Raw genomic sequence first — 1,153,433 nt, forward strand, 5'->3', positions numbered from 1 at the left:
CAACCACTGCACCACCAGGGAAGCCTTACTCATCACTTTTCAAAAAATGAACTACTTAAAACAAAATGATATAGATTGCAAATATATAATTTGTATCAAATTACAAATATTGCATTGGACATACTTTTACTACAAATTATTTATTGTCTGAAATTCAAATTTAACTGAGCATCCTATACTTTATCTCACAAACTTAACATGGCTTAATCTCAAAAACATTATGTTAAACAAATGAAGTCTGACACAAAAGCATAGATCCGAAATGATTCTTTTTATATGAAGTTCATGAAGAGGTGAAATTAATATTTGGTGATAGAAATTAGAACAGTGGTTGCTTCTGGGTAGTGAGGCTTGAGTGGAGGGGAGCCTAAGGAAATTTCCAGGGTAATAGAAATGTAGATTGGGATGGAAATTAGGCAGGTATATACATTTAGCAAAACTCATTAACTTGTACACTTAATTTTACCTCAACTAAAAAAAACAACAACTGGGGAATTCCCTGGCAGTCCAGTGGTTAAGACTGCCCTTCCACTGCAGGGGGCACGTGTTCAATCCCTGGTTGGGGAACTAAGATCCTGCGTGCTGCGCAGTACAGCCAAAAAAATAATAATAATAAAATAAAAAAACTATTTTCCAAGGATTCTCAATACCTAAACTCTTGATTATAGCACACAGGTTTCTTCTTCCTCTTGTCATTACTTATCCACTATCCTCCCCTTATCCTTAATGAGTTCTACTGGCCAAGTGTGATGACACTGGTACCCATCGTTTCAGCTTTGGCTCTACCTCCTTTTTTTTTTTTTTTTTTTTTTCTTTTTGCGGTATGCGGGCCTCTCACTGTTGTGGCCTCTCCCGTTGCGGAGCACAGGCTCCGGATGCGCAGGCCCAGCGGCCATGGCTCACGGGCCCAGCCGCTCCGCAGCATATGGGATCCTCCCAGATCGGGGCACGAACCCGTATCCCCTGCATCGGCAGGCGGACTCTCAACCACTGCGCCACCAGGGAGGCCCTCTACCTCCTTTAAGATGAAGACTTGCTAAGAGAGATTCAGACCCACTTTCTTTTCTGGTCCATTGTACCTTGCAGTCCACCTCCATTTACAGTCCTGTCCCATTGTTAGGGAATCACTGACTGAAACCACCCACCCAGGCCAGGCACGATAATAACCGAATTCGAGAGTTATCTCACAACAGAAGGTCCCGGTAAGGAACACGGAACTGACAAGCTGCCGCCGGCTGGAAGAATTTGGGAGGGGCCCAAAGGAAGGAGGAGACACCAGCCCATAATATGTCCTAACAACCTCCCAGAAACCCCCGCGCTGGACTCCATCTTGACTGAGAGGTGCACACGCCACCAGGAAGGGCCATGAGTTGGACCAAATATGGGCACAAGTAAGATGATTGGCCAGAGACAACCCAGAAGGCTAACCCCACCACCATAAACAATGAGACTGCAAGCCACGAGGCAGAGCAGTTCTCCTGGGTTCCCTTACCCTCCTGCTCTCCTCCCGCTCTCCTCCCAGGCGCCCCTTCCCAATAAAGTCTTATGCTTTGTCAGCACACATGCCAACTCGGACAATTCATTTTACAGTGTTAGACAAGAGCCTGCTCTCGGGCCCTGCAAGGGGTCCCCCTTCCTGCAACACCATTGCTTTATTGTCATCGTATACACCACACTAAGCTGTAAATTCCTAGAGGGCAGAGACCTTTCCTCTTTGAATTCATGCAATACAATAAATACAAAGCACCTAGTAACCATCCACAAATGAAGGAACCAAACATTTACTGCAATCTCTCTTCTTAATTTCCTACCAAGAGGCTCAATACTTTCATTTTAAACTTTTTTCAAATACAATATTAAACACATATGCACATATTATCAAATGGTCAGAAAAGAATTAATGAAGGGCAAGTCTCCTTCATACCGTAGTTGCACAGTTGCCCTAACTTTCAGAAAGTCACATTTTATTCTAGATCATTCTACAAATGTATGCATAAGCATATTATATATATATATATGAATTATATGAATATATATTTCTGCATATGTGCATATATCCACATATCCTGTTAATATATTTTTTTAATTAATTTATTTTTGGCTGCATTGGGTCTTCGTTGCTGCACACGGGCTTTCTCTAGTTGCAGCGAGTGGGAGCTACTCTTTGTTGCAATGCTCAGGCTTCTCTGTGGGTGGCTTCTCTTGTTGCGAAGCATGGGCTCTAGGAGCGCAGGCTTCAGTAGTTGTGCCTCACAGGCTCTAGAGTGCAGGATCAGTAGTTGTGGCGCACGGGCTTAGCTGCTCCACAGCATGTGGGATCTTCCCAGACCAGGGCTCGAACCCGTGTCCCCTGTATTGGCAGGCGGATTCTTAACCACTGCGCCACCAGGGGAGCCCTCTTCCTGTTAATATTAATGGAAGATACTTATTCTCCACTTGCCACTCTTATTCTCAATCCATTTTATATCCTATTTATATCCTATTTATATCCTATTTGTCCCCAAGAGGTGGCCCCTGCATACTTCATTACTCAGACTCCCTTGCTGGCTGGCTTCCAATTGGGTCTGTCCAGTGAATGACATGGAAGGAACGGGGTTGGAGGATGGGAAGAGAGAGAGGTTTGGGTATCTCTTCTTCCTCTGCTTTGGCCCCATGTCCCTGATGGTAGCTGCACGTCTCCACACCTAAAGCTGCTGCGCACAGCCCCTACTCCAGGCTCCAGCACTTCAGCCCCTTCAGCTCCAAGGATGTACCTTAATCTAGGTTTCCTGGAAACAGACTGAGATGGAGAGGTGCATGCACATAGCTTACTGAGGAATGTCTTGGGAGACATACCTGTAAGGAAAGGAGGAAAGCAGGACTGGTCAGAAGGAGAGGCTAACATGAAATACAGTTCAGTGAGGCCTCAGATGATGCTACAGGGAGCTCTGGAGCTGGGGTGGCCCTTCAGAAATGTCCCAAATTGAGAAAAGGGGGTTGGGCTTTTGTGTTCCTGCATCAGACAGTCATTGGCCGTGGCCACCCCCAGGAGGCAGTGTAACCTGAATGAAGCTGGCCCTTGTGGTGGCTGAGGCAACCCCGTGAAGGGTCAGCTGTGAGCCAACAACAGTTGATGTTCCCAGTCCCTGGGAATGGGTACCTCAGCCCTGGAAAGGAGATCTGGGTGGAGAACCTCAGTTTCCATTATACGGAGGTAGTGGCTTCTTTCACTGGTGCTGGTGTCTAAGTGTCTCTGCCCACACTTCTGTAAACAGTCCATTCATTACAGTCTCAATATTTGAAACATCAGAGGCAAATTTTGTTTCCCAGTGGGATCCTGACTGATACACACAAAATACACGCAAGCCCCGACCCACTCACACACACACACACTTACACTTTCACTTAGTATGTCTTGAAACACATTCCATCTCAGTCTATAATTATCCAATGGCTACACTATGATTCACTGCATCAGTATAATATAATGCAATTAGCAACTTCTCTTAGACACTGAGGTTATTTCCAGCTTTGCTCTTGCAAAAAATGGTGCAATGAGCACTTGTGTACATCTTTGCACACGTCAACAAGGATAAATTCTTCATAGTGAACTTGCTGGATCAAAGAGTATGTCCATTTTAATTTTGATAGATATTGCCAAATTGTCCATGAAGAGTTTACTTCATTATCTGTTATCATAAGCATATGAGAGTGGCTATATCAGCACTTATTCATCAAATGTGTGTTCACTATTTTCAAGGCGCCTGTTGGATCGGAGGTCTCCCAAGTGCATGCATCCTCTTACCCTTCTCTTCCACCCCCAGCCAACATGCCTCTTTGGATACATGCTCATTGCTGGGCTGGAGGGCGACCACTGTTAGACAAGCATGGCTTCACCACCCATTTTCCCACCGTCTTTTTGCCTTTCATTCTGGTAGACTGACCTATGATGCTTGGCCCTCAGGGCTACAGTGTCAAGTGTGATTAGTGAAGGAATTTCCATCTGTTCTCTCTCCTCTCAGAATTCAGGATGCCCTTAGTAATTCCATCAGGTGTCTAGAGCTAGAAAACTGGAAGTTAACCTGGAATAATGAAAGCTGGCATGTGTAAATGCACCTTACTGTGTAATTAGTAATCAGACCATTGCCCCACATTCTGCAGACTCTCAGACACTCTACATGGCTTTTCCGCTTCAGGATACCAGCAATCTCACCTTGAGGCCTTTTTAACTAACATCTCAAAGGAGGCATGATCCATTTCAGAAAAAAGTTCAGCTTCATCAATTCCACCACCTCAGTTCCAAATTGCCCCTTAATGCCCTCCTATCCAAGCATAACATATAGATGCATTTCATTTGTTTTGACTAGGAACATGGATAATTACACTCTCTAAAATTAGTTCTGGAACATTCTTGGAAATGGAAGAGAAGTTACATAATTTCAGGAACACAAAATGAAGGGCCCTCTGTCATTTCATCTAATAGGTCATTTCATCTAATGCTTTAATCTCTTGGTTATAAAGGAGCTACATTTGATTTTAATAGAAGTGGATGTCATCCAGCACAATCTGATAGGCTTGTTACAGCCCATCAAATTTTGAGACATAACCCATGAAAAACAATCTGGAAGGGCCCAAGAGAAGAGAGCAGAGTTTCGAGTTGATGACTTCCAGACACTGAGGCAGGACAGGGCAGCCTCAGGCTGTTCAAGGACGACGGTGAGAGCTAAACGCTGCCCTTCTGTCCCTGCCTGTTAGCAGGAACACATGACACAGGGAAGCAGATCTAGGCTGCTGATCACTCGAGCTAAGTGGAATAGGGCTGACTTAGCCAGGGGAATCTGACTGAATAAGATGGTCAGAAGTCCTAGGTGCTCATCCCAGCTCTAAAGCAATGCCTCAGCCACCGAAGTCTTCAGTTTCCTCCTCTGTAAAATGGTGAGAGCATCATCTGCCTGGCCAACATCACGTGGTTTTTATGAGGATCAAATGAGATACTAGGTAAGAAAGCACTTTGTAAATGAGGCAGTGCTGTACAATCAAAGGGGATTATTATTTTCCACACTCATCCAGAGCACCTGCTGTCCAGCAGGCCCAGCGCGAATGCCTTGTCCCAGTTTATTTCACTGAGTAGAGATAACTTTCACAGCAAAGAAGGCCAGGAGTCACGTGTTGACAGACATTTCAAGTTGTTTCTCTAGGACTATGGGTGAGTTTGTAGTGATTTGTTCACGCTCTCTCAGGTCATCCCCAGAGGTGATTAACATGCGTGATCAAAGTCAAGAATTTGTTTTTGGCCATGAAACAAAGCAAAACAAATTGGCCCTGTCTTTAAGGCTCACAGAGGGACAGAAACAGTAATTTGGGGCTAATTAGCTCCAGGCCCAAGTCATTCAACAGAGTTAACATATTTTCATCCTACATAAGAATAAACCTCCTTAAGAGTCATTTATATTCATGGTCTCCTATCACTTTTCTCCACTCTCTTTTGAACCTGCTCTAATAATACCCTTGTATGCTGATTGCTTCCCCAAATAACTTATCAAGTCCACCAACGGATCTGGGAATGTAAACTGGTGCAGCCACTATGGAAAACAGTAGGAAGGTTCCTCAGAAAACTAAAAATAGAGCTACCATATGATCCAGTAATCCCACTCCTGGGCATCTATCTGGAGAAAACCATAATTCAAAACATGCACCCCAATGTTCACAGCAGCATTATTCACAATAGCCAAAACATGGAAACAACCTAAATGTCCATGTCCATGAATGGATAAAGAAGATGTGGTATATACATACAATGGAATACTACTCAGCCATAAAAAAGAATGAAACAATGCCATTTGCAGCGACATGGATGGACCTAGAGATTATCATACTAAGTGAAGTAAGTCAGAAAGAGAAAGACAAATAACATCTGATATCACTTATATGTGGAATCTAAAATGTGACATAAATGAACTTATCGATGAAAAAGAAACAGACTCACAGACATACAGAACAGACTTGTGGTTGCCGTAGGGGAGGGATGGGTTGGGAGTTTGGGATTAGCAGGTGCAAACTATTGTATATAGAGTGGATAAACAACAAGGTCCTATTGTAGAGCACAGGGAACTATATTCAATAACCTGTGATAAACCATAATGGAAAAGAATATGAAAAAGAATATCTATAACTGAATCACTTTGCTGTACACAAGAAACTAACACAACATTGTAAATCAACTACACTTCAATAAAATTTTTTTTTTAAGAAGACCACCAAAGGATCTCCACACTGATCAAGCCAACAATGTGTCTGCAGTGCTCACCTTGCCTGACCCATCAGCATCAGTAACTCAGTTGATCACTCCCTCCTCCTTGAATCATTTCCTTCACTTGGGTTCAGGGACACTATTCTCTTTTTCCTCCTGTCTTACAGACTTGCACCTTTTCAGCCTCCTTTGTTGGTTTCATCTTATCTTCCAAATTTTAAGTGATGGAATATCCAGACCCAGTCCTTTACCCTCTTCTCTAACTACATCCACTCCCTAGAGATCTCACCCTGACTCCTGGCTTTACTTCAACTGCACAGACAGCGGCCCTAAACATCCTGCCTGTGCATCCAACTGCCTGCTCAGCAGCTCCACACAAATGTACAGTAGCTATCTCAAGCTTGACGTGTGCAGAGAAGAACTCTTATTTTACAGCCTGCAAAACATCTCTGCAAATGGCAACTCCATCCTTCCCGCTGCTGAAGCCAAAAGCCTTGGAATCATCCTTCCCTCCCCCTCCCCCTCCCCCTCCCTCTCTCGTATCCCACACCAAACCTGTCAACATTTATTCTTAGCTCTACCTTCAAAGTAAAACCAGAATCTGGTTCCTTCTCCCAACCTCTCATCTGTTCCAAGTCATTTCTCAACTGAATGACAACGGCTTCCTACATCATCTTTCGGCTTCCCACCCTTGCCTTCCCTATAGTCCATTTTCAACTCAAAAACCAGATAGATCCTCTTAAAACATTATTCAGATCTATCCCTTCTTTCCTTCCCTCCGTCCCTCTCTCCTTCCTTCCCTCCTCCCTTCCTTCCTTCCCCTCATCACTAGAGTTGTCTCAGCCTCATTTAGAGGAGAAGCCAACATCCTTCCAACAGCCTATAAGGCCCAGAATGAAAGCCTATAAGCTCCTTCACTTCTCTTCAATTCACACTACTCCACCCACCAGTCCGAAGAACACTCCTGCCTAAGGGCCTTGGCACCTGGTTCCTCCACCAAGACTGCTTTCTCCCTATATAGCCATATAGCTTGTTCTGCATCACACCTCTATTCAAATGTCACCTCCTAGTGGAAACTTCCCTAACAATCATATTTTAAAACACTCCCCATTCTCTAGCATTCTCATCCCTCTTTTTCTTTTTTACTCTGCTTTTCTTCCACTGTATACGTACAATGTACACACATACACACACACACACATGGAATATATTTGCTCGTCTCTCTTCCTTATCTAAAGCCTAAGCTTTTTAAGGACACCATGTGGCTGGCACATAGTGGGCATTTAGTTATTTTTATAATAAATAAGATACAGGTACATTTAAAGATTTGATTTTTTTTTTTTTTTTTCTTTTTGCGGTATGCGGGCCTCTCACTGTTGTGGCCTCTCCCGTTGCGGAGCACAGGCTCCGGATGCGCAGGCCCAGAGGCCATGGCTCACGGGCCCAGCCGCTCCGCGGCATATGGGATCCTCCCAGACCGGGGCACGAACCCGCATCCCCTGCATCGGCAGGCGGACTCTCAACCACTGCGCCACCAGGGAGGCCCTAAAGATTTGATATTTTTAAAAGCTAGCATATCATGTGACTTCTCAGCAGAGGATTCAAGATTTTTAAGTTATGTTCCATACTGTCTGTCCAGATTTTAGATGGAGAGAGAACATCAGTGATCAAGTTCCTACATTATGGATTTGGTATGTGTCAGAATGTGATTTGAAAATGCTGTCTCATGGAGTTTTATATAAGACTGTGAACTGAAAAAGCTTGACCCAACATTCCCATGGTGTCAGCAGATTTTCCTCAATGTTTCCTCTTAGAAACTGTCATAAGATAGCTGATTAAAAAGATAAATGATTTAATAAGTAGGACACTTAACTAGTTGTTCAAGGAAAAAATAATAAGCTTGATCCCTAGCTTACTGCTTATACCAACATATATTTTAGGTGGATCAAAGATTTATATGTAAGAAATAAATCTGCAGAACTACACAGGAGTGATTCCTTCCTTTTTCCTTGCTCACAAAATCCAGATCAGGCTCAGATATGTGATGATCATTTGCTTTAGGCTTTTCTCAAGTCCCAGGGTTAAATCTTCATTAGTCATTCTTGCCAGTTTTACCACCAATGCCAGTGACTACATTGGAAATGAGCACAGGACACAATTCAGAATTAAGACTTGCCACAGGGCTTCTTCAGAACGATTTTCTGTATTCTCAAAACCTGAAATCTGAGGAGGTACCTCCTTTTCCTATGTCTGTAGTTGTTTGCATGTGATACCTGGAAAAGTGGTGGCTCTCTGAGGCCAGGAGAAGATTCAGCCTAAGAGGATAAACTGTTATGCTTACGATTGCAAAACTAAAAGATGAAAAGGGACTGGGTCCTTGATGACACTGTTGGGCTACAAAATTAATCAATGCTGTGATTTTCCTAGCTCCAGATTTTTTGCTATGCAAAATACATATTCTTAATATACTCACAACCTTTAATTTGATATTCTATAGCTTGTAGCCAAAAATATTCTCATCCTTTTTTTTTTTAATCATCTTGAAATTGAGAAGGCCTTCCTAAGCATGACACAAAACTCATAAGGCATAAGTGGAAGTATTCATCATGTTCACTCCATTACTCATAAACTTTATATTATAATTACAAAAATAAGTAAATAAAAAACTTAAAACACGCACATAGCTAATATCTAAAATATACAAATTCTTAATTAAAATCAATTTGAAAACATACAATAAAAATGAGCCACGCATAATAATTTTAAAGCTTCACCATGGCAAAAGACATCATAAACAAAGTAAAGAGACAATGACAAACTGGAAAAATCACAAAGGGCAAATATCCTTAACATATAAAGAGTTTCTAAAAATAGAGAATAAAAAGGCCAATAACCCTATAGAAAAGCAGAGTTTACAAAGAAAGAAATTAAAATGTGTCTTACACATATGAAAAGATGCTCAACCTCGTTCATAATAGGAGAAATGCAAATTAGTATTGCACAAGTAAACCTAGTATCAAGTTGTGACTTAATCACATGGAGAGGAATTATTTCAAGGGACTAAAACGTAACAATCTGATTTCACATCCTGAATAGGTTACCCTAAGGACAAAAAGAGCTGCAAAGCAGTTTTAAAGTATTTTCAGTAATCATGTTATTCATAATAGTTATATCATTATTTTGAAAATGTTATATACATGGTAGGATAGAACAAATACCATCATTAGAAAATTAGGATTTTCACTACTCAACCATAAAAAAGAGCGAAATGATGCCATTTGTGGCAACATGGATGCAACTAGAGATTATCATATTAAGTGAAGTTAAGTCAGAAAGAGAAAGACAAATAGCTTATATCACTTATATGTGGAATCTAAAACGTGACATAAATGAACTTATCCACGAAACAGAAACAGACTCACAGACATAGAGAACAGACTTGTGGTTGCCAAGGGGGAAGGGGAGTGGGGAGGGATGGATTGGGAGTTTTTGGGATTAGCAGAGGCAAACTATTACATATAGGATGGTTAAACAACAAGGTCCTACTGTACAGCACAGAGAAGTATATTTAATATCCTGTGATAAACCATAATGGAAAAGAACATTAAAAAAGAATGTGTGTGTATATATATATGTATACATATATACGTATAACTGAATCACTTTCCTGTATAGCAGAAATTAACACAACATTGGAAATCAACTACACTTCATTTAAAAAAAAAAAGAAAAGAAAATCAGTATTTAAAGCATCAAAGAAAATGAATGAAGTTAGGTAAAAATATGTGATTCTCAATTTAAATTAGAATTATTGGTATTAACTCATGATGCACTTTCTGTTGAAAAACAAAGTATCTATTTTGTAGAAATGATCTCCAACCCACTAGTGACGAACAACCCTAGTGCCCAGATTGTGGTCTAAAAACCATCCTGCAGGGCTCCTTGGAGGAATGACTAATTCCAGACCTGGGACAGAAAATGTACAAGATGAGTCTAAAACATCGTGGTATCTCAAAAAGTAAAGAAAAAAAAAAAAAAAAAAAAAAGTAAAGAAACTAGCAAAGACTACCGAGTTTGTGTCCTTAGGTCTCAGGAGTCAACTTGATGGGAAGTTTTGAGCATCAAAAAAGAAAACATTGCAATTACTGTAAACTTAACACCCTGCAAAATATTAAATCCATGAGTTCATAATGAGGTCTTCTCTCAAGGCAGGGCAGGGGGACTCACTGGACATGTGGAGGATGTCAGAAAACCAACCTATTTTTCTGAAACTGATAAATAAAGAGAAAGAATCAAATATGTACCTTACTTTTCTTGTGTCTGCTGCTCCTTGGGGAAGTGGGTAGTTGACAAGGAGATCATCTCTTTATAGAGGGATGTCAGCTAATAAATGAAAGAACGATAGAATATCACCATTTTGCAACCTCTAATGAAATAATGAGCATAAGCAATGATCATAAACAGCTACAATAACCATTACATGAAGAAAGTATTATGGGAAAATGTATAATGGATAATCATGCTGAACTCACTGCTCAATCTTAACACCAAAAAAATGATACAACCAGATAGATATTCAGTGCACCTTGATGGAAGTACACACCCACCAATGAATTTTTCTTCCCCAGACAATCAAACCTCAATGTGACCAAGCCTCTAGATATAACTCCCAGTTTCCAGGTAATACAGGCTACAAAGGAATATATTAAGTGACACCAGGGGACTTCCCTGGTGGTCCAGTGGCTAAGACTCTGAGCTCCCAATACTGGGGGCCCAGGTTCGAACCCTGGTCAGGGAACTAGATCCACATGCCACAACTAAAAGACCCCTCATGCTGCAACAAAGACCCTGTGCAGCCAAATAAATAAATAAATAAATTTAAATGATGCCAGGAGTGTGCAATCAACAAGATCCAGAATGTGGGAAACACTACAGGCCAAAAAATTCTGATTTGTTTAACAAATAAATCGAAGAAAAATCTAAATTAAAAGACTTAAGATTCATATCAGGACTTCCCTGGTGGCGCAGTGGTTGAGAGTCCGCCTGCCGATGCAGGGGACATGGGTTCGTGCTCTGGTCCGGGAAGATCCCACATGCCGCAAGAGCGGCTGGGCCCGTGAGCCATGGCCGCTGAGCCTGCGCGTCCAGAGCCTGTGCTCCGCAACGGGAGAGGCCACAGCAGTGAGAGGCCCGCGTACCACAAGAAAAAAAAAAAAGGAAAAAAGATTCATATCAACCAAATATAATGTGTGTTAAGATTGCTTAAATATGCTTTTGGATGATAATATCTAGAATACTACTGCCCAATAAATATATAATATGAACCATATGTGTAATCTTAAATTTTCTCATAGCCACATTAAAGGAAAAAGAAACAGGTGAAATTAATTTTAATAATGTATTTAACCTAATATAGCCAAAATATTATCTAATTATAAAATAATCATTAAACATATACTCAATATTTTAAATTATTAATAGGTATTTTAATTTTCTTGCGTGCATTAAGTTTTTGAAATCTGGTTGGTACTTCATACAACACATCTCAATTTATCAATAGGTAAATCTCGTTTCAAGTGCTCAGTAGCTATGTTTCCAGTGGCTATGCCATTGGACAACATAGCTGAAGGTGTTTACTAATCATTAAGTTCTGGTTACCTAGTAAATGCCTGTTTGTTTTCAAGGGGAGGGAGTGATGTCATGAATTTCCAGGTGTAAAGAGTGAGGCAGAAGAGTTCTGTTCTGGACCCTGTCTCTTTCTGGCCCACGGTGTTTTCTTCTGTGAGCTCAGAGGGGTGGATCAGATCATTTCTGAATGTGCTCTCACCTCCCCACCTCCATCATTGGACAGGAGCTGGGCCTGAGCAGTGGCAGGGTGACCTGGAGCACGTGGCTTGATTCCCTTGACTCCTCGGTTTCCCCACCTGTCTCGTGGTCATGGTGGCTCCCTCAGCAAAAGTTATGTATAGCCTAAGTAGCCTCCTTTCTGAGCAGCATGAATCAAACATCATGCCTCTGAGCAGACATTTGCACAGTGGTTCTGACCAGCAGCACTTGGCTGTGGCCTGATTAAAGGTATTAACACATCAGGGGAGAGAACAGGGGTTGGTCAGCCATGGTGCTGATTGCCGTGGAGGCAAACAGTCTCTGTGCTCAACTGTGCATGGTCCAGAGGCAGTGCCTTAGAGAGGCCAAAGTTGAACCTGGCTATCTTCTCGTGATGCTATTAAACACTCATGTCACTCAACAAGCCACCATGGCCCTGATCCCAAGAACCTCAAACACCTTCTGATTAGTATATGGCTTCCTACTGGACTTACCTACCAGGAAAGGGTGACTAGCGAGTGAACTGGAAAGTTCTCATGCAAATCAATGAATTGGCATTTTGGCCCCTATATCCATTCTTTTGGGAATCTTCGTGTGAGTCAGAGGTGACTTAACTAAATTGGGACAATGCTGAAGAGCCATCTCATATCCAGAGCTTCCCATAAGATCTGAGGCTTCTGCTGAAACTAGCTCTGGGGCCCTGAGAAGCTCATGAGGACCTTGCCCATCTTGCTCACAATTATATCCTTGGTCCCTGGGAGAGTGCCTGACACCTCGTAGATGCTCAGTTAATATGTGTTGAGTGAATAAGAAATGAAGAATCTGGATCTGCCACAAGAAAGATGGGCCCTAAATGTACCAGGTTAAAAGGCATCTCTGTGGCATCTTGATAGTTAAATAGCCAGCACTGCCTGATGACACCCAATCTTTGCCAAAGTCTTTGGAACTTAAACAGGACAAGATTTGGTTGTGAAGTATCTGGAACAATATTGGGCACATATAGGCCCTCAAGAAAGATGTCTCCCTTCCCCCTCTGCTCTGAGGAGCAGACCATTATCCCACTGTATTGGGATCACAGGTGTCTTCAGTCAGGTTTCCTTATGAAAAGCTGACTATGGGCCTCCCTGGTGGCGCAGTGGTTAAGAGTCCGCCTGCCGATGCAGGGGATACGGGTTCGTGCCCCGATCTGGGAGGATCCCATATGCCGCGGAGCGGCTGGGCCCGTGAGCCATGGCCGCTGGGCCTGCGCATCCGGAGCCTGTGCTCCGCAACGGGAGAGGCCACAACAGTGAGAGGCCCGCATACCGCAAAAAGAAAAAAAAAAAAAGAAAAGCTGACTATGCAAGGGAGTTTACACACAGGAAGTTGATTGGAGTGTGCTTTCCAGAAAAGCGTCTTTAAGAGAGCAGGGGAAGCAGCATTGGGCAGTAGGAAAAGTTGAGCTGTGATGCAATTGCAAGAGGCCTCAGTTCCTACAGGAAACTCTAGAGAGAGAACAGCATTTCAGAGTTGTCCCAATAGAGTCAAGGAGGCCATTCATTAGTATTGAGGCCAGGGTTAATGGAGTCTGGCTTCCCCTGAGGAGGGAGTGTAATCCCTTCAGCTGAAGGTAGTGCCCGGAGCACGGCTCAGCTGTGAGCCCTCAGCAGCCAGTCCCAGCCCCTGAGGGAAGGAGTGCCAAAGCTGCAGGGATATTAGGGTGACAAACCACAGCATCCACTATAGCAGCAAACATGGATATCTTTTTCTCTCCCAGGACAACCTCGTTGACACAATTGCCCTTAAATCCCAAATACTAGTTAGAGTACCATGGGATCTACCTTTTGTTTTAAGAAATCATTGTGAACACAAGGACTATGTCCGTCTTGTTCATCAGCATTACTTCAACGCCTGTGTACTTGGCACATGGTGTATGCGAAATAAAAATTTGTTGAATGGGGCTTCCCTGGTGGCGCAGTGGTTGAGAGTACGCCTGCCGATGCAGGGGACACTGTTTCATGTCCCGGTCCGGGAAGATCCCACATGCCGCGGAGTGGCTGGGCCCGTGAGCCATGGCTGCTGAGCCTGCGCGTCCTCAGCCTGTGCTCCGCAACGGGAGAGGCCACAGCAGTGAGAGGCCCGCGTACTGCAAAAAAAAAAAAAAAATTGTTGAATGGATACATAAACTGTTTAACAAGTAAGTTTTTAAAAGCAGTTAATGCATTTATACTTAATTGGATATTAGTTCCTCCTGTTAAATCATGAACTACTCAGGGCAAGAGGCTTTCTTAATTATTCCTGTATTTCTAGCATCTAGGACAAGTCCTAGTAGTAATACACTGTCCCCTACCACCATCAGCACACACACAAAATTGTTTGCAGAACAACAGCTTGTTACTATGCCCAGTGAGACAAGAATTCAATCTACCATATATTGTGTATCTACTATTTTACCATATACTTCCTCCTTTTATGATATTGGGGTTCACTTTCTAAGATGCCCCTTTCAGGAGCAGGGGTTAAAAATAAATTCTTTTTTTTTTTTTTTTTTTTGCGGTACGCGGGCCTCTCACTGTTGCGGCCTCTCCCGTTGCGGAGCACAGGCTCCGGACGCACAGGCTCAGCGGCCATGGCTCACGGGCCCAGCCGCTCTGCGGCGTGTGGGATCTTCCCAGACCGGGGCACGAACCCGTGTCCGCTACATCGGCAGGTGGACTCTCAACCACTGCACCCCCAGGGAAGCCCAATTTCTATTTTTTTAGAAACAACTACACACTGGACATTTTGCATCTATTATTCCTAAACATTCCAACAATACATTCAGCAATAACAAAAACTGTGCTCAGAGAGTTTAACAAACCAAAAGATTACCCATCAAGTGAGGTGGTAAACGGAGGACCTAGGAAGTCAAAACCTGCTCTGCTGGACTCCAGAGCCCATGCTTCCTCCCCACTGCCGGGCTATTTTCTTATTACCACCTATCTTTGATGTCCAGCTTACCAGGTATTTACGGCGGCCCTCGGCGTTCCACCGGATTTCCTAGGGGTATGCTCGCACTCACAGACCTGGCCTAGCAAACTAGGCACTGACCTGCCGTCTCATTACGGAGAGCCCACACCCTTCCCGAAGTTCCTTTGAGGAGGGCGGGGTTACGCAAACCCCTCTAAGGCAAAACCAATAACCCACAGAGGAAATCTACCTCGAACTTCCTGAAGAAGCCCAGCTGAAAAGAATCTTCCTCTTGCCTAAAAACAACCCAGAGGTTTTCAATTTTCAGGTCTTTCTGGAAAGACTGGGATGCCCCAGGTCCTGAAACAAGATCTTCCTGAGATGTTTCATAGTGGGCTTCGGGCTGAGATAATGAAGACACATCCCTCCCCATCTTTCTCTCAACCTCTCTCTTTCATGCACGCACGCACGCACGCACACACGCACGCACACGTGCATGCGTGGACACACACACACTTTCAGATTTCTTTGGCACATCCGTTCCTAGTCCCATCAGAGCTGACTGCTTGGGTTCCTTGGTGTTTCTATTGTCACCTTTCTTTGGTTCACACCACTTCCCAGAGCCTTGAGAATTAGGCGCAGACAGAACTCTTTTCCCCCGCTTATGCCTCTCACCTGGTGACGGCTAAATGCCCCTTGAAAGTTACAGTCGTTTTTAGTCTTGGAAAATGGACGGTCCCATTTAATGGAACAAACCTGCACTCTACATACAGTTCTGTCCAGGGGCCTGAGCCCATCCCGACTCTGTGTGTACCACGGCCCTCTCACCGGCCTCAAATGATTCCTCCACCTGGTTCTTGTTCACCTTTGACCTTTAGGGAGATACATTTCCCAGGACTTTTCAAAATGGCACCCTCCCGGCAGCCTTGGCGACTGTATGCAAATGAGCTGCTGACCCTCGTCCATCACTCCTTAGAGGTTGATCTAACCAGTCCCACCTGGTCTCCTTTGTTGTTATGGTGCTAGAGTCATCTGGGCTAGTCCTAGAAATGCCCTCTTAACGCTGCAATGTTCAGGAGTTTTCAGATGTAAGCTGAATGAATGACAACTTGCCTTATCACATTAGGGACGTTCCCGGGAAGAAAAACCAGGCTTATCTCTGTGGCTATGTAGTTTTAAGGTGACCTACAGCAGTTCAGCACCTTGACAGCAGTTCATTATTCTTTTCCGAAAACATGCTGCTTACCAAAGATTTTAGACTATCACACAGAGAAAACTGATGAAATTTTAAAAGATATATATCTTTTTATTTTTGAAGGGAAAATAAAAGTAAATGACTCGGTGGGACAAGGAATGTATGTAGTAAAAAGCAACTAACATGATTTAGGAATAGAATCTGCTGGGAGTAGAATCCCAGAGGATCTGGCAAGGAATTACACTCCCTCAAGGGTAAATCTCAAAGGCATACTGGGCAGGCAGTGAGGTAAGGGCCCTGAGCTGAAGCCAATTAGTACTCAGTAAACAAACAGGAGCATTTTGCTTTCTGCCCAATTTCAGTCCCGCCTTCCAAGCAGCTTGTGATCAGTTCTTAAGGAAAAAAATAAAAGTTCAAATTCCCATAGTAATTCAATTTGCAAAGTGGGTTCTATGTGATTTGTGGAGGAACAGCGTGTGTTTTGTTTTGTTTTGTGTCAGGGCTTCTGAATGGCAATTTCAGAAAAATGTGCTGAGTCATGAATCCCTAAGGATGCAAGATTTTGACAAGAACATGCATGGGGGAGGGCAAGAGCTGTGACAGAAGGCTCATTCTCCTTCTTCTAAATGAGACTCTTCAGGGCAAACACATACCCTACACCTGGGCCCAGGAACACTGGATACTTCCCCTGGGTACTGAGAAGCCACACACTCACTAAAGAATAATGACCACAACAAAAATAATAATAGCTAATAGTTACTGCACATATGCCAGGTATACATATGGGCTATCTTATTCAATTCCCACAATAGCCCTATGACGTGTATGACAAATGAGAAGACAGGCTTTGAGAGGCTAAATAATTTGCTGACAATCACCCAGCCACAGGAACTGGGCTGGGATTTGAACCCAGGAATCACAATCCTAATAAGTATGTACACTGTCTCTCCAAGTATTATCCATGTATTATTCACAGATCTCGGATCATTTTAACTGATTGTCATTAAACTCCTTACTCAGAGGCATCTTACTAACTGGCATTCTTCAGACACAATCAACTATAGAACAAAAGGTCCCAAGATTGTTAATATTAATGAAGGAGAAATTGTACGGCTTTGCTCATGTAAGTTGTGTATTTATGTGTTTAATATAACACTCCTTCCAAGTCAAAGAAAAAAGGAGACATTCTTTTATTAAAAACAGAGCTCTTCATTTCCTGTAATGTCCTGAGATGAGATAATCCTACAGTGATTACTAGAAGTTGAGGCTGACTGAGGTCACGGGCCCTTCTGGCCAGTACAAGGCAACTGCCATCCTGCTTGGTCATGACCTCCCAGAGCAGGAACTCCTGATTCTTGGGACTGTTTCTCATGGAGACTTTAAAAGTTGGTGGCTGAACCTTCTCCCCTGAAGACATGGTCACCCTAGAGAAAATCAGATCACCAACTGGCTTCTAGGAGGCCCATCAGAGAGAGAGAGAGAGAGAGAAGGAGAGAAAGCCGAAAGCAGAAGTGAGAAGATGTTAGAGTCAGTGAAGACTTTATTTCATATATTTCCCCAAATCAGCCCCAGGCACTTGGAATGTCAAGAAATATCCAGTCACAAAAGAAAGATCATATTCTAATCAATAAAATTTCATTATTAAATGGGTTTTTTAAATGCTTAGGAAATAGGCAAGTCAAGAATAATTATTTACATAAACATGACCCCTCTATTCCCTAAAGGACTGGCTTTATAGCAACCCTCCCAGCTAGGCCCCATTTCCTAGCCACGTTAGAAATCAAAGGGTTTGCTAGAAACCTTTCTCATTTTGCTTTTGGAAATTACTTGTGTATGTTGTTTATGTCATGGCAATTATGTTTCATACCATACAGAGAGGGTCATAAACCCCATCTCACAGGGCTATTATGAGGGATGAATAATATAATGTGATTGGAACAGACCAAGAATTCCATTAATGAGTAGCAAGATCAATACTAATAATTCCAAAGAGGCGTCCATCTCCCTTTCCTCAAAAGGATTCTGTAGGACTGATATTTTAGCTTTTTGGAAGGCAATGGTCAAAATGGTTTAGCAAATTGACTTTTGAATGTGCTAATATCTATATCACCAGATTCTGGATCTGAAGTGAAATCAGAGAATTCATATTTTTACATTCAAGTAAAGTATGACTAATTCGGGGGGCTAAGAAGAGAAAAAGCAACCACACTGAGGCAAAACAAACAAAAAGTATTTTATTGTAACTTAAAATTCATTCCCTAGATAATGGATAATGCACACGCTGGAAGACATTAGTAGACGTGTAAAGATGCACTTGGACAAGTATCAACATTGATGAATGTGGGGATGGCATAAAAGTTAAGAAAAGGTTATTGGATTTCCCGAACATGATATTGGCAAAAGAAACTTTTATCACAAAAACATTTCCTTTAGTTTTTTTTGAATGCTATTTATTTTACTTACTAACCTTGACAGTGACTAAAGAGTGAGGCATAGAAAAGTTTCCAGAAGTCTGAATATGGAGCAGAAGTCCAAGGTGCTTTGGAGCCCCGTTATTGGGTTATTGAATAGGATTCGCTCAGTTATGAAATTCCCCACACTCCAGGTTTACTGCCTAGAAAAGCACTATTTACCAACCTCACTGAGGTGCTGTGGGGATTCATGCTTATAAAGTGCTTCAGGTGCCTTTGAAGAAAGGCAACATAGAAGTATAAAATAACCTTACATATTTCAAAAGAAATGAAAAGACAATTTTGGCACAATGGGAAGAGTGCCTCCTATTTAAAGAACCAAACTTGGCTATTTATTTTTTTTATTTTATTTTTTTTCGGTATGCGGGCCTCTCACTGTTGTGGCCTCCCCCGTTGCGGAGCACAGGCTCCGGACGCGCAGGCTCCGGACGCGCAGGCTCAGCGGCCATGGCTCACGGGCCCAGCCGCTCCGCGGCATATGGGATCCTCCCAGACCGGGGCACGAACCCGTATCCCCTGCATCGGCAGGCGGACTCTCAACCACTGCGCCACCAGGGAGGCCCTTGGCTATTTATTAAAAACCCCTCACCTCAATGGGTTTTTTGTTTGTTTTTTTATTTAAGAGAAAAAAAAATGTTTCTCTACTGTCAATCTTAAAACAGTCATTCTCAACTCAGGTTGTGCTCTCAGAATCACTTAAAGAGTTCATTAAAAATACAGATGCTTGGGCTTCCCTGGTGGCGCAGTGGTTGAGAGTCTGCCTGCCGATGCAGGGGACACGGGTTCGTGCCCTGGTCCGGGAAGATCCCACATGCTGTGGAGCGGCTGGGCCCGTGAGCCATGGCCACTGGGCCTGCGCGTCCGGAGCCTGTGCTCCGCAACGGGAGAGGCCACAGCAGTGAGAGGCCCGCATACCGCAAAAAAGAAAAAAAAAAAAATACAGATGCTTAGCCCACAACCTAGAACTACATAAATAAAGTCTCTACTAGTGGTACTCAGGCAACTACATTCTAAAAAGGATCTATAGAAGATTCTGATGCATAGCAAAGTTTTTAAAACATTTCTTTAGAAAAATGTCAACATATTAAATGTTGATTTTCTTCCTAGAACATTTTTCTTAAGAGTGAATAAAGTTGGAGGAGGGTATCAATTTCTTATTGCCTTTTTCCCTTCCCACGTACTGAATAGCACACAGGCTCAGAGCACAACGTCTGCACATCCACACACACACAAATTTTTAGTTCTGCCCTTGAATTAAAATTGGATAGTGATAAAATCTGATAGTAGCAAATAAATGCTTCACTGACAAGACATGCAAGGACTTGCAACTCATCCCCACTGTGCCCAAAGCAAATGGATGTTTCCCATTTGCCAGAACGGAATGGTTTAAATATGCATTTCCAATTTGGAAACAGGTAAAATCAGCACTTCTTGGGAAACATCAGCTGAGTGGATGCTGACAAACAAAAGTGAGCGAGGTTCCAGCGGCCAACCATGAAGAAAGGCTACAGTGATTCTACTCCTCTGTTTGGAGATTGCCTGCAACTCAGCAAACACCTTGGGAATTGAAAGGATGTATCCTCAGTGGGCACCAAACATGTGGGTGGTTCATCAAGGTAAACAGAACACAGTAAGTCCCCTACGTACAAATGAGTTCCATTCTGAGAGTGCATTCAAAGTCCAATTTGTTCGTAAGTTCAACAAAGTTAGCCTACCTACCCAACTAACACAATCGGCTCTATAGTACTGTACTGTAATAGGTTTATAATACTTTTTCACACAAATAATACATAAAAAACAAACACAAAAAATAAAGAAAACATTTTTAATCTTATAGTACAGTACTTTGAAAAGTACAGTAGTACCAGCTACATCATCACTGCTTTGATGCTTGCTTTTGGACATCCTGGGCTTGAAATAAAGAAACTGTACTACTGTACTCTATACAGTACTGTACACAAAAGCACAACCACTTGTAGAGGATGCACGCACATGACAATCTACGCCAGACACGTGAACTAACTTATGTGATTAGACATGCAAACACACTTCATACCTTTGAAAGTTCGCAACTTGAAGGTTCATAGGTAGGGGACTTACTGTAATGAAAACTGGTGACAACAGTTTCAAATATCATTTTTAGAAAATGATCAATTTTGTGCCACTGCAATTCTTAACGCTGTTTTAGGAACCCCTTTCATTTCCTGACTGGCTCGAAGTCTTCTATTTACTAGCGAGGCTAGCAGAGAGAAGAGAGTGATTTAGACCCTGGCAGGCTACACACATATCTCGTCACGCTGCTTGCACCAGTTTTAAAATAGCTAGAGTCTCCTCTGGCTGCCTTGCAATGGAACTAATGGAGTCTGCAGAGAAATCGTATTTCTTTACACAGAGAAAGCCTTCTGAGGCTGGCCAAAATGACCACAACGTCCAGAACTCATGAATAACAGTAAAACAGAAGAGTCCCACTTCTTGGAAAGAGGAAAAAAGAGAAAAAAAAAAAAAAAAAAACAGGAGATAGAGGCTACATATACAGTACATAGAGAATAGGATATGTAAAAAAAAAAAAAATTCATTCAGATCAGCCACAGTGCAATTTTGCTATGAGAAAACAGTCTTCAGTGCCTTCCAATATTCCTCTAAACATTAGAAGAATTAGAGGCAACTTTGTACAAAAAGGTTGCTGGAGCTGGCTTGGGGAGTTGCTTGTTGCATGCATCCCAGGAAGGCACGGCTGCCAGCAGCAGAATAAAACCTCCCAGCAGGACGCAGAAGCCACTAAAATAAAATGCAATGTCATAGGTGTGGGTCCAGTCATAAAACCAACCTGAAAAGAGAGGAAGAAAAAAGTGAGTTTGATAGACATAGTATGAATAGGAATACTCTAATTTCATCAATTTATATACAGTTCGTGGGATTGACATATACACACTACTATATATAGAATAGATAACTAATAAAGACCTACTGAATAGCACAGGGAACTCTACTCAGTGCTCTGTAATGATCTATATATATGGGAATAGAATCTAAAAAAGAGTGGATATATGTGTATGTATAACTGACTCACTTTGCTGTAGAGCAGAAACTAACACAACATTGTAAACCAACTATACTGCAATAAAAAAATTAATTTAAAAAATTTATATACAGTGCAGATTAGGATATATATTACCCAATCTACTCCCAAAAAGTGGCCTAATGGGAGTTAGAGGAGGAGAATTTCTCAAATAGTTGGACAAGAATAAGCAGGCATTTTGGGTTTCTCCCAGATGAAGAATAAACACAAATTCCTGAGCAAGTGTACTGGCTTTTCCAACTACATCAAAGTGATTTCGAATAAATCACGATCAGGAGACATTCTACGCAGGTTTATTTTGTATAAATCTGTGCTATTATTATGGTATGAATTTCTGTATCCAGAGATGTTACAAAGAAGAACAGTAAAATGGATTGACTTTATGATAAATATCTTACCAACAATTGGTGGTCCAAGGCTATTTCCAAGTCCAGCAAAGAACATTAATATCCCGTAGGCATGGGCTAATTTTTCAATTCCCACAGTCTTCGTGGTTACATAAGGAAAGATAGACCAATTACCAGTAAGAAACCCTAGGATCCCAGAAAGTAGTGCCAACGTGACATAACTTTTGGCAAACGGAATTGCACATAAGGCCAGGCTCATAATTATCAAGGTAGCTACGTAAAGATATAAGGTATTAATCCACTTGAAGTCAGCCAGTATCCCTAAAATGAGTTTACCAACTGCTGTCATAATGCCAATAATGGAAATAAGTGGCATAGGAAACTCTTCTTCTTTCACATTTGAACTTCTTGCTACATCTTCCATAAGTAATGAAGGTGGAAACCCTCCGATGTCAAAAAGAAAGATGGTGATGAAGAGCGCTAAAAATACTTTGTTTTTAAAAAGAGCCATAGTTTCTTCACAGTAGTTTTTATATAACCGCCATTTCCTCTTGGCAAGCTGTTTGCAAAAATATGTCCGTTCTGCAACTTTCTTTTTGTACGTTTCAGTCTCTTTTGTGTGTGCCATTGTTGTTGGGTTTTTATGAAGCAGACTCTCTGGTTTCCAGTCACCACTGGCTAAAGTGCTCTTACATGTTTCCTCACCACGGTAGGTCTTTTCAAGAATGTTTATGTTTTCTTCCAGGTTCTTTTCTTTTTCATTGTAAATCGAGTATCTATCTGGTATATTTTCCAGAGCTAATTTTTCAGGCAAAGTGCAATCAGAGGACTGAAGGGGTCTCATTAGACTGCCACAGGCTAATATATTTAAAGCTAAAGCACCTACAATCAGCAGGCATCCGTCCAGTCCATAGAACTCAATCAGCAGTCTCTGCAGAGCAGCATATATAAAAAGTCCAATGCTTGAACCTAAAAAGGAAATGGTAACTGTTTAATCTCTTATCATTTGGGGCTCTCAGGACAAGCATTATTAGTATTACAATTTGATTTCTTTTTTTACACTGGCATTCATGTGTGTGCCTTCATATTAAAATCACAGCAAGAATGCTGAAGATAATAACAACAATAATAGTGGCAATTTATTTTAAGAATTCGCATTTGTAGGTCAGACACTGTGTTAAACACATTACATTGCACCATCTTGTTTCATCCTTACAATAACCCTATTGGGTAGGTCCTATTATTATTCCCAGTCTACACTTGAAGTGACCTAGGGCTAGAAAGTTTGAGAAATTTGCCACACATCAGAAAGCTGTAAATGCCCTAAGAAGGATTCACACCCAGTCTGACAGCAGGAGCCCAACGTCCTTAACAAATACCTATGCAACTCCTTTTTGGGTATTTAAAAAAGTACTTTTCTGGCTCCATGTTATATATGCCATGGAAAAGAAAAGTTCTCATGTTTTATTTTTTGAGATGAAGGATATATTTTAGTTTTAGGATATTTATAGTGGTTTGATAGCTCAAATCCATTGCTAATCACCAGAATGGATGCTTGATATTAATAAACTATGAGAACAGTAAAGTGAACTCTGATAGCGTATTAAAATTACAAAATATGCCTGGTTTGCACATTTGGGCAACACTGTAAATACTCCATTTTTAAAGCACAGATCACACTAACCACACTGGAATGGAAAGTTACATTAGCCCAATTAATTTGCAGTGTTCTTATATGGCTCTGATTTCAAGTTTTTGATTGTTTTAAAATTTAATTACCACTGAGAAATGTCACATGAAAACACAGGAAAGAAATAAGTAGATCTATAATTTAAAAAATAGTCTAAATAGGTTGATCATACTTTTTAAACGGTCTATACCAAATTATATCAAAACCCCAATAGGATGCCAAGCTTATGGTAAAAACCCATCAAAAATTCTTACAAATAACCAAAAGGCTTTGTCTTAGAGTTATAAGAAAACTTTTCTTTTTTGTTTTGGTATCACAGTTGTCCCTTCCTAATATATTTAAAGTTAACTCCTTCATCCCCAAAGAAAAAAATCTTCGCTTGTAAACGTTAATTAACAGCTCACAATAATGTAATGACAGCTAAAATAGTATCTTTTTGTGGCTACCAAGAAAGTATCTCTTTGCTGACTACTGAGAAGTTATAAAAGTAGATGAATTGAATTCTGCCTTATCTTTTTAAAAGTGGCACATACTTCAAAAGTTGAAAGCATTTCAGAAAATGAACTGAAAGAATTGAAAAGAGGACCTTTCATATAATTCCATACTGCATTAGCATCCATTCATTATTAATTCATATTTTTCTCTAATACCATTTCTTTGTAGAAGTTCTATAAAAGTGCCATATAATTAGACACTTTAAAATATTCTTGGTATTTTGAAAGTTCTGTATTTTGACCTTAAGTTGAGAAAATAAATAATTCCCCATTGCTCACCAGCTAACTTTATCTGTCAACATCATGAAATATAAGGGAAACATATAAAATCAATTCAATAGGTTTTATCAAACACCTATGATATGCTAAGTGTATGACAGGGCAGCAAAATAAAATTCCACTTTGGACATTAGTTTCTTTAGAGCCCACAGCCCATGAGAATGTAGTTATGGCTTAGAACGATGCAGGAGGGAATTCCCTGGCGGTCCAGTGGTTAGGACTCCGCACTCTCACTGAAGAGGGCCCAGGTTCGATCCCTGGCGGGGGAACTAAGATCCCACAAGCCATGAGGCTTGGCCAAAAAGAAGAGAAAAAAAAAGATGCAGGGATTCTTTCAGGGCAGTGAAGAGTAATTAGAGCTCTCTTGTGGAACTGTGTAAACTGTAAAACCATAATTTTTAATCTTCAAAAATAAAATCCCAATTTAAAAATCATCACTATAAAGGAAAAAGTGAAATAAAACACTAATTATGCTTCCATGCATGCCTAAAGCATACATTATCACAAAGAGGGAAAATATGAATTGATGTTCAGGGAACCTGAACCAATAAGAGATACACTCATGCTTTGATTAAGACCAGGGGTCAACAGGCTTTTTCTATAAAGGGCTAGAGAGTAAATAATTAAGGCATAGTGGGCCATACAATCTCTGTCACAAATGCTCAACTTGGCCCTTGAAGTGTGAAAGCAGCCAGAGAAGAATCATGAAGGAACGAATATGGCTGTGTTTCAATAAAGCTTTATTTATGGACACTGAAACTTTAATTTTACGTAATTTTCATGTGCCATGAAATATTGTTCTTTCGATCTTTTTTCAATGAAACAAAAATGTAAAAACCATTTTTAGCTCACGAGCTGTCCAAAAACAAGTAATAGACCAGTTTTGGTCCATGGGCATTAGTTTATCAATCCCTGTTCACCAGGGATTAAGATCGTTTCCCCAAAACCTCCATTTCATGCCCATGTTTCTTTCTTTCAACTGGATCACTATATTTCAACTAGATCTCATTATTTCTTTCTTTTTTTTTTTTTTTTTTAGATTTTTTTCTTGACATGGACCATTTTTAAAGTCTTTATTGAATTTGTTACAATACTGCTTCTGTTTTATGCTTTGGTTTTTTTGCCCCGAGGCCTGTGGGATCTTAGCTCCCCAACCAGGGATCGAACCCGCACCCCCTGCACTGGAAGGCGAAGTCTTAACCCCTGGACCGCCAGGGAAGTCCCAGCTCACATTATTTCAACTATATTTTGCTTTTGGGGTTTTTTTTCAATTAAAGAAAAACTCTACTGTGAGTTTTGTTTTTCTTGTCACCACTTTCACTGAAGGTGGATACTACAGTGTGACGTTTGTGTCTCTCCAAAATTTGTAAGTTGAAATCTTAACCCCCAGTGTGATGGAATTAGGAGGTTTCTCCTTTGAGAGGTGATTAGGTCATAGGGTAGAACCCTCCTGAATGGGATTAGTGCCCTTATAAAAGAGAACCTCAGAGAGCTTCTTCCCTTCTGCCACATGAGGACAAAGGGAGAAGGTGGCAGTCTGTAACCCAGAAGAGGGCTCTCAGCAGAATCTAACCACGCTGACCTTGACACCCTGATCTCAGACTTCCAGCCTCCAGAATTGTGAGAAATAAATTTCTATTGTGTATAAGCCACTCAATCTATGCTACTTTACAGCAGCCTGAATAGACAAAGACAGTGGATTAATGCTGCTCCTTAATTTTGCCTCATCTAACTTCCTATGTGTTACAACTAAAAACTCCCCAATTCTGCCAAATCTAGATTGTCCACAGTCAATCCATTTTGGTTCAGTGTGCCACAGCCCAGTCTCTTATGCTCTCCTCTTTAGACTGAGTGAAAGCAAGAGCAGCTCTCTCAGCATACAATTTCCAACATCTTCATCACAAATAAATTCGGACGTTAAAGGAAACCTAGGTCATAATTATAATGACTAACACTTTTAGAGCCCCTGCCATGTGCCTTACACATATGTTCCTTTAATATTCCCAATAACCCAATGTGATGGTGTATGGTCAGGCCACCCAAGATGGCTGTTCTCTTGCTCTCTGCACATCCCCTGCCTGACCAGTGCCTGCTTCACCTACACCTACTCGCATGACTGACCTTCCTATATACTGGCCCCAGGCCCCACCTAGTGATTTCTCTTATCCAAGGGGTGGGGAGGTGTGTGCCTCTCTGCTAGTTTCCCGTAACTAGTTTCCCGTAACCAATGAGCCAACCTGATGTCAATTCCCCTATAACTGGCAATCTCCCCTCCCCACCCCGGGAGCGAAAACCTGCATCCATGTCTAGCCCACCCTCTACCACACACGGTGGGGCATCACTCCAGAATCTTGCTTTGGATTTGTAAGCTCCCCCCTTCCATTAAACCATTGATTTCTCTGTCACTGACTCCAGGCTCTTTCTTCTGTTTTGAAGCTGGGCAAGCACAGGCCTTACAGGGTGCAGCCCAACAGATGGGTACTATTATTATCCCCATTTTACAGTTCAGAAAACTGAGGCTTAACAGTTAATTTCACAGAACAGGTAACTTGTCCATCACCAGACAGCTACTGAGTGACACAGGATTCAAAACCAAGCAGACTGGCTCCAGGGTCCAAGCTTGTCACTACGTTATAGTGCCTCTACAAAAAATACAGTATAGGTAAGACCTATTATCCTTTAAGCTGCCAGGCCTGCTCTCACACTCCCTCCCACACTTGTGGGAGATGCTGTCAGGTTCTTTAAACTGCCTTCCAACTGCTCTGGATTCTCCATCTTTTGTTTTTTCTCTTTCTTCTCCCAGTTCTGCCTTAGCCATGCCCTCAGACTCCAGTCCTGTTTCCTCCTAGGCCATGATTCACATTTCTTTCCTGGCAATGCTTCCTTAAACCACCTTGGGTAAATATCCAGCTCGATTTAATTTGATCTGGAAGCACTCTGTTGCCACTGCATTGGCCTCAGGAACAAAACATTAGTTTGGATCCTGCTGCCAGATACACTACTGAAGTACTCAGCTTATCTGAAAGTCTGACCTCCCAGGAATATCTACCCACAAACAAGTAGCAATGTAAACTTAAATACAAGTTTTAGTAAGCTTGGCAGCTTTATCTCCTAAGCAAACTCGTAAAGCACTGGCCACAGAAATTTTGATAAGTTCTCTAAATAGCTTAGAAAAAAATCCGTCTGAAAAGTAAAACACCACTTTACAATATCAGAGCAAGTCCAGAAGGCTTTTACACTTACACACTTACACACACACAGCCGCTCACCCCCCACCCCCCATCCCCCACCCCGTCCACAGTGATTCATCTCTTGATTATTAAAAGAATAACAAGAGTAAACAGTCTGTTGTTTGGATATGCAAATAGACCAACGAGATGTAGTCACAAACCAGTACTTTGGGAAAACCGTAAGTTCCACAATAAAGGGAGCTGGAGAGGTGTCAGTCAGCATTGTTCTTCCTGACAGTGGCCTGAAGGGACCCATTTTCCTTCCATTTCTCCTCTCTTTCCCAGGGATCAGGTGCTTTACTTAAGCGCGCTCTGCTTCTTTTAGCAAGGCTCTCACCAGCATGTGACTCTCAATTTACTGGACCCATAAGTTTTCTTTTCCAATATTATACTGGACATCTAATGCCCCAGCTTTTTCATACATGTATCTTTAGGGTTTTTTGAAAGCTACACCCATATTTACAGGGGAAAATAAAATTTCCTTCTAAGACTAGAGTAAAATAAATTGTGCTACCTGAATGGCAGCGGGGGCATGGTTGGTTAAACATATCTGTGCTTTGTAACTTCTAACTTTGATTAGAAGGCTGAAGAATGCCAATGCTGTACTTATATTGAAAATGTACCTGTTGAAATCAGGCCAAGTGCAAGGCCTCGGCGGCTGTCGAAATACTGGCACGTAATGGTCACTGTTGCAGTGTATAATAAACCACATCCGAGACCTAAACACAAGAAGACATTGCATAAATTAAGCCAGACCGTATTACTTCAATGGAAGAAAAAAAAGAGGTGTAATTAAATAACTCTAATAGGACATTCTGTTACGAACTGGCTAAAACTCTTCAAAGTATGGGTTCCTAGATCCCTCTGATGTTAGCTGTGCAGTTCCAATGAACACATTGGGCAGCCTTGGTTTTCACTCCACACCTCCACTAAGGTCAGGGCCAAGTCAAAAAAATAATCCAATTTCTAAAGCATGAATGAATAATGTAAATTTAAATTAAGACATTATGGAGAGATAGAGAAAATGGTTAAATCACACAATAGCAAATTTTTTTTTTTGCGGTACTCGGGCCTCTCACTGTTGTGGCCTCTCCCCCGTTGCAGAGCACAGGCTCCGGATGCACAGGCTCAGCGGCCATGGCTCACGGGCCCAGCGCTCCGCAGCATGTGGGATCCTCCTGGACCGGGGCATGAACCCGTGCCAACCACTGCGCCAAAAGAGAAGCCCCAAATAGCAAAATTTAATCAAACTTGCCCATTAAAATATCTCTGTCTCTCTTCCACACCTTTACCCTTGGCTCAGTGTTCTTCCTCCTCTAGGTCCTCTAAACAATTTTATAAAATCCCCTTCATCATGCCAAGCTATTTTGCTAGACTTCATAGCCTGGCACACCCCAGTCTGCAAAACAAAGGCCCTCTGGCGCTCTCAGATCATCCCATCATCGTAAAATGTATATTTGTAAGTTTTTATCTTTTAGAGATGCAAACTACCTTATTTAGGAGTAAAATATCATGTCTTTAGTTTAAAATATCTTTGCAAAAAAAAAGAGGAAGAAAATGCAATAAAATATTAACAACGGTTACATTTAAGTGGTGACCATATGGTTGCTTGCTATACTATTCTCTACTTTTCTGTAAATTTGAAATTCTTTTAGTTAGGAAAAAAAAAAAACCCTTACAACTCACTATCCCTTTCTTGAGACCACAGGGCAATATTTAAGGCTCTTGTTTCTTGGCTTAATCTTTTTCTCTCTATTAAGCATCTAATAACCCCAGTTTTGTTTTTCAAAAAAATTTCCTCTGGCTTCTAACTCATAACATTTGCCTTTCTTCTGCAACATCGTCTGTTCTTGGGGCTCACCCTATAAACAACACAAAAGCCGTCGTCTAAAAACTAATTTTAACTATGACTCATTAGGTGGGTTATTAAGGTCATTTTCATTACTTTCAAATTGCGACCTGGACAATGATTAGAAAGAATACATGGGTTTAACAAATACAATGCATAAACATTTTAGGAAATTAGCATTTAACTCAGGACCCAGATGATCATCTGTGATTGCATTAAAAAGTATTCTTAAAGAAATGAGATAGATGAAAATAATTATACTTTAAATAAACCTTTTAAAATATAGCAAACTTTTGTATGATTTAAGGGAAGAGATACTATCTCATTAAAACATGAGTTGGATTGATTTATACATTTATCATTATTACATATAATATACTTCAATGAAATAAGACCTGTTCCTGAACGATCAATTTTGTGAAGCCAAAAAATATCACCCTTAACTAAAACTATATTTCAGAAAGCTTCTGGAGGGGGAATGAATTTACTTTTGTGTGATTTGGTTGTCAGGGCTCTGTCAAATGGTAGGCATTAGAGACAAGAAAAAAAAAGGCATTTCTGATTACTAAATGTCAATGCTAGAAAAGTTAAAACAGTAACTTTTAAACATTTTACCTTAGACTAAAAAGGAAGAAATTTTTAAAAACTATTTCAAGGCCATGGGTTTCAGATAAGATCATCTCATTTTTTTAAAGTAGCAGAAATTTGAAATGCTTTTTCTCTAAACTTTTCAAAAAGCAGAAGGTGACATAATGCTTTCCCACATCTGTATTAGGATGACCTTAAACCACCAGCTATTAAAAAGATGGTCCTCAAGGTCTTTCAATGGAGTGCATGAAGTCAAAACTATTTTCATAATGATACTGACATGTTTCCAGCTTTTTTCACTGTGTTCACATTTATGCTATTGGTGCAAAAGACATGGTGAGAAAAACTTCAAGAGCCTTAGTACAAATCAAAATATTGGTATCCAACTTCATACCTTATATGTTTCATCACCACTCACTCGCAGTAAAAGCAAACAAATTTTTAAAAAATGCTTCATCTGAATTACAATTGTTGCCAAGAAAAAGCACTTATGCAATTGTTCTAGTAGCCAGCTAAAGTAGCCATTTTTTCCATGTAACCCTGTATGTATTTGAAAGAATGTCTGACAGACACAAACTATGGTTACTCAGACTTGAGTATTTGGCAGACATTTTCTTGAAAACAAACAAGGAAAATAACTGGCAATAACTGTTACCAATGATAAAATTTGAGCTTTCCAGGAAAAATTAGAATTTTTGGAAACTTTTATCCAACACCATGATTTGACAGCTTCCCAACATATAAAGATTTTCTGATAAGCCTATGGGTGATACTAACAAAAGTGAATTTTTTAGCTGTTGTTTAATAAAATATGTCAACATTTTAAAGTTCTTGCATAACTCAGAGAAAGAATATTTTTCACATAACCAATTCATGATGTTACAAAATCAGACTTGAATGCTGACCTATTCAGAGTACACAATAAACAAACTGATTTAATATTACAGAGCACAAAAAGTATATTGATGTGGTTTCAGGTTCCATATTGCAATTAACCCTTGGAAAACTATCATACATCAAGTTTTGGGATAGTATCAAAGAAGAGTTCCTACAGTTACCTGAAAAGACTATTGAAAACCCCTCCCTTTTCCTTTGTGTGAGACCAGATTTCCTTCATAAACTTCAACCAAAAAAGCACATTGCAATAGAATGAGTACAGAGAAGACATGAGAATCCAGATGTCTTCCATGAAGCCAGGCGTTAAGGAGATTTGCAAAAATGTAAAACAAGGCTGTCCTTCTCACTAAACTTTTTCTTTTGGAAAATAGAATTGTTTTTCATAATAAGTATGTTTTATGCTAACATGTACTGGGTTTGTTATTATTATCTTTAAATGAATTACTAAACAAATATTTTTAAATTTCTCACCTTTTAATACAGTAAAATTTAACAGAATAAATATAAATAAGTAAAGTCCACATAATTAAAAGTTCCTTGGGGTCCTAAATAAAAGTGTAAAGTGTTCTAAGAATATAAAGTCTGGAAACCACGGCCTTAAAGCCTTCTTTGATCTCCAATCATTTTTTAAAAATAATTAATTAATTTGGCCACACCACGTGGTTTGTGGGATCTTGGTGCCCTGACCAGGGATTGAACCTGGGCCACGGCCATGAAAGCACTGAGTCCTAACCCCTGGACCGCCAGGGACTTCCCTGGTCTCCAATCTTTTTTTTTTTTTTTTTTTTTGCTGTACGCGGGCCTCTCACTGCTGTGGCCTCTCCCGTTGCGGAGCACAGGCTCCGGACACACAGGCTCCGCGGCCACGGCTCGTGGGCCCAGCCGCTCCGCGGCACGTGGGATCTTCCGGGATCGGGGCATGAACCCGTGTCCCCTGCATCGGCAGGCGGACTCTCAACCACTGCGCCACCAGGGAAGCCCTTTTTTTTTTTTTTTTTTTTTTAATTTAATTAATTTATTTATTTTTGGCTGCGTTGGGTCTTCGTTGCTGCACGTGGGCTTTTCTCTAGTTGCGGCGAGCGGGGCTACTCTTCGTTGAGGTACACAGGCTTCTCATTGTGGTGGCTTCCGTAGTTGCGGAGCACGGGCTCTAGGCGCGCAGTCTTCAGTAGTTGTGGCTCGTGGGCTCAGTAGCTGTGGTGCAGGGACTTAGTTGCTCCATGGCATGTGGGATCTTCCCGACCAGGGCTCGAACCTGTGTCCCCTGCATAGCCAGGCGGATTCTTAACCACTGCGCCACCAGGGAAGCCCCTCCAATCATTTTTGATCAGACTCCTATCAGTGAAAAAATTTTGAGAATCGACCTCCAGTATAAGCATAATCATTTTTAAAATGAAATACCTAAACTACTAACGATTCAAAGCATAATCATTAGCAAAATATAGTTGTTTTCCTTTACTTACATAGGTGAAACTAAACATATTTACCTGTTCTAGCATTTCCTTTCCATTTCCATACCTTATGTTTCATTCCACATACTCTGGGTGAGACCACAACCTCAGAGGCCTCTTTTCCCTGATCTCCTCCCATCAAACCAGACATCACGCTCTTTATCACTCCCACTGCCTCAATTATCAACCTCCCACCGTGTGAACTGCCACTGCCTCAGTTTACCTCCTCCAGATCTTTTCTGTTCTGAACAATGGCCTCCTAATCACCATCTCAGCCTCCAGGACTTTTTCCACCAATCTACTGTCTAACCCACTGTTATACAGTTCTCATCACATTACTCTCCTGCAATAAAGTCCAAATAAACCCTCCATCATCAGGTCTCTGTTGCAAACCAAGCTTTGACATATTTGCAAGTCCCCTCGTGACATGTGCATTCCTTAAACAAATATCTCTGAAAAGACCCCTATTATCAACTGTATCTCATGCCTCTGAGCATTTGAGCTCCTGGAATGTCCTTCTCCCACCACCCTCACTCCTTTTCCAACCCGTGCCCACCTGATCACATCCCACCCTCCCTTCAAGACTCAGCTCAAGCACCAATTCCTGCATGAAGTCTTCTTCTGCAGCCCCTCTCCCACAAATACATACTATACCCACACTGAATGCTGCTTTCATTTTATAATTGCACTTATTTTACTGTGTTACAAGTTACATATGTACAAGTCTCCTCCCCCAACTAGACAACGAACTACCTGAGGGCAGCCTGTGTCTTATTCATCTGAGTATTCTGGTTCCAGGTCTGAGCCTGGCACAGAGTGTTAAAAGTTATTCTACTACTTTTTCCCATAAACCTCATTTGAATTCCCCAATGTTAAGTCACATTGGCTAATTTCAACCATTTCTATCTATTCTTACTCTGGCTGTCACTCTCTCTTGCATTTTTCTCTTCCTCTCTGTGTCTCATTTTCTCTATTCATATAACAAACACACACACACGGTAGTATGTATGCTTGTGAATATATATTTTAAAAAATATATCTTTACCTCTGCTTTACAATTAAATGATGCTGATTTTTTTTTACTTAGGCCAGAAAATAAATCTTAGCTGTAAAAATATTTAAGATTTTTTTACTTTCACAATAATTCATGTAACAGGATGGCATCATTAGAATACAGAATTAGAATTATATGGTTTGAAAAAAAAAGATACAACTAATTTACAACTTGTATGTATTACAGGATGATGGTTTGGGCAAATCACACTTAACAGCCTCATTTCCTCATTTTTCTTAATCTCTATCTGTAACTAAAGAACACCCAGATCAATTAAACTGATAAGAGAGATAGAAGAAAATATAACTGAAGTAAAACACTCTAATATGATAAATGCATCTAATTCAGAAATATAAAGCAAGCATCTCTAAGGAAACAGCATATGAATAAAATCACACAAAACAAACAAGCAGTAAACATTGGAAATTGTGTACATATTTTGAAAATTGTCTATGAATTGTTTTAAAATATTCTTTCATTATATACATATTTTTGTGTATATAACTAAACAGACATCTATCAAGCCCCTACTTTTATATATGAAAATTTCTCCCTGAAGTATTATCTCTATGAAAAGGGAATATTTTTGTAATAGTGCATTCTAATATGGCAATCTTAAAAAGTGATGAGGGTAAACTTACAGAATCCAGACTCTATGTGTAGAATAGGGGTTAGGTGTAGCACCTAGGACTTTCTTGGTTTGGCCACTGGAAGTCTCATATCCTGGAAAACCCCTTCGTCCTGGGCAAACCAGAACAGCTGGTCACTGTGTGTGCCTCTTGGGCCTGCCTCTTGGTCATCTGGGAGAATTTCCCTTCTCTATGTTCTGAAACAAGTATTTGATCACCTCTTAGAATAGCTGAGCCAGTAGGATTTATCATCTTGACCAAAGGTTAAGGTAGGCAATAGCCTATAATATTCCAGAAGTATCTATTTCTAGAAATAAAATTGTGAGAATGGAACTTTGGATGCTGAAAAAAATACGTTTAGAGCATCCAAATGCAATTACTGTTTATGTTTCTAGCCTAAAATATCTGCATGAAAAAAGTTTAAAAGTTTAAGCAGGGACTTCCCTGGTGGTGCAGTGGTTAAGAATCCGCCTGCCAGTGCAGGGGACACGGGTTCGATCCCTGGTCCGGGAAGATCCCACATGCCGTGGAGCAACTAAGCCCGTGCGCCACAACTACTAAGCCTGCGCTCTAGAGCCCGTGCTCCGCAGCAAGAGATGCCACCGCAATGAGAAGCCCACGCACTACAACGAAGAGTAGCCCGTGCACCACAATGAAGAGTAGCCCCCGCTCGTCACAACTGGAGAAAGCCCATGTGCAGCAATGAAGACCCAACACAGCCAAAAATAAATAAAATTAATTAAAAAAGAAAAAGTTTAAGCAACTGGCTAGCTTTTTGATTGACATGGCTTTACAAAAGCATATAGCTTTGACACTGGCTTGATTAAAGCACAAACTTTATAAGCTTAGCATGAGTACCCTGAACATGACACTGGCTGGTTAAGAGCACAGGCTTGGGATCAGGCAGGCGTGGATTCAAATCCCAACTCTATCACTTATTGGCTGTGTGACTTTCAGTTTCCTTATCTTTAAAACAATCTCATAAGATAGTTGTAAAGATTAAGAGACATAAAAAAATGTAAAAGATTTCAGTATCTGTGCTTGGAATATAATGAAGTACCCAAAAATAGTCCTTATGCTGAAATATTTGTTCACATTTCCACCTGAGTATTATGGTATTATATAGCTCTAGCCTAAGACTAATTAGAAAATCATAGTTCCTTTTTATAACTGAACAGCCATGAGAGACAAAAGCCCATCTTTAATGGCACAACTCTTAAAAACAAACAAAAAACAAGGGCTTATAAAACTAACTGCTAAAGCGAATATCCAGAAAACAACCTTTATCTAATTTGCCATCACTAGAGAAGGAGAATCAGCTTGTCTGTGAAAGTGGGTTATGCCCTCCTCAAGCTCAATGGACTATGCAGATATTACCAAGAAAATGGAGGAAGAGAAAATTGAAGTTTTCCAAAATCAAGAAGAGATTATTAAGAAAACAGTAATCAGGTAGCTAAGGAACAATATAATCTGAAGAAAAGAGAAAGCAAGAAATGGATTTTGAGTTGTGCTTTTCAGAAAAGCAAAGGGAAATAACTGGGAAGAAGCTTGAGCAAGTCATTAAGGGCATATTTCCTGTGGCCCCTCTTCCCATTCCTCCCAGTCTCCCACCACATTTTCTTTTTCCCGATTTTAGTAAAGTTATTGAGAACACAGGAGCCTGAATGACCAGGTTTGGCAGTAGGACATACAGTCACTTGAAAACCAGCAAGCTGCCATTTTATTCTAGCTACAAAACCCAAACAAGATAACATCATATTTTCAAGACAGTATTTTTTAAAAAATGGTAAAACAGAAGTATGCCAACTAATACACTTCACTATTCTTTTTGATGTTTTCTATTATAAACACACCATATAACTTCAATTTTCTTCCTCTATATTATTTAATCTGTTATACAAATACTTCTGATTCAATAGAGCTTCTTCAGTTACAAAAAGCTGCTGCTGTGGTCTTGAACTAAGAGATCAGAAAGGAATTTAAGGGGAAGGGAACAAACATTCATTAAACACCCGTGTGCCTCTCCACATACATTATCTCATGAATAGTCACAATATCTCTGTGAAGTCACGTTAGTCTCATTTCATAAGAAATACAAACGGAAGCTCAGAGAGGTTGGAGAATTTTCCAGGGTCACAAAACTGATAATGATGGTGATGCTAGTGAATATTTATTGCTTTAACTCATCCATCCACAAAACACTAGAAGGTAGTTACTATTATTATGTTCAGTTTAAAAACTGAGAAAACAGTATGTAAGTAACATGTCTACAGTCCATGGCTGGCAAGTGAGTAAGATAACTTTAACCCACACAGCCCAACCCCAGAGTTGGACTGTTAGTGCTTGCTCCTGCCTGTGCCATATTATCTTAAGAGACCATCTGGTTCATTCCAGACAGAGGAGAATGCTTAGAATACTGCACAGAATGGGTGCTCAATATATGTTATCATTAGACTGAATCTTTCTCGTTTTTTCTAAGGAATTCATAATACAGAAGGGAGGAGTTCAGACGGTGTAATAATTTCCTGTCACTTCCTTTTCAACTGGATACTCTACTTCCAATGGCGACAGAATGGAAGTGTCATTGTTCATTAAATTCCCATTTATTTACCCTACAAATATTCCATGAGCCCTATATTCTGAGCCTACTGACAAAATAAAACCACAAAGAAGTCAACCATGATAATAAGTGTTAATAATCTCCTAGCAAGAAGTAGCTCACAGGGGCCCAATAATTACTACAGTGCGTGACTTTTTAAGTATTGAAATTAAAACTTTTAAAAAATTATTTTAAATTACTGGAACCTGTAAAATTATTATTGAAATTAAAATTAAATTGACTTTTTACTATTGAAATCCAACTCAACTCTTTCATTTACCTTATTTTTATTTTGCTCGACTTCACTTAGCCCTTACAAGAGCTACGTGAGGTAGGTGTCTTAGTCTGCCTTCAGAGATGAGGAGACAGTCGTTCTTGGAGACCCAGGGGCTTGCTCAAACTCACAGGACCTATGTCTCCTGACCCGAAGCCCAGGGCTCTCTCCATGAGCTGACAGCCTCCTCCTAGCCACAGGGATTCAGAACCTGTTGCCAAATCAGAGTCATATACAATCTTCAGACGTGAGCTTGTTTTCTGACCCAGATTCCATTAAGGGAAGGAAACGCCAGGATTCCAGAAGGAAGGACGTTGCAAAAAACACTATGGCAAATATATAGACAATAATACCCTGAATCTTGCCCAAAAGAGAACTACGATCACTTATTTAGGTATCATACACAAGGGACAGTGGGATGCCTTTTGAGCACTGTAGGACACAGGAAATGAACTGGCACTGTTAACTAGGGGCCTGAGGCACTTACATGGCCTACCCTTAGAGGGGGGGTCACATGATGGCCAGGTAATACACGGGATCATGGCCCAGGTCTGGCTCACAGTGGGTCCACTGAGTCCATGGGCCCATCCTAGCCATTTCCCCAGTTCCTGATATTTAATTGGAGCACATGTACATAGTAGTTGGTATAACCTTCTATCTACATTGTTTTAGGCCAGTGAAGTAAAAGTTACCATAGTGGGGAAAGCCAAGTGGAAGCCCTGTAAGCCCACCACCACCAGCAGCAGCCAGAAGAGTAAGTCAAGACCAATAGCAAATCCTATCTCATTAACAGAAGATCATGGGTTTGTTGGGAGAAGGGACAGGGTTAGCTATTGAAAGGTTCCAACACCATAAGCCAAATCAAAATCAGTTTCACGGGTTGGTAAAGCTCTCTCCATTGCTATAGAAATTTTGAAGTTTAGTTATGGGAGTTACCTAATTTTGTCTTTTTCTTTCTATATACCCTTAGATATGCTTCCAACACAATCAAATGTACATAAAATCTTAAACAATGTACATTAATTTTTTTCTTTTTAAAAATTCATTTTTGGGCTTCCCTGGTGGCGCAGTGGTTGAGAGTCCGCCTGCCGATGCAGGGGACACGGGTTCGTGCCCCGGTCCGGGAAGATCCCACATGCCGCAGAGCGGCTGGGCCCATGAGCCATGGCCGCTGAGCCTGCGCATCCGGAGCCTGTGCTCCACAACGGGAGAGGCCACAGCAGTGAGAGGCCCGCGTACCACATAAAAAAAAAATTCATTTTTATCTATGGGGAATACAAATACTATGGTATCACTCACTTTTGGTCAATTTTTAAGTCAGTGACAACTTTGGATATGTACTCACAGAGGCTATACCTTAACCCTGAAACCATGTGAGGGAGTAAAACCCCATGAAATTTTATATGCTAAGTCCAAAGTTTTGGGGAAATGCTCAAATCATGCCAATGGCATAATGATTCAACTTTCTATGTAAAAAGGGGTTTGTCCTAAAAGGAATAATCTGATGCTCATACACAAACATTACATTTTTATTTTCATGATTTTAGACAAGAATGCAAGATGACTATTCAATGAATACCTTCAAATTCTACACCAGAGATTAACATATTTGCATATAGGTTTAAACTGTATTAAGCACTACAGGGAATAAGTAATATAAAATATCAAACATATAACCTGTTCTCAAAGAACTAACAAGTGACCTGCTTATTTAGATTATGATCTGAGTAGAATGTGGGTATGTAGTTAAATTTAAAATAAACTTTAAGAGTTCTAAAAGCACTACAAATAATTACAAATATGTTAAAGAGGTCAGGATCTGGTGTCAGACTGAATGGATTCAATCCCAAATCTCCTACCTATGTGGCTTTAGTTAGTAATTTCACTTTGCTTGAGCTTCACTTTCCCTCTCTGTAAAATGGGCTCACATGGAGACTGGATGAGATCATATAAAGCAGAGCCTAGCACACACTACCTACTGGAATATTAGCGGCTATAATTTCTATTATTTATTATTGGGGAAATATCCCCATGTGAAAAAGAGGAATATTGGTAGTCAAAAAAATTAAATTCTTTCAGGCTTGACTCAAACCAACCATCTTGTTGGAATTTGTCTCTTAAGTATTTAAACACCAAAATCCTGAGCCGCAGCGTCTGTGTCCCTGCCTGGGTTGTGTCCGGCTCAGCCGTGCTTTTCCCTTCGCTGCCACATGTAGCAATGAGATCTGCTCCGTTTCAGTCTTTTCCTTTGCAGCTTCGCCTGTTAATTAGCTGTGTCAGCGTTGGCAGGCACCTCTGCCTCCACCCTAATATGCTGTGTTGTAAGACTTTTGCCATCATTTCTGAACAAATGTAATATAGATGGTACTATGGAGCTCATGTCTAGAAAACTGGCTCTTAACATATGTTTATCAAATGTGTTGTGACTTTTCTGACACTAAAGCAAAAAAACATGTTGGTCAGGAATAATTCATTCTTTTTTTATTTTATTTTTTGTGGTACGCAGGCCTCTCACTGCTGTGGCCTCTCCCGTTGCGGAGCACAGGCTCCGGATACGCAGGCTCAGCGGCCATGGCTCACGGGCCCAGCCGCTCCGTGGCATGTGGGATCTTCCCGGACCGGGGCACGAACCCGTGTCCCCTGCATCGGCAGGTGGACTCTCAACCACTGCGCCACCAGGGAAGCCCTAATTCATTCTTTATATAAAATGTTTGAAACTGTTTAGCCTTTTATCGGAATTTCACTTGGAAAATAGCAATCTTTCTACAGATTTATAACTTATGTTCCTCTGATTATAACCCAAATCATTTCTTAACCCTTTCATTACTTAAGCAAATATTCAATTACATTTTACTGTATAATAGAGTGGGCATAATATTTTTATGATCTAAAATAACATATTTCATTCTATGTGACTAATATACTTTTCTGTTTGTTCAAACTGAATATGAAAAACTAGAACAACTTTTTTTTTTTTTTTTTGCGGTACGCGGGCCTCTCACTGCTGTGGCCTCTCCCGTTGCGGAGCACAGGCTCCGGACGCCCAGGCTCAGCGGCCATGGCTCAGGGACCCAGCTGCTCCGCGGCATGTGGGATCTTCCCAGACCAGGGCACGAACCCGTGTCCCCTGCATCAGCAGGCGGATTCTCAACCACTGCGCCACCAGGGAAGCCCAAAACTAGAACAACTTCTGCCTACACTGTATTTCAACTGTTATTCCCTCCAATTGCATATGATAACATTGGTGTATTATTAAAAAATTCTAATTCCTAAACATTTGGACTTACATACAGGATACATTTGAAAGTGATTATTTGATTTACAAAAAAAAATTTTATTATTTAAAAGAAAAAAAATTCAGTTCTTTCAGACATTAAGAAGAAACTTTGAAAGTCGGAGTCTTGTAAAATTTCCCACCAACAGCTCCTAGGGATCCTGAGTCTGGTGATGTTTGACACTGAATACAATGAGTACAATCATCACAAATGCATTCCCCCCACAATTGCCAGTGCTCTCAGGCCCTGAGCCCTGTACCCTTTCCTCTTCTGTAACCAAGAGCATCATTAATCATCCCCACCGCTCAGTTTTCTTCACGCATGCCTTATCTTTAACAAAAATAATCATTATTATTATGTGCTTTAAAATCTGCTTTTTACTTCTGCTATCACCTTGTGATTGGGGCCCTGGTGACAGGTGCTATGGAACAGCAAGGATGCTTAGAACACAAACAGTTCAACAGAGCCCTGCTTAACCGCGCAATAGGAAAGGGACCACTTCCTACATCAGTGAGAAGTGGCAGGTGTCAGTGACATCTAAGTTGCATGCTTCTCTCCCTCTTTTCCTTTTTTGTGCAAAGAGACAAGTGCTGAAATAAAAAAAAAACCTCCCCATGCCTTGCAAGAAAACAAAATGGGCATTGTTAAAACACATTTATCCTTTGAAGTATTTTGATTCACTGGGTGGACATTTTACTAAAACAACAATTTTTGGTGAAGTGGTTGCTGAAAGTGAATTATTCCTGAGCATTTTCACTCCTTACATTAACTGAATAAGAAACATCACACGGGTAAAACATTTAACTCTCAAAGCTCAGTAAAGCATCACGGGGACCAAGTTTCTTACCTACAACAATGCCATAGGAAAAAAACAGAAAGTAGATATTGGGGGCAAAACTGCTCAACATGAGGCCTCCTGCCACCATGAAGCCACTGAAGATTGTCACGGCTCTTGCTCCAAAAGATGAGACACACAGGCTGCACACAGGACCTAAAATCATAAATGAAACCTTCACTTATTTAACAGTAACCTCCTCTCCACATCCTATCATCCATCCGAAATTTAAAACGATTCTTTCCATCGTAAAACAACAACAGCAATAATAAGCTACTGAGTGTTCACTATGGGTTGGACACCCTGCTACTTCACATAAACAATCTCCCTTCATTATAATCTCACTGCATTTCTGGGAGGTAGGTGCTTTTGTTATCCTCATTTTTCTGATAAGGAAATTAAAGTGTCAGAAGAGGAAGGTCACAGAGCTAAGAAATCAGGGTTCTGGAGTCAGACTTTATTACATTTTCAATGAGAGTAACAGCAGCAGCCACCCTCAGAGTAACAATTAAGAAGTAAAAACCCAGGCCATCTGGCTGTTGAGTCCATCACCTTAACTGCCACACTCTTCGGAGGATTTTGGTCTCCTGTACTTGCCATGCATCTTTTCTACCCAAGAGCTCCTATCCAGCACAAGGCCAGTCATATAACTGATGATAAAAATAAACTTAATAATTGACTCAATGCTATCAATAGCTTCCTTATAAAGGGATGAAGTGAGGGTCGTTACTCCCTTCCTAGAGAAGATTTTGGCAGGTGGGGCAAATGCCTCTACCCTACCCACCCAGGCATGATTTTGTCAGTATCACTGTCTTACATACTACATATAACCTGGAATGTGGGGGAGGAAGTGCACTGCTGACTGACAGGTAAAAGGGACCGTTACTTGGACCAGTTCTATGCGGAAGTGGACAACTGCTCATGTTCTGGGATTTAAGTGATAGTGAAATTCTCTCTCACTAGCACTGTACCTTGACAGTATCTACAACTACGGAACTTAGCATATTAGGAATAAAAGGACATGAAGGGTTACTCAGCCCAGTAGTCTTGTTTACATGGAAGGAAACTGAAGCTCAGGAGGGTTGTCCATGGCCATGGTTAGAAGAAAGAGCCCAACATTTAAAAGCAAAGAGAAACATCTTAATTGAATTCACAACAACCTTTCAAGGTACAAATCATTATTCTCAATTTTCAAAAAGCATGCTCACCAGAATGGCAAAAGGCAGACAACAATAAGTGTGAGCAAGGGTGTGCAGCAATCACAACTCCCATAAACCGCTAGCGTAATCTCCCAAAGCGGAACACAGCGCTGTGTAACTCCGAAGTTCTACTTCTATGTACACCTACACCAAAAGTCATGGACGTGAATGGTCATAGCAGAACTAGTCATAGTAGCCAGCACCCACAGATCCAGATGTTCTTCAGTAGAAGAAGGTATAAGTAGATTCTGGTGTATTCATACAATGGACTATCATATGGCCATGAGAATGAATGATCTACAGCTACACACAGTAATGCGGGTGTATCTCACAAATGTATGTGGAGTGAAAGATACAACAAGAGAAAGTACACCTTGTGTAATTCCAATCATAAGAAGTACAAAAACAGACAAAATTAATCGACAGTCAGAAGTCAGGAGAGTGGATCTTTGGTAGGGGGTAGGAAGCTATAACCAGAAGGAAACACAGCCCAACTTCTAGGTACTGCTCACGTCCTGTTTCTGGATGTGAATGTGCTCATTACATGGGTGTGCCTGGTTTGTAAAAACAATTCACTGAGCTACACTCTCTTAGGAAACCTCAAATGGAGAGATAGTGTCATCCATCTACAGTCTCACTGTTAGTAAGTGGTGGAACCAGGATCTGATGATCCCAGGCCCATTCTTACCAATAACAGAGAGTCTCTTAAGCACGTATTTAAGACCAGGTTATGACCACTGAGATACCACCAGCTTTCAATGCCTAGAGCCATCCCACATTCCTCCCTGGTCATGAACTGGCCCCTGTCATTTCAAACCCTCTTGTGTGAGCCAGTATGGAAGAGCAGACTATATATTTACATGACAGAGGGGAATATTCTACTCCAGTGTTTTAGGAGGAAAATCCATTTGCAAGACCAAACTTATCTGAGAGTTGAGCTATGTGTATACCCAACGAGAAACACTTACATGCTTCAAAAATAGAAATGATTTTAAGAGTCAAATTTCATAAACGGATGTGGACATCATAAACTCATGACCCTTCTATGTTGTTTACCAAATTGTATTGACATTGACAGTCAGTGTTTACAAATTTAACAGGCACATGGAATTGAAATAGAGATTGTTACTGGCATACTTGAAAAGCTTCAAGTTTCATCCTCGAAGCAAGACTTTAAATTTATGCTCCTTAAGGCATGTTAACTCTACAAGGAAACTCAAAGTTTGGGAAGATGGGGGTGGGGTGAAGGGTAATAATTTTCACAGCATGTACAACCAAAACCACTATTTATAAAATGTATAATATTATCATCAATTTTGTGATAAATTCTTAAATCATGTTTGCCTAATACATGATTCTTTGAATAAAATTAAGCCTAAGGAAGAAATGAGCAGAAATTCTTTGACAGATTAAAACAGCAAATTGAAAACTGGTTTTAAAAAACTTCTCACCTCACACCTGTCTGGCCTTTATCAAAAAGGTAACAAATAACAAGTGTTGATAAGGACGTGGATAAAAGGGAACCCTCATGCACTGTTGGTGGGAAGGCAAACTGGTACAGCCACAATGGAAAACAATATGGAGATTCCTCAAAAACTTAAAAGTAGAACTACCATACGATCCAGCAATTCCACTCCTGGGTATTTATCCAAAGAAAACAAAAACACTAATTTGAAAAGATATATGCATCCCTATGTTCACTGCAGCATTATATACAATAGCCAGGATATGAAACCAACTTAAGTGCCCATCAATAGATGAATGGATTTGGTATATATATACAATGGAATATTACTCAGCTATGAAAAAAGAATGAAATCTTGTCATTTGTGACAGCATGGATGGACCTAGAGAATATTATACTAAGTGAAATAAGTCAGACAGAGAAAGACAAATACTGTATGATTTCACTTACATGTGTAATCTAAAAAACAAAACAAATGAAAAAACATATTTAAACAGAAACACAGTCATAGATACACAGAGTCAGAGAACAAACAGGTGGTTGCCAGAGGGGAGGGGCGTAGGGGGAGAGAGAAATAGATGAGGGAAATTAAGAGGCTAGAACTTCCAGTTACAAAATAAATGAGTCACAGGTATGAAATGTACTGTGTGGGGAATACAGTCAATAATTATGTAATATCTTAGCATGGTAACATCCTGTAATTACACTCATTGTGGTGATCATTTTAAGATGTGTAGAAATATCAAATCACTATGTTGTGTACTGGAACTAATATAGTGTTGTAAGTCAGTTATACTTCAAAAACAAACAAGCCAACAAAAAAGCTCATAGAAAAAGAGATCAAATTTGTGGTAACCAGAGGTAGGGGATGGGGGAGGGAGACTTGGATGATAGTGGTCAAAAGGTATAAATTTCCAGCTATAAGATAAATAAGTACTAGTGATGAAATGGACAACATGATAAATATAATTAACACTGTTGTGTGCTATATATGAACGTTGTTAAGAGGGTAAATCCTGAGAGCTCTCATCACAAGGAAAAAAATATTTTTTTCTATCGCTTTAATGTTGTACCTATATGAAATGATGGAAGTTCACTAAACTTATTGTGGTAATCAATTCATGATGGATGTAAGGCAAATCATTATGCTGTACACCTTAAACTTATACAGCGCTGTATGTCAATTATATCTCAACAAAACTAGAAGAAAAAAAAATCTCTACTTTCACACCACCCCCTGCTGCTTACTTAGAGGAAAAAATCTTGATGTCAGAGGTTAAAGGCAAAGAATTTTAGAGCTGAATGGGGCCTTGGAAAGGGTCCAAAGACCTCATTTAAAAAATGATGAAACTGTAGTTCAGAAGGATCATGTGATTTGACCAAGAATCCATAGCTAATCAATGACAGGGCTACGGCCAAAGTCAGCCCAGCATTCTTCCCAACTGAGATGTATTTCCATTGGCACCTTAATGTTTTTCTAGAAATATCAGTTTAAAAAACACCTATGGGGCTTCCCTGGTGGCGCAGGGGTTGAGAGTCCGCCTGCCGATGCAGGGGACACGGGCTCGTGCCCCGGTCCAGGAAGATCCCACATGCCGTGGAGTGGCTGGGCCCGTGAGCCATGGCCGCTGAGCCTGCGTATCCGGAGCCTGTGCTCCGCAACGGGAGAGGCCACAACAGTGAGAGGCCCGCGTAACAACAAAAAACAAAACAAACAAAAAAAACCCTATGTACTTTTGTTAATATCTTACAGCCTAAGTAATTTTATGAATTTACGGAAGATGAAAACATGACATTTATGTTCACTTTGGTGTTTAAAAGTTTAGAGCAAACTATTTTATTCTCATCCTCAGAACCAGGGTATTTCTAGACTCAATTTACACAGATTTAAACCACAATAGCCCCAAGTTTCATCAATAACAATTAGGGCAAAGTATAACTGGAAGTGACCACTAAGTCACATTGACAAAACTGACACATTTATGTGTTTAGCTCTTCCTAGTAACAGGCAAGTTCTCCAAGATGATAAACCATAGATTACTCCTCGGCACTGGACTAGTTTCAATTCAAGAGATTCATTAAATCAAAGGACTACTCTCAGGGGAGATTTCTTATGAGACTTCAGCTCTTTTACTTTGCAGAGGGACCTTTGGAACAAAAGTTAGTTAACTTGTAATATGAACCAGTAACTCCACTCCTTGGAATCTATAAAATTTTAGAAAAAAGGGAGGGAGGAACGTCATTACTGGGTTGCCAATTTTCCTATTTTAACAAGTAAAGACATTTTAAAATGTAATAACTATTATCACTGCCATTTCATTAAAGAGGAAGAAGGAATATTTTAATAAGGAAATAGTGAGAAGGATACAATTTCAGAGTAAAATGGAAGCCAATAAGAAAACAGTTACACACACACACACACACAGACACGCACACACACACACTACATATCACTGCCTTTATATTCATTTTGTTTGTTTGTTTGTTTGTTTTGTAATGTATCAGTCTGGTTTTAGAGTCAGGATAATTTTAACCTTATAAACGAGTTTGGACAGTGTTCCTTTCTAGAAACCGAGAATGACCTCTGGGCAAAGGCTAGTGAAGAAATGAGGACTTCAGTCCTACAGCCACACGGAATTGAATTTTGCTCACAACCTAATGAGCCTTAAAATGGACTTTCCCTCAGTCTCCAGATAAGGGCCAAGAACAGCTGACACCTTGATTTTGACCTTCTGAGACCCAAAGCAGCGTACCCAGCCAAGTCTGCCAGACTTCTGTCCTGGAAAACGGTTATAGAAATTATAATTTTTCCTTAGTATACAAATTTAAAGCTTACATTGCCCACTAAGCACTACTTTGGATTAATGAAAACAATAATATATTGTTTTCATTATCAGTCAGTTCAAAAGATGGCCTAATGTTCCTTGTGGTTTTTTCTATTTGAGGATTTTTATAAATAGGTGAAGAAATTTCCTAAAAAAAAAAAAAAAGAAGATAGTTACACACACACACTACATATCACTGCCTTTAGATTCATTTTGCCTTTCACAAAAAGTTTTCTTGAACTCACGGTTGTATGTGTATTGGGGTTTAGGGGCCATTATTACTATTACTACCTTCTGTCTGGGTGATTAATCTTGATTGGTTGGATGAACTGAAAATGCTAAGTAGCAGAGCTAGCAATCAGAAGAGAAGACTGGTCTGAGGATGGCAGGTGGCAGGTGGGGCAGTAAGACGTATACAGGGCTCTTAAAAGATATTCCACTCTCCTGCACCGTAGCCTGGCAACATCTTTGGCACAATGCTGACACGTTCCCTTAAAAAAGCTAAGAACCTATATATTAGGGAGTACCTCTATAAACCGAGGGTCCCCAACCCCTGGGCCGCAGACCAGTACTGGTCCTGAGGCCTGTTAGGAACCAGGCCGCACAGCAGGAGGTGAGCGGTGGGTGAGTGAGCAGAGCTTCATCTGCCGCTCCCCAGCGCTCCCCAACGCTCGCATTATTGCCTGAACTATCTCCCACCCCATGGAAAAATCATCTTCCACGAAACTGGTCCCTGGCGCCAAAAAGGTCAGGGACTGTTGCTATAAACCAAAATGGTGAATGAGGAACGAAAGGAGGATGCAGTAGGGCTTTAAAGCCCTACAACCTCTTAAATACAAAACGAAACAAAAACATAAAATCATTTGTTAATGGTCATCTGCAAATCAGACTGATTGATATTCTCAGCCAAGGAGGGGAATTAAATGAAGGAAATAAAAATGAAAACTCTTGCAGAAAAAGTGTTTTGTTATGTTCAAGGGTGAATTAGAAAATGAGAAGGATGAGAAGATGTGGTACATATATACAATGGAATATTACCCAGCTGTAGAAGAGAACAAAATAATGCCATTTGCAGCGACATTGATGGACCCAGAGATTATCATACTAAGTGAAGTAAATCAGACAAAGACAAATATCATATGATATTGCTTTTCGTGGAATCTAAAAAATGGTACAAATGAACTTATTTACAAAACAGCAGGGCTTCCCTGGTGGCGCTGTGGTTGAGAGTCCGCCTGCCGATGCAGGGGACACGGGTTCGTGCCCCGGTCCGGGAAGATCCCACATGTTGCGGAGCGGCTGGGCCCGTGAGCCATGGCCGCTGAGCCTGTGCGTCCGGAGCCTGTGCTCCGCAACGGGAGAGGCCACAACAGTGAGAGGCCCGCGTACCGCAAAACAAAACAAAACAAAACAAAACAAAAACAAAAACAAAACAGCAACAGAGTCACAGATGTAGAAAACAAACTTATGGTTACCAAGGGGGAAAGGAGGGGAGGGATAAATTGGGAGATTGGGATTGACATGTACACACTACTATATATAAAATAGATAACTAATAAGAACCTACTGTATAGCACAGGGAGTTCTACTCAGTGCTCTGTAATGACCTACATGGGAAAAGAATCTAAAAAAAGAGTGGATATATGCATATGCATATGTATAACTGATTCACTTTGCTGTACAGCAGAAACTAACACAACACTGAAAATCAACTATACTCCAATAAAAATTAATTTTAAAAAAAAGAAAGAAAATGAGAAGGATGAGTTGTTCTAAGGAAGTCAGAATGATGTACACGTTAAGGGATGAAATTGTTTCCTTTAGCCCTTCAGGGTCATGTGGGAAGAAATGGAGTTAAATTTTTTGCTGGCTATGAAAATTAATGTGGAGGAAGAATACACATCTTTAAAAGTTTGCTAGTAACATAAATTTAGGTCTGCATTAGTCAAACAAAAGAGTAAATATTTGACCATTACCATTCCTTCACTATTTACCAAGCATCCATTAGAGCAGCACTGCTGCAAACTAGAAAGATAAGGAGGCACACATGGAATTTTAAACTTTCTACTAGCTCCATTAGATAAATAAGAAGAGGTAAAATTGATTTCAATAAGATATTTTATCTAACCAAATACATCGAAAACATCATCATTTCAACATTTCAACATGATTAAAGAGATATTTTACACTCCTTTGTTTTGTACTGAGTCTTTGAAATTCACTGTGTATTTGTTACACTTATAGCACATCTCATCTTGAACTAGCCACATTTCAAGTGCCCAATAGCCACATGTGGCTAGTGCTTACTGTACTGGACCACACAGCACTGGAGTCTCATATCATGGTAGATAAGGACACAGAGAAGAAGACGCAAAATTTCTGACCTAGACCAAAAGGCAAAACAAACACATATCAAAACCTAAGGCCACGGGCAATAAGCACAAAAGAAAGGTTCAGATCATGTGTTTGGGGATTTCAGAAAAGGGCGATCACCATGGGCCAAAGAACTGAGCCTTGAACTGGGCTGTGAAGTATTGACAAAAGAGATGAAAATATATTCTAAATGGAGAGAAGAGAACCATAATGTGGTTCTCCAATTTGTAATTTTTATAAGACAGCTTTGGAAATTATTCCCTTTGGGAAAGAAATCAACTTCCATGCACTTCTCTCTCCCAAAAAGTTTCAGAGAGTCCCCAGAGTGGTAGGATGGCCAGGCCTACTGTCGTAAGTATGCTGAAGGTACAATGAGAAATAAATTATAGCAGTAACCAGGCTGTGTGCTTGGAGCACTGCAAGGATTTCCTAAGACAGCAGATTGATTAGGCCCACGAGTCCTATCCCTCTACTTACAAGGCGGGGAGCCCAACAAACTGGCAGGTTTCTCACTTCTTACTCCCCCCCTTTTTTTTTTAAATTTTTGGCCACACCCCGCAGCATGTGGGACCTTAGTTCCCCGACCAGGGAGGGAACCCCGCGCCCCACACTGGAAGGCGGAGTCTTAACCACTGGACCGCCAGGGAAGTCCCTGAGACCAGGAATTTTAAGTTCATCTTCCTGAGGAAGAGAAAGGCACTACAGAACCACACCCACTCAAATCCTTGCTCTCAAGTATACCTATCACCTTGCTCATCGGTTGCTTTGGTGTATCATGTACATTTGCCTTCTTCAAGTCAGCAAAACCTGCCAAGATTCTCACCAAACCCTAGACCTGCCTAGCACACTGGGAATGGGCCAATGTAACAGCATCCTTGTACGAGGCAGGAATTCAGTCCTATGCAAGGAGTTAACAGGGGGTAAAACTGTACAGATATGCTGAAACCCAGCTCTGCCAACACTCACAACTCATGCAGCAAGCCTGTTGGCTATACTGACTCATTATATTAACCTGGAGATAGATGTACTGACTCATTAGGGATTTAAAGATCTTTGGAGGAATTAAAGACAAAAAAAAGAGAGAGGGAGGGGACTGTTAAATCTATCTGGAGTACAAAACTACAGAACAAAAGATCTCCCTGCTGTATCAGCAACTCTGCAGTCAGAAAAATGGTCCCACCCTTCTCCTTGAATGTGAAGCATAACACCCAACCAAAGAGTGCTTTCTGCCAACTTAAAACAATATAAGGCCATGATCGCCCTTTAGTTCAGTTACCTTCCATTCCTTCTGAATCCTTCAGGTTTCGACCAGAGAAACTGAACCAGAAGAAGACTCACATTAAGAGATTTATTGCAAGGAATTGGCTTATGTGGTTTTGGGACCTGGCTAGGCAAGGACAGCATCCACAGGACTAGGCGTCAGGAAGGGCAGGTTGGAACTCTCTTCCACAGGATGAAGCTACAGCCGTAGGCTGAATTTCTTCTTCTGGAAAAGCTCATTTCTACTCATAAAGACTTTCAATGAATTGAATCAGATCCACCTAGGTTACTTAAGATAATCTCGCTTACTTCAAGTCAATTGATTATGGACTCAGGAGCACATCTATAAGATACCTTCACAGTGATACCTCCATGAGTGTTTGACTAACCATGGAATGCAGCCCTAGCCAAGTGGACACAGACTATCACACCTCCTAACACATCACTCCTTCTCCAGCCACATTTACTCTACCAGACTGCATCACCTGCAGCGCGATGCCAGGGCTTTGCATACGGGGACTCTGTATGGACTGCCCTCTCCTTGCCCACGCATCTGGCCCGGCCCACCCTCCCTTCTGGCCCACTTCACAGCCTATCTCTACAAAACTCCAGAGACTGCCTTGTTCTTGCTATTCTTGGTATTTGTGGTGAAGTCTCAAGGCATTACTACCCTTTTTTCCTGTGTCTTCCCTGAGACTCTAAATCCCTTATAGCAGAGATGATGTCTGAGCCTCCCTAACACACAGGAGAAGAGACTCTCTGAGTGTGTGTAATGACGGTGTATAACCAAGGGAGGCCGAATCCTTGATATCCAGCTTTACTCATCCTAAGGATCATCTGGAAAAACAATTCAGATGAGAGGTCTACTTCTTAGTATTTTCTCAATTACTCAAGTTTCAAAGAGAAGGAATTAAGATTATAAAGAGTGTAAAGTTAAGAATTGCATGTCTTTCCGCTATTCTTAGCTATTGTCCAAATCTGGGTTTGTTAAAGACAATGGGTCAGCCTTTAAATTCCAGATGCTTAGATACAATCTTGACAGCTCTCCCTCCTGCCCATCCCCCTAGAAATGTCTTTGTCTTTCAGGCTGAAGGGTCCCTTTCTTTTGCAGATTCCACAGTTTGGCTGGGACTGCCTGGGAGAGTAATTTTATTTGTGGGGGATTGTTGTTCTTTAATAACTAATATTTGTTGAGTACCTACCATATGCCAAGCACCATCTCAAGTATTCTACATGGCAATCATATAAGGTAGGTACTTTTATTTTTTATTTGTTTATTTTTTTGGCCATGACGCACAGCATGCAGAATCTTAGTTCCCCAACCAAGGATTGAACCCACGCCCCCTGCACTGGAAGTGTGGAGTCTTAACCACTGGACCTCCAGGGAAGTCCCAGGTAGGTACTTTTATTATCTCCAATTTAAAGATGAAGAAACAGACTTAACAGGTTAGAAAAACCATTGCTTGGGTGTCAATCTTTCTCTCCTTTTTTTTTTTTTTCCAATCTTCCTCTTAAGACAATGTGTTCATCTTGGGCAGGTCACTAAACCTTAAGGACAATAATGCCTATTTCAGTGTGTTATTATGAGGATCAACCAAGATCAAGTAAGTGAAGGTGGCTGGTATTGAGCCAGGCACACAAGGGGCACTTTTTGAACTAAAGGGACAGGTACATGAAAAGTAGAATTTGTATGTTGCTTAGCAAATGTACTTCTGCTGTGCTTGCTCAATTATAAATCTCCAGAGGTCGGATCACAGAACTAGTCAAGGATGACACCTACCAGGCCTTCTCTGGACAAAACTGGGTAAACTCATGTTTCTCAGCTACGATACGGCTTGCTGCATCAGAATCATCTGGGGAACTAGTTAAAAAGAAGATTCCTGGGACCACCCTCCATCCCCACCTCACAGCACTGATGAGTAAGAAATTGGCTTTTTAGACAAGCTCAAGTAATTCATATATACTCCTGATTTTAAGAGCAACTATAAAAGATGTATTTATGTAAATATATACATACATATATATATATAAATTAAATTAATTTTTATCAAAAAGGATGCAAAGATGTCCGTTTATGTGTTTTTTCCCCAGAATTGGGGGCACTGGACACAATTTATCATGGTTTACATGGCATACACAGTGACACATTCAAGCAGAAACCTACAAGAGTTCCCTTTATAAATATGTCAACACCAATATACATTTGAGAATGATCAAGAAGTGCAAGACTGCAATCTAGGTAGAGAGGGCTTAAGCCAGTGGTAGCTCCCAACTGAAAATCACTTTGGGGGCTTGAAAAAGATTCACATATGTGGGCCCCACTATAGACTGACTGAATTAGAATGTCTGAGGGTCAAATCCAAGCATTTATATGCTGAAATCTTTCTATAGATGATTCTGATTATCTCCCTGGTTAAGAATCACTGACAATCATGATGAGATGTACTTTTCCTATTTCCAAGGTAGTACTGATCCGTTTGTTTATGTGTAGAAGAAAGTTGTCAACAAAGTCAATGACGAATGTGGCTCAAACGCCGCTAGACCCCCTCTTGCTAATACTATATTACATAGCTTTCAGGATTTGTCCCTTAATTTATGCTATGAAGAGCCAAGGGAAGCCAACAACACAGATACTCAGTGGCCACTAACTAAAGTGCACACAGGCATGTGCACAAACGCACACAAACACACACCCATAAGTCTTAGCTCTCCAGTCATCATTATTTTCTCACTGCTTCCTCATTCTGGAACGCTTTGGTCTCCGTATTCTATGTTTATCTACAAAAGCTCTGATTAGCTGCTTCAAGTGTCTTCTCATCTAGCTGAAGACACTGAAGATAAGTTACTTGCACAAGCTCCCTCAGCTACAGGGTGGTACAGCCAGGACTCAGATTAGCTCTGACTTCAGCCCAACACTCCCCCAGTACTTGTTCATTCCCTGGACGTTTGATGGGATGCTCTCTCTCTCCAGCCCACCAAGCAGGGCTGGCCTCGTAGGCACGCAACCAATGCAGCTGCACAGGACTAAGCTCAAGAAGGGCCATGCACTTGGTCTGCTGCCCTGCTGCTGCTGTCTTGAAATTCTTAACTTTTTAAACTGGAGGCCTTGCATTTTCATTTTGCACGTGGTATTGCAAATTATGTAGCTGGTCCCGCCTACAAGTGAAGGTGGCTGCTTGTGGGCCCTGAGACAGACCGGTCCATCCACTTAGGAACTTGCAGAAAGTGGAGAGCTGCAGTTCAGTTTTCAGAGTCTCAGCATCAGCTCTGACCACCAGTACCCCATCCATCCCTAAGAAGATCTCAGCTTCCCTGAACACCTCAAACCCTCAAGTCTTACCTGGACAGACTTCCTGAAAAAGAGCTTTGTTCTCCAAGTATGTGCTGATGGAGATAGCATTTCAATTACCCTTTGACCCTTGCTGGAAGGCAAGGTAATTGAATTTCTGTTGAACTTTGTATTTGCTAATAGAAATGATGACTAATTGGGACTTCCCTGGTGGTCCAGTGGTAAAGAATCTGCCTTCCAATGCAGGGGACTCAGGGTTCGATCCCTGGTCAGGGAACTAAGATCCCACATGCCACGGGGCAACTAAGCCCGCGCACTGCAACTACTGAGCTCTTGCGCCTCAATGAGAGAGCCTGCGTGCCGCAAACTACCAAGCCCATGTGCTCTGGAACCTGCACGCCACAACTAGAGAACCCACACGCCCTGGAGCCTGCCCACTACAACTAGAGAGAGAAAACCTGCCGCTACAACTACAGAGAAGCCCGCACGCCAAAACGAAGAGCCTGCACCACAGTGAAAGATCCTGCATGCCTCAACAAAGATCCCGCATGCCACAACTAATACCCGACACAGCCAAAAAAGAAATGATGACTAATTGGAGAACATTTAAAAATTCTCTTCTCACCAGATCATTTTCTAAAAATTATATTCTCAAACATATCAATCATCATCCACTTGTACTTTGACAGCTTTACAAACAATCCACATTTGGAAAAACTCTTTCAAACAAATCTTGGCAAATGTTTCCTGCTTTTCTGATGCTTATAATGACAGTGTTATTTTCATTTGTTTAGTTACGTTTAGTTCTCTTATCTGACATGGCCAGATGATCCAGCATTGTTTTTCAAGTCTTGTTTTTAATTCAACAAAGTAATTCATCAATTGGAAGCAACTGTTTTTGTTTTGTTTTGTTTTAAGAAGTCCCCTTTAGTGATCAGGAAAGATAACAGATTTAAAAGAAGGAATGACCAATGCATTTTCTTTGTAAATCATTTTAGAGCTGAAAAATACCTTATAAATCACCACATTCACTGTCCTTATTTTCCCCCAAGAATAGAGCTTGTGATTTGCTCAATGAATCATGTAAAGGTCATAGCGCAGGATGAGACTCCAGGGCTACATCTTAGCATATCTGTTCTTTTTAAAAAATTTTTATTGGGGTATAGTTGATTTACAATGTTGTGTTAGTTTCTGCTGTACAACAAAGTGAATCAGTTATACATATTCATATATCCACTCTTTTTTAGATTCTATTCCCATATAGGCCATTACAGAGTATTGAGCAGAGTTCCCTGTGCTATACAGTAGGTACTTATTAGTTATCTATTTTATATATAGTAGTGTGTATACAGCATGTCTGTTCTTAACTAGTTCCTAGTAAGTTAGACTGATGATCACTAAATACTACTGCAGAGTTCAAACTATGACTCCAGAAATTGAAGTGCATATGATTTTAGTCCTTAAAAAAAAAGCCGCTCTACTGTTCTCTCTAAAGATGTTAAGAATCACTATTATATCATACTTGATAAATGTTTATCAAGAATATTACTTTTGGGGCTTCCCTGGTGGGCACAGTGGTTAAGAATCCGCCTGCAAATGCAGGGGACACGGGTTCGATCCCTGGTCCGGGAAGATCCCACATGCCGCGGAGCAACTAAGCCCATGCGCCACAACTACCGAAGCCCGCGCGCCTACAGCCCGTGAGCCACAACAAGAGAAACCACCGCGATGAGAAGCCCTCGCACCACAACTAAGAGTAGCCCCCGCTCACTGCAACTAGAGAAAGCCCACGTGCAGCAACGAAGACCCAACGCAGCCAAATATAAATAAATAAATTTTAAAAAAAAGAATATTACTTTTGGAGACATTTTATGAAGGTCACACAAAACGCATCACATACATCTTATACATAACACTATATTTAAATCCTTAATTGAGAAGGGACTACTCTTTGTCATATCAAATTTTTCTTAAGAAGGTGACACAAATGTAGGACATGCAATCTGATCATGGTGTATCCGAATCAGAGAGGAGTAATTATGAACCATAGACGAACTGTTCCCAGGACTGCTGAAAAATATTTGGTCCTTTGGTCACCCGCATTCATCGGACATACCTGGATCACTGCCCTCATACTCCTGTATCTTTCTTATTTGTGGAAACATGTGTGTCTCACTAGACTGAGCCTCTTGAAGGCAGAAATGATGTGTTTGCCATTCATCCTTTCATATCCAGCATCTAGCACACTGCCTGGCACACAGTAGCAAATAAATATATAAAGGAATGAATGAATGGACAACTGAATCTCTGATGGAATTCCTGTATTGTCACATAGATTTATGACAGTGAAAGAGTGGTTTATAATCTCAGTGAAGGCAGCAAAGTAGGTGTTATACTTTAAAAAAAGAAAATAGCCTCCTATGTCTTACACAATGTGAATGATGCAGCAAACGTAATTAAATGATTAACGAGTGAGGAGAAGCATAAGTTTCTCCACTTACTTGCAAGCAAGCCAACTCCACTTGCAAGGGATCCGACCCAGGCTGTTTTTCCCTTCCCTTCACCAAAGGCGTCCAGCCATTCTATGTACAAGACGCCAACAGCTAGCGGAGATCCGTAACACAAAAACTGAGTAAAGAGGGAGGCCAGTACAATCACCCAGCCCCAGCCACCGTCAGGTGGCTTCTTAAATTCCATTGTAATGTGAGATCAAGGCGGTGTTTCTCTGTAGGTCCTAAGCAAAAACAAAAAGAAAAAAAGAAAAGCATATTTAGAGTGTGGCGAGGCATGGTATTTTAGATTAAAAATATCTCCTCCCAAATTGAAACATTAAAAAAGTTCTCTAAAAATATAAGAGGAAAAGGATAAAGTATCATTGATATACCAAGTTAACTTTAAAATTTTGATTTCTGATTTGAATAAGTAATACATCCACATGTTTCCAAAAAGATGTTTTTTATATCATAAAAAGGATAAATTCGGAGTTTGCGATTAACATATACACACTACCATATATAAAATAGATAACCAACGGGGACCTACTGTATAGCACAGGGAACTCTATTCAATATTTTTGTAATAACCTAGAAGGGAAAAGACTCGGAATCACTGTGCTGTACACCTGAAGCTCACATGACATTGTAAATCAACTATACTTCAATTTTTTAAAAAGGCATAGAGTGTAGAGTGTAAAGTCTTCTTCCCAAACTTGCCCCCATTCACCAGGTTCCCACCCCAACCCAACCACAGGAAATCACTGTTTTTGGTTTCCTGTGGCACCTTGAGTTCCCCAGGAAACACTCTTACTTAGCAAGAGGAGGTTTACTAAAAGTGTTCTCGTTCTATGGAAGAGACCAGACAGCAGCAGGAGAAGGTAAATTACCATGCAGCTTAAGGAAGGGGATTTCTAAAGCTGGCTGACCCTTCACAGTTGCCCTGAGTTGGGGGTGGGAAGCTGGCCCTTCACACCCCCATGTTGCTAATTCACTGATTGCAGGCCACCCCAGAAGGGGTCATGATCTCAGGTGAGGTGACTCCCTTCAAAAGAGGCAATCATTACCCATGGGGTTTGTTCCCTGAAGGCCATCTGTCAGCAGCCCTTCAGCTGCTTCAGCAAGAAATCTTGCATTCCTACGGGGGTCTGGAGGCAGCACATCACAATGTTCACACTCGAGTATCCTTCCAGAGTTTATGAGTATGCAAGCAAAACCAAGCAAATAGTCTTAGATTTCCTTTTTTCAACAAAAAGTGGACATTGTACATTCTATTCCATGCCTTGTTTTATTCGCTTAACATCCTTGGGAATGCTTCCCTATCAACACATAGAGAGCATCCTTAGTCTTCTTTCTTAAATACACACATATGGTTGTATACTTGTTTGTTTGTTTTCCTTATCGAATAGGCAAAACATTCACATGGTTCAAAAATGAAAAAAATGGCAACAAGTATACAGTCTCCATCTACCTAGTTCCCACCTAACTTCCATTCTCTCCACCAGTAACCAACGCTTCTTGTTTCTCTTATATCCTTCCAGAATTAATTTATGAGTACAATAAGCTAACTCATATACAGATTTCCTCTAATTTTTTACACAAAAAAATAGCATATTATATACATTGGTGTGTGTCTTGCTTTTTTTTTTTTTTTTTGCGGTACGCGGGCCTCTCACCGTTGTGGCCTCTCCCGTTACGGAGCACAGGCTCCAGACGCGCAGGCCCAACAGCCATGGCCCACGGGCCCAGCCGCTCCGCGGCATGTGGGATCCTCCCGGACCGGGGCACGAACCCGCGTCCCCTGCATCGGCAGGCGGACTCTCAACCACTGCGCCACCAGGGAAGCCCTCTTGCTTTTTTTCACTTGACAAATACCTTGCAATGCATACATAGTAACCTTCCTCATTCCTTTCTTTCTGCTACATTGTGTTCCAGCAATTCTTAATTGTTTAACCAGTCCCCATGGCTTCCAATGAAAAACAATGCTGCAGTGAATAACCTTACATACACATTTATCTTTTTACATACCTGTCAGGAATTGCTGAGTCAATTACAAATATACATTTGTAGCTGTAATTAGCATTAGCAAATTGACTTCAAGGGATTAAACTGATTTATATGATCCCCAGCGACTTTGGGTGTGTTGTGAAACTTCTCGATTTTTGCCAATTTGTTCGCTTTAAAACAGTATTTCATTATAGTTTTAATTTGCATTTCTCAACATTCTCTGAAAGATGTGTGTCGTTTCATAGGTGAAAAGCCACTTGTAATTCGTATCTAATTATTGAGAATATCTGGGTGTTTCTGGATTTTTCTTTCTGTTCCACTGATCTGTCTATTCACTCACCATACCACATTTGTTTAACTACTAAGTCTTTTTTTTTTCCGGCCGTGCCATGAGGCTTGTAGGGTCCTAGCTCCCCGAGCAGAGATTGAAGCCACACCCTCGGCAGTGAGAGCGCAGAGTCCTAACCACTGGACCACCACGGAATTCCCTAAGCCTTTTTAATATATTTTAAGTTCCAGTGGAAACAGTTCTTTCCCTCTCTCTCCATCATTGCACACCTTTTCAATATTTTCTTGGTTCCTCTTGTTTGTTTACTTTTTTTATATGAACTTCAGAATCAGTTTGTCTGCTTCTGAAAGAAATCTGATGGTGTTTTCATTAGGACTGAGTTAAATTATAAATTGATTTAGGAAAAATACTCCTTTTATGATGTTGAATCTTTCTATCTTCCATTTCATATCTTTCCATTTGTTCAAGTCTACTTTTGTGTTCTTAGTGTTTAAAATTTTCCCCAACATTTCTTTTTATTTTATTTTTATATATCTTATCCTTTTTGCTAATATTATAATTGGGCTTATTTCTTTGATTTGTCTTCTGTTTGTATGTGTAAAAGCTATTAATATCTGTATGTTAATTTTGGACTCCACTACCTTACTATAAAATCTCTTGTTTGAAGTAGATTTTTGGATGATTCTCTTGGATACATACAATCTATAATACAATACAGTTATATAACCATCGACAAACAGTGGTAGTTTTTTTTTTTTTTTTTTTTTGCGGTATGCGGGCCTCTCACTGTTGTGGCCTCCCCCGTTGCGGAGCACAGGCTCCGGACGCGCAGGCTCCGGACGCGCAGGCTCAGCGGCCATGGCTCACGGGCCCAGCCGCTCCGCGGCATATGGGATCCTCCCAGACCGGGGCACGAACCCGTATCCCCTGCATCGGCAGGCGGACTCTCAACCACTTGCACCACCAGGGAGGCCCAACAGTGGTAGTTTTACCCCCAACTTTGGATTTTTATGCATCTATCTAACTTCCTTCTTTTGCCTTTGCGTGGGACAAGCATCTAGAATAACGTTAAATAATAAGAGTACACATCGCTGTCTAGTTCCTAAATTCAATGGGAAAGCCTTCAAGTGTCATGGTGCTGCTTCTGAGGCTGAGATAGATATATTTCACAAAGTTAAGAAAAAAAGTTTCTACTTTTGAGTATTATTATAAAGAATGTTCATTACACTTTTCTGAAATGCATTTCCAGTGCATAGGGAGATAATTATGATTTGCTCCTTTTAATTTTTAATGTAACAAAATCTGTATTTTCTGCTATTGAACCATACTTGAATCAGTAGACAAATCCTCCCTGGTTCATGCTCTGCTTTAATTATGTCAGTCTATTTGGGGGAGGGTTAAATTCATAAGTGAGATTTGTCTCTTTTTGTTTTTAATTTTGACTAGGTTTTGGTATCAAAATGATATTTTAAAGGAATTTGAAACATTCATTCTTTATAAGTTCTGAAACAGTTTACATGGCAATGGATTTGGAGGCCCAAGGCCTGAACTTCCTGCCCCCAACAGGGCCTCCCACTTAATCTTCACCTCCTGTCTCTCTTCACCATGCCAGCTTTACAGTCAGGTCCAACAGTCTTCTTTGCCCACAGATTTTGCCAAACCATCCCCTTGGCTGTAGTTTCATCAGACAATAGGTAAAGAGAGTAGGAATATCCTTCATCCATTCATGCGTATCCCTAGTTAGATGGTGAGGCATGTGGCTACCTTAAGAGAGTCATAGCTACACCCATCAATTTACCTGAGCCTCAGTGAATTTCTCCATTTTGACATTCAAAGCCCTGGGCAAAAATCACGTCACCACCTGCCACAGGATTTTGTACAAATTAACTTTCAATATTTCATAACTGAAAACTGAAAGATATTACAAGTTGCGCACAAAACTGTAGAGTCTAAAATCCAGTCTCCCAGACCACATGATTGTGTTAGCAGACAGAATACTCTAAACTTCCAAATATCGAAACCCTTTGAAGTGTTCAGATATGCCCCTTCATCAGAAGTTTACTCTCTCCAGTACCTACTCTACTGTAAAAGTAAATAATAAAATTCTGTTCCTCCCAATGACAATGTAGTACTCTGAAATTCCTGTTTAGAATACCTTTTAAAGAAAAGATAGCCTTAATTTCCTAAACTAGATAATATATGATAGCAATAGCCAAACACCTAATGAGACTAAAAGGCTGTATAAAAACAAATGCATAAGACACTGTCCTTCATTTAAATCTTCAAATTACAGCACTCCAGGAAAAGTACACATTTACAAAGGCAAATCATAAATAAAGCCAGTATTTTCTGGAGGGCAGGGGGAAGGCAGTGAAAGGGTGAGGAGTATCTCCCTTGCCAGTTTGCAAACTGAAGTAGACAGAAATGCCTTTATACACCAAGTACTTTTGCCTTGCCTTGTTTTGCTTTGCCTTGCCTTGGGTGACATTTCAACACATAGCACAGGAGCCAGAGAAATTCTTCTCTCAGTAAATATTTGGGAGAGCAAACCTTTGAAATACAAAGCTTCCATATATATCAACTTAGACTAGAAACACGAGTTTTTATAAAGAGTTGGCTAAGAGCTTCTGACCTTTAATTGTCACATAGTGTGAGATACTTGTAGCCTGAAGAGAACATGGTGAAAAATACCATTTAGTGATTTCTTGTTTTCTGTCAGGGCAACACCTTTCTCCTGTATTTCCGCTATTCCTTAGATGTCGCTCACCTGCTACTTCTCTGATATTCTATGTTCTGTAAGGTGATTTCACAAATAGACTAGCCTTTCCTCCCTGCTGTAATGATACTCAATTTCCTTTGGAGCACCCGGATCTTCCTCATGGGTAGATGGTTGGTGGGACTGTTAATCAAGGTTCCTTGATCTTGACCTATAGAGTAGAACCTGATCCAAACAAGGCCAGTAGGACTTCTCTCCCAGGATCCTGAATCTCAAGTGAAATCCTCTAATAAAAGAAAAATATTTGGAGTTTATTGATCCCAGTGGTGGTGCATTAAAGAAACCCTCTGTCAGATCCTACTACCTTTGCTCCCTAGGGATACCCAAGCCTGGTTTCTCCAGCCTTCCATTTCATTCTATGAGCTAACATAGTAAATTATTTTGTTAAGTTAGCTGGTATTTGTTGCTTTTAAGTGCAACAGAATAAACATGTTGTGAGTATGCAGTAATTTCAAGTTGATTATTTTAACCATCCATACCCTGCTTGATCCTATTTGGGCAAAAGGTTAAGCTTAGGAGTATAGTCTATGACCACAAAATACAGGAAATATAGATACACCATAACTTTTTTTCTGAAAATTTCATCTTATTAATCCTCCTTCTTGACAATTTATGATCCAGTATGATAAAATGCCTTCCCTGGCATTCTTGTACATAAAAAGTCTAAATTAACTGAAATTTCCACTAAGCCCACTTATCCTAATATTTATAGAAATGCAGTGTTATAAAAATGGGATCTTCATTGAAAAAGCTTTCTGATCACTTTCAGTTTAAATTATATTGCACTCGACACCAAAGGAAATCAGAAGGAATATAAGGCATCGCCCTTGCCATCTAGGAGCTTATAACCCCATTAGGAAGGTAAGATACACTCACAAGAGGGTATATAGTTAAGTGCCACAGAGGTGGGTAGATAGTAAACCTTTAGGAGTCAGAGGGAATGAAGGCAATCAAGGCAGGAGCAGGAGTGGAAGCCCTCACAAAGCAGGTTCGTTCCAAAGAATAATGTAGAGACCCAAGAAAGGGGGGCTCAGACAACAGGATCAAGATTAATATGGGTGTGGAATCAGGAAAAGGCTTAATAGGTTTCATGTAAAGTGAAGAGGGCAGACCTTACAAGGCTCCCAGAGGAAAATTAGATTAGAAAGATGGCACTCCCCACTGAAACTTAACAGGAAAGTGTCTCAAGAAGCCTGTGTTTATAGCCCCAAGATAGGATTCTTTTAACACTTTTTGTAATAAATCCTGGCACTAATAATAACCCATTTATATTATCTAAGTGGTGTGTTTTTTCCCTAAAAAATAGCAAGATCAATAAGTACCAGAACATGTTGTTTTATTCCATGAGTATATTCAAAGGTTTGGGAATGTATTCATATGACTGTATAAAAATATGCTTCTAGGAAACACATGCATTGTAGTATATTCTAGTACATCCTTTGAGAATTTGGAATCTTTTAACCTGTGTTAACAAATTCAGACTCTGCATGACAAGACATCTTATAAAACTCAAAATTAGAAGCCAGGGCTTCCCTGGTGGCGCAGTGGTTGAGAGTCCGCCTGCCGATGCAGGGGACACGGGTTCGTGCCCTGGTCCGGGAAGATCCCACATGCCGCGGAGCAGCTGGGCCCGTGAGCCACGACTACTGAGCCTGCGCGTCCGCAGCCTATGCTCCGCAACGGGAGAGGCTGCAGCAGTGAGAGGCCCGTGTACCGCAAAAAAAAAAAAAAAAAGAAAGAAAAAAAAATAGAAGCCATTTTGAAAGACAATTTGAACAGCACTGTAATTTAGGGGTAGTTTTGTCACACGACAGAGTCTGACGGGATATCACAAAATTAACTTTAACTTATAATTTAAGTGTATTTCTTATCTTTAACTTAAAAATTAAATGTATTCTGGAGAGCAGCCAAGATGACAGAGGAGAAAGACCCTGAGCTCACCTCCTCTCATGAGCACACCAATATCACAACTATCTGCAGAACAGCTATCGATGAAAATGACTGGAACCTATCAGAAAAGATCTTCTACTGAAACCGAGCAGGACCCTGTGGGGCTCCTGGGCACAGACCCTTTCTGTCCCCCATTCCTTGTAGGGAATGACCTCCATGACCTTCCCTGAGCCCCAAAGGGCAGGTTCAAACAGTTGCTTATCAGGAGGAAGGGAGGGGATGCAGAGAGGAAGGCGGAGCAGCCAAGAAACAACAGTGCAGCCTTGGGGCAGGGTCCTGGTTCAGCCTGAAGGGATACACATAACAATATCTTTGAGCAATTTATCGAACTAAAACCCCCAACAAATGGAAGATGTCAGCATTCTTCATTCCAGAGAAGACCACCTGGGACCAGATTAAAGGAACCAGAGAAGCTCATTAAAAGATTACCTGAGACCAGATTAAAGGAGTGCAGGCCCTGTACACATCCTAGTCTTATCAGCAACCCCACCCTTGAACTCTTGCTACAAAACTCTTCACCAAATCTCCCTGGGTTGGGACACATAGTTTTCGAAGGTGGGACGCCACTGTGTCCCTTTTTGCCTGGCAAAGCAATAAAGCTATTCTTTCCTACTTCACCCCAAACCCTGTCTCTGAGATTCGATCTGACACTGGTGCACAGAGGTCGAGCTTTCAGCATCACTACAACTAAAGACATAAAGAAAGAACCACAATGACACAGGTAGGAGGGGCAGACTTGTAATGTAATCAAATCCCATACCTCCAGGTGGGTGACCTACAAACTGGAGAATAACTATACTGCAGAGGCTCTCCCACAGGAGTGAGGTTCTGAGCCCCACATCGGGCTCCCTACCCGAGGGTTCTGAACTGGGAAGATGAGCCCCCAGAGCATTTGGCTTTGAAGGCCACCAGGGTTTAATTTTGGCAGCCCCACAGGACTAGCAGAAATAAAGACTTCACACTTAAAGGATGAACACAGAATCTCACAGGCACTGGGATCCAGGGAAAAAGCAGTAATTTGATAAGAGCCTGGGCCAGGCCTACCAGCTAGTCTTGAAGGGTAAATATGTATGCACCCAACATACGAGCACCTCAATATATAAGGCAAGTATTAACAGACATAAAAGGAGAAATCAACCATGACACAATACTAGGGGATTTTAACACCCCACTTACATCAATGGACAGATCATCCAGACAGAAAATCAGTAAGAAAACACAAGCCTTAAATAACACTTTAGACCAAATGGACTTAATTCATATAGAGAGAGAGCATTCCATCTGAAAGCATTAGAATATACATTATTTTCAAGTGCACATGGAACATTCTCCAAGATAAATCACATGTTAGGCCACAAAACAATTCTTGGTAAATTTATGAAAACTGAAATCATATAAAGCATCTTTTCCAACCACAACACTTTGAGGCTAGAAATCAACTACAAGAAAAAAACTGCAAAAAACATAAACAGGGCCTCCCTGGTGGCGCAGTGGTTAAGAGTCCGCCTGCCGATGCAGGGGATACGGGTTCGTGCCCCGGTCTGGGAGGATCCCATATGCCGCGGAGCGGCTGGGCCCGTGAGCCATGGCCGCTGGGCCTGCGCATCCGGAGCCTGTGCTCCGCAACGGGAGAGGCCACAACAGTGAGAGGCCCACATACCGCAAAAAGAAAAAAAAAAAAAAACATAAACATATGTTGGCTAAACAACATGGTACTAAACAGCTAATGGATCACTGAAGAAATCAAAGAGGAAATTTAAAAATACCTAGAGACAAATGAAAACAAAAACGCGATGATCCAAAACCTATGACACAGCAAAAGCAGTTTTAAGAGGGAAGTTTATAGCAATACAAGCTTACCGCAGGAAACAAGAGAAGTTACAAATAAACAACCTAACCTTATACCTAAAGGAATTGAAGAAAGAAGAACAAACAAAACCCAAAGTTAGTGGAAGGAAAGAAATCATAAAGATCAGAGCAGAGACAAATGAAATAGACATTTAAAAAACAACAGAAAAGATCATAAAATGATACTAAAATCTGGTTCTTTGAAAAAATAAACAACAAAAACAAATATACATATAATGATGGTATTCCCTGGTGATCCAGTGGTTAGCATTCCACCCTTGGAAGGGGGCATGGGATCGATCCATGGATGGGGAACTAAGATCCCGCATGCCATGTGGCATGGCCAAGAAAAAATAAAATAAAATAAAAAATTAAGTAAACAAAATTGATAAACCTTTAGCCAGACTCATCAAGAAAAAGAGGGCGAGTGCTCAAATCAATGAAATTAGAAACAAAAAGGAGATGTAACAACCAACACCACAGAAATACAAAGGATCATAAGAGACTACTATGAACAGCTCTATGCCAATAAAATGGACAACCTAGAAGAAATGACAAATTCTTAGAAAGGTACAATCTCCCAAGACTGGACCAGGAAGAAACAGAAAATATGAACAGACCAATTACCAGCAATGAAACTGAAGCAGTAATTTAGTGCTCACTTCAGCAGCACATATACTAAAATTGAAGCAGTAATTTAAAAACTCCCAGCAAACCAAAGTCCAGGACCAAATGGCTTCATAGGTGAATTCTACCAAACATTTAAAGAAGAGTTAACACCTATCCTTCTGAAACTATTCCAAAAAACTGCAGAGGAAGGAACACTTCAGAACTCATTCTATGAGGCCAGCATCACCCTGATACCAAAAACCAGACAAAAATGTCACAAAAACAGAAAATTACAGGCCACTATCGCTGATGAACACAGATGCAAAATTCCTCAACAAAATACTTGCCAACCCAATCCAACAATACATTAAAAGGATCATACACCATGATTAAGTGGGATTTATCCCAGGGATGCAAAGATTTTTCAATATCTGCAAATCAATTAAAGTGGTACACCGCATTAAAAAATACAAGAATAAAAACAATATAATCATCTCAGTATATGCAGAAAAACCTTTTGATAAAATTCAACATCCATTTTATGATAAAAACTCTCCATAAAGCGAGTACAGAGGGAACATACCTCAACATAATAAAGGCCATACATGACAAACCCACAGCTAAAATCATACTCAATGGTGAAAAGCTGAAAGCATTTCCTCTAAGATCAGAAACAAGACAAGAATGCCCACTCTTACCACTTCTATTCAGCATAGTTTTGGAAGTCCTAGCCACAGCAATCAGAGAAGAAAGAGAAATAAAAAGAATCCAAATTGGAAAGGAAGAGGTAAAACTGTCACTACTTGCAGATGGCATGATACTATACACAGAAGATCCTAAAGAAGCCACTAGAAAACTACTAGAGCTCATCAATGAATTCAGTAAAGTTGCAAGATACAAAACTAATATACAGAAATCTGTTGCATTTCCATACACTAACATAGAAATATCAGAAAGAGAAATTAAGGAAATAATCCCACTTACCATTGCATCAAAAAGAATAAAATACCTAGGAATAAATCTACCTAAGGAGGTAAAAGACCCGTGCTCTGAAAACTATAAGATGCTGATGAAAGAAATTGAAGACAACACAAATAAATGGAAAGATATACCATGATCTTGGATTGGAAGAATCAGTATTGTTAAAATGACCATACTACCCAAAGCAATCTACAGATTCAATGCAATCCCTATCAAAACACCAATGGCATTTTTCACAGAACTAGAACAAATAATTTTAAAATTTGTATGAAAATACAAAAGATCCCAAAGAGCTAAAAACAATCTTGAGAAAGAAGAACAGAGCTGGAGGAATCAAATTCCCTGACTTCAGACTATACTACAAAGCTACAGTAATCAAAACAGTATGGTACTGGCACAAAAATAGACACATAGATCAAAGGAACACGATAGAAAGCCCAAAAATAAACCCATATACTTATTGTCAATTAATCTACAACAAAGGAGGCAAAAATATACAATGAAGAAAAGATGGTTTCTTCAATAAGTAGTGCTGGGAAAACTGGACAGCTACATGGAAAAGAATAAAATTAGGACATTCTCTAACACCATATACAAAAATAAACTCAAAATGGATTAAAGACCTAAAGCTAAGACTGGATACTATAAAACTCCTAGAGGAAAAAAAAGGCAGAACACTCTTTGACATACATTGCAGCAATATTTTTTGGATCCATTTCCTAAAGCCAAGGAAATAAAAGCAAAACTAAACAAATGGAACCTAATTAAATTTAAAAGCTTTTGTACAGCAAGGGCTCTCCTGGTGGCACAATGGATAAGAATCCGCCTGCCAAGGCAAGAGGACATGGGTCCAAGCCCTGGACCGGGAAGATCCCACATGCCACGGAGCAATGAAGCCTATGCACCACAACTACTGAGCTTGTGCTCTAGAGCCCATGAGCCACAACTACTGAAGCCCACGCGCTTAGAGCCTGTGCTCCACAACAAGAGAAGCCACCATGAGAAGCCTGCGCACCACAACAAAGAGCAGCCCCCGCTCACTGCAACCAGAGAAAGCCCACGCGCAGCAACAGAGACCCAACACAGCCAAAAATAAATAAATAAAATAAATAAATTTATTTAAAAAAATAAATAAAAGCTTTTGCACAGCAAAGGAAACCATAAATAAAATGAAGAGACAACCTACTGAATGGGAGAAGATATTTGCAAATGATATGACTGACAAGGGATTACTATCCAACATATATAAACAGCTCATACAACTCAAAACCAAAAATACAAAACAACCTGATATAAAAATGGGCAGAAGGGCTTCCCTGGTGGCACAGTGGTTGAGACTCTGCCTGCCAATGCAGGCGACACGGGTTCGAGCCCTGGTCTGGGAAGATCCCACACGCTGCGGAGCAACTAGGCCCGTGAGCCTGCGCGTCTGGAGCTTGTGCTCTGCAACAAGAGGCCGCAACAGTGAGAGGCCCACACACCATGATGAAGAGTGGCCCCCACTCGCCACAACTAGAGAAAGCCCACACACAGGAATGAAGACCCAACACAGCCTAAATAAATAAATAAATAAATAAAATTTTAAAAATGGGCAGAAGAACTGAATAGACATTTTTCCAAAGAGGAAATACAGATGGTCAACAGGCATATGAAAAGGTGCTCAACATCGCTAATATCAAGGAAATGCAGATCAAAACCACAATGAGATTTCACCTCACACCTTTCAGAATGGCTATTATCAAAAAGAACATAAATAACAATGTTGGCGAGGATGTGGAGAAAAGGGAACCGTCATACACTGTTGGTGGAAATGTAAGTTGGTGCAGCCACTGTGGAAAACAGTATGGATGTTTCTCAAAGAAATAAAAATAAAACTACCATATGACCCAGCAGTTCCAAACTTGGGTATATATTCCCCCCAAAACAAAAACACTAATGGAAAAGATACATGTACCCCAATGTTCATAGCAGCATTATTTATAATTGCCAAGGTAGGAAAGCTACCTAATTAAGGGTCCATCAACAGATGAATGAATAAAGAAGGTGTGGGGGCTTCCCTGGTGGCGCAGTGGTTAAGAGTCCACCTGCCGATGCAGGGGATACGGGTTCGTGCCCCGGTCTGGGAGGATCCCATATGCCGCGGAGCGGCTGGGCCCGTGAGCCATGGCCGCTGGGCCTGCGCGTCCGGAGCCTGTGCTCCGCAACGGGAGAGGCCACAACAGTGAGAGGCCCGCATACCGCAAAAAGAAAAAAAAAAAAAAAAGATTAATATGGGTGTGGAATCAGGAAAAGGCTTAATAGGTTTCATGTAAAGTGAAGAGGGCAGACCTTACAAGGCTCCCAGAGGAAAATCAGATTAGAAAGATGGCACTCCCCACTGAAACTTAACAGGAAAGTGTCTCAAGAAGCCTGTGTTTATAGCCCCAAGATAGGATTCTTTTAACACTTTTTGTAATAAATCCTGGCACTAATAATAACCCATTTATATTATCTAAGTGGTGTGTTTTTTCCCTAAAAAATAGCAAGATCAATAAGTACCAGAACATGTTGTTTTATTCCATGAGTATATTCAAAGGTTTGGGAATGTATTCATATGACTGTATAAAAATATGCTTCTAGGAAACACATGCATTGTAGTATATTCTAGTACATCCTTTGAGAATTTGGAATCTTTTAACCTGTGTTAACAAATTCAGACTCTGCATGACAAGACATCTTATAAAACTCAAAATTAGAAGCCAGGGCTTCCCTGGTGGCGCAGTGGTTGAGAGTCCGCCTGCCGATGCAGGGGACACAGGTTCGTGCCCTGGTCCGGGAAGATCCCACATGCCGCGGAGCAGCTGGGCCCGTGAGCCACGACTACTGAGCCTGCGCGTCCGCAGCCTATGCTCCGCAACGGGAGAGGCTGCAGCAGTGAGAGGCCCGTGTACCGCAAAAAAAAAAAAAAAGAAAGAAAAAAAAATAGAAGCCATTTTGAAAGACAATTTGAACAGCACTGTAATTTAGGGGTAGTTTTGTCACACGACAGAGTCTGACGGGATATCACAAAATTAACTTTAACTTATAATTTAAGTGTATTTCTTATCTTTAACTTAAAAATTAAATGTATTCTGGAGAGCAGCCAAGATGACAGAGGAGAAAGACCCTGAGCTCACCTCCTCTCATGAGCACACCAATATCACAACTATCTGCAGAACAGCTATCGATGAAAATGACTGGAACCTATCAGAAAAGATCTTCTACTGAAACCGAGCAGGACCCTGTGGGGCTCCTGGGCACAGACCCTTTCTGTCCCCCATTCCTTGTAGGGAATGACCTCCATGACCTTCCCTGAGCCCCAAAGGGCAGGTTCAAATAGTTGCTTATCAGGAGGAAGGGAGGGGATGCAGAGACGAAGGCGGAGTAGCCAAGAAACAACAGTGCAGCCTTGGGGCAGGGTCCTGGTTCAGCCTGAAGGGATACACATAACAATATCTTTGAGCAATTTATCGAACTAAAACCCCCAACAAATGGAAGATGTCAGCATTCTTCATTCCAGAGAAGACCACCTGGGACCAGATTAAAGGAACCAGAGAAGCTCATTAAAAGATTACCTGAGACCAGATTAAAGGAGTGCAGGCCCTGTACACATCCTAGTCTTATCAGCAACCCCACCCTTGAACTCTTGCTACAAAACTCTTCACCAAATCTCCCTGGGTTGGGACACATAGTTTTCGAAGGTGGGACGCCACTGTGTCCCTTTTTGCCTGGCAAAGCAATAAAGCTATTCTTTCCTACTTCACCCCAAACCCTGTCTCTGAGATTCGATCTGACACTGGTGCACAGAGGTCGAGCTTTCAGCATCACTACAACTAAAGACATAAAGAAAGAACCACAATGACACAGGTAGGAGGGGCAGACTTGTAATGTAATCAAATCCCATACCTCCAGGTGGGTGACCTACAAACTGGAGAATAACTATACTGCAGAGGCTCTCCCACAGGAGTGAGGTTCTGAGCCCCACATCGGGCTCCCTACCCGAGGGTTCTGAACTGGGAAGATGAGCCCCCAGAGCATTTGGCTTTGAAGGCCACCAGGGTTTAATTTTGGCAGCCCCACAGGACTAGCAGAAATAAAGACTTCACACTTAAAGGATGAACACAGAATCTCACAGGCACTGGGATCCAGGGAAAAAGCAGTAATTTGATAAGAGCCTGGGCCAGGCCTACCAGCTAGTCTTGAAGGGTAAATATGTATGCACCCAACATACGAGCACCTCAATATATAAGGCAAGTATTAACAGACATAAAAGGAGAGATCAACCATGACACAATACTAGGGGATTTTAACACCCCACTTACATCAATGGACAGATCATCCAGACAGAAAATCAGTAAGAAAACACAAGCCTTAAATAACACTTTAGACCAAATGGACTTAATTCATATAGAGAGAGAGCATTCCATCTGAAAGCATTAGAATATACATTATTTTCAAGTGCACATGGAACATTCTCCAAGATAAATCACATGTTAGGCCACAAAACAATTCTTGGTAAATTTATGAAAACTGAAATCATATAAAGCATCTTTTCCAACCACAACACTTTGAGGCTAGAAATCAACTACAAGAAAAAAACTGCAAAAAACATAAACATATGTTGGCTAAACAACATGGTACTAAACAGCTAATGGATCACTGAAGAAATCAAAGAGGAAATTTAAAAATACCTAGAGACAAATGAAAACAAAAACGCGATGATCCAAAACCTATGACACAGCAAAAGCAGTTTTAAGAGGGAAGTTTATAGCAATACAAGCTTACCGCAGGAAACAAGAGAAGTTACAAATAAACAACCTAACCTTATACCTAAAGGAATTGAAGAAAGAAGAACAAACAAAACCCAAAGTTAGTGGAAGGAAAGAAATCATAAAGATCAGAGCAGAGACAAATGAAATAGACATTTAAAAAACAACAGAAAAGATCATAAAATGATACTAAAATCTGGTTCTTTGAAAAAATAAACAACAAAAACAAATATACATATAATGATGGTATTCCCTGGTGATCCAATGGTTAGCATTCCACCCTTGGAAGGGGGCATGGGATCGATCCATGGATGGGGAACTAAGATCCCGCATGCCATGTGGCATGGCCAAGAAAAAATAAAATAAAATAAAAAATTAAGTAAACAAAATTGATAAACCTTTAGCCAGACTCATCAAGAAAAAGAGGGCGAGTGCTCAAATCAATGAAATTAGAAACAAAAAGGAGACGTAACAACCAACACCACAGAAATACAAAGGATCATAAGAGACTACTATGAACAACTCTATGCCAATAAAATGGACAACCTAGAAGAAATGACAAATTCTTAGAAAGGTACAATCTCCCAAGACTGGACCAGGAAGAAACAGAAAATATGAACAGACCAATTACCAGCAATGAAACTGAAGCAGTAATTTAGTGCTCACTTCAGCAGCACATATACTAAAATTGAAGCAGTAATTTAAAAACTCCCAGCAAACCAAAGTCCAGGACCAAATGGCTTCATAGGTGAATTCTACCAAACATTTAAAGAAGAGTTAACACCTATCCTTCTGAAACTATTCCAAAAAACTGCAGAGGAAGGAACACTTCAGAACTCATTCTATGAGGCCAGCATCACCCTGATACCAAAAACCAGACAAAAATGTCACAAAAACAGAAAATTACAGGCCACTATCACTGATGAACACAGATGCAAAATTCCTCAACAAAATACTTGCCAACCCAATCCAACAATACATTAAAAGGATCATATACCATGATTAAGTGGGATTTATCCCAGGGATGCAAAGATTTTTCAATATCTGCAAATCAATTAAAGTGGTACACCGCATTAAAAAATACAAGAATAAAAACAATATAATCATCTCAGTATATGCAGAAAAACCTTTTGATAAAATTCAACATCCATTTTATGATAAAAACTCTCCATAAAGCGAGTACAGAGGGAACATACCTCAACATAATAAAGGCCATACATGACAAACCCACAGCTAAAATCATACTCAATGGTGAAAAGCTGAAAGCATTTCCTCTAAGATCAGAAACAAGACAAGAATGCCCACTCTTACCACTTCTATTCAGCATAGTTTTGGAAGTCCTAGCCACAGCAATCAGAGAAGAAAGAGAAATAAAAAGAATCCAAATTGGAAAGGAAGAGGTAAAACTGTCACTACTTGCAGATGGCATGATACTATACACAGAAGATCCTAAAGAAGCCACTAGAAAACTACTAGAGCTCATCAATGAATTCAGTAAAGTTGCAAGATACAAAACTAATATACAGAAATCTGTTGCATTTCCATACACTAACATAGAAATATCAGAAAGAGAAATTAAGGAAATAATCCCACTTACCATTGCATCAAAAAGAATAAAATACCTAGGAATAAATCTACCTAAGGAGGTAAAAGACCCGTGCTCTGAAAACTATAAGATGCTGATGAAAGAAATTGAAGACAACACAAATAAATGGAAAGATATACCATGATCTTGGATTGGAAGAATCAGTATTGTTAAAATGACCATACTACCCAAAGCAATCTACAGATTCAATGCAATCCTTATCAAAACACCAATGGCATTTTTCACAGAACTAGAACAAATAATTTTAAAATTTGTATGAAAATACAAAAGATCCCAAAGAGCTAAAAACAATCTTGAGAAAGAAGAACAGAGCTGGAGGAATCAAATTCCCTGACTTCAGACTATACTACAAAGCTACAGTAATCAAAACAGTATGGTACTGGCACAAAAATAGACACATAGATCAAAGGAACACGATAGAAAGCCCAAAAATAAACCCATATACTTATTGTCAATTAATCTACAACAAAGGAGGCAAAAATATACAATGAAGAAAAGATGGTTTCTTCAATAAGTAGTGCTGGGAAAACTGGACAGCTACATGGAAAAGAATAAAATTAGGACATTCTCTAACACCATATACAAAAATAAACTCAAAATGGATTAAAGACCTAAAGCTAAGACTGGATACTATAAAACTCCTAGAGGAAAAAAAAGGCAGAACACTCTTTGACATACATTGCAGCAATATTTTTTGGATCCATTTCCTAAAGCCAAGGAAATAAAAGCAAAACTAAACAAATGGAACCTAATTAAATTTAAAAGCTTTTGCACAGCAAGGGCTCTCCTGGTGGCACAATGGATAAGAATCCGCCTGCCAAGGCAAGAGGACATGGGTCCAAGCCCTGGACCGGGAAGATCCCACATGCCACGGAGCAATGAAGCCTATGCACCACAACTACTGAGCTTGTGCTCTAGAGCCCATGAGCCACAACTACTGAAGCCCACGCGCCTAGAGCCTGTGCTCCACAACAAGAGAAGCCACCATGAGAAGCCTGCGCACCACAACAAAGAGCAGCCCCCGCTCACTGCAACCAGAGAAAGCCCGCGTGCAGCAACAGAGACCCAACACAGCCAAAAATAAATAAATAAAATAAATAAATTTATTTTAAAAAATAAATAAAAGCTTTTGCACAGCAAAGGAAACCATAAATAAAATGAAAAGACGACCTACTGAATGGGAGAAGATATTTGCAAATGATATGACTGACAAGGGATTACTATCCAACATATATAAACAGCTCATACAACTCAAAACCAAAAATACAAAACAACCTGATATAAAAATGGGCAGAAGGGCTTCCCTGGTGGCACAGTGGTTGAGACTCTGCCTGCCAATGCAGGCGACACGGGTTCGAGCCCTGGTCTGGGAAGATCCCACACGCTGCGGAGCAACTAGGCCCGTGAGCCTGCGCGTCTGGAGCTTGTGCTCTGCAACAAGAGGCCGCAACAGTGAGAGGCCCACGCACCATGATGAAGAGTGGCCCCCAGGGCCTCCCTGGTGGCGCAGTGGTTAAGAGTCCGCCTGCCGATGCAGGGGATACGGGTTCGTGCCCCGGTCTGGGAGGATCCCATATGCCGCGGAGCGGCTGGGCCCGTGAGCCATGGCCGCTGGGCCTGCGCATCCGGAGCCTGTGCTCCGCAACGGGAGAGGCCACAACAGTGAGAGGCCCGCATACCGCAAAAAGAAAAAAAAAAAAAAAAAAGAGTGGCCCCCACTCGCCACAACTAGAGAAAGCCCACACACAGGAATGAAGACCCAACACAGCCTAAATAAATAAATAAATAAATAAATAAATAAATAAATAAATAAAATTTTAAAAATGGGTAGAAGAACTGAATAGACATTTTTCCAAAGAGGAAATACAGATGGTCAACAGGCATATGAAAAGGTGCTCAACATCGCTAATATCAAGGAAATGCAGATCAAAACCACAATGAGATATCACCTCACACCTTTCAGAATGGCTATTATCAAAAAGAACATAAATAACAATGTTGGCAAGGATGTAGAGAAAAGGGAACCGTCATACACTGTTGGTGGAAATGTAAGTTGGTGCAGCCACTGTGGAAAACAGTATGGATGTTTCTCAAAGAAATAAAAATAAAACTACCATATGACCCAGCAGTTCCAATCTTGGGTATATATTTCCCCCAAAACAAAAACACTAATGGAAAAGATACATGTACCCCAATGTTCATAGCAGCATTATTTATAATTGCCAAGGTAGGAAAGCTACCTAATTAAGGGTCCATCAACAGATGAATGAATAAAGAAGGTGTGGGGGCTTCCCTGGTGGCGCAGTGGTTAAGAGTCCACCTGCCGATGCAGGGGACACGGGTTCGTGCCCCAGTCTGGGAAGATCCCACATGCCGCGGAGTGGATAGGCCCATGAGCCATGGCCACTGGGCCTGTGCGTCCGGAGCCTGTGCTCCACAATGGCAGAAGCCACATCAGTGAGAGGCCTGCGTACCGCAAACAAAAAAAAAAAGAAGGTGTGGTATGTGTATACAATGGAATACTATTCAGCCATAAAAAAGAATGAAATTTTGCCATTTGCAGCAACATGAATAGACTTGGAAGGCATTAGGCTAAGTGAAATAAGTCAGACAGAAAAAGACAAATACTGTATGATATCACTTATTTGTGGACTCTAAAAAGTATAACTAGTGAATACAACAAAAAAGCAGCACACTCACAGATACAGAGAACAAACTAGTGGTTATCAGTGGCGAGGCGGGAGCAATATAGGGGTAGGGGAGTGGGAGGTACAAACTACTGGGTGTAGGATAGGCTCAAGAATGTATTGCAGGGCTTCCCTGGTGGCGCAGTGGTTGAGAGTCTGCCTGCCGATGCAGGGGACACGGGTTCATGCCCCGGTCTGGGAGGATCCCACATGCCGCAGAGCAGCTGGGCCCATGAGCCATGGCCGCTGAGCCTGCGCGTTCGGAGCTTGTGCTCCGCAGCGGGAGAGGCCCGCGTACCGCAAAAAAAAAAAAAAGAATGTATTGCAGAACAGGGGTAATACAGCCAATATTTTGTAATAACTGTAAATGGAAAGTAACCTTTAAAAATTGTATAAAAGGGCTTCCTTGGTGGCGCAGTGGTTGAGAATCCGCCTGCCAATGCAGGGGACACGGGTTCGTGCCCCGGTCCAGGAAGATCCCACATGCCGCGGAGCAGCTGGGCCCGTGAGCCATGGCCACTGATCCTGCATGTCCAGAGCCTCTGCTCCACAACGGGAGAGGCCACAACAGTGAGAGGCCCGCGTACCGCCAAAAAAAAAAAAAAAAAATTGTATAAAAAATTTAAAAATTTTTTAAAAATAAAATCCCTAATGAAGTAAAAAAAAGTTGGTCTTTTTTAAAAAATTAAATATATTCCACATATTATAAACCTCCCGTGGACAAGAAAGGAGAACATGAAGTAAAACAAACCATAATAAAATATCATTATTCAACAAAGTTCTATTATCATTAGTATAAAGGATAGCATGTCTCTTAAAGCTAGAATTTGTTTTGTTAAAGGGAAAGAAGAGTTAGGTAAATTCCAAGACATTTCCTTCAGAAAATGAAAAGGACTGTTGAAAGTCTACTTTTCACTCATGGTAAACTTTTAAGCTCCAATGTCTAGTACGGCATTCAGTTCGGTTCAAATGATGCCAAGTCTTTGTTATTTCCTTAACTCTACACTGGCTGAAAATTTCTATTCTCCCAGATATAGGATGTCAGAATTGTGTATTTGACATTTATGAACATTTAATGTTGACACAGAAGCTTCCTGTCCCTGAAATGTATGCAAATGTTCTGTACTATTTTTTGCCAAATACAGAGTGATTTACAACTGTTTGATCTTATTTTCAGTTAATAGCTGCCTCTTGCCTTTGTTCCCCCCATAATTATTTTTCTCTAATAACTTCTTTTTTTTTTTTTTTTTTTTTTTTTTTTTTTTTTTTTTTTTTTTTTTTTCTTTTTGCGGTATGCGGGCCTCTCACTGTTGTGGCCTCTCCCGTTGCGGAGCACAGGCTCCGGATGCGCAGGCTCAGCGGCCATGGCTCACGGGCCCAGCCGCTCCGCGGCATATGGGATCCTCCCAGACCGGGGCACGAACCCGTATCCCCTGCATCGGCAGGCGGACTCTCAACCACTGCGCCACCAGGGAGGCCCTAATAACTTCTTTTTGAATGTTACCTTTAAATATCTCATTAAAGAGTCCCAGATATATTTTCTACTTGAATTACAGAAGTAGGTAATAACAGCAAATTTTTATTTGAATCTTAGACACTACCAAATTATCTGGGGCTGAATTGTCACTTTAATTGAGAGCCTAGGATCATGGACTACCTCCTGGGAAAAAAGGATTGATTCCGAGTTGATTTTGTCTTGATCTAGGCATCTGTGAGGAGTGTCAAAAGTCTGAATCATCCTGGGTTTCATGACCTCCCTTCAGTTACATTAATGCCACTTTTATTATGTGGGAAGCTCTAAACCATCGGCCAGGAGGTGGAGAATAGAAACGTTTCCATGCTGCTGGTGGGGATGAAAAGGCTGCCTCCACTTTGGAAAACAGTTTGAAGAGTGGGCATGGGGAATGACTGTTAGAGGACAAGGTTTCTTTGGGGTGATAAAAATGTTTTACAATGATTTTTAAATGTTTTAAAAGTAGATTGTGGGGCTTCCCTGGTGGCGCAGTGCGATGCAGGGGACACAGGTTCGTAACCCGGTCCGGGAAGATCCCACATGCCGCGGAGCGGTTGGGCCCGTGAGCCATGGCCGCTGAGCCTGCGCGTCCGGAGCCTGTGCTCTGCAATAGGAGAAGCCACAGCAGTGAGAGGCCCACGTACCGCCAAAAAAAAAAAAAAAGGAGATTGTGGTACAGTTTGCACAGCTTTTCTTTTTTTTCTTTTTGCGGTACACGGGCTTCTCACTGTTGTGGCCTCTCCCGTTGCGGAGCACAGGCTCCGGACACGCAGGCTCAGTGGCCATGGCTCACGGGCCTAGTCACTCTGCGGCATGTGGGATCTTCCCGGACTGGGGCACGAACCCGTGTCCCCTGCATCGGCAGGCGGACTCTCAACCACTGCGCCACCAGGGAAGCCCTGCACAGCTTTTGAATAAAATCCACTCAACAGCACATAGTAAGTGGGGGCATTTTATCATATGTGAATTTTATCTCGATAAAGCTGTCAAAAGAAAACATTCAAAAGCTCCTAGAGGGGCTTCCCTTCCCTGGCGGCCCAGTGGTTAAGACTCTGTACTCCTGATGCAGGGGACCCGGGTTCGATTCCTGGTCAGGGAACTAGATCCTGCATGCCGCAACTAAAGATCCCGCATGCCGCAATGAAGACCCAGTGCAACCAAATAAATAAATATTAAAAATATTTTTTAAATATTTTAAAATTTTTTTTAGAAAACAACAAAAGTGCCTAGAAATTATGTTTCAGTTCTGACTCCAGTACAGGTAACAAGTTTCTGCTCAAACTAAAGAGCAGACCTGCTCGACCAGAACTGTTCTAGTGTTAGTATTGCTCTTCCCCTATTGTGCCTTTTGCCCATCCAGCCATGCATCATTTATTCTCCACCACCACAGTTTGGGAAAAAGGTATTCTGGGAATTGAGAGGAACAATTATTTGGGAATTCTAACAAAAATGTAGGTAAACATCATTCTTTGAGTGTTGTAATAAAAATGAAGGTAAACAAATCATTCTTTGAGTGTTGTAATAAAAATGAAGGTAAGCAAATAATTCTTTGTGAATTCTATTAAAATATAAACAAACATACACTAATACATAGTAAAGCTCATAGTTGAACATAAATCAATTAAATTTCATTTACTGGGAGACAGTATAAGCAAGGTAGTTAAGAGGTATATCATATATCACCTATATGTGGAATCTAAAAAAAGACGTGATACAAATGAACTTATATACAAAACAGAAATAGACCTAGAGATATAGAAAACAAACTTATGGTTACCAAAGGGGAAAGGAGGGGGAAGGGTAAATTAGGAGTTTGGTAATAACATATACACACTACTATATATAAAATAGGTAAACAACGAGGACCTACTGTATAGCACAGGGAACTATTCTCAATATCTTGTAATAACCTATAAGGGAAAAGAATCTGAAAAAAATATATATATATAACTGAATCACTTCGTTGTACACCAGAAACTAACACAACATTGTAAGCCAACTACACTTCAATTAAAAAAAAGACTTATTACCAAAAAAAAAAAGATGTATAAGTAATGATGCCTGTTCCTAGTTCTTGAGTCCTCTTTTTATCACAGCTATTATTCCACTTCTACTTTCACTTTCTTATTTCTTAAGCACTTCCATTCTACCATGTGTCTGAGGGATGAAAAGTGCAGCATCTGCAGTTATCAGTAGCAAAAGTGTCAACACTGTTATGACTGATTTTTGATAATTTATGAGTAATATAAAGCTTTAAAATAATATATAAATTCCCTCTGGGTCAAAAATGTAAACTTTCAAGTGAATCTATTTGTTAATTCATATATTAGTGAACAAAGTCACATTAGCACATTAGTCCTTCAAAAGTTATAGTCACTGGATCAATTTTGTCACTTTCCAATGACATTTCATAATCAGTGCAGTTTATGATTTGTCACTTTCCAATGACATTTCATAATCAGTGCAGTTTATGATTTCTCCTCTAAAGTAAAACAATTTTAGTTATATATCAATATTATTTTTTTATTATTTTATTTATTTATTTATTTTTGGCTGTGTCAGGTCTTAGTTGCAACACTAGGGATCTTTCTTGCGGCATGCGGGATCTTTCATTGCGGCACGTGGGCTCTTTGTTGCAGCACACGGGCTTCTCTGTAGTTGTGGTGCACAGGCTCCACAGTGCATGGGCTCAGTAGTTGCGGCATGCAGGCTTAGTTGCCTGGCAGCATGTGGGATCTTAGTTCCCGACCAGGGATCAAACCTGTGTCCCCTGAATTGGAAGGTGGATTCTTTACCACTGGACCACCAGGAAAGTCCCCAGTATTATTTTTTAAAGGAAAAGAAAGAGAAACCACCCTATTGTCCTTCTAAATTAACTATTAAAACTCTTTGTAAAATCATATTGTCATCCTTATTTTATATATACACATGCACATATATATTTCTATATCTACAATTCTATAAGCATTTTCTACAATATTAAATAGCTATAAAAGAGAATGAACTCCAAATAATAATTTTAGTACAACTGTAAATCCCACTGTGGTGACTTAATCAGATTGTCTCAGAAGTCAAGAAAGGACTAAGACACTTCAGACTCCTAGCATATTAAATAGTGTAGGGGAAAAAAGCCTAAATGAGGATATAAAAATCAAGATATCTGTTTAATTTAATTTAAAAATTAATGCTATCAGGGACTTCCGAGTGGTTAAGATTCCATGCTTCCACTGCAGGGGCACAGGTTTGATTCCTGGTCAGAGAATTAAGATCCCGCATGCTATGAGGCGTGGCCAAAAAAAAATTAATGCTATCAGCCAAAAAAGTGGAAACAACTCAACTATCCAACAACTGATAAATGGATAAATAAAATGTGGTATATCTACACCACGGAATTTTTTTTTCCTTTATTATAAACTATATTTACCTTTTGGTCTCCAAGTTAACTGAAGTGTTAGGTAGTTTTATTTTTTGTATTTTTTAATTTTTTAAAATTTATTTTATTGAAGTAAAGTTGACTTACAATGTTGTGTTAGTTTCTGGTATACAGAAAAGTGACTCAGTTATATATATATATATATATATATATATATATATATATATATATATATAGAAGGATAGATATTCTTTTTTATACTCTTTTCCATTATGGTTTATTATAGGATATTGAATATAATTCCCTGTGCTATAAAATAGGACCTTGTTGTTTATCCAGTCTATATGTAATAGTTAGCATCTGCTCGTCCCAAACTCCCACTCCATCCCTCCCCCACCCCATCTCCCCCTTGGCAACCACAAGTCTGTTCTCTATGTCTGTGAGTCTGTTTCTGTACACAATGGGATACTGTTCAGCAATAAAAAGGAATGAAGTGCTGACACATGCTACAACATGGATGAACCTTAAAAACACTCTGCTAAGTGAAAGGAGCCAATCACAGAAGACTACATATTGTATGGTTCCCATTTATATGAAACTTCCAGAATAGGCAAGTCTACAGAAACAGAAAGTAGAATAGCAGTTGCCTAGGGCTAGGAGGGTTGGGAGAAAATGAGAAGTGAATGCTGAGGGGTAGGAGGTCTCTTTTGGGGATGATGAAAATGTTTTAGAATTGATGATGGTGATGGCTGCACAGGTCTGTGAATATACTAAAAATCATCAAATTGTACACTTTAAATAGATGAATTATAAGGTTTGTGAATTATATTTTAATAAAGCTGTCATTTAAAAATTAATGCAAACCCCAACTGAATACGTTTGTCAAAATTCATCATATTGTACACATAACTACGGATTTTATTGTATGTAAATTACACCTCAATGAAGCTGATTTTATAAAGAAAAATAATTAATGTTATGAACACACACACAGTTCCAGTGACCGTATATATGGCCTGATTTGGAGATAAAATCAACAATATGTGTTTGAGGCCTTTCATAAATGTAAGACCCCTCCCCGAGTCCAATGGCGGTCCTCCCCACCCATGTTCACACACCTCCCAACACACACACCCAGATTTTTTTTTCTTTTTGGCCTGACAGTTTCCTTAATGACCCCTCCAGTTCATGATTCTTTCATGTAACTTAATGCAGACACGGTCACCTCCCAAGTTAGAACATCAAGTTAGCTCATGATCACACCCAGATTTTTAACCCAGAAACAGGTTTAAACAAGGGCAATAAAATCAGATTATGTTTTGCTTATTCTGTTGTACTGTAGCTCCTCAAAGAAAGCAGTAACAGAGCTTCTGTTTAAGTGCAGGAACAACTACACATCATAAAAGAATTTAAGCAATGAAAATAAAACATAAGTTCCAGGTTTCTGAAGAAAACGTCAGGAATCTTTGGCTGCTTTATGTACATATAGAAGGACCTATAGAAAATGATATGGAGGACTCCCCTGGTGGCGCAGTGGTTAAGAATCTGCCTGCCAATGCAGGAGACATGGGTTCGAGCCCTTGTCCGGGAATAACCACATGCGGTGGAGCAACTAAGTCCATGCACCGCAACTACTGAGCGTGCGCTCTAGAGCCCACGTGCCACAACTACTGAAGCCCGTGCACCTAAAGCCTGTGCTCTGCAACAAGAGGAGCCACCACAATGAGAAGGCCGCACACTACCACGAAGAGTAGGCCCACTCACCGCAACTAGAGAAAGCCTGTGCACAGCAACACAGAAAGAAAGAAAGAAGGAAAGAAAATGATATGGAGCAAGTTAACAATAGTTTCAATTGCTTGATAGCTTCCCTTTATTCCTCTTAGTTTCACCATAAAGACAGGGTAAAGAGGAAGAGAAGTTTTTCTAGAACCTGGTTCCACAGAGGTAGGAACTGAGTAACGGTTAAGATCATGAGCTTTGTTATTACATGTATACCTGGGTTCTGATCCAGTCTACACTACTTACCATGTGTTTTTGAGCCAATTACTTAATGTTTCTGTGCCTCAGGCTTCCCATCTGTAAAATGGGATAGTAGTTTAAAGTGCAAAGCTCACTTACGTGTGGAATCTTAAAGAAGGGTACAAATGAACTTTTCTACAAAACAGAAAGAGTCACAGATGTAGAAAACAAACTTATAGTTCCCAAGGGGTAAGGGAGGGGGGAGGGATAAATTGGGAGATTGGGATTGACATATACACAGTACTATATATAAAATAGATTACTAATAAGGACCTACTGTATAGCACAGGGAGTTCTACTCAATACTCTACAATGGCCTATATGGGAAAAGAATCTAAAAAAGAGTGAATATATGTATATGTATAACTGATTCACTTTGCTATACAGCAGAAACTAACACAACACTATAAATCAACTATACTCCAATAAAAAATTTTTTTAATTAAAAAAATAAAGTGCAAAGCTCAGTGCCTAGCACATAGCACTTTATTAAACATTACCTCTGATTTTGTAACTATAAGGGATTTCTAGGGACCTGATAGCCATTTTCTAAGAAGTAGCTCCTGGTTACTTACACCAGAGCTCGACAGCAACTAGTGACTGAATCATTTATCAATCTAGGGCTTCTAAGACTTTTTGATCTTTAGTTATTTCTTAATACTTAGAACATTAAAACCAAGATCTGGATATTGGCAGACTGTAATTTGGAATGATTCAAAACTGGTGTTTACTACTAGGATTTTGGTTTCAAGTTTAAGAATCCCAGAATTTGCATTTTTAAAAAGTCACCCTATGGGGAATTCCCTGGCGATCCAGTGGTTAGGACTCGGCGCTTTCACTGCTGTGGCCCCAAGTTCGATCCCTGCTCAGGGAACTAAGATCCCATAGGCCGAGCGGCGCGGTCAAAAAAAAAAAAAAATCACCCTATGATTCTGACCCAGGTCATCCATAGATACACTCCGAAAACTGTCGCCCAAACACAGTGGGCGCTAGAATCATCTAGGAAGCTTTTAAACATCCCTGATGCCAGGTCCTACCACCAGCCTCCTCCGGGGTGGAGCCTAACGCTTCCTGCCAATCTAATGTGCAGCTGGGGTGAGAATCACTGCCCTATAGGATAGAGCACCTTCTGACCAACTGTCTCATATTCATCCCAGTGGGGGAAGGACACAGGTGAGGGAGGGAAGAAGATAAAAAGCAGCTGGCGGCAGGGAGCGAATGGACCAAGTGGGAACTCGGCCTGGGGCCCATCCACTCCAACGCAGCACCCAGCACCTGGCTGTCCTTTTGGCTCTACCCTGTCATCTATACTGTCAAGGACAAAGCTTACTTACCCGCCACCCTCTCTACTGATCATCACTTCTAGGTTTCAGATAGAAGCAAAAGCAAAAATTCTTATAGGAGTGATGACCATGGTGAAAGTTAATTTCCTGCTTTTCTATAAAATGGGAAAAATGCAGGAGGGGATCAACGCAGAAGGAGATCATGATACAAAAATTAGAAGATGATTACATCCATTTATCTGTTTTTTTTAATGAAAACAGGAGGAAGTGGTATTAGACAGTATATCAAACAAGTAAAAAAAACAAAAATAAAATACCTCCACCATGCTAACACACCTAAGTGAACTGAAAGGTTACAGGAAGGTAAGCATCTCTCTCCAAAGAATCAAAAGTTTACAAAACAAAAGAGCAGAATAATTGGACTGTCTCAGGAGCGCATGACTTTTATTTTTCTAAGCACCCTGGAGTGCAGAGGCAAAAAAAAGGAATGGACAGTTGCCTGCTCCCTCTTCACTTGTGACATTTGGTTCTGTCCTCAATGGTGGCGGCAATGCTATTAACCCCACCCTTTGATGTGGCAAGTCCTCAAAATCTGTTAGCTGGTTTCTGGCAAGAGAATGAGCAGTTTCAACCTTTGCAGCTCCAAAGAGCGCAAACATAAACACCATTGCCAGCCAGGAGAGAAAGAAGTCCTTTCCAGACCCTTCCCATTGTCCCAAATGGCCAAGCCTGGGTGCACTGCTTCTAGAGCATCACACAACCTCCCATAATGCCATCAGGCTGCTGCACAGCAGCCCAAGAAAAGCCCCAGGAGGAGCAGCTTCAAGAATCTGCAGGCTGGGGCTTCCCTGGTGGCGCAGTGGTTGAGAGTCCGCCTGCCGATGCAGGGGACACGGGTTCGTGCCCTCGTCCGGGAAGATCCCACATGCCGCGGAGCAACTGGGCCCGTGAGCCATGGCTGCTGAGCCTGCATGTCCGGAGCCTGTGGTCCGCAACGGGAGAGGCCACAACAGTGAGAGGCCCGCATACCGCAAAAAAAAAAAAAAAAAAAAAGAATCTGCAGGCAGCCTGTGCCGAGACAGTCGCCCCACTGCTCTGGGTCCAAGCCACACGCCCCCGCCAGCCTCTGTAGTCTCCAGCCAAGCAGGCATGAGGGCGGGAGGGGAAACTTTGAGAAGATTCTAACGATGATTATATTGTTAATGGTGATGATGATAATTATAATAAAGCTGTCAACATGACTATGATGTCACCTATCAGTGTGGTCAAATCAGCAAAACATCTCAAGTTAGGGGAAAATAGTGGGAGAGAAGCTCCCTTTTAACCAAAGGATGGTTAGAATTCCACTTTTCTGTTATATCAATAGTTACAGTTTCTGGGAATTCCCTGGCGGTCCAGTGGTTAAGACTCTGTGCTTTCATTGCCATGGGATGGGGTGCGATCCCTGGTAGGGGAGCTGAGATTCCACAAGCGGCACAGCATGGCCACAAAAAAAAAAAAAAAAGATACCTAAGATCTTGTTTTCTAAACTAGTTCTCAAGAAAAAATGGTGACCCTATGGGCATCACAAAAGCAAACACGGGATCTCATTTTAAGGTTGCCTCTCCACAGAAGCATGTTTCTGATCATCAAAACATATACTTTGCAGGGGATTTCAAACCTGGCTGCACCGTGGAATCACCTTGAGGGCTTAAAAATGACCAATGTCTGAGCCTTCTCTTGACCCATGAAGACAGGATCTCTGGGGTTGAGGCCAGGTTGCTAAAGGGCTCCAGGTTATCTCCATGTCAAGTTCCTGACCGAAAGGAGTGGACCACCGCCCTAGCTTACATGATTGCTCTTCTTGGTGGACAAGCCTAAAATGAAAGACCTGACTGCTTTTAGTTATTTAAATTGATAGTTTTTTTTACCCACATCAAACATGGCTATGGAAAAAGATTTCAAATATCCTGAAATCCCAATGGTATCATAACACTATCCTTTCTTAGGAATTCTCTAAACAGTGGAACTAAGAAAATTTCCAAGAATTAAATATACTCTTACTTAGCCATATCAAGGAATAACTTTTAATTACCATTTTCTATTAACACTTTCTATGTATCAGACACAGTGCCAGGGTTTTCAAAAGTTATCTTTTTAATCTACATAAGATGTATTAGGAAGATATTAATAACCCTCCTTCTACCTCCAGTATAACCACAGGATTTTTGCTAGACTCTACTAAAGGCTCTCTCCATTTAACCCTAGCATTTATTACCTAATGCAGATTCATAACTGGTCCGTAGGTTTGCATTCTTTTACTTTGGGAATTTGACTGGAAACTTTTTTTTTTTTTTTTTTTTTTCGGTACGCGGGCCTCTCACTGTTGTGACCTCTTCCGTTGCAGAGCACAGGCTCCGGACGCGCAGGCTCAGCGGCCATGGCTCACGGGCCCAGCCGCTCCACGGCATGTGGGATCTTCCCGCACGGGGGCAGAAACCCGTGTCCCCTGCATCGGCAGGCAGACTCTCAACCACTGCACCACCAGGAAAGCCCGAAACCTTTTTTGAATGGATACTCTTTAACATAACTGAACATACTAACATCCTTCAAGGGCTTATACTGGACAAACTAATGTCTAAATAATAATAATGATAACTTGACCACTTCAAGCACCTTTGAGAGTAATACACAGAATATTGTGGTCTTCAGATCTTCTTTGGCCCTAAGTCCCAAAAGTCTTTACCAAAGACATTTCTATTTATTCATAAAAGTCTTTTAATGTTCTTGTAGCAGACACACACACACACACCACTAAACACTACTAGTTAAATCAGTATATACACTGAGAGCCAGTATTCAGCACTCCTTCTTCTATGTTCCCACTACATGTGGCTTGTGCCTCTCTTTTCTCTTTTTCTTTATTCTTTTTTTTTTTTTCCTGGCCTGCATTATTATTAGCCATTACTTGTCTTTCTCTTCACTATGCTGAAAATTCCTCAGGGTCAGGCCATACCTTATATTCTTTATGTTCTTTCCACATTCCTGCATGTAGTAGGCACTGAATAAATGTTTGCTGAATTTAACAGAAAAGGGTATTAAGCTATAGTTTGGGAAGCAGTGCAAAGCAGAGGGCTAGAGGAGTGTTGTCCAAACTCTGTAATGCATCATGGGTCGTCAGATCAATTGTGAATTGTGAGCAGCACTGTTTAAAACTGAAATTCAGACTCAAATGAAATCGATGAAAGCAGAAAATACAAGAGCACCTCCTGCATCACGGTAAGGGTTAAGGACTACTTTGAGACTTGGCTTCAGTGTTTATGCGCGTGCCTGTGTCTGCAGGCAGGGCTGGGCTGTAAAACACATCACAGTCAAAATCACTGAAAGGCCCTCCTCTAGAACACGGACCCTGGAGTCATTTTTCCTGAGTTCCTAGTTGAGGTTAGACCACAATTAATAGCAGACTATTAGTCATGTGACTTTCAGCAAGTTAAAAACCTTCTCAGTTTCTTCATCTATAAAATGAGAATAGGGCTTCCCTGGTGGCGCAGTGGTTGAGAATCCGCCTGCCAATGCAGGGGACACGGGTTTGAGCTCTGGTCTGGGAAGATCCCACATGCCACGGAGCAACTGGGCCCGTGAGCCACAACTACTGAGCCTGCGCGCCTGGAGCCTGTGCTCCTCAACGGGAGAGGCCACAACAGTGAGAGGCCCGCGCACCGCGATGAAGAGTGGTCCCCGTTCGCCGCAACTAGAGAAAGCCCTCGCACAGAAACGAAGACCCAACACAGCCAAACATAAATAAATAAATTTTTAAAAAATGAGAATAGAATAGGAAGAACTCCTTCCTCTTAGGATTTTTATGAGGAATATAGGAAATAAACTCTATGAAGCACTAGGTGTGGTACTTGACACAGAGTAAATGTTTATACGTATTGTTACTGTTGTGGCATCTTTTAAAGGTTTGCTTAGAAAAACTTGAAATAGTTTTTCCCCGCTCCAATTTCTCACTTCCCAATCGTTCCTCAACTCAATATTTTCTGGCTTGCACACAACCAGACAAGAAAAATGTCCTTACTGTGGTTTTTGTTTAATTTCTAAGTGCAAAAGACAACCAAAGATGATTATTCCTGCCCTCTTGGAGCTTCTGGCCTGCCATAAATGAATAATGTGATTCAAAAACTATAAATAAAAATGAAAAAATGATTTTACAAATCCATGTTTTGTTCATATGATATTAGGAATTTAGATCTTTCAATACCCAGCTAGCTACCTAATTCTTTCCGTTTTCCTCTAAGGATTTGCAACAATTCAGCCCTAACCACCCCTCCAGGATGTCCCCAAACCTGTGCTTCCCAGGCCACTGTCACAATTCAGCTCTTAAGCTGGGCTCCTTCCCTCCTGTGTGCCTTTGACTCTTCGGTCCGACCAGCTGCTGCAGGGCTGTAATCCTTTCTCCAGCTCGCCTACTGGCAAACTCCGGCTCTCCCTTCAAGACTTAGCCTAAATGTCTCCTCCTACTTGATGCCATCCAGACCCTCCAACAGTTACTCATTCCTCCTTGAAGGTCTCACAATACTTTGGGCAATCTTTGCTCTTGTTACTTTTATCACGACATGTCATTATTTGGTAAGGTATGTAGCCCACAAGCCCTAGCACTAAGTCCCTAGCACTGAGAACTGTGCTTGGCATACAGTGAAAGCTCAACAAATCTTTATAGAATGAATAAATGAATGAATGTGTAGAAAAGCTACTGACCTAAATCTCCTGTATATCAAAATGATTCATCAAACAGCTTTCATTCAACAAAAAGAATTGAGTACATTGGGAAAGCATTTGTGTATTTCGAAGAAAATGAATTGAATGCATTTAGAAGGTATTGTGGAGTGAAGGTGATGTGGTCTCTGCTTCCTTGGCGCTTAGAGCCTGCTCCCATCGTTGAATCTGAAAGGCTAGCTCAATACACGGGTAAACATAAAGTTGATTTTTTTAATTCAAAGTTTTTACCAATATAATATCAGGTGGTATGTCTTCAATGATCAGATAATTACCCGATTCTTTCAGATTTGGGTTTTTTTTAATTAATTTTTATTGGACTACAGTTGCTTCACAATGTTGTGTTAGTTTCTGCTGTACAGCAAAGTGAGTCAGCTATATACACATATCCCCTCTTTTTTAGATTTCCTTCCCATTTAGGTCACCACAGAGCATTGCATAGAGTTCCCTGTGCTCTACAGGGTTCTCACTAGTTATCTATTTCACACACAGTAGTGTACATATGTCAATCCCAATCTCCCAGTTCATCCCACCCCCCTTCCCTCCTCGGTATCCGTAAGTTTGTTCTCTACATCTGTGTCTCTGTTTCTGCTTTGTAAGTAAGTTCATCGGTACCATTTTTCTAGATTCCACATATAAGCAATATTATAAGATATTTGTTTTTCTCTTTCTGACCTACTTCGCTCTGTATGACAGTCTCTAGGTTCAGATTAAATGTTAAACATCCAGAGTTGGTTGACACACTCTTGGAAGTGCAAGGGAGGGTTGACTCATCACTGGAGCCAGGACAAGGACAAACTGTGGCTCAGAACTGTCATTGAGAGCCTTCTGCCGGTCCTCTCTCAGTCAGCTCAGTCACAATAAGGTATGTGGTTTCTCTGAACATGCCATGCTTCTTTTATTTACTCAGATGCTTCCTTCCCATTGTCAATGTCTGCTCTGAACTTTTCAGGTAGAGTCAGGCCCACTTGTTTGTAAAACAGCTCCCTGGCATAAAGCGAAGAACACAACACATCCAAGAAACTCAGCTTTAAAAACATTATATTAAAGAATTCAGGGCTTCCCTGGTGGCGCAGTGGTTGGGAGTCCACCTGCCGGTGCAGAGAACGCGAGTTCGTGCCCTGGTCCGGGGGTATCCCACATGCCGAGGAGCGGCTGGGCCCGTGAGCCATGGTCGCTGAGCCTGCGCGTCCCGAGCCTGTGCTCCGCAACGGGAGAGGCCACAACAGTAAGAGGCCCACATACCGCAAAAAAAAAAAAAAAAAAGAATTTAACTGCATAGTTCTCCTAGGAACCAGAGTTATTAAAAAGAATTTGGGATTGCAATCACATGCAAGTCCACTAGTTTTGTTCTCATTTTATTTTTCTGGATCCATATAAATACGCTTAAAAAAAAAAAGACCCTAGGGGATATATTGTATATGTAATAAGTGATTCACTTTGCTGTGTACCTGAAACTAACACAACATTGTAAATCAACTATACTCCAATAAAAATTTTTTAAAAAGGGAATTCCCTGGCCGTCCAGTGATTGGGACTCCAAGCTTTCACTCTTTTTTTTTTTTTTTTGCGGTAGGCGGGCCTCTCACTGTTGTGGCCTCTCCAGCTGCGGAGCACAGGCTCCAGATGCGCCACTGCACCACGAGGGAAGCCCGAGCTTTCACTCTTGAGGGCCCAGGTTTGATCTCTGGTTGGAGAACAAGGATCCTGCAGGCTGCATGGCTTGGCCCCCCAAAAAAAAAAGAGGGAATGAAAAAAAAAACTAAACTTCCGTATTAACACATCTCACAAAAGTCAAACCCTTAACTTATTCACCTTGTTGCATTCAAGGACATCCCCAGGTAGCTCTCTTTTAAGAAGAGAGACAGACTGCATGGTGAAATCTTGCCAGGGTAAAGATAATGAAGATTTCTTTGTCTAAACACCGTAAGACAAGCCTATAAATACACCTTATCCAAGTGGAAACCAGGATCGATTTTCCAGCTGATTATTATCTCACATTGGGGTGAGAAGGAAGGAGCAGGAAGGAAAATATTTAGAGATCAGCTCTGAGTCCTAGAATTAAACCGCACTAATTGTCCCTGAAAGGGATAATTAACACAAGCAGTTAACTGCTTGTTGGCCTCTAAATTATGCCAACAGCATGGCCATCGAAAAAGGGCATTCTTTGACCTTAAAGGCCTTGTAAACCATCGTAGTCCAGCATTTGCCAAAGAGCTCTTCCAAAGCTATCATACTTTAGATATGGTGCATACTGGAACATGTTTCAGCAAAGGAGAAATGGGTTAGAGATCTGATGGACTGAGTGTAGGATCACGGAACTCCGAAGCCAGCAGGAAGCCTGGAAATCATCTAACAAATTGACAGCATACGGGCCAAATCTGATCTCTAGATCTCTAGAGGTGTTTTGTTTGGCCTGCCCAATATTTTATTTTATTTTATTCTATTCTATTTATTTTAATCTATTTTATTTTTTTACTTTTAGCCACTTCGAATGAATTGCCAATGTTTTCGCATCAAAATCTGAATTCCCAGATTCTCTTGAAAACTCAGAAGATCTGGCAACACTAGGCCCTTGTTCTTACGTAACAATTGGCTGGAACTGAGTAGCTCTGGCCCTCGTTGAATGGGCATGTTCTCTCCAGTGCCTTCCACTCCCTCTCATCTCCCTGACACAGGACGTAGGTAGACTTGTGTTGACAGTCTCATCTGTGCTCTTCCTACCTCCCACATGGTCTGCTTTGCTCCTCTGTGATGCCCGTCTGCCCTGGGTGAGCCTTGTGAATATGCTATCCTCGATCTTAAGAACTCCTCAATTTCCTCCTCTGTACAAGGAGCCTGAGGTTTAGAGATGTCTTATTAGGGGAGAGATCAGTCTCAAGAGCCCTTACTGACCCATCCAGCGAATGGCCACCTATTTCCAATCCTGCTCTCAGGCTCAGAAGAGAAAATAATGGAATTCATAAATCATTCAGAGTCTGAGAAAAGAGGAAAAGATCTAGAGATTTAACAGAGTCATTACAGGCAAAATGAGGGCCAGACACTTAGATGCAAGGTGGTACCATCATTTCCCTTTATCCCACACTCATATCATGCTATGCTGCCAGGCTCTTGTTTTAGCTTATCTTGATTCCACACAAACCACAGCTCACAAAGCTCGGTCCAAGTAGTAGTGGTGAAGTTCTGGTGAAGAAATCTCTGATGATGCTATCTACACTGGTGTGTCCTTTTGCTTAGTATGTGTTTTGCGTAACTTGCACATGATTATATAGAAGCCAATCTGTTGTCTGAATATACACTTTAGCATGTCGTGTACAAACGAGTAGATTTGCTATACCACTTTCAGAGTGAAAAAAAATCAAGACACATGGTATTATAATATGGGATGCTGAAACACAAAAAGATCTGGTGCATTTGGGGGGATCTGCTGGGAATAGTGAAAAGAATATATGAGATTGACACTCTTCCAGGGAATCTGGCAGGTCTGGTCTTTGTATTTAAGGCTGCTTCATTCACTAATGTTTTTCTCATCTCGTATGCCATCTCTTCTCAAAGAGCCTAAGAGTTTCTTTTGAGAGGGTCATAGAAGTACAAGACCATGTAATAGTTTGAAGATGTGTTAAAATATTGAAATATGTGCCCTCATTGAATCTGTAAAATAAAATTAATCAGAATGATGGCTAATGTAATGGATAATGGTGACTATACTTAACACACTGTACTAAATATTTGAAAGTTGCCAAGAGAGTAAATCTTAAAAGTTCTCATCACACACACGAAAAAACTGTAACTATGTGTGGTGATACATGTTAATTAAACTTACTGTGGCGATCATTTTGCAATATACACATATTTAGAATCATTGTGTTGTACACCTAAAAGTAATATGTTATATGGCAATTATATCTCAGTTTAAAAAGTAGGGCTTCCCTGGTGGCGCAGTGGTTGAGAGTCCGCCTGCCGATGCAGGGGACACGGGTTCGTGCCCCGGTCCGGGAAGATCCCACATGCCGTGGAGCAGCTGGGCCCGTGAGCCATGGCCGCTGAGCCTGCGCGTCCGGAGCCTGTGCTCCGCAACGGGAGAGGCCGCAACAGTGAGAGGCCCGCGTACCGCAAAAAATAAATAAATAAATAAATAAACTAAAATAAAATCAGAATGATGGGAATGAGGATGCAAAGAGAAAACAGAGAACCACTTCTCCTACAGGTAGCAGGCCCAACTGCTAACTACTATTAATAACAGGTATCATACAGTATGCCCCTGCCCAAAGGATAAGCTCTCAAGACAGACTTCTTGGGTTCAAATCCTGGTCATGCCATTTACTTAGCCGAGTGACCTTATTAAAATTCTCAGATTAAGATAAAAATTATGCCTCCCTAGATAAAATAAGGTATGTGGCTCAGTTGACATACCGTGTTTAATAAAGGTGAATAATTATAGTAATTATTATTATCTGTAATTGAAACAGTGAACAGAAAGTGGCTTTACCCTGCATAGTGGCTCAGGAAAGTGGAGGTGTTTTCCTATTCAAAGTTTTAACCAAACTAAAAGTTGTTATACCATAAGACTACAGATTCAGACGGAAAATAACTGTTGGATTTGAATAAAGCATTGAAGGCTATTTGAAACACATTATTACTCTTTTACATTTGTAGGAAGCAAATACTATTAAGATTTTATTCATTTACTTCTTTGGGGAAAGCTCACAAAATTGAACTTCAGGGAATAAACTACAGTTAACAATGTTGGTATAAATACAATAAAAATGTTCAATCATATTTTAATTTCTTAGCATGGCTTGTCATGTCCTCCATAATCTAGCCCCATAAGACCTCCCAGCCTTATCTGTCTTAAATTCCAGGCTCCAGCCACTCCAAAGTGCTCTGCTACCTTGGAACTCACCAGACTTCCAGCAGCCCTCATTTCCATCAAGAAAATCCTCTTCCTTCTTCAAGTGCCAGCTCAAATGCTACCCCCACCACGCAACTTTTCTCAGTTCTTAACCTTGAATAAACCTCTCCTTTTCTCTGCCATTCAATAGCACACTATTGATGCCACTGCCGTATGATTCCATTTTTACTATCCTGTATTATAGATATTTGTAAACATGCCAGCTTTCCCACCAGACTAAACTCTTTGAAAGCACGGGTCATGTGTTCTTTCCTTGAACTCAGTTTTAACTCACAGTTCAATCTCATTAATCTGCAGGGAATATGCTGATGTCTGCAAAGAACCTCCCAAAGGAAAGGCCAACTAGCTCAAAATATATGCATTCTTGCAATCTTTAATTAAAATTAAAGTCACTAGGTGATACTTTCTTGTAAAGCTATAGTTAAACCAGCAAGACATTGTTTCTTTTGTACTTTCCCACTGGCTATCTATACCCAACTGCATTGTATGAATTAAGTTCAAGAGATAGCTCGCTTCAGAAAAAGACTACAAAACTTAGGGGTTCAAAAGATTGAGGTGAGAAAATAAAGCTTGAAAATCTGACTACATCTAATTGTCTTCCTCTAGCACTAGTTTCATGACCAGGTCCACCCCCAAAGCACCACAATCTGCCCTGATACAGATTCAGACACCCATCACCACCATCTTTTGAGTCGCAGTCAGAAATCAGAAAAGATTTCCTAGTGTCCTGATCTACCTCTGCATATCTTTTGTCCTTTTCTATATTCATCCCACAGAGAGGAAGGGTCCTTGTTACCCCTGTTGCCTACTCACAGAAGAGAAGAAACAGAGAAGGACGTTCTTAGGCAGTCAGTGCAGAGTTGTTGCAAAATTGCAGGTTAAGCTACTTTATTATGTCATTTCCACTTCCCAGGGCCTTAAAAAGAAAAAAAATTTTTTTCTAGCAATGATATGGGTAACCCTGTTATCTGGATCCACGAGGTATTTAAAAGAAGGTGTAATCCTATAATGAATAATTGGTGCTTTCACTTCAGAACCTTCTCTATCTTCCTCAGTCCTCTGCCTGAACCAGCCAGAACAATTTCTCACAGCTGAAGCCAACTCAAATCTAAGAAACTTAGGACATACCAAATTAACAGGATTTGATGCAACAACTGAAAATCCTACTGAGGGGAGGAGGAGGAACCCACTTGCAATCTGAACTAGAATCCAGGTAATTCAAGATTTAAAAAAAGACACCCAAACTAACTGTGACCCAGGAGATTGATCAAAAAATATTATATTAAATAACTTACTATGTAAGTAATATGCATATTTAGTGTAAATCCTACCTAAACCTCCGGGATGGATGGCCTTGGGCTAGATTAGACAAGGCATCCTAAGAAACACTGATCTGTTTTTGATGACCAAGGTTTTAAGTGGTTATTAGTTCCCTCCAAAGCCTCTGGCAGCTGCTGAAGCTACAGCAGGTTGCCTAGGGAGAGCCACAGATGGAGCGTGAAGCATCAAGTCCTCCCAAGTTCCCGCTCTGTGTCCAGGTGGCCGAGGCGCCCGTGCCTCCTGCGCTCGCCCGAGCTGCGCGCTGCTTTCCTCCCAGCTCAGGAGCCCTCGGTGGGTGCCCCCAACGCGACCCTCCCGGGGACACCTGCGTGCACCAGCGAGGCCTCGCTGCCCTCTGGGAAACTGGGGCTCACCTGGGTCGCTTCCCCCCACCCCCTGCTCTGCCACCAGCAGTCCCAGAAGCTGTCTCGGGAGTCCCGGAGCAGATCTCTTCCATGAACCCAATCCGAGGGCACCGGCCTCCCTCCAGGACTCCCTTTCTCCCCTCTTCCAACTCGGCGCCAAATGCCTCCCTCGGAGCCCCGGGAAAACTGGCACACCGCGGAGAAAGGGTGGCGGGGGTCATGGGGTGGGCGCAAACGCACCGAGGACATTCTGAGCCCCCGGCACACACGCCCAACAAGGAACCGGTTCCGAGCTGCTCGGCCGTGGATGGCAGGGTCGCCTCCTCCTACGGCTCCGAGACGGAGGAGGTACTTCTCGCCTCCGGGAGGCTAGGCAGACGGGCGGCCGCCGACCACTGACACCCTCCCCGCGAGCTCCAGCCCTTTACCTGGGTACCGGCCTCGGCGGGTCTCCGGGGCGCAGCACAGGGCGCAGTGCCCCGGGCGGGTGGTGCGGGGAGGACCGCGGCCGCCGCTCTCCCCTGCAGCTCCGGGCCTGCCGGGCGGCTATTTATCCGGGGGCCCGGCCCCGGCCCCTGCCGGAGTATTGGGCAACCGGTCCCGCTACGCGCTGCCCAGCGAGCCGCCGCCCTCTGCCCCCGCCGAGCCCCGCGGCGGCGGCGGCGGCCACGTGGAGGGAGGGAGCCGGCCCCTCCTGTGGGCTCCACCTTCTCGTCGTGGTCCTCCTCCTCGGGAAGTTATTCCCTGTGTTTCCCGCCCCGCCCCCCCCCCGCCCCGTGTCTCTTCTTTGCGGGGCACCCCGGCCAGTCTGAACCGGTTGTGACTGAGTGAGTGGGGAAGGAGAAGGAGGCGGAGGAGATGGAGGTGGAAAGGCGGGCGGTAGGGGCGCTGCTCCCGCTCTGGCGGCTCCCGGCCGGGCCGGGCCGGCCAGGCGGAAGGAGGGCACTGCGGGGGCCGCTGCCCGGGCCCGGCTCCGGCCCGGAGCCACCAAGACCGCGGGAGAGCGGGGCACCGCCGGCCACGGGCCCTCTCGGTGCGCGCACGAGCGCGTCCCCCGGCGCCGCTGCGCCCCGCCGCCCACCGCGTGCCCGCGCCGGCCCGCCCAGGACAGTGTGCATTTGGAGGGAGCCCGGGTCTGAGGATGAGTGCGAGTCTCCCCGGGTCTCCCAGGTTCCTGGACGGCCGGGCGCCCTCCTGGCCGGAGCTGTATCCCCAGCTGGCAGTGATCCCAGAGAGACGGGCACCAGAACTTTGTGCAGTCGGTGCTCCTGGGCAGTGAGGAGTGAGGATGCCAAGTGCTGCCCTTTGTGACAGCTCTATGGGAAAGGGGGGCGCCCCCGAAGTGCTCATAGTGTGCTGAGGGAGAGAGGCTGCATCTGAGGATGTTTAGTCTGTATGGCAGGTGAGCTGTACTAACAATACACTCCTATCTTTAGCGTAAGTGCTGAGATTCCCACAGTCACTGCAGCAGACTGGGGACAGTCCATAGGTGGGTACCTAGGGCTTACCAGGTGTGGCAACCCCATAAAGTGATGTGCACTTTTTGTGTTCCTGTGTATATAGGTCTTTCTGAGAAGGGACACCATATCTTCTACCAGCTTCTCAAAGGGGGCTGGGACCACCCATCACTGAAATGAAAATTTCCTTTAGACACTGAACCTCCTCTAATTCTGACCTAGACAAAGACCCTACACCTTGCAAAGGGTTGGTTTCTGAAGTCCAAATGAAGCTGCATAAGCTTCCTGAGCCACGGTTTTTCATCTTGCCCGCATCCAGAAGTCTATGTGAGATGCAAGTTCCAAAAACACCTGTGGACCCTGGCCACACTGGCAAGTGTTCTTACAGGTAGGAAAATAGCAGTTCATCTATTTGTCGCACATCATTCCTTTCCACTCAATTTGCCGACTTTCATTCAGGTTATGGGGAAAAGAATGGCCAGTGCTAGTTGATATTATTTTGTTTTGTCCTAAGAGGGAGAAAGATTAGAGGGGGAAAAAGTAACAGTAAGAATCAGAGGAAGGTGGTCCCAGAAATAGTTTCTGGAAGGAAAAATGGAGAGGGGATACAATGGGGGCTTCTCATCCTCTTCTATTTTTGACCTGGTTTGCGGTTACTCACGTGCATTCACTTTGTAATAATGCATTGACCTGTACACTGATCATTTGTGTACTTTTCTCTACTTGTTTTGATAAAAGATATTTTTAGAAAGCTTTTTCTTTGATTCAGATACCCCCTAACCACCAGAGCAAATATCTTCTTGATAGTTGGTCGAAGCAATCAATGTATATGAAATTACATTTGGGGGACAGGGGAACCCTGCTTGAAAAATATTTCTGTGTTCACCAGTGGGTTTCTGAAGTTGCCATGTCCCTGTTCTCACCTCCACCGAGTTTTCCCAGATTTCTTATAAAGAGAATGTATGACCAGCATTCCCATGTCTGCTCAGACAGTCCACGCCTATCAACTGAGAACTGAAAATTAGCTCATTCTTACACACAGCATGGTTCCAACTTTAGTGTAAGACTGAATTCCGGGGGCAAAAACTCAAAATGGCTGGGGGTCCAGACTCATAATGTCGTGAATGAAGTGGGCAGAATGCAGCCTGGAGAAGGCAGGGAGCGTGGAAGCTGGCTGGCTTCTGGAGCGGGGGCAGGGCGGGAGGCGCCCGTTGGCTTAGGAAATTATTGCCTGCCTGGAATGTGAAAATTGCCTCCACCTTCTTGTGAAGGTTTTTTGTTCAGTCACACCTCAGCAGAGCATTTAGACACACTAGAGAACTCAGAAATCTAGTCCAACCTTGACACTTTACCTATGAATGGAATTTGACCCAGAGAAGCCACGGATGAGTTCCTGATCAACCCCTGCCCCAGGACAGAGCGGGGCTGGGGAGCAGGTTTTGGCAGAGAGAGACTGTGCTACCTCCTGTGCCTCTCAAAGTGGTTGAGTGTTGTTAGCACCATTTCACAGAGAAGGAAACTGGAGTTGAGAGGGTTGTTACTCGCTAAATCTCTCAATCGGCAAAGACCAAAATGACCTCTCGACCCCCCAGAGGTTTTATCCCCGGTGACGTGAAGATGCAAGATCTGCTTGGGAGGCGAGGGTCAGAGAAGTTCAATACTGCTGGCTCGGGCTTCCCTGGTGGCGCAGTGGTTGAGGGTACGCCTGCTGATGCAGGGGACGCGGGTTCGTGCCCCAGTTCGGGAAGATCCCACATGCCGCGGAGTGGCTGGGCCCGTGAGCCATGGCCGCTGAGCCTGCGCGTCCGGAGCCTGTGCTCCGCGACAGGAGAGGCCACAGCAGTGAGAGGCCCGCGTACCGCCAAAAACAAAAAACAAACAACAACAAAAACCCACAATACTGCTGGCTCTACAGCTCTGTGCAGCCCCTGCCCTTCTGGGTCTCTCTTGGACCCAGAAGTTGATGCACTTTCAACAAGGTGGAGTGAGAGGAAAAGGTGGGTCATGAAATAAACCGGATTTAAATGAGCCTCCCTTGGGAAGAAAGAGACCTAAGGGAAAGCATTTCAAGAAAAATTGATACAGAGGTGGTACCCTGAAGGAAGGCACTTGTTTTTTGCCTTGTTAGTTATCATTTTGGGCATTTGTTAAGAAGTCTGTGATTTGTTAAATGTTCTAAGGTCCCCCCTTCTTAGACTATCTGCTGCCTGAAGCTTTTAGAGAATAAGACAGAAATTAACCTAAAATCGCTCTGCGGTCCTCAGCCCAGCAAGGGAGCCAGAAACATGGAGGGCAGAGGCAGGCATTGGTTGGTAGGGGAGGGTTAGGACATTTGCACAGCCCCTGAGACGCTAGTCCAGTGCCTGCCCGGCTGACCAGACTTCCCTTCCCGACTTAGCCTTAGCACATCAGGGCAGGTTTCTTCTTTTTTTTTTTTTTTTTTTTTTTGCAGTGCGCGGGCCTCTCACTGTTGTGGCCTCTCCCGTTGCGGAGCACAGGCTCCGGACGCGCAGGCTCAGCGGCCATGGCTCACGGGCCCAGCCACTCCGCGGCATGTGGGATCCTCTCGGACCGGGGCACGAACCCGTGTCCCCTGCATCGGCAGGCGGACTCTCAACCACTGCACCACCAGGGAAGCCCGGTTTCTTCTCTTTTGTATGTCTTGTTCTTCCCCTGTTTATGAATGGCAGCACAGCTACATAGACACTACACTTTGACATAAAAATAACTTAACAAAAGAGACTTTAGAGTTTTTATAGCAGTTAGCTCATAGATCTGAAGATCATGCTATTAATTCGTTTTCATTCACTCACCCTCTAACAGATAAAAGATCAGAAAACAGTAGAAGTGGATTAATCCTTCCCCCTCATGCTTACAGAGCTTTTGTTGAAAAAGACAAATTTTCAAATGTCAAAAATGACCTTAAAGACACACTATATCATTTTTTTCTTGCAACTCTCCAGATTATTGTTTCATGTTTTTCTTGCCTTTTCTTTCATCATGCTATCTGGCTTAAACGATTTTTAATCTTAGAGGAAGGCAGGGAAGAGGGATAAATGCTATTCTTTTTTTTTTTTTTTTTTTGCGGTACGCGGGTCTCTCACTGCTGTGGCCTCTCCCGTCGCGGAGCACAGGCTCCGGATGCGCAGGCTCAGCTGCCATGGCTCACAGGCCTAGCCGCTCCACGGCATGTGGGATCTTTCCGGACCAGGGCACGAACCCGTGTTCCCTGTATTGGCAGGCGGACTCTCAACCACTGCGCCACCAGGGAAGCCCGTGATAAATGCTATTCTTTGAGTGGCTAGTAACTGCCAAGAACTATGCAGTCTCATAACCACAAAGCAATCTCATGTGGTTAAGTATCATTATCTTCATTTTGTAGATGAGGAAACTGGAATTTAGAGAGGTTAAGTTACTTGCTGAGTCACTCAGTTGGTAAGTGATGGAGTAAGATTCAGGCCCTGGTCTGGCTAATTGCTAAGCCTGTGCTGTTCCCAGTCTACCTTAGAAAAATGAGTCAAGGGTGGTACAAGCTAGTGGAGCACTGTCTTCTCACTTGTATTAACTCACCTAAGGTTCACAGTAAACCTAAAAAGTAGGTGCTCTTATCATCCACGTTTTGCCAGTGATGAAAATGACTAGAAAGAAGTTAAAAAATTTAACCCCAATCACACAGTTAATGAGGGGTAGGCTAGGTTCAAATCCAGGCATCCAGGCTACAGAGGGCCATGCTCTGAACCACCGCCCTGTCTCATGAAAATGGAAATGAGAGATGTAAAATTACATGGAATGTACATCTCCTTCTGTGTGTGTGTGTGTCTGTGTGTGGACACATATACACACTTCCACTTTACATCCTTCTGACCTGCATTGCTTGGTTTCAAGGCCATAACGAGAAACAACCTACATCTTCATGAATACTGTTTCCGAAACACCCAGTTTATCTCCAGGTGTTGGATTGACATCATCTGTAACGTGCTCATTGTCTGTCTGCACAGCGAAACTATAAACTCCAAGAGCAGGTACCAGATGTGTCCTGTTCATCACTATTCCCTAGAGCACAGTGGCAGCAAGAATAGAACTTTGTTTAGTGAGCTTTCATTGAATGAAGGAATGAAGAAACGAATGATCAAACAGTCAATGAATGCATGCTCGAACTGTCAGTAATATATATATATATATATATATATATATATATATATATATATTTTTTTTTTTTTTTTTTTTGGCTGCACTGCATAGCATGTGGGATCTTAGTTCCCGGACCAGGGATCGAACCCATGCCCCATGCATTGGAAGGCAGAGTCTTAACCACTGGACTGCCCAGAAGTCCCTCTGAGTAATATTTTTGCTACAGTAGATCACTGAAATTCTTCAGTTGCCTTACTCAGCCAAGCTCTATTCTGTTCTAAGTAGTTACAATCATCTCATTGAATCCCATAGAGCAACTACTACTTTTTTTTTTGTGGTACGCGGGCCTCTCACCGTTGTGGCCTCTCCCGTTGCGGAGCACAGGCTGAGGATGCGCAGGCTCAGTGGCCATGGCTCACGGGCCCAGCCGCTCCGCGGCATGTGGGATCTTCCCAGTCCGGGGCACGAACCCGTGTCCCCTGCATCGGCAGGCGAGCTCTCAACCACTGCACCACCAGGGAAGCCCGCAACTACTACTTTTTACTCATCCTATAGATGAGGAATTAAGACCCCCTGAGGTTAAATGAGCTGCCCAAAGTTGGGGCACCAAAGCGGCAGAGACAGGAGGTAAACACAGTGTGAGCCTAGCATGCCCACTGGTAAGGCTAGGCTGTGTGGCCCCTCACTGTGCTCGTTCACAGCTCTAGCTCAGGATCAAGCGCAGTGCTTGACACATAGTAGACCCTCCATAAACGTACTGAAGGGAGAGAAGGAGGAAATTCCCTCATGTGTCCAGGACAGTTTAAGGCCATTTCCCACATCTGAATTCACTCAGGGCATCGTGTATCTTACAAATTCAACTTGTATGATCTACAATAACAGATGACCACGGAAGGGTTTACTTCCAAAGGTAGGCTGCCCAGTTCAAATGTACCAGTGGTTCCAGTCTCTTCTTGTGAAAATACAGGTGCAATTGATAAATGTTATTTTTAAATGATCATAAGACCATTGAATTGAATCTTTTATGAAGCAGTGCCAATTTTTTAAATATGCCTCTGCCTCAGTGTCTGACTTATGTGCATTACATAACAAAGTTTCAGACAGCTCCAAACAATGTATCAGGTCAACATGGCAAGTTTTGGCCTTCTTGTCTTCTTCATTACATGACAAGGGAGAAAAAGCGTGACCTCTACTCCATGTTCAGGGTCTGTTCACTCCAAAATTTCTGGACAGTCCAAATGCTTTGCTCCATGATTTCAGCATGTAAACATTTTTTTGGTCACCTATTCAATATGCTACAACTTTGGTTTGTTGGGTAAAGTTTAGAATATGGTAACTAACCCATGAAACAAAAGTTATAAAGAAAAAATGTAAAGTCAAACATGTTCCATAAGAACATTTGAATACAGATGGAAATTGACGAATTGATGAATGAATTTCCTCTATCCACCTCCCCACCAGGGCTGTGCTCACACAGAAAGGTATGCTCACCCCTATGTCCCTACCACCCACCACAGTGTAAAGCTCTTATATTTCCCCATCGAAGTGCTTGGGAGTTATTTCAAACCATAGGCAAAACAACCAGCTGTAGAAGTAAAATGTGTTTGAGATCTTCTGCTTGATTTTAAAGAGGCATGTGAATCCTGCTTTCTACTCAATAGCCATGTGTATTTTAATATCATCATAATGTTTAATGTTAATAATTACCTATTTAATTTATATATTTGTTCAGATTAACAATTTAATATAATAATAGCTCACTTTTTTTTTTTTTTTTTTTTTGCGGTACGCGGGCCTCTCACTGTTGTGGCCTCTCCCGTTGCGGAGCACAGGCTCCGGACGCGCAGGCTCAGCGGCCATGGCTCACAGGCCCAGCCGCTCCGTGGCATGTGGGATCTTCCCAGACCAGGGCACGAACCCGTGTCCCCTGCATCGGCAGGCGGACTCTCAACGACTGCGCCACCAGGGAAGCCCATAGCTCACATTTTTAAGCAATTAATATATGCAGTGTATTGTCAAGGCACAGGCAGGAAACAGAATTTATCCCAGATAGCCAAGAGAAGGAATCTTAAGGGAAAGAATATCTATAATTAGATATTTAATGCAATGTGGACAACATTAAAGGAATAAACAAGAGACACCCATACTAGATGGTGGGAAGTGATTACTGCTCCTGGGCTTTAAGTAACAAAGGGAAGACCTAGTGTTACCAGCGCCTGGAGAGCAGAACCTGCAAAGGAGGGGCCACCCAAAGGGAGCAGGAATTGGGAAGAGATATCATTTTATTGCCAGAGACAAAGAGTCAAAGTGACTGTGGAGAGAATACCCCTACCTCTCTCTTTGCTCTCAAATCTCTTGGTGGCACCTACCATTGGTCAAAGCCAGGCAGAAGCCAGGTACCGAGGGAACCCAGGAAATGCTGCCCACAAAGGGTCAGCCTCCTGGGCACAAAGCAGGGCAATGAAGGCAGACATTGGATTGGGCTGGGGAGAGTGGCAAAGAGAGAATGACCAGGCACTGTGCTGAGTACTTTGCATACTTGTATATATCCCTATGAGGGAGGTACCATTTCCCTCATTTTACAGACGAAAAAACAGAGGTACGCAATTTCAACCAAGACTGTCTTACTCTAGATTCTGTGCTCTTAATCACTACACTATTTAACCAAGCAGTATTAAAAATAATGTCTTAAAATTACTTACCTAGTTTAAAAAAAAAAACTTGTAAAATAAATGCTCAGTGTTTGCCACATGACTGTGACTTTACCATTGCTACTTTGATCACTTTGCCTTAATCTCCTCAGCAATTTACCTTATGGTGAGTCTCATGCATTTTATGTTGATTCTATGATCTGCAACTTGCAACCTGTTTCTTGAATTCTGGAAATGTGCCTCAATTGTCTATAACATAAATCTCCACGCATGGATTAAAAGCTATACTGTCAATTCTTACTTATTCACTCTTTAAATAATTCTTAATCATTTATGCTGTGTCAGGCATTATATGAAAACAAAGGGTTTTGCAGTCTAGGAGACTGTCAGGTGAAAAATCACTAGAATGTGCTAAGTACCTCCGTCACGGTACTTGTGCTACCTTAAGAGAACAGAGAGGCGGAAACACTGCTTGGGTTGAGAAGAGGGCATTCCAAGACTGGGGGAAGAGCGTTTACAAAGTCTTAATGGAGTAAAAGACTCCCAGGCTAGGGAACTACAGTGGATAATTACAAATGATTCAAGGTCAGAGTACTTGTAGGAAGTGGGAGGTAAACAGGAATAGGGCTTTTGATTGTTAGCACCAGCTCCCATCTCTTGGCAGGACAGCACGAACGGAGAACCCAGGACTCCGGTCCACTTAGAGATCTAACTGGCAGGGGCTACATTGCTTCATCAGGAAATGAATGGGCTCTGTCTTATTTTCTCCATCCTTGCAGGGTTTTGTTCAGGATTCAAAGTCCCAGAAGAGAAAGTGTGACTGGCCCGGTTTGGGCAATGTAACCATTTCACTCAGAGGAAGACAAGGCACTTTGAGAGGACTCTCCAAAAGCAGATTGGGATGTTGACTAGCCTAAACAGAATAAATGTCCTCTACAGTGGGTTAGACCCTGTGTCTGTATATGAAGTCGTTCTCCAGGAAGCAAAGAGGAACCACTGAAGGCTTCTAAACAGTGGATGACATGGTTGGCTTTGTGTTTCAAAACTATCACTCTTAGAAACCACGTTGGAAGATGGACTGGGAGAGAAAGTGGTCAGAGGCTGATTTAACAGCTGAGGCAAAAATATATACTTGAAAATTTAACACCTAGAGAATTTTGAAATAAGGGGAGCAATCTGAGAGATTAAGAAGTGCCATCTAACTGATAGGTGTGGGGATTAGTGGAAAGAAAGGTTGGGGATGGATTCCAGGTTTCCCATAAGAGCTTATAAAGAATTGCTGTAAAATTAAGGGAAGTGTGCCTCCCACTGCAGGATCCTCTAGAACAGTCCAAATTTCAAATACTGAATCTCATTGTTCTAATAAAACATAAGAAGATTTCCAAGAAACTCCAATTTAAAATATATTTCCAAGATTTCTTTTGCAATTGGATATGGTAGAAAGTTCTTTTGTCTGACTCACATTTCCTGATCTATGGTTTGGATAATATGATCATAGGTGGGTGAACATATGCAACAGAAACAAAGAGCAAGAAACCTATTCAATACCAGTACAGTGAGTAGTGGTACGTGCAAAGTACATGCCAAAGTTTTACTGGAAAAAGGCTTGTCCTCACCGAGAAGAGTCAGGGTTGATTATTAGGTTAAAGTGACCTTAGAAGGAAGGGGCCACATCCTTTGGCAACAACAAGCAAACACCAGTCAAACCCCAGATGTACAGCTGGCTCAGACAGAGGCATGCCAACAGCTCTAATATCCACAACCAAATCCATCAGTCTGTATATAAAAAGAAACCACTACATTTCTAAATCTAGAGTGGAATGACCCACAGTATAAATACTTGGATTGATCACACAGATGCTGGCACCCACCAAGTGAAAGCTGAATTTACTCTCAACATCATGGACAACAATAATTGTGGGCATTTCCTTCCATAAACCTGGTCCTCCAGACATCCTTGGAGGCTCAGAGGCTGCTTTTTGAGTATTTCAGCACTCAGGATGCTTTGTGCCCTGATTATTTCTCTTAGTTACATGCGGTCATGCATGTTTTTTTGAGACTACTGAATTTGAATCAGTCTTAGAACTAGTCAAGAGGCCTTGAAGATCAGCAGGTAGAACCTCACACTTGCTGTAGCATTTAATCTACTAATTTTTCAGATGAAGAAACAGAGGCTCCACGGGGTTGAATAATAAGAGGTGGAGAGAATAGAGGATAAGAGCACACAACTTGAAGCCTGACTACTGATTAGCTCTGTAACCTTGAAGAGGTTCCTTCTCCCTGTGCCTGTTTCCTCATCTGTAAAAGTGGGAGAATGATACCTATCTCATATGGTAGTTGAGAAGAATCAGTGAATTAAACCACATAAAGTGCTCCAAATAGCCTAACATAATAAGTGTCATACAAGTGTTTGTATTCATGAATATACCAAAGAACCCCACTACAACTGGGAATCTGATCCTACTTTTCCTCTACACAATTAGAAGAAGAAAATTCTACCCATTGACACATTTACAGTGATTACGAATAGTTGTCATATACAATATCCTTTAAGGATGTCTCATCAAAACCTGCATCTGAGTTCTTGAAATTCACTCAAGAAGAGCTCCTATAGTGACAAGCAGGTATGATAACCAGCCCAGGAAATCAACAAAGTTCAGTGACACACCAAGTCTGAAAATTAACCTTTTTACCAAGTAGACCTGAATCTCTCCTCAAGGGTCGCCTGCACCCCACCCCACACCAATATTTCTGCAACTTGGGTCCATCTTCTGTCAACTGTGGTCTTAATGAACTGAAGGGTTGGATTTTGACTTAGATGTCATTCTTGGCAAGGCTGTTAGTTCAACTTTTCTTTGGCTGGTCAAGATGATTTTTCAACAAGTTCTTTAGCCCACAGTGTTACAGTATACCACCAAAGAAATCAAGAAATGAATATTGCTGTGGGTGGGAAAAGAAATACCAAATGGAACTCCTGCCATGCTGATAATTATAATCTACAAGATATTTCATTCACTAAGTGTGGCAAAAGAGTATATTTTATAAGAAGTTTGCAGCTGATGAATACCAAAGGCCAAAAACTCAGTCTGCAAAGAGACTGCTTATGAGCTATGAGAATCATTTGCACTACAAGGTACTCCTCCAACCACAGGACTAATAAAGTGAACTTCCTAGAATCGAAAACAGCACAGAAAATATCTAGCACCTTGAACATGCCTGGCTTAGAGTAGGTATCCAGTGAAAATTAATTGAATAAATCTAATTGCCATCAATGAAAAAATATCTCATATTAACTTGGATCTTTATTATGTGACCTAAGGTACCTGAAAGAAATGTGAGGAATTTCTTAAGTAATTAACTCTGATATGAAATGGGTAAAAAGGAGCCCAAAGAATGAGCTCTGATTGCTAGATAGCATAAAAGAGAGATTTAAAGAAAACAGATGAAGTTTTAAAACTCAACTCAAGAGGAAGGGAGCAAATATTTTCATCTTTAGCCTTTATTTCATGACCTACCGTTTAATATTTGAAATCCTGAGGATTATCAGGGTGACAAAACTGTTCTTTTTCCTTTAGAGATCAAGAGAAACCTTCTCAAGGATTATAGATGTGGGTCATCTGCTTTGTAAAATAGTCCAGCAGTTCCTCAGAAGTTTAAAGGAAGAGTCACCATATGACCCAATAATCCCACAAGTTGGTGTATACCCAAGAGAAATGAAAACATATGCCCTTGCAAAAATTGGTAAATGAGCGTTCATAGCAGCATTATTCATAATTGACAAAAATAAAAACAATGCAAATATCCATCTACTGATCAATGGATAAATAATATGTGGTATATCCATCCAATGGAATATTATTTGGCCATAAAGAAGCCAGGCACAAAAGGCTATACATTGTATGATTCTTTTTATATGAAATTCCCACATAAAAAGTAGATTAGTATTGCCTAGGGCTGGTGGGAGGGGTGGTTGGGGGCAGGTTAGGTTGAGGGAAAATCGGAAGTAACTGCTCGTGGGGATTAATGGGTATGGGGTTTCTTTTTAGGGTGATAAAATTGTTCCAAACTCATTGTGGTAATAGTTGCACACTCTGTAATACACTAAAAAATCATTGAATTGTACATTTCAAATAGATTAATTGTATGGTATATGAACAATATGTCAATAAGGCTGCTGTTAAAATAAGCTACAGCAGATGAAGTTTTAGCTCTGCTTACAGTTTTTAAAAAGCTGTCCTAAAAACACAGCTTTTTCATTCATCTAGTAGAGCCATGAAGCTCCCTAGCATCATGACAAGTTAGGGGCCAGACACGATCAGCCTGGAATAATCATGGAAAAATTGAAACCCCTGGAGAGATGATTCCTTGTTTAAAGTAAGTTGTGATGTGTACCATACAAAGGACACAGAACATCAGAGAGTCTCACATTCTCTCTTTATTCTGCCATGAGGAAGTTTCCCTAAACCAGAGAAGTTATGTAGAAGCTAATTTTTATCAATCCTACAAAAGTAACTCCCCACTTCTTCACTAAGCTGTAGTCACACTGGCCTTCCTAAGGGTTTGCTGAGCTCCACCTACTGCAGTGCCTTTGTACCTGCTGTTCTTCCTGCAGGAAGTCCTCACTTGTCCCCAGATCTCCACCTGGCTAGCTCCTCATCAGTCAAGCCTCTGCTCCATTGTCACCTTCTCAGGAAAAGCTCCTTAGCTCCTCCTAATTAAAATATTCTTCCCCCACAGAAACCCTCTCTCTCATGGCTCCACTTCATTTTCTGCACAGCATTTGGCACTATCTGAAACTCTCACGTGCTTATCAGTTGGTTGTCCGCCTCCCCGGCAGAAGGCAAGCTCCCTGAGGATGATACTAAGCAGCACCCTGTGGGGATCCTGGGCACAAAAGCCTTTCCGTGTCCCCCATTTCTTGATTACAGGAAATAGGCTTCATTCAGCCTCCATGACTTCCCTGAGTTCCAACCAGCAGCTTCAAAGAGTTGTTAATCAGGGAAGGGAGGTGATTCAGACAAGGGAGGAGCAGTCAAGAAACAAGAGTGCAGCCTTGGGGCAGGGTCCTGCTTCCCCCTCAAGGGATACACATGACGATTTCTTTGAACTCTTTACAGATACTGAAGCCCTCACCAGGTGGGAGAAGTTAACAGTCTGCTGCCCACAAGCACGTAGACCCCAGACCGGTTGGAACCAGAAGTTTGATGATGCTGACTCCCAATTACCTCACCACCAACCAATGAGAAGAACGTCCAGGAGCTGACCACGCCCTCCTCTTTGAACCATTACTATAAAACTCCTCACTAGCCCCTCCAGGTCAGGACACACAATTTTGAGGGCATTAGCCTGCTGTGGCCCCCTTTGCCTGGCAAAGCAATAAAGCTATTCTTTTTACTTCACCCAGAACTCTGCCTCTGAAAATTAATTCGGTGTCGGGGTACAGAGGCCGGATTTGGCTTCACGGACAGGGACCGAAATATTTCCCTGTGCCTACAAAGCTAGCAGATAGGCAGTGAGCGCTTGATAAAGATTTATTGAGTAAATGATCCCCACCAGGTAAGTCACAATCAACTTTGTAAACAACATCCGAAAGGTCAGCCTCTGTACCTGCCACAACTCAGACAGGAGTCCAGGGACACTGACCCTTCAGAGAACAGTCTGTAGCCACCTCCAGGCTGAAAGGGCAAAGGGCTGAGACTGAAAACCCAATTGGCCACCGAGGACTTCCTGTGCTGCTTCACTAATCTTCCCTCACCGTGGTCCCAGGCCAGGTGGCAGAGCAGCTCTGGGGCCTCTCCTGTTGGTTTATAAATAAGTCTAGGCTCATTGCTGATCCCAGAGTGGCCTACGTGGCAACTTGCCTTCAGCTTGCTCACTAGGACCGCCTGCAGGAAGGGCAGCACACAACAGCCATGCAGAAGCAGCACAGAACAGCAGCCTGCATCTGTGAGGTCACGTGCACACCATGCGCTTCAGATCTTCTCTCAAAGGACCTACTGTAGAGCACAGGGAACTCTGCTCAATATTCTACAATAACCTACATGGGAAAAGAATCTGAAAAAGAATAGCTACATGTGTATGTATAACTGAATCCCTTTGCTGTACACCTGAAACTGACACAACATTGTTAATCAACTCTACTCCAATATAAAATAAAAATTAAAAAAAAAATCCCCCGGGCTTCCCTGGTGGCGCAGTGGTTGAGAGTCCGCCTGCCGATGCAGGGGACACAGGTTCGTGCCCCGGTCCGGGAGGATCCCACATGCAGTGGAGTGGCTGGGCCCGTGAGCCATGGCCGCTGAGCCTGCGCATCCGGAGCCTGTGCTCCACAACGGGAGAGGCCACAACAGTGAGAGGCCCGTGTACCAGACAAAAAAAAAAAAAAATCCCCCAAAACCTTGACCCTGGTTTCTACAGAAGCAGTTTGTCCCAATCACACCACAAAGTTAGGAACTGTCCATTCTAACTCAGAATGGCTGTCTGGCTTAGTTTTCTTGTAAGTTATTTCATTCCAGTGAACACTTAAAGAATCACTAATGCTTCATCAACTGTAGAGTACTTGTCACTCAATTCCAGAAAACTCGTGTTTACCTAACCCAGGCTGCATACATACGTATACGCCATGGATATTGTTGCCATTTAGGAAAACAATCCTTTTCCAATCCTGCGGAAGGCAGTCACAGGTCCCTTACTTCACAGAGCTACTCCTGTCTTCTTGATGTTTATAACAACGTCTTAGATTTCTAGGACTCCTTTCTGTTATCCATCTTCCTGTAAGTATCAGTCCAGTTCACTTAAGAGTCACAGTGTTTCTATGTGATACACGAAGCTGATGGTATTAATGCCACTTCTGCTTTTTTCTTGGTGCTGTTTTGTTTTGTTTTAACACGGGAGGAGTAGCAGACCCAGAGAGGTTAAGCAACTTGCCCCGAGGTCACATACCTGTTCAGTGCCAAACAGTAGGAACACTGAGTCCGTGAGCTTCCCTCCGCATCAGCACTTCTCAATGCATCTGAACCACTGGGGAATCTGGTTACAGTGCAGATTCTGAATTCAGCAGTTCTGGGGGGTTGGGAGGGGGAACCAGGATTCTGCATGTTTCCCAAGCTCCCAGGAGTTGCTGCAGGTGGCCCTCAGAACACCTTTCACCACATCCTTCATAACACCCCAGGCATGTCCATCCTAATACTTCCCCCAGTGGCCGTTGCACTATTTGGGTATTCATTCATTTCCCCCACTAGCCTGTGAGCTCCAGGAGAGCATGAACTATGTTGTATTCACTGGTTTGACCTGGGCGCCCAGCACCACCCGTGCCAAAAAGGAACTGAACAAATATTTTTGAAGAGTGGAGGAAAAGTGACCCATTTCCAACGACAAAGCCACGTCGACTGCATATTAAGACTCTGATTTCTTATACAAAACAGAAACAGACTCACAGACTTAGAAAACAAACTTATGGTTACCAAAGGGGAAAGGTGGGGAGGGAGGGATAAACTGGGAGGTGGGATTGCCATATACACACCACTACATTTAAAATAGATAACCAACAAGGACCTACTGTATAGCACAGGGAACTCTGCTCACTACTCTGTAATAACCTAAATGGGAAAAGAATTTGAAAAAGAACGGATATATGTATAACTGAATCACTTTGCTGTACACCTGAAACACAACATTGTAAATCAACTATAGCCCAATTTGAAAGAAAAATTTAAAAAAAAAGAATCAATCAATCAATGAACATTTTTTTAATAGGCTATTCATCAAGTATCCTCTGTTGTCTGGAGTCACATTATGACATCCAGTTGTCATCGCCAGGTCCCCAAATAACATAACCAAATAAAAGCCCCGTAGTTTCAACCAGTTTATACCTACACTTGCCACAGAACTCTGCCAGGGGTCAGGGGGACAGAATCACATCCTTGGGCCAATGGGATGGGATAACATGAGGTCATTCTAAGGGCAAGGGGGAGGTGTAGAACAGGCAGGGTGATGGAGGCTCGCTAACACTCAGCATCACCTGAGGATGCTGACGACAGCAGTCCTCCACGGATTGTGCGTTTTCCATATGCCAGGCACTCGGCTGCGCACATTGCACCCGTCATCTCATGTCATCCTCTCGACAAACCTATGACACGGGCACTAATTTTATATGTAAGGAAGCAGAGATGTAAGGTTATTAAACCATAAGCGGTGAAGCCAAGATCTGGATCCAGGCAGTCTGGCTTCAGCATCCGTGCTTCTAACCACATTGTTGACTGACTGGAAGCACACAGAAAAGAAGCAATAGCCTGAGCCTGGGAGTGACTTTACTTCCCTGTCAACAGCCTGATTAATAGGCTCCAAGAAATCCCAAATAGAGGGGCTTGGGGAGAAACACATCACATCCACATTATATCCAAAAGGAAGTGTTCAACAATATTATGTAGGGAAAAAAGAGATTCTGTTACAGTAAATGGCACATAGTTTGACTCTGTTTGGCTTATGGTTAAATATACAACACCGCTGAAAGGTTAAGTAAGAGTCACTGAAGTAATAAGTCTCAAAGGTCCCAGATTCCTTTCACACTCCATTAGGTCTCTTATGAAACCTTGCATTAATGTCTGGGCCAAATCTGAGAAGATGGTCATCACATGGAAGAGATCAGGATTTTATGAAACATGTGTGTCCAATGTAAAAAGTCAAAAAGTCTAAAGGACAAAGAGAACTTTGTTTTTCAAAGGCTTAAAGAGCAGAAGTTCAACAGTTATATTTTAACACTGTCAGAAAATGAGGGAGTCAAGAAAACTGTGGAAGAGAATGCATTGTCCATTTGGATATGAGAAAAGGGTAAACTTAATCTCTCTTTTCGATAGAAGATTTTTAAATGTGGAATAAGAAAATAAATCAGGGCAATACTAAAGTACAGCCATAGGGTCTTGAATAAAACATTACTGTGAAAAAGGGTTGAGCTCTACAGATTGTTTTTTAACCACACTTGTTTAATTATTATTTACCTTTGGAGGCAATATGATATGATGGATTGTGAAGGCCCAAGACCTGGTTCTGCCACTTCCTAGGTATGGTCTCCAGCTAGCATAATTCTTCCAGGATTCAGTGTGTTCATCTGTGAAATGGGACAACTCACTCCTGCCTCCTAGGATTACTGGGAGCCTTACATAAAATGACATACTGTGAGCATTTAGTCCCAAACAGAAAATCAACACAGGCTGCACCTTGTTTTCTCTCCTTTCTTACAAGTTCTATTTTCCTAAAAGAATGTTGTTTAAGCATTTCTATTCCTAACTTTACGTTTTTGTTAGTAGAAACATAAAATTGTGGAGGGTTAAGAAAAACAACCTACCTACACACAGATGAAATGTGTATGTAAGAAAATAAGAATAAACTATTAGTATATAGTATGGAAAGATCATCTTATATTAAGCTTGATGTGTTAAAAATAGAACCATATAATAAACAACAAGGTCCTACTGTACAGCACAGGGAACTATATTCAATATCCTGTGATAACCCGTAATAGAAATGAATATGAAAAAGAATGTATATATGTATAAATGAATCACTTTGCTGTATAGCAGAAATTAACATAACATTGTAAATCAACTATACTTCAATAAAATAAATTTTAAAAATGAATTTAAAATTAAAAAAAAAAGAACCATGTAAAATTTCACATAGGTACACATCCTTAAGAAACAACTTCACTCATAATTACACCTACAAATTTTAGTCAATCTATCAACTAACGATCATGTTAAAAATCAAGAAGTTTTATGAGAGTAGTGTAGATTTTTGGAAAAAATTCCATTTCAATTTATGTGAATGTTTTCTAAACCATAAAGTACTAAATAATACACAATGTTGTTTTTATTGCAATGTCCTTTTGGCCTCTAGAATAATTGGAGATGTCATCAAATTAAAATCACTCAACATACTAAATTACAAAATTTTATTCACTGTAATTCAATATGAAATTCACATGTAAAGTAAGGGAAGTCAGCTTTCTAAGAAGTTATAACAACATATACAATAGACAGGAAGTCAACAAAGATTACAAACAGAATTTTTAGAAGTCTTCCCACAATTTCATCTTCCAGACTTGTGGGGTTAGTAGTAGAAATTAACATCCAGTGTTTACACGTCATATCCAAAAGCTCCTGCTCCCTAGGAGGAAAAGAAAGAGAAAATGTCCTTAAATGAACACATTTATAACCCTGATTCTTTAAACTCAATCTCATATTTGCACTGGAAAGAAACAGTGATCAAGAAATGTCTTTCAGGGCTCCCCTGGTGGCGCAGTGCTTGAGAGTCCGCCTGCCGATGCAGGGGACGCGGGTTCGTGCCACGGAGCAGCTGGGCCCGTGAGCCATGGCCGCTGAGCCTGCGCGTCCGGAGCCTGTGCTCCGCAACGGGAGAGGCCACAGCAGTGAGAGGCCCACGTAACGCAAAAAAAAAAAAAAAAAAAAAATGTCTTTCAGGGCTTCCCTAGTGGTGCAGTGGTTGAGAATCCGCCTGCCAATGCAGGGGACACGGATTCGAGCCCTGGTCCGGGAAGATCCCACATGCCGTGGAGCAACTACGCCCGTGCGCCACAACTACTGAGCCCATGCGCCTAGAGCCTGTGCTCCGCAACACGAGAAGCCACCACAATGAGAAGCTCGTGCACCACAATGAAGAGTAGCCCCCACTCTCCACAACTAGAGAAAGCCCACGTGCAGCGACAAAGACCCAATGCAGCCAAAAATAAATAAATAAATTTGTAAAACAAACAAACAAAAACAGCTCAAGGAACTACCAGAATTACCCCTCTCTTTTCAATGTTATCCATAATTAATTTATTTTGAAGTCTTATCTGCAAAGTCATTTACAATCATTCTTATGGCATCAGTGAAATTGCCATTCTTCTAACCTGTACAGGGGGTATTACCAGGAAATGAGAATTTGAAGACATGGAAAGAGGCATGTGATAAAATTCTTAAACACTAAACAACAAAAGGTTTTTTTCATTTCCCTGAGCTTTCCTCAAAATCCTTTCTCATATTTTGGTCACTTAATCAGACATTAAATATTTTAATTTCTTCCACACTTCTGTGTTAATCAAACAGTTTTTTTAATATCTTATTTTTTTTAAGTATTATGGAATTTTTAAAGATATTAATTTGTGGTCTGTTTAGCGCACTGTCGGAACATTTCACATGCCTGTCAGGTAGGGAGTTTAGAACCATTCTTAACTCCTTTTTCCAGAAATGTAAGGTCAAATGAGTTAAGTAATTTTCAAAGCCTTACATCCAAGTCCCTTATACACACTCAACTTAAAATCAGCATCAAGGGCTTCCCTGGTGGCGCAGTGGTTTAGAATCCGCTTGCCAATACAGGGGACATGGGTTCGAGCCCTGGTCTGGGAAAATCCCCCATGCCACAGAGCAACTAAGCCCATGCGCCACAACTACTGAGCCTGCACTCTAGAGCCCGAGAGCCACAACTACCAAAGCCTGCGTGCAAAAAGAGAAGCCACCACAATGAGAAGCCCGCACACCGCAACGAAGAGTAACTCCCGCTTTCCACAACTAGAGAAAGCGCATGCACAACAAACAAAGACCCAATGCAGCCAAAAATAAATAAAAATAAATAAACTTTAAAAATATTATTTTAGGGCCTCCCTGGTGGCGCAGTGGTTGAGAGTCCGCCTGCCGATGCAGGGGATACGGGTTCGTGCCCCGGTCTGGGAGGATCCCATATGCCGCGGAGCGGCTGGGCCTGTGAGCCATGGCCGCTGGGCCTGCACATCCGGAGCCTGTGCTCCGCAACGGGAGGGGCCACGACAGTGAGAGGCCCGCATACCGCAAAAAGAAAAAAAAAAAAAAAAAATTATTTTAAAAAATGAGCATCAATATTTTTAGAAAGTGGCAAGATCGGGGTGGGAAAATATTTTCTGCTATTTTTCACTCAAACCCAAAAAAGCAGGTTGAGTTTTAAGAGAGAAGGTGAAAGAGAGAGGGGGAGATAGATGAGATTTATACAAGTATCTTCTTCCACTTTTAGCAATCTTGATTAATTTCTGTAATAACTAACCCCCTTCCTAAAGGAGGGAATGACTTGCCCCAAATTATACAGCAATCACTGGCAAAGTAAACGCCTAGAATTTCCCTTAAGTTCAACAATTCCTTGTGCCTACGTTTGGGAACGAAGGGGTAAGAATAACACATGGGTTCGCAAAACGATTTTCCTTCCCTCCTATGGCCTCCACCTCCATCTTGTGTTTCTTCAGTCTGTGCTCTGAGGGGTACCTTCAATTTTCTCCAACAGCGGTAAAGAGACTGAATAGGAAGTGAGGGAAAGACCAGACAACTGGTGGGGGTCGAAGAGTGCGCAGAAACCCATTTCTCACCTGACTTAATCCCGGGTAGTGGTAGATAATGCTGCTCCTGGGTTTTCTCTCCACCTGCTCTTGCTAGAACAAAGTGCATTCAGCACAGGTGGTCTCTTAGCAACCTTGGTTCCTGTGTCAAAGCACAGCAAAAGCTTTTATTGGATGCTGAGGAGGTCTGTGAAGTGGCCGGGCAGGGAGCCTGCCTGGAGAAACTCTAAAATGACTCTCAAAGAAGTCAGGAAGGAGATGTCGAAGAGTGGAGTTCGGCAAACGTGACACATTGATTTCAACATATCACAGAACTGTATAGCTGAAAACTAAACTTTTCACAAAAAGTTTAAGCTGAACTCTATAATTTTCCTGGCGGGCCAAACATTTACCACGGTTTTATTTTTTTATTTTATTTTTTGGCCGTGCCACTGGGCATATGGGATCTTAGTTCCCCCACCAGGGATTGAATCCACACCCCCTGCAGTGGAAGCAGGGAGTCTTAACCATGCTTTTAAAACAATAGTTCTCAGGGGGTGAGGGAATGGAAGAGATGTGTAAGGGTTACACATGTGCAACAAGTAGATAAATAAGTCCCGGAGACCACTGTAATACACAGTACAGTGAGCATAGACATAAAAGTGTGTTATAAACATTAAACTTGCTAAGAGACTAGATTTTAATTGTTTCCAGCACTAGAAGCATTAGAAACTAGAGGAGTGAATTTATTACAAAAGACCAGGCTGTAACATTCAGCCATAAATGGAAAATTATCCAACAAAATTATGGTTATTACAACGATGAAATAACAGAAAATACTACTTAGAAAATTATGTTAAAATATTTAATTATGATTAAAAGCCATACCTTATGAACACCTATTACACTCCTGGACAAGCATGGATAATCACACCAGGACACATATCCAAACATTATTTTTAATATCCTCAACTTAAAAACAAACCAAATGCCCATTAGTAGATAGATAAATGCATATAATGGAATATTATACAATAATGAAAATTAAGCTCCAGCTACATACAAAAACAGCGGTGAATTTTACAAACATAATATTGAATTTTTACAATAGTGAAAATTAAGCTCCAGCTACATACAAAAACAGTGGTGAATTTTATAAACATAATATTGAATTTTTTAAAAGCAAGGCACAAAAGAAAATGCACAGTGTAAATATATTTATATGAAGTAGGAAAACAGAGTTAAAGGTGCATGGTTTAGGGGTGTATATGTGGGTGGCAATGGTGTAGGTGGTGAATTGATCAAGAAAAGCAAAGGATTGGCTACCATAAAATCAGGGTAGTGGTGGTGTTAGTGAGGGGAAGGGAAGGGCTGCATGGGTGTGGGGAGCCTCCAGCGGTATTTCATTTCTTGTCCTGTTGGTGGTTACATTGGCAATCACTTTTTAACTACTTGCTAAACTGCACACAGAAATTTTATAGGCTTTTCTGTAGGTATGTTAGACTTCACAATCGAAATATTTAAAAAAAGGAAACAGGACTATCTACAAATGTCACTAACGGTCATAGTGGTCGAGTTTGGGTGAAGGACTATATGTGATATTTTTTCCTTGCTTTTTCCATTTCTCACATTTTCATTTAAAAGGATGTTGCTTATATAACTTCAGAAAACTAAAGAAAGTAGTCCCATAACTGCTAGTCCTCTTTCTTTCCCATATACTTAAAAGTAACGTATACTGATTTTATTTTTGTCAAACCAAACATTTTAACAAATATGAATTTGGGAAAATTAAATGTCAGTGAAAGATTTTAATGAAAATATTTAACTTACACTTTATCCAATAAATTACATATTTTCATTAAAATGTTTCACTGAGACATTTCATTTTCCTTGAGTTTACATTGTCTCTTTGGCTAAAGAACATGTTCTTGTCTCATTCAAAATGTTCAGGAGAAAGAGGAATGTTGGTGGTTTCTGTTTGGTTCTTCTCAGTGTTAGGTCTGTTTCTAGATCTAAATCATTGGAAGGACATGAATCTGTACCATCGTAAGTTTACTAGCACACTGAGATTTTACTGTGGATTAAAATTATGATTGTCACAGTGTTTGATTTACATTTTGCCTAATTAGTTCATACTTACTTTTCTAGAAGTTTGGTAATCACGTGTTTTTTCTTTGCAGGGACATTCTTTTAGAGGAAAGGCTATTTAACAACAGCATTTTCAGGAAAAAAAATGATTTGTAGTGTTTTTTTATCGAATAAAACATGCACTAAATAAATGTAAAAAATAAATTAATTAATAAATAAATTTGAAACAAGCTAGGACACTTCTAAAAGTATGCTAGAATGTATTGAGTGTGACTATCTCAAGACCGTGGTCTCATCTTGAATGCAGTATTTAAAAGTCGTAGCTAAAATTACATCACCTCCAATTTCTGATATAAGACATCCTAGGTTATAGAAAAATGGTACAGATGAACCAGTTGCAGGGCAGAAATTGAGACACAGATGTAGAGAACAAACGTATGGACACCAAGGGGGAAAAGTGGCAGGGGTGGTGGTGGTAGGATGAATTCGGAGATTGGGATTGACATATATATGCTAATATGTATAAAATAGATAACTAATAAGAATGTGCTGTATAAAAAATAAATAAAATAAAATTTAAGACATCCTAGGTTATTTGGGGCCTAGTAGATTTCATGTTGAAATTTCAGATGATGGCAAATAATTTTCCCTCTCATTTAAATGACTCTATGTTCCTTTCTTTTCCCTATTTCCAAAAGGCACTGAGAATCAATTTATTTTGTAGAAATTAATTTATAGAATGTTATACTTAAAATAGAATGAATACTCTTATCTAGTTTTAAAAACTTGTCTTTATTATATTTTCTTTTGATTCCATCAAGAGTCCAAATAATCTAAATCCAAACTGACCTGTTCATTGAATGGTTGAATAGTAGAATCCCACAAGGTAAGTTAGACTAATGGTGAGTAGCAGTAACTTTTGGTCTCTGGGGGTTGAACTTCATTGCATTCTCTGTTCTTCACCCTGCCATCAGTTTGTAGGCTCTGGCCTTTCAAACCTTTATAATCTTGTTTGTATATAAAACAAAGTTTCTCAAGTCAACTCTGACTCCTGGGACCATAGTGCATTTGCGAAATGGTTTGGTCCCCTGGCAAAAATAAAACAATGCAAAACAAACAAGTAAAACCCCCTCTATTATATAAAATTATTACTGGTACTAAGACTTCACCTGTTTCTCAATCTCTCTCAGCCTCTACTATTTCCCCTGATTAGGCGTGGATTCCTGGTCAAGATAAAGAACAGAACATACTTTGCAAAGTCTCTTTTTCAATCAAAAGAAAATACTTTTCATTGGATTCAAGTTTATAGTCTTAAACACATGAGTCACACTTCAAAAATATTTCCTTTTTTGATAAGAATTTGCTAATCCTACTCCGTGTTTCCATCAATATCTAATGGTCAAGATAATATTGACAGAAGTTCCCTAGAGACAAATGTTGAAACATGAGACACTCTTGCTGAATAGGTCACTTAAGTAAAGTATAATAATTACCATTTATTAAGGGTCTAGTGTGTGCCAGGCTGTGATTATGCACTACTAGGGCGATGGAGCAACTGCCTAAGCTTCTGTGCTGGAGCCTTGATGCTACTAACCCAGGACTCCCATCCCCAGATGCCACTCTGTTTCAACTACATGGATTTATTAATGTTCTCAAATGAAAAGGAAATGGACTAGACTGAAATGGAAATATCCACATGTAATTATCGATGGCCACTCTTCTTCCTCAGTCCTGGCTCCTTTCTGTATATGTGAACTGCTGGTTGAACAATGGGATGAATAGTCTTCCAGTTATCCCTTTGGGCCTGAGAACCCTAAATTTGCCTGAATAGTTTTACAATAGTCAGTTTTATTCATATCAAAACAACCTGCTCTTTGTAAATGGATCGTTCACAGGCCACTACTACGAGCTTACTGTCTAGCAACCCAATTAGGTGAAAGTTCAGTTTTTTTAATCTGTGTTTTATTAGCATTTACTCTCTGCAATTTTATTTTCTTTTATTATTAGTTTGTTATCTACCCACTGATCAACTTATGACTGACAAGTTCTTTCCTTTGAACTTTTTTTTTTTTTTTTTTGGCTGTGCACGTGGCTTGTGGGATCTTAATTCCCTGACTAGGGATAGAACCCATGCCCCCGACGGTAGAAGTACCGAGTCTTAACCACTAGACTGCCAATGAATTCCTCCCCTTGATCTCATTAACATTAGCTGGAAAGAGAAATAATAAGAATGCCTCCAGGACTTGGTGGCTGAGAGATGGGTCTGGCATAAGACTGATAGGGTTTGATTTGGATCTGCCACTTACCGTGAGACCTTGGACAAGTTACATTAACTCTCTGTGCGTCAGTTAGCACTTCTATAAAATGGAGATGATAATAAGAGTAGGGTAGTGTGAGAATAAAATAATATCAATACTGTGCCAAGTGAGTGCCTAGTGCCTAGTGAGTGCCTACTAGGCACAAGTCACTCTTAATAAGCAAGAGTGACTATCATTGTTAATTATATTCTACCGTATTACCTCCGTATTACCGTATTACCTCCCTTGAATAAATCAGTCTTCTCAGTTTCTCTTTGGACACCCAAACATGCAAAACTGTCACACACCTACTCATCTTTTGAAACCCAACATACCCCCTCTGTGATCCTTCCTGACACCTTCAGGCAGAATTTATTGCCCACTTGCTGTAACATATTGCAACTGACAACCGTGTATTGTGGTTATTTGTTTGCATGCCACCCCCCCATTGGCAGGGCTGTCTTCCTAGAAAGTGGGGATGGCCTTACCCATCCTGGATCCCAGTGCCTCATGGTATTGGATGCTAATCAGTTTTCAACAAATATTGATTTAATATTTGTTGATTTAATAATACCTCAAATAGAAGCTTTCTTGGAAGACCAAAAGTTCATTTTTTTCAGAAGACGATTACAACAAGAAAAACCATATATTAAGTCTACTTTTCCCACAAATTTTTATTCTTCAAAAATAAAATCACAAAGTGGGGTATTTTCAATATTGTCTCCATATGGAAAATTTCCCATAAAATTTATGTTTAATAAAGTTATCTTTTAGAAACTTGAGAAATCATATGGGAATTATATCTTGTTGATGTTTTTTTTTTTTTTTTTTTTGCGGTATGCGGGCCTCTCACTGTTGTGGCCTCCCCCGTTGCGGAGCACAGGCTCCGGACGCGCAGGCTCAGCGGCCATGGCTCACGGGCCCAGCCACTCCACTGCATATGGGATCCTCCCAGACCGGGGCACGAACCCGTATCCCCTGCATCGACAGGCGGACTCTCAACCACTTGCGCCACCAGGGAGGCCCTTGTTGATGTTTTTGCTTTTGTTTTTATTTGTTTGCTTGTAATTAGGGAAGCTCGTCAAGTTGTTGGAAGGCAACAAGAGTTTGGCACTGGCCTACAGGGCTTTAGGATTCGAAGTGTCCTGCTGGGATGGCTACTGTTTCTCTGGCATAATTGAGATTTGTCCCCTTAAGATTCCAGAAATAGACGATGGTGTGGTAGGACAGGAGACATAAACTGCTCAAATATGAGTCATTCAGAAGTCAGCTGAAATTCAGGCATATTCAACAGTAAATGGGTTTTGTGTGTTCTGTAAGCTTCTAAAATGGAGTTCAAGGTGCATTTTCTGAACTAATTATGTGAGGAAGGGAATTTAACAGACATGTGAGAAATTAACTCATCAGTGATATGAGCATTGTATGCGAGAAAGCTTGAATGAGAATAATAATAAATGGCATATGGCTCGACACTTAAATGATTACAGGCATGATTGTTATACCTTGTTTCCTGATTAAGATACGATTTCAAGGAGATCTTTCTCTCTCCAGCTAAAAAAAAAAAACAACTGTAGTGGAAAATCTGAAATATTACAGAAATGTTGGCACTGGAAAAGAAATTTGAAATTTCTTAAAACTTTTCATTTGACAAACGAGAGAAGGCACCTTGCCTGAGGTCACACAGCTACTTTTCTTCTGAGCTACTATAATAATTGCCTCAGCGAGTTTTTGACATTTATGATAAATTGGATTCTGCGTTTCACCAGACTTGGCTATTTGAAGATATTCTATCTTCACCACCTCCCAACTGCTTTGATTCAGGCCAAGGGAAGACCAGGGTGTCCAGAATAGAATAAGTCACAAGTGAAAACTGGAAAAACTTGGCAGGTCAGGCTCACAAAACTTGACAAAGTGGACTTCGCCTGGAAACAGAACCACGTGCCTCGTCACAGATGGTGGGTCAGCAAGGTTTGGGAGCCGGATGGAACTGGTTTGCGATCCTGGTTCTGGCTGGTATTAGTGCTGGAGCCGTGGATCAGGCATTTCCCCTCACCTGCTACCCCATCTGGAGACAGAGATAATCTGTTTTGCAGGGGAGTGAAAGGATTTTATTCGTAACTACAGTTAAGAAGGGCCTACACACACTGTGACTTTTTTTTTTTTTTTTTTTTTTTTTGCGGTACGCGGGCCTCTCACCGCTGCAGCCTCTCCTGTTGTGGAGCACAGGCTCCGGATGCGCAGGCTCAGCGGCCATGGCTCACGGGCCCAGCCGCTCCGCAGCATGTGGGATCTTCCTGGACCGGGGCACGAACCCGTGTCCCCTGCATCGGCAGGCGGACTCTCAACCACTGCGCCACCAGGGAAGCCCCACACTGTGATTTTAATCTCATAAAGCCTTATGAGGTGAGTTAACTAATTCTCCTATTTCCTTAGTTGGAGAGATTGATGACCCGAGACTTTAGTGAGCTATTCGCGATCACACAGCGGGGATGACCGGGGATTTGAATGGAAGTGTGTTTGGCTCCAAAGCCTTAGCCACTGCAGCATCTCAGGATTGGTAAAAGAGGTGAGCCAAGTGCCCAGCATGCTGCCGGGCACTTGGTAAAATAATGGTTAGGGTATGACAAAGCATTGGAGTCAGAAAGGTGACCACTTCCTGCAGCCCAACAAGGAGGGAGAGAGGCGAGCACGGACTCAATGGACGACAGCAAACAAATGGACTTAAGCAATGGGAAGCCCAGGAAGCTGAGGCAGATGCACAGACATTTAGGCCACAGGGCACTGTCTGGCCTGGCAGCACCCATGAGGGCCCACCCGATCCCCCAGGGGTACAGGGGGGTCCCAGACCTGTGTGGAATCCCTCTACTTTTCTCCTCTTCAACTGTACCTCTCATGCTTTCTCTGCATGTCAATATCTGTCCAGTTTGGGCCTTCCAAGCCATCTATGACTGTGCCTCAAATGTTTTGAGTAAATATTCCAGCCCTAAAATGAACTGTTTTTCTACATATGAACAAGCACCTCCTCTTAATCATCCACTACCAAGACTCCCAAAGGCTGAGATTTCCCATTACCCCATTCCTGCCCCCAAAGAGGAGATGGCATTGCCCCTAAGAAGACATAAATTACTCGGTTACAGGTACTTTACATTAAGAAGGATTCTGGAACCAAAATAATCAAAATGTTTTCAACCTTCTCCCTGCCAAGTTCCGCAGCCCTCGCCAAGAATCCCAGCTGTAGCGCACTCTTACGAGGCCAGATGAACTGCCCAGAGCTGTGGCCCGGGAACCTGACAGGGCAGTGCCACTCGCTGCCAGTTCTTCCACGTGTGACAAAGCAGGAGTGGGGCTGAGGCCAGGTGTTTATTCGTTGCGTTTGGGGTTTTTATCTGCAGAACTCACATATCCAAACGTGTGTCATTCCAGGTTTGGGGAGGAGGAGAGGTCTCTGGACCTGTTTGACTTTAGTAAAAGCATTTGGCTAAACCTTTTAAACTCCCTTCTCAGCCTGCAACATACATTGCTCTGCCTAAATTCACTGGTGGCAGGTTTTTACCTATTATTAAGGTGCAGATTTGATTTCGGAAACCAGCTAAGTGTTATCTGGAGTCAAGTTTAGCTGAGAAGGTAGATGGCCAGGTTGGAGAACAGAATTTCAAGTTCAGTGAAAAACTGTGACCTCCTCTAAGACCAAATTATATTTCTTCTTTAAAATTAGTTAATAAATTTGTTTATTTATTTTTGGCTGCATTGGGTCTTCATTGCTGCGCTCAGGCTTTCTCTAGTTGCGGCGAGGGGGGCTACTCTTCCTTGCGGTGCGTGGGCTTCTCACTGCGGTGGCTTCTCTTGTTGCGGAGCATGGGCTCTAGGCGCGCGGGCTTCAGTAGTTGTGGCACGTGGCTCCGCAGTTGTGGCTCACGGGCTCTAGAGCACAGGCTCAGTAGTTGTGGCCCGCGGGCTTAGTTGCTCCGCGGCATGTGGGATCCTCCTGGACCAGGGCTCGAACCTGTGCGCATCCCCTGCATTGGCAGGCAGACTCTTAACCAGTGCGCCACCAGGGAAATCCCCAAATTATATTTCTAGCATTTAGCACAGGGCTTGGAACAAAACAGGTGCTCAATTAAAAAAAAATTGGAGGCGGGGAGGATGAGATGTGACTTTATGGTGCGTTTTTCTGTGCCTCAGAAGCTTGTTACTTAGAAGGTAAACCCAACGAGGAGCCCTGAAAAGCACTGAATTGTTTTCTAAGAATGTACAGCTCTCCAAGGGGAAGTCTGACCAATAATGCCCACTTTCGGTGGATAAGTATTGGACGCGATGGCCCTGTGGAATGCCAGCCAGATCCTGTCTGTACTTGTCATGTACCATGGAACAAGCCCATTCTGACTTGTAACAGAGTTACTCATGAAATGACTTCTTTCTCCTACTATATTTAGAGTTTACTGACCCTTTGCTAATCTAGCACTATGTGTTCACACAGTGGGAATTAAATAAACATTTGCAGAATGGCAGCTTGCAGTGGAAAACAAAAATCTCATCCTGTCTCCTGAGTGTGCAGGGTAACACTTTGGGAAGCAGGTATTCTCTGAGACAACCCTCCTTTCTGCCCCATCCAGACACAGAATCAAAGCTAGCAAGGGGGAAAAGCAGTCCTTTGGAACCACAGAAGCACATAACCAAAAGAAAAAGGTTATTTTTATTTACTGATTTTTGGCTGCACCTCGCAGCATGCAGGCTCTTAGGTCCCCGACCAGGGATCAAACCTGTACCCCTGCACTGGAAGTGTGGAGTCTTAACCACTGGACCATCAGGCAAGTCCCAGAAAAATTTTAGAATGCTGATTATAGTAGAGCAGGTAAGTTTATTAAAATAATAGTTTATGCTTTGAAATCATTTTGATGAAGTTCCCCATCATCACTGATCTTAGCCATAGCCTAATGTCCTGAACTAACCATGTGCCATCCTCCAATGCCCCCATCCTCAGCATTCCCACTGCTGATACTATCCTAAGGATGAAGTCATTAAAAGCAGTAAAAGCCAATTATTGTCTCTGCAATTTAAAGTTTCCCATCGAAGACCACATTGGAGGCTCCAGGTTAAGAAGATTCAGGAAAAATTCAAATGAGGGATTTCATCAATAATATTACCATACTTGGTCACTTAGATACATTATGAGTAAAACCCACCACCCTGTCAAACAGGTCAAACTGAGGAATCTGAGACTCAAAGAGGTTGAGTACTTGCTTAAGTCACACAGCTTGTTGAGCCAGGGCTCAATACCAAGCCGGCATCTGCCTCCTTCCACTTCCCTGTGATGACTCCCTTATTTAGAAGCTTGATGCGCATATTCAAGAGAATTGAATGTATGTAACCAAAGCAGAAAACTGTCTTAGTCTGTAGTCCTGAGGAGGGACCAGAGTGTCAGCTTTCACCTTTCCTCAGAGGACCAGGCAGGGCACCAGCTTCAGGGTCCTCCTTTTCCAGACAGAAAACAGTGACCTACTTTGCAGGACTCTCAGAAGCAACCATTATCAAAAAGGCTGCAAAGACAAAGCCTTTGGCTAAAATCTCAGGAATATGTGGAACGTGACAGGTGCCCTCTCTGAACCAAATCTCAAACATGGAAAATGACAGGGCCTAAGTCTCCCATCCAACATTCCCCTGCAGACACTTTCCATATGAGAAATTTCTCTTTGGAATCACTAAAATCCTCTCTTTAGAGAGGAAACACAGAAAGGCAGAAATATCTAGCATGCCACAAGGCTGGCTCAAGTCACTGAGATCTTATTAACCCCTTGCTTCTCCTCCTGCCTTTACTGAGCCAGAAGGAAATGGAAGGAATCGAATTCTAATTCTTTGATCAATCTTATAAGCAGCCTTATGAAAACTGGAAAGACGTTGAAATGCAGGGAGGGGGAACAGGCTTTCGGCGTCTTTGCGCTTACTATACTCCCTCTACCAGAAGGAAGCAAGATTACCGTTAAACTCTCCTCCCCCGTCAAACATTTTAAAAGCCACGTTTTTTAAAAAACCAAAACTTACTGTTCAGGGGTTTGATAAGCGAAGTCCAAAGTCAAGGAGATGATCTCTCTCTTTTGTGACAAACACCATCTGCTCCTGGGTGGCTTGTGAGGCTCGCTGGGCTGTTATTAATAACTGGCTTAGCACTTTCCTGAGAAACCTGAGCCAGGCTGTCACGGAAGGAGAGTGGGGAGGAAATGACAGACACAGGTGGGATAAATTATGACAAAAATACCCTCAGGCCCACACAGGAGCACAAATAACCCATGAGGAGGGGATGGGCCCCTCCACAATCAATAGACTCTTATGTCAAAGGCCCTCAGGGTTCAACAATCAACCAACCAAAACCTCTTTACTCTTGAAAAATGTCACGACTCCTGTAATGTCACACTTTCCTTTGTTTTTCTGAGTCATTCTTTTCCACGGAAATTTGAATATCTTCTCAAACTATGCATTTTTGCCTTGTTTACTTTGACTTCCTCCGTTTTTCAAATATATAAACAAATGGATTTTCAAATGCACATGAGCAACTTGTTGAGGTTTGTTTACCTGTGAGCGTATGTTTACCTCCTTCCCTTAATGATTCCAAAACCGCTCCTGGCAAAGTGTATGTATGTGTGTGCTCGGGGGTGGGGAGGAGGAGTGGGTCTTGGGACAGCGTCACACATACGAGGGAAACTGTAGAATTTAAGTCCGAAGAGTGGAAGTGCAGCTGTGACCTGGCTATTGGTTTACAGTGGGTCTTCCCTTTTGAAAAGCCTTATTTCCCAAAAATCCAAGTCTACGCCTCCCCTGCCCCAAGCACTGACATCATATTGTTCAGACCAGGAACGGCCTGTCTTCAGACTTAAATTATATTAAACACTGACTGTGTGTCTGTCTGAAGTGTTAAAAGAAAACTGAGGATCACACAAAAGTTATTGGAATATAAAAAGATACAAACTTGAAGGGAACAATGCTTGTCGAATTGTCCCATCTTTTTTTTTTTTTTACAACTTTATTGGAGTATAATTGCTTCACAATGGTGTGTTAGTTTCTGCTTTATAACAAAGTGAATCAGTTGGTAACTATTCTTTTTCCAAATTAAACTTTTTTTCAACTAACTGCTGGCGGTGGGGAGGCCAGAACATCTCACTGCAAACCTCGCACAGTGAGTGTTTTTCCATGGAGGCCATTGTTAAAAAGAGAAAGTAATACACCAGCTGAAAGATGGGTGAGAGGCAGTGGAGCAGGTACAGGGCCTTCTTTTTTTTTATATCTTAAGTCTTTTTATTAAAAGTATACACAATTTTAGCATTCATTGTCTTTCTAGTTGTCAAAGTTAAGAAATCAGCATCAGGGGCTTCCCTGGTGGCGCAGTGGTTGAGAGTCCGCCTGCCGATGCGGGGGACACAGGTTCGTGCCCCGGTCCGGGAAGATCCCACATGCCGCGGAGCGGCTGGGCCTGTGAGCCATGGCTGCTGAGTCTGCGCGTCCGGAGCCTGTGCTCCGCAACGGGAGAGGCCACAACAATGAGAGGCCCGCGTACCACAAAAAAGAAATAAGCATCATACTTCAGGGATATCACATCTAGATCTAGTCTTTTTAAAACTAAAGTATAGTTGATTTACAGGGCCTTCATTTTTTCAAAAAAGTTTTTCACACTGATCAGTTTTTAAAATTTGAATATCCACTGAATACATGTATCTTTATAGAACATATTCATGTACCATTGTAAATATACTATGTATGGCACAAAACACAAATAGAAATTTTTTTAAAAGGGTGATTTTGTCCTAGAGCTGGTTATTTCTTTTATTTATTTATTTATTTATTTATTTATTTATTTATTTATTAGGCTGCATTGGGTCTTCGTTGCTGTTCACGGGCTTTCTCTAGTTGCGGCGAGCGGGGACCACTCTTCATTGCGGTGTGCGGGCTTCTCATTGCAGTGGCTTCTCTTGTTGTGGAGCACAGGCTCTAGGCGCACAGACTTCAGTAGTTGTGGCATGCAGGCTCAGTAGCTGTGGCTCGTGGGCTCCAGAGCGCAGGCTCAGTAGTTGTGGCGCACGGGCTTAGTTGTTCCGTGGCATGTGGGATCTTCCCAGACCAGGGCTCGAACCCGGTCCCCTGCATTGGCAGGTGGATTCTTAACCACCGTGCCACCAGGGAAGTCCCACAAACAGAAATTTTTAAAAGATGAAATTTTAAAAGACATTCTAGTACTCTCAACACTCCCAGTGAACCATTTTTACTGGTCCTTGGGGCATGAACACCCCGGACTACAGATGATTAGGGAGTGTGCTTCAGAGCTCTCCCTCTACCACTTACTAGTTGTTGTGAGTTGAACTGTGTCCATCAGAAAGATGGGTTTGAGTCCCATCTTTTTGTACCTGTACCTGTACCTGTGAATGTGGCCTTATTTGGAAATAGGGCCCGGCTGATGTAATCAACTGAAGTTGCGGTCATACTGGATTAGGGTGGGCCCTAATCCAATGACTAGTGTCCTCATAGGAGAGGGATATTTGGACACAGAGAGAACTCCACGTGACAAATGTAAGAGACTCTGTAATGATGTGTCTATAAGCCAAGGTATGCTGAGGGTGAGTGGCAACAACCAGAAGCTAGGAAAAGGCCAGGGAGTATCTTCCCCTAGTGACTTGAGAGAGAGGATGCCCTTGCTGACTCCTGGATTTTGGACTTCTGGTTTCCAGAACCAAGACAACACATTTTTGCTGTATAAAGCCACCAAGTTTGTGGTCATCTGTATGGCAGCCTTAGGAAAAGAATACATTAGCTATGTGACGTTAACAATGTGACATTAGTCATGTTATTTACTCTCTTTGTGTCTCATCTGTAAAATGGCAATTAAAATCCACCCACTTAATCAGGTTATTTTGAGAAATAAGTGCCCTAAGGAGTGCCATGGCCTCAGCAGGGTGCCAGGAGCATACAAGCAATAGCTCATACGTACTGGGCCTTCATCAATCACGATGGGGCTAGCCAACTAGGGCAGAGCATCCCCTCAAAAACTCACAACTCAGAAACTCGCTTGGCAGGGTGAGGACTGGGGGAGAGAGGGAGAGTGGCTGCAGGGGGCAGACGATGTTGAACAGCACCTGAGTCCTGTGCTCCTGGAAAGCAGCCCTGCACAAGGCTCCCCGCTCTCCATGCTCCAGGAGAAGGCTCACTGCCGAGAACGACCCTTCCTCAAATGACTTAGACAAGACTGGGGGCTCCCTTGTTTACTGAGGACAAGGCCAGACACACACTCTCCAGTTTCCATTCTCTGTGTCATAAACGGAACTGTCTGTCCCCACTGACCAATCTGGACAAGATACCCACTAGTTGTCTTGACCAAACTCAACTTGGGCTTTCGTCTCCAGACAGGCCCCTGACCTTTGACCCACCTTCAACCTGTGCCAGTATCGGAATTCAGAATAGCCCTTCTCCCCCCAAAACAAGCTGACCACGAAGAAAGACCTTCCCTGAGCAGTGGTCCAGCCATCAACCTGTTCACCCCATGGCCAACACCCAGTTCCTTCTGGCCTTGTTTACTCCCCTGTAGAAAAGAAAAGGCCATTTTCCACCTGATCTTTGAGATGCTTGCAGATCTTGTGGTCAATGTGTTTTATGTTTTGCAATAGGCCCCTTGCCCATATTATAAGTCTTTTCTCTTTTTTTTTGCAATATTTTTTAAAGTTGTGGCAAAAAGCACGTATCGTAAATGTTAGCACCTTGAGCATTTTTAAGTGTGCGGTTCGGTCGTGTTAAGTACTCACACTGTTCTGTAACAGATCTCCAGAATCTCTTCATCTCGCAAAACTGAAGCTCTCATCCCCATTAGAGAGCCACTGCCCACTGCCCCTCTTTCCCGCAACCTCTGGCAACCACCTACAGTAGTCCTTTCAAACAGTGCCCCCTTACCTAAATCTGGATTTGTTTTCTGGTACAGTTTTCTGGTGCCTTGTCTCAGACGGAGTGCCAACCATACCTTGGACCGTGCCATGATCACCCAGGTGTTTACACCGGCTTCTCTGACCCTCTGCGTCCTGGGAATACAGGATCCTCAACCAGGGCTCTGGACATCTGTCTGTCATAACATGCTGAGTTACAATGATTCTTTCAGGCAAAGTGACTTTCCTCTGGCTCTTCCGCAAGGCCTCTTCTGTCTCTCCTTTGTTCCTCTAGTGGAGATTTTTTTTTTTTTTTTTTGTGGTACGCGGGCCTCTCACTGTTGTGGCCTCTCCCATTGCGGAGCACAGGCTCCGGACGCGCAGGCTCAGCGGCCATGGCTCACGGGCCCAGCCGCTCCGCGGCATGTGGGATCTTCCCAGACCGGGGCACGAACCCATGTCCCCTGCATCGGCAGGCGGATTCTCAACCACTGCGCCACCAGGGAAGCCCTCTAGTGGAGATTTTTTGAGGCAGTTCCCTCAGCTCCTCCACTGAGAATTGAATGAGGGAGGAGTCTTTGGACTGCGTTTGTGCAAGTAGTATTAGAGCAGTAACACAAGGAGGATGATCTTTCCCGTCTTCCTTAAGGTCTGATGTAGTGATCGAACCCCAGGGGTTACTACCTGTATTAGTTTCCTAGGGCTGTCATAACAAAATACCAGAGACTGGGTGGCTCTGAACAGTAGAGATTTTTTTTTTTTTGTGGTACGCAGGCCTCTCACTGTTGTGGCCTCTCCCGTTGCGGAGCACAGGCTCCGGACGCGCAGGCTCAGCGGCCATGGCTCACGGGCCCAGCCGCTCTGCTGCACGTGGGATCTTCCCGGACCGGGGCACGAACCCGTGTCCCCTGCATCGGCAGGCGGACTCTTAACCACTGCGCCACCAGGGAAGCCCAACAGTAGAGATTTGTTGTCTCAGCGTCCTGGAGGCTAGAAGTCTGGAATCGAGGCGTCAGCAGGGCCATCCTCTCTCTGTAGGCTCTAAGGGAAAATCCTTCCTTGCCTGGTCCTGGCGTTTGGTGATTGCCTGCAGTCCTTGGCATGTCCTGGGTTAGAGCACTTTGATCTCTGCCTCTGCCATCATATGCCTGGCTTCTCCCTGTGCGTCTCTCTCTTCTCTTCTTATCAGGACACCAGACATATTGGATTAGGGCCCACCTTCACGACCTCATCTTAATTTGATTACATCTGCAAAGACCCCATTTCCAAATAAGGCCACATCCATGGGTACCAGAGTCAGGACATCAACGTATCTTTTGGGGGGAACACAATTTGACCCGTAACAGTAATTCTCTATCTGGCGCCTGCCCTCCTCTTCTGCCACTCACTAAATGCTTTGCCCTAATGGCATGAATTCAATTCAGTACCTTCAGTAATGGCCACATCTTACTCAGGGCCACTGGGAGCTTCAGTGGCCTCTCTGGAAACTAGAAAACTCCCCCATCTGACTCTCATCTAGAACCCCTCCTTCCCCCACATCACTCCCTGCCCTCACTGCTCCTTCTTCCTCCTTTTTTTTTTTTTTTTTGCGGTACGCGGGCCTCTCACTGTTGTGGCCTCTCCCGGTGCGGAGCACAGGCTCCGGATGCACAGGCTCAGCGGCCATGGCTCACGGGCCCAGCCGCTCCGCGGCATGTGGGATCTTCCCGGACTGGGGCACGAACCCGTGTTCCCTGCATCGGCAGGCGGACTCTCAACCACTGCGCCACCAGGGAAGCCCCCATCTCCTATTTTTAAAAATATTTTTGGTCACTTTGATTTCAGATTGATTTTATTTTGTTTTGCATATGCCCAGAAACAACCAAATTTCCTTGTCAACTGCATTTTTTGTAATAAACTCTTTTTTTTTTAGTTGAAGTATAGGTGATTTACAACGTTGTGTTAGTTTCAGGTGTACAGCAAAGGGATTACACACACACACACACACACACATATATACATATATTAATATATTATTTTTCAGATTATTTTCCCTTATAGGTTATTACAAAATACTGAATATAGTTTCCTGTGCTATACCATAGGTCCTTGTTGGTTATCTAGTTTATAAATAGTAGAGTCATTTTATATATAGTGGTTCATATATGTAAATCCCAAACTTGTAATAAACTTTTATCAGATCTTTCAGTTTTGAAAATTATCTTTAATAAGCTAACCATGGCCATTTTGTCTTTTACCATCTACAGACAGTTTTTTAATTTACGCTGTTGGTTTCCTGAACATGCTTGCCAATCAGCTACAGTCCAGAATGTTTTGACTTTAACAAAGAATGGTCTCAGAGCCACATGGGAAAGGGCTAAGCCAAGTACCCTTGAGCACAGTCTTCTGACGGTATTGCTTAAACAACTTTGAGACCATACCACTGGACTGAGTCAGGATTCCTAGCATTCTATCATGGGTTCCTGAGGCTGCTAAACCAAGATGGAGCAGAAAAAGAATCACGCAGGAAAGGGAATGAGCTAATGAGGGATGGTTTGGAATGTTGCTGATACTTTATTTTTATTTTATTTTTTTATTTTTTTCTCATCCAGGCCATCTCTTTCTTGGCTTACTTTATCCATCAACTAACTCCCATTCACTTTCTTTCAGAGGTATTCTGAATTCTCTTTTTGATCTAGGTTATTCCATTTTATATTTTCAATCCTTATTACAGTGGAATCCTACTGCATTTAGAGAAAGCAAGTATGTCTGGTGTATCGAAACATAGGCCTCACATAAGTCCTTTTTACTGTTTGCCCAAGAATCATGAAATTCATAGGTAAAAACTTCAACAAAGGTGAGAGATGTTGTTTTGCAAACATGCTCATTTCTTTTTTTTTTTCTCCCCCCGGAATAGTCACACTTGGCATTTATTTATTTAACAAATATTTATTGAGTATCTACGCTGGGTCTAGCAATGTTCTAGGCATGGGGATAAAACTGAACAAAAAATCTAATTTTAAGGTTCTTTTTTTTTTTTCAATCCATTACTTCCAAAGTTTCAGTAAAGTAATATTTAATGGCTTTTAAAAAAATTGAGATCAAAATGGTAGATAACATTGTGTTAGTTTTAAATGTACAACATAATGATTTTATATATATATATATATATATATATATATATATATATATATATATATATATAGCAAAATGATTACCACACTAAGTTTAGTTAACATCCATCACCATGTATAATTGGATAAAAATGTTTTCTTGTGATGAGAATTTTTTTTAAACAAATTTAATCAGTTATACATATACATATGTTCCCATATCCCCTCCCTTTTGGCTGATACTTTAATATTCTATTCTCTGTATATAGGGAGCTCTTTTCTCTTTTCCCTTAAACTGTCTGCAACAATTTTGGTGACTACGTTTTTGAAAAATAGAAATGAAACATTTACCTTTTTCTCCCTGTCTGACTCCTCCAAAATTCAGAAACTCCTATGGAATATTCTTATTTTCATGGTAATATAATTAATTGCATCAGTTCAATAAGAATCTGACCTGCTTATTAACAGGATATGATAGAAAACATTGATTATACAACAAAGGCTTTGTCCAGAATGTTATATTTGAGAATGAATTAGATAAGACCAGTCAGTTTTAAGGAACTAGGGTTGACTTTTTGGGGGTAGTGCTTACAAAGCTCTCTTGGGAAAAGCAGTGTGGTACGTGGCTTATAGGGTTCCCAGCTTACAAGTGAGTGAGATGAACTCTTGCTGGTGGGCCCAGGAAAGCTGGGCTATCTGAGGGACCTTGAGAAGAGAGGAATACACCCAAATTTATGGGTAATGCAGGTGAAACCTGATGGTTAGTTCTCAGCTTGGCTTCTCAGCCTCAAAAAGATTTTAAAGGTCCACTCTAAGACTCGTTATGAAGACTTCCAGCAAAGCAAACTTTAAAAGGCCTATACATTAAGCACGACTCTTGCTATGCCTGGGTAAATAATCAGGCCATATCTAATGAGATGAGCTTTATTTTATGATCAAGAATAATCTTTCTAAAAAAAAATAATAATCTTCCTTTGAGATTATCTTTGATCAAAACAGAGGTAACTACGGAGAGAATTTTTGTGTTTCAATGGAAAACTATAGCACATCCTGTGGATTACCAAATTCTGGCCCTGGTCATTGTTTTTTAACTAGTTTAAGCCTTTGTAAATTGCAGGTAACTGATAAGATATGTACACCTGTAAACTAGACTAGATCCTATCATCTTGCATGCATTGTCAAACCTTATGAAATTTTCAGTTCCTTTATTTTCCTTCCGAAGCTGCCGACAACCATACAAACTAACATTTTCAATGTTCCTCCCTCCTTGTTGCCTTGGCATCACCAAAAACTAAAATACAACTGCCCAGATTCTTACTGGAACTCTAGGTTGCCTTGCAGCTGGTGTTCCCACACACCACACCACACCCCCCACCCCACCACCCCCGCCAACCCCACCAGCATCTGAGGAAATACTACAGTTTAAAGCCCTGTTGACTTGATATATACCTTGAAGGACTTATCCCTACAGCAGCCCATGCAAGGGACAGATTTCTCCCTGGAAAAGGCACTCTCTTGGCTACCAAAAAAAGTCTAGTAAAATGCTCAGGTCATGCACGCCCTTATAAGAGAGGTAACCAAGACCATGAACAGCATTGCCAAGCGCAGTGACAGCTTGGCTACAACAAACTCAATGAGCAGCGTGGTATTACCAAAAGATTTCCATCCACCTATCTCCTGGTATCCACTGGATTGGATATCCCCAGGGTCCACCTCCTGGCTCTTTACTTTATTTATTTATTTATTTATTTATTTAATTTTATTTCTTTGCGGTACATGGGCCTCTCACTGTTGTGGCCTCTCCCATCGCGGAGCACAGGCTCCGGACGCACAGGCTCAGCGGCCATGGCTCACGGGCCCAGCCGCTCCGCGGCATGTGGGATCTTCCCGGACTGGGGCACGAATCCATGTCCCCTGCATCGGCAGGCGGACTCTCAACCACTGCACCACCAGGGAAGCCCTCTTTACTTTAATATAACTATTTATGTTAATATTTCTCTTTTTCATTCTAGTTATCCCTCTCATAAGGTGCCTGATCAGTAAGACTGAAAAAATGATCTTAGCCGCCATCTCTCCATAGATGGTTCAACTGATTTTGCAAGAACAGCACCAACAAGAGTCCTCAGGAGACTAATTCTTAGATGATTCTGCCACTCAGGAGATTCAGGATCACCTCTGAGCTGTTCAGTGATGAATGATATTTATTCATCTTGAACAAAAGGAGGGACTGACAATGTTGAATTAAAAAAACATTTTAATTGTGGTAAAATACGCACAACATTAAATTTACCATCTTAATTATTTTTAAGTGTAAGTGCAGTTCAGTAGTGTTAAGTGCATTCACATTGTGGTACAACCGATCTCCAGAATGGTTTTCATCTTGCAAAACTGAAGCTCTATAACCATTAAACACTAATTCCCCACTCTCCCCTCCCTCAGCCCCTGGCACCACCCCTCTACCTTCTGTTTCTATGAATTTGGCTTCTCTAGATACCTCATATAAGTGGAATCATGCGGTAGTTGTCTTTTTGTGACTGGCTTATTTCACTTCTCATAATGCCCTCAAGATTCATACATGGTGGCTAGTGGGAAGCTGCTGCACAGCACAGGGAGATTAGCTCGATGCTTTGTGACCACCTAGCAGGTGGGATAGGGAGGGTAGGAGGGAGGCTTAAGAGGCAGGGGATATGGAGATATATGTACACACATAGCTGATTCACTTTGTTGTACAGCAGAAACTAACACAACATTTTAAAGCAATTATACTCCAATAAAGACGTAAAAAAAAAAAGGATTCATCCATGTTACAGCGTGTGTCGGAATTTCCTTCCTTTTTTAAGGCTGAATAATATTCTGTTGAGTACATATACCACATGTCGTTTATCCATTCATCCATCTATTCATCACCTGAGCCCTATGTTCCTAGAAAATAGCAGTCAAGAAACCCCCCCATGCTTTTATGCATCAGAATGGCTTACTGCAAAAAACTACCCTTCAGAAGATAAATAAGTACTGGGGATGTAATGTACAACACGGTAAATATAATTAACATGCTGTATGTTATATATGAAAGTTGTTAAGAGAATAAATCCAAAGAGTTCTCATCATAAGAAAAAACATTTTTTTTCTATTTCTTTCACTTTATGTCTACATAAGGTGATGTGTGGTCACAAAATTTACTGTGGTAATCATCTCATGATGTATGTAAGTCAAATCATGCTGTCAGCCACAAAAAGGAACGAAATCGTGCCATTTGCAGAGACGCGGATGGACCTAGAGACTGTCATACAGAGTGAAGTAAGTCAGAAAGAGAAAAACAAAATCATATAATATCTCTTATCTGTGGAATCTATAAAATGGTACAGATGAACTTATTTGCAAAACAGAAATAGAGACACCAATGTAGAGAACAAACGTACGGATACGAAGCGGGGGAAGGGGGGTGGGATGAATTGGGAGATTGGGATTAACATATATACACTACTATGTATAAAATAGATAACTAATGAGAACCTACTGTATAGCACATGGAACTCTACTCAGTGCTCTGGGGTGACCTAAATGGGAAGGAAATCCAAAAAAGAGGAGATATATGTATATGTATAGCTGATTCACTTTGCTGTATGGCAGTAACTAACACAGCATTGTAAAGCAACTATACTCCCATAAAAACTTTTTAAAAATCATTATGCTGTACATCTAAAACTTAATACAATTATATCTCAATAAAATCAGAAGAAAAAAACATCCTTCGTGTAACTTAGATAAGATTCATGGATACCCCTTTATTTACCTAGGATGAAGCCAGACACAAGCTCCAAGTTCCCCTTCTTTGTCTCATCAATGATTAGCTGAACTGTTTGACCCCCACTGACCAACAGGGACAAAATACCTGCTAATGTGACTTGACCTAACTTTACTCTGGCTTCTTCCTTCCCCACAGGCGCCTGAACTTTGACCCACTTTCAACCTGAGCCAGTCTCAGAATACCGAAGAGCCCTTCCTGACCAAACCTGTCTGACACAAGGTTTGAGACTCTTACAGATCTTGGGCTCCGTGTGCTCTCTCTATTGCAACAGTGCTTCCCACCCCCCCGCCCCATTGCAATAGTCTTTTCAAGTAATGGCTCTCCATACCTTCATCTACATTTTTTTTTATTTGACTGTAAGAAAGTGCTGAGGGGTGCACCTCTAGTTGTAAACATTAAGGACTATGGGGTATGGTCCAACACTTAAGCAAGCAATCATTTCTTAGTCCCATTTTACAGGTAAGGAGATGGAGGTATAAAAAGGCTAAGAGACTTGCTGACTCACAGCACCAAGGGCAGAGCTGGGAATCCAGGTGGTATCTCTCATCTCAGAGAAAACAGTGCTCTTTCCAGCACAAACATGCCCAATCCTGGTCAATGTTTAGGGTGGGTCTGGGCAAATTATTGAAAATCTTTGGCAAAAAACATTCTCCAGTGTTCAAAGAAAGGGAAATTGGATCCAAGAGTGAAAAAAATAAATAGAATACCCAAAGCTTCAGGGAACTTCTTCTAATTTGTGGAAATGAATGAAGACCATCCAAACGAGAACAAGCAAAGGCTATTGATTCAAAGCTTGTTCTAGCAAAGGAGTCGACCACCATCACTTGCATTGGGCAAAAACTCAAAAGCAGGCAGAAGAGTGTGAAAGTTTTCTATTGGAAAAAAAAAGGAAAGGCTTCGGGTATGCCCTGACTGGAGGCTGTTAGCACGGGGAAGTAATAGACAGGCCAGCTAGACGCAGGGGCTCCTGTGTGATTGGTTGGGGGGACATATTGGCTTTCTCCTGTCTGTCCTAAATTACAAGTGGGTGCAAATATTAGCAAAGCTGTCAATTATTAATCAAGTCCTAGATGTATGGGACCAACTGCCACAGGGGTTATAATTTGGCTTCCTGGACTGGTTACTGTTGCTAGTAGCCTGGCTTCCTGGGCAGATTGCAGCAAGCTGTGGTCCAGGGTTACAGTTTTCTTTATATCCTGGACACTGTGTATTCGGTCTTCCAAGTCTCTACAGGGACCCTGCATTTAGAAGAGGCTTTCAGACATCTGACTAGACCCACAGATGATTCCACACTCAGGCCAGGGATACTGGCAAAACGCTTTCTGCTTCCCATCTGTAGGAGGGAAAGTATGTAGCAGCTAAGTTTGCCTCAACTACAATCCCCCCCATAACCCTCTTTTTTCACCAACAGGTGAAAATCAGGGCCTGAGCGTCACCTCCAGCTTCCCGGGACTCTCAGGCTATCCAAACTGAGGCCTTCTTGCTTGCCTTCTTTTCCTTAGGTGGTTCATAGAATCTCAGAAAATCTAAAGGACTTTAGCTATCTCCTCATGCAGCCATTATCTTTAACAGATGGAGACAGGATCCCAGGGATTCTGGTGTCTGGGTTCTAATGTCCACTGAGCCCTCTGTGAGGAAGGCAGAAGAGATCTGACATCCTTGAGGGGCTCAGCCAAGTGGGAGAGACAAGTAAATAGATGAACATGCTTAATTATTTCCCGAAACCTACCATGGGTTGTCTTGGCTCTGAGCTTGCAAATGCCATCCCTTCTGTCTAGACAGCCTTTCCTTGACCTAGTTCCTCACCATGAATTTCTTCCCATCTGTGAGTTTCTTCCCATCTGTGAGTTTCCAGTTTCCCCACACTCCAGGCTGGAGTCCTCTCAGAGTGCCGGGTGTTCATCTGTCCTTGATGCTCATGCTGTTCTGCTCCAAGGTTTTTGCCTCTTTTCCCCAAAGGGCCCTACGATCCTGAAGACCACCTCTCAATCCGGGTTTCCATCATCTGTCTCATCCCTAACACAAAGCAGCACCTCAGATATTCAGAGGTGTGCCTGGAGCACAAGGGCAACCAGGTGGGAACACTGAATGATGAAGGAGGTGATGCCAGGGTCAAGTCTGAAAGGAGAAGTAGGAATTTGCCAAGGAGTCAACAGGAAAGGCTTTCCAAGCAGAGCTATTAACAGGAGCAAAAGTATGGGAGAACGAGGAATGGATACGGGTGGGATGAGAACAGCATGGAGCCTGCATTGCTAGAGGATAAAGAACAAGGCAGGGACTTCCCTGGTGGTCCAGTGGCTACGGCTCCAAGCTCCCAATGCTGAGGGCCCAGGTTCGATCCCTAGTCAGGGATCGCAACTAGGAGTTTGCATGCCGCAACTGAAGGATCCTGCAGGCTACAAGGAAGATCCGGCGCAGCCAAATAATTAAATAAATACTTTTTTAAAAAACACCAAAAATCAAGGCAGAAGTGGCCAGAGACAAGACTGAGACTGAACAGGGATACATAAAATTTTAATGTTCTGCTTCCTCACTTACTAGCAGTTTAACTCCAATCAAGTTATTTAACCTCTCTACGCAGTAGTTTCCTCATCTGTCAACTGAAGATCAGAACAGTCATCCTCACATAAAGCTGTGGCAAGGATTAAGTGAGTTAACATGCATGGAACATTTAGAAGAGCACACAATAAGAACGATGAAGGTGCTTGCTATTCTTACTATGTTGAAGACTTCATTCTACAGGCAAGATGGGGCTAATGCTTCTATTCTAATCAGGAGCGAGATGTGGTTGGTGGAACAGGACCTGAGGCCAGAACAGAGACACTATTTCCTACAATAAGGACGAACTGACCTGGGGCAGGGGTGCAAAGGATGAGCAGGATTCGGCAGCATTTAGCAGGTAAAACTGGCCAGACTTACTGCCCGGTGAGAACTGGGTGGGAGAGACTGCAAGAAGCCCAGGACAGCGCCAGATCTGTGATTTAGGCAATTTGAGTGGGTAAGATACAGAAGGACAAGAAGTTTGTGAGCACTTCCTATGTGCCAGGCATGCAGCTAGATGCTTGATGCCAAGAGATGCTGAGGAACTGGTCCAGGGCCAGAGCAAGCAAGTGGCCAAAGAAGACTTGAGGGACTTCCTTGGTGGCACAGTGGTTAAGAATCCGCCTGCCAATGCAGGGGACACGGGTTCAAGCCCTGGTCTGGGAAGATCCCACATGCCGCAGAGCAGCAGAACCCGTGCACCACAACTACTGAGCCTGTGCTCTAGAACCTGCAAGCCACAACTACTGAGCCCGTGCACCACAACTACTGAGCATGTGCTCTAGAGCCCACGAGCCACAACTACTGAGCCCACGCACCTAGAGCCCGTGCTCCGCAACAAGAGAAGCCACCACAAGGAGAAGCCCGCGCACCGCAATGAAGAGTAGCCCCTGCTTGCCGCAACTACAGAAAGCCCACATGCAGCAACGAAGACCCAACACAGCCAAAAATAAATAAATAAATAAACTTAAAAAAAAAAAAAAACCCAAGTAAGACTTGAAACTCTGTCACTTGACACCCGGTTTATGCACTTTTCAACACACCCCACTCCAATCCGAGAACTGGGTCCTTTCCAGGGATAAGATTTCTGCCTCACATCACAGCTCTTAACCCTGAAGAACCAGCAAGGAAAATTCAGGCACTGGGGGAGATGAGAGGGGCTACTTTTGAACTGCTAGGTCTTTCCACACCAAATATATATATATAATAAAAGTGTACCTCAAGCCACCTCCCCTTGGCAAATTCCTTTTATTCCATTCATTTTGATGCAACCCATTTTATACAAACTTAAATACTTTGCCTCTAACATCCATTCTTATTGCAGGAGGCAGACCTCTCACATTTATTTCTTAAATTTCGAAAAGGGCTGTAGTTTAAAAACTGCCAGTGATTATAAGAAATGAAAAAAACACCCTATGGGATTAGGGATGCAAGCTCTTTCTCAAGTATTTTCCCCCAACTTCAACTCAAGAAGCTGGTTTGGTTTTTTTCCCCCGACCAGGGATAGAACCCAGGTCCCCGGCTGGCCGTGGAAGCGCAGAGTCCTAACCACTGGAACGCCAGGGAGTTCCCTGGGTTTTTGTTATGAAGCAGAACCTGGCTTGATAAATGTGTGTTGAATGAAGGTGTCCGTGAAGCTAGTAAGAAAACTCAGCGAATCCTCAATCGATAAGATTCAAGAACCAACACTCTCTTCTCACAAGCCCACGGCCCCTTCCAGCACTCTCAGAGCAGCAGAAGGAAGCGTACACCCAAGTCCGGGCTCTGAACATCCCTCGACAATACTGTTAACACCACATAGAGCCTGCTGGTGTTTTCGCTTAGTGGAAGGCACAGGATGTTTGCGGGAGGGGCACTGGCTTCTGGCAGGAAGGTTCATTCAAGTGAAGGTAATTGGCAACAGGCAACTAAAGGACTGCCCTTCAGTCCTCGATAGTTACCAGGAAATTAACTTCCTGTCCTTAATCAGCCCACTGTTTGTTAAAGAGATGAGAATGGCTTGGGCATGGTAGGGGGCAGTGGAGAGGAAGTGATAAAGAACAGTCATCAAAAGCTGTTGCCTAGTGTCTCTGCCCCCAACCGGCTCAACTTTGGCCCAGTTTCAATTTCTGGGCAAGTTTGGGGAAACTTGTGTGGCTGATACAGGCATGGACCTCGGAGGTAGGGGGTTCTGCTCAGTTTTCGGGACGAACAGGCAAGTCATTGTAACCGAGCTGGACCTCCCCACCATCATGTCCTCCACCTGCCTTTCGTCTATAGAAAAACTTTAGTCAAATAATACATTTAATCAGAGAAGTGAAAAAATGCAGAAAGAAAGGAAAACAGTCAATCAAGACAAAATAAAAATAGTTTAGCCATTAAGCAAAGCCAAGGACCTTTAGTTCCTCCTCAAGGGCTATAGATAATATTCTGAGCCACGTCCTTTGAGCTGTTTTGCAGATACTGAAAGCCCCACCGGGTGGAAGAAGTTAACTGATGCTGCCCACGAGAACGTAGACCCCAGACCGGTTGGAACCAGGTTGATGATGCTGACTCCCAATTACCTCACCACTAACCAATCAGAAGAATGTCCACGAGCTGATCACACATCCCATAACCCCCTTGGCCTCGCCCTGTCTTTAACAACCTTTCCCTGAAACCTTTGGGGAGTTTGGGTTTTTTAAGTACTAGCTGCCCTGGACTCCTTGCTTGGTGCCTGAAATAAACCCTGCACTTTCCTTTACCACAGTGGATGTCAGTAGACTGGCTTTGCTGTACATACATAGGTGAGTGGACTCAAGTTTGGTTTAGTAACATTATCACATTTTCCAGGTGGGAAGTTGTTAAGGATTAAGCGCATAAGTAATTCTTAAGACACTACAAAGGAGACTAAACAAAACTCAGAAAAAATCAGTAAGGTAATCTTACATATCTGGATGCATCTTTCACACACTACTACCAGCAAGAAAAGTGCAGACTTGAAGACTGCAACTGTCTTTTTTTTTTAATTGCATTTTCAGAAAGTAAACATTAAAAAAGAAAAACTTAAGAGGTATGAGAAACTAAGTTGACATCTATCATTAGAACTTAATATTATGACAATTCTGGAATGGTAAACCCAGGGAATACAGAAATGTATAATAATAGTTCTTGTATATGGAGGGTTTAACTTGTCCTAAGTTCTAGGTTCCTGTCCTAAGAGCTTCATCTGTACTGTAGGAACATACTTCTTCCACACAACTCTATGAGGAAGATGAGAAAACAGACTCTGAGTGGTTATGCAATTTGTCCAAGGATCTAAGTTTCAGAGCCAATATCTAAAATCAGGCACTCAGGTCCCAAGGCCCAGTCTCTCTCCTACGCTTTCAAAATATACATGGGTAGGGGCTTCCCTGGTGGCGCAGTGGTTGAGAGTCTGCCTGCCAATGCAGGGGACACAGGTTCGTGCCCTGGTCCGGGGGGATCCCACATGCCACGGAGCGGCTGGGCCCGTGAGCCATGGCCGCTGAGCCTACGCATCCGGAGCCTGTGCTCCGCAGTGGGAGAGGCCACAACAGTGAGAGGCCCGCGTACCACATTTAAAAAAATATATATATATATACATGGGTAGCTATAACAAAAGCATATATTTTTTTAGTTTTTTAATTTGGCCACGCCATGCAGCTTGTGGGATCTTAGTTCCCCAACAAGGGATTGAACCTGCACCCTCCATAGTGAAAGCCTGGAGTCCTAACCACTGGACCGCCAGGGAATTCCCTAAAAGCATATGTTTTGATGCAATGAAAAAAAGTTGGGGGAGCCACACCTCATATCAGCTGATCAGAGAGGTCAATCGGATGAGCGCTAGCACCCTCTTTTTTTTTTTTCTTAATTTTAAATTATTTATTTATTTATTTATTTATTTATTGGCTGCCTTGGGTCTTCGTTGCTGCATGTGGGCTTTCTCTAGTTGTGGCGAGCAGGAGCTACGCTTCATTGTGGTGCACTTCTCACTGCAGTGAATTCTCTTGCCGCACAGCGCAGGTTCTAGGTGTGCAGGCTCCGTAGTTGTGGCACATGGGCTCAGTTGCTCCGCAGCATGTGGGATCTTCCTGGACCAGGGATCGAACCCATGTCCTCTGCATTGGCAGGCGGATTCTAAATCACTGAGCCACCAGGGAAGTCCACAGCACCCTCTTTAGATACAGACTGAACTTTCCTTCAGAGACATAAATAGACCGATCCAGCTTATACAGAATTCCATTTATCACGCAAAAACAAACAAACAAAAATGCAACTCAGGGTATGGGTTCATGGATATTTCATTTCAAACCTGGCTCAGCGTCTGAAATGTGGGTATTTCCCACCTAACCTTTGGAGGGACTCTGAATGCATAAAAAAAGCCAATAACATGAATAAGCTGCACTTTATCTAAACAGTAATAAAACTTACTTAACAATTGAGGATCTTAATGCCAATTTAAGGCATTTGCTTTCCTAAAACACAGATAGTAAGTAACATTAAAGAGCACTTGAGGGGGCTTCCCTGGTGGCGCAGTAGTTGAGAGTCCGCTTGCCGATGCAGGGGACACGGGTTCGTGCCCTGGCCTGGGAAGATCCCACATGCCGCGGAGCGGCTGGGCCCGTGAGCCATGGCTGCTGAGCCTGCGCGTCCGGAGCCTGTGCTCCGCAACGGGAGAGGCCACAGCAGTGAGAGGCCCGCGTACCGCAAAAAAAAAAAAAAAAAAAAAAGCGCATTTGGTTTTTAATTGCTTTACAAATAAAATCATTCCTCTTCCCCTTTAAGCTGCTACAATTGCCATCTGGTAAATCAGCTCTGGAGAGCTGAGCCGAACTAGTCTTTGAAGTATTTTCTTTAGGACCAAGAAAACCAAGGATCCGAAACCAAACTTTTCCAGATGAGGGAATGGAATTTGAAGACAAGGTTCCTCAGATGAGGAAGGTGGCTGGGAATCTGGGGACCGGAAGAATCTAATCAAACTTTTGCTGGTTCCATGGCTCACAATATCACTGTGCCAAACTCTCACCCAGTCAAATGAACAAATTCTACCCTTGCGGGGAAGCTAGGAGGAGAGTAGAGAATTTGAGCTTTCCTCCAGCCAACATTTCTTTACATTTAGTTTTATTAAACCATTCGCTTTCACAGCCAACACGAAATATGTGATGATCCCTTTAAGAGAAGGAGCTCAGAGTACCAGAAATGCACTGTCCACACCCATGTGGCCATTTAAATTTTTTTTAAATTACTATTCTTAAGTACTGACCTAGGGTTAGTGAGACAAGTCAGTTAGAAGCTGCACCCAAGGTCTGAAATTGGTCAAATCGGACATTAAGCACACTTCAGAGCTGGACCCTTGGAGGACTGACCCCTTATTCTGCATCTCACCTTGATTTATGCCCAATTGTGCTACCTGACCTGGGGTTACATGTTATATAACCTGAAAGGCTAATACAATGAGTGACGAACACTCCCCACAGGGGAAGTTCAGCAATTTAAAAAGCACCCCCAGGGACTTCCGTGGTGGTGCAGTGGTTAAGAATCCGCTTGCCAATGCTGGGGACACAGGTTCAAGCCCTGGTCTGGGAAGATCCCACATGCCACGGAGCAACTGAGCCCATGCACCACAACTACTGAGCCTGTGCTCTAGAGCCCGTGAGCCACAACTACTGAGCCCACGTGCCACAACTGCTGAAGCCCATGCACCTAGAGCCTGTGCTCTGCAATAAGAGAAGCCACCACAGTGAGAAGCCTGCGCACTGCAACGAAGAATAGCCCCCGCCTGCCGCAGCTAGAGAAAGCCCATGCAAAGCAACGAAGACCCAACACAGCCAAAAATAAATAAATAAATAAATTCAAAAAAAAGAAAGTGTGAATTAAAATGAAAAGAAATAAAATAAACTCTTCTTGGATTTCTTAAAAAATAAAATAAAATAAAATAAAAAGCATCCCCAAGTTGAACCTCAGAGTCCCACAAAGAGATTGAAAAGCCAAAGTGATTTTCTTTCCCTAATCTCCTTGTAAGCTCAGGTATACTAATGGGAGCCTCACTCAATACTCAGTTAAGTATAGACTATTTTTTCAGAAACCTCGTTACTGATTACCTCCTTCAGGACTCCCAAGCCGTATGAATTCACCCCAAGCCTCTTATGGTCCCAAAGTTCCATAAGGCCAACCCAAAACTTAGTGACAGTGACATCACGTCTCAGCTCAAAAATGAGAACCCCATGGGACACCTGCAAGCAGCAGCCTTTCCCAAGCGAAAGGGAAGCCCCACCATGCCAGCCAGCCCTGCTATCTGCAGAAATGTGGATATGAGAACGAAATGGAAAAAAGGAGAGGACATTCTCTTGTGATGAACTTCACCAGGTTATCAGTCACTCCAAGCCATTTGCCCAGAGTCCACAACTCCCAAACCCAGATAAGCATGCTCATTTCAGAGCAACTTATCCCCAGGTTTCTCAGGTTGGAGGGTGGTGTACAGAACACTCCCGCTTTCCTGCAAAAATTAGAATCTTCTATGGCGGCATCTCTCTCACTTTCCCAAGACTCCCTTCTCCCTTTCCATCCTTAAAAATCTCTTGATCTCCTCCCTTCCATTTCTGAAAAATTTACTAAGAAAATCTTAAACATACAAGTGTAGAGAATAGTATAACAAACTCTCAGGCGTCTATCACCGAATTTAGGGAATCGACATGCTCCCCATCCTGTTCTCCTGTTTTCTCTATACCTACATCCACCTGCCCACCACCTGCCCCCTCAGTGAACCATTTTAAAGAGAACCCACAATACCGTATCATTGCATCAGTAAGTATTTTATTTAGGAACTTCTAAAAGATACAGATCTTTTAGAAATATTATTTTTATTTACAGATAAACAATAGGATGAATGCATCTTACACATCAATAAAAAACAGGAAAAAAAAAAAAAGGAAAATTAGAGAGATTTAGGAACTTCCATAAAGTCATGAGCCAGGCAAGAGGGAGTCTATCTGTAACCTGCATCTTCTGTTGCTTGGAATTCTGTCCTTCTGCGGTTATACTCTGTGACCTCTCAGGCAACCCTATCTCTGATGGCTCTGCTGAGTAAGCGTTTGAACTCATGTTTAAGGACAAAGCTCCCCCAAGTAAATAATCTGCCTAAAGCCATGAGAAAGGTCTCACGGTAAACCTGGAATCTTCCCCGGATGGATTTCCATCTCTGTAGCCTTCCCCAGCACCTTCATTCCATGCTCCTGGTATTTCTCATAGATCTGGGGCCCAGGTTCTAGGGGAAATGTCATTGGCTAAAATAAAAACCTTAAAAAAAAAAAAGAAAAAAAAAAGGAAACAGTTACAATACCATTATCACAGGTGGAAAAGAAATGAACAAGAATTCTTTAATACCAACTATCCAGGGGGTGTTGGATCCATTTCTGCTTTGATCCAGGTGGCCCTGGTCTCTCGGGTACTCGACTGGGCTCGGAGAGTCCGAGAGCCCAGTCAGTCCCCCAACACACACCTAAACACACATATGAATGGGGCACCTCTCCAAACAACGTTCACAGGCTTCCTTTCCCTCCACTCTGAACCAACGCCTCCAACCCCACTCCTCTGGCTCCCATATCCCAACACATCTTCCTAAGGATTCTGTGGCAGCTGCCGATGACCACCGCTCCAGAATTCCTTAAGTCTGTGAGGCCTGCCTCATGGTGATACACCCACCCCGTTACCACATTTCTTTTCCATCAAGTGGTTAAGATTGCACGATCTGGAGCCAGACGGTCTGGCCTTGCCACTTACTGAGTGATTCTGGGCAAGTTATTTAAACTTTACGTGTCTTGCTCAGCTGATGGTCCAACCGAGACAAAGAGGAACGGGAGGAGAGGCAGCCCGTCTCGAGGACAGCCGAGGGAGAACCCATCACCCCGCAGAGCTCCCCAGCACCCTGGTAACGCCCTTGGCTTCTGCAGAATGAAGCTCTACCCTCCTGTCCCCCTGAAACCTAGGATGGTGGGGAGGGGAGGTAAAGGGAGAGTAGGGGGAAAAAACTGTGACTGCAGAAACTGTGCCGCCTGAGCGTGCCTGGGTCTAAGCAACAGTCCTGGGATCCTTCCCACAAGAGCAGCTGCCTCAGCTGCCTTGAGATTCCTGAGGGAGTCTCACCCTCAACCTTTTGTCCTCTGCCAAGTCCAGATCCAGCCTTGCTCAGAGCCTGCACCTGTGCTTGGGGTTTAAGCACCCTCAAGTAAATCACTTTCCCTACCATAACCACTGCCCTTGCAATGGGACATATAAACACCAGAGGCCTCTGATAAAGGAGCCTCCCCTGACCTCTGGCCCACAGGTATCCTAGAACAAGCTCAAAAGGCTCAAGAGAGCTGATTGTTAAATTGCCAGGAATTTTGTGAGCTGGTTGTTAAACACAGATACTATTAAAAATTAAATTATTTAAGATAATTTACAAGATTGTATTGCAAATACAGGTGAAGGGACTTCCCTGGCGGTCCAGTGGTTAGGACTCCACGCTTCCACTGCAGGGGCCACGGGTTTGATCCCTGGAAGAACTAAGATCCCGCATGCCTCGCAGTGTGGCCAAAAAAACCCCACAGGTTTAAAAAAACACGTAGGTAACAAATACTCAAACCACCCCGCTTCCTAATTATTTGACTACATTTTACTATTACTATGCATTTAAGGTTATTTATATCTAATATATCTGTACGGTAGAAATACCATATACGGTGTTACTATTGCACCTCTCTCTCCAAGTTTAGTGACTTCACATTGGTGGCTTGAAATCAGTCACGGTGGGGAGTATTTACACCATGGACATCCATAAGCGATACAAACCAAGGTTTATTTTCCCAGAGGGCAGACACTTGTCAACAACCCTGTCTGACTCATCTCCTCTAGAGTTCTCCACCCATGGGTACATCCTCCTCTCAGCCTGCTGAAACCACGCTGTCTGTTGAATTTGGGGAGAACAAGGGGCAAAGTAGATGGCATCACAGCTAAGAGAATCCAGGAGCACTTTAATCCCATCCCAAATCTTGGCCAACCTTCCCTATGAGGCTCACAAGAAAGACTGATTTCCCAAAGTCCACTGCGCATCAACAAGCCACCTTTTTTTTTTTTTTAAATATTTATTTATTTGGCTGCGCCGGGTCTCAGTTGCGGCATGCCCGCGGGACCTAGCTTCCTGACCAGGGATGGAACCTGGGCCCCCTGGATTGGGAGTGCGGAGTCTTAGCCCCTGGACCACCAGGGAAGTCCCCAAACCACTTTCTTATTAGCTGGACTTGTGCTGGGAGCTTCTGGTATAGGCCTCTTTCCAAACAGGGCTTCAGTTTTCACCCCTCACTTTCCTACCTTTGCCCCCTTCTCTCTTTTTCATGCACACACACAAGCTCTAGCCTTCACTTCTCAAGGAGCCTATACCAGGGGTCCACTAACTCAAAGCCCGCAGGGACCACACTGTAATAACTTGTGTGGTGGGCAGGGGGACCACCGTGGCTCTAGAGGGGCAGGTGTTCTCTGCTCCCCTGGCATAGCTACTGCTCAGCCCCTGTGGACCGAGCAATGGATGGCGAGGCCCTGCTGAGCTCTTATTTTTTAAGAGTAATAAGAAATCTGGATTTAAAAAAAAATAAAAGTCTCCCTCATTTCAAATCAAAAGGTATTTCAACTTTTCATAAATTGTAACTATGGGAAGCGACAGATATGTTCACTAACCTTATTGCGGTCATCATTACACATTATCTATGTATCAAATATTACATTACACCTTAAACTTACACCATGTTATATGTCAGTTATTTCTCAATAAGATGCGGGGGAAAAAGGAAAATAAAACACATTACATTTTTCCACCTTTGGGGAAAAAACGTTTTTCATGCATACTTAGGCCAAACCAAATGATGATGGGAGGTGTTTAGCCCCCAGGCCACCTGTAGCAGAGCTGATGCAATCCATCCCACCCTCGCCCCCGGCCCACCTGATTTCACTGTGAACACTCATGCACCCTGCCAGCACCCCTCATCAAACACAGAGTGACCATCATAGGGACACAAAACAGATCAGTGGCTGCCCCGTGGTGGTAGAAGGAGGTGACTGGATACAAAAGGGAATGAGGAAACTTCTGGGGGTGATGAAAATGATCTATAGATTAAAGAGAAAACTACTATTGGGTCTTGGGTGATGGTGTGGAAAGGGACAAAAGGACATTGTAGGAAGGTCATTTTAAGCATAGAGTATGGTTCTGGGACTTCCCTGGTGGTGCAGTGGTTAAGGATTCGCCTGCCAATGCAGGGGACATGGGTTCGAGCCCTGGTCCGGGAAGATCCCACGTGCCGTGGAGCAACTAAGCCCGTGCGCCACAACTACTGAGCCTGCGCTCTAGAGCCCGTGTGCCACAACTACTGAAGCCTACGTGCCTAGAGCCTGTGCTCCGCAATGAGAAGCCACCACAATGAGAAGCCCGTGCACTGCAACGAAGAGTAGCCCCTGTTCACCACAACTAGAGAAAGCCTGCATGCAGCAATGAAGACCCAATGCAGCCAAAAATAAATAATTTTTTTTTTTTTTTAAAAGCATAGAGTATGGTTCTGTTGTCTTGAGAAACAGGGTCATCTGCTTAGGCTTTGGCTTTGGCAAACGGCACTAATTAATTTCTATGTTCTTTGGACCATCCATGAGGAGTTGGTAAACACAAGATTCTGCAGAAGACTGAGAACACCCTGTAAGCTGAACTCTGGTTCTTAAATACCTGTGAAAGGCCTTAAATAGATTAAAATATGGTTCTCCTTAAGAAGAAGGCATTGCCGTGTTTTACAGAGGGTTCTGTATGTTCGTTTTCAGTGTTCTTTTTGGAGGGAGGAGGGGGTACTGTGGTCTTTCATGACTTGTTTGTAACTGACAGATTTTGCCTCAATAAAGGATCCTTCTTTAATTAAGTACATCTTTGACTATTTACCATGGTCCCAAGCAAACATGCCTGTACATGATTATAATAAAATTGTGGGAATCCCAGCACCTCGAAGGAGGGCGATGGGCATGGGGAGAGTGAGGAACAGACACTTTCGGTTGACGGGGCCTGTCCAGTACTTTAAGCCACATCACACAAGCAGCTGCCTATTCTGGGACAACTCTGACCACAAGGTCTGGGACAGCGGTACCTGAATTAGTGTCTACAAGGTGATCTGATGAAGAAGCTTGGTCCAAATAATTGGTGTCAACAGAATCCCATGGTTATTTGGGGGCTGGTGTATGTTTTTTAAAAACTTGTCATCGCTGATGTACATTTTCTCCCATGAATATGTGTTGTACATATGCATGTCCCTGCATCCTGATTATTAAGCCATGGGAGTTTGTAAATATACATTCCACTCAGATATAACGTTACTTCTGAGTTTCAAAACATGACCATTTCAGAACTATGGTATCGATACCTCCATTCCCAGACACAGGGTTTTCAAAACCGCAGATTAAGTGCTAAACAAACGAACAAACAAAACTATGGGGCAGCCACTCTTGGCTTTGTTGTCTCAGGGTTTCCAGGAAGCCTCACACACAACAGAGAAAATTCAAATGCGGGAGTCATTCTCCCCGGGGTCACCTTCAACCCCTAGAGGAAGGAGTAGGTGCATTGGACAGCATTCCTGTCCTCTGGTGGGATAATACTGAGGCACGTTCTCAGTTCTTCCTCGGGGACACCCAGTGGGACGGAATTCCAGTTGCCCCCCAGTGCGCACCCTTCACTGGCCTCACCTTCTCCACGTTCTCATTCCGCTTTCTGAACTCCCCTTCCAAGGAAGCTCCCTGCACCCAAGTCCCCGTCTCAGTTTGCTTTCAGGGAACCCAAACAGTCACCACTTGTGTCATGCTCGGACCTGCAGGTTTCCACACATGCTATTCCCTCTGTCCCAAACACTCTTCGCCCAATTTCCACCTGTTCTTCAAGAATGTGCTTAGAGATCGACTCCTCTGGAAATCCTCTCTGACCCTCCCTCTCTTCTAATGCCATGGGTCCCACTGCGCTGCTGCCCTGCTCACAGCACCCACCACACTGGGAAATGCCAAAAGGGAAGGAAGTCGGTATTCATGCCTCCTCTCCCCCCACCCGCCCCATCCCCTGAATTCCCAGCACCGCACGCGACGGCTGGCGTGAGCAGTATTTTTAGAACAGCTGTAGAGTGAATGAAATGATACTCGTAGTTAAGAAGCAACACTATGAAGACTCTTACACTCCCATGTTTTAACAATGTTCACTGGATCCCAACCACCCCATTTGTAACAGAGAAGAACAAACGTGACAGCGTATTACATCTATTCCTTTAGCTCTAACCCCTGTGCTCTGTGGCCTGTACTCAGTTGTGCTGGCTCTGCACCTCTGGAAAAGAATGTTGCCCACAGCCTGAAATACACAGGAGGACTCTCAAGGCTCTGACCTTCAGAGATGCAAAGTTGCAGAACAGAGAATAACATCTGTCTGGTTGGAGGTGCACAGGGAACACAGTGGCCAGATCTATGTGGACCGCTGTAAGAACAAAGCATCCCGGCGCCACAAAGCCTGCACCAACCAACCTCCATCCCGCCCCACCCCCCATCCCTTTTTAGTATAAAAGAAGCCTGAATTCTATCCCTGGTAAGATGGTACTTTGGGACACTAGTCCACCACCTTCTCAGGTGGCTGGCTTTTCAAATAAAGTCGCTGTTCCTTGCTCCAACTCATCTCTCGATGTAACGGCCTGTCATCTGGTGAGCAGTGCGAGCTTGGACTCCGTAATACATTCTCATTCTTATCTTGTAGGTAAGGAAACCAAAGCCCATAAAAATGGACTTAGGCCAGACCTGAACCCACAGGACACTTTCTACTGTACTTGGGTACCTTAAATCTGAGGCTTCGTGCCCAACATTAAAGTAACAAATAGCAGTAGTCAGTCAGTTCCCCAGGTTAATAATTTCCCAATAGCATTTCACCAGGACCCAGACAAAGCTATCCCTGGGGAGATGCGGTGGGAGAAAAGTAGGTTAAGGGGGCTTAACTTGAATTTCAGCAGTTGCCTTTCAAAGGAACACTTAAAGAGCACAAATACGAATCCACAAAAGACTTTTTTGTTGCTTTACGTATTTCATATACTGTATTTTCTGTCTCTAGAAGTTCAACTGGAGGCTTTTTTATGTTTCATTTTCCTTATCACGCTCATGTATTCTTCTGCCTTCTAGAATGCACGAAGAATGTTTATAATGGCTGTTTTCACATCCTTGTCTACCAATCCTATCATCTTGTTTCACTTCTGAGTCTGGCTTTTCCTTTTCTTGATTTTTAAGATGAAAAATTTTCATATTAATTACTAAGCTCTCTTTTTGGGATAATTAGTAATCTTGAAAGTTGCACTCAATCATTAGTAGGGTATCAGAAAATATGATCTTTAGAAAAAGATCTAAATACATTTAGTTCAAAAGGATTCAATGTAATATGGAAATGGGGGTGATGTGAAAGATAGAAAAAAAAACTTTAAAGGACAGAAATTCAACATCTCGTGTTGACAGAAACATTAGACACACACCATATTTACCATGCACTGACGTCTTCCTGTTTCTAAAGAGAATGTTTAAAAGTTTGGGCCTGAATTAGACATTAGTGAATACAATTGAATTTCCCCAAGTATTTTTTAATTTAAATAGCCCATACGTTAAAACAAGGACCCAGATTTACCTACAGAGTTTTATGTAAACACAAAAGAAGTTTCTAAACCGACAGTTTCAATCTTAGAAGCACCACGTGGACACGCAGCCTCTAAAAGGTGTTAAAAGAAAAAAGTGTACATATAGCTTAAACTTTATAACTTACATGTTGTTAAAGCACTTCATTTTGAATCTCATTTTCTTCAAATTCTACATGAAATAAAAATGGCTATCTCCACTATATAGATAGAAAACTGAAGCTGGCAGATGCAGCCAAGTCCTAAATTCAGAGGTCCTGGGTAATTTCTTGGTCAACATTTTCATCAAGTTACAACGAAAACCTCGCTGTCATGAGAACAGAGGCATTTTGAGATTTTGGTCAATTCACCAAAGGACGAATCAAATTGAAAACTCTTTTCATTAACTAATAGTTAATATGAGATCTTGCTTAAGCCAGAGTGAGTCAAGACTCACTCAAGGTTTAGTTAGCTCTTTTTAATATGGAAAAGGACCTAGATTTAAACAGTTCACACTCCTAAGACGATATCACAACTGTGTTCTTGAAGACTATGCTCCTAGGGCAGGATCCTAAGTCTGTGCTTTCCCCCTACAGAACGTGGACTAACTGCTAGGGGCTTCCTAAAATGCAAGGTGTATAAAACATCACCCCAAATATTCATTCTACCTTTCTACCTAACGGAATGGACATGGAAAGGACTTGTGTCTTATTGTATATGTGAAGGTCTGTACTAGAGGGTTTCATCTTGATTTTCTCATCTTAGCAAGGCATACAGTATTGTTATTTTACAGGTAAGAAACTTGAGTTCCAGGGAGGTTAAGTAACTGAGCCAGTGAAGGAACTGGTACTCGAACATAGAACCCATTCTGAAGCCATGCTTCCTATACGAAGGAAGAAAAAACCATACAAACAGACTTAAAAATTTAAGAATAAGCTAATATACTGAATGTAATTTCCAAAGCCTGACTATATATGTGCGTGTATATACATATATCTAATTGTTTATACGTAACATTTTGGGAATGAGTGTGGTTTTCCTTTCCTTTTCATAATCTCCTAGGTTTATGGTTTTCAAGTGAAATACAACACAGATATGGAACAGTGCGCAGATCATAAACGCACAGCTCTACGAATTTTCAAAAACTCAATACATCCAGGTAACCAGCATCCTGATTAAGAAACAGAGCAGTACCAATCCCTTTTGTGTCCTCATCTTAAGTTCACTTTCTAAGGCAGCCTTTAGTATTCAGAATCTAAGCTGGATGTCTATCAGAAATCACAGGGAAACAATGTTCATTTTCCGACTCAAAGACCAGAAAGAAAGAGATAGCGTATAAAGCTCAAGAGGTTCATTTTAAAAAATTATCTTTATTTAGGTTTCTGATTCAGCACATGTATCAAAGACTAATCAACATAAAGAAGTAAATAAGACATTAATTGGAAGTCTTACATCTCTCTAAACTCTGACCAAGAATGTCAAGTTTGCCACTATTACCAGAACTCCAACCTAGTCAAGTTGTAGACAAGCTATCATGAACAACGTACAGTGTGCACAGATACACAGAGGCCAAAGACATGCTAGCACTTGGCTCTCCTCTCTTCCTTGTTGATGTCTTTCCATGGGACAGTCCACTTTTGCTGTCCATGCCTAGTTCCAAAGAAAGTCCAAAGAAGGCTCAGGGTCAACCTGATCCAACGCTCTGCTGGGGAATGCATTCTCAAACTGTTGTGCCTGCAACTTTGTTTTTGCCAGGATGAAGTTCAGATCGAGATGTACAATACAATCTAGATGACGGTGCAGCCTAAGTGAAGAACTAAAGTTGAGCAGTAACCCGAGTTAAGGCATGAATGCACACACATGTGCACACACACAGCACCCACGCTATCATGAACACAGGATTCCTTCCATTGCCTAGCAAGAGGCAACCAAGGCTCAGCAGTTAACCACAACTGCTGAGCATACTGAAGCATGCCCCCCATAATTTTATGCTAACAGCTGTGTGTGTATGTTTTATCAAAAAAAAATTAAAGAGAAAAAGGAAAAAAGAAAACTAAAAACCCCAAAAACAACAAGAAAAAAAAAAAAAAAAACCCAAAACCTAAAAACCCCTTAATCTCTTACAATGGCTCTTGAGCATGGAACTCACGTAGCAGCGTCAATGGCTGGATCTTTAGTAATTTGGAAATAAAAGGTTGTTTTACTATGTATTTCTTTGGTAGTCATCACTACAAAGTTTTCAGTGTTGGTTACCTATAAGACAAGTACTAGATAGAAGATCAAGTTACGCAGAAATATTTCTTCTGTACTGATAAGATAAAAATAGTGAGCTCTCCAAGCACAAGTTACTATGCTTTTTCTTGCCTTATTGGGCATCCTCTACAAGCAAGGCTTCGTGCAGGAAAAGTTTGTCTACCTAACAAAGGGCAATACATATTCTATCTTCCTACAATTGAACAGTTAAGGAAAATTCACATTATCCGTTATTTCTGGTCAAATCAGTTAGAAGCCGATTACAAAGGGGCAGCAAGCACTTGGTGTCAAAGTCACATTCTGGTCACACATTCATTCCATGGTTGTGGTCAGTCTCTCAGGAGCTCAGAATTTAAAACTCCTTTCAATTAACAAAGGAGCAAGTTAAATCAAATCTTAAATACTTCCACCATCTGCCAAATCTCTAGAAGTCTGTCTAGAATGCCAGCATGCTGGATGAGAGAGAACAGTTCAGAGCCCAGAGAGGCCTCAGGTGTTAGGGAAAGTAATTTGGTTTTGTATAAAAGGCATGGTCATCTGGCGAAGAGTACTTATCCTACTAGCAGCACAGTGGTAGCCAAGGGTCTCTGTCAGCAAGACAGGAAAATGAAGCTACTGAACCTGCCGTGGCTCCCACCTGCCTTCCAAGGCCTCTGGGGCCTCTGGGAGTCAGTCCGGGGTTGCCCTGGGCGGGTGGGCAACAGGAATAGCAGGAACCAAGTTCAGCCCCCACGAGAAGTGCCCCAGATAAGTCGGCTTCTCGTGGCCTTGGGGTTGGAATCTTCAGGGTCCCTGGGGGCTAAACTTTTGCCAAGGAGCTGCCCTAGCAGGTACTGCCCAACTGTGACAGGCTCCACACGGGGTCATAAAACACTCAAACAGGACATGAAACAGCATCATTTCAAAAGGGTAGTGTTTGTTCTATCAATCCAGAATGTCCACCGGGAGAGGCAACTAGATTTATGGTGAAAAAGTGCTGTTTGAAGGAGCTGTGTTTTATTTTGCAATGAAATGACTAGTCTACATTTCTGTAGAAGTCTGGATGTCAAGAACCTGTCTCCAAAAGGCATTTATCAGAACACTGTCTGCTCACTCCAAGTGCTTTTTTCAGTCACCACAGGGCAATGTTTTGACTTTTGTGCTTTCATGAGGTCACTAAATTGCTAGCAAGTGGAGGGAAGATGATTACATTTTGCACTTTCTTGCTTGAGCGCAAGACACTATCCAACAGCACTGAAATCTATAGTCTCACAGAAGATTCTTGTAAACATATACCATTTCTCCTATAAGAAAAACTGAGAACTGTACGATGCGGGCAATATTTGTTCGCCTGCTGTCAGAATTCCTCAAAATGGCCAGGTGCCAGGAGGGACGGTGAGCCGTTGGTGAAATCCCCGGGTTGGACAAGACCCCATCTGACTGAATTAAAAACCTCAAGCCTCAATAATTAAATGCCAAACTTCTTCCCCATATTTGAAAACTGTACTATGATTATGTATATTACACATTATAAATAAAATTTATAGAGACCTACGATTTCTTTCAAATGATTGAGGAGTGACACTCTCAGTCTGGAGGTGGAAACTGAAGGAGCCAAAAAAAAAAAAAATCCTATTGTTGCTTTTACTCTCAAGTTCTTAAGATGCTAGTCAAACACTATTAGCCAGCGAGACCTTTTCTCATTCTGTAACTCTTAAATATGCATTCAAAGGCAAAAATGGAGGCTTCTCTACTGTACAATATTAAATATCTACAATGTCGTGGTTCCTTATGGTTAGGGGTGTGTTCAATAAAGAGCTAGCTATTAGAGATGGCCGTCACAAAACATGGACTCTTAAAAATTACGGATAAATTAATTTTCAGTTCTCTGATTATATCCAACAGATACACATTCTCATCATAAAATATACATTCTCTAGTAAGTTATTTTTGTCCACAGCATATATAAATATGCAAACACAGGTGGTAAGAATCACTTTACTACCAAAGTACAAAACAGTAACTGCTGAAAAGCCAAAATAAAGGTGTTGCAAGTGTTAAGAAAAGACTCACAGCGTTCCACTTTAAAGTGAAACCGAACGATTTATTTGTGCTAAATGAATGGAAATGACGCATTCAGGATATACTTCTTTGTACACTGAGCTTGCTTTTACTGGGCGAACTAAGCAGTCCTCAACGCTAATGTGCTACTTTCCTCTACGCCTCTTTCCTGCCAGCAATAAAGTATTTTGGCCATTGTGCCAAGATGTTCCTATAATGCTCATTTCACATAGTATTTTCTCATAGTACTCTGCACCTTTAAAATATCTGTTCGAACTCTATTTTAGGGGGACGCAAGTAAAGAATGTAAAGGGAAATTAGCTGTTTCTGTCACCATCACATTGCCTTCTGCAGCAGAAATCACACAGCACATTCTAATCAGCCATCGCAACCACTGGCGGGTAGGACAACAGTTATCGACTCACGTGAGAGGGCCAGTTTGGGTAGGGTAACATCAAGGATAAAGAAAGACTCACACCCGGATATACGATAATTATCTATCCCATGTATGTGGAAAAGGTACAGCCATGTGATCCAATACTTTAGGAGATCTGTTTTACAAGAGACATGGATGTTGAGATATACTGAAAATAACCCATACAAAGTGTATCCGTAGAAAGCTCTATTAAACATTGTCTTGGGCACTGATGCATCCAACTTCCCATTCTATAGTGAGAGCTAGATTTTCAAAGGTCTGAATTGTAGTGCTGAATTACTGGTATGCTTGGTAAACACTATTCTAATGGGGGGGGGGTAATAACAGCTCAGTAATTTTCTGCAAATTCATGGGAAAAAAAATATAAAAAAGACATCCCTTTTTAGTTTACAAACCTAAAAGCCAGGAAAATGAAGCTCTGGGGCCAAGCAAAAAAATTGCACACCGCTGCTGAACTACCAAATAGTCGAATAGCCGATGTCCCAGCCAGGGAATGGACGCACATGAAGATTCAAGTAAAACACCGATGGAGAAAGTCGTCTGTTTAGTGTTGTAGACCCACAACACTGGCTGCGTTTCCGACACACATTTACAACACAATGAATAGTGAAGCCTAGATAACCTCAGTGCAAATAAGTCAGATCCGAATATGCCAGGGAAGGAAGCCTGTGGCGTCTTGAGTCGACGGCTCCGCTGCACGAACGAGTCCCAACGTGAGGTTCGGACTGCGCGCATGCATTAAGGCTGGGAGGAGGGGTGCACCGAATGTTGCGAGGGGGCGGGCTGCAAGGTGGCTGCCGAGGGGACCGCGGGCTGCATGGGTGGCGGAGGTGGAGGTGGCGGAGGCTGGACGGGGGTCTGTGTGTTGGGAGACGGAGGCGGCGTGGGCCGTTTGAATTTGTCAGGGCTGTTGCTCCTCCGCGGTGAAGGCCTCTGTAGACAGGACAGGAACAGCAGGTCAGAGCAGGCACAGGCGGCTCATCCCTAACCCAGCGTGACTCGGAGCCCAAGCTGCCCCAAAGCGGACCAACAGAGACCAAACACCAGCGAGGTCCTTGTCCATCCCTACTGGTTTCTGAACCCGTCAGGAAAACTTCAACAAGGTAGAGTTTACACCGACATCTATGAAAAAGCTACGCAAAATCCCTATGAAACGTGCATCGACCGAACGACTGGACTTCCGCCCTTCCATGAGACAGTCTTAAAATTAAAAAACAGCTGTCACGTCCTCCCCTTAAATCTTTTCTGTTCGTTGTGTGTCTCCAGTTCCTTCTGTCCCTCAAACAAGTTGTCAATATCATGAAAGCTACAGCTCAACCACAAACGTTCCTGCTTTAATGTAAAGCTCATCAAACCAGCAAAACAGATTCAGAAATATCTTACATGCTTTTTTTAGAGAATGAGGTTCTTCTTTTCAAGATTCCCTCATTGGGAATACCCTCAGTTCTACCCTATTCTCAAACCCCAATTAGCAACATTTCTAACCGGTCTATTAGTCAACTAAATAGCCAGCTCTAATGAAAACACTTCCCTGAGTAGAGTTTGAACCAGATACACTTAAGGCTCCTTCTAATTCCAGGAAAGAAAATTCTGGATGAAACTAGAAACAAGTCTAATTTCAGGAAGAATACTGAGGGTCAGTGAACTGTGAAGGTGCGGACAATAAATATTTTAGACATTATGGCAACCAACGATAATTCGCTATGGCAAGGAGCTGGCTAGAGTTCAAACGAGGCATAGGTCGGAGGTCAAATTACGTTTCACAAAGGGCAATATTTCATAGAAAATGAAGGTGAAGTTTTGCCTCCTGGGAAGGATTTTAGTTTCAACACCAGAATGTAGCATCAAACTATTGGGAGGTCTATAGAAGTTTAAGGTGAACTGAAGGAAGGAAGGAAGAAGAAAGGTAAATGTCCAAGGACATCAATGTTGGCTCCCACGGAGGACTAGTCGCTACCACCATCAGGAGGAAAGCGCTGCTTCCTGCCCCATGGATACTTACTGTGATACCGTGGGATGCTCCCATATGCTGCACATGAAGACCTGGGGAATTGTAATAAGACATTCCGGCTCTAGTCAGTGAAGTTGGTGGCGTGAAACCAACTGTGTGACTTGCATACGAGAGACCTGAAATGTAACAACAACTTGTAAGTATTATTACAAACTCAACTATCTGGTGTCTTTAAGCATCTAGGAGGCTTTAAAATGCAGTTCTTAGTCACCCACAAAAATGCAAACAGGTAAGAGGAGTGGTGGGCTCACCAAATGGCCTGCTGGATGGATAACAAGGGATATAAAAGTCAAGCCCTGGTACAGACTAGACAGGCCAGAAATAAGTGCACACATAAATGGTCAGATAATCTTCAGTGAAGGTGCCAGGAATATGCAATGTGGAAAGGGTAGTCTCTGCAACAAACGGTGCTGGGAAAACTGGAGATTCATGTGCAAAAAGAATGAAAGTGGAGCCCTATCTTACACCATACACAAAAATCAACTCAAAATGAATTAAGTACCTAAATATAAGACCTGAAACCATAAACCTCCTAGAAGGAAATACAGGGGGAAAGCTTTATGACATTGGTCTTAGTAATGATTTCTTAGATATGACACCAAAAGCACAGCCAGCAAAGCAAAAATAGCCAAGTAGGACTACAGCATACTAAAAAGCTTCTGTTCAGCAAAGGAAATAATCAACAGAAAGGTAACCTATGGAATGGGAGAAAATATTTACAAATCATATATCAGATAAGGGATGAGTATCCAAAATATATAAGGAACTCCTACAACTCAAAAGCAAATAAATAACCAGATTTAAAAATGGGCAAATGACTTGAATAGACATTTTTCCAAAGACAACATACAAATGGACAATAGGTATATGAAAAGATGCTCAGCTTCACGAATCATCAGGCAAAAGCAAATCAAAATCATAATAGGATATCATGTTACACCTGTTGGGATGGCTATTATAAAAAATAAAAATAAAAAACATTTTTAAAATGTTGGCAAGGATGTGGAGAAAAGGGAACTGCTAATGGGAATGTACATTGGTATAGCCACTATGGAAAGCAGTATGGAGCTACCTCAAAAAATTAAAAATAGAACTACCATATGATCCAGCAATCCCACTTCCGGTAATTATCCAAAAGGATTGAAAACAGGATCTTGAAAAGAAATTTACACTCATGTGTTCATTACTACACTATTCACAGTAGCCAAGACGTAGAAACAACCTAAAAGTTCATCATCAACAGATGAGTGGATAAAGAAAACATGGTATATACACACAATGGAATATTATTTAGCCCTTAAAAAGAAGAAAATTCCTTTAAAAAAGAACATGGATGAACCTGGAAGACATTATGCTAATATAAGCCAGTAACAGAAGGACAGATACTGCATGATACCACATACATGAGGGATCTAGGTCAAACTCACAGAAGCAGAGAGCACAACAGTGGTTGCCAGGGGCTGGGGGTAGAGGAAATGGGGGACTGTTGTTCGATGGGCACAAAGTTTCAATTTTATGAGAAGAATAAGTTCTAGAGATCTACTGCACAACATTGTTTTTTTTTTTAATTTATTTTATTTTTGGTTGCGTTGAGCTTGTGGGCTTTCTCTAGTTGTGGCGAGCGGGCTCTTGGTTGTGGTGTGTGGCCTTCTCATTGCGGTGGCTTCTCTTGTCGCTGAACACGGGCTTTAGGTGTGCGGGCTTCACTAGCTGTGGCATGTGGGCTCTAGAGCGCAGGCTCAGTAGTTGAGGTGCACGGGCTTAGTTGCTCCGTGGCATGTGGGATCTTCCCGGAACAGGGCTCGAACCCATGTCCCCTGCATTGGCAGGTGGATTCTTAACCACTGCGCCACCAGGGAAGCCCCATTGTGCTTTTTTAACAATACTGTACTGTACAGTTAATAATGTGTTAAGAGGGTAGATCTCATGTAAAGTGTTCTTATGACAACTAAAAAAAACCAAAGTCCAGCCTTGACAGGAGTCCAACTGAGATGTACAGAAGTAGAAGACATGAGAAGAAACAAGAGTAAAGTGGAAAAAATAGAGCAAAGGGGTAAAAATCAGATGCAAGAAAAGGGTAAGTGTCAAAAGATATACCAATAATAACGAGACAAAACCAATGGGTGTGTATAGCAGCCACAAAGCAAACAAAAAAATCACCACTGAGAACTTGGCAACTTCAGGCTATTCAATGAAGAAAACAAAAAGCCCTATATACGCCAATGTTCCCCCCAAAGAAACTGATATTCAAGGAAGAAAAACCCTCAGCCCACTATAACCTTCTGCACAGTCTTCATCTAGGACCCCAGAATCAGCTCCAAAGTTTAATGCCCAGATCTTAGTTCCCTGACCAGGGATCGAACCCGTATCCCTGCAGTGGTCGAGCAGTCTTAACGACCTGACTATCAGGGAAGTCCTTAAAGACGCTCTTCTATAGTGTCTTTTGACTTCCACAGTTGAGACATGCAGCCACTGCGCCTATCTTTAGTTGTCTTGTCCCAGAATTTGTCTGTGCCCTCAACATTTATTGTTAAGGATTTTGTTTCTTGCTTTGACTATCAACTAGTGTGCTGCTTTCTATCTGACATATTTCCATTTCCAATTGTGGATTTTTGGTTCACATGTACAAAATGGAGGTCTGGGGTAAAGCACGAGTCTTTGGGAGCTCAGTGGTCATTTACCGTGACTTGTAGTTGTATTGCAAGAACTTCGTTCAGCTTGGGGAGGGAAGAAGGGGTTTTCTTTAAACAACTTTGGGAAATACAACCCTAATTCCATTTCTTATGAAAGTGGTGAAATTTAAGAGAAAAGCTTTGAAAGCAGGTCCTTATCCCCAGATAGAGAAGCTCAGGGGGGTTCGATTCATAATACAAAATAAATAAATAAGATCAAGCCCGTTGCCTGCCCAAATTAAAAAAAAAAAAAGTCCCTTCTCTGGCTATTAAAAAGGCCTGCATTTGGCTCCAAACTATCTCCTGATGTTCTAGGTCAGTGGTTCTCAATACCAAGAATCAAAGCCCTCGTCCAACCCCAAATCAAGTGAGTCCGAATCTATGGGGAGCAGGGCCCCAGGGCAGCCAGTGATAAGAACCACGGTGACCTGATCACTCTTGATTCTGACCTCCACGTCTCAGTTCCCACCATGGCCTTTGCCTGGGATGTCTTCTGTTTACTGCAGGACTTGGTTTCTCCTTCTCCCCTTGTCAGTCAGGACCTCACTCAGCCTTTGGAGGGGCAAAGAGCCCAGACTCCAGAGCCGACTGCCATAGTATCTCGGGCTCTAGTTTTGCCACTTGGTGCTGAGCGACAGTGGACTTTAGATCCCTCAACTGTGAAATGAGATTATCACAGTGACTGCATGAGGTTGTTGTGAGGATGAAATGAGTTCCTGGCACAAAGGAAGGGCTCAGCATGTTTCAGCTCATTAACCTCTCCTTCAGGGCTCTTCTCAAAAGCTCTCTAAGCTGGGAGCTCTCTCTTCTTTGAAACTCTCTTTAAAGTATTTAGCATTTTTTTATTATACCTTTTAATTTTATCCTAACTTTTTATTTTGAAATAGTTTGTGATTCGTAAGAAGTTGCAAAAATACAACAGGGTCCCTGTCTACCCTTCACCCAGCTCCCCCCAGTGATATCTTACATAACCACAGCACACTGTCAAAACCAGAAAATTGACACTGGTCCAATACAAGTGACTAAGGTACACCCTTTATTTGATTTCAACAGTTATTAATGCATTCTTCGTGTGTGTGTGGGTACAGGTGTAATTTTTATCACCTGTGTAGATCCAAGTAATTATCACCACAATCTGGATACAGAACTGTTAAAAAGCCACAAACAAGCTTCCTTGTGTTGTCCCTTTATAGTCACCCCTTCCCTCTAATCCTAACCCCTGGCAACGACTGATCTGTGCTCCATCACTGTAATTTTGTCACTTTGAGAATGTTATAGATATGAAGTCATATAGTATATAACCCTTTCAGATTAGTTTTTCATTCATCACAATGCCCCTGTGATCCATACAAGTTATTGTGTGTATCAAGTTAATTCCTTTTTAGTGCTGGGTAGTATGTCATTGAGTGGGTGTACCACAACTTAACATTTTAGGGGATATAAAATACATAAAATTCGGGCTTCCCTGGTGGCGCAGTGGTTAAGAATCCATCTGCCAATGCAGGGAACGTGGGTTCAAGCCATGGTCCAGGAAGATCCCGCTTGCCACAGAGCAACTAAGCCCATGTGCCACAACTACCGAGCCTGCATTCTAGAACTCATGAGCCACAACTACTGAGCCCATGTGCCACAACTACTGAGCCTGAGCTCTACAGCCTGTGCTCCGCCAACAAGAGAAGCCACCGCAATGAGAAGCCCGCGCACCGCAATGAAGAGTAGCACCCGCCTGCCGCAACTAGAGAAAGCCCACGTGCAGCAATGAAGATCCAACAAAGCCAAAAATAAATTAATTAAATAAAAAAATTTAAAAAACCTATAAAAAAGCATTGCTTGCTAAAAAACAAGCAAACAAAAAATATACATATATAAAACTCATTATACTTGGCCTTGTATTAAGATTATCTTATTTCTTGTGTTTTGCCCCCTACTTCCCTAGGCCCTATAAGCTCTTAGAGGCCAGAGACCATGTCTTACTAGTTTTTGTTTTCCCTTAATCATCATGCATCTGACCCTCTTGCCCAGGAATACAATAAACAATAAGAATCCCAAAAAACCTAGGTAGAAAATATCTCCTAAACAGAATACTGTGGCTTTATAAAGCTATTCCTGGAATAAATTGCTCTTGCTGTGCTACACAAATGCATTAACTAGAGTAAAAATTTTAAGATTTATTTCACTGTCCACAAGCTCAAGACAACAAATTTTAAAAATGACTCATGAAAAGCAATTCATGACCAAAAACCACTGAGCAAAAATGAATCAAGATACCAAAGTGTATAATCCATAGAAAACCAACTACCTAAAGGAAAATTGCAAGAGGTCGGGAGGATAGGGAGAGGAGACACTTGAACACACTAAAATATTAATACTGCCTTTGGATAAAAGGATTCTGGATGATTTTATTTCTGCTTCTTTATACCCTTCCAACTGCCCCCAAATTCCCTCTAATAAATCTTTGCTAAAGGAAGAAAAAAAAAGAAAAAACAAGCATCGTCGAACCAAACTGAAGGCAGACACCTTCTGTTCCTCTGAAGTTTATCTTACTTCCACAAGTCAGACATGTCTCTGTTAACATTCATACACTAGAGATACGACTTCCTCTTTAACGCTCTCTGATCTGGCTCTGTCCCCAACACTCCATCAAGGCTGCTCTTGCCAAGGCCAGCAGTGTTTCTGTGCTGCCAGGTGTGCTGCTACTCTCCACCCTTCATTGCACTTGACCTTGGGGCAACGACAGACAAAGCTGACCCCTCCCTTCCTGCTGAAATGCTTTATCTTAACCTCAGTGACATTGGACACCAGTTTCCCTTCCCCTTCCCTGGTAGCAACTTCCCAATCTCCTTCGCCAGGTTTCCTCCTGCACCTGACCTCTAAATATTACATCCTTCAGGATCAGATGGGAGGGTTTTTCTCTTCTCCCTCCATCTTCCACGACTAGGTGATTTCATCTATGTTAATAGCTTTCTTTAAAATAAATTTTTTTTATTTTAGAATAGTTTTAGGTTTACAGAAAAGTGGCAAAAATAGTACAGAGAGTTCCTGCATCTCACACACTCAGATTCCCTGTTATTATCATCATTGTTATTATTATTTATTTATTTATTTTTGGCCGTGCCCCGAGGCTTGTGGAATCTTAGTTCCCCAACCAGGGATCGAACCCAGGCCCTCAGGAGTCAAAGTGCGGAGTCCTAACTATTGGACCACTGGGGAATTCCAAAAGATGCCCTATTATTAACTTCTTATGCCAGTGTGGTACCTTCATCACAACTAATAAATCAATGTTGACACATTATTATTAACTCAGGTCCATATGTTACCTGGATTTCCTGAGGTTTTGCCTAATGTCCTCTTCCTGTTTCAGGAACCCATTTAGGATACCACATGCTTTTTAGTTTTCATGTCTCCTTAGGCACCTCTTGGCTGAGATAGTTCCTCAAACTTCCTTGTTTTTGATGACCTTGTCAGTTTTAAGGTGTATTGATCAGGTATTTTATAGACAGACTGTCCCTCTACTGTCTGATGTTTTCCATGTGGTTAGACTGGGGTGATTCGTTTTGAGGAGGAAGACTACAGAGGTAAAGGGCCCTTCTCATCACATCGTATCAAGGGTACATACTACTGACATGACTGACCACTGTCGATGTTGACCTTGATCTCCCATGAGGCAGTGCCTGTCAAGTTTTTCCTCTGTAAAGGTACTTTCTTTTTTTAAATAGCTAAGAAGTTTTTTTATTATTTATTTAGTTATTTTATTTATTTTTGGCTGTGTCGGGTCTTAGTTGAGGCACGTGAGATCTTCCTTGTGGTGCGAGGGCTTCTCTCTAGTTGTGGCACACAGGCCCCAGGGAGCCCGGGCTCTGTAGCTGTGGTGCACGGGTTCCAGAGAGCGTGGACTCTGTAGTCTGCAGCACGTGGGCTCTAGTTGAGGTGCGCGAGCTCAGTAGTCGCACAGGCTTAGCTGGCCCACGGCGTGTAGGATCTTAGTTCCCTGACCAGGGATTGAACTCGCGTCCCCTTCATTGTAAGGTGGATTTTTTACCACTGGACCACCAGGGAAGTCCCAAGGTACTCTTTTTTTTTCCCCTCCCTTTCACACTGTATTCTTTGCAAGGAAGTCCCTATCTTTAGCCCACATTTAAAGAGTAGGGAGCTATTTCCACTTCTGTGAAGATGGAGTCTCTATGTCGATTATTTGGAATTCTTCTGTATAGGTGATTTATCTCTTCTCCCGTGTTTATTTACTTAGTCATTTGTTTATATCAGTGTGAACCAATGCATATTTGTTTTATGTTTGGGTTATAATATAACATTACATTTTTTATTTTATTGCTCAAATTGTCCCAATTTGGGCCTTTGGGAGCACTTTCAGTTAGCTCCTGTGTCTCTTGGACCTATCCTCATCTTTCAGTTTTTTGACCTTCTCCTTACTTTCTGGCATTACCAGATTGTCCACGTTCATCTTGTATGTTCCCTGCCCAAGGCTCTAGAAATATCCATTTCTTCCAGGAGCCCTAGTTCTTTTCATTGGAGAATGGAATTAGAAACCAAGATCTGGGTGATGGGTATGCCTGTTGCTAGTGGGGTGTAGATCCTTTTTAAAACTTCATTATTCCCCATGGCTGATGTAGGCACATGAAAATATGTTAACTGGGAATGTCTTTTTCTCAGGCTATATAAAATAGTGAACAACCCGAAAAAAGTTGTTGAAAAAATAATACTGTCCCTCTATATAATCCGCATACATAAGCAAGAAGATTTTTCATAAGTACTGGGAAATGTACCTTTCAATCAAATTGTGAGATAGCCCTCAAAATATTCCAAGTCAGTGAAAATGCAAGACTGGCAATGCCAATGATAACCAGAAATGGTAAGGGAAGAAGAGCCAAAATGCTTAAAATGGAAATGAAAACTAAACAAACAGCATAATTCCACTAAAGAAGTGATTAGATATTCTTAATACTGAGAACCACAAATTCTTCCAATAAAAAAATAAAGTGAAAAGAAAACTTGAAAATTCAGATTTTGCTAATGAATTATGTATCCAATGGACTAGATTAGAATAGGAGTAATTCTACCGCCAAATAGGAGATTATAATCTACTTTGATGATATTATAGAATTTAAAATACGATACAAATGTTCTCACTAAGGCTGGCTGAGAGAAAAAAAAACCCTAGGTGTTACTTATTAAGATGTAGTTTAAGGGAAAACCAACTAGCTTGTCTACACAAGCAAGTCCCACATTACAGGAACAGGGGCAGCGAAAGCCAAAATTCTGTGCATGGAATAAAATCTTCCTGCAGAGTATTTGTTACCATAGAAGTTAATATTCCCAACCAAGGCCTCACTTTTGTTTTTTTCTTTCTTCAATGACCACAACACACTAGAGTCTGTCATACAGAGTGAAGTAAGTCAGAAAGAGAAAGACAAATACCGTATGCTAACACATATATATGGAATTTAAAAAAAATGTCATGAAGAACCTAGGGGTAAAACGGGAATAAAGACACAGACCTACTTGAGAATGGACTTGAGGATATGGGGAGGGGGAAGGGTAAGCTGTGACAAGGCGAGAGAGAGGCATGGACATATATACACTACCAAGCGTAGGGTAGATAGATAGTGGGAAGCAGCCGCAGAGCACAGGGAGATCAGCTCGGTGCTTTGTGACCACCTGGAGGGGTGGGATGGGGAGGGTGGGAGGGAGGGAGATGCATGAGGGAAGGGATGTGGGAACAGATGTATATGTATGACTGATTCACTTTGTTATAAAGCAGGAACTAATAAAAAAAATTAAAAAAAAAGAGACTTGAGGAACCTTCCTGCATTATGTAAGCAAAGTTTCATTGTTCCAGTTAAATAGATGAACTTGACCAAAGAGTTTCAAACAAGTAGCTAACCCATTCTTTACTTTACTTGTCATGTTTATGTATATATGTATGTATCTGCATGTGTGTATAGTTAATATTATATTAAAACTCATCTTATTTACATGTGAAAAAAAAAATGACCACAACACTATATTTAATGAATTGGAAGTTACATGCCTGTAGGTTTAACTAAATCAAAGAGAACCTGAATTTATATTAACATGAATCAGCATCACGATCAACTATAAAAGCCTCCCTCCTTCTTGCTTCTTCCTAACTCATGACTTCCTTTTACATCAATAAATCAGAAAGCAAAGACAACCTTTATCATGGTAACGAAACCCAAGTGCTATTTGGGGAAAACTGAGAGGCGGCTAGGGAGAGAAGCTTCTGGAGAGACCTCAAGGCCACTGCAGAGCAGGAGAAACAGATTCAGGAACATCCTCTGGGCAAGAACAGCTGACGACTGTGCTGTGGATCTACAACAGAAAGTCCTTTTGGTTCGCACACAGCCTCTCTTCCCCCTGTCACATGCCAGAGAGCGTGCCGGCCCCAAGCGGACAAAAGCTGCCACACTTCGTGTTGGACTTTTTAAAAATCACCCCTCTTACAAAAACAAAAAGTCACAGCAGCACAGTGCTTGGGCTGGATCCTAAACTCACAAAACCAAGCCCCTCCTGCCTGCCACTATCCACGGCCACCTGCGAGGCTGCAGCATTTCCCCTTTGTCAACCTGAAGGGCGTCCCTGGTGCCTAATTATTACAACAGACAAAATGAGATGTCACCCTAACCTGAAGCTGTTTTACTGTCCGAAGCCACAAAACCTTTATTGCTGCCACCCTTGTAAGCCGTCACCTCACTGTATTCTGTGTGAAAGGGCTCCGCCACTGCCCTTCCCCCCTCCCCACACACTTTTTCCCCCAGCTCTGTTGAAAATCTGTTTACCAGCACGCATAAGAACATCAGCCTGGACACTTCAGTCACAAGACACAATCCCTTGGCCGACTACCTTTTCTTTCCTCCCTCCATCCCACTTGCCCGCTCCCCCAACTCCGGCCCCCTGCTTCCTCTTTCTTCCCTGCTGGATCATTTACTTGCCCTTCTGGCCCGAAAGCCTCATGCTGTGCGGGTACCGAGCCAGAGACCCCGGGGAGAGAGTTTTTCAGGGTCAGATGAAGACAAGCATGCCTTTGAGGGAAAGGCTTCTAAGGGGCAAAGCCAGAGGCAGAAGCGAAGCCAGTTCCTTCTTGCACGGCCTGCCTACTAGGGCCGAGGCCCACTCACCCATCAGTGGAAATAGCAGGAGGCAGCTCATGCTCGAAAGAACACAGGCTTTGTGTGAAGCAAGACATGCCCTGCCTGGCCACTGCCACTTCCCGGCCATGTGACCAGTAGCTACAGACCCACCAAATGACTGCTTCCTCAATTTTAACATGACGCCTGCGTTAATTATTCTGAGGATAAAAAGGAGATGAGGTATGTAGACCATAATGAGAACCCGTAAAACATATGCTATGATGCATTTCAGAAATCTGCCCAAGGTTTTTGTCAAACCACCGGCACTTAAAACCATAGTCAAAGTCTTTTTAAAAAGGTTTTTTAGAGTTAAGTTACTTTTTTGGTTCCAGAAAACCACCAGCTGACACTGTTTTAAAATTGCAAGCTAAGACTCAGTTATGATAGCACTGATCGTTTCTGGTGTTTCTGGACAACACATGACCACTCTCTGTTTATAAGATTTTCATATGCTAGAAGGGAATGTATTCAGGGAAACGTTAAATACAGCAGAAACAGAGGTAGCTGAGAACACGTACTCACCAGGTGATATCGGCCGGCTAGAACTGGGAGAAGGTGTGTAAGGAATCGGGCTGGACACAGTGCGAGGTCTTAATCCTTGTGCAGACATCTCGTTAAAATACCTAAGAGGAGTGTGGGAGATGGTTAGAGCCGCCTGCGTTCCAGTGGTTCCTAAGAAAGCTCCTATGAGAAAATGTTTGGGGTTCACATCTTGAGGTCAAACTCCTGAATGTTTAGAAATCAATGCTGTAGTGAGGAGACATATATAATATGGACCCCGGAGCCATGCTGTTCCACTGCTTGGCAAAGCTCTCTCCCCAGGGGCACAGGTGAGGGAATCCGGGGTGTTTTCGCTCAGGATGGAGGCCTGGTGACAGAGCTGCGTCATGCAACAGAGAGGACCAAGCTTCTCTCCATCACACTATAGCTATGTAGACATTCACCACCACTGTCCCAAGAATTAGACAAATCCACGTTCTAGTGGCTACCTGTAAACCGTTACTTGAAAGGCAAAACCAAACAAGCCCTCTGAGACGCATATCATCGAATTGGAGATAATGTGATCCCGCGAAATGGATGTCAGTTGTCTACAAGGCAGGCCTTGCTTAACGAACAGTCACGTGTTCAAATGCAGAACGTGGAATATAATAAATGACACATGGGCTGAGCACCTCTGCAGGTCACGCCGTGCCGGGTCTGACTTATTACTGGATTCGGAAGTCACCTCAGGCCTCACTTTGTGAACAAGCACAGAGAGCGGATGAGGAGGAATTTCTGCTTGAGAGACTCCCTAATAAGCGATCCTTCCCAGGCCTTCTGGCCAAAGGAGGGAATGGCCACAGGTGCGGGCGTTTCTATCCCAGGAAACATCTCAGCCCTGATATGCAACCAGTTCACGTGAGGAACTTTTAACACAGGTATTCCTATGCTCGTTTATTCAACTCGAAGAAAACCAGACTCCCAAGTTTGGCATGCACCTCTCAACGAGCTACCTACCACCAATTCTTCCTACTCTCTTTAGCACGGCCCACCACAGTGCCACCAGGCTGGACCTCTTGTATTCTACAGCCAGTGGGGTGGCTAAGACCGCCTCTTGGGCTTTAAGGAATTAAACACACTTGTAGACGTCTCAAGGGTCTGACTATTTTCTTTCTCCCAAATCTGACATCATCATTCCCAGTAGAGAGAGCATATGTCTTTATTCAACAGCTGTACTCTACCTGGGATAATCTGACCTAAAAAGGTAAGGCAAACCTTCTGGAGTGAATACCAATTCTGGAAGAAAAAAAAATGTATCTGGAAAGCCTGAAGTAGCTTCAATGTTGTCACCACAGTCAGAGAAACTGTCCCTCAGAGTATGTCGTACTCAAAATCAAGCACAGGGTACTGTGTGTGTTCATACATGCTCTGTTCCCTGTCTTAAGGTAGTTAAAAAAGTAGTTAATAAGTTACCTACTATTGTGGCTTATGTTTTCAATGAAATGGTTTTCAGAGGATGAGTTTCAGAAAGAATGAGACACTGTCAGAAGCAGATCAGTGAAATTCAGAGTTATGATATAAACTTCTGGGAAAGAATCCTCTTAATGCTTTTCAAAGGAGGAAGGTATTTTTTTAAAAAACAGATCTAAGTCTGTTTTTTATAAAGTTTTTTAAATTATAAAAGTAGATCAGGAATTCCCTGGCGGTCCAATGGTTAGGACTCTGCGCTCTCACTGCTGAGGGCCTGGGTTCCATCCCTGGTCGGGGAACTAAGACCTTGCAAGCTGTGCACTGCAGCCAAAAAAAAAAAAAGTAGATCTTCGTTATAGAAAAATTTATTTTTCATGAAACGATAATACCGCAGCAAATACTGTCCACAGCAAATTAATTAAAAGCGTTGTTAGCCCTCTGGATCTATTCAATAAGAGAAACAGAGTGCCGACCTGCTAACACTGCCCACATGTGTTCAAACAACATGCTCTGGCATCAACAGCTAGCGCTAGTCCTCACAGCCGTTGGCAGACCCTGGTCTGAGGCACTGGCTGCCCAGCCCAGGTGGATGTTGCTTATCTTTTTTTTTTTTTTTTTTTTTTTTTTGTGGTACGCGGGCCTCTCACTGCTGTGGCCTCTCCCGTTGCGGAGCACAGGCTCCAGACGCGCAGGCCCAGCGGCCATGGCTCACGGGCCCAGCCGCTCCGCGGCATGTGGGATCCTCCCGGCCTGGGGCACGAACCCATGTCCCCTGCATCAGCAGACGGACTCTCAACCACTGTGCCACCAGGGAAGCCCCTGTTGCTTATCTTAACGATCACCTCACTCCCAAGCACAGAGGAGGAGGGCAGGTGGGGAAGGAAAGGAAAATCTGGGTGAGCAAGGAGAACTGAGCCATGTCCTCTAGTTAACCAAAGGATGCCTCTCTTATTCTGGCCCATTTCCCAGAGGGACAGTGAGGGGACTTGATATCGAGACCTGAGCAGATAAATGCACTGTGTGAGTTCTATTTTTGAAAAGTAGCTGCAAAAAGGTTGAAAAGTTACCAAGTGTGTTAAACCAAAGCCTCTGGCTTTCAACAACTTCCACCCACCCCCCGCGGACTCTTTCGCCCCCTGGATGTATTTGCTTCCTCAGGCTGTACCGCGCACCCCCTGCTCACCTGTACCTAGGGATTAAGATATGCGCCCGTGCTCTAAAGAAACGTGGCCCAGGATGAGACGACTCAACACCACCTGCAAACGCTGCCTCCCGACACAAAACCTGCCTTCATGTCTGTTCCACTGAGTAATTTGGGAAAGGCCATTTTTTTTTTGTCTTTTTGTGTTTAAGGAGGTCAAACTTCTTCATTTATCCCACTCTCAGCACCTGCACTGAGGCCACGGTATTCATCATCACAATAAATAAACGCTCCTGCCATCTGCTGCCTCATCTTACAGGAGGTGAAGAGGGGCTGGAGCCTCGGCTGCCGTTGTTTTCCCGAGGCCCGTGAGACATGCACGCACCTTTCATCATCCATCTCTAAGCTGGACTCGCTCTCGGAGAGCTGTCGACAGAGGGCCTCTCTTCTCTCCATCTCCCTCTGCAGCTTCCTCTGCAGCCTCAGATTCTCTTCCCTCATGTGACGTTCCTCCTCCAGATACTGCGCCATTTTCTCGGAATCTGAAAAGCCAGAGTTCTCAAATTAAACCACGGTCCGTGCAGTCAGAGTCCACTCTTCAAAAAGACGGTGGTCCAGCTCCTGTGCCACAGACCAAGAAGTGCTGAAAGACAGCCATTCTCACTCTCCCACACATAGATGAGATCTGCATTTCAAGTTTATCCCAAGCACCAAGGGTGACCCACGGTTTGCATTTAGAAAAACATACGAAAAGCAATGCTGTCAGGTTACACATCTTCCATCCTGCTTCCCTGCCTTCTAAAGTGCTTTATGTGGAGGAAGGAATGCTGGAGCTACGTGTGGCCTGAGCAGCTCCCAGAGCTCCCTCTATACTGCTGGAGCAGAGAGGGAAAGGGGTCCAGCTGGGGAAACAGACTCAGCCCACGGGGTCCCCTCCAGGCACCAGTTCTGCTGCCTGTCAACTCCAGACACAGCGGGGTAGGTCACCTATGGGAGCACACCCATGGGTCACACTTGTTAGCACACCCCCCAGTGCACTGGGAGGTGCGGGAGGGAGTGGTTTGCACACGGAGAGCCAGTGTACTCAACATGCTAGGCAACAGTTATAAATCTTTTTATAAAACTAGAAACTGACATAACAAGCAACTTTAGATCAGTATTTCAAATCAGTCTAGTTTTTGGTGTTTGTGTTACTGTTTCCTGACTTAGGCACAGTCTTTCGGAGTCAAACGGCAGGTAAAGGCCTACATGCAGCCAGGATCTTGGGATGGCACCATGCTTATGAACAAATACCCCTTCCTTGGGAGCTGCCCCATACGCAGAGAGGTCTCTGCTACAGCGCCGGCCAGAGCTAACCAGCCCCAGGGCACGACGCTGGACCCAGGCTAAGCCAGCCAGATCATCCTTCCTGCGAATCTGAAATGTGGAACTGATACCTTCCTGGGGCTCTGGAATCTCGTTCTGCTGAGTTGCCTGGACCTACTGTAACCCCTGCCCTTCTGAGTGACTCTGTGCAGGACTCTGTGGCGCCCTCTAGCGTCCCTCCAGGCAAAGGGAAAACATGACCCTCCCCTCTGTCCTGGTTTACCTCAGACACAATGTGTTGTCACTAAGTATCTTGAATACTTATCTTGGTATCCTGAATATCCTTATTTCAGAAATTCAAATGAAAATACCAAAATTATTAAACACTATATCCCTGGGCCGTTTTCAATCTAACCAGAAACCCTGCTGTCTAATCCAGATGCAAAAATCTCTTTAATGGAAGGCATGCTGGGAAAATAGTTACAAAGTACACTTTTAATATAAATGATTTAAGTTATTTCATCCCAAATATGTCAGCAGACGGAATTTTTCATTTGCTCTACAGGCATTGCTACATTGGCCTCTTGGAGTATCTACTGTTTCTAGACTAGAGGGACAGTTGTCGGAGGAGGTTGCCTTTCTTTTCCATAAATAGGAAAGCTTCACAGAACTGAGGATTCATGAGGCTTTGAGAATAATTACTTAAGAGGAAACACTGTCTTTCAAAGAAAATGGCAATCCTCTAGCATCTGGGGAAACCAGCAGGGGAATCCTTCCACAACAAGCTACCGACAAGAACATCAGTCACCAGGGGTGATGGCTGAAAAGACCTCCTGGCAGTCTGGCAATTAACCCAGAAGCTGGAGGCACCAGAGAAGGCACCAGGCCCACAGCCTCTGGGAGTGATAGACCCAGGCACAGATGGCTGACGCCATGGCATTCCTTGGGTGCCCTCTGCTGGCTACCGCACACCTGACTTCAAAGGACTATAGATTTATTCTCAGGAGTCTTCCTCTTTCTCCCACAAAGAGCTCCCTAGGACTCAGGGTCCAGAGGTTATGTTGCCCCCATCTTCAGCCATCTCACAGCAGTTAGTCAAAGATAGTGTCAGCTGAGGGTGACTTACAGACAGTCTCCCAAGAGACGAGTCCTACCTGATCCCAAGGTGGCCTGTACCTTTTAAATTCCCTTTCAGGTTTATGGCTAGAGAATACTAGCCATATTGGATGGGGTGCCCAGACCCCATCCAAACCACTTAAATCAGAATCCCCAAGGATGAAGCCTCTCCACTGGTCTACCAAAACCTCCCCAGGGGACTTTGATGTCAGTTGAGAGCTACTGGGAGAGCGGTTCAAGTTCAGAAACAGCTGGACTTGGGGGAGAGGGACCAAGTGCCCCAGGAGCTTTCAAAGTGGACAAGGTTACCCAACCTAATGAGGCAGAGGCAGGTGGATGAGGAAAGCCATTAACTCATACTCTACACCCAACCCAAAGCTACTGTGTGCAGCGAAGCGCCACGGCTTTCCCTGTCCTCACAGGATCCAAACAGCACTTTGCAGAAGCCTCTGCTGACATCCGCAGTCTCTCCAGAGACCAAACAGTACAGTAGGAAGGAAGTAGAGGAAACAAGATATTCTTCCCAAACTTCTTCTAAAAATGTTGTCTGGGGAACAACAAGGTAAGTATGTACAAGAAAGAAAAATCTAAAGTGACAGCAGTGGAAGGAGTTCAGAAAGGTGCTACAAGACAGCAAAAACTCAAAAAATATCCTAACCTAAAACAACTAATATTTGAGAACTCCTTGATTTGTTTTCACGGAATACACATCCATTATGGTTCTCAAGCCGGGGTACATATTAGAATCACCTCTATTTAAAAAAATACAGAGGACCAGGCTCCACTCCTAGAGTAGAAGCCCAGAACCCTGGATGGGGTTAGACAGCACAGTGGACTCCCAAAGATGTCCGCATCCTAATCCCTGGAGCCCGTGTCCAGGTTGCCTTCCATGGCAAAAGAGACTTGCAGGTGTGATTAAATTAAGGACCTTGAGATGGGAACTCATCCTGGATTATCTGGCTGGGCCCGATGCAATCAGAGTCCTTACACAAGGAAGGCAGGAGGGTCAGAGGGAAAAGATGTGACAAGAAGCAGAGGTGAGAGTGGTACCAACGCAAAGGAGTCATGAGCCAAAGAATGCAGACAACCTCCAGAAGCGGAACAAGCAAGGACATGGATTCTCCCTTAAGAGTCTTTTACAAGGAACCAGCCCTGCTGACACCTTGATTTTAGCCCAGGGAGACTTATTTTGAACCCAGGCCTCCAAAAAACGTGATATAATAAATTTGTGTTGTTTTAAATTACTAAGTTTGTGTTCATTTGTTAACAGCAGCAACAGGAAACTTGAACACACTGTACTTCTTAAAGGCTCCCAGGAGAACCCTGATGCACCCATCCCAGATGCATTACTGGACTAGAACTTGAAATCAACTTCGGAGAAGAAAACATAAAGATAAGAAGCACTGAAATTTTAAATGCACATTTCATCTGACTCAGCAAATCCATGCCGTGGAATTTACCCTGAAGGTGTTTGTACACAGGTATCAAACGTTTGTACAGAGATGTTCGCTATGGTTGTAGCATCACCACCCAAAGGGGTCTGTTGGTAAGGGATGAGTTAAATAAGTTACAGTGTATCCATACACTCAAATACTACAGAGCCTTTAACAGGGGGCGTGGACTCCCCTGGCAGTCCAGTGGTTAAGACTCCGTGCTTCCAAAGCACAGGGCGTGGGTTCAATTCCTGGTCGGGGAACTAGGATCCCACATGCCGCACGGTACGGCCAAAAGATTTTAAAAAGGGGGGAGGGGCAGGGGGAGTAAGGCAGCTCAGTATATATTGGCAGGGAAAAAACTGTAAGACATAGTGAGTGAAAAGAAAAATGCAAAAGGGTATGTTCATTGTGCTACTATTTGTATAAAAGAAGTCTATACACACACACACACCTGAAGAATATATTAAAAATGTGTTAATTGTGAGAACTGGGCGGCTGGGGATCAGGGGTGAAAGGGAGACTTATTTTTCCCCTGCATACCTTTCACTGTATTATCTATTCAAATAAGTTGAACGGCCTAAAAACCAAAACAGAAGAAACCCAAATGAATGCAGAGTGATGTAATCAAGTGTCCAGAAATTAGTTCCTTTGATTTCCAAAAATAAAAAGGAGAAATTTCAAAAGCATTTTTTCTTCAACCACCATGAACAATCGTTAGCTGAGGCCAAATTTCGGTAGTAAAGAAGATAAACACTATTCTCTGCCTAATGCCCCCAAAGTACACTGAGGTCTCCTGCACTGCTTCTGTTAGCACCATCCGAGAGATGAACACCAGGAAGAAGGTTAGAAATAGTACCTCTGATATAAAATAGATAACTAATGGGGACCTACTGTATAGCACAGGGAACTCTACTCAATATTATGTAACGACCTTATATACAGGAAAAGAATCCAAAAAAAAGAGTGGATATAGGTATATGAATAACTGATTCACTTTGCTGTACCACAGAAACTAACACAACACTGTAAATCAACTATACTCCAATAAAAATGTATTAAAAAAATGTATTACAAAAAAAAAAAGAAAGAAATAGTACCTCTGATTCTGGACCATCCTGAAATTACGTGATTTTCTAGAAGTACTCTAAACTATTTGCCCTGCCCTACTGTAATTTTTTTTAAATAAGTTATTCCAGGATGACAGACATATAAATATGTACTAGCGATGAAACACAATATGAATTTGATTTATACAAATTCAATAGTAAATATAGGTAAAACTCTATACTTGGTAAGTGGATTAATTCTGTGGACAGATGACCAGTGACACCAAGGCTACGTACGCTGTAACTGGGCAGCTCTCAGTTGCTTCTTCAGCCTCTCCACTTCATTCTTTAAAAACCTGATGTGTCGCATCATGTTTTCTGGAGAGTCGATCTCCATGGAGATGTCTCGAGGCGATGGGGGAGCGGACACCGGCTGGTCTAATTTCTCCTGCAGGATTCTTCATTGAAAAGAAAATTCCAACAATGAAAAACAGTTTGCCTTTAAAACACAAAACGTTGATTTGATGCTCACCATCGTCTATTTAAAAAATACATGAATAAGTTCTCAGCAATCAGAAAAATAAATAAATAAAAGACAAAAACAACAAATTCTAGCTGGGAGGTTTAACAGCATGCTCATGTTAATCGCCAAAATTCATTGAATTGTTTGACTCCTGTGCCCATTTTCCATCAACTTCTGGTCGCCCTTACCTGACAGTCAAGTCAAAGGGCAGAGCTGAAGGAGCCACCTTCCTTTTTCTCCTTTCAAACGGCCACTGGTAATAAAGTCTCACTGAAAAAAAAGTCTGTAGCACTGGCTTCTGATTATCATGCCCGAATACACTGGGCAATCAGAATGATCCGCTGACTAAATGGTCCACATGCTGGGTTGGAGGGAATGGCGACACTGGAGGAATTTCCTCTCAAGGCTCTCAGTTGAAACTTACAAACTACAGATTATGACTCTCCTTGGAGAGTGACATCATGTAAAGAGACTGACTTCTCAACTCCCCCCCCTGAAAAACCAATCCTGAAGGTTTGGCAAACTGGACTGACGGCCCTTTGCTTCTGGCCACAGCAAAGGTAAAAAGAGTTCAAAAAACAAAAACAAAATGTACTGGGTTAATAACTGGTGGTGCCACCTTCTCTACCAATTATCATTATTTCGAAGCACCTAAAACATGAATATTCTACAAAGTGACAATTTCATAATGTTCGATGCAATAATTTGGTACTTATATATATAAAACCTCCCACTGCTTTTTGCAAAGGAAGACAGACTGGCAACAGACCTCTCTGCCCCTTTTATAAGCTGCTGGGAAGTTTCTGGTTTAGTTTGGTTTTCACCTTTTTACCTTTGAGTTTACCCAAGTGCAAACTGTGAATTACCTTCAGGCCTAGCCTTGTTGAGAAAACTAGTAGGGTAAATATTGTAATGGTCACTCCATCTATTATATGAAATAATTTTTCAAGCTTCAATTTATTAGCACTACTGTAATAAGGCAAAACACAGCCGATTCAACTACTGCTTGAATAATTCCCTATAGATATACCTCAGATGGTTAGTTTTCTTAAAGGCTGTGATATGGCTCTATGTTGCAAATCTTGAGATGAACTCAATTTATGGATGTTCATCCAAACCAAGTACTTATGGCAAATGTCTCTGGTTAGCAAACAGAAGATCGTGGTGCAGTAAATGAATGGATATTTTCAAGGAGCTCCCTTTCTACACCCAGACACACATCCCACCCACAGAACCTCCTGCCATTATTCAAGCTCCGCTCCACCCACCCCAAAGCACACAGTACTTAAATCTAAGGGCCCAACCGGATCTTGCACACAGGGGTTCAAGAAGTATGTGCTGCTGAGTATTCCATATCCATGCACATACATTTAACACCAAGAACCCTAACCTTAAATATGTACCAGTATTTCTTTATAGCAAGTCTTAAAACACACAGATGATCATTTTTCTATCAAAGTCCCAGCCTTCCTAATGAAGTACCTTCTAGAAATGTGTGATAATTCACAGTACCCAGCACATATCCTAAGCACTTCAGAAAATGAACGGGGAAGCCAGTTCAATTAGGTAAAACGCTGGAACTGCAACCATCCTCTAGAACAATAGAGGTGAACAATAGCTCCTTAATGAATTTCTTCACAGGCTTTAATACCAAATGAAAAGAAATTCTACCAGGTCAGTGAGGGAGAAGTATAAAGAAGTGACCAACAGGAGGATAGGCTATCAACAGTTTTTCCACTTGTCAAATTAAAATGATGTGCATCAACCAAGGAATTAAAATGTCCCATTGTCATTCCTCGGTCGCACCCAGCAAGCTACCCCACTCCTCCAGCACACACATACATACAGAACTCCAAATGTAAGACTACACAAACCGCTTTTCAGCTTCAAGTTTATCCATCCTTTTCCAGAGACGATTCACTAGTGCTTCTTGTTCTTGTTCCAAAGTATTTTCAAGGTCAATCTTCTCTCGTCTCAGCTGAAGGAAGGAAAACAGTTTTGCTGAGAATTGTAGACCACTTAAAGTTTGTTAAGTAGATTTTTTTGATTGGACCATTAGGACCCCTTTTCATGGAGAAAACTGCAAAGGAATGGCCAATTTTCTGGCACAGATACATGAAGTGCATCTAGTTCTTAAACTTTAATTGAAAACATCGAGACAGGTTCATTCACTGATGTTAAAGCTTAATTGCTATCTGGTACGTGAATCACAGTGGTTGCTTCAGCATTTATTCAAGGCACATGGAAAGAGGGTTTGAGGAGTTCTGCTTACTAGTTGTCCCAGGACTTAACTGGGTTTGTCCCCCCCAGTCCTGCATGTAGTTCAACATTAAACCAGAAAGGATATATTACTATTTATATAAATAACTCAAATACCTGAAGACAATTCTACGTAGTGGTTAAAAAGCATATGCAAAAAGGATAAACACCGAATTCACAATACAGGTTACCTATGGTGAGGTAAGGAAGAAGGAAAATTTGATTTGCGGGGGGGGCAGTTACAGAGGGAACCCCAAACTGCATTCTACTTCATAAAAAGAAGCAATACGCGGAAGCAATTAATTTAATCCACTAATGTAAAGCAATATGCAAATATAGAGAACAATGTCAGACACTGGTTAATAGGGATGATGTAACAGGGAACTAAGGAGTCAGAAATGTCTGCCCTCAGGGGCCTTACATTGTAGTGGGGGCCAAGACAGTAAACGAAACAAATTATAGACTCTGGTAGAGGGTGAGAGAGAGATGAAGAAAAAGAGGGCTAGTGAGGGGGGTAGAAAGTGCCACAATGAACAGATTTCACAGAGCCGGGTAGAGGGAATGTGTGATATCATTCTTTGTATTTGTCTATATGCTTGAGATATTAAGTAATTTTAACAGGAATCTTTTTTAAAAGGGGGAAAAGGTTGTGTTACTGCCCCATGCTGTCTCTTCAACCAATAGCAATTTACCTTTTCAATCACAGGCTCAACAAATTATTTTTGATTGCACAGCTGTAAAGATGTCGAAGTAGCAGAGTTCGTATCTTCTTAGCAGGTTAGAGGCAAGCTTCTCTTTGATCAAAGATCCCTATATATACAGTAAAGTGAGACCAATTCCATGGACAAAAGGTAGTCTTTTAAAGGAACCAAAGCAGACAGACCTTACTCCACAAGTGAATGAGCCAAGATCCCACAGACTCAACTGGAAACATAGCCTCGGTACACTTTCTTTGCATGGGAAAATGCAGAGGAGTCACACTGAGTCGGAAGCATTCGGTGCTGAAGCTTGGAGCCGCCTAATGCACAAATGCTCTTCAAGATATTAAACAGTTCCTACCCGCCGTGAGGAGGAGAAACCCAGGAACACCTCGCAGAACTCATAAGAACCTTGGTGATCCTCTGACCACATTTTGGGCCAAGCTTTGAAGTATAATTCGCAGCCATTTATTTAAAGAAACAAAATGCCAAGGCATTTACCCCTTAAGGACTCTATTCCCAGGTTTAACTAAAACATGATAGCGGGTACTTGTTAAGTGAGAAAAAAATTCAAGCAAGGCATTGTTTCGTAGTAGAGATGCCTGGTAGAAACTTATGCCCAATGACTTTTAATTTTAGAGTAACCATGCACCATGCTAATCAGTAACTCTGAAAAGCCAAGTCAAGACAAAGCTCTCTGCCCACGTATAACTGACTTGGCATGCAGCTTTGAGTAGGTACTCACCTGCCCTCATCTATGCTGGCCTTGATGACGGCCAAGGTCCCTTCCAGGGCCACCCACTCTATCATTCTCTGTCAATCTCAAGAGGGCAGCTGTCTTCAGTCTGGACTAGCTCCGTAAAAGATTTTTAGAGCCCGAAGCAGCAAGAGAAATCATCTATATCCACCCTTTCATTTTAGAGCTGAGGAAACCACTGGCCTGGGAGATGGTGTGACTCAGGAAAAGTGATGGATGCTGCCAGGAGAGGAATGGGTATCAGTCACCATGGTGACCAAAAGAGTTGGGTCCCATCCAACCAGCAAGTTCAGAGCATCTTAAGGGGCAAGTAGGATTTGGGGTAAATTATCCAATAATACTTGGGAATAGCCGAGTAGGGGTAGCTTAGTGAGTCTGAGAGTATGCAGAAGCAAATAAGAGAGCAGGAGTAACAGGAGTTGAAAACAAACACGAATCTCAGCTTCTTTTTGGTACCTACTGGTAGAGCTACCAGCTATCAATTTGCTGCCGACTTCAGTGAACCAAGGCCTCCTGGGGGTGCAACTTGGGTTTGCTGTACCAGTTTGCTCTACTAATTTGTTTCCATGAAGCAGGCAACACAGGAAGCCCAGTGCAGGAGCTTGGATTTGGGTATTTCATTACACAGGCTGGCAGTGCTATGGGAGTCCATATTCTCTCTGGCCTTAGAAAGAACAGGGCTTCCAGTCTTGTTTTTTCAGCTAAAAAAATCTTAACTTTTCAGCATCGCTGAGGAGCTCTTACACTAAAGACCAGAGAAGTTAGAGGAAATGGTACTAATTATGATCATGATTAATTCCCCCTGAAGTTCTTTATCAGAGCTGCCCTTCCATCTCCTGTCCATCTAATCCCACAGCCTAAAAAGAGTCCACACCAGTACTGTCCATTCGGACAGAAGTAGATTTTCAGTGCTTGCATTGCCCTGAGATCAAACAACCCTCAAATCTGATGGTATACGTTAAATTTACAGCGTACAAAGTCAGAAATTCTTGCTCGAATGGAAACAGCAGCCCAGTGCTGCATTCCTTGCCTGAGCAGATGATCTCTTCTATGCTGGTCTCCATCTGTAATACTCTCCCCCATCTCCTTCCTCATAATAGCTAATGGCCTTTTTAATTCAGTGTTCGCACAACAGGCACCTACTCTCTTCCATTGCCAGACATCAAATTCTCAGGCTAACCCAAGCCCCTTCTGACTGGATAGTCTGTGGGCATGCGGCAACAACGGATATAGCCGATTCGTAGAATATTTATTTGAAAGGCTGCTTTGTAATTAAGTCAGGTCAGTGGCCTCCCAGCCAAACTCTTTACTCCTCTTCAGTAGCCCTTCCTCCCACTGAAAGTTAATTAACGTGGCACCAAGAGTTGTTATTATATTCCCCAAATAAATACACAACTTCTTTTTTTTTTTTTTTTTTTTTCCCCTTTTTGCGTTATGCGGGCCTCTCACTGTTGTGGCCTCTCCCGTTGCGGAGCACAGGCTCCGGATGCGCAGGCCCAGCGGCCATGGCTCACGGGCCCAGCCGCTCCGCGGCATATGGGATCCTCCCAGACCGGGGCACGAACCCGTATCCCCTGCATCGGCAGGCGGACTCTCAACCACTGCGCCACCAGGGAGGCCCTACACAACTTCTTTAATGGATAAACTTAGAGTGTAAAAAGAGAGCTGGCTCGTCTGAATTCACAGCCCACCCTAGCTGTGTCTTTGCAGTGGGCAGACACTCACCACTAAAAAAGCAGAAAAAGGGGGCAGCCAAGAGACGGCTCCCAACACCATCGCACTTCTCTCTCAGCATAGCATTTTCCCATTTAAAGAGAACCATGATGCTGGGCTGGGGGGAGAGGTGGTGGAAAGGAATACTTGGCCAAAAAAAAGCCTGATGAGAACTTCAGCATGACCACTGCGCTCAATGATAGAATTCTGAAAGGTTTTAGTGCACCTTTCAAGCTACTTTGTTTTAGCCTAACCGCCACATTATCATCATTTCTATGGGAAAATATATTTTGAACCCCAAACATCTGACTGAAAAAACGAATTTTGGAAGGCAGCCCATGACAACTAATCCACGTGAGGGCTACCACATACACGGAACACAGACACAAAGTTTGTTACAACGTACGGCAAAAAGTACTTAGAATGATGGTGATACAAGAGGTGTATACCAGATGTAAGAAATAGCAGAGTACTCTAAGACCTACATTGACCAAACTCTTATTAGTTGGCTAACTGTTTGTTTTTTGAAAGAGATAGGGGTAAATCCTAAGAAAACAAATGGGTGTGGGAATTAACACAATCTCCCCAAACTCTCCAAGTTAGGTAGCATCTGAGAGCCATTAACAGTTCAGCCCGATTTCCTATCAATTTATTACATAATACCATAGATGTTCAAAGTGGGGACCTTGGAGGTATATCAGAATCACCTGGGAAAATAAAACGTACAATATTCAAAACATGACTAAATCAAAGTCAGAAAAATGAATGCAGTTTCTGCAGTGGACTGACTGTGTCCAAAATTCACATGCTGAAGCCTAAATCCCCAGTGTGATGGTATTCGGAGGTGAGGCCTTTGGGAGGTAATTAGGTTTAGCTGAGGTCATGAGGGTAGGACTCCCATGATGGGATTAGTGCCCTTTCTAGTCGTGAGCGACCTTGCAGCTTGCTACTCTCTGCTCTCTACCAACTGAGGACACACACAGTCAGCAGTCTGCATAACTCCATCAAGCTAGCACCCTGATCCTCGACCTCCAGCTTCCAGAACTGTGAGAAATAAATTTCTGTTGTTTATAAGCCAGTCTGTGTTGTTATAACAGCCCAAATGGGCTAAGACAGTTTTGTTTATACTGCAAGAGTAGAGACAGTAAAAGATATTACCTCATTCCATACCACTTTGCCAATACATCTGAGTTAATCATAGTTTTACTTATAAATAGGAAAGAAGTGACTAATAGGATTCATGAAGGGGCTATTAAAACATACCACATGCAAATGATGTGAAATGCACAATGGCCCTTGCTCTGTGGCAAAGGTCCCTCACAAATTAAAGCAACAGAAACAAGTGAAGTAAAACTTAAACACTGCCTCTGTTGGTGTGGCAATCAGCGGAATTTTACTTAGCCCTGGCAGTTTTCCTAGGCTGGAAGACATCTGACCTTTGCCTTCTGGAAAACATATATATATCTTTAAGAAATCGAGCAGCCAATTTGTGTTATAGATGAGACAGGTGTTCATAGACTACAGAGCTCCCAAGGTACCTATTTGATCAATCAAGCTGCATATGATTTCAGAATTAAAAACAAGTTCTAGTTCATCACCACTGGCTTGTGTAATGTTGAGCCCAGAAAGAGCCAATGGAAGTTCATCAGTAAGGAGCGAGAGAAAGGATGATCACTTTCAAGTCTAGGTGGTCAAAAATTACAGTTGAAAAGAAATTTATCTATGTGCATCAGAAATATACTGACAGGGGGACTTCCCTGGTGGCACAGCAGATAAGATTCTGAGCTCCCAGTGCAGGGGCCCGGGTTCAAGCCCTGGTCAGGGAACTAGATCCCACATGCATGCCGCAACTAAGAGTTCGCATGCCACAACTAAGGAGCCAGCCTGCTGCAACTAAGAAGACTGTGAGCCACAACTAAGGAGCCTGCCTGCTGCAACTAAGACCCGGCGCAACCAAATAAATAAATTTTTTTTTTTTTTTGCGGTACGCGGGCCTCTCACTGTTGTGGCCTCTCCCGTGGCGGAGCAGAGGCTCCAGACGCGCAGGCTCAGCAGCCATGGCTCACGGGCCTAGCCGCTCCACGGCATGTGGGATCTTCCCGAGCCAGGGCACGAACCCGTGTCCCCTGCATCGGCAGGCGGACTCTCAACCACTGCGCCACCAGGGAAGCCCATAAATATTTTTTAAAAAGAAAAAGAAATATACTGATAGAAGGAATTCCCTGGTGGTTCAGTGGTTAGGACTCCACACTTTCACTGCTGAGGGCCCAGGTTCCATCCCTGCTCTGGGAACTAAGATCCCACAAACCACGCGGCATGGCCAAAAATGAAATATATATATATATATATATACTGACAGAGAACAAAAAAAGATGCAAAAAAAAAAATCATGAAGAACTATATAGCAAGATAAATAGGGTCTGCCCTTGGGTGAAAGTAACGTTGGTGGTCATTTATCTTCCGACCTTTTCCAGCTCCCACCCGATTTTTTAATGAACATTTACTATTTTTATAACAAAAAAATTTAAAGACATCTAATCTTAAAAATTAACAATTTCCTAATAGTACATCCATTAATTTAGGATATTAATTCACATATCTAAAATACAGAGTGAACCAATAAACTCTCAGAGGAGAAATGATAGTGAAGGCTTAGCTATCTGGAAGACAGAATTTTCCAGATAGCCAAGAGTTAACCTTCTTTACCACAGCTTATAACTTTTTTCTTCGCAAACACTGTGTTCCTATAAAAATTAGATTTGTTCTTTGAAATGGACAGAACTTCAGGATAATATTAATACCCCATTAATATTTAATATGTGAAAATAACACTTTCATAGTTTACCAGCTCAATAAATTTTGCTTTTGTTCAATGATACTGAAAATGAAGGTCTTTTATGAAATAGATACATATATAATTAGTCAGATTTATATGGTTTCTGAGCTTAAGTTTTTATCACTTTGACATCAGCACAGTATTATACAAATGTGCATAATGGGTTCATAATTCCTGGGGACTCTTTTACCAAATAATTACCATCAGTGGAAAGCAGGTTTCAGAGTCTGGGGTGTAAACTCTTTTGCTACATCAAGAGATGTAGATGTAGCGGAGAAATCCTGGGGAAAGATCACATACCATAGTGCATGTTGCAAATACACTATCACATCAAGAAAAAAATATCAATAGCAGTTGTTTGGGGAGGATTGTAGTCTCGGTAATTTTTTTCATGTTTGTACTTCTATGTTTACATTTTCCACATTTTCTTGAAACAGCAATGGATTACTTTTACAATGCAAATGCTTGATTAAAAAAGTTTTCAAGACTTCCATAATTTGAGATTAGTATTTGAAATCAAACTTCAAAGGATGCACAGGCGTCACTAAATTTCAGCTCCTTAATGCAAATGAACCCTCAAGGAACATGGTTGCTCCTTGGAACCAGCAGGTGGTCCCCAGAGCTACTGCCACAAGAGCCCTCCACTGCCAGAATCTGCAAGGGCAGCCGCTGGCATGAATGGAGTTCTAATAAAACCCAGTAAGGCCACACTACCCGTGGACTGAAGGAAATACCTATTCCAACTAAAAAATCAATCAAGGATGCAAACCTGAACATGAGCCACTAGGCACTCAATTCTCTTCTAAGTCACAAGGTCACACAGATGATCTGTGTAACTCACTAGAGTTAGGCATTGTAGCTACTATAAATAAGTAGCATCAGAATTGTATGTGGACTGATTGTGACGTCAGTTGGCTTATATTACCTTCTAAACAAAAGAGGCAGAAAGGCCACCGTGTTTCCTTAACTTAGAACCATTGTTCTAAGAGCTGGAAACCTAAAAAGTTCCTTTCTTCTTTATAGAACTTAAAATACGCTAACGGTTTCCTTATTTCGTTTTTAGAAATTGAACAAAAAAAGAAAATTTTGTGCCAAGGATTGAAATTCATTCTAAATCCCAGCCCCTGTGCTTTGCTACAGTTGTAGATGGTGAGGGACACTGGGAGAAGTGGGTGTCACCCCTGCAACGCCCCTGGAAGCTGCGGTCTTGTCAAGTCTCTGGAGTCACCTGATGTTGGCTAGTGGCTGAAGGTAACTGCTGGGCAGGTGTCAGCACCGAGGCCTGCATGAGTCCTAGTACAGCCACGTGGCTGCCTTCTGCAAGACACTCACTGTAAAGACTAGCTTATGGGCTTCCCTGGTGGCGCAGTGGTTGAGAGTCCGCCTGCCGATGCAGGGGAGGCGGGTTCGTGCCCCCATCCGGGAAGATCCCACATGCCATGGAGCGGCTGGGCCCGTGAGCCATGGCCGCTGGGCCTGCGTATCCGGAGCCTGTGCTCCTGAACGGGAGAGGCCACAGCAGTGAGAGGCCCGCATACCGTAAAAAAAAAAAAAAAAAAAAAAAAAAGACTAGCTTATGTCCTCAAAGACACCGCACATGCAGACTGCCAAAACCCCTACTGTTCCCCTTCCCAGTAACAAAGAAGAGGGATTCCACTTCACGTCTTCTGCAGGAGCTCTCTTCTGTGTTCTCAGCATGTCCACTACATGCAACCTGAATCTACATTTTACTGCATTATCTTCTCTCCCATTTCTGTCTCCTCTCACATCCCTGCTTCCCTGCAACAGGCTCGATTTAGATTTATCCAGCCCATGTGTGTTAATTAACAAACAATTAAACCAAGTGCCAAGGAGCTTCAGGTCCTTCTCAGTTGGTTATGCGGGAGGGCGGAATCCTGCTGCAGTAGTAATGCTGTTCCCCTAAGCACAGCACGGCACAGAGCATCCCTCATCACCGTCCACAGGTCCACTGGCCTCCCTGGACCAGGCTCCACGAGGCCAGGGATCTGACATCATCTTTCTTAGTAGAGTTTGGGGCAGACAGCAGGCATGTTAATAAAGGTGTGTTGAATTAACGCAGAATATGTGCCACAGAAGTGCAGCGTGGACAAAAAAGACAGTCACACAGATCCATGGATTAAAGAGATGGATAACCAGATCAAGGAAGGTGGTGAGACGTTTGAGGCTCAAATAATATGTATGCTCATTTTCCTGGAAAATGGGGAGGGCAAAGTACCACAGAAATTAGATGAAAACTTTGATTATTAATGGCAGCACATACAATTTTTGGAGCGCTTACTATATGTGAGTCACCAGGGACACAGGGGTGAGGTTAACATTGTACCTTCCCTCCTTTACCTTATGAGGAGCTCACAGAAAAGAAATGATTTAATTGTTAATTGCTGTTTGCATACCAAGTGGTACAGGAAAAGGACTGAACGTTATTGGAAACACTTTGGAGCACAGTGACTAGAGGAGCAAACTGGGTAACAGTTAAATAGGGATGGGGCAGGGGAGGGAGAACATGGGACAGGCAGAGGACACAGATCCATGGAAACGTGGGGGCAGGAAAGCACTGGGCACATCAGAGCATGATTTTTAAACTGCAGGTTGTGACCCACTATTGGATTAGGAAATTAGTTCAAGTCAGTTGTCACCTACATTTTGCTAAAAAACGAAATAGGATTGGACAGAAAATCAGTGCAAAGCACATAAGCAAGTGTTTCACAGAACTTGTCCCAGTCATAAATACAGTTAGAAAAACATCAGTGTACTGGGTTACCATGTAAACTTATTTACTGCTGTGCAATCCACATGGGAACAATTCTGAGCAGGGGAACAAAACTTGCCACCCCAAAATAGGTCTATTTGGCACAAGGATTAATTTAGGCTGATTGTGACATAGAGAACAGACTGGGGGTTGCCAAGGTCGGGGAGGGGTGGAGAGGGATGGGCTGGGAATCTGGGATGAGCAGATGCAAACTGGTATATAGAGAACGGATAAACAACCAGGTCCTACTGCATAACACAGGGAACTGTATTCAATATCCTGTGACAAACTATAACAGAAAAGAATATGAAAAAGAGTGTATATATATGTACAACTGAATCACTTTTGCTGCACAGAAGTAATTAAGACAACATTGTAAATCAACTACACTTCAATTTTTAAATAAATAAACAAATAAATGATTTAGGCTGATTCTTTTTAAGCCCCAAAGAATCAGGAGGAACCTTTGACCTTCCCCCTAACTGCCTAAAAGAACGTAGGTAGAGGACCTGTTCCAGAAAGGGAGCTATCACCACGATAACGGTAGCATGACCTAGGTGTGTAGAGTGGGAGGAATCCAGCAAAGCCTGTTTGTTAAAATTCCTCTCTGTGTCCCACTGTCTCTGCCTAGCAAACATTTGTTTGCCCAACGTTTGCTTTTCCCTCTGCTTGTCAATTGCCTTCCTCCCCTCCTCTGAAGTTCCAAAGCTCTGCCCACAACATCCTCTTTTGTCTTTAGTGCTGAAGACAATATTAAAGGGAGGGTTTCAACAATTTTGGCGAATTTTCTCTCCCACCTATACATGTCATTAAACTTGTTGATTTTCTCTGTCTCATGTCAATATCATTCTTCAACCAGCCAGAAAAACCTAGAAGGGGAGAGGATAATTTCTCCTTCCCCGACAAGAGAAATGAAAGAACTTCAATAGGGATGGAGCGTGAGGAGAGGCAGAATGGAAGATTTATCCCCCCAACAAACCTACAAGTTAGAGAGTAAGTCTGTTCACAGAAGAGATCAAATTGCTGGCCTGAAGTCACACAGCTTGTTCAGGTGAAAGGGAGATATGAACCCAAGAGCGTCCCAAAACTACAGGGGCTAAGATACTGTAATTACACGTAGATGCTAATAAATAAAATGACCATTCCAATCCTAAAGCTAGCCTTTAGAAATGGTTGTCTGTGCTTTGGGAAGAAAGGACATCTCTGATAAGAAAATACACCCCAGATTCTAGAAATAACTGATAAAACTTTACTGGGCCAACCACAGGAGAAAAGAGTAAGAGGTCTAGTACATGACAGGCATCCCTGTTCATCATTAAGTGTCAGCTGAATTACATGACTAATTTTCCAACTAATTTATTCCAGATTTTTCTACTGTACTAGCTAATAATAGTTAAGTGTCAAAAACACCTGTTTATGGCTGCTGTTTTCTTCTTTCCTATAATTTTCTGGGCAAAGTACACAGAAGGTCCTCACATCTGCTGAGCTGAACTTCACTTAATAAATAAGCTAATTTGTGCCCTTTCATGCTAGTTATCCTCCGGAGAAGGAAAATCCTTCCTAGTTGACAGAACACATTCTGATGAAGAGCTCTTGACACTTAGAGAATATTTTAAGTTCAAAATGTTCTTATCACCTAAATGTGACAGTGACCACATGTTGGAATAGGCAGTGCCCACCAGTGTGTGTTTAAAAGAGCCCTTAAGAGGGCTTCCCTGGTGGCGCAGTGGTTGAGAGTCCGCCTACGGATGCAGGGGACACGGGTTCATGCCCCGGTCCAGGAAGATCCCACATGCTGCGGAGCGGCTGGGCCCGTGAGCCATGGCTGCTGAGCCTGCGCGTCCGGAGCCTGCGCTCCACGGGAGAGGCTGCAGCGGTGAGAGGCCCACGTACCGCAAAAAAAAAAAAAAAAAAAAAAAAGAGGCTTTCAGAGTACTAAAGTCATATTGACTAAAGTAATCCAGTTTGTTAGACTAATACTAATTATTAGTGCTGCAAAGACCTCCTAATGTTACATTTTTCTGAACATGCTTTTTTATATCTGCTTATAAAGTATCTTTTGGAGTTAAACATTCAGAATGCTAAGTTGTGTGACTTGGAAGAAAGCCTCTTGATCTCCCTCTGGGTTTCCTTCTCTGAAAAAGTGTGAGCAGGTATGAGCAGGCTGGGCCACCTACAGGCCAAGCTGGCCCATTTTCCTCCCAAGCCTGCTTCCTAGGCAGCAAGTTCTGGAGGAAGAGGAAACAGGTGCAGGTAGCTGTGGTTCCAAAGCCTGGGCAGATCTGATGCCCCTGCCCCTGGATTTCCTCATGATTTCCCCACTTTCTCACATCCCCATGAGGGGCTGGGGACAAAGTAATGACAGAGGTAGTCTTCCCCCGCAATGTGGCCTTCCAGCTCTACAATTCTATGAATTCTTATCCTGCAAAACACCGACAGAACCACTGATAGCCCAGAGCCCTTGATGATCAAGCTGGTAACATTCCCTTCTTAAAGAATGAAAAGATCTCAGATTCTAAGAGAAGAACAAATGCTATCTGACTAATTCGAGGGTCCATGCCGAAGGCCTGACTTTTGGTGAGATTAACTTAAAATTAGGCCTCCAGCACGTGAGTTAATTGGAGCCCAACTTGCAAGGAGTCTAAGACTTAGTCCCAAACCCAGATAAGTTCTGCTTTACAGAGAAAAGGCAGGTGCCTTCCTTTTCTTTCTTTCTTTTCTTTTTTAATTAATTAATTAATTCATTTATTTTTGGCTGCGTTGGGTCTTTGTTGCTGTGTGCGGGCTTTCTCTAGTTGCAGTGAGCGGGGGCTACTCTTCGTAGCAGTGTGCGGGCTTCTCATTGTGGTGGCTTCTCTTGTTGTGGAGCACGGGCTCTAGGTACGCAGGCTTCAGTAGTTGTGGCACACGGGCTCAGTACTTGTGGCTCATGGGCTTAGTTGCTCCACAGCACGTGGGATCTTCCCGGACCAGGGTTCGAACCCGCATCCCCTGCATTGGCAGGCGGATTCTTAACCACTGCGCCACCAGGGAAGTCCCCAGGTGTCCTCTTAAAAACTGTTACAACCTAAGCTACACCTTCAAAACAAACATGTTATGGCCAACACGAATACCTGGCAGAGGCCTTCCAATACCCCTTCTGCAGGTTCAACCCATTAGGTTCAAAATATAGATGATTTTTTTTTTTAGTTTCTTTTTATTTTGAATTGAAGTATAGTTAATTAAAGATGTGTTTGTTTCAAGTGTACAGCAAAGTGATTCAGTTACACACATACATATATATGCTTATTTAAAAATTAACAGCAGCAACTACCTTATGTTGAGTGCTTATGTAGCAGGCATTATGCAAATCACCTTACACTCTCTCTCATTCATTGTACCTGACACAGGTTTGCTATTATTGCCATTTTACAGATAAGGAAACTGAGGCTCAGAAATGAACTGGTTGAGACAACTAGATAGTCACATGCAAAAGAATGAATTTGGACCCTATTTTACACCACATATAAAAATTAACTCAAAAGGAATCAAAGACCTAAATGTAAGCACCCAAAAAAGACAACAGGGGTAAATCTTCATGACTTTGCACTCTAAGATATGATACCAAAACACAGCAACCAAAGAAAAAATTTAATAATTGGACTTCACCAGAATTTAAAAACCTCTATGCTTCAAAGGACACGCTCAAGAAAGTGCAAAGAACACCCACAGAAAATGAGAAAATATTTGCAATGATGTATCTCATAAGGGACTTGTATCTTATAAAATACATATTATATGTATAAGAATATATAAGGAACTCTTATAATTTCATAATAAAAAGACCTTGAATAGACATTTCTCCAAAGAAGATATACAAATAGCCAAGAAGCACCTGAAAATATACTCGACATCTTTAGCCTCAGGGAAATACAAAACCACAATGTGATGCCACTTCACATCCACCAGGATGGCTGCAATAACATGGTGCAGCCACTTTGAAAACTGTCTGGCATTTCCTCCAAAAGATAAACAGAGTTGGCATGTGACCCTGCAATTCCATTCTAATTTCCAAGAAAAATTCAAACACATGTCCACGCAAAAAATCGTACATGAATGTTCACAGCAGCATTACTCATAATAACCAAAAGGCCGAAACAACCTAAATGTCCAGCAAATGATGAATGGATAAACAAAATGTGGTACATCCATATAATGGATTATTACTTAGCCAGGAAAAGGAATGAAGTACTGATATATGCTATACCATGGATAAAAATATCATGTTAAGTGAAAGAAGGCAGTCACACAAGACCACACACTATATGATTCCATTTATAGGAAGTGTCCAGAATAAGCAAATACACAGAGACAGAAAGTAGAGTAGTGGTTGCTTAAGGGGATTAGGGGATTGAGTGACAAGGTTTCTTCTGAGGTGATGAAAATGTTCTAAAATTGATTTTGGTTGTGGTTACACAACACTAAATATACTAAAAACCATTGCACTGTACGCTTTAAATGGATGATTTGTAATGGTATGTGAATTATAACTCAATAAAGCTGCTACCAAAAAAATAAATAAATTAAGATATTTAGCAGAGGAAAGAGGTTCACATCTGGTTCCATTCAAGTCCAGTACCCAGGCCCTGAACCTACCCTACACCGCCTTTCAAAGTACAAATGATAGCTCTCCAGGCACCTGTCTAAATCCACACTTTATTTAAACTCTTCCAACAAAGCAGCAGCAAGGCACGGGACACATAGGATAATTGCCTTCAAATAGAACTAAAATAGCTTTTAGTTTTAAAAATATGTTTATTGTCAGATAGAAGAGCCAAGGCATGTACTACACACATATATCATTATAATGCATAGTACAGCACATGCCTTGGCTCTTCTGATAATAATTTCAGTATAAGATATATTTTACAGCCTACAACATATTGTAAATATTATAATACAGATGATAATCCCAAGAGATGGCCACAAGAGAGGATCAGATCACATCCATGGAAACATGGAAGACATTTATTTCTACAGTAGAAAGAAACAAACATTCCCCCCTAAACACCAACTAAGATTACTTGTAGCTAAAACAAATAAATTCCCCAACATATAATCATCCTAGACATACCCAAAAGAAAGGGAGGAAAGTTTTAGGATGGTGTTACTTTTCTCCATCTTAATTAAAATGAGGACTTGTAATGGCCTATATGGGAAAATAATCCAAAAAAAGAGTGGATATAGGTATATGTATAACATTCACTCCACTGTACACCTGCAACTAACACAACATTGTAAATCAACTATACTCCAATAAAAATTTTTTTAAATTAAAATTAAAAAAATAAAATAAGGACTTGATATCCCAGATCTGAGGATAATTTCCAGTTTAGGGCTTTGCAATGCACACATTCCATTGTGGAAATCCATTTCTTTAGTGCTGAGGTCTGAAAGATGCCTTACAGCCGGCTACATCGTTAACTTTGGGAGAATGTATGCCTTGGGCCTCATTTTAAAAGCATTTAGTTACTAAAGTTTCCAAAGAGCCTTAAGACCGTGCAGCCATCCATCCTCTCTCCCAGGGACGGTAGGATCAGCCAACCCTTCTCTTTCTGACTCTAGGCCACTACCCCCACCTTGTGGCCACAACTAAACTGTGGGGGTCAGAGCTCCAAAGTCTCCTCAAGGAGCCTGTAAGCAAATACAAGATAGAAGCTACTTCCGTTATTGACAGCCATCACAGGGAAGGTGTTGACCAAGGGAAGTTCTCACAATACCAACCACTGTGAAAATTTCACCTGGCCATTTGGTTAACTCTTGATTAACAAGTAACAGGAACGAGTTCTTGGTATGTCAGGGACTTAAACAAGAATCTTCCAAACTTTAATTTGAAAAGAACTGGCTATTGCCTACCCTGGAAATTAAACAGGTGAACTTTGGAACAAAATGCTTTAAGCTGGAGGCAGGGTTGGGGAGATGTGGGGGAGTTTTCTAAATTTAGAAATTGCATCTGAATTCCAAAGAGGATGGGTAAGAATAGATTACTCTGGATATGTGTAAAACAGCCAACCCTTGGAAATGAAACTTTTTTGTTCTTTAACCTAGAAGGAATGGAAAAATTTCCAAGGCCATTATTCATAGTCTTAGAACACCCAGTGACGTTCCACCCTTTGATATAGGTAGATACAAGAATAACACAAAAACCAAAAGTCAGTCCAATTAGTTTAAAGCAAACCCTGACTTCCTCTCAAGCCTGACATTCCCCTCACGGTTTCAGTCTCAAGTACAATGATGAAATGAGAATGGTCCTGAGGGTGATTCAAGAACCAGTCAGCACGGACTAAGATGCACAGAAAGATCCTAAAATTGGGATAAATCAGACAACTCTGCATGAAGAGCTTGGCCAAATCATCAAAGTGGTAACTGGGATCCACATCGCAAAGAACTAGAAAATGTGAATACACTGAATTTGACATGGAAACCAGGTGGCAGTAGACTACGGTCAGCCTCTTCTAACTTTGGGAAAAGAGCGTGGGGAAAAGCACTAGGAGCTTCTGCCTGACACCTCAACTTGGAAGGACTGACAACGGTGGCCCACGATTCTGTGAGTTGGCAGATAAGGACCAGCCTGGCCTCCTAAGGCAAGACCTGTGCTCAAATACCAACGTCTACCAAGGGCAGTGGCCAAAGAAACTGTGCGCTATCACCTTCCGCCTTCTGTACCTTTTTAAGCTTGCCACGCCTGACTTTAGTTTGTGCTTCTCTGTTTGCAAATGGAAAACCTGGGCCCAGAGAAGTTAATGAAGTTAATGCGAGGTCACAAAACTCATTAGTGGCTGAACCAGGATGTGCAACTAAGTCTAGGACTCCATACCTGTATCAACAAATCTAGGTGGGAAAAGACGGGGTTCATATAAGGTTGCTAATAATTCAAAGACAAAAAATGCTAATTGTTCTGAAGAACCCTTGAAAGAAAAGTTTTAGTTCCATAGCCACACTGTCTCAGGAACTTTCACAGAAACAAGCCTGTGGTTAAAAACATATTCTTCCCCCTTTTGCAAAAGGAACCTAACATTTCCTGCCTATAAATCAGTACATCACAATGTATCTCCTGAAACTTTATTAATTGTGGTTAAGAAAAGCAAAATTGTGTGAAAGAGTGAGCAGGTGCTATGCAGATCTGCCAATATGTACTTCAGAGAGGAAACAGCCACTGTGAGAAGAAAAAGTTGAAAAATATTTTTCACTGACATTCCTCAGGACCTCTTAAAGCTTGAAAGAACAGCTGATGATATGAGAAATATATATATATATATATATATATATATATAACTATAACGATCCTAAAAAGGGTACGGAGAGAACCATACATTTTTACCTGTTCTAACGTAAGCTGCTTAGAAATGGTATCGTTCTCCAGTTTCTTAATTTTCTTCATCAGTTTGTTGACCTGGAATTCCTGCTCCTGCTCGAGGTGCTGTTCTAGCTCAGCTTTCTCATGCTGCAACTGGAAAATGAAAAAACACAGATGTGGAAAGCAAGACACTCAAAGCCATGGGAACAATGGCTCCGAAAGCTAGTTAAACCGAGTGTATCATAAAAGTTACATTAGTCATTTCTGCTCATATGTCCAAGTGCACACCTAGTAACTTGCTCCTGATTCCTCTAACTTATAACCAAAAATTATAGTGCATAGTCAGAGGCACTTGATCTTAGTCAAAAGGCCAAGAAATGATAGGGCAAATATATCAGAGCATCAAACCATGATTAAACACTGATTTCCATTTTTAAGAACATATAAGTGGTTATCTCTGTAGGGAACAATTGGGGATGAGGAAAGGAAGAAAACTTACTTTCCAGCATATATATAACCCTTTGGTACTCTTAAATGTTTATACCATGAGCATAAAAATTATTAAAAAATAGAAATTTTGCAACTGTCAGTTTTTATTGAATGAATTACAGTTTACTTGCATTTATACAATGTGTGGAGAGAGGGAAGAGATGCTACAATCACAAAAAATACTTAGTAAATTATTCTGAATGCTGTTTCCCAATGTACTAGTAAGCATGCTTGGCAAAAATAAGTACAAATAATTAACTTTCTGTAATGAGACCAAACATCACACCTCCTAAAAAACATCTTTCCTAAAAAACCAAAAGGCAAGGCCTCTTATTTATGAAATTAAAAGATAAGGTTATGGTGTTGCTGCAAAAGAAGTTTAAAAAAAATGTACTCCAACCTTCAAAACCAAAAGAGAATAAAAGAAATTCAGTGGACACACAACGACTGGGGTTCTCATGAATCACTGTGCATTATTTCTCAAGTTCTCAGCTGGGAGGAGCTGTTGATTCATGGTAGGGGGTGAAGGGAATGAGAGCCACAGGGCCTGGTATTTTCAGAACCATGGGCAGATTAACCAAAAACTACTAAAAACAATGAAGCACACCTAGTTGGATTGCGGGGTCTAAGATGACACCACTCCCTAATTCTACCTTCAAAACCATTTCCTCAGGCAGGCAGTGCGTCCCAGGCTCATCACATGCGTTAGGCAGGCATGATCACCCCTATTTCATATGTGACGTAACAGGTTACTGGACCAAGGTAATTCATCTGGAAGGTGGCAGAGCTTGGGGCCCAAACCCTGCTCTGAACTCTAAACCAGAGTTCTCCCACCGGGTCCTGAGCAAACCTCAGAGGGGCTGGCTTCACACTCCTCCATCCACAAGTGCCTAGTGCGCCCTTGGCATTCGGAAGGTCAAATGACTAAACGTAGAAAAGAGTGAGCCATATACACTCGCCCAGTGGATGCTATGTCTCTTTGTAAACCCTGCACAGGGTGAGATGGACAACAGAGAGCTCAGTGGACCTGACGGACCTCAAAAGGCTACACCTAACCATCTCCACATTTGAAACAATTTCCATTGCTGTGAAAGCACCATACTTGGTGTTGAAAAAGAGAACAAAAAAAGTTAAAAATCTGACATCTCCTTCCAACACTGGAAATGTTGACTAAACAGATGCTGTTTTCCCTCCAACTGTTTTTGATACACAACTCCAAAAAAACTGGTCAGCCTTGCAGGGACCGAGAAAGAAAGCAGATGTGAAGAGGTGCTTACAGCGACAAGTCTATTTTTAGCTAACCCTTTAAAACTCAGTTTCTGCAAGACCAAGCAGTAATTAAAAGAACTAAGAGTAAGGCACTGAGAATGAGAAGAGTTTCCAGCATTTCGGACACAAAGACCTCAGTGGGAAAAGCATCACTTACGAGGAAAAAATAGCAAAACACGTACATCTTCAACTAATACCTGTATTCTATAAACATTACCTGTGTGGCATGTCTTCTACCTGAATGTATTATGTTAGAGGGAGTACAATCTATGGTTAAGACATTATCCTTGCCCTAAAATAGTTTATGAACACTAAGCTTAAATGATATCTACTGGTTTTAGAAAAACGAACTGTAGTCTTAAAACCTTTAAACCATTTGCATAGCTTTTAAAAAATATTAGCTGTGTTTTCCTCTAATATGTTTTCAATTGCTGTCTTTTTTATTTGAAAGAGCCCCCTTCCGCCTTTTTTTAGTGTTATGTTTCTGCCTTGAAGTAAATTAAAACAATAAAGGATGCAATCTAATGTTGAAAAATCTCTTGCCCCCCAAGCAGCAGTTGTCGCAGAATATCAATCTGAGCAAAGGTAAGGTTCTCATTGGCTTAGAGGAAAATACTCATATACAGACAGATGGCCTAACACCATCAATATCTGATTAGGTATTTCCTATAAGAATACAGATTCAACTAGTAATGAAATCTATAAAAAGCTCTCCATTTGAAAAGGCTGTTTCCTCTCAAGAGCCATACCCTAAGGAAAATTTGATGGTTAAGTGGTCGTTACCAGAACTCAAGAGAGGTCCCTGGGTTATGCTAACCCACTGGGAAAATGTCAAGCCATCCTGAGCTCTAACTATGCCAAAGACACAGTTTTCATCATCCCCCAAAGACAGACCTGGAACAAATGGCTCTGCTGCCTGCTTTGTTCTGCCATCTCTCGGGTGACAAGCAATCTAGGGGAAGGGCATGGAGTTTCTGAACAGAATACTAGAAATAGAAAATCTGGTTCTTCCTTGGAGCAAAGAAACCACCAATAAAAAGAAACACACAGAGAAAAATACAGAAACAACCCCCGCCAAAGCAATTATGAGATGAGAATTATGATGGGCAAGGAGAAGGGGGCAGAGCAGGGCAAGAGAACTTGAGGAACTAACAGCCATAGAGTTCGCCTCATAACAGTTTGCCTGAGAAAAATTCAGAAACTGTTTCTGTTTTAAATAGATACCATGTATATCCAAGCCATGTGGCCCCAATAGGACTGGAACCAACACCCTGAATCCACCTGCCTATTTAATTTTATTATTTTCTGCATTTGGCCGCACCTTACAGCATGCGGGATCTTAGTTCCCTGACCAGGGATCCAACGGTGCCCCCGTCAGGGGAAGCACGGCGTCCTAACCACTGGACCGCCAGGGAATTCCCTCCACCTGCCTATTTTAAAGCTGTCGCCCATGACACCATAAACAAAAACCCTAAAAGGAAGCCTGGTTTAGGCTGACCCAGGACCTATCAAAAGAACTAAACTCCAGTTTCATCTCTGAGTAGCATCTTCAACATGGGCATAAAATTCAAGACATGATTTTAAATTTCTAACCAAAGGTCTTAACGCTTTATGAACAATTTTTTTTCTTTTTTTTTCGGTACGTGGGCCTCTCACTGCTGTGGCCTCTCCCGTTGCGGAGCACAGGCTCTGGACGCGCAGGCTTAGCGGCCATGGCTCACGGGCCCAGCCGCTCCGCGGCATGTGGGATCCTCCCAGACCGGGGCACAAACCCATGTCCTCTGCATCGGCAGGCAGACTCTCAACCACTGCGCCACCAGGGAAGCCCCTATGGACAATTTTTAATCTTTCAGTTAGGTCAGAGATCCTGAGCTAGAACAAAAGTCATTCAATCTAAGAAGTAAATAGTCAAGCAAATTCTATTAATGTGTTTGAAAAAAATTCATGTGCTTGCCTTCAAAATATCTAAAGCAAAATGCTTAAGCAGATTAAAATTTGTTTCCAAAATCAGAATTTTCTGTAACTACACTTCTTATAAAGTCAATCTCAAAGATTACGGAAGAGTTTTGGAACTCTTACCTGTGCAATATATTGTTAACATTAACAACAAAAAACCTTATAGAATGGAAATTATATAACCGATGATCCATTGGCAGCACATTTTCAATGGAATTAAGGTTATATAAATAAAGATTTGTTCCTTAGGATTCAGCATGAAAAATATATTAACATAAGTGAAAAAGCTATAAGCAAAAATATAACTACAAACCTGTAAAATTCTAAGTACTCAAACATGAGCATTTTTTGACTGTATCCACTCACATATGGAGTCCCAAAGCCAATTTCCAGCTCATTAAAAAGCACAAGTATACAATTAAGTTGATCTAAAAATAGGCAAGCCTTAAGCATCAGTGAATTACCAATAATTGTCTTTCTCATAATTTACAAAAGCTTTCTGGAGCCACTTCAGTAAACCAGGCTTCTTATATCGGAGATTCAAGAACTCTTCACTGAATGGCTTTTCTTCTGGGCAAAATTCTCTCCAGCAGGTAAAGGCACCACCGCAGGTGCACATGGATGAGTCAGGCCACCCACTCAGCACACAGCAGGTGTGCCAAATCCCAGGCTGGGCGAAGTATGTTTGCAAGTGTGTCTGGGCCTGTTGTCAATCCAGCCAGTGCCAAATGAGGCATGCCTTCTGGCCACCAGCCCCGGGACCCAGCTTTCTCTGTGCAACTAGAGGATAAACTCAAGATGCCCCCACCTCTGTTTTCACTAGTCAACACTAATCATTCTCTCTGTGTACGACCCACAGTTCTGCAACCAACGTGCCTGGTTTATTGACAACCACCAAGGACTAGAGCCATTTGCACTGGACCAAGTAAAGCCCACCATAGGACAGTGACCACATTAAGTCATTGGACTGTCAAAAACAATTACAGTAAATCCCCTACACACGAACCTCCAAGTTGCAAGCTTTCAAAGATGTGAATGTGCGTTCAACACATCCAATCACGTAAGTTAGTTCACATGTCTGGCGTACATTGTCATGTGCGCGCACCCTCTGCGAGTGGTTGTGCTTTTGTGTACTTTATTGTAAGTACTGTATAGAGTACAGTAGTACAGTATCTTTATTTCAAGCCCAGGATGTCCGGAAGCAAGTGTAAAAGCAGTAGTGATATACCTAGTACTACTGTACTTTTCAAGGTACTGAAGTGTAAGATTAAAAATGTTTTCTGGGCTTCCCTGGTGGCGCAGTGGTTGAGAATCTGCCTGCTGATGCAGGGGGCTCAGGTTTGTGCCCCGGTCCGGGAAGATCCCACATGCTGCGGAGAGGCTGGGCCCGTGAGCCATGGCCGCTGAGCCTGCGCGTCCGGAGCCTGTGCTCCGCAATGGGAGAGGCCACAACAGTGAGAGGCCCGCGTACCGCAAAAAAAAAAAAAAAAATTCTTTTTTGTGTTTGTTTGTTTTTTATGTATTAATATTATTTGTGTGACAGTACTATATAGATGATTGCGTTAGTTGGGTACCTAGGCTAACTTTGTTGGACTAACGAACAAACTGGACTTACAGACACGCTCTCGGAACAGAACTCGTTTGCATGTAGAGGACCTACTGTATCATGCAGTTAACATGGCCTTTGAGAAAAAAGTTCAGAACTCTCTCTCACAACACTGAGTCTCTTAACCAACTCTGAGCCGTTCTGCTGAGCAGAAAGCCTGCCTCCCACCTCAAACTCAGTGCCTCATCACTAAATGCCTCCTGGGCCCACACTTATGCCCACCTCCTTCCCCCTTCTGTTACTGGTACTGTTATTCTCATTCAACACATACCTCATCGGTTACCAAATGGCATTAAGTCAGCCCCCAGAACGGCTGTCAAATATACCCTGTGCTTTCTGTGCTCTAGTTCAAGTCTTTTATTCCTTTTCACTGGGCCACCGCCAAAGCCTCCTAATGGATGCCCCCAGGTCCAGTGTAGATCATGCTAGACTAAACTAATAGAGTTTTCTATTCATTCAACACCTTGCTCAAAACCTTGCAATGGCTCCCTACTACCTGCAGAGTAAGTCCAAACTCACTGGTATGACGTTCAACTCCTCCCACGATCCAGTCCCCGTGCAAGTTTCCCATGGTTTCCTCATGCTACTTTCACACTCAGCCCAAGAGACAGTCTAAGGTTTATAAACATCAGTGTCTTCAGGGTCCAGGCATCTGGCAAACAAAGAATGATGGGTCTCAGCACAGAGAGTGGTGGTAACTGCAGTTAGAGGCACAGCTCTTGTCTTCTTCTAAAGACTCTTTCCCTGAAAAAACACATTTAAAAAAATGAAGCCTATCATCCCAGGCAAACGTGTCTGCAGACCACTCCAGCCCAGGGGCTTCCAGACTGCAAGCCCCACTGGTCACACAGGACTATGCTAACACAAGCTGCTGCACCCCGAGCCCACAGCCCTGGTCACACTGCCCTCTGCCTAGGGTACCTGGACCCTTCCCTCCAACTTTCTGAAACTCCCACAGCTCCTTCCCATACGCCCTCAGCATCATGTATACTCCCCGCTCTTCAGGCTGGGATGAGCGCAGTGTGCTTCCGGTGCATCTCCACGTCTTGTTCATGGTGGTTTCATATCCTTTCTATGAGTTACTTCAAAAAGCAGCTAATACGTCAAGGCACTAGTTACTATGTAGCAAGCACTTCATGCACATCAATGCACTTAATATTCCTAACTCTGTGGTAGATACTACCATCTGCATTTTGCACATTATGAAGCCACAGCTTCGGGAAATGAGGTAAGCTGCCCAGAGCCACACAGCTGGTAACAGGTAGATCCTGGCTTAAAATACAGGCTTCTGGCTTCAAAGCCTTTATTCTTATCCCTGACGTGTGCTGCCACCCTTGAGCACCTGGGTGCACTCTCAATCACCCTTACAGCACTGTGAGCTCTATGAACAGCAGTGACCAGGACTTGCTCAACTCTACCCCAGAGCATCTAGAAAAATGTCTTATCTGTGCAAATACTGACTGGATGAATGGTAATGACCTCACTTCCTACAGACTCTTTCCCCCTAGATTAAGCCTCAGGATGAGCAAAATAACCAGGCAAGTAGAAAGGATACCGCTGGCGTATATATATATATATATGGCCCCAAATCAAGAAATAAAACATCGCCAGCACCCCAAAACCCAGTGCATCCCTTCCAGATCACACCCTCTATCCCCTAGAGGTAACTGCTCTCCTGATTCTTATGGTATTCACTTCTTGGCACCTTTTACCTTACAAGATTTTACTATTATTTCTAAACATTAGTTTTTGTTTGATTTTATATTCTTTTTTGTCTAGCACCTTCTGCTAAATGAATTTGTGATTTCATTCACCCCTGTTATTGAGTATAACTGAGGTGTGTATTTTTATTACCTGATAATATCCCATTGGATGAGTATATCAAAATTTATCCACTCTACAGATGATGGGTATTTAGGTCATTTCTAGTTTTTCACTATTATGAACAATGTCACAAAGAACATTCTTCTACACATCTGGTGCACGCGTGCAAACATTATAAGATATACCTAGGGGTGGAACTGCTGGGTTAAAGACAATGAATATTTCCAACTTCATTAGGTAATGCCAAATTATTTTTTAAATGGTTGAAACTATTTCCATTCTCTGACAGTATGCATGGGGATTCTCTAGTAATATCTTTCTTTCTGTGGTTTATTTCACCTTTCCTGATTACTAATTGGGTTGTGTACCTTTCCATATGGTTACTGGACGTTTAGCTACTTGTTTATATGAAGAGCCAGTTCAAGTCTCTAGCCATTTCTCTTTGGGGTTGTCTGTTTTTCTTGCTGATTTGTAGTTTTGTGTTGGTTACATATGTTGAAAAAACCTTCCTCCATTCTGTGGCTTGTCCTTGCATTCTCTCTACGTGATTTCCTGTGTCTTTGGTCTTCTTCTCCAGGCATTAATTAATTAATAAAAACACTCCCAAATTTATATCTTTAGCCCACACTTCTCTTGTTGAGAGAACCTGCCTATTTGTTACTTACATTTGGATGTCTAGACATCTCAACTGCACTTCTGACCTTGCCACTCCAAGTCTACTCCACTTGCCATCTTTTCCACCTTAAATGGTGGGAAAGAACTCTGTTCTTCCAGTCATTGAGGCCAAAACCAAAGTCTTCCATGATCCTGTCTTTGACTCACACCCACTTCATTTTTTTTTTTTTTTTTTTTTGGCGGTACGTGGGCCTCTCACTGTTGTGGCCTCTCCCGTTGCGGAGCACAGGCTCCAGACGCGCAGGCTCAGTGGCCATGGCTCACGGGCCCAGCTGCTCCGTGGCATGTGGGATCTTCCCAGACCAGGGCACAAACCCGTGTCCCCTGCATCGGCAGGCGGACTCCCAACCACTGCGCCACCAGGGAAGCCCTCACACCCACTTCTAATCTCTCCTAAAATCCTGTAGGATAGTCCCTCAAAATGCACCCAAAATTCAATAAAATTTTAATTGTAGGTGAAACTTGTGGCCTAGGGTGATGGTACCTTCCCCCAGAAAATTCCACTTTCTTCTGCCAGGCACCAGAAGTCTGGGTCTACCTTAAGCCAGAACGAAAGCTAGCTCTCTAGCTCACCCAGATGATGCAAAACTGGTTCACTCTTGTCCTGAGGGTGTAGCTCTTCATGATTCCAGCTTAAAGTGGGGCTGACTTTTCTTTGTCCTCACCTTTGGCCAGCCCAGAGCACTGACTTCTGTAACCCCAGCTGCACACAACTGTCAAAAGCACAATTCAGCTTCTTGGCTGTTCTGTAACAAATAAATAGCAAATGTGCTCAGGACAAAAGGAGCCTTCGGTGCTGGGTCTCCTCTCAATTCCTACCCTCCCCAGATCTCCAACAGTTCTTCACGATCTCGTTAGTTCTTTCATTTATCCTCGGTGAGGTTTGCCTGAACTGTCAAACCTGTCATTTTCTAAAGGGAAAGGCGTATATAACTTTTGCAAGGGAAAAAAATAGGTAGGCCCTTCCAGAAAATTAATTATTTTTTAAATGTTATTTTCTTGTCAGCATCCTCAGCACCAAGGACAAGCTCTCACCTCTGAGCGGAGGGCTCCAGTACATGGGGCTTCCCGTCCACTCACAATACCTAAGGGGCTAAGTCTGAGTTTCCTAGATTCCCAGTAGCATCATGCTGCTTAAAGCATTAACACCTTTAAAGAAATCTGGTTAGGAGGGAGGTTTAAAAAAGATGCTCCACAAATAAGATAAAGAAGTCCTTTAGGCTCTAGAGTTAACCTGCAAAAAAAATTCCATTTTGTAAAAACTAGCCTTTTCTTCTTTGAGGAATAGAGAGTATTTAGCCCAAAGAAAGAATTCATTCTAAGCTGAGACCTTACTGTAAATTAAAATAAAAAGCCCCATCTTTCTTATCCAGTTTATGAATAAACAGGAAAAAGGAAAGTAAAGATAATTAGCAGCAGGATATAACTCTGTATTTTAAGGTAATTACTAACTGGGCTGAGTGTAAACTGTTTTGAAAATGAAAAAAAATTTACCCAAGAAATGCAAAATGTTGCAACATTTATAACTGTGAAGTTTTGAAATCATTTGAAAAGTGTTTCCAGTGATAGCTCAAGTCCATCTACAGTGGAGCCAAGTATCCTTCAAACACCAAGATTCACCTTTTCAATTAGAAATAACAATGCTTACCCCTACCCCGGTGAAGAAAGCAACCTCTCACTCCAGCTTCACCTCATTATTTTTAATTTCCTTTTCCTTCTACCTTTATTTCCTACCCGCGCTTTCCCGTATTTCGTCAAAGAAGTCAGCCTGGGATGCTTCTAAGCCCTTGCCCTTACACTTTGGGGAGGCTGGCACATTAACTCTGGTTGTAACAACACACATGCACACACTTTGAAAAAAAACTCAGTGATTTCTGAAGACTAAAGAACTGCATCAAATTTAGTGTATTTTCTAATCACAATGCAAATTATGTTAGACTGAGAGATTTCTGGCATGCTGCTAACAGGGAAGTTTTGGCTTATAATTTGCCCTCTGGTGGTTGCAGCATTTAAAATACAATGAAAACATCCCAGAAGCCCTTTGCAGATGTATTGTGAACACAATGTATAAGCCCCTTGCTCCATGAAAAGAAAAAAGAACACACAAAGCTGAGGTTCAGATAATTTGTAATGAAAAACAACAACAACAAGAAAACCCAACTTTGCCCCAAATGTTCTGTTAGCTATTAGGTAATAGCCAATTTTTCTGCTCAGCATTAATAGCCCTGAAAAACTAAAAGCCAAGAGGGCCACTCATTGGTCGAGCCAGCTTAATGAAGAACATATTTCAAGGTCTCTTCTCCCCTGCCATCAGGGAACACGTTTTCACCTGAATGGATGCAATGGCGGTGTTAGCCTTGGTGCCTTTAAAATGAACTAAACAGAGTTTCATACATATTTATCACCCTGACATGTGATTTTGCTGCCTGAACAAACAAAATCACTGCACTGCCGTCTTAGTGACTTGGAGAACTTTAAGTAAAAAAAAGGGAGCCTCACGGATGGACCTAGAGTCTGTCATATAGAGTGAAGTAAGTCAGAAAGAGAAAAACAAATACCATATGCTAACACACATATATGGAATCTAAAAAAACGGTACTGATGAACCTAGTGGCCAGACAGGAATAAAGACACAGATGTAGAGAATGGGCTTGAGGACACAGGGGAAGCTGCGACGAAGTGAGAGAATAGGATTGATATATATACACTACCAAAAGTAAAATAGATGGCTAGTGGGAAGCAGCCGCATAGCACAAGGAGATCAGCTCGGTGCTTTGTGATGACATAGAGTGGGGGGGACAGGGAGGGTGGGAGGGAGACGCAAGAGGGAGGGGATATGGGGATATATGTATACATATAGCTGATTCACTTTGTTATAAAGCAGAAACTAACACACCATTGTAAAGCAATTATACTCCAATAAAGATATTTAAAAAAAAAAAGGCAGCCTCAGATTCTGGTGTACAGGCTTGAGAAGGGAACTGGGGGTCTACACTCACTTCTAACGCCTGAGGACACTCTGGCCCAGAGACACAGCCTTACAGGGGCTAGGGAAGTGCACGCTGCAGAAAAATCCTACATCCATTCACTTGGTATTGGAAGAAGAAACTACTTCTCCAGACTGAGGGGAGGAGAGGGAGAAGAAAAATGAAGGTAAGCCTTTGCCTACATGAATAGGCAGATTTGGGGACTTACTGAAATCCTTCCTCTCAGTTTCACTCTGAACTGCTCGGCAATACATCATTTGGTATTGGCAGCTTCAGCAGTGGTTTTTGCCCACAACTTCCTTCCTTCCCTCCATATATCATCTTTCCACAGATGCTAGGAAACTGCAACTGCTTTAATTCCAGGAGGCATTTTCACCTCAGGGAGCAAGTCAATAATAGTAAAAATAAGCCATGCCACTTAACAAGAAATCCAGGAAACCTTTACTCGTAAGTGCTTTCGACCATCAATAAGAATGTGCCTCCCCCATAAGAAAATGAATACAAGAATTTCTATTTTAGCTATAATGGCATTATTTTCTGAGGACCAGATCCAATTTCAAGTGTGAATCAAAAGAACAAAACTAAAAACCTATCTGTTATTTTAAGGTCTAAAATTTGCATACTGGATTAGAGTGAAAAGATTCAGAGATACATATAATACCTAGTACTCTTATCTCACTCCTGTTCCAGCCTTTCAAAAAAAGACTAAAAAAAATATTCATTACCTTTTGGCAGTGGTATTGGTTGAGAAGAGTGTAGGCCACAACTGAACAGGGCTTCCCAAGAGCAGGAAGTGAACCTGATGCCTTGGGCTTACAAAAAACTGAGGAGAAAATCCACGAGTGCTAAAACCACTATCAATCTCAGCAACAACAGATATTCCAGTTGGCACTGGTGATGGGTGGTTGGTGGTTAACAGTTAGGCGGTGGAATTAAGGATTTTTTTTTTTAAGTTTTAAGACTGAGGGGCCAATGGAATGAATCATATCAAGAGTGACAAGACAGTTAAGCCAATCATTAGAGCATTCTGTTTATGCTAGCTCTTAATGATTTGGGCAGTCCAGAATCTTCCATCACTGCAAAATGAGCCTGATTTTGCAAGGAGCTCCCGTGCATTGCTGTCCATGACAAACAGATGCAACTATGATAGTGAAACCAAGTAGGACCCTTCAGGGCCTTACCAGGGAGAGATCTCCATCCTACCTCCGTCCCTGCTGCAACCCCTGCCCCTTGGTTTGTAGCAAAGCTTTAGCCTCCTTGGCCTTCTCTGAGTTCCAAAGAGCAAATTTAATCAGAGAAGTGAGAAAACAGTCAAGCAAGACAGAATAATAATAGTTTAGCCATAAAACAAAGTCAAGGACCTTTAGTTCCTCTTCAAGGGCTATAAATAATATCCTAAGCCATATCCTTGAATTGTTTTACAGATACTAAAACCCCCACCAGGTAGAAGTTAGCTGCATGCTGACCACCAGCACACATAGACCCCAGACCGGTTGGAACCAGAAGGTTGATGACTGAGATTCCTGAAACATCACCATTACCTCGCCATCAACCAATCAGGGAATTGTGCATGAGCTGATCATGCACCTTGTAACCCTCTCCCCTCACATTGTCTTTAAAAACCCTTCCCTAAAAGCCATCGGGGAGTTCAGGTCTTTTGAGCATAAGCTGCCTGTTCTCCTCGCTTGGTGCCCTGCAATAAACGCTGTACTTTCCTTCACCACAACCCGGTATCAGTGGACTAGCTTTTTTGCGCATCAGGTAAGCAGACTAAAGTTTGGTTCAGTAGCAACTGCAGGACTGTGAGCTCTAGAAGTCGGTGACACAGAAGGAGGTTTCAAAAGGTTAAGGACAAAACAGGCATCAGAATTTTTAAATTTCCTTTTTAGGAAGTAAGATATTTTCCGATTGCAAAAGTAACGCACATTGCTTTCTACAAAATGAGAAGGAAAGGAGCATAAGAAAATTAACATGGGCGGGTGGTGGTGGTGGGATGAACTGGGAGATTGGGATTGACACCTATACACTAATATGTATAAAATAGATAACTAATAAAAACCTGCTATATAAAAAAGTTTTATAGACCAAAAAAAAAAAAAAAAGAAAATTAACATAACCTATAAGCTCAGCACCCAAGTATAATTAGAGCTAACATTTCAGAGAATAGCCTTTTAGACTTTTTTTCTAACATAAATATTATATATCAAATTCTTCTGAAGAGTTTGCTCATAAAACATTTCTTATAAATTTTAATTACAAATTATGATTAAACTAAAACCTCTCTTCAAGGCATTCCAGGGCTGCATTTAGTTCTAATGTAGGCTTGGCATTAGACTAGAAGGCTCTTTTTCAGACAATTTTCACCAATCAGGTCAATCAATCCCATGGTCTGGGCTCAGAAGGATGCAGATCTTTCAGACAAGAGTGTTCATAAAATCAAGGTAACTATCTTGCAGATATATACAAAAACAAGGGAGGAAAGCTGCAGGCTTTTGTGTGTGTGTGTGTTTGTGTTTGTTTCAGACGGGCTTAACATATTTGGAGACATTTAAGCTATCTTCCAAACTTGACCTTCTAAAAGGGCAAAGGGATTTCCACTCATCTACACTTAAATAAACCTGATTCAGTTTTTAAAGGTATTAGATACCACCTCTATCATACCAGATGGGAAGGGATGTATCTCCTCTACAGTAATAATCTCTTTTTGCTCTCAGGACCAAAGAATTCCTTTGAAATGCACATAAAAGCACTGTTCAATCACTATCGGAGACAATAGCTATGGAACAAATGACAAAACCAAAATTGTTTCATAAATAGCCTCTAAGCAGCCTTTGGGTGAAAAATGCTAAACACTTCCCTGGTGAACAGGTCAATTTACTTCTTTGTCCATCAGTGTCACCTGCAACACAGGTTCTCTTAGTAGGTTATCGTAACAAGGTCTTATCCAGAAGCAAGCATCCTAGAGAGTCTCAATGAAGTAATTACACAGTTGGAAAAGTCTACTGATACCAATTACTCTAAAAATCTTCCAGATGGAGATCAGTTCTACCATACTGGGTGGCAGAAGATGTGAGCCTTCAACAAAGGACGGGCCGAAATCCTTCAGGAAAGCCTGGGGGATGGGTACAGTAGGCCTACAGCTCTTCTTCCCTGCATCTATACAACATCCCTCCAACTGGCCAACGGTAAGAGGGATTCTCAGGTATTTACCACAAAATGGCATGCTGTGATATCTGGTGTCTAAAGTGAGAGATCACCTACCATGCCACAGAATAGACATAGCTCTAGAACTTGCCAGAGACCTCAACCTCAAACTACCTGCCAACCATTTCCTTTCAAAAGGAAGAACCAGGAGTGGGGAATGAGGAGTTATTTTTTAATGGGTTCAGAGTTTCAGTTTGAAAAAGTTCTGGGGATGGATGGTGTTGACTGTTGCACAACAATGTGAATGTACAATCCTTAATGCCACTGAATTATACACTCAAAAATGGTTGAGAAGGCAAATTTTGTTTTGTTTGTTTATGTTTTTATATTTTACTACAAAAACAAAAAATATATATGGCGTAAGAACCAAGCTGAGATTCATGAGAGATTGCCTCAGAGACATGCTGACCATCCATTTGTCCAGATTCGACAGGTGAGACCACCGACGAGCTACAGACCCACCTAGAGCTCCCAAAACAATAGACTCACACCCTCGTACTGGACACTTTGTTTTGACTGAGGGCAAACATAAGACCCAGCCATGTGAAGACAAGCGCTCCACGTGACAGACTACTTTGGGCAAGAACAGTTTCTTGTGTTGTTCAGTTTGTTTATGATTCAGTATCTTTAGAAAGATCCATGCCCCTCAAAAAAATTTAAGTTTTTAATATATGAACATTTTTTTCTCTTGACCAAGTAAAACTATTTCTTTTAATGTAAGAATTGTGAAAAAAATCACTATGGTTTTCCAAGTTATAGCTTTATTTATAGGATGCTCAGAGCTTAAATTTTAAGTTCAAACATCCTTATGCCAAGTATATTTCTATAACTAACCTCCTTTTCGTTGCACATGTCTCTTGTGCTTTCACTCTATTCAGCAGCTTATTTTAAGGGACATCCATGTCCTTGGAAAGTAGGTGGGTCATGATAATAAGTGAATGAGAGATTAGTTATAAACGACACACTACAGACCACTCACAATGAAAATGAGTCTTTACAGAGAGAAGGAGTATAATCTGGCTAGGTTTTGACTGCTTTATAATATACTTTAATCAGACTCCAAATACCAACGACTATGAAAGTTGAAAACCAAAAAATGTTTCTTGAAGTGTTAAAAATTAGGACACCTGATTACACACTAAACTCAGAAAAGCAAACCATAATCGATCGCATCCCTATATTTCTAGAAGCAACATGCAGAATAATTCGTCTAATGCGGCCAAGGTGAGGTAGTCAAAGGTCAAACTAACCTTCTTCCTCGTTTTTTGCCTAAATCAGGATACACAGGAATAAAGAAAAAGTTTCAATGCAGAAATTTCACCATAAATCTCTGCTAGACAATAATGCCTGGGTACCTCTATCCTTCACATTCCATCAGCTACCATATAAATCAAATTTTGTACAAGACTGCAATGGTATCTTTATTCAGTAATTAGGTAGGAAAATGAGAAGAAAAGAAAGATGGGGTAAAAGCTGTCTGGACCATTGCATGGTCTTAACACTAAGGTTTCTGGTCTTCTCTTCTAACATTTTATATGTTAGAAGGTAAGAGAAGAATTCAGGAAGTTTTTTAAAAGCCCCAAATATCCTTTTGTTGTAATCTCACGAAAATATGTATTTCAATCAAATTAATGAGTGAAATTGTTAGTAATACCAGTGACTAGAAAATACAAGGAAGTATTCCTACCTTTTATAGCCATCTGACAAAATGGTAATAGTGGTCCTCCTTGGAAAATTTTATACCTGCCCACTATTTTGGACACGCTTTGTTAAATAATGAAAACTCAATGTCCTACTTATTCTCAAGTTCATATTAAATAAACCGCAAAATATTTGCCCTAAACAAATTTTACTTTTGTACTTTACTAGTAAGCTTCGAGGAAAACCAAACCAAACCAAACCAAACAGGAAGGGGAGGAGGAGAATCTCTGAACTAGGAAAAGCAAAACGTCTATATGTTTTGTGTGTTGTCTTCTATACACCATTAGTGATAAATGTTAAGTTTCAACATTTGTTATTTGTTCAGTAACATATTACTCACCCATTTGAACACGATTGTGTAAAATTTTAACTATCACAGATACATATCTTTTTCTTCCCCCAAACTGACATTTCCCTTTGTGTCCTCACATATTCGTGCAAAAGACCCACTTCTGCTTGCCAAAAATGTTTACGTATTCATTACAGATTCAACATTAAAGGAAAAGAAATCTCATATTTGGTGTTAATCCTCATAATTCCAAAATACTGCTTACAGCATTTACTCCTACACTAAGGCCTCAGGCTTATCAGCAATTCCTTGAAATGCTCAGGGTATAAAATATCTTACCTTACCTAAGCAGGTGAGCTAGGAACCACAGAACCGCAGTGGTGAGTATTACACTGCTGCCATCTTTACTAGGTATTTTTAATCTCTAAAGAATTTTAGCTATAACCTCATCAGCAAATGTTTCAAGCAAAGTGCTGTATCAAAGTCATTTTTTTCCTAGAGAAGAAAACAGGCAGGGAAGATGAGAGGGGAGAAAAGGTAATTTACCTGCATCAATTTTCTGGAGAGCTCATTAGTGAGGAACTCTTCTTCCTTCTCGTAATTTACAGCAAGGGTTTCTTTCTCCTTCTGCAAAGCCTGAATTTTCTTGAATAAAGTGTTACTGATGAATTCTTCTTCCTGCTCAGCCCGGGCTTGCTGTTAAAATAAAAAAGAGCACAAAAAAATATGTTAAGGAAACAGGAATTTACTAATTGAAATATAGTTCTTATTTCCAGAGAGGGCACCCATTTTAATTAGAGCTCTATTTTTAACTGTGAACCAGTATACCCCAAGAAGCACAAAACAGAGGAACTCAGTAGCAACCATAAAAGTATATCTGTTACCCCAAAGGGCCTCCCTGTATTATACATGGCCCCTCTTCTTAAAGAGATATTACAAAGAAATTAACAAAGGTTGTTTTGCAATTTTTAGAAGCCATCCCAAGTCAATCACCAGAATACAGAAAGCTTCTTCTCGTATAGGGCAGACGGGTCCAGTGCTGGGGTAGATGCATCGATTCATGACAACTCTCTACAACTCTCTGCATCCCAAAGGTTCAGAGTTAAAATATCTAGGCAACATTTTTACTGAAGCAGAAAAGTACCTCTCGCTTAAAAGTGAAATCGTAAAATCATGTCATCTCTTTAAGATGTTACTAAAAGGGTTTCAAAATGCAATTTAAAAAGCAATACAGATAGATATAGATTAACTTACATGTTCATTGAATAGTTGCTGGAAGGAAACACAGCAAACGGCTAAAAAGTAGTTAACTGCAAAGCAGCAAGAATCCAGGGAGTGAAGGGTAAGGATGGATGAGAGTGTCATTTTTCACTTATTTATTTCCCTACCGGGAATTTTCTGGAGGTGAGGGCACGGACAGGCATTACTGAGCATTAAAAACAGAAGAAAAGGGAGTCAGGCATAATTCAATGGAGATGAAAATATTTTTCTGCAGATCCCTTCCTCCACCTATGTTCTAACAAAATAAACAGAAAAACCAGCCATCCTTGAAGGAAATTAATCTTTTCAGAAAAAGAGTACTTCTTTCAAATGGACTCAACTCTATTCAAAGTACTTTTTAAACTGCAACATTTTGATGTGTTAATCCCCAATAATGCATTTCTGTTTCATCTGCCAAGTCCAGGAAGGGAGAACTGCATCAATTCCAAGCCTCCAGTACCTGTCACTTATAATAATACAAGAGAGCTAGAGGGCAGGAGACAAAAGGGCACCTACATTAAACAGTTACCACCTTTTATTGTAAAAGGTCCGACAACCACTCCCAACTCAGCTGGTTTGGATTTCTGTACATACGCACTGACTTCCCCGACACCCAGGCCCCGCTGAGAGCCCTGATTTCTGGGGAGCCCATCCTCCCTGCTCCCCATCACTGCAGTAGAGAGAAGGATGCCAGGGCCTGGAACTGCCTGCCAAGCAAATCTACCAAAGAAAGCCACGTGTATGTAGTACTTAGACTGTAAAACAGAGCTACGTAGAAAATGGAAACTTCAGGAGGAGGTGTTGCAGTCCAGTTCTTTAAGACAGCATTTTGGGGGCTTCCCTGGTGGCGCAGTGGTTGAGAGTCCCCCTGCTGATGCAGGGGACACGGGTTCGTGCCCCGGTCCAAGAAGATCCCACATGCCGCGGAGCGGCCGGGCCCGTGAGCCATGGCTGCTGAGCCTGCGCGTCCGGAGCCTGTGCTCCGCAGTGGGAGAGGCCACAACAGTGAGAGGCCCGCGTACCGCAAAAAAAAAAAAAGACAGTATTTTGAGATAGGCCAGGAGACGTGAACAGCGAAGAACACATCACTCAGCTAATAAGGTTTTATGACCAGCCAAGCACATCCCGGGAGCAGGCCCTAGGTTACCAGGCCCTTACACACTCTGTAATTCATTAGCACTTCTCAAGGTCATACTCTTTACTCCACGGTCAAGGGAACACGGCCCAGGACTGGCACTTCCCCTCCCCTTTAAATTAACCTCCAACTCAGCTTCAAAACTCTCAGACCTCAAGATCTCATCCTAGTGCAATGGGCAGGAATCCAAAGCATTTCTTTCAGGCATATCTGACACACATATCCAAGCCCGCAATCTGTTTGAGCTACCTGTTTTTCTGGTTTTGACTGACAAAGTTCTATATGATTTGAATTCTGATTATTCTAAAAGCTACAGGACAAGAAACGTAGAGAGGGGAACTGTAATGCCTTTGCAGGTGACTGTGCACTTAGATTTCAAAAGGTTTGCCATAAATTCATTTCATTATCAAGTCAGACTCAACTTCTTGAGTATTACCAGGCATTCCCTATTTCCAATGACTGGGAAATTTACCCACAAGCAGTAACAGAGAACCAGACTCAGAGGCCCAGCAGACCACCTCCCCCTGTGCACAAGGACCCAGAAGTGAGAAGCTGAGAATAAGAGGCCAGGCCCTAAGGGTTTATTCATGAAACTTCCACCTCAGCCCCTCACCCTTCCCATATTTCATCCAATCATTAAGTTACAGGGGTAACAGGTCTCAGTGTAATATAAAACAAAACTCTGTGATAGAAAATAGATTAGTGGTTGCCAGGGGCTGGGAGGGGTGGAGGTGGGAGAACGGGGAATGACTGCTTCTGAGTACAGGGATTATTCTGGGGTGTCAAAAATGGTGTGGAGGGCCTCCCTGGTGGCGCAAGTGGTTGAGAGTCTGCCTGCCGATGCAGGGGACACGGGTTCGTGCCTCAGTTGGGGAGGATCCCACATGCCGCGCGGAGCGGCTGGGCCCGTGAGCCATGGCCGCTGAGCCTGCGCGTCCGGAGCCTGTGCTCCGCAACGGGGGAGGCCACAACAGTGAGAGGCCCGCATACCGCAAAAAAAAAAAAAAAAAAAAAAAAATGGTGTGGAACTAGACAGTGCTAACAGGGTATGTAACCTGGTGAATATACTAAAAGCCAGCGAACTGTACACTTGAAAAGGGTGAATTTTATGGTATGTAAATTATAACTAGATTAAGGGAAAAAACTCTAATAATTAACAGGGTCCTGTATTTCACAGAGCACTGGGTTTCCTTTGCAATTCTTCCCAGGGAAAGTAGCAAATTTATTATAAAAAGGATCGGGAGGACTTCCCTGGTGGGCCAGTGGTTGAGACTCCGTGCTTCCACTGCAGGGGGCGTGGGTTCGATCCCTGGTCAGGGAACTAAGGTCCCACATACATGCCTTGCGGCCCAGCCAAAAAATAAAATAAAAATAAAAAGGATTCGGAGAGGGCGATGTTCGAGCTAGATCTGCTCTGAAAGTGCCTTCCAAAATGAGTGATGGTTGTGAGAGACTCGAGCTTTAGCCAACAAAATTCTTCACCATTTTAGAGTAGCCACTTATTTCTAGGCAAAGCCCATTCATAGAAAACTCCACTCTCAGGACCCACCACCAGCGTGAGGAACTGTTCTGTGGAAGCTAGTTAAAGCCTCTCTAGCTTAACAAGGGGTTAAGCAGGCCTGGCACAGATTTTGTCCAAGGCTTCCTTTTGCTAAGGTTTAGCACGGGGACTGTCACTCTGCCTCCCACTGTCATCCCAGAGAAAAACCACACATCTGAAGGGCAAGACTTCAGGCCCCCGAAACATAAAACCCCAGTTCACCCTTTTTCCAACTGGTCACGGGGCACTGTTAGAAATTAACACGTAAATGAGGACAAAAGACAAGGTGCCGTATCCAATACAGCCCCAGAGAAAATTGGTTAAAAGACCAGCTCCAGAGGCTTCCCTGGTGGCACAGTGGTTAAGGATCCGCCTGTCAATGCAGGGGACACGGGTTCGAGCCCTGGTCTGGGAAGAGCCCACATGCCTCAGAGCAACGAAGCCCATGTGCCACGACTACTGAGCCTGCGCTCTAGAGCCTGCGAGCCACAACTACCGAAGCCTGCGCGCCTAAGAGCCTGTGCTCTGCAACAAGAGAGGCCACCGCAATGAGAAGCCCGTGCACCACAATGAAGGGTAGCCCCTGCCTGCTGCAACTAGAGAAAGCCCAAGTGCAGCAACGAAGACCCAATGCAGCCAAAACTAAATTAAAAAATTAAATCTTTAAAAGACCAGCTATAGTGTACTGACAACCAGAGTAGGCACCATGCATCACAGACAAGCAGAAAGCATCCATTTGGAATTCTCCCAGCAGCTTTCTTCCCATTCTTTGTGCATTATCCTCTCAATCTTAATCTTAAATCCTGGCTTTTTCTTCCCCTAAACTCCAAAACAGGCCTTTTTATTTAGGCCGTAAAACAACTTACCTTTCCAATTTATTTCCCCCAAGCCAAGAGCTAGGTAGACAACGGCCTAGGAGCAAAACAGGCCATGTGCCATTTGCAAGGAACTAGGGTCAGGCAGGTAGACAGAGCAAAGATAAAACAGGTTAACATGGAATCTCATCAGTTTTATCAATCTATTTCCCTTTTATCTGCAATGCTTTAAAATCAGCATACCTAAACAAATTCAAAAATAAAACTATATTTCCAAAGCTAAAATTTATTTTAAAATTTAAAATCAAGGTTTGCCTATAATTCCATAAACTCTCAAAAGAAAATGTGAACCCAAAAATTAGGAACTCTTTGTTTTGCATGTTTGTAGAGTTGAAGATTGGGAAAATCTGGGGGGAAATTTTTAAAAACCTGTGATTACAGATATAGAGAACAAACTAGTGGTTACCAGTGGGGAGAGGGAAAGGGGGAAGGGGCATTAGAGGAGTAGGGAAGTAACAGGTGCAAACAATAAGATATAAAATAAGCTACAAGGATATATTGTACAACATGGGGAATATAGCCAATATTTATAATGACTATAAATGGAGTATAACTTTTTTTAATTGTGAATTACTATATTGTACACCTGTAACTTATATAATATTACACAGTAACTATAGTTCAATTAAAGATTATATTTTCATGTTCAATAAGGTTCTAACTGCTATGTTCAGAAGCAGAGTGAATGTTGGTATAACCTTATTCACTTATCAGTGTCTGCTACTTTGACCCTCACCCAGCAGGGATCACTCAATGTCTAGAGTGATGTGAGGACTAGAGTACAAAGCAAGCCTCCATCACTCTTCCCCCACCCTCCAAGAGTCCAATTAAAAAAAAAAAAAAAAAAAAAAGGAAAGGGAGAGCGTGGGAGAGACAGGAGCAATTTACCAAGTCCTCTGGGAAACACACACACACACACACACACACACACACACACACACACACACACTCACACACACACACACACTTAGAAAAAATTATTTTCTCTTGAGTCACCACATATTGAGGCAACCATACTCTAGGTGAGCACAATTTTCTGATAAGGAAATCATTCTCACCCACTGCTCTCACGACTGGGGCACAAATTTGATAGGAGATTCCCATGTGATTGTGTAGTGCTTCTGTTCTTTATCAGTGGTACTTTGGAGATCAAGGGTTAGTATAGAAAGGAGAATTCAAAAACTCTCAACAACAGCACTACTGAAAATTCAAGTACCAAGACCAAAATTATGTAAAATGATGCAACTCATCATCTGTCAAGAATAAAAAAAAAGACAGTTTCCAAAGCAAAAAAATACAGGCACTATCTATTTCATAGCAGGCATGGGTAAAGGATATATATAATCAAGAGAAAGTTCAAGTGCCTACACCAAGATAACACATTTCCATTTGTTTTAAAAAATTACTTTTAAGTTGAATGCTGACTTGCTTTAATAATAAAAAATCATAATAAATAATAAGATATCTTGAAGCTCTAATGCTTAAGAATCCAGGAAGGCTCTATTTATTATTTTAATTATTTAAATCCTTAAATTTAGGAACCTATTTAAATGTATTATTCTAATTATTTAAATTTATTATCCTGTTGCTTAGTCACTTACAATACAAATTTTAATGATCTTAACACCTCAGTTTGAAAGAGCATCTGAAACCAAACTGTCAGGATAGCAGAAACCACCCAGCACCAAGCCAGGCAACCGAGTAACACTCGGTTCTTTTCTCTGCTGTCATATTTATTAGGTGCATCACTGCCCATATCAATTGTTCTGGGAGATGCTCGGCGTTCAGTAGAGCTCATGACTGATGGCTGGCACCTCTTATAGGATTCGCTTGAACATCGGTCATACCCATGGGTTTATCAACACAAACCACTATGGTGCAGTGGTCCTGCACTGGCTAACACTTTAAGTGCCAGTACTGCAGGGGTGGGTGACAAGTGATACATGTGACAAGCCCAAAGTGCATACCTACGTTTCTTCTATTAGAAGAACTAGGGAAATAAAACAGCAAAAATGTGACTTAAAAAAAAAACCTAGGGAGGTGATGTCAATTACATGCCTAAGTATTACAACTCTCTATTTAGTCTGTGAAAGCACCAGGTAATTTTGTGCTTCCTTCACACTGCGTACCAGCCCGCAGTAAAAGTAATTAATAGCTGATGGATGAAGGCACTTATATTATTTATTTCCTTCCAGTATTGCCAGCAAATCACTAAGTACACAGGAGCCAGATAAGAATCATTATTAGCCCTCACAACTGGGCTATTCTGCCCCAGACACTACGCCCAGGCCACCGTTCCAGGACTGGAGGGCAAGAGCGCAAATGGCAACAAAGGGTGACTTTCAGGACAAGAAGAGAATCTTGATGTTAAAAAGGACCCTAATGGTTACCGAGTTTCATCAAGCTACCGTGCCTCTCAAACCAGCTTCAGTGAAAGACCGAGTCCTCACCACCAATCTGCAGGGGACAACACATCCCTCTGTGCATGTCCTATTAGATGTGACCAGAACACAGCTCCACAGACATGCCTTGCCCCATGAATTCAACAATACCCAAACTGGTCCACGCCTAGCTCAGGAAGATAAGTCCACTGGTCACTTGCTTGGATACAGAGCAATGAGAAATTGCTAGAGAAGCTGCTAAATGTTTGCATGGATTATGGATTAAGAATTTATCTCCCGGTGACAAAGAGTACAGGTCCACAGGCCGAACTCTGAATAGTGTCGCTGGCGGGGGCAGCTGCATATACACCATCAGACTCTGGGGTCAGGCTGCCTGGTTTGCAGGGTGCCTATGGCCACCTCCAGCTGTGTGACCCCCAGGGAAGCCATGGGACCTCTCTGAGCCATTGCTTTCTCTTCTGTAAAGTGAAAATAATGGCACCTCCTTCTGGGTTGGTTATGAAGATAAAGTAACATAATTCACATCAAGAGCTTATCATAGTACCTCGCATGAGTAAGCACTCAAGAGATATTTACAAAAAAGCTTGAGGAGGGGGCATGTACAGGATGATTCATGAGAAAACAGTGAAATCTTACAGAATCTCCATTTAGCTAAAAGGAGAAATGGACAGAATTATGGCACATCCACGGGGCGGGGGGACACATAGTGGAACCATTTTTAAAAAAATATGGTTTGTTTGTATGGACCATCATAAAAGGATGTCTAGCAACAAATGGCCAAGTGAAATAGCGAAGGTAAAGGTGGAAAGGCCCCATGTTGAGTTCCCAAACAAAAACCACACATCAGGGACACAAACCACTATGCATCAGTTAACAGAAACTATCTGTTTACGATTCCACGCACAGACACTAACTACCCTATCCTCACGATAAACAAAGGCTTCAGACATTCAAATTCTCATAAACTATAATTTTATCTAAAACATGCACAAAGAAACAAGAGGATCACAAATGTGAAAGACATCAATCGACTCAGGAAGGAAAATGAAAAGATGTAACACACAACTAACTAAAAACTAGGATGAATAACAGGAGAGAAAAAGAGAGGGAGCATATTTGAAGAGATGGTGGCTTCAACTCTACAAACATATGCAATCTGAGACTATCCCATAACTAATCTAATGAAAGACCTGAGGGAATTCCCTGGACGTCCAGTGGTTAGGACTCGGTGCTTTCACTGCCTGGGCCTGAGTTCAATCACTGGTCGGAGAACGAAGATCCCAAAAGCCTCAGGGCGCAGCCAAAAATAAATAAATAAACGCAGCTCCTCATCCTGTGCTTGTTTTTGCTGAATCTGCCAACCCTATCTGGTTTCCGAGTCTCTCACCATTACACCAAGTTCAGCTTTGGGGGTATAGCACAACACTCACACCCTTACCCCTTCTTTAGCAACAGACTGCTTATTCAAGACAGTTTTCCAACAGTTTCTTTGGTATTTTCTCATTTTTCCTCTCAAAATTCTTTCTCTCCTACTGCAACAGTCACCAGATCCATAGTATACTCAAACTGCTGTTAAGTCCCCACTCCAGTATAATTCCCAAACAACCCTTTCCCCAAAATGAATCAAACCCCCAAATCAGCGACCTTCTTTCCATTACAAAACAGAGCTGTGAGCACCTAGCGCCTTTTCTTTGCTGAAGAAAGCAATCAGATTGATTGCTAAATTATACTAAAATGTGAAAGACTTTTTTCCTAACCCTGATGATTTTTTTTTTTTTTCTGAGAAGACAGGAGAGCATAATAGGATCCCTGCCTGAGTATTTTCATTCAGAACAAGTTCGTTCTATCAGTTACCTACTGCTATGTAACAAACCATTCCAAAACATATGTATTATTTGTCATTATTCTATAGGTTGATAGGTGGGTGATTTCTTAGTTGGTTTCATGGTGCTCACTCACAAGGCTGCAGTCAGCTGGAGGTTCAGCTGAGCCAGATGATCCAAGATCAAGGGGTAGGAAATAGATTCAAATAGACTCCATGTCTTAATGGGAGGGGCAGTCAAATACTGTGCTGGTGATTTTCAAGTGACCACACTCAACCAGAATACTTCCCTTTTTCAAAGCTTCTTCCCTGCTTTTGAAGGCACAGATTTCCTAAAATCTCTCAAGGTTTTTTGGTAACGGATCAGAATGGGAAAGGAGCAACTCTAGAATTTGGTTAGTGTGTGCAGTCAGATCTAAGTGGGAGGACTACCTGCACTGGTAATGACCACCAAATTCAGTATAGTCAGAAGCTTTTTTCTTGTTAAGCTTACATGATATACTTGTTCTCTAAACTCAGTTCCTCTCTTGCTGCCAGCACTAGAGAATGTAGTCTCCTGGAGAAGTAACAACTCATTTTCCCAATTATAAACACAGGAATGGGTCCTGCAGTACTATCATGGGTAATCTCAGATCTATCAGCAATAAGTAAAAAGAGATCAGACAAAAAATATCGATGCCTGTCTCAAGCCACACAGATTTGTAAGAACAGGGCTCACAAACCAGACAGATGCAGAGATATATGGACAGAAATGCAAAGGGAGAAAGGACCACATCAGTGTTGTGTGTTTATGATTCATATCTCTGATTAACTTAAATCCATGATCTTCACGTTGATTAAAAAAAAAATTAACTGAAGGCTTTCTTTTTTTAAAAACATCTTTATTGGAGTATAGTTGCTTTACAGTATTGTGTTAGTTGCTGCTGTATAACAAAGTGAATCAGCTATACATAAACATATGTCCTCATATCCCCTCCCTCTTGCGTCTCCCTCCCACCCTCCCTATCCCACCCCTCTAGGTGGTCACAAACCACCTAGCTGATCTCCCTGTGCTATGCAGCTGCTTCCCACTAGCTATCTACTTTACATTTGGTAGTGTTTATATGTCAATGCCACTCTCTCACTTCGTCTCTGATTACCCTTCCCCCTCCTCGTGTCCTCAAGTCCATTCTCTACATCTGCGCTGAAGGCTTTTCTTTTATTACATTTAAAGAGCTCCAAGGGGCTTCCCTGGTGGCAAAGTGGTTAAGAATCCACCTGTCAGTGCAGGGGACATGGGTTCGAGCCCTGGTCCGGGAAGATCCCACATGCCACAGAGCAACTAAGCCCGTGCGCCACAACTACTGAGCCTGCACTCTAGAGCCCATGAGCTACAACTACTGAGCCTGCGTGCTGCAACTACTGAAGCCCGCGTGCCTAGAGCCTGTGCTCCGCAACAAGTGAAGCCACCGCAATGAGAAGCCTGCACACTGCAACAAAGAGTAGCCCCCACTCACCGCAACTAGAGAAAGCCAAGCCCATGCGCAGCAACGAGGACCCAACACAGCCAAAAATAAATAAATATATATATTAAAAATAATAATAATAAAAAAATAAAGAGCTCCACGGAAACAGGTAACATTCAACAGGTAAATAATCTCCAGGGTTTATTTTGGCTCAAAAGCCATGGGGGAAGTTATGCATTGCTCTTGGAAGATGTGTCCTTAAAACAGGTCTTCGGGCTTCCCTGGTGGTCCAGTGGTTAAGAATCCGCCTTCCAGTGCAGAGGACACGGGTTCGATCTGTGGTCGGGGAACTAACATCCCACATGCCGCAGAGCAGCTAAGCCCGCAGGCCACAACTAGAGAGAGGCCAGTGCACTGCAACAAAGATCCCTCGTGCTGCAACTAAGACCTGACGCAGCCAAATTAATTAATTAATTAATCTTAAAAAACAAACGAACTGAGGTCTCTATCATTTTCTTTCACAAGTAAACTACCAATGCCACACTCTCCATACATCTACCTCCACCCAAACACCCTGAGGTTTCTCAACCTGGCGCCGGGGCAGTGACAGAGAGCCGGAGGACAGTGATATGAAGTGTCTACAGCTCGACATTCTTGGATTGAAATGCGTGTTGCTTCTCCATTGCCACCTGTGCAGAGTCAGGCAAGCTCTACGCCAAAGAATCAATAGGGGGAGCTGTGGGCAAGTGACCTCTACGGAACAGGAAGGCAGGCCAATTCCAGACAGAAAGACTGAGGGATCCGCCCCTCCTCCACTCTTCCCCTCATACAAGGTACAGTCCCCCAAAATGAGAAATGGTGAAGGAAATGAAAAACGACAAAACAAAACAAAATTTCGAGCAAAGAATGAACTCACTAGCAGTCAATTTCACCCTGAAGGTAAAGTTGACTGCAAATGAATGATTCCAGATTGAATACTGGTCACACACGATTCGTCATATGCCTAACTTGAGGCTTCCCTATATCAGGAAGTCTGTGCTTCTAACCACATCCCCACTGTTTCTGACATGGTAGGGGTCAGCCTCATTGCTACTCCCAGAGACATCGCCCCCATATGCTCCCCCCTCCCCCAAAAATAAGTTTCCAACCAGAACCGCTGACAAGAGCAAACTACAGTCGTTAGATTTTTAAATTTTAATTCAACACGCATGACAGGGTATCTCGTACACGGTAACCGCTGTGTGGACATGGCAGTGAATAACAGACACTGTCCCTGCCCTGAAGGGGTATATAATCCTTCTAGCAATTAACGAAAAGTAACATCTTAATCCATACCTTTAGCAATTGGCCTTGGAATGATCTTGGCTCTATAAAATAGCCTGAAGAACCAAGGGATTTAAAATGAGATTAAGATCAGCTCGGTTCTTTGTGACCGCCTGGAGCGGTGGGATAGGGAGGGTGGGAGGGAGACGCAAAAGGGAGGGGATATGGGAACATATGTATATGTATAACTGATTAAATTTGTAAAATAAAAAAAAATATATATATATAAAAAAAAATGAGATTAAGATGCACAGAAGAAAAAGCTAAGTATTGTATCCACTACGGTTATAGAAGAAATGGTCTGGCACATAAGCACTCATACATCTGTTGAATAATGAGGAGCGTAATCGTATACAAATATACAAACTTTATATTATGTGTGCATGTATGTGTGTATATATATATATTTATTTATAAATGAATATTTAACTCTTTGGACTCTCTTCCTATAATAAATGATAAAAGCAGTCAACGTTAAATAATTGATTATACTTCTGGCACTGTAGCAGCCTCTTCCATATGGGCTCTCATTTCATCCACACATTGGCTCCACACATTTTAGCCCCATATCATATACGGGGAAACAGGGGCTGAGAATGGTAAAGCAACTTGCCCAAGGATCCAAGCTACTAAATATCAGGGCTACAATCTTCAACCCTGGGCTGGTTCCAAAGTGCCTAGTCCTTCTATGTCCTACCCCACCATCCAGGAACAATGTCTTCCACTGGGACAAAGGCTGTAGAACCAAGCTCCAGAAGCCAAACCCACTAACCTCCTACTAAAGCCAACATCATTTGTGCTGTCACACAGTGACTGAGCATCACAAAGCAGTTCATCTTTGCAAGGAGATACCCTGTAATTTCCTTGCCTGAACAAAGTAAATGTTAGGTGAATGACAGATAATCTTTAAGAACTGCAAAAGAGCCACTTTTTGCTACTGCTACAGTTGCTGCTACAAGAAGGAGACCACATATTTCCTGGTGGCACACACATCATATGTGTACGTGTATGTATCATTCCTGTGTGTTGACAGCAAGCTCTTCTCCCCCTCTCCTTCAGACAGTGAAGAAAGGTGTAGCTGTTGGTGGGGTAAGGAGAGACATGTCAAAGAGCCCAGGGAGGGCTTCCCTGGTGGCGCAGTGGTTGAGAGTCCGCCTGCCGATGCAAGGGACACGGGTTCGTGCCCCAGTCCGGGAAGATCCCACATGCTGCAGAGCGGCTGGGCCCGTGAGCCATGGCCGCTGAGCCTGCGCGTCCGGAGCCTGTGCTCCGCAACGGGAGAGGCCGCAACAGTGAGAGGCCCGCGTACCGTACAAAAAAAAAAAAAAAAGCGGGGTGGGGAATCTGTGCTCCCGTCCACCTTCTCGTCCGTACTGTGAAGAAATAACTCCACCCCCGCTCCTACCCCGGCCCTGGCCTGGGGTGGGGCTAAAGTCTAGAGCAGCCCCAGGAAAAACCTGCCCCTCAGCCGTGCCCATTCAAAAGCCACAGCTGGTGAGGGAGACAAGCGGAGTGCCCTGGGGGGGGGGGGGGGGGTCCGTGGGAGCAGGGCTGCCTGCTTCCGGGTCTCCCCGCAGGCTGAGCTAGGCCTCCACCCCCATCTGCTGGGTGCTGCCCCCCAGACCAGAGAGCAGAGGAAGAGGCCTGTGCCCGGTGCACTCACGGAGGTGCAGCCGCTGAAGGCGGCCGAGCTGCCCTTGAGGCTGGAGTTGGGGCCCCACGTGGTGCCAGGACTGCGGGAAGCATCTGCCTGTGTCCCGGGAAAGGCCAGGCTGAAACCAGGCTTGAGGGGCGGGTGGGATGAATACGGCGGCTGCTGTGACCCGACAGGACTCCCACCCCAGCCTTCAGGTCCCCCACCGCCGTCTTCCCTCACCTGCCCTCAGCACCCCTTCCCCGACCCCGCCACTCACACAGATGACCAAAGACCCTCCTTATGCCGGAAGCAAAACCCAAAACTTTTTGTTGGCTTTTTCCTTTGTCGCCTCCCGTACTCCCTGCTCAACCCGCTTCCCATCCCGGCCCCAGGCTGGAAGCCCTCCCCAACTTCAGTTATTGGGTTTTTGGGGGTTTTTTTTGCGGTATGCGGGCCTCTCACTGTTGTGGTCTCTCCCGTTGCGGAGCACAGGCTCCGGACACGCAGGCTCAGCGGCCATGGCTCACGGGCCCAGCCGCTCCGCGGCATGTGGGATCTTCCTGGACCGGGGCACGAACCCGCGTCCCCTGCATCGGCAGGCGGACTCTCAACCACTGCGCCATCAGAGAAGCCCTCGGTTATTGTTTTAAACCAAAGTTTACAGTGTCTGTTGGTGGCCAAGACCCTCTCTCTCCACCCTCCCTCCACCCCACCCTGAGGACCCTGGGGCTCAGTAGAGGTTGGCAGCCCTGCTCACCTCCCCTCTGCTCTTGCCCGGCCTGGGGGAAGGAAAGCAGGCAGAGGGGAGGAGAGATGGGCAGCCCTCGGCACCCCGCGGGGTCCCCGGCCCCTTGGGCAGTGGGCACGGGAGCCCTCTTCCCAACCCTGGGCTGCGTACAGGGGGCTCTCCAGACCCCTCTCTCCAGGACCAAGTCCCCCATCGCACTGGGAGTGTGGATTCCAGCAAAGGAGCTGGAAAAAAAAAGTGAGACTCTCCACAGACCCCCTATGGGGGACCCCAACTTAAGGCCAAGGACTGGGTGTGTGTGATGCTTATGACACCCCAGGCCAGGCCCCTTTGCTGAGAAGACTTCTTGGACTATTTCCCAGGACAGCCCCACATACACCCCATTCACAAGGCACCCCTCCCCTATGTATTCCCCACCTGTGTTCTGTTTGAGCAGCACAGAAATATTGAACGTCCTCTATTCACAGGGAAACAAAAACAAAAACAAAAGCAAAGACGGGGTGGGAGTGGGAGTTAAACTACTGATGCCCAGCCCCTCTCCCAGCACACTGGGCCAGCTCCGAGGGGTGGGCTCCAGGGGTTCCAACCGGCAGCAGAGGGACAGACACTGAAGCAGCCCTGGGGAGACCTCAGCTCTGGCCCTGGCTTTGCTGTTAATGTCTAATGAACCTCAGCAAACTTCCTTCTCCCCTAAGCCTACACCCCCCCTCTGTAAAATGTGAGACAATCCCTTATGACACAGCAGGTGAGAAAAACCAGTCACCTACTCAAGAGGGACTCTAGGGAAAACCTGTTGTCATCAGAGGAACTGAGGGCAAGCAATTGGGCTGGTCAGTAGGGAAGTGAGAACCAGAGCCAAATATCCCTCTTCCTTCCTCACCATCCTGCCCTGGGGGTGCTGGGCATCCTACCCGGCTTGGAACAGTAACCCCTATGGCACCCCCCAAGCTCAGCTGATAACGGGCAGCAATGAGGATAGTGCTGTGATTAAATATAAGAGAATACAGTTCTCTGTTACAAAGTAACAGGCCCCTAGACCAAAGGACTTAGAGGGGAGGAAGGGGAAAAAAAGGAAAAGAAGAGATTACGGAAAAGTAGAAAAGTCCCAAGTACAAAGCAAATAAGTAGTCTATTAGCAAAAACACTGCTAACATTGTTATCCATGCTTTCTAGACCCTATGTTTACATATTTGACAAAATTGCTTCCCATTACAGGTAAACTGTATCCTTTCACCTCACTTATTATATTGTAAGAATTCTCTGTGACTAAATGTTCCTCTAATAATTTTTAATGTCACAAATGTCCTATCTTACTGACGGGCATCTCCCTGACATCCCAGATGCTTCCAATACCTCTGCCATAAGGACTGTTACAATGAACATGCTTCAACAATGTCTAATACTGTTCTGGCTGGATATTTCTTCCAGCAGGTTTCCGTATGCAGTTTAGATGTGGGGATGTAAGCAAACCGCTTCCTACTTTGGCAGCTACAAAGCTGAGTCTGTTTCCTGTGCAGTTGCAGGCGAGGAGATGGTAGCCAATTGACTTTCCACTCACCCTCCACTTGCTCCAAGGTGTCTAGGGGTTTGGCTTCTATGCTGACTTTCTGTGGACGCCAACCCCTTTGAAGAGGGGAAGGGCACAATGCTTTGGTTAAATAGGAGACTGGCTTTGTGACTTGGGGGTTGTTGGTGTCTGGAGATGCTCAGGGAGGAGGGAGAGAAGTTTTACCCTCGAGCAAGGGTTTAACTTTCAGAACAAAGTTTCTATTCTGGTTGGACACGAGGATATGGAGGTCAAACTACATCAGCTCCTTGATACCCAGGGCTGAGGAACTGCCTTAGATAGGGAAAAAGGAAAAAGAAGAAGACAGCAACATTAGATAGTACACGTGCAGCAATTCTCCCCTGACAGAACTGCCAAGAAAGCTCACTAACCGGCTGTTAGAAATCAAGGTGAAAACCTAGCTAGCACAAGTCCTCAATCCTTTCAACACAACTCCAAATCCAAGAGATTCTGAAAACCGAAAGCTACGGCCATCTGGCGGGAAGCCAACCAGCCTGGCCTGCGTTCATGTGGTGGCAAAGCCTGATCTGAAAGGACCTGAGGCTGTTTGCAGCTTTAGTACCAGCCTTAGGGTGGCTGCCTGTGCGTCTGATGATGGGCTGCTGCTCCAACCCAGCGGAGGTGCTGCGTTACACATGCATGTGCTCAGTACGACCTTCCCACACCCCACCCGGTTATGGGTTCAAATGTGTGTGTCTCCCCCATCAAAAGATATGTTGAAGTCCTAACCCCAACAGTACCCATGGATGTGGCCTTATTTGGAAGTAGGGCCTCTGCAGATGGAATCAAATTAAGATGAGGTCATTAGGATCGGCCCTAATCCAATATGACTGGTGTCCTTATAAGAAGGGGAAACAGACACACAGGGACAATGCCATGTGACTGCAGAGGCAGGGGCAGAGACTGAAACGCTGCAGCTGCAAGCCCAGGAACGCCTGGAACTGCCAGAAGCTGGCAGAGGCAAGGAAGGATCCTTCCCTCAAGGCTTCCTGGTAAGCACGGCCCTGCCAACGCCTTGATTTCAGACCTTTAGCCTCCAGAACTGTAAGAGAATAAATTTCTGCTGTTTTAAGCCACCAAGCTTGCGGTGCTTTGTTACGGAAGCCCTGGGAGGCGCATACACCTCCATCCCCCCACCCCAAACCCTTAATTCTCAAACATATCTGGCCCCATGGATAAGGGACTGCAGAACAGTCATTTCAAGCGTCGTCTGATTCTGCTTATTCCAAAGTAACTCTCGGTTTCATTCACTCTTTCTGGCAACTGGTATTTATATAAATCTGTGAAGATTTTATAATAAACTTTTTGTATTAAAAAAGAAAAAGGAAGGAAGGAGAAAGACAGAGAACACAGGACACATACTTAGCCTTTAAAATTAGCAAGACGGGGGTCTTCCCTGGTGGCGCGGTGGTTAGGAATCTGCCTGCCAATGCACGGGACATGGGTTCGAGCCCTGGTCCGGGAAGACCCCACATGCTGCGGAGCAACTGAGCCCGTGCACCACAACTACTGAGCCTGCGCTCTGGAGCCCGGGAACCACAACTACTGAACCACAACTACTGAGCCTGAGTGCCGCAACTACTGGAACACGCAGGCCTAGAGCCCGTGCTCTGCAACAAGAGAGGCCACCCAATGAGATGCCCGCATGTCGCAACAAAAAGTAGCCCCCGCTCGCTGCAACTAGAGAAAGCCCGCACACAGCAACAAAGACCCAATGCAGCCAAAAATAAAAAATAAAATAAATTTATAAACAAAAAAAATTAGCAAGACAGAACAGTTAAAACTACCCAAGTACATCTTAAATGCTCGATGTGAGAATCAATGTCCCCCATTTCAGTGATGTCCAGGCAGTATTACATTTAATCACAAAACAGTTGTCAACATCCAAAATGCTGCAAAATTAACCATGGCTAGTAATTCAGACTGATTATCTACTAAGATTTAATACTGGAAAAGAAACAGAGTGAAAGCAGGAGTTTAATGGTGAAGCATGTATGCGTGCATGTGTATGTAATTTCCTTACTCGTTTATCCAGCAAACAGATACCAAAGAAACGCATGTGACATACATCGGAAGGCACAGGGAATATAATAACGCTCTCATGAGCAACAACCATACGCTAACTGGGATGCAACAGAGGGACAAAATGATCTCCTCTGGGTTCTGAAAATTTCTCTTTGGCACTAAACTTGCCTCCTGTTCTCCTACCCAACCAAGACTGGAGTTTCAGTACTTTGATCATTTTTTTTCTGTCAAGCATATGAAAATGATCACTTTGAAATATTCCATTTACAGAAAGGTGGTCCATGGATTAACCAGAGATCCACAGAGATCAACGTATGAAGGTGTTCACTGAATTGTCATCCACACTAATGCAAGCAACCAATTAATTCATCAACCAGGAGACGAGCATGGGCAGAATAATGCCCCCCCTATCCCGCCCCAAAGATCCTGACATCCTAAGTCCGAGAGCCTGTGAGTATATAACTTACATGGCAAAGGGGAATTAAGGGAAGAGATGGAATTCAGGTTGCTAATCAACTGACCTTAAAATAAGATTATCCTGGAATATCTGGATGAGTTCATGTAATCACAGGGGTCCTTTAAAACGGTAACTAGAGGCAGAGAGGAGGTCAGAGTGAGGCCAAGTGAGAGGGACTCGTCCTGCCATAGCTGGCTTGGAAGATGGAGGAGGGACCACCAGCCAAAGAATAGAGGCAGCCTCTACAAGATGGATGAGGCAAAGAAATGGATTTTCCTCTCGAGCATCCAGAATGTAAAGCGGCTCTGCCAAGCCTTGACTTTAGCTCAGGGAGACCTGTGCTGGACTTCTACAGAACTGTAAGATAATAAATTTATGTTGCCCCAAGCCACTACATGTGTGTAATTTGTTGCTGCAGGCACCGATAAATGTTAGTTTATTCTAAAGATGGAAAAATTATGCTGCCGTAATTAAGAACAAGCAACGATTGTCACATGCATTCAATAGGAAAAGAACAGGGTGGGATGAACAACACGATCCCAATTGTGCTTGCTGGAAAGATCCACACCAACCCTCGGATGCATTAGAAATGATAGAAGCACACAAACCAGAGCAACAGAGGGGGTTTTGAGGGATAGCACTGATGACACAGTCTTTGTACGGTGAACCTGTTTTTCAAAGTTTCTGCAACAAATAATTATTTACCTTCCAGAAAAAAATACTTAAAATCTGGTGGAGATCTGCTCATCTAGGATGACTGTGACAGCTTCCTTCATGACTGGACCAGGGAAGGCCTGGAATGGACAAACTCTTTATAAGGGGTGACGAAGAACACGCAAGAGGTTAGTAAACCACAGAAGTTCAAAGATTCCTGTCCAGGTGAACTTCAAGGACAAAGAACTTTTTTATCTTTCTATCTGAGCACACAGTGGGAACATCAAGCATTGGCAGCTCATTTGAAAGTTGCTGATCGATTGAAAACTACTCCGTAAGCCCAAGCTGTATCTCCCAAGTTACCAAAAACCATTAGGTTAGTTCTTCAGTTACAACATCACGTAGTGAGTGGTCTGCCTCAACACTGGTGTTCCCTCAGGCCCTGATATTTGTAGTGTGTGATTTTGCAGAAGGCAACATTTTTTAGGAACACATAGATCGTGCGAGGGCAGAAACCCCTATACTCAATTGGATATTTTAAGACCTACATAGGCACTGAACTGGCTGAAACTGACCAAACCCAAAGTGCTGACCACTCCAGACCTGCCAAATGGCATTCTGAATGTGTCTGATAATTATGCAAAGAACGGGGATATGTGGATGTAATTTGGCACTATTTACTCATACCAAAACACTAAAGTAAGTTCTGCAATCCTGAAAAAATAGTGGTTGCTAAAAAGCCTTGAGGAGCAATTGCACAATGCCAAGCCATGTGTGTGAGCAACATGCATGCACAAAGACAAGAATGTGTGGACACACCTGTCATTTTTTAAAAAGCATCATCACTGATGTGTGACATGCCCAGCTGCCTCACTGAATAGGTTACTCGCCCCAACTATTCTCCTACCACGAAAGCTTCTGACATTTTTGAAAGCTTTCCCTATCTATAAAAGATACCATGCCAGAGGTTTTTTTTTTTACAGTAAGTTTCACCAAAATTTTAAGATAAAGATAACTGCCATGTTATATAAATATTTTAAAAAATAAATAAATCAGGGCTTCCCTGGTGGCACAGTGGTTGAGAGTCCGCCTGTCGACGCAGGGGACACGGGTTCGTGCCCCGGTCTGGGGGGATCCCACATGCCGCAGAGCGGCTGGGCCTGTGAGTCATGGCTGCTTAGCCTGCGCATCCGGAGCCTGTGCTCCGCAACGGGAGAGGCCACAACAGTGAGAGGCCCGCATACCGCAAAAAATCAATCAATCAATCAATCAATCAAAGAAAGCTACCCAAAAGTGACCATGCTTCCAAACCTGTACAACAAAAAAATCAAAGGCCACTTTTGCATAATGTATGTACAGAAATCTTGACTAAAATATTAGCGGAATGAATATGAATGCAGCAATGTATTAAAATTAAAAATATTACCTAGTAAAGTTGATCTCAAGAATAAGTGGATAGTTCAATATGAGATGATGTATTATTGTATTTCATTACATTAAGATTTTTAAGATATTAACAGATGCAAAACATTTGCCAAAAACTCTGCTCACTCGTGAGAGCAAACAAAACAAAGCAAAACCCTATGTCCAGGCTTCTACCAAATGCTTTCGTCAGACAACATATTTATGAATAAAGCTCTAGAAGCATTCCCATTAAAGCTGGGAACAAGAGAAGGACACCCGCTATCATCAATATTATTCAACGCCATACAGAACATCTTAATGCAATCAACAGGAAATATGGTGGAGGGGCTTCTTATGTTTGGGTTAGCCTTCAAGGTCAGCTTGTAAGTGGGAAATGGCATAAAGTCAGTTTTCCTTTGATTATGATACGGCTGGGATAGGGGTAGGGCATCCTGTTCTGTTTTAAAACAAAAAACCAAAAACAAAAAAACACATGCACTAGTGGAAAGGTACAAGGAAACATCAGCAGCCAACCAAGGCAAGGAGAGACGGACCCAGCGCCTACAAATGCTCACGGAATAAGAAAGAGGGGCCAACACTGTTTAAATTAGTACTCTCTTCTGTTTACTAGGTATAAATAGCTGAACATGTTAAATTAAACGTATGACCTGATTCTACGGTAAGGGATTAGAAGATGCTAGAAAGGAGGGAACACAAGTCTGTCATTCCAGATGTCATGTCCAGAAAGTCTAAGGGAACCAACCAATAATTGTTGAGCAACATAACCAGAAGCCAAGCAACATATTAAAAACACACATACTGGGCTTCCCTGGTGGCGCAGTGGTTGAGAGTCCGCCTGCCGATGCAGGGGACGCGGGTTCGTGCCCCGGTCCAGGAAGATCCCACATGGCACGGAGCAGCTGGGCTCGTGAGCCACAGCCTCTGAGCCTGCGTGTCCGGAGCCTGTGCTCCGCAACGGAAGAGGCCACAACAGTGACAGGCCCGTGTACTGCCAAAAAAAAAAAAAAAAAAAACCATACACATACACAATAATCATGCCTAAATATGAGAAAGCAAAACAGAAAAATTCCTATTCATAATGGCAAGAACAAGATACAAGAAAAAAAGATAGAGAGCCCACAAAACCAACATGAAGGAGAGTAGCTTTAAAAGCCTCACTAGAGGGTTAAAATAAAGAAATACGAACCTCAATCAATGGATAAACAGGAGATTTTTAAAGATGTTAATTCTCCCCAAACTAAAACCTCCACAGGACTTACGGGCTGAGACACGGAGGGGGAAGTCATCACAGCCGGGACAATACTGAAAACAATGTGTCAGAACTGGCCGCAGGGCAGAGGAAAAACTACTATACAGTTATAATAATCAAAATAGAGTTATTCACACAGGAATACAGAGATTAAAAAATCAGAAAAGAGTGTACATAACTAAAGCTGGTTATTTATGAATTTAGATGCCACTTCAAGGTATTTCAATGGGATATGTAGCCATAGATTTAGACAAAAATAAAATTAGACAGCACATCGAAACATGCACAAAAAGTGCTACACAACCCCCAAAATATCTACTTTCTAGCTCCTCTCTTGTTTCTTTCACCTCCTTGCATTGGCTTGAAGCTCTTTTTCAATTGCTCCAAACCCTCCTCTCTTCATCCTTTTCCCCTCCTTTTCTTAAGTATCGTCCGGCTGGATGGTCCGCCTGGATGATGCAAGGTAAAACACCACTCTCGCTAGCCAGTTTCCTATTCTGGTCCACGAAACCGGATGAGAATTCATACACAGCTGCAGTTCACAAATAAGGCTCCGTTTACAAGCATTCAAGCCACAAAAAGGAGGGGCCAGAAATCAGAAGGTTAAATGCTCTGTCAGACAAGAAAATTAGAAAAGCATGTGATCAAGCCCCATCCCTGGCCCCTGTGAAAATGGCAGGAGTCTAAGGTGACCCGCATGTGACACACAAGCCCCTAACTCTTCATAAGCGACCAGAATGCAGGGCTCACCAAAGTACTGGGTTGGCCCAAAAGTTCGTTCGGGATTTTCCATAACATCCTACAGAAAAACCCGAACGAACTTCGGGGCCAGCCCAATGCGAGCCTTCTTATCACACCCTACTTTAGAAAGCAATGAGAACACATACAGAGAACAAACTAGTGGTTACTAGTCGGGGGGAGGGCAGAGGGAGGGCCAAGTTAGGGGCAGGGGAGTAAGAGGCACAAACTACAATGTATAAAATAAATAAGCTATAAGGATATATGACACAGCACAGGGAGTACAGCCAATATTTTATAATAGCTAAAAACGGAGTATTAAAAAAAACAAAACGGAGTATAACCTTTAAAAATTGTGACCCACTATGCTGTACACCTGAAATACATAATACTGTACAACAAATACACCTCAATTTTTAAAAAGTAAAAGAAAGGGCTTCCCTGGTGGCGCAGTGGTTGAGAGTCCGCCTGTTAATGCAGGGGACATGGGTTTGTGCCCCAGTCCAGGAAGATCCCACATGCCACGGAGCGGCTGGGCCCGTGAGCCATGGCTGCTGAGCCTGCGCTCCACAACGGAAGAGGCCACAACAGTGAGAGGCCCGCGTACCGAAAAAAAAAAAAAAAAAAAAAAGACACAAAAAGTAAAATAAAAATTATCAAAAAGATTTTAACGCAGTCAAGAGGTATTTCAGCACCTCCATGGGGCATCCTTAGATGTAGCTTCCTTAGGTGAAGAACTACTCCCCACTCCCCCACTGCTTTCAGAAACATTTTTTTCTTTGTGGGCAAAGAGTTGTCTCACAACTGTGACTGTTCATTTAGGCCAGGCCATGAGGGAAAGGAAAGAAAAAAAAGGTAAAAGATGAGGTTGGACTGCTCAAAGGGGAATGCACATCACCTTGTCCACCTCGAATCCCTTTTGGAAGCAAGTACGATACGAATTAGCAGGTAATCATCTCATCCTGAGATCGAACCATTAGATCACAAGAGGCCATTAAAAAATCTGGGTCACTGGGCTTCCCTGGGGGCGCAGTGGTTAAGAATCCGCCTGCCAGGGCTTCCTTGGTGGCGCAGTGGTTGAGAGTCCGCCTGCCGATGCAGGGGACGCGGGTTCGTGCCCCGGTCCGGGAAGATCCCACATGCCGCGGAGCGGCTGGGCCCGTGAGCCATGGCCGTTGAGCCTGCGCGTCCGGAGCCTGTGCTACGCAACGGGAGAGGCCACAACAGTGAGAGGCCCACGTACCGCAAAAAAAAGAAAGAAAAGAAAAGAAAAAAGAATCCGCCTGCCAATGCAGGGGACATGGGTTCAAGCCCTGGTCCGGGAAGATTCCCGCATGCCGCGGAGCAGCTGAGCCCACGCGCCACAGCTACTGAGCCTGCGCTCTGGAGCCCGCGAGCCACAACTACTGAGCCCGCGTGCCACAACTACTGAAGCCTGAACGCCTAGAGCCCGTGCTCCGCAACAAGAGAAGCCACCACAATGAGAAGCTTGCGCACTGCAACGAAGAGTAGCCCCCCTCTCGCCGCAACTAGAGAAAGCCCATGCACAGCAATGAAGACCCAACACAGACATAAATAAATAAATAAATAAATTTTTAAAAAAAATTTTGGGTCACTGTTATAATTACCCTCCCTCAAGAGGTAAGGAGAGAAGGGTCTGCTGTGAATGAGCAATTGCCAAAGGCCCATGTGACTTCACAAGGATTACCTAAAACCACTAAAAACCAGTACACACAGGGCAACCCAGTCACTTAAGATGCCTGAAAACAAGGATCTAAAGGGTCATATACTTTCTGTTTGGAATTCTTATTTAGTATCTTAAGGCATAGGTATCTACTACTAAAGGTCAATCCTATTTTAAGAACACTCATAAAGTGTAGATTTATGGGAAACAAAAGCCTGGAAGTTTTCCTTGAGAAAGAAAGGAAAAACAAACAGCAGCAGCCCCTGATATCCAGGAGCTGGTCCAAGGCTCACAGCTAAAGCTCAACATTACCTACCGTTGTGACACAGCTAAGCCGTGATGTTCTCCCGTAGGACATAAACAATCTCACAGAACATCCACGTCAAACAAGGTCACTCTGAGACCAGGACAAAATAAGACAAAACAAGATCACTGTGAAACCCACAAAATACCTAACATCCCCTCTCTCAGCTAAAATCAGTGACTGCTGCTTCTTTACCAATTAACCAGTTACAGCTTTCATCTGACTCTACTCTGCCCTCGCTCTAGGTAAGATTTATTGAGATACCCAATCAAAGAACTGTCCCCGCTTTTTGGAAACACCCAATCTAGAAGGAACTTGTGCTTTTGTAGACCCTCCCAAGATAAGCCAACCCAAGCCCAAACCCTAGAGTAGATATGCTTTCTACCCACTCTTACTCCAGCCAGTGTTTTTCACTGCAGTGAGGAGTGACAGGTGTGTTCCTGATGGTCTTTTGTAAAAGGGCACAACCTTCACTCTGCAGATTTCTAATTTCTTCTCCCATGAAGATCCCACATATGCTTACTGTTTGATAAAAACAAATTTTATTTCATTTACAAACAAACTTTTCAGGATCCTAGCTATTACATAAAAGTTCATGCCCTCTGTAAGAGAAAATGTCTCTGATGGAGATCCTGAATACATCAAGAGTTTTACTTCGTTCTTTTAAAAATACCGAAAGGCATTTCCCTGAATATACAGGGGATCCTTTACACCAAGGACCTGAAGATCCAGAAAGCTTTTTCTTCTAAAGTGCAAAGGACAGCAAACTGTGATGACACCTAATTGACTACATTTTCCAAATTTACAAGTTTTGAAAATTCTAACTGTATACTAAGGGAATTTTGTAGCCCTGGAGTATAAATGTTTTTTCTAGATACTCTAAGTCCCAAGACCCAATGTCAAAAAGGAAGAGAGCAACAACATGGATGAATCTTCACAGATATAATGTTGGGAGAAAGTCAAATACTAAGAATATATACTGTAAGATTCCAGTTAGATAGAGTTCAAACTCAGGCCAGTGGTAACTCTCGGAGTGATAATGACTGAAGGGAGGAAAGCAGGGTCCAGGGTGCTTCTCCTGTATCTTGATCAGGTGCAAGTTATACAAGTGCCTTCAATCTGAGAAAATTCATCCAGCCATATGTTTAGCATATGTGTAAATTATTTAAGTTATACTTCAAAATAAGTTTAAAAAATAGGCGGGGAGAGGGCCTCCCTGGTGGCGCAGTGGTTGAGAGTCCGCCTGCCGATGCAGGGGATACGGGTTCGTGCCCCGGTCTGGGAGGATCCCATATGCCGCGGAGCGGCTGGGCCCGTGAGCCATGGCCGCTGAGCCTGCGCATCCGGAGCCTGTGCTCCGCAACGGGAGAGGCCACAGCAGTGAGAGGCCCGCGTACGGCAAAAAAAAAAAAAAAAAAAAGGCGGGGGGGTACTTCCCTGGTGGTCCAGTGGTTAAGACTCCCAATGCAGGGGGCCCGGGTTCATTCCCTGGTCGAGGAACTAGATCCTGCATGCCACAAATAACAGTCCACATGCCACAACTAAGAAGTCCGCATGTCACAACTAAAAAAGATCCCTCATGCTGCAACGAAGATCCCACTTGCTGCAACTGAGACCCGGCACAGCCAGATAAATGAATATATTTTTTAAAAAGGGAGGGGGGAGGGGATGAAGTAGCAGCATGGCACAGAGCAGCCTCCAGTTAACTGAGAATCTGGAGGTAACACAGGTCCACATTTAAGGCCAGTTTCTTAAAACTCTCTGAGCCTAACCTTTTCCATCGGTAAATGAGGAGAACTGCTTAAACTTCACAGGGTTCCTCTGAGGGCTACATGAGATCACACTTGTACATAGCCTGGTGCCTAGTGCTCAGAACATGGTGATTCCACCAACTGGATATCCCGACATCCAGTCTCCACCCAGGGTCCCCTCCCTATACCTCGGGGAGGAGTGGTCATCTCTGGCAAGATCCGAAGAGATGGCACAGAGCAGACTGACGTCTGACCCCATCCGCACTCCCTTTATCTCCTCCTCCCCCGACCTGGGCTTCTAGTCCTGTTCAGCAGGTCTCACCAGGCTCCTCCAGCCACTCGTGCCTTCTGACCACCTCCACGTCCTCTACTAATTCAGGTAAATACCCATCCTTTCTCAAAACCCCACAGCACTGTCTGTACCATTCAATCCAGACCCTTCCCATTGTCTTCGCTTTGTTCTCACAGATGTAACCATCAAAAGGGTGCTCACTTCCCACCAGTGTCAGGGGCCGATGGTACTGAAGTCCCCCAAGGTCTGAGTGGGCAGAGCTCTCCCAAAGAGACCGTGAGACCTGGGGATTTCTCTGAGAGGCGGGCGTGTGCCGGAGTGTGACACGTCCTGTAAGACTTAAGATGAGAATGCCCTTAAGATGAGCATCGAGGCAGTATATTCAAAAGAGAAAAGGAAGCAGTGGGACTTTAGGTGGGGGAAATTCCACCTGCTTTGTCCTGATGACCCAGAAGGAACATGAGGGGGCTGGATAATGATGACCTGGTTCCTCTCTGAAGGGTCAGCTGAGGGCACACTGCAATTTCAGATTCACTTTGAGTTAATTTTGGGGGGGCCTCACTGAGTGGCTTGCAGGATCTTAGTTCCCCAACCAGAGATTGAACCCGGGACCTCGGCAGTGAAAGCGTTGAGTCCTAACCACTGGACCGCCAGGGAATTCCCGAGTTAATTTTTATACATCAATTCATTCTCAAGTTCATGGGGGTTCTCTGCATAAATATATAAGATTTTACAAGGGAAAGATGTATGAATGGTCACAGGGGGAAAAAAGGTTAATAGCCAAATAAAGCTAAAAGTTACAGAGATGCTAATCAACAGATCCTATGCATTTTGAAAATCTAGTTCTGAGTGTCCTAGCAGCCTAGCAGTTTGTGTTGCCCAAAAGCTGAGGAGCTTTACTTGGTATTAAGACCTAAGAAACCAATTTCTTCTGTGAGTCCCCCTAATGGGAACACTGTGTGATAGGGTGGATGGCAGCCTCCAAAATATTCTCACTCTCATGTCCTGCTCCTGGGAGATGCACACTCAGTACTTAGGAATGAAGTGGCCTGATATTTGAAACTGACTTTCGGAGGGTTGGGTAAAAGGAGACAGAGACAGAGAGAGGAAGGGAGACATGTATGTGATGGAATCGAATGATGTTAAAAGTGGTGAGTTCAGGTGAGGAGTATAAGGGTCTTTGCTGTACTGATCTGTCTACGTTCTTTTTTTTTTTTTTTTTTTTTTGGCCGCACTGCGCCACACAGCTTGCGGGATCTTAGCTCCCCGACCAGAGACTGAACCTGGGCCCACAGCAGTGAAAGCACCAAGTCTTAACCACTGGACTGCCAGGGAATCAATTCCCTGATCTGTCTACATTTTAGGTGAAAAAAATATTTAACTCAGTAGGAAAAAAAAAAGGGATATACTGTTACCCCCAAAGTACAGGAAGTAACAGGGATTCACCCCCAAAGTACGGTGAGTAACAGAGACTCTGAAGGGTCATCTCAAGTTAGTATCAGCTGGGTTCACTGCCCATGGCGCTCTTTCTCTCTCCATTTCTCGGTACTAGCGATGCCTTCAGGATCCTAGTCTTTGAGTTCAAACACCATGTGTCTCTCCAGTTCTGCAAAACACATCAGTTCTGCAAAAGACTGAAGTTTAGCGATGAAGGAAACACGACAGTGAAGTTGGAGGACCGGAAACTGGGAAGGGAAATGAATGTGCCCTTTTGTGACTTCCAAGTGAGAGGATGGCATCAACACCTTGCAAAGGATGAAAGGTTCAAAAACTAAGACACACTCAGAGGTAGCCAATGGCCCAGCTGTCACAAGTGACACCAGAAGCTGTGCTAGTACCTTTCATGGGAGCCACCCCCTGGCGCAGCTCTGTATTTAGAAATCCAGGCCAGGTTGTCCTTTTCCTTCTCTTTGCACTTTCCTATTCTATCAACTGAACCCATGTAAGCGCGAGTCAGTGACAGGAAAACTATCACTAACTAATTAGTAAGTTTTATTGCAACGTTGCTCAAATTATATATGCTGTCCAACTGAACCATAATATTAAAAGCTTGTGTTCCTTTTATCAGTTCAACTTACGTAAATTGGAGTGAATTCAATTGATTATGTACTTAATGAGGAAATCCACTTTACTCTAAAACTCCCTCAAATATCTTTGAGAACATGGGGCTAAGATTCCTATCATATTAGTGAACTGATGGAGATCAGGATAGAACCTGTTTTACGAAACTGAACTTTGTACACAGCACACACCAGGTAAAGTTTGATGTGTTGTTGTCAGAGTTCAAAACCCTCAGCGGAGAGCCCCAAACTCCAAACAAATTTCCTAACACTCCCTAGCATCTTACAAAGACCATCACCTCCTTCTGTCACCTGAGGGAGTGGGCCATGCTAGTGACAGGTCTTAGTGGTACTCTAAAAACAGTTTTGAACTCCCAACATCTACCAATTCAGATTCTTAGTAAAAGGAGAGTTTGGTCATAAAAGCCATGTATTTTTTGTTCTCTCACTGACTTCTAAGTTATCAATATGCAGACAAGGGCTTCCCTGGTGGCGCAGTGGTTGAGAGTCCGCCTGCCAATGCAGGGGACACGGGTTCGTGCCCCGGTCTGGGAAGATCCCACATGCCGCAGAGCGGCTGGGCCCGTGAGCCATGGCTGCTGAGCCTGCGCGTCCGGAGCCTGTGCTCTGCAAAGGGAGAGGCCACAGGGGTGAGAGGCCCGCGTACCGCAAAAAACAAAACAAAACAAAAAAACACATATACTTTGAAACCCGTAATTCCACTCTTAGATATTTATCCCATAGATAATACTCACCAACTATCACTAAGATTTATGCTAAAAAATTTTTTTAAAGAATGTTTACTGTAGGGAATTTCCTGGTGGTCCAGTGGTTAAGACTAGGGCTTTCACTGCTGTGGACCCGGGTTTAATCCCTGGTTGGGGAACTAAGATCCCACAAGCTGTGCAGTGCGGCCAAATAAATAAATAAATAGTTGCTGCAGGTGTCAAAAAGAAAAAAATGAATGTTTACTTTGGCTTTGTCTGTAAAAAGCAAAAGACTGGAAACAATTAATAGAGAAAGAGTTACAAAAATAGAGAGCGCCCATTTCATGGAATCCCATTTCATGAAGGACTTTATAGGGGGCCCTTTATACAATGAGGCAATTCTAGGCCCGACAGGAATGAACTCATGACATACACTGCTAAGTGAAAAAAAGCAAGAGCCAGAACAGCATGTACAATGAGCTCCCATTTCTGTGTATGTTTTAAGGGGGACAACAGAGGCCCACACGTGCATCTGCATACAATATATACAGAAAAAACCCTTAAGAAACTGCCTAAGAAACTTGCGACAGCGGTTATGACTATGAGGACAAACCAGGGTGCAGGACAAGAGAGACTTAACTTTCATATTTATGTGGCTTGAATTCCAAAGGCACCGATTACATAATTTTTTAAACCTACCTTTCCTAAAAATAGAAAACTATTTGCTTTTTCAGTTTTAACATGGAGCCTATGCATTTTTTATCTGTGAAAGAAGAGTCTCAGATGATCTCTGCAAAGTAAAGAGCAGTAGAGGGTTCAGCGCTGGGGACAAAACAGGAACAGTTAATAATATTTAATGACGGAAAGGGGGTTAAGAAAGAACGCAGAATACAGAATGGGAAAATGCCCGTAGAACTTTCCTGACTGTCTTCATCTATAGACTGAAACCCACCAGTAAGCAGAGATGTGACAAACTTGGGCAGAAAACACAGAAGAGCAGCTCTCTACCTTACCACCTTGCTGAGCAAGCCCTGTTCAGGTTCCTGGTGCCCTCTGCCGACCAGACCACCCCCTAAATAACCTGATTCTTCTCCACTCACCTCCCCAGGCAGCTGATCCAGGCAGGAGGGAACCTTCCTACATCTGACCCCTGCCTATCTAAGACCCTAAGATTAACTGTTCCTCCCCACTCACTTTAACCTTCCCTCTGGCCCACCTCATTGGTAATACCACTGAATCCACCTTTTCTTCCAGGTTTCCTTTCCATCGCTCACATAAGCAGCCAAGATCTGACACGTGTACCTGAGACATTAGAGAGACAACCACAGCACAGAAACGTACAGGCTCCAATGAGGGAAGGTCTTGAGGCTTTGACTCACTCAGATACAGGTTGCAGGACTCCTCAACACATTAGTAAGATGCCAAGAAATCCCACTGAGCACAGGGAAGAGCCCTCCACCACCTAAGGATCTAAGACTCCAACAGACGTAGAGAGAACATACCCTCGACCACGTCTTTTTTTTTCTTCCCTTGTACATAGAAAGCCCAGAGCCGGCTACTCATCTTTCAACTTCAAACGGGCACAGAATAAAGTGTGAACCAAGGGCGAGGAAGGGAGAAACCCATTTTTGGACACATTTACTATATATCAACAGTCCTCCCATCTTTATTCCTTCTTCAATCCTCCAGCCAAGTGGAGGTTTGCTTAACAAGCAGTAAATCTTTTTGCCACATATGGGTTTTGAAACAGGAAGACTACTGGCAAAAACACATCCTAAAGAAAAACTAAAAAGGGATGGATTTAAATGCCACTTTTGCCGGCCAAATTTATTCATCTGAAGAATGTTCTAGATTGGCACAGACACTGGAATAAACACCTATTCCTAATTTAAAAGACATATACGCCAGCATTGCTCCTTGAACTAGATGCTCTAGGTACTAAAGGGTGTACAGAAGCTGTAGGATTAGAGGCACGGAAGTGGTCTCAGCAGATCCCACCTTCTAGAAGGCATTCTCTTCCCTTTTGTATGGTATGTGTGTGGGGGGGGTTGTTTTGTTTTGTTTTTGTTTTTCTTGGCCACACCATGCGGCTTGTGGGATCTTATTTCCCCGACCAGGGATCAAACCCAGGCCCTCAGCAGTGGAAGTGCTGGGTCCTAACCATTGGACCGCCAGAGAATTCCCTGTGTGGTGTTTTTAATAAATGTTACTCAACAAAATTCTTAAATGATTTAATTTTTATACCTTCGTAAGAGTTCTCATACAAATCAGGGAAAAACGACACATCAAAAGACACTTCCAGGGCTTCCCTGGTGGCGCAGTGGTTAAGCATCCGCCTGCCGATGCAGGGGACACGGGTTCGTGCCCCGGTCTGGGAAGATCCCACATGCTGCGGAGTGACTGGGCCCGTGAGCCATGGCCGCTGAGCCTGCGCGTCCGGAGCCTGTGCTCTGCAATGGGAGAGGCCACAACAGTGAGAGGCCCGCATACCGGGAAAAAAAAAAAAAAAAAAGACACTTCCATTTTTAGAACACATATTCTCTGAGGGAAGAGGAAGTGCAGAGTACAAAGAACACCGCCTACAAACCAGGAGACCAAGGTTCAAGTTCTGACACTGGCTAAAAGCGTGGACTCGTGTCATTTGATTTCCCTAGTCTGTACTCTGTAAAAGTGAACATCAGACTAGCAATAAGCAACATTTAAGGTATTCTCAGCTCAGAAATTTGAAGACAGCCAGAGACAAAGCTAACGAGTAGGTCTCTTCCCTTCAAATGGACATCTTACAGATTTCACTAAGGGTTCAAGGTTTATGCAAAGGAATACTCGGTAGCGTCAGAAGATAGACCACCACCCCTGTCAAAACTGGCCCCACCTACTTCCAGATCCTTCCTCAGGCCACATCCAGATCGTACTCTGACCACACCTTTCAGTTCCTCAAATTTGCCATGCTTCTGTTGCTTTCAGGATTTTTGCATGGCCTGTTATCTTGGCCCAGAACGTGTTTTACCAATCCTCTGCATAGCTAACTTTTACTCAGCTTTCAGATGATGGCAACCTACATGGCGTCTCTGGGGAGCATCTCCCGGGCTGCCCCAGACTAGTTCAGTTCCCCCATCATATCCTCTGAGAACCACATGCGTATCTTTCAAAGCATCTATCACAATTTTAATTCTGTAACTTGAAATCAGTTGTCGGATGTCTATTCCCTCCTACCCCCCCGTCCCCCCCTTAGAATATAAGCTCCAAGATGCAGGGACTGTCCCCTAAACCCTAGCACAGCAGCTGGCCCACACAATATCCTCAGAAATATTTGTGAGATGAACAAATATGACTGGCTAATTGGTCAATATGGAAGATAATTAAATTTAATGTCCAGAGCTTCAAACCTTTCTTTAAGCAGGGGAAATGGAAAATACTGCAGAGTAAAATAAAACCACCAGATAAACAGTCTGAAACTAACCAGGAGAGAGAAATAATGCCAATTAAATGGAAGGTCATTTAAGAAGGTTCTGGAAAGCGGAAAAGGCTACAGTAATAATATCCAAAATGCACATAATTCAGGAATTGATCAGTTCCTCACAGGAGGGGATTTATCCTAATTCAAGATCTTATATGAAATATAAAGTGATACTGCAGAAAAATATGAGGGGGAAAGACACCAGGAGATGTGCCTCTATTATTCAGCTATGAATTCAAGAGGTTTAATGCAACTTCAAAGAGTATCTAGCATCTTTACTTCTATGATTTCTTCTGAATCTCTCTTAAATGCATTGTTTACCATTGAAACAAAATTGCAACAGAAGTCTGTCCGACATTTTTTTTCAAAAGTGTAAATACCCAGTTTTATCATAACAGTAATTCCTGTAGATCATAACTGGCATTAAGAAAGCATAAAGAAATTTCACTGTGGCTTTAAAAACAAAAAAACATTAAAGCCAAGTCAAAAGATAAATGACAAGTGGGAAATGTTTTTGCAACTCAAAATTAGAAAAAAGGGCAATTATCTGTAATATGGAGAGTGCTGAGAAAAATGGGTAAGAGAAAGACCAACGTCCCAAAAGACAAATGAGAAAGACTATGAACTAGGCATTGACAGAAAAGGAAATCCAAATGCTCTTACACACATATGAAAAGATGCTTACCCATACCCTTGAGAGAAATGCAAAGAGACTACATCAACTTGACATTTATCTTACCAGATTGGCAAAATCCAAGTTTGATAAAAACGTGGTAGGAGGCCACACACACTCTCTCTCACATCCTGCACATGGAAGCGTAAATAAATCAGTACAAGCCCTGTCAAGGGCAATTTGGTAACATCTGTTCAGATTACACATGCATAGGGCATCTGACCCCACAATGACATGTCTGGGAATTTACCCAGAAAGGCAGTATATCTCAGAGTGAAGGGACTCCTCTGGCATCAGACTGCCTAGGTGTGAATTCTGGCTCTGCCACTCTCTGGGGTGTTGACTTTGGGCAAATCACCCAAGCCTCTCTAAGCCTCAGTTTCCTCATCTGTAAAACAGAGGTAATAATACTGGCTACCTCACAGACTAATGTGAGGATTGAGCCAATAGAAGGAAATGGTTTAAAAGAATAGCCAGTAGGTAATATGTGCTAGGTAAGCGTTAACAAATGCAATGTATCCCCTTCAATATACTCACCCATATACAAAATTATCTATGTTCAAGGTTACGGTAACATTGTTTGTGAGACCAAAGACTGAAAACAAATGAGATGCCCAACTGTAACACCCAGCCATACAATGGATCACTATGCAACTGTAAAAAAGAATGAGGAAGCAATCAGTGGACCGTTACCAAAAAATCTCCAAAATATAATTAAGTGGGAGAGGCACAGAACAAAGAATCATTTACACCACCTTTTGTGTAAAAGGGAAGGAGAAAGCATATCATGAGCTGCCTCTGCTATTCAGAAAATGCAATTAAAAAATAAAAGAACATTTTAGGTAATTACATGACTGACGCAATGCAGGTGGTTAGCTGATGTTGTAGTAGTTAATCGTTTTGCAATATAAGAGTCTATCAAATCAACACCTCCAACCTACACAATGTTTTATGTCACCTATATCTCAATAAAGCTGGGGGAAAATACCTAATGGGAAAAAAAATACAAAAGAACAATTTAAAGGGGCAGTAGTTTTTCTCTAGCCTCGGGTGAGATTAATATGTACTCAAAAATGTATTACCTAGGAACCTTTAAAAAAACAAAACAAACAAACAAACAAAAACTAATGCCTGGCTCCTGTCCCCAGAATTTGAAGGACGTGACACCAGGTTATCATGACTTCTGAAGTTCTCCAGGGGATTCAGATGGAGAGCAAAGTCTGGGAACCACACAGTGAAAGGTGAAAGGCTATTGCCTACAGAGGTCAAATTATTCCCACAAAGAGCAACAGCTCCAAAAGTAACCAAAGGCCCAAGCCCCCAAGCCAGCGGCCCATTTTAAACACTAGCTGACACAGGCAAACGAGAACAAAGTCAAATAATCCGGACCGTCCCTTGGAGGTCATTTCAACAACTGGACCGCCCACCGTTTCTTTTCCTAGACTCACAGAAGTCAAAGGCCTGGCCGTCCTGCCCCAACCCCTGTGAGGCTTCATTACCCACGGGGACTGGTCCCACCTGGCAGAGGTCTGGCAAGTATCTGGATAAATTCCGGTAAAAGGACACTTGCTACCTCTCACCTCACTCTCCTTCATACATTACCGTCAAAGCTACAGTCAGTCCCCCTTGTTTCTAAGTGTGGAAGGACCAGATCCCTTTTTTTCCTTTTCTGCTGAAGAGCTGGCCAAGTGGAAAGCATCCTGGCCTGGGAGTCGGGTCATTACCTTGCAAGCCCACTGTCCCATTTACCAGCACTCCTCCCTGAGCGTTTCACCTGAGCCCCAGATCCTTTGTTTCCCAGGTGAGGTTCCCACTACCTCCCCCAGACTTGCTGTGAGATTTCCAGTGAAATAGGTGAGTTGAAACCATTCTGTGGATGCTGCACAAGCTGCAGATCTCACAGCTGGAGATTCTGCGCAAAAATGCTCATTTTCTACCTGTCCAGAAGCCATCCATCTGCACACACTGCCCATAGCTTCCTGTCTGCTGCTCTCGAGCCCTGTGTGGCTTCACACCCAACATTGCGCCTGCCCACCTTGCTATGGCATGATTCCTCCAGGGTGCTCAGCAGACACTTCCCGGCTTCCAGGGAAGACTGCGAAGGAGATTTCCTCGCAGCAGAGCTGCAGACGCCACAATTCTTGCCCTACATGCACAAGGTGGTGACCTGAGACTCAGACTGCTGTGTGCCATGGGGGCTGGGAAGCCAGTCCGCATACTTTCCTGAGGACAGACACATCTAGCATGACTGGGATGCTTCCGGGACTCCTACCAAGAAACAGGGCAGCAGGTAAAAGGTCCCAGAGCCTTCGGTCAGCACACTGGTGAGGAAGAGATTTCCATCTGTGCCTCAGGGCACAGGGGTAAAGCGTTAGAGCAGAGGGGAGGCAAGGATAACACATTTAATTCCAGAAAAGCCTTTGCTGTTTACCTTTCAAACACAAATTTACTACAGTAAATACCACTATTTTTTTTAAACGTGATAATGGTATGGTGGTTATAAAATCCTTATCAGAGATGCAAACTGAACCATTTCTGGGTGAAACCACTTCAAGACTGACCATCTGTTGATCATTGGTGAAGCTAAGCGGTTTGTACATTCACTCTACTTTTGTGCACGCTTGAAAATTTCCATCATAAAAAAAGTTTAAACAAAATCCTCCATCATCATAAAAACAGATTTCACAGCAGGGGAAAGTGAGAAATGGATTCTAACAGCATGATCGAGTGCCAGACATTCGGGGCTAGGAAACAAGCCACTAAAAGCCACTAATGTGAGCAGCTCTGTCTGGTCCCAAGGCATCAGCATCCTCATCAGAGCCCTGGGGTGGGAAGGGTCCCAGGCACCATATGTAACTGGCATTGGCCATAAACTGCTTTCTGGGCTGGCGAGGCACCCCAGCTGTTGAGCACTGTGAGAGGACATGGGCTCTGTGAAGGAGGGGGCAAGGTGCAGAGCTTCCCACTCGGCCTTCCCCGTGGGAAAGCTCACTTCAGCCATAAATGAGAACATGGACATGGGAAAGCACTCTGGGAAAGGGGCTTCTGCTGCAGAAGAAAGAGGGACGGAACAAGACCGCAGGTACCAAAATTCAGCCATTTGGAGCCACCTGCGATGCTGCAAGCGGAGCCTGCTGTTTCCGGCTGCTGTGCCTTGGTCCCTGCAGGTCCTCCTCCCTGGAATGCCCTTCGCCATGAAAACCTACAAGTCCTCCAACATTCTGTCATCTGTGAAGTGTTGAGCGACCACCCAGGCCAAAGCCACTCATTCCATTTTCATTTCTGCCCGAGCCAGTCCTGGGTGTGTCTGGCGCAAGAGCCCTGCACTGACCGCCCTTCTCCTGCTCAGCGGGGGAGGGGGAACCTCTGCAGGCTGCATCTCCCTGTTCCCTGGAATCGGAGATCTTCAAGCCAATTCAGCCAATGAGGAGCACAGGCCAGAGGCTGGAAGGGAGGAAGGAGGGAGGGCTGGGGTGTTTCTCCCCTCTCCTCTCCACCTTGGGCAGCATTCCTGTCTCAAGGCCCCCATGGTTCCAGCCCTCTCCCTGAGTGACCCCTGCCCTGGGCTCTGATAACACCACCTCTACCCTTTGCCCTCTAGAGGAGGAGGTATGGGAGTGCTGTCCTGCTGCTGCAAACCCCTGGCCTGTCTCACTGCCCCTCCCGGTGAGTTGTATTCTCAGCGACTCTATCATTGGGATAACCAACCCCCGGGATTAAATTCTCTCCCTCCTACTCTGCAGGGTCTGTTTTCCTGTGTGAACCCTAAATGGGTTCCATCTTCCTTCAAGCACGCTGTGGTCACTGCTTTCTCACCTGTCTCCTAGCAGCCTCTGAGCTCCTTCACAAAGTCTCCTTGAGCTTTGGATGCCCTGCCTTGCTCCTAAAAGGACATCTCAAGCATACAGCCGGCACTTAGTAGGTGTCCAAAAACTAAACTGAGTTAAATGAACGCCAAGGACACTTGATCATCTCTAAGTGCTAGAGGCAGGCTGCAGGAAGAGAAAACTTTTGGAAACGTCTTTACGGTGGAAGCAGATAGGGTAGGGGGTCCCTGGAGAAAGAGAACCAGGCATGGCTTTCTTGACATAAGGGAAGCCATTTTGGGCCTAAGCCATCCTGTGATCAAAGCCTAGCCACAGTGCTTGCCCTTGAACAGGTCTCAGTAATTAATGATCTTAAGGGAAGTGAGGGAATGCAGAAACAAAGGAAAAGCAGCCCGGAAACAACAGCTGAGCAATAAAACAGAGTCCTAGTTCCTCCTCAAGGGATATATAATCTGATACCTATCTTTGAGTTCCGCAGGGACAAAGGTCCCCACCCAGGTGGGGAACGGAATGATACTGACCTTTTCTGACCCTCCTGACTTCAATAAACTAAAGCTTGGACTCTGTCAAACTGTGTCCCAATTCTATGCTGAAGTCTCCGCTCAGGCCACTTCACGAATATGCATGTACCCTTAAGCTAACCCTATCCCTAACCCCAATTTTGCTGTTGTGGAGACACTGCTTTGGGAAAAGATCCCCGGTGTCCTCCTTACTTGCCCCAAGTAATAAATCCTTCCTTCTCCTGCTCTTCGGCTTGGTTGTGTCTTTTGGCCTGAAACCCATCAAGAGGCAAACTCAGTTTTCAGGCAACAAAGGGAAAGAAGAAGGATCCTTGAGAGGAAACTGAGTCTAAGGATTCACTACCCAAGAATATAGAGCAACTGCCCAGATGACAGGACAAGGACTTAAGGTTATGAAGGTAAAAGAAAAACCAACTTTGCTCTACTCTGCACTCCTACAAGGAATTTCACGGAACCTCACAGCTGCCAGTGGTCACAGAAATACAACACAGTGGTTAAGGATGGGGGCTGCAGAGCCGGCCTGCCAATCCAATGACTCTGGCAAGGTAACCTCTCTGTACTTCGGCTCTCTCGATCTGTAAATCTGCACCAACTGTGCCCTGTGGTTTTGTTTCAAGAGCTCAATGAAACAGTGCATGCTGGCTTCATCAGCCATTACCTGAAACATAGCTCCGGGGTTTCAAACCCGACTGCCAGCAGGATGCAAAATGAACCAGCCTGTGAAGCTGACAGACAGAGATGATGCCCAAGGCAAACAAGAGCATCCGTGCCTTTCCTGTCCTAAGACCACTCTTTCCAAGGGCTTTCCAAACTCTGAAGCCAAACCACTCACCTGTGGGCCAAAAGCAGCCTGCCCATTTGCAATCCCTGAATTCTCAACAAGCCTTCTCAGTGAACCGAGGAGAAAACCGAGGCCCCAAAAGTATTTGTCATCTGTGCCTGGCCTTACAGTGAGAGGCCGAAAGGCCCTGTTCTCCCTGTGCCACTGCAGGCTCAGAAGGAAAGGAGAAATGAAACAAGAGGGCTGGTAACATGTGGCCAAATAAAGGGAGACACCTGAGACATTCAGTCAAAGACAGCTTGCAGGGAGGAAGAAATTAAGGAAGCTGGTGGAGGAAGGACAGAAAAAGTGAAAGTGAACTGAAGGCAGCTTGAGGAAGAAGAGGAGGTGATGCCCCGGGAAGACCCCAAAGAGCCACACTAGGGACTTCCCTGCCAGTCCAGTGGTTAAGACTCTGCGCTTCCACTGCAGGGCGCATGGGTTCCATCCCTGGTCGGGGAGCTAAGATCCTGCAAGCCACTCAGTGTAGCCAAACAAACAAAAAAAAAGGAGCCACATTAAAGGAGAGGACAGTGTGGGCTGGCTTCACAGAGGAGGAGAGGAGGATAAGGAAGGGCAAGAAGCAAATCCACCATCACCACATAAAGACAGAAAAGGAAGATACTGAATGCGTCCCCCAAACCTGAGAGCTAAGACAGCATGAGCCCTTTTTAGAGAAGGCACAGTGGCTTAGGGGTCAGGTAAGATGCCATATGATCACAGAGGGAGGCAGGAGCAGAACTGAGTTGTTTGTTGTTTATTTTTTAAGTCTTATGGGTTTTAGGATTGCCAGATAAAATAGAGGATGCCCAGTTAAATTCGCATTTCAAATAAACAGCAAATAAATTTTTAGCACACATATGTTCCATGCCACAGTGGGGACATACAGACACTAAAAAACTATTCATTGTTTACCTGAAATTTAAGTATAGCTCCTCATCCTGTGTTTGTTTTTGCCTAATCTGGCACCCCTATCTGGTTTCCGAGTCTCTCTCCATTACACCAAGTTCTCTCCAAGAACCCAGGGGTGGAAAAACAGAAAGGAGTTAATGAATAAAAGGAAAGAAGGGATGATTCACACCGACGGCCTCACGGAGAATGCTAATCTACAACATGTCAAAGCTTAAGAACAAAAAATGTGAGCGGTGGAACCCACGGGAATTTGAGAACAAGAGAAAGAATGTACTCATGAAAATCAGCACAGCCTACTGGCTTCCGCGTGTGGGCTGACAGGTGGATTCCAGGTGCCTTTTCACATCACCCATCAGGTACCAAGGACCCAGAGCTGCAAGGCACGGGGTCAAGGAAGAACCAAACAAATCAGGGGTTCAAGTGATCAGTGCTGCTCTCTCCCTCGCCTCAAAGGGTTCGATGGGCAGGCACTCCAAGTAGCCCGGGAGCGAGGCAGGGAGAAACCAGAAGACCCTACCAGCCTTGGCTAGAGCAGACAGATGACAGCGAAGGCGGGAAGGGCATTCCTGGGTCCCAGACGGCTTACCGCAACTCGTTTACTGACAATGCCAGCTGAGTCCCTGAATTACACCAACTGCCTGTCTGTCTGTCTGTCCTCCTTGCCCCCCTCTCATCACACCAAAAGCCTTCATAGCAGGACAGTAAAACCCCAACGGTGCCCTGGTGAAAAGCACGCTCCTTCAACCTTCACGAAGTCCCCAGGCTACCATTTCTACTGCTAGAGAGAGAGCCAGAGGCAACAGAAAGAAAACCAGTCCCTTGAGGAGTCCCCAGCGAACAAACTGCTGGCCTCCACAGACCCACGCAGGGCTCACAGGCCAGGCGGTCCCTCCAGCACGTGGGCACTGCAAGCCTGCAAAGTTGGGCAGTTTCAAAGAGTCCTGTTTTGCTTTCCCTTCTTCAGACCAGCCGCTAAGCAGGAGAGGCATTCGTGTCTCAACCATCAAAGTCCACCCTCTAGAACCCACACCCCCATGAAACAGGGTCAAAAGTCACACGACAGGGCCTCCCTGGTGGCGCAGTGGTTAAGAGTCCGCCTGCCGATGCAGGGGATACGGGTTCGTGCCCCGGTCTGGGAGGATCCCACATGCCGCGGAGCGGCTGGGCCCGTGAGCCATGGCCGCTGGGCCTGCGCATCCGGAGCCTGTGCTCCGCAACGGGAGAGGCCACAACAGTGAGAGGCCCGCGTACCGCAAAAAGAAAAAAAAAAAAAAAAAAAAAAGTCACACGACAGAGAAGCAGGACGACTGCCTGCTGCGCACAACGCTAAAGGCAGAAAACCGCAAAGGCACGCCCTGGGTCTTTTGTCATGAAATAATGGAAGGAGCCCGACAACTGGCCTATACGAAAAAATGGATCTTTTAGGAAACGCGTTTGCCTCCTTTTTTTTTTCGGTACGCGGGTCTCTCACTGCTGTGGCCTCTCCCGTTGCGGGGCACAGGCTCGACACACGCAGGCTCAGTGGCCATGGCTCACGGGCCCAGCCGCTCCGCGGCATGTGGGGTCTTCCCGGACTGGGTCCCGAACCCGTGTGCCCTGCATCGGCAGGCGGACTCTCAACCACTGCGCCACCAGGGAAGCCCTGTCCTGTTACTTTTACAAGGCCACACAGGCTGGTTTCATCCTGACTCACCAAACCCTAGGAAATCGGCCGAGTTCCCAGGCATCCCCAAGTTCCAGAAAAACGCAGGCCCTGAGAAGCCAGGCTGCAGAGCTCCCCAGCCTCAGGTCTCCGCAGAGCTTGGTTCTTGCTGCCTCAAACCGTCGCCTCTCAGCTTGCCAGACACTGCTTTGCACCATCATGTTATACAGAGGACTAACAAGAACAGTTTTGATCTTGAAACACATTTTGGAGAACAAGAGAAAGTGTGTATGGGGGGGGTGTTACTAATCATCTTTAATATCATTTTCTACAAGAATAATAATTCACAAATTACCAAAACACTTTGAAGTGCACTGTTTCATCTGATCCTCATAACGACAGTGGGTGGAAGCAAGACAGGTACTAACCCTGAAGACTCTGGTTTAACCAGGTAAGTCCACCAAGGCTCAAAGGCTCTGAGGGCAGCATAACATAACGAGCAAGGTAGCTAGAACCTCAACTAACTGGGAGACACGTTCTGCAGGGCCTGTGTCCCCTTCCAGTGCCCAGAGATCAACACTAGGGAAGGGGGTGGGGCTACCCAGGGGGCAGAGCTAAATTGAAAACAATTCCACAGATACTCACACAGTGGACTACTGCATAGCAGGGGCAAAGAACCACTGCTACAGGTAACACAGTCAGTGTCGGAATCAGGATAAGAAATCAAAGAATCTACACACATACAAAATACATTCTGTATAAAGTCACTTATCATATGAAGTTCAGAAAGAAGCAAAATTAAGCTACAGTGATAGAAGTCAGAACAAGGTTACTTTCGGAGGGGTGATGAGTGGAACCGAGCACGAGGGAACTTCGGGGGTGCTGACACCAGCATGCATTTTGATCGGGGTAATGCTTTACACTGGTGAATTCATTTGTAAATTCACTGAGCACTTTTCCATAAATTGGTACATTCAAAGCTTGGGTACTTTACTGTATGTTTAACTCCATTAGAGTTTAATAAGAAGTAAACCTGGGCACCCCCCCAAAATAAATTCCACAAACGTTAACTGAGCAGCGGCTGTGCTAAGGCTATGGACAAATGCAAATGATGCTTCAAATGGCAGGGTTTTATGCGCCGACCAAGGTACCATCAGACTGCCCAGTTCAAATACTGGGACTCAGAGACAGCAAAACGTTGCTGTGAGAATGAAGTGAGTCCCTGAAAGTAAGGTGTTCAGATATGCACCGGGCACAGAGTGAGACCATAATACGTAGCTATTATTATCATGGACTACGACAGATCATCTTATAGATGACAAATGACAAAGTACCTGTCTCCCAGTAGTTTAGAAGGAAAACACCAATGTCTGCACTAAGCAGCCAGAGCAGATTATGAAAAGGCAGAAACGCTCCTACTGTCCCCGCTCCCTGCCCGCTTCTGTCATCAGCCCCTGGATGGGACCCAGGAAAAGAGCCCACGCAGGCCCTGCCCTGCTCCCCAGTTTCCTTTTCTTCCCCACATTCATGGAATGCTTCCTCCTGCCACCGCCCCTGCCCACACCTACATGAACTTCAATTTATCCTTCAGGTTTTAGCTTCAGCATCACCTCCTGAGAGAGAGAAAGCCCTCCTTGACTGTGGTTCCCACTCCCGGCCTAAGTCAGGGGCCCTCCACCAGCTCCCCCAGTGCAGTCTCCTCCCAGCTGCTACCCGTGGCACACTGCCTGGCATACAGCAGGTGATCAATATAGTGCTTGAAAAACAACCCACTCTTATTGTGCTAGTCAGACTATTTTTAAGTAGAGGTTATAACAGAAGTACGACGAGACTTGTTCCAACCTGGGATTGGGTGGGGGGAGAGGAGGTGGGGAGAGGTGCCCAGATGGCTGAGCTATCAGCAGAGGTGGTACCTACTGGGGTACATTAGACAGGGTCAGGGATGGAACAGACCAAGGCCCAATACTGGAGGGCGAGACAGCCAGAAAGGTGCTGACAAACCACCCCCCTACCCACTGAAGGCACCCTCTTTATCATTGTTTCTTTTCCAAAGCAGGGAGTTTGCTACCCTGGATACACTCCCTGAGGCCTGGGTTGGCATCCTGGGAATTTGCTGTGCTAATGGGGCAGCCCTCACTACTTTAAATGAAGGAATACAACAGTGTGGGAACAACTAAGAGGAAAACGCCCCCAAAAGGACAAAAATAAAACTGGTCATAAATTAATTTATGGGTAGCCTTGTGCTTAAACTCTTGAGGCCAGACTGGGAGTTCAAATTCCAGCCCCCCTCCTTGGGTCTTCAGGCAAGTTACATAACCTCTCTGGGCCTACATCTGCAAATCTGCAGGCTACCCATCAGTGGTGCAGATTAAATGAGAGGATATATGCCAGCCCTCCAGACAGCACCTTTGCCATAGTAAAAGCACTGGGTAAACATTAGCTGTCGTCACAGCAGCACAAAATGACTTGCAAGTAGAGCAATGCTGGTAAGGAAGAATCTCAAGCTTTTTTTCTTTTTCAGACTTCCTTAAATTATGGTTTATTCGAAATGCCATCAAGGAAATTAAACATGAGACATTTCATTTAAAAAAAAAAAAAAAAAGGGCAACCATCATCTACAGGTTTCTTTCCTTTCCCAGTCCTTTCTCTCCTCCAGAGGACAAGCTTTCACTGTGGGTTAGTCCCTCCCCAGGTTCTCCACATCTGGGTGCTCACTCTAAAGGCAAATTCAGAACAATGGTGCAGAGCCCAGAGCTGGGGTGCCATATGTTTGCTGAATGACAGACAAGACCCAGATGTGGGATAGCCAACAGGCAATAAAAATTGAAGTCGGAGCAAGATATCAACAGCACTTTAATTAAAATGCTTTGGGTCCTAATTCACAACTTCAATACCAAGACAAGAAAAAGCAGCTAGCTGCTTCTGTAGATCAGACTAAATTTTTCCTGTAAAAAATACACAAATTTTAAAGTCACTAGAAATAGAAGTTACCACGAGCTGGAGGTACAGGAGAAATGGAGAGCTACTGTTTATTGGAAACAGTTTCTGCTTGGGATGATGAAAAAGTCCTGGACAGAGATAGTGGTGATGGTTGCACAACACTGTGAATATAACTAACGCCACTGAATTGTACACTTAAAAATGGTTAAGGGTTTCCCTGGTGGCGCAGCGGTTGAGAGTCCGCCTGCCGATGCAGGGGACACGGGTTCGTGCCCCGGTCCGGGAAGATCCCACATGCCGCGGAGCGGCTGGGCCCGTGAGCCATGGCCGCTGAGCCTGCGCATCCGGAGCCTGTGCTCCGCAACAGGAGAGGCCACGGCAGTGAGAGGCCAGCCTACCGCAAAAAAAACACAAAAGGTTAAAACGGTAACTTTTATGTCGTGTATATATTACCACCAAAAAAAAAAGAAAAATTACCAAAAAAAAAAAATATATCTCTGGCCCCCTTCTCTGGGTACTTAGGGTATTTCTCAATAATAAGCTACACGCACTCAAGGTTTAAAATGATGTGAAATACTTAATATATTTTTCAAAGGACATGGCACCTTACCAGGTAGTGATTTGGACCTAAAGAAGTCCAAACCTCTGCTTTATGGCACATATACTCAAAACTGTATTCTTTGATGAACAAAGACGTTAAAATCATCTAGCCGATTTTTTTCCCTCAAATGTTTGTGTTTCTATAATCAGGAGCTACTAAACGAAGCAGAGACGCAATGTTTTGACTCTTAGCAAATGTCTTTGTTTAGATAAATTAAGGCCTGCCTAGTGAAGAACCAAAAAAAAAAAAACCCAAACAAAAATCTCAATAGAATAAAAGTTAAATAATTTGAGTTGGTATATTGGGATAATTGAAAAAAAAAACACCACTGCTTACATGCAAATAATTTCATGAGTTGAAAAGCTCTTCCTATAATTAAACACCAAATAATTTTTCTCTCAAGACTATTTTAGCCCTTCTAATTCAGTCTCAAACACCTTGACTGCACAAGACTATTGACTAAGGAAAGAAACACGTGAAGGGTTTAATGCAGGTACTAGATTTCTAAGAACTTTCCTTAGCTCACCCATACTCCATGTTGTTTTCATTCTTTTACTTTCCTCTTTCCTCCTATGGAAAACTTTTTTGAATTAAGACCTACGTCTGTCTGGCTGAATATGCCAAACTCTGCTCCTCAGCAGCGAATGGCCTCATTTGATCCCAAGTGCCCTGAGACGCCCTGGAGGGTATTAACCAGCTCACTGGTGACACAAACCTGGCACCCACAGAGGCTGGTTTGATTTGGAACAGATGCGTGGAAGATTATCCCATCAATCAACAGGGCTTTTTTAAAAGACTGGAGTTTGAAATTGTCCATAAACTAGTATCTCTAATTAACTTTAAGGTAAACACAGTTTCCCATTAAAGACTTAAGAAATTTGGTCCATCCAACAATTTCCATATAAGGAAAGTGGGTGGGCCGCAGAGTGTAACAGGAATAGATGAAAAAACCACCTACATAATTTTGATCTACAGGCAGATGTAAATTATGAAGGTAAAAACATCAATGACATTTCTTTTCAATCATCACCACATAAAAAGAAAATTAAAAACAAACAAAAAGGCTTTCGGTGCCACCTGGACAGACAAATGGAGCAACAGTTCTCCCCATCTCTGCCTTACAAAATAAAAATAAACTCCAAGCTAACTGAACTGTGAGTGAATATGACACATTGTTTCCCTTAGATGTATTCACTGACATTGTTTCCCTTAGATGTATTCACCGCATTAGATGAACTTCATTTTGGAAGGTGGAAGGTAAGCCAGCCCTCCCTGGAACCCTGGCACCAGTCTGCCTGAACTACCTTTCTTGTTTCCACTTGTATGTTGGTTATTTCTGCACTTCACAACTCTCTGGGCTGCAAAGTACTGGAGAGGGAAGGACCGTTCCCTCTGCTCTGAATTCCCTATAGCACCCAACTGGGGCCAAGCTGAATGCAAGTCAAGTGCAATCCTGCTGGAGAAGCCCTTACAATTCCTTCTGGGTATTTCAGAGTATTTGGCACACAGTAGGCAGTTCCCAAGTACTTGTAAGTTGAATCCTATTTCAGGCTGTATTTATCACATGCCATTCAGTGCCATAGTGAAGAGGTGAAAATTTCCCAGCATTTAATCACCAAACTGCACCCCATGCATCGAATCTACAGACTAATAATAAGTAAGGAGGTGAGTTCATTCTAAATAACCATCAAACTATTAACCCTTTGTTTAATACTCTCCCTAAAAGAGATGGCCTACACAGTGTGAGATTTGCAATTTACTGGTAGGAGCACTGGGATAAAATCCACAGCTGTGGGCTTGAGAAGCATCAAAGATAAGAAAATCTGACAGCCTTGGCGAAGTAAAATAGGAAGAGTCTGCAAGTTAACCCCACTCCAAGATCCTGACAATTAGAAATATTTTCCAGGACATTCGTTCACCCGTCAAGAAGAATTCAACCACCACCAAGAAATAACACCCTGAACCTGTGAACATTTACTTTGCTAGCTTTGATGATCAATCAATCTAAAAGCAACTGCACGGTGATTGAAAACAAAATACAACACCTACCCACTGACGGAACAAGGAAGGTGACTGTTACTCCTTGCTCAACCTGGCTGTATGAGTCTAAAAGCTCAGATTAGCTTTCTTAGGTGTAAACGCTGCAAGGCATAATTTGAGGAAAAAGAAGAAGAAAAAAAAAAAGAACGCAAGTACACACTGGGTGTGACACTCTATTAACCCCCCAAACTCCATTCTGCAAGCCACATGTGGAAATCCACAAGAATTCAGCAAGTCTCCCCATCCTGTTTGCAGCAACTTCCTCAGTTTGGAGATTCAGGTGCCTGGCACTTGCCCTGATGCCTCCCCGCCCTTGATGGCCATGATTGTTTCCCAGAAGCCGCTGTGGGGCATTTCAACATTAAATAAGGTTATAAGAAACGCCTGGAGTGACGTGCCACCATCACCAAAACTGCGGTGGCAAATCTGAACACTTCCAACAAAGCCCTTGGAAAGGTGAACCCAAAGACACTTTGTTCCCTTTTAGAGGTAAAATGTATCTTTTAGAGGTGAAATGTATCATGAACGCCTAGGTATATGCTACCAGGCAGCCTACATCATCCATAGTTAGAAAGCAAAGGCTTGGGACACACACTGATTGTAGTGTTCTCCCAAAGTATACAATATATCCATTCATCCGACCAACGATGGTGAAGATGCCGTTTGCTGTTGTTCCGGACACAGGTAGGAGAGCGGCTCTAAGATCACAAGGTCAGGAGACAGTCTTGGTGCCCTTGCCCAGTAAAAAACAAAACAAAACAAAAACACCTCATCACCCAATGCCTCTGTGGTCAACCCAACATCCCCTTGAGTGTCTACTGCATGCCAAGCACTGAGGAACAGAAGTGAACAAGGCAAATTCTGCCCCTGAAGGAATGAACACATCTCCCACTCCCAAAGGGGAGACCTATGTGATGGGGGCCTGGAGAAGGGGCGGTCTCATGAATGGGCATGTAACCCAGCGTGTGGCTAGTAAACAGGCAGCGCTAGCACACGCTGGGGTCGGGGAGGAAATATAGTCTACTTGCATCTACTAGGTGAAGGAGTAGGAAAGGACATTTAAGGGCAGGAGGTACATCTTAGAGAAGCCAGAGAAATCTATTGAAATTCCAGGAACCAGCAGTTCAGCAGAGTGGGAGCTTTGAGAATGTGAGGGGTGTGTCTGTGAAGCAAGCAGGGGCCAGAGCACACAGAGCCTGGTAAACCACAGAAAGTTTACCCGGATCCAGAGGGCAATGGAAGCCACTGAAAATCTGTGAGCAAGCAACAGACAACTTGGATTTCTGCTTCAGACCAGTGTCTCTGGTCTTGAACAAGAGTCACCACAAACTAGATACTGGTGATTCTCTGAACTATTCCCCAACCTCAGCAAAATAAATAAAAGTACTAGAAAAGACGGTCACAACTGTCCTCTACGGTTTTGTGGGGATTTTTTTAAAAATCAAATACAAAGAGATTATATGAAACATACAGAAGAAATCTAAGAATAGCCTCTTTAAGAAGACTGGATTTGTGTATAATTAGACCTAACTGTGAGGTCATACTTTTCTCAGAGTTGTGTCTAAAGTTGGGTGTTACCATAAGAATCTAAGAAAAAAAGTTTTAAAGCAGGAAAGAAAAAATGACACACACTACACCTTTTTATAAGGGCAATGTTGATTGATAGCTTCATAGAGTCTGCCAAAACAAAGTCTTAAAAAATTGAAAATAATGTATTAGGCTTCCAGAACAAATAATCCAAAATCCACAATATTAACTATACGGTGGCTTTTACTGGTTAATGAAATCATTACACTGTTGATATTTAAAATAGCCAGGTTTTCTAATCATGCCGTACTAACATGTTTTTCTACCATAACTTCAAAATGCCTTTGTATTCCTCTATTTCCCTAAACTTCTATAATGAAAGACTAATTTTATAGATAGAAAAAGACAACTAAATTCTAGTGACTTAACATAGCTATTTATTTTCTAACCAAACACATGGCGAAGGCCTGAAGTGGTACAGAAAACACACCTTAGAGAACTAGAGAACTAGCCCTGCTTATACCCTGAGAAACTAGTCCAGAACTTTGAAGCCATTCAATTACTGCCCACAATTGCATTTCCTCATCTTCTCAGAGGCCGCGACCCCTGGACACATCTTACTGCACTGAGTCAGATAGTCTCCGATTACACTTTAACCCACAGGACAAGCCAGATAGACTTAGCCTTAACATCTAAAAGCTACTCAACAGTGTGACTGAGCATTTGTTGTTTACTTTCTCCACTCCAAAGGAGAAATTATGATCAATAATAAGCAGTCTGGTTCCACTGTTGATTTACTGGGAGAAATCAGATAATCACTCATAACATTCCATTCCACCTCTAAGCCAAAGAAAACACACTGGGGGCAAGTGGTAACACCAGACACTTGTAGACAAGGATGAAGGGCCTCGTACAGTTGGTTCTTCCCCACAGATGATGTTTACCTCTATCATACAAATGCGGAGAACACAGACCCATGAAACCAGTCCTTTACTAAATGGGTAGCTTGATCAGAATAAACGCCTACATACCAAAAGAGACAGAAAAGACCATTGGTTAAGAACTTCTACTGGCCTTTGGACTTGGCTTAACAAAATAGGGCACAATAATGAGATATTACTACACACCTATTAGAATGGACAAAATCTAAAACAGACAACATCAAATGCTAGCAAGGATGTGGAGCAACAGGAACTCTCATTCATTGCTGGTGGGAATGCAAAATGCTACAGCCACTTCAAAAAGACTGTCTGGTAGTTTCTTAACAAAATAAAAACACTCTCACCATACCATCCAGTAATTGTGCTCCTTAGTATTTACTCAAATGAGCTGAAACCTCTGTCCACCCAAAAACTTGTCCACAGTGTTTACTGCAGCTTTATTAATAATTGCCAAAACTTGGAAGCAGGGCTTCCCTGGTGGCGCAGTGGTTGAGAGTCCACCTGCTGATGCAGGAGACATGGGTTCGTGCCCCAGTCCGGGAGGATCCCACGTGCCGCAGGGCGGCTAGGCCCGTGAGCCATGGCCGCTGAGCCTGCGCGTCCGGAGCCTGTGCTCCGCAACGGGAGAGGCCACAACAGTGAGAGGCCCGCGTACCAGAAAAAAAAAAAAAAAAAAAACTTGGAAGCAACCAAGTCCTTCAGTAGGTAAATGGATAAGTAAGCTGTGGTACAGCCAAACAATGGAATATTATTCAACACTAAAAAGAAATGAGCTATCGAGCCATGAAAAAACATGGAGGAAACTTAAATGCATATTACTAAGTGAAAGAAGTCAATGTGAAAAGGCTACAGGCTGTATGATTCCAACTATATGACTTTCTGGAAAAGACAAAACTATGGAGACAGTAAAAAGATCAGTGGTGGCCAGGGGTTAGGGACGGATGAAAAAGCAGAGCACCAGGGATTTTTAGGGCACTGGATCTGCTCTATATATTATTATGGTGCTACATGTCATTTTACACTTGCCCAGACCCATAGAATGTACAACACCAAGAGTGAACCCTAATGTAAACTACAGACTTTGGGTGATTAAGATGTTTCAATGTTGGGTCATTGATTGTAACAAATGTACCACTCAGATGGGGGATGCTGATAAAGGAGGATGGGAGGAAGGGCAGGGAATATTGGGGAAATCTCTGCACCATCTGCTTAAATTTTCTGCAAATCTAAAACTACTTTAAAAAACAGTTTTAATAAAAGCACACTGCTCTCTTCCCAGGGTGTAGCTGATTAGCAAGGTACCTTCCTGAATACGTTCAAGGAAAACGAAAGACATCCATAATCGCCTTCTGTGCTCAAAACATGAAAGTTAATATCACAATTAGAGGAACTAGTGAGAGCCATGAAGGCAAGTAGTAATAGGATTCTGATACCATCTTCCCTTCAAATAAACTAGATAGTGAAAAATCTAGCAAAGCCTTCACTTAATTGAATATCTAGACCTCGTCAAAAACTTCCTGGGCAGCTACCAGCAAGGGCTATATTTCAGTTAAGAGTTGTCAGGGGCTGTGCAGCTTAACCTTGACATAGACTACGACAGTGTTGTTTAATGGAATCCTTACATCCACAGACCCACTTCATGCGGTCGCACACATTTCTCCTCGCAAATTCAAACCTACCAAACACAATCTGTGTCCTAGGTCAGTTAACTCTAACAAAACTCTCAAAAGCTTAAAGGAATCTCTCCTCTGCATTTGCCTTATTAACACCTGCCAAGTACTAGGGAACTCAGGAAACCACAAGCACTTTATTTGTTTCCCTGATTATATTCATCAGAGATTAAAGAAGCATGGAGAGACTTCTGGTACGTATAGGCTGTCATCTAAAACAATTTAAAAATTTGACTCAGTGAGGCCACAGAACATTCCACAAGGCGTATTTGGTGAAATGTCAGTTTTAGTTGAGGGAAGTGCCAAGGAAGCCACCACCTCGCACGCTCTTCTCGCCAAGTATTCAGAGGCCTCTGATCTTATACACCAGGAATGAACGTGTTTGTCCATGCAAAGCCAACGTGTGGCGTACAATCTACAGACCTACTTTTTAATATGGCCAGGTGTCAAACAGATAACCCTTTCCTGGTCTCTCCGCCCCCCTTATCCTCCCTCCCAAACAAAAACAGCCTGAATTGCTCACAGTACGCAAGAAGCCAGAGATTCTGTTTTGTGTAAGTGTTACTGCTTTTGGTGGTTCACGTTCTCCAAGAGACCAAGGAACCCTCTCATTTACTAACTCCAACCTTAACTAAATTGCTTCCACCAGCTTCCCCCTCTTCTCAAACCCCCACTCACCGTGGACATCTCTCTCAGCCAAGAAAGCTCAAGAGGCTTGGAAGTGGCTGCCTCTGCAAATTCCTCCCCCTTCCTACCAAAAGGGCACTTCAAGAACTTTACAGTCTGCAGACACATGAATATGGTTCCAATGCCATTCACCAGAGCTGGATTTGAGCATGCGAAGTGTCTTTCAACAATCAATTTCTATTTAGGCTGCCCACCACACTGAAACTGGGGTGAAAACCTGCTTTCTAAGCAAATTCAGAATGCCATCCAGTTCCCAAGTGTGAGCTAGCACTGGGTGGGGGGGAGCATACACACACTCCCTCCTCCACTGAAGACTTTTTCCTGGCACAGGGGCATCCTAAACGTGCCCCATTTCCTTTCCAGGGTTGTGATCTTTGATCTGTCCCCAAGTTCATGCCTTTTTCTCCACCTGAAGGTTCAGCCTAATCAGCTATTCTGCAGCAGCAATAGCAATTTACCCCGTTGATTTCTTGACACTTTCCTCTCTCCTCCTGGCTGGGAATCTGTTTTGATCTCAACAGGGTTGTCTGTATGGGGATCCTGCAAGTTAATGATGTGGCTAGCTGGCAGGGATGGTAGGTGAGAGCACACAATGTACTTTTTCCAGTTATGTTTCTCCTCACCGTAGCTAATAGTGGCCTTTCTAAAGGCCTGCTACACTAAAAGGGAGACCTACACCCCTAATCTTCCCCTCTTCGGGGGCACCTCTGGAGGCCAGGTGGAAACAGAACAGACAGCCAGTTCTCCCGTCAAGTATCTGGACTCCGAAGCAAAATATCCCTAGACACTCCACCACCAATGAAGCAAACACACGTACATCTTGCTCAGCGAGGGAGTCAGTCGATCCCCTTCACCCAGGTTTCGGCCGGTTCAGGCTTTGTAGCCTTCACTCTGTCCAGGCCGGTATAAGATGCTGCATTCTCCCGGCTGTACACCGCCACCGCCGCCGCCACCCCCCGCCCAAGGAAAGGGCTTCCGACAGAGGTGGGAGCATCAGCTCCGGTACCCGCCCTTCCCTCTCGATCCTGGCCAGAAAAACTCCACTTCCCGGATTCCCGGCCACTCTCTCCCGCCCCCTCCCCGGGCGATCCAGCTATAGCGCCGTCCTGATGCCAGCGAAGTGCCCAGCCCAGCTGCGCACCCCCCGAACCCCAACGCAGGCCCCCGGAACAGGCCCCGGCTTCCTCCCTCTCTCTCTGCCTAGGACTCCCGGGTTCTGCACGCACCCCTCAAGCAAACTAGGACTGAAAAAAGTCCCACCCCGCCTCCCCAGCCACGCCGCCAGCCTCCAGCTCCGCCCGGGAGGGGCCTCCTCCCCAGAGGCGACAAGGAAACGCGGGTGGTGGTTCCAGCAGCCTCCTCCCGCACCCCGCGAGGGGCCTGGACCCCGGGGAGGGCAAACCCGCGCGGCCCCGAAGAGACACCTCCCTCTCCCCCACCCTCCGGGGCCGGCGGGTCTTGGCAGGGAGCGTGCTCTCTGCGGGTACTCGGGAGCCCCGGGGAGCCCGGGGGCCGCCCGGGTCTGGGCGCAGCGTCTCCCGGGGGCGGACGGAGGTCGGCGCTGCGGCGCGCCCCTGGGGGACACTCACGATGGTCACGCTGGCTTTGCGCAGGTCGCGGTTCTCCTCCTGCAGCGCCTTGCACTTGAGTTTGTAGGTCTCCAGCTCGATCTTGAGCACCTTATTCTCCTGCTGCAGCGAGGCCAGGCGGTTGGTGAGCTCCTCCAGGCGGAACGGCGAGATGACAATGCCCCCCGACTTCCCACCGCCGCCGCCTCCCCCGCCGCCACCGCCGCCACCGGCGCCCGAAGTCGACGAGCAAGACGACTGCATGGCGGCCGAGCTGCCGCTGCTGCCCCCCGCCCCGTCCGTGTCGCTCTCGCTGGCGCTGTCCGCCATGGCCGCGGCGGGCTGGGGAGACGACGAGGAGGAGGAGCAGGGAGGCGGCGGCGGCGAAGGCTGGGCTGCGAATGAGTGGGCGCCGGGCGAGCACAGGGGAGCGCCGAGCTGGGAGCCTGGCAGCAGGGCGCAGACTCGGAGCGGCTGCGAGAGAAAGAGAGGGAGCTTCCCGCTGCCAAGGGACCTCCTCTGCCAGAGAACAGAGACCCCGCCCGGGCTTGGGCAGTATTGCACTGGGGCTCGCTCCAGCCGGGCCTGGCGCGCTCGCTAGGCCGCCCTGCAAAGCCGGCCGAAAGCTCCGAGACCCGCCCACCGCCGCCGCCGCCGCCGCCGCCGCCCTCCTCCTGGCGTGCGCCGACCGGCTGGGGAAGCGCGGTCCCGGCCGGGGCGGGAAGGCCAGGCCAACCTACGCACCAGCCGCTCGCCGGCCACACGTGTTCCGAGGGTGGGCCTCCCAGCCCCCTGACCTAAGCCCGAGGCCGCCCAGCCTCTTCCGGGCTCGGTCCCGCTCCTAGGAGAAGGAAACCTAATGCCCCACTAGCCTCGCAGGTGCTGGGGACACGTGGAAAGGTCAGCCCGGCTCTGGCATCCAGCCCCGGCCGAGCCCGTGGCCCCATCTTCCGCCGACAGTGTGTGCTCCTGTCTCCCTCTGTCTGCTTCAGACATACACGCAGCCCTTTTAGTTTGATCTCCTTGAGCTTGCCTAGGAAGCTTCGGATAGCGCTCACCGAACAGAAAGTTACCCTGCAAGGAGCCGAGGAGGGCAAGGCGACAGCAGCCACAGGTTAACCTCGTTAAGAAAAAATGTGCGGAAGAGACACACCGCCCTCTCCTCCTCATAATCTCGTAAACCACACTGCGCTCAATTGTTTAAACAAGGTGCAACTTCTTTTTTTTTCTCTGCATCTTGCAGACAATGCCAGGACGTGTAGCGCAATAGGATTAAGACAGTAACATTTATCTAATCCCAAAAGAAAAAAAGAAAAACACTTTCTGTGGATTAAAACATCTCTTTTAAGTGCCAATTTTCCAAAGTAACTGCAGACAGAGCATTCGGCTATACTAATAGTGGTGATTAAGTGGGAATACAACATAACCATCATTCTTCTTTACGATCATTTTGCCCACTTCTAGGAAAGTTTAGTAGGTCAAAAATAAAACAGAGTAATTATGCTACTGTGGTCTAATTCAGTGTTCTAGTTTTGAAAAGCATAAGACATTCAAAATCAAAAGTTGTATTTCCCCTCTCCCCTCCCAAACAAAGGCTTACAGGAAATTGGCCCAGCAGGTGAGATGATTTTAAACATTTTACACGGTTGACACAAAACAGCTTTCACTTACGTATAAAAATAAGAAAATGAAACTGACCAGACTAGTTTTATTATCCAAGCTTAGCCAACGGAAGAGCAAACACATGGAAACAAAAAATAGGAAAAGATAAAGTGTAACATTTTTTCTATTACTTTGAACTCTGGGGAAAGTTTATAAAGTGTTAGGAAGAATAAAGAAGTGGCTTTAATGATTTTTATTCCAACTCTTCCATTATCTTTAAACCTAAACTTGACTTAATGATTACACTGTTATTCAATGGCTAATGAAAACTGGTACCCGGGAGTAAACTGAAACCTCCAAGTGTTCCAAATGACATCGTCTTTTACCAAGATGGCTGCTTCTAGCAGACAGCTCCAAAATGCCAACTGCAATTAAACCCCAAATTTCTCCTAATTATTTTTTAGTTTAGTACTAGAGGACTTCTGAACTTAGTCACTGTTGCTGTAGCAGGAACAAAATGAAAAATAGAGAGCTGGCTTTACTCTTCAGAAGCATACAACCAATGTAAATAATTCTGTTAGAAGTGATCCAGTTTAATTTTCACTGAAACTGACTCCTCTTGCTGACTTTTCCTTTTGGGGATCTGCTACATGAGACAAGCAGCTCGTTAAATTGGAAACGGCTTCTGGAAAACTCACTTGCTGGGTGAAATGGAGGAGCAATGCTAGCAGAGAGCAGTGCCACAAGGCGAAACTCAGACTTAACAGCATTCTTTCCACTTTATCCAGCACCGTGATAGAATCTTAAGAGCCAGTCTGGCTTCCATACTTCACAAGTTTCTATTGTTCCCTATCCCACAGTATCTTAAAGCTTCCACTTTTCAAGCTTACTTAGAAACATTCCTTCCAGGCAAAGCAGGGGGCAAGTTGGCTCTCAGCTTTGTCACCAACTGCCTCAGAAAGAGGACCTACTGCTACAAGTCAGCAGAGGGGTGGGGTTTAAAGTGCCTGACTTTCTTAAAGGGCCCATGGTTATGGTAACTTAAAATGGATTGGTCTTGAACAGGATTTGGAGGAAAACAGCATTCTGACCTGGTACTCACAGGCAGTAACTGTGTTTAGAAGACTTTAGGGAGAAAGCCATCTTCTAAAGCTTCCCTGCTGATACAGATGGGAATAAACTGGAGAATATTTTTTCACTGTGGTTTTTTATTGTTATTGCAAAGCAGAAGCGTGTCTAATTTTCTACTTCTTGTAAAAGTGGTTCCCCTTATGAACAGACCATTTATCACAACACTGGTTCAGTAATAGCATTACAATGAAAACACTAGTTACAAAACCAATAATATCATTATAAAACTTCTTCTCAGCTTTCCGGGGGATATGAATCAGAAGACTAAATGGTAGTCTGTGTTGCCTGGAGGAAGAAGAGACAAACGTAGATCATTGCTTCCATTGGAGAAATACAAAATTTTCTTTTGTCCTAAATTCAAGCTGCAAAAATATGACAACAAAGAAGAAGAATACCTATAGTCTAATTACAAAGCACAACATCAAAATCTGTCTGATGCCATTTGTGCGGCTGATTTACTCCATGGCCTTGGAACTTTCAATAATAAAGTTAAAATAAGGACATAAATCATAGGCGATTTTTGTTGTTTAATTTTTAGTGGCTATAAATAAATTGCTGTACGTATCTAATTACATTAGTGTGAGATACAAGTGATTTCATTCAAACTCTGAAAGGATTTGGTGGTTGCAGAACCCACCACTGCAGTTTTAAAAAGAATTGGAGTGAGCCAAGTATGAGATGGTTATCACAGACTATCAGAATTTGGATAGAATCGTAGAATGTGCCACTGAGGTGCTATCATTTCTTGAAAGGTAATTGATAGTGTTTATTTAAATATATCTTGATTTAGAGGCTAAGTCTAGTCCCTAAGTCTGGTACAGAGTTTCTCACCCTCAGCACTATTAACTCTTGGAGCCGGAAAATTCTTTTTTTTTTTTTTTAATTGAAGTATAGTTGATTTACAATGTCATGTTACTTTCAGGTATACAGCACAGTGTTTCAGTTATATATATATATATATATATATATATATATATATATATATATATATATATATATATATATTCTTTTTCAGATTCTTTTCCCATATGGGTTATTACAAAATACCGAGTATAGTTCCCTGTGCTATTGCTCTACAGTACGTCCTTGTTTGTTATCTATTTTACATATACTAATGTGTATATGTTAAGCCCATCCTCCTAATTTCTCCCTCCCCACCTTCCCCTTGAGTTACCATAAATTTGTTTCCCATGTCTGTGGGTCTAAAATAAGTTCATTTGTATCTTTTTTTTTCAGATTCTACATATAAGTGATATCATATGATATTTGTCTTTTTCCATCTGGCTTACTTCACTTCGTATGGTAATCTCTAGGTCCATTGGAAAATTCTTCACTGGGGGCATGGGTAGAGGGGCTGTCCTGTGCATTGTAAGATTTTACCAGCATTCCCAGCCTCTACCCACTAGACACCAATAGCGTGCCAACCAAGTGTCTCCAGAAGTTGCAAAATTGCCCAAGGTTGAGAACCACTGATCTAGTAGAACAATTACTTTTGCAGGGCAAAAGCAGGCCCACTTTGGAGTGGCTCTTCAGGCAACATATTGATAACATACCAGTGAGCCATTAAGAGACGCTCCCTCTCATTTCAGATTCCCAGTGTCTGGGAATTCCCTGGTGGTCCAGTGGTTAGGACTCTGCGCTCTCACTGCCAAGGGCCCAGGTTCAGTCCCTGGTTGGGGAACTAAGATCCCACAAGCCGCATGGCGCTACAGAAAAAAAAAACAAAAAAAAACAAAACCACGAACCAATTCCCAGTGTCAACTAGCCAGGAGATCCTGGACCCAAACAGTCACATCCACACTTCACACTTCTTACTATTGTCTTCAATCACCCATTTCTTTAACAATATTTACACTTATTAACATTTAACTACCCTTGCATATGCAGTATCCAACCCAGGCAAGAGATAAAGCCTACAAGATTAATTACATATATCACCTCTACCCTCCCACTTGTGTTTACTCATTATTTGTTTACAGGAATCAAAACCATTTCTACCAACAGCAGTCTAAAGAACTGTCATCAGTAAATCAAGTGAGAATCAAGATTTTCAACAAAAAATGAAATATATGAGTTACATGTCTGAAAATCTGGCAGTCTGAAAAACCTAAAACATATCTTGACACAGATCATACAGAACTGCTGAGCAGGAAATGCTTTTTTTAAATCCTACTAAATACACAGCAGAGCTTGAAAGAAAGAAAGGGAAATCCCAGGTTCCAAAAGCAAAGAGGAAAGCTGGAAACAAACCAAATGTCCACCTACAATATAAATCCTGTTATATATTCATGCAATGAAATAATATACAACAATGAGAATAAACAAACTACAACTACAAGAAACAATATGAGTGAGCCTCAGAAATACAATGATAAGCAAAGGAAGCCAGATTCAAAAGAATGTATGCTGTATGATTGCATTTATATAAAGTTCAAAGGTAGGCAAAATTAATCTATGATGCTAGAAGTCAGAATAATGATTCTTCTTGGGAGGAAATAGTGTTTGGAAAGGATATTAGGAGATTTCTAATAATGTTCTTTTTCTTATCTGGGTACATGTTACATAGGTATGTTCACTTTTTTTTTTTTTTTTTTTTTGAGGCTTTTAGGAAAGTTATTTTTTATTTTTATTTTTTAATTTTTTTTATTAGTTTCTGCTTTATAACAAAGTGAATCAGTCATACATATACATCCGTTCCCACATCCCTTCCCTCATGCATCTCCCTCCCTCCCACCCTCCCCATCCCACCCCTCCAGGCAGTCACAAAGCACCGAGCTGATCTCCCCGTGCTCTGCGGCTGCTTCCCACTATCTATCTACCTCACGTTTGGTAGTGTATACATGTCCATGCCTCTCTTTCGCTTTGTCACAGCTTACACTTCCCCCTCCCCATGTCCTCAAGTCCATTCTCAAGTAGGTCTGTGTCTTTATTCCCGTTTTACCCCTAGGTTCTTCATGACATTTTTTTTTTAAATTCCATATATATGTGTTAGCATACGGTATTTGTCTTTCTCTTTCTGACTTACTTCACTCTGTAGGACAGACTCTAGGTCTATCCACCTCATTACAAATAGCTCAGTTTCGTTTCTTTTCATGGCTGAGTAATATTCCATTGTATATATGTGCCACATCTTCTTTACCCATTCATCCGATGATGGACATTTAGGTTGTTTCCAGCTCCGGGCTATTGTAAATAGAGCTGCAATGAACATTTTGGTACATGTCTCTTTTTGAATTATGGTTTTCTCAGGGTATATGCCTAGTAGTGGGATTGCTGGGTCATATGGTAGTTCTATTTGTAGTTTTTTAAGGAACCTCCATACCGTTCTCCATAGTGGCTGTACCAATTCACATTCCCACCAGCAGTGCAAGAGTGTTCCCTTTTCTCCACACCCTCTCCAGCATTTATTGTTTCTAGATTTCTTGATGATGGCCATTCTGACTGGTGTGAGATGATATCTCATTGTAGTTTTGATTTGCATTTCTCTAATGATTAATGATGTTGAGCATTCTTTCATGTGTTTGTTGGCAGTCTGTATATCTTCTTTGGAGAAATGCCTATTTAAGTCTTCTGCCCATTTTTGGATTGGGTTGTTTGTTTTTTTGCTATTGAGCTGCATGAGCTGTTTATAAATTTTGGAGATTAATCCTTTGTCAGTTGCTTCATTTGCAAATATTTTCTCCCATTCTGAGGGTTGTCTTTTGGTCTTGTTTATGGTTTCCTTTGCTGTGCAAAAGCTTTGAAGTTTCATTAGGTCCCATTTGTTTATCTTTGTTTTTATTTCCATTTCTCTAGGAGGTGGGTCCAAAAGAATTTTGCTGTGATTTATGTCATAGAGTGTTCTGCCTATGTTTTCCTCTAAGAGTTTGATAGTTTCTGGCCTTACATTTGGGTCTTGAATCCATTTGGAGCTTATTTTTGTGTATGGTGTTAGGGAATGATCTAATCTCATATTTTTACATGTCCCTGTCCAGTTTTTCCAGCACCACTTATTGAAGAGGCTGTCCTTTCTCCACTGTACATTCCTGCCTCCTTTATCAAAGATAAGTTGACCATATGTGCGTGGGTTTATCTCTGGGCTTTCTATCCTGTTCCATTGATCTATCTTTCTGTTTTTATGCCAGTACCACACTGTCTTGATTACTGTAGCTTTGTAGTATAGTCTGAAGTCAGGGAGCCTGATTCCTCCAGCTCCATTTTTCTTTCTCAAGATTGCTTTGGCTATTCGGGGTCTTTTGTGTTTCCATACAAATTGTGAAATTTTTTGCTCTAGTTCTGTGAAAAATGCCAGTGGCAGTTTGATAGGAATTGCATTGAATCTGTAGATTGCTTTGGGTAGTAGAGTCATTTTCACAATGTTGATTCTTCCAATCCAAGAACATGGTACATCTCTCCATCTATTTGTATCATCTTTAATTTCTTTCATCAGTGTCTTATAATTTTCTGCATACAGGTCTTTTGTCTCCTTAGGTAGGTTTATTCCTAGATATTTTATTCTTTTTGTTGCAATGGTAAATGGGAGTGTTTTCTTGATTTCATTTTCATATTTTTCTTTTTTTTTTTTAATTTTATTTATTTATTTATGGCTGTGTTGGCTCTTCGTTTCTGTGCAAGGGCTTTCTCTAGTTGCAGCAAGTGGGGGCCACTCCTCATCGCGATGCACGGGCCTCTCATTATCGCGGCCTCTCTTGTTGCGGAGCACAGGCTCCAGATGCGCAGGCTCAGTAATTGTGGCTCACGGGGCTAGCCGCTCCGCGGCATGTGGGATCCTCCCAGACCAGGGCTCGAACCCGTGTCCCCTGCATCGGCAGGCAGATTCTCAACCACTGCGCCACCAGGGAAGCCCCCATATTTTTCATCATTAGTGTACAGGAATGCCAGAGATTTCTGTGCATTAATTTTGTATCCTGCTACTTTACCAAATTCATTGATTAGCTCTAGTAGTTTTCTGGTAGCATCTTTAGGATTCTCTATGTATAGTATCATGTCATCTGCAAACAGTGACAGCTTTATTTCTTCTTTTCCGATTTGGATTCCTTTTATTTCCTTTTCTTCTCTGATTGCTGTGGCTAAAACTTCCAAAACTAGGTTGAATAAGAGTGGTGAGAGTGGGCAGCCTTGTCTTGTTCCTGATCTTAGTGGAAATGGTTTCAGTTTTTCACCATTGAGAACAATGTTGGCTGTGGGTTTGTCATATATGGCCTTTATTATGTTGAGGAAAGTTCCCTCTATGCCTACTTTCTGCAGGGTTTTTATCATAAATGGGTGTTGAATTTTGTCGAAAGCTTTCTCTGCATCTATTGAGATGATCATATGGTTTTTCTCCTTCAACTTGTTAATATGGTGTATCACATTGATTGATTTGCGTATATTGAAGAATCCTTGCATTCCTGGAATAAATCCCACTTGATCATGGTGTATGATCCTTTTAATGTGCTGTTGGATTCTGTTTGCTAGTACTTTTTTTTTTTTTTTTTTTTGCTGTATTTTTGCTGTATGCGGGCCTCTCACTGTTGTGGCCTCTCCCGTTGCGGAGCACAGGCTCCGGATGCGCAGGCCCAGCGGCCACGGCCCACGGGCCCAGCCGCTCCGCGGCACATGGGATCCTCCCAGACCGGGGCACGAACCCGCATCCCCTGCATCGGCAGGCGGACTCTTAACCACTGCGCCACCAGGGAGGCCCTGTTTGCTAGTATTTTGTTGAGGATTTTTGCATCTATGTTCATCAGTGATATTGGCCTGTAGTTTTCTTTCTTTGTGACATCCTTCTCTGGTTTTGGTATCAAGGTGATGGTGGCCTCGTAGAATGAGTTTGGGAGTGTTCCTTCCTCTGAAATTGTTTGGAAGAGTTTGAGAAGGATGGGTGTTAGCTCTTCTCTAAATGTTTGATAGAATTCGCCTGTGAAGCCATCTGGTCCTGGGCTTTTGTTTGTTGGAAGATTTTTAATCACAGTTTCAATTTCAGTGCTTGTGATTGGTCTATTCATATTTTCTATTTCTTCCTGATTCAGTCTTGGCAGGTTGTGCATTTCTAAGAATTTGCCCATTTCTTCCAGGTTGTCCATTTTATTGGCATAGAGTTGCTTGTAATAATCTCTCATGATCTTTTGTATTTCTGCAGTGTCAGTTGTTACTTCTCCTTTTTCATTTCTAATTCTATTGATTTGAGTCTTCTCCCTTTTTTTCTTGATGAGTCTGGCTAATAGTTTGTCAATTTTGTTTATCTTCTCAAAGAACCAGCTTTTAGTTTGGTTGATCTTTGCTATTGTTTCCTTCATTTCTTTTTCATTTAGTTCTGATCTGATCTTTATGATTTCTTTCCTTCTGCTAACTTTGGGGGGTTTTTGTTCTTCTTTCTCTAATTGCTTTAGGTGCAGGGTCAGGTTGTTTACTAGAGATGTTTCCTGTTTCTTAAGGTGGGATTGTATTGCTATAAACTTCCCCCTTAGAACTGCTTTTGCTGCATCCCATAGGTTTTGGGTCGTCGTGTCTCCATTGTCATTTGTTTCTAGGTATTTTTAAATTTCCTCTTTGATTTCTTCAGTGATCACTTCGTTATTGAGTAGTGTATTGTTTAGCCTCCATGTGTTTGTATTTTTTACAGATCTTTTCCTGTAATTGATGTCTAGTCTCATAGCATTGTGGTCGGAAAAGATACTTGATACAATTTCAGTTTTCTTAAATTTACCAAGGCTTGATTTGTGACCCAAGATATGATCTATCCTGGAGAATGTTCCATGAGCCCTTGAGAAAAATGTGTATTCTGTTGTTTTTGGATGGAATGTCCTATAAATATCAATTAAGTCCATCTTGTTTAATGTATCATTTAAAGCTTGTGTTTCCTTATTTATTTTCATTTTGGATGATCTGTCCATTGGTGAAAGTGGGGTGTTAAAGTCCCCTACTATGATTGTGTTACTGTCGATTTCCCCTTTTATGGCTGTTAGTATTTGCCTTATGTATTGAGGTGCTCCTATGTTGGGTGCATAAATATCTACAATTGTTATATCTTCTTCTTGGATCGATCCCTTTATCGTTATGTAGTGTCCTTCTTTGTCTCTTCTAATAGTCTTTATTTTAAAGTCTATTTTGTCTGATATGAGAATTGCTACTCCAGCTTTCTTTTGATTTCTATTTGCATGGAATATCTTTTTCCATCCCCTTACTTTCAGTCTGTATGTGTCTCTAGGTCTGAAGTGGGTCTCTTGTAGACAGCATATATATGGGCCTTGTTTTTGTATCCATTCAGCCACTCTGTGTCTTTTGGTGGGAGCATTTAGTCCATTTACATTTAAGGTAATTATTGATATGTATGTCCTATTCCCATTTCCTTAATTGCTTTGGGTTCGTTATTGTAGGTATATTCCTTCTGCTGTGTTTCTTGCCTAGAGAAGTTCCTTTAGCATTTGTTGTAAAGCTGGTTTGGTGGTGCTGAACTCTCTCAGCTTTTGCTTGTCTGTAAAGGTTTTAATTTCTCCATCAAATCTGAATGAGATCCTTGCTGGGTAGAGTAATCTTGGTTGCAGGTTTCTCTCCTTCATCACTTTAATTATGTCCTGCCACTCCCTTCTGGCTTGTAGAGTTTCTGCTGAGAGATCAGCTGTTAACCTGATGGGGATTCCCTTGTGTGTTATTTGCTTTTTTTCCCTTGCTGCTTTTAATATGATTTCTTTGTGTTTAATTTTTGACAGTTTGATTAATATGTGTCTTGGCGTATTTCTCCTTGGATTTATTTTGTATGGGACTCTCTGTGCCTCCTGGACTTGATTAACAATTTCCTTTCCCATATTAGGGAAATTTTCAACTATAATCTCTTCAAATATTTTCTCAGTCCCTTTCTTTTTCTCTTCTTCTTCTGGAACCCCTATAATTCGAATGTTGGTGCATTTAATGTTGTCCCAGAGGTCTCTGAGACTGTCCTCTGTTCTTTTCATTCTTTTTTCTTTAGTTTGCTCTGCATCAGTTATTTCCACTATTTTATCTTCCACCTCCCTTATCCGTTCTTCTGCCTCAGTTATTCTGCTATTGATCCCATCTAGAGTATTTTTCATTTCATTTATTGTGTTTTTAATCAATGCTTGATTCATCTTTAGTTCTTCTAGGTCCTTGTTAATTGTTTCTTGCATTTTGTCTATTCTATTTCCAAGATTTTGGATCTTGGAAATAGAATCTTGGATCAGCTTTACTATCATTATTTTGAATTCTTTTTCAGGTAGACTGCCTATTACCTCTTCATTTGTTAGGTCTGGTAGGTTTTTATCTTGCTCCTTCACCTGCTGTGTGTTTTTCTGCCTTCTCATTTTGCTTATGTTACTGTGTTTGGGGTCTCCTTTTTGCAGGCTGCAGATTCGTAGTTCCCGTTGTTTTTGGTGTCTGTCCCCCATGGCTAAGGTTGTTTCAGTAGGTTGTGTAGGCTTCCTGGTGGGGGGGACTAATGCCTGTGTTCTGGTGGTTGAGGCTCGATCTTGTCTTTCTGGTGGACAGGTCCACGTCTGGTGGTGTGTTTTGGGGTGCCTGTGGCCTTATTATGTTTTTAGGTAGCCTCTCTGCTAATGGGTGGGGTTGTGTTCCTGCCTTGCTAGTTGCTTGGCATAGGGTGACCAGCACTGTAGCTTGCTGGTCGTTGACTGAAGCTGGGTGCTGGTGTTGAGATGGAGATCTCTGGGAGATTTTCGCTGCTTGATATTATGTGGAGCTGGGAGGTCTCTTGTGGACCCGTGTCCTGAAGTTGGCTCTCCCACTTCAGAGGCACAGCACTGACTCCTGGCTACAGCACCAAGAGCCTTTCATCCACCCGGCTCAGAATAACAGGGAGAATAAGTAGAAAGAAAGAATTAGTAGAAGAAAGAAAGAGAGAGGGAAAGAAAGGAAGAAGGGAAGAAAGGAAGCAAGGAAGGAAGGAAGAAAGAAAGGAGGGAGGGAGGGAGGGAGGAAGGATGGAAAGAAAGAAAGAAAGAAAGGAGGGAGGGAGGGAGAAATGAAAGCAAAAGGAAGAGTGAATGGAAGAAGGGAGGGAGGGAGGGAGGAAGGAAAGAAAGAAAGACAGGAGGGGGCCTCCCTGGTGGCGCAAGTGGTTGAGAGTCCGCCTGCCGATGCAGGGGATACGGGTTCGTGCCCCGGTCTGGGAGGATCCCATATGCCGCGGAGCGGCTGGGCCCGTGAGCCATGGCCGCTGAGCCTGCGCGTCCGGAGCCTGTGCTCCGCAACGGGGGAGGCCACAACAGTGAGAGGCCCGCATACCGCAAAAAAAAAAAAAAAAAAAAAAAAGAAAGACAGGAGGGAGGGAGGGAGGGAGGGAGGGAGGGAGGAAGGAAAGAAAAAGAAAGTGGAAAGAAGGGTGGGGGGGAGGGAGGGAGGAAAGAAAAAGAAAGAAGGAAAGGAGGAGCGGAGGGAGGGAGGAAGGGAAGGTAGGAAAAAAAGAAAGAGCAGGTAAAGTAAAATAGAATAAAGTATGAAATATAGTAGCGTTATTAAAATTAAAAAGTAATTATTGAAAAAAAAAACGGACAGATAGAACCCTGGGACATATGGTGGAAGCAAAGCTATACAGAGAGAATCTTACACAGAAGATTACACACACACATTCACAAAAAGAGAGCAGGGGGGAAAATCAAAAATCTTGCTCTCCAAGTCCACCTCCTCAATTTGGGATAATTCGTTGTAAAAAGAGGAAAAGGGCGAGAAGTCTGAAATCTTACTCTCTAAGTCCACCTCCTTAATTTGGGATAATTCGTTGTAAAAAGAGGAAAAGGGGGGAAAGTCTTAAATCTTGTCCTCAAAGTCCACTTCCTCAATTTGGGATGATTCGCTGTCCATTTATGCACTCCACAGACGCAGGGCACATCAAATGGACCGTGGAGCTTTAATCCGCTGCCTCCGAGGCTGCACAGAGAGATTTCCCTGTCTCTGCTCTCACAGCTCCCGGGTCTCAGCCTTGGACCTGGCCCCGCCTCTGCGTGTAGGTCGCTGGAGGGCGTCCGTTCTTCGCGCAGACAGGACGGGTTTAAAGGAGCCGCTGATTCGGGGGCTCTGGCTCACTCAGGCAGAGGGGAGGTAGGGGCGCGCAGTGTGGGGCGGGCCTGCGGCGGCAGAGGCCGGCGTGACGTTGCAGCAGCCCGAGGCGCTCCGTGCGCTTTCCCGGGAAAGCCGTCCCCGGGTCCCGGGACCCCGGCAGTGGCGGGGTGCACAGGCCCCCCGGAAGGCGGGGCGGATAGTGACCCGCGCTCGCACACAGGCCCCGCGGCGGCGGCGGCAGCAGCAGCCCCAGCGTCCCACGCCCGTCTCCGAAGTCCGCGCCTTTAGCCGCGGCTCGCGCCTGTCTCCGGCGCTTCACCGAGCAGCCCTCTTAATGGCCTCTCCTCCCGCACCAGGAAACAAAAGGGAAAAAAGTCTCTTGCCTCTTCGGCAGCTCCAGACCCTTTCCCCGGACTCCCTCCGGGCTAGCCGTGGTGCACTAACCCCTTCAGGCTCTCTTCCTGCCGCCAGCCCCAGTCCTCTCCCTGCGCTCCGACTGAAAGCCGATACCCGAGCCTCAGCTCCCAGCCCCGCCCGTCCCGGCAGCCAAGCAGACAAGCCTCTCGGGCGGGTGTGTGCCTGAGGGCACCGATCCTCTGTGCCGGAATCTCTCCGCTTTGCCCTCCACACCCCTGTTGCTGTGCTCTCCTCCGCTACTCCGAAGCTTTCCCCCTCCGCCACCTGCAGTCTCCGCCCGCGAAGGGGCTTGTAGTGTGTGGAAACCTTTCCTCCTTCACGGCTCCCTCCCACTGGTGCAGGTCCCGTCCCTATCCTATTGTCTCTGTTTCTTCTTTTTTTCTTTTGCCCTACCCAGGTATGTGGGGAGTTTCTTGCCTTTTGGGGGGTCTGAGGTCTTCTGTCAGCGTTCAGTAGGTGTTCTGTAGGAGTTGTTCCACGTGTAGATGAATTTCTGATGTATCTGTGGGGAGGAAGGTGATCTCTGCGTCTTACTCTTCCGCCATCTTCCTCCGGGGTCCGGTATGTTCACTTGTGAAAAGATATTGAGCTATATGTTTATAATCTGTGTGCTTTTCTATATGTATGTTATACTTCAATAAAATGTATGAATCAAAAAGGGAAGGGGCAGCGTACTATAAACCAGAGCAGTAACCTGGTAGCTGGAAAAGGAGCAGTAGAATTGTGAGTCTTCCTAACCATGACATTTGAGTTTAATGCCCATCAGGGACAGGACTTTGAGGCCTTGGGGCCATATAAGGCAGGAAGATGTATCTAAGATACCTACAAAATAGCAGACTGTCAAAGAGCTACACCACACTGAAAGGCTGGATTGGAGGGGAAGGTCTTCCTACCAGCAAACAGGAAGATAACAAGGAAGATTGTTTTCCTTAAACTGGGTTCAGAGTTTAAAAGAAAATCTCTTTGGAAAAGTTACAGTCTAGACCCAACCCTCGTGGTGTTAAGGGCTTCACATATATACCTCATACTAGCTACATGGTCCAGAAATCCCCAAAATGATATAATATCTTAAAAGTTGGGCTGGCACGGGAACACTTTGGGTGATGCAAGTGTTCTATATCTTGACTGTGGTGATGGTTCCACAGATGTATACATTTGTCAAATCTCATCAAACATACTTTAAAAGGGCGTTTGTACTCTGTGTAAAATCCAACTAAAAAAATAAACTGACAAAAAATAGTTGGCATAGGGATGGTAATATCCCTAGTGCACCTGGCAGAAACAAATACAAATTTACTCTGGAAGCACTCTCAAAATGAAGATGGGATTACAACTGAAAATTATAAAACACACAGAGAAATAATCCACCTTGAACAAAAATTAGCAAACAATAAACAACAGGATTGTATCACTATCCCTAGAACTTTAATTAAGACCAGTGTTGGACAGAGTTGGATTGGATAAAATTAAGTATGTTTTTTTTTTTTCTTTCAGTACGCGGGCTTCTCACTGTTGTGGCCTCTCCCTCTGCGGAGCACAGGCTCCGGACGCGCAGGCTCAGCAGCCATGGCTCACGGACCCAGCCGCTCCGCGGCATGTGGGATCCTCCCGAACCGGGGCACGAACCCGTGTCCCCTGCATCGGCAGGCGGACTCTTAACCACTGCGCCACCAGGGAAGCCCAAAATTAAGTATGTTTAAAATAAGTAGAGCCATAAAGGAAGGAATAGAAAGCATAAGACAGAAAAAAACACAATCAGAATTGAAGACAGAACAATCAGAATCACAAAATTATTAAATAGAACATTTAGAACTTAAAAACATAGTATGGTAAAACCCATTAACCAAAGACTAGGAACACACCTGCAGTAAAAAAAAAAAAAAAAAAAAACTAGCTTCATCTAGCTTGCTATAGCAAAGGAGAATGTACACCAGAGCAGTTGTTGGAGGGCTTTATTACAGAATTTGTACTTGAACTGGGTGAACTAAGCAAGGTTTAAGAAAGCAGGTGTTGGCTCTGGATCAGATGTTGAGAAGCAGAGGAAATTTGGTGATTGAATATCTTGATAATTTTATGTAAAAAGCAGGAGTATTAAAGCATGGCTGGAGTTATAATTGTCAAAGAAGCAGTAGTCACTCACATTAGTCAAGGGTACTATGTTTAATTATTCTTATGGCTGCAGGGTGTCCTTCTTTCTGTCTTGTTCCAAACACCTAGATGGAGGGGCATTATCTGGTCATTGTTTTTACTCTGTTAGCATTGTCGTTTTTCAATTATAAGCACCTGAACTTCCACCTGATCAGTTTTTTATTTTATTAAGTGATTAACTTTTAAAACCCTCAAGGAGTTAAATTATTTAGCAGATTAACATAGCTGAAGAGAGAATTAGAAAAGTAGAAAATAAATCTGAGGAAATTAGAATGCAGCATAGAGACATACAGAGTTATAAGAGCAGATAGGAGACTTAGAGGATAGAATGACAAGGTCTAGCATACATATTATAGGTATTTAGGATGGAGATGCAATATTCAAAGTGATAATAGCTGAGAACTTTCCATAATTATTAGAAAATACAAATGGTCATATCCAGGAGGTAAAATTATAATGGCAGGGCTTCCCTGGTGGCGCAGTGGTTGAGAGTCCGCCTGCTGATGCAGGGAACATGGGTTCGTGCCCCGGTCCGGGAGGATCCCATGTGCCGCGGAGCGGCTGGCCCCGTGAGCCATGGCTGCTGAGCCTGCGCGTCCGGAGCCTGTGCTCCACAATGGGAGAGGCCATGGCAGTGAGAGGCCTGCATACCGCAAAAAAAAAAAAAAAAGATAATGGCATAGGATAAATAAAAATAAAGCTATATCAAGAGAAATTCACACATATACTAGTAAAAATTCTGGAGACCAAGTGCAAAAAAAAATAAAAACAATCTTATGTAAAACCAGAGAGAAAAAAGAAAACAGGGATTACCTATAAAGGACAACTACCTAAAATTAGAGTGTCAACATATTTCTGGGTTCTTTTCTTTTCTGTTTTTTGGGCCATGCTGCACAGCTTGCAGAATCTTAGTTCCCTGACCAGGGATCAAACCCAGGCCCCCGCAGTGAAAGCACCAAATCCTAACCACTGGACCACCAGGGAATTCCCGTCAACAGATTTTTTAATAGCAACAATAAAAGGCAGAAGACAGTACAACAATAACATCAAAATGCTAGAGAAAATAACTGTACTATGATTCTATGCACAGCTATACAACTATTGAACAATAAGACTCAATTAAAGACACTTTAAGACAAATACAATACCACTAACAAAGTCCAGCTGAAAGAATTTCTAGGTGTTCTACTGGAAGGAACGAGATACAAGAAAGAACCATGAGCAAAGAAACCTGGAAGGAAGTGGATAATTTAAATAAATACTATCTACATAAATATATAATAATAATAATGATGAATAATGGTAGTTAAAAAACCAACAATAATAATAATTACTATTTTAGGGAGAACTAAAATACTGGAAAACAACAACAAATTAGTAGAGAGGAATTAGAGTTAAGGTGTTCTAAAAACTTTATGTTTAATAGGAGAGTAGAGATAATGACTCGTGTTTTTGTTAAGTTGAATAATGCATGTTAAAAATTTAAAGTAAACCATTAAAGGAATAGAAATGGAATTTTTAACTTCCAAATCAGTCAAGGGGTATAAAAGAGAACAGCAAATGCTGATCAATCCACTAGGAGGTTTAAAAAAATAAAAGGAGGGCTTCCCTGGTGGCGCAGTGGTTGAGTCCACCTGCCGATGCAGGGGACACGGGTTCGTGCCCCGGTCTGGGAAGATCCCACATGCTGCGGAGCAGCTGGGCCCGTGAGCCATGGCTACTGAGCCTGTGCGTCCAGAGCCTGTGCTCCATAATGGGAGAGGCCACAACAGTGAGAGGCGTACTGCAAGAAATAAAAAATAAAAGGAGAAAAGAGAACAGAGAAAATCAGGATGAATAGAAATCACACACATGAACACAAAAATTAGATAAATTTATGCAAACATATGAGAAAGCATGATAACTGTAATTGACCCTACCTATAAAAACATAGCAATAATCAGATTGGAAAAAAAAGAAAGAAAAATTCAGCCTTTTAAAAATAAGATATTAAAACTAAGGACTTAAAAAAATTAAAAGAATGAAAAATGTATATTATACAAAAACTTACCAAAACTGAAGAAGCCATATTAAAATAAACCCCTCAAAGAAATCAAAAGCACTATAAGCAGTATAAACTATAACAGAAAGCAGACACTTAATAACTAAAGAAACAAATAGCAAGGAAAATTTAACAAAGTGTTTATGCACCTAGTAATATAGCCTCATATACGTGTATTAAAAATTAACAGAATTATAAATATAAATTGACAAATCCACAATCATTGTATGTGATCATAACACATATCTCTGTTGTAAGATTAAGCAAATGAAAAATTAAAAAGAATGTGGAAGATTTGAACACAAGTAACAACCTTGATCAAATGTGTGTGTGTGTGTGTGCATGTGTGTATACACCTGCACCTGACATTAATAGAACAAACATTCTATTCAGGCACACAATTTACCAAAACTGACAATGAACTAGGTCTCAAAGCAAGTCTCAACACATAATATCTCATATTTATTAGGCGCTTACTCTGTGCCAGGCACTGGCTAAATGCTTCAGTGCTTCACACGTATTAACTTGTTTAACCCTCACAATAACCCTACTGGAGTAGGTATTATTATTATCCCCATGTTAAAGATGAGGAAACTCTGGCTAAAAAGAAATAAAGAAAATTGCCTGAACTCATCAACTGATAAATTGGACTGCTGTTCAAACTAATGTAGTCTGCAGATATGCACTTTTTTTTTTTTCAGAGAGAAAATTTTAAAAGATAGGTGCAAGTACCCGTTCTAATCACCCTGAATTGATAAGTTTTGCCATTTGGTCATATTTCTTCTAGTATTTTCCTTTTTTCAAAAAGACATAGAACCCTTATAGTTAAATCCCCTTTAACAACCATTAACAGTTCGATTTCCAACCTCTTCTCCATGATATATATGAATCCTTCCAGTTTTATGTGTACTTTATATATTTATAACAGCCAATGTGCCACCATTAAAAATGTTTAATATTGGTGTTGGTGATCATGTATGTGCAAATGTGCACATATACATGGACATCAATTTTTTTTTTTTTTTTTTTTTTTTTTTTTTTTTTTTTTTTTTGCGGTATGCGGGCCTCTCACTGTTGTGGCCTCCCCCGTTGCGGAGCACAGGCTCTGGACGCGCAGGCTCCGGACGCGCAGGCTCAGCGGCCATGGCTCACGGGCCCAGTCGCTCCGCGGCATATGGGATCCTCCCAGACCGGGGCACGAACCCGTATCCCCTGCATCGGCAGGCGGACTCTCAACCACTTGCGCCACCAGGGAGGCCCTGGACATCAATTTTAACAGTTACATGGAGAAGGTATGGCAGGGCATCCTGAGTAGAAAAAAAAAAAAATAGCTTATCCTGTTGGAAATACATCAGAACTGTTGTCTTTTTCTTTCTAAGGAGGAGGTGTTTATCCTAAAGTAAAACAGAGGCATCATAATGCTTCCCTCCAAATAATTTTCCTACATAACCACAAAACAATTATTATCCCTAATAAAATTAACTGTGATTCCCTTAATATCATATAATGCTGTATCGATATCAAAATTTTCCCAGCTGTCTCCAGCATGTCATCTACTGCTGGTTTATTCAAATTAAGATTTAATCAAAGATCACACATTGCATTGCACTTGGGGCTTTTCTGTCTCTTTAGTCTCTTTTATCTTAATAAAGGCCCCCCATCACTTTTTCGTGCCATTAAAATACTGAAGATAATTGTAGAATATCCCACTTCTATATTTGCCCAATTTTTTCTTTAGATATTGCTTTAACTTTTTTCTCTGCCCTTTGTATATCCTGTAAACCAGAATTTAGGTCCAAAGCTTGTTTAGATTCAGGTTAAATATTTTTAGCATGAATACTTCATACGAGAGTCTATGTGCTTCACATCACAATACATTAGGGAGCACATAATATCTGATTGTTGACTAAAAATGGATGGTACGATTAATAACTGAGTTAAAGAGATGACACTCAGGTTCCACCATTGAAATGCTATGGTTTACCTTTTTTTCCCAGCAAATAGTTGGTGGGGTGGTATTTTGGCAATGAGTACGTTGTCATCCTGTCTCCCATCATCACTTGACCTAATGGTTTCAACATTCATGGATGATCTAGGTTCAAAGAGTCATTTCTTTAAGGGTTCCAAAATAGTTATTGTCTAGTCCTGTCCTTTCTTCTACATCTATATTAGCTGTCATTCTTTTTTTTTTTTTTTAATTCATTTTTGGCTGCGTTGGGTCTTCATTGCTGCCCAGGCTTTCTCTAGTTGCGGCGAGCAGGGGCTACTCTTCATTGCGGTGTGCGTGCTGGTGGCTCTCTTGTTGTGGTGCACAGGCTCTAGGTGCGCGGGCTTCAGTGGTTGTGGTGCACAGGCTTAGTTGCTCCGTGGCATGTGGGATCTTCCCAGACCAGGGCTCGAACCCGTGTTCCCTGCATTGGTAGGCAGATTCTCAACCACTGTGCCACCAGGGAAGCCCATGCACATATACTCTTAACAGCCATGATCTCTTGCTTCTCCAAAGAATCAGTAGCAAGTTTTCTGATCATAATGCAATTAAATGAGAATTATTAATAAAATATGGCTAAAATAATATGTATATTTAGAAATTTAAAATAGTTTCTAAATAATTGTGGGTCAGAAGTGAATTAAATGTAAAAATTAAGACATTTATAACAATGATAACTTAAAATCTACCCATCAAACGTGGGATGCTGCTAAAGCAGCAAAATAACAGAGGAACAGATAGTAAGATTCAGGAAGGAAAAAAAAAATAAGGGGCAAATACCTATAAGCAAGAAATAAAAAATTTAGACAAAAGGTACATTTTTGTAGGGAAAAAATAGCTTGCCAAGAACAAATAGAAAACCTGAATGTAAACATTTAACAAATTGAGTCAGAAGTTTAAAATGTTCCCCCCAAAAAACTCTCCCCTGTCATCTGAAAGGTTTATAAGAAAAAGCTAACAAACAATCAAAGAACAAGTAAGCCCTGTCTTATACAAAGTGTTCCAGAAAATAGAAAAACAAGGAAATAACCCACAACTATTTTATGAGGATTATAAACCTGATACTAAAACCACACAAGGGTAGTACATTAAAAGAAAGAAAGAAAGAAAGAAAGAAAGAAAGAAAGAAAGAAAGAAAGAAAATTAAATGCTATTAGACTGCTAACTATTCACCAAAATTGTTCATATCTCCCAACTTCCCTTGCAGTTAGGTGTAGGTATATGACAATGTTCTCGAAGTGGAATATAAGTGAAAGTGATATATGCCACCACCACACATGGAGAATTAAAAATTTCAAGCACAAGCTTTCATGTTTTTTTTCCTTTATGACTAACTGTAATGATGACCTCCAGGTCTACCATAAAGAACCCAAATTCAAGATGGCAGAGCCCCTGTCAGCCTCCATCCCTGAAAGACAACATATAGCAGATAAGATATTTGCATCTGATATGCAAAGAATTAGTATCAGAATATAGAAACAACTCCTATAAGTGGATAAGAAAAAAGACAAACAGTCCATTAAGACAAAAAAAGGCAAAAGCTATTGATCGGACAATTCAGTAGAAGTACAAAACCAAATTGCCAATAAACAAAGGACAAAATGCTCAATCTCACTAGTAATAAGTGAAATCCAAAATAATATTACAGTAAGATACCCTTGCATAACCTTCAAATTGGCAACAAAATTTAAATCTAACAATAGCAAGCGTTGGTGAGCACATGAGGCAGTGACAACTCTCTCATTCATTGCTGACAGAAGCATAAAAATTTGGTAATAACCAATCAAGTTGAAAATGCACATTTCTTATAATCCACCAATTCCATTCCTTAATATACATTCTATAAAACAATTGCATGCAAACACAAAGAGACATTAACAGAATCTTTGCAAAGAGCTCTTTGTGAAAGAGCAAAACATAAGAATAAATAAATGTTCATCAGCAGGAAAGAAGATGAACGCATTTTATGCAGCAAGAAAACTAAATTCTCTAGGACAATATGTATCAACATGGATAATTCTCCAAAATATGTTAAGGGGAAACAAAACAAGTAGCAGAGACATAGTACATATGATACGATTTACTTACAATTCAAAAGTAGGCAAAACAATGACCATTTGTGAATACTTACATATGTAGTAAATATAAGTAGTAAATATACAAAAGCTATATATAATGATAAACACCAAATTCAGGATAGTGGTTGCCTCTAGGAAGGGAGAGAAAATAACAGAGGGCTTCAACTGTGTCTGTCTGTAATATTTTATTTCTTTAAAAAAAAGTATAGAAAGGATTAGATGTAAATGTAAGAAAATGTTAAGATTTGACAAGGGTAGATCCTGCATGCCAGGCTGCTCAATATTTTTCTGTACATTTAAAAAACAATTGACCTTGCTTATGAATTTGCCTACTCCCTAAAATTTATTTGTAATTCCCAGATCAATACACATGGGGCTTTTTTGGTCAGTGGAAGGCATGCACAGTGTCAAACAACTTGAGTCACTTGATACCCATATTCCCAGCTGAGGCAGAAGAAGGCAGCACTGCCTTAAAAAGTGTCCTTTTTGTGGTCTGTTTAGTGCTTCGTGTTTTGCATTTTTGTGGTTTTTGTTGATGGTTTCACTACTTAAAATGGCCCTCAAGTGTATAAGAAAGCTGTGCCGCCTAGTGTGTTAGATTTGGTGCCTGCAGGCATGTTATGTATAGTGGTGTTGGCCATGAGTTCAGTGTTAGTGAATGAACAATTATATATTTTTCATTAAATGAGGTGTCTTTAAAAAGAAACAGACACAGAGCAAGCTTATGTATTGATAGGTTGATGAAAAATTGTGACCAGAAATTCACAGGAACCTAACCTTGTTCTTGTGAAGCAATGACTCCTAATTCAATGTTTGCTAATTTACTATGTCTGGGACAGGGAAATTTCCCTCCTACCTCCCTTGAGTTCTTCTGACTGATTTAATAATTAAATTGACACAAGACAGATAAACAGGAAAAAAAAAACAAACAAACTGGAGAGCTCATAGAAATGGGAGCCCTGAACTGACCAAAGCAGGCTGTCTATATATCATTTTTAGATAATTATTTTTGAAGATTTAATAAAGGTCCTTGTGCTTAGGGTAGCAGACTAATGGAGAAGTAACAAAGTTTGTTTATACATCTTTCTTAGTCTTGAATTCCATAACTCTGGTAATAAGGATACTTTCTATCCTCCTGTTATAGGAAGGATACTTTCACATGGGAGATTTATTTCCTGCTTCCAGGGAGGAAGAGTGGGGTCAGAATGTTTTTCTATATCAATTTTTTTCCACCAGCTGTTTCTCAAGTAACTTTAAATCAAAATAATCAATATACTATTGGGCCGTATCTTGGGGTGGTCTGCTCTGAGCCCCAACAGCTGATTATTCAGCATTTGCAGAGAGAGTATAGACCATAATTACCATGAATAACAAGAATCAACCATATTTAATTTAAAATATTACAGCATATATTTCCACAAAAGGTGCAAGCTGTGGTATCTCCCTGCAATTCCACTCCTAGGCGTACACCCAAAAGGACTGAAAATATATGTTCATACAGAAATGTGGATGCAAATGTTCATAGCAACATTATTCACAATGGCCAAAAGGTTGAAATAACCCAAATGTCTATGAACTGATAAATGGATAAATTAATGTGATATACTCATACAATGAATATCATTCAGCCATTAGAAGGAATAAGACATGCTACAACATACATGAACCTTGAAAACTTTATGCTGAGTGAAAGAAGCCAGACATAAAAGGCACATTGTATGACTCCATTTTCATGAAATGTCCAGAATAGAGAGATCTATAGAGACAGACAGTAAATTAGTGGCTTCCAAGGACTTGGGGAAGGGAGAAATGAGGGTTGACTGCTAATGGGTATTGTTCAAGGCCACATATACAAAAAAGGAAGCCTTCACAGTTCATTAGTTTTTAAAATGCATGTTCTCATATGATGAACCAGTGATCACAAAGCAGGGTCTGCTGAGCCTGAATGACCATCTCATCCAGGTTTATTATGCTTTTCTTTCCTTCCTTCCTCTGTCCCTCCCTCCCTCCATCCCTCCCTTCCTTCCCTCCATTTTGAACTTTCCACTGTGGAAGTTTTACCACAGATTCAAAATAGACTCTATAATGGACTTCCTATTCATTTGAGAGTATAGTGGAGGGTCAGACAGATCCATCATCTACCTTCAACAATTATTACATGGCTGATTTTTTTTTTTAATCTACAGCCCCATTTATTCTTGTGTTAGGTTTGGTACTCTGACAAATAACTGTGAAGATGGGATAAAATGACCAAAAGATTTATTGGGGAAAATACTTGAGGGACAAGGGGAAGAGAGCCAAAGAAGGCTAGGAGAGCTGCCAGACTGCAGTGCAAGCAGTGGCACTGTGGAGAAGAGAAAGGAGGTGGGGTAGGAAAAGTCTTAGACCTCAGTGCAATTTTAAGAAATTTTCAGCAAAGTGAAATTTTGAACCAAGGTGACATGTCCGATGAGTCCCCATATCCTAGGAATGGGCCTGACTTAGATCTCTGCTGCACTCAGTCATTGGCCGGGAATAGTTCATGAGAATCATGGCCTTAGTGTAAACTGGTAATGTCAGAATACAGTTCAGCTGGGTGCAGTTTCCTACATTCACCTAATGTTTTCACAGACAAAATTGCACATAAATTCAAAGTTTGCATTATGCTCAATAATTTCTTAATAAATCAATTGCATGGAATAATTTCTCATTTTCAATACAAGTGTTACAGTAAAACTGACAGAATGGCAAAGGGTATTTCCATGTCCCCTTCAAGTAGCACTGAAAACATACATTGAAAAAAAAGGGGAGTCTGGCAGGTCACCAACTCACCTCCACTCCAGAAAAATTATGAGCTGGAGTTCAATCTTATATCTTTGATGTGCATGTATTCATTTCCACATGTTTGTCAGAAAGAATGAGGTAGACTCAAACATGCATTTGAAACTATTTGGAAACATTTATATATCACCTGGAGAATTACCTTTAATCCTTTGATTTTTCAGGTTGTTCACTGTGAACACGTTATTTTTTCTTTTCTTTCTCTTTCCCCCAAAGTTTGTCAATTTTAAAAGAAATTTTTCCTTTAAAGTTTCTCTGGAATGGCTCACCACTTAGGAATATATTTCTTTTGTCCAGAAAAGTACTAATTAAAAATTTTAAGGGGCTTCCTTGAATTCCCTATTCCCCAGAGGCAAAAAAAAAAAAAAAAGAAAAAAAGAAACATATGATGTTGGCAATATCAGTACAGTATTTCCTTACAGTAACAAATTTATAAAGAAAGTTTTCTTCATATTTCTGTAATTTGGGAAGGAATGGGGCAGTAGAAGAAAAGATATCAAATGGATGTAGGAGATTGAGTTACATAGGTTTTGTTTTTATTTTACTGTGATATATTCATAATTCCAATCCCCACAACATTCCCTGGAATGACTATTTATTGGAGCCTACTCAAAAATAAATTTTATTTTCAAATTCTCCCAAGTTCTCCCTTTTTCCATGTTAAACAGTTCTGGTTCCTCCAGCCATTTCTCATTTGGTACAATTTTAAGTTCCTTTACTACCATCTTTGCATTTCTTTTCTTCTGTTCCTTAGTGGCCCAGAGCTCCTCAGTCTTGGAACTATTAACATTTTAAATCAGATAATTCTCTGCTGTGGGAGACTGTTCTGTGCTCCACACGTAGTATAGCAGCTTCCCTGGCCTTTAAAAACTTGATGCCAGTCATACAACGCCTCCCCCCCCCCCCCCCCCCCCCCGCCCCTTGTGACAAACAAAATTGTCTACAAATGTTCCCTGGGGACAAAATTGCCCTTGGTTGAGCACTACTGGTCTAGCCACTGAAGAAGAACAAAGAAGAAATTCCGAATGTAACAAAGACTTTAAACTTTCTATTTGAAAAACAAAAGGCCCTCGCACTTTGGGAGGAGTAGATTGCTCTCCAGAGTAAAGAAGGATTATTTGTAGCTTAGAAAGGACAGGATGGAGGAGAGCAGAGAGAAGAAGCTCACCCCCGGGGCAAGTCCTAATGTTTTCCTGCCTGAAGGCATTTCAGTACAGAAATGTCTCATATGTGATTATAGGATCTGCTACCATGCTTACTCTGTTACAGATCTCCATAAGTTTTACTATATCCTGGAAAGCTTTGGGTCAGATTGTATGATTTGTGAACTTAAGAAAGGGACTCAGTTCCTCATCTGGGTTGATCTAGTGCAAAATACAAATACTTTGTGCGCTATAGGAGCCTGGAGACTGGAATCTACAGAACTCTCCTTTGACCTTCCTTGAGATGTGGACTCCAATCTGATCAGGTTCTTAAGAACCTGAGCAATTCCAGCTGACATCTGTGTATTATGTGCATCTTAACCATCAGAGCAGAAGAGGTCTGTAACCTCTCTTGTTTTGGACACCTATTAATATGAAACTGAAACAGGAGGAAAGGGGGCAGGGCACCACCTTTAAAAGAATGACTTAGCTGTTGAGGACACAACATAAACTGGTTAGAATCAACTAGGTCCAAGATGGTGGGAGATTCAACTTCCAGTGGACCTTGAGCCTCATTATATGCTCATTGTAATACAATAGCTAAATGACTCACCCACAGGTGCCATGACAGTTCTGAGGCCAACCATAAAAGGCCAAAAAGTAGACATGGGCAGTGGTCCAATTCCTGGAAATTCCCTCACTTTTCCCGAAATAGTTGGAATAATTCTCCCACTCATTAGCCTATGAAATTACCCAGCCCATAAAAACTAGCCACCCCATATTTCAGGGCCTCTTGCCTTCTGAGATGGCCCACACTCTGCCTACAGGTGTTTTTTCTCTGCCTAGAGGAGTGTGTTTCTCCCATGGCCACTCTCACTTTCCAAGATGACCCCATGCCCTGGGGCCGCTCTCGCCATTTGAGACGGACCACATTCTGTCTATGGAATCTGTATCTCTCTAAATAAATCCAGTTCTTACCTATCGCTTTGTCTCTCACTGAATTCCTTCTGTGCTGAGACATAAAGAACCTGAACTTCAGTAGGTCCTGAGACCAGGTGTGTGATTATAATTAAAAGACAGTGGGTTCAAATCCCAGTCTGGGTTTTGGCTGGGTTTGGGTCCCAGCCTGTGGGTTCAAGTCCCATCTGAGTTGTGCGGTTTCAAAACCAAGTGCCCCTCAAACTGAGTTCCTCTGCCAAGTTCATGATTAACCTCTCTATCCAAAACGCTGTTCCCTTTCTGGTCCCACACCTGTTCCCCTCAGGAGTATCAAAGAAAGGGGGGATTGAAAGTGAGCAGCACCCTGTGTGGCCCTCCTGGGCACAAAAGCCTTACTATGTCCCCCATTTCTTTTTTTTTAAAAGTTAATTAATTTATTTATTTAGTTTTGGCTGCGTGTGGTCTTCATTGCTGCGCCCAGGCTTTCTCTAGTTGCGGCAAGCGGGGGCTTCTCTTGCTGTGGAGCACGGGCTCTAGGCGTGCGGGCCTCAGTAGTTGTGGCATGTGGGCTCAGTAGTGGCTCGTGGGCTCTAGCGTACGGGCTCAGTAGATGATCTCGGACCAGGGATCGAACGCGTGTCGCCTGCATTGGCAGGCGGATTCCTAACCACTGCACCACCAAGGAAGTTCCTCCCCATTTCTTGTTTGTTTGAAAAAGGTTTCAGCCTCCTAGACCTTCCCTGAGTTCCTAAAGGCAGATTCAAATAGTTACTAATTAGCAGAGTGAGGGAATGCAGAAACAGAGGAAAGGCAGTCAAGAAACAATAGTGCAGTAATGGGGCAGCATCCTGGTTCCTCAAGGGATACACATAACAATCGGATACATCTCTGAGTTCTTCTATAGGAACTAAGGCCCCCAGACAGGCTGGAAGCAGAAGACTAATGACTGAGATTCCTGGAGCACCACCCTGTTACCTCCTCACCAAGCAATCAGAAGAAGGTCACACGCCCTGCAGACCTCTCCCCACATTTTACCTATAAAAACTCTTCCCCTAAACCTATTGAGGAGTTAGGTTTTTTTGAGCTTTATCTGCACTTTTCTTCACCACAACCCCGTGTCAGTAGACTGGCTTTATTGTGCACAGATGTGTGGACCTAGTTTGGTTTGGTGACAAATATACTCTAGTCTTTTTCTCCCAGCCACATTGCAGTGATGATTGCTTTATGTGTGTGTGTGGGTGTGAGAAGTATTATTTAGTAGCTAAGAGCATTGACTCTAGAGTTGGACTCCTTGAATTCAAATCATGGCATTGTCACTTTACCTCTACCACTATGCTATGCTGTCTTTAAACTTCAATGTCCTTGCACTCCAAAATAGGGATAATAATATTATTTGTCTCATGGGTCTACTTGTGAGGATTAAATGAGCTTGAGTGCATAGCACATAGCAGAATCTGAAAAGGTGTTAGCCTTTGACAAATGTTGGCTAGAATTATTTAGTTCGAACTCACCTTTATATACGTTTTCTTCCACAGGTGCTAACTCATAATTCTCCCATCATGGGCTTATGTTTTTGTTGTTGTTTGGCTCTAAGTGCGGGGATTTACATTCATCTCTCATTAATCTCACCTTGATGAGAGAATGGCACTCAGAATCAGATAACTTTGGTTTCAATTTCAACTCTACTTACCTCTTACCAGAATTATGAAAATTAAATCAAAACAATATGTGGCGGGCTTCCCTGGTGGCACAGTGGTTGAGAATCCGCCTGCCGATGCAGGGGACACGGGTTCGTGCCCCGGTCCAGAAAGGTCCCACATGCCGCGGAGCGGCTGCCCCCGTGAGCCATGGCCGCTGAGCCTGCGCGTCCAGAGCCTGTGCTCCGCAACGGGAGAGGCCACAGCAGTGAGAGGCCCGCGCACAGCAAAAAAAAAAAAAAAAAAAAAAAAAAAAAATTCTGTTACAAATTTAATGAGACAATGTATGTAAATCACTTATCGCCATGCTTGCCACATCCAAAGCTCTCAAAAATGTTGAGTCCTTTATGAAAGCAGCCAGGGAATCCAAGGCGAGGCTAAGGTGATGTAGGGGAGGGGCCCTTATCAAGGAAAGGGGTTTGGATGATGTAGAAAGATGGGGCTGGCCTCGGTGCCCTGGGGCCTAAATTAGGAGGCCTAGGCAATATAAGAAAAGAGACAGAGGCCCATGCCAGAGCAAGAGTACAAGAGGCGTCCTCTGGATCCCACCGGAGGGGCAGTGGTACCAGTGAGGCGAGGCAGAGAGCCGCGCAGGCGCAGTGCAAAGCGGGAAGACCTCTCCCAGAAGGCACCGCAACCGAGGGGACGCGGGGAAGGGAGACTTTGCTCCGGCGGGTTCCGGTGTCCCACAGCCGACCTGCTGCTGCTTTCTCCTGGGTACTGGGTCAGAAATGGTGAGTCAATACATGAATGAATGTGCGTACAAGTAAATAAACACACAGGGCTCATACTCAAAGTCCAGGCACATCCCCTGAGGCCGTGCAGAGAGGGACGTGGCTGGCCTCAGGCCACTGACTCTGCCCACCTGGATCTCTGAGGTGCAGGTGGGATTTGGGGCCGGGGCAGTGGAAGCCTCCGGGCCCAGTGAAGTTTACATGCCTGGTTCTGGCTGCTTGAAGAGCCCAATTTGTGTATGTGTGTATATATATATATATATATTTTTTTTTTCCAATTTGTATTTTATTTTTTTTATTGTGGGAAAATACACATGACATAAAACTTAGCTTTCTAACCACTTTAAAGCGTACATTTCAGTGTCATTAAGTATATTTACCACCAATTTTCATTTGTGAAAATCAACTTTAATAACAAAGAGCATTTCTTGAACTCTTACCATGCTGTAGTGCAGCACTAAGAATAAAATTCAAAGTTCTTATTGTGGCCGACAGGTGAGTTGCTTTGACCTTCAGGAAGGATTGGATGCAGGTGTTCTTTAAGTAAGTATATACGTTGATCACCAGTTGGTCTAAGTGCGAAGGGGAGCTTATCAGTCAGCCCAGGGGAAGGATGAGAGTGCCTTTTTACAAAGGACAGTTGCATCTCATCAGGTAGAAGTCACTAGAAGGAAGTTCCCATCCAGATAGTTATAGATGGATGAGTAGCTGAGGGGCGAACAGTGCGGACCTTTAAAACTATGACTCAGCAGCCAGTTTGTAGAAGACTCAAAGGGCTGATTATTTCATTCTTGCCATATGTAGGTAATCAGCGAAACCAGGCTGTAGGAAACTCTATAAAGACCTGAGGGAGACAGGGAACATGCTTGCCAGGGGGAATATCTTGGGGGATGGGGGTGGGGGAGCATGCCTTCCAGGCAGAGGAAACAAATGCAGAGGCTCCAAGACAGGAACCTCCTGATGTGTTTGAGAGATAGCTAGGAGATAATGTGACAGGTGAGGGTAGAGAGGTGAGGGAGACTGAGAACCCTTGAATGCCACCGAGAGGATTTTGGATTTTATTTTGAATAAGATAGAACGGCACTGCAGGGGTTGAATGAGCGTTCCAGTGTGGGGGAGAGAAAATGGATGGTGATAAAGATGGAACAAGAATGGCCGTGCATTGAAAACTGTTGAAGCTGAGTGATGAGTAGATGCGTGGTTTCATTATGCTGTTCTCCCTTCTTTTGCATTTGTTGAAAACTTTCTATAATGAAAAATAAAACTAACAAACAAGAACCCTTCAGCTGCTGTTTAATAAGTAGTTGGAAGGGGGCAATTGTAGAAGCAAAGGGGATCAGTTAGAAGGCTCCTATACTTGCCGAGGAGAGAACTGATGGTGGCTTTGGATGGTTACCGTGAAGGTAATGAGAAGTGGTGGCTTCTGGATATATTATTAAGGGAGATTAGAAAGGATTGGTCAATGGATTTGGATGTGGAGTGAGAGAGAAACAAGAATCAAGGATGACTGAACAAGTGGAAAAAAGTTGTTATCAACTGAGATGGAAAAGGATGAGGGATGCGGGGAAGATCAAAAGTTCAGTTTTAGTCTTGTAAAGTTTTAGATGCATTATTAAAGTGTAGATAAACAGTTGGATATAAGAATCTGAGGTTCAGGGAGAGGTCAGGGCTAGAGATATGAATTTGGAGCTAGCAATGTATAGACAGCATTTAAAGCCATGAGGCTGGATGAGATCACCAAATCTAATTCTCTAATATTCTGGGATTCTTCTGAAAAACAGACCTTTCTCCTACAAAGCTCACACACATGCAGGTTGGTTCTCTGAACGTAGAAACAAATAGACTATCTGAAAAATGACTGTACTCAGAACTCTGAGTGCACATATATTAATCACTTTCGTGAGGGCTTCCAAGTGTCATTTAATAAATTGTATGGTCCTCGGCCACACTAAATGGAGTCCACTTGTTCTGGCAGCATGAAAAGAAATAATTTTACATCTTGAAGGGTACAATGGAAGATAAATTAAGTCATTCTCTTTTTCAATGTCAGTAATCTCAGTGGTTTTATTGAATATAAATTGTTTAGTTTATGGGCTTCCCTGGTGGCGCAGTGGTTGAGAGTCCGCCTGCCGATGCAGGGGACACGGGTTCGTGCCCCGATCCCGGAAGATCCCACATGCCGCGGAGCGGCTGGGCCCGCGAGCCATGGCCGCGGAGCCTGTGTGTCCGGAGCCTGTGCTCCGCAACGGGAGAGGCCACAGCAGTGAGAGGCCCGCGTACAGCAAAAAAAAAAAAATAATAAATAAATTGTTTAGTTTATTAATATGCTAGTCACCCTTCTAATAATCTGTCAATGAAAATGCCAATAATTATTGAAGCCAGAAACCATGTGTGAGGGGTAAAGGAGTAAGATTGTGGTTTCTCAGTCCAGGCCTGCTAAGCATCATGTTCCATGGGTATTCTAGATTATTCCCCACAAATATTTATAGTGTTTTCCAAACTGGCTGATCATTATAATCACTGGAGGTGATTTTTGGGCCCAGCCCTTAGGTACTCTGATTCAATATGTCTGGAGTGGAGCACAGGAATTTGTATATTTAACTAGTGCCCATGTTTGGGAAATACAGTACTTCTAAGCAAACAGTTACAAGAAGCATTTGATTTCTTCTTACTCTACAAATGTGCTTCCCATGCCCCATTTTCCTGCCTTAATATAATGTATTTTTAATATCTGCTTCCCTTTTGCAGTTGGCCGCAGGGAACCAGCCTCTGGGGTGTGTTGCAGTAGACTGTGGATGTGCTGGGTTCAAGTTGTGGGGACTCTTCTTACCCTGACCCCAAAGTAGTCACTCTCAATCTGGTCACTTTACCTAAGGTGGGGTTTGTCTTTGAATCTGAGCCTTTTAAGTTAGTGGGCCTCCAGCAGGGTTTAAAACATTATCTTAAGGGGAAAACCAGCAAAGGAAGAACCTGCCTATGAGGTTGGGAATCCTGCCACTATGACACTCCGAAACCAGAGAGGATATTTCAAAAAGAGGAATTGGAGGATAGACAAAATAGAGCCATTTTGAGATTTTTACTTCTTTAAGTGGCTGGGCCAGGTAATTTTCTCCCATTCAAGGTAACAACCCCCCTGAATTGTATTTGTGGACTTCTTGGGAGTGTCTCTGGACCTCTTGACCTCATATTGGGAATCTTTGCTCTTAGTATTCTCCACGGTGAAGCCAGAGTAAAAATTTAGAACATACAGATCAAACCTGTTAAAACCCTTCAGCATCTTCTTGCTCTTTAAGGCCAAATTCTTTTGACATCCTTCTCCCCGCAAAGCCCTCCACGATTCCTGTCTCCCTCTCACCATGCTACAAGAGCCACACTGGCCTTCCTTCTGTATTCGTTTAAGGGTTTGTTTGGTTTTTTTTCCCTACTCTTCTCTGTACTTGAAGTATCTTCCCTCAGTGTTCACTGGGCGGATTTTATCTTCACAGTTTAATCTCAGGTATAATATTGCCATCTTTTTTTCTGTATAACATTTATTACTAGCTAGTATTTATCCATTTGTTTGCTGTTTTATTGTGGGTCTTCTCTCACTACAGTGTAACCCATGGGAACAGAGATCTTACCAGATTTAAATACCAGTGAAACAGCTATGTTTAGAATAGTGCTTGGCCCAAGATGCCCACTCAGTAGATATTTGCTGAATCAATAAATGAATAAGCAAGAGAGAAATTGGCAGGGCCGATGAGGACCAAATCCATAAAGGTGGTTGTCTCAGGGAAGGGGTTGTTGAGATTGGAGGCAGGGAGGAAAAGGCTTGCATGTTTTACTTTATACTCTTTCCCACCGTAAAAGGAGAAAAATGACTATGGGTAATTTTAAGTTTCCCTTTTGTGTTTTTATGTTTTTTTCAAATTTTCTAAAACAAACATGTTTTACTTAGAAATCAGAAAAGTGACATAAACCATAAATAGTGATTATAGTTACTTACCAAGATTTGCACTTTCAGGGAACCCTGGCCACATTCTTGCATAAACACCATTGCTTTTGTCTTCTACAGAGGACCTAGTCATCTATTGGTATAAAGCCATATATTAGAATACTTTCTGAAAAGGTATTGTCTGGGTTTTCTTGGACATCACTAAGGAAAAGCATGATTTAGATGGTCTCCATGGTAACTAATTCAGAGCCAAGACTGATCCTTGAGGATAACAACAATGGATGTTCTAGCACTAGAAAATTTTTTTGGATGTCCCCCAGGTTGGGTAGCACCTTGTGTTTTTAGTTATCTGAGTACCAGTCTCAGGAACCTTCTTTAGCCAAAGACTTCGCTTTACAAATGTGATCTGAACACAAACTGGTAAAGAGCTTTCTGGGTTGAAGCTGCTTCCTCTGTCTGTAGGATCCTGCCCCCACTATACAAGTCTCCTCCTGTCACAATCTTACTCATCCCTTACTGCTCAGGTAAAAAGTTATCTCCTGGATGAAGTGAAACTTGAATCCTGTATACCCATCATTAGCCCTATTTTATTCTGCTTTATAAATATGATCTTTACATGCCTATTCTTCTGAAACATTGGTGGCAAAGACCAACACCAACAGGCAAACATTCATTAATATGATAGTTAATTTTATGTGCCAACTTGATTGGGCCACATGGTGCCCAGGTATTTGGTTAAACATTATTTGGGTGTTTCTGTGAGGGTGTTTTTGCATGACTTTAACAGTTGAATGGTAGACTGAGTAAAGCAGATTACTGTCTCTAATGTGGGTGGACCTCATTCTATCAGTTGAAGGCCCAAATAGAACTGAGTAAGAGGGAACTCCTCCTGCCTGAGGGCTTTCAAGGTAGTATATCCATTCTTTCCTGTCTTTGGAGTTAAACTGAAACATCGGCTCCTCCTGGGTTTTAAGCCTGTTGGCGTTTGGTTTAGAGCTATGTATGTCTTGATCCTTCTTAGGCTTCTGGACTCCACCATCAGCTTTCCTGTCTCTAGCTATATAGGTGTGTGTGTGTGAATGTAGGTGTATGTATGTATGTATATAGATATAGCTATAGATACAGATATAAATAGATATAGCTATATTCCTATTGGTTTTGCTTCAATGGAGAAACCTGACTAATATAAATAAGATCCTATTATGTGTCAGGTCCTGGGCTAGGAGTTGGGTTCCCCAGCTCTCCAGCTTATTAAAAGAGATCATAGACTAACTTCAATATGATAAGTGATCTAGTTGAGTTACATACCTACAAAATGCTGTGAGACCAGAAAAGGAGCACTTAATGGCATAAGGAGTTGAGAGGGATTCACTTAAGAGTTGACATGATCAGGGTTGTGAAAAATGATACCAGATTAGAAGACTGAAGAAATTGAACTACTGGTGTATTCAACAACGTAGATGAATCTCACAGTCATAATTTTTAGTGGAATAAAAATCAGACAACAGGGGCCTCCCTGGTGGCGCAAGTGGTTGAGAGTCCGCCTGCCGATGCAGGGGATACGGGTTCGTGCCCCGGTCTGGGAGGATCCCATATGCCGCGGAGCGGCTGGGCCCGTGAGCCATGGCCGCTGAGCCTGCGCGTCTGGAGCCTGCGCGTCCGGAGCCTGTGCTCCGCAACGGGGGAAGCCACAACAGTGAGAGGCCCGCATACCGCAAAAAAAAAAAAAAAAAAAAAAAAAAAAAATCAGACAACAAAAGAGGGCATATGAATAAAGGTTCTGTGGACATCCTTAAAAAACAAGCTCTTTGACAATGAACTTGGGAGGAAAATATCCAGTATCTCATCATTCAGTGTGGTGGTAACAGTGATTACCAAGGGCATATGACACCCCAAGAGGATCGTTTGTTAATGGCCCTCTCCTCTCTATGACAAAATTATTTTCAACAATAATAATGAAATAATTAGTAAAAATAATTATTTTCTTGATGTGTTCTTAGGTTAAAAACAATGAACAGTTAAAAAAGAATACATTTCAGTTTTATAGATATTATTAAAATTCAGCAAAATATTTCACAAATGAACTCAAATTCACTCTTGAAAACTTTACACTGAACAGTTCACGCTATTTCATGGTTTTAAATTTTAAACAAACAAAAGTCCCACGTGGTCACATAGAATTACAGAATTGAAGTAACTTGAGTTCTGTTTGTCTTTATGATCACTGTTCTGTCATGTTATTTTGAATCCACTGTTTGAAAGTAGGAATGTGTAGTACTGTAGGGGTGGGGATAAGAAGTATGCATGAAGTAAGCTTGAATGATTCTGAATTGAGAATTTACTCTCTGAAATGGATGCATGTAGCTGAGTCTGTGTGTAGTGAGCTAACTGTAGAAGTGAAGTTCTTTGAATGAACTTCCACATAGAATAAATGCTTGTTACAGAGAAAGTGATACAGATGTGCTAATTTGATCCTTAAATGTATTACTAAAATTCAACAATAATAGCAGCAGTTGTTTAGAACAGCAGTGCTCAGACTTTTTAGTCTCAGGACTTCATTGCACTCTTACAAATTTTTGAGCTCTTTGCTTTTGTTTATGTGAGTTATATCTATTGATATTTACCTTATTAGAAATTAAAACAGAAAAAATTTAAATAATTATTTTAAAAGCAAATTTCCATCTTAAAATTACATAAACAATTCACTGAATATTAACATACATAATAAACATTTATAAAAATAATTAATTTTCCAAAAGAAAGGAAAATTTAATGATGAGAGTGACATCATTTTACATTTATGCAGCTGGAGTCTCATAGATGCTTCTGAATCCAATCTGTTGCAATATGTTGTTTTAAAGTATATGAAAAGAATCTGGCCGTACACAAATATGTAGTTAGAAAAGAGGGCATTTTAATACGCTTTAAAAACAGTGTAGGTATTCTTCTTTGATACTATACCAAAACTTGACAAAGGAAGTAGTTTCTTACAGGCTAGTTATAATGTGTTCTGAAACCACATAAATGAACTTCTCATACTCTGTTATGTTAAAATCTGTTGGTCTTCCTTACATTCTGAATAAATCTTTTTACTCATGCATGACTTTGTAGCATTATGCGTTGGTGATTTGGAAAATATTACTTCCCAGGGTTAATGCAACTTTTCTAAATGTTCACACATTAAGGTTTGTTTTTTTGACACATTTAGTTTTATAATAGCAAAAACATTATATTTGTTAATATCATCACTGATCTTATCAGAAGAGTCTGTAAATGCACAGAAGCTTTCAAGCTCACAGTGTTTCCAACATTCAGTTTTGGTTTGAAAGCTCAAATTTTAGGTAGCAAATACTTAAATTGTTTTCCCTGAAATGCCGGCTCACTTAGTTCGTTTTCGAGAAAATGCCTGCTGAATAACCAGGTCTGAATAACTATAGTCTTTCAGTTGTCTTTTCAAGTCAAAATGGTGTTTTCATTAAAAAAGTGGATAGATCAGCTCACAATTCAAATAATCACTAAAGTGCTTTCCCTTGAGATAGCAGAAATGCTTTATTTTCCATTTCATTACACAAAAAATATGGGTGCTCAAGGGTTGAGATTTAGTAAAATGTTTACTGTTTTATTAGGGATATTTTTCAGTAAGGCTAGGTTTCTGTTATTGTTGTTAATTGTGTGTAGTGGTGAAGAATACAGTGTACCGGTACAATCTGTGCCACTGCCCTGACTCATGCTCACGGGTGAGCAGTTTTACTCACCATTGTTTCTGGACCATCAGTGCACATACTTAACAAAGTGAGAAAGCAAATAATGTTTTATATTATTATGACAATATGTTTACCCCATAGACTCTCTGAAAGGATCTTAGGTTACTCCAGGTCTTTGGATCATACTTTAAGTTCAGAACTTACACCCACAAAAGATGTTTTCTCTAGATGAGTATTTTATTATGACATTGTTTGGAATTTCCAGTGCATGGTAATAATGTGTAGACCCACTTTTAGTCAGTTTAATTATTGCTTTTACATTTTCCACAGACAATATGCCATTTTATTGTCTGCAGCCAGGGCAGACTTTTCCACTGCCCTGCCCATGGTATACCACTGGATGTTTTTTATATATACACACATATATGTGTTTTCTATATGTCTATATGGTAGGTATATATATATGTATTTTTTTAAAGAATTGAGTTCTTTGTTAGATGTATTTATTGCAGATATTTTCTCCCAGTCAGTGTTTTGTCTTTTCCTTCCCTTAATGGTATCTTTTTTTTTTTAAATGGTGTCTTTTGATGAACAGAAATTAAAATAAAAATGTTCAATTTTAGAATGGCTGTAGATTTACAGAAAAGTTGTACAGCTAGTACAGAGAGTCCCTGTGTATCTCTCACCCAGGTTCCCCTAACACTAACATCTCACATTGCCATGGTGCGTTTGTCACAACTGGCAAACCAACATTGATACATTATAATTAACTGAACTCCAGAATCATTCAGATTTCAATCATTTTTCCACTAATGTCTTTTATTCTGTTTCAGAATTCCATTCAGGATACCCAATTGCATTTAGTCATCCTGTCTCCTGGTACCCTCTGTTCTGTGACAATTTCTTAGTCTTTCTGTATTTTGGATGACTGACAGTTTTGAGGAATACTAATCAGATATTTTGTAGACTCTCCTTCAATTTCAGATTGTCTGATGTTTTTCTCATAGACTGGAGTTATGTGTTTGATGAGGAAGGTCACAAAGGTGAAGTGCCTTTCTCATCACATCATACCAGGGCTATATGATATCAGCATGATTTATCACTGGTGATATTAACCTTGATCACTGGGCAAGGTAGTATTGCCAGGTTAAAATTACTCAATGGTGTCTATACTTTTGTAGTATGGTCAGTTCTTGCTTTGTACATTTCTTGCTTTATATATTTCATAATGTCATGCATACAGTATTGAGATTATTGTATCTTCCTAATTAATTGACCTTTTGTCATTACATAGTAACTATTTCTAGCGATCTTTAAAAATTTTAAATTTATATGTTTGCTATTAATGTAGGTACACTGGTTTTTATTAGGGTTAGTTTATTTCCCCATAGTACATCTTTTCATTGTTTGTTTTTCATCTTTTTTAGTTTTTTTTTTTAATTGAGCTATAACTGACATATAACATGTTAGTTTCAGGTGTACAACATAATGATAGGATATTTTTATATGTTGCAAAACGAGCACCACAATAAATCTAGTTAATATCCATTAACATACATGGTTACAGTTTTTTTTCTTGTGATGAGAACTTTTAAGATCTACTCTCTTAGCAACTTTCAAATATACAGTACAGTGTTATTAACTATATCCGCCATGCTGTAAAACATACAGCAGGACTTACATACATCCCTATGACTTATTTATTTTATAACTGGAAGTTTGTACCTTTTCACCCCCTTCACCCATTTTGCCCCCCTCCCTAACCACCACTTCTGGCAGCCACCAGTCAGTTTTCTGTGTCTGTACGTATAAGCTTGGTGGGTTTAAAAATGTTTTTATTTTTTAAAATTTAGATTCCACATATAAGTGAGATGATACAGTATTTGTTTTTCTCTGTCTGACTTATTTCACTTAACATAATGCCCTCAAGGTCCATCCATGTTGTCACAAATGGCAAGATTTTCTTTATCCGTTCTTCCGTTGATGGATCCCTGGGTTGTTTCCGTATCTTGACTATTATAAATAATGCTGCAGTGAACATGAGAGTGCAGAAATCTTTTCTAGTTAGTGTTTTCATTTTCTTTGAATAAATACTGAGAGGCTGGATCATGAGGATCCATATCCTGGTCATTTTTAATTTTCTGAGGAACCTCCATACTGTTTCCCATAGTGGCTGCACCAGTTTACATTCCCACCAACAGTGCACAAAGGTTCTCTTTTCTCTGTATCCTTGCTATAATTGTTATTTCTTCTACAGAAATTCTTTAATTTTAGTGGTCTAATTTAAGTCTTTTATAATTTGTGCTTTTTATGCTTGTTCCAAGGTTACATTCCTGGCATAAATTCCACTTGGTCATAATATATTAACCTTTTTACATGAAGGAGAAAACCCATATAATCATCTCAACAGAGGCAGAAAAATACTTTTGATAAAATTTAACAATTCTTCATAAACTCTCAGTAATCCAGTGATAGAATGAAACTCCAGGGTTATGCTAATTTTATAAAATGAGTTGGAGAATATTCCTCTCCTCTAGTCTCTGGGCGAGTTTATTTTTGTTTGTTTTTTTGTAAGATTGGTTTTATTTTTTTCCTTAAAAGTGTTCTGAAGAATTTACCACAAGCTGTTTTGAAGTTTTCTTTGTGGGAAGGTTTTTACTTAAGGATGTATGTCATTGATATTTAATTTCATTCAGATTTTCTGTTTCTTCTTTTTTTTAGATTTTTATTTATTTATTTTATTTAAGTATAGTTGATTTACAATGTTGTGCCATCTCTGCTGGAAAGTGACTCAGTGATACACATATAGACATTCCTTTTTTAATATATATTCTTTTCCATTATGGTTTGTCACAGGATATTGAATATAGTTCTCTGTGCTATACAGTAGGACCTTGCCGTTTATCCGTGCTGTATATAATAGTTTACATCTGCCAACCCCAAACTCCCAGTTCATCCCTCTCTCACCCCACTCCCTCTTGGCAACTACAAGTCTGTTCTCTATGTTTGTGAGTCTGTTTCTCTTCTGTGGATAGGTTCATTTGTGCCATATTTTAGATTGCACATGTAAGAGATATCATATGGTATTTGTCTTTCTGACTTACTTCACATAGTATGATAATCTCTAGTTGCATCTATGTTGCCGCAAATGGCATTATTTCGTTCTTTTTTTTTATGACTGAGTAGTATTCTGTTGTATATATGTATTGCATCTTCTTTATCCATTCACCTGTCGATGGACGTTTAGGTTGTCTCCATGTTTTGGCTATTGTGAATAGTGCTGCTATAAACGTAGGGGTGCACATATCTTTTTGAATTATAGTTTTGTCCGGGTATACACCTGGATTGCTAGATCATATGGCAATTCTATTTTTAGTTTTCTGAGGTACCTCCGTACTGTTTTCCATAGTGGCTGCACCAATTTACGTTCCCACCAACAGTGTAGCAGGGTTCCCTTTTCTCCACACACTCTCCAGCATTTGTTATTTATAGACTTTTTAATGATGGCCATTCAGACTGGTGTGAGGTGGTACCTCATTGTAGTTTTGATTTGCATTTCTCTAATAATTACTTATATTGAGCATCTTTTCATGTGCCTACTGGCCATCTGTATGTCTTCTTTGGAGAAATGTCTATTAAGGTCTTCTGCCCATTTTTCCATTGCGTTGTTTGTTTTTTTGTTGTTGAATTGCATGAGCTGTTTGTATATTTTGGAGATTAAGCCCTTGTCTGTAGCATCATTTGCAAATATTTTCTCCCATTCTGTAGGTTGTCTTTTCATTTTTTCTTTTCTTAAATTTATTATTTATTTTTGCTGTGTTGCGTCTTCGTTTCTGTGCGAGGGCTTTCTCTAGTTGTGGCAAGCGGGGGCCACTCTTCGTCGCGGTGCACGGGCCTCTCACTATGGCGGCCTCTCTTGTTGCGGAGCACAGGCTCCAGACGCGCAGGCTCAGTCGTTGTGGCTCACGGGCCTAGTTGCTCCGTGGCATGTGGGATCCTCCCAGACCAGGGCTCGAACCCGTGTCTCCTGCATTAGCAGGCAGATTCTCAACCACTGCGCCACCAGGGAAGCCCCTGTCTTTTCATTTTTTTATGGTTTCCTTTGCTGTGCAAAAGCTTGTAAGTTTGATTAGGTCCCATTTGTTTATTTTTGTTTTTACTTCTATATTGCCTTGGGAGACTGACCTAAGAAAACATTGGTACAATTTATGTCAGAAAATGTTTTGCCTATGCTTTCTTCTAGGAGTTTTATGGTGTCACGTCTTATGATTAAGTGTTTAAGCCATTTTGAGTTTATTTTTTTACATGGTGTGTGAGGGTGTGTTCTAACTTTATTGATTTACATGCAGCTGTCCAATTTTCCCAGCACCACTTGCTGAAGATACTGTCTCTTTCCCATTTTATATTCTTACCTCCTGTAAGAAGAAGGTAATTGACTGTAGGTGTGTGAGTTTATTTCTGGGCTTTCTGTTCTGTTCCATTGATCTGTATGTCTTTTTTTTGTACCAATACCACGTTGTTTTGATTACTGTAGCTTTGTAGTATTGTCTGAAGTCTGGGAGAGTTATGCCTCCTGCTTTGTTTCTTTTCCTCTGGATTGCTTTGGCAATTCTGGATCGTTTATGGTTCCATAAAATTTTTGGATTATTTTTTCTAGTTTTTTGAAAAATTTCATGGGTATTTTGATAAGGATCACATTAAATCTGTAGATTGCTTTGGTTAGTATGGCCATTTTAACAAGATTAATTCTTCCACTCCAAGAGCATGGGATATCTTTCCATTTCTGTGAATCTTCTTTAATTTCCTCTTTAATTAATAAAATGTGTTATAGTTCTCAGAATATAAGTCTTTCACCTCCTTGGTCAGGTTTATTCATAGGTATTTTATTTTTAGGGGGTGCTATTTTATTTTTATTATTTATTTATTTAAGAAGAATATTGTTATTTTTTAAATATTTATTTATTTATTTGGCTGCGTCGGGTCTTAGTTGCGGCACACGGGATCTTCACTGCTGTGCGCAGGACCTTCATTGCCACGTGCGGGATCTTTAGTTGTGGCGTGTGGGATATTTTAGTTGCGGCATGTGAACTCTTAATTGTGGCATGTGGGATCTAATTCCCTGACCAGGGATCGAACCTGGGCCACCTCTATTGGGAGTGTGGAGTCTTAGTCACTGGACCACCAGGGAAGTCCCTGGGATGCTATTTTAAAAGGTATTATTTCTTTACATTCTCTTTCTGATATTTCATTGTTAGTGTAAAGAAATGCAACCGATTTTTCTTTTTTTTTTTTTTTTTTTTTTTTGCGGTATGTGGGCCTCTCACTGTTGTGGCCTCCCCCGTTGCGGAGCACAGGCTCCGGACGCGCAGGCTCAGCGGCCATGGCTCACGGGCCCAGCCGCTCCGCGGCATATGGGATCCTCCCAGACCGGGGCACGAACCCGTATCCCCTGCATCGGCAGGCGGACTCTCAACCACTTGCGCCACCAGGGAGGCCCGCAACCGATTTTTGAATGTTAATCTCGTATCCTGCTACTTTGCAGAATTCATTTATTAGATATAGTAGTTTTTGTGTGGAGTCCTTAGGGTTTTCTATATATAGTGTCATGTCATCTGCGTATAGTAACAAGTTTATGTATTAGAGTTGGTAAGTTGTCTTTTTCAAGGAATTTGTCCATTTCATCTGTATTTTTCACTTTATTGAGATTATAATTAACATGCCATAAAATTCTCCCATTTAAAGCGTGTAATTTTCTTAAAAGTATATTCTCAAAGTTGTGCAACTATTACCACAGTCTAATTTTAGAACATTTCCATTACTCCAAACAGAAATTTCATGCCTATTTGCAAGCACTCCCATTTCCATCCCCAGGCCTAGGTAACCACTAATTTACTTTCTGCTTCTAAAGATTTGCCTTTTCAAAATATTTCATATAAATGGCATTAAATAATGTGTGGTGTTTTATGTATGACTTCTTTCAGTTAGTATAATGTTTTTAAGGTTCATCTATATTGTAGCATGTATCAGTACTTTGCTCCTTTTTTTTCCCTTTAAAAATGCATTTTTATTGTGCATAAAAAATGCATTTATTTTCTGTACAACGTACAGAAAAGTGCACATATTTTAAGCACAATAAAAAATGTTTAAGTGAACGCTTCTATGAAACCACTATACACATCAAGAAATAGAACATTACTAGGATCCTAAAAGCCCCTTCATGTACCGTTCCCAGCTTTACCCCTTCGTTACAAGAAACCAGTATCCTTAATAATACCATGGATTAGTTTAGCCAGTTTCTGAACTTAATAAAAATGGAAACATATAGAATGCATTATTCTGTATCTGTTCTTAATCAACAACATTTATTTTTTTCTTTTTTAACCATTCAAAAAAATTGAAGTATAGTTAATTTACAATGTCTTAGTTTCAGGTGTACAGCAAAGTGATTCAGTTATATATATATGTATGTGTGTGTGTATGCATATATATATATATATATATATATATACATATATATATATATACTCTTTTTAAGATTCTTTTCCATTATAAGTTATTACAAGATATTGAATATAGTTCCTTGATTCCTTGTGCTATACAGTTGGTCCCTGTTGTTTATTTTATATATAGTAAAGTCAGTATAGTAATCCCAAATTTCTAATTTATCAACAGTGTATTTTTTTTGACTGCTGTCTTTTATTTTTTTAATAAATTTATTTATTTATTTTTGTCTGCATTGGGTCTTCATTGCTGTGTGCAGGCTTTCTCTAGTTGCGGCGAGCAGGGGCTACTCTTTGTTGTGGTGCACGGGCTTCTCATTGTGGTGGCTTCTCTTGTTGCGGAGCGCGGACTCTAGGTGCGCAGGCTTCAGTAGTTGTGGCTCGCAGGCTCTAGGGTGCAGGCTCAGTAGTTGTGGCGCACGGGCTTAGTTGCTTCACAGCATGTGGGACCTTCCTGGACCAGGGCTCGAACCTGTGTCCCCTGCATTGGCAGGTGGATTCTTAACCACTGTGCTGCTGGGGAAGTCCCAACAGTGTATTTTTTAAAAGATTTTATTTTTTAGAGAAGTTTTAGGTTCACAACATAACCGAGAGGAAGATAGAGTTTTCCCATATACCTCTCACCCCCATGCCTAGCCTCCCCCCATTATCAACATTACTCACCAGGGGCTTCCCTGGTGGTGCAGTGGTTGAGAGTCCGCCTGCTGATGCAGGGGACACGGGTTCGTGCCCCGGTCCGGGAAGATCCCACATGCTGCGGAGCAGCTGGGCCTGTGAGCCATGGCCACTGAGCCTGCGTGTCTGGAGCCTGTGTTCCACAACGGGAGAGGCCAAGACAGTGAGAGGCCCGCGTACTGCAAAAAAAAAAAAACCCAAAACAACCCAACCAAACAACAATAAAAAAAACAAAACATTACTCACCAGAATGGTACATTGTTACCAAGGATGGACCTACGTTGACGCGTAATCACCCATAGCCCATAGTTTACCTTATAGGTTTACTTTTGGTACTATACATTCTATGGGTTTGGACAAATGTATACTGACATATATCCATCATTATAATATCATACAGAGAATTTTCACTGCCCTAAAAATCTACTTTTTCCTTTTTATTGCTGAATGGTGTTTTTTTGTGTAGATATATACTATATTTTGTTTATCTATTCACCAGCTGATAGACATTTGGATTGTTTTCACTTTTTGGCTATTATGAATAATGCTGCTGTGAACAAATTTAAGTACAAGTCTTTGTATGGAACATTCATTTCTCTTGTGTTGATACCTAGGAATGGAACTGCTGAGTCATATAGAAACTCTATGTTTAACGTTTTGTCAATATGTTTTCAAAAGTGGCTTGTACCATTTTACGTTGCTGCTAGCAATATATGATGGCTCTAATTTCTCAACAATTTTGCCCACACTTATTTTGTTATTATTATTTTTTAAATTTTAGCCATCCTAGCATTTGTGAAGTGGTATCCCATTGCAGTTTTGATTTGTGTTTCCTTAATCACTAATGATGTTGAGCATCTTTTTGTGTTTATTAACTATTTGCATGTTCTTCTTTGGAGAAATGTCTGTTGAAATCTGTTCCCTATTTTCTTTTTCTGATTTCTCAAAGTGAATTTATTAGATCTCTTGGTTGCATATGACAGAAACCACCTCTACCTATCTTAAATAAAAGAACAGAATTTATTTTGAGGATGGTGTGGGGGAGAGATATTCATCGTATCCAAGGGCAGCAATCCAGTGAAGCACAGGAAAAACTGGACACAAACACTGGGTACTGTAGAACACCCAGGAAATCCCCTATCTTCTGTTAATATCTCCTTCTCAGTTGCTTCATTCTTACTGCTCATCAAGGTCTGGTCTTCCATTTTCAGGCCACATGGCAGGACACAGTTATTGCTAATTATTCTTAGGTTCCCTCTCTTCATTTTAAAAAAGCAATCAGATATTTCTTAGTCATATTCTAATTTCCTATGGAAAACATTCTGCTTGTCACAACTTGGGTTATATACCCACCTCGAGACCAAATATTGTGGCCAAAGGAGTGGTAACCCATATGATAACCATGTAGATCCAGGACAGATGTTGGCCACTATGGCCCTCTAGCACACAGACCATTGAGCAAAGAATGTTTTTTGCATTTGTAAAGAACTGAAAAAAAAAATAGCAAAAAAAGAAGAATATGTGATAGGGACGTATATGGCCAGGAAAGTCTAAAATATTTATTCTCTGACCCTTTACAGAAGAAGGTTGCTTATCCCAATCTAAGGGGAGGGGAGCAGTTCCTGCAAAAGAAGGGTGAGATGAACTGGTGTGGCATTGTAAAAGAAATCTGCAGACCACCAACTCTACAGGATATTAACAAATGACCCCATACTCAATATGCTTGGGGAGCTGGATGGAAAGTGTAAAAGGACTTCTGTATTGAAGGATTTCTCACAGTATTTGATATGCTAGAAAACACCGGGACTCTTCAAGAATCTTTAAGAGGAAGATATAGTATGTTCTGTTTCTCAAACTTATTTGACCAAAGAACTGTATTTCTTCCCACCTGCAAGGAAGTACCATTTCGTGGAACACGCTTTGGGAGGACTTTTATATGTGAGCTCTCGCATATAACTAATATGGGCTTTATTTCCAGTCTTCCTTGAAATTGAATTCAGCAATGACTATGTGCCAGGCTTGCGGTGCTATGTGTAATAGAGGCCCACAATGAATAAAACAAATCTCTGTCTTCAGGGAGCTTTAAATCTGGTGAGGGAGACCAATTAAAAAAAACAACAAGTTATCATAAGGGTATGACCAATGCTGTAAAGGGTAACATATTGAATCAAGAAACACAGAGAAGGAACACCTCATCAGCTTTGTGGGGTAGGAGTGGGAACATCAAGGAAGGCTTTCATGAAGACATGATGCCTGAACCTTAAAGGTCAACCAGTAGAAGTTAGCCAGGTGAAAAGCGAGAACAAAAGATGAACTTTTGCATAGAAGCAGATAGAGGAGTGGCATTGTGGATCATTCTGAGCGTAACTGAAGTAGGACTCAGTGATTGATTGGATATAGGAGATGAGAGAGGAGAAGACACAGAAGATAACTCTCAAGATTATGAGTTGGACAATTTGATGGGGCCCCATAATTAATCAATTTGGGATCTATAAGTGTTTTTGTCCCACAGGATATCCTCCTGGAGGTGTCCTGCAAAGTTGGACATACGAGGCTCCAAAGAGTGATCTGGGCTGGAGATACAGATGAAAGGAGTCATTATCATACAGAAGGTAGTTGAAACTGTTTGCCTACTTTTAAATTCGATTATTTGTCTTCTTAATATTGAGTTATAAGATTTCTTTATGTTTTCTGGATACAAGCCCCGTATCAGATATAGTTTTGCAAATATTTTCTCCCAGTCTGTGAATTCTATTTCACTTTCTTTAATGGTGTTGTTTGAAGCCCCAAACCAGATTTCTGTGGTTTCTATGAGTCTGGCTAATGCTATTTTTATTACCTACTGTATTATTCTCTGTAATTTTGAAATGTAAGGAGGTTAAGTTCCTTTAATGGGCCCATGGCAAAATGCTTGCTACTGGCTCCGGGATTCCTGGTAAGGGCTCTTATTTTTGCTCCTCTCCTGTATGTTTTGTGGACAGAACCGGTGGGAAGTAATTTTATATTAGGAACAGTTTTATAGTCCATCTTAGCTTTTTGTTGGAATAGGAACAACTTTAAAGTCATAACTGTTTATATGCAGATTGTGCCCAGATTTATACATCGGGTATTTACTGTTCATCAAAATCAGCTGGGGATTCTCAAAAGCCCTAATGTCAAGGCTGCAGCCAAAACCAATTTAATCAGAACAACGGGGAAGGAAAGGGGGTAACCCAGGCATCAGTGGCTTTGAAAGCTATCCAAATGAGTTCAGTATTTAGTTAAAGTTGAGAACCATGGTGGTTAGAGTCCCCTGCTGGACTTCACTTCATTTATTCATTAATTCAATGAATATTACTTGAAAGCTGGCTGTGTTCTAGGCACACTGTCAGTCAGGGGCTGGGTATTTAGAGATCAGTACGAAAAATAAGCTCTGTTTAAAATCTAGCTGAGAAAGGCAGATGCTAAACAAAACATTATATAAGTAATTATTTAATTGCAGTTGTGAGCTCAGTGCCTAGTAGATATCTCCATTCAGATTTCCTCAAGTTCATTGTTTCAAAACTGAACTCTTAATCACTCCCACCAAATCATTTCATGCTTCCATAATTTCTAAGTTGGTTAATGGCCATTTCAGTCATCTAAGCCTTGTTGTTTGCCTTACTCCTTTATGTTTCTCATCTAATCAGTAACTAGGCATCCTGTTCCTGCCCACACATCATGTCCTGTCACTGCTCTTTCCTTTCACTACCCATTGTTATTGTCTCAGGGCAGGTCCTCATCATCTCTTGCCTAGATTACTGCAGTTATCTATAACTGGTAACTCTCGTTCTGGATTGATTCCCTTCTAATCCAGTCTCCATAATACTGTCCGAATGATTGTTCAAGAGTGCAAGTATTTAATGGTCCCTCAAGACTCATTAGATAAAATCCAAGCTCTTTACGTGGCCCTCCAGGATCTGCCATTTTTTCTAGTTGTATCTCCCAACATGAAACTCACTCTCCTCCAGTGGGAAGTATTTTGATTATCTGTTGCTACAAAACTTAGTGGCATAAAACAACAACCATTTATGACCTAAGAACCCCAGAACATCATTTCTGTTGCATTTTATTGATTAGGCAAGTCACGAAGGCCAGTCCATGGGAGGGGAATTAGACCCCACCTCTCACTAGGATGAGTAGGAAAGAATGTGTGTGTGTCTCTAATTTACCACACCAAGTAGACCACATCTGTTGAACCATAGGTCTAGTTTTTTTCTAGTATTGATACTATCCCATTTGCATCTTCTGCAGATCCTTGGCTTGGCAACTTTAGGCTCTGCTAGACTTACCTCTGGTGTCACAAAGCCTAGCTTGAGTAAGAGGGCAACTGCATGCTGTTTTTTTCTGTGACTTAGCATTTACTGAATGCCCTAAAAAAGAATAAACCAAGCTCTGGCTGATGGGCTAGGAACCATCCAAGCAGAGTTGATCATTCTCTCTTTTGTGCTGTGACTGTATATTGTATTTATGCCTACATTACGTTTTTGCAGTTATTTATGTATATGATTGCTCCATTACTAAATTGACCTCATATCCTCTGATTTCATCTAAATTCTCTCAGTTGCAGGTGGCTAAAATCAGTGTAAGAGAAAAGGAAAAGTGTGCGTGGGAGGAGGGCAAGATTTATTGCCTCAAGATCATGTGATTTAAAATTTTTTTTTAAATTAATTAATTTTTTATTTATTTTGGCCACGCCGGGTCTCAGTTGCGGCACGTGGGATCTTTAGTTGCAGCATGCATGCTGGCTCTAGTTCCCTGACGAGGCATCAAACCTGGACCCTCTGCACTGGGAGTGCAGAGTCTTACCCACTGGACCACCAGGGAAATCCCAAGATCATGTGATTTTAAAAGAGCAGGGGTGGGTTTCCCTGGTGGTGCAGTGGTTGAGAGTCCGCCTGCCGATGCAGGGGACACGGGTTCGTGCCCCGGTCCGGGAAGATCCCATGTGCCATGGAGTGGCTGGGCCCGTGAGCCATGGCCACTGAGCCTGCACGTCCGGAGCCTGTGCTCCGCAATGGGAGAGGCCACAACAGTGAGAGGCCCGCGTACCGCAAAAAAAAAAAAAAAAAGAGCAGGGGCAGTACTGATGTTTGGCATGACTGGCAGCAAACAATGCCCAGTGGTCTCCCTCTTACCCTCCTTCCACTCCCTCTCCCTCCTCCTCCCCTTTCCTCCCTCCCTTTGCTTCAGTCTCTGTGCTGGCTTCCTTCACTCCCATTGCAGACGTTGTTCCTCCAGAAGATGGATAATTTGGACATGATGGTGCTAAGCTTCCAGAAAGGTGTCCCCAGAGGTAAATGGCAGTCTTTCCTATTCGTCTCAGATAAAAATTCCTGAGAGGATGGCCTCTGACTGAGGCCAGGGGCATGGAGCCCTGTGGTTGGCCAACCCTGTGGTTCTGGGGAAGGGTTTGTCTGTTATCAGAAAGGTGGTGGGGAGTTGTCCCAGGTCAAAAACCATAGGCTACACTGTATTTGTCTGTTTCCCCATACCTCTCCTGAGTTACTGGCATATAACAGGAACTTCCTAAATGTTTATTGAAGGAAATGAATGAATGATGAATCTTTGCCTTGAAATGTCTCCCTCTCCACGCAGAAGTCCTGACCCTATGACACTCAAACATTTATCACTGACTACAGAAGTCAGGGATTTTGCTGTTTGACTACTTCATGGCCACTCTTTGTGAGTCTACCTTAAAGGTACTGACACATGAAAGGACATGATTAAAATGCTAAATCCCTACGCTTTCTGGTTTCATCTTCAGTCTGGGTTAGGCCAAGAAAGGTTTAGTAAGTATGGGTGTCCTTGTGAAAGATCTTTCAGGAAATCAGAGAGATTCAAGGTGAGTTAGTGCTGAAATGCAGGTTCGAGTCTCAGCAGCTCATTACCGGCAGCCTGGGCTTGCCTTGAAAGCTCTGTTAGTTTTTATGGACTTTAACCCTTAACGCAGGCAGTGGTTAATCCACAATTCCTCCCAAAGGCTGGTCAGTGAGCAAAAAGCTTTGTGAAGAATTTTCCTGAGATGTTTCATTCACATTCAGTGTGTTCAGAGAGATGAGAGAATTTCAAAGACCCTCCATCATTTCATTCTCACCAGCGGTTATTTCTTCTGTCACCGGTAAGAAGAAACAGTCAGAATCTTATGGAGAAAGAGAAAGAAAGGCTAAATGATTTTTGCAGCTCTCACACCTTCCCAGAGTAATTCTAAGCCCATCAGCCAGGGCTTAGTTCGTTCCCTTTTAAGATTTGTTCAGACATAGAAAAAACATGTAATACTCTCCTATTCAAAGAAACACTGTACCACTGTCACTGCCACTGGGTTGTCACCCCAAGCGATCATTCAGGACACTAGATAGTGATAAATAAACCAAGTTCCTGAATTTAGTGGCCTTTTTTTTCTGATGGAGGACACAATCAAACTTAAAAACAAATACTTGGAAACAAATAGTTTCAGTTTATAGTAAATGTTATAAATGTTTCTTACAATGTGTTAAATGTGACAGGATTTAGGATAGATTTTAGGGATGCTGGCTAAAGAAGCCTCTCTGCAGAGGTGAAATTTGAGCAGAAACCTGAATAAGAAGAAGGAGCTGATTATGTAAGGATCCATGGAAGAAGGATCAGCAAATGCCAGAGAGAGTGAACCTGATGTATTTGAGGCACTCGCTGGATTTGACTTGTGGCTGGAGTGTATTGAACTAGGGAGAGAAGGCAGGCAGGGCCTAGGCCATGAGGGACCTTGTGGGCCAGGCAGGGAATTTGTATTTTATTTAATTGCAGTGGAAGATTTCAAGCAGATAAATTGTGTGATTCAACTAGTGTTATTTATCTGTGCTGTCCAATATGGTAGTCCCTAGTGTTATACGGCTCCTCAAGTTTAAATTAAAATTAACTAAAATTTAATTCCTCAGTTGCACCAGACAAATTTCAGATAGCTACATGTGGCTAATGGCAACCATATTGGACAATGTACATATGCAGTGTTTCCAGGACTGCAGAAAGTTCTGTTGGACAGTATTATTATAGACAGTGGAGGCAGAGAGACCAGTTCTAGTTCAAATGAGAGACAAGAGGCTGTCACAGTAGAGATGGTGAGAAGTGTTTGTACTTAGGGTAGAGTTTGAAGGCAAGGGCAAACAGGACTTGCTGATGAATTGTTCATGAGGGGATGAAGGAAAGGGATGCATTAGTTATGTTTGCAGTTCTACTTCAGGGAGGTAGAAGGATTAGAAGTGCTTACATGCAGAAGAAATAGATCTCTGTTGGCTCAATGGGATAGAACTCATCCTTTACCCGTAAAAGAGCAAGAAACTTTAAAAATAACTGAAATACATTCATGACCAAAAAAATGCCTGCAGGAGTTGGTGGGGAACTGGTAGATTTGGGAACTTGTAAATACCTGTGATTGACAGACCAGTGGAGGTCTATCACTAAAAGGTGGTGGGAATCATTCTGAGAAAATTTTGGTCACTGCTGAATCAGGCACATGGATACCCCGCCAGTCTCATTTCCGATGTCACAGAGAAGGTCATCTTTTTCAAGTCTCCTCCAAGGAAACTATTTTCTTTGTCATTTAAAAAAATTACTTTTTCTCAAGTTGACATGTTCAGCTTGAATCTGCAGGTATTGAAGGTTATCAACAGGAAAGACTTGGGCACTGGGAGGCTGATTGTGCACTTTGGTGGGAAGTTGGTAATTTGAAAACTACATTTGGAGCAAATATTCCACTGTCGTCCCTTGTTCCTGTTCATGAATGGATTTACTTGGGGAAAATAGTTGTGCATTGGAGAAGGATTCACAAGGTTGAATCTTAAATGCTCAGTTAACTCCTTAGGGACTCTTGTGATATTGGACAAACTATTTACCATCTCTGGGCCTTCATTTCCTCATCTGTGAAATGAGATTAGAAATCCCTGCTCTGGCTGCCTTATATACATATTTTGAGCTTAAAATTAGATGAAGATAATAATGATAACACCACTTGCCATTTATTAAGTACTTATTAGGTGCCAGGCACTGTGCTAAGTAGTATGATGAAGCTAAGACAGATGCTGTGCTACACTTAGTGACTTAAAACAACAACCATTTTATTTACTCACCATTCTGTGAGTTAGCAATTTGGGCTCATCTCATCTGGATGGCTTTTCTGCTTTTCTTGCCTGTGGCTGCAAATTATCTGACCACTCTAATGGCCTAAGTTGTCCCTTTCATATGTCTGACACTTGGTGGTAGCTGTTAGCTGGTCGGTATAAGGGGGCCTCAACTGGGACAGCTTGTGTCTTCTCCATTGACCTTTCATCCTCTAGTAGGCTAGCCCGGGCTTCTTCACATGGGAGTTTCAGGGAAGAATTCCAAATGGTGAGAGCAGAAGCCACAAGGCTAGTTAAGTTCTAGGCTTAGAAGTCCCAACATCACTTCTACCATATTCTATTGGTCAAAGCAAGTCATAGGTACAACCCAGATCCAAGGGCAGGGAAATAAACTTTACCTTTTTATGGGAAGAGTGGAAAAATCACATTGCAGATGGGCAGGCGCACAAAGATAGGTTATCATGGTCATTTTGTGAGCACTTTTTGTGCTCATGAGTGTATAATCTCACCTAATCTGCACAGAAACCTTGTTATCCTCATTGGACAGGAGAGGAAACAGAGGCACAATGAAGTCGAATAACTTGTTCAAAGTCATATAGTCAGTAAGTGTCTAAGCTGGGATATGAACTCAGGCAGCCTGTGTTCTAGAGGCCATGCTCTTTGTTTATGGTCTTCAAAGTGGAAATCACATTATGATAGAGGATAATTGCATTTTCTATATCCAGTTCTCTCCTTGTGGGGTACTTCCCACCCCTTGCAGTTTAGGTGGGGCAATGTAACCGGTTCTGGGCCGATGGAGGCATTTAACAGCAGGTGTAAATTCCTCATTCTCTTTCATCCCCTACCTCTGTGACCCTAGAAACCGAGGGTTGAAATAGTGGAAGTCTAAGATAGAAGTAGACTTGATTGCTGAGTTACCATTCAAAAGGAAGCTTCCCTGTAGAGCTGCCAGATCTCCAGCAGAAAAGAAATAAAATAGCATGTGCTAAACCACTGAGATTTGGGGATTTGTTATTGTAGTGAAGCCAGTTCCCTCCTGATTAATACACTGTATTTTTCTACTTACAAAGTGAATTAATACACTGATTAATACACTGTATTTTTCTACTTACAAAGTGAATTCATAATCTTATAAAGTTTTTAATTAAACTTTAATTAGAAAGAATAAAGAAAAATTTAAAAATCACTCCAAATCCTATAATCCAGGGTCAACAATTCTAAATCCTTTGGTGAATATCATTCCAGATTATTCTCTGTGTTTAAAAATGCACACACAGTTCGTGTAAATAGGTTCACACTCTCCAGATTTGCTGGTAGCGTCCTTTTGTCATCAAACAATATAGTTTCAAAATCATTCTAGGGCAAGTAAATAGAGACCTATGTAGGAAGCACTTTGACATATATAATATATAAAAGGAAGGTTTTTGAGAACATACAGTAGAGGTGTTAAGAGTATGGGTTCTGCATCTGAGTACTTGAATTCAAATCCTCACCCCATCACTGACTTTGAGAAAGTTACTTAATCTTTTTATGTCTCTATTTCTTCAGCTGTAAAAGGGGGATAATAATAGTACTTACTTCACAGTAAGGATTAAGTAAAATAAGGTTTAAAACACTTTGGAGGGCAGACAGCAGAAGCAAGAAGAACTACAATTCTGCAGCCTGTGGAAGCAAAACCATATTCACAGAAAGATACACAAAATGAAAAGTCATAGGACTTTGTACCAAATGAAGAAACAAGATAAAACCTCAGAAAAACAACTACATGAAGTGGAGATAGGCAACCTTCTAGAAAAAGAATTCAGAATAATGAAAGTGAAGATGATCCAGGACCTTGGAAAAAGCATGGAGGCAAAGATTGAGAAGATACAAAAAATGTTTAACAAAGACCTAGAAGAATTAAAGAACAAACAAACAGAGATGAACAATACAATAACTGAAATAAAAAATACGCTAGAAAGAATCAGAAGAATCAGCAGAATAACTGAGGCAGAAGGACGGATAAGTGATGTAGAAGACACAATGGTGGAATTCACTGCTGCAGAACAGAATAAAGAAAAAAGAATGAAAAGAAATGAAGACAGCCTAAGAGACCTCTGGGACAACATTAAAAGCAACAACATTCACATTATAGGGGTCCAAGAAGGAGGAGAGAGAGAAACGACCCGAGAAAATATTTGAGAGATTATCGTCAAAAACTTCCCTAACATGGGAAAGGAAACAGCCATCCAAGTCCAGGAAACGCAGAGGGTCCCAGGCAGGATAAACCAAAGGAGAAACACGCCGAGACACATAGTAATCAAATTGACAAAAATTAAAGACAAAGAAAAATTATTGAAAGCAACAAGGGAAAAACGACAAATAACATACAAGGGGACTCCCATAAGGTTAACAGCTGATTTCTCAGCAGAAACTCTACAAGCCAGAAGGGAGTGGCACAATATACTTAAAGTGATGAAAGGGAAGAACCTACAACCAAGATTACTCTACCCAGCAAGGATCTCATTCAGATTCGATGGAGAAATCAAAAGCATTACAGACAAGCAAAAATTAAGAGAATTCATCACCACCAAACCAGCTCTACAACAAATGCTAAAGGCACTTCTCTAAGTGTGAAACACAAGAGAAGAAAAGAACGTACAAAAACAAATCCATAAGAATTAAGAAAATGGTAAAAGGAACAAACGTATCGATAATTACCTTAAATGTAAATGGATTAAATGCTCCAACCAAAAGACACAGGCTCGCTGAATGGATACAAAAACAAGACCCATCTATATGCTGTCTACAAGAGACCCACTTCAGACCTAGGGACACACACAGACTGAAAGTGAGGGGATGGAAAAAGATATTCCATGCAAATGGAAATCAAAAGAAAGCTGGAGTAGCAATACTCATATCAGATAAAATAGACTTTAAAATAAAGAATGTGACAAGAGACAAGGAAGGACACTACATAATGATCAAGGGATCAATCCAAGAAGAAGATAGAACAATTATAAATATATATGCACCCAACGTAGGGGCACGTCAATGCATAAGGCAACTGCTAACAGCTATAAAAGAGGAAATTGACAGTAACACAATAATAGTGGGAGACTTTAAAACCTCACTTACACCAATGGACAGGTTATCCAGACAGAAAATTAATAAGGAAACACAAGCTTTAAATGACACAATAGACCAGATAAATTTTCTTTTGAATTTTATTTTATTTATTTTTTTTACAGCAGGCTCTTATTAGTTATCCATTTTATACATGTTAGTGTATATATGTCAATCCCAGTCTCCCAATTCATCACACCACCACCACCCCTGCCACTTTCCCCCCTTGGTGTCCATATGTTTGTTCTCTACATCTGTGTCTCTATTTCTGCCCTGAAAACCTGTTCATAGACCAGGTAGATTTAATTGATACTTATAGGACATTCCATACAAAACCAGAAGATTACACTTTCTTCTCAAGCACACATGGAACATTCTCTGGGGATAGATCATATCTTGGGTCACAAATCAAGCCTCAGTAAATTTAAGAAAATTGAAATCATATCAAACATTTTTTCCAAACACAACGCTATAGAGATTAGAAATCAGTTACAGGGAAAAAAACGTATAAAACACAAACACATGGAGGCTAAACAATACATTTCTAAATAACCAAGAGGTCACTGAAGAAATCAAAGAGGAAATCAAAAAATACCTAGAGACAAATTACAATGAAAACATGATGATCCAAAACCTATGGGATGCAGCAAAAGCAGTCCTAAGAGGGAAGTTTATAGAAATAAAATGCTACCTCAAGAAACAAGAAGAATGTTAAACAGCTAACATTACACCTAAAGGAACTAGAGAAAGAAGAACAAACAAAAAACAAAGTTAGTAGAAGGAAAGAAATCATAAAGATCAGAGCAGAAATAAATGAAATAGAAACAAAGAAAACGATAGCAAAGATCAGTAAAACTAAGAGCTGGTTCTTTGAGCTTTTGATAAAAGCTTGATAAAAGCTTGATAAGCTTTTGATAAAAGCTTATCAATAAAAATTGATAAAACTTTAACCAGACTCATCAAGAAAAGGAGGGATAGGACGCAAATCAATAAAATTAGAAATGAAAAAGGAGAAGTTACAACAGACACTGCAGAAATACAAAGCATCCTAAGAGACTACTACAAGCAACTCTATGCTAATAAAATGGACAACCTGGAAGAAATGGACAAATTCTTAGAAAGGTATAACCTTCCAAGAGTGAACCAGGAAGAAATAGAAAATATGAACAGACTAATCACAAGTAATGAAATTGAAACTGTGATTAAAAATCTTCCAACAAACAAAAGTCCAGGACCAGATGGCTTCACAGGTGAATTCTGTCAAACATTTAGATAAGAGCTAACACCCATCCTTCTCAAACTCTTCCAAAATATTGCAGAGGAAGGAACACTCCCAAACTCATTCTATGAGGCCACCATCACCCTGATACCAAAACCAGACAAAGATACTACAAAAAAAAAAAAATTAAAGACCAATATCACTGATGAATATAGATGCAGAAATCCTCAACAAAATACTAGCAAACAGAATCCAACAACACATTAAAAGGATCATACACCATGATGAAGTGGGATTTATGCCAGGGATGCAAGGATTCTTCAATATACGCAAATCAATCAAGGTGATACACCATATTAACAAACTGAAGAAGAAAAACCATCTGATCATCTTAACAGATGCAGAAAAAGCTTTTGACAAAATTCAACACCCATTTATGAAAAAAACTCTCCAGAAAGTGGGCATAGAGGGAACCTACCTCAACATAACAAAGGCCATATATGACAAACCCACAGCAAATATCATTCTCAATGGTGAGAAAGTGAAAGCATTTCCTCTAAAATCAGGAACAAGACAAGGATGTCCACTCTCACCACTATTATTCAGCATAGTTTTGGAAGTCGTAGCCATGGCAATCAGAAAAGAAAAAGAAAGAAAAGGAATCCAAGTTGGAAAAGAAGAAGTAAAACTGTCACTGTTTGCAGTTGACATCATACTATACATAGAGAATCCTAAAGGTGCCACCAGAAAACTACTAGAGCTAATCAGTGAATTTGGTAAAGTTGCAGAATACAAAATTAACGCACAGAAATCTCTTGCATTCCTATACACTAACAACGAAAGATCAGAAAGAGAAATTAAGGAAACAATCCCATTCACAATTGCAACAAGAAGAATAAAATACCTAGGAATAAACCTACCTAAGGAGGTAAAAGACCTGTACTCAGAAAACTATAAGATGCTGATGAAAGAAATCAAAGATGACACAAACAGATGGAGAGATATACCATGTTCTTGGATTGGAAGAATCAATATTGTGAAAATGACTGTACTACCCAAAGCAATCTACAGATTCAATGCAATGCCTATCAAATTACCAGTGGCATTTTTTATAGAACTAGAACAAAAAATCTTAAAATTTGTACGGAGACACAAAAGACCCCAAATAGCCAAAGCAGTCTTGAGGGAAAAAAACGGAGCTGGAGGAATCAGACTCCCTGATTTCAAACTATACTACAAAGTTACAGTCATTAAGACAATATGGTACTGGCACAAAAACAGAAATACAGATCAATGGAACAGGATAGAAAGTCCAGAGATAAACCCATGCATCTATGGTCAACTAATCTATGACAAAGGAGGCAAGGATATACAATGGAGAAAAGACAATTTCTTCAATAAGGGGTGCTGGGAAACTGGACAGGTACATGTAAAAGAATGAAATTAGAACACTCCCTAACACCATACACAAAAATAAACTCAAAATGGGTTAGAGACCCAAATGTAATACCAGACACTATAAAACTCTTAGAGGAAAACATCGGAAGAACACTCCTTGACATAAATCACAGCTAGATCTTTTTTGATCCACCTCCTAGAGTAATGGAAATAAAAACAAAAATAAACAAATGGGACATAATGAAACTTAAAAGCTTTTGCAAAGCAAAGGAAACCATAAACAAGACGAAAAGACAGCCCTCAGAATGGGAGAAAATATTTGCAAATGAATCAATGGATAAAGGATTAATCTCCAAAATATATAAACAGCTGATGCAGCTCAATATTTTAAAAAACCAAATAACCCAATCAAAAAATGGGCAGAAGACCTAAATAGATATTTCTCCAAAGAAGACATACAGATGGCCAAGAAGCACATGAAAAGCTGCTCAACATCACTAATTATTAGAGAAATGCAAATCAAAACTACAATGAGGAATCACCTCACACCAGTTAGAATGGGCATCATCAGAAAATCTACAAACAAGAAATGCTGGAGAGGGTGTGGAGAAAAGGGAACCCTCTTGCACTGTTGGTGGGAATGTAAATTGATACAGCCACTATGGAGAACAGTATGGAGTTTCCTTAAAAAACTAAAAATAGAATTACCATATGACCCAGCAATCCCACTACTGGGTATATACCCAGAGAAAACCATAATTCAAAAAGACACATGTGGGGGCTTCCATGGTGGCGCAGTGGTTGAGAGTCCGCCTGCCGATGCGGGGGACACGGGTTCGTGCCCCGATCCCGGAAGATCCCACATGCCGCGGAGCGGCTGGGCCCGCGAGCCATGGCCGCGGAGCCTGTGTGTCCGGAGCCTGTGCTCCGCAACGGGAGAGGCCACAGCAGTGAGACGCCCGCGTACAGCAAAAAAAAAAAAAAAAGACACATGTGGCCTCCCTGGCGCAGTGGTTAAGAATCCGCCTGCCAATGCAGGGGACACAGGTTCGAGCCCTGATCTGGGAAGATCCTACATGCTGCGGAGCAACTAAGCCTGTGCGCCACAACTACTGAAGCCTACATGCCTAGAGCCTGTGCTCTGCAACAAGAGAAGCTACCGCAATGAGAAGCCTGTGTACCGCAACAAAGGGTGGCCCCCACTTGCTGAAAGCCCTCGTGCAGCAACGAACACCCAATGTGGCCAAAAATAAGTAAATAAATCAGTAATAAAAAACAAACAAATTAGAGGGAGTTCCCTGGTGGCGCAGTGGTTAAGAATCCACCTGACAATGTAAGTGACATGGGTTTGAGCCCTCGTCCAAGGAAGATCCCCCATGCCCCAGAGCAACTAAACCTGTGTGCTACAACTGCTGAGCCTGTGTCTAGAGCTCACGAGCCACGATTACTGAGCGCATGTGCCAGAACTACTGAGGCCCCCGTGCCTAGAGCCCGTGCTGTACAACGAGAGAAGGCACTGCAATGAGAAGCCTGCGCACTGCAACAAAGAGTAGCCCTGCTCACAGCAACTAGAGAAAGCCCACACGCAGCAACGAAGACCCAATGTAGCCAAAAATTAAAAAAAAAGACACATGCATCCGAATGTTCATTGCAGCACTATTTACAATAGCCATGTCATGGAAGCAACCTAAATGCCATCAACAGACACATGGATAAAGAAGATGTACATATATATGATGGAATATTACTCAGCCATAAAAAGGAACTAAATTGGGTCATTTGTAGAGATGTGGATGGATCTAGAGATTGTCATACAGAGTGAAGTAAGTCAGAAAGACAAAAATATCATCTATGCACATATGTGGAACCTAGAAAAATGGTACAGATGAACTGTTTTGCAGGGCAGAAATAGAGACAGATGTAGAGAACAAACGTATGGACACCAAGGGGGAAGTGGCGGGGGTGGTGGTGGTGGTGGTGTGATGAATTGGGAGATTTTGATTGACATGTGTACACTAATATGTATAAAATAGATAATAAGAACCTGCTGTATAAAAAATAGATTCAAAAAAATAAAATAAAACACTTTGCACAGTACCAGGCATATAGTAACACTCAAATGTTAGCTACAATACCAAGGTAGCAAATATATACATTCTACCAGATGTGCAAAGAAAATGGAGCTTCTTTACATCCTATAAGCGATCTCTTATAACCCCTTGCTAGACAACAGAGGCCTGCTCTTGGGGGTGGCGGGGGGAGAAACCATGTTACCTTCTGGTTTTAAAAGACTACTAAGGAAGTATTGTTAGTCGAAAGCCTATCTTCATAATAGGGCAGTTGGCCTCCGCCCTTATCTTTTTACCCAAAGATGGTGTAAAGAAAACCTCAGTCTTCTTCGTATGTAGTATCTCTTTTATTCTCATGACACTTTTTTAAAAAAATATTTATTTACTTATTTGGTTGCATTGGGTCGTAGTTGAGGCAGGTGGACTCCTTAGTTTCGGCTCGCCACCTTCTTAGTTGTGACACGTGAACTCTTAGTTGCGGCATGCATGTGGGATCTAGTTCCCAGACCAGGGACCGAACCCAGTCCCCTGCATTGGGAGCGCAGAGTCACACTGCGCCACAGGGAAGTCTCTACTCTCACGACACTTCTGACAACAGATGTGTGTGGATTTTCCCCCACCAAGCAATTGTCAGCAACATCATATGGTTGTCCTACAATTCTATTATCATCTACCTGGAGATAGCATCAGATCCTACAGGTTAAGGGCTCAGTCCCACAAGACTGTGCTCACCTTACTTTAGCTGCCAGTTGCAAGTCCAGGTTGTCACCTGTGCTTCTGATCTATCGGCTATAAATCAGAGGTTCCTGTGACTCCTTTTTTTGGTTTGATTAATTTGCAGGCGTGGCTCACAGGAACCAGGAAAAGAGTTTACTTACTGCTTACCAGTTTATTGTAAAAGGATATGATGAAAGATACAGGTGAACATCCATATGGGAGAGATGCATGCATAAGGCAAGGTGTGTAGGAATGGCACAGAGCTTCCATGCCCTCTCTAGCCTGCTACTCTCCCAGCACTTCATGTGTTCACCAACATGGAAACTCTCTGAACTCCATACTTTTGAGATTTTTATGGAGGCTTCATCTTGTAGGCAGTGATCAATCATTAACTCCATTTCCAGCCTCTCTCCCCCTTGGAGAGTGGGAGTTGGGACTGAAAATTCTAAGCTTCTCACAATGGCTTGGTCTTTCTGGTGACCAGCCTCCATTCAGGGACCCACTTAGAGTCACCTCATTAGAAGAAAAGACACTGCTATCACCCTGAAAATTCCAGGGGATTTAGGAGCCCTGTGTCAGGAGCTGGGGTCAGAAACCAATATATAATTTTTCTATTATCTCACAGATGGGTTTCTCTGTGTAGGGGGAAAAGCTTATGAGGTCTCCTGGTGACAGAGGAAGTTTATATGTTATCTGTCTTAACTTGTCTTGCCATGGGGTGGGTGGTTTAGTCTGTACTGACATCCATTGCAGGAAAACTAGTTCCTTTTGACCTTTTGGTGAACAATGGTATCCACTGCTGTCTGTTGGTAACTTGACATTGCCGCCTGTCATTGAAGGTCTTTTCCCAACTCCAGGCCTCTGCCAGTCTCACAGTCCTTCCAGCCTCTCTCCAGACCCTCACCAGGGCACACGGGAGCTTCCTGTGCACGCCACACACAGGCCATAGGGAACAAAGGGCACTGCCCCTCTTCCTTTTGCCCAGCCCGTTCACCCTAACCCCTCACCAGCGGCTGGCAGAGTTCCTTGCATAGATGCCTCATTCCAGGATTCCAGATGGGGAGTGGGTCAAAACCTCCTCTGATTTTGGTCTTTTATTCAAACCTATGTAATAATCCTCTGCCCTGTTCATCAAAGTCAGTTCATGTGTCAGACAGCTTACTTCCCCTCCTCTCCCTAACCCTGCCTAACCATGATTTCCAGGTGCTGAATGGGGCAGGATTTCTCCTTCATCTTCTTGTCTGCAGGGGCTTCTCTTTCTTATACCAGTAAACCTCATTGCTCAACTTTAATGACAGAGAGGTAAAAATCTCTATGTGAGAAAGAAACTACATGGCTCTTGATATGAGAGCCACAAGTCAATTTGGAACTAGAGTTAACCATAAATACAAATATATTTATTTAACCTTCTCAGATGTTGGCTCATTATTGTATATAATCATTATTATTATCATCAGCATGTAGGAAGTGCTTATTTCTCCCTCAGTGCCCCTCCACCTTTCTCATGGATGTACATTGCCTGCCAGATTCAGGAATTTCTAGCACCTTTGCCTGTTAAAAGGCAGTGGGAAGGCAGTCCACCTGCCATTTGCCTAGCATGCAGGAAATGAGCATCATACTCTATGGGCTCTTCAACACCCACCTGAGACACAAGCAGCAGATCCTCTGGCAGCTGTGGGCCAGGCACCGCTGGGGTGGCTGCTTTGCTTGGGAATAATGCATTTAAAAAATCTTTTAAATTACATTTTTATCCCACTGATACAAAATTAAATTTTTGGTCTTTCTATTGTCTATAAACTGACCCGGGATCTCTCTCCCTCTCTCTCTGATTGTCCATTCTACACATAGCCTACAAATGACCAATAAATGTTATGTCAGTGGCAGCTGCATAATTAGCACTGTCAACCAGCAGTGCTAACCTTACATAGAGTGAATAAAAGACCTGTCTAGGTGTGAGGGCAGAGGCTGCCACTAAGACCGCCCTCTCCTAACTATGTGCTAAAGCCCCAAACATCACACTTTGGTGTTTATTTCTTTGAATTAAGACACTGTTTTTGTACCTTTATGTCAACGGATTTATCAGACCATATAAGAACTCAACAGGTCTGGGTGAATCTTACTTTTAACCAGCACTCCAGGTAATTAATATGATCAACTTAACTGCAGTTCTTTCTTGATGACTGCAAATTATTTAAAAACAAAAACAAAACTTGTTATTCATTTGCTGCTTCTTTAAGGTTAAATGATCTCAAGTGAGTCCAATTAAGGAGACCTCATGTAGTATCTCTTTAAGCTGTGGCCGGCAAGATCCAACAAGGTGCTATGGCATTTTTGAGCTCTTTTCCCTGACTTAACTGTATTTGAAGTTTTGCCAGAATAAAAAAATTAGGCCCTGTGCCTTGGGGCAGAGCTATAGAACTAGAACATGACTCTTGGTTTTCATTTAAGAAGGCCTGAACTTCCCTAGAGGTCCGGTGGTTAAGATTCCGTGCTTCCAATGCAGGGGGTGTGGGTTCAATCCCTGGTCCGGTAACTAGGATCCCACATGCCCGACCCCCCGAGGGGGACAAAAAAACGGAAATCAATGTATGCCTGCCCTCACGCGTTAATTAAGTACACAGGTGGGAGTGCGTGGGCAGCACAGTCGGGAACTTGCCCCTCCTCCTCACCCTGCAATCCCAGGTGAGATGTGTTTTGCTGGTGTGATCCCCACTGCTGGGATTTCTGCATTTCTCCTCCGGAACTTGAAGAAAGCTGCCTCGGGATGCAAGTTCCAAGATAGGATTTATCTACTTTCTTTTAAATTGGTGAGGACTGTATTGAGAACTGGAGTTAGACTGTTTCTGACTTCAGGAGAGCCAGTTCTGTGCTGTCCATGTTGATAGCGAATGTGGATACTGACTTTCCATGGAGGAAAATCAACGAAAACAGCGGTGCTGGAGAAAGTGCTTTGGCTTAAACGCACGTGAGTGCTGATACTACTTTCTTACCCTTAAGTTTTTCTCTCTCTGTGTTTAAAGTCAGCTATTCCTTCTTTCAAATGGTGCTTGTGCAGTAGTTTTTTGGTTACTATGTTATGAGAGATGAACATGGTGATTGGAAAAAAAGTGTCAAGCTGCAGTTCCAATAACCAAGTCTCATTTGGGGCTGCTAGCAATGCCTATGGTGTGCAGTTTATTTTTTTATTTTTACTTATTTTTAACATCTTTTTTGGAGTATAATTGCTTTACAATGGTGTGTTAGTTTCTACTTTATAACAAAGTGAATCAGCTGTACATATACATATATCCCCATATCTCCTCCCTCTTGCGTCTCCCTCCCACCCTCCCTATCCCACCCCTCTAAGTGGTCACAAAGGACGGAGCTGATCTCCCTGTGCCATGCGGCTGCTTCCCACTAGCTATCTATTTTACATTTGGTAGTGTATATATAAGTCCATGCCACTCTCTCACTTTGTCCCAGCTTACCCTTCCCGCTCCCCACGTCCTCAAGTCCATTCTCTACATCTGTGTCTTTATTTCTGTCCTGCCCCTAGGTTCTTCAGAACCTTTTTTTTTTTTTTTTTTTTTTTGAAGCAGGGGTTTCTAACCTCATAATGTTAAGCCAAGTCTTGGGGTCATCAGAAAAGAGGAGTGAGTATGTGTGACTGTGTTTGTGCATGTAGGGAGGGGCAGTGTCTCCCTCTACTCCTCTCCAGTTCTTCTGGCTGGACTAGTAAACTGGACTCATAGATTGACACAGACAGATTAACAGGAGAAAAAGAAACATTTTAATTTGTGAGCATAGAGGCCTCATAGAAATAAGACCCAGGAAGTGACCAGAGAGGCAGCTTTTATATTTTTTAGGCAAAGAAGCAATGAATTTGTGAAGAATTGAGGGGACAAAGAAACTTAGGCTTTGAGTGCTCAATTAGTGAAGAATCTAAACAGAATTTAGACTTTGGGTGGGAAATTCAAGAAGTAACAAGGTTTGTTTATACAGGCTTCTGGGCCCCAATTCCCCAGCTCTGGCGATAAGAGTGTCCTTCTACCTCCAGATGCAGGGAGTGTGCCTTTCACATGACAGATTTATTTCCAGCTTTCAGGGAGACAGAAAGGAGGGTCAGAGTGTCCCTCTGGCATTGGCTGTTTCTTAAGTAACTTTAATTCAAAGTAATCACTCTGCCATTGTGGCATATTTTGGAGCAGCCTGCCCTGAGCCCCAGCAGGACATTGTGGCAGCTCTAGACTGGCAGAGGCTAGAGGAAGAAGGGAGGGACTGGTACAGATCTTCAAAATGATAGATGCTGCAAACTGCAAAGAGCTGTTTCTTTCTTTTTTAAAAAGTTAATTTTTATTGGAGTATAGTTGATTTACAATGTTGTGTTAGTTTTAGGTGTACAGCAAAGTGAATCAGTTATACATATACATATATCCACTCTTTTTTTAGATTCTTTCCCCATATAGGCCATTAGAGAGTACTGAGTAGAGTACCCTGTGCTATACAGTAGGTTCTTATTAGTTTTCGGTTTTATATATAGTAATGTGTATATGTCAATCCCAGTCTCCCAATTTATCCCTCCCCCACCCCTTTACCCCTTGGTAACCGTAAGCTCAAAGAGCCATTTCTTGTTTAGAGTCTCCCCACCTCCTCAAGTTTGTCATTCTCCATCTCAGTTCCTTGTGTGTTTCTCCAGGGACTTAATGTAATTTTCTATTATTACATTCATTATATATATTAGTCTAATTTAATTAATTCTGGTTATTAGTCTGTCCCGTCTTGTTCCACTTCTGAAAGTGTATGTTCCCAGAGAGGGCAAGGACCTCACTTCTCTTTATTCACCACTGAATTTCTAACTCCTAACAGGTGCTCAATAAAAATTTGCTGAATGAATGGTGGGTTGAATGCACTCAGCCCTTCACATATATTACCTCTCCATAACTGTGGTGTAGAATAATTTGAACTGGAAATAGTTTTGTTTTTTTTAACCTGCCTTTTTTTTTTTTGCTGTTTTATATACTTAACAAGAAAAACCTGTGGGTGAATAGTTTAAATCCAAGAGTTTATAGAGTATGGCATTTGGAATATGATCATTATATCACTAGGTATGTGGCACCTTTCCATTACTTTTATGAAGTCTACATACATTTCTCTGATAAGTAAGCAGGGAGTTGGAAACCGTCTCTCAAGTTTGCGTCCAGTCTATTTTAGGACTGCTAGTCTCTGCAGTCTGACCACAACTGTTTAACGTGTCTGTCATTTCACTCTTCATTGTCCTAAGTCTAGCCCAGAGCTGCTTCTCATTCTTGGCAGAATTCCAAAGTTAAAGACGGTTCCAGAGCCCACGTCAAGGGCCACATAGCCCTCCTCAGCCTGTTAGCTGTTTCCGCAGTAACGCACCCTGGAGTTTTACAGCTTGGATACAAGGTTCAAACCTTGGAAGAGAGAAGGTAGTGCATCAAGTGTCAGAAACACATGGGATATTTTTAGATAATATCAGTTCATAAATTTTTGAATCTCTCTTCTTTGTAACTCAGTAAAACCTCTCAAAGGAAATCTCTAGGTTTTTCCCTTTCTGATGTTCATTTTCTGTTACAGTTTTGTCTTTTAAAAAGTACACCCCCCATATTTGGAAGAGTATAAAATGACAAATTTGCATCCTTGTTTTAATACCCTGTGAAACCAGAGTCCTTATTGGTAGGATAGCACGTCCATGCAAAATTAAATTCTCCTCTATAAGTTATGGTGTCTAAAAGAGGGAAAGGAATTATAAATAGAGTAGGTTAATAATGTTAATTTTCAAGAGATTTAGAAATAGAAAATCTACATATTTACAAGGTTTTTTTTTTTTGTCTCCTTTCTTTGGTCTTAATTATTCTCTTTCTGAAATTCAGATTTTAATTTATATGGTGTCCACTAAGTGGTAACATGCTATACATGTTAAATAAGAAAAGAAAAATAAGATAATACCAAAGACAGGATTTCCTGTATTATAAGGAAATGTCCATACACATATGCACACACTTGCTGATGGTGGGGTAACTCAGGAAAATTCTTTGGGTTATTTTACATAAAACACAGCAAGAGCTGTTCATAGATTTTTGACCCAGAAATCCCACTTTTCATTGTAGCACTATTCATAATATATTTGGGAAAAAAATGTCCAACAACTGGACAATATAAATTAGGTGTATCATGTAAGTTATATATCGACTGGAAGGAATAGAATTATTAAATTAAATTTATGTGTATAGTTATATTACATACATACCTATTAAATTATATTAATATTTATGAAGATCAGGCATGGAGAAAAACTTTTTATTAATATAAGTGAAAAACAAAAAGACAAAGTTATATCACTGTGATTTCACCTGTGGAAAAATATGAATACATTAGATACAAACTGGAAGGAAATACTTGTTTTAGAAAGGTAGAATTAAACAAGGTCTTTCTTTAAATATAGTTTTTTCCCTCTTGTAATAAAATGTAAAAAAAATTGGAAAGATCCTAGAAGATCATGCAGTTTGTAGGAAATGCCAATTGAAATAAAATGGGCAAAAATCTTAACTAAAAACCTGAAATAAAACAAACAAATGCTCACTGGTTACACAAAATATTCCACTGTTCAACTTCACTTATTCTACCAATGCAAATATTAGCAACCCAGCTTGTGTGACCTTCACAGTGTATCTCTGCTATTTTCAAAAGCTACTAAAAAATATTTGGAATTATATTTAGTACAGTTCAAGGTGTATCTAGCAACATGGAAGGAAAATGAGGCCCAGGGCCTCCCTGGTGGCGCAAGTGGTTGAGAGTCCGCCTGCCGATGCAGGGGATACGGGTTCGTGCCCCGGTCTGGGAGGATCCCATATGCTGCGGAGCGGCTGGGCCCGTGAGCCATGGCCGCTGAGCCTGCGCGTCCGGAGCCTGTGCTCCTCAACGGGAGAGGCCACAGCAGTGAGAGGCCCGCATACCGCAAAAAAAAAAAAAAAAAAAAAAAAAAAAAAAATGAGGCCCAGTTACACAACTAGTAAGGGGTGCTGCACCTCGAAGGGGTGCTGCATTTATCCCTCATAGGCCAACTCCAGAGAGAGAAACTAATCCAGGGACACTGGCCAGTGTCACTCCTGGAGTTGCCCTTGGGACAAAGCCTTGGGGCAGAGTGGCCAAAACTCAAGGAAACCAGGTGGAAATATGCTGAGTGATCAGGGAGAAGACAATCAGCAAACACATCTGCGAGTGGGTTGGAGACTGAAGCTGTATTAGGGCTCTTGTTTATAAGGGACAAAACCCCCCACAATTCAGAGTATGTTAAACACAAGGAGACTGGCTTATATAACTAGGAAGTACCTAACTTCTAGGAGCTCAAATGACTTCATCAGAATTCCCCCCGCCCCACCCCGGCTCTATTTAATTCTCCATCTTTCAAATCAGCTTCTCTTTGAGTGTTGGCCTCCCTCTCTCCTACTTCAGTTGGCCTTCCTCCAGGGCTCAGGCTTTGCTACTGACTGTCTCAGGCATATGTCATCCATCTTAGAGGTGGATGCGAACGGTGGCTAGGGTTTCGTACACGTGGTGGCTGTGAATTGTACTTACAAGTTAATGTGTCTTCCTGAGGATGCTGTGCCTAGGATGCTGACTACCCATCATGGTTGACGAAGTCAGAGCACCTTTCTGTCTCTGATTAAAATGCTGATATTAAGAATCATATCATTATTAAAAAGTTAGCCCGAAAGTAATAGATTATTATCGCCAAAGCTCCCGTTAGAAGTAGTTGTCTTTTTCAAAAGTCCTGCTTGCTAATCATGGCCCTCCAAAATTCTGAAATCAGGCAGTAATACAGAGTTCATGCTTGGGAAGACAAGCTGTTCTTTTCTCAATTTCTTCCCTTTTATTTTGAACCCCCTGATTTTCTAAAACCTTCAGTTTTCTTCCCCCATTCCTGCTCCTAGTGGTTTCCATGGCAATAGCAGCTTGCTGGGTTGGGGCTGGGGAAGGGAAGTGGTGTGTGTCTGGGTCATTTGTAAGCAGAGTGTTTATAAGGTGGGAACTGTCTGTACTGCATTAGTCATTTGTATCTCAGCTTTTAAGTAGGTCAGTTGTCTCTTCTCTAATGAGGAAGTATTCGTTCTCTTAACATTCTTGCAAACTTGTTTGTTTATTCTCTTTCTCATCCAAGACATACAGATGAATATGTGCTAGGCTTTTGCTCCTCAGGAAGTATATGGAGTGAAAGGAAACCTTGTGGATAGAAAAGGGGAACAAGTGGGAGTAGCAAGAGTAGCCAATGTCTGTAAGAATGTTAGTAATTCTGAAGTGATTCAGTGATGCCGGGTAAACTATCATGACAGTGAGCATTATCCACCCCTCAGTCAGGTTCTGTATGAAAGAACAAACATTTGATGGCCCACTTTACTAAAAGTTCTTCCCGTCAGACTGTCAGTGGGCCTTGACACCCTCATTAGTTGTATTCCTTGGGATAAGACATGGACGATTTCTTTTTGAAAAGGCGAAAGTACAAGGGTGGAGGTCACATTTGATTCATTTTCGTATCTCCTACACCAGCTCCAGTGCACAATAAATATTTAGTAAATGACATGACCAACGTGATCTTCTAAGAATGGTTCACATTCAATATTTTTAGCAGATTAATTCCAGTCATTCATTTAATCATCTGTGTAGCACATATTTTCTTTCTTTTTTTTTTTTTTTTTTTTTTTTGCGGTATGCGGGCCTCTCACTGTCGTGGCCTCTCCCGTTGCGGAGCACAGGCTCCGGACGCGCAGGCTCAGCAGCCATGGCTCACGGGCCCAGCTGCTCCGTGGCATGTGGGATCTTCCCGGACCGGGGCATGAACCCGTGTCCCCTGCATCGGCAGGCGGACTCTCAACCACTGTGCCACCAGGGAAGCCTGTAGCACATATTTTCTAATGATGAAGATAATAAAAATGTGTATGTACCATAAGTTAGGCAATGAGCTAAGTGTTTTATGTTCATTATGTAAATAATCATAACAGCCCTATGAGATAAATTACCATTTTACAAGTGAGGAAACCTAAGCTTGACTATATGTCTCTCTGATACTTGAAGTCTGTACTTTATCCCCATGCTGTTGAGTATTAGGGGATAATTCTCTGTGGTTATCTTGCATTTTCTTCTTGAAATTTATTTGTTAAAGAAACTGGGATGTTTGTCCTATAAATCCGGAGTCTGGATTTTCTGATTACATTCTTGAAATATCATTTAATATTTTCATCTTTCTTCTTTATTTTTTGTGAACTGGTTGTCGGATATAGAAGCTTGATCAGATTTAAGCTCAAAGTTTTGGGCAGACCTACTAAAATAAGTGTTGTCTTCTTCCATATGCCAGAAGACATATAATACAATTGTCTCTCTATAATTTTAGCAGCCATTCATATTGAATATCTGGTTCAACTAGTTTTTTAGAGGTTGCAAAATAGTGATTTTCTATTATATTGATTATATATATGTGTATATGTAGAATGTGTTTGTGTTTGTAAACCTCTTATTAGCTAGGATACTTCTATAAAGAGTATTCTCATCCATTATTTGGTTATTTAACAGTATACGTTGTTCAGGATGAATGTTTGAATCTTTCCCTTATACATTTTCAAAATAATGAGCTGGTTCCCAAGCGTCTTCCATGGTTATCAGTTAATTGTTTTTATTATGATTATGGACTCACAGATTTTAAATACGTTTGATGGTTTTTTAATCCATTGCAGTTCTTCTTGTTGATGATAAAATCATTGCACATTATCTATCTGAACTTCTTCAAGTTTCTCCTGAGTCATCTGATGCTACCTTCAGTAGTCTTTGGTAACTTCTTTCCTATCTTGTTGAAAAGATGTTCCAGCTCATCTTTTAAAGTTTCCTGCCCAAACTTGGAATTTTCTGTTTCTCCAAAGAATCTTGGTTTTCCTAAGTGGAAAATGATATCTGGAGACTCCTGGATTTTATATTGGTGACTAATTTTTAAAAAAAATGTCTCCTGGGGCTTCCCTGGTGGCGCAGTGGTTGGGAGTCTGCCTGCCAATGCAGGGGACGTGGGTTCGAGCCCTGGTCTGGGAGGATCCCACATGCCACGGAGCAACTAGGCCCGTGAGCCACAACTACTGAGCCTGCGCGTCTGGAGCTTGTGCTCCGCAGCAGGAGAGCCCGCGATAGTGAGAGGCCCGCACACCGCGATGAAGAGTGGCCCCCGCTCGCCGCAACTAGAGAAAGCCCTCGCACAGAAATGAAGACCCAACACAGCCAAAGAAATTAATTAATTAATTAATTAATTAAAATTTAAAAAAAGTCTCCTGCCTGGATTCGGTTTGTGGATAGTCTGTTGCTTACCTCTGACCAGATTTAAGCAATACAGTGAGAATTAAGAGAAAAGGTGGATGATGGTGTTTTTTCCCCCCCAATTTTTTATTGTGATAAAGTACATATAACATAAAATTTACTGTCTTAACCTTTTTTTTTTTTTTTGTGGTACGTGGGCCTCTCACTGTTGTGGCCTCTCCCATTGCGGGGCACAGCCTCCGCGGCCATGGATCACAGGCCCAGCCGCTCCGTGGCATGTGGGATCTTCCCAGACCAGGGCACGAACCCGTGTCCCTTGTGTCGGCAGGTGGACTCTCAACCACTGAGCCACCAGGGAAGCCCTGTCTTAACCATTTCTAAAGTGTACAGTTCAGTGGTATTAAGTACATTCATAATGTGTTGTGTACCCATATATCCATAAATAATAACTCCCCATTCCTCCCACTCTCCTGCCCTTGACAGCCACCATTCTACTTTCTGTCTGTATGATTTTGACTAATTTACGTATCTCATAAGTGGAATCATGCAGTATGGCAGTATTTGTCTGTTTGTGACTGGTTTATTGCACTTAGCATAGTGTCCTCAAGGTTCATCCATGTTGTAGCGTATGTCAGAATTTTCTTCATTTTTAAAGCTGAATAATATTCCATTGTATGTATTATATCACATCTTGCTTATCCATTCATCCTTCAGTGGACACTTGGGTTGCTTCCACATTTTAGCTATTGTGAGTAATTCTGCTATGAATGTGAGACTACTAATATCTTTTTGAGACCCTGATTTCAGTCGTTTTGGGTATATACCTGGAAGTGGAATTGCTGGGTCATATGATAATTCTATTTTTAACTTTTTGAGGAATCTTCATACAGTTTTCCACAGTGGCTGTACTGTTTTATATTGCCACCAAGAATGCAGAAGGGTCCCATTTCTCCACATCCTCACCAACACTTATTTTATTTTTTGGCCGTGCCACGTGGCATGCAGGCTCTTAGATTCCTGACCAGGGATATAACCTGTGCCCCATGCAGTGGAAGGGCAGACTCCTAACCACTGGACCACCAGGGAATTCCCAACGCTTGTTGTTTTGTTTTTGTTTGTTTTTGGATAGTAGCCAAAAAGTATTGACAGAGTGAGATGGTTTCTTATTGTAGTTTTGATGTGACTTCCTCTCATGATTAGTGATGTTGAACATCTTTTCATGTGCTTATTGGTCATTGTTTATATCTTCCTTGGAGAAATGTCTATTCAAGGCCTTAGCCCATTTTTAAATGGGATTGTTTTTGTTATTAAGGGAAATTAATCCCTCAGCAGATATATAATTTGCAAACATTCTCTTGTTCTGTGGGTTGCCTTTATACTCTGTTCATATTGTCTTTTGACGCATAACATTTAAACATGTTTAAGTTCAGTTTATTTCTCCTTGTGTTGCCTGTGCCTTTGGTGTCATATCCAAGAACTCATTGCTACATCCAATGTCATGAAGCTTTTCCCCCTGTGTTTTATTCTAAGAGTTTGATAGTCTTAGGTCTTACATTTAGGTCTTTGATTCATTTTGAGTTAATTTTTGTATGTGTTGTTGGGTTGAGTGACCAGCTTCATAGTTTGGCAGGTGGCTCTCAAGTTTTTCAGCACCCATTTCTTGAAAAGATTGTCCTTTCCCCATTGAATGCTCTTGACATCCTTGTCAAAAAGCATATAATCATATATGCAAGAGTTTATTTCTGGGCTCTTTATTCCATTGGTGTGTGTGCACTGTTTTGATTACTTTAGCCTTGTAGTAAGTTTTGAAATCCAGAAGTAGGGGTCCTCAAGCCTTGTTCTTTTTTGATTATTTTGGCCATTAGGAGTCCCTCGAGATTCTTACGAATTTTAGGATGGGTTTTTCTATTTTTGTAAAAAATACAGTTGAGATTTTGATAGGGGTTGCATTGAATCTGTAGATTGCTTTGGCTATTATTGACATATTAACAATATTAAGTCTTCCAATACATGAACATGTGATGTATTTCCATTTATCTTTGTCTTGTTTAATGAAATGTTTTGTAGTTTGCATTGTTCAAATTTTTCATGTCTTTGGTTGAGTTAATTCCTAAGTATTTTATTCTTTTTGATGCTATTTCAAGTGGAATTATTTTTGTATTTCCTTTTTAGATTTTTCATTGTTAGTGTAAAGAAATGCAACTGACTTATGTGTTGGCTTTATTTCCTCCTACTTTGCTGAATTCATTTATTAGTTCTAAGAATTTTTGTGTGTGAAATCTTTAGGTTTTTAATTTTTTTAACATATAAGATCATGTCACCTGTGAACAGAGATCATTTTACTTCTTATTTTCCCATTTGGATGCCTTTTATTTCTATTTCTTGCCTAATTGCTTTGCCTAGAACTTCCAGTACTATGTTGAATAGAAGTGGCTAAAGTGGCAATCAAAGTCTTTTACTGATAGTAGAGGAAAAGTTTTCAGTCTTTCCCCATTGATGTTTGCTCTGGGTTTTTCAAATATGGTTTTTATTATGTTGAGGTAGTTCCCTTCTATTCCTAATGTTTTGAGTGTTTTTTTAAATTTTTATTTATTTATTTATTTATTTCTGGCCACATCACATGGCATGTAGGATCTTAATTCCCTGAGCAAGGATCAAACCCTTGCCCCCCGCAGTGGAAGCATGGAGTCTTAACCACTGGACTACTAGGAAAATCCTTGAGTGTTTTTTAAAATTTGATTTTTATTTTATATTGGAGTATAGTTGGTTTACAGTGTTGTGTTAGGTTCAGGTGTACAGCAAAGTGATTCAGTTATACATATACATATATCCATTCTTTTTCAGATTTTTTCCCATATAGATTATTACAGAATATTGAGTAGAGCTCCTGGTGCTATACAGTAGGTCCTTGTTGATTATCTATTTTATATATAGTAGTGTGTATCTGTTAATCCCAACCTGTTAATTTATTCCTCCCCACCCAACCTTTCCTTATCGGTAACCAGAACTTTGTTTTCAAAGTCTGTGAGTCAGTTTCTGTTTGTAAATAAGTTCATTTGTATCATTTTTTAAGATTCCACATATAAGTGATATCATATGATATTTGTCTTTCTCTGTCTGACTTACTTCACTTAGTATGATAATCTCTAGGTCCATCTATGTTGCTGCAAATGGCATTATTTCATTCTTTTGTATGGCTGAGTAATACTTCATTGTATATATTTACCACACCCTCTTTATCCAGTCATGTGTCGATGGACATTTAGGTTGCTTCCATGTCTTGGCTATTGTTAGTGCTGCAGTGAACATTGGGGTGCGTGTATTTTTTTTTTTTAACATTAACTCAAACTATATTTAAACTGCATATAAATAATCCCAGACCAATTGACAAGTAAACAATATAGAATATAGAAAACATATAGAAAAATAATTCCATGACATTGAGGTATACAAAGATTTCTTATACAGTGAACAAAAAACTAACCGTAAAATAATTTGGAAATTGGATTTCTTGAAAATTAAGATGTTTTGTTCATCAAAAGGTGCCATTGGGCTTCCCTGGTGGCACAGTGGTTGAGAGTCCGCCTGCCGATGCAGGGGACGTGAGTTCGTGCCCCGGTCCGGGAAGATCCCACATGCCGCGGAGCGGCTGGGCCCATGAGCCAGGGCTGCTGAGCCTGCGTGTCCGGAGCCTGTGCCCCGCAACGGGAGAGGCCACAGCAGTGAGAGGCCCACGTACTGCAAAAAAAAAAAAAAAAAAAAAAAAAAAAAGTGCCATTAAGAGACTTAAAGATAAGGCATAGACCGGAAGAAAATATTTGTGTTACATATCTTTGGCATATTACTCAAAATCAGAATATAAAAAGAACTTCTACTAATTAATACTGGGGAAAAAGAACAACAACAAAAGATGTGTAAAAACTCATGGAAAAAGCTATCAACATAGATTTTACACAGATGAAAGCATGCTTAACATTGTTAGCCAATTAAAATCCTAGTGAAATACCACCATACATACTAAAGAAAGGTTCAAATTAAAATGCTTGGTAAAATCAAGTCTTAGTGAGGATGTGGAGCAATTGGAGCTCCCTTCATACATTCTTATGGGAGTGTAAATTGGTACAACCCATATGGAAAATTTTTAGAGGATCTAATATACTATGAAAATGCTTTTCCTGTGACCTAACAATTCTAGTTCGATGTGTATCACACAGGTAAATGACCACCAAAAGATTGGTGCAGAAATAATCACAGCAGCTTTAGCGTGTATCTTTTTGAATTGTGGTTTTCTTCAGATATATGCCCAGGAGTGGGATTGCTGGATCATATGGTAGCCCTATTTTTAGTTTTTTGAGGAGCCTCCATACTGTTCTCCATAGTGGCTGCACCAATGTACAATTCCACAAACAGTGTAGGAGGGTTCCCTTCTCTCCACACCCTCACCAGCATTTATTGTTTGTAGACTTTTCCATGATGGCTATTCTAACTGGTGTGAGGTGATACCTCATTGCAGTTTTGATTTGCATTTTTCTAATAATTAGTGATGTTGATCATCTTTTCATGTGCCTCTTGGCCATCTGTATGTCTTCTTTGCAGAAATGTTTATTTAGGTCTTCTGCTCATTTTTTGATTGGGTTGTTTTTTGTTTTTTATTTTGATATTCAGCCGCATGAGTTGTTTGTAAATTTTGGAGGTTAATCCCTTGTCACTCGCATCAATTGCAAATATTTTCTCCCATTCTGTGGGTTGTCTTTTGGTTTTGTTTATGGTTCCCTTTGCTGTGTAAAAGCTTTTAAGTTTAATTAGGTTCCATTTGTTAATTTTTGTTTTTATTTTCATTGCTCTAGGAGGTGGATCCAAAAAGATACTGCTGCGATTTACGTCAAAGAGTGTTCTGCCTATGTTTCCCTCTAAGAGTTTTATAGTATCTGGTCTTACATATAGGTCTTTAATCCATTTTGAGTTTATTTTTGTGTATGGTATTAGAGAGTGTTCTAATTTCATTCTTTTTTTTTAAATTTATTTTTGGCTGCATTGGATCCTCATTGCTGTGCAGGCTTTCTCCAGTTGTGGTGAGCGGGGAGCCACTCTTCCTTGCAGTGCACAGGCTTCTCATTGCAGTGGCTTCTCTTGTTGCAGAGCATGGGTACTAGGCACGCAGGCCTCAGCAGCCATGGCATGTGGGCTTCAGTAGCTGTGGCTCGCGGGCTCTAGGGCGCAGGCTCAGCAGCTGTGGCACATGGGCCTAGCTGCTCTGCGGTGTGTGGAATCCTCCCGGAAAGGACTCGAACCCGTGTCCCCTGCATTGGCAGGCAGATTCCCAACCACTGCACCACCAGGGAAGCCCCTAATTTCATTCTTTCGCATGTAGCTGTCCAGTTTTCCAAGCACGACTTGTTGAAGAGACTGTTTTTTCTTCATTGTGTATTCTTGCCTCCTTTGTCATAGATTAGGTGACCACAGGTGTGTGGGTTTATTTTTCTGGGCTTTCTATCCTGTTCCATTGATCTATATTTCTGTTTTTGTGCCAGTACCATACTGTTTTCATGGCTGTAGCTTTGTAGTATAGTCTGAAGTCAGGGAGCCTGATTCCTCCAGCTCCCTTTTTCTTTCTCAGGATTGCTTTGGCTATTTGGGGTCTTTTATGTTTACAGAGAAATTTAAAAATTTTTTGTTCTCGTTCTGTGAAAAATGCCATTGATAATTTGATAGGGATTGCATTGTACCTGTAGATTGCCTTGGGTAGTCTAGTAATTTTGACAGTATTGATTCTTCCAATCCAAGAATATGGTATATCTTTCCATCTGTTTGTGTCGTCTTTGATTTCTTTCATCAGCATCTTATAGTTTTCAGATTACAGGTCTTTTGCCTCTTTAGATAGGTTTATTCCTAGGTATTTTATTCTTTTTGATACCATGGTAATTGGGATTATTTCCTTAATATCACTTTCTGATCTTTCATTGTTAGTGTATAGGCATGCAAGAGATTTCTGTGTATTAATTTTGTATCCTGCAACTTTACCAAATTCATTGATGAGCTCTAGTAGTTTTGTGGTAGCATCTTTAGGATTTTCTATGTATAGTATCATGTCATCTGCAAACAGTGACAGTTTTACTTCTTCTTTTCCAATTTGGATTCCTTTTATTTCTTTTTCTTCTCTGATTGCCATGGCTAGGACTTCCAAAACTATGTTGAAAGTGGCAAGAGTGGACATCCTGGTCTTGTTTCTGATCTTAGAGGGAATGTTTTCAGCTTTTCACCATTGAGTATGATATTAGCTGTGGCTTTGTCATATATGGCCTTTATTTTGTTGAGGTAGATTCCCTCTGTGCCCACTTTCAGGAGAGTTTTTTATCATAAATGGGTGTTGAATTTTGTCAAAAGTTTTTTCTGCATCTGTTGAGATGATCATATGGTTTTTATTCTTCACTTTGTTAATGTGGTGTATCACTCTGATTGATTTGCAGATATTGAAAAATCCTTGCATCTCTGGGATAAATCCCAGTTGATCATGGTGTATGAGCCTTTTAATGTATTGTTGGATTTGGTTTGCTTGTATTTTGTTCATGATTTTTGTGTCTATGTTCATCAGTGGTATTGCCTGTAGTTTTCCTCTTTTTTATTTTTGGTATCTTTGGCTGGTTTTGGTATCAGGGTGATGGTAGCCTCATGGAATGAGTTTGGGAGTGTTCCTTCCTTTACAATTTTTTGGAATAGTTTCAGAAGGGTAGGTGTTAACTCTTCTTTAAATGTTTGATAGAATTCGCCTCTGAAGCCATCTGGTCCTGGACTTCTGTTTGTTGGAAGTTTTAAAATCGATGTTTTCAATTTAGTACTTGTGATTGGTCTCTTCATCTTTTCTATTTCTTCCTGATTGTCTTGGAAGATTGTACCATTCTAAGATTTGTCCATTTCTTCTAGATTGTCCATTTTACTGGCATATAGTTGCTTGTAGTAGTCTCCTGTGATCCTTTGCATTTCTGTGGTGTCATTTGTAACTTGTCATTTTTCATTTATAATTTTATTGATTTGAGCCCTCTCCCTTTCTTTTTTTTTTTTTTTTTTTTTTGCGGTATGCGGGCCTCTCACTGTTGTGGCCTCTCCCGTTGCGGAGCACAGGCTCCGGATGCACAGGCTCAGCGGCCATGGCTCACGGGCCCAGCCGCTCCGCAGCATATGGGATCCTCCCGGACCGGGGCACGAACCCGTATCCCCTGCATCAGCAGGCGGACTCTCAACCACTGCGCCACCAGGGAGGCCCCTCTCCCTTTCTTGATGAGTCTGGCTAAAGGTTTCTCAATTTTATGATTTCTGAGAACCAGCTTTTAGTTTCATTGATCTTTTCTGTTGTTTTCTTTGTCTCTATTTCATTAATTTCTCCTCTGATCTTTATGATTTCTTTCCTTCTACTAACAGTGGGTTTTTGTTCTTCTTTCTCTAGTTGCTTTAGGTGTGTGGTTAGGTTATTTGAGATCTTTCTTATTTCCTAAGGTAAGATTGTATTGCTATACATTTCCCTCTTGGAACTGCTTTTGCTGCATCCTATAGGTTTTGGATCATCATGTTTTCATTGTCAATTGTCTCCAGGTAATTTTTGATTTCCTCTTTCATTTCTTCAGTGATCCATTGGTTGTTTAGTATCATATTGTTTAGCCTACACATGTTTGTGTTTTTTAGTTTTTTTTTTTTTGTAGTTGATTTCTAATCTCATAGCATTGTGGTCGGCAAAGATACTTGATATGATTTCAGTTTTCTTAAATTTACCAAGGCTTGATTTGTGGCCCAGCATGTGATCTATCCTGGAGAATCTTCAATGTGCACTTGAGAGGAAAGAGTATTCTACTGCTTTGGGATGGAATGTTTTGTAAATATCAATTAAGTCCTTCTGGTCTAATGTGTCATTTAAGGCCTGTGTTTCCTTATTGATTTTCTGTCTGGATGATCTGTCCATTGATGAAAATGGGGTATTAATGTCCCCCACTATTATTGTGTTACTGTCGATTTCTCCTTTTATGGCTGTTAATATTTGTCTTATATATTGAGGTGCTCCTATTTTGGGTGCATACATATTTACAATTGTTATGTCTTCTTCTTGGGTTGATCCCTTGATCATTATGTGGTGTCCTTCTTTGTCTCTTGTAACAGTCTTTACTTGAAAGTCTATTTTGTCTGGTATGAGTATTGCTACTCCAGGTTTCTTTTGATTTCCATTTGCATGGAATATCTTTTTCTAACCCCTCACTTTCAGTCTGTATGTGTCCCTAGGTCTGAAGTGGGTCTCTTGTAGACAGCATATATGTGGGTCTTGATTTTGTATCCATTCAGTGAGCCTGTGTCTTTTGGTTGGAACATTTAATCCATTTACATTACAAGGTAATTATCGATATGTATGTTCTTACTGCCATTTTGTGAATTGTTTTCAATTTGTTTTTTTAGGTCTTTTTTCTTTCCTTCCTTTTTTGTCCTCTTCTCTTGTGATTTGATGACCATATTTAATGTTGTGTTTGGATTGCTTTTTCTTTTTTTTTTTTGTCTCTATTGTAGATTTTTGGTTTGCAGTTCCTATGAGCTTTTGATATAGCAGTTTGTTCTATACAACCTTGTTTTAAGTTGCTGCTCTCTTAATTTCCAATGCATTTCCAGTATCCTGCGTTTGTACTGTCCTTTTCTCAAGACTGCTGGTTTTGATATCATAATTGTGTTCAGGTGATTTCCTTCCTTTACTGTATGTTTGCCTTTACCAGTGAGCTTTCCCGTTTGTAATTTTCTTATTTCTACTTGTGGCCTTTTCTTTTCTGCCTAGAGAAGTTCCTTTAGCATTTGTTGTAAATCTGGTTTGGTGGTGCTGAATTCTCTTAGCTTTTGCTTCTCTGTAAAGCTTTTATTTCTGTGTCAAATCTGAATGAGAGCCTTGCTCAGTGGAGTACTCTTGGTTGTAGCTTTTCCCCTTTCATCACTTTAAATATATCATGGCACTCCCTTTTGGTCTGCAGAGTTTCTCCTGAAAAGGCAGCTGATAACCTTATGGGGATTCTGTTGTATGTTATTTGTTGTTTTTCTCTTGTTGCTTTTAATATTTTCTTTTTGTCTTTAATTTTTGTCAATTTGATTAACATGTGTCTTGGCCTGTTCCTCCTCGGGTTTATCCTGCATGGGGCTCTCTGTGCTTCTTAGACTTAGGTGACTGTTTCCTTTCCCATGTTAGGGACGTTTTCAGATATTATCTCTTCAAATATTTCCTCAGGCCCTTTCTCTCTCTCTTCTTCTGGGATCCTTATAATGTGAATGTTGGTGCATTTAATGTTGTCCCAGAAATCTCTTAGACTGTCCTCACTTCATTCTTTTTTCTTTATTCTATTCCATGGCAGTGATTTCCACCAATCTGTCTTCCAGTTAACTTAGTTGTTCTGCCTCACTTATCCTGCTGTTGATTCCTTCTAGTGTATTTTTTCATGTCAGTTATTGTATTGTTCATCTCTGTTTGTTTGTTCTTTAAATCTTCTAGCTCTTTTTTAAACATTTCTTGTATCTTTTGATCTGTGCCTCCATTCTTTTTCTGAGATCTTTTTCTTTTTCTGAGATCATCTTTACTGTCATTACTCTGAATTCTTTTTCATGCAGATTGCCTATCTCCACTTCACTTAATTCTTCTGAGGTTTTATCTTGTTCCTTTGTCTGGAACATACTTCTCTGCTGTCTTATTTTGTCTAACTTCCTGTGTTTGTGGTCTCTGTTCCACAGGCTGCAGGGTTGTAGTTCCTCTTGCTTCTGGTGTCCCCTCCCTGGTGGGTGAGGTTGGTCCAGAGACTTGCACAGGCCTCCTGATGGGAGGGACTGGTGCCTGCCCACTGGTCGGTGGAGCTGTGTCTTGTCCGTCTGGTGGGAAGGGCCGTGTTAACTAGTGTGCTTAGAGGGCTGTGGGCTCAGGAGGATTTTAGGCAGCCTGTCTGCAGATGAGTGGGGCTCTGTTCCCACCCTGTTGGTTGTTTCACCTGAGGCATCTCAACACTGGAGCCTGTAGGTTCCTGGGTGGGGCCAGGTCTCGATGCCAAGATGGCAACCTCCAGGAGAGCTCATGCCAATGGATAGTCCCTCAGGACTCTGCCACCAGTGTCCTTGTCCCTCAGTGAGCCACAGCTGACCCCTGCCTCCCCAGGAGACACGCAGATCGTTTTGGCCCAGGCTCCTATGGAATCACTGCTTTGCCCTGGGTTCCAGTGCATGTGAAACCTGTGTGCACCCTACAGGAATGGAGTCCTCATTTCCCCAGTCCTGCAGAGCTCCTGCACTCAAGCCCTACTGGCCTTCAAAGCCAAATGCTCTGGGAGCTCCTTCTCCTGATGCCAGATATCCAGGCTGGGGAGCCTCACATGGGGCTCAAAACTCTCACTCCTGTGGGAGAACCTCTGAGATATAATTATTTTTGAGTTTGTGGGTCTCCCACCTGGAGGGTATGGGGTTTGATTATATTGCGAAAGCACCCCTCATACCATCTTGTTGTGGCTTCTTCTTTGTCTTTGGACGTAGAATATCTTTTTTTCCCGGAAGTTTCCAGTCTCTTTTGTCAATGTTTTTTCAGCAATTAGTTCTCATTTTGGTGTTTTTGTGAGGGGAGGTGAGCTCAAGTTCTTCTACTTCGCCATCTTGTCTCCTCCATAAGTTTTTTTTAGTGTTTTTAATTGTAAAATGGTGTTGAATTTTGTCAAATGCTTTTTCTGCATCAGTAGAGGTGATCATGTAGTTTTTTTTCAAATTTATTTATTTATGCTGTGTTGGGTCTTTGTTGCTGCACGTGGGCTTTCTCTAGTTGCGGTGAGTGGGGGCTGTTCTTTGTTGCAGTGCACAGGCTTCTCATTGTAGTGGCTTCTCTTGTTGTGGAGCATGGGCTCTAGGTGTGTGGGCTTCTGTAGTTGCAGCATGTGGGCTCAGTAGTTGCGGCACGTGGGCTCTAGTGTGCGCGGGTTTCAGTAGTTGTGGCATGCGGGCTCAGTAGTTGTGGCTCACAGGTTCTAGAGCGCAGGCTCAGCAGTTGTGACACACAGGCTTAGTTGCTCTGTGACACGTTGGATCTTCCTGGATCAGGGATTGAACTCATGTCTCCTGCATTGGCAGGCGGATTCTTAACCATTGCATCACCCGGGAAGTCCCGATCATGTAGTTTTTCCATCTACTCCGTTAATGTGGTGTATTACATTGATTGAGTTTTGTATGTTGAACCATCTTTGCATTCCAGGAATACATCTCACTTGATCATGGTACATAGTCCCTTAAATATGCTGCTGAATTTTATTTGCCAGTATTTTATTGAGGATTTTTGCCTCAGTGTTTATAAGAGATATTAGTCTATATTTTTTGTACTTATTATTTCTTGTAGTGTCTTTGGTATCAGAGTAATGCTGGTCTCATAGAATGAGTTAGGGAGTATTCTTTCTTTTTTAATTTTTTGTGAATTTGAGAAGGATTGGTGTTAGTTCTTCTTTAAACATTTGGTAGAATTCACCATGAAGCCATCAGGTTCATGGCTTTTTTATTGTTGTTGGGAGATTTTTGAGAACTGATTGAATCTCCTTACTAGTTATAGGTCAATTCAGATTTTCTGTTTCTTTGTGATTTAGTCTGGATAGGTTTGTGTTTCTAGGAATTTGTCCATTTCATCTGGGTTATCAAATTTGTTGGCATACAGTTGTTCATAGCACTTTCTTATCATTTTTACTTCTGAAGAATTGGTAATAATGTCCTCACTTTCATTTCTGATTATAATCATTTGAGTCTTCTCTTTTTCTTAGTCCATCTGGCTAAAAGTTTATCGATTTTGTTGATTTTTTTCAAAGAACCTAGTTTTGATTCTCAATGATTTTCTGTATATTTCATTCTGTTTCATTTATCTGTGCTCTAATCTTTATTTCCTTCCTTCTGCCTTTGGCTTTAGTTTGTTCTTTTTCTAGTTTCTTAAGTCAGATTGTTAATTTGAGATTATTAATTTGAACAAAAACTTTTTGAAATGTAAGCTTTTATAGCTATGAATTTTCTCTTTAGCACTACTTTTGCTGCATCATATAAGTTTTGGTATGTTCTGTTTTTGTTTTCATTAGTCTCTCAGTATATTCTTATATCCTTTGATATTTTTTCTCTGATCCATTGGTTGTTTGAGTGTGTTGTTCAGTTTCCACAAATTTGTAAATTTGCCAGATTTGCTTCTGTTCCTGAATTCTAATTTCATCTGTTGTAGTCAGAAACTATACTTTTTATGATAGCTATCTTTTAAAATCTCTTGAGACTTAATTTGTGGCCTAATGTATAGACTCTTCTGGAAAAATGTTCCATGTGCACTTGAGAAGAATAGGTATGCTGTTGTTGTTGGGTAGAGTGCTATGTCTGTCAGATCAGGTTGGTTTTTATCTTGTTTAAGTTATCTGTTTTCTTATTTATCTTCTGTCTGGTTGTTCTATTTATTGCTCACATTGGAGTGTTGAAGTCTCTATTATTGTAGAAGGGTCTATCTCTCCCTTTAATTCTGTCAGTTTTTGCTTCATATAATTTGATCATTTGTTGTTTAGGTGTGTACATGTTTATAATTGTTATGTCTTCTTGCTGTATTGAAGCTTTTCATAACATATAATGTCCTCCTTTGTCTCATGTAAACTGTTTTGATTTAAAGTCTGTTTTGTCTAACATTAGTGTAGCTACTCCTTCTCTCTACTGTTTACATGGAATAAATTTTTCTATTTTTTCACTTTCAATGTATTTGTGTCTTTGGCTGTAATATGAGTTTCTTGTAGACAGCATATAGTTAGATTATATGTTTTTATTCATTCTGCCAATCTGTCTTTTCATAGGAGAGTTTGATCCATTTACATTTACCATAATTACTCATAAAGAAAGACTTCTGTCACTTTGTTTTCTATTTGCCTTATAGCTTTTTTGTTCCTTATTTCCTTCATTACTGTCTTCTTTTTGTAGTTGGTTTTTTTTTTTTTTGTAATGAAATTCCTTTCCCATTTCTCTAGTTACTTTCTTTGTGGTTACCATGGGGATATTATTGTAGTGAAATTCTTTTCCTATTTCTCTAGTTTTCTTTGTGGTTACTGTGGGATTCCATTTAACATTCTAATGTTGTAACACTCTAATTTGAATTTAAACCAGCTTAACTTTAATAACATATAAACTCTCTGTTCTTTTACGGCTCTCACCCCCACCTCATTCAGTTGTTGATGTCACGGAATTACATGTTTACACATGTGTGCCCCAAAACATAAACTGGTAATTCTTTTTTTTAAAATAAATTTACTTATTTATTTATTTGTTTATTTATGGCTGTGTTGGGTCTTCGTTGCTGCGCTTGGGCTTTCTCCAGTTGTGGTGAGCAGGGGCTACTCTTTATTGCAGTGTGCGGGCTTCTCATTGCAGTGGCTTCTCTTGTTGTGGACCACAGGCTCTAGGCACATGGGCTTCAGTAGTTGTGGCCCACGGGCTCAGTAGTTGTGGGTCACGGGCTCTAGAGCACAGGCTCAGTAGTTGTGTTGCATGGGCTTAGTTGTTCTGCGGCATGTGGGATCTTCCTGGACCAGGTATTGAACCCATGTCCCCTGCATTGGCAGGTGGACTCTTAACCACTGCACCACCAGGAAAGTCCCTAAACTGGTAATTCTTTTAAATGCTTTAATCTCTTAAATTATGTAGAAAACAAAATGTGGGTTACAAACCAAAGTTACAATAATATTAGCTTCTATAATTGCCCATGTATTTACCTTTGTTGAGATCTTTATTTTTTCATACTGCTTCAGGTTACTGTCTAGTGTCCTTTCATTTTATTTTGCAGGAGTCCCTTGAGCATATCTTACTGGGCAGCTCTGGTGATAACAAACACCCTCAAGCTTTGTTTACCTGTGAAAGTCTTAATTTCTCCTTCACGTTTTTTTTTCTCTTTTTTTTGCGGTAAGTGGGCCTCTCACTGTTGTGGCCTCTCCCATTGCGGAGCACAGGCTCTGGACGCGCAGGCTCAGCGGCCATGGGTTACGGGCCCAGCCACTCCGCGGCATGTGGGATCTTCCCGGACCGGGGCATGGACCTGTGTCCCCTGCATTGGCAGGCGGACTCTCAACCACTGTGCCACCAGGGAAGCCCTCTCCTTCACTTTTGAAGGGCAGTTTTGCCAGATATTGGATTCTTGGTTGACTTTTTTTTTTTTAAGCACTTTGAATATATCAGCTCACTGCCTCGTGGCCTCCAAAGTTTCTGATAATAAATCTGTTGATAATCTTATTGAGGATCCCTTGTATGTGATGGGTTGCTTCTCTCTTGCTGATTTCAAGATTCTCTCTGTCTTTGTTTTTCCAAAGTTCAGTTATAATATGTCTCAGTGAGAGTCTCTTTGAGTTTATCTTATTTGGAGTTCATTAAGCCCTTGGATGTTTATATTCATTCATTTTATCAAATTTGGGAAGTTTTCAGCTGTTATTTTTTCACATATTCTCTCTGCCTTTTTCTCTGTCTTCTTCTTCTGGCTCTCCCACAATACACACAATAGTTTGTTGGTGGTGTCCAAAAGGTCTTTTAGGTTCTGTTTGCTTTTCTTTAAACCTTTTTGTTTCTGTGATCATTTCCATTGCTGTATCTTCAAGTTCACTGATTCTTTCTTCTGACTGCTCAGATCTGCCTTTGAATCCCTCTAGGTTTTTTTTTTCATTTCAGTTATCAAATTTTCAACTGCAGAATTTCTATTTCATTTCATCTTAGGTTTTCTCTTTATTGATATTTCCACTTAATTCATTTTCATCATTTACATCATTCATTTACATCACATTCTTGACTTTCTCCATGTCTTCCTTTAGCTGTTTAAGCATCTTGTAGACAGTTCTTTTAAAGTCTTTGTCTAGTAGATCAGCTGTCAGTTCTTCTTCAGGGAGAGTTTCTGTTGATTTTTATTTTTCCTTTGAATGGGCCATACTTCCCTGGTTTTTGTTGTTGTTTGTATGCCTTGTGTGTGTTTTGTGTGTGTGTGTGTAAAACTGGACATTTGAATCTCATAATGTGATGACTCTGAAAATCAGATTCTCCCTCTTCCCCAGAGCTTGCTATTTTTGTTATTGTTTTTGTCGTTTTGATTGTTGTAGGCTCTCTTTGTGCCAAGGATCAGTCTGAGGTATAAACTTAAGAAGGTCTTTCTGGGCTTCCCTGGTGGTTCAGTGGTTGGGAGTCCGCCTGCCAATGCAGGGGACGCAGGTTCGTGCCCCGGTCCGGGAGGATCCCACATGCTGCAGAGCGGCTAGGCCCGTGAGCCATGGCTGCTGAGCCTGCGCGTCCAGAGCCTGTGCTCTGCAACGGGAGAGGCCACAACAGTGAGAGGCCCACGTACCGCAAAAAAAAAAAAAAAAAAAAAAAGAAGGTGTTTCTGACCCTGTACCTGTTGCTGGGCATGTGCAGTCACTTTCTAGTTTTCTCTCTATATGCTGTTGTTTTTGAATGTCCTTATCTTCAATGTCTGCCTCCCAAAAGAGGAAAAAGAAAAAAAATGAAAGGGAAGGGAAAGTGTGCCAGCCCTTTAAATTTGCTGGCAGTCATTTCATCTAGAGGGGGAGAGGCTTGCAACAATGGAGAAAGGTACAACAGCAATTCTCACTTGCCTTTGTCTACTCTTCTGTGATATGAAACAGCAGTCAGTGTTTAGTGCACAGATCCCTGATAGTTGGAGAACAGGATCCTTTATGTCCACCCTGACTCCTGAAAGCTGTGTGCAAGCTGTTCTGGGAACATGTGCATGGCTCCCTGCCATGGGTAGCTGCTACTGTGGTAGCAGCTGAAATTGACCAAAATTACCATAATTTACAGTTTAACCCTTCCCCTTGAAATTGCAAGTCTTCAATAGGCTCCAGAGTCCCAGAATTGTTACATCAGACAAATTCTGCCAGCACAATTGTTGTCTAGGTGGGCAGACAGATTTCTGATGCTTCCTACTCTGCCATCTTCCCAGAATCCTCTGATAAAGATATTTTGCATTTGGATATGTGGGAAGGAAAGCACATTCAATGTTTCAAATGTGAAGATTCTGTTTTTTGTTAAAGATATCATTGCTTGAACCTTAAGATGTGTACTTAATGCATTACATACATTATTTAATTTAATCCTTGCAATAACATTGAAAGAGGTATTATTGTTCATTTTAATAGGTGAAAAAATTGGGCAGAGAGCAGAGGAATTCTGTCTGTGTAGTATGTCACTTCTGAAGAGGTCTTCTTATACTTTCTCTTCTTGCCCATACTACTTAGAATATTGGTTTGACTATAGAGTCAAAATAGCAGAGGGTCAATCAGGATTAACATTTCTTTCTCTTTCTCTATGATACAGTGGTAGGCCTATGGTCCTGGGTTTGTAGGCAGTTTTGTTCCTGGAGGACATCCAGAGACCCAAGTTCCTTCTGTTTTGTTGTTCCTCCATTCCCTGGGGTTTTACCTTCATCCATATATTTGAAACTGGCTTACCAGCACCCATAGAAGGCGAAAATGGAAGGGAGACCAAGTGACTCGTTTTAAGAAGTGAAGACGTTTTAAGAAGTTGCATACATCACTCCTGCTCATATCCTACCTGCCAGTACTTTGCTCAGTCGCATGGCCATGGTGAGGTGGAAGGACTGCTCTGGTCTGTAATCTATAGCTGGGCAGAGGAGTTATATTACAAAAATACAGAGAGAGCAAATGGTTATTGGGGAGATATTTAGCAATATCTTCCACTTTTCCAGTTCATACCTCTCCCCTCTCAAAAACATGTCCTAGCATTCTCTCTACTTTAAGGGAGAAAAGTGAACCTTTTTTGAACAAAAACAGAGAGCCACATCAGACTCTGCAGGGAGGCAGTGTTGGTAGTCGTGGCGTGGTTTTGATGGTGAACATCCTTGGAACAGTACGTCACTCCTAGGAGCATACCTGGAGGCAGGGAAGGTAGATAAGCTGGAGAGGTGCTGACAGCAAAATTTGGCTGCTTTACAAAACATTGCCAAGGGTAAATTCTTTGTCTCAGCCCTGGTTTAACTGACTTTAGGCCTAAAAACTATTCTGCCCAAACCCTTTTTGTTTTCTTTCTAAGATTATAAACACTTGAAGTCAGTGAAAATGTCCTTATTATGCAGGGATGAGTGCATTTTTTACAGATGACATTGTTATTTGGAAAGCAAGTTCTACTCCAATGTCTGCCTAAGTAAATAGTTCATTTATTAGAAATAAAGAGCCAATATATCTCACCTTTAACTCTAAGTGAAGTAAGCTGAAATTCCTTTGTTCTTGCCAGGACACTGATATGTACTTTCAACTGCTTTTCTGTGCTCTTGATGTTAGTGTGTGCAAGTCTTCAAACTTGTTTACTCTTGCCAGTGAAATCTGAAGCAATCAGGCACATTCGTCTTCTGTATTAATCTCTCACGTATGGGGAGAGCAAGATATCTAGTGAACATTTTTACTTCCTGGGAACTTTATTTCTAGATTCCTTTGTTCTGTCTGAATGAATGGTCTTTGGTTTCCTCTCCATCAAAAAGAACCAAAGCAAGAAGTTTTGTAAAGGATTTAAATGCTACTGAAGCTGTGTTTTGGGCCTGGAAAAAGGGGAAATAGCACTCACTGGCCTGTGTTTGATTCTGACTTTGCTGCTTAGTAATTGTGTAAATTTGGGTTAATCACTTGACCTCTTTGACGCTTATATTCCTTGTCCAAAAAGTAGGGAAAATTCTCTGTACCCCATTGCATTGTTATTAGACTTAGATCATAGTTACACTACTTATTAACTGTATGGCCTTAGTCAAGTTACTAATGCTTCCTGTGTCTCCATTTCTTCAGCTGTAAAATGGGATAATAATAGTAACTACTATATAGGGTTTTTGAGAAGTTACCTGCTTAGAATAGTGCCTGGCACCACAGTAAACTCTATGTAAATGGTAGCTGTTGTGGCTGTTCTATGAATATGTCATAGCCTCCTGTGTTCATTGGCCTTGGTTGGGACATTGACAAGATAGAAGAAGGAGTCAGTCTCCAGCCTGGTTGTCCAGTGCAGTCTGGTATTCTTATGAGCTCCTGTGTTTGCAGGGAGCAGTATAGAGCCTGCTCAGAGGCCAAAGCTATGCTAACCTTTTAAAACTGCTGGGGATGCATCTGAGAGAACCTAGTACCACATGGTTTTGCTGAAAAAGGGAAAAAAAAAATCTTAAAATGAAAATGTCTTCTTAGGGGCAAAATGCCATAAATGTGTAAATGGGAGCAATCCCAGAAATAGATTGTGGTGAAATCCATTCCATGATAAATTTTATTTCTTTAAAAAAAACTCTTTAATTATTTTATTTGAGTTTTATTTCTTATAATCCTTAGTAATATGAGCTCCATCCTCCTCCTCGTGTGCATGATTTATTTTCCTTTACCTATGAAAACCCTTCTGTGATGATATTACAGTGATGTAGTTCTGAGTGTTAACAGAATATAGCAGATAAAATATTTCATAGGGAACTCTTATCAAAGAGTCTGCCTCAGGAAGATTCCACTCAATAGGCTGCCCAGATGTGCTCAGTTCTTCTACTCACTCCCAACCCTATTTGCCCTACTTTTCAAATCAGGCATTTTCAAGGACGTTGAGTTCAAGAAATGGGGGCAGCATTTGATTTTGGAAAACATACTTTTTTTTTTTTTTTTTTCTTTTTGTGGTATGCGGGCCTCTCACTGTTGTGGCCTCCCCTGTTGCGGAGCACAGGCTCCGGACGCGCAGGCCCAGCGGCCACGGCCCACGGGCCCAGCCGCTCCGCGGCATATGGGATCCTCCCAGACCGGGGCACGAACCCGTATCCCCTGCATCGGCAGGCGGACTCTCAACCACTGCGCCACCAGGGAGGCCCAGAAAACATACATTTTTAGCTCACAAAATGTGTTGTCATTTCCATTTTAGCTTTCTTGAGCTCCTTCCTTGATCCTCGAAGAAGGTGGAGATTTACAGTCACATTTTATTGGTACTTTTCTCCATCACACAGATTATAAATTATTGAGAAGCCATTTGGTCTATAAAAATGAAATACACTGCCCCTCCTCTTCCAGCATGCTGCTTGGGCTGACTCCAGCTGCTGTGAACGGCTAGGGCTCTGTATTCAGAAAAACAAAGCAAATCCCTTATACATTTTGCGCTTGCTCCTTTGTTGGTGGATAGAGAGGGACAATGACCTGATGGATTATTGGCTCTCTGGATGTTACTAAGGGCCACAGACAGAGTCAGCTCTTTTATTGCTCCAGAAAGATCCTTTGTGCTGAGTGTTGGCATTCAGAGATTTTGTACCTATATTTTTGCTAGTTCTTGTTTTGGACTGCAGTCAAAGATAGTCAGAGCTTCCAATAATTGACAGGGTTTAAATGTTTTTCTCATACTTTATTACAATTAATCTTAACCCTTGTTTGGGTCACATACTGCTTTGAGAATCTGATATTATAAACTCCCTTTCCTCTCCTCCCACCAACTGCACTTACGCACAAACACAGAAAAGACTTCAGAGTGCTTATGAACCCCCGACCACCAACTGTTCAACTCTTTACAGTTCTGTGAATCTCTCTTGTTGTTGTTGTTTTTTTGTTTTTTGCGGTATGAGGGCCTCTCACTGTTGTGGCCTCTCCCGTTGCGGAGCACAGGCTCCGGACACGCAGGCTCAGCAGCCATGGCTCATGGGCTAGCCTCTCTGCGTCATGTGGGATCTTCCTGGACCGGGGCACGAACCCGTGTCCCCTGCATTGGCAGGCGGACTCTCAACCACTGTGCCACCAGGGAAGCCCCCGTGAATCTCTCTTTTTAGATTATAATTTCTCTGTGGTTTTCAAAAGCATATGTATGATAATATTATAATTTATTTTTCTTTAGAAATAGAAGATTCATTATTTCACTGTGACCTTGTTTTTTCTGTGATTGTAAAATCAGCTGAAGTTTTAACTTTAATTTTTTTTTCAGTAAATGATTCATTTGAGGAAAATTGCATAGCTGTTGTAATTATTTCCAGAAAAATTCTCAAGATAAAATGTTAAAAACAGTAATAAAAACTGTATCTTTATTTTTTTTTAAAGTCAGTGCAATGGGCTTCCCTGGTGGCGCAGTGGTTAAGAACCCACCTGCCAATGCAGGGGACAAGGGTTCGAGCCCTGGTCCGGGAAGATCCCAGATGCCGTGGAGCAGCTAAGCCTGTGCGCCACAACTACTGAGCCTGTGCTCTAGAGCCTGCGAGCCACAACTACTGAAGCCCGCACATGTAGAGCCTGTGCTCCACAACAAGAGAAGCCACTGCAATGAGAAGCCTGTGCACTGTAACGAAGAGTAGCCCCTGCTCACTGCAACTAGAGAAAACCCATACACATCAATGAAGACCCAACGCAGCCAAAAAGAAAATAAATTTATAAAAAAATAAAAGCCAGTGGAATAAGCAAAAATCACCATTTTTATTATATTTATTTATATATAGATAAATTTGATCACAGTAAAAATGATTAATAATAGTATTTTATTTATTTACTTTTAAATTTTATTGGAGTATAGTTGATTTACAATGTTGTATTAAGCTCAGGTGTGCAGCAAAGTGATTCAGTTATACATATACATATATTCATTCTTTTTCAGGTTCTTTTCTCATATAGGTTATCACAGAATATTGAGTAGAGTTCCCTGTGCTATACAGTAGGTCCTTGTTGGTTATCTATCTTATGTACAGTAGTGTGTGTATGTTAATCCCAAGCTCCTGATTTATTACTTCCCCCACCACATTTCCCCTTTTGTAACCATGAGTTTGTTTTTGATATCAGTAAGTCTGTCTCTGTTTTGTAAATAAGTTCATTTGTATCATTTAAAAAAATTAGGGGACTTCCCTGGTGGTGCAGTGGTTAAGAATCCGCCTGCCAATGCAGGGGACAAGGGTTCGAGCCCTGGTCCAGGAAGATCCCACATGCCATGGAGCATCTAAGCCTGCGAGCCACAACTACTGAGCCCGCGCACCACAGCTACTGAAGCCTGTGCACCCTAGGGCTCACGAACCACAACTGCTGAGCCCTCGTGCTGCAACTACCAAAGCCTGCATGCCTAGAGCCTGTGCTCCACAACAAGAGAAGCCACCACAATGAGAAGCCCTCACACCACAACGAAGAGTAGCCCCCACTCGCCGCAACTAGAGGAAGCCCAGGTGCAGCAACGAAGACCCAATGCAGCCAAAAATAAATAAATAAATTTATTTTAAAAAAGAAAAAAAAAGAGTAGCCCCCACTCGCCACAACTAGAGAGAAAAGACTGCCTGCAGCAATGAAGACCCAACGCAGCCAAAACATAAATAAATAAATAAATAAAATGAAAAATAAAATTATATATTAGGAAAAAAATTAGATTCCTCATATGAGTGATATTGTATGATATTTGTCTTTGTCTGAATTACTTCACTTAGTATGATAATCTCTAGGTCCATCCATGTTATGGAAAATGGCATTATTTTATTCTTTTTTATGGCTGAGTAATAATATTCCATTGTATATATGTACCACATCTTCTTCTTTTTTTTCAATATTTATTTATTTAGGCTGCACTGGGTCTTAGTTGCGGCAGGTGGAATCTTTGTTGCAGCGTGTGGGATCTTTAGTTGAGGCACGCGGGCTTCTTAGTTGTGTCATGCAGACTCTTAGTTGCAGCATGTGAACTCTTAGTTGCGGCATGCAGGTGGGATCTAGTTCCCTGACCAGGGATTGAACCCAAGCCCCCTGCATTGGGGGTGCAGAGTCTTACCCACTGGACAACCAGGGAAGTCTCTGTACCACATCTTCTTTATCCACTCCTCTGTTGATGGACATTTAGTTGCTTCCATGTCTTGGCTATTGTAAATAGTGCTGCAGTGAACATTGGAGTGCATGTATCTTTTTTTTTTTTTTTTGTGGTATGTGGGCCTCGCGCTGTTGTGCCCTCTCCTGTTGCGGAGCACAGGCTCTGGACGCACAGGCTCAGCGGCCATGGCTCACGGGCCCAGCTGCTCCACGGCATGTGGGATCTTCCCGGACCGGGGCACGAACCCATGTCCCCTGCATCGGCAGGCAGGCTCTCAACCACTGCGCCACCAGGGAAGCCGGCATGTATCTTTTTGAATTATGGTTTTCTCTGGATATATGTCCAGGAGTGGGATTGTTGGATCATGTGGTAGTTCTATTTTTAGTTTTTTAAGGCAACTCTATACTGTTCTCCATAGCGGTTGTACCAATTTACATTCCCGCTAATAGTGTAGGAGGGTTCCCTTTTCTTCACACCCTCTGCAGCATTTATTGTTTGTAGACTTTTTCATGATGGCCATTCTGACTGGTGTGAGATTATACAACTACCATTGTAGTTTTTTAAAGATCTTCTTTTGATGTGGACCACTTTTAGAGTCTTTACTGAATTTGTTACAATATTGCTTCTGTTTTATATTTTTTTCTTTGTCTTTTGGCCATGAGGCATGTGGGATCTTAACTCCCCAACCAGGGATTGAACCCTCACCCCCTGCATTGGAAGGTGAAGTCTTAACCACTGGACCGCCAGGGAAGCCCCACCACCAGGGAAGCCCCACCACCATTGTAGTTTTGATGTGCATTTCTCTGATAATTAGTGATGTTGAGCATCTTTTCATGTGCTTTTTGACCATCTCTATGTCTTCTTTGGAGAAATGTCTATTTAGATCTTCTGCCCATTTTTTGATTGGGTTATTTGTTTTGTTGATATTGAGCTGCATGTGCTGTTTGTATATTTTGGAGATTAATTCCTTGTCAGTGGCTTCATTTACAAATATTTTCTCCCATTCTGTGGGTTGTCTTTTGGTTTTGTTTATGGTTTCCTTTGCTGTGCAGACACTTAAGTTTAATTAGGTCCCATTTGTTTATTTTTATTTTCATTACTCTAGGGGGTGGATCAAGGAAGATTTGCTGCAATTTATGTCAAAGAGTGTTCTGCCTATATTTTCCTCTAAGAGTTTTATAGTGTCCAGCCTTACTTTTAGGCCCTTGATCCATTTTGAGTTTATTTTTGTGTATGGTGTTAGGGAATATTCTAGTTTCATTCCTTTACATGTAGCTGCCAGTTTTCTGAGCACCACTTACTGAAGAGACTGTCTTTTCTCCATTGTATATTCTTACCTCCTTTGTCATAGATTAGGTGACCATAGATGAGTGGGTTTATCTCTGGATTTTCTATCTTGTTCCATTGATCTATATTTTTGTTTTTGTGCCAGTACCATACTGTTTTCGTGACTGTAGCTTTGTAGTATAGTCTGAAATCAGGGAGCCTGATTCCTCCAGCTCCCTTTTTCTTTCTCAAGATTGCTTTGGCTATTAGGGGTCTTTTGTGTTTCAGTACAAAGTGTAAGAATTTTTTGTTCTAATTCTGTGAAAAATGCTATTGATAATTCAATAGGGACTACATTGAATCTGTAGATTACTTTGGGTAATATAGTCATTTTGACAATATTGATTCTTCCAGCTGTAGCACCAAATAATTCTTGCTATTAAGCTCACGTTACCTCTCTTGCTGGGTTATTCTAGGATTAGAGATAGTATCTGTAAAACACATGTTCATTACTTAATAAATGGTAGCTGTTCTTGCTATGACCTTCTAGCTATAATCCATATCTCTGAAAAGCTAAAGGGAACCAAAGGTTTTTCTGTTTGATTTGCATAGATGTAAACTAGCAGAATAATTAATGTTGGTCTGGGAGAGCCTGTCACGGTAAGTGAGACAGAAAGAAGACAAGGGCCGGTGCCAACTGCAAATGCAGTTCTCATTTTAGAACAGTGCCTCCTTGGAAATGCACAGTATAGACTTCTAAAATGTAGATCATCCAAGGTGGAAGCTTCTGTTACTTAGAAAAAAATGCAGGTAAAGTGAGGAGATCATTAGCTACAAGTAGAAATTCTCACTGGTTTAAAACAAACAAACAAAAACTCCAATCAAATTGTGCCTGTGAGTGCAAATAGATCACCTGTGGTAATTACAGTTAGGGAGAAGATTATTTTTTAATATTTTGCAGCTTTACAGAAGACTTAAGAAGGATGGATATTTAATTTTACTGAGTTGAAAAAAAAAACCGTAATACTGTTATCTCAGTTTGCTCTAATTGAGGTTTAGGTTGATTACTTGGTCCTTGAGACCCTACTCTCCTTTGGGGAGATAGAGACAATCCCTGTACTTCTCACATGAGCTTGATTATAGCAAAGACCTGTGTCTAGGCCTCATTGACACACTGTTCATATCTTGAAGGGTAGACTCAATATCAGGCCTTGGAAAGATTTTGGGCATTTCTTATCTGAACTTGCATATGAGCAAGCTTTGTGAATCTGTTTTTACTGTGTCGCATATCTGGAAGAGAAAGGGGCACCATGGAATCTGAGGGTTTAAAAAAGGCTCCAAACTCTGACTCTGCTGCACATTTAAATTAGGTCTACCTGGTTTTTAATATAAATCGGCTCAATAACACTATTGCCAAAAATCTAGGTGCCTTCTTGAGGAACAGCTGTTTTATTTGGTGTTTGCTTAACTTAGTCCCCTTGGGAAGGAGAATGCTACAGGGGCTCAGACCAGGATGGACTGTTGAGTTAACCTTGACAAAGAACCCTGCCCCACACTCAGTTCAGAGGACCAGGACAAGGTGGTTTCACACCGGCAACTCAGCTCATTTCTGAAAAACTGAAATGCTAAGGGCTTTTGCTGTCCGAGCTATTGCAAATGGCTTCTCTCATTCTCAGCCTGCTCTGTAGTTGACACAGGTGCAAAGCCTTTCTGTACTTAAGAGTTCAGGATGCCAATGCCAATTAGCTCATTAGTGAGTATCTGCCGGGATCTTTGCATATGGCTATGCAGGTTGAACTGGTTGAACAGTGTTTGCTGCCCTTGGAGTTGAGTGCTGCATGGCTTGTACAACTGTGATAAAAGAGCCCTGATAACCCATTTTAAATGCAGAGTGGCAGGGGTTTGGAATTCCCTTTCTTATGGGTAATTGCATTTCCAGCATTGGCTTATTTGGCAGAGAAGGGTGGTCTGGTCCTTGAGTTCCTGCTGAATAGCAGCAGTCAGGAGTCCTGGCTCTAAGAATTCTAGGAAATGTACTATATCTCTTTCTTCAGTGCTGGGTTCCAGAAACCTTGTTCCATCAGTAATAGTATGGTCCAGACTCAGGACGAAGCTGCTAGGATTCTGCAAGTTTCCTCACAACTGCTCCTCAGTGAACCCTGCAGGAGTTGGATGATAAGGCCCCTAAAGTACGAGCTGATGGAGGGGCGGATGAAGCTTACTTGGAGATCTGTGATCAGAGTTGGCCCCAGGCAAGGCTGTACTGGAACTGGCTTGCTTCCAACACCTCTCCACCTGCTGTTTCACATGGGGCTCTTTAGGTTAGAAGAGACAGAAAACCACCTTAAATGGATTCAATAAAAATAAAGAGGCTCTATTGGCTCATTTTACTGAAAAGTGTGTGAGTATAGTTGGCTTCAGGTGATCAAATGATGACTTTAGAATCTAGTCTCTTTCTCTCTCTCTCTCCTCCCCTGCCCCTCTCTGCATCTCTCAGTTCTCCTTTCCTTTGTGTTGGCCTTGTCCCTAGGCAGGCTTTCTGCATTTGATGATCTCCAGCATCTGCAGGCATATATCCCACAGGCTTAGTAGTTGTGGAAGAAAGGAGCCCCAAAGCTCTAAAACAAGCAAATAAACAAGCACACCCAACTGACACCAAACCAAACCAAAAATGTAAAAACAAGACCACACACACCCAAAAAAACAGCAATGCACTGTCTCCATGGTCTAGTTTGTGTTATGGGCTAATGTCTGAATCAGTTGCTGTAGCCAAGGGAATGGAATCCTCTGATTGACCAGGCTAGGGTTATGTGTTCATACAGCTTAGGGAATGTCCATCCTCAGCCAAGTAGGTTCTGGGAGATGGAGGATTAGTTAGTTCTCCAAAGAAAAATCAAGATGTTGTCATTAGAAGGAGGAGGAGTGTTTGGGTGGTAAAACAAGAGCCATCAGATAGGCCTTTTCACCTCTCCCTTACTGCCTCTCCCGTACAGGGCTGTGGGGCTAGGCTCTTCACAATGGCCTTACTTTTCTGAGATGTATGTATTTCTCCGTTTTGGGGTAACCCCTAACATTTATTAAAACTGCTTATACTGCATTTACCAAAATGTCTAAAAGCCTTACAAACGTCAAACCTTTACAAAAATGTTTCTGCCCCTGACTTACTTAACCTTTTCATAACATTTTAATCTGTTGACATCCATTTCCGTTTAAAATTGTCTCCTCTGTCGACCTTTATATGACACTGTGGCCTCCTTGTTCTCTTTCTACCTCCCTGATCCTCAGAGATCTCTCTCAGTGGCAGCACACTAGGTTAATGCACAGATCTATTAAACCACTAACATTTCTCTGCCCTACTTCCTGGAGAGTCCTTCAATCTAGCATTGCTCTATCTTCACGGTCCCTGCAGTTAGGGCCTCCTCATCTCTCATCTGTGATGCTGCCATCCCTTCTCCTAACTCTCTTTGCTTGCAGCTTTATGCTTCTCAAATCTATCCACCTGACTCCTTCCAGATCCTCCCTGTTCACTGTTTGAATCCCTTGTGTTGTTTCCCACTTGCCCATAGATGGTCACAAGAGGCCCTCCATTCATTGTCCCTAGCGCCTGGCTCTAGTCTTCATTTCTTTCTTGATTCCCTCTGGATTTCCATCACTTCAAACATCTTGTGGATCCCATTATGCACTGAATGTTTCAGTCCTGCATACTTTTCCACATGATATTAACTTTGCCTGAGATGCCCTTCTCCCAACTAATCTGCCTGGGAATCTCCTATTGGTCTTTCAAAACCCTCGTCAGGCATCATGTTCACTTGGAAACTTTCTGTAATACCCTTACCACCCCACGCTTGGCAGAACAAATCACTTTCAATTCTGTATTAATATGTACATACTTTATTGCATTCAGTGTCCTGTATTTTGCTTATTTATTTATATTCATGCCTTTTTTTTTTTTAATGTTTTGGTTTTGTTGGCCATGAGGCATGTGGGACCTTAGCTCCCTGACCAGGGATTGCACCCGCACCCCCTGCATTGGAAGGCGAAGTCTTAACCACTGGACTGCCAGGGAAGTCCTGCCTTCTTTTTTAAATAAACAGACTGAATGCCTTTTTTTTTGGAATCACCTTTAATAAACATCTTTGGTAGGTTCTGTAGTAACTGTGCTCACAGGATGAGGCAACATTTTTCTGTTATTCTTGTATGCCTTTTGAAAACAATTTCAAAACAACCTAGAAGTCAAATCAAGATAGAAAAGGTACACAGAAAATTTGCGCCTGATTCTCCACAATGTAATTTGTATACAAGTCAATATTTATACAAGCTGTATTGTTACATGGGTATATTATTTGTTCCTGAATATTTTATCATGATTCTGAAGTCTTCTCAACGGCAAATGATAAAACATATGAAAAGTATTTGGGGCCAAAGAATTTATCATTATGACATTCTGTACTGACCACTGAGTCCTGAAACAGTGTTTTTTGAAGGCCTAATTCGAGGACTTAGGTGTCTTGTGCACATTTATATTGACAATAGCACTCCTTAAAATAAAGTAAAAATAAGTTTACAAATATTCCCTTTTCTTAGTGCTGGGTTTCTTAGAGATACCCATACCAACCTTTTAATCATTATGGTAAACATTCCTGGGATGCCCTTAGAAGAATTTTTTAAAATTTTTATTTTATATTGGAGTATAGTTGATTAACAATATTGTGTTTGTTTCAGGTGTACACCAAAGTGATTCAGTTATACATACACATGTATCTATTCTTTTTCAAATTCTTTTCTCATTTAGGTTATTACAGAATATTGAGCAGAGTTCCCTGTGCTATACAGTAGGTCCTTGTTGATTATCTGTCTTATAGAGTAGTGTGTACATGTCAGTCCCAAACTCCCAGTCTATCCCTTCCTCCCACCCTTCCCCGCTGGTAACCATAAGTTCGTAAATTTGGTCTCTAAGTCTGAGTGTCTGTTTCTGTTTTGTAAATAAGTTCATTTGTATCATTTTTTTTTAGAGTCTGAATATAAGTGATATCATATGATATATATCTTTCCTCTGTCTTACTTATTTCACTTAGTATGATAATCTCCAGGTCCATCTATGTTGCTGCAAATGGCATTATTTCATTCTTTTTTACGACCGAGTACTTTTCTATTATATATGTGTACCACATCTTCTTTATCCATTCATCTGTCAATGGACATTTAGGTTACTTCCATTTCTTGGCTATTGTAAACAGCGCTGCAGTGAACATTGCTTGCACGTATCCTTTCGAACCATGTTTTTCTCTGGATATATGCCCAGGAGTGGGATTGCTGGATCACATAGTAGTTCTAGTTTTAGTTTCTTAAGGAACCTCCATACTGTTCTCCATAGTGGCTGCACCAATTTACATTCCTACCAACAGTGTAGGAGGGTTCCCTTCTCTCCACACCCTCACCAGCATTTATTGTTTGTAGACTTTTTCATGATGGCCATTCTAACTGGTGTGAGGTGATACCTCACTGTAGTTTTGATTTGCATTTCTCTAATAATTAGTGATGTTGAGCATCTTTTCATGTGCCTCTTGGCCATCTGTATGTCTTCTTTGCAGAAATGTCTATTTAGGTCTTCTGCTCATTTTTTGATTGGATTGTTTTTTTTTGTTTGTTTTGATATTCAGCCGCATGAGTTGTTTGTAAATTTTGGAGATTAATCCCTTGTCGGTCACATCATTTGTAAATATTTTCTCCCATTCTGTGGGTTGTCTTTTGGTTTTGTTTATGGTTCCCTTTGCTGTGCAAAAGCTTTTAAGTTTAATTAGGATCCATTTGTTTATTTTTGTTTTTATTTTCATTGCTCTAGGAGGTGGATCCAAAAAGATACTGCTATGATTTATGTCAAAGAGTGTTCTGCCTATGTTTCCCTCTAAGAGTTTTATAGTATCCGGTCTTACATATAGGTCTTTAATCCATTTTGAGTTTATTTTTGTGTATGGTATTAGAGAATGTTCTAATTTCATTCTTTTGCATGTAGCTGTCCAGTTTTCCAAGCACCACTTGTTGAAGAGACTGTCTTTTCTTCATTGTATATTCTTGCCTCCTTTGTCATAGATTAGGTGACCATAGGTGCGTGGGTTTATTTTTCTGGGCTTTCTATCCTGTTCCATTGATCTATATTTCTGTTTTTGTGCCAGTACCATACTGTTTTCATGGCTGTAGCTTTGTAGTATAGTCTGAAGTCAGGGAGCCTGATTCCTCCAGCTCCCTTTTTCTTTCTCAGGATTGCTTTGGCTATTTGGGGTCTTTTATGTTTACAGAGAAATTAAAAAATTTTTTGTTCTTGTTCTGTGAAAAATGCCATTGATAATTTGATAGGGATTGCATTGTATCTGTAGATTGCCCTGGGTAGTGTAGTAATTTTGACAATATTGATTCTTCCAATCTAAAAACATGGTATATCTTTCCATCTGTTTGTGTCATCTTCGATTTCTTCCATCACTGTCTTATAGTTTTCGAAGTACAGGTCTTTTGCCTCCTTAGGTAGGTTTATTCCTAGGTATTGTGTTCTTTTCGATGTGGTGGTAAATGTGATTGTTTCTTTAATATCTCTTTCTGATCTTTCATTGTTAGTGTATAGAAATGCAACAGATTTCTCTGTATTTCAGACTGAATGCCTTTGGGTAGGACTTGGACACAGCTAGTCTCCAAAACCATAACACTGTTACAAAAATGGCTGTTTCACAATTTCTGTTACTTTCCTGGCCACTGAAGGCATTTGAGTTTAGGTCCAAACCGTAAATACACTTTTAGTATATAAGCTTCAGGGTAGTAACCTTTGTGTCTTATTCACTATGATTATCACATAGTAAGTTCTCAGTGAATAAATAGATGGATGAATGGATAAACGAATCCATAGGGTTGTTCAGAAGCACTTCAGCTTTCGGGTGTATAATCTCTGTCACTGCAGCTGCTCTGAGCACTGAGATGGACGTTAGGTGGTTTCCTGTGGTCATCTCACCTCTAAGAGGCAAAACCTTGGACTAGAATATGGGTTTTTTTGATGACTCAGGCTTAGGCTCATCTCATCATAGCACTTGAACTCAGTCACTCATCATTTTTTGGAGAGATTCGGAGAATTTTTCTTTTAAAACCTTGGCCAGTAACATGATAAGATTTCAACATTGTATACTAGTAGTCCCTTATGTCTAAATCTCAAACAAATCCAGGATAACTGAAGAACAAGTTCTAGAAATCCTATGGATTGAGATAGGCTTTTTATACCTTTTCACACTACTGAGAATGAAAGAAATTGCATAGGAGGAGGAAGAGAGAAAAACATAGGAAGCATGTAAGGGAAAAGAGTAACAGAAATAATAGAAACCATTTTTTCCTTTCTACTTCTAGCACCTCTCTGCCCCAATCTCCTGTGGCCTTTCTGGTCTTTCTCCATGGCTTCTAAATTCCTGTGCTTTTTTTCTTGTCCCCACACATCCACTGAATCTGTGCCTTTTATTGTTAGTCTCTTTAAGTGTTTTCTAAAGGTAGAGTATTTAAACCGTAAACACAAAAGAGTACTTCTGTGGGGAACCTTTATGTTTTTGGGGGCACTACCCGATATCCAAGCCTCCTCCTGTTGGATGAGGCTGGTAGGAGGTGGAAAACACCAATTGTGGAAATGGAAAAGGCCATATCTTTTTGACTCCTGGGCACTAGGACCACCTGAGCTCAGCCTATCTGATCATCCCATCCAAGACTTTGTGTCTGGAGTGAGTGTCACAAAGAAGCAAAGACAGTTTTGGGTTCAAGCCACTGCCAGCAGTGGTGGCTTTGAGTGTCCTTGACAAGTTGCAGGGTCTCCCTAAGCAGGCTTCTCTTGTGACATGACATTGGCTCCAATTCCAGCCTCCCAGCTTCCCTTGATTTGTGTTCATTTTCCAAAGCTCCAACCTTTCCCTGGATTCTGTGAGCTGCTTGACATTCTTTCAGTAAACTCCTTTTTGCTCAAGTTAGCCAGGTGGATTTCCTTTGTTTTCAACTAAGAATCCTGACTGGTAACCTTTCCCTATCAGCATTAGAAAAGTACAGGGAAGAAATATGCAGGGAGTCCCCTGGTGGTCTAGTGGTTAGGATTCGGTGCTTTCGCTGCAGTGGCTGGGGTTCAATCCCTAGTCGGGGAATTAAGATCCCACCAGCAGCACAGCTTGGCCAAAATTTAAAAAAAAAAAAAATGCAGTCTTATTTTGTGACAGTTCTTACCTAAGTCCCCCTCACTCTTTGATTTTATTCTTTTTTTTTATCCCTCTCTTTCTTCTTGTCATTCCATAGCTATCAATGCCTCCTTTCAACTCTGTTTCAGTTCAAGCTAGTGGATTAATCATGCCAGATGCTTGTGTTATAGCTGAATCCTGAATAATCAGCTTTCTTCTGTATGAGGTTGGCAAGTGTGAAAAATACTGGAAATCTCTTTGCATAGAATACAAACACACCTAATATTTGATGGTCAGGGAATGTATTTCCATGACAACAGGGTGCTTAGGATTTTAGACAAATAAAGGGATGCAAATGTACTTAAAACCATTTTTTCCCCCTACATACAGACAATAAGCATAACTCTGATTTAATACTGGCCTGTAGAACTCATTTTAGAAGTCAAGAAAATGTGCTTATTAACAAGGTATCTTAATCATTATACATTTTCTAAGACAAAAGCAAATTTCTCTCTTTTTTCCCCCCTCTTTGGGGGAGGAGGTAAAGGTAGACATTTTCAATTCTATCTGTCAAGAATGGAAAGATCTCTCTTTTTTTTTGTAACAAGTCATTTTCTCCATAAACAATGTGAAACATATGTCTTTAGTACAGTTTTCAAAGCAATTATAATGAGACACATTTAAAGATAGAACATGTTTTTGACTCACGATCCGTTTACTTCCTGCCCCTCACGTACCGCTTCCTTTCATTCCTACCCAACCATGCTGCGCTCCTGCCACAACACAAAGAACCTTTAAAATGACTCATTTGCTATGTCTGCACAGTGTTCAGCTGGATTCTCTTAGTGCCCTGGTAACTTAATTCCTGGTCAACATTTTGCTGTGATTAAAATGATAATAGCTAACATTACTGGACAAGGACTTATACATAAACGATCTTAAATCCTCAAATACCCTGGCCAGGAGGGGTTAGTATTCCATCTGCATATGGAAAGATAATTTGCCCAAGATCACAGAGCGTGAGAATGTGAACCCAGGTCTGTCACACTGAGAAGCCTGTGCCTCTACCACTTCTGCATTCTGTCTCTTCTCGCTTGATGTCTTCAGGAGAATTTTTTTGGAGATATAATTGAGAGAAAACAGTACATTAGTTTCAGGTGTACAGCATAATGATTTAATATTTGTATATATTGCAAAATGGTCACAATAAGTCTAGTAAACATCCATCACCACACATAGTTACAAATTTTTTTTTCTTGTGAGAACTTTTTAAGATGTATTCTTTTAGCAACTTTCAAATATACATACAGTATTGTTTAACTATAGTCTCCATGCTGTATACTACATCCCCAGGACTTATTTTATAACTGGAAGTTTGTACCTTTTGACCCCCTTCACCCATTTTGCCCACGCCGCTCCCCCCACCCCGACCTCTGTCAATTGCTGGTCTATTCTCTATTTATGAGTTTGTTTTTTCTTTCTTTTTAAAGATTTCACATATAATTGAAATCATATGATATTTATCTTTCTCCTTCCTTCAAGCTCCATCCATGCTGTCACAAATGGCAGGATTTCCTTCTTTTTTCTGGCTGAATAATATTCCATTGTACATATACCATGTTTTCTTCACCATTCATCCTTCAGTGGACACTTAGGTTATTTCCATATCTTGGCTATTATAAACAATACTGCAATGAAGATGAGTACAGATATCTTTTTGAGTTAGTGTTTTCATTTTTTTTTCAGTTAAATGCCCAGAAATGGGATTGCTGGATCATATGGTAGTTTTATTTTTAATTTTCTGAGGAACCTCTATACTGTTGTCCATAGTGGTTGTACCCATTTACAGTCCTACCAACAGTGCATGAGGGTTTCCTTTTCTCCACATTCTCACCAGCCCTTGTTAGCTCGTTTTTTTGTTAATTAGCCATTCCAACAGTTTTGAGGTGATGTCTCATTGTGGTTTTGATTTGCATTTCCCTGATAAGTAGTGATGTTGAGCTCACTTTTGTGTACCTATCGGCCGTTTGTATATCGTTTTTGGAAAAATGTCTGTTCAGATCTGACCATTTTAAAATTGGATTGTGTTTTTGCTGTTGAATTACATGATTTCTTTATATATTTTAGATATTAACTCTGTATCAGATATATGAATTGCAAATATTTTCTGATATTCCTTAGGTCGTCTTTTTTTTTAAAAATTTATTTATTTTAACATCTTTATTGGAGTATAATTGCTTTACAATGGTGTGTTAGTTTCTGCTTTATAACAAAGTGAATCAGCTATACATATACATATATCCCCATATCTCTTCCCTCTTGCATCTCCCTCCCTCCCTCCCTCCCTCCCACCCTCCCTATCCCACCCCCCTAGGTGGTCACAAAGCACCAAGCTGATCTCCCTGTGCTATGTGGCTGCTTCCCACTAGCTAATTATTTTACTTTTGGTAGTGTATATAAGTCCATGCCACTCTCTCACTTTGTCCCACCTTACCCTTACCCCTCCCCATATCCTCAAGTCCATTCTCTAGTAGGTCTGTGTCTTTATTCCCATCTTGCCCCTAGGTTCTTCATGACCGTTTTTTTTTTTTAGATTCCATATATATGTGTTAGCATACGGTATTTGTTTTTCTGTTTCTGACTTACTTCACTCTGTATGACAGACTCTAGGTCCATCCACCTCACTACAAATAACTCAATTTCGTTTCTTTTTATGGCTGAGTAATATTCCATTGTATATTTGTGCCACATCTTCTTTATCCATTCATCTGTTGATGGACGCTTAGGTTGCTTCCATGTCCTGGCTATTGTAAACAGAGCTGCAATGAACATTGTGGTACATGACTCTTCGTTAGGTCGTCTTTTCATTTTGTTGATGGTTTCCTTTGCTGTGCAGGAGAATTTTATGACAAAAGGACAAGTTCCCTTTAACTAGTACTTACATTTTATCACTCTGCTGCTTTTTTTTTTTTTTTTTTCTGTACGTGGGCCTCTCACTGTTGTGGCCTCTCCCATTGCAGAGCACAGTCTCCAGACGCGCAGGCTCAGCGGCCATGGCTCGCGGGCCTAGCCGCTCCGTGGTATGCGGGATCCTCCCGGACCGGGGCATGAACCCGTGTCCCCTGCATTGGCAGGCAGACTCCCAACCACTGCACCACCAGGGAAGCCCTGCTGCTTTTAAACAGACCAAAAACAAGGAAAATTTACAATACCTGGAAAGCTAGAGAAATCAGGAGAAAATAAGTCTTTAGAGCCTAGTGCTTTCTTGTTCCTGTTGGCTACACAGTAGCAAAGAAATAAAAGCAACAATGCCTTGAAATTAAGAATGCCTCCTCCCTGGGCCAAGATAATAGAACAGACACTTGTGAAAAGCAAATAGGCTCTGAATGATTTCTGATGAATCAGCCACCGTTCAGTGTTCACTAGCAATACCATTAAAAACAACCTGTGTTGCCGAAGTACTTTGTACTTTGCAAGGGACTTGTGTCTGAAGCGTGTGGTGCCTTTAAGTTGCCGCTGGATCGAAAGCTGCCACATTTGAAGGTGGTGTAACAGAAGGAGGCTCAGGCAACAGGGAAGGCATTAGACAACAATCCTGAATCCGGTTTCCTGACTCACCTTCTATCCCAACTACTTGGTTGCCAAACTCAGCTTGGCCTCTAGGTTATTGCTTTCAAAAGCCTCCCAGTGTCCTCATGAGAACGTGCATCTCCAGTCCTGACTGTGGCCCTGACTTTGGGCCCGTGATCCTGGATCCTTAGCGTGGCATTGTCTCTCATACCTGGAAGTCATCATGCTTCCATTGTGGACCCCTGCCCAGTCTGTACACAATAGAGGAAGCTCTCCATTTGAATATCTGATTTGATTTTTTTGCAGGGAGTTCACTCTCAGTATGACTTGGTAAGCTGTGAACTTCAGTACTATTTTGGATGATCAAGAGGTAGTTAAATCATCCAAGAATCAAAATCTTTTCATTTTAATCTTTTGGTGTAATTGTGGGCCCAACTTATAAAAAATCGTGTCTGGTTACAAGTGTCCCATGAGTCCGCCTTCACTCCTCACCCCAGATACCCACACATTTTACGCCTCTGTGAACAACAACAGAAAAACACTTCTCTTTTCTTGTGGTGCAGAGGAAGTGGATTTGGAGAAACAAGAATGAGACTGGAGACTGTTGTGTCAAGAGTGGACCTTTCTTCTTTAGAGAAGGAGTTAGTGACTAACTTTAGAGAGTGGTGGGGACAGAGTGGGTGTTTCTAGCAGGATGCTCCCTTTTGGCGTCTGAGCTGGGCATGCAGGCCCATTTGTCCAGGGGCAAGGGTGGGAGCGAGGGGACTGCTGGAGCCCTGAGGCCTTGGTAGGCAGTGGGGCAGGGCTGGATTACAAGTCCCTGAGTGGACGTCCCCTGGCCTCTGTAGCAGCAGGTAGCATCCTAGAGCATAAAAGACTGTGTCACAGGTCTCATATCAACACCACTGCTCACAAACCAGAGAGGCCCAAGTAGGGCATTTTCTTCTGTTTTACCTCTCTGTATATAATACACCACCACAAATCATAACAAGTAGGTAACATTTATGGAGCATTTTACTTGGTGCCAGAGACTTTTTGAAGTGCTTTATGTGGGTGATCTCATTTCCACCATTTGTGGTTGATAAAATGATGACCCCCGCTTCCCAGATGAAGAAATATAAAGGTTAAGTGTAATGCCCAAGGTCATATAACTAGTACAGCATGATGTAAACTACATAAAAGCATGTATGCACATGAAACTCTGTTCTCTGTTTTAAATACCTAAAATTTGGGCCTGCTTTTGAAAACTCGTTTCACTTTTGGCTGAGTAGTCATTTATGCAATCTAGAAGGCTGTGCAGAGCAGGCTTTACATGAAGTTTGTGTCTACTGTGATCCACTTGGTGTCTTGAGTAGCATTCAGGGCTGTCCATAGGGAGTTGCCCTTTCCATCCTTGCCTCCTGTTCTTTCTCCTAAAGTTCTGACCAGAACAAAGTGTGTTCATGCTTTTGGATGCCTTTATCCTTCTAGGTTCTTTGTTCCTTTTGCCTAGGTCTCCTTTCTTCACAATGTTAAAATCCTTCTTATTTCTCAAGTCCCAACTCAAATGCTGCTCTTTCACCAAGCATTCATTCATTCAGCTAGTGTTTATTAAATACCTAATATGTGCAAGACTCTCATCTAGGCCTTCTCCAGTTCACTGTGTCAGGAGTAATCCTGAGATCGTGATTGTAATACAATCAACAATGGTAGCCAACACATGTAGGATTTACTATGTGTCAGGACTGTTTTGTGCTTTATACACATAGACTTATTTAATACACAGCACTCCCCATATTGTCTTATGTTCTATTTATTTAAGAGCATGTCTTGGTTTTCTGATAAGATTAAAGCTTTTTGAGTCCATGAGTCTCAGCTCTTATTCCTTTTTACTTTGGATAAACAGCTGTGTCTAGGACATATATACATGCCTAGGACAGTGACTTGGACATAGTATGAACTAATTAAATAGCATTTGAGTCGAATTTTATGTATATCCAGACTCATCTACATCCATACCCCACCTTCATCCCTTCTTACAGATTTCCAGTGTCTCTTGAAAAATCAGAAGAGCTGACAATTTCTGGGCTTGCATTATAATATTTTGTTAGAGCTAGCTAACCACTGTGGTTTTAGTTGAGGCATATGCTCTCAGGTTTTCCACAGTCCCTACTACTCTTTAATGCCTTGCACCAGGCCCTGTAGCATCTGATTTTTGACTCTTGTGAAGCCAAAGGAGAATTTAGATTCCAGCTGCAGGTTGGCCCCCTCAGGGTAGGAAGAGTTGCAGCCATTATACAATGTAGCCACTTAGGCACTCTGTTCTGTTACTAGTCCACCAGCAAGATTTTTGTTTCAGCCAGAAAGATGGCTCTTTTTTTTTTTTTTTTTTTTTTTTTTTTTGCGGTACGCGGGCCTCTCACTGTTGTGGCCTCCCGTTGCGGAGCACAGGCTCCGGACGCGCAGGCTCAGCGGCCATGGCTCACGGGCCTAGCCGCTCCGCGGCATGTGGGATCTTCCCGGACTGGGGCACGAACCCGTGTCCTCTGCATCGGCAGACGGACTCTTAACCACTGCGCCACCAGGGAAGCCCAAGATGGCTCATTTTTTAAGCATCAGTTTATCAAGAGCTGGGCTGCCTTTGGGTGATTCAAAGAGTCATTTGAAGCTCTGCTGTGACACATACCAGATGATTTTAACAACCTTCCCATCACGTGGCCTCGGTGCAAGATGGAAAAGCACCACAGTGATACCTGACAGTCAGTAACAAGGCTCTCGCAAGAGGCTGTGGAGGGGGAGTTGAATTCTAAAGCTCTTCTCAGCAAGTCTGCACCGGGGGTGGAAGCTCAGCAGCCCTCCCAGGAAAATGAAATCTTTTTGATAGTTGACAATGAGTCGCTGAAGATGTTGCTGTTTTTCCTTGGCATTCACAGATATGTGGCCTAAGCCATACTTGTCTGTGCTTTCCTCCACCCCTCGTTCATTTGTTCAACAAATGCGGAGCGCCTACTAGTACCAGGCCTGTGCTAGAGGCTTTGGATATAGCAATGAATAAGGAGGATAGTAAACGAGTGTACAAATAAACAAAAAGGATGATTCTAGTGATAAATGCTATGAAGGGAATAAGTAAAGTGATGTGACAGAGAATTCTGTGGGTGGGTGTCAGGCTGCTTTGGAGAGGGTGTGCAGGGAAGGCCTGAGGAGGGGACATTTGGAGATTGACATGAGAGTTCCTCTGGCAGAGGGTAAGTACAAATAGGAATGAGATGAGGAGGAACTTGGCATTATTTGAGGAACAGAAAGGTAGCTAGTATGGCTACAACTGTGCTATGCAGAGTTCTGCACAAGATAAGGAACAGTCTGCGACAGGATAAGGAACTTGCACCAGATTGTAAGTCTGTGCACCCTTTCTTTCTCAAGAAAGACTTACTATATTAAAAAAAAAAAAGTTAACTGAAATAAAGAACATGCTTAGTAACACAGTTGCTTTAAAATCTGGATCAGATTTTTTTTTCTTTTTTTAAAAATTTATTTATTTTTGGCTGCGTTGGGTCTTCGTTGCTGCGCACAGGCTTTCTCTAGTTGCGGCGAGCGGGAGCTATTCTTCGTTGTGGTGCTCGGGCTTCTCATTGTGGTGGCTTCTCTTGTTATGGAGCACGGGCTCTAGGCACGTGGGCTTCAGTAGTTGTGGTGCACAGGCTCAGTAGTTATGGCTCGCGGGCTCTAGAGCGCAGGATCAGTAGTTGTGGCGCATGGGCTTAGGTGCTCCACAGCATGTGGGATCTTCCCGGATCAGGGATCAAACCCATGCCCACTGCATTGGCAGGCGGATTCTTAACCCCTGCACCACCAGGGAAGTCCCTGGATCAGGTTTTTTATCTCATTGCAACAGGCAACAAAAAAATCCTCAGACTAAGACCAGTCCATGGACTATACTTGATCACTGGTTTGGAGAGAAGGGCAGGATGGGAGGGTTTGGTTATAGAGGTGGGCAGAGCCACATTAGGCCCAGGTGGACAAGTGAAGGTCAACTCTTCACTAAAATGCCATAAAATGCATGTAAAAAAGTCAAGTGACTTCTTCAGACACTTAATGAGAGTTTCAGCATTTGGAATGGTACTTAGAGAACAACCACGCTGCCCTGAGGTGGAGGTGATAAGTCACCCATCAGCTGACTCGGGAATTCAGACATTTGCTTATGCACACCAGCTTCAGACTGTGTAATTAAAAATCACATCTCAGTAGGTGTGTATATAGCATGATCCAGGCGTGTGTTCATTCTGCAAATGCCAAGAGCCAGCGGCTGAGGTTGAACACCAGTGGCCCATGTTTTGTTTGATCCACACAACATTACTGGGTAGAAAAATCAAATTAACTGCCAATGTTTAAAAAACTTGACAGCTGGGCTTGTATTCCCACAAGGCAGACTCTTAGAAGGGGAATGGGCTTACCCCGTACCTGCCACCCCTTTGTGACTTGTGTATTAATTGTGGGTTATGCTATACTAACGAATGACTGAAGAATCTCAGTGGCTCACTAGAAGGGTTTATTTCTGGCTCACGCTTCATGCCCATTGTGGGTCGACTGAGGTTCATCTTCACTGCAGGCCAGGGAGCAGTCCCTCTGTGGAGCAACTCTGGTGTTGAAGTAAGAGGAAAGGGAGCATGAAGAAAAATACACTATCTGCACGGCCTTGAGTGGGTTACGGTTTCACAGGCTTTTCCTTAGCGACTCATTATTTACTTGCTTTCAGCTCCACCTGGCAAGGCGCACCAGCCACGATGGCAGTGTTAGTGAGCCAGGCTGTGAGGCACCTCTAGCGCCGCTCTGTATTGCACTCAAGCATTGACCTCCAGAGGGTGGGATGTATATGCCCAGACTGAGCATCAGTGTGTACTGCAGCATCGCTGGGGTCTGGCAAGACAACCATAAAGAACAATAAGTGATGAGGCCTGTGAAGGGTATTTATTATACCCTCTGTGCATCCATCCAGCTTTGCTCTTGGGACTGTGGAAAACACAGTCCTTGTTCTTGGAAGTGCAAGATGTCCAGAGGAACCATCAAGGATGTAGACTTGAGTGCTGGGTGCCCATGGGGTACTCGTTTAGTTCACCTGAGCTACCAGCGTGGGTTGGCATCAGCAGGGGAGGCTTGGTGAGGCCATCAGAATTAGGGGGGGACTTGACGTAGGGAAGGTGAAGAACATTGAACATTAGTTGAAAGTTTCAACTGTTTTCACCTAAATTTAGAATCTTTGGAAGCAAGATGGCTTGTCTTCTCTTGTAGAGTTTTAAAAATACCTTTGAAATGTTTTAAAGTTTTCTACTGAAATTGATACTTTTGTCAGGCTTGAGTCTCACTTAACTGTGAAGAGCAGGTGTGCACAGGGGCTGCCTGAGCAGCATGGGCCGTTCCTCTCCATCCATCACGGCCTGCCCTGTCCTCCAGCATGCACTGCTGCGGAGGGGCTGCTAGGAGTTTTGTTTCCACAAGTCATTCCAGGGCTTCCTTTCCTGAGGAGCCCTAGATTTAGATTTCACGCAGAAGCTATTTATGTCCTCCTCATTTTGAGGGCAGGGGGCAGGAAATTGACGTATCCTGTCCCCAGGAGAGCACCTGAAAAGTGGCAGGCAGTGACTACACGTTGTTGAACGAGATGGACGGATGGATTTGGAGAAGCACATGATTCATCTTCCTCTTCCCGGTCACTCACTCTTTTATTCCATCTTTTTATTGGCCCTGAGGGAGACAGGAGGAAAATGAGGTAGATGTTTGGCTTGCCATAAAGAAGGAAGAATTTAAACAGACTCTCATCAATTTGCCTTCTTCTTCTCCCTCCCATTAGATCAGAGACTGGGGATAGAAATGAATAAAGCAGATTGGGTTTTAGAAGCTGTAGGGTAAGGAGGGACGGTGGTGAACAGTGAAACACAGCTTGTCCAAAGGAGGCAGGTGTGGTTCTGCTCTACCTGGCTGTTGTCCTAAGGCATTTCAGGAGCAGCATTGTCACTTCTTCAGATTTTACAAAGAGGCTGACATCCCCTTTTCCTCTACAATCTCCTGATTTTTAAAAAAGGTTGTTTTTTTCTCAAACTCTCTGTGGTCCAAACAAAGCGTTGCCGTAGGCTGGATTTGGTCCAAGGGCTTCTAGGGTGTCATTTCTGGACCTCTGGTCCTTTACGGGCCTAACACGTAGCAATGCTGAGGTGGAACTCTTGAGGTGGTCACACTTTTTAAAAATCTTGGATATTATGTCTGAAAGAGAGGAGGCTCGGCAGACTTTTTTAATAGAGACGAGGGTTCACGATGGGTTCTCCACTCTCTCGCCTGGTTTCTCAATGGCCTGTCAGTGATGAGGATGAGGACTAAAGCCCATGGCCATGGGAGAGATGCCTAATTCAGCAGTGTGATGGATGTGCTGTTTGCTTATGAGGTAAACCCAGTTATTTACGACTTTGTGGCTAACAAGGGAACTGTGCACCTGGAAAGGGCTAGTGGAGGACGGTGACACAAGTCAGTCCTTGGTGAGTTCAGTCACTAGAATCAGCAACAGTGTTTTCTTTTGATTCACAACTTGCTTGAACCTGTAAAGAAAGTGGTGCACAAGATGGTGCCCAGAGTAACATTTCCCATTTACTGTTCCTTGCCCTTTGACATTTGTGGATTGATTCATTCATGTACTCAATGCATGTTTTTTTTTTTTGAGTACTTATGTATTCTAGGTTTTGTGGATACAGCAGAGAACAAAACAAAGGCCCTCCCTTCAGCGTGCTGTGCACTGTGGTGTGAGGACCTGGGGGTGTGCCTCACACGCTGGAACTCTTTTGAAAAGCTGGCAAATCATCATTCCTTCCCAGCTCTCAGAATTATGCCCTTGCTTGAGTTAGATGTCAGGAGAAAAGTGGCAGTTGAGGATGGCGGGGGAAATTAGGCCAAGAGATCACCTGTTTTTCTGGATGTCAACAAGATGTTCTAAGGTGGTCCTGGAGAAAAAGTCCTAATAGTTCTTGCTTCTGGGGTTCCTCCTGTGGCCCAGTGGTTCCTCACTCCTTTCGAACCCCCTGAGGGTATTCATCTCTACTGTGCTTGGGAACTCCTCTGGAATTGGTGAGGAGTCTCAGGATGTCCTGTTGGAAATGCAGCCCACAGGGTGTTTATTCCTTAACACAGGAAGCACCAAGGGATAAGGAATAAAATTTCTTCACTTCAGGTTCCCCTACTTGTCGTTATTATTCATAGCTGTCAGTCACTGAGTGTAGCGGATATAATGGCAAATTTCTTTTTGCTCCTATGTTGAACTGTCTGCATTTAATTCTGTTGAAAAAAGTGAAAGCTATTGGGCCTGTTACTAAGAATGCTCGTCGGAGTCCGCCCTGTTATTTATTGATTGATTTTGTATTGGTGCACGGTTAGCCGGATCAGCTTTTGTCTCTGTTATTGAAAGAACTCTCGTAAAGTTGGCCTCGAATCCCAGTGTTGGAAATGTTTACTTATGGACTATTTGATCATTAATTCGTGAAAGAGAAGCAGTGCCCTATGACTAGGAAATCACACATCTTTTAATATGCCAGGGCCTCTTTAACAAATCAAGAACTTCCAGAGTCACCCAGATAGGAAGTTAGCATTTAGATCACTGGTTTCTTCAGAAACTCACAGGATGAGTTATCATTCCTGTGATTTATATTTCTGGGCTTCTCACATATCCCTGTCGTATAGCCAGATGTGACTTGATGCTCATAATAATAAAGGCAAGCAGACAACTTTTTCTGTTCGTTTATTTGCCCTGGGAAAAAACATGTCTTGATGGGACCCCAGAATGGTACCAAAATGAACATGGTGGAACGTCAGGATGCCAAGGCAGAATTTATTAATAGAAGGCTGACTGCTTATGTGTTCAGTGAAGTAGATCCCTCTTAGAAATGGTGAAAAAACCCTGCACAGTATATTGCCATAACTTAGCAATACAATAATGAGAATACATTTAAATTTAAGAAACTCAGGAATTTGGTAGGATTATAAAATTGAAAAACACAGCAAATATCAGGAATATGTCAATCACAGTTCATTTTTTTTAACAGCAATGTAAATCAAGGAAAGCTAAAATACATTTTTATAAGCTAGCAGGCTGAAGACTGTATATAACACATGCCCGCATTCAATCCATGCATACATATATAAATATATACATACACGATGTATATATACGAAGTATATGCAAATAAAATCTTGATTATCCTACTTTGGATACTTCTCTTTTTGAGTAAATTTATGAACTTTTGCTTGGCCTGAAGTTTAGCCCATCACGTGTCCAAATTTTCAGGTATATAAACATAACAACCATTTAATACCCAAACAAGTACACTTCACTGAATTTCTAGTTCAGGGTAAATACCTTTCTGTCAAGGACTGTGAGTCAGAAATTCGTAACACTTAGATGGGAAGTTAGGATACCTGGATTTTAATAAATCTTCCTGGGGTCTTGGTTTGCTCATCATAAGATGATTTTGATGCAGGGCTAAGGGCGCCAAATGAATATCTTTTTATTGGGGATGCCGTGCAAATGCAGTCTAGCCCCATTCTTTATGCACAGTAGATTCCCTATACATGTGTTCTGCACTGATACTGAAACCTGACTGGGAACAACTTGTCCTGTTTGGCAATAATCCTAAATGACAGAAAATCTGTGACATTGCTGAATGGCTCTAAGCACCCATTGAATATTTATACAGGGACTATTACTATCAAAGACAGTATCTACTTCATAAAGTTGTTATGAGGACTGAGTTAATAAACGCAACATACTTAGAATAGTCTGGCATACTGTGAGCATTCCAGTTGCAGCAATGGTGATGACAGTTGCTCCTACCACCATTACTATATGCCAGGCTCTGGGCTAGAATAAAAATTAAAACAGACACGGTCTCCGCCTTGTTGAGTTTATCATGTAGTGTCTGATCATAAACTCCAGCACCTACAGGCCAGTCAGGGCACTCACAGTGTGAGAAGTGGGTTCGGGACTGTGGTGCCTGGAGACCCCAGGCCTGGCTGGAGCGGGCAGGGTCAGTGTGGCCCAGCAGGTTGTTGCCTTCTGGCAATGAGACTTGTGGTTGCTAAATCTTGCTTTTAAGAGAAGTTAGAAATTTGGGTTATTATGTGAAATCTCCCAGCTTACAAGCACGGACAGTGAATGTCAATTTAAAAACGATTGCTTTATGGGCTACAGACAACTGCTGTCTGAATGGTTCCTGGAAGTGCTATTTTACAACTTCTGTACGTGCCAGCTGTTACAGCCCAAATTCTCCACGTTTTGGGGGGCAGCTCATACCAGCTGTGGGCAAAGATCACTTGTCAGTCAATCTGTAATTTTTGGCTTCTCAATGAAATGCACAGAATTTGTGTTAAGTTGGGAGTTGGCAGGGCAAGACTGAATGTTGGGGACTATCTCTTTAGTGACCACAGAGGCAGAGGCACGAAACGGGCTGGTGAGGAAGACGGCTGCAGCCAAGTGACAAGGAGTTAAGACAATTACCTTTTGCCAGAGAACACAAGGACACTGTAGAGCACAGATAGGTGAAGAGTTTAACACAATTTATTTTATGCTTAAATAATCGACTAGGTCATCCAGTGTATGGTTTCTCATACATATGTCATTAGAGCTATGTGTCAATAAATGCTGATTTTATATGAATATAATCAACAAATTAAAGAATTTCACCAAAACCCAAATAAAAATGCCCTTTAAAACACAGCAGCCTTATTAACCTAGTATGACATGGCTAGAATGGTTACAAATGATTGGCTTACTGAAAGGTGTCTACATCTTACAGCCAGTACACGATACAGGAATAAGTTTACAGCGTGCTGCCATTTTACTAGCTAAGAATTTCTGTGCAGTCCACTGAAAATACCCCTGACAGGGGCCTCTTATGAGCACCATCCACCTCTAAAGCGGCAAGCATTACCCTTTTAAGCACTACCAGCACCCCCCTCCCCCTAAAGCAACTACCGTATAGGTTATTTTTTTTTTCATTTTTAGGTCATTTCATTGAAAAATTGGCAATAGCAACAAATATTAGATGAAGGGCTTTGTGTTTACAGATAAAATCTTCTGTGTTGCAGTATACTGTAGTGTTTGCAAAATTGGAAAAGAGTTAATCAAAATAAGGTGATACACATGCATCAAAATATTAGTATTCTGAAGAAAAATTTTTTTCACAGAACTACAGAATTCCTCATTTTGGGAATTATTTAAATTTGCAGCAGATTTTAAAGATTTGTTTTTTTAAAATCAAGCTAGCAGTTTTGCGTATACAAACATTATAATTGCTAATATACAAGAATCGGTGAAGATCCCCCTACCCATCACCCCTCCTCCTTCTTTTGGGGTGAAGTCACTTGAGACCCCCGTTATGTTAAATGCATCTGCAATATTCTCTTTGTGTTCTAAGAGGCAGTGCCTTATTGACATTTATTCCATTTTTCTGTTAGAATTTATACAGTGTTATTATTTACAGCAAAACTATAGATGTTTTAAAAAAGAAACAAATAGTGTTTATACCCTGACAGTTTGGGTCCAAGAAAAATAAGGCGAGCTGTTGTAGATTTAGTAATTTTAGTGTTTCTCCATGATTTGATCATTCCATCTCCTTCTGTCTCTTCTGGCGGCAGGAATTTCTTCCTTTTGTAAATGACACCAAATCACTTGAGATAAACTGGTAACAGCATGGCTTCTCGTATATACACTGCATTGCTAATTGCACACGTGCCAATCCTGGGAATGAAAGTGAATTTTCATGCTCTGTAAATTGGCTCATGCTAAATTAAAATGTGGGTGGTTTTCTTTTCCTTTTTTTTCTTTGTGCATAAAAAAAAAATCATGCCATTAATGTGTGGAAGCAGCAAACACACACACCCTTCTCCGTAAATTTTTACTTCCTGCTGACTTATCTTCCATGAATTTCTCAATACTGGCAATAAAAACAGTATGATCCTGTGGATAGAGAAACAATAGGTGGTGAGTTTAGCTTTTTTTTTTTTTCTCTTCCTTTTATTTATTTTAAAGAACTTGCCAAAATCTTCCTTGCCATTCAGCAGAAATGCCTCAGAGAATGGGGGCCCTCGACTTCCTAACGGGGTGGTTTAACATACTTTTGACTGAGGGGATTTGCTAGATGCCTCAGAGAACAAAGCCCTGAAGTGTGCTAGAAAGCTCTTGGAAGGCAATGACCTCCTCTGGGTGACTCTGTCCCCTCCACAGAACATTGTTTCCCATATTAGGGGTTTCAGGGATGGAGTCAGAAAGACCCTCTTCTAGTTCTGAAGTCTCTGATGCTCAGGTCACTCACTCAGGTACTGGGGAAAGCCATTTGCAGACCTCTGGGCCTCAGTCTTATCTGTGAAGTAAGGAGGCTGACAAAGGTGCTCTGAGATTTCCATCAAAATGTCTTGGGTTTTCAAGGGCACACTGGGTCAGGGATATGGAGTCAGGATGGAGCATCTCGGTCATGCCTCTATGTTGTATAATAAGCCTCTCACCCTGCAAAATGCAGCCTTTCAAAAAGGGAGAACAGTGTCCTTACTTCATTTACTATGAAATTGCTTTTCCATATGCAAATTCAAATTAAAGACTCTCTTCTGCCATTGCAAAGAATACCTTCCCTTCTCCTGCCTCATGTCAGTCATGACAGGATAAATCAATTCTATTTGAGCTTTTTTATGGAGACTCCACTAAGAACATCTTGCCTTACTGGATAATACCTGCATAAAGTATCAGTGTTTTACAGGCAGTCAACAAGTCAAAATAAATTAACATCCTTTGGCAGAGGTTTTCATCCTCTTGTGCAGTATTGTTCTTGGTAGGAACTCCTCCTCCATAAAACAAAGTTCTTCCTTCGTATGTCCCTTCCTCCTGATCAGTGTGAAAGGGTGACACCTGAATGCCTGCCCAAGAACAAGACATAGCCCCTAGAGAAAAGGCGAGTCAGGCAAGATGAATTTTGGGAACAACGCTGTTCACTCACATACATGCAACAGACTATTTTTGCAGGTCCAGGAGAACCTTTAGAATTCTGCTTCTGTTGGGGCCTAAAAGTGTTCTCAGTGACCTTGAGGTTGTTTACTTACCCCAGACAAGTTTCTTTTCCTTTAGATGGATCACCCAGGCTACCTTGGCTTCTGTAAACATGTTAGTACAGCACTTCCTCTGTCTGCCTCACCATGGTCCTGCCTTCCTTTTTTGTATTAAAAGTGGCACTGACCTCCATGCCCCAGCTCACTAAAGCTTGGAGCCAAGAATATCAAAGTATCAATTCCTTCTGGGGTGATTTCAACACCTGCCCCACTCCCATGACTCTGCAGAGGTTCCAGAGAAGGAAAGTGACTCATTTGGGCAGGCCATGTCCCAGAGAATGTGGAAATCAGAGCAAGAAGATCAGGATTTTCTCACCTCTGCTTTTACCATCTATTCCTAATCTTCCAGGCACCAGGCTTCTCAGATGGTCCTATGATAATGTTACCCTGGTGATCTCACTTTGTTTTCTTAGGGAGAATTCTTAGCAATTATTTTTGTAATTGACTCTCCCCCCAACTTTTTACAGCTTAACTGATATATAATTTATATACCATATCATTCATCTATTATATATAGCTTGATAATTTTTAGTAAATGTATATAGATGTGCAGTCATCACTACAGCCCAGTTGAACTTTTTTTGTTTTGCTTCATCTTCCAAAAACCAATCCAGCTTCCCAATTAATCTTGCAATAAGAAGCAAGGTCTTTCTCTTAGCACCTCAATGCAAGCGAACATTATCTTTCTAGAAATAGTGGATATGTTTCTATAATTTAAAAAAACTATTACTTATGCCCATTTATATTCAGGTATAATGTGGGTGATAGTTTAAAAAGTTGGGTGTGGGGCCTCCCTGGTGGCGCAAGTGGTTGAGAGTCCGCCTGCCGATGTAGGGGATACGGGTTCGTGCCCCGGTCTGGGAGGATCCCATATGCCGCAGAGCGGCTGGGCCCGTGAGCCATGGCCGCTGAGCCTGCGCGTCCGGAGCCTGTGCTCCGCAACGGGGGAGGCCACAACAGTGAGAGGCCCGCATACCGCAAAAAAAAAAAAAAAAAAAAAAAAAAGTTGGGTGTTACTTCCCCTTATAAATCTCTCTTGTTCTTGGTCACGCAATCAGGGTCTGTAGGCCCCAACTACATGGGGTGCAGGAAGGTTATTCACTGGGCAAAAGCCTATACCAAGAACAGTGTTGCACAAAAAGCATGAGCGTTTTGGCTGACTGGCTGTGGACCTGTTATGAAATATTGACAGTGTATAAACTGTGATGAGATCGCCATCTGATGGAAAGGTGCAAGGGCAGGATCCATCAAGCTGACATTTCAGAAATAGAATTTCAGTCATCTTCTCTTTCTGGGTTTAGATAATGGATCTGAGAGAGAAGCATTTGCATTGAGGAATCTATCTGTCCTTGGGTTTTCATGCTTTTCAAACCCAAATGTAGTGGAAAACAAGTCAGGAAACCAATCGTTCCGTTTAGTCATTTCACTATACATTGTTTTAATTTTAAGAAACATTTAAAATATAGAAAAACAGCTATTCATTGGATTCTCATGGTTATATTTCAGGTTATATTTCACAGATGAATGTTGTACTTTCCATATCACATTTTCAAGTCAGGAATATATTTAGGTTAAACCCAACCTTTCCTCTATAGGTTCACATACTGGTGGTATTTAGCCCCTGGTGGCTAGCTAAAAAAAAACCCAACAACACCAACCCCCCCCACACACCCTTACACCTTTAGCGCTCTGCAGTTCATCCCAATAAACCTTCTCATGCTTAATGCCCATACTCTCCACTGAAAAGCATTGTTTGACAATCTCCACTGGTTCTCAAACTTGGGTACACATTAGAATTATCTGGGGAGATTAAAAAAAATCCCAGTGTCCAGGCCACTTCCCTTACCAGTTTACTTAGAATTTCTAGGGGTGGTGCCCAGCATCAAACACTTAAAAAAAAAACCCCAAAAAACCTCTGTAGATGATTCCGATGTTCAGCCAAGATTAAGGGCCAGTAATACGTTCTGGAGCAGCACTTCCCAAAGCTTACAGTGCATACGTGTCACCCAGGGATCTTCAAATGTGGATTCTGATCGAGGAGTCAGGGTGAGCCCAGAGATTCTGTCTTTCTAACAAGACTCCCAGGTGATGCTGATACTGCTGGTCCACAGACCACACTTGGAGGATCTAGAGGATCTAGACTACATGCCAGTCATTAACCCGTTGGTTTCCAACTTCCTTTTCTTTGCTCATGATTTCATATCCACTTATAATCCCCTGCTGTCATCTTCATTTATCTCTAACTTCTCTTTACTCTTCAAGTGTGTTTCAAATGCCATCTCCTTGAAAGTGTGGTCTATCTTCTCCCTAGTGAGATCCACCTTTACAGCCTCTTTTTTTTTTTTTAGTATTTATTTATTTATTTGGCTGTACTGGGTCTTAGTTGTGGCATGCAGGATCTTTAGTTGCAGCATGTGGGCTCTACTTCCCTGACCAGAGATCAAACCCAGTCTCCCTGCATTGGGAGCGCAGAGTCTTAGCCGCTGGATCACCAGGGAAGTCCCTGTAGGCTCACTCTTACTCATCTTTAAGGACTTAGCTTTGTTATGTCCTAAGGAAAAGTCTTTTCTGATATGCCTTCCCTATAGCCCACTGAGAACAGAGAATTTGTTATTCTAGTTCTCTTCCTAACCCACCTCTCTCTTTCCTTTCCTTTCCTTCTCCTTTTCTCTCTCTCTTCTTCAGGAAGTCATGGGGCTAAAAACATTTTTTCCTAAGCATTAATTCTAACTACTTTATGTAATCATAATAAACTACTGCACCATTTAAAAATAATTCCCAGTTTGTGTAGATGTGTTCTTCAACTAATACCAATAAGTGGGACTTAATTTTTGTTTGTTCTTTTCTAGTGACTTGTGATTAAAAAAATATCTGAGGTCACAGGGCCAGTTTTTTAAAAAATGAAAAGTAATTACTGGTAAAGTACTGATGTACATGTTGGCTACAGAAGAAAAATATAACCCTAATAAAGATGTATAGTTAACTTAGTAGTACAACTAATAATGTTGTTGTTATTAAATGTTTATGATGTGCCAGGCACTGTTCTAAGGTGGAACTCATTTAATCCTAGTAACAGTGAGGTACCACCTCTTTCATTTTACAAATAAGAAAATAGAGCCATACAGCGATTATACTGGTGGCACACTTAGTACATGGGCGAGCCAGAAGTGGACGTCACGCCACCTGGCTCTAGACCCCTGCTTTTGGTTAATTAGGGATTTTTTTAAAGGGAAAGAAAAATGAAAAACACTACATAAAAACATTATCTACTTCAGATGAATTCTGGAAAATATTCTGGAGGGCAGGGTCCTGAATCTGGAGTGAAGCAACTCAGACCATAGTTCTGACTTCCTGGAAGCAGAATCAGGAGGTCTAGGTTAAAAGCCAAACCTGTCATTTATTAACTATAGCTTCGGCGATTTTGCTCTCTCTCCTTAGTAAAGAGGAATGAGAATACCTATTTTAATGATTTCCCAGGGCTACTGTGAGAAACGGGTCATATGAAATAATTGAAAGTGTTCTGAAGTATAAACCGACGTGACATGCAGAGGACTTCAGTGATGCTGCTGTCCTGACCTCTCCCACTGTTGTGTTCTAGCACACCTGGCGGCTGCTGCTCTATCCACTGGCCTCCTGAATCCAGGCTCTTTGGGTGCTAGTCTCGGCTCTTGTCTCACCTCTCTCTTTTTAAAAAATCTATATCGTTTTTAAAGAATTGAAGTAGCGTTGATTTACAGTCTTGTGTCAGTTTCACGTGTATAGCACAGTGATTCAGTTATATATACATATATATTCTTTTTCAGATTCTTTTCCATTACAGGTTATGACAAGCTATTAAGTAGAGTTCCCTGTGCTATGCAGTAGGTCCTTGTTGTTTACCTATTTTATATACAGTGGTGTGTATATGTTCATCCCAAGCTCCTGATTTATCTTCCTGCCCCCGCCTCTTAGCACTACTAATAACAGCTGAATTTACTGAGGGCTTACTATGGGCTTGCTAGTCACTGTTAAGTGACTTACATGGATTCACTCGTTTAATTCTAACAACAGTTCTGTGAGATATGTTACTCTTATCCTAATAGAGGTGAGGAAGTTAAGGCACAGAAGTTAAATAAGCTGGCTAAGCTTACACAGCTAGTAAGCGTGTGATTTATGTTCACTCAGGCCACTTCTGTAACCACATTAAGATTGCTAGCCCAGATTTCTCTTCCTCATCACTGACAAATATTTAAGGCACTTCAGATTGACCTATTTCCGTCCCTAATTTTGTTTTCCTTTTCTTACATTCTATATTTTTGTTAGTGATTACACACAGGATCACAACCCTCACTCCCTCTATGGAATTAATCTGGTTGTTATACTTCTGAAATGTCCCTCACACCTGCCCTCTCCTTTCTGTTGTCTCTGCCCAGGATCAGGCCCTCATCCCGTCTCATAACTGGGGTCCTGGTGTTCAAACTCTCCTCACCACTAACTCCCTCTCCTACCACTAGGGTTACCTAAATCCTATCTGACTGTATTATTCTCCTTCGACAACACTTCCAGTGGTACCTTACTGTCTCTGGGATAAAGGCCAAACATCTGAGCATAGCACATATCACACTGCCCAGTCTTAAATCCTACCCTTTCTTCAAAAGCCAGTTCAAATATGCACTTCAAGAAGCTTTGCAAGATCTCCTCCATTGGTGTTTACTACATCTTCCAGTGGGTTCTCCTAGCAATTTGTTTATATCTTTTATTATAGCTCTCTCTCTCTATATATATATATTTTTTGCGGTACGCGGGCCTCTCACTGTTGTGGCCTCTCCCGTTGCGGAGCACAGGCTCCGGACGCGCAGGCTCCGCAGCCACGGCTCACGGGCCCAGCCGCTCCGCGGCATGTGGGATCTTCCCGGACTGGGGCACGAACCCGTGTCCCCTGCATCGGCAGGCAGACTCTCAACCACTGCGCCACCAGGGAAGCCCTATAGCTCTATATTTTGATTTGTGTTACTTACTATCATGTTTGCCTCTTGGACTAGACTGTACAGTTATATGCCCTCAAGTGAGTGGTGATGCTGGGGATAATGTCTTTTTTTTTTAATATATTTTTTAAAATTGAAGTAGAGTTGATTAACAATGTTGTGTTAGATTCAGGTGTACAGCAAAGTGATTTAGTTATATATATATATATATATATATATATATATATATATATATATTCTTCAGATTCTCCTCCCTTATAGGTTATTACAAAATATTGAGTATAGTTCCCGGTTCTATACAGTAGGTCCTTGTTGATTATCTATTTTATATATAGTAGTGTGTATATGTCAATCCCAACCTCCTAATTTGTCCCTCCCCCCACTTTGGTGACCATATGCTTGTTTTCTATGTCTGTGAGTCTCTGTCTTGGAAATAAGTTCATTTGTATCTTTTTTTTTTTAAGAGTTCACATATAAGCGATATCGTATGATATTTATCTTTCTTTCACTTAATATGATGATCTCTAGGTCCATCCATGTTGCTGCAAATGGCATTATTTCATTCTGTTTTTAATGGCTGAGTAATATTAGGATAATGTCTTCAACGCTGGACTCCCCCGACCACTTACACAGTGTGTGTCACAAACTAAGAAGTAAAGGGGCTGTAAATGTGCATGGTCAGTTATTTATAAAAGCTTATCAGCTAATCTGCATTATAGGAAAGTTTCTTTCATCCACTGATACTAAACTGCATGGATTAAAATATTTTGGGTAAAACCAAACAAATATACTAGAGGACCAGGGACACAGGGGAAAAATGAGCAAGAACCAGCAAAAACAGTCCTGCATTGGGTTCCAATTTAGAATTATTATACACAGAATATGAGAGAACTACATTTATAATGCATAAAGGAATAAAAGTAAGATTAGAAATATCTTCAGAAAAGAATATGCTATGAAAAAAATTTTAAAAATATATACTGGGGCTTCCCTGGTGGCGCAGTGGCTGAGAGTCCGCCTGCCGATGCAGGGGACACGGGTTCGTGCCCCGGTCCGGGAAGATCCCACATGCCACGGAGCGGCTGGGCCCGTGAGCCATGGCCACTGAGCCTGCGCGTCCGGAGCCTGTGCTCCGCAACGGGAGAGGCCACAACAGTGAGAGGCCTGCGTACCACAAAAATAAAAAAATAAAAAATATATCTTAGAGGGCCGAGGCTGAATATGATTATAGATTAGAGGAGCTAGAACTGCTTGGAGATCTCTAGGAAGGAAGAGGTCAGAGGCAACCTTTTACAGCTCTCTATTCCTCTTCAAAATGTTGTTCTTTGGGGCTCGATCCTGAGCCCCTTCTTTGCTCACTTTCACTTTCTCTCTAGGTAATCCCACCTATTCTCTGGTGTTCCCTTTCTGATATTCAGTATTCACCTCTTTAGTGATAACACTCACATTTTTATACGCCTAGTCCAACTTTTCCTCAAAGCTCCAGACTTGTGTGTCGACAAAAGCCTGAGTGCTTGATCTTCTTCTTAAAACCCATCCTGTTTCTTTTTCCACCACCCACCTGCTTACCCTTGAAACCTTGAGTCAAGGCATCATCCTTGACTCAACCCTTCTTCTCCATCCTAACCCCAAGCCATCAGATTCTGTTGACTTTCCTAAAACTGCTGCCCAGGTCCTAGCCCTGCCATGGTGGCTTAGTTGGCCTACAGCAATAACCTCCTAGCTCACCTCCTTCAGTTTATTCTTGTTTTCCCTCCAATCCTTCTCTACATAGCTGGTGTGCTTAAAAAAATAAATAAGTAAAACATCTGGTCAGACTCTTGCTTAAAATCTTTCAAAGGCTTCACATTTTTTTAGAATGAAATCCAAATCCTATATTCTGGCCTGTGATGATGCTTGTCTCACTTCATCATGGGCCTGCCTCACCCCCCACCAGCTCATCAGGCTCTGTTACACTAATCTTCTTTCATTTCCTCAAATGTGTTAGGCCTTTTCCCGCCTCAAGGCTCTTGCACACGTTGTACTCTTTGCTGGAGTCTTCTCCTTCTGCCCATTCTTTACGTTGCTGGCACCACCTACGAGGTCTCAGCATACATGTCATGACTTCTGAGGGACTTCCCCCAGCCCCCAAGTCTAAATATGTTCCTGTGTTATTCTTCCATTGGATCTTGGGCTTTGTATTTTTAGCCCTTAAACAATTCATGTTCCATCTCTTTCCCCCTTGCAGGCTGAGAGATGCAGAAGGGCAGGGGCCGTGGAGGTTTTATTCACCACTGTGTATTATTACTAGCTTTTTCACTCTAAACCAGGTGGAAGGTCAAGTCCTTTTTTTTTTTTTTCCAAACTGTATCCAGCTTTATTAAAGATACTTTTCATAAACAATCATGGTATTTCAGGCAGGACATGGGCAGACAATCGTTAACAGTATACAACAACTTTCAAACTCCCTTTTGCAATGGACTACCAAAATCAGAAAGCCACTATAAAACCCCATGAAGTCTTCATGTGATGCTCTGAACAGGGAAAGTTTAGAGTGAGGGTTGACGTATCACATTTAGTAGGTTGTTTAACAACTTTTCACAAGCCGACTCTGACTTTCAGGAAATGGAAATGAAAATGGCAGAAGTATCAATCTGAAGATCCACAGTCTAAAAAAGGAACCGCTCCTCTTTTGAGGGACGCCATCTCAGTGGTCACACTGGAAAGTCCAGATTGCCTGACATACTGGTAACCAATTTTGAGGTGTCAGGTTCCAACAGGTCTCTGGGTTGAAGGGAGTCAAGTCTAGGCTGAAGGTGGAGAGGGAGGAGAGGACATAAAAACTAATTTTCGTTTCTCCACACCACGAGGCGTTTGTGCCAAGGTGGCTACTGTGTGTCAACATCAAGGAACCCCTCCTTCCTGGGAACCAAGAGGAAGTCTCTCAAAACCAGACGGGAAAGGTGTTTTTTCCCATGTCAATCCAGCTTCAGAAACAATCTATTAGTGACATGTGCTCTTCCCCCAAAAAACAACAATGAAGTGTTCTGTATGCTAACAACATAGCTTAAAAAAAAAAAAAGTAAAACAAAACTCTGCATTTTTATAAAACTTGATAAAAAAATAGTATTTCAAACTGTACCGTCACCAGAAGTACACAGTTATCAAAAATGCACACTTCACTTGGCATCTCCAGCACCCTCAGCTTTCTGTGCCTGGTCTGTTTTGGCATCTCCGTTTTCTGCAGGGTTATTCCCATCCTCGCCAGCATCAGCTTTTCCCTTTTTCCCTTTGGGTACCTTCTCTCCCTTCTTTGCAGGGGCCTTTTTAGGCTTGGGCTCTGGCTTTGGAGGAGCAGGTTTAGCAGATAACCTTGCAGATCTTCTCTGTGGTTCATCCTTCACCTTGGTTTTATCTCCTTTAGCATCCCCTTCAGCCTTTCTCTTGGGCATGGTGGCAACGGCGGCGGGACGTAGGCGCTGGACACGGGGATGCAGTGGCGCGCGGCTTTGGCCAGTCCAGGGGTTGCTCTCGCCTCTTCTTCACACTGCTCGCCAAGTCCTTTTTTGAAGGCATGAATGAAATGAGTCAACTTTTTGGCCTCAGATAAAGTGTTTCCCCCCGGCAAGCCTCGTGCTGTTGCTGCTGCTCTTGGCTTCCATGTGGCTGTGAGATCCTGAGCATGTCCCTAAAAGGGGTTTACAGTACAGCTGTTCCAGGCTTTTCCAGCGTGTGTCTGGGGTTCCTCCGTTGTCACAGCCTCGCTAATCAGCTCTCTAATGGTATTTTTGAAGGTTATGGCTATGAAGTTTTGCTTTATTTAAAAAAAAAAAACCAAAAAACGGAGTATTTTCACTGTGTATTGTACGAAGAAATTTACTACAGTTTGCCTTTGTACGTACGTTTGATTCAAAATTTGCTTTTAGGTTTCTGATAATCATCAAGTACTATTCAACTATTAATATGAGTACTAGTTAAGAGCTAGGCTCTGGTTAAGTTAAAATTTTATTCTTTTGCCCATTAACTATAGGACCTTGGGTAAGTCATTTAATTCTTCTAAACTTCAGTTTCCTTGTTTATTAAAAAAGAGATGATCGGGCCTCCCTGGTGGCGCAGTGGTTGAGAGTCCGCCTGCCGATGCAGGGGATACGGGTTCGTGCCCCGGTCCGGGAGGATCCCATATGCTGCGGAGCGGCTGGGCCCGTGAGCCATGGCCGCTGGGCCTGCGCGTCCGGAGCCTGTGCTCCGCAACGGGAGAGGCCACAACAGTGAGAGGCCCGCGTACCGCAAAAAAAAAAAAAAAAAAAAAAAAAAGAGATGATCGTACTTACATTATAGCATTGTTTTGGGGACTATATGTGGTGATGTATGTAATGATCTTACCTAGTACCTGGCATACAGTAATCTTTTATAGAATATGACTATTATTATTATTATTCATAACGAATTTTAGAAAGACAGCTTAGTGGAATCGGACACTAGGTAAAATGTCAGTAATCTTGAGGCCAAGTCCTAGTTCTTCCAGTCACAGCTGTTTGAAAGAAGAAAGGTCAGATGACCTCTCCGAGACATAGTATCCTCATCTGTAAAAGGTAGCAATCAAAATTGGTCTCCTCTTCCTGGAGGCTTGTTTGAAGGATTAAATAAGACAAAAATGTAAATGCATTTTATAAACTATAAATCACTATAGATTATGTATAAATTTTATACCTATTTTAAGCCATCAGCTTTTCCCTTACATTAAAAATAGGATGGCTGTGACTCAGTATTAAAGAAAAGCAGGTATAGGGTTCAGATAGCTCAAAATTCAACTGGTTACAAAATGCAGAATAAAAATTTTGATGTCACCATCTGAGACTCAGTGAAATTGGGTCACATTCCATGTGCTTGGTTGTTCTGCTATTTAAAAAAAAAAAAAAAAAAAGCCAGCAGGGCCATAAGAACTTTCAATATACTTGCAAATTGATTTTTCCAGAGCACACATTTCAGTGTCCTGGAATTCCAGGCAGTCTTCTTGGACTCATTTCCTAAATCCACTTATGAAAGGCAAATACCACCCTGGAGAGTAAAATGAGGCTTGCAGTCAAATCGCTGTTCTTTCCATCTGACACATTAAGTTTGCTTTATGCTGAAGCTATTTCCACATTCATATGAATTCTCCTAGTGAGTTTCTCTCTCCTTTGAGTGGTGTAGCAAGTGAGCCAAGCCAACTGCTTTACAGGGTGGATTATTTATCATTTTAAAGTCTCTTGTACATTTAGTGACCTAGTCATTTCTGCATTAATTCACTCTAAAGGACCCTGGAAGCACAGCACTGTCATATATTTTTTGGTGTCATTTATTCATAGATATTAGGTATATATTACTCTGGAAACATGGCTCAGCTGGTGTCGATAACCTTTTTGGTTCTCTCCCACCCAGAGTCTGAGTCTACTACTGAACAAGTTGCTAAACTTTTAGGGGCATACTAAAGCTGACTGAAGCCTCTTGTAGTTTTATTTCATTTATCAGAATTGCTTAAACACAGCAATTTAAGACTGCAAAATCATGCTTAGTGTTTTATTAATCTGCTGTATAGCCAAAGCAGTCTTGAGAAAGAAGAACAGAGCTAGAGTTATCATGCTCCCTGACCAGACTATACTACAAAGCTACAGTAATCAAAACAGTATGGAACTGGCACAAAAACAGACACATGGATCAATGGAACAGAATAGAGAGCCCAGAAACAAACCCACACACTTATGCTCAGTTAATCTATGACAAAGCAGGCAAGAATATACAATGGGGAAAAGACAGTCTCTTCAATAAATGATGTTGGTAAAACTGGACAGCTACACGTAAAAGAATAATATTAGGACATTTTCTCACAACATATTAAAAAAAAACCCTAAAAATAGATTAAAGACCTAAAAGTAAGACTGGAAACCATAAAAGTCCTAGAAGAAAACATAGAATACTCTTTGACATAAATTGTAGCAATAGTTTTTTGGATCTGTCTCCTAAGGCAGAGGAAATAAAAGCAAAAATAAACAAATGGGACAGAGGAGTGGATAAAAAAGATGTGGTACATATATACAATGGAATATTACTCAGCCATTAAAAAATGAAATTCTGCCATTTTCAACAACATGGATGGACCTGGAGGGTATTATGCTTAGTGAAAGAAGTCAGAGAAAGACAAATACTCTGATGTTACTTATATGTAGAACCTAAAAAATACCCAAATGAATATAACAAAACAGAAATAGACTCACAGATATAGAGAACAAACCAGTGGTTAACCAGTGGGGAGAGGGAAGGCAGGAGGGGCAAGACACGGGTAGGGGATTAAGAGGTACAAACTACTATGTATAAAATAAATAAGCTACAAGGATATATTGTATAGCACAGGGAAATATAATCAATATTTTATAACAACGTTAAATGGAGTATAATCTATAAAAATTTTGAATCACTGTGTTGTACATCTGAAACTAGTATTATAAATCATCTACACCTCAATTAAAAAAATTTTGTGTATGTCTTTTACCAAATTCAGCTGTAAGACACGCATAATGGGTGGGTTCATTCTAGATACTGCCACACTGATGTCATCCTTAATTTTCTCATCCCTCACCCTTGTCATCTGACAAAAAGCAATTCATGTCGCTAACTCTCGATTCAGCCTACCTCTTACCATCCTTACTGCCCAAGTCAGCATCTTCAGTAGTTTAATAGGTTTTCTGCTCATCCATTATTGCCACCTCCAATTCATTCTGTGCCCTGCAACTAGAGTGTGTGACGATAACCTAAACTTTTAGTGAAAAGAGGCTTATGAGGCCTGGATATTCCGATTTTTCCTACTTCTCCAGACACAATGACAAAACCTTCTGCAAGCTACACTGACCTGTTCTCCTTTCTTGTTTCTTCCCAGTTCTGGCCTTTGCAGAACGCTAGAGCCTGTGCCTAGGAGGCTACCCCAAACACCATCAAATTTCCTCCCCTTCATCCAGATGAATCCTGTTCATCCTTTAAGCTCAAGCATCATTTTCTTAAGGAAACCTTCCCTGTCACCCTCAGACCAGGTCAAATCTCCCGTTAACAGGGTTGAGTGTGTGGGCTCCAGAGGCAGCCTGTTAGGGTTTGTATCCTGTTTCTGCCACTTTTTATTTAGGTGACCTTGGGCAATTTGGGGCCTGTGAAATGAGGATGATAAAGGCACCGATCCAAGTGAATTAAATGAAGAGTACACCTGAAACACTGGAAGAGTATGTATGGATAGCAAATACTGTTATTTCCAGAGCACTGTGCAGTTCTTAGGAGCTTTCTCAATGCCTTAAATACTGAAGTGACTACCATTAAATCTCCAAAATGTAAGGTCAGCAAGGGCCAGTACCTCCCTAGTGTTGTTTACCGATGATTTCCCAGTGCCTAGGCAGAAAGCGTCACAGAGAGGAAGTGAAATAAATCTTTAAGTGAATAAATAAAGAATAAGTTGTTTTTGGAGGTGGAGGGATTAAGAATTTCTTTGGGCCTTAGTTACAGTTACCTTGCATACAAAATTTGGGGCAGTGAGACTCCGTGATTTCTCAGTTCCTTACAGCAGCACTCCAAGTACCAGGATTCTGGTAACTAGGGAACAGCAGATGAGTGAAAGTGGAAACTGGGATCTGTTTGCTCTTTGTTACTTGGGGCTTGGAGACCTGTTGGTGAGCGGCCCTAAAGGACTCATCCTGCTTTATCTCACAGACTTACACAGAGCTTTTTAAAGCTCTATCTGCTGTTTCACCCCAAATGGGCTTTTGAATTATAGCTACATAGAAAGAAACAGCACAAAGTTCAGAAAACAGTGTTAAAGGAAAATATCCTTCTCCATGAAGAAAAGTTCAGACCACCTTAAACAAAGCTCACTAAACATTTTAACTTAGAAAACATAGTGCCGTTAACCTCCTATTTAATTTGCTTTGGTTTATACAGAATACATGAAGTAGTATATAGGGATTTTGCTCATTTCATTTAAGCTTGGCAACCACTGTATTTCAACCAAAATTATATTCTTAGATGCTGTTGTGGTAAAATGGTGAAAAGCTGGTCAATACAAATCTCCAAATACATTTGTATGAACTGTTTGTTGCCAAATAGTCTTCCTGTTAGAGTGAATAATGCTACTGCACTTCATACTGAGCCTTCGCTCTTAAGAGGAGACTCAAGATCACTATTTACATTTGCTTCTGCAACCATCATTTATATTTAAATTCCTAATTTGTGAAGAGAAGGTTTATGGACTGTGAGCTAGAGGCCATGGTTTTCGTGTGCAGATGTACGTGTACGTGAACATGAAAATGACCACCAACTGCTTGTTGGATATTCAAAGCTGCAATTCAGTGAAAAAGAGAGGAAGGGGGTGGCGGGGGGATGGAATCACTTATTTGGTGAAATTAGAAGTTTCACAGGAAGTTACGTCTTAACTGTTGTTGATAAGAGCACACTTACCACCTTGACTGACCATTTACTGTTATGAGTGACTCTTCTTTTCCACATGCCGGATTTCTTTCTTCGTCTTCATCTTATAACCTTCTCCCTGCTTTAAAAGGAATGTACACGTTAAGATTTCATGGTGAAAGGGTTTTCGTTAAAAAGCAGTTTCCATTCTGGTCCCTTGAGGCTGGATTAGGACAAGCGAAACACAGTTTCAAGTACTCTGTCACTTCACATCCCCAAATATAATCTATTTGCCTCAACCACACAGCTCAGCAGCATCAGGGCGAGCGAGAGAGCACCGTCAGAAGGAATACGTTACTGTACTTCACAATAATTCAGTAGGTTAGTGATCAAACAACTGGACAGCCTGTCCAGTTCCTGTAAAACTAGAAGAAATCATCACTAAAACTCTCAAGGCACTCAAACCCCAATTATAAAAATATTAGTAAGTTATAATTTATGCCTTTTTAAGCCAGCAGAATGTTAAATAATCTGTTGTAATGAGACTGAAGTTTCTCAGTAAAGCACTAACCATGAACTAAAGACCATGGAAATGCTGTTGAGCTGAGAGACTTTTTCTTTTTTAATTTGTGGAATTACCAAGCCCATCCTCTTACTCCAGACCAAGCAGGCATCCCTTTTCTATAAAATAAGACCTGTCTTCACCAAGCACCAAGGACGCACTTCTCTGAGAGCAAAGTGGTTGCACAAATAAATACTCAGCTTTTACCCTATTTATAATGGAAAACACAGTAGCCTTTCCAATTTTCTGATTTATTCCTTCTGAGAAATTTTCAGTTTACTTTTTTCTTATGTAAACACGGGCTATTGAAGTTTCTGTTTTTTAAATGAAAAGGGTAAAGGTCTGAGAAAGGGAAAGAAATGAAAAATAGCCAGAGTTGTTTTCTCTGGGAGCTAGAGATTCACTTGCTGAGTTACACTGCTCAGTGATGACTTTAGTTCTTTAACTGGCACATTGGAAATGGGCTGTTATTAACCCAGAAAGGAGAATCCTCCTCAGGTTAAGATGGGGGAATTCATATTTCCCTGTAGAATGTACTGGAAAGATAGATTAGATGTAAGGATTTTGAGACGAGCTTTTTGTTGTTCTAACTTTTAATTAAACTCTGTGCATTTGCTGGAAACAAGTGCTCTCTATCTGGGTCCCAAGTAGGCACTGGGCTGCAGGTAAAGCACTGGGCAGGGGTGGGGCATGGCTGAGGGGTTTGGTGGTGGTAGAGGGTTTTTAGTTTTGTCTCCCATTCTCGAACCGGCATGTTCCAACCTCCATAAGTGAAATGATCTCTGTGAAAACTCTGAAGATAGTAAGAGTATATACTGTTAAGGAATGTTAGGAAGGAAAATGTTTTTCTTTGACCCCGATCAAATGCACAAGACGTCAAAAGCAGCAAATGCTTCAAGCTGCCGCACTGCAGATGCCAGCCTGTTAGCAGCCTATTCTAGAGAGTTCACAAAGCATTTATTCTCTACTTTCTTTTTGAAAGCCCGTCTCCATTACCACGTCATCATATTTTCTCTCTTGTGGGATAACAACTCGTCTTAGTACTTTCCGAGTGATCTGTAGGAAGCAATAGTGAAAAGGAGAGATTTTCCTGTTTTCTATTTTAAGAGGTGACACTACAGCAAACAAATAGTAGAAAATCTAAACCCCAAGAGAAGCATGAAACCCCAGTGATGATTACTTTTCTGGTGATGAGGTTGCCTTCTTCATCAGTAAACTGTTCTTCTGTGACAGATTCACCAGGAATGTTTTTTGCTTCCTCTCCCTAAAGGATGTGGCATAGAGATTAGCAACATACTAGATGGATAGATCTCCACATCACTCCATACACCACACACATGCTCTGTGGAATTTTAGAAAAAGAAAGTATAAACTCTGCTTGCAATTCCAGGGCAAGGGGAAAAGGCTGACTCCATGGATGGTTATTTAGCAGTCAACAACATTCAAAGCATTAAATAAACCTCAAGTATGGACAAGAATAATGGTTAGCAACAAACTCCAAGAAGGAAGAATTTGAACGTATGTAATCACAGAATACAGTTATACATAGACAGACAAACAAAAAGGTTTCATTTGTTGAAAAAAGATTTAACTAATGATTAGAGCTCTAATTAGATCATTTCACTTTGAATAATGTTTCTTCATTAGTCCTACGAAATCTCTCATTTTGGTGGATTTCCTTTTGTCTGATTTGAATTGAGGTAGCACCTTAGTTGGGGTGTTAATCACCCTTTGTTAGTTTGTTAAATTTAAAAATTCCTTTACCAAAGGCAATATTTTTTCAAATACTATGAGAAAAGTTCAGAATACAGAGAAAACCTTATTTCTTTTTTTCAGACTGAGCCTTTCATAAGTTGTAAATGAGAATAATTAACGTCTGATGAAGTACATAGTTTCAGAATATTACCAAGTGAATGAGTCTTATGTGTTGACGGATTAATTACTAAAGGAATGTAAGACGACAGCCTTTCAGTTAGTGACTGCTATCTGATTTAGAAGGGGAAACTGTCAAGGATCTTCCTCTGGTGAGTTAACAAAAAAATGGGATAAATTCTTAACTTGCCAAGGTGGCATCATATTTTCCTGCTAATAGGCAGGTCAGTAGATTTAGATGGCTCCTTAATGTCTATTAGCTCTATGATTGTAGGATAAGAAAAACCACTCAGAGAGCAGACATAGGGCTGTATTTGTAACACATTACCTTCTTCACTGGTGTCAACTTTGGGTCAGTCTCACTTACAGTTTTGGGGAACAAGGACAAACATCTTAAGTGCAGACCCATTCTAGAGACCTACTGACTTGTTAGTCATACTCCTTTTGTTGAAGAGGTGACCTGTACAGTGCTATAGTACTGTGTACTGTAGTTATTGTACACCTGTAGGTTTTTTAGGAAAAATGGCAAATCACAAAGAAGACAGCTGCATTTCTGGGACAGCCAGGATTCTAACCCTTTCAGTGTTATTGTCATGGGAAAGGTAGTAGCTCTGTTAATTTTGTCAGTGCCAGCCAATGGTGAGAAAATGCTATGACTGTTTTATGTCACAACCAGTAGAGAGGCAGTTGTGGTTTAAAATAACAGAGTAGAGACTGAAACACTACCTTGTTTTGCTAACAAAATTCTGTTTTTATTCTTTTTTCTTTCTACAAAGTGACTTTGTATTCTTACAGATTGTGGGCTCATAGGTCATGGGTGGGATATTTGACTCATTTTACCTCACTGTGGTATAAAGATGAGATGAAAATAAAACACGATGTTTCTTGCTGCTCATGCTTGCTTCAGGGTTCACCTTGAACCTTGCTTATGATTAGTTTCAATTAGCACAGTTAAGTGAGGGAAGGAAATTGGAAAAGTGTAGAGGTCTCCTGCCTGAATGCACTAAAATCTGCAACAAGTTCTTATGGGAGTGTTATTTATGTTTCCTATGGTTGATTTCATATATCTGGAAAAAAAAAATTTCATTTTATTTTACAAGTAAAGGCTTAAAGACAGCAGAAAAGCCAAAAAAAGGCTCATGAAAAGTTTCACTATAGTTCAAACATGTATAAGTGAGATATGTTTGAACTAACTCTTGCACATGTCTAGCTCTTTGAGTGTTAAGACAATTCCAGGATCCCAGGAAAATCCATTAAAGTAGCATACTATTATGTATGTTATAAATTGACCCTTTGGTGGGAAAAGATGCCAATTAATTTGCAGACAGTCTCTGAAATGTGAAGTAGGTATTTTTATAAGCATACTGAATACATTTAAGTACATTGATTTATATTAATAGCCTTAGAAAAAAGCAAAGCCCTAGTTATAAATAACAAGCCATATAGGTTGTTGAGATCTGCTGTGGTATGTGGGCATTTTCATTATTTCCTACTGAAAATTCATACTGCCTATGTATAATTAAAGGTGAAGATACTTCTCTTAGTCTTAAATGGGCACTAACTATAGTCAACTAGTGCTTTACATAAGGTCAAAATAAGTATATGATTATGTAGAAACTCACTAAACTGAGGGAGTGGATTAGATAGTAGTTGACTGGATAGAGAGGAAAGTTAGTAAGGAGTCACAAAATACATTAAAAAAAATTTCATCCATCTTTAATTCTGTCAGGTACATTGGAGATCAGGTGTTACCAAGGAGAGGTCTTTAGGGCCTCTCTTTAATGAGAGAAAATAATCTCTAATTAGTTTCTGAGGTTCTTGAAAACCTTTGTACTTTTAAGTAAATAAAATTTCCCCGCTAGTTTTGGTGATGGCATTATTTTTGGCAACACCTACCCGCACTTTTTTCTTTCCTATTTCAAAGGAAAATTACAGCACATATGGTGTCACAGTATCATTCCTGGTGGCCACCTTTGTGAAGACTACTGTACTTTCCTTTGGACCCCTGCTGGAAACATTGAATTTTATAATTTTTATTCCTCTCTCCTTCTTGAATAAAATGAAAAAATAACAACATGAAATGTACCAATTTGCTTCGATGTACACAACATTAAAACTTGAACTTTCGAAAAAATGAGATGAGAGAAACTATATATGTAAACTTAGCAAATTACTAAGCAATATGTATTCTGAGAAACCCACTTGCTGGGGATGTATGTGTATATGTATATAGCACATGTATATTCTATATACACATACATATTGGTATATGTATATAAAACGATCTGAAGCTTGTGAACAATGGTTACCTTGTTCCTTTGTTCCAGAACAATGGTTATCTGAAGCTTGTGAACAATGGGAAGTGGAATGGATAGATTGAACTTTTTGTACTTTTGAGTTGTTTGATGGGGGGAAACATACACATAAACCCTTATTTTGAAAGTCAGTAAAAAAAGCTCAAAAGTAGAAATAAAAATATAGTTGAACTATATAGTAAAAATTCAGTTATTTGAATCTAATCAAACTTCACAATGGTTTGAGTTGGTTTAAAGTTTTTACGTTTGTAATCACTGCATTTGCTAAGCAAATAATGTAAACAAGCTCATAGGGACTGGTCAATTTAAACTGCTTCCAAGCATTTGAAACCACTGTGATACTATCATATTATATAGAAATAAATGAATATGCTTATAAAATTAAAAAATCCCAAAACAAATGGGAGAGTTTAACTTGACTCATTTCTTAAGGACTTGAAAATATTAAATGTAAAAATGTAAAAACATAAAAAAGAATGAATCCACATGTGAAATTAAAGAGAAAAATCATAAAATTCTACTTTCACTCCATTTATTATACTAGTTGAATGGCTAAGAACACAGATTTGCCTAGACTTGTGATAATGGAATCCTGAATATATCTACTGCTTTCATTGACACTTCCTGGCCAAAGCTAGCTCTAGGAAAGACGGAACAACCACCAAATAGTTTTCTGCTCTAGGATTCTAAGTGCTAGGGGAACTACTGTGGCTGGTTCAGTCCAAGGTTGGACAGCCCCCATGAAGTAGGTCAAATTCCTAGCATTCTGGCCCCATCAAATAGTTTCCAGGAAAGATAGCTCAATGCTGCCTTCTTCTATGCCACCGGAAAAGTCTAAATGGCCAAGTGCCTAATTTAGTCTAGGAAAAGTTATTCCTTTTTAATTTGTTCTGGATGAGAATGAATACAGTATTGTGGAAAACGCAGGTAGAAGGCACTTCTCTAGAGGACCAGGGGTTAGGTTCTGGTCTCAGAACTGTTACCACCCAGCTGTGTGGTTTTGGGTAAATCAGTTCATCTCCGATCCTTGGTTTTTGTCATCTAGGAAAAGAAGTAATTTTAGTCTCAATGACTCCTTTAGGTCCTAACATTCTCATTTCATGTGTTTTGACAGAGATGGATCCCATGTCACATTTACCATGTAGTACTGCAGTCTCAAGCTCTTTTACATTAAAAAGGTACCAACATATGGAATAAGAGAAAAGGCAACAGAAATGTGATCTTTTTCAACTGCCCCCAAAATCTGAACAGAAGAATATTAACCAGAAAGATTTCTATGTATGTAATTTACAAAGTTTTTCTTATACCTATAGCTTCCAATTATAATTATAGCTATCCTTTAGCTTTTGGTTTCTCTGTCACATATGAAAGACATTTCTCAAAGCTTGTTTAAGTGATTCCATTGTTTATACAATGCCCTCCCCACTTATAAAACCCGTTCTCTGATGATTCCACTCAGCCTCCCTAAAATTACACTGACTTCAAGAAGTGAAGATTTGAAGAGAACAGTCTCCTCTGTTTTATGACGCCTATAACATCAGTGTATTTCAGTCTTTTAAACTTAAGCTCTTAATAAAAATGTTAATATATATAATTTTATGTTAAGCTTAAATATATATAAATAACTCATTCTAACAAAATTACTTAAAAGCTAACTTGCTAATGCATGTTCTAGAATTCTAGGAGACCAAAAGAAATAACCCTCATTGACTTAGGGAGGGGATTGATGTTTCTATTGTTTTGTTTTAGTATTCTCCAGAGTAAAACTTCTCTACGCTTTCTCCCACTGTCTGTGCAGGATTATGTTTATTTTCTTCTGTCATATATAGAGGAGTCAGCTTCTATACTGGGCAGCTATTATAAAGAAATGAGGTGAATTTGATGCAACATGAGTATGTCATATGTTAAGCATAAAAAGCAAGTTACAAGACAGTATGTCTGGTGTGCTTTTTCTAGATGTTTCACTTTAGTGTCTTCAAGAAGTAATATTTTAATCATGGGACTAGCAAAGCCTGAACAGAGTATGGCTTTAACATGTTCAGAAAAACCAAATTAGGGCCTCCCTGGTGGCGCAAGTGGTTGAGAGTCCGCCTGCCGATGCAGGGGATACGGGTTCGTGCCCCGGTCTGGGAGGATCCCATATGCCGCGGAGCGGCTGGGCTCTTGACCCATGGCCGCTGAGCCTGCGCATCCGGAGCCTGCGCGTCTGGAGCCTGTGCTCCACAACGGGGGAGGCCACAACAGTGAGAGGCCCGCATACCGCAAAAAAAAAAAAAAAAAAAGAAAAACCAAATTAAAGATTTCTTCCCCCTAATCCCAGCAAATGTGTGGGAGGTGGCTGATTATGAGGACTTCATAAATAGCAGGCCAAATGCTTGCATATATGCTAGATAACAGTAAGTAATTTGGATTGCCCATGTGGAATTTTCAAAGTGATTCATACTTTTTTTCATGGCCCCTATTGAGCTTAAGGTTGATTTGTGGATAATTTAGGATTTAGAAAAGGACTTATTTTCTTCTCTAATGTTTCCAGAGTCTTAGGAAAACTATACTAGAGCAGATTTGGCAGATTTTCTTCTCTTCTTTCATCTGATCTACAAGAAAAGTACAAGCAGCAGGATTAAGAAATTTTGGATACCTAAGCCAACTTCCCTACATCTCTGGTTTGGTGTCCTGACACTTTGGAAATGGGTGATAAGTTTGATAAATGGTTTTCAATAGATATTTCCTTTCCTTTCTTTCTCTTCAGAACTGCCAACCAAGGAGCCTCAAGTTATTTGGACCACATTCAAAGGACTGTGTATTGAAAATGGCTTCCTAGTTCTCTGCACTCAATTATTCTAACATCAAGAAAGATCTCTCTAAAGGCAGAGTAATGAAGACAAGCAGCAGACTGCAAGAAGCAGTCTATAGGACCTCCCATACATAAGGTCGGTGCTTCAAAAGGCCTTTGTGGGGGAAATCAAGATTTATTCATAGTATTCAACTGTGCTGTAACAGGGTAGAATTACATTTTTCACTTCCATTAAGAGTTGCTTCCTCTACTTAAAAATACAGCCTTAAAAAAAATCCTGATTTTTTTGTATGTCAGTCAAGTTAAAAACCTATTTCAGAAGTTTTTGCTTGGTTTGCATTATGTCATATACATCCATGCCAGGTTATAACACTGAATTCTTAGTCATTGATTGATAATGAAGAACTGGTTTTCACTTAAAAACTATTAAGGCTGAGAAGGGAGCCTTTTAATTCTTTCATTCTCTTTCGTCTTTATCTTACCTAATACTTCATTACAGCCTCTGGGGTTTCAGTTGAACATTTCATTTGATATGAACTATTCTCTCACCAAGGTAGAATCTTTGTTCACACATAGAACACTTCTCCAAGGAAAGCAGTATACAAATGCCAAGAATTCTCGGATAAAATTACAACTGCCACATGTCAAACACAGGCCTAGACAGAATACTCACTACCGTGCAACGTGAGTTTTTCCTTTCGGTGGTTGTTTTTAGAAGTTTTCAAATATGCAAAGAAACATACAGAGCCATTTAGTTACCAAGCATGCTGAATTTTCCAAATCACAAGAAAGGTTCTAATAATACAGCATTGCCCCATACTGATCCGGCTTCGGGATACCTTTATAATCAAACGCCGGCGAATAACTCGGGTAGTGACTCTCCGTTCTTCCTCTGAGCTTGAATCACTCTCACTGCCTTTCAAGTCCTGAGTAAATGCATTTTTAGTAGAATTTTACCATCACATTTAAAATAAAAGACATTCTGAGAAGGGAAATCAAGAAAGAACTTTTTACTTTCTGGTTCCCCACACTTGAGGAAAATCATGATGTATATTTGCGGAAATCTTAAAAAAAATTTAAGTGGAAGAAAGTGTTGAGCAGAATTCTAAATGAAATTACTCTGTATGTGTATGTATATATGTGTATATAAATATATATAAAGTATACATAAATAATATATATATTTAATTACCTTTATCTTTACCTGCATATGTATATGCATATATATACTTATGTGTATATATAAATGCAATGTATATGTAAATGCATAAGTATATATATGCAGGTAAAGATCAAGATAATAAAATTGTAAATTATTAAAAATAACAATGATGGAGACTTTGGCATCAGAAACTACATACATGCTACTAATGATTAGTTTGGGGAAAAAATATAGATTTAAAGCTAGTTTAAAAATAAATATTATACATTTGACATGAATGTATAACCTTACAGTTACAGGCCATCTTTCACTTGACCTACAGAAAGAGGCATAGTATTTCTGACTTATATGATATTTTGGTCAGATTTGACAACTTTATCAAAAGCTATTTTGAACTTTACGAAAAGTATACAATTTATATCAGCATAATTTGCCAGGAGATTTTTATCAGCATAATTCACACCTAATACATAATTGGAACTCAGTAGGAATTTATTCAAATGAATGAAGGAATGTAAAATATTTGAAAGCCTGAGGTCTTATTTTAAAGAACTAATATGAAATTAGAATAGAAACAACATTGCACAGACAAGAATATAGTACAGGTAAGAATACAGTAATTACACAAAATATTACTTTTTAGGAAATAAGGATAGGAATAAGGAAACACTACCAAGTGATAAACAGTTCATAAGTCAAAGGGAAAATTATCTTCAGCTTCTACTTAAATATCATGGTCAAGAGTATACACTGACTAATTTTATTTCTAAATTTTAGTGGTGGAGTTCTGAAAACAATTCTAGTATTTTATTTTCTAAGTGTACTAGTTACCCCAAATCTGACAGTCCCAGAGATAGAAACTGTAGTTAATATGCATTGGAAAAATCAATGGCAGAATTGGTAAAAATAGGAAAAAAATAAGTAAAATTGTTACAGGAGGTGTAAGTGTTAGCAAAAATTATTAATGAAATGTTAGTCAAATAGATAATAAAGTAAGCCATTTTTCACCAAAGGTAAACTTACCAAATATTTTTAAATGTTATAGTAATATCAACCTTAACTTTGTAGGAAATTTCATCTGAACAAAATACCCTACTGAATAATATGGTATCAAAAGGAAATAGTTTTCAACTTTCTTACTCCTTGAAAAGATACTGGCTACTAAATTCCCCATTACTTTAAAATTTTTTTAGAAAAGGACCATAAATTCAGGACACTTAGAATGACCTAAATATTGGGAAAGGAGGCCCTACAATGGCTCAGAAAAGCAGAAAAAGGTAAGATGAATTATATTGCAAAAGAATTACTAATCAGCATTTAGCAATTAATAGATTAGATGAGGCAGAAGAGAAAATTCAATCTGAATTATCCATAGCTAGAATCTTAGACTGGGGAAAGGTTTTTCACTTGAAACATTTAAAAGCAGAAGAACATATGTTAATGCAAACACTAATAACAAACCTAGATGTCAATTATAATCCTATCAAGAATCATCTGAGACCAGCCCCTCACATAAAGAAAAAGTGGCCATTTGGCTAATGTTTGTTTCCATTTTCTCCATGGAGTCTCTGCCAGTCTTAAGGTGAAGGGTGGAGAGAAGATGGTAGTAGAATCTTGATCAGGATTCCTTTTAGAGAATTCTCTATGCAATGGCACAGAGGGTAACTAGGAGACCAAATGGAATTTTCTCAGTACTCCTTGCCATGGGTTGCGGCATGTAAAGAGGTGGAAAGCAGCAGGATTTTTACCTTGTAACAGCAGGCAGTCATCCGTTTAAGAGCCGCACCCGGACTTTTGACCTGATTTTTCAGGGGACAAAAAGGGGGCTGTTTTCTGAGATCATACATCCGACGACCTAGTTGATTACTATTGTACTATGGTCTAGCCACAAAAAATACATCCTGGACATCTTCGAATTTCTTGTGAGGTCAGACTCTTATATTCCAGAAGCTTTAACTTCACTATGAATTGCTATGCTCCTGAAGCCTTTATGCATTGGAGTAGGACCAGTGACCAATGCTAAAGGCACAAACTCATTTATAAGAAATCTCGAAAAACATTTTCTAACAGTAATTATTTTCCATTACTGATGAATTCAGCTGCATTTCCATTCAGGGTTAAGACTTTCTTTTTCAAATCCTCTTTATGCCTTCTCCATGGTTCCCCAACGGGCAATATGTAGGCACATGTATACTGTCGAAATGCTTACTTACATATTTGAGAACTTCCCTATCGATTTTTAATAGGTTTTTGCACAATACATTTTCATAGCTAAAACATCACTAGGTTACTGCTCCCTCCTGATATTTTGCAAGCTCATTTTAAAAGGAAACATTCCATCCAAAGTCATATTGCTTAAACATGCTAAGAGTTAACTAAAAGGCAGAAAGCAATACTCAAAACAACACTTGTCAGGAAGGAAATGAAAGAAAGTCCTGAGGATTTTATTTCCTCTCACTTTCCCTCCTAACAAGCAGGAAAGTGATAAAAAAAAAATAGCCTGCAGGAGGGAAAAGGAAAGGATATGATTAGTTAATAAGCTGATAATTAGCTCCTGATTAGGAGTTTACTAAATTTTTCTAAACCTCAAATTAATCATGGGCTCATTATTTTACAAAAGACTTGTTTCTTTTTTTTTCTACCCAAAACACTGTAGAAGATCTTAAGTAAACTAGATGTTTTAGGGAAAACTTCAAGTACTACTATTCCAAAGATGTATAACTCTCAGTCTGTTTCTACTGCATAGTTCATGAAAAGACACAAAAATTGAGAGAGCAAAAAGCAGTCAAAAATATAGGAAACAGAACTGATCTTAATTTTCTTATATCCATCTATAAACCATAATTTCAATTAAAAATTTTTTAATATCTAAAAATGTTTACACTCAAAGAATAATGAAATCTATTAGATGGTAGCACAAAAACATATAAGTACAAAAAGCAAGCAAATAATTATATGACAGTAAGGTTTTTTAAATTATTAAAAACAAATATTAAGATAATTATCAACTTAGATATAAAAATAATTAAAATGATACTTTTAATGTTGCATTTCTAAATGCCGTCAACCAACAGTAGTATACCCACCTCATTTTAGGCTTGGGAACTGTGTTTCTTCAATTTTTAAAACACCCTTTCAGGCAACAGACCTTATAGGATAGAACTCTTAGATGGGTCAATGCTAGCGACTCTTTAAATTGTGCAAAAGAACCTGAAAGAGTCAGGATAATTATCCTCCATCCTCAAGAAAGAAGACTAGGTTGGGAGTGAGGAAACCTAAATCCCAGACAAAATTAAAACTGGATCTTAAGCTACTTACTTAACATGCCTGTATTCTTTTCCCTCCTGAAAAACGGCTAAGAAGATGTTTATTCCTTTTTTCTACCCAATGAAAGAAGGGATGACAAGTAGCATATATTTTACTCATTACTTTCTTTACCCCCATTATTAGTATTACAATTTTCAATCACACATTGATAATTTGGAAGTAGTAACGAACACTGGGCCCAGTGCTACAAGATTATCAAAAGAATCAAAGCATCAGTACTTTCAGCTTAAATGACAGCACAGTGGAAAACTAGATGACGTACCTTTTGCTCAGACCCATTGGATCCCTCTTCTTCATGGAAGTTAAGCCTTGGCTTGCCATCTGCAGGAGTAGTCCTACTCATCTTTTTCATACTGACAGGCACACAGGGTTTAGGCTCTTCTATGACAAACTTGCTGGTTTCTTCTAGAGCTTTCTGATATGCCGCTAGTGATGATGCTGGTTCATCAACACGACCAGAACCTTGTATTTTTGGTTTCAGAGTTTCCTTTGAACTCTGTTTCCCTATATCATTTTGGGATTCTGAAAAGTAAGATTTTGTCTTTGCTTCTGGAGTGACTTCTGCATGGCTTCCATTTGCTTCAAATTTTCCAGGTTCCCCTTTGAGATACGAGGTAATGGAATCTCTACACTGGTCAGGGCTGCAATAGAGAAGATGTGGAAATTTATAATGGTAACATATGGCTGCAAATGGGCTTTAGAAGCTCTAAATTTTCAACAGCCATGTTTTAAACTACTTTTAAAGACATACATTAGAAAAGCATGAACAATCTGGTCATCAGATTTCAAACTGTGAGGGCCTGTTATGGGTGTGAGGAGATGATACACAGGCTCCAGGCATCCTCTGCACTCCAACTCCCAAACTAGCTGGCTGGCTATGCTGTCACTGTTTTTGTTTTGTTTTGTCTAATTGTACTTATACAGCTCCTTGGATTCTGTATCTTTTAAAAAGTAATCCTGGGCCTCCCTGGTGGCGCAAGTGGTTGAGAGTCCGCCTGCCGATGCAGGGGATACGGGTTCGTGCCCCGGTCTGGGAGGATCCCATATGCCACGGAGCGGCTGGGCCCGTGAGCCATGGCCGCTGAGCCTGCGCGTCCGGAGCCTGCGCGTCCGGAGCCTGCGCGTCCGGAGCCTGCGCGTCCGGAGCCTGTGCTCCGCAACGGGGGAGGCCACAACAGTGAGAGGCCCGCATACCGCAAAAAAAAAAAAAAAAAAAAAAAAAAAAAAAAAAAAAAGTAATCCTGAGAGGTTCATGGACATACCCAGAGTTCCAGACCCACCAATCTAAAAGAAGAGGAGATCTCAAAATGCTTTTCTATTGCCAGTGAAAAAACTGATGACAAAGAACAAAATGAATTCCTGTGATGAGAGCTCTGGCATCCTCAAGAACCCTATGTTCCAGTCTTTGTATGTGTTTCCAGTTGTGAACCCTACCGTCATGCTTTCCCCACCGGGGAAGAACCGTGAGAACCTTACTTGGGTTCTCATCTTTCTCCACTCCTGACCTCTGCTGACTCTCTCTGGTGATAAGGGTGTGGATGCTCACCTGCTGCTTCTACTACCTGTGAGGACTGTTTTCCTTTTGACTCTTAAAAATCTTTCTCTTCCATTACTTTCTTTTAAATTGGTTTCTAATTTTTACTAGTTTCAATATAGACTTTTACTTTATTTTATAGTTTGTATATTCTTTATTTTTATATATTGTTTTTATTAGCACCGTTGCTTATTACCTGTAGAATTCTGAAGGCAATAAAACTAGTGCAATGTTTTCTATCTACAATATATTTATTATGTATATGTATGTGCATATTCTTATAAATCAAATTCTGATTAAACACCTTTATCAAAAAATATTAATAGCACATCCTATTCCAGATGTTTAAGGACAAACAGTCCCAGCATACTGTGAAGACCCTGTACAATAACTAAAACTCCTAGCTATATCTAATTTCCTGTTATGCAACTATAAATTATGTGATTATATCTGAACCTAGATGTCAAAATTAGTACGATTTCTTGTCTCCACACTCTATACTGCAGGCTGAACATAGAATTCACTGATGCTCCCATTCTTCAAAAGGAGTTTTGTGAACTCCTCTTTGCAAATGTTGTCACCTCCCTCTTTGGGAGTTTTCATTGAGCAAGAAGCTTATCAGCAATATGAAAATATTAAACATGGTTATAAAATAAGTTGTACGAAAAGAACTGAGGTTTATCACTAGTTACCACTGAAGTAAAATATATTTTATGTGTGCATAAATAAAATAATGCCAACTATCACTGAGAGACTATTTGTACCAGTCATTGGGTAGGCATGCTACAGGCTTTCTTTTTCAATCTATAAACCTGTTTGAGGAAAGTAGTAGTACTCTTATTTTTAAAGCCAATTACAGTGGCGTTCTTAGAGCTTAGAAATTAATCTAAAGTCGAAAAGTGCAAACCTAATGGTGGTGGGGTTTGAACCAGTGTCTGAAAGACACTAGCTCTTACCCTTCTAGAGGAAGATCACTGTAAAAAGAACCAGATTCATGATTAGGGAATTATTTTGGTTATAAACAAATTTCTGTCATGCCCATATTATTTGGGGGTAAAGAATTACATATGTCATATTGCAAATTATATAAAATATTCATGTAGAAAAAAGGAAGGATATATAAAGTGTTCGTTTTTCTTAGTATGATAAGGATAGATGACTTTTTTGCTTCTCTGCATTTTTCTGTGACAAGACATTTAAAAACATGTATGTAAAAGAAATTCACCAAAATTTTAGTGGTGGTTATTGCTAGATGATGGCATTGTATTGATTTTTTAAATCTGTATTTTAAAATTTTGTATAATAAGCACATTTATGTTTGATATCAGGAAACAATAGAAATGCTTATATTTCTAAAAGACTTAGAATTCTATTTATTACATTATTTTAAATGAGCATTAATTTCTGGCTATGTGAAAAGAATAATACAACAGGTAATAAAGTAGAAAAGAGTAGCCTTCTAAAGTAAAGAAAATGTATTAATCTTTAGCATGTGTATAACTTTTTGCATTTTACTTCAGCTTATTATCAGTAGTTTTAAGAATTATATTTGAGTTTAATGTAACTTTCCCTCTCCAGATTAGCAGAATGAACCAACCTTTAAAGCATGTATTATCTTGAAATTGGAATGGTAATTTAGAAAAACAGTAATTGCTAAAAAGCATATATTTAAAACAAACTACTGGAATTCCCTGGCAGTCCAGTGGTTAGGACTCCATGCTTTCACTGCCAAGGGCCCAGGTTCGATCCCTGGCCAGGGAAATAAGATCCCACAAGCTGCATGGCGCAGCCAAAAAATAAAGAAAAAAAAACAAACTATTAACATGTAAACTGCATTTCACTTTCCTTTTTCTGACCAAGAGCCATACCTGTCATCCAGTCGATCTAGTAACCCACCAGTTATTCTTCGAGCTTGAGCAGGGGACTCTAGGTTTCCACTTGATATCTCATTCTGCCAACCTGTAATTGAAGACATTTCCAGTTCTGCTTGCTGAACACGTTTAAGAATAGCCTGTACTTTTTCTTCTGTCATCTCCTCAGACTCTACTCCTTCTTCAAGTTGAATATCCTCAAATAGAGATTTGAGTTTTTCTTCCGTCATCTCCTCATCAGGACCAGATTTTCCTTTCTCTTGCTGCTCAGAGCTCACTCCTACTTTTCTAGTCTGTTCCAATGGCTCTGCTGGTTTAACATCTTTTGGGACCCCAGCCATCCTTCCGAGGTATCGAGGATACTCACTCAGACACACATTCTCCAACTGGCTCTCATGTACATCCACTGCTTCAGGTATTTCTGTCAAAGGCATTGAGTCTTCAAGTCTGCTCTCTTCCAGGGACGTGTCTTCTGCAGTTACGACTGGAGGTCCATCTGCTGAATGCTCTACGTTTCCCTGGGAAGGCACTACCCCATCACTCAGTCTACTGGGGGTTCTAAGGGGAGATTCTATGCTAGAGAGATCACTAAAATAATCATCTTGCTGGAAAGGGGTGGGTGGTGTGTAGTGCAACCCTGTGGGAGTTTCCAGTTCCACTTGAAGGGAAGGATAACCTATGGAAGACAGTACATTTGGACTGACTGGAATGAATTAGAGCACATCAAACAAAAACACATGGAATGACTTAAATTATATTAGGTATGAAAATGTGTGATGAATTACAGAATAATGTTGATAAATTTATTGGTGTAGTTCAAGTATATGTAATACAATGAAATAAAAGACTAGTGCAAACTACAATAAAATAGAATACTAGTTAATTAAGATATAAATTGTTTATCGATTTTGGTAATTTTAATACAGTAACTTAAATACACAAGTTTAATCCAATATAAAGTTAGCTGTCATTATGTAAGATACATTTATTGCATGGTCAAATTAATACCTTTCTACTTTTAGCATGCAAAATCCACATTGTGGTGGACTGAATACAGCAAGCCACAAGAAACCAATTTTTATAATTAATTACTTATAACTTATTTTAAGAACTGTACATAAGAGTGATGCTACCCAACTCTTAATTCTTAACTTATTTCACAGGAAATTTACAGCAAAGAAAAATGAATTTAATCTTTGGAAAGAAATGACCATTAGATTTAGAGCAGTAGCACTGGGGAAAAAATCTGAAAAGATGTTAGGAAAAGGATTTAAAAAGCAGATAAAGTAGAAAAGACTCCATGTAAACTCTTCAGGTGTCATAATGTGACAGAGATGAAAGGGTTGTGTACGTATGGAAGTCTTGGTGAACGTGGTGGTAGGGGTCCACTCAGAAGCATGAATCAAATAAAGAGAAAAAAGAAATGATACACAACAGAGACGGGAGGAAAACCATTTACAGAGAGCCCTCTGAATATTCATGACAATGCTATGAAACAACAGAGGTTTACTAACCAGCCTACACAAAGGGGAAGGAGGGAGAAATTCCCTTGTTTTAAACTTTGCTGCGTGGACTAAGGGAGTTATTTTTCTCCTTCAGCAGAGAGAAAAGTCAACAATGGTCTGGTCATGGTGAGGAAAGGAAGTTTCACAAAAGTTCAATGAAGAGGAGAGACCGGAACAAAAAGGCAACCAGGCACACTTTCTGACTTATTGGTCTACAAAACTAAAGCCTAATTTTTCCATTAGTCCAAGATAAATACCAACTTAGCTTTGGTTGTAAATTCAAATCACTATAGGTAAGTGAACATTTTTCTGTTATGGTCACCCATAAACTAGAATGTTGAAAATTTGTCTAAGACTACATGAGGTTTATAATCTGCACAAGTAAAATTTACTTCATAAACATAAATTTCCCTAAGAATTTAAAAAATAGGGAATATAAAATATTAAGATGTAGCAACAAAAAGCCCTTGTGGATTTATTTAATGATACTCTGATTTTAAAATGTTAAATGAAACTTTCAATTCCATTGAATACTTCCATTGCTTTCTGATGATCTTGTTTGTTAAAACTACTTTTCTTAAAAAAGTTTCCCAGTAAAGAATATTAAAATACTCTATAAACTTGGCAAAACCCCCAAATTTGATATAATACTGGTCTATCTTTATCTTGTGCACAAAGAGTTTGGTCATCAATATATGGTCTCACATATAAGACAAGGCCTTGAAGAGAGCTTTTTTCCAGGTTCTGTGGTATTTATAAGCTTAAAAAGAAACCACTTTTGACATTATCACCCACATGTTTATGTTATGGGGATAACAAGGTACACTTTAAATTTTCTGTTGACTTTAGTAAGCAGAAACTTTCTAAGAATTTGAGATGTTTTGTCACATACGCAGAATTATAAGTTATTGATTATTCGTGGTCTAACTTTGCTGTTTAAAAATGGAAAAAAAATCACCATATTTAAAAAAAATTGAAATAGTAGAAAAATATCCCTAGCTCTTCTTCTTGACTCCATAGCATCAACATTTTTATACTCAAAATTCATTATAGGAATAAATTTCCATTTATGAACATCTTGAAAAACATAGAAAGATATTTGTCATACTTTTCTTAATACTTTGTTGAAAAAAGCCCCAATTTACATAATGAAGGAAAAATGACACTATTATCATATAAATTAAGCTAATGTAAAAGAGGAATTATTATGTTATTAGCAACATCTATGCTCATTGAATTAGAGATTATGCTACCTTTTATATACGATGGGTCAAGTAGTGTTTTTCCAAACAAAAAATGGCAGCATATGAAGTTAAAATAATGCTAAATAACTAAAACACCTGTTTGAGTGATACATTGTCTCTTTCAGTACATGCTTAAATACTTGTTCTCAAAACAGTAATTAACCATTTTACTTAACAATTTGTATAACAGCCCACAATTTGGTTTTACCTAAATAGGAATAAAAGAGTTCCCTAGTTTTTTAGGTTAATATAAAAATGGCAAAAGCAAGATATTCTCTAGATATTAAATTTTCTTCCATTTGGTCATATAAAATATTTGAGATACCAACTGTTTCAGTTAACTTATGCCTTTATATACTTCATTATTTGTATTTTATATAACAGAGACATTTATCAAGTTTGTTCTATCAGAGTGTTTGTTTGCAGACCTGGCAGAGAATATGCCGTGAAAATGAGAAATTAAGTCAAGCAAATCATAATTTAGTTGGTTTTACGTGACTGCCTTGTCCTACTGCACTTTCAAATTTTATCAAATGATTAAGTAAATATGAACACTAAATTCAGTTACCATCCACAGGGTCATGGAAAACATTGTTCTCATCTGCAAAACTTCTGGTGCCTGAAATATTTCCATAATCAAATATTGGTCCTTCTAGCAGAGTCACTATATCTATTCGATTAATTTTTGTCAAGACCGCAGTTAAGGCATCAGCTGAAAGAGGAGGAAAAAAAAGGTTGAAAACCCAATTAAATTATTTTCTTCTATGTCATCACAATATCCACACAAAGGCATGGCTCACTTGACCCTCCTAGCGTCTTAATCCCTCCTCACTGCACCTCTGCAATATTCACTATCCAGAGGGCTCAGAAAGCTCGCTGCTCCAGGGAAGATATGTTAGGGTCTTAAGAATCATTTTGTGAAGCTGTGTGTGATGACAGCAACATTCGTTCCATCTCTGTAAGGCGCAGAGCAGATAGGCCTCAAAACAGCGAGACTCCTGTTAGTTATAAGGGGATCTAATAAACACATTCCTCTCCTGTTAGACTATCAAAATAGGTCACCCTTATATTTGATGCTTAGCATTAATGACTTACTAAGGTCAGGCCGACCCAGGCAAACCCCCAGTAACTGATTCCACATCGTTATGGGTTGGCATTTGTCACAGTATAGCACCACTCCCCTACCGCCACCTAAACCACACAAAACCCAGGAATACTGGGGAGTTCTCTGCCATCACAGACCAGGCTGGATAAAATGATTTGATCCTATCCTTTTCTCTCTTACCTCCCTGCACATCCATTTCTGGCCATAGCAGTAACTTCACATTGTTTCCCACCACCGCCCTATGATTGAACAGCTAGAATTATATTTTCATTTTTGATGGTCACAGAGAAAAATGCAAATATAGACAAAATGCAAAAAAAAACCCCTACTACTTGCTTCCTAAAGACAGAAGTTTAGAATATTAGCACAAAATTAAACAAGTATAACTTGAAAAGACTTGCCATTACTTTATGATCACTGTGATTTTATAACAGTAGGCTTATCTGAAATATTAGACATAAGCAATTTTGCAAGTTAAAGTAATATAATTGCAGCATACTTGTAGCATTTTTTCCGTCTCTGGTAACCCATTTTTTTAATAACATGAAGCTTTGAGAAATTAAAGAATTTGGATTTTCCACACGTATTTGATTGATTTCATCCACTGAAAAATTCAGTTCCCTTGCCAGTTCTGTAGAAAAGAAAAGGAGTTACTAAGATTTCATATTGTACTTTTATCACATATATTTCATAAAAGTAATGCTCAACTGCCCCCCCACCAAAAAAAAGGAAAGGATTTTATAGTAAAACCCAAGTACAGCCTTGGGCATTAATCTTTATATACTTGATTTCACAGGAAAATACTGATAATATACAGGTTGTGACTTATCTCTCCTAAGGTAATTCCCTGGTTATAATCAGATTCCCTTTGGAGATTATTTTGTAAAGATTCTTGCTCTGTTCAAAGAGGATGTTGCTAGATTCTTTTAACTCAGCCAAATTATTGTCTGCAATTTGAGCAAACTTCATACAAGATAGGTAGGGATATACAATTCATAAACATGCCACATGAGGAGCCGGTAGGGTTTTCTCTCGGCAACCTTCATGAAGTGGATCTTTTACTCACATAATACTCTATTCTATATGCCTTCAAGTTTCATCAGTGCCACTTGGGAGGTTAAATGATGACTCCAAGCCAGATCATTGTCTATGAAATGCTGTCACTTGTGTAAAAAATAAAAGGGAGATAAGCTTTCTGTCCAGCTAAGTGTATATAACCATACACTCAATCTTATGAATGCAGAGTGTGTCTTTGGAAGGATACATACGATATGCGTAGTTGCCTTGGGAGAGGTAAACTTGGGAGTCAAAGGTGAGAAGGAGACTTACTTTTCACTGTATATTTTTTGCACATTTAAAAGAGATGTCAGGTGCTTATTACCTTAAATGATTATAAAAAGTAAGAAATGTGAAAAAAAATCCATGAAAAAGTAATTGGACGATTCTATCCTGCTTAAGAACCATTTCCAGCAGTTTGGCAAAATGTATTCAGAGGCTTAAAAAAGTCTGTATCCTTTGACCAACTGATTTCACTCCTAGAAATCTATGGTGACAGTACACAGGGTTGTACACAATTATTTACATACACGAATGCTCGCTGTAGGCTTGTACTACTGAAAAATTGAAAACAAAGCATGTGTTGAACAAAAGGAGAGGAGTTAATGTAATGCAGTGGCTGGCAAACTGATCACAGCCCACAGTTAGAAATACATTGTATATCATGGTGCTTATATAAATGAAACCACATCTTTATGGAGCAAAACAACCTTACTATATGTGATAGACAGACATTTTCTTTTCCTTTTAAAAACAAAAACAAAGCATGAATTGATTTCATGACTCACTAGTGCATTGTGACCAACAGCAAAACACCATTGTAAAGTATGGCTATTGGATGTTATTTGTCCATTAAAACCAAGATCAGAAAGTAAATAAAAAAGCAGAAAATTATACTGTGTATATAACACTTTAAAAGCTCTTTTTATTAAAAAAAAAAAAAACCAAAGTACATTAAGTTGCTTGTTAACAGTGGTTCTGAGGGATGGATTTAAATTTTGTTTTTCTAAATGCTAATTTTCCTAATAATCTTCATTGAGCATATAGTAATTTGAATTAGAAAAGTTAATTTTTTTAAGTGCCTTATCTCTTTGTGTTTTAAGGGCAGTAATCCTTCCTGCCCTCATGACCAAACCATATCCTTTGTCTAGAGACTCAGTGAAGAGCAAAGACACATTGTCACTAAGAATTTTACAGTTTTATGACTTTGTCTCGCTATTCTTTTTTTTTTTTTTTTTTTCGGTATGCGGGCCTCTCACTGCCGTGGCCTCCCCCGTTGCGGAGCACAGGCTCCGGACGCGCAGGCCCAGCGGCCATGGCTCACGGGCCCAGCCGCTCCGCGGCATATGGGATCCTCCCAGACCGGGGCACGAACCCATATCCCCTGCATCGGCAGGCGGACTCTCAACCACTGCGCCACCAGGGAGGCCCTGTCTCGCTATTCTTAATGTCACATATTCTCCAAGAGTTTACTCTGACAAACTAAGGGCTGGTTTTGCTTAAAGAAAATAATCTAATAGTTATGGGTAGATAATGCACAAAATCAATATTAGCTCCAGGATATTTTCAGATTACAGTGTCCACTGTTTTAAAATATAACACTATTATTAATTTTATGTTCGAAAATACTTATACATAATGAATCACTGTTAACTCTCAACAGTCTGCAAAGGATTACTCAGACCCACTGCCTCTTCAGAGATCCACTAGGCCAGGTCAGTAGCAGTGTGCCTGAGGGCAGGGCTGGGCGGAAGGAGAGAGGAGGCCTTAATATGCGGAGGGTGGGGAAGGCCTGGGATTCAGGGCATTTGAAGGAAATAAATGTAAATGACCTTTCGTGCCATGGTCTAGTTTCATGTTCTCCATTTTGATAGCCTAGATAATTGTTTCCCTGAGTAGAGAATGTATGTCGCTGATAGTATGATATTTAAAGATGACTTTAAATAGGACAATAATTAACATTTATTTATATTTAACTGTTGTTCTTTGGCTGTGCGTTAAAAAAAATACACTCAACCTATAAAACTTAAAATTTCTCTGATTCATGTGAAGTAGGATTTGGGGGGCCCAGTTAACATCAAAACTACAAAGCAGTATTGTCCAGTTGACACAGAGCCTTATCTTCATCTTTAATGAAGTGAAATCAAGCCAAAAATTCCTCTTCTACACCCTGATTATAAAAAGTTTCATTCGTTTCACAGAGCTCAACTATTTTTGTAAATTGAATAGATTCATTCACCTGTATCCTATTTTTTTCAATTTAAATTCAAAACTTAAGCTTAACTGTCATCCTTTGTTTTCTTGTTTATCGAGTTATTGAACATGATCCTTGATTTCCATTATCAAAATGACATAAGATTTCCTTTTAAATAAATCTTTGAGCATAAAAGTGAGTCCACTTAAGAGTATCAGGTCAATAAGCATGCAAATAATATGTGTATGTCATAAAAATTGTGACAGTGACTCATGAATGATGAAGATTTGTGAAACCTAGGCATGGATTAGTTGAACTATTGCCTAAGAGAGCTGATCTAAGGGCATAAACCATAGTTAAAATTTTTGGATTATTTAAAAACCATAGGCCTTAGTTACGTTTTCCTATATGCCACAAAATAAATTTGCTATTAGGTAAAAGGTTATCCCATATTACCAGAAATGGCATTGTGAAGAAAGTGCTTAAATTTAAGGTAAAATAAGATTTAAATGTCTATTCTTTAGGGTATATGCATAGAAAAGCTTTGAAAAACACAGTATATGGGGTATTATCTATAATTAACTCTGGGTAGATAGAATTACGAGTGATAAACATGTTTTTTACTCATTGCTTTTTTTAAAAAAATAATAAACTGCTTGTGAAAAAGACAAATTAAGAAACTATTTGTTTCGTTCAGGTGTATACACACTTACCTGTCCAACTAAGTCCCAGGTGATCGGCTACTATTGCCATCCTGATATCTGTCCGTTCACATGGACTCTGTGGACCTACGATTTACAATTTCTTAATTAAAATAATCATCAAGAAAGACACGACACTGGAAAATTGCTTTTAGCAGTATTCAGATTTTACAGAGAGACTACTGCTAACACTGTACACTTAAATGTGTCCTAATCACCTACATGAACACTTCTCTTTTCACATGACTCACTTGATTTTCACCTGCATCAGGCCAAATGTCAGACTACATGGATGCTCAATGTAATGGAATTCAACATGCTGACAAGCTAGCTACTTTACGATAGTTACAGAAGTGTCGTGTTGGTGAAAACACCACGATGGCATTTCAACATCTGTGCTTTTACTTTGACAGAATCATATCCATTAGCACACTGAAAAAAAAAAAAAAAGTTGCTCATCTTGAATGACACCGATATCTTCAGCATGCTTCCCTAGCTGTCTACAGTGTCGTTGGGTTAAAAGGAAGAAAGAAGAGTATATAGACAGCACATACAGATGACAATGACAGAATGAGAAACTACGGTTAAGTCACTCCACAGGCAATCACAACAGTTCATGCACTAGGGTCTACGAGTTGGAAAGTGTTTACAAACTATGCTCGTTCTCCAGGATGTGAGCAAAGAGTGCTCGAGAGACCTGACTGCCTTCATTCTCACCAGTCCTCCTACTGCTCCATTTCTCACTGCCGGCCTTTTCACTCTTTGATTTTAAAGGTGCTGCCTCTGTTTTCTTATCTCTAGCAGACTTCGTTGTAACCGAAGGCTGGCCACCCCGGGAAGTCTCGGACAACGACGTGTTTCTTGAGGTACTGTCTTCCTCATCGGACAACTCGGACTGCATCTTTTTGTCTTCTTCAGAGAGGCGGTCCACAAGCTTTAAGGTCTCACCACTAATTCCCTTAAAATATTCAATGGAGTGTTTACAGACTTCCTTAAGCTGACTTTTCCTAACTTTAACTGTGGTGGTGGTGGTGGTGGTGGTGGTGACGGTGGTGACACAGGTGGATCTTACCTTTACTGGCAACTTGGATGGAAGCTGTTTGGCCTTGCCTTTGCCTGGCTGCCCCTGCTTTTGTGCAGCACACGGTTTTCTAACTGAACCTGTGTTTTCCCTGTGTGTATCCTTCACTGGAATTCTGGATTTTACATCTACACGTGAAGAAGCAGTGAGGGTTTTGGTTTTCTCAGATTGACTAACCTGCTTCATTTTACTCACATGGATGTCTGGCCTATGGTCTGGTGGGAAGAGATCTTTTGGTGAAGTGGCCTTTATGGGAAGTTTGGATTTTCGCCTAATCCCTAGCGATTCCTTTGTCTTTTGCTGCTCTCCAAGAACTTTCTGTTTCTCTCTCACACAGTGTCCTTGCAGTACCCCTGTCCTTTTTCCTGATGAGCTTTTCACTGGATTAGCTTTCTCTGTGGTACAAGTGGGTGCAGAATGTTCTGTCAGAACTACATGACTTGTAATGTTATCTGTCTGTATAGTGGAAGAATCCAAATTGTTGTTGTTATTAAAGTTATCTTTTTGAAAATCATGTTTTTCTTGGGGCCTAACGCCCATGTGGCTATCGGCTGTATTTGAAATCACTGTTACAGGTTCATTCTCTAATCCCTGACCACTGGTCATCACAGCTTCTATCTTATCTGTCACTTCTCCAGGGCCTTCTTTCTTCAAGGTCATGGTGGATGCAGAAATTCCCATTTTTATAGGCGTGCGCAACTTGGGGTCAAGTTTAGAGGTGTTAGTGGCCGCTGCTGCTTTCTCCTGGGAGCCACTACTGGATGTGCCTTCCTGACACTCTCCGCTGGTCGGGATGCTGGGGTTAGGTTCCACTGTAGGTGCCTCTACATTTCCCTCTAGATTGGTTTCTACAGGGGTGTCCCCTGCCTGTGGCTGTGGGGTGGCAGTGACTGTACTTTTATCCCCTTCCCCCGGGTCCCCTGACTTCCCTTCAGAAGTATGCTCACCAATCTGGAAAAATTGGAGCCTCTCTTCAACAAAATCCCTCTTGCTCATGTCAATTGCACCACTGCGAGTCATCTCAAACATTTTTCCTTCATGAAATGGGAAGGGGTTAGGCTCACTAGTAGGGGTACTTTCGTCAGTTGGCGTTCGGGCTGGCGTTGTATCAGGGGTGGTGGCTGGAGAGCGGTCTTCCACAGCCAGACCGAATGGCTTAGTTTCATCTTCCCGTGATTTACCGTCATAAACGTCATCATCCCCTCGGTTATTAGACCAGGGGTCAAAATCTAGACCTTTGGTAGCTACTGTCTTAAAAGGAGTGGCAAATTCTTCATCTACTTTGTAACTGAAATAAGTATCCGGAAACACTGATCTGTCCGGATGTCTGCCTTCTAGTGTGAAAAACTGGGCCCCCGACTTCTGATCAGTCTTGGCGGGAGTCTTTTCAGATGAAGAGCTTTTAGAAGGTGGCTTCTCTTCATCTGGCCCCACCCTTCCCTCCTCCTCCTCGATAACTTCCAACTTGCTTTGGCTAAAGGAGCGATCAGCTGGCTTCAGAATGCCCTCCGTGTTCCAGACATCTTTCTTCAGCTCTAGGGTTTGACCTGGGAATTTAGAATCACTCTCTGTCAAGCCGTCATCTTCGTCTTGCAGGTCGTAGCCGTCCAGAGAGTCGATCTCTGTGGCATCTGTGTCGTGAGAAAACTCTGCCGTGGTGGCAATGGAACACTCTGTGATGGACTGGTCATTGTTCCCATTCTGGGCCGTTTCATTCTGAGGTGAATCAAGGCCAAGGCCAAATTCAGTATCTTTTCCAGATCCATTCATGTCTGATTCTTTCTGGGTGGAAGCCTTTTCAGCAGAGGCTTTGGATTTTGTCCCTTCTTTTTGTTCGTCGTCGACCTCCTTTAACTTGAAGGTGTACTTTTTGACCGGGACTGGTTGATAAAGGGATTCGTCATCGCTGGAGTCACTGATGTCCGCCCCAGGAGGAACTGGGGAAGGTGGCTGCACCCTGATGACCGGTTCCGCCAGCCGGTACTTGTTATGCTCGTCTTGCAGACTGACTTCAATCATGTCAACGTCTCTTTCAGGGAGATACGGATGTTTCTTATCGGACTCCATCTGGTCTGCATCCAGCGGTGGAGGAGGGGGAAATTCAATGTAGGCAACTCTGTTAGTTCTGAGTCTTTGGTTAGAGTCTGTGCTCACATGGTTAGGCGTTTGGTGCTCGACGGCTGCCGTCTCCTCCACTGCAGTCTGCTTTAAGGAGGCTGACCGGGCCTGTTCCTCCTCCTCAGATTCCTCCGAAACCTCGGGAATTGGGCTGGGTTTGCCTGGTATATAAGCTATAAGCGAGTCTGGTGTCTTAGATGTAAATTCATAACTCACTTCCTCTGAACTGGGCGTCTCTGGGGTTAAAGGACTTTTCCCAGAGCTGTCTAGAAAGGACACTTGCTCTAGAGTATCATCTTCTGGACTAGCCTGGGGAGAAGAGGGTGGCTTTTGCTGTCTAGTTGTATAAAAGGTCCCCCTGGTCTCTTGTACCGTCTTACATTCCTGACTTACGATTTTTTTTACACCTCCTTGTTGTATCTCCTTTTCATACTGCTTCCCCACCTGTACAAAACTGACATAAACAGGTAAAGTTTTTATCTCTTTCCCTTCCTCCGTCTGGGCCAGTGGTGCAACTTTTTCCAATCCATCAATGGGACTGTGGTCGAATACATCACTAGAGGGCGATTCCTTTCCTGGGCTAAACTCTAGAGAATCAGGAGACTTGGTCGGGGAGAGCTCGGTTTCATCGAGAGGCGGGCATAAGCCTACGTAACTCTGACGTTTGGAAACTTTGCTGATTTCTGAATAGGTAACTTTTTCATCTTCTATGGAATTAAAGTGCTGTGTCTCAACCGTCTCTTTACTCATACTTGATCGGGATAACTTTTGAGATAGTTCATGTTTTGGAAATGTCGACTGCTTGCAAAAGCCATCGGGAATGTCCGAAGACGGCGCCCTCCTTTCCTCCGCAGCCCTGACTGGGATGTGCGACGCTGCCGAGCTCTCACTTCTCCTGGAAGGTTGGTCAGGAGATCCACCTGGATGTTCCCCGTCTTTAACACCGTATTCCCTATATAAGACTTTTTTGGAGGGAGATTTTACAGTCATTTCCTTAATTTCTGAGAGAGAGCCATTTGTCAACAATTTATGTTCTCTCTCAGTCACAGACAAAAATTCATCCCTCTGATCAACAGTTTTACTCTCAGGGTGACCAACATGATTCTCTCTTACATCATGAACAAGTACATGCGAAAGTTTCTCTTTCTGCGACTTATTGTTAGTGGCTCCAGAACTTTCCCACGTTCTAAAGATCTTTTTGTCCCATGGTCCCTTGGTGGCTAATTCTGCGGTTACGTGGCATGCCAAGTCTTTAGCCTGTTGCTCAGAAAAATAGTCAGGCATTGCTTTACTTGACGTTTCAGTTCTCTGTTTTTTCACGTCATCAGAGCCAAAATCAGTTATAACCATTTCATTGCTCTGGGCATGCTCATCTTTAGCTTTGAATACCGTAAGATCTTTCTGCACAGGGACACTTTCATCCAAAGGGTCTATGGCCTTCTGCTGTTTCTCTCTAGCGAACACTTGGTAGACAGGTAGCTTGCTCTCCTGGATTTTTTTAACTGGGATTTTGGATTGGCCATCTGGCCTTCTGTCTTCTTGAGAAACGTCCTTACTTTTGGCCTGCGCACCTTGTTCAAATTTTAATCTAATGGAACTGAGTTTAGATTGTTTGAGCTGAAACCCAGACTGGGGCCCTTCTGATTCTTTGCTCTGTGAACGACTTCCTTTGGCTTCCTCTGTGGACTTGCTATCCTCAGTCTGTTGGGAAGGAACCACCTCCGGGCTGCTGGGCAGACTGGCTGCGTCCTTCTCATCGGCTCTGGGGAAGCCTTGTCTGTCGCAGCCACGCTGCCTCGCCTTGACCCACTCGTCACCGTTTGCCAGCAGTTCTGTCAGCAGTGCTTTCTCAGGGCTGCTACTGGTAGAGCTTTGAGATGAGTATTCTTTGCCATTCCTAGGGTGTGGCTTTTTCTCTGGGGACTGCAGTTCATCATTGAGCTTTTCGGTTCTGTCACGAAAAAACTGTGACACTTCAGTCAGTTTTTCTTCAGCTTCCTTCACGGTCCTGTCCACCCTATCTTCGTACATCAACTTCTCTCTACCTCTGTCTAATCTGTCCTCAGTAAAGCGCATCCACATGGCATGTTTTGGACTACTAACATCGCCAGAATAGTGCAACACTGTCACTTTATCAAAATGCTCATCCTTAGACACTTTACCTACACCATTTTCAGACACATCTTTATAGATTTTGGAGAGAATTTCTTTTTGGGGGGCAGTGACTACTTTTTCTCTGGCCCGCTTATCAGACCCCTGTAACTCTGAGCTAGGGGGTCCCGCATGGTCTGTAACTGATTCCTCGGTATCAGAATGAGACACATCTAGCTTTTCTGACAGAAGCATTTTCTCAGCAAACCTGTAAGATTCCCCTCTTAGTTCTGACAACTCATCGTCATGGTATTCTATTGAGTGCTGACTCCAGAGCTTCAGTGTTTTGTAAGAGTCATCAGATATGAGCTGAGCAGAGCTAGGGCGACTATCTTCTTCTTGGGACACGGGAGTGTTTACTCTGGAAGACTCCAGGTAAGACGGCAACGACTCTTCAGCAGTGAGTTCTTCTTCTTCTTGCTGACCCTGTTCCTCTGAACAAGGAAAAGCATCGTGTTTTTCTGGCAGAAAATCTTTTAGGTTAATATCTCCCCGGGATAAGTCTTTCTGATATACATACATTTCCTTTTCTGGATGCTTTTTGGTTTCTCTAATAATGACTTCAGTGGGCTCAGCTTGGTTACCTTTTTCGATGTGGACTTCTATTATACGCTCCAGTTTGGGTTTCATTTGGTTGTCCTTCTCTGCGTGCTGGGCTGAGGTTTCAGCAGCAGACTTGTGAACGTCTGGGGACACTGCCGACTTATGTTCAAACAGACCTGCCAGCTCTTTGGAAGGGTCTCGCCCGGACTGAAAGGCCTTCATGATGTCGTGGACTGACATGGTTTCTTCAATTCTCTCAGAGGTGCCTTCACTGCCTGGTGGAGAGTGATAAACCATTCTGGTGGTTGTGGTTATATGAGTCTCTTCTTTAACACGCATGCCTTTGCCCAGAACGTGACTGTGGTCGTCTTCCTCGCTACTGGTTTTCATTTGAAACGCTTTGACTTTTTCTTTAATACTAGAAGTGGTAGGCTTTTCCGGTTCCAGTTCCATAAAAGGAGGTGACGGTTTGGGTGACACGGGCTCCTCTGGTTGGGACGGGGGAGCCTCTCCAGCTGAGGGCTCATAGCTTCTGATAACATGAACCACTTCAGTTCTCGTTTCTGTAATGACCGGAGGGATGGGGACTTCATGAAAAAGTGGTTTGGGTCCAGTGCTTTCAGCGCTTTGTGGGGCCGAAGGTGTTTTCTCACTTCTTGTTTCAAAGCCACTGTCAGACAAGGGACTTTTATCTTGGTCATGTTGAGAAAAGTCATCTGGAGACTCTAAAATAGTATCTGTTCCAAAAAAGGAATCGGCCATCTTACATAACTCTTTCTCGGAGGTGGAAGACCTCATGGAGGCTGGAGGCATTTTGAGTTTGTGTTCCTGCAGTGCAATTGCTGGTTTTAAAATTCGTTTCTGTCTCTCTTCACCATCCTTCTTGGCCTCCTCAAACTTGTACTTTAAGTTTGTCAGTGAACTACTCCCGATATCATTTGTTAGGTAATCAATCACTTGGGTCAAGTTATAATCCTTTTCGGAGGCAGCCTTTGCCTTGACTTGCACTCTCTCTGGCGGAGATGGAGAATGGCTCGCAGCAGCCTGTTGTCTTGCCTCTCTTATTTCTTCTGAACTGAATTCTATCCAGTCGTCTTCGGGAGAATGTCCTTTGTCACTCTTTGGTGATTTGGGTGGTCCCTTATCCACACAGACATCCTTTTTAAGGATTTCACTAACTTTCACTAAGTCTTCCTTCACTTTCTCGACAATTTTGAAAGGTTCTTCATCGTCGATTCTCCCTTCTTTGGGGAGTTCAGGTTGGAATGGCTTCTCCTCAGGCACATCTGTTTGGAGTATTGCAGTCATCCGCATTAGGTCCTCCTTCATTTCAGCCACGTCTTTTAGTATCTCCTGACTGGAAGATAGAGAAGGTGGCGTAGACAGCTTAAGGGCAGATGGTGCAAGGAACAAAGATGACTTAACTGGAGATGAAGTTCGATTGAAATGGGGCTGAGAAAGTGTCTCCGTAGTCAATGTTTTAATGGGCGACAGCAAGGCTGCTGCTGATTTTGTAAGTGAATTAGAGTCTGGAAGTTTCTTTAATGCTGGTTCTGGCGAAACATTGACTACAGAGTATACTGGCACTGTTATTATTGATGACGTTACAGATGAGGTAGTTGCAGATATTGACGACCCGAGGGATGTATAGAGTGCACTTGCAGAAGGAGTTCTTAGAGCCTGAAAAGCTGATGGTGCTGGAGAAACATATGACCTGAGTGGGGAAAACGGCATTGCTGTGGTGGTCGGGAACACTTTCTCAACTGCGTCAGCGGCTCCGTTAACCACAGAGCTCACCGAGTTTGTAGCTGTAGCAATTTTTTCCTGTAACGTGGCCGTGGCTCTGCATCCGTTAATTAAAGTTGAAGATGATGGGTATTTCAGAGGGGAAATAGATCCGTTGACTAATGCTACCTCTGCGTGTCCAGGCATCTGTTTCACGGGTGATGAGAGCGAAGAGGCCATCGTACCTTTAGCTGATGGAATGACATCAGCTGTTGATTTAGCTGGGGACACCACTGACATTAAAGGTGAAGATATTAGCGGTGCTGTGGATGTGATCATTGACTTAAATGGCAGACTCGAGGAATACATATTGATGTTTGATTTGGGGGAAGCAGGGGGTGTCATGGTAATGGATGACCTCTCCAAAAGAGATCCTGCTGTAGTCACTGGGGAGGTTCGAGAGGAAAACGTAGAATTGGATGCCAGCCCCTTTAAAGGCGAGGCCTCCGTGACTGTGGGAGCTCTAACCAGGGTACCAGAGGAGACCTGGATATTGTAGGGAGACGGTGACACCACCGTTTTTATTGGCGAAGAAATTGTCCGAAAGGATCTAATTGGAGATGCCACATCACTAATGGATTTAACCGAAGATGTAGTTGATGCGCCTAACGTGGATTTGATTGGAGAAGGAGTCGAAACAGACCATATGGATTTTAATGGAGAAGCTGATGGCGTATTAGAGGAGGAACTTGATAAGGAAGTGAAGCCTGATGTGGCCGGCCCGGGCACTGTCATCGGAGCTGCTGTGTAGGACGGGTATGCTCTTGCAGAAAAGAATGGCTTGTATGAGTAAGTGGTGGGGAGGGATCTCGTTGGTCCTGCGCTCCGTTCAACTGTTTCTTAAATTTTAAAATGAAATCAAACACAAAAATCAACAAAAATGGTTGAGAAACAGAGAGACCAGAGAAAAAAATTGGTCAGTAAACTTTGAAATATTACAAAAGCAAGTACAATTGTTTGCATGATTTAGAATGGAAGAGGCAAAAGGAACAATTAAGAGGGAAAAAAAATTGCTACAGACATAACTAATCCAAAGTTAAAAATAAAACACAGTAAAACACAGAGCAGTGTGAAATGAAAAGACAGAAAAAGCACGTTGCAACCAAATAGGCCAACAGTGAAAAAAACACAAAAAACACAAGGAAACAATGATGAGAAAAATAACCACAATGGAAAAACTATTCCCTTACTTCCTATTGACTTTCTTATGTGCTGGTTTTGAAATATCAGTAGCCGTTCTGTTTTGCCCGTATAGGTACATGTTTGTTTTGTGCAACCATATAACTCTCATTTTAGTAATTTCTAATGTTCCGTCTCCTTGGACCTCTTGGTGATACAGATTGCACCTACTTAGAACCATATCAATGTGCGTAGCTATACGTTAAATGTCTAAAACTCTTATTTTAGAAAACCACTCAAGCCTATTTCATGCAGAATCCAAAATAACTTTTAAGTGACAGGCAACTGATGTGCAAACTGTGAAGCCACTGGATTTTAAATTTGTATCTTCCATGCACAATTCGGTTATGCTTCACACCCGTAAAAAGCCAATAAGAGCAAGAAATTTTCTGAGTCAGAATTTTAAAAGAAAAAAAAACAAAGAAAAGGAATGTTTGCATTTATCTTTTCCATGCAGTATATTCCTTTTGGTGAGGAAAAAAGAAACGTTAACATGAAATGATTTTAGAATGCATGTGTACGCACACACAAAGGGGAAAAAAACTAGAAATATGGTTCATGGTTACCATAAGCAAGCAAAGCAACTGAAAACATTTTCTCATGCGCAATATATCATGGCAAACGAGCCAAAGAAGTAGTACAATTTTTATGCCATATTATGCACAATGTGTAAACTTTAAAAATACTTTCACAAGAGTATTTAGAAAGAAGAGTACACTTTTTCCATGAGATGCGAAGTCTTGGTACCTTTTGAGATTTTTTTTTTTTTTTTTTGGCTGCCCCTCACAACTTGTGGGATCTTAGTTCCCTGACCAGGGATCAAACTCGTGCCCCCTGAAGTGGAAGTGCGGAGTCTTTTAACCACAGGACCACCAGGGAAGTCCCCTTTTGAGATTTTTTTAGGGAAATATTTAATACTGCATATGAAAAATCCATCTGCAACTAAATATATCCATGTCTGGTGTTGTCTTCATTATGGATAAAAGCACATAGTTTATCTCAGATATTTTTCATAATCCATTTACTTCTAATTCTCAAAAGGTATCACGGGGGAAATCTTAAAAGCAGTCATATTTTTAACACCCCGTATTTAACTCTCTACAGTAGGATACAGTATATATCCGTGTATATATTTTATCGATAGCAAAGGGACCAATTCTGGTGCCTTCCCAGAATATTCATGGGACTCATGGATACCCCGAACACTGGTGCAACCATGAGGCAGACCTACCACCAGGAAGGATGGATTTAGTACCAGCATTCTTCTGGCAACGGGATAAGAAACATACGAATGAGGTAAGCACCCTCGCTGGGGGAGAGCAAGCACACACTGAGTCCTCTCTACTTCTACAGTTCTAGGAAACAAACTGAGCTGGTCACAGAGGTTCGGAATGCCTGCCAAGGGCTAACGTTCTATGTCAAAGTTGAGTACAGTTTCGCTTCCAGAAAGCATTGGTGTTCAGAATAAGAGTGAAACTCGAAGAGGAAATGAGAATCTGCTTCATCTTTACGCTCTTCATGCTGTGCTCGTGCCATTGCTACAATCCAGTCCTTGGATTAACAGCGACTCCCACAAGGGTGAAGATTTTCATTCCTGGTGTACATTTAAATTCAAACATTCAGAACATATCCTTTTCTAGGCTTACATATTATTCTAAAGAAAAGTGGAAGAACTAAGGAAAAAACTCACCCATTCATTACCCCTCCTAGTCACAATTCTCAATATTGGCTTAATTTTGGAAACACCACACTGCAAATGGAAGGTTTGGGAATTCCTTCAATTCAGTGATTTGGGCTCCGTTTAATGGCTCAAGAGAACTTATTTTTTTAACTACCAGAAACTGGCAAAGCATCTCTCCTTTACCACTGAAGTCTGGCTTCACCAAGCAGAGCAGTCTTCTGAACCACATCTAGGGTTTTATACTTTGCACAAAGCAACCAATTTACTGATTAGTTACATATTTTATGCTTTAATGATACATATTTTGTGATACCCTTTATAACAAAGGGAATTCTGGGTGTCAGGCACTGAATTACAGCAGCATCTTTTTTCTGGAGGGGGGCGTTGGAAAGGAGAGGGTAGTGCAGGAAAAGCTGCCTTCACTTGGAGTTCTAATACCAATTCAGGGGCCATAAGATTTCCTTCATTTTTCTTTTAGTCCTTTCTTAGTTCTTCCCATTCTTCTGTCCACCATTATGCTCCCTCTTGTAAAACAGAGAGAAAAGTACCCTCTTCCTTCTATCAAAAGTCAAGGAAGACAAACTACATTTACCTTAACTGAAGCTAACCAAGAAGTAGCAACCCTTTCAGAGGTGGGAAAAATTCAATTGACTCAGCACACACACCTGACCTTAGAACTCATATATTCCCCAAATAAATACCTTAGGGACCAAAATCGGATAGCAGCTTGCCTGCCCAGAGGTACCCCAACCTCAAGTAGCTGGTCCATGGAGACTGTCCAAAGCTTAAGGCTATTGCCTGGGAGTCCCAAGCATCTACACCATGAGAGCCTTAGCTTTGGGGCAAAAGAGTATCCCAAGGAAAACTTCCACCTAGGAGATTCAGTTGTATTGAAAAACCATCTAGTTACATACACACATACCTTCCCTGCTTTGTAGCATAATGAGAGTTAATTTCAGCTCTTATGGTTTTGGAAAGATTTAGACATTTATGCTAGAGGAAAAAAAGAGATCTGGAAGAACATTCAAGAGAGTGGTTGGGTTTCCTTTCTCTTATGCTCCCCATTTTGTGTCTGAATATAAAAGCTTCCCTAGTATGTACTCCAGGAGCTAGACTGCAGAAGATTATGCTAAGACCACCTGAGCGAAGTAGTAGAGTAGTTTCCTGCTGCACATTTAATATGCTATGTTGGCCCACAGAAACAAGAATTCAGGAAAGATGGGAAAAACCAGAGTTGTGGTTCTTACTGGTAAATTTCCAATCCTCCCTGAATTCAAGTAACTGTGAGTAATGGGAAGCAGCTAGAAATGATTCACTCATTTAAAAATAATTTTTGTATAAATCCTCCTCTGATGGTTCAAGTGGCACCATGCTACATCAGTCAAACACAGTGCTGCTCTCAGCACTCTTAGTTCCTGTTGGTGGAGAGGGTTATCTTGAAGGCAGTGATCACCAGAGGTGATAAACATAAGGATGAGGGAAACATAGGGAAGGGGGAGGGAGACAGAGAGAACGAACGAATATGACTGAATGAACCTATGCCTTGATACTTGCAAGCCAGTTAACAATGGACCAAAACAATCACTGAGAGAAGAAAAGGGTTTAACCTGTGTAGTGAAGGCCAGCCTTAGAACTGATATTTAATAAAGAGCAGAGGGAAGGGGAGAGAGAGGGAGGGAGGGAGGGAGGAAACAGAAATCAGGAAACAAGTGCTACCCCAAGAAGGTAGGAAAATATAATTCTTGCCCACTGGGACAAAAAGGAATCAGGACTAAGATATAATGACCTACCTATATTAAGAAAAATGAGATGACCAGAGTTACTTTATCATCCTTTTTACCGTCCCACATGTATGAAAGTAAATAGTTTCTCTTTTGAGCACAGATTTAAAGCAACCTTGGTACAACATCATCTCCTAACACAGTTAACTACCAAGGTGAAATCAAGGTTTTCAAATTCAAGGGATAGATGTTTCTAATTTTTTAAAAAAGCTACTGGCTTAAAAAAACTTTTAAAGCTACGATCTGGGGGTGTTTGTACCTCACATCTCCAACTATACACAATATATTACTTAGATGTCGTGATAAAGTTTTCCCGCAGGCAATTTTCTTCTGCCGTTGGGTTTTCACATGACCCCAAAATTCAGTTAGTATAGAAAAAATGTCTCTTCTTATAAAAATCCACATAGATTAGTAAGTGTGTTAGGAAACTCACTCATTCCAGGCTCAGTCAAGTAGCTGTAGCGCTTACGTAAAGCCAACGATGCAAAGCTCTGTCGTCTATCCATTTTCTCGGTCTGGAAAAGAAAAAGAAGAGGAAGATTATGTTCCACTTCCTTGTGACATTTTCATCACTTTGAAACATTCTGTAGAATGGCATGTTGATATCTTGTTTATCCTTATTTTTCTTCTTACGGATTTTCCTCAGGGAAATGCTAATTTCCTACTGTGATTCTACAACCCCACCCCAATTCTTAGCCAAATAACCATCATTTCGCAAAATATAAGAGCACCAACACAGCAGACTACAGGGAACTACAAATAAAAGACAAGCATTACAGAGACTTCTGATGCTGAGCAGTAAATTTTCCCAAATTTGTTTGTATTGAAAGCACATATATCATGATGTACACTCACTCGTTGTGAGTACATTCAAGGAAGAAAGGCACACAAAGTTTATTATTACGATTACTGCTGTTGTTTCTATATGTTAATAGGCATAAAATGTAGACAAGGAGATTAAAAAGAGGTTAATGGTTTTACTGAAGTAATGTTACTGAGTCTTAAGGCTACTGATTCTGTTTATTATTACTGAGGTGTGAGTTTTAAAAATCCAGTGATCTGATAACTTGGAGAAATACTAGGAGATAACTTATAAGAAAAAATTTATTTAAAACTTAATTGAACAATTATACTCTTAAAAAATGGCCAAGATAAATTTCTTTAAATAGACTATCAAATATTTGTCAGTAGCCACTGAGCGCATATTTTATAGTACATAAAACGTGTAAAATGTCATATATTACCATCATCTTTGACTTAAAAGTTATAACAGTGGATACTAGGTGAAAATGTGCACAAATGTATATTTATCCATGCCAATCTATCACATTTAAAAAATGCTTAAAGAACTTTAGTTCCTCTTTTTAAGTCATTAGCTGGATTTTAATTCTATTGATTGTACTAAAGTACTCTTCTGTACATGTGGAAGAGTAAATTATTCTTTAAGAAAACATATGTATCCTTTACCTCATTTAAGCTAAGATCTGCAAAAATGTAATACATTTCCCACACTTCAGCCCTCTGCAACTTCTTTTATACAGATTCCATTTCTATTCTATCTCTAAAAGAGTAAAAGCAGAAGTGTTCATATTACCTCATCCTCTTGATCTGACTCTGTCTCCTTTTGGTTCCAAGATGCATTGCAGAGACAAGGAATATTATAATGGACAGCAGGGAAAAGAATATCAGGATATGAAAAGGACTGAGTAGGGAGCACAAAATGCAAGCTGCTGTAGAAAGCAAAGCAAACCAAAAGAAGCCAACAAAACATATCAAAGCTATACATTCATGGCAAATTAATGTGTGACATTATTTGAAAACAAAAAAATCTATGAACTACCAGCAGAAGCAGAAGCAATAAACAGAGGACTCCATCGTACAAACCATAAGAATCTGACACCACAGTCACAAGACTCAGTCAGTCTACACAAAGAGACTAATAAAACTTGAGTTTCAAGAGCTTCAATCATGTTACAAAGCATTCCTTAATTGCATACCAAGGGCCCACTTCTTCAAGGCCAGGGAAAGTTAAAATAAACCAGTATTAAAAGATACCTTTTTATGTGCAGGCAGAGTGATGTTTAAGTTGCAAACAGCTGTTTGAGGCAGTCCTTTTGTTGTCTTTGGTTCTTTCAGAAAAGACAGACGACCACAGGGCTCTTGGCTGGTGTCTCTAATCTAGAAGAATTTAGGTAGTTGACAGTTACAGAAAGAGACTTTTCTGAGGATTCCCATCTGCACAAGAGTTAAGCATGTTTGTTTTATGGAGCCCTTTGAGAACCAGGAATAGTAAAGGGAAAAGGTGATAACGATTACATGTCAGCCGACATAGTCACATTTAAACTTGGCAAGATTTAGAATGCCCAATTCCTAGTCTAAACACAGGAGTGTTAGGTCTGCTGGTCTCATCCTGACAATCCAGTGTATAGTCTGAGTTATATGTATTTTCTTCCTGTCTAATAATTACTTTTTTTCAAAGCCTCAGTTTTAGCAACCATAACAGCAGCAAATAGTAATAACAATAAAACAATTCTCCTGTGTCCTTTGGTTCTCTGAGGAGGAAGATGGTCTCTCCAGAATGTCCCCGGGTTCCACCAGAAATAAAGATGAAACTTGAACATTCAGTTTGGATTTCATCCATTATTTGATTACTGAGCATTCCAGATATGATGCATTTTGTTATTCTAGATTGCTTGGTCTTACAAACATTTGCCTAAATATAAATGATCATTTAGCTGTTTAAAAGGTAGAGACTCTTTTTACTCTTTCCTGGCTCAAAAGTACACTCAGGTAGAACTAGGATGAAAATCTGACTTTGTTCCTATGAATTTAAGTTTGGTGGGATATATCCAACTGAATACGTCATTAGAATCTTTTTTATTCTTTAAGAGCATTTAAAAAAAAATCCACAGAGTCTCTCTTGAAGGTGATTTACCTTGATGGAAAATGGCAGTCTATTTTCTTTGAAAGCATAAAAGTTAAAAACAAGTTGCTGTCCTCCTTTGGTAAGTGCGGCCAGGTTTCCATAACAATCAACATAAATAGGCTTTCCTTCCAGAACCTTTTGGAGTAAAAGAAATACATAATTTAATGTTAAATGGAAAGAATTCTGAGATTTTAAATCATATAACCTTAAAAGACCGACATGTTTCTATGTCACATTTGTCTTGTCATTGGGAAATTACTTCTGGTGGTGCTATTTGCCACAAAAATAACTCTATCGGTTCACAATTAGTAACTGCGATTGGAAACTGTAACGTGGACATGTACAAGACAGAATTATAGATTTATTTCTATTCTACCAAATATAAATATAGATTTATTTCTATTCTACCAACTTTAAACATAGTTGAGAAAGTACCTGATATCAACCACTTATCCATAGAGTTTGAAAGTTTTTTTGGACTCTTAGATACTTATCCAGTGATTGAAAAAGGAAAATCATGGTGATGTGTCTAGACAGTGAATGTGAAAATAACTCAAGTAGCCACAGGAAAATCACGACCATGACCTAGATTCATTGGTACTACATTTTAACCAACTAAGATAACCTCGAAGACATTTAAAATAATTTGAGAGTGAATCTGTATCACATTTTAAAACAAAAACTAAAATCAATAATGTATTTGATATTTATAGTACATGCTGTATTATGACCTCAAAATAAAACTCAATGTCTGGAGAATGTAACTGAATGCACTTGCTGTAAACAAGGTACCTCAATATCTTTGCTTCTTGCAACTTCCTCAAAATTCTCTTGCTGCTCTAAAGTTTTGTCCACTTTATCATCTGTCATGCAGAAACATCGCAGAGAGGATTCTACAGGATCATTCATTTTGGCAAAAACAACAAACTTGGCCATATATGGAACACATATTAATTCTCTGTACAGTTGTGTGGCTAACCCCACAGTTTCTAAAACTTGATGGCAGTCTGCAAGCCAAAATCTGAGGGAGACAAAAACAAAATATCAAAAGTATAAAAATAAGGAGATTTCAAAGCCAAATCTTAAAAAGATTCACCATTAAAACAATTAAGAGTATATAAAGGAACTAAACCAAAATATTAACTTGTTCATTTGAACAAACAGCAAAGATATTTACTCTGTTTATCAAATACAGAAACCCTACATTTATTATGCTTTTGCTAAGAAAATACTAAGGATTTTTCTCCTCTATTTTCTTTTCCATAAAATTCTTTTTCCCCTCTTACACATACCCATGACAAGCCTTCCTTTCTACTCCTGCTTCAGAGTTTATTACTTCACCATTGGAAGGAACAAGAATTTTATGGGGGAAAATGGGAGAGAAAGGAAGATCCTATCCGTTTTTATGGATTGCTAAGAAGCAAGTTTACCACCTTACAGCTCCCTGTGAGAACCGGATAAGATGACATCCAAGTGAATTTAAAATTTCTGAGTTAGGCCCAACTTCACCATCAGCATTTTACAGAACAATCATACTGGTATTGAGCACAACAATTTTTACTTTCCAAAAGGTAATAAAAATAATTCCTAGTACTTTTTGGAATCCTTTTGTTTCCATACCTGGCTGAAACATTGGTTGTAAAAGAGACACAATCCTTTATAAACGTCAAAGGAGTAGTTCCTGTGATGTCTTCCCACTGAGCAGGCGATGTGCCCCCTAAGAGAACAACACCAGATATGTGACTTTATTATAGGAGATGCTCCTTGTAAAATTTTTAACGTCATCCTGTTCTTTCTGTATAGCCAGTAACTCGCAAAACTTCAGCACTTTCATTAATGACACGTACGAAAGATAGTTCTCCTCTCTACTCTCCTTTCATACTTTTACCAGCCTATAGTGACCTCCTTGTAAGATAATACTAGGTTAGGAAAAAAATTACCTTTCTGTTTGTCTGGATACTAATGAATGGCTTCAACTTGGGGCACACAAGTTTAAGCCATTCATTTTAAGCCACAATTTACATGTGCAAAGATTTGTTGCAGATAGTATAATTCTTTTTTTATTTTTTATTTTCTTTAATTTTATTATTATTATTTTTTGCTGTACGCAGGCCTCTCACTGTTGTGGTCTCTCCCATTGCGGAGCACAGGCTCCGGGCGCACAGGCTCAGCGGCCATGGCTCACGGGCCCAGCCGCTCTGCGGCATGTGGGATCTTCCCGGACCGGGGCATGAACCTGTGTCCCCTGCATTGGCAGGCGGACTCTCAACCACTGCACCACGAGGGAAGCCCATTCTTTTATTTTTTAAAAAAGTCAAGAACTATCAGGAAAGTTAAGATGAAAGTCATTTTGTACTTCCTGAATCATTTAATTTTCCAGGCTAAAAGGGGAACCAGCCGTTAAAATTACTCTTCAGAAAAAACAAACAAACAGGAAAACCTATCTTTAAGTTATAAACTCATGTTAGGTTAATCAAATGATGAATTAGCTCTGGATTCCGGGTGCTTATCACAAAATGTGTTCACCTAAGTCCTGCATATTTAGTCTATTGGATTACACTTGTGAATAAAGTAGGTGAGAAGAATCATATACTCACTTGGCTCTTCCCTACTCCTGGTGCTCTGTGGGAGCCTCTGTTTCCCCCAAAGTCCATCCAATTTCCTATAGCCTAAAAGGTGTTGCTAGTCACTGAGAGATTACCTAGATGCTTCAGTAGATTCAATAATACCTCAATCACCTTAAAAAAGCACTACTATTAACACTAAACTTAATAGGAAAAATGATACCACTGAAAAATGTCATGCTATCAGCATCTTAAAGAAATAATTACAGGGATAATAGAGATGAGGTGATGGACAAGTAAAATGTTTTATTCTTTTTTTTTCCTACTCTTATAATGTTGGCAGGGATGTTCAAAGGTTTTCCATCTTTGTACAGAATCATTGTGAAAGCTATAGCATTAATAGCAAAAACAGCAACAACTTAACCAAACCTGTAATGCTACAGAGAAGGCGCAGATTGGGTGTGGTGTCTCCCTTGTACCCGTTGGAGACACCTTCTCCAGAGGCCGGGGGCACTGGAATGGTCATTGTGATAGGTTTATGGAATTTCCTTCTTCTTGGTTCCACAGTGACAATTGGGCTAAATGTTGCTTTGTTTCCAAGGATCTTTTTCACAGTTTCATCTGGAACAGGCTGGGCCTAGAGACAAGAGAAAGGACCTTAAATGAAAGTGGACATTTTTCACTTATCAGCAAGTTGACTTTTTAACTGAGGAGAAAAAAACCAAAAACAACCGCCAAAAAAATGTCTTTCTTCTGCTGTTAACATTCTTGTGTATGCCTTCTGATGGCCACATGTATGGGTTTCTGGTAGTTATACATCTAAGAGCCAAATTGCTATTTGGTACACATACGACCACCATTATGGCATAATTGCCAAAATGTTTTCCAAAATGCTGGTTGCGGTACCAGTTTTTATTCTCACCAGCAGGTGTGAGTGTCCTAGTTGTTCTGCGTATTTGCCAACACTTGGTATTGTCAGTCTTTTATTATGTTAGATATTTTATTGAGTCACGTTTAACATTTTAATATGTTTATCGGTATTTGGAAATGGAAGAGAACATAACTTTCCAGAAATTTTTTTTTTTTTTTTTTTTTTTTTTTGCTGTACGCGGGCCTCTCACTGCTGTGGCCTCTCCCGTTGCAGAGCACAGGCTCCGGACACACAGGCCCCGCGGCCATGGCTCGCGGGCCCAGCCGCTCCGCGGCATGTGGGATCCTCCGGGATCGGGGCACGAACCCGTGTCCCCTGCATCGGCAGGCGGACTCTCAACCACTGCGCCACCAGGGAGGCCCCAATTTTGTTATTTTAAAGAAATCTTATTAAAAATTTTATGGGGCCAAAAAAAAGTCTTTCTTTTTCATCCTTTCTCACTATTTCAGGAAGGCATAAACCAAAAACAAAAACAACCTAACACTGTAGCAGGACCTACAGCTAGAGTACGTCCCCAGTAGAACACAGACGGCATGGGCTTGCATGAAAGAGACAGGACGTCAGATCTCATGGCACAGAAACCTCTCAGTCTAATCCAAAGGACAACAAATACTGAGTCCAGTATTTTTTAAATCTATGCAGGGCATTCAGTAAAACATTACAAAGGCAACTTGTACCCTCAATTTTTATTGAGGTTTCTAGAGTTAAGTAACAAAAACGCGTACAAGATTTCAAAGGATATCAAGTCTAGTCTAGCAATTCTTTTCATTTCTTTGCAATTTGGTAGAATATTCAATGTGGGAGACAGGTGCAGGGAACTTCACACTACTGAAATGTAAGGTGGTATCTTTAGCTCCAAATGTTTACTGAACTTTCAGTTAAACTATTAATTACTATATTAAGTAACAACACAAATTAAGTTATTTCAGGTTATTTTCCTTATTCAGTAAGAAAAAAAGTACTGGTTAATTTCTAACAGAAATGAATAAATGGAAGAAAGACCATTCTTGCCAAGATTTTCAGCCAGCTTTCCAAACCAAAACAAGTTCCAACTGGTTTGGTTAAAACCCAGCATTTATGATTTACTTGAACTAAAATCTGAAAGCTTGCAAGTTTCACTATTATAGATTTTTATGATGTGGCATATTATAAACCAAATCAAATATATTTTGTTTCTTTAATGGTATATGTGCTGTTTGGTGCTTTGTTGCTCCACATACTGAAACCAATAACCTATGGTTAAAAAAATGATCTTTCATGAGAAACCAAGTGATGCATCTAAACAGAAAAACCCTAAAATATGTACCTTTTTTTATAAGCCAGTATGCTAACTTTATACTTAATACTTTTTATTTAAAACAGTTAATGATTCCCAAAATGGCCCAAATGCTTCGATTAGCAATATATCATAAGGATGAGTCATGACAGCAGTTTTCAGAGCAGAACATGCTCACATGCTCTCTCCATGTACCAAGGAGAACAACTTTTTGTGAACATTACCTGGAGGCCCACTCGAATTCTTTTGGTTAAAGCACCCTCTGGGAAAGAAGCTTGGACGAGGGGCACAGTGGTGCTGCTCAGAATTCCACCTTCAGGACCAATCTGATTGCTTTCCTGCTTAATCCGTGAAACCACTGCGAAATACTGGGGGAAATCCTTAGTGATAATCCTGCAGATACGCTTTTTCCCTAACTCTTCTGGGCTATCAAGTTCTGAAAAGAAAAATGAATGAAAAAGCCATGAGAATAAGCCTATCTACCCAATACCTTGAGACAAAATGATGTGTAATATTGATAGTTAAAATTATATAGATTCAGTAGTATAAACAGGTTTTTTTTGGGTTTTTTTTTTGCGGTACGCGGGCCTCTCACTGTTGTGGCCTCTCCCGTTGCGGAGCACAGGCTCCGGACGCGCAGGCTCAGCGGCCATGGCTCACAGGCCTAGCTGCTCCGCGGCATGTGGGATCTTCCTGGACCGGGGCACGAACCCGTGTCCCCTGCATCAGCAGGCGGACTCTCAACCGCTGCGCCACCACGGAAGCCCAGTATAAACAGTTTTATGATAAAGAGAAAACTATAGTGACCTTAAAATAATACCAAGCTTTGCAAAAATATTATAAAGCTATTCATGTACAGTATTTGTAGAAAAATATTTCTACTGAAGAGGAATAAACATTTTCAAAAACTGGCATTTTACCACACATGGACAAATTTCTACTCTTCAAGAAGGAATACCTTAATTCTGTGCTTCTTTACAATAACCTGCCCTCAAGATGCCCAAAGTAAGAATGAGTCAGAAAAAAGTAAGGCCTCATAAGAAAGGAAAAAAAAAAAAAAAAGAAAGTAAGCACTTCAGTATGTGTGAAAGGCTCTAGAACTTTATTTGAAAACCTCTTTAAAATATTTTAAAATTACCCAAATGATTTGTATCATCATCACCAATTTCTGTCTGCTCATCAATGGCCCTCATACATCAAGCTCAACCTATTTACAAGTGGACACATCTTCTTCCTTTCTGTCCACCTGCAGACCTACTTCTTGCCTTGTAGTCCTAACTCTGGTCGATTTATTTTACACTTTGCCCAGTCCTCCAGTCCAATAGCTTTGACTGACTGACTTTATACTTTGCATCCAAAGGTCAAAGTTCCATTGATTCTATCTTGGAAAGGGCTTGCTCTCCTGCCACCCCTTGTTCAGATGCGTAGATTACCGGCACCACTGCTTAGCCGTCTCCCTGTCACTCGCCTCCCCTTTGCTCCAGTCTACCTCCCGTGGTGCAGCCAGATGGGTTTCTTTCAAAAGCCCAGCTTTATGCAGAATTCTGGTAGGTTTAATTGAAATAAACCATTTAAAAAATCGTATGCAATAATATTTGAGAGTAACCAAGAGTATTTTGGAAAAGTAGATTTGTGAGGGGGAATTTATAAGATTTGAAAACTTAACCTAGAAGTATCACAATAAAACAGATATAGAGAGACATAGAAATAGATAATAATAGACAAATAGGTCAGGGGGACAAAAACAGAGAATCAAGAAATAGATTCAACTTTATCAGGACTTCTCTGGTGGTGCAGTGGTTAAGAATCCACCTGCCAGTGCAGGGGACATGGGTTCGAGCCCTGCTCTGGGAAGATCCCACGTGCAGCAAAGCAACTAAGCCGGTGCGTCACAACTGCTGAGCCCACGCTCTAGAGCCCGCGAGCCACAACTACTGAAGCCCGTGCGCCTAGAGTGCATGCTCCACAGTGAGAAGCACGTGCACTGCAATGAAGAGTAGCCCCTGCTCACCGCAACTAGAGAAACGCCCGCGAAGACCCAAAGTGGCCAAAAATAAATAAATTAAAAAAAAGAGATTCAGCTTTATATATGTGTATACATAAACACATATACATATATATAGTATATGTGTAAGTCATATATATTTACTTTTATATATGTATTATGTATTTAGTATATTTAAATCAAAGTCATATTTAAACTTCAGTGGGGGAAAGATGGTTTATTTAAAAGACAGTGTTGACATAATCAAACATCTATGTGGAAGAACAAAGCTAAATCACTATATATCTTATATATTAATAAAAATTCCAGCTGGACAAGAGACTTAACTACTTAAAAAATTAAAATATTATCCAAAAAAATCAAGAGAATACCTTTTAGCCTTCAATAGGAGAAACTTTCCTACTCAAAATTGGATACCCAGAGGCCTAAAAGTCAGTTCTGACTATAAAAATGTAAAGCTTTCTATGACAAGAATAATAAACTTGAATGACAAAAGGTAGACTGGGAAAAGTAATAGCCACACATGACAAATTAAGAACTAATATGCTCAATATCAATGGCAGCTACAAGTTGATAAGATGACAGAGAAGCCAATGGAAACTAGCAAAATGTTACAAACAGGCGATTCACAGAAAATGGCCAATAAACTTTATATTAAAATATTCAAACTCAGTAATTTATGTGGAAATACCAATTCAAACAAGGTACAATCTCCTGCTACACCCACCTCCTGGTAAGATTAAAGACCAATATCTTGTCGAGAGAAAACGGGGGGAAAACAGATGCTTTTAGTCATTGCTCGTGGGTGTGAATGGCAATAATCTTTTGACAGTGTAACTGGGCATCTTCTATTCAAAATGAAAACGCATCTACCCTTGGACCCAGCAATTCCATTCTCTGACGTCTTTCTTACAAAAGCACAGGCAAAGCGGCATTGCTTGTAATGACTAAAGCTTGAAAGAGCCTGTGTGCCCATCAGTAAGGGCTTGGTTAGATAAGTCACGGTTCACCCACACTCTCGCACTGCTACAACGAGTGAAGAGGAGGATTCAGATTCGTCCATTTACCAAATATTTACTGAGGACCCACTATGTGCAGGCACTCGTCTAGTCACCAGGGATACAGCAGAGAGCAAACTAAAGTCACCGCTCACAGGGAGATTACATTCTAATTGGGGTAAGGGGGGAAGGGCACACACCACTGAGCACATAGGAAGAAAAAAAAAAATCAAGGGGAGGAAATAGAATGTGACGGGGGGTGGGGGTGGGGATGATCAGGAAACACCTCTCTGAGGAGGTGACAGGAGAGGTGAGCTCGGAGGGAGGGAGGGAGCCAGGCAGGTAGTGATGGACATGTATAAAGTCAGGAAGCGGGCTTCCCTGGTGGCGCAGTGGTTGAGAGTCCGCCTGCCGATGCGGGGGACACGGGTTCGTGCCCCGGTCCAGGAAGATCCCACATGCCGCGGAGCAGCTGGGCCCGTGAGCCATGGCTGCTGAGCCTGCGCGTCCGGAGCCTGTGCTCCACAACGGGAGAGGCCACAGCAGTGAGAGGCCCGCGTAACGCAAAAAAAAAAAAAAAAAAAAAAAGTCAAGAAGGAAGCAGGAGGCAGAGCAACGTGCATAGTATGATCCTTTTTAGAGGAAAAGTGTAATCCGTATGTTTGTATATATATATATTTTAATTTATTTATTTTATTTATTTTAGGCTGTGTTGGGTCTTCATTGCTGCGCACGGGCCTTCTTTAGTTGCGGCGAGCAGGGGCTACTCTTCGTTGCGGTGCATGGGCTTCTCATTGTGGTGGCTTCTCTTGTTGTGGAGCACGGGCTCTAGGCACGTGGGCTTCAGTAGTTGTGGCATGTGGGCTCAGTAGTTGTGGCACACAGGCTCAGTAGTTGTGGCTCGTGGGCTCAGTAGTTGTGGCACGCAGGCTCTAGAGTGCAAGCTCAGTAGCTGTGGCTCACGGGCTTAGTTGCTCCGCGGCATGTGGGATCTTCCCGGACCAGGGCTCGAACCTGTGTCCCCAGCATTGGCAGGCGGATTCTTAACCACTGCACCACCAGGGAAGTCTCTGTTTGTATGTTTTTATAAGAGAAATTTGCAGAAGAAACCTTCTAGGCTATTAACACTGGGAACTGGAGTTGGAGGTGAGAATAGGGTGGGAAATAAGATAGCACTACCTTTGGGTTTACCTAGCTGGGGGGTGGTTTTAGTTGCTACAAAACAAAGGGGAGATTTCCACACTTCAAGGAGGGGTGTTGGTTTCACTTTTGTTGTTTGCTACTCACAGAAGCCTCTTTTCATTTCTCTGATACCTACAGCACATGCCTACCGTCCCTCCACTACGAACACATTTGCCACCTCTGTTAGACACAGGGCTGAGATAGTGGCGTATTCCACACAGAAATGTGCAGAATGGTAAAATGGATGGTTAGGTAATTGGATCAGAGACATCTTCTCATTTTACAGATTAACCACCACCAAATTAACTGTCAACTAGGAGAGAAATAGGGTTCACCCCAGATCAAAAATGGAACTGGAATCTTGGTCCTTTTTGTTTTCTAACCATCTCCTTCCCCCGCGCTCTGTCAAAACCTAAATACTGAGTCTCTAGTGAAGGAAAAGAAAACAAAGGTAAAGAGTTAAAAAAAAAAAAAAAGCTAGTATAGAAAAACAGGAATGAATCAAAGTTTGCTCAGGAAAATATTCTGGGGAAGTTTTCACCTATTCAGCAATTGATAGAGAATAAAAGTTTTCCGTACAGAGCAGGTATATTTCCTTTCCCATGATTTGGCTTATTTTAAAAAGTCTGGGGCTTCCCTGGGGGCGCAGTGGTTGAGAATCTGCCTGCCAGTGCAGGGGACACGGGTTCGAGCCCTGGTCTGGGAAGATCGCACATGCCGCGGAGCAACTAGGCCCGTGAGCCACAACTACTGAGCCTGTGCGTCTGGAGCCTGTGCTCCGCAACAAGAGAGGCCGCGACAGAGGCCCGCACACCGCGATGAAGAGTGGTCTCTGCTCGCCGCAACTAGAGAAAGCCCTCGCACAGAAGGGAAAACCCAACACAGCCATAAACAAACAAACAAACACACAAACAAACAAATAAATAAATAAAATTTAAAATGCAGTGTCAAATCAGTTTATTAAAAAAAAAAAGTCTGAATTCCCAGAGTTCATAACTCATGCTGCAACTGAAAAAGTTCTGATAATTTGTTTAAATTGCCGTGCAACTCATCACCAAGTAGATACTTTTTAATTTTCAGCTGCAAACCTGTGATTATGGTCTCCTTTAGAAAAGACTTAGGACTCCACACAGTGCAAGCAGTTTACACGGACTCTGCCACGAAATTACACCCTTCAAACAAGACAGATTTCCTAACACTGCATGTAACAAGCATGTATCCTGTGAGTATTAAGATTATTCTGGACCTCCCGGTGGGAGTGAGGCATCTTTCGGAGGAATTGTGATCATGTGCACTTCTCAGCTGCTTGTGTGTGTGTTTGGGTGTGTGCACATACATTTGTGAGGCGTTAAGGTAGAGACAGATGTATCACCCCTGGAAACTAATAGCAGTGGATTGGGAAGAACTACACTTGGCGTAGTAGAGGTCGCCTGGCCACACTTATGCCGTCTTACCTTGGATGAAGCATTAAGGCCACCCCAAAAAGAAGGTGAGGGGGTACCCCTCAGATGCAGCAGATGAGTGGTAAATGGAGAATCTCAGTTTTCTAAGTCCACACTGAATTTCTGACATCTTTCAGGATTTGCCAGTGACTCAGGGACCCTCTGTGTTGTACTCACTGTATTTTGAAGCTTTTAGCAATTCCTCTGTCACCATTAAAACTTGCATAATTATTGACCTTCAATGTGTATTTTAATGGGTACTTTAAAGATAAGGCTTAACCTAATGCAATAACTAATGTGTGGCTATTACGCATTGGCGTCTCCATGCCCCGTTTTTTAAGTAGAATCATACACCTTCTTGAATTACTCATATTCCCAGGCCTCTGCATGATGAAATGGAGAAAAGATATCTTCCCTTAACCAGATTACATTCTGTATATATGTATACTTAAAATATTTTTAACTTTTTTCCTCTGAGAATAAAAGTTAATAGAAATGTAAAAATACTCATATTAAATATTGGTTTATAATCTTTCCAAGAGCTACAGTTGAAGGCTGGGCCATTACACTCTAGGATATCTGCACAAATAAGAAAGTAAATGATGTGGATAAGTAGGTAAACGTGAGGAGGGAAGAGGAAGAGGTGAAACCAGTAAAGTCACTACAGGATGCTACGGCCTGGACGCCTACCACAAGATTTTATTGGCTATCATAGGACAAAGGTTAGATAAATTATGATATATTCATACTATGGTATACTGTGCTATATTGCTATTTGTAAACTAAAAAGGTGTATCAAAAAAGTCAGATTTCCAGGCAAATAGGAATGAAGTTTGATCATGTAAAAATGAACAACGCCACTATTCTGTCCAGGACTGAATTTAATCGGAGTTTAAAATGGTCTGTTACTTAGACCAGAGAAGCAGGAAGATATTACGAAGAATCTTTGCTTTGTTCCCACCCTTTACATACAGAGATAAACTCAACCAAGTAATGTGCACCACAAACATGGTGCCTGGATCATATTCCTACCCACAGAGAACCTAGCTCCCAGAGGAGTGTGCCCCAGACTGGCCAGATCAGAAGCAACACCGGTGCTACCCATTAAAAGCAGAGATTCCTAGGCTTCTCTCATGGAGATTCTGAGTTGGTAGGGCAGGGGTGGAACCTGAAATTTCCATACTCAACTCAGGTGACTTTATGACTTGACACATTTGAGAAGCGAGGTCTTAGTAGACTCTCACCCTGTATCTGTCCTTAAAAATCCAGAACCCAAATTATTAAAAATATGACAACAAGATCCCATGAAAAACAACTCAAGGATGTTTCAATATGAGAAGAGGAGCTTATGGGGCAACAATAAATATCTACTAGTTTAAAATAGTTTTATTTTTAAAAGGATATACTAAACCACTCCATAGCTATAGAATTAAAGGAGGCCAGGGCATAAAAAAATATTAAGAGCTTTTTACCTTTCAGGGTGATTCATAATGCCTAGACTATGAAGGAACCCTGGATCCCTCTCTCTTTCTTTTTAATTTGTTACTAGCAAAGTTTCCTCTCTCTCTCTCTCTCTCTCTCTCTCTCTCACACACACACACACACACACACACACACACATCACAGGGAAAAGAGAGAGGTGAGTTCTGAAATAGGTTTGGCCAGGAAGAAGGTTAAAATGTACACTTACTGCATTTCTACTTTGTGGCGGGTCAATTACTATCTTGCCCACATAGCATTTTGGTAAAGTAAGTGTCTGAAATTCAGAGAGGTTAAGTGACTTACCAAACTGACTTAGCTGGTCTGCTTTAGAGCTGAGATTAGAACCTAAGGCCAGGTTGGGGGAACGGATGAAATCACACAGGCATGGACTCCAACCACCACTTAACACAGTGTCTTTGCAGACTAGCTGGCACGTGTGTAGTGGTTGATAAATGGATGAGTAATGGATAGATGTGCAAACACCCTGGTCCAAAAGGTGACATGACTTCTTATGGGCCCACTCCAGGAGCACAAAGCTCTCATGATAGTGGCACTTTCTGCTGCATAAGAAATGGAAGCTAATATTCTGCAGCATTCTTGCCTCGCTGATGAATGATAAATTTCTTAAGTACCTTGTAACTCCTTTAGTTTATTTGTAAAAGTTGGGACAGCATTCTCTGTAACAGATTTTGCAACAGAGCAAGAAGAATCATAAAATGCTTTGCAAATATGAATAGCTGTGAAGGTCATAATACAATGAATCATAAATAACAGGATTGAAATCATGTTCCCACAAAATGAGTTTTTCTTAAAAGCATTCAAATGATCACACTGATTAGTTCTGCCTCACTCTTACATGCACTAAATGTCTTGATAACATGGTCCAATGGGGCCATGACTCTCTTTCCTGTATGGAATTTGTTTTCTGAAGGCTGTTTGTGATCTGGTCAGGTTTGAGTGTGAACAGTCTATAGAAGGAATACAACCTCGAGTTTTCACAAAGGATGATTTCTTTATCTAGGGTTTAATTTCTGGTTATGTGAATGTTCTCTCAGCTTGCTCTTCTACGAATGGAGTATTTGATACTGAGCGGTGGGAAAAAATGGGAGTCTTAGAATGTCAGAATTCAAAAGGGCATTTTTCAAAACTGTTAATCGATTTCCCCAACAGATGGTGCTGTGTACAACGTGAAACTACATATTTCACTTTTCAGTGCTCAACTACTTCTATAAGCAGTTCTTAAGATCTCTAAGGAGGAAGGATTCTTCTACTAGTAAATATCATATTCTTTTCCATGATGGCTTATCATAGGATATTGAATATAGTTCCCTGTGCTATACAGTAGGACCTCATTGTTTATCTGTTCTATATATAGTAGTTTGTATCTGCTAATCCCAAACTCCCAATCCAACCCAACCCCTGTCTCCGCTTCCCCTCCGGCAGGCACAATTTTAAACATGTTGAATTGAACTTTGTGAGTTTAACTCAAGTAAGGTGTTAATTAAACTTACAAAGTGGATTCAATTTGGTGTGTTTTAAAGATGCTGTTTTTGTGGGGAGCAGAACGAGTATTTTTTTGTTTTGCGATATCTTTCTCTCCTGAGAAAACACGAATGAACAAGTGCTAGAACAAGATCTATGTCTGCTGCCAAAGAGAAAAGTTGCCCTGGCCACATGATACCTCAGTGGTAACAGCAGGTTCTTCACACCCAGACCAACTGTCCTCTGTGTCATTCTAGCCTGTTATTTCAGTAGAGCTGCTCTAACACACCTGCTTCATTAGCATAACCACTGATGCCTTTATCTCTGAGGTTGCTAGTGCCACAAATGACTCGATTCCACCTTATTCTGCAATGACAGTTTTTCCTGAATACACGCCACGTCCTTTGGAGTCATACAAGAACTAGGAGGGTACCTTGATTCATAATGGAAAACTTAAGTCGCAGCTGACATTCATGTCACCTTTTGTTCCACACAAAGCACTTTCATAGGCATCCTTCATTTGAGAAGATACAGAGGCAAGGGAGTATTGAAGAAAAACAACTAGATTTGGAGTCAGAAGTCTAGATTTTGGAATTCTAGATCTGTCTACTTACTATTTCCTGACTGGGTGGTAGTCATGGGGTAACCATCATCAACTGTGACCAGGGATTCCACTAGCCCTGGAGTTGTCCTCATGGGATCTGGAAATGTGTCCATGTGGAGTGGACACAGCCTTGTAGGCAACTAGACAGTAGCTTTGAAAAAATTAGATAAAGGTGTCCCTTTGTCCTGAAGGCCAGTGTCAGAGCAGATGGCTTGGGAAGTGGAAGAGGCAAGATGTCTGCCCCCCTTGCTCTCCTGCACAGCTGTACATGGCAGCCGTGGCTATGGCTAACTTTGAGAGTGGTTTCTCCTGGGTCAGACATCATGCTGAGAAATTCACACACATTAGCTCATCTATTTCCCATTAGTTCTCTATGAGCTTAGAGAGATCGAGAGCTTTCTTGGAGTCGCACAGCTAGTAAGCCGTGGAGCCAGGATGGGAATTCCATTCTGTGTGACATCCACAGATCGTGATCCTAACGACCACACCACATTGGGCAAATTATCCTCCTCCTTGGACTTGTCTTTCCCTGGAGCTACAATTTGATTGTGAACGTGGAAAGGCTTTGCAAGTTTTAAAATACTATAGAACCATAATCTAATCTTTACAATTGTGTTGTTCAGTAAAAAAATCACTGATCAAAATACTGGCTAAGATGCTTTCCAAACATTTGGGTTTTAAGATTTTCAGAGAAGAGGGTGCAACAGGACTAGTTATAAAAGTAGAATACAGGGCTTCCCTGGTGGCGCAGTGGTTGAAAGTCCGCCTGCCGATGCAGGGGATGTGGGTTCGTGCCCCGGTCCGGGAAGATCCCACATGCTGCGGAGCAGCTGGGCCCGTGAGCCATGGCCGCTGAGCCTGTGCGTTCGTAGCCTGTGCTACGCAACGGGAGAGGCCACAGCAGTGAGAGGCCCGCGTACCGCAAAAAAAAAAAAAAAAAAAAAAAAAAAGTAGAATACAGATTAGTTATAAAGTAACATATAGAGTTCATTTATGGAAAAGAGGGTTAAAATGAGACATTTATAATAAGACAGGTATTATCAAGGGTCACTTGCCATAGATGACAGATAAGGCTTAATTGTTATGAACTGGGTAAACTGATAGGGTAAATAAAATAATAATAGAATGATTTATTTCTCTTTTTCTTTAAGGAAGTCTTGAGTGATCTGGTCACTGGCTTATTTTATGTACTATTTTTATCTTGCTAATTAACAGCTATCCAGGGGCACAGAGTGGTGAGGGTAGAAATAACATGAAACCTCCTAAACCATGCTTATGCTTCTCTCCCCACAAGAAGTTTGACTAGTTGGACCTTGAAGGAAAAAGAAGGGTTGGATTTTTAGAGACACTGATTTTTATTTTTGCCTGTCTGTTTTTAGAGGAGGGATGTTGCAATAAGAGCTAAGTTTCTCTGGGGACAGGACAAGAGTGGTGGTTAGTGGCGCTTGAGCTTGGCATGAAATCTGATTAACTGAGCTTCAGTTATAAAATGTGTGTCTTGGTTCCTTCATTGTTATTGCTTTTATAGATTTAATATATGAAGAAAACCATGGTGCCTTGAAAATTTAGTCCTCAGTTTTCCTTTTGTGGCCCCCAGTGCTTGATTCTTTAAACTTGGAAGTATTTGCATTTCCTTTTAATTGTCTAAAATGGAACCAAACTTTATCTGGTCTTAAAAAATGTAGCAAAGAAACTCTATCCACTATTTCCAAGATAACATGTAGAATCCAGGAAAGGGCTATATCATCATTTCTTTAAAACATCGGACTGATGCCCCTAGTGTGGCAGTGTGGGCGTCATTTGTCTAAGCAAAGATAGGACTAACTTCCTATTTGAAAATTGGCTTATTAAAAACAAAATGAAGACATGTCAGTATGAAATCATGGATATCCATTCCATAAATAAACCTTAAAATTAAAAAAAAATCTGCCTGTGCCTGATACTATAATCTATGCTCAAAAATGAAGAACATATTATTAGAATCCAGTGTTTTTGTCAGAACTGCAGTGTCTAATGAGGTGGCCACTGGCCACAGGTGACTATTTGAAATTAGTTATACAAAATTAAAAATTACCTTCCTCACTTGCACTAGTTACATTTCAGGTGCTCAAGGGTCACATGTGACTAGTGATGACTGTTGGATCACACAGGTATGGAATATTTCCATCATCATAGAAAGTGCTATTGGACAACACTCTCTTAGAATATTCAGTATTCTTCCTAAAATATTGTTACTTTCTCAGAACTTTCCCCAAAGTAAACGCTCCTCTTTAAGTTTTTCCCCCAGGAGATTAACATTAATGAAGTTTGGGGGAGAAGAAACAGACTAACAAGAGCTTTCTTCCAGAGAGCTACATATTATTTTTTTAATTTGAATTTTATTTTATTCATTTATTTTTATACAGAAGGTTCTTATTAGTTTTCTGTTTTGTACGTATTAGTGTATATATGTCAATCCCAATCTCCCAGTTCATCCCCCCGCACACCCCCCTGACCCCGCGAGAGCTATATATTATAATGAGGTTCCTCCTGCCTACTCTCCAGGATTGGGTGAGTGTCTGAATCAGCACTGTGCCCGATACTGGGGACTCAAAAGTGATTAAGACACGTACTCTGCCCTTAGCTGCTTACAATATCAAGGTAGTTATTGGTTAAAAAAAAAAAGAAATCCTTGTGGAGAGGATGCTGCATTAAAAAACTAGTAATTTACAATAGTATTTAAGAAATACTGGATACATGAAAATATCTTAAAACAGGGAAAAAAACCCCTATCCTCTGGAAAACCCATTTGTCTTATTCTCTCTATTTTTTATTCTCAATCATCCATATTCTTTCACTCTTTTCAAAATGCTAATTCAGTTCTTTCCCTTAGGATTTATTCACTTTAAAACTTTTATGTTTTCTTATAAATTTCCTTATTAAAAAAACTATATTTCATGCTTTAAAATAAATTAAGGTAATAACAATTAGAAATCTAAATTGCCAATGAAAGTTCCCATCCATCAGAAATTATCTGAAGTTGTGAATGGTACAGGACATAAATGTCAGTATTATGTATAAACATTTAATGTATACTCATTACATGTATAACATTTAAAATGACTATTCTGGATCTTGAAATCTAGAGGTTTGTAGGAATTTCCTTCTTTAGGTTTATTTTCTTCTCCACAGGACACATATTTCTAAAGTAAGTGGGATAGTTAAAAGTTTTTGAGAACAGGTAGAACTAGATTTCAGCTCCCGTGCTGCTACTGAGTTGGGGGTAACCTTTTGACTTGTTTGAACTTCAGTTCCCCCATCTATAAAGTGGGATTAAAACTACCTACTTTGCAGTACTATGCTTTCATTTAAAATTTTCATATATAGAGGCATTTATCAGTGCCTCATGAATGCTGGACTCTCAGCAATGATTAGGTTCCCCCTACCCTGCTGTAAAGACATCTTTAAATTCTTAGTTGGCTGTGATTCGCTGTGTCTTACACAATACCTTTGGCATGACAGTTTTTTCTATGGAATGAATATAATAGTGACAATAGCTGATATTTATCAAGGGCTTAGTCTGCAACAAGGGCTGTATTTGAAAAGCGCTTCACATAATGACTTTATTTCTTCCCAACAGCAACCCTATGAAGTGAGGAAGGTAATCTCCATTTTATATAAGTAACAGAGGCTCACGGGGATCCAAGAGCTCGTCCGAGGTCGTCCCTCAAACACCCTCGAGTCTGTCTAGCTCCTTTGTCCACACTTCACAACCAGTAGAGACTATGCTAGATGCATTCCAAAAGCTAGTGAACTAAATGCTAAGAGAGTGAATTTTATGGTATGTGAATAATTTCTCCAGTAAAGCTGTTACATAAAACAATTGCTGGATTTGTAGTGATTAGCAAGTCAGTATAAAGATTAGCTTTATTTTATGATGAGATTGCTCTCTCTCTCTCTCTCTCTCTCTTTTTTTTTTTTTTTACATTTTTAAAGGAAAACACTGCACCGAGTACCCACTCTCAAAACAAGTCTATTCCCAATGTCTACCAAGAAAAACTGCTATGATTCTAAGGGTCAGACAGCCTGAAGAAGGTGTGTATGAGAAAGTGACATGATTGCTATAAGCCAGTCTTACCAGGTCAAAGAATAAGACACTGGAAGCACCACAGACTCCAATCATTAGCCTGAAACCTATTTTTTTAAAAAACTGATTAGAACCCAGGAGAAATTAAAAATCCATGAGAATACCGAAATAATCTGGGAGAAGACTGAGATAAAAGAAGGGGTACGAAAATAATGATTCCAAAAATAAAAAGTGAACGTATTTTCTTAAAAATGCTCTGCATGCTTTGCATGCCTTCCATTATTATTTCACTCCCTCCTTACACATTTTTGACTTAGAAAACTTTCTTAAGCTTTGGAAAGATTGATACAGTTGATTTAAGACAGAGAATTATCAGAAGATTTATACATTAATATGGGGGGCGGAGTTTGTTAGATTAAATGGAACTTCATGCCTTAGACGCAGAAAACAATAAGGAACCCGATTCCCAGTTTAAAATACAAACGTGTGAAATTCAAGTACTGTTTCCTTTAGTCTAGCCATTCCTTTGATTTCTTCCTGCAGACATTCATAGAAACAGGGAGTCATTGTAATTACCTTCATCCATGCCATTAAGTAATTCGGTTAAATCTTCATTTTTACTGTCAAACTGATGCTCCTTCCACGTTTCACCATTTTCACTTCGAAGAACAATGAGTTCTCTCTCTTTTCCTCTCATAGACCCAAAGTGAGGGATTTCCACTATGACAGGGCTGGAAAAAAAAAGCCACATTATTTTGGTATCAAAGGAAATAGGTTTATAGTTTCATACTTTTAAAAGTGTTTCATTGACAGTATTCATTTGAAAATCAGAGGTGCCACTAAGGTTGGGAATGATTTCAAAGCTGCAGAATCATTTGCTAATTAAATAATATATTAGAAACCTGAGAACATGCCATCATTCATTCATTCACAAACAATTCTTGGGGGCCTATCATATGTTAGGCATTTGATTTAATAGGGGGAAAATATTCAGCACACATGAGTAATTGAGGAATTGAAAGTGATTAAAATGGACCATAAGAAAGAAAGTTGGTCCATTTTTTAAAACACAATAGTATATTGTATTATACAAAATGCTCATGATTTAAAAGGACACAGTCGTTTCTTTAAAAAAGAAATTCTGTAAATTGCCTACTTTGAAAGATTACTGATTTTTTTTCCCTTAGCAAGAAAACAATCAATATAACAATCCACTCCTTCCAACGGTCAGTTTTCATAACTTTCATGGCCTTTATAGTCAAGACAGTTTCTTTGATTTTTACGTTGTGAAATGGGCAGCGTAATTTCCTAGCTCTCGTAGGACTGCATAGGAATTAAACTTTCTGAAAAAGCACTATTGGTTTGAAATTGTCATATAATGATCTATTAATTTTTGACAGTGTCCTTTTGCAAAAGAAGGTGAAAAATGGCTGCAAATTGAAGATAGCCAATCGAGCACAGGAATAATTTTGTTAAATTTTGAAGTAGGATAAATGCTAAAAAAGATGAATGGAAGTAAGCAGACCACAATCACACACAGTTTATGTAGTTGGATTGTGCAGCTTTATTTTATGACATTTAAGTAGACAGTATCATTATTCTCCTACAGAGGTTGTATGTAACCTCACCTCTTAGCCTATGTGTTTATGTACATGTGGTAACAGAAGATACAGGCTTAAATAGGTAATAGCATAAAAAAGGATAGTAGTTGTAATGACCAAATGACATAAATAAAAACATATTAATATTTGATTTATTACAAAAGCATTCACTTAAAATGGGATGATAAATATGAAAATTTTACTTTGGGCAAAATAATTATAATTAATTCAAACTAAGGGTTTGAAAATTTTTTTATAATCCCTTTATTTTTCAGTGGGTAAAAACAAAATCAACTATTCCTAATAGTGTTAGTAATTTCAAGAGTTATTAAGGTGTTTACCTTAGTTTTTAACCACACCTGGTGATTAGACATTAAATTTTTCTTTTTTTGAAAACTAGATACAATCTTTGCAGGTTAATGCATCAGATACTGTCACTCTAAATATTTCAGGAATGTGGCTTTGTGTATGACATTCAACAATATTGGAGAGGAGAAATGAACAAGGGTCTGGGACCAAGGTGAAAGCCAAGCATAACTTTTCATAACAGGTTTCTTCATGCAGACTGCCAATGCAAACACACCAATCAGACAGATAAGCAGACAGACAAATACCAACACATTTCAGCTTAAACAGAACAAAACAAAACAATTTAATAACTTTAGTAGAATATGCTACCTGCTGCCTATTTGATTTTCTTTAAATATCTTGTATTCCCAACATTTTTTCAAAATCAGTTTACTTATTGATGACTTGTCCTTCTCATAGCCCATAAGTACTTTTAAAAAAATGTAACTCCACACACATACATATATATATATATACAGGTATATATATATATATACACATATATATCATTTATAGCAAATGTTGATTCAAAGCCTGCAAATATCTTCTTTTACACTGGGTTAAAATTAGACTATCAGTCTGTCTTAAAAACTATCATCATCAGTTGAAACATTTCAAATTAAAGAAAGGTTTACAGAAGCACAAAGTTATGAAAGCAGAATGCTTGCAGTGAATTCCACATGCTTGAAAAGCACAAGAGAGGTAGCGGTGCTGCATTAAGTCAAGCCACTATGATTTTTTTTCTTCTTTCAGTGACACACATCAACTGAAAGCATTAAAAACCAAAAATAAAATTAAGACAAGAATAAGACCATGGATGTGACAGAAAAAAATTGAAAATGGAAAAAGAATTGTAGACATTCTGTATCTTGTCTATAAAGATCCTACCCAATAAATTTTGTTCCTTGAGGCCCAAGCTGCAGGATTCGGCTAACCAAGCTCTCACCCTCATTTACAGGGGGAGGATTGGTAGGAAGATGCAGTTTACTGAATAACATCCATGCAGCAGGAAGAGAAACAAGAAGGGGAAACTGTGAACAAACTGTCCGTCACGACAGAGCCTGCCTGATTTGCACCCAAGTGCCACCTCAGAAAATAAATTCATTTTTTCCTTTTGTAAAATACAATATCACAATGGATTGTTCCCCCAAAAATTATCATTAAAAAGACATGTACCCAAAATAGCCATTTATTCAACGTGTGATCTATAAGAGTGGTGCCTTGACTTCCACGGGGGCAGCTGGAGTTCCGTGCACTTGCTGAGCAGAGAACATGCTTCTCGGTTAGTAAAACCTTTGGCCAGCAAACTGAGTTAAGGAAGTACCAGCCTACCAGCTTTTCAGAGAACTGCACAGCTTTGTGACCTCTGATACTACATGAATGCTGTACTCGACTGAAATGGTCCAACTCAACAGATTTAACTGTTAACTACCTGAGTTGACAAGGGTAAAGAAAATCAAAGATGTGGTATGAGGGCCAAGATGAAAACTGACAAAATGACTTACCCTAAAAATTGTGCCCCTGCAGGACCCATTTCTACCAGCCTACTGGCTAATCCCTCTCCTTCCACCATGGGGGGTGGGTTGGCCAGTTTATGTCTCTTTACCAAACGGCAGGTGATACGGGTGGGGGCAGTGCACTTGCGAGGAGGAATGATGATTCTCATCCCGTGGTGCCGGCTTCCCCTCATGGAGCCGCCTCTTGCATCCACCATAAAGCTAACCAGAAACCTGCAGGGGGGAAGATCAGAGGCCAAATCAAGGAGAGACAGAAGCCGTTTTCACAGCAAGTTTGGAAACTGAATGTTAAAGTGACAGACAAGGTAGCTATCATTCCCTCTCTTTAAGAATACATTGGAAGTAAATACAGTGGAGTCACATCAAACATGCATTTGCTTGTGAACTGAGCAAAAAGTAAAACACGACACTTTATTTTTTGATGGTGCATGGCCTCCGAACAGAAGCCAACCACTCTGTCAGATGCTCAAACTGAAGGAAGAGTGACTGTTTCAAAGTTGGGATAAAAACTGGCTATTAAACGGACTGTCTTACATTTAAAAACAAACCCACTGTATGTGTTCCCTGTGGGTGGTTTAAGTTTACATTCAAGGGTCATTTTATCAATATCAATGGTTTTAGCCATGTGCTGACTATGGAATCTCTCCCCCTCAGCAAGTAAGATGAAACTCCACAGTATGTCTGAAACATGTACAACTCATAAAATGAATGTATCTTTAATCATACCAACACTCTAATTTTTACTATTTTCACAAAGCAGAAAATAAGAATAAAAGCAGAAGGTGACTAAAGTTTTACTAAGGCAATTTTGATGGAAAGGGGTTTAATCTTTTCAATATCAATTTGGCTTAAAAACTGTTTAAAATAACCTACATTTGAGTATCTGTACAGCAGTACAAAAATGATTGAACAGACTTTTTAGAAAATATCTCTTAAGTTATATAATTCTGTCATTGGCTGTTATATTAAAGCTAGGGAGGAAAAATTATTTGTGTGCATGTAGCTATGAAGCTGTAAAGAATTAATTGTGTCATATTTGGGTAATATCTTTTAAAAAAATTTTATTGAAGTATAGTTGATTTACAATGTGTAAATTTCTGCTGTATAGCAAAGTGATTCAGTTATACATATATATATTCTTTTTCATATTCTTTTCCATTATGGTTTATTACAGGATATTAAATATAGTTTCCTGTGTTATACAGTAGGTAGGACCTTGTTGTTCATCCATCCCATGTACAACAGTTTGCATCTGCTAACACCAAACTTATTTGGGTAATATCTTGATTCCTATCATGTGTTCGTGAAAAAAAGACCTCCGTGACTCCTCCCACCACTGTCACCGGGTTGTAAAGCACTCTGATGAATGTAAACCAATGAGCCCAACATATGGAAGAGTGCAAGTCAGAGGCTGGGGAACAGAAACACGTATTTTTGCATTCTAATTTTCACATGTGAAAATACGCTTATTAGTGGAAGAGCACCAAATGTTGATATTTAGAAAATCGTTTGAATACCTACAGTATTTGGGCGGGGAGGAAGGGGGATAATCCCATCCATCAAAATCCTCTACTATTTACTCTTCTAAAAAACAGTTCTAACATCCTACAAATAGATTTCAGACCTTGCTTGGCGGTCCTAGCTGGAGACCCTTTCCTAAAGAGTGATGCCTCTTGACCCTGGAAGAGTAACCTCTTCAACAAAGCAAATGGATCCACCATCCCCATGGAGAGAGTCCAGAGCATGGGGATCACTTTTCAGCCTATCAGATTTTCAGAGCCAACTCTGGTCATCAGTGAGGTGGAATCAACTTCACACCCTTTTGCTCATTTTGGATTTAGCTGTTTTCCTCTGGATTAATTAATGGTTTCATATGTTTTTGATATCATTATACATACTTTGAGAGACTGGAACCACTAGGATATTCAAAGTATGAGGGCAAGAGACTGAATTTCTCAAAAACAAAACAAAACAAAACAAAACAAAAATCACTCCTCCCTAGTCAAAGACAAAGATACTTGTCCACTTGTACAAGTGTCCAGATGAATTGTCTCCAGTGTTGCATGATAAAAGGGTCACTTGAAACTGCTCTGGGGAGCCTATACTTTTTTAGACATATACATACTTAACAACTACTTTTATTCAGTAATAAAGACAATGTGGCATATTATAAGGAAGCCCAACACAAAAATCTGATCTTTCCCAGCTTCCAGTGGTTAAAAATCAACTTGTGCTTGGGACTAAGAGTAACAGAATGAATTAAAAATGATTCAAGATAAACTCTGGGTTTGAAAATGCAGTTGTACTAGTATTGATACAGATAAACACTGGAGTGTTTACACTGAGAGGGCTGTGTTTGCCCTGGCAACAAACAGCTGAGTCTCATTAATACAGATAATAATTCAGATCAGGTTTTGTCTTGTTCACTGCTTAACCCTACAGAGCTGAGCACAGTTCCCATACATAATAAGCACACAGTAAATGTTTATTGAATAAACCAATGAACAAAACCATTTTGTTAAGTGTGTTCAGAAACTGCCTAGGTCAGACTTGGTTACTAACACTGAAAAAAAATATGGAAAAAATATATACATATATAAATATTTTATATATATAAAGTATATATATATAAAGTGAAAGTAGTGTAAGAAGGTTACCACTGTCAATATAAAAATACCCTAGCTACAAAGAATATAAGAACCAAATGGAAAAACCATGGCTTAGAAGATTTTAATAAAATTGGAAGAATCTCTTTGTGTTCTGTGTAGCAACAAGTGCATAGTTGGTGCTCATTACTGATTATTTATTGTTCTATGGTTTTCAATTTTATAGAGCCAGAAGACTGAAGAAAGATGGGAGTAGATGTTTAAGCCTGATATTGAATCCTATTATTCAATAGCATTATGAAATATAGTGGTTTGTTTTCTGAACTCATCCCTTACATATTGTATGCAAAATAAAATTTCATGCAATATAATTTATGGAAACAAATGAAAAGGTGATATTTAATCATATTCATTGTATCTTATTAATATTTAAACTAAAGCAGGAATTCTACAAATGATCCTAAAACTAACACATGAATGTTTCTAGCTTTAGGAACAGCAGGATGACAAATGCTGGTACACTACAGACATTGACACAATCTAACTGTGGGAAAAATTCACATAAATTAAAAATACAAAAAGGGATGGTTCACATAAAAGACACAGTTATCACCTTGAATCATACTGAGGAAGTGGAGAAGAATAGCTGCAAAATAATTTAGAAAGCAAATGGGAAAAATTAATGTAAGATAATTAGAAGCAAGCAACAGAAAATGTCAATGATAAGCAAAGGAAAAATAAAAACCATCAGAAAATGAAACCAAGGCATTTGGCATTTGTGGGACAACTTGGAAAAAGATTGGCCTTAAATGGCTATATATAAGCTACACCATAGACCTGGCATTAGTGAACTATTTCCAAGTGTATACCAAGTGTATATTTTCCTTTTCAAATAAGCCCAACTAGCTGCCATTACTTTTCCTTTCCTGCAAAAGTCTACTGTCTTCAGTGAATTCAAGGGGAAGGAGAGATTAGTTGCATATTCAAATACTACACTGCCTCCAGTGCAGGGGAAAGCTCATTTCTGATTTTATTATCCTATGATCCCTCAACTTCTCAATTTACTAAATTAAACCCTAGTGCTTTTCTTTCCTATGTAGAATACAAAGTGCTGGTTCTAGATTTTTTGTCACATGGTGGCAATTCACCAAGTTTGGTTCAAAAAACTCTTCAGTAAGTTTGCCCACTTAATGAATGTATTCTGGGTGTTTTATATTTTCCTTCTCAACTTTTTTCTTTTTTTGGTTTGTTTTTTGCTTTTGAAACTTTAGACCCAAATACACCTACTATAAATCATGTAACTATTTTAAGCAGTTTAAAGTGTAATATTACTATAATTAAAGCTTTTTCTAACTGAATTAAAGAAATGCAGTATTAATAATTCAAAGACCACCATGTAGTTTATAGTTTATAAAGCACTTTCATGTGAATTATTTCCATTTAAATGACATTGCAGTGACTTGATTTTCACAATTGTGGTGTTACAAGCCACAATTGTGTAAGAATACTTTAAATAACCTGCAGCATTACTCAGAGTCTAGGACTTTTCCTCTGTAAAATGGGGATAATAAATAAAGCCTATCTCAGTGTCATTTTAAGGTTCAAATAAATATTAAATAAGATAATACATGTAAAAGATTTAGCACAATGCCAGATACGTGAAAAGCACTAGGTAGGTTAGCCATTACAATTTATTGTAATTAAAAGCAGCAAAAAATACTTCATAAAATATATAAGGCACTTCACAAATGTTAATTATTGTTAATTTATTTAATTCAGAATTAAATAAATTGAATCTGCACTTGTCCTGGATCACAACTAATTTATGGCCTAAATGTCAATTTCAGAGGTGAAAATACTTTGAAATTTTCATCATCTTAATGAATTATTTTGATTCCATTTGTATGTGAATCAATTATCCCAAGTTTAATTACCTATAATAGGCTAAGAATCCAATATCTAAAAATACAATAATTATCAATTCAGCAATTGAAGCAGGTCACCTTTCAGCTGACTGCCTCAAATTTTGCTGACTAACAGGGCAGCAACAAGGAGCCTGTTCGATGTGGTTTTTACTGTAGCTCTTCCAGGGTACACACATTGGTACATTCACTTTTTCTTTTCTTTTAAAAATTCATTTATTAAAAAATTTTTTTTAATTTAATACAACTTCACTATAAATTTTATTTCAGGAAAATCAGATACTCAGAAAAAAACTTCATTTGAATAAAGTAAAATTAAGAGAAATGACTATATTAAAAATTTTTTTTATTGAAAAGGAAAATTAGAGACCTAAAAGTAGTGCCAGAATAGCCAGGAAATTGTTATGCACCTTATTAATTTCCTTTCGCACATGGTGCTTTTACCAATAAAAATAGATATGCAGATTTGTTTAGAAAAAATATTTACTAATGATTTACAAATATATGCCACATATACTCACTAATGAAGTCCTTTAGAAGATCAATATCTCATACATGTGAAGCTTGTCAATATGAATTTATAACTGCAAATAGTAAGTGCAACGTTAATTTAATAGGAAAAGTGACTTTTTGGTTACTTACCCAGAATGAACAGGACTTGAGACAAGATTGACATTGTCCAAGGTGTCTGCAGCCCAGCTGTAATGTCTAAGAGAATCTGAATCAAATTCTCTTGTGAATGTTAGATGCTGAAAAATAAAACGATATATTGTGTCAACAACCCGTCCAAGACAGTGGTTTCTCTGTACGTACAAAACACACCTGTATGTCTCCATAGTCCAGATAGTCTAACATTCAAAACAAGCATATATATATATATTTTTTACAGTTGCCCCTTAGTATCCTCGGGTGATCAGTTCCAGGACACCCCCTGCCCACCCATCCCCCTGGATACCAAAATCCGGAGATGCTCAAGTACCTTATATAAACTAACTAGTGTCATTGGCCCTCTGCATCCATGGGCCTGACTGTACATTCCTCCACAGGTCTACATTGAAGTTTCAAGAATTAGAAATAAAGTTCATTGATACGCTGTATTATCTCAATCTTTTAAGAAACCATCTTGAGTAACTGGCATGGCACAAGGAATATCACAGAAGTAATGCTAACCATGATTTTAAGTACTTCAGCAATCTCTAAATTAATCTGACAATTGTAAATTTCTTTTCCAAATCTCAAAATAAAAGTAAAAAAATTCAATCTTGATGACTTCTGTTCCCAAGTGGGGTAGATAAGCCAGCAGCAGCCTAGGGCTGTGCTAAGCACAACAGATAAGTGTGGAAATCATCTCTGCGGGCAGCAGAGAACAATTGAGGTGCAAAACTGAGGAGCTATATTTGGAGAGGTGGTTACCTGGAAGAGTTGAGCTTTTTGTTGCCATTTTTAACTTGGGGGCATTTGTCAATTACCAGTGCAGAGAGAATTTGGACTTTGTGCCTACAGGGGCTACCTGCTGGGGAACAGAAAAACCAAGGGAGTTTTGGTGGAGATTTGGGTGGCCTCAAGCATGCTACAGATTTCCGTTCAGAACATTTGCTAAATTCTGGGGCTGGGGCTTCCCTGGTGGCCCAGTGGTTAAGAATCTGCCTGTCAGTGCAGGGGACACGGGTTCAAGCCCTGGTCTGGGAAGATCCCACATGCCACGGAGCAACTAAGCCTGCGAGCCACAACTACTGAGCCCACGAGCCACAACTACTGAGGCCGCGAGCCACAACTACTTAAGCCCATGCGCCTAGAGCCCACGCTCCACAACAAGAGAAGCCACCGCAATGAGAAGCTCACGCACCGAAACGAAGAGTAGCCCTCGCTCGCTGTAACTAGCCAAAACCTGAGTGCAGCAACAAAGACCCAACACAGCCAAAAATTAAAATAAATAAATAAATTAAATTAAATTAAAAATAAATAAACTCTGGAGCTGTGCAGAACAGGAAGCTAAAAAACTAACCAGAAAATCTCTGAAAGGCTTAACAGAGCTTTTGGGCAGTTTCATGAGAAAAAGATTTAGAGTGTGAGACTTGGAAGGGGAGGGGACCCAAAGATCATACCAGAATTTCAGATAAGGACCCTGAAGGGCCAGGGACAGACCAGAGGTAGCCTGAGATTTACCAGGGCTGCGAACCAGCCTCATTTCAGCAAAATCTTGATTGGATGAGAAGAATCAGCCACCACTCTTTGCCTAGCAGAGGGATGGTGAATCCTCTTTGAAGGAATATTATCATCCCTGGGTGTGTTGTGTCTACAAACTTGTTTTTAGACATCATGTCCATCATGCAATGAAAAACTGCCAAGCATGGCCAGAGCACATGAACAAAAACAAAAACAAAACAAACCCAGATACTATAAACAGACTCCCAAGTCATCCTACATTTTGAAGAAAGTTAATAAGAACTTTGATTATAGTTATCATAATAACTATGATTAGTATGTTTAAGAAAATAGGAAAAAAGATAGAGAAAAGAAATTAAAAGGTGGATGATTCAACAGAGGACTGGAATATACGTAAGAAAATCAAATGGGCCTTTGTTCAGTTCTAAGTATAATGTCAGTTCTTAAACACAATAGGAAACAGGGTTAATATATGGGAAGTGTTAATGGAAAAATATAAAAAATGAAGGGTAGATTTAAAAAATTTTTTATTTTATATTGGACTATAGTTGATTAACAATGTTGTGTTAGTTTCAGGTGTACGGCAAAGTGATTCAGTTATACGTATACATATATCCATTCTTTTTCAAATTCTTTTCCCATTTAGGTTATTACAGAATATTAAGCAGAGTTCTCTGTGCTTTACAGTAGGTCCTTGCTGGTTATCCATTTTAAATATAGTGGTGTGTATATGTCAAGGGTAGATTTTTTTAAAGAATGGAAAATACAGAAAATAGTATGAGACGCAGAACACAGTGAAAGGTTTTAACGTGTGTGTAATTGGACTCTCAGAAGTAGAAGAGGAGAATAAGGTAGGGGCTATGTTTGAAGAGAGAATGGCTAAGAATGTTCCAAATCTGATGAAAGATATTGGCTCACACACCAAAAACGAAATCAATCTCAATTTTCATCCTTGTAAAGGTTTGCTTTCTACTGAAACCCCAGTAAAATGAGAGTCAAGAATTCACACTCTCACACACACGCGCGCACACACACACACACACACACACAGGCAAAGAGAATAAGAGAAGACATCAGCAGAAAAACAAGGATTGGTTGAAAGTCTCTCTAAAAAGTGATCCGATCTCCATAATCCCCTCACTGATTTATCAGTTGCCAAATAACTCACCCCCCATCAACCATGGCAGAAATCTAGAGGCATAGAGACCAGAGGCAGAAGATTAGAAGGTCAGAGCCACCATAATGAAAATGGAGATTAATTGAAACTTTATGTAATGAATGTTCAGACCCAGCCTTCTACCTTTACTGGTCTCCCAGACAGACAGTAGGGACAGAGCCTTGAGGCAGAAAATGAGGAGTCTTCTCTGGGATTTTCCAGTGAAATGTCCCAGACTTATTACTTTAGTGGAAATCACAGATGCTAAGCCCTCAACTATGCAGAGAGCATCCCATAAAGCTTAGTACTCAGTCATCAAAAGGTACCCTGAGCAGTTGTCTCTGGAGAGGAGAAGTTGGGGGCTGAAGGTGTATATGGGGATTCTTTTTTTTTTTTTTTTTTTTTTTTTTTTGCTGTACGTGGGCCTCTCACTGCTGTGGCCTCTCCCGTTGCGGAGCACAGGCTCCGGACGCGCAGGCTCAGCGGCCATGGCTCACGGGCCCAGCCGCTCTGCGGCATGTGGGATCTTCCCAGACTGGGGCACGAACCCGTGTCCCCTGCATCGGCAGGCGGACTCTCAACCACTGTGCCACCAGGGAAGCCGCCAATTTTACTGACTTTTAAAGACCCCAACCAACCCACCTTCAGAGTGGGGCAAAATATTTAATATAAAGTAGGTGGTGCTGCTTACTTTATTTTTTAGCAAACTACAATTCCTCCATTTGGGGCAGCCCTAAGGTTATCTTCCAAAAGACCTGTTTTTTTTCAAGTTCTAAGAAATAATATCACTCCTCTTTGGTAATTACAGTAAATTATTTACCTTTGGTACTCTTAGAAACATGCACTGGCGACATTAATTATTGAAACAATGAATTGTATCCCACAAAAAGGTATGACCGCCGTCATGTAATATTTATCGAGGCTGGGGTGTGCCAGCACATGGGGATCCCTTTGACTCCTTTCTAACTCCCCGACTCTCACACCTCCTAGTCACTCACAGGAACTTTGTCATAACACAAATGAGTAAATGTATAATCAATTAAAAGACTTGTTCAAAACCATGAGCCATATGTCCCGATATTTGTCCCAGTTTTTCTTTTTTTCCATAGAGTTTTGCAGAGGCTTATGGGCAGGCCTAGCAATTTTAATAACCTAAATACAGACAAATAAAGTGCTCTTCCTACAATGCATCCACTGAAACACAAAAATAAGGCACTTCATCTGAGCCTATGATTTTTGTGTGTGTGTGTGGTACGCAGGCCTCTCACTGCAGTGGCCTCTCCCGTTGCGGAGCAAAGGCTCCGGACGCGCAGGCTCAGTGGCCATGGCTCACGGGCCCAGCCGCTCCGCGGCATGTGGGATCCTCCCAGACCAGGGCACGAACCCGCGTCCCCTGCATCGGCAGGCGGACTCCCAACCACTGCACCACCAGGGAAGCCCGCCTATGATTTTTATAGAGATGAAGTGGTAGCTTCATTTGCAAGCTACCTGTCTCTGAACAATTTTTTCTACAGACTAATGTTTACTTAAAACAGAAACGTGCTGTTTGAACTGCCCACTTATTTTAGTCAACAATATGAATTTCAAGATGTTGTGACATGTCATTGTACCTGGTACCATGGTACCAGGAAAAGCTCTTCTTCTGTTTGGTTACTGAACCAATAGACATTTAAAATGATAAACAGGTCACTACGTGTGATGATGGTTAAAAAAGATGAACTAGAGATGGCTCTTAAACTTCCCACAGCAGGTAGGGGTGCTCCCAGGGCTTAATGGAAAAGATTGGCTTTAGAGCTGAGTCACAGACTTGGATGTGAAAACTGCCTTTGCCATTTGTGAATAGAGAGCACTTCTTTCCCACTCCTAAGTTTTCCATTTTAGAAAGGCAACTCAATTGTGTCACTGTGGGCCTCGCCCTGTCCCTTTATATTCAGGAAATGTGATTTCTTTATCTAAGTGGTAGATTTGGGAAAGGTAGCTGGGAAGGCTCCTCTCAGATCCAGTTTTCACTCTCATGGGCCTGAGCTTGGTCACAGAAGGCAGACATCCCCGCTCTGCTCCCCTAAACAGACCTCCGTGAGGGGGCTGCCTGCCCTGGGTCGCTGATGCTGGCCACTGGGTAGGGGGTCTGCTCACTTCAGGGGTTCAGTTACCAGGCCCACTTGGCTCAGACATGCAGCCAGCCCTCAACCTGGCCTCCATCAGGAATAAAGGAGGTATTTTGCCTTTGACTGTTCTTTTTCTTTATTTATTAAAAGCCCCCTTGGAGATGCCCCAACATTACTTACTGCTTTTATGATCCTTAGAATGTCTCTTAACTTTTCTCAGTCTCAGTTTCCTCCTTTTCAAATTGATGATTGGTTGATAGGAAGATTAAATGCGAATGTACACCAGAAATCTGGCACCAAGGCCAGGGCTGGCAGGCTGTGGTCGTTTCTACTTTTCAAAGGATTTTCAAAGGACATATGTATAATCGCTTCATTTTTCTTTTCTTTTTTTTTTTCAGTTGCTCCTACTTTTCAAAGGACTTTTATTTATGTGAGCTCATTTGTTAAAATCTGAGAACTTGTGGAGAAAGCAGAGCAAAAACAAACATATTCCAGGGCCAGCACTGGTCCTTTACAGTTACATACACAGGATGCCTATGTGAAGTCAACACAGCCCATTCAGTTGGAAGAACGTAACTTCTACATGCCTAAGTCTTATTTATTGACTCAAAAACATTTACATTTCTAGCTTAACAGCAATACTGTAACCTACTCTGTCAACTCAATGTCAGGGACCATCCTAGGCCTTACATTACTTTGTTCTTTGACTCTTCAGGACGGAGTAGCCTTGGGAGATAATATACCATTTTACAAATGAGGAAACTGAAGTTCAGAGAGAGACTTGAAAAATGTGACAACACAAAGTCAACACCCAGTGCTGCATGGCTTTAGTAGGACCCTGTGTTAAGGAAAAGTTCACACTGACTTAAGAAGACCTTTTACTCCCAAGTCAAAAATGATTATGATTATGAATAAGCACATCATTTTTCATCTTGGAAGTGATATCAAGGATACTATTAAAATCAAAATGCACATTACTCAATAGCGTCCAAAGGCTGACTAATGATATCACTGTCTCCAAGAGGTTCACACTTTCCCAAAATAGTTTCTCACGGGCCCTGTTCATCAGAGAAAAGAGGAGAGCAAGTACACACTGGCCTCACCCATGAGGACACACCCAAATGCCCAGGACTGGAAATAAACGTCCAGGCACAGAAGAAAAGAGGTAGAAGGCAAGAAAGTACTTGCAAAGAAAAGAAAAAGAAATCCAGTTAATTCCCACATCAGCTAATGCTCCAGGCTGCTGACTGTCAACCTCCAGTGCTGGATGACACCAGTTAAGGTCCCTGTCTGTCTGCTTGGCCACCCCTGGCAGAAGGTGGTCCTGCAGATGAACGGGTGGTCTTGATATTGCTAATGTTGCCGGCCCCAGGTAAAACTCACAGCAACGGGTCACACGGAGAATGAAGTGCATCTAATCTGAAAAACTGTAAACATGATCTAGTTGGGAAACAGCTGGATGATGGAACCAGACTGGGAGCCCAGGAGAGCAAAGGCTTCTCAAAGTCAATACCCGGCACTTGGTGGCTTTAGTAGTTATCCTCGTCAAGGATAACTGGAGCCTGTGGCCACACATCGGATAGGGCCAGGGCAGGGGGACCCATGTGGGTGTCAGATCCCCTAGACAGAGAACAGATGGTTGGGTTTGAGGTGGGCTGCATCACTTCATAGCCCAGTGACTGGCAGGTCCAAACACCTCACTGAAAAAAACCTCATTCCTGCATGTGAGTAATGGGTGGATGTTAACTGCCCCAAGTAATAGGAAAGTGATGTGAAAATTCTAAATTGCTATGCAAACAGAATCACAGATAATAATAATAATCTTGATACTCCCAGATGTGTTATAACTGAATTTATTTCTTAAATTTATATAACACTGCGGCCCCGTATACAGCTTTTTAGGTTGGCATATGTTTTATCAGAGTATAGGGAGTAGCCTGCTGGATTAACAAATAATAGTGGCCTTTTGGCCATGACAAAATACTTGTCTAAACACTGACTCTTCCAGCTGAATATGCCTCACTCAGGCCTGCCATACTTTGCTTATGAGAGTGGCATTGCAGCCTAGGGCAGCAGCAGAATGGGTTCAAGCAGCCATCAGACCTAAGTTTTATTCTCAGCTGTACCAGCAAATGCCACCTAATGTGACAATGGACAAGTAAAACACTCAGCCCCAGGCTCTTTGTCTGTGAAGTGGTGCTGATAATACCTAGTCCATAAGGTGGTTGAAAGCACAGAGTGAGATGATCCGTTTAATAAAATGTACGGCAGGTGCTGCCCTGAGTATTATAATTATTATGATCTACGGCAGATACTGAGTGAAATGGCAAACTGCTGCTGAAATAGACAGTAGGTCTGTCTGGACATCTGCCACAACTATCTGTAAATGTTCTTTGAAGAAATGGATTTCATCTTAAAAGAAAAAAAAGTCTAATTCATAGTAACAGAGAATAGAATGGTGGTTACCATAGGCTGGGGGGGTGGAGGAAAAGAGGAGATATGGATCAAAGGGGACAAACTTTCAGTTATAAGATGAAGACATTCTGGAAACCTGATGCACGGCATGGTGACTGCAATGAATAAAAATGTATTATATACTTGAAATTTGCTAAGAGAGTAGATCTCAAGTATTCTCACTACACCCCCCAAAATGATAATTATAGGAGGTGACTGATGTGTTAATTAGCTTGACCGTGGACATAATTTCACAATGAAGACATATTTCAAAACATCATGTATACCTTAAATTCCATAAAAGAAAACCTCATTCAAGCAGCAAAATAAAATACAAATTAAGAGCTTCCTAAAGCAGGTCTTTTTTTTTCCTAAAGTATTTCTTTTCTTGAAATCAACGCTTATTACCTCCAAGACTTATTTGAGACCAGAATACAAACCAAAATGAAGTTGCGTTCTGGAGATTTCCAAATCGGATTGGTTTCGAGATAATTTAGCTACTAACTTCAACAAGAGAAGGTGAATCAAGGTCAGCATAGAAGCTGAGAACGTTAACACATCAACATCCGGCTCAAGACATCTACATGAACTGTACTGCCTTAAGTTACAACACAAACCTCTCTGCCTTAAAAAAAAAAAAAAAATCTGTAATCTTACTGACCAATCTGTGAGAGGTGTTGAGTGGATCACCTAAGTAATGCTGGCAAGGCACCTTGAAGAGGAAAAAGCAGGATATTAAATATCACTAGTCAAAGGTGCTTATCTTCCAAGGGACTATCTCTAGAAAATCTTTAATTCCAGGCTGGTGACCTTCTGCCACCATGCACATTTCTGAGAGCCCTTTAGAAATTAGCTTCAAAGAAAGAAATAGGAAAGTTAATCTGCCGATGGAGGGGGAAGGGGGCAGGCAGGGGTGGAACGGGGTTGGCAGGGACAGGAGGAAGGATTATTAGCATAACCAGCCTTTTGGGTTGTTCATTCTTCTCCTTTTCTATTACTGAGATCATGGGAAAGGGCGGGTCTTGAAAAAATAAACATGAATTTCTCCCAAAGAACTCTCCAATTTGCACGTTCCTTGCTAATATACCAAGTATTAGTACACAGCACAATATGTAACTAGATATACATGAGATCATCCTTAGCCTGCCAAAAGACCAAGTCCAACCCAAAGGATCTGGAATCCTAGACTGGGAGATAAATGCGAAGAGTTAGCGGGTGGACGATGTAACAGCCACTTCCAGGTACAGGGAGGCTATCAAGAGGCCCCCACTACTGGCTCCAGAATGATCTCCACTGTTACCCAACAGCCAGTGCAACTGTTTACACACGAGTTTAGTTACACCTTCCAAACTGGTAACCATTGGAAGCCCCGCGACTAGTCCCCTTAGGCACAAACCACGTGGGCGAATCTGTTCTGAAAAGGGAAGTCTGCAAGGTGAAAGCAACCTAATGAGAGAGGGATAGGGCCCCGCAGCTGCCCCGTTTCTCTCTTTTTGTAGACACATGGCATGTATGTCAACAGAACTGAAAGGCAATGGAAAATCCTCATTCCTTAGTGATCAACTGGTAAAGAATGCCTTTCTAGACATTTTTGCTGGGAAACACCCAGGTTGCTAGCTATTAAATCACAGCTCTTTTAAAAAATATATTATTTTTCTTTATTCTTTTTTTTTTTTTTGAGCTGTGCCACACAGCTTGTGGGATCTTAGTTCCCTGACCAGGGATCAAACCTGGGAGCCCAGCAGTGGAAGTGTGTAGTTCTAACCACTGGACTGCCAGGGAGTTCCCTCATTTTCTTTTTATTTAGTTAAAATTAGATTTATTCCTAGAGAGAAAGCATAAACTAACAGAATCTCAAGGTTGAACTGTACTTTGAGATTCTAGAAGACTTTCTACATTGCCCTTGATAGGTGGTTGTTCAGGCCAGGTTTGACCACCACCAAGAGCAAGCATATTAGTGAGGACAGAAGCCCAAATTAAACTGGCTTAAGACACCCCAGGGGTGGGGGCAGGTTGAGATTAATGTACTGGTTTATATAGTGGGAAAGTCTGAGTGGTGCAACTTCAGGCATGGCTGCATCCAGCCACGGCTAAAAAGATGGTAGGGATTCTTCGTCTTCATGCTCCATCCCCAGGAGCTTTGGGTTTACATCACCTTTACAGCTTAGCAACCCCAAAGGCTAGACAAAATCTCATTAGACTGGCTGAGATTTTATATTTCACCTCAATGTAATCACTATAACCCAGGACAAGGAATCCTCTGAATGGCCAGATTTGAGGCCCATCCTTGGGGAAGAGGAGAGGGAGGGATTCAGCCTACACCAGGTGTAGGGGTTTGAGCATCAGATCCTGTCACTGCCACCTAAAGAAAGTGGGATGGGTGTCTGCAGGTGAAAATCCATGTCCCTAAGTGATTTCTCTCTTCTCCCATCTTTGAATAACTGCCAGAAATCATACTGAATTAAATGTTTCTGCCCACAGTACACATCCCAATGACATGTGGGGTCATTCAAGGGAAGTGTAATTAACTGGGTAGCCTGCACAGTATTTTTAGAGCACTATTACACCTTCTACTTCATATTTATGTAAAGGCCAACTATTTCCATTCCTTTCAAGATGGCTTCTATGCCATACTTTTTAGTATAATAATTTTCTCCATAATTTTCATAACTTGCTGCTGAATATAAGCTGTAACTGTTGTTAGTTCTTTTTCAAGCACATTCAATAAGAACTTAGAATTAGAAACAGCATAATGAAGAACATGTGTCTAAATATAATCTTTCATGCTAAAAAAAGGGATACAGAGGATGGCACCGCCCCATGTTAAGAATACTAACAAGTCTGAGATCCCAGAGGGCAGACTGTGAAATTCTCCGCTGGCTCCCTTCTCACACTGAATGATGCAGATAGAGAGTGGAGTGGTGTGAAAACATACATGTATAACTGAGTCACGCTGCTGTACAGAAGACATTAACACAACATTCGAAAGCAACTATACTTCAATAAATTTTTTAAAAAAAAGGAGGCAAAAAGGAGGCAACCTAGAGCCATATGGCCAGTGATTCTGCCACTCACCAGCTGTGTCCCCTGGGGTGAGTTACTTCAGCTGTCTGTACCTCAGTTTCTTCATCTTTTTAATGGAGCAGAGAAATGATCTCATAGGGGTTTTTGTGCAATGTAAATGAGTTCATTCTAAACTATTCAGTACTAATTCTAAAACACTTAGAATAGTGCCTGGCACATAGTAGGAGCTGTTTTCAGCACCATCACCACAAGCACCACCACCTTATCTCCTGATGCCATGGCATCTAATGAACAGTATTCCATTTATGTCACGGGGACTGGCTGACCTGGATCATAACACGGCAATTACAAGAGCCATACCAGACAGTTGCTTTCAATAGTTATGTCAGAAGAAATGAAAGAACCTGTCTATTATACTCATCCTCGACAACCAGGCTTCAGTTGAGAGTAAACCCTGTTCTTTATTACCTCCTGTTGGGAAAGGAATGTTTCTTAGAGCAACAAATGTTACTCTAAGACATCCTGACACACACTAATCTCAGCTTATAAAACAAATACATTAGATGTTGACTGACCAATATACAAAAAGATCCCAGCCATAGTTGCTTTCAGGCAGTGGTTCCTAACTAAAGGTGCATCCCAGTATCATCTGTGGAACTTTGAAAAACACATGTGCCCGAGAACCCAGCCAGGGAGACTCCAATTCGGTACACATCTTAATCTCCAAAGAGCCACTTGGTAATTCCAATGTGTGCCCTCAACTAAGAACTCTGAGCAGGAATCAGGGGCTTTCAACTCTGGGTGCATTTAAAAATCGCATGACAAGGCCCCCCAGGGCCCCGGAATGAGGAACTGAACAATCATGTCCTTAAAGGTTCTCCGGGTGATTCTTGGGAGCAATCGGGGCTGAGTGTTACTGCCTTAAATAATAAAACCTTCTGACAAATGCAAGACATGATTAATTTACATACACACTTTCAGAAGCATATCTACAGGTGATTCTTTTTTTTTTTTTTTTTTTTTTTTCGGTATGCAGGCCTCTCACTGTTGTGGCCTCTCCCGTTGCGGAGCACAGGCTCCGGACGCGCTGGCTCAGCAGCCATGGCTCACGGGCCCAGCCGCTCCGCGGCATGTGGGATCTTCCCGGACCGGGGCACTAACCCGTGTCCCCTGCATCGGCAGGCGGACTCTCAACCACTGCGCCACCAGGGAAGCCCTCTACAGGTGATTCTTGATTACAAGGTAAGGGGAAGGTAAAGGAAAACAGAGTTCATGGATAATCCAGTATCACAGTACAAACATGTCAACTCTTGATATCCATGGGGGAATTAAGTAGTTTACAAACTAATCATGACTACGGCCCAGCAAGGAATGGGGATGGGCTTCCTTCTCTCAGCCTTACTCCCCAGCTCTGGCCTCCACACCTCTGGCCTCCACACCGGCCTTCAAACCAGCACAGGTTCTTAGGAACATGGGGGTGGCAGGCCTAACCACCCTGGACCTCAACTGTACTTTAACTGTGGTTAATGTGCAAACGGATTAATCAGCAGCAGAATAATAAAGAGGCAACTATGCTTTGTATGCATGAACTCTACTCTTGTTAAAAAAAAAAAAAAACTCACGCTAAGTTAATTTTTATTCATTTTTCACCTTTCCTTGTCAAAGCAACTTTAACTGGCCAATGACAAGGCAGTTTTAAATCAGACAGTAAGTCATATATCATTGCTAAATTTAGGAATTCTAAATATTTCAGATTTCTTGCATGCTTTCAGACAAAATCAATACTGAGGACAAACTCCGTTTTGAAATTTATCCATGCAGATTTTGAGACATGATAGACATCAACTAATAATTTTTTGTCACCTAATTCTAACGTAAGGTGTTTAAATGCACTTCTGAAGTAAATGCTTCTCATGAGTCATGCCCAGTGTAACTAGACTCTTCCCTCTTAAAGCCTCTCTTTTGAGGAATTAGCCTTTTCTCTCTCTTCTATGATAAATGAGACATGGGATGAAATAAGTTAATACACCTCTTTCAGAATTTGTTTTCCCCTTTCCTCCAAGTTTTTATTTTATTTTAATTTAATTTAATTTTATACAAAATAAAAACATTGAAAAAGCTGTATAAGGAATATTCATATACTCTCAACCTAGATTCAACAATTAACATTTGGCCATATTTGATTTTTTTCTCTCACTCCATGCATATGCTTTTGGTTGAACCATCTGAAAATAAATAGCTGACAAAGATTACTTCATTCCTGAAAACTTCAGCATGCATACCCCTGGAAGAGAGATATTCCCTGTATAGTTTCAATACTATTATCACTGTTCGGAAAATGAACAATAATTTCCTAACAGTATAGCTTGTACATTTTCAAATGCCCCCAACTGTCCCTAAAATGTCTTTATGATATTCATATCTTTTTTACCAAGTCTCCAGTGAATTTATCATGGAGTCATGTGATGTGCTCATTAAACGTGCTCGTTCCATGAGAAATGCCTGTCAGACCACGGATTCTCTGTGGCCATTAAAGAAAGCAGCTTCCTGCTTCTGTAGTTATCAACTTAAGATTTATCTGTAAAGCTTTCAAGGTGTCCTAAGCTCTCCTTTCTTCTGACTGGCCTACAGAGGGTTTGTGATGTCCACAGAGGTATTTTTGAAATTGGAGCAGGAACAAACTATACAAAAGAACATCAGTTTTACCTCAAATGTTCTCTCTAGCCTTCATTTCTTTTCACGAATCCTTCATTCTGAGTAAATGTTGCCCCGCCATTCTACCTGAGTAAGTAGGTCTCGGCAGTCGCTAACAGGTAATGGTGTGAGAACGCTCAGAAGCCTGTTTGTAGCCTTGTAGCATCACAAGCATTTATATTTTACTTTAAGGTTGAGGTGCAGAAATTGAGAGGCTGTGTAACTATGGTGGTAAAAGTGGTGGAGATGGCGGTGCAGGTGACGGTGGCAGTGGAGGTGAGGTGATAATGGTGGTGGCGGCCTCCATTTCAGGCCCTTTTGCCCCGCCAACAAGTATATATTTAGAAATATAAACCCTAATTAGGGTCAGCTGACAATTTGCTACTCCATTACATAATAGCAAAATGTTCAAGGAATCTCCTTTTACTTGCAATTTTGTAAGTTTTGTGGGGTTCCCTTAGAGCACAGAGAATTTCACGTATTTCTACACTTTTAAGTGTTAGCAATATATCCACGAACATTTCATTTCAATTGGGAACATAAAGAGATCAGGGTCACCCAACTAGGATAATGACCACAGCCAACAAAGCAGAGAGTTCTTCAGAAAATCTCAACCAATACCTGGGCAACACTTTACACCCAAGAACTTAGCGTCATCATTTGAGATAAGTGCTCTCTCTGGTGCTAACGCCCATTTAAACCATGGCATGTACCTATAATCATTCTACAAAGGGTGTTTTTTTGACCAAACACTGAAGAGTCACTGCAGTCAGCTCTGTAAGACCTGCTTGCTAAGAATGTTCCAGAGAGTATAAAGCACTAACATACGTATTGTAGGTCCTTATGAAGTACAACGTACATCTGTGTGTCTGGAAGTCGGCACCTCCAGACAGATGGGAACCCTCAAGGTGTGACGACCCACAGCTTAACCTCTAACTTGGTGATGATAAGTGTCCATCACTTATTCATCTGCCCCAATGTACCTTCATTATGTAGTGAATCAACAAGTCCAGCATAATTTCACCATTTACATTATTTAAATATTACAGGCCACCTTCAAAATTAGTTTTATGGTCCAGTTTCATCCATCACCAGCTCCTGACCGTGCACATTTAACATCAGGTATTGTGTGAATCTAGAATAATGACCCATCCTGAGCCCCTACGCAGCAGGACTCTGTTACTGAGTCTTCCTGTAATAAACCAGTATCTATTCAACTGCAGTTAACGGAAAGAAGAAATTGCATAAACACCAAATGAACCTAGCAGGTTTTCTAGTAGAAAGCAAAATACTGGCACGCCTTGAGAAGGCCCATCCCAGGCAGCTTTGAAGCTAAGGGAGCAAAAACATGACCAATCTAATCTTTAACTTGCTAAAAACAATTTCAGCAAATTCCAACACGCATACATAGTTTGTTGAGCAAAACCTAACCTTCCTGTGGATAATGTCAGCAACTTTAGCTACCAGTTATTATTACCTCTCTTTTATTTACTTATTTATATGTTTATTTATTTTATTTATTTATTTTTGGCCTCGCTGCATGGCTTGTGGGATCTTAGTTCCCTGGCCAGGGGCTGAACCTGGGCCCTCAGCAGTGAGAGTGTGGAGTCCTAACCACTGGACCGCCAGGGAATTCCCTTAACTCTCTTTTTTAAAAACTGCAAGATTTGGCCAAGAAATGAGAAAGGTATCCATGCCTTTCCTAGAACTTTTCTAAGTTCCTCTTTGTGGGATGAGATTGATATGCAGAAGAGAGGGATATTTCGATTTATGGTACAATTGATTTTTTCTTTAACTGGCAGTACAGGAAGACTTACAAATGCAAAACCAAACATGCAGAAACAGAGTTTTTGTCATGCAACGAAGAACGTGATTCCATCATACAAATGAAAGTTTAAGGACGGAAGAAGATTTGACAAAGAACGCATACCTGCTCTTTGGATGGCACCAGGAGTTCTTCAATCGTCATGCTGTCCCGCGCGAAGGAGCTTCTGTTCAAGGTGTAAGACCTATCCGAACTGAAGGAGCGGAGGCTGTTGTAGTTACAGTTAACCATTCAAGAGTGGGAGATGACGATGAGATGGATAAAAGAACGTTAATGCATGCAACTTTAAGAACAGGCAAGATGGCCAAAAACATCAACAAAAGTCGTTCTTGAAAAGACATCATCAAAAATAAAATCCCTTATACTTTAGGAAATCTCTTAAGCTTAGACAACCTCATGATCAGGTTTTGTTTAAAATTAGGTGAGTTGGTGCTCAATCTCTGAGAAGGTGAAATGTGTGAAAACTTGGACATTTCACTATGACAGTCAAACCAACATGACTCCAGATGACTGCAGATAATTTGATAACTAGAGAGATTTTTCTTGGTTAAGATCTTCTTTTAGAGTCTCCTCCCTTTCTGGTCCATATTTGTCTATCTCGCACTACTGAATGGAATGATGGTGCTGTAAATGTATCCGTTAATAAGGCTTTGGGAACTAGATGTGGATTTAACCTATCGAGAGCTCTGGTTTATAGTGGCTTCTCATGGAAAACATGAAGAAGGAAGGAGGGTTATGAATACACCTTACATTATCTTCTTTGCTACCTTTCTGGCCTGGAAAAATTCAAATTCCATGTATGGTTATCTTGTCTTTCCTTACTGTACGCTTTTTCTCTTTGCTTCTTCTCTTCTCCTTTCTAGCCTCTCTCAAATCCTCTACACAGCCTTTGAACTTCCCAGAATGCAGAACTCCTGACGTCCTGAAGTGCCATTCACCACCTTGACCTCTAAACTAAATACCAAGAGGGCTTGGGGGATGGGCAAAATGGGTGAAGGTGGTCAAAACGTATAAACTTCCAGTTATAAAATGTGAATACTTCACATTTAGTTACTTGCTTATTTTCATTTTCTCAAATTACATTTTATTTTATATGACTTCCAGTTATAAGTCCTGAGGATTTACTGTACAGCATGCTGACCATCGTTTATAATACCGTTTTGTATGTTTGAAAGTTGCTAAGAGAGATTTTTTTTTTTTTGGCCGTGCCACGCAGCATGTGGGATCTTAGTTCCCCGACCAGGGATCGAACCCGTGGCCCCTGCAGTGGAAGTGCAGAGTCTCAACCACTGGACCGCCAGGGAATTCCCGAGAGTAAATCTTAAAAGTTCTCATCATAATAATAATAAAAAAAAGTGTAATTATGCATGGTGATGAATGTTAACTAGACTTATTGTGATGACAGTTTTGCAATATATATGTATATTGAATCATTATGTTATATACCTGAAACTAACATAATGTTATATGTCAATTATATCTCAACTTAAAAAAAAAAGAGACCAATAGAGTCAGGGACCCTGGTAACCCTGCATATATCCACAAAGGGCACACAGGCAGGCTGGAATGGCAGCTCATCTGAGCCTTGGCGGAACCCCTGTGATCCTTCAGAAACAAAGAGGATGGAGGCTGGTGAAGAGCTGCTCCGAGGCCATCTTCCACTTGCCTCCCTACCAGGTAGGCTGTCGTGAGGTAGCTTTTCACTGCCTCCCATTTTGAAAGAGGTCTGAGGCTTCCTGCCGTGCCCTCCTTGGAAGAGATCGGACTGGAATTGGCTCCTGAGCAATGGGGCAGCCCACAGCTAGCGTGGTAGACATACAGCCCCTTTGGTTTTGGTGTCATCCTTTCTGGTGTGGAAGACAAGGGCCACGGGAAGTTAGCCCCGCCTAGGAAGTAATAAACTGTCTGAATTTAAACGTGGCTGCTCGAATCTTTACCAGCAGAATCTGGCAGACTTTGGCCTGGCTGTGCCTTTCTCTGTGCTTGACAGGGGAACGAGCAAAGGAGAGGTAACTGAGGAATGATGCTGTGCTTGCACAAAATGATTCCTTCCCCCACTGCCTATATTAAAGGCATACATGGATATATTTTAGATACACCAAAGAGTATCCAAAAGTGGGGATTTTTATATCAAGATACAGAGGACCCCAAATGACAGGCATAATTCTAAGTGTCTACACAAGTGGCTAGGTCCATGCTTCTAGGATGAGAGCCTTACTTTCTCCAAAATAACCATCATTCTACAGAGTCATTATTTGGTGTATTCAGTAAATACTTACGAAGTGACTATTATGAGAGGGACACAATATCAGAAAATGGATATAGAAGCAAAAAAAAAAAAAAAAAAAGAGCATTATCCCTGCATACAGCTTACCCAGTAAGCCATGTGACTCTGACCTCTTGCACCATTGGGCCTCCAGTGCCCAATCATATATGACCTATCACTCTTTTTTTTTTCCTGTTTTTGTTGCAAACTTTTGTTACTCCTGTTTCTAGCCCCATCCCTTCTCTCAGATGCAATGTAAGCTTCCTAAAAGCAGGAATTCTCTTTCTACTTTCTAACTCAACACTATCCAACAGAACTTTCTTTTCCAACAGAATGATGGACACGTACTCAATCTGCACTGTCCAATATACTGAGCACCTGAAGTGCGGCTAGTGTGACGGAAGAACTGCAGTTAATTTTATTTAATTTTAATTCATTTTAATTTAAGTAATCCTATGTGCCTGGCAGCTAGACCATTAGATAGTGCAACTTCTACATACTTATAGCAAGACTCCATTTTGCCCCCGTGATGTGATTTGAGAGGCACAGGAAGTTCTACACTCTGCATCAGATATTCGTTTCTTTAAATTTTGGTTACCATGGCATATGGTAATAATGGTGGTATGTGAGAACGGTTTTTGTATTGTATATGTGAACAAACACAAATTTTTTTTTAATGATGACACATTCATTTTAACTTTAGTTTTTAAACGTATCTAAGATGTGTTTTTTTATAAAAAAAAAACATCCTTTCTTTCTTTTAACTTACGTAGGAGTGCCAACGAAAGAACAGAGCCTAGAATTGGGAGCTACCAATGGAAAAGTCTAAAGATGTCCTCATTTTACATAATGTCATTTGACATAATTCCTACTCCTGACTAATTTACATTAGGCAGATGGAGCCGATTAACAGCATCAAGCTGCACTCTAAATCCTTAATATACTGAAGTATTGATACTTTCAGCTACTAAAATGAGAGATTATTTGCATGGGGGTCTGGAAGGCATTCAATTGTTTTTCACTGAGGTCAACGATATTATTTGCAGCCATCAGTATACCCTAAGTGTTAAACGGAGGAAATGTTAGAAAAACACATGCTTCAGATTTCTGAAGTTATACTAAAGTACCTAGCACAACTCAGAACAGCACCCGGCAAACAAACAGCCCTTCCAATCAAGACTTTTCCTTTAAACCCAGTGCAATTTCTCCAGTTACTTCATGCACTATACAACTTTGTTAAGGGAAATAAATTCCTCACGTATTCAGTCAACTTTGCATAAGTACACATTACTTGTCATACATTTAGTTACTTGCTTATTTTCTCAAATCACAAAAGCGATTTTCTAAAGCTGAGCAGAGAAATAAAAAAGAAAAAGCACATGGCAGCACAGCATAGCACAGCACAATGCTGAAGAAAATAAAGATGAGAAAATGAGTCAAGGAAGGGCAGAGAAACACTGTCAAGGTGCCGTATCGTCTTACCTGATCTTGGGACTATTTTAAAGTATTTTTAGAAAAAACAGAAGAAGTAGAAAGCAAAAAAATCAGACAGGGAAAAAAGAAAAAAAAATGTTATGGTTGAATGAGTTACACATTTAATGTATTCCTTTCTAAATGTTACACTCAGAATATTATACTTGGTAACAGTTTAACAGTACTTTAAAAAACATATTGGCTTTATAGATAATTTGCCTCTGAGCATAACATCAGTTGCCAATGTAAAAAAATGAGTTACGTATAATAGCAACAAATAATAATGGTGCAATCCAAACTAGAAGTATGAAAGCCTCAGAAATGTCTTGTGAAAAATTTATAAGAGACAATATACTGGTTTCAACTCTCACTGGAGGTCAGCTGCTACAATTCCCTATATACAAATGATTGAGTCATGAAATGTAGCTTTTATATATTATCTGAGGAAGAGAATCAGCTAGTTATTGGATTACAAAAGCTCTTAAATCTCTAAATAGACTTTTCCCTTGAGGTCCCTTAAGATTCTGTAATATTTTCAGTTGTAACTTGTTATCTGTGATTACCTGAAATAAGACTTGTTTTTAAAAACTTATTTGCCCCTTCTTATTAATGACACCTGCTACAATAAGATTTTAAGGCCTTTTATAAATATATATATATATATATATATAAAAAGCCAAAATTCTAATAAGTTACATGAGGCTACAAATTCTATTAAACAAAAAAAGATGGGCCTCCCTGGTGGCGCAAGTGGTTGAGAGTCCGCCTGCCGGTGCAGGGGATACGGGTTCGTGCCCCGGTCTGGGAGGATCCCATGTGCCGCGGAGCGGCTGGGCCCGTGAGCCATGGCCGCTGGGCCTGCGCGTCCGGAGCCTGTGCTCCGCAACGGGGGAGGCCACAACGGTGAGAGGCCCGCATACCGCAAAAAAAAAAAAAAAAAAAAAAAAAAAAAAAAAAAAAAAAAAAAGATTAACTCAAAGAAAAATCAATTCAGTGTCTAAACTGGCCATATCAACGGACACTGAGAATAAACTCCCAGGTTTACTTTGAGGGAAGTGCCATTTACTATTAGAAAATGAAACTTTTAACAACAGATCCTTAAACTATAGGAAAATGTCCCCAGGGTGCTAGCTTAGAAGGTTTAATTATTAGCTTAAAATAACTTGACTGTCAGCAAACATGCTGTTCATCCAACCAGGGAAAAGAAGTCCCCAAATTCTGGACAAGGTTCTGTTTCTTTCAACCAGTTTCAGGCTGGAGCCAAGGTTTTCCACGTACAAAAGCTGTAGCTTCTGTTTTCAGAGCTGAATTTGCTACCATTCTACCTGTGACTTTTGGTTAAGTCACTGTTTCACTCTTAACATGTCCCTTCTAAACAAACTAATGGCATACTTTTCAAAGAGATACTCAGTTGACAGACAATTCCAATAAACAATACATAATTTTCTCCCAAGAATGCTCTCTATTAAGTCTCAACCATAAATTGTTCTTTCAGTCACGAAGAGAGAATAGTGAACAATCAACACAATATTTCTTACTTATTGGAAAAGAGGATCTTTCTTTCACTATGGAACAAAACTTAATTTTAAAACATGTGACCTAGATTGGTTCTCTCCGTTTTGCCAGTGAGCTCTTTTGCTATTATGCTTGAAGCACTACTGCCACGTGGGGAAAAAAAGAACAAACAATTAACACATTCAATTGCATAAAATTAAGGACTGAAAACCACAAAAGAAGACAGCAGAGCATGTGTACATTTCACCAAATTCACATCCTTATCCAAAGAGCAAACTTGGGGATAATGTGAAAAATGAAAATGATTTCGGTTTATGACACATCATGGTTGTTGTAAATTAACTGTGAGAAAAGAGCAACGATAAAATACCTGGCAGAACGGGCCCCCAGACTGAAGCCCATGTAGCCCTCTGCAGGCAGAGAATCATCGCCCAATTCCTTAAGGTCTTGTGGCCCAAGATACTTGTCCGTGTCGCCTGTCATTGCATCTTCACCTGCGGATGCACAAAGCAAGCCCAAATCAGAAGCTTCCCTTTTGAAAATGTGTCTGTTGGGGAGAAAACTGTTCCTCCGGTCATTGGCCAATCACCCATTTTTCTCATGTTCATTTCCCCTCATCCCCCCCAGATAATATTTGAAACAGCCATTAGAAGGAAAAAGTATAGGTAGAGGTTAGTTCATCATTTCAATAGTAAATTATTGTGACCACCTAGAGGGGTGGGATAGGGAGGGTGGGAGGGAGATGCAAGAGGGAGGGGATATGGGGATATATGTATACGTATAGCTGATTCACTTTGTTATACGGCAGAAACTAACACACCATTGTAAAGCAATTATACTCCAATAAAGATGTTAAAAAAAAATAGTGAATTTAAGCAGCAGAAAGAGCTCCTGGCATTAGGTACCAATTTTAAACCGTTTCTGTATCTCCTTCCTCCCTGCCTCAAGCCCCAGCTGACTAGAAAGGTTGATCTTTTCTGTCAGCTAGAGTTTTCCCGGCCCAACCATGATGAGGGCAGCTTGTTTGAATGGACCTGGATTGCAAAATAAGAGGCACCTCTTCATTACTGTTCTGCAAATTATATGTGGGAAGGGAACCGACTTTATTTTAAATGTTCTTCTCACACCCAGGATCTCAATTTGGGGTTTATGTAAAAAACTAGCAAGTTATTTAATCTGAAACTACAACTGCTCAACTGGGGAACCTTGAAACACATCCATTTTGAACTGTTTTGAAATCTATCAAATTAACAACTCAGTCCAGCTGCCCCAGTGCTTGAACCCTGCTTGGAAAGCAGCTCTACCTTCAATAGAGATCAAATGGGGGCTTCAGCAGTTGTAAAGAAGGATGATATAAATTGCTCTTGAGCCATCTATACAAAGAGTTAATTGCATAAAATACTTTTACTAGCTACACACGTATAACATGACCTCACACGGGAATAAACCACATTCCAGGGGTGACAGGGCAGGTTTTCCAGATGCCTTTTGCCCTCTGGGACATTTCCCATCCTTCTCAAAATGCAGCACGGGCTGTGGAAAAGTTCCTTTCACAAACAGGCAAACCCTATCTCCTTTTTATGACTCTTGTTCTACTGGATACAAGCTTGGCTGGCCGAGCAGGATTTCAAAGGAGTACATGTTATGTTTTCTCAAAGGTAAGCGATTTCACCCACTCCAGCTCTATTTTCCAGTCCTTCATTCAGCACTGTTTATAATTTCCATTCATTTAAACTCGGGAAACCACAAGAGCTCAGCTTTTAAGCTACCAATCAAGTCTAAAAATCCAATATCAACTACTGTTTTCACAAGTGTAAAAACCAAACAGATCAACTTTCCACAGCTACCCGGACACCCGGTACCAAGAGATTATTTTAAGTAACTATTTACAGCTGGGCTATTTGCACACTCACTACATAGCAAACAAAAACAGCACACACCAAGTACGACTTAAAGAAAGATCTTACTCTGTGGCAAAGCCATTTCCACCAGGCTGGGCTGATCAAATGTTTTCCTGATGTCTCCAGGAATCCCTGAAGCAGTGATTTAGACTCTACCTCCAAATCAGCCCAAACAAACCAATTCCTGGGTTGGATCCACTGTCTTCACCACTTCCTCCAAGTTCCTCTCAGCATCTTCGTCTCCTCGCCAGCAACTGAAGAATTACACATCTTTTCCTGCCCATCAGTGTTCAAAGATTTTCAATATTTCAGATGAAAAAAAAAAAAAAAAAACAACAAACCAAACCCCAAATCTGGCTACATTTCATTGAGATCAAGATCCTTTTTGATCACTCCGCAGACATCCTTTTAAAACTCCTTCTGATTGGATTAAAAACTCCTCTGGCAAGCCTCTAGCAGGATCGAATGGTGACATAAATGCAAGCCCCTGAGTTATTTGTATGTAAATATGAGGACTGCTCCAGTGTAGACTTGCGGTAATTTGATACCGATGCCCGGTGCCTAACCGGGTAGCCAAGGCAGCCTGAAATCTAGGGAGGGCCGGCGAGTGAACCACTGCATTTAATTAGGAAGCGACTCTTCTCCAACCTGAAGGAAGAAACGGCCAACCCAGGTAGAGAGGAAAAACAGGAGAAGAAAACAAAGAAGTGGCCCAGGCAGGGAGTGGCAGAGGGCTCCAGGCAAACTTTAACTTTGTTCTCAGCTGGAAGCCTGGGTTATTTATGGTCCCTGTCAGGTGGAAGGAGGGGGAAAAAAAGAGAGAGAGGGAGGGAGGGAGGGAGAGAGGGCGGACCTGCCCGCGGGTTGAGGTTGGGAAACTGTGGGGCAGAGGGGAGCGGCCTCGATCCTCAGAACTCTCCAAGAAGCAGTGGAGAACGAGCTCATCACCGCTGCTTTTGATCCAGAGCTGCAGGAAAGGAGAAGTGAGACAAGCCGGGAAAATGGAGTGGATATTCTGTTTTTACTTCAGCACAAACTCTTTCAACTCTTTGATACGATCAAAGTCACTAACTGGTCCTCCCTCCTTGAGGGGTCCCTGGCGAGGGGGACAAGGCGGAGGAACCGGGGGTTGGCTGGGGAGGTCTTGTCTGCGAGGGGCTGCAGGCAGCCAAGGAGGCGCTTCTGTCACTGCGCTGTTCCACTGCTTCCCTCTCTCTGGGGCTCCTGGCCTCCCTTCCCAGCTGTTCCACCCTGTTTTTTTTGGCAGTGGAGGGAAAAGCTAGCCGGACTTCTGCATCCTCCATCTGGGTACACAGGAGAGGCAATTTCAATTGCTTTTTTTCAGAAGAGCTGGAGCGTCAGCCTAGGAAGGGTCAAGGGTTTTGACATTATCTTGAAGGAAGTGGCCTGCAGCACTTTTGCATATATTGCATCTATCTCTTCGACTGTTACCTAAATATACAGAAATGTGAATCTGTAGAACTGAGGAGGTGGGGTACAGATTTGTGGTTCCTGGATCAATGCATAAATAATGCCTCATCTAATATTCAGACGATACGACACCTGGTGCTTGCATTTGATCCGCCCGGCTATAATCAACACTGAAAATACCCAGAAAGAGAAGGGAAGCCATTTATACTGCCTGGTACATATGGAAAAATAATCCCCCCAATAATAATATAAACATAATAAAAAGAAGCATTTCCAACTCCGTAAAGAATGGAAGGGGAAGTCATGGGTAACATGCAGAAAATGTCTGAACATCAATCTGTTTTCCACAAGCGCACTTAAAATCCAAACTACTGGGACTTCCCTGGCGTCCAGTGGTTAAGACTCTGCGCTTCCACTGCAGGGGGCACGGGTTTGATCCCTGGTCGGGGAACTAAGATCCCGCATGCCACATGGTATGGCCAAAAAAAAGAAAAAAAGAAAAAAGAAAAATCCAAACTACTTAGCAAAGCCTGATTCAATGGTGCGCGCTCATTCAAGCTTCCTAACAAGACCTGCAAAGAAAGGTTCCTTCCTCATGACTTCTTGGCCAGCTTCTCTCCGGCCACTCCTACACACCCATCCTGCCCTTCTGTTACATATAATTCTTTCAGTCCCTAGAATTCCTGAAACTCTTTAGATGTTGAATCACTACATAGGGTGTACTCCCTTGATGGAATCGTTACCCCTCTTCTTCTCTTGAGTAGTTTCCCCAATCTTGGACTCTTTCTAGAACTCCTCCCATCCTCCACTCACCATCCTAAGTTCGGTGTCCCTCATGTGGGCTTCCCTTATCAGAGTGTATTGGCAGGAAAAACACCTGCTTGGTCCCTCCCATGGAAGAGTGAGATGAGAACCCCAAAGCAAGAACCCGGATTTTCCTGGACCTGCCATATTTTAAGTGCCCCATCAGTATTTCTGGAATTCATGATTGCTTTTATTAAAGAGGTCGGTGGTTTTGCTTTTTTTCCCATCTACATGCCACAGCAACTTCGTATTCATTTGGCATGCCAAGCTTGATGACTGGTATACAGTAAAATTTCAAGAAAATTAAGTTTCTATTCTTTTTCTCCATATCCTTCTTAGACTTCAGAAATGGTCTCTATGAAACCAAAAGAAGCCCAGAGTTGGGATGGGGATGGGAGCTGTTACTACATTTGGCCAAAGATTAAAGTAGTCTTATGACTATTAAGTAATAGTCATTAAGTAATTATGCATTTACCATTTTAGAATGATGCAAACATTTCTTACAAGGCACGGAATTTAGAGGTAAAGGCAATGGTCTTATTTTAATGCAGTTTTGCATAGTAGGTGGTGCCTGGATTCAACTTCAAGCTTCATCACTTATTGATTAGGTGAACTCTGGGATCCTGTTTACTCTGAGTCATAGTTTCAACCTCTACCAAACTGGGATAACAACTGTGCCTCTATCCTAAGACCTCTTGGGGGGATTAAATGAAATACTGCACAAAGAAAGGGTTGAGTCAGCACTAACTGTTAGTAGTGTTCAGTAACGCGGCTTTCTTCAGTGTTCAAACATCTGAATGCATGAACTCATACAGTTAGCATTTAAAATGCTACTACTGATACTGCTCGGGGCAAAATCTAACCATAGCACCAAGCCTGCTGCTTTGCATTGTCTAACACAGGGCCAGGCTCATCACAAATACTCAACAAATACCTGTTGATTGAATGAATGGAGGAACAGTATTAATACAACTAACTCTCATTTCAATAAACAAAATATTCTATAATTACTGTATAGTACGACACACTAATACACCAAAGATTAGAAAGGAATGAGATGAACTATATTGAGTATGTTGTTAACTGCCTCTAATCCATTCTATAATCCCCAAATATTTTGATTAGTAACAGCTTCTGACCAACAGGTACAAATAATTATATTTGTAATATAACAAAAGTAATACTTCTATGAAGGAACAACACTCATACAATATCAGATATATTTAGTTAAAATATATGTGTTACCGGAACCCACAAATTTTCACTTACTAAATACTCGTGTGGGTTTGTGTTTCCTAGAAGCGTTCGGTGCAGTGGCATAACCGTTGTGATGAAGATAAATCTGACTATTTTCTGGCAAAGAAGGTGTGGTAGCTAGTGTTTAAAAATGCCCTCTCTACCCCATCCAATGAACCAACTCTCCTGGTATCCATGCCTGTGTACTGCCCTTGCTTAAATCTGAACTGGCTCAATCTTTGAACACTAAAATGCAGGGGAAGTGATGTTACATGACTTTGGACTTTGAGTTCAAGGATACCTTGCAGTTTCTGCCTGAGTCTCTTTGGAGTACTTGTTCCAAAGGGGAAGTCAATCCCAAGGCAAGAACTCTGACTACCATGAGGCCACCTCATGTAAAGGTGTAAAGAAAGTCAAGGTAGCCATGTAGAGAGAGATGCCAGTCAGCTCTCAACTGTTCCAGCCATCCCGGCCGAGGTGACAGACCCTCGAACGATGACGTCACATTGAACGTCTGGCCACGTGACTCCCACCTTAGCTACCATCTGACTGCAAACTCCTGAAGGCTGTCTAGAACCCAACTGAGCCCTGTTAACTCACACAACCACGGGAGACGATGATAATAAATTAAACCACTGAGCTCAGAGGTAATAAGTAATGGGAACAGAGGGGAATGAAAAATGACAAGGCCCAAAGGTAAGGCAAAGCGGTCAGAGACAGGGTGCCTAATGCACCCCTAATCAATTAGAGTGAGCTCTGCAGTGCGTTCTACGATTAGTGTAGACCAAGTCTGGGAGAAGCACACGGGTAAGTGCCACCAGAGGAGGCCTCACCTATATGGAAGGGACTTTACACCTTTCAAAATTATGAGCACTGATGTTCTTACTGCTAATTCATTTCTGACAATAAAATACCAGAGGCTGGAAAATGTTTAAAGAAAAACCCAGGGCTTCCCTGGTGGCGGAGTGGTTGAGAGTCCACTTGCCGATGCAGGGGACACGGGTTTGTGCCCCGGTCTGGGGCACAAACACTTATTTAAGTGTTTTCATGCCCTAGGAGTTCTTTTCTTCTCTTTCTTTCTTTCTTTTCTTTTTTTTTTTTTTTTTGCATGTAATTTTCTTCTATTCTTTTCCATCTTAAGACCACTACCGAGGAATACTTCTATTGCTTTTCCAGGGGTTGAAAGTTGCTTTCCCATCTGGCTGGAGAATAGAATCACAAAGAATATTCCTTAAGGTAACTACATCAAATTATATTGTCAGAAACTTTGCTCAGAAGTGTGTAATCACTCTGATGTGAAATGCAGACTCTCCCCAAGGAATGTACTTTGTAACATTATGAAGCTGAAAATAATGGTACAAAACACCTCCGGATGAAATGATAGTAGAAAATCTCCAAATTACATGGGTTTTTTAAAAAAAGCTAGATTAAAAAGAATAAAGAGGAATGCAGTCTCTATGCTCTAGTGATTGATTAGGAGTTGATTACTTCATAGAACTCAGTAAATAGTCTAACTGAGAAGCAGTTAATGATCAGAATTGAGAAGAAAAATTTACTGTGCTTGTTCCAAAAAAAGTGTTTTTTTTGATCATCACACAGCAAAGAGAGGAAATGTAAGCTACTGGGAAAATAAATCCTTTAGCCATTTCTAGTCTACGTTATAGAATAGTAGAATGAGATCACATCATTCTAATCAACACCTATAATTTATTGAGCATTTACTATGTTCTAGGCACTGTTTGGTGCTTCATAAGTATTATCTCATGTAATTCTCACAACAACCTTATAGAATAGAATTGTAATCTCCATTTCAAGATAAAGAAAACCCAGTTCACAGTGGTAGAATAAACAGCTAAGATTACTTAGAACATGGGGAAAATTGGATTCAAAATTAGTTGGTTTGACTACAGAGCTCTACTTTTAACTACTGCCAAACTCTATGCTATTGAACAAATACAACAAGAAATCAGTAACCAAAATATCAGCTCCATGAAGGCAGGGGTTTTTGTCTTCTCATTCCGTATCCAGTGCCCAGAACAATGCCTGGCACATATTAGGTGCTCAATAAATGTGTGAGATGAAAGGTCAGGGGTTGCTGTTGGAGAAAGGAACTCTATTACTGGAGCAAGAAGGAGGGAGACTTACTTTTCACTGTAAACTCTTGTACCTTGGGAATTTTATACCATGTGCGTCTATCACCTATTCAAAAAATGAATAAAATTAACAAAACAAAACAAAATATAGGGACTGCAGATAAGTCATCTGTGTGTTTCATACACCAGAAAAGGTATTTTGACAAATGTCAGTCTGCCAGGTAGACATTAAGATGTGTATGTGTACCAGCAAGTATCTGGCAAAGAGGAAACGATACGTACGATATTTGACCTTACTCGCCTCTTTAAGACATGGAAGAGAAGAAAGGAAACGAAACAAGGCAGGAAGAAGGGGATGCACAATATTAATGTGGTACTTCTGGTAGCTTCCCAGGGTTCTAAAGCAGTGGTTCTCAACCTGGAGGATGCACTAGAATCACCTGAAAACTCGCATTTCTGACAAGTTCCCAAGTGAATCCGATGCTGCTGGTCCAGGGACCACACTTTGAGAACCACTGGTCTAAAGGATCTGTACATATGACAGTGACCTAATGGCAGTACTGATTCTATAGAATTCAGTGTCTGTTTTCCTAGTGGCTATTATGAGCATAATTAAAATATCAGCTCAGCAAGTGAATTCAAGGAGTGAGTGCAGTGTTTCTCAAATTTCAAGGGATATATTTTATCAGCTGGGGACCTTGTGAAAATGCAGATGCTGATTCCATAGGTCTAGGGTAGGCCCTGAGATTCTACATGGATAACAAGCCCCCAGGTGACTTGCTCCACTGTGTAACCACTTTGAGTGGGTAGACAGTGGAGCGCTGGGCTAGGACCTATGTTAGGAGTAAAGCCAACTACAGCCTTTGAGGCATTTAGCCTCTAGTAAAGAAGCTGACACCAGGACACAAACCGTGATACGAATACTGTACTCCTAATGCGGCTGGTTCTTACTGAGATCATGCTTTGTATGTGCTACACGCTGTGCTTGCTAACTGAGCACTTTACATGCACGTCTCGCTTAATCTGCAACCCTGTGAAGCAGGTACTAGTATTTCCAGTTTATAGATGAAGAAACAGATTCAGAGTTATTTTTCAAAACTCACACATATAGTTAGCGGAGGAGCCTGGATTAGAACCCAGGCAGTTGGGGTGCAGAGACCAGGCGCTTCCCCACCTCGCCACCGGGACAGAGGTGTGTGTGAGAAGTTACAAAGTATTACAAGAGCACAGAGGAAGAGGTCAGCACATGGGACTGTAGATCTGGCAGATGCTGAATGGAGAGTGTGTGAGTACAGGCAGGGAGAGAGGGGTGGAAACGGGAAGTTGGCCATCCCAGGCCACAGGATGCAGCCCAGAGGAACAGAACGGGAATGCTGGAGACCAGCAAGCAGCTGGCTTTACTAAAGTTACAGGCACAGAGTCTTAACTACTGGACCGCCAGGGAATTCCCAAACTTTAGTTCTAAAAGTCTAATTCTAACCTAGAGTCACACAATAAATAAGGGGAAAGTTACTTAGATTCCAGATGTTCATGCATTTCACTTTTTGTTTTGCAGTTTGCAAGGGCTCCTGTGCACATTCTGAGAGGCTGATAAAAGGAAGGAGACTTGTAGGAAATGGGCTGGTTGGGTTAGATTTTTAGAGCCCTTGAAATTGGATTATAGACTAACAATTGCCATCCCAGTGACAAGCAACATAAACCTATTAGTGGGTGACAATGCAATGACTTTGTCGACCCACATTGTTTTCGTTTTTGTTTAAACTGAAGACTTAAACTCTCAAAGCTCTCTCTCTTCCTCTTGTGCTGTCCTGGCCTAATTCTAATCCTAGAGCAGGAAACAGGATACACAGATAGTTGTATCCATCTGATTAAGAAAAAAGAAGGACTGCCATTTTTTGAGCATCTCCTGTACGCTGGTCACTGTTCTAAGTGTTTTACGTGTATATTATTTCTTTTCATCATCTCAGCAACTCCATGGTGTTATTAACCCTTTTAGAGACAAATAAAGGCAAATAAGACTCCGCCTATTTTATTTTTTGGAAGGTTCAAATAAGGAACATAAAAATCCAGATAATTTTGAAGAGGAAATTTTTTCCATAAATTCAAAACTTTATAATAAGATGTCTAGCTCCCCTAATGTTTAGACAGTAAGTTTTCATCATGAAGAATCCAAATGACTCTATTTGCTCATGTCTTTTCCCTCAATCTTCTGATATTTGCATTGTCAGAAGAGCAAGGAAGCAAGAGTAAGAGGGAAGAGGAATATGATAGTATAAGGACGCTGATCCACTCAAACTTTAGTTCTTTCTTTTCTTTTTTTTTTTGGTTGCACCGCGTGGCTTGTGGGATCTTAGTTCCTGGACCAGGGATCGAACCCGTGCCCCCTGCAGTGGAAGCACAGAGTCTTAACTGCTGGACCGCCAGGTAATTCCCAAACTTTAGTTCTAAAAGTCTAATTCTAACCTAGAGTCACACAATAAATAAGGGGAAAGTTACTTAGATTCCAGATGCTCATGCATTTCACTTTTGGTTCTGCAGTTTGCAAGGACTCCTGTGCACATTCTGAGAGGCCGATAAAAGGAAGGAAATGTTGTGTCGACAGTGGAGGGGCTGTGCCACCCACTTCCCAAGGCCCCCGTGTGTGGCACAGGCACTTCTGGGTCAGGCTGGAGGACCAGCAGATGCTTGGGACTCCATTATCTTCTGGGATGGAAGGAGGCTCAGGGCGAGGCTGCCCAAGCCCAAGGTAGAGAATGCAGTGAGCTCTCTCTCCTGCCCCACCCCGCCACCAGCTGCCTCCTCCGTTAGGAGGGAGCAGATGCTGGGTCTTTCGCTTCAACCCTTTGTTTTCCAGCATCTCCTGGCAGCAGTGGTTGTCCTTTCAAAACAGAAAGTAAGTTCTGGAATATACTGTTTTCTTGCTTTCCTTCTCAAAAGATGTGAGAGCAATGGGGTAAGTTGAGACAATGGTTAGATGAGCAATGGGTGACATAGGTGGTCTTAAGAAGTGTGTGTCGGGCTTCCCTGGTGGCGCAGTGGTTAAGAATCCACCTGCCGATGCAGGGGACGCGGGTTCGAGCTCTGGTCCGGGAAGATCCCACATGCCGCGGAGCAACGAAGCCCATGCACCACAACTACTGAGCCTGCGTGCCACAACTACTGAGCCCATGGGCACAACTACTGGAGCCTGGGCTCTGCAACAAGAGAGGCCACCGCAATGAGAAGCCCGCACACCGCAACAAAGAGGAGCCCCTGCTCGCTGCAACTAGAGAGAGCTCATGCGCAGCAATGAAGACCCAGAACGCACCCAGAAAAAAAAAGAAGTGCGTGTCATTTTAAGGGATTCGTGTATCTCTCACGGAGGGCCACCTACTGTCTTCTTTATTTCCCTAACTCCAGGTGCCGGTAAGATCCTGGTTTCACAGGTGGTCAAAAAGGAATCAGGCTTAAATGGCAAAGTTTGCACATCTCTTAAGCAACGACAAGAACAAGTAGCCGTTATCCCACAGAACAAATGACTCTTTTCTGCTCAGGATGATTTTTTTTTTTTAAGAGTACAAAGTCAATTTGACTCTTTCCTCTTAAACATTATTCTGTTCTTTGTGGCTAGATGTACCTCTTTTTAAAAACTGTATTGCAGTTTACTATTCCTTAATCCAGGCTAGATATAGTTTCTAAAGTAAGCACGCATGACTCAGTGTTGGAGCCTTTCCAGATGTAGCAATGAAAAACGTCCCCTGTGATCTTGGTTGGGTTAATAAACAAACCCATCCCAGAAAGGAAAAAGAATTCTGTGTCTTTCCTGTGAAGAGCTAGAAAAAGACAGTGTTGGGACAGACACTGTAATTTTTTCCTATTTTTATCAGTACTCCTTAACCCTAATCCAGAAATTACCCTCAGTCACCTAAGTAAGATGAGATGTTATACTGACTTGGTCAAACAGACACTGAAGAAGAGAGACGGAATGCAGGTGGAAAGGTTACTTGCACTGTTCTCATTACCTAAAACCTATGCTCCTTTTAAAGAAGACTAGAAAATGAATAAATTACTAGCCACAAACTAGCCCTGTGAAATCAAGCACTAAAATGGTTCTTATGTACAGAGAAATTAGGTTGCTAAATTCAAAGTGGTCGTGTCATGCCCTTTGGTTCCTTCTGTTCAGTCTTTCTTAGCTATTCGTCTAGACTCAACCCCACATCCAGAGCTCACTGGTCTTGGCTCTTCATTACTTGGGTGTATAAGAACCGTGTGTGCAAAACAGGAAGCTGCTCACTGCCCCCAGGTATAAAGCAGTGCCAGCATCATGTACATGTTGTACGCAAGGATCTGGCCTCTTCCTTCTCTTACACCCAAAGTGCTTTTTTTTTTTTTTTAAATTTATTTATTTTGGGGGGGCTGCATTGGGTCTTTGTTGCTGCACGCAGGCTTTCTCTAGTTGTGGCGAGTGGGGGCTACTCTTCATTGTGGTGTGCAGGCTTCTCGTTGTAGTGGCTTCTCTTGTTGCGGAGCACAGGCTCTAGGCACATGGGCTTCAGTAGTTGTGACACATGGGCTCAGTAGTTGCAGCTCACAGGCTCTAGTTGCGCGGGCTTCAGTAGTTGTGGCGTGCGGGCTCTAGAGCGCAGGCTCAGTAGTTGTGGCGCACAGGCTTAGCTGCTCCATGGCATGTGGGATCTTCCTGGACCAGGGCTCGAACCCGCGTCCCCTGCACTGGCAGGCGGATTGTTAACCACTGCGCCACCAGGGAAGCCCCACCCAAACTGCTTTTCACCATGCAGGGCAACAGCACCTGTTATTGGTTTGTTTTCTGTCTCCTACCTCTACCTACAGGGTGTGCACATACAAGGTAAAGACAGGCCAGGCCTGTTGTCAACTCTCATCCTCAGTGTGCTTCTGGCCCAGGTGCTCGGACCACCCCTTCCCGTGTGTTCACATCTTCCCCTGGTTCTCTAACTCCTCCTGTTCCAGACCCTCTGCCCACCATCCTGCCTTCCCCCGGCCAATCATTTTCGGTGCTGATGTTCCATGGTGTCACCCTCCACTCTCTTCTTTCTCTCTAGTAAGAATCCCAGTGTCAGGGGCAGGGGTACGGGTAGCCAGGTGAGATCCCACTTCCCCAGGAAGCAGGTCAGACGTTCTCGGTACATGGGCAGGGACTAAAAGAATTGGGGGTGGGGGGGAAATCTTATTCAAAATTACAACTTGTTGGGCTTCCTTGGTGGTGCAGTGGTTGAGAATCCGCCTGCCGATGCAGGGGACATGGGTTCGATCCCTGGTCTGGGAAGATACCACATGCTGTGGACCAACGAAGCCCGTGCACCACAACTACTGAAGCCCACGTGTCTCAGAGCCCGTGCTCTGACAAGAGAAGCCACCGCAATGAGAAGCCTGCACGCCGCAACTAGAGAAAAGCCTGCGTGCAGCAATGAAGACCAAATGCAGCCAAAAATAAATAAATAAATTTATTAAAAAAACAAAATTACAACCTGTTTTGGGCAAATGAAGAAACCACCTATTGACCTTAGTCAATAAACATGCTAATTCCCTGACAGCTCTTTAACAATTCCTGTTCCCACTCGTGCCACAGGCTGCTGCAGCTGCTCATCTGTCGCAGCTTCTTGAGGAAAAAAAATACACATGAGAGCTACTTATTCTGGGTCTGAATCCACGAGGTCCTGGAGGTGGCAGTTGCTGAGGTCAGCAGGGATTCCCAAATGGCCTGTGCTCATCTGACTGGACCTTCCCAGGCAAGTTTCTCCCAGGGTGTCTGCTGGAACTCACTTTTCTGGTTTCTCTCTCCATTGTTCACCACTCTCTCTCCATATCCTCTGGCACTCCTCTTCCTTTTTTTTTTTTGCAGGCCTCTCACTGCTGTGGCCTCTCCCATTGCGGAGCACAGGCTCCGGACGCGCAGGCTCAGCGGCCATGGCTCACGGGCCCAGCCGCTCCGTGGCATGTGGGATCTTCCCTGACCGGGGTACGAACCCGTGTCCCCTGCATCGGCAGGTGGACTCTCAAACCACTGTGTCACCAGGGAAGCCCTCCTCTTCCTCTTAATTGTCAGTGTGCCTGGAGTTTTCCCTTCCACCCTGTGCCCTGCCGGAGGGTCCTCTCCAAGGCCAGTGCCTGGCTCCCCCTGTCTCATGCCGAGCTCTTCTGTGGGGTCTTCTTTTGCTTCCTGTCTCTGATGCTTTGCCCTTGAACTTGGAACACTTCTTTCCAGTCCCTACCCTTCTCCCCAGCCCCCAAACTTCTACTTGTCCACATTCTGTCTATTCCGTAAAATTAAGTCTTCTTGAGGCTGTCACTCACCTCCCCTTCTTTTGAACTTCCTTGTCACTTTCATGTGTTCTCTTACAGCATCTCATTGAAAGTCAAAAAAACTAAATTCAAATTCCAGTTTCCTTGGCTTGTGAACCTGAACAAATATCTTAAACTCTTTGAGCCTTGGATTCCTTAGTAAAACTGAGGATTAATAAAACTTTAAATTAGGACTTTGAGTTAGGACTAAATGTAAACTAGGAGTAATGATAGTACCAAAATGCTCTCAACTACTTTGAGAAAATTAAGCAAGCTAAGGTGCCTTGTAACTAACGTTCACTGAGATGTCTGGGCTAAACTTTATACATTAACTCATTTAAAACTTACAATAATCCGATCGCTGTGCGGCTCTTATCTAAATTACCAGGCACCAGGGAGGTTGGAGGTTAGAGGTTAGAGACAGGGATTTGAGTATCAGCCCCTGCACTGACTTGCGTGACCTTGACCAAGGTTGTTAACCTTGCTGGAACTGATTTTCCACATCTATAAAATGGGAATACCAATGGCTCTAACTTAGAGGGTCACTGCGAGAGTTAAAGGACATAATGCATGAAACATATGGAGCTTAATGCCTAGCACATAGAAAGGGCTCAATAAATGGTAAGCACCTTGTTTGTGATGTTGAGAGCGCTCATCTATATGGAATCCTGGGGGGAGGGGGACAGAGACACAGGTACATGTGTGGATGCGCTCCCCCACCCCCAAATGAGGACTTCTATATCTATGTCCTAAGTGCTGTGACAGTGATAAACACAGCTTTGCTCCCATGGAGCCAAAAGCCTATTTTGAAAGAAAATAAAATTAATCAAAATGTGGCAAACTACGGTCTGGGCAAAATCCAGTCTCCTGCCTCTTTTTGTACAGTTTTATTGCCCCCCAGTCATGCCCACTTGTTTAGTTAGATATTGTCTCTGGCTGCTTTCGGCTACAAAGGCAGACTTGAGTAGCTGGGACACAGACCACGTGGCCTGAAAATGTGAAAATATTAACCGTTGGCCCTTTACAGAAAAAGTGTGCAGCCCGCTGAAATGAATGACTAATATATTGAGATGAGTATTAGGAAGAAGTCAAAAAGTGTGATTGAGAGAATGGAAAAGAGGTACCCAGGGGCCATATCACAAAGGACTCACTGACCACGGAAAGGCCCTGAGTTTTACTCTAAGTGCATCATAAAGCCTTGGGAAGTTTTCATTTTAGCTTTGTCTCTGTACTATTTTGGGGGTTGTATGTGTATTATTTAGTGGGGGCTACTTTTATCATTAAATACAGCAACCCCACAGATGAGTACGTAACATGTAAACATATATCTTAACAGGTTGGTGTAAAATAAATACCACAGAGGTTAAGAAATAGGACATCAGCCCTCGGAAGCCCCCTCCCACATTCCCATCCCCATCACGGCCTCCTCCTCCCTCCTCATGGTAATCGCTTTCTTTATGATATTATTTTCCTGTTTTTTTTAAAAAAATAGCCTCCCTATATAATTTTACAATCCTACTTTAGCCCTACCTGGTTTGGATGAATTCTGTTGTCTTTGCATAACCTATAACCCAACAACTACCATCCTAGGTTTAGACCCTGTGGAAATGTACACATATGTATGTATACCAGGAAACATACATAAGGTTTGCGGCAGCTCCACTCTGGAAACAACCCACATTTCCAACAACATTAGAATGGACAACTTAATTATGATACAGGCATATGGAATATTATATAGAAATGAAAACGAACGAGCTACAATTATATGCAACAACTTGAATGAATCTTGAAAACGTAGCTGTGAGCTTCGGAGGGTTTGAAACTGGGGAATGGAATAACATGATCCGATTTCCTTTTTTTTTTTTTGCGGTACACGGGCCTCTCACTGCTGTGGCCTCTCCCGTGGCGGAGCACAGGCTCCGGACGCGCAGGCTCAGTGGCCATGGCTCACGGGCCTAGCCGCTCCATGGCATGTGGGATCTTCCTGGACTGGGGTACGAACCCGTGTCCCCTGCATCGGCAGGTGGACTCCCAGCCACTGCGCTACCAGGGAAGCCCGAGCTGGAAATTCTTTTAAATTCACGAACTATTCTTTGAGATGCAGACACCCCTTGGGAGAGTCATTAGAAAAGGTGTTTATCGAGTCAATACATAGCCTAGGGCTGTCTCAGTGAGAAGGGGTATAATGGCAGGAAAAGGGAGCAAGGCAAGCAAATTTTCTCCATCTTGCCTGTTCTCAGAAACCTGTAAAACTATCCTTTCCTTCCAGTCTCCCTCCTCTTGGATGCAGCTGTGCAAACACATATTGAAGAGCTGCTGTGTGCAAGGCCCTGAACTCGGTTCTGGGGATACACCAGAGACTAAGATTAGGTCTCTGTGTCTGGTATTTCATTTTGACTTTATGCCGAGAGTAGCATGCAACTATGTAATGTCTGTTTGAAAGGTCAGTTGTGAGCAGAGAGATATCAGGCAAAAGGCTGGCTGGATGTGAGGATTTAACAGGTATTTGTAAAATGATAAAATTTCAGGTGAAGGACAATTTCTGCATAACAGTCACCACTCCCTTGGAGGACCTGGAGGCAAGCTAATCTCCAAGGCTTCTTTCCAGATCCGTAAAGCTAAAAACATAATAGTTTGACTTATTTTTTACGATGACTAGAAGATCAGGATAGTCCAAAGCATTCGGTGAGAAGAGGTCCTATAGGACATTTCCCCCAATAAAAAAAATTCATTCTTGGGTTCTATATATAAGAACACAGGTCACGTTCAAGTAGCTATGAAAGAGGTGACCTAATTCCACAGACTTTCACATCTGTCTTCTTGTCCCACTCTGCCACTAACCTGGTTGGGTAAGTCACTCAACATTTATTTGGGCTTTACTTTCTCATCAGTATAATGGAGAGCTTGGGCTACAGGTTACTAACCTGCCCTTTGAGTTCTCTAAAATCTGTGGATTTCACTTTGCTGGGGCTTCCATTAGGCACTGATTTGGGTACAAAGCTGAGGTGAGCTTGACTCTCTGATGATATCTGATGAAACGTTAGTGCTTTATTATATCTCAAACCTATACCTACTGACAATTATTTTTATTTTTTTAGAATTTTTAAAATAAGTTTTTATAAATAATGTATCCAAAGATTTTGACCCACTACATAAAGTAAGAATCTCACTCTTTAAGAAAAATATACAGATTTTGATTAAGAATTTAAATTCTGAGAGGCTCAAGCCTGATGTCAAGCCTTTAGATTTCTACTGCTTCAATTCCAAAGGACCAGTGGATAGCAATTTTAGTACACATAATTAGTTTTTTCCTGGGTCAGACAGCTTTATTCTGCTTCATTAACCCCTTCTGTGCTCCTTGATGGATATTGGAATCTGGTTTCCAGATTTTTGGATTTCCTTTAATAGGAAACTTCACAATCTGGTAGATTGTGGTATACCTAACTGACAGTTATATCTAAGTGTACTTAGACTCTTACTTTTTTCTTTTAATATTTAGTGTCTACATTTGATCCTGAAAGAGCTTCTATAGTCCTATCAGAACTGTAAGAAGCTAAGAATTAAATAATTCTTCCCAGCAAGGGTTGTGTCACCCAGTTATTTCGTAAACCTGTTCAGTGGAGTCCTATTTCACAGAGCTGCTTTTTGGGTTTTTACTTTCCATGGCTTAATTCCAGTTCTCATTATGTCCCATCTATAGTTCTTTAAATCTATTACTATAACCCAACCCACTAGAATCCTGCAAGCTAAAATAACAGTATTATACATTTTTTTAAATTGACAAAATACATTTTATAGGAATTTACAATGTAAAATCATCATTGAACCAAAGCCAATGGTGAAGTCTCCTGGGAGAGAGACTCAAATTAGAAGACAACTCGAACCTTAATCGCAATTTTCTTCTTTTTTTCCTTTCTTCCTTCCTCACTCTCTCCCTCCTTTCTCTCTCCCTTCTCCTTCTTCCCTCCCTCCCTCCCCCTGCTCTCTCCCAATTTCATTTTTTCTTTCTTTTTAGTTACAAACTGAATTGCAAAACATAAGACTCTAAGTGGTACTAGAATCAACAATAATTTTGCATGTATATTAATTTTATATGCGTGTCACGTATTTCTGGGAAAGAAGAAAGTAGAGCATTAAGGTACTTGTGAATCAGTCTGGCCCTCTGAGGAGCTCTGTTTACCCCTTACCTGTAGAACATGCGGGCTTACACCTGCTTTATCTCTGCTGTGCTGACACTTCAACCTCTGTTCTACTCTGCAACTTGGCTCCATTGTTCCCTTAGGCCATTAACTGATAACATTTTTAGCCTTATTTTTCTGAAAAAATTTTTTTGAAAAATTAAGCTAAGTGTTTTTTTACCTCTATTAATTTCTCATAGTGGATCAGAGAGAAGAGAAGGAGAAAGCAAAGATAAAAGAAAAGAGAAAGGAGGAGGAAAAGAGACTACCTTTGGCACTCTTCTCCTAATATTCCACTCAACTTTTATAATTTAGGATTAAAATTCCATTTTCCCATGTTACAAACTCATTCTTCTTTTCTTAAGAAAAACTGGCAGCATATATTGCTTATTATTTTTATCTGCTTTTAAAAGCTGCTGATATTCTTAGCACCTGGGACACCTAAAGAACTTACTAGTTCTTATGTAGAGAGAGTCTCAACATGCTGTGGTTTCACAGAAATAAACATGTGCCTCCGTCCATAAGGGCTTAATGAAACAGGCAGCACCAAATCAGCCTACAGTGGCAAAGCCCTGGCAAGACTAAAGTTGTAGGGATCCTTTTAGAATTTAACTTTCAAAATGATTTGTTGCAGGATTTGGAGTAAAATAGAAATGCTAGTTCATGCAGCAGAGATTGATACAAATATGTGATAAAGGGCTACTGTGGCTTACTAGACCTCATGAAAACTTAGGGACATTAGTTCATAGTAATATTAATAGGAGTCAATTAAGTATATATTATAACCTTGGAAATATCTTCATCTTCAATCATAATTTTTAGTATTTATCATCTATGGACAAAGCAATAGCCCTGTATACTCTGCTTTGATCAGACTATACCTCGAACATGGTGTTCGGTTCTGGCCACCTCAGTTTGAGATGGATACAGACACAATGAAATGTACATAGGAGATTGACCATGATGGTATGGGAACAGGGGAAGGCAGTGCCAATAGTATGCCCAGAGGAAGAAACACTGAGAAGAAATACGAAAAGCGTTTTTAAATATCAGAAGGACTGTTACATGAATGAGGCAGCTTTTGTTGTAAATAGTGCCAAAGAGATCAGAGCCTGAATCACTGAGTTAAAGCCTGAATCAGTGACAAGGATGCTCCCTAAAATGAAGAATTTTTAAAGTCAGAGTTGTTCACATGGAATAGGCAGTCTGGGAATTAGGGAATTCCCATCATGGAGGCATTTGGGCATAGGATCTCGTAACAGAGGTAATTCCAGCACTAGGTGACGGTTGTTCAGACTGAGTGACCTTTAACCAACTCCCTTTCAACATTAAATGCTACAACATTATGAAGTCAAGAGCCATTTTATTCCAACAGCCCCTGGACACATCCATAAAGCAAGGGCTGAGTTTAAAGAAAGATGGATAAGATGAGAATGAAAATTTGCTTATTCATTTCAAATTCCCAAGCTGAGATCCATCTAAAGGAAATGATTGTCATTTCTAGTTAAACAGCTAAATGAAATACCTTCAAATGAAGAGATTCAAAATTTCTTCATTTTGGAAATCAGTTATCCACATATATAAGGTTGTTACATAGTCCATTCAAACTTGGCCTCTCATCAATGCAGCTATTTGGGGATATCTTGTTAGAAACTAGCAAATTTTTAGGTCTGTGATTGTCATATTATATCTCATAATAATTTCACTTGACACCATATTTTGTGAGTGTATGCATCTTTGTGAGAACATCACTTTCCTTTTATCTTCTGCACAGGTGAAATGACTCTGAAAATGTTGCATAAGAAAGCAGCGAAATATAATATGACAGTAAGGTATATTACTCGTAGAGTCCTAACGATGATGCAAATAGTATCCACTGGGGGATAAACAGAGGTAAACATATAGTTGATGGTTTACAGAAAAAGAAAGAAAAATGATGAGTAGAAGCCTTTAATATTTATCAAAACAACATTTACAAACAATGAGACAGGTACTTTCAGGTCCCTAAATGACCATCAAGATGTTAGCTCTCCTAGGCGAGCAATCCCTGGCTACAACACACTTACACTTGGCAGTCATTGGAACTGAAAAAGCTAAAGTGACTTTGGATTGGGTAGGCTTTCCCACTATTTAGGTTTCCAACAAAATCTGGACAAATCAAAGAAGGAACCAGTAATTACAATACAGACAACCCAGAGGCAGAGAAAGACTAGCTGCACTAAGACTGATCCAAGAGAAAAATACAACATGAGAGACGGAAAATGGAGAAGCAATCAGAACACTGTTTGGGAGAGTCAAATGATGCAGAAAAGAAACATAAATATAATATAAATTCTACTCTAAGTAAACATTTCATTATTTCAGTAAAAAGGCCAAAATTTGCCATCTTTATCACATTTATTTACTGTAAAAATGCTAGTTTTCCAATGAACAATAAGGATGTCATTCATTAATATAACTACATAACATGACCTGGTCATACGCACTGATTTTTAAGTAAGGCAGAAAACTAGTAGTTTCTTTTAAGCACATGAATAGTTACAATCATCTATAATTTGTCTCTTTCATGAAATCAATACTGAAAACTTACATTTTGAAAGCAGTTTTGTTCGAGTTGAGTTTTCATTATGAGTTCAAGATCAAAAGTAGCTTTTCACTGCAAAGCTTAGAGTACATCTTAGAATGGGCATTTGATCCCTTCCCTTATAAACCCTCTCTTATTAAAAAAAATATTTTAGATATGAACATTAATCAGATTTTACTTTCTAGATTTTCAAATGTAAACAATAAAAACAATTTTTCTGCTTAATAGAAACAAATAGTAAGAAAGTAATCCAGTTAGTAACACTTGCATTTTCAAATTGAAAAATGCGTTCAAGGAGAGGGGATTCAGAGACTAAAAGAAGACAGTCAGTGATACCAAATACATGTTGTTTAAATGATACACTAATTAATAATTGCAAGATAAAATGAAAAGTTAGTAACTCAAGGAAGGGTTACATTTCAAAGATAAGAAATGGAAGATAAAGCTGGTAGTTAAATTTTATCACAGTAAAAATTCGCAAATACCTTCTTCAACATCTGAGATATATTCGCCATCACTGAGCATTTCAGGGGCGTTGGCTTTACGAACTGCATGATTTAAGTGAACAATGTAAGTGTGAAAAATGCATACTCTTGATACTACAACGAAACATATTAATGCTTCTAAAAACATTTTGCAATGAATTTTCTTCAGGAAAAAAATACAAAGTCACTCTTTGTTACTACGAACTCAAAGGAGGTTTTCATACCTTCATCATCAGACATGTCAAGGACTTCATTCATCGTTTCTGGAACATTCATTTTGTGCTTCTCTATGACAGTCTAGTAACAAAGAAAGCAGTCATTTTAGTATGAGCAGACAGGACATTTTACTGAGACTATTCATTTCTTCCTAAATTAATCTGTTGGTTTACTGTGGGATTTGTGTGTTGAATATCTTGAAGGCCCCCTCATACAAAATGACATCAAAATTATGCCTTCGTAGCACTAAGTTCCTCATCATATACAAGGCAGAGAACGAATACAAGGTGAAAGAATTCTAGTGGCAAAGCGCACCAGCTTAAAAGCTTTAGGTCCCCGATAAAGCTTTTCAAAGGGAAAAAAAGGAGAGAGATACCGCCTCCCTTAGTTCATTGCTATACTTCTTCATGGTCTTCATGGATCTGCCACCCCATTCCACTAAAAGTCTTAGCTGAAGATAAGCCAAATGATTGGCAAGAAGCCTGTCTTTATTGCTTGTGCCAAGCCAGCCCCTTCTCGTTTTCCCTTCCTATGTGTATGTTTTAATTTCTAGAATAAATCACAATATTGAGATTCCAATAACTTTTACAATCATGTGTTTGCAGAAAATATTTTAGAGGTAATGCATTTGCAGGATAATTTTAACTGCCACAAAATTTTAAAGAATGGTATACAGTATGACAGAGCAAAGGCTCTACTGAATCTTTTACTTGCTCTTTTGAGGACTTTTCGCCTAGATAGATTGTATCCATCCAAAGAACACTGACAGTATTACTTGTTTGAAAATATTAATGACTTAATATGTTTTCATTTTAAAATGAGTCCTCTTTTAATCTGAGCATATAAAAGACTAATGGTACAAGTCATGTTGAAGTAAAGCATTATTTTGTATTTTTCCCAGCATGTAATACTGTAATTGAACATTTTCAAAAAATAAATATTTTATATTAGAACAGTTTTAGATTTACAGAAAAATTGCGAGGATAGTAGAGACTGTTCACCCAGTTTTCCCTATGATTAACACATATTAGCATGGTACCTTTGTCACAATTCATGAACCAATATTTATTTATTATTATTAATTAAAGTCTATATTTTATTCAGATTTCCTTAGCTTTTGCCAAATATCCTTTTTCAGTTCTAGCATCCCATCCAGGGTACCATGTTATCCTTTGCTGTCAATCTCCTTAGGCTCCTATGGCTAAGTTTCTCAGACTTTCCTTGTTTTTAATGACCTTGACAGTTTTGGGGTGAACTGGTCAGGTATTTTGTAGAATGTCCCTTAATTGAGATTCGTCTCATGTTTTTCTCATTGATTAGACTGGGGTTATATGTTTTGGGGAGGAGGACCACGGTGATAAAATATCATTTTCATTACATCACATCAAGGGCATATCCTGTCAACATGGTTTACCAGGGTTGACGCTGTATTTGGTCATCTGGCTGAAGCAGCGTCGGTCAGCTTTCTCCACTGTAATGTACTCTATTTCCCCTGCTCTCCACACTGTTTTCTTCCGAGGGAAGTTACTATACTCAGACACACTTGAGCAGTGGGGAATCATGATCTACCTCTCGGAGGGGAAAGTATTTTCATAAATTATTTGGAATTCTTTTGCCTGAGAAATCTGCCTCTTCCTCCACAGTTATTCAATCATTTATCCGTATCAGTATGAACTCATGGATATATATTTTATACTTTGCACTATACCCCAAGACTATTTTATTCCTTTTGTTCAAATTGTTCTGGCTTTGGCCACTGGGAAATCAGTGGATTCCCGTGTCCCTTGAACATGTCCCATCATTTTGTGTATGTATGTTTATTTATTTATAGGGAGGGCCTTACTTTTGGGCATTACCAGAGGTTCCAGGCTCATTTTGTATATTTCCTGCCCCAGTTGTAGATTTTGTCATTTCTCCAAGGAGCCCTAGTTCCCTCCATTTTAGAGAATGCTGTTAGAAACCAACATCTGAGTGATAGAAGTACTCTGCTCATTGCTACTGAGGGAATTTTAAACAATGCAATTTAAATAGCTTAATTCGTATCTTTTGGATATCCGCTTCTAGCCACTCAGTTTCTTACTCTGCCATGATTGTAATGTCATCAACTAAAGCATCTTTCTCAGAATTGCCATATCCAACATGGCACTCCTCCCAATTCTTTTTAAGGCTGCTGAAGAACTGACGCCTGCTTAAGGAGACAATGGTTGCTGGGGCTTCCACAACAGGTCTGAACAAAGACCCACCTGCGGGGCGGCTGCACTGTGCTTAGTTAGCTTAAGGGCACACGCCCCACCCTGAATCCCGTCAGTCCTCTCTGAGCTAGATGACAGGCAACTGCAAAGGCAGGGCTGACAAGGTGGTGTCTCAGCTTGAAATAAAGTCTCAAATACCACAGTGCTGGACTAGGTCTTAGGGACTTCAATGGACTCTTTTCTAGTCAATGTGAGCGTTTCATTTGGCGGAAGCCTCATTTACTTCACCAGGCAAACTGGACCTTCCTGTTAGCATGAGTAGTCTTTTCTCTCTGGCAGAAAATCACCTACCAAGTCAGCTGATGATGTTGAGTGAGAAATGGCATGAGTCCCGTGCACATTGTTTCACTAGGAACCGGAGCCCTAAAACCCTTTTCTCTCAGTCCATTTCCTGAGGCTGTAACTTTACTTTCCCTGTCTGTAACTTTATTTTCTCCTAAAGCTCTTTTTGATATCAAAGAAACATTTTGAACTTTCCTAACAGGTGAGAAAATCATTGACATTTAATCAAATAAGATTTATTTTTTGGACTATTATACCATCTTCAAGTCTCTAACATTGAAACCGAAGTTTCACATATTTATTTCAGTGCCTTCAAGTCTTTTATAGCATGGTGACACTTGGTTGTTATTTAATACCTTGTCCTTCTCTCCTTTCCTACTCTCAAGAGAGTTACATGGCATATCTATAAAATTAAGGTTAATAAACATTATTTATTTAAACTCTTTTCTCAAGAATTTAATGATAGATTTTAAGATGATGAAATACTCAAGAGGTATAGGAAAGCAATATGTAGGAATTTATTTCTATTCCAGCTATATCTTAAAGTTAGAAACGTGCCCTGGTTGACAACCATTGCTCTAGTCCATTAAAGCTACTGTTTACTCTTTTGCAAATTACAACATTTCTCTTTTGTGATCAGCAGGCTGAAGTTTTAGTTTCTAAAATCTGTACACAGCCAAATAACTCAACCGGCAGGTAGCAACAGAGTCCTTCAAGCCATGGTGTTCTGTACGAAGCACTGTATATCCAGACTGCAGACATGAACTATGCCTTCTTCGTGTTGGAAGGTGGCATATGAGAAAAGGAAGCACAGCTGCTAATTCCAAGTGTTGCAGAGTCCTAAACTGACACTGTACGGACTCAGTTTCAGGCCTGTGTGTTGAGTCATGCAGTCAGGAATAACTCAAGTAAACCTCTGACATGGGGCAATATCTGCTCTTGATTCCAACGTTACCAAATCCTGATGGAGTTCAAAGGCACCAGACGGGGTTCCAAAGAAGTGATTTATCCTGGAGGCTGGGAGGTTGTAAAAATATGTGGTGCAATAAGACCTCCTAGTAAAGATTTACTTTAAGTTTGAATACAACATCCTATTGTTTTTCCTAGGAAAACTCTAATAGGTGAATGGAAGAGAAGCGAGCGTGGTGGGAAAAACTGATTTGGATCCTACCTCTAATGTTTCTCTAACAAGGCAAAAATATTTTTACAATAATGATGACCATGTACCCATTATCACTTGTGAGTTAAAATATTTTAAAGAACCAACTTAGAGTTTTCATCTTTCTTGCATTGCCAAAGAAGGATGTCAAAACATCTCATTAAAATTTTTTTTATATCAACTTAAAGAAATACATTTAGCTTTTTACGGAACTAAAACCTCTGTAGATTATTGAAAGGTATAACTTTTGAAAAGGTATTTTTAGTGTTTTGAATTTTTCTTCCCATCAGAAATGAGAGTTTTGCTTTGCTGACTGCCATCTAGGAGGTGACAGCATTTGGAAATACGGTGCTTAGTGTCTGAATGGAGGAAAAAAGGTTCATCTCCCCAAAGCCTGGAAAAATCTACAATCTGAGAACTGGCTCTTGGGGTAACGGGGTTACAAGGTCTGGCATCCACTACTCACAGTCGTGGTCACAGTCTCTTCAGTTACCACCTTCAGGGTGTCCACCACTGAGATGTAGCCAAGCCTCCGGGCAATGGCCAGGGCAGTGTTCCCATTCTGGGAAGAGGGAAACATGGACAAGGAATTACAAGTCATTCCACGTGTCTCAGCGCCTGTGTGTTTCCACACATTTGCCTTTACAAACGTAAGGCGAGTGTCTCACCAGTCCTTTCCCATTGTCATACCCAAAACGCTGTTTCATTAAAGACATACTTTGCACAAAACCCACCTAACCTGTCTCTACTCATACAGCAGAGTCTGGGCTGCTACACATGGAATCCGAGAGGCTTTTTAATGTTTTATGTAATCAAGGAAACAAACACGTGCTTATTCTTATGTATGTACTCCCTACTGGGTAGCAGTGGGCTTGTAGTTTTTAAGTGGGAAACATTAATCACATCTCTCTCTCTGGACAACTCAAAACAATACAGTTATTGTCCTTTTCCCTTCATTCTACTGAATGCTCTGTTTATGCCTACTAAACATAGAAAGTCAAAAAGCAACCTTGTCCAGTAAAAATGTAAGAAGACACCAGCACCCAGGCCCAGCTCCCCCCTCATCACTTAGCTGGCCCTTTGCTCTTACCACAGTGAGTTCATTGGGGGAGGCATTGTTCTGAAGCAAGACATTGATTATATGCGTGTGTCCCTGTTGAGCTGCTTGGTGTAATGGCGTATACCCATTCTGTAGAAGGAAGATGGAAGAAAAGACTCTTACTTCCTTGGACACAAGATCAATAACTTGGTAGATACAAAGGAGAAAGGAGTTTACCTTTGTTTTGGCATTCACTTTTGCAGAATGCTGGAGCAGGAAGTTAACAATCTTGATGTTTCCATAGTGGCAGCCCACATGTAGCGGTGTGTATCCCATCTGTAATTATATATATATATATATATATATATATATATATATATATATATATATTTTTTTTTTTTTTTAAAGAAACATCCTAAGTATACTTTCAGTAACAGATATCCTAAATAGAAGCAAAAGTGTTATTTAACCTTTCTTAACGAGGCAGAAAGAGTTTTTTTTTCCCTATATAAAACAAATGTCATTGATAATTCTCAGAGCTAATCTAAGGTATGAATAACAATACCACCTCACATGGAAATAGTTACTAAATATCCCAAAGTGCTCACTCTAGCATTGGCTCATTTTATTCCCATAACAACTTTTTAAGATAGGATGAAAAGATGGAACAACAGACAGCATAGACAGAAGGATCCAGTGGCTTCTTGCAGAGGGTCAAAAGTGTGCTCAATGGACAGACTTGGACTAGCATTTATTCAACACTCTACTCTTTAAAAGCATAAAATTGAGGTTAAAAAATGTGAAGTGGTTAAGTGATCATGAAAGCAGTAGATGATGATCAGAATGCATGACGGAGGTAGGAAGGATAGAAACACTGAAGCAGGAGAGGTTGGTGTGAGTTCAGGAGGTCTGCGATGTATGAACTTGATCTAGGAATAGATGCTCTAGTTAAAGTCTTCTGCCTACCTAGCTAGAGCCCCACACTTTGAAAACCACTCATTTAGACAAAGCAATGGACTGCTTCTCCAATTAATAACCACTGACCCCTGAGGGGCTATAAATTCCATCTATTAAAAAATATATCATGTGTGTACATATGTGTATGTATATATAGATACACACACACACATATATATTCTAGATAATTATTTTTTATAAAAAGGATATTCCAGATATTTTTTCTAGATGGCCATAATGTAACAGACTCCACCACACAATTTCAGCGCCCATGGCCAATCTCTGTTTATGACACTGGCAGCACCAGATCACTGAAAGGGAGAGCACAGACTTTTAATAATATTTCTAAATGGGCATGGGTCAGGGGTCCATGTTTTCAAGTGTCTGCATCTCATATGTGATGGCATTAATGTGTCTTTATGGTGACTCTGTGCTACAGACTGAATATTTGTATCCCCTAAAAGTTGTATGCTGAAACCCTAATCTCAGTGTAATGGTATTTAGAGATGGAACCTTTGGCAGGTAATTTGGTCATGAGGGTGGAGCCCTCATGAATGGGATTAGTGCCCTTATAAGAAGAGAAAGGAGACAGCCTGCCTCTTCTCTTTTCTACCTGCTACCAGCACCTTGATCTTGGACTTCCCAACCTCCAGAATTCTGAGAAATAAAGGTTTGTCCAGGCTATAACATTCTTGTTATAGCAGCCTAAACTAACTAAGACACTCCAGCAAATGGGTGTATTTGAATTTGAAAAGGGGACGTCCAGAACACAGCTGATTGTGGAAGGTGAAGACACCTCAGCAGGGATGTGCTGCCCTAAAGAATTGACTCTGGTTAGATTCTATTCCATGAACTGATAAGTGCAGCCACTGACCAGACCCTGCTGATAAGCTCACCGTAACCACATGTATATGATTCTGACTTAGGACCCCTAAAGCTGCTTCATGCATGATGAAGGGTATCCCATTTTGGGGACCAGAATTCACCTGCCTGCTTTGCAGGGTTCTTTCTTGGTACTGAGGAACTCAGGATACTGTGTTAGGAATCAGAATGCTGCTTAGGGAGGGAGACATGAAAACAGTTTTTTCCTACCAGTTCTCAGTACAATTAGCTTAACTGACTGAAGTAACATTATTCCCAGTGTTAGTGGCAGAGGACTGATCCCAAGCCAAAAGATTATAGAAAATATTTAAAAATTTTAAGTATTAAGGAACTCTTCAAGTTTCCAGTCAACATGCCTAAGCAATGATGCAACAGTTTCCAATGGCTACTGTGCTACTGTATTGATCAGATTTTTAAAAGAAATTGAATTATTCTAAGTACCTTAATGTACAGTTTCTTCTCATCCTCATAGCTTCACTGTCACTCCTAGTAAAACCCTAAGTCATTATAGTGGACTGTTAGGACATGGTTGGTCTGGACCCTGCTCTCCACCTCCCATCTATTACATCTCTGAGCTCGTCTCCTATGAGTCTCTCCCTTGTTCACGCTGCTCTAAGACATTGGTCTTCTTGCTGCTCCACAAATACTACAGTATTTTATTAAAAATACATATGCATGCCAGGAAGATTTAGTTTTCACCCAGAGAAACCAAAATTGGGGCTCCTCCGTTCATTGAGGGTCACAAAGTTCCCACGGTAAATGGCACCTTGCACAAACATGCCCAGAGAGATGTGATTTGGGAAATTCCCTTCAACTAGTGGCAATACATTTTGGAAAGACCAACTCTTCTTTCTTTAATAACTAAGGAACAGTCATAGTTCAGATAACTGAGCAGCCTTTGCTTCCTTTTTTTCACTGTTGTCTACTTATACCATCATTACAAGCTGAAGTTAAGTCATCTTCTTTAGGCAATACTGAAAGGGTGTATTTGTGTAGGAAGAGCAAACAGGTACAGATGGAATATTCAGGCTGCTGTTTCTGATCTGTGGTACCTGAGCATGCGCTCTTACTGAGCAGTAGTTAGGTGCCTCCCTATGCAATATGGTTTGAGAAGGTGGGAGCAGGAAATCCACACTATTTCCTCACCTCCTAAATCTGTGCTCTCTCGAGTCTGTCTTTGGCCTTCCTTGCACTTGGCATAGTCTTCCTCAGTGAATACACCCACTCACAACTACAATTATTCCCTGATTTTATTTCAGTTAAAATTTTTGTTTTCAGGGCTTCCCTGGTGGCGCAGTGGTTGAGAGTCCGCCTGCTGATGCAGAGAACGCGGGTTCGAGCCCTGGTCCGGGAAGATCCCACATGCCGCAGAGTGGCTGGGTCCGTGAGCCATGGCCGCTGAGCCTGCGCGTCCAGAGCCTGTGCTCCGCAACGGGAGAGGCCACAACAGTGAGAGGCCCACGTACCACCAAAAAAAAAAAAAATTTGTTTTCAAATTTTTTATGTTGAGACTATTGTTTTAGGGAATACCTTTCTCTTGTCACATGTTACACTAAATATTACTTAATAATATGGCAGGCTGTAAGATATTTTTATAAATAGCTTTTTCATAAATTTAGTTCAATAAAACTGATTGAGATTGAAAAGTTGCATTTAGTAACAGAGATTTTTCCTTTAGAAAACAAACTCTGAAAATAAACTCTCAGTATCTCATTTCCTGAAGGTGCTACAGTTGAATGTCTTAGCACGCTAAAAAGGGAAAAAAAGTTGAAAACATTTCTCCTGTGATTTTTTTACTTTATTGTTCACCTCCAAAATTAGTGTGGGGTTAAAATGGAAAACAAAACAAAGATCCTCTCAGAAGAGTCAAAGATTATGAAAGTGTATTTCCATAATGATAGAAGAAAAATAAGGCAATTGTCGTCTCCATCCCTAACCCAGCCTATCCCACTTCTGATATCCCTTATAACTTCTTTGACCATTTCTCTTTCTACTGGCACCTTCCTCTTAGCCTACTAACATACTGCCATACTTCCAAACTTGGAAACAATAATCACTCCTTTCAAATATTTCTCTCCTTTCCTGGGTCTATATTCTCTTAAAGCTTCTTGAAAAAAACCCCATTTTTATTCACCATTCCCTTCCATTTTCCCCATATCTCACCATCTCCACTACTCCAGTGAAACTGCCTTCTAATAACCCCAGTGCCACTCCAGTGCACGTGTTTTAGTGCTTTCTCTTCTGTGACACACTCTCCTTGACAGTCTTCAGTTACTTGGCATCCATGTCATATTCTTTCCCAATTTCCCTCCTGCCCTCAGTCAGGCCTTCTTCCTTCCAAATCCTCCATCCACTTTAAAATATCGTTGATCCTAGGGATTTTATCTTTGATTTCCTCCACACTGTTCCTCAACAATCATGTCCACATTCACAACTTCAACTGATACATTTATTCTGACCACGTCCAATTCGGTATCTTTAGTCCAGACACCCCTCCTGTATCCCAGACCAAAACTTTAGTCATTTACTAGCTGTCTCTACCTAGATAGCCCCTAGGTCATGTAAGACTCAACACACCCAATACAGAACTCATGGTGCTCTTTCTCCAACCAGCTTCTTCTCCTTCACTTCCTGTCTTATTGAATGGGACTTGTGATGACCTGGTTACAGAGCCACATCCTTAGATTCATCCTGAATTTCTCACTTTTCCTTAGTCCCTATATACACATGGTCTCAAGTCTTATTGTTTGTAGTTGTTAAGTATTTCTTCAATTTTTCTCTTGTTTACCAACATCCCATCTGCCCCTTATTTGAGGCCTTCTCTATTCTTCATCTGGACCTCAGCAATAGCCTTCCAACGGCCCCTGCTCCAAACTCTTTTACCAACTCATTCTTTGCATTGTCTCCTAGGATCTTTCTAAATCAGATATCTGATCTTATCATCTACTGTTTACAACCTTTCAAGGCCTCCCAGTACAAACAGGATTAAAAACTTAAGTGTGGGGCTTCCCTGGTGGCACAGGGCTTCCCTGGTGCAGTGGTTGAGAGTCCGCCTGCCAATGCAGGGGACACGGGTTCGTGCCCCGGTCCGGGAAGATCCCACATGCCGCGGAGCGGCTGGGCCCATGAGCCATGGCCGCTGAGCCTGCGCGTCCGGAGCCTGTGCTCCGCAATGGGAGAGGCCACAACTGTGAGAGGCCCACGTACCGCAAAAAAAACAAAAAAACAACAAAAAGAAACTTAAGCGTGGCACATCAAGGCCCTCTGAGATCATCTTAATTATCTAGCAGTATCTTGGGGCATGCCCCCAATTTTTTCTCATGTTCCTGTGATGCTGAACCAGCTATAGACCCCTTCTATACTCCCACCTTTGTAAATAATTCAGTTAACGCCAATATCTCTAAATTTATTTATTTATACATGGGGTCAAAATCAGGCTTTGGACCAGCTAGCTATGTTACCTTACATGAGTAATTACTTTTCTGTGCCTCAGTTTCTGTAAAATAGGGATACTAATTTTATCAACCTTATAAGATAGTCATAAGGATTAAACAAATTAATAAGGGTAAATGCTTAGAACAGTATCTGACACAGAGAAAATGAGTAGTAAATTTTGCTATTATTATTACATTTTTATTGTTGTGTCTCCCTCTCTAGACTATGAATTCTGTGAAGACAAGGAACATATCACCCAGGTAAGAATCTAACAACTAGTAAGAGCTCTAGAAACAAATGTGAAATGAGTATGTATCAAATAAACATTTTTCATGATTTTACACACATTAAAGGCAAGCTAATTTAACTATTTACTTGCTAATCAGTACCTCCGAGAATCAGTGCTTTGGTGTGCTTTGGGGTGGTATAAATAAAATGCTTCCAGAGATTATCCTTTTAAAAAGCAAAAGAAGTGGCTTATTTCAGCTGTACGACACTGAGCATTAAACCCTGTGGCCAGCCGCACAATTTAGTCTGAACTGATTTGGTGAACTTCAAATACAAAGTGAGGTGGAGATATGGTGGGTCAGCAGGCCAGTGGGAAGGCTACATGGCTGTTACCAGGATGTTCTGGTGTCTTCCCCACAAGAGACAAGAGCTCCTGATAATTTAATTATTACTATTTTAAAATTGAAGCCAGTGACTCAAATGGTACCATACATTCTACCTGTCGGCTGCTTGGGGATGTCATCTTTACCAGGAAGAATTTGGAAGCTCATGGGATACAATCAACTCCTTATTTACAAGGCTAGGAAGCAAATCCAAGCAACCCATCTCTTTGCACTCTTGCTCTACTCAACTATGGGACAATCATAGCCTCATTTCTTTTTGGTGCTGTGATCTTTGCTGAGAAGAAAAAGGATGAGAAATTTTTTTTAAGAGACAGAGAGATGCTTTCTGAACTACATCACTTGTAAAGGGCAGGAAAAGGTACATGCTTCAGAAATATTATACTGAGTACAAAAATGATTACACACTGTGACCTGAGTTGGACAGGGTTAGGAGAAAACCCTGGTGGAGACCCGATACTCTTTTTTGTTTGTTTGTTTTTGCGGTACACGGCCCTCTCACTGTTGTGGCCTCTCCCGTTGCGGAGCACAGGCTCCGGACGCACAAGCTCAGCGGCCATAGCTCATGGGCCCAGCCGCTCTGCGGCATGTGGGATTCTCCCGGACCGGAGCACGAACCTGTGTCCCCTGCATCGGCAGGCGGAGTCTCAACCACTGCGCCACCAGGGAAGCCCGAGACCCAATACTCTTAAACCGTGGGGTTGCTTTGGCAAATCTAGAACAGAAGGTTCATGGCACCATTTCTTCTCCTCTCAACCTGCCCTTGAGAATCACTGCCTTAATCCCTGACTGAATTTTGGTGGTGTATATGTTGGATGTGTTGAGATAAAAAGTACTGAGAAACAGAACTCTGTTATTGCCTTCTCAAGTTTTTAATTTATAAAGGGAGAGGGAACCAAATAAAATGTTTATAAGTCTGTGTGTGTATGTGTGTGTGTGTCAATAGAACAACACAGGGTGAATCTATTTACCATGAAGTTGCAAATTTCTATAGATTTCTTTTCTTTTTTTTTTTTTTTTTTTTTGCGGTACGCGGGCCTCTCACTGTTGTGGCCTCTCCCATTGTAGAGCACAGGCTCCGGACACACAGGCTCAGTGGCCATGGCTCACGGGCCCAGCCGCTCCGTGGCATGTGGGATCTTCCCAGACCGGGGCACGAACCTGTGTCCCCTGCATCGGCAGGCGGACTCTCAACCACTGCGCCACCAGGGAAGCCCTAAAGATTTCTCTTCTGATGAAAGTGTACAAGCACAGTAAAGAATATAAGCTAAATCCAGTCTGAGCTTTTCAGATTGAAAAATGCTTGTATTTTCATGGAAAGTAACAAGAAACCATTCAGTCACTACTGTTGCCTTTACTGGTTTCTTTGTTAAACATTCAGCTATCTAGGAAGGCATTCAGGGCTAAGGGGTTCTTTTAGAATGAAAAATTTGGAAAGAAACAGAATAGAGAGAACTGGGCACTTAGGCTATCAAAGAGGCCATGGGGACTTGAAGGGCACGATGCATTTCAGAAATGGGAGTGAGGGAGGCTACCTGGGTCACAGCTCTATCTAGGACTATCTCAGCCAGGGACCCTTATATGTGCTTCACTATTTTAATACAGAGTTTAAAAAGCATACAGGATCTTGCCTGGTCACATCTCTTTTGGACAGATTCTTTCTAATAGAACGCAGTATGGGTGGAGAAGCCACAGCCCTAGAGAGTCAGAACACTGTGCAAAGGGTGTAGTCTACTCAGGGCTGCTTCCTGTGCTCGTCCCGTAAATCCAGCCTGATTCTGATGTCTGCAATACTTTTTTACCTGGCTAATTCCTGGTGACCCTTCTATGTTACTAATATCTTCAATATCTGTCCACACACCTCAGAATCCATCTATATTATACACAAAAATGTTCGTATTCACAGTATAATAGTTAACAAGTATTCATTTTTGTGTCAAAAATGTGACACACAGAAACAAAGTTACATTTTGAAGTAGATACAAGTTTGATGTGAAGAGTAACAAAATTAAGTGCTGAAATAAAATATTCAGAGAAAGACTGATATTAAGTCCTATCTTTGATGATGACACAAAACATCCGTTTGTCTTATGTGAGTTTGAAATGGTGGCATTCTATGAGATTAATCAGAAATTTCTTTTTGAAAAGATAACTATTTTGGCTGAGAGAGGGAAGGAGTTGCTAGCGATCATATACACCATAAGAAATTTAGCAAGTGAGTAGTAGTTGAATAAAACTTAATGTATCCTCTTCCATAGACTATACCTGAACAAAGTTAGAAGTCATCAATTACTGACAAATTTTTTTTGTATGCATTTCTTAAAACTCAGTCACAAAAATTAAAAAAGGTACAAGCCTTCACACTCTGCCCTTGATGGGCAGATGTGTTGTAACAAGGATTAATAAATTGCATTAACACAGGAGGCAGCAATATGCAGCTACATAAAGTATTCAGGCCAGTAAAGGTAAAAGCACCTGGGAGGGCTTCCCTGGTGGCGCAGTGGTTGAGAATCTGCCTGCTAATGCAGGGGACACGGGTTCGAGCCCTGGTCTGGGAGGATCCCACATGCTGCAGAGCAACTAGACCTGTGAGCCACAGCTACTGAGCCTGCGCGTCTGGAGCCTGTGCTCCACAACAACAGAGGCCGCGATGGTGAGAGGCCCACGCACCGCGATGAAGAGTGGCCCCTGCTTGCCACAACTAGAGAAAGCCCTTGCACAGAAACGAAGACCCAACACAGCCATAAATAAAAATAAATAAATTAAAAAAAAAAAGGCACCTGGGACACCACAACCAGAGACACTGGTGTCCCTTGTACAGATACACGTTTGAAATACTGAGTATAAAAGATATGATGGAAGATTTATTTTTCCCCCTAGAAAACTGTACTTCTTCCATACAAGGAGTCACAATGACACTCTGGATGGGCACAGTCTTTTTGTGTACCTTTGTCTGGACGTCCACGTGTGCCCCCTGGTTTGCTAGGACTTCGGCCACATTCACTCTATCTTCTTGAGCAGCCAAATGGAGTGGGGTCAGGCCACTCTGCAAAAGATGAAAGCGGTCATCTTACAGGAGGGATGGAGGACACACAGGCGTGCTGGAGAAACAATTGAGGACTTCAAGAAGAGTAAGTCTACAATTTCTATGTTTAAAAAAATCTATGGAATAAGTTTATATACTAGCATGTGACAACACGGTTATCTGCAGGCTTAATGAAAAATTTCAAACATCCTCAAAAATGGAGGGAATGGGCTGAACGTCGTGTACTGATCACAGATGCAGCAATTATTAAGGTTTTCCTACGTTTGCTTCACCAGCCCTACTTCCTGTTTGTTCTTTGCTTTGCGGAAGTATTTTAAAGCAAATCCCAGACATTATATCATTTTCCTCTTATGTACTTCAGTGTTCACTTTTTAAAAATAAGTCTCTTTATTTTTTTACAAAATTATGCAAGAATTCTAACACACTACCAATGCATTACTAGCTTTAGAAAAATTTTTTAAAAGAAAAACTGTTTATAAATTGAATACTGACATATGATGATACCATTTTCTCCATTAAATATTAATACCCAAGGCTGACAAATGTTTCCTCTATGTTGCTTCTGGGTAGGAAAAATGGTCTGTGAAATGTAATATAAATGCTGTCCCACGAGAATGTAATATGAAGGCTATCTCATGAAAATTTCCAGGTCATTTAATGAGACTAGATACTTGAAATTGACTCTACCACAGAATGGACAGGCTCTGTGGTTATCCCAATGGCCAAGAAAAGAATCACTAAGACTGCACCCTGGTTTAAAAGTCCTCTGTAGCTGTATTTTTCATAAATAACATTTAAGAGAAAGTAAGCTGGTATAAGTGGGTCCAGATTCTTTTCTTTCATCCATTATAAGCACACAAGTTAATGTCTTGAGTTCTAACGGCCTTCTTTCTCCTCCTCCGCATCTGTGTAGCAAGGCCATCCACCTGTCCTATTTGTCAGAGGAAAGGCGTGAACCAAAAGCAGCATCAGGAAGGGCACAGAACTCTCGAGATGCTGAACAGTATTTATTTAGGGGTTGCTATTCCATCAAACTAATGACAGGACTCAGGAAGAGTCATTCACTCTTGACTTTCTAATACTGTTTACAGACTTTTGGAAAGAAGCTCACCCAGACTGAATAAAAGAGGAAATAGGAAAAGGAGGACTGGTGCCTTCACTTGAAATCCAAGAAAAATAAGCCTGGGGCTGAAACTGGCACCACCCAAACACTGACATAATCATAGAACAGTGTTCCACGTTCCACTTTAGAGGCAACAGATATTTGCAGCTGTAACATTCTGTAAAAGTGTCACAATCCCCTATTCTAAGTTTGAGACTTGCCAAACCTTCTGAAGAACTTTACTGAGTGGTTCTCAGCACAGCTGGGGGAATATACTGTGGCTGGTGCCCTACTTTCTCGCGTTCCCCCGTGGACATTCATGCTGCCCACTGAACCTTTGGCCTGGAGTCACCTCCAGCTTTCCTGGGCTTCCCTCTCTCTCCCCTGGTCTCGAAAAAGGCTTCATTGTTATTATTTACGTGCGAACCACCTACGTGCTCACTTCTGTCGAGAGCATCATAATCCTGCATTTAAACTCTTTTCTTGTCTGTATTCCTCAAACCACTGTGAGCTTCTTGAGGCATCTACTGTGCCTTTAATCCTTGTATAACCAGTCGAGTATCTAGCGTTTAATCCACCCACTAATCGACTGAGTCAGAGGAAAAAGCAAGCATCTTTTGGTAAAATAGTATAAATTAAATAAAGAAAAAATTATTTTTACACTCATGATTTAAAAAACAAAATGTGATGGTTAAAGCAGCCCTGTGTGAGTTCAGAAGTTATCTATTAACCTTTTATAAAGGTTTTGAGCATGGCTCATTTAAAAAATGGCATGTATGGGGCACAGAGAGAATACCACCAACTTGGAATAGCAACAGCTCTGCTTTGTATTCTATTAGCTGTGTAAAGAAATATAGCTACTTGTGGTCTGCAAAATTTGTGTGGGAAAGTGGGAACGTCAAAAGCAAAATTGCATCAGATCAAACACTAGTACTTCGGCAGGAACTTAGGTTCGTGGGCTCTTTTTCTTAAAAATTCTGGGAACTGCTGGTGAATAGCAGGAAAAGAAATAAGTGAAAACAATAAAGTGTTTGGTTCAATAATACTTTTCACGAAAGCTAAATCTTTCTTTTAATATTCATTGTTTAGCAAGGAAATAAAGTCTAGTGTGAAATGGGGAAGGGGGATGGGGAAGCGGGAAGGGGTGGAGAGAGAGTAACTGATGTTTAAAACTCTGGCAGCTTAGGAAAAATGGACCAAAAACCTGTCAGAGTCCTTATTGAATAGAGCTCTGCTGATTTTCTGTTTTCACACTGGAACTTATTTAATACTTGATACAGAAAATGACTACTGAGAAAGAAAGCAAAGGCTTACAAATGCCTTCTTATTAGACCATTTCTAGGTACTGTGAAGTTCTTGAAAGTTCCTTAAGTACAGTGTGCTAATGGGAATTTCCTTGGTGATATATTTGCTTATGTAGAGTTTGTTCAGGAAGGTGGCTGGACATTTCCAGGCTTCCTTGGTTTCCTATGTCTTTTGGTCCTCAGAATTCCCTTGGCTGATCTCCCTCTAGTCTACCAAAGTAGACACTGAGAAATTCTTTCTGAAGTGTTCTCAGCCTAATTAAAAAAAAAATGATTTTAAGGTGAATTCAAGGCTAAATATGTATATTGCCATTGGTTAGCTAAAGGAATTTAAAGGAAAAAAATGTTTATTACACAGTACTTTGGTGTCAAACCTATAAAAATGTTCACCTGTTAACCAATTGTTCAGGTTTGTATTGTCTCTGGGAGAATTAATGAGATATAATATTCTGGGCTCCTAAGAAAATATACACTAATGGATGCCAGAATGTGCTTCAATTTGAGAAGGCCACGTCCTCCATCTCATTAAGACAGGTTGAATTTTGCAGCAAACTATTATAAGGCTGGTCTATATATTAGTATATGAACCTCAGAAATTCAACAGCTCAAACAAATCCTGATTATAATGACTATTTGAAATTGCTTCGTGATTCCTGTTAATGCTGAGGCATACATTCCAAAGGAATGTTTAAAAAGAAAGATACGAGAAAAGCAAATCAGTACACGAGAAAAAAGAATGAAAACTGTGTTTGGTTTGCAATGATCACAAAGGATTTTCAAGATACTAAAACTGAAAAGAGGTTTTCCTATTCTCTTACGTATGTCTTTTGGTTTATAGAATTTGTTAAATTACCACCTTGGGAAATCAGATTAGTGCAGAGTAAACTTTTCCCCAAACTGTGAAAAGTCTAAAATTAAGACAACTATTCTTTTTCTACTTAGAAGAAGGTGCTGAATGTTAGTTCATCTTCCTGACATCTGGGAAGTAAATACTGTTGTCTTTGTTTATTAGAGAATGAAACTGAGGCTCAGAGATGTCACATAACTTGTCCAATCAAGTTACACGTCGAGTAGGAGTCAGATTTAGGATTCATACCTAGGAAATTCAAAACCTCTGTGATTACAAAACACAGGCCACATATATTAAAATATTTAAACTACTTATTATTCATTGCCATAAAACTACTGCTATCTTGAAATTCTACTCCAACATCTGAGCTATGGCTGAGAAATGTCACAGGTGTGCCATCACCATCCTGTAGAGGAGAAGCTAAATAACAGGGAGCTTGGATTATCAGGAATTTGGGGACACTCTTGCAGGTTTTTTTAAATCTGAAGACTAAGGAATATCTGTCTTGTATTTTGGGCACATCTCAGACTCAGGTATTAATAAGCAGGTCAGCAAACCCAAATTCTCTGCTATAAACAGTGGAGGCAGTGACCTCCTTAACATGTCTCTGGGTAACTGTGGGCTGGACTTTCACAAAGCTCTTCACTAACCATGGGGATGTCGAATGTGAGGTCAGGGGAGTTTGAAGACTTCTGGGAACAGAGACTTAAAAAGTTCCCTGGCACTGCCAATTTACGTACAGAGACTAACCTTTTGATCTATGGAGTAAGACAGCTACTCTAAATTTCTGTTATTAAAATGAACTCTCTGAAGGCAGACCTGTTTCCAGTTTCTTTTTGTAACCTAGGACTTAAAACTGGGACAGGCAGTAGGTATCCCCCAAATGTCTGTGGCAGAGATCAACTTACAACTTTTTATTTACAACCTACAACTTCTTATTTACTATGTTCTGGTTGCCCTTTGACTTTACATTATAACAAAACTTCATATTACTAGAACAATTTTGTGGACCTCATTTTTATGGCTCTACGTTACTCACCAGTATGACTTTGCAGTTATTGACTTAACATTCTCTTATTGTTTAAACAGATTTTTTTCATGTTTTCCCTATGATAAATAACATTTTGGTACATACTTTTGTGCATACTACACTTTGCACTTTCTATTTGACCTGAATTTTTCATGACTTCTTAGTGATCTTTTGAAGGTGAGGTTTTGTTGCGCTGTATGCTTTGCAGAGGGAAAAAAAAAAGGTTACCTTATTGCTCAAGTTCACATTAGCATTTCTGCTGAGGAGCAGTGACACCATGTCCACATGTCCTTCCTGAGCTGCAAGATGGACAGAAGCAATTCCTTGCCGGGTAACTGCGTTTGCATCAGCACCATATTCCAGCAGAGTTGTTGCTATGTCCATCTGGTTCTTTTTGGCAGCAATGTGCAGTGGTGTATAACCATTCTGTCAACAGAAATCACTTGGTCACATGCCCAGTCACAAGATAAAAATGTGTGCAGTGCATTTTCAAATAGTATGCTTATCTTTCTAGTGATTTTCTTTGATGGTTTAAAAAAATCATTAGCAAGTAAGCCAACACGGAGAAATCAAGAAGTGCTATTAACATAGTGCCCTCATATCTCCCACATCCCTAAATAGGGAAAACATACTATAGAGAGTTTAATGCAAAAGAGTCAGGGTACCAGTGGTTTTACAAATGGATGGTACCACTCCCTAGCACAGGTAGTTGTGTTAGTAGGTGCTCAATAATTACTTGCCTTATATATCAGGAATGAGAGGAAACCCAACTAGGAAACAAACAAATGGTACCACCGGGGCAGGTTCAGAGCCATTATTCAACCTTTAAAATCCCTTTACTAGCCTATTGCTTACAAGTTGAAATTTTTAATTTTCATGGTTGTCAAGATACTGTAATCTACTCCCATTTGCCATTCTGATTGCCTCTTTTATGAAACTCCAGTCATGCTTCAGCTAGACTGGTCCCCAAACAACATATGGCTCATGTTTCTGTCTTGCCTTACTCTACCAAGAATGCTTTTCTCCAACATGCCCTTGGGACCAGCATCTTTCATTTGAAGGTTCAGCTCAAGGGTCACACTCCCATGAAGTGTTTTACCTCCCCTTCCACTCTTATACCTGCCCCTCACTTGGCTGACTCCAGTTAAAATCCCGGAGATGTTTAGTGGCACTCTTCTGCATATATCTGTCTCCTCCTACTAAAATGCAGATTTGTTAAGGGCAAGTATTGTGCCACATTTGTCTTTGTATCTCTAGAGCCTGGCAATGACTGGCAAATCCTTAGATTTGAGTCAAGCTTACTAGAGCTTTCAGAACATTCTGGGATCCTTCTCTTGGTTGATTTCTGAGGCTCAGAGGTGGAAGGAACCAAAATTCCTTTGACAAATTGTTAATAATCTGCTTCAGGAGCCCTCAGAGTCCTCTGTCCTAAGAAAAAAGGTCCCCCTGCCTTAGGGAGCCCTGTCCTGACTCACAGTCATTTAAGAGGAATACAAGATTACATTTTGACATGGGCCTGAATCTAATTACATAAAAAATGCCAATGAAAAGCTAGAATTTTTTTTTTTTTTGGTATAGACAAGAGGATTTAGAGAAAGAAAATAGAAAGAAAAAAGAATAATTCGAGTTTATAAAATACAAATAGGATTTATATTTGGGAATATGATCCAAATCTGGACAACAGATCAGTCTCAATCTTTCCAAGCCATAAGGATGGGTCAGAAACAACTCAGAGGGCAGTGGGGGGCTACCGGTCGACCAGCCTACTGTAATTAACCCTCATGTTTATGTCAGTGGTATGTTCTACTGTGACAGCATTGCTCACTTGACAAACATTCTTTCTATAATTGATTCTAGAAGATTTAAGGTTGCTGGATATCAACTGAAGAAAGTGGAAATGCCACTTCCAGACTCTTCTGAAACCAGCCTCTGCTGAACAGGATGGGCCAGGGTAGAAGATTTTATGCTCCTATTTTTAGTTTCGACCTATTGCCATCTGGAAACCCCAGCTGACCTCAGAAGCATTTGGCCCTCTGCTCAGACACACCCTAAAGAGATCGTCTTCAGAGCCTAATGCAGATCTTTGGATTGAGCCCAACTCTACAGTGAGTGACAGGACGGGGTGAGCTGTTTTACTACCATCCCCACCCCTGAATAAAAGGGAAAATTCACAAAGCAGTGCTAGGAAACCTGATTAGTCAAGACTCTTAACACGAGCTAATTAGAGTGGTAAAGGCAAGATAAAGTCAGAGCGCAGCTTCTAATCATGCATCTTATCAGTCAGTAACTTCTCGACCTCTAGAGGTAAGTCATTATCCCCTGAGATGTGACAATCCTCTTGATTACTTTTAATTCCACCAAGAAATCATTGATTCTTAAAAAACAGAGAAGCTCTGACATCAGTGTAATGCATGCCAATTCCAGACAAGTTACTCATTATTACTGAGGGGTTTATTCTGAGCTCCTTACCTGAGATACAAAGGAAAGTATAATGCAAGGGAAAAACAATTTAGGGTATTATTTTAGAATGGCTAGTTCATCTCAGAAAGACTTAAGAAATATTTCGAATAATAAACAAGTAGTTTATCTTGAGACCTATAATAAAATTTTCTAAATTTCCGAACCTCTTTCTAATTTCTAGAAAGTTAACGGATTCTTACTTGCCATACTAAAGGAGACAGATACATTTATCAGAAGAGACATAAAATAGTGAGAGATTGCACTAGAGAATAATCTCAATCAATACTTTTTTCCTCTTGATGTAGAGGACAAAGTGCATGCCATGTGTCCTTTTGCATTTCAAGATTAAAAACAAGAGCAGATGTAATTTGAAATTATTAAAGGTAATATATTTACACTGTACTTTATATTTTCCCCCCAAACCTTCACAATCTCTACTGATCCCTGCCAACAGACACTGTACAGCTTATGAAAGAGAAACCTGACAAATAGTAAGTTAAGGCTCACTAACCCTTCCACAAACTGTGCCCAGGTTATTCCTGAACTCAAGCCAATCCTCTTTCCAGCACAGTGTCCTGCCTCAGGAAATAGATCTGGCTAAAATGGATTAGAGAAGCCCATCTAGTCTTTCAGCACCCTCCTTCCTCTTCCATTAGCTAAGTCACATCGTGTTTCTAGGGCACACGTGGGTAAAAAAATATGCCCGCAATTCTACAAAAGGGAAGAAAGGGCAACAAGAAAGCATCATGTATTCCAAGAAGCAATCATGTGAATAAGGAAGAGGTAGCATGGAAGGCACGGCTGTCTCTCATATCCACAGGCATGCTTAGCTCTGTTCAGTTTTTGTCCCTCCTTTCTCACCACTACCTGAATTCAGAAATGCTGTAGCCTCCCTAGAGGAAAGAAGGTTATTTGCCTACCCTATATCCATTTTCCTTCCTTCCTTAATAAAAGAACCTTTGGTGTTGTGCCCTGCTTAAAACTACATTTCCCAGCTTCCCTTGCAGAAAGAAGTGGCCAATGAGATGTAAGGAGAAATGGCTGGGTGGAGCTTCTGGCAATGCCCTGCTGTCGGACTTTCTTTCTTCTTCTTCCTCTTTTTTATTTTTATTCTTTAACGTTGTGTTTTCTCAATCCATCCTACTGGTGATTAGGGTACTTAATACCACGTTATGAGGGCACATTTATCAGTCTGCTTTTCATATATTACTCTTCTACCTTCTTCCAACCCACTGTTCTTCTTTTGCGATGTCCTATTCAGTTTAAAGAAATCAGAAAAAAAATGACAAAACAAATTTAATTTTGTTTAAAAAAGTTTAGTCCCTATGAAAACCCATCCTACCTATATGTGACAGGCCCTCCAAGGGGGCCTGCCTGAACAGTAAGAGCTTCCCCTGTGGGCTACCTGCATCTGACTTTCTTTACTACCTGGCAGCCTGAGCGACAATAGCTGGAAGAAAGACCCAAAAAATCTCAGGAAATTTTCTTTAGCACTCTGGAAACACTGAACCAGCAACAACACCTGCCTACCTCCAGACTGGTTATGACAAGAGAAAAAATAGAACCTCATCAGTTTAATCCACCGTAGCTAGGTCTTTTTTCTACCAGGTGAACCAAACCCTAACTGATAGAACTGGCCTTGCTCATGAGCAAAGTCTAGAAAAAGCTCCTGACCAGGACCACGGCCTCAGAAAGTGGGGGTGGTTGGACATATGTCAGACATGGCATACAGAGACTCTTACGGAGGCAACTGCACTATGGGAATGAGAACGAATGTCCTCTTAGAAAAGCCTGTGTTCAATTGACTGTAAAAGATATGCTGAAGGCTAAAGGGCTGTTAAAGAACTGCTTTTTGACTCTTTGTCAAAGATGTTTTGCAGATAGGGAACCGTGAAGTCTTGTTGGACAAATACGAAGCTGAAAATCAACTACAAATATATCAACTATTGGCCTTTTTCAGAGTTATTTGTGGATGAAAAGGTGGATTGGACTCATTTTGTTTCACTTATTTATGACTTTTGTCAATTCTAAACTACTTAGCACTAGTTATGACAAAATCATTACTCTCATGTGAGGAATGAATAGTTCACTTATTATTTACTGGTTGCCTGCCATGAACCTGAGGGTATTTATAACATAAGAAAAGTGGCCCAGGCTTAAAGGGATATGAAAATAAACTAATGAAATGGACAACTATTAAATTTCATTGTAAATTTTTCTCATTTTAAAACTTGTACTAAAATACACATTACATAAAACTTACCATTTAAGTGTACAGTCAATGGCATGAAGTACATTCACAATGTTCTCTGTTCATTACCACCATCCACCTCTAAACTGAAACTCTACCTATTCAACACTAACTCCCCATTCTTTCCTTCCCTCAGCCCCTGGCAACCAGCATCCTACATTGTGTCTCCACATGAAATCATACAGTATTTGTCCTTTGATAGGCCGGGCTTATTTCATTCAGCATAGTATCTCTGAGGTTCATTCATGTCATAGCATGTGTCAGAATTCCCTTCCTTCTTAAGACTGAATAATATTCCATTGCATGTATAGACTACATTTGCTTTATCCATTCATGCTTCCATGGACACTTGGGTTGCTTCTACACTTTGGCTATTGTGAATAATGCTGCTATTCATTTTTTTTTTAAATAAAGTTTTTTTCAAAAGTCAAGGGATGGCTTTATGATAGAAAGAATGTCAGGGCTAGAAATTATGGGAAAAAGCTGCTCTTAGATGAAAAGCAAGTTTGGGGGCTTGATTTTGAATTGTAGATTTCACTGGGTACAATTCTGAAGACGATGGGGTAGGAGATGATGGAGAAATACAGGAAAAAAGATTCTGAAGAGAAATAACTTTCAAAGATCACATACTCTCTAAATGGAGAAAGTACCTGAAAACTTTATCTCTGAAAGTATCCAAAGTAATTTAGAATAGCCCAAATTCTTTGTGTGTATAAGAGATTTGCTCTAAACACTAAGTTTAAAGGAGAACACTATAGCTGCCCCCAAATGGAAGAGCTAAACAAATATAAAAAGCCGGAGGGATGCTAAAAGTTCCTTCAACCAACAGTATTTAGGAAAAGAATGGGATAGCATTTAAATTGTGCTCTGTATCATTCCAGTGCTCTCTGATCATAGCTATCTGCTCAACAATAGCTAACTCATTAAACCAACAGCACTATGCTAACCTATCTTTAAATAAACTCTTTATGATTTGCTTCTCAAGTCAGAATACCAGAGTCATAAGAAAGCCATTCACTCTAAGTATCTCTTTTCTGAGAAATCTCTGTTATCTACCAGTCAAAAATGACCTAACGGGCTTCCCTGGTGGTGCAGTGGTTGAGAGTCCGCCTGCCGATGCAGGGGACGCGGGTTCATGCCCCGGTCTGGGAAGATCCCACGTGCCGTGGAGCGGCTGGGCCCGTGAGCCATGGTTGCTGAGCCTGCACGTCCGGAGCCTGTGCTCCGCAACGGGAGAGGCCACAACAGTGAGAGGCCCGCGTACCGCAAAAAAAAAAAAAAAAAAAAAAAGACCTAACAATAAGAATAAGATTCTCCTACTGTATAGCACAGGGAATTATAGTCTATATGCTGTGATGAACCATAATAGAAAAGAATATGAAAAGGAATGTATATATCTGTATAACTGATTCACTTTGCTGTACAGCAGAAATTAACATGACATTGTAAATCAACTATACTTCAATAAAATAAATTTAAAAAAAAGAATAAAGATTCTCCTTAGCAATAATAACAACACATAAGCAAAACCTCTCAACTTATTAAGCACACATAAACCACTTGAAGGCAATGTTTTATGGCCAGGAAAATGTAACACATATTTTATAACTTTGACAAATGAGAACTTTCTTACTCCCTCTGGCTGTCTTATGTTTTTAGTCTGGCTAAAGAGGACTTCAACTTTTTTTCCTGGATTTTCCTCAGGCTCCAGGATGTCCTGGATTTTCAAGGAATATCAATGGACAAGTAAATATTTATTGAGCATCTACCACAGGAGTTGACTAAATAGCTGAAGGCACAGATTTCCTAAGGCACTTATATTTCCATGATCTTTAAGTGATGCCTAAACTAGGAGGGTGATACAGATGAAGCCAAAGTAAATATACATATAGAGACTGCCCGTCAGTCTCCTCATGCTATCAAATTATAGGTACCTTTGCAGCCGCGTGGGGCGAGGCTCCTTGGTCCAGAAGCAGAAGGGCCACTTTCTGATTATCGTAATGTGCAGCTACATGCAGTGGAGTTAGCCCGCTCTGAAAACACGTGCAGAAACAACAACCAGTGTCAAAGTGCCTTAATGTCAGAGGCCTAGATTTAGGAGATGGGACTAGATTGGATACAACACACAGTGTAGTTTACATTCCAGTTTCCACAACACTTGGACCCCAGCTTTCACCTCCTATTTCTCAGTCATCTTCATCCTATGAGACTTAAATATGGATTAGTTATAATTTAGGTGGCTGTTGGTGAACGTTAGCAAGTGCTTGTTTTTTGTTATCATGGGAGTGGCCTGTTACAAGTTGGCCGATGACCCCATACCTTCCCAGCAGCATCTGGAGATGCACTTTTCTGTAGCAGGAGACTGGCTACTTCAAGCTTCCCATATTTTGCTGCCACATGAAGAGGAGTAAATCCTTTCTGAAAAGATAAACATAAAAATAATGAATAATAGAAATGATACAAAGGCATCACTTTTCTAGAACTGAGGCATTATTCTAATGGTGAAGAACAGTGAAGCCTGTATTTAAGGACCAAGGCTGGTAGATAACAGTTAAAGAGTCCCCTTTTCAACAAAGATGAGCAGCATATTTAATCTTTCTCTTTCTGTTGGCTTGGCCACAAGACACTCAACCTGGGACTAGTCAGGTATCTGACAAGGATGAAGTTGGAAAGCTGGATCTGGGGCTTATTCTAGGGTCATTTGGGGATTTCACATTGTGGGAAGAATAGGTTATAGGGTCCAGGCCCAATTTGGATTCGGAGGGCTTAGAAAAATCTAGGACAAGTCTGGACCTCCCATAACCTCCCACATCACCAGATTGGAGCCTTTCTCTTCCCCTTTCTTTACTGCCACACGTATACACACATCTGTATGTATGACCCAGTCCTAAGGGGTAGGAGTCAGAGATTCTTACACTTTAGCCACCACAGGTGAACTGAACAATAACACAGGGTTCTATCTCAATAAATAGGTGAGAGTTGGATACTGAGAGTTGAGCAGCTCCTTCTTCTTGCTTCCAACTCTTACAAGGATCTGGGTATCAACCGGTCAGTCACCATGCACAGGTAGGGCCCCAAGCACAAGGCAGGGATTAGAGGGTCGTCAACATATTTGACTCCATGGCAGTTAGAGTCAGTGGGCAGCTCGTATGGTGGAAAGGCCAGGACACTCAAAACCCCATCACCCATTCCTCTGTTTCACATGTTAAATGAGATCCAGGAACTTGCATGTCTACTGAAGAGCCTAAAGAATCACAGGGGGTGAATTTGGAGAAAGTCATCATTGGTTCAGATAGTTTTCCAAGTATTTGTAATCACTGTAATTATCTTCTGCATTGATGACACATTAATGCTTCTTCTCTGCATCTAAAAAAGGGTGTAACACCAATTTCTAGCTTTCTAAGACATGCCATGGGCCAATTCATCCTGCTATCACACTTGCTAGCTTATGTAGGATCAAAGAAAAATGAGCTCTAAATTTTGCATTCTGCACTTGAAAAGCAACTGTGTGGTGGGTTATTACTGTCAGGCATCAGAGCTGAGATTAAAAAAAACAAAACAAAACCTATAAATCAGAAAAGAAAACAACAAGAACAAAAAAAGCAGCAACAACAAACCAAGAAAAATCCACCTCCTGCTTTGAAAGTATTATAAAAGCATTAACCAACTGAGCTTTGATAATGTGGTTTGTATACCTGGCCTCAGCAACAGAAATCTGTGGCTGTGTTTTTAAAGCACCCTTTAAATCTATCAAATAACTTGCAAGAAATATCTGACTCCAGACATCAATAAGGTTTCATTAGAAGATAATGTACTGAGAAATGTAAGACATACACACACACCAAATCACCTTGTCCCATCCCAGGGCTTTGCTGGCCATGTTAATCCTGGGATCCAAGTATAGTTGCTGTTGTACAGCTTTTGTACCTATTACCATGCAGGAAACTGTAAAGAGAGTGTTTTTTTTTGGGGACACAGCAGGATTCTAAGACTGGCTTTCATACCTTTGTTGTTATAGATAAAGATGCGCCATGATCCAAAAGGAATGCGGCTACGTCCTCATGCCCCTCTCGGGCTGCAAGGTGGAGTGGGGTGTACCCAGAAGTCGTGGCTGCATTTGGAGATGCTCCTTGCTGTAACAGCTGTTGTACTATATCTGCTTTCCCCAATCGGGCAGAAATGTGGAGTGGGGTTTGGTCATCCTATAGGACAAGGTAAAAATTCAGGGCTGATGAGCTGAGAAAACAATGGTGCCACTGTGAAAAATACCGGAAACGTCACTGCTTGGTATCAGAGGCTACATTGAACTCTGATTCAATACTAAAAAGAACCTCATTTATCTTTTTCTTTAAGTTTCAGAAAGGTGGGGATGGCAGATCTAAGCACCTTAGACACCCTTTGAGTAACCTATTAGCGTGAGAATTGTGAAAGGCAGTTCCATCTAGAAATTATCCCCACTCTCTCCTGCTATACTTTAGCAATTTTTAAACCTCTGATGACTCATATGAATGAATTATTTTATTGGTGCTGCCTTCCCACGGTCAAAAGTGGGAGAAGGGGAGAGGGTAGTATAGGATGGTTGAGGAAGGTTCCCAGCTAAGATGGGGGCTGACAGCCAGCCCATCCTCTGCTTGCCGAGCTGTCATCAGGCTGCATCTGCCTGGAGTGGAAGGCACCTTATTATAGTTCACCCAAGGACACAAGGCACTCCGAAGTCCTGCACCCTGAAGGCCTTATCCCCCGTTGGAGGGGTATCTTTTCCTTGTTTGCCCAAAGATGCCCTCTGGAGAGAAATCCCCTACTGGGATGTGAAAAAGTCCAGGTAAATACTTTATGTAGGGCAAGCAGAGAGAAGAGGCTGGAGCACAGGGCACTGCTATGCAAAGGTAAGTAAGGTGACGGTCAAGATCAAAGCAAGAGGGTCTATGTAACTAGTAGGAAGTGGGAGAAGTTAGGGGAGATGCCACAAGGAAGAAGAGAAACACTGAAAATAGAGAGATCGTTGAGATGCCACAAGGAAGAAGAAAAACACTGAAAATAGAGAGAGATCGTTGAGATGCCACAAGGAAGAAGAGAAACACTGAAAACAGAGAGAGATCGTTGCCAAAGAAAAATCTCATACAACTCTGCTACTGCTTCCACCACCACTGAACGTCAACTGCGCGTGTGCACGCCCCAGGCTCTGCTCCAGGTACTCTACCTGCATTAATTCATTCATCATTACAGCAATCCTATCTATTACAACTGTCATTATTCCCATTTCCTATATGAGGAAACTAGAGAAGGGAATGTGGCACGGAGATGTTAGTTAACCTGCCCAGGGTTACTCAGGTAGTACATCATGGACAAAGATTCGAACCCAGGCAGTCTGGCTATGGAAGTCAGGCTCTTAACAATGATACATACTATCTCTTTAATGAGATAACTATACATCTTATGGTCAATTTCAGCTTGTGGGTGAAACCACTTCCTAGACGAAATGCTTCATATGTAACAACACTCAAAAATGTGAGGTTTCTTATAATGGTAGAGTACAGCCTCTCTTAACCAATCTACTTAACTGATTAACCAACATCCTCTAGACCAGGGGTCAGAACAGTAAAATCCAGGGGCCAAATCCAGCTGCCACCTGTGTTTGTAAATAAAGTTTTATTGGAACACAGTCATGTCCCTGTGCTGAAGTATTAAATTATGTACTATTGCTGTTTTCACTCTGTAACAACAGAGTTGAGAGTTTGTGGACAAAGACTGTATCCTGTGAAGCCTAAAATATTTATGATCAGGCCCTTTACAGAAAAAGTTTGCTGAGCTTTGTTTCTAGGTCCTCTGTAAAATCTACCAGCTGGCACCACGATAGGCCGGACACTTAAGTTTATAGTCTGCTGACTAGAATGTTACCACTACCTTTGTACCCACCTGTGGATTTTACGTTTACAAAGACCTAGTTGTGTTTGTTCCCACACTAGTGTGTTTATACTAGTACTTGTCTAATTTGTACTATATTTACACTAATTATATAATTACGTAATATGTTAACAGGTAAAATATGAGTACGAAAGGAAAGGCTTTAAGAACACTAAGTTAAAAGCCTTGGAGAGCCTTGGTAGACGTTGATTAAAAACCAACTATGGGACTTCCCTGGTGGTCCAGTGGTTAAGACTCCATGCTTCCAATGTAGGGGGCACAAGTTCAATCCCTGGTTGGGGAAGTTCTGCATGCCACACAGCCAAAAAAGGAAAAAAAGACAAAGAAAACCCCCCAAAACCCAACTATGGTCAAACTACATATGGGTAGGAGAGCTGAATAGACTGGGGGAAAATTATAAAAGTTGAGAAGTATCCTGTACTCAAACTGCTTTGCAAATGCCTCAGTTTTCTCTTCATTTAACCCTGAACTAGAAACTACAAAGTATGTAATTAAATGACAAATAAATGTATATTTGTATATTGAAGGGCTAAAATTAAATGGTTGAGGTATTTACATATCTATTTGCAATTCTTGACCTAAACTGCCATTAAAAAAAAACAAATTGGTAAATTATAGTTTATTCATGCACTGAAAAAAAAATCATTAAAAAAAGCTAAACATCAATAAATAAACAAACAACAAATTTTAAACTGCCATTTTGATAACCAGACCAACTACCATCAAGACAGTGACAGATAGTGAGTTTCTTCTGGAGGGTAAATGCCAGGCAGAGAATGACGCATTCAAACTCAGCCCTTGGACTTCCCCAGCTGTCCAGTGGTTAAGGCTCCACCTTCCAATGCAGGGAGTGTGGGTTCGATCCCTGGTCTGGGAACTAAGATCCCACATGCCGCAAGGTGCGGCCAAAAACAAACAAACAAACTCATCCCTGATGTCCTTCTATATTCTATGTTCCATGAACAACTCTGACAAAGTCTCAGGGTTTATGGTTTCACAACTTGCAGAGAAAAAGTTCAAACTCCCTTTTTCCTTTTGTGGCTCTGACAGCTGACATCTAGGTCAACCAAAAGAACTCAATTATGCTTCCAAACTGTGCTTGTTTTAGAAGCTTTGTGCATGAGCCCTTCTCCATAGAGTGCAAACTCTGAGCCAATTCTAGGTTTGTTTCCTAAGCCATTAGGGATGAGCAATGTGCCAAGGACACAAAGTTCTTGTTCAATTTCATTTTGTTAAATAATTGAGTAGATACACATACAGGGAGGGGATGTTTTCAATATCCCTTGGGTAGAGACTTTTGTCATTGGTGGTGGTTCATTACTTGAAAAGAGTGATCCTGGAAGAAAGCATGCCTATGTTTAAAGGTTTTATTAAAATCATTTCTTCTCTCGGCAGCAAACACTTCCATGCTCGGCACATACCTTAGCTTTAGCTTCTACCTGAGCGCCGTCTTGCACCAGATACCGCACGACTTCGGCCTGGCCGGACCGAGCTGCCATGTGCAGTGCTGTTTCTCCTCTCTGGGGAACAGGAGCCAAGGTAACTTAACGGCAGCTCTAAAGAAGACTGGCCTATTTTCTTTGCATAAAGTTGATGATGGAGGGTTTTTTTTTTTTTTTTTAAATAAGAAGTAGTTCCAAGCACTTCCTTATTGAAAATAGGAAAGATAGGAAATGAAATACACAAGAATTTCCCAGGAACCTGGTCCATGATGGAAGACATCAGTGTAAGCCCAGAGAGCAAGGCAGGATCAGAAGCCACGCTCAATAATCTACAATGTAGCCTCACTGGGGGTTCAAAGGCAAATGCTATGGAGCCAAGCAGGAGGGTAGGTGAGTGAAGAGGGAAGATGGAGAGTGCTCCTGGAGACAGACCAGGCCTTATCCTGGCTGAGGGAGGCGCTGCTAGCTGGCGTCAGCAGGCTACTTCAGTAACTCTTTGGGATGCCAGCTGTATCATGCCATACCTTCCTATTTTTCAAAAAAGTGGCAGTCTGGATATTTGTGTATATTTCTTGAATGCTAGTCAAAAAATCAGAGTTCAAAACAAAAGAAAACCAAAAATGCTGCACAGGCAACACAAAACACACCTAAGGGCCAGACTTGGCTTGCCCTTGGTTTGCATTTCCTGCTTTATCTCAACAGGTCATTATCCTTTTGGGCATTATCCCAAGGGGTTATTTTCTTTGCCACTGGACTTCCCCCGCCTCTGCTGCTTTTCACCAAATGGACTTTCATTCAGATGATCTTTTCATTTACTTAATAATAAAAAAAGGAAAACAACATAGAAAACACATATGGATTGAAATGTAAAAAAGTAATAAAAATCAAATATATTCTCCCCCACACAAGTGATGCCCACCTTTATTTTTTATTTTTATTTTTAAAATTATATATATATTTATTTATTTTTGGCTGCGTTGGGTCTTCGTTGCTGTGCACAGGCTTTCTCTAGGTGTGGTGAGCAGGGGCTACTCTTTGTTGCGGTGCGCGGGCTTCTCATTGTGGTGGCTTCTCTTGTTGTGGAGCATGGGCTCTAGGCACGCGGGCTTCAGTAGCTGTGGTGCACGGGTTTCAGTAGTTGTGGCTCGTGGGTTCTAGAGCACAGGCTCAGTAGTTGTGGCGCACAGGCTTAGTTGCTCCGCGGCATGTGGGATCTTCCCGGACCAGGGCTCGAACCCATGTCCCCTGCATTGGCAGGCGGATTCTTAACCACTGCGCCACCAGGGAAGTCCCAGTGCCCACCTTTAAATTACTTTTTATAGATATTGCTTTGCTTTATAGGACATCTACCTCCATGGAAGGATATGCAGAGATACAGTTCACATGAAACTTGTTGCTTTGTTTCCTGGAAAGGTGCCGAGGATGTAGGTGACCATGGTACCCAGTGTTCTCTTCATAAAGGAAAACCTTCTCTCCTGGTGTTAGTACCAGGAAAGACTGCATTTCAGCTGAGAGCTGGTCTGACGTGTATGTGCTGACTCAAGCTGCTGGAAGACATAGAGCCTTTCGGGGGCCTACCCTCAGGGTGAGGACGCAGGACCTTATGGTTTGCCCTTTCTGTGCCAGAATGTTCCTCGTTTTATTTTTATTTCTTTGGTGCTCATGAGTCCAACTAGTGTTCTTATGCTTGTGGTCTGGGGTGCTAAGATTGTTATGCTGCTAAACTTAAAATTCTGTAAGACAATGTCAAAGGCCACATGCAGATCGAGGGTGGTAAGTTACTCCTCTGACATTTACTATGAAGTGAGTCTCATGGTTCTGCAGAGCAATGCTTAGTGTGGGAAAACAACAACATCCAATAATGAACTGAGTTCCATGGGTTTGCAATAACATTGTCGAGCACGCTGAAGAGAAATTACTTTGAAGTTACTTGAAATCACAATAAGGAGAGTGTTGGAACCACCTTCTTGACATGCAACACTTATTTTTAAAAAAAATTTTATTCAAGTATAGTTGATTTACAATGTGTTAATTTCTGCTATATAGCAAAGTGACTCAGTTACACATATATATTCACTTTCATATTCTTTTCCATTATGGTTTATCACAGGATATTGAATATATTGATAGTTCCCTGTGCTATACAGTAGGACCTTGTTGTTTATCCATCCTATATGTAATTGTTTGCATCTGCTAACCCCAAACTCCCAATCCATTCCTCCCCCAACCCCCTCCCTCTTGGCAACCACAAGTCTGTTCTCTATGTCTGTGAGTCTGTTTCTGTTTTGTAGATAAGTTCATTTGTGTCACATTTTAGATTCCACATATAAGCGATATCATATGGCATTTTTCTTTCTCTTTCTGACTTACTTTGCTTAGTATGATAATCTCTAGGTCCATCATGCATGCAACATAATGCTTCTGTTGAAAAAAAACTCTCCCCGTCCACAAAACTTTATTTTTTAAAGCATAACATTCAGTAGTAATATACACAGTCCCTAAGTTTTAGCAATATGTGACCAGCTAGTGATCGAATGGATCTTGCCTTTGAAATAAAGGAAACCACAGGTATTTTCAAAATTCTGCCCTTTTAAGTACTCAAGTTAAATGGGAATTAATTTACCTATAACAAAAATAAGTAGATTGAGAGCAATCGTTGCCAGTTTCATAAATGCTCACAATGAGACCTACTTTGTTCAAAGGATACTTACCACGTTGGTGGTATTTGGTGAGGCTCCATGATGCATTAGTTGTGACACGATATTTACATGCCCCATGAAGGCAGCAACATGGATTGGGGTAAGGCCCGACTGGGGAAAAAGAGGGAAATGTCAGTTTGTTGGCTTATTTTAAAAAGGGTTTGTCTGCCTGCCTGCCTGCCTACCTGCCATCCATCCATCCAGGCTAAGATAACCAATTTATTGATCAGATCAGAAAACATCAAGACATCACCATTACGTCATAGATTTTATAAGGCAAACGTATCAATATTCATCATTTCTCTAAAGCACATTCCGTGATTATGAAAGGCCTATGTCATAACCATTAAAGAGGAAAGGTTTATTTCACACATTTTATATAGCTCTATAAAAAATATTTAGAGAAATACCTTGAAGGTTTTTTTCCCTTTGCTACTAAGCCTTCCTTATCCATATGACTGTGTGTGTGTGTGTGTGTGTGTGTGTGTGTGTCTGTGTGGAGGGGGGACACTTGTGTGATTACATACACAATAGCAAAAATTCAACTTTTATTTCAGATCCTATTCTGGCCTTTTAATAAGGACTCCCATGCTCTCAGAATCACTGATTATATTACACGTGAAAGAGCAGGGTGGGAACACAAAGCCATCCCTCTAAGAAATGAGCAGATCAGCATTAACTGTCCCAATCATTTAAATTTTTATCTTTCTGCATATTATAAATTCAGGTGATATAATTAAGGCAAATAGAACAATAGTCACCAGACTAGACCTTAATTTTCATGTGTGCTTCAAAGTCCTCCTCACACACACCCCACCACAACCACTGGTGCTTCTTGCATAAAATGATTTCATTTTCAATTTTTCAGAATTTAATCCCACTTATACCATGAACATCATAATTTGGAAAAAAAATACTTAATATGGCTAGAAGAAGCTGAGAGAGAAGGAGACAACTAATTTCAACAGAAATTTGAGTAATGTCAAAAAATGTGTTAAAGGAATTCTATACAATGAAAGTAAGATAGAAAACAGAAGAGGTAGAATTTTTGTTGCCCAGACTTCAAAGAACAGGAACTGAGGAAAACAGGGGGAAGGAGAATTTTGTTATAATTCGGCACCTTTTCCCATCAGCAGGGGGCGTTGTTAGGACATGGTCTGCACCGCCTTTCCAAGGGAGTACAGAGCTGGCAGTGGAAGCTTCTCATCACAGGCTGGCATCTCTGGACACTTATTCAGTGAAAAATCTTTTATTTCAGAGCCCATTTTCATTGTTAAAAAGGGCTGCCGTGCACTGAGAATAAACTTACTATTTTATGATGAAAATAACTGGATGCCTACCATAAAGCCAGAAGACTCAGAAAAGAGCGAATCGGTATTAATATTTTCTATCATTTAGTATTTCGAAGTTGTAAGTGTTAGAAATCAAGGCAAATACTTCATTTGCAGGTGCGAAACTGAGGCAAAGCAACAACGACTGGACTAGACCTTAGTTTTTATGTTAGCTTCAAATCCTAGTCTTCATGGTTGCATTCAACAAAACTTTACTGAATGATCTACTATGGCATCTACTGTGTTGCGGGTATATTAAGACCAGTAAGACCCTGGCCTGCCTTGGTGGAGCCTGCAGTTTTGGGGCGGGGTGGAGGGGAGTGGTTGGGTCATAAGTAAGCCAGCTGGACAAGAGCTCTGATGGAAATATGCACAGGATGTGGCAATGGTCCCAAGGAAGAGCTCCTGGCCCAGGCCAAGGGTTAGGGGAGGATTCCCAGAGAAGGCAGCCCCAGATCTGGTCCTGAAAGACATACAGGACTAGCCTGGAAAGGGAGGGGCGAGACGCATGGAGGGTGTAGAGATATGGGGTGAACAAAAGGGAGTGCAGCCTAGGGAAGTGGATGCCAGGCTTGGTTTGCATGTCGCAGGCTCAGCCCTGATCCCAATAAGCCACTTCTCTGAGTTCTATGTCAGTTTGTATGAAAGCAACCGAGAGCTACCCTTTTACTAACTTCAGCAACTCTGTGTTTCGTTAATTCTGAGTTTTTCCTGAGAGCGATCCTCACTTCATCAGTATGCAGAGGTTATGTTGTGCAGGGGTTCTCAACCGTGGCACACGTGACATTTTGAGCCAGAAAACTCTTTGTTGTTGGAGGCTGGGCTGTACACTGTAGAATGTTTAGTAGCATCTCTGGCCTCTGTCCACTAGATGCCAGTAGCACCCTCCAGTTGTGACAACTAGAAATACTTCCAGACATGGCCAAATGCCTCATAGCGGGCAAAACCACCCCTAAGCACTGCATTACAGGATTTGAGAAGCAGTGCATGAATGGATTTCATGTAAATTACGCTTGGAGTGACGGCACCCCCCGTCCCCCCGCCCTCCTTGAGCACGACACATGTGTTTGGGTGATGCTTCTCGTCATGGTGATGTATTTGCACTCTCCTCCCACTCCTGTCTGCTCTCCTAAGGACTGGCAGCCCCTTGGGTGAAGGGTTCAGAAAGTAGTATGACAACCACACACGGCAAAACTAGCTGGTGGTCAGGGAGGGCACTGGGCCTCTGCCTGCTGAGGCTATACATGGGGACCCCCAGAAATCCTCCTCTTCTCACCTCGGTTACAGCTTGGATGGATGCACCATGTTTCAGAAGGAGTTCCATTACTTTAATTCGATTCTTCTTGCAGGCAATATGGAGAGGGGTAAAGCCATTCTGCAAGGGAAAAAGACACAGACCTATTGGATTACGTTCCGTTGAGATCTACTTCCACTGTGTATGGTAAAATATTTTTGCAAAAGTGACGTTGTGTAAAGATTTGGAAATGAGCGGCAACAACGAGGGGTTAAACCGAATACGGATTCTTTTCTGGAAGCACAGGTAGTCTACCTGCTCCCAGGAACCCAAGGTGCCCTGCTAATCACGAAGAGGACGCAAATTTTTGTCATAATCTCCTGGTAGTTAAGGCAAAATGGTCATGCGTCTTCTTAGACTATTTTATTCTGGAATTTATTTTCCAAATATGTCCCTCCTCTACCTCATTTCAAACACAGACTAAAAACATCTCGGCCAAAATTTGTCCTCACAGCCAAAAGTTCACCACTGCCCATTGTGACTTCTCTGCTGCATTTAAAAACAACTTCAAGGGCCTCCCTGGTGGCGCAAGTGGTTGAGAGTCCGCCTGCCGATGCAGGGGATACGGGTTCGTGCCCCGGTCTGGGAGGATCCCATATGCCGCGGAGCGGCTGGGCCCGTGAGCCATGGCCGCTGAGCCTCTGCGCGTCCGGAGCCTGTGCTCCGCAACGGGGGAGGCCACAACAGTGAGAGGCCCGCATACCGCAAAAAGAAAAAAAAAAAACAACTTCAAGACCTGTTCTGAAATGTTTTTATTTCTTCCAAGTTTTAAGATTCAAGTAGGTGCTTACTCCAAGGAAGCAGAAACTTAAATAACCCAACATTAGTTGGATCATTTAGTTTAATATTTAATCTAGTAAAAGAACCTGCTTTTTAAACAAATTACTTACCAAACTGTACTGCCCGCTAAGTGAGAGAGACCATGGAGCATATTTTTGTCACCACAGAGAACTACAGAATATCAGAGCCCACCACGCAAGCTTAGGTCAAAGTCACCACGAGTGCTTCTATGGAGGTTTTGAGACCATTTACCAGGCCATAGTCCATCCGGGGGTGACTGCCTACAACCTCCAGAACCTCCTAATGTTGTGAAATCTTCAGTCAGAGGAAAATGAGGATGAGAGTCCACACCCCGTTGTAAGGCCTTTTTTCTTGTGTGGAAAAATAAGTCATGACTGCTCATTTCTTTTCCTCCCTTCTCAGAATTCAAAGATATGTTTGATATCTTGGGCCAGTCAACAGCTCTTAAAATGCTGCTCCAGGAAAAGCATTTAGAATTACGATGGTGATGGAGCTGCCTGGGGTCTGGAGGGCTCCTCTCTGCCCATCCGTTCCTGCCCACTCCAAATCTCAGGGGCCACAGAGTGCCAGAGGTGACCATATGAACCGCAAGGGAGCAGAGACCCTTCCTAAAATGGTTGATCAGATGACAGCCTTTACCGCAAAGTTGCTAGTAAACGCACATGTTTTCCCTAGCACTTGGTGACATATTTTTTTCCTAAACAGGAGTGCTTCTTCTGAATTAAATTTAAACAGCTTACTAACTTGGGACCATTTATTTTCCTAAAGACAACAAACACCGTCTCCTTGTGAAAACCAAACTATAGAGCAAAGCTCAAGGTTAAAGCAGCATGTCATTCTAGGAGTTAAGACTACAAACTAGACCAAATTTTTGATTCGCATCTTGAGGAAACAATGACAGGTGATATTTCATTACCTTACATGGTTAACATCCTCACATCGAATTTCTGCTCACAAATTCCTAGACCTTTCACGTTTAAGATGAAGTTTTCTGATCATTTTGCCTCGTATTTTTAGATCTCACAAAAAACTTTTAATTCACAGTTATCACTTTACCTACCAGAAGATAAGTTGACCAGCTCAGTCCTTTTGTACTTGTACAGTCTTTGGGTTTATTTATGTAAGAGAACCACGAGTGTGACCATAAAGAAGTTAATGATTTAGCCTCACCAGTCTTGCTTATGTTGGAAATAGAAGGGTTTACAGATTTTCCAGAAGGCCATCTGAAGGTTGACAAGAAGTACACTTTACTTAAGTAGGCCTTCCATTTTCACCTCCTGAAAAGGAGTCCCTTTGGGTAGCATGTGGTCAGCAAGACAACACAGGCTGGACTTGTGAGCTAAGCTACTCACCAGGGCTTTGGCGTTGGGGTTAGCCTTCTTGTCCAAGAGAACCTTGGCGACTTTGTAATGGCCACAGTGGGCAGCCACGTGCAGGGCAGTCAGGTAGTCATTGGTGACGTCATCCACAGGCACGTTATGCTGGAGGAGAAGTTGGACGCAGTTTAAATGATCCCCCTGTGTAGCCATGTGCAGTGGAGACAATCCATTCTGGAACACAGAAGACAAGCAGAGTTTATTGTTTTACCTTTCAAATGCGAATGTGCCCAACACAAAATACAGCACAAATGTGAACAGATGAAAGCCCTAGATTTGCACACGGAAATACCTTCTCTTTTTAAAAGGTTTTGTGGCAACTGTTTTGAACTGTAGCTACTTTCCAAACTAGTCCTCCTACTTCTTATATCAATCAAAAATAAATTTTCAATGATAATCTCTTTTTCTGATTTAAAAAATAGTGTGAATTGCACTAAGGTCCACTATTGATTGCATTTCCAGCGAATCTGAATTCTTAATATTTAAGACTGAAAACTGGAAATCAACTATACTTCAATAAAAAAAGTACTGATAACAACAAAAGAATGAAAAGGCTAAAATAAAGGCAGAAACAGAATGGTATTCACTAGACTGGTTTTTATTTTGTGCTCCTGTGTTATTAATGCTTGATATTGAATATTATATTGATCAATTTTTAGAAAAAAGATCTGAATACAACACATTTCATCTCACATCAACGTAGAAAGGAAAACTTTGCCCTTTTCCATCCATCTGGTGCCCCCATGTGTCTATGGCGAGGAAAGGCAAGACTGTGACAAACTCATTAACTAATTAATGCTTGCCTCAGTTTAAATCAATTGGGTTCAATGACAGGTCCTCATATGCAATACAGATAAGTAAAAAATTCATTTAGAGAGCTGAGAGAAGGCATGAGTGGGGTCAAAGGTAACTAAAACCGTTAAAAAGATTGGAGTGACATTTAGCATTCAACACCCGTTTTCTAATGAAGGCAAAAACAAGGTATTAAGGTATCAGTCTTTCCAGGCACGCTTCCTTTAAATATGGAGACAAAGTGTTGGAGCCTGGGAAGTTCCTAGAGAATCCAGTTATCAAGAGAGCCTCTAGTAATTACTGTAACCTAGTTTAACCTACGTGGGAGGGAAAAGCGATGGTAAATTCAGTTTCCAAAAAAATCAACATCACTGAACTTTGAAAATAATGATATACTAAGTATGTACCAATGAACTAGGTACTTCTGAATCCTCCGGGCCAAGTTAAATTCCCCTAATTTATCTGAATGACATAAAACAGGAGTTCAAGGGGAGAAAAACACCAAGCCTTCCTTTGGCCACTCTCATGGCATCATTCACTCACCATGTCATGTATTTCAGCTATTTTTGTTTCTTGAAAACAGGAGGTTCATGGCTTATAATTTCCCCATATTGCCCAGCAGAGAGCCTTGTATATATAGAAAGAGCTCCATAAATAATTATGTAAATTTAAAGCCTTCATACACTGCCAGTCAAGCAGAATATTTCTGCCTAAAAAATTCCACTCCAACATTTTGAACCAAAGTAGAAACTAAGGTGCAGGAAAGGAGGGGAACATTTCTCATTTGAGACACTGCCACCCACGAGCATATGCACTTGTTTATTTCCTGCCAAAACATTCCTCCGCTTTATGTTTTGATACATTCTTAGAGGAAAACACAAAGTAAACAAAGAAACAAAATGTGAGAGAACAAATGACTTCGTGGAGAGTAGAAATGGGAGGCTGTGTCAATAAAAGAAGGAAATTCTCTAATGATACACAAAACAATCACATATGAGTGGGTAACTTATAGGTCACTGGGGAAGGACCAGAAGAAAGGAAAGATCATCTGCTGTGTGGAGAGGGGTCATATTATGTATGGCATGGTCATCAAGCTAAAAACATGGATCCAGTGTGATGGTTCTTCTTAGCTCAGAAAGATGAAAGTCTTGAAGAATTAGACAGATGGTCTTGAAGTTCAGAATGCCTTCATTCGCTTACTATTCATTCAACAAATATTTGGGGAAGGTCTCCTATGCGCCAGGTGCTGATTTAGGTCCTTAGGGTACTGCACTGAATAAGACAAAGTTCTTGTTTTCATTTCACTGAAGAGACAGCAAACAGGTAAAGAAACTAAGAAGGCCTCTCTGAGAAGATGACATTTGAGTTGAGAAATGTGTGAAGACTGCAGAACTCTGGGACAGACTGAGAGAGGTCAGTCTGTGGGAATGGGAAATGAGAACAAACTTGGTGTATTCTAGGAAGTGAAAGGAGGCTGCTTGGCTAGAAGAAGGTAAGGACCAGAAGGAGAGATGAGGCAGAGAGGTGGTCGGATTCTGGTAAGGAATTCTCAGTGCAGTGGGCGGGGCAACTTCCAGATAAACATGGTAGATGTGACATGCGTGTTTATCCATCCTTTCACAAACTCCACTGAAAAACATGAACGGAATTGAAAAGGTAAAACCCACAGGGCATGCACACCCACACACTCACACAACATGGCAAAGGAAACAAAAACAGATGTGTGATGTCTATAAACTTTAGAATATGAGAAAAGATTTTAAGTGTTACCTCATCCAGCAGAGAGGAAAAGGCTGACACCTAAGTGCCTGTGGAGGGGTATAATCCGTGGTGTGCTGGCAAATGTTTCACAATAGCTCTTTAAAGAAGAACAGCCCTGAGATATGGCATTTGCCAATTTCCAAGGTGTAAAGACCTCTGTGCTATGACTGATTTCAAGCTATCAACATGATGTTACTGAATATGGAACTGGAAAGAGATGTACACAACAGGCTCCAGTATACCACGGGGTATAATACAGACAACGGATTTACTTCTCAGATGCCCAAAAGGCAGACAATACGGAAACATAGTACCTTGGAGGATAAAGATGAAGCTTGGGGCCAAAAGCAGGTTTGGTTTAGCTGCCTATGGAGTAGTCAGGTCTCCAAGACCTTCTAACCCAGCAAAGACAGATGACTGCCCCCTCATACCTTGCAGGAAACCAGGAATTTAATTTCTGGAGATTCTGGATGTGGAGGCTGGGGCAGAGCGGAGGGCAGTGGTTAGGCTCTGGACTGAGAACAGGTGTTCACAGAAGGAAGGACAGCCTAGGTGTTAAGAGTATGATCTCTAGAGTAAGACTGTCTGGGTTCAAATCCTTGGTCTGCCACTAGCGAGACATCTCGAGAAAGTTATTTTCTCTCTTTGGATCTCAGTTTCCTCATCTATAAAAAGGGCATAATAGTAAAATCAGTACCTCATCAAGTTGTTGTGGGGGAGTAACTGGGTTAAAATGTGTAAAGTGCTTAGAGCCTGGTATGTAGTAAACACTATGTAAATGTTGTTATCATTGTTATGATTAAGGTATGCATAGAGGACCAGGAGAATGACAGTTCCTTTTCCTTTTTCTTACTCAATGTATTCATCTGGATGCACAGGGCAAAAGGTTAGAGGACTCATCCCTCAAAAAAACCCGAACCTTCCAAAGAAAAGGGCAATTTATACCGACATTAGGGACCCCTCCAACCCACCACCACCTGATACACCTGAGAGAAGCCCTGCCCACACTCTCACGGAGCTTCCACTCAAAGGTGAGTGCTTGACATGGTCAGGTACAGACATTCGCGGGCAACCCCCATCATGAAAAAGAGAGCCAAAGCCAACAAAGAGAAAAAAGGAAATCTGAGGAGTTAGGGACAGATGAGAGGCAGAAAGAATTTTAAAGAAATGTCACCTTGAATGTTCTCCAAAAGGCAACAGAATGTATAGCGTCCATAAAACAAGAACTGGATGCTTTAAGAAAAGAAGCTCTCAGAGGACAAGAAAATGTTCTTGCATATGAAAAGCATCAAAGAAAAAAGTCAAGGAGATTTTTCAGGAAAAAAAGCCAAATAGATACTGAGATGAACACTAGGAGAAGAATGATGAGACAATGATTTGCTTTTTAATTGTGCCTATACTGCTTTGATAAAATAAAAATTAATTTTAAAGAGAACGACGGGAATTACTTGGAGGTTTTTTAGGCAGGAGGTTGACATGATTTGGTTGACACTCTGACTGCAAAATGGGAACTGGATTGGAAAGGAGCAGGTGAGGAAGTGGGGGACCAGTAAGGAAGTGATTATGATGGTTCAGGAAGATGATGTAGCTCAAAGATAGCAGTGGGATGGAGAGAAGATAGATATGGACTATGTGAAAGGAAGAACAACAAATAGAATGGTTTAGATGAGAAGCACTCAAAAGTCCAAGATGTCATCAAATGCAATGAAAAATGGTGGCTGCTTAATTCTGCTGGATAGTATCTCCAACAGCTCACCAATCTAAACCTTGCATTTCAAATAAGTGATGGAATTGTTCAGACCGCCTTGACCCTGTCCATCTTCACTAGAGTTGTTGAGTAAACACTGATCAGAGTACACACAGGAGTAATATGTGCTTTTGGGTTTTTTTTTTGTTAATGTTTAGAAATTAGGGCTCCTTATAAAGCTTAAGATAGCTTCAAAAAATCACTGGTTTGATTTATAAAAACAGTAATGACTCTGAGGTAGTTTTTATATGTCCCAGAATTTATTTACAAATATTCTCTTTTTCAAATACTGTCAAATGGTTTTACCATTTAAAAATCCAGAAGACACTTAGTAAAACATTATTTTTTTTCAGGCCATCATCATGTATTCCCTTCAGATATGTCAACTTTTCCAAAGGCCCAAGCAAGGTATAGTCTTTCCAAAGTTTCCAGTCTTTTTCAGTCAAATGATATCTTGGCCTTTTTAATAGTCTGTGAACTCTCAAGAAATAAACTGAAGGGCTGGAGAAAGTGCACCAGCACCCAGACTTTAGACTGTAGATCTTGCAGTCTTTCTTTCCCCAACAAGCAATCATTTCTGAGCTATGAAAGTTTCATAGAATAAAATCAAGCAGTAAGTGTTCCTGAAACAAAACAAAACAAAAACAAAAGCAACACACACGCAAATGACTTGGTGATAGAGGGCATGCATCTGAAGGCCTCATAAACCCAAATTTAATCTTGAGGGTCACCAAAGATTGGGTGCACAGAGCCACGCTAATTACTAAACTCAAACTATGGCATTTTCTATGTGATTGAAAGGCTGGGTGAAATAACCAGTCAAGGGATTCAAAGCTCAATACAGTGTGATGACCAAACACCTGGGGAGAAATTACCTTGGTTTTTGAGAGAATGGGGGCAGCTCGATCAAGCAGCATCTCCACCACCTGCTCATGGCCACTCCTCGCTCCACAGTGCAGTGGCGTCAGCCCATCCTATCAAACAAGGCAACATCTTCAATTACAGTTGATGGGAAATTCTATAAATGAGTGCATTCGGTCAAGATTCGGCACGGCATCCAACATGCTGTGGACCAGTGAGCTTCAAACATTTACGCGTGTATCTCATAAAACAATTTTATATTTTCAACTAGAGGACAGAAGTTTTCATAAATTTAAGTAGTTGCCAAGTGTGTGATTCCACACAAAACTGACATTTAAAAATATAACTGTTCCACTACTCTTTTGACTATCCAATGGAATCTAAACACTATAAGTAATTTGATATCCACCATTTAAAAAAATACACAAATCTTTAAAATAGGAATTTGTAACAGAAACTTTACATTGGTCCTTTTTGCTCCTGCATGTCTATTTCCATTCCACCCCCCCATATAATTTTATCTTCATGTAATATAATTTTTGCTTGAGTGTTTTTTATTGATTATGGTATCATATTTCCCTGCTGCAAAAATACATAAATTTACTTTTTAAAAAGGTTTAAAGATTTCCTGAGAACATAAGCCTTTATTTAAGAATCAAAAATAAATCTCCTGATTGGCATTATAATTATTCAAACACAATGGATCAAAACAGCAAAAATATATTACACATTTTATGATTATTAAGCAAGGGTAACAATTTATTAAAAATTCCTCTCTGAATGAGATGTATTTTTTTCACAACTAGTTCATGGATCTGCTAATGAGTATTATTTATTGCTAAGATGAGACAGGGTTCAGCATCAATACTTCCCTAATTTTTGTTTTTATAAATGCTAGTGCTAAGACATTTTGTCTGCATAAATACGTAGTTGGACTTTTGTTTTGGAAGTGCCGCTAATTCTCTAAACTCCTGAATTACATGCCAACAATCACTTAATGAACTTTCATCAAAGATTTCTTCCAATGATCCATCATAAGACATAAGGACCATTAGGTTCTTCCTTTGTGTTGGCAGCAATAGGATTTCTAAGCATTTGATATGCAGAGAATTGCTTATCTAATCACCGGACTCATAAGTTCTTAATAGGGCACCAGTATTTTCAACTCTTCCCTTTTCTCCCTCTCCATCTCCCCTTCCCCTCAGAGGTTTTGCACCCTGGGGCCTTGTGGCTCAGAGTTAGACTCAGGCCTTTCCTTCGGACTATCGAGAAGGGCTATTGTATTAAAATGTAGGTGGGATAGGAGAATTAACAGGGAGATGAGGAAATGGAAATTTATTCACTTAAAACTATCTAAGTGGCTCCAAATCGTATGCAGTTTTCACACACCCTGGCTTATGTGTTCCCCAACTTGAAGATTCCTGCTGTTGACACTTAATACCTACCCTAAGGAGAGTCACATTTTAAAATACATCAAAAGTTGATTTAATGTATTCAAATCACTTTCTAGATTGTGTGAGCAGATCTTGAAAGTAAGCCTAATTATCCTAATATATAATCAATAAGGTACAATCCTATTTCTAAACTATTAGCTAAATATCAGTAGAATTAAAATTCCTTGAAAAATGAGATTTGAATTGCAAATATGACATGAGCTGGTTTGTATATTTTGAGCATGTTTAAATATTCTACCTTTTATGCTGATTTAAAACATTTGCTCTTCTAAAGCAAAGTTAAGCAATATAACTGTCTTTCAAGTGGAAACAGCAGTTTCTTAATAAAATAGAATAAAATAAAATCTGAGAATAAATTAAAAGTATACCATGAAGGCCAAATGTCTTCCCAGTAATGTAAAACCTGAAAATATCTGAAGGAGAAATAATACAATAATCACATCTACCTTGCAACACACAAAAAATTTCACATACTCTGAATGTGATTGCCTTTTATGAACTAAAAGGTTAACTTTAATTCTCTCATTTTCTCGTAAGTAGACTCTATGATATAAGGGGTGACAATATGTATAGGCATTTTCAAACTATGGTCACAGACATAAAATTATTTATCTTTGAAAACTCATTTATCTTTGAAAATGATCTTCCCCCAAGCAAAATCCTACATACTGAATAACAAAGTGCTTGGCTATCTAAGAGTAAAATCTATCTCAACTCCTTAATCCTTTGAAGTACATTGTTCCTTACAGACATATATTTTTGCTGTCTTCATCTTTTTAAAAAAGTTTTAATTATGAAAAACTTCAAACATATTTCAGACTAAAGTAGACTGTATAGTGTAATGAGCGTCTAGGTACCTGGTGGACAGCATCAATAAATGTCACCTTAGGATCCACCTTGATTCATCTATATCCTGACCTCTTCTCCTTTCTTATATTGTTTTGAAGCAAATCCACTACATTTGATCATTGTATTCTCACAACTACCCTTATACGGAAGGTACGATCTTCTTTTTGTAAATGAAGACTCTGAGGCTCAAAGAGGTTAAATGACTCATCCAGGGTTCCATGGGCTGAATTCAGAATGAGGCCAGTGCTGACTGCAGGGCAAATAAGGCATATCTTGGGAGGAGTTATTAAGACAAAGCCCCTCTGCTCAAACTTTCAGCCACTCAGCGCCTTCTTTTATCTACATTCTGCAGCTGCTACCTCTGATCTCTGGTGTTTATTTATTAAAAACTTACAGAATCTGGAGACTCAGCCAGGAAAGGTGACTTTTTTCTGCAGTGTCAGAGCTGTGAAGGGCTTTCCATTCTAGCCACTGCTCCTTTTGTCACCTCATTTCAATGATAAAGTCCTCAGGTTCCCCAAGGAAGGCCTCATCATCCTTGCTCAACTGCAAAGAACTACCTGAAGCATAGCTCTTTCAATTGTAGTTTTACTTGCAGTATTTTAAACACTGATTGCAAATGGCTGACTCCTTTGGATCTTCTGCAAATTTGCTTTGAAACTTTTCAAAGATGCGTGGCTCTTCCAATATCCAGAAGCCTGGCAGGAGAGAGCCCTTTCAGCAGGAAGCTGTACAAGATGTCACGACTGTCTGGTTGCACAGACAGTGCCGGCCTGGCTGCTAGGACAGTCACAGGTCAGTGGAAAACTAGTGCCTAGAGTTAATGTAAGATCTTTAATTAGCACCACAGTTTCTACAGTCACGAAGACCGACACGACCAGCTAAACCACAGGGAGCTGGAAAAGGATATGCCATGTAGTGATTAACAGTTCAGTTAAAAAAAAAAAAAAGCAGGCATTGACATTACTTAATACCCATTTTGTGTGTGTGGGGGAAGTAAACATTTAAATTTCGAACTAATTTCTTTGGCTTTGAAATAGGTGTGGCTTATCATTCATGTTCCTGATGGTCTGTTCTGATCATGATACCCCTGTGTTCAAAAAGATCTTTCATAACTGTTATTCATTCCTCAGCCAAGTCTAAATTCCTTAGGTTAGCATTCAAAGCCTTCCAGTCAGTCGCTGCTACACTTGACTCTCCCCTAATTCCCTTCTCTTCTACCTCAATTAAACTCTTCGCAGTTCTTGGAGAAAGTCTCTCATGTTCTAGTTTCTCTGCTTTGCACACACTATTTCATGTACCTTGAAGTTCCCTTTCTACTTTCGCCAAGATCCAAATCCTTACCGTTTAAAGTACAGTTTTTCTTTGAAGGCTTTCCCAAAGCTAGGCATAACCATTCTACCATCAGGATTCCCCTCATATTTTATCTGAACCTCTTTGGGGGAACCTAGGACTTTTTACTTGGTATTTTAGTCTTTGTGAGCTTGCATTATCATTCCAATGAGTCTGTTTCTGACGAAAAAGTTACTAGCTTAAAAGGGATTGAATCTCACAGATAAGGTAACTCAGTATCATGTTGGTGAAAGTTGCTTACTAAAAATGACTGAGTGAATGAATGAATGAGTGGGTGAGTGAATGAATGAATGAGTGGGTGAATGAATGGGTTTCTGGGCTAGTCTTTTAAAAACGTTTTCTACTTAGTTGCTTAGTAATTCCTTTCCTTCTTATCCTTTTTGTTTAAGACTAGACTGATTTTGTGTGTCAGAAGTGCTATTATAATACCTTATTGTCCCAGAAAAATAAAATTTTCAATAGGTAAGTGACTTATAAATTGGAATTACACTGAAGAATATGACTCAGTCTTCTTAGCATTAAGAATAAGAAAGTAAGACCATAAAAAAAAAACAACATAATGCCATTTGCAGCAACATGAATGGAACTAGAGACTATCATTCTAAGTGAAGTAAGTCAGAAAGAGAAAGACAAATACCATATGATATCACTTATATGTGGAATCTAAAATACAATACAAAGGAACTTATCTACGAGATAGAAAGAGACTCACAGACATAGAGAACAGACTTGTGGTTGCCAAGGGGGAGGAGGGGTGGGGGAGGGATGGAGGGGGAGTTTGAGATTAGCAGCTGCAAACTATTATATATAGAATGAATAAACAACAAAGCCCTACTGTATAGCACAGGGAACAATATTCAATATCCTGTGATAAACCATAATGGAAAAGAATGTGAAAGGGAATATATATATATAGAATATATATATTATATATAAACTGAATCACTTGGCTGGAGAGCAGAAATTAACACAACACTGAAATCAACTATACTTCAATAAAAAAAGAATACGAAAGTAAGAGAAATATGAGAATACTTGCTCTAAGATTTTTTCCTCTTTGTAATTCAGAACATTGTAAGCTTAAAAAAGTTATCGTGGATATTGTGTTTTGCAACAGTAGTGAACTGGTTTACATAGCAGAGAACTCCTTTCCTTATAATTAGAGGAACGCTTTTTCCAATACAAAATAAGGATTCTTACCTGCTCCCAATCCCTGGAAATTTACAATTAATGTACAGTGTCTCTTTGAATGGGTCCTAGACTAAAAAGCAGTTCTTCAACCATATAGGACAGTATATAGTTTTGACCTCCAGGTGAAAAATGCTTGACAAAGGCAATTCTTGAGGCTCAAGGGAGGCTGCCTCAAGAAAGGCAGCATATGCAGTTGGACAGGAGAGAAGGAGAGAGGATGTGGAGTTGCCATAGTAACATTATGGGAAGGAAATGAAACTGCATGAGGTTAGTGATTTTTTTTTTTTTTTTCCAATTCCCCTGATTTCTAAAGCGCTAACATAATGAACAAGTATTCCCTTGGGCAGAATTCTGAAGCAACACACACGGGTGAGTCTAGATCTCATATTTCATTTCAGTGACAGTAATCTTATTAGTGACGTGGGGAACTGCACTTTATTGGCTGGACAAAAGGCTCTTTTGCACAAAGAGCAAAATCCTGCACACTCGAAGGTCAAAAAGATTTTCTTTCGAGCCTGGTTTTTCTGAAAAGCATGGAGCGGGACATTAAACCATCACACTTAGGAATAATGAACCCAGAATATGTACTTAACAGGTTGAATTTGCTCAAAGCCAATACTGAAATGACACAAATTCATGACTTGGGAAATACTTTCAGAAAGAAACATAGTTTATTTTGATTACTATCCTCTAGGTTCCTTTCTATTCTTCCTTTTAAGCAAAAAACATACTCAATAGAAGGAAAAGGAAATCAAGCAGAGAGAACTCTGTGGATATATACTTTTTTCTATGTCATGGATATAAAACAGGATGTGATATTTAACTGAAGATTGAAAACAATGAAAGAGAAGGCAGGTAGTGCTCATAAGAGGACAGTTATAATGATAGCCAGAGATCAATTAAAAGGCACCAATTACGTTCAATAGCAAAGCTATTCTCATATCTGTATTTTCCTCTAAAAATTCTGACTGTGTCCCCATTTTGTGCATGTTCGGTAATTGTAGATTTGGCCTGAGAGAAAGTGAAATAACATTTTTGAAACCCCTCTGCTGTCACAGGCACTTTATATTTGTGATCTTAGTGAATTTTTATAACAACTCATGAGAAAGGCATCAGAAGTTCCATTTATAGATGAGAAAGCTGCTCCACAGGATTAATGTAACTACCCAAGGTCACAGGCAAGTTAAATGGTTCCCATTAGAACTGACACTCAGGGTTGCCTCCGTCAGAGGGACTGGATTTCTTCTACTCTACCAAGCAATCTCCTTTTAAGATCAAGAATTCATTTCTGCCATTTATACATAGGAGAGAAAAAAATCTCGTTCTAATGCTCTTCCTTGCTGTCATGCCATACATTCTACACGTTTTGAATTAAACTAAAATAAGGTAAAATCCTTCTGTTGTTCTTTCTCCTTGGAAAACTAGAGCTTTCTCTCTGAGCCTAGAACACACCTGTATACTATTTGTTGTGTATTTCTCCAGTCTGCTCTTTGTGTTTTTTGATCCTTCTTTCTTATCTTCTTTTGGGTTAACTGAGTATTATTTAGTATGCTAGTGATTGATTCATCATATATATAATTGACTATCTCTTCCTTTGGCTTTTTAACTAAACTCTTTTTTCTTTTCTTTCCTTTTTTTCTCTAGTGGTGGTTCTAGAGATTAAAATATGTATCCTTGGACTTCCCTGGTGGCACAGTGGTTAAGAATCTGCCTGCCAATGCAGGGGACATGGGTTCGAACCCTGGTCTGGGAAAATCCCACAGGCCGCGGGGCAACTAAGCCCATGCGCCACAACTACTGAGCCTGCACTCTAGAGCCTGCGAGCCACAACTACTGAGCCCGCGCGCCACAACTACTGAAGCCCGTGCGCCTACAGCCTGTGCTCCCCAACAAGAGAAGCCACCACAATGAGAAGCCCGCGCACTGCGGCAAAGAGTAGCCCCCGCTCGCCACAACTAGAGAAAGCCCACGAGCAGCAAAGAAGACCCAACGCAGCCAAAAATAAATAAATAAATAAATAAATTTATATTAAAAAAAGTATCCTTATTACAGTCTAAATAATATTATTAATTATATAGTTACAGTATTTATATATTATGTATTGAACCAATATTATTCTCATACATGAGAATTCTGCAATAATTCCATTTATGTTAGCAGTTTCATCTTTTGTGCTCTAAATATATATTTAACTTTTACATGGATTATAAACCTCATAACAGCTATTACTTAAACAATCAACTTTTTAAAAATTTAAGAAAATAAAAATAATTCTTTATCTGTTTATGACTTCTAACTCATCTCTACTTTATTTAGAGCCACATTTCCACCTAGTATCATTTCCCTTCAGAATGAAGAACTTCCTTTAGTATTTCTTTTAGTATGGGTTTGACAGTAACAAGTTATCTCAGCTTTTGTTTACCTGAAACTATCTTTATTTTACTTTTATTATGGAAATATACTTGTACTGGATATAAATTCTAGGTTAACAGATACTTTTTATTCAGCACCTTAAAGATATTTGTCTTCTGACCCCCAGTGTTTCTGATAAGAAGTCAGATAATATTCTCATCATTGTTTTTCCATTTATAATGCATCTTTTTCTCCGGCTGCTTAAAAAATTTTCTGTTTTTGACATCCAGTAGTTTCAGTATGATGTGCCTCTGTGTGGTTTTCTTTGTATTTATCCTCCTTGGCATGCTAAGTTTCCTGGGTTTGCAGTTTATGATTTAATTTGGAGATATATATATATATATCTCCAAATTAAATATATATATATATTTTTTTTCCCTACCCCATTCTCTTTTTCCTCTACCTCTTAGACTCTATTGTATGTATCTAGTTGGCTTGCTATTATTGCACAGATTGTTGATATGGTGTTCATTTGATTTTTAATCTTTTTGCTTTCTGTTCTTCAGTTTGGATGATTTTTATGAATTGTCTTCAAATTCACCAACTCTTTCTTTCTTTATACTCAATCAGCTGTTTATCTCATCCAATGACTTAAAAAAATTCAGATATTGTGTTTTTCTATTGTAGGATTTCTATCTGGTTTGTCTTAAATTTTTTTAAAGGTTTCCCTAATTCTCCTGAAATTCTCCTTTTCTTCACCCATTATATCTGTCTTTTCCTTCGATTATTTAACATGTTTAATGTATAATAAATTTTTTTTTTTTTTTTTTTTTTTTGTGGTACGCGGGCCTCTCACTGTTGTGGCCTCTCCCATTGCAGCACAGGCTCCGGATGCGCAGGCTCAGCAGCCATGGCTCACGGGCCCAGCCACTCCGTGGCATGTGGGATCTTCCCGGACCAGGGCACGAACCCGTGTCCCCTGCATTGGCAGGCGGACTCTCAACCACTGCGCCACCAGGGAAGTCCTATAATAATTTTTAAATTATATACTAGGTATTGTGAATTGTATGTTATAGCAACTCTGGAACTTGTGGGGACTTGCTTTTAGGCTTTCAACAATAGGTCTATTTCAGTTTTGTCCTTATTCCCCAAGTGATTCCTTTAGTCCTGGGCCAAAGATGTTTACCAAGCATCTCTGATGTGGTAATTCTGTCTCCTGTGTAGCAGGTAGCTGCTGAAGTTTCTTTGAAGGTTTCAATCTTTTAGCTGTTATTTTCCTCTGACCACCTTGGAGTTTTACTCTGCACGTGCACAGTTCAGGGGTCAACCAAGGATTGTGGAGAGTTACCTGTTGATTTCCCTTTGTGGTTTCCTTCTTTCAGGGATTTCCCCCCTAAATGTCCAGCCACTCTTATAGCCCCAAACTTGATCCTCAGTCCTCAAGACAATAAAACTGACTTTCTGTCATATTACGCTGTACTGACTAGTGAGGGCTGCCATGTAAATACAGATCTCCTCCTGTGTTATTTAGTTCTTTCAAAAGTTGAATTCACTCCAATTTATTCCTGCTGTCGATGCTTTTCAATGTCTCTAAACATGTTTCTTTTATTTTTATTTGTATTTTTTAATAAATTTATTTATTTATTTGTTTTTGTCTGCATTGGGTCTTCGTTGCTAAGCACGGGCTTTCTCTAGTTGTGGCGAGTTGGGGCTATTCTTTGTTCCGGTGCGTGGGCTTCTCATTGCGGTGGCTTCTCTTGTTGCGGAGCACGGCCTCTAGGTGCATGGGCTTCAGTAGTTACGGCACACAGGCTTAGTTGCTCCGCGGCATGTGGGATCTTCCCAGACCAGGGCTTGAACCCATGTCCCCTGCATTGGCAGGCAGATTCTTAACCACTGCGCCACCAGGGAAGCCCTCCAAACATGTTTCTTAAAAATATTTTTCCAGGGACTTCCCTGGTGGCACAGTGGTTAAGAATCTGCCTGTGAATCTACAGATTCAATGCAATACCTGTCAAACTACCAATGGCATTTTTCACAGAACTAGAACAAAAAATTTCACAATTTGTATGGAAACACAAAAGACCCTGAGTAGCCAAAGCAATCTTGAGAAAGAAAAACAGAGCTGGAGGAATCAGGCTCCAGGACTTCAGACTATACTACAAAGCTACAGTAATCAAGATAGTATGGTACTGGCACAAAAACAGAAATATAGATCAATGCAACAGGATAGAAAGCCCAGAAATAAACCCACACACATATGGTCACCTTACTTTTGATAAAGGAGGCAAGCATATACAATGGAGAAAAGACAGCCTCTTCCATAAGTGGTGCTGGGAAAACTGGACAGTTACATGTAAAAGAATGAAATTAGAACACTCCCTAACACCATACACAAAAATAAACTCAAAATGGGTTAAAGACCTAAATGTAAGGCCAGACACTATAAAACTCTTAGAGGAATACATAGGCAAAACACTCTATGACATAAATCACAGCAAGATCCCTTTAGACCCACCTCCTAGAGAAATGGAAATAAAAACAAAAATAAACAAATGGGACCTAATGAAACTTCAAAGCTTTTGCACAGCAAAGGAAACCATAAACAAGACAAAAAGACAACCCTCTGAATGGAAGAAAATATTTGCAAACGAAGCAACTGACAAAGGATTTATCTCCAAAGTTTACAAGCAGCTCATGCAGCTCAATATAAAAAAAAAACAAATAACTTATTCCAAAAATGGGCAGAAGACCTAAATAGACATTTCTCCAAAGAAGATATACAGATTGCCAACAAACACATGAAAGAATGCTCAACATCACTAATTATTAGAAAAATGCAAATCAAAACTACAAAGAGGTATCATCTCACACCAGTCAGAAGGGCCAGCATCAAAAAATCTAGAAACAATAAATGCTGGAGAGGGTGTGAAGAAAAGGGAACCCTCTTGCACTGTTGATGGGAATGTAAATTGATACAGCCACTATGAAGAACAGTATGGAGGTTCCTTAAAAAACTACAAATAGAACTACCATATGACCCAGCAATCCCACTACTGGACCTATACCCTGAGAAAACCATAATTCAAAAAGAGTCATGTACCACAATGTTCACTGCAGCTCTATTTACAATAGCCAGGACATGGAAGCAACCTAAGTGTCCATCGACAGATGAATGGATAAAGAAGATGTGGCACATATATACAATGGAATATTATTCAGCCATAAAAAGAAATGAAATTGAGTTATTTGTTGTGAGGTGGATGGACCTAGAGTCTGTCACACAGAGTGAAGTAAGTCACAAAGAGAAAAACAAATACTGTATGCTAACACATATATATGGAATCTAAAAAAAAAAAAAGATTATGAAGAACCTAGGGGCAGGACAGGAATAAAGATGCAGACGTAGAGGACACGGGGAGGGGGAAGTGTAAGCTGGGACATAGTGAGAGAGTGGCATGGACTTATATATACTACCAAATGTAAAATAGATAGCTAGTGGGAAGCAGCTGCATAGCACAGGGAGATCAGCTCGGTGCTTTGTGACCACCTAGAGGGGTGGGATAGGGAGGGTGGGAGGGAGACACAAGAGGGAGGAGATATGGTGGTATATGTATATGTATAGCTGATTCACTTTGTTATAAAGCAGAAACTAACACATCATTATAAAGCAATTATACTCCAATAAAGATGTATATAAAAAAAAGAACCTGCCTGCCAATGCAGGGGATGCGGGTTCGATCCCTGGTCCAGGAAGATACCACATGCCTCAGAGCAACTAAGCCCATGTGCTACAACTACTGAGCCTTGCTCTAGAGCCCGTGAACCACAACTACTGAGCCCACACGCCACAACTACTGAAGCCTGCACACCTAGAGCCCACGCTCCGTCACAAGAGAAGCCACTGCAATGAGAAGCCCGCGCACCACAATGAAGAGTAGCCCCTGCTCACCACAACTGGAAAGCCCACGCGCAGCAACAAAGACCCAATGCAGCCAAAAATAAAAAAAAAATTAAAAAATCAATAATTATTTTTCCAGAGTTTATGATTTTTATCAGCAGGAGGCTCAGTTGAATACAAACTACTCTATCATTATTTAAAGCCAGAACTTTACATTTGAGAAAAAACATGAATATGTGGCTTCTACACACTATACCATCAGAGTTTGTGTTTGTTTTGATCATACACTTCTTTAGGAATATTCCTTCTATATAGACGAGAGAATTCTTGAATTTTCAGTAAACAGAAACTGAATAACTGATTGTAAAATATAATTTTAGGGCCTCCCTGGTGGCGCACTGGTTGGGAGTCCGCCTGCCGATGCAGGGGATGCGGGTTCGTGCCCCGGTCTGGGAGGATCCCACGTGCCGCGGAGCGGCTGGGCCCGTGAGCCGTGGCCGCTGGGCCTGTGCGTCCGGAGCCTGTGCTCCGCAACGGGAGAGGCCACGACGGTGAGAGGCCCGCGTACCGCAAAAAAAAAAAAAAAAAAAAAAAATATATATATATATATATATATATATAATTTTAAATATGTAAAGTTGCTTTTTATAAAGTTCTTAGAAGATGTTACATGGGGAAAAAAACAATTCAAATTAAGATTCCCAATTAAAAAAAACAACCAATAATGACATTTATTGTATCTCTCCTTTAAGGAAGGAGGGTAACTGGAAGACGTTTATAGTTGATAACTGTAGAGTGCTTGTGTGCCTAATAGATATAGAGTTATTTAAAAGAAATAGGATGTGAACATTACCAACATACATCCAGGGAAAACAGGAGAAATAGTAGATTACTTTCTGAGCACCAGCACTTGGAACCATATAGCAGTTAACTAAAATAATAACTGTCCTGAGGCTGCTTTGTAGATTCTTCAAGAGAGCCAGGCTTCAGTGGCACATGAAAGTTACCCAATTCTTTCAGGTCTCTAATTTGGTAAGGCAAATGAGGGTTCCAACATGGTGTAAAATCATTAGGAAAGAGAGAAAGAGAAGAAAAAAGATGCCTCTGTCATGTTCTCAGAACTCTTTGCAACTCTCAAAAACATTCTTTCCTTCAAAGAGATTTTCATGTTTGGAAGCTAAGAGAATTTCATGATTACTTGTTTGTTCTTTTTTTTTTTTTTTATTTAGACTTTATTTTTCTTACAGCAATTTAAGTTTTACAGCAAAATTTGGGGAGGGTGCCCTTGTCCTTCTGTGAATCCAAATAAATACTTTCAATTAACTTTTAATATTTATGATATAAACATTAAAAATGAATATATTTTTGAATGACATAAAGAAATATTTTCAAATTAGTCTTGACTAATGTAGAAACCCAGAGTCTTCTGCATTATTTCAAATGCTCTTGTCAACATGTCTATGTTAGAACTCCAAGGAGAAAGTATTGTATTAGAATTTTCTCTTTGACAGAGATTATTTTATGACTATGAAATATTTAATATTTTCTTTAAGGATTTATTTTTAACCAAGGCAATCACACTCTACAAATACAATAAAAGCAAAACTCAATACCAATATTTATGTTTCCTTTATATTTAACCTGAGAAATATAACCAGTTGCACTCCTGGGAAAAGATAAGCTAAAACTACAGGACATCTAAGTGACTCCTGACACCTTCCCAGAATAGTAAGTATTTAACAAGTGACAGATTTGAGATACTCTGAAAACACTATATCTACCTATGCACACATACCTTTATTCTTATAAAACCATTGGATGCCATTATCGCAGGACCAATATAAAGTCAAATAAAGACCTTTTGGCAAATGTAACATTAAGAAGTGTGTCTTATTTATATACTCAGCAAATACTTATTAAACATCTAGTATGTGCCACGAAGTGTGCTAAGTGCTAGAGATATTAAGATGGACGTGTGCTGCTGAGTGTCAAGGTGTAGCTTTGGATGTAATATTGTAGTAATGGGATTATATGCGGATGTGAGCAGTGGCACCTTGCTAGAAAGGCTGGAAGTTGGAAGAGGAATGGTTAGAGCAGCATTCTGGGAATCAGAGTATTATTATTACCTGGAACTCCTGAATGTTCTCTGAAGCACTAAATAAAAGCACAGCTGCCTTTATTATTGGATGGAGAAGAGTCAGTGTAAGGAGATGGAGAACTCAGAAGTTGTCACAAAGTCTTAACCTGGTTCTAATTTAGGGTCCATACTGAGCCTCTGATTTGGCTGTGAATTGATGCAAATAGTCAATAAAGGAGAATAAAAATGACAAGAGACCACCCACTGCAAAGTATCTTCCTTCAAAAAGTATACAAATACACATGCTAGCTTTGCAGAGAGAGAGTTAAATTGAAAGAAATAGCAGCTACTGTAAGCAGTCATTCTTCTCAAAGCGTTCCTATAAAGAAACAAATTAGGGTGCTGCATATAGACCAGATTGAGGCATTTGCCTTGACGTGTATATATATCTTGGCACATTTGCCACCACTATTGCCTCATAAATTATGTTGTTGTTGTTATGGTGAAAATATGAAAGCTCTGCTCTCACAGCAACGTTCGAGTGTACAATACAGTATCATGAAGGGTACAATACAGTAGTGTTAACTACAGTCACCATGATGTAGATCCTTGAACTTATTCATCTTATAACTGATATTCTGTATAGCCTGACCAACGTTTCCCTATTTCCCCTATCTCTCAGCCCCTGGCAACCATTCCATTCTCTGTTCTATGAGTTCCATGTTTTCAGATTCCACATCTAAGTGATATCACATAGTTGTCCTTCTCTGTCTGATTTATTTCACTCAGCATAACGCTCTCAAGGCCCATCCATGTTGTTGCAAATGGTAGGATTTCCTTTTATTTTTACAGTTGAGTAACATTCCATATATATTGACCATTGATGTCATTGATGGATACTTAGGTTGTTTCCATGTCTTGGCAATTGGGAATAATGTTGCAATGAATATGGGAGTGCAGGTATCTCTTCAAGATAGTGATTTCATTTCCTTTGGATATACACCCAAAAGTGGGATTGCTGACCTTTATTGAAATGTTCCAAAATACCTTTTGGAAATGTAGTTTAAATGCTATATTGAAGCTTTATCAGTTAATCAATAAAGCTCTAGTGGGGTTTTTTCCCCATCAAACCAGTGGGTGTTTTAATAATTTAAAAAACTCCTCCAATTCCTATATTTCAGGGGCACCACCTTCTTTGTCTAGTCTCCTCCCCTGCTGACTCCCAGTAACTTCCCAGATTTGAGGGTGGTGTCATCAATCTAATTTACTGATTAAGTCATCAGTGATTTTCTCTCTCTTCTTCTGGGACTCTCATGATAGGTAGATTGTTTTCACTTAATAGTGTCCTGTAAGTCCTGTAGATTTTCTTCATTCCTTTAAAAAAAATTATTTATTTATTTAGGCTGCTCCAGGTCTTAGTTGTGGCATGCAGGATCTTCATTGTAGCATGTGGGATCTTTAGTTGTGGCGTGCAGACTCTTTAGTTGCAGCATGCAAACTCTTAGTTGTGGCATGCAGGGTCTAGTTCCCCAAACAGGGATCGAACCCAGGCCCCCTGCATTGGGAGTGTGGAGTCTTACCCACTGGCCCACCATGGAAGTCCCTTCTTCATTCCTTTTTATTCCTTTTTTCTTTTGTTCTTCTGATTGGATAGGTTCAGATGTTCTTTCTACTATGTGGTCCAGTCTGCTGTTGAAGCTCTCTACTGAATTCTTCATTTCAGTCACTATAATCTTTAGCTCCAAAATTTCTGTTTGGTTGTTTTTTAATGTTTTCTATCTCTGTATCAAACTTCTCCTTTTGTTCTTGTATTTTTCCCCTGATTATGTTAAATTGTTTACCTGTGTTTTCTTGTAGCTCTCTGAGCATCTTAAGAACAGTTATTTTGAATCCTTTGTTGGGCAATCCTTATATCTCCATTTCTCCATTTCTTTCAGTTGCTGAAAGCTTACTGTGTTCCTTTGCTGGTGTCATGTTACCCTGATCCTTTATGATCCTTGCAGCCTTGCACAGATGCTGTGAATTTAAAGAAGCAGTCACCTCTTCCAGACTTTATGGGTTGACTTTGGTATGGAAAGACATTCACCTGCAGGTGGGAGCATGCTCTGACCTTGGGTCTACTGGTGCAGGGTGCCAAATGCAGGATTGGGTGGTGGGGGTGATGTCTCATCTGCTCAGGCCACTGGGGTCCACAGCATTGACCATAGTGACTGCAAGGGCTGTTGGAGACCTCAGTGGCACCACAGGTCCAGTGGCTTGGGATTTGGGCAGGCACTGGAGGTGGCTGGAATTGGTGGTGTGTACAGACTTGGTTGCAGGGGCCAACTGCAGGTGCCTATGTAGTGCCAAGTGCTTGTTTAAGACATACACATAGAGATGGGGGCAAGGGCCAGCTGCAAGGGTCTGGGCTAACTGCAGGCCCACTGGCAGCCGTGGGGGCCCCTGGCTGTCAGCATTCATTACTGTGGCTGCAAGATCACACCATGGGTGCACTGCAGTGGAGGCTGGTATCTGGAGTCAGGCTGGAGCCTGACTGGTATACAGCTGGAGGGGCCCATTGTAGGTGAGCCTGGTGGGGCAGGCCAGTAACAGGAGAAACGGCCAGGTCTGGCCCAGAAGACCCATGGGGGCTCTGGCTATTGGTGTGCACTCCTATGGCTTCAGGGTCTCCCCAGGGGAGTGCATGGCAGTGGAGGCATGAGGGTCTGGTCGGGAGCATGCAGGTGCACAGCTTGGGGGTTAGCTGCACATGTGCTGAGTGGTGGAGGCCAGTGACTAGAGTCAGAGCCAAATTCAGGTCCACAAGAAGCTGTGAGGGCCTTGGTAGTTGGCCTGCCCTTCCGTGGCTGCAGGATCTTGCCACGGGTGATGAGGGTCAGGCCGGCAGTGTGCAAGGGCACAGCTGGAGGGGCCAGCCCCAAGCACATGCACAGAAGTGAGGGCCACCCACGGGGGTCTAGGCTGGCGTCTTGTACTTGTGTGGCTGCAGAGGCCTGGGCTGGCTGCTGGTGGGGATCCTGGGCCCCAGCGGGGCAGTGGGAGGTAAAGAGCAGGGAGGGACTCAGGTGGCTGGTGTCTGCGAATGTGAGTATCTGTGGGGCAAAAACCAGTGACATCTGCAGGGGGTGTGTGGCCGCTGTGCTGGCCATCAGTTACTTTGGTGGCAAAAGGTGCTGGGGTCTGCAGAGCAGGTCACAGGCAACCACAATCATTTCTGCTGCGTGGCTGATGCTGGGAGCCCTTGCTCTTTTTCCTTGTTCCTCCCCATCTCTATTCATCTCAGCTTTGCCAGTCTCTGGGTGGGGTGAAACCCAAGCGGGTCCTTTGCTCAGTGCCCCAAAAGGCTGGGGAAGCTGGCGGCTCACCCCACTCTCCCTTTCTTGGTGAGGGGAACTCCTTCTAGGTGGGGAGGCTCACTCTTGGCCCTGAGCAGTGCTGGCCTGGGGAATGGGATGACGCAGGCAAAATGAAGCCCTTCTTCCTTCCCTTTTTGTGCAGTATTCTCAGGTTTTTTGCTCCACTGTGTTGCTGGAGTTTCTTAAGTGGACTCCTGAGCTCTCTTTGATCCTGGATCACTGTCTAATTGTTGCTCTTCCTGGGTGACGGGGGCTGGGGTCTCCTACTTCGCCATCTTGGTCACATCACCCCAACATATACCACCATCTTGACTTTCACTATAACTAATTATTCTTAAAGTTACAGCATCCAGTGCCCCAGCAGCTGGGAGAGCTTGGGAAATCATTGGGAACAACCCACTAACTGTACTGAGATGGAAACCAAGACTCAGGAGGATCAACTTTCCTCAGGTCATGATCTCACTGGCTAGTCACACTTAAGACGAGAGACGAGGCACTAGGGTAAAAAAATAAGTCACTCTCATCCTGCTTTTCCAGCTGGTCAGATCTTGCTCAGATGCTACTTAAATTACTCTGACCACAATTCAAATTTATTTCGCTGACTGAAAGGGCGCTAAGAAGACTCTGCTTTTAAACTGAATCCTTTCTTAGGTCGGTAAGGCGTGCAAGGGAACAGAGCAAGCCAACGAGGTCCCTTAGAGTGTGCTGGCCCCTGAGGTGAAACCCAGATCCGTTTTCCTGTCTCTAAACCCAAGGGGATCGGTGTGCAGCAGGTCAGATTGTTGATGCAACAAGGTAGCTACAAAAGTAGGAAGAACCTGGCAGGAAGTAGATGGGTAGATAACAATATTTATTTTCTAAAGAGCTACTGGGTTGAGTCATTAGAACTTGTATTTATAAAAAAATTTGCTTTCCATTTTGAGGCTTGTTCCCAGGGCTTTCTGACATTTGATGGCTCTCTCCCTTTCACCCACACACCCAGTCACTACTCAGTCATTTCAGCAAGAGAGAAGGGAGGCTCTGATGGGGAGAACACAAAATAGCTGACATATTTGGGGGTATGTACTATGCTTTCTTCCATAGGGTCTGCCAGGAATTCAGTCTGTGCCCCAGTGACACCCCACACCCCGTGCAGGACAACGATAGAAGAAGGACAGGCTTTTCTGTTCTCGGTTTTCCAAGTCTCCTTCACATCCACATGGCACTTATAGAACACAGAAGAAAAGTAACGCCACGTTGAAACTGAATGGATGGTGAAAAGAAGTCTACATCTTGTTTAAAATAAGACAGCCTTTCAGAACAGGGAGGCAAAAGGGCATAGAAACTAAGTGTACACTGAACTCGCCTATGTCCAGTATTCCGTATGTCTGATGCTTTTATCCAGAAGTGTTTGTATGTTTTCATCCTGGCCCTCCCCTGTGACACCATGTGCCCCTTTAAGATGGGACCTGAATCTCCTATATCCTGTCCTCCTCCCACTGTACCAAATACAGCAAGTAAGTGTTTGATAAATGATGCAAAATGACTGACAGGCAATTTTGCTCTTCTGGTGATTGATGATCGTATCAAAAGAGGGAGAAATAAGGTCACTTGTAATCCACACACTCAGTTAACCCCCAGCTGGATATCCAGGTATAGCTCTCCTAGCTTCTCTTTTTGCCTTGGCTCCAGTACCCCTCTTTGCTCTTCACAAAAATTCTCCCTATTCACAAGTGACCCGTTAGCTCTTTTGGTAACCATGTGGCATAAGCAACGATTCTCTAATTTTATTGTTACAACTACTTTAAGCAGCCTGTACTAGGTGGAAGACCCCTGCCATTTAAAACAACAGTTCTAGAATACTGGTGATGGTTTCTTAGCAAATAATACCAAGACAATGCAATGAGACCTCTCTTCAATTTACTTCCCCAGTCAGACAGTCTTGCAGGGGGTCAACCTTCAACTTCCTTCATTCCTCCTCTCCAGGAAGCTTGTTTGTTTTACACTACATACATGGTTTTCAGGTTTAATAGTTAACAACAAAAAGAAGTCCGGGTCTCCTGCTAAATACTCATGGCTGGGCTGTCTTTGGGTCACAGCACACAGCAGACAAACTACCCATCGGCTTCATGAGGGTAGGGGAAGTGTCTTGTTGTCTCACTCTGTTAATCAGCTGTGTCTGGCCCACAGTGGGCACTCAATAATCATTTACCGATTGAGGGAATACATGCAGGGAATAATAAAGTAGTGAATCCAGGAGCTACGGGAATCAAGTTCAGGTGACTGGGCCGGTTTTAGAAACATGGAGATCAGGATTCTTAGAAAGAGGAACCAGAGGATTGTGGGAGATACAATTACAGGACAGGGAAAACTCTCCGAAACCCTTAGAGAGGAGGATGTTTATGAGACCATGTTTTGCTCTTACATGAAATGCTGAAAAAGAAAATCCCTGGTTAGAAGTTTAATGTTAATTGGAGCTCTGAGTTATACAGGCACACCTCATTTTATTGTTCTTCACTTTACTGCTCTTTGCAGATACTGCTTTTTTTTTTTACAAATTGAAGGTTGGTGGCAACCCTGCATCAGGCCAGACTATCGGCACCATTTTTCCAACAGCCTTTGCTCACTTTGTGTCTCTGTGTCACATTTTGATAATTCTCGCAACATTTCAAACTTTTTCATTATTGTTATATTTGTTATGGTGATCTCTGGTCAGTGATTTTTACGTTACTATTGCAAAAAATTATGACTTGCTAAAGGCTCAGATAATGGTTAGCATTTTTAAGCAGTAAAGTATTTTTTAAATTTAAAGTATGTACATTTAAAAAGAGGTAATGCTATTGCGCACTTAATAGACTATAGTATAAACATAACTTTTATATATACTGGGAAGCAAAAAAATTCCTGTGACTCATGTACTTTCAATGTTCGCTTTATTGCAGTGGTCTAGAAGTGAACCTGGAATATCTCTGAGGTGTGCCTCTACTAGTAATGGCTGGTATTATTTCTGGTCTACTTTATGACAACACAGTTTATGAACAATAGCTTGATCACTGCAACAACCCTTCAAGGTGGCCATTGATTGTATTTTCAGATAGAGAAATTACACGCAGAAGGTTACATCGCTGACCTAAGTCAACCAGCTAAGCTCACCATCTGGGATTCCAACTTGATTCTAAGTTTCACTTCTTTCCCCTCCCCACACTCTGCGTCACACAGAACAAGCAACATGTCAAACACCTGGCTAGACTGATCTGTGTTTAAAAAAAATTTTTTTTTAATTGTGGTAAAAAAACACACTGTAAAATTTACTTTCTTAACCAATTTTATGTTTTTTTTTGTGGTACGCGGGCCTCTCACTGCTGTGGCCTCTCCCGTTGCGGAGCACAGGCTCCACATGCGCAGGCTCAGCGGCCATGGCTCACGGGCCCAGCCACTCCGCGGCATGTGGGATCCTCCTGGACCGGGGCACGAACCGGTGTCCCCTGCATCGGCAGGCGGACTCTCAACCACTGCGCCACCAGGGAGGCCCTTAACCACTTTTAAGTGTACAGTTTAGTAGTGTTAACTGTATTCACACTGTTGTGTAACATCTCTAGAACTTTTATCTTTCAATATTGACACTCTATCCCATTAAACAACAACTCCCCATTTCCCTGTCCCCCAAGCCTCAGGCAACCACCATTCTACTTCTGTTTCCATGATTGTCTACTCTTGATACCTCCTGTAAGTGGGATTATACAGTATTTGTTCTTTTGTGTCTGTCTTCTGTCACTTAGCTTAATGTCCTCAAGACTCATTCATGTTGTGGAATGTGACAGGATTTTCTTATAAGGCTGAGTGACATTCCACTGTATGTACACGGCACATTTTCTTTATCCATTTATCTGTCGATGGATATTTGGGTTGCTTCCACCTCTTGGTTATTGTGAATAATGCTTCAATGAAACTGGTTGTGCAAATATGGCTTCAAGATACTGCTTTCAATTCTTTGGGGGTATACACCCCAAAGCAGAATTGCTGGATCATATGTTAGTTCTATTTTTACTTTTTTGAGGAACCTCCTTACTGTTTTCCATAGTGGTTGCACCATTTTACATTCCCACCAGCAATGTGCAAAGGGGGACAGATTTGTTTTTACATAGAATAACCGTCAGTCTTAATATCAAACTGGCCCAACAGCTCTGCCTGCAATATCAAGTAGTGATTAACTTCTTAAAAATTTAACTCAACTAAAACTCTGGACTTAGGTCTTAGTTTCTATAATTAAAGCCAGGTACTATTTAAACGTGTATTAAAGATTTATAAATATGGATCATTATCCCATTTTAAGAAGAATAAACTCAGCAGTCATTTTTTAAAGAGACTACAACAAAGGAAATAAAGATAAAGCCAGGGCTGACCCAGCAACAAAAGTATTAGGAGAAGTATTCCTGCTTCCTGAAAATAAGCGTAAGCATGCACATAAGTTGCACTCTTACCCTTGTTTTGGCATCAATTTTAGCTCCTCGATCAAGCAATAGTTTTACCATATTGGCGTTTCCTCGTTTTGATGCAACATGTAAAGGAGTGATGTCATTCTGTGGAAGAACAGAGAAAAAAGTACAGTGTTATCTTGAGTTTAATCAAAACATTGCTTCCTAAACCTTCCCCAACACATCCTCACACTTTTCTTACCTTTTTAAAAAATATCCATTGTGAATAGAATACTTCCCAACGCCTCTATCTGACGGTAATTTTACTCAGCAGGAGACCTCAAAAAGGGATGAATTTTAAGGGACACACTCTGTGGGGTAGGGTCCAAGTTTATTCCATTTGATTGACATTATTGATGGATGAGATGGTGATAGTTTTTGTTCTAACATCCTGCACATTTAAGTCAACATGTTTTCCTATTAACGTGTGTGATGCATACTGGCTACTGAATGGTTGACTAAGTGGCTGATTAGTCAGCTGAGACTTACTGAAAGGAGTGTCATGTTACTCAGAGCCTGCTCTGGGTCATCTGAGTACAAGTTGTCAAGGAGAGACAAGAGGAACTCAAACTGGGAAGTCTGTCAGTGCCCTACACGGTCACAGGGCTTCCCGTGCACGGTGGGCTAAAAAGCATTCACAGGTGTTTATTAGCAATTGCACAGAAAAATGACTGTGTTGATTTTTTTTTTTTTTTAACTACTGTTGAGGAATAGACATATTGTCAGGACAATCTGACATTCCAATCAAGATCCCCTGGATACCATCGTCCTTTCCTCCACTCATCTGACAGGTGCTGTGATTATTTCCAGACTGTCAAGGAAATATGTGCACATAGTGAAAACATTCTCTATTTTGGCTCCTTCTTCTTGTGTAGCAACAATATGGGTTTAAGGTCTGCAGTTCACAAAAGTCAATTACACGATAAATGAACGAGGCTCATAAGGGGTTACATTCTTGTCATGTGATGGCAGATACAATATAATAGCTACCAGATATTGATTCATTTCCTGTGAATTATGCTGCACTGCGTTAAACTCTTTACTATCTCATTTAGTTTTCATAGTCCTCACAATGTCACATACAATCTGAATCACAATGACCATTTTACAGATTAGAAACAGCTGGCAAACCAAGATTCAAATTAAAATATGACTCTTAAACTTAGGCTTTTGAAAAAATGCTTTAAAATGAAAATTTTCAAACAGACACACAGTTTGAGAGAAAGCCATAATGAGCTTCATGTACTCATCACTCTGGTTCAATAATTGTCAAACCTTTGCCAATATTATTTCTTCTAGACTCCCTACTATTTTTTCTGCCTGAAGGAGTTTAAGAGGAGAAAGAAAATCCTAGGCATCATATTATTTCACCCCCAATTACTGCAACTTAATTATCTCTAACAGATAAGGATATTTGTAAACAAATAATAACAATATCATTAATTTTGTCTAAGTAAAAATAATTCTTTCAAAAAGCCAAGATCTGTCAATGTTTACATTCTCCCATTATCCCCAATTATCTCAGTACAGTGGTTCAGATTAGAATATCCACAACTTGCATTAGGTTGAAATGTCCCTTAAATCTCTTTTAAAATCTCCATAGATGCCCTATTCCACCTTCTTTGGTCCATGCCCATATATTTACTGAAAAAACTGGGGAATTTATTGTGTCGTTGTATCCTCATGGAGAGTTGTTTAACACATTCTTTTGTATTTTCTATAAGCTTTTCTAGTTAAATGCTTTTCGTCATTATACATTCTCCCATGTGGACAACTCTTTACCTCATTATTCTTAGGTGCTAAAGTATAAATCAGTTCCACAATAATTAGTTCATTAAGTCAAAGAAGGAGAAAGAGATCTGAGTAAAACAGATATGCTTTAGTCATGCTGGTGGGGAGTGGACAGGACTAATATCATTGCTCTAGACCAAGTGGTAGGCATACTTTTTCTGCAAAGGGCCAGATATCAAGTATTTCTGGCTTTGCAGGCCATACCATCTTTTTTTTTTTTTTTTTTTTTTTTGCGTTATGCGGGCCTCTCACTGTTGTGGCCTCTCCCGTTGCGGAGCACAGGCTCCGGACGCGCAGGCTCAGCGGCCATGGCTCATGGGCCCAGCCGCTCTGCGGCATGTGGGATCCTCCCGGACTGGGGCACGAACCCGTGTCCCCTGCATTGGCAGGCGAGCTCTCAACCACTGCGCCACCAGGGAAGCCCAAGGCCATACCATCTTCATTGCAATTTGTCAGTGCTGCCTTTGTAGTGATAAAGCAGCCCCACGTGATATGCACAGAAATGGGAGTGTCTGTGTTCCAATAAAACTTTATTTACAAAAACAGCTGGTGGGCTGGATTTGGCCTGTGGGCAGTAGTTGGTTGATCTCTGCTCTAGACCTACCAGCTTGTGGCTGACGGTTTCAACGGTGTGTAACAGGTGACAAAAGAGGAATTAAAACTATAGAGGCGGTGCATTGTATATGCTTTGGCCCTCTGTGGGGTGGATGATCTTGGGTATGAATGAAAGCTGGCAGAAAGAAACTTTTTGGTGGTCTTGCTTGTCTCCGTTGTCTGAGTGCAAGTATGTAAACGAGGCAAGCAGCACTATGGATGAATTCTAGGCCTGAGACAGCAGATGGAGCATCAGATTAGGTCTATAGGAAACAACAGGAGAGCTTACCGAGCTCAGACACAAGGACCTCATCACTCCCCAGTGTGAGTCTGGGCTGACATGCTATTTCCCTTTAAAGATGTGCTCTTGCCTGGTGGAGAAGGACTTAATTAACCTTTATCACAAGTAGGCTAATTTTAGTGAGGGGAAGAGCTCTATTTCTAATTTTGCTCTCTTCCATATTCATGGACTCTATCTTATGGTGATGTGTAGATGTCAAAAGGGTGCCTTGAAATTCAAACGCCCACATTTTTCTACACTGCTCTGACCCCTCCTAGAGTAATACTTTCTATTTCTACAGCACTTAATAAGAGTTGTAAATTACTCATGTAATTTCATTTTATCTTCACAACAATCTACTGAAGTAAGATATAGATCATTAATCCCATTTGATAAATCAACTAAGGGATAGAACTGATCAGTAATCTGTAAATTAAGAGACAACTCATTAGAGGCAGAATCAGCATCAGAATTCAGTTTTCTAGATCCTCGGGGTAGGGGGTGTGTGGGTGGTGTTTCCAGTCAGGGATCATACAGGCTTTGCCTATAGACTATGCTTCTCACCTCTGTCAAATGAAGCTTCTGAGTGAAACACATGCTTTTGTATTCCTGAATCAGGTAGTGACTGCTTCTGTCAATTAGGAACAAGTCAAAATCAAAGTGGGACCTTTGGACCAGTCAACAGGACATTTCTATTTAGATTCCTCAGTTAACCAATAAAAATCTTTTATGCTCTACTAGGCACCAGGTCCACTGCTGCATTTCCATTATACAAGCGAGTCACAAAATTATGGAATCCCAACAAAATCAAGAGAGTCCAGTGATGTTAAAGACAAAGAGGCTTGTTTAGGAGAACCTCATTAGCTGCTTGGGAAGCGTAAATGTGTGCCTGCTTTCTGGGATGCAGTTTGGCAGTATATATGAGGAATGCCTTCAAATCTACAACTGAGACAGGAGACAGATGGGCCCCAGGCTGAGCAGCTGGAGTTTGTCCCCTGTGGACAGATACTCCAAGGTGAACATAATACAGGAGGGAGGAGAACCTGAACCCTGCCCAGATAAAAGAGACCACATATTCCTCATTCTTGAGGTCAAGGAGACCTTCCCAACTACACATGTGCAGAAAGCCTCCTGGGGGGCCAAAAAGGGAGGGGGCACATCATGGTAGGTGATGTCAACCTTTCCACAGGCCTCTGGGCTAATATTCATCTTGGCTAAGAGATGCATGCACACATAGGGTAGGACCTTGAGTTAAACCCAATACAGACTCAGAGCCAGGAAAAGCAAGATGATTGGCCAGAGGAAACAAGGGAGAAATGCCCCATATAAGTGATACAAACTGCCACAAAGGCACGACTCTCTCTCTCTGAGTCTGCCCGTGTGTGTCTATTCACATGTACTCTTTTTCCTCCTAATATACAATTGACTTGTTTCACTACTTTACGTCTCTTTGTGGAAACTCCTTTCTACAAAGCTGATGGGCCAGGGCCTTGTCATTGGCTACTGGCCCTCGTGATCTAGCGGCTAGGATTCAGCATTCTCACTGCTGCGGCCTGACTTCAATCTCTGGCCAGATTGAAGTCCAGCTTCAAGCCGCTTCAGGCTGAGGCCACCCGAGATCACAACCATGTATACAAGGCAGAGGTTGGCTGCCATGGTAGAAAGGGCAGGAATGCTGAGACAGACCCAGATCTGAGGCCTAGGCACACTCCCTAAGACTGAAGCGGATCCAGAACAAAAGACCCCTCAGCCCCAGCCTAACGTAACAAGCAACTGTAGCCGGCTCCTGAGGTCGGGCAGGAGCTTGGTGAGAGAGAGACTCTGTGCTACAGGGATGCAGGTAGAGCTGAGCGGGGGAAGTGCACCAACCAAGGAAAATCTCTGACGGCTGGCCCTCACCCTCAGCGTAAGGTGGTGCAGCCCCTTCTAGAGGAACGTGAAACCTGTGGTACAAACAAAATGTAAACTCAGCTCAACTCTGGACTCAACTGGCTCGGGCTTCCACATTTACAGCCTGACAGGAGAAGACACATGCCGTTTCCAAGCAGGGATACTATTTTCCTCAGTGTCTGCATTCTATCTAGTGGTACAGGTGAACTACATGCAACAAAAGTTAGGGAGTTTAGGTCAAATGGAAACACTTGATAAGAAAACCACTATCAGAAAAAACTATCAGAAATGAAGCATTCCCAACCTAAATATCTGTCAACAGAGGAATGGATAAAGAAAATGTGGTACATATATACAATGGAATATTACTCAGCCATAAGAAAATGAAATAATGCATTTGCAGCAACATGGATGGACCTAGAGATTATCATACTAAGTGAAGTCAGACAAAGACAAATATCATATGATATCAGTTATACGTGGAATTGATACAAATGAACTTACTTACAAAACAGAAACAGACTCACAGACATAGAAAACAAACTTATGATTACCAAAGGGGAAAGGTTGGAGGGAGGGATAAATTAGGAGTTTGGGATTAACATATATACACTATGATATATAAAATAGATAATCAACAAGGACCTACTGCATAGCACAGGGAAGTCTACTCAATATTCTGTAATAACCTATATAAGAAAAGAATCTGAAAAAGAGTGAATATATATATATATATATGTATAATTGAATCACTTTGCTGCTGTACACCTGAAACTAACACAATATTGTAAATCAACTATACTCCAATATAAAATAAAAATTAAATAAAAAAAATAAAGTAAAAGTAAAAAAAAAAGAAATGAAGCATTCCTTTGATGGGCTCATCAGTAGACTTCACACAGCTGAGGAAAGAATCAGTGAACTGAAAGATACACCAGTATGAATGGTCCAAACTGAAACACAAAGAAAAAAAAAAAAGAGTAGAAAGAAAGAACAGAGCACACAAGAGCTGTGGGATGACATAAAATAGCTGATTGGAGATGCATAAGGAAAAGAGAGAAAGTAGGGCAGAAGAAATATTTGAAGAGATCATGGTAGGGAATCATCTCAAAATAGTGAAATATATCAAACCACACCTCTATGGACTTATATTCTCATCTGTAGAATGGACATAATACCTCCAGTGCCTCCATCACAGGACTGCCAAGGGGAGAGATGAGATTAATTCAAAAAGAGAAAGGAAACTCACAGGTATTCCGTATCTCTTATCTCATTTAACCCACTCAATAACCCTAATAAGGGGTACTATCTATTTTTTTCTTTATGTTACAGAGGAGGAGAGTAAAACTCAAACAAATCAAAATAACTTGTCAAAAGTCACAGAGCTGCCATAAATTTGACTCCAAAGTTCATGGTTCCTTTGCTAGACTAGACCATGCTGCCTCTGCATTTCTAAGTAGTGCAAACATATAAACAATTCTTCCTATTAGAGCATTTCTGGAGTACCTCGCAGTGTACTGAGAGATAGAGTGTATTGTGGTCAGGTCCTGCAGGAGTCGAGAGCTAATATTCTAGAGCCAGACTGCTTAGGTTCAAATCCCAGGCCTGTTCCACACCAGCTGCATAAACTTAGGCAAGTTTATTTAATTTCTCTGTATCTGCAAAATTAGGCTAATGATAATATCTATACTACAGAATCGTCATGAGCGTTAAATTAGTTAATTAGCACACAGTCTTAAGAATGGTGCTTGGCATTTAGCAAACACCACAAATATCACTTATTTCTATTCTTTATTGTTTACCATATAGACATTTAAAATGGATGAAATGACTGCATCTCACAATGACATTATGGAATAGTCTGGGTAGAAAAGACATGCAGATCTGAAGTAATTGGTGAACTCTAAGAAGGTGCTAAAGTCAGCAGTTCTCAGGATGGAGGCTAAGGTGTTATAGAAGTGTGGGCTTAGCACAGCTAAGTCTGTGAAACCTCAGAAGGTCCGTGGCTGAGAGAACATGATCGATGCCTGTGGTACGTAACATGATATGTGACAGAACGTGATGAAAACACGTGAATGCCATACTTTGAAAAACAGGGACCTGAAAGAAACAGCTACCTCTGCTGGGAAATGGTGGAATTGCTGGCCTATTTCTTCCCTCTCAAGTCTCACTGAAAAACCAGCCAGGTTCCCTTTTGAGACAATCAACAAAGCAAGATCACTTCTGTAACTCCCCAAAACGAACTCAGTGCCATTTGCTACTGTACTGTGATAAATAGCAGACTTTTCATTCCATTTAAGTATATAAAGGGCAGTTGATTACTGATCTGTTCCAACCCCTCATCTTTCTTTTTCTTAAAAAATGTCAGGGGTGGTTATCACTAAGTGAAAGAGTAAGTGGATGGTATCACGCAACATCTTCTACATAGTAAGTGATGATGACTCTTTGTTTCGTTCCTTGATATGGTCTCAATTAAAGACAAATCCTAAAATAATCAAATGTTAAGGTGAGAGGGAATCTGGTATCTTCTGCTAATTCTTCCCATTTGTACTAATTTTTACCCCTAAATGACTACTCTGATTAAAAAAATTCAACGTGGCAAAACAAGATATCAGAAGATGAAGATTTCAATGTGTTAATGATTTGCATTTAAAACGCACACATTTTAAGATTTGTATGTTTTTTTCTCATTCTATTCTCTTATACTACATCCCTATCCCTAGTGTAAGCAGCAACAGGAGAATGACTCGTATCAATAAATGGTTCACAGAGAAAGCACCAGAAAGACATTTAAGCAAGGCTTGCCAGAATCCGTGCTCCCCCCATAGATATGTATCTTTTGAAAAGTCTTTTAGCTTCTGAAAGGATAAGTTGAAGGAGATCACCCCAAAATATGCCACTTTGGCATAAGGATTTTTCTGAGAGCTCTGTTCTGCTCCTCTCTGTCTAAAAACAGGGCATAAATTTCCCTTAGTAAAGGTGTCTCCTCTCCCTTGCCAGCAAGAGGAGGATGCCTCTTAATCAATGGAGAAGGCTTGAGTTTAATCAGCATGACAAAGCTTACTAACTAAACTACCCTTTTCTTTCATTAGCCCCACCCCCCTCTCCCCTGCCCTGCATATATTTACCTTCCCACAAGTTACCACCCCTAGAAGCTCAAAGCCCCTCTCCTGTCCCTTTCCTACAAATTTATCACCCATTGTTAAAATGGCATATAAGCCTCCAGGGTTTAACTGCTCCTTTGAGTTTTCACTTCTTTTCTATGAGGCCTCAGTGTGCAAATATAAACCTTTCTCCTGGTTAACCTCTCTTTTGTCCATTTAATTTGCAGAACCCCAAGAGCTAAACCTAAGAGGGTAGAGGAAAATTATTTTTCCTTCCTCTCCAAGGTCATATCTGCTTATCTCCAGGCACAGGGCAGATACTCAATAAGTGTTTGATAAATAATATTTAATACAGATATTATTATAATATTTAATATAGATTTATATGTATAATATAGACATATAATTAAATATTATACAGAATTATGATATTTAATATAGATTTTGATACAATGTAGAAAAATATGGAATTGAATTTCTGTTTCCCACTTAATTTCTGTTCTGTTCTCTATTTCCTTAAGAGTATAAAAACACTTTTCTCCTGTAAATATTTTTGGTTTTCCAATGTGGAGGGGAATAGAATTTGCCACCCCAAAATGTGGCTCTTTGGCATGCAGATTATTTCAAGCTTCAAACAATCAAGGCCCAGAAGACTCAGGAAGAACCTTTGACCTTCCCCCTAACTGCCTGAAAGAAGGTAGATAGAGGGCCTGGTCCTGGGATAGAGCTATCACCAGACATATCTGCAAAGAAGATGGGCTAGATGTGGTGGTGGGAACTCAGCAGGGCCTAGAGATCAGAGTCCACTCTGGGTCCTGTTTTCTCTGCCTGGCCCAGCAAACACTTGTTTCCCAAACGCTTGCTTTTTCATCTCCACGTGAATTGCCTTCCACCCCTCTCAAGCCCCAAACCACTACTTCCAGCTTCCTCTTTTGTCTTAAGATGATATATAAGGAAAAAAAAAAAAGTCGATATTTAAGGTGAGAATTTCAGCCATTTGGCAAGTATCTCAGTTTTCCTGGTCTCTTCCATGTATACATGTTATTAAACTTTTGTTTGATTTTGTTCTGTTTATCTGCCTCATGTCAACTTAATTCTTAGTCCAGCCAGAAGAACCTAGAACAGTAGAGGACAATTTCTTCCTCCCTGACCACTGCAAGTCTTCTTGGATACTTTATTTTTATAATAGATTTATTGAGATATGTCACATATCATAAAACTGACAATTTTAAAGTGTGCAATTCAGTGGTTTTTTAGTATATTCACAAAGTTGTGCAACCACAGTATCTATCTAGAACTCTTTCATCATCCTGTTAAAAAAAAGAAACAACAGGCCCCAAACAGAATCCCGTGTGCTAAGGCCTACCAAGACTTGACACCTAACCTAACTGTAGTTCAGCTCTCCCAGGAACGTGACGTTGAACCAGTCAGTCTGGAATTACCTGGTCAGCACAAGTGAGGTAATCTGTCTGACAGACCCTGGCCTTCCCCCAGAGGAAGGTGACCTTGCCTGGAATAATCCACTCTTTGCTAGAAACATCCTTTTTCCACTCCCAGTCTGCCTATAAAAGTCTTTTATTTTGTATAGCTCCTGGTTCCTTTCTCTTTGCTAGATGGGATGCTGCCGATTCATGAATCATTGTTGAATAAAGGCAATTCGATCTTCAAATTTACTCAGTTGAATTGTATTTTTTAACTATCACCAAAAGAAACCCCATACCATTAAGCAGTCACTTCCTATTTTTCTGTCCCCCCAGCCCCTGGCAACCACTAATCTACTTTCTGTCTCTGTGGATATGCCTATTCTGAACACTTCATACAAATGGAATCATACAATATGTGGCCTTTTGTGTCTGACTTCTTTCACTTATCATAATGTTTTCAAGGTTCATTCATGTTATAGTATATATCAGTACCTCCTTTCTTTTTATGAGAATGCCTGACTTTTTAATGCCTTAAGAAATCCATAAAACAAGGGGTAGTGGGGTAGGGGAGAGAAGGAATGGGAGCTTGGGATTAGCAGACACAAACTATTATATAGGATGGATAAACAACAAGGTCCTACTGTATAGCACAGGGAACTATATTCAATATCCTGTGATAACCATAATGGAAAAGAGTATGAAAAAGAATGTGTATATATATATATATATATATATATATATACTCAACTGAGTCACTTTGTTGTACAGAAGAAATTAATATAACATTGTAAATCACCTATACTTCAATAACATTTTTTTAATTTAAAAAAAGAAATCCATAAAACACATGAAAAGAAATGATTCTTTCAATGATAAGGATTTGAGATTTCAAGGATATACCCAGGAATATTTCAAATGATGGAATATAAGGTAAGAAAAGACCCCAGCCTTCACAGTCTGACACATAAAATCAAACCTTCATAGTACTCTAGCACTCTACTCTAGTTACCCCATATACATGGAATGACACAGTGTTCGTCTTTTCGTGACTGGCTTATTTCACTTAGCTATCATCCTAGGTTCATCCACATTGTAGCATATGTCAGGATTTCCTACCTTTTTAAGGCTGAATAATATGTCATTGTACATATGTATACACAACATATAGTTTATTCATTCATCTGTCAATGGACACTTTGGTTGCTTCCACATTTTGGCTATTGTGAATAATGCTGCTCTGAACCTGGGTATACAAATATTTATTTGAGATTCTGCTTTCAATTCTTTTGTATATATATACCCAGAAGTGGAATTGCTGGATCATATGGTAACTCTATATCTAACCTTTTGAGGAACCTCTATACTCTTTTCCACATCAGCTATAATACCATTTTACTTTCCCACAGAGCACAAGGGATCCAATTTCTCCATGTCTTTGCCAACTGTTATTTTCTTTCTTCCTTCCTTCCTTCATCTCTCTCTCCCCTTTTCCTCCTTTTTTTTTTTTTTTTTTGGTTGGTAGCCATCCCAATGGGAGTTCAATATATGCTCCCAAAATATTTTTTTTCAGTATACATTTCAGGGTTTCCATAATTCCATAAACAATGAGAAATTGTTAGCCACTGAGGATTGAAATAGTAACTACCTTTTGATCTTGTAATAACTTTTTAGGAAAAAAAAGAGTTCTGCTAAAAAAGTGATAACTACTGATTTAGACCAAGCAACTCTTCATTTTACATGAGAATGAATTTTGTTTCATTAAAATGAAAAACAAAGTCTCTACCAATTATTAGGCTCTTACTTTGTGCAGGCTCAAAGAGACATACATCATCTCATTTAATCTCCGCAACAACCCATGAAATAGATGCTATTAACTCAAATTCACAGGGGAGTAAAATGAAGCTGAAAGGAGCTACAGGTCCCAGAGCTAGAAACTGCCAGAGTTGGGATTTGAACCTGAGTTGTGATTCCAAAAGCTGTTCTGGTTCTTTCCAGTGGGTCGAATAGGACAAATATATACTGGGCAAACACCAGCTCTAGCTCTGAACCCAAGTAGCATAGTCCTTAACTGAAAATGCTGCCTGCAGACAATTTCCAACCAAAAGGAAATAGTGTATCTCAAAGCTATAAAAATATTCATCATCTAAAGAGTGGCTAGTTCAATTCTGACACTTTAAATAAGAATTCATGGCTTTCATATTTCTTTAAAGATGTCACTATCAGTGCTGATTCAAAGGAAGCCTGCTCTCTGTGTTACAGGAAAGAAAGCCCTTCCCACCTGGAAGTATTTATAAATAGAGATAGTAATGGAACCAAAAGGGGAATTAAAAATTCATTTACCAAGTAGTAAACTGCTTTCTATATATTGAGGAAAATTGTTTTTAAATGTTTAATTATTGTCATTTGTAGAGACGTGGATGGACCTAGAGACTGTCATACAGAGTGAAGTAAGTCAGAAAGAGAAAAACAAATATCGTATATTAACGCATATATGTGGAATCTAGAAAAATGGTACAGACGAACTGGTTTGCAAGGCAGAAATTGAGACACAGATGTAGAGAACAAACGTATGGACACCAAGGGGGGAAAGTGGCAGCGGGGGGCGGGTGGTGGTGGGATGAATTGGGAGATTGGGATTGACATGTATACACTAATATGTATAAAATAGATAACTAATAGGAACCTGCTGTATAAAATTAAATTTAGGGCTTCCCTGGTGGCGCAGTGGTTGAGTCCGCCTGCCGATGCAGGGGACACGGGTTCGTGTCCCAGTCTGGGAAGATCCCACATGCCATGGAGCGGCTGGGCCCGTGACCCATGGCCACTGAGCCTGTGCGTCCAGAGCCTGTGCTCCGCAACGGGAGAGGCTACAACAGTGAGAGGCCCGTGTACTGCAAAAAACCCCAAAAACCAAAACAAACAAAATTAAATTTAAAAAAAGTTTAATTATTATTATTATTATTTTTTTTTTTGCTGTACGTGGGCCTCTCACTGCTGTGGCCTCTCCCGTTGCGGAGCACAGGCTCCGGACACACAGGCTCCGCGGCCATGGCTCGCGGGCCCAGCCGCTCCGCGGCATGTGGGATCTTCCGGGATCGGGGCACGAACCCGTGTCCCCTGCATCGGCAGGCGGACTCTCAACCACTGCGCCACCAGGGAAGCCCCATAAAAAAGTTTAATTATTTAAAATGAGTTAATCTAATGATATTAGATTTCTTGTAATCTTTCTAATGAATGCTGTAACTTTAATAACAGTCTATCTTTTTTTCTAAGTCTACTAGTAAAATTTCTTTAAAAAATGAAGGTGGTTTATAGTTATAAATTTTCCACACTCATATAATTTCTAATAAATCTGAAACTAAATTAATCTCTGTATTGAATACTTTTCTTTCCCCTCCAGAAAATAAATCATTCTTTCAGGCTTTGAAGATGTCAGTGAACTTGAAACTGTTAGTTTCTCAAGTATCCTACCCTCATTTGGCCTCCCAATAAATTAGATTCTTGCTGAAGTTTCAAACACGTCAAAAATGAAAATAATGTCTTTGAAGTTTCTGAAGAAAGATGGTTTGGAAAGAAATAAAGCCAGTCTAGTGCAAATGGCTTTATCTGTGTGCAGTGTACTTGTTCTAAGGAGATGGAGCTCCTCCAGGGACCAGGAAGACCACAGCTACCCAGGGGCCAACATCCCGGCCTCAGCTTCCATCTGGCACTGCTGCTGGGGGCTGATGGTCACACACTGAGGCATAAAAAATGAGTTAGAAGGTATGGATGCACATCCTTGTTCTTCCATCTTACTCTCAGTAGGATCTGGGACAAAGGACTTCTTGGGATCTCAGTTCTCATCTGTAAAACTATGTATTCTTGTGGGTCTCAAATGATGCACTGTACATAAAAGTATTCTATAAGCCAGGGGTCCCCAACCCCCGGGATCTGATGCCTGATGATCTGAGGTGGAACTGATGTAATAATAATAGAAATAAAGTGCACAATAAATGTAATGCTCTTGAATCATCCCAAAACCATACCCCCCCTCCCCGCCTCCAAGTCCTTGGAAAAACTATCTTCCATGAAACCAGTCCCTGGTGCCAAAAAGGTTGGGGACTGCTGCTGTAAGCTGTAAATATGCTGTAAATTCAAGGTTATATTATTATGGGCGTATAAACATAAAGGTAGTTTTTACAAGCAAAAAAATTATTGCTATTTCTGTGACTCAACTTTAGACAATTTATATGAAGAAAAGATTTTCATAGCACGGCCTCAGTCAATGTTTTCTAATATGCTTGATCAGAAGAATCACCTGAGGAACTTGTTAAAAAAACACAGATTGCGAGGCCCTATCCCTGAAGCACTGAATCCCAGTCCAGGGGAATGGGAAGATGCTGGCCAGCTAGGGAAAACTGGCTGCAAGGCCCTGAATTGGAGGCTATGAAAAAATGGTTTTTCATTTTCAAACTCAGAGGGACGTGCTCCTTGGACAAGCCTGCCTTGTATTTCTTACCAGAAAACACACATGATACCTTTTTGTCATAAAGCCATTACGTTTCTAAATATCAAGAGTCCATTTCAAAGCATGACCATTAGGGATTCAAAAATGCAGAACTGATAGAGATAATAAATAAAATGTAGTGGAAATATGAATGCATTACCTTTTAGAATGAATTTGATCATTTGTCAGTTTTTTTAAGTTTGCTAATCTTTCAATTAAAACATCCTTAAATGTGTGATGGGATTTCGTAGTAAGTTAAAAAAAAACCCTTTAAAATCTTAAAAAATGTATTTAATTCATTTTGCAACTGGTACAGGCAGCAAACAAATAGCCAGCTGGTCGAAGAGAGACTACTGGCAGTTCTGGTTTTCCTGGGATGACCCTGGATTAAGTCCAAAGCCCGGTACACACTCCCTCTGATGTTAGGATATTATGAACTACACAGTCTGAATGTAGTTTATTTGACTTGATTGTTTTTATTGTCTTATTTGACTTGACTTATTTACTTTGCTGTTCTTAGCTCAAGCTCTGCCACCTTGAAGCCGTACAGTTTAATTGAAACACAAGTTATTTAACTTCTTGCTTCCTGGTGTAAAATGGAACTCATACCCACATCTCAGGGGATGAGTGTGAGGAATACATGAAATAATGTATAGGAAACTTACTGGAGTACGTAGTAATAAATGAAAGCCATTTCCTAAATTAGTTTGAATTTTGGATAAGTTTTTTCCACCTCCTATTTCAAAGTCTCAGGAGTAAGAGCGGAAAGGACCCTCAGGGTCTCCCAGTCCAACCAACTCTGAGGGGTGCATCATGGGGGAAGCCTGATGCCCTCTGCAGAGCAGTCCCAGAGTGAGCATGAACTGCCGGGCCCTTCTTTCCCATCTGGGGACATTCCCATCTCTCCATCTCTTGGCTGTAAAGAGATGATCAATCCAGCAATGCTGTCTCAGAGGGGGCACCACTGGATCCACTGGCATTCTGGTTGGGACACTGTCACTGGCATGAGGACGTCCCACGCACTGAAGGGGGTTTAGCCATCCCAGCCCTGCCCCGTTACATGCCAGCCATCATTCCACTTCTGCATTTAAAGACCTGTAAGAACAGACAGTCGAATGGCGGTGACCAGGGGCTGCGGGGTAGTGGATGAGTTGGGGAGATGTCGTTTAGGGGTACAAACTTGCAAATAGTAGATAAATAAGTTGTGGAGATCTAACGTACAGCATAGTGATTACAGTCAACAGTACTGTATTATCAACTTCATAGTTGCTAAGAGACTAGATCTTAACTGTTCTCACCCCAAAAAAGAAATATGTTAGAGTTATTAGCTAACAAAAACTGTAGTAATCATATTGTAATATACAAATGTATCAAACCAACACACTGTATACCTCAAACTTACACAATGTATCATGCCAATTATCTCAAAAACAAACAAACAAACCCAAAACACTACAATTACTCCCTTCTACCTGCAGGATCCAGGCCAGGGCCCTCAGCCCAGCCAGGGGTTCGGGGAGTTCCTTCCCACAGGCTTGGACCCGCCATTCATCTCCAGCCTCATTGCACATATGCAAATGGGTCTCAGTCTCCACTTCCTGGAGCTGACTCTAATCCTTTTATGTCCATGACAGCTTAGCTTTTCAGTTTTTTTTTCAACTGTGATAGTCCATGCTGATCTCCTACCTGAACTTGTTTTCTTGGAACCTACTGCTTCGATCTGTGAGAGAGCCAATAAAGGATTGCGCATGTGTCCCCAATTCACCTCTTTGCAACGTTCCGTTCTTCAAAGTCCTAAACGCTTCGCTCTAGGTGCTCCTTCGCCCTTCCTGTATATGCGTCAAACCACCAGGGGAAGAAGAGCAAGATTTTCTCATGAAAGAACTACGATGCCCAGGAGGGGACCAGGGTGCATCTGAGCTCATCCAAGTGCACCTTCTGACAATAGGAAGTGTGAACAACAGTCCGAATGTTCAGCAGAGGGGTGCAGTGGGGGAAATGAAAAGTCTCCAGCTAATGAATTATTCCCTTTTAAAGGGCAAATGAATAAAGCGAGCACTGCCAACTCCTACCTTAATAGAACTTTATTTCACAGAATTTCAAAATAGGATTTATTCAGGTCATTTAAACATGTTCTCAGAGCAACAATGCTAGAGCAGCACTGCAGGAAGCAGGGCATATATTCAAAGACGAAAAGTGAAACAAAGGGAAATATGTACCTTCCAATTTCTATGATTTTTTTTTTTACTGGCGTTCTTACTGTCTCAAACAATGTCACGTTACCCGTTTGGTAAAGGCTGACCTTCTCATGCTGACAGACACAACGCAAACACTGTAACTCCAACGTTCTGGGATGCAACATTTCTGACTAGCTCCGGAAGTACTCTAGAGAGCTGACATGATGTCACTTGCTTGACATGTGTCACGCTTGACAGGTGAATGTGTCTTACACTGATGGGTCTCCTCCCAGATGTAAGCATTAATCACCACCACCAGCACAAACATGGCTAGGACCCTGGCCCACGTGCTAAGCAATTTATATGGATTATTTCGTGCGGTCACAATGAGGCTACACATTTGGTACTATTGTTGGACCCATTTTATGGATGACAAAGCTGAAGAAGCATGAATAACTTGCACAGGAGCACACAAAGTAAGCCACATACCAGTGTGGAACTCCAGCAGTCTGACTGCCTTGCTGTTTGCTTTGACACTGTACTATACCTACTCTCTTCTGCGAAAGGCCTCCATCCCTGTCAGATAAGGTGGTCAGGCAGAAGGGAAGGGCTTGTGGTTGATTGATCTCTCTCCTACCCGGCTAATAAGAAAAATGCAGCCTACATGATGAAGAGGCTTGCCCTGGACCACATCAGTGACTGATGATACAGCCAGGATGAGAGCCAGGGCTCCAGCATGTATCTAAGGACTTTCCTCCTCATCCTAGGCTGCTACAGCTTAGAAACTTCAGCTCTTCAGATGACAACAACACAGATCCCATACCACAGGGTAGGATGTTAATAAGCTCCAGTGTACTAATGGGTTTAAGACAAAAACATTCCCTTAAAAAATTATATAGGAGATTCTCCTTTGATGTGGCGTTCGGGGGATTAAATGAAAAAGGCAGGAACAAGATTGCATGGCATGCATAGAGCAATTCTCTAGAAAAGGTCTATCTCCCACCATTCTGGCCTCTGCTTACTTACTGGTTTTGTTCTTCCTGAGATGTTAGTATCACCATGGTAACAAGAATATGGTTAATGCAGTAGCCACACTGCGACTTTTCCATAACTCACATTCCTTTGCTAAATGCTCCCAAATCTCCATTTTCATTCCAAAGGAGGTTTATATAACCCATTAAAAATGTCTTTAATGCTGTTGAACCTATACTAGGAGATAAACATAATTTAGTTTATATTTGAAAATACGTATCAATAAAAATGAGTGAATGTGTGTGTGTGTGTGCGTGTGTGTGTGTGTTTGGGCTTTATAGGGACAGACATCTAAACGTTAACAAAATAGGACTCTTATGGGCAGTTTTTCTTTTCTTTTGCTTTATTGTATTTTATTTTAAAAATAAATTGTATAACGCAGGGAAAATATTTTTTTTAAATGTATTTGCAATGGCATCACCACACAAACTACAGTAGCGTCTCCGGAGGCCCTGGACCCTTATAAAAACATTACAAAAGTCACCCTCCTGCTGAAGCGATGCTCACCTCTTCTCCACGTTTGGGTGGCTGATGTTCTTCCTAGCACTGGCTGGTGGTGGCCTTGATTGGGCTTTGATAGCTCAGAAACTGAGGCTCTGCTTCAAACACCCTTAACTGAACAAAGCCTGGCAGCAGACCTTGATGACTAGCCCTTTGTTCTAGGCGTGTCTTCCAAGGTCAACTACACTGATGAATCACAAGACTCCTGGCTGCTCAAATCAACTTGCGGCTCAGTGTCTGACATTCAATACTTGGGTTTGGTGCACTTGCCTATTAGAATCCTATGGATTTCCCATCCCTCTTAATGCAGCTCACATCAGTTTGGGAAGTGGGTCCCTAACACCAAGTGAAGCTCAGCCTGAAATTCTGATAGACCAGGGAGAGGACTGGGGCTTGAGGAAAGCAGGTTTGAATAGGTACTGGGTGCCCAGGAATAGTGGCCTGGAAGTTATTTGTTGATTCATTCTTGAATTCAACAAATATATATCGAGTCCTTCCCCGTGCTAGGTACTGGGTTACACTCCAGGGATCCCAAAATGTGTAATAACACGTAGGTCTGCCCTTGAGGAACTCAAAGTCCTGCAGGGGAGGTGAAGAACAGGGTGTGTGAGGCGTATGTCACGACACCCCTACTTTAGCCTGAATAGGACTGTTCAGCTAATGCATGCACAAGGCTTAACAAAGAAGCTGGAACTTACTAAATACTCAAATCACGACTATTTTATATCATGATTACTACACATTTTTACCTACAGAAGAAAGGAAGAAAATGAACATCCGCTGAGCACTTATTCTGCAGCAGGCAAGGTCCTGGATTCTTTCATGGTATCACCCTCTAGCTTAATGGAATGCAGCTCCATCAGTATGTGAAAGGTACCACTCAGGGAGGCAGATCAAGGGCTGCCAGGCAGCAAAAATACAGATCCTGGCTTCCCACAGCACCGTGAGGAATGGGTCTCTGAAATAAAATGCCTACCTCTCTTAAAAAATCTAAATGGCAAGAGACACATTCTCCACGGCTGAGTCCTTCACTGGAGGATTGAAAAGATGAAGTTCACGTTAAAGGCATTATCACAGAGGCAGGAATGTGGTAAGCATGTGGAAAGAGGATATTGACCAGCTGAGGAAAGATGTCCCATGGAGGAGCTGGAGATAGAGGGTGAATAAGGCGTCTCAGGCTGCAAGGGGCTTAGGTAATAAACACAGTGTGCAAGACAAACACTCCCACAGAGTTAAGTTTAAAGGCCAACCACGGGAGAGGAAGAAGAGGGCACGATGAGCACACACACTGGGGCAAGGAGGGGAGCGACCTATTTTAGGGGGTCAGAGAAAGCATCTTTGAGGAACAGGATACAAGCATCTTTTACACAGATTAGAAAACAGAGGCTCACAGAAGTAATTGTGGCAGAATCTCTGGCAATTGGAGACGTCTCTTGAGACCTATCTCAACTTCTGATATTTCTGAACTCTCCATGGCATGAACTGGGGAGAAATTACTATGTTCAAGTTGCCAGCAGTATTTTTAGTCCTCTTTGGAAGAAGATTTCGGTTTTATTGTTGTTGGTGGTCACGGTGGTCTCTGCTTACGTAATGGGAAAGGCACCAATCTGCTTTTGGAGCTCAAAGGGGCAAGTCTATTAGGAGTAAAATTGCTTCTACTTAGAGTGAACTTTTTTTTTTTTTTTTTTTTTTTTTTTTGCGGTACGCGGGCCTCACTGTTGTGGCCTCTCCCGTTGCGGAGCACAGGCTCAGCGGCCATGGCTCACGGGCCTAGCCGCTCCGCGGCATGTGGGATCTTCCCGGACCGGGGCACGAACCCATGTCCCCTGCATCGGCAGGTGGACTCTCAACCACTGCGCCACCAGGGAAGCCCTGCTTCTACTTAAAGCATCACTTTCCTTGGAGGGGAAAGTTGCATTTAGAGATAATTATGACACTGAAGGGAAGGAGGCCTGAGTCTGATGGTGTCTCAGCTTTGTTCGAAAGAACTTTCTGCAATGATGGAAATGTTACGTATACAGTGTTAATACAGTGGCTGCTAGCCATACGTGGAAACTGAGCACCCAAAATGTGGTTCTGGGGCCTCCCTGGTGGCGCAGTGGTTAAGAGTCCGCCTGCCGATGCAGGGGATACGGGTTCGTGCCCCGGTCTGGGAGGATCCCATATGCCGCGGAGCGGCTGGGCCCGTGAGCCATGGCCGCTGGGCCTGCGCATCCGGAGCCTGTGCTCCGCAACGGGAGAGGCCACAACAGTGAGAGGCCCGCATACCGCAAAAAGAAAAAAAAAAATAAAAACAAAATGTGGTTCTGTGGAATGAGGCATAGAAGTTTACATTTAATTTAAATTAAAGTTAGTACTCAGTAGTTAGTGGCTACTGAATTAAGAGAGCCCATGTGTAGAGGAAACGGGGTTCCCCCTCTCTCTGGGACCAGAGACTAGGTTAAGGGGCTTAGACTCTGGCCAGAAGAGATGTAGTGTTGGTAAAAGGGGTTCTCGCTGAGGGAAGTAAGGGAGACTCTCCAACACAGTGGCTTCAGGGGGCTCACAAGGGAGCCCTTTCCTGAGGAAGGGGTCATAGCTCATGGACTTTGGGGACAGTGTTATCCAGAACAGGTCCTTCAGCTCTACCTTTTTTTTTTTAATCTCATTTTTAAAAATTAATTTTTACTGGCATATAGTCTCTTTACAATGTTGTGTTAGTTTCTGCCATACAGCAAAGTGAATCAGTTACACATATACATATACCCACTCTTTTTAAAATTTCTTTTCCATCTAGGTCACCACAGAGCACTGAGTAGAGTTCCTGTGCTATACAGTAGATTCTCATTAGTTATCTATTTTATACATAATAGTGTACATATGTCAGTGCCAATCACGCATTTCATCCCTCCCCCCACTTTCCCCCCCGGTAACCATAAGTTTGTGCTCTATGTCTGTGACTCTATCTCTGCTTTGCAAATAAGTTCATCTGTACCATTTTTCTAGATTCCACATATACGTGATTATTATATGATATTTGCTTTTCTCTTTCTGACTTACTTCACTCTGTATGACAATCTCTAGGTCCATCCATGTCTCTGCAAATGGCACTATTTCATTCCTTTATATGCCTGAGTAATAAGCTCTGCCTTTCTGCTCTGAACTCCCTTCAACAATCCCAAAGTTTTTAGAGAAGTCTTGTTGGGCACTAGAGCCAAGACTTAGCTGTGCTTCGGGGAATTAAGAGAGAGAGACTTTTTGGTATGGTTGAGCACATGGGGGTCTCAACAAATTAGTAGCGTCAGGTCAGTGGCTTATTTGAGTCTGGACCTCCAGGTCTAGCTTATAGGAGAAGTTCTTTAATATTTGCTAGAATGAATTTAACTGAGAAAGGAAATCTCCAGATAATGTTTATCCACGGACGTCGTTTTGCTTATGCACGTGCTGACCCCGTGTCGACCTCTTATTTGGGCAGAACGTAAAATCTGACACTTGTATGTTTTCATCAACAGGTTTAGGAGTTCAACTGTCTAAAAACAGTGCTCTCACTTTAACAAGAAGAACTTTAGATAAAGTAGCCTTTCTTATGACATAAATGAGTTGCAAACGTGGCTGAGGCCCTGCTAAAGCTTTGTTCAAAACAACTGCTATTTGAGAAAGGCAGTCCAGTTGGACATGTTAACTAGTCACAGACCTGTGGCACACGTGCCAAGTTCTATCACACGCAATTAGAACATCACACAGCTAAGTACCTGGGCCATAGTCTCAGCCTCCCTGGGCAAGGCGCCTTCACAGATGGAGATTTAGGCAGTATGGGGTAGTAGGAATGGAACCTTTTGAAATGTAGCTATTAAAGATACTGTCAACTATAAAACTGTTCTTTTTTTCCATTAAAGTACAGTTAATTTACAGTGTTATACTAATTTCTGCTGTACAGCAAAGCAACTCAGTTATACACATATATACATTCTTTTTTTATATTCTTTTCCATTATGGTTTATCCCAGGAGATTGGATATAGTTCCCTGTGCTATATGGTAGGACCTTGTTGTTCTCCATTTTAAATGTAATAGTTAGCATCTGCTAACCCCAAACTCCCAGTTCATCCCTCTCCTTCCCCCACTCCCACCTGGCAACCACAAGTCTGTTCTCTATGTCTGTGGAAACTCACTGCTCTGAATAGAATGATTCACAAGATATAAAAATGACATTTGAATTATTTCACACACAAAAAAAACTGTCTCTATAGATAACTAAGATTTCCTTTGTCAAAAAGTGGAAACTATATAACCCGTGCTTCCTTTTCTACCACATGTATAAAAGCCCTTAAAGCCTAAATTTAAGGGCTTTGTATTCACTAGTTCTTTCCAGTTGCTTGGTAACATTTACTTCTTCTGGTTCATCCTTACATGTCTTACTTTGTATATTTTAATCCGTAAACCTCCTGAAATCCTTTTGGAAACAAATGAGGTATAGCACTCAAACACATAAATCCGTAATCCTTTCAGAGATCAAAACAAAAAAGTACTATATACCAAGACCAACAGAAGGATGTTTTATTCAATTATCTTCCCCAAATGGGAAGTTAAATAATAATTTACAAGAGAAAAGTTAATGACAAGAGTGCAGATTAAGTTAGGTGGTCCATTATATTTGATGAAAAAATGTCTTAGCCAGCAAAGTATTCATCTATCTTCCTCAATGAAAGGAATTTTGCAGGCATCCAATAATATAATTTGGCCTTTACCTACTCCAGGGCATCAGTGCTCCTTACTGGAAAGCGAATCAGGAGCAGCTCTGGTGTGTCTTACTTACATTCTCTTCCCCAAGAGAGCTAGCATGACTTGCTAAGAGAGCAAGGGTCACGCATAAATTCAGATGGTGTCAAGGCCATCTCAGCAGACACAATTCAGAGAACGCAGCATGCTGACACTGCACTGCAGTCTTCAGCAGCTATTCTATTAACTCCCTGCAGTGGACCCTTGAGGCTGAACAGGTCTGGATAATCCGAAAGGAAATATTTAAGATGTCAGACAGGAGATCTTATGCAATACATAGACATGGCAAAATTACAACACAAAAATAAAAATTCACATTATAATAAAAATCTAATGAAAGGTGTTAACAGAACAAGTAAGTATCCTATAAATCACTTACCATCACTGCTGCTCGGGGTATACAATCACCACTGGCTAGGACCTGCTTTCTTGCTGCCTGAATTAGCTAGCACTACAAAGAAGCATAGAAAGCAATCCATTCTATTGTGTTCCCTCTTTAGTCACACCGCGTTTGGCTCCGCCTCGTACCTGCCTCGTATCTGCACATGCACTACACGCAGGAAATGATTCCAGAAAGGTTATCCCTACTCCTATCCCCAGCTCTCTTCACCAGCAGGTAGCTATTCTTTTTTTTTTTTTTTTTTTTGCAGTACACGGCCCTCTCACTGCTGTGGCCTCTCCCGTTGCGGAGCACAGGCTCCAGACGCGCAGGTTCAGCGCCCATGGTTCACGGGCCCAGCCGCTCCGCGGCACGTGGGATCCTCCCAGACCGGGGCACGAACCTGCGTCCCCCGCATCGGCAGGCGGACTCTCAACCACTGCGCCACCAGGGAAGCCCCAGCAGGTAGCTATTCTTGAGGTCACGCCCTCAGCCCACAAAGAACTACAGGACGGTATCCGCCTTTCTTCAATGCTCTGTCCCAGCCAGGAAGCAGAAATCACAGCCCCCCTAAGACAAAGGTTGCTGCTGTCATATTGTAACTTGACCTCTAACTTTCTCATCAATACCTCTATCTCAACCCAGTTCCTGAAGCATACGATTTATGGTTATGATTTGCACCTAGTTCTTAGCAACTGAGGCTTAATGATCCTTCCTTTATTGTTTTGACCAGGCAAAATCTGATCCCATCTGTGTTCTAGGGCATCTTACTTTCACCTGCTACATCCCTGAGAGAACTCTGACCTAGAAGGACCCCACTCAAGTTGGGAAGAGAGAGGTTTCTGTAATACAAAAGGCTAAATGCTGGATTGTTACATAACAAAATTACTGGAGATTTGGAACCTACAGTGGGTTTCTGGAGGCAACTAGCAGTTGCCTCCGATTAAGCTTTTCATGAAGACCAGTTCTGCTCAGACATCCTACTGCAAGCCATCCATCACGTACTACAGAGGGAAGCATGTGTTGTAGGGTGTAAGCAACAGTACAGGCCTCCTAGTAATAAGTATGATTAAATTCCACTTCAGCCTTCAGTTCAGAATGCTATGAGGCCTCGTTAATTAGGAATGTCTGGAGAAAATGCTTTTCCAAATCAGCAAAAAAGTCTGAATTTTAACATATTTTAAACAAAAGCACAATGTGACTTTTAAATCACATATGGTAATTCAGACAAGGTTAACAACGTGGGTCTGATGTCTCCACTTTTTTTTTTAAACATCTTTATTGGAGTATAATTGCTTTACAATGGAGTGTTAGTTTCTGCTTTATAACAAAGTGGATCAGCTATACGTATACATATATCCCCATATCCCCTCCCTCTTGCATCTCCCTCCCACCCTCTCTATCCCACCCCTCTAGGTGGTCACAAAGCACCGAGCTGATCTCTCTGTGCTATGCGGCTGCTTCCCACTAGCTACCTACTTTACATTTGGTAGTGTATATATGTCCATGCCACTCTCTCACTTCTTCCCAGCTTACCCTTCCCCCTCCCCCTGTCCTCAAATCCATTCTCTACATCTGAGTCTTTATTCCTGTCCTGCCCCTAGGTTCTTCAGAGCCTTTTTTTGTGTTTTTTTTTTTTTGTTTAGCTTCCACAGTGTCCACTGATCTTTAATCAATAAATTAGCTTCATTTGTAATTACCAGAGTCATTGTTTTAATGTAAATGGATGCTTTGGAATTGTTTGAAGGAGTCTGAAAATACTGCAATTTGTCCTCTTAAATTGCTTAAACATTACCCCAATCTCCTTATTTTCAGCAGCATCAGGAAATTTCTGAACAATGGCACAAAGGTAAAACTTCAAACGCTACCCTGACATGAATTCTCCAAATGTCCTAATTAGAAGATGTGACTTAATGAGGTTTTCTGTGAGTTAGAGACATAAAACCAGAAGGATGCATCTTACAGACATGAGCTTCAGTTTTGACATCGGTGTGCACTGTTTATAACATGACTTAAAGAAGTACTTAACTTTGTCCTTCAAAATGTCACACTAGGCCTCGGGTCTGCCATGTTGCTGAAACCCAAGGATGCTGGTAGTGCAATAAGAACATGGCTCTAGAGTGACATGAGCTGCCTCATTTCCACTGATAAAGGCTTTCAGCAGGCTGATGACAATAGGATAGGAAATAGCTTTCTTTTTTCTTGCCACCAATAAACAAAGATTTATTTGGAAATTTCCAAAGCTGCCAGAAGTGGCACTTGCCAAGCCCTAGGCCCACTCTCCTTCCCAAGCTCCAAAGGGGAACAACAGTCCTCCCCACCGCTTCCCTGCCCTCCCCCTGCCCTCCCCCAGCACACTCACCCAGGCCTCAGGCCCCGCCAGAGAACTAGCGTGCCCTCTCTCTAGGAGGCGTTACCCCTGGGCCCAAGAGCTGGGGGGTGGCAGCCCTCTGGCCTCCCAGGAGATGACGGCGGCGGCCAGAGCCGCTTGCATAGACTGAGAAAAGAAAATAAGGAAGGAGATACCAAGTAGGGCTCCCCTGAAAAACCCCAGCTTACTCCTGTACAAAAAAAGTGGCTCCTGCATAGAAAAACCTGCTCCACGAATAGTGCAAATACCCAAAGGAAAGGGAAAAAAACCAGCAGCAAGGCTGGGCTGGTAGGAATAGCAAAGAACTTTGGTTTGGAAAGGCTATAGGAAGAGTGTGAGCTGTGCCCCTTTTCCTCGCCCAGCTGCCCAGAGCCACCGCTGACACTCGCCCCAAGGGGGTCTGTAAACAAGCAAAGCCAGGGGCCTTTGCGATGTCCAAGCACAGCCTCCAGGTCCTACTTGGGCCTGCCTGCAGGGGGCACAGGAGGCCTCTGCTGTGAATCCAATTAAAGCCAACGTGTAAGTAGTAAGGCTTTGGGGACTAAGCAACAAGGAATCCTCTCACTACACTTATGAAACTAAAGCTGGGGAGCAGAAGGTGACAGGAGACACCCCTCACCCCCTCCTTGTCCTACATGTCTGTGCCCCAGAGGGCGGTCCCCTTCCAGGCTGAGGAGGGGGGTGCTCCAGGGCAGGGAAGAAAGGAAGGGATCCCTGAGCCTGAGGTCAGGCGGATTCCCGGCACTTGTTCCAGTTCCTGCCTTTGCTGCTGCACCCTGGCAAAGACGTGCCTCCCCACTGCTTCCTGGGCCCAGGGCTGGTGGTAGAAAGCAGCTCGTCTTTCCTCTTCAGGATTCCCAATTACATCAGTGATGATCTTGAGGTCCCGGTGCTGGGAACGGAGCCATTCCTGGATGAAGTCCTGGGGGTCAGTGCTAAAATTGAGCATGAAATCCCTCTGGGTCTTCAGCTGGTTGATGGACTCTGTGGTCTCATGGATCTTGACATCAAGGGAGGCGATCTGCTGATTGGTGGTAGAGGCCGGAAAATTGCTCATCTGGGCCTTGAGTGGGTCATCCACCTCCACATCAATGTCATAACAGGCTGTCTTCTTCTGGTCGTTAGGGTCCACGCTCATGACATGGTTGATGACAATGGGGTCTGGATGCTGCAGCAACTCGGCTAGCTTCATGGGAATCTCAGAGAAACAGAGCCGGCCACATCTGAAGATCTGGCGGAAGTACTGGTTGCAGCTGATGTACTCCCGCTCGTGGCCGTCCTGCAGCTGGTTGTGTTTGACATAGAGCCACAGGGCCTGCATGATGGCAGCCCTCGTGTGTGTGTGCACCCCCAGCAGCCTTGCCAGTCGGGGGTCCAACTTGTACTGGGGAGGCTGATGATCCAGCATGAGCAGGCGGGTGCACTTGACGTTGAGGTCTCCGGGCCGTTTCACCTGGAAGCCATCTGTCTCCTGGGTGGTGGGCATCCGGTGCCACTCCACCAGGTGGTTGTCAGGCCCGTACAGTTCCTTGTCCAGCTCAATGACGAGGCTCTTAAGGACTGAAGAAAACTTCCTCTTCTGTTTCCTAGGATCATCCAGCAGTTTTCCCTCTACTCGGAGTTCCCAGGAAGCCACTGGGTCCCCTGCGGTTCCTGCACTATCACCTTCTGCCTTGCTGGGACTGAACGTACTAGAAATATTGATCCACAGCTTTCGTTTTTGCGTCAGAGGCTTTTTGATGGCCTCCTGGATCTCCATCCGCTTTCGAGCAATGGTCTGGTCCAGCTTCCGCTCAAAAGCCAAGAGATCCATGTACACCTGAGGCTCTGGGACAAGCTCCCGAATTCACTGAGGTAGAACTTTATCTGCCACTTTCCTCCTCTTTAACCCCTGGCGCTGGGCAGGCATCGGGGGCTGGGCCTGGGGCACAAGCAGGCGTTTTCGGAATGGCTCCATCATGGTGGGTGGCATGCCAGGTCGAAGTGGAGCAGCTGTGCCAAATGGGGAGCCTGCAGGGGGTCCCACCTGCAAGCCAGCCATGGGCATCCAGCTCCCTGGTGGCCTGCCAGGCCTCTGGTACTGCACCGCAGGGCCCCGGGGCCCCCCATGCCTCTAGCTGGCCCGGGCCCCCTGAGCGCCGGTCTGGGCAGCGCTCCGGGTCCCGATGGCAGAGGCGGAGCTCCCAGGGCCGCGGCCCGACATCGCTCTATCCCTGGAAATAGCTTTTATATTAGCCCATTCTGAGTTCGTATTAATTTTTATAGAACTAATGAATTATAAGAACGAAAAGAAAAATGAACCCTTAACATCAGCGGAGGGAGGCGGAAGACTGGAGGGGTGAAGAGCTTTGGGGCTGAAATTCTGCCATTCCTCATTTGCTAGCTCTGTGATCTGCACCAGCTATTTCTTATCTCTAAGCCTTGGTTTCCCCTTCTGTAACACAAGGATAAGTAACACTTTTCTTGATATAAGAATAAATGAGATAAAAATGCTCAGCTTGGTATCTGCTTCAAAGATGGTATTACTTTTACTGCTGCTACAACTACTGCCGGTACTAGTATTATGATTGTTCTCTCTATCGGGTCTATTGCCACTTTTCCCCTAACAAGTGAGGTTTTTAGCAAAAATAATACTTCAAATGCTATGTGCAAAATCACAGCGCTGCTGGTGCTGATGAGTCAGGCACTGCGCTAGGTGCTCTGGGTACGCTCACTCCTATTTCTCAGTGACCCAGTGCAGGAGTGCTGATGTTATTTTTTTTAATCACCATTTATTATTTAATTTCATAATCCATATTAACTTCATCTTACCAATGAGGAAACTGATGGACACAGAAAGAAAAGTTAAATCCAAAACTGGAACCCAGGGAGTCTGAATCCTGAGTCCCCACATCCAGCCACTTCTCTATGCTGCTTCCTACCTTGTTTCTACTTCTGATGATGCTGTTGCTGACGATCAGGCCTAGAGCTAGACCAGCTTTTACATTCGGGGCCATATTACTCTGGATGTCTGAGTTGCTGTCCAGGAGTACACATGACACAGTAATTCCTTTCCCTATGATTATGAGTTTACTTAGGTTACAGAATCATGTTACTCATTCTGAAAGTTTATAGGGGACAGAAGATAAGAGCAAAAGGTGACCTCTATTATTTGGGTTCTAAAGTTTGGGTCTTATCCAGACATTCCAACTCATTCCCACCTGGAAGATCAAGACCCTGATTTCTAGAGCACTGTTAGTGCCATCCGACCCATTTCTACAGTCTCAGAAATTTCAACTTGGGGGACAGTTTGTAGTTTCCAGTCATCATCATTTAAATCACATTTTCTATATGTTCACTTAAATACTTATCACCCACCCCTACTCCCGACCCCGATCTTGGTTTTCTTTTCCTCCTAGGAAATAGGCACACCTGTATGCAAGCAAGAAAATGCACTAGGATAAGTAGACATCACACCTTCCACTGACTGGGAGGACCCTTGGAGGTCAACTGTCTAGACCTCCTCCTCACGTTGGGGAAGGAAGGTTAAGAATCGTTTCAAATGCTTGAAGCGCACATCAGACTGCAGCACTCTTACCCGCGCAGTGAAGTCCACGGCTGCCGCTCGGTTTAACAGCAATGTGGCTACGTTGATATTTCCGTAGTGAGCAGCTATGTGGAGCGGAGTGAAGCCACTCTGGAAAGAAAACAGAGCAGACGTTCAACTGACTCCTGCCGGCCCCTTGTCTGACATGTTAATACCATAACCCTGCCCAGATAAAAACGAGGAAGCAAAATATGCTGAGGTCCACATTCCATTCTGTACTAGGTTTCTTTCTATTAGTGCCAATTGCTCATAGGATTTCAAAGAGGTGCCAAACTCACAGGCAGAGGAATAGCCAGGAAGGAACCAAGGGTGGAGACAGAGCCATTTTAGTAATCCAGGAGCGCAACTACACAGAAGCCAATGTTTCCAAAAGTTAAAATAGGGATGACAAGAAATATCTTGACAGCTCGAAGAAAGTTCGATTAGTACCGCTGTTTTATTATTCATAGAATTGTCCATTGAAACTCTGTCAAAATTTAACTTGTTTTATATATTCAATATAGAGTCAAATGAACAAATGGTAAAAGCCAATTTTAATGATGAAAGCAATTTGGGGGGAAGAGGTACTATTACAAATTGGTCTTGAATCATGGTGAATGCATTTCATAAAGAAATCAACAAGCTGGTCTCTTTAGTAGCAAATGCCTACTCGATAACACATTTTTCTGGATTATTCACACCAAGGTCATTTTACTTCCTTAAAAAAATGCTAAAACATGCAGCGATTCACTTAGTCCCCAAAGATTTAAACCTTATAGGAACTAGATGCATTTCTAAATTGTTAACAAGCTTCTCAGCCATGCTAGCGATCTGACTGAGTCTTGTCAAGGGTGGGTCATGTGTGTGCCCTTCTGAGGTAACTTTCATCTTGCTGACACCACTGAGGTTAAGTGTCATGCAGAACTCTAGAGACCCAATCCTAGATGAGTAGAATGACAGGGTTGTCTGCAGCTTTAGGTACAGCTGATAAGTTTCTCAAGTGTCAAAACGCTTCATGTCACAGAACGCTATTGAAACACCCTTACGTTTCAAGGCTTCCTCATACTTCCTTTCAAACACCAGGTTCAGCTGCAGAAAGCCCTGGTAATCAAACTACTATCTTCTCTGGCACATGCTACTTTGAGGGCGGGGGTGTAAAGCAGGTATCTAGCCTACAGAAGGCAACGCAAAGAGGAAGGGAAAGAAATGAAGTAGCGGCATTAAGAAATGGGAAAATGATGATGCAGCTATAGATCGTATGTACACGTATATATATATATATATACCTCTGTTGTTCTATTCACCACCATCTAGGTTAACACATTTGGAAGCAAAGAGGAGGAAAAAATGAACGGTTAGTTTGCTGTCGGTGATAATGGATGGCAGAAAGCTCATGACAGCTAAGTGACGGGGATGAAAGCTCTGATGGAAGCACAATAGGCACAGAAAGAAAGCTAGACTGAATGAAGGGCTACAGGATGGCCTATTCCAAATGCCATATTTCCTTCACCGAGACTCGCAAGTGTCCAGACCAAGGGAGTTGTTGGCTGGGACCCTGGCTGCTGGCATGGTTTCCACAGCTGATCCATACTCAGTGCATTGCCTGCCGTCTTCGAGAGCAACCAAAGGTTTATTTTGTGCACACTGTGGCTAGCGTTTTGTAATTTTTCACCTTGATGTTTGAGCGGACGTGTTAACTACGTTAAAAATATATGTTCAAAGGGAGGACACTATTGGGTACGTTATCCATTGGTGTCTTTTGAGGTGGCCTCCTGTTAGCACACATAGGGCAGCACCCACAGTTCCCTCCCAGCTTTAGATGCCAAGGGCGGGGGATGTGCCTTCAGCTGGATGACCTGGGCGCTTGATTTTACTCCTTTCAGTGCAGTTAAGTGTCTGGAATAAGCTCCAAAGGGAGCCCAGGCCTTCTTCACACTTGGGTGCCTCACATAGGACGCTGCGCGAGGGGCTCGTTTCCCAGGTCCTCACCTTCGACTCCACATCTGCATTGTTGTCATTCTGCAGCAGCAGGGCGGCAGCTTTCGTGTCATCTTTGCGGGCAGCGATGTGAAGAGCTGGAAGACGCACTTTTCCTTTCGTGTCGTTTTCTAGCAGGAGTGACACTACTTGATCGTGACCTTGCTGCAAAGCTACTGCCAACGGTGTGAAGCCATCCTGCAAAGAGACAGATGGGTCATGACTGGTCCCTATGGATATTTTCTTCTTCATTAACAAATAAGAAGGTGACCGAGTGACCAAGTGTCAATTTTTGTTCAGGGTTATTAAAGCTGACACACTCAATTAGACATATATGTGGAAAGAAATTTAAAACTACACATATACCAAAGCAGGAAATAATTTAAAAATTTGTAATAAGTTTATGGGTTTCTTTCTGTGGAAAAAGTGGATATATTTCAAAAGTTCTACCTAAAGAAGAAAAAGATGGCAGAATTTCAGTATCCATAAAATAATCTTAGCGGAAACAATTACCTCTCGGGTTAAATCCAGGCAAATTTTTCAAAGGAGTTCATTTAAATAAGCTGTAAACATTTCCAACTGATAATTTAAAACTGTTTCATCCAGTACCTTGTTGCCTAGCATACCCTGTCTGCTTCATCACTGTACCTTGTGGCCTAGTGTATATCTGGTGCTCAATTAGTATATGTGAATTAATGAACTATACTCACTGCTGTTTTAAGAAAGATATACATGAAAGACTCGTGGCTTCTCTGACCAATGAAAGAAGGGATCATACAAAATGTGACTAAAGGCAATTCAGACATACACACACATCTATACATTGAGTCTTCCCACTGTATGGCCCTGGAACTTGACAAAGAGAAGACAGCTACAGATTTCACTGTGGTTAATTAATTTGTGGATGATCTGCTGACTGTAGAACACATAGCACAGAGCAGAACATCCCAGGACTGGCTCCCAAATTTTAATTCTGCAATGCTTTCATTATCACACACTCAAAAGAACATTTCAAAATTATTTTTACTAAACAATTGGCAAGTAAGTTACTTATTATTTTATTCAGGTCATGATATTTTACATCTGTAGTCCCCGTGGCACAAATCGAGAGCTGCTCTAATGGACGAGTGCTTATAAGGGAGAAAGAAAAATCAGTTACTTGCATACTCATATCTTGTTGGTTTTCCTAAAAGACCACTTTCACCATTTTATTCCTTGCTGGAAAACACCTACCACTCCTACCACTTATTTGGCTGAATGCAAATCAGCACATTTATATTCAAAGATGTGTAAAATATTGGCCCCAAGTGCCTAAGTGACAGTATTGCCCAGGTTCTTCTCGTATAAATCATCTCCATTCTCCTCACTAACTGTGGACGTGCGGACTATCTCCACCCTGGCATCTAAACTCAGGCTATTTGCTGCACCCTGAAACGCCCTCCTTGTTCTACATACACAAATTCTATCTATGCTCCAAGCCTCAAGATCTGGCTGAAGTTCCACTTGCTGCTTTCAACTTTCCCAAGAAGACCCAAATGAGGAAGAGGATGAGCATTAACACAACCAGAAGGACATTCCCTGCAACCATATGTAAGATAACAGAGAAAGGCTGGATACAACCTGGACGTCATCAAAATGATATCACAGGTTACACTTAGGGACATAAAGTTGAGAGTGTAATTTAATGTTATGGGAAAGGGAATCTACATAACCATGTAAATATAGGATCTCATTTTCGTTAAGAGAAATGTATGCATTGTGAACATGGACAAAAAATCTGGATGAATAAACAGAATGTTATCTCTAGGGAAAATTAACCATGGCTTTTTCTTCTTTTCCCTTTTTATTGTACTTTCTCATTTATTTAATATATTACTTTTGGAAAAAAAGAGAAAAATACATTTTAAAAAATGGAATGGTGAAAGGAAAATTGTGTATTAAGAGTTAACGTTGCATCTCACTTTTAAAACCTGAGCAAAACCTAAGGGGTAAAAATGACAGCTCACTTCTGTTCTGCAGGAAAATGAAATGGCTACATTTCCACTGATAGGAATTTTTCAATTCACAGGGCCTATACATAAAGGAAACTACCTTGCACCAGAAAATCAACTGCAGCTGAGACATTAGCACTGATAAGAATGTGCTTCCTGCACAAACCAATTAAAGACACAAAGTACCAGCCCTAAGGTGTTAACAGCTAAAATTAGCAGCTCTAGATTTTGTTTCCAAACCAAGTTTAAACGGTTTGGTTTGCTCTGTACAGTTATTCTTAAGAGAAAAATACAAGTCGAAAGGAAATGTGATAGGAGCTCCTTGAGAAACTTCACTGCCTTGTGGAGTGTCTGGCACACAATAGGTGCTTAATAATTACTTGTGCCATATAAGTGAACAAATAAATTTACCTCATGCTTCAAAATTTTGATTAGTGAAAGAAGGAAGATATCCATGGAGAAGAAGGAAGATATACATGGAAAAGATATAAATGTAGTACACAGAAATACAGGAAAGGTTTCAAAAACCACAACCATGCCAAAGACTTGATACATATGGACAAGGTACATATGGAAGAAAAAATGTATTGATGGATCTTGGCAATATCACATCATATAATAAATTAAAAATCCTATTAAAATTTTTCCATCTAAGGAATCCTTTCATTGCCCACTACTGTTCATTCTGTAAATACAGACTTCTGTATAAATGATACCAATATTATTGCAAATCGTAGTTAGAACATTGTGTGAATGAAACATCTTATTTCTTGCTGTTATTTTTAGTCTCTAGTACTAATAATCCAAAAGGAGATAAAAATTCAGTCAAAGCTTCAAATAGCTCTAGATAATCAGATAGATGTTGTTTATATAGTGATGTACGAGCACTCTCATGAAGACATGGATGTGATTTGTTCTTAGAACATTCATTCATTCATTTATTTTTTAAAGCTACCAAAAAAAAACCCCCAAAAACCTCTTGAAATTAATATAAAGGAGTAAAAAAAATCTATTTATCTGCATTATCTATCTATCTATCTACATATCTCTATCTATCTATATATCTATCATCTACATATCTACATATATATCATCTACATATCTATCTACCTACCTACCTGTCTGCATATCTATCTACCTACATATCTATCTACATATCTATCTACCTATCTATGTACATATATATCTATCTACATATCTCTATCTACATATGTATCATCTACATATCTATCTATCTACCTATCTATCTAGATATCTATCATCTACATATCTATCTACATTATCTATCTATCTATCTGTCTATCTACCTACCTACCTACCTACCTACCTATCTTCTTGCTAAAAGACTGAATTAGTTGTTTAAGGATCTCATATAATATTTCTTTTTACTTGGTTGTAGTGCCTCTTTTGGGGCCTTGAAAGCTTAAAAAAAATTGGAGAACTCAGTGAGTTACTGATAATTAGCTGACAAGTTAACTCTAATCTATTAGCAGTTAATTTGGCTTATATTCGCTTCTAAAGGAGAGACACTTGATGCTCTGTCCATTGCAGCCTGAAAAAGAATACTACCTGTCCTTCACAGAAGAAAACAGTACTAAGGAATTGCTGTCATCAGGACATTTTATATTATTTCGTATTTCCATCTAAAAATGCAAATGGATTTTCTCTTCTACAACAACTGCTGCTGCCCATTCTCCCTGCAAAGCATGATGAGACCTGTGCTTCTTCGTACTTGAGGGACTCACTCAGGCTACTTCCTCCCAGTGTGAGGATGGGCCCTGCTCGACGTCTACAAATGTTGGTTCCTTTGTTATTTCTTACCAAGCTCTAAGGATATTATTGTTTAAAAATACATTCTCAAGATAAAAATCACCAAGAGAACTGAAGGGTATGAAGTGAAAAGTAAGGCTCCCTCCTAATTTTCAGAATAAACCATTGGTAACAATACACTACGGACATTTTCCTGTATCGGTACATAGTCTTGTCTCCTTGTTAATAGTGCAGAAGAACATTTTACTGTCTAAGTAGAGCAGTATTTATCCAATGACGTCCCTATTTGTCCTTCCCAGTTTTTAAAAAATTGTCATTAGTAATCATATTGTTGAGCTTTTCATATAATAACTATTTTTTTGGCATTATCTTCTAATATATGTGACAGAAATTCTTTGAAGTGGAATTGCTATGTAAAAAGGTGCATACATACTAATTTTGATAGTTACTGCTTCTGCAAAAGTGTTGCAACCAATTGTCAACTTCACCAATAAGGTAGTTAAGTTCCAATTTTTTCTACCCCTTGAATTTCTTCCTCATCCCATGGGCAAAAGACTGGATCTCATTCTTTATCTGATTAATAAATTAATACTTCTTTGACTAAGAGGGAGGGTGAGGTATTTTAAACATTTATGGTCATTTGTATTTCTTTTTGTGTGAACTGCTTCTTCATTTACTTAGTGGTTTCCCCTGAAGGCATAATCTCAAAAACTGGGTGAGGTTATATGCAATCCCTGTATTGTCATCTTTCTTGTGCCATTCAGGAAATACTTCAGAATGAAAGTCAGAGGAGTGGTATTATGACAGGGATAACCCTACATCTGTTCTAATTCATTGTTTTGTTAAAAATAAAGAATACCCAAACATTGGTCCTTTATTATTAGCAATAGATTTCTAGTGATACACTTTACAAGGGATCACAATCTTCCATCCAGATTAGTTTAAAAAATAAACTGTATTACCTAAAACAGTACCAGTGACTTAAATAACTTTTTATTTTTAAATAACTCCTCTATTCCTGACTGCAAATGTTTTTTTTAAATACCACTTTTATCTAGTATTTAAAAATGTGTACTAGTTTTGTTTAGAAGTGTGAGTTTAATTAGTTTACTTTAGAAATATATAAATCCAATCATTATAATTATGCTAGCTTAAATTTGGAAAAAAACAGATTTAAAACTTATGTTTTATCACAAAAATATTTCAAAACAGTGGCTGCCTTTGAGAGAAAATTGTAAGAAGCAGATAAGTGTTCTCAAGCAAATATGTAAATAGCAAATAAACAGCTCAGTTATAGGGTAGAGCCAGGCATTTAAGAGCAGAAAGGGTATCTATGCAGTGGAAGATTCTTGAAAGACTAGGAATAGAATTTTCTAATATATTTCATAAAAACTTGCGAGCCCACACATTAATATACAACTGCAGTGAAATACCAGTGGGACAAATTCTCAATTTACAGCTTCAGGTTTATAAAATGCCCTATAAACATGTGAACTTACCCATGGAAAGAACCAAAGTGTCTTACCTCCGTGGCCAGGCTCTGGCTTGCACCATTGTCAAGGAGAAACTTGACAACTTCCAGGTGGTTCTCCTGGGCCGCCATATACAATGGTGTGAAACCATTCTGCAAAATAAGAATTAAAATGTTTGTGGCTTTTTAAAGCAAATCTATCTTTCCACTGTACTGATGATATTATATATTCCAGGAAATCTCACACATAATAATTTTAATAATACTTTAATATATTCATATTTATTAGAAAACCTAAGCACCATAATTTAAGCAGAATGTATAATTCACAATTATACTTCCTAATTCATAGTTTGAGTGTGGTTCATTGCTACTTAAGTATAATTCATACCAATATATCCACTTTAGATAAATATGTACATTCATTTAACCATCAACTACTTACTGAGTGTTTACCATGAGTAAAGGATTTTACTAGACGCCATGAGAATATGCAGAAAAATACATTTGGTCATTGTCCCAATGAATCTTTTTTTATCCCAAGCAATAATTATTTATCTTAAATAAAATATGTAATACTTTTACATAAAATTAAACACCTGAAATAGCTTCTACTTTGGAAAGAATTTATATTAATTTCATACAGCTTCAAACTTACCACAGATGGGGTGACTTAGAGCAAAGGAAAGAACACCAACTTGAAAAGGGTATATCTTCAATTTTAAAGTAGAATTCTATTAGTAGTCTACTTTTTATAAGTATCCTTCCTTGCATTTTTTGCAAAGACATGTTCAGAATACATACACACACGTTCATGTATTATATATTCTATTGTGCATCTTTGTCTGAAATGTGCCCAACTGCCAAGGAACTTGGAAGCAAATGAATACATACATCTTAAGCTTCTTAGTAAAAATATGTTGCATATATGTTTGTTCTCTAAAACAATGTATTTCACATCTATGAAATACTGTAATATTTAAAAAATATAAGATGTAAGATATATACACCAAAACAGGTATTTTTCAAACTATAATAAATTCTCTTTGAATAAGATTTTCAGAATTCAGTCCTATTTAACTGAATGATCTGGAAATTTTGTTGTTTACACTATGCAATCTCAAAGAATAAATGTAAATACATTCTAAATTAAATGTTACCAAACATTACTCAAAACTTTGTGATTCAAAAGGTTTAGGTTAATTATTATAAGTATTAATTACTATATGATGAATAACATAATTCAGCCTCTGGTAACCTCACTTTTTTGGTTTATACCTCAGAATTAGGAAGTTAGTTAAAAATATTCTTGATAGAAGCATTATCACATAATAAATCTACCATAGCATATATACTTTATTCATCAGAGAGTTCCTCTATTCTACTTATTCTATTTTATACATAAATGTAATAAACTAGGTTATTTGGTTGCCAAACTCAAGATTAGAGACACCAAATTAGAGTCAGTAGAATATGACACGGTAGTCAAGCTTCTTCCTTTTAAATTATCTACCTAGTAACATCACTAAGTTCACTGCTGCTTTGTTCTGTTATGAAAGATTTTATCAATTTTAAACACGAAACATGGAAAAACTGCAACCCAATGTGTGTGTGTGTGTGTGTGTGTGTCTGCGTGGGTTTCATCTCTGTCACTCTTCCCAGAGCTATGAAGGAACCTGAAATCTGTTTAGGATACCCTTTATCATACTGCTATTTTCTCATTTTCTTATTTGACCGAAATGAAAGATTGTTTAATCCTTGGCTGATTTAAATATCTCTTAACCAAAAAAAAAAAAGGAAAAATATTAAAAAGAAAAGAAAGGTGAAAACCAGTGTGGATTTTTATCACTCTATGAACTGAGTATATCTTTCCACATCACCCAAAATTTCCAGATGGAAGATTCAGATTTTAGGAGTAAAGTTCTTAAGGAAAAATTCCAAAATGGATGTCATTCTCTTGGACATAAATATCAAGTAGATAATATATGTCAGTGGATTCTCAACTTCAGGGCAGAGGTCTGCTGTAGTTCAAGTTACCTAAGAAACACTGGTTCACCTATAAATGCCTGGTTTCTAGCCCAGTGTACCTGCGCACTGTTCTGGAGGAAACCTGCCAGAACCAAACAAACATTTCATGACCCCTGAAGGAAACCCAAAACTAGGCACTGAGGTTTAGGAGATGCTGTTCTTACAGATCTGGAGCTTCCAAAGAGTGGTTCTTAAGAAATACAACTTTTAGATCACTCTGTGTGCCCTTTTCACAATGGCAGAGAGTGAAATGTGTACAACTGGAATTTCTCAGAAATAATACGTAGACACGGGTCACAGCAAGATGGGGTTCTGTAGTGAATAGTTTCCACAATAGCTTTTCCTCTTGTTTTTTGAGTGCTTGCCATTGTACCACTATTACCTGAAAGCTGGTCATTTTCCGAATGGTCACATTCTTTCATATTGTTTCATTTTTATATATTTTTATGGATATATAATTCACACACCAAAAAACTCACTCTTTCAAAGTGTAAAATTTAGTGGTTTTTTAAGTCTGTTCACAAAGTTGGGCAACCATCCCCACCATCTAACTCCAGAACATTCCATCACCTCATAAAGGAACCCTGGACCATTAGTATTCATTCCTCATTTGCCCCTCCTCATGTCCTCTGGCAACCACTCATCTGCCTTCCATCTCGATGGATTGGTCTGTAGTAAAAATTTCATGTAAACGGAATCATCCAGTATATGGCATTGAATGGTCTCATTCTACTTCTGCTGACCATAGTGACACAATGGTTTTGGTGAGGCCTCCATAATGGAAATTTCAATTTTATACTGGGTATTTGAGTGTGTGTGTTTGTGTGTTTATTTTGGTCCCTTCCTTTGGCAGTATTGTTTCTGTTTTCTTTAGAGGAACTACATCTTCACGGATGTGTAGGTAGGACTTGTCTTGGTTGGACTTTGAAGTAAACTGGCCTGCCCTTCTTCAACCACAGGGTGGACACACGTGCGGCATGGCTCTGCTTGCTCTTCCATGTCTATTCTATGTCCTTCTCAATTCTCTTTTCTACCAAATCTCCCCTCCCCACCCTCGAATGGCCTGTAGAGACTGTATCAAAGGGCAACCTTACCCTTTAGCTTCTGATTAGGTTCTCTCACTCCGACTACCTAGTTTCCAAAGCTTTCTGAAAGCTTCTTTAGCCTTCTATTCTATGGGTTCCTCATATAATTCCAAATTGCTGAAGTTATTTGGATTAAAGCAATAGAGACTAACACTAATTAATACAAATTTCGTTTATTGGGAAAGGATCAACAAGGCGTGAGAACACATACACACTAGTTATGGTTCTAGGAAGATAATTATAAGCATCTTTTTGAAAGAGTGAATAACAAAATTTACCATTACTCTCTAGTGCAAAGAGGGTTAAGGCACAGTAATCCAGTGTAGATGACCTAGAGCTGTAATGATTTTTCATGAAATAGCACCTGGATTGGGAAGATGGTAATATTTCAGAAAGAATGTTATTTTTCTCCTAAGAGAAAAAAGTACATCACTGGTTTTATATTAATTTCCTAACTTAGGAAATTTCCAAAACAAAGAGCTGACCAAAAAGGAACATATGGGTGGCCCAATTTACATTTCCTTTTCTGTAGCAACAATACACTGAATTCTCAAAAGGCTCAAGACTGAGTATGCTTTTTGATGTCTGATTTTATCCAATATCTTCAGTACCTTCTGCTCTGAATATGCTGTTATTATAAATATTGTGGTGTTATCATAAGTATGCAAAGTTGCAGACTTATAGTTTTATAGACAGTACTGAGGCATGCTACCTAATACCCACTAAAATAAAACAAAATAAAATAAAATAAAAATGAAATGAAACAATATAAATAAGGGCTTAAATTTCATCCATGAAATTTTATCCACCCTTGTTTCCTCCAACCAAGCCTTTGTATATCATAAAGTGCTGTTATTAATTAAAATGTTAAGGGCATGGTGATATATTTGTACTGATTTACATATGCTACTAATTTTTGTGAAGCTTGTTTACATCAGAGGTGTGTTATTAGTTTAAAGGTCAGAAAGGCTCTATCTGGACCACACCCATTGTCTGACTTCATCAGGACCTGACCTCCCCCCACCCACAGGAAACATTAAAAAACCCAGAAAGACAAAGGAAGCATTGGTTTAATTAAAGGGTCTTGTCTTTGTTAAAACCACTGTGAAAACCTGTCAATTTAGAATACTTTGAGAGTTAAAATATTATATGAAATAGACTTTGCTTCTTTATAAACATAGTTGGTACCTTATATTATAGAATAAAGACAGAGAAGGAGAAAAGTGTAAGGGATGCCATTTGACATGGCAGTTTGAGATTTTTCAAGAGCAAACACTGTTAATCATTGTTGTACTTCATTTAAAGTATTAAGAACTTAGTAGAGTTAAGAAGTTAGGAGTCGTAGTAGAGTTCTTTAAAATCACAGTTTAGTTATCTAACCCAATTTCTTTCTTAGGGTAGGCCTAAATGATTCCTGGAATGTTAAGTAATATAAGAAAGAGTTAACTAACTTATTAAGACCTAAGATCAAGGCAATGACAAAAATTATTACAAGAATATCCACAAATTCCTAGTTTATAGAGCCTCAGTTCATCAGAACTTGATATTGTCCCATGCCATTTTTATTTTCAAGGAGAATTTTTATATTTAAGGAAGGTGAGGGGCTCTCTTTATGCTGTTTCTTGTCAGCTATTAAATATTGTCTATAGGATAAAATTTCACTTAGATAGGGATACACTTTCTTGAATAATAATATTCCTGGGATGTTTTATGTTCTGCCACCAAATGGAATTTCACTGCATTTCATGTCATTATTGCTTGCTGTTCTTTAAAGTTCCTTTTGAAAAGTTGCTACCAGGAATTATCTTTGAAACTCCATTGGGCTGCATGGTGATCTCATTACTTATTCTGTCCACAGAACGATGCAGTTCAGAAAGCTTCTGGGGGCAGGTGTCCAGGGGAAAGGGGGGCAGGTTTTCTGTCAAGTGGGTGGCTGGGTATTCCAAGCACAGCTGCAAGGAACAGAGAATTTCACAGCCCACGTTCTCCTTCCGCATTTCATCATCAGGAGAGGATGTGTATACATTGAAATCAAATATGGTTAGGATTTTATTTCAACTACAGCTTCTCCCAGGGATTGCAGAGAACGTTTAAAACCACGCCTCCTCTGAACATTAGTCATGAATGTGCATAATGTTTAAAAGAAGGGAAGGTTAATTTTTCGAATAGGAAAATGAAAATGGACTGAAGAGTTTTCCCACTATCTCAGAGCTTAACACTAGCTATTTCCTAAGTGAGAAATTACAGGGGCATTTAAAAATAATTGGTTGAAAACCATAATGCTCCCCTTGTGGTCAGCTGGTCTGTATTTCTCTTCAAGTACCATACTTGTCAATATTCAACTTTATATCACTCCTTTCTGGAAAAGCTTTATTACTGTAAGTGAGCTATCAAAGGGAATCAGCACAGGTGGCATAGACTATGTAACAAATGTCCAACCATAGGGAACTAGAGGTTAGACCAATTATACAAGAAATCATGTAGTTGGAAGTACAGTGCCGTTTCTTTTCCACGACACTTATTCAATGGCATCAGAGCTTTCATCGCTACAGTGGGAGTAACAAGGGAGAGAATCACTACAATTCTGTGGACCCATAAAATATAAGAGGCTCCTGTTATCCAAAGATAATCAGTACTGGAAAAGACTGAGGAAATCAAGTGCATTTAAAGTGGAGATCAAAAGGCCGCAGTAAATAATGAAAAAAGTTAGATTGAGACTTCATCTTGAAAGAGAAAACCAGACCTTGTAAAAATGACTTTATATGATTTAACGAAAGGTAAGTTACAACTGCATTCATGTACAGGTTCTCAGAGTGAATGAAGACTAAACCAACTATGATTTTGGGGGCGAAAATGTATGATGTTCTTCCAACAAAATTATATGACGGCTTGACATCCTTCACTTTTTATTTTCAGAGCATAAGCAAAAAGATAGTCCTTTTGCAAAAACTACTTGGGAACCAAAGGCCTCACCTAATTTTTTTTCTTCATTTAATCTTTTGATTTTCAAATCATTCGAGTTTGAAACACTGTCAGGAAATCATCCAAATTCTTCACACAGTCTGGGCAACTACTGCCAGAAAGTCACGACACCACAGCAGTCCTCCAGCATCATTTTCCCTGACTTCATGAAATCCTACATCTTTTGCAAAACTTGCAGCTTTGTTCTACAGTTGGTTGTTGGTTCAAAATCTAATACCCTGAGGTAGATACTGACGAACGAGGATAGATGTCAGCCTTCAGCTGGAAGGAATGTTTGAGTAGGGGCCAGTTTTAACAATGGTCAGGTCCTTAGAGATGATCACACTAAGTGAAGTAAGTCAGAAAGAGAGAGACAAACACCATGTGATGTCACTTATATGCGGATCTAAAATACGACACAAATGAACCTATCTACGAAACAGACTCACAGACATAGAGAGTCTGTGAGTCTGTTTCGTAGATAGGTTCATTTGTGTCGTATTTTAGATCCGCATATAAGTGACATCACATGGTGTTTGTCTCTCTCTTTCTGACTTACTTCACTTAGTGTGATCAATACCCTGTGATAAACCATAATGGAAAAGAATGCGAAAAAGAATGTATATATATATATATATATATATGTATGTATGTATGTATAACTGAATCACTTTGCTGCACAGCAGAAATTAAAACACTGTAAATCAACTATACTTCAAAAAAAAATTTTTTTTTTTTTTTCTTTTTGCGGTATGTGGGCCTCTCACTGTTGTGGCCTCTCCCGTTGCGGAGCACAGGCTCCGGATGCGCAGGCCCAGCGGCCATGGCTCACGGGCCCAGCCGCTCCGCGGCATATGGGATCCTCCCAGACCGGGGCACGAACCCGTATCCCCTGCATCGGCAGGCGGACTCTTAACCACTGCGCCACCAGGGAGGCCCCAAAAAAATTTTTTTAAATGGTCAGGTTCTAAGTGGATATGTGTACGTTATGATGATGTTTGCTCTTCTACACAAGCTCACATCTGTGGGGACATGAATAGTAATGAATATTTTGGATAATAAGGACCTATACTTTTAGAACAATAAAGTGAACTTAATTGTTTTAGACTCAAAGTCTGCCAAATGATAATCTATTAGTATTTTCCTTAGAACTTCATGGAAGATTCTGAGAGCTTGTAGGAGGACCTTCTGAATGAATTATCAGTGTATATTCATTACTAACAATCTGGAAATTTTAAACTTTGGGGATTTTAAAGTTTCTTCTGCTTGTTTTTTTCTTTTTAATCTGTTTCAGGGAACAACGATGATGCCTGAGTTAGTAAACAGGAATTAACTGGTGTCTTCCCTTTTTTAACTAGATAAAGCACCGATATATTCTGAACTTCTAAGGGCATTTCCTCTTTTATAGGCCTCCTCATTTCCTTTGTCTGTGAGTAAATACCGAGACTGGATCTGAGCTAACATCATAAAACAGAATAAGTCTCTACATTACAGAGGTCTTCTAATCATTTGTGTCTATGACTACTAGCCATACATACCAGTTTTACAGATGGATGCCTTTTAAAAACCTCTATGTCTAACACAAAGAGTACTGCAAATGAGGATATATATGAAATTGAATAATCCAGAATAATACGGTTATTCATGGGATATAGCTCTTAAGTATTATATTCTTAGAAGATACATAAACCAAGCAAGCACCTGACCCAGAACATTGTTTGTGAATCATTATAACAACATTTCTTGGCAGTAGAGCTGTAGGCTTACCTGGGATTGGGCATTGACATTGGCTCCATTTGTAACCAAGACCTTTACCACCTCTGCTTGCCCCGCCAAAGATGCTATATGCAATGCTGTGTTTCCTTTCTGTAAAACAAAAGGCAAGATACATGAGCTCACCCACCTTTCTCCCTACTTTCAACATTTTACAAAATATCAAATCCCTCTATAAGTTCCCCAAAGAGAACAAGGTTGACAGGTATCTCATGAGAAGCGTGCCCCAATTCTTATCGAGGGCTGAATTCTCACTGAATTGGGCAATTGATATAAAAAGCACAAAATGTGTGATACTGACCTTTGTAGCTGCATCCACGTTGGCTTCTCTCTGTAGCAGCTCAGAAACAACTTCTACATGGCCTTCTTTGGAAGCAAGATGGAGAGCATTCAACCCATTCTGATTAAGTGAAGGGAAAGCTTTACTCAGCAGGTTGAAAACAGAAGAGTAAACAGTCAACCAAGAACTCTGAAGAGTTCCCACCAACGACCACTTGTATGTGTTTAGTGTAGGAACTTGAATTAGGAATAAAAGTACTCGTGGCAATTAGATAGGTTGTTCTGATGTCATTACGTACTAAATTTTAGGAATTAGTTATTAAAGCATACATATCTACATTTCTTTTTTTTTTCTGTATGCGGACCTCTCACTGCTGTGGCCTCTCCCGTTGTGGAGCACAGGCTCCGGACGCGCAGGCTCAATGGCCATGGCTCACGGGCCCGGCCGCTCCGCGGCATGTGGGATCTTCCCAGACTGGGGCACGAACCCACGTCCCCTGCATCGGCAGGAGGACTCTCAACCACTGCGCCACCAGGGAAGCCCTACATTTCTGAATGCTTCTCTAACAAAGCAGAGAATAACTTGATAATTCAAGCTGGTGACATTTATTAGAAAACACTGACAAAAAAGAGAAAGTCTTGGTAAAATCTAATGAAAGATGTAAGGAGTTTGAAGTCTGGATTTTTAAAATTTTATCTAAAAACTTAAATAACCATTGTAAAGCAATTATACTCCAATAAAGATGTTAAAAAATAAAAAAATAAAATAAAATAATAAATAAAATAAAAACTTAAATAACAACAACAATCACCACAACTAACCTGATTGCAAATGTTGATGTCGACTCCATTTTTTATGTAGTCAAGGGCCTTTTCTAAGTGTCCGGCTCGAGCTGCTCTTAAGTAACTTGCATTGGCATCCGACTGAATAAAAAAGAAAAAAACGTGCTGCTGATAAAAAGGAAACTAATAGGCATGTTGCTAACTACCCAGAATTATTGTCCAAACTAAAAAGAAAGTAAAACTGAGATTTTTTTCAATTGAACTATTTTATTTCTAACATGAAAACACTAATAAAAGGTCTTCATAAAGTCACCAGGAAAAGAACAAATTCTTCCAAAGTTAGTTTCAAGTGTATAAAGTTACCCCTTCTGTGATGTCATAACTGATTCTGAACCGAAAGAGAAAATTTCCATGATGTGTAGGTACATTAAATCAACATACAATTTCATGAAAGTTAAGAAGAATCCTGTAACTTTCTGATAGTTACATTATTATAAACCTCACTGTTCTCTTTAATCAGAAATTTAATTATACAGATGTTGAACTATAAGGCTACACCTGAAACTCATATAATTAAAAAAAGAAATTTAACATCTACTCCATTCTTTTGTACCTCTCCAACTTTTCAATGAATAGCTTCACGAATACATTTAACGTCACACTAGTTTAACAGGAATTTGTGGGTAATGATGTTCTCTTCAATTTTCCTGCAGGACATAGCCATGTGTTGGAACATAGACTATCTGAAAAGCATTCATTTATAAATGTCTACACAGTTTGTGAAGCATACTTTCCATATATTTTCAAGCTAGCTAAATCCACAGGCTGCAGAAAACTTTATCAGAAGCATTAGCAGGTTCAAACAAAGAAATATATACACATTTTTAAAATAACAGAAGCCAAGTCTGTAATTCATTCACTGAAAGCATACAACTCTGAACTACTGCGAAACTCTAATACCTACAATTATGCAGCTGAAATCATCTACTATTGAAATTTTTAATAGAAAGAAGGTGATGAGAAGAAAGACTGCGAAGTTGAGTCTGTACAATTTGTAAAGGAATCTTGTTCCATGTAAAACAATACAGAAGTAGATTTTCTTGAAAGGCCCGCCCAAAACATCACTGGTTATAAATGCAATCATGCAGGGTATGGCTTAAAAGAGGAAAGTATCTTCTTTCAGCCATTTGCCAACTATGTCCTTCAAACTCCCATTCACTTACCACCTCACCTGTAAAGGCTTCCCAGACCACCAGGCAGAGCTTAATTGCTCAATGCTCCCAAGGCACTGATTTCATTGAGCCCTCTTGGTATTTATCACCCAGTATCACAGTTTTTGGTATACCTGCCCTTCTTCCTCCCTAAACTGAAAGCCCTTTAAGAACAAGCAGAGGCAGATTTAAGGGGTAGGCAACTTAAAAAAGTTAAAGTCACCAAGATGCCAATCTTTGAGGAATACTAATTGAACCCTGGAAATGTACCTGAGATGAAGGAAATCCCATCTCTCAGAAGGATCTTTGGTTCTGGTGTGGGTCAATTCAGCTGAGTTGACTTGCTCAAGACCTCAAAGAAAAAGGGCACTGTCTTCAGGGTCTCCTCCCTTCCCATGTACAGCAGTGTGCCTCTCTCTGAAGGAGTACTGCTTCTTCTAAATTAGGGCTTCTTAATCTCAGCACTATTGGCATTTTGATCCATATAATTCTCTGATATGGGGACAGTCCTGTTCAGTGTCTATGTTCACCAGTATTTCCAGCATCTACCAACCAGGTAGAATCTCCTATTTGTGACAACCAAAAATGTCTTCATGTCTCCAAGTTTCCCAGGGTGAAGGGTAAAACCGCCCCTGTTGAGAACCATTGCTCTAAATAAATGGTAAACCAATTTGCTGAAAGACTGTAGGTTTCAAAAGTCTTAAATCTTTGGCTTGCCTGAGGCATTGCCATATGCCTTGACCTAGCACAAGGCAGTGACTATATGTATAACATCCATCTTTCTCTTTCCTCTATAGCTGGAAGCATCCCTGGCACACAGCAGGTGCCTATAAATGTTTTGTGAATGAATGAATCAACAAATAAGTAAATTATGTGGAAATAACTGATTATTTCCTAGAACAATACAGGAGGCTTTATTAACAACAACAGCAGCAGTTACTTAAGTTACTATGATACAAAGCTGAACAGCAGAGAGCACAAACTGAGCCATGAGTTGGGTATCTGGGAACACATGTAGGTGCTGCTAAAGTAAAATTGGGATTTGAGTCAAGCATGCAGATCATTTAATCAGGGCAGAGAGTTAAGTAAGAGGAAGATAATAGATTTGGTTCAAATCAGACAAAGAACAAACCAAAGTTTCCAGAAATGTAAAGAAAAATAAAATTCAGTCTTTAAACAGCTTTGGTACTTGGAGAAGGTTGGTTTTTGTTTGGTTTGTAAATTCAGTTAGAAATAAATTAGCTAAGCAAAGATGGGTCATTGTACCATAAAATACCATCTTCTTTGTGCCAGCTCAGTGACTTATCAGGGAATTTGCCCAGAAGGGCTCTGATGCTGTTCTGGAAACAAATGACATTAGTCTGCCTGGATATTTCAACAGCCAAAGATAATAACTGTGAGTTAAGTAAGCACCCCAAACCCTGACTCTGAGTACACAGAAACAGCAGCTAAAGAAGTTCAAAAAGAGGTGTCAGAATTCAAGGAAAGGCCCTGAATTGATTCCAGATCTGAAAAGGTTTGGCTTTGTTATATACTGTCATTTTTCTCCCACATTTTCTCAGAATTTTCCTACCAGAAATTCTAAAGCAAAACAAAATACAGACAATATAAACCAAATCTTCTAATTCAGTGCTTGCCTACCTATTTGGAGCTCAGATTCTTTTGAGACTAACAAAAGTTAACGAATAAATTCCTTTCCTTCAACAATTTCACATATATGCATACACACTCCAAATTTGCATACATACTCCAAATCTGCATACACACATCAAATCTGCATACAAACATCAAACCTGCATACAAACATCAAACCTGCATACACACATCAAACATGCATATGCAAACACAACTTCCACGCTATTTCATACGGCTCAGGATTGCTAAGCCTGCTCACAGATTTAGGTTTAAGAACACCTGCTCTAATGATAAAGAATTCTCTGGTGGATACCCTCCCTATATCTATTTCAGCCAATAACCCTGGTATCAAATAATTCTCTGAGGTAGCTAATTTATCACCTGAGATCTTTAGGAAGAAGAAAAAGGACAAAGATTTATTTTCTTCATTTCTCCCGGCCCTCTGTTATGTGCAGACACGTCCAATACACCAATACATAATAATCAGCCACAGCTTGTACTTCAAAGAAGAAGTCTAGGGAGAGAAAGAGGAAAATACAAAGAAAAAGCAGGAAGAGGGAAATGAAGACTGCCTTGAAGAAATGTGACAACTTAGGAAATGCAATTATTACAGCCCACAGACAAAGAACCAAGATCTTCCTTGTAGTCTCAACCACCTGCAAGCCACGCAGCCACGTCTTCCTTCCACAAATATTTGTTGAACATCAATTTTGAACTAGTCATGCCAACATCTGGCTGTATGGTGGGGGACAAAACAGATGTGGTACCAATTAACACTCGCTGGCCTTCATCTCACCCTTACACTTTCCCAAACTGTGCTGCTTCATTGGCAGGATAAATAATGGAGTCTTCATTTTTTTCTTTTTTCAGATTCCGCCTGTAGTACCTATATACTGTTGTTTATTTCCTTAATGTTAAAAATATATACAATATTTTGTATTAGGCTTAATATCAATCTGTTGCATCTCTTAGCTATCATTCCATCAAGTAACTAGGGGTTACTCTTAACACAGGCTACAGCCTGTTTTTAATCTGGAACATTCTATCCAAACAATGTCTCTTTAAAGCCAATTGTAGACAAATTACTATGGAAGGAAATTAGGTCCCATGACAGGCTGAGCGCTGTCACATGGAAAGTCATACTGAGGAGGCCATTGCCTACGGAGTTAGTTGGTACAAAATGAATATGAGTAAGTTGGTCATTATTTCATTTCCCCCCCAAGATGATGAAAATCTGAAGGAAGAACTTGGAAAATGAAAGTGTCTTTCGCCACTTTGATGTCTTGTCTACTTAGTAATTTTACTAGACAGGAAAGAAATATGAACCTTGTGTGTTTTTCAAGGAAAGTTTTTCAAGGATAGAATCAAACATCATGATAAATTAACCTACTAACTCAGAATTTTCACCTGTACTGAATATTGGTATTATTCAGCAAAAAGCAGTGACTGGAAAAAAATAAGCATTTCTTGAGCGCCAACCTCAGGAATAACTAATACTTCATACCTCTGACTATGTGCTACATACTATTACAAGCACTTAGATAACTTAATTATATTATTGGCACTTGATTATATCATTAGTCACTTAATATAATATGTAATAATTGTATAAGTACTTATATTAACTTAGTCCTTATAATATTTCCATGAAGTAGTATAGTGGGGTCGAATCATGCTGCCCCCCCCCCAAATTCATGTCTACTTAGAACTACAGAACATGACCTTATTTGGAAATAGGACATTTACAGACATAATTATTTAAGATGAGGTCATACTGGATTAGAATGGGCCCTAAATCCAATGACTGATGTCCTAATAACAAAAGAAGATATACAAATACAGAATCATGTTGTACACCTGAAACTAATATAGTGCTATATAGCAATTATATCTCAATTACAAAAAAAGAGGAGGAGGGCTTCCCTGGTGGCGCAGTGGTTGAGAGTCCACCTGCCGATGCAGGGGACGCAGGTTCGTGCCCTGGTCCGGGAAGATCCCACATGCCACGGAGCGGCTGGGCCCGTGAGCCATGGCCGCTGCGCCTGCGTGTCCGGAGCCTGTGCTCCGCAACATGAGAGGCCACAGCGGTGAGAGGCCCGCGTACCGCAAAAAAAAAAAAAAAAAAAAAGAGGAGGAGGAGACACAGACACATAAGAGAAACCATGTTAAAATGGAGGAAGAGACTGGAGTAGTGTTGCCTCGAGACAAGGTCTGCCAGAAGCCACCAGGAGCTGGAAAAGACAAGGAAGAATCATCCCCTATAGAGCCTTTGGAGGGAGAGTGGCACTGAGGACACCTTGATTCTGGACCTCTGGCCTCCAGAACTGTGAAAGATTGATTATCTATTTATTTGTTTAAAGATTTTTTTTTTTTTTTTTTTTTTTTTTTGCGGTACGCGGGCCTCTCACTGCTGTGGCCTCTCATGTTGCGGAGCACAGGCTCTGGACGTGCAGGCTCAGTGGCCATGGCTCATGGGGGCAGCCGCTCCGCAGCATGTGGGATCTTCCCGGACTGGGGCACGAACCCGTGTCTCCTGCATCGGCAGGTGGACTCTCAACCACTGCGCCACCAGGGAAGCCCTATTTAAAGATTTTTTTGATGTGGACCATTTTTAAAGTTTTTACTGAAGTTGTTACAATATTGCAACAATATTGCTTCTATTTAATGTTTTGGTTTTTTGGCTGCAAGGCATGTGGGATCTTAGCTCCCCGACCAGGGATAGGACCTGAACCCACTGCATTGGCAGGCGAAGTCTTAACCACTGGACCGCTAGGGAAGTCCCCTATTTATTTATGTGCTGTGTCTGGTGCAGCTTGCGGGATCTTAGTTCCCTAACCAGGGACTGAACCTTGGCCGCAGCAGTGGAAGCGCCGAGTCCTAACCACTGGACTGCCAGGGAATTCTGAGAATACATTCCATTGTTTTAAGCCACTTAGTTTGTGATGGCTTGTTATGGAAGCCCTAAGAAACAAGTAAGCAAGTAAGCAAGTAAGCACTACTAGCTCCATTTTATAGATGAGGAAACCAGGCTGTAGAATGAATGACTTTTGCAGAGACACACATCTTGTGACTGGCAGGGAATACATTCAGAGAGTCTGACTCCAGAGTCTAGGCTGTTAATCACTACTTTAAAAAAGGGCTTAATAAATATTTGGTCAATAGTCTATGCCCAGTAACTCTTGGTTAATTAGTTCATTCATCTTCCATCAATCAATCCGTCCGTCCATCTGTTCATTCATCCATCGAATTAACTATCTAGGCCATACTTCAGGTACATTCTCGCTGGAGCACACTCCCTTCATTGAGTTCAAGGCTCAGGATCAGGCTAAGAGTAGCTCGCCAGAAGAAATGCAGACTGGCGACTCTGAGTACATAACAGAGCTTTGCTCCATTGCCTCTGAACAGCAGGGAGCAGTCTCTGAGGCCTATTAATACCTGATCAACCAATTCTCCAACCCTTTTCCTACATCTCATCTTCCCAACTATCTGGGAACCATGTGAAGGGAAGATGACCCTTCCTGTAAGCTTCGGGTTCTTTTTTTCTACTGGTGTCCTTGTTCTCTGCCTACCAACATACTCAGGTGTTTCTTAAACCTAAAGCAAACAAACAAACAAACTACACACATACAATCAAAAAGCCCCTTTCCTTCTAGTCTTCTACCTAGCGCCCATGCAAGGCATGTCTATTTCTCAGTGTGGTAGACTGATTAATTGGTCTGTATCCCAACAACTCCACTTACTAGCAGTGCTACCTGTGGCAAGTATCTTAACATATGTGTTAAGTGTTAACATATGTGTTAAGCTTCAGTTTTCTCAGCTGTCAAATGGTGATAAACTAATCTACTATTAGAATGAAATTAGTTCATGTAGGGTAATTAACAGGGTGAGTGCATAGCAAGCACTCAATGAATGATTATTTTATTTTAAAATCATTCTGTGAATATCAAACGTTTTGAAGGATTGGTTTAGGTTAGTCTCACTGCTTCTATATCCTTAATACCATTGACAACTCATCTTTCAGTCCCTAGCAATATGGCGTCTCACACTAATCAATAAAGTCTCTGTATGCAATCACCAATGACCTTCCAGTCATCAAATCCCATTACTTAATTATAATTCTCTCCTCTGAATGTTGACTCATTGGACATTGATCACCTTCTCCTTCTTCAACATCTTCCCTTTAGCTTCTCTCAACTCCTTGTTCACAACTTTGTGTTCTTCACTGCCTCAACCCATCACTGAAAAATGGGCCTTTTCCATTTTTGGACCTCACATTTCTTTCCTTCCTGTGCTCCTTCCCAAAGTGATTTCATCACTATCACGACTTCCACAATTCTTTTTACACCTAACACTCTGTGTCTACATTGTGCCCATCTGTATCTATCCTAAAACGTTTCCATTTCCATGTCTCACAATTTCCTCACCTCAATAGCAACAACAAACATTTACTGAGAACACATTTCTGTCACTGCAACTAAGTACTCATGGCAGAGATGTGAATAATAAACTCCCTTGATCTCCTTATTTTGATTTAAAGGTCCCAAGATTATCCTAACCCCTCAGGCATGCAACTTTGGTGTCAATCTTTTTTACTTTGAGGTATAACTGACATATAACATTATATTAGTTTCAGGTGTACAATGACTTGATATTTGTATATATTGAGAATGATCACCATAATAAGTTTAGTTAACATCCATCACTGTACATAGTTGTAATTTTTTTTCTTGTGTTGAGAGGCGTAAATCTTTAACTACATCTTCCTTCTTCATTCTTCCCCTCAGACCCTCCCAGAAAGTTACACACATGAATCCTATCAAATATTCTGTCACTGGGGGCTTTTACAGTTTCCATCTTCCTTTTAAAAAGTGCTTATCAGGGGCTTCCCTGGTGGTGCAGTGGTTGCGAGTCTGCCTGCCGATGCAGGGGACACGGGTTCGTGCCCCGGTCCGGGAGGATCCCACATGCCGCGGAGCGGCTGGGCCCATGAGCCATGGCCGCTGAGCCTGCGCGTCCGGAGCCTGTGCTCTGCAATGGGAGAGGCCACAACAGTGAGAGGCCCACGTACCACCAAAAAAAAAAAAAAAAAAAAAAGAATAACAAAATAAAAAGTGCTTATCAGAATGTGTATCATACATACAAAAGACTGCATAAAACATATATGAACAGTTTAAAGAAAAATTGTAAAAGCAATACCCACATACCTGGTCAGCTCAAGAATCAAAGTTACAAGCAACTTTGTAGACCTCCAATGAGCCCTTCCTTGACTGGCTCTCCAAAGGCATCCTCTGTTCTAGTTAATCATTCTCATGACTTTCTTTATAGTTTTAACATCTACATAAACCTTGATAAGCCAAATATGATATAATTGGCTATCTTAGCACTCTCTATAAGTAGAATCATACATTATGATGTATAGGATGTATACATTATGATATATATATATATATATATACACATTATATATAATTATATATAATATACAGTATATATATATATATACATACATTATATATATCTTTCTGTGACATGTTCCTTTTGTTTAATGCTGTATTAGAGTCATCCTTGTTGACATGTGTAACTGCAGTAGATTTATCACTGCTGCTGCAGGAGATATCATTATGTGATTATAACAGAATCTATCCATTGTGGAGTTGTTAACTGTGCTGTTCCTGGTTTCAGTCTACTATGAATGGTGCTGCCATGCACATTATGGCACCAGTCCTGGTACATACAGGCAAGACACTAAGGTATAAACCTAGGATCATAAATGCTGGGTCATTGGGTATGTGCTCATTCAACTTAACTAGTTAATGACAAATTGTTTTCCAAAGTGATGGTACCAATTTACACTTTCTGTAGTTTGTGATGATTGATTGTGAGCTCATAGTCCTTAGAAACTAATCTTTGGGAATATTTTAAGGTTTGGGTTAACAGTACCATCTGCCAAAAAGGAATTTTAGATTGTGTCTGCCAGCTGCCTAGAGGCACTATCAACCCAAGGTTATTTCTGAAATAAATGCTTGCCTTGAGGACTTTTTGTTTTTGTTTTAAAGACAAAAACAAAAATAGATAAATTTAGACCTCAAACTGGTATGGATATGAGGGATTCCTTGTGGTTACAAATTCTCAGGGGAGATTTTTTTCTGTCTATATGGTAACCAACTGAAACAGGCAAGTTTTTGCTCTATTCTTCTATGCGGTGGGTTTATTTCCTGGCCACCTTTTATATTGGGAGCTACACCCTTTGGGGTCCAGCTTATTGCAAAGCTCTCACTAGACTGTCCACCTTGGTCTCCCATGTCCTGTGTCTATGCAGCCAAGTAAAACTGGTCCTTGATTTCATGTCATTTTTCACCTCTAAAGATCCCTTACCTTTGTGCCAGTTCACAGTACTCTTCAAAAGACTTATTTTTATCATTACCCTAACATCTTCACTTTTTTTACAGCTGGAAATACACTTAATCTTTTTTTTTTTAAAATTCACCCTGCTACTTACCCAGTTTGGGCCCTAGCCACGTGATGCCCAGATCCGTCTAAAAACCTCCAGGAGGTAGTAGTCAGCTCGCTGTCTCTAGCTGAATATTCCAGAAGCACTGAACACTATTCAAGAAAGTGCGAGGAGCCACTGAGAGCTCTGAGAAAATTATGACAAGGATGATAGCTGCATATTAATAAGGGTCTATTACAGGTCAGGGACTTTACTGAGCATTATATATATATTATTTTGTATCATTATACATGCTTTATTATTATTTATTTCTTAACAATTCAATCAAGGTAGGAATCTTCATTACAAATGTGAAAAACTGAGTTTCCTAAAAGGTAAGTGACTTGCCCAAGGTCATGCAGCTAATAAGTAGGCAGCAAGAACTGAAACCCATAACTGCTTGATAATAAGCCCAGGCTCTTTCCTCAACAGCAGAGGTTCTGTGGAGCCCTAGGGTTCACAAATCCTGAGGTCAAGAGTAAGGCTGACTATAGCACTAACATATGATTTAGCAATCCCACTCCTGAGCATATATCTGGAGAAAACCATACTTTGAAAAAATACATGCACCCCAATGTTCATTGCAGCACTATTTACAATAGCCAGGACATGGAAGCAACCTAAATGTCCATCAATAGATGAATGGATAAAGAAAATGCGGTACATATGTACAATGGAATATTACTCAGCCATAAAAAAGAATGAAATAATGCCATTTGCAGGAACATGGATGGACCTAGAGATTATCATACTATGTGAAGTCAGAGAGAAAGACAAATATCATATGATATCATCCATATGTGGAATCTAACTAAAAAAAATGATACAAATGAACTTATTTACAAAACAGAAACAGACTCACAGATTTCAAAAACAAATTTATGGTTACCAAAGGGGAAACATGGGTGGGAGGGATAAATTAGGAGCTTGGGATTAACATACACACAGTACCATATATAAAATAATAAACAAGGACCTATTGTTTTGCACAGGGAACTCTACTCAATATTCTGTGATAACCTACATGGGTAAAGAATCTGAAAAAGAATGAATATATGTATATATAAAACTGAATCACTTTGCTGTACACCTAAAACTAACACAACATTGTAAATCAACTATACTCCAAAAAATTTTTTTAAAAAAAAGGAAAAAAAAAGGAGTAAGGCCAAGTAAGCAGAGTTCCATATGCCTATTTTCAGTGTCAGCCCAAGTAGATCTACTTTTATCTGGTTTATATATTAATGTTTGATGACATGCTTCATTTTTTTTTTAAATTTTATTTTACAAATTAAATCAGTTATACATATACATATGTTCCCATATCCCCTCCCTTTTGCGTCTCCCTCCCACCCTCCCTATCCCACCCCTCCAGGCGGTCACAAAGAACCGAGCTGATCTCCCTGTGCTATGCGGTTGCTTCCCACTAGCTATCTACCTTACGTTTGGTAGTGTATATATGTCCATGCCGCTCTTTCACTTTGTCACAGCTTACCCTTCCCCCTCCCCATATCCTCAAGTCCATGCTCTAGTAGGTCTGTGTCTTTATTCCTGTCTTACCCCTATGTTCTTGATGACATTTTTTTTTAAATTCCATATATATGTGTCAGCATACAGTATTTGTCTTTCTCTTTCTGACTTACTTCACTCTGTATGACAGACTCTAGGTCCATCCACCTCATTACAAATAGCTCAATTTCATTTCTTTTTATGGCTGAGTAATATTCCATTGTACATATGTGCCACATCTTCTTTATCCATTCATCTGTTGATGGACACTTAGGTTGCTTCCATGTCCTGGCTATTGTAAATAGAGCTGCAATGAACATTTTGGTACATGACTCTTTTTGAATTATGGTTTTCTCAGGGTATATGCCCAATAGTGGGATTGCTGGGTCATATGGTAGTTCTATTTGTAGTTTTTTAAGGAACCTCCATACCGTTCTCCATAGTGGCTGTACCAATTCACATTCCCACCAGCAGTGCAAGAGTGTTCCCTTTTTTCCACACCCTCTCCAGCATTTATTGTTTCTAGATTTTTTGATGATGGCCATTCTGACTGGTGTGAGATGATATCTCATTGTAGTTTTGATTTGCATTTCTCTAATGAGTAAAGATGTTGAGCATCGTTTCATGTGTTTGTTGGCAGTCTGTATATCTTCTGTGGAGAAATGTCTATTTAGGTCTTCTGCCCATTTTTGGATTGGGTTGTTTGTTTTTTTGCTATTGAGCTGCATGAGCTGCTTATAAATTTTGGAGATTAATCCTTTGTCAGTTGCTTCATTTGCAACTATTTTCTCCCATTCTGAGGGTTGTCTTTTCGTCTTGTTTATGGTTTCCTTTGCTGTGCAAAAGCTTTGAAGTTTCATTAGGTCCCATGTGTTTATTTTTGTCTTTATTTCCATTTCTCTAGGAGGTGGGTCAAAAAGGATCTTGCTGTGATTTATGTCATAGAGTGTTCTGCCTATGTTTTCCTCTAGGAGTTTGATAGTGTCTGGCCTTACATTTAGGTCTTTAATCCATTTTGAGCTAATTTTTGTGTATGGTGTTAGGGAGTGATCTAATCTCATACTTTTACATGTCCCTGTCCAGTTTTCCCAGCACCACTTATTGAAGAGACTGTCCTTTCTCCACTGTACATTCCTGCCTCCTTTATCAAAGATAAGGTGACCATATGTCCGTGGGTTTATCTCTGGGCTTTCTATCCTGTTCCATTGATCTATCTTTCTGTTTTTGTGCCAGTACCATACTGTCTTGATTACTGTAGCTTTGTAGTATAGTCTGAAGTCAGGGAGCCTGATTCCTCCAGCTCCGTTTTTCGTTCTCAAGATTGCTTTGGCTATTCGGGGTCTTTTGTGTTTCCATACAAATTGTGAAATTTTTTGTTCTAGTTCTGTGAAAAATGCCATTGGTAGTTTGATAGGTATTGCATTGAATCTGTAGATTGCTTTGGGTAGTAGAGTCATTTTCACAATGTTGATTCTTCCAATCCAAGAACATGGTACATCTCTCCATCTATTTGTATCATCTTTAATTTCTTTCATCAGTGTCTTATAATTTTCTGCATACAGGTCTTTTGTCTCCTTAGGTAGGTTTATTCCTAGATATTTTATTCTTTTTGTTGCAATGGTAAATGGGAGTGTTTCCTTGATTTCACTTTCAGATTTTTCATCATTAGTATATAGGAATGCCAGAGATTTCTGTGCATTAATTTTGTATCCTGCAACTTTACCAAATTCATTGATTAGCTCTAGTAGTTTTCTGGTAGCATCTTTAGGATTCTCTATGTATAGTATCATGTCATCTGCAAACAGTGACAGCTTTACTTCTTCTTTTCCCATTTGGATTCCTTTTATTTCCTTTTCTTCTCTGATTGCTGTGGCTAAAACTTCCAAAACTATGTTGAATAAGAGTGGTGAGAGTGGGCAACCTTGTCTTGTTCCTGATCTTAGTGGAAATGGTTTCAGTTTTTCACCATTGAGGACGATGCTGGCTGTGGGTTTGTCATATATGGCCTTTATTATGTTGAGGAAAGTTCCCTCTATGCCTACTTTCTGCAGGGTTTTTATCATAAATGGGTGTTGAATTTTGTCAAAAGCTTTCTCTGCATCTCTTGAGATGATCATATGGTTTTTCTCCTTCAGTTTGTTAATATGGTGTATCACGTTGATTGATTTGCATATATTGAAGAATCCTTGCATTCCTGGAATAAACCCCACTTGATCATGGTGTATGATCCTTTTAATGTGCTGTTGGATTCTGTTTGCTAGTATTTTGTTGAGGATTTTTGCATCTATGTTCATCAGTGATATTGGCCTGTAGTTTTCTTTCTTTGTGACATCCTTGTCTGGTTTTGGTATCAAGGTGATGGTGGCCTCGTAGAATGAGTTTGGGAGTGTTCCTCCCTCTGCTATATTTTGGAAGAGTTTGAGAAGGATAGGTGTTAGCTCTTCTCTAAATGCTTGATAGAATTCCCCTGTGAAGCCATCTGGTCCTGGGCTTTTGTTTGTTGGAAGATTTTTAATCACAGTCTCAATTTCAGTGCTTGTGATTGGTCTGTTCATATTTTCTATTTCTTCCTGATTCAGTCTTGGCAGGTTGTGCATTTCTAAGAATTTGTCCATTTCTTCCAGGTTGTCCATTTTATTGGCATAGAGTTGCTTATAGTAATCTCTCATGATCTTTTGTATTTCTGCCGTGTCAGTTGTTACTTCTCCTTTTTCATTTCTAATTCTATTGATTTGAGTCTTCTCCCTTTTTTTCTTGATGAGTCTGGCTAATGGTTTATCAATTTTGTTTATCTTCTCAAAGAACCAGCTTTTAGTTTTATTGATCTTTGCTATCGTTTCCTTCATTTCTTTTTCATTTATTTCTGATCTGATTTTTATGATTTCTTTCCTTCTGCTAACTTTGGGATGTTTTTGTTCTTCTTTCTCTAATTGCTTTAGGTGCAAGGTTAGGTTGTTTATTCGAGATATTTCCTGTTTCTTAAGGTGGGATTGTATTGCCATAAACTTCCCTCTTAGAACTGCTTTTGCTGCATCCCATAGGTTTTGGGTCATCGTGTCTCCATTGTCATTTGTTTCTAGGTATTTTTTAATTTCCTCTTTGATTTCTTCAGTGATCACTTCGTTATTAAGTAGTGTATTGTTTAGCCTCCATGTGTTTGTATGTTTTACAGCTCTTTTCCTGTAATTGATATCTAGTCTCATAGCATTGTGGTCGGAAAAGATACTTGATACAATTTCAATTTTCTTAAATTTACCAAGGCTTGATTTGTGACCCAAGATATGATCTATCCTGGAGAATGTTCCATGAGCACTTGAGAAAAATGTGTATTCTGATGTTTTTGGATGGAATGTCCTATAAATATCAATTAAGTCCATCTTGTTTAATGTATCATTTAAAGCTTGTGTTTCCTTATTTATTTTCATTTTGGATGACCTGTCCATTGGTGAAAGTGGGGTGTTAAAGTCCCCTACTATGATTGTGTTACTGTCGATTTCTCCTTTTATGGCTGTTAATATTTCCCTTATGTATTGAGGTGCTCCTATGTTTGGTGCATAAATATTTACAATTGTTATATCTTCTTCTTGGATTGATCCCTTGATCATTATGTAGTGTCCTTCTTTGTCTCTTCTAGTAGTCTTTATTTTAAAGTCTATTTTGTCTGATATGAGAATTGCTACTCCAGCTTTCTTTTGGTTTCCATTTGCATGGAATATCTTTTTCCATCCCCTTACTTTCAGTCTGTATGTGTCTCTAGGTCTGAAGTGGGTCTCTTGTAGACAGCATATATATGGGTCTTGTTTTTGTATCCATTCAGCCAGTCTGTGTCTTTTGGTGGGAGCATTTAGTCCATTTACATTTAAGGTAATTATCGATATGTATGTTCCTATTCCCATTTTCTTAATTGTTTTGGGTTCGTTATTGTAGTTCTTTTCCTTCTGTTGTGTTTCTTGCCTAGAGAAGTTCCTTTAGCATTTGTTGTAAAGCTGGCTTGGTGGTGCTGAACTCTCTCAGCTTTTGCTTGTCTGTAAAGGTTTTAATTTCTCCATCAAATCTGAATGAGATCCTTGCTGGGTAGAGTAATCTTGGTTGCAGGTTTTTCTCCTTCATCACTTTAAGTATGTCCTGCCACTCCCTTCTGGCTTGTAGAGTTTCTGCTGAGAGATCAGCTGTTATCCTGATGGGGATTCCCTTGTGTGTTATTTGTTGTTTTTGCCTTGCTGCTTTTAATATGATTTCTTTGTGTTTAATTTTTGACAGTTTGATTAATATGTGTCTTGGTGTATTTCTCCTTGGATTTATTCTGTATGGGACTCTCTGTGCCTCCTGGACTTGATTAACTATTTCCTTTCCCATATTAGGGAAGTTTTCAACTATAATCTCTTCAAATATTTTCTCAGTCCCTTTCTTTTTCTCTTCTTCTTCTGGAACCCCTATAATTCGAATGTTGGTGCGTTTAATGTTGTCCCAGAGGTCTCTGAGACTGTCCTCTGTTCTTTTCATTCTTTTTTCTTTATTTTGCTGTGCAGCAGTTATTTCCACTATTTTATCTTCCACCTCACTTATCCGTTCTTCTGCCTCAGTTATTCTGCTATTGATCCCATCTAGAGTAATTTTTATTTCATTTATTGTGCTTTTAATCGATGCTTGATTCGTCTAGTTCTTCTAGGTCCTTGTTAACTGTTTCTTGCATTTTGTCTATTCTATTTCCAAGATTTTGGATCATCTTTACCATCATTATTCTGAATTCTTTTTCAGATAGACTGCCTATTACCTCTTCATTTGTTAGGTCTGGTGGGTTTTTATCTTGCTCCTTCTCCTGCTGTGTGTTTTTCTGTCTTCTCATTTTGCTTATGTTACTGTGTTTGGGGTCTCCTTTTTGCAGGCTGCAGGTTCGTAGTTCCCGTTGTTTTTGGTGTCTGTCCCCAGTGGCTAAGGTTGGTTTAGTGGGTTGTGTAGGCTTCTTGGTGGAGGGGACTACTGCCTGTGTTCTGGTGGATGAGGCTGGATCTTGTCTTTCTGGTGGGCAGGTCCACGACTGGTGGTGTGTTTTGGGGTGTTTGTGGACTTTTTATGATTTGAGGCAGCCTCTCTGCTAATGGGTGGCGTTGTGTTCCTGTCTTGCTAGTTGTTTGGCATAGGGTGTCCAGCACTGTAGCTTGCTGGTCGTTGAGTGAAGCTGGGTGCTGGTGTTGAGATGGAGATCTCTGGAAGATTTTCGCCGTTTGATATTATGTGGAGCTGGGAGGTCTCTTGTGGACCAGTGTCCTGAAGTTCGCTCTCCCACCTCAGAGGCACAGCACTGACTCCTGGCTACTCAATTTGGGATGATTTGTTGTCTATTCATGTATTCCACAGATGCAGGGTACATGAAGTTGATTGTGGAGCTTTAATCCGCTGCTTCTGAGGCTGCTGGGAGAGGTTTCCCTTTCTCTTTGTTCTCACAGCTCCTGGGTCTCAGCTTTGGATTTGGCCCCGCCTCTGCGTGTAGGTCGCCGGAGGGCGTCTGTTCTTCGCTCAGACAGGACAGGGTTAAAGGAGCAGCCTCTTCGGGGACTCTGGCTCACTCAGGCCGGGCGGGAGGGAGGGGCACGGAGTGCGGGGCGAGCCTGCAGCGGCAGAGGTCGGCGTGACGTTGCACCAGCCTGAGGCGCGCCGTGCGTTCTCCCAGGGAAGCCGCCCCTGGATCCCGGGACCCCGGCAGTGGCAGGCTGCACAGGCTCCCGGAAGGGCGGTGTGGACAGTGACCTGCGCTCGCACGCAGGCTTCTTGGCGGCGGCAGCAGCAGCCCCAGCGTCCCACGCCCGTCTCTGGGCTCTGCGCTTTCAGCCGCGACTCGCGCCCGTCTCTGGAGCTCCTTTACGCGGCGCTCTTAATCCCCTCTCCTCGCGCACCAGGAAACCAAGAGGGAAGAAAAAGTCTCCTGCCTCTTCGGCAGCTCCAGAGTTTTCCCGGACTCCCTCCCGGCTAGCTGTGGCACATTAGCCCCCTTCAGGCTGAGTTCTCGCCGCCATCCCCAGTCCTCTCCCTGCGCTCTAACCGAAGCCCGAGCCTCAGCTCCAGCGCCGCCCGCCCCGGCGGGGGAGCAGACAAGCCTCTCGGGCTGGTGAGTGCCGCTCGGCACCGCTCTTCTGTGCGGGAATCTCTCTGCTTTGCCCTACCCAGGTATGTGGGGAGTTTCTTGCCTTTTGGGAGGTCTGGGGTCTTCTGCCAGCGTTCAGTAGGTGTTCTGTAGGAGTTGTTCCACGTGTAGCTGTATTTCTGGTGTATCTGTGGGGAGGAAGGTGATCTCCGCGTCTTACTCTTCCGCCATCTTACCCGGAAGTCCGACATGCTTCATTTGTAAAAATGTTTCTGCCTTTAAACCATAGCATTCAATCAATTCCTATGGCATAGTCTCTAAGGCCCTTGAAAACCTGCCCCCAACACTTCCAGCCAGAATTAAAAACACAAATACTGATCTTGAAGGCAATCTAGACAGCTGACCATCCCACAAAGGCTTATGATTTCTCAACAGGCTCCATAATTCCCCGGCACTGTGACATCACCCACGACATCCCTTCAGCAGTCATGTTCACCGCCACCCCTCGCTCCCCTCCCCCACCAAGAGATTCATCCACTCTACCCTAGATCCAGCTCCAATGTCACTGCATCTTTGCTATTTTCCCTGATAAACACCAGACATGACCCCTTCTTTCTCCAGACTCCTAAAGCACTTGGTTCAGCTTAGATGCCAGCTGTCGCCTCAAGATGGACTCTATTCTCTTTTAGGGTAAGTCCACGTCCTGCTCAGAGCTGAGTTCTGCGTGACAGACTCTCAGGAAACACTAAATGAAGACATGCTCATCTCTTGCAGAGTCCAGTGCTCTAACTGTTCCTTGAGAAACAAAAACCTACACTAACTTAATTGGGAAGAAAAAAAGTCTATTTCGTATCCTCTCTAGTCTCTTGCTGCCCCTTCATTTCACGAAAGAGTCTAGTGACAGAATTAGAAGTTCCTCCAAAATTGAAGAGAAGATGAAGGAGTGGGTCTGAGTTTATTCTGGTTTCTTCATTCACATTGGGCACATGGCCTGATTTGTAATATGCCTGCTGGGATCACCAATGGAGCAACGTTTTTGTTTTAGGCGTAACTGTCAGAGAGAATCTGCAGGTAAAGTCAGAAAGAGAAAGACAAATACCGTGTGATATCACTTATATGTGGAATCTAAAATATGACACAAATGAACATGTCTACGAAACAGAAACAGACTCACAGACACAAAGATCAGACTTGTGGTTGCCAAGGGGGCGGGAAGTAGGGGAGGGAAGGAGTGGGAGTTTGGGATTAGCAGATGTAAACTATTATATACAGGATGGATAAACAGCAAGGTCCTACTGTATAGCACAGGGAACTATATTCAGTATCCTGTGACAAACCATAATGGAAAAGAATATGAGATCTGAATCGATTTGCTGTACACCAGAAACCAACACAACATGTAAATCAACTATACTTCAATAAAATGAATTTTTTTAAAAAAAGAAAGAATATGCAGGTAAAGTCTGCATTCTGTTGGCCTAATGAATCATAAGGCATTTAAGTGTCTTGTATCTAGTAATATGGTAACGTAACTAACAATCAGTGGGCACTTATAACACACAAGGTATGTTCATTGATTGCCACATATTTATTCTCAGTGGTCTGTGAAGTCTGTGCCATTATCACCCACATTTTACAGATTAGAAAAGTCAGGTTAGGCAACTTTTCCAAAGGGCATTCTTCTAGAAACTGGCAGAGCCAGGATTAGAACTCATGTCCACCTGGTTTTAGAGCTCTGGACTTAACCCCTAGTATCTAATGCCTTCCTTGGCTGAATGTTCCAGACTTATCAAAGAGCAAAAAGGAACTTAGATTCACTAAGAAAAGAAGGAAAGAAACAGCAACAACATTTATTTAGAGTCACAGGAGAGGCAGGCAAGCACTCGGCTAGACACTGCTGATGGATGAACTTATTTCATGATCCTCAACATTTGATATTTCTGTGCTTTCAATGAGAAGATAGAAGCTCAAGAAGCTGCATAATCTTCCACAGCCACACAGCATTGGAACAAGAATTCAAATTCAGGTCTGTGTGATGTCACATCCAGGGAAGTACAGCTAGAGCGTGGGAACTGTTCTTTTAACCAACCTCCCTCGCTCACCATTCCTTCTGTCCAACAGGACCAATGCCCAAACACAGGAGACCTTTCCCACACCCACCTGCTCCTACAAGCAGTCAATTGTGTTTTTTTCCTCTACCATGTTTATGTCAGTTGTTCTGGATGTTATCATCATGTAACTTAATTAGGTATTATTTAAGCTGTGAAACAGTATATAGAGAAAGAGTATTTTTATGAAAACGCAATTAAATGCTTTGGAAAGACTCATTAGAAAGACGTTCCTAAAAATGTCGCTGCTGAGTCAGATATAGATGACATGACTGGAAAGGAGGATAATACAAATCAGAAAAATTCGGAAAAACTCTGAAGTCAGATTACATTAGCTTCTAGCTTTCCTTTAGAGACAGAGAACCTGAGACTCGCAGAAAAAGTGTGGGGAGTCATGGGAGGACAACCTGGACCCCGGTCAGCAGCTCTGTGCTCAGAGAAGAGTCCTCATCTTCACCTCCCACATTTGGCAAATGGATGTATTGATACATTTATGTGGCTTAAGGTAAAAATCAAATGTTCAACAAATATGAACAACTTTATGATTCCTGGCTACTAACCATTTTAAAAAATTAACCCAAGAACTACTGCTATATAAAAAGGCCTTGTAAACAAACTTACGGCTACCAAAGGTGAAAGGGTTGGGGGAGGGATAAATTGGGAGATTGGGATTCACATATACACACTACTATATATAAATTAGATACTAATAAGGACATGCTGTATAGCACAGGGAACTCTACTCAATACTCTGTAATGGCCTATATGGGAAAAGAATCTAAAAAAGAATGGATATATGTATATGTGTAACTGATTCACTTTGCTGTACAGCAGAAGCTAACAGAACATTGTAAATCAACTACACTGCAATAAAAAATTTTAAAAATGACATCTGCTTCCCCAAAATAAGGTCTTTTTATCTTAAAAAATAAAAGGCCTTCTATTTGACCACGCTTTCTACTTCTCAAGAAGATTCTAAGACACCTCTAATAAAGCTTCTTCCAATAAAAATCTCCATAAGTAATAACCTCTTATCTAGGTGATCAGATTCAACAGACCACATTGCCTGGCTTCTGATCACACATCAGAAAATATGGCCCAGGAAGAGCACAGTTTTCCAAAACTCTCATATTGGATGTACTAATATAAATGTGAATGGCAGTACCAGTGTATTTATGCAGACATACCCAGAAAGTCAATCAATCTGTTTTCTTAAATCCACATGGTTTACCTCACTGGGAGGTTGTGCTGAAAGTGAAATCCACAAGTCTGGGTCTTGAAGTCATAAATATCTTTACTATTAAAACACATCTTCAAAGCGGATGTTCCATCGTTTATTTCATCACTAGGATTAAGAGTTCATACGAAATAAAGGGTTCAATACCCAGCAGTTAAGGAGTAATGCTTACTCGGCCTCTACCTTAAGGATGCAGTTATGGCTTTCAATGATCTGGAGGCAGCACGTGGAATGAGAATTCATAGAAGAACCTGCAGCAGATGATAAAGCCCGTAGAAGCTCCCTGAGAAAAGCATTTCTGCATCCTGGATACAGGTGGGAAAAGAGGTAAGAGGAAGCAGCAGGACTTCAACAGGGGACTTAGTCAGTGGAGACAAGAAGGAGGGAGCAGTGGCCAGAGATTCAGAAATGGAATGGTTGAAAGAATGGTGAATAGACAATCTCTACTGAAAAGGACAGTCCCCTAGGGAGAATAGCCAAGGAAAGGTTCACAGAAGGTTTGGAATGGCAGATAAATCTGATTTAACTTCACCCTAAAGATACCAGGAGAGAATGAGGGTTTTAGAGAGTGAAAAGGAGTCATTAAATCTATATTTTAGCCCAACAAGATGGCAGATTAGAGTGTGGTGGGGGAAATGAAGACAAAAAGATCTGTAGGTCAATGGTTGTCAATCCACCATGCTTCAAGGATCTCCAGGGGAAGATTAAAAAGGAACAGTCAAACCACTTAGGTCCCAGCCAGAGATTCAACTGTCTGAGATGGGACATTTTGATAAACACAACTCAAGTGATTCTAATACACAAATGGAGGTGAGCACTGCTGAATTAGGTTGCTGTAAAAAGATGGCTCTATTGATTTGGAGATTGGGGGGAGGGGACAGCAGACAGAACAGAAAAGAAGGGAGTGCTATGAGAGGCCTTCTGAAGGTCTGCTGACCAACTTTTTTTTTTTCCCCCTTTATTATTTATTTATTTATTTATTTATTTTTGCTTTATAACAAATTTAATCAGTTATACATATACATACCAACTTTTAATTTCATGTAAAAGATTAAATTCTCAATGCTGAATTTGTAAATTTTGGCTTTCATATTTGCCTCTTGTCCCCTTTTTCTTACTCTTCTGTGGCCCCCCTTTTAAAAGCAAGCTTTTACAGGCAGAAATGAAAGCTATGAGGCTTTTCTTGGCAGCATTAGCAGTAATTTTTGATGGATAAATACTACAGTTTTGCAAATTCTTCTCAATCAGGAAGGAGACTTACACAGTGTCGGGGCCTGCTTATCAAGAACCCCAAATCCTCTATGGCATTGCTCCTTAATTAGTGATTTCAGTGTCAGTTACAGTTTTGAAATAGACACGGAGCTGCTTTGTGGAACTTCTCAAAATCCAAACCCAGTGTGTTTACCTGGAATAAAACCATGTTCAATGGAAACAAATCGAGTGACTTGAGAGTCACATTCTTCTGCGTTTCAGGCTTTGAGATCAGATATGGGGTCATGGTGCTTCCAAGCACATGAGGTGGGGAGAGAGTGACAAGGGATGGATTTTTTTCTCACTAGATTAGAGCAGAATCACTGCTTATACCCTGGATGATAACCATTCAGATAGTACCCATTCAAAGTTTCCAGTGACTTTAGAGCATGATATTATGTGCTGATATTTCATAGGTATTTTACACAGTGATCTAATTTCTGACCAGTTTCAAAAGAATGCAACCAACTGCACAACTTAAAACAACTGTGACTTTCATGCAACAGTCTGCCTCCTGTCAATAAAAACCTCAGACTTTTGGGAGACTGGTTTTTCCTTTTTTCCCCCCAAAGGGGTATTATGTCAGCAAATAGATCCGTTTTAGGTGTGTGTTTGGAGGTGGGGTATAGAGATACTAAACACAGGGAAATTATGTGTGTGTCTTTTGCATGGCACAAGTATTTGGAAAAACTTGAAACCTTTTATTTAGGGAAGACCTGTGGTTATTAAGATTTCATTCTTTTTTGGGAATTTGCTGGCGGTCCAGTGGTTAGGGCTCTGTGCTTCCACTGCAGGGGGCATGGGTTCGATCCCTGGTCAGGGAACTAAGATCCTGCATGCCACATAGCCAAAAAAAAGTAGTTTTCATTCTTTGTTATTTAACTGCTACCTAGTTATTGGAAATAAACCAGCATTTTCCATCCATAAAGCGGGAAGAGGAGGAATACAAGGGGCCGGGGGCTTACCCAGTAAGGAAAATGCTCCTAAAGGCTATCTACATTTGTAATCACCACTATCAAAACCACCCCAAGTGCAAGGGGCTGCCGCTACGGATTCTTTCTGGTCGCTACAAGGCTGCCTTTGTTTGTAGGGATTTTGCTTGGAAGTAACGTCAGTTCATCCCTGAAAATGAGGTCACTGTCCCCTAACACATGTTAGGCATGGTTAGCATCTTTTCACTGGGACCTCTGCCAGGGAGGCCCCTGCTGTTGTACATTTCAAACCTGCCAGGGCGTCTGCACACAGTAGCTCCTCTGAAATTGAAAGGCAAAACAGCATTCCTACCTTTATCTTTAGGTAGAGGGGAATGGGAATCCTTTTAAAAAAATAAATACAGTGCTGGCAGGCTTTTGTTTTTATAAAGGCAGTGTTTTGTTTTTTTTTTTTTTTTTTACAGATTTACCTTGCCATGCCGATAAATCCACTCTCGTCAAGCCTGTCTATTATGATCTGGTTTACATCAAGAAGAAGACCCAGAATACAGGCCCCTTATGATATATTTTCTCACCCAGAATTCAGAGCCCTAAAAATTCTCCTGGAGACTGATTAGAAATAAAAATAAATACAGAGAGGAAAGATGTTTCTCATAGGAAAAAAAAAAGCACGTCAGTTATCGGTGGTGGGCAAGTGGGTATTTCCAGTATTTCTCAGTGTAAGGTTGATTCTATTCAGCTGCAGAACAGGATTTATTTGAGTTTGTCTGAAATTTTCTGAGAATACGAGGCAGGATTTAAAGAGCCAGTTTCACCTACCTCCCAAGGGATATAAAACCATACGTGTCAGGGGAGGAGAGTTTTCTATGTCTTAATAACATGAGGGCAATACAGTAATCTTTTGTCCTGATTTGTACTAGCTTGGATCAGAATTTCAAATCATTTGGACTTAAAACTTTCATTTAAATACATTTCCTCACACAGTAGAAGCTGCAAGTTCTCTTAGTGTGCTGTAGACACAGACTATGTCCTAACACTATTATGTGTTAGGTAGAAACCATAAATAATGTTAGGAAATTGATAGGGTAGAATGATTTGACTAAATGACAGGTGAGTCCCCACTTTCCCTAAAAGCTCCCTGATACTAAATGATGTGAAAGCACTCTTAAGCTCATGGTAAATAAATGGTTTATTTCCCCACTGAACAAAAATGGAAAAGTGTTCATGAAAGTTCTGTTGTAGCCAGAATAATTCACACAAGTTGTGGAACGAGGTGTAGCTCTTTATCCAAAATATTTTTGAAGTTTTAAACGCAAACCAAATGAACTCTTCATTCCATTCAAGGGCATTTTAGGACAGGGTGAGTCAGTCTTGACTCACATCAGAGGGAAGGTATACCACAGGGCTTTGTTACCTTAAGATTCGTAAAATATTTATCTTTGGTTATTCTGAAACAATAAAGATCCAAATAAATAAGTAAGCCTGGGAAATAGCCACAGATGGAGAAATAATTTCTGCAAAGTCTGTTTTGCAGGTATATTCATTACCAGGCTTGTTTGATATCTCTGCTATGTTTAGACATGTTTCTTGTTATCCCTTGGGACAAAGAAGCACTAGAGAAATGATAACACATTGTTTGGAAAAAAACAAGTCTATCCGCAGCTCTCTCAGTGCTCAGCAATTCAGAATATAGAAGAGCCCTGGAGAATTTTCTTTTCTTTTTTTTTTTTCTATATTGATTCACAAAGATGGAACATTACTATGAGGAAGGTTTAGTCCTTTTGGAAATTTTAATCATCTTATTTCAGGGAATTATTTTCCCCATTGACTTAAAACAAGAATGCAATGGAAGATTGCATAAAATAGTTAGCTGTTCCTGTTGGTTTGTAACATGTCCGTTTTGCAGATGTCAGCCTCTCTAAAATGTATGACCAAATGCCTTTTTCCATTTGTTAGGCAGAAAGTGAGTGCTGAACAAAAAGTATAGAGCCACTCGGGGTCTTAAAATTTCTTATTATCAGTCATCCCTTCCTCCTTTCTTGCTGTGCTTGATCTAGTTCATCTGTCTCAATGATTTCCCATGTGAACCTGTCTTTTAAGAAATTCGTTTTTGCTCTCCCATGAGTGAGGCTGCCTATAAAATACTTGATGCATAATCTGTACTTCATTGTTCACTTTGGGAAGTGGCCATCTTACACGAGCAGGCTGCACCACCCCGGGAAAGATCAGTTGACATGTACCTCATTGCGCCTTCGTTTACAATTGTGTTACAGCATGAGTGTCGTTTATGTACGTGCCCTTGACTGACCTCAACAATATTTACTAAATCTCAGGACACATAGCCCTGAACTAGTACACTGGTAAGCAAATATTTAATATATGGATGATTAAATCTTAGTCTTAAGAAATAGCTTTGCTTTGTATTAACAATAACAACAAAAAAGGTACATTTCTGTTGTTATTTTTTGCACACATCTTGTTTTTTTGCATTAGGTAGAGGTCACCATATCATCTCTACTGTATAAAAAGGAAGCTGAAGCAAAAGCAGGCATGATTTGCTTAATTAGTTAGAAAATTGCTGAAAATAGAATTTAAGATTTCTGGATTTAATGTTCTCCCCATTATCTCATGGTTCAAGAACAAGAATGAATTCGTGCACAGTTTTATGGTTTGAACTATAGGGAAAAGACTTGGCTGAAGATTTTCCTGCCAGACTCCTAAGATGAATGGGACTTCCAAGGTCACCTGGTCCAACCTCTCCATCCCCAACCTCCCATCCACATTGCAACTCTCCCTACACAGCCATCCTGAGGATGCTATCAGGTACAACAATGCATCTCACCAGTGTGACCCCACGCCTCCCAGACAAAGAGGGCTAAAAACAACAGACAACTTTGTATCTTTAGACATCAGATGAAGCTGCTCTATGACCCAGTGGTAAAGTATTATGCAGTTAAAATCTGGGAGTCTGTGGGCACCTTTATTTACAAAACAAATACAAGGTTGTTGCACACCTTGGCTAAACAACAACGATGACAACAAATTGCAGAGTCCCTTAGAAACGCACCTTGCAATACTAAGATATCGCTGCTTACCATTTAGGAAACACAGAGCAGTTACTTCTGGCATCACACATGGTGGATTATATAAAATACATCAAATGTTTGGGATTTTTCCATTTATTTGGTATGTTATGAATCAGAGCGAGGATGTCAGGGCTTCATACCTATGGATCCTTATTATGTAGGAGGTATTGGCACAAGTCCTAAAATATTTAATCCAGGGAACTATTCACATTTTAAATATAGCAACTGAAAACAGTGATAAGCAAATATTGGTCTAGGTATCAGGAGAAAAGAGAAAGTATTTACCGAGGAGATGAACATTTTCCCAACAGTTTTTTTTTTTTTTTGAGATCAGGAAATAAATAGCTTGGTTTTTAGTGTGGATAGACAATGTTGCAAACATAACTATTTTCTTCCAGTGCATAAATGTACTTTATATGGAGGGGATCAGCCAGGAAATCACAATATGCTGGACTTTGCTTCCTGGTCAGATAATTAGAGGTCTGGGGTTGAAAGCCCAGAGGAACTGAAGGCTGAGGCCCACAATACCAGAGGGAGAGGAGGCGTTAGCTAGTGAGAGGAAGGGTTCTTGAATTTAGCATCCTAAAATGTTGCATGCCAGCTGGTGCAGCTGGAACCTTGCTGGTATATGAAACTATCTGCCTTTTTTCAGGATCCTTGCAGGGAGGATGTTTTATACTGATTCTTTTTAAAACCAATATACTGAAATGCTATTGCTCTTTTCCATTTTAACTTTTCATTTCTACTTGAGTCTATGATCAACAAAGACAGCTAACTAAGTTCTTATATGAATGAATAAAATTTAAAAATAAGGTTAAGTCACTAGTGAAGTCAAAGCTAGCTAGCTGGCTAGATAGATAGATTTGGGATTCTTCAATATTCTTCAAGTGACATTTACATTTTTCCAGGACAAGATTTGTAATTAAAAGACGTAACATCTTTACATTGAATGCAATAAAAGGGAAGAGAGAGAGAAAGCAAGTGGGGCCCGGATGTCCCAAAGATCTTTTTAAAAGTACAATGAAAACACATGGTAAAGACAAAGAAGGATTTTTTTTTTTTTACTACATAAAGTGAAACATGTAAGAATAGACTTTATTCCAAGTTAAGTACCCAATGGAATGTGTAGTCATAAGTAGTTACAACATGGTAGGAGACTTTGAAATGTCCAGTTATATTATAATCTAACAGCTAAGACATACTACATGGATCCTGGGAAGGATGGCTCATGTTTAAGGAGCTGCCCTTTATGTAGAAGATAAAGGTACTAAGTCAGGGATAGCATGTCATACGTATTTTTTAAGTGTTTGGAGTGAGATCTAACATAATTCATCCCTTCCTATCAGCAAGTCAATATATTTTGATGATTTCACAATTCAGACTCTGGAGCCAAAATGCCTCAGTTCTGAATCTGGCTCTACAATCTACAAACTGTGTGACACTGGATGAGATACTTAAACACACTGTAGCTCAGTTTCCTCATCTATAAAATGAGAATAGCAATAAAATTTAACTTGTAGGGCTGTCGATAAGATTAAGGGAGATAATATATGCAAAGCAGTTAGAAATAGCCTGGCACACAGATGGCCCTCAATTAATGTTACCCACAATTACCATTTAAATTTTTTTTTATTTTTTTATTTTTTTATTTTTTTTTATTTTATTTTTTCTTTTTGCGGTATGCGGGCCTCTCACTGTTGTGGCCTCTCCCGTTGCGGAGCACAGGCTCCGGATGCGCAGGCCCAGCGGCCATGGCTCACGGGCCCAGCTGCTCCGCGGCATATGGGATCCTCCCAGACCGGGGCACGAACCCGTATCCCCTGCATCGGCAGGCGGACTCTCAACCACTGCGCCACCAGGGAGGCCCAAATTTTTTTTTAAAGTTAAGTTTTTAGCTTGCTTGGCCATGGCTATGAAGATGAGAGCCAAGTGAACATAACTGGTCACAAAGGAACTAAACTCATAAATTGACCTGATTTGATCAATGCTTCAGCAACTAAGCTAAGCATACAAACCAGGCCAGAGAATGTCCACAGTGCCTTCTGCCTACAGTAGTGTTTCTCAAACTTGTTTGTCTCTGGGTCCCTTTTCACTCTTAAATATTATTGAGAATCCCAAAGAGCTTTTGACCAATAGGGTTATAACTTATACTACTCCCCATATTAGAAGATAAAACTGAGAAACAAATGTTTACTAATTTTATTTTAAAAGGAAACATTTCTTACCTGGTAACATAAAATATATACCTCATGAAAAGTACCTAGACTTTCCAAAACAAACCAAAAGGTGAGAAGACTGGTAGTGTTTTGCAGTTTTGCAAATCTCTTTAATGTCTGACAATAGAAGACAGATTCTTATATCTACTTCAGCATTCAATCTTTGGCCATGTGTTGTTTTGGTTAAAGTATGCAAAGGAAATCTGGCCTCAAAGAATAATGTAGTTAGAAAAGGAGGGACCTCATAGGTGCTCTTCTGGAAGGGTGCAGGGACACCCAGGGGTTCCTGGACCACACTTTGAGAATGGCTGGTCTATGGCTAAGTTGTCAAAGATTTACTTCATGGTACCAAGGACTACCACCTCCTAAAAGGATAATATAGGCAAGAGCCATGAATGAGCAGGGAGGCAAAGCCTAAATAAATGCAGTGCTGCTATTTTCACAAAGTACAGACCAGGATCACTCTAATCGCTGCCTATTTATTGCCTTTCGGCTACCTTACTTCACCCCTCTTCCTAGATAGAGTCTTTCCAAGGGGCCACTGTCCACACACTCCAAATACTTTGATGCTACTACACTTTCTCAGTGGATAATACGGTTCTCAGAATGTCAACTTAACGTTCTTGGAAGCGACACATGAGAAACAACACATCCTATTGCAAGTGGTGCCACCGTATCAGAATGACAGTGTGAAATTTCTTTATAGAAACTTTGTCCTCATGTAAGCGCAGCTCTAGATACCAATCCTGTATTCTGGGAAACTTCTGGACTGGAAAAAACAGTCTCATTTTGGTCGCTAAGATGGAAAGTTAACTAGTACACTTTTCTGCTTAAAATATTGAAACATCTAAGAAAATTGCCCTTATTATAAGACTAAATGGTGGCTAGAAGGCCAAACATTATTTTAAATCTAATTTATGAAAAATTTTTGGCTCCTTTTCAGCAATGTAACTAATACCAAGTTTACTTTCAATCTAATTCAATATTCTTGTGAAGAGAAGCTACAGTCTTCAGAGATGAAGAATTGTTTACAAAATTCTAACAAGTTATTTATTGAGCGTTTAATATGTGCCGAACTCTGGGGATCAAAAGATGAGTAAGACGGTCAGTTTAAAAAGTTACAGTGTTTAAAAAAAAAAGTTACAGTGTTATTTAAAGTATAATTTATCTTTTCGATCTTAGTGCTTTCAAAATACGACAGAATAATCATTGAATTACAGAACCATGCAAATCGATAATATATCAGGATGATGCTGAGTTAGAACATAATATAATCAAGAATTCAAGACTAAAGAAAACTGAAGCATACCCAGATTTTACAAAGCAGGATTTTACATTATTGACTTTTCCTACTTTTTAAATGGTCACATCACTCACTTGCCACTTGGCCAAAGAAAAATGGCATTAATTTCCCAGTATTATTCTCTGGAAATAGTGTCTATCTTGAACATCTACATACACCTATACCTTCATTTCATAGAACAGTAAAAAGGGGCTGCTAAAATAAAAAAGTTAAATTCTTTATAGATTTTTATGCTTAAAAATGATTAATTAGTAATTGTAGATGTGTCCCTGATAATATTCTGAAATTTGTTATATAATCTAGTAATATATTTATCAACAGTCTAATTAGATGGTATAGTTTAATTTTTATTCCTAGCTTTTGCAATATACTCTGGGGACCATAATAAAAAGAAAATATAACAAATAAATATTTGCATTAGGATAAAAGAGTTGGCAAATGTATTTTGCTTTGTGACTAAAAAGGCCTTAACATTATAAAGAGAACGACTGTTTAAAAAGACATGACAGATTTTAAATTCTTTTGTTTAATAAATGTTGCTTAAACTTGGTTATTGCCCAAATTTATAACTGAGAAATAGTATCTCTGTATCATCACACAGAAGAAAACAAATTTAATTGATAAGTAAATATCATACTTACTACATAACTAAAAGTTTTCATTTTGATATAAGAAACTATATAGTCTCAGCAGTAAAAAGGTAGGTTTTGTGACTCCTTTTTTGAGTTTGATTATATAAATTTTCCTACTTGCCCCCAAATTCCTAAAGTGAAAATCATCAAAAATAAAGTTAGGGATTCTCCTAATAGATAAATATGTATTTATTAATGGATTATTGAAAACCAGATATATGAAATAGAACACATCCAAATTGGAAGATAGAAAATAAAATAATACCAAGAATTTCTATAAAGTACCTTTATAGGATTTAAAAATAATTCACAGCTATTGAAAAATCTTATCATTAACTGCCTCTAAAATGTACAATAAAATTGTATTAAATTTGACCTTTGCTCAATATTAGAATCTAGATTTTTTTTTGGCATGAGCATTATTTAAGAGTTAAAGTTTAAGAGTTAATTTTTCATCAATCATTTATGGCAAAATTAGTTCTTCCATAAAGGCCTGATTATTAGCAACCCATGAGAATTTCTAGAATTGGTAAATGTACACATATATCTACATTTTTAAAAGTTTTGTGCTGCAAATGTTTCACAATAAGAAGTTGTAAAATCACTGGAAGTTTCTCCTAAAACACGACTAAGCAATCTTGTAGAAAATCTCTAAATAGTACTACAGAAACTACAAGCCAAACAGAAGGAGCAAAAGAGGTGTTAATGATCATCTGGGAAAAATGTAATTATCTACTATACCCTTTTTGCAAGGATTTGATCCATAGTTCAGCTCATGCAGATGAACTGTTCAGTCTTCAAGTCAGAGATGAAACCAGGAGATGAATAATTCTTATTCATTGTCCAACTAAGCCCAGTCCAGCAAGAGTACATGCTATTCTATTGTGACGGGACTTCTGTGTGATCTCTATCAGGTCAGTAGCCTTCCAGAGTCACTGCTTAGGGCAGGATAATTTCAAATTCAGCCTGTCATTTTATTACACGTTTTTTTCAACAGCATGCCCACCGAAACAGAAAATGCTGCACATATGGGCTGAGATCAAATGCTTTCACCATTCAGTTGATATATTCTGATATGAGGCAGAAAAAAAGATGGTCTGCTTTTATTCATTTTCCTTTCAGATCTCAGATCTTTGTTTTTTAAATTAACTTATTAATTAATTCACAAAAGGCCAAAGTTTTTCAGGTACATGCTTTAAGATTTGTTATATTTGCACTTGGCTCAAAACTTCCTCACAATTAGTATTCCTCAAAGCCAAGTCTCACTAGGTAATCAGCAAATGTCATTATGATTATATGTAAAGTTTTCAGTTTCACAACTAATGGAACAGAATGCATATCGAAAATTCAACCTTCAATATAGCTCATAATTTTTGATGGGTGAGTTGATTATTTAAAAAAATTTTTTTATTGGAGTATAATTGCTTTACAATGTTGTGCTAGTTTCTGCTGTCAAACAAAGTGAATCACCTATATGTATACATATATACCCCTCCCTCTCGGACCTCACTCCCCCCCGCCCATCCCACCCATCTAGGTCATTACAAAGCACCGAGCTGAGCCTCCTTTGCTATACAGCAGGTTCTCACTAGCTATATTTTTACACATGCTAGTGGATATATGTCAATCCTAATCTCCCAATTCATCCCACCCTCCCCTTCCCCCTCTGTGTCCACCCGTCCATTATCTAGGTCTGTGTCTCTCTTCCTGCCCTGCAAATAGGTTCATCTGTACCATTTTTCTAGATTCCACATATATGTGTAAATACATGATGAGCTGATTATTTTTAGAGTGACATAACAGGATTTTTAGGACTCACCTGCCAATATGCTTATATTACTAGTAAATTACAATTGATGCCAGGAATGCATGAAAAACATTTATATCTTTATTCTGAATCTCAGTGTTTAATCTTGAAAGGCCTTTCTCTGAGGCACACAGAATGTTTGCAAAGTCTCACTCAAATTAAAATCTCATAAATGTCTACTCTGGAATACAGTGATATTCCATAAAGATCATAAAAGAATACTCTTTGCTAAAAGATTCATCTATCTTTAAGAATACCAAGATTCAAACTGAATCCATTTAAAATAACGTTCCAAGTTGTGAGAGACTTCTCTGAATTGCTTTTTGTAGCACTAAGAAATGACAGTTCTTTTCTCAAAACCATTAGCATGTCTGTCTACCTGAGGTTGGATCTAGCACCAATGTCCTCATTTTCATGATTTCTTCTTCTAGTCATTATGAGTATTTTATACAAAATGCTCATCTTATGCTCAGGATTTAATATATTGTATTAATAGCAAATACTTCTCCCTTCTATTCACAGTACATGTGTATTCTCATGGTTAAACTGGCACTAACTGAAAAGACACAGGTAGAAATAAGAGATCACATGAAATCCTGAACTTTGCCATAATCTAAAAAGAATTTTATGAATCCCTCAGAATCAAGTATGTCAAAATTTTATAAACATAAACCAAATATCAACCCCCTTTTCCCATATAGTATCCCATAAGGGGAAATGGCTTACTATGCTAATTTGTTAAAATTAAATGAGATGACTTATTTATACCTATGTGCAATTCTATTAAAAAAACAATAAAATTACATTTCCAACCTCCAAATGACATCCTCCATCTACCAGTTACATGAGTTTCAAAAACAGATTTTAACTCCATATTGTTTCTCCCCTGACTGTAAAAGACCATCCTTCCTCTTGTAATTAATACACCAGAAAAGGCTGAGTTTCAAAGCTCTCAGATTTCTCTTGAGAAAAGTCTGACAATTTAAACCTTCTTACATTCTTGGGTCCACTAGTCCCTTCCTGCACCCCGAATCGCCCACCAGCTTTTTGCATTTCAATAAGCATCCTCTTAAGACGGACCTGAGCTGAGCACACTCCAAATTATATCAGAGGCAAAACATACCTAGAATCCAGACCCCAGCACAACAGAAAGAAAGGACAGCCCATTGCCCCCCATACATGGAACTCAGGCAATCCATAGTGCAGAGAGGCAGGCTTCCTTCCTATCTGCCAACAAACATTTTGTAAAAGGCACAACCATTCAGGCCAAAACGGCACTTCTGTAAAGAAAATGCATTTCATTCGGACACCGTATACGCTTACTTGTTCTGGGAAGCTCTCTCCCTCTTCCACTGCCATTCTCTGTGGCCAAGTATGAAACCTGATAACTCAATTAGTTAACACTTTGGACAGAGCATCGCGTCTAAAAATATCCTCCTTGGGAAAGGTAAAGATTTCCCCTACCTCCTAGTAAGGAGGTCGGAGCTGGTCAGAATATGCTTAACTATTGAAATGAAGGGTGGACGGAGGAGAGGATGGACGATGTCTTGGTCCTTACAAACAATCTAGTACCTCCCAGCATTCCTCACGGACTTACCATATCTGTGGCTTCCAGTCAAGCTGCGTGTATTTAGTCATGATATGGGGATACCGAAAATAGCAGGGCAATCAGCTGGGAGTGTACCCTGGCTGCTGGGAATCACTCATGAAACCAGCTTTTGTCATTCTGCTTATCAGCACTTTCCTCTGTAGGCAGGCTACTCCGACATTCCTTCTAAAGACAATACCACCATTTTCTCCTCCTCTGGGATTCACTCAGGCCTGTCCTTTACTATTGGGCTTTTTAAACTTTTCGTTTCTTTTGCTGCATTAGCTTCGCTATTGAATATATGGATGAGTGTATACACACACACACACAACACACAGTGAAAGCATACTGTACCGCCAAGGAGAGCTATCTTACAAATGTAATTAATTTCCTTCTGTCTAAGGACAAATACAGTCGATGATCTTTTTAAAAATATAGCACTCTACAAAGCTCATGTGTATCATCAGAAAAAAAAATACTGCTGTACACCTGAAACTAACAGGACATTTTAAATCAACTATACTCCAGTAAAAAGAAAATTAAAAAGAAAAAAATACTCATTGAATGCTTCTGGTCAATTTTTTTCAATTTAGGTTTTTTTTTTTTTTTAAATAAATGAATTTTCAGATTTGGGGCACATAATACTTAGGCAACTTTTTACTAGTCTTACCCTTGAGGTCAAGAGTCAAAGCCCTAAAAAACCATCATCCTAAGAACTTGCATTTATGTTTTACTTAGAATTGTTCTAATCAATGCGTCCCTCAAACCAGTCAGACTTGAAGGAAAAAGCCTCCATGGTGGACTGAATTCAATTTTGCGAAGGCCAGGGTATAAGTCTATTCATTCCCTGCCTGTTTATAGAGAGCCTACTACGTGCCAGACACTCCTCTAGGTGCTGGGGTGGTGTGGGCAGAGAAAGACAATGAGCAAAATAGAAGAAAGTCCCTGCCTTAATAAAGCTTATATACCAGCAGGGGGGGCAGACAGACTCTAAGTCATAAACATAAAAAACAAGTTATTGAGTTTGATCAGCAGGATAGGTACTGTGGAAAAAAAGAGTAAAAAAGGGGGATCACTGGTATGTGTTTAGGGAGTGGGTGTGTAAGCTTAATATTAATAATAATGATAAAATAATAATAATGTATACAGGGTAGGATTTTTATCTTGATAATTATTAGTATAATCGAATTATACTCTATAAAATTAATAACTGCATGAAATTGCCAGTTTTGTAGGTTGCATCCATGTACATACCAGCAATTTCATATGGTTTAATCTAATAATAATATAATCATGGCCATCACTGTCATTATCATTTAATAGTAATTAAGGACTCTGCAGGCAAGGCACTATGTTAATTTCTTACAGGTCACTACACTGCAAAGCACTCTTTCTCTCTACAATTGTGAGCGACACACTAGAGTTCAGAGAGGTTAAGGAACTTGCCAAGGATGCCAGCTAGCAAGTAGCCAGGATTTGCATCTAATTGTATAGGATTCTAAAGGGAAGGTCACATACTGGCAGCAAATAACAAATGCATGTTTTCTTGGCCCTCAGTGTGTTTTTAAAAATATTTTCAGTTGTCAACACTTAAAAATTGAGATGTTTCATATCAAAATCCAGAGCTCCTGTTTAGAAAGATAAATAATGCAAGGATCTGGCAAGTCTGGGCGCACGTTTCTGTTGGGCCGTGTCTCTACGTGTCGAGTGATGGCTTCCCGCCTCTGCCCGCAGGACTCCCTGCAGTCTGACCACGGTCTGCTTCTCTCCTTGACTTTAGGGGCCTGGCTGCCCAGAGGCAGGTCGAGGTGGGCCTCTGTTCTAAAGCCTGTGCTTCTGACCATAGCGCTAGTGATGCCCAAGGGAGTGTGTCATCCCAGAAGGGCTCAGGGCCCCCAAGAGGTGCATGACCCCCTTGGGAGGGTCAGGGGTCAGGCACTGCTCTGAAGTGCCTGGGGAAGCCTGCCGACTGCACACCTCTGTCGTCCCCCCTTCCCACACCCAATCACTCGTCCAGTCACCCCGTGGGAGGTGAGCACCTGATGCGAGCTAGCAAAGACGCTTTGGCAGAGAAAACCAGGAAAACCCTCACTTGCTCTGTGCCTCTTTCTGGACTGACACACAGGGAAGCAGAGCCAGAGTCAGCCCTGGAACATCGCGGGTCTGATCCTCCTGCTGTAGACCCGAGGTGGGTGGGAGACAGGGCCAGGAACGGGAAAGGTCCCTCACCCTCCGCAGGCCAGGTGTTGCCCGACTGAGGACACACTATTCTTCCATCAAACTCTAGGCTGCATCCCCAAGCCCTGCTCTTTCCTCTGGAGCTGCAGGCTTCCTTCCAATGACATTGGTTGTGTTTCTCTCCTCTTCAAAGCCACCCTTGATGTCTATGTTAATACGCCTGGTTGATCAGAATGCTGCGGGCCTGGGAGTGCAGGTCTGTGGATCTGCCCCTGGGATCCTATAGGTCATCCTTCACGTTCACAACAGAAATCAGAGAGCAAGACTTCCGGCTCCAGACGGGCATCAAAACTCCTATCTACCCAGACCTCCCCTAAGGAACTCACTTCGGGGGATAATCACGCTCACTAGCAAGGCATTCTTCCTCACATCTAATTGATGTGAGGAGATCACTTCTGCCAATTTCTTCATCTCCTGTCTTCAGTGAGAAGACAGAACAGCTGGTTGTCATCTTCCAAATACTCAAAACTGTTACTGAGTTATCCACCCCTCCCACCCCTCCGGTTTTCTCACCTCTAGGGATAAATAATCCCAACCGATTCAACCTTTCCGTGGAGCTCTTCAGAGACAAACACTCTATAATTACACTAAATAAGAAGAGTAGTAATTCCCATAATGGTCTCTTTCAACCCACCCCCTGGCCGGGACATTTTATTTCCCCTCCGATCATTGGTCATCTCACAGGTACAGTAGCTGCAAAAGGAGAAGCAAAGACAGAAGGTAACTTCCCTGAAGAGTGAGCATGGGCCGACGTGGGAGGCTGGTGGAGCCTGAATTGGGAGGCTGGTGGGTCTATGGAAAAAACTAAATGTTCCATAATGAGATATGATGGTCACATTTTCTATCATTTCCTGAAATCAACTGCATACTACCTCAAGGAAACCCAAGCGTTAAAAATATTTTTCTCACAAAAGATAAAGGGTAGAGTTAATCACACAAACTTGTAGTTCATTTACTCAAAACGCATCATTTGAAAGATAAAGAAATGAAAGGCCAAGGGGTTCCATGAGGGTACACTGTGAATTGATGCTATTGCTGTGCCTAGAATTCATAATGGATTCCTGCAACAAGCACCAAGACCATAGGTTTTTTTTTTTTTTTTGCGGTACGCAGGCCTCTCACTGCTGTGGCCTCTCCCGTTGTGAAGCACAGGCTCTGGACACGCAGGCTCAGCGGCCATGGCTCACGGGCCCAGCTGCTCCACAGTACGTGGTATCTGCACGGACCGGGGCATGAACCCGTGTCCCCCTGCATTGGCAGGTGGACTCTCAACCACTGCGCTACCAGGGAAGCCCTGACCCTGTTTCTTGCTGCCTGTGAACTATAACTGGCTTTTACATTTTTACATAGTGGAAGTAAATCAGAAGAATAACACTATTCTGTGACACGTGGAAATAATATGCAATGCAAATTTCAGTGTTCACAAATAAAGTTCTGTTGCAACTTGTGGGAGGCTGTATGGCCAACAAAACCTAAAACACATACTTTCTGCCTCCTTTCAGAGAACGTTCGCTAACCCCTGATCTACCTCCAGGGGGTTGGAGGTTTCATCCCTATGACACCTTTTTGAAAGGCAGTGGAGTGTCCTGAATACCTAGAATGCTGTCTGGTCTTTGAGGTTGAAACATGGCAGAAACCCCACAAAACCCCAGTAGGATGCATTCACCCACTAGCTTTATATGACAGAAAACATCACTGTCTTTTCATGCAATAATTTAAAGTATTAATATACTCTCTATCCTCTCTTTGTGTGTCACACACAAAATATTGAGCATTAGGACCTAGATCCTATGTAATTTTCTCTGTCCAATATTCAGACAAAACATAAAATGTGTTTTGAAAGGAAAACAAAATGATGCCAGTATTGACATCACCGATGTGACTCTTGAAAACTTGTAGTAACAAAGTGTGTTCTCTCTTCTCCTTGTTTTCCCCCTCTTTCCAGTTGAGACCATGACACGGGCACTATTCACAGGAACACATGGAAAAAGCAGCTCATTGAGCTTCTAGGACGGCAAATGATCTAATCTACAAGGGAGCTTTTAAAGAGCAGAGGAATCTGGATTGGCCATATTCAGTATTTTTCATATCTTCATCAGGGCATATTCTACTCTCCTTTATCAGCAGCAAAACACACATGATAAAGGATAAAAGAAAAGTTTAGGGATTCAGATGGGACAGGAGCCCCTTGACTTTGGAAGGAGACTGGTTTGGGACAGCTCCTATGGGAACCATGGGGGAGGGTGGAGAAGAGAAGCCCGGTGGGTCAGGAAGGAGACACGCCCCTCTGCTACCTCTCCATTCCCAGGGCCCCAAGCCCTCACCATCCAAAATCCAGTGAAGTGTCATCTAGGCGGGAACACACAACAGCTATCTCACAGGTTACTGTTACGAAAACAACTGATTCTAAGGTGAAAATGACCAATTCATCAAACCCTCAGGAGGCTTGGTTTATCCCCAACAGAAAGTAGCCACAAATTCCTCTTGCACTGGATGTCTGGGACACTTTTTCCTTCAGGGGCTGATCCCCCACTTGCACAGCTTCCTACTCTTATCCAAACATTTCCCTACTCCCCAAGCCCCATTACCACACTCCCTTAAAATCTTGTATTCCAGGAGAAATGAAATGGATGGACTCAACAGGGCTTCTCTCTTCTTCCTTCCTTTTGCAAATGGCTCTGTATGCAAACGAGGCCATATGCATACAAAGATACAAGAGAACAAATGACATGTGGTAACCTATGTTGTCTTCAGCACTTCATATATGTGTGATCTCAATACCTGCACACTTTACTGCTAACAGATTATAAAAGGTGCCTCCATTAATGAAGAGGGAACACTGGTTTTTATGAGCCCGCATCGCACGAAGAAAGCCAGGTTATTTCTGGAGTACCAAAGCTGTGTTCAGTGTAGCCTGAAGAAACAGAATGGCAAGATAGCTATTCATTATTTCATAGGCTCTTGAATATATAAAGACGAAGTATACAAAATTCAGAACAGACTGTGAAATGATCACTCCCCCCAGCTCCAAGGGGCTCCACTGAATGTACATAGTCTCAGATGAAACTATGTTTCTACGGTTGTGCATGATCAGGGCTTGGGAGTCTGAAAGCGTGATGAAATCTGGGGGTCCGATTGCCTTAAGAACAACACCTTTAGAGATGATCAACTTACAGTTGTACATTCTCAACACTGACACACTACTCGAGGTGGGTGTCCAGAAAATGTGACACCCATTCACATTTCCGAAGGTGAACCAGAAGGCTGGAATAACATACTCTGTTTAACACTTGTGAGTAAAGGAAAAACACCTTCAGAAATATACCAACCGTTTAAAATTTCTCTCTATTTAAACCATCAGAAAGGAAGAAACCAAAGGTAAGAAAGAGAGGAACTGGACTTAGGTGCACAAAATCAACCAAGCATATAGTTTTCTAAATTGTGTTTTATCATGCAGAAATCATTGTACACAGTTTCTTTAAATACCTTATGGCATAGAGTTAAAATATGCGTGCGCACACGTGTGTGCATATAAAATGACCTAGGTTTCCAGGAATCTTCTAATGGTTCTTCAGCTCTAATTGCAATGCTCTCATTCTGACTTATGGCTGACAGATTTTCATCCACAAGTGAAATGAAGAAATTAAGATCCTTGCTCCAGATACTGCCTTTGTTACAAATACACACACACACACACACACACACACACACACACATTATATGAGATATAGTATATGTGGATAATTCTTTGACAAAAGCTGGTTGTCTTTTTTCTTTTTTTGGACGCACCACACAGCATTAGGGATCTTAGTTCCCTGACCAGGGATCGAACTCATGTCCCCTGCACTGGACGCATGGAGTCTTAACTGCTGGACCAGCAGGGACGTCCCTGTTTGTCTTTTATAAATGGAAAACACTAACTATTAATCCAGAAAAATATTCCTTAGAAAAAAAATTATGCATGATTTGGATAGATTAAGGAAAAGAGTAAATAAAAGTTCAATAGGAGGAACTAAAAATGCACTTTTCACCATAAATTCAGGAGCCGTTAACAATTTTTTTTTAACACCTTTATTGGAGTATAATTGCTTTACAATGGAGTGTTAGTTTCTGCTGTATAACAAAGTGAATCAGCTATACGTATACATATATCGCCATATCTCCTCCCTCTTGCATCTCCCTCCCACCCTCCCTATCCCACCCCTATAGGCGGTCACAAAGCACTGAGCTGATCTCCCTGTGCTATGCGGCTGCTTCCCACTAGCTATTGATTTTACATTTGGTAGTGTATATATATGTCATTGCTACTCTCTCACTTCATCCCAGCTTACCCTTAGGAGTCGAAACAATTTAATAAGTTATCATGACTTATTAAGAAGCAAGTCTGGACTCAGCAGCTCTGAGGCCTTCCCCAAACAGACCTGCAATTGGACAGCTATCAAGATTAGCCCCAGATTCTAACACAAGCAACTCCCAATGTCTAAAATGTATAGAAACGATAGAACCATGAAAGCTATTTCCTTTTTACTGAAAGTACATTTTCCCCAGAAATTCAACAAGGGGGAGAACTAAATACTAAATATCTTCACACATCATTCCTATCTGCACTGTCCTTGTCCTCAAGTCTGGAACTGAAAAGGTCAAGTGGAACAAGTCACATGATGGCCCGTTGCTGGGCAGAAAGGAATGGTGTCTGTCATGTGTTGTGTTCCAAGGGGTGAGAACACTTGATGACTCCAGCCCACATTCCGACCATCTTTCATCTCTCCCAGGCAGCAGGGCACGAGGGGGTGGCGGGGGGAAGCAGCAGTCAGTTATCAGAGAAGTCCAAAGACCTCCTCCTTTCCTCAAAGTGCCAGACTCGGGGGAGAAAGGCCATCTTGGGGTGGTGGCTGTTCAACTACAAAGACTTGTGTTAAGGTCCCTGCTTCTTTATCTCCTAAACCAGATGGAGGTCTGCTGGCCACTGGCTCCAAAACAACATGCAGTCAAAACAGCACATGGATAAACTAGGAAGAAAGGGAAGATCATATGTACTCATTTGGGTACTGCTGAAACAGCACCTGGACAAGAATGTCCCCCTGCAAACCTCCTAGGCTATGAGATGTACCCCATAGTGGATATTTGTAAATCAAACCACCCTGAACTGTAACTCCCCTTTGCCACACTAAAGGATAAGTTCTTCATATTCAGTCAATTAACTAAATATTAACTAAGGAACTGGGTACTACAGAGGACCAAAAAAAGACAGATTTAGTCCTCTTCCCTTTAAGGAATTTAGACTCTAATTGAGGGAAAAGAAAGCTTATTTGCATAAAATAATTTTAAAATAATCAATATGTAAACAAATTCTCTGAGATCACTTATTATCTCTACACTCTCACCCCACCCACCCCGAATTTATGCTGAGGCTGCACAGGTTTCTTCTTCTTTTTTTTTTATTTGGCTGCGTTGAGTCCTTGTTGCTGTGCGCGGACTTTTCTCTAGTTGCAGCGAGCGGGGGCTACTCTTCGTTGCCGTGCGTGGGCTACTCTTCGTTGCCGTGCGCGGGCTTCTCATTGCGGTGGCTTGTCTTGTTGAGGAGCACGGGCTCCAGGCACGCATGCGGGCTTCAGTAGTTGTAGCACGCGGGCTCAGTAATTGTGGCTCGTGGGCTCTAGAGCGCAGGCTCAGTAGTTGTGGTACACGGGCTTAGTTGCTCCACGGCATGTGGGATCTTCCCGGACCAGGGCTCGAACCCATATCCTCTGCACTGGCAGGCAGATTCTTAACCACTGCACCACCAGGGAAGTCCCACAGGCTTCTTTTACATCCTTCCAAATGCTAATTTTGTTCCTGCCCCAGGGCCTTAGCACTTGCTGTTTTCTCTACCTAGAATGCTCCTTTCCCCTAGATCTTCCAGGGCTGCTGGTTCCTTCTTATCAATGAGGCCAATGAATAAATAGCATTTCCTCAGATGGGCCTTTCCTGGCCCTCAATCTAAAGTAGCCCTAATATAACTACCATGATACCATTATTTTCTATGTAGCACTATTTGATAAAGTTTTCATTTATTAGTTCACAGTTTGTTTCTTCCTTCCCACCCAACCCCCCAAGAATTTTAGTTTGTGAAAGCAGGGCCTTGTCTGTCTTGTTCACTGATAGAACAAGATCAGGAACATAGCAGATGCTCAATAAATACTTGTAAAAGAATGAGAACAGCCAGAGTTCAGAGATCGTGGGCAGGAATGAAAGAGGACAGGTTTGAACTGTCTTTTGAGGGCGATTACAATTGCTAAAGGAAGATGAGCATGTCCTAGCTGAAGGGAAAAGTCAAGCAGAGTGAGTTCTGGAAGTATCCTCCATGGGGACAGCCTCAGCAAAGCGGGAGAGGGATGGTAACAATTACTGAGCCCTTATTCTGAGCCCAGCATTGGGCTGAGTGCCCTGCATTTCAGAGTTGGAGAGAATAAAAATCTCTTTATCCACATAAGGAAGCTGAAAGGATGGTGCCTGGCACAGGGCTTGGCACAGAGAAAGCCCTCAATGTCTGTTAAGTGTTGAAAGCATCTATTCCCTATATTACTAGTGGCCCAGAAAGGTAGGCATGTTGGATGCTTTGTTCCTGCAATAAATGGGGCCTGTATAGGCAAGGTGGGCACAGTCTCATTACATCCTGACCTTGTCATGTCATAGCTATTTGATTGTGATCTCAAAGTGGCAAACACTGAATCTTAGACCTCGAAGGAGCCTCACAGACAACGGGACCCAATTTCCCCCATAAGAAACCCTTATGGGATTAATGACTTGTCCAAAGTCACACTGCTTGTTAGTGGGTTCCACATTTTCCTTCATTAAAAACCTCATTAAGGCCTTAACATTAAAAAAAAATTCTAGTTATTGCCAACATTCAAAAATAAAGACATTTGGGCCTCCCTGGTGGCGCAAGTGGTTAAGAGTCCGCCTGCCGATGCAGGGGATACGGGTTCGTGCCCCGGTCTGGGAGGATCCCATATGCCGCGGAGCGGCTGGGCCCGTGAGCCATGGCCGCTGGGCCTGCGCATCCGGAGCCTGTGCTCCGCAACGGGAGAGGCCACAACAGTGAGAGGCCCACATACCGCAAAAAGAAAATAAATAAATAAATAAATAAATAAATAAAGACATTTCTCATAAAAAGCCAGCTATCTGCCTCTTCTTAAAAAATCAGATGCTTTGGCAAAACCAGCCCTTCATTTCCATGTGGCAATGACTAATTGCAGTTGAGCCAAAGCTATGACCTTTAGCTGGGCAACTGCTCTGCAGTTTGCTCCAGTGCCTTGGCCTGGCCTCACTAGACAGTAGACTTCACAGCTCCGGGGTTGAAAGCCATCAACGAGGCCCAACTGAGAACAACTGGATCCTCCCAAGGGTACAGAACACACAAGGCAGGGCTCTTGCCAGGAACATTGGACTTGGTAGCGGTTCAACTCCAGGGAAGGTGCTCCATTCCCCTTTGCACCTCTTTTAATTATCACAGTACCCAAGACCTGAACCAAGCATGCCCAGTTTGGAAACGGCCCTCACTGCAGGGCCAGGAGGATGACAGGAGATGCGGTTTTGTTAGATTCAATACACAATTGGAGAAATATCCTCCAGAGATTTTGGAGTTCTGAAGTTACAGGAAGCCAGTGACTTTTGAATAATACGTGAGTCATAGGAAAAGGAATAAGCACGTTTCTTGTAAAAACTGTATGAACATAATACCCTAAAACAGAGTCAAGATTGAAAAAATGAGCTTCACTTGACTCAGGTGGATAATGTCCTTTGTAGAGAGAAGGGAAAAGTGCTGACTTCACTGTATCATTAGTTATCTTTACTGCAGGAAATGGTTAAGCTGGGATATATAAGTTTTCTCCTGCTGTACTATGCTTATCTCTCCACCTGTCCTCTGGGGCCATTCATTTCCCCCTGAACTTCTTTAACCATCAATCACTTGATTTTCTTGAATCTTCAATTTTCCCTTGGCTCTCCCCCTGCAACTCAGCACCTCCATAAAATATTCCTTCCTCTGGTTTCAAACCATGCTCATTAAACTCAGCTATCATGACATGTTCCATATTTACAGAAATAGTTCTGCAAGAAGTTTCAAATGAACCAAAGAATAAATAGTTCAACAGATGACACTGTAAGAAGTTTATAAATCACTTCTAATTTTGATCACAGCATCTCAGATGTTACCTTGTCAGAGATGACTATGGAAACATTTTAGCTGAAAATAGCATCTCCAGCCCTCCCCACTCATTACTCTAGCTCCTGATTCTGTCTTACTTTTCTTATTGGCTCTTATCTCTATATGAATTAATATGTATCTCTATTACTTTATTGTCTATCTCCCTGATAGAGTTTAAGCTTCTCCCAGACAGGAGGCTGTTGGTTAACACAGTTGGTTGGTTAACACAGTATCCCTCATATCTAGAACAGTGCCTAATAGTCAGTACAGAACTTTTTAGTGCTTGAATAAATAACAGTTACTTCAGTGGAGAGTCTGATTAGAAGAATACTTTGAGAGAATCAAGTTAAAAGTCAAAAATTTTCAATTACATAGATTGCATCAAATGATATCACTGATGAATACAGATGCAAAAATCCTCAACAAAATAATAGCAAACTAATCCAACAATACATTAAAAGGATCATACATCATGATCAAGTGGAATTTATCCCAGGGATGGAAGGATTTTTCAACATCTGCAAATCAATCAATGTGATACACCACATTAACATAATGAAGAATAAAAACCATATGATCATCTCGATAGATGGAGAAAAATGCTTTTGATAAAATTCAACATCCATTTATGATAAAAACTCTCCAGAAAATGGGCAAAGAGGGGACCAACCTCAACATAATAAAGGCCATATGTGACAAACCCACAGCTAATATCATATTCAATGGTGAAAAGCTAAAAGCATTTCGTCTAAGATCAGGAACAAGACAAGGATGCCCACTCTTACCACTTTTATTCAACATAGTTTTGCAAGTCCTAGCCACAGCAATCAGAGAAGAAAAACAAATAAAAGGAATCCAGATTGGAAAGGAAGAAGTAAAACTGTCAATGTTTGCAGATGACATGATACTATGCAAGGAAAATCCTAAAGATACCACCAGAAAACTACTGGAGCTCATCAATGAATTTGGTAAAGTTGCAGGATACAAAATTAATATAGAGAAATCTGTTGCATTTCTATACACTAACAATGAAACATCAGAAAGAGAAATTAAGGAAATAATCCCATTTGCCATCTCATCGAAAAGAATAAAATACCTAGGAATAAACCTACCTAAGGGGGCAAAAGACCTGTACTCTGAAAACTGTAAGACACTGATGAAAGAAACTGAAGATCACATAAACAGATGGAAAGATATACCATGTTCTTGGATTGGAAGAATTAATATTGTTAAAATGACCATACTCCTCAAGGCAATCTACAGATTCAATGCAATCCCTGTCAAATTACCAATGGCATTTCTTACAGAACTGGAACAAAAAATTTTAAAATTTGTACGGAAACACAAAACCCTGAATAGCCAAAACAATTGAGAAAGAAAGCAGAGCTGGAGGAATCACGCTCCCTGACTATACTATAGTATAGTCAGACTATACTATGTATAGTACAGCTTCAGACTACACTATGAAGCTACAGTAATCAAAACAGTGTGGTACTGGCACAAAAACAGACACATAGATCAACAGAACAGGACAGAAAGCCCAGAAATAAGTCCATACGCTTATGGTCAATTAGTCTATGACAAAGAAGGCAAGAATATACAATGGAGAAAAGACAGTCTCTTCAAAAAGTGGTGCTGGGAAAACTGAATAGCTACATGTAAAAGAATGAAATTAGAACATTCTCTAACACCATATACAAAAATAATCTCAAAATGGATTAAAGCCCTAAACATAAGACTGGATACTATAAAACTCCTAGAGGAAAACATAGGCAGGGCACACTTTGACATAAATTGCAGCAATATCTTTTTTGGATCTGTCTCCTAGAGTAATGGAAACAAAAACAAAAATACACAAACGGGACCTAATTAAACTTAAAAGCTTTTGTGCAGCAAAGGAAACCATAAACAAAACGAAAGACAACCTACAGAATGCAGGAAACATTTGCAAATGACGCGACCGACAAGGGATTAATTTCCAAAATATACAAACAGCTCATACAACTCAATATCAAAAAAACAAACAACCCAATCAAAAAATGGGCAGAAGACCTAAATAGACATTTCTCCAAAGAAGACATACAGATGGCCAACAGGCACATGAAAAGATGCTCAACATTGCTAATTATTAGAGAAATGCAAATCAAAACCACAATGAGGTATTACCTCACACCGGTCAGAATGGCCATATCAAAAAGTCTACAAATAATAAATACTGGAGAGGGTGCCTCCTACACTGTTGGTGGGAATATAAATTGGTGCAGTCACTGTGGAGAACAGCATGGAGCTTCCTTAAAAAACTGAAAGTAGAGTTACCATATGATCCACCAATCCCACTCATGGACATACATCTGGAGAAAACTAACTTGAAAAGATACATGCACCCTACTGTTCACAGCAGCACTATTTACAACAGCCAAGATATGGAAGCAACCTAAATGTCCATCGACAGATGAATAGATAAAGAAGATGTGGTATATATACAATGGAATATTACTTAGCCATAAAAAATAATAAAATAGTGCCATTTGCAGCAACATGGATGGACCTAGAGATTAACATACAAAGTGAAATAAATCAAAGACAAATATCATATTATATCACTTATATGTGGAATCTAAAAAAATGATACAAATGAACTTATTTACAAAGCAGAAATAGACTCACAGACAGAAAACAAACTTATGGTTACCAAAGGGGAAGGGGGAGGAGGGATAAATTTGGAATTTGGGATTAACTACTATATATGAAATGGATAAACAACAAGAACCTGGGTATAGCACAGGAACCTATATTCAATATCTTGTAATAACCTATAATGAAAAAGAATATATATAATATATATATATATGAATCACTTTGCTGTACACCTGAAACATTGTAAATCAACTATACTTCAATAAAAAATAAAAATTAAAAAAAATTAAATTATATAGCTTTCATCAAATGATACCCAGTTAATGTGATCAATATAAGCAGAAATATGTAATGCTAGTGATATTAATTGAACATTTATGATATATTTCAGGCCCTGCAATAAGCACTGTGCATTCATCTTCCTATTAATTTTCATAACGCCATAAGAAGTCACTGTTACTCATTCTATAAGTGAATTGTGAAAGGTCTCTTTATTATTGTGTTGTACTGGAGAGAATATACAGAGCAGTAACCCCAACAGGAGGGAACCAAATTAACCGTTCGAATAACAATTTTTCAATCGTGTTATGTAAATAGAGCCAAGTCTGGGTCAGGCAAGAAATGTACATGAGGACACAGTCCTGGGAATACGTGTCTTATGAGTAATACGTGCCTCACCAGAAAAGGAATAAGCATATTTCTGTGGAGCAGCCCCGTGCATATGAAACTGTAAAAGCACAATCAGGACTGAAAACATGAGCCTCACTTTCCTTGGATGAATAACATTTTATGCAGGAGTGCAGGGCATGCTGACAGAAGGCCCAGGCTGGTTGTACTGAACTAAGAGTGAGCTGGCCCCACTTATCATCATTCTCCCCTTAACTAGCATGTTAAGTATTTGTTTTAGGTGTTCCAACACGATTTTACCAATGGATACTATGAGCTAAAAAGTGATCATTCAGAATGGTCCGATGGTTATATTTCAGGAGTATGTGAACTCTCCCCAGCTTTCAAACTATGTGTTGAGGCTAATTCTGATGGAAATGTTAAAGAACAGCTTTTGATTTTCTAGTTTACTCAAGTCAGTACAGAAGATAGGATTTCCAGAGACCCAGGGCTCCCTAAGCAACAAAAGACTGCTGAAACCAAGGTTCCCATGTCGCAGCTTCTATGGAAAGAGACAGGGAGGACTGGAGAATTCCCAGAGTTTGGTGAGCCATGAGGAGATGCTTGCGAACCTGTGGATTCTTCTAAGCTGCCATCAAGGCAGGCTCTAGTGCAGCCTGGTACTTGACCCTATGAAAACTATTAACTGTCGGGAACAGAAACAGGATAAGAAAATCTAAGTAAAGTTATGATTCCTTAGCAAACTAGATGTGCTTATAAAAACATAGTGGCAGTGAGTGTCATGGTTCAGTAGGTAAGTTCAAGGGCCAACTACCTGGCTTTAAAATGTGCTGTGCCCTTTCTTCGCTCTTAACCTTGAGCAAGTTACTCAGCCTTTTATTTCTCAGTTTTCTTTTTCTTTTTTTTTGCAGTATGCAGGCCTCTCACTGCTGCGGCCTCTCCCACTGCGGAGCACAGGCTCCGGACGCGCAGGCTCAGCAGCCATGGCTCACGGGCCCAGCCGCTCTGCGGCATGTGGGATCTTCCCAGACCGGGGCACGAACCCGTGTCCCCCGCATCGGCAGGCGGACTCTCAACCACTGCGCCACCAGGGAAGCCCATCAGTTTTCTTATTTTTAAAATGAGGATAATAATAGTTTTACTTCATAGGGCATTTACAGGGAATAAATAAGTTAATGTATGCAAATATATGTAACATACAACGAGGTTATTTAATATATGTACAGTAGGTATTCAAAAATGTTAGTTGTAATTACCTTATTAATGTTTATAAAAAGGAAGAGAAAATGCTTTTAAAAGTATCCTATTAAAAACAATATAGTTCTATGACCTCACTTTTATGTGGAATCTAAAAACAAACAAACAAACAAACCCAAGCTCACAGATAGAACAGATTGGTGGTTGCTAGAAGCTGGGGGCGGGGTGGGCAAAATGCGTGAAGGAGTCAAAAGGCACAAACTTCTAGTTATAAGATACGTAGGTCCTGGGGATGTAATGTACAGCATGGCGACTACAGTTAATAATACTCTATTGTATATTAGAAAGCAGCTAGAAGGGTAGATCTTAAAAGTTCTCATCACATGAAAAAACAAATTCTATAGCTATACATGGTGATGGATTTTAGCTAAACTTATTATGGTGATAATTTTGTAAATATCAACTCATATATTGTACACATAAAACTAATATAAGGTTGCATGTGAAATATACCTCAACAAAAAAAGTCTGTATAAAAATAGAGACCAAGGGCTTCCCTGGTGGTGCAGTGGTCAAGAGTCTGCCTGCTGATGCAGGGGACATGGGTTTATGCCCCGGTCCGCGAAGATCCCACATGACGTGGAGCGGCTGGGCCCGTGAGCCATGGCCGCTGAGCCTGCACGTCCGGAGCCTGTGCTCCGCAACGGGAGAGGCCACAACAGTGAGAGGCCCATGTACCACACACACACACACAAAAAATAGAGACCAAGCATGAAAAAAACCCCAAACCTAATACATACAGTCCTGTATCATATATATATCCATATCGCAGAGGTAGTTTATCTATCTCTCCACCTCCATGTATTATACGGATTTGCACATTAAAGGGGGCACACTGCACATGAGGCAGGGCAGGAAATGTTGCCCCTTCCCTGCCCCCTTTCAAAACATATCTCTTGATGCTAATAGTGATCTGATACTTAAATATCTGGTTTAGAAAATTACAAAATACTAATTTTGGAAGAAAACTTTTCTCAGCCTAAGAAACCCTGACAATTACCCCAAGTGCCCGTGGCATTTAAGATCAGTGTGATCCTAAGTACAAAGCCATTTAATGACACCAAGCTCTCAAGAACACTTCACTCATCAGCAACGCGGCCTCACACAGCCTCGGGTACTTGGTAATCAAGGCTCCCACTCTGGCTCATTCACCGCGGAAGAGTGGTGAGCTCGTGTTCTTATTACAAACGATTACTGATTTCTTCAAAGTATTGCCAGATTATACAGTAAATTAAACTTTAAAAACACCATACATAGACTGTTATAATAGTTACTTATTTGCAAAAGGATGTTTATAGTTTCCAAGGTTGTGTCACGTGTATTATTTCATTTGACCATCACGAGTACTTGAGATATGAGGTACCCTGACCAGGTCCTATAATCCTCCTTTAATAGACCAGGAAACCAGTGCTCAGTTTAACAGCCTCTCCCCAAATCAGGTGGCTGGATGGGATCTGGGTGGACTAGAATTTGGACTAGAACTAGGTCTTTCAATTTCTAACATATTAACACATGTTAGGCATAGCAACACAGCCTCCCTTCATTGGAATGGAAACAAAACAATGCAAAAATGCCAGATTGCGGAAAAACAAGTGGATGGCACTGTAGAATCTGCTACAGTGAAATATGTCTTCTATTCTGTATATTAATATGTATTTTAATATATATTTTGGGTAAGCTTCCAGCTTGCTCTAAAGCACTTTCACTTATTCATTTCTTTTCATCATGTATATGACAATCACTAACCAGGCATCAGGAACCATGCTCAGTGCTGGGCTATACAGTGAATGAGGCCTTGCTTCCAAGGAGCTTACATCCTTGGGGGGTATATGTATTCCACCCAGTTAATGGGCATAGTCTTTGGAGTTAACAGCTATGCTATGAAGAAATCTTTCTCTATTTGGCTACAAAAAGCCATTATGTTCAGATTTTGAAAAAAAAAAAAAGTATACATTGAGTAGCCTGAGAGTTCTAACTCTATCTTGTCCATAAACCACGCCTATTCATTCAATCACCTGATGATGACTATTCGCAACCTAAAAACTCTTCTATAGTCTCTTCCCCATTCACTCCAGCTTCCCCCTCACAACCCTAGACCAGTGTTTCTCAAACTGGTGCTCCAGAGAATTCCTGGAGGAAATGGACATGATTTTCCCTCAGCCTTCAGTGCTTCCTCTTCACACCTATGATGTCTTCCTAAGCCAGGCTCTCCTTCCTTAAATGCCTTCAAGTGACTTCCTCTCTGCTTCCAGTCACTTTCTTTCCTGGAGTAGCCAAGGAGCCAGGCTCTGTGTCCACCTTCACGGCAATGGCCCTACTTCCACCTACGACTGTCCCCTCACAGTGGCCTGGAACCATGTGCATGACTTCATCTTAACTCTGCCCCGACCTGTTGCCCACTTTGGGGACTTTTAAGCAGAGAAACACACGGCTGGATAAAATACAGAGGCTCCCACTCCAGCCCTCCCCGTGCTTGCACTCAAAGCGCTAATTCATCTGAAGGTCACAGTGTGTACAGCACCAGGGAGTCTCAGTGGTGACAAAGATCTGAAGGGAACAGCCAGGATGTGGCAAAACCTGTCGAGATGGCCTTCGCTGTCTGTTTTGGAGGGGCCGTGAGCGTGGACAGCAAAGGTCTATTGTTGCTTTTTTTTTTTTTTTTTTTTTTTTGTGGTACGAGGGCCTCTCACTGTTGTGGCCTCTACCGTTGTGGAGCACAGGCTCTGGACGCGCTCAGTGGCCATGGCTCACGGGCCCAGCCACTCCGTGGCATGTGGGATCTTCCCGGACCGGGGCATGAACCCATGTCCCCTGCATTGGCAGGCGGACTCTCAACCACTGCGCCACCAGAAAAGCCCTATTGTTGCTTATTTTACACAACTGTGAAACGCCACTCAACAAGGTGGACTTCACCTGTGGGACACAATCCCTCCCCTTTCCTCTCCCCACCCCACTGCTAAGAGTGGCTTCGTGTGGCAGTGACTCCGAATCTCTAGTGGGTATGTGTAGAGTGACAAAATCCTCCCAGCCAGCTCCTTTGCAATGTCCACAGCCGTGAGGAAAATACTATTATAGGGAAACTTTCTGTGACTCCTTGGTAAAATCAAGATCATTATACCTACTCTTCTGATTACAGAGGTGCTATTTTGAACATGAAATGTACAAGGCATGAAAAACTGTGGAAAGCATTATACAAACAGAATAATGATGCTATGAGAAAGCCCAGCTTATGTCTTGGAACTTACAGTGTCGTCTGGGACATACGACAGGGAAATACAGAAACCAACCAGAGAAGGGTATTTCACACCTACTCAGGGCTTACTCTGTGCCAAGCACTCTGCTCTGAATACTGCATGTATTAGCTCACTTAATCCTCACAACAACCTCATTAAACAGGCACTGCTGTGTCTCACCATCTTCATAACATAGCATCTTACCGTGGTCACACCCTATAGTGTAATCCCCAGAGGATTCTTTCTTCCCCCATTATGCAAGTGCATACGCCGAAGTTAAAGAGGCCACATAACCTTGCCCGTGGTCATGTCACTAGTGAGCCACAAAGCTAGGACAGATATCAGCAGGCTAAATTCAGAGCCCAGGGCCTTAACCTCTAGGCCACCTTGCCTCTTTGGTTGCCTTTTGTTCATCAGAAGGGTCATGATGCCAGTTCATTTACTGACCCTGGGAGTAATCCACCTATTCGAAGTGATCCCGGCAACTGCAAATTTTTTCTCAAAATACCTACACGAAGAGGTGTGTTCCTGTAACGATAAACATATAAACTACTCGGTGGTGGAGGGAAGAGGAGACAGGCTGCATTATTAAAAATGATTCGTTACCAAAAAAGAGTGGATATGTGTCTATGCATAACTGCTTCACTGTGCTGTACACCTGAAACTAACACAACATTGTCAGTCAACTCTAGTCCAATAAAAATTGTTAAAAAATGATTCATTAGTCATTTGATCTCACCATCTTCATAACATAGCATCTTACCGCGGTCAGACCCTATGGTGTAATCCCCAGAGGATTTTTTTTCTAACTGTACCAATATTTCAATAACAAACAGAGAAGTTTGTTCTGGAAAAAAAAAAAAAGCTGCATTTAACATCTTTAAGCATTCTAAGTAGTGTCTTTTTACCCTTTCATCCCCAAAGCATTTTCTCATGAATCAGTTTTTTTCAGGATCCATGCAACGCATTCAGCAAATATTTGAGGGTTCACTGTGTTCCAGACTCTCTTATGGGCATGGAATATAAAACAGTAAACAAAACACATGAATATTTCTTTCCTTGTTGAATTATACTTAATTGTCTGGAGACAAACAATCTTTAAATGTTGAATATTATATTACGCCAGAGCGTGAAATCCTATGGAGAAAAGCAAGTGTTTCAATTCTGAAGGTTCATCTGCTAATTGGGTGCGAGGTGTGAGAGACAGACACGTGTCAAGGTTTCTGACCAGTAACTGGAAGAATTACCCACTTACTGAGACAGGCCAGACCTTGGGAAGAGCAGGTGTGGAGTGAAGATCCTGAGCTTAGCTTGGACATGTTAAGAGTTGGGGATGCCCACTTGAGATCTGCCTAAGTACAGGTCTCTTCATAAGCAGCCCCTGAGACAAGTATTTGAGTCCAAGTATTGATAGTTTATTTGGGAGAGAATCCCAGGAAACACTAAAGGGGACTGGAGAAATGAGATGGGTGTAAGAAGGACTCCATACAGAGTATCTTACCAAGCCAGTTCGTAACATGGGTAAATGGAGCTCAGTCTCTCTGGGAAACAGAACATACCTCAGAACACACCTCTCTGCAGGGGCATAGGGGCCCCTAAGGGTAAGGGAGCTAGGACATTTATCCATCAATCCCTATTAGCCACTAGTTGAAGGGAGCTCCTAGAGAGAGAGTTAACTCAGCTCCATACGTGGGTGCATGGACCCTAGCAGACAGTGTTCCATAAAGTCATAGGTGTTTGCAATTGGAAATCAGGCCCAAATTCATGGAAGGCAGGACGGGGCAACAACACCGTCTATCCCTACATGCAAATGGAGGTTCTGAGTAGGCTGCTGGATATATATGCCTGGATTGTGAGACAGCTGAGTGAATGGAAATAGAAATTTGGGAGTTATCTACATATGGGCAGGTTTTCAAAACCATGAAACTGGATGAGGTGATCAGAGAAGAAGGGAAAATGGAAAAGGACCGTCATTGAAGGACTGAGGTTGGGGCTATGCCAGGATTTAGGAGTTAGAGAGAAGGACCAGACAAGCGAATGAGAAAAAGTATCCATAACTAGCAAGGGAGGAAGAAAACCAGGACAAAAGAGTCCTCAAAGTGAAACAAAGAAAGTGTTTCCAAGCGAAGGAAGTGATCAAATGTGTGAAATGCCAGGTCAAGTCAGACGGGGACTGGGAATGGACTACAGGATGTAGCCACGGACAGGGCTGTGGGTCCTTGCCCGAGCAGCAATGGTGGAGTGGAGGGCAGGATGCCTGCTTCCAGAGCGCTCCTGAGGGCGGGGGACAATGCGCGTGAACGACTCTTTAGGAGATTTTAACCATAAAGGGGGACCGGGGAATGAGGCATCAGAGAGAGGCGGACAGGGGACAGAGAGAGCGTTTCTTTTGATGAAAGGAGACAGGACACGTGAGAATGCTAATGGGAAATACCCACAAAGGAGAGAAAACTTGTAACGGAAAGAGAAGAGACAGAAATGCTGGAATGGTGACCTAGAGCGGGTAAGCGCAGAGGGATCTAGCGTCCACGTCAAGTGTATGGCCTTCGGGAGGAGGACAGACAATGTGGGCGGGGACAGAAGTCAGAGTACAGGTGGTGGGTGAGCAGAGGTGGCGGCCGGGCCTCCGGAGTTCGCTCACAGAGGGTTTGCCTGGCTGCCGGGTGCAGAATTCCACTCAAGGTAACCTATGGGGCCCTCTGTTGCCAAGATGAAATGTTTCCTCCCTGGTGATACCGTTGCTCAGTTTCTCTCATGCCAGGTCTCTGCTTCCCAAGGACAACTTTACTTTATGGGACCCTCATTCATTCAATGAACTTTTGAGCTGGAAGGAACCGAAGCAGAGGTTGTTCTGTCTCTCCCTCTCACATCATATAAATATTATAATTATATATAATATTTATAATATTATTAAGATAAATGTATATAAATAGAATATAAATGTTCTAACGTTTGCAGTAAACGGCCAGTCAGCGTCAGTTTGGAATCGTATGGGAATGAGGAACACAAAGACCCTTAAGCTTTTTTTTTTTTTTGGCGGTACGCGGGCCTCTCACTGTTGTGGCCTCTCCCGTTGCGGAGCACAGGCTCCGGACACGCAGGCTCAGCGGCCATGGCTCACGGGCCCAGCCGCTCCGCGGCATGTGGGATCTTCCCAGACCGGGTTCGGCAGGCGGACTCTCAACCACTGCGCCACTAGGGAAGCCCCCTTAAGCTTTTTAAAACCATTTATTTTTGAGAGCTCTCACTTTGGCTGCCTAGACCATATCATCTTTTCCTATCCCTACAATTCCAGAATATTATTCACACCAGCCACCAATCCACCAAGCACGATTATCTGACCATTGAAACGGTAAGGTGACCGAGAGGGAAGACTTTGTCTATTGTGCTCACTGCTCTAATCCATGGTTCTCAGAAGAGCACGTAGTAGATGCTCCATAAATACTCAGTGAATACTGAGAAGAGAAACTTCTCGGTGCCTCTCAATTGAGGTGGATATTTTTGTTGTTTAACAAACACCCCCTATTCATATGCTGGGCTGCTGCATAATATGGGCTTCCCACATTACCCAGGTAATATGGGAAGCACTGCAACCCAGTTAGGCCAGTCGGACGTTTCCTCCCTAACATGTGACTCTTACAGACAATGACACAGTCCGGAGTATTGTTTGGCTTCATCCATCCCAACAGAAGCACCCAGATAAGACCATCCAAGACAAGGCTCCTGGCGTTCCTGCTTCCTGGGCTTTGCCTCCTGCCCACCAGAGGCGCCCCTCTATCTGGCTTTCCTCTCTCTCTGTGCTTGTGGGAGGACACCGTCTCTTTGCACTTGGGAGGAGACAAATGACTAATTTTGGCCAATGGGTTGTGGGTGGAAATGACACGTCATTTTCTGCATGGAGCATTTAATTGCCAGGATAACCCTCCAGGGCTTTCTTCCCCTGCTGCAACGAACCGTAAACATGAGTAAGATGCTTTCGAAGAACTCTGGGGAGCGGATTTTCACTTTCCCCACCCCTAACAGGTAGCATGCACAATCAACTTTTCTGGATTCTCTGCTGTTTTCCAACTTTTCTGGACTCTCTGCTATTGTCCAAGCTGGAGTCGCCTCCTAGCAGAGAGCTCCAATAGCTTTCAGTAAGTCACCTTTTGCTTAAGAAAGCTACAGCTGGTGTCCATTTGCTGCACTGCAAAAGCTTCCATACTGTCATTATACTCAAGTTCAATGGTGAAGCTCTGATTATTGTCTTGAAAAGTTTCCACCAGGAGCCTGTCCCTTATCTACCCACTTTTGTTTCCAAAGCCTTCTCTATCCTTATGTGGGTATCCATCCTTGCCTTCCCCCCACTCCCCTAAGTATCTGGACTTGAGAAAGCATTTCCCCCTCCAGTTTCTAATATCACACCCCTTCTCTTCTTTCAGTCACAGACAGGGCTCCCAGAAGCAGTCTCCTACCTCTACCACCTGATCTCTGAGGATCCCAGGACCACCTCCCTCCCCCTGACCCTTCTGCTGATGCTGTTCAGTTATTTATATGAACAGGTAGATGTGGACGGCTTGCTTATCTTCTCTCCCTTATTAAAAAGTAAGCTTCGTTGGTATTAGCAGATGTAGCCTTTTATATATGGAATGGATCAACAACAAGGTCCTACAGTATAGCACAGAGAACTATATTCAGTGATAAACCATAATGGAAAAGAATATAAAAAAAAGAATGCATATATATGTATAACTGAATCACTTTGCTGTACAGCAGAAATTAACCCAACATTGGAAATCAACTATACTTCAGTAAAAAAATATTGATAAAAAAAGTAAGCTTCAACATGGCAGGGACTGGATATATTTATTTTTATCTGAGCATGGAGCTTTCATACAAATATTCACGGAATGGGGAGGGAAAAAGCCAGGAGCCAGTTCAATTGATTTAGTTGTAGGATTAATGGAGTGTAAGATGTCAAGTCATGATCACTCTCACTGCTATGTCTATCCTTTAACATGAGCCTAGGGCTGCTTATAGTCAGTACATGCAGTGAGTTCAGTAAATAAATATTCAAAGAGATCTTCCTCTCTCTTTTGAGATAGGGAGGGGGCAAATAATTTTCTCTTAGGTAGGATACCAAGCTCTGTTTTTTTGTTTGTTTGTTCTTTATAAGCAGATAGATACGATACATATTAACGTGTAAATTTTGAACAGTGGGATGGTGAATGCTGCCTTATACGAAAACTTTTTTGGGAGTAATGACCCCCACATTCTACTAATCTTTTTTTCTCCTTATAATGAAGCAAAATAGTCCATAAGAATTACACAGTCTTCTAGATCCAGAGTCCCTCATTGCCCCTTTTAATGGTCTAGAAAAGAACAGGGCTCAGGATATGGGAAAGTGCCGTGGGATTTCTTAGAAATAAAATAGAGGCTTAAAGGCTGTGATGTCTTAACTCGTAGAGTCTCCTGGCTCTTCCAAGACTCCTTCCTTTTGTTTGATGTCTTTCTAAAACTAAAAAGCATCATAGGATAAAGGCTACAAGATGCCCTTGGCTCTACAGCTCTCCAATCTGGCTGATCTTCAGAATCAAATGATCGGATTTAACAAATACCAATTCTCTAGGACCACCCCTCAGGTATTTTGATTTAGTGGTCCTAGTAAATTGTATCGTTAAGACATTCTTCGGGTATCCTGGATCTGCAGCCAGGTTTGCAAAAACTACTTTACAGCCCAAACGGTTTATTTTCAGAAAGGTGTGCATGCACTAAAGTTTACTGAATTCAGTTATATTTTAAACACACTTGGGTCGGTACCAATTAAATGAAGTCTTGAGTGAATCTTTTCTTTAAAAAGAATCCTTTCTAAACGGTGTGCAATCATCTTCAAATTTGTTTTGTCTATTAAAATTTAGGCTTGATTCATTTAAAGTAGATATTTCCAAGATAAAAAACTGACGTCTATGTAGCTGGTGATACTTCTGAGAGAGAACAGTTGATATAACAATATAAGTGAATACAACAAGAAATAAAAGCCTCAGTGACATTGAAACCGAGCAGGACCCTATGTCCCTTCCCTGGCATGTCCTCAGCCGGCCTCTTGTCTGTAGAAAAACTTTATCCAAAGAATAAGTTTAATCAGAGAAATGAGAAATCCCGAAGCAAAGAAAAGCAGTCAAACAGGACAAAATAATAATAGTTTACTCATTAAACAAAATCAAGGACCCTTTAGTTCCTCCTCAAGGGCTACAGATAATATTCTGAGGCCCATCCTTTGAGCTGTCTTGCTGATACTGAAACCCCCAGCAGGTGGGAAAAGTTAACTACATGATGACCAGAGTGTAGCCATGACATAAGCTGCCACAGTTCCTAGAACTGGACTCAAAGAAATGGGAACAAATCGACCCTGGAACTGAAGATTAACTGTCCTCAAAACAATCAAGATGTCGCCGATCAGACCACCGCAGGACCAATTTCAAGACGGCTGTCAGAGCTGGCTGTGCTGTTTCTGCACAAGGCCCCTTCCCTTCACCTATTCACCCCTGAAACTCCCATTTAAAAGTTCTTGCCCACTGACTGTCAGTGGGGAGTTGACCTTTGGACATGAGTCTGCCCTCTCCCCCGGTTGCCAGCCTCTGAAGTAAAGCAGACTTTCCTTTCCACCAACCTTGCCTCTCAAGTTTTGGCTCAGGAGGCAAGCAGCCAGACTCCACTTTCGGTAACAACATTTTTAACACCACGTATCTCTTCTATAGCCTTATGTAGGCTTGAAATCAATTTTAAGGTGGTGTCGATTTTAGATCGTGGGACAAAGATGGAGTTGAAAGTGTTACTGCTAAAGATATAATATTACATGTGGATGAGGATTTACCAGTAAATGTTCATTGCAACATTATTTATAAATAAGGAAAAAGTAGAAGCAATGTTTAATAATCAAGTAGTGGTTAAATAGAAGGGTTATATCCTCGTGGTGGAGGGACTTCCCTGGAAGGTCCAGTGGGTTAGACTCCACGCTCCCAATGCAGGGGGCCCGGGTTCGATCCCTGGTCGGGGAACTAGACCCTACCTGCATGCCACAACTAAGAGTCCACATGCTGCAACTAAGAGTCCATATGGCACAACTAAAAGATGCCGCAGGTTGCAATGAAGATCCTGTGTGCTGCAACTAGGACCCGGCGCAGCAAAAATAAATAAATAAGTAATAAATAAATAAATAAATATAGCCTTGTGGAATATCTTGCAGACATTAAATCAATATTTACAAAAATGAGAATGATTACTTCTATATGTTTCGTAAAAGTTAAGATGTCATTAAAGTAGAAAGAAGTAGAGGAAAACCTTGAAACTACCATGATGTTAAACCAGCCTCATTAAAAAAAAAAAAAAAAAAAAGATGGTTGCTATAGCTACCATCCAGGTCATCTATCAATCCTGCTTGTGATTCAGAATCTAGTTTCCACTCATCTTTCTTCCACTGTGAACCCACACAGGTCACTCTTTTTGATAAACACATTAGCCTGTCCTTGAGTTACCACAGGCTAATAAATACACCAAATTTATTCTTCCAGGAGATTTAAAAAATAAGAGTTCACAATCTAAATTAAAATATACTATTTTATCACAAGTGGCAATCAATTAAAACTGAAGTGACCTAACTGCCTTCAGATATGAATATTAAATGCAGTTCACTTCTGCAGAGAAACTATTTTAAAGGTAGTAAATCAAAAAAGAAGAAAGGAATTGGCTCATCTCTCCCGACAGCAGGGTCACTACCTTTTTTTAAAAAAATAAACTACAGATCTAGTCTCTGAATAACTCATTTGAACAACTCACAACCTCAGGAAATTGATCCATGTAGGTAACACAAGTTCTTCTGTTGCAGTCTAAGCCCATTTTCTATTGTGCTAAGCTCAGCATAAATGCACATCATCTAGTTACCATTCCCCTCATGATGAAAACTAATTAAGACGCTCCTCTCTCTCTGCTATTATAAGTGCATGCAAATGGGCACATTTCCTTAATGTCTGCTCCTAAATTGAGAAACGTATAAAGAAGCAACTCAGGGCTTTATTCAGAAAGACTAGAGAGTTCCTGTTGAAGACATATGCAGCTTAATTACATGCAAAATATGTTAATACAATGTGGAGAGTAAATGATACCCAGTGATTTTCCTTTAGAAGCTAATCTTAAATCTAGTATGAATTCACCTAATGCAAGTATTAATTTCTCAGGGCTGTGTCTGCAGATGTTGGTTCCACTGCTCTGATGTAAGCATCTATCTAGTGCATCGAGTGTGTGTTATTTTCTAACTTTAGAATGATATTTACTAATTTCTGCTGGTGGTACCTCTCTGTAGTCACCTCACTGTTGGCCCAGCTAGAGGGACACATGGAGGGGGAACAGAAGGGAATGGGAAGGCTGCTTCAAGTAGCAACCGTCAGTATTGCCACATTTGCTTGGCAGGAGCTGCTGAGGGGAGACAAGAAGGAACACAGGCAGACACTCAGAAAAGGCAAAAACCAAATATATAAATAAAAGCACCTGATTCTAAATTCTAAACCATATTAAATAACGGCATCGTTCTATTTTGATAATTGCCTTCTGCAACCATGAGTCTGAGGCTGTTTGCTGGCTGTGTGCTGCCTCTGGGGTTTCTGGGATGCTGTTTAATTTCGACCCTTTCAAGAGAAACGGTGCCTTACGGTAGTATCAGAGAAATCACTGAGCTGTGAAAAGTGATTACAACACAAAGAGAATGGATCCGTTCAAAGGATAGAGAGAAATAAGAATAAATTGCACTGTTCAAATGTTATAACTCTGAGCAAATTTTAGACTTATTTGGCAAGGTCTATTTAAAGTGTGTATATACAACTACAGATCTTATAAAGTCTCTTTAATCTTTTAATTCTGATAAAGAAGTCTAAAATGGGTCACGTGGATATATATCTGCAGTCCCCAAATCTCCATAGTATATTTAAAGTGATTTTAATTTTCTTTTCTACATAAAAGATGAAACAAGGCACATATAGTCTGCTATCCTGAATCCTGGATTAATTTCTAATTATACCATTTTTTTCTTTATTTACATCAATAATCCACTAATGATGTATAATACATTTTAGCTATGTTTTTTTTTTGTTTCATTTCCTAGCTAAATGCTCAGTAGAATTTCAAGAGAGCGGAGATTAACACTAAACTTTTTTAAAAAGTTAAAAAAACCCAGGTGACAACAATTAGGTAAATTTCTGTTAGTAGTCACAACTCTTACACAATGTTTGCAGTCTTGGTTATGTTGGGTACCAATTATTTTGTACTTTATTACCCAATAAAGATTTTTACCAACACTTAACACAATGAACAGGGCTTCACATATTTACAGTCTGACCACATTAAATAATCTTTAAGATTTGTTAAATTTGAAAGTGTACTTCAATGAAAAATGTTTCCCTTGCTAGCATTTTATGGGTATAGAAATAATTATCTAAACTCGAGGTTTTTATTTATTAACTTGGATTCCATGGGCCAATGTCAGGAAATTCACGAACCCCCCAAAAGTATGTGCCTACTAGCTGTTAATGTAATGGGGGGGGAAGGTGGAGTCTATTGCTCTCATGAGATACTCAGAGGTTAAATTCCCACTATTAATGTCACTCTCCAGGAAGCACTTGGATTTTTATTAAAGATAAGGTCCTAGGGATTAGTCCTTTATGAAGACTTATGCCACTTTGAGAAAATGGGACTTTAGCAAGCGCGTGTGCATGTGTGTGTGTGTGTGTGTGTGTCTGAGAATTGTTAAAGAAAAAGAGTGCAAACCAGGGTGCAGGATGTTTTCCAAGTTGGTAGTAGGGGTCCCTGGGAACCAGGAACAAGCATGAGTTGTGGGTATTGGGGGAAGTGAAGGCTACAAATAGGAGTCTTAAGGACAAACTTGTCTACTTTACTTTATCCAACCTCTAGGCAGCTTAAAAAAAAGAGTTTTTGTTTTCTCAAGGAACAATGTTTTCTCGGAGGAATATATATATACAAAAAATACATACACAATACATATATCTACATTATATGTATATATTAGAGCAAATAATTTCTGCATAGAGGAGGCAAGATGTTTTGGTAGCACTTAACCTGAATGTTGTTCTCTTCCAGGTAATTCATCTACAAAATTCTGTCCCCTGCCAAGGAGAAAAGTTAGACCTGATCCATTCCTGTTGTTCAGCAGAGAGAATGAGGAAAGTTGTTGCACCTAAATTCCAGACTTTACAAACAGCTGTAGAATAGCAAATAAAGGCAAACAGTCAAGGCTATATAAATGCAGGCAATGAAGACAGTTCTTGGAACTTAGAATTTTAAGCAATTATAAATGGAGTGATCAGAATTTTAATGAACCCATCAGTCTTGATTCAAAACCTAGCCTGCGTGGAACCAGCAGGTATGGGAGAACATCATCCACACGATCATGATTATTATTTCTTCAGTAGTGTTCTAAATAATTTGCAACTTTTAGTTCACTTGATCCTTATAAAAATCCTATGTGGTAGGTTCTATTATTATCTCTAATTTACAGATGAGGCAAACAAAGCACAGAGAGGTTGAGTCACTTGACCAAAGTTGCACAGCTACCTCTAGGTGGCAACCCAGGCTTAATTTAGATTGGAAGAGAATTGAGCATATTTGCAGGGAGACGTGAAGGAACTTGAGAAGGAGAAAAGTTTAAAATGCAAGAGTGAGAGGGAACACGTGAAAACCTGGGGTCTCACTTTCTCATACTGTATCCTTCAATTCAATAAATTACAGTATTAATAGCTCACAACGGAGCATGCGAACTATGGGACTGACATACTTTCCCACCAATGCATTTTCCTGAAGGAATGTGTTTACTTTTGCTAGGATGCAAACGCATATACATACCAGAAAGTGCCATGCTGAGATGATGACAGTTATTTCTGGTTTGGTGGGATTTAGAGAAATCATAATTTTTTTTTTTTGCTTACTTATATTTTCTAAAATTAACAAGCATTTGAAGGAAAAAAGTAACAGCAAACTATCAAAAACAAAATAAAACATGTGTTGAGCTGATGACAACTGTAAATGAGTAGCTGACATATCTACTGATATTAGCTGATACTTTTGACCCTGTAGCACAGGGCCCACTGAAGCCCTGGAATTGGCTGAGAGCATCCCCAAAGCACAGGACATGTATTCAGTGAGAAAAGGACCCAACCCCGAAACAAAGAGAAGGAATCCTTCCGTGGACCACTCTGCCATCAGAGGCAATCAGGTAGATGGGCGACGGCTCCTGATGGAAGTGCTGACCCTGGAGCCCGCTGGCCCTTCTGTCTTGGTTTTCAGGGACAGATTAACAAGACTGAAGAAAGGGATTGCTGCTCAGTGGCTTGTCATCCACAGGAAGCCTCTAAAACCAGTTGAAGAGGAACAATTTCCATTGCCAAGGACCAAAATATCCAGCGGAGGCTCTCAGGGAAGACGGTGGGGCAGCTACGGGGTGTGGACAGCTTAATTGTATGAGTTGGACTTTGATGAAACAATAAGGCAACAATGAACTTTCAAGTCCTTAAGTCTAGCTGATCTGATAAAATTCTCATCCCCACTGCCTCCTCCATGCTTTTCATTTTCTTCCATCCCGTCTTTTCTCTGCCACTGCCACCTCGCTCCATTCTGTTGTCTGCATGCTCTATTCTTGTCAAGTGCTATAATCTGAGTTCCCCTCTTCATAGGCAACGCTTTCTGTTATTCTCCAAACACCGCATTTCCCTACCATCTCCTTCCCTTCTGCAATCACAGACCCATACTTCCAATCACAGCATTTGCTCTTATCAGGCTCCCACTGAATTTTCTCCTTATTAAGTGCCATGCTTCCCCTTGGACCCCACAATCTCTTAAGCTTTTCCCAAGTTTGTGTTCTTTGCCTGTTTCCCTTTCATGCTCAGTGATATCCTACTTGGCAAGTGAGCTGCTCTCCCCACACCAGAAGTGTTTGCTTCAGTTCAACAGATACCCACTGAGCACCTAATATGTGTGAGTCATGTACTAAAGGATACCAAAAAGGAATAAAGCATGGTATTCCCTGCCTTCACAGAGTTATGGACATAAGTTAACCAGTAATCTCCATACATCATGGTTAGGGCTACAGCAGAAATACATATTCCTGGAGTGGTATAGTAGTTAAAAGCAGATTGTACCTAACTGTCAATAAAGTAGCCCTGAATTTAACCTGTTACCTGCTTTTATATTTGACTTTCCAGATGACATTTTTTGTCTTGCCCCATTTTGCAATTTCAGTTCCATAGTTCAAAAATGCTCGAACTGCTGCTTGTGAACTATGAGGAAGAAGGCTGATGCCTGAACTCTTTCAACTGTGTACTAAGATCCGTGTACCTGGTCCCTTGTTTCTCTCTCCATTCCTGATTTTTTCCTGAGTCTTGGGTTCCACTTCTCTGCACACTGAAGTTCAGTACAGCACAAAACAGAGCACTGACTGACAAATACAATCAAGCGTGATTAACTAGTAAGATGACCAGAGAAGAGGCTAGAATAAACCTCCACCCACCCAGGAGGCACTCAAATAGAACTCAGGCTAATTCAACGCTTTAGCCAGTACTTAGATCCATGGTTCTCAAGTGTCCATGTGCACCAGAATCACCTGGAGGGCTTGTTTAAAACACAGATTACTGGGCCCCTGTTTCAGAGGTTATGGATTCAGTAAATTTGGATTAGCGCTTAAGAATGTGCATTTCTAACAAGTTCCCAGATGCTGCTGAGATGCTGGTCCAGGGACCACACTTACAGAATTTGTATTGAAGGAAAAAAGGGCAATACACAAACTCATTTCTCAAGTTGAATATCATAAAGAATCTTTTTGTTATTGTTGCTCTGTAATGTCAGTGGCATCTGGGCACGTCCATGATACGTCACCACGTGCCAAGCAATGGGAATACAATGGTGCACTCCCAGCCCTTATGGGGTCTACTGCTACTCCAGTTTTCATTGTGTACTATGATGAGTTTACAAGGTAGAGAAGACCAGACAAAAGGTTCCCTATCCTTTGGTTAAACTCTTTACATGGATTTTCTAAATAAATCCATGAAACAGGCTTGTTCTCTGCCTCTTCCTAGAAAAAAAATTCCCCATAGAAGTTTAATGTAGAAAAATTTGAGGGTTTTGTTTGTTTGCTTGTTTGTCTCCAAATAAATGGGAGTCATATTTAAGCCTGGAAGCCATCAAGTCTGGGGGAAAGCTTCACAGATGTTTGGTGACTTTCCAAAGAGAGAATCAGAATATACTCCAAGAGCAGAGTGCAACAGAATGAATGTGTGCTGGTTTCTTTTCTTTGTTAGTACAGAAATAGATTTGTGTTTATTTGCTAGAAAAAAAATTTTCTAGCGTGATTAAAAGGTTCAAAAAAAAAAAACAAAAAAAAAGGTTCAGACATTAAGTGGTACATTTTGAAAGTGCTGCTTAGCTATATGGCTTCCATTAACATCTGTGGGAGTTCAATCCTCCACGTTGCTATGAAAATGTAGTCTACTCAGAGGCCAAGAATATTTCTGGGCTGTGGAATAACAGGAAAATATTAGCAAAGAGATAAAACATCAGTGAGCCTTCTTCACATCCCACGACTTCTCTCTCAGGAAAAGATAGGCTCTAGCCTATGACCTCTACCTGCCTGTGTTAATGGGAATTCCTGGACAGCCACATTTCGATAATAAACATGTCACCATTTCACATTAACATAGTTTTTTTTTTTAAGATTTTTTTTGATGTGGACCATTTTAAAAGTCTTTATTGAATTTGTTACAATGTTGCTTCTGTTTTATGTTTTGTTTTTTTGGCCACAAGGCATGCGGGATCTTAGCTCCCCAACCAGGGATCGAACCCATACCCCCTGCATGGGAAAGCAAAGTCTTAACCACTAGGCCGCCAGGAAAGACCCTACATTCACATAGTTATATGACCATAATCCTCTCACATGATCTTTGAGTCAGTTCTGCCTGTCATTGAAAGCAAGGATGGGCATTTCATGTGGATATTAACAGTATGTGTTAATGGGGTAAAAAAACAAACCAAAACAGACAGACCTGGGTTTATATTCCAGCTCTATCTTTTTATTGCTTAGGGGTCATGGGCCTTTCAGCAAGAAAGGAAACATTTTCTTCTTTTATAAAATGCAAAACACAATATTTAGCCTGCACAGTTTTACAAATACTAAATGAAATAATAAACCCACAGTAGCTCTTCTGACTTGTCCAGACAATTTCCTCCTTCTAGGGCAGAGCTGAGGCTTTTGGAAGCAAGGAACGTGAGCAGAGGTAGAACAAAAAATACTAGGGGTTCTAGAGGTGGTAACAGTAGTAGCAGCATTAGTACTAGCTAGAACTGACTGTGCACTCACTGCTAACCAACATGACGACTTTGTGCAAATGTTGGAAAGATTTCCTTCCTCAAGAAAATGTACTCATCACTACGTGTATCTATGATGACCATGAGGGGATTGATTCCCTCTGGAGATGTGCAAAGCATAAATCAGATGCAGCCCTGGTGAAGCATCTTACAGGCTTCTCTCCTCCAATTCTCACCCCAAAAGTCTATGGGGAGTTACTATTACTATCCTTTTTACAGATCAGGGAGGAGACTGTAGAGGTAATAGTAAGAATGGAAGCAGCACTGAGCAGCCAGCATTGACTAAGCACTTAGTCTGTGCAAACCCTATTTTATGCACTTACTGTGTGGTATTTTTTATCCTCACAACGACCCTCTACACTCTGTAGTCATTCCCATTTTACTGATATGAAAACTGAGGCCTAGGAGATTAAGAAACTTGCTCAAGGGCTTCCCTGGTGGCGCAGTGGTTGAGAGTCCGCCTGCCAATGCAGGGGACACGGGTTCGTGCCCCGGTCCGGGAAGATCCCACAAGCCGCGGAGCGGCTGGGCCCGTGAGCCATGGCCGCTGAGCCTGCGCGTCCGGAGCCTGTGCTCCGCAACAGGAGAGGCCACAACAGTAAGAGGCCCACATACTGCAGAAAAAAAAAAAAAAAAAGAAAAAAGAAACTTGCTCAAGGCTTCAAAATGAGCCAAGTAGTAGACCTTGGGACTCAAACCCAATAATACTGAGAACAGAAACTCTAACTCATTAGTCTATTCTGTCTGCCTCTTAGCCTTTCTTGCATCTGCTCAAAACCCTCAAAGCCTAACCACTTCCTTAGTAACTCTGCTCCTGAGAATTCTGACCTTTATTTTCTCTCCAACCTTGACATGGGCTGCTCAGCTCTACACGGTTATTACTTCTATTATTAAGCATCTGGGACATTCCCATTTCTTGAGAAAGTGTAAAAGACCAATGGAAGCCAGGAGCGAGGGCTTTTGAAATGCAAATCTAAGTATCTGTGATTAATCATGTTCTGCTTTATAACAGCTCATATATCTCGTGGCTTACATTGGTTACCTCTTCTATCATTGCCTACATTTTTACATTCGTGGCTTGTCTCCTGAGCAAGTGTTTCAAGGACACAAACCAGGTTTTATGTTTCTTTATATTCTTCCCAGCATCTACTAGTTAGGATGCATCATCAGTTGATATGATTGGATAACATCAGAGGTTCCATGAAAATAACCTATATATGATCAGAGAATTCCCCATCTCCAAAAAAAACTGTGTTTGTGGTCCTGTTACATGCATGCCTCTGCTTTGCATTTTATGTATTTGTGCATGTCTAGTGTTCCCACTTAAAGAGTGGGCATTTAAGGGTTAGGATAATGTCTTGTTCATCTCTGTGGGCTGCTCTATGCTTGGCTTTAAACAGTGCTTTAAATATAGTGCTTAAAATATAGTGCTTTAAACAGAGGAGCCACTGAGTGATTGGTTTCTGAATGATTGGTTATGCAAAATACTCAATTTAGTCAAAGGAAATAGAAAGTGCTAATTTTAGGTTAAAAATATCTAGATTGGTTTTTAAGTATCCCACGACTGGGTTAATCCACATGAGGGCCTGGGTTTCGCTTGGGAATGTCAGGTTCTAGGATACGATGGTCGGGTTTACGAAACAGAGTGGCTCAAAGGAGGCTCAGCTGGGGATACTTTCCAGAAAGATAAATATAAACCTGCTCCTTCTGACTGACAAATTATACATTTATGAGAAAGGGGAAAAAACAAACAAACAAAACCCCCTGAATTTGTAGGAGCAAAGGAAGGCAGCTTTCATTCTGGCAAAATTGATTAATAAATAATTTTATTAAAATCTACTCTGTGTCCATTTACTGTGCTCTCCTAGATTCTGCAATATGACAAGGCTCATGTCCTCAAGAATGGTCTAATTTATTCTTGAATAAATCATGAATAAAGCATGAGTCAGACTGAAATGAAATGTTCTCCTACATTGTCATATTTCAAAACAGTGTTTTCCAACATAAAGGACCTTTTTATTTAAGTAGATAAGAACTCAGATATTGAAATCTAAGAATTGAAAATGTACTTCAGGGGTTTTCTCATTATTAAATGAGTCCATTAATTATTAAATGGCTCTGTTTTTCAGAAAGAAAATCTCTTCAGAGGAGGAGGTTGGTTAAGGTCATTATCTCTAAGAGAAGCTGGAGGAAAACAAGAGAAACCAAGCCTTTAGGAAGCATGCAAATCACAGTCATATTATCTGATACAAGAAAACCAGTGGCCAAGTATTTGGACAGAGGCCAAATGGTGCTGGCAGTACTTGACTACATCATAGGTCATACACATGTGGCTCTTAGAAGCTATTATGGTAGCTGAGGAGAAAAGAACTTTCTTAAGTCAGAGCTAGGATCTCAGTCAACAATGGTTCACTAAATCTGAGCACTGACCCAACAGGCAGTATGCAGAGTCCAGGTGGAAAGGAAGTCTTCTGGATCGGAGGACCCACAAATTCCAGAGGGCAGCACTTTCCACAATGAGTTGCACATCAGACTAACTCCTTGAGATGCCTGTGAAACAGGGGTTCCACTTGAGAAATGCTATATGCCAATCCCTCTCTTGAAGATTCATAATTTTTATTAGAAATGAAGAGGCTCTGAGCCTGCCCCAGAGTTCCTATTAGAAATGTAGGCTCTGAAGAGTCCTACGGTAGTAGGTTTAAGTTTGTTTGGGCTTTTCCCAAACTCACTTAGCCACATTTTTGCTTCACCCCTACAGAAAACACTTTGGGATGTGTTGTCCTGGAATAATCTAAGGCTGTGGACCAAACCCAGGCAGCAGGCAAGTACAGGAGGACACACACCAGGGGGACGAGGCATTAAGTCAAAGACCTTCATTCTGCAGCCAATAATATTGACATAACCATTCAATTGCAAACACTATTTCCAATTTTCAGCAGCAACGTATGAACTAATTATCAAGTGATTTATCATAATAAAATAGGAATGTCGATGGCCTAAAATTATAGGAAAGAGGGAAGGGAAAGGAGAAGGTGGGGGCAGTGAATGACCATTTCTTCACTTTACATAGTACTAAGTTCAACGGTGAAGACTTAAGAATTGAAGTAGGTCACTGAAAGTTATAAAGGTCATCTCTGGAAGAACCAAAAATTAAAAAAAAAAAATGTACGTGATAAAAAATTCAAAGGAGGCAGGGAAAAGGGAAGGGAGTATAAGTAAACTAAATCCCTAGTTCTCAAAGAAGGTAGCAATAAATACTTTCACATAAAGAAGAATAAATCTTAGAGTAGGGGAAGCACTGTTAATATATCTACAAACAAAAATGATGAAAATGACTCCTCTGAGGACTGAGGGTGGAGGTAGATGTGTGCCTCCCCCTAAAGTTTGAACTCCTTGGATCTTATGAATTACGCAGTCGTAAGTAAAGACGATGGTGGTAAGAATGTGCTTGTGGGTTAAGTTTCTGTTCTTGTAATGGTCATGGTTGTTAAACTTGAGTGTCCATCACGATTACCTGGAGGGCTTGTTGAAACACTCTCTGCTGAGCCTGCCCCAGAGTTCCTGACTCAGTGGGAATCTGTATTTCTAACAAGTCCCCAGGTAATGCTGTTGCTGCTGTCCAGGGACCCCACTTTGAGAACCACTGTTCTAGGGCAAATGCCGTCCTGATAATCCATGGACCTGAGCCCTTATTTTTGGAGTGGCTGCTCATGGTTGAATGTGTGAAGGGGCAGAAGTAGAAGCACATCCTAATAACCACTTAGTTTTAAACCAACTCCATAAAAGCAGACCCTGCTTGTCCTTCACTGACATTTCCACTTAAATGACCTGTTTTCAACATCCAAATTCCAACAGGTGACTCTTTGTACAGGTGCAAAGAGAGCATTCAGAGCAATCTGTGAACTGATTTCAGGTGTCTGATATCATGTCCACGGTTTCATTATTCCCCATGGAAGCCAAGACCAATGTCATCAAGAAAGGTTTTCCTATGGGAGTAGAAAACTGAAGAATAAACGGAAACATAGCTATTGAGCTTGTCCTGATGCCAAAGATGCTCTGTGAGAATCTAGCTTTGATGAGGGATGTGAGGAATAGAGATAACAGCTCAACAGGTACAGTTTGAGGAACGAAGCAAAGACACACAGGAAATAGGTCAAAGTGGTCTACCCCCATGGTATTCTCAAGGATACAGCCCATTACAAAGAATGCTCCTCTTAAAAATGTCAACATTCCACCACCACACCCCCCCCAAAAATATCTTAGATCTTTTACATTTGCTATTGGTACGAAATACAGAACTTAAAAACTCTTTTAAAACGTTTTAGATCACAAATATACAGTGATGCTATATGACCAAGAGTGAGATTTTACTAAGTGTATACAACTTTGAAAACAGAGTTCAGAAATGGATAATCAGTGGGAGGTAGTTCATTCCCTCTTATTTTACAGCCACCAAAGAATCTACAGATTAAGTGCAAGCAATCAAATGGACTGTGTGATTTGTAATTTCAAAATAAATGTTTAGTTAATTCTGAAAGATGAAAGGGATTTAAATAAATGGGTGTGTGTGCACACAAAGGTTAGAAAGTATACATCTCTTTTGGACTTCCTTATTCTCAAAAGGCTGGCAGAACTTTTGACATTTGCATAGGTGGGTCTTCAACAATTTACCCTGATTACAGATGTCATTTTGTTTTACCCATTTCTCACTGCATAAAGCTCAGAATGTTGGATCAGCAGTCAATACTGTAAAGCAATGCCCAATTACATGTGCCTGTGCCTCAATCAAGCATTAAATTAGATATATGGGGCTATTCATTTTACTATAGAAGCAAAAAGCTAGCATCATAAACATTTGGAAAAAAGTAGGTAGCGAACTCCAAAATATCACTCCCAGCACAACTAATCATTTAGCTGTTGCTCATTCTAGGCTTTCACTATAAGTGGTTTTTATAGTTGGTATACTATATCCTGATTTATGCTTTTAAATTACTGTTTTCAGTAATTTATCTTATTGGCCATTTTGGTTCCTTGCTATCAAGATATTTATGATATAAAGAGTGCTATAACGAGAATTTTTATACATGCAATTTTCCCCTTCCTTTTTGATTTTTTTTTCCTTTGGAGAGATCCTTAGAAGTTTTACTGGGTTAAAGACTATGACAACTTTTATGGCTTTTGACACATTGTATCAAATTTAAAATAGCTGAACCATATCCATTTAGGTGTACTGCTTTTTATCTAGATGAAATACGTTAATCCTTTAGAAAGTGAAAAGCAGACATAATATGACAATACCAAATTACCAATTCATTCATTCAATTTATTGAGAATCTATTCTTCTCTACGCATTGCTCCATAATCTCACACGTCTCACATTCTTGGAGAATATATCACTAAAAATCATGAACCCTATTATTATTATATGATTATATTTATTATACTATTATATTATTGATGCACGTACCCTTTAATAGTGTTTATATCTCTCTCCTTTTCTATAAAGTGCACTGGAGGCAGTATTCACAGGAAGCAAGTGTGGTCCTTTATTAACTAGAAATCCATTTTAGGACTACAGACTAAACTGGGGAAGATGCCAGGAAGTCTTAAAACTGGTTTAAAACTAATGAAATCACTCAAGTAAAATTGAGAGTTCAATATACAATAGAGGTGGCACCTGAAGTCAGTGAGTTATATATGATGATTGGGTCTAGAGTACTTAGTTGGTCATCAGGAGAAAAAAATGAAGTTAGGTCTCTCACTCACTCTTTATACTACATAAAATTTAGATTTCTTTAAAAAGTGTGTAGAAAATAAAACCATAGAACAACTAGTTGAAAAGGGCTGCCATCTATGTAGTACAAAGAATTCTTACAAATAAGGAAACCCTCCAATGAAAGATAACAGGCAAATGAAATTAAAGACAAAATAAGCATATGAAAAATTACTTAAACTTGTAAATCTTTAAATATAAACAAGTAAAACATTATTTTACTATTAAATTGGCAGAGATTTAAGAGTATTGATAATAAACATCCAGTCATGAAGAAGATAAGGTTATCATATTTTGTTAAAGAAAGTACAACTACATCCATCTATTCAGGGAGCAGTTTAGCAACTATTGTTGACGTTTTACTGGTGCATAGCCACTCTCACAAGTTGGAAATATACATATGCAGGTCTGTGCATACATATAAACACACACACTCTCTCTCTCTTCCTCCTCCATATCCCTCCACTCCACACACACACACACACACACACACACACACACACTCACTCACTTAGAGTAAGCTATGCCTCACGCCTCTTTGCCCCAGGCCCAGAATAACAAACTTCAATGTACTGATTATATAGACTTATTCTCCTGTAAAACACTGGTGGGTTGAACGACCATCACTGATCTCATCCTTTATTCAACCACAGTTGCATCATATTACTTAAGCCCTGATATTCTATCTTTTATTGTTTTCTAATGATTTCATACAAAGAATCTTTTAAGCGACTTGAAACCATCTGTTATTATTGTTATTTTTTTTTAGCTTCTACCCAGAACCTAATGCAGTACTGAACACACTAGATATATGTTTACTGAATGAGTGTGTATACTAGCAGGTGTTTAAAACATCATGGATTTAAAATTTAACTATTTACACAGTGTTCCAAGATTATGAACTACACACAAAAAGACTGCATGTTTAATCTCTTTACCATACCTCTTTTTGAGAAGGGTTTATGTGGATATTTTTAAGGGAACCTTCACTTGGTTAAGTCTCTGGATGCTGAAAAGGTTAATTTCACTACCATGAAAGCATATAGATGTAGTAGGGGTTTCTAATTTTTGCTGTGTATCCATTTTCCTGCTTGACTGTGAGCTCCTTGGGATGCAGCATCTTGTCTAATTCTCAGAGCGCATGTCCAAAAACTTGGTTCAAATCCCAAGATGGCTGTGTGCTGTTGGCCAAGTCACCTAATATCTCTAAACTTCTGTTCCTTCAACTGTAAAACGGGGATAAAGAACATCCCACAGGATTATTATAAGGATGAAATAAATTGACATCTGTCAAAGTCCTTGGCAAGAAATGGTGAATGAATAAATGAATGGTTAAGTTCCAGATAGGTGAATTGATACTATTATAAACCAGGCCCTTTTGCTTGCTTTATTAGACCTATTTGCAATGATGAACAAAGGTATACCTTAAACCAGCGGTTGTCACATTTACACTGCATCAGAATTTCCTTGTAAAAACATAGACTGGGCTTCCCTGGTGGTGCAGTGGTTGAGAGTCCGCCTGCCGATGCGGGGACGCAGGTTCGTGCCCCGGTCTGGGAAGATCCCACATGCCACGGAGTGGCTGGGACCATAAGCCATGGCCGCTGAGCCTGCGCGTCCGGAGCCTGTGCTCCGCAACGGGAGAGGCCACAACAGTGAGAGCCCCGCGTACCACAAAAAAAAAACAAAAAAAAAAACAAAAAAAAACATAGACTGCTGGGACCCACCCCCTGAATTTCTGATTTAGTGGATGTGGGGTAGGGCCTGAGAATTTGTATTTTCATCAAGCTGATGCTGATGCTGATTCTGCTGGCCTGGGGAACAAGCTTGAAGAACCACCACCTTAAACACTTAATAATGTGTGACCATTTTGAAACACAGCTTCTTTTTATTTTTAGCCTAAGTGAAAAAGGCTCTGAGATTTCAGGTGTGACCCTGAACTTGTAAGCCCTGTTCCCTCACCACCACCATGTTCTCCCTTGCTTGCTGCCCTTGCACTGGAGGCGTCAGCCAGGAAATGGCTTTGTTTCCTACATATTCTTTCTAGCCTCATTAGCAACAGAGCAAGGATGGATAACAAATTCTTTGAAGGGCAGAAGGGGGCCCCTGCATCTTGCTTGCTGATCTTCCCCAAGCAAACTCATGTTGAGTATTAAGTCTCTGTCACCCCAGCTAGCCCATTCCGAGTCTGGGTGGTACAGAAACCTGGGTCCTTGGGTTTTAATTATTCATGTACCTGTCTTACCTGTTGCATGAAAGAAAACCCCAGAACTAGATGGAACTTTCTGGCTCTTTCAGGATATCTGGCACTTGACAACCTCCAGGGAAAGTAGGAGGAAGCGACTAAGGACACAGGCTTAGGGGTAACACAGGCTTAGGTTTGAACTCCAGCTCTGAAACACATTAGCCATGGGACCCAGGACAAGTAATGTAACCTCTGTGAACCTCAGGCTTCCCAGCTGTTAAACAGAGATAAATCCCCATTTCAGAGGGCTAAGAAGTTTAAATGGGATGTTATACCTCAAGGATGCATAACAGAATGTAAGACCCCTACACTTGGTAGGTGCCAACAGTAGTAGCAGTAGCAGTATTATAACTCATGAGATACTATATTTCTATTTTATAGAAGGGGTTCCTCTAAAACAATGTGATTTCATAAGCCATACAAGCAATCAATTTACAGTTGTTTCATATAGGCCCACAGTGCCTGGTACAGTAGGACATGCACATGACAGGTTCTCAGTAATTGTATGGTCAGTGAAGAGGAACATATCCTTTATCTGCTAAAAGAGCTTAGACTACAACGTCTAAAGACGGAAGGGATGCTAATGCAACGTGCATATCTCCCACACATATTTACAGCCCTCTATTGCCACTTCGGTCTCCCAGGCATGCACTGGTTTCTGAGGAAGCCTTGCTCCAGGACTGAGTAAGTGGGGACAGTACAAGCTCATGAGAGAAACAAAGAAAGAAGAACACATCAACACAACTTAGCAGAGCAGTAGTTGCTTTTTTTTTTTTAAAGTAGTTGCTTTAAATAGAGAAATGCAGAACATTTTTGGTGCAAGTTGTTTGGTGTTACAACTTGGCCTTTTATTTGCTACTTGAACTCCAACCTTTCGTTTAACTTGTGATCTCATGAATTCAACCAGAGAAATCAGAAAAAGATCTTGTTCTGCAAGATGTCTCTGCAGATCGTCTGAATGCTGGATTTCATTGACTACTGGAAAAGCAGTACAAAGACCTCATGTGTTATAGCTTTGGCAGGCAATTCAAAACTGAAGGAAATGTCCTTCAGTTCTCATGAAAATAGTAAACAAAGATTAGTCGGGGATAACCATTTCATGCTAAGGAAGATAACTGCTCAATAAGTAAATCCATGAAATATTCAGTGTGTCTAAAATCCACCCCCATATCCCCCCTTCTTAAAACACCAAAAAAAACCCCTAAAATATCTGAAAATCTTAACCCTTCTTCTTCACATAAATCCATGCTTCACATATAGATGGCCTCAAAATAACTCAGGTTCCTTGGATACAAATAACTCAGCTTATTTGCTAAAATCCCACGTGAATCTTATTTTTTCTAAACACAGTGAAAGAGAGGAGAAAATTTAAAAACAGTAGCAATCATTGGAACAAGAATTAGAATGAGGTTAAAAGTAGAGATTCTCACCCTCTCTGCTCTCCCTTCTAATTGACACAAATATTCATGGAAAGAAAAGAAGCTTATGAGCACTGGCTCTCTGGACAAGTCACATCTTCGAGAGGTAAGTTGAGACTTAGAGGAACATGTGATAAGATAACAGCAGGAGACTGGGATAAAAAGAACCCTAGCCAGTTAGTAAGCATTTTCCTAGAAACAAACGGAATAGCACACAGTGGTGCAGAGTACACACCTAATAACTAACATATCTATCATTTACATTTTTTTCAAATCGGTTGAAAACCATAGTGCTGGCCACGTTTATTCAGTATGCAGTATGTACTATGTATAAGACGCCATACTAGGGAGAGTCAAAGATGGATAATGACTTGTCTTTAAGGAATTTACAATCTAGTAGGGGACATAAGACAATGTGTACAGATTAAGACAAATATCGATAATATAATATGTATAGTAAGGAGTAAATAGCCAGTAAATGGAGGCTAATTAATTATGAGCTCAGATGGTAGCTAAAGGTTCTGGCTTTCAGAAGAGAATGAATGGGTTTGAGGGAGGGGGAATAAAATAGGGAGGGAGCAACCTAAAGGAATAGAAGCAAAAAAACCCACAGAAGCGCTAAGGCTTTAAATGAATGTGATTAAAAAACTTTAGAGGATGAAAAGATCTTTACTATATGGTGATCAAGCAAGACGGGATCCTCTAACTCTTGGCAAGTTACAGATGAGGGGAGACAGGAAGATATTAAGTAATTTGCAGGAGCCATTCCAGGTTTGTCTCCATAGATGAAGGAGGCCCCTTTGGTTGCTCAGGCCAATCCTTTCAATCCTACTTCTCCAGGAAGAGACTTTAGAAATCTAACCCAGAGAGTCTCTTAAACCCCAGCTCAAATCTCTCAAGGAAAAGCAGCTGTGGAAAGCTACAAATGGAACTGTTACCGAGATAAAAGAGAAGGTTGGAGCAACAGGAAAAGGAGAAACGTTACAGTGAGAACTTTAGGTCAGTGACCAAAATGGGGCCCCTGGGTGCATGTGCTGGAAAAACTGAACTGGGTTCCTCGGGGCTTTTATGGTTCCAACAGCCCCTCACTCACCAGGTGGGAGAAGATAACAATGCGGATGCTGCCGCCCCACCTTTGAGTTCCCTGTGCCCTTCCATGCTTCCCAGGCCATTGACCTGATGGTGTTCCAGGGGGAAAAGTTTAGCTCCAATTACTTAAGCTGCTTTATTGGTTTCACATAAACAATTCCCTGAGTCGACTTTCACAAAAGCGAACAATGCCACTCAAGAGACCACCAATGTACCTCCTCAAATACTTTCCTTTTAGAAGACAATTAGAATGTAAACAATGAAAGAGGCCAGGCTTACTTCTCTTAATTCAGTGGAAAACCTCCAATCCAAAAGCTTCCTGCAGTTAACAGGACCACAGACATTTAAATAGAAAGGGGTTCAGTTAGGGACTCCGAAGGTTTTTCTTTGAGGACAATTGCTCAGAAGATAAAACGGCGAGGAGGGAACTCCTCCACTCCCTGTCCTTCGCCATCCCCCAACCCCAGATCTGCCAGTAACCAGTAAATAACTCCCCAGATGCATGCTAATGGCAGCCACCCAGAACGTACATCTGCTGCGTTTATGAGACTTGCTTTGACATATAACTGCCAAATATAGAATTATTCACTTCAGTGCTAACATAGATTGCTCCATCCAAGGGCAGGAGCATTTGGGAAGTTCCCTATTTGAAGAGAGGAAACAAAAGACCACTCATTTGCATCTTTTGGTCCAGGTTCTCTTACTAAAATATGCAAAAACTACAGACCCCGTCAAGATGTTAATTTTTATTTTGAATCTTATTACCTTGAGATTTTAGGGGAAAACTGTATGGCAGGATAAGGAAAAGAGGCAGCTACCTACAATTCAGGCTCCTGAAAGATGAAGGTGAGTCACAGGGAACTTAGAGGGGGGCGGGGGCAGTCAGAGATGGGCAGGCGACAGCTGCTCAGGCCAGCAGGGTTCCACTGAACAGCTTAGCAAGCATCCGAATGAAAAGGTACATCCTTATTACTTTAAAAATTGCTTTCTAACAAGGATTATAAAACAAAAAGCTTAGCTGCCAATGCATTGAGAACATCCAGAAATTGCATTTAAAATGAAAGAAAAATAATCCGACTTTAAATTTAAAATATAGGTGTGCATGGCAACTTATTTCTCATGTCTATTTGAATTATCAATTAAAATAAGCAGCAAATTGAAAAACAGAGCCTGAGTAAAAAACCCTCCCGCTTCTGATAATAAAGCCCTTGCTGAAGGTCTGCCTTGGGACGTCACTCTCACCCCTACACAAACACAGATACTTGTGAACTGGCTAAAGAGTCCACACCTAAACAAATACAGACAGTTTCACTTCACAGTAACTGCACAACTTAGAAGTTCAAGTTGATGAACAGCTGAGCAGGTAGATCCCAGGAAACTGTGGTGCCTGACATTTATTGATTAAAATGAAGCCCCAAGAGCACAGGTGAGAACCTTCTTCCTGTGGTATTCTTATGAAATGACCCCAGCACCTTTGGACTGCTCCTTCAATGCTTTCAACATCTGTTTCTCCCTCCTTCCTTCTCTTTCCAGAAGAAGAGAGGGTGGGGTGATCAACAAAGAGAAAATAAAAGCTTTGGAACCATTTACTTTCCTATTCCACTAACGTTTCTAAGTCTCAGAGACAGTCAGCATCAACACCATGTGGCTGTAGGTACACACGCACAGTGCAGCTGCATGAGGCTCCTATTTAGCTTAAGTAAAGCAAACTGGGTTCTCTTGGTAGAAGGAGGAAGGAAAAGAGGCACAAAGGGATGGAGAGAGAGAGAGAAAGAATATGAATAAGTGAATGAAAAATAAAAACTGAATCTTAAATCCTAAGTTCCTTTAGTTCATATGAGTCCCCCGTAACTATTACAGCATGCACTGTAATAAGCCAGGATTGGAACATCATCTAATTAAAAATCTATTTATTTCAATATAAACTCCTTTGTAAAAATGTCCTTGATGACCCTTGTCCAGTATATTTCTGGATTCTCATACTGTTCACGGTCTACAGGATTTCTGGCCACACAATCTTCCTTTTATTATTAAATTTGTTGATTGATTAATATAAACTGAGACTGTATCTATGTGGAAGACGCTATGGGTGACTGAGACCTTTGGCCCACTGGCCACAGTTGAGCACCCAGGCACAATATGACAGGCCCCATCCCTCATTCCAATCCCTGCACGGGCCCCTGCGTGTCCTGGGGGAAGGGGAGGTTGGGAACATTCAACAACCACTCCAAGAATACGAAGATCACAGGGGCGAATTTTAGAATGAAGATCGATTCTCAAATAAACACTGTCTCAGAAACCTACCATTTCCCCCCCATGAACCTCTGCACTTATGGTCTCTTAGGATTTTCCAGGGAGATCCCAGCATGTTAACAGTAGCTGTCAGCAGGCAGGGCCAGGAGAGCCACATGTATTGTTGTCATCATCAGCGCAGCCCGTGACCAGGCACGAAGTGGCTGTGCTTGGTTGGGGTGTCTCCGTGCCCACATGCAGTCCATGATGTCATGGGGACTGTGCTGTCCCCTGCAGAGTACTGTATACCCTCTATCGACATCTAAAGAAAAGCCCAGTTTTCAGTTCCATCCCACCTTCTACAATCAGCTAGACTTGATCACAGAAGACTCTGTGAATTGTGAATTGTTCAATGATGGTGGAAATACAGCATTAGGATTTAAGCCATTCTTCCCCTCCCCCAAGAGAGATGGCCTATTTGTTAGAATAAATGTGAGAGAAGATCTGAGAATTTTTTTTTTTCAGAGAGTTATTTTTTTAAAGATGTTTTTAACATCTTTATTGGAGTATAATTGCTTTACAATGGTGTGTTAGTTTCTGCTTTATAACAAAGTGAATCAGCTATACATATACATATACATATATCCCCATATCTCTTCCCTCTTGCGTCTCCCTCCCACCCTCCCTATCCCACCCCTCTAGGTGGTCACAAAGCACCGAGCTGATCTCCCTGTGCTATGCAGCTGCTTCCCACTATCTATCTACCTTACGCTTGGTAGTGTATATATGTCCATGTCACTCTCTCACTTTGTCCCAGCTTATCCTTCCCCCTCCCCATATCCTCAAGTCCATTCTCTACTAGGTCTGTGTCTTTACTCCTGTCCTGCCCCTAGGTTCTTCATGACCTTTTTTTTTTTTTCTTAGATTCCATATATATGTGTTAGCATATGGTATTTATTTTTCTCTTTCTGACTTACTTTACTCTGTATGACAGACTCTAGGTCCATCCACCTCACTACAAATAACTCAATTTCATTTCTTTTTATGGCTGAGTAATATTCCATTGTATATATGTGCCACATCTTCTTTATCCATTCATCCGATGATGGACACTTAGGTTGCTTCCATATCCTGGCTATTGTAAATAGAGCTGCAGTGAACATTCTGGTACATGACTCTTTTTGAATTATGGTTTTCTCAGGGTATATGCCCAGTAGTGGGATTGCTGGGTCATATGGTAGTTCTATTTGTAGTTTTTTAAGGAACCTCCATACTGTTCTCCATAGTGGCTGTATCAATTCACATTCCCACCAACAGTGCAAGTCCCTTTTCTCCACACCCTCTCCAGCATTTATTGTTTCTAGATTTTTTGATGATGGTCATTCTGACTGGAGTGAGATGATATCTCACTGTAGTTTTGACTTGTATTTCTCTAATGATTAATGATGTTGAGTATTCTTTCATGTGTCTGTTGGCAATCTGAGAATTTAAGTGAGAGTGCTTCAAGCTTTTCAGATAACTTAAGTGATTATCCCGGAATTACAGGTTTCCTTAAAGACGAGAGATGGCATGCATCTTCACTTGCTGGAAAAACTCTTCTCGGGAGTGAACCGCTTTTACTACCACAAAAAAGGGCAGACACTATCTTCAAACTCAATCGAAAATTGAATTTGACATTGGTAAATCCTTAATGAAAAAATAACTAGAACCCATGTTACCTTAAAATAACACTTTGCAAATAAACTAGAGTTAAGAACAGCAGTCAGGAAACTCTTTGCCATCATTTTTTTCCCCTGCAAATCCAAGAAATAAAGAACATAAAGCATAAAAATAGCTCCTTGCCCTAGTTCTTCTTGGCTCTTGCTTAGATACTGATTGAAAGGACTGTGATAGAAATTGTTAATGTTAATTCTTTGCTTTTATCCTGTTTTAAGGAAGATCCCCCCCCCAAATGTGGTTGTATAAAAAGTGGAAACTTTTATTGTAATACAAGTTTATCATATGCTTATGGATTTTAAAATTAAAGATACCATTCCTTTTGTATTAATTTTTAGATATTGATAGTTTTATATTCTATAAAGAGAGAATTCCATGTTCAATATTTCTGCTAAAAAAGAAGATCTGGGAGGGATAAATTAGGAATTTGGAATTAAGAGATACACACTACTATATACAAAATATATAAACAATAAAGACCTACTGTATAGCACAGGGAACTATATTCAGTATCTTACAATAACCTATAAGGGAAAAAAAATCTGAAAAAGAATATGTACTTATATGTGTAACTGAATCACTTTGCTGTACATCTGAAACTAACACAACACTGTAAATCAACTATACTTCAGTAAAAAACAAATAAGTAAAAATAAAAATAAACAGAAAAAAAGAAATAGCCCTGAATCCAATAATCTTCATAATTAATTTTAGGACTATAAGATCTTGTATTTTGTGGCTTAATCTAAGAACAGATTTCAAATTTATTTTATCAAGACTGTTTACAGAATATAACTTAGCTACTTAAAAATATAGAACATCGAAAAAAAGACTAGAAGGTAATACATTACATTGTTAATAAGAGTTAATCCTGGGTGTTGCGACTATTTCTGATTGCTTTTTTTCTTCATATAGTCTGTATTTTTCACAGCTTCCAAGAATTGTAATTTTCAAGATTTAAAAATAAGCAAAAAACCACCACTCTCTCCAAAAAGTTTAACTAAAAACAAACCTGGTCAAGAAGTCAATGTATTTGCTTTCCCCTCAAAGACAGTGAAGAGGCAAAAATCAATGATCAAATTTTTTTATTCAAGTTTGGCTTTTATGCCCCTGTCTTGAATGGCCTGTTTCATCAGGGGCCTTTCGTGGCCTAACTAGTCCTTATGTGGGTTATCACTGTTCATGACCTCAGAGAGGAAGACTTTGTCAAATGGAGCCTAGGTTTGGGGTAAGGTCTTTGCTACAATTTTATCATATTTATTCTCTGCGAGACATTTGAGGCTAAAGACAGTTCAGAAAACACGTCTCTAATTGAGAAAAAAACAAGCTGGATGAACAACTCCCTTATAGGCTCCATCTTCTCCTTGCTCACACAAAAATCTTAAAGTACGCTTTCACCTCCATAGTCATAGTATAATATTTCTTTGTTCACATATGAAAGCTGTATTTTAAGACACTTTCCAACATCTTTCTCCTGGCTCCTTTTCTTCATATGCCTAAATGCAGTCCGTGCTATCTTGCCCTCCGATCACTTTAAACAAAGTTCTACATTTCAGACAAAAGTGGAAAGTGAGACCTGTAAGGGTCCTCACCCTTCTTTCGTTTCTCCTTCCTGTCTTCTCACGTTGGCTTTCCTGCCCTCCCAGAAAGGACAAGGGAGGAACAGAAATGACACACTTCCGAGTGCCTGTCAGGCAGTGTGATATGGAGATGAAGATATGATTTCAGGCATAGTCCTGCCTTCCAAGATCTTACAGTCTAGTCACTGCAATACATACATAAAAAGTTCACAAGAAAGAATGAATTATGTACTTGGCTGATTATGTGGGAGCCCAGGGAAGGAGCAGTGAGTAGAATGTACTTTTCCAATAAAAATGGCCTCAAGGATGATGAGCTTTGTAGCCTCCTTAGATTTCTGGTTTATCCACCTTGTATGTGAAATGTCTTCATGGACTCCCCTGAGAATTTGACACCCTCCACTGTTACAACACAACGTTCACAGGAAATACATTCGGAGTTCATATGCTTATAATCTATAAATCTCTGAAATTATCTGGGAGTTGAGTACTCACGCTCAACTTCCTAGCATGTATTTATCTACTGGCTCCACTCTACACTTAATAGTCAGTGGTACTCCCACTGCCACTGGAAAGATGAGATGCCCAGAGATTTCCTCTGGCTGCATGAGCATTTATGGTAGATGTAGGCATGGCATCTACTGGCCTGAGGGAAACGACTGTCCCGGTTCCTCTCTTGGGTACCCCGGGCTCAGGAAGCTGCCTAACAGAGCAGTCCTCTGCAGAAGTCTCTGTCCACCCACCATGTCTAGTGGCTTGAGGACGGAACAGCTATGAGGTGGCCCCAGATAAGTTCTCTGAAATCTGTCGGGGGACACCCTTCCTCTGAGAGATTTCTAGGTGCAGTCCCACCCTACCTAATATCCAACAACCCCTTGGTCCCTATCATAAGTCCAGGCATCCCAGACACACACTGCATCTTCTCCTTGCCCTGTTATGCTAGCAGAAATGGGCTGGCTTCCTTAGATATGTCTGTCATCCTTTCATGTGTCTGTTTTACCTCCATACTTCCCACAATTCAGGGCCTGGAGTGGGAGTGGGCATCCTTTTTGCTCTCTTTTGCAGCTTGCAAACCATTTCTCCTCCCTCCTCCTTCAAAAACACAGATCCTCTGAAACATTAAACCATCACCTCTTAGTCTTCCTTGTTGCATTCATCCACTGATGACAGCATCCTATGGCCCAACAGCTTTTTCTCCATCACTGCTCCTGGCAGATTTCCTAGCAGCTTCAACATTCACAAAGCTATTCCCAAGGCTCTGATCTCTCAAGTCCTTGACCTCCTTTACTCTAGTCCATTTCGGCCGTACACTCACATGGCCATACACTGCAGCACCATATAACCTCCAGCTGCATCACCTCCAAAATACACACTGTAAGCCTCACAATCATCAGTCACCACCTTATGTCTCTTGGTTCTAGGACTCCACTCCATTCAGCCCTTTCCTCTTTTCCTCTATCCAACACCTCCGTCTTATCTTCCATTTCTTCCCTATTAGCTTGTATTTCACATCCTAGCATGACTAGCCAACCACTCCCTTTATACACTAAGCCGTGGGCATTTCAACCACACCCTCCTGGAAACTCCCCTGCACATGTGGAAGCAAATCCAGTTGCACCTGGATCTGACTACTTGAACAATCCCAGAGAATATCATCTGACCTCACAGACTGGACTGACTTCAAACATGTTGCCATAAATCGTGAATGAACACTCCATAGTGCCAGATGGTCTTATAAAACTTCCCTAGCACACGATTTCCCAACCAAACAAAGCAATGATTTCACCCCTAGCCTTCTCTCTTCATTCTCCAAAACCTCCTTCACCCCCCACCCCACCTCCTGCTGCCTCATACTTTAGGGAGAAAACAGACACAATAGGATGAGCACGACGTCATCTTCTGACCAGCAATCCCACCAACCTTCCCGAATCTGTTCTAGGTCCTCTGCTTTCCTTCTCTCTGCAACAGAAGAAGTGTCCCCGCTTTTTCCTCAGGCCAACCCTTCCATGTGGACACTGGCTCCCTCACATCATCCAGGGCTCCTCTTGACTTAAGAACTTAGCTCCTGCCATTATCCCCTCTCTCTTTTGTACCGTCAGTATCTTCACCTCTACAATCTCCTTCCCATCAATGAGATGCTTTTCTCATCCTCCCCAAGCTTAAAAACCAAACCAACCAAACCTCTCCCGTGGCCCCACTTCTCCTCTATCTACCACCCCATTTCTCTCATCTCCTTCACCATAAAATGTCTCAATATAAGGTCCTCTCACTTCTTTTTTTCCCTTCTCTTGAACTCCCTTAGTAAGATCACCAGTAGCCTACACCTTACAAAGTCAGTTGCCAACTCTGTTTAACACCCTCCTTCATAAATTACTTTCCTCCGTAGACAATCAGGCAGGCTTACCTGGTCTTCTTCCCACCTCACTGGGTGGTACTTCTCAGTCTCTTTTTTGGTTCCTCCTCTTCTACATATTAAGGTGCCCCAGAGCTCTGTGCCCTGTCACCCTCTGCTCTTTAGTTACCCCCTCATCAAGTTCCATTGGTTTAAAATCACCCAACACACTCATAGATGACTGTCTCATATTTTAGGTTTGGACCCCTGACTGTCATCTATCATTCATACTTACATATCTGACTGTCTTGCTGATGGAGCTACAGTTGGCTACAGAGCAGGCATATCAAGGTTCAATTCAACCAGACTTTCTACCACTCTTCTTTTGTATGCTTTACTCTTGGAACTTTGGCCACGTTTTGGAGCTTAGGACATTCAGCTACGATCCATCCCCAGGGCCTTTTAATAATTCAGATCAGAACTCAAGAGACATTTCCTCTGAGTGGCCTCCTCTGACCATCCTAAATAAAGCAGTTCTCCTAGTCACTACCTAGGTTAAAGTTGCCTTCTTTGTGGCATGTATTTGGACCTGCAATTGTCTTATTGGCCTATTTGTCTGCATGTTTATTAACTCCCTCCACTAGATACAAGCTCTATCCTTGGAGGGTCTCAGGCTGCCTCAGTCAATGATGCATCCCTGGTACTTAGAAAGGTGTCTGCCACAAGGGAAGTGCTCAGGGAATATCTGATGTTTGACTACTTGCTGTGCCTACATAAATGGTAACAAGGATTAATATCAGTTAGTAAACTGTTCTGACTATATACTCTTTATATAAGCACCTGTTATCCTCACTTTCACAATTGGGTTGACACTCAGTGATATCAGTGGCCTCAATGGCACTCTCTCTAGCTTAAGTCTATGTACCACCTTGACTGAAAGTACTGATCAGAACAGTGTCCTTAGAATAATTTCTCTCTGCAAATATATACCAAGCTTTAATGTAGTAAAGAGCTAATAGATAATCTCTTCAAATCATATTCAAATGAACTACTACATTTTATTAAAGCACCCTATCATGTCGGTTTGACGTTCTTTGAAACATCTGTCACATGTATTCTTAACCCTCAAGTTTATTCCATTTGTGTGCTTTACACTTTCCTTACAGTAATTCAATCGAAGTCCTTATCAATTGGCCCTTTGAAGATTCCTTTTAAAACAAAGCTAATTTAAATCATGTGCCAGTTTGATTTGAAAGAGTTCAGACACACTACCTGAAACTTTAAAATTCATGACCATAACACCAGGAAATCTAATTTTGACCAAATTTAGAAGGTTAAGCACAGCTCTACTAGTCATTTCTAAGATTTCTAGTGTTTGGTATCATTAATTCTCTCCATACCTCTCAACTATAACAAAGGGACAAAAAAATGACCTGACTCTGAAAAAACTTTAAAACACCCTTTTTCCCCCCAGAATCCAAGCAACAATTCTGATAGTTATAGTTTTTAACCACAGGTTTACATTTCAACGCGTTTGGTACTGTGTACGTGCATGTTTCCGTGTGTGTGCGTGTGTGTGTGCACATGGAAGGGCAAGTGACAACTTCACCTTCAGGCTTCCTGTATTCACCTGTTTTGACCAAGACTTTAAGCAATTAAGTGCAGATCTAACTTTATTTACATTTTATTAATTTTATTTATTGGTTTTTATTAATAAAAGTTGTTTTATTCCAGGGAGCCTAATGAACAAGACTACTCAGCTAAAAAGTCAAGACACTTAGGTGGCACAGTGGTTAAGAATCCACCTGCCAATGCAGAGGACACGGGTTTGAGTCCTGGTCCAGGAAGATCCCACATGCCGCAGAGCAACTAACCCGTGCGCCACAACTACTGAAGCCCGTACACCTAGAGCCCATGCTCCGCAGCAAGAGAAGCCACCGCAATGAGAAGCCTGCGCACTGCAACGAAGAGTAGCCCCTGCTCGCTGCAATTAGAGAAAGCCCATGTGCAGCAACGAAGACCCAATGCAGCCAAAAAGTTAAAAATAATTAATTTAAAAAAAGTCAAGAAACTTGGAGTGTGATATTTGTTTCATTTTGTTTTAATAAAGCAGACATGAAATATTTCTCACCACATAAGGAGCAAATGAAGGGTACTACCTAAAATACTCTCTTTTCCTTTCTAGTGACAGGAGATTTAAGGAGACAGGTAACTGGATTTATTGAAGGCAAAAGATATTTTGGATGAAAAATCACTTTAAACTTTTGAATCTAATACTGCAAAACCTTTACCTAAAAATGGAAACTCGGAATTATTTTTCTTGGTTTCTACCTATGATCTATTCAAAAAAGAAAAAGGAAGTTGACATTACAAAGAAGGATTCTTTGTAAGAGTTTCTTTCTAAGAAAGATGGATGAAAATAAAAAATAATACACCTGCTTAAACTATTAATGAAAAACACAAGTCCAGATGGATCTATTTTATTAAGTAATACAACATTAAATCTTTAGTCTTTAGCCTGAAAACTCTACATTTGTATGCAAGCTTATATCAACAAGATGATGAGTGATATCAAACAGGGTCCTCAATCAAGACATTAGATCAATTCTGTTTTTTGAAATCTTTCTTCTGGGGCCTTCTTTTCATTCTCAACCACCTAAGGAAGCTATTCAGTATTCCACAGTGCTGATGTGTGTCCTCATCTTTTCTAACACATTTTGCATTTGAGTCAATCAGAGTTTTTGCCACTAATAATTATGCTGCATAGAAAAAACCAAAACAATAGAATATAAGTGATCTGCTCTTGGAAGTTTTCACTTATACTTGTGGTCTTTAGTAATATTGACATTTTGGAATTCCAAAGAGGAATTTTAAACCACTTCTGGTGAATGGTTTATTAATTGGAATGTTGGGGGAATGGAATTGTGAATTTAATTTTTGTTCAATTAAAAACTTTTCTGAAAATACTTTTTTGTTTAGCTCTTGATGTTGAAAATGTTTCATAAATGCCTTAGTCCACTTGTGTTTCATATATTTCAGCTACTTTATTGAGTAAGAAAGGAACCTGCAGGAGTTCACAGTCATGGATATTATTCACTGAAGGAGAGTAAGTTATTGAGGGGAATGGAAGAGATACATTCCAAGACATAGTCTGAAAACCATTATTTACAATATATTCCTGGTTACAGATCATTTTGTTCTGGTTTCCCACTCTTGTCAACATAATGTAAAGATAAAAAGATCTGTTCATTCGAGTTTATTGTCAGTTTGGTTCTAGTCAGTAGAAGTTTCACGTATGGTACCTCATACTACTTTTAAACTGAAGTATATTTTTGTGAAAATTATATTGTCTGATTGTAAAACATGCACACACATTTAAAAAAAAACAATGCAGAAAAACTTAAAGTAAAAAAAATATCATGCCCTAGAGACAGTCATTGTCTACCTTTTTTGGTGAAAATGTATAATCTCAGCTTTGTAAACTCATATGGGATCATGCCTCACATCCGCATAGCCTACTTGATACAACCAGCAACATTTCTGTGCTATTAGGATAACCTACATGATCATTTTTAATCCTTCCATAGTGTTCCATTATCTACTTAACCCAAAATCCTAGTGATGAGTTGGAATGTTTCCAAATTTTATTATAAAGCACTGCTATAAAAATCCCCCAAACTTTGCACATATATCTTTGCACACTTGTTTAATTATCTATTTAGGACAAATTCCGAAAGTATAAGCTATATTTTACATTATATGCCTATTCAGGTACAACCAAGAATATTTCCTATGAATAGATTATTTTGTATATTTTGTCATTTTGGAGAACTATACAGTGATTGCTATGCTGAGTTCAAATTTGTATCATCAAGAGACCAAATGACCATCACTACTTAAACCTGTGTATAAAAATTCTAGGAAAGCAGAAAGTCTACTGTCCCAAACAAGAATAATTCTATCACACGTGAGCCAGCAGTGCTTTGGCAAAAAGCTCCCCATAGTACCTTAATGAATACAAGTGGTCAGGGTTGTGGTTTCGCATTTCATCAGGGGAATATCCCCTGGACCAGGATGGCATGTCAGGTGGAAGGGAGATTTCCTCATTCAGCACTCTCTGATTACCTCCAGCAGCTGGCTTTGGGCAACATCCAGGGGATCTGTACACCTACACATTAATTCATTCTTCCAGCAGCCCTCACTGGGCACCGTGTATGGTCATGTGGTCCTTGTTCAGGAAGCATGCTCTGTCTAGCTGATGACAAGTGCAGGACCAGTAGGTTCATAGGGAAAACCTCTGCTTGAGCAATTCACTGAAGTCTTCACACAAGGGACATTAGAGCTGGTCTTGGGAGGGTGAACGGGTTGGATTACCTTGGACAGTGGTAGACTTGTTCTCTGGTCTTTTATTGGATGACTCGCCCCACCCTCTTTGTTTGCTACCTCCATAGTAGAAAGGCTAACTACTCCCTTTGCCAGCCTCCCTTGCAGCTAGAGGTGGACTGGAAGAGGTAGTTATGGCCAGTGAGATAGAAATGCCTAGGGGCTTCTGGAAAGGCATTTTCTTTTTCTGATAAAGGCACAGAAGTAGCTAGTCCTTCACTTCTTTTTGTCTCTCAATGCAGGTTTGAGGCAGGGAGCTAGGCAAGCAAGGAGTGAAGGCCAATATCATTAAACCTCTGAACTACACCAGCAGCTGTCTACCCTCAGATTGCTTGTTTTCTGGGAAAAAGAAACCTCTCTTTATTTATACCACTGGTAGCCAGAGATACACCTATTTGTAGCTGAAGGCATTCCTAACCAATACATCACTCCTCCAACCCAGATGGTGTCTAGACAGAGGCAAGAATATTAGTGGAATAGAGGCCAAGATAGGGCAATATAGGGAGGATGGCTGCAGGGTTCAGAACATGCACTGCAACAACTCTCTTAGGTTCACAGCATATGGCCCTTTCAAGATCAGGAGGCATGGTTAGGAATACAGGGTGACATACCTCCTAAGTGTCAAGGTGCAAAAGGGCATGTGAACGTTTTTTTATTAGAAAATATGTTGACACTATCTGATAAAGAATTTGAAGCACTATGGTTTCCTTAAGATGTACCCACTTTAAAAGTACCAAAAACAGGGCTTCCCTGGTGGTGCAGTGGTTGAGAATCCGCCTGCCAATGCAGGGGACATGGGTTCGATCCCTGGTCCGGAGAGATCCCACGTGCCGCAGAGCAACTAAGCCCGTGCACCACAACTACTGAGCCTGCACTCTAGAGCCCGTGAGCCACAACTACTGAGCCTGCGTGCCACGACTACTGAAGCCCACGCACCGCAATGAAGAGTAGCCCCTGCTCACTGCAATTAGAGAAAGCCCACGCGCAGCAACGAACACCCAATGCAGCCAAAAATAAATAAATTTATATTAAAAAAAGTACCAAAAACAAAACAGACAACCCAAGCGTGAATTATAGAACCAAAGGGTAAATATAATGTAAGAATCAAAAGTGAGAGTGAAATCAACTACACTTCAATAAAATACATTAATAAAACAAGTGAGAGTGAAAAAGGCAGTGCAACCAGGCAAAAGGAATGTATGTGTATAGTGTCCTTTCTATATCCTGTCTTCTTCTGGTAGAAACATTAAATGTTTAAATGAAAATATAAGGCCAGGTTTTTTTTTTGTTTTTTTTTTAAAGCTAACAACCAAATGCTACCAGTCCACTGGAGTTAAATGAGAGAAAGTGATTGTTTTTTAACTTTAAGAGAAAAGCAAACAACAGACTCTAGACTACCATGTATCTTGGTCACCTGAACGGTCAAAAAGTAAGATTATTCAAGGCTGCTCAAGGGATCTAGACATGATGTAAAGAGGCATCTCAGGAAAAGAAAGAACTAATGATAAACATGTATATAATCTGTTAGAAAAATAAGACAATGAATATGCAGACTGTTGTCATAACAAATCGTATGTCCTAGTAAACTGTTTCCCAAGGTAATGGAAAATACAGCAATCATTTTTAATATGGACAATTTATACAGTCATAAATAAATAAGAGGAAACACATATTTTAAAGAAAACAATAACAACAAAAACAATGAAACCTAAACATAGAGACATTTCCTACATTCCCAAAGAATGAGAGACAATATCTTAACAGGTGTATTTTGTGGCTCTATTTCTCTGAGAAATAACCAAAAATCACCACACATTTGAGTGTGAAATAGAAGATGTGTAATAAACTTCTAGGTGTGAAAAAAACATAGACTCTAAAATCTAAGAGATAAGGCACTGACCACTATTTCCCAGCATCTTGCACAGAGCCTGACAAATAGGTGCTAAAATATTTGTTGAAAAAAAGGGGAAACTAGAAGGAAAGGAGAGAAGAGGAAAATGGAAAACTTCCTACGTGAACAAAATGTTCTTTATAAAGGACTTAGTTTTTTCAAGTCACAGAAATATCATTCAGTATAAAATATACATAAGCTGTAAAATGGTATTAATGAAATCAGAGCTAACAGTGGATACATTCTTATGAAGTAGGTTATGGGTGAACATGTTTTGAAGATCACTCTCAAATTCCGTTCTCAATTCTATGAATCAAAACCTGATAGATAATATCGATCATCATTTCTACTGAATGATTTTCAAGCAATCTCTAAAACAACAAAGGGCGATCTGCTCTGAGAGGGGAAGATCGAATTATATTATATCGAATGAGGTTACAAGTACTTCTCACTGGTCAGGAGCATTTCTCTCTTGGTTGCCTCATGTTGAAGAAATACCTCCTGTTGCCTGATAATGAGAAACATATCTATAAAATTCTCAAACAAGATTTAATCTGAAGTATGCTCTTTACTGGGACAATAAGAAAGCATCAGAGATTTATTTAGCCCTTCCAGATGTCATGCTAAGGCTATGCTGACCATTTTAGGAAATTTTCCCAACCATCCCCTCAAGACAGAGATTACTGCTGTCTTCATTTTATTGATGAGCAGACAGACTTTGGGAGGTTAAGGAACAAATCCAAGTCCACACAGTTAGTTAAAGCAATGGAGACAGGAGTAACACACAGAGATTCTGGGAATCTGACTACAGAGCTGACTCCTCATCACTGTGATAACTACAATGGTGTCAGTGATAGTGACAGTGATAATAATAATTGGTAATAATACTACTAATAAATTACCATACACAACAGTCGCTGGAGCAACTTCAGGCATACTTAATCTTTTTTTTTTTTTTTTTTTTTTTTGCGGTACGCGGGCCTCTCACCGTTGTGGCCTCTCCTGTTGCGGAGCACAGGCTCTGGACGCGCAGGCTCAGCGGCCATGGCTCACGGGCCCAGCCGCTCCGCGGCACGTGGGATCTTCCCGGACCGGGGCATGAACCCGTGTCCCCTGCATCGGCAGGCGGACTCTCAACCACTGCGCCACCAGGGAAGCCCCATACTTAATCTTTGTAAGATATATCGAACCTCAGTTGTCCCTCTGCTGCCAACGGCAAGATACTTATTTTTTACGACTAAAGTATTAAATCACTGCACTTGAAAATTCTTGATCAAAAACTAACTGTTCTGTCTCCCTTTTAACCTTGGTGGTATTGACCTTGCCAGGAGAGGAAACACTTTTAACATCTCCTCCAGGCCTCTAGGATACTATCTAGACAAGGTTAGACCTTTCTTCACTGCTCTTCCTGTGGTTACATGCCTGAAGTTGTCACATGCCTGAAGCTGTTGCTCTGGCAGAAGAAGAGAGTAGGTACTAGATTTTTCAGTTCTTTGGTGCCGGAGAGAAAATGAATAGCTATCCTCACTGTACTCCGGGTGCATACTTAAGAGATATCATCTCGGTTTTCTAATATTATAAAGTATATGGAAACAATAAACTAGATGTGCTCGTTCACTTGGCTTAAACAAATTCTGGGAACTGCTATTCATAGCAGGTTATGCCATGGTCCTAACTTGGCCTTGTTTATCCTATCTGAAATATCAAAAATCGGTACCTTCTGAGTTTCTGTATTTCTAGTTCCTTGATCAGGGTATTCGCTATTTAAAAATAGACCTCAGCTTTAATGTTTTATGTTGATACCAACTCAATCTCTACATGTTTATGGCATGTCACAGTAATCTTAGAACCTCATGAACTGGCCTTCCTAGTTACTTCTGAATGGAAAGACAGGGATTAACATAAAAAGTAAAAACGAACAACTGCAGGGAACGTGAGTTCTGTGAGCAGGCAACCTGTACACGAGAAATGCAAATGGATAGCAAACCTATGAAACAATACTCATTTGCACTAATAATGAAGTATTACAAACTGAAACAATAAGGACATGCACATTGTTCAACTGTGGAGCTGGCAAAGGAAAAAAAAGTTAACACTCAATGCTGGAGAGGATGTAGTGAGGTCAACACATGGCAGAAGAGTCAACTGGTTTAACTGGTATAGAAAACAATCTGATGGCTTGCTTTATCACCAAGCATAAAACTCTCCCTGAATCTCCAGTTTTAGTCCCACGTAGGAGATAAACACACACACACACACACACACACACACACACACACACACACACACAATTTACATTTTAAATTTGAGCTCAAATACCACTCCTGTGTCTCAAGGCTTAAACTATTCTCAAGAGAAACACCGGAACCTAAGGACGCCTGGCCCAGGATGCCCATATTCAGAAGAGAACATTTTATGCTCTCACATGTTGAAAGGAGGAAAGAAGGAAGGAGGGAGGGAGGGAGAAAAATCATTCAGGATTCAAAGTAACCTGGTAGCTAATGGACCTTGAGCTAGTAACAGAACTTCTTGAGTATGAGCATATCCTTTTCACAGAGTTATAAGGATCAAATGTGATAATGGAGGTGAAAGTCCTTTGTCAATAACAAGTCAATACACACCTTTTGAGATTCCAAAACTTTGATTTTTCACAGCTCCTCTGTTCAGTGTCCTTAGAAGTCCCTCTCAAAGCACTGCAGTGCCCTATCACTTCAGCCAGTGGGCAAACCTACTCTGACATCTTTTTTATTCTTACAACATTTCCATGATTGCACCAGTTACACTGAATTTTACCCTCTGGGATAAGGATACCTGCAAACCCAAACCCCACCCTGGCCAATGCTATTCCAGCAGAGTAACATTAAAATGTTCTATTACATGTAAGTGAACCAAGGCAGAAGGCCCATCAACATGAAGTCTTCAGGGAGAGACAAGCCAGCATGAGAGCCTTGGACTCACGAGAGATGTCTATCATTTAGCGAGATGGCACAGAGCACCTTATGTAACCGCGTGACACCTGACAGAGGCTTGCTCCTAAAAGAGTGTATTTAAATTTTTCATCAGACTGCCTTTATAAAAAATTGAAACAGAATATTCTCCAAGTGAGGGAACAGTTTGCTACAAAGAAGATTAAAATTTACAGGGACTTTTGAACCACCTTTTCAGGACTCTCTGCTTTCTAGGCCTGAAGTGTCAAGCAAGTGTTTGGCTCTGAAATCAGCAAGGATAAGAGTGAATTTTTCCTGTAGCCCAAGAAGGAGGTTTTCACTTTGCCAGGCTTTTAATAATGGCAAGTTCCCATTATCAGAAGCCTTTGTCCTTCAGGCATTGGCAAAAAATGTGCTAAAATGACCGTGCGCACTTCACTTCTGGACTGAGCATCAGCACACTGTGTCAAAATGCCTTTTGTTTTCCTTCTCAAGGTGATTAGGCTGGTGACGTGATGAAAGCAGAAGTACAGCAGAATCACCAAGCCGGGAGCCCATTCATTTCCCTCTGCTGCACTGCAGGTTCTTTTCGACCCAACTCCCAAGTCCTCGGTGACACCCTTTGAAACGGATGCAGTGATCCAAAGAACAGATGAGGAGATCCACTGCTTCCACAAATTAAATATTATAATTCTGTTGGTCTCCAATATTAAAATGTTTCAGTCCTGGGTGTTTTAGAGAGAAGGGGGTATTTCAGATGGTGGGAGCCTGCTGTGAATGCAGATGGAAATTTTATTGCTTGTCTAATGCTTGTCTATTTTAATAAAGAGAATTACAATGGCAGTGCAATTTCATTCTATATGCCATGGGTTGCAATACTGAAGTAAAAGTAGCCCTCCATCCTGGAATCTTTTCTCTCTCTGCGTTGTTCAGTCTATTCTAACCCTGTCCCTGAAATCTATTTATCAAGAAGAGCACATTAGCTAAAAGGAGAGAAAAGAAAATCTCTAGGGCCAATATGGAATGCTCTCTCTCTCTCCCCCTTCCCGTACCCCAGGGGAGAGAACAGAAGTACTCTTTGTCTGGTCGCTGTGAGAACCAAATGATAAAGCCTCACCTTTGAAGCAATGGTACAAACTCATGGAGAAGAAATAGATGTGAAGAATATTTGACTTATTCTCCTATGACCCCACAGAGGCTGAGAAGATACCCAGGCAAACACTGCTCCTCTACATTTGGGGGGCGTTAACTGAGCTTGTCAGCTTCATCCATGGCATTTACCGATCATTCGTACTAAATTTCCATTGATAGATCATTTATCCCACCCCACACAAGGGTGTACACACCACACAAGGTTAAGGTAACACCACAAAGCATTGCTGGCAATTTTTACCAGACTGGGAATTAAAACAGAGCCAGATTTTAGGGGGCCTCCCTGGTGGCGCAAGTGGTTGAGAGTCCGCCTGCCGATGCAGGGGATACGGGTTCGTGCCCCGGTCTGGGAGGATCCCATATGCCGCGGAGCGGCTGGGCCCGTGAGCCATGGCCGCTGAGCCTGCGCGTCCGGAGCCTGTGCTCCGCAACGGGGGAGGCCGCAACAGTGAGAGGCCCGCATACCGCAAAAAAAAAAAAAAAAAAAAACAGAGCCAGATTTTAAAATGCAATGAGAAATAAAATGCCTTGAAACCTTTTTGACAGTCTGGAAATGGACCTGTTCCTCTTCTAGTAACAACTGAACACTTAGGATGCTTGCATGTGTTTTAGAAGCAATCCATTGAAATTCTATATGGCTAAGTTTTTGATCCTTATTCTTGGTCAATGCATGTACTTCTGGATGATTCCCTAAGGCAGAAATATTCCTTAAAAAGAAAACATAATTTTAAAGATCCTTCTTTGATCTTTGATCAACAATGGTCCTGGAAATCCTAACACTGGCTGCTTCAAGTGGATGAGGGATGCTGACTGGAAAATGGCACAGAGGAACTTTCAGAGGCGATGAAATGTAATACTTACCTTGTTGGATGAATGGCTTAAACAACTATGCATTTGTCAAAACTGAGTAAATATATACTTAGCATCACTGCATTTGACTCAAGTGAATTATAACTCGATTTAAAAAAATTCTCCTGGAAACATTAAAAAACAATAAGATTCTATGCACAGAGAGTTCATTTCAGAATTTTCCAGAAATACAATTGCAAGGCAAATCAGAAAGAACGCCTTTTGCCGTAAGTTCACATAAAAGCCGAGGCATTCCTGGCGCCACACGCCTCTGCGTTGGTGCCACAATTTACTAAGACATTACCATGAACGGCTTGCTGCTATGATGAAAGTAAATATCGCTGAGAATGCAATTAAAAGCGTTCCATTAAACTGCAAGTTCAAGCTAAAATTCTGGGCTAGGCATTCCTGCCACATTCCCCATTACGACATGAGGGACCTTGGGACTCCCCAGCCATATCTGAAGTAAATGTCCCAGCTGTGGTCTAGAGCGCAAAACACTGAGGCTAGGAAAGCCTCTCTTCATAAACTGTGTGCCTCATTTATGATAATTGGATAGTGAACCTCAAAGACAGATACATCAAGACACAATTATCCTAATATAAAAGGATTCCTTTAAATCATCAAGGGCCATCATGTATTTTGCAACATTCTATCCAGGGGAACTTCCGGTTTAACATAACTGTCTATTACATTGAGCCATAGATATCTGTTTTATCTTTAAAAAAACAAACTGTGCACTGTTTTCTCTAATTTTATCTATGTTGACTCTCAACTAAGCTAAACTCAGATTAGATGTCTGTTCATTTCTGCTAGAACTAATAACTGCAAATACTGATAGGCAGTTGTCAAGCTAATGAACTTAAAAATACAGATATACAAACAGACACAAACACAATCACACAAGAATTAGGAAAAAATTAATCTCATGAATTTGGGGGTAATGACATTCCTTACGGGTATTTAGGCTTTAATACTTAAGCAACATTTTTCATCAGAATACTATGTACGTTTCCCAGAAGTGGTTTATAAAAGGTCAGCCAAGTACACTTATTTTTATTTTTTTTGCAGAAGTCGTTAAAATGCAGCTTCAAACTTGAACTATTCTTTCAGTAAAAGTAGCACATTTCAGAAAAGTTAAATCTAGTGTATGTTCCCAGAATCAGTTTGGCAAACCTTCAGAGCACTCTTATTTTTCAAGTGAAATCAAGCCCATTTTTGTTAATGAACGTATTTGTTGGAAAAAACTGTTCTCCTATTAAATTGTTTTTCAAGATATTTTCTTTTTCATTTCTCTAAACTTCTGAAAATTAAACATTTAAAGATGTTTGTGAAAGAAGTGGATTGATCATGTAGTTTATTGTGGGCGATTTTCTTCGATTTTTCTACTTCTTTTTAAAAAACCACTATAAATACATTGTTCGCAAAATGGAAGGATACATTAAAGCGTGTCACGGTTATAAAGAGTTTATTGTGAATATAACAAATACTTATAGTATATGGGTGAACATGAATATAACATCACAGTTCTCACCATGAAGGTTGTCATCATGTCCAATGAATAACAGCCTAGACCAAAAGCAATGGCTTCAACATTTCTCAAAATAATTCAGTAATTATTCTCTAGGTTTCTAATTCATCAGCTGAGTGGATTTCTCTGCTCTGGGGTGGTCCAAGTACAGAACTTCAAGATCTCTGAGCTAATACTGAAAACCCAAGTTAAAAGTCACCATACAATAACACTTTTTAACTTTGCAAAAATAGTAACAGTTGACAGGAATAAGGGAAAGCAGGAAGAAGGGAGGGGGCACATCTTGTATAAATGTTAAGCCAAACTCTCTGCATTCCCACAAAGCTTGCGGGAATCTTAGTTCCCCGACCAGGGGATTGAACCCGGGCCCTCAGCAGTGAAAGCACAGAGTCCTAACCACTGGACCACCAGGGAAGTCCCTGCATGCCTTTCTTAATACAAGGTGTAACAGTCAGATGCCCACATCTGACATCTCCAACCCATCCTTCGTGGCTCCTTCCTTTCTTTTCCACCCCAGTTAAGCCATCACGTCCGATCCATACTGCTTCTGAGAGTTTTTCTGGCTGTGCTCTCTCTACATCATCTGCCCACACTTCTCAGTCTTCAGAAGCCACTTCAACGGCTGCACCTCTCTGCCCTCTGTCCTGAGAGACCTGCCCCTTCCTACGACCTCCATTCACTTTATACATTTTCTACATCAACTATGAGACTATTTCAAGTCTTTTAAACTCGTCTCCTTTACGAAACTACGAGTTCCCAAAGAACTGGAAGCACGTCTTGTTTCTCTTTGTATTCCCAAGGCATATACATATTTGTTGAACTGAAATGTTTCTGAATCAAAACAATATGTATATTTCACAGTCACTGGACTATAACAAATTACTTCAGAATTTTATTCTTTTGATGCCCTTATTAGTGGCTAATTTTTCTGTCAGAATAATTCCACATGCCTTAGTTTCTAAGGAATCAGTTAATAAAAGTTAGTCTCTAAGAAGCCAAGTGTTTACCTATTAAATTGGTTAATCTGAAATATATGAAAAATCAACCTTTGATAAAGTTTACCACATTACACACTTTGTTCCTCTCTGGTATCCAACTGAAAAATGAAGTATTTCCATCTGTTCTAGTGCATTCTAGTAAATGCTTTTATGATAAAGAAGATAAGAAAAAACAAAATGGAAGGGTAGAAGCCAAGCAGAAAAAAGGAGAGAAAGAACCATGCAGGACATAGGGTTGGTACTTAATAATCACTTAGAAAATAATGACTAAGTATGAGGGATAAAGTAACGGGAGATATTACGATGGAAGGTACAGAAGATAAAGTATTAGAAGGAACAAAGCTTTTGCATCTTTATAAATCTATTTTTAGGTACTGTTTATAAGTGTTCCAACGTATTCACAAATCAGCCAAATGTATACACTGCATTTCAAGGCCAACCAGAAGGCCAAACTGAAAGTTAAGAAGGAAGTATAAAATCCGTATGCAAAACGGAAACAAAGTTCCCATGAAAAGGGACTGAACAGGCTCTCAACTGTCTTCTCCCTAAAACGACTGTGACCTTGGCCCCTTTTACAAATTAGTGGCAACAGCTGAGGCTGTGCTATATCAACGTATTATGAGCTGGACAATCCACATGCCCACTCCTATGTCAATTCAGGGTACCACATGATTCCTAAGTGGGGATCCTTAGGATTCCTTGATTAATTAATCCACCTAATTCCTAAATGGGGAATTAACGGGTCTTGCAACCATCTCATGAGCACCGGCTAAAGAAACAAAGAACACTGAGCTTGGAGAGAAGCAGCAGCACCGGCAAACCACTCTCTTCGTCTCTGTAAAGAGCTGGTATATGGGTGGACATAACAGGGTGCTAGCTTTTGTCTCAAAATGAGAGTATATTCTAACATTTAGAACAGTCCGGAAACAGTGTGGGCTACGTTTAGAGGCAGGACGCTTGGACTCACAGGCAATTCACACACTGAGACTGACAGGCAATTCATAGACTGTGTCGAGGAGAAGCAAGCTCGGCAGAGGGCAGCTCAGCGACCTCAGAGGCTCCTCTCACCTCTAACGCTGCACAGCTCTAGACACTGCGGGGACTTTCCACACTACTGTGCCCTTCAAAACCCATGTATTTGCCCTTGACATAAGTCCTATAGGTTCACATTTAGATTTCCACAGTAGCTCTTCATTGAACTGAAATGAAACGAAATCAGTCATTTACTCCTTCTAATGATATTTTAACCTACAGTCTAAAAAAGTCACTTCTAATCCATTATATATGATTTGAGTGATTGGTATGAACATGGAGGCATGATAAATGAAATTTTAAACTCAGTACTTCAACTTGTTGTAAACAATCACGTTTGTTATCTTAACCATGTAAATCAGAGTAAAATGTGAGTCTCCTACACGTGTAACATTTTAGTTATGTCGATCCATAGTGGCCCCCATCTAAACATTTCCTAAAAAAGCAATGGTAGCTTCCCTCTGACTAGGATGTGAAACTCTAAACCGGAGTTAAATTGAAAAGTAGTAAAGTTCTTTCTGTCTGTGTCCAATGCCCCATGACATGGTGGAAAGTGGCAACCAGGCCACAGGGCTTCTCCAGGGATGAGACTGCTGGCAGGTTGGGGTGTCCTTCCCTGGGCTCAGGTCAGGGGGAGGAGACAGCTTTGGCAAGTCAGAGTTGGGAACGCTCAGAACAAGAAGGTGAGTGCGATACACGATCCAGGGAGTTCAAGAGGCAGAGGGAGAAAAGCCAAGCACAAGCAATTGGGTCCTAGATGAGACACTATATGATGAAAGCACGAGTTGTTTCCCGAAGCTCAATTTTATGTACTTTCTTATACTTGCTCTGGCATACATAGCATGTGGAATGGTCCACTGTGCTTAGACAATCAGGAGATGGTAGAAAATTCAGGAAGAAATAATGCCCACTGAAGACACTGGAAATTAAAAAATGGGAACGTGACTCCAGAGGAGAAAGTGATGTCATAATTATAGGTGGAAGGCAAGACCCTCAGAGGAAGCAAGGCTGAGAGGGTTTTAGAGACAGGTGGCACCGAGGATCTCCCCCTTGCTCTACTACTAGACCCCCGCCCCCTCCCCAGCCATGTTCTATCAATTCTAATACACCCTTGGGGAGACGGGCAGGGCTGTCCCAATTTCAGCACTGAAAGTCCTACACGCTGGGGAACCCCTCGGTCCTGGACAAGACAGGCTGGTTGGTCACACTATCCCAAGGTGAATGTGGACATGGCCTCTTCTCTGGCCAGTTAAGAGCCATGGGCCTAAAAACTTTCGACTGAAGGCTGGAGGAAGGGCACAGAGCCCTGGGCAGAGAGCTGTGTGGTCACTGTCATTTATTCATTTAACAGGACAGAGCCAAGGGGGCCTGGGGAGGATGTGCTATCCATCAGTAATGATCTGGATCCAAGGAATTTGTAGTCCAGCAGGGGCATGAGAGAATGCTTGGAGCTGGGAAGGCCTCTCCATAGCACTGTGCCATGGGCCTCAATATCAAATGCAAGGAAAAAGCAGCTGAAGTTGCAAACCTATGGGCCTAGCCAAGATTCAAAATCAAGACTTGTAACTTTTCATCGACAGGTATTCATTTATGAAAGACTGTAATTTCATGGAGAGTATCTTAAGTTTCCTAAGAGGTACAAAGAGTTGTAATAGTTAAGAGGAAAGAGATGACTTCCAGCTGGTGAACCAGTGTCCCAGGAAGAAGGTGGCATTGGAGATGAGCCCTGGCACTTGGAAGGGGAAGGGGGGAAGGAGATATTGCAGGCAGAGCGACACGAAGATCAATGGTGGGAAACTAGGCGCATGCTCTGGGAAGCGGGAAAGAGAGTCATTCCAACTAGAACTAGGCTTAACTAGTGGATCTGTGGAAAATGACGTTGCAAATGCTGGCTCTGGTTTGAGAACGCAGGACCCTGAATGTGATGCTAAGGAACGACCAGAAATAAGAAGAGCTGAAAATGAGAACACTGTGGGTTCAGGACAAGATGAAGCTGCACTACCGTCTGAGCCATTTTTCATAATAACAAAAATTGAAATGAACTCAATATATTAAAGAAAGAGATCAGTTGGATACAATTTGGTCCATCCATTAAGTAGGATACTCTATAGATCCACTGAAAGCCTTACAGAAACTTTTTTTTTTTTTTTTTTTTTTTTGCAGTACGCGGGCCTCTCACTGTTGTGGCCTCTCCTGTTGCGGAGCACAGGCTCCGGACGCGCAGGCCCAGCGGCCACGCTCACGGGCCCAGCCGCTCCGCGGCATGTGGGATCTTCCCGGACCGGGGCACGAACCCGTGTCCCCTGCATCGGCAGGCAGACTCTCAACCACTGCGCCACCACGGAAGCCCTTACAGAAATATATTTATTGACATGAACATACGTTCATATTGTATTGTTCAGTGAGAAAAAATGAGGTCACAAAATAGGAGATACCACTATTGCCTCATTTCTATTAATTCTGGGGAAAAAGGGCAAGAGAAGGAAAGGAAGAAAAGGGAAAGAAAGAGGAAAGAAGACACTAAGTATATCCACGCATAGAAAAAGACTGGGAAGGCATATTTCAAAAAGGTCACAGTAATGCTCTCAGGGTGATCTTGGCCTCCCTGTGTGGAATGTCGTGTTTACAATGGTGATGATTTACACGTGAGAATAACTAAGATGACTCAGAGAACGTCCTAGGAGATGACAAGTAATACAGCAGGCAGTAAAAGTGGCACAACAGGTATTAAATACTGTCAAAGGCTCTCAGAGAAGTCTTCTGCGACTGGACAGTAATATTTAGCAAGACACCCTGTCTGTCCGTGATTTGCCTATGTCTCTTTCTTTTTCCCTGGGAAACGTGTATCAGAGACAGGCTCTGACACACTTAGAGGAGAGTCGCTAAAACTGAACTTGCACTGGCTGCTTTTCACCAGGTGGATTTCACTCCGGGAGCCCAGGAGCAGCTGCCAGTGTGAGACCTTTAACGGGAAGGCAAAGGTAAGCCCATGAAGGCCGACCCAGGGAAAAGGACTGTATTCTCACTCAGCCTGGAAAGTCCACCAAGCAGACGGAGACACCTGCATTGGATGTTGGGTGCCCCATGCTGCTGAGTGATCTTGGGAAAGCCCTGCACCTCCCAAGGACCCCAGTGTCCCACACCACCTTCAGTGACCACCTTCAGTGCTTTAGCCACAAACCACATTTCTTCCTAATGGAAACTAATGAAATCTGGCTCCAGGTTTAACTGTCCTCTGTGGAATCTATCTACCTATGGAATGAATATATATATATGAAATGTATACGTATAGAGAGAGTATATAATATAGATGTAAATATAAAATTATTATTACATTTTATATAAATATCTAATTTTTCTCTACATACACATATACTCTTTACTTTTTACCCCCTGCTTTATAATTAACTTCAGCAAACTTAAGTTCCCCATTTTAACTGACAACTCTCACTAAATATGCTCAGGATAGAACAGGACTCTCATTTCTTCCAAGTGGACCAGGGAAAGAGGAAAGGAGTGGGGAAGTGGGAGGAAGTAACATTCGTTGAATCACTGCTCTGTGCCAGATACTTCATGATCAATTTAATTTTGTCTTCATAACCTCTCTTGGCAGTAGGTGTTGTTAAGGAAGAGGGCACGGAGGCTCAGAGAGGTTAAGTAACCACCTTGAGACTACTCAGCAAAGAAGTGACAGTGGTGAGATTCAAATCCAAGCCTGTGTGACTCCACAGCTCACAACCAGACTGTTCGCTCTTTCCACAGAAAATCAGTTTTTCTATTATTTCAGAGATCCCCAACAGCACTTTAAAAAAAAATATAGAGGCTGGATTAAGCACTATAGGCAGACACAGCACAGATCGTATTAATAATTTAGGTTCCACTAAAGCTGAAATGAAGCTCTAGGAAAGCAGGTCAAAGCCCAGAATGCCGAATGCACCTAAGTACACTCTCCCTTCCTGACACTGCAAACCAAATCCTAACTAATCCACCAGAAAATAAAAAGATCATGCTTATCAAATGCCAAATGGATGGCTACATAATTATTTTAATCTTATCCCACAGAAAATCCACTAAAACATGTTATGTAAAATCAAATGACAACCAGCCAGTGAAGACAAGGCTCCTCCATGGAAAGCTCGGAAAAAGGCCAGGATCTGGACCCACACACAGAGGAGCAAGAGAAAGCCCGGCTGTCTTAACCACACCAAATGTCTGCAGAAAATCACCGCCAGGGCTCACATTAACCAGGTCATAACACAGTCACCAGGGAAAATACCTATTTTCAATGTATTCATGGTCACCCTCAAAGATCCAATTTCAGCTAAGACAAGGCACAATCAAAACCTTTTGAAACGAATCACAGCCTGGAAATGAGGAGGATGACGGGGATCACTAATCCTACACTAATGAAGACAAGTGAATATGTGGATTTCACATGCCTGAATTACCAGTATTAATACATTAATTCCATTTGGAATGAATGTGGATGGAATCAATGTGCATAACGAAACCATTTATTTTTAGATGGCAAAGAACGAAGCCGGCCGGAGAGGCCTAGTAAAGCGGGGATCGTTAACAATGGCCATTCTTCAAAGGGAAGAAATTAATTGCATTCAGCATTTTTAAACATCAGTATGGTTACCTTCCTGTTACTTAAGGGCAGGCAAATATATTTTGAGTGTTGACAGAGCTAAGTAAATATACTCATGATGTTGCTGAATTAGGCGGCCGTGACCAAGCCACTTGCAGGTCTTCACAGGAGAGGGAGGGAGCAGTGGGCAGTGTGGGGTTCAGTGACCTCAGAACCTTCCAGCACATCCTCTCTCCTTCACCTCTCAGCAGCCAGGTAGCAGGAATGTAGCTGGGAATTATGAGACTGGACATGTTGCGGATTTACTAATAGAAAACAAAATGCATTGTTCAAGGTTATGGCTTGGACAAATGTTGCTTCCCTGGACTACTGGAAATCCATGGTGCGAATGTCAGTTATGATCTTTTTGTACCTGATTCAAAATTGCTGTGCTTTGCAATAACACTTAAAAGTCCCCGTGTAACATTGGAAGGTAAAAACATAGAGCTTAAGTCATGCATCATTATTTCAAAAGCACTTCTTATCTAGTACTTATCACATAAAACAAATGAATGATAACACTGGCGACAGGGAGGCATAAAAATGATTTAGAAACTGATTAGAAAATAAAATAACGAAAAATGAACGTAAAAGACTTCTCCAAATGCAAGAAGATTATATGACTGGTGAATAATCTGTAGGCAGGACAGTGACATAGGGGTGGGGGAAGGCCTTCGAGTCTGACAGCCATGGTTCAAGTTCTGCCTCTCCTTTTTGCTCTCTGTTACTTATAAATTCAATGTCTGAGCCTCATTCTTCTGATCTGCAAAATGAGAATAAAGCCACCTAACTCAGAGGGTTCATGTAAGTATTAACAGAGATAACAGCCTTGGGCACCTACCGATTATTTTACTGTAAATAGAACCTAACTTTTTATTTTATACTGGAGTATAGCCGCTTAACAATGGTTGTGATGGTTTCAGTTGCACAGCAAACTGACTCAGCCATACATATACACGTATCCATTCTCCCCCAAACTCCCCTCCCATCCAGGCTGCCACAAAACATTGAGCAGAGTTCCCTGTGCTATACCGTAGGACCTTGTTGGAACCTAACTTTTGCTAGCGAGTTTCCTGTTGATTCACTCTGAGGCTGGCTAGTAAAGCCTAAAATCATCTATTCTAACTAATAAAGTTTTTGGAGACTCCAATTTTTACCAACTCCCCTCCCCAAATTAAAGTTTTTTACCCACTGTTCTTACTGTCAAGGACAAAAAGGAGTATCACTTCATAAGGCCTAAGAGATCTTTTCTATCCTGATGATGACAAAAGAATCTGGCAAAGCAATGGTGACTCAAATTCTAACATTTTGTCTATGTCATCAGCTGAGGTAGATTTTTGATGTTGGTGTTAATTTCTTACCATCCTACAAACCGTATTTTAATTTTTAATCTCTGAAATTTCATCTGTTTTGAGGCCCTGAGTGGGTTATTTAAAACCAGCTTCTTCCACAGTTTTCTTATTAAAAAATGATAAGCATGAGATGGAAGGCATCAGCAAACACGTGGGAATATACTCATTTCAAAACCCAAGAAATTAGCCAACACAAAATGATTTCACCACTTACCTTGCAAAGTACCAACATTTGGGAATTAATTATATTTACATTACTTTATTGTACCATTAGCATGATTATGACTTTGTTAAGGTAGGATGCATTTCAAGTAAATGTGTGAAGTGAAAGTGGCTTGAAGTTATGTAAATTGATTTATCACATTCAATATTACCACCCTCCCATGCTCCATGCCCCATTTTGTATTTTTCTTTTGGTGGGAGAAGAGATAAATCACAAGAAGCATCCTATTAGGAATTTTCTAGGGGGCAGAAACCCCAGCAAGGCATTCCATAGTCCAGGAAAGATTGATTTCAGTATTCCGGGAAAATTGTGATTAGGCTGATCTGGGTTTGAACTCGAGCTTTACACTTGCTAATTGTGCAAGCCTGGGCTTGCTGAAACTTTCAGAGTGTAACTCCCCTAATACAGAGAATGAGGATAGTACCACCCATACATGAGGATTCAATACGATACTCAAAGCACTTGATAGACTGCCCGGCCCACGGTAGTTCCTCAATGAATTATAGCTCGAAAAATGAAAGGGTAAATTATATTCCATATACTTTTGCTGTTGAGTATCTCACTATACAGTCCTCTTCAAAAAGTGAAAAAATCACATAGAGTCTTTAATAAAAATGTCTTAGGAGAGAAGTCCAGGTTTCAGGTTCGGTTTTTCTATTTGGTTTAGGGTGAAGGAGAGAGTTTTAACACACAGGTAATTCTAAGTGGCAGATACTGAACTGGTCCAAGGCAGGGTAACATGCTGTGTCTGACTGAAAATGGTAGGGTACCTTCCCGGTGGCAGTGTGAGAAAGCAGGGAGAAGAGAATGTGCTGGTAAAGGAAGACAGTCCACAGGCCACTTTGGGTTCTGAAACCAGGTATAAAAGGTGATGACCTTATACTGGCCAGATTATCCGCTCTTCCTTTGGTCCCCAACTATCCTGCAACTCTCTTTAATGGCCATGCTCCCTAGAAGGGGTGATAATTTACTTGGTAATGAAATACAGTATACGTATCTTATAGACATATTGTACAGGTAACATTTTGTTTCTTCTCATTAATTATAATGTATAAACTCTCCAGTGAAGATTGTTTCATTCAGCCCAATTAAGTACTTTCCCTCTATAAATATTTCAACCTTCATGCCCAAATCTGCAAAATAAAGTTCATTCGCTAAAAGAATTATCTGATACCTCTATGTGTACATGTGGTTCTTAAGCTTTCTTTAATATCTACCTAGGCTATCATTTAACTACTGAGAGAAGCTAATTAATAATAGTGTTAATGAATGGAAAATGTATTTAACATATGAGTCTTTGGGAGGATTTCTCAAAATGACAGATGTCAACTCCCTGAGGGCTACAGAAAAGTTTGCAGAGCTGAACTGCAGGACTCAAATGACTGTTTGAGGATACAAGTCTATGAGTAAAATTTCACTCATCAAATAATTTGAGTACTTCCTGGGTGTAAAGCTTCTTCAAAACATTCCCCCTTTTTTTTTCTCAGTTCCTCTGCCTCCTTCTTGGCTACAGTCACTTGATTACATTTGAGAGCCCACACTATAAGGGAAGCTAGGAGACCTTGTAAGGGCTCCCTTTATGCCAGGAACTTGGCAAAACGCCTTTACGGTATTTCTACTCTTAATGATATGTATGCAAGTAAAGGATTAATAGCCCCATTTGACCATGGTGGAAACTGAAGCCCAAAGAAATTTAGTTTAAGGCCACACAGCTAATCAGAAGTGGCTGCCATATGAACTCACATCTAGCCCCAAAGCTCATTCTTTCCAGAACCATGAATTGTAGTACTTAGCCCTCTCCCCACATCTTTCTCCTTATTGCTTGCCTACTTTGTTTTTAATCCTCTGCTAAACAAAACTGACCATTTACCTCTTCCACTGTCTAGAGTTCTTACAAAATTATCTTTCATTAGGATAAAATAATGCTGTTTATATTAACATCACAAGGGTCTTGGGCATCTACATGTAAATTATAAATGTTTCCATGTCACTGACTTCCAGTCACTAGAAAATCTTGGGCTTCTTTCTATCCAACCCTCTCTAGCCAACTCCTCTCTCCCAGTTCTTTTCCACGCAGTCCGCACATCCTTCTCATATGGTGATAGTGCTAGTTGCCTTTTGTTCTGCCTAAAGGCAAGCCCCAGAGCTGGCAGATATGAACATTAGTCTCTACCCATTCTCATGGGCTTCATCTAAATTCAAACAGAACTGGTGATATGATCCTCATTAGTGGAAGGCCACCTAAGACTGAGAAATAATTCACTGGAACCAACTAAATCTAAATTGAAATCTACACATTTTATAGGCAGCTCCTATATGTGGCAATGATGGACTTTTCTAGTTCATGACACCACTTTGGGTCCAGGGAAGCATAATCTTGAGTGAATGGGATAAGCGCCAGAAAAATGTGATTTATATGTAAAAGATTCAAGCTTGATTTCCATTGCTTTGCTTTCAACTCTTCTGCTTTTCATTTGTACAAACTAGAAACAACGATTTGGGTAAAATTAGAGCAGACTGCGTTTCCAAATGTTACTTTTCTATAGAAATATCTCTAGAATAAAGTTTGGATTATGTAACTGACAGTGTAACACTGTATTTAGACATTTCAATATTTAACCTATATATTAGTCAATAGGTATAAGCTAATGATTCTTTTTTTTTTCAGTGACTGAATTTCCCTTAAAAATTCTTTTAAATGTAGAATTACACTAACTTAAGTGTAATGGTTTACACAATATTTAGACTTTGCAGTTAAAGTTAAATGATTAATTTATAAAAATCCCAATTACTAAATAACTTTTAACATTTCAAAGGTGATAACTCTTCTCTTGACATAAGAATTCACCATAGATGTCTATTAATAAGAACCTCCCTTAAAAAAATTTCTTCTGTAGAGGTTCTGATGGCCCAAGCAAGGGACTTACAACCACAGAGACCTTGGTCTTAAGCCCAGCAGCTATTTCTGTAACTGAGGCAAGTTATATAACAAACTTAAGCTTAGGCTAATACCTCTGTACATGTGGATAACATTATGGAATAGTGTTGACATAAGTTCAAATAAGATGAGGAATGCAAAAGGCACTCAGCACATTGGAGGCCCACTAAAAAATACTCATTTTCTAATTCAGTCCTTCACCCCGACCTGTGTAGAGTAATACAAGCAGAATCCCAAAGAGAGCAAGTAGATGGACCTACAGCTTCCATCCTTTATCTTACCAGTTCCCCGTGCAGGGACAGGCACAATGGAGGTGCACAGTACATTTGTATTAAATGAACAGATGCAGGTAAAATGTGATATGATTAATGCAAACTTTTCTTATAACTGTAAAGAACTAAAACACTGCCAAATCCTCATTTTTCTCAAGCACACCTATGAAAAGGTAACACTTTTCCATATTGAAGTTCAATAAAACACACATACACACACAATAATATACCATCATGCCAAAGGAAAATTAAAAGACAGAAAAGACCAAGGGCCTGGAGAGTGAGGAAGAAACAGTTCAATTGCTGCAGTATGTTGGCAACAAAACTAACAAAAAGAACTTTAAAATAACATATTTGGACATGAATAAATGTAGAATTTATCCCTAACATGATCCTGTACTGGTTATAAAGGTAATTGATCAAGAGGAAGCCAGTGTTTTAAGTTTTTGGCTTTACTGGGGAGAAGTATTATATACATTCATTTTGTAGTACTAGGTTATAAGCAATAATTTTGAAGCCATAATTAATCACATTATGATACACTGCTATAAAGTCATTCCTGATCTATGTTCAGTATAAGGGTATGAGTTATTTTGGCTCTAATCTAATGCATTAAGTTTTTTGTTTTTTTAAATGAACAGATGACTTTACTGAGGAAAAAAAATGTACCATCATGGTAACAGAGTACAGAGAACCAATCGGCTGACAAGTCTTACTGAACTGCCTCCCGACGCCTAAATCTCTGGCACACCAAAGGACCAAGGTTTACAGCCTTTCCTATGAGTGAGCTAAGCCTTCTTCCATCCATCCTTTTCCAAATGGGGAAGAGTGGAGACAGGGCAGCAGCCCGATGTGCTCCTATAGGGAGCTTACCTGCCCCGCCTCAGTGAGTTGACGTGTTGGCACAATCCTTCTTGAAGCCTCAGGTTGGAAACAGTCCATTCATTCTTCTGTTTATGTGTCTGTCCATTATGAACAGACACAACAACTACCACTCTATGACTCTTACTTTGTGCCAAGCGCTGTTCCAATACTAATTCACTGACATCTTATTACAACCCTGTGGTTAAGTACACAGTATCATTGTTTTCATTTTGCAGGTGAAGAGACTAAGGCATCGAAAGGTTAAATAAAGCCCCCAAGAACACAGCAGCTAAGTGATAGCACCCGCACTTGAACTCAGTCTGACCCCACAGTCCATGTTCCGAAGCATGATAATGCCTCTCCTCCACCCATCCGTCCTGCCAGCCACCCAGCCACCTTTCTCCCTCTCTCCCTTCCCTTCCCCCCACCCTCTCACTGAACCACCTACTCTGCAAGCCTCAGTTTGGTAGTAGGTGAGTATGACACCACCTCTGCCCTCAAGGAGCTCATAGTTTCCTGGGTAGGACACATATGTAAACACATAATTACAGTGCAGAGTGTCAAGTATGTTGAAAGAGAAACCGGGCTCCCTAGATGTCTGGAGTCTATGGACTCGGCAAAGCAGGAAACAGACTAGGTTCCCTTTGTCCCAAAAAGGTCCATACAATCCTCTTCCCCAAAGTCCAGGTGCTGCAGTAAATGCCTCACCCTGCCTGGCATCTCACATCATGGGTACCCCAGGTACCTAGGTAACCAGGCATGGGAGAGCCTGTAAAACGTCAGCAAGCACCAAGCTTCTGTGGCAAGAGATCACACTCAGTAGTTCAGGTCTCCCGAAATCTGTTCTCAAATCCTTCAGTTGCTTTAACTCTTAAAGAGACGGAGAGAGTTTCATCACAATAAACCCAGACTGACAGATTCCAAAGTCCTATGACCCAAGTTTAAGTCTAGGCCCTCCAGTTACTAGCCATATAACCTCAGGCAAGTTATTTAGTCTCTTTAAGCGTGGTTAGAGCTATGAAAAATGGGGATGAAAATAATACCTGCCTCATAGAAAAGTTGTGAGAAAAAAATAGGATAGTCCATGGAACTCACTCTGCACACTGCCTGGTATACAGCAAGCACCCAAGACACTGTTATGTTATTACAGCAACATGTCTTTGAGGATTTGATATCCTGGTGTTGTTAATTTTTCACTTTATTTTTCAAAATTAAAAAAAAGAAATTCCTAAGGTAAAACATTTAAATCTATTTCAGAGGGTAAGAAAAAGAGACTCACTATGATACTGGGTTACTTAGAGATATAAAGCCTGTTATTCAAGGTTCCAGATGTTTAGAAAATAGCTTATCTTTTAGAAGATTCTCTGACTCAAGCCCACTTTGATGTGTAGCTGTGAAATATTAACTACATACACTGTATAGTGTAGTAGTTAAGAACACAAGCTAGACAGTTAGGCTGCCCAAATTGCAATCTCAGCTCTATCATGAATTAGTGTGGAGACTTTGAGGGAACAGCTTAAAGGCTCATGCCTCAGTTTTCTCATCTGTAAAATGGGGATAATAGAAATACTTTCTTTGCAGAGTTGTTGTGAAGATTAAATGCATCTCCACCTAAAAAAGCAATTTAACACCCTACCTGGTGCATTTTTTAAGAGGTCAAGAAATGTCCTGGGAGGAAAGAAATGAATCTGGGAAATTTAATTCTTCATCTTCCGCTTCAAGCCAGAAACTTGGCAGTTACCCTAGAATCCGATCTCTCCCTCTCACATCCTACACACAATCCACTGCCAAGTTCTACTGAGTCTTCCTCTAAATATCTCTCGTATGCAACACCCGCTTCTCCATTGGCATCGTCTCTGCCCTGGTTCAGACCCTCAGCATCTCTCATGCCTGCATCACCATCAGTGCTTCCTGACAGCTTTCCCAGCTGCTGTCTACAACACTGATGCTTGAGGGATGGTTCTAAACTCAGAAAATTCTTCAGTCTCCTCTCCCTACCAACACCATCAAAGGTGATTTAAGTCCCTCTCTCCTTTGAGCAGGTTAATTTCCAATCCTGTAAGATGGCATACAAAGACTTTCGTGATCTGGCCCCTGACTACTTTTCCAGCCATTTTTCCTGCCATATACTCATATCCCCTTTTCTCCAAAATACCGTTTGTTTCTCACACACCTGAACGTTCTCTCATACTTGAACAACTGTGGGCCTGGGATTCCTGTCCTTCTGCTTGTCCATCTCACTCACTCCTCCTTCAAGGTTCAGCTATGCTGAGAACCTTCTGTGAGCCCATTCGAGTTGAACTGGGGGTCTTGCTGTGGCTCCTTATTTGTAGGGTATTTAATGGTGCTCTTCTCTTCCTCCCCCCTCTGCAGGGAGCTACCATACTGTGGCCACTCTGCCTTGTTTAGCTTTGTCTTCAATGGGGAATGCAGTGCCTGATGCCAGAAATCACTCAATAAATATTTACTGAATGAATGCACGAATGCAAAAATGAAGCAGTGAATAGTCACTCCTGCTTTGTCACTGAATAGCTATATGAGTTTGACACCAATAATCAGAAAGGATATTAATCATAGAATTGCCACTTTATCCTAGTATATTCCTGTGTCAGTCATATATAGAGAGAAGGGAATTCCATAAATGTTTCTTTTTTTTAGTATAAATTTTCATGGTCACCTCAAAGTTGTTGCTTTTTTTTTTTTTTTTTTGGACAGGACGTATTAAGTACATACAAGCATACGTAAAAATATTGAATAAATAAAGGTCAATTCTCCTAAAACTCCTCCATATTGAAATGTATTTTATAGCTTATGTGGAGAGAGGGCAAACCATGTAGGTAATAGGGCACCAGAAGCCAACAGCAACAAGGAAAGTATGGGGCTGAAGAGCGTTTGTGATTCTAACCCTTGTGGGTTCATGGTGGCTTGGACCCTCTACTAACCACCACCTGTGCGCCAGGGACCTGCTGCGTGCAGGAGATACGGAGTTCCTCCCTGCAAGTTGCTTAGTGAGGGCATGGATCCAATACGGACCTGCCCAAAGGTGCTGTCTACCTTTGTCATGCCTCCCACTTGCTGCCAAACTAAGCCCATCAGGAGAGAAGGAGAATGAAGGGGAAAATGTATCAGGGAAGGGAAATGGGAAGTGTGGGTAAGGAACTTTTACACTAGATACTCATTGAAACTTTTTTTTTGCTTAAAGTCAGAAAACTTGATGATAAAATGATTAAGGGTTCATCTATCTAGATGAATTTCCTTTTAACAAACAGGAAGGTTTTCTTTTTCTTGACACGGAAGTTGCGATGCCAAGAAGAAAATATATCATTATTAAAATTCAACTAATTATAAATTCCTAGAAGTTTCCTACTTTTTGACAGCTAATCACTTATTCATGGTTGTCAATATTCAAAATATCCAAATGTGCAACTCACTGGGTTTAAAAAAACTGATGAAACCTGAATCCGATGTTCATTTGACACGTGTATTATGATTTGATTATAATGCTTAGTAACGTCCCGTACTGTATGATTCTGTGTCATAGAGATATAATCAAGAAAGGTTCATCTTCGGCTTGCTCAAACCTGAATTGCAGGGGTACCATGAGTCAAATTCCTTATTTTATAAACTAGATACTCTTTAAGTGTTTCTTTTGTGTTTGGTGATTTTATGAGAGTGCTCACTCTTCCTTTATGTAATTAAAAGATCCTAGAGGATAGTTCTGCATATGAGCAAGAGCAGTGATTCCCATAGCAACCCACAACATATTTAAAAGCAGCTTTTCCAATTGACATGGGGCTGACAACATGGAACAAAGTAGCCCAGAAGCCTGAATTAGGATTTTGGGAAAAGGTAGGAAAAAGAAACTCAAAGTTGAAACAATTCACTCTGGAGAGAGTAAGTGCTACATATGCTATGTCATGGAAGGAGATCTAGATTGTGTCTTCAAAGTTGTTTAATCTTAACTTTGCAAATTAGAAGTAGTCCATGCGATCATTTGACTATGACTATTAAATCTTCTGTAATACAGGTACCTTTGATAGGGAATATACACACTATATTGTGTTATGAATTAACAAGCACATCAGCAATGAAAGTGTTATCCACCAGCCCCTTTCTAGATCTCCTCTGTGAGTGCCCTGAGAACAAAACATTTAAATCTGCCTGCACATTGACAATAGCGATATTGATATTTCTCCATGTTCCGTTCTGGTTGCTAAGAGATTTACATTGGACAGACTCTGTTGTACTCATAACAAAGCATTTTGGTCCACAAAGCATTTGCTTCAGCTCAGTGACCCCAGAAACTCCCTTTGCCTCACCCTTTCCCTCTTTTGCTTCCAAGTCAAATAGGGGACGAGGCACAAGCAACGGACCTGTCATTGCTCCCACAGGAAACTGCTATCCATAAGCCTGGCTTGACTCTTAAGTACAGTATTGACATTAATGACGAAACTGTATCTTTATACAGATTTATGTTCCTGTCCTCGTGTTTCTCAGAAGCTAGCTTACCATGGAGTTGGGGTTGGGGGGAGATGTGCAGAGAGGGGTCAAAACTACAGTGACCAACCCACAGACAAACCTAACTTCAGTAAAATTAGACCAGAACCTAGCAAACCATGGCAATCTCACAACAGCTCTGCTGTGCGAGGCTTTGAAATACACTTGCGGAGAATTTCCTAACTTAAGCTTGTACTTCCATGAAAATACCTTCAAGAAGTTTATTTACAAGAATCCTGAAGCAGGAACCATCTATATTTTAACCTCTTGCAGCAGAACCACTGCAGCCCTCCAAACTCAGTCTCAGAAAGTCTGCCAGGTAACAAAAGGCAGAGAGGCTTCTTCTCTAGATCCTCACTTGGAAGAAAATGGCAAAGGCACTGAAAATATTCATGCTCACTCCTGAAAAAAGGTGCATGTGGTGGATGAAATCTGCATGTCATTTGCAAAGCACAGGCATCACTGCTCAAAGCAAATTAAGATGATCTTTCCTTTGGGACCTCTCACAAAGAGACATAAAAATGCTTTATGACCTATTCAGATCACAGAGTTTTAGTCAATTTTTATTAATTGTCAAGGAAGAAGAGTGCTTTGGGGCCTCACTCCCCTGGTTGCTTTCTAGGAGTCATATTTAAGGGCACAGCCACCAAACAGTAAGTACTCCCAGGCTGTAATAAAACACAACTGACCTAGAATAGTCCTCCTATTTGCTCCCTTGCATTAGAACATCAGTAGAGAAGGATTCATGCCCATGCTTTGATCTAAAGCAATCAGTGTTGAAGGCTGCAAGTCCCTGCCATGTCACGGGAGTTCCTGCATTCAGGATAATCACTCTTAGCCAGCAGAGAAAGACCAACCTCTCTGGTTTTAGCTGTATGTAACAAAAGAAAGTTATTTCCAGCAGTTTATTTCCATTGCACAACCTACCTAAAAGCACCTTATAGAAATGAGAGGCAGAAGGAAAGAAGAAACAAACAAACCAAAACCAACAAAGCAGGAAATGACTTTTCTGCTGTATCTTTAAGGTCACAGATCTGCCTGAGAAATGCACACATGTGACACAGTTCTAGCACAAAAGCTCCTTTTCCACGAGACAGAACTGTAAGAAGTAAAAAGGCTGGTTCTCCAGCCTCTCCCTCAATCCTAAGTCACCGCAGTGCATTTCACCTTGACCAGGCTGGAAAGAAACTCCTTTTAACTCCCTTACAACTCCTTTCTGTGTCATGGAAGCATGCCCATGCCTATGTAAAGTGCAAGCCTTCCGCATGAGCACTGCAATCATCCCCACACAGGGTAAAATCTTCCCTTGCCTTGCCCACCCTACACCAGTTGTCCACCATAGGGTTTCTATCATCTGTTCCCAATTTACACACCCAACTTACACACCCAATTTACACTCTACACAGCATGTAAAAATAGCCCCGAATGCTTCTAACAGATGCCAAGAGGAGATTAAAACAAAAAGAATCCAGGCAAGATCTAGGCGCTGGCATACATAGCTACCTTTTTCTTCCGATCCCGGGACCGTCTGCGGTGTTTCCTTTTTTTCTCAGTCTCTTCTTCAGCATTGATTTCTAAATCCCTGTTTTTCTTTAATTGTGAGGCTGCATGAGCCATAATGCATTGAAAAAGATCCTCTCAAGCACGCAGGGCTTCCTGGTAGAAGGTGATATCTTTAGGCACCTTTAATCAGGCTTCCAGCAGCATTTCAATCAGTGGAGAGAAACCTTGGACCCGAAGCAGGAAGACATTCAAAATGCCAAGATGCTGGGGAAGCTGAAGCCTTAAAAACCCCAACGGCGGTCTCCAGACTTCATCCTACACCTCCCTCTACCTGAACCTTTACACGAGAGTGCAGCCATCGTAATGCATTTAGCGTAGTGAAAAAGACAGCTGGGACAGAGGAAGCTGTATTATGGCTGTATCCCCTGCCACCAGCTGGAAGTGTCTAAGTGATTCCTCGGAAGGGGGAATGCTGCAAAGGAGGCTTCTCTGAAAGGAAAAAATCAAGAGTCACCACACATGCAGGAGCAAAAATCCAGCACTAATTCTGAAAACCTATTTTAGAATCCTTCGAAAAAAAGACAGGGCTGCAATTTATACATCACCACTAGGTCTGCACAGAGCAGAATTTAACCCATAATAGAATGGAGCAGTTCCTACTTTAGTGTAACTGCTGATGGTGACAAAATATATAAAATAAGATTTCACAGAAGACACTCGATTTTGCTATGGAGATACTGACTGCATGATGGGGAAAACAATGCATGCATTGCCCGTCTCAACAGTGTGTCCTTTATGTTGGACTATCAGTCTAAATGCATTTTATGGGGGAGGATGCACAGAAGGGCCTGTTGTCTTTTACAAACAACATGCTGATTACAACACATCATACAGCAAGCCGTGAGCATGTTGGTGTATGGAACAGATGCCCGATTCAGAGGAGTCCCCAGGACTCTCCTCTCCTGAGGTCCGAGGGTCAGAGAATGGGAAATCTGTGCTGTGGTCAGGGGTTCTGAGTCGCTGAAATGTGGACTTGGCATTCATGTCAGGGTGTGCTTCCATCACCTTACTATTTTTGCCACCTGAGTCCTCAATGACTGCAGCCTCTGAATATTCATGATGTGAAGTAAAGTAGCAGCAGTGCTCAAGGCCTGCTGGGCTATCTTCCGCTAGGATGGACACACGCACTGGAAGAAATTTACTCAGTCAGGAATCGTGCACACACACAAACACATGGTACCCACACAGTTTTAACAAGAAATGGCTGAAATGTCAGACTGGACCTTTTAGGTCTTGGTAAGAAAACCTAAATTCACCAAGAAAATGAGCAGGAAAAAAAAAAAAAAAAGATGATGCTTCATTGAAAAGACTTCGTGTGTGTGCTTCTAACACTCAAAGCCCTTGACTTTGGAGATTGGTGCATTTCACTTTGCAGGACTGACTGTTAAAATGTGCGGAGACCGAAGCACAAAGGGCAGAGGTGTTGTGTGAGGATTTGGTTGGGGGTCTCTGGAGCTGCTGCCCACCTGCTTCATTAGGGGCCCCAAGTGTGAATTCCTGCCAATGACTACTCACTGTATGTCTGATTTGGAGATCAAGGACTTCCTCCTTCCTCCCTTGTAGGGGGTCTTACTTTCTGCTGGGCAGTGATAGAAAATGGAAGGGAAGGGCTTCCCTGGTGGCGCAGTGGTTGAGAGTCCGCCTGCCGATGCAGGGGACACGGGTTCGTGCCCCGCTCCGGGAGGATCCCACATGCCGCGGAGCGGCTGGTCCCGTGAGCCATGGCCGCTGAGCTTGCGCGTCCGGAGCCTGTGCTCCGCAACAGGAGAGACCACAACAGTGAGAGGTCCGCGTACCACAAAAAAAAAAAGGAAAAAAAAGAAGAGAAAATGGAAGGGAAAGGAGGACCATGGCCATGACCTTCCACTACAAGGGGACTGCATGCCCCTCTCGGGCCTCACTGCAAACCACATGAAAACCACTCTGGTCCAACATTCCCGAGGGCCTACTGCGTGCACTGACGCTCATGCCCTTGCCTTCCCACAGAAACTATCTACACGAGGGAAGAATCCTGGAAAGGTTCTCCACTGCCTACAAAACCAACATCTGACAAAAGGGGGAGGGGGAGGAAGGTGGGGGACTAAATGTGACTCAGATCCAAAAGTGATAAACTCTATTGGGATCTTCATAATAAACAATAAGTGTATTTTTTGTCAGAAGAATTTTTATTGTAATGGTAATAGGCGAGGCGGAGAAAAGAATAAAAAGTAAAACTTTTGTATGCCTTCTCCTGATATAAATCATCCTGGACTTGTGAAGAGCATTTGTACAATTTCCTTTCTTTATTTTCAGTAAGCTGAAGTGGACAGCCAGCTTAAAAACTGGCTGATTTCCTACTGGCTCCAGGACCTTCTTTTTTTTCTTCCTTTATAGACACTAATGATACTTTAAAATATATTTATAAGCACCCTTGACCTTCTCCATCTAAGGCTGGCAAAGCTATACTTTCCCATTGATCTCTATCAGCAAAAGCATAGCTGGAAATTAGGAAAACAGGCTCAGGTATTTTTCAACTGGAATAATTCCTTGCTTTCCCAAAATGTTCAGAAGTTGAGAATCTGTCACAACTTTTATGCTACCATAATATGAATTTTTTGTTACATTGGATTTTGTGGTAAGTGATTGACCCATCAAAAATAAGTTCTAAGACATAGCTTGTTTAGATTTTCTTCCTTAAAGAAAATATGGGCTTTTGTCCACCATTTCTAAACTAGACGAACTTTAAACAGCATCACTGCCAAGGAGGGCAGCCCTGTGAGTCCTAGATTTGATGGTAATATTACTACGACCTTAGTCACCTTCTCCCTGCCCAGCACACACCCTGGCAGGTAACTCTCACACTCCTGGTGTACTTATTTTCAACACAAAGGCATTTACCCAAGATTGTCACAAATATTAGCTTTTATACCTCCCAAACTGAATTGACAGTTCTGTCAATAATTCTAGAAAGCAAGACCTTATGATAGCTGAAACAAACAAGAAAAGAACTTTTCAAAACTTCATTCTTTGGCTGAAGTTTTATAAAACGTTTCCACTTCAGTCTCAAGAGATCGCTGTCTTCTGGGTGATGAGCAAATTAGTATGAATCTTCAAAGTAAAACTGTGCAGCTGGGGCTTCCCTGGTGGAGCAGTGGTTGAGAGTCCGCCTGCCGATGCAGGGGATACGGGTTCGTGCCCCGGTCTGGGAAGATCCCACATGCCACGGAGTGGCTGGGCCCGTGAGCCATGGCCGCTGAGCCTGCGCGTCCGGAGCCTGTGCTCCGCAACGGGAGAGGCCGTGGCAGTGAGAGGCCCACGTACCGCAAAAAAACAAACAAACAAAAACAACAAAAAAACTGTGCAGCTGGCACAAGAATATGTCTCTGAGCAGAGTGGCAGGTCTCTGACAGCAACAAGAAGGAGATGCAGAAAGAGCATTGGAGCACATCCCACCTGAAACAGCAACACAAGGTCCACTGGGTAACTTCTCCTGCCCTGCTCCCTGACATTGGCCATGAGGTTGTTAAGAAACAGGACTTGCGTGGGGCGGGGTGGCCCACACGTGGAATGTTGAAGCTATAGAAAGTTAACAAACAACAGTTCTGAGGCCACTCCTCTCAAGGGAAAAATAATTGTTCTGGTTTTATAAAAATCCCAGGTATGAGAATTCCTAAATCAGCCTTTCGAAATAAAGTAAAAGAGTGCTCTTTCGAACTTTTATTAGCTGCAGAAATCTTTCCTTGAATAAGTCCTACAGCAAAGGCATTGAGAATAAAACTGAGAGTGGGGTTGCCTGGCTGAATGGAAGGAATAGGGTCCTAGAGCCCCAACTTTTCAGCTCCCCCAGCCTTCCTCTAGAAGGCCGGATGGATAAGCATGGTTGGAAATCTGAAATCTGGCACACACCACCAAAGAGTCCTGATCTTTCCCGGACATGTACCTTTGATAACAGAAGTTATATCAAAAAGTGATTCCTCCTATTAAAAGTTTCCTCATCACCTTGGGCTTCCCTGGTGGCACAGTGGTTGAGAGTCCGCCTGCCGATGCAGGGGATGCGGGTTCGTGCCCCGGTCCGGAAAGATCCCACATGCCGCGGAGCGGCTGGGCCCGTGAGCTGTGGCCGCTGAGCCTGCGCGTCCGGAGCCCGTGCTTCACGACGGGAGACGCCACAACAGTGAGAGGCCCGCATACCGCAAAAAAATTAAAAAAAAGTTTCCTCATCATCTTGTTCAAAGTAATTCCTGATTTCTTACCAGCACTGACATGTTTCATCGAGTGTTCTTCTTGTCCATGCGTTATTAGAGCATAAAACTAGCACAAAAAAGTAAAAATCACTTTCCAGTTTGGCATCTTGAGTAACGGTTATACCCCCCAAATAAATTATAATCCAGGAATCAAAACACTGTGACTAAATATGCCAATGAAAATAAAACCAAATCAATACACTAGACGTTTTCCCACTGCCAGGGGACTGTTTTCCCCTTAGTTCTGGCAAACTCCTTGCCAGGATTCCAAGACAAGCTTTGACTATCCTTCAGCCAATTAATAGCTTTGACTATTCGTCGGCCAATTAAACTACTCTTGGTTGTCATTTTATACTGTGTCTCCACGTGGCTGAGCTGAGCTGACACACCATCAACAACGTATTTGATTTCTGTGGAGGTGATACTGTCACTTGGTGATCTTGAAGTTCCAATAGTTTCAAAGTGCACTTTGAAAAAAATATGACATAGTGATGTGGAGAAGTGGAGGGTGGGGAGTATATAGAAGAATGGGAAATGCGAGCAGGAAAAAAATGAAAAAGAGCGATTCTTCCAGTCACCAGGGCGGCTGCAGCATCCCAACCCTGCCCCCGGCTCTTGATAACAAGGAAAGTGCATGTTTTGATAGGCTGAGAACTATTTCGTGCTGCACCCACTTCAGTTTTCTTAGAAGCAGACCAGCCTCACCGTAAGAGAGTCAAAATATTTTTCCTTCAGAAAGAAAAATGGATCCATTGTCATTGCATTAATTTTGGCACCCTAGATAACGATGATGTCAAGAGATCTTGAGCGGGTTCTGCACAACGTGGGGAACGAGAAAGAAGACAAGTACTAAACCTGTCAATGGTTATAAATGACAAAAAGGCACCCTAGGAAATGCTTAACTCATAGTCACAGACGATTCTTCATGTTCAGATGAGACACATGAAAAAAGAAAAAAGGCGGTGACTAAATCACACTGACGGATTGGTGGTCCTTTCCACACTCCTTGTAGGAGCAGCACCTTTGGATAAATGAGCGCTGGCCTTGGTTCCATCTGTCTTTGCACTCGGTTTGCCCTCTGTCCCTGGAGCAGGCTGTCTGTCCAACTCACCAGCATGACCTCAGCCTGGAGCCAGCCAGCTGGTCCAAGCTGCCAGCTGCCTCTGCCACCTCCCATGGGCGGCAGGGGTAGGCAGCCGGGGACAGCTCCCCTGGGGTCCACTGGCCGGCAGAGAGAAGGGAATCCCTGGCTGTGCACGGAAGATCCCGGGCAGGCACAGGCCCCGGACTCTGTCCCTCCCAAAGGAGGGAGCTGGCAGTGCCTGGTGGAGGAGTGAGCGAAAAGCCGGCACTGAGAGCTGTGGACAATCGTACTGGACAGGCCCCTTCCTCTCTGCGCCCCTGGTCCTATAGGCGGAGCAAGTGGGACCAGATGACCACAAAGACACCCACTCAGGAACGCAACATGCAGCGATCTGAAGTGGTAGAAGGTGGTGGGTGTTTGAAAATAAAGGAAGATATATAGAAAAGGTTTATTTAAGAAGAGTTTACACTATTATATGTACAGGATAAATAATAAGGTCCCACTGTATAGCACAGGGAACTATAGTCAATATCTTGTGATACACCGTAATGGAAAAGAATATGAAAAAGAATATACGTACAACTGAGTCACTATGCTGTACAGCAAAAATTAACACAACGTTATAAATCAACTATACTTCAATAAAATTTTTTAAAAAGGAAAGAGTTTACAATCTGGGCTGGCCAAAACAGTAGCCACCAGCCATATTTAGTGATTGGCAATAAAATAGTACTAGTGTGACTATAGAACTGAGTTTCTAAATTTTATTTAATTAAGAAATTTAAATTTTAAAACATTCTCAATTCAGATACTGGAACAAATTTAAGTGTTGGAACAATTTGGATATGTGAATCTACTATTTCAACTTTCAATTTTATGAAATAAAATACAGATCAAGTATTCCTGATGATAGTTTAGGACCCACATTGAGATATAAAATACACACTGGATTTCAAGACGGTATAAAAAAAAGCAATGTAAAATATCTCAGTAATAATTTTATATATTGATTCATGCTGAAGTGAGAATATTTGGATATGTTCAGTTAAATAACATATATTAAAATTAACTTCACTTTTTAAAAAGGTTTTCTTAAAAATTTTTATTTATTTATTTTTGGCTGCGTTGGGTCTTTGTTGCTGCACACAGACTTTCTCTAGTTGCAGTGAGCAGGGGTTACTCTTCAATGCGGTGTGCGGACTTCTCATCACGGTGGCTTCACTTGCTGTGGAGCATGGGCTCTAGGTGCGCGGGCTTCAGTAGTTGGAGCACATAGGCTCAGTAGTTGCGGCATGTGGGCTCTAGGGCACGGGCTCAGTAGTTGTGGCACACGGGCTTAGCTGCTCCGTGGCATGTGGGATCTTCCTGGACCAGGGATCAAACCCATGTCCCCTGCATTGGCAGGCGGATTCTTAACCACTGAGCCACCAGGGAAATCCCTAAGAAGCTTTTTAAATGTGGTGATTTGAAATTTAAAATCACATGTGTGGCTCACACTACATTTCTACTGGACAGTGACAGTCTATATAAAGAGATTATCTTAACAAAAGGAGCCCAACTTGCAAGCAAGTATTTTCCTGAAGGCAGGTATTTCTCCAAACAAGTATTAAAAGACACTTAGCAGTCAGTCATTATGCTTTCTATGTGAAAAGGTAAAGCACAAAGATACAGTATGTTCTCAGGCACTTGTGCTAAAAGCAGCATGCGCGTACTCACGGACTCACTCACTCACTCTGCTGGTCACTGCATTTAGCATCTGGGACATATAGGTGAATGGGACTTGGTCCTATCCCTCAAGTCATCAATGGGAGAGAGAGAGAGAGACAAGGAAACCGACAATTACAACACACGTACAGGTACTGTGGAAGCAGGGGTGGGGACATTTAATAAAGACCCAAGTGGTCAGCATGCAGAACGATGCTTTCGAGGTCAGTTATGAAGACTCTCTTCCCCATCCATAGACTTTACCACCTCACAGTTCAACACTTCACACTCTAGTCAACATGGCCAACTGCTCAGGCTTGAGCAGGTAATATGGAATTCCTTTTAGAGCCCAGGCACTGTCATAGGTGCCGGTGATACAGTGGTGAATAAGACAGACGAGGCCACCTTTCTGCAGCTTCCATTCCTGGCAGTATGGGACAGGGGAGTACACCAGTCAACAGATCAACGAAGAAGAAAATTTCAGATAGTCACAAGTGTCAGGAAGAAAATAAAGCATATGACTGGAATGAGCGTGTCAAGATGAGGAACAACTGTTCATGGACTCTCTACTTCTTTCCATTTTTAGATTCTCTAGGAAAAATAAATCAAGATAGTGAAGAGCCAGTTGAGTTGAGTCTTCACTCTATTAGGGTAGTAATTCCCCCCCAAATAGCCCTCTCAAGCAAGAAACTGATTGCAGTGGCTGATAATGAATGTGAATGGTTTCTCAAGTAATAGGCTCAGTTCAAATATATTTATTACTGAAGATAAAGAATAAATACACTTTTGTATTACTTTTCTCCTCAACTAGCTGGATAATGATAGCTTCTGTCACCTTCTATTATCTTATAGTTTAATAGCTATTCCAAAAAGGTTGACGTAATAGATCCACCAAGGAATTTTCCTACGTATCTATGGGATCAAGTCTCACTGTTTCATAGCCAAACAGAACATATTCTAGGAAATGATAGTCTTGTGACATTTCACTGAACCCTTGTAATTTAATGTTTATATCAGAATCATACGTAAGGTGGCCCAAAAGGAAGATAATGCAAACAAACAAGGAAGGCAAAATAGCTCTCCTCCCAAGTTTGCTACAAGTAACTGTAAGACCTTAGAGAAGTCCCTCACCTTCCTGAGTCCCTGGTTCCATATCTGTAGGGATGGAAAGGAATTCTACAGTCTCTCTGCTGGCATACACATTCTGTGATGCTGAAATACCATTATGGTAGGATGCAATGATTGACTCATGTATGCTTCCTCTGCTGGTGTATTCTGACTGAGATACAAGGACAATGAGTTCACTTTCAACACACTTCTTTTAAAAGACAACTAAAAAGGCAAAGGTATGAAGAAGGAGGTGGGATTTGAAGATGTAGGAAACTTCTGGCCTACTCAGTGACCATTTGCTGACCCCATATATGAGACAGTGGTGCACAAAAGAAAGCAAAGACTCTTCGTTTTAGAGAATGAAGTATCTAATTAGTTGATTTATGAGATCACATTATAGCGGCCACGGGTAGGATAACAACTAAACACTACGCCAGATGCCACAGAGGAAATCACACTAAATAGTCAAATATTCACATTAAAACCCAGGTAATAATTCTTTATCATACTGCGGACCATATCCACCATGAAGAGATTTGTGTGTGGCAAAAAATAAAAAAATAAAAAAACAACCTGCATTTTCTTGGATTTGGCACTGATTTACTGCCATAGAAAGAGCTACATGAAGAGTTTACCGCCACTTCCTTCTGGAATGGAAATAACAGTATGTGCTTCTTACCAGTATGTTCCAACAGCTAATGTTTATGAAACAACATGATCACAAAAGACAAAAACAGTGCACATACACACAAGGCATTATCAAGTCGGGGCAGACTGTAATACAGACAGGCATTCAGGGTCCCGAAATGTATTTGTGATTCCCCCTCTTCCTTCCTGCCCTACAAACTTGGTAAATCTTGGTAGGTTTTCTCTTCCATGTTGATTCTGAAGGCAAATTGTAAATCAGACTAAACTTTCTGTCATATGTTCCACCACTTGGCACCTTTTGACTTGCCCTTCCGTTATATCACGCCAGGATATAATCACAAGAGTAACTACTGGGACATAAAGTTATGTTTGGGAAAAAAAAAAGTTATGAGGCCCTTTTGAAAACGATAAAAGTTGACAACAATTTTCTTATTCTTTTCTAATTTCTTCTAAAAGAAAGGGCGAATTGGGGAAATATTTTCTCAAATATTGTGAGGTGTGGCTTCAGCCAGGTAGATTTCATCCCACTCTTTTTTTTTTTTTTTTTTTCGGTATGCGGGCCTCTCACTGCTGTGGCCTCTCCCATTGCAGAGCACAGGCTCCGGATGCGCAGGCCCAGCGGCCATGGCTCACGGGCCCAGCCGCTCCGCAGCATGTGGGATCCTCCCGGACCGGGGCACGAACCCATGTCCCCCACATCGGCAGGCGGACTCTCAACCACTGCGCCACCAGGGAAGCCCATCCTACTCATTTTTTGTACCTTCTAAGGTAGGGATCAGCAAACCTTTTTGTAGAGGGTCAGATAGCAAGTATTTGGGTTTCTGCAGTCCAGCTGGCCTCTGTCACACCTGCTCGACTTCCCTGCCATAGTGCAAAAGCAGCCAGAGACAGTAGGTAAATGAACGAATATGGTTGGGATCCAATAAAACTTTATTTGTGCACACCGAAATTGGAACTTGAGGTCATGTTCATGTGTCACCCAGCAGTATTCTTCTTTTGATTTGTTTTCAACCATTTTAAAAAGTAAATACCATTCTCAGCTTGCCGGCTGTACAAAATGAGGCTGTCTCCTCTTCTAGGGTCTCACAGTGCTGGGGACGTACCACGTTGAGGGCCTCTGAGAAAGAGGGTGAACAGACAGTAGGGTCAAAACCGGATGCGAAGAATGTTTATGTGTATATACATGTATGTGTGCATATATGTATGTACACACAGGTGTGAATGAGTGTGAATTTATGTAATACCCATGGAAATCTATCCTTTGCATTTGAACATAGTAACTGTCATTGGAGTGGTGGAAAGACATGTTGCTATGGGTATTTTCTATACTGTATACACACAAACTTTCTTTATGAATTCCCTCATTTATGAATATTTATTGGGCACCTCCTTTATTGAAGTAGTAAAATCCTACACGTGTATTTAAGACACCCCAAAACTTAACAAGCACTCAGTAGAGAGTGAGAATGAGTGAGAGCAACTTGCAGTAGTACAGCTGATCCCATCTGCCGTTCCATTCAACGGCCATCTGCCCTGGAGTGAGCCTCCAAAAGGTCCACAGCCATGCTATTCTCTGTGCAATGCACAGGACCGACACGTGGTTCACTATGTCCTATTTCCTCCCCTGGGGTGGGGGAAGGGCAGAAGAAGCTCTGAAGCCTTCTATTTTATTAGGCACTTACTATTATAGTCTATGTATTTCCTACTAAATTACTTCAGTTCCTTTGCAGAGCAAGGCATAGGAATAAACAAATATTTATGGAGTATCTCCCATATTTCTAACAGCGCGCTAAACCTAGTGGAAAATTAAAGAGAAAACACATAACCTTTTAAAAAATATATCAGAATCACGATTACAGACTTACATGCTTCTTTTTGCATTATTTTATTACAAGAACGAAACTTGGAGGTTCGTCAATAGTTAATGAACGGTGCGAATTTCCAACAATGACCTGGCAATTGAAGATGGGGAAGCTATGGAAAGAACAAGCTTAGGTCTCGGACCTACAAGAAACTCTATCTGCTCTGAAGGAAAGTGGACCTTCCTTTAAGAAATGTAAGATCAGTTTGCTCCCCTTCTTCTGCCCCCAGCCTCCTCCCTCCCTCCCCACATAAACTAAACTGTTATTCAGAGAAAGGGAAAGCGAGATGGTTTTGGGGATTAGCAGCGAGGAAAGGCCCAGATTTCACCTCAAGGTTATTAAATTCTAGTGCGGATTGGCAGAGGTACAGAATTTGGGCCATCTGAGAGCTCTTTGGGAGTCTTGGTCCGGTTCCTAATGAACAGGTGTTGACACGGAAAAGGCTGCCTGTACATCGACGCTGCAGGCACAGAGCGCTGCAGGTTCCTGGGTGTTACCTGGGTGTCGCCCCATCCTCCCCAAGACCTGCTCCCGCCCCAGGAAACCGTGCACCCAGCTCTGCACACCCAGCCACGTTCTGTTCCTTCTGGCAGCAAACCCAGTAAAATAAATCAACCAAACGTTTTAAAGTGTTGACTATTCTGCAGATGTGGTGATTTCACAACACTTTACCCCACTTTTAAAAATCCTCTCCAGCAAAATCAAATTTCATTTGGGTCTCAGAAAGTTTCAACATGCCCTTGAAGATGCGCTTGTTCATTACAGATGACATACTATATTAACCATGTCTTAGATGGAAACTGGCCTAAACAGTCTATTCAATGACAATGAAACAGACATCAAAACCTCCAATACAGGGTTTTGTTTTGTTTTGTAGCCATGGTAAAATCTAGTAGAATTTGGCCAAAGTCTATATTCCACCAGTGATAATAGTGGAATTTACTAAATAGAAACACCACTGTACTACAGATGTGTAACGTATGCTACCCTGTCAGGGAGCTTATCAATTAGACTGGCAAGAAAAGCACAGAATCATGCCTGGCAGTTTAACACAGAAGCAATACCTGTGTCTACTTTTAACAGTAATTTTCTAGCCAACAGATTTTTTTTAAAGACTCTGGATCCTACAATTATTCAAGTTATAAGAAAGAAATAAGAATGCTGATTCTGCTTCCAACCCAAACTTTTACAAGACTTTTTTTACAATGGTGATGTTTTAAAATAAAAACATAATGCTTATTAGAGAAAAATTTCCCTAGTCTTTATGAATTCTTGCAAATGTTAACAGCAAAACAAAAATCCTAAAGGAACTACTGCATTTCATGATGCCATGTTCTATTAGGGTGGCAATAAAACCAGTCTTTTGCCATATCACGTCGCTTGCAGGATCTCAGTTTCTGGACCAGGGATTGAACCTGGGCCGTGGCACTGAAAGTGCCGAATCCTAACCATTAGACCACCAGGGAAGTCCCAGTTCTGTAGATTTTATAAAGCTCAAAAGCTCTTATTACACAGAGAGTAGCAACAAAAAATACAAATAATCCTGAAATTGTGGCTCTGTAGGGCTTTTTAAAAAGTAATTTTTATTTATTTTTCCCATATCTTTCATACATATTCATTCTAAAAATTTCATATCATGGATTTATAAACAGGAAAATAAAAACCACTTTGCCATCATGGCTTTTCACCTGTTAGAATGGCTACTACCAAAAACACAATTCTACTTCTGTGTATATATAACAAGTGTTGGCAAGGATGTGGAAAAAGGGGAACCTCGTGCACTGTTGATGGGAATGTAAATTAGAAAAAAGTATGGAAGTTCTTCAAAAAACTAAAAATAGAACTACCATATGATCCAGCACTTCTACTTCTGGGTATATAGCTGAAGGAAACGAAATCACTATTTCAGAAAGATACCTGCACCCCCACATTCACCACAGAATTATTTACAATAGTCAAGACATGGAAACAACCTAAATGTCTCTCAACAGATGAATGGATGAAGAAAATTTTATACTTACACATGCACACACACACACAAATGGAATATTATTCAGCCATTCAAAAAGGAAATTCTGCCGTTTGTGACAACAATGGGTAGATTTTGAGGGTATTACGCTAAGTAAAATAAGTCAGAGAAAGACAAATACTGTATGATCTCACTTATATGTAGAATCTAAAAAAAAAATCAAACTCATAGATACAGAAAGCAGATTGGTGGTTGCCATAGGTAGTGGGTGGAGGGTGGGTGTAATGGATGAAGGTGGTCAAAAGGTACAAACTTCCATTTATAAGACAAATAAGTTCTGGAAATCTAATATACAGCATGGTAACTAACGTTAATAACAGTGTATCATATATTTGAAAGTCGCTAAGAGAATAGATCTTAAAAATGCTCATCACAAGAAAAAGAATTTGCAACTATGTGAGGTGATGATGTTATCTAAACTTGCTGTGGTGATCATTTTGCTATATACACATATATCCAATCATCACGCTGTACACCTAAAACTCATACAATGTTATATGTCAATTATATCTCAATAAAATGATAAAAAATCATATTGCCATCATTCAGAAATAACCACCATTAAAATTTTCTTGTATATTCTTCCAAGCCTTTCTTTTTGCATACATGTATTTATATATAATTATCTACCCAAAATATAATCATACAAGTAGAAACAAAATCTGCTTTTAAGTGTATATGTCAACTATATATAAATGAACATCCATGCAGCTCACTAAATACTCTTCTATAACTTTTAAATGGTTGTGTAATATTCCACGTGATGAATATGCCATATTTAAAAAAAATCAATCCCCTTTTATTAGACATTTAGATTGCCTTTAATTTTTCCATGAGAGAAACAATTCTGTAAGTGACCTTACTCATCACCAGAGGAGTTCACACAACCATAGGTAACTTAGGATAAATTTCTAGAGGTAGATTTCTGGAAAGGTAAAATAAATTTGACTTAATGGATAAGCTTAACTGTATACTTTAGGGACTGATAAAAATGCAGTTTAATTCTATCATCCCATTCCCAACTCGACTTTTATTTTCTGTGTCCAAGAATTTCTCTATTGACATGTTGAGAAACCTAGAGAAATATATTACCTATGCTACCTAAGAAAGCTATGCTTTCTTTTTCCTTATAATTTACCCATAGATGAGAATTACTTAAGACCCAGACTGTTTCTTAAGCCCAAAGTCAACACATCTATGATCATTTTTACCAATGTCAGATTTTGAATTCTGAAAGTATTATGGACCAAAAAACAGCTTGAATCTCTAACGGTTTGAGGCTGTGTAGACAACCAAAATATATACTGACTTATAAAACAAAAACCTGTAAACGATCAAAATCTTCCTAAGTATTAATAGGAAAAATGGGGTTGCTTTTTTTTTTTTTTTTTTTTTTTCGGTACGCAGGCCTCTCACTGTTGTGGCCTCCCCCGTTGCGGAGCACAGGCTCTGGACGCGCAGGCCCAGCGGCCATGGCTCACAGGCCCAGCCGCTCCGCGGCATATGGGATCCTCCCAGACCGGGGCACGAACCCGTATCCCCTGCATCAGCAGGCGGACTCTCAACCACTGCGCCACCAGGGAGGCCCGGGGTTGCTTTTGATGTGACACCAAAGAACTTAATGTTCTGTATAATCCAGAAAGACGCAGGAAGACTGTTGTATCACAATATTGGTAAGACCAGAGTATTTACACAAAATTGCTGAATTGATAACAGTTCTTCTATAATAATGTACCTGAATACGTGAAAGATTGCCAAAATGGTGTTAATTCTCCCCTCCCCACACTCACAGTTGTTTGGAATTGGAGGTAGGTCTGTTTCTCCACCTTTTAAATCTCAGTTGTCCTTGTGACTTACTTTGGTCAAAAGAATGTGGAAAAAGATCAATTACAGTCCCACACCTAAACCTTAAGAGGACTTTCATACTTCCATTCCCTCCAGGGACACTGCTGACTCATCATGCCAGCAAGCCTGGGTTAGCCTAAACAATGAGGAGACACATGGGCCTGCCACCCTCATTGCCCCAGCCAAAGCCACCCAAGCCCCAGAAGCAGAGGCACCTAACTGACAAGCAGCTGTCCAAAGACTCCTGCGAGAACCTGCTGGACCCTAAGAACTGCCTAGCTGATCCTAGCCCAAATGGCCTACCCACAGTGAAATAAACTCATTAAGTTTGAGGTGGTTTGCTACACAGCGTAACTGATGCCTTCAAAGTCAGAGAATACAAATACTAAGAATTAAAGAGGGATTATCACTACAAAGCCTACAGACATTAAAAAGATAAGAATATTATAAATGACTTTATGCCAATAAATTGAAAATTCAGATGAAATGGAAAAATTTCTCAAAAAAATACAACTCATCAAAATGTACACAAGATTGGGGCCTCCCTGGTGGCGCAGTGGTTAAGAGTCCGCCTGCCGATGCAGGGGATACGGGTTCGTGCCCCGGTCTGGGAGGATCCCATATGCCGCGGAGCGGCTGGGCCCGTGAGCCATGGCCGCTGGGCCTGCGCATCCGGAGCCTGTGCTCCGCAACGGGAGAGGCCACAACAGTGAGAGGCCCGCATACCGCAAAAAAAAAAAAAAAAAAATGTACACAAGATTAAAAACTAAAAGTAGAGTTGTCATATGATCCAGCAATTCCACTCCTGGGCATATACCAGACAAAACAATAATTCGAAAAGATACATGCACCTCTATGTTCATAACAGCACTATTTACAATAACCAAGATATGGAAATAACCTAAATGTCCATCAACAGATGAATGGATAAAGAAGATGTGGCACATATATACACAATGGAATACTACACAGACATAAAAAGAATGAAATAATGCCATCTGCGGCAACGTGGATGGAGACTATCACACTAAGTGAAGTAAGTCAGAAAGAGAAATGCCATATGATACCACTTATATGTGGAATCTAAAACACGGCACAAATGAATATATATACGAAACAGAAACAGACTCACAGACATAGAGAATAGACTTGTGGCTTCCAAGGGGGTAGAGGGGGGTAGGGGAGGGAAGGGTTAGGAGCTTGGGATTAGCAGATGCAAACTAGTATATACAGGATGGATAAACAACAAGGTCCTACTGTATAGCACACATAACTATATTCAATATCTTGTGATAAACCATAATGGAAAATAATATATATATGTATAACTGAGTCACTTTGCTGTACAGCAGAAATTAATACAACATTGTAAATCAACTGTACTTCAATAAAATTAAAAAAAAACTTACACAAGATGAAGAGGAAAATCTTAAGAGGCTTTTTTTTTTTTTTTTGTAAAGAAACTGAAATCACATAAAATCATCCCACAAGGGAAACTCCACACACATATGGTTTCTCTAGTGAGTTCCATCTAATATTTAGGGAAGAAATATCAATATTATACCAACTCTTTGAGAAAATAGTGGACGTAGAGACTCAACTCATTTTACAAGGCTTGCATAACCTTAATACCAAAACCTAACAAAGAAATTAACAACAAAAAATAATACAGAATTATCTCTCTCATGAAGATAAATGCAAAAATGCGTTAGAAAATATTAGCAAAATTGAATTTAGCAGTGAAGTGGGGTTTATTCCCAGAATGCAAACTTGATTTAACAAGTCAAAAAACATCAAGGAAGACAATGTATCACAATAACTAATAAAGGAAAAAAATCTATATGATCATTTCAACAGGTGCAGATGATTCTTTTAACAAAATTCCAACCACTTACAATATTAAAACAAACCTCACCAAGTTAGAAACAGAAGGAAGTTTCCTCAGTATGATTTTTATAAAAGTCTACCAAAGACCTACAAAAGCTATTATTATACATAATAGTGTTATATCGAATACTTTCCTACTAAGGGTAAGAACAAGGTAAATCTGTCCACTCTCACCACTTCTGTTCAATATTATACAGGAGATCTTAGCAGTGTAAGAATGAGGCAAAGAAAAGAAATAAAGTCTCAAAGATTGGAAAGGAAGAGTAAACCTGACTCTTCACAGATGACATGATTATTTACATAGAAAAATGCAAAGGAATTTACAAAACAATTTCTAAAACCAATAAGTGAATTTAGCTTGGTTTCAGAATACAAGATCAATACACAAAAATCACATACACTGGCTGTAAACAATTGGAAAATGAAGTTTAAAAAAAGAAACCCACTTAAAAAATGAATTTATTTATTTATCTATTTTTGGCTGTGTTGGGTCTTGGTTGCTGCGTGCAGGCTTTCTCTAGTTGCAGTGAGTGGGGGCTACTCTTTGTTGTGGTGCGCGGACTTCTCACTGCGGTGGCTTCTCTTGTTGAAGAGCATGGGCTCTAGGCACATGGGCTTCAGTAGTTGTGGCATGTGGGCTCAGTAGTTGTGGCATGTGGGCTCAGTAGTTGTGGCACACGGGCTCAGTAGTTGTGGCTCGTGGGCTCTAGAGCGCAGGCTCAGTAGTTGTGGCGCATGGGCTTAGCTGCTCCGCGGCATGTGGGATCTTCCTGGACCAGGGCTCGAACCCATGTCCCCTACACTGACAGGCAGGTTCTTAACCACTGCACCACTAGGGAAGTCCCAAGAAACCCACTTTTGAAAGCACCACAATCCATAAAATACTTAGGAATAAATCTAATGAAAGACAGGCAAGACCTCCACATTGAAACTACACTGAAATCACTGCTGAGAGAAATTAAAGATCTAAATAAACGTAGAGATATCCCCCATTCATGGACTGGAAGTCCCAACATTGTTAAAATATCAGTTTTCCTCAGATCTATAGAGTCAATGAAATTCCAGTCATAACTCCACCAGGTTTCTTTTAAATAGACAGGCTTATTCAAAAATTTGTATCAGAATGTAAAGGACCTTCAGAATATCTAAAGTAATCTCGAAAAATAAAAACAAAGTTGGAAAACTTACACTACCTGAATGTAAGACTTACTGTAAACCCACAGTGATCAAGAGATTATGGTACTGGTCTACAAATAGCTCATTGGAACAGAAACAGACCTGCACTGATACCTTTGATTTATTTATAATAAAGGCACAAAGCAATTCAACAGGGAAACAATGTCTTTTAAACAAACTGAGTAAAACAACCGCATACCCATATGGATAATAATAACTTCTACCCCCACTTCACACTATACACTAAAAGGAATTCAACTTCACCAGACACTTACAAAGGTCCAACCAACAAAACGTTGCTCATCATTGTTAGTCATCACGGAAATAAATTAAATCCACCATGAGATACCACTATCATCTACCAGAAAGGCTAAAATGAAAAAGACTGACACCACCAAATGTTGGCAAGAATGTGCAACAACCAGACCTCTAATACACTGTTAGTAGGGGTGTGAAATTGTACAACCACTTTGGAAACACAGATTTCCCAGTTTCTGACCTTATGGCCTAACACCTCTACTCCCCGATGTTTACACAAGAGACAGAAAAGCACGTGTCCACCCAAGACCTGTGTAAGAATGTTCAAAGTAGATTTATTCACAATAACTTAAAAATGGAGACAGCCCAGGTGTCCACCAACAGGTGACTGGATAAACTATGGTGCATTCATAAAGTTAATATTCCTCAGCAACAAAGAGCAACAAACTACTGTTATACACAACATCACAACACCACACTGAGTCTCCGACACATAATGCTGAGTGAAAAAGATCAGAACAGTAGTTGCCTCTGGGAGTGGCGGAGAAGGGGCATGAGGGAATTTTGTGGAGTGATAGTAATGGTTGACATCTCACAAGGCTCACTTGTAAAAATTCATCAAATGGTACAGTTGCATTTTTGGCACTCCACTGTGTGTACATCTTACCTAAAAAAAGTAAACACTGATCTCCAGTTAGTTGTACTGATGTCAACACCTTACTCTGAAATGCATAAATAAAAAACAAGATGGATTGATGGGTGGATAGAGAAATTGGTAGATGGATATATAGGTAATAAAACAAATACAGCAAAATGTTAATTGTTGAGTCTAGATGGTGGGTAAATAGGTGTTCATTGTACTATGTTTCAACTTTTTTATATATTTGAAAATTGTCTTAATAGCATGTTGGAGAAAAAGTAACTGATGCTACACAGTAGACAACTTTTGTTTCCATACAATTTTCACATACAAGAGGTTACTTTCTTACAATCCTGTAAGATAGACAAGGCTGGCATCATTACTTCTGTTTTACAGCTGAGAAAACTGTCTCATAAAGGACCTGTTTAAAGTGTCAGGGCGGTAAATAGCAAAGTAGTAGTTTAGAGGATGTCAGATATTTTTGTAAAGGGTCAGATAGGAAATATCTTAGGCCATACAGTCACTGTCACAACTACTGAACTCTGCTTTTGTAGCATGAAAGCAGCCATGGACAATTTTGAAATAAAAAGACATGGCTGTGTTCCAATAAAACTTTATTTACAAAAATAGGCAGAGGCCAGATTTGGCCCATAAGTTATAGTTTGCTGATCCCTAGGATAGTTCAAGTTTTCTCATTACAGAGGGTATAGATAAAAGGATTGATTTTAAAGCCAGGCTGACCTGTGTTTTACTTACTACATGGGATTATTATAACAATTAAATTAGAAAACGCTTATGAAGTAACTAGCATAGTGCCAGTTTTATAGTGGATATTCAATAAATGTTGGTTTTTACATGACCTTGCCTTTTTCTTATTCATTATTTTTGCCACTACCCCTCAGGGCCTGGATAAATTATAATAAGAAAACAAGCTGCTTAATGTTGCTCGACCGAACTAATCAAGCATAGTAGACCTTTTATTTAGGAAATCTATACCAGTTGCACTGTCAATGGAAATGCATCATTTTTCCTGCATTTTCTAGGATAACCTTCACACAAAAATGCACTGAGAGCCCCTCAGGTTTTCTGCTCTGTTTAAACACATGGAAGTCCCACTTACCACCCCTCACTCTATATTTGAGTGACTTAAGTTGGCTGAGTTTCTCTCAGGCCATTTCTCCAACCTGCCTGATTTCACTTACTTCTTGTTGCCCAGCTATGTTATTTGTACCCAAAATCCCACTGAAAATCAAGTTTTTCCTTAAGCGCCTGGTGCCTCTACATTCTTTGATCTTTGGCCTCTCTCCAAACACCTTGAAGCAACTGAGGCAGCAAAACAGTAGTGATACTTGTAATGTATTCCCTTCTACAGAACTGTGCAGGTGCAAATTATCCAACCATCTCTTAATTATTTAGCATATCAATGGGCAAAGCTGCAAGAGTACAGCCAAGCATTAGGTTACAAGCAAGGAGCCATCTTCTGCCTTCTTTAGAATGGCTTACAAAATATTGTAATATCATCAAAACAATAACAGATCTATTCAGTGAGCATTTACTATGTGCCAGGCACATTGTTAACCATTTCCTTCTTCCGTTCATTCATTCCTTCATCAACATGTAGGAAATACCTACTATGTGCCAGGATTTACATAAACTATCTAATGAATCCATACCCAAATTCTATAAGGTAGGTATTATGATTCCTGTCTTACACATTGTGTAAACTGAGGCTAAAAGTAATTAGATTACTTTCCCAATGTCCCATGGCTGGGCATGAGAGAACCACTATCTAGCACAGATGGAACATTCTGGAGACTTTTAGTAACTACTGCGAATGTGCATTTAATATCACTTGTTTCCCGTGTTTCTGTAATTGCTTTGCCCTTTTCTGGCACATCTGTCCTGTATCTGCCACTTTATTAGCTCGGTGAAGGACTGGACCAGGAGCCTCCCGTCCCATGCCCATCCTCTGAATCTCCCACACTGCTCTGTGTGCAGCCCAAGGTCAGTAATATCTGTGAGGCTAACCCTCATCCACCACCACCATCTGTTCAGCTCCCTTTCCAGCATGGGCCCCACCTGAGGTTTTCTCATTTTATTCCCAGCTTCTCTAGAATTAAACCGTGGAAGGCGATAGAGTCAGGGACTCCCTCTCCTCTGAAACACTTTAAACACGTTGAACGTGGCCAGTGATATTTGAACAGTCAACTACACTGCTCAAGTTTTCTCATTGTAACAAAGAATGACTGGAAGAGTGAGTGAAAAGGAATGAACACGTCAGTCTATAGACTTTAAGGAGTGTGCAATTTCAAGAGATACTTCCTCCCAGCAGATAGGTACCAAACACACCGGTCCCTGCAGCCTCTTGCTGAAGCATTCCTCCTGGACCTGAGGTTTCTTCTCTTTCTTTCTTTGCTTTCTTCCCCTAGCCAGGCTTTGATACCAACTCAGAGCCTTCTGGGTAAAGACTGCACCTTCTCAGATGTGCTTCTGAGACCAGCTAATAACACTGGGAACGTGAACTAATTAACAACAGTAAGGGATTCAGAAAACAAACACGCACGGAGCAATGTTATTATTATGTGGCTTCTGCCTGACACTCCAGTCCTTGATAAGCAAGCAGCAATGTCAATATATCTAGGAAAGAAGGCAAAGTAAAATTTGTGCTGCAAGCTGCCAGCTGGGTTCAAGTTCCTCTTTCCTGAAATGATAGACATAGCTACTGCTGCAGTGAGGGTTGCAGCTGATTTCTCCTTTTAGTTGGATTTTTTCTGAAGTGTTGGATGGTAACTAGACTTGTTACGGTGATTGTTTACACAATGTATACAAATATCAAATCACTGTGCTGTACACCTGAGACTAATACAGTGTTATGTCAATTACGCCTCAATAAAAAAATTAAAAACAGTCTCCCTTTACTGCCCTAGCCATGCAGTCTCATTTTGCATTGCTTGAAAGTTTGGTTCATGAAGCTTCTCACCAAACCAAATGGCACTTTCTCCAGTTCCAGGATGACCAAAAGAAAATGACAGTATTATTTTCCCTTTCTCATCAGCTGGTATTAGTGGCTCCTTTCTGAAATGAATTTACTACAAACATCCTTGCATATATCACATTGTCGAGAATATGTCTATTTGTGTGCTACTTGTTCAAAACAAAACAAAACTGAGTTCTTTTCTGATTAAGTATAAGTATATAAAGGCTTTGGCCTGATTTACTTTCCACTGGTTAGCTATTGAAACTGAAGTTTAGGAAGTAGCTTTTGTAAAGGAGTTTGCCTCCTTCTCTGTCCGCTTTGCAGACCCAGCCTGCTTTCCCATGGAATATCAGAGTCCTTCCATCCTGAGCCTTCTCCTCTTCCCACTCTAGATCATCTCATCCACACCCACTGCTTCAACTATCACCTACATTAGATGACGCCCAGCCCAGACCCCTCCTCTGAGCTCCCAACCCCCAAACTCAACTGCCTATTTGACACCTTCCCTTGGACGTCTCAAACTAATAACATACAAGAGTAAACACATGATGTGCCTCCCCTAAGTCTACCACTGTTCCTTTGCTCAGACAATGGCACCATCATCCATAAGCCAGAAGCTTCTGCCACCTCCCTTAGGTCTTGGGCCATGTGGTCTAACCCTCACCCAGCTTTCAGCTTCACCTCACACATGCGCTGTTCACTCCTCAGCCCTGATGATGTCTCCTCATCCTTCAGGTCTCAGCTCAAATACTACATCCTTGATATCCTGACCAAGCCAATTCCTTTCCTCGTAGGTTTTATAGTATCACCTCCCTTCAAATCACGAGTCAGAGATGCAGGTTTCCTTTTTGTGCGTATTTGATCAATGTCTGAATTCTTTACACCAGGTTGTTAGCTCCACAAACAAGGGGGGAAGGGACAATGCGTGTTTTTGTTCAAGTTGTAATTCCATAGAGCTTAGAGGGCTTGACACTTAATAGGAGCTTCTCATTAAACATCTGTTGGAAGGAAGGCAGGGAGGGAGGAAGGATGGAAAAAACCAATGAGAATATTTGTGTTTATCAGACTTTGGCTGGTATAGCAGATACCACCTAGATGGTGTCCATACAATTTCCATTATCCTGCTGAATGCATATCTTCACTACCTTTCCTGTCTCCTTGCAGCTGGGTGAAGCCATGTGACTGAGAATGGAAAAGGATGAAGACTGAGGGGACATATGGCACCTCCAGGCCTGGCCCTTTACAACTTCCCACAGTCTTTGCCCTCCTCCCTCCCTCTCTTCTGGTGGCCGTTGACCAGCTACCAAGGATCCACTGATGGACTCCAAGGGCCTGGGTGATGGGATCCCAAGCTGTTCTGCAAGTAACTGCACAGCCCCTGCACCAAGCCTCACTGGACTGTGATGTGGACCAAAAAGAGACCCTTACTGTATTAGATTTCAGGCTGTTTGTTTAGCCGTTAGGCTAGGCCAATTCATAGAGTTCAGAAGAGACAAGATAAAGCAGTTCTCACCCTCTGTCTGTGAATTTCCTTATGTAGACTATTTTGCTTTTCTCACTTGGAGAAAAGTTCTGCTAAGTTTACAGTTCAGAAGGTACATATGTTTCAATGTGAAATATACAATTGGTTAGCAATAACTGTACTTTCTGGTCAGGGCAACCTAAACAGAGAAATGTTAAAATCCTCTCTGCCAGATAAGGTTGGGCTATTAAGGATAAAGACATTCTATTTTCTTGCTGGTTCTTTTGTGTGTATGAGATAAGAACAACAACAACTAAAAAGGCACCACTTCTAACAGAGCCATCTTGGGGAGAAGGGACCAGTTTAGAGGTGGTCTGCTTCTAATACTCAGGAGGGATGGGCATGGGGAACACTGGAACGGAGCTGGACCCTAGCTTGGGGGTGAGGCACCTGTGTCCAAGTCTTACCAACCTTGCGATGTCTGAATATGAATGAAGACGCGGAAGTTGTTCAGAGAGTAGATCATAAAAGTTTTCATCACAGGAAAAAACAATTGTAACTACATTTGACCCTTGAACATGGGTTTTTGCATGGGTCCACTTAGATGTGGATCTTTTTTTTTTTCAGTCTTAAGTACTACAGTACTACGCAATCCATGGTTGGTTGAATCTGCAGATGCAAAACCACAGACACAGAAGGCTGACTATAAGTTACAAGCTAATTTTTGACTTTGGGGAGGGTCAGCGACCCTAACACCCACATTGTTCAAGGGTCAACCGTATATGAGATGATCGATGATAACGTACTGTGGCAGTCATCCTGCAATACATACAGACATCAAATTATCCCTCTGTACACCTTAAACTGACACAAAGTTATATGCCAATTATATCTCAACAAAACTGGGGTTGGGGGTAGAAGCCACAGTGTACTAGAGATGAGCCCAGATTCCAGAACCAGGCTGCTGGGCTTGAAGCCCAGAGCTACCACTAACTAGAAGAAGGGCCTCAGACACGTGACTTCACGTCTCTGTGCCTGTTTCCACATTTCTAAAACGTGGAAATGAGGATATAGAAGAAACTACTCAGAGCGTCTTTATGGAGATAAAATGAGTTAGTATTTGTAAAGCACTTATCCCAGTAAGTGCTATGTAAGTGTGAGATTAAAAAAAAAATAGACTGAGAGCCGGGGCAATGAATCTCAGCTATGTACCATCTACTTATAATGGGTCTTAGAGTTTTTCTGGAAGAGAAACCAATACTTTTTAAATCTCTCAAAGGCTTCTGAGCATCACAGAAGAACCAAGAGAGGGGGATTCCTCACTGACTGCTAGTTAGGAAGCATTTGGGGAGATGATGATAGCCACCAGGCAGATAAACTATGCAAACGTTTAAAACTCTCACCGTCAATTATTACCCACCTATTGGGAAGACTGAGCCATACCAGCTCCCTGAGAGCTGATACTGTCTCTTATTTTCCCCATGGTATCCCCAGTGCTGATTATTGCACCTCCACAGAGAAGATCTGAAACAAATATTTAACTGATTGGTTTTGTCTCTCTAATGACATCGAAACTTTCTATTTAGGAGTATGATTATTTTAATGTGCCTATCTTATCTCTCTCTCAAGTCACTTGAAGGCAGTGACTTCATACCTCATCTATCTTCTCATTCTCACTTAGCACAATGTCTGGTACATAACAGAGACTCAATATACAATGTGAAAGAATTAATGAATCAATAAACGGATGGATCATCCCTTGTCAACTCATTAATAGTCTTCCTCTGCCATTGGTGAAATTGTAAAACCTGAGTTTATAAAACTGAACGGTGGGGGCTTCCCTGGTGGCACAGCGGTTGAGAGTCTGCCTGTTAATGCAGGGGACACGGGTTCGAGCCCTGGTCTGGGAGGATCCCACATGCCGCGGAGCAGCTAGGCCTGTAAGCCACAACTACTGAGCCTGTGCGTCTGGCGCCTGTGCTCCACAACAAGAGAGGCCGCGATAGTGAGAGGCCCGCACACGGCGATGAAGAGTGGCCCCCGTTCGCCACAACTAGAGAAAGCCCTCACACAGAAACGAAGACCCAACACAGCAAAAATAAATAAATTAATTAATAAACTCCTACCCCCAACATCAACACAAAACAAAACAAAAAAACTGAACAGTGAAGTACAAAATAATCACCACTTTCTATGACACCAAGCTTGAGCCCTTTTATAAAGGGGATTGTGGCAATTCTAGCCACTTCTTTCTCCCTAGAGTTTTATGATCTTGAATGAAAACTTAATTTTAGCCAATTGACTAGAAGGCATACTAGTTCAAAAAAGAAGTCTATTTCCTCTTCTGAAGTCATGCCACACAGTACACAAGTAATGAATTAATGATACATGAAAATAGTGGCTACCATGTTGCTTTAGGTCTGTATCTGTAATACTTCCATGCCAAGTTCCTAAGCTTAAGCTCTAAAGAACAAGTTTTGAACAGATGATAGATAAAATCTTTATTATATTGACAAGCTTCTCATCTAGCTCCCAGGGTAATTATTAAGTAACTCCCCTTTTCTTTGGAGACAGTATAAAAATCTGTAAGACCCATCACTTGAATTCCAAAACATCGTTCACCAGCAAATATCACCCTAACTTTGGGGCAATCTAGGAGATCTTGCAAAATAAAATAAAGTACATGATTCTGCAAAAGTATAGAAGAAAAGCAATTTTATTTCCAAAAAAGGAGTTGAAATGTTTTATTCAGAATGACAGGGTATTTAATAAATATTTAATAAATGGAATAAGATATACTCAAGTGCTAATAATTCATAATGAAAATTGAGCACCAAAGGAAAAACTGACTTTATATAGGCTCTATTATTTTGTCCCCAATTTTAAAAATCTTTGTATTTTGAGAAAGAAAAGATGGTTTCTATTATTCTCACAACACAGAAAATATGTCATTTTAACTTAGCAACATTTATATTCATCATGTAAAACATGCCAACAAGAGACGTGTTCTGCTGAGTGGATTCAATCCTATTCTCAGCAAGTCCCCAAACATACCTCCTGCTGGGCAGGGACACACTGAACTGTAGTCTCTTTGTGTTCAGCCACTGAATGCATTTCACACCCTCACGGGGAATAGACTCCAGAATGTAATGGGAATCCACAAATCCTCAAGTATTTCTCAGAAGTGTACAAGGTTATTTATTTAATAGAGAATGATCTTCAGTGCAATTGAGCAAACGCAAGCCATATCCACAAATAACTACAGTAAAAGACAAGACCTCATAAGTAAATACAAAAAGAAAAGGTGGTACAAACAAGGGAGATCGCCTCTGAAGATCAGGGAAGGAAGCCACCGTGAAGGAATGGGCTTTGGAGGGTGGGTAGGGCTTATGTTAATATACCTTCTCTCCCACATGCAATGGACTACTGCAGAAAGACGGATGGTGTAATAATGTTGGTAGAAATCGTATGCATCAAAATTGTGTACGTTCAACAGGATGGTGAATGAGACTGCTGCAATATGCCCCCAGCCAGGAGAAAAAGTCACTGGCAACCACGTCCACCCTTGGAAGTGAGGTGTTAAAAGACCTAAGCAGCGTTTGTAAAGGGAGTGTCTGAGAGCCAGTTCTGACGTCCTGGTTTACTTCTCGCCCCTAGACCGTAAGAGACTAGAAAGGCTGAGAGGAGACAGTTGAAGATCAGAGGGGATCCTCTGGAGAGGTCACTATGCTCTGAGTTTCCCGACCCACCCACCCCCAATGACCGGGAGAGCAGTCAAGGAACTGCCTTGCAAGTCAGAAGCATCAGGGGCCGGGTGAGTCTCCATGCAAGCGGCTGTAACTTTGGATGGAGGACGCAGGCAGGGAAAGAACCAAGCTGCACTGGCCGCTGCCCACAATCCCTTGTCTCACCTGCAGCAGAGCCCAGGTGTTTCTTGTGATTAGTTGTGGGCCACGGGGATGAAAAGACTCAGCCCAGAGCTACTGAAAATCCAGTGCAAGAGGGCTCCTGGAAGAAGCTGCAGGCCTCCAGTAGTCCCAGAGGAGAAGGAAGGCAAAATGAGAGCCCAGCCTGGGGCATGGGAAGCGCAGTTGAACGTTTTCAAAGGGGACCCCCTAAAAACTCCAAACAGAGGCAGCCCTGATCATCTGCAAAGCTTTTCAAAGAGAAGAACCTTTAAACTCCTCGTAAACAGCCAGAGGGAACCACTGCCAGATTTCATCAGGGGTGATGCCTCTGCTCCTTCCATGTGCTCTAACACCAGAATGGCCACGAGCTGGCTCAGCGAGCTGGGGAAGAGGGCTGGAGAAACTGGGAACCAAACTCGCACTCCCATCCGTGCTGCAGGCTTCCAATCAGGCTGGAGCCGGAAGGAGGGAAGGGCTTTCACTTCCAGTGAAGTTCCAAGATTTTAAATTATTACTATATTTGAATGAACCTATTAATTTCCTAAATGTGAGTATTCCTGTGATAGAGAGTGACCCAAAAAAGTCATGGAGTTTGTCTTAATATTTTACCCAAGCAGCAAAGGAAATAGCACCTCAGAAAAGATTTCACTGGGCAAGTAGGGGCATTGAATAGAGTTGTTTCTGATTCATGAATCCTGCTCATTCAAATACTGGACATACTCCATCGACAGATGAATGGATAAAGAAGATGTGGTACATATATACAATGGAATACTACTCAGCTATAAAAAAGAATGAAATAATGTCATTTGCAGCAACATGAATGCAAGTGAGATTATCATACTAAGTGAAGTCAGAAAGACAAATAGCACACGATATCACTTATATGTAGAATCTAAAATATGACACAAATCAACCTATGTATGAAACAGAAACAGACTCACGGACATAGAGGACAGACTGGTGATTGCCGAGGGGGAGGGGGTTGGGGGAGGGATGGAGTGGGAGGTTGGGGTTAGCAGATGTCAACTTTTATATATAGAATGGATAAACAACAAGGTCCTAGTGTATAGCACAGGGAACGATATACAATGTCCTATGATAAACCATAATGGAAAAGACATAAAAAGAATATATATATATAAAACTCAATCACCTTGCTATACAGCAGAAACTAACACAACATTGTAAATCGACTATACTTCAGTAAAAGAGATAAACAAATTTCAGGAAAAATACTATACACACATGTAGCTTGGGCTACAGTAATCATAATTTATATTTTGGTTTTCTTTTAAGATAGAAAATATATAAAAATGACCACCTACTGTTGCATGCCATTACACAGGTAAATCTTACAAAATATTATGTTAAGTGAAAGAAGCCAGATGCACGCATATCTGTGAATACACTAAAAACCACTGCATTGTACATTTTCAATGGGTACATTGTGTGGTATGTGAATTATATTTCAAAAATCTGTTTGTAGACAGATTTCTGGACATAAAAGAGGACAAACAATATATGACTCTAAGTTCTAAAGCAAGAAAATTCCGTATCGGGGGTGCTTAGTGAACAGGCATGGGGGATTGACTGGAAAGAGGCATTAGGAACACTTGGATGTGATGGAAAAGTTCTCTATCTGGGCTGCACAATCAGATAGCCATATTTTAAATGTATTAATTTTTTTAAAAATTAAATTCATTAAAATTTAAATTTATTTAAAATTTTAATTAACTAAAAGTTCAATTCCTCAGCCACACTATCCCCACTTCAAATGCTCAACAGCAACTCATGGTTAGTGGCTACTGTATTGGAAAACACAGGATAGAATTTTTTTATCATTGCCGAAAGTGTAATTGGGCAGCAACATTGTATACCTTGATTTCACGGGCAGTTGTGTGGGTCTCATATGTCAGAGCTCACCAAACTAAACGCTTAAAATGGGATATTTTAACATATGTGTGTGTGTGTGTGTGTGTGTGTGTGTGTTAATTATACCATAATAAAGTTAACTTAAAGATACTTTTTGAGAGAAAATGACCCTGACAGAGTAACTATGAAGGGAAGTAGATGCAGTTACAGAAAGGATGTCTTTGAGAAGTGACAAGGTAGGGGAGATCTTTTGAGAAGGCAGGAAGATTTGTGTAGGACATTTTGCAGCATACAGCAGACTGAAAACGACGTCATTCCCTGAACAGAGGTGAGCGGGCAAGAAGGAGTCTGAGACCTAGAAGAGGTCTTTGGAGAATATGCATATTCAGGGGAAAAGTAGGTCCTGGAAGAGAGCTGTTGGACATAAAGGTTCTGGAAAGTGTCTTGAAGAAAAAATGAATCACTAGGCTGAGATCTGGGTGTTTGAGAGCAACTTGCCTGGGGCCAGCAGAGAAAACTGAGTGCCTCAAGGGTTACAGAAAAAGTCATTGACACAGCCAGGGTCTGAAACATGGAACAAAAACACCTGTAGAAGTTGATCTGTTTGTCAAGCTAGTTTAATAGTACAGGCCTGATTCCTGGGAGCGCGAGCATTCTGAATAGGGTTGGTGTTTTGAACTCAAAAGCAGATGTCTGGGCAGGCATTGTTTGGAGGAGGTTGTGGTTCCAATGGGTCCAGAAAAAAGAGGGACCTGAAAGGGTGATGTGCCACCTAGGACGTGGTCAGCATCCTGCAGAAAGAGCGATGAAAACCTACCTGAACTTCGGTGTTTTTCATGGAAGGTTTGCTGGTACTACAGGGCGGGGGGGTTGGGGGGGGCATTGGGCAGACAATATGGCGAGTGGATGATGCCACAACAAAAACTAACAGAAATAAATCAGATCCTACTCCCTATAGAGAATTTTGGGGGAAGGAATTTTGAGAAAAGGAGCACCAGTGTCTTTTTCTTGAATACCCTTAGACCATTTTCACCTGCCTGGTAAACAGGCATTCATGTACGTATATCAAGATAATCACTCAAAAGAAAACTCATGCATTTATTAACTACAGTGGAAAGGGTCTTGTAAAACTTGAAGATACTTTGATGGCACATTGGAATCCTGTTGTCCTGAAGTGAAAACACCTGTCTAGTTATCACCTGCTATTTGTGAGGCCCACATCTAAGGAACAAGCAAGGACTGGTGATTTTCTCTCTGGAGTGTTTGTGTGGTCTGTTCCTTCTCCTTCAATGATCACAGCCTTAGTTCTGACTCATCATTTGCAATGATGAGTGGACTATGACAGTAGCCTCCAAGCTGACCTTCTTACATCCAATCCCACCCTCCTGAAATGCAGCTTCCAGATCACACCAGAGCAGTCTGTCTGAAGCACGATTCTGACCACACTTAAAGCTCTGTCCACTCTTTGACCCTCACCAGGTCCTCAACACACACACACACACACACACCATGCTGATTCACACCTCTTAGCTTTCACTTTTCCCATTGCTTCTGCCTGGACCACTCTTTCTATGTCTCATCCTGTGGTTAACTTTCCCTCATCTGTTAAACCTGAGCCCGGATATCATTTCCTGGGGAAGCCTTTCCTGAACCACTAGGCTGGCCAGGTACCCTTTTTCTTTGCTCCCATAGCTGCACTTAATGCAATATTAGCATGATCTGTTTAGGTCTGCTCTAAATTTCTTAGAGGAAAAATGTATTTTTTCCATTAAAAAAAATAAACTTATTTACTTATTTTTGGCTGCATTGGGTCTTCGTTGCTGCGCACAGGCTTCACATTGTGGTGGCTTCTCTTGCTGTGGAACACGAGCTCTAGGCACGTGGGCTTCAGTAGTTGTGGCTTGTGGGCTCTAGAGCACAGACTCACTAGTTGTGGCTCACGGGCTTAGTTGCTCCGCAGCATGTGCGATCTTCCCGGACCAGGGCTCGAACCCATGTCCTCTGCATTGGCAGGGGGATTCTTAACCACTGCGCCACCAGGGAAGCCCTGTATTTTATATATTTTGTACTTAGCACCTAAACTACTGATGATCTAGATATAATTCAAAAATCTAAATGTACAGTAATATTGTCAAAAATTATAATAAAAACAAGGTTGCTAAATTTAGCAAATAACTTACGGGACTCCCAGTTAAATTTGAGTATCAGATAAACAACAAATAAATATTTTGTATAAGTATGTCCCAAATAATACATGGACATGCTTATACTGGAGAATATTATGTTTTAACTGAAATTCAAATATAACTGTGTGTTCTGCATTTTACTCGGCAACTCTAAATAGAAATTTTCAGAGAACTGAAAAAATTATTTTAGTGCTCTTTATTTAGGGTGAGCTTTTCAGAAGTATGAAGTACCCTGAGTTTCATAACGTTCCATCTTCTTAAACCGATCAAAACCCATGCTCTAAATCCACATTTTTATTAAGTCTTTCAAAGGTAAAAATGTTAGAGCTGTATTTATAATCTCTATCAGGGGAAAAGGATCCTCTCCTAAGTGTTTTTAATCTGAAAAATAAAGTACGATAAATTAAACTGTATTTCATTATTTATTATGTAATTTAATTTTAAATTAAAATTAAAATTCTCAATTTGATTATTTCAAAGAGCTAATGTGTGAATTCAATCTTCTACTAAATATAAACATCTGTGTTCTCAAACTAAGTTTAAAGTTTTGGAAACATTTATCAATGTCCCACAAGCTCTAAAACACATTCTTTGAAAACAGATGAATTTAATAGAAAAAGTACTGGGCCAGGAGTTTGGAAGTCTCAGTTCAGGCTCACCTCGGTCATTAGCTTGAAATGTGAACTTGGGCATGGCACGTAACCCATTCTCTCCATCTATGAAATGAAGAGGGATTTGTAAATGATTCCAAAAGCCCCCTTCTCCAACTCTACCAGTCTATAACTGGAGGAAGCCAATGCCATGAGACCTGGCAGGAAGGCATGAGCACAGACTGTGAGTCTGCAGACCTCGGCTACTCCTGAGTCTGCTGGGAAACTTTCATATATAAAGTACTCCTGCCCTCCAGGACTGGCAGGAAATCTCCACGCACCCTAGTCCTTATGTCACTGAGCTGCCATTCCCTCTTGGGCTTGTCTCACTTTTCAAATACGACATCACCGAAAACAAGGGACCACTGGAAGCAGAGTCTGCATCAGGATGGCGGGTGCCCTCTTGGTCTGTTCCATGCAGGGGGAAACAGAGTTCCTTCTGCCTACCACAGCCTGCTTTCTGATTTCAGATTTTTGGTTCAGCCACCTGCACCTTTTAAAGACAGACTTCTGGAAGGAACCCCTACCTTCTGGGAAGGTACTTTGCCTACTTTCGCAATGAGATAGGCCTCAGGAAAATCACAATATCAGAATACAACATAATAACCCCAGTGTTCTTCTGTGAAGGTCATTCTGTTACATCTCCCCTCTCTGAGACTTGCTTTTCTCTATACATCTTAGCATGTATCTTCTAACAGCCATTATCCCTGCTTTGCCATTAGGATTTCAGCCTCAGCTGCAGGAAATCAGTCAATGGCGTCTCTCCGCCAAAACTGAGCATCTTACCTGGACCGTCTCTGACTAACATGTCCACCTTGACACCATTGAGCAGAATGTCGGACCAGGGCAGCTCTGTTCAGACACCGTAGGGAAGACCTAGCAAGCAGACTCAGAAAGGCGCCCAAAGTGGGTTGATTTTCTAAACACGACAGAGGCATATTTTATCACCCAATGTATTAAATGTCCACATGAGGCTATGTGAAGGCGGATTAAAATGCTATACAAATCACTGGTATATTCCCCAGCATTTTACTGTGAAAATACCATGTTCGAGGAGCCCGGAACACAGACAGCATCTGTCCTCAAGATGAAAAGCATCGGAGCGGGAAGAAACTTTATGAACAAGCATCAAAAGAGAGGAAATGACCCCAGCCTTATTACTACTGTCTTTCCTCTTCAGAGTGTGGATGGTACAAGCTAGCGGTACAATTACTGGTCAGCCTACTGTAGAGATACAGTGAACACCCAGAACAGAGGAAAGAGGTGTTCTGTGAAGTAAGCATGTAGGAGGAAAACTTTTGCAGGACAATATTGTGCCGTGTATTAGTCTGGATCAAAATGAACTGTGATCCGAATCTGACATTCCTTCCCCCCTCTAAATGAGCAGTTATTTACACAAAAGGCACAGCTTCTGAGGTATAAATAAAACTATAGAAAGCTTTAATAATGTACCTGGCCATCTCCAGACTTGGTGAGAGAAAGAGATGATCTCTTTCCCAAAAGGGAATAAAAGGTTATAGTCTAATGGTTCCTCAAAAAGTTAAACACAGAGTTACCATAGGACCCAGCAATTCCACCACTAGGATTTCACCCTTAAAGAAGTGAAAACATGGATTCAAACAGATGCTTGTATGTGAAATGTTCCTTGCAGCATTATCTACAATAGCCAAAAGGTGGAAACAACCCAAGTGCCCATCAACTGATAAATGGATAAACAAAATGGGGTACAGACATGCAATGGAATACTATTCTGGTATAAAAAGGAATGAAATTCTGGTTCGTGCGGATGAACCTTGAAAACATTATGCTCAGTGAACATAAGTCACGTTCAAAAAGATAAGCACAGGGCTTCCCTGGTGGCGCAGTGGTTGGGAGTCCGCCTGCCGATGCAGGGGACACGGGTTCGTGCCCTGATCCAGGGAGATTCCACATGCTGCGGAGCAGCTGGGCCCGTGAGCCATGGCCGCTGAGCCTGCGCGTCCGGAGCCTGTGCTCCGCAGTGGGAGAGGCCACGGCAGTGAGAAGCCCACGTACCGCAAAAAAAAAAAAAAAAAAAAAAGAAAAAAGATAAGCATAGTATGATTTCACTTACATGAAATATCTAAAATAGGCAGATTCATGAAGATAGAAAGATTAGAGGTTACCAGGGGCTAGAGAGAGAGGGCAATAGGGAATTATTGCTTAATGGGTACAGAGTTTATGTTTAGAGTAATGAAGGGGTTTTAGAAACAGACAGTGGGATTACTTTTACAACATTGTGAATATAATTAATGCCACCGAATTGAACACTTAAGGTTACAATGGCAAATTTTATGTTTTATATATTTTATCACAAGTTTTAAAATGGGGGGCGGGGTCTCTTCTTTAATAATACGGGCCTGGCAAAGCGGGTTGGAGCGTGGTTAAAACCTCAGTACTCCATGCGATTTAGTGACACAGGTGGAGAGCGAAGAGGGGCATTTGCGCCACCTACTGGCCATTGGGATTAGAGCAATCAGGTCTTGATTTCTCAAGGGAAAATTCAGTAAGGAGGGGCCCTGACAGAGGAAGTGCATACCAGGGGGTGGGAATCTCTGCAGATGCAACAGTGGCATGGTCCTGTGACCTCACCTTTCTCTTGGGTAGCACCCCTCAAGCCCTCACTCTAAGGGGATAGTTAAGTGAAACCCCGTCACTTAGGCTGAGCAGAGACACTCAAGGAGTGGGCTAAACAGGCACAAGTCATCCCAAGAGACTTTAAAAAATTTATTGTTAAAATCCAACCTCACTCTCACATTGTAAACATAGCACCTGTGCTGAAATTAAAACTTGGTTGTTGTAATCAAGTTGCATCAGTCAGCTCTATATTTAAAACCCACAAGCATCAATTAATTTAGGGGGCACACCGGTGGCCAAAAGGAGAGTTTGTTGAAATGTGGCTTTTGTTTAGAGGGCCCAGATCCCAAAGTGGATTGTTAGAACTAGACAGTAGGAAAATATAGAAAGGCTTGGACAAAAATTCATTGTGGATATTACGGAGCAGGGTTTTGGAAACGGGTTGGGTTTTGGTGATGAAGAAGACATCCACTTTCAGGCTCTGATCACTGCTTGGAATATTTTTTAAATGTTGACTTTGTCTTGCTTTTCATTTTGAATAACTTCTACCAAAGCGCCCCCCCCCGCCGCCAACAATTCTCCCTTTGATATCTTTTGACTATGGTTTAGAGTCACAGAAGCCTGGCTACAAGGAACTTTCTCTTTCTTGCTCGCTCTCTTTCTTATCTGCTGACCATCTCCTACCTACAGAATTATTCTGTTTTCACCTGTGATTAGCAATATGAATTTTAATTGAGAAAGACTGCTCTAAACTTTGGGTGATTTGCCAAGAGATCCAGACCCTATATGCTATCCAAGTGAGTTGAAATAATCATAGATATCTGCTTAAAGTCCAAGATTAGGGGCAAGAGGTAGAATATCTTTTTATAAGATTCTTATCTTTTGTATTTCACTTCTATTTGAATTTAGTAACAGATTATTTTATTCATTTCTAAGTCACAAACCTTAAGCAAAACATTTTCCTTTCGCCTTTCCTTAATTTGCTTCATAAATATAATTTCTTTTTTTCCCCTCCTAATCTATAATGGCTTTTGTACAGCTGTTGCAATAAGGGACGTTTTTAAAATGCAAATTGGGGCTTCCCTGGTGGCGCAGCGGTTGAGAGTCCGCCTGCCGATGCAGGGGACACGGGTTCGTGCCCCGGTCTGGGAAGATCCCACATGCCGTGGAGCGGCTGGGCCCGTGAGCCGTGGCCATTGAGCCTGCGTGTCCGGAGCCTGTGCTCCGCAACGGGAGAGGCCACAACAGTGAGAGGCCCACATACCGCCAAAAATAAATAAATAAATCAATAAATAAAATGCAAATTGGCAGTAAGTATACTGCACAAGCTAATAGAGAGAGCTTTGCCAAATATTAAAAAAAAAAACCTCAATTAATCACACTGACTAACAGAATATAAAAAGCTTACCCTGGAGTGATTTTCAGTGACTTTAAAACCTGAAGACTTAGTTTCACCTCTCATACATAAGGAAAAACAGGATATATACTCTCCAAATCAGAACAGTATACGCTTTCCAAGGCATTTCACAACGGGGCACCACTGACATTGGGGAAGGGTGATTTTTACTGTGCAGGACAACTGTGTGTAGTGAAGGATGCTCACTACCCGTGACCCCCACGCACTAATGTCAACGGTATCACTCCAGTCACTGTGACAATCAAAACACCCCTAAATAATCCCTAAAGTCCTCTAGGGAGGTAGTATTAGTCCAGATGAAAACCAATCTAGTGAAATTCTCCAAAGGTACATGTCCCAAATACCTTTGTAGGGCAAGAGGAGAACAGAAGAAGATAAACTTGAGTCTGAAAAACTTGTGGTCTATTTCCAGCTCAAGTATCTGCACATGACCTTTCCTTTATTACTGACCAAGTTGGTTTAAAAGAGAGAGAGAGAAAAAGAAACACGTCCACAGCTGTTTCTCAGTCAAAAAAAAAAAAAATCTTAATACAACGTGGGGTAGAGCAAGATGAAATTCCTACTCTGCAATAGCATTTCCCAATCTTTCTGTTTGCACAGCACACTCTAGTATGTTATCACCAGAACTTTTAGTAACCATAGCGACGCGCTGGCTCACAGTGTCTATAACAGCATCTGAGGTTGTCCCAATCTTCATACGGAGACCCTTCATGCTGAGTGACTATTGGAGGACAGCTGCTTTGACTGTATCTCTTACGTATCATCAAAGCATGGTTCTTGCACCTTCCAGGAAAAACACCTTCTCTTTGCCAGCGGCTTCATGTTGCCAAACATTTCCTCTCTTAACTCAGAGCAAATTGGTCCCGCCTCTCCACTGCGTCTCATGACCCATTACATCAGTGAGGATGCCATGCCGCAGGCATTCTAGTAAAGACATGAAGACCCACAATATACATTTTACACGATGATCCAAATTCGGCAGTATTCCCGTGAAAGGCTTATGGAATACTACAGTTCTAAAGCACCGGCTACAAACAACTCTCCTACTACCCTTTCATAAAATTGACCTCCAGTGGTGGTTTTCAAGAACAATAAAGTTTGAAGTTCATACAAGCATATTAACACGAGCAAGTACATATTACTTCTTTGGTCATTTCTGATTTCTTTTAGGAATTTTACATTTTGAGAATATGTGCTAGAAGACCAGAGCTCTTCTACAATATGAGAAACTCAGAAGACAATACAGTGGGATTTAAGGATTTGGTCAAAAGTTTTGTATTAAGTCTCTCCTGTTGGTGATTTCATTATACTTAGGGTGACCACACATCCTGGTTTGCTCAGGAAAGTTCCATTCCCATCTGTTCTCTTGATGTAATTATTAATAGCACTCCCTTTCATCCTTCAAAGTTTGATCAATTATGTAGTCATCCTCATTATATTCAGAGTCACTGGGAGATAGATGACAATGTCACCAAAAAAAGGATCTAGAAAACTAATATTAGGGGGAAAAACAAGTCCTTTTTCAATGTCTGTTGGCTGTAACATAGTTTGAATAGTGACTATTCACTATTGGAACATACAGTATATATTCAAAGGTAAAGATGGCCTCTATCTCTAGAATAAAAAAAATCAAAAGGGGTATAGGAAAAAAATTCAGGTCAATCTCAATGACCATTATTGGGCATCTACTATATTAATATGCTGGGCTGTAGGGAATGAGGAAAAAAAGCTATCATCCCTGTACCTGGGAACCTTAAATTTTGTCCATACAATTTGGTACAGCAGGTAGAAATTCAAGCAGAATTTTGATGGGCAGTGTGGTACAGCAGTTAGCTCTCCCATTTCCTAGTTGTGAACATTGGGAAAGTCACTGAATCACTTTGAAAATGAGTTTTATCAAAGGAAAAGTGAGATAATCCTCTCATAGGTTCATTGATTCTATTCCACAAGCCTTTCCTGATTGCCTCCTTCTTGCCAAGTATGAGGCAGTTACAGGGAGGAAAGAAACATCAGCACAGTGATGGTGCGTGGTAAGCAATGAAGTTTAAAGACATCATTAGTATTTCAGATATTCAGTGTATTATTTCAATTACTGAACAGTACACACTCACAGATATGTAACTCCTAACTAGGGGCTCTTAGGCCAACTAGGGATGGGAGAGAGGTACAGTTCAGGGCTGAGCTCTGAGAAGAGGTAGAGCTGAACCTTGAAGGATGAGGAATAGTCAGTCATGTTAATAAGAGAGATGAAAGCTATCCAGGCAGACAGAACAAAAGAAGTAAAGATATGAGAAGCTGTTGTTTCACAGGGAGCTTGTGGAAATACCAGTAATGTGGTGATACATGTCAAAGTAGGTGAGTGATAGAAAGGGATGCTGGGGGTGCTGCATGGAGGCCAAATGATGGGGTCTTTGTAAATCCAGCTGAGGACGCTGGCTTGTTCCTTTAGGCCAATGAGGAGCTACTAAAGGGTTTTTGTAGGTAAATGACACAGGCAGGTTGTACACCACTGTCTCTGTCAGTGTTGGAAAGACAGATTCGAGCTCAGGGGACAGTAACACAGGCAGGCAAAAGAGTTTGGGGGCTATTGGTGACACTGTAAAGTAAGCATTGGGAACTCATATTGGAATATGCAGTGATTGTTTCCCCTCCCACATCTATTTTCAAGTCCTGTGGGTTTAAATAACAGATTCCTTGCAGCAGCTATGGCTATTAGCAAGTAGGAAAGGTTCTGCCTTTCATTTCACCTCTGGAACCCACGCTTGTTCAACACTGTTCTTCATCACATGCCTCTTGGCCAAAGCCGTTGCTGAAATAAACAGCCAATCCCAATGACAGAATCATACTCTGAATTTAAGTTTTTGTTCCTGAGGCCGGCTGTTGCCTCGGTTAAAATATATACAGCAAGTAGCTCATGAAAGATTAATGCAGTTAAGGGGGGGCCCCTCTGGCATGCAAGGGAAGGACTGAGGGAAGTCAGCAAATGCCACAGAAAGGACTGGGTCTTGGCCATCACCTCAAATAGGCTCAGAGATAACAAAAGAGCAAGAAGAGGAAGTAGAACAATGAATGTGAGTTTCCAGAAAATCAGGAGATATTAGGTTTGTTTAGTCTTTACTACTAATCATATGACCTTGACAAATCTCCTTATCTTTCCTGAGCCTTAGTTTTCCCATCTAAAATGGGTAGAGTACTAATCACTCTATCTTTCAGGTCTGTGAAGAGGAAAAAAATAGTGGACTCTCCTTGGACTAAAAGCCAACCTTAGAGATTATACAGGGAAGTAAAAATACTTGAAAAAGCTTGAGGTGGTATGCAAATGTATACCAATTTTAAACTGATTTTATTCCTCTTCAGTTGGTTTGTATTTTTACCTTTGCAGCCCACCAAATTCTCTAACCTTCTCCTTTGGTCTATTCTTGCTTCCTGCGGCCCATAAAACTTTGGCTGTATCAGTGATGCCTCACTATCGATCATAATCCTAGTTCTCTCTCCTCCCATCTCCTTGCTTTAGCAGAAGTCTATGTTCCATCCCATTTGCTCCTGCAGCTGTTATGGCACCATATTTAGCCACTAACTCCAGTTGTAATTACCATCTTCCACTTTTCATAATTTAGTGACCTCTACAAAGCCTACAAAGTCTCTTTCTTTTTTTTTTTTTTTTTTTTTTTTGTTTTTGTTTTGTTTTTTTTTGCTGTACGCGGGCCTCTCACTGCTGTGGCCTCTCCCGCTGCGGAGCACAGGCTCCGGACACACAGGCTCCGCGGCCATGGCTCGCGGGCCCAGCCGCTCCGCGGCATGTGGGATCTTCCGAGATCGGGGCACGAACCCTAGTCCCCTGCATCGGCAGGCGGACTCTCAACCACTGCGCCACCAGGGAAGCCCCAAAGTCTCTTTCTTGTCTCATCATAGTCTATCTCATTGTAACCATGAATCAAAAGCCAGGATTTTGCCTTATAATTTTTTAAATCCCAATAACTTAGATTTTAGTTTGTAGGCAGGACACATAGTGCGTCATTCAACAAAGCCTTGATCAAAGTTTTGTTGAATCCCTTGGATGATCAACAGATTGTTTCTGTAGCTCCCCAAGGATGCTGAATGTAAGTGTGTTAATATGGAAGAGGTGCTTTTAGCTCTTTTAAGAATGAAACTATCTATCCAAGAGATTATTATTTCAGCTGAAAGGCCATCCAGCATCTTCCCACAATTACTTATTTATAGCTTTAGAAGCTTTTAGCAAAGCAGAAATCAGCATGCTTAATTAGGTCACCCAAGTTCTACATTTATGAAGTATAGAAGCCCATATGTAAAGAATAGCTGATGGCAACAGATCCTATGAAAACCTGTAGGCATCATATAACCATATTAAGAGGGAGGCCTTGGTTTGAGCAAAATCAAAATGACTGACACTCAGAGAGGCTCAACTGTAGTGAACTTGGAGACTCAGTTTTCTATTCTATGAAAACTAGAGGGTTGAATCTGATGCTCTGAGTTCCTGTCCAGCTCTGATGTTCTACGCAACCAGGCTGGCAAAATAAGTGATAAAGAATGTGCTACCATATGGAAAACTAACAGAACATTTGATGAAGGTAGTTCTGAGAATAACCCATGGACTCAGGACAATACTGACACCCAACAATCCAATGCAGGTAACCAAGTCAGCAAAACGTTACATCTAAATCAAGCAAGCAATCAGAGATTATCAAAGAAGATGGCAGTAAACATTTCTTTCCAGTACAAATTAACTCCTGAAATGTACTGAGAGAAAGACACATTCTGACCCTCTGATGGGAAGTTCATACCCAGAATAAAGTGAACAATGAAGTGAGCTTTCCTGATTTTGTCGATGAACCAGAGAGATAAGAAAAACCACATGGCGGTTCTTTGAGAAGCACTTGTGTATCAGTAGGTCTCATGATGTAGAATGTAGGGTTTCAGAGCCCTCAGAAACCTCCCAAATTTAAACTTGGGAAGTGAAAGAAATGGCACAGCAGAATCAAGTCTGTGAAACGTCTTTCAAAAATAACATATTCAGTATGATGCTGTTTTGATTGTAGGCCCCATGGGCATTCTGTGACTTTAAAGAACAGCAAAGCATGAAATTTTAATGACTTTCAAAGGGCTCATGGGTTCATAAAAAGAAAAAGGGTGGGAAAATACTCATGCATCCAATCTTCACGCTCAGAGAAGCCAAGTGACTTTCCCAAGGTCACCAGGTTAGTTGGTGGCTTAGATGCAGAGCCAGACAGGAACCCAGATTTTCTGCAGGTACACAGACTACGTGAGCACCACCCAAGTTCCTTCTGGAAGGAACACATCTACACCAGCAGTTAGACAACACGGTTCCTGGTGAGCATCCGAGGCCTCCACTCATCCAGGAACTCTTGTTTTGAAAAAAAAAAGGGGGACTTCCCTGGTGGCACAGTGGTTAACAGTCCACCTGCCAGCACAGGAAACACAGGTTTGAGCCCTGGGAAGATCCCACATGCCGTGGAGCACTAAGCCCGTGGGCCACAACTACTGAGCCTGCGCTCCAGAGTCCACGAGCCACAACTACTGAGCCCACACACGGCAACTACTGAAGCCCGCATGCTCTAGGGCCTGCGTGCCACACCTACTGAGCCTGCGTGCTGCAACCACTGAAGCCCGTGCTCCTAGAGCCCGTGCTCCGCAACAGGAGAAGCCACTGCAATGAGAAGCCCACACACTGCAATGAAGAGTAGCCCCTGCTCGCTGCAACTAGAGAAAGCCCGTGCACAGCAATGAAGACCCAATGTAGCCAACAAAATAAAAAGATAATTTAAAAAAAAATGGCTTTCTAAAAAAAAAAAAAAAAAAAAAAATGGAGGCAGCCAGCATCTAGCACAGAAGACAGTCGGCAGTGCTATGTCTTACCCAAGTCAGAGCCCCCAGCAGCAGTAACCAGCTCCACCACTTCTCCCAACTGCTTCATTTCCTCCAATACCCAATTCTGAAAGGCTAATTCAATTGCATTTTCATGCAGTGAGTCTAGGCGGTAAACTCGCGGCTGTTTATAAAGTCCCTCCAGAGCCTGTTTGGACCATCACTGAATTAAACAAGCATATCAAACAATCAAGTTCCAACAACGAGGCTGTCTGAAACACTACCAAGCATGAGGAGTGCAGTTCTAGCAAATGCTAAGAATATGGGCGGCCACTCCTAGACTCTGTGCTCAGCATTCCTTTCAAATATGGTTAGTTTCTGTAGACACAGCTCATCATTTTTCAGGGTGCTGTGACTTCTTTAGTGGCTCAGGCCATAAGAAGCCATTTAGCTAAAGCACCCCCAAATAAGCTGCTCCCCGCAGTTTTCATGCCCCTCACAGTTCACTTTCAAGTGATCTAATTGCTTCATCACTGTCCTGAGACGTTTCCAGGGGGGCCAGAGGTGTAAGAATGACACCACAACCCTGAACGTGGACTGACTGGCAACACCACGTGACACTTGTGATAGGGACAGAGTAAAGGGACGAAGCAGTTGACTAAATAGTTAATAAATAGATTACTTATAATCCCCTACGGGGGAACTATTTAAAGAAAATAATATGGGAGACCCCTGTAAGTTAATGATCACTCAAGACAACAGGTTTGCGTAACCACAAAACCAAGCAGGCTTGCTTCGCAACAAAACCATGTGACAGAAGGAAGAGACACGCCCCAAAACAATAAAATAATGGTGGAATGAGACCCATATCTTGCCCAGTGAGGTCAGTAAGTTAATGATTCCTAGGACACACTCCTCTGCACACACTAAAAACAAAAATGTAAGGAAAAGGTGACATTATACTGAAACCTGAGATGATTTACAATATTTTAGTATATGTTACTGCTTTTTTGCTCATTTCCATTGTGCCATGATAGTCCTAGTTTGACCATGTAGGGACAAGAAAAAACTCCTCCACCTGATGTGGAGGAGGAACTGATGATGGAAGCATGACCTCTACTCAAGAATGAGGAAGAAGGTGGTCTTTTCCCCCTCCGCATTCTTCCTTTGATTATACAACTGTAACCCACTAAGTTCTTGGGGTAGCACTCCCTTGCCTGCCTGCTTGTAAATCTCACAAGCGTCCTGTGCTAATAAACTCTTTCCTTACCTGTTACTCTGCCTCTTGCTGAATTCTTTCTGCAACGAGACAGAAGAACCTATGCTCTACTAAGTCCCTGAACGCGTTCTATGGTTTCACTTGTTTGCAAAAACTCCAACAGCGTTGCAATCACACCTTAAGACTTCAAAAGAGCCTGGATCTGAGACATGTTCAGTTTCCCTGGATAAATCAGTACGATCCTCTCCCTTATAAGTTCAGTAAAAGAGCTGGGTTGTTTCCAACCTAGTTTCCATGGGTAGAGAATGGGCTATGACATTTTAACAACTGCATCAACTTGTACCAAATATGCACAAAGGAGAAACTCTAACAGGCAGGTTTTCTCTGTTTGACAGAAAGAAGACATGTCTTAACTTGCCTTCCATGTTTTGAGAAAGGCAATTCAATTTCAATCACTATCCAATTCCCAGGAATAAGCACTTCTCTTTATGTTGAGACTTCTACATATTTTACTGAATAATATTACCAACGAATGCATTTGGCAACCCAGAAGTTCAGTATTAAATTCTGGCTGTAATTCCACTGCCAAATATTCATGTGATTACGGACCCCAGGGCCCCATCTTCAGATATGAAGTCATGTGGTTTTGAAGTTATGATCCTGAATCTCTGTAGCCCATCAGATCCAACTAACTGACAATTGTTGAGTCACCTGTAAACAACATAACTTGAGGAGCATTTTTCTTTTTCTTTTTCCAAGCAGAGTACCTACTTCTCTAAAAAGCTAGAGAACGTAAGAGAGGAAGTGAAAATTTTATGTAATGAGATGTTGAATAGGAGGGAAACACAAGGGAGAAAGAAGGTACAACCACTCCAAACAGAAAAGGGTAACCCACTCCAAACCGAGTGGACATCATTTTCTCTAGAAAATTCTTTATGCATTACTATTTTATTTTTGGAGGAAAAAAACAAGAAGTGAATATAACCAAAGCAAGCATGATTTTTAAGCTTTTCAGTGAACATGCAGATGAAATAGAAATGAACAGTCAAGGCTTTCTATGGTTTGGTGGAAGAGGCTTTGTCTGGGAGAAGAGTTCCCAGTTTGGGCCTTAGCTTTACTTGCAAGTGACAGAAAGTCACTTAGCCTCTCCCCAGCTCAGGTGCTTCCTCTATAAAAATAAAATTTCCTGCCCTACTTTAATCCCAGGAGCGCTGGAGGATCAACTAAGGTAACAGATGCAAAATTTCTTTGAAAAACCAGAGCAGCATATGCAAATATGTTATTAATAGCATACATTATTCAATATTTCATCACTTTTGAGTTAAAACATGGGATGAGGTGAAAGTTAAAAAAAAACAAACATTACTTTGATCCTCATACTCTTTTTCTCAAGGGCAAAACAAAGTTTGGAAACTGCTAGTCCTACTTAACTGTGGTGTATAAGAGGATCTGCTTATCCTATGTGGTTCCAGAATTGCTTACGGACAAGTGATCAACAATCGTATGATGTGGTGTTTTTGGAAATTTTACTTAAGCATCTTATCTCGTCCATCAGAATATAATGTTCATTAGAGGAGCCATTATTTCAAGTTTTTCTGACTAGTGTATTTGACTAGCACCCTTGATTGGATCTGGAGTGGTCACTGCCTCGTAGCCTTGGAAGTCTGGACAGAAAGTTTTGACACTTCCATAAGGCTGACTGCCAAGAAAATCAAGAGGGGAGATTGAGGTGTTTGGATACAGGGAGTGCAAGGGAACACCAGCCAGAATTTACTGATCTGCAGTGTATAATATCTAGACTCAAAACAGTCGAAAGACAAAAAGCTGTCATTCCTCTAAAGATGCCTGAAGTGGACTGGGATAGGTAGTCCACAGGAAAAGCAAGAGAGATGGGTAGCCCTCTGCTCACAGACTCCCAATTGACAGGTCTTTTCTCTGCTCAGATCAGCTCTGGCAGAAATGTGGAGATTATATATAGGATGATCTTATAATTTGTTGTTCCTAATTGGGACACTGCTGAAAGGGAAAGGGTTTGCTCCCAATAATTACACCAAGGCAACAGATATGAACAGAGTTTGTCCCAGGCAATCCATGAGTACAGTCATCCTAGTTACACGTATTATTATTGTTTTGTTGTGGAATGGATATTTATGTCCCCATAAAACTCATATTGAAATCTAAACACCATTGTGATGGTATTTGGAGGAGGGATCTTTGGGAGGTAGTTAGGTCATGAGGGTGGAGCCCTCATGAATGAGATTAGTGCCCTTGTAAGAAGGGCCAGAGAGCTAGCTAGTTCTCTTTCTGCCATGTAAGGACACAGTGAGAAGTCAGAAGGCTGAAACCTGGAAGACAGGCCTCCCCAAAATACAACACCTTGCTGGCACCCTGATATCAGGCTTCCAGCCTCCACAAGTATGAGAAATACATTTTTGTTTATAAGTCGCCCAGTCTCTGGTACTTCATTATGACAGCCTGAATGAAGACATGTTTTTTTTCCAGAGAATTTATTAGAATAGAATATAGTCAATCAGCTTGAGGGAAATGAGGGGAAAAAAATGAACTCCTGTTCCCTCATTTCCTGGAGAATCAGTTTTATAGTTTCAAAAGCAGTTTTCATAAGTCAAAATCTTAACTTTGGAATCAAAGATTTGGAATTGAATTCTAACTCTACTACATCCTAGCTGGGTGACCTTAGGCTAAAGAAACAACCTCTCTGAGCCATAGTATCCTCATCTATAAATACAGGGAAAGAAATGTGTGCCTTATAGGTTTAAGTATTAAATGAGCTAATGCTTACAGGGGATTTATCAAAGGGCCTAGAACATAACAAATGCTAAGTTACACCATTATGATCATTAAAATGTAAATTCTAGAACAATGTCTGGCACAAAAATGTCCCATGTCCAACCATATACTTCTCAATGATTCTTCACTTCCTGTGTCTTTGCCCTTCTGACTCATTCTTACCCATCTGCCTTTAGCCTGTTTTCCAAGCCACCTGGACCACAAACTGTCTCTATGTCATACTCATGTCATACTCCATACTACCTATTCATGGATTGAAGGAAAAATTCAGAATGTTCAAAGAAGCTTAAAATACGTCTAGGGCTTCCCTGGTGGCACAGTGGTTGAGAGTCCGCCTGCCGATGCAGGGGACATGGGTTCATGCCCCGGTCCGGGAAGATCCCACATGCTGCGGAGCAGCTAGGCCCGTGAGCCATGGCCGCTGAGCCTGTGCATCCGGAGCCTGTGCTCTGCAACGGGAGAGGCCACAACAGTGAGAGGACCGCATACCACAAAAAAAAAAAAAAAAAAAAAAAAAAAACGTCAAAAGAGGTGATCAAGAAACACTGTTCTGATGGCTATTTGCAAAGTAGATATGACTATCATCACAGCAAGTAGGCCTAATGTGTAGGGCTCCGGGCTGCCATCTTCACAAATGGAGAAATAATTCAGTGATTACTATTGCGTATGAAACTGATTTTTCTTTCCTCAAATCAGATTTTCTCTACTTTTATATGAGGGCCTTGAGAGTGAAGTGTCCTGACTGCCCAGAAATAAGACAGTCTACAAGGTGTTTTGTATTTTCTTGGGGATAAACTTTCAGAAAGTCGACCCAAAGGTCTCCTCTGAGGGCATTAGGCTGACAGGATCTAATGTCCTATAACCAAGACTTCCTAGGTCCTTCTCTGATTCCAGGTGGCACTCAGAGTAGTACACCTGCTAACGCTTGTAAAGTTAAGCATCTTCATTGCACTCTTCATTCAAAGACATCCATTTTATTCCTTATTAACCCCAGGAAGTGACTAGACATAGAGAAATATGGCATCTCCCTTCTTAAAAAATGATGACAAAATAATAACAATGGACAGCTTATAAAGCATCTGAGTTGCATTTGAAAAAGCTGAACAAGCATGAGACCGAATACTGCAGTTCTTATATATTAAGGTGGGAGCCTGGGAGAGGCCCTGCATGAGGTCAGGAATAAAGTGTTGATCAGCATTATTCTAAGATCTCACAGTAATGAGGAGAGTACGGCAAGTTCTTGTCAAGTGAAATTACCCCAGTGTAGCTCCACCACCATTCTGAGAAAGTCACGTACAGAATGAACTATTTTACAGTTTCATAATTAAGTTGAAAACTTTGCCCCTGGGTCTTTCTTCCTGCATCAGGCCATGGCATCAAAAATCCTCTTCTTTTTCCAGCTTCGGCCAACAGTTGGCCATGGAGATGGAGCTTTCTTTTAGGCAGTGTGATAATGACAACTGAAATGCCAATGCTCTTTAAAAAAAATTACCCCACTTGGAAGGCTGTGTGTATCTGGGGGCAGACAGTGTGTGGGAAATCTCTACATTCCACTCAATTTTGCTGTGAAACTAAAACTGCTCTAAAAAAATAATAAAATCTATCATAAATTAAAAAAAAAATGCTCCATTTCAGGTGCTAATCACAGCCTAAATGGCTAGAAATTGTAGGCAAAAATAAACATTAAAAAAAACTCAAACGAGGGGCTTCCCTGGTGGTGCAGTGGTTGAGAATCTGCCTGCCAATGCAGGGGACACGAGTTCGTGCCCTGGTCTGGGAAGATCCCACATGCTGCGGAGCAACTAGGCCCATGCACCACAACTACTGAGCCTGTGCTCTAGAGCCCACATGCCACAACTACTGAGCCCGCACGCCTACAGCCCGTGCTCCGCAACAAGAGAGGTCGCGACAGTGAGAGGCCCGCGCACCGCGATGAAGAGTGGCCCCCGCTCACTGCAACTAGAGAAAGCCCTTGCACAGAAACGAAGACTCAACACAGCCAAAAATAATAAATAAATGAATGAATTAATTAATTTTAAAAAACGCAAACGAGGAAGAACACTGAAAAGGGAAATGTAAATATCAGAAATTATCCTTAAGTAACCTGGGGGTAGGGGAGTAAGGGGGGTGGAAGGAGGGAGGTGCAGGGCAGAGATAGGATCAGGAAACAGGAAAAAGGCCTGAAATTACTTGATCATGCTTACAGACTGTTTTAGAAAAACATTCTTACTACATCACTGATACAATCCCCCAGAGCAATCCAGGTTCTTGATCTGTTTCCACATCCTGAGCACACATCAAATGCAGCTCAGATAAATATTGCTTTCCTTGTTGAATCCTGCCAGCAGGACTGGGATTGGCATGGGCTGCAGAGTAATTCTCAGTCTCTCTTACTATGCATTGTCTCAGCTGGTAAAACTTTCTAGACTTGATATGTATCGAATGGGTTTTGTAGAAATTCACAGCAAGTATCAGCTACATTTATTGTTCATTAACTCAAAAAAAAGTCAAATGTTTCATAAAAGCGAGGTAGATAGAGTGAACAAGCAAGTGGTTTAAAAATATGTCTAAAGCTATGTACAATAAGGAAGGTTTTGGTTAAACATTCAAAATCTCTATGGAATATCAAAAAATACTTTTGTGATCTCTCCTATTTCTGATTAAATAATATGGCTTTACCTTAACTTGTGTATATTCATCCTGATTTCAACACAATACGCAGGTATGTGGAAGAGCTTACAACTAGTTTTCAAGTTTATTTTCATATGTGTGACTATCTCAGCCCACATTTGCAATATTTGGAAGCAATCTAGTCTAATTACTGTGCTATGGGGTTACTGGCCTGTGGCATGTAAATCCAATCACATGTTGAATATTGTACATGAACTCATATGTCAAGAATAATTGTGGGTTTTTTAAAAAAATAGCCAAAAAAATTTCAATGTGAATCATTTTCCACCTTGTGTTTTATTTTTTAAAATCTAATCCAGTTTATCACCGAATTAGGAGTCAATGTTCAGAAAACAGTCTTTTGTAGGTAGGGAGCCTCACATTCTTTAGCAGGCCCTGTTAGTACCAGAATGTTCACTTTGAATAGACTTTTTACCAGTCTATGGCTTTCCTGCACTGCCCCCCTGTGGAATATTTTGAGAAGACAGTTAGGCTTGAAAGTAACTTTAGTAGGAATACCACAAAACCATGCCTCCCCACAGCACTCAAATTTTTGTTATTTACTACTGTACATGCATTTTTGTAGAAACTCAGATCAAATGATTTCAGAATTTATATATCTACAAGGACTTTATACTACAGAATTTCTCACTGACCCCTCTCCGAATAACTAAAAACTCACTGATGTTCCATTTTTGATTAATGTAACAATTTCTGTTTCATGTGAATGGGAGTTCCTTTTAAGTATGTTCACTTTTTTCTGAATAAGATTTTACATGTAAAGTTCTGTGAAAATGTCCAATAGAAGTATCTGAGGGAGTTCATGAGACAATGAGCTATAATAGTTAAATCTTACTGAAAAGATACTTGTGATCACCTGAATACTGCATCTATTCCTATGGTCCAACCTCATTCCTGAGAACTATGAAAGGGTTATTATAATAGTGATAACAGGAATAGCACAGGAAAAAGTGCTTTTCATCAGAGGTCATAATGTTTTGCCCAAGATTTTAATATATTGTTTTCTGGTATTATAAGACATTATAGGATTATGGGTTGATATTTGATTTTCATGTTGGTTATTGGAATGTTTGCTTTTGAAAGTCTGTATATAAATTTTCTTTTCCTGTTGGTTTGATATAAATGACATCTTACATTAGAGATAACTATCCATCTATCAAAAAATACATAATTAATGCCTGAGAAACAAGTGTGTTTCTGTCTCCCTATTAATTTTTCTTACTTTCAAGCACATTCTCTTTCCTTATAAAATCTTTTCTCTAGATGAGTTCTAATCACCATAGAGGGCTTTCTCAAAAATCTTCCTCAGGTAAAAATTCTAGAATATGTAAAAAAAATTCTTACAACTCAATAATTAAAAGATAAGTAACCCAATTTTTAAAATGAGCAAAGAATATGAATGGACAATTTTCCAAAGAATACATACAACTAGCAGACAAGTATATTAAAGATGCTCATCATAATTAGCTGTGGGAAATGTAATCAAAACCACAATGAGATACCACTTCACTCTGACTAGGATGGCTGTAATTAAAAAGATTTACAAAACAAGTGTTGACAGGATATGGAGAAAATGGAACCATCACACATGGCTGGTAGAAATGTAAAATGGTGCATGCTTTGGAAAACAATTTGGCAGTTCCTAAAAAAAAATTAACAGAGTTACCACATGGCCCAGAAATTCCACCCCTAGGTATATTCCCAAGAGAATTAAAAACATACTTCCACATACGGAAAACAGTATGGAGGTTCCTCCAAAAGCTAAAAATAGACTTGCCATATGATCCAGCAATCCCACTCCTGGGCATATATCCAGACAAAACTATAATTCCAAAAGATACATGCACCCTTATGTTCATAGCAGCACTACTTACAATAGCTAGGACATGCATGGAAGCAACCTAAATGTCCATCGACAGATGAATGGATAAAGAAGATGTGCTACATATAAACAATGGACTACTACTCAGCCATAAAAAAGAATGAAATAATGCCACTTGCAGCAACATGGATGCAACTAGAGATTAAGTGAAGTTAAGTCAGAGAGAGAAACACAAACACCATATGATATCAGTTATATGTGGAATGTAAAATATGGCACAAATGAACCTATCTACAAAACAGACTCACAGACATAAAGAACAGACTTGTGGTTGCCAAGGGAGAGAGGGGTGGAGGAGGGATGGATTGGGAGTTTGGGGTTAGCAGATGCAAACTATTATATAGAGGATGGATAAACAACAAGGTCCTACTGTGTAGCACAGGGAACTATATTCAATATCTTGTGATAAACCATAATGGAAAAGAATATGAAAAAGAATATATATATGATTAACTGAGTCACTTTGATGTACAGCAGAAATTAACACAACACTGTAAATCAACTATATTTAAATAACATAAAAAAATACTTCCACAGCAAAATTTGTACACAAATGTTCATAGCATAATTATTCATAATAGCCAAGTGGAAAAATTGAACCATCCATCAACTAATGAATGGATAAACAGAATGTGATCTATTCATACAATGGAATATTATTTGGCCATTAAAAAGAATAGAATACTGGGCTTCCCTGGTGGCGCAGTGGTTGAGAGTCCACCTGCCGATGCAGGGGACACAGGTTCGTGCCCCAGTCCGGGAAGATCCCACGTGCCGCGAAGCGGCTGGGCCCGTGAGCCATGGCCTCTGAGCCTGCGTGTCCGGAGCCTGTGCTACGCAACGGGAGAGGCCACAACAGTGAGAGGCCTGTGTACAGCAAAACAAAACAAAACAAAAAAAGAATAGAATACTGATACATGCTACAACATGGATGAACCAGCAAGATGTAAAAGGACAAATACTGTATGGTTCCATTTATATGACATAGGAAAGAAGGGAGGAAGTGGGGGTACCTGCTAACGGGCATGGGATTTTTTTTTGGAGTGATGAAGATGTTCTGGAATTAGATGATGGTGATGACTGCACAGCTTTGTAAATATACTACAGACTACTTGTCAAATGATTTGCAAATATATCTCCCCCTCTGTGGATCTTCCACTTTCTTGATGGTGTCCCTTGAAGCACCTAAGTTTTTAATTTGGTAAGTCCAATCTATTTTTTCCCCCTTTTGATTGCTTCTGTTTTTGCTGTCATAACAATACGATCTATCTTAATCCACAAATCCTGTGGTGGATTTAAACAGAAACAGAACAAGAATAGACCTAAGCTTGGCACTGCAGAGAGTGTGTTATCAAACAATGTCCATCTTATCTTCATTCGGTCAGATGAAGACTGGGGTCAGAGTGTACCATTCTCACCAGCACCCTCTGCTCAGAGATTCCGTCCGTAGCACATGTTGTTCCTTCCTGTCACCCGGAACACTGTCCCTTGTAACAAAGGCTCTGTTTCACAGGGCTACAACCGACTTCAGAGTGTGTTTAGACGTATGTTTACATATCAAAAATTAACAATTACTATGTAAAACTGGTTGAAAGCAAAGGCAGTCTTCAGATGCATCATGCCAGGCAGACAGACCTCATCAGAGGAAGTTATCAACAGAGTCCACAAAGACTCAGTATTAGCCCAACAGCAGATGGGACAGGATTTCTGGGGGCCGTATTTTAAGGAAAATAAAAAATTGAAATATAACCAGTTGCTGGTGGACAGGAGAGTGAAGGGGCTGGCGAACACAGAAGACATTTCTTTGAAGAAAAGAGGCATGAAAGACATGAGGATTGTTCGTACTCAGCCAAAGGTGGCTATGTTGGAACCCTGCACTGGTGCAGAGACCAGAAGGGGCGCCCGAGGACAGAGGTTCCAGGGAGATCAACTCGGGATTCCATATAAAGAAAAGCTAGACTTCAAGCACAGTGCCTGGCACCGAGGAGGGGTTCAACTGCTATTACTGAAAAAAAAGAATGAGTGAACAGACTCAAGCTTCCCAGTTATGCAAATGGCTATCCAAGGAATTCATGAATTCCTTGTCTCTGGAAATACTCAAGCAGGAGGAGATGGTGGAACAGAGAGATGAATGTATTACTCTCTTGACCCAGAACAAGTACTCATAACAGCTTCTGTGTTCAATCTCTTCATCCTCATTGTCCTGTCAGATGAAGAAACAGACTTAAAAGGATTCAGTATCTTATCTGGGGCTACTTCTCTCTCTGCAAGTGAGATTGATTGATGTTTGTCTCCAGAATGCCTCTCTTTCCCTTGACTCACATGGCTCTGAGTTAGCACCGAAGTTCTTACAAACTCCAAGATTCTGTGCTTCTATCAAAATTGTGACCATTATTATACAACAGAAAGGCACTATTTACTAATTTTTCCCTATGGAGCACCTGAGTTGTCTACTAAAACTGAGAGGAGGCTGGACACTCCTTAAGGGACATTCACCCTGAGCCCTGGATGGGATCACTGCACGTGCTTCTCTGTTCCCAATTCCTAGATCGACTAGTGCCTTCTGAACATACCTAGCTTACAAGTAACTTTCCATATACCAGGCTGTTCTCCTCCAAAGCTGCACACAAGCCTGTGGGTCTGAGGAGTGAGGCTGGGATGGGTGGGAGGACAGGCATCCAAAACCCAGGACTCTACTTCCTGAAATAACAGCTCTGCAACCCTGCCTGCTACCAGGTCTGCATTGAAAGAAGGGAAAATGAAGCTCCTACTGAAATTTATTCCTGCAATTTCCCCCTCCTCTACTGTACCCCTTTCAGCATCTACCTAGTTCCAGACATTCTAACCTCTGGTGCTCTATTTCTTGAGTTAAAGCAGTAAAAAGCCTAGTTTCCAATGCAAGGACGGGGAGGAACCAGGCAAACGTGAAGGTATAAGCCACGTTCAGCCACTGATGACCTCGTAATGATCAGTCTGACCGGTCATTAGATTAAGGGGAAAAAGTGCATTCTAAGAGAAGAAGACTGAGTCTGTGCCTAGTACAATACCTGCATAGAGTCCCTGAGCAGCCAGCAATCATTGTGCAAGGAAGGAGCTGGGGGAATAAGGACTCGGCTCTCTGTAATTCACCACAAGGGAAAATGCATCAGAGCTGCGGGATCTTTCCACTCATCACATTTTGCTTCTGTTCCCTCAAGAGCTCATGAGTTGGTCCTTGGCTGCTGGGAGTGAGCAAGCCACAACCATAAAGGCATGGAAAATTCCTTTGGCCGTTCCACAGAACGAGCATATGTTCCCCAAGCCCCGAATCAGGTGAGCAGAGTCTGTTGTACCCTCAGAAAGTCTCAGGATCTCCAGGACACGGGACCCCCTGTGATTCTAGTGTTAAGATGACTGTTTTTCTTCTAACACTATCCTCAAACACAAACCAACCAATGCAACCGAAGAAACAGAGATCTATTCCAAAGCTGGAGGATACGTTGGTGTTGTTAAAATTACTGATGACACATTACTAAGAGCTTTTCAAGGCTAATTTTGATATGCCCTGACTCTTAGACCCTGGCCACTGAATAGGCTCTGACTCCACTGTAAATAAGATTCAGTGTGGTGGTTTAGTGTAGCTACTTCTACAAACTTCTAGGGAAGGGAAAATTTTATTTATCAAATATGCTACATTAAACAGAGTCCTACAGGAGAGACTGGCATACAAGTTCTTTAAACATCACACAATAGACCTTGTTTGAGAACTTCTGTTTGGGGTTGGGAAACACTGGAACCAGGTACCACAGGGGGTATTAAATACTAAACCCTTGGGAGCCTCAGGGATGCATCCAATCCTGGGTAAGAACAAACTCTAGACAGAGGAGGCAGTACTCAGGAGAAAGAACTAAGTTCTGGCTCTGACTCTGACCATAACTTGCTGTGCAGTCTTGGGCAAGACATCTCACCTTTCTGGGCTTTAGTCCCCTCCTCCATGAAACAAGAACATTGGTTCCAGTAACCTCTGAAGTCCCTGCAGCTCTGACAACTCACAATTGTACTTGAAGGTTTTCCTAAATTCCCACCCACCTCGCCATCTTCCTTCTAGCAGCTGAAAAACCTGTGTGAAAACCTAAACAATTTGTAGCAAATTCCATTTCATGGGAAAAAAATATTAGTTAATTAACACATTCCGTACACTGAGTTCTTCGATCTGTACAAAGTACATTTCAGTATGTCCTTCCCCGCTGAGCGCCCCCAGCAACCGTCCATGTCACACAGAACACTCAAGCTGCTAGTAGGTATTCACAAGCTTGGATGCTCCAACAATTTATGCAAAAACCAAAACAAACAAACAAAAAAAACGGGGTGAGCGTGGGAGAAAGAGAGAATAGCAACTGAAATAATGTTCATCTGCTTGTCCTTGGTGATATGCGGAGTGTTTCAAAATACAGGCTTGAGACTAGCCGCCCCCAATCCCCTGGGGGTGTGGGCAGTCTCGGATGCAGGCATTCCTGAGATGCTCACCAGAAGACCCACCAGCTGAGGATCTCCAGGACTAAGTAACAGAAATTGCTCCCTGGGTGATTCCTCTGCAGTTTGAGAGTTTCCAATGTGGAGAGACTTATGTGGCAGAAAGTACATCAGTTTTATCCAAAAGCCTAAATAAATGGAGGAGATCCAGTGCGTGAGTCCACAGATCACCTCAACGACTGGAACTGACATTTGAGGCACTGTATATGGAAAACTAAAAAGAGGTGGTTTTCCATAAACCCATCTTCAAATGACATGGAGCTTGACGAGCTTGTGGGACCTTCGAGTGGCTCTCAGGAGACACGTCTGAGCCAGCAATATTGATTCAAGGGTTACTGCTTATAGGCAGGAGGATGGCAGCAAAGGGACAGGGGAAGAAACAGAAGGTAGGAAAATGTGTAGAAAGATATCCACCAAAGCATTAACCATGGTCATGTCTGGGTAGTAACATGGATTGTGGGTGGTTTCTACTTTCTTTGTAATACCATTCCTCTTGTGTTGTTTGGATTTGCTTTTCAATGTGCTTTCCTACTTTTACAACCATTAATCAAAATATTATTCCATGTCTGATATAATAGAGTAGAAAATTGTTATAAATAGCCTGAGAACAAATAATTTCTTGAGAATTGAAAATCCAGGATTAAAATCCTAATGTACTTTTAAAAAATCTAAGTAAAATGTTACTTTTCTTACTATGTAATAAATTAATATAATATACAATGACACCTCTATTTCACATTATCAAAAGCTATATTTTTTCCTTTGGTTCTTTTGCTAATAAGTAAAATTTCTCCAGCTTAATTTTTGCTTCCTAAATTTAGTATTTTCCTCTCAGAAATGCTGTATGCAGGTCCTTAACATACACAACAGCAACTGCATGAGAAGAATTCCTATAAAAATCTGTTCAGTGCTTAAATAACTTACTCAGGTTTAGAAAATGTCTATATCCAACATAAGTAAATCAGTAATAAAATTAAATACATATAGTTTTATATTTATAGTAAGTACAATAAGATCTCTATTAATTCTTATCTATTTGTGTTCATTTGCTGTTTACAACACATCCCCCTAGTATCCAACTGAAGGAAAGGCATAGAGGTGGGGAAACAAAGGACTTAATTAGAACACAACAGTGTCTGTGTGTGTGTGTCTGTCTCTGTGTGTGTGAGCATGTGTGAATGCAGGGGAGGTGGGTAAGGATGGATCATTCTTGTCTTATGACCTAAATGAAATGCTTAGCTTTCTCTGCCCTGCATCTGATTCCTTACTAGGTCCCTGAGACAATGACGAAAGGGAAAAAAAATTCTGCACAAGCCTTGCAAAACTAGCAAACCACAAATTTCCAAAACTTCCCTATCACATCTTTCAACGTTCACTCCAAACCTTATCTTGATTCCAGGATCCCCATTCCCTCTCACCCAATTTACTTCAAATTCAAACATTATTTCTTCTGGGAATTGCACTAAAAAGTAGATTAAAAATAAAAGCCTTTGAAATCTCAAGGAGAGTGCCGGACTGTGACACCAACAGAGGCTTGCGGGCAATCAGAGCACGCTGTGGATCTTGGTCTAGTATCATCACAAAGCCCCCCTCCACTCCACATTCTTCCTGCCCTTCAAAGCTTGTCTCAGCTGTGCACTGCTTCCCTCATTCTCTCAGCAGACAAATCTGACCCCCTGGCAGGTACCAGGCAGGATGGCAGCCACCAGGCAAGATGGCAGCCAGTGCTTGGGGACCCACGTGCATCTCAGAAGTACTCGGATCAGAACATACACAGCCCTATATATTTTCCTGAGGTGTCTTAAGCCCTTGAACTCACTTTCATTTATCGGGGGGCCACCCCATTGCTGCTTAGGCATTGATATTAAGCATGAAAATGTTAGCTTTTCATTAAAAAAAAATGAGAGAAGATACAGATCTACCTCAAATGTCAACAATGATGTTTCTGAGGAATGAGATGGAACTGTTTATTTTCTTCTTTGGGTTTCTTTATTGCTTCTACCTCCACCTTATATCCATTTACTGTGCATCAACAGTACGGAAATTCTGGCAAAGTGATATAGTATCAGAACTAAAATATTTAACCCCCGCTAAAAAACAAAACTGAATGTTACTAAAGTTAAAAATTGTGAAAGAATTCCAAATCAACCTCCAAGGTTTTACATTTAAACCCATTCACGTGACATACTGCTTCTCAAAAAAAAAAAAAAAAAAAGCTAGTATTATGAAAGTAAAGGCTTAATAAAGGAATGGAGAGACTAGACAGGGAGTGGCTATTAACACTTAAAAACACAAAGTGAAGGCTTTCCACACACCCATTTTTCCATATTTCAATCTCTGTTGATTTCAGCCATAAATCATGTTTCATCTGAAACACGGGGTTTTTTATTTTTTGGTCCAGGATTTAGAATTTTAACCCAATCTCATTTTGTTGCTAATATATAATTTGTCACTAGAGGGAGCAGTTATTCTTTTCTTTTTTAGTTTTTAAATGGCTAAGAAAAACATTCTTATTTTTGTTCTTTTTTTTTTTTTTTTTTTTTTTTTTTTTTTTGCTGTACGCGGGCCTCTCACTGCTGTGGCCTCTCCCGTTGCGGAGCACAGGCTCCGGACACACAGGCTCCGCGGCCATGGCTCGCGGGCCCAGCCGCTCCGCGGCATGTGGGATCTTCCGGGATCGGGGCACGAACCCGTGTCCCCTGCATCGGCAGGCGGACTCTCAACCACTGCGCCACCAGGGAAGCCCTATTTTTGTTCTTTAATACGCCCAACATATATTTAAGTACTGAAATGTGAATAGGTCATAAAGGTCATGGATGGCCATGTGGTATCTGGAGGACCTTCTAATTTTCTGTGTTGCTTTGGTTACAATTTTGTAGCACCTCCAGTTGAATCCAGCACAATCTTGATGCTGATAAATTAAATCTCTGACATTCTTTTTTGCATTTCCATCATTTTGAAAATGAATCTCTTCTGCTAGCATCACAATTATATAGCTGTACAAGTACAAGTAACAAGAAAAAGTCACTGTTCTGAGAGCCAATTTTATTCTTTAATAAACTTGATTTTGAAGCAACTCTGAAGCACAAATTAATGCAATGTTCCAGGTCACAAGAAGAAAATCATTTGAAATTCCATGTTTAGGAAAAAGAGGAAACATGATTACTGGCACACACTGGGATCACAATAAATACTTATTAAGCTGACAACATTGATTTAAAAGAAATTTTCAGGGGTCCAGGGTTAGTCCGCCTCTAGTCTATTCCCCTCTATCTTCCATCTTATTGTAAAATGGGAAGTGAAATTCAGATGTAAATACCATTTCTGGTTTCACAAATCTCACTATCAAATGCAGGTTTCCCATACCATCGGCAAACAAGATTTCCTAAGTAACTGTAATAAGAGCTTCAAACAAGAATTTCTGGATAACTCCCAATCAGAATAGTAACCTAAACAATGCGCCATAGTTCTCCAGCTTTTCAGCCCATCCAGGTTCATCAGAGAATTTTTTGAAGGAGCTGATGCAGGGTTATATCTTGTTTCCCAGGACTGTCATGAGCACGTCAATCAATGACAAAAAAACAGACACTGACGGTAGACAAAGGCTCTCTCATACGATCATGGACCATGAAGGAAAGCGTGCAAATCCAGACAGCTAGTGTGTTTTCTCCCTGCCCAGTGCAACCTCTGACATTTATCATCAACATGTGTCTCCATTAACGCTGTTTTTAAAATTATAACCCATGTGTTCAAAGAACAAGGAGGAAGGGAAAGCAGAGGCGATCTCTGGCCTGCTATCAACACCCAGTGCCTGGGTGCTTTGATGCCTTGGTACTTTTGACAATGGTCAGTCACTTGGAATTTTAAACCATGAAGGGTTTTGTGTTTCCCAATCATGGAGAGGTATATTTTAAAGAGCAATTTTTCTTGCCTGCAGTGAAGGAAAACACTCCCACGAAGCAAATATCTCATCCATCAGAACACAATGCACCCATCCAGGGCCAACAGGGTTTGAGAAAACTGCATCTCAGGGCATGCTCCATAATGCCTTGGGAACTCATTCATCTCCAAGGCTTAAGGAGCTTGACTTGGGATCAATTAATATGAGTTCTGGGTAGCATCTGATAGGCTGGGCGTGCTCGCCTATCCTCTTCATTTCTTAATTCCTAAAATTAGCATAAATTAGTATGAGTTTTCATTTTAGAGATGGATTAGAGATTTAGAGACTTTTTGGCGACTTCTTTGGGTTCAGAATAACATTCAGACATTTGGATTCTGAAGGAAAGCCAGAATGACGTACGAAACAAAGTATTTTATTCCCCCTTCTCTCTCTCCTTGTTTGTACCAGCGTTTCTATACAGCCAAGGGCAAATAACATGCACAAGCTATTGAGCCTGATACTGTTTTGTTTTTTTTTTTGTTTTCAAATAGCAATGCCATTGGTTGTTTTAAAAGCAGTTCCCACTTCAAAGGTTAATTTGGGGGTGTATCTATGGGAAAGAGACCAGGATACTGCAAGGTATTTTGATATTACTCAGACAAATTGAGCCTTATGCCAACCTACCACACCCAATGAAAATACCTTTGGAAAAAATAATATGGCATCCAAGAGGTATGTGGAAGTAGAGTGCCACTGGAGATTAATTTACTTGACCATTTACTCGTTCTGTTTGATCCTGAGATTATTAGCCTGTGTCTTGGGTATGAGAAATGCTCCGGAAGCTGGAAGTGTCTGCTTAAAATACGAACCTTCACGGGTTAGCAAGGGTAACAGGAAAGAAATTCCACAAGGGACAGGAAATATCAGTGGAGTGTGAGAACGGGCACTTTCCCAGGGCCACCCACTTTGCCAAGTGCCACGTAACCACATCACAGGCGCCAGTGCACCGTCACACGTACTTCGGGGAAAAGGAGACATGTGTTTAAGAAAGACCAAAGGGCTCCCCACAGGGAGGAAAAACCCACCAAGAACATGAGGCATTTCACTTTGAAGCACTGTGAAAATGTCACAGCCTGTGTGTGACAAGCGGGGAATCAGGACAAAGGGAAGGTGGGGATAAAGTATCATCACTGAAGGTGGTGAGAAGTATGGTGATGGTTCAGGAAAAAGGCAAAAGTAGGAGCATTTCCATTGCTGCTTGAGAGGGTAATTCTCCCCAAGGAAACACACTTCAGGAAGGATACGAAATTCACTATTTTCCCCTGTTGAACAAGAGGGAGAGGGACCTTTGCTGTTCCAGTAAAAGCGTTTCAGTACTTGTCACCTATATTAACTGAAACAAATGATGTCCACTACGAAACAGATGCAGCCGGGAATCCCCAATTCATTGTGAGACTAGGTGTTCCCTGTGTCACAGATTTCCACATTTAATGATCCCAAGTGACAGTCACTTAGTCCTGACCTTGATTTAAACCAGGCTCATGGGGCTTCCCTGGTGGCGCAGTGGTTAAGAATCTGCCTGCCAATGCAGGGGACACGGGTTCGAGCCCTGGTCCGGGAAGATCCCACATGCTGCAGAGCAACTAAGTCCATGTGCCACAACTACTGAGCCTGCGCTCTAGAGCCCGCGAGCCACAACTACTGAGCCTGCGTGCCACAACTACTGAGGCCGCGTGCCACAACTACTGAAGCCCACACGCCTAGAGCCCATGCTCTGCAACAAGAGAAGCCACCACAGTGAGAAGCCCGCGCACCACAATGAAGAGCAGCCCCCGCTCGCCGCAACTAGAGAAAGTCCGCGTGCAGCAACGAAGACCCAGCGCAGCCAAAAAACAAAACAAAAAAACACAAAACAACTAGGCTCATGGCATTCAGCTTATTCCTGTGGATGAAATGAAGACTTAGAGAGTGCATGGCGAAACGTGAGGACCTTCCATGGCGGGGAAAGGGCTGGGCTAGCAGTCAGGAGACCCAGATTATGTGACCCTGTGTAAATGATTTAACCTTGCTGGGTCACCTCCTTTAAAACTTAGGGGGTGACACTAGATGATTTTAAGAATCTTTACCATCCGTAAACCTCTGTGGTTTTGTTCTTTTTCGAGGAATGGTCTTAATATATATAGGGACCCTTGAAGTTAACATAGTGATCTGTAAATGAAGGAGCAGCAGATGGGCACCCCCTGCCAGAGGAAATTCCCCCTGACATTGCTTACAAAACCCTTTCATTCCCAGCATAGGAGTTTAGCTAGGACTCGGTCCCAAGCACCTGGGAAATCCAGAGAAGAAATGGCAGGAAACACATCCTGCAGCATTCTGCAACTGTTCAGAGACCACCATAAACACCACAGTCTAGGCACAAACGTCTAGGCTCTCAGTGTCTGCAAAATTGGGGAGATTCATGATGTTTCTAGGGGTGGACAATCAGAGAAACTTAGAGCACTGAAAAACAATCTGAAATAATTACATGAAACTACGGCACTCTGGAGAAACATAAAATGTCATCACAACAATTTTGGAATTTATTTCTTCATTAGAAAGGCAGGAAAACAAGGGCTCCCACAACTTTCTTTCCTTTTGACTCCGACTGGAGTGTACAAGAGCTCGGCATAGAAACAGAAAAGCAGGGAGGCTGATGATTCATTTACTGGTACTCCATTTTCTGTTTTCCAAAAGATTTTAACTATTTATACAAATCCTACATCTTCTTCCCTTACTATGGGCCTCTTGTGATAACCTGGTGGGGATAGAATGGCTAACCCTTAGTTACCTGCTTTGTGTATTTTCTCTACTCAGCTGTTTGAAAGTGATGACTCATCCCCATGACCTCAACCTGCCAGCTGTGGAGAGCTGTGGTATTCTAGCAGGGCCAATGCTGTGTTTACTGGAAGCAGCTTCCTGCCCTAGGGGAAGCGAGGAATCGATTACTAATTCCTTTGAAATATCTTCCTTTCAGTTGTGGCTCCCTCAACTGAGCATACGCTCCGTTGTAACTACGGTAACTGATATTCACAGATTATTCAGAGATAAAATTTTGACCAGTGGCTCCAACCTTCTTCCATGATTCCCTGGTTGCCTGACCTTTTCACAAGATGCCAATCTGACTGAAGCACTGACCTTTATCCCTTTATCCACAACAAAATGCCTAGTCTCAAAGGGTCAGTGAAATGGCCAAAAGGCAGATTTCAGAGGAAGCCAGGGACGTGTGAAAGAGTCTCTGAATTGTCATGTCTTAGACCTACACCAAAGGTAGATCTCTTTGGATATATGAAGGCTAGTATATAATGCAACAGTTAGAGTACTGCTCCAGGTCCTAGGAAACAGGAGTCTATGCTCCTACACAAACATAATAGAGCCACGTGTGTTTTTTCAATTTTCTAGTAGCCACAATAAAAAGGTAAAAGCTACTCTATTTTATTTAACCCAATATATATAAAATATTACTATTTTACCATTTCAATATTTGACATTCATTTTCTTCATACTATCTTGAAATCCAGTATGTGTCTTACACATTTCAATTCAGATTAGCCACATTTCAAGGGCTCCATTACCACAATGTAGCTAGTGGCTACTCTACTGAATGGCGGAGGTCTGGGATAGGACATTTCATCTTATTCAAGAAAAACTGAATGTATTTAAGAATTTTGGTTTGTTCGTAGCAGCCCTATTTACAATAGCCCAGACACGGAAACAACCAAAATGTCCATCGACAGATGAATGGATAAAGAAGATGTGGTATGTATGTGTGTGTATACATAGATATACACAATGGAATATTAACTCAGCCATAAAAAAGAATGAAATAATGCCATTTGAAGCAACATGGATACAACTAGAGATTATCATACTAAGTGAAGTGAGGCAGAGAAGACAAGTATTATATGATACCACTTATAAGTGGAACTAAAATACAACACAAATGAACGTATCTATGAAAAAACAACCGACTCATAGAGAACAGACTTGTGGTTGCCAAGGGGGTGGGGGGTAGGGGAAAATTGGGAGTTTTGGATTAGCAGATGCAAACTATTACATATATGATGATAAATAACAAGGTCCTACTGTATAGCACAGGGAACTATAATACATTCAATATCCTGTGATAAAACATAAGGGAAAAGAATATGAAAAAGAATATATATATGTATATCTGAATCACTTTGCTGTACAGCAGAAATTAACACAACATTGTAAATCTACTTCGATAAAATTAAAAAGAATAAACAAACAAACAAACAAAAAGAATTTTGGCTATGGAGTCAGACTATGGGCTCAACTACTAGCTTTGTGACTTTGGGCAAACTACTCACCTTTTGTTTGTTTGTTAATTTTTTTTTTTTTATACTGCAGGTTCTTATTAGTCATCCATTTTATACACATCAGTGTATACATGTCAATACCAATCGCCTAATTCATCACACCACCATCCCCATCCCACTGCGGTTTTCCCCCCTTGGTGTCCACACATTTGTTCTCTACATCTGTGTCTCAACTTCTGCCCTGCAAACCGGTTCATCTATACCATTTTCCTAGGTTCCACATACATGCGTTAATATATGATATTTGTTTTTGTCTTTCTGACTTACTTCACTCTGTATGACCGTCTCTAGATCCATCCATGTCTCAACAAATGACTCAATTTCGTTCCTTTTAATGGCTGAGTAATATTCCATTGTATATATGTACCACACCTTCTTTATCCATTCCTCTGTCAATGGGCATTTAGGTTGCTTCCATGACCTGGCTATTGTAAATAGTGCTGCAATGAACATTGGGGTGCATGTGTCTTTTTGAATTATGGTTTTCTCTGGATATATGCCCAGAAGTGGGATGCTGGGTCATATGGTAATTCTATTTTTAGTTTTTTAAGGAACCTCCATACTGTTCTCCATTGTGGCTGTATCAATTTACATTCCCACCAACAGCGCAAGAGGCTTCCCTTTACTCCACACCCTCTCCAGCATTTGTTGTTTGTAGATTTTCTGATGCTGCCCATTCTAACTGGTGTGAGGTGATACCTCATTGTAGTTTTGATTTGCGTTTCTCTAATAATTAGTGATGTTGAGCAGTTTTTCATGTGCTTATTGGCCATCTGTACGTCTTCTTTGGAGAAATGTCTATTTAGGTCTTCTGCCCATTTTTGGATTGGGTTGTTTGTTTCTTTAATATTGAGCTGCATGAGCTATTTATATATTTTGGAGATTAATCCTTTGTCCGTTGATTCGTTTGCAAATATTTTCTCCCATTCTGAGGACTGTCTTTTCATCTTGTTTATGGTTTCCTTTGCTATGCAAAAGCTTTTAAGTTTCATTAGGTCCCATTTGTTTATTTTTGTTTTTATTTCCATTACTCTAGGAGGTGGATCAAAAAAGATCTTGCTGTAATTTATGTCAAAGAGTGTTCTTCCTATGCTTTCCTCTAAGAGTTTTATAGTGTCTGGTCTTACATTGAGGTCTCGAATCCATTTTGAGTTTATTTTTGTGTATGGTGTTAGGGAGTGTTCTAATTTCATTCTTTTACATGTACCTGTCCAGATTTCCCAGCACCACTTATTGAAGAGACTTGCTTTTCTCCATTGTATATCTGTGCTTCCTTTGTCATAGATTAGTTGACCATAGCTGCGTGGGTTTATCTCTGGGCTTTCTATCTTGTTCCATTGATCTATGTTTCTGTTTTTGTGCCAGTACCATATTGTCTTGATTACTGTAGCTTTGTAGATTAGTCTGAAGTCAGGGAGTCTGATTCCTCCAACTCCTTTTTTTCCTCTCAAGACTGCTTTGGTTATTCGGGATCGTTTGTGTCTCCATACAAATTTTAAGATGATTTGTTCTAGTTCCATAAAAATTGCCATTGGTAATTTGATAGGGATTGCATTGAATCTGTAGATTGCTTTGGGTAGTATAGTCATTTTCACAATATTGATTCTCCCAATCCAAGAACATGGTATATCTCTCCATCTGTTGGTATCATCTTTAATTTCTTTCATCAGTGTCTTATAGTTTTCTGCATACAGGTCTTTTGTCTCCATAGGTAGGTTTATTCCTAGGTATTTCATTCTTTTTGTTGCAATGGTAAATGGGAGTGTTTCCTTAATTTCTCTTTCAGATTTTTCATCATTAGTGTATAGGAATGCAAGAGATTTCTGTGCATTAATTTTGTAACCTGCAACTTTACCAAATTCATTGATTAGCTCTAGTAGTTTTCTGGTGGCATTTTTAGGATTCTCTATGTATATTATCATGTCATCTGCAAACAGTGATAGTTTTACTTCTTCTTTTCCAATTTGTATTCCTTTTATTTCTTTTTCTTCAGTGATTTCCATGGCTAGGACTTCCAAAACTATGTTGAATAAGGGTGGTGAGAGTGGACATCCTTGTCTCATTCCTGATCTTAGAGGAAATGCTTTCAGTTTTTCACCATTGAGAATGATATTTGTTGTGGGTTTGTCATATATGGCCTTTATTATGTTGAGGTAGCTTCCCTCTATGCCCACTTTCTGGAGAGTTTTTATCATAAATGGGTGTTGAATTTTGTCAAAAGCTTTTTCTGCATCTATTGAGATGATCATATGTTTTATTCTTCAATTTGTTAATATGATGTATCACATTGATTGATTTGCATATATTGAAGAATTCTTGCATCCCTGGGATAAATCCCACTTGATCGTGGCGTATGATCCTTTTAATGTGTTGTTGGATTCTGTTTGCTAGCGTTTTGTTGAGGATTTTTGCATCTATATTCATCAGTGATACTAGTCTATAATTTTCTTTTTTTGTAGTATCTTTGTCTGGTTTTGGTATCAGGGTGATGGTGGCCTCATAGAACGAGTTTGGGAGTGTTCCTTCCTCTGCAATTTTTTGGAAGAGTTTGAGAAGGATGGGTGTTAGCTCTTCTCTAAATGTTTGACAGAATTCACCTGTGAAGCCATCTGGTCCTGGACTTCTGTTTGTTGGAAAATTTTTAATCAGTTTCAATTTCATTACTTGTCATTGGTCTGTTCGTATTTTCTGTTTCTTCCTGGCTCAGTCTTGGAAGGTTATACCTTTCTAAGAATTTGTCCATTTCTGCCAGGTTGTCCATTTTATTGGCATAGGGTGTTTTGTAGTAGTCTCTTAGGATGTTTTGTATTTCTGCAGTGTCTGTTGTAACTTCTCCTTTTTCATTTCAAATTTTATTGATTTGAGTCCTCTCCCTCTTTGTCTTCATGAGTCTGGCTAATGGTTTATCAATTTTGTTTATCTTCTCAAAGAACCAGCTGTTAGTTTTATTGATCTTTGCTGTTGTTTTCTTTGTTTCTATTTCATTTATTTCTGCTCTGATCTTTATGATTTCTTTCTTTCTGCTAACTTTGGGTTTTGTTTGTTCTTCTTTCTCTAGTTCTTTCAGGTGTAACATTAGATTGTTTACTTGAGATTTTTCTTGTTTCTTGAGGTAGGCTTGTATAGCTATCAACTTCCCTCTTAGAACTGCTTTTGCTGCATCCCATAGGTTTTGGATTGTCGTGTTTTCATTGTCATTTGTCTCTAGGTATTTTTTTATTTCCTCTCTGATTTCTTCAGTGATCTCTTAGTTTTTAGTAACGTATTGTTTAGCCTCCATGTGTTTTTTTCCCTGTAATTGATTTCTAATCTCACAGCACTGTGGTCAGAAAAGATGCTTGATATGATTTCAATTTTCTTAAATTTACTGAGGCTTGATTTGTGAGCCAAGATGTGATCTATCCTGGAGAATGTTCCGTGCGCACTTGAGAAGAAAGTGTAGTCTGCTGTTTTTGGATGGAATGTCCTGTAAGTATCAATTAAATCTATCTGGTCTATTGTGTCATTTAAAGCTTCTGTTTCCTTATTAAATTTCTGTTTGGATGATCTGTCCATTGGTGTAAGTGATGTGTTAAAGTCCTCCACTATTATTGTGTTACTGTCGATTTCCTCTTTTATACCTGTTAGCAGTTGCCTTATGTATTGAGGTGCTCCTATGTTGGGTGCATATATATTTATAATTGTTATATCTTCTTCTTGGATTGATCCCTTGATCATTACATAGTGTCCTTCCTTGTCTCTTGTTACATTCTTTAGTTCAAAGTCTATTTTATCTGATATGAGTACTGCTACTCCAGCTTTCTTTTGATTTCCATTATTTATCTTTTTCCATCCCTTCACTTTCAGTCTGTACGTGTCCCTAGGTCTGAAGTGGATCTCTTGTAGACAGCATATACATGGGTTTTGTTTTTGTATCCATTCAGCAAGTCTGTGTCTTTTGGTTGGAGCATTTAATCCATTCACCTTTAAGGTAATTATCGATATGTATGTTCCTATGACCATTTTCTTAATTGTTTTGGGTTTGTTTTTGTAGGTCCTTTTCTTCTCTTGTGTTTCCTGCCTAGAGAAGTTCCTTCAGCATTTGTTGTAAAGTGGTTTGGTGGTGCTGAATTCTCTTAGCTTTTGCTTGTCTGTAAAACTTTTGATTTCTCCATCGAATCTGAATGAGATCCTTGCTGGGTAGAGTAATCTTGGTTGTAGGTTCTTCCCTTTCATCACTTTAAGTATATCATGCCACTCCCTTCTTGCTTGTCGAGTTTCTGCTGAGAAATCAGTTGTTAACCTTATGGGAGTTCCCTTGTATATTATTTTTCATTTTTCCCTTGCTGCTTTCAATAAATTTTCTTTGTTTTTAATTTTTGCCAACTTGATTACTATGTGTCTCGGTGTGTTTCTCCGTGGGTTTATCCTGTATGTGACTCATTGCGCTTCCTGGACTTGGGTGGCTATTTCCTTTCCCATGTTAGGGAAGTTTTCAACTATAAATCTCTTCAAATATTTTCTTGGGTCCTTTCTCTCTCTCTTCTTCTTCTGGGACCCCTATAATGCGAATGTTGTTGCATTTAATGTTGTCCCAGAGGTCTCTTAGGCTGTCTTCATTTCTTTTCATTCTTTTTTCTTTAGTCTGTTCCACAGCAGTGAATTCCACCATTCTGTCTTCAAGGTCACTTACCCTTTTTTCTACCTCAGTTATTCTGCTACTGATTCCTTCTAGTGTTGTCTTCATTTCAGTTATTGTATTGTTTACCTCTGTTTGTTTGTTCTTTAATTCTTCTAGGTCTTTGTTAAACATTTCTTGCATCTTCTCGATCTTTGCCTCCATTCTTTTTCCGAGGTCCTGGATCATCTTCACTATCATTATTCTGAATTCTTTTTCTGGAAGGTTGCCTATCTCCACTTCATTTAGTTGTTTTTCTCGGGTTTTATCTTGTTCCTTCATCTGGTATATAGCCCTCTGCCTTTTCATCTTGTCTATCTTTCTGTGAATGTGGTTTTTGTTCCACAGGCTGCAGGATTGTAGTTCTTCTTCCTACTCACCTTTTTAAGTTTCAGTTATCATCTATCAAATGGGTCTAGTAATAGTACTGTACACAGCTGCTGTCACACAGAGAGGGCCCTATAAATGTTATTATTCTTCATAGCTTCATCCTACTTAACTTAACAAACATATAATATATTGAGCATTTTGTATGTACCAGGTGCTATATTAGTCTGCTTGGGCTACTATAACAAAATACTACCAACTGGGTGGCTTCAACAACAGACATTTATTTCTCACAGCTATAGAGGTTGAGAAGTCCAAGATCAAGGTGCCAGCCAGTTAGGTTTCTGGTGAGGGCTCTCTTCCTGGCTTATAGATGGCTGCCTTCTTGATGTGTCCTCACATAGAGAGAAAACGAACTCACCCTCTGGTATCTCTTCTTATAAGGACACTAATACTATTATTATCAGGGTCCCATGCATATGACCTCATTTAACCATAGTTCCTCCTTGTAGCCCCTATCTCCAAACACAGCCACCTTGGGGGTTAAGCCTTCAACATATGGATTAGGAGGTGGGAGGGATACCAGTAAGTCCATAGCAAATGCTATGGGATACAAGACAGCCCTACAGAACAAAGAATACTCCTTTGGCCTCAAGGAACTCTATCAGAAATGATGGCTATTTACATAATAAGAATAGCATATAATGTTTAAAACGCTAAAATAGATAAAAACAAAGTGGTATGGAGGTGCAGAGGAGGGAACAATTCAGGGGTGTGCTGGGAGAAAAAAAGGGAGAGCGACAAAGAAGGAAAAAGAGAAGGAGGGAGGGAGGAAGGGCAGGAGGGAGGGGCTTTCATTTGTACAGATTGCCCATTTCCATGATGTAAATACTCCCTGCATGGCTAATTTTAAGCTGCCAAAGTATCACTGAATAGTTAACAATCAGCATTCAGCTCTGATCGGTGTGAGCTAGTTCCAGCACACTCCTGGAAAAATTTCAACTTGGGGGAAGAACAGTTGGTCAAAAGTGGGGTATTAGCCCAGGCTTGAAAGATAAGTAGGAGAGGAAAGAGAGCTCATGGTAAGGTGGAAGAATACATGGGAAAAGCTAGGAGGATGAAAAGACATGGTGACTCAAAATACAAGTCACCTCTTTGGGCTGGACTAAATACCTTAGGGAACACAACAGGAAATGAACCCAGCAAGATAGCTTAGGATCAGATGATAATAGAAATGGAGTACAAGAACAGTGAGAGGCTTTCTTCCATAAAAAGAGGAACTTACAAAGGCCTCCAAGTTGGAGAAGACCAAGATACAACATAGCACTTGAGCTTTCACAAAACGCATTTGCCTTAGCGCACATTTTCCTTACACGGACCTGTGCAGTAGGTTGAGCAGAGAGCACCATGCCTCTGGGCATGGTAGTGGGTTGAATACAACAAAAAGTATGTCCACTTGGACTTTCAGAAGGTAACCTCATTTGGAATAAGGGTCTTTGCAGACGTAATTAAGGTAAGGCGCTCAAGAAGAGATCATCCTGGATTCGGGCAGACCTTGAATCTGATGTCCTTGTAAGAGACAGAAAAGGAGAGACAGGGAGATACACAGAGGGGAAGGCCATGTGACAACGGAGACAGAGATTAGAATGATGTAAGTATGAGCCAAGGAGCACCAAGGAGGGCCAACCACCCCCAGAAGCTGGGGGAGAAGATTCGAATTGATTCTCCCTCAGAACATCCACGAGGAGCCAACCTGGCCTCCACTTTTATTGAGGACTTCCTGCCTCCGGAAGTGTGAGAGAATCCATTTTGGCTGATTAAGCCACCCAGTTTTTTTTTTTTAGCGGTATGCGGGCCTCTCACTGCTGTGGCCTCTCCCTTTGCAGAGCACAGGCTCCGGACACGCAGGCTCAGTGGCCATGGTTCACAGTCCCAGCCACTACGCAGCACAAGGGATCTTCCCGGACCGGGGCACGAACCCATGTCCCCTGCATCGGCAGGCGGACTCTCAACCACTGCGCCACCAGGGAAGCCCCAAGCCACCCAGTTTGTGGTCATTTGTTATGGTGGCTTTAGGAAACTCCTAAAACCTCTAAAAAGATAAGCATTAAATAAGGGCTTCAGAGAGGTGAAATTATCTGTTAAAAACCATTGGTCTAGAACTTGGTGAGGCTGGAACTGAAACCAAGTCTCTTGGCAGTTGGTCTGGTGCTCCATCTAGTATTCCACATGGCCTTGCCTTTCCAAGAACAGAAGCTGCATGAGGCTGCCTCAGGATGGGAAAAAGCAAGACGTAACCTTCACTTCCCACCAAGAATATGGAATCATGCTTTTTAACCTGTCTTTTCCTTATAGCCCCGATTGCCTGTACCATGAGCATGTGTGTGAGCACCAAGACCAGGGCAGGCTGCTGGTTCCTGGGCAGGGTGAGTTGGCCTCATGGTAGTGCTGGGCCTCTGGGCTGTTTGCTCTCATGATTCACAGTCTGCTGGTGTGTACGGAGCCAACCTTTGGCCTGGCCCGAGAGAGAAAAGTCACTTAAGGAACTGAGTGATTTTTGCCATCACTGAAGGATCTGACAAGTGTATCCCAGGGGTTTCTACCATCTTCTAGGACACTAGAAGCCCTGTAGCAAGGTCACATCTAAAACCAGAGAGGAATCTCACCAGCACATGGGTGTCAAGCACGCTCCATGTCCTGCTCCATAAACTCTGAAGTGCTTTGCCTTCTAGGGGAAAAAAATAAACCCAGAATACCACATTCCTGCAAACTCACTGGAAGTGTTACTTTTAAACTTATAGAAACCTTGATCATCCCAGGGGGTAAGAGAGGTGACATCCATCCCGTAGAAGAGAGCGTGGTACAAACCAGCAGAGTGGATTGATCAGCTGGGGAACACTTTAAGCCACTTCCTTTGCCAGGGACAAACCTCAAGGAACTGTTGTTCTGCCCTCCACACTGCCAGGAATGTGCCCCCATTGATCTCAGTGTGACCACCATTGCTACAGGTACCCTCAGCACCAACAGTACTTCCACTGTGGTTTCCTCCTAGCAACGAGCATAGCCGATCTGGGATGAAGATCTGGTAGGATCCAGAATGGCAGCTCGCCGTCAAGAGCAACAGCTGTCCTGTTCTTCCAAAGAGATCTTTTTTTTTTTTTTTTTTTTTTTTTGCGGTACACGGGCCTCTCACTGTTGTGACCTCTCCCGCTGCGGAGCACTGGCTCCGGACGCGCAGGCTCAGCGGCCATGGCTCACGGGTCCAGCTGCTCCGCGGCATGTGGGATCTTCCCGGACCGGGGCACGAACCCGTGTCCCCTGCATTGGCAGGCGGACTCTCAACCACTGCGCCACCAGGGAAGCCCCCAAAGAGATCTTTGATGAGCCCTGGAAGTTAACATCAGGAGGCCAGTGTTTTTTTTCATTGTGGATGAGACTCTCCTACAGACATCTGTATTCTGATAAAGGTGCTAACCAGAAGGGTGACCTCGCAGAGAGAAATGCAGGAACGGCAGAGCCAGCCCAAAAGAGTGAAGCCATGGCCAGAGTCCCAGGCAGTATTCTCTGCTGGATCTTTCAAAAGGAAAAATCACTGAAAAATCACCTACTATACTCTTTTAGTATTCTTGATACTCTATACCTGGTGAAACAAAGACAGACCTTAGAGAATATTCTTTTTGCCAGCAACGTCTTACAAGTTTCAAGAGGGGGGCAAGCCCTTGTAAGGAGCCTGCGTAACATCTCCAAGGAGTAATGAATGCCAAACACAGTCCACAGTGAATCTTCTCATCTTAAATCCTTCAGAACTTTATAAAGCTGCCTAGAAATTCAAGCTTCATCCAATTATGAGGCTTTGTATTTTTTCAATGAGGTTTCCAAAGACTATACTTTTGATCTAAATTGTATACAGGTTGCCTGTAGAATTTGGCAAGCAGCTATGCTCACCACCATACCACTAATACTGCACTGCCTACAGAACTTGGATGTCTCTTCTCATTTAATTTCTCCTTTTATAGCTCTGTTGGGAAGATTTATTATTTTGTGACTATTGGAAAGTTTCACGTAAGCTGAATTCAGAGAATTCAGGTGTTAACAGCTTTTGGAGAAGGATGTCGTCACATACACCTAGACACAGACGATCCTGGACACACTTCCTGTGGTACCCAGGGACCTGCTGACCATGTTGGTAAGATGTCTGCTCTGTTTCACACAGGAGCAGGGGGGCTGAAAGAAACTCTGCAAGTCCAATTTGTTGTTTGCTTCAAAGAAAACTAAACATGTGGAAATTATCTCTAAGGAAAGCAGTACAGCAAGTGGCTGAAGAACTTAGCTTTTAGAAACATGAAGACTTGAATTTGAATCTTCACTCCAGCATTTCCTAGCTGTGAAAACTTGGGTAACTTGCTTAACCTCTGAGCTAGTTTACTCTCTTATAAAGTATCAAGGATAATATGCAATCTGCAAACTGGTTGGGAAGTTTGAAGGTACGCAACCCTGGCAAAATGCCCAACTAGGCATTCTCTCTCCCTCTTTCACAGCTCTGTCCCAGATCTTTCTGGAAAATAAACTCCCATGACCTACTTCCATAATCCATTCCAATTCCTTCAAGTTAAGAACTCTTTGTTTAATTAAATACATTTTCCAGACATTTAAATTGTTCTCATGGTGTTCTGTTCTCAAAGGAAATTAAAATATGTCTCAGGTTTATCTCTGTCTGTGTGCAGCTATCAAATTCTCTGTGTCTTAGGGACTCCAAAGCTAAACAGTAAATGACCTTGGGATTTGGACAGGATCTAGAAGACACACAAGAAAAAGAATGGTTTAACAAAGGTTTGAGAAAGTTAAACTTCGCTTGACATTTTTCCTTGTTTTCCCCTTTATTCCAAATGAAGATGGAACTTTTGTGACACTAGAACCCAACCAACAAGAAATGGCCAAAGAAAATATAGCTAAGTGGGAACTTCCGGGGTTGTGATTCCTTCTGAAGTTGTTGTGACATCTTCATTTTTCAAATCTTTTTTCTAAATATTAGCAATCATCCTGGATGTTCCCATTAGCACTGATTTATGAGAATCTGCTTACTGTGGGTAACCAGACACTGAAAACAAGTGGAAAATAAATTTTACAGCCAGACTGAAAAGGACTGGTTTATAGGTTTCTCATCATTTAAGTTTAACAATGAATCAAACAGCTGGCATGTTTTCTTTGTTATATGCAAATTAGGTCTTTTAAAAATCATTTTTATCCACCACTCTTCTGAAAGGGTGGATATCAATGCACTAGGAACTGAATACTTCCTTTGCATTTTGTTCCATCTACATAATCATACGCGTGGCTGGAATTCTAACGACTCAACTGTCATGCCACTTCAGAGGAGGACGCTTTCAAGGACCACATCTTCCGATAACATCGGCAACAGTATATGAAAATGTACTGTTTTATATATGCTGGTAAGTTGGTGGGGGGGAAGCACAATCCACGGAAAGTCAGCAGAAGGAAAGGACAATCTAGAGTGACACTTTTCCTTCTCTTTTCCTACCCACAGACTACCCTCTGGCATTTCCCTTCAGTTTCCATAAGTACCCACCCAGCCATGTGTCTCGTGGCTTCAGAGCCCCATGAAATGGTAACCTCAACATTGATAAGGACAGGAAGAGCACTTCCTTTCCAACAGGGAAGAAGGCCAGGGAGGTCAGTTTACAGGATGCCCCCTGCCAAAGAGAAGCCCCATTCAATGCTCTAGGATGAAAATAGGCCACCCTTGGCTCTGCCTGAAGTAGGACAACCTGGGATGATGTTTTTACTACAGACACAAAACGGTCCTCTGTTCAACCTGCCTCTACTTGAAAATCAAGGATAAAACAATCTCTCTCCCTACGTGAAGTTGTTGTAGTTCACAAATAAGCTTTTTGGGCCTGAATAACTTATTGAATGAGTTACTACCAAGAAAATGCTCATGTGAAGACAGTAAAAGCTTATACAGCATTCTCTTCTCCGTTTTTTTAAAATCACTCAAAACAAGTTGAACAAGTGGGAAAAATAAGAACACATTCTTAAATTTGAAAACCTTGTCAATAATTGTGAAAACTGCATTTCTCCATCATAATATGTAGCAACAAGTACCATTCTTTAGTGGGGTGTGTCCAAACATCTGTTTTATTGTTGTTAAAATGTTTTTAAAGCAAGGTAACCATTCTCAAAATCTTAAGAAACCTTTAATGCATAGAACAGATAAAAGATGTTTTAAGTATGAAAAGTTTTAGAAAATCTCATTTTACTACTAAATTTACTCACTATATAAGGCTAATTAGTGAGAATCATGAGGTTGCTTTGACTTACCTCCCAAATTTCAAACTGAGCATTATAGATAATATTATTTGTTTCAGCATTCACATTAGGTCTGTTTTCTTTTGGGTTGCCCAGTACTCCAAAATGCCTAATTAATACAGAATCATTATGGAACAACTATTAGTAACTATTAATAACTAATAAAGAATAGTTTTTAATTTTTTACCCTGCTGTTCAATTAAACAGAGATGATGTTACAAGCTTTATTCAGAGTATATACAAAATATTTCGACCAGGCCACAAAAGTTAATACAAGAGAGGGCTTCAGTGTGCCAACATCTTTTGTTTCATTATAGTTTTTAAATGGTTTATAACTGGTCACTTTAAAACTATTATCTTTCTTGCTTGATAAACACAGTTTAAAATTTATTTTGCCCATAAATAGAAATCATTTGTCCATATCACACTCAAAAATTACTTTAATAAAAGAGTTAACTCTGTATAACTTTAATTATGTGACTGTCTCCTCATTATATATCGTAATTTCCTATATTTGAGGCACTATGATCCCATCAACAGGTTGAGCTCTGACACCCCTCTTTGCCTTCATCAGGCAATGTCAACTCAGTCTTGGCTGCTGGTCTGAAAATGAATCCTTCCTAGGTCTTAATGGTGTCAATCCTCTTTCCACTCTAACTTCCTTTAAGAGTCACTCCTCTTGGGAGACATGATAATATGGGTGAAAACATCTGCAATGAGATTTTTAAATAGTACCCTCCTCAATCTATCCAAACAAGTCCTTTTTGGTCCAAGGCGAATCTATCTTATGAGCGGCCCGGGCAGGGAATGCTTGGTTTTCATAGCTGGTTTGGCTCAGCATGTCATCTTTTTTTTTTTTTTTTTTGAGGTACGTGGGCCTCTCACTGTCGTGGCCTCTCCCGTTGTGGAGCACAGGCTCCGGATGCGCAGGCCCAGCGGCCATGGCTCACGGGCCCAGCCACTCCGCAGCATGTGGGATCTTCCCGGACTGGGGCACGAACCCGTGTCCCCTGCATCGGCAGGCGGACTCTCAACCACTGCACCACCAGGGAAGCCCAGCATGTCATCTTTTTAAAATGTCATGCATGCCACATAATTTGGAGGTCCACCTATAGTAAAAAGCCTCAATCAATTATCCCCAAATCAGTGGAGGATACCTGCCAGGGGTTCCTTCGGAAAGCACACTCTTCTTCCCTGCCTCTGACCAGGGAAATAACATGCCTGTGAGAGCTGGCCAAAAATCCAGTTAGGAGCCAGGCCACCAGTGCCCCTTTTGGATACACAAAAATAGCTCACCTTCCCAGGAGATTGTAATTCACTTCCTTGGGGTGAATCACTTAATTTCCTACCACTAGTCAAAAAGACCCACGCACCTTTAGTTTCTACACTTTACATTACAAAAATAATAGGGCTGTTGATACCCTGAGTAAAAAAAAATTATACACTAATCAATATTTTTTTCCAAACTACCTACCTTCTAGCCTGATGGCACAGAGAAAGGAAATACACCCTTTCCAGCATTTCTCCCATATTCCGGATGTCTCCCAACACTGCTCACCTAACCAAACTAAGCAGGGATCAATATGGTAACAATATGGTAACACGAGACCGAAACTGAACATTGTAATTTCGCTTACATGTGTGTCTCCTCACCATGTATCCTGACTTCCTACATTTGAGGCACTGGTATCATCAACAGGATGACCCTGTTGCAGGTTCTGGACCACCTTTGGCCTTCATCGACCAACATTAATTCAGACTTAGCTGCTGGTCTTGCTTTGATCCCTACCCAAGTTTCTCCAAAACTCAAGTCTTGCCTTGTGAGAGTTAACTCAGGGATTGACATCTGACTCCTGCACCCCCATTTCCAAAACTCGGTCTCTGCTTCCTGCTGTCAGGTTCCTAATGTTGACCAACATTTACCTACTATCTGATTGCCCTCTACCACTCAAGAGGCTTCCTCTTCCCCTCTATCCTGAGCCTGGGTCTTGTGCTAATTTTCCTGCCTAGAATTTCAACTAATCGACACCATTTGGGACTTCTCTTCTAGCCAACAGGCCAGATGTTGGTGGGTTTCCACTTCTGGCGTCCATCACTTGAGGAAGAAGCAACTCTCTTAATAAGCTGGACCAGTCAGACAGCCTCAAATAAGAGACAAGGAGCACCTCTCTACCTTGGCCTTAATCATGGTTTGTCACAAACGAGAAGGGGCTCCTGAGCAGTGATAGCACCCTACACGTAGAAAGTAGCTAAACACGTGCAAAGCGAGAGCTAAACTGTGGCTACCAGAAAGGGGTGGAAATGATGAGCACAGCCATTACAGAAGGCCTACAAATTCACATGTGCAACAAACATTGTCTGTGCACTAAGTAAGTAAACTTGTCCTCATGATGGGAAAAACCATTAGGACTCACCATGGTAACACCTGGATATGGAAGGAAATGAGCAGAATAAAAAGATCTGCCAGTCCTGGTAGAAGGTGAAGTCAGGTAAAACAGAAGCCTGGCATTTGTAGCCTGGATTGCTAATATGGTCTAAAGTTGTGTTTATAACAGTTTTGTTCTCCCTTGGCATTTAGCACGTTCCAGTGGTCTCTGCTACATTCATGGAGCCAAAGAAGGGGATCATCCCATATTACCCCGTAAGTCCTAGGGTAAAGATATCGCCAGTCTCCCTGGGGGCAGGGTGGTGGCTGGGGAACAGGAAGGGACGGAGCCTCATGGGGAGGGAGGGGGAGAGAGGGAGAGGGAGAGGGGGAGAGGGGGCGGGGAGAGAGAGAGAGAGAGAGAGAGAAAGAGGAGAGAGGGAGAGTTAGGGCCTCATGGTCTCCTTCAAAAGAATCTCCTTGAAGGTTTTGGGTTCTGCATTATTGTTAAAGGAAGCAACTCTCCCTTCACACCTGGAGAATCTCTGGGTCCTCACTGTTCCTAGTCTGGCGTAAACTGCCAGTAACCAATTGATTCTGAGAGTGAATCAGTGGTAAAGTGTGGGGGGAGGATGTATAGTATAGAGTTAAGAGAAGATGTGATCTGGATCGGAAACAGGCTCAGTCATGGCTCTGTTGTGCTATTTCCAAAGTGGTCTTGACCTCTCTCTACAAATTCTCACTTATTGAGGAATGTACTATCTTTTTTATAGGGTAACTGTAAGCACTAAAATAGGTAAGGGATGGAAAGAACCTTTAGCAGTATCTAGCACAGAGCAGGAACAGAAACTGTTGGCTGCTATTATTATTTCCCACTTGTAAAAATATTCCAGTGTGCTATTCTGTGCAAAAAGCATCTTCTCAGAATTGGCATCCTACAAGCAAGGAAGGAAACTGCTGAGAAATGGAAGTATAGTCTCTTCTGTCACGTTTTTCTGTTTGAAACTAGCTCCTTTCAATGATCTCATGTTGCCGTCAAAGTCAATTGAGGAAATGAAATTTGCTAGCAGCCCAGGTGTTGTGTATTCCCTAAGCGTGGTTCATAATTCCCCTTAAAGGAAGGTACAATTGAACATTTCCTAGGGTCCTACCTTGTATCTGCTATAGCTTGGGTCACTGTGATGAATAATGATAAGACATCCATCCCCCCAAAACAGGAGTTCACAATGCAGAGAAACAAACAGACAAATGCCAGCTGATTGTGACATTACAAACAAGGGCTGTATGTTACAACAGCTGTACTGAGAAAATTCAGCAAGAACATAAGGGAGGTAAAGACACAACACTGGTTCTGTCCTTTGGGAGAAGAGGAGATTAAAGCGGAAAGGTTATTCTTCCATGTGAACCTGCAATATTACTTTGAGTAGATGAAAGAGAAACAACAAAATAAGCTTAAGTAAAAATATCCACCACATAGCAATGAGTAGTCTAAGGGAATGGAAGCAAACAAAGTTATTATCTTGACCCAGAGTTACACAAGGCTCCCAATCATTTCCTGGGAGCTTTGCCTGCATGAGAAAATCAGGCTCATGTTTTAGGGTCTATAAATAATGTAGGGAAAGTAGGAAACCTGTTATTCATACCCCAGAAACCACAAGGAGTTTATGGATATGCATCTCCTTTATCAAAGAGAATTGGATTGGCCTTAATGCTACTGGTAAAAAAATATGTAGATGGTATCTTTATTCTATTTATGGGTGGGGTTTTTTATATGAAATAAAAAGCAAACTAAAAAGTACCACAAAATTCAGTACATCAAAATGAGTGATGGAGCATGTATCACAAAGAACCTAAAGTGAAAAGTACCCAGTGTTACCTTGGGACAATCTGTTTACAAGGAACAAATCTAATCCCTCTTCAGTAGATAGATGTGCTATAGAAACAGCAATATGAGATTCTATTCCTGCGACATTTAATAGGTCTCTTGGTCTGAGAGTCAAACCTTTTGCCAGTATTTTCAGTTTTCCTTCATCTAAAAATTGTCTACATCATCTGTAATAAGCAGCACATCTCTATGTCTCTTACCTTATTCCTCACTTCAAACCTCCCTAAGATCCGGCAGGTCTGAGAAACCACCACTGGGTCCTGTACTAACTAGAAACTTTAACCGGAATCACACACCTGGCTAAGATGTGTGAGGCACCGTGGACTTTTCCAGATCCTGAAGCCTTACTTGTTTTTGCACTTGGTTGGGAACCTCTTCTATCCAGTTTTAATCATCTGCTTTCAATGCTAAAGCCCTATTCTCTGTCTTTTCTCCTTCTGACTGCTTCTTATGTCAGCTTTAATTAATGATGCATGATGGTGTTTAAAACTATTTTCTTAAGCTTTCACAGCTTTTATCACCCAGAAAGTAAAATGCAGCCCATTTTTGTAATATGGCCTTAATTAACCCAAGTGATCTCTGATCAATCACCCCAAATTTCTTCAACAGACTGCCCAGGTGAGGACATCTCCAGTAATCCACTGCTTTTAGAAAGCTACACACACTGTTAGAAATGTTGTCCAATTGCTCTTTGTCAAGCTTGTTGTGCACGTCTCTGAAATATACAAGAGCTCCGGTGGCAGCAGCTTCAAAAGTCAAGCCAAGAGCATGAGACACAAGACAGAGTGGGAACCAACACCTCAGGAGCGTGTGTGTACGTGTGACTGATGCCCTTTGTTGTAAAGCGGGGGCTGCCACACCATTGTAGAGCAATTATGTTTCAGTGGAGATGTAAAAAAAATAAATAAATAAAAATAAAATATTTGAAATTGGAAAAAAAAAAAAAAGCAGATGGCACACCTTCCTTCTGATGTCGGGAACAAGAGCTGAAGACAAAACCCATGCAGAAACTGTCACCAATTCCTTTGAGCACGTTCACCACGCCATCCCTGAGTCCTGAGCTTAGCTGCACACTCGCTCTGCAGAAACTGTGATTTATCTAGAGAGAAGCCAAACAGCAAAAACACCTAAGCTGCGAATATGCCGGAGATCACTTCTTGTCAGGAGTGACTCCTTTGGGAAATAACAGCATGTCTCCCAGAGACTTAGACAATGATTCAGCAAACTCAAGGAGCCAGAAAAGCAGTATCTAAGAGAGCAAAAATCATTAGGAACTCAGGGAGAAAATGCAACTTTGCATGGTACTGACCTAAGCAATGTGAAGGCACAGAAAGGTAATGTCCAGAAAGTACTATGTTAGAATAAATAAACCCATACCATCTAGAAAATGTATGGTCTTAGAGAATTACTTTAAAACAACATCACCATCACCACCAAAAAAAAAAAAGAAAAAAAACACAACCACCATCTGGGTTATTTTGTCAGTTGTCCTAGCTGGCTATGATCAATATGCAAATTCTTATTCTCCCAGAATTAAAACCGTTACCTGCAAGGGGTGGGGTACGGACCTATTGTTCAAGACACAATAGAAATCGCACAGCTCCAACAGACAGATTATTTCATTGTTCTTATGTCTCTTGATTCTTTCTTAAAAAGCGGACACGTTGTCTTCCGTGGTACAGTTAGACTGGCTGGTGTTCCCACGGCGTTCTGAAGGGCAGTGTTCAAACTTCATGCTCCCGGGTTATCTATTTTGTATCATTTTATACCTGTATTTATGTTAAATTTATATCATCACTAATATTTTGAACTCTCTAAGAACTTGAGGGGAAGATGTCTTAGTTCTCCTGATTTTGAAAGTATTACCCCCCCAAAACTGTACCTCAAAGTTCTTATGACCCATAATCCTAAGAATTCTTTTTATTCTCATCATTTCTGTGTAAAGATGCCAACTACACTATGTAAGCAGAACTGCAAGTTTGAAAGTAGGGATGAACATCACAATTACTACTAAATCTTATGAAGATACAATTCTGATACTATATACAAACGAGGTATGGTTTTATAATACCAAAATTACAACATATAATACTATACCATGTAACTGTGGATATAATACCAGTTTTTGAGGAAGAGATTTTAGAATTATTTAGATCAAATACTCTCACTTTCTAGAGAAAGATATCAAAGCCCATAATTTGTGACCTCTAGTCAATGACTGGCTACAGGCAGGGGTCTGATCTGAGCACAGGTCACAGAGCTTTCATTGCACACCCATTTTTAATTGTGCACCAATGTACCCTGGATGGTCCCACTGGCCTTTATTGCATGGCGTCTCCATAGCATCACATCCTATCACGGGCTGCTAACATTTCATTAAAAGGAAGGCCCTCGTTTCTGACCCATGCCCTCATGGAGCAAGCATCCTTTCCCTGACACTGAGACTGAGGGAGAAACTCTTTTCTCACACTTCAACAATTAATGAGTGCTAATACTTCCCATGCCACTTCATCACACTGCCAAATAATAATTAAAGTTAGAATTAAAATAACACGTTCCTAAGTACTGCTTCACAGTTACTACAATAGACTCACCATAAAATAACTAGACCAAAATGATCATTTCAACGCATAGATTGATTGCGAATGAGTAGCAATGTCCAGACATCTGTTATGGAGAATTTCTCCTGCCGATGTTGTAGATACATCAATAAATGAGGGAAAGTAAAGCCTGTCAGCCAGGATGGGTTCAATACTACACTGGCTGAAAGTGAATTCAAGGCACATAAGACATACTTGGGTGGACTTTCTAGTCGAGGTATATGCCCTGCCCCCAATATCCTATCAAAAATCACAGCAAAACTGTCATTCAGGAAAAGTCAATCAGTAACTTGAGGACCAGTTAGCAACAGGGCAAGTATAACAAGTCTTCAAATGGCTCAATATCAGCTCAAGTGTTTGCAATGACTCCCTCGCAAGCTCAGACTGGGCCAGGTCAAACATCACGCAATCAAATATAAACTCACACATTTCAGTTCTGACAGAGTAAAGGGACTGAAGTGAAAATAGCCTCTTCTCACACTATTCCCCATCTGTCATCAGCAAGCCAGCCTCAGCTGCCTGCCTACCTCAAAGTGGAGAGAAAGGGGAGGTTCTTCATAATACTTCTCAGATGGGAAAGAAGCACCCAGCAATTTGGGTGCCCAAGGGAACCAGAAGAAGAACAGAGGAAGCGCATGCTTAGGGTTGTGAGATTTGTGCTCCAAGAAGGCAACTAAATAAAGAAGAGATTTATTACACTATTTAAAACAAGGTGTGGTAAATGGGAAGATTTGGTCAAGGACTGGTATCAATGAGTGCTTTTCCATGACTGGAAAGCCAGGGTTCTATATTCTAGACTAGTCTGTTGACAAAGTTAACATATACACACATATTGATATATACATACTACTATATTTAAAGTAGATAACCAACAAGGACCTACTGTATAGCACAGGGAACTCTGCTCAATATTCTGTAATAACCTAAATGGGAAAAGGATTTGAAAAAGAATGGATATATGTATATGTATAACTGAATCACTTTGCTGTACACCTGAAACTAATACATTGTAAATCAACTATAGTACAATATAAACAAAAAATTTTTTTAATTTCACAGCTGATTATATTACCTTTTATTCTGCTACCATAATGAAGTCTTTGGTGACTTATCTAAAGATTGATTTAAAACCTGAAATTATGAATATATTATTATCATTGAAACAATCAAAAAAATACCAGAAGGGTTGATATACATGTACAACCCCAAACTGTCAAAGACTTGTCAAAATGACTTGTTTTAATTAGGCTCCTATTTCTAACAAGAAATTCTCTGTAATATTCTGATTCTTTGTAGACAATCTAGCCTAATATTTTTTTGTAACATCCCCAGAATAATAACCCAGAAACTTTTCCTTGATAAACCTGAATATAAAGGTAAGCACACCGAGATCTCTTCTTTAAAAATGTTTACTGCCTTACGTTTATATTAGCCATGTAAGCATTCACAATTTCCTACACAGTTCTCAGACAAGACCCTTCAATCACTTCACCATTTTCACTTTGTTCTTCCTGAGTACGTCTCCTGTTCTATACAATAGCCTAAATGTGGTCTGATTATTTAAGAAAAAATTAGCTTTTGTAAAGAGGTAGACAGTGACATCTTACTGTTACTTCCTTATTACATTTATCCACAAAAGAAAATCAGTAGTTTTCTAGCATGGATGCACAATAAAATCATCTGGGGAGATTTTTAAACATACCAATACCTGGGCCTCACCCCCAGAGATTCTGACTTAATTGGCTGGAGTGGTACCCAGGTATTGGCATTTTTTAAAAGCTCCCAGGTACCCACGCATGTGATTTTAGTGTATAATCAAAACTGAGAATTTCTGTCCTGTATTCTTTCCCTTAGGTTTAATAGCTAAGAATTTCTTCTGGACTTGTTCCATAGATTTTCTTGACTCTTACATTTATCCCTATGAAGAATCATCTCTTTGATCTACTTTTCCAGATCATTACCGTCTTTTTGTCAGTCAATATATTTCCTGGGGGCTTCCCTGGTGGCGCAGTGGTTGAGAGTCCGCCTGCCGATACAGGGGACATGGGTTCGTGCCCCGGTCTGGGAGGATCCCACATGCCGTGGAACAGCTGGGCCCGTGAGCCATGGCCGCTGAGCCTGCGCGTCCGGAGCCTGTGCTCCACAACGGGAGAGGCCACAACAGTGAGAAGCCCGCGTACCGCAAAAAAAGAAAAAAATAATAATAATAAATAAATATATTTCCCATCCTCCCAGATTTGAGGGGATGTGCATTACAGAAGCATTTTGCCTATGTTTTATCCTGGCCACTGACAAAAATAAAGGCTTGGTCAAGGCCTAAGAATCGTGTGGCATGTCTTTTTTTGTTTGTTTGTTTGTTTTTAATAAACCCTGTCATCTTTAGGTAGGATCATTCAACTATGTATCATTCTCTCTCTTCCTGGCATTTCTCCATCCTTTCCATAAGAAAATCAAGAGCGAACTTAACAAGCATTGAAATTCCCTTATCAACCAGGTTAGCAACCCTGTCAAAGCTAAGGAAAGTCTGACATGGCAGAACTGCTTCATTTCATTCTCAGCTGTCACAGTTTAATAATCGTGCTTTTTAGAAAATGAAATATGCAAGAATTTTCCAGATTTGAGAGGGCTGATAGATATTCTTTGCAAATACTTTCCATTTTCATTTTTTTCTAGCCTAATTTAATGAACAAACATAATAAAATTGACTCAACTCCTCCTCTAGGAAGAGTGTTTATTTATCTGGAGGAGAGAAGCTCTACATGTATACAGGGCTCCATGAGGACCGATGGCTTTATTCCATCAACAAGACATTTTAATTCTCTGCTGAGGAACTCAAGCTTCCTTCTGCTTTGCCAAGAAACACACTCCTCTATACTCTGAAAAGGTCCTGTAGCACAGAGAAGACAAGGGTTGTTTAACATGGAGAATTTATCTCCACACTGTATTAAAAGTCCACCTCCCTTCTGGGGACCCTAGGCACACACATTAAGGAAGAAACACCTACAAGTCTACTGGGAGATGCTAATGCCAGAGGTTGGGTGTGCTAATTGGTGCTTTTGTCACCATTCATTAGAGCAGCTTTTTTTTTTTTTTTTTTTTTTTTTTTGCGGTATGCGGGCCTCTCACTGTTGTGGCCTCTCCCATTGCGGAGCACAGGCTCCGGACGCGCAGGCTCAGCGGCCATGGCTCACGGGCCCAGCCGCTCCGCGGCATATGGGATCCTCCCAGACCGGGGCACGAACCCGTATCCCCTGCATCGGCAGGCGGACTCTCAACCACTTGCGCCACCAGGGAGGCCCTAGAGCAGCTTTATCATGGAGCTATTCAAGCAGTGAGCACAATATGAATTACCTATTCAGGAAAGAAACATTCTACTTATGAGATCACTGGGGTTTTTTTCCTTCTGTTTTTACATTTTTAAACAACATTTTTGTTCATTTCTCACTTTAAAATGTGGTGCTTCAAATGAACAAGTCTTTTTGTAACAAACAATTTTCTGGTAAACTAGATAATAGTGGACAAAGAAATAACCTAATTATTTCAACATTTCTGCCATAATTGGTCAAAGATTTACAAAACAGAAACAGACTCACAGATTTCGAACACAAACTTATCATTACCAAAGGGGAAACGTTGGGGGGGTGGATAAATCAGGAGCTTGGGGTGAACATACACACACTACTATACATAATAGATAACCAACAAGGACCTGCTGTGTAGCACAGGGAACTCTACTCAATACTCTCTAATAACCTATATGGAAAAAGAATCTGAAGAAGAGTGCATATATGTATATGTACAACTGAATCACTTTGCTGTACACCTGAAACTAACACAACATTGTAAATCAACTATACTCCAATAAAATTAAAATAAAAAAAGACTCATAAAACCTGGCTTTATGAGGACGGGGAGATAGGCAATCTTTACAAGAGTATTCTCCAACTAAAAAATCTTAAACATTATCTAACCAAAAGTTATCCATAAGCAGAGAACATCCTGACATAATGTACTGAGGAGCTACTGTTTGCCAAAGTGTCTGTTTCTCTTCTTTAGCATTTGAAGATGGAACATTTTTGCTGTATTTCAAAATATACCAAGTTATTTAGTATATTAAGTTATATTAAATTACTATAATTATACTAAGTTATAATTATACTAATTTATTCAAAATATACTAAGTTAAGTCTTCAAAAACTTAGTATATTAAGCTTAACTTGACTTGGTATGCCCCAATGTCAATTTGCCTCATGGCAGATATTCAACAACAAAACTGTAACACAAATGCCACTTATAATTTGGTTGCAATGTGTAGAACTAATTCTATACACATGATACTTAAAAATGCAAAATATATACCCTAAAAATTTGAAAAGTAATGCTTATAAGAACATTTCCTTCACTTTCTGCAGCTCATTCTTTATCTATAAATCAATGAGCCACATCCTACTTCTGTTAGGCTCTCCAAAGCAAATGGTACAGGGTTCTATTTTCTTACCTTGCTTCTATGATAGATGAACTTCTCATGAAAATCTAATTTACTGCTGAGACCTGTATAGTTTTGCCAGTGAGTTACCAAATTCCAGGAAGCATATGGAGGAATATTTCCCTTGGGTCTAACGAGGAAGAAACTCCAGATTGCTGGACCTTATTTGGGACATGAAAATTCCTGTGTACCCTGCACAAAATTGTGGAGCAATCTTTATGGTTTCCAAGTTACTTAGAATAACATAAATCCATATCTACCCATTCAATGTCCAGCAAAAGGGGATATATTCCTGATCAGTCCTCAGTTATTGTGCCCATAAGGCAGGAAACTGAGTGCAGAAGAAAGGAAAGACATTCCTCTAGGAGAATTTTGGAACATAATTAAACCAAACTCAAATGAGCAAGGGCGTAGGATCAGAGGGAGAAGCTAGGCTGCTTCTGCCACCTCGGCTGAACATTCTAGGATACTTCTTTGTATTAAGAGGCAGGGATATCTATTCTTAAATGATTTCTGAGATTTTGGAATTCAGTAGTAAAACCTGATGAAATGCTCCCCAGCATTGCAAGATCTAATGGGAACAAAGCTTTTCAGTCAGAAAAAAAAACCCCCAAAAACAAAAAAAACAAAACCGATGACTTAGGAGAAAGGCTTAAGGTATTTCGCTGGGAAAAGTCAAGATATTTATAAAGTTAAGCTACTTTTCTGGCTATATTAGAATTTAAATATTAGAGCTGGAAGCAACCTAGAGATCCTCTTGTCTGAGTCCTTACTTTAGAGATGCGTGAAGTAACAGTTCAATAGTTAGTGGCAGAGATGGGAGTAGATTTTATACAAGAGTTCTTGCCCCTTCATTACACTGAGGGTCACACCAGTCACTCCTTGGTCCTCTTGAACACTTCCATAATTATAGAAGAAAGACTATGTGGGTCTATTTATGTACAAGGTACAGCTAATAGGGATAAGGTTGAACTTGTTAAAGCCAAACCTTGGATAAAGAGGTCATCATAACTACCTTCCAGAATCTGAAGGGCTAGCTTTGGGAGAGGCAGTCAATTCATTCTGTTTCTCCTCAGTGGGATTCCTGTGGTTCCAGGTTTTGGCTCAAGATAGAAGAGGTCTTTCTAATGATGACAAACCAATGAAGGGAACATTTAGTGAGCCCTTACTATGTGCCCACACCACCCTAACCACTTGACCATAGGTTGTCTTGTTTAATCTTTCCACCAATGGTGAAACAGGTTTTATTATTCCTATTGTAAAGATATGAGAATCCTCATACACGGTACAGCTGCTTTGGAAGGAAAACAGTCTGGGAGTCCCTCAAAGGTTAAATATAGAGTTACCATATGACCTAGCCATTCTACTCGTAGGTATATACCCAAGATAATTGAGAACATAGGTCCACACAAAACTTGTACATCAAAGTTCACAGCAATAGTCTTTCCAAAAAGTAGAAATAAGCCAAACATCCATCAATTGATAAACAGATAAATGTAGTATATATATCCCTATGAAGATATTTAATCAGCCATTAAAAGGATAAAGTACTGATACATGCTACAAGATGGATGAAATTTGAAAATATTATGCTAAGTGAAAGAAGCCAGTCACAAAGGACCATATAAATATGATTCCTTTTATGTGAAATGTCCAGAATAGGCCAATCTAGAGAGTCAGGAATTAAATCAGTGGTTGCCTAGGGGGTGGGGTGGAGGAGAATTGGTGGGTAATGGACAATGCCTGCTAATAGGAAGGGGGCTTCTTTTTGGGGTGGGGGGCAGGTGATGAAAATGTTCTAGAGTTAGTACTGATGGTTATACCACAGTGAATAAACTAAAAAATACTGAGTATTAGACTTTAAATGGGTGAATTATCATGTAAAGTCTATCTCAACAAAGCTATTAAAAAGAAAAAGATATGGTTAATGAAGCTCAGGGAATATATGCAATTTATCCAAGATGAAAAATGTATTAACTGACTAAAAGCCAATTACTTGGCAATTTAATGTGTTATTGCAACCCTGTTACTTGACATAAAAATAACAAACTTTCACAGGAGAAAAGAACGAACTCAAATATCACCATGGAGCCGTTTCTTATGCTTCGACTCAAGCATTTCATTCATGTATATTAACTCTTCCTCTCCCTATGTAGCCACTGCACAAGCTTCATTTCATTTTGATAAGATTATTCCACAAACATTTATCACCATGATCCTGAATTCATTTTTAACAGGATGTGGGAACCATCACAAGATCTGTGGAGAAGTATGGCTGCATTACTTACAGAAGATTTCAAAAGTAATTGCCAAACAATTTTGTGTTTATCAACATTTAAATGTTAAAATTATTAACGAGGGCCTCCCTGGTGGCGCAGTGGTTGAGAGTCCGCCTGCCGATGCAGGGGATACGGGTTCGTGCCCCGGTCTGGGAGGATCCCATATGCCGCGGAGCGGCTGGGCCCGTGAGCCATGGCCGCTGGGCCTGCGCGTCCGGAGCCTGTGCTCCGCAACGGGAGAGGCCACAACAGTGAGAGGCCCGCATACCGCAAAAAGAAAAAAAAAAAAAAAAAATTATTAACGAATGTATATTTAGTCACAGCCTGGCATTGTTCATCTTTCATGAGAACATTTTTCACCTAAATATTTATAAGAAACACTTAAAACACATCTTATATTCAAGTTTTTCGTAATTTAAGAGTAAAATTGGTTAAACTGTATTTTTTTAAACCAAAAATAATTCCCAGTATATCATGTAAACTATCTATTCATACTGTTTCCTCATGGCAGAGAAGAACATGTAATTAAATGAAGAGGAAACCAGTTTAAAAGCAAAAAACAAAAAATAATTTTATTCCATAGAATTCTTAGACTATACAAAAGCTGGGAAAACTAATAAACAGAGTTGCAGATCAAAGAAAGATAAACTAATTGAATTCACCTACACACAACGTTGAAATTAGTAACTAATACAAAGTTAAATTTAACAATTGTGGGCCTCCCTGGTGGCGCAGTGGTTGGGAGTCCGCCTGCCGATGCAGGGGATACGGGTTCGTGCCCCGGTCTGGGAGGATCCCATATGCCGCGGAGCGGCTGGGCCCGTGAGCCATGGCCGCTGAGCCTGCGCGTCCGGAGCCTGTGCTCCACAACGGGAGAGGCCACAACAGTGAGAGGCCCGCGTACCGCAAAAAAAAAAAAAAAAAAAAAAAAAAAAATTGTATTTATCGATAAAATGGAAAAAAATAAATTTTACATATTTATGTGATCCAACACCATTCACACTTAAAATATATAATATGCCCATAAGCTGTAGGGGAACTTTCATTGGTGAATTAAGCAAAACAGATTTTTGTACAGCATATTTCTGAAAGACAAAGGAACAGCTATAATTAGGCTATAGTCATATTTAAGTATGACTATCTGATATTCCACAAACCTACATTTCAACTAAAATTGCAAAATCACATTATGAAGATCAGTACTCTCTTCCTATTCCATGCCCAATGGTCTCCAAACCAACCTGTTGTTTACTCTGGTTATCGGTTCATCCATAAGGGTATTCTAGACTGGTTTCAAATCCCAGCTCTGCCACTTACCAGCTGGGTGAACTTTGGTAGGTTAACTTTCCTTTAAAATGGAGCTGATGGAAGAGCCAATATTAAGGTGAGAATAAATGAGATGCCACAACTAAAGCACTTCATCATAATACCTTACATGATTCAGTAAACACAGGTTAGTATTATTTGTTATTCTATGTCATACATTAATTAAAAGATAATGCTAAAATGAAATACTAAGACAGCATTGTCTTGATCAATATTCTTTTCAATATTGCTTTGCGGTCATCATCCCATAGACCCCTTTGAACTCACATTGAACATGAACTGAACAGTCTTTTCTTTTTTTTTACAGTTGTGTACTTTTGTTAGTATTTAAAATCCAGCTATCAACACATTATCAGTAAGTCACACCCTTTCATTTACCATGTTGGAAAATCAATCTGTTCCAATGTAACCAATTCTCTCACCAAATCAACTGTGACACATAGATGGAACTCAGGATCACAGGTATTGAGCTTTAGAGGCTAGATTGAATACTCACAGATGAATTCAATGATAACCTATTTGTGTGTAATTTAGTTCCTCAAGCTCTTAACTTTAGACTCAGTGATACAGAAAAGCCAATGGAGACCAGAATCAGAGTTAAATGTTGTCTTCCTCGTATAGATAAGGAATTATTTATAATAATCCTCCATATTGGTGTGCAAAGTACTTTGGATTTTCTTTGGTTTACCAACTAGTCAAGTCAGAAAAATCACAGTAACAGCAGGATATTAAGCTTTTGAGCTTTGAGAAACCCACAGTATCACAAGGGAAATGTGCATTTTACAGCTCGATGTTGTTTAATTGGATAGGGATTAGTCAGTTTGGGTAACTGTGTAGGCCTCAGCTGTTCAATTATATGATTACAAGTAGGGGGGCTGTGTTTGGTAAATTAAGTTAGATAATCATGACAGTAAATAAACCACCATGGTTTCTTGCAAGTCAATATTTTCTTCTACTAGGCAATACTTCATTTTCCCATCATATCAATGAAGTATCATGCTTAAGCAATTTCATAACCATTTTTTGAAAAAAAAATCCAGCAAGCACTGTCTCCTCCTACAAGGCTAGACAACATCAGAACCAGTTGATGTAATAAGGAAAAGGAAGTTCAGAGGTTAGGCTGAGGGAAGACATCAACCGTGTGTCTGGCCAGTGGCAAGTGCATGATCAATGCTAAGGTCGTCCTGGTCCCAACACCCAAATCCCCACTCTTCACTACAACCCTAACCTGACAAGAGTACAACAAAAAGCCACCTGGACCAAGAATGGGGATCAGGAGAAAATAACAGCACAGAGATGGAGTTCAATGCTAAAGAAGCTGAAGAATAAGGTAGAAACGCAACTGCAAAAGAGTAAGATTGACAGAGAGAATAAAACTTAAAAGGGAAGAAAATGTAGTTGGTGAAGTTTTAAAAAGCCACTCTTTCCCACATTTCCCAAACAAATCTTCCTTTTCATATCTTTTCCCTGGTTTCCACTCCTCTGACTCTCCATGGTATATTATGTTTCATCTCCTCTGGCCCTTACTATTTCTGAACGACACTGATTTTTTCAAAATCATATTGAAATATCAATGGAATACTGCTCTAGGCTTTTTAAAAATGTGTTATCTCATGTAATATTAGAAAAAAAACCATCATACAGATAACCCCATTGACAAAAAAAAAGTAATAAATGCAATGTCAAGGAATTTCAAATACAAAAAAAATTAAAGGCAAAATACAAGTTAGTAAGCCCCCATGCCTAAAGTAAACAAAATCAGTAGTTCTTGTGCATAGTCCTTGGGAAAAAAACCTATATACATACATATACACACATGTGTATGTATCTGTGTGTTTGTGTCACAAAAGTTTAACAGTTTTTGTTAGCGTTCATTTTAAATAAGAGGTACCATTCTGTATAAGCCTCTTGGCATTTTGCTTTTATCAACTTATTACACGTTAGAGATCTTCCCATGCAGGTATGTTTATACATTTTAATGGCTGCCTGGTATTCAATTACATGGATGTAATGACATTAATTTAATACCTTACAGGAAGACAAAGCTGAAATGAATATCCTTGTACATTATCTTGGGAGCTTCTTTTTATGAGGATTTTAACTGGATAAATTCCTAGCAGTTAAATTGTTCAAAGATTACAGATATTTTAACTACAGAAAAAATTGTCAAATTGCCTTCTAACAACATTAGGATAATTTAAAACTCTCATAAATAAGATAAAAAACTACCAATTTTCCCATACTTTCTATGTCTTAATATACATTTTTCCCCATAGACTGACAACAGGATACATTTCCGAAATACTGTACACGAGTACCTCATTTTATTGTGCTTTGCTTTATTGCACTTCTTATAAATTGAAGGTTTGTGGCAACATTGCATCAAACAACTCTATAAGCACCCTTTTTCCAATAGTATTTTAATTGAAGTAGCATTATTTTTAATTAAGGTATGTATGTTGTTTAAGACATCATGTTATTGCACACTAAACAGATTACAGTATAGTGAAAACATAACTTTAAATGTGCTGAGCAAAATTCACATGACTAGTTTTACTGAGAAACTCGCTTTATTGTGGTGGTCTGGAACCAAACCTACAGTATCTCTGAGGTATGCCTGTGCCAGAAAACACTTACGGACCCCAAATAATAAGTCAGCTGAGATGGAAATGTGAATTATCAACACCCCTGAAAACTGCTTTCATTTAATGGTGCCACCACTGGATACTGGATGCTTGCTGTACTGTTAATAAAGGTTCCCAAGAGTTACAAGTAGGAGTCAAGAGCAGAGCAGATTAAAAATATTACTAATATTTGATAAGGAGTCATCAGAGAAAGCCCTTGCATTCTCAGAATTTATTTCAGAGAAACTTAACAGAAAAACTTTTAGAGAAGGAGGCAAGATCTTACCAGATCAAGCGGCTTCTAATTTAGCATTTCAAGCCATGCTCTGACAGATGTCAAATAATGGACTTGGAAAGAGAGGTCTTCAGGGGTTCAAGGCAGAGACTAATTGAACTGTCTGTAAGCAGACGTACATGGCTAAGCACCACTGCACTCTTCTTCACAATTATGAAGCAGTGCTGAAATCTCAGGAGAAAGTGTTGGCATTGATGTCCTTAGGCTGTTATTCGAGACTAACTCAAGACAAGGGAACGTGTCCACTGGTAATTTATATCATCACATTGATTTTTCCAGTAACAATCCCACCTCCAACCTAGATTTAAACCTAAAAGTTTTCGTAAATATACAAAAACAATAAAAATTCTGTGGTGCTAAGTAATTCACGGTATTTGCTAGGAGAATTTGGGAGAATCCTAGTGTGTTGGGATAAATTCAGGAAATACTTGATTGAATAAAACTGATTTTTTTTTCTGCAAGACTTTTTCAAGACTTAGTAAGCCCTGTGAGTCTGTAAGAATGAGATAGAGTTGCAGCATTTTGCAAACGTATCAGACCAATGAATATTTCTCCCCCTAAAATACTCACTCACGTCTTAAGGATCAGCACTGCTAATTTGAGCAGAGATTCACTCCTACAACTGCACATTCCCGAGGATGGAACCGTGTCTAACTCTTTCCGTGACGTGCATACATTCCCTGGCCCATGGTGGAAACTCACTAAGTGTGTGGTCAATGAATAACTCAGCATCACTGAGAAAAACTGAGGTTTTTAATTTACTCCACATTTGCACACTCACAGCACTCACTGCTGGTGAGAGCATTTTCTCTTCCACACTGTGCCTGTGGAGCTTCTGGAGAGACCTTGAAAACCCTGAGAACAGGAGCAATAACCATTTACCAAAACAAGTACCTACCTTCCACGATGTCCCTACCCCCTCCCCACACACATATTAAGGTAGGTATTATCTAATGTACAAGTAATAGAGTGCACAACTGAGGATATTTTTAAGACAACTTAAGAATACTTAATGAGGGCCTCCCTGGTGGCGCAAGTGGTTGAGAGTCCGCCTGCCGATGCAGGGGATACGGGTTCGTGCCCCGGTCTGGGAGGATCCCGTATGCCGCGGAGCGGTTGGGCCCGTGAGCCATGGCCGCTGAGCCTGCGCGTCCGGAGCCTGTGCTCCGCAACGGGAGAGGCCACGACAGTGAGAGGCCCGCATACCGCAAAAAAAAAAAAAAAAAAGAATACTTAATGATACCAACAAATGCTCATGATATCAAATAAAAAGAGCAGGATACAAAATTGGATGTAATACATGATTCCAAGTTTGTAAATACCCACAGATGTGTCTACATTCACCCACAAACATTCACACTCACATTTGAGTGGAAAAAAATTCTGGAAGGAAATGCCTAAAAAAAGTGATTCTTATCTGAGTGACTGATTTTCTCTTCATATTTCTATTTTCTACATTTTTACAAATAACTACAGTAAGAGCCTGTATTTATTCATTTTAAAAAACAGGATATAAAACTACTATATATAAAATAGATAAACAACCAGGTCCTACTGTATAGCACAGGGAACTATATTCAATATCCTGTAATAAATCATAATGGAAAAGAGTATGAAGAAGAATATGTATATGTATGTATAACTGAATCACTTTGCTGTAGACCAGAAAGTAACACAACATTGTAAATCAACTACACTTCAATAAAAAAATTTTTTTAAGTAAAAACAGGATGCAAATCTTCTTTCCAATCCTTCAAAATTTCCAGAAACCTAAGTATTCTTTGTCTACATATTAATTCTATATTCAAATACACAAATATAACAACTTCAGGGTTTTCTATTTACTAAGATGACTCAGAAAACACTGAGGCAATCATGCTCGTCTCCAATGTGATCCTATGACAAAACCAACAGTAAGGCGAGGGTGAAGGTCCCCTTGAGAAAGGCACCACCTTCCATCGTGTTCATGTAGGAACACTGGGTGATGTGCTTCACTGAACAAATGACTTCAGAGGCTTCTTAGCCTCATGGATACATGCTGGAGGTGAGAAGGTTGGAAGATGAAAACCTATGGAAAACCGTGGACATCTTCCAGGAGTGCCTTTTAACAACCTAGGGAGGAGTGGGTGGTAATGGCTTGACCCATTACCCTTCGATCAAAACAAATGCTGTCTTATGATAGAACAGAAGGCCAATAGACAACCAACAAGGACCTACTGTATAGCACAGGGAACTCTACTCAATATTCTGTGATAACCTATATGAGAAAAGAATCTGAAAAAGAATGAATATATGTAGTATGTATAATTGAATCACTTTGCTGTACACCAGAAAGTAACACAACATTGTAAATCAACTATACTCCAATAAAATGTTTTAAAAATTGAAGAGTATGAGCTTAAAAAAAAAAAAAGAATAGAAGGCCAGTATAGTACAGGGAACTCTTCTCAATACTGTGTAATGACCTATATGGGAAAAAAATCTAAAAAAAAAGAGTGGATATATGTATATGTATAATTGAATTGCTTTGCTGTACAGCAGGAATTAACACAACATGGTAAATCAAATATACTCCAATAAAAATTTAAAAAATAAAATAGAAGGCCAAGTTTACATGAATTTCCAAAGTAAGAGAAAAATTTTCCAAAGTTTCCAATGGAATTTCAAGCTTGCTACAGTTTGTGACGGCTATCAATTCACTGTCCTTTAGGAGTTTTTCCAAAAAGTCTGGGGAATGCAGGAAAGGGAGGCAGATACATACCCAGAGAGGAGGGCAATGTGCAGACTTTTTAATGCAGACAGTGCTCCCCTGGACCCCCAAGCATACACAGAGGTAGAGATCTTTTGGGTGCTCTAATGACAGAGGAGGGCCAAATTTCCTTTCAACTGCTAACGTCACTCCAAAGAAAAGGCAGCCAGCAAGAAAGAGGGGATCTGGGAAGTCCCTGGCGGTCCAGTGGTTAGGACTTGGCACTCTCACTTTGGGGACCCTGGTTCAATCCCTGGTCAGGGAACTAAGATCCTACGAGCCACAGGGTGCAGCCCCAAAAAATTAAAAATAAAAAAATAAGAAAGAGGGGACTCAAGACTCAATATGGCTTTGCTTCTCTTTGAAAACAGGAGGGTCAGTGACAGGAGCAGCAGGTGTGATCAAATGCAACACACATCGCCCAGCTTTATATTAAAACCTTCAGGGATGTGCATAGAATAGTAAGGCTGGACAATTTCGGGATCTGTGTTCATACTTTGGCCTCCAGCAATTATGGGCTTTCAAAGGACTTAGCCCTGAATTTTTCTTTTGGTTAAGAAAGAATATGACTTAATGGGAGGCTCTGTGGGCTTTTAGGGGGTTTTCCAGTGTGAACCTAAAATCTAATTATTATGCATGCAATTGCACTATTTTAAAATATTCCATGCTCATTTTGAAAGAAACACACTCGTGTGTGTATGCTTTTTTAGCACATATACACTACTATGTGATTAGCTATATTTCTAAAAGGGGGAACATGGGAGATTTTTGCTTTATTTTTCTGCATTTAAATTTTTTTCTATAAGGTTTTTATAACTAGATGAGGAATCATATATATATATATATATATATATATATATATATACATACACACACATATATATACATATGTACTTATATAATATAAGTATTATTTTGCTAAATAACCCCAAACCTTCATTGACTTACCTACTGAAATAATATGTGCCATTCAGGAGCTACCATTCAAATCCAATTAGAAATTCAAATTAAAAATTCATAAAACTTGATGGCAGCATTGACTCATTCAAAAATATTTAAACACATATACCACTATATACTAATGCTGAATGAAAAAGCAACCTTGAATACAAACCTCAGCTTTTTTTTAAATAAAGGCAAACGGACCCACTGATAACCCAATCTACCAACCATAATCCTTACTGGAAAAACACATGTGGGATAAACCATGACAAGACAACTGTTACCATCACTGCATTTTATATAAAGCCAATTGAAAATAATCACCCCGTAACTATGGTAACCAACTGTAGACAACAAATGCATTTCCCGTTCACTGTGTCCATATATTTTGGCTTCTGTTTGTTACATCAGCTCTACAAACATGTTTTAGTTCTATTTCAAAATTGATATAACTCAGATTTTACCTATTCAAGACAGAAAGTATATTTCTATGTTATACATTTTTCCTGGCCCAAACAAATGCATCTGAAAAACTGTTTTCCACAAGGAGACTATATAGTTTAATTTTGAAGTAGTCTATTAGCTTTGTAAAAAACCCAGTCATAAAGTTTAAAATGATGTTTTTTCTCATCAAAGAAAGAAAAAGTAAGCCATCACTCCCAATTATACACAGATGCATTCTGACTAAGCAAAGAGCCCATCTCAAAGACTGTATCACACCCATGCATCTGTCCGTCTTGCCACCACATTTACTTTGGCCTTACGGCATGCAATTGCTTTTTAAAAAATCTAGTTCCATAGTAGCCAAGGAGCACCGAAGCACAGCATACCAGGAGATACTCCAGCTCAACCTAAAAGGAGCCACTTTAAAAGTAAGCATTCATAACCCCAAACGTATCATCTCTGACCAATGTGCAGAGAAGAACTAAAAGGAAATTTTTCAAAAAAAAAAAAAAAAATAGGACTCCGTATCTTCACAGTTTGTTGTTGTTGTGTTAATATTTTGTCTTCAGTTGTGAGGCCAGAAGCTAAGAGAAGGAATAGGATACTTAGAAGTTTGTTATGAATTTGGTAACAAGGATCTCAGAATGAAATTAAGCATTCTAAAAAGGAGTTGAATGGAGGAAAGATAAAGAACGCAGAGTTTCAAATTTGCTCTCCAGGATAGTTTTCATGATGAAGAGGGAAGGAAGGAGGTAGTACACTTGAAGGAACAAAAGCAGTAACTTTAAGACCCATCTACATTCCAAATGTATGACAGCCCACACATGACTTGATAACGTAAATCGTATATTTAGGGGATAAGCAGTAATGTAATTTCTCTAGGCACAGCTGATTATAACATTCTTCTTTAAATGATTTCTTCTTGTTCAAGAAACAATAAAAAGTTTTGCCCCAACTAACAAAGGACTTCATATAAAACTACAAGCTCCTAAGGGTAGTTACTCTGCTATTTTAAACTACCTTATGCAATGCCCAAAATTATATGTAGACACTCACCATATGCTCTTGATGAAGTTAATGGGGCAATTTCCAAAATCACAGCTCTACTTTAACGGTGAGAATACTACATTTATATGCAAAAGTCTGGATTTGAATCCTGGCTCCGTTATTTACAGGCTGTATCAACCTGACCCAGTCAATGAATCTCTGGAGACTCAGCTCTTTCATCTGTAAAATGAGGTCCTCACTTAAAAATTAGAGTATGAATACAAAATGAAAAATAACAATCATAGCCAAGATATGGAAGTTACCTAAGTGTCTATCAACAGATAGATGAAGACACACACACACACACACACACACACACACTGCAACGTTACTCAGCCATAACAAAGAATGAAATTTTGCTCTTTGCAACAACATGGATGAACCTGGAAGGCATTATGCTAAGTGAAGTAAGTTAGACAGAGAAAGACAAATACTGTATATCACCTATATGTGGAGTCTAAAAAAGACAACAACAAATGAATATAACAAAACACAAACAGACTCTCAGATACAGAAAATAAACTAGTGGATACATGAGGGGAGAAGAAGGGCAGAGGGGCAAGATAGGGACAGGGAATTAAGAGGTACAAACTACTATATATTAAAATAAATAAGCTACAAAGATATATCGCACAGCACAGGGAATAGAGCCAATGTTTTATAACTTTAAGTGGAGTATAACCTATAAAAATATTAAATTACTACACTGTACACCTGAAGCTAATATAATATTGTAAATCAACTACACTTCAGTAAAAAAAGAAAACCAACAACTATGTGTTTTCCAACTCTAGTTGAAAACTTACTACCGTGAATGGATAGAATATTTCTTCTCCTAAGTTTATATGAAAGATTGTTGATGAGCATCTTTCAGCTTCAAGACTGCTACAGGTAGCACACTCAAGGAAATCAGGCCTGCAAGCAATCTTTTAGAACACTCACCAAAAAAGGTCACTTTACTCTCCAAGTGAGCCCCCTTTATAAAGCAATACCATAATTCTGCATGTCACAGAAAATTACTAGTTAAAATACACATTTTAATTTTAAGAATGGGAAGTGTGGATTGGGTGGGTAACAGAGGGCCTTTGATGCTACTGTCTTTGAAAATAAAAATAAACGTTTCCCCTGGGGACTTCATAATTACAGGATTTAACTGGCAGGGAATAAGTATGGCAACAAATGAGAAGCATAAGGGGAATGGCCAATTTCTGTTTGAAAAAAGGAAAGAAACTTATATTCAATTGGACCTGGAATAAGACCTTACAAGGCCAAATTCCCGAATTATACAGAATGAGCAGCAAAGTGCAACAAGGAAAATAAGTCCAACGGTCACAGAAACCATTTTCCTATATTATTAGGTCCTGAATTATGTTTTAACTTCTGAAGAAAAAAAAGAGATCTTAGGACACAAAGTGCAGGTGAATGCAAAGCAAAATTTAAGTACACACATACACAGAGGAGAGTGAAGAATAGCAGAAAATATCAAGTGCTATTACAGGGCTATTGCAACCAACCAGAGCAGTAAGATTGAATACTGGCTCCAGTTTGGTTGCTTCAATCTGAAAAAAATTCATACATGTTGAGAGCTTTTAGAGAGCTCAGGAAACTCCCACATTAAAAGTCAAAATGACAGAGAAAACAGGTAAGCAAAAAAAGATGGTAGCGTCATTCTGAAAACCATTTAGGGAACTTGAAGTGTATGTCCCCATTCTTTCTACAGTGACAAGCAGTAAGATTTAAAAAGAGGTTGCAAATAGACAAGTTCAAGCAATTTCATGGAATCTATAACTATCCCACAGGAAGGACATCCTGGGATAATATGAAGGCAGGTAAGCTTGTAAAGTGTAAAACTCATACTTGATAATTATGTAAGAAGTCAATTACCAATACCCACTAAAGAAGATGTTCTTTTAATGAGAAAAGAGAGACCATCTTCATTTGGGGAAAAGGATGGGGGAGAATGAATTCATCATTAATCCCCAAAATTTCAGTTTCTCTACTGGGACATAACATTCAGGACCGATTTTCCAAAGAGTCCATCTGTGAAACAGCCAACAATCAACATTTTTAGCAAATGAATCCGGGTAGGTTATTAGTCTGACCAAATGGGGTCCTTTTCATGGACTTATTAAAAGTTCAAATTAAAAACTTTTTAAAAAAGCCATTCCCCATACTTTGATTCTCTTCATAAGAGTCAAACATTTTCAGTAACGCTAAAAAAAATTCTGTAGCTCTATAGTGGGTTATATGGTAGAGGATTCTATACAATGATAAAAACAAAAACCAAACGGAATGAAGAGTAAGTAATGGGACTATGTGAAATTACCAGTATAGCTCTACATTTCAAATCTGACAGCAATACTTAAAGACAATTGATGATGAAATCAGTGGTACTTCTTTCAAATATATACAGATCATTTTTAACAATATGATCACATCATTTGAGAATGTGGGAAAACCGTACCAGAATATAAGTCTTTGATACCTTAATTCACCTTGACAAATAATTTTGTTAGTCTAATAAGTATAAGAAAGTGAGAGGAGAAAATGATGTTTCTGAGCTAATCATAGTAATTGATGGAACCACTCTTGTTTTAAAAAAAAGCAAAATTTGATAAATATATTTCATTAACACACATCACAGAAAATGAAATGTCAACATGTTAGTGGTTAAGAGCACAGGCTTTAGCGTCAGGAGGCCTGGGTTAGGGTCAGAAGAACCTCTCTGAAACTTAATTTCCTCATTTATAAAAATAAGAATTATTATACCTATCTTGTAGGATGGTTAGGAAGTCTGAATAGGGTAGCACATGAAAAGTACATAATACTGTTCTTGGCTCATGAAAATGGTGGTTGTTTTTATTATCATCAATATTGTTGATAATTTTTAGAAAATGCAGCTGTTCCCAAACCACTACCTTACCTGTAGTAACCAAATATCTCTAGATACATGCAACTAAAGCCATTTCTAAGGTTTTATTTAATTCACCAATTTTTAACAAGTTGAACTAAAACTGTGGTTGGTTGTACTAGGAAGTGATTGAAATTCAAGTAATAAAAACTGGTCATGGGAACTGAATGATTTTTCCTCCTTAAACAAAAGTGTGTATTGAGGAGATGTACTGACAGCTTCATTTCCGGGTTTTGAGGGTTTTAGAAACCAAAGGATCAAATCACAAAATTAATGTCAACTAAATATTTTTCAAAGTCATCAAGTGAAATATATTTCCTTATTACAAGGCAACAATAGAAAACTGAATAGCCCCAAAGAGGTAGAGACCTTCCCATTTAAGTATCTCTTTTTAGATACTGGTACCATATAAGGGGACTTTGCCAACAATGCTCATCAAACATCAGGCCCTTCAAGGCTTAGTCATGCCTTATAAAATCATGCCTTACATTCTGCTGGTTGGCTTTTGAGTGAAATTCCATGGTCCCTATTGGCTACGAACACAAATCACACATTTGAATCTATTAAACCTGAGAGCAAAAACCATCACATCGTACTTCCGCTTGCAAACTAGCACCAACACCAAACATCCTGTCTTCATCTCCAATAAGTAGCAAAGATTTAGAGCTTCCTGAGAATTGGGGTTGATAGTACACACTCACTGAAAGAGATTCCCTTAAAAAAGTATATTTACCAGAAGCAATAGTGGACGTTGCTATGAAATCCTGGCATTGCTCAAAAAATAAGTCAGACTGAAGTTCTGGCACTGCTCCCCCTTTCTGTTCTTTAATTCTCTTATTTTCTCCCACTCCTCATATTGCTCTCTTCATTCTGAAAAGTAATACCTTCTGTCATCTCCTGTTGTTCCCGAATTCCCAACTCCCACCCATAAGCCTTGCTCCTGTCTTGCTCTCTCTGAGGCTCAAATGGCAAAGTGCTACCTGCCCAATGATAGTCATAGTATGTTGAAATGCAAAGCGTCTGCACCATCACCTATTCCAAACCCCTCCTTCAAACAGAGGACATAGGTGTCCAGACAAATTTAGCAAGGGAGGTCAGGGAGTTGGTTTCTGTCAGAACCCAGATCTCCTAATTCCCCAGCCAAAAGTATTCCCAGTCTTTCCTTCACATCTAATCCCCAACCATCTCAAAATAAAATCTCCATCAGATTTCCAAGTGTTCTCAGAAGCTGAATCAAAATAACCACAACTACCCTCTATCAACATCTAAGATGTTTCATTTATTAAAGAGAAATAAAAGTTAAAATAATTAAAAATTTATTCAAAATAATAGACTGATCCTAAGGGGGGGAAAAGCCCACAATGTAACACATATATAACAGAAAAAAAATCTGTGAACTGAGAAAAATTAGGGAATGAATCACAGGATTATACTGAATTCTGAGTTATCAAGGAGAAAGCTACATCCTTCTAGGGCTCATCATGTACGTGTCAGTGCTAACCTCTGTTAGGTCCATTATCTTGTTTAATTCTTGTAACAACTTATAAGAAGTATTTTTCTACTCTGTAGATGAATAAATGAAATTTGGTGAAGTTATGAATTTTGTTCGTCCCGAGAGAAATGTTAGTGACAGAGCTGGGATTTGAAACAACGTCGGGTTGACTCCAGGGCCCAGCCTTTCAATCACCCTAAAATGTCATTTTTCCTGGGGGAAAGGTAGGAAAAAAAATCAGGGTTCACAGTAAGCAAAGTGATTTCTGCCTATAATATCTCTATTGTTAAAAGTTAATTCTGAAAGTAATGGAAATACCTAACACTTGCAAAATATTTTACATGTCATATCCCATGTAATCTTCACCAAATATATAACTATATAATGTGTAGGTCGGTAAATAGTATGTCCTTTTCCACTTCTTGTCATTTCCTCCTATTTTCACACTCATGTTTCTCCATAGATGATTTTCTTCATGGTGAGAAAGAATGCAACAAAGCTTTGATCCAATGGATTCCATTCAGTTCTTTTTGTATGTTTACAAAAGTTAACTGACATTTTTTCTCTTTTTCTTTGTTTTTATATCAAAGACACAGCAATTTGAAAATAAAACTGTATTCTGCTCTGCTTCTGCTTTTAGTGAAGTAATAGTTTTTCAACTTTATATGCTTTTCTGTTAATCTCTCCCTCCAGCCCCCAGAAACTGTTCTGGAGACCTTCTAACTATGGACCCAAGTCAACTGCACACTCTGCAAGCTCTGTCTATTCCAATGACCAAGAACTTTGGAGAAGACAAGGAGAGAATGTATAATTATTTATGCCAGGGTTTAGGCCAAAGAGGGCTAGGCTATACTTGTAAAAGATAAATATAGTGGGACAAAATTATGTCCAGGACTGACTACATTTTACAGATAGAAATTCAAAGTGACTAAGAAACTTGCCCAAGTTCATTCTATTAAAAAGAGTAAAGCTAACTCGAAGACCCTGAACTTTTACCTCCTCATCCACCTGCATGCATTTAGAGATGTCTTTTCTTCTTATTAAACTAACATCCCAATTAAGCAATAATAAAGTATTGCTAAAATTTACCACCACCAGTGGTGGTAGGTAGAGAGGTATTAAAAATCTATGAGGCATTCAGAGATCTAATATGGGCAAATTCAGAGAACCGAGAGCACAAGGAAATCTACAAGTCAGTGGGGAGGATAGAGAATAATGAGAAACCACTACAGGCAATGTGTGTGATGGCCACGCTTACAAAGCAAAGGACACAGTGCAAGTGAAGTTTTATCAGGTTAGTTAACAAAAGGTGGGGAGCCAGCCTAGAGGATTCACGATTCAAATCTTGGCTCTTCCAAATGGCCAAATGTGAGTAGATAGGTGTTAGGAGATTTCAAAGGATTATTTTTATATGCAATAATGGTTTTTTAAAAAATATTATAAGTCTGTATCTATTAGAGATACATACAAAAGTATTTATGGATGAAATAATAGGATGTTTGGGGTTTCCTTTAAAGAATTCCAGCAACAAGTAAACAAATAAATAAATAGCATGTGTGATGGAGGAGACAAACCTAGAGTGGCAATGAATTGATAACTGAGTGACAGGTGAGAGTGGTTCATTATATTATTCTCTTAAAAGAAGCCTAGGCTGTTCATTACCAGAGAGAATTAAATAAAGGCTTAGGTAACACACATAAAGGAAAGACAGGAATGTTTAATTCATTGGAAGTACTTCTTTTCCCCTGATGATAGATTCAATATTACTACTTGCAAATAAAAACATAAAATTCAAGCAACTTCCAACTATCACACAGTGAGCCACAGAATTGAGAATTTCCAATTTCTAACTCTAAGTTAAGCTTTTGAGAAATTACTACATGGTTATACAATGAATTTAAGATGACCCCAATGTTATTTTTCCCTTATCATTATATCAAATAAAATAATGATTTTGAAATTATACATATATATATGTATACACATGTGTCTATATTTTCACACTTGTAAAAATGAAACTTACTTAACTATATCATTGATATCCTTAAATCTGGTAATAGAACCCATGAGAATCACCAAAAAAATAATAAACTATTAATTTCAAAGAAGCAGTATGGTAAAGAAGCAGAATAAATGAAGAATTAGAAGATATAAGTAATCATACTGGCTGTAACTTTTACTACGTAAATTCAGGCAAGTCATTCAATGCTTGAGTCGTCCCAGTTTCATCATCTGTACTATGACTGGATTCTATTACATGCCACCGAAGTTTCCTTCAGTTCTAACGTCCCAGAAGCTGAAATCTCCCATGGCTACACCTGTTCAGGAACCCAGTGCTCACCACAGCTTATGACACCTCCAATTTTAGGACAGCTCCAGGTCTCACCAAGTCTGACTGATAGAGCAGCAAAGAACGGTCTATTTCTGGCCCTTCTCATCGGATGTGGATGGAGCCATGCAAACAGGCAGGCAGTCTTGCAGTTACAGCCCAGTCACGTGGATGGGATTATCCCCGGGGAAGAATTAACAATGTGCTTAGTTCTGTGACAGACTTGTTTAAGGGGCTTTTAGGGACACCAACAAAGGACACGAGATATCTGGGGGAAATGGAGGGAGACAGGCGGATAGGGAAGATGCTACTGATAAATCACCTGTGAGCACAGCTCTCCCAGGGTGAGTGAGGTGTCCCCACCTAGCATTCCCTGTTAATAAAGCTGTGCATTTGCTGTACTGATTTGTAATTAGCTATGTGAGCTGTTGGGGCAGAGCCTGTGGCTTTCTGACTCACGGTGTATCTCCGGCATTCAGAACAGTGTCCGGCATTCTTGACGTATGTTTGCTGGAAGAGTAACAGTAACACAGGAGGGCATGGAAAATATGAGCGTAACTGGCACATTGAGAATATTCCATCTGAAGCAGCTGTAAATTGCAAGTAGCACATTTAAAAACTTTTTAGATACTAAAATGGGAAGGGATTTGCAAAGTTATAATTAAGAGAGGATATAGGAAGAAGTAGAATTGAGTTGGTAAAATGAAGGAGAAAAGAGAAAGGAAACCAGTGAAACAGGAAGGGTGCTCTTGAAGAAAGATACCTACTCAGAGATTGAAAAAGAAAACTTAACTCAAAAAGAATGGAATATAATATCTTATAGGCTGATGCTCCAGGTGTGCAAACTGGTGAAAGCTTTACCCACACACTAGAAGCAGTATCTCTGAATAGGAATTCCCTGACCATGATATCAACACATGCAATTGGAAGATTAATTCTCACACTCTAATAAAAAGAGTAGTGAAGAAGCATTGCTTATCAGTTTTAAATATTAAGCCCCAATTAAAATTTATGGTTATCAGTAGCAAGAGTATGATCGAATCTTATAAGCATATTTGAATGTCAGACTTTTCTGATTCTATTCTGGAATCCATCTGCAGTCAATACTTTCTTCTTAAAGACTCCAAGCCATGGGATTGAGAAGAAAATGTTCTTCAACAAACTAATAACTTCTCTTATTGATCTCATTCATGCAAACATAAAGAAATCTCCAAGTTTCTGTAGCAAACACAGTAATACAATTTTTAAAACACACTTTTCAAAATAGGCTTAATTTCTAAAAGTTACATGGTAAATGCTAGTTTTTATTATTATAGTTTTCTAAACAAAATAAAATTTTAAAGCTAAAATTCCATGCTACTTATACTAAAGTTTTAAGCTGAGAAGCCATATGTCCTTTTTTCCAGATTTAATAATGCATATATATTATTCATTCTAAAACAGTTGGAGAGAAAAAAGAAACTTAAAGATCTAATTTTTTTTAGAGGGGGATAAAACTAAACTATGTTATGAGAAAATCTGTACTGTAAGGTTTTTGAAGATAATCAACTGTATTTAAGTCATCCTGGGATGCCCAGAATATCTAGTTCGTCACCCATTATACTGTATTAAAAAAGAGAAAGAAGGAAGTAGAAAGGAAGTAAGTTAAAGAAAAAAACTAACACATTTTAGAAGCAGTCTTCGAAAGTAAACAAATCTCTCAGATAACCATTTTGGCCTAACTCTTCATGAAGCAAACACTAAAGCAAAGGAGTTTCCTAACACCCAGAAAGAACAAACCAAATGAAACAGAAAAGACATGAACAAAAGTTGAGCATCATAGGTGGGCCAGATCTTTAGTAAATTGATTTTCAAATTTTAGTGCAGACAAAAATCATCGGAGTACAGAAGGAATACTTCATAAAATGCATATCTCCAGTTGTCAGCAAAGAAATTTTGACTCGGAAAGCATATTTGGTAACCCCCAAGAATCTCTGCAAATTGGACTTGGGCTCTGCATTTTTTTTTTTTTTTTTTTTTTTTTTTTTTTTGCGGTACGCAGGCCTCTCACTGTTGTGGCCTCTCCTGTTGCAGAGCACAGGCTCTGGACGCGCAGGTCCAGCAGCCATGGCTCACAGGCCCAGCCGTTCCGCGGCATGTGGGATCCTCCTGGACCGGGGCACGAACCCATGTGCCCTGCATCGACAGGCGAACTCTCAACCACTGCGCCACCAGGGAAGCCCAGTACCAACCTTTTAAAAAATGTGATCATACCTCCATTAATGTACTGCCTAAGAGCAAGCCTCCTTTACAGTAGAAAACAAAACAAAGCCTTCCTATAATCCGAAGCTCTGCTCGTGTATACTTATCAGGGCAAAACAATTTCTTGTCCACATTTATTCATCAAGGCTCAGGGCACAGTCAACCAAGGTGACCTGAGCCAGAGTTGCTTTAGTAACCCCAGCTTCTTTCTCCTATGTTTCCCTCCCAGTGCCCGCCCCCTACTTCACCTCCAACACCCATGGCTTTCCACTGCTCTCCCTTACTGAAGTCAGAGAGGACATTCAGGATAACCCAGGGCTGGAGACAGCAGCCTGGACTACTTCTCACAGTTCTAGCACCTTAGCTGAACCATTTTATTATTCAAAGCCTGACTGTCTCGGTAATAAAAATGCAAGCTCTACACCACTGGTTCTTAGAAACTTGTCCAGATCGGCATCGTCTACAAACTTCTTGGCACATTCTCAGGGTCTTTCCCAGCCCTACTGGACCAGAAACTCTGGGGCGGGCCCAGCAAAATTGTTTTAACATGCTTCATGCTTCTGATACAGTTTGACGGCCACTGTTCTACACTTCCTCAGATCTCCTGCACCTCCTCCTCTACCCTCACTATCAACTATTGTCCTGATCTCCTACTTCTCTCAGAAAAAAAATAAATAAATAATAATAATCAAAGAAGACTTGTGGAGACTTGCAACACCACAACCAACCATCCACTATCATTTGCAGCTACATCACCTGCCCCGACCCCGCTGTACCCACAGCCTTCCTGAAGTAGTTCCATCACTTGTGCACTTGACCCCAGCCTCTCTCCTACTCAAGTAACGTTCTCCCTCTCCCTCCCTTACTAATTCTCTGTCCTATTTTATTCATCAATATATTTCCTTCAACTGGATCATTTTTACTAGTATACGAACTTGCTGTTATTTTTCCCACATTAAAAGAAATTTCTCTTGATCCCCACCTTCCCTTGCTAGTTCCTGCTACCATTTTTTAAAACTCAGATCCGATTAACACCCAATAAAATGCACAGACTCTAAGTATTCAGGTTAACAGGTTTTGATAATTGTCTAAACCCATGTAAATACACCAAAATCAAATCATAAAGCATCTCCAAGAAAGCTCCTTCCTGTCCGTTTCCAATCGACTCCACTTCATCCACTCAGGCCACCAGTGATCTGATTTATAGAACTAAGATTAACTTTGTATGTATTAATTTTGCATACATCCATGTATGTCTTTCTGTAGACTGATTTGTATTGAATAAGGAAACATATACAGTGAGGGAACCTGGGTTATGTGTCCTGAATAAATCACCTGCTCTTAAGTTTCAGATCCTGCAAAATGCAGGAAGACCTCTTTCCGAAAGACACGATTCAATCAAAAACCCTGCTACTGTGAACACGAGGTGGAATAACAGTTTTAAAGTGTCTGAGAGAAATATATGACTCAGTTGTTTATCCATAAATACTACACCAAACCTTCTTTCTACTTCTTTCTCACCTTACCAACACTCTGTGCCTACTGAGTTTAGGACCATATATGAATAAGAATTACTCCAGCCTTCACGGAAACTTTGGTATAGTTGGGGAAATAAGACAGAAAACACAGTGCAGTGAAATATTTGAAGTAGAAGAATAAAAATATCCAAAGTACAATGATGCCCAAGAAAAGACTGATCAAATGATTGACACACTGTAAGGTGTGGTGCCCAAGAGCACATATCCAAGAGCCAGACTCTCTAAGGTCAAGTCACATATCATTGCCTATTGCTTCTGAGTCCACAGGCACGTTGCTTCATCTCTCTGTGCCTCAGTTTCCTCATCAGCAAGATAGAAATATAACAGTGCCTACTGCATAGGTAGTTTTTGTGTGGTTTAATATGAATAAGGCACTTAGAACAGTGTTTATCACATAGTAAGCCTGAAATATAATATATTCTAGTTATCACCACCACCACATCCTCCTCCTCAGTTCCCCTGGGGATGTGAAGGGAGTCAAAGAGTAGTGAGGTCTTCAACAGAGGATACTGATTGAGCTGAGACATAAAAGATAAGTAAATGAAACAGCATAAACACAGGCACTGTCAGGAAGGGCACTCCACATTTAGGGGGGAAATAAGAAAAGCCAACTGACTGAAAATGCAAGTTTTGAAGATGAGCGTACTGGGAAAGACAGGGCATGAGATGAGGCTTGGATATGGAAGATCCCGGTATGTCATGGTAAGGAATTTTACTTGACAAAGGGGAGCTGCTGGCTCTAAGTGGGAAATACCATGTTCAGGTATGACTTTAGAAGGTTGACTTAGCAGATGGGAAGAAGAAATTGCAAGGTGGAGTGGCAAGAGAGAAGACGGAGAAATCGTTACAAGATAATGTTCATGACCAGCAACAGCAAGAGCCCCAACGGAGGCGGTAGAAACACAGAAAGGAGAAGGATAACAGACCAAGAAAAAAAGAAGGAAGAAGAATCAACAGAATTTGGTTACTGACTGTTTGAGTGGTCCAAGATGATGCCTGGGGTTGTAGTTGAAAGGACTTGACAAGTTGAGAGCAGAGTTGGGATTTTTAGGTCAAGATAATAAGCTCACTGTTGGATTATCTTGAATGTGGGACTTTGTTGGCAATCCCAATTGGAGTTTTCTAGGAAGAAATTGAATGCATAGATGTGAAATTCTAAAAGATTTTGCATCGAATGTATTGACATGAGAACTGTCATCACATGTAAGGTGGTAGTTAGGCCATGGGAGTGGATCAAACTACAGAGAGAGGATACAGTAAGAATGGAAGAGGTTCCCAAACACAATCTTAGGGAATATAAAGAGGTTCCCAAACACAATCTTAGGGAATATAACATTCTAAAGTTGGCAAAATGGCTGAACGTCACCCTCCCTCACTCCCCCATTTGATTTCCTAATGGATTTTGGACATTCTGATCAGCTACGTCCCTGTTACCCTGACTGAGGAAGCAGAACAGATAAAAACTAGGTGTACAATTTGAAACCATAAGGGCTGCTCTGCACGTTAGAGAGGGTGAGAAATTATCTAAAGATCAGTCAGAATTCAGGACAGAAGCCTTCCTTTGCTCTGCGGAACTCAATGTACTGAGCCTCTCCATTTGTGAGGACTAACCTGGAGCCGCGGATGGTCCCCTGTGAAGTCGACTATTGCAGCACCTTCGTCTGCATCGCCCTCTGCTCAGCACAGCATCAATTAGCACAGAAACGTGTTGTCTGGATTGAACTGAAATGTCGTTGGAGCTACTCTGGAACTATCTCCCCCATTCTTTGCAGTGTCCAGAGTTCAAGGGATTGCCTTTTCCGTTGGATTGGGTGGAATTGCGAACCGACAATGTTTCTATGTTCACTGGTTATTTATAAGCTGAAATGTAATTCATTCAACAAATGTTTATTGAGTGCTTGTTCTATACTAGGCCCTGCTCCAGGCACTTGAGATTCATCAGAGAACAAAACAGACAGGAATTTCTGCTCCTTTGGGTCTTATATTCAGTGTAATAAGAATCTGCAATGTTAGTTACAAACATAAAAAATAAATAAAAATAAAGTTGGCAGAGAAAGAGAACAGTGGCCACTTTGCCCAACATCCATTCTACCTTACCAGAAATAATCGGAACACGTCAATCATGATTATTCAATTTCCCCTGCTAGTAACTAGGATAGACATGGGCCCAATTAAGGCCAGAGAGAAGTATGGCAGGAGACTTATGGAAATTTTTCCTTGTTTTAAGAGAGGAAAGAACCTGACCTCTAATGAAACTGCTGAATTAATGTATCAACCAGATCTGAAGTCTGTCCCACTTTTGGACTTTCAGCCATGTGAGAAAATAACTGTTTTTAATGTGTGAGCCAGACTGAGTCAGAGTTTCAGAAGACACACTGACTGATGAAAGGTATCCATGCTGGACATGGAAGGGGACCATTAGACTGGAAATAGGAAGACAGTGTAATTATCAAAACAAAGAGGAAAAAAATTTCAATATGAAAAGTGTAAGAGATATGCTACCTGATACATGAGTCATGTGTATGTATGTATACATAAAAAATATTTATATTGATATGTATTTCTATATACCTCAACACAGGCACTTTCTCTTTTTCTTGATCATTGTATTTAAAAGTGCATGATTAAAAATAATAAAAATACTATTTACCTGTTCTCTCTCCAAAGACTATCCTGATGTCTGGCATAATTTCTGCAGTAAATACATATTTGTAGGATGAATAAAAACTGGTACCAGTAAGGTAAAGTGTTTAATTTTAGGCTTTCCTTTAAAAATTTGATTGATCAGTTTTATTTTTTGATTAGTTACTATGAAAGATGGTTTCTCAATTACATTTAATAAATACACACTTTAAAATATAGGACAAATTTATGTCATGATTTGATGTTTTTAAGCACTACTACTTAAAATTATTACATACAACGTAGAATTGATGGCAGATAGATACACATATAGATAATACCTAATGCAAACTGACTTTATCATTCTAAAACATCACCACAGAATCAGATGAATTCTATAGGGGTTAGCAAAGACATTTACAAACGGAGATAACTCTACCTTTAAAAGGAACTGAGAAATCTAACAACGCCTTCTCTAAAAGTTCAGATTAATAGCAAAAGGCGGAAATAAACCTGTAAACCCTCATTCGTTTGTAAAAGAGAGAAACCACTATCTCCTACAATATCCACACAGTAGCAAAATGTTCAGATCAACAGCAAGTTGCAATTGTCTTATATAGACAGGGCAATTTTAAGCAGCTCCATCCAAAGCTTTATAAAGCAATAGTGACACTTCAAGGTCAATATCCTATAAAACTATACTAAGACCCCTCAAGTTAAGACTTACATCAGGGTTGTAGAACCTCACTACTGAAAGAGTGGTCCATGGACCAGCACCATTGGCATCACCAGGGAGTGTGCTGAAAAGCAGATTCCTGGGCTCCACCCAGACATACCAAATCAGAATCTACATGATGATGATCCCTAAATACTTGGAAGACATATCGGTTTGAGAACCAAGCTTCTAAGAGTATTCGCCATTTGACCTCTTGCTTAAGTTCTCAGTGAAATAATACAGAACCCATGACTCATGACAGCTAGTCTCAATTTGAGTGCAGTGCTCAATTGTTCATTGTGCACAAGGGCTCTGGCAAAAAGCAAAGGGCAAACGGTCTGACTCAAGACCAAACAATGACATGACAGCTGCCTTTTTATGAAGTACTGTGAAAAGCACTGGAGGTAATTATTAATACTTAGAGAGGAAATTTCTGTAATCTTATCGCAAATTCCAGTATAAAGGGTAGAAGGAAGAGAAGAAAAAAATAAATTTGCAATTATATAATTATAATATGAAGTGGGGCAAAGAATTAAAAGACAGCAAGCCTCAAGCAGAGAGGCAACCGTTAGTTATGAATTCTTTAGGAGACTCCAGAGGCTTGTCTTTAATAATTAACTTGTCTTTGCAAATCCCTATTCCAAAAGGCATTTAATAGGTGTTCTTATAGCTGATGTAATCTGAATTAAGGACAGATCCCTGGTGTGTGAGTGTTTCATTTTTCTTTTTCTTTTTCTTTTCTTGGGCCCCCCTTCTGTCCCCAGATTTCAAGAATAACAAAACTGCTTGCTCCTAATTTATATGACCAGGGTGGGCATGGTGACTGGCACATAAAGGGGCTCAGTACTGAATGAATGAATGAATGAATGCACACAAAAATGAGTCTTTGCTTCTCCTGATGAATTATTTAGTATTTGGAGAGGGACCAGTAGTGACACCACCAAGGTTCAACATGGAACCATGGAACTCTTACTGCTGTCCTCTCCAGTCTCCGGTCATCTACTGAACCCAAGAGCTGCCCTGAGTAACTCAATATCAAGTAGTGCTTACAATTCAAACAAGTACTGGGACGTTAAGAAACATTTCCTTTTGCTTCTCCATGTATTAAACCAAACATAACTCTCCGCAGACGCTATTATATTTCTCATGGCAGAATCATGAATGAAGCCCTTTCCGATGCTTTGAGCAATTTGGTTGCTACCAAGTAACTGAAGATAAACTCCAATAAACTGTTGTTAAAGCAAGCAAGGCAAAATTAGTTGTATTCTGCTGTTTCTTTTTTAAATTAATTAATTCATTTAGTTAGTTATTTTTGGCTGTGTTGGGTCTTTGTTGTTGCACACGGGCTTTCTCTAGTTGTGCCAAGTGGGAGTTACTCTTACTTGCACAGTGTGCGGGCTTCTCATTGCGGTGGCTTCTTTGTTGTGGAGCACAGGCTCTAGGCATGCAGGCTTCAGCAGTTGTGGCACGTGGGCTCAGTAGCTGTGGCTCGCAGGCTCTAGAGCGCAGGCTCGGTAGTTGTGGTGCACTGGCTTAGCTGCTCCGAGGCATGTGGGATCTTCCCAAACCAGGGCTCGAACCCGTGTCTCCTGCATTGGCGGGTGGATTCTTAACCACTGTGCCACCAGGGAAGTGCCTGCTATTTCTTTATAATTATTATTTCTTCATAATTAGAAACCTGCATGGCATTCTATCTCTGGGGAAACTTAATCTCCCACTTTTCTCCAAAATGACTTCAAGGAAAACTTCCACATAAATAGTAGCTTTCCTTTTTATTATTATGGCTCAATTTATTCAACTTTAATTATTCTACAGACGAGAGAAAGTTCCTTCCAAGATAAGAAACACGTCGAACTTCCATTTGGTATTCCCTGCACAACCTTTCGAGACCAAAAGAAAAAAAAATAGATCATCCTAACTTACAAAGGAGAAAAACACAAGGTGGGTAAAGCTGAAGTGCTTGGCTGGGAGGAGGCTGAGAAGCAAATGGAGGAACAAGGCCTGAGTCTTTTATTTCTCACCCATTGGTACCACATCTTTTCCTCTTCCTAATTCAACATTTAGACAGACTACCACCCGTGTTCAGTTCTCCCCGAGAAAGGACTTGTCGCAAGAAGAATTTGTTTCTGTTTTTGAATACAACACAGGTTTTGAAAAAAAAATGGCCCAAGTGGTTTGTAATCAATGTGCACCTGAGATCAGCCCTCTCAATGGCATCCTCAGAGATTATGGCTGTCCTGGTACTTACTCAGGTACACTTAAAAATACTCAAATTGCAAAAGTCAACAATAGATGACATACACACTGAAGTCCTAGGAAGCCAGGTGTGCAGATTGTGCTCTGAGTTTGTGACACAAGTAAGCACAAAAATGTAGAAAGCAAAATCCTACAAGGGAACTCAACGTATACATGATTATTAAGCTTTTGTTCTTATTTCGTTTTGGTATTACTATACCTGGCTCTCCAGGAGCTTATAAAGAACAGTGAGATTTTGCTTGGGATTTTGTGTGATAATATTCACCTACTAAAAAGTTTCAGTTCATTAGCACTGCAGCCATCTATTTTAAATCAGATGCTCAGGTCCCCTTGACAGCTTTAACAAACTACCTAAGTGATTCTCATGCACACAGTTGGAAAAGCATTGTCCTAAATGATAATATAGGGATTAAGATGTACCATGCAAAGCACAGAAAATTCAGCAAGATAAAACATGCTTGCTACAAATCAATACAATTTCACTCCTCTATCTCAGACAATAGAAATTCCAGCATCTCTCAGTGAAAGAAAATATTTTTAGAGGTTTATCTGCATTAGAGCCTTCCCCTTGTGGGAGCATCCATTATCATTGTCGGATTCCTGACAATCCACCCACAACCTCTACCTCCAAAGTTGCTTCTCATCTCTTTTTTCTTCCAGTTTTTCCCTAAGCCTCTCATTTCTACCTCTACTCTCAGACCTTTTTCTCCCTTCTTTCTCCTTCAACTATAGGCAGTGGTTCACCTTCCATGTGGGATTAGAATAATTGCTCTTCACACACTCCTGAGGTCCAAGAGAATTTCGTAAGAAAACAAACTTTCATTTGGGAAGCACTGTTTCTTCATAATGTGTAGTTCTTTAAATATATTGAATCTGCATGTATTACTGTTTAGACAATAGTCTTTTGGAAGAAAACTGCAAATTTGAAGGTAGCCTATTTTTACAATGAATTTTACAAAAATACATTTTGCAATGCATGCATTAACTCTTTTTGTTTTTGCGGCCATGCCATGCGGCATGCAGGATCTTAGTTCACCAACCAAAGATCGAACCTGCGCCCCCTGCAGCAGAAGCACGGAGCCTTAACCACTGGACCGCCAGGGAAGTCCTGCATTAACTCTTTTACTGAACGTTTTATGCCATTCCATCATCATTAACTGACTTGTCTGATTTTGCTAGGTAGACTGCCATGCAAAGAACTAGATATTACTGCATGTTATTAAAAATATCAAATTTCAATGTGGCCAATTACAAAATATATTTGTAAAAAGATCAACACAGCCATGTTAAGGATAAAGATATTAGAATTACTTCACAGTAACCCAATGAAAATGATTGATTTCAAAGAATACATACTTGTCCTAGCAAGTGATTGATTAAAACAATCTAGGCACGTCATCAGTATGGTAAAGTGGCATCTCTTAACCACTGTGCCCTTATTTGTTGTCGTAGTCAAGGTCCCTGTGATATTGTCCTCAAGATGCTTCAGGGGAGAAAAGACAAATGAAGACATGTTCCTGCCCTCACAGGGTCTAGCAGCCTAGATATGTTCATGAAGATTAATTAGCATCCTGGATACTTGACAAAAATATACAGTCTCTCTTGCAAAGGTCATGTATAAAAAGCCATACCAGTCATTTCCGAAAGTTCACAGGTTATCTTATTTATAATATGCCATGCCAAAAAGAAATTTAGATAGCTCCAATTCAGCAGCATTTGGGCACCTCTTAGGAATTATCATTCTTCTATAAAATGTATGATTTATACTATTAGTTATATACACAACAAATTTTTTCATAAATAGTCAAAAGGAAGACTAAAAAGCTCAATTCATGAGACATCATGAAATCTCATAATCAAGGACTGAAACAAACATCCAAACATCAATTTGGTTTGACCTTTCCTGTCCAAATTAAAATGAGAGATGTGGGAGGAAAACACCGCCTTAATAAAGTCTACTTAAAACAAAATGTTCTCCTAACACTAGTATGTCTTCCCCTCCTGTGCTCAGCTCTGTGGTGTGTAAGCCTGGCCTGCAGAGGAGCTGGGCCCTGGGAGTATCAGAATGCTCCTTTTCTGAGGGACTAGTTCCAAGACAGCAAAAAGGAGAGCTGGACCAAGTTTAGTGAGAAGCTTTAACCTTATTTTAATTTACTGTCTTACTAAAAAATATCTCCAACACATGCAACATAGAGAGAACTGTATAATTAAGCACCATGTCCCCATGACTTAGCTTCACTGATTATCAGCATAAGGCCAGTCTCGTTCCAGCCAGGATTCCCACAATCCCTTCCACCCTCATACCCACCAATTTTAAAGAATACAGAAACATCTAGGTTAACTAAATGCTATCCACTATAAAACAATCATGGCACATCAAAAATCAGAGAGCTTGACTCAATTAGCTGAGTTGCTGCAGCATCTGTTACTTTCTTAAATTGAAATATAATTGACATATAACCTTGTATTAGTTTCAGGTATACAACATCATGATTCCATATTTGTATATATGGTTGCATACATTATTGACCAGAAAAAGCTACCACCTTGGTTTGGTTTACTTACTAATAATATAGCATTATAGATATGGGTGATCTTGCTTCCCTAGGTGGTATGATTGGAATAGTTCCAAAAAGAATGATCCTTGATCCCAATCATTTCTGCCTGCACGCCTATCCTCCAAATCTGTCTTCTTAGCTAAATTTTCACCATGAGAGTTATTCATCTGACTTTTGTAAACTGCACTTGGGAAGGGGTAACACATGGAGCACCCACCAGTCATGCATACCCCACCTCAAATTAGTCTCTTGGTTTTTATTGGAGACACCTAGCTATGGATGATGAAGAAACAGGAGTTTCAATTTGTGGAAGGAATTGGGAATATATCTGAAACACAGATAACATGAGGATACCAGATACCCTGTGTGTGTGTATGCGCACACACACACACACAGCGGGGGGAGATAAGGTTCCGAAAGCTACTGAACTGCTTACCAATTCTCAGGTCCTACCCTAACAGTAAGTGCGGGCACTCTGAAACAGCATTAAAAACAGTACGGTTTTGAGACAAAGGACCCTAAAGCAGTGACTTTCCATCTGTGGTAAGAGGATTACCAGCAGAGAAGCAAGTGGAATAATGTTCTAAATAGACTCCTGAGCCCTGCCCTATATCCACTCAATCAGAATCACTACCAGCGAGATCTCAGAAGCTGCATTTTATAACGAGTACTTCTGGTGATTCCTACAGCGCCAAAGTTTGAGAATCATTGTTCTAGAGGGTTCTAACAACTTTCCTTGAAGGACTAAAGTTCTCACCTTGAGATCTGTTGCAGGCATACATAATACAGCACTTCTCAATTAGGTGACCCATTTATTAAACAAATATTACTATTTGAAAATACTATCTTGAGAGATGCAAATAAACCATATAAATATTCTGCCTTCCAGGACTTTACAGTCTCAACTTAATTATGTAATCATTACACTGGGTCATTTAAAAGTAGGAAAAGAAAAAAGGGCATCAACAAACAAAGTGGCTTCTCTATCCAAAAGTATTCGTTACTAATAAGGGAATTTGCAAGCCCAAATCAATGTGTTTGTAAGAGCTTCTGACTTTAGGTAAATCAAGGAGGAAGCGGGTGGATAGGACAGCACCTGAGAGCAGATAGGAGGTCAGGGGAGAGGGCAGAGTTAAGGTATCAACAATGAGAACTCCTAATCTGTATCCTAGTTGAATGCAAACTACATTAAGGAACTCACTTTCTTTCCATATTACAAACCACAGTGCTGCCAAAGGAGATTACATTTCTTCATATAAGAGGGAAAGTTCAGAAATGAAAAGTAGTCTTTAAAAAAAAAAAAGACACATTTCAAATGCTCTCTTAAATGACTACAGAATATCTTCAACTCAGCTGAAGTAACAAAATGCTTCATCTAGGAATTTTGACTAGATCATGAGAGACTACTACAAGCAACTCTATGCCAATAAAATGGACAACCTGGAAGAAATGGACTAACTCTTAGAAAAGCACAACCTTCTGAGACTGAACCAGGAAGAAATAGAAAATATAAACAGACCAATCACAAGCACTGAAATTGAGACTATGATTAAAAAGCTTCCAACAAACAAAAGCCCAGGACCAGAAGCTTCACAGGCGAATTCTATCAAACATTTAGAGAAGAGCTAACACCTATCCTTCTCAAACTCTTCCAAAATATAGCAGAGGGAGGAACACTCCCAAACTCATTCTATGAGGCCACCATCACCCTGATACCAAAACCAGACAAAGGTATCACAAAGAAAGAAAACTACAGGCCAATATTACTGATGAACACAGATGCAAAAATCCTCAACAAAATACTAGCAAACAGAATCCAACAGTGCATTAAAAGGATCATACATCACGATCAAGTGGGGTTTATTCCAGGAATGCAAGGATTCTTCAATATACGCAAATCAATCAATGTGATACACCATATTAACAAACTGAAGGAGAAAAACCATATGATCATCTCAATAGATGCAGAGAAAGCTTGAGACAAAATTTAACACCCATTCATGATAAAAACTCTCCAGAAAGTAGGCATAGAGGGAACTTACCTCAACATAATAAAGGCCATATATGACAAACCCACAGCCAACATCGTTCTCAATGGTGAAAAACTGAAACCATTTCCACTAAGATCAGGAACAAGACAAGGTTGCCCACTCTCAGTGTTATTATTCAACATAGTTTTGGTAGTTTTAGCCACAGCAATCAGAGAAGAAAAAAGAATAAAAGGAATCCAAATCGGAAAAGAAGAAGTAAAACTGTCACTATTTGCAGATGACATGATAATATACATAGAGAATCCTAAAAATGCCACCAGAAGACTACTAGAGCTAATCAATGAATTTGGTAGAGTAGCAGGATACAAAATTAATGCACAGAAATCTCTTGCATTCCTATACACCAATGAGGAAAAAACTGAAAGAGAAATTAAGGAAACACTCCCATTTACCACTGCAACAAAAAGAATAAAATACCTAGGAATAAATCTACCTAAGGAGACAAAAGACCTGTATTCAGAAAACTCTAAGACACTGATAAAGAAATTAAAGATGATACAAACAGATGGAGAGACATACCATGTTCTTGGATAGGAAGAATCAACGTTGTGAAAATGACTCTACTACCCAAAGCAATCTACAGATTCAGTGCAATCCCTATCAAACTACCAATGGCATTATTCACAGAACTAGAACAAAAAATTTCACAATTTGTATGGAAACACAAAAGACCCCGAATAGCCAAAGCAATGTTGAGAAAGAAAAACGGAGCTGGAGGAATCAGGCTTCCTGACTTCAGGCTACACTAAAAAGCTACAGTAATCAAGACAGTACGGTACTGGCACAAAAACAGAAATATAGATCAATGGAACAGGATAGAAAGCCCAGAGATCAACCCATGCACAAATGCTCACCTTATTTTTGATAAAAGAGGCAAGAGTATAAGATACAGAAAAGACAGCCTCTTCAATAAGTGGTGCTGGGAAAACTGGACAGCTACATGTAAAACAATGAAATTAGAACACTTCCTAACACCATACACAAAAATAAACTCAAAATGGATGAAAGACCTAAATGTAAGGCCAGACACTATTAAACTCTCAGAGGAAAACAGAGGCAGAACACTCTATGACATAAATCACAGCAAGATCCTTTTTGATCCACCTCCTAGAGAAATGGAAATAAAAACAAAAATAAACACGTGGGACCTAATGAAACTTAAAAGCTTTTGCACAGCAAAGGGAACCATAAACAAGACCAAAAGACAATCCTCAGAATGGGAGAAAATATTTGCAAATGAAGCAACTGACAAAGGATTAATCTCCAAAATTTACAAGCAGCTCATGCAGCTCAATATCAAAAAAACAAACAACCCAATCCAAAAATGGGCAGAAGACTTAAATAGACATTTCTCCAAAGAAGATATACAGATTGCCAACAAACACATGAAAGGATGCTCAGCATCACTAATTATTAGAGAAATGCAAACCAAAACTATAATGAGGTATCACCTCACACCAGTCAGAATGGCCATCATCAAAAAATCTACAAACAATAAATGCTGGAGAGGGTGTGGAGAAAAGGGAACCTTCTTGCACTGTTGGTAGGAATGTTAATTGATACAGCGACTATGGAGAACAGTATGGAAGTTCCTTAAAAAGCTAAAAATAGAATTACCATATGATCCAGCAATCCCACTACTGGGCATACACCCTGAGAAAACCATAATTCAAAAAGAGTCATGTACCACAATGCTCATTGCAGCTCCATTTACAATAGCCAGGACATGGAAGCAACCTAAGTGTCCATCGACAGATGAATGGATAAAGAAGATGTGGCACATATATACAATGGAATGTTATTCAGCCATAAAAACGAATGAAATTGAGTGATTTGTAGTGAGGTGGATGGACCTAGAGTCTGTCATACAGAGTGAAGTAAGTCAGAAGGGGAAAAACAAATACCATATGTTAACACATATATATGGAATCTACAAAAAAAACCCAAACAAACATGGTTCTGATGAACCTAGGGGCAGGACAGGAATAAAGACGTAGATGTAGAGAACGGACTTGAGGACACAGGGAGGGGGAAGGGTAAGCTGGAATGAAGTGAGAGAGTGGCATGGACATATATACACTACCAAATGTAAACTAGTTAGCTAGTGGGAAGCAACGGCATAGCACAGGGAGATCAGCTCAGTGCTTTGTGACCACCTAGAGGGGTGGGATAGGGAGGGTGGGAGGGATATGCAAGAGGGAGGGGATATGGGGATAAATGTATACATATAGCTGATTCACTTTGTTATACAGCGGAAACTAACACAACATTGTAAATCAATTACACTCCAATAAAAATGTTTTTTAAAAAATTGCCTGACCTTTGAAAATAAGAGGTAGATATATAAAATATGTTTTTGAAAGGGCTGACATTTTACCTACAGACTAAAAAAATTAATTTATATTAAGTTTGTTCAATGTTAATTTCTTCTTGTTTTGTCCACTAAGATTTTCCATTAGTTTGTCATTAATATTTAACTCATGAGGGCTAATTATCACTCAAATTAGGCATTAGCTATTCCTCTTGGAAAGTTACAAGGAAAATACAATTGAATTTCTTCCTTGTCACTATTGTGAGTTAAGCCTTATATTTACTGACATTTCTAAACTTACTGGTAGCTATTTGATGTGTAATATGTAGTTACTTATGATGCAAAATCTATCAGAGGCAGGGTCCAGAGGTACAGTTGAAGTGGGAAGAAAATTAGGACACGCCAATTGATTCACAATCTTCCAATTTTTGGGGGTGGGGGTGAGGGGCAACGTTTCTAGTATCTATACAGGAAAACTCTGAAATAAGTTAAAGGAGTCAGAAAAAAATCTTTTGATTTTATAGAAATTCAACTGTGTATTTTCCAACAACAAAAAATATTATCATCCCAAACAGATCAAGCAACCTATCACAGTTCACACAGTGAAAAGGTGAGTTTCACTGCGTGAGTTAAGTTCAAACTTGTCTAGCTAGCCCTCAAAAACACCCTGCTTCTACAGCCACCTGGATCAAGTTTCCTCTTGCAGTTAAGTAACTACTCATATTCATAGTAACCCCCTCAAATCCATTTCCTCAGAAGAGCACATCAGAGCAGAAAAGGGACTGGGTGATTACCTCATGTTTTCAAATGTCAACAATGAAACTCATAAGAATGCTCCCTGACATAGAAAAATACGCAAATACAACTATTTCCTTCCCCATCCAATGGCATTATTTTAATAAAAGAAGGCACTGTCCTGCAATAAAGGCCACCAAAATGATTCAGCTCCTATAAGGAAGGCAGCTTGGTTGCCAGCAGGACCATTTAAGGACTGTGCAAATGACACACATTGCAAATAAAAATCACTCAATTCCAGAGAGGCTCTGGAAAGCTCACCCAAGATGGCTGGGGCACCTTCTAGGACTAAACAAGATGATATGGTATAAACCATATGCTCCAAACATAAAAGACAATTCAGTATTTTAAGCTATATTTGAGCTTCTCAGAAGGTTCTAAAGAACCTTTGATTTCCCCAAGATCCAAGGCTCTGGATTTCAGCAATTCAGTGATGCAGACCTGACTGCTTCTAATCAGAATTGAAAACTCGTGTGCCTAGGAGTTCCCCAGTGAAATCCGTGATATCAGGAAGCGATTATATGATGTTTATTGGGTCAAATCACAATGTTGATTGAGTTTTTATTTCTGATGAATAAACCAGTAATAAGACTTACAACATACAAGATTTAAGAATCCAGAAGATCAACTAAAGGTTTCTGAAATTCATGTCCAATGCTCTGAAGGCCTCATTTTGAAAGTTCAATTTTTATGTCCTTTTTTAAAGGATGTTTACCATTAGCAGTCAAAGTAGTCACGTTACAAATAAGTTAGTGAGAATAACATTCATTTATAAATCATAGCTCCCCATTTGTGAAATGTGAATGATAACACTTCATTGAAGAACATGACCACCATTATTAAATGAGACTTATACACACATCCAACCAGCATTTAGAAATTGGCTGTTTGAAAGTGTCAGGTGTACAAAACTTGGTGCTTTGAGAGAGAATTTTGTTTTCTATTAAAATAATCATCCCCCAAGGATTAAAGTATCATAGTAGCATAACAATTAAGAGTTAAAAGAATCACTCTCAAATATATAGCATCTAAACAAATTCTTAGAAAAAAAGTTAAGTTGAAATAGGTGAGCATTCGGAATACTCATAACATTGAGCCTCAATAGAGTAAAATTTCTAAAGGTAACGACAATATTTCTATTCATTTATTCCAGATGACGCTATAACAAGAAGCCAATGAATCCAGATATTTTCAAAGTATGTCAACCTGAAAACACACTAATGCATACTTCAAAAAAACACTTTTATGCAATATGTTTTCCAATAATAAATGAAAAGAACAACAAAAAACCCACCAAGTGTTTATATTTAAATATAACATTTCTGGATCTAATTTTTAACCAGAGTGAAAAAATCATCATAATCATTCTCAACAAAAAGAAATAGCCAGCTAGTAAACTGAATTCCCAATTTCAAAAAAAAGGCAAAAATGTCACTATACTTTTAATTCCAAGGGAATTGACAATGGAAATATATAAAGGATTTAGCTCTAACAGTCCTGTAATATTAAAAAGCTACTTAATACTTTAAGAAGTTTTTAATGACAGTACATCCTTTCAATAGTGAATTGAATAGGAATTCACATTCCTATTTAGCTTAAAATGCTTTAAAATTCCCTTCTAAATATAGATCTAGTATTTGAACAGTATAGTAAATACAGTCCTCAAATATTTAAAAAGGAAACTCCAATTATACTTCTTCGATTTAGAACTGTGAACTTAAAAAAAAACGATCTAATAATACTCTAGACTTTAGGCAACTACTAATTTAGAATTGTTTTACTTCGGGTGGGACTTCAGGCTCTTTCAGCCTAGAATTTCTTTTCTCTGAGCTACAAAAACCATTTCGTGGACAGTTACATCACTGTAGTATCACGATATACATTTCATTCTAAACCAGCCAGATGTGAAATACATCGCACTGTGACACAGATGTACTTAAAACACCAACAATGCCAAATGATTTCAGGCTTTCAGTAAAAACTATCTTCCATAAAAGTATATCCAACAGGCCTGAAAGTGAATCTCCTTTTTTAAGCCATGCCAGCTAGAGATGCTTACTAAACCAATAAAGCCACTTTTGCTGGGAGGAGGGGGAAAGGAGTGGGGCTGCCCACCTCGGTACCATCAGGTAGGGTTAAAATAGAAAACACTTACCATCTCTCAGAACAGACACTTCGATAGTATCCACAGTACCTGTATGTTTCTTTTTAACTGCCTTGTTGAGTTTTAGTCCATAAAATGGCAACATGAGTAAAGGCCAGACGGCAAGTATAAGGAAGGAGCAGTGCCCAAAGCCATGTTCACTTACCTGCAAAAGGAAAAGCAGAAGGGTTAAAACTCTCTAATCATGAAGGCACAATTATCTCTTCACATCTCTACTAATTAGCTTTGATGTAAAGCAGATTATGTGATAAAGGAAAAGACAAATATAACCTCGGGGCCTTTAATAACACCATTTGGAAACAGAAGTTGCCTTCCCCCACCCATAAATTGCAAATTCTTTAACAGGTACAAGTTAATTGGATACAGAAGCAGAGTCACTATTTCCTTTATGATGAGTTGATAAACAATTCTTCTACAGTGTGTTAGAAAGATGTGCCAATAGAACAGGAGATAGAAATCTTAGATTCTATGCAACAAAAAGATCTTGAGGGTGTTTCCCTAACAGGTATCTAATGATTGTCAGTAGATCAGTTGCAGCTTTTTCTTTATAGGATAAAATGGTGCTAGTTATTGCTGAGACTTTGCCAATGATCTCCGAGGCAACTCACAGTTAAAAGAGCCATAAATAGAACAGCAAACACCATCACTGTTTGCTGTCCCAAGGAATTTTGCCCTTATACATTTAAGAATGCATGTTTTAGCACGAATACTCCTCTTTGTCTCAAAGCATAGGAAATACCCAAATACCGATGTCCCAGGGACATAGAAATAGCAACAACAACAAAAAAGTAAATGTAAAATGAACCATATCTAGATCTACTTAAAATTATAGTAATAGCTTATGAGTTCTTCTCATGTGCCAAGTACCAAAGCATCTTATATGTATAAACTATTTTGGATTTTTTTTAAACAATTATTTGAGTCAAGAACTAGTATTGTTCTCATTTTCTATCAATCAAGAAGAAACAGAAATTAAGAAACTTGCTTGGAGCCACATGGCCAGGAGTGACAAAGCTAGAATAAAGATACATTTTTATTATCAACTTCAGTTTCACAGACTCCCAAGTCAAGACAAAGGTTCTTTCCCTCATGGGATTCATTTTGACATGTTACTGAAAGATTGAAGAAGAGCCTATAATTGTGCACTTCAAAAAACATCACAATGACAATAATGTGGTTTTACAGCTGTTTTCTGTAAGATAGAGAACATCATTCCATAAACTATTAACAATAAGTGCCTGATAGAAATAAAATGCTTCAGTGGATCAAAGTTTGCAAGTATCAAATCATTATTTGTCCTTAGACTGGTCTCACAAAAGTTCCCTCAAGGATGATTCCTAGGATTAATACCTAGTATATAGAATATATGATATTAAAAATATACTTAATAGAGCCTTTTATAGTCAATGTCGTCTTTTTTTTTTTTTCCCCCGGTACGCGGGCCTCTCACTGTTGTGGCCTCTCCCTTGCGGAGCACAGGCTCCGGACGCGCAGGCTCAGCGGCCATGGCTCACGGGCTCAGCTGCAGACCACGGCATGTGGGATCTTCCCGGACCGGGGCACAAACCCGCGTGCCCTGCATCGGCAGGCGGACTCTCAACCACTGCGCCACCAGGGAAGCCCAATGGCGTCTTTCAATGCATTCCCTACATGGAAGCTATGGGCTTACTCCACTGCAGTAGCTTTTCTCTAGCTAGTTTTAGAACCCTTTTTTTGGAGCTATATTCAGACGTATGAGTTCCACAAGACAATGGTCTCATTACTTTACAGTAGCATTTATTTTTGACTAAAAACTTTATTACCTGGAGAGTGGTCCTTTACCTAGTATCAGATAACATTTTCAAAAATCAAATTCACCCTTATAAAACATTTGCCTTCATTAAGGTTATCACAGAGACAAATAAGCAGGTAGGTAGACAGATGATATATAGGTAGATGAATATAGCTGTACACAGACATCTATACATCAAGGTAAGTATCTCTTGAATATGCATAGCACGTTCTAGAGCAAAGACTTTGAAGGGCAAAATATTCCTTTGAATGTTCTGACATGTATGTAGGTTTTTTCCCTCTACTAACCACCTTCTCATTGAGGCCAGTCATTGAATCTGATTCAGTTAATAGTCATTGATTACTAACATGTTCCAAGTACAATGGTAAGCATTTTCATATAGGTAAGCTCAACTTACTTTAGTAAAAATAGGATTTTTTAAATCTTTTTTACAGATAAGATAACAGATTTAGAAATGTAGCAATGAGGGGCCTAAGACCACAAGACATTCTTTGGACCAACTGCTTCCATCCAACTGCATGACTGACCATCTCCTCTTTATAAGGATAATGTGACATATGTGTCTACTGAGCATTTTTCTTTAGAAGGAATAAAATAACATTTATCAGGCCTCGTCACCTTCTTTCTTACATTGTATTTTTGGTCTCTCTCCCACACATGTTGACTGCTCTGGATACCACCTGAACCCTCTGGAGAGAAAATAAGCATGTATATTCATTTACAACCCATTTTAATTCAAATAGATATCAACATTGTCCAAACTTTTTATTTTCTCTTCTCTTTTCTGCTCTGAATTTGTTAGCAAATGCTGGTCACTGAGAAATATGTCTGTGATGGGCACTTTGTTACTATGGCTCTAATTTTTAGTCATTGGAGAATTACAGAGGGAATATGATAAGACAAGGAGTCAGACTGAAGAAAAGAAAAAGCAGCTCCAAAAGTCATCGTGTTTTGTGTGAATTCCACAAGATTCTAAAAGGTGATTGTTGTGGTAGAGGAATAACACCAATGGGAATTCCCTGGTGGTCCAGTGGTTAGGACTCCATACTTCCACTGCAGGGGACCTGGGTTCGATCCCTGGTCGGGGAACTAAGATCCTGCAAGCCATGTGGCCCCGCCAAAAAAACCCAAAAAAAACAAAAAAACCACACCGATATATTTGTGCTTTGTCCTGCTAATAAAGTTCCACTCTGGAACTGCATAATAACAGCTATTAGCAGCGAGAGGTAAAATAAGGGCTTAATGCACCTTACAGATTCTTTAATACAGGAGTCATTTTTATGCAAATAGCAATTCATATCTCAGAATATTACTTTCAAAGCATTTGTAGATAATTGCACATGGCCTCCAGCTTCTTTTTAAGTACATTCATCCAGAGACCAAACCTCAACTCTTGTATAATATTGGGATGATGAACCCAGTTTCCAATCCCTGACTGCCATCCTGCTTTTTATCTACCACTTTGAACCCTTTACACAAACATCAGCAGGATAGTGGTGAGGCACATTTTTTTTTCCCAATGGTAGGGGATTTGGCAAGTTGAGTAATATACAGAGTATTTTCCTTTCTAAAGAGGAATTCAAACATCCCTGTTAGCGACAGAATTTCTGAAACATTTATACATCTCAGCCACCAATGTCAACAAATCTTAGGCCCACTGAGTCAAAAACAAATAGTCATCCTGGAGTAATCTACATTCTAGAAACATTAGCAGCTCTCCATATAGAGCATAGGGTGTCCAACTTCACTACAGATGACACCCAAGGAAATTGCCTTTCCTGGAGACAGATACATGTCACTGGTTTCAGAGAATTTACCTTTTCCGTCCATCCATTAAAAAAAAAAGTACAACATGCAGACATCAATCTGGTCTTAACCTGTGTAGAAAAAGATCATCTTAACCTCTCCAGAGACAGGGATGTAAAACAAGACAAAAACATAAAAACAGAATTGAATAGCGTCATTTTGCGTCAGGTGTCTTAATGCAGTGATTGAAAACCAACACTCACTCATATCTTGAACTATTTTTGCCCCTGTATCAAGCAATGTTAATATTCCTTGTACTTTTTTTTTAACTAAAGAATTTTGAAAGGAAATATTCATCTAATTAGTGAAAAAACCCTACTGGTTTTAAATGTTAAAGTTAACACCAAGTGGGAAAGTGTCATGATATATACGCCAGGGGTTATTTTCACACTGAGGAAATAGCAAAAAGATCTTTCCACAGGACAAAAAAACTTAAGAAAAAAAAATCAATTATTCATTGCAATGTAAGAGAAACAATTTTGTTGTTGGCTTAGGAGCCTATCAATAATTTCCTGGCTTTAGACATTCTTGGCCTCTTAATTTAACAGGAGGATGATTCTTTCAAAGATTTCTGACAATCTGGAAAAATTGCTAAGGGAATAAAATTTTGCATAACAATATTACTGACTGCTATGGTTTTGATGCGTAACAGAGAAATGATAGGCATAAGAAAACCCTACTTGGTTATTCCAAAGAAGTAAACAAAGTTAAGACTGCAGAAACAGCTGGGAAAGAGACATGGTAGTCTGAATTGGGGAGATCCAGGAAATTCACCTAAGGTAAACTAAACATAGAAACAATAAGGAGGAACGATTTTTCATAATTTAAATGATTCATGCTTACTAATTTTCATTAATAACCTGCACTTAGGAATTTTCTAATCATGAACAATTTTAGTGTTAAAAACAATAGTTTTGTTTCAATTCTTGGTATAAGGAATGAAATCAACTGACAAAGAAACCTGAATTTGTTTCAAGAGGTACATATTTCTATTAGTGGTTTTCTCACTCAACTAAGTGCCTGCCTCCTTCATGAAATTGTTGATAATAGTTAGAACAACTCATTTCTAGAATGTAAAACAGTACTTGCCCCACATGGTGTCCTCAATGTCACTCAATAGATGAGTGAGGACCTACCTAGGTGTGAGGTGCTCTGGTGGGCCCAAAGATGGTAGGACATGGCCATTGCTCTCAAAGACCTGAAAACCTAGTTGGGGATATTTAAATATAAAAGGCCAACTACCGGTCAAGACTCTCCTTTGTACTTGGTTAACTATTCGTTCTGATATAAGTGCCATCATCTATGGAAGTTCACACCACGAAGCGACCACTCTGGATTGGCAGAGGGAATCAAGTGAGGCTTCCTTGAGGAAGTAAAACTCAAAGCAGGTGAAAACTAAAGGGGAATGAATCTTTGGAAGTTAAGGGATGTTTGGCTAGAATAGGGGTTAGTATTGAGTAGGGTGGGAAAAAGGTTTAAAATGAAATATGGGTCCGAATTTGAGAGTCAAATGGCTTCAAATTGATAACATACCAATCTCCCACTAAATGTACTTTACTGTTTGCCTTCTACATATTGTGAAAAATTAGAAACTCCATCTGTATAATATTCTTAAAGCACTGTATAGCATTCATGAAAAGGGAACACATTTGTTTTTTTAACAGACATTCTTATGTATAATACCAACTCAGGCAGCAGTAAGAAACAAGTAGTTATTACAGAACCAGAATAGCCTTAAAAAGTGATATATACAATCAATCAGCTGGTTGATAAAATGAAATTTCCCAAAAGGGGGGGGGGGGAAAGCTCTCAATCAGGAATGATATTCCAAATGTAATAAGCTGTCCAGTTTAGGCACTAAACAATCACAAGGGCTCACTGGCCCATCAGAACAGGGCCCGGTTCACCGGTGGGTTATCAGCCCCAGTTCTAACATTTCTTTGCTCAAAATTGCCTACCTTTAGCTGCAAGATCAATTTGTACATCATCATTTTTTAAAATGACAAAGAACAGTGTCTAGTGATCTGCCCAACTGACTGCATGTGTATGAATCAAAGTCTGGATTAGAGACACTGATGGAGCTGTACAATGACCATGGAACTGGAAACCCCTGTCTACCAGCCACATTGGTATTGCCCTGAGAGCATCACCTCACACACCTGAACCTACTTCCTTATCTACCAAATCAGGATAAGGATATGCACTTACAACAAAGTTTGGAGGATTAAGAAAGATGCTGTATGACAACACTGCCTGTCATCTGTAGCACCTTATTCAAATATAAACTTTCAAAGAACAGAAATTATTCAAATGACCGAGGCCATTCTACTTTAAAAGAGAAAACTTCACCTAGCTATGCAGATCTTCGCCTCTTTGCTCTCATGTAATTCAGAGAGACTTGGCCTCCACCCCAGGCCCTCCTGGAGGGATGCACCTCGGCAGTCATATTCGTACTAGATGCCCCAAACCCTACCCAGAGTTGTTTGGAACAAAAGATAGACAACTGATTTATGCTAGTCCAATTTCAACTAAAATTTGAACTTAAAATGCTGAGACCAAGTCAGCCAGCCAATGGAGGCGGAGATGCCTATTATGAGAGGCTATGTGGGACCACGTGGAAGTGAAAGAGAAGAAAAGTGTATCCAAAAAAAGACAACAAAGTGGATGAACAGAGGAAAGCTGAGATGGAGATCACACAACTCGGACAAAAAGGAGAGACAGTGTAGCTGCCGGATGACTTTCCTGATCCTCAGAGTAATCTACTTCTTGCAGTGAGATTCCCCAAGATCCATTCTTTGAATGCCTCCAAAATAGGTTCCTTCCTATTTGAGCTTTCTTGACTGGGTTCTCTTCCTTCAAGTCCGAAATGAAGAGAGAAAACACAAAACAAAGGGAAGACCTTGGTACTCTCCCTCAAAATGAGGACCTCGGTACACTCCCACACTCCCTCACTCCCTCCCCGTCACAATGTAAAGTTGTGAAGTCACAACTTTACACTGTGACTGCCTTTCCAAGGTCCTTTCTTCTTTGAAACCCACCCATTAAAAAGGTCTCCAAATAAAGAAGAAAATGGAGCCCCTGGAGGATGAAACTTTTCACCAGACTTGTGATCAGTTTCCAAGTTGCTTATAACCATGTCAACCTGACTGAATCAACATTGTACTTAGTAAGAACACAGCAAATAAATGAAAGGTGCATCTAATGAGCTGCTTCTCTCAGATATTTCATATAAAATGTCAACATTGATTGTCAAGAGTTTCACCCATGGTTGATGACTCTAACTTGATCTCTCTATAGGCTCTAAAATAACAAGACTGCTAAGTTTTTAAAGGGAAAAAAAATTGCCATTGGATAAATGTGAATATGTTGAGCTTAAAGCTAAATAGGCTAAACGATAAATAAGAATACTAGACCACGTGCAGCAACAAAGACCCAACGAATGCAGCAATAAATAAATTAATTAATTAAAAAAAGAATACTAGACCAATACTATTTATTCATTCAGAACATTCTGACCAGGAGCCTACAAAAGGTAATGTATTACTCTACACATTGTGGATGCCGGTATGAATACTTCTAGAAAACAGCTGACATCATAGGCCAAACAAGGGCAGAAATGATTAAATCAACTTATCAGCCACTTTCCAGTTTTCTTATTACTTGGGGAATAAAGTGTGACTGCAGGAAGCACTGGCCATAAATGCTCCCCAGTGGTTCCAGCCTGTGCACATTAAGTAGGGTCTGGTCTGGCTTGGATTGAAAGTAAAATTAAACATTTTACAAGAATTGATATTCCAGAAAGCAGATCATCATGCTCACATAGGAGCCCACCCAAAGAAGAGAAAGAATTTTTCAAAATAAATCAGTGATAGAGAAGGCCCAGAAAAAAGGTTTCGTGAGTTCATTTTAACAAAGTGCTTTGATATAATTTTAAGTCATAATTAAAATATCAGTGCCTGGGATTTACAAGAGGCTGTGTGTATTCCAGTGGTTCACGACCAGCAGGGTATTTTAGAACCATCACTGTCCCTTATCAACACCAAGTTCTATTCTCAAAGGAAATGACTTCAGGATTCATGGCTATAGCAGTAGGACATGAGCAATTCCTCTTTCCACATATTCTGTCTTGCTTAGGGTTAGAAGTCAAAGAAAGCAGCTAAGCAGAGAAAACTGGAAGCAAACCAACTGTCAAATACTGAAAGCTAGTAATGTCTCATTACATTGGTAAAAATGATTCATTCCACTGGTATCTTTGGTACCAAGTATGTGCCAGGCACTGTGCTGGTGCTGGATAAACACCAGTGAATAAAGTAAATATATCCTCTGCCTTAAGGGAGCTTACACTCTAATGGTAGAGACAGGTGACATCAAGCAAAGAAGTCAATAAATGTGCTAATCGGTGCTTAGGGCAAAATTCACAAGGGCAAGGATAATGTAATAATCAGGGAACGATGATCAAGAAATAATGGGGAGCACATCCCTGGTGGCGCGGTGGTTAAGAATCCGCCTGCCAATGCACGAGACATGGGTTCAAGCCCTGGTCCAGGAAGATCCCACATACCGCGGAGCAACTAAGCCCGTGTACCACAACTACCAAGCCTGCGCTCTTAGCCTGTGAGCCACAACTACTGAAGCCCACATGCCTAGAGCCCGTGCTCTGCAACAAGAGAAGCCACCGCAATGAGAAGCCCACGCACCGCAAGGAAGAGTAGCCCCCGCTCGCCACAACTAGAGAAAGCCCGCGTGCAGCAACGAAGACCCAACACAGCCAAAAATTAATTAATTAAAAAAAAAAAGAATAATGGGGAAATTACGAGGGTCCTTCTTAGGATGACCAAAGAGGAGGTGACATTGTGATAGGTCACCTCTATCCAACAGTCAAAGGATTCAATTCCACAACACTGAAAAAGACGCATGGGGCTTCCTGGGTGGCGCAGTGGTTGAGAGTCCGCCTGCCGATGCAGGGGACACGGGTTTGTGCCCCGGTCTGGGAGGATCCCCCATGCCGCAGAGTGGCTGGGCCCATGAGCCATGGCTGCTGAGCCTGCGGGTCCGGACCCTGTGCTCCACAACGGGAGAGGCCACGGCAGTGAGAGGCCCACATACCGCAAAAAAAAAAAAAAAAAAAAAAAAAAAAAAAAGACGCACATGTAGAGAGCACTGCTTTATCTTAAATCAAATATTTATAAGGGTGGCTGTAACAAAGAAAAAATATCAAGCATTTTGTGCTGAAATAGGAAGGAAAACTACTTCTAACACAATTTCATATGACTAAAGGGACAAGTATTGAGAACCAAGACCTATTCTGGTACACTTCATTTCCTCTTCACAGTCTTACCAGTGTCACAGGTGGGGAGACTGAGGATCAGAATGGATCAGGTAATTTGCCCAAGATCACGCCCAGCTGGTAGACTGAAAGCCTGGAGAAGCTCTATTCCAAAGCCCTTTCCACTGCCTGCATTTTCCTAAGGTCTGCAAAGGTCACAGCAGTGTAAGAACTGCATGATCCACCACCACCCCCTTTTTTTAAGAAGAAAATTCTCCTTTGTGACCACCTTCAGGGACAGCTAAATGTACATGTCTGGCATGTTGGTGCCTGGTAGGGGTGGGTAGAGATGGTGAGCAACGATTGTTAAAGCACCACATTTATTTTATCTATGGGACTAAGTTTCTAAACTCTTTCAAAATATTAGGTACTTGATTAATCAAACTTTGCAGTGAAAACTACAGATAGAAGGTTACTGCAAGCTACCCTGGAAGAGAGCTACAGAGCAGTGGGGAAACCACAAGCTTAGCGTCAGCAGAGCTGCTTCCAGTCCTCGTTCTGCCTCTGGGGAAGGCCCCACGGCTGTTAGCAATACTCAGGCGGCTTACTCTTACCGGTATTCTTCGTACCAGTGGAACTTTGTGCCATATGCATTTATTACCTCTTCAGAAAGCTTAATTCATTTTCTTTTAAAAAAGACAAGTAAAATAAAAGAGTCACTGCAACTCTGGGCAAGTCATTACCTTTTTAAGACTTGTTTTTCTCATTTATACAACTTGCTTCACAGGATTGCTGTGGGGAATCACATAAAACTTGACATTTGAAAGTATTTTGTAAGTTGTAAAACATAGAACAATATTTTTAAAAAAGTTTTTAACAAGAAACTAGAGAGAAGTGCATTCTGTAAAAAAGAACAATTAAGTCCTGGGGGTACACATGGAACAACCATTAGAGACCCCCCTCCCCTGAAGGGTACCACTTCAGAGCCAAGCTTGGGAACCAGAGAATCATCACACCGGCTACTGTGTAACCTCAAGCAAGTTGGTCACCTCTCTATGCCTCCATCCCCATCTCGTCATAAGGATAAGAATAATACTATGTCTCAAGGAGTCCGTAAAGCCTAAGAGGCATCATCTGTTTGCCTGGCAAAGTCATGGAACCTACTGAATCTTAATAAACATTGTCTAATGAATCTGAGTAGCCAAAGTACCTCCGCACCACACCATCCTAGAGGTCACCTGAGCCAAACCTAAATCTAAAGCCTGGGGCAAGAAGGAAATCATGAGAGAACTTATTTCACATTACCGGAAGCTTCTGGTGTAGTCATCAAATAATTTACGTAAAATTCACTTACTTCCTCTGTCTTCAAATAAAATAGCTCGTGTGAGCCAATATCAAAAGGGTTTGAAAAACAGTGAGCTCCAATTTCCCAGAAGATAACACGCTTGTCATGACAAGGACCAGGGCCGTACCGCTGCTGCTCTGGACTCCGTCTGAGCCCGTGCTCTCTGACAGGATCACTGCAAACTGGGTTCTTTAAATACCTAGGAATAGGCAGGGTTTCTCACACCCCATCATCAGGATCACCTGGGACGCTTGTTAAAAATCCAGATACCCATCCCTACCACAGAATCCCTGAATCTGAATCTCCTGCAGGGGGAGCCCAGAGAATGTGTACCCCAAATTGGGCTTCTGATTGGGCCTGTTTGGGATACACTGCACACAGCGACCTGGCCTGGTAGACTACTAGTGAAGTCAGTATTTGGTTACCCCTTTCCTCTCCCTCCAGCCCCTAGTCTCATTGCCTGTGAAACCGTTCTCTTCAGCTTCCTAGAATAAACCTTAATGACAGGAAGACGATTTTCACCTGAAGACTACCAATGGCTTGAATACAAATTGGTTGCTGGAAACAGCTTTTAATTATCCAAGCCAATGTGCAAACCTGCCCCCAATGCCTGTAGGCATTTTGATAATTCGTAGCTGATCCACAGGATAAAACGGCCCAGCCCCAGTGTTGCTGAGAAGCACTGGTTAGCTTCCCCATCTCACCCTTGGCTCACTTCCCAGCCTTCTTTCTACCATGTTCTCTGCTGCCTCTGGGTTGGGAAATGAAGTTTTTTTCCCCCTTCATCATAAAAGCCTTTCCTGCCGATGGTGGAGAACACAGAAAATCTTACCTTCGCCTCCCTCCTTGCTGAAGGCATAAGGAGAATAAAGAAAAGCAAGGTTGCAATATCTAAGGAGCTGAGAGGTGCCTTTGGCCCAGACCCAATGCCCTGGGTGAGATATGAGAACAGCAAGCCCCAGCACAGAGGCTAACATAGTACCTCAGGGCACAAGCTCTGCTGTCCATCCAGAAAACTTGTCCTTCTGAAAATTTATATGATATGACCCCTTGGCAAAAGTAAACATCAAAAACAGTTTTTAGATATTAACAGACCAATTACATGTAGAGTTATATGTTTCAAATTCTCTGAATTCATACCTGACCCAAAAGTCTTAGTCCTTTTTCCATTTTGCAATTTTGTCTTAAATATTCTTTCAAAATTTGATTCACAAAGTAGCTCAGCTCATGATATTGATACATATGGGTACTATGTTTCAGCAGCAAACCAGCCATTATTTTCTACAAAATCCATTATTTCAAAAATCAAAGTAGTTATAGTCCTTTGATGAATACAGCCACGTTTCATCTATTCAGGGGCAAATCATGCCTGTGAATAATCAGGGACTTATCATTTTCTTTTGTGTATCAGCTATAAAAGGGTTATTTTTCTTCTTTATAGGAGACCTTCAGTGTGTCTATATCTCGAGTTCTAGTGATTCTATGAGTCAAGTCCCAGTATATTAAGAATGAATTGTATCATATTGCAAATAACTTTTTAAGCTAGTATCTAGTACAGAGACTTCCAGCATATAAAGGAATGTATTAGACATTATACAAGGCAAAAAACTAACGTGTCCAAAGCAAAGAAGCACTGTCCTAATTAGCCATTAGCTACTTAGGTTTCTGATTAGAGAAGACTCAGAAAAAAAAGCATACTTGTACTAAGCATCCTAGAGTTTCAATACAGCCTGAAGTTCTGAGCAGAGGTTAAAACCTGAGCACAAAAAATAATTAGCAAATTTATGACAGGTCTGATTACAGTTCATTTGTAATCATGATGAGTTAACTTTGCAAGATCTCATAGTTAAAATTAGACATTAATGTAAAATGGTGGCTGCATCATTGGATAATGATGTGGAATACAGCACCCAAGTCACTTTCAACATCTCACATTTAAACCATTATTCACGGTTTCTTGCAAGCCATGCAAGGCCGAATCTGGAATCACTTTTTTCCTTTGTAATGTAATTGATCAAAGCTGTGAGAAGGGCTGCCTTAATATGAAAATTGTCTTACCCCAAAAAGTAATTACCAAATCACCACTATTTCCTAAATTACTTCCAAAACATCACCATTTCCTGATTGCAGCAGATAATGAACGTTACCAAAATACCTACTTTGCTTCCAAATTAGAATGGCAGCAGATATAACTTCAGGAATAATTTAAAGTCAGGCAAAAAAAAAAAAAGACCAGGTAACATTGCTACCATCAAGAGACTAAAAATAGCTTGGCCAGAGAAGTTTTTTCACTTTGAACACAGTTTGATTAATCAGGGTACTAAGAAAATGTCAGCTCCATGGGGAATTGGGGAAAGTGTGCAGTTTTTTGAAGTAAACCACATGGCTAAAAAATCAATGCAAGTCCTCGCAGCTGAGCCCAGCTGAAGGCCATTGTCCTGATGTGGGTTTCAGGAGTCCCTGCCTGCCTCAACCCACTAGCTCCCTCACTGGGCCAGGTGTTTCCAATTTTATGCTTAGTTTAAATGCCCACGCTGGGGTTGCTTCCTGCTGACACGGGGCCACAGAATGGCTCTGACACAAAGAGACTGCTAAGGCTCCCTATCAAGATGCACTTTTTGTAAGCAATGCATGCTGTTTGGTCAGATTTCTCCTTGGATCATGGGCTCCTTACTGTCTCGCCCCTTCACTAGATTCAAACTTTTCAGCTCCTCTGCCCTATGTCCCACAACTGCTGTTTGTTTAAATCTTTGATACTTTACTTTCCACTCTAGACCCAGGTTTTGGATTTTTGCCCACTGTCTGGCTTTGGCCTACCTGAGCCTCCACTCTAAATTGCTGAGTTCCAGATCCTCTGGTCCAGCAAAACCAAAAGCTCCTAAGTATTCATCCAGGTCAACTAGATGAATGGGATTCCTAATGCCATCCACTGGCTGAAATTTTCTCATCTGTTAAATGGAGACAATAATGACCATTTTATATATCCTTATAAGACTTCATAAGGATGACATGAGTCATCCTTAGGATAATCTTTTTAAAGGTTAAAATGATGATTCTTACATGAATGTAAAATGAATGTGTTTCAAAGATTTTACAGAAGTCATTCAAATAATGAAAGAACCAATATGATATTATAATCAGGTCAAAGAGCAGATATAAACATAAGCAATCTGGAATGCTGAAATGAATTAATAGATACTAAACCGGTCTCTTCCACAAGGAAGATGGGTAGTGTCAACTGAGTCTCCATAAGACAAAATTTATTTGCCTTACTATCAGTTTTCTGCAACCTATGTTAAAGATAACAAAAGATACACAGCTCTGGAAAATTAATAACTTGGAAGACAGAATACAGTAGACTTCACCTAACATTCCATTGAAAAGACACCTAGTCAACTTTATTTTGTCCATTGCAAAGTCTTTGACAACTTTGCCTGGTGTACACGTACATAAATTTGTGCAGAAGACTTTGTGAATGAAAACATTTATCAAAAGTAATTTCTCAGGGCTTCCCTGGTGGCGCAGTGAGAGTCCGCCTGCTGATGCAGGGGACGCGGGTTCATGCCCCAGTCCGGGAAGATCCCACATGCTACGGAGCGGCTGGGCCCGTGAGCCATGGCCGCTGAGCCTGTGCGTCCGGAGCCTGTGCTCCGCAACGGGACAGGCCACAGCAGTGAGAGGCCCGCGTACCACAAAAAAAAAAAAAAAAAAAAAAAGTAATTTCTCAAGAGACATATATCTTTCTAATGGTAAAAGATGTGGTCATGTACTCTTTTCATCACCACCACTAAAAAAAATTGTTGTAGCATTAAATGAGACAGTGCATAGGGCCTACCAGGGCTTAACAAATGGCAGCTATTTAATAACAACAAACATGTATATGTGCAACCACATGTATAAACATACACTGGGCTGTTCAAAAGGTATACACAGGGCTTCCCTGGTGGCGCAGTGGTTGAGAGTCCGCCTGCGGATGTAGGGGACACGGGTTCGTGCCCCGACCTGAGAGGATCCCGCGTGCCGCGGAGCGGCTGGGCCCGTGAGCCATGGCCGCTGGGCCTGAGCGTCCGGAGCCTGTGCTCCGCAACGGGAGACACCGCGGCAGTGAGAGGCCCACGTACCGCAAAAAAAAAAAAAAAGGTATACACAACTTTGACCTGGCCTTTTCTTGTATTAAGTTAGAGGGTTGATGTGGAACTCCTGTGTCCACGAGGCAGTAAAACATCCAATTCCTTCTGGCCTCTCCTCTCTTTCTCCCACCTCTACCATCTTGGTTATCTCTAGGTCTACCAACTGCCTGCCCTAGGCATGGTGGTATAACCAAGGGGTTACAAACTTCTATGACAAAAATCTCCTAGGCTAACTAACATACTGTCTCCAAGGAAAGGTCTTGGGAATCTTAAGTATTCCAGGTAATTTTAATGATCAGGCAAGTTGGAGAAAAACTAGAAGGGGCAACACCTTGGTGCCTGGCAAAGAAGAGAGTGGTCCACAGAAGAGAACAAACCTGGCTCCTGGCTGAGTAAAGCCCTATGTTTAACCAAGGCAAACAAACAAACAAAACTGAGACTGGGGTCAAGTGAAATTCTATTCATCTCAAACTCTTGAGAGGGCACACTCTCAAGGTTGAAGGGCAGAATCACCCCAAAATATACACAGTCCATGATCCTACAGCTCACATGATGAACTGAAACCATAAAGTGAGGTGCTTTGCAATGTAATTGGACACTACAAGCTGAATCAATAACAAAGCACACATTGTCCTTTGTCAGTTTCTATTTATTGAAATCATTGTGATATTCAACACCAAAACATAAATTTAGACACTTTATTTTCCCTCTAATAATTTCATTTGCCATTGATTTCTTTTTAGAAACCTCACCCCAAAGAACAATTCTTTAAGGGAAACTGCAGGAGGAGCTGGTTAAGTCTAAAAAGTAAGCAGAAGCTTCCCATTTTGAGCCAAAATCTCAGAGGATGTATTATAAATAAAAACATCCGTCTTACAAAGAGACACGATTTTATCATTTTCACTCCCAGAAACCATGTAAAAATTTCAAATCACATTCCCAGTATTAATAACCACAGTTGTCCTTCAGCAAGTCAGAAAATCCATGCAAATACTGTTTATTGATAGAACTGCAAGGACACTAGGGAAGATCACTACACATTCCTTCAATAACGGAAGCAAGAAGCCTCGAAGAGACTGGTGCCTTTTTAAAGAAAGAGACCATGATGTTAAAAGAACTCAGTGTTAGGCATCTTTGGAAAGAGATGCTAAATGCTTTCTGAAAGCCTACTGTGTGCACAGAACTGCACTGTTTGCCAACATTCGAGACCTGGGTTCTGCCCCGGTAGGTGCAAACCTTTTTGAGGGGAAACGTATTAGATTTTGTCAACTATCAGAGCCAGGAAAAAGGGATGTTTCCCCGTTTACAACCTGTTTTGGTTCTATTTGTGTCAACTCTGTGAATCTGGACACTCAATTTAACTACCTTGAGCCCCATGTGCCACATGAGAGAACAGGATGCCTCCATCATCTGCGTTTCCGCAGGGAGCAAAGGGGATAAGGCATCTTGTAAATGACGAAGCCCCTCCAGAAGGCTCATGACTGTCAGGTCCATTATTCTACACAGACGTGACCTCCATAACATTTGTATAAAAAGGAGCTGGGCCAGACTGCCTGGTGCTGGATCAAGGAAAACCAGGCCCTATTGATCAAGCCACTTCAGAGATTGTAAAGAAAGGATATCTGAATCTTAAAAAGCACGGATAACCTATCTGAGCTAGCCCAGGTTATATGGCATTTGTCAGAAACTGACTCCTCATGACAATATGAAACAACAAGTCATCCATGAAAGAATTCCTAATCCTAATGGTATTTTTTCACTTGTAAACCTTCCTTCATTAACTGACTCCTGGCAGTGAAATCAGATATACTCATCTTTCTACATAGAGTAACAGGGAAATGAGAAGGGCTTTGGAAACTCAGTTTCCTCACTATGCAATAGATGCATTTAATCGATTGTTCTCAGAGGACTATAAGGTAGGTCTCCCCAGAATGATTTCATCAATGTTATTGGAACAGTAAAATCAGCAGCAACTTTAAAGACAGAATCCATCTCAGTTGAGGCAACTATAATATGTAACAGACTCCTGATACCCTGATTCTGTACATTTGAGTCCCTTTCAGTGTGCATTCCATCACACATTCTCTGAATTTTGCAGTGACTCATAAAAATGTCAGTAGTGATTACTCTAGGCCATTGTGATAAAACAGCTCTTTCATATAATATGCTTACCCATAAAGGATTTGAAACAAAAAAGGCATTGTTTTAAGAATACATCAGAATCTTTCTAAGGAGGCTGTTAGGACACAGCTAACCAGCTTTCCCCAATGAAAAATTAATATTTTCTTCAACAGATTTCCAAAGAAATAATGTCAGTGCAGTGGGAAAGGAATGAGAGACCTACAGTGGAGTATTTAGAAAAAGACTAATATGAAGAAATAAAGAATATAGATTGGTAGGGTGTTATCTGTTGGTTTTGCTCTTTTTTTTTCTTTTTGGCTGTGTTGGGTCTTCGTGGCTGCGCGCGGGCTTTCTCCAGTTCCGGTGATCAGGGGCTACCCTGTTGCGGGGCGCAGGCTTCTCATTGTGGTGGCTTCTCTTGTTGCAGAGCACAGGCTCTAGGCACACGGGCTTCAGTAGCTGTGGCTCGCGGGGTCTAGAGCACAGGCTCAGTAGTTGTGGCGCATGGGCTTAGTTACTCCGCGGCATGTGGGATCTTCCCAGACCAGGAAATCAAACCCGTGTCCCCTGCATTGACAGGCAGATTCTTAACTACTGTGCCACCAGGAAAGCCCAGGTTTTGCTCTTGTTTTTTAAAAAATACGTTCTCGGGAGAAAATGCAAACCAGACAATTAGTGAGTCTCCTTTCCACACCAAGCTCCAAATCCCACCCGAGGGATAAGTACTAAATATTTTGGCATATCTCTCTATAAATTCTTGCCTGAATATAGGCATATGCATAAGTGTCCATCTCATATATGTGTATGTATATACATATAATATATCCATATCTTGTGGTTTTTCCACTTAAATATAGATATTAAAGACCTTTTACATAAAGTGCTAGAGAGTAAATTATATTTTTAAAAAGTCACAGAAAACAAATGTATTTAACTTCTAAATAAGTGGCTCTCAGCTCTGACTGAAAGGTAGAATCACCTGAGGATCATTTAAAAAATACTGATGTTAGGAACCTTCCCCAGATCAGGAATATGCATTTTTAAAAGCTCTCTAGGTAAGTCTAACATTTATCCAGTGCTTGAGTGCTAAGACGATAAACAATGAATTTCTTCCACGTGCTTCACAAAATCATTGCACACGATGCCACCACATGCAGGGAGAGGTCTTTTGTTTTTAGTAATCCATATTCATTGCAGACAAGAATACAAAAGAGAAAGAGAAGTTCAGAAACACCCACACCCAAATCAGTTCTTAATAAATACCACTTCATAAACCAACAAAGTAAAAATAGTATATAAACCTCCCTATGAATAAGAACCTTGGGAAAGTCAGATTTTTTTAAGGAGATGTTATTAAGAGAAAAGACTCTCCTCTCTTGAATTAAAAGTCCTCCTTAATTCAAGCAGAATGTGCCCTGGAATTCATTCCAAAGAGCATTTATTGAGCTGCTCCTGCATGCTACATACTAAGGACACAGAGAACGGAGACAGTCCCTCACTGCAGGAGGTCACCGCCCACTGCAGTGGTCGTCAAAGTGTAATTTTTGCCTGCTACACCCTGTCTATAAATGCAATCTAAATGGATGCTTAATATCTAAGCTTTGCAGGAGAGAGCTGCCCTGATTGAGGTGGCAAAAAAAGATCAGAGCCAGATTCCTACAGGTCTACCCTATAAGCAGCAGCCAGTCACCCCAAGAACCCCTAACTATATACCAAAGAGCACAGCACAGCACTAGTAAACCAATGGCCATCAGACAAAACTTCATATTAAACTACAGTCTACAGCAATACTTTCCAAGGCGGGTATGTGCAAAATGATCCACAGGGACACAAGAAGAAAATATTGAAACTATACATTTATTTTCATAGACTCTAAAAGAGCCTATTTGTGAATTTTATAAAGTAAATAATTCATCAGTAGAATAGTTCATTCATACAATCTATAATTACACACATTATGTTGAAATGTATGAAACTACCATTTTTGTAAATAAAAATTGATGGAACGGGCTTCCCTGGTGGCGCAGTGGTTGAGAGTCCGCCTGCCGATGCAGGGGACATGGGTTCGTGCCCCGGTCCGGGAAGATCCCACATGCTGTGAAGCGGCTGGGCCTGTGAGCCATGGCCGCTGGACCTGCGTGTCCGGAGCTTGTGCTCCGCAACAGGAGAGGCCCGCGTACCACAAAAAAAAAAAAAAAAAAAAATTGACGGAACATCAGCATTTTATATGGTTCACCCTAATACATATAATTAGAAATGGTGCGCAATTTCCTACGGTTCAACTTGTATATCAGGGTTGCTCAACCTCAGCACTGTTGACATTTGAGGCCACACAATTCTTTGTTTGGGGGGGATGTCCTATGCATTAATATGTTTAGCAGCATCCCTGGTCTCTACCCACTAGATATCAGTAATACATCCCCCTCCCTGCTGGTAATAAACCAAATGTCTCCAGACACTGTCAACTGTCCCCCAGGGAGACAAAAGCATCCCCTTTGAGAATCACTGCTATATATTGAGTGCATGGGCTGGTTTTTTACTAATGGACTGAATGATTAAAATCGTGTGGACACCCAGGCCTGGAGAACAGGGATGGTTGCCATTAACATTTATAATCATGCCAAGATGCTAACCCAATATGGACATTTTCATGAGTTTCACATCTGAGCCATCTGTGAAAGATAAGACAGGTCCATCAATACCACGGATGCCGTGATCTACCTACCCACCGAGGATGCTCACCAGAGCACCATGCTACCCATGGCAGGCAAAGACCCATTCACAGGCGAATGCACAAGCAGCTGCTCTCCCAAGCTAACCTGGGGGTAGACAACAAGGGTGAAAGAAAACATGTCTGTGAAGCACGGAAAACAACAATCTCAGAGAGGCCGGCCCAGCATGCAGTCGTCAGGCCTGGGTATGCTCTTCTCCAGCGAAGGCTTAAGGAAGGCACTGAACACCAGATCACAGAATGTTCTCAAATGCCTAGTCATAGACATGAGAAGAGTGCAGTCAGGAGCCAAAGGACTGTCTTCCCAGATGCACAGGGTGGAAGAGATTCTCAGTCACAAACAGATCTTCCACACACCATCCCCACAAACTGATGGAGCCCTCATCAATATCCTTTATTTTTGAAAATTAAGATGGGTGATATATGGGCTCCTGTGCACACACTCCAGGGTATATACTTATATATATACAGTGCTGAGCTCACGTCCCTCCTATCCAAAGCAAAATGGCAAAGTTCAAACACATGCTCATGTGATCTGAAGGCACATTCATTCTTAAAGGAAAGAAACAAACATGCCTTAAAACCATTTGTTGAACAGCTTTTAATCATGAATCAGCTCGCCCTGGTTCCCATGAAGCACTGGCCTATATCAGATGTGACAATATAGCTATTAGACACCATCACCATCTACACACAGACAGCAGCTCTGTTACATTTTAAACAACTTACAAGTGCATAAGGATACATGACAGACATTTTTGAAGTCGTTACTTAAAAGCCTCAGAATTCACTTTCTTTCTCAGGCTTTAATATTTTGGGATATGAGTAGGAGGAAGTGTGGGGTGGAGGGAATTCTCAAAAGGAACTGAATCAAAGCTGGCATTAAATAGGAGATGGGATTCCCCACAGCCCACCTCCTGCTCTGAAGGGGAAGAAAATAAAAGTTGAGTCATAAGGAAGCCCGGCCCTGACCTGACCCCTTGGGGCAGAACAACCTTTGCCAGAGCCCTGCCATCTAGCCCCCCATCCCTGAGATAGAAGCCAACCTCAGTGGCCAAAGAGTGGCTTCTGTTGGGGGCATCTTTGGAAGATGATGACCTAAAAGGAGATGTAAGGATCTTCTAATTCAAGTCAGATCATAAAAGAAAGCTTTCATAAAAAGCCATAGAAGTATTCTTTTGTTCTTTTGAAAAATTTTTTTAGCTTCCACAGTTCCACTTCTTTAAGCAGGATTAAGACTGTTCTATATAAGTGAATAATCAAGAAACTGAACTGTAATTATAATTAACTTGAACTAGGACTTACTGTGGGCCAGGTACTATTATAAATACTTTATGTATGTAAACTATGTTAATCCTCAATTTCTTTAATTCTCACCCCAAAAAAACCAACAAAAAACCCCAAAACCAACCCTATGAAAAAGGTACAGTTTTTATCCCCATTTTATAGATAAGAAAACTAAGGCACAGGGTCTGACTAGGGTAAGAGAATGAAGCACATAGGGCACAAGTGCATGACTCCAAGAGTGAGCTCCTCCTTGAATTTTGTGCCTTTGGTGGCTCACTGACCTTAACCTAGAATGAGCCCTTCTAAGAAAGATGCGCGGTCTGTGCGGATTGGGAGTGCTGGATCTGTCATTTGAACCCCGAGGTCTTACACACATCCCTAAACTGAAGATAGTCATGAGGGAAAGCACAGGATGCTGGAATCAGTAAAAAGTAAGTTAATACCTTCGCCCACTATTTACTAGCTGTAAACCTTAATTTCTCTGAGCCAGATGCTACTTCTGAGAAAAAACATGACGATATTCACCAAAGCGTTGCCTCTTAATGATTGAGTTTGAGACCATGTTAGTTGAAAGCCCGGCCCCCAAGGTGTACACATTAACTATTACTTCCCACCTTTCTTCACCCACTAGAACTCTTCATTTAATATTTCAATCCTCACCAAAGGATTATTCAAGACAGGTCAGAAATTTTAAATTTTTTCAAGTCAGGTCAGGGAATTTAAAAAAATTATATTTTGCATGGATCAAAACTAAATGTTGTTCTTGTTTACTTAGAATCAATGAGAATATAATTATTGAACAAGGCCACAAAGCAATCTCTTCAAGAGCTAATGGAGAATATAAGGCAATTTGCTCCAACATGGTTTTTGGACTTTGGGTATTTGCTCTTTGGTTTATTTGTGGACTCCATGACTGGAAATTCAATTATGCCCATCAGGAGGAGGCTGTTTAAATAGATTATGAGGCAATCAGATGATGAGTACTACACAGCTGCACACAAAGAACCAGCCAGGGAGCCTTCCACGTACTAAAATGCAAAGATTCACACAATATATTAGTTGGGCGAAAAAACCAAGGTATTGACCAGTGAGTGCTAGCATTTTAAATAAAAAGAAGGTTTAGTATGTTAACATTTATGTATGTATACCCGTGTAAACATAAATATCTCTAGAAAGACACAATTTACTAAGAAAAAATCACTGGCTGTGGGCCAGAAGAGGTGAGCTCACATAAAAAAAAGTGTGCTATCTATTTAGGAGCTCAGAAGTCATCCCCTCAGTATTTGAGACCAGTGCTGAGGGCAAGAAGTAGCATCACCCCGGAGCCTGTTACAAGAGCAGGTTCTTGGTCCCATCCCAGACCTAGTGGAGAGGACTCCCTGGAAGTCAGCCAGGAACCTGTCCCCAGAAGCCCTCCAGGTGATGCTAATGCCCCCACAGAAGCACAGGTCTAGAACCACTGATTCACAAACAATTTGTAGACTGGCTGTGGACCCACCTGGAGAGTTTATTTAAAACAGGTTCCTAGGGGCTTCCCTGGTGGCGCAGTGGTTGGGAGTCCGCCTGCCGATGCAGGGGACACGGGTTCATGCCCCGGTCCGGAAGGATCCCACATGCTGCGGAGCGGTTGGGCCCGTGAGCCATGGCCGTTGAGCCTGCGCGTCCGGAGCCTGTGCTCCGCAATGGGAGAGGCCACAACAGTGAGAGGCCCACATACCGCAAAAAAAAAAAAAAAAAAAAAAAACAGGTTCCTGGGCCCCATCCTAGACTGAATAACAATATCCAGGATGACACACAGGAATGTGTATTGCTTAAAAGCCTGACTATGACACACAGCCAGAGTCTAAGAATCACTTCCTAAAACCAAAGTCTACTGTGATAATCCAAATGTTTTACTGAAATGAATTTGCATATGGCAGCCTCAGTCCCGTGCCTGCTTCTCACCATTAGTTAAGTTTCTCAGTTGAGTATATGTGTGGTAATCATTCTCTTTGTACAACGGATCTCAAACTTCAGCATCCACCAGAATGACCTGGAGGGCTTGTTAAAACACAAATTGCATCATCCTAAGTGCAGAGTTTCTTCTCATTCAGTAGAATCAGGGAGATGGGCTGCTAACCTGCATGTAGAACATGTTCTAAGGGATATTCCTGCTGCTGCTACTGCTGTTGGTCCAAGCACTTTGAGAGCCACTTCTCTAGTCCACTGGTTCTCAACCAGGATGCAACATGCCCTTTTCGAACATGCTGCCAAATATGGTCACCACATATAAGAATTTTTGCTTTAATCAAAGATGCAAAATTTTACGGGTGTAGATGTGAGTCAGAACTTTGAGCTATGCAGGTTATACTGTGCAATTTGAACTGGGTACACCTGATAAAGGTAATTAATTAGAGGTGTGTCTAAATATTTAACAGGTGCCCTCAGGAGTATGTAAGAAAGCTGGGTTAGGATTAAAAACAGTTTTTCTCAACCAGCAGAAAATTCATACAGTAAAAAGTGTAATATGGGGACTTCCCTGGTGGTCCAGTGGTGCAGAATCCGCCTCCCAATGCAGGGGACATGGGTTCAATCCCTGGTCAGGGAACTAAGATCCCACATGCTGCAGGGCAACTAAGCCCGCGTGTCACAACTACTGAGCTCACGTGCCTCAACTAGAGCCGCATGATGCAACTACAGAGCCCACGTGCTCTGGAGCCTGCACGCCTCAACTAGAGAAGAGAAAACCTGCACGCCACAACTAGAGAGAAGTCCGCGCGCCACAACAAAAGACCCTGCATGCCTCAACGAAGATTCCGGGTGCCACAACCAAGACCCGACACAGCCAAAAATAAATAAAATAAATAAATAATAGGTCAATCTTTTTAAGTGTAATATGTAGGAATGCGATTTAATCTCTTAAAATGTTCCTCCAACATTTCTTGTGTGTGAAATTGATCCTTGAATGCTAAAGGCTGGGAGGCACTGCTCTCATCAGCACACCTCCTGCCCGTCCTGTCTGATAAGCTTGCTGCCCAATCTGGACTGGGCTATGAGACCAAACGGAGACAGCGCCAGGCCTGGGTCACACAGGGATCCCTGGCTGTGTAAATGAAGGAGTGACTAAGACTGATCAAATTTACTAAGACTCACAACTGTAGAGCTGGACTGGATCTCTGTGATTCAGAAAAAGCCCACCATTTTACAGTTGAGGAAGCTATGAACCACAGCAGATGAGATGCTCAGTGGCTCCCAGCGGCCACTGAGAGCCTATCTCTCCTCCAGGGCGGGGGGCTCGTCTGCAGCCCAGCCCAGGCGCTTGCCTTGTTTAATCCACTTAAGCACTCCCACACTATCACTAAGTGCTTCTCAGAAACGAAAGATAAAGCTAGAGGATATTATGGCTTAGTAGCACCATAGGAGGTAGAGTTAAGAGGAAGATATTTCTGTGGGTTCTGGAGGAAGCATCAGTGACACTGGAAAAAATAGCTAGGAGCAAGAGGTGACAGGGGTGGGGGGTGGATAAAGTGCAGAGTAAAACTGAATTCATTTCTGACCCCATTATTTGCAATGCATATTATTTTTGTCATGAGCTGGGCTGAATTATGTTTAGGAGATGGTTGTTTTACATTCCAAAGGTAAGTATTTTTTTCCTTTTTTTTTTCCCACCCGCATTGCGGCATGCAGGATTTTAATTCCCGAACCAGAGATAAAACCTGGGCCCCAGCAGTGAAAGCACTGAGTCCTAACCACTGGACTGCCAGAGAATTTCCCCAAAGGTAAATTTATAATGTAAAAAGATTAATTGGTAGGGGAGAAAAGTGGGGAGGAGGACATAGATTGCTCTCAAGCCCCTTTACACCATTCGACTTGTATTTATCTAATTGCAAGAAAGACTTAAAAATCATCCCATCATTCATTCAAACATCAACAAGATTTCTTGTAATTTGGTAACACTGGATATATGAAAACAATTAATAAGAAATTAAGGGGTTTTGTTTCTATTGTTATATTTCAAGCCTCATTCCAGTGGGTTTCTTTTTCCAACTTTTTTTTCTGCCCATCACACCTGAGGTTTCATGACACACTCTATCACTATAGAAGTGATTCTCAGGGGGACCATGTTAGAATCTCCAGTTGGTGGTTAAGAATCGCTGCTCTGATGTTTCAGAATAGTAATGACAATTACAATAGCATGCTGATATGTACAACCAGAAGAGCCAGAGACATCTGTGGCTCCCCAAGTTCATGGACCCCTCCTGCATATAATTTTCTCCACACATGGAAGCAACAAAGAATACAGGACAATTTCAGTGTCATGGGTGGTAAGGCCCTGAGTGGATGAATGGACTAGCTCACCAAGTCACCTGCTTCTGTGCACCAGCCTTCCAGAACTCCAAATACATCCATGTCTAATGAAAATTGCAGATTACTCTGGATCACTTGGGAAATGCTGGGACTATACTATTAAATTTGCAAAGGTCAAGAGCCAACCATACAATGAGAGATAAATGGAGATTCTAAACTGCAATAACAAGTCAAAGAAGCCTTCAAGATTTTTTTTTTTTACTACTTAAAATTGGTTAAAGAGTCCTGTGTATGAAACATAGACACACTCAAGAAAAATAATACATCTCATGACAGTAGGTAAGGGCATTAAATTTGCAACAACCTAAATTTCCTCTAGGGGATATACAAAGTTTCTACTTCTCAGAAGCTGGAAGTTCCACCAGAGAGTGATTATTAAAAACTTATAAATTAGAGCTCTTAGTATATGTGAGAAAACTATAGTCTAGAATCATAGCCCTCAGCCAGCTATAACAGTTAAAATGACAAATTCCTGTCTTCAAGTATGGGGAAAATGCATGTATCTTATTACTGCAATTGGTGAACTACCGGCTTGTAACAAAAGTCCCAAGGCTGTAGGATGCAAAAATATTTCCCTAGCCTTTCAGCCAGAAACAGACTCAAGAAAAGAACCTCAGCAGGATCAACCAGTGTCAAACAGCCTCCACTGTTAGGCCTTCATAGATTCTCAAAACCAAACCCAATTTCATCACAGCTAGGTGAATATCCACACAACTGCAGAGGCTAGCTGTGCTCACTGGAGCTAGGTCTACAGAGCTGCTGCTACCTTGAGACACATTTTTCTTTTCATCAAACCATTGAGTATTACCACAGGAATGGTCACTATAGGCTGGTGACCTGAAATCACAGCATTTGTCATTTTTAATACAACAAAACCTGTGGCCTCTGATGTTTGCAGTTTCATCATCACTCAGTGTCAGTGGGCTTTTAGATTTAGCCCAGATATTAAATTAATACACTGTGTGAGCCAAGTCCTGCCTGGGAAATTCCTTACTTTCCATTTCTCTAGTTTATTAGCAGTAGAAGAAAATAAGGTCATCTGAAATATCTGATTCAGTGATGTCCAGCCAAATAGTCCTCTCTGGGCACAGACTCTCTTTACTTCAGAAGGCTCTGGAAGCCCCTTCATCTGAAGAGACTCATCATTCTTTTCCCTTTGAATCACAATTTGCAAATACGGATTAGCTCTATGTAGTGGAATGACATGACAAGGCAGCCTAATGTTATATGTAAGGAAATGATGTATCCTTCACTTTACTTGGTAATAAAGATAAGGGGCCTTAATTTCTTGGCTTGATATTGATCTTACCTCAGGTCGGGATGAATGGAGTCTGCTCTGGACCTTGCATTCTCAATGAGGCAATAATGCGCCCCCAACAGGGAAAACACTGGTTGAGGGAGGGGTGAAACAATTTTAGATATTACACATGATTTTTATATATAAAGCACAGATATATTGTACATACAGTATATTAAAAGATATACAGTATATCCTATTAAAATTTCATTGGGGGAGGGGCGATTAGGAAAACATGTCTAAAGAGGCTTCTTGGGGGGGATAATAAAACAATGGTTGAGAAACAATACTCTAGATATTGGCAAAGCAACTGTTTGAAACCTCCAGCCAAAACAATCACAATATTTATTTTGGAAATAACAATTCGTTGTTTAAATTCAAGCTTTCAATAACAATCAAATTATTTTCATCTTGGGATAGCCACTAGAAATCACAACAAAACACAAAATAATTCTATAAGGTTACAAATATTTTTACCAAGGGTTTGTGATCTTGTTAGGAATGACCAAAAACTACTTTTATTAAGTTGATCATGTCGTTTTATAGGAATCCACATACTATTTCTCTCTCTTATTAAACATAGTAAAATAGATATAATTATCTTCTATCAAATTCCTAATCACAGATCATTTCATAGTTGCTGATGAAAAATTTAACAACCTTATTTTAAAGATGTAATAATCTGCATCCCTTCTGTTAAACTCCAGAATGCTTGTTTTGCAGAGTAATGCACAAATTTCAAAAGCATGCATGAAAAATTAAGAAAGCCGTGTACTATTACAATGATGTAATAGCAAAAAGAGACAAATACCACCTGCAAATCATCTGCTCCCCGCTTCAAAAACTCTTTCAAATCAAATTACAAGCTAAACATAAAAATATTTCCCTCATTTAAAAACTTAGTAATAGGTAAGCTTCTAAAACATTTCATGATCAAGGAAAGGGCCATTCTTTTCTGAATATGCTGAAACATACTCAAAACAAGTTTAGGCACAAAATTTCCTTTTCTGGGATCTTCTCATGCAATTAACATACACACACTACTACATATAAAATAGATAATCAACAAGGACCTACTGTATAGCACAGAGAACTCTACTCAATATTCTGTAATAACCTATATGGGAAAAGAATCTGAAAAAGAATGGATATATGTATAAATGAGTCACTTTGCTGTACACCTGAAACTAACATAACATTATAAATCAACTATACTCCAACACAAAATAAAAATTAAATTTTAAAAAAAGATGAATTTTATAAACAACAAAAAATGGCCACTTCTGCCATTGGAAGGAAAGGTAAGCAAGAAGCTTCCAACCAGTTAACTGTAGGTCAACTGGTGATCTCCACAGAGAATGCATCATCTCTATTGATACGTCATGCCCCATTTCTTCCAGTTCCTTCTTCTTGAAATAAGAGTGCATCTGAGAATTAAAGAACCAAGAAGACAGGTCTGCTGGCCATAAAACTTCATTTGATTTATGCAAGAATAAATCATGCCCACAAAAAGGGACCGGCACTCTTCCAAATTAAAGTAATCCCAATAATTACAATCAAAGTTCTTCAGTTGGCTGAAATAAAGCCAGCAGAAACATTAACCTTAAATGCCTGCTTCAGCAAGAGGCAGAAGATGCTAATGTTGACGTTCAGCTTCAAGAAAAATCATACAGGAAAAAAAAAAGGCACACAAAAATCACATATCAGTAGAAGGACTTGTAAGAAATGAAAATGTGGGGAAAAGATTTTAAATTCCACATTCAACTAAAGAGTTTTATTTTCATGAAGGGACTCTCATTTTGTAGAATGAAAACAGTTATCTTATTTTCCAAAATGGCAGTGTTATAGCCGGTCAGCTTCTTAACTGTTGATGTAAGACTTGGGGGAAAAAAATTAAAAAGTGACGTGTTAAACAATTCAGCAACTTAATGTAATGCAAATCTAGTTTCAGGTTTTCCATGTATCTCTTGAACATACTAATTATTTTAAGATTATGATATAAAAGTACTTTTAAAGTAAACAATGAAGATCATCTTCAATTGAGAATCTCAAACTGCCACATGGGTATCTATCTTATGCACAGAAAATGGAGGAAGTGATGGTACTGAGTAAACTTTCTACCACATAAACCACCAGATTAATCAGTCACTCTTAATATATAATCTTGTGTTATATTCATGATAATACTCCAAGTCATTGGCCAAAAGAAGTTTTGCTTTTGAAATTTACAAAGCATACTTACAACTTTCTATATTATGAAAATAAACTATTGATCAAATAGAATAAATATTATTGAGCTCCATACATTACAGAAATAAACATTCTCATATTTGATTTTCAAAAATATAAAATTGTAATTGCATTAGCCATATGATATATCCTCAAATAAAACCTGAATTGTAAGCCACACTTAACATCATGGAACAAACAAGGTGACATTTCATTTTCTTTCATGTTACCATTTCATTTGTATACAATGACTAAGATGCTCCCATAATGTGTGATTCATGATGAGTCATTCTTACGAAGGAATAAATTTAAAATGTATTAGCGAAATGAATAAATTCTAAACTGTTTTTAAAAATAACAGTAAGGAATCTGAGCGCATCAAAACCACTTTCACAGAAATGCCATTTCACTCTGAGTAGGGCAAATGTGGTTATACTGACTTTTGTGTTACTCATTGACCATGAGGTCACCAACCATGGCCTCATATTTGGGTTGGGTCACATGTCCTTCGACAGTTGTTTTTAGAAGTAGAGTAGATATTTCAGGATGATGATTGAAATTGAGTAGGCCAAAGAAAAGGAATCAGTGGTGAACAAGAATAACAGATAAGGGAAATTTACTTTACAGAATTCCAATTAAAAAAAACCTACTGTCTACCACTTAAGAAAAGTCTTCTACACAGGACCTGTCCTATAGTTTAGGGTACATGATTCTTAACAGCCAGCTCCTCACACTAATGTTTGTCCTCGGGTTTTATGCCATAGTACATCATCTTTTGTTTCCTCAGAAGAGGAAATCGTTACTCATGTGAATTCCCTATGCCTGGAACACTCATCTTCTGGCCACTGCATTGTCTCTTAAAATTTTGCTGTAATTGCTCTGCTTGGAAGTTTGTTCAATTACTCAGTCATTCACTTACTTAGTCACTTAACAAACACCTACATAGTCTTTTCTACATGTTATGAAACCACTAGACACTGGGCTAGATACGAAGGAATGTTCATATACATTTAACATACAGTATTATGTATGCAGTTATTTTTTGAATGTAACTTTCCTTCTACATTTAAAACTTCCAAAGGCAAGGACTATCTCCTTCTATATAGAAAGTAGTAAATATACATTTACTGCTCATGAGACCCATATCAAGATTGTCCATTTTAACTACTTTTACACCTTCTCAAAAAAAGTAGTACGTTTAAAATGATAATCTCTTATTACAGTAATAGAAACAATTTCTATTAGACACATTTGGCATTCAATTTGGTGTTTACTATTGGTTTTTACACATTTAACCAACCCAAGTTGTATCCATGAAGTTCCTTTTACACAACACGCAGTATCCCTCTGTTAACACAAGTGAATGAGTAGTGGCAAAAGCTAAATGAAGAAGGATGCCAATGTCATAGTATTTGTTCTCTGGTATTGTATCTTCAGAGATCCATAACCAAGGGAAACATAAAACAGGTCATCAATACAAACATGAAATTAACACTTCACAACTGAAATGTTGCAATTATATTGACATAGTATTAAAATAGACATTTATGAAAATACGGCTCTGATTATTAGAAATTTCATATATATAAAAATGATTCCATAGGAATTTTAAGGTATATGGTATAATACCATTGTTGTTTTTTTTTTTACATGATCCTTTGCTGCTTTACTTTATTAAGAAATAGCACCTTTGGGTCTGAACTAAAAGTTCCTTCCTAACTCCAAACAATGAATCCTAGGAGCTAGAGATTACTGAGATTAACCCTAGCACAGGAACCAGAAGGCCTGGGTTCTAGAGTGAGATCTATCATCTACTAAATTTTTGGCTTTGAACAAAGTACGATACCCTCCAGCATCCCAGTTAATGTTTCCACCTAACAAAATGATACCTCACCTCCTTATCAGGTAAGTCTGCCGTGAAAATTAAATTAACAAAACTGTAAGTAATTTAAAGCTGGCAAGCCCTATTTAAAACAGGAAATAGTGAAAGATATGGTTCTCCAAATAAGAGAAAGAGTCAAATACACATAAAGGAGAAAAGCACTCCCAGAGAAGGTGAAATGTACAATTTCTCTAGTCATTAAAAATACCCAGTAGGACAGCCTCTGCAAGATACAGGAGCATCTTTTAGGTCTGTCCATCTGTGTCTTCATTCAACATGTATACATTGAGTGCCTACTGAAAACCAAGCACTATTTTAGGCCTTAGGATTATGGCAATGAAAAAAATGAATATTTTCCTTATGCCACGAACCTAACATTTTAATGGGAGCAAAACAAGTAACTCAAGGTCAAGTGCCATGAAATAACAATGCATAATCATGAGAGGGAAAGTCACAGGCAAGGGGCACATTTTGGGTGGTTGGGAAAGTGCTCTCTGAGAAATGGTAACACCCGAGGAGGAGGAAGTGAATGGTAAGAAGAATCCTCCAGGCATGTTGATGCTTCTTCACCTCGGTTCCCTGATGATCCAGGGGTGAACACATGACTAAGCCAACCAGTGAGAGAGTCTGTCCTGGTAATTTGGAATCAGGACTCCTGTTATCTTTTGAAGTGGTTAAATCAGGCAGTGATGTAAAGATGGCCTGGGGTAACTTGTTTCTGGTTGGTGGGCCAAGACCATGGATCATGCAAAGGATGAAGGAGATGAGCACAAAGGAGAGATGAGAAACCACCCGGTCCTAGGGGGATGGAGTGACCTCAGTTCTGCATGGCTTTCCATGGTTCTAATCTCTTTTGAGGTCCCATGTGTTTTAGGGCCATGGGGTCCATGAGCTCCATGTGGATCCTTCAGATAAATTCCTCTCTTTTTGTCTTAAAGTATTACAAATGGGTTTATCTTTCTACAACATGGTTATTACAACTGGGTTAAATTGCTACCCTAGCTCCAACTGGAAGCATATTAGGAATCCATTTACCAAGTTAATCCTAAACACTGCCAGCTAAGAGAAAGCATGGGATGGTGAGATGGAGATGTGATGACAGTAAGCTAAAGGGACACCATGGCGGGAGCTTCACAAAGGTACACAAAGGACAGCTTAGAATGTCCTGAAAACTCAGGAGATTAGGCAGACTCCTGCATCATGGCACCCTGAATGGAGAGTTACTGGGCCCTACCACCAATGGAGCCATTGGCTTTAGTCTCTACTTGGTTTCCTAAAATAACTCTACCTTTGCAAAGCCTGTCATGACAGTGCCAATTAGCTCAAAATCTTCAGTTTTTTTAACGTGTATATTGAAATTTCACTCCAAACATATTACAGAAGTATTTGCATGAGTATGTATTCTTACACATATTGCAGCAGCTTCTAATAGTGAAAAATTGGAAATAACATAAATATACATCAAAAGGCAATTGGTTTACTAAAGTATAGCACAGTCATAACGGAACATCAGATAATTAAAAAGCTATTAGGTGGGCTTCCCTGGTGGCGCAGTGGTTGAGAGTCCGCCTGCCGATGGAGGGGACGCGGGTTTGTGCCCCGGTCTGGGAAGATCCCACATGTCGCGGAGCGGCTGGTCCCGTGGGCCATGGCCTCTGAGCCCGTGCGTCAGCAGCCTGTGCTCCGCAACGGGAGAGGCCACAACAGTGAGAGGCCCGCATACCGCAAAAAAAAAAAAAAAAAAGCTATTAGGTAATTCTACATGTACTGGCATGCAATGACGATCAAAATATATTGGCAAATGGAGAAAAGCAAAGCTTCAGAAAAGAATATATAATATTATCTTGGGTTCAAACATAAGCATATATGTGTGTGCACTTATCCATGTAATCAGAATATGCAAAAAAAATGTCAGGGTCTCCTCCAGACTCTTCACTGAAGAGAATTTTGTTAGACTGGGATTAAAGGGGATTTTATTTTCTGATTTGTTGTTTTCTACATTGTTAACATTTTTTCACAAGTGTGCAGCACGCTTCTAATCAGTGAGCCAATAAAGATACTAAACTCAATCCATGCTTGTTCAGAAAATGTCCAACTATATGGAAACGGTAAGCAAACTCACAGATCTAGAAATGTTAGGGAATATAAATTTTTCTTTCTTTCTCTCTCTCTTTTTAACTGCACTACAGTCCTGTAAAGAAAGAAACCTAGCGATTTCACAGCCTGCTCATAGAAGCCAGCAGTTTTAGAAAGTGCTGAAGGTACAAAAAATAATCTCCATACCACACAGCACCCAGCTTTCATTTAACTCCCTTTGCTATAAATAGCTTGAAGAATAACACCCATACTCTCTAGAGTACTCCTAAAAGTGAGGCTGGAGAGGAAGTGGCACTACTCTCTAGGCTAGAATATGGCTTTGGCAAAGGAGAAGCTCCTCTGGGGAATGAAAAATAAGGTTGTCATAGCATCCTGACAAGCTTTCCCCAAAAGGCTAAATTGGGAGATCACTGTACTGTACCCTGTACCGTATCACTGTACCCTCAGTAAAAATAAAGCCGAGACTTTTCTGCAGAAACAGGTGACTGGGGCTTCCCTGGTGGCACAGCGGTTAAGAATCCACCTGCCAATGCAGGAGACACAGGTTCGAGACCTGGGCCGGGAAGATCCCACATGCCGTAGAGCAACTAAGCCTGAGCGCCACAACTACTGAGCCTGTGCACCACAACTACTGAAGCCTGCACGCCTAGAGCCCATGCTCTGCAACAATAGAAGCCACTGCAATGAGAAGCTCGCGCACCGCACCGCATCGAAGAGTAGCCCCCACTAGCCACAACTAGAGAAAGCCCGTGCACAGCAACGAAGACCCAACGTGACCAAAAATAAATAAATAAATAAATAAATTTTAAAAAAAGAAAGAAAAGAAACAGGTGACTGCAGTTTTGCCTGTTTGTGAGGATTCTTTCATCTGGCACAGCAGGCAAAGCTCCAGGCGGGGCCTTTCCATTTGTGAGCAAGCAACGGAGATCCACTTCCTTGGGACTGGGCTGCCATAGACGAGTGTGTCCTTCATTTGTAAACACATTTGTAGTTTCTTTAGGAAAATGACAGTCGTGCCAAGAAACATCCTCTCACTTCCCCTCATACTTGTGAATACCACACATCAATTACCAACTGTTTGGCTGTAATTTTTTTTAAATTTCTTTTCTCCCTTTCCTGTGAATTTTGGACTCATTTGATGGTACTTAGAAAAAAATACAAGAGTCCCCATCCCCGGCAACTGTCTGGTTCTTTTGTTGTGACTGAGGTCTACATCACAGTAACCACAGCAGAAATTTACCCTAAAATCTCACCTTCATCGTCATTTTCTTTGGGGACAGTATTGCCTTCAATACACCAGCCCACATGAAAAATGCTAAGAATGTTTAGATTGGCTGGATTTTTCCCTTGTAAGCAGTTTTGTTTTCTTACTAAAAAGATAAACCCTACAGCTTTATTAAGTTACAAAATGCCTCATAGCAGGTGTGGATCTAAAGAAGGAGGTAAAATCATACAAAGAAACCCAGAGCCATTTTATTTAGAAATTACATTATTTTGGTTGCAGGAGACCAAGGGTGATATAATGCATGTTCCTTCAACCTTCCTTCACTAGTCTTTGGGTGAAGAGAATGAAAATAATGAGATGGCTAGAGAATAAAACTCGAGCAGGAAGTTTGTCTTTTCAACCTTGGAAACCTCGCCTTTCTAATGGTTAAGATTCCCATTCACGCAGTGGGTCATTCAGTCCAGAAGTGAGGCCCCAGCCAGCACCAGGCTGAGGTTTGAAGCACTGCATTCCCTCTTGCTGATTTTAATAGTGTTTAAACTGTGGAAACCAGAAAACTGCAGAGGTAATTTGTAATCTGTATACCCCACATGATTCAGCTCACCTTTAGTATGGCTTCTTCATATCACTGAAACTTGATCCAATGAGTAATCCTTCTCATAAAAAATACACCACAAATCTTTTAAAAATGTCCTGTTTTAAACAGTCTATGAGGAACCACGCTATTTATATTACTTAAATTCTTGTGAAACTAGGAAATGCAAATTTAACTACAGTGACATATGTTTTTCACTTTTCATGTTGACAAATATCAAAAGTCTGACCACACTCTGTGAGGACGGGGTGGTGGGGAAACAGGAACTACCATATATTGCTGATAGGAAAATATGGGACCAAATGGAAGATGCTCTGTGGAGGAAAATACGGCAATATCTATACATTGACAATGAACCCATTTTTTGTTCCCAGAATTACATTTCTGGGAATGTATTCCACAGACACATTGACACATATGTGCAAAGATAAATGTACAAGATATTTACAGCAGCAGTACTTGTAAAAATTAAGATTAAAACTAAGTAAAACATCCATCAGTAGGTGAGTGGATAAAGTACTTAAATAAAGTATACTCTTTCACACAAAGAGATGAGCTGTAGCAAAGAATAAGGAATCTTTGTGTGGAAAAAGGTTCAGAAAAAAAGACAAATTGATAGATAGACACACACATACACACATTTCAGTGTATATAAACTATCTCTTCTGGATGGAAAATGGTAATAGTGATTGTCTCTTGGAGAGGGATTTCCTTGTCACTGTGTTTGTACCACTCTTTATTTATACATTTAGATTTTCATCATATACATGTGCTACTTATTCTTAAATTTGTTTTAAATTTCATAAAATTTTATCTAAAATTTCCAAATAATTCAGCAATTTTTAAATTCTTAATACAAACTCCATTTTCTCACAACCTCTATTTTCTCCCAACTACTTAATTAAAAAACTGTCAAATTCTTCAAGCTTCAGTTCAAATCTCAGCTCCAGCATGAAACTCTCCCAGCCACTCAGACTAAACTCTTGTCTCCACTAAACTTCTATTGGACAGAGTGTATGCCTCCATTTTGCTTTATATGTTACTTGCTTTGTTGTTTTTGTTGCTTAACTACCCATCCTCTCAATAAACTCCTGAGTGGAAGGAAGATGGGGTGGGGGAAAGGCTTCGGCTACATCTATTCCTGTGACCTGCTACAGTGCAAAGTATAGATATGTGTATCTACATTCGGGATGCCCAGAGATTTAGAGAAAGCAAACTGTACTGGATAAATGGCAATATCCCAAAGGTAACCCAGAGAATGGGGCAGGCATCAGTAAATATCCATATCCATATTCCTTCTAAGAGCTGACTCGACGTGTGCTGGCATGAAAGAATATTAATCTTGTAATATTTCAACCCATCTAGAGCTATTACCCTTTAAGTCAATAAACCATCTGATTTTAATGAGAAATTAAAATTAGGATATCATTCCGATTTCTGAGAGACAAAGAAGAGTACTGAAAAGATGATTCTTAAACCCTATACACATAAACGAAGACTATAACACTGTCATTTGCCACCCTTGCCACAGTCCTGCTTTCTTCAGGACTTCAGTTAAAATACTGCTTCCCATTTTTCTCTCATGTTTAACCACCATTAATATCTTCAATGCTGACAGGTTAACAAATTCTTCCTTTAAAAACATAATGACTTGGCACTGAACTTTAAGTTATCTCTAAATGGCAGTTACAAATATGAAAGTATTATTAGACAACTCACTTTAAAATGACAGACTTAGATTTTAATCTAAAATAACACATGGAAAACTGAAATAATATAACATGAATATGTTCTAGCCATTTTGTTCTTATTTATAAGGCTGTCTTGATCATTCTGTTTGTGTTAATCTATAGTACTGCATAACCTCAGAAATTTGAAGAAGTCTAAATATTCACGACAGATGGGTACAAATTTCCATATTGCTTGGTCTCAACAGATAATATTTTAACACAAATTCATTTAAAATCCTCAAGGAAATCAGTGGTAGATGCGGAGTTATCTGATTTTCTAGTGAACTCAGCATCACAGGGAGAAATGTTTTTGAAATTAGAAGAAAGCATAATGTTATTCTGGCTAAGATTGCCCCTTCTTGATTCTTCCCAGGAAGATTCTCTTAATTTACCTACAAAAATCTCTGCATTAAAAAATTAAACAACCAGGCTTCCCTGGTGGCGCAGTGGTTGAGAATCCGCCTGCCAATGCAGGCGACCGGGTTCGAGCCCTGGTCTGGGAAGACCCCACATGCCGCGGAGCAACTAAGCCCGTGCGCCACAACTACTGAGCCTGTGCTCTAGAGCCCGTGAGCCACAACTACTGAGCCCATGTGCCGCAACTACGGAAGCCCACACGCCTACAGCCCGTGCTCAACAAAGAGAGAAGCCACTGCAATGAGAAGCCCACGCACCGCAACGAAGAGTAGCCCCCGCTCTCCACAACTAGAGAAAGCCCGTGCACAGCAATGAACACCCAACACAGCCAAAAATAATTAAATAAAATAAATAAATTTTTAAAAAATGAAACAACCATAATCATTAAGTATAAAAGATACAGAGAATAATAGGAGAGTTTGTATCATGAGGGATACTAATGGTATTAGGGTGGGAATAGGAGCGCTCAAGAGTGTAAAGGAAAGGTACGGATGCTAGAAAGATGATCAGCAAGATCAGATGGAACTCAGATGCAAAGAAGAGATAGAAACAAAGTGATACAAGGAAGGGGCCAATGTCCTAGAGAAGAAAAGAAAAGTAAGATTACAGAACTAGCAGCCTCAGAAATGATCTGTCCAGGGACAGCAATGTGATCTTGTGTTCCAGCTCTGGGTCTCTGGAGAGAGTACCAGAATCTTTTATTGAACTAAATGTTTTTTGAGGTACTTGCAAAACTGAAGTTCTATGGTTCTAAGTCAAACGAAGAAAAAATAGTTACTAGGGCTCCTGGTCAATTTTGTGCCAGCAAGTATTACAGACCTTGCTTATAAAACCTGAAGGACAAATATTCAAGAAGCCCTTAAGACTGCAAATATGATGACAAGAAACATTCACATGATAAGATTTCCAAGGGACTGAAAGAAACACTACTGCATGCATCAAGTCACAGTAAAGGACACTGTGTATTAAGAGCAAACTCACAAGGTCAAAGATCAGGACAGACACAGGGGGAGAGCACTATAAATTAAAACCTGAGTATATAATATTTAGATTTCATCAAATTACCGACATTGCACAGTAGCAATATCGCCTCAGTTTTTATCATTAAAATTATACAACTGGGGCTTCCCTGGTGGCACAGTGGTTGAGAGTCCGCCTGCCGATGCAGGGGACACGGGTTCGTGTCCCGGTCTGGGAAGATCCCACATGCCGCGGAGCGGCAGGGCCTGTGAGCCATGGCTGCTGAGCCTGCGCGTCCGGAGCCTGTGCTCCACAACGGGAGAGGCCACAACAGTGAGAGGCCTGCGTACCACAAAAAAAAAAAAAAAAAAAAAAAAAAAAATTATACAACTGGCACAATCCTAGATCTGTGCCATTATCCACTTAGAAGGTAAGATGATGCTGTGATGAGTTTCCATAAGGGGGCCTCAGCCCAGAGGGATTGAGGAGTAACAGGCTCTACAAATCAGCTGCTAAATCTTCCAGAAAGCAGGGCTCCCAGGTAGAAGGCAAAAGATACAACAGATAGAATAACTAACACCTTGATGGCCTCTTTATAATTTACAAAGTATCTCCACATTCATAATTTTAGTGACATTGCAATACTACTGCAATCCTTAATTCTGTTTCTATCTTTCTGAAAGCAATTGTGTTTCTCTAGTTTAGAGCTTCTCCCTGAATGGAAGAGGATCCACAGAAATGACTGCCCATTTAGTTACGTAAGGCGAACCCAAGAAGCTTTGTGTACCTTCAGGATAAACTGTCATATTCCAGTACATTCTGTCCTCACTATAACTTAGCAATTACTAACATTCCGTTCCATTCAACTGCCCCTTTATTCCTGCACAACCTTCATTTCTTTCAGACACACGACCCTCCTGTAACAAGCAACTGAGCTTAATTTCTGCAAGGCAAGAAGAACACACACAAACAGGAAAAGCAATAATTACAAAATGGAAAGCATGCAGAATACATAATCACATCAAAAGAAAAGATCAAGAAAGGATACATCAGACCACTTTATTTGGCAGACTCTCACAGAGTGCCTTCCAGTGCCAGGTAATGTTTTAACTCCTATATAAAGTAGATAATATTAACCCCATTTTACAGCAGATAAAACTGAGTGACAAAGAGGGGAAGTAATTTTTCCAAGGTCACACAACTGGTAAATGCCATAGCCTAGATTTGAAACCAGACATACTTTTAACCACTGTATATGCAAATACTGCCTTTTATTTTTTTAATAGCTTTTTAAAATTGAGATATAATTGACATATAACATTGTATTACTTTTAGGTGTACAACATAATGATTTGATATATGTATGTATTGGGAAATGATTAACACAAGTCTAATTAACATCCATCTCCACATGTAGACACAATTTTTTTTTCCTGTGATGAGAACTTTTAAGATCTACTCTCTCAGCAACTTTCAAATATACAATACAGTATGTTAACTATAGTCACCATGCCGTGCATTACATCCCCAGGACTTAATAATCTCTAACTAGAAGTTTGTGCCTTTCGACCCGCTTCATCCACATGCTCGCTTCTCTTTGTTGTCTTCCTTACCAGTTTCTCCAGTGAAATTTTTTTGAACAATGTTTGCAGCTAACCAGAAAATATATGCATTTAGAGGAAAAGGGAGAAGGAAATTGCTCTATTAAGTAGATGAATAATGTGCTTATTAAGAACAGGAAACTGCAGAAGGCATGATCTTATCTATTCAAACTTTAAAATTTATTATAAAACTCTGTTTTAGGAACCACAGTCAACAGGGAAAGGTGGGGTCAGATCGACATCACAGCCCTAGGTTTGATTTAATTTCTAAGGAAAAATAAACAGTATATGAAAAGGAAATAATTAGGTAAAATTACAAGGTACCACACAGGGAACACACGACAAGTCTGAAACAGCATAATGAGCACAATTTGCCCTATGGACAGGTTCTGATTATTTTCTCCCAAAGAGGAAAACACCCTGAAGTAAATATTTGAAAATATTCACAGAGGACATCCACAATATCCAATAATCAAACATACATAATTTCAGAAAATCTCAAACCACCTGTGTTACATAACCAATGAGTCTCAAACCCAAGTCTCAAACCCATTTTCACATATTTCCCCCAAAACTTTAAGGCTGATGGTTCAAAATGAGGGCTAGGTCTTGATTTATTAACATCCTTCATTTATATACTCAAGTAAACATATTGTACTAGTTCCTACTGATTGTAATATTTTATCATTCCATTTCTCATATGTAGCTAATTCTTAAAATACTACAGGATAGGATTATTATGGTTTACGTTTATACTACTGTTCTACAATGATGACCCACAGATTACATTCACATTCACAGTCTCATTTAATTCTTAAAACAATCTCATGAGGCAGACAAGACATCATCCCTATTTTTAAGGATGAGGAAACCAAAGCTAAGAGAGTTCAGGACATTCTGTCATCAGAATTTATAGCTTCTCTTCACTTAATCCACAACTTCATATCTAAAGACAAATAATGCGCATAACAGGAAGTATAATTGTCAAGTTCACTAACTGCACTTTCAGGGGTGCTCTAATTTCAAAAGAAATTAAATAGGAAACCCGGTCTTTATTATCAGTCCTTCTGAATAACATTTTTTTTAAGCAGTCAGTGGTCTTTATTGCCTCAAAATGCCCTTCATGAGGAATTTAATTTTCTTTTTTTTCCTTCCAGCCTTATTGAGATATAATTGACATACAGCGCTGTATAAGTTTAAGGTGTACAGCATCATGATTTAACTTACATCCATCATGACACAATTATCACAGTAAGTTTAGAGAACCTCCATTTTCTCATACAAACACAAAATTAAAGAAATAGAAAAGTTTTTTTCTTGTGATGAGAACTCAGGATTTACTCTCTTAACTTCCATATATTACACACAGCAGTGTTAATTATATTCATCATGTTGTACATTACATTCCTAGGACTTATTTATCTTATAACTGTGCTTTTTGACCACCTTCAACCAACTCTCCCTCCCCCAACCTCCGCCGCCCCCGCCCCCCATGTAAATCTGATCTCTTTTTCTATAAGTATACTTGACCTCTAAGGATAATACAGTTCTTTAGGAAACTAAGCTAATCAAGCACTGCCATACATATCGAGAGAGAAGGGCTCATTCCAAACAAACACACACACACAACCCTACCATCGTGATGACGTGTAAACAGAAATACCATGGTTTTCCAAGAGATGTTACACATCATGAATCTAAAATATTTAACAACTTTGAAATAGGTTTCAAAAACTATAGTTTAAAGCATTAATAATTAATAATTGGTTTATGGCTTATGACTCAATAATGCTATCATGTTCTGGAATATCATTAAAATGTTGTTCTTACTATTTAAGTTACTATGGTTTAACATTTTATTCTTGCTCTTTTTTTTTTTTTTTTTTTTTTTGCGGTACGCGGGCCCCTCACTGTTGTGGCCTCTCCCGTTGCGGAGCACAGGCTCCGGACGCGCAGGCTCAGTGGCCATGGCTCACGGGCCCAGCCGCTCCGCGGCATGTAGGATCTTCCCGGACCGGGGCACGAACCCGTGTCCCCTGCATCGGCAGGCGGACTCTCAACCACTGCACCACCAGGGAAGCCCTATTCTTGCTCTTTAAGAGTGTAAATGTTATAATAATACAACATTTCTCTTACAACTAACGTAAGTGCTATTCAAAGACAAAAACTCTTATTTCTCCATCACGGAAAACACCTAATAGTTCTCCCTAAGGTACATAATTAACTGAACTAATGCTTACAATATATTTTAAACTCATTTAAATCTTATTCTATTGAGGACTATCACATTTCTAATTAGGTCAGGAGGAATGAAATTACATATTGAGGTTTTTTCTACATCTAATTCGAATATCCTTATCATAAACAACATTAGGGAATATAAATAAAAAAGAAGATCCAAAACAATACATACACAGGTGTCATTCAAAAGCATTTTGATAAAGACCTATACTGTGAAATGGCTTTAATGTTGGCTGGATTGTTGACTGAAAATTGTGACTTCTTTATGGGGTCACTAGGTGGCATATTACTCTGGGTTGTCTGCACAGGTACCTTTAAGAAGTCTGTTAAAAAGGACAGTAGTAGAAGACAGGGAATGCCTTCAAAGAAATAAGCAAGAGTACTTACTACACTTTCACGAAGAAACTTTGTTTGTGTTGACATGAGCTAGGACTAGTCAAACTACAATAAAGAACTATCCAGTAATCTGCCATATCTTATGAAAAGGAAGTTATTGAAACTAAAAATCATGACAGCAAAATCATGTGTGAATCATACCATAACCTTTTACTTAATAATTGCAGGGTTATAAAACATTATATATACATGTACACATATTTATTTACTTATATATTATGCAAATGTAGAATATATTTATATATTGCATACTTATATATTTTATATTATAAAAACATTCTTGTGTGCTAGGGATAAACAGGTTTGATTATAATAAGATACAAGAGCAGCTTTTCTTTTCTTAAGTGGTTTTTAATTGTAACAGATTCCTTTCCTATAAACCAACAGAATAAGAGGCATTAACTTGGTATAAATATATTCTGAAGAATTTTAGGCTAATGTGTCATTTTTACAAAAAGAAAGACAAAATACATGTATTTAGAGTTTTCTAAACAGTCTAGAAAGAATGAGAATTTCTAAAGAGTCTAAACATGAAGTAGAATTTTTTAAATGTTTATATAGCTTACTATTTTTTGGGGGGGGGTGTATTTTCTGGTATTTCTAGGACAAATTATATTACTTGTATTCTTTTTTTTTTTTTTTTTTTTTTTTTGTGGTACGCGGGCCTCTCACTGTTGTGGCCTCTCCCGTTGCGGAGCACAGGCTCCGGACGCGCACACTCAGTGGCCATGGCTCACGGGCCCAGCCCCTCCGCGGCATGTGGGATCCTCCCGCACCGGGGCACGAACCCGTGTCCCCTGCATAGGCAGACGGACTCTCAACCACTGCGCCACCAGGGAGGCCCCAATTCTTGCTTATTTTGATATCAACCTTCTTCCTATTACAATCACTATTCGGTAGCTCTTAGAGGAAACTCTCAGCAGTGCAGCTCACCTGGTCTTGCCCCCAAAAAGTTGACCAAAATTGTGGCTATAGTTGTCAGTCACAGCCCACCTGGTTCAGAAACCTCTTTGGGACATTCCCAGGGGCATCCTCTCTTTCCAGATATTGAAAGAGAAACAACTGAGAATGAATGAAGCTACACTATGAAATGAGAATTATATACTATTTGCTCTACAGTTAACCATAAACATAGGCAATACAGAGGTCATCTGATATTTTAAGCCTCTAAATTACTTCTCTCTGGGAGAAACCTGAAGCCAGATGTGGCTCAACGCACCATCTATTTTTCTGGCCTCGTGTAGAGAACAGATTCCATTTCACACACTCTGTTCTGAGACAGCCAGGGACTTGTGCTAAGGGATATAGCACAAATGGCAAAGTTTCTCAGTTCTGCCACTGTTCAAAATCCATATCTTAAGTAAAAGTTCCCATCAGGCACGTTCCCAGGATGATGATTTTACTTTTCCCTGATGCTCCAGGGTACACCTGCTGCCGTTCACTGAAAGCCCAGAAGGGGCTCTTCTCTCTGTTTGCAGTAGATCAGTGAGTGTCCCTGTCTTTCTCCACAAACTTCCTACTGTCTCTCTCTCTATAATAAATATATACAAATTTTCACTACAATTTAGCCCCAAAACTCCAAAAGAATAATATATCATGTGACTAGATATATAATAAGATATAGAAATATGAATACAATAGAAATCAAACTATAAAAACATTCTGACAGTTCTTCAATAAGCTTTATAATGTTTATGGAATTACTGTATGGCCAAGCAATTCCACTCCTAGGAACATAACCTAAAGAAGAAACAGGAATTCCCTGGCAGTCCAGTGGTTAGGACACAGAGCTTTCACTGCCGGGACCTGGGTTCAATCCCTGGTTGGGGAACTGAGATCCTGCAAGCCACACCACGCAGCCAAAAAAAAAGAACTGGAAACAGATGTTCAAACAAAAATCTGTACACAAATGTTCATTGCAGCTCTATTCACAATAGCCAAAAAATACAAACAACCCAAACGTCCATCCACAGATGACTGGATAGACAAAATGTGGAATTCTATACAATGGAATATTATCCAACTAAAAAACGGAATAAAGTACTGATACATGTGACAACATGGATAAACATTTAAAATATGCCCAGTGAAAGAGGCCAGACACAAAAGGACACGTATTATATGAACCGCTCATATAAAATATACAGAATAGGCATAAAGCCATAAACAAAGAAAGTAGATCAGTGGCTGCTGGGAGCTGGGGACAGAGGGGATACAGAGCGACAGCTTAATGTGTGTAGGATTTCCATTTGGGGTGATGAAGAAGTTCTGGAACTAGATACTGGTGATGGTTGCACAACACTGTGAGTGGAGTGAATGCCACTGAATCCCCCTTTTCAATGGCTGCAGTGGTAAGTTTTATGCTATGAGTATTTTACTGCAGCAAAAAAAAAAAAAAGCAAGCAAACAAACAAAACAAGTCAGAGTGACCAATTGTCCACGATCCAGATGTAAACAATGCACAAATTGTCCCTGAGTGGATTTCGATGAAAGGCTCAGAATTAAAGGGCCTGACTATGCACTTGGACGTCAAATAGGGTGGTCTTTCTGAAACTGCTTTAGACACCAGACTTTAAATTCAGAATGTTTCATGTGGCGGTGATGCTCCATACAATAATGGAATGGCAACTGGAATTCTACTTGAAAGGTGAAAGGTTAGGCGATGGCTCCTTGTTTTCTTCACACCTCAATCCTAAAAACGTAAAAACTAGAACACACATTAGGGTATAAGGGAGCTATATTGTTAGAGGCAAAATGACATGAGAGATGTTGACTAGAAGAGAAGAACTACGACGAGGGGGGCTCTCAGGCCTTTGCCTCCCTTCAGCAAACACACAGCAAGCACCGCCCTGAATCTCGCCTATCACACTACTGCTTTGAAAATATGAATTCAGTATCTTTGGTAGAAGGAAATGTCTTAAAACCCGTAAGCATCATAGGTATCATCTGGTTCAGTTACATTTCAGACATTAGAAAAGGGGAGGTTTCAGTTCAATGTCACATAGATAAACTCATTGAACATGTTTATATTTTCATATAAATTGTCTTAAATGTCTTCAATGTAAATATCTTTGAATCTCATGTTCCTTCCACCCCACTACCTCTTGCTGCCGTTACACCAGAGCCAAGAAGAAAATCCACAAAGTGTTGTTCTTTCTTCCATACCACCCTGTTCCCTCATCCTAAATGGTTAAGTAAAATACAGGGTGGGAGGATTTGTAGAGCACAAACACAAGCGTGAAATACACACCACCATGTTAATATAATACGAATGTTAATAATCCAAATCCTATCTGACATGTACCATCAGAAGTTAACATTACACAAAGATACCATGAACTATCTCTGCCCATTTTTATGACTGTAAGGCAGTATGTTCCACAAATCTGTTCCTAAATCAAAATTTCACTAGAGATAGACTAAATATGTAATTTTCTAAAACAAGTCAAAAGATACTTTTTTTAAAAGATCATTAGGTTTGGAAGACAAATTTCTAATTTTCTTATTAAAGAGGTAGGAAATCAACATGACACATTAATTTTGCCATCACAAAACAAGCTATTCTGATTTGTAAAGAGAAAGGAGAGCACATCATATTAAAATTAGACATAAAAATTCTGATTCAAGGAGATGATGAACTATAATTATATCCCTCAAATTTTGATTTTCTTCATAGGTAATAAGCAGTACCAAAACTAATCTCATACTAGCAATGTTTTTTTTTTTTTTTTTTGCAGTACGCGGGCCTCTCATTGTTGCGGCCTCTCCCATTGCGGAGCACAGGCTCCAGACGCGCAGGCTCAGCGGCCACGGCTCACGGGCCCAGCTGCTCCACAGCATGTGGGATCTTCCCGGACTGGGGCACGAACCTGTGTCCCCTGCATCGGCAGGCGGACTCTCAACCACTGCCCCACCAGGGAAGCCCTAGCAATGCTTTTAACACTAACGACTACAACAGCTACTCCATGCTGTATGCCTACTTTCGGCCAAGAGCTGTACCAAACACTTGACATATACTATTTCTATCCTCACATTAAACCTCTAGGTAAGTGAAGTATCCCCATTTTATACACTAGGAAACAAGGAAAATTTAAGTAATTTGACTAACTTTATATAGCTATTAAATGGTGGGACACAGATTCATACTCAAGTGTATGTGATTCTGTTCTCTGCTCTCACCAGTTCACCATGAAGAGTATCTTACTAGGACCATAATAAGCCCATGATCATAATATTTTTAGGAGAACCTCCACTTTAAAGATTACAGAAAAGCTTTAAGGGTAGAAGACAAAAGGCACATGTTGACACATTAGTTTAATTCATCTACATTAGTGTATCTACTTTCTAAAGAGAAAACTACAATTGGCATGTTTATAAATTACATTAAGTATTGTAACACAATGCCTAAAGTTTATCCCAAAAGACCTTTTATAGAGATAAGGGATTAGTGCTAAAAGCATTTTCATCAGGTAAACTACTGAGAGAAAACTTACTAATTTAAGCAATTAAAATATTTTGTAATTTTTATACTTCAGTAGTATGGAGGACCTTCATTTTTAGAGCTTTGTTCTAGAGATCCCCTAAAATAACAAAATTTTGTGAAAACTTCTCAAGCACGAATGTGCTGAAGCAAGCTGCTAGCACCTATTTCAAGCACACTCACATAACTGAATCTATCAAAAGACTTATTAGCAAATTTTTTTTAAAAGGCAGGAATCCTGGAACCTATCATTACTATTCTAATTTCATAAATGCCCTCTACATTTTTTTCTAATTTTAAGACATAAAGAACCGACGAGGAGGATGAGCCCTGCTTAATGGGTGAGAACAGGGAACTTCGAATATCTGAAATCAAGCTGTTTCCTGTGCTTCCCTATTTGTCCAAAACAACAGATTGAGTGAAATAACCCCACATGTATAGTAGGAGGCAATCCATTAAATTTCTGATAAACATCTCTGCAGCAGCAGTGGGGTGGGAATCCATAAAATCATAACTGCAGTTGCTTTTGCTTTTAAAAAGAAACTTTGAAGTTATTCATAAATATTTACTTGAATACATGATTCACTTAATTACCTATAATTATACACAAGATCTTTTTCATTAATAATCAGACCATAATGGTTCAAATTCTGTATGTATCTTTAATGTTCCTTCTATGTTAAAGTGAACTAGATTGAAAAACAGTGAAACCATCATTGAAGATAACATGATAATGCTCCAGAGAGACTTCTCATTTCTGTAAAATGCCAAGGTAAATTACTTAGTGATGAAATCACTGCATGTAAAGACTAAATAAGCCAGTATCATGAAAATAACAAAGAGAAATTATACAATGTATCTGGATAAATTATCAGGAATTTGCTTGGTTTGCTACAATTATTGCTTAATTTTTCACTAAGTACCCACAAAATGCTGACAGTAAATATGACATAATATCATAGAGCCTATATTCTAAGGCAATGTATATTTCATAGGCTACATACATGCAACTTGCAAAATTATTGTACACACACATCATATCAAGGGTTACTAAATTCAGTTTCTGATGTGTGCCTGTATTTGTATTTCTAATTTATCAAGTCGACTGTGTACCAAGGGGGAAAGTAACTGTTAATTGGAGGCTTAAGAGATGTGGGTTTCTGCAAGAAGTTTTTAAGTTCCTCACTGTAGTTACGTCACAATCGTTAACAATGGGTAGCACTGAAGGGAAAGTGAAAAGCGGAATAAAAGTTCATCCTTTTCACGAATTCACCGGGTGCTACACTGCTCAGATACCAGAAATCCCCAGCTGACTCCCTAAAATATTATCCCTTAGCCTTAAAACTCATAAAACATTAACTGAATTCCAGGAGGGAAAACAAACAAACAAAAATAAACATTTGAGAGCTGTGTGTAGAGATCTTTAAAGTTCAGGGCCACCGGGAAAGTCCATTAAAGTGATGTTCTTTCCTCGGAACCCAAACACCACAGGGGCCCTTTTCCCAAACAGTTCCTTCTGCCTAAAATGTCATCTTTGCACAGCTGACCAAATCCCTGTGGTGAGTGAGCTCACGGCTCAGGGTCACCTTCTCTGCCACCCTGGCTATAAGAGTTGTCCCTTCTCTGAATCTTCCTCCAGCACAGCAGCCTCAGGTGGAATTTTTCTATTGACTTATTGCTAGTTATCCATTTTGTCTGTTTATTGTCGGACTTGTTCCCTGATGAATCCCTTGCACTAGAATAGTAAGTGCTCAAAAAATACTTGTTGAAAGAATAAATGGTATGATACTGAGACAGAACCAAAATGAAGAACTAGATCTATTCAATAGCTTTGCATGATTATACTGTATTTTAAAACACACACACGGGGCTTCCCTGGTGGCGCAGTGGTTGAGAGTCTGCCTGCCAATGCAGGGGACGCGTGTTCGTACCCTGGTCCGGGAAGATCCCACATGCCGCGGAGCGGCTGGGCCCGTGAGCCATGGCCACGGAGCTTGTGCGTCTGGAGCCTGTGCTCCGCAACGGGAGAGGCCACAACAGTGAGAGGCCCGCGTACCGCAAAAAAAAAAAAAAACACACACACACACGGCAGAAATGCCAGACCAACATCTCTCATGTGCTATGGAACATGTAATTAAAAGATGAGTGAGTTGGGAGTCAAGGATGAAAGTTCTGTCTCTGTAGACAAATTGAGTTTCCCAATCTAAACTCTACTCAAGGATTAAAACTACATAAATGAGTTAAAGATTTATTTTTCTTAATGATACTGTGAAAGCCAGTATACCCACTGGTATCTCTAAAATACTGAAGAGATATCTTATGACAGTATGTTTTAAATCTGCTTTGTTCCTACTACTTCCCAGGTGGTGGAAGGACCAACGGAATCCAAAGACGAGAGTTACAAAATTAATAGAGGAATAGGGAGTTGAGAGAAACTTCTAGCTTTTAAGCTATTAACATAGCCACGTAATAAGTTGCTTTATATTTACAATTATGTGAGACAGAGAGGAAAACTAGAATGAAAACTTAAAAAATTAAGTTGTATAAAAAATATGCCCATAAATGGGAATTTTTATTTAAGATGGATGCCAGAGAAAGTCATTTTATGTGCTCATTGTGGGAAATTAATTATCTTTCATATGATTAACAGTATTTTCTTGGCGAGCAGGCACAACAATTCGAACAATATTTTCCCCAAAGTCTAGATTCTTTTCTTTCAGAAAATATATACTGGAGTTATTCTTTATGACCTCATCAAATGGTCATGAACAACAAAAAATTAAGAATTTCCTAAACAATATAAATAATACATTAGGACCTTTTCTTTTTCCTTCTAATTGACAAGCCACAATTCACTACAAGCAAGCAAGCAAGCAAGCAAGCAAGAAAGAAAGAAAAAGAAAACCAGGCTTTATAAACATCTTCAAACCCCCCTGTCCAAATGTTCAGATTTATTACCAAGCAAGCCAGTATCTGTTACAATGCTCCTGGAAATAATTTTTCCTACAAGACTGAAAACTGCATTAGGGACCTTTGATACATACAATGCCCGGCATTACAGAGCTCCATTCTATCTGGAATTTATTAAGGACAAAAAAGCCCCCTCTCCTTCACTCCAAACTAACCTTTAGTCCTACTGGCTCACCCGTAGTCCCAGCTCAGAAGTCTATACAGATTTACATATCTGGACTCCTTGCAGCCAGAAACACTTTGGAATTCAGAACTTTTCAGATTTCAGAAAGGTATATATCAATACTATGGACACCCCCAGCAGCATCTTGGGACAGCACCCCATAAACACAGAATTCTACTTCTGCAGCAAAACATATGAATATTCACGCTAAGGAGGATAAATAAAGACTATAAATAGCTTCACATAAGGTCAGTACAGGTTTTGTTGCCAAATGAGTTCAGGTTAGGTCAGATTTTGCCGCCAAAGAAGTTAGGAAGAAATTTCTAGGTTTTTGGTTTGGATTTTGAAATTATGGGGAAGAGATTATAAACCTGTGGAATATCAGTCCCTTGTTTTAAAAGCCATGCTCCAAGCCCAGGCCCCAAGCCTGCTGCAATACATAAAAGAAATTTATACCAAGCTTTAACAAAAAATTTGAAAAAAAATCTCCAGGTAAACCTACCTCACTATAGTTGGTTTTTTAAATGTGGTATTATAAAGAAAGTCTATTATTTCATGAAATTCTGAAATCAAGAAGCTATTTCCCAGGTTCTCTGAATCTATTCAATCTCTCCCTACAAAAAAGAAAGTTCCAAATGCACAAAAACCTTGGACAAAGACAACATGGAAATCTGTGCACTAAAAGGAGAAAACTCCAATGCTAAGTTCAAGAAAATACCATTACAAATGAATTATCGGAAGAGTCACAATTTCTGCTTCACAGACATTTAAACATTGGAAGTGCCTATGAACTATAAAGTTGATAGCATTTGTGATAGAAGGATTAACAACTGAGAGGAAGACTATTAAGAGAATAAAAAACATTTAAAATTTTCTGGGATTTCCCTGGCAGTCCAGTGGTTAAGACTTTGCCTTCCAATGCAGGGGCTGCACAGGTTCAATCTCTAGTCAGGGAGCTAAGATCCCACATGCCTCAGGGCCAAAAAACCAAAACATAAAGCAGAAGCAATAGTGTAAGAAATTCAATAAAGACTTCAAAAAACATGGTCCACATTAAATAAAAACTTAAAAAAATTTTTTAAATTTCTAACTGTAAAAGATTGAGAGAAAAAAACATTTGACATGGATGCATATAGTGAAATGGTAAAAGATATAAAATGCCCCTTGAGCGGGAGCATGTCATTAGCCCCTCAGAAGTTACACGGCATTTGACACGTGATCATGCTCAGTGAACCATAACTTAAATAATTCATCCCAATCATCAATAAAAGCCTTCGAGGGGATATCTACTTGTAGAGCAGCTGTGAGCAATTGAACAATGTCCAAATACACAAATAAAAATTACAGGTCAACACAACCGCCATATGCTCTTGGTATGACACCACACCATCACTCTAAAGAGGGAACCAGGTATTGAAGGCACCTCATTAGAGACCGTGGAATCAAAGAAAAAATTAACAATGAAAATCCAGAAACATTAGGAATACTGAATGAAAATCAGAAATGAACATTCCCTTGACTGTCCCTCAAAAAATGAGGACACATTTACATAATTTAAGCTACATCACAGAAGCAACAAGTACAGCTCTCACACATAAGGCAAGGATGTGACAGAAAAGAGAAAGAGAGAACATTGTGATGTCCACCCTCAGAAGAAAAAAAAAACTATAAAAACAAATTTACATAGAGCGAGTTATTTTGGATTCTGAAGATGAAAAAGGCAGCTGAACGAAAATGATGAAAATCTCTTTACTGAAGTACCCTAGAATACAAGCAAACTCATTGCACTCATTACCTAGTAGGGTCTAAATAAGTATTTTTCTTCAATCTAACACTGAAAAAAAATCACTGAATGTAACACTCAAAGGACCAATTCCACAGTAATCATTGGCAATGAAACAATATGACATAATGACATATATTCCTACTAGATGGAATGACGGTGTAAAATACAGGCCTAGCATTTCTACCAAATACTAGGGATTCTTTTCTAAGAAACAAATCTTACGTTGATAATTCATCTGCTTAAAGTCTTTTGTTAAATACCAGGACAAAAAAAAAAAAAGAGGTCTTTAGCTTAAATTCCTTGAGATGGTCCTTGCCTTTTTCTCCATTCTCATATCTTGCTAAAACACATCACTGTACTAATGTTTACATCCCTAAGTATACCCGGCTACTTCAAATCTTTCTCTTTTATCCCACACTCTCTATCTGGAAGCCTCTGACCCTGTGGGGAACACTGGAAAAACAGATATCTTTTAAACATCAATTCAAGCATGACTTCTTCTATCTATCTTTTCCTGATTTCATCCTCAAATGGATTCACCACTCCCTCCTTTCTGCCACCAGTGGAACCTGAACTCACCTTTATTTGGTACCCTATACTTTCTGCAGGGATTGGTATACTATAGTTGGCTCCAGTCCAGTAATGAGTCTCAGGCTTTCTACCATATAGCATCTGCTGAATAACTAAATTATTTGAAAGAGTTTCAATCACTGTCACATTTTTTATTAAGCATATTTAAGTTGGGAACCTAGACTTCTTTGGAACCTTCTTTGGATGCTCCTATGGATTGGAATTGCATCTCCCCCATGCCCCTAATTCACATGCTGAAGCTCTAATCTCCAATGTGTCTATATTTGGAGACAGGGCTTTTAGGGGGTAATTAAGTTTAAATGAGGTCATAAGGGTGAGGCCTAATCCAACAGGAGTGGTGGCCTTATAAGAAGAAGCAGGGAGAGACCTTCACTTGCACACACCAAGGAAAGGCTATGTGAGCAAGAAGGCAGCCATCTACCAGCCAGGAAGAGCCCTCACCAGAACCCAATCATGTTGGCATTGGATCTCAGACTTCCACTCTCCAGAACTGTTAGAGAATAAATTTCTGTTGCTTAAGCCACCCAGTCTATGGCATTTTATTATGGCAGCCTGAGCTGGCTAATGCAGATGGTAAATAAATAAAATCATTACATGCCACTTTTACACTTACTCTTTGGTGGCTAGTTAAACTAAGCACCTCTGGTAGTATAATATCAGATGGGACAATATGTCCTCATTTGTCATTTCTACTATAGAATCAGCCACTCTACAGCAAGTTTGAAATTCCACAATGATAACCACTTTGAATTTAGATGTTATCATTTTAAAACCTCTTTGGAAAATACAGTCTTACTATTTTTATTTTACTTTCATAATATCCCTGACAGCTATGCCAGGTATATGAATCTTATTTTATAAATAAAGAGTTTGATTATTTTATCCAGACAAGATACTAAGTTAGAAGCAGGACTAGATTAGAACTCAGGTCCCCTGACTTGCAGTAAATGCTTCTCCTGTAACCAGCATAAAGAGAGAGAAACAGCTATGGGATGGGGAAACATACAGACACACACACACACACACGCACACACACACACACATCCTCTTCACATTCCAGAACTAAATACAGAAATTACTAGAAAAAACATTTCCTAACATCAATTTCTATCCTTATATCTCTGAGCAAAATCCAAAATACTCACTATGTGCTAACAAAGGAATAATACAATGATTCCATCACATTTATCTTGCTGACTCCAATATTAAACGTGTCTCATGAGAGACGTTATACCCAAATGCCCTTAAGCATGTAATCTGCTTTGAAAACACTCAACACAAACACATAATTTTTAAGGTCATTTTGAGATATATTCCTATACAAAAAGGATTCCACACTAAACTTTATATGAAAATAACTCCATAAATAACTGGGAAAAATTTTAAATACTTGGGGAGCTCACTGCCAAAAATTTGGCAGGTTCCTTATATTTCCCACCTGAAAGGCTTTCATTTGACCACACCCACCAATGCTACAGTGTAGGTCATCTGAAACACCCAGAGACCTTGAGAAATATTTGGTTTAGGAGGAAATGGAATTCTCACACACACACACACACACACACACACACACACACACGCACACGTGTGTCTTTATTTAAGGACAAAGAATGCTGCATCCTTTATCCAGAAAATATAAGAAGAAAAGGCCTATTCATTTAAAAGATATCTCCTATCTGATATGCATCTGCTCTCACACTGAAAATTCTTGGTGAACTCTGGTCAGCAAATGGTAGAGACAGCTCAATAAGACATTTATTAAGTGTCAACTGCATACAAGGAGCATGCTGAGTGCCCTGTGAGGCAAATATCAGTGGGTTCAATGTGATGAGGGGAACAGAGCAGGTACGTGATAACTTGAAAAAGAAGTAGAATGTGTCAGCTGTCCTGAAAGGACCCGGTGCTGTGTCAGTCCATAAGCCTGACTGACTTCTAACTAGGGTGAATTGACAGATTTCAAGAAGAGGGTGAGACCTGGGTTGGACCTGCCAGGATGGGTAGGATTTCATCAAAGGGCCGGCATAGAAATGTTTTCTCCATGTATAATGTTTTCTCCATGCATTTCTTCTGATGCTTCTGACAACCATCAGACAAATGGATTCATTCAAGGACCGGTAGGAACTCCAGTTTGGATGGAATCAGATATGAATGAAGTCAATGGTGATGGGGAAAAAAGCCCAGGATGTGGGTGCAGGTTAGATTGTGAAGGGCCTCATGCTCCACAGTCAAGGAATTTGGACTTCACTGAGCAGCTGGGAGGGGGACTGGAAGGTCGTGGGGCAGAGTGTGAGGTTGAAGGTTTTTGTAAAGAGGACCCTGGCAGCAGCTGGCAGCAGCTGGCAGAGTGTGGAAGGGCTCAAAGTAACTGACTTGATATTGTGCTCTGAGTAGGATAAACTGATAGGAAGAGAAATGGAACATGGCTGTAAAATTTTCAAGGAAGAGAGAAAAAAAAAAATGCCCATGTTAAAGGATTCCACATAAAAGCTCAATGATTTACAACTGACCCAGCCACTGCTCACTTTAATCCGGGCTGCACTGTCAGGCCTCATGATGTCTGTCTGGCTTCCCTTGACACCCTGTGTTCAGAGTCATGGTGGGGCCTGTCAGACACTTAAGGCCGTATCTCATAAACATGAGCAGAGCTGACACCTTTCCTGGAGACCAGCACCACTCTGCCACGCGTTAAACAAATTGTATGTGCTGGGCAGCTGTGACCTGCTCCCTTGGGAAATCAGAACAGCACCTTTGCAACATCATCAGTCCCCACAGAGACAATGCACAAGGAGTCAGGGCTGACTTCAAGTCAGCCTGAACAGCTTCACCATCTGCAGGATGTCGAACCACTGCCCTAGAATGTTGGCGTGTTCATGAACATGTCCGCAGAGTAGTCTGCTGACAGAGTAGCTCTTTTAAGAACACTGTATTCAAATGAACCTTTTCATAAATAATAAAGAGATTATAAAAAAATTTTAATGCCTGACAATTCAATGAGTAGTTGAAATCTTTATCTTCTCTACTCTAACCAACCATGCTCTATGTGTCCACTGGCTGAGCATACATTACACTGGGTCAAGGAAGCATTTAAAGAATCACAATTATATATAACAGTCCTAATGATTAAAATATAACATCTGAAGATTTTGAGTATGGATTAAAAAAATATCATCCAAATTTTCCTTAAACAGCTATGAACTAGAATCCTATTTTAAGGATTTGTTTTTCTTTGTTACAGATATACAACTGTCTTTTCCACTGGTGGCACGCCCTATGGAAGCCAGTTTATAAACCACAATGGATCAAAAGCAAATGTCAGACCTAGGGAATTACCTCTTTCACCCATTTCAAAATGTATGAAAAAGTTAGGAGAACATTTCAAGATATACACATGCAAGAAAGCCAAAATGAATCTACAGGTTTACAATAATCACCTATTGCTATTTCGAAGATTCTTCAATTTATGTGTCAAACAAAACTGATTTTATAAATTATAATGGACAAATTAGGCACGCGGCTGTACCACTGCAGAGTCGACTACAAATCTGAGATTTGTCAGCCATAAGCTGATAAATAATTAAAATGGAGTTCACCTCCCTGCTGCAATTTTAAAGTATAACTACAGGTTTCCCTCAGTTTACTTAAAATATGTGTTAAAGCTAAACATCTATACCATAGTAATATTCATTAGTAATTGTACCCTGTTGATTAACAAGCATTCTGGAAAATTTAAAGGGAAAAAAAACCCACCCACCCACATAATTAGGACATGTGTTTACTTAATAATCCTGAATATCACTATGAAAAACACACCACTTTAGTGAAATCTAGATGACTGTATTTAACTGTTGAAATATTTTAGCAATGTATCCGAGTTGTGATGCTTTTCCCCAACACAGAACACACCCATTAATAGACCAGGAAAACAAAAGCATTCTGATTCTAGCAGCTTCTTAAAATCCCATCTCTTAAAATCCAGCCTAAAGATCATTCCCTTCCCCAGAGCCAGAGAGAACATGTTGCTTATTCCTTTCTTACCTTTTTCCCTTTCCTTTTCCTGTGAGCAGGTTTTGCATTTTTCTCCTTTGGTTCTTCACTCATCTTTCCTTTAAATCAGGTGAGTTTATAAAAGACAGGAGATCACCGCCGGTATTCCCACATCCAAAGCCACGACAAAGAGTCAGAGCATTGAGCCCCAAGTCCATTTACGGGTGCTCCCCAGGCCAGCAGCCGCTGCTGAAACCCAGCCCCTGCTGCTGTCAGACAGCCACGGGCTGCAGTCGCCCTGTTCAGCTTTCCTCAGGAAGAAACTGGGGGTTCTCTACATCAAACAGTCAATTCTTCCTCTAACGAAAATCAGTATCCCTGCCTTTCATTTTTTAACTAATCATTACCCTGAGATAAAATCCTGACAAGACTCTGTTGCTTCTTCCTCCACAGTGATTCCAGCCTGTAAATGCTGAAAGAGAGAAACAGAGAGAGAGAGACACACACACACACCCCCTCACACACACAGAAATAAGCTACAGACTGCTGACAAGTCTCCGAAGCCTTCCCAGAGGCTGATTTGCTGCCCCTCGCAGGCTGGGAAGCCGAATGTAAATTGCTCTGGTGCTGCCGGGCCTCCCAGGAGAACACATGTGTTGAATGCATCGGGCAGAGCAGAGAAGGCGGGTCCCCGGAGTGATAAAAGATCGGGTTACTGGTTCTTAAAAAACACTCAGTGATTCAGACAATAAAAGAGACCTACTACTACTAGAAAAACCACAGGTTACACTTCTCCATGATTACTTGTTTTATGCGATAAGCCTAAAGATGGGCAAATTGCCAATCTTCAACTGAAGATTCCTAACGAAGGGCTAATTACAGAAAGCCCCATCCCCAATAGGCAAGTGTTCATATCTAATCATTGGTCTCCTCCCATGAATATATCAACCAACCAACTAGAAGTCTTCCAGAATATTCAGAAAATACTAAGAGCAAAGCCTCTGTCTATGCTGCAGAAACGTTCTGTGCTTCTTGACCGTGGTAGCACATTACACATGCCATGCTGCACGCCATCCCAAGCCCGAGGCTTCGGGATGTTTTCTCAGTATCTGGGGGGCTTCACACCTAGGTGAAAACTCCCTCTGCAGGCCTTCCATCCATTTAAACATAGCTGAATTCCTACCAGAAGGTGTCATTTAAGTTCTCTTGGAGAGTGTCAGATACATTCTGACTCAGGAAAGAACCAGGTTCTACCAGCTACCGTGGGCAGCTACTAAGATTGCTATGGACCTCGTTGAGCATATAACAGACACAGGTGCAGGGCAGGAAGACAGGGCCGAGTGGATAGGGGAGAAGAAAATGGAAAGCAGGGCCAGCCCATCTTTAGGGGCCCAGAAGCTAGTAATAAATCATATTACTTCCTCACTCGAAATTGGATTCAAATTAATAATAACATTTTTAGTATTTGGGAGTAAGTAGCTTAAAATTAATATAAAGCACAGGGAAAAATATGTCCCAAAGGCTAATTTTCAGTGGTGTGGGGGGGAGGATTTAGCTCTGGTTTGAGGAAATGATGCTAAAATATTGAACTAAAAGGACAGATGTTTATGCTAAAATATCCCCCATTCTTTACCTATCATACAAAAGGGGTTTGTGTCTATATGCAATTAATATTCCATCCCTTACACCTCAAACCACCAGTCCCCCAGAAAGAGCTGAGGATGAGGGAAGCTTAAGATGGGTCCCCATGTCCCAGCACACCGGGAACAGGGATGTGAATGACCCTGCACAGAGCGATATGGATTTTACCAACTGTGGGTTAGCTGCTTGAGCCACTTTTCCACTGTGAGGTTCCACATTATTTAATTACTTACATCTCAGTAAGTCTGGTGTGGCCAGAATTCTGAATGGCCTCAGGGATCGAACCTGTTTCTGCTGACTTGGAACTGCTACCTTCCCACAGTTCCTACTTTCTGCTCTATTTCTGAACATTCCTCTTGTTAAGCAATGAAAAATAGAATATCATGATGCGGCAGAATAAACCTTTCAACTTCTTCTATGATTCTTCCCTTGCTCATGTTCAAAACACAGGGAAATCAGGGGAACTGCCTGTATGCATTTACTGTCTTGATCCTTCATTTACTACAATCAGATAAGCCTGGGTTTGTTAGTTGCGGCCCTTTGGAGGGACAAAGGTGAGGTAGGTGCTTTATACAAATTCTGTGTAAGCTAACTCAGGGGTCCCCAACCCCCAGGGACCCCTTAGGAACCAGGCCGCACAGCAGGAGGTGAGCCGCAGGTGAGCAAGCGAAGCTTCATCTGCCACTCCCCATCACTGCCTCAGCCATCCCCCACCCCGCACCACCACCCCGCCCCTGTCCGTGGAAAAACTGTCTTCCACGAAACTGGTACCTGGTGCCAAAAAGGTTGGGGACCGCTGAGCTAAAGGATGTAAGCAAGAGAACTGAAGGAAGACTATCTAAATCTCTGCATTCTTCACTAGTCAAGCAACAAAGATAGTGTATCCATTTATAGTAGAATTCTGACATTTTGATTCCTAGTGTCTAAACAATTACTGAGTTGAACCACCTTCCCAGGGAAGTCTTAGTCAACAACGATTTACTGAGTATCCACAGAGTAGGAGCCTATTAAAAAAAAAAAAAAAAGTGTACAGAAACTGAGACTAAATTTAGTCCAGTTATGTAAAAATTTACAAACTAATTAAGATTATAAAATATACAAAACACAGCTAACATGAAATTTTCTGGCCAAGTAAATAATGCAAGAATGTGTTTGGGGAAAATGTCATTATAATAACTTTTTTAAACTAAGAAAGTATGCTTAAATTAATGAAAAATTTAGGAAATTGATGAAACAAACTGTAATTGACAGGAAAGAATGAGGTTATGAGTAAAGATGACTGTCTGCCCATTTCTTTGATAAAGCATCATCTTGACTGTATTCACTTATATATACAATGCTCATATTACAAGCTAAAGTGCTCTCTGCTGGTTAGTTAGGAAAAAAACAGGACTTTTAATGATAGGATCATATGGTCCAATCCTACAAAAGATCATTTGAGGAAGGAATTATTCTGATGATGAACTCATAAATCTGATTGAACAATACTTCAAGATGTGATATTGTATAATCAGGTCTGATACAGAGCCCAGTTTTGAAAATTAATTATAAAATATATCAAATTATATACTTAAGTAACAAAATGTATTAAGCTATATTTAATATTTAATAATAAAAGTATGTGATATATAACGTGCTTTATGTTCATTTTCTGTAACTTAAGTTCCAGACTTTTTGGAAGGAGCAAATAACTACATCTCTAAAAGTCTGTAAGGCAAAACGTTTCTTGTTAGAATTAAGGCCTTAAAACATCACAAAATCAATAGTAAGTTAATTTCTAACAATGTAAGACTTTTTTTGTAAAATCAGACAAACAAATTTTGTTTAAAGGTTGAAAAATTAAAACAACTTAAACTCAATAAATAGAAAAATTATTCCTTATTATTGTTTAATGGTGTTTCATATCCTTATACTCTAGAAATACATATTCACAGAAACACTGATTGTATTTAATACACCCAAAATGTACAAATGCATTTTAATTAAAATTGCTCTGGGTTAAAGAGTCATTTGATTGATCTAAAAAGAGTCTAGTGGTGGTTACTTGTTACAAAAATGTTAAATGTTAACGACTTTCCAAGGATAATCTCTTTTTCATTCAAATTATAAAATTCCCCCAGCCCTTGAGGAACTTAAATTTAGCCTAAGAAAAAACTTATAAGTTAAATACACTGAAATCATCAACTTGGACACAAAAGCCTTCTGTCAGGTCACCAAGGAGGAAAATATAACTGGATTATAATGCTTCCAAACATGACTCCACAGAACTGCCTGCCTAATTAGAGTTTATTCCAGATAGAAACGATCATCAACTAGTTGATACAGATCTACTGAGACAGTTCTATTTTTAAATTAAATAACTCGCATAAGAGGACAACAACCAGGGCCAAGTTAAGTCTCGTAGAACAGATCTATTTTTAAAATGAAAGTGGCTTACCATAGGAGAAATAACAGGAATGGGATTATCAGGAAGTAAAAAATTTTAAGCTATGTTCTGAATAAAATTTGCTTGAAAATACACTGAATTTAATTTCTTGGCTAAAATTAAAGTAGGTCAAATCAAAAGTTAAAAAAAAACTTTCCATTTAAGTTCAGCAGAAATGCCTATATGAATAGACTAGTTTTATTTTTAAGGCTGGACATCATGTACTTACTGTAAGTTACACTGCTAGTTGGCAAGCTAAATAGTTGCTAAATCTTACTAATAGCATTACCTTAATAACATTCATTAGTCCTTAATGTTTAAAATACTTGTAATGATAAGGACAAAACTACAGGCAGATTAGCTCTTTTCTGGAAACAGGGGAATCTTTAGAGCCAACTGCAGCCCTGACAGGTCTTCCCTGGGGTCACCTGGCCAGTTAATAGCAAACTGGGAGCAGAGGCAGCTGTACTGATTCTTCCTCCTAAGGGCTTTCTTTTCACTATACAAGTATTTCTCAGAGAGGGTAAAATGAACCCACAGCAAGGTTTGAGAAAATATTCAGCGGTAAGCAAACTTGTCCTCAATAGTTATGCATGTACTTTTTTTTTTAAAGATCTTTTGCGGTACGCGGGCCTCTCACTGTTGTGGCCTCTCCCGTTGCGGAGCACAGGCTCCGGACGCGCAGGCTCAGCGGCCATGGCTCACAGGCCCAGCTGCTCCGCGGCATGTGGGATCTTCCTGGACCGGGGCACGAACCCGTGTCCCCTGCATCGGCAGGCGGACTCTCAACCACTGTGCCACCGGGGAAGCCCTAAGATATTTTTTTTTTTTTTGGCCACTCTGTGCAGCATGCAGGATCTTAGTCCCCCAACCAGGGATTGAACCCGGGTCCCCTGCAGTGGAAGCACAGAGGTTTACCCAGTGGACCACCAGGGAAGTCCCTATGCATGTACTTTAAACTGAAAATAGATAGATAAATAAATAAAATTTTAAAAAAACATAACTAGGGTTCATTGGGTGCATCTCACAGAACCGTCACTATGGGGTTCTGGTATTTACCTCGCCCTATTCTGTGTGAATGTTGGGCCATCCTTACACTTACGAATATGAAAAGTATCATAGTGTAATTGCATGTATCAAAGCCATTATGTTTTATACAATGTCTTGATATATCTAATATGAGTGAAAACATCTGAAGAAACATGGGCTAGGTACTCAAACTTCCAGTCTTCTTGAGTCTTCATAGTGAACAATGACACATGGTGACACCTGTACATCTGCTTAGAGCAACTGCAAATTCAGGGAGGTGTGGGCATGAGGGGAAGCAGAATGAGATGATGAATTGAATCTCAATTTTCAGCCCATTTTCAAATACCCATTTCAAATATTGTGATTTCTGCCATAGTCAGTGGCCATCTGTACTACTCATTAATACATGGTTAAAAATTTTTTTTAAACCTAGCTTTGCTCTAAGCAACATTACCTAAGAAACGACAGTTTTGATATGGTAGCTCCACTTTTGACAAGGCGTCGGAAGGCTTCGGGCAGACCCAGAGCAGGATTTCCCCGTTTTGCCCTGGATGTTCCTTCTTTCCCCATTATTCAGCTATGTGCCCATTAAATATATAATGATATAATTGAAGTGGATTAGTAAAACAGGGAGAGAAAGAATGTTCAGAGAGTTATAGCCTGTAAAGGGGTGGTTTTGTTTTTTGTCTGTCCTGAACCTTTGCATTTTCATCAGTATGATTTTCTGAGCAGGGTAATTTTCTTTCACTAGGCTAACCAACTCTTTTGAAGCTCGGTGATATTTAGATGACAGATATACATCCTTTTGTGAGGTGATGGACTGATGAGTCATTGCTTTGATCTTTCCTAAATCCATGTGTTTTACTTAATAACAATAGAGACGCTAAATGATTTTAAAAGAACCATGGTGACAGATTCTAAAGACATTCCCTTGCTTTGTAAAAGAAAATCTCCAGTAGCATTAATATTAAAATGATGAAGAAGTATGGATGCTTATGTTTGGGTTCACACCCAAGTGCATGGAGTTAGTGGTTCTGCTGGGCTTTCTTTTATTGCTGTAGAAAAGGGCCAAACACAGCTCTGCCGGCACCCTGTTTCATCAAATGTTCACCCAAAATAGCAGCTTCTCACCTCTCCACATCCCAACCAGCTTAGTAATATTGAGACCTTTATTCTTTCACCTACAAAAATAAAAGGAACTAGAAAAAAATCAGATTTTAAAAAACCTTATCTTAAGCCATATCTCATAGTATCTTAAAATTTTATACTATGGTTAATACTACCTTGACTCAAGCCGTCATAATTTAGTGATGAGTATGTCTGCATATCTCCTACCTGTTATTTTGTTCTGCTTAATAATTGCTGGCACAATTGCCTGAAATCATTTGTTTAGGAACAGGAGAAGGAATGAGCTTGAGAGATTTTTCTAGCAGCAAAAATTAAAAAATAAAGGAGAAACTACAGTGAAAGAGGAATTGGTTATGGAAGTGGAGAGTCTGTAGAATGAAAGTCATGACAGCTGCTGGAAGAGCCTCCTGCCTCACCTCTACCCACATACCTGTAAAACCAGGATGTTGCCTCATTTAGCCCCATGGTCAAAGACGACGGTGGATTAAAGCCATCATTGGCTCCAGCCAATGATGTTCTCATCATCTCATGATTAATCCTCAGATTAAGTGGAAGTAACAATTACAAAATTAAGGTAATATCCTTAATTTTAAAATAAGTTTATATCAATTGCCACACAGTACTCTGGATCTCTCATGGTCCTTGACCTATATTCCTCCAACCAAATAAGTGAGAACAAAAATTCCCCTTCAAGTGAGAGATTCCAGGGCAATGTCCACCCTTTTACAATCGTCCTCAGATTATTTTTAATATTGATGTTTTTGACACAATAAACGTGCCTCTAATTTAAAATGGTTTATACATTTAAGACATGGTAAGATTTTTATTCAGAAAATCACATCAATGGTACACATATACAATGGAATTCTTCTACTCAGCCATAAAAAAGAAAGAAATAATGCCATTTGCAGCAATATGGATGCAACTAGAGATTATCATACTAAGAGAAGTAGGTTAGAAAGAGAAAGACAAACGCCATATGATATCACTTATACGTGGAATCTAAAAGATGACACAAATGAACATATCTGTGAAACAGAAACAGAATCACGGACATAGAGAACAGACTGGTGGTCACCAAGGGGAAGGGGTTGGGGGAGGGCTGGAGTGGGAGGTTGGGTTAGCAGATGTAAGCTTTTATATATAGAATGGATAAACAACAAGGTCCTACTGTATAGCACAGAGAACTATATTCAATATCCTATGATAAACCATAATGGAAAAGAATATTTTAAAAAAGAATACACACACACACACACACACACATATATATGTATAACTGAATCACTTTGCTGTACAGCAGTAATTAACACAACACTGTAAATCAACTATACTTCAATAAAAAAATAAAACTAAAAAAGTAAAGAAAATCACTTGATAAGGAAGAATGACATTCCTCTAGAGTTTATCACTTGTTATCAATCAAAACATTCCTCAACCATGTATAAAGATGTGTGTTTACTTACACCTTCACCAACATAGGTTAGCATCAATCTTTTGTAATATTTGTCAAATTGACAAGAGAAAAATATTATTATGCTAGGTTTTAATTTGCATTTCTTTAATTGACGGAAAAGTTGAATCTCTTCATGTCTACTAACCACTTTTATTTCTTATTTTGTGGATTTTAATTTTGTGACTGTACTCAAGTTTATCGAGATAACCAGTGAAGACGAATTTATTTCTAGGCCTAAGAATCAGAGGACTGGAAAACACATAGCCTCTACTCTTAAATCAAAATGAGAAATGAATAAGTGATGAGAAAGTCTCAACTGATATCTAAATCAGTTTCTAAATAGTCCTATTCAGATGACAGTCAGCATATACAAACCACTTTTTGGCATGCCATTTTTAGTTAACTCAAACCCAACATTGCAATAATAAACATGTCCACATTCTGCTCCTTCCTAAGCCCCTCTATAAAAGAGTTTTTAAAAGAACAAGGAAGTTTCCACATAAATCAAGGTTAGCTTGACATAATTAATCTTTATAGAATGATTCTGCATGAGAATTTATTTATTCTCTGGGATGATTCACTACAACATCCTAAAAAGTTATAAAGAAAGCACTCCAAAGAATTAACCTCAGTATACATTCTTTATTAATCAACCCTTGTAGCACATCCTGTAAAAAATTGTCCACAAAAGCAAATTCAACTTCTACACCGAATTTGACTTAAAAACCAAAGATATGCTTATCCAAAAACTGCAAATGTTCTCAAATAAGTAGACACAACCCCTCCACAGGGAGTCTGGCCTATCCTATCTGAGCAGGCCTTTTCCAGGCTTGAAGGGCAAAAAAATTCCTTAAAAAAACTGACTCCAAGTTTGTCTTCTCTACCTATGTGGGAGGAGATAGAGTATTCAAGAGGGTGACATCTATGTCCATGCAAACTTTTATCACCTTTGAAAATGTTATGCCCAATATTATAATCTAGTACAAGATTTTGAAATTTAATAAATTACATTGTCTGTAAACTCCTGGAACAGCACTTGTATCACATTGTGTATATATATTAAGTGCCAGCACAGGGCCTGGTACAGAACAGGTGCTTCATAAATACCACCTGGATTAACAAACGACAGAACTGTGGAGCCCTGTGGCATGTCAGGCATTGTCCTACACAGGAAGTGTCATGCCATCTACAATCTGCAGTCCTATCTCTTTACATTCTGATATGGTGTGGGAGAGGGCTTTGATACAGCAATCTCAGTAGGCCACTTCCCATTCTGCATCAAAATAGAACGATAGTAGTTTCTGTTTCCTCAAACCATCCCTTTCCTTAACCTTGGCCCATCTCACCCCAAGTATGACCAACCCTCCACCCAAAATGAAGGTCAGAGATGGTGAAAGGAAGAGTGGGAACTAGAGCTAAGGGAACATACATTGGGTCAATTATTTGGTAATGTTTTTAAGCTAAATATTAAATGGCTTATTATTAAGACTATATCAAAACAGCTATCTCAAAATGATGTCATCAAAATGTCCTTAGCGGGCTTCCCTGGTGGCGCAGTGGTTGAGAGTCTGCCTGCCAATGCAGGGGACATGGGTTCGAGCCCTGGTCCGGGAAGATCCCACGTGCTGCGGAGCAACTAAGCCCATGCGCCACAACTACTGAGCCCATGTGTCACAACCACTGAAGCCCGCGCACCTAGAGCCCGTGCTCCACAACAAGAGAAGCCGCTGCAGTGAGAAGTCTGCACACCGCAACGAAGAGCAGCCCCCGCTCGCCGCAACTAGAGAAAAATAGCCCGAGCGCAACAATGAAGACCCAACGCAGCCAAAAATAAAATAAATAAAATTAAAAAAAAATGTCTTTAGCATTGTGATTAAGATCAAAAGCATGAAAATGTACAAAAGCACACAGGTCTTCTAACCTATATCTTTCTTGAGGTATTTTTATTGAAGTTCTGTTTCCTGAATTTTCCTTCCTTCCTCTCTTTTTGTCTGAGCCTCAATGATGCTGTAATAGAGTCAGAGCACACATTCCCAGTTCAGCTGGAGATATCCATTAAGCCTGTAGCAGGCGCCACGCTGAGCTAAGGGCTGCAGGGGCAAAGATGGACCACCAAGGCCCTGTCCAGCTGGTAACTGTATGGCTCCAGATCACTGTGTGCTTCCGGGCAAGCCTTACTGCTTCTTGTCTTGGTTCCTGATTCCTAAAATGAGGAGGTGGTTGTACTACAAGTTCTCCGAAGTCCTTTTTTAGTTTCCAGATTCTCTAATTTGGTGACAGTCTCTATTAGAGCAGCTAGCATTACCCCAGCACATACAGAAATTAGTACCTTCAAGCAAGGTGCTGCCATAACAAAAATCTAAAATTGGCCTCGCAGTCAGGCAGCACACAGCAAGGAAAGTGATGCTGGAGGCTGGAAACCTGGAGATTCCCGGTGTACACGGTGGCGGAACACTTGGTAAGCCCCACCTGTGGTGACTTGAAAGGCAGACAGCGAGCTTGCTGTGACTGTATGTTTTGCATATGTTGGTTGTTATTGGCAGCATCTAGCAAGGTTTTGGAAGAAAGAGATGAGCTTGGGTAAGACTTATGAGAAAAAAATGGGATAGAGAAACCCCAGAAATGTGGGGACTTGCAAGGATAGAAACGCTGAGGACACTAAACAGTAGGACAGAAGACTGAGAAAAGCTTTAAGGCCAAGGGCCCAGTGGGATTCAGCCTCGGGGTAATGATCAGATTAAGAATGTGGTCCTCTCCTCTCCTGACGATTACAGGTGGCCTCTCAAGCGCCACTTTCAAATGAGAGAGAGAGCCAAAGAATCGAGGAAGCAAAGAAAAGAATATGGGACAGTCATACCTTGACAGATTTTTGGGTGAGGTTACTGGCACATGGAACGAACTACAGATCATGACCCTGCCAAGGTTTTGAAAGAATTATATGCTAAAGAAATCAGAGCCTCTTTTAAAAAAGACTTACGTAAGGGAAAAGAATCTGAAAAAGAACAGATAGATGTTAGATAGGTAGATCGATAGATAGGTATACATCTGAATCATTTTGCTGTACACCTGAAACTAATACAACATTGTAAATCAACTATACTTCAATAAATTTTTTTTTAAAAAGAGTTTGAGCCTTAAAAAAAAAAACCTTTCAATCTCCAAAGTTACCTTCCAACTTGCAAGAATAGGAAGCTGACTGCAAAAAACATATAGCTCCTAGGGATGGCACAGTCTTCAATAATCTTCAAATGTGGATAGGTATGAAAATGGATAAGGACAAATCTTCCAGAAAGTGGAGGAAAGAGCCATAGAAAGTAGTGGACAAGAAACTGCTTGCAGCAACTGAGAGTAGAATTCAAGTCTAATCAAGGAATTTCATCCAATGCCAGTGCAGGAAGACCTCATGATGTGTACACAAGAGTTTCCAAAATCTCTACAGGCCGTCAACCTGTGTTCCACATCCTTCTTATCTTTTCCAAATGGGAGTGTTTATCATGGTTGTCCTGTCTATGTTCCACCATATATTGATTTGGGGTGCGGGAAGATGTTCCACAGACATCCCTCAGAGATACTGCAATTTGGTTCCAGAGCATTGCAAGAAAGTGAGTATCACAATAGAGTGAATCACACACATTTTTTGGTTTCCCGGTGCATCTAAAAGTTATATTTACACTATACTGTAGTCTATTAAGCATGTAATAGCATTATGGCTAATAGAACAGTGTACATACCTTAATAAAAAAAATACTTCATTGCTAAAAAGTACTAGCCATCATCTGAGCCTTCAGTGAGTCATAATCTTTTGGCTGACGGGGGAAGGGTCTTGCCCCAATGTTGATGGCTGCTGACTGGTCAGGGTGGTGGTTGCTGAAGGGTGGGAGGCTGCGGTCATTTCTTAAAATAAGACAGCAGTGAAGTTTGCAGCATCAATTGACTCTTCCTTTCACTGAACATGTACAGGCCACTACAGGCTTATTAATTAGTCTAATTTCAATATTGTTGTGTCTCAGGGAAGAGGGAGGGGCCCTACTGAAACTGAGTCCCCCTAAAACAGAGTTCCCTTACTGAGTGTGTGATTAATCTTTTTTTTTTTTTTTTTGCAGTAGGCGGGCCTTTCACTGTTGTGGCCTCTCCCCTTGCGGAGCACAGGCTCCGGACGCGCAGGCTCAGCGGCCATGGCTCACGGGCCTAGCCGCTCTGCGGCATGTGGGATCTTCCCGGACCTGGGCACGAACCCCTGTCCCCTGCATTGGCAGGCGGACTCTCAACCACTGCGCCACCAGGGAAGCCCCGTGTGTGATTAATCTTGGATCCAAAACTTTATTCCCTTTCTTGTCCTGCCCCTGTTCCCCTCAGGATTGAGGAGTATCAAAGATAAGGGGGGATTAAAACAAAGCAAGAGCCTGCTGGGCCTTCCAGGGTACAAAAGCCCCTCTGGGTCCCCTATTTCTTGTTTATAGAAAAAAAAAAAAAGGCTTTAATCTCCTAGGCCTTCCCCGAGTTCTGAAGAGCAGGCTCAAGCAATGAATGATTAGGAAAATCGAGTCACAGACCAGCCAGTCCCTCCTGAAGGGAAAGAGATAACAATGCGATGCATATCTTTGAGTTGTTCTGTAGAAACTAAGACGGCCCCCACCACAACCCAGGTGGAGGATGGTGACTACCTGCTGACCACAAACACACAGACCTCAGACTGGTTGGAATCAGAAGGTTGATAATTGACATTCTTGATCACCACCAACCAATCATAAGAAAATCCATGAGCTAATCACACATCCTACAATTCTCTCCCCAGCATTGTCTTTAAAAACCCTTGCTTAAAGCCATCGGGGGAGTTTGGGTCTTTTGAGCATGAACTGCTCATTCTCTGTGCTTGGCCCCCTGCAAATAAACCCCTACTTTGTTGCAAACACCTGCTATCAGAGTTTGGCCTCTGCACTGTGGGCACACGAGCCCTTTCTTGGTTAATTGAGGAGAGCGAACAGCTGGTTGGTGGAACAGTCAGAACACATACAACATTTATCGATTAAGTTCACTGTCATATGGACGTGGTTCATGGCACCGAAAACAATTACAATAGTGACATCAAAGATCACAGATCACCATAATAAATATAATAATAATGAAAAAGTTTGAAATATTGCAAGAATTACCAAAATGTGACACAGAGACATGAAGTGAGCAAATGCTACTGGAAAAATGGTACCAGCAGACTTGTTTGATGCACCATTGCCACAAGCCTTCAATCTGTAAAAAAAATGCATTATCTGGGAAGTGCAATAAAGCAAAGCACAATAAAACAAAGTGTGCCTGTACTTCAGCTGGATGCAGTAACTGACTGAGACTTTGGATTGTCTCTTTGGAGGAAGTTGGGTAGAGCCCATGATTTTCGATGGCAAAGTGTTGGTTTCTGGTGGAGACAGCCTGACATTCAACAAAGATGTACGCTCTGCCACAGTGTAGGGTTCCCTGGCCAGGGACTACCTTTACTGCCATGTGGCTTTGAGACAGGTCCATATGGCTAGTTCTCACAAATAGAATGAGAATAGAAATGATGTGTATCACTTCCAGGCCAAAGTAGGTGCCTCCACTTTTCCTTTTTGCATTTCTCAGCTAAAAGAAGACAATTCTGAGGCACCACAGATTGTTGGAGTTACAGGATAAAAGGATTTGGGGTCCTTAAATCACTGCCTAGAGGACTGCCTGCCAATGCACGAGGCAAAGATAAACTTGGATTTCACTAAGCCACTGAGACTGGGGCTACTTTCACTGGAGTTTTCCTAACTAATACAGGCTCCAGATGGAAAATTTCTTAAGCTTAAAACAAGAGGTGCCCAGGTATGTTCTCTAAGTACCATTTATTCACTTAAAGAAACCAGGACTCTGTGGAGAAATGGCTGATTCAAGATCTGGGACAGAGAAATGTAAGATGAGCCTAGAATATCTTGGCATTCCAGAAAGCAAAGAAGCTATCAAAGTCCACTGGAGGCAGGTTAAAAGGACTCAGAGCCAACTTCAAGAGGCTTCCACTAGTCAGAAGCGGGGCATCAAAAAGAGTAATATATAGAATGGTTTGAAATACATCAAATATGTTTAAATCCATGAATTCCGACACTAAAAAAGAACATTATTTACCTTTGGAGGATACTTTAGGGGTCAACTCATTCTGAAAACTACTAAATAAAGGAAAAGAATCAAATATGAATCCTGTCTTTGCTATACAAACTGCACCTCGGATTAGCCAAATTGTTGATAAAGCAATGTTTCTCTCTGTGGAAATATTCCAGCTAGTAAATTAAAAAGAAATTACAGAATTAGAATATCACTATTATGCAATCCCTCATGAAATGATGGATCAAAGCAATGATCATGAGTGGTTGCTAAAACTATTTGTTGAAAAGTGGAGAACTTTCTAATGGCTGGATGGTTCAGGCTGCCGACACATGAACATGCCCATCAATGTTAACACTATGGGGACTTCCCTGGTGGTGCAGTGGTTAAGAATCCGCCTGCCAATACAGGGGACACGAGTTCGATCCCTGGTCCGGGAAGATCCCACAAGCCCGTGCACCACAACTACTGAGTCTGCGCTCTAGAGCCCTCAAGCCACAACTACTGAGCCCATACGCCATGACTACTGAAGCCCACTCACGTAGAGCCCACGCTCTGCAACAACAGAAACCACCGCAATAAGAAGCCTGTGCACCACCACAAAGACTAGCCCCCGCTCACTGCAACTAGAGAAAGCCTGTGCACAGCAATGAAGAACCAATGCAGCCAAAAATAAATAAATAAATAAATTATTTTTTAAATGTTAACACTATGAAAAGAGAGATAGCCACAGATTATGTGCTTCCACATAAAAGAACACAACAGCATCTAGGAAATATTTTCACCAAAACAAACAAACAAACCTGAATCTGGTAAAAAAAAAAAACAAAAAACTTTCAATCTATCATTTTACAAAAAACGCAGGGGAGGGCTTCCCTGGTGGCGCAGTGGTTGAGAGTCCGCCTACTGATGCACGGGACACGGGTTCGTGCCCCGGTCCAGGAAGATCCCACATGCTGCGGAGCGGCTAGGCCCGTGTGCCATGGCCGCTAAGCCTGCGCGTCCGGAGCCTGTGCTCTGCAACGGGAGAGGCCACAACAGTGAGAGGCCCGTGTACCGCAAAAAACAAACAAACAAACAAAAAAAACCCGCAGGGGATAGAGCCATATGATAAGCAACATCACAGGGATGCAATTAGCAAAATCTAGACTGTAAGGAACTTACAGAACAAATTACCTAGTTCTCTCAACAATATTACAAGATGGGAAAATAAAAAGAGAAGAAGGCTATCAATCAAATGCAATAGGTACATACTATATCCTGATTCAAATGAGCTTACTATATTAAAAAAGGAAACTGTGGAAATACGGACGTTGATGATATTAAAATTATTAAATTTTAGGTGCAATGTACTTTATTGAAGATACTAAAATTACTGATGAATTGCCAATGATTCTGGAATTATACCTTGAGGTAACTGGGGACACAGCTATAGATGAAAGAGAAATTAGCCATAAGTTAATAATTGTTGAAGTTTGACTAAAGGTTATATCAAGCTTCATCATCCTCTTCTAATTTTGCATATATATGAAATTTTCTGTAATAAGAAGTTCAGGCAAAATAATGATATTAATCTCATGTAAATCCTTGATGATTGTGATCCAAAAATGCAAATGCCTAATAAATAAAATGTTTACACTTCTCTATGTAATGTCATCACATAAGCATGGTGTACATAATTTATAATAAATTAAGTTATTGATAGAGGCTTTTTTTAAAGTTTCAGGTGGCACGTTGACTTGGGTCATCAACCATATGAAAGACAAGTCACAGATGACTGTGGCATGAAGCATGAAAAAATTCTAGCAACAGATGGCACGAAACAAGAGAGTGCCTTAATCTCTACACAACTGACTTCATTCCACTGTAGATCATATAACTAGTATAAAGAAAAAAAGACAGTGGTACCCCCAATCAGAAAGGAAAAAACACTGTAATTTCTCATTGACTATTATGGGTAATTTATCATACTCATTTTTTAAAAACTGCTATTTCAACCAGCTTCCTTTCAACATCACTAAATAGCTGTTGATTTTCTTCCCAACCAATAATAACTAAACATATAACCTTCCTTTAAGTTTCCACAATTTAGATCTTGCCTAACAATTCTTAACTGCTACTTGGATTTCTGCAAATAGCCAACACGATCTTTGATCCACAGACTCTTTTTTTACGTTTACCATGAATAAGCTTTATAAAAAGCACGTATTGAAAATGCACTTTACATACCGTCAATTCATTCTTTCTCTTTCTGCATTTCTCCTTCAAGGTGAGGATCTGAGAATAGTCCAAAGCTGTTTACTGAAGAATGCATGGCTAAGTTTTAGAATCTAGTAACACAGTTTAGCCTTGCTCTGTCCACTGTAAGTTGCCACTCGCCAACACATGTAGGCACTTGAAAGTTGGTGTGAATAGATGTGAAATGTAAAATACACACTGAACTCCAAAGACTTAGCATGAAAAAAGGAATTAAAATATCTCATCAACAGTTCTATATATTTATTACATGTTGAGATCATGTTATTCTGGATATGGCAGACTAAATAAAATATATTATTGGGCTTCCCTGGTGGCACAGTGGTTGAGAGTCCGCCTGCCGATGCGGGGGACAGGGGTTCGTGCCCCGGTCCGGGAAGATCCCACATGCTGCGGAGCAGCTGGGCCCGTGAGCCATGGCCGCTGAGCCTGCGCGTCCGGAGCCTGTGCTCCTCAACGGGAGAGGCCACAACAGTGAGAGGCCCGCGTACCACAAAAAAAAATATTAAAGTTAATTTCATCTCATTCACTTTACTTCTTTATGTAGTTACTAGAAAATTTAAAATTATATATATGACATTTGTGGCTTACATTACATTTCTATTAAATAATACTAATGTAGTGTTTGATGATTTTACATAGGCTAAATCTTAGTGCATTGAGGAAGTCGGGATAGGAGGGAACCCAGATGGGGGAAGAAAAGGAACAACTTTTATGTGCCCAGCGTTTTACCAACAAAGCTTCCCACTACTCTGTGTCCTATAACAATGGCCAACTAGCCACCTGAGGTCAAGGTTAGCACATCATGTAAAAAATCAGTATGGAGCCTTGCTCATAGTAGGTATTAAAGAAATACATGCCAGATAAATGAACTCTTAAGGAAATCAGCAGCACAGATAATCCAATATGGAAGTTAAAAGCATTTATATTTGGCATTACTTACTCTCTGTTTCTATAATTAGAAATTGTATAAGCTTTTAAATATATATTGGCTAATATTATTGAAAGGTCGCTATATGTTACAATTATTCGATTACATCCATATAACAAGCCTCTAAGACATGTACTATTTCCTCCATTATGTAGATGAAAAAACAGGGTTAGAGACATTAAATGACTTGTCTAAGGTCACTCGGCTACTGGTGCTCATAGCCAGGTTGTCTGGCCCTGTTCTTAGCCACATGAAATATTGCATCTCAAATCTAAGGCTTGAGTACGCTGATCATAAGTGAGTCAAAAGAAATAATACATCAACATTGTGAAGATGCAACTCAAAAGAATTAATTATAGGACAGTGTAGTAGTTTTCCATCTTCTTTACTCCTGGTTTCTTATTCACTTGCTAAGAATGGAAAGCACCACCTCCCCAGATGATTACGGCCACCAACCTGTTTGGAAGTAAGAATTACGTCTATACTATCCAACCTCTTCTAGGCTACAGTGAAAGTAGATCTCACGTCAAGAGCCACTTGAAAAGAAGACTGGCCAAGATAAATGGAAATGCCAGTCCATTCACACAAATAACTGGGAATTGAGTATTTCAGACTTAATGCTTCTATCTTACTATATTTTTAAGGTCAACTTTAAAGTGATGAATGACATTAACAAAAGATATATGTCTTTTATATATCTTCAGTAACATCATAAACACAGTTCCTGAATCTTCTATCCAGCCTTCTTCCAAGGACTCTGTGGCTGTTTAGCAGACATGAACACTGGGGAAGGAAAATACCCAGGCCTCTTAGGAATTATTGGGCATATAACACTGCAGTCTAACAGTCAGGATGGAGGTTTCTGGGGGTCAAGTTATAAGTGAAGTTTTGACCCAATCTACTTCCCATGAAGCCCAGTGGCACCTCAAACCCACGCTGTGGTTATTTCCTCAGTTCTCGAGTACAGAGTTGCTAGAGATATTCCTAAGAAAAAAACCCACTGAAGCATGAGATAGGGGTTACCTCGGTAGGAACAGCCAAGTGGAAGCCCTTTGAGCTTTGTTTCCTTGTGGTCAAAACTGTTATCAAAGTAATATAACATCTGTGAAGGAAGGGCAGGGATTAATGACAGCATGAAAGACCTGAGACATGCAGGGATGGTGAGTCCTCCTTTGTGCAGAGAGAAAATGGATCTTGAAGAACAGCAGTCTATTGTCCTATGTTTAATCAGGTGGGGAAGGGACTTCTGCCTGCCATGCCGGTCATGGTCTGCTCACCAGAACAAGCTGTTTCAGCCCCTGAAACCCACTAGGCAACCACTGGCTGTGCAAATGCTGAATCTTAAGAAACAGAAACACCAGATACAGACTGCTTTACCTAGCAAGGATGCTGTAATGCCTTTAGCGTCTTGCCTCAGGATCACCTCTACACTCTGGCCGTGTTCCAACATTTAGTCTGCAAGAACTCTGACCATCTTGCCAACCTACAGGAAATCACAGTGGTTAACGACATTGATGACACCATACTGAGAGCTCCTGAAGACCCAGCAGTTGTCCTAGACGCTTCATAGGACACATGGGTGCCACAGATGCAAAGCATAGGGGCATAACAGGTGATTCACAGAAGTGATGAGAGGGCTTAGTGTCCGGCAATGAGCATGCAAATTCCATTAGTGAAGTCCTAACCAGAACATTTTCTGTGGCATGACTGGCTGTCTCACTCAGCTTGTCCACATTTCCAGGCTTCTGCCATAACTCCAAGCTTTGCTGTCCAGGCTTCCATTCAATTCTGCAAGCTGTCAGATATCCTTCAGCAGATTATTTTTCTGCCCAAGTTAGCCAGAATCAGTTCATTGTTTGCAACCGAGAACAAGATACTAAATGATTTTAGAGTATAGAATTGACAGGGCTATGAACTAGAAGGTAAACACAAAGATGAGTGTGCATGATGGTGCCTGAGTGCACACCATATTCAGCCAACATGCAAAGTAAGGCACAGAGGGACTGCAGGGGAGTCCAGTGAATACCAGAGTAGCTGAGCTACTCAAAATTTGGACTGAGTTACTTCAAGACAGACCAGAGTTTGAGAGTGTTCCCCTCACATATTCCTTCCAACAGTTCTGGTAGGCTCTCTGGCCTGCTGACTGGCTAAATGCTCTACGAAGCTATGGCTGAAGATAGCATTCTACAACTAACCCAGGGAAAATGCCCTCTGACTTTCTTTCCAAAGGCACAGATCCTGGTGGAGAGAAGGGGCAGAAAGGAAATGAGGGGCTCTTTTCCCTTTGCTTCTCTCTCTTTGGAAGCTACTTAGCATTTCTGTTCATCAACCTGTATGGATGACACCTAGGTCCTTGTTGAGATCAACACCACATAGAAATCTTTAGAGTTGCCAATGGCTACAGGAGTGCCTAGAAAGATAACTGATATTTAAGTAAACATAACAATTAGTCTTAAGGAGTTTTATGTCCTTATTAACTCTCATCATTATAGGTACCACCCCATCTAAGGAATTGATGACAATTTTTTCCCTACCCTTTTAAAACATTTTGTGCTTATCTTGCGGTTTGGAAGTGAAAAAAAAAACATGTTTTAATCAAAATGTATGAATTATTGCCTTATGTAAAAGATTATTCCTAGATTTTTTTCCCCAGGATGTCTTGCCTTGATCTCTAAGAATTCACTGTAAAGAGAATCAAGTACGTGAGGGTGCCAGAGAAGTGTAAAATGCAGATATACAGGGCAAACAACAGCTCCAAATCTTTTTCATGTCACAAAGAAAATTCTTTAATCCATAATCAGGAAAAGGAAAATGATACGAAAATTATAATTTTTTAGGTTCCTACTGCTTTCTGGCCATTCTCAATACTTCCACAAGTATAAACAATGTTTACTAATTTCCTTTAGGATCTTTAAGGCTGGCTGACCAAATGTGGGTTTACTACAAGAAAATTAAGTATGTACTGGAGGCAATTTTGATGAAAGTATTCTAAGAAAAATACTCTTGTTCAAGGGAAGTATGGTGAACTGCTGATTTTCCTCACTAGAGTTTTAATCCCTTTATTTTTCTGCTGACATAAAACCTAGACACTGAAAAGAAATGCAGTTGTTTTCATGGGTTTCTGTGAGTGAAAGACCTGTAACCTTTGACTCAAAAGCTATTACAGTGAAAGCACTTACTTAGTGCTTTACATTATACATTAAAGGTAAATGACATGGAACTAATATCAATTTCCCTCATACTCTAAAATACAAATTTCGATAAATCACATGTTGATATACTCCCTTTGAGGCTTTCTTCCCTATATCCTGGCATTGGCTAAGTGACCAAAATCCATAGAGGGGATTTATATAAATCAATTTTATCAAGGAATTATCTATTTTAATTTTTATATGAAACATGAAAATAATCTAAAATAATCTGTCCTCTCTCTCTCTCTTTAACTCTCTCTCTCTCTGTCTCTCTCTCTCTTACCCGTCCATTTACCTATATAATTCTATCTACCTTTCTGTCTCTTTCCCAAAAAATCCCCCCAATCTTTCCATCTGAAGAGAGTTAAAGCAGGGGCTGTAGCCACGGAAAGACTCACACAATATAAGGCTAATCCCTGGACTACTGCTTTCACTTCTACCAGACTTGGCAGCATTTACTAATCCAGTGTATGCTGCTTGGTCCAGAAGGTGCCTTCTTTAAAAATAAGTCCATGTTTCAGTTGTAGACTTTATTAACTTCTTCCAAGAGAATGGATCGCCACAGGTACCTGATGTTTTTAGTCTCATTCTTTCAAAATTATGTTTCAAAGTCATTCATTATCACCAATTTTGTAAAACAATGTTATTAACCTAGACACTATCATACTTTCTGCATTTTACCTATAAGGAGAAGGATATAGGCCTCTTCTGATAGATACACATCTATAAAAGTACAATGCACATACAGAAAACTTTTGACACATCTTTGCCATTCTGTGGCCTGTATTTTATCTGCAGAAAATTTATATTCATAGCAAGCCTCCTTTTATTCCAGATATACTTTCGTTTGGACTAGGATGACACAGCAATAGCCTCACTGTGATGAGGTCTTTGAAGCTTACAGGGTCAGTCCTTGATTTTGCCTGAGAAATACATGCTCTCTGGTTTCTTTGCAATCACCTTACAGGGAATGGTAATTGTTCCTTTGGTAATCATTAGCAAACGCAGGCTGATTCTGGCTTAATGGCATCCCTTAGATTGTTACTACTTCCAACAAGGTAAGGATCCACTGAAAGCTCTTATATCTGAGGGAATGGAACATTCTAGGGAAAAAAACTAAATGTTCTGATCTTGATATTAAGTATAGGGCCTGTCAAACAAATCCTTGGAAGATCGAGTTTTTTAAAATGGCAGGTGAAAGAGATCCACATTTTGCCAACAAGAAACTCAAAGAAACTAAAAGACCAGAAAAAAAAGATTGACAGTTCATGCTGAATCTTTTCTTTCCATGTAATTCTGCAGTGTGAGGTTCTTATTAGCCTTTTTCATATTCCTGACAGCATGCCTGCAATATCATGCACTGCATCCCTGCTAAGAGGCTCCATGAGGAAAGGAAGAGAAATTTAGAGAAGTGCATGGATTTTACCCAACATGAATAAGACCGTAATGCAAATAAGAATATAACACTTGTGGGATTGTCAGTTCTGCACATGTGAATTTGTTCTACATACTGTGTGCTCTCTTAATAATTAGGTGCTGGGAAACTGTTCAGAAGGAAAAACAAATGCTTGAAATAGATCTTTAACAAGCTGTGAAATGGCTGAACACTCAACATAATGAAATACCAACACTGAAATTAAAATCTGCCCCAAAAATCCATTGTCATGATTATTTACAAGAGCCATATTTTCTATGTCAAATATGCTTGTTCTCATCAAACATGGAAGTAGATCTATGCTCATTCACAGTCATTAGCTTGCCATGGACTCCGTTTGAACAAACTCATATTTTTATATTGTGTCAAAAAACAATTTTCCAGATTATCTCTTCTCCAAGCCTGATAGGGTTCTAGAACAAAATGCTGAGAGGTACCCATAGACTTTTCCACTGGATGCTCTAATGGGATTAACATAAAGGCAGCAGAATACTGAACAGGTTCTACATGAAGTGAATCCAATACACAAAAGTACAACCTTTTTGAAACCAGTTCATTCTAAGAAGACTATTTAAGCTAAAAACTAAAAAGGATCCATTTCATACGAAAAAGGATTCACACTGAACACGGAATTCTTCTGACTAAAAAAATAAAGCTTCTTAAATGTATTCTTAAAAAATCTCATTAGAGACCTTCAAGATGGCAGAGGAGTAAGACGTGGAGATCACCTTCCTCCCCACATATACATCAGAAATACATCTACATGTGGAACAACTCCTACAGAACACCTACTGAACGCTGGCAGAAGACCTCAGACCTCCCAAAAGGCAAGAAACTCCCCACGCACCGGGGTAGGGCAAAAGAAAAAAGAATAAACAGAGACAAAAGAATAGGGATGGGACCTGCACCAGTGGGAGGGAGCCGTGAAGGAGGAAAGGTTTCCACACACCAGCAGCCCCTTCGCGGGCGGAGACTGCGGGTGGCGGAGGGAGGAAGCTTCGGAGCCACGGAGGAGAGCACAGCAAAAGGGATACGGAGGGCAAAGCGGAGAGATTCCCACACAGAGGATCCGTGCCGACCAGCACTCACCAGTCCGAGAGGTTTGTCTGCTCACCCGCCGGGGCGGGCGGGGCTGGGAGCTGAGGCTCGGGCTTCAGAGGTCGGAGCGCAGGGAGAGGACTGGGGTTGGCGGCATGAACACAGCCTGAAGGGGTTAGTGCACCACAGCTGGCCAGGAGGGAGTCCCGGGAAAAGTCTGGACCTGCCGAAGAGGCAAGAGACTTTTTCTTCCCTCTTTGTTTCCTGGTGCGCGAGGAGAGGGGATTAAGAGCACCACTTAAAGGAGCTCCAGAGACAGGCGCGAGCCCGCGGCTATCAGCGTGGACCCCAGAGACGGGCATGGGACGCTAAGGCCACTGCTACCGCCACCAAGAAACCTGTGTGCGAGCACAGGCCACTGTCCACACCTCACCTCCCAGGAGCCTGTGCAGCCCGGCACTGCCAGGGTCCCGTGATCCAGGGACAACTTCCCCGGGAGAACACACGGCGCGCCTCAGGCTGGTGCAACGTCCCGCTGGCCTCTGCCACCGCAGGCTCGCCCCCAATCCATGCCCCTCCCTCCCCCCTGCCTGAGTGAGCCAGAGCCCCGAATCAGCGGCTCCTTTAACCCCGTCCTGTCTGAGCGAAGAACAGAAGCCCTCCGGCGACCTACACGCAGAGGCGGGGCCAAATCCAAAGCTGAACCCCTGAAGCTGTGTGAACAAAGAAGAGAAAGGGAAATTTCTCCCAGCAGCCTCAGGAGCAGCAGATTAAATCTCCGCAATCAACTTGATGTGCCTGCATCTCTGGAATACCTGAAAAGACAACGACTCATCCCAAATTGAGGCAGTGGACTTTGGGAGCAACTGCAGACTTGGGGTTTGCTTTCTGCATCTAATTTGTTTTTGGTTTTATGTTTATCTTAGTTTAGTATTTAAAGTTTATTATCATTGGTAGCTTTGTTTATTATTTGGTTGCTCTCTTCCTCTTTTTTTTTTTTTTTTTTTTTTTTTGCAGTACGCAGGCCTCTCACTGTTGTGGCCTCTCCCGTTGCGGAGCACAGGCTCAAGACGTGTAGGCTCAGCGGCCATGGCTCATGGGCCCAGCTGCTCCGCGGCATGTGGGATCCTCCCGGACCAGGGCATGAACCCATGTCCCCTGCATTGGCAGGCAGAATCTCAACCACTGCGCCACCAGGGAAGCCCCTCCTTTTTTTTTTAAATATACAGATATATTTTTTTCCCTTTTCTCTTTTTGTGAGTGTGTATGTGTATGCTTCTTTGTGTGATTTTGTCTGTATAGCTTTGCTTTTACCATCTGTCTTAGGGTTCTGTCTGTCCAGTTATTTATTACTTATTTTTTTAGTATAGTTTTTAGCTCTTGTTATCATTGGTGGATTTGTTTTTTGGTTTGGTTGCTCTCCTTCTTTTTATTACTTTTCTCATTTATTTTTAAGTTTTAATAATTATTATTTTTTATTTTAATAACTTTATTTTATTTTATTTTCTATCTTTCTTTCTTTTTTTCTCCCTTTTCTTCTGAGCCATGTAGCTGACAGGGTCTTCGCGCTCTGGCTGGGTGTCAGGCCCGTGCCTCTGATGTGGGAGAGCCGAGTTCAGGACATTAGCCTACCACAAACCTCCCAGCTCCACGTAATGTGAAACGGCAAAAGCTCCCCCAGAGATCTCCATCTCAACGCTGAGACCCAGCTTCACTCAACGACCAGCAAGCTACAGTGCTGGACACCCTATGCCAAACAACTAGCAACACAGGAACACAACCCCACCCATTAGCAGAGAGGCTGCCTAAAATCATAATAAGGTCACAGACAACCCAAAACATACCACCAGACATGGTCCTGCCCACCAGAAAGACAAGATCCAGCCTCATCCACCAGAACACAGGCGCCAATCCCCTCCACCAGGAAGCCTACACAACCCACTGAACCAACCTTAGCCACTAGGGGCAGACACCAAAAACAACAGGAACTACAAACCTGCAGCCGGCGAAAAGGAGACCCCAAACACAGTAAGTTAAGCAAAATGAGAAGACAGAGAAACACACAGCAGATGAAGGAGCAAGGTAAAAACCCATCAAACCAAACAAATGAAGAGGAAATAGGCAGTCTACCTGAAAAAGAATTCAGACGGGTGATAGAAAAGATGATCCAAAACCTTGGAAACAGAATGGAGAAAATACAAGAAACGTTTAACAAGGAACTAGAAGAACTAAAGAGCAAACAAACAATGATGAACAACACAATAACTGGAATTTAAAATTCTCTAGAAGGAATCAATAGCAGAATAACTGAGGCAGAAGAATTGATAAGCGACCTGTAGGATAAAATACTGGAAATAACTAACACAGAGCAGAATAAAGAAAAAAGAATGAAAAGTATTGAGGACAGTCTCAGAGACCTCTGGGACAACATTAAACACACCAACATTAGAATTACAGGGGTCCCAGAAGATGAAGAGAAAAAGAAACGGTCTGAGAAAATATTTGAAGAGATTATAGTTGAAAACTTCCCTAATATGGGAAAGGAAATAGTTAATCAAGTCCAGGAAGCACAGAGAGTCCCATACAGGATAAATCCAAGGAGAAACACACCAAGACACATATTAATCAAACTATCAAAAATTAAATACAAAGAAAAATATTAAAAGCAGCAAGAGAAAAATAACAAATAACATACAAGGAAATCCCCATAAGGTTAACAGCTGATCTTTCAGCAGAAACTCTGCAAGCCAGAAGGGAGTAGCAGGACATATTGAAAGTGATGAAAGGGAAGAACCTACAACCAAGATTACTCTACTCAGCAAGGATCTCATTGAGATTCGACGGAGAAATTAAAACCTTTACAGCCAAGCAAAAGCTAAGGGAATACAGCACCACCAAACCAGCTTTACAACAAGTGCTGAAGGAACTTCTTTAGGCAGGAAACACAGGAGATGGAAAAGACCTACATTAACAAAGCCAAAACAATTAAGAAAATAGTAATAGGAACATACATATCAATAACTACCTTAAATGTAAACAGATTAAATGCTCCCACCAAAAGACACAGACTGGCTGAATGGATAAAAAAATAAGACCTGTATATATGCTGTCTACAAGAGACCCACTTGAGGCCTACAGACACATACAGACTGAAAGTGAGGGGATGGAAAAAGATATTCCATGCAAATGGAAATCAAAAGAAAGCTGGAGTAGCAATTCTCATAGCAGACAAAATAGATTTTAAAATAAAGACAAAGAAGACAAGAGACAAAGAAGGACACTACATAATGATCAAGGGATCAATCCAAGAAGGAGATATAACAATTGCAAATATTTATGCACTCAACATAGGAGCACCTCAATACATACGGCAAATGCTAACAGCCATAAAAGGGGAAATCGACAGTAACACAATCATAGCAGGGGACTTTAACACCCTATGTTCACCAATGGACAGATCATCCAAAATGAAAATAAATAAGGAAACACAAGCTTTAAATGACACATTAAACAGGATGGACTTAATTGATATTTATAGGACATTCCATACAAAAACAACAGAATACACTTTCTTCTCAAGTACTCATGGAACATTCTCCAGGATAGATCATATGTCAGGTCACAAATCAAGCCTTGGTAAATTCAAGAAAATTGAAATCTTATCAAGTATCTTTTCTGACCATAACGCTATGAGACTAGGTATCAATTACAGGAAAAAAATCTGTAAAAAATACAAACAGAGGAGGCTAAACAATACACTACCTAATAACCAAGAGATCACTGAAGAAATCAAAGAGGAAATTAAAAAATACCTAGAAACAGGGCTTCCCTGGTGCTGCAGTGGTTAAGAGTCCGCCTGCCGATGCAGGGGACATGGGTTCGTGCCCCAGTCCAGGAAGATCCCACATGCCGCGGAGCGGCTGGGTCCATGAGCCATGGACACTGAGCCTGTGTGTTCGGAGCCTGTCCTCCACAACGGGAGAGGCCACAACAGTGAGAGGCCTGCGTACCGCAAAAAAAAAATAGTTAGAAACAAATGACAATGAAAACACAACGACCCAAAACCTATGGGATGCAGCAAAAGCAGTTCTAAGAGGGAAGTTGATAGCTATACAAGCCTACCTCAGAAACAAGAAGCATCTCAAATAAACAACCTAACCTTACACCTAAAGCAACTGGAGAAAGAAGAACAAAAAATCCCAAAAATTAGCAGGAGGAAAGAAATCATAAAGATCAGGTCAGAAATAAATGAAAAAGAAATGAAGGAAACAATAGCAAACATCAATCAAAGTAAAAGCTGGTTCTTTCAGAAGATAAACAAAATTGATAAACCATTAGCCAGACTCATCAAGAAAAATAGAGAGAAGACTCAAATCAACAAAATTTAAAATGAAAAAGGAGAAGTAACAACTGACACTGCAGAAATACAAAGAATCATGAGAGATTACTACAAGCAACTACATGCCAATAAAATGGACAACCTGGAAGAAATGGACAAATTCTTAGAAAAGCACAACCTTCTGAGGCTGAACCAGGAAGAAATAGAAAACATAAACAGACCAATCACAAGCACTGAAATAGAAATTGTGATTAAAAATCTTCCAACAAACAGAAGTCCAGGGGCCTCCCTGGTGGCGCAAGTGGTTGAGAGTCCGCCTGCCGATGCAGGGGATACGGGTTCGTGCCCCGGTCTGGGAGGATCCCATATGCCGCGGAGCGGCTGGGCCCGTGAGCCATGGCCGCTGAGCCTGCGCGTCCGGAGCCTGCGCGTCCGGAGCCTGTGCTCCGCGACGGGGGAGGCCACAACAGTGAGAGGCCCGCATACCGAAAAAAAAAAAAAAACAGAAGTCCAGGACCAGATAGCTTCACAGGCGAATTCTATCAAACATTTAGAGAAGAGCTAACACCTATCCTTCTCAAACTCTTCCAAAAATGTAGCAGAGGGAGGAACACTCCCAAACTCATTCTATGAGGCCACCATCACCCTGATACCAAAACCAGACAAGGATGTCACAAAGAAAGAAAACTACAGGCCAATATCACTGATGAACACAGATGTAAAAATCCTCAATAAAATACTAGCAAACAGAATCCAACAACACATTTAAAGGATCATACACCATGATCAAGTGGGTTTATCCCAGGAATGCAAGGATTCTTCAATATACGCAAATCAATCAGTGTGATACACCATATTAAGAAATTGAAGAATAAAAACCATATGATCATCTTAAGAGATGCAGAAAAAGCTTTTGACAAAATTCAACACCATTTATGATAAAAACCCTCCAGAAAGTAGGCATAGAGGGAAACTACCTCAACATAATAAAGGCCATATACGACAAACCCACAGCCAACATCATTCTCAAGGGTGAAAAACTGAAACCATTTCCACTAAGGTCAGGAACAAGACAAGGTTGTCCACTCCAACCACTATTATTCAACATAGTTTTCGGAAGTTTTAGCCACAGCAGTCAGAGAAGAAAAAGAAATCAAAGGAATCGAAATCGGAAAAGAGGAAGCAAACCTGTCACTGTTTGCAGATGACATACTATACATAGAGAGTCCTAAAGATGCTACCAGAAAACTACTAGAGCTAATCAATGAATTTGGTAAAGCAGTAAGATACAAAATTAATGCACATAAATCTCTTGCATTCCTATACACTAATGATGAAAAATCTGAGAGAGAAATTAAGGAAACACTCCCACTTACCATTGGAAGAAAAAGAATAAAATACCTAGGAATAAACCTACCTCAGGAGACAAAAGACCTGTATGCAGAAAACTATAAGACACTGATGAAAGAAATTAAAGATGATACAAACAGATGGAGAGATATACCATGTTCTTGGATTGGAAGAATCAACATTGTGAAAATGACTATACTACCCAAAGCAATCTACAGCTTCAATGTAACGCCTATCAAACTACCAATGGCATTTTTGACAGAACTAGAACAAAAAATTTCACAATTTGTATGGAAACAGAAAAGACCTCGAATAGCCAAAGCAATCTTGAGAAAGAAAAATGGAGCTGGAGGAATCAGGCTCCCTGACTTCAGAGTATACTACAAAGCCAAAGTAATCAAGAGAGTATGGTACTGGCAAAAAAACAGAAAGATAGATCAATGGAACAGGATAGAAAGCCCAGAGATAAACCCACACACATATGGTCACCTTATTTTTGATAAAGGAGGCAAGAATATACAATGGAGAAAAGACAGCCTCTTCCATAAGTGGTGCTGGGAAAACTGAACAGCTACATGTAAAAGAATGAAATTAGAACACTCCCTAACACCATACACAAAAATAAACTCAAAATGGATTCTAGACCTAAATGTAAGACCGAACACTATAAAACTCTTAGAGGAAAACATAGGCAGAACACTATGACAGAAATCACAGCAAGATCCTTTTGACCCACCTCCTAGGGTAATGGAAATAAAAATAAACAAATGGGACCTAATGAAACTTCAAAGCTTTTGCACAGCAAAGGAAACCATAAACAAGACAAAAGACAGCCCTCAGAATGGGAGAAAATATTTGCAAATGAAGCAACTGACAAAGGATTAATCTCCAAAATCTACAAGCAGCTCATGCAGCTCAGTATCAAAAAAACAAACAACCCAATACAAAAAGGGCAGAACACCTAAACAGACGTTTCTCCAAAGAAGAGATACAGATTGCCAACAAACACATGAAAGGATGTTCAACATCACTAATCATTAGAGAAATGCAAATCAAAACTACAATGAGGTATCACCTCACACAAGTCAGAATGGCCATCATCAAGAAGTCTACAAACAATAAATGCTGGAGAGGGTGTGGAGAAAAGGGAACCCTCTTGCACTGTTGGTGGGAATGTAAATTGATATAGCCACTATGGAGAACAGTATGGAGGTTCCTTAAAAAACTAAAACTAGAACTACCATACAACCCAGCAATCCCACTACTGGGCATATACCCTGAGAAAACCATAATTCAGAGAGAGTCATGTACTACAATGTTCATTGCAGCTCTATTTACAATAGCCAGGACATGGAAGCAACCTAAGTGTCCATCGAGAGATGAATGGATAAAGAAGATGTGGTACATATATACAATGGAATATTACTCAGCCATAAAAAGAAACGAAACTGAGCTATTTGTAATGAGGTGGACAGACCTAGAGTCCGTCATACAGAGTGAAGTAAGTCAGAAAGAGAAAGACAAATACCGTATGCTAACACACATATATGGAATTTAAGAAAAAAAAATATCATGAAGAACCTAGGGGTAAAACAGGAATAAAGACACAGACCTACTTGAGAATGGACTTGAGGACATGGGGAGGGGGAAGGGTAAACTGTGACAAAGCGAAAGAGAGGCATGGACATATATACAGTACCAAACGTAAGGTAGATAGATAGTGGGAAGCAGCCGCATAGCACAGGGAGATGAGCTCGGTGCTTTGTGACCGCCTGGAGGGGTGGGATAGGGAGGGTGGGAGGGAGGGAGATGCAAGAGGGAAGGGATGGGGGAACAGATGTATATGTATGACTGATTCACTTTGTTGTAAAGCAGAAACTAATAAAATAAATAAATAAAATAAAAAAATATTAACAGCAAAAAAAAAGAGAGAGAGAAAAACAAATACCGTACACTAACACACATATATGGAATCTAAAAAAAAAAAAGAAAAATGGCTCTGAAGAAACTAGGGGCAGGACAGGAATAAAGACACAGACGTGTCTGTGAGAATGGACTTGAGGACACAGGGAGGGGGAAGGATAAGCTGGGATGAAGTGAGAGAATGGCATGGACATATACACACTACCAAATGTAAAATAGATAGCTAGTGGGAAGCAGCTGCATAGCACAGGGAGATCAGCTCGGTGATTTGTGACCACCTAGAGGGGTGGGATAGGGAGGGTGGGAGGGAGATGCAAGATGGAGGAGATATGGGGATATATGTATATGTATAGTGATTCACTTTGTTATAAAGCAGAAACTAACACACCATTATAAAGCAATTATACTCCAATAAAAATGTTAAAAAAATAAATAAATACAAAAATAATAGAAATAAAAATCTGTATAAAATTGATGACTATTAAGAACCTGCTGTATAAAAAAATAAATAAAATAAAATTCAAAAATTAAAAAAAATCTGATTAGGATTCCTACCACTGAAGTGAGCCCCAAATATAAGAAAATAGCAGCATTAAATCAACTGTTCATGTATAGACTCCTAGTATACCAGGAGACTAGAAACACAAAACAAAAATCAGATATATAAGAAACCAAGTTTTTTACACCAGTAAATTATTTTCTAAAAACACTATATACATTTTTAAAATATTGACTCCATGTCATACAAAAGGATTTACTCTGAATGTGGAATTTTTCTGATTAAAAAAATACAGCCATTTAAATGTCTTCATTTAAAATTCTTAGCATTCCTCTCCACTAAAGCGAGCCCCCAAATATTGGAAAATAGAAACATTAAAACAACCATCCTTCTGCAGACTTCCAGACCAAGAGACTAGAAACCAAAAACTCATCTCAGAGATATCTATCAACACTTATCCAGAGAAATTCTTTTGACTTCCTTTTCATACCAAAGATGTTCTTTCCCCTTCTGCCTTGCAGCAATCAAATCAGGAACTACAAATGAGATGTGAAGTGAAGAGAACAGACTTCTAAGACATCATAATGTGAATATAGTTTATGTGATTATATTACCTTGTTTAACTGATTCAAATACACATTAGTAATCTGTATGCCGTCAGTGTAAAGATACACTGCGCACCCATGCGACTATTTGTTCAGCAGCCTCTCTGCTCAGGGCACTTTGTAAGCTGCTGACCAGTGACCAGGAAAGTGACAGACACAATCCCTGCCTATAACAGCAGAGCCAGAAGAGGTGCTGTCGCTTCCCACCTCCGTCGCTTTCCTCAAAGCTCTTGCACCCTGTCATTTCCACTTGCTGAAATTCTACAGCTCCCTCAAAAGTCAGTTCAAATGCCAAATTTTACGGAATTTCTCAGGGCTGGACTTAGTCTGCCTACTGCATGCTCTCCTGGCATGGTGCAGTCACCCTTCCAGGCACAGACACGAAGAACTCAAGGGAACATAAGCAGGACTCTCCCTCCACAACTAGATTTAAATTCTTTCGGAAAAGACTGCTCCATGATCATCTTCATACCTACCACGCCACCTTCTCCAGAGCTTTCCTCTTTGTTCAAGCAGATTTAAATGGAGCAACATAATTCATAATGGCAACTTATGGTTTGGTTTATTTTTTATTGTGTCACTTTGAGAATAGAATCGCCTTGGGCTATCAGAACCACGATTCTTTCTGAAGAATAACCAGATGAACGGAGCAAGGGGGATAAATTGGGAGGTTGGGATTGACATATACACACTACTATGTATAAGATAGATAACTAATAAGAACCTGCTGTATAGCACAGGGAACTCTACTCAATAGTCTGTAATGACCTATATGGGAGCAGAATCTAAAAAAGAGTGGATATATGTATACATATAACTGAATCACTTTGCTGTACACTTGAAACTAACACAACATTGTAAATCAACTATACTCCCATAAAAATTAATTTAAAAAAAGAATAACCAGATGAAATACCAAAACATTCTTTTGGTATACCAACTGAAGCAATTTTAATATTTCTTCTTTATTTTCATAATTCTTAAAGTATATATTTTTAAAGTAGCTCACAAAGCTTACTTCCTATTTCTGGACTTCGCTTACTAAAATACTCCTAAAACTTTCAGTGAGATTATACTAAAGAATATTTGACACACAAAGTTAATTACATTCCAAGTAATAAACTTGGACAGAATTCCTTATTTGATACTAACTTACATTTTCATAGGGAAACCCATTTCAACTTATAGCATCTTATTCTTAAAACAAAAACAAAAAAATATACCCAGTGATACAGGGCTATCTGGTACAGTGTAACATAAATTCACTATGTATTATCAAATTAAAGTACAGCTACACCTGCCCTAATAAACAGACAAGAACCAACAGATAGTTTGCACAACAACACCACCCACCTGTTTAATTTCAGTGACATCCATCTACTTATGCAGTACTATTTGAAAGTTTATTAACACCCCAATGTTCATGGCAGCACTATTTACAATAGCCAGGACATGGAAGCAACCTAAGTGTCCATCGACAGATGAATGGATAAAGAAGATGTTGTATGTGTATACAATGGAATACTATTCAGCCATAAAAAAGAATGAAATTTTTCCAATTGCAGCAACATGGATGGACTTGAAGGGCATTATGCTAAGTGAAATAGGTCAGACAGAGAAAGACAAATACCATATGATATCACTTATATGTGGAATGTAAAAAACAGTACAAACGAACTTATTTACAAAACAGAAACAGACTCAGAGACATATAAAACAAACTTATGGTTACCAAAATGAAAAGGGAGAGGCAAGGTTTAAATTAGGAGTATGGGATTAACAGATACAAACTACTATATAAGAAATAGATAAGCAACAAGGAGTTACTGTATAGCATAGGGAACTATATGAAATATCTTGTAATAACCTATAATGGACAATAATCTAAATCTAAATATATATATATATATATATATATATATATATATATATATATATATATATATGAATCACTTTGCTGTACAACTGAAACTAACACGATGTTGCAAATCAACTATACTTCAGTTTTTAAAAAGTTTATTAAAAACGCAAATATTTCCCTTCTCTTTACCGCATCAGTTCCTTAGCAAGCCCTTATTTCTAGAATACAAAAATAACTCATCCTTATCTTGCCTACTTTACCCCAAAATACTAAACTGAGACTAATGAGGTTTTTATTACATTAACAGTAATGTTTTCTTTATACAGCAAAAATAAAAATACCTTGAAAATTTAAAACAAACCAAATATTATAATATTAAATCCCAATTCCTCACAAAATGAATTGCTACCTTTGACACAAAAGTCAAAATGTCAAAACTGTGACTACATTCAGTTACTCATTCCAAAGAAAGCTTTGCAAAACCCTTTATCAAAAGGCATTTTACATGTAATAGCTAAAAAATTATATATTCTCTCCATGATTCCAAAGTGAAACATCAATATATGATTGAAACGTGCTCTGCTCTGCTGAACATCACAATCATTATGACATAAAGGCGATTCAGAGTAAATATTACATCAAAAAATATTATTACTAAGATGAGAATTTCCTGAGGGGTAATGATCAAGTAAATAGGATGACTGACACCCCCAGTTTGTTATTAACCCCTAAAGACAAACTCTTATTGTTGTTGTAGGCTTGGTGGTTACGACAGAGTTATTAGATAATAAAAATGAAGAGCTCATTAACGTGGTAAGCAAGTTTGCTCTTCTGTTACTGACGTGTGAATTAAGTTATAGTGGACATGGCTCCCTAACTTATGCCTAGTGCACTAATGTGAATCTTTGATACCACTCTTCTTTTAAAGCATCAGACTTGCATGAAAAGATCTGTATTTGAGGCCATTTATATGGCATCATCATCTTATCTTTCTTGTTGATTCACATCTGCTGTAGTAATTTAATCCAATTCAGCTACAAATTCTGGCAGTCCTGTCCCCCCAATATTTCCCAATCTATCTACTTTTGTCCATCTGACTGCTAGTCCAAGCCACCATCCATCTCTCACGTGGACTCTTACAATGGTCTCCTAACTCATACTATTCTTGCTTCCACTTCTCTCCCCTAAAATCCATTTTCCACATAACAACTGGGAGGTTCTTCTAAAACACAGGTATCAGATCTTGTCACTCTTCTGCTTAAAACCATCCAGAGACCTCCCCAAAAAGGTAACTCTGCCTGTGAAGCCCTGTCTACCTCTACAGCCCCTTCTCTGCTACTCTGTCCTCAATTATCCCACTCTGGCCTTCTTTTTATTTCTAGAACTCATCAAGCCCCTCCCAACTCCAGGTTTTAAATGTCTGGTGCTCCTGCACAGTGAGGTTTCAGTTCAGCCGCCTTCTCCTGAAGACTTCACTGGCCACAAAATCAAAGTGGCCCCCTACGCAACCACCAGGACCAAGTAATGTGCTAGGACTTCACCCTGGTTATTGTCTTTAAAGCACTTATCACTTTCTAAAATGATCTTTTCCATTAATTTTTAATGTGTTTATTGTCTGCATCTCCCACTAGAAGCATGATCTGCCTTACGTCAGGCACCTGATTTGTGTACTCACCACTCAGCAATGGCAGCTCAGTAAATAACTGCTAACTGAATAAAGAGCCCCAAAATATGAGTCCCTACTGAAGTTTTATGTTTCAAAGTTACACATAAACTTTCATAAGACAGCAGCATCCCTAGATATTGGTGATTTCAAAAATGTGGCTCAGGGCCTTCCCTGGTGGCGTGGTGGTTGAGAGTCCGCCTGCCGATGCAGGGGACACAGGTTCGTGCCCCGGTCCGGGAGGATCCCACATGCCACGGAGCGGCTGGGCCCATGGGCCATGGCCGCTGGGCCTGCGCGTCCAGAGCCTGTGCTGCACAACGGGAGAGGCCACAGCAGTGAGAGGCCCGCGTACCGCAAAAAAAAAAAAAAATGTGGCTCTAAGGCTTCCCTGGCGGCGCAGTGATTGGGAGTCCGCCTGCCAATGCAGGGGACACGGGCTCGAGCCGTGGTCTGGGAGGATCCCACATGCCGCGGAGCAGCTGAGCCCGTGCGCCACAACTGCTGAGCCTGCGCTCTGGAGCCCATGAGCCGCAGCTGCTGAGCCGGCATGCCAAAACTACTGAAGCCCATGCGCCACAACTACTGAAGCCCACGTGCCTGAAGCACATGCTCTGCAATGGGAGAGGCCACCGCAGGAAGAAGACCGCGCACTGCAATGCAAAGTAGCCCCTGCTCGCTACAGCTAGAAAAAGACCACGCAGCTACGAAGACCCAGCACAGCCAAAACTAAATAAATAAAGTTATTTTTTAAAAAACTGTGACTCTATGAAGAACTGCTTATTTGGTCCCTGCAGCAAATAATTTGTTGTCAGGTAAGTAGCTTAGCAATTTTCATCTATGAATATCAACAGAACCAATCATGTAGTACATGGTCTATTTTAATTTCAGCTCTCTGTACAAGCGTGACCAAAAAAACTAGGAAATTATAAACACTCAGACAAAAAGCAGTCTCGGGGCAATAAAAGAGAGGTGTCCCCAAATAAGAAATACATAAGGAGAGAAAGTATAGATTTGGGGAGGTAGCTTTTAGAACTCTAGATCTAATTTTTATTCTGGAGAGAATGAATAGAAGCCAAAAATAGACTTTTACATGCCATGTAAAGTCCAAGGGGCTATTGTAAAGTCATTGAACATACACACACGTCATCCTCCTCCCAAGAAAGTGGAACTTCGGCCCACTTGAGGGTGGGCTGCACTTAGGGACTTGTTTCCAAAAAGTGGAGTATGGATAAGGAGGAAAGAGTAACTTTATAGTGTAAAACCTGGCAGACACTATCTTGTTCAGGCGACCAGGGTTAGCATCACCACTGATAAGCCACATCTATAGCATGTACTCTTTTTTTTTTTTTTTTTTTTTGCGGTACGCGGGCCTCTCACTGCTGTGGCCTCTCCCGTTGCGGAGCACGGTCTCCGCACGCGCAGGCTCAGCGGCCATGGCTCACGGGCCCAACCACTCCACGGCATGTGGGATCTTCCGGGGCACGAACCCGTGTCCCCTGCATCGGCAGGCGGACTCCCAACCACTGCACCACCAGGGAAGCCCCTATATCATGTACTCTTGATATTGGTGATGAGAAAGGCTCCTCACCTTTGCGGCCATGCTCCCCCAAGCCTGTAACTCCAGTCTCACCATGAGAAAAACACAAGACAAACTCAACAGAAGGACATTCCCAAAACTACCTAACCAGCATTCCTCAGAGCTGTCAAGGTTGTCAAAAACAAGGAAAATCTGAGAAACCATCACAGGCTAGGGGAAGCTTTAAGAGACATGATGACTAAATATAACATGGATCCTGAAACAGAAAAGGGGACATTAGGGGAAAATGAGTGAAATCTGAACAGAGTGTGGAATTTAGTTAATAATAAAGTAACAGTGCCAGTTCCTTAGTTATGACATATGTACCCCAGTCATGTAAGATTTTGGAGTAGGAGAAATGGGGTGTGGAGAATATGGGAACGCAGTACTATCTTTGCAACTTTTCAGTCAGTGTAACATTATTCTAAAATTAAAAGTTTATTTACAAAGACAAGGCAACTCTATATGGAACAATCTCAAAGATATAGTATTTATTGATATGCTCAGGGTGAAGTACAGGTGTGTTGCATGCAACCATTTCTGTATTTAAAAGACTGTAAGTATGTGTACATGAACCTGTATATACATAAAATCTCCCTTTGAAGATGAATGTATTACATATATATATATATATATATCACACATTGCTATGAGAAGGGGAATGGGGTGACTGGAGTAAAAAGAAAGCAAAAAGGATTTACTTTTCACTACATATTCACTTTTGTATCTTTAAGTTTTATATTCATGTATTATCTATTCAAAAAAATAAGTTAAGTAAACCACAATCAAGGATAAGACCCTAAGTGATTACTGTCGTGTATGAAAATACAGTTCTTTTTTTTTTAACTTTTTACTTTATATTGGAGTATAGCCAATTAACAATGCTGTGATAGTTTCAGACACACAGCAAAGGGACTCAGACATACATATGCATGTATTCATTCTCCCGCAAACTCCTCTCCCATCCAGGCTGCCACATAATATTGAGCAGAGTTCTCTGTGCTATACATAGGTCCTTGTTGGTTATCCATTTAAAATATAGCAGAGTGTACATGTCGATCCCAAACTCCCTGACTATCCCTTCCTCCCATCCTTCCCCCCTGGTAACCATAACTTCATTCTCTAAGTCTGTGAGTCTGTTTCTGTTTTGTAAATATGTTCATTTGTATTCTTTCTTTTTAGATTCCACATATAAGGGATATCATATGATATTTCTCTTTCTCTAAATATATTTCTTTGAAATAAGAAATAAAGCCTCCACAACAAATTTGTAGAACTCAGCAGTAATAACTTATGCTGGAATAGTAATAATAGCACTAATACAGGGCTTACTATGTGTCAGGCATGACTCTAAGTGTTATGTATGTATTAACTTACAAATACCTATGAAATCAGTGCTAATATTTGTATTGAATACAAAAGATTTCCAATATGACTACTGGCATTATTCACTAATGAGGTGGGCATTTTCCCTTGGCCTCTTACAGGCTATGGAGATGAAATTTCTCCATTTAAATTATGGCTTTATTTCTTATGCTCCTTCAACAATATAATGGAAGACTGGCAGAGGGCCCAAGCATGTGGCATCTTCTGTAAAAATCTGCCTATTGATAATTAGGCCACATGGGCAATATACATGTTTGAAACTCATTTGCCGCTGCTGTTACACACACTTAATATAGTTTGAGCTATACACACCAACTGGAATATCCCCAAGGATTTTAATCTCAGTGAGTTTACCATCTAGAAAGAATATATCATAATCTTATATTACTATTATATTTTACTTTGTTTTTAAGACAACTACTTTTGAGATACAATTAATGGTGAACATGTAAACAGGGTTTTTTTTAATTGGGGTATATGGACACCCTGCCCCCCCATCATGGATCTATGGATTCAGGAATGGGGAAAAGTACATTTTTATTTTCAGGAACATTTAACTGAAATCTGGCCTCTCCTTGCATTATAAATATAGGCATGATACAAACCACAGGGTATTAACAGTACCTGCAACTATCACCAATAGAAATAACAATTACTTTCCTATCACACACTATAGTTAGGCAGATATCTCATGACATTGCTTAAACTCATCATGATTTCAAAAATATAGCTGATATTAAACTCTGCTAGACTTTATTACTTAATGTATTAGTAAGTACATCTATTCCTTAATCACAATTTTTAATCTTTGGTAACTATTCTAATATAACTAACTTCTCATATATTTTATTTTACGTATTTAAAGTCTTCTTTCCAAGAAGAGGCTTCATCAGTTGGCCAGAAAAGCCTAAAAAAAGGTCAGTTTGAGAGTTCAGATATAACAAGAAAGCATCTATCTTCAAACCAGCGAAGGGCACCAGTCAGCAAATGCTTGTGGGTTGAAGAAATGAAAGAAATTAGCATTCCTAACTACTGTTTTATGGTTTGATTTATAAAATAGTTCACTTCTACAAAGAACTAAGACAAGGTATCAGTCCTTTTTCCAATAGTCACTGATACACTGACACTTCATACACAAAACCGCAGCAGTGACAAAGGCCTGAGCTAGAACCCCACTTACTTTGGGAGGGCATGAGTGGTAAAGCTCATCCTAAATGCTTTGAATTGCTCTGTCCTAAAATGTGAGCGTGACCTCATGCAATAAAACACTCCACACTGACTGTAAAAAATAAAAAACAATTTTTCCCATAGTAAGCCAAATTACAAGGGGAAAATGCAAATGATAATGTTTATATGCAAATGTTGTATCTCTGAATTTCAAAAACATTTATATCAGTTTTAATGTTCTGTTTCATTTCTTCAAATAATTTACATAGCCATCTGCAGAAAAAAAAATTGCTAAGTGCTATTTTCAAGCATAAAAGCAAGGGATTGCAGTAATGAAATGTTGATTATCATAAGAAATTTCATCAAACATGTTACTAAAATCCATATCCCGTGGCTATAGATTTACATGAATCACCAGCATAGTAAAATCATCAGAAAGAAAACAGGTTTAATTTCACATGAGTTTCTCCCAGTGAAATCATTTTGGCTCCTAATTATTGCCAGTTCTTCGTAGTCATCACAGCTATTAGTTCAATAACCCAAGCTGCTATTTGGCCAGATATCAATATCATGCTCATTGATATGCAGTTTCTATAATCCACCATTTCCTCCCTTGGAACAGTGGCAGAAGATCTGTATCATTTCAGTCTCCCTACCTCCTCTTCTCTACCTGTAAGACTACTATTCTGAGGCACACTCCTCAGCCTACTGAATCAACATCAATGTATAATTAAAAATAAAAACATCAGTTATAAGCATTTACCCAAGCATTTGTTTAAAAGCTGACTCATTAGTATTTGAAAGACAAAATCTGTAAAGGTCAAGGATTTACAATGGGGGTGAGGATGGGGGAATGGGCAAATAGGTGAAGGGGGTTAAGAGGCGCAAACTTCCAGTTTTAGAATAAATAAGTCATGGGGATGTAATGTACATGATAAGGAATATAGTCAATAATATTGTAATAACTTTGAAAGGTGACAAATGGCTTCTAGACTTACTGTGGTAATCATTTCATAATGTATAAAAATATCAAATCACTGTTGTACACCTGAAACTAATATAATACTGTAAGTCAACTAAACTTCAATTTAAAAAAGGATACAAATATGTTTTAAAAAGAAGGGGCTTCCCTGGTGGCACAGTGGTTGAGAGTCCACCTGCCAACGCAGGAGTCATGGGTTCGAGCCCTGGTCCGGGAAGATCCCACATGCCACGGAGCAACTAAACCCACGCGCCACAACTACTGAGCCTGCACTCTAGAGCCCACGAGCCACAACTACTGAGCCCGCGTGCTGCACCTAGAGCCCGTGCTCCACAACAAAAGAAGCCACCGCAGTGAGAAGCCTGCACACCGCAACCAAGAGTAGCCCCCGCTCACCACAACTAGAGAAAGCCCACACGCAGCGACGAAGACCCAACACAGCCAAAATAAATAAATAAATAAAATAAATACATTAAAAAAAGAAGAATTTACATAAAAGATGGCTCCAAAAAATTAAGTCAGAATAAGTCCTGATTACAAAGGTTTAAATGACCTTCTATTCAGAGATGACTTTCAAAGACAAAAGAGCTGGAGGTACCGCAGATGCAAAGCCACTGGTTTATGTCAGAGACGTGCACAATAAATAAAAACCAGAAGTAGCAGAATGGAAAGCTACCTGTATGTTTTCTTAATAAAAGAGTGGCTAAAGCAGTATGTGTGACTCCACCACGTTTTATAAAACAATTTCATCTGCTTCAAGGCCTAATTTCAACACCTACTGGTCACCTTTTTATCTAAAAAGATCAACCCAAAATGCCTTCAACAAATAAAGTGTCTTTGTAAAAGGCATTTCTATAAATAATACTCCCTAAAGGATGTAAATACACAATACCAAAAACAAGAGCTGACAAAAAAAAAAACCATAATCAAAAGAAAATATTGTCTCTCATTTGATTGCTGGCTTGTGACAAAGCTTGTGAACTCCTCTTGGTTGCTTAGCAACCAGTCTAAGAAGCCGCTCCAGCCTGTAAGAAATTTCCATGCCAGAGCTATGGAAATAGATGCTAACTACTCAGTGTATTTTTCAAGGTTACCTATATTTGAAAAAGAAAAAAAGGAAGACAGAATACTGCCCTTGGGGTTTCTAGAGCCAAAGACCTAGAAGGAAGTTCTCTAATAATACTTTGAGACCCTCTATGATAATTCCTCACCACCAATGCTCTAAGCAGACAACTCCCATATTGGGAAGGAAAGGCCCCAACACCCATAGGAAGTGTGTGTCATCACTGAAACAAAACAACCAAGCTCCACAAAACTAAATTACTAAGTTCAAGAGTTAGAAGGTAGACAGTGGACCTCTGTTCCACAAGCACCACTATTCACGGCTCACTTTCCATGCTGTTCCCAAGATTGCCACTGAACAACAGAACAAGATTTATTTTAGGTTTTGCTGTCTTCGTTTTCCAATAAGCACATCATTATAACTTTCTTTTAGAATCTTCCACCATCCTTGATTATGTCTGATCACAGCACTAGACAATCCCTAAAATGAGCAATTTACTTCCATAGAGACTCATCTTAAAAGCTTGAGCCTGGTAAACATAATGAGTAAACTTACTGGCATCACCACAAGTGATAGGCACAGACCAGTCTGTCTCCATCTTGGTTCCGAAAGGAAAAAACAAGGTGTGATGAGTCCAGACCCAGGTGCTCTTAGAGAAGGGAAAAGCAGAGACACACAGAGAATGGTTCGTGTTCATTGGTGGACTGGTGTTAGTTTCTCTATACTTAGTTACAGATTCTATCCATTCATGTTTAACGTCCAGGCCACCAAGGAAGAGGCCGTGCCTGCTTCTCACAGGGAAATGACATGAATGGTGGCATGTGGTTTCTTAAATGAGTTGGATAGTGGGATAGTGGAACAAAGCACTGGACCAAGGTCTGGGCTCTAGTTACAGGAAGGTCAATTATGGGACTTGTGTAAGTCATATAAATTGAGCTTCCATTGTCTATAAAGTTATATCAAGAAAAGCTTCTCGGGCCTCCCTGGTGGCGCAAGTGGTTGAGAGTCCGCCTGCCGATGCAGGGGATACGGGTTCGTGCCCCGGTCTGGGAGGATCCCATATGCCGCGGAGAGGCTGGGCCCGTGAGCTATGGCCGCTGAGCCTGCGCGTCCGGAGCCTGCGCGTCCGGAGCCTGTGCTCCGCAACGGGGGAGGCCACAACAGTGAGAGGCCCGCATACCGCAAAAAAAAAAAAAAAAAAAAGAAAAGCTTCTCTGCCCATTTCATAAGGATGGCCTAAAAGAAATCAATAAAATAAAGTAACAGGAAGCATATACAACTTCTAAATACTCTTTCTCATTTTGTGCAACACTTCCTGCTTCCTCAAATTACGTTGTAGGGGTGTCATGCCGGTACTGATTATCTCCAGAGATCCACATTATTAGTATATGGTAACATTATTTCAGCTTATTTCTGTCTATAACGAAGTGCTTGGGAAAATAAAAACACAGCTTTATCATTAGACTTTAACCCAGCAGAAAATATAGTGCTAGCTGTTGATGGGCAGCAACACTGACAGCTAGAAAAGAAACATAAAAAATAAAAGGTAATCATTCAGGAATTCCCTGGTGGTACAATGGTTACAACTCCGCGCTTTCACTGCCGAGGGCCCCAGTTTGATACCTGGTCAGGGAGCTAAGATCCCACAAGACGCACGGTGCAGCCAAAAAAAAAAAAGTAATCATTCTTCAGTTCCCTATTATTTCCTGATTTTAACAAATGATGTATCTCAGATTTTCGATGGTTGAATTAGGACAAAAAGCAAACACAATTGTAAATTGTGCTGGGGAACAATTTCCTTTGGAACACTGATAACAGTACAAAATTAAAAATAATTTAAAAGCTCTGATTAGTCCAATTAATTGGTCTCATGAGATGATTTAGAAAAAGTATACATCATCCTTTTTTTTTTAATAAAAGGAGAAAGATTTATTGGTTATGAAGAGAAACCAGAGTATTATATCATCCTTTTTTAAACATATATTTCTATAAAGAGAAATCTTTATAGAAAGAGAGTCTTCCCTCATTTGGTGATTAAAAATACTTACCTTTTCAGGCTTCCCTGGTGGCGCAGTGGTTAAGAATCCTCCTGCCAATTCAGGGGACACGGGTTCGAGCCCTGGTCCGGGAAGATCCCACATGCCTCGGAGCAGCTAAGCCCGTGCACCACAACTACTGAGCCTGCGCTGTAGAGCCTGCGAGCCACAACTACTGAAGCCCGCACACCTAGAGCCTGTGCTCTGCAACAAGAGAAGCCACCACATGAGAAGCCTGTGCCCCACAACAAAGAGTATCCCCCGCTCACTGCAACTAGAGAAAGCCCACATGCAGCAGCGAAGACCCAATGCAGCCAAAAATTAAATAAATGAATAAATAAATAAATTTTTTTTAAAATTTACTTTTTCATTAAAAAGTATGCCTTGGAGGGCCTCCCTGGTGGCGCAGTGGTTGGGAGTCCGCCTGCCGATGCAGGGGATGCGGGTTCGTGCCCCGATCTGGGAGGATCCCATGTGCCGCGGAGCGGCTGGGCCCGTGAGCCGTGGCCGCTGGGCCTGCGCGTCCGGAGCCTGTGCTCCGCAACGGGAGAGGCCACAGCAGTGAGAGGCCCGCATACCGCAAAAAGAAAAAAAAAAAAAAAAAAAAAAAGAATGAAGCCAACTCCTCAAGCTCCATTAGAGGCTACATGAATTATTGGGCCTCCCTGGTGGCGCAAGTGGTTGAGAGTCCGCCTGCCGATGCAGGGGATACGGGTTCGTGCCCCGGTCTGGGAGGATCCCATATGCCGCGGAGCGGCTGGGCCCGTGAGCCGTGGCCGCTGAGCCTGCGCGTCCGGAGCCTGCGCATCCGGAGCCTGTGCTCCGCGACGGGGGAGGCCACAACAGTGAGAGGCCCGCATACCGCAAAAAAAAAAAAAAAAAAAAAAAAAAGTATGCCTTGGAGATACATACATACATATATATATATATACATATATATATATATATATATATCTGTTGAATAAGAAGTAAAAAAAGAGTTGTCAACTTTAATTTCAGATGCTAGAGAGTGTCTAAGAGCTGATTAATTTAAGGTGAAACCTTGCTAGGCATGTACTCATGAACGGTTAACCTTTGTTTAGGCATATTAACATCATTTGCAGAAACTGTTGAGTTCACTTAATACAGCAGGCAGGTGGGAAAGGCCAGTCTGTAGCAGGGAGCACAGAATCACAGAAGAGAGAAGAGGAATCTGAAATGGAAAACTGTTGCTACACAGCTGAGAAGTGTCTTCTCCCATGGCTATAAGCCTTGACCTGTCACATTACTCATTTCAGCTTCCTGCACAATCTCAAAAGCATCACCTACGCCCTGATAAATGTGCTTGAATCATCAATAGCTAAGTCTACTAGCAAATGTGACTCTCGGCTCCCTGCACCCCAGATCCGGCAGGAAGAACACTTGCACAGAACAGATGTATGGAATACACCCAACAAGCTGTTGTATGTTGAGTTCACGCCTTATTTCATGCAGAGGTATCAGGGAAATGAGAGAGCTTAAACCTTTATTTGAAATGGAACAGATACAGAACTGCAAAGGAAATACAGTCTTTAGGAGAGGAAAGGCTTATTGAATCAGTCTTTCCCACTTATACATGTGTTCACTGAAGGCAAGAACTTAAAAAAAAGCATTGCCTTCCAGGCCAAGACACAAAGAACTAATATTTTCTCAGTAAAGCTCTGTGCTAAGGACCATACTGGGTGTTATAAACAGTCCCATAAGGTTAGGTATCACATCTAATTTATAGATGGGTAACCAGAGCTCCAAGAAATAAAGTGAGGGACTTCCCTGGCAGTCCAGTGGTTAAGACTTCGCTTTCCAGTGCAGAGGGTGTGGGTTCGATCCCTGGTTGGGGAGCTAAGTCCCTACATGCCTCGCAGCCAAAACACCAAAACATAAACAACAGGAGCAATATTGTAACAAATTCAATAAAGACTTTAAAAATGGTCCACATCAAAAAAAAATCTAAAAAGAAAAAATTAGAAGAAGTAAAGTGTCTTGTGTGGGGGCACTCAGGCAGTGAGAGATGGGACTAAAATTTGAGTCTGCATCAGTCAGACTCTCAAGCTCATCTACACATTTCCTGCCTTTCTAATTAAAAGAAATCTTAATAAGAAAGGCCAGACTTCCGGGTAAGATGGCGGAAGAGTAAGACGCGGAGATCACCTTCCTCCCCACAGATACACCAGAAATACAGCTACACGTGGAACAACTCCTACAGAACACCTACTGAACGCTGGCAGAAGACCCCAGACCTCCCAAAAGGCAAGAAACTCCCCACATACCTGGGTAGGGCAAAGCGGAGAGATTCCCGCACAAAGGAGCGGTGCCGAGCGGCACTCACCAGCCCGAGAGGCTTGTCTGCTCCCCCGCCGGGGCGGGCGGCGCTGGAGCTGAGGCTCGGGCTTCGGTCAGAGCGCAGCGAGAGGACTGGGGCTGGCGGCGAGAACTCAGCCTGAAGGGGGCTAATGTGCCACAGCTAGCCGGGAGGGAGTCCGGGAAAACTCTGGAGCTGACGAAGAGGCAGGAGACTTTTTCTTCCCTCTTGGTTTCCTGGTGCGCGAGGAGAGGGGATTAAGAGCGCCGCGTAAAGGAGCTCCAGAGACGGGCGCGAGTCGCGGCTGAAAGCGCGGAGCCCAGAGACGGGCGTGGGACGCTGGGGCTGCTGCTGCCGCCGCCAAGAAGCCTGCGTGCGAGCGCAGGTCACTGTCCACACCGCCCTTCCGGGAGCCTGTGCAGCCCGCCACTGCCGGGGTCCCGGGATCCAGGGGCGGCTTCCCTGGGAGAACGCACGGCGCGCCTCGGGCTGGTGCAACGTCACGCCGACCTCTGCCGCTGCAGGCTCACCCCGCACTCTGTGCCCCTCCCTCCCGCCGGGCCTGAGTGAGCCAGAGCCCCCGAAGAGGCTGCTCCTTTAACCCTGTCCTGTCTGAGCGAAGAACAGACGCCCTCCGGCGACCTACACGCAGAGGCGGGGCCAAATCCAAAGCTGAGACCCAGGAGCTGTGAGAACAAAGAAGAGAAAGGGAAACCTCTCCCAGCAGCCTCAGAAGCAGCGGATTAAAGCTCCACAATCAACTTGATGTACCCTGCATCTGTGGAATACATGAATAGACAACAAATAATCCCAAATTGAGGAGCCCAGAGTCAGTGCTGTGCCTCTGAGGTGGGAGAGCCAACTTCAGGACACTGGTCCACAAGAGACCTCCCAGCTCCACATAATATCAAACGGCGAAAATCTTCCAGAGATCTCCATCTCAACACCAGCACCCAGCTTCACTCAACGACCAGCAAGCTACAGTGCTGGACACCCTATGCCAAACAACTAGCAAGACAGGAACACAACGCCACCCATTAGCAGAGAGGTGGCCTAAAATCATAAAAAGTCCGCAGACACCCCAAAACACACCACCAGACGTGGACCTGCCCACCAGAAAGACAAGATCCAGCCTCATCCACCAGAACACAGGCAGTAGTCCCCTCCACCAAGAAGCCTACACAACCCACTAAACCAACCTTAGCCACTGGGGACAGACACCAAAAACAACGGGAACTACGAACCTGCAGCCTGCAAAGAGGAGACCCCAAACACAGTAACATAAGCAAAATGAGAAGACAGAAAAACACACAGCAGGAGAAGGAGCAAGATAAAAACCCACCAGACCTAACAAATGAAGAGGTAATAGGCAGTCTATCTGAAAAAGAATTCAGAATAATGATGGTAAAGATGATCCAAAATCTTGGAAATAGAATAGACAAAATGCAAGAAACAGTTAACAAGGACCTAGAAGAACTAAAGATGAATCAAGCATCGATTAAAAACACAATAAATGAAATAAAAAATACTCTAGATGGGATCAATAGCAGAATAACTGAGGCAGAAGAACGGATAAGTGAGGTGGAAGATAAAATAGTGGAAATAACTGCTGCAGGGCAAAATAAAGAAAAAAGAATGAAAAGAACAGAGGACAGTCTCAGAGACCTCTGGGACAACATTAAACGCACCAACATTCGAATTATAGGGGTTCCAGAAGAAGAAGAGAAAAAGAAAGGGACTGAGAAAATATTTGAAGAGATTATAGTTGAAAACTTCCCTAATATGGGAAAGGAAATAGTTAATCAAGTCCAGGAGGCACAGAGAGTCCCATACAGAATAAATCCAAGGAGAAATACACCAAGACACATATTAATCAAACTGTCAAAAATTAAACACAAAGAAATCATATTAAAAGCAGCAAGGCAAAAACAACAAATAACACGCAAGGGAATCCCCATCAGGATAACAGCTGATCTCTCAGGAGAAACTCTACAAGCCAGAAGGGAGTGGCAGGACATAATTAAAGTGATGAAGGAGAAAAACCTGCAACCAAGATTACTCTACCCAGCAAGGATCTCATTCAGATTTGATGGAGAAATTAAAACCTTTACAGACAAGCAAAAGCTGAGAGAGTTCAGCACCACCAAACCAGCTTTACAACAAATGCTAAAGGAACTTCTCTAGGCAAGAAACACAACAGAAGGAAAAGAACTACAATAACGAACCCAAAACAATTAAGAAAATGGGAATAGGAACATACATATCAATAATTACCTTAAATGTAAATGGACTAAATGCTCCCACCAAAAGACACAGACTGGCTGAATGGATACAAAAACAAGACCCATATATATGCTGTCTACAAGAGACCCACTTCAGACCTAGAGACACATACAGACTGAAAGTAAGGGGATGGAAAAAGATATTCCATGCAAATGGAAACCAAAAGAAAGCTGGAGTAGCAATTCTCATATCAGACAAAATAGACTTTAAAATAAAGACTACTAGAAGAGACAAAGAAGGACACTACATAATGATCAAGGGATCGATCCAAGAAGAAGATATAACAATTGTAAATATTTATGCACCCAACATAGGAGCACCTCAATACATAAGGCAAATACTAACAGCCATAAAAGGAGAAATCAACAGTAACACAATCATAGTAGGGGATTTTAACACCCCACTTTCACTAATGGACAGATCATCCAAAATGAAAATAAATAAGGAAACACAAGCTTTAAATGATACATTAAACAAGATGGACTTAATTGATACTTATAGGACATTCCATCCAAAAACAACAGAATACACATTTTTCTCAAGTGCTCATGGAACATTCTCCAGGATAGATCATATCTTGGGTCACAAATCAAGCCTTGGTAAATTTAAGAAAATTGAAATTGTATCAAGTATCTTTTCCGACCACAATGCTATGAGACTAGATATCAATTACAGGAAAAGAGCTGTAAAACATACAAACACATGGAGGCTAAACAATACACTACTTAATAACGAAGTGATCACTGAAGAAATCAAAGAGGAAATTAAAAAATACCTAGAAACAAATGACAATGGAGACACGACGACCCAAAACCTATGGGATGCAGCAAAAGCAGTTCTAAGAGGGAAGTTTATGGCAATACAATCCCACCTTAAGAAACAGGAAACATCTCGAATAAACAACCTAACCTTGCACCTAAAGCAATTAGAGAAAGAAGAACAAAAACATCCCAAAGTTAGCAGAAGGAAAGAAATCATAAAAATCAGATCAGAAATAAATGAAAAAGAAATGAAGGAAACGATAGCAAAGATCAATAAAACTAAAAGCTGGTTCTTTGAGAAGATAAACAAAATTGATAAACCATTAGCCAGACTCATCAAGAAAAAAAGGGAGAAGACTCAAATCAATAGAATTAGAAATGAAAAAGGAGAAGTAACAACTGACACTGCAGAAATACAAAAGATCATGAGAGATTACTATAAGCAACTCTATGCCAATAAAATGGACAACCTGGAAGAAATGGACAAATTCTTAGAAATGCACAACCTGCCAAGACTGAATCAGGAAGAAATAGAAAATATGAACAGACCAATCACAAGCACTGAAATTGAAACTGTGATAAAAAATCTTCCAACAAACAAAAGCCCAGGACCAGATGGCTTCACAGGGGAATTCTATCAAGCATTTAGAGAAGAGCTAACACCTATCCTTCTCAAACTCTTCCAAAATATAGCAGAGGGAGGAACTCTCCCAAACTCATTCTATGAGGCCACCATCACCTTGATACCAAAACCAGACAAGGATGTCACAAAGAAAGAAAACTACAGGCCAATATCACTGATGAACATAGATGCAAAAATCCTCAACAAAATACTAGCAAACAGAATCCAACAGCACATTAAAAGGATCATACACCATGATCAAGTGGGGTTTATTCCAGGAATGCAAGGATTCTTCAATATACGCAAATCAATCAACGTGATACACCATATTAACAAACTGAAGGAGAAAAACCATATGATCATCTCAATAGATGCAGAGAAAGCTTTCGACAAAATTCAACACCCATTTATGATAAAAACCCTGCAGAAAGTAGGCATAGAGGGAACTCTCCTCAACATAATAAAGGCCATATATGACAAACCCACAGCCAGCATCGTCCTCAATGGTGAAAAACTGAAACCATTTCCACTAAGATCAGGAACAAGACAAGGTTGCCCACTCTCACCACTCTTATTCAACCTAGTTTTGGAAGTTTTAGCCACAGCAATCAGAGAAGAAAAGGAAATAAAAGGAATCCAAATGGGAAAAGAAGAAGTAAAGCTGTCACTGTTTGCAGATGACATGATACGATACATAGAGAATCCTAAAGATGCTACCAGAAAACTACTAGAGCTAATCAATGAATTTGGTAAAGTTGCAGGATACAAAATTAATGCACAGAAATCTCTGGCATTCCTATATACTAATGATGAAAAATCTGAAAGTGAAATCAAGGAAACACTCCCATTGACCATTGCAACAAAAAGAATAAAATATCTAGGAATAAACCTACCTAAGGAGACAAAAGACCTGTATGCAGAAAATTATAAGACACTGATGAAAGAAATTAAAGATGATACAAATAGATGGAGAGATGTACCATGTTCTTGGATTGGAAGAATCAACATTGTGAAAATGACTCTACTACCCAAAGCAATCTACAGATTCAATGCAATCCCTATCAAACTACCAATGGCATTTTTCACAGAACTAGAACAAAAAATTTCACAATTTGTATGGAAACACAAAAGACCCCGAATAGCCAAAGCAATCTTGAGAACGAAAAATGGAGCTGGAGGAATCAGGCTCCCTGACTTCAGACTATACTACAAAGCTACAGTAATCAAGACAGTATGGTACTGGCACAAAAACAGAAATATAGATCAATGGAACAGGATAGAAAGCCCAGAGATAAACCCACGGACATATGGTCACCTTATCTTTGATAAAGGAGGCAGGAATGTACAATGGAGAAAGGACAGTCTCTTCAATAAGTGGTGCTGGGAAAACTGGACAGGGACATGTAAAAGTATGAGATTAGATCACTCCCTAACACAATACACAAAAATAAACTCAAAATGGATGAAAGACCTAAATGTAAGGCCAGACACTATCAAACTCCTAGAGGAAAACATAGGCAGAACACTCTATGACATAAATCACAGCAAGATCTTTTTTGACCCACCTCCTAGAGAAATGGAAATAAAGACAAAAATAAACACATGGGACCTAATGAAACTTCAAAGCTTTTGCACAGCAAAGGAAACCATAAACAAGACGAAAAGACAACCCTCAGAATGGGAGAAAATATTTGCAAATGAAGCAACTGACAAAGGATTAATCTCCAAAATTTATAAGCAGCTCATGCAGCTCAATAGCAAAAAAACAAACAACCCAATCCAAAAATGGGCAGAAGACCTAAATAGACATTTCTCCAAAGAAGATATACAGACAGCCAACAAACACATGAAAGGATGCTCAACATCTTTACTCATTAGAGAAATGCAAATCAAAACTACAATGAGATATCATCTCACACCAGTCAGAATGGCCATCATCAAAAAATCTAGAAACAATAAATGCTGGAGAGGGTGTGGAAAAAAGGGAACACTCTTGCACTGCTGGTGGGAATGTGAATTGGTACAGCCACTATGGAGAACGGTATGGAGGTTCCTTAAAAAACTACAAATAGAACTACCATATGACCCAGCAATCCCACTACTGGGCATATACCCTGAGAAAACCATAATTCAAAAAGAGACATGTACCAAAATGTTCATAGCAGCCCTATTTACAATAGCCCGGAGATGGAAACAACCTAAGTGTCCATCATCGGATGAATGGGTAAAGAAGATGTAGCACATATATACAATGGAATATTACTCAGCCATAAAAAGAAATGAAATTGAGCTATTTGTAATGAGGTGGATGGACCTAGAGTCTGTCATACAGAGTGAAGTAAGTCAGAAAGAGAAAGACAAATACTGTATGCTGACACATATATATGGAATTTAAGAAAAAAAAATTGTCATGAAGAACATAGGGGTAAGACAGGAATAAAGACACAGACCTACTAGAGCATGGACTTGAGGATATGGGGAGGGGGAAGGGTAAGCTGTGACAAAGTGAAAGAGCGGCATGGACATATATACACTACCAAACGTAAGGTAGATAGCTAGTGGGAAGCAGCCGCATAGCACAGGGAGATCAGCTCGGTTCTTTGTGACCGCCTGGAGGGGTGGGATAGGGAGGGTGGGAGGGAGACGCAAAAGGGAGCGGATATGGGAACATATGTATATGTATAACTGATTAAATTTGTAAAATAAAATAAAAAATAAAAACAAACAAAGAAACAAAAAAAAAAAGAAAGGCCAAATGCAACACAGAATACCTAAATCATTGCAAAAGCCTGCCTATTGAATTCTGGAAACTTTCCGTTAAAGAGCAACATATTTACATGGCAGAAGGTTTTAGCATATGTTCTAACTATATCATTTCCAGGTACCTATCAGCACAGTGCTCAGGAATCCTGACAAGGCTGACATCTTAATTGATGACTCTTTTCTCAGGAGGTGATACATGTCTCAAATTATAGCTGTATATTCAAAACACTAGATCGGAGTAGAAATAAATAAGTGAAGTAAATAGCTGTCACCAATATGGCTTTACCAGTTACAAAGCTAATCTAGTGAACGTTAAAACTTTGGTGGGAGGGAGAGGGCAGGTTAGAAGCCAGAAGGCCGAGGTGAGGTGTGAAGAGCAAGGCTGTGCCCCACCCCGCAAACCTGGGAGCAGCTGGAGAGAACAGAGACGGGGGGGAGCTTACGTGGGAGGGGGAACCCACTTCACACGGCTCATACTGTCAGCAGCAGCACCTGCCGACTTTCCTGCACATGGCCAGCCAGGGCCAGTACTTGAAATGTCACACACAGAAAATGGAACAATTTTCCTGGCCTCCCTTCTTCAGAATCTAATATATCAGCAGACGGCATAGCCCTGGAAAGAGCATGATTTCGGGGATCAGTTAAACTGGGGTTCAGATCGGAGCTCTCCTATTTACCAACTACTTCGAGCCTCAGTTAAGGGTAATTAAACCAGCCTAACAGATTCATGAGAGAATCAAATGAGTTAACAGCATGTAGCACATAATGGCCACTCAATAAATGTTAGCTCGTTTCCTTTTCTTCTACTGCACGATCTGAAGTCATTAAGTATCAGCAGATTGGTTATATGTTCAAAAGACAAACTACAATCAACTACATCAGGAAGTCTTCCTCTCTTTCGTGAACCTAAGAATGAGTACATTGGGGGTCAGGGAGCGATGCACTGGGAGTTTGAGGTTAGTAGATGCCAACTAATACATATAAAATGATGGACAACAAGTTCCTACTGTAGAGCACAGGGAACTATATTCAATGTCCTGGGATAAACCATAATGGAAGAGAATTTTTAAAAAAAGAACACGTATGTGACCTGTTTTCTTTCTGGCCTGAGACAGAATCACTTTTGAGTTGGAATTGCAGGGTGAGCAGTGGATGATATGCATTACAGTCTACCATGAAGAAAGGAGCCCATCACCATAGCTTGGACTAAACAGCATTTATCACACTGAGGCTCCCCCCAGGTCCTCCCACTGGATGAATTAGCAGAGCAGCTCTTAGAAAGAGGCTCAGCAAGAATCTGGAATTATGAAGACTTTTTAGAGCTCTAACTTCCATCACTATATACGTTATACAAATATAGACTATATGTGTGTGTGTGCATGCAACCATGTGTATACATACATACATATATATTACATATAGTGATACCTATATATATATATAGTGACAACATACACATTAGATAGGTGGATAGATACATAGACAAACTGATAAACATTTATCATTAAGACCAAAATGAGATTAACATTCTCAAATCCTGTTCATCTATTTTGGTCCAACTTTTAGAATATCACAAATGATGTATGTCATGTAGGTCAGGGAAGCATCCATGGGAAGAAACTTTGATTATTTTGAAATTGGCTTTTAAAGCATGATTGCCCAGATCTGTCAGCAACTTCTTGACTACTGCTTCATTACTACACTATTAAAAATGTTAAGTCCTCATAATTTTCTGGGTATTACCACCATTCTCTTAAAACCTACCACATGGAAGATGGGCTTAGAATGCCATCAACTGAGGAAAAGGAAGGAGGAAGTGGCATCTGCATGTTGATGGTGATGATACTTAACATTTAGCAAATACATATAATGCACCAAGAACTTTTTTGAGAATGGTGAGCTCTCATTTTATTTTCATAATAACTCTATGAGGTAAGGACCTGTTATTATTCCCCTTTAAAAATGAGAAAATTGAGGAATATAAGCAGTCAGGTAACTTGTTCACAATTCCCAACTAGTAACTAATCTGCCAGACTTGAACCAGTAGGCTACCCTGTCCTCTGGAAGAAAGTGGTTTGTGATCAGGAACCATAACATCCCCCAAGGTAGAACCACACGGAAAGCATCATAAAGATGAGAGCTGTAAGGTAAGAATTTACCTTAGAATTCCAGGGTACTAATTTGAGTTCTAGAGACTCAGTTCACATAGTAAGCCTTTCAGATGTGATCATGGATTTAGATGTGATATGGATTAATTCCTAAGAAGGTCTGCCACAAAGGGACTTCCATAAGTGTTTAAAAAAAGAGTGAAATTATAAGACAGTGTCCAGGTAGCTTGGAATCTACTCCAATGCTCCAAAGGGAATATTAACATATTCAATACCTTACTATATTGTGATCCACAATTGCATCCAATTTGATGTGAAGCAGGTCTATACTAGATTGATCTCCTTAGCTGAGAATTCAAAGCCCCCAGCATGACTCTAGCCTACCTTTTCAGCCATGTTCACCATCCTTTTCAGCCATAATTACCACCTTTTGATTTTCAGATAAAAAATATGACCCAATACTGTGCCGTAACATGTTTTCTAAAAATTAACATATTTGAAAACAATTCTACAGTTAACAGTTATACCATAGTTGAAAAATACATGCTTGTTTACTAAATTTTTAAATTAAACTTTGCAAGTTAAACATAATATAAAGAGAATTAGAAGGCAAAGGAACTCTAGAAAAATATTTCCACCAAAATGGAGTCAAAAGACTAAGGATATTAATATATAAAAAGCTCCTGTGAATTGACAAGAGAAACGTTAATACCCTAAAACAATAAGGCCCAAAGACAAGGATAGACAATTCACAAAAGAAGAGGTTAAATGTTTACTAAGATAAAACAATGTTTACTAAGCATGAAAAAAAAAAGATGGGGACCTTTTGGAAAGATTTTTTTTATAATATCGTATTTTTAGAAATGGAACTTTATCAACTGCTAAACTCTTGAATCTAGTAACCAATCCAAACTAGTAGTGTCACCATCATATGTTAAGTCCTTTTACAGGGTAAATGTGACAGCCTCACCACTGACTTGAGCAAAGCATAATAAACATGCAGAAAAAAATAAAATAGATTATTCTCTGAACTTTCAGGGAGACAGTAAATAGACAGCATCAGAGATCTGGGAGAAAATACTGTGATAACAGACATCATTTTCGAAATCTTTAACAGCTCTAAAGTGGCGTACTGGAAGACAGAGGGTCAATTGAAAAATTGGATTTTCTTATTGTGTAGAAGGATCCTAGGGAGGACCATTTTGTGAGAGCATGAGATTAACACGTTTTGGTTATTGATTCTTTGGTCTGCTGGGCCAGGATTCTAAGCTCATAGGTTCTGAGCTTGCGTAAGTTACTTGTATGTGATAACTAGATGTTAGTTAACTAACGACTTGTCATAAGATGATTTCTGATACAGGTAAATTATATACATTTATAACTATTCTGAGTAAGAGTTATGATTCTTTCATCTTCCAAATCCCCCTTTCATTCTCTATATAACCCCATATCTCTCCTCATCACATTCTCTCTCTCTCTCTCTCTCTCTCTCTCTCTCTCTCACACACACACACACACACACACACACATACACACATGTATTCCTAACACATTTTTTAAAGGACCAACAATAGAATTCTCTTTAGAACAGAAATCAAAGCAAACACATCTTCCTTGAATGTCATGAAGAAATGTTTCAGGGCTGATACTCCCAAGAGAAAATGGGAGTCTTTTCTTCCTACGGACCACACACCTTCAAGAACGGCCCACGTGAAGGAGCAAAGAGCAAAGACACGTCTCAGCCTTCGGATTGGTCCTGAACTAAGGGAAGTGACAGCGGGTGCGGCCAGAGCTCTCTCTCACATCTGAACCTCACGTCAGTCAGTCTCTCCCCATAAAGACCTTCAGGGCAGCGCTGCATCTGCATGGTGGCAGCTCTGATCTGTTCCGAATGTAGAAGCAAAACACACTTTCGCAAACAACACCAATCATCCAGGTATTTTTAGTCAGATTCATTGTAACCCATACCCTTAAAGTGGGCATGAGTCAATTCTGATGGTTCTTAGAGTTGTGTCTTCAGGAGGCAGACTGCCCAACACGAGGGAGCATCGTTCCTGATTATCCATATTCCTCAGTTCAAAGACAAAAGAATTCTATCAGAGAAGCTCATGCTTTACTTCATCCTTTCTATTAACTAAATCAAATGTTCTGACAGCACACCTATGTGCAGATGTCAAGTCACATCTACAAACATCTCAATCAAAGGCCTGCCTAGGCAAGTCTTCGGCGGACAAGATTTAAAAAGTGACCTCGGTTTCTTAAATGCTGCCATTTGATTCACATTCTGTAAAAACACATAATCAAAATAGTGGGTGGGGGGAGAGTCCAATATCAGACATAATAAATGGGTTTCCTTTAATTTTTATTGATACTCTTTTTATCTCATTAAACTCAGAATTCACCCAAGCCACCCCTTCAATTTATGCACCATGAAGTCATTTCTCCTCATTCTCTAATCCCAGGAAGACTTTAATATTTTAACTGGGTGAGAGGATTCAGTAACAAGGATTCTGAAAACAATGACAGGGATTCTATGTTGCCTGCTGGGGCCCCGTTTTGCTAGCCGAGTAGGTTGAACATGAAGTGCCTGGAAAGGGAGGGGCTGGAGTGGGTATCAAGCAGTGAGGGGCCTCTTTAGAGTTCAGATCTCTGGCTTCTGGTATGTTCTTTGAAACTGACAAGAGAGAAGGCAGACTCAGCTGACAGACCAGTCAGGTTCCAAAGCACCAAGATAGTTGTGTTTATACTCAAACCAAGTAGAGGCCAGAAGAGATACTGCCAAGATCCCCGCAAAAAAGCAGAAGAAACCCTTCACTTTGGAGATAAAAGGCATCAGCTCTGAGCCTCTTTTTGCCCCAGTCAGTTTTGATCGCTCGCCTAACTGAATTTCTGATGCTGTTGGAGCCTCTAGAGAAATCATTTCAGCCTGGCATTCCCAACAGCTGCCTAAGGTCTTCAGACATCACAGGTACAAAGCCAGGACTTCAGTAAAGACAGCATTTAAACCACGCGTAAAAGACTGCTATAGAAGGTAGGTAGCATGATCACACATTCATTCTAGAAGCTGTTTAAATGACTGAAGGCTAAATAAAGGAGGTCAGTCTGTGCACAAATACAGGAGTAGAACAGAACAAGAAAGTTCTAAATCCACACATGAGTAGTTGTTTCATTCTCATAGAAGATTTAAGATCAACAAAAGTGTTTCAATCGTGAAACGTGACAACGTATATTTTTGTTCTTCGCCAGAGTATTGGTAAAATTAATGTTTTGTTCATTCTGAAAATGGTATCAATTATGAACTATGCTAGATTTAAGATTCTAAAGCAGAGAATGCTTTTGAGCAGCCACAGAATCCTAGAAATAGAGTAAAAATGGGGGAAGTTGGGAGACAGTCATTCCTGTTTTGATTCTACTATCATTATTTCAGACAACCTTTTAAGATTTTTATTTATCTAACTACATAAAATGAGAGTTTTAAATGAAACCAATCAAAACCTACCTTAGCTTTGAAATTCTGAAGATCTCCATTCAGCTCTATGCAGAGCCACTAACTGGGAGCTATGTTTTTGGTCCATTTCACATATGATTCAATTTCTTTTAACTTCAGAAAATGAAGATAGTGATATTCTTGTTCCCTAAAATTATTGGAAAAGAAAATACCCTCAACGTGCAAAAGTTCTTCAAGAGGTCAGACATATGAAACATGGGCAAGGTGAAATTAGGTGTAGGACTCAGATGAATCTGGTTTCCGCTTATCACTAGTGACACAAATAACACTGACCAGCAGCACTGCAACATCCTGCAGAGGTGAGACCCTGCCAGTGACACGATGAGAAACGCCTACTGAACCGATGTAAACATCTCCACAGACGACATTATCATTCTTATGAGTAGCTCATGACCCTCCAAGGTCAGTATTACTCTGCCATTTCATTGAACAACAACAAAATAACAGGAATTAAGGAAGAGAATTCAAGTGCACTTATATGTTAAATTAGGGTAGTGACGAGTGTAAGCAAAATAGCTAAAGGTTCTATAGACAAGAAATGGAATCATAAGTTATTATTGGGTTTAGCTATATGAAATAGCTGGTGTTTTTGACATACCAAAATGGCAATTTCATATCATTCAACCTAAAAAAATCTATACATATGTGTGCGGAAGTCACCTTAGAACAAACACTAAGCCGTAATAACATGCATTATATTGTTTGGAATTTGTTGAGCTCTTATTATGTCACTGAGTTAAATATTTCATCTCACAACAAACCTATGAGGTAGGTACTCTTACTATTTTCAAATGAGGAAAATGAAGCATAGAGCAATTCAGTACCTTGTCCAAGAGCACAGAGTCAAGTAGAGATGACATTCAAAAGCAGTCTGTCTTAACTGTTGCCTTAGCCTGACAGTTGGAAAGCATGATACCTCCCAGACTAAAAGCAGAAACACCAGTGGAAGTCATGAGCATGTGGAAAGATGAATGGTAGAAACTGTAGGTTTGGTTCCAGATAGCATGTGTAGGTTTGGTTCCAGAAGACCACAATAAAGCAAATACTGCAATAAAGCGAGTCACACCAAATTTTTGGTTTCCCAGTACATATATAAAAGTTATGTTCACACTACACTGTAATCTATTAAGTGTGCAATACTATTATGTCTAAAAAAACAATGTACATGCCTTAATTTAAAAATACTTTATTGCTAAAAAATGCTCACCATCATCTGTGCCTTCAGTGAGTCAGTAATCTTTTAGTTGGTGGAGGGTCTTACCTCAATATTCATGGCTGCTGACTGGCCAGGGCGGTAGTTGCCGAAGGTGGCAATTTCTTTTTTTTTTTTTTTAATTTAATGCCTTTTCCACCTTTTTTTTTTTTTTTTTTGACGTTGGGGGTAGGAGTTTGTTAATTTATTAATTTATTTTTGCTGTGTTGGGTCTTCGTTTCTGTGCGAGGGCTTTCTCTACTTGTGGCAAGCGGGGGCCACTCTTCATCGCGGTGCGCGGGCCTCTCACTATCGCGGCCTCTCTTGTTGTGGAGCACAGGCTCCAGACGCGCAGGCTCAGTAGTTGTGGCTCACGGGCCTAGTTGCTCCGCGGCATGTGGGATCCTCCCAGACCAGGGCTCAAACCCGTGTCCCTTGCATTAGCAGGCAGACTCTCAACCACTGCGCCACCAGGGAAGCCTGCTATTTCTTAAAGTAAGACAACAATGAAGTTTGCTGCATTAATGGACTCTTCCTTATATGAAAGATTTCTCTGTAGCATCCAATGTGGTTTGATAGCATTTTACCCACAGAACTTCTTTCAAAATTGGAGTCAATCCTCTCAAACCCTGCCACTGCTTTATCAAATAAGTTTATGTAATATTCTAAATCCTTTGCTGTCATTTCAACAATCTTCACACAGCATCTTCACCAGGAATAGATTCCATTTCAGGAAACCACTTTCTTTGTTTCTTTGCTTCCATAACAAGCAACTCCTCATCCATTCAAGTTTTATCAGGAGATTGCAGCAATTCAGTCACATCTTCAGGTTCCACTTCTAATTCTAGTTCTCGTGCTATTTCCACCCCAACTGTAGTTACTTTCTCCACTGAAGTTGTGAACCCCTCCAAGTCATCCATGAGGGTTGGAATCAACTTCTTCCAAACTCCTGTTAATGTTGATATTTTGACCTCTTCCCATGAATCAAGAATGTTCTTAATGGCATCTAGGATGGTGAATCCTTTACAAAACTTTTTTTAGGGCTTCCCTGGTGGCACAGTGATTGAGAGTCCGCCTGCCGATGCAGGGGACAAGCGTTCGTGCCCTGGTCCGGGAAGATCCCACATGCCGCAGAACGGCTGGGCCCGTGAGCCATGGCCGCTGAGCCCACGCGTCCGGAGCCTGTGCTCCGCAACGGGAGAGGCCACAACAGTGAGAGGCCCGCGTACTGCAAAAAAAAAAAAAAAAAAAACACAAACTTTTTTTAGTTTACATTCTCCAGATCCATCAGAGGAATCACTATCTATGGCAGCTATGGTCTTACGAAATGTGTTTCTTAAATAATGAGACCTGAGAGTTGAAATTACTGCTTGATCCATGGGCTGCAGAATGGATGTTATGTTGGCAGGCATGAAAACAGCATTAATCTCATTGTACATCTCCATCAGAGCTCTTGGATGACCACATGCATTGTCAATAAGCAGTAATAATTTAAAAGGAATCTTTTTTTCCTAGCAGAAGGTCTCAACAGTAGGCTTAAAATATTCAGTAAACCATGTTGTCAACAGACGTGCTGTTACCTAGGCTTTGTTGTTCCATTTACAGAGCACAGGCAGAGCAGATTTAGTGTAATTTGTAAGGGCCCTAGAATTTTCAGAATGGTAAATGAGCATTGGCTTCAACTTTAAGTCACCAGCTGCATTAGCCCCTAACAAGAGTCAGCCTATCCTCTGAAGCTTTGAAGTGAAGCCAGGCATTGACTTCTCCTCTCAAGTTATTAAAGTCCTAAATGGCATCTTCTTCCAATAGAAGGCTGATATGTCCACATTGAAAATCTGTTGTTTAGTGTAGCCACCTTCAAAATCTTAGCGAGTTCTTCTGGATAACTTGCTGCAGCTTCTACATCAGCACTTGCTTTGCACTTTGATGTTTTGGAGATGACTTCTTTCCTTAAATCTCATGAACCAACCTTTGCTAGCTTCAAACTTTTCTTCTGCAGCTTCCTCAGCTCTCTCAGCCTTCACAGAATTGAAGGGAGTTAGGACCTTGCTCTGGACTAGGCTTTGGCTGAAGGGAATGTTGTGGCTGGTTTGATCTTCTATCCAGACCACTACAACTTTCTCCATATCAGCAATAGGGCTTCTTCACTTTCTTATCATTTGTATGTTTCCTGGAGCAGGACTTCTAATTTCCTTCAAGAACTCTTCCTTTGCATTCACAACTCAGCTGCTTGGAGCAAGAAGCCTTGCTTTTGGCCTTTAAGGTGAGAGATATCGACTCTTCCTTTCACTTGAACACTTAGAGTCCATTGTAAACTTATTAATTAGCCTAATTTCAATATTGTTGTGTCTCAGGGAATAGGGAGGCCCAAGGAAAGGGAGAAATAGGGGGGAAGGCCGGTCAGTGGAACAGTCAACACACACATTTATTAAGTCTGCCATCTTATATGGACGTGGTTCATGGAGCCCCAAAACAATTACAATAATAACATCAAAGATCACTGATCACTGATCACCATAACAAATATAACAGTCACGAAAAAGTTTGAAGTATTGTAAGAATTACCAAAATGTGACAGAGAGACATGAAGTGAGCAAACACTGTTGGAAAAATGACGCCAACAGACTTGCTTTATGCAGGCTTGCCCCAAACCTTCACTTTGTAAAACAAACAAATAAACAAACAAAAACAAAAAACAAAATGCGACATCTGCAAAGCACAATAAAGGGAAGTGCAATAAAACAAGGTGTGCCTATACTCATCACTGTATGGGGAAAAGGCACCCACATGGCCCACTGAGCAGAATACCCCTCAAGGTTAGACAGACACATCAGGTTATCATGGCAAAAAAGTCTTTCACTATTAAAATCTTCAAACTGCCTCTCCTTGTTCTAATTCCAGATCTAGAAGCCAATCACTGATCATAATTGGACTCCCATGCAGGCTTTTCAAACAGGAGAGGAGGAATGTACTAATGAGGTAAGCCAAGCATTGGGTTCTCCTGGCATCATAAATGGAGAAATTGACGCTGCATCAGTCTCCAAGGGACATGGCTACTCTCACGTGCCATAAACTCAAACCTCAAACTGCACAGCTGAGCACCAGATGTGGAGCACAGTGGACATCCTCAAGGCACCATCTTACCATGAACATGTGTCCAGGTGACTAGGTCACACCACTAGGCAAACTATAAAAGCTTTCAACTTATTCTCTAATTTTAAAAAAACTAATGAACTAGTTACAAGTAGCATCTCGGGGCTTCCCTGGTGGCGCAGTGGTTAAGAATCTGCCTGCCAATGCAGGGGACACGGGTTCGAGCCCTGGTCTGGGAAGATCCCACATGCCGCAGAGCAACTAAGGCCGTGAGCCACAACTACTGAGCCTGCGCATCTGGAGCCTGTGCTCCGCAACAGGAGAGGCCGTGACAGTGAGAGGCCCGTGCACCGCGATGAAGAGGGCCCCGCTCGCCGCAACTGGAGAAAGCCCTCGCACAGAAATGAAGGCCCAACACAGCCAATAAATAAATAAATAAATAAATAAATATTAAAAAAATAGCATCTCATATAAAAAATTCATTTGAGTCCATGTTTACAATTACAACAAAGAAAGGAAACCAAAAATAATATATTTGTTAAAGTCACTGTTAATTTTATTTACCTTTGTAGAACTTTGTGAATAGTAGGATCCATAGTCACCCTAAAAACAAAGAAATCAACATTTAGCAAATATGAAAGAATTTCATATATTTACCATGACAGTAGTTTACAAATGCTTGTGATTAATGGACTTAAAAACGTAGGAAGTAGGGGAAGGGTAAGCTGGGACGAAGTGAGAGAGTGGCATGGACGTATACACACTACCAAATGTAAAATAGATAGCTTCTTGCTCCAAGCAGCTGCATTGCACGGGGAGATCAGCTCGATGCTTTGTGACCACCTAGAGGGGTGGGGTAGGGAGGGTGGGAGGGAGATGCAAGAGGGAGGAGATATATGTGTATGTATAGCTGATTCACTTTGTTATACAGCACATACTAACACAGCAATTATACTCCAATAAAGATGTTAAAAAAAAAACCAAAACATAGGAAGTGCCTTAAAAGGGGACACAAAGAAAAACAGAGGAAATATGATGGATTACAGGGAAAGAAGTCTGCAGGAAATGCTTAGATTACTACGCAATAAAGAAAAGCTCGGAAGTATGCACAATCAATCAATGGCATCAATAATCTGAATAGAATTTTTAAAGATGAAGTTGTGCCAAATGCACAAAAAGTATGACCCTGAACTTGAAATGAATATGCCCATGAGATACAGCTTCAATAGTTATAGTAAAGATAAGGCAAAAAAATTTTCCTCTGTGTTAAAATGCTGGCACAGTGAAACATTTTTCCATACCATTTCCCTCCACAGCTATTATGAGAAATCCATTTTCTTTATCAAACTTCATTACCGCAAATATTGTTTACCAAGAGCCAGAAATAACAAGGCATGTAAAAGCCAAAAGCTTGATTATGCAAGAGATGACATGGCTCCTAAAATATTATTACAGCTTCGAAAGAGAAAACTAAGGACCCACTTTGACAACAGGTACTCCAAGATGAAGGTTATGGCTGACTTTTTGCTTTTACAAAATGCTAACTTTATTCCATCAGGGAAAAAAAATACTCTTAGCTCGTTTCCTATTAGGATATAGTAATACGTGCAAGATACAAATTATTCCAACAGCAATCAAAGCTTATGTACGTAGAATATGAAGAAAGGAACATTCTGCTTTGGACCTTCAGTTCTAGCGACACTTGCATGAGTTAACTCAGCTCTACCAAAACCAATACAAATTGATGCCACAAAGATTATTTAATCTGTCAGTTTTTAAAAATCCACTATCAAGTCATAAATAATTAAATCTGAAATTTGAAGTTTCTATCTAAGTTTCCATTAAAGGAAAATAAAATTAACATTTCTAAAACATTACTTTATTCTTAGCCATATTTTTAAATTTAATCTTTACATCTTCTAAAACAATAACGTTAATAACTTTGTGTGTGTGTGTGTGTGCGCGTTGGGTCTTCGTTGCTGCATGCGGGCTTTCTCTAGCTGCAGCAAGCGGCGGCTACTCTTTGGTGCGGTGCGCAGGCTTCTCATTGTGGTGGCTTCTCCTGTTGTGGAGCACGGGCTCTAGGCGTGTGGGCTTCAGTAGTTGCAGCACGCGGGCTCAGTAATTGTGGCATGTGGGCCCTAGAGCACGCGGGCTTCAGTAGTTGCAGCGTGTGGGCTCAGTAGTTGTGGCGCACGGGCTCTAGGGCACACGGGCTTCAGTAGTTGTCGTGTGTGGTCTCAGTAGCTGTGCCTTGCGGGCTTCAGAGTGCAGGCTCAGTAGTTGTGGCGCACGGGCTTAGTTGCTCCGCGGCATGTGGGATCTTCCCAGACCAGGCCTCGAACCCGTATCCCCTGCATTGGCAGGCGGATTCTTAACCACTGTGCCACCAGGGAAGTCCCAATAACTTTTTATAATTATATATAAAAGCAATATACATTCATTGTAGAAAATATGCAAAATACAGAGAATAAAAACCCATCACAACCCCACCATTTAGAGGTAAATTAACAACTTCTCTTGTTCCCTTTCAATATATAAAGTTATACACACGGTATTTTTTTTTACAACTTTATTGGAGTATAATTGCTTCACAATGGGGTGTTAGTTTCTGCTTTATAACAAAGTGTATCAGTTATACATATACATCTGTTCCCATATCCCTTCCCTCTTGCGTCTCCCTCCCTCCCACCCTCCCTATCCCACCCCTCCAGGCGGTCACAAAGCACCGAGCTCATCTCCCTGTGCTATGTGGCTGCTTCCCACTAGCTATCTACCTTATGTTTGGTAGTGTATATATGTCCATGCCCCTCTCTCGCTTTGTCACAGCTTACCCTTCCCCCTCCCCATATCCTCAAGTCCATTCTCAAGTAGGTCTGTGTCTTTATTCCTGTTTTACCCCTAGGTTCTTCATGACATTTTTTTTTCTTAAATTCAATATATATGTGTTAGCATACGGTATTTGTCTTTCTCTTTCTGACTTACTTCACTCTGTATGACAGACTCTAGGTCTATCCACCTCATTACAAATAGCTCAATTTCATTTCTTTTTATGGCTGAGTAATATTCCATGGTATATATGTGCCACATCTTTTCTATCCATTCATCCGATGATGGACACTTAGGTCGTTTCCACCTCCAGGCTATTGTAAATAGAGCTGTAATGAACAGTTTGGTACATGACTCTTTTTGAATTATGGTTTTCTCAGGGTATGTGCCCAGTAGTGGAATTGCTGGGTCATATGGTAGTTCCATTTGTAGTTTTTTAAGGAACCTCCATACTGTTCTCCATAGCGGCTGTACCAATTCACATTCCCACCAGTAGTGCAAGAGGGTTCCCTTTTCTCCACACCCTCTCCAGCATTTATTGTTTGTAGAATTTTTGATGATGGCCATTCTGACTGGTGTGAGATGATATCTCATTGTAGTTTTGATTTGCATTTCTCTAATGATTAGTGATGTTGAGCATCCTTTCATGTGTTTGTTGGCAATCTGTATATCTTCTTTGGAGAAATGTCTATTTAGGTCTTCTGCCCATTTTTGGATTGGGTTGTTTGTTTTTCTGTTATTGAGCTGCATGAGCTGCTTGTAAATTTTGGAGATTAATCCTTTGTCAGTTGCTTCATTTGCAAATATTTTCTCCCATTCTGAGGGTTGTCTTTTGGTCTTGTTTATGGTTTCCTTTGCTGTGCAAAAGCTTTTAAGTTTCATTAGGTCCCTTTGGTTATTTTTGTTTTTATTTCCATTACTCTAGGAGGTGGGTCCAAAAGGATCTTGCTGTGATTTATGTCATAGAGTGTTCTGCCTATGTTTTCCTCTAAGAGTTTGATAGTTTCTGGCCTTACATTTAGGTCTTTAATCCATTTTGAGCTTATTTTTGTACACACAATATTTTAAATGAGATTTAGAATTATACTGCATATACAGTGTATCTTGCCTTTTCCCCTTAATATCAAATCATTTATATATATTATAGTCTTTGAAAACACAATCTTAATAGATCATGCATCCAAATCATCATATTCACAAAATTCATTCAAATATTTTCTGATATTTATTATTTAAATCGTCTTACTTTTCTTTTTGTCTAGTACATCTAACATTGAAATAATATCCTTGTATAAAAATCTCAACATGATATTGGCTAATTTCCTTAAGTGAAACTCACCAAACTGGAATTTCTGAAGAAAAGGCATAAACTTTTCCCATGGCATTTGTCTATAATTTGCCCACCAAAAAGACAAAAATCTATAGATTGCCCACCAAAAGGAAAATGAACAGTGCAGCTCAGTTCCTATTTCTCAAAATGTTCAAATGTACCTTAAAATTTTCATAAAATATTTTTATTTCACAGCAAAAATAACATCTACTTTTAACTTTAATTAGTTTTTCTTATTATTACTGTGGAGTAATTTTTAAAATTTATGAGTTCCCCTGTTATTGCCTTTGACCATTTTTATTTAGGAGATTTGTAGCTTTCTTATTGATTTGTAAGAGTTCATTATACAATAAAGATATTAATCATTTGTGTATTATAATTGTATAATTTAATATATTATATTAATATAAATTTTCATTTGCCTCTCTAGTCTGTTCTTTGCATTTAGGTTTGCTTTATAATGGTTTTGATGCACAGAAGTTGAAATTTTACGTAACCAAGCATATCAATCATTTCTTTTGTGGTTTCTTCCATGGTTTCTATGCTTAGAAAGTTTTTCCCCAGTCCAATTTCAATGAAATAGCTACTTCTATTTTCTTTTACGTGCCCTCCAACTCTGCTACTACCTTTTACCCTTGCCTCTTTTTTTTTTTTTTCAATCTGTGTAGAATTTACTGTTGGTATGGTGTGAGGCAAGTACTTATGTGATTTCTGATGACCCCCTCTCTCAGTCTTTTCCCCAACACCACTGGTAAAATCACTCATTCCTTCATGGTTCATTTGTATAAGATTCACTTTGAGAGCAGTTGCTTTGAGGTACAATCTGAGCTCTAATGTCAGTTTTGACAACAGGTTAAGTGTTCTTTAACTTCTCTAAATCTTATTTTTCCTTAAAAATAAAATGGGGATAACAATACAGTTACAGTTTTCTTACAGTTTTCTTGTAAGGCTTAAGCTAGATAATTTACAGGAAGCACTTACTTCAGTGTGTAGCACAGCACATGTGCTCAAGAAGTCAATAGTGAGGACTTCCCTGGTGACGCAATGGTTAAGAATCCGCCTGCCAATGCAGAGGATATGGGTTCGAGCCCTGGTCCGGGAAGATCCCACATGCCACGGAGCAACTAAGCCCGTGCACCATAACTACTGAGCCCACGTGCCACAACTACTGAAGCCCGCATGCCTAGAGCTCGTGCTCCACAACAAGAAAAGCCACCACAATAAGAAGCCCGTGCACCACAACAAAGAGTAGCCCCACTCGCGGCAACTAGAGAGCTCCCACACACAGCAACAAAGACCCAATGCAGCCAAAAATAAATAAATAAGTGAATTTTTAAAAAAAGAAGTCAATGGCTGGACCCCAGATTCAGGGCTGTTTCTCTCCCTCTGAGCCATCTGTCAATTCTTGTGCTCACAGTGTAAAGTTGACAGAACACATAATATTTGGTAGGAGAAATATCTCCAACTTCTTTTTCTAAATTTTCTTGGCTATCCTGCCCTGTTTTTTCTTTACATAGGCCCCACCCACTTTTCATTTCGGTTATTCTTAGGATGCTCTTTTCTTCCCATATTTCATTCCCATTCTCTCTGTCTCTCTTTGTCATGCCTTGATACAAAGAACAAAACTTCCCAAACAATGTTTAAAAGTCATAGTGGGGCTTCCCTGGTGGTGCAGTGGTTGAGAGTCCGCCTGCCGATGCAGAGGACACGGGTTCGTGCCCTGGTCCGGGAAGATCCCACATGCCCTGGAGCGGCTGGGCCCGTGAGCCATCGCAGCTGAGCCTGCGCGTCCGGAGCCTGTGCTCCGCAACGGGAGAGGCCACAAGTGAGAGGCCCAAGTACCGCACAAAAAAAAAAAAAAAAAAAAAAAAAAAGTCACAGTGAACACCGATATCCGTATCTTTAAACTGATTAAAATATTAAAATTCTAGGGTCTCATATGATGAGCTGGATGTTGGCTATGGATTTACAACAGGTCATATTTATGATACTGAAGAAGCATCCTTCTATGCTTAGTTTTTTGAGATTGAATATTTTTGTCTCCATCCCACAGAGGAAACTGAATTTTAAAGAGGTAACAGGAGTTGCCCAAAGTCATGGTGGGGCTTGAATGTACACCCAAGTTGTGTGATTTCAATGCCTTTTCATTTTCCATTGCAACCATCCTACCACTCTGTAATACAGTCAGTCTCCAACTCAGCAATATCTTTTGTCCCAAACTTAGCCGGATAAATTCATTTAGACCTTATAAAACATCATATGAAACTAATGTAATATATGATGGCTAACTTCTCAGCTGATCTGAAGAAATGTAGATCATCCATTATTATTTGTAGAAATATTTCAAGATTTATCGATTTTGTATGGGAAAAAGAAGTTAGTAGGAGATGCAGAGACATGGCTGAGAAGCCTCCCTAGTCATCACCTAGACAGAAAGAAAAAAGAACTTCTATAACTTTGGTCCACTGAGGGCATAAACACTGGAGGTAGAAAAGGGTAGGACTTTAAAGCAAAATAGAAACTCTTGAAAAAACAGGGTTGGGAGTTAGTAGAGGAGATGGAAACGGTGATAAAAAGTAGAGTAGAAGGAACAAGCCAGAGTAGAGTAGCCTCTCCTCCTTCTTTGTAGGCCCATTATGGTTGAGGGTACCTGCTGGAGCAAAGGCCAAATATGAATAAGATTTGGCCCATCTGCTTTCCTTTTCATGGCCAGCACCCAAGCTCTGATCCAAATTGTTCCCCTCCCTCTGACCCACTGCATTTTGGAAAGGCAAGTTTTCCTTCTATTGGTCTGATCCAGATAAAGACATGTCTTTCTGTGCTGTTCTAGGATAGTTTGACTTTAGCAATTATTGAAAAATTGACAGGGCATTAAAAACTGCAGATAGAAGAAACCTGCCGTTTTTAAAAACCTTCAAATAAAGTTGACCCTTGTGCTTTCTAGAAGGTAATTATCCAGGCGATGCTCTTTCTCTGGGTCAGTTCTACCCCTTCCTGGGAGAGCTCCTTTATCAGCCAGGTTCCTCCCTTCTCCCTAACAGGAATCCCCAGTGCCTCCCCTCACAAACCTCTCTGGATTCCGAAACATACTGTTCCTACCATCTTTTCCCTTATTCCCCCCAGAGGAGCTCTGAGAATCTTGTTAAGTCCTCATCTGGATGACAAATAGCCAGGACATGGAAGCAACCTAAGTGTCCATCAACAGAGGAATGGATAAAGAAGATGTGGTACGTATATACAATGGAATATTACTCAGCCATAAAGAAAGAATGAAATAATGCCATTGCAGCAACATAAATGGACCTGAAGATTATCATACTAAGTGAAGTCAGACAGAGGAAGACAAATACCTTATGATATCGCTTATATGTGGAATCTAAAATATAAGACAAATGAACTTATCTACAAAACAGCAACAGACTCACAGACTTAGAGAATGAACTTATGGCTACCGGGGGAAGGGTGTAGAGAAGGGATAGATTGGGAGTTTGGGACTGACATGTACACACTGCTATATTTAAAGTAGATAACCAACAAGGACCTACTGTAAAAAAAAAAAACCTTAAATTAAAAAAAAAAACAAAGGCTTGACAAAATGCATCCACACATACCCTTTTCAGCTTTACACAAGGACCATCTCCTCTCCCTTAACCCAATCCAAGTTCCCCCTCTCCTGTTCTCATACTGCTAAATAGGTCAAAATCGTATGCTATGAGGGAAAGTGATCTGTTTAAACAGAATTAGAATAAATTAAATAGCATTAAATTACTTACAATTAAATTTAGTAGAATAGAATTTAAATAGAAAATATCTCTTCTGCTTTTCTCTTCTCATAGCCCAAAGCATGGACCCATGGTTACACAGGGAAACAAAAATGCTTAATTCTTCATCCTTGTCTTGACAGCACAATTATGTGCCCAGGGATTCCACGTTATATATATATATATTTTAACTTTTTCAACTTGCATATTTTTTTCTAATTACCTTTTTTTATTGATGTATAGTTGATCTACAATGTTGTATTAGTTTCAGGTGTTTAGCAAAGTAATTCAGTTACATACATATCTACTCTTTTTCAGATTCTTTTCCCGTAGAGGCCATTACAGAGTATTGAGCAGAGTTCCCTGTGCCCTCCAGTAGGTCCTCATTATTCATCTATTTTATATACAGTAGTGTGTATCTGTTCCTCCCAAACTCCTTATTGATCCCTGCCACGTGGTACAGTAGTGAGCATAGCTGCCTTCCACACATTATATGATTGGGCCCCTAAAACAATCCTGTGAGAACAGGAGGATAGACACTCTCACTGTTAATTTATAAGAGGAAAGTGAAGAGCAAAGAAAACAGTGAATTACCTGTATGCTCAAGGAGTGGCATCAATGGAACTGGCACCCAGGATTCCTGATGTCAAATCCAAAATTCTTCCTGTTGCCTGAAACTGACTCTCACAGTCCCTAGAACCACAGTTATTAAACTCTTACAATTTCTATTAGAGCCACAGAGGAAATTAGGGTTCGTCTCTCAGCAGTTATTCCCCAACAAGCCTATTCTGAAGTCCATGGTAATTACTTCGAGACTGTCCCACACAATTCTTGTTTCGTCCTTGACTGAATAATCTCTTAAAGCAACAAGCAAGGAAATATAGGTCAAATCATGTCTGAGTTTATAAAAGCAGGAGTGGAGGTTATTATGCTGCTATGAATGTTAAGGAAAAAAGGTTCAACATCAGTTACAATAACTATGTACAATTTTATGAATGGCTTCTTTTAAAGAATGACCCTATTTCCAAGGAGATCTTGAATTCGTGATTTTTCCATATCTGACATATTCCTTATGTATATATCCAGTCAGTCAATGTCTACAATAATCCAGAATTATTCTACCCACGATTCAATATGCATATCCATTATAGTTGGGAATCAAGTTTAGTTGTGCTTATACCAACAATCTAAAAGAATAAGTTCTCATATAGCACTTACTATGTGCCAGGTACTGTTCTACAGAGTTCACAGATACTTTCTCATTTGATCCTCACCTAACATAAGGTCGGTACTTTTATTATCTCCTTTTACATACATGGAAACTGAGGCACAGCGAGAGTAACTTGCCCAAAGTCACACAGTAAGTAATAAGTAACAGTAAATAAATAAGTTTAGATTTGAACCCAGAGGGGGTGGCTCCATAGTCCACAGAATGTCAATACCTTGTAGCTTCCAAAAGATTTTCATTTGCTGCCAAGAACTAGGCATGAATTTGAAACTCTTGTATGTTGACCGCTAGAATCAAGTATGACATCTCGAAAACAACCCTGTTAAGAGACCAATATTTGTGTTGTTTCTCTCCTTTCTTCCTTGCAGTGACTTTTTTGTATTTAATAATGCTAATCACCAAAAACCATTTATTGTCTTAAAGTGGAAAATTTTTTAATAAATAGAAAGAGAACATACTTTCTCCAATAAAAATAAATAAAACAACAACTAGCCTTTTGGAGCTAGTGGGTATTTAATATATGCCCAGCACAAAACATGTTTAATTCTTTAAACAATATGAGGTAGGAATTATTATTGTTCCCATTTTATAGATGAAGAATCTGACATTTAGATTACATTGCCTAGTTATACAGCTTATAGGTAGTGAAGGCAACACTCAAAACCAATTTTCAGAGCCCTACTCTTAGCCATTCTACTAACCTGCCCTCAATCTATTCTATTGAAATAACACTGGTTAAATCAGTGAAAAGCAGTTTGGGCAAATATTTCTCCACTGCAACTGCAACTGTGTAAAGCAACACAGTGTAATGTGTTCCCTTACATCCACAAACGCACCAGCCGATATGTTCAAGAGGAATGTCTCCTGGAACAAAGCACTCTAAGGACCTTTAGGGGACAGAGTCATTAGAACAGTAAAAAGCAATACTGTCTCCTTTACTTATTTAGATAATTAAAATTCTAGATTGTTTAGTCCTGAATTTGACATTTTATTTATCTATCCTTCAGGAAATAAGCCTGTCATAAAGCTCAGAATGCACTGATCTCCAAACATATCATTTCAAATATACTTGAATAAATAAACTGAGATGGTGAACATTCATAATATTCTTGCATCAGAGAGCAGGGAAACAATTTATCACTGACAAACCACCATTCCAGACCTTCTGGGAGTCATGTGATTTGTTGCAGGTTTGAGTAGCTTAATGTCAACCCACTTGTTTATAAAAGTCATAATTTACTTATTGAACTCAGACCAACTAATGTACTTAGAATGAACTACCAGAAAATTTCAAGTGGCACAATTATTGTTAGCAACTTGCAGCTAGTTAGAAAACATGTCTAATATCATCTCTTCCTCTTTTTTTCTAAGATGACAGCCAAGCAATATAATAAGGCTCTGTAAAGTAAAGAACAAAGATGAGAACGGCTGCCCTGAACGCGTAATGGATTTGATCCTTTCTTTCAGCTGATACTGTAGGGGCGACTCCAAGTGTGAATTTTAACACAGGCAAGAGCTATGTTTGATCACCTGGTGAGAATAACAATGCAAGATCAAAGTCAACCACAGCAAAAGGTGGAAAGGCTTACTCAGTCTAGTAGTAATGTATCACGCAGTGGTAAAAAGTACAAGGTCTAGGGAGGCAAAACCGGAAACACAGCCTCAGTTTTCTCATCTATAATGTAATGATGATTAGGTTCCTACCCAAAGGGTCGTGAGGAATTAAATAAGGTAATGGTGGTAGAGTGCTTATTAGCATATAGTAAAAGTGCTCAACTAATATCTGCTGCAGATGTTATCCATTTAGCTCTCCTGCTTCACAGGCATGATAAGGAAATTAATGAGTTGGAGGTTAAGTAAACCAAGAGAAAATGTGCCTTAGAGTTTTACAATCTTTCCTAATGGAGAAAATCAGGACAAGGGCTATTTCTGTCTTGTTCACCACTGTATCTCCAACACCTGACAAAGGGCCTGATAAATACATGTTCATTAAATACATGCTGAATCATTACATGAATGAATACATTAAAAGAGTTGTCTCTCTCAGTGTAACACATATGGGAATCCTGGCAGGGGGAAGAGATAGGGTCTAACACAGGAGAGAGAAAAAGACCTACAACTGGAGTTGAATGAATTCTATAAGATGATTTTTCACACTGGGACCAACAAGACCCACTCAGATCCTTTAGGTTAGATTCCCCAAATCACTGATCTCTCTGTGGTGCCAAGTGCTGCAGACAGACCAAGGAACACAACACTTGCTCCCTGTGTTCACCTGCTCACTTCAAAATAAAGCTAAATCCTCAAAAGAAACCCCCTAACTACCCCAGCCCACCACCAACCCTAAGAGGGGCTATTATGTATAATGTTCATTTGGCACTGAAGTACAATAGAGAAGCCACCGATTTAAGGAGTCTGTTCTTGTGTCATTTACTGTTTGCTGGATCTTCTCCAAAAGATAGGAATTAAATTCTGCACTTATTCTGTCCCTTCTAGGTTCCAGACATTATCTTGGCCTCTACAGGGAATATAAAGAGGAATAAGGCACAATCCTTACTCTGAAGGAGCATGCTGTCTAATAAAGAGAATAAGACAGGTACAAAAATAACTTCAGTGAAAGGCAAGTGTCATGGAGAGCTACAAGGAAAGGGATCCACAGAGGAATCAAATAAATCTATTTTAAGCAATTAAAGCTTTATGATACTGGCTGTATAGACGAGGCTGCAAGGATTTTGAATGGGCAAGTGCATTAGAGTTTGAGAAGACATCAAGAGTAAAGAACAGTGAGAAACACATAGGACAATTAAGTACTTTGGGATAACTTTGATATTTTACTGGTTTATGGGGCCGAGAAAAGAGAATATTTATAATCAAAAACACCTGTAAAAACTGGAGCAGAGGGACAAAATTACAACAAGACCTTACAGGTTGCTGAGCAGGACAGTGGCGTGACTAAGACTACTCATTAGAAAGACTGATCTGGCAAGAGCTTGTAAGATGGGGTGGAAAGGGAAAGAGATAAAGTAAGTCTGCAGTAAAGGATTAACTTTGTCAGAAGAGAGGTCTAGCATTTGCTCTTGCACCTGGGCAGTGGCCTCTAAGCCCTTGGAATACCTGTCTGATAACAGTGTCATTGTTTACCTTGGTGTCTGGAGCCACAGCATATATGCTATACTCACAATGTGATTTATGGTGGGTGCTTGTGACCCTGCGCTATCAGCTTGATCTCAGGAGGGACTGGAGAGTAAGTTAATAATGTCTGTGTAGGGGCTTCCCTGGTGGCGCAGTGGTTAAGAATCCGCCTGCCAATGCAGGGGACACGGGTTTGATTCGTGGTCTGGGAAGATCCCACATGCAGTGGAGCAACTAAGCCCGTGCACCACAACTACTGAGCCTGGGCTCTAAACCCCACAAGCCACAACTACTGAGCCCACATGCCACAACTACTGAAGCCCAAGTGCCCTAGAGCCCGCACACCACAACTACTAAACCCACGTGCCGCAAGTACTGAAGCCCACGCACTTACAGCCCATGCTCCGCAACAAGAGAAGCCACGGCAATGAGAAGCCCACACACTGCAACAAAGAGTAGCCCTCGCTTGCTTCAACTAGAGAAAGCCTGTGCTCAACAACGAAGACCCAACGCATCTAAAAAAAAATAAAAATAAAAAATAATGTCTCTGTGACAACCAAGTCTATGTGACCGAGCCTCGGTGAAAACTCTGGACACGGAGGCTTGAGTGAGTTCTTTGGTTGGCAGTGCTCCATATGTGTTATCACACATTGTTACTGGGAGATGTAAATCCTGCCTGCGTGACTCCACTGGGAGAGGACAATGGAAGCTTTTGGAAGTCTTCTAGACCTTGATCTAAGTGCCCCTTCCCCTCGCTGATTTGAAGCTGCATCTTTTCGCTGTAATAAACCATAACTGTGTGTATAACAGCTTTCAGAGTTCTGAGAGTCTTCCTAGTGGATTGTCAAATCTGAGGGTGCTCTTGTGAGCCCAAACTTGCAGTTGGTGTCAGAAGTGAGGGTGATCTTGGAGACATCCAAACTTTAAAATAACCAGTAGGAAAAGCCTCCATCACAGCGCAGGGGAAAGTTACGAGAGCCTAAAAAACAGTGGTGGATTGAAGAGGCACTGATGCTACAAAGAAAAAACAAACAAAAATGGATACAGACCAGAGTAGCTATTAAAAATTAAATAGAGTTCACTTGGGAGAAAGTAACCAATTAAATTATTAATAAGTAAAAATTGAGGAATCAGAAGGAAGAGCTAGTTTCCAGAGGAAAGCAAGGTGAAGCAGGGGAAACAAGAAGTTTGGGTACCTTCGGTTCCTTCCTTCACTGTGTACACGTGCTGATGCACCAGTCGAGAGCTGGAGCCTGTTCCTTCACCCCATGGAATTTTTCCTCGCCAATGGAACACAGCATATGTGATGCTGTGCCCACTGTGGTCGTGGCCTTTAAGAGGACAGGGAGGCCCTGCTTCCTGCCTCTTGGTACCTGACCCACCACAAAAAATGGTCCAGGCCACTCTGCTGAGAGGCGGCCACAAGAGAAGCACAGAGGCACCAGAAGCGTGAGTAGAGAAGCACCCTGAGCATGCAGAGTGGGGGGTCTTTAGATGCCAGCCACCGCCCAAGGGACCCCAGGCAAGAACCCCTCGGAGCCATGAGAGATAATAAATAACACAGTGTCGTTTAGGCCACTATGCTTTGGGATGGTTTGTTATGAAGTAATAGATAATTGAATTGCAAGGCAGTAAACAAAATTCAATGAAATCATTCTCCCTAGCTAATTTCTTTCTTTAGAAAGTATACAATCCTCCAAGATAATGGAGATCAGGAGTAAGAAGTATAACTAATTAAAATCCGTGGACAAACCCAGAAAGCTTGAGAACATTTTACTATGTGGCTAGAGATGATCAAAATCACTTTATTTTCCAAAGTACCCAATTTATGTATAAGGAGCTGCTAAGGGGAATGAGCTCAGTCAGGTCTCCGATTATACCTGGCTCATCCTCCCCTTCCCTTCCTAGCTCCCCTTTTCCAGTTTATTAATATCTTCAATCTAATCCTGTTTGATAAATTGCTGGCAAGCTTGCTCAGTTCTTTGTTATTTGCAATCACACTAGAAAGTAACACACCCACACACAGCAGTGTGAATAAATTAACCTATTCCTTAATCTTTATTTTGCTATATTAAAAACTGTTCAAAAGAATCCATGGTTCTTATAAAATAATGGCATTTTGGTTCTAAAAACTAAGAAAAAGTACTGGTTAAAATAATGCCTGAGACATAAGAAGGTATTTTTAAAACACTCAATGAAAAATAAACATGCAGTACCATTCAAAGCTTACAATGGCTTTCAAATTTTATATGAGCACATGTTACAGGAAAGCAGGGGTTCTTCACCATATTTTGGACCATAGACCCATTTGGCAGACTGGTAAAGCCTCTGTAGCACTTCTCAAAATAATGCGTATAAAGGCATAAAATAAAATACTATTAAAAGGAAACCAAACACAGTGAAATACAACTATCGAAATGTTTTTAAAAACAAATTCAGGATAAAATTATAAAGGTGCTTCATTATTAATGCATTAAATTGTACAGTCTAGTGGCCGGTCTAATAACAACTATAATTTTGAAGAAGTTATAAATATAAAAAATGTATCAAGATATCCTCAACAAATTTAATATAATCTGAAAATATTCATAACTACTATTGGTGATAAAGTCATGGGTACTATTAAAATTACTGTGGTTTCTTACCTATACTCAGCATAAAAGGAGAAGCTAAATTTTGACTTAGAGATTACTGAAATGAAGTAATTTTTCCCCATCCAAATTGAGGGGCCTTGGAAATTCTACTCAGAGTCAGTTGATTAAAATTCCTTGAAGTCAAGCTTTGGCATGTCTATTGTTAATTATACTGAATTCACAGATCTTCCAAATACTGACCCTTGGTGCCTGGGAGATGCTGATGCCCTGACATAACTGCAAAGGTAAGAGAGCCCACTGGTTTTAAAAGACAGTAGGAATAGGATTAAGAGGTAGAGTTGGGCAGAGTTAAGCGGGACAAAGGATTTGGGATGGCATGTCTATTTGAAGTTTAGAGCAGGGTACTCAAGTGTAAACACTAGCGTACAGTTAGACTGAGGGCCGACTAAAAACAGACCAGGATGATGACAGGGCAGTTTTTCAAGATATCCACATAGAGGTAAAAGTAGGGCCATGAGATTGGATGAGGGAAACTAAAAATCTGGAAAGGATAGGACAGAGGAGATCAGAGCCTTTATATTCACCAAATTTAGGGGGAAAGGCGAAGGACTGATGACAGAAAAGCTTGAAAGCAGTGAATGAGAAGTAGAAAATAGTTCATTCAGTCCAGGGCCACACCAGACAAGAAACCAGGAGTCTGATCAGGGCTGTGGATTAGCTATGATATCTGATTTAAATAAACAACCTTGATCCATTACAATAAAAGGAATTTAACTATAGCAAGAAATTATTTACCAAATCAAACTGCAACTTCTAAAAAGAATTATATTTATCTTCTGTTTAATTTTTCTGTTAAGTATTCCATAAGGGGAAAAAAATGGTACATACAGGAGGGTAGTATATGATGATAACAAATTCTATTTGACTTCATTATCTTCTGCCATTAAAAGAAAGAAAAGGTGCCTGTATTCTGATGCCAAAAACCTCTCTACAGGGACTGAAGATCATAAAGGGCAAGGTTAATGAATTCTTGTTGAGCTTGAGCAGGCTTGCTAGCAAATGGAACTTTGGTATACAGTGTAAAAGGTTACTAATGTTATATCAATGTCTTGCATGTAGTTTTAAATCTAAAAATAATGAAACAAGCTCATTATTTATAGTATTGTTTATCTGACTACTTTGACATCAATTAATCTTTGATTCGGTCTGAAGTTTGCCCTCTGATCAGCTGTCATCAGCTGGGTGACTCTGAGCCCCAACCTTCCTACTTTTTTCCATTTTAATTAACATACACCTAAATAGCACATTCTGTAACAAGTACTTCACAAATGTAAATCCATTTAACCATTATTACAACCTATAACACAGTTACTGTTACTATCTCCATTGTATGAATAAGGAAACTGAGGCCCAGAGAGGTTAATTGACTTGTCCAATATCACAGAAACTGATCAAGCCAGAAATCATATTCAGACAGTCTAACTCCAAAGTCTATGCTTTTAACCATGGCGTTCTGTTACCCACTGCTCAAGATATCCTGTGGCAGAGAAAATGAATGCACACAATAATATTTTGAATGCATTCTCAACAATAAACCCTTCATTCACTAAATGACAGATGTTTAATTTTATTCTTTTCCTAAACTCAATACGCCCATCCTAGATTGATAATATCCATTAAGCTACTAATTCCCTCATCTGTAAAACTGTCAGGACTATGTGTCAGTTACAGATGAACATCATTGTTTGAGAACTCCATAGCTTGGCAATTCAGAGTATTTTATTCTCAACTTTACTTAAAGCTACTCTTTGCAAAAGGGTTCCTCCATACAATAACACCATGATTAGAAGGTCAGCTTTTTAAATGTTTTCTATCAAACTCTACCTACTTACTCCATGCAAGCTATACCTGGTAAAACACTGGGCTTACATTTTTCTCTCAGCTGCCCCACATTTATCCAGGAGCAATTCATACATTTATTGATTCTCTGAAATACTGAATTATGGCCCATCGTTCTGTGCAGAGTCTCTACTCTGCTGGTGAAGCAGCTATCTTTACATGTCCCACAATAAAAAGTTTCCAGGGAAGAACGTTGGAAAGCTCCAATAGTACATGGCTTCAAGAATACAAAAACAAGAAGCCCCAATGTCATATCTTCCCACAACTTCAGAGAAAGGCTTGGTAACTGTCTTAGTCCATCCGGGCTGCTATAACAGAATACTTTAGACTGGGAGGGCTTATAAACAACAGACACATCTCTCTCACAGTTCTGGAGGCTGGGAAGTCAAGCTCATGGCACCGGCAGAGTGGGTGTCTAGTGAGGACCCAATTTCTGGTTCATACATGGCCATCTTTTCACTATGTCCTCACAAGATAGAAAAGGCAAGGGAGCTTTCTGGGGTCTCTTTTATAAGGGACCTAATCACCTTCCAAAAGGTACCATGTCCTAACACCATAACATTGGGCATTCGGTTTCAACATATGAATTTGGAGGGGACACAAACATTCAGATTACAGCAACAATTAAGAACCAAAAAAAAAATCTTTAAGCCAGATTGCAAAACTTGAAGTTCACTCATCTTTTCAAAATCTCTTAATATACATATATCTAATTTGCTGAATTGTTATTACATTTCTTTTTACTTGCTCCTGTGACAAAATAACGGGTGTCACTCTATCAAGGTAAAAATAAGGAAGGTAAATTGAAGACAACTAACATAACATGCCTAACATTTCTAATAGGTGAAGAATTTCAAAATGATTGCTAAAGGGTTGGATATGCCAAAACCTTTCCAATAGTATGTTTTAAACAGTATGTTTAAATAGTATGTTTTAAATAGTATGCTTAAAACTTCTCTTCAACCAAGGGATTTGCCATTCTACTGAAAACAGTTTCTCTGCTTTTTTCTTTCTTTTGAAAAGCTACACTGAGCACTGAGTCACCAGGTGATTTCCTTTCTTTATTTCTGAGCTCCACTTCAAAGACAAAAGTTACTCTTCCTCTTCTGTTTTCTCACATGTACCTGAGCACCTATTGTTCAAGGTCGTGAAGGAGGCAGGAGCCGATTAAAACAAAACCTTACGTTTATTTGACAGTAGCTTTATTACATGGGAGTTTATGTGTGTGTCAAACATTTAAGCCAATTTAAATTTTTAGCATCTCCAGAAATCAAGCTAAATGGCTAAAAATTAGCCTTTAAAACAGCTTTCATTTTTATTTAATTTATTTGAATAAGGGTAACTAGCATCATATTTAAAGTATCTGTTGGAGATAACTAAGATATTGAAATATTCTTTTTGTTTTATTTTTTATTATTGGACTCCCTAAACAAATATCCTTCAGATTCACTACCATCTCCAGCTAGCTGATATTAAAAAATACATAATGGCGGACTGTTGCCATGGTAACTCCTCTACAACTACACATTTTCTATGGCAACCCAGGCTCCACGGAATACTAATGAAAACCCATAGCAACAGAGAGTTAAAGAGGTGACGTCTGGAAACCAAAAAGCTCATGTAACATTTATTACAAATGTTATGGATGCCTCTATATATTTAACAAACAATATCAGTGTTCAAAGACATATCAGCTAGAAGATATACAAGGCAAAATTGAAGTATTTTCTGGAAAGAAAAAAACCATAATGCCTATGGTATTTAAAGGATTCGTATCAATGTACTATATTAAATGTGAAAATATGTAATTCATATTTTAAAGCACAGAATCATAATTTTTTATACAAATGGATATATTTTCTCAGCCGCATAAATCTCACATGCTATATAATGCAAAGTGAGCTCTAGAAGCAACTCAAGAACACTTTGTTTAGATCTTATTCTTTTCCTAGTTCCTATTCTTTTTAAGAGGTCCAGCTGCATAACCTTGATCACTTAACCTCTAAAAGCCCCGGGTTCTCTTTTTCAAAAAGAATGTTACATTTAAAGGACATGAAAACCTCTAAGATTCCTATTCTATCATCTACCAGCAAATAAATGTGCACAAGTCACTTAGTCTGAGTGTCAGTGTCTTATCTGCCTCCTCGTCAATGCCAATTTGCTACAAAATGTGCTAGATATATATGAGCTCTCAGGGAAAAGATTAAATTTATCATCTCGGCTAAAGAAAAAAGAACTAAAATGTTTCTCTTTAAATTTTTATTGTAAAAGGTTGGACTCAATTATAAAGATCCATATAAAAATCCATGCACATTACAAAAAATTCTGACGTACAATTATTTATTGAGCACCTACTATGCTGCCAGTTGTTAGTGTTAGAGCAAAGAACAAGACAGAGGTAGATCCCGACACTCATAAAGCTTATGGTCTAGCAGAAAACATCAGGAGATCAATAAGTAAACAAAGATGACTAAGGATTATGAAAGTGCCACCGAGGAAATAATCAGAGCTAAGCTATGAGAAAGGATATGGGGGAAGAGATGGGCTAGTGTAGGTCTGTTTGTAGTCAGCCCTCCCAAAGGAAGGAAGAAGGGACTGTGCAGTGAGACTTCCAAGATGAGAAGGAGCCAGCCAGGTGGAGGGAAGGACGGTGAAGTAGAGGGGAAAGCCATCAGAAGACCCTGATGCAGGAAAGAGTTTAATGTGTTGACAAAACAGCACAGAGGTCAGTGGGACTGAAGAGCACACACAATGGGGACAGAATAAACAATATGAAAACCAAAAGGGGGGCAGGACAATAGTGAGGTCCTGGTAAGAATATAAATGTTGTTACTAGTATAATGGGTCTTACCAGTGGAGGCACATGTATTTATGACCATTCACAATGGACTGGATAGGGAGACCAGAGAGGAGGCTGTAACGCTCTCCGGGTTAGAGATGATGGTATGGCTTGTCCTATGGCAGTGGTGGTGGCTCAACAGCAAGAAGTGGACATGGATGAGATATATTTTGGAGGGAGAGAATGTGGGATTTGCTAATGGATTTAGGAGACGGTGAGAGGGAATCAATTTTGACTCCCAAGTTTCTCACATAAACAACTGGGTGGCTGATGACACCATCTTCTACTACAGAAAATATGAAGGAGTAAACAGGTTTGGGGTAATAGGAAGGGGTAAGAATCAGGGCTCTGTTGTGTACTGATTTGCCCATTAAATATTTTCTCAGTCTGCAGACATAAATTTCCTTCAACATACTGTTAATACTATTTCATTAATTGGTGCCCATTACTACAAAACTTATACAAATCCAAACATAGGCTCTTCTTTTAAAATATGCATCAAAATTATACATAAAAAAAACAAGCAAAACTAAAAAAAACTTACACATAAAAACTGTAAAATCACCATGTATATCAAAATTATAAAATTAAACTAAATTGTAGTTTAGACTAATAATACCTGTGTGATAATGAAAAAACATAGGGAAGAATATACATCTAAATAAATACATTTTGAAGTAACTATCTTTTCTGTGGTAAAACTAATACAGAGTCATTGCAGAAATTTTGGAAAAAATAGAAAACTTTAGAGAAGATAACAATTACCTCTAATCCTATCATCCAGAGATAAATCCTGTTAATATTTGGTGATTATAAGACTAATTGTTTATCTTTGTGTGTTTAATTAGCTTTAATAAAGCTATAGAAAACTAAAATTTACATTTCAAAGCTGCTTAAATGGACTAAGGGGTAACACCTAGATGCCCAGTTATTATCAAGTGCTTTAAAGTCTAGCATTGGCCATGAGTCTAGTTTCAGACATAAGGATGGAGCAGATCCTTGGAGGGTCAAGCCAACCTTTTGCTATATTCGTCTTCCCCACAACCAGTTTCCCACTACCAACTGCCCCCACTTTGAAACTCTGTAGCTACCAAATTAGACATTCAGTGCAAATAAGGTACGCTTTCTTTTTAAAAACATCATTTAAACTTAGTGTTATATCACCTTGTAATTCATACACTACACATTCATTTAGATGAAAGCCAAATTGTTCCTACAGCCAGCAAGACACTGGCCCTTCAACTATGTCTTCAATCTCTTCTAATTTATTTATAAGACAACACTTACATACAGTATTTAAAATTCTATACCACAGTTCAGTAGAGTTCGAGTTCAAAATGTTTGTTTTTTTAAAACTTGAGTAATAACAAAAGGAAGGGAAAATAAAAATTAGAAAAGCATAATGTTTAAGGCGGTATATTTTAGTTTAAGGCTATGCAATGTTGCTTTGATAGTCAATTTTTAGTATGTAAAATCAAAACTCTGGGAATTTTTAATAGTTTATTCTGCAGTTATCATCTCTAGTATTTCCAGAGGGAATAGTGTTCATAGATTCTACAGTAAGCCCAAATTTTAAAAATTCTAATAAAATCATGTTTGGAAGTTTAATGTTACATTGGGTTTAATAACAAAAACAAAAAAACAAAATGGGATTTCTACCTAGATTAAATCAAGTTTTAACAGATATGCAAAACAACACATTCAAATACCCTTTAAAAATAATCATTAGCCTGACTAGTGAAAGAACAAAATACAGCAAAGCTTAGGACATTTTATTTCATGCAGTAGCCGCACATTAAACAAATGCTGAAAATTTACTCCAGTAGGTTGAAAAAAACTGTAAGTCATAAAGGCTCCTTTAAGGTTATTTTTAAGTGCTATCCTATGGCTAGGAATAATTTATTTCTAACAATAGATTGTTGGGTGTCTTTTTTTAAAGCAAACACAATGAATCATTATATAATCAGTTAAAAATTAAAAAAAAAACACACATCAATGCAAAGGTAACACTAGGGACTACAGAATTTCAAAGCACGTAAACTTATATAATGGGCATAAACATTTAAGCAAATCTAAACAAATGCACAGATTTGGATACAATCCAAAACATGGTCATGTCTTGTTGCTTTAAATTTTATCTGGCCAATCCACTGAAACTGAACAAGGAAAAAGGAACTGAGCTGGGGTGGGGATGGGTGAAGGTGTTTGATTTTCTGGGTGATATTTACAAACATACAACATAGTAAAAAGAATCATTGGCAGACCACTATCCTAAAAATCCACACCACCTCAACTGCTCAAATCTAATTCTCTCTATTTTTTTCCTAACTTTCAAGTGTTCATTTTCAGTTGAGTTTAAATGCCTATGCTTTCCACTGATGTCAGCTGTTGTTTTTGCCTAACAAATTTTGCCAATGTCTCCTGCCATAAGGTCAAGTACAAAGGAGAACATAATTTAACATAAGATGGGCAAAGAAATAGGACAGGAGTCTAAAGAAACTTGAATAAACTCTAGCACTTGAATCTAAAAAAAAAGATATATATCTCAATTATAATACAATCTGCACTGGGTTCAATTATAACTACTTGAATAGGGAGTGGTTAGCTGCAATTTATTCACTCATTCTGTATAACAAGCTATAAAAAGCTTTACAACTACAGAATAATTTAGAATCTTTGAAATTACTTTGGAAGTTTTTCGCCTGCTATTTCTGTTTGGGTTTTGTTTGGTTGGGCTGATATTTCTGAAGGCACATGATAATTCAGAAAGAAGGGGGAAATAGAACAAGATTGTCAGCCAAGTATTCCAAAATTCTCCCAAAAACCAACTTTACGATTTATACCCTGTGTAGTCAGATCAGCTAGTAAGAAATTTGACTCTTTGAATAGTAAAGTTTTCTCACAATCTTGGGAGCTCAGGCATTTCTAATACCTTACGAACCTAGGGGTTACACCTCAGGCACACTGTAGTTTCCCCAACTCTCCACTCTATTCCACACCTCCAGATACAGTCTTGGTGGAAAGACCTCTCATCATTCAAAGACTTCCTCAGATTCTGCATCTGCTTTCCTTGTAATCTGAATAAACTCCAGTAACTAGAGTCCCAGCACAAATCACATTGAAACTGTAAAAACAGAAAACATACCTATGAGAAAAATATGTGAAAGTGGATAGCACAGCTAGTAATATAACAATCTAGGACCACTCTTTTAAGGATTGGTGGACCTAACCTCATCAAAAGTTTCTGAACACCGTATCAGTTTCTAACTGATTTCATACCAGTGGCTCCAAATCATTCATAGGACATTCTAAATATGCTCTCTACACAAGCAGTCTCTAAATTACCATGAGGCATTTGCCCAAAACTCAAGCATAATCTGTAATAGGGCTCAAAATGTTCTTAGTTATTAAAAAATTATTATAGTTTATGCCCAAAATAGCACAAAAAAGCCTATTTAAGCCAAAAATAACTGAAGTACCAGATTAATAGTACTTTAAAGAAAAATTATAATACACTGAGAGCCTTTTTTTTTTCTCATCTCACATTGTAAGACAAGTAAAAGCCTTAGAATTATGGCAGAAGTAGAAATGGAAAGAGGCCACAAATGTTTACAACCAGGACAGCTATTCTGATTTTAACCCTTGTAATTGGAAGTCTCTTAAGGAAGTATTTGACACCTGTTTAAGAACTTTAACTATATTTCTAGTGAAACATCTTAAGTTTAAATACCTGCTATGCATCTAAGATAAATGAAAAGTAACCCAATCTATTTTGTTCAGAAATTAAGTTGACACATCATGGTGAGCAGAAAATTAATTAAAAAATTAGAATTGTGTTTATTAAAGGTCTTCTGTCATCTGGAAACTTAGATCATTACAGAATATAGCTAAATGTTGCTTTTAGTATAAAATACAAATTTAGGGTCCCCTGGTGGCGCAGTGGTTGAGAGTCCGCCTGCCGATGCAGGGGACACGGGTTCGTGCCCCGGTCCGGGAAGATCCCACATGCCGCGGAGCGGCTGGGCCCGTGAGCCATGGCCGCTGAGCCTGCACGTCCGGAGCCTGTGCTCCACAATGGGAGAGGCCACAACAGTGAGAGGCCCGCATACCGCAAAAAAAACAAAAAAAACACAAATTTAATTTCTATACCCACAATGAAGCAATTTGGTTTTGATTCCTTTAAAAGCCTTTTAAACTTTTTTTAACCCTTGTTTATATATTCAAAGCTTAGGACTAGAAGAGAATGTAAAAGTCATTTCATTAATCAAGAAGAAGGGGCCCAAAGAGCTAAGCGACTCGACCAAGATCATACAATCTATTAGTCACTCAGCAGGCTGGAAACTAGGCCTATCTCCAAAGTCCCAGTGCAACTCTGTTGTTGACAGTTTTCCACGGCCTCCTTTTTGTGCGATGGCTAAACTTTGCTTAAAGTACATTTGTTTTATAGGACAAAATACCAATGGTTGGTCTTTATTCTAATGAAGCAGACAGTGACGATGAGACTGAGTTAGTAAGAACTGGCCCAGAGAGAACATGCACACAGGATAAAGAGCAGATTGTATGCTCAGCTCAAGGATAGCAGGCAGGAAAGCTCCAGGCAGGGTCATGCCTGCACAGAGTGGGTTGTATGCTGTTTAGAAGACAAGAAAGAACCAAGCCTATTGAATTGACAAAAGCAGAGAAGGCCTCAACCTGTTCTCTAAAGAAACAAACAACAAAAAAGGGTCGCTGCAGTATTTAGATGCTGGAGTTAACTCTCAGATGAAATAGGGCTCATGGTACAAAAAGACTTTGGCAACCTCTATAAGGAGTAAGAAAAACAAAGCCAATGGCAACAAGTTGAATTTGACTACATATAAGGATTCCAGTACACCCATGAAATGTATAAGATTGGAGTGTGTGTTTCACTAGCTCAAGGCCATACAGAGCCCTTCACTATCTGCTTTCTGCCTCCCAATTCTACTTTATTTCCTACTACATTCACACTCCAAACACACCCTTGGTACCAGCAAAACTATTCAGTGACTATGCTATGCTGTTCATACTTCAGCCACCTTAAATGTCCTATTAACACTTCTAACATTTTTCTTCTCCCTGTGACCTTATTAAACTGCTTATCCTCAAATATTTAATGAAGACGTGTGAAGTTTTCTTAGGGAGAGTTTGTTCTCTCCTTACAAAACTTGTCATACTCTGGTAATGGGTTTACCATCTCTCTCCATCACTCACCTATGAGCCCTCTGGGGAAAGAGGCTGTACTTTATCCTCCTGGCAATAGACTCCACACTGTAATTGCATTCAATATGTGCTCCTTCAAAGAATAAAATAGGTTGTGCTGTTAAGGCTGTGGCAAAATGAGTGTTCTCATACAATGCCAATGGAAAATCGGTGCAATCTTTCCAGAGAGTACCTAGCAGTACATTTGTAGGGTGTTAACACTCTCAAATCTTTCAACCCAATAACCCCATTTCAAGAAATATATCACAGGGGCTTCCCTGGTGGCGCAGTGGTTGAGAGTCTGCCTGCCGATGCAGGGGACACGGGTTTGTGCCCCGGTCTGGGAAGATCCCACGTGCTGTGGAGCGGCTGGGCCCGTGGGCCATGGCCGCTGAGCCTGCACGTCCGGAGCCTGTGCTCCGCAACGGGAGAGGCCACAACAGTGAGAGGCCTGCGTACCGCAAAATTAAAAAAAAAAAAAAGAAATATATCACAAAGACATAACTGGATGTGAAAAAGCAAAGGTTCATATTCAAGGATGTTTAACACAGTCTTCTTTGAAATGGTAGAAAACCGGAAACAGGTTTAATATCCTAAATTTTTTAAATTTCTGCTTCCACCCTTATAGGATTAACTGCTATAGAAATTTCCTTTCTGCTCATAAACTGGACAAAATATGTGAAAAAATGTTTTTCAGACATTGGAAAATAAGCAGTGCTGAAATATGATCCCCTAGTGAAGGCGGAAAGTGAGTTCAGCCCTACAATTGCTCCAACACATTCTCTAGGGGTACTTTTGGGCCACAGGACAGGAAGAGAGATCTCAAACACAGCACAGCAGACTTACTAGGTGGAGAAAACAGACAGCTAGAATTTGAGACGAATTACAGGAGAGGAAGGAGCTGCACAGAAGGCTCTGGAGATGTGCAAAAGGTTCACTAAACCATTAATGACTACAGATCTGTACATGTATGGGGTGTAATTTCATGAGGTAGAGAAATGAACCAATAGATTAAAAAATTCCTAGAGCTTACACAGGGCTGGAAATAGCTCATGCCCCTACCAGCCAGAGTGGAGAGACCACGTAATACATGGAGCATTAGGTAGTGTCCTCAGGAGGATAACACCTTAGTAGGTGGGGCTAAATTAGCCCAAGAAGAAAGGCTACTCTGGACCCACCCTAACAAAGGTTAACAACAGCCTCAAAAGATTAAACTGACCTGCAAGCTATTTAACTGCATGACAGAACAAATGGATCAACCATTTTTAAAGGAATACCGCAAAATCCAACACTTAACACTGTGAAATCCTTGATGTCTGGTATCTAATCAAAAATTAGCAGGCACGCAAAGAAGCAGAAAAATACGACCCATTACCAGGAAAAAAAAATCAATCAATAGAAACAGACCCAGAAATAACAGAGATGACAGAATTAGCAGACAAAAATGTTAACAAAGCTATTATAAAGGTTATTAATATTGTCAAGGACATAAGGGAAAAGATAACCAAAACAGAGAAATGGAAAAATACATAAAGGCCAGATGGAATTTATACAGATGAATTTATACAAAATATGCTGGAGGACTTCTGGAGTCAAAAATATGCTAGGTGAGACTGACAGCAAATTAGACATTGCAGAAGAAAAGACAAATGAATATAAAGTTAGAACTGGAAACTATCCAAAATAAAGCACAGATGGAAAAACATTGAAAAATTGAACAGAGCAAAAAAATTGAACAAAAAAATTGAATCAGTGACCAGTAGAACCATATCAAGTAGTCTAGCATATGTGTAATTGGAGTCTCAGGGTAAAGGGAAATTAGCCTAAACTAATTTCTTTTCTTTTTTTTTTTTCTTTTTGCGGTATGCGGGCCTCTCACTGTTGTGGCCTCTCCCGTTGCGGAGCACAGGCTCCGGATGCGCAGGCCCAGCGGCCATGGCTCACAGGCCCAGCCGCTCCGCGGCATATGGGATCCTCCCAGACCGGGGCACGAACCCGTATCCCCTGCATCGGCAGGCGGACTCTCAACCACTGCGCCACCAGGGAGGCCCCCTAAACTAATTTGAGTGTGGTTTCTGCCACAGGAAACCACAGAACCCTGACTAATACAAAATAAAACAAAAAAATGCAAAAGAAAAATTCAACTAACTTCTGTTTTGCTTATCTGTATTTTTCTTTTGAGAAAAGAGTAATGAATGTAAGATGATTTCCCTTTTCATGGTTTTGTCTATGCCCATCACACTGGCAGTGGATTATTATTATTATTTTTTTGAAGTTTGACTTGCAATACTCTGTTGGTCCCAGGTATACAATGTAATTATTCAATATTTCTATACATTACAAAATGATCACCACAATAAGTCTAGTTACCATCTGTCACCACACAAAGATATTACAGTATTATTGACTATATTTATTCCCCATGCTGTACATTTCATCACTGTGACTCATTTATTTTGTAACTGAAAGTTTGTACCTCTTAACCTTTCTCACTTATTTCACTCATCCCCCAACATTCCTCCCCTCTAGCGACCACTGGCAACCACCTGTTTGTTCTCTGTATCTCTATTTCTGTTGTATTCTGTTTGTTCATTTGTTTTCTTAAATTCCACATATAAGTGAAATCATACGGTATTTGTCTTTTTCTCTCTTAGTTCATTTAGCATAATACCCTCTAGGTCCATCCATGTTCTTGCAAATGGCAAGATTTCATTTTTTTGTATGACTGAGTAATATTCCATTGTGTGTGTGTGCACATACACACACACACACCACATCTTCTTTAATCATATATCAATGGACATTTAAGTTGCTTCCATTATCTTGGTTATTGTAAACAACACTACAATGAACATCAGGGTGCATAAATCTTCCTGAATTAGTGCTTTTGTTTTCTTTAGAAAATGCCCAGAAGTGGAACTGCTAGATCATATGATAGTTCTATTTCTAATTTTTCAGGAACCTCCATTATTTTCCATAATGGCTGCACCAATTTATCAATACATTCCTAGTAACAGTGCATGAGGATTCCCTTTTCTCCACATCCTTGCCAACACTTGCTATTTATTGTCTTTTTGATAATAGCCATTCTGACAGATGTGAGGTGATAACTCATTGTGGTTCTGATTTGCATTTTCCTGATAATTAGTAATGCTGAGCATATTTTCATCTGTCTATTGGTCATCGGTATGTCTTCTTTGGAAAAATGTCTATTTGGGTCATCTGCCCATTCTTCAGTTGAGTTTTCTGTTTGTCTGTTTGTTTGTTAGATGTTGAGTTGTATGAGTTCTTTGTATATTTTGGATATTAACCTCTTATCAGATATGTCATTTGCAAATATCTTCTCCCATTCAATAGGTGACCTTTTCATTTTGCTAATAGTTGCCTTTGAAGTACGAGAGCTTTTTAGTTTGATAGCATCTCATTTGTTTATTTTTGCTTTTGTTCCTTTGTCTGAGGAGACATATCCAAAAAAATATTGCTAAGACTAATGTCAAAGAGTGTACTGTCTATGCTTTCTTCTAGGAGCTTTACTGTTTCAGGTCCTATATGTAAGAATTTAATCCATTTTGAGTTTATTTTTGTATATGGTGTGAGAAAGTAGTCCACCAACTTGATTCTTTTGCATGTAGCTTTCCAGGTTTTCCAACACCATTTATTGAAGAGGCTATCTTTTCCCCATTGTTTTTCTTACCTCCTTTGTTGTAAATTAATTGACCATATAAGTATGAGTTCATTTCTGGGCTCTCTATTCTGGTCCACTGATCTATGCATCTGGTTTTGTGTGAGTACCATACTGTTTTGATGACTATAACTTTGTAGTATAGTTTGTAAACAGGGCACATGATACCTCCAGCTTTGTTCTTCTTTCTCGAGGTTGCTTTGGCTACTCAGGGTCTTTTGTGTTTCCATAAAAAATTTAGAATTATTTTTTCTAGTTCTATGAAAAATGCCATTGGTTTTTGGGGGTTTTTTTGTTTTTTTGCGGTATGCAGGCCTCTCACTGTCGTGGCCTCTCCCGCTGCGGAGCACAGGCTCCGGACACTCAGGCTCAGCGGCCATGGCTCACAGGCCCAGCCGCTCCATGGCACGTGGGAATCCTCCCAGACCGGGGCACGAACCCACATCCCCTGCATCGGCAGGCGGACTCCCAACCACTATGCCACCAGGGAAGCCCCCCATTGGTTTTTGATAGGGATTACATTGAATCGGTAGACTGCCTTAGGTATTATGTTCACTTTAATAATATTAATTCTTGTAATCCATGAACACAGAAAATCTTTCCATTTGTTTGTGTTGTCTTCAATTTATTTCATCAATATCATACAATTTTCCAAGTACAGGTTTTTTTTTTTACCTCCTTTGTTATATTTATTGCTAGGTATTTTATTTTTCTTGTTGTGATTGTAAATGGGTTGTTTTCTTACTGTCTCTTTCTGATAGTTCATTGTTACTATACAGAAACACAACAGACTTCTGTATATTAATTTTATATGCTAAAACTTTACTAAATTCATTTATTGGTTCTATTAGTTTTTTGCTGGTATCTTTAGTTTTCTATATATAGTATTATGTGATCTGCAAATAGTAACAGTTTTACTTCTTCCTTTCCAACTTGGATTCCTTTTATTGCTTTTCCTTGTCTGATTGCTGTGGCTAGGACTTCGAATACTATGTTGAATAAAAGTGCTGAGAGTGGGCATCCTTATCTTCTTCCTGATCTTAGAGGAAATGCTTTCAGCTCTTCATCATTGAGTATGATGTTAGCTATGGGCTTGTCATATAAGACAGCATGGCTATTCTCTTGATAGAAGATCCCAGAAAAAATAAACCACCTCTATGATATACACAACAGCATTAAACATAAGGAGAACATGGTATACCACAAAACCAAACAAGAACAACAACAACAACAAGAACAAGGTAGATTGTTCCAAATGTTACTTCACCATTTAAAATTTATCTCTACTCATTTGTTAAAATGTTTTCATGTAGCATGAAATAAGATTTCTTAACTTCCATTATAAAGCCATGAATATTTTTTCCTTCAAGTTATACAGATTTCTAAGTAAATAAATATGCCCCTAGTAGGAAGCAGAATGTTTTAAATTATTCTCTGAACTAAATGAAGGAACAACTCTCTTTAGAAGTACTATATTTCCCTAATATGGAAAAAAATGTAGCAAAGAGATTAAGCTAATCACCATCAGAATAGAGTTCTTAATCATTGCAGCCTGGTTTATGGGACTGGTTACACTATTCTTGGCAAATAATTATCCTCCAGGTACACAATGATCCTCTTCATGCATCCCCTTCCTTTTCTCCTACATTTGATAATGAAGGAGATAGTGTACCTTACAGAAAAGTATAACTGTGTGTAGTGTAGCAGGGAGGTATTCAATACTTATTATGCAGACAGATGATTCTAAAATCAATAAGAAAAGCTATCCAAGGATGTTGAGTGAGAAGGAAGAATGCTCTCAGACTGAGGCCTGAACTAGATACATTCAGTTTAAAAAAAAATGATGAGTCATTGCTGCTCTTCTTTGGTGTTCAAATTTAGACATTAAAAGTCAGGTATATTTTTAGAAGTAATTGTCCATCTACAAGGACTAATTGATTAGGACTAAATGTTATTTACTTTAAAAATGATGGGGCCTTTATAGAAATATCTTAATGCCTTTTTCATTTAATTTTAGAATATGTCTGGAAATGTGGGCTTGGATGTATATAATTCTCATATATCCTAACTTAAGTAAAACAAAACAAAAAATTTCTCCTAATGAGGTTTTCTTTTGTGTTTTCTGGATGCCCAGCATTTGAAATTCTCTTTTGTCATATAATTGACATTGTCCATAGTTATCAGCTACTACCAAAAAAGCCAAAAGAAAATAAAAGTTTGTGGTACATATTCCATAAAAATTATCACCTTTTAATAAATATAAAAACTAAGCTACTTCTTAAAAAATACACTTGGTTCTAAAAAGTTCAATTTGACATGAATAATTTTGAATAAATTTCTAGTAACAATATTCTTAACAAAGTTATTGGTCTAATAAATTGATACATAATCTATAACAATGAAAAGCTGGGCTTCCCTGGTGGCTCAGTGGTTAAGAATCTGCCTGCCAATGCAGGGGACACGGGTTCAAGCCCTGGCCCAGGAAGATCCCACATGCCGCAGAGCACCTGGGCCTGTGCTCCACAACTACCGAGCCTGCACTCTAGAGCCCGCGAGCCACAACTACTGGAGCTCGCGTGCCACAATGCCTAGGGCCCGTGCTCCACAAGTGAAGCCACTGCAATGAGAAGCCCGCACACCACAACAAAGAGTAGCCCCGGCTCAACGCAACTAGAGAAAGCCGGCGCGCAGCAACAAAGACCCAACACAGCCAAAAATAAAAATAAAAAATAAATTAAATTAAACAACAACAACAAAAAACCAATGAAAAGCAAAGCTTTAGAAATTGAGAATAAAATGTTCTAAAATTCCTGAGGTATTTATTAAATGCAGCTTATCCTATGTTTATACCAGCCTGGTCTGTTCCAGGAATTTTGCTAAGAGGGAGGATACAACAGAGAACCAGGTAGTAACAGCTTACAGTCTAGGAAGGAACATAGGACAATATAAAATTTTATTTAACTGGAATTGTGAGGAAGGCTCTGAAATAAAAGCCAAATGAAATGAGAACTTGTCACAGGAGGAGGCCCTAGGTGGCCTGTGAGAGACAGGGAAGGAGTTCTTGAGGAGGAGACATTTAAACTGAGATAGGGCTGGGGCCCCTGGAAGAGAGCCAGGCGAGAGAACTGCTGCAAGCTCTGCAGGCAGGTAGCAGAGGGTGTTCCTGGAAATGGAAAAAACAGCTACTGGGTCTGGAGCGCCCTGAGTGGAGGAGAAGGGCGCAGGCTTGAGCTAAAAATGTAGGTCGGTTAGAATAGACACTGCAGCGGTAAGGATTTGACAGTCATTCTTCAGGGCGATGGAGAGCTTTAGGAGTGGTCTCACTAACAGAAGTGAGGTTGCTTTTGAAAAGCTGTCTCTGGAGAGGTGCAGAGACAGGATTGGCGGAAAGTGAGTCTGGACATTAGAGAACCAGTTAAGAGACCTAGGTGCAAAGCAGGGCGTGGCTGGGGGCAGCCACTGTGATGGAGAGAGAGAGAAGCTGGTGGCATGATGGGGGACCTGAGAGAAAGGTGTCAGAGATGACTGTGACCTGAGGGACTTTCACATTTAGCTCAGGCAGGAGAAGAGAAGGAATTTCATGAATGCTGAGCAGCTGCTGCTAGAAAAGGAAATTTAGGAAAATGTAGAATAGTGGTAAGCACAGGGACCAAGTATGGGGAGTCACAGAGAGCAAGGAAGATGAGGCTTGCAGTGTGTCCCCTGGATTTAGCCACAAGGAGATACCGTAAACCTCTGCAAGAGCAGTTTGGTAGTGGGATGAGAGCAAAAGACAAATGGTGGGCTTCCCTGGTGGCGCAGTGGTTGAGAGTCCGCCTGCCGATGCAGGGGACGCGGGTTCGTGCCCCGGTCCGGGAAGATCCCACATGCCGCGGAGCGGCTGGGCCCGTGGGCCATGGCCGCTGAGCCTGCGCGACCGGAGCCTGTGCTCCGCAGCGGGAGAGGCCACAACAGTGAGAGGCCCGCGTACCAAAAAAAAAAAAAAAAAAGACAAATGGAAGTGGATGTACGGCAGTCAGTGGTTGGCAAGAAGTGTAGACAAGGGCAGGCAGCCAGCACTTGTATTAAGTTTGGCTGAAAGCAGAGGAGCGATGGGGTAGAAGCCGAACAAGGAAGGCTTATATGTTAGTTTCTAACATAAAATTCTATTATGCAGCATGGTCACAGAGCTACATTTGTGTGTGTTGCACGCATGTGTGTGTCTTTACAGACCATATAGGAATTTACAGGACTATACTTTGAATAGAAAGCATAATAACAGGGGACTCCCCTGGCAGTCCAGTGGTTAAGATTCCACACTTCCACTGCGCAGGTTCGATCCCTGGTCGGGGAACTAAGATTCCACGTGCCTCACAGTGTGGCCAAATAAATAAATAAATAAAACATTTGAATCATTTTTGAGCTAAAATGCTCACGATCAAGTAGTTGAGCAATTATGTGCCTTGCACTGTGCTGAGCATCGTGGAAAGAAGAGAGAAAAGTTACAGCATGTTATTCCTAACCGCAGGATGCTGGCTATCTCGTAGGCAAAGCTACTACGCCTAAAATGATGCAAATACAGACTGTAAGCAAGGAAGAAATTGCTTGCTCGGAACTCACTTAAAAGCTATTTGGTTGTTGATTAAAATGTAGCTTTCTAAGTGAAATACGAAGTCATTTTGCCTCAATAGTGCCACATTGCAGCTGAAATAACGTCTTTTGCCAAGCTTCATTTCAAGTGCAATGCCACGCTGCCATCTACTGGCTGCTCCTTAAATTTTCTTTGAAAGTTTTTTTTAGTTATATATCTCTGGACAACACCATTGACTATGAACTGGGACAGTAAAATATCTGACAAATGTCATATAAAGTTTAAACATAATATAAATACTTAGATGTTATTTTTATTTATTTATTTATTTATTTATTTATTTATTTTCTTTTTGCGGTATGCGGGCCTCTCACTGTTGTGGCCTCTCCCGTTGCGGAGCACAGGCTCCGGATGCGCAGGCCCAGCGGCCATGGCTCACGGGCCCAGCCGCTCCGCGGCATATGGGATCCTCCCAGACCGGGGCACGAACCCGTATCCCCTGCATCGGCAGGCGGACTCTCAACCACTGCGCCACCAGGGAGGCCCTAGATGTTATTTTTAAAACCTCAATTTTAATAAATTTTCGGATTCATACTGCCTAAAAATAGTAAAAGAAAAACTGTTGTGATGAAGTTTTATAGCATATACTGTGTAGACTCTTAAAAGGGAGGAAAAATTGTCTTTACTACTGCTCATAATGATAAAGAAATTATGGGATAATGATAAATGATAAAAATAACAAATTAGAGGATAAAAATATGTCAAGCTTATTATATATCATAGAATAAATGAAAACCTTTCCCCTTTCACTGAAAACAGATTTTAGAAATTTAAAAGAAACAAATAGTTTGCCTTTGGGGAAAAGCTCCTTAAAATCTTGCTGGGAGAGGTACCACTTCTGCCCCTCTTCCCACATTAGATACACTCTGATCCACCTATCTCCAAGCTCTGCCTGTTCCCACGTCCTCCAGCCCAGGAGAATTTGCTAATCTAATTGGCCAAAGCCCAGGGCAATCAGCCTACCGGGCCAGGTCAGTGTACCTTAAGAAGGTATAAACCCATCGTCTCATGTCTCTTTTCTTGGTTCTGTGCATCAGAGTGTGTGATGAGACTCAGTGTTCTTCTTGGGAACTGGACATTCCTGGCTAACTTTCTATGCAGAACCACTTGACTTCACTGGTCCCAAGACACAGATTCAAGCCACTCCAACACAGCCTCCTGGTTATTAAGAGATGGCATTTTGCTTCTCAGATTGCCATTTTCCTGGTCTATGCTGTCCCAGGAACTCCACAAGAAGGGAGAACATAGAGCGAGCCGGGATTTGGGCATTGATGAGCCCTGCCATAGGCCAAATACCACCCATATCACCACCAACCTCTAACACATAGATTTTAAAATGCAAAGTTACAGTTACACAAGAGGAGTAAGTTCCAGAGATCTGCTGTACAACATACTGCCTATAGCCTGTAGGTCACAAGAAGATATTGCACACTTTGGAATTTGTTAATTTTTATATCTCATGTTAGGTGTTCTTATCAGGAAAGAAGGGAAGGAAGGAAGGGAGGGAGGGAGGGAGGGAGGGAGGGAGGGAGGGCAAAAACAAAAAAACAACAAAAGACACAAAGAAACTTTTGAAGTTGATGGACATGTTTACTACCTGGATTGTAGGCACAGTAACACATGTTTACATACGTCCAAACTCACCCAATTATATATGTTAATTATGTGCATTTTGTATACCTATTATACATCAATAAAGCTGGGAAAAGTGCACTGTCTCTACCTTTTAACAGTGTACTTATTTTACCATAGTAATCGTCTAACATATTAAAGCATAGATAATATTATATTAATATTATATATTAATAAAATAATAATGAAATACCAAGGATAAGAATATAAAAATTCAACAAAGTCAATGAATTGCTTCAAAATTGACAGTATCTATTGTGAAATCAATTCAGCTCAATACGTTTTTGGTACACACCTTTGAACCCTAAAACTAGTTCTCTGGATTGTTAGGCTAGTGATTTTCTTTAAAGCAGAGGTTTTCCAGCTATAAGCTACAGAGCCCTAGGAGACCCCTGAGGGTGCCTTCAGGGAGGGTTTCTAGCCACGCCATCCGAGCTTCAGCCTGAGCAACTCTCGTTCATATGTTTTCATGCTGTTTTATGTTTTATCTGTCATCTTCCATGTAAGATTTCCTGAGTTATTCACAAATATTCCATTTCTCTTCCTTCTAGGTTTACAATAGGATTGCATCTCCCTTTTCTCTTTGAAGTTAGGTGTGGCCATAGGACTTGTTTTACCCAATGAAATGTGTCACCTCCAGGTGGAAGCTTTGAGGGACAGTTCATGATCTGATACCTTTTCCCTCCTTTGCTGCACAGGAGCATATGTGCAGCTGAAGAGCCCATCAGCCAGGGAACCTGAGTGTCTCGAATAAGCAAAAATCCAATTCCCATTGGACAGAAAGTAGGAGCAAAAAATAAACTTTGGTGGATAAAGCCAATGAGATCTTGGGGTTCTTTGTTACCACAGTGCAGCCTAGCCTTCTGATGGTTACGACTGCTAAACAGTTTCCTAAGGTATGAAGGTATGAGCTTAGATCAAGCATTTTAGACCTTTCTTTCTCTTTCCTAACATAAACATTTAAAGCGGTAACTTTCCCTCTAAGGACTACCAGGGCTCCATCTAGCATAAATTTTTTTTCTAATTCTGATATGTTGTTTTTTATTGTTTAATTCAAAATATTTCCAATTTTCTTTTTCGATTTCTTGACTCATTAATATTTTGCAGCGAGGTACTTAATTTCCAGATATTTGGGGCCTTCTTAGATGTTTCATTATTGTTGATTTTTTATTTAACTCCACTGTGGTCAGAGAACATATTTTGTAAGTTTTCAATCTTTGGAAATCTACTGAAACAAGTTTTATAGTCCAGTATATGGTATACTTGGGGAAGACTCTATATGCACTTGAAAATAATGAGTATTCTGCAGTTGTTGGATAGATACTGTGTTCCACAAATATCACTTAGATTAAGATGGCTTTGAATGTTGTTTGGATCTTCTATATCCTTACTGATTTTTTTGGTCTGGTTATATCAGTTACTAGAGATGTGTTTCCACCTATGATGTATCTATTTCTCCCTTCAGTCCTGTCATTTCTGACTTCATATATTTTATTTTATTTTTATTTATTTATTTTTTTTTTCTTTTTGCGGTATGCGGGCCTCTCACTGCTGTGGCCCCCCCCGTTGCGGAGCACAGGCTCCGGACGCGCAGGCCCAGCGGCCATGGCTCACGGGCCCAGCCGCTCCGCGGCATATGGGATCCTCCCAGACCGGGGCACGAACCCGCATCCCCTGCATCGGCAGGCGGACTCCCAACCACTGCGCCACCAGGGAGGCCCCATATATTTTAAACTCTATTATTAGTACACATACACGTACAACTGTTACACCTACCTATTGTACCGACCATTTAGTCACTATGAGATATTCCTCCTAACCGCTAACACTACTTCTTATTTTCAAGTCTACAGCCACTCCAACTTTCTTTGGCTTACTGTTTGCATTGTACATCATTTATCAGACATTTCCTGCTATGATAACTGTGTCTTTTTATTAAATATGCATCTGTGGTTCAAGGATGCAGTCTTGAGGGGGGAAGGTGTTGCTGAGACCATCTGGATGGGATACACGACTGAACTGCCTAAAGGCCTCTATAAACTGCTGAGATTCTGGCGGGTGGATGCCAAGATCTACTTGGTTTGTGGCACCCAAGACAAGCCTCGCAGATTCCCCTGCATGTTGTCAAACCTGCCTCCTACCCATCTGGAGTGGCTGCCTCCTTCTTCCATCTCTCCATGTCCTCCGTGTATTTGGCAAGTTTCAAATTTTATACAGGAAGCTCCTGAAGTTTCTAAACCCTGGGCCACGGCTAGTAGAAGATTCTCTGCTGCTGGCAGGTCCTACTTAACACGCAGCTGGTCCTATGAAGTGCAATGGCCAGCTGTTCCTAAAACCTCCGAAGGACCGTCTCCTAGAGAAGCCGTGTGGCTGGCAGGGTCTTGGTGCTCCGGCCAGTGTCAGGCCTGAGCCTCTGAGGTGGGAGAGCCGAGTTCAGGACATTGGTCCACCAGAGACCTCCCAGCCCCACCTAATATCAAACGCGAGAACTCCCCCAGAGATCTCTGTCTCAATGCTAAGACCCAGCTCCACCCAATGGCCAGAAAGCTCCAGGGCTGGACACCCCGTGCCAAACAACTAGCAAGACAGAAACACAGCCCCATGCATTAGCAGAGAGGCTGCCTAAAATCATACCAAGTTCACAGACACCCGAAAACACACCACCGGACACAGCCCTGCCCACCAGAAAGACAAGATCCAGCCTCATCCACCAGAACACAGGCACCAGTCCCCTCTATACGGAAGCCTACATAACCCACTGAACCAACCATACCCACTAGGGGCAGACACCAAAAACAATGGAAACTACAAACCTGCAGCCTATGAAAAGGAGACCCCAAACACACTAAGTTAAGCAAAATGAGAAGACAGAGAAATATGGAGCAGATAAAGGAAAAAGGTAAAAACCCACCAGAGCAAACAAATGAAGAGGAAATAGGAAGTCTACCTGAAAAAGAATTCAGAGTAATGATAGTAAAGATGATCCAAAATCTTAGAAATAGAATGGAGAAAATACAAGAAACATTTAATAAGGACCTAGAAGAACTAAAGAGCAAACAAACAATGATGAACATCACTGAAATTAAAAATTGAAATGAAATTAAAACTGAAATTATAAATTCTCTAGAAGGAATCAAGAGAAGAATAACGGAGGCAGAAGAATGGAGAAGTGACCTGAAAGATACAATACAGGAAATAACTACTGCAGAGCAGAATAAAGAAAAAAGAATGAAAAGTATTGAGGACAGTCTCAGAGACCTCTGGGACAACATTAAACACACCAACATTAGAATTATAGGGGTCGCTCGAGAGGAACCAAGATGGCGGACTAGAAGGAGGTGCTCTCACTCCCTCTTGCGAGAACACCAGAATCACAACTACCTGCTGGACAACCATCGACAGGAAGACACTGGAACTCACCAAAAAAGATACCTCACATCCAAAGACAAAGGAGAAGCCACAGTGAGATGGTAGGAGGGGCACAATCACAGTAAAACCAAATCCCCTAACTGCTGGGTGGGTGACTCACAGACTGGAGAAGACTTATACCACAGAAGTCCACCCACTGGAGTGAAGGTTCTGAGCCCCACACCAGGCTTCCCAACCTGGGGGTCCAGCAACGGGAGAAGGAATTCCTAGAGAATCAGACTTTAAAGGCTACTTGGATTTGATTGCAGGACTTCAACAAAAGTGGGGGAAACAGAGACTCCACTCTTAGACAGCACACACAAAGTAGTGTGCGCATCGGGACCTGGGGAAGGAGCAGTGACCCCAGGGGAGACTGAAGCAGACCTAGCTGCTAGTGTTGGAGGGTCTCCTGCAGAGGTGGGGGGGTGAGGGGGGGTTGTGGCTCACTGTGGGGACAAGGACACTGCAGAATTTCTGGGAAGTACTCCTTGGCGTGAGCCCTCCCAGAGTCTGTCATTAGCCCCACCAAAGAGCCCAGGTAGGCTCCACTGTTGAGTTACCTCAGGCCAAACAACCAACAGGGAGGCAACCCAGCCCCTCCCATCAACAGTCAAGTGGATTAAACATTTACTGAGCTCTGCGCACCACAGCAAGTCAGCTCTACCCACCAACACTCCCTCCCATCAAGCCTCTTAGACATCCTCATCCACCAGAGGGCAGACAGCAGAAGCAAGAAGGACTACAATCCTACAGCCTGTGGAACAAAAACCACATTCAAAGAAAGATAGAGAAGATGAAATGGCAGAGAGCTATGTACCAGATGAAGGAACAAGATAAAACCCCAGAAAAACAACTAAATGAAGTGGAGATAGGCAACCTTCCAGAAAAAGAATTCAGAATAATGACAGTGAAGATAATCCAGGATCTCGGGAAAAGAATAGAGGCAAAGATTGAGAAGATGCAAAAAATGTTTAACAAAGACCTAAAAGAATTAAAGAACAAACAAACAGAGATGAACAATACAATAACTGAAATGAAAACTACATTAGAAGGAATCAATAGTAGAATAACTGAGGCAGAAGAACGGATAAGTGACCTGCAAGACAGAATGGTGGAATTCATTGCTGAGGAACAGAATAAAGAAAAAAAGAATGAAAAGAAATGAAGACAGCTGAAGAGACCTCTGGGACAACATTAATGCAACAACAGTTGCATTATAGGGGTTCCAGAAGGAGAAGAGAGAGAGAAAGGACCCGAGAAAATATTTCAAGAGATTATAGTCAAAAACTTCCCTAACATGGGAAAGGAAATAGCCACCCAAGTCCAGGAAGCGCAGCGAGTCACATACAGGATAAACCCAAGGAGAAACACGCCGAGAAACATAGTAATCAAATTGGCAAAAATTAACGACAAAGAAAAATTATTGAAAGCAGCAAGGGAAAAACAAAAAATAACATACAAGGGAACTCCCATAAGGTTAACAGCTGATTTCTCAGCAGAAACTCTACAAGCCAGAAGGAAGTGGCATGATAAAGTGATGAAAGGGAAGAACCTACAACCAAGATTACTCTACCCGGCAAGGATCTCATTCAGATTCAATGGAGAAATCAAAAGCATTACAGACAAGCAAAGGCTAAGAGAATTCAGCAGCACCAAACCAGCTCTACAACAAATGCTAAAGGAACTTCTCTAAGTGGGAAACACAAGAGAAGAAAAGGATCTACAAAACCAAACCCAAAACAATTAAGAAAATGGTCATAGGAACATACATATCAATAATTCCCTTAAATGAGAATGGATTAAATGCTCCAACCAAAAGACACAGACTCGCTGAATGGATACAAAAACAAGATCCATATATGTGATGTCTACCAGAGACCCGCTTCAGACCTAGGGACACATACAGACTGAAAGTGAGGGGATGGAAACAGATATACCAAGCAAATGGAAATCAAAAGAAAGCTGGAATAGCTATACTCATATCAGATAAAATAGACTTTAAAATAAAGAATGGTAAAAGAGACAAGGAAGGACACTACATAATGATCAGGGGATCAATCCAAGAAGAAGATATAACAATTATAAAAATATATGCATCAAAAACAGGAGCACCGTAATACATAAGGCAACTGCTAACAGGTATAAAAGAGGAAGTCAACAGTAACACAATAATAGTGGGGGACTTTAACACCTCACTTACACCAATGGACAGATCATCCAAAATGAAAATAAATAAGGAAACAGAAGCTTTAAATGATACAATAGACCAGATAGATTTAATTCATATTTATAGGACATTCCATCTAAAAACAGCAGACTACACTTTCATCTCAAGTGCGCATGGAACATGCTCCAGGATAGATCACATCTTGTCTCACAAATCAAGCCTCAGTAAATTTAAGAAAATTGAAATCATATCTAGCATCTTTTCTGACCACAACACTATGATATTAGAAATAAATTAGAAGTAAAAAAACGTAAAAAACACAAACACATGGAGACTAAACAATACATTACTAAATAAACAAGAGATCTCTAAAGAAATGAAAGAGGAAATCAAAAAATACCTAGAGACAAATGACAATGGAAACACAACGATCCAAAACCTAATGGATGCATCAAAAGCAGTTCTAAGAGGGAAGTTGATAGCTATACAAGCCTACCTCAAGAAACAAGAAAAATCTCAAATAAACAATCTAACCTTACACCTAAAGGAACTAGAGAAAGAAGAACAAACAAAACCCAACCTTAGCAGAAGGAAAGAAAGCATAAAGATCAGAGCAGAAATAAATGAAATAGAAACAAAGAAAACAATAGCAAAGATCAATAAACTAAAAGCTGGTTCTTTGAGAAGATAAACAAAATTGATAAACCATTAGCCAGACTCATCAAGACAAAGAGATGGGAGACTCAAATCTATAAAGTTAGAAATGAAAAAGGAGAAGTTACAACAGACACTGCAGAAATACAAAGCATCCTAAGAAACTACTACAGGCAACTCTATGCCAATAAAATGGACAACCTGGAAGAAATGGACAAATTCTTAGAAAGGGATAACCTTCCAAGACTGAACCAGGAAGAAACAGAAAATATGAACAGACCAATCACAAGGAATGTAATTGAAACTGTGATTGAAAATCTTCCAACAAACAGAAGTCCAGGACCAGATGGCTTCACAGGTGAATTCTATCAGACATTTAGAGAAGAGTTAACACCCATCCTTCTCAAACTTCCAAAAAACTGCAGGGGAAGGAACACTCCCAAACTCATTCTATGAGGCCACCATCACCCTGATACCAAAACCAGACAAAGATACTACAAAAAAAGAAAATTACAATATCGCTGATGAATATAGATGCAGAAATACTCAACAAAATACTAGCAAACAGAAAACAACAACACATTAAAAGGATCATACACCATGATCAAGTGGGATTTATCCCAGGGATGCAAGGATTCTTCAATATACGCAAATCAATTAATGTGATACACCATATTAACAAATTGAAGAATAAAAACCATACGATCATCTCAATAGATACAGAAAATGGACAAAATTTTGACAAAATTCAACACTGATTTATGATAAAAACTCCCCAGAAAGTGGGCATAGAGGGAACCTACCTCAACATAATAAAGGCCATATGTGACAAACCCACAGCAAACATCATTCTTAATGGTGAAAAACTGAAAGCATTTCCTCTAAGATCAGGAACGAGACAAGGATGTCCACTCTCACCACTATTATTCAACATAGTTTCGGAAGTCCTAGCCACGTCAATCAGAGAAGAAAATGAAATAAAAGGAATACAAATTGGAAAAGAAGAAGTAAAACTGTCACTGTTTGCAGATGACATGATACTATACAGAGAGTATCCTAAAGATGCCACCAAAAAACCACCAGAGCTAATCAATGAATTTGGTAAAGTTGCAGGATACAAAATTAATGCACAGAAATCTCTTGCATTCCTATACACTAATGATGAAAAATCTGAAAGAGAAATTAAGGAGACACTCCCATTTACTACTGCAACAAAAAGAATAAAATACCTAGGAATAAACCTACCTAGGGAAACAAAAGACCTCAATGCAGAAAACTATAAGACACTGATGAAAAAAATTAAATATAATACCAACAGATGGAGAGATATACCATGTTCTTGGATTGGAAGAATCAATATTGTGAAAATGACTATACTACCCAAAGCAATCTACAGATTCAATGCAATCCCTATCAAATTACCAATGGCATTTTTTACGGAACTAGAGTAAATCATCTCAAAATTTGTACAGAGACACAAAAGACCCTGAAGAGCCAAATCAGTCTTGAGGAGAAAAAACGGAGCTGGAGGAATCAGACTCCCTGACTTCAGACTATACTACAAAGCTACAGTAATCAAGACAATATGGTACTGGCACAAAAACAGAAACATAGATCAATGGAACAAGATAGAAAGCCCAGAGATAAACCCATGCACCTATGGTCAACTAATCTATGACAAAGGAGGCAAGGATATACAATGGAGAGAAGACAGCCTCTTCAATAAGTGGTGCTGGGAAAACTAGACAGCTACATGTAAAAGAATGAAATTAGAAAACTCCCTAACACCATACACAAAAATAAACTCAAAATGGATTAGAGACCTAAATGTAAGACCGGACACTATAAAACTGTTAGAGGAAAACATAGGAAGAACACTCTTTGACATAAATCACAGCAAGATCTTTTTTGATCCACCTCCTAGAGTAATGGAAATAAAAACAAAAATAAACAAATGGGACCTAATGAAACTTAAAAGCTTTTGCACAGCAAAGGAAACCATAAACAAGACAAAAAGACAACCCTCAAAATGGGAGAAAATATTCGGAAACGAATCAATGGACAAAGAATTAATCTCCAAAATTTATAAACAGCTCAATATCAACAAAACAAACAACCCAATCCAAAAATGGGCAGAAGACCTAAATAGACATTTCTCCAAAGAAGATATACAGATGACTAAGAAGTACATGAAAAGCTGCTCAACATCACTAATTATTAGAAAAATGCAAATCAAAACTACAATGAGGTATCACCTCACACCAGTTAGAATGGGCATCATCAGAAAATCTACAAACAACAAATGCTGGAGAGGGTGTGGAGAAAAGGGACCCCTCTTGCACTGTTGGTGGGAATGTAAATTGATACAGCCACTACGGAGAACAGTACAGAGGTTCCTTAAAAAACTAAAAATAGAATTACCATATGATCCAGCAATCCCACTACTGGGCATATACCCAGAGAAAACCATAATTCAAAAAGACACATTCATCACAATGTTCATTGCAGCACTATTTACAATAGCCAGGTCATGGAAGCAACCTAAATGCCCATAGACAGACGAATGGATAAGGATGTGGTACATTTATAAAATGGAATATTACTCAGCCATAAAAAGGAACAAAATTGGGTCATTTGTTGAGACATGGATGGATCTACAGACTGTCATACAGAGTGAAGTAAGTCAGAAAGAGAAAAACAAAAATCGTATATTAATGCATATATGTGGAATCTAGAAAAATGGTACGGATGAACCGGTTTGCAGGGCAGAAGTTGAGACACAGATGTAGAGAACAAATGTGTGGACACCAAGGGGGGAAAACCGCAGTGGGATGGGGATAGTGGTGTGATGAATTAGGCGATTGGTATTGACATGTATACACTGATGTGTATAAAATTGATGACTAATAAGAACCAGCTGTATAAAAATAAATAAATAACATTAAGTTTAAAATTTTTTTAAATAAATAGATTAAAAAACACCACACATAACACACACACACACACACACACAAAGGAAGACTTCACTGGTTGTCCAGTGGGTAAGACTCTGTGCTCCCAATGCAGGGGGCCCAGACTGGATCCCTGGTCAGGGAACTAGATCCAGCATGCGTGCTGCAACTAAGACCTGGCACAACCAAAATAAAAATAAATCAGTAAATATTTTAAAATAATAAATAAATAAACCACACACATACACACATACCACACCACACCCTACCAACCAAGTTGGAAAGTATACCGAGGAGTTCAGGCTTAGTTCTATAGAAAATAGAGAACCACCAAGAAAAGTTTCTGAGCAAGAAAGTGAAATAATCAGAAAGATGACTCTGGTGGCAATGTAAAGGACTATGAAGGGAGAAGTAATAGAGATGGAGGTTGGGCAGAAAAAGGGAAGATGATTTTTTTCTGAAAGACTATCTAAAATGAAACTGTAATTAGTGTCTAGGTTAGTTTTATGTTCAACTGTCAAAATAACATAATATATAAGCAAATATTACTGAAATAGTATATGTAAACTTCTAAATCCTTAATAATAAAACAAGAAACAGCTTCTCAGAAAATGAAAGAACAAGAGCCAGAAATAAAACTACTATAATTTCTAGGCATTCCTTTTTCTTTTACCTAGATAATAGTCTTTAGGGAGTCTCTTCAGTTTTTAAAAGGCACCATGCCCAGAGATACAGATTATAAGATTCTACTCATTAGCCTCTTAGTTTCTTTCTTTTTCCTTAACCTATAAAAACTTCATTGTTTGCAGCTGTCTATTCTATACCTTTGTTTATAGATACCAGTCAATTCCAGGGAGATTTTACTAACTTTTATCCTTTTTTATCTATTCCCATTGTCTCTTAACTTTGGATTCTGAACTCTCAGCACACGAAGGACCTGCTCACTGTTTGCAACCTTGCAGACTTAGAAGAGCCAAGCAGCCATTTCACAGATGAATGGCAAATAGTCTGTTTCCAGGTATAGCTGCAAGAAGAGGCATCCCCAAACCAGGTCTATACAGATGATGCTCTGCCAACCACTGGGAGCCCCTTGGCACCATCGCCTTCCACCTGGCTCAGTCGGGCTACAAAAGCATTATTGCTTTTTCTAAATTCAATTTTTTGAGCTGACTCTAACACCAGTGTGCACTTTTATACCCCCAAAAAAGCCAGACTGGGATTTGAACCAGCTCCCAGACTTAGCTCTAAACTGCTATACTACACAGGCAGTCAGGAGTACGGACCAAGGCTTAAGATGCTATCTTAAATAAATCCAGTGAACCTTTTAGATGAAATCCATTCGAACATATCCTAAAATAATATGAATTATAAACAAATCAGAAAATTTGTGAACACACTCTTTATCTCCTTTTTTTATTGATCTTTTGCATTTTGAGAAAAATGAAGAAAAAAATAAAGGATTAAGAAAACAGGTGACGTGCTTGCCAATTTTAATTGTGCGATTGCCCTGCTATAAAAGGGAACACAGAAATGTTTTCAACTGTCCCACTGATACACTGAGCTTTAAAGTTAAATTAGTGTGTGCTTAATTCATATCTGATTAATATACTTCTTACGCACTAAGCGATAAATGGATAACATGGAGCTCATGGAACACAATGAACCCTTTATCAATCTCTCTGCCATAAAATTCTGGAGAAAATTGAAAAACTAAAAGCTGTATGATCCCTAGAACCAAATCCTAACAATCTAATTTACTGGTAAATACACATACATATATTTACATACACATTCATTATTATCATTACTTTTTAACAAGTACCTAAGTCATTCATTAAGGCAAATATATAAAACATACTGACAGTTTCCTCAAGCAAGTTGTAATCAGAATAAACATCTTTATCAATTAATTCCTTCCTGACGTTTGTATCTGTATGTTGTAAACTAAAACAGAAACGCAAGTTCCAAGAGGACAGGAACCTGTTTTGTTCACTATATTATCCTGAGTCTCTAGAACTGTATCTAGCATATAACTGGTACTCAAAAAATTTAGAGTAAAGTCTACTACTAAATTAGTCTTTAAGATAAACTATTAAATATTCCAGGACTTTCCTCCTATGTTTTATTCATTTGGTCACTCGGATATTTGCAGAACACCTTGTAGGACCTTGTGAGATATACAAATAAGCCTTACGTAAGGTCCTTGAAAAGTCCTGAAGAACAATCTATTTGGGGAAACAAGTCAAGTTAAATAATATAAGAGGCCATGGTAATTCCAAGCCTTCCTGTCCCCCTGCTCCTTCCAGAAACTCCTCCCACGTTACCCCCCAATAAATGGCCAATTCATGTAAAAATAGTGTTTGCCATGCAAATAGCCCACATTCCTCCCCTGTGCCCCAACAGACTGCTGCCACTGAGCCCTTCCTGATATGTATTCTTGGTCACTAGGAAGTTTAAATTTCTGATTCAAGAAGCTACTACAAGCATCATATATGGAAAGGCCACTGGCTACTTATTTTCCTAGAATGGTCATAGAGACAAAGCAGAGACAGAGTCCACTGAAATGGTTCCAGGTTTAAAGCTACAGGCCCCCCTCAGTCCCTTGTCTCTTGCTTCAACCCAAGCAGCTCTACCTTTACCTATGTTTCAGGGCTCAGCTGAAAGCAAAGAATACAAAACCACCAAATGATGACTTTCTTACACCTATCCAGGAGCATTACGGGAAAGCAGATGTGGTGACAGTGACCCAGGGCTGGAGCAAAGCCCTGAGGTCTTAACCCCAAGTCTCCTGATGCTGGAATGTCAGCTAGGGTACCAACACCCTCAGTTTCCTTATTCCCAGGATAGGTCTGGTAATATCAGCATCTCTTCCTACTTCACGACAGTGTTAAAATGTTCAAATGAGGCCTATATGTAAAACACTTTGAAATCATAAAAACACCACTTAATGTAAATTATTTGAATTCTCTCATCTTAAGTAGGTGGCATATTAACCCATTTCTCCAAATTAATACACAAAAATTACTTGTGTACAGGGCTTTTGAATTTACAAAAAGTCTTTGCAAATAATATCTTATTTATCCTTGCAACAGTAAGCAGTGAGGTGGTTAAAACAGGGCAGATGGTACTATTTAAAATCAGGAAATGAAGAAAGACAAAGGGGCTAACTCAAAACCACCTTTTACTGTAGTGCTTTTCCCACATTGTGCTCTGCTGGCTCCCAAGGCCAAACAAACAGCCATGCTGGGAACATAAATGCGATCTAACACTCAGCCACCCACGCAGCTTCCCACGGGCGCCGTCAGGGAGAAGGCTGAAGAGGACACATGAGGCTGCACAAACCCTGATGCTAACTCAGCCTAAAATCCAACTCAGCACTTCCAAGAATTTCAAACCTCGGTATTGGGGATTCATAAACGAGAAGAGTTTACGGTCACATTTCTTGTACTAATACTGGCAAGTTAGGACAAAGTACAAAAGAGGTTTTATCATGGCATGATTTTATAATTTGCCTGAAATGACCATTGTCATCACATCCTGTGAAACAAGGAGCCGAAAACTGAGAAGCAATGACCTTATCTTAAATCTAAGATGCAATCCAAGATATCTAGATAAAGGTAAGTATGTGCCTACGCATATAGCGGAGAACATTCAAGAAAGAAACATTTAATTAAATAAGTTGAGAATCGGTCACCTTGATACACCAGATGGTCCTGGTGCAAGCTTGTTTCATGCAAAGTTAGCCATTTAAAGTCTCAAAGCACAGAGAGAAACCAGAATAAATTAGCTTAAAAGAAACCACTGCAGGCCAAAATGGTTAGCACAATGCTCATGAATTCAGACGACCCAAAATCTAAAAAAATCGCTGACTCCAGGATCCATTTAAAAGCATAAAACTCAAAATTCTAATAATGACCTTTGTTGAATAAGGTACCTATAAAATATTTCCAAAAGTCATTATATGATAATGCTCAATTTAATCACAAAGTAATCATGAATTTTGAAATCAAGTTGAAATATTTTTAAGTCCACAGATGCCAAATGTTGATTAACAGAATGTAAGCAGAGTAAAATAGGAGGAATTTAAACTATTTTTATATCTAATATACAATTCACTTAAAAAATAATAAACCTTAAGACAACCACAGAATCAATGATAAATGTTACAGAAACCTGTTATAAAATAGGAACACAGAAGGTGTTCCTATCCAGATGGGAAGAGGAAGAATGTGGATTCGAATGACTCAGTAGCTCTCCCAGACCAATCACGTGCTCAGATTTTCTATACGCAAAGGTACCTAAAGGCACCAAGCTTCTGTCTCCTCATCAATGAAATGAGAAGAAATCTTCTCTGAGGACTGTTAGAGGCTATAAGACACTGTAAGAACTTATGTTTCAAGTTTATTAGTATTTAAAGAAATGTAAAGAGGTAGTACTGTTTTCTCTTTTTTAACTACTGGAGACAGCATCCAACAACAAAAACACCAAAATGCAATTCTATTCAAAAAGCATCTTGAGAGAACCTAAAACATGCTCATCATCCTGTCTGATGAACACTGAACAAAATAAGAGGTGTTCACCTCACATTCATTAGGATGGCTACGATCAAAACAACCCAGTGGGCTTCCCTGGTGGCGCAGTGGTTGAGAGTCTGCCTGCCAATGCAGGGGACGCAGGTTCGTGCCCCGGTCCGGAGAGATCCCACATGCTGCGGAGCGGCTGGGCCCTTAAGCCATGGCCGCCGAGCCTGCGCATCCGGAGCCTGTGCTCCGCAACGGGAGAGGCCACAACAGTGAGAGGCCCACGTACCGCAAAAAAAAAAAAAAAAAAAAAAAAAACCCAGAAAGTGACAAGTGTCCTTGAGGATGCAGAGGAGCGGGAACCCTCGAGCACTGCTGGTAAGAACATAAAATGCCACAGGTGCTACAGAAAACACTACAGCAGTGCCTCAAAAGAAGGAAACCCAGGAGTACCATATGATCCACCAATTTCCCTTCTGGGTGTACACCCAAAAGAATTAAAAAAGTAGGGCCTCAAAGAGATATTTGTACACCCATGTTCATAGCATTATTCACAAGAGCCGAAAGGTAGAAACACCTAGAACAGTCAAATTCATAGAGAGAGAAAATAAAACAGTGTTTTCCAGGGGCTGTATAGAGGGGGGAATGAGGAGTTAATGTTTACTAGGTATGGAGATTCAGTTTTGCAATATGAAAAAGTTCTGGAGGTAGATGGTGCTAGTAGTTGCCCATTACTGTCAATGGACTTAATGCCTCTGAACTGTACACTTAAAGGAGTTAAGATGCAAATTTTAAGTTATGTATATTTCATCACAACAAAAAAATATACACCAGTGGGTCACTTATTATAAACTTAGAAAACCTGAGAGGAAAAAAGAAGTGTGTATGCATTACCTATTCAAAAATTATTTTGTAAAAAATGTAGAATGTCTTTGGGATGATCCCTATAAGTCTATCACTCTCATTCCCTGCATTCTAACCCGATTTCTTGAGGAGTGAAAACAGTGGGTGCTTAAAACTGTACATAGCCCATAGCCGATCTTATCTAAGGCTATAAGTAATTCAAGAAACTTTTTAAATTAATAGCTCAGGCAGTTTGCAATGACTACAGTGCTTAGAGACATAATTCTAGAGTTACTAGGAATTTAGGGTTGATATATAAAATATGGGACACCTTGTTAAACTTAAATCTCAGATAAGAATAAATAAATTTTTAACCTAAATATGTTTCAAATATTACGTGGGACATACTTCTACTAAAAAGAAAAACAAAACCTATTCATTATTTATCTGATTTCAAATTTAACTAGGCACCCTTTATTTTTATTTGCTAAAGCTGGCAAACCTACCCCAATTTCTTCTTAATTTTATTCCTGGATAAAAATTTTAATGAGGAAAAGGTCAAAAAGAAATTGAATCATCCATGTTGCACAGGAAAGTGATGCATGTGCTCTTAACACGAGTTATACTCAGCAAATCAAAGGCAGCAAAGTGATGATGCAACAACACTTCTTATACTAAAGTCATGGAAATGTACAAGTGCTGTGTTATTTTAACCAGAAAACAAGTTTACTTATGCATATTTTTTAAGAACTCGTGTTCTTCACTTATGCTGTTAGCTATGGATTTGATTTCTGGGTGTAAAATCAAAGTTCACTTTAAAAAATTTTTTAATTTCCACATCGACAGATGACTGGATAAAGAAGATGTGGTGTATATACATATGATGGAATATTATATATAAATCAAAAAGAATGAAATAATGCCATATGCAGCAACATGGATGGACGTAGAGATTATCATACTAAGCGAAGTAAGTCAGACAAAGACAAATACCATTAGATATCACTTATATGTGAAATCTAAAATGTGATACAAATCAACATATCTACAAAACAACAACAAACTCACAGACATAGAGAACAGACTTGTGGTTGCAAAGGGAAAGCAGGGGTAGGAGAGGGAAGGAATGGGAGTTTGGAATTAGCAGAGGCAAACTAATATATATAGGATAGATGAACAAAAAGGTCACACTGTATACAGCACAGGGAACTTTATTCAATATCCTGTGATAAATCATAATGGAAAAGAATATGAAAAATACATATATATAAATATATATGCATAACTGAGTCACTACTGTATAGAAGAAATTAACACAACATTGTGAATCAACTATACTTAAATAAAATAATAAAATAAAATAAAAAACTTTAAATTTCCATTTGCCAATTTATATTTTCTTTGGCAAATTATTGACATCTTTAGAGAGCTAATTTCCTTGCCTGTACACTTTGAAAATGCTGTGAGGTAATCTATCCCCTCCCCTCCTTCCTGCCAAAGAAGCAGCAGCAGCTGCAGCTTCCTTTGTTACATGTCCTTACATAGGTGGAGAGGGATTCAGACCCAGTCACACCCATGGAAATTGGACAGGCTTGTGGTTATCATACATCACAGATGAGGGGTGGGAGGAGAACCAGATGTTAGAGACAGAAAGGGATTCCCCTTTCCTCCTAAAAGGATGTAGAAAGGTCCCCTCCTCATAGTCAAACAAGAATGTTCTCAACTTCAAATAAAAGCAAAAATGTGTTACAGATCTTGTTGAGTTAAATAAAACACTAACATGTTCAAAGCAATTTTTGCAGAACAGAACAATTCTTACCATTTTTGAGCATTAAAAAAGGAAACCAAACCAGTGAAATGAAAAAAAATTTTCATAAAAATTAAATGTCTCGGAGCTTCCTGGTGGTGCAGTGGTTAAGAATCCCCCTGCCAATGCAGGGGACAAGGGTTCGAGCCCTGGTCTGGAAAGATCCCACATGCCGTGAAGCAACTAAGCCCGTGTGCCACAACTACTGAAGCCCATGCACCTAGAGCCCATGCTCCGCAACAAAAGAAGCCACCGCAATGAAAAGCCCACGCACTGCAAAGAGTAGCCCCCACTCACTGCAGGTAGAGAAAGGCTGCGCGCAGCAATGATGACCCAGTGCAGACAAAGTTAACTAAATAAATATTAAAAAAAAAAAAAAAGTTAGGGTCTTCCCTGGTGGCGCAGTGGTTGGGAGTCCGCCTGCCGACGCAGGGGACACGGGTTCATGCCCTGGTCCGGGAAGATCCCACATGCCGCAGAGTGGCTGGGCCCGTGAGCCATGGCCGCTGAGCCTGCGCGTCTGGAGCCTGTGCTCCACAACGGGAGAGGCCACAACAGTGAGAGCCCCGCGTACCGCAAAAAAAAAAAAAAAAAAAAAAAAAGTTAAATATCTCATCTCTAAAGACACATCAAAGTCTTAGATATAGGATGGTGGGCCATCTTCTGGAAACATCTTTAATGTATATTTTTATACTTTACAACCCTGTCATTTTTCTCTTTTCCTTGTAACCTGACACATCTTACTCAAGCTGTCTGTTTCTACCACTCCGATTCATATTCCCACCATGACTGCCTCTCTTTCCTTTCTACTGAGCACAGGCGCAGACTGGGGACATCTCCAGGGCCTCAGAGAGTGGGTTTGGAGCCTGTATTGCCCTGCAACATAGTCAACCCTGTTCCCAGCAATTGATATTAATTTCGCCCATTCTGGAATGACCCTGAGTCTCTCTCCTTTCCGGTTAAGACAGTGCTTCTCAATGTTCAGCTGGCAACAGAACCACCTGGAGAGTTTGTTAAACCGCAGCCTGCTAGGAAGCACCCCATTACCACCACACTCTCTGGATACAGCATGTCTGGATTAGAGTGAAAAAATTACACATGTAGCAAATTCCCAGGTGGCTCTGATGCTGTTGGTCTGGGGATTACACTTTGAAGACCACTGCATATGAGCAATCCTGTTCCTTGGCCTGTTCCACTTAACACTATTTCACTTCCTAAGAAGAGGGAGGAGGAAGTGCAGGGAACATACGTGCTCACTCTCCTCCAGTGCAGGAACTATCCAGAGGAGCCAGAAATAACTCACCAGATTAGGGGATTTAAAGTCTGACCTCCCTTCTCACCCAATTACTCATGACACAATTTAGATTCTGAGTAGAGAAGGTACCCCTGAAATGTAAGAACTACTTAGGAAGTAACTATTCATAGGTCTGGGGACCACTGCAGTGTGGCAGTGATTATAGTACTTAAGGGATACAGCCACCCACAGAGGCCGACCAACTCACAGATATAAATAAGTACCAGCTTTACAACATAAAGATCTGGTGGGCCATTTTCACATCACTGGCATCAGAGGGTGGGCTCTTCTTGCTGCCAGGTGCCAGGAACTTCTCAATCATAGGGATATTTTTCGCTCCTGCTGGACAGGAGAAATGTGGAAAGGACATTGGGGAATTTCTCTTATCACTGTAAGAAAACAGTTGCAAGCAAGTGCACATCAGCCAGGCTCAGCTCGCTGTCATCAAGAAATCTTTGTCCAAGGCTCTTTTTAAAAAAAAAACTCTTCAGACACAAGAAATGAAGTGGCTGTAGCTCTGAGGGCCAGCAATTTTTCACCTATGATCTCCTGGTCTTGAGACGAGGTCTAAGTGATCAGGCTTATGGTGTCCCACAAACAAGTCCAGCAGGATTTTCTCCTTTCAGGCCCTGGTTGAATTGATGGTACTTGTAAGCTACAAGCAGAAAAGGGCACTTTACTGGAACAGCTTCCTCACAACCATATCCAACCCTGCCAACTGTGAGCAAAGAAGGTGAAAACCGTTCTTTTGTTCCAAAAGCTATTCCTCGGCTGCTTTCTGGCAGGCAGCAGCTTAAACCCATTTTATGGGCTCCATCCTGCCCCTCCCAATGACCTACTGAGGGTTTTCATTTTCCTGTGGTGATGAACTCTCCATTTTTCAGAGACTTATAGTCCACATACAGCATGTGGGTGCTGTTGGGTCCCCACTCACACTTGAACCCATTTCCACTGGGCTTCCATCCTCACCACTGCACTGAAACCTTCTCGTCAAGGGCACCAATGACCTCCAAGTTGCTAGGTCTGATGGATCCTTTTCCGGCCGTATCTAACTCAGCCTCTGAGCAGCCTTGGACAATTGAACTGCTCCATCTTGAAGCCCTGCTTTTCCAGGTTTCCATGACAATACAGCCCCCAGTTTTCCTTGGCCACTCCTTCTCACTCCCTCAGCTCCTTCCCTATCCAACCTCTAAATTTCAGTATCCCTTGGAGGTGGGCCGTGGCCCCGCTCCCTTGCCTTCCCTCTCTATACTCTTTCTCTGGGTGATTTTACTGTTCTTTTTTTTTTTTTTTTTTACAACTTTATTGGAGTGTAATTGCTTTACAATGGTGTGTTAGTTTCTGCTTTATAACAAAGTGAATCAGCTATACATAAACATATATCCCCATATCCCCTCCCTCTTGCGTCTCCCTCCCTCCCACCCTCCCTATCCCACCCCTCCAGGCGGTCACAAAGCACTGATCTGATCTCCCTGTGCTCTGCGGCTGCTTCCCACTAGCTATCTACCTTACGTTTGGTAGTGTATATATGTCCATGCCTCTCTCTCGCTTTGTCACAGCTTACCCTTCCCCCTCCCCATATCCTCAAGTCCATTCTCTACTAGGTCTGTGTCTTTATTCCTGTCTTACCCCTAGGCTCTGGGTGATTTTAAACATCTCTATGGCTACAAACACAACGCAGACTCTGACCTCCTTTCTGAATTCCTGAAATATTATCGTCAACTGCTTACTCAGCACCTTCCATAGATATCTCAACCCTAACAAACTCAACACCAACCTCCTAATTTTCCCTCCAAGCTAGCTCCCTGGCTGGTTTTCCTTATTACCATAAATGGTGTCACCATCCTCAGAGCTGCTCAAACAGGAAACCTAGACTTCATTCTTGATTCCCCCCCCTCTCTCACACCTTCCTTGTTATCAAGACCTGTAGATTTGAGCTCCGACACACAGCCGAGATCCACCAACTCCTGTCACCACTGCCACTCACTTAGTCCAGGTCCACTCTTTTGCTTCTGAACTGCTCCAGCGGGCTCCTCACTGGACACCCTGCTTTCACTCTTTGCCTCGCATAAGCTATTTTCCACCAGGAGCTAGAGTTATCTTTTATAAAGCATCATGTTGCTTTAGTGGCTTTCCATTGGTGGTGTGAGCTGCTGATTGTCTGCTCCAACATCCACTTTCCCCTTCCCCTAAGTAATAGGGAAATGATATTTAGTTGGGTGATCTTCCCCCCAAAATAAAAGTTTACATTCTCTCTTACAACTGAGGAAGGTCATGTAAATACATTCTGGCCAAATGGCTCTAAGTGAGAGTGTTTCACTTAGGGATTTCTAGGGATGCTGTTTCAGGAAACTGGTTGGGAGGAGGTCCCCGTTTTCCCCTTTTGACTTTCTTTCTTCTGCTCTATAGCAAGGAACAAGGAGGTAATGCCTGGAGCTGTAGCAGCTATATTAGGCCATAATGCAACCTCCAGGATGGAAGCCATGCAATAGAAGAGGGAGGCCAAAAATAGTTGAATAAATAAATGAATCAGTAGAAGCCTGGGTCTCAGATTACCCTGGATTTTCTATCATAAGACTCCTTCCATAAGAGACAGAAAGGATAAACTTTTATCTTGTATAAACCACTCTTTCAGGAGGAGGGGTTCAGTTACATGCAGCTAAACCTAAATGGGAATACACCATGGCATGTGTACTAAAATCCAACTGCTTATGATCCACCAGGCCCTGCATGATCAGGCTCCAGCCTGCCTCTCCCTCCTCTTTTCTACTACATTTCTCTCAGTCACACTGGCCTCTCTCAATTCCTACAAGAGGCCAAATGCTTTCCTTCCTTGGGGCCTTTGCACAGGCTCTTCCCTTTCCCCAGTCACTTCTCGTGACTGGCTCTTACCCACCTGGTTTCAGCTTCAAGGTCACTTCCTCTCAGAGGTCTTCCCTGGCATCCCCCTCTAAGTGGGTCATCCTGGTTACACTCTAACACAGTACCATTTGTCTTTGTGACAGCACTTTTTGCCTTAACAGATATTCTTTTTTGTCATTGAACTTAAAGAGGTACACGTGTACATGCTCCCCTGGGTGGGCTGTAAGTTGCAAGGCCAGGAATGTGTATCTATGTGCCTCTTGCTCACCAATATAACCCAGTATCCAGTCCAGCCAAGGATACAGTGAAAATGAAGGAATGTGCCTTGTGAGGTCAAATCATAAAAGACACTGTAGTTGCCATCTTCACTCTCTCTTGAATCACTCACTGTGGGGGAAGCCGGCTGCCATATTGTGAGGACACTCAAGCAGCCCAGTGGAGAGGTCCACATTGTGGGGATGCTCAAGCACCTATAAAGTCAGTGTGGTGAGGAAGGGCAGCCTTCTGCCAATGACCTGCACTAACTTGCCAGGCACGTCAGTGAACTATCCCCAGTCAAGTCTGCAGAAAACTGCAATCCCAGCTAACATCTTGGCAGCAATCTCATGAGGGCCCATGAGCCAGAATCATCCAGCTAAGATGCTCCTGGATGCCTAAACCACAGAAACTGTGTGAGATGATAAATATTTATTGTTTTAAGCTACTAAGTTCTGGTGTAATTTTTTACTCAACAAAAGACTAATACATATTTCTATCATTTAAATTTGGCAACAATCATATTTGCATGTAGATGATGTCCACCTATCTAAAACCTGGAAAACTTCAAAGAGTTTATGTGATAGGATGAAGAAATAATTGTTGATTTTTTTAATGGCTGCTACAAACACGTTTTGCTAAAAAAGTTATTTTTAATAGGCATAAAAAAGAAAGACACTCCTCAGACACTGTAAGGTCCCATCCCCCTATCTCAACAAGCTAAAAAATCATACAACAGGAAATAACTCACAGGATTAGGGGTCTACCTTTAAATTTGACCTCTCCTCAGAAAACTTGAAATTTTGACTTCTCCCACAAGTGTTCACTGTGAAAATAAAGATTTTGAGGAAACAAGCATCGAATAAACTCTAATCTCCTTTTGACAGCTGCTCTCTTCAATTTCTTTCCCTCTGCATTGTTCAGGTTATCCTCCTTCCTCTCTCTTTTCTCATGTGGCTACAAAGATGAAACGAGGAATATTCACAGGAATATTAGAGGATTAGAAGGCTGAGTTGGAATCAAGATGGCACAAGGGACTTGGTGGTGTAAGTCACACTGTTTAGGTCTTTCTACTCGGGGCGCAGTCTTCACTGCTCATTCATGGTCAAGTTCAGTTCACCTAGTAAGAAACAGCACATGGGTTTGGGACAAAGTCACATATGGTTACAAATGTTGTTCAATAGCCTGGAATGTCCTCCTTGATTGTGGGGAGGACTGAAACTGAAATCCATGGACCTATTCTCAAAATGTGAGAATTCTTGTAAAGTATCTTAAAATTGTATCTTTATTCCAATTACAATTTTTTCCTTATTAAGGTAAACTTTACATATACTGAATTAAAGTGTGTAATTTGATGAGTCTTGATAAATGTGAGCATCCATGAAAATACCCAAATCGAGATATAAAAAGTTTTTATCACCCCAGAAATTTCTCTTGTCCCCCTTTCCAAGCAATCTCCCCCTTAGAAGTAACCACTGTTTTGATGTCTATTACCATACCAAGTATAATCTCTAAAAAATTATACAAATACCTTCTGAGTCATCTGGATAACTGTCTTGTAACTGAATGCTATGCCCATTTTATGTTCACAATCATGTTGACTTTAGGTAGTAATATTTCAAATATTTGTGAGCTGATTTTAAAAAAAAAGAACAAAAGGATTTGTGAGCTGATATAAAAAAAAGAAAAAAAAAGAACAAAAGCGTAAATCATACATATGAGTCCTAGTAGCATGGGCATGTTGAACTCAAAAGAACCCAGGCCATAATGGCTAGTGGCCAGAACCACAGTTGCATTGGAAGTGGCAATTTATATGCAGCAACGTATCATTACCATTGCCTGTGTCGTTCTGTTTGTATGGGACGTGTAAAATGGTTTGGGGTTTTACAGTTGCACAAGAGTTACAAGCATAAAGTGTTCAAGCCAAGTTTTGTGCTTTTACATATTTAAGTAACATGAAATTTTAAAAGTTTAAGTCAATACTAACAGGCCACAATAGTTATTTTTTCTTTTAAAAGGAATCATTACATTACACAAATTTGAAAAACACTTCTTTAGTCTACACATGCATCCTGAAAGGATCTAGCTATCTCTCTTTGAAGATACAAGGATTCTCAAGTTTGAGGTCATCATTAAATCTGCAGCCAGGCGAGCATGACCCATTTCTTCCACCTGTCTTCCCAATCTTCTTAAGCCTAATTCAACCCAATGTACCTAAGAACATTCCAGGCCACACAATTTGTCCTTCTCTAAATTTGTGGAGCAGACAGTATTAATTTTTGTTTCCCTGAGAATTCCTGGCTTCTTCTCAACACTTAAACTCTACACCATGCACAAAACTGATAATAAATATTTTTCAAATGAATAAAAAGCAGTTCTGTAGAAATGGGGAAATAACATATACTAAATAACATACACTAAATTTGGGTACTTAATTTCTGAAATTAGACAGGAACAGTGTCTACACATAGGACAAGGGTTCTTTTATTTTTTAATTGGGGTATAGTTGCTTTACAATGTTGTGTTAGTTTCTGCTGTACAGCGAAGTGAATCAGCTGTATGTATACATACATATATCCCTTATTTTTGGATTTCTTTCTCATTTAAGTCACCACAGAGCATTGAGTAGAGTCCCCTGTGCTATACAGCAGGTTCTCATTGGTTATCTATTTTATATATAGTAGTGTATATATGTCAATCCCAGTCTCCCAAGTCATCCCACTCCCCCTTTCCCCCCTTGGTATCCATACGTTTGTTCTCTATGTGTGTCTCTATTTCTGCTTTGCAAATAGGTTCATCTGTACCATTTTTCTAGATTCCTTAAACCAGAGTTCATAAAATGCCTGGAAATGTATACTATATTTTGTGTTTATAAATACGTGCATTTTTCTCAAGAGAGGGTCCATAGCTTTCTTCAGATCTCAGATTGAACTCTAGTCCCAAAAGATGGTAGGAAGTCAATTAGCTATCACATTCCTCTATGCCTTTGGGGCCACAGTCCCCCATGAACATAGCTAACAAAGAAGTTGAAGCACTGAGATACCTTGCAGGGGGAGGCAGAATCTACAGTAACCTAAAAATCAAACTGCGCATGTTTTTTTATCCAAACACAGGTCCACCTCAAAAACAAAAACATTCCTTTTTCGTACGTCTCATCTGTACACTAGAAATTATAAAAATTATGACTACCACAAAAGATAAGGCTTATTTAACTTTGATATAGAACATCATAAAACAGTCAATAAAATAAATGACAAATGCTATAACAAAGCAAAATAGTTGGTGTTGCAATTTTAAAATGAAATATTTTAATTACTAACAGCAGATGATTCCTGAAAGTAATGTGAAAATGTTTTACCTTTTATCAATAAATGGAACAAAACTAATTGAAATTAGCTTAAAAGGGTGTTCCTAAGCTTGTTAAATTTTCAAATATGCCTTAGACAATCACTTTAATATACAATCTTATTATTCTCCATTTTCTTTAAATCATTACAGGTATATGCTAATAGAATTCTAAATTAACATCAATAAATTAATTAATTAACATCTATTATACACATTTCCAGTAACATGTGTTCATGACACATACCAGCAAGTCATCGATTTGTTGAAGAATCTATCTCTGCATTTCTAGAGTAAAAATATTTACCAATCACAAAACACTAACATAAACAAATTCCAAATCTCAGGCTACAACATACTTATAGAATCATTAATGATTATGATTCCTCCAACGGCATGTTGAAAAAGGAAAACTAGAGAGGGTACAAAATGTTGAGAATGAAAGGCACCTAACAATGCTGAAAGAATATAAGCACAGTGATTCCTTATCCATCAAAACTGTCTGAGGGTTAAGCGATGTCTTTACGATGCTTGCTCATGGCTGAGGACAGGTTCCCAGTGCAAAGGCTTGGCGGAGACCTGGTGCCCTTGAGTGTAAAGATAATGTTATAGTCCAGAGAAAACAGATCAGCAATACTCCTAAACAAATTACAGCAAAGAAACAGCAACAACATTCTAAGTATCTTGTTCTTTCCAAGAACTGACTCCAATATAATTAGGTAACACACTTAGTAAGGCATTCAAGTGGAAGATGAGCTAAGAAAAGGAGGAATGATACATATTTGTAGTTATATGGCAGTAAAAACATATCACTTTACTTCTAGATTTGAATCAGTACATTACTGTCCAAAGACATTAGTATACATTGTGCCATTTAAATGTTTAAAATTTCCAAGCAAAGAAAATCTTTGGTTTGGAGGCTGCAGTTATATAATTTTTTAACTGATTTTAAATATTTCATTTAGTTTTCCTACTCAAATAAGCAGCTTACAAAGTTGCATCATTGCTATGCCAGTTTTCAAAGAAACACGTGTATTTGGAATATCTGAATGCCTTAGACTTGGAAATGGTTACGGAAGATTTAAAATTATTTATGACGGATGAAAGCACCAGCTTTTCCAATCAAGCATGAAATTTGGTCTCCAGAGACTCTCAAATTCCAAGCTGTTTCTTACAACCTCACCTAGAGACCAAATCCCAAACTAATCCTTTCCTTACTACAAAAAAAAAAAAAAAAGACACCAAACACTACTAGCTTTTCCTTACATGATGGAGCACAGTACTCCTTCCAAATGCCAGACTCTGCTAGACTTCTACTGGTCCTTTGTCAGAGAAGCTCAATTCCATCCCAGCTGCCCAAATCCACTCAGACTGCCCTACTTGCAGACAGTGCTTCGCCACAGTAAGTTAGGGAAGAAATGGAAATGAGGCAGTTATCTGTGAGCTGGTGGTTTTATCCTCATAGACGGAGAACAAATGATGTAAGACACAAGCTGAGAAAAAGGAAAGATAACTTTAGAATAATTTTCTAACTCTCCATGAACATGAAGGCAATAATCAGAGCTCTAAGAGTTAGTTTTAATATGTCAAAAACCCTCAGGAAATGGTATTTTAAAGTACATTCAGGTTGCAGAATCCAACAAGAAAATAAATTGATAAGGCTTTTGTGAGAATTAAATTGTCAGCTTAGTAAAACAGGATATCTCATGCTGACGGTTATATTGGTTTTCACATGGGAAAACAGATGATTACTTAAGAAACAATTTAGAAGGCAAAATTTCAAAACACTGAGTCAGAAGAATAAAAATAAGAAAGTCTGGGGCAGCCTTAGAACCACAATGCATAACTATATGTAAGAGTCTATATTTAAGCAAAGTGCAAGGTTTATCTTATTATCTAGTTTAAACACTGAATATAGCTTTCTTCTTCTTGAGATTAAAATATATATTTTTAAGTGTTTAATTTATAAAATACCTTATTTACTGGAATTCAATATCATTATGAAATAAAATCTACAAAAGCTATCATGAATAATGCTATTAGGCTACTATTAGCAAACATTATTTTATTCTGCTTTATTCAATCTTTGTGTAAATTATTCATTTATGAATTATTGAATATTAGGACAAAATTAAATACATGATTAGCACTTCAAAGTTTCAGAAATATAAAAAGGTTTTTTTTTTTTGGAGATTGAATCAATGTAGTTATATGATTTTTTTTTCCCAATAATGCTCTGAGGGACCAAAGAAGAAAATAAAGGAGCAAGCCAACCACAGGCCTAATTCAATGTTGGGACTCAGACAGGGAAGTCGGTTAATGAAAGGAGTCTTAAGACTGGGTTTTAAAAGGTTGGGTGGCTGATCACAGAAACCAGATTGAACTGGAAAGCAAGGGTGGAGATCACAGAGCAGAGAGGATTTGGGGGAACAGGGCAGATGGTGGGTAAGGAGAATGTGCAGGGTAGGGAAATACAGGGTCCCCAGCCTGATACAGAGCTAAAACACAGGTCTTTGGATTATATGACCAGGGAGAGAAATGAACTGAGTTAAGTGCCACAGACTGCATGCAGGCTAGTAAAATACACAAAATGATGCATGGGACAGGCAGGCAAAGAACGTGGTCTGAGAGATGAAATAATCCAGCAATGTGTAACTGGAAGCTGAGTAGAAGGGACACACCACAGTAGAAGATGGGTTGTCTCGAGGGCTGGGGAGGGGTGAGTGCTAGCACAGCCCAGTGGCCCCAGGTCACGGAGGGAGTGCAGGAGGGGGACTGGAGTCCTGCTAAAACCAGTTACTCCCATGAAGATTTACTGAATTGAATGTCTAGCCCATACTCTCCTGGTTTTGTTCCTACCTCTGTAGTCTGGCCTAACCTCAGTCTTCTGGGAACAACTAGAACACTGGTGTCCCCAGAGGCCTTCTCCTCCTCTTTGCACTCTATCTCCGCTTCCCTTCACAGTTCAATTACCAGGTACATCATGTGTTTCCCAAATCTATGTCGTGTCCTAAATTTTTTTTTCCTAAACTCCAAACCACTGGGTTTAGATGTCTTGATGGTGCCTCCAACTCAGCATGACCAAAAGGAACTCATCTTCCCCGTTGGTGAGACACAGCAGGACGCAGTGGTTAAGAGCCTGGATTCCCGGCCTCACTGCCTGGTTTGAATTCTGGCTCCACCACCTTCTGGCCATGTGTTCTGGGGCAGACTGCTCATCTCTCCACGCCTTAGTTTCCTCACATATAAAATGGGAATCAACAGAAGTGCCCACGTCCTAGAGCCAAGGTGAGAATTCGACAATGTGGTAAATGTAAAGCACTTAGAACAGCACCTGGCACACAGCAAGTGTTTGGTCTCGGAGGAAGTAATACTATGCTTCCCCCGTCCTGGCATTCTCTAACTTAAGGAAACACACCACCTCCCACTCGGCAGTTGACCAAGTCAAAAACCTGGCACCCAGGCTCAACTTCACCCTCTCCTCCACTTTCCACACCTAAGCCTGCTGCTCTACAAACTAAATATCTGTTGATATTTACTTCTTCCTGTTCCTGCTTCCTCTGTTCCCATTTGGGGCTCAACCATCTCTTGCCTGAAAACTGACCTCCGTTCTTGACCTCCTCATATCTACTTTTCCAGACAGTAACCAGAGTACAAATCTTACCATTTAGCAATGTCCTTGAACTCCTGCAGTGGCTTCCCACTGCCCTCAGAACCAGGTCCCACGTAAAGCAACTATACTTCAATAAAAATTAATTAAAAAAAAAAAAAGAACCAAGTCCCAAACCCTTAACAGGGCCCTTCGTGGGATGCCCTTGCTACCGTTTCCTCTCAACTCTTAACACTCCCCACATGTACAGAGGCTGAACTTTCGGTTCCTGGAAAAACACCATGATCTCTCCCACTGCCCAGTTTTTGCAAATATCGTTTTCCCTTCCTGGAACATTCTTCTCTCTCCTCCTCACCTGGCTAAATCCTAATCATCCTTCCATCTCAGCCACCAGGAAGCCTTCCCTGCCTATCCAGCTCCCCCAACCCCAGTTTGAGGGGCGCCTCCTAGGCCCACCCTAATTGCCTATACCACCATATACTAAGGATCCCCACTAAACTGTAAAGTCAAAGTCCATGACGGCAGGGCGAAGGGCTGCCTTGTCCAGCACTGTGTCCCAGGGCAGAGCAGGCTGGCTGGCACATATTCAGACCTCAGGAATGATGATGGAAGAGAGAGGGAAAGGGGGGAGAAAGGAGGACAGGGGCCCAGAAACTGCCCTGAGAAGTATTAGCATCTCCCTGTTCTTGATGAGAAAACAGAGACTTAGAAAGGTTAAAAAACTTGCCCAAGGGCCTCCCTGGTGGCGCAGTGGTTGAGAGTCCGCCTGCCGATGCAGGGGACACGGGTTCGTGCCCCGATCCCGGAGGATCCCACATGCCGCGGAGCGGCTGGGCCCGCGAGCCATGGCCGCGGGGCCTGTGTGTCCGGAGCCTGTGCTCCGCAACGGGAGAGGCCACAGCAGTGAGAGGCCCAAAAAAAACTTGCCCAAGGTCAAGGTCGTGGAGTCAGATTCTAGAAGCCCGTATTATTAAGACCAACTCAAAATGTCTTCCAGTGGAAAGCACATGCAACTTTGCATCCGATATCCTGGGCTCTGATCCTGATTCTGCCACTTAAGACACGTGGATTTTAAGTAAGCAACACCTCTGTAGGGCTCTCTTTTGTTTTGTTTTGTTTTTTTTAACCTCATTTAAATGGTGATCATAATATCTACTTAGGAAGTTCACTGTTAACATTTTAAAAAGTGACAAATGAGGGCCTTCCCTGGTGGTCCAGTGGTTAAGACTCCACGCTTCCACTGCAGGGGGCACGTGTTCCATCCCCGGTCGGGGAAATAGATCTCGCGTGCCATGCGGCATGGTCAAAAATAAAAATTTTTAAAAATAATAAAAAAATACAAATGAGAATTTGGGGCCTTCAGAAAGTGCTCAGTACGTGTTAAAACAATCCAGCCATATCTGGGACGGTCATCAACTTTGACCAAGCAGAGGCCTTTGTGGCAGGAATGGAGTAGTAAGAGAAGCCAAACCAACTACATCAAACTTGCTAATTCCTGGGGGGGCTAACTGCAGCCACAGGACTCTCACCACGTGACATAGTATAGCACCCTGTCCTTATCCCCCAAAAAGAAGATGAACTAGAAACATGTTCTTGAGTTTCACTGTGAAGCTATTTTACAAGTGGGGTTTCCTTTCAGAAACAGAGCTTGCCTTTTCCCAACTTCACCTTAAAAGCCAGAAAGCTATGAGAAGTCTGCTTTGAATTTATAAAGGGCAAAAGCACCAGACTGCTCTCCCTTTCCACTTTTCTAAACTCCTTTACACTCATTTCTTCCTTTAGTTACCGTAGCATCATCCTCACTTTCCAAATTAACAAACTGAGGCTCAGAAAATAAAAGTAAGTAGCCAAGCCAGAACCACAGACCAGGTCTTCAATTCCCCGTGTCAATATGCCTTGTCTACACAATTTACAGAGGCATTTCTTTTAATTATAAAAAAGGGGAGGGGCATGATATACTTAATTCCAATAAACTTACTCTTAAAAAATGGTACAAATGAACTTATTTACAAAACAGAAACAGAGTCACAGATGTAGAAAACAAACTTATGGTTTCCAAGGGGGAAGGGGGGGGAGGGATAAATTGGGAGATTGGGATTGACATATACACACTACTATATATAAAATACATAACTAATGAGAACCTGCTGTATAGCACAGGGAACTCTACTCAATACTCTGTAATGACCTATATGGGAAAGGAATCTAGAAGAGTGGTTATATGTCCATGTATAACTGATTCACTTTGTTGTACAGCTGAAGCTAACGCAACATTGTAAATCAACTATACTCCAATAAGAAATTTTTAAAAATAAAACAAAATAATTTAAAAATAAATAAATAAATAAAATTCATGGAAATACCCTAATTCTCTAAGAATATTTTCAAGTTAGGTGTCCTCAGTTATTTTTGTTTGTGTGTTTGTTCAGTCAACACTAACCATAGAACAATGTATCAAGTCACTGTGTGGGGTTAAAATACATGTGCAGTCTTGGAGGTAGCAAGAAAATTATTAACACATTAAATAGAGAACTAATGATCACGCTCTTAGAAAAGAAGGGGCAGCAGTTTGACAGATATGATAGCCCTTAATGTTGATTAATACTCATCCTCATTATTGTATTGTCATTCTCCTGGACAGGGTATTGCCAGAAGAAAAAGCTTAAGATGTTAAAGATGTGGCATGTTTTTAGTGTCCCTCCTTCAATTATTAGAAAATGCTTGTTAACATTCCAGACTGAGAGAGGGGGTTTTAAATCATTTAAATTTTTCTTGGCAATATTGCTCAAAGCTCTTATGGAGAAATGCAGCTGCTCCATCCACTTAGATAAAACACAGCTGCCTTAAAAAGAGCACAAAGGAAGTTCTATCATTTTGAGGGATGGATGAAAGAATCACAGTCTTGAGTATATTGTTTGTATTTTTCCTTTATGCAGAAATTCAGAGGGACTTCCCTGGTGGTCCAGTGGTTAAGACTCTGTGCTCCCAATGCAGGGGGCATGGGTTCGATCCCTGGTTGGGGAACTAACATCCCACATGCAGCACAGTGTGGCCAAAAAAAGAAAAAAGAAAAAAGAAATTCAGAGATGAGTCTGAAAGTCTAATCTTTTCATGATTCATAAGAGCCAAACACACTTTCAAACATCAACATGATGGCAAAGTGGTCAACAATAATTGATGTCAAATTGCTTTCACTCCCCTTGATAAAAGACATTGTCACTGTACCGACTTTAGTCTAAGAGGCTTTAAAGTATAGTCAGTCTTAAGTTATTGCATTTGCTAAAGATCTGCCACAGGTTTATTATGTAGAAATGACCAACACTAATAAAGAGAAGCCTGGCAAAACTTCGGTTAGTCTAAAAAGCACTGATAATACATTTTAGAATGAACAATGTTATTCAGAATTGAAAATGGGAATGGAAAATAAGCCCAGAATGATGATCCAGAGAATTAAGAGCAGTACTAGATAAACTATGAAGAGAGACTGCAGGTTCACTGACACAGAGGTGATAGCTGGAATCCTGAAAGGCAATCATATCTGTGAAGGAGAAAATGTAAAGAAAGAACAGAGGACCTCTAGTGAAGACATAAACCCACCAATTAACCACACCTGCTCCAAACATGTAAGAATGGAAAGTAATATGTAATCAGAATTTTTAACATGCAGAACAAAGAAAATTGTGGATTAATTTTAATATAGAGCAAAAAAATCCTAAGTAAATATTTTCTCATGAATGAGACAATCTAATAAATAGCATGATCAATTCTCCCCAAAATTAATCTATAAATTCAAAACAATTTTAATGAATATCAAAACAGAATTTTTCATGAAAACTGACAAACTGACATCGAATTTTGTAAAAGACCATGAATAGCTAAGGTAATTTTAAATGAAGAGAGTTTGCCCTACACAACAAGTGTATTTCTAAAATCATAGAATTTAAGACAATGTGGTATTAAAACAGGGACAAACAGGCCACTAAAACCATACAGAAAGGCCAAAAACAGACGCAAATACATATACATAGAAACGTGATTTGTGACCAAAGCAGAATTAAAATAAATGAGGAAAGGACAAACAAGAATACATAACGGGAAAAAAATATGTATATATAAAAGTTGGGATTCAATTATATACATATATATAATTGAATCCCAATTTTATTCTATAAACAAAAATCAATTCCTTCTCTTTTTTGGCAGGAGGAAAGGAGGGGGCACATCTTGTATAAGTGTAAGCCAAACCCTCTGCATTCCCACACAGCTTGCGGGATCTTAGTTCCCCTACTAGGGATTGAACCCGCACCCTTGGGAGTGAAAGCACAGAGTCTGCCAGGGAATTCCCTAAAAGTCAATTCCTGATGGATTAAAGACTCAAATGTCGAAAGAAAAACTTTTTATAGATGGCCAAGAAATCAAGGAGAAAAACACAAAGAATCTTAAAAGGGGGAAAAAAGAGTCAAGAACATAATTAGGCACTTTATAAAAGACGAAACTAAAATGGCCAATTTAAACATATAAAAGTAGTTCAATCTCATTTGAAATCAGGGAAATGTTGCAAATTAAACCACAAAGGCATTCATTTCACAAACAAAAAATGACAAAAACTTAAAAACCTCATCATTTCAGGCGGTGAAGGAATATGGAGAAGTGTCATCTCTCATATACACTCAGGTGATGGCGGGGGGACAGAAAACTTAGTTAGTACCAATACTCTGGAGGGCAGTCTGGCAACATCTTGTAAAGCTAAAGTGTGTATACCCATTAAAATACCACATTGTACACCTTAAATGTGTACTATCGTTTTGGCCAACCATACTTCAATAAAGTTTGGGAAAAAAAACCTCTCAATGATTTTAAAACAAACAGATGTGTATACTCTCAGACTCAGCAATTCTACCTACTCCTAGTTATATATCCTAGAAAAACTTGATCTCAAGTACCCAAGGAGAGATTTTTTTAAGACCTTTCATTGCTGTGAATTATTTTATATTTTTACATAACAAATATCTACGTAGTACTTACTATGTGCCAGGCACTATTCTGTTTGTTGATAAATACTAACCATTTAATCCTCATTACAACTCCACGAGTTAGGCATTATTATGATCACCTGTTTACTTTTAATTTCAATTTTGGACCTCGTGTACACAACATTGGATTAATCAGTATGCTTTGTTCATGACACCATCTCCTTATAGATCCACGTAGCACGCACTTTTACCTATTAGTGAGTTTGTTAATTATGTTAATGATATGACAAGTATGTGAACCAGAAAAGACTTCCAGAGTCCCTGCTTTTAGCCTCTACACTATGCTAACTCTCAGTTTCTAATGTAATTGGCAGAAAAAGAAAAACAAATGAAATGTTTATCAGAATTCCCTGGTGGTCCAGTGGTTAAGACTCCACGCTTCCACTGCAAGGGGTGCGGGTTCAATCCCTGGGTGGGGAACTAAGATTCCACATGCCACGTGGTGCAGCCAAAAAAATAATAATAATAATTAAAAGGAACGAAATTGGGTCATTTATAGAGACGTGGATGGACCTAGAGACTGTCATACAGAGTGAAGGAAGTCAAAAAGAGAAAAACAAATACCGTATATTAACGCATATATGTGGAATCTAGAAAAATGGTACAGATGATCTTACTTGCAAAGTAGAAATAGAAACACACGCAGAGATCAAACGGATGGATTCCAAGGGGGGAAGGAGGGAGAGGAATGAATTGGGAGATTGGGATTCACATATATACACTATTGATACTATGTATAAAATAGATAACTAATGAAAACCTACTGTATAGCACAGGGACCTCTCCTCAATGCTCTGTGGTGACCTAAATGGGAAGGAAATCCAAAAAAGAGGGGATATATGTATACGTATAGCTGATTCACTTTGCTTTACAGTAGAAACTAACACAACATTGTAAAGCAACTATACTCCAATAAAAATTAATTAAAAAAAAGAAATGTTTATCAACAGAGAATGGATGCCTATATAAAAGTATATTTATAAAATGAAATCACTTACAGTAGTTAAAAATGAATGAACTAGAGCCATGTATAAAATATGAATAAATCTCAAAATCATGATGTTGAGCAAACAAAAAGTGCAGAATTATAAGAAGAACATGAAACCATTTATATGAAGTTTGAAACAATACTATACATTCTTTATAGATGCAAACATGCCATATTGGTATGAAAACATGCTTGAGAATAGCAAATACCAACTTTAAGATACACTAATTCTGGGCATGCAAAGAAAAAAGTCAGATTAGAATGGGGTAAATAATAGGGATTAACCATATTAACATAGTTTATTTTTAAAGAAATATCTGGAGCAAATGTGGCAAAAGAAATGCATGATCTCATAAAGCTGATTGGTGGATTCACGATGATTATTATCATACTCACTTTAAATTTATATATTAGAAAAGCTTAAGAAAATATTTTTTAAAGGAAAATAGTGTAGTGTGATATACTAAATATTCACAACCCATCTTAATAATTAAGGCAGGTACATTATACAGACTTGCACTATGAAGTGATTTTACAGGTTGGATACCCTTTTACAGAAACCACCTTCCCAAGAAAGACAGTCACTTCTCCAGTGCAAGATTTATAGTATCCCTGCCTCTCAAAATACATAATTCAAATAAAAAATAATACTGCGATATCGGCTTAACGAAATCCAAAGTACCTCTGATTTTACCAATAATAATTATAGAAAACAACACAACTTACTGAGTACTTATTTATATAACAATGCAGTTTTCTAAAACTACTTTGATATTTTTTATGAAATATGAAGTAAATTTTTTCCAAACAATTTTTCAAAAAGAGGAAGAAAGGAATGAGGATTTTATTGTTGTGTTGGTGCTAAGTGGCTGGTGCTGAGGCGAGTTTTTAATCTGCCTGTTGGTTAAGTCCAGGCCTGATGCCTCCCACCCCCACCAAACCTCTGGTGAAAATAACCAAAAGATAATTATCACAGCCTACCAACCATGCATGACCTACCACCTTTTTTTTTTTTTTTTGGCAGCACTGCGAGACATGTGGGATCTTAGTTCCCTGGGGATCGAACCCACGCTCCCTGCAGTGGAAGCGGGGAGTCTTAACCACTGGACCAGCAGGCAAGTCCCAGACCTACCACTTTTTTGATTAATTTAATAAGAGCTGCACACACGAAAGCCTCCAGAAGCCAGACAGGAAAGCGTAAGAGTATAAAGCTTCTAGGTATACAGCAGCAGTACAGACTGCTGGTGAGGGTGTTCTTGCCCCCGGAAAAGGAAAGCAAATGCTAATTTTGTTTAAATAATTATGCTGGGCTATCCCAGTAGGTTGTTTATAGAGTTTTCTAGGCTAAATCTAGCCACAGGCCACTACTTTATAACTCCTGTATTAAATCATACAGATTGCTTCACCATTCAGATAAACAATATCAATAACTTCATTCAATAAATTGATTTATGTATTTTTCTTTCTTTTTAGTGGGTGTATAGTCTACTTATGGCACCTGCCCAAAGATCCTTCAGATCAAAGCTCTCCTACAGAGCTTTATGGCAGAGTCTCCCGATCTTTTACATTTCTTGATACATATAGAAAAAAATATTTAGACTAGCACTCCTGGTAAGGAAAAAAGGCTGCTCACTGAGATGGGCAAACTGGCCTGGGAGCTCCCACCAGCTGAGAGGATCTATTAATCCACACCAAATTCACTGTGCAATGGCACACAGATTTGGAAGCTCTGCTCGTTGAGGTTTTATTCAAACACCCCAAGGCAGCATAATACAATGCTTAAGAATAGAGACTGGCGGGAGGGGGGTGTTGAACAGTCTGTGTTTAATCCTTGCTCTAGGGACTTCCCTGAAGGTCCAGTGGTTAAGACCCTGCACTCCCAATGCAGGGGGGCCCAGGTTCGATACCTGGTCAGGGAGCTAGATCCCACATGCAAGCCACAACTAAGACCCAGCGCAGCCAAACAAATAAATAAATATTAAAAACAAAACAAACACAAACAAACAAAAATCCTTGCTCTACCACTCATGTGTGTGTGACCTTGGGCAAATTACTTAATCACATCATGCCTCCATTCCCTATGGAGAGGAAAAACCAGTATGAACTCTACAAGGTTATTATAAGAATTAAATGAGGGCTTCCCTGGTGGCGCAGTGGTTGAGAGTCCGCCTGCCGATGCACGGGACGCGGGTTCGTGCCCCGGTCCGGGAAGATCCCACATGCCGCGGAGCGGCTGGGCCCGTGAGCCATGGCCGCTGAGCCTGCGCGTCCGGAGCCTGTGCTCCGCAACGGGAGAGGCCACAACAGTGAGAGGCCCGCGTACCACAAAAAAAAATAAAAATAAATTAAAAAAAAAGAATTAAATGAAAGGATCAGTGTAAAAATTCTTAGAATTGTACCAGGCGTACAGGGAACATACCACTGTTCACTTATTTAAATTACCAGCAGATCAAAAGCAAATTCTTAAAGAATGATCTGCCCTACAGAGGGATGCATCTGCTGTTCACAAAAGGTGAAATGAGGGACTTCCCTGGTGGTCCAGTGGTTAGGACTCCGCACTTCCATTGCAGGGGGCACAGGTTCAATCCCTGGTCAGGGAACTAAGATCCCACAAGCTGCGAGGTGCAGCCAAAAAAAAAGGGTGAAATAAGATGACCATTTTTCCCAACCAAATGTAGGTCAGGCTCTTTGACCTTTCAGCAGAAAATGTCAATTGTGTCTGTTGCATATCTAAGATAGATTGCTTTGCTAACACACCAACACCAAATATAGTATTGCATTTCAACCCCTAACCCTAGGCCTTCATCTCCTATCCTCTTTTTCTCAAGAGCCCAGGTGAGGTTTCTGAAATATTTAAGAATGAATAATTTAAGGCAGTGGTTCTGAAATGTTTTCTGCCAAACACATGCATGCACACACTCCCATACCTGTACCACAAACTCATTCCCACCAGGAAAAGAGCTCACTCCTATCTTTTAAGCCCAATAAGATGGGGTATTAGGAATAGATATCCTCAGCTCTAAGGAATGTGCAGATGAGATTTCTATTCCTCATAATTAGCTAAATTCAAGTCGTCTTCAAGTAGACTGACCAAAGTTAGGTGAACAATATTATTTAAGATCCACATAAACAGTACTCAGAATTAAAAACACAATGTGTGGTGTTAGGTTTTTGAATACTTTAATTTTTCGAGCTGTTTTAGGTTCACAGCAAAATTCTGAAGAAAATACAAGGATTTCCATATACCCCCTACCCCACACATATATAGCCTCCCCCATTATCAACATCTCAGCATTTATTACAAATGAATCATCTACATGCATACATCATAATTGTCCACAGTCCATAGTTTACATTAGGGTTCACTCTGGTGTTGTACATCCTACAGTTTGAAGAAATGTAGAATGATAAGCATCTATCACAGTATCACAGTCTGTTTTCATTGCCCTAAAAATCCCCTGTGCTGTGCTTATTCATCCCTTCCTCCTCCCCCAAAGCCTGGTTACCACTGATCTTTTCCTGTCTCCATAGTCTTGCCTTTTCCAGAATGTCATATAGTTGGAATCATATAGTACGCAGCCTTTTCAGATTGGTTTATTGGTTTATTTCACTAAGTAATATGCATTTAAAATTCCTCCATGTCTTCTGGTGGCTTGATAGCTCATTTCTTTTTAGCACTGAATAATATTCCATTGTCTGGATATGCCACAGTTTATTTATCCATTCACCTACTGAAGACATCTTCATGGCTTCCAAGTTTTGGCAACTATGAATAAAACTGCTATAAACATCCACGTGCAAGCTTTTGCATGGATGTAAGTTTTCAACTCCTTTAGGTAAATACTGAGTACTCCAACTGATGGATCACATGTTAACAGTATGTTTAGTCTTGTAGGAAACACCAAACTGTCTTCCAAAGTGGCTGTACCATTTTGCATTTCCACTGTCAATGTGTGAGAGTACATTTGTGCTCACTGAATAAATTTTATAATGTGAATAATTATAATGGTAACTTAATCCAATAAAAAATTTCTTAGTGCTTAAAGAGTTATAATCACAGAAAATTTTTAAATAATTACTTTATTTGGTTTGTATTCTTCCAGTTTTATTGACATACAGCACTGTATAAGTTTTCCAGTTTTATTGACATACAGCACTGTATAAGTTTAAGGTGTACAGCATAATGATTTGAGTTACATACATCATGACATGATTATTACAATAAGTTCAGTGAACCTCCATCATCTCATATAGATACAAAATTAAAGAAACAGAAAAAGAATTTTTTTCTTGTGATAAGATCCCTTAGGATTTACTCTCTTAACAACTTTTCTATATAACATGCAGCAGTGGTAATTATATTTATCATGTTGTACATTACATCCCTAGTACTTATTTATGTTATAACTGGAATTTGTACCTTTTAACCACCTTCATCCAATTCCCCCTCCCCCTATCCCTTACCTCTGATAACCACAAATCTGTTCTTTTTCTATGAGATGGTTGATTGGTTGGCTGGTTGGTTAGTTGGCTGGTTGGTTGGTTGGTTGGTTGGTTTTTTAAGTATAATTGACCTACAACACTATGTTATTTCCTGTTACACAATACAGTGATTCCATATTTCTATGCATTTCAAAATGATCACCACAGTAAGTCTAGTTACCATACGGCACAAAGACATTAGTTATTGTCTCTATTCCCCACACTGTACATTTCATAGCTGTGACTCATTTATTTTGCAACTGGAAGTTTATACGTCTTAATCTTGCTCACCACTTTCTCTCCTCCCCCTAACACCCTCCCCCCGGCAACCATCTTTTGTTCTCTGTATCTATGACTGTTTCCGTTTGGTCATGTTTGTTCATTTGTTTTTTAGATTCCACATATAAATGAAATCACACAGTATCTGCCTTTCTTCATCTGACTTATTTCACTTAGCATAAAACCCTCTAGGTCCATCCATGTTTTTGCAAATAGCAAAATTTCATTCTTTTTTATGGCTAATATTCCTGTGTGTGTGTCTGTGTGTGTGTCTGTGTGTGTGTGTGTGTGTGTGTAGACAGGTAGATAGGTAGGTAGGTAGGTAGATAGATAGATATGGATATAGATATATACAAATATATATAGATATACACCACATCTTCTTTATCCATTCCTTTATTGATGAGCACTTAGGTTGCTTCCATATCTTGGCTACTGTAAATAATGCTGCAATGAACGTAGGGGTGCCTATGTTCTAATTAGTGTTTAACTAACTATTCTAATTAGTGTTTTTGATTTCTTTGAATAAATAGCCAGGAGTGGAATTGCTGGATCATATGGTAGTTGTATTTTTACTTTATTGAAGAACCTCCATAGTTTTCCATAGTGGCCAATGTGCATCCCCACCAACACCGAGCTCCCTTACATGAGCTCCCTTTTCCCCACACCGTCACCAACACCAGTTATTTGTGGTCTTTTTCATAACAGCCATTCTGGCAGGTGTGAGGTGACAGCTCACTGCGGTTTTGATTTGCATTTCCCTGATGATTAGTGATATTGAGCATCTTTTCATGTGTCTGTTGGCCATCTCTATGTCTTCTTTAGAAACATGTCTATTCAGGTCCTCTGCCCATTTTTTAATCATTTTTTTGATATTGAGTTGTAGGAGTGTTTTGTATATTTTAAATATTAATCTCTTATTGGATATATCATTTGCAAATGTCTTCTCTCATCCAATAGGTGGCCTTTTAGTTTTGTTGATAGCTTATTTGTGTGCAAAGGCTTTTTAACTTGATGTAGCCCTACTTGTTTACTTTTGCTTTTGTTGCCCTTGCCTGTGGAGACATATCCAAAAAACAATATTACTAAGACGGCTGTCAAAGAGCATACTGCTTATGTTTTCTTCTAGAAGTGTTATGGTTTCAGGTCTAACATCTGAGTCTTTAATCCATTATGAATTTATTTTGTGCATGATGTGAAAGAGTAGTCCAGTTGGATTCTTTTACCTGTAGTTGTCCAGTTTTCCCAACACCATTTACTGAAGAGGCTGTCTTTTCCCCATCGTATACTCTTGCCTTCTTTGACATACATTAATTGCCCATACAAGGGTGGGTTCACTTCTAGGCTCTCTATCCTGTTCCACTGACCTATGTCTCTGTTCTTGTGCCACTACCATACTGTTCTGATGACTGTAACTGTGTAGTAAGTGTCTCTATTTCCCACAGTACTCTGCTCTCCTGAAAGAAGCCAACCATTCCTGGGGCCTGTCCTCCTGGTGCAGGACCTAGGGAGCCCGATGTGGGGCTCAGACCACTTGTTTCTTCAGGAGAACCTCTGCAATTATAATTATGGCCCTGTTTGTGGGTCACTGACCTGGGGGTATGGGTCCTGACTATACTGTGTCTCCACACCTCCTCCCCATCTCGTTGTGGTTCCTTCTTTACATCTTTTTTTTTTTTTTTTTTTCTTTTTGCGGTATGCGGGCCTCTCACTGTTGTGGCCTCTCCCGTTGCGGAGCACAGGCTCCGGATGCGCAGGCCCAGCGGCCATGGCTCACGGGCCCAGCCGCTCCGCGGCATATGGGATCCTCCCAGACCGGGGCACGAACCCGTATCCCCTGCATCGGCAGGCGGACTCTTAACCACTGCGCCACCAGGGAGGCCCCCTTCTTTACATCTTTAATTGCAGAAGATCTTTTCTGCTAGTTTTCCAGGCCTACTCATGAATAGCTGCTCTGTAAATAGTTGTAATTTGGGTGTGCCCATGGGAGGAGGGGAGCTCAGGGTCTTCATACTCCACCATTTTGGCCACTCCCCTCTTAAATAATTATTTTAAATTTATATACAATTTTATTGCCAAGAAGTATGATACAATGATCAATTTTAAAAAAACAATTTAGCAGAAAAGTATATTTCATTACAATGTAATTCTGTGCAGGAAGGGGAAGGAAATACACATTTAAGAAGAAAAAGGTATAATGTAAAATTTAACTGTTAAAGATCTTGTTTACATTTTTTTAATGGATGATCAGAGGCCTTAAAATTGCTGTGTTATTTCAATTTCATTGGCTACATTTAAAAGAATGATATAATGGTATCATTTTTAAGTGACAATGGTTACCATAAACGGGAAATCACATCATTTGCAACAGTTTACATTTATGGTGAAAATGTTAGATGTCAACTAAAAAATGTGCAAAAAGGCAAATAGTTTTCCAAAATTCTTTTAGGGGATACAAAGGCCACAGGCTTAGAAGTCCATATTAATGCTGTACTTAAATGCAGACACCATCCACAGCCTAGGTTTCTGTACAGTTCTCTCTTTTTTCCATACCCATTCCATCTCCCAGTCAGCCTTTGTTTTTTGTTTTTATTGTTGTTCTTCTTCTTTTACTAGATTAGGGTGTACAGCTTTCTGATTCTTAAAGACAAATGCATTAAAAATGACTTGAAGTAAAGAGACTAAATACAAATACAAAAGATCTACTGTAGATAATACCAATGACATAAATAATTCCCATATAGAGAAAACTCAATAATCTAAACTCAAAACTAAGGAAAAATAATCCTTAGTTTTTCTGCTTAATACAGTACGCTTCATGAGATCTTATGAATGAATAAATGTTCACTTTAAATTGTCTAACTGAAAGTGTCCAATTTAAATTGCCCAATTTAAAAAAACTAAAACTTAAATAAGAAAATAATATAAAACACACCTGAAACTCACAAAAGTAAACTTGAAATGGAAATGGAAAAACACGCCTTGGTTAGAAAGATTCAACATCACAAATATGTCAGTTCTAAGTTAATTTATTAATTTAAAAGAATGCCAATAGAAATATCATTTAAAAAACTATTAGAATCAGACAAGTCAATATTGAGGTTTGTTTGAAAGAGTAAAGATACAACAAAGCCAGGAAAATCCTGCAGAAGAAGATGAAATTGAGGTAGCTAGCTAACACAGATATTAAAACATACTATAAAGTCTCTCATATTAGAGAAGGCTGGTACTCACATATGACTAGGCAGATTAATCCAGCAAAATATGAAATCCAGAATTATTTCCAATTATGAATGCAAATCTAATATTTAATAAAGACAGATTCTCATGGGGGTAGAACATTTTAATAAATAGAAAAAATATAAAATTGAATCCATTCCTTATACCATACACCAAGATAAATTCCAAATGGATCAGAAATTTAAATGCAAAAAAAAATAATGAAACCATATAATACTGGAAGAAAACTGAATTCCTCTATAGCCAAGGAGTGGAGAAAACTTTTCTAACTATGACCTAAACCCTAAAAACAATGAGACAAAGAGATAAATTTGATTACAAAAAGAAAAATAAAAACCAAATGGCAAGAAAAATCACAAGAAAAGTAAAATGACAAAATGAAGAAAGAATTTACCACTTTTACCATAAATGATGGGAATCTCACACACATAAATATATAGTTTCCTAAAAATAGAGGGACAAAGGACTAACAATGATATACAATATGGGCTAGAAAAATAAACAGCTGACTGAAAAACAAGTGAAATGGCTCTTAATCATATAAAAAAAAACCCTCAGTATTCTTAAATGAAAATTAAACTATACAGACATGTGATTCTTTTACCCATTAAATAGGTAAAAATAATAGTTGATGACATACTCTGTAGTTGAGGCTGTGAGAAAGTGGTCATCCTCATATGTCGGTGAAAATGCAAAATAATACAGCCTCTACGAAAGGGGATTAGGGGGACTTCCCTGGTAGTCCAGTGGTTAAGAATCCACCTTCCAATGCAGGGGACGCAGGTTCGATCCCTGGTCAGGGAACTAGAATCCCACATGCTGCAGGGCATCTAAACCCACGTGCCAAAACTACAGACAAGCCTGTGCACCGTGACAAAGAGCCCGCATGCCACAGCCAAGACCCAACGCAGCCAAATAAATAAATAAATATTTTTTTAAAAAAGAGGGGAGATTAGGCAATATTCAGCAAAATTATATATTCATGTGTCCTTGGACCCATAAATTTTGGTTTAGACATTTATTTCAAAGACACGGTAGCAAAAATATGAAATAATATATACATTGGTCAAAAAAAAAAATGAGGGGCTTCCTGGTGGCGCAGTGGTTGAGAGTCTGCCTGCCGCTGCAGGGGACACGGGTTCATGCCCCGGTCCGGGAAGATCCCACATGCCGCGGAGCAGCTAGGCCCGTGAGCCATGGCCGCTGAGCCTGCGTGTCCAGAGCCTGTGCTCCACAACGGGAGAGGCCACAACAGTGAGAGGCCCGCATACCGCAAAAAAAAAAAAAAAAAAAAAAAAAATGAAAAGACAAGGAAATTCATGGCAGGACTATTTATAATAGCAAAACACTGGGAACAATACAAATGTTCATCAAGTGATAGCAAACCAAATAAAACTATAGTACAGTCTCACAATTTTCACAATGGAGATCTTCACAAAAGTAATCTCAGGGATATACTGTTAACTCAAAAAGCAAGATAGGGAAAGTGTGTATAGTATGTTACTACTTACCTAAAAAAACAGGCTGCAAATACACACACACACACACATATACACACATACACACAGATATACACACACAGATATACACACACATACACAAACATATATACACACATACACACACAGATATACACACACATACACAAACATAGATATACACACATACACACAGATACACATATATACACACACAGATATACACACACATACACACACACATATACACACACACACATATATACACACACACATATAAATACCAAAAATGGCCTATTATGTTAAAAAAAATGAAAAAGCTTAAACCATAAAATTTTAAATTTAATTAAAGGAGAAGGGAAGGAACAGAGTAGAAAGAAGATAATTTACATAATTATAAAATTAAATTAAATTTTAATGCAGTAATTCCTAAAAACGAGAAATAAAATGAAACAAGTGAACTTAAAGGTGTGGCCAGCTGGAGGCCTAACTCTACAGAAAGGGACTATGCCGAGTGATTTTAAAACAAGTCTAGGTGCATCCAAGTTGCTGCAGATGGAAATATTTCATTCTTTCTTATATTTTTAATTCTTATCTCAGAGACATAAGGGTAATATGTAGGGCTGAAAAGTTCTGATGCCTTAATTTGCTTCAAAATAAATGGCTGGGGTACAGATGAAACCAGATTAGCCCTGTGTCTGTACTTGTTAAGGTTGGATGATAGGTAAATGGGAGTTCATTCTATTATTCTGCCTAATTTTTATGTACATGGACACCCTGAAATTGACCCACGGGAAAAGGACAGAGAGTAGCCTTTAAAATAGCGTCAAGCAAAGTCTAGTAAGAAAAACACAATTATTCCCCTACCAGCAGATACATTTATCAACAGATTAAAAGAAAGATTGGGGGAAAAGGAGAATATGGTTTCAAGATCATCTGCACTCCCTACTCACAGGAATATAATAGTTAGAACGGACGGGTCTTAAAGAGTATGTTAGGTACGGCTTCCTCCCGGAGTAAAACAACTTCAAATTGAAATGGGGAGGTAGGGAGGAAAAAATGGAGGTAAGCTGGAAATCAGTTATATGCAGAAAACATTTTAAACATGCCTTCTAAGTTATACAAAATGACAGCATGCATAAAGTACTCTGGGGCTGAATAATAAAAAGCCCTGAAGTGCCAATAATTTTCCAAACATTTATGTTCATTATCTCCATACAACTATAAAACAGACATTGTTTTTAGTATCTGATTGTTCCTTCACTATTTTATTTCATTATTTTTTTATTTTTTGTGGTACGCGGGCCTCTCACTGTTGTGGCCTCTCCTGTTGCAGAGCACAGGCTCCGGACGCGCAGGCTCAGCGGCCATGGCTCGCGGGCCTAGTCGCTCCGCGGCATGTGGGATCTTCCCGGACCAGGGCACGAACCTGCGTCCCCTGAATCGGCAGGTGGACTCTCAACCACTGCGCCACCAGGGAAGCCCAGGAAGCCCCCTGTTCCTTCACTATTAAAGGTTGACGTTTCTCATGTGAGCTCTTGTGAGGTTCAAGCAAAACTCCAAGACAGCTTTGGTTTCGGAATTTAATCTGTAGGCCAGTGGATCCCAAGGAAATGAAGGATATTGTAAAAGTTTAAAATAATAACAATAATGTGGTAAAAGCTGGAATACTATTATCTCCATTTTATTGAGGATTAGCAGAGTTAAGTACAGTTGATCCTTGAGTAATACTAGGGCTAAGGGCGCCAACTCTCCTCACAGTTGAAACTCCACGTATAATTTAGTCGGCCCTCCATATACACAGTTCTTCTGTATCCAAGGTTCTGCATCCTTGGGTTCAACCAACCAGGGATGTAGTACTGTAATATTTACTACTGAAAAAAATTTGCATATAAGTGGACCCATGCAAATCCGTGTTGTTCAAGGGTCAACTGTACTTGCTCAAAGTCACAGAACTAACACATGGCAGAGCCTGAGTTCAACCCCAGAGTCTGATTCCAGGGCCCGTGCTCTCAACCCCTACACCTTCATGCTTTTCCAAAAGTTAATAGTGAATAGCCAAATAAGCATAAGCCTAATATGGAGGTGGAATCAAAACAAAAAATATGCTGTTAAGCCTCCAAGAAATTTTAAAGTCATGAGACGTAAATGTCAAGTATAGTATTTTTATCATTTTATTTCACATCAGCATTCGTTTTGTTTCCCTTTTTACAATATCTCAATGTAATACTAGTTGAAATAAAAAAAACCTCAGCTCTAGAATGCATGTTAATCAATGCGGATTGACTACTTAGCCTGCACAATGAGCAGCAATCAACATACGCCTAAATTCTGGAAGAAGTTTAGTGTAATTACACAAGAAACAAGTATCCAAAACACAGAGCTTTTAGAGTAAGAGGACTTTATCCTGAAACTCAGAAAAAGCGATAGATTATGGTGAACTGAGAAAAACCTAAAGAATTTTAATAATGTTGTCCTCCTGACATTTTCCAACAAAGAAACTCTGCAAAAAGGAAATATAAAGGTCATTCGGTGAAATGAGTATGAATGAAAGAAGAAGGAATCCAGATGCATCAGACAGTGATTGTGCAGCTCAGATTTCAAATTCATTTTCATGTGGAAGGTGGGGCAGCGGGTAGACGTGCATTTCCCCCACAAAATAGGAAAGTACAAAGAATACCAACGCACCCGTGGAGCAAGCAGCCCCTGTACAAGCACATCAGTCTCAGGGCAGAGCTGTCACCAGTGCTGGCACGGAGGACAATGATGGACAATCTCTTAGTACCTTCCCAGTTCTGCTTTCTACTAGAGGTTCTTATGTCTTGACTCTGCAAATGTGGGAACGCTGCTTTACTCTCCCTCATATTTTAGAGTGCAGTATGGATATAAGGATATAACTGGCTTAAAAAAACTTTAGGTGTATGTGGATAAGTGCATTTTTTTCCTAGGACTTGTTTGTTCCCAAGATTGCCACAATTACTGCCATTGTTTATGGGAGAAAAATTGTTCAGGTTTAATAGACTTAATTAACAAAATCAAATCAAACACCCTGAAGAACACATAATAAATGCTTGGAGCACAATAAACTCAGGTCTGCAAACTAATGTGTACTTGATACTCACTGAAATATTTTGAACATACTTCGACTCTGTGTTTGAAACCAAAGAAAATAAAAACTGTTGTGATACTGGGGAGATAAAAACAAAGGCAATACTTATAGCAATAAATATTCTGGAGTGTGAATGTATGTGTTCATATATAGACACTTGTATATGTTTTACAGCTAATATATATAATATATAAATATAAATATGTTCACATATGTATTTCTTCACAATAAGTTCCAGAAGTTCACAATTAATATTTAATGTAATGCCCCTTTTGCCAAAATAAAAAACACCCTAATGTTCTAGTCAGAATTACTATTATGAATAATTTGAATCATGTAAAATCAAATTTCAGATTACAGAGGTTCTAATATAAAATTATTAGCAAGTTACATTAAATTATTTCACATTTGAAAACTGAATCCTCAAAAGTCAATATGAAACCCTACATTTACAAGAGGATGTGTTAACCATTCACCTTAAAACCCAGGTCTTTACATTTCAGTTGACTTAAGAGATTGCTTACCTAAGTTAATACATACACAGTATGGGGCAGGTATGCAAAATTAAAAGCTCAATTCTAAACTTGCTTAACTGACTTAAGTCTAAAATCATGGAGTCAGGACTTCCCTGGCAGTCCAGTGGTTAAGAATCCACGCTTCTACCGCAAGGGGCACGGTTCGATCCCTGATCAGGCAACTAAAATCCCGCATGCCTCACGGGGCAGCCAAAATTTTTTTTTAAATAAATAAAACAAAATCATGGAACAAAAATGCTACATGGATTACTAGAATGTGACAGAACCGCAGACACCCTGACTTGGGCCAGCCTAGAAAGTTTTCCTGAAACTTAAAGCACAATTCTGATAAACTTAGATGTGACTATCGAACTGAAAATGCCAATTTAAAAATATTCAAGTAGATGACACAATAATTTCTGCGCATATTTTGAGTTTAAAAAAACCCTAGGAATTTTTACGTTTTGGTATTGGTATTTTCCTTATAAGTCATAAACTCCAGCCCAGAAGTTTTATCATATTTAGCTCTAACTTTGCTAAGATACCCAAACCTTGGCCATGTCTAGAAATCCAATAACCTATAGTCTAGTTTCCATCTATCTTAGAAGTTCCTTTGTTGCTACTACACCTGACAATCCAGCCTACCTACATAGAAAGGGGATTGTAATTCAATGCATTCCATGTTTTTAGAATGCCACAGGTACAACACTTAAAGTGGGAAAAACAAAACATATGGGAAGGGTTGGCCAAAACAGAACCTCACAGAGGAGACTGCATTTGAGATAAGCTCTGAAGAATGAGTAGAATTTCAAAAGCTAGAGATGGGCCAAGAGCTGGACTTTGCAGTCAGAGACAATGGCACGAGCTCACACCACCGGGTAGGTATGCCATCTTTCTTGGGAGGAGCACAATTCTAATGACAGCCAGCACTGATTTAGAACTTCCTGGGTCTAAGGAAGAGACACTACGCTTTACCATATTTTTTAATTGAAATATAGTTGATTTACAATGTTGTGTTCATTTCTGCTGTACAGCAAAATGATTCAGTCATACATATATATACATTCTTTTTTATATATTCTTTTCCATTATGGTTTATCACAGGATATTGAATATAGTTCCCTGCGCTATACAGTAGGACTTTGTTGTTTAGCAGACACTATTTTTAGTGCTTTCTATGCATCTGCTCAATTAATCCTCACAATGACACTGTGAGACACACTGTTATCTCCATTTTACAGATGAGGAAGCTACAGTATGGAGACATGAGTAATTTGCTCACAATCCCATAGTTACTAAGAGATAACCCTGGTGGGAGAGAGCCTGCAGGGATGAAGCGGCTGAGTGAATGAGTAGTGAAAAAGATGAAAAAGCAAGGGCACGTGACCCCTCCAGGAAAGCCTGTGGTCCATTTAGCCATGGTCACTTCTGAGTTACAAGATTACTTTTACTTTGCCTACTTTCTGTATTTTCCACATTTCCACAATGAATATATGTTAATGATCAAAAAGATGTAAACATCATGGGCTTCCCTGGTGGCGCAGTGGTTGAGAGTCCGCCTGCCGATGCAGGGGACACGGGTTCGTGCCCCGATCACGGAAGATCCCACATGCCGCGGAGCGGCTGGGCCCGCGAGCCATGGCCGCGGAGCCTGTGTGTCCGGAGCCTGTGCTCCGCAACGGGAGAGGCCACAGCAGTGAGAGGCCCGCGTACAGCAAAAAAAAAAAAAAAAAAAAAAAAAAAAAAGATGTAAACATCAGCACAAATGAATCTTACCTGCAGCATAAATGGTCAGCTCCCATGGAGTCCACACCTTATTTATACACATCGAACCTTACATGCCTGCTTTTCCCCTTTGTTCCGTTAATTCTGGGCGGTGAAGAGTGGTGCCAAATAATTTAAGAACACGCAAGTTTAAAAAAAATATAGGGGCATTTAAGGTCTGTTGTTTTTTTCTTGTCTAGGGAGGTAGGAATATGCGTTGTGTATATGGAAGAAAAATGTGGCATCCAAGAGGGAGAAACAATGAGGACCTTTAGGTGGGTTAATCCAAAACTAAATCCTAACAAAATTATTTTTAACATTCAGTCCCTATGCATAACAGAATGTTTAAATTGTAACGACCATTTACTAAATAATCTTAGTGTGCATACATGCCACTCCATTGTACTAGAGGCTTCTTATGTGTGATGAACAATACACTGCTGCATTTTATGAGTGAATTTAACAGGAGAGTAGTTTCCCCAAAGACAGCGAAACAGAAGGAAAGGAACTTATAAATACAGAATCCCTTAGGGAGAAAATGACTCCATTTGCCATAGTCTCTGAATTCTTCTCATTACATCAAGGGGAAACTTAGTTTAGTTTGGAGACTTTAACACTTCAACGAGTGCTAATCTTGCTTAAAAAAACAGAAAACAGTTCTTGGATCAAAGCCTAGAGCAAGCCTTGGTATCTATCTAGAATTCTGTAACATTGTTTTATTTTCATCATAATCTTTATGTTTATTTTCTATTTCAGAAAAGCCACATAATAGGATGTTTCCTTTCTCAAAAAATTAATTTATATTTGTAACATTTGAGTTGATTTAAAAAATAATACTCATGTAAATAAGGTAGTACATGGATATAACAAAACATCATAGGCTCTGGCATCAGAGCCAGACTGCCTGGGACTAAAGTTGAGCTCTGCCTCTTAATCTCTGTGACCTTAATCCATTGCTCTGATCTCTCTAATCTTCAATTCCCTCATCCATAAAATGGGATCAATAATTATACTTATCTCAGAGCAATGTTGTAAAAATCAGATGAGTTAATACAACTAATGATGTGAAAACCACAAAGAAGACTCTCAATAAACGTCTATCATTCAAAAACAAAAGTGGAGAGGGAGGGAAATGTAACAAATTTCAATGAGCTATTTTTAAAAATCACCCATGTCAATGGAAGTCAAGAATTTAAATACCTAGATAATACTTTTCTTTCCTTGGAAAACACACACGACAGGAACAGCTACATTCAAGGAACCCAAGATAGGCCAGGAAAACAGCACACAAGACAATCACTTGAGGAACCCTGTACTAAAATTAAAATCGTCTGTTAGCAAAGTATCAATAGTAACCCAAATTCTGCACAGAGAGGAAGGGTGAGACTGAATGAGATAACCACAGTCCCGGGACCCTTATCAAATGGCTCCAAATGAGACGCTTACTTTTACCTTCTAGTACACCTAATCTAGGCAAAGAAGAGTCAGATTCACACCTCAGTTATGGAGCTGGGTCACATGAGCAGAATAAAATACTTCTAAACATTTAAACCATTCCCTAAGATCCATCTGTCAATAATGAGGTACTTCCAGCTGCTGGGTGAAGATTTCATTCACAGATAACATAAACTCTACTGAAAAGAGTCAATTTTATACTTAACGACTCAGAGATCACTCTGCAAACTAAGTCTTGTATGATAATTCCTCATCTGACAAATTCATCATGCTAAGAACACACTAACCCAAAGTAATCATGGTAGCTTGGTTTCTCTGTTCAGTCCTACCATTCTCAGTCTTAATGCATTAAGGCAGTTTGTTATGGACCACACCCACTGCCCCAACCAAAGACAGATCCCGTCAGACTCCTATGCCCAGTAAACATGTATCGGAGAGCTTATTTACTTTCAATATCAACTGTTACTTGTATCAGGAACCACTCTAAAACTTCTCAAAGATAAGCTTAAACAACATTTATTCAAGAATGATTAAAGAAAAAGCATTTACTGTCTGAATGTTTTGATTCAATTCAAATCTTTATTAAGTTGTTAATATATGCCAACTACTCTGTTGAGGACACAAACTATTACCCTTCATGATTTCTGCCATATCCATGTACCAATTACTCATTTCAAATTTTAAAAATATTTTTCTATCTCCCAAAAGTTCCAACATGTGAAACAATCATCAAAATTTTAAAATATTTTTCTATCTCCCAAGAGTTCCAACATGTGAAACAATCATCAAAAACAATGTGGGGATTTCCAGTTAATGGTGCTACACAGAAAGAGCTTAAAGGTCATCATTCTGGCCCTCACAACAAGAAAAAGGGTGGAAGAAAAATCAATCACTCTTCTTAGATCCATCAGAGGTTGGATCAGGTTACAGGGCAGGTCAACACCCCCAAAACTGCAGATACAGGCAAATACAGAGAATCACAGCTTACTGTGAACAGAAGCTAATTCTAGAGGCAGTACAAGTAGAAATCAATTGATTAACAATAGCTGGAGTCTCAGTGCGAACAGGCGTCGGAGTTTAAAACTTCAAGGGTCCGGGTCTTAAAAGGTCTCCCACGCTTTCATTAGTTTCACCTCTAGGAGCCCCACCAGGTTCTCAAGGTAAACTGAAAAAAAATTCCCTCATGTTTCTGGCAGGGAGAGGGGGAAAAGCAGTCATTCTGAAATACACCCAAAGCTCTCTGTTGTCCTTAACAAAAGTCCGCCCTCGAGAGAAACTAATTTGCCAGAGCCTAACTGACTTAGGTTTTACCAGAGTCTAACCTACCTGGGGGAAAGAAAATACCCAATTCCAGCACACCCGAGATTTCCAGTATCACCTAACTGGTAAAAGAAAGGATGAGAAACACTTTGAAGGTCACAGCCAGGAAAACAGCCTCACTAAAAGACTGAAACCTAATCAATCTGGCTCCTGTACAATAACAGGAGATTACAGCTGACTGCAAGTTTCAGATCCTTTTAAAGAAAAAGTCTCTCTCATCAAGAAAAAAAAAAAAAGAAGACTCAAATCAACAGAATTAGAGCTGAAAAAGGAGAAGTATCAACTGACACTGCAGAAATACAAAGGATCATGAGAGATTACTACTAGCAACTATAGGTCAATAAAATGGACAACCTGGAAGAAATGTACAAATTCTTAGAAGAGCACAACATTTTGAGACTGAACCACAAAGAAAGAGACAATATAAACAGACCAATCACAAGCACTGAAATTGAAACTGTGATTTAAAATGTTCCAACAAACAAAAGCCCAGGACCAGATGGCTTCACAGGTGAATTCTATCAGACATTTAGAGAAGAACTAACACCTATCCTTCTCAAACTCTTCCAAAATACAGCAGACAGAGGAACACTCCCAAACTCATTCAAAAGGCCACCATCACCCTGATACCAAAACCAGAAAAAGATGTAACAAAAAGAGAAAACTACAGCCCAATATCACTGATGAACATAGATGCAAAAATTCTCAACAAAATACTAACAAACAGAATTCAAGAGCACATTAAAAGGATCATACACCATGATCAAGTGCGGTTTATCTCAGGAATGCAAGGAGTCTTCAGTATACGCAAATCAATCAATGTGATACACCATATTAACAAACTGAAGAATAAAAACCATATGATCATCTCAATAGATGCAGAAAAAGCTTTTGACAAACTTCAACACGAATTTATGATAAAAGTCTCCAGAAAGTAGGCATACAGGGAATCTACCTCAACATAATAAAAGCCATACATGACGAACCCACAGCCAACATCGTTCTCAATGGTGAAAAACTGAAACCATTTCCTCTAAGATCAGGAACAAGACAAGGTTGCCCACTCTCACTGCTATTATTCAACATAGTTCTGGAAGTTTTAGCCACAGCAATCACAGAAGAAAAAGAAATAAAAGGAATCCAAATCAGAAAAGAAGTAAAACTGTCACTGTTTCCAGATGACATGATACTCTACATAGAAAATCATAAAGATGCTACCAGAAAACTGCTAGAGCTAATCAATGAATATGGTAAAGTTGCAGAATACAAAATTAATGCACAGAAATCTCTTGCATTCCTATACACTAATGATGAAAAATCTGAAAGAGAAATTACGGAAACACTCCCATTTACACTACAACAAAAAGAATAAAATACCTATGAATAAACCTACTTCAGGAAACAAAAGACCTGTATACAGAAAACTATAAGACACTGATGAAAGAAATTAAAGACGATACAAACAGATGGAGAGATATACCATGTTCTTAGATTGGAAGAATCAACATTGTGAAAATGACTATACTACCCAAAGCAATCTACAGATTCAATGCAATCCCTATCAAACTACCAATGGCATTTTCCACAGGACTAGAACAAAACATTTCACAATTTGTATGAAAACACAAAAGACCCCGAATAGCCAAAGCAATGTTGGGAAAGAAAAACGGAGCTGGAGGATCAGGCGCCCTGACTTCAGACTATACTACAAAGCTACAGTAATCAAGACAGTATGGTACTAGCACAAAAACAGAAATATAGATCAATGGAACAGGATAGAAAGCCCAGAGATAAACCCACGCACATATGGTCACCTTACCTTTGATAAAGGAGGCAAGAATATATGATGGAGAAAAGACAGCCTCTTCAATAAGTGGTGCTCAGAAAACTGGACAGCTACATGTAAAAGAATGAAATTAGAACACTTCCTAACACCATACACAAAAATAAACTCAAAATGGATTAAAGACCTAAATGTAAGGCCAGACACTATAAAACTCTTAGAGGAAAACATAGGAAGAACACACTTTGACAAAAATCACAGCAAGATCCTTTTTGACCCACCTCCTAGAGAAATGGAAAGAAAAACAAAAATAAACAAATGGGACCTAATGAAACTTAAAAGCTTTTGCACAGCAAAGGAAACCATAAACAAGATGAAAAGACAACCCTCAGAATGGGAGAAAATATTTGCAAATGAAGCAACTGACAAAGGATTAATCTCCAAAATCTACAAGCAGCTCATGCAGCTCAATATCAAAAAAACAAACAACCCAATCCAGAAATGGGCAGAAGAACTAAATAGACATTCCTCCAAAGAAGATATGCAGATGGCCCACAAACACATGAAAGGATGCTCAACATCCCTAATCATTAGAGAAATACAAATCAAAACCATAATGAGGTATCACCTCACACTGGTCAGAATGGCCATCATCCAAAAATCTATAAACAATAAATGCTGGAGAGGGTGTGGAGAAAAGGGAACACTCTTGCACTGCTGGTGGGAATGTAAATTGATACAGCCACTGTGGAGAACAGTATGGGAAACTAAAAATAGAACTACCATATGACCCAGCAATCCCACTACTGGGCATATACCCAGAGAAAACCATAATTCAAAAAGACACATGTACCCCAATGTTCACTGCAGCACTATTTACAATAGCCAGGACATGGAAGCAACCTAAGTGTCCATCGACAGATGAATGGATAAAGAAGATGTGGCACATGGGCTTCCCTGGTGGCGCAGTGGTTGGGAGTACGCCTGCCAATGCAGGGGACACAGGTTTGTGCCCCGGTCCGGGAGGATCCTGCATGCCACGGGGCGGCTGGGCCCGTGAGCCATGGCCGCTGAGCCTGCGTGTCCGGAGCCTGTGCTCCGCAGCGGGAGAGGCCACAGCAGTGAGAGGCCCGTGTACCGCCAAAAAAAAAAAAAAGAGAAGAAGATGTGGCATATATATACAATGGAATATTACTCAGCCATAAAAAGAAACAAAATTGAGTTATTTGTACTGAGGTGGATGGACTTAGAGTCTGTCATACAAAGTGAAGTAAGTCAGAAAGAGAAAAACAAATACCGTATGTTAACACATATATATGGAATCTAAAAACAAAAAAAAAAAAAAAAAGAAAAGGTTCTGATGAACCTAGGGGCAGGACAGGAATAAAGACACAGACATGGAGAATGGACGTGAGGACATAGGGAGCGGGGAGGGTAAGCTGGGATGAAGTGAGAAAGTAGCATTAACATATATACACTACCAAATGTAAAATACACAGCTACTGGGAAGCAGCTGCATCACACAGGGAGATCAGCTTGGAGCTTTGTGACCACCTAGAGGGGTAGGATAGGGAGGGTGGGAGGGAGATGCAAGAGGGAGGGGATATGGTGATATATGTATACATATAGCTGATTCACTTTGGTATACAGCAGAAACTAACACACCATTGTAAAGCAATTATACTCCAATAAAGATGTTAAAAAAAAAAAGAGTCTCTAGGGTAACCCAAAGACAACAGGGGAGACAAATACAATGACACTAGAGGAAACCGTAACCCATGACACCACAGATACAGCAAATAGTAAACACAGCCTAATTTCCAGCAAGATAAACACAAGACCTCACACTGAAGTCTTATTTAGTAAGTTCCTTTTATCTGATACATCGTATCCAGCTATCAAAAAACATTACAAGGAATACAAAAAGGCAAAAAACACAGTTTGAAGACACAGAGCAAGTGTCCGTACCAGACTCAGATATGATAGAGATGTTGGAATTACTAGGCCGGGAATTTAAAACTGATGAGTGTACAAAGGACTCTAATAGGAAAAGTGAATAGCATCCAAGAATGGATGGGTAATATGTAAAGAGAGATGGGAACTCTCAGAAAGGATCAAAAGTAAATGTTAGAAATCAAAAACACTGTAACAGAAATGAAAAATGCCTTTGATGGATTCCTCAGTAGACTGGACATGGAGAAGGAAAGACTCAGTGCATTTAAAGATGTCAGTAGAAACTTCCTCAATTGAAATGCAAGGAAAAATAAAAGAATGAAAAACAATGGAACAAAATATTCAAAAACTGTGGGACAATTAGAAGAGGTGTAACATATGCATAATGGTAATGCCATAAGGAGAAGAAAGGACAAGACATATTTGAAGAAATAATGGCTGAGAGTTTTCAAAAATTAATGACAGGCACCAACCCACAGATCCAAGAACCTCAGAGAATACCAAGTGTGATAAATATAAAAAAAAAATCTACATCTAGATATAGCATATTTAAACTGCAGAAAATCAAAGAGAAAAATCTTGACAGAAGCCAGAGGACACACTTTACCTAAAGAACAAAGGATAAGAATTACATCAATTTCTCTTCAGAAACCATGCAAGCAAGAAGACAGTGGCATGAAATACTTAAAGTCCTAAAAGAAAAAACCTACCAACCTAAAATTTGTATATAATGAAATTATTCCTCAATAAGAATGAGGAACAAAGAATTTCTCAGACAAACAAATATTAAGAGAATTTGTTGTCAGTAGACCTGCCTTGTAAGAAATGTTAAAAGAAGTTCTTCAGAGAGAAGAAAGGTATGTAACTCAGAAGCTTGGATGTTCATTAAGAAAGGAAAAGTGTCAGAGAAGGAATAAATTAAGGAAAAATAAAATCTTTTACTTTTTTTATTCTTAACTTATCTAACAGATAAGAGTTTGTTCAATAACAACTCTTGTTCAATAATAATAGCAACAACATGTTCAGTGATTATAGGTTATGGATAAGTGATATTAATGACAACAATGTTATAAGAGATGAGAGGGAAAAATAGGGAATTCTTTATTGTAAATTTCTTGCATTACTTGTGTAGTAGATGGTATTATTTGAAAGTGGACTTGGATTAGTTGTAAACTGATATTACAGACTCTATAGCAGTTATTAAACAGACTTTTAAAGTAGCGTAAATTATACTTTAAGAGAAGAGAGAAAATGGAATCATCATATAATATGCTCAATTAAAACCAGAGAAGGCAATTACAGCTGAAACAGAACCAAATGTTCATTTTCTGTTTTTTTAAAAAATAGCTATTTGAGGGACTTCCCTGGCAGTCCAGTGGTTAAGACTTTGCCTTCCAATGCAGGGGGTGCAGGTTTGATCCCTGGTCAGGGAGCTAAGATCCTCAGGGCCAAAAACACAAAACATAAAACAGAAGCAATATTGTAACAAATTCAATAAAGGCTTTAAAAATGGTCCACATTAAAAAAAATCAAAAAAATAGCTATTTGATAAAATAGCTTTTGAAAGCTGAGTGAAAGGGGAAATTTCTAAACCTAAAGCACCATTTAGCCAGTGTCCACAGCCTCTTTTCTGGCAGTGTTTTAGCGAAAAGGACTGGAGTTGCAGGCCTGCCTCCTGCTCTCATTATCACAAAGCTGCCTTGATCACATCCTGCCAGCCACCAGTGCCATGCTGCAGGCCTTCTGCAGGCATCCAGCCTTTGAGACAGAGGCCTGCCTCAGTATGTCACAGATGTGTGTGGGCTGAGCCTCCCTCACAGGGGTCTCAGGTCTCTGGGACTCAGCCTGGGCTTTAAATGTTCAGGAAAAGCTGCTCAGAGAGGCACAGTTCCACCTGCTGTGTTCTCTGACTCTCCTTCCTGCCCCATGTCAGCCATCATGGAACTCTGTCTGACTGAGGGGGGAGATTTCTGTAAAAAAGGTGGAAAGTCATTTTTCTATAATTTGTGAATTATACTATCATGGTTTTTCCATTGAATATTGGAACATTTCAAAGACAATAAAGTTATTTTCCTAATTAAAAAAAAAGAGAGAAGGAAAAAAAATCAGTGGAAAACAAAAAAGAAACAAAGAACAGGGCAACAGATAGAAAATAATTAAAAATATGGTAGCTATTAACCCAGCTATTTAAATATCACTTTAAACATGAATGGTCTCAATACACAAATTAAAAGACAGACTGTCAGTATGCATTAAAAAAATAAGAGCCAACTATATTTTGTCTACAAGAATCCCACTTTAAATATAAAGACACACATAGATTAAAAGTAGAAGAATGGAGAAAGATATATCATGCTAACACAAATCAAAAGAAAGCTGGTGGGGCTTCCCTGGTGGCGCAGTGGTTGAGAGTCCACCTGCCGATGCAGGGGACACAGGTTCGTGCCCCAGTCTGGGAAGATCCCACATGCCGTGGAGCGGCTGGGCCCGTGAGCCATGGCCACTGAGCCTGCGCGTCCGGAGCCTGTGCTCCGCAATGGGAGAGGCCACAACAGTGAGAGGCCCGCGTACCGCAAAAAAAAAAGAAAGAAAGAAAGAAAGAAAGCTGGTGCAGCAATATTAATTTCAGAAAAAGCTAACTTCAAAGCAAGGACAAATATCGGGGATAAAGAGGAGCATTAAATAATGATTAAAAAGGCATAACAATCATTAATGTGTATGTGCCTAACAACAGAATGTCAAAATATGTGAACCAAAACCTGCTAGACCTACAAGGAAAAGTAGATGAATCCACTATTATTCAACACTCTTTTATCAGTAATCAACAGATCCAGCAGGCAAACAATCAGTAAGGACACAGTTGAACTAAACAGTACCATTTAACAACTGGATCTAGTTTTGCTATTTACAGAATACTTCATCCAACAACAGCAAAATATACATTCTTTTCAAGCTCACATGGAACATTCACCAAAATCTAACACACTTTGAGCCATAAGACACCCTAACAAATTTAGACAATAGAAGTCACACAAAGTATGCTCTCAGACCAGAATGGAATTAAACTAGAAATCAGTAACAGAAAGATAACCGAAAAATCTCAACATACTCTTAAATAACACATGAATCAAAGAAGAAATCTCAAGAGAAATTTAAAATATTTTGAATGAAATAAAAATGAAAATGCAACATATCAAAATTTATGTGATGCAGTAGAATTTTATAGTATTGAATGCATATATTAAAAAAGAAGAAAGATCTAAAATCAATAATCTAAGCTTCCACCTTAAGAAACTAGAGCTATATCATCAATATAAGTCTAAAACAAGCAGAAGAAAAGAAATAATAAAAAAGCAAGAATCAATGAAATTGAAAACAGGATATCAATAGAGAAAAATCAACAAACCAAAAGCTGTGTCTTGGAAAAGACCAATAAAATTGATAAGGCTCTAGCCATGCTAACCAATAAAACAAAGATAAGACACAAGTTACTAATATCATAAATGAAAGAGGAGCCATCACTACATAATCTATGGACATCAAAAGGGTAATAAAAGCATATTATGAATAGTTTTATGCCTGCAAATTTGAAAACCTAGATGAAATGGATCAATTTCTTAAAAGATACCTTGAAATCTATCAAAACTCACACTGGAAGATATAAGTCATCTGAATCGGCCTATATCTATCAAAGAAATTGAATCAATAATTAATAACCTTCATAAACAGAAATATTAATAACCTTTCAGAATTTTTTACTTGACATCTACAAAACATTTGAGAAAGAAATGATACCAATTTTCTAAAATCTCTTCCAGAAAATATAAGCAGAGGACCTTAACTTCTATCTTTCTTAACTCATTCTATGAGGCCAGAATTACCCCAATACCAAAACCAAACAAACAAATTACAAAAAAGGAAAACTACGAATCGGTATCTCTCATGAACATAGATACAAAAACCCTCAACAAAATATTAACAAATCAACGTCAACAATGCATAAAAATAATTATATATCTCAACCAAGCGAGATTTATTCCAGGTAAGCAAGGCTGGTTCAACATTTCAAAATCGATTAATGGAATCCAGCACATCAACAAGCTAAAGAAAAATTAAATGATCTTATCAAGAGATGCAGAAAAAATATCCGACAATAGCCAACACTCATTCATGATAAAAACTCTCGGCAAACTAAGAATAGAGGGAACTTCCTAAACTTGATTTTAAAACATCTACAAAAAACCTACAGGTAACATCATTCTTAATGCTATTTTCCCCTTAAGGTCAGAAGCAAGGCAAGGGTATTCCCTCTCACCACTCTTATTCAACATTGTACTGGAAATCATAGCTACTGTCTTTGTACACAGATGACATGAATTGTTATGTAGAAAATGCCAAAGAACATAGAATCAACCAAAAAACAAACAAACAAACAAAAACCTCCTGGAAGTAATAAGCAATTATAGTAAGGATGCAGGATACAAGGTAATTAAACAAAAGTCAGTTGCTTTCCTATACACCAACAGTGAACAAATGGACTTTGAAATTAAAAATATAGGCAGACCTCATTTTACTGCATTTTACTTTGTTGTGCTTTGCAGATAATTGTGTTTTTTACAAAATGAATGTTTGTGGCAACCCTGCGTCAAGCAAGTCTATCAGTGCCGTTTTTCCAACAGCATTTGTTCACTTCATGTCTCTGAGTCACATTTTGGTAATTCTTGCAATATTTCAAACTTTTTCATTATTATTATATTTGTTATGGTGATCTGTGATCAGTGATCTTTGATGTTACTATTGCAAAAAGACTACAACTCACTGAAAGCTCAGATGATGGTTAGCATTTCTTAGCAATAAAGTATTTTTTAATTAAGGTAAGTACGTTGTTTTTTAGACATAGTGCTATTGCACACTTAACAGACTACATAGGGACTTCCCTGGCAGTCCAGTGGTTAGGACTTGGTGCTTTCACTGCGGTGGGCCCGGAGTTTGACCCCAGGTCAGGGAACTAAGATCCCCCAATCCACATGGTGCGGCCAAAAAAAAAAAAAGAAAAGGAAAAGAAACAGACTACAGTATAGTGTAAACATAACTTTTGTATGCATTGGGAAACCAAAAAAAAGCTTTGTGTGACCTGCTTTATTGCAATATTTGCTTTATTGTGGTGGTCTGGAACTGAACCCACAATATCTCTGAGGTATGCCTATACAACACCACTTACATTAGCACCAGAAAGAAAGAGAGGGAGGGAGGGAGGGAGGAAGAAAGGAAGGATGGAGAGACAACTTAGGTATAAACCTAACAAAATATGTACAAGATATATACAAAGAAACAGCAAAACCCTGATGAAAGAAATCAAAGATGATCTAAGTAAATGGAGAGATATTTCATGTTCATGACAAGAAGACTTAATATTATTAAGAAGTCAATTCTTCCAACTTGATCAAGAGATTCAACACAATCTCAATCAAAATCCCAGCAAGGTTTATATGGAGAGGCAAAATACCCAGAATATCCAACACAGTATCAGTCAGTGGACTGACACTACCCAATTTGAAGACTTACTATAAAACTACAGTAATTAAGACAGTATGGTATTGGTTTAAAAAAAGAAGGAAAGAAAGAAAAAAAATACAAATAGATCAGTAGAACAGAATAGACAGCCCAGAAATAGACCCACACAAATATATCCATACTGTGGATAGAGTGAGGAAAAGTGATTTAATGGAGAAAGGATAGTCTTTTTCAACAAATGATGCTGGAATACTGGACATCCATATGCAAAAACATGAATCTAGACACAGACCCTACACCTTTCACAAAAAATTAACTCGAAATGGATCACAGAGCTAATTGTAAAACATAAAACTTTAAAACCTCTAAGAGACAACATAGGAGAAAATTTAAGTGATACTGGGTTTGGCAACTAGTGTTAGATATAATACTAAAGGCATGATCCATGAAAGAAAAATTTAAGTTGGATTCCATTAAAATTAAAAACTTCTGCTCTATGAAAATGGTGCTAAAAGAATGAAAGGACAAACCACAGACTTGGAGAAAATGTTCGCAAAGCACACATCTGATAAAGGACTCCTACCCAAATTACGCAAATAACTCCTAAAACTAAAAATTAAGAAAACAGGACTTCCCTGGTGGCGCAGTGGTTAAGAATCCGCCTGCCAATGCAGGGGACCCGGGTTCGAGCCCTGGTCCGGGAAGATCCCACATGCCGCGGAGTGACTAAGCCCATGCTCCACAACTACAGAGCCTGAACTCTAGAGCCCACGAGCCACAAATAATGAACCTTAGTGCTGCAACTACTGAAGCCCGCGTGCCTAGACCCCGTGCTCCATGACAAGAGAAGCCACCGCAATGAAGAGTAACCCCCACTCGCCGCAGCTAGAGAAACCCCACGCACAGCAACGAAGACCCAACGCAGCCATAAATAAATAAAGTTTTTAAAAAAATTTTTTTAAAAAGAAAACAAACAATCAAAAAGTGGGTGAATGATCTGAACAGGCCCTATACAAATGGAAAGTAAGCATATAAAATGATGATCAGCATCATATGCCATTAGGGAACTGTCAGATAAAACAACAATGAGAAACCATTACACATGTATTAAAATAGCTAAAAATCCAAAACCCTGACAACACCAAGTGCTGACAAGGATGTGGCGCAACAGCAACTCTCATACACTGCTGGTGGGAATGCAAAATGATACAACCATTTGGAAGACATTTAGGAGCTTCTTACAAAGCTAAATATAGTCTTACCATATAATCCAACAATTGTGCTCCTTGGTATTTACTTAAATACGTTAAAAACTATGTCTACACAAAACCTACACATGAATGTTTACAGCAGCTTTATTTATAATTGTCAAAACTTGGAAGCAGCCAAGGTGTTTGTTCTTCAGTGGGTGAAGAGATAAATAAACCATGGTGCATCCATACAATGGAATATTATTCAGCACTAAAAAGAAATGAGCGATCAAGCCACAAAAATACATGGAGGAACTTTAAATGTATGTTACTAAGTGAAAGAAGCCAGTTTGAAAGGGCTCCGTACTGTATGACTCCAACTATATGACATTCTGGAAAAGGTAAAACTATAGACACTAAAAAGCTCAGTAGTTGCCAGGGGTTGGGGGAGGGGAGAAAGATAAATAAGGGGCACACAGGGGATTTTTTGTATGATAGGGCAATGGAGGATACAGACATTATACAATTGTCAAAACCCATAGAACTGTACAACATAAAAAGTGAACACTAATGTAAACTATGGGTTTTACTTGATAATAATGTATCAATATTTACTCATCAATGGTAACAAATGTACCATGCAAATGCAAGATGTTAATAACAGGGGAAACTGTGTGGGGTTGGGGGAGAGGGTGGTATATGGGAGATCTCTTTACTTTCTACTTAATTTTTCTGTAAGCCTAAAACTGCTTTAGAAAATAAAGTCTCTTAATATAGAGGTCATATTCAAAGGATGGGCGTAGAGTACAAGAGACCTTTTCCAGGTAGATAAGTGTGGTGTAATATACAAAGAGAATGATTTGAACAAAAGCACAGAGACAAGGAGTATGTTTGGGTAATGGCAAGAGGATAAAATCTGAGGATTTTCTGTTCTTTCTAAAGCCAGCATAAAAGTTATTTTAGGTACTACAATTAAAGAGGTATATCGACAATTTACAAAATTTATTCTTAAATGGTAGTTCTGTATATTTGCAACTCTGTTGTAACATGGATATTATGATATTCGTTTTCATGATGCTTCTTTCTTTGTTTCCTTCTTTTTAATCCAAAGCTTTGCAATGGCTTTTGGCCAAAAGACATTAAGGTTCCAATTTGAAGATCACAAGAATGAAATCTGAGGACCATGTTGACCAAATTAGCTTGGCTTTATTCCTTAACAAAAGACTGTCTCCAGTACAAGAAATACCAGAAAAGTGTATGTACAAATTAAAATAAATCTACCTCCAACATTAGGTAATTTATCTTGAATGGTGAGTTAGAAATGTCATATTTTCCTCCTAAGAATCAAACACTACTGTTACATATAATACATATTCATGTATTCAAGTTTTTGGTGCACCTATTACAAAACATGAATATGCCATGAAAATAATCTTTATCAAGAATCATTAATACTACACCCCATTAAAATTTTATTTTAACACCAAAACCTAAGAAAGTTAGAAAATGTCATTTTAAACACTGAATTTAACTACTTTACTAATTTTCTTGCCGTCTCTTAAGGGGAAATGAAAAAAAGTGTGAAAAAAGTGAAGGCTGCAATTTAAGTACAGAATCTCATAAACAGAGGAAGCATCTGAAGGAACAACCTTTGTATTGCTAAAGTAAATAATGTGATTAAATACTGCTAAGGAAGAAAATTTCAAACTTAGTAAGGACAATTTTGTGGATCTCTAGCCAGGGAAGTAAGTCTCAAACTTCCACTCAAGTCATGGATTTTTCTCCATAGTCTCTCACAATTTCACATTCATCCACACTGAAGGGAAACTTTTCAGAATGAACATTTTATTATTATGTTGAATCATAATTTAATAACATTACACAACGGTGACCAGAAGTATCAGGTGTAGCAATGTAATGGGAGTAGTTGAGCTCTCAGGACAATTATAAACAGCAGAGACCAACCACAGCTTCTGATCCAGCCAGGGACTTAGAACGCTGTCAGGTATTACAGCTTCCACACTAAGATCCCTTAAGCATCTTTCTTAAAAGCTGGCCTTCCATATTTTACTGTTACACTGACCAAAAATTTATGATCACAAAATAAAACAATATGAGGTCCGTTTTCACCAATCACACTAGCAAAGGTAAAGAAGAAAGGGATAATACTGTCTTGTGGGAAGGTCAGGAAGTAGGCCTTCTTGTATACTTTGGTGAGATATAAATTGGTATAACCCATCATCTGAAGGAAGATGTGGCTGTACTAAAAAAATAAAAGAGACATAAAAACATCTATATCTTTGTGTGTGTTCCACTTCTGGCAACATTATGAGGTCTCCATGTGTCCTGGAGGTGAGGAATTACTGATTGCTCAGTCTTGAAGGCAATGAAAGAGCCTAGTACGGCCACAGCCCCATAGCGCCATCGGCATCTGGAAGCAGCCTGGTCCTTTGACCCCAACGTGCCATGTTATAAAAAAAAGGTTCAGAAGCATAGTGACTGATGTCTCTATATCGAACATGTATTACTTATGCAATAAAAGCAATAAACAATATGCATGAAACTTTTAAACACAGCAGTAAAAAGAACTATGAACCAAGCACTGAGCTTTACAATTTAGTGCTTGCAACAACTCTATGGTACTACTTATTAAGCCTATTTTCCAGGTAAGAAAACGAAGATACAAGTCAATGAGCGGAAAGAAATTCAGAAATGTCTACTGCAAATTTTGAAAACTGCGTATTTTCCTGATCCCTCACCATCCTCACAAGTAGGCCATGAATAACCCACCCAGGTGACAGGCACACCAGTGTGATAACGCCGGTCCCTGCCACAACCAGTTCCCCTTCGTGCCCACCCTTAACTGTGACCTAGCGACATTCAAACACACCAATGAAATCCCCTCATGCCTTTGGCTTGCATAATCCAAATCTGGCTCGCACTTCCAATCTGACCTCTTGGAAATGCTTCCTTATGTCCCTCTGCGTGTCATGCCATGATGCCCCACTCTCCTAGGACTCGTACATGTAATACATTACTTTCACTTTCATAGACCTCTCTGCGGTGTTATTCCACACCTGCGCATAATTGATCATCAAAAAAAAAACCACAGAAAACACTTTCAAGTAGCATCATTATTCCTCACAACACAGTCTGACACTTAAAACCCTTCATCTTCATTACTATTCTACAGAAAATATTTTCAATGAATAGTTTGAAAGAAAGTTACCAAGCAATTGAGAGACTGACATCAAATGAGTGAGATTTGCGTGATTTTTTGCTTTGGAGCAAAGGGAGGTGGGTTTGTTGCTGTTTACTTGACTACCCTTCTGATTTTTCAGGAATGAACAACATTTGCTCTTATAATTAGAAAAAAAGTTATTTTAAAAAATTTAAACTTTAATCAAAGGCAAAGCAATAATTAAAAATGGGAGGAGTCAATGAGGCAAGGACATTACTTACCCAGAAATAAAAAGGATGAGGCTAAAGCTACCCCAATTTGGGGCATGAAACAGCAAGGAAAACAAGCATCCTAATTCCACCCTCTAAAAACATGACTATGCTATCAAAATCCAAGCAAAAATTCTACATAGCTCCAGCTCAGTGTTAAGTGTAATGTCCATACAGTAGGCTTGTGTACAGGAACAAAAAAATCTTAATTAGCCCTGAGAAAACTTCCACAAGTAGAGATACCAAGACATTTTAGAGAGTGGAATTCTGTGACTATGTGAATGAGAAACATTGTAAGTACAGTAAATGAGAGTATAAAAATTTATGCAAGTAAAAGATAGCCAAAGGAATAAGGCTTTCTACTTTTTCTTTTTTTTTTTTTTTTTTTTTTTTTTTTTTGTGGTACGTGGGCCTCTCACTGTTGCGGCCTCTCCCATCGTGGAGCACAGGCTCCGGACGCGCAGGGTCAGCGTCCATAGCTCACGGGCCCAGCCGCTCCGCGGCACGTGGGATCCTCCCAGACCGGGGCACGAACCTGCGTCCCCCGCATCGGCAGGCAGACCCCCAACCACTGCGCCACCAGGGAAGCCCTCTACTTTTTCTTTAACTTAAAATTTTCTTTTCTTAATTTTGTTTTGCTTTATTGAATTTTTTATTACAAAATACATGCTCATTTTGTCAAGCAAAAAGAAAATCTAATGATTCCCCCCTCCCCTCAAAACTCCATCCCCTGAGGTAACCAAATCCATCAACAACCTATGTTCAGACAAATCTATGACTGTCCTTTTTCTTTCTTTTTGTTTTCAAAAGTGGATTGTACTATACTCACGAGAAATAATGCACATCCTTCCAGTTTACTACGTGTAGTCCTAACTCATTATTAAATTATCTTAATCATATTCCATACAACAGAAAACCATAATACATTCAACCAGTCCCATTAAGGTAAATTTAGTTTGTTTCCGTTGTTTCTGCTTTACAAACATTGTTGTAATACATATCCCTATAAATATGTCCTTACATACTGATGCTTTAACTTCTATAGCAGAGATTCCCAAAACTGGGTTGCTGGAGCAGAGTAAGCATGTTTTTGTTCTATTTTAATACTGCTTCTAAGTTGCCACCCCCCCAGAAAAAAAAGTTGTACAATTGACACTCAAATCAGCAACATTTAGAAAAGACCATATATCCTCAACACTTGAAAGAGGATTTATTATTTTTTTTTGCCAATCTAATAGATAAAATGCTATCAAATAGAAACTAGTCATTTTAATCTCCTATGACTTGTGAGTTTAATGTCTTTCACATGTTTACTGGCCAGTTACTTTTCATCTTCCATGAGGGTCTACTCATACAGTTGACCATTTTTCCTTTTGGTACTTTGTCATTTTCTTCACAGTGTCTAAGAGCTCTTTGCATACTAGAGATATAATATCTTGTCATGTTACTATAAATATTTTCTCCTAATCTTTCTTCTGACTTCAATTATGATCCATTTGCTATATTACTAGATTATAAATTTTACAAACCAATCAAAAGAATACAGCATTGGATTGAGGGTTATAAGAAGCAGACAATGATGTTTTTCCTTTACACATGAGATTTCTGGACTCTTCACAGACTTTAGCTGCTACCTAACATAAGCAAGAAGGACAGAGGTTAGCTTTACTTTATCATCAACAGATTATGTCAATAATCCCTGTTTTTAAAAAATCACTTTAAAGAAAAAATTTGGACAGTTTCCCACCATTTTACCATAAGAGGAAGAGAGAAGAAGAGAAAGTTTAAGCAAAAGAATGTAATGGTCTTTTACAAAAGATAATTTATGAGAAGAATCCCTTCCTTATTAGGATAATAAACTATAGAAATACATAATATTAGTATATATTATCACAGATATTACACACACACAGTAAACTCAGTATTATTGTTAGATGCCCAAAAGATAGTAGCTTATATGTCAGGCACTATGTTAAGTGCTTCCCATGGAGGATCTCATTTAATTCTCTCAACAACCCTAGGAGATCTGCACCTCCATTAAAAGATGAAGAGAAGAGTCTCTGAGAAGTTAATTTCACTTGCCCAAGGCACACAGCTACTATAAAATCCCAATACTACACTATTTAGCAGGAAATGGGTGCAAGGTCAAACCTTCCAAAAGACAACAATATTATTAGATATTATCATATATGCATACTCTTGCCAGATTTCTGACACATTTCTAAAATCTTACCATATACCTACATCCGACTTAAATATGAATATCTTTAGAAGGTTTTTGAATGTCAAAGTAAACTCAACACCGTCTTATAGGAGACCATGTTGGCAAACATGGTCCAACTGACGAGTCTCTTTTTGTTCAACAGCCATAAACACGGCATCAGATGTGTTAGATCCTAGACACGGCAAGGCAGACATGAAAACTGAGGGGGAAAAAAAGGGTAAATAAGCCCTCTAGGAGCCCAATGTTCAGTTACTTAGAGAAGAATAGGTAAATAAATAGTTCCAATAAAATGCGGTAAATGCCATGACTGCCAAATGTACATGAAGTGCTACAACACTACAGAAGACAGAGTGTCACTATCTGCAGAAGTGTAGGAAGTCTGCCTAGAAGAGGGGACATTTGAGCTAGGTATTGAAGGATTTGTAGGGATTTTCTAGGAAGAGAAAAATGAGAATGGCACAAATTAGCAGAGAGAAAACTTGTACAAAGACATGGACAAATGCAAAGGCACAGTCCATTTGGGGAAAGGTTGGAGAAATAAGTACAGCATGGTCACAAAGTCAGACGTTTCAGGAAAAAAATGAAGGATAAGAGTGGTAAGTTGTACAGGGACAAGATGATAAAAGACCTTTGGTACAATCCTAAGATGTTTGGACTTTACCTTATTTATGATGGATAACCGTAAAAGGTTTTTAAATAGAATGACATCATATCTGTGTTTTGTAAAGATAAGTGGGGAGGCCGGCTGTCCATTAGAAGACAGTGTGGAAGCAAGGAGACAATTTAGGCAACTGTTCAAATGCCTTAGGTGAAAGATGATGAGGGCCAGAACCAAAGCAGTGGCACATAGTTGAACAGAGGACTGGATTTAAAAGTCACGTAGGAGGCAGAACTGAAAGTATTTGTACCTCATTACTTGAGAGGGGAAGAAAGGTTTCACTAATGACTCAGATTTCTAATTGAAGCAAAGATCACAAACAGATAAAAGGCTTCTTCAGAATTCCTTGTAAATGTGTATTAGGTATTTTACTCATCCTTCCAGAGTCATCAATTTCTGAGTAAACTTACAGCTTAGACTTAGCTCACTGGACAGTTCTGGAAAATAGCATGTACTAGTTTTGACTGACACCTCACTACAGTCTGGATCTCAGAGCACAGAGAATTTTTAAGCAGGTAGGATCCTCTGTAGAAGAGAAGTGATTTGACCAAGTGCATGTATATTCCGAACAATACACTGAACCAAAATTTCCCAACTCAGAGAGCAATTCATTACACTAATTCTTCAAATACCTGGAGAATTTCAGGCTTATCAGTTTCACATATTGAGAGATTCAATGGAGACTTAAGTAGACATCCACACAATCTAAGCCATGCCACTTTATACCTAATAACAGCTTTGAAATCCAACCAGACTTTGCAAAATGAAGCATGGAGTCACAAGATTTTAGTTATTGTTTATATACCTGCTCTACTGGACCCAGTAAAGTGAAATAGCACAGTTTCCTGGCATGCCTAATGCTATTTTTTTTTTTTTAATTTTGGCTGCACCAGGTCTTAGTTGCAGCATGCAGGATCTTTTAGTTGCGGCATGCAGGCTTCTTAATTGCTTCATGCGAACTCTTAGTTGTGGCATGCATGTGGGAGCTAGTTCCCTGACCAGGTATCGAACCCGGGCCCCCTGCACTGAGAGAGCAGAGCATTACCCACTGGACCACCGGGGAAGTCCCCCTAATGCTTTAATAAGATTAAAAGTTGCCCAAACCTCAAAGAGATGCTAAAAATGTCAAATCTCTTAAGAAATCAACTTTTAAAGTATCCAATCATCACTGAAATATCATTCGCTATTACTTATATTTGGCAAGATGCTTAATTAGTTCAATGGAAAAGCTATCATAGTGAAAAAGAGCAGAACATTTTAAAAAAACAATATTTTTTAAAAAACTATATATTTATACAGCACTAAGCAAGTTGAATTAAATAAATTACCTTATCATACAAGTTGATCCTTACAGCTCTGAGATGGATAAAGTAGGCATTATCATTATCCCCATTTTGTTGATGAGGAAACTGAATTGCAGATCAATCCAGAATCACACTTATGAATCTTATTTTCACGTATCTTCTGACTTTGAGTTTGTCTCTTCCACTAGACTGCAATGCTTCCCTTTTCTTACTATTTCATTTAAGTTCTTGAGAAAGGTAAAACACAGCATTAAAACTATTTCTTTGGGGCTTCCCTGGTGGCTCAGTGGTTGAGAGTCCGCCTGCCGATGCAGGGGACACGGGTTCATGCCCCGGTCCGGGAAGATCCCACATGCCACGGAGCGGCTGGGCCCGTGAGCCATGGCCGCTGAGCCTGCGCGTCCGGAGCCTGTGCTCCGCAATGGGAGAGGCCACAACAGTGAGAGGCCCGCGTACCGCAAAAAAAAAACCAAACCGATTTCTTTGTTGTCAACACTTTATTGCATGGTACTGTAGATGAAACTCTTATACAAGAGCTAGACCTTCCTCTGCATAACACCGGTAAGTCTGAAATTCTCCTCTGCACACCACTCACAAACTGGTGGGCACTGGGATCGCTGACGGTGTAATAAATTTCTCTCCAGCTCCTACACCTATCATTACAATCGTCCCAGCAGAGTCTGCCTCGTAAATACAACACCTCCATGGTAGTGATGGATAAACACTTTCAAAGGCTGATCATTTTGAGTTGAATTTTTAACCATTATGACTTTCTTCAACTGGAAGGATAGCTGTTGTTACAAAAATGTACAATATGTGCAAGACATAAGTATAACCATTTTACACAACCATCATTTCAGAAGGATCACAAATAGTGAGTTGAAAGGAAAGGTAAATTAAAGAGCAGGGACTGTCATACAGAGTGAAGTAAGCCAGAAAGAGAAAAACATTAACACATATATGTGGAATCTAGACAACTGGTACAGATGAACCTATTTGCAAAGCAGAAACAGAGACAAAGATATAAAGAACAAATGCATGGACACCAAGGAGGGAAGCGGAGGTGGGATGAATTGGGAGATTGGGATTGACATATGTACACTACTATGTATAAAATAGATAACTAATGAGAACCTATTCTATAGCACATGGAACTCTCCTCAATGCTCTGCGGTGACCTAAATGGGAAGGAAATCCAAAAAAGAGGGAATATATGTATGCACATAGCTGATTCACTTTGCCGTACAGCAGAAACTCACACAACACTGTAAAGCAACTATACCCCAATTTAAAAAAAGAAAAGAAAGCAATCTATTCAAAATTGTTGATCAAAGCAGAAGTCAGAGTGATGCGGAGTGAAGAGTCAAGAAACAGAGACAGGCTCTAGAAGCTGGAAAAGAGAAAGATAAGAATTCTTCCATGGAGCCTATGGAAGGAGCAAAGTCCTGCTAACCCACTTTGGACTTGTGACCTCCATAACTGCACCATAATAAATCTGCATTGTTTTAAGCCAAAAAAAAAAAAAGTAATCTACTATACTTCAAAGTTAACTTGGAAAACACATATTACAATAGAAGAGGATATATCTGAAAAAAAAACCAACACCAACAACAAAACACACACACACACACATTTAGATCCTTTAAGGATAATAATATACATGCAGACAACTATTTCTAGATATAATAGGATAGTGCACACCTTCTGAATCCATGAAGAACGATAAGGATACTTTGGGTATCATTTTAGAGTTAAATATTTAGTACTATATGACATTTGAATTCCGTAAAAACTGAGAGTACTATATGACACATCAGTCTCTGTCATCCAAAATACAAAATTAAAAAGGAGGTTAATTTTTAAATTATACCAACTCAAGAGTACAATATTGTAGACCTTTAAAAAGAAAAAGTCGTTGCTCTCTGAGCAAAACTTCACTGGAGACTTTAGATACCAATCCAAATTTTATTTCCCTTGGAACATTCGTCCCATTTATAATAACAAGATCTCTTTAGTTAAGGCTGAAGGCAACAGAGTTGATGGTATAATAAGTATTCAAACTATATTAAGTAACAATGTGCTGTTTTTAACTTCACCATTCAAAGAGCTGAATCAGCCATACTTCCTGGTTCATGGCACACTATCATTATTTTCTTCACTTATTTATTCCTTTTTATCTCCTTAGTTCATTCCCACACACTGGGCCCCAAAGGCAGCGTTCTAACGTGTTTAATGTAAGCGTTCTTACGAGAAGTCTACTGTGCTGCACTTATGAATTTTTAATTCCCATGAATGATAAATATACCTCACACTCTTACATTGTTCACCAAGCACTAGATTCTTCAGATCCATTCATGATGGTTCTGTTTAGCTAATCTATTACTTCTAATGGTTGCAGACAACTCCACGATGTGCACCCGTCATTCTCTCCCTCTCCCTCTCCCTCTCCCAGCAATGGCCACCCAATTACCTCCCACCCCCCTCCACTACTAATAACACAGCAGCAAACAACCTTGCTCACGTCCTCTTGGGGACCTATGGCACACATTCCAGGGTCCATCTGTGGGAGTGGAATTGCTGGGTCACAGAGTAACTAACAGTTAATATGCTTAAGTAATGCCAGACTGCTTTGCAGACAGCTGCCTGAGACTATGCTCCCACCAGCCACACACAGGTTTCCTCTTTACGGTCCCCTGCCCTTCCTCGGCTTTGCCACTTACTAGCTTCATAAGGACCATGAACAAGTCTACCTCTGAACCTTGATTTTCTTTTCACTAAAATTAGACTATTTACTCCCATTCCCTGATGTGGTTGTTGTGAGGCACAAATGTCTTAAATAACATGTAAGTACTTTAAGGAATATAAATAGTTGTCTACAGATGTAAGCAATTATTGTTGTAAGTTTTGTTCTTATAATTTCTAATCATCCTGCACCGCTCCTCCCCCCCACACACACACCTCTGCCAAATGAAAGGAGATAAGTGAATAAAGCTGAAGCATGGAAAAATGAAACTCTGTCCTGGATACCGAAACACTGAGGGAGATTGAAACGGAATGGGGAAAATACTTTTTCTTCTTTATTTACTTAATCAAATATTTTATTAAGGACTATATACCTGGCACTCTACTAGTAGTAAAATATAAAAATTTGTAAGCAAATATACACATAGTACATGAGCAAATTTTCCATCTATGCCTTAAATTTTGTACATACATTTTATTCCAAGATGTAATTACCTCAAAGTTGGTAGCTTCTGACATCACAACATAACAGCTCCTATTTATTGAGCACCTACTGTATCAGCGTGTCATGTATATTTCCTCAAACACTTAGAACAATCCTTACAAGGTGGATGTTATTACTCTAGTTCCTCATATAAGCAAACACAGTTAAGTGATTTACCCAACAGAGCAATTAAATGGGAATTAATTGGCAATAGAGTGAGAAAACCCCAACAGGTTATTCTAAAGTCCAAGCTTCCTCTTTCCACTCCACCTCATTTCCTCTTAAAAGACATGTTCAAAGATACCTTTAGCAGAGGGCAGACTACCATAGGAGCTATAAAGATATGAACCAAATGCCAAAGAAATTACAAAGATGAAAACACAGTTCAACAATAAACACTACCATTTATTTAGTATTTATTACATACCAAATGCTTTATGTGTTTTATTCATCATCCTTATAAAAATATTGTAGGGGCTTCCCTGGTGGCACAGTGGTTGAGAGTCCGCCTGCCGATGCAGGGGACGCGGGTTCGTGCCCCGGTCCGGGAAGATCCCACATGCCGCGGAGCGGCTGGGCCCGTGAGCCATGGCCGCTGACCCTGCGCGTCCGGAGCCTGTGCTCCACAGCGGGAGGGGCCGCAACAGTGAGAGGCCCGCGTACCACAAAAAAAAAAAAAAAAAAAAAAAAAAAAATATATATATATATATATATATATATATATATAGTAAAGGAAGTATCCTCATCTCTATTTTCAAAGGTTTGGAAACTGAGATTCAGTTTACCGAGGCCACACAGCTGCTAACTAGTTAAAACTCAGACTAAAACACAGGTCTTCCTAACTCCAAAACCATGGTTTCTGACTAAATGAGCACTTACTTGAGAGTAATAGACATGTTCTAAAATTAGGTTGTGGTGATGGTTTTCCAGCTCTTTAAGTATACTGAAAGTCATTGAATTGTATGCTTTAAATGAGTGAATTTTATGTATATAAATTATATCTCAATACAGCTGTTTTTTAAAAGACTTCTTTTTAACTGTACTTTCTTTTACAAGCTTGTAAAATCTTACTGACATCAATTTTTTCAATATTCACCTTTTGTCCTTAGTTAAATCATAGTTTCAAAATTCTCAGATTCAGTACCTGCCAAAGGAACAGTTCTCCTGTGTATTTTCCCCTTTCCCCCCCACCTTCTGATCTGATATCATTCATTCTCTAGAGATGTCTTTTTCTTGTACAGTTAAGCATACACTGCCTTTTGATTCTACAGTCCTACTCCTGGTATTTAATCTCCTACACACACACAAAAGATGTGGGTAGGGGAATACCTATGTCAACAGAAAGATCTATCCAAAAACATGCATAGCAGTTGTATTCATAGCAGCCAAAGCGGAAAACAATCCAACGTCTGGGGAATGGGTGAGCAATTTGTGGTATATTCGTACAACGAGTTATTACTCAGCAACAAAGAGGAATAATCTAATTATTATTAGTAATGGTGATACTAATACCTACAACAGCATGGATAAATATCAGAAACATTATGCTAAGGGAAAGAAGCCAGGCACAGAAGAAATCACATAGGTAAAGCAAATCTATGGTGAAAGAAATCAAAACAGTGCTTGCCTGGAGGGTTGAAGGGAGTTTAATGGGGAAAAGAACCCAAGTGAACTTCTTAGGATAATAAATATTCCATCGTGATGGGGCATAATCTTTGTAAGAGTGGGAGAATTGACACTTAAATCTGGTGAATTTTGTTGTATATAAATTATACCTCAATAAAGGTGATTCATAAACTTGCACACACACCAACATATACACAAAGGGAAGAAAAATCTGTTATGCTTAACTTGACCTCCAAAGAAACAGAACCTTAAAAATCCCAGTTCCACCCTTCTAACATCTAATAATCCAGTTACAGACCTCAGTACACTCATTTTTTAAAATTAATTTTTATTGGAGTACAGTTGATTTACAATGTTGTGTTAGTTTCTGCTGTGCAGCAAAGTGAATCAGTTATACATGTACATGTATCCACTCTTCTTTAGATTCTTGTCCCATGTAGATCATTACAGAGTACTGAGCGGAGTTCCCTGTGCTATACAGTAGGTTCTTATTAGTTATCTATTTTATATATAGTAGTGTGTATATGTCAATCCCAATCTCCCAATTTATCCCTCCCCCCTACCTATTCCCCCCTGGTAACCATAAGTTTGTTTTCTATATCTGTGACTCTATTTCTGTTTTGTAAATAAGTTCATTTGTACCCTTTTTTTAGATTCCACTTATAAGCAATATCATATGATATTTGTCTTTCTCTGTCTGACTTATTTCACTCAATATGACAATCTCTAGGTCCATCCGGTTCTCTCATTTCTAATCCAGATATCTCGGGATCTACTTGGTATTTATTTTGTGCCAGTGGAAAAAGAGACCTGATCAACCATTCTCAGTACAAGAGTCCTTTCTTTACTTAAAGTTCATTTAAACAGCCTACTAAACTATGACATTCTGGAGAGTAAACACTGGTTCTTATTTACCCAGGCTTCCCCGTGTTTGCCTGATATCTCTTAAGTGCCAAATATATTTTGGATAACAGATTACTATTCAACTAAAAAAATTCAGTGTTGGAATTCCCTGGTGGCGCAGTGGTTAAGAATCTGCCTGCCAGTGCAGGGGACACGGGTTTGAGCCCTGGTCCGGGAAGATCCCACATGTCGTGGAGCAACTAAGCCCGTGAGCCACAACTACTGAGCCCACATGCCACAACTACTGAAGGCCGCGCGCCTAGAGCCCGTGCTCTGCAACAAGAGAAGCCACCACAGTGAGAAGCCCGCGCACTGCAACGAAGAGTAGCCCCGGGTCGCCGCAACTAGAGAAAGCCTGTGCACAGCAACGAAGACCCAACGCAGCCAAAAATAAAATATAAATAAATACATAAATTTATAAAAAAAAAAATAAGTGGTGTGCTGGAACCAGATTTCAAGACAGCCAACTAGGCTTCCCTGGTGGCGCAGCGGTTGAGAGTCCGCCTGCCAATGCAGGGGACACGGGTTCGTGCCCCGGTCTGGGAAGATCCCACATGCCGCGGAGCGGCTGGGCCCGTGAGCCATGGCCACTGAGCCTGCGCGTCCGGAGCCTGTGCTCCGCAACGGGAGAGGCCACAGCAGTGAGAGGCCCGCGTAACGCAAAAAAAAAAAAAAAAAAAAAGACAGCCAACTCTGTACATCTCTTCCCAACTCCATGTTCACCTCCCACTGTCAGCTTGAAATCAACCACGATGGAAGTATTCTGTGATAGTGTTATTTACAATAAGAAATATCTATTTGGTCTTCAACCCATTCCTGGCACAGAGTTCCTAAAACCCTTGGGATTTCCTAAGTGAGGAGAGCAGTAAAGGTGTCTTGTTATGTTAATGAGCTTTGGGAAAGCTCCTAAGGAAGAGAGGCTGGTTGCCAGTAGAGCCAACCAGGTGCTTAGAGGGTTGGGACTGAAAGTCCCCACCCACCCCCTCAACCTCTAGGGAGGGGATAGGGACTGGAAATTGAATCAATCGCCAATGGCCAAGGATTTAATCAGTCATGCCTATGTAATGAGGCCTCTATAAAAACCCAAAAAGAGGGCTTCCCTGGTGGCGCAGTGGTTGAGAATCTGCCTGCTAATGCAGGCGACACGGGTTCGAGCTCTGGTCTGGGAGGATCCCACATGCCGCGGAGCAACTAGGCCCGTGAGCCACAACTACTGAGCCTGCGCGTCTGGAGCCTGTGCTCCACAACAAGAGAGGCCGCGACAGTGAGAGGCCCGCGCACCGCGATGAAGAGCGGCCCCCGCTTGCCACAACTAGAGAAAGCCCTCGCACAGAAACGAAGACCCAACCCAGCCATAAATAAAGAAATAAATAAATAATCACATTACCGAAGAGTATTTAAAAAAAAAAAAACAAAAGGAGGGGGTCAGCAGAGTTTCCAGGATGGAGATGGAGCTTCCCTGGGAAGACACAGGGACAGGGATGTGCTCCAAGAAGACATGGAAGCTCCGAGCCCTTTCCACAGACTTTGCCCTATGCATCTCTTCCATCTGGCTATTGCTGAGTTATACCCTTTCATAATAAACTGGTAATCTAGTAAGTATGGTGTTTCTCTGACTTCTGTGAGCTGCTCTAGCAAATTAATCAAACCCAAGAAGGGGTCATCGGAACCTCTAATCTATAACCAACTGGACAGAAGCACAGGGGATAAGCTGGGCTCGTGACTTGCATCTGAAGTTGGGCAGGGGGTGTGGGGGGCAGACTCGTGGAACTAGGCCCTTAACCTGTGGTATCTCAGGCTATCTCTGGGTAGACAGTGTCAGAATTGAGTTGAATGACAGGGCACCCTGCTGGTGTCAGAGCATTGCTTGCTTAATAGGGGGAAACCCTAAGACCCCCAAATACACACTGGAATTAGTCACCAAAAGTCGGATTTTCCCTACAGAAACAGGCAAATGCTATAAATCAGGGCTTTTGGGTTTTGTTTTGTTTTGTTCTTTGAGAGCCAGTTTACCAGCATATCACTGATCGTATCTCAAATTTAAGAAAGAAGAAGGGGAGGAGGGGAGGAGGAAAGAAAGAAAACCTAAAGGACCCAAAGAGGCCAAGCAGTTATCCCACTGCTCTCCACCTACTAAGTGAAGTGTCCCACTTTGACTCCCATTCAAATCCCTTGCCGTTGGTGAATGTTCAATTACCAGCCCAGACTCACTGAGATGTCCTCTTGCTACTTCTCCTTGGAACTAATAAATTCCTGATGCTCTAAGACATAATGAATTGCAAAAAGCAAAATTCTTTAAAATCAGATTTTCTGGAGAAAATAAACCACTTAAAATAAACAATACTAAATGAACTTGAAAGTTCTCAACATTTGGAAAAGTATCCTAACATTAGGAGTGCCAAAATATGAGTGGGGGAAATGCTTCTGTATCACTTTATTACTAATTATCTCTACCTCTCTTTTAGAGTTTAATTTTTTTAAAATCATAGACTATTTTAGCTGGAATAAACCCTAGAAATAGTTTATTCCAACTCTCTCCTTTTCCCAGTGGAGAAATTGAAGCCCAGGAGATGATAAGATTCTGAGGATCTGGTGCTACTGTTACTTGGGGGATGGGGACTCCATTCCTGGCCTCCTGATTTCACCATCACTGCTCTGTCCATTTCTCAAGCAGACAGGGGTTCCAATCCAGTTTCAGCCCTTACCAACCACAACTTGCACAGCTTTCCTGAAGCTCAGTTTTCTTGTGTATAAAACAAGGAGTGGGCTTCCCTGGTGGCGCAGTGGTTGAGAGTCCGCCTGCCGATGCAGGGGACACGGGTTCATGCCCTGGTCCGGGAAGATCCCACATGCCGCGGAGCGGCTGGGCCCGTGAGCCATGGCCGCTGAGCCTGCGCGTCCGGAGCCTGTGCTCCACAACGGGAGAAGCCACAACAGTGAGAGGCCCGCGTATGGCAAAAAAAAAACAAGGAGGGGTAATGATTTCTACCCTACAGTTTCTTTTGAAGTACATAGTGCCTACTATGAGAGGCACAAGAAATCACAGCTGTTATTAGTAAAGATGCATATGTCTTCTCCAGCTAATTAAATTCTGAACTATTTTTTTTAACATATAAGGATATTTACTTGCAGCACTGTCTGTAGGGGCCAAAAAACTAGAAACAAGGCAAACATTTATTAACAGGGAAATTAGGAAATAAATTATGGTCTATCCACACTGTGAATATGAGGTCACCATAAACAAGAATAAATTAGACTGCTTTTTCAGACAGTTCTCCATGCCTTTTGGTACACACTTCCATTTTGTGGAACTTTTCAGGGAGGAAATTAGGAAGTATACATCTATTTCCTGATGCACCTCTCCTTAAATTCTTAGGTACCTTTATCTACATTTTCTTCCCTTCTTGATTATACACTAAAGGCCAAACTAAATATGAGGCACCTGAATAAATGATACCAAAGATCTAGGCATGGAAAATTTTCTGGTGCTGGCTCTCTGTGAGTCTTGTCCTATGTAAACTCAAAGTCACCTGGATTATGAACTTCTTGACAGTTAAAACCAAGACTGTGTACCTGGGAGTGCCTTTCACATGAAAGGAGGGCAAAGTATTGTTCATATGATTAATGCTGCTCCTAAATCTGAATGCCAGATCCTTCTCAATATTTATCCGTTCATCAAACATGAAATGAAGGCCTACTGTGTGTCCAGCCCTGTGTTTGATGCTAAAGGGCAAAGCTGCAGTGGCAGAGCTTCTTTTTGCCGGATTCCATATAAAATGTCATGATGTGAAAAAAAGAGGGACAAGAGAAGCCCCACACCTGTAAGCAGATCCTTGGCATTAAGTCATGGCATTACCCAGAGGGGCTACACAGCACAGAAATGCAGTTCCATGCTGGAGGGACAAAGTAGCTACTAATCAATCACCACAGTTACCTTTAAAACACTTTGGGAAACAGCCTGCCAAATCAGCCACACACAGTTCTTTAGCCTACACTAGCGTTTAAATTAACTTCCATTCTGCCCCTTTCCTCTACCAGACCAGGTCCAAATATTCATGCCTTGCCCAGAAAACAAAATGTATGTTCAGGCCAATTTTTCAATATTTCCCCTTTCTTAATATTATCTGAAAAATGGCAGCAACTAAGCATCACCTGATGAAAGAAATACCAGAATAACTTATTTCGTATTTTAAAGCTCTAACTCTAAACATTAGTTCACTTAATCTTTATTTATTAATATAAATTGTCAAGTACTAAAGACAGTTTCTTCTAAGAAAAATACCACTTCTACTCAGTTCTGAACACATATAACTTTCATGTTACGTGCGTTTGCTTTCTTCTCACCCAACATAAGACACTTACTAATTAATCCATACAGAACCATCCCAAGAGAGGAAATTCAGGAGTAATTTCCATAAAACATCAAAGAATTGGTTCTATTTTGGTGTCGTTGATCTCACTCCCATGGTCAAACAGGAACCTGATTGGTTCCAGGAAAAACCTATGTCCTTTGGAACAGACAAATCCATTGGAAGATACAGTTTGCCCTCTGTATCAAACACAAAGGGACAAGTGTCCAAGGTATAATTCAACCATGAGTATAGATTTTGAAGATTTATCACATCCTTTAGGGTCCAATCAGGAAAAAGATACTCAAACAGATACTGCACCTAACTTTGATAGAACATTCAATCTATAACCACAGCTGTGCCTCTAGTACTTAAAAACATGGCTAATAGAAAGCACACAATATCAAAATAACTTTTAAAATTATATCATATATAGAAGGCAATTAAAAAAATTTTAAGCTGTTTTCACATATTGACATGGGATGAAAATTTAAAATCGCAATTAAATGGCCCTACTGTTCCAGGTACCTTAACATTAACGCAACATCTCACTGGCATTTACATTTGCAAGATCCAAGGGTAGATTTATGTGAACAACAACCCAGTCAATACAGACACGGAAAGGTTACTTCAGATCTGATTACATCATGAATAACCTTGATCTTTTCAGAAGGGTAGACTTTAATAAGTTTGGAGACATTGTAGCAAGGCTAAACATTCCACTTACAATTCATTAACTCAGAACCATTCTAAGTAAAGGTGTCAGGTACCTGGTCTCACCAATTTCAGGTATTTATTCAAAAAAGTAAAAATGCCATTTATATAAGCTAGAATTTCACATGACCACCAATTTGGATAATAATGATTTCCTATAACCACAGTAACACATTCTATAAAAATATACAAACATTTTGTGCATAAAATAATGGATAACTTTTAAATATAGATGTTACTACTTGGAAATTAACCTAAGAACAACCACTGAGAGTCCAGACAATTATATTATTTCCAATTACCAAAATATCATTCTAGAATTAGGCATATTCACTTGCTCAATGCATTAACACTGTAAAAGGGGGAAAAACTGAAGTACTGAATAAAGGAAAACGAGAGCCCTAATGTAACCACTGCCACAAAAATGCAAACAAATTCAGAATCCACAGTGTCTCTTTGGATTCCAAAACACACCATTGGTCTTTATATTGTCTGAAGGACACTGAGCCACATTTCCTGCTATGGAGCCTCACACATCACTCACTGTGCAGCCTCACACATCACTGAGCCACATTTCCTGCTATGGAGCCTCACACATCACTGTGAAACTGATATTTATTTATGCTTTATCAAAAAGAACAGCGAGAACTGGCATAAATGGTTCATCATAAATAACCATCTAACTACCGTCCAGATTCACAACTCACTTATTCATCCTCCACGTATTTGAGAACTAAGAGAAATCAGCCCTCTAGATATGAGTAGCTGGATTGAAGATATTCAGTGGATTGCTCAATTTCAGTCAGTTTTTGTTTCAGAGCTGTGGTTTTAACTTTACATTCACTTTCACTATAGAAAATTTGCTTCCTTAAAGATGCATCCATTTGAGCCCAGGTCAGCAGATTAGAAAGATGCCTAAACTGCTCTGCCAGCAATCCATGTCCACTCTGAGACTGTCTCCCTCTGGTTTTCCTACTAGAACCTTCTTGTGATGGCCTACCCTCCCGGAAAAAGTTCTGGTATCACCCTAGCACATCTCCTGGCTGTGCTTTTACCAGAAAGTCACCTCTTCCAAAATCAGACAAGCCACACTTGCTCTCAAAAAAGCAAAATTAAAAGTCAGAATCGAGGTAGCAATAAAAACCACCAATAGCTTCTGTCAAGACCTAAGTCTTCTTTTGAAGACCTCCCCTTGATTCCCTAAGGATTTTTAGAGATGACAACTGAAGGAAAGATATGATAGGGGCTAGGAGATTTGTGTGTTTCAAGCGCAATTCCACGTAACTTGAAACTAGGTAAACTACTGCTTTCAAGGCTATGCAAACGTGCCTCGGTTTTTGGAACGGTAATATTTCTCTTTTTTCCTAAAATAGGTAATGTATGCACATGGTTTAAAAAAAGAAGAAAAAAGTCCCAAAAGGTATGTGAAACTGAGTCTCCCTCCCACCAGCCCCCCAGCTCCCCTCCCAAGGACAACTACTGTTTCAGTCCTCCTTCCGTAGGCTTTCTATGCACATGCAAACATACGCGCGTGTTTTACACCAATTACCCTCTATTACACACACACACACACAGTGGCAGCTGCAAAACTGCTACTAAACCCCTCTGGGCTTAAAGGTGGCCATCTGCTCAGGGGTGTGGGGTGGGAGGAAGGAGACCTATCTTGAAGCTGCGTTTTGCACATCACGCACCCACTTTTTACTTCGAGGGTGTTTTACTTGCGCGCCAAGGCAAGGCTCTCAAAGATGAGGAGAGAAGGTAAACGCACCGCGAGCCACCCCTTAGCACTGCAGTCCATATCCGCACTGGCCTGCGCTTTTTCTATGTCCCAATCTTTAAAGTAGATTTTGTATTCTCACTGGGTTAAATGAAGTATCTCGACTCACCTTCAGAAAAGAAAGGGAGGCGAAAAAAAAAAAAGCCTAACTCTGAAGGTAACTTTCAGAACCAGGTGATTTCCTTCCTCCCTGCCAACGTGGGCAGCCGATTTCGCTTGCGTCCTGAGGACGGGTTCAGCCTGGCACGGAGTCGGGGGGGGGGGGGCGAGCCGACAACACAGAAGCCCAAAGACGAGAGACCGCGGCGAGGGCGTCCCCAGCCCCGGGCCGCGCTTTTCCTCTAGACAAATGTTTCCCAGCGGGAGCCCCGCAGGTTCGGGCCCTCCCTCCTTCCCTGGGATGCTCGCGCGCGCGCCGGGGCGGACTGCGAGCTCCCGCCTCTGCCCGCGGCCGCAACTTCGGTCCCGCGCCCTCGGGCGCAGCCGGACCCCCAGCGGCCGCAGGGACCAGGTCCCCTCCGCTCGCCTCGCCGACTCCGCCCGGCACCCCCAGGAGAGCAGGACTCCCGGCGGCGCCCCCGCGCGCGCCCGCCCCTCCGGCTCCCGGGACCCCCGCCCCGGGCCCCCCGCGCGCCCCCGCCGGGCAGGAAGCCACAGGTAGGGGGGCGGCGCGGCGCTCACCTGCGCAGGAGGGGTGGTCTCGGCGCCGGCCAGAGACGAGGAGGCGGAGGAGGCCATGTTGAGGAGCTGCGGCGGCTCCTTCCAGAAACTCCGCTCTCCCCTCCCCGCCCCGCTCCTCCGGCCCCCAGACGTGAGACCTCTCAGAGAAAAGTTCGGCGGTGGCTCAGGAACGCCGAGCGCGGCCCCGCGGCGCCGGGCCCGCGCGGCGTCTCCTCCCCCTGCCGTGTCCGCAGCGCCCGCCAGGTGCCCGCCCGGGGCCGGTGCGCGGGGGGCGGGCCCCGCTCAGGTAGAGGCGCGGGGCGGCCTAGCCCGCTCTCCGCCGGCCGCCCGGCCCCGGCGAGCATGCCCAGTCGGGCGGCGCTGGGGGTCGGAGCGGCGGCCGGGCGGAGGAGGGGGGGAGTTGGGGGGCGTCTCACCTGGGGAGCGGGGAGCGGAGGTAGCTCCGGGAAGGGAGGGAGGGCAGGTCCTGTTTCCTGCGGGCTGCTGAAGAGAGTTCCATTATAATAACAAAATACTAATACTGCTAATAACAGTAAGCTCTGATGATTTGCTTCATTGGTGCTTATTCAAGCGCGAAGTGAATAAAATCTTCAGGCAATTTTGCTTTCGCGCTTTTATTATTATTCATCTACAGCCTGCAATCCATGTAGACGCAGTGTTTGCCAGGCAGACAGCTTCAAAACAATGTCCATAGCCTCCCTTCCACCCCACCGACGTCCCAGCAGCACCTAGGTGGCCTCAGCTACCTGTCCAATGAAAATATAAAATTCTGGAGCAGTGTGAGGTGTGAGGGTGTGAAGTAGACACTGAGCCTGATCCATCAAGGAAATAGGGGGCAGGACCTCCGAGTGTCCTTGCTTCTAGGAGCTCACATGGCAAGGCTTTTGCGGAGCTCCTGTCCTCGTGGACGGTTGGATTCAGGACGCTGCTCTCCCAGAACTTATTATTCAGCTGGGGTGCCGAGCGAGGTAACTGCCCATCACATAATGTCTCCCAAAGGAGAGCCCCTCGCTGGAGTCAGGGGAGATGCGTTTAGTCGGTGCACGGAGCAGGGTCCGGGCATTAAATGACAGCCAATCCCATTGGAGAGAAAGTTATTCCCTTTTCAATGCTCTCTCAGTTCTTCTGATTGCAACAAGAAGAAAGTATTCTCTGTCAAACACTGGCTAAACTCCCTATTTATCAGAGAGCAGGCCACAGGCTCAAAGCCCTAGGTAAGTACTGCTCTCTAACTAGAATCTAGAGCATTGTTAAATTTTCATTGTTTACTGTTACTGTTACTTTCTATGTAGGGCAAGTGAATGCCGTTTTCCATTGATGGTTGGGATCCAAAGTTTTCTTTTTAAGCAAGTACATGCAAGTTTAACAACATTATATAAATAAAGATAGTAATCGTTTAGATGGGACTGAGATCAAGCAAAACTTCTACAGATAGCTAGGGAACGACTGAAACATGGGAGACTGACGACAACGTTTTCACCAACTAGTGACAACAAAATCCGGAATAATTCCTTCACCAGAGAGCAGTGAGTTAGCTGTGGCCGGGGCTGAGCACCTAGCTACCTTCTTCCATAACACACTTAAAGCTAAAATAACATTTACTGGCATCGGCTCTGTGTTGGGCTCTCTGCTCAGCCCCTTATTCATAATATCTCATTTAGTCCTCACAAAATCCTTGTGAGACAGGCAACACAATCTGGAAATGGAGGCTCAGAAACATTGTTTTAGCCCAGGTCACAAACTAATGGAGCACAAATGACTCTATAGTCTGGGCACGCTTAAGCTGAATTTTAAAAACCACTTCAGAATTTAGCAAGTCCACAAGCCCCCTGAAAGTTTATGTTAAATTCTGCATGCTGGACTTCCCTGGTGGTCCAGTGGTTAAGACTCCAAACTCCCGATGCGGGGGATGCAGATTCGATCCCTGGTGGGGGAGCTAAGATCCCACAGGCCACGTGGCCCAAAAAAAAAAAAAAAAAAAAAAATTCTGTGTGCTTTTTCATGGAAACAAGACATATAGTTTCAACAACTTTTCAAAAAGATCTATAGGTCCCCCCAAAGTTTAAGAGCCACTGTTACCATTTTTTGGAAGACAGTCCCATGACTTGGATTATAAGGTCCATGAAGACAAATGCCCTGTCTTCTTCTAGCTCTCCTGTGCCTAGCCTGGTGCATTATCCCCTCAGCCACTCATAGGAACTGATTGAACTAAATTATCAAACGTGTGATGCAGAGAATATAGGCTACAAGAACGAGTGGGGGCGGCTTGGGAAGAGCGTCACCTTGAGGAATCCAGCACACACACACAGGTATTCTACAAGCCAGCTCCCTGGCACCCACACAGCCCCGAGAGCCATCTTAAACAAGCGGCAAGCAGCTAACCAGGTAGACAATAGAGGGAGGAAGGAGCAAAAACTCTACAGAAAGTTAGCACAAGAAGCAGCGCCTGGGACACGAGCCCAGAAACACGTGCATTCCTGCGGAGCTATTCCAGTCCAGTCTGTTTATGCAGCCGTCTGTTTCTGAGAAACACTTGTGTTCAGGTTAAAGACATGTCTCCTCCAGAGGCCGGCTGCAACACAACCGAAAAAGCTGACTACTGAGAGTGTAGCGGCATCTCTCCTCCCCAAAACCTTGCCATACAGCCCATGACTGCTTCTAATTTTGTACTCTGTGTCCCTCCCTTCACAGCCAAGTGTCTTAAAAGGACAGCAGCCAGCACTGTGTCCCTGCTTCCTCACTTGCACACTCCTTTATTCAGAGTCACCAGCCTCTGCCCCTGCTCAGCTACTGAAGCTGGTCTTCTCAGATCACTGTTGACCTCCTATTTGCCATGTCCATCAAGGATATTTCCAGACCTTGTCTCAGTTAATCTTTCGAGGGTACTTAACACGGTTGACAGTTCCTTTCCCTTCCCCTTACGTATTTTCCAGGCTTTTGACCTCAGTCTTCCTTATCGTACCACGTACTGTCTCTCTGTGATCTCACCCACATGAAGGCTGCAGCGATCATATAACAACTCCCAAATCCAACGAAGACAATCTCCCTGAGCCCCAAACCCATATTTCATCACGTCCAAAACAGAACACCAATGGGACTTCCCTGGTGGTCCAGTGGTTAAGACTCCACACTTCCACTGCAGGGGGCGCGGGTTCCATCCCTAGTCAGGGGAACTATGATCCCACATGCTGCGCGGCCAAAAAAATGGAACACCAAGCGACACAGACCTTGAAGCCAAAGGAGGAGACGTGGAGATCTTGGAGGGGAGGAGACTCTGCCCCCCGCCTCCTGCAAGTCCAGACAGGTACTGCGTCCCAAATAATTCTTTACAATATCTCTAAATTGTCCCTTCTTAGCCATCCCCACTACATCCCTGCCTTTGCCCTTCTAATTGCCATGATTTATTGAGCAATTACTATGTGCCAAACCATGCCAATTTGCATTCTCTCATCATCTCTCACCCAGACAACTACATTTGCCTCAGTTTTGTGCAGCGCATCAGCTCTGTCATCCAATATTATGATTGTCCTATAATTTCAAATCTGTTCACATGACTACACACATGATTTGAAAATCATTTAAAGCTCTCTTTATCCTTCAGGCTAAGATGAGATTTAGCAAGGTTTCCTGTCCGCTGCTGCCACCTGATCTCAGCATTTCTCCATCAGCATTTCCATCTCCATGCCCTTCCTCATCTCTGTCTCAGCACATCACACACACAGCCATTCCGAATTACTTGCAGTTCCCCCCAAACCCCAAGTCCATTGCCTTTTTACAGGCTGTCCCTACAGCCTAGAAAACCCTTCTCCCCGTCCTCCAATGCCCTGTCTCCTCCATCGTCTCTGCCCAGTTAACGCCTATTCATCCAGCAAGACTCCGTTCAGAAAATACATCTTTAAGGAAGCCTTCCCTGACCTCGTTTCTATTGAAGTGTGGTTCATTGCCCTTTCAATGTTCTTCCAAAGCAACATACCTCCAGTTATTGTGAAAAATAGGCCCACACTTTTTGCAGTTCAGAAATCTTAACGTTACAAAAGCCAACAACCTTCACTGAACTGACGTGGGGCTGTTTATAGTCTTTATTCCATTTAGCGTGGATGAATATGTTTTTGTTATGGGGTACCTGCCCCAGACCCTTTTATGGGTATTATGTAATATACAGTTTGTGTACCATATCAACATTCTAAAAATTCAAAATTGTGAAACACATCTGCCTCCAAGGGTTTCAGTTAAGGGATATAGACCTGTGTCCTTTCTTTTTTTTTTTTTTTTTTCTTTTTGGCCGGACCGTGCAGCATGCAGAACTTCCCTGACCAGGGCTCAAACCTGTGGAAGCGCAGAGTCTTAACCACTGAACCACCAGGGAAGTCCTCTAAGGGATATAGACCTCTATAACCATTGCTTTCCTTGTCTTTCCCCCTTGTAATCATAAGCTTCTTGAAGCTTCAGCTGTACTTTTCTCATGTCCAAATATTCTATAGAGGTTTGCTGAAGAAATTAAGGATATATTTATGAACTTGGACTGTATTTCATAGGACTGCTTTCCAAGGTTGAAACCCGATACCTCCCCTTGCTCCACACATGGCTATCCCTCTTCTGGATACCTTGCACACACACCAGATTTCTCACTGTATAATAACTGTTTGCATAACTGTGTCTCTAGTGAGACTGAGCTCTCAACAAAGCAAAGATAATGATGTACTAACCTTTGTATTTCTGGGTTTGCTGTGAGCAGTACAATATCAGACACAATATATACTGACTCAATACATCTTGTTGAATGAAGGTAGAATAGAACATTGTGGGAGAGAGAAAGAAGGGAAGATAAAAAAGAAGAATGGGGGCTTCCCTGGTGGTGCAGTGGTTGAGAGTCCGTCTGCCTATGCAGGGGACACGGGTTCATGCCCCGGTCCGGGAAGATCCCACATGCCGCGGAGCGGCTGGGCCCGTGAGCAATGGCCGCTGAGCCTGCGCGTCCGGAGCCTGTGCTCCGCAACGGGAGAGGCCACAACAGTGAGAGGCGTACCGCAAAAAAAAAAAAAAAAAAAAAAAAAAAAGAAGAATGGAAGAAGTCTGGGTGAAGATGATTTAATCTCTATTTAGAGGACTCTAATAGCATGTACCCAACATACTATGTTGTCACTTCACAGCATTTGTCATATTTGTGCATCACTTTCATTACTTAATATTTTTATTTAAATTAACTTTCTACCTAAACAAATTTATTTTTAAAAGAAACTTTCTCTTCTTATCCTAATGGAAAATCACTTTCCCTTGCACTAAACAATACAATGAAAACAAAATATTGTCAATTTCTTGTTTTATTCTGTATTCTGCTGAGGCCCTCTCTCTTTGTGATAAAGGAGACTTAGCAAGTATTAAGGGGATTTGAAAACTGCCACTAGATGTGAACTTTCTCCTTAATGTTAACCAAAGGAGTGAAAAAGAACTGAAAAGGTAATAACTCATTCTATGATTCATTATTTAATGCCCTATCCTTAAACCACCTACTGTTAGCTCAAGAACCACCAGTAGAAGGAAGACGATAAGAACTTTCCTCTCGTTTTTCCTCACTCTGCTTCTACACCTAGTGATATTTCTCCACAGCTTCAATCGGACACTCTATTCCTTCCAGAGTAATTCCTACTATAATTAGTCTCTAATTTATGATTACATTTAAACAGTAGGAATTTCCCACCTGACTGTTAGCAAGAGAGAGGTTTCTGCTTGATGGTGTCCATGAAATCTCCAGTCAACAAGGAAGTAAGAGTTAATACAGAAACTTTTATCCTGTGGGAAAATGTTTATAAAGTTCAGGAGATTATGGTTAGCAAATGTGTGTTTGTTTCATAAAATAAGCAAGTAATAGAAAAGCATTTCTCAAATAAAAGGAGTATCTATGTATATTTGGTTACCACTACCCATGGGAACTATGATCATACATAGAAATAGATCCCTTAATTTGTAAATTTTATGAGGGAAAACAGCTCACCAAGCACAAAGTTGGACCAAAATGTTTTCTCTCTTGTGGCTTTTGGCTTTCCCTCCCCCATTTATGGTCTCAACTGGGTAGAAACTCATACTTCTAAATACACAATAAAGGTCATGGCTTAGCAATATTTTTATCAGAGTCAACTGGAAAAAGAGTATGATGTCTATTTATTAAGTTTAGCAATCCCATGTAGAAAATGGTTAAGTAATTTATTTTAATATCAACTTCCATTTCTTAATTCCTTAAGCGTTTGAAAAGAAATAGAGATTTTTCTGATATTCCCCCATAGAATGAGAAATATTATTGACTCAACAAATTTAAGATAACTAATTATTGATTTTAAAAACACAATCACCCACATGATCCAACAATCCCACTCCTGGGCATATATCCAGAAAAGACAAAAACTCTAATTCAAAGAGATACATGCACCCCAGTGTTCATAGCAGCACTATTCACAATAGCCAAGACATGGAATAAACTTGTGTCCATCAGCAGATGAATGGATAAACAGGTGTGATATATATACAATGGGACATTATTCATCCATAAAAAAGAATGAAATATTGCTATTTGCAGCAACATGGATGGTCCTAAAGATTATCATACTAAGTGAAGTCAGACAAAGATAAATATTACAGGATATCACTTATATGTGGAATCTAAAAAATAATCCAAATTAATCTATTTACAAAACAGAAACAGTCTCAAAGACATATAAAACAAACTTATGGTTACCAAAGGGGAAGGGGAGGGGAGGAGGGATAAATTAGGAGTATGGGATTAACAGCTACACATTACTATATATAAAATAGATAAGCAACAAGGATTTACTGTATAACACAAGGGACAATATTCAATATCTTATAATAACCTATAGTGGAAAATCTGAAAAAAAATATATTAATATATATGTATAACTGAATCAGTTTGCTCTATACCGGAAACTAACACAATATTGTAAATCAACTATACTTCAATAAAAAAATTAAAATGTCTATGGGAAAATATACCCTAATCATAGATCACTATTTATATTATACTTACCTATTTTGGGTATATTTCTCTACAAGTGAGATTTTTAAAATCACATTTAATTTTCATATTTTAAAACTATATGTTGCATTAATCTTCAGGGCTACAACTTTATGTATTCAAAATTTAGAGAATAAACCTCTTTAGTTTGTAAAAGAAAAAACAACAGTCACAAAGTCGTTTATGAAATGGGACTAATAAACCTCATCATCATAATAACTTTATAATAATCATAAACTTCATAGTAGAGTTACAGAAGAGAAAAGATTGATAGGGTTAAATCTACTTTGTGTCCACACTTTTTAAAAAAAATCTTTTGACAAGCCACACAGCATGTGGGATCTTAGTTCCCAACCAGGGATCAAGCCCATGCCCCCTGCTTTGGAAGCACAGAGTCTTAACCACTGGACCACCAGGGAAAGCCCCTATCTCCACATTTTGATTCTAATAACTTTTCATCAATTTCTCTTACTTAGTTTGGTATGGGATTTCAAAAACAAAGTGATGGTAATATAAATAATAGTAATATCAATTCCCAAAAATACATATAAAAAGTTAACATGAAGCAAAATTAATTAGCAATTGGAAATAAATTGGTGACTTTCAGCCGCATATTAATAAGGAAAAGCAGGGCTTCCCTGGTGGTACAATGGTTGAGAATCCGCCTGCCGATGCAGGGGACACGGGTTCGTGCCCCGGTCCGGGAAGATCCCACATGCCACGGAGCGGCTGGGCCCGTGAGTCATGGCCGCTGAGCCTGCGCGTCCGGAACCTGTGCTCCGCTCTGCAGTGGGAGATGTCACACAGTGAGAGGCCCGAGTACCGCAAAAAAAAAAAAAAAAAAAAGGAAAAGCAAACCTTCCTTATTACCCTTTCTGGAATTCCCAGTGAAATGAATGGTATTGATTCTCGTTGAGGGTGCTCAGGAAAGAAAAGGAAAGAGGGACTTTGTTTCATTGGCATGACATCTAGGACACAGGAGAAAAGGAATCAAAGAAAGTGACACCTTGAAAATGAGATTTGGGAGAATAAAAAGGAACTGATGTTCAATTAAAGTATTTTCTTCCTTTCCACAAACTCCCTTTTGCTCCCTCTTGCTTCTTTTACTCTCCTCCATTCAGATTCTGCTGAGCCAAAATCAGGCTCTCTTAATTCATATATGTTTTCATTTTTGTCCTGAACAAAGGGAAAAGATAATCACGAACCTTCTTGACCTACTCCATGAACACATTGCTCGCAGCTCCAGTAGAATTGCCTGTTTCAGGCTTTGTGCTTTATAAAGCTGTTTCTAGTGCCCTTCTTCACCTAGGGATTCTACTTGCACACCACTCTGGGATATAAAACCTTGAACTTCAAATCTGAGTTTTAAAATTCAAACCAGGAAGTAAATAAATAAATTAGATTCAATGAAAATGGAAACACCAAGACACTGTAAATCAACTATACTCCAATGTCAAATAAAAATTTTTTTATAAATGAGAACACCAACACAACTCCCCAACACTACTCCCAAACTATCTCCACCTTCCAGGAGTACCAAATATTTCTGGGCACTTGGACATCATATAACTGATCATTTTATTTTGCCACACTCTTCCTCTTTTCCACTCTTTCAAGTACAGTATATAACTTGCTTAAATTTCATATTGTAAGTTTCAGAGAACATATGAAATTCTTGTGGACACTCATGTTACTGATACAACCATAAGTAGCGATCACTGACAAAAATAGGTAACTAGAAAAACAATATTCACAGTCTTCAGCTCAGTACTGTCCCTTCTTTATAATATCATCATCCCTTTCTCTTCTGAACACATACCTCTGGCGACTGCGCATGTAATTAAGCAAGTTTACTGCAGAAGGGTGCCATACCCAAGCACCATTCACATCATATTACACTAGAGTTGAACATTTATCTTAAATTTTTTGCAGATGGCCCTAAGCAAATCAATGTGTTTTAAGGTTTCCTACAGATGGAGATGACATGTCTTGCAGAAGGAAGAGAGGGTCTTCCTTTATTCACACAGAGACACATACAGTGTGAGTGGAAATATTAAATTCAAAATCCCATGAAAACAAAAATGGCGACTGCCATGTCTATCACTGTGTATTCCAGCACCCTGCACTGGACCTAGCATGTACTGAATGCTAAAGTCACATTTGTTGACTGCTTGGCTGAACTCCGTGTTTTATTTGTGGTTCTTCCAATTTATTGATATATATCTTTTCTATTGCTTATCCTGTCTCACACTGAATTTATAAATCCATAGTGGATTATTTTAATAAAATGATTGATGAATAGAATGGAAATATAGAGGCACTTTGTAAATGTTACATGGTATTATTGGTTGGTTTATGTGACAATGACATTTGAAGTTCATTTCAAATGTGTCCCCTTATTAATCACCTCTTTACAGCCAGGGCCTTCTCTTTGGCAGAGCACTTGAAAAATATAACCCATGACATGCCACTACCATCTCTCCGAATGCACTGCCTCCTAGGTGTATAGATTTAGTACATCTCTCTTACATTCCTCTTACTCTTCATTCCAATCTAGGTCAGGGGTCAGCCAACTTCTTCTGTAAAGGGCCAGAGAGTATTTTAGGTTTTTGAGGCCATACAGTTTGTGTTACAACTACCCAACTTCACTGTTGTACCACGAAAGCAGCCATACCTCACACATGGTCATGGCAATGCTCAATAAAACAAGTGGTGACCAGAGGAGCCAGAGTTTGCTGACTCCTGTTGGAGATTGCCTGCACCCTAGCCTTTTGATTTGTGGGTTGTCACGTACTACATGCTGGGCACCCTGTTTTACCTCATTTAATCCCCAATACAAATCTCCAAGATGAGTATTATTTTCCACTTTTTAAGGATGAGGAAATTAGGGTTTAGCTAGCTGACTTGACTGGCTTCTCCCGTCTCTTGAGTCAGGTAGCCTGGTCTGTCTGTGCAACAGGCCCACTCTTGCCCGGAGACTGCATTCTCTCACCTAGAATACTGCCCTCCATGCCTAACCGGTCTCCTTGCTGCCCTCTCTCCTCCCTATATTTCACTCTTCTCACTGCATCAAGAATGTTCTTTTTTTTTAAATTTATTTACTTTATTGATTTTTGGCTGCGTTGGGTCTTCGTTGCTGTGCTCAGGCTTTCTCTAGTTGCAGCGAGCGGGGGCTACTCTTCATTGCAGTGCGTGGGCTTCTCACTGCGGTGGCTTCTCTTGTTGCAGAGCATGGGTTCTAGGCACGTGGGCTTCAGTAGTTGTGGCTCGCAGGCTCAGTAGTTGTGGCTCACGGGCTCAGTAGTTGTGGCTCATGGGCTTAGTTGCTCCGTGGCATGTGGGATCTTCCCAGACCAGGGCTCGAACCCATGTCCCCTGTATTGGCAGGCAGATTCTTAACCACTGCGCCACCAGGGAAGTCCCAAGAATGTTCTTTTAAAAATGTATATTGGGAGCTCCCTGGCAGTCCAGCTGCTGTGGGCCCAAGTGCGATCCCTGGTCGGGAACTAAGATCCTGAAAGCCTGGTGGCCCGGCCCAAAAAAAAAAAAAAAATGTAAATTAGATCACATGACTGCCCTGCTTAAAACCCTCCAGTGGCTTCTATTGCCTTTGGAGTTAAAACCAAACTCCTGATCCTGCCTGCAAAGCCTGACGTGGTCTGCCCCCTGCCTGCCTGTCTGACCTCACCCTCTGCCCTATTACTTTTCTCCTGCAGGTCCCAGCCACAGCAGCCTAAGTTCTAGGCTGAGAACGTACCCAGATACTTCTGCCCTTATGGTCTCTGCACACAAGGCTTCCTCTGCCTGAAGCATCTTCCCTGCCCTTCCTCCAGGTCTTCCCCAGTTGCCTTCTTCTTATCTTAACTTCAAGGTAATTTTCCCCCAGAAGTCTTCCCTGATTCTCAGTCTATGCCTTATCATCAACCATTTTCTTCTCTGCATAACTGTGTGAATTTTCCAGGCTATTGTTCATTGCCTGTCTGTCCTACCAGAATGTAAGCTCCATAGAAGCAAGGATATCGTTCTCTCTTATTCATAAATACATCATCAGAGTATTCAATAGTGCTTGGCATGTATTAAAGACTCAAGAGATATTTATCAACATCTGCTGGGTGAATGCTTGTTAACAAAAATCTCATGCTCTTCATCACACTTTAACCACTTCCCAGGACTGGCTGAGGCTATTTCCCATAAGACACATCATAGCAGTTGGCTGGGGAAGTATTTGGTTTGTGTTGTTCCATTCACATCGCTAACTTATAACCCCAAGGACATAAGCAGAGAAAAACAAAATATACCAACTATGTTTGGCCAGTTAGTTCAATGACCAAAGATGATGATACGTTCCATTTAGAGAATAATACCCTTGAAAACAACAGCCCTATCCTGATGTGGCTAAAATTCTATTGTTTAGATAAGCAGCCTTGCTGAAATGATTTAACTCTTAGAATGCCATTCTTCAAAGGTCTCATTAAAAATGAAAAAAAAATAGGGCTTCCCTGGTGGCACAGTGGTTGAGAGTCCGCCTGCCAATGCAGGGGACACGGGTTCGTGCCCCGGTCTGGGAAGATCCCACATGCCGCGGAGCGGCTGGGCCCGTGAGCCATGACCGCTGAGCCTGCACATCCGGAGCCTGTACTCCGCAACGGGAGAGGCCACAGCAGTGAGAGGCCCACGTACCGCAAAAAAAAAAAAAAAGGGGGTTTCCCTGGTGGCGCGGTGGTTGAGGGTCCGCCTGCCGATGCAGGGGACACGGGTTCGTGTCCCGATCCGGGAGGATCCCACGTGCCGCGGAGCGGCTGGGCCCGTGAGCCATGGCCGCTGAGCCTGCGCGTCCGGAGCCTGTGCTCCGCAGAGGGAGAGGCCACAACAGTGAGAGGCCCGCATACCGCAAAAAAAAAAAAAAAAAAAAAAAAAGAAAAAAGAAAAAAAATGGTCTAAACAGGAAACAACTTTCATTTCACACTGAATTCAAGGGAAATCAACAGGATTTTTCCTGTAATTATGCCCTGCCGTGAATTAGGTTATATGTTTTTTATCTTAACGAGACTGTAAGTTCTTTAAGAGTAGGGACCATGTTTCTTTACATTCCCATTATGTTAAACACACATACATTGAATGAATAAAAACTAAGGAAGGGGAAGAACTATGAAAGTGATTGATTTTTTATTTTATTTTATTTATTTATATTTTTATTAATTTTTTTGCGGTACGTGGGCCTCTCACTGTTGTGGCCTCTTCCGTTGCGGAGCACAGGCTCCGGACGCGCAGGCTCAGTAGCCATGGCTCACGGGCCCAGCCTCTCTGCAGCATGTGGGATCCTCCCGGACCGGGGCATGAACCCGTGTCCCCTGCATCGGCAGGCGGACTCTCAACCACTGCGCCACCAGGGAAACCCCAAGTGATTGATTTTAAGGTAAGTGAAAGGATTTTGAATTTGGAGCCCGTCAAAAGGTAAGCATTTATTTTACAATTTTAAAGAGTATAGGGCCTTCCCTGGTGGTCCAGTGGTTAAGACTCTGCACTTCCAATGCAGGGGACATGGGTTTGATCCCTGGTTGGGGAACTGAGATCCCACGTGCCGTGCAGTGCAGCCAAAAAAATACATTAAAAAATTAAAAAGAGGGCTTCCCTGGTGGCGCAGTGGTTGAGAATCCGCCTGCCGATGCAGGGGAAGCGGGTTCGTGCCCCGGTCTGGGAAGATCCCACATGCCGCGGAGCGGCTGGGCCCGTGAGCCATGGCAGCTGGGCCTGTGCGTCCAGAGCCTGTGCTCCGCAACGGGAGAGGCCACAACAGTGAGAGGCCCACATACCGCAAAAAAAAAAATAATAATAAATAAATAAATAAATAAATAAAAAAGAGTATAGTAGTGGTAAGAGGTGGGGTCAGGATTTAGAAGAGCTACTCTGAGGCCCTGGACAATAACTTTATAACTTTTTCAGCTTCAGTTTCTTTATTCATTAAAAACAAAAAGGTATTGAACTAGGTGATCTTTAGTATATTTTCCAATGCTAACATTGTGTGGTTTCACCAAGATTTTAATCTCAACAGCTGAAAAGATAAGGCTGTAATTCAGTTAAACAAGCCACATTTCCATCAATAGTATAAGAAATATAGAAAAAAGATAATATAGAAATATAGAAAAAATATATAGAGAAAATATATATGTATATAGAAGTATATAGAAAAAATATATAGAAAAATATATATAGAAAATATTTTAAAAAGAGCAAACAGAATATTCGGAGATGTTTGGACTTGTATTATTCATTTACTCACTTTTCCATTCATTCATCCATTAATTCAAAGATATATTTTTGAATCCTCACAGATATTTTACTAAATATAGTGAGAGGAATGAATCCTAAGGATATTTTTAAAATACTCAGTGCATTCTGAGCTCTCTTAACAGATAGGAGAGAGAGCATGAGGCTTGGAGTATATATACCTGGTTCTAGTCCATAGAGCTCAGGAAGGAACATTCCTAACATGATGCTCCAAGGAATCTGCCCAGTTTCCTTTGCCAGGATGTGATGGGTCAGCTGCAATACTTTTAGATATTAGATGCACCTTTCCTAGAAAACATGATGATATGAAGACATTGAAGACAACCTTGTCACTGAGAGTCGTCAGTTAGGCTATTTTCGGTTAGACGCTGCAAAGGAAATTTGAAATGCTCTGAAATCTTAGCACTCATATACGAAAAAAAATTGCTAGTGGTTTTCTCAAAGTAAAGAACGTCCTGAAAACTTACATGACATTATCAATAATTAGTTCAAAATCAAAATAAACTTTTCTAAACAAATTCAGATCAACCTAAAGGAAAACTTGAATTATCTTTCCAGTTTCTCGGTAGAAAGTCTTACAACACTGTTGTCAAGTTTCAGTCCCCACAAAATCTGGATTCTCCCCAGGAAGTATCAGTAACAAAGGAGAGGAATTTAGGAAAGACCAACATCAGTATGCTTAGGGAAGGCTCCCTAGAGTGGATAGGATAGGACCTGGGCTTTAATAGATGGATAGAATTCAGAAATTGATAAGTGAACTCACAACCTCGAAAGAGTTCACAGAGTTGCCTATCTTCAAAGCTGTGTCATATTCCAAGCATGCCAAATAAGTGTCCTTTAAAGTGTCATCTGTAATTGATTGGTCTGGGTTCAGTAGAGAAGAGTGCTGTGATCGACTGGTGATGCCTGCCACAGGTCAGAGATGGGAAAAAGGAACCATGTGTGCCACATGCTTGTCTTACCTGCTCAGATCTCTCAGGGACCTGTTTTCCTGCATCACAATGAGAATACTTTGTCCCAATTCAAATGTTATGTCTCTTCACATGAAAATATTTTCTTTTTAAGTTATACCAATGTTGAAGTGTTCCAGTACCAAGATGGAAGAAGAAAATGAGAAGAGATATTTGTTCTTAAAAGGGGGTTCTCTCACTTTCTCCCTAAATCCCGCTGCTCCTCAGCTCCTCTGCTTCTCAGCAGTATGTGTGAGGTTGAAGGCGAGGATGTGGAGGTTTCTGGGATAGTGTCAGTGCAGGCACAGAGGCCTACCTGAGGGTATTTAAAGGGAGGCAGAGAGGGAATCAATTTAGCAGGATACCAGGTGAAGAGGGGCTCAATCCAAGAGGGCCTCTCTATGTGTACATTTCCCCACTCATTCTCCTTTTGGCTGTAGCGCCTTTATTTTCTCATTTCTAGAAACAGTGGCATATGTGGAAGGAGGGAGATGTGGAAGCAAAAGAGCATCTCTGAGGGCTTTTTCGTCTGCCATCACACCTGACGACAGTGGTTCTCAAGGTGGGGTGTCTGGGGCAGAAGCACCAGTATCACCTGGAACTTATTACAAATGCAAGTCATTGTGCCTCACCCCAGACCAGATCCAAAGTCTGAGGTTGGGGCCCAGCAATCTGATTCAACAAGCCCTGCTGATGTCAGCTCAAGTGTGAGAAACACTTCCTTAAGTCAATGCCAAGCTCCTCTGGGTGAAGGTGGTGGGTGAGCAGGAGAAAAGAGCGAGAGCTAGGTTTGTTTCCCAAGTTGAGAATGACCATGAAAATGATTATACCTAAGGGTTTTCTTCTCTGGTGTGTTGGGATGGGGCGCTCTGACCCTATACTCTGAGGAGACAGAAGCAATTGACAAAGTATGGAATCACGTGGCTAATAGAGTGGAGAGAATTCAGAAAGATTCTGGAGTGTGGTTTTGGGTGACAGAAAAGAGAACTATTTCAACAAATATGACAGGGAAACATGGAATATGTAGAAAAAAATCTTGCATCCCAGTAACCCAGAGACCTGAAAAAAAAATAATAAGTTCTATCTTTATCAAAAGAGCAAGGAAAGGAAGATGGAGCTCCAGCAGCAAAATCATTACAAGAGAGAAAACCATAATTCAAAAAGATACATGTACCACAATGTTCATTATCACAGCTCTATTTACAATAGCCAGGACGTGGAAGCAACCTAAGTGTCCATCAACAGACGAATGGATAAAGAAGATGTGGCACATATATACAATGGAATATTACTCAGCCATAAAAGGGAATGAAACTGAGTTATTTGTAGTGAGGTGGATGGACCTAGAGTCTGTCATGCAGAGTGAAGTAAGTCAGAAAGAGAAAGACAAATACAGTATGCTAACACATATATATAGAATCTAGAAAAATGGTACTGATGAACTTAGTGGTAGGGCAGGAATAAAGATGCAGATGTTGAGAATGAACTTGAGGACATGGTGGGGGAAGGGGAGGCTGCGACGTGGTGAGAGAGTAGCACTGACATATATACACTACCAAATTTAAAATAGGTAGCTATTGGGAAGCAGCTGCATAGCACAGGGAGATCAGCTCGGTGCTTTGTGACCACCGAGAGGGGTGGGATAGGGAGGGTGGGAGGGAGCCTCAAGAGGGAGGGGATATGGGGATATATGTACGCATAGAGCTCATTCATTTTGTTTTACACAGAATTGTAAAGCAATTATTCTCCAATAAAGGTGTATTAAAAAATCATTACAAGAGAAACTGACAACTTACCAGGTGACATCAGCAGAGATTTGTCAAACTGGTGAAGAAACAATTCAGGAGTCTCCTGTTGGAGGCTGGCTTGAGTTTGGCTTACATGGGGGGTGGTGGGTGTGAAGTGTGGTAGGAAAGGATGCCTTTCTCTTCTTAGGTCAAGAGGTAAGAGATAAGACTCTTCAAACTTACCAGGGAGCAGAAATTCCTCTTTACACCTATTGGGACATGGATCTAGGGCACTGGTTCTCCACTGGGAGCTATTTGTTCCCCCGGGCATATTTGGCCATGTCTGGAGACAGTTTTAATTGTCACAACCTGCAAGGTTTCTACTGGCATCTAACGCACAGGAATGCCCTCTGCAAGAATTATCTGGCTCCTAACGTCAATAGGGCTGAGGTCAGGAAACCCTGCTCTTGGGTAAGGTGCCCTGACAGCCTCCACTTCAGTCATATACTAGGTATCAGTCTTTGCCAGTGAAAACCTCATGTTTGCAGGCAGCAAAATTGTACCTTTGAGTATTCCTACTGAGTCAAAGTGAGAACAGCTGTAAGTGACTGGGAGAACTGGGGGTAGTGATCTGTTGACTGGATGAAGACTTGATGGCTGGACTCAGAAGAGAAAATCAAGTAAACAGGTCAGATAGACAAACCCCATCTTCTCTGTCTAGAGGATCTTGGTGCCCTAGAATCCAGTCACCTTCTCCCAGCTCTTTCCCGGTATGGGGGCAATGGTTGTCTTCACGTCAGCAATTCCAGCCTTGCAAGGGGTGGTACCCAAGGATACATATAGCCTTGGGATGGGAAGTGTACTATTTAACCAACCACTCTGAACATCAAACACAAATTATACAGACCCTGAATCACCAGAACTGTTTCATCATTTAGCAAAAGTAAAACCTAGTCAGGGATTCCCTGGTGGCACGGTGGTTAAGAGTCCGCCTGCCAGTGCAGGGGACGTGGGTTCGAGCCCTGGTCCGGGAAGATCCCACGTGCCACATAGCAACTAAGCCCGTGTGCCACAACTACTGAGCCTGCGCTCTAGAGCCCGCGAGCCACAACTACTGAGCCGGTGTGCCACAGCTACTGAAGCCCAAGTGCGTAGAGCCTGTGCTCCGCAACAAGAGAAGCCACTGCAATAAGATGCCTGCGCACCGCAATGAAGAGCAGCCCCTGTTCCCCGCAACTAGAGAAAGCCCAGGCGCAGCAATGAAGACCCAACACAGCCAAAAATAAATAAAATAAATAAATTTATATATAAAAAAAGTAAAACCTAGTCATTATTTTAAAAGCCCTTTAATGAACTTCTCCACGACCTTGCGTGGTGTGAGATCCAAGAGGCTAGGGTTTTGCACTTAATGTGTTCCAAGAATGCACCGTGTATTCAACATAAAAATCTACCTACTTCCTGTCCAGAATCACCCAAAGCCACCAGATGTTCAGTTAAGAGAGCTTTGAATACAATTCACTAAATGTACAGAAGAAATAGAAATCTGATTTTACTCATCTCTGGTATCTCTCCCACAAATTGTTCATGCTCAAATATAATCCCTTCCCTCCCCCGCCCCCCGTTTTTTCAGCCCACTCAATTAGGTGATGTAAAAGTTTGCAGGTAAAATATAAGTTTATTGGATGACTTTGTTGATTTTTACTGCTCTTCTAAGTAGAGCTGGGTAACATTTCTAAGTTTGTCTTAATTAGTTTTTAACCCCTTAATTAAATTGCCTGGATTTTAATTAACCTTTAATTAATTCCTCTACTTCTTCCTCCACTTCACAAGCAAAGTGGTTGAGATGAAGAAATCTAGGGTACAGTTTTCAATATATAAGTTGAAATTAAAGCAGTTGTCATTTTTTTTTTTTTCAGTTGGGTGATTCGACTATATAAGCTCAGTCTTCTTTCAGGACATTTTCCCTGGGTCCTCGCCTAGTTACCTATCGAAGTACCTGGAGAAATTTTGCTTTGGCCTCTGGGCTTCTGGAGACCAAAGGATGAGCCTGCTTACTTTCCGAGTCTTTGAGAAAGTTTTTAGAGTTAGAAAGAAGAAATGCCATGTATATATTTGGTCATTTATTTATTTGGGCTGATAAAATCATAAGGGTTAAAATTCTCTCTGGATAAAAAATTGACATACTTTGAAGCTTGTTAATTTCCTCCTGGTCACTGAGTTATGAGTAATAATGAGGAAATCACTCTGACTCTGCCTCAGGCTACTGGAATCAGAGAAAGGAATTCCTGTGCCCAAGCCAACGTACAGGAGACTGGCCTAGTCACAATTACTGCAGTTACTGTTGAGAATGTCAGAAAACAGAGATGTGATCTGAAAAAAGATCTAGTTTTCTCCTAAATGTAACTTCCTTTCACCCTGATCTTGCACAATCACACAGGCTCGCCTGTGCACACACACGCACACATACACTTCTCCTTGCACGCAATTTCTAAATCTCCACTCTCCTACTTTAACTGACACATCCACATATCAATTATTAGGATTCTTATCAGAGAAGTCTTTTCTCAAAATTGTAAAAGGGCTTGCCTTAACATCAAGCTCCTGTTAAAAGTATTGCCCAGGCCTTCCCTGGTGGCACAGTGGTTGAGAGTCCTCCTGCCGATGCAGGGGACACGGGTTCGTGCCCCAGTCCAGGAAGATCCCACGTGCCTCAGAGCGGCTGGGCCCGTGAGCCATGGCCGCTGAGCCTGCGCGTCCGGAGCCTGTGCTCTGCAACGGAAGAGGCCATGACAGTGAGAGGCCTGCGTACTGCAAAAAAAAAAAAGTATTGCCCATCCACTCCTTACTGTTAGCCTCATTCCCACTCATCCTGTAAAACTCAGCTCAGTCACTGCCACCTCCTCTGGGAAGTCTTCCGGGATGCTCCACTCCCAGTTGGAGGGAGCTGTTCTTCCTCTGGGCTCTCTGGTTTTGTGTGCTTTCCTCTCTATAGTAAAGGTGTGATGACTGGGGAAACCCCTCCCCCACCTTCTGCCTCTGCCTATGAGTTCATTACAACTGAGTTTTTTTGTTTGCTTAAGTATAGCTAATTTACAAAGTTGTGTTATTTTCAAGTGTACAGCAAAGTGATTCAGATATACATATATATTCTTTTACAGATTCTTTTCATTATAGGTTATTACAGGATATTGACTATAGTTCCCTATGCTATACAGTAGGTCCTTATTGCTTACCTATTTTATATATGGCAGTGTGTATCTGTTAATCCCAAACCCCGAATTTATCCCTCCTCCTCCCCCTCCTTTGATAACCATAAGTTTGTTTTCTATGTCTGTGAGTCTCTTTCTGTTTTATAAATAAGTTCATTTGTATCATGTTTTTAGATTCCACATATAAGTGATATCGTATGATGTTTGTCTTTCTCTGACAGCAGACTTTTTTATTATCTTTGTACATCTGGTGCTCAGGACCAAGCCTGTTACATACTAGGTACCCAGTACATGTTTTATCAATTTTCCTCGACAGGCTTATTGATAGAATGAAAAAATTACTCCTCAGCTACACAGTACAGGAATGCATGACTATCAGAAACATGGAAATCACAGTGATGTGTCTGGATAGAGAGATATTCCTGAGAAGCAACCAACCAATATGATTAGGAACCACCACACTGTAATACCCAGAGACGTGCTAAGCTGAACGACGTCTACCCTGGCTGAAAACCAATTCATTCATTCAGCCAACAAACACTTAGCTGTGTGTTAAAAGCCTGGCGCTGAGCTGCTTTGTAGGGACGGAAAGGTAAAAGAAATCTTGGGGAGCCAAGATTGTACGGTTATAACAAAGTGAGATAAGAGCCCAACAAAGGTATATATAATGTAATAATAGCACAATGATGAGGTCATAAGCTCTAGAGTCAAACTAAGTTCAAGACCCTCACCACTGATTATTATCAATGTGACTTGGGCTAAGGACTTACCCTCACTAAGCCTCAGGATCCTCACCTGTAGAATGGAAATATAATAACTCCTGTTTCAGAACCTTATAATGATATTTTGATTATTAACTTATATAATCCTTATAAAGCACTTACAGCAATGCCTGGGACTTGGGGAACACCCAGTAAATGTCAGTGCTTCTACTGCCACTTCTTTTTTTCTTTTTTTTTTCCCACTAGCTATCTATTTTACATTTGGTAGTGTGTATATGTCCATGCCATTCTCTCACTTCATCCCAGCTTATCCTTCCCCCTCCCTGTGTCCTCAAGTCCATTCTCACAGACATGTCTGTGTCTTTATTCCTGTCCTGCCCCTAGTTTCTTCAGAGCCATTTTTTTTTTTTTTTTTTTAGATTCCATATATGTGTGTTAGTGTACGGTATTTGTTTTTCTCTCTCTCTTTTTTTTTGCTGTTAATATTTTTTTATTTTATTTATTTATTTTATTAGTTTCTGCTTTACAACAAAGTGAATCAGTCATACATATACATCTGTTCCCCCATCCCTTCCCTCTTGCATCTCCCTCCCTCCCACCCTCCCTATCCCACCCCTCCAGGCGGTCACAAAGCACCGAGCTGATCTCCCTGTGCTATGCGGCTGCTTCCCACTAGCTATCTACCTTACGTTTGGTAGTATATATATGTCCATGCCCCTCTCTCGCTTTGTCACAGCTTACCCTTCCCCCTCCCCATATCCTCAAGTCCATGCTCTAGTAGGTCTGTGTCTTTATTCCTGTCTTACCCCTATGTTCTTGATGACATTTTTTTTCTTAAATTCCATATATATGTGTCAGCATACAGTATTTGTCTTTCTCTTTCTGACTTACTTCACTCTGTATGACAGACTCTAGGTCCATCCACCTCATTACAAATAGCTCAATTTCATTTCTTTTTATGGCTGAGTAATATTCCATTGTATATATGTGCCACATCTTCTTTACCCATTCATCCGATGATGGACACTTAGGTTGTTTCCATCTGCGGGCTATTGTAAATAGGGCTGCTATGAACATTTTGGTACATGTCTCTTTTTGAATTATGGTTTTCTCAGGGTATATGCCCAGTAGTGGGATTGCTGGGTCATATGGTAGTTCTATTTGTAGTTTTTTAAGGAACCTCCATACTGTTCTCCATAGTGGCTGTACCAATTCACATTCCCACCAGCAGTGCAAGAGTGTTCCCTTTTTTCCACACCCTCTCCAGCATTTATTGTTTCTAGATTTTTTGATGATGGCCATTCTGACTGGTGTGAGATGATATCTCATTGTAGTTTTGATTTGCATTTCTCTAATGAGTAAAGATGTTGAGCATCCTTTCATGTGTTTGTTGGCAGTCTGTATATCTTCTGTGGAGAAATGTCTATTTAGGTCTTCTGCCCATTTTTGCCCACTTCTTTAATAGTACAAAATATGGAAGAATGCCCTACTTAATGAGTAGAGAGAGGGACAGTGAGAGGTGGTATTTTTTAAACTTTTATTTATTTAATACATAATGAAATGTTTTTATTGTCAACTTTACTTATTTAAATTGAAGTATAGTTAATCTATAATATTTTGTTAGTGTACAGCAAAGTGATTCAATTATACATATGTATGTATCTATTCTTTTTCACATTCTTTTCCATTATCGGTTATTACAAGATATTGAGTAGAGTTCCCTGTGCTATACAGTACGCCCTTGTTGTTTACCTATTTTATAAATGGTAGTGTGTATATGTTAATCCCAAATTCCTAATTTATCTCTCCCCCCTCTTTAATACATAAAAAATTAACTCATTACTTAACCACATTAGCAAACGTAGATTAAACATAAGTCACCTGTATTCTCAAATGAACACTTTGGTGCATACTGTTCCACAGTTTTTTATTTCCATATAGAGAGATCATACTACACATACTATTTGGTATCATATTTTCCCACTATTACTCTCAATAATATATCATTTATATCATAATTTATAGCTCCCTGTATTCATTACATAATTGCATACTATTGTGTTTAGTCAATTGCCTGTCAAAGTTCTTTTTCTTCTATTAGAATGGACGTTGTGATGAACATCTCTCCCTCTCTATCCCTCCCTGTCAATTGTCTAATAATCATCTGATAATTTCTTTCTGATTCATTTCTAGAAGGTAGCAAAAACTCATCAACAGTTAAACTTAGATTTTTTTTTAAATGAGAAAATTCTTAAATATAATGACAAGTACAGAGGCGGGCAGAAGTCAGAAGCAAAATTGTGTTTGGCATTTGATCTTTTTTTTTTTTTTTTGCTGGAACCAAATTGTGAGTTCTTTATTATATCTTTTTTTCTCTTTTATTTTATTTTATGTTTTTTATAATTTTTCAATTTATTTTTGTTACAATAGGTCCTTGCTGGTTATCTATTTTAAATATAGCAGTGGGGGGCTTCCCTGGTGGCGCAGTGGTTGAGAGTCCGCCTGCCGATGCAGGGGACATGGGTTCATGCCCCGGTCTGGGAAGATCCCACATGCCACGGAGCGGCTGGGCCCGTGAGCCATGGCCGCTGAACCTGCGCGTCCGGAGTCTGTGCTCCACAACGGGACAGGCCACAACAGTGAGAGGCCCGCGTACCGCAAAAAAAAAAAAAAAAAAAAAAAATATATATATATATATATATATAGCAGTGGGTACATGTCAATCCCAAACTTCCAGTCTATCCCTTCTTCCCTCTTCCCGCCCCCCCCGCCCCGGTAACCATAAGTTCCATAAAGTTACTTTTATCATCTTTTTTTTCAGTAGATAAAACATTTGCATATTTCAAATATCAAAACAATATAAAAAATCATAATTAAGATACCTTGCTAACACTCTCCATCTTGTTTCCTAATTTCTCCCATCATAGAAAACCATTTTTATTAGGTTATTATGTACGTTTATAGTGTTGTTATGCAAATATTAACAAATGCTCCATGTATATTCTTATTTTTCCTATTTCTTACCCAAAAGCTAGCGTAGTATACTCATGTTCTGCATCTTATTTTTTTTTATTTAGCTGTATATTGGAGACGATACCATTTTAATACATAAGAAACTATCTCTTTTCCCCACCCTTCCCTCCTAGGCTTCTTTTTTCTTAATAGTTTAGGATTACAATTTGGGGAGATATCATGTATTTCACAAGTTCCTTATAGATTGTCTCCTTGCTCTAATCTCCAGGATAGGTTTGGATAAATTTGACTCCGCCCCCTCCACCCCTCCACCCCTTCCTCATTTAGTAATGGCAGGACCAGAAGGGCAAGCCAATGACCAAACCGCCTAAATTTTTCCAAACCTTTGGAGACAGCAAGTGTCCACCATTTCTCCAGTCTAGCTTCTTGATTTCTAGGGTTTCTTTCCAAACAGAAACAGGTGAATAGACTATGAGAGACATTTATAACCACATGCTTTATTCGTTTACACTGACTGACAAAAACAGTGGGGAAAACACAGGTGCATGGTACCAGGAAGCTCTCCCAAGCACAGGCTCAAGTTAATCCTGTAAATACATAAACATTTCCCTCCCCTCCATGACTTCATTCTTTCTTTATAGCACAGACATCTCCCAAAATCACCCCCTGACTTTCTTCCAAGGAATGATTACTAGGCCAAGATCCCTAATGACTATTTACTTTATTTGCACGTAGGTTTTCTCGTTATGGTATAATTACCGTAAAATGATGATCCCACAGCCAAGGTAAACCAGAACCTGATAATGGACAATGAAACTTTAGCTAATAGTTCTGTTTCCTCTCCTTGTTTTGCTTTCCACTCTATAAGGCTGCTGCCTCTTGTGTTCTGGCTGACCTTCAATTTCTCTTGAAATTACTGAATTCATTCCTTCACTACCAGCTAAAAGTGAGGCCTTTCTCTTCCTCTTAGCCAGAAAATTACAGACCATTTCACTCAACAAAGTACAGATAAAGCAGATAGTCATTCCAGATAGAGAGAATGCAATATGACGTGACTGAAGAATCACAAGTTGTTTGAAGCTACTGGATGTAGCACAGAATGAAGTGTCAGGGCTATAAGGAGATGTGATAGGTTAGATAGACTGGAATTGTACTGTAAAGAAAGGAGAAAGCCATGCTAATCGGTTTAGGCTCTATTATCTCTGTGATGGAGAGCTACTGAATAATTTTAAAGAAGGTACTAACATGGCTGTACAGGTTGAGGAGACTCTGGAGGGAGGAAAACCAGGTAGGCAGTTATTGAAACCGTAACCAAGAAGTGATGATGACATAAACTACAGGAGTAGCAGTAGGAATGGAAAGAAAAGAAAAGGTAGAATGGACATATCAGATTAGGTGTGGCTGGGGAGAACAATGGACCAGTGCAACTTTGGGAGTGGGTGAAATGGAGAGACTATATTTGGTTGGGGAAGATATTAGAGGTTAAGATGCCAGTGGGAAATCCAGGAGGAGTAACCCTGGAGCTCAAAAGAGAGGTGAGGATTGGAAGTAAGCATTTAGTCACCACCGTTCTATAGATGGTAACTATCACCTTGGGGTTCAATGAGATGGTCTAGGCAAGGAAAGAGAATAGAGCGGGAAGTGAACACCCAGGGTGGAATCTTGGCAATCATGATGGAGAGAAAGGAAGTCAGCCAGTGAAGGAGACTGGGATGCAGAAACCAGTGGTAAGAGGAAAACCACAAGAGAGGCTGGTATTGAGAAAGATGTGTCTTTTATTTTTTTATTTTATTTCATTTATTTCTGAAAGATATGTCTTCTAAAACAGAGTTTCAAAAGACAAAGTTTTGCCAAAAATACTGAACGCCTCATAGAGTTCATACAAACTTATGTACGTATAGCAAGTAAATGCTTCTTGTCTGACTTTTCCATCTGTATGAATAACAAACCAAATAATTTTTACTTCCGTAAAATAACCCAATGAACTTACCTTTTTTTTTCAAATTCTTTATATACCCTTACCTTCTATCTTCAATATTGTTAGATAGCCAATATGTGTTTGTCATCAATATGTTGGGCTTCCCAGGTGGCGCAGTGGTTGAGAGTCCGCCTGCCAATGCAGGGGACATGGGTTCGTGCCCCGGTCCGGGAAGATCCCACACGCCGCGGAGCGGCTGGGCCCGTGAGCCATGGCCGCTGAGCCTGCACGTCCGGAGCCTGTGCTCCGCAACGGGAGAGGCCACAACAGTGAGAGGCCCGTGTACCAACAACAACAACAAAAAAATGTAAATACCATTGTTGTCCCACCCTCATCTCATTTATCACTATTTCACTACAGAATTATTTATTGGACCATTACCTTGTGCTAAACCCTGCCCAGTTCCTGTGGGGCCAGAGATAACCAGTCTCTGCCTCCAGGCCCGCATAGTTTGCATTCTTGTCATCTTAAACTAAACAACTGAAAGTCACTAGGAGACTGACGGAAATTGCTAGACCAGAGGGCAGCACGGGAAAGCTGTGCAGGTGAAGGGCAGGGAAAAGAACCGCAGACCAACAAGTCGTCTTTGTTTGGCATGTGGGATCCTAGTTCCCCGACCAGGGATTGAGCCTGTGCCCCTGCAGTGGAAGCTCCCAGTCTTAACCACTGGACCACCAGGGAAGTCCCCAGACCAACAAGTCTTGACTGGTGCTTCCCCACTCCTCCCCTTGACATTTCCTGGGCTCAGTTACATAGTCTAAGGAGGGAGGGAGGGAGGGGTGAAGGGAGGGAGCAGATAAGATAAAACAGGTTTGGCAAAATGGTGATAATCAGTGAATCTAGGTGAAGGCATAGTGGTTTTATTGTTATTACTCTCAACATTTTTGTAGGTTAAAAATTTTTTTAATAAAAAGTTGAGGGGAAACATATACACACACACTCTTTAAGACTGTACAGGTAAGATAAAATTACACAAAAATACAAGCAAAGAAATGATGATTCAGGATAGCAGTTACCTGAGGTTGGGGTGACTGTGGAATGAGATGGTACAAAAAAGATGACACACATGTAAGCTATTGTTAAGGTCCCAGTTTTGATGTTGGGTTATGGTTTCGTGGGTGCTTATTACATTATTACTATAAATTAATAATTGTATGAATAAAGGTGGTCAAAAATGCACCAATGATGAAAGTGTGTCACAAACCATTAATCCACTTCTGTGTTCTTAAGGCACCATCAGCTTACACCCACAAAAACAGTGAAAATAACCAGATATCTTGAGTGGAAAATTCTAGTAATGAGAGAAAAGCTGGACCAACAGCTATTTGAGAATGAGTTCTGAATTTTTTCATCCCTTTCATCTGAAGCTAATCATGTGGTGTTCCAAGAATAATGAACAACTATTTTAAATACTCTACTATTAACCTATGATTCAACCTTGTTTAATCATATTCTTATTTAAAGAAAATGATACACTTCTACTGTTCTTTAAGGAGGCACTAGTGAGAATTAAATCATCCTTAAGATATGCAATATAAGGGATAAACGTATAATTCCTATTTACCAAAATTAGTGTTAATAACATTTCCAATAATTTATCATCTTAGAGGGTCATATTTATTTTATCACACATAAGTGGAAGATTGCATGGTAGTGGAGAAGCTGGGCTTTGGAGTCAGAAAAATCCTGGGTTCAAGGCTCCATTCTACCTCTTGTCAGCTGACGCTGGACAAATTATTTACCCTCTCTAGATCTTAGTTTCCTCCTTTGAAGCTGAATCTGCACCAATAGGACTGTTGCATTTTAAAAGATAGACCATGTAAAGTTCTTAGCACAGTTCATGGCATAAGTCTAAATGTCATAAAATGTAGCTATTATTATCATACCAAAACATTTAAACTGATTTATTTTATCTATTTTACTATACACACATATACATATATTAATACATGTTTACATTATTTCCTGCTTACTAACAAAGTTACACTGTTTATTATCTGGAACTTAAATAACAATACAAATAAGTCCATGGAGCTCTGAAAATAGGGGAAATGTAAAAACTTATCTCCTTAACACTCTCTTCATTCCTCATAAGATGATCTCTAAGGCTCCACAGCTTTAACATTTTATTATCTTATAAATTCTATGATTATTGCCTTTGCAAGTGTTTAGAAGACATTGAAATGAAAGTGAGTTTATTTTTAGTTTTGGAGTTTTATCACGTTTTTACCGATGGAAGAGGGTGGTCAACACAGACATTTTCATGACTCAACAAGTTTACGGAAGCATCTACTCCTACAGTAGGATGTGCCTATTTGATATTTAGTAACACACAGTACTGCTGCAATACCGACTCATTTCATTTGAAGTTACTGTTTGCTCTGCTGGCTTCTTTGCATTCCTTTTCTTAAGCTGCTGTGGAAGGTATTTATAAATCTTCTCAAATACTATGTTTTACTCCAGAGATATATTGATTGTAGACATATTCATTCTAGGTGTCTCAATTTAGTTTCTTCCTTTCCTCCATACCTTCCTTCCTTTTTTTTTTTTTTTTTTTTAAAACAAGGTAAGGTCATTGAAGAGAGTTATTGTGATGAGAATTTTAATATATAGTGATCCTTGCACCATGCAGCCTTGAAAAATGTAAGTTAAATGACAATATCTTGAAATTGTAAGTAAAATGTTAGTGGCAGTACATTCCCTTTTAGTGTGTGGTCATTGTAAAAACACCATAAAACTAGTTGGATGGAAATGTGTTTAAATGACCACACATCCCATCACACTAAGAGAACAATTCTGTGTCTATTTCATTCTACAATAAATTCATGATTTTATAAACTTGCAATCATAATGTATGTGTTTGGGTGTGTGGTATTTGATTAAGGGGGGAATATCATAATTTGCCTTTTTAACTATTTGCCTATTTGACTTCTAGGTTGGCTCTAAATTTTTGTTATTATAGCAAATGTTGTAATAAGCTTTTTCAAATATATGACTTTTATTCATTTAAAAAGTTTTACTTAAGATAAAATAATGTTGGGGCCTCCCTGGTGGCGCAGTGGTTGAGAGTCCGCCTGCCGATGCAGGGGATACGGGTTCGTGCCCCGGTCTGGGAGGATCCCATATGCCGCGGAGCGGCTGGGCCCGTGAGCCATGGCCGCTGGGCCTGCGCATCCGGAGCCTGTGCTCCGCAACGGGAGAGGCCACAACAGTGAGAGGCCCACATACCGCAAAAAAATAAAAAATAAAAAAATAATGTTGGAGGAAATACTAAGTTTACAAAAAAAAAAAGAGTATGGGTATTATAGCTCTTCAGTGCTATATTAGTTTCCAAAAGGATGCGTGTATGTGTATAAAATATAGCAATATATACAACATAGCAATATATATTTTAAGACATTATCTATAAATGAGTATATTAAAAATATGCTTCTTCCAACTTCAATTATCTAAGAGAACACACCAGAATTAACTTTTACCAATTTTTCTTTTCTTCTTTTCTCCTCTTCCTCTTTCTTCTTCCTCTTCTCCTTTTCTTTCTTTTTCCTTTACTATAATCAATAAAAGACTTGGATGAAATATTTTTGGTTCAGTTTTTTTTTTTTAAGTTTCTTTTCAAGGTCATAATGAGATATTGGTTATTGTGAAGAGGCTAACTAAATACCAACTGGTTTTCTGGTCTTCCTAACCCAGCTATATTACCTTCTAAAAATTGGGTACCTTGAATTTACTAACTTGTCTAGAGCTACAACCTACTAAATGTACTTGTCATATTTTTCTTAGCCATGGAATGACTGAATTAAGCTTACAAACATTACAAAATATAGACAAGAAGAAAAACACTTGGCTTGTAACAGGTAGAGATGGAAACAGCTTCATCTACTTTACCAATTTGTCTCTACTACCCTCTAGTGGAACCATAGTCATAATATCCTTACAGCATTGTTTCCAGATCACACACACACACACACACACACACACACACACAGATTTATAAATTTCAGCTTTACAGAGTTGGTCCCAATCTTAGATATGATGAACTCCTGGAACGAGTTATCAGTTTTAACGTCAGTTTAGTTTAGTTTGTTTGTTTGTTTGTTTGTTTTTTGAGGTACGCGGGCCTCTCACTGCTGTGGCCTCTCCCGTTGCGGAGCACAGGCTCCGGACACGCAGGCTCAGCGGCCATGGCTCACGGGCCCAGCTGCTCCGTGGCATGGGGGATCTTCCCGGACCGGGGCACGAACCCGTGTCCCCTGCATCGACAGGAGGACTCTCAACCACTGCGCCACCACGGAAGGCTTAAGGTCAGTTTTAACTGACATTCTTGCTCCTCTCTCTTCCCACACTAATCCTCTGTGAAAAATACTGCCAGATTAGTCTGTTTAAAGGGGAAATGTGATCCTATCAATCCCCTGCTCAAATGAATGAAAAAACCTTCAGTCCTTCCTTCCCTTTGAGCTGTTTGAAGTGCTGCTGGTAAACTTCCCCACAGTGACTTCCAAAAGTCTTCACAATATGCATCCAACTCTCCTTTCCCCTCTCCTATCCCTTTACCTCCTGTCACACCCCACCTTCCAGCCAAATCTCACTGGGGCGTGTTCACCATGCCTGCCCTATGATTTTCCTTTCTGCCTACCTTGCCACCCGTGTAGTCCTCTCCACCCCACCAACTTTCCTTCTTTCATTTCTATTTGCCAGAATTGTGCTCATATTTCAAGACTTTTTTCAAATGTGCTTTTATTCAGCATCATCAAGCTCCCTTCACCAATTTCACGTAAGCGGGGTCCCTCTGACACTATGCCGTCTATTGCATATGCTGTTCCCTTTGCCTGGATGTTCTCCGCAGGCTCCTCCCCTTCCGTTCCCATTTAAACTGACATCAGCTTTCCTTCCCAACCCAATGCAAGGGTCATGTCATTTAATGAAGCCTGATCTGCGTCCCCCAGTTTTGTTTTTTCCATCTCTCCTGTGACCCCATAGCAATTTACTCAAGTCTCTATTCCAGTATCTACCACCAGAGCTAATTTTGTGAGAGACAGTGATCAATACAATCAAGGAAAATCCTATGTGTGAAGTTCTTACTGTGGGCAAGGCGTTGATCTAACTAGACATTTCATGGATTACCTCATTTCATGCTCAAAACGACACAACTGGGTACTATTACTCTCATCATTTGAGTAAATGAGGCGCAGAGAATTGAAGTGACTTGCCCAAAGCCACAGAGAAGTTAAGGGAAGGAGTCAGAATTTAAAAGGATTTGAGCCCAGGTGACCTTTGGACCCTAAGCTTTTTTTAAAATAGAAGTATAGTTAATTTACAAAGTTGTGTTAGTTTCAAATGTACAGCAAAGTGATTCAGTTATACATATACATATCTTTTATTTTTTAGATTATTTTCCATTATAGATTATTACAAGATATTGAGTATAGTTCCCTATGCTATACTGTAGGTCCTTATTGCTTACCTATTTTGTAGATAGTAGTGAGTATATGTTAAGCTCCAACTCCTCATTTATTTCCCCACCACCACCTCTGCTATCCCTGTTGGTAACCATAAGTTTGTTTTCTATGTCTGTGAGTCTATTTCTGTCTTGTAAATAAGTTCATTTGTATCTTTTTTTAGATTACACCTATGAGTGATATCATATGATTGTTGTCTTCATTTGACTTACTTCACTTAGTATGATAATCTCTAGGTGCACCCATGTTGCTGTAAATGGCATTATTTTATTCTCTTTTTATGAATGAGTAATGTTCCATTGTACCTATATTCCACATCTTCTCCAGCCATTCATCTATCGGTGGACATTTTGGTTGCTTCCGTGTCTTTCCTATTGTGAATAATGCTGCTAAGGACATTGGGACCCTGAGCTTTTAACTGTGATGGCACAGCCATTCCAGAAGGGCTCTTGGTCAGGACAGTGTCTCTTGAATGGCTTTCCTCCTACTTTTCATTTTGGATGTTTGGTTTGGGATTGGCTGTGGAAGAAATCAAAACTGATTCCTGGGGTAGGAAAAAGTTTTTGTTCTGTCTTGTTGAATCAAAATCTCTACTTCTCCTCTTTGAAATTTTTTCATTTTATATCTTTCCCCATCTGGAGTCTGAAGTTTGGGGGCTTGCATTTGATTCTTGTTTGTATGCCCATTATTTAAGCTAGTGCTTGGGACAAAATAAGGCCTTCATAAAGTTATCAAATGTTATTGAAACAGTGGATATCTTTTTCTTTTTGCCTTATTCGAATGTAAATCACTTTACCTTGTATTCCCTCAGTACTCGGCTCAAAGTACCAGCCAGAAGGAAAGTATTTAATTAATTAGCATAAAAGGAGTATAATCATTTGGTGCATTTTTCTTATCTCTGCCCCTCCTGTCAAGCTCAATAAGAACAGATATCTAATCCATCTTTGTATCTTTAGTAGCCACCAAATACTTCCAGACAAACAGAAGAAACTCAAATATTTGGTGAGTGGAGCCAATAGAGTTTAATTTGCTGTCGCACTTCACTCTCACATCAGGTATAAACTGATGCACAGACAAGAGCCAGACAACTGATGTTCTTGGAGAGGCACTCGGGTGCTACAAGGCTCTGAAGTGCCTGTCTTGGTTTTTTTGGTTTTTGGGTTTTTTTTTTTTTTTTTTTTTTTTGCGGTACGCGGGCCTCTCACCGCTGTGGCCTCTCCCGTTGCGGAGCACAGGCTCTGGACAGCAGACTCAGCGGCCATGGCTCACGGGCCCAGCTGCTCCGCGGCATGTGGGATCTTCCCGGACTGGGGCACGAACCCGCGTCCCCTGCCTTGGCAGGCGGACTCTCAACCACTGCACCACCAGGGAAGCCTGCCTGTCTTGTTTTTTAAAGATAGAGTAAATTATGTTTCTGTATCATTTTAGCAGTAAGAAGGAGTAACTATAACTTCTCTCTTTGGAATCTGTCAATTATAGTAAGTATGTCACATGAAGCAGAATATTTCATAATGTGAAATCCCAGGCCTGTATCATTCCAGATGACAGTTGATTGAGTTAAAATAGAACCTCATCTGTTTAACACCATTAGAAAATGGACTTTTACATTAATTCCTTAACTTACTGATTAAATATCTAATCATAATCCGCTACCCTGGTTTACTGAGGTGACTTTTCAAACATAACTATTTAAAGAATTACTTGTCACTCTAAATTTTTAGTTCCAGCAGAAGGGCCTATCTTAGGCATGAGCAGTATTGTGAAATTTAAGGGACATTAGGAATTTATAAAACACCACCAAAAGTATCTCAGATATTCAGCTAAAATAACAGCCTTGATCATTTCTCCTGGCTCCAAATATGTATGAAGTTGTCTGCCAATTTCAGAGTTAAATTCACCATGAATCTCATGAAATTTACATATCAGGATTTTGTCTTTGCACAGGCCCCTTCCAGGGCTCTGAGAGAGGTGTTCACATGGTCATGTCTTTGTAAAATGTATAAAATAAGATATTTTGAACACAGTTTGTTAAGGCTGCTGTTTCTTTCCACTTCAACTTCCAGTCAGTCACACTTCTCCACCTGTCCAGTGACACTGGCAGGACCATGAACACTGTTGAGATTCAGCTCAGGAGACGTTGAATTAAGGATATATTGAGATTAGGATGAGTGGTATCTAACACTTCCAAGTTACTCCCAGCAGTCCTAATATAAGAAAAGCTTCTGGGACAACTCCTTCCATCCATTCTGCTCACTCTCCAGGCATCTGGAAATGAAGATATAGGGCAAGAGATGTTACCTGAACTGGAAATAAGTGGGTAGTGTGTAATAGGGGAAAAGCTAATCTGTGGAAAATTCTTCCAATTATCAGATTTGTAAAGTTATATCTACATGTCCCATCAGTGCAAAGAGAAAACCTTACCAGACGACTCTTATTATCCTCAGTTCTGTTTCACTCTTTTATTTTCTTAAAGACTTAAGAATGATGTTCAAGTGCAGAAATCTCTCTTAAGGATATGGTGGAAGCAATGAAAGAGAGTTTTCGATACTGTAGTATATCATTACCTCCTCTAGAATGAACTTTTCTTGTATTAGGAACACACTCGTTAACACAGCATGAACAATTATAAATGCATCAGACAGTTCTTGGGATCTGGAATATTTAGAATCACGTAAATTAGAATCTTCCACAATTGCTGTGTTTGTATGGCATAAACTCAGAGTATTAGTACAAACAGCTCATATGTGAAAGAAACTTGATTTAAAAAAAACCCCACAACAAAAACAATGGCATTGAAAAATGGGCAGAGGACCTGAATAGACATCTTTCCAAAGAAGACCTATAGATGGCCAACAGGCACATGAAAAGATGCTCAACATCACTAATCATCAGGGAAATGCAAATCAAAACCACAATGAGGTATCAGAATGAATATTATGAAAATGACAACAAATAACACGTCTTGGTGAGGATGTGGAGAAAAGGGAACCCTCTTGCACGGTTGGTAGGAATGTAAATTGGGGCAGTTACTAAGGAAAACATTTATGGAGGGTCCTCAAAAAATTAAAAGTAGAGCTACCATATGATCCAGCAATTCCACTTCTGGGTGTGTTTCCAAAAAAAACAAAAACACTAATTCGAAAAAATATATGCACCCCTATGTTCATGCAGCATTATTCAAAATAGGCAAGATATGGAAGTAACCTAAGTGCCTATCTTGAAATGAATGGATAAAGAAGATGTGGTATATGTGTACAATGGAATATTAGCCATAAAAAATAAAATCTTGCCATGTGTGACAACATGGATGGACCTAGAGGGTATTATGCTAAGTGAAATAAGTCAGACGGAGAAAGAAAAACACTGTACGATTTCAGTTATATGTAAAATCTAAAAAACAAATGAACAAATATAACAAAGCAGAAAGAGTCATAAATACAGAGAACAAGCAGGTGGTTGCCAGAGGGGAGGGGGGTAGGAGGATGAGTGAAATAGGTGAGGGAAATTTTTAAAAATAAAAAATTAAAAAAATAAAGTACCAAAATGTTAGCAGTGATCCCTCTGTCTGTCTTTTGTTGAGGAAATGAGGGTGGAGGCACGGAGATTGTATGTGACACACTTTTTTTTTTTTGAATTTAATTTATTTTTTTATACAGCAGGTTCTTATTAGTTTTCCATTTTATCGACATCAGTGTATACATGTCAATCCCAATCTCCTAATTCATCCCACCACCACCCGTCCCCCACCACTTTCCCCCCTTGGTGTCCGTACGTTTGTTCTCTGCCTCTGTGTCTCTGTTTCTGCCCTGCAAACCAGTTCATCTGTACCATTTTTCTAGGTTCCACATGTATGTGTTAATATACGATATTTGTTTTTCTCTTTCTGACTTACTTCACTCTGTATGGTATGTGACACACTTTTATTATGGAATTGTTTGAAACATTTATTTTAAAAAACCCCATTATTTTGTAATCAGAGAAATGTCTGAGGAACAGCCATGAGAGTTCAGTGTTTTCGGTTGTGATTAAAAGGTCTTGAAACTATGTGTCTTGTTTTTTTCCACTGTTTTACTTTCTGAATTAATGTAAAGGAACAGTCTTTTCCTTTTGGATACTTTTTTTTAGAAACTTCTATGAATTTTATCCAGTAGCAAAAGAAGCCTTGGCAAGATTCATTCATGCGTGCGTTCCTTCATACATTCATCCATTTACTCTTTCATTCATTTTTGGACTAAGGTGACTAGCTTTTGAGTTTTGAACCATACACTCACATGGTTCAAAATTCAAAAGCTACCAAAGCCTCCCTCCCACCTCTGTGCCCCAGGCACTATTCCACTCCACACAGGCGCATTGTTATTAGTTTGTTGCATCTCCTTCCAGGGTATTTTACGTATTTAAAAGCACGTTTCTCAAACTTCTTTATCTGAAAAAATACTTGTCTAAGCTCAGGCTGCCATAACAAAAGACCATAGGTCGGGTGGGGTAAACAGAAATTTATTTCACACAGTTCTGGAGGCTGGATCGAGGTGTTGGCATGGTCAGAATCTGGTGAGAGCTCTCTTCCTGGCTTGCAGATGGTGCCTCGTTCTAGCAGTGTCGCCCCGTGGAGGAAATAGAGCGACCAAGCTCTTTGGTGTCTCTTCTTAGAAGAACACTAATCCCACAGTGAGGGCTCCACCCTCATGGTCTTATTTCAACCTAATTTCTTCCCCAAGGAGCCATCTCTAAATAACATCACACCGAGCCAGAGGCTGCAAGGTATGGATGGGAGGGCGGGTAGTGGAGAGAAACATAATTCAGTTCACAGTAACACATATCTCAAAACAAAACAAAACTTAGGGGCTTCCCTGGTGGTGCAGTGGTTGAGAGTCCGCCTGCCGATGCAGGGGACATGGGTTCGTGCCTCGGTCCGCGAATATCCCACATGCTACGGAGCGCCTGGGCCCGTAAGCCATGGCTGCTGAGCCTGCGCGTCTGGAACCTGTGCTCCGCAATGGGAGAGGCCACAGCAGTGAGAGGCCCGCGTACCGCAAAAAAACCCCCCAAAAAACCCCAAAAAACTTAGGTGCAGTACCAATGGATCTTTTTTTTTTCCCCTCTTCTAAATGGAGGTTGCCAAAATATAAATATGGAACTTTGGGGGAGCACATGCCTTTCCATCCTCTTTAGTTTTTTTCCACGCCACTTCCAGAATTGGTCTAAGATATTGTGCCAAGGCTGTAGGTCTCCTGAGCAGCCCCTTAGAACAGTATTCAGGGCTCTTCAAGGTTCTGACTCCAAATTCCCTTCCCTGTTTATCACCTAAAGGGCCCTACACCCTCTGATGCAGGCACCCTGAGTAACTTGGGCAGACTTCAGTGCTTTACTCATGCAACTTCCTCTGCATGGAAGCCCCACTCCACAATTCCTTCTCCAGTGTTCCTTCAAATGTCACATCCTCTGCTTGAATTAGTAATTTCCTGCTCTGTGTTTTCATATTGGCTTATAGCAGAACGTACAACCTCAGTGCCAGAAGCAAATTATAAGTAATGGTTGTGTTCTTCCACCCCCAACACCTAGAGCAGGAAAAGTATCTGACTTATTTTTTGTGACACTGAATAGAAGTTGGCCCAATGTACAATAAACTGTATTTGCTAAGATGATAGCCTGAATTGACAATAACCCCGAAACTTTAAAAAGAAAGACAGCCAAAACAAAAAACAAACAAAAAAAGACAAGTCACACACACACAAAAGAGAGATAACGGAGCTAAATTTTGTTTTTTGGTTTTGCCACCAGTCTTGCAGGACCTTAGTTCCCCGACCAGGGATTGAACCCAGGTCCACCGTAGTGAAAGTGCAGAGTCCTAACCACTGGATCGCCAAGAAATTCCCCCTGAGTTAAATTTAAATAAAAATCTCGCGTCAGAGCTATGGAAGCTTGTGGTCTTCTTTATGTTGAATGTAAAATGTATATAATGAATTACTAGCTGTTTTTAGATGATATAAATTGAATCCCTTGCTTAGGCCTCCCAGAGAGAAAGCTATATATATATTTATTTGTTAAAATTAGTTAAAAATAATATCCTAGACTAGCAGAGAAGAGTCTTCTCTAGAACACTTGTCTGGGGCAGTTTTTATTTAAAATGTGAATTTGAGATTTTAAAAATAAGTTTTAAAAGTTATTAGTTAGGTTCAGGCCAAGATTTCCCAATCCCCTACTTCCACCCTGAATCCCAAATGCTCTGCTTCTGTTACCCAGTAGCACAAAATTGCCAAGGCTGAGTGTTTGTGCCACATATACAGCCAGATGACAGATGCTGCTCCTGTGTAACAAGGTATTAAACACTTAAATGCATGTGATATGCTAGTTCCATTGCTTATCCTAATCTGGGTCATCTAATATGTAATTGTAGCCCTCACGGTAATCAGTCTTTGTTCTAGGTCCCTTAGAGTCAGTGCAAACACTCTTATTATCCCCAGTTCTATTTTACTTTTTTCTTTTCTTTTTTTTTTTTTGCGGTATGCGGGCCTCTCACTGTTGTGGCCTCTCCCGTTGCGGAGCACAGGCTCCGGACGCGCAGGCTCAGTGGCCATGGCTCATGGGCCCAGCCGCTCCGGGCATGTGGGATCCTCCCGGACTGGGGCACGAACCCGCGTCCCCTGCATCAGCAGGCGTACTCTCAACCACTGCGCCACCAGGGAAGCTCTACTTTTTTATTTTCTTAAAGACTTCACAATGATGTTCAAGTGCAGTAATCTCTCTTTAGGATACATTGGAGGGCAACGAAAGAATTTGGGGATGCTGGATTATTTAAAGTGTAATTTAGATCTCTTTTTCTTCCCCCGCAGAAGTGCAAATTTTTGTGTTTTAAAGAACATTTAAAATTCTGATGTGAGAATATTTTAAAATTTTTTAAAAGAAAAATTTTATTTTAATTTTTAAATAAAATATTAAATAGATTAAAAATTTAAAATAAAATGTGAGGTAAAAACATAGCACAGCCATATATATATGTGTGTGTGTAATGTAAAAAAAGATATCTAAGTCCTATATCTATATATATAGGAAAACTTTCTTTACATTTTTGAGGACATCTTTCCTAGCTTTCTGTTATCTCCTTCTTAAGGTAACCGAAATGTGCTCCTTTGGTCCAGCCTGAGAATCATTAATTTAGAAAAACATAAATACACACTAGCTTTAAGTATTATAAGTGAAAGTAATGGGATTTGGATTACGTGTAGTATCGCTTTTGTGATGAGCTATTTGAATACAATAAATTTTAATTGTGCCAATATTGGGAGGGGGAAAAAAACCAACCCAGAGCGAACAGCAGGTTTCTGATGACTAGAAACAGTAAGACGACACTTTCTTGGAATGAAAGACGGCGCTTGCGCTCAGACTCAGTGGGCGCCCGCCCTCCTGCTTTTTCTCCAGCCGCCGTTTCCTCCGCCTTTCGCGCTCTAGCCACCCGGGACGCCCAGCCTAAGGGAAGCTGGGCCCTGATTGGCTCCTTTGAAAGTCTACGGGCTACCTGATTGGTGAATCCAGGACCCTTTAGCGCGGTGAGTTTGAAACTGCTCGCACTTCTCTTCAAAGCTGGCGCTTGGAAGTTAGGGGAGAGCGCCGCTGACGTGATAGCCGCCGCCGCTTTCGCCGGGGGATAATAAGCCGGGTAGAGTTGCCGGGGTCAGGGTCATGCCTATGGGGTGTCGACTCGGCAGGCCGGCGTCGACTCGTGGGCCTCGGAGGGGGAGTATTACGGAACCGGGTGATAATTAGGCGGCTGGGGTCTGGGCAGCTGGTGTCTGCGTGCGGCCAGGCCGGGCCTTCACCTGGGGTCCGGGGCCTGGGCGTGGGAGCGACGCCGGCCGGCTCTAGCGGGAGGCTTGTGGGAGCGCAGCCCCGGCGGGGTTACTCCGGCAGGGCTGAGGTTGCTCTGGCCTTGGAGTTGCAGTCTGGGGTCACGCGGGTGGCTGAGGAGGCTCCCGGGTCCTGATTGAAGCCAAATCCGTGCCTTGGTTGGACGACGCCGAGCGCTTGCAGAGTGCCAGGCTCGGCCCTCGGCCCTGCAGCTCCCGCCCGTCCGCGGTGCGTCCTGCCCTCCCCTCCGGGGGTGGAAAGCAAGACCGTACCTGGGCCAGGTACCCGCGCCCGTTCCCAATCACAGGCTGTCCCGGGAAAACCGATCGGATGAACTACCTTGTGGACCTTCTCAGGCCTGCCTCTGTGCCCATGACCCTAGCCCTCCTAGAGCGTTTAAGAACACTTAGCCAAGGCATAGAACACTAGAGAACTTGGATTTTTTGTTGTTGTTGTCGTCGTCGTTTTTATTTTATGCTTGGAGGTGGTTACATTCTATGGAATTGGCAAAAAGTGGAAATCTAAGAAATGCCGAGAGTTAGAAACGTGTGTTTTTAAATCCTTTAATCAATTTTTATTTAATACTGAAGTTACCAGTGTGCACGTCTTGCTTCCTCTAAAGACCTGGAGGTCTCTGGGTGGATTAAGCCGCTGGTATTTTACATCCTGCCACGGGTAGCACAGGGGGCATTCAAAAGGTATGCTGAGGCCGCATCCTTTATTTAAAATAGTTACAACCAGGAAAGGGTGGAAGAGTAAGCTTTGAAATTGGGTTGGTTTTCAGTTATTTGTTTAAAGTGAGCTCAGCAATTTCATTGTGCTTTAGGCATATTACATCTGGATATTGAAGAAAAGATAATTATCCTAATCGTCCACTGTCATTTGTAAAATTAACCATTTTTAAGATAGCCAGGGTAGTGCAATTTTGTTCATTTAAAAAGATTTATCTCTACTTATTTCGGGAATGATTTTGAAGAAGAATGTGAGAAACATAACTTGAGGGTCAATATAACCTCAGGCTCAGTGACCTTTATATATGGTTTCATCGGTGATGTATTATAAAATGATGCTTTGGGCTGCTGGAGCTATTGTTTCATTGCAAACTTACCAGCCAAGACTTAACAGGAAGTCTTGAGTATCTGGTTGTCATTTCAGCTCTTTTTATTTTTTTACCATTCTTTGTGATTCAAGTATATGGTTTTTTACTTTGTTCTTGACATTTGTGTGGGGTATAATTAGATTTTATGTGTGGAATTGCACTTTTTCTTTTAGAGTGCTTAGTGATCTTTCCTACCTTACAAAAAGTACCTTGAAAATTTTTGTCATGTTTGTGTTATGTGACTGCTGACAACAGGAGAAAGATTAAACCTGTCACTCGAGCAAGTTGAAACACGTTAAAATATTTGGGTATAACTCTGGCACACACTGGTGTTCCTTAGAAGTGTTACATAAAGAGAACATCTGGGATTTGTTTGGGAAGAATAGGTAAGTCCATGTGTGAATTTGAGGGGTAATTTGGAAGAGGCTAAATGTTACACTGGTATAGGATATACAAATATTTCCAATGTTTCAGAAGCTAAGAAGGGTGGGAGAGTCTTTGAGTTCTTTCCCTTCTAACTATTGTTTTAATATAATAGCTAATATTCATGGAAAATTAATACTGCACTAGGTACTGTGGGAAATGCTTTACTTATAGTATCTCATTAATAATGTAAAAGCACGCTTTGAGTTAGTGACATGTAATCAAATCAGCTTTTCCTCTCATTTTAGGATCTACCATACCCATTGATTAACTATGGAAGACTATACCAAAATAGAGAAAATTGGAGAAGGTGAGTGGTTTCAATAATATAAAAGGATTTTTTAAAAATGATTTAATGATGCTGTAACATCCTTGACATGAAGACATGTAATATTCATTAAAATCCAATCTTTGGGACTTCCCTGGTGGCACAGTGGTTAAGAATCCGCCTGCCAATGCAGGGGACACGTGTTCGAGCCCTGGTCTGGGAAGATCCCACATGCCGTGGAGCAACTAAGCCCGTGTGCCACAACTACTGAGCCTGCGCTCTAGAGCCCGCGAGCCACAACTACTGAAGCCCGTGCGCCTAGAGCCCGTGCTCTGCAACAAGAGAAGCCACCGCAATGAGAAGCCCGCGCACTGCAATGAAGAGTAGCCCCTGCTCACCCCAACTAGAGAGAAAGCTTGTGCGCAGCAACGAAGACCCAATGCAGCCAAAAATTAAAAAATTAATTAACTAATTAGTTTTTTTAAATCCCATCTTTCAGGTACATCTAACAGTGTATTAGTGCATTAATACATATGTTCTCTACATAATAAAACACAAAAATGTTCACATTTCAGAATTGTGAACATTTTTGTCCCCCTGACATTTCCCCTTTGACATTGAGTTTTTGACAGCCCAATTCATTTCTTAAATATATCCAGACTTTTTTTATTTCAGTTATTACAAAGTTGTTCTCTGGTTTCTTCTGAATAACAAAAATCTGAGTGTTGTTACATTAGTCTTGGAACTCCTTCCTGTCTTAAGGAAATGTCTTTTTAGATTATAGAGAACATAGCTATATCCATGATGTGGAACCTTAGTTGGCATTTAGTAGGCACTCTGTAAACACTTGTTGATCAAAGGTTTTTCTCTTTACCGTTCAGTCTCCATAACTTGTCCATATCGAACATTTAAAAATTTTATAATGCTTAGTTCATTTCAGAGCGCATACCTTGTATGTCACAAATAATTTTTGGTAATTAACCAGTGGAATCACTGTCCTCTGTTTAACTAGAACTCTCTTCCAGTAGTTCATTGAGAAGTGATATGGTTCAAAAAGAGTCAGAAGAGAGCCATAGAGCACGTGTGATGTCTAAAACTCAATTCAGTACTTATCAAGGAATCTAAGCGATGGCACAGTGGTTAAGACTCTGCGCTCCCAATGCGGGGGGCCTGGGTTCGATCCCTGGTCAGGGAACTAGATCACACATGCATGCCTCAACTGAGAGTTTGCAAGCCACAACTAAGGACCCTGCGTGCTGCAACTAAGGAACCAGCAAGCTAAAACTAAGACCCAGTGCAACCAAATAAATAAATAAATATATTTTTTAAAATGCGTATCTAGTGTTTGCTATAAGTTAATCAGTAGTTGTTATGAGTAAATTTTAGGACCAGGTGAATGTTGTACACTTGAGGGAGAGGTAAGCATACTTTAAAAAGTTCTGAATTTACCATTAACAGTTTATTTGACTATATTATGCAAATGACTGATCTTCCTGAGTGGGATCCACTCCAGGATCCCTGTCAATGTCAATATTGACATTGTTGCTCATTATCTGAAGCCCATATATAAGAATCAGTGTTCTCAACTTCCAAATGGATGTGAGGCTTTCTGCTATATAGTAGATAATATGAGCTTGAATAGATCAAATATTTAATAAAATATTTTATCCTCATTCTTTTCTAGATGAGGATTGTTGACTATATATTTGAAATGTATGAAGCACTCTATATGTTTTCTGAAAGTGTCACAGTGACTCCTGTTAGTAATATTTCCTGAGCCCAAATCTTTACACTGTATTTTATGCCTACCTTGTTGCCAGGTAGGATACCTGACAGGAGATACATTCCAATCTGCAAACGATCCTTTTTCTCTAAAATGTGCTGGAAAATTACTGGTAATTTAAATGTATGGGAAACCTGTGATGACTATATGAATTCTCTAAACTACAGACATGATAGGTTTTAGTTACCTTCAGTATTGTTTTGGAAGTGATGAGGGTATAATGATGACTAAGATGCTTCCTATCTGGCCACAGCAGACATTTCTATCATGTGACACCTTATGGAATTCAATCATTTTTAAAACCTTTTTTAGTTTGTGGAGGTTGTCACATAGCAGACACTTTGTCTATTTCAGGTACCTATGGAGTTGTGTATAAGGGTAGACACAAAACTACAGGTCAAGTGGTAGCCATGAAGAAAATCAGACTAGAAAGTGAAGAGGAAGGAGTTCCTAGTACCGCAATTCGGGAAATATCTCTATTAAAAGAACTTCGTCATCCAAATATAGTCAGGTATGGTGTAATATCTGAATTTGAATCCTTTTCTGCATACTACTTCAAATGTGAATTTCATTGTGGAAACTTTTACATTTGCTTAATTTCTGGTCTAACCTTGCTGAGCTGACTAGAACCCTACTATTTTTGTTCATTGAGAATGCTGGGCATAGAAAAAAAGAGGCTGGTAAAGCAGGAACAGAGTTAGAGGAGCTTGGTGATGAAGATTAGTAGTGGGGGCTGGAAAATCAGGGTAAACTGGTCAAAGGAGAAAAGGAAGTCCTTTTCACAGAACTTTGACATTGCTCCCACTCTGAGAGCTCTGATCCTTAAAGACTCCTTAATCAGAGACCTGAGACAGGTAGATAGGTCAGATGAAGAAAAAGTTTTTCTTTCCAAGTATTTGGACTGGCATCTTTCCAAATTAGGATTTAACTGCATTTTTCTGGGGCTAGAGATAGTGAGCAACTAGTAAGGTCAGATACTGCTCTAAGGTTTGTTTCTATTATTTACCTCAATGGAAAGACAAGCTCTGAGCAACAAGCAGTCAACCTAGATATGTTCTTCTGGAGTAGAAGCCGCTTGCCAGTTAGCGCCTAATATAATATGCCTTACTTTTCAATTGCTGCCCTGAGGTTCCTTTCTCAAATTCTAGTTTAGTGCTACGGTTTTCACAACTAGGGAAGCTACCACCTCTTCTTTCCCAAAACAGTATAGTAAAATTTCTTATGGCCCTACTTTTTGTAACAGCAACTGTGAAATGTATAGAAATAGTTTTATTTTGTGAGAGGTCAAAAATGTTAGAGTTTTAAATTTTCATATAATTATTCTTCAGTCTTCAAGATGTGCTTATGCAGGATTCCAGGTTATATCTCATCTTTGAATTCCTTTCCATGGATCTCAAGAAATACTTGGATTCTATCCCTCCTGGTCAGTTCATGGATCCTTCACTTGTTAAGGTAAGAATCTTGCCTAATTTTATTAGTATTTTTCCACTGTGAATGTAAAGTGTTTACTCTGTAGAAGTCCCTGTGTTTCATGAAAATGTGCTTGGAAAAAGTGTTAGAAAAGTAGAACAAGGAAGAAAAGAATATTTCGTTTTCTCCCACACAGTTAGTCTATGGGTTAGGTTGTTAACGGTTATCCATTTTATTACTAGATAGTGCTTCTAGCTGTAAAGTGAAAAGTAGTGCCTGAGATAACATAAAAGTAATAAGTACATATTACATTGTTGGAAGCTAGGATATCCTGGTCTTTATTTGGCAGTCAGGTACGTGTAAAACAAAGTAGCAAAAGCCTGGGGCAGGGTGATGGTGGCAGGTGGTTTCATTTTATTCTGGTTTTGAATATATTTTGGTTAATTTATTTTAGACATTAAATTTCATTTAAATTTTAAATGTGTAATTATCCTTACACCATCTCTACCAAACCTCTCCTCAGAGGTAGGTATTCTTTTTTTTTTTTTAATATCTTTATTGGAGTATAATTGCTTTACATTGCTGTGTTAGTTTCTGCTGTATAAGAAAGTGAATCAGCTATACATATACATATATCCCCATAACCCCTCCCTCTTGCATCTCCCTCCCACTCTCCCTATCCTACCCCTCTAGGTGGTCTCAAAGCACGGAGCTGATCTCCCTGTGTAGTCATTGTTTTATTAGTAATCTTAGAGATACTCATATGTCAACTTTGTATGTGTATATACATCTACTGTTTTTATAAAAATGGGATTATATATATTTATATATATATATATGCATTACTTTCCCTTTTTCTGTGTAAAACATTATTCGACCATAGGTCTACCTGTCTTTCTAATTTTTTTTTTTTTACTCAGAAACATTTATTTTTGACATCCATCTATGTCTTAATGTAACTGTAATGAGTATTCCTTGTAATATCACCTCATAGGGAAATCCCCACTATGATTTTTTTTCTTCAATTCCACTTTGTTCAAGATGTCTTCCTTTTTTTTTTTTTTTGCGGTATGTGGGCCTCACTGCTGTGGCCTCTCCCGTTGCGGAGCACAGGCTCCGGACGCGCAGGCTCAGCGGCCATGGCTCACAGGCCCAGCCGCTCCGCGGCATGTGGGATCCTCCCGGACCGGGGCACGAACCCACGTCCCCTGCGTCGGCAGGCAGACCCCCAACCACTGCGCCACCAGGGAAGCCCGTCTTCCTAATTTTTGATACAGTTAGGTAAACCAGTTCCACACTGGTGGACATTGAAATTGTTTTCCAGCTTGGTGATTCAGTGCTGCAGTGAATATCTTTATATCTTCATATACATCTTTATAGGATGGATTCTCACAGGTGGAATCAATGGGTTGAAGATGTTTATTTACACTTAAAATCTTGATAGAGAGTGCCATTTGCCCTCTAAAAAATTAGAGCAATTTACTCTTAAACATCATGGTGTGTATTTTCTTTTAATACCTCACTGTCGAAACTTGTTTTTATCAGTCTTTTTGATAATAATCTATTATGTGAAAAAGACTAATATCATTTTGCATGTCACTTAACATTTTTTCATTTCTTAGCCATTTTATAAACAGCCTATACATATTCTTCACTGATGATCCTGTTAGGATATTTTTTTCACTGGTTTCTAAGAGTCTCTTATCGGTAACACGTTGATAATAGTTCTTTTATTCCTTTTTTTTTTTTTTGTCTTTTGATTTGTTAATGGAGTACACCGTTAGTAATTTTTATAATTTAACAATCTTATACATGACTTTTGGACTTTGAGATTTTTTATGTCTTATTTAAGTCTTCCTCACTCAAAGATCACATGTATTAGAACAATACATGACAATGTTTTTCTAGTAGTTCTAGTAGATTACCCCCACCCCCTACTTTTGCCTTAAATTCTAGATGGATCAAAGTTTTATTTTGGTGTAAGACCAAGGGTTCTTAATTTTTTTCCAAATGGCTAGCCAGTTGTTCCAACTGATTGATTTTATGTATTTTGTAATTTTGAACTTTATAAGTCAATACTGTAACTATGTATATTTTCTATTTCTGTAATATCCATGTTGCTTCAAATGTCAATTACATTGTGTTGGCAACAAGTATCTTATAAAACACTTCTCTGAACTTACCGAACAGCATTTTGCGATAATTGTATCACTTTAAATACACAGTCATAATATTCTCTTTGTTGTTTCTTTTGGAGTCTGTGACCAATGTCTCCAAAGAGGAAATGAATATGTAAATATAAAAGGCTGAAATGGAAAAGACTAACCTTATTCAAGGTAGAAATAGAGTTGCTATAATTATATAAAACAAAAGTTTAAGAAAATTTCTATATAGAAAACTAACTTATGACTTAAGAATTAGGGACCAAAATAAGTAAAAGAAGAATAAGTGAGTTCATAAAGATGTGCCCATAAGGTGAATATCTTTGTCATAGGTATACAAACATGAATACCTTATATAAATGGGCTTCCCACCTCCAAATACTTCCTGTTAGTCTCAAATTGCTTGAGAACTTTTTTTGTAAATTGTTTATTTCTCTGCATTATAATTTCTCATGTCTTTGAAAGAAAGCCACCAAGATTATTTAGAAAATTGTTAAATGGTATAGTTAACTTTCTAACTTATGGTTCCTTCTTCCAGAGTTATTTGTACCAAATCCTACAAGGGATTGTGTTTTGTCACTCTAGAAGAGTTCTACACAGAGACTTAAAACCTCAAAATCTATTGATTGATGATAAAGGAACAATTAAACTGGCAGATTTTGGCCTTGCCAGAGCTTTTGGAATACCTATTAGAGTATATACACATGAGGTATGTTTTTTGGTGCTTTTGTTAAGTGTGATTGCAGGATTGTTTTCTATATTCTTTAAGTCAAGAAAGAAATACTCAATCAGAAAGATTTCCACTCTGTGCCAGTATCAGTTTATTGCCTCTCTGCTCCAAAGTTATCCTTCATTGCCTGCTATGTGAAAATGTATCTGGAACCTTTTGAGTATTTTTCTTTTGCCAGTTGCTGTGATGTTACGCTTTGACCATAGAGGGTGCTGGAGAGGCATTACAGGAAGGAGTCATTATTCTTACTAGTCAATATAAATATTCCAATCTTCTGTTATAGTTACTAATCCTTTACAGTAAACTTTCCCCATTCAAATTACCATGAGATTTCTGTCTCTTGATTGGATCCTCTCTTGAAACAATAAGATTGGTTAAAAGACAGGTTTTGTTGCTTAAGTGCTACTGTTTCAGATGTATTTAGAAGCTTCTAAATATAACCAAGTTTTGTCTGTGTTATATTGATGACTTGGCATTTTGTTTGCTAGTTCTGGAGGGAAAGGGAATGTTGACTCACATAGTTAAGGATTATTGGGAAACCTTGTCTTCTGTGGAGTTGTCTACGCTTCTGCCCAAAGACTTCCTCCAGATCAAAACTTAATGACAGTGCTGATCTGGTCAAATGTCTTGGCTTCTTTTAATTATTCCTTTTTATCATTTTTCCCATGGCTCTATAAATAAAGATTATTTGGTTTCCATTGGCTTAAACATATGCCACTGACCTCCAATGTGATAAATTAGATATGCTAAAATAGTAGATTGGTGCTAGACTATACTAATAAACTGTTGTTTGACTTAGTTGTGATTTTAGCATGTAATTGCTACATGCATTTGTACAGTGTCAACCCCAAATCCGTTATCATTGGGCTTTTTTTTTTTTTTTTTTTTGTAAGTGAAGGCTAACTTGGCTATTTTGATCCTCACATTTTAATGATTTGAAAAGACTTGGAATGCTTTTTTCTTTTCCCCCCTAATGAATATAACTTAGAAATACTTCATTATTTATCTAACATTTAGTATTGTGTATAGTTAATTGACTTTTAAACACTATTATCAGAGGCAATCAAGCAGCATTCTAAAGGACAGTCCTAATGAAATAGAAATGTTTACATTTAGGTAATTTAACGTGCCACATTTATTCCAAGTAAGATATTTTCTTTGTAATAGGTAGTAACACTCTGGTATAGATCTCCAGAAGTATTGCTGGGGTCAGCTCGCTACTCAACTCCAGTTGACATTTGGAGTATAGGTACCATATTTGCTGAATTAGCAACTAAGAAACCACTTTTCCATGGGGATTCAGAAATCGATCAACTCTTCAGAATTTTCAGGTATTTTTGTGTTATACTTGAGCTACTAAGAACTTTTAAATTAACATGTGTATAACGAGAATTATGTTTATACTTTAACCATAAGTTTTTGTTTTGCTATGGCTTTTTAGAGCTTTGGGTACTCCCAATAATGAAGTGTGGCCAGAAGTGGAATCTTTACAGGACTATAAGAATACATTTCCCAAGTGGAAACCAGGAAGCTTAGCATCCCATGTCAAAAACTTGGATGAGAATGGCTTGGATCTGCTCTCAGTAAGGAATGCCCTTTATATTGACTTTAACACTGTGCATGATTCTGAATGTACTTAATTCTTTCTTTCACGTAGGAAATAGGAAGAAAACCACTGTATACTGAGCCAGGCACATAACTATTATGTCTGTTATGTTTATTGCCAAAGCGAGCACATTACTAGCTCCATTTTAGATACAAAAAACACTAGTGGTTTTGAGAGGAGGATTTGGCATTTGTTCACTTTTTTTAATATATAGATTTATTTATTTGTTTATTGGCTGCGTTGGGTCTTCGTTGCTGCGCGCGGGCTTTCTTTAGTTGCGGTGAGCGGGGGCTTCTCTTTGTTGCAGTGTGTGGGCTTCTCATTGTGGTGGATTCTCTTGTTGCAGAGCACGGGCTCTAGGCGCACGGGCTTCAGTAGTTGTGGCTCGTGAGCTCTAGAGCGCAGGCTCAGTAGTTGTGGCGCATGGGCTTAGTTGCTCCACGGCATGTGGGATCTTCCTGGACCAGGGCTCGAACCCATGTCTCCTAATTTGGCAGGCGGATTCTTAACCACTGCGCCACCAGGGAAGCCCTTGTTCACTTGTTTTTAATCTGATAGGTAGCTGTAGATGCTCTGAAGGAGAGGATGAGACCTTTAAGTTGTGGGCTTGGAGTGGCCTTCCTCTCCAGGTTTTTTGTCTCAGTATTTACTGCTTTTTAGTTTAGACACAGTCGTTTTCGTTTTTAAAGTCTTTACTGCATGAATTCCCATTTCTTACTTTGCCTTGTTTCCACATCAGACAGGTTAGCAGAAGGACGAATGTAGTTCTTAAAACCTTTCCCCTCTGTTACATTGCTGTTCCCAACTAAACAGTTGTGTTCTTTAAAAACAAGACAAAAAAAAATTTTTTTAGGATAAAAAATTGTCCTAGACCTGCTTCAGGAAATTTGTTTCAGAACAGTATTTAAATACTGAGATTTTCTTTTCTTTTCTTTTCTTTTTAAACTTATTTTTAAATTTATTTTTATTTATTATTTGGCTGCATTGGGTCTTCGTTGCTGCACACGGGCTTTCTCTAGTTGCAGTGAGCGGGAGTTACTTTTCATTGCGGTGCGCGGGCTTCTCATTGCAGTGGCTTCTCTTGTTGCAGAGCACAGGCTCTAGGTGCACGGGCTTCAGTAGCTGTGGCACGCAGGCTCAGTAGTTGTGGCTTGCGGGCTCTAGAGCACAGGCTCAGTAGTTGTGGGGTACGGGCTTAGTTGCTCCATGGCATGTGGGATCTTCCCGGACCAGGGATCGAACCTGTGTCCCCTGCATTGGCAGGCAGATTCTTAGCCACTGCACCACAAGGGAAGTCCAATACTGGGATTTTAGAAGGGACTAGTTTTTATGAATCTCAGGTAATGTGATTGCAAAAAAAAAAAAAAAAAAAAAAGATTTTGACAGGTTACTAAAAAAAGGAAAAAAAATCTGCTGCTATATCATCATACACATGTTCAAACTGATCTTTGGGCCCCTTCACAATTTATAAATCATGCCACCAAATTCAGCTTAGAGTTCCCAAATGCTTACAAGTGCAGTCCAAGATCCTTTACTGCCACTCAGATATTTTGTACATTAATATTGATGATATGATGTAAAAGGCCTTCTATATTCCTGGCCCAGTCTGTCTTTTTAACTTCCGTGATTCTTGAACATGAAGAATTTCACTTTAGTTAATGAAATGAAAATCATACGGTCAATCATGGTTCCTTAGTCTAGCCAGTATTGACATCTTGGACTGGCTCATTCTTTGCTGCTGGAGGCTGTCCTGTACATTGTAAGGTATTTAACAGCATCCAAGTTGTCTGTCCTATAGATGCCATTAACACATTCCTCCCAGTTGTGACAACCCCAGATGTCTCCACACTTTGCCACATGTCCCCTGAGGGGCAGAGTCTCACCAAGTTGACAATCACTGCTGTAAATCATAAGTCAGTCTTGGTTTAAAATTTCAGCTTTATCACTCTTAAACTCTACGAACTTGCGCAGGTTCCTTAACCTCTTTGAGCCTCAAAGTTCTTATTTGTAAAGTGGGACTAATTCCTACCTTTTTTTGTGAGGATTAAGTAACATGAAACGTACAAAGCACTTAATAGAGTGCTAGCTATATAATAAGAGCTCAAATGGTAACTAGATAGTAAAAGTATCTCTGGGTCTGCTTATTGATTTAGTTTTCTTTAAGATTAATAATATTTCTTTAAGATAAATTTTAACTTTATTCAGCCTTTTCTGTTAATGTGTAAATAAACTTTAATACTAGGTTGTCTGACCATAATTCATTTAGTGACTCATTTAAACTATGTTTATAACACATTGCACTCTGGTTTTGTTTTTATTTGGAACTTGCTGGAAGCTACATTAGAAACCTCTATAGTTAATTGCCACCACTTCAGGAATGCTGTAAATAACTCAGAGGGCCATTTAATTCTCAAAGTAAATATAATTAACTAGATAATCTTGAATTTATGCCTTGGTTTTAAAGCTATCAATGCTTGTGTCTTAAACCATAATTTATAGCAAAAAGAGGTTATCAAGATATCTATGATTTAAGGAATAGATTATTTAGAGCTAGGGGGTGAAGTAAGACATTTATGTGGTTTGGTATTAAACTAACAGAAATGTTCATTTAGTAGTTTTTCATTAAAATTATTAGCTTATGGCTTATTGGTAGAAAAGTAAGGCTTTTTGGAGATTTTTTTTTAAATGGTTTATTTCTTAAATAACCTTTTAAAAAATCTTTTTCCTCCCACAGAAAATGTTAGTCTATGATCCTGCCAAACGAATTTCTGGCAAACTGGCACTGAATCATCCATACTTTAATGATTTGGACAATCAAATTAAGAAGATGTAGCTTTCTGACAGTTTCCATGTGTTGTGTCGAGAACAGATAGCTGTATTTTTATTGTTAACTGTTTTTGTGTTGTGTATTTTTCTTTTCTTTGTTGTAAAATTTAAGCTGTGACTCATCTTCTGATTTCAAAAGTGTAACTTAAAAGTGTAAATACTGTTCTATATGAATTTAAATATAATAATTCTGTATATGTTTGTAGATCCCACCGTAACAACTATTTGTTACTATAATAAAACTATATAAATCTAGTACTGATGTCAGGAATTGGGAAAATTTTGAGTTAGCTTAAATCATCTAAAATCCTACAGCAGTCTGCTTTTCCTGTAGTTGGAAATACTAAACTTTAGGAAAGTGTGCTAAGTTGAAAATTCATAATGCTCTGAAGTATTTTTATGCTCTGAATGTTTAAATTTTCTTGTCAGTTTCTTGCCATGTGGTAACTCTACAACCTGCCCAAAGATGAATATTTTTCTACTGGTATTTCAATTCGTGACCTAAATGTTTAGGCATTCAGATGAGAAAACTATCCAGATTTGAGAACTGATGCTTAATTTAGAGAGGTTTTTAGTAACTTATAAAACTAACATTAGCATATGCCAAAGTTTGCTAAGTTTTACAGTCAGAGATTAAGGGCTGTCCACAGCAGGGAAGAAGTTTAAAAAATTTATGAGCTATCCTATTTTTAGGTAGGTTATGAAAGTTATTTGAGTGAATTCTTGTGCCTTGGTCAGAGGTAATAACTATTCAAAGGAGTTGCTTATCTTGGCTTTCAAGCCTGACTTTAAAACTCGGTTTGTAAATTTTGACATAGTTTAGTTTATTAGCAGCCTTCTTATAGTTTATTAGCAACCTTCTTAGAAGGTTCTAATGTAAAATTATTTAGCTAAAATCACTAGCTTTGGGAATTGTTTAATTAATAATGGTGCTCATTGTGATTTTTACCTGTAAGCAGGCTAATTTATTTGTTATAGCCAAGAGAAGTGTCTCTGAAAATAGTTTTATCGTTTTTAGTGTACATCTATCCATTATCTGCCCATATACTCTATTTTTTCTCCTGGTTACCTATGGCTAGAATGGGCATTCTTGTGTGACTCATCCAGTTGATTGAAAATGTAATGGGTGATCTACCTAATCTTGTTGTCTTAAAATTTTTGCACTTGAGGAGAAAGGATGGGTCACTTTCTTTGGCAACAGGGCTTATAAGTTGAGAGGTTTGGTGGCCTTGTTCTAGGTGCTTTGGTGGAAGCCCTCCTGCAGTAAGGGAATGCAGAGCTTGGAAGTCATTTGAGGTCATACTGTGGAGAGATTTCATGGCGGGAATTTGTTAAATGAAAGGTCACACCAAAGATTGAGTTGAGATGGTGAAATGGTGTATCTACAGAATTGTGTTTTCTTACCTATGAAGTGAAGTATTGAAGTGAGTCTACTTTTCAAATTGTGCATTGCAGCCCTTTAGCGGTTCAGGCTCAGCATTAATCAGTGATACCCTTCTCCCGCCCTCCCCCCCGAAACTACCGGTGTGTCTTTTATAATTATTTCTTGGTATTTTTGTTTCAATAATATATAGATGCACTGGTGTCACCAATGTTTGGGGCCTTGTGGGCTTGGTAGAAGCAGCATGCATCCTCACTGCTATTGTTCCATGCAGTCTAATTGTTTGAAAAGTCAGTAATTCATCAGTTGAGAACCTACTTAGTGGACCAGGGAAATGAGAAGGTAGAACACTGCCAACAGTTGCTGTAATGAGTGACCTCCTTTCCGTCCTGCTCCAGCTATCTGTGTAGTCCCGTGTAAAGTGTTTACGTCAGCTTCAGTGACTGGGTGAAGAGCTACTGAATTGGGTCCTCATCGCGTGCATATTTTTACATTGGCTTGTGCTATGGTGCTTCTGATTAATTTTAAAGTGGATCTGTTCCCTGAGCCAATAGTTCTTATATTTGTTGTGTGCTAGAAACACCTGAGACTAATTCTGGTCCCACCCTGAACACTTCTGAAATTGAAAATTTGTCTCTTTTCAAAATTTCCCCAAGGTGATTCTGATGTAGCCAGTTATCACCACTTGGTGGTGAGTTTAACAACTTTGGACCGACATTTAGTTTTAGTTGTCTTAAAACTTCATGTCACCTTGCATTATCTTTAACTTGTTCTATTTCTGTTTCAGGCTGTACTCTTTAGTGAGGGGAGAGGGTTGTATATTTCATCACCAATAGAAGACTTCCATATTCTGTGACAATTGCTCTACCTTCTCATTGTCCGTAGGCTTTAGAGAAGGGTTTTTTGTTGTTGTTGCTGTTAAAGTTAAAATATATAGTCAGTAATGGTGCAAAGAAGTTAATACGTAATTTGTAGTAAAATCTTACTAATTTATATGTGGGCTTGGCATATGTGAATTAAATGTTTGAGAAAAAATGATAGTGTTTTAGAGTTAATAAAAGGTCTTTTGGGGACTTGGATTAACAAACTAAAATAATTTTTAATTAGTAAAAAATAATTTTTAAAGTACTGAAGGAGACTTGAAAGTTCTACTAGGTGGAATACACTTCCACTTTAGTGCCTTTGGCAAACTGTAGTTCCTAATCGGTCAACTTCAGTTCCACCCCTTTTAAATGTTGCCGTATTCAAACTGAAGTCAATGAGGTTCCATAGGACCCTAGGATCATTTTGCATTTTGTGGACAGAGTAGAGACAATTAGAGATGTTTGTGGGCTGTGGAGTTAAGAGAGTAGTGGGCATTGTTTAAATAAGTCTGGGACAAGATGGATAGAGTATTGAATGATTAAAGGGAAAGCGAGGGATGGAGGGATAAAGGGTGAAAGTCCCTGAAGAGGGAGGTACTTCTGACTTAAAAATAGCATCTAGTAGAAGGCTCCGGTGGGATATTAATGGTACTGACAGGGATTGTAACTTTAGACCCTTTGGAGAAAGGAGTGAAGTTTAATGAAGTATTTGGAAGCAAGACTTGGCGTTTTTAGTCCCAGGCTGTCATGTAAATATCAAGTTTCTAAGATGCCTTAAAAGCTTCAGAAGAGATGCACTGAGAGTCATAGACTTTTGAGGAGGAAAAAAGGTATCACAATACCAGCATTCCTGAGAATGCTGAATTAGGGTCTCCCTGAGAGCTTGTTAAGAGATTTCTGGACCATCCCCAGAGTGTGATTCAGTACATCCTGCATAGCCACGAATATACTTTCTTAACAAGTTCCCAGGTGATGTTGCTGATGGTCCAGGGACCACACTTTGAGAATCACTGCCTGGGTAGTTCTCAGAACTCTAGAGAAATGAACAGAAACCTAGCTATTTGGTCAGCTTATTTGTAGAGGAAGCACAGAAGTGCAGAAGGAGAAACTGGCCTAGAGCCAGGCATACATTTAGAGGTTGAACTGGAATTCGAACCTAAATCTTCCGTTGTCATTGAGAATTGAGACAAGTGAACGGTGTAATGTAAAGATTCCAGTTTTAGAGCCATATCGGAGCTTGGTTCCCAGTTCTGCCCATTCTATCTGTAGCCTTGGATAAGTCACTCAACACCTCTGAATCTATTTCCTCAATTGCACAATGGAGATAATAAATGGGATTTATTTATATAAATACATAGGTAGGACTGTAGGATTGTTGTGAGGGATGTAGATAGGGCTGCCAGACATCATGCATGTATTATATAGTACATGTCTTGTCAGAATGCCCTAAATATTCTTTTTTCAATACATTACAAAAGTTGGGCAGTTAGAGCTATTTTTCTGCCACAGTAATTGGTGCTTAAATCTGTTAAATGGCAACACAAGGTGCCCTAGATGGGGAATATGGGTAAAGTTCCTGGCACACGCCTAATTCCTTTCTCCTTTGAAGTCTCAGCACTTTTTTCTTATATTACCTCTTCTGGCACTTTTACTTTCTCCCTTACTAAATTCTAAGTCCAGTGAGGGCTGGGACCATGTCTTGTTCTTTCATCCTCACAGCCCTTGGTCTAGAACCTCAAGCATTAGACACGATCCCAGCCCTTTAAGGTTGCTCAAAGGTTATGGCACCTCCCCTTCAATACCAACTGAACATCTATAGTGAGCAGCCACTGTGCTTTACATACATTCCCTGTCTTTCCCAGCAACCTTGTAAGGGAGTGGGCAACTTTACCTTATAGATGGTGAAACTAAGATTCGTTGAGCATAAGTAATTTGCCAAAGGTCTCAAGGCTAGTAAACGCTGGAGCAAGGATCTGGGGGCTTTCTGGCTTCACATTGTTCTCTTTCCATGGCATCATGTTGTTTCCCACAATAAACCGATAAAGTGAACGTGTGTTTAGTTTCTAAAGCTTAAGAAGAAAGAACCTGAAGAAGGCAGGCAAATACTAAAGCCAGTGCAGCCCAGATGCCAAGGAGCGCCCAGCTCAGGGTTGTGCAAACCAGCCCTCACAGGCCTGCAAGCTCCTCGTTAGCACCGAAGCTCCTGAGACCTCTACCTCAAGGCTGAAAGGACCAAGGTGAGATAGCTTTCAGTCCAGTTCATTTTCCTACCCCATTTTAGGCAGCACTGTCTCCTTTTATCACGTTGCACGTGGTCCTCTTGTGCTTCTTAATTCCGGCTCCTTGTTCATACGGATGACCCAGATTGGACCAGTGCAGTAAACCATAACCTGACCTTTATAAACAAACAAACCATAACCCAGCAGCAGTAATTGGTCCAGGGGTGGGCAAACGATCTAAGCAAGGCCCATGAGGGTCCTTTTTGCTATAGAAACCTTGAGAGAATGAAGTCGTCTTTCTGCTGGTAGTGCTAAGCTGGGATGACATGGCTGGAAGCCTGAGGCATCTCCCCCATTCTGCCGAACGGGCTGAGCCAAGAAAGTGATGATGTCCCTGGTTCCGGCGGTGCTGCCTTAACATTTGGAGCTACCCACTATCCCTTGTAGGTGTAGGAGTTGTGGGTTGTTTATTCTCTTTTGCTTAATCTTGTTTGAGTTGGGGTTCTGTCATTTCAACCCCAAAGAGCCACAGTTGTCAATACCAAGATAACACTTGGATAAAGAATCCTAAAGGAACCCTGAATTTTAAGCACCCTCATAGTTATAAATCCTTACATAGTTAAATATCTTCCTTTAAAAGCACTTTATTTCTCATAATCATTGTTTTCAATGCAGCTTCTAGTATTGGTTGTGTAGAATGGTACTGATATAGATGTATTCCTATTGACCTTTCAAAGAACCTACAAACTTTTGAGGAATGCTTACATATGTGTACCTACTCTTTACCAGTCAGGAGGAGAAATCTGCAGCATTTATTTCTATGGGCAGTCATGCCTTTCCTTGAGATAGGATTTCAAAACCATGCTATACTTTTCTGTTAAGGAAATAATGCAATGACAAAAGCAGAATGTTTGGGGAGAATTTGTTTCCTAACGAGTATTAGTAGTTTTTTGTATTTGTAAAGAGCTTTATAATAATTAAGTGGCCTATGCTATTTCAATAGACAGAAGCTTCCTATACTATAAAAATGCCCTTAACTATAAAACCACAAGAATAATTATACCATAAAACATACTTTATAATATGGACAGAAAAGATACATTTCCCAACCGACCATAGCCATTTGTCTCAATGGTTCTGGTATCATGACAGACATATTTATGTGCAAGAAAATACAGATCTATTCTTCATGAACTGCATTCACTGCTTCAAAGATCCAAGTGGGAAGCAGAACATTTGCTCCATCTTAAATCTTCTTGCTAGAATTTGAACATAGTTTTAGAAATGCTTTTTGGCTTCTTGTTTGAATTACTTCTCATGCATAGGCACTAATGGAAAATGGTTCAGGACATAGAAAGATTGCAGTTTCCCTGGTGAGCACGAAGCATTTTAGACCAGTCAACATCAATCTGAAGCCACACAGACTGGATGACAAATGCAATGTTATTTATATGTTCAGAGCTCTTAGTTACCTATGCCAACAGAAGGTTCTAGCAGCTTGGATAACCTTAAAGAGCCAACATCTCACCTCCCTCCCCCCAAATTTTGGCATTCACTCTGTGACCCACCCACCCACTTGCAACAAATCTCATTTCCAAGTTAGTGAAATAAAATTTTAGAATTGAACGGGATCTTGGACATTGTTCGGTTCAATCCTTATTTTCCCAAGGAGGAACCTACAGATTTCAGCAACAGAGTGAGAAACAGAACCTAGGTTTTCTGACTTCCAATTTAAAGAGACTTCTACTCTGTTTTAGATTGCCTCTGACAGTGAAGCTGGGAGTCAATAATGGCTTCAAGAAAGAAATTATGTATTTTAAGGATAAAATGTGCAGACAGGAGAGAACCCAAGTAATCAGTGAGGAGAAAATAGAAGTCAGATCAGAGAACGTTGCGTAGATTTTCAGTTGTTCGAAATTAAAAGTGAAATAGCCAACAATGCAAGTAGCACATGCAAGCCAAGCACATTGTAAGTGAGAGGTACTGAGCGTGTTCTTTGCAAGAGCAATAGCGATTTTCATTCTCTACTTCCCTTCAGAGGGTAATGGGGGGTTTAACTCAGATGTTACAGGTATTTTTAAATAGTCACATTCTAAAAAAAAAAAACAAACTGTCCAACTGCAGTTTAAGTATGTATCATGTAATAAACATTGTGATGTTAATATTACATATTCATATGGTCTCTGGCACTGGAATAGCTGGCATATGTATAATAAAGGAAAAGGCAAAGAACTCAGCTTTATCTCTTTTATCCCTTTTCAAGAGAACTATCTCATGTGTTACCATGTTTGGAATATTTCCTAGCATGGCTGAAAAAGCAAGGAATAAACAGCAATCATTCAGTGTGCCTGATGGCACAAAATAAAGCAGTTATTCACAAACAGAAAACTGGACTTTTGAGCAGATGTTTATTGAAATACAAACATCAACTCCTACTTTTCCTGTTATCTCCAATTATGTGATGCAATATTTTTACCAGAAGAAGCTCTTTTTAAAAACAGCCTTCCAGGGAGTGAATAAACAATACTATATTTGGCTAACAGCTGCTTTTGGAAAATGAGATGTCAGCAAAGCTGAATGTTGTTTAAAGAAAACTAATTATCCAGCTACCTTTGACTTGGATCAGAGTAAATAAAGCACTTCCCTATTTGCACTGAAATGTTTTGTCTAGGAATTAAATATTAGGTATTAGTCAGATATTTCACTTCTTCCATCATTTGCCATGTGGAACAAATTGTGTTTAAGAAGTATCCCTGTGTTTGATTTTGCTGCCAAAACCACTTCAGGTCATCTGGTGCTGCAGAGCCGCTGCTGCTTTGCTGCTTCACCATCCACTAGTTCTTCTGTTTAGTGTAAAGCAGTGTGTTTATGGACACATTGAAACACAGGTGACCTAGTGACACACAGTATGGTGGCATTTGTGTGAATTTAATTATGCAAATGTCAGTATAAGTGTATGTGTAAGATCACGTATAGAATCTGAAATAATGGAAATACCACCAGTTTTTGAAAGTTCATTTGAAGGTTGGCAAGCCAAGAGGACTGTAAAACTGGTGTATGCCATTGCCGACTGGCACTTTGACAGGGGAAACATACCTGCAGCCCTTTGTCAGCATTGTGTCAGCCAGGCTGTGGCTTCCCTGAATTAGAGCTCCTACAGGTGCCTGTGGTGATAAATCTCCTTACTTCCTTTTCTTTTTTTTTTTTTTTTTTGGCCACACCACTGGGCATGTGGGATCCTAGTTCCCCGACCAGGGATCGAATCCGCGCCCCCTGCCTTGGAAGCGCAGAGTCTTAACCACTGGACCGCCAGGAAAGTCCTGACTCTTATTTTCACATCGACTGTTTTATATTTTGAAGTATTTTTACCTTCTGAGGCAATCTCACCTGAGCACTCATTAAATGGGGGTGACAATGCTAGGGCTGAAAAATAGGCTGAGAATTTGGCATTTTGGAATGAACTTCAGGTTGGCTTTAATGTCATGAAGGCCAAACAAACAGTTCCCATGGCACATTTTAGAGCAAGGACCCTGTAAAATGTTAATCTTGAGAAAATAAAAAGCACCATGAAAGCAAAAATGTACAATAGTTGCGGATTTTGAGGAAGCATCTCCCATTAACTTCTGTGGAAAAATCAGTATTGAGTTATGCACATTCTTCAAGAATATATCCTCTGTCTAAAATCTGGTGTATGATTTTCATATAAACTATTGTTAGGAAACAATTCTGGGACAAGCATGGGTTTAATGATTCTCTAAATGTTCGTTCTTCCAATGAGTATTGAAAACGTTTTATGAGCCGAATAACTAGGTCGTGAGGACAGCGTTCAACTCATGTTCGTGAACGTTACAACCCCTTGTTGGGAAGACAGATTATAAGCAAGTAAATAAATGTAATGGGATGTTCCTGCCTCTTTTGACTTGCGGCCAGTAGGGTAGTTGTCAGAGTAGTTATCAGAATTCCATACCTGATACGCAGATTTACAAGGAGATGGCTCTAAGAACCTGTCCCGCAAGTCTTGGGCCCAGGATAAAGCTACAGCATTTCCAGGGCCCGGTGCAAAGTGAAAGTATTAAATTCCAGACAGCAACAACAGAGCGTTAAACCAGCCCCGAGGCCTTTCCAAGTGTGGAAGCCCGTGTGACTGCACAGGTCACATGCCTGTGAAGCTGGCCCTGCTTAGATCCTTCAGGCAAAAAAAAAAAAAAAAAAGCAAAGTGAAAAAGCTTAGAGTAGAGAGATTTGGGGGATGGTGATCTTTGGAGAGCTGGGCTACACTTGGGAATGCTACCATCTAACTAACCCAAGTCTAGTGGCAGGGAGCGGTTCACGGGGACCCTTGAAGAGCTCTGAAATGTGTTTCCTGCCATGGTGAGACACAGAACCAGTGCCCGCCGGAGGGGCCTGAGAAGCTAACACTGAAGACTTATCGGGAGCATAGCTCCTACCCACGATATCTGCAGGATAGTCAGGAGGATGCTGCTGGGATGGGACCAAACCGCATGGCTAGAGCTCGCGGGGTCGAGGTTTGTTTGCCTAATTGGATTGGGTCCAAGGGAGAGAGAGCTGGAAGGGGTTTCTCGGGCCAGTCCGCATTCGCCAAATGGCATCAAGCTCTGCCTCCAATCAAAGATAGTGGAGTCTCGGGCCTCCCTGGTGGCGCAGTGGTTGAGAGTCCGCCTGCCGATGCAGGGGATACGGGTTCGTGCCCCGATCTGGGAGGATCCCATATGCCGCGGAGCGGCTGGGCCCGTGAGCCATGGCCGCTGGGCCTGCGCATCCGGAGCCTGTGCTCCGCAACGGGAGAGGCCACAACAGTGAGAGGCCCGCATACCGCAAAAAGGAAAAAAAAAAAAAAAAAAAAAGATAGTGGAGTCTCTTCCTGCCATTTAGAACAGCCACTCAGACTTACACTCCTCCAGGCCCCTTTGTAAAGTTAAGGTAACTATCAATAGCAATATACAGCGGTCCCGTGTACCCACTACCCAGTGTCATTATTATTACATTTGAAACCCACAGTATATCTCTTTTTGTCCACATCTCCCTTTCTTTTTCAAAAAGATGTATTTCCTTACACTTTTTCAACTTTTCTCTATACTTTTACAACGTATCTATCTTCATCATCATCATCATATTGCATGCTTTTATGCTTTATATAAACATTAATGATTCTGACATTTATTTTGTTTGGCTTTGTGAGATTCATCCATGTTGATAAATGTAGCTATAGTTCATTTGCTTTTACTACAGCATTCCATTGTATGACTACTATAATTTATTCATCTCTTCTCCTATTAATTGACACTTGTTTCTCCTATTTTGCTGTTATGAACAGCGCTGCTATAAGTTTTATTATATATGTCTCCATCTGCTAGTGTGCAAGGGCTTTTTTTGTAGGGGGTACAGACCCATTCCGTGTCCTTCCCCTGCTCTGTTCTGCATCTCAGGGACCTGACCCCCATAGGTTGCATTTCCCAGATTCCCGTGTCCCCTGGCTTGCTTCTGGGCTTAGCCAATGGGAGGCGCTGGTGGGAGAGAGAAGTCAGAGTGCGTATCTGCCTCTTGCTCAGATGTCGCTTCTGCACCTCCGGCTCCCATCCCACAGGTCCACCCTGGTTCTAGCTTCTGCCTAGAGACCCCAACAAACTCCTGGTCTTCTGTAGCCTCAGTCTTTTGTCTCAATAGACTGAGATGGGAGTGAGTTCCTGAAATGGCTGGTCCCTGGTCCCCTCACTGTTTTCTGTTTGACTTCCCAGCTCTTTCAATCCACAGGTCACCAATTCCTTTGATTAAATTCCTTCTGTTTCAAGACCTGGAATGGATTTTCTTTTCCAGTTACATCCTAATATATAGGTTGTGCATATCTTCAACTCCAAATTGCTCTCCAAAGTGGGTACACCTACTTACGCTTCTAGCAACAGTGTATGTGTTCCCATTGTTTTAATAACCAATATTAAGAATTGTCAGGGGGGCCTCCCTGGTGGCGCAAGTGGTTGAGAGTCCGCCTGCCGATGCTAGGGGATACGGGTTCGTGCCCCGGTCTGGGAGGATCCCATATGCCGCGGAGCGGCTGGGCCCGTGAGCCATGGCCGCTGAGCCTGCGCGTCCGGAGCCTGTGCTCTGCAACGGGGGAGGCCACAACAGTGAGAGGCCCGCATACCGCAAAAAAAAAAAAAAAAAAAAAGAATTGTCAGGGCTTCCCTGGTGACACAGTGGTTAAGAATCCGCCTGCCAATGCAGGGGACACGGGTTCGAGCCCTGGTCCGGGAAGATCCCACATGCCACAGAGCAACTAAGTCTGTGTGCCACAACTACTGTACTGAAGCCTGCGCTCTAGAGCCCGCGAGCCACAACTACTGAGCCTGTGTGCCACAACTACAGAAGCCTGTGCACTGCAACGAAGAGTAACCCCCGCTCACTGCAACTAGAGAAAGTCCGCGCACAGCAATGAAGACCCAACACAGCCATAAATAAAAAAAAAAAAAAAGATTGTCAGACTTTTACAATTTTGCTAATCTAATTAGTCCAAAACAATATTTCACTGAAGTTTTAGTTTTCTTTCCTTGAGACTGAGGGTCTTTCTATATATTATTGACCATCCAGGTTTTCCTTTGGTAAATTGCTTGCTTGCCTTTTAGAAATAAAACTGTCTTTATTTGCATACAACATGATCATCAACATAGATAATCCTATGGAATCTACAAAAAAAGCTAGAACTAATAAATGAGTTTTACAAGACTACAGAATATAATATCAGTATGAAAAATATATTGCAATTCTGCATATTAGCAACCATTTTTCAGAAAAATTTGTTGGTTCCTTAAAAAGGGAAATATACCACAAAGTATGACTGAGCCATTCCACCTCTAACTACCTAAGAGGTATAAAATTGTTTGCCTATTTTTTTTTTTTTCTGCAGAAAAGCTTTATTGTTTCCACTTGGTCCAAGGTTTGGGAGAGGGCTCCAGGGTAGTTAAAAAGCTGCCTACTGGCTGCAGAGAAGGCTTAAGGCAGAAGCCCTGACACCAGAGGGCTCCTCAAAGGTCGCTGGGCTTTGGTCAGCCCCTAGTGGTACTTGAGGGCGAGCCTTTCGAAGAGATAATTGTCCAGCCCAGCCTGGCGCCAGCCAGCCTGGCGCCAGCCAGCCTGCCGTGGTTGGTCAGGTGGTCGCCCATGTTCTTGATGAGTTTCACCTGCTCATCTAGGACGCGGGCTCTCCTGGAACTCACACAGGTGGGAGTCTGCGTGGGCAGAAGCCAGGGCATGCAGGTCCAAAATGGCCCGGCTCAGGTTCTTCTCCATGAGCATGGCGGCTTCCATAGCGTCCTGGGTTTTACCCCACTCAGCTTGGGGCTCCTTCTGCACGTCTGGAAGAGGATGCAGCCACTGCACTGTTTTTGCATTTTCAAGAGACACTGGGAGACTTCCCGCTTCTCGTTGGCCAATTTGAGGAAAAAGTGGCCCATGCCCTCCAGAGCCATATCGTTGCGGAGGAAATAGAAGCCCTGAGAGAGGTAGGTGTAGGAGGTCCGCAGATGCAGGTTGACTAGGTGGTGGACAATGGCCTCCACCTCAGTGGAATCATTCTGACCAATTTGGGAGCTCATGGTTGGTTCATAATAAGGAGTTAAGCTCAAAAAAGGGTGTTGGCGGGTCCCAAGGCCGAGGATCCTGAACTGCTGATTCTGAGGGTTGCGACTGGAAGAAACGTTAGAGGGTAGTCGGAGGCTGGAGCGAGGGGCGTCCCTGGGTCTGTGGCCTCCAAACGCTGTTGCAGCAAGAGAGATCCATGGGACCATGGAGCGTACTGCTTGTTTGCCTATTTTTTGATTGTTTAGTTCTTACTGATTTATAGGAGTTACTTATGTTCTACATACTAATTCTTTGTTGGTTATACATGTGGTAAATACCTTCTCCCATTCCTTGTCTTGTCTTGCCATTTTTTTCAATAGTATGTTCTCATGGACAGACGTTTCTAATTTTAATGTAGTTTTCACAAAGTTTTAATGTTTCCCTGAGTTTCACGGAACATTGCTGATCAGATGAGGGCCACCAGATGTGACCAGCCTACCTGTATTGACAAAATTCTGCAACCCACATCCCCTCGACAGAGCATGTGCAGAAGGCAGCTTGCAGTTGGCTAGTCAGAAACCCTATGTCAGCATTTCCCATTAGAGTAAATGGACTCCCAAGAGGAAGTCTGAGGCTCTATTTGCTGCAGATCCTTCCTACCTGGGAGCATGGAGGGGGCTTGGCTGCACTGGGGGCACCTCCCAGGCTTTTCTAGCCCAACTGTATCTCAGACTCAGCTGAACGCAAGCCTATAAAGGGAACGTGTTTTTGTTTTGTTTGTTTGTTTTTTAATTTGTACTGAGCCTGGCTTGGAAAGTGTATTGAACAGGGTGAGTCCCTGAAACATAGCCAGCTGTGTTCAATGTGACCAACTGGCAACCAAGAGCCATGCTGGGTTGGAGCAGAGAACGTAGGCAGTGTGCAGCCAGGGACCCGCGCTGCCACAGGAAGCAGATAAATCTTTTTTTTTTTTTGCGGTATGCGGGCCTCTCACTGTTGTGGCCTCCCCCGTTGCGGAGCACAGGCTCCGGACGCGCAGGCTCAGCGGCCATGGCTCACGGGCCCAGCCGCTCCGCGGCACATGGGATCCTCCCAGACCGGGGCACGAACCCGTATCCCCTGCATCGGCAGGCGGACTCTCAACCACTTGCGCCACCAGGGAGGCCCAGGAAGCAGATAAATCTTAAGCACGACTACACAGCAGGCTGAGGAGAGCGAGTCCAGGACCAGCCTGGTGCCTCCACGCCGCCCAGGCCCGCACATCCATCTCTCCACTGGTGATGGCAGCCTGTAGCACAGACCCACTGTGAGGCCTGACTCCCCAGAACAAAGGTCAGGAGCTCTTATAACATGTGCATTTTAGGCTAGTTATTACTTGCACATGATATTTTAAAAATTCAAACAGTATAACGAAAAGTACACACAGTCCTGCTTCTTTCTTGTCCTCATCACCTGGGTTCCCACCTCTCCTTCCCCCCTGATATTTTCTTTATGCAAGTAAATATGAATGTATATTGTTATACCTCTCTGTTTTTACCCCAAAGTAGCATATACAGACAGATTAGGCGTGGTGTCCTAACCACTGGACCGCCAGGGAATTCCCTCATTATCGTTTGTAAATTTTCTTACAAAAGTCTGTGGTCACCCACCAGTCCAAGACAGATGTAAGTCAGGTATAAAAGGGTGATTTTTTTTTCTTTTTAAATACTTCAGAATCAAAAAAAAAAGTTGTGTGATGTGTTTATTAAAGAAGATTTGGAAAATAGAGAAAAGCACAAAGAAGAAAATAAAATTTAAGAGTAATTCTACTAGCAGAAATATTCCAGTGATAACCATTATGGTGTTTAGGACACAGTATTTTATAATGGGTATATTGCATGTCCCAATAAAACACATATACAATTAACATATATTTTATTTATTTATTTATTTATTTATTTATTTAATTTTTTTGCGGTATGCGGGCCTCTCACTGCCGTGGCCTCCCCCGTTGCGGAGCACAGGCTCCGGACGCGCAGGCTCCGGACGCGCAGGCTCAGCGGCCATGGCCCACGGGCCCAGCCGCTCCGCGGCATATGGGATCCTCCCAGACCGGGGCACGAACCCGCATCCCCTGCATCGGCAGGCGGACTCTCAACCACTTGCGCCACCAGGGAGGCCCTAACATATATTTTAAACTGTAAAATGGAAAAACATTAATCAATGCTTGTTTATTTACCATAATATCACAAACGTTCAATATTTCCAATCCATTGGTGACAATAATGTGATGTGTTAATGTATGCATTAGCTTGCTCTCTCTATATATATATGTATATTTAAGTTTTTTTCTATGTGTATAAATATATTCTCTGTATGTGTTTTTTTAAAAGGAGTCTTAAGTAGAGGCACGTATTGATTTTTTGCCTAGTGTAAAGAATTGCATCACCTCTATTCAGTTCAAGGCGTTTCAACGTGTATTTATTCTCTACTTTAATTATAGTAGTAATTCCTTACATTTGTATACAGTACCACAGTTTGCAAAAGTCTTCTTTGCTCTTTTGAACAGCCTGTTGAGTGAGGTAGTACTATCCTTATTGGCTGGATAAGGAAACTGAGGATCACAGAGGTTAAGTGTCTTGTCTAAGGCCATCTAGCTAGTTGGGTAGAAGACATGTAGGTTTGGATTCCAAGTCTAGTTCTCATTCCACCAGACCATGGAGCGGACAGAAGAAGAAGAAACACCCTATGTTCCCAGACCTGTTTAGGTTTACAATGTAGCTGATGAGACGAGTCACAAAACCATTAGACACCCAGAGAAGAAAACACTTGGCCTAACAGAGGCAAATATGATCACCCTCATCAGGCCCTGTGCATCATCCTTCATTTAGCCAGTTTCCATCACTTCTCCCTGTTGCCTTACTTGGTCTTCTTCTGGCCTCTGTGGTACCCACCTAGACCTCAAAGGCCTTTGAAGAAAAGCTCCTGATGAGAAATTGGAAAGAACTTTAGTTGATTTCTGGTCCTGGGAATTCCAGACTGTAGGCCAGGCAGAAGATGTGCACTCCTCCAGCAATGGAGATTTTTCATTGACAAGTGAGAATTACGCCTTAAATATTGTGTTTCTCCTGTAGCTTAAAAATGTTTGTCATGCATTCGTTTGATTGTTCAGTCATTTACTCGATCATGTTTGAATTCAACAAGCATCACTGAAGACCCAGCATGTCCTTGGTGTCCTAGGGCACCCTGCTAGCCCTAGAAATGAAACATGAGTTAGCCCCTTAAGGAGTTCCATTTCCACATGACTCTTTTGGTTACTTGGGCAACAGACTTGAGTGCAGCATTATTCTCCTTTTCATACCGTAGTCACTCCTGTGAAGATAAGGGCTCTGTTCCAGGACCAAGATTGAAGGTGGTGGAGTCCAACATGTACAAGACAACCCACATAGGGTGCAAAAAGAAAATATTTTGATGTATCCTTGTAACATTTCTTTTATTGGGAATATGTTTTCCATGATGTATAATATGTTAGTGTTACATGCAGTTGTGCACATATATACTTTCTGAATCTATAACTACACATATGTCATGTGCTCACTAGTGTTTTATCGATGGGGGGGCAATCAAGAATTTGGGTTTCCCTGCTCTACAGCCACAGCTACACTGCCTCTCCTTTCTCAACAGCATATAAAACTCTGCTGAAAGGCTCATTTGGGAAGCTTTCCAAAGTCACTGGGTTCAGATTTGGCCTGATGGCGGAGGAGAGACTTATACAAAGTTTCTAGAGCGGTAAAGTTTGAGTGAGGTCCTACAGTCTGTGCCAGATCTTCTCTCTTACACAGAGGAAGGATAGATTTCTTCTTAGCTCAGTAATCCCTTCCTTCCTGCCAGGATCTTGAATTTTAAGAGCGTACTTTTTCCCCTCATACTTGGAGAACTCGTTTTATGTTTATTTGATGTTGGAGCTCTTCTGCAGAGTGAGTTTTCACCTATTTTCCCAAGTAAGCACCGTATTTTATCAACCCCCTTCACTCCTACCCCTCACCTGGAGTTGGAAGGGAATCAGCTGGGGTCCGAGTTCCCCTCTCTTCTATGGCCAGACATTTACATTTGGCAATAGATGCCAAGCAAGCATCATCTATCATTATCATTCTATCTCTGGAATAGAATTCTAGAGCGTTCTACCAACTTCACCAATGAGTTCTGCTCATTTATCCAGTGTCTGGGCACCGAACACTCTTCGCCTACTTTCTTGCCCAGGAATCCTTTCTGCTGTACCATAGTGGATTTCTGGGCTGAGGATTATTTTCACTTTCATCTAAGTGTTCTATTTTCTTCTTTCTCCACTCCACCTCCGCTCTCGCTTCAGTGATATCGTGGAAATCATTACAGCTTCTGAAAAATCTAGGTTGTGTTTCACTAAAAGAATTACTAGTCTATGATATTTCAAAAAGTACTTAGGTGGGGAATGTGGATTGTGATTATTTGAATTGCAAAAAGGTCTTAAAAGATTCTTTTTTATTTTCTTGACATATGATCAGTTTGATAAAAATTTCAATTTTGATCAACTGTTCCAGAGACCCATCTGTTGTGCAATGTGAATTTTACTTGAAGTATCCCTTTCTTCCAGTTCAGGCCTTTGCTAAAGTCCTTGCATAGAGTATCTGTGTTTTGAGATGAAATTTGGAAAAATTGCTCATCCACGTTAGAGGTAAGCCAGATGATCCCTAAAAACATCCCCATCTGGTTTCAGACAAGAATTCTGAGCTTATCAACTCCCAGGGCCACCTGGGGGCAAAGGCAGTCTGGCAGAATCGTTTTGAGTAAGCCATTTTGTGGGATCTTTTCTTCCAAAGCAAATGAGGGATTCCTGTCCTTGATGCTAAAGTGTAATGATATGTTCATGACATCTATAATTAGATAGGGAAGGCTCACTGCCTATAGTGTAAAATGGCACAAACACAAGAGAAGTTTTATTTTATTTTATTTTTTTTGGCTACGCCGCATGGCATCTTAGTTCCCCGACCAGGGATTGAACTTGTGCCCCCTACAGTGGAGGCGTCAAGTCCTAACCACTGGACCCCCAGGGAATTCCCAAGAAGTGTATTTCTTGCTCTGATGAGAGCACTGGGTAATGAAAAGGATGACAGGATGACTCTCCTATAGGCAGTCATTCAGGGACCCAGACGGGTGATGCTCTAGCATCTTCATCCCGTGGCTTCTAGAATTGCCCTAGCAGGCATCTCCATACCAGCCATCCAGAAGGCAGATAAAAACATGGAGCAATGTGCCTGGCCAGGTGTGGACACGGCACACCTCACTTGTCACATTCCATCATCTAAGACACGGTCATATGGCCATGCCTAACTGCAAGCCAGGATGGGAAATGAGGGCTAGTTGGGCGTTGAAGAAGAAAAGGAGAATGTGGGTGCCCATCTCTGCCACCACATCCTTACGCTTTGGCTCATGGAAACATTTATTCCAAAGTTCCCCTTTATTAACCAGTGAGAATCAATTGTGTATTCAGAAGTAGCTCACGGATCCCTTTCCTCGGCAGGCCAGGTACCTTATCATTTTATAGAGGATGACAAACCCGTTCTAAATGGCACACAGTGGATTTGAGTGTCTCACCAAAGGATTTCAGATGATCAGCAAATCTCTACGGGAACAAGCAGGGGTGACCTCTCCGGAACTGTACACACGAGTGTGGCCTATCTACCTTCTCACTGGAGGCTTATGATCCAGTGTTCCCAAGTGTCTGAAAAGCTGATATACACGGCCTTTTTACTTGATCAGGGGAAATTCTGGTCTTATCTTTGCAAATAAAAATAATTCTTCTGCTGAAATTGCCTACTTGTTATCTGGAAAGACAGCAGGAATTCCTTATCAAGAAAGGCCCTGGCAACCGGCCTCAAACCTGGGCAATGGAAATAGATGGTCTGGGCAAATGCCAGAGACTTTCATCTTTTGGAGAAACTAATACATAGGGCATCAGCTGAGTTTCCATTTCAGTGCAACTTAAGCCTGAGTGATAAAGGCAGCCTGTTCTGTGAACCTTATATTACATAACCCTCATGTGATTCAGGGCTGCTATTTATAGTTTTCCATTGTGTGGAAATGGAGCCGGTTACAGGGATGCAGCTTCCTTCTTCTTCAGCGTCCCAGAAGGAGATCAAAATGACTCTGCATTTATGACCTAGCCTAGGACTTTCAAAACTGCTCTTGCTTTATTGTCAAAAACAATTTTGGCTCCTACCTTACCCTGAAGCTCGTTCATTCGTTCGTTCGTTCCTTCCTTCTTTCATTCATTCATTCATCATCCATTCATTCATTCATTTAACAAATATTTAGTGAGTGCCTACTAGGCACTGAGGATGCAAAGTTGAATAAAACACACATGGAGTGGAGGAAGGGGTTGAAAACACTGATTCCTAGATCCCATCCATCCCAGACCAATGAAAACAAAGTATCTGTGGGTGAGTTCTGGTGGGTTTTTTTTTTTTTTTTTTCAGTACGCAGGCCTCTCACTGTTGTGGCCTCTCCTGTTGCGGAGCACAGGCTCTGGACGCGCAGGCTAAGTGGCCATGGCTCACAGGCCCAGCCGCTCCGTGGCATGTAGGATCTTCGCGGACCGGGGCACGAACCCGTGTCCCCTGCATCGGCAGGCAGACTCTCAACCACTGCACCACCAGGGAAGCCCGGTGGGTATGTTTTAAAATCTCTCCAAGAGAGTCCAATGTGCAGCTCGGATTGAGAACCACTAGAATTTGTAGACACTGAAGCCAGAGGAATGTATAAGGTTTGATATGTCATGGAGGAGCACTAGAAAGAGAACCAAATAAAGAAGGCATTAAAGAACAGTGCAGGGCTTCCCTGGTCGCGCAGTGGTTAAATCCGCCTGCCAATGCAGGGGGCACGTGTTCGAGCCCTGGTCTGGGAAGATCCCACATGCCGTGGAGCAACTAAGCCCGTGCACCACAACTACTGAGCCTGTTCTCTAGAGCCCGTGAGCCACAACTACTGAGCCCACGTGCCACAACTACTAAAGCCCGTGTGCCTAGAGCCCATGCTCCACAACAAGAGAAGC

The 1,153,433-nt window shown here is 40.7% G+C and overlaps 7 protein-coding genes, 2 long non-coding RNA genes and 1 other non-coding gene across 21 annotated transcripts; 4 read left to right on the top strand and 6 right to left on the bottom strand.

The window, feature by feature from the left end:
* Positions 1-19,573: 19,573 nt before the first annotated feature.
* SLC16A9 (solute carrier family 16 member 9) lies at positions 19,574-95,885 on the bottom strand. 5 transcript variants are annotated; one of them, XM_060090278.1, is made up of 6 exons: positions 95,631-95,885; positions 56,132-56,364; positions 41,232-41,375; positions 28,392-28,487; positions 22,127-23,044; positions 19,574-21,476 (listed from the first exon to the last, which is right to left on the bottom strand). In XM_060090278.1, exons 2-6 carry the CDS (start codon positions 56,325-56,327, stop codon positions 21,289-21,291), a joined length of 1,542 nt encoding a protein of 513 aa, XP_059946261.1. In that variant the 5' UTR covers positions 56,328-56,364; positions 95,631-95,885; the 3' UTR covers positions 19,574-21,288. The 5 variants fall into 5 exon arrangements, with proteins under 5 accessions (XP_059946261.1, XP_059946276.1, XP_059946269.1 ...); XM_060090293.1 differs by lacking the exon at positions 95,631-95,885 and adding an exon at positions 95,443-95,501; XM_060090286.1 differs by lacking the exon at positions 95,631-95,885 and adding an exon at positions 94,331-94,401.
* Positions 78,202-78,274, top strand: TRNAR-CCU (transfer RNA arginine (anticodon CCU)). The gene has a single exon. It is a non-coding gene; the product is annotated as a tRNA-Arg (tRNA).
* An 83-nt stretch (positions 95,886-95,968) lies between the features above and the next one.
* Positions 95,969-108,840, top strand: LOC132484139 (uncharacterized). 2 transcript variants are annotated; one of them, XR_009531156.1, is made up of 3 exons: positions 95,969-96,029; positions 96,882-97,047; positions 108,559-108,840. It is a non-coding gene; the product is annotated as an uncharacterized LOC132484139 (long non-coding RNA). The 2 variants fall into 2 exon arrangements; XR_009531155.1 differs by having other exon boundaries at positions 95,971-96,029; positions 96,766-97,047.
* A 4,605-nt stretch (positions 108,841-113,445) lies between these two features.
* MRLN (myoregulin) lies at positions 113,446-113,586 on the bottom strand. Its single transcript, XM_060090339.1, has one exon. It carries the CDS (start codon positions 113,584-113,586, stop codon positions 113,446-113,448), a length of 141 nt encoding a protein of 46 aa, XP_059946322.1.
* A 32,781-nt stretch (positions 113,587-146,367) lies between these two features.
* Positions 146,368-266,044, bottom strand: CCDC6 (coiled-coil domain containing 6). 2 transcript variants are annotated; one of them, XM_060108646.1, is made up of 9 exons: positions 265,569-266,044; positions 213,169-213,318; positions 196,647-196,775; positions 180,128-180,231; positions 178,028-178,188; positions 173,213-173,369; positions 170,259-170,359; positions 159,890-160,014; positions 146,368-146,772 (listed from the first exon to the last, which is right to left on the bottom strand). In XM_060108646.1, the coding sequence occupies exons 1-9, from the start codon at positions 265,875-265,877 to the stop codon at positions 146,719-146,721; spliced, it is 1,290 nt and encodes a 429-aa protein (XP_059964629.1). In that variant the 5' UTR covers positions 265,878-266,044; the 3' UTR covers positions 146,368-146,718. The 2 variants fall into 2 exon arrangements, with proteins under 2 accessions (XP_059964629.1, XP_059964619.1); XM_060108636.1 differs by lacking the exon at positions 146,368-146,772 and adding an exon at positions 157,474-158,820 and having other exon boundaries at positions 265,569-266,042.
* LOC132484145 (uncharacterized) lies at positions 229,267-232,920 on the top strand. The gene is made up of 3 exons (XR_009531157.1): positions 229,267-229,367; positions 230,671-230,850; positions 231,570-232,920. It is a non-coding gene; the product is annotated as an uncharacterized LOC132484145 (long non-coding RNA).
* A 114,372-nt stretch (positions 266,045-380,416) lies between the features above and the next one.
* ANK3 (ankyrin 3) lies at positions 380,417-905,190 on the bottom strand. 5 transcript variants are annotated; one of them, XM_060108662.1, is made up of 44 exons: positions 725,990-726,103; positions 610,941-611,042; positions 610,141-610,239; positions 609,834-609,932; positions 602,047-602,145; positions 596,773-596,958; positions 594,796-594,894; positions 566,440-566,538; positions 545,461-545,559; positions 540,262-540,459; positions 538,091-538,189; positions 535,496-535,594; positions 532,764-532,862; positions 529,422-529,619; positions 527,737-527,835; positions 527,352-527,450; positions 520,935-521,132; positions 516,322-516,420; positions 507,709-507,807; positions 507,523-507,621; positions 506,899-506,994; positions 502,748-502,820; positions 502,524-502,586; positions 481,879-482,002; positions 476,360-476,462; positions 461,470-461,576; positions 456,288-456,512; positions 453,410-453,564; positions 439,797-440,008; positions 437,795-438,002; positions 436,422-436,518; positions 435,594-435,822; positions 434,811-434,936; positions 433,931-434,053; positions 433,470-433,496; positions 432,309-432,390; positions 420,274-428,067; positions 419,569-419,643; positions 416,105-416,236; positions 415,069-415,212; positions 411,749-411,839; positions 408,609-408,987; positions 396,366-396,456; positions 380,417-381,811 (listed from the first exon to the last, which is right to left on the bottom strand). In XM_060108662.1, exons 1-43 carry the CDS (start codon positions 726,101-726,103, stop codon positions 396,388-396,390), a joined length of 13,116 nt encoding a protein of 4,371 aa, XP_059964645.1. In that variant the 3' UTR covers positions 380,417-381,811; positions 396,366-396,387. The 5 variants fall into 5 exon arrangements, with proteins under 5 accessions (XP_059964645.1, XP_059964658.1, XP_059964652.1 ...); XM_060108675.1 differs by lacking the exons at positions 420,274-428,067; positions 433,470-433,496; positions 502,524-502,586; positions 725,990-726,103 and adding exons at positions 398,057-398,140; positions 406,768-406,818; positions 904,657-905,190 and having other exon boundaries at positions 411,749-412,427; positions 476,360-476,447; XM_060108669.1 differs by lacking the exons at positions 420,274-428,067; positions 433,470-433,496; positions 502,524-502,586; positions 725,990-726,103 and adding exons at positions 398,057-398,140; positions 406,768-406,818; positions 904,657-905,190 and having other exon boundaries at positions 411,749-412,427.
* Positions 391,011-391,460, bottom strand: LOC132484150 (non-histone chromosomal protein HMG-17). Its single transcript, XM_060090357.1, has one exon. It carries the CDS (start codon positions 391,343-391,345, stop codon positions 391,073-391,075), a length of 273 nt encoding a protein of 90 aa, XP_059946340.1. The 5' UTR covers positions 391,346-391,460; the 3' UTR covers positions 391,011-391,072.
* Positions 591,850-594,214, bottom strand: LOC132498787 (SWI/SNF-related matrix-associated actin-dependent regulator of chromatin subfamily D member 2-like). The gene is given in 3 exon segments (XM_060113302.1): positions 591,850-593,315; positions 593,318-593,431; positions 594,151-594,214. Coding segments are annotated over 3 exon segments (1,644 nt in total).
* Positions 905,191-1,121,737: 216,547 nt separating the features above from the next.
* Positions 1,121,738-1,141,218, top strand: CDK1 (cyclin dependent kinase 1). Of its 2 annotated transcripts, XM_060108706.1 has the most exons (9): positions 1,121,741-1,121,837; positions 1,123,380-1,123,510; positions 1,123,796-1,123,857; positions 1,125,953-1,126,109; positions 1,126,927-1,127,050; positions 1,129,709-1,129,879; positions 1,131,068-1,131,231; positions 1,131,342-1,131,483; positions 1,134,241-1,141,218. In XM_060108706.1, exons 3-9 carry the CDS (start codon positions 1,123,821-1,123,823, stop codon positions 1,134,337-1,134,339), a joined length of 894 nt encoding a protein of 297 aa, XP_059964689.1. In that variant the 5' UTR covers positions 1,121,741-1,121,837; positions 1,123,380-1,123,510; positions 1,123,796-1,123,820; the 3' UTR covers positions 1,134,340-1,141,218. The 2 variants fall into 2 exon arrangements, with proteins under 2 accessions (XP_059964678.1, XP_059964689.1); XM_060108695.1 differs by lacking the exon at positions 1,123,380-1,123,510 and having other exon boundaries at positions 1,121,738-1,121,837; positions 1,134,241-1,141,217.
* The last annotated feature ends 12,215 nt before the right edge of the window (positions 1,141,219-1,153,433 follow it).

This window comes from Mesoplodon densirostris, chromosome 1 (assembly GCF_025265405.1).
Source record: "Mesoplodon densirostris isolate mMesDen1 chromosome 1, mMesDen1 primary haplotype, whole genome shotgun sequence".
Lineage (NCBI taxonomy): Eukaryota > Metazoa > Chordata > Mammalia > Artiodactyla > Ziphiidae > Mesoplodon > Mesoplodon densirostris.

Excerpts from the sequence above, each read along its gene's own strand:
- SLC16A9 (XM_060090278.1), bottom strand. The coding sequence starts at position 56,327 with ATGGAATTTAAGAAGCCACCTGACGGTGGCTGGGGCTGGGTGATTGTA. Across the intron at positions 28,488-41,231 it reads TTCCTATGGCATTGTTGTAG|GTCTCGGATGTGGTTTATTA; the intron begins GTAAGAAACTTG and ends TCTTGTGTTTAG. Across the intron at positions 23,045-28,391 it reads ACTTGGCCTGATTTCAACAG|GTTCAAGCATTGGACTTTTT; the intron begins GTACATTTTCAA and ends TTTCCTTTTTAG.
- MRLN (XM_060090339.1), bottom strand. The coding sequence starts at position 113,586 with ATGACGTGTAAACACTGGATGTTAATTTCTACTACTAACCCCACAAGT.
- CCDC6 (XM_060108636.1), bottom strand. The coding sequence starts at position 265,877 with ATGGCGGACAGCGCCAGCGAGAGCGACACGGACGGGGCGGGGGGCAGC. Across the intron at positions 173,370-178,027 it reads GAGAGCTGCCCAGTTACAGC|ATTCCGAGAAAATGGCGCAG; the intron begins GTACGTAGCCTT and ends CTGGCTTTTCAG. Across the intron at positions 160,015-170,258 it reads TAGCCGGCCGATATCACCTG|GTCTCTCGTATGCAAGTCAC; the intron begins GTGAGTACGTGT and ends GTTACATTTCAG.
- LOC132484150 (XM_060090357.1), bottom strand. The coding sequence starts at position 391,345 with ATGCCCAAGAGAAAGGCTGAAGGGGATGCTAAAGGAGATAAAACCAAG.
- ANK3 (XM_060108662.1), bottom strand. The coding sequence starts at position 726,103 with ATGGCTCATGCAGCCTCACAATTAAAGAAAAACAGGGATTTAGAAATC. Across the intron at positions 538,190-540,261 it reads ACCCCAACGCCAAAGCCCTG|AATGGCTTTACCCCTCTCCA; the intron begins GTGAGTAGCTTA and ends TTTCCCTTGCAG. Across the intron at positions 411,840-415,068 it reads TTTCCATGACCCTGTGGATG|GTTGGCAGAATGAGATATCA; the intron begins GTAACTGAATTT and ends CTTCAATTACAG.
- CDK1 (XM_060108695.1), top strand. The coding sequence starts at position 1,123,821 with ATGGAAGACTATACCAAAATAGAGAAAATTGGAGAAG. Across the intron at positions 1,123,858-1,125,952 it reads AATAGAGAAAATTGGAGAAG|GTACCTATGGAGTTGTGTAT; the intron begins GTGAGTGGTTTC and ends TGTCTATTTCAG. Across the intron at positions 1,127,051-1,129,708 it reads TGGATCCTTCACTTGTTAAG|AGTTATTTGTACCAAATCCT; the intron begins GTAAGAATCTTG and ends TCCTTCTTCCAG.